The sequence below is a fragment of the Cataglyphis hispanica genome, chromosome 11 (genome assembly GCF_021464435.1).
Source record: "Cataglyphis hispanica isolate Lineage 1 chromosome 11, ULB_Chis1_1.0, whole genome shotgun sequence".
NCBI classification, from domain to species: Eukaryota; Metazoa; Arthropoda; class Insecta; order Hymenoptera; family Formicidae; genus Cataglyphis; species Cataglyphis hispanica.
This window is the reverse complement of record NC_065964.1, coordinates 6,212,185-7,170,556: the sequence shown is the minus strand read 5'-3', so window position 1 is coordinate 7,170,556 and position 958,372 is coordinate 6,212,185. Positions and strand designations below refer to the sequence as shown.

Genomic DNA, 958,372 nt, shown 5'->3' with positions numbered 1-958,372 from the left:
AGATAAGGTGGAACGATCTATCGCAGATTACATATAGATGAATTGTATATTCAAATAATATAATGCACACGGGGCAAATTATGTAGAATATATATAAACATATATATATATACATATATATAAGCCATTAGTGTCTTTAAAATATCTGATTGAGATGTGTACGCGATCTCTGTAAATGCGAAAAAATCTGCTCTGGTTAAAGCAATACGATGCGGTTGCTTCTTCGGAATTCCGAAGCGTTACACATTAAATACACTTGTTAGAGTTGCTTTCGATCGCAGATCCCCGATATTGTCAGAGATGCGTCTTTGAGCCTCTGCGGAAAATAGGCGAATTATAAGAAAAAAAAATTTATACGTGAAAAATGTAGTTTTAATTTTCAATGTTAGAAATTAATTTTTTCAATTCATGATTCTCTCTTCTTTTATATTATTTTGACTTCTATTCAATTTTAATGCTCGCGAAAAGTAATCGGAAAATGAGATAAACTACTTAATGCCTTAATCTTTGAAGCTAGAAGAATTTCTTTTATAATTATTCAAATTTTTGCCAATCTTACGTATTTCTTTTAATTCTTATCAATATATATTAATCTTTACATTTGTACGCAATATATAGAGAGAATCGGCAATTAGAAAATAATTTCATTCTTTAATCAAAATAAAACATTTAAACAATAGCAATTAGATAAAAATAATTAAACCCAACAGATTTCAAGCTATAATTTTATTTTCATAATTATATCATTTACAATTTTATGATTTCGCAACATATATTTAAAATTCTATGTGATTATGAAATAGAAAAATAATTATGTACAACTTTTCAAAATTATTGCAGTGAAGTATAAATTAATAATATTAAAGAGAGTGACAAAAAATAATTTCTAAAGATTATAATTCGCAGATATCTCAATCTAGCAAATTTATAAAGAAGATATCAATTTGTTTTAAATTCGCGTATCTTTTTGAAAAAAAAAACTTTGTGAGAAGCATAAAAAAAAAAGTGAAATCCGCACGAGACGAATATTGGACTTATACCGAGCTTAAAATATTTTATGGTTTAGCTAATATAAAAAAAATCGACGACGATTTTGTATTAAAATAATGAATCTCATTGCAATTTGTAAAAAGATGCGGAATAATCTGCATTAGTCCATTGCTCTCAATCGCAAAAGAAAAAAGAGTCAAATTAGAGGAAAGTCAACAGTGAGATTGATCTTCTACAAATCGGAGAGTTATAATTGAATCTCTCAAAAATGCCGAATCTCTCTCTCTCTCTCTTTCTCTCTAATGATTTCCTCTGATTTGTTCGCCTCTTTTTTGCAGAATAAATAGTTAAGAAATTTCATAGATACCATAAAATGTTTTACAAAGAATTTAGCGGTATAAAAAAAAACGCCTCTCTCGGGGACTCTCTCCGCGATTTAAGAGCGCGCGCAATTTGTATATATTTTTCTCTTATTTTTATATAATTTCTTCTTTCATCATTCTATTATATACTTTTCCTGACGTCGTATTTCTCATATTTCGCTTTTGTGAGATTGCGCATGTCTTTACTTCGCTTTACTCTCTTAATTATAAATATATAAGAATCCGTTGCAACAACGATCTCACAAATCATTAATTCCGACAAACAATTTTCTGTTTCTTTCCAGCTCATGACTAGTTATAGAGAATATGTGACTCGCTTTATTTTTTTTTATTAATAATAAAAAAGAATTTTTAAAATAAAATATATGGCGATCTCTCGTTTATAGATTATTTGTTTATATTCTTGAAGAGAGAGAGAGAGAGAAAGAATATAAAACTCATCATAATTCTTCAACTTTTAATATTATATATTTGATGCTCCTGAATATATGGGAAACATCTTTTTTAAGTATAAAAAACGTATAAATCTAATAAAAATTGATTAAAAACACTTTGAATATATTTGCAAAACATCCTACGAAAACGATAATTTTTAATTGATTATAAATACACAAAAGCGAGATCTATTGATGCAACGGATCCGAAGAGATTCGCATCATTTGATGCGATAATCTACTGAGACATCGTAACATATGATCTTTGATAATTTTAGATTAGTCTTGAATTCAAATGCGTATTGTATGATATTCCTCATTTTACTGTCCGCCTAAATCGAAGGCGCGCAAACTCATCATATACAACATTGTTAACAACATTGTAGCATATAATTATAAGTAATAAAACAAAACGAAATAATAATATTAGAAATGTTATAATGTTATTCAATTTGTTGTTTCACTAGACCGTTATTTTTTCCACTCATAATCTTCTCCTAAATATTAAAAATGTAATATTAATTTTCTCATCATCAATCGCTTTTATAAAATAGATTAATGTAAAATATACTGCACAAATTTTCTTATGCGTTTTATTATCCTGTATTAGTAATGTATATTTTAAAATTTTTAATTGTTTCGTATTAATTCAGCGAAATAAATTTATAAATCTTAAAGATCTATTAATACTTTTGATTAAGATTTAGAAATATTTATCATACAATTCTCAAACCAAAAAGACAGCATTAATTTGTGTCACCTCTAGTGATTATAATTTTTTGCTACTTTTCTGACAGAAATTAAAAATTAGCTTTAGATTTTTTTCTAAAAGACTTGTTTTAGCAAGATTTGATGTTCGTTTTGTCTCATTCTTATGTTTTTCAGATTTATAGTTTTAAAACAATAACTTTATTTTGTTCAAAAAATATTTTATTTATTAAATTTTCTATATATATCCTCACTACTTAAATGCTGTGTTAGCCCATTACTTCGTATAAATAAAGAATTAAATTATTTAAAAATTAGATATTTAAAATACATCTTAAATATATACATTTATTTGCATTATCATACATATTTATTGCAAGAATTTTTATCATGGATAACTACAATTAGTGACGCTCATCATTGCTATCGCATAAAGTTACAAATGATTAGCTTGATGAAGCCTATTATTTAGTCGAAACTCTAGTACGTTTATCCCAAGAGAAATTTGTTCCATAACTGCGAGATTTTGGTGCATTAAGATTTGGCTTCTGCACATAATAATCCCAACCCATTTTCTTGCAATGTGCGATTGCCTCCTCCTTGGTTGCAAAATTAACTTGAATGTTTGACATGGGATCTCCACTGAATTAAAAAATTTGTATAAGTATATAAAATGCTATTATTATGCAGCAAAATTATATACCTCCCAGGTACATTAATTCAAATATATCTTATATTCATATTTAATATTAATACTTGCCTGGAAGTCCATCCCATCAATGGATTTTCCCAGCGTTCACGTGTGTCAAAATCCATCTGCCAAAAGTGAATATTATTTGTTCCAGATTGTGTGGCACTCTTGGCAGGCTGATAAATCCGCACTCTGCGTGTTTTAATGTGTTCCTCAGGAACACCAGATACATATCCTACATCTTCGTCAGTTACAGTAATTGGACTCTTCAAAGCTTGCAAATATTTAGCCTCTTCTTGTGATAGTAAAGTCTCTTGAAGATTCTTACGCTGTGCCAAGTCTGGTTTCTTTTCTATTTCTGCACTTTTACTCGAAAATAACCTGTTCCATCTGCAAACAAAAAAAACCTTAAGAATGTTATAAATTGTAATCGTCTTTTTTAGATAATACTGTACATGAAAATCTAATTAATGTTAACATTACATATTTACTTGTCATATCTTAATTTGCAATAAAAATTTATATATTTTCATTAATGGAGAGCTCAGCACAAATAAACTGTTATTGGTTTTCCTCTCTAACACTATAAAAATATATAAAATTCCTGATTAGTATAATTTGTTATAAATAAATCATACACCTAAATGTAAATTACACGATTATTATATCTTTGAAAATTAGAATTTCAATACATTACATTTCATGATAATATCGATCAATTTAATATGCAATGGTTATGTAAAATTGTGAGGTTATGACTTGTTTATCTTTTTATCATATGGAAAAGACGTTTGAAAAATATTACAACAAATTTACCCAAGATTGTTCTTATTAATTCCAATCGCACATTGCCGCAGTAATGCGCGGGATGCCATTCTTTCGTTCGGGAAACGTAAATGACAAGTCGGATGAAAAGAGACGAGACAATTTACAACAAAACCACTAAACCAGTTTACCAGTTCACCTTGCAATCGATCAATCGATGTGCGGCGCGACAATATTTTGGTGCGATATTTGATTTTCACATAACGTAAAATATTTTCTTCCTCTTTCTTCTGAAAGAAACTAGAATATTAAAAGATACGCATAGAGAGAGACAGCATTTATTTCTTTATGTCATGTATTAATAAATTTTAATTAATTGTTATTAAAAGTTCCCAAATAAAAAGAATGTCTTTGTTTATATTTTTTTTATGAACTTGGCATAAAAATATTGTCTCTATATATATATGTATATAAAAATATTAATTATATATATATATTGACAAATATATAAATAACATATATGTTATTTAATCAACGAATTTATTATTATATAAAAATGTGCATTGCTCCTGAGCAACTCAATATACAATATATAACATATTTTTATATTTTAATAACATTCCTCTACATGATTCCGAATCATATATAACAATCATTTATAATAACTAATTACATGGCATTCGCGAGAAAAAATTATCCATTAATATGCCGAAAAATGTCATATGATTGAAGATTAACGTGCAGTAATATGCGATAATATATAGTAATATTTTAATAAATTTGTTTGTTATTAGAAAAACATATGTTCCGAAGAGGTAGAAAAAAGAGAAAGAAATATTAATGCAGTTTATACGAGTAGTAATGTATTTAATATGATTCATAAATCGCGACTGAGTTAATAGGAGAATATATTTTGCGAAGAGGTCGCACAGTAAAATGACGTACACGCACGGTAATATGTCTCGAACGCTCGAAAATTCGTTTCTGAATTACCAGGAGTTAACAGGAGAATATATTTTGCGAAGAGGTTCACGTAAGAGGTGGTGGGGACTGGATCCGTAGGAGCGCGCAATTAAATACTCCACGCTGATTGGTTGGGATCGGCCATTATAAAAGAGGTGTATTCTATTGATCCATGATCCAGCCAATCAGCGTGAAGTATTTTAGGTACATATTAGCCATCGATCACACCTTCCTATGACTCCAGTCCCCACCTCTTGGGCCGAATAGCGCATACCTCTTTGCAAAATATATTCTCCTGATAATTTAGGAACGAATTTTCCAGCGCTTTAAGACATATTACCACTAGTAAACTACATTACCGCGCTACCTCTTCGCAAAATATATTCTCCTGTTAACTCGGACGATTTTTCGAAGATATTTAAGGACATAAAATTATTACTATTAGCATACCTCTTTATTAATAGCGCATACCTCTTTGCGAAACATATTCTCCTGATAATTTAGGAACGAATTTTCGAGCGCTTTAAGACACATTTACCGTTTGTAAACGGCACGTTACTTCTTCGCAAAATATGTTATCCTAATAACTCAAAGGAATTTTCGGACATATTAAAAGATACATATTACTATTTGTGTGTATTTTAAACTGCATTACTTATTTCTTTACAAAATATATTCTTTCATTAACTCAAGTCAGAGATGAACTTTCGAGGGTATTAAAAAACACGTATTACTGATTGTCAACTGCATCATCGGCATTATTTACCAGTGATTTAATGGAGTTGTTTCTCAATGAACATTATCAAATGGATCCTGTTGAAACAGTAAATTCAAAACAGCAAAAAGATGAATAAAACGAATTGAATCGATATGAGAGAAAGAGAAAGAGAGAATAGAATAGTAATAACTTTTCATTATATTTTATAATTAATCTTATAAGCTTTTTTAATTATTTGCTAAGAATAAACATAAGATCTTTTTTCTATATCTCTACATGAATTTACTTAAAAAATCTTGGTCTTTTATTAAAATTCATAAATATTGTTATTTTTTTTGTATTATTAAATAACTAGACAGTTATCTTATTAAACTTAATTTCTTTTTTTTTTGAATTTTTATATAAATTTATACTTTTGTATGCCAATTTGTGATTTGCTTCTCATTATCGAAAGATCATTCAATTCGTACGTCATGAACGCTCGCAAACAACGATCGATCATCATATAAAACTGACCTAACTTTAATAATATCAGCATAGGATATGTACCGCAGAGAGATGTACGCATGCTCGACGTAATTCGCTCCTTCCCTTCAGGAACTGCATCGTGTAGGGACAATGCCTTACGAGCGACACAGCGGCGGACAAATGCAGCTAGCGTGGGCTCGCCATCCTCTCGGTGCTTTTTGCACGTAATCCGGAATCAAAGTGGAAGGCGTCTATACATTTTACACAGAAATGAGGGAAAATGTAAGTAAATATATATTGTATATAAAGGGTGCAAATATATATAAAATAATTGTCAAATTTTTTATATCATTGCAAGAGAGATGTTGTATAGTGAATAAGGAAACATTTGTATTGTTAAATTCGAAAGAAGATTTAATTCCGAGAGAAATAAAAAGATTTTATTTTTCTTTACAAATTTATAATTTGTATATTATAATTTTTGGATTGTATGTTAGGAATTAACAAGAATTGTTAATAAGAATATTCAGAGAAATTTGTGAAAATTAAATTTTTATTTCTAAAATAAAGTAATAATTAATTTTGTATAGAAAAAATTATAAATATAAAATTAATTTCGCAGGATAGGGTTGCACTATGTTTCTTATTGATACTTGCGCTATGTACGAGAGTATATTCGGCGAACGCCAAACATATAATTACCAAGAGAAATTATAGTGACCAAAGCGTAAGAGGCTATCTAGCAGAGGTAAGGCAATTATAAAAGTAAGAATTTTACAATTTAACGTACTATAATAAAATTGTTCAACTCTTGCGACTACATGCGAGCGAATAAGACTGAAATGCGAATAAGAAGACGCACAAATTCTTTGCGAGCACATACTCACACAACTTTATCATAATATATTAAACAAAATTTTATAATTTCTTTGAGTTTAATAAAAATTAAGTTAAAAAAAATATATATATAAAATTCTATTAACTTTATGTGATTTATTGCTCATATTTATAACAGAAATGTTTTTTTTCATTAAATCAACATTTTATATATATAATTTACAAATTATATTAATTAAAAAAAAGCAAAAATAAGCTAATTAAAAGTTATTACTTATTAGTTATTATGTTGATTTAAAAGAATTATATGATTTGATTATTAATATAGTTGAAATGTAGATTTACATTTTGAAGAATAGTAAAGCATCATAACGAGCTCTGATGTTTCAGAGGACTTGTTGGTGGAATGAAGTGTGCAAGGAAGAGTTTCACAGTAAGTTTCGGTGTCGTTGTCCGAGATGGTCATATTGCCGTGCACCAGGCAGATATTACGACGCTCACTGCAGCATGACACGCACAGGCTACATATGGACCCAACCAGAAACATCGTTGAGCCTCGAAATCGATAAGTAAACGGACATTACGGAAAGCCAATCCTCAAAGAAAACAGGTGAACTAAAAATCTCTATAAGAATTTATTTTTTAATGTAACCTATATAAAATTTTTTTTATAATCCAAATTAAGATTCTACAATTTATTTTTTAAGATTTTGAATTTATTTTCATAACTCCATCTATTTCTTATTCTCACTAGAAATAATGCACAAACAATTTAATTTATAATTACGTGTGTTATGTACGTCTTAAAATTAATTTAAAAAATAAAATAAACAAATTACAATTAATTTTTATCAGAATCTTATGTGTTAGAGAGTTTATTGCTAACAAAATTTTGTTAATATTTTATCGGCAATCTGTTGTTTTATATTTGTATTAGAAATCGATTTAATTATAGGAAGGAGAAAAAAAGGTTTTAAAAATTACACAAAATATCTTTAAATTGATTTCTGATTCTCAGTAATCAATTAATTTTACAAAAATAAATTGTCTTTAATTAACAGTAACTCATCTATTTTTACAGATGTGGCAATACAAAGGAAATCAAATTTCTCTCCTTTAAAATCAAAATCGGCGATTGTTAAAGTATCCGCAGATTGTTTATTCATCAGTTAAGATATAATATGATTGTCCGAAACGTAAGTTTCTATTAGCAACTTTTTTGAGAAGAAAATGGATTGCATAATGTTGAAGGGATGATGTTCGAAAGACTCGAAAACAATATAATTTATATTAGCATCAATGAACACAGGCTGCCAAGAATTTATAATTATTGCGTTATATATAAGCTCACGTGCTCAAGTTGTTATTAATAAAGTTCTCTATTAATAAAGTTTTGGTGAAATAATTTGTGGCTCTGGTTCTTTCTCAATGTGTCGCAAATATAATTTTCATAAATATAAAATACAGATTTATTTGATGTTTCTCTTTTAATTTTTTATATCGAATTATATATAGCACTGTGTCATTCAATCTAATCATATCTTTATCTAATACATAAAGATAAAATACATAAAATACATAATAATTTATAAAAATACATAATTTATAATTTTATAATTTATAAAAATATGATTCCAAAACTTTTAAAAAAAATATTAAAATTGATTAGTATCAATCATCTAATTTTCACTCAGCGAATAGCATTGGGCGCATGTACATGTCTGTATTAAATATTGTCATATATATTACCGAGAGTTATTGATTACTCTGCGAACAGAGATAAAAACTCTGACGTCAATGGTTTCCAGGATACGTTATCTAGTATTCCTTTCCACTTTCCTGGGGATAGTGACCAGGACAGCTGCGCACAAATATCGATTGGCGCCCACCTGTCTGATTGTACCGGCAAGCCCTTTCTCAAGATCCTGGAATAGACACAGTTTGTTTCGAACGATATTGAGTGTAAAGACGTGTGTGTTTTGTCAACTATCGTTTGGTATGCAAGATCTTTCTTTTCTCAATTGTGTTTCTCCTTTTAATACATTTTCACATATCTTCAAATAAAATCCCATTATGTGACGCATTGTTATTAGTTTCTAATATTTATAATTGCTTTTATTTTGACAATATTATATATTGAATTGCGTGATAAAATAATTATTCTGAGATTCAAAACCTTTGATGTAATTAATGATTTGTTATTGAATTCTCAAAGATTTTTGCATATTTTAAACATTGAAATCAAAGAATTTTATCATTTTTCGTTTCTTCATATACATCGAGAAATTGATCGATTATTGTATTTTGTTATCTCTTATTGTATTTGTTGCATCTCGAAACTATATTTTAAAGTCATGCTGATGTAAACTGCACGAGCGCCTGCGCATGCTATCGATTTAACTTCTCGGCCTGGACCTCATCAGCTGCGGAAGAGGAAAGTGTAACAAGATGACGGATAAACACAATCATTTGAACCGATTTCTCTCAGTGTTTGCAATAGTATTATTACTTAAAGGTGTTACATCCGATATCGGTGATGAAAGTTTCAACGGAAATAATTTCAATAGACTCGATACTGTTTCTGAGGCTCTTTATCATCTTTCCCAGGTATGTACTATATATATATATATATATATATATATATATATATATATATATATATATATAATATCTCAAAAATTGCTCCATTGCGAATATTTCAGACAATGTTTATGTGCGCATAAACTTAAAAGATTAATAAACAGTATACGACATATGGCATTTTTATTTTATAACTTAAATTTATTTTATAATTAAATTACAAATAAAAATATCTAAATAAATTTTTAAAAAGTATTACGGCTTCTTTTTGAATTGTAATTACGTCTTTTAAAAAAGAAAATAACATAGCATATTATATCATTTTAAAAAACATAGTTTTATTTATTAAATTTACTTTAAATTATGATTAAAACGTTTAATTTGATTTATTTTACTTAAAAGATTTATTGATATTGATGTAAATGTTTTTTTATTAAAAGATATTATATCTTTAAGATTAGCTTCTCTTATAAAAAGCCCGATAATATTTAAATTATATTATAATATTTAAATTACATCGTAATGAAAAAATAATTTTATCATATCATGAATTATTTTCATTATCAGGATCAATTTCCGGAATCTTACAATCATGCACCATTGCATCCCGTTGAAAATCGTTTGTGGCGAAGTCCTGAAAATCTTGGCGAGATTTCTGGAGTCGCTGTGGATCCATTTGGTAATCCCGTGATTTTTCATCGCGGAGATCGAACATGGAACTACGAGTAAGAAAAATTAACAAGTAACAATCAAAAGCGTATAGTAATATAAAATAATAAAAAGAAATTATGCTTTTAACATATTAAAAAAAAAGAACAATAATTATAATAAAGGGAGTTTTTAAAATTAATACGAAAATAATATTTTAATAATATTTATTATACTAATTATAATATTTAATGAGAAAACTTTTACTTTAAAAATTTATCTTATTTCTCATTGTAATGTATATCTGATGCGAATTTTCAGAACATTTAATGAAAACGCAGAATATCAAGAGAAATACAAAGGTCCTATTCATAGTGACACAGTGTTAACATTGGACTCTAAAACCGGCGATATTATTCGCGGTTGGGGAAATCAAACATTTTATTTACCGCATGGAATTCACATCGATAGTCTTGGAAACATATGGCTAACTGATATTGCTCTTCATCAAGTATTCAAGGTGCGTAAAAAGATCCATAACAAAATCTATTTTAAGATATGTGCTGTCTTAATAATTATAATAACAAAAATAACAGAATCAAATCACAAATGATGTTGTCAAATACAACAAAAATATTATATTATAATTATAAGATATATGAAAAAAAGGAAATGTTTTAATTTAATGTGTTGTAAACATAATTGTGCACAAGTGAATTACATCAATATATAAATATATTTCAAATTAATACAGGATTCGTATAGTCCAGCATTTGATCTATTAAAACATATTAGTCGATTCTCTTATTAGTTATTATTATAAAAAAAATTATATTATATTCATATGAATTATAGTATTCGCCTTCCGGAGTCCTTCGATTGATTCTCGGTCAACGATTCGAGCCCGGAAACGACATGGAACATTTCTGTCAACCAACCTCGGTCGCGGTTTTACCAAGTGGCGAAATCGTCGTCGCTGATGGATATTGTAATAATAGAATAGTACTGTTCGACAAAAGAGGCAATCCCAAGTATAGTATTGGCGAACGTACGTTTAATATTATTAATGTTAAAATTAATATTAGAGTCAATTCTAAATTGTTTATACTGATTCTTAAAAGTAGAATTATTACCACAATTAATAACTACAGATAATATTAATACTACAGAAAATAAATATATAACGGTGACCAAAAATAAAGCATAAGTATTCACAAGGAGAAATCAATATTTTTTAATATTTTATTTTTTTATTATTTAATTTTTTTACTTTTAATAATGTAGAGAGAGAAGAAAATAATTCTCTTTTATCTCTTGTAAAAATTCATCTGTATATTAATTAAAAAATTGTCTTTGCTAAATCATTCAATAATTTTGATAAAATTAATGTATTTACATTTTCAGGTTGGATTTCTTTAAGAATTCCGCACGCCCTGACGATTTTGCCAAATAAACAAGTGTGCATCGCTGATCGTGAAAATTTAAGGATCGTATGCTTGGATGTGATATTTTCCGATTTTAATCAAAATCCCCAATCTCCATATTCCATTCGTCATCGACAATTTGGCCGCATATTCGGTATCGCATCATACGGTAAGTAAAACTCATGATAAGTATATAACAGTCTGCTTTCGCGAGACGGATCGCTGGATAGCTCGGTCGTGATCAAGTATAATGTCAGTATGTATATATGTATAATATCGGTGCAAGTGTGTTTAATGATGTGCATATGTCATCTCGGGATGTGTACAATACGCAGCGTCGTTGGTCCAACGTAAGATTAATTAGCCGTGTTAGATTAGTTAGTTGGATTACGAGCGCGGTATATCGAACGTATTAATCGAACGCGCGGTCGTTGCGCGTAACGGGCGATTGGCAAAGGCCATCACCTGCTGGATCGAAATATTAGGCGACGAATTTTGACAGGTCAGTGGGCGGGCTTACCGCGTCAAGCTAATCGCGCTACTGTCCTGGCGTGGTAGGGCGGTCCTTCGGCCCTCGACGTGCGGTTTACTTTGCCGTAATAATGGCGATATCGTTGCCGAGCGTAATTGAGTTTATTAGCAAATTTGATTAATGGGCGCATTGCGCCTTTGCTTTTTTTTTTGTCCGACCGGTGTTCGTCGAACGGCGAATTCCGGCGGAATCGACGGCCAAATAACGATATGTGACATATCGTTACAATACAATGTATTGTATGAGTAATAATTATTATTGTAAATTAGTATTTCATCTTGACTCGGAATTGTTGCGTATTTCAAATCTAATATATTATCCACATATTTAGATCAGATTGATACCAGAAGAGCAGAATCAAAAAAATTAATATTATATATTAATGAGAAAAATAAGATCTTCAAACATATTAGCAATATTATAAATAAGATACTGTATTATATGTTTACATTTTGACATTCTTCAATTTTTTTTCCAGTATATTATTCATAACTAATTATATTTAAGATATTTATTAAACATTGAAACAACAGAAACAAAATAATAAAAGTGTATTATTATTTTTATTATTTAATAATTCAATAATTTTAGGTGGCTTTATTTATGCTGTGAATGGTATGACGTCTAGAAACATACAAATTAAGGGCTTCACTATTGATCCAATAAATCGAAACGTAACAGAAATTTGGGGACCGGAATCTTCAGTAAGTTGTTATGCTTTATATTGACGATACATGTAAAAATTGCGACAAACATATTTATTATAAACATATTGATGTATTTTTAAATAGATTACTCTATTCTTTTCTTATAAAAAAAGCATATATTATATTTATTTTAGCCTTTTAAGATGCCTCATGCCATCGCTGTATGCCCGTATAGTTCAGCACTTTATGTATCAGAGATTGGACCCAATAAAATATGGAAATTCGATCTACTACAAACTTGACTATAAATGTAAAAGTTAAACAAATAATATAACAAAATATAGCGCCAAAATCTGTCATCTATAATGTCGTATATTATTATTACCTGATCTTAAAGTAAACCTAAAATCAAATAATTCCCAAAAACAACAAAATTTAATTTATTTCTTTTATTATTATCTCATTACAATTCAATTCGATTTTCGATCTTTGCTTTGTTGTTTTTCACTCTTGTTAAACAAAATAGTCATAAATAGTCATAAATTGTCTTTTCTACTATTTATAATATTAAGGATTTTAACGATCTTAATATTGACGTGCATTTATACAAGAAAAATAATAAGAATATAATTAAAAAATGTTTTCTTAGAAAAATTAAAAATATTTTTTTTTATTTTCTTTGTTTAAACGAATTAAATATATGTATAAGAGAAAATAGAGCACATTATTTATTTATTGTTTAATTTACAATCTCATTATCAGGATTTGCTTGATATTCATTAGCAAAATTTGCGAAAAAATCGATTATTATTAATTTTCACAAATATTGCCTAATTCAATTCATATGTTGTATACGCGTCTTTTAATACGCTCGAAAATTCGTCTGAGTTATCAGGAAAATATATTTCTCGAAGAAGTAAACTTGACAACCCGTTCTGCCCTCTGGACGACGATGATGTATAACTTTTCTCTATAATCACCTCACAAACTTTTCACGTTTTCACCCCTAGGGGAGAGATAGGGAAAAGTGCGATTGCTGCTCTGATTGGCAGCTTACGTTTAAAAATTTCCTTTATCGATGCTCCATCTATATTATTTTTTAATCGGTGATTCTAGAGAAATTTGGTAACTTTGTACGTATAAATTTGGCTAGCTTCCCGGCCGCGATGCCCACAATCATCACAATTGCAAACACGACTATTCCAAAATGGCTGGCGACAAGATTGTTGACGGTTCGCAAAACTGTAACAGCGAAAGAATAAGCGAGAGCGGTGAATTGAATCTCAATTTAAATTTAGAGGATGAGCTTGTCGAATCAATCGAATACATACCTTGTCCCGAATTTCAATTTTCGGTAAATCGATTTCTACTCTCTCGATCTTATACTTTGACATTTTTTTCTGTGTCTTTGTAATATTTCGTGATAACTGATATACTTATTTTGCATCAGTAACGAAATATTATATAGAATTCTATCACAGAAAACATTACATTAAACATATGTCATGTATTTATATTTACGTTTTTCAAGAATTTTTCGATAATAGATCGCATAACTTTTTTTACTGTCAAAATAAGAATTATTTTCTGTCTATTATATTTGTAAACTATGTGCATAGCATATGTACTATGTGAATATACATATATATATATATATATATGTATGTATATATATACATATATATATATATATATATGTATGTATATATATTTGTTAATAATACATTGATCATATTTATAAATGTTATATTATTTTATAGCTTTTCTCATATATTTTTACAAATTTATGTGTGTATATACATATATGTAAAATGCGTAAACTTAATTTTTTTAGGCAACAGCGTGTTATATTTGTAATGGGTATTATGGACCTTGTTTTGAAGAACCAGTTTGCGCAACTTGTCATGCATTTTTATTCCCAAATGATATTGATCTATTACAAGTTCCAATTTTCAGTGAGGTATATAATTAATCTTTTAATAAAAATCTAATTTATATTCTAATACAATTGATTTTGCAATATTATTAATTTAAAGGAATTATACAAAAATACATTTGCATTCTGTTGATAATTTTTATTTTTAATTATAATGTTAATGTCAATTTTGTCACATATGTGTTTTTTGAATCTAAAATAGAAAACGGATGATGAAGATTCTGGAAATGACGAGCCAACTGATCTTTATTATAATCATGAGAGAAGAACTAGTCAACAACAACAAAATTCTCCACAGAGTGTCAATCCTAATATCCCAAACATACAACAGAATGCATCTAATCATAACATAAATGTTTCTCGCAGATCTTATCAATATCAAAATGCAGTGCCTCAATGCAATTATCATGTATTGCAAAATAATTCAAATAGCAATTTTGTTGACAAATATATGGTAGCATCTCCACGAAACGCGTCAGTTTCGCGCGATGTGAATCTCGATCTACAGAGTATGATCTGTCGAACCAGAAGTGGCTGTCATCAGAATTGTATCAATGGAACTGATCGACACGTTCAAGATAGGATGGAGGAGGATCTACAGTGTACATCAAACACATTTGCAACAAACAATGATGATCAAAACAATGAACATAGAGACAATATTGCACCACAATATCATTGGAACTATAGAGTATATGAGGATGTGGGCGAGCCATCGCGGCCATATAATTTATCGGCGAGACTGGAGATATTATCAAATCACAAGCATATCGAACACGAGCCTATTAACGAACCGGGTTTAGTAGAAAGATTGCCACCTGAAGTGTTGCTCGCCATCTTCTCACATCTCGATGACATCAGTTTGTGGTCAGCAGCAAATGTCTGTCGGCGATGGTGTGGTCTGCTGTCGACGCATGTAACACAATTACAATGGAAGCAACACGTGAAACTACGTTGGCCCCTTTACAAACCTATAGGCTGTGTAAAGAATTGGTACAGAGTATACGATTATCTAGCCGCTTCGGCGCCATGTCGAACTTGCTTAGCGCAGACCTCTCTGCGATCCAGACCTTCCAGAATGGAGGAAAACTCTTGGCGAAGGAACAGACTACGCAGTGAACTCAAGAGTTTAAGAATTGATCCACCTGAAGGAATTGAAGCAATGCCACTCGATCATATGTGTTGCCATTGGCAGGCCACAATCACAGGACCAGTGGGAAGCCCATATGAGGGAGGATTATTTTATTTATATCTACAAGTACCCTTCAGGTATGTATATAAGAACAGGTAGCTACAACAATTCTGTTTCCTTTCATAACTACAAAACTTTGATTCTTGACAATAAATTGAATATCTTAATAAAAAAATAAAGTAAAATGAAATGAGTAAAGAAATGAAAAGAAATGAGTAAAAAAAATGCCACAATTCTTGCTTTGCATTTAGCTTATTGTGTTATTAATTTTTGTGTTCTTAATCTTAGTTACATTTAATATTATTAAATTTTATGTATTTAATATACTTTCCAGTTATCCCATGTGTCCACCTGTAGTCAGGTTTCTGACAAAAATACTTCACCCAAACGTCTCTAGACATGGAGATGTTGGCATAGACTCAATACATCATAATTGGTCATTGGCTCTTACAATATCTAAAGTTCTTATCAGTGTACAAAGTTTGCTTACGGATCCATATTGTCAAGTAAGTAAATTTTTGATATATTATATATATATATATTGATTTAAAAAATATATCGGTCGTTTTGTTTATTTCGATTAAGAATTTCTAAAATAAATTCAGAACATGATAAAGTAAATTAATTTTTTGTTTCAATTTTATAATATATTCTATACATTAAGATGCATAATACAATTTGTTCTTTTGTATTAGTATTAATCTATGATAATCTATGACATGTGTAATCAGGTGTGTATGGAACCAGAATTAGGAGAGATGTATATGAATGACCGTGAGAAATTCGAGGAAGTCGCTAGGGCATGGACATGGAGGTATGCGATGCACGACGTTGTGATGCCACTTTAGTGCACCAAAATGTATAAATCTCAATTAATTCGTGTAATTAATACATAAATTACTTAAACGTTAATTATCATACATAGATACTTATCTACAAACTATTTAATAAATTGATAATAGTATGTGATACATATTGTGCTAAGGTCTATGAAAAATGTGAATGTATATTTATAGGAATTATTTGCTAATCACTATTGTATATTAGTGAATCGATCATTTTGTATCCCAAAGTTCATTATCAAATATATATATCAACATTTTTATATTGTTATTTCAATATTTGCATTTTCATAAAATATTTGTCAAAGTAATGTAATATATATAGGTTTATGAAAAAATCAAGATTTTCAAAAAATTAATAGCTTAAGAAAAAATAAGTACTAACCATAGAAATCTCAATTTTCATTATGTTATATAAAAGAAAATAGTAATAAAATATATAATAGTTCATGCCACCACAGAAAACATTTTTTGAAATCTCTTAAAGCTTTAAGTCTTCTTAAGCACAAATAAGAAATTTTAATAATAAAAATATAATATTAATAAACATATATAATGTATAATATATAAAATAAGATAATAATAACAATGGAAAAACAATTAAGTTTCTTCATAAATTCCGAATTTGTTATTAAGATTTTGCTTATTAAAGTTAAGAATTATATTATGAAGATATGTATTTTATATATATCATGTATTTTTATATATATATATATATATATATATATATATATATATATATATATATATATGACCCACATAATAGTTAACTTTTATTTTTTAATCACACTTATTAAGTCTTGAATAAAAATTTCAAAAAAAATTCATATGAATTAAAATAATTTAGTAATAAAATTCTATTATTTATTTTGCATATTTTCCGTTAATTACAACTCGAAGATTGATACATCCACAGTTTAATTTAATAAAAAAAAGAAACTGTTTTAAATTTAATCAAAATATTTACACGCATATATACACCATCAAAATTCAAGAGTGCGATATTGATGAAACGCCTTGTATATAGCGGAAGAGCGTTTATTAGCTAACCTAGAAAATCGCGTATTCAAACACTCGTCGATCGCAATATAGTGCTTAAATTGCAATTTAATTTCAGCTAAACGAAACTAATCGAGTTCCGGAAGGAATCGAAGCGAAAAGAGCAGATATTTCAAACCAGGCGCGTACCTGGAGCTCGAAGTCTCTCGGCTCGCTCCGGGCTCCGGGTGGCCTGAAGTGACAGTTATGTTTCGAGCGACGTAAGATGATACTGAGGAGTTTCCCGTTCACACAATGGGTTCTGGCCTTGATCCTCTCCGTTGTGATAATCTATCTGCGGCTACGGATAAGCGAGCTCGAAGAGAGCTACAGATCGCTGCGTGCGTGTATTAAATTGCGAATAACTTCGTTTACGTGCAAGACTTCTTTAAATTAATTCACGATGAAAATAACGTCTTGTTCCTTTTCCAGACGATACTGTCGTGCAAGCGCGAATCGACACTAAAAACGAAGCACCAGGTAACGGGGGTGGTCTTGAGGACATTGTCGTAATATACAACAGAGTGCCGAAGACTGCCTCCACTAGTTTCATGGGATTAGTTTATGATTTGTGCAAGCAGAACAAGTATCACGTGCTGCACATCAACGTGACCAATAATATGCACACTCTCACTCTCACTAATCAGGTGTCTGTCAATATTTGTCATTTTAGAATTTGCATATTGCTCAGCTGTAGAATACAATTGTTTGTTACAGCATATTTTTTTTAAATATATATTTTCACTTTGGTACAAGATACATAATAATATTTTACATAGCACAGCACATATGAAATATAAAGAGTAAAGTTTTATTTATTTCTATATTGTTTTTTTTATCAATGCAATAACAATTACAATATTTTAAATTCATATTTTTTTAAACACATTTTCTTTACATACTATTTCGTATAATAAAGATATTTGATTATTAATGTTTGGCTATTATGTACATAGGTTCAATTTGCAAACAATATATCAAACTGGAATTCTATAAAACCAGCATTTTATCATGGGCACATGGCATTTTTAAATTTTGAAAAGTAGGTACAGCAAAGTTTACATCCTTTATAAGATGAGATAAATTTATTTATTGTCTTTAACAAATAATATTTTAATTTTCAGATTTGGTATTAATCGTACACCTTTGTATATAAATTTACTGAGGAAGCCTTTAGATAGATTTGTATCCTATTATTACTTTTTACGATATGGAGATAATTTTAGACCTCATCTTATAAGGAAGAAACATGGAGATACAAAGGTTTGTTTTTATCTGAAAAATTTAGAAAATATAAATAAATTGATTCAACTAATTAAATTATTCTATTTGTTTAGACATTTGATGAGTGTATAAATATTGGTCAACCTGACTGTGATCCTAATAACATGTGGCTACAGATTCCATTTTTGTGTGGGCATGACCCAGCTTGTTGGTAAATCTTCATGTTTTTATAGCTTTGCAAATCAAAAAACAATTTTACAAAAATATGTTACCTTTATTTTTTAAATATATTTTTAAACATTAAAATGTATAAATATGTAATTATGGAGAATTTGCTAATTATTGTAATACTTTCTCAATTGCGGCAGGGAGATTGGTAACAACTGGGCATTAGACGAAGCCAAACGAAATCTGCAAAGGCATTACTTTCTAATTGGTGTGACAGAGGAGTTAAATGACTTTGTGCAAGTATTGGAATATGTACTACCACGATTTTTCAAAGGAGCGTATAATCTTTTTTTACATAGTAAGTGTGTCTATGAAAGCATTTATTAAACTTTCTCAAGATCACAGCAACATATATTTTTCTTTTATTCAATTATCACAGTTAACATATAATAAATCATTAATAATTATAATACTTTTCTTTTAATTTCAGACAATAAGTCACATTTACGACAAACAACTCAAAAACTCAATCCATTACCTGAGACAGTAGAGAAGATTCAGCAGTCGATTGTGTGGAAAATGGAAAATGAATTATATAATTTTGCTCTGGAACATTTTCATGCTGTGAAAAGACGACTCATAAATGCTTCCCCTCAAGATGCAAATCAGCGCTTTATGTATGAAAAGATACGGCCAAAATAAATCTACTTTTTTACATAGAACTTTTACTTGAAGAATATAGTAATACAAATCTAGTTCCAATATTCCTGCGACGAATAACTGCTAAATATGTACTTAATATATATATATATATAATTAAATGCAAGTTTTTTTATAAAAAATTAATTTAATATTAATTCTATGTGGTTTTAATAATTTATTTTCTTCCTACATATATAAATTCGACATGACAAAAACTTTTCTTCAAAATTTTTTATCTCAGCTTTTCCAATTTTTAACAAACTGATATAATTATATAAATAATTTAGACAAATTTATGTAAGGATGCATTATGAAAAAAAAGAATAACAATATATTTGATTTGTATACTATGTATCGTTAACTAATTCATTATGATTTCTTGGTCTAAGAGCAAACATATAAACTGGATATAAACCACGTGGAAATTTAGTTTGTTGTTGTTCCTTAACACAAATAAGATCAGCTTTATCAAACAAAAATTGCAAGCATTTCATTGGTCTGGTTACAGAGGAGTCCTCTGTGTCAATTTCCAAATTATTGGAACTTGTAATATTTTCTTTCACCACAAGTACACCATTATTTTTTAAACCCAATCTGTAAATCCAAATCATAAGGTGAGAAATAATGCTTCATTTTTGTTCCATAGTAAAGCAGAATGGAACTCACGAGCATTTCCTGAAAAACTCTATTAAATCATCATCCCGTAAATGTCCTAATACCCATTGACACCATATAAGATCATATTTATTTGCTACAGGGCAGAAGTCTTGCAAGCCTTAAAAGACAAGTATATTAATATATCTGTCGCATACTAAAAATTTAAATATTATAAATATAAATAAATACCAATAGGATAATACTGATCGATTCTCGATGAATAGTTTTCCAAAGAGATTTTTGCTACCTCTAAAAACTTAGGATTTTGCTCGACTAGATCTATATGTTTAAAATGTTTTATTAATAAATTCTTAGTGATTCTACCAATACCAGCACCACAATCTAGGGCATACGCTTTGGAAGGTGGATTTTTTAACTAAAACAGATTAAAACAGCAGTTTTTTTGTAGATACATATCATTTTTTTACATTTAATCTCTCTTCTTATAATTTATTTTCTAATTTTTCTAAATTTTGATAAATTTCAAAAATTGTATTTTATTTTGTAAAATCATAACTATTTTAATTTTTTAAATCTGGGATTGATTTTACAATTCACTTTAATTTATCTACTTTTAAATTATATACGTGCAACTGATTTCAGGTCGTTTCATTAAATCCATAAAAAATAGGTTAAGTTAGGTTAGATTAATAATATGTACCTCGAAAAGAGATTTTAGAAAAACCGTGGAGCCTTTTATGTCAGTCTGCGAGATAAATCCAAATCCTCCTAACATCCCGTCGACTGTGGGAGGAATGCGGTCCCAATATTTCGCAGCTGCCATATAAAATTCGCCCTCACACGTGTTCGCTTCATGTTGCTGTTTCTGCATTTTCGGATACTATGCTGTACGATTTTCACAAATGCACCACGCATGCGATTCCTCACGAAACTCTTTGCATTTTCGTCAACATAAATATAAATTGAGACATTAAAAAAGTTGCAATGTTCTGAAACAAAATATCGAAACAGCAAACTCGTATTCCGATACAAGCGCCGTGCGTGCCAAAATCACACATGTGACAAGAGAGTTGCACATATATAGTATATCAATACTGCGTAAAGCACTTCTTGAATCCCAAAAAAATTTTTATATTACCTATATTAATGATAATGTATAAAACATATTGTACAAAATTACTCTATATAAAAAAAAAAGAAAAGAATTAATATTAAATCTCAAAGACAAACTATTACGATCAAAATATTATTATTTATTATTCTTTATAAGTTCGTTATTTACTTTGTTATTTATTATTATCATCGTTAAACTTATTATTTAGTCATGATAAAGTTTTTAAACCATTTCCTATTCTTATTTCTATGAGTTTATAATGTGATATTAGTAAAATTTATTTCGATAAGATATATACACTATTGTATTGCATTAATAAAAATGATTGTTGATATAATTAAGATAATCTATCTTTTCAAAAAGCGATTTCACAATTCTCAAAATATCAAAGCAATATACTATTTGGAGCATTTTTTATTTAAATAATTTATGCTACTTGTTTTTCAATAATATAAAAGAGAGAAAAGAGCTTGTGAATCACAAACGTATAAATTCTCAATAATTGGCAAAATATCAAGAGAAAGTATCAGATAAAAAGTAGCACAAATTACATAATTCCAAAACTATGCTTTTTTAAGCTAATAACTTATATACTAGCTTAAATATATCTTAATATGTAAATGTACTTTCATGCTCTTAAAGAAACAAATTGATGGAATACATCCAAAATGTGAGGATCCAAGTCTGGAGTAAACAACAAAGTTTCCAATGTTGAGGAATACTTTTGTACTTGTTCCTGATGCTGTAAAATAAACATGAATGAACATTTTGCAATTATAATAAATAAACAAAAGAGTATATTAATATTATATATTAATAATTTTCAAATCCTATTGTAAAAAAATAAATTTTATTAATATGCTACCACTTGATAATAAATAATTTAACTTACAGATAAAAAAACTTGTTGTAGTCTTCCTATAGTCCATTTATACCAATGCGTATTATAGTCAATTCCATCTGTGTCACAGCGCACTAAATGTTCTGAGAGAATCATTATAAAACGCTAAAAAAATATATATATATATATATATATATATATATATATATAATATATAATAAATGCAAAAAATTTATTTATTTTATTTCAAAAAATGTTATTTTTCTTTTACAATAATAAATAATGTACATTTTTATACCTGAAATATGATAAGAAATAAATTCTTCTGATCTGCTTGTGCAGCTTCCAATTTTTCCTCCATTCGTTCTACTACATCTTCTGATGGTCTCTCTCTATTTTTTTCTTTATTATTGTCCTCATCATCCGAGGAAGAGCCTGATCTACTTTCTGCTCTCCTCAATTTTTCCCTTGCCTCTACTAATTCTGTACTCAACTTTGTCACATGTTTGTTCATCTTGCGTATTGTCAAATGTAATATCTCCCAGATATATAATCTGAAAATAAAAATTTTTAACTTTTTATAAAGGGCATTAATCTTCAATATATATCTCTAAAACAATTTTTGCAGATATTTAGAAATATAAAAAGTGAATAAATGTTACAATAATACCACAATATAAACTTATTAAGTAATAAACAAACTTTGTAAATTCTGATGTCATCTCTTTGGAAAATATCCAATTGGCAATAGCACTACATTCAATAATACCAGTTTTTAAAAACTTGTCAGTTAACACTACCATCATTTGATAATGATTCTTCCACAATGCATACATATTTCTTAATATACATATTTGAGCTTCTTCCGTTTCAGCAAGTACCTGAATAAAATGTATTTACAAATGTGCATGTATAAAAATCTTGTGCATAAAAATCATGCACATACATATGCATAACAGTTTTATGGCAACGCTGTTATAACTTACCTTAAAAACGTAATGAAATTTAACTATAGCTGCAAAACTGTGACTAAAACTTTTGGAACCCAGATTTAATAACGTTTGTACAAAAACGTCAATTTTTAAAGGATTGTAATTGTTTGTCTCTTCATTTTCCCTAGGACCAGGCAATGTATTTAATACATTTAATACTTCTTCAGGTGTACATTTGCGTCTTATAGAAACCACCAATTCATGTGCTGCAGCTGTACCAGGGAGGGAACCTGTGAAGTAATTATAAAATATGCTAATATATTAATCAGTTTTTTTCTTATTTTTTTTTCAATATTTACTTTTTACCAACATCTTTATCGATTTTAATAGAATCGTACAATTATTAGTATAATGTTAAAAAAAAATTTATACTTAAAAGAGAATTTTATTAATTAATTTAGATAAATATCTAAAATTTTCATATAAATTAAATCACTATGTGTATATCTTTTTAAATTTCTAAAGAATATGATTTTTCTATTCCATTATGTACTTACTAGCACCTTCGGATGAATATTTGTACACAGGATCAGGAGCCACTGGAATCAGTTCTACATATGAATCTGGCATCATATCTCGAATTCTTTGATAATATGATAACCTAAAAATGGAAAAATTTCAAAATGATTTCATGTTTTAAAAATATGTAAAAGTGCTTTGATAATTTCATATTATTTAGTTTAGATGTAAAATTATATCCTATAGCAAATTTGTAAGAAAAAAATAATTTGTATAATATACCTCAAAGCTTTAAGAAGAACTTCTCGTATAAATTTTGGCCTTGGATGTTCTGGATCACGTTGTAGACAAGAATCCCAATCTTCCCACGACCAACGAAATTGAAAGTTGCTCAAGTGATATGCAAACCACCAAACAAAACGATCAAAAGCAGTAGCTGCCATACTGTCTATACGGCGAAATAGAATTTCTGTCGCTTGTGCTAGTACCTGTAAAATACAATTAAATACATTATTTTTTTCAATTACAATTTCAAATAATAAAATACTAAATGTGCAAAATTAATATCATTTATTTTATAACCTGTGGCATAGTTGAAGGCTGCAACTTGCAAAGTTCTATTAAAATTGATCCATAGCAAATTTCTAAATGTTTTGGAGTAGGTAGCCTAAATAATTCACCAAATATTACTTCAACAATACAATAGTCCAAAGGAATTTTGGCTTTGAATGGAAAATTCAGTAGTTGAGCAGCACTGTAAATTAAAAAAACGATTAATGTTACATATAATTTGGAATAAGAATGTGTACATATATATATATATATATATATATATATATATATATATATATATATTATATATATATACAATAATGATTATAAAAATCTTTTTATAGTTGATTTACAAAATGTTATATCTAATTTTTATTACCAATCTTTTCTCTCAAAATAATAATTGTTAATGATCTGTCGCAAGTGTTCTTCTATTAGAAATCTCTCAATAGCATGACTTCCTGGTAATAATGGACCTTCAGCAGGACAATCCGTATAATCAAACATACGAAAGACGACAGTAGGCAATGGATAAGAATAAGATTCATGATGCGGAGGTGGCATTAAAGGCGGTAAATTATGTTGCAACGCTTCGCACAAAATTGAATCAAATGCAAGATATGGTCGTGGAATATGTTTCTCGGCCCAATTGTCTTGTCTTAACTTGCGAACTTGTGCCCATAAACAATCTAAGTATTCTTCTTGTGGATGAGGTGTATCGCTCGACCAAACTCTCAATGCTGGCTGATGTTTCTTGCTTCGTTTATTTAAAAATATTTCTATTGTAACCATTAGATGATCCAATTCTTGCTCTTTTTTCTCATATAATTCTCTCCCAACCCATGGCAATGTTGATAGAACAGCATAAACATACCTACAAAATATTATTTATAATTATTAAAAAGAACAATACAAATACAAATGATTTATTTCATATAACTCGTCTAACAAAAATGTCTCTCTAAGGAAATAAAGATGTTTCTTACTTACCAATCACGTCTTACTTGTGGTACACCATCTTCATTTGCAGCATCAAGCATATTGTCAAATAATTGCATCAGTGATCCACATGATAAAACATGGCAATTTACTAAATCAGCCAAAAATCTAAGAGAATATCTGGCCACATCCCATTTACATGCTTTCAAGGAATCTTTGAAATTTTTCACCATATAATCAACAAATTCTCCACCAAAATTAAAATTTTTTGCATTTAATAGCCCAACAAGAGTAGTATAAATTGTGCACTTCTCTGGCATCTTAATAGCGCAATCTGTTAAAATTCGTAAAATTTTACTACGAAATAAACCTAGGTCAGCTTCTAATACAGAAGCTAAACCTTCCAGATTGCTTTCCAAAGATGATGTTGATTTCTCTCCAACACGAAGAATGAGAGATTCAAGGCGATCTTCAATCTCTTGATTCTCTGATACCCTTCTGCGTTTTTTATATACTCGTTCTAAAATATATACATATATATAATTTTACGGATAAGATATAATAAATGTAAATATTTATGCAATTGCATTGTAAAGGTAAACGAATCAAGTTAGATATGGGTTCCAAATTAAATTAAAATAGTTTATAAAACTGTAATTGTTTTATAAAAAGCAAACTTGTTAAAATTATCGTTTTAAAATGTCTATTATCTTGCTCCAATCATCATTAAATCTTTATTAAATCAAGCAATGACTAATTTATTAAAATCTTATAAATTCTTATAAATTCTTATAAATCTTTAAAACATTTTATTTAATTTTATTGACACGTCGACAAAAAGAATTATATCCTTGGATATAATTTTAATATTCATAGATAGCATGCGGCAAATCGTACTATTCAAGAAATAAGAAAACAGTAATAATTCGAACAATAATTACCATAGCCATCATCCTCTTCATGTACTCTTCTACGACTCATATTTCACTCTGTTTCTCTTAACAAAATTTCCAGTAGTTTATTCCAGTTTGCTTAGAAATGTTCCAACACTATACATAAACGAGCCATATATCACCATTGATCACCATATATATGAAATAGAAATCATGCAATGAAAAGGTAAAGTGATGATGGATAAAACGAAATCACATAATGGCGGATTCGAATCGCGGAGAATTCGCTTTCCAGAGATTTTAAGGTGCAAATCCATGTAGCATAATGTGAACGAGAGCAAAACCAATCGCTGGCGTTCTGCAATGTCCGTTACGCTCGCGATTGGTTCTATTGAAACAACAAGCTCTCTTATTGGATATTCAACGTTACGTCACATCAAACTGCAAATTCACCATAAGATCAATTCGGACAGAGATTTACACATCTATGTGCCGAGAGAAGGGAGAGAATCTACGAATCGCGTGCCCGATTTATAGGACTCAATATGGCGGCCCCTTATAACGGCGTCCCGAAAGACGAAGAAACAAAATTAGATCATAGTAATATAATTTTCTTGTTCGTCGCGCGAGATAAGGTGTTCCATAATCTTAAGAATTAATCGTAACACGCATGCGCATCGATTACAAGCATATCTCAAGATTTATTGCATATTCACCGCGCCCGCAGTAAATATATATTAGAATTTGTCAAGCCGTGTCAGAGACAACGACGGACGACAGTGTCTTCCCGTACACATGTGTGTGTATGCATGGTGTGCGCGCGCGCGTTTACGTGTATACTCCGCGACGAAAACAGAGCTCCGATCGCTGCGGAGAAACGCAGCTCTCTCTCTCTCTCTCTCTTCTTCCTGTAACATCATCGTTCCGTGCGTGACGCACAAAACAAACGCGACGATCAAACGAGAAGAGCGAAAGACGGTGAGTGTCGTAGCAGAGAGTCAGTTAGTAATCGATATGACACTCATGTAATCATGGGTCGTCGTCGTCATTATCATCATCATCATCATCATCATCATCATCGCCGTACATAAACACGACGGCAATTCGGTGAAGAATGAATTCTCGGCCGTTTGTGCTCCTTCGACGAATCTGTAGAGAAAGTTCACGACTGTAAGACTTGTTTAAAAAAAAAAAAAAAGATAAGGAAAATAAAGCGAGTGTAGAGTATAAAGGTGAAAGAGTGCGATGTGCGATAAGGACCGTCTTCCGATAAGGATCAGACAGTAGAGGAAGAGGAAGGATTTCATCGTCTCGTCCGCTGCCGATCGTGCGTGTAGCCAATTTGCTCCGATCGCCAGCGAAAATCGTTCGAATGCAGAGATCGTCACGATGGTGATACGGTAAATAATCAATGTTTATCTTTGTAGAGGGTCCCTCCTCTTCCAAAGAGTGACGAAGAGAGCGATCCCCCTCCTCTCCCCGCGCACGGTCGATAGAACTGCACGACAATCGTGTCACCGATCGACATGCTGCAGTATATCGTACGATTTCCCTATCTACAACCGATACTGCGTCATTATTGTGTATATATATGTGGATGTGTGTGTGTGTGTATCATGTATTTACAAAATATACAAGCAGTCGTGAGGTCTCCTTGACGCGTTGCGGTAACGTTATCGTTCTTACTACATGACGGATATATTAGGTCGTGCCCGTAATATTGACTGCTATGTGCGGAGGATCGTTCTTTTTTTCACTCTCGACATTAATGTTATCATATCCTGTCTGTTGGTTTCTCTGTTTATGTACTGACAGCGCGCACGTGAATGCGCAATAATATTGCTTCAAAATTTTGAGAACCTTCAATATCAGAACACATTCTTTTTGACTATGTTCATTTTTCATTTATAATTTTGTTTCCCTTTTTTCTTCTTCAAAGATAATTTACGTTTATTTTGCTCCATTCTCGATGCGAAGAATATGAGAAAGTCCGGCTAAAAAGTACAAAATTTATCGTGTCATTAATAATGCATGTGTAACGTAAACAAGAATTAATATACAATTTCGATAGATTCGATCTACGGTGCGAAACATTTTATGACAGTTAATTTAAAAGATAATCATTTTGCATAAATCTCAGTAAAATTATATCGATTAATTATCTAACACAGTAATACAAAAACCGTAAGAAGTTCTTATATTGAAAGTCTATCAACGATTAACAAGCAAGTAAAGTAAAATTTTAGAAAATTTTATCGGAAATATCACTTGATACGGTACTGTCCAAGTAATTTCACAAGACTTATTTACTGTGCAAGCGATAAGTATGTTTTGTTTGTAATTTGAATATCTGTTGACATTCTTACTGTATGCAATGACTTGTAAGTGTGCTAAAGGCTTGCTGATAATGAATCAAAATTTTGTATAACAGCATGGATTTAGTTTCTAGTTTTATCGAATGCAAATCTATTGTCAATCTCTTGTCAATAGAACAAAAAATAGTAACGCATGAAAAATGAAATTTTAATAGTATAAATTGTTATTTTTATAAATCAAATGTGAGATTATCTTGTATGGAAAAAGATCTTGATCAGGCTGTAAAAATATTAATGTTCCATATAATAATCTCACATTATTTATATATTATATGTACAATTCAAGTATGTAAAAAAATATCAAAAAAAAATTTCTATATTTAAACAGATTTTTCTGTATGAAAATTATTAGCAGCATGCTGATAATATATGTGTTATATGTTACGAGAAGTTAAATATATAATCCTAATTTTTCACTCAAATTATTTTATTTTAAATAAAATTATTTTAGTTTTTACATGATGCATCATATTACTATAATAGCAGTCGTAATAGCCCATTTGCATGTATCTATAGAGAAAATTTGAGGATGATTAGGTAGGGAGCACTTACTATAAACTGTATTATTATATATAGATTGGTTATATACGTAAAATTTACAAATAAACATATAGGAGAAATGGAAAACGAAGAAAACAGCATCACTGAGAATTGTAGGAGGATCAATTGAAAAATTGATATCTATTTTTATTTGTATAGAGTATAAAATTTTAATTTTAAAAAAACTAGATTTATCACTAAAGCAAATCTGGCATTAGAATGATCATAGAATCGGTAACTTATGATGCAAAAACTGAGAAAAAGATCGTTCCCGTTAACAACACAAGGCAACAGTAAAGACGGGCTAAAAACGAAAATTTTATCTCGCATTAGATAAATTTTATGACAAATAAAAAAGAAAGAGAACAAGTGAGAGAGAGAATTATCAGCTAATTATGATCTTTATGTTGAATGTTTTTCATTGCAGATCATAATTATCGATTCGCAGCTTGCCGCGTATGCAATTGCTCAGATTTGTCTGCATCCGCGTGAAGATCCTTAAGACTGCCCGTCCTTACCAAGTACCCTTGCAAGTACCATGGAAGTAGTAGAAATCTATAAATCCTACTGAAAGGAGGATGCCAGTAACTAAACGCATTCCATATCCTTCGCGGTAAGTAAGAAATTACGGTTTACGTATTACGTAATGTAAGCCGCGCAAGACTATGTCTTTGTAATCATATCGCTTGTGCTCTCAAATTTGAATTTCTTTATAGAAGGCGCCGTTTGTAAAAAACATAAAGTCGTACTGTGACGTTTTATGCGAAATTTAAATATAAGAACTTTTGAGTTTAAAGAATTACATTATAGAGTAAAAATAATTGTGTGACAGATTTGCTATATATTAATATATGTGACAAAGTGATGTATCGTTTATTGTAAAATCTTGGGCGAAACGTTTTATTGCTATCTTTAAATCTAATACGCGAATACAGAAGAGAGCTTTTGTATACAAAGGTGCAACGATTTATTTGTTTGACGAACTAGCTAGCCTTAATACGCGTACATTAACTATATAAAATCACTTCGTCCGATGTAAAAAATACAAAAACTTTAACTGTATTTTACTATAGTCTTTCATATCTTTGATATATTTTTTTCTGGGATCAGAAGAAGTACTTCCAGTTACAGACATCCTTCTGTTCAAAGTTTCCACGGTTCATGACACATTTTAATCCCATTTTAATTTCCAATGAAAAATTTCCTTCTCCTTGGTGGAAGGTTAATCACACAAAATTACTGGAATTCTCAGGAAATTTATATAATTGGTACAATTTAATACAATACATATTCTATACAATTATATTCATCCTCTATTTTACTCTTATGATCTCCTAATTAGAGCTGTTATGACTGCATTGTATTAATCTGAAAATTTATCTTTCTCTGCTGCAATATCGAAAATTTTAATAAAATAAAATTTGCTGCTTTTTGGTAGGCTTAATAAAATTTATAGAAGATTGCGAAAATTACTGCATAACTAATTCTTTTATGTTAAATCAATTTTACAAATTAACAAATAAGAATATGTATGAGTAATTTATCATATAGAGTAATATACATCACTATCATCTTTTTTCTCAATTATGAATATTAAGGATCAAACAGGAAAAGTATTAGTAATTGCTAGATTTTAGAAAGTGATGGTTCTGATAATGAAATAAAGTTATTTATGTAATATATTTTGATAGATTAAGTTTTGAAATTGTAAATAGATATAAACAACTTATCTTTCAATCACTTTTAATTCATTTGCAAAAAAATTAATTAAAAAATTACTTTGTACTTTGTAAAATTACTTTGTACTTGTACTTTATTAGTAAAGTACTTAATGAAAAACATTGAAAAACTGAAATTATAAAATTCTTGTCAAGGAACAGAGACTGATTCCAAATTCACAAGAGAATTTTTAAGATAAAAGATGATAGTGGGGGATCACTATATATATATATATATATATATATATATATATATATATATATATATATATATATATGTATACGTTTGTATGCATGTACATGAAAGATTTATCATACCATTGTTTTATATTAGATCCGACGGCGGTAGTAGCGAGAGCCCATTGCTCGTGGAAGAAGGTGAGACAGTCGGCACGCCTCACAGTCCACGCAACATACACAGTCACAGTCATTCACATGGCAATCCACATCGGTCTCACAGTTATCACCATGAGAAGCCAAAACAATTAGTGAAATACGGTGAATTAGTTATACTTGGGTAAGAATTTTCAACAGATGTAAAAAAAGAAAAAATTAGCGAAAAACATCAACGACAAACAAATTTTTGGCAGATACAATGGTTACCTTCCACCTGGCGATAGGGGTAGAAGGAGAAGTAAATTCGTATTATACAAAAGACCCGTGCCAAATGGTGTTAAACGTAGCAAGCATTATATTGTTAAAACGCCTCATTGTTCACAAGCCATTCTCAATACGAAGCAACACTCGATTTCGTACACGCTCTCCAGAACGCAAGCTGTTATCGTCGAATACACGGAAGACGAAAAAACGGACATGTTCCAGGTAAAAATCCAAAAATCTTTTTATTCTTCTAAAAAACGTGCACGTTTCTGTTTTATTTATTAATTTTTTTTTTAATTATATCACGATATGTGAATATCATATGGCAATATATATGTGAGTGTGTGTAAATCTAAATCAAAACTTGTTTGTATAGATCGGTCGTTCGTCTGAATCGCCTATCGATTTCGTAGTGATGGATACATGTGCGGGCGGTAGCGATGGTGGACCTGCTAACGAAGGACGCGTCGCCCAGAGTACTATCAGTAGGTTCGCCTGTCGGATTCTGGCGGATCGATCAGATCCCAGAATTGCGAGAATTTATGCCGCAGGATTCGACAGTTCGAGAAACATTTTCCTAGGGGTAAGATTCGGGTATTGATCGCGCAGCTTGATTTTATATGAATTTATAAGCTTAATATAAAAACGAACTTTCTCGATGGCATTCAGACATTTTATAAGCGATTTCTCACAGGAAAAGGCAACCAAATGGCAAGAGAATCGGGAGATCGACGGACTTACAACTAATGGAGTCTTGATAATGCATCCGCGGGGTCAATTCTGTGGTGGTGAGGCGCAGTGTGGTTTCTGGCGGGAGGTTAGCGTGGGCGGCGGTGTTTTCTCGCTCAGGGAAAGCCGGAGTGCTCAACAGAAGGGTAATGTCGTGGAGGAGGAGAACAATATTCTACAAGACGGTACTCTCATTGATCTTTGTGGCGCTACTCTGCTCTGGCGATCAGCCGAAGGTCTCGCAAAGTCTCCGGTAACTTAGACATATTCTTTAAAAAGATTCATAAAATGTATCATTTATATACATTGGAAGATATAAACACATATTCTTTTTGCAGACGAAACAAGATCTAGAAGAGTTAGTCGATGCTATAAATGCCGGCAGACCACAATGTCCTGTAGGCTTGAACACATTGGTCATACCACGCAAAGCAGCTTCAGACTCGACGCAGCAACAGCCATACGTTTACCTTAAATGCGGTCACGTACAGGGACATCACGACTGGGGTCAGGAGAAGGATAAGGTTACAAGAAGGTGTCCTATGTGCCTAGTGGCAGGGGCAGTAGTCAAACTGTCTATGGGAATAGAGCCTGCCTTCTACGTAGACTGCGGACCGCCCACTTACGCATTTAGTCCCTGTGGGCATATGGCTACAGAGAAAACCGTCAAGTTAGTAACGCGTCCCAGTCGCTAATTCATTATACCTTGGAATATCACATTTTAGTTACACTCCGAGTTATTCATCTTTTTCATATTTTTTTTCCATATATTTGTCATTCTGTTTCTTCGTTTTGCAGATATTGGGAAAAAGTAGCCATACCACACGGCACAAACGGCTATATCGCGATCTGTCCCTTCTGTGCGGTGCCGCTCGAGGGAACGCCAGGATATGTAAAACTAATTTTTCAAGATAATGTAGATTGAAAAGATATATAAAATAATGGAACACTGTAGAAATTAATAAACTTCTTAAGAAATATAAGGATTATTAAACTCGACTAATGCTTTGTCTGATTTGTCATTGTACTGAATACCCACAACACAAAGTTTCATTTTCTTTTTTTTTTTTAAATATAATAAAACAACCTAATGTTTTATAAATGTCTTATAAATTACTACACATAATTATTTGCAAAATTTTATGTAATTAACAAGTGAAATGATAAATTTTACAATCTCAAGAGTTTGGAATTATATATTATATAACTTATTAAAAAAATGTTCTTTTTATTTAAAAATTATATTTACCTATATAGGGCAGTTGCAGACATCGTTAAGAAGACGGGAAACAGGAGATATGTTTTTAATATTTTATTGCCAAAATACACGAAAAGTAATGCTTACTCGTTCTCTTCCGAACGCAAACGTGCACTGGCATTTGTCACGCGTATCGAAAGTTGTTGAGCACGCTCGACGATGGCTTTCCTTTTCTTGCTGCTAACAGCATGTGCAATCTCTGCACAGAACTTACGATTTTGCATCATTAAGACTTCAAGTTCCTGTAAATAGATAATTTTATTTATACCTTATTCAAAAATAAATATAAATATTATTGAAATGTACAAAATAACAAATAGAAAATAATGTTTATTTTCTATTTTTTAAATGATTTGTACAATGTTATACATATATTATGAATTACACTACATCACTTTGTTAATTTTTAAAAAAAGAAAATTTGATACATAAAAACGATATTTACCTTTACATTATGTACAAGAACCTTGCGAAATCCTGTCGGTAGCATGTGACGTGTTTTCTTATTGCTACCATAACCAATACTAGGCATCAAGTATTGGCCCTTGAAACGCCTACGTACTCTGTTATCAATACCTTTTGGTTTGCGCCAGTTGCGCTAAAAGTCATATGCAGAATAGTTGTAATTTCTATATGATTTTTACTGTTTAATAGTTAACTATTATCTCCAAGACTAATTGTCTATATCTTTTAGTAAAAAATAAATTGTTATTAAATATTATATGTAAAAATAAATAAATATTTAGTGAAATTAAGTGAAATATATAACATGCAAGAAAAATAATATTTGAAATTTTTCACATAATCAAAATATAATGCAATGTAACACATGTAGTGCAGACAATATAACCAAACTCTATAAACACGTTGATACGATTGACAAAAGACAAAATAAAAGATATATATCTACCTTGAGTTTGTCATATCTATCACTTTGATGCCTGATGAACTTCTTTGTCCTTTTCTTCACAATCTTGGGTCGATAGACCGGTCGGATGGACATTTTGAGTTCTGTTTAATAACTGAAACAACAGACGCAATCTAAATCACTTTGGTAATAAGTTACTCCACATATGTCTCGTTCCCATAAATATTGCACTTTTATATTTCAGAAAATCGTCCACGATCGATTAATTCCCACATAACGATCGTCTTGATGACGATCATCGTGAAAATTAAGGATTTTCCGCGTGATACGTACCGTTCGCTAAAATGTCGTAAATGGAAAAGGTTAGATTTCACGAATACCGCCTCGTTTTTTCCCAGCTTGAACATTAAGGGTGCGTTCGAAAATTCTACCCGCGAGATAGAAAGAAACATTTAATCGACCAATCAAAATCTTTGCTCTTTTTGACGAATGAGATTGAAGAAGAGAGATTAAAAATTGACCAATCAGAAGAAAAAACTCTTAGTTTCTTTTATTCTGATTGGTTAAATTTCAATTTTTAATCTTCAATCTTCAATACGTAGTCTGATACAGACTTTAAAATTCTGCACGATGAGGGCTCCCCACTTGTCACGATCGGCAACTCTATCGCTCGCATCCCGAAGCGCGAATCGTCTGATCGATCTGACGTGAATCGAATCCGCGAATACGCTCGTAGCTATTCGTGGCTATTCGCGATCGCGACGGGAGCGAGACCCCCAACCTCGTATATGATGACGCCATGATCTACGTCGTCGTGTCACAGCGCGGATCGTAGACAGCGGGATCAATTCGCCACCAGAGAGCGACCCCCTTTCTTCTTTTTTTATTATAATTATGAGTGTCATTGGCCCGGAATCTTAACCACCGGACGCGCAAATACAGCAGCGAACACCGTTCGTCTCTGGTAAATTGCTCGCATCGCGAATCGCGCATAGAGCACGTCGTGCGTGTATTATCGACAAATAGAGGAGACGGTGTGGAGATAAAAACGGCGCTTTATTAAGGTGTGTTCTCGCGCGAAGAAATGTCCGTCCCTCAGGCTCGCGCGTGAACATCTCGGAAGGATTTAGCGGGAGAATTGTCGTGTGTCACGAGACTCGTCGACGTGGGGGTGCACCGGTCCCCAGTTGACGGGACTACTTCATTATTTCTTCTGGATATTTTCTCATCTGTGCTTCAAAAACGGGCGATTCTTCTCTCCCCACCTGCCCGCGCGCGAATGACACATCTCGATGGAACGATCCAAAATCGTAAATCGTAAATATAATGTCCGTAGAATTGAAAAAAAAAAAAAAATAGATCCTGTAGAGAAATGTTTTGTCGTAGAGGAACATTTGACATTTTCCATTTGTGGGAGAAATTCATAATCTGTACGATGTCTCTCCATTGTTAGTGTGTCACATCTTGTCCACTTTGCAGGAAGATAATAAGAATGTCTGTGCCACCTCCACCACCGCCTCCACAGGCTGCTGCCTCTGGCCCACCAGTGGGAGACAACAGAAATTTACTGCTACAGTCCATAAGGGCAGGTAAAACTTTGAAGAAGACTGTTACTGTGGACAAAAGCGCACCTGCTATTGCTGGTAACTCTCTTATATAAAGAATAAAATAGTAAGACTCAAAAATAGATTGAGTCATATAAAATATATTAATTGTTAAATTTAATGAATTAAATTAATTTAAAAGTGCCTCATTTTATAGAAAGCCATATGTTTCACAGGGAAAGTTAAAGGAGAATCAATAAGCCCATCGTTGAGCAGTAATAGTAGAACTAATAGTTCTAATGCAGCAATAAGTAGCAGTAATGGTGGACCCATGTCCCTGGGTGGTTTATTCGCGGGTGGAATGCCGAAATTAAAACCTACAGGATTAAGAGGGAATATGACCGAGAAAGAGGGACAAAATGTACATAACTCTAGCTTTCTTCATTCATCGCCTGGATCTTCTCATAGTATGAAGCGTGGTCCCCCTCCGATCCCGCCACCAGCCGCGCAGAAACCACAGATATTTAGTCAGGTAGAAATAAAATTATAAATTGGCTAAATCATGCTGTTGATCTGTATATCTGTAAAGTCATCAATTTTAATGGCACAGGGACAAAGTACCACAGATTCCGCAACAAGCAATTCAGACACTATGCCCAGAGGATTCGCGAAATCAGCCACTGTGCCTAAACCAGTGCCGTCGCCTAGTCTGCAGAAACCGTCGCCGCCGCCTAAGAAGTTAAATCTGACAAGTAGCGTAACCAGCGTAGCTAGGGCGCAGAGCATGCGTCTACCGCGTTCGCCACCGGTTCTGATGTCGACAACGCCATCTTCCTTACATCAATCGCAGGATTGTCTAAACGAGACGATCGTACCACAACCCACAGCGAGACCAACGATGAATCGAGTTCTCAGGCCGCCGGTAACAAGACCCCCATCGCCACCAATCTCGCGGTCGGCGAGTATTGTGCCCACGACGAAACCACCGTCGCCGTCGACCCCGCGGTCATCGAGTACCATGCCTGTCATGAGAGCGGCACCGCCGCCGCCATCGAGAGTCACAGTTACTGCGCCGTGCATACCGCCTCCGCCTCCGCCGCTTCCTCATCGTCCTGCTCCTACACATCAAAGACTAGCACCGCCGCCGCCGCCACCTCCGACTCCACCTACGAGGAGTCTCTCAGTACGCAACGGCGGCGGTCAAGCCGCGGCGAGTTCCGTTGACCTAGAGGTGCGATTCGCCGAGATGTTTCACGCCGCATCTAATTTACCACCCCCAGAACCGTTTAAGGGTTTTGTCAAGATTTATAGTAGCAGGAATGGTAAGACTATTGACTAATTGACTAATCTCTGATTCTTATCTTAGAGTATAGTACACCTGATGTGTGTGTGTGTGTGTGTGTGTGTGTCTGTATATAATAATAAAAGAAGTTATATGCTTTTTCATTCTAGATTTAAACACACAATGCTTCGCACAATGCCGCATATTTAATCGCATCCTAACAAATATGTCGCACGTTATAAATACGATTTTCTAGCACAGTCCCTTATACGATGCATATATATATTTTATACACATTGGTAATTAGATACAATTATTATTTATAGATGATGTATTTCATGAAACACTATTTTCTTCTATAACGTTTCAAAATTTGTCAAGGTTTTTTTTTAAAGCTAACTTCTGCCGATGCTTCTCTATGCATTATGTTCCAACAAATATACTATAAGCATGTATGACACTAACATTTCACATTGATTATATAATATGGCAATATGTAAATGCATGTTATACTTTTCATACTTTATGAATATCTATAAAATGTACAAATTGTGTATTGTTCTATTGTGAAAAACGGAAAATAATAGTGATGCTTTAAAAATTACAGCAGCAAAGCAACAAGCTCCAGCTCCACCTCTTCAATCGTCTTCTACCCCTAGTACACTGCATTCGTTAAATACTTCATCTGGAAGTAAACAGTGGCAACATAATGCGACTTCTTTGGCATATTAAAAACATCATCTGTGTATACTTAAATCATTGCTTTAAGCATTGATTATTGTTTAAAAACTTCTCGATGCTGCCACACAATAAAATATTAAATTAAGTGTGCATGGAAAGAATGAATCAGCAAAGCATAAGAGTTTCCGAGAAAGTGAGGTCTTAAATTTGCGAGCCCAGTTATACAATAAAATGTTTTAGACAATATTTTCTGTACAGTTTATCTTAGGAAAATCTATTTAATATAGATTATACTTATATATATAATATATATTATATATATATATATATATATATATATATATATATATATATATATATATATAAATCGTTAGAAAGGCTAAGCCTGTTATTACCTAACAGAAATCTAAAAGAGATTAAAACAAAAGGTACATTTACTCTCATCTTAAAAACATATTCATTTAACCTTCCCAATCACATATTTTTCTTATACTTCTGTGTAAAAAAAATATAACAGATATATCACCAAAATCATTAATTTACGACATTGTATCAATATTGATGTATGATGAGTTATGTTTCTTCGTGTTACTTATTTAAACATTATATACAAAGGCCAAAATAAAAAGTTGTAACTTATTTTTCAATACTAATAAACAATTGCAACAGCAAAATCTGTTGACTTACCAATAATTATATTATGTTACTGATTAAACAAATGCAATCTTTACATGCAGAATAGTAAATGATTAATATATTTTCAAGTAAGATGTAAATGTAAAGCATTATTTATCTAACAATATTTTTTATTATTTTCTCTTTGTAATAGAATGTTTAGTGTGAAAATGTCCAAATTCACAGATTGCATGTCACAGTCGAATAATATGTTTGCTCAATGTATTAAGGAAAAATGAATATAATTCACTTATTAATAAATTTAAGAAAAAAGATACATACTGTAATTACCAAAAAAGGAAAACAGACATTTGTGTTGGATAGACGAATAAATCGTACATATAATATATTAATCGATGATGCTATGTTTAATCTGTTTCATGAGAGAAAAACATTTGAGAAATAAATAAGACACCAGCGATCAAATGTGTTTGGAAAAAAGTAAATATTACAAAATAGGTATTAGTCGCAAGATGATTTTAATTAAAAGGGCGATATTCTTCTAAAATTTTCACAATGATATATTACTCGGTATAAGAGATAACGCAAGATTACGAGACAGTATCACATTAGACTTGTTTTCTTACAATTCAAGTTCCCTCTCGATGATCCTGCGATATTCATCAAAACCTTCTTCAATGCATCTAACGGAACCTTCTCCACAAACCCACAATTCTGTACAAACCATCTGGATTAAGCGTTCATCATGCGACACTAATATTACACCAGCCTGTAACAATAAAATAAATATAGTGATAAAATATTGATCACATACATACACATACATAAGCATATGAAATAAAAAAATTTATAATTGAAATTATAGCCTATGTATGAAAGGCACTCACTTGGCAGTTGTTGAGAGCTTTACCCAATGCTTCAATCGATTCGATATCAAGATGATTCGTAGGCTCGTCGAGTACCAAAAAATTAGGCATCGCTGCACACATAAGTGCGAATGCCACTCTAGACTTTTGTCCTCCCGAAAGAGAATTTATGGTCTGCAAAGCCAAATTGCCACTTATCCCGAAACTTCCAAGCATTCGCCTGTACTCCTCAATAGGCTTGCCTGGTAGAGCATATAGTAATTACTAATGATTTTTAAAATAAAGAACTAAGCTCGTATTGGAAACACATACCAGGAAAATGCATTTGTAAAAGTTCGACGGGACAAACGCGCATGTCCAGTTGATCGACATGATGCTGACTAAAGTACCCAAACTTTAGATTACGATGCACGTGAACCGTGCCTCGTGTCGGACTCAACGCACCTGTGATGATCTTCAAAAGAGTAGTTTTGCCCGCACCGTTCTCCCCGACAATGCAGATGCGCGATTGCAGACTGGCAGTAAGATTCACATTGCTAAACACTAAGTCCCCTCCATTGTAACTAAAGGAGACTTCGTTAAGTTGTAGTATCGGTGGACTGAGTGGCTCGACATCTGGGAAGTTGAGAGTCACTTCGCTTTCCTTCTCCATTGGTTTCAACTCAGGTCTGTGTCGACGAATTTAAAGAAGACATAAAGTTAAGTAAATTTTGACCTACCCTTCTGTAAGAGACTAGATTGCTTTTTTTCAAATAATCATTACTTACAATTTTTCCAACATCTTTATTTTGCTTTGTACACTGGATGCACGATTCGCATTGTATCGGAACCTGTCGATAAATTCCTGTACATGCGCTCTTTTTGCTTGCTGAGCTTCGTATTCTCGTTGCTGATTTCTCTCGCGTTCACCTTTCGTTTTCACAAATTGCTCGTAATTACCACGATACGCTTCTATTTTCTGCCCACGTAAGTACAAAATATCAGTGGGGACCTGTATTGAAAGAACAGAAATATAAGAGATAAATAATGATATAAATATATCTATAATAAAAAAATATTTAATTATATATAATTTATATACAACGTATACGACTAGTATCATAATAAGACAATAAATGAGTTTTTTTTAAATATATATACATATATATATAATAAATGAGAGCGTAAATATATTTACCGTATCCAAGAACTTCCGATCGTGTGATACTACAAGTAATGTTTTCGGCCACGTTTGTAGATACTTCTCCAACCAGAGTATCGCTTTAATATCAAGCATGTTTGTTGGCTCATCGAGTAACAATAAGTCTGGTTTGGAAAAGAGAGCTCTCGCGAGAGCCAGCCTCATTCGCCAACCACCAGAAAACGCTTTGGTCGGCCAGGATTGTCTTTCCACAGAGAATCCAAGTCCTGACAAAATTGCGCTCGCTCTAGCGGGTGCCTTGTCGACCTCAGCTAACTGCATCGCTTCGTATACCCGAGCCAATTCTTCACCTAAAGCATCGCCCGTTTTGGAGCCATCCTTCTCTATCGCTGCTTGTAATTTTGCCTCTTGACTGAGTAACGCACTTCGCTCCTGATCGCATTCCAAGACGGATTCCAAAGCGGATGTATCGTCACCGGCTACCTCCTGCTCAACGTGCAACACACGCACGTGAGACGGTATCCTTAGCTGTTTACTAAATCAATCGAGATTTATCCACATTAATAATCCGATCAGAAATCAAATTATTTAAGCAATTGTGTAAGGATTTTGATTTCGTACCTCGATATCATTCGAAGCAGAGTAGTTTTACCGAGTCCGTTTCTACCTATCAGACCGTACCGTCTGCCGAATGCGAGCATTAAATCAGCACCATGTAATAATACTCTATCACCATATGCAACATCAAAATTCTCTATCCTTATGTCCTGAGCTTTATTCACTCCACCTTTGGTCTCCATTCGACTATCTTTTTTGCTCATCATTTGGCTTGCACTAGCCGCGCTTTCAGCCGCATGATTGACAGAATTAATGCGAGATGCCGATCCTTGCTCGTTTACGATTCGTTTTTCTTGTTTCTGTTGCAATTTAGCCTCGGCCTTCTCTAATTTTTTTGCATCTACTTTCTGTTATTTAATAATAAGTAATATTAAAATAAATATATAATTTGATTACTCGAGTGAATTTTGAGTAATCAAAAATGCAAAAATTGAATATATATACAATATATACATATCAACATAAATAATTTCATATATATATATTACCATTGCATCATCTCTAGTCGTGACCCATATACTCTTGATCTGTTCGACTTGTGCCTCTAAAGTAGCAGCCAGAGCACCCAAATGTACTGGAGCGTTTAATACCTTATTAACACCGTTTTTTCTTCTGTCTATTTCATCATTATTTGAACTACCTTTTAATATTTCCAATAGTTTCACGCATATTTGCCTATATGGAAAAAAAAATAATAAGCTTCAAATTATGCCAGTTGCACTAACAAAAAAGAAAAAATTAATGACTCTTGCGATCGTGAAAACTTGATGTATATACGGAAATGTTATTCGATTCCTGTTCAGATAAGCAGTCAATAGTCAGTTTCATTAACGAATTAAAAGATGACAAATGCGAACATATTTACAGACCTAACCTCGTTTTCTGATTTGTCCGCTACCTCGTGCAATACTTGTCCGATCGCCTCGTATACCTCGTCACCATCCTCGAAGTCGTCTTTGGAACTGTCCAGGATACCTACGTACACACGTCAAGGGTAGAATTAAAAAAATTATTATCTTGCGAGATTCCTTAGGTTATTTTATGGAAATGGATATACCTTCTACGTATTGATATAGGTCATCGTCTATCGTCGGGAACTGATTACGAATATATTCTCCGCAGGTCGCCATAATTAAGCTATTAAGTTAAAAAAAAAATTCGTAAGCCTAATCGAGAAGAAAAAACCAAGAGCGAATTTCGCTTCTTTTGACAAGTCAGTAGTCAAATTGCCACCGAGCAGTGTGGAGATGGAGGCATGGAGGCACAAATCTTGCGCATGCGTAGTAACGTAAGCACTAGCAGACGCTTTTACATATCAGTTATATGTATATATATTTCATAGTAATAAAGGATGCCAGTTAGATTTCTTGCGCGAAAAAGGAATAAAAAAAAATTAATTCATGTCAGTCACATGTACAATGACATATTTCACGCATGCGCATGAAAGTCCCGGACAGATTTGTTTCTCTGTCTATCACTGTCTATCACCTCCCAGCTGTGTGAACACATGTTCACGCCATTTTGGAACATCGATAGTCAGTGATTCAAAAATGTTGAAACGTCATTCTCGTCGAGGCATTAGAAAAGATCTTTCTAACGTCTATCGATCCTTCTTTCGTATAATCATAATTTTTCCGTCTTTTATTTTGATGGACTGATAACCGCATTTCGCCCATAACATCGGTTTTTCAGCGCGTCAAACGATCGCGGCGGTAACCGCCATCTTGTAGCTGTCAAAAGTGATTTTCGCTGATGATGCTCGACAACTCGAGAAGTCGCGTTTTCGTTTTGCGGATCAACGCGTATATTCCCGAATGTCGTCTTTTCGCGCAACGTCAGGCTCGGTCAGGCACGACCATCGGTTTTTGAGTTAATCACGACAAGAGTCGCGCGTCGTCGCTCGTTACGAATCTATCTCACGACGGTTTTTTTTCCGTTGAAAAATAATCGTCAATAACACTCTGGGGTTGGACGAGCCATTAAGACTGTGGAAGTTTTGACTGAAATGCCTTTGCTGACCCCGACGACAGACGTGTGCTCTTGCTAAGGAGATACTTTTATTGAAGACAGGAAAGAAATCGCGCTGGCGGAGACTCGCGGGAACGGAAATACCGTGACGACCGACGGCGTCGCGGAATCGAATGTCGTCGGGGAATTATGCGGCACAAATAATATGGACGAGGGCGAAATTCTTCTCCTACCGTCCTTTTCTTCTAACAACACAATGAATAAGGAACGCCCGCGGAAGAAACTCTGGCGGAACGCGGTGCAGGTAGTGGCGAGCGACGACGAAGATTCGGACGGCCATGAATGTACTTTCTTTCCGGCTAAGCGACATTGCAGCACGCAATTGTCCGAAGTCGATGAGACACGATCAGACACGGTAATTATATTCGCAAAGATATCACGACAATATTTTAATATTCTATTATTTCTTATTACAATTATTTTTTATTATTTAATTATATACATGAGTATAGTTTTCACTTGTTGACAAAGTGTGTAACTTCAGTTTCATTATCAGTACTTCTATATTGTATCATGTAAAATATAATTATATAGATAAACAAAAAAAATAATTATTCTGTAGGAGCAACATATGAATGCAAACACGGAAACAACAACTAATAATATAGGAAATATTGAGTATGATGAAATTATATACCAAATACAGATTGAAAAGAAGCTTAAATTATGGCAAGCTTTTCAAGAGGAAGAAGGATCCATGGACAATAGTATTAATGAGGTGTTGGCTTACTATAGGATGATGCATCCACCCGATCCTCTGGAGGAAGATTCCGTTGGTTCAAGATATCATTTGTCATATAGAAGAAATGATATGGAAGACACAGCAGTGACAATGGCAATTCGCAATCATGGCTTAGTCCAATCGGCCGAACTCGCTCTTCAACCACATTATTGTAAATGCATAGGTGTAGATTGTTCCTTTTCATCCAAATGTATGTATGAACTAGATGACTTTTATGGAACTGTCTACAGCAATGTAGAAACGGGAAGATGCAATGCGCTGGATGCGGATAAAATATATGAATGTGATCAGCCAGAAGATTTCTTGGAACGTGCCGTAGGGGAAGCAATTAAGAAGAAGGGTCTGAGTGCTTTAAGTGTGGATTACGGTTGAATATGTTAGTTGATATATCCTTCTCCCCATTCCTTTGATGTATTTATATAATAATATAGTATATCTCTAATTGTTGTGCTCCATAAATCTATCACGACTTGATTTTATATTTGATTTTTATCGTACGAGTTGTAAATGTTTTACAAACAATACTCTCGAAATATTTTATACTCATCGTATACATTCCGATGTAACGGATTGCTTATATTGAATGATTTAAGATTTTATTTAAGAATAATATTGATTTGCTATAATAATGATTTTCTGATTATTAATATTTTTAATAGCCAGCTATTAATAGTATTGATATCACATTAATTATATTTTTATATATGTAAATATATATGAGAATATAATTATTGTATATATATATTTATATTATAAATTATAGCTTTGTAAACAATACATATTTCAGAAGCAGCTATTTCGATTGAAGTAAAGTTTATTTTAATCAAAGAGATGTATGTTTATTGTTAAATTTGTGAACTAACTTTCTCTTTTAATGCATATATTAATTATATATAAAAACTACTCATGTTTTTGTTAAATACTATAATTATAAAATGAAACTATACAAATGGTTTTATAAAAAAATAATACGAGAGTACTTGTTTTAACTTTCGCGGTTTTGATTAATCGATAAATGTACAATACAGAACAGTATCTAGAAATATATTTCCTCACATTGGCAGCACAAATCATGAGTTAGTAATAAAACTGCAAGTTACTAGCTACAATAAAAATCTCCAAATTCATCAAACACTGATGAGTGATGTCAGTGATGTGATGTGTATATATTTCGTTTCGAATGCACCATTGATTAACTCTTGTTAATTTTTCATAGTTTTACATTATGGATAATTCGTCATATTCATCATCCATACAGTCTTTTAGCGAGCCATTAACGAAGGAACAGGAAATTGCGCTTTACAGTAGCATAAACATGGTAGAGCTACGCGAAACTTATGTTCACATAAATTATATCTTATCGAGATATACTTTGCTCAAATCTGTTGCAGAATCTGGAAGCCATTCGAAAAGCTACGCACGATATTAACATACAATTTAAAAGTGTACAAAAAGAGATGTATATTACGAATGTCTTGATAAATGCGATTGAATCCAAAGTTTCAACAGTGAATGCGGATTAAAATTTTCCGGAAAAATTCCATTCGCGAAAACTTGAAATTATAGTGTACATGCAATAAAGTGCGAAAGTACATTTCAGTAATGCGAAAGAAATTGTATTCTAAATTCACAACTTAAACTATATTAAGAATACAATATTAAATTAAGATATCTAATGAAAAAGATTTTTGGTAATAATTAATTGAAGAATTTTATGATTCTATGGATGCATTGTGAGAACTAGTCCAGAATAAAAATTTTTTTTTGTACTAAAGAAATTCTTATTTATTAACAAAAAATGGCATTTTTGTGACAATAAATCATATAAAATAAAAGATATTTGAAAATTTTTCATTTCCATAAAAGCATCTAATATTAAAAATGAGTCTAAAAATTATATAATTTTTTTTTATATATTGATGACAAATTATATAATAACAAATAAAAAACTGATTTTCTGATTTATCTGTTTATCGTAGTATATATAACAATAGAATGACAAGTAGAAAGTGATATTTAGACAAAAAAAAAAGAAACTGAGTAATTTTAAAATCAATCTCATTACTCTCAAATAAAAATAATTTGATTCGCAACATAAATATTTATCTTTTATATAACCTCTCTTTAATTTTTATTTACTTTTTTATCAATTTTCTTTTTCATTATATACACATCATATAGATTGGATAATTCTCTTGGAAATATTAAAAATATGACCTTGTATGTAGGCAATACATTCTAAGCATTGAGTGACGTAAGATTACCGTGCGATATTTTACATATTTGTAAGAACAAAGAATGATTTTTCACGCGTATAAGTGGTATGGATAATATTTAAGAAAAACATCTCGACCACAATACATAGCGTCGATAAAATGCGCACAGTCTGTTAAAAGTTCGCGTCATTCGCTTATGTATGATAAAATCCGCGAATAAAAATATTTCTTCATATGTATATGTATTATACATATATATGTAACATATCGTTTCATATTCGATGCTTTATACCGATAACGAGATTGCTAAGTTTGTTAATTAAAGATGTTTGTGCGTTATTTTTCCATATATCTACTTCCTTTTTGGTTTGGGTAAGAATCATCTTTTTATATCTTTTCTTCTCCATTTTTTAAAGTAACTTCAATAATAAATGAACAACCTTTTGCTTCGAATAATCCTCGAGATTTTTTGAAAATTGAAGATTAGTTTCATATATACAAATCAGTTTTTTTAAATCAGTTCTGAAAAATATGAATACTAAAAAAATAAACAATTTTTTATGTCTTCAAATAAAGTTAAAAAATAAATAATTATTTTGATTATGCATAATTAAAAAGGATCACGTCATATAATAGTAATACTTTTTCTAAATCATACTCTACTTATTATATAATGCATTTATGCAAGTAATGAATTTGCATTTTGAAGATAAAATGAAATACTTTTAAAATCTATATCATATGACGTTCTGCAAATTCTCTGAACGATACATAATCTGACATAACAGCATGTATTTTTGACGCTATCAATAAGCATGGATATTGTAATCTATCTTCGTAATGCGATAGTAGATAATTGACTCTATAAATCATTTAAGTATTCTCAGCGCGCGCAGTATTCGCATTTCAGCTCATGTTCGCGAAATATATCCAATTAGAAAATTGAATTCGCATTTTATATACAAATTGAAAAAGTCAATAAATGTACGTTGAGACTTCATTTCTTATAAAAGGAAATTCGCGAATGATTTCATATTCATTGTTTTATAAAAATTTGCTATATAAATTTGTCTTTACTCAGAACGATCATGGCCGCGAGTGCGCTAAGATCCATCACAATGATAAAATGGGGTTCTGTGAACGGTCAGGAGATTATGAAGTACACACTAACAAATAGCAATAATCAAGAAGTCGATGTTGTGACATATGGTGCGACAGTAACCGCCATCAGAACACCAGATAAAGAGGGTAACATAGCAGACGTCGTACTCGGTTTCGATAACGTCGAAGGTAATCTGATAATGAGAGCGACTCGTTTATAGGAGAAAATATTAATTGATAAAATTTCGAGAGATCAATTCAATTGATCTTATAATATATGGCCTCTTTGGAAAAAAAAAATGAACAATGAATTAAAATTATTCGGAAGATGCAAGTGACGAGTTTGATTAAGCATTATAACATTTTTCAGAATATCAGTCGTCAAATAATCCATATTTCGGTGCCACCATCGGACGTGTTGCCAATCGCATCAGCAAGGCAACTTTTGTCGTTGATGGTCAACGTTACCAGGTATCGAAAAATATAGGCGAAAACAGTCTTCATGGCGGAACTCACGGTTGGAGCTCGAAGGTTTGGAATGCCTCGATCGATCATGATCGCGTAATTATGACCTTGATCAGCCCGAATGAAGATGAGGGTTATCCAGGAAGGGTAATGGCATGTGTTACTTTTCAATTGACTGATGACGGAGAACTGCACATAGATATGACAGCTGAATCGCCTGAAAAGGCAACGCCGATTAACTTGACAAATCATAGCTACTTCAATCTTGCTGGACATGTGCGTAATACACTTATCTCTCTTTTGAGGAATAAAGTATTCATCTCCAGAAACAACTTCTCTATTGTATTTTCTCTCTATTCAATGAAAGACTAGAACAAGATAAAAATAGCATTGCAATGCTGCAAACTTGATATATTTTTATGTGTAGTATTAAGAACTTTAATTATGTTCTCTCTTGTGTCGCAGAAAAATGCTGAAAGATTAGATTATAATTATTTCTTGGATACGCGTAATTCTTTTCTATTTATATTATTAATCAATCAATTGGAAAAGATAACTATTATAATGCTCGTTGATGTTTTTTTTTAGACTACAAACGCAGAGGAATTATATAAACATGTATTCACCTTGAACACAGATCACTGGACTGTGACAGATTCTGAAAGCATTCCGACTGGCGAAATTCGACCGGTCGAGAACAGTGTGATGGACTTGAGGAATGCGACTGTGCTTGGTGATGTTATTGATAAAGTGCCGGGCGGCGGTTACGATTATAATTTCTGTTTATCAGAACCACACGATTACGAGAAGAGAAATCTCGTCGCTAAAGTACTGCATCCGGACTCGGGACGCAGCTTGGAAGTGTACTCGAATCAGCCGGGCGTTCAGCTTTATACATCTAATTTTTTGCCTGAAAGGAACAACACGGGTATCCTTGGCAAAGATGGAGTGCGGTATTTCAAACATGCAGCTTTCTGCTTGGAAACGCAAAATTATCCCGATGCCATAAATCATGTAAGTTTCTTTTAAAATTAAATTTGTAGGAGCTGATAATTTGTCGCACAAACGATTGCATCAATCTTATGGATTATTGTCATGATCTCATTGCCATATGATATTAACTACGAATAGAAATAAAGATCACAGTGATAAAAGTATAGATTGAGAGTCAAATATAAATTTCAATTTAAAACTATAATTTTAATTTACTAGGCTCAATCTGTTTAAGATTACATATTGATTTTATGACTTTTTACAGGAAAACTTCCCAAACAGCATATTACGACCAGGCGCAAAATATAATCACATTGTTATATATAAATTTGGAGTAAAAGTTTAAGACATTTGGATATCTGTAAACTGAAAAAAAAACAAAAAACAAATATTAAATAAAAAAATCTTATATTATTATCCTTTTAATTAAAAATAAATAAATAAAAAGCCTTGTTAATATAATTATATTGCTAAATTTAATAGTATCTTGTGTATAATTTAAACTAAAAACTTATTTAAATTTTCTGTATTTATTATATTTGATGTCATATAAATAATTAACAATTTATAATAAAATGTATACCTAATTAGACAATGATGGTGGAAGATTAACTTCTAAAGGATTGTGTTTCTTTACGGTAGTCGAGGAATCTACATTTTGTAGTAATCTCTCCTGCCGTTGTTGCTTAATGGATGGTGTTGATGGTGTATAACGGTCAGATATCCATCCCTCTACATTGTATCCGATGAATCCAACAATACCCACAAAAGGAAGCATAATATATTTACCAAAGTGGCCAAAAGATCTTATTATCAACGGCCACATTTTTTTAACTGCAATAAAAATAAACTTACTTTATTTATTATTCAAAGGCAAATTCAATGCAAGTCATAATTTATGTATAAAATTAAAAATATATACACTCCATGTGTATGTGATGTGTGAATGTACAATATAAACGTTATCTAATGTACAATATAAATGTTGATTTAAAAATATTTTAATATAAAAATATGTGAGAAAATACTATGATAGGAAAAATCGCAATATATATGTATATATATAATGTATAATATATATAAATGTGTATAAATGTAAAAATAAATATGTATATAAAAATAAGTATACTCACTTAAAAGTGCAGGTTATGTAAATATCTCAACAAGCCGACAACCACCATAAACACATGAAATGAACTACCGGCAATTTGTGATTTGTGATATTGGCTGCGGTCGGGAAGATGCTAGAAATGCACTTCGAAATTATTATCTTCCCGATCGCAGCCATTGTGACGAAACATATAACCAATCGCATTCCTGCGCGTGAAAATCTGGGAAAATTGCATTATGGAGGTTGGTTTCACTCAAAATCACTAAAGAAGTCACAAGTAATAAAATAAAACATCAAGGCGTTGATTATTCTGATAACGAATTTTCATCAATTCACGATGCCTGCAACGAAAGATAATGAGGATCCATACGCACATGTTGCAAAGGGAGCCCTGAAATTGAAGAATGACCAAACAGTGAGCAAAAAGTAAATATTTTCTTTACTTAAGTTTATTGATCCGATTAAAAGAGGTTAAGTTTATTATGGAATGTTTTTCTTTTTTTTTTTAAGCAAGCAATATTCAAAATAATAGTACACATTAGAAATTGTTCTCTTTCTGCAGGAAAAAGAACAAAGATGGTAAAAATAAGAAGTTGGTAGAGGTCTCAAAGATTATCGAGGAGGAGAAATCTGAAAAAAAGGAAGTGATACGAACAAAAGCAGAATTAGCTTTTCAGAAAATGCAAGAAAAGATGGTAAGGTGTACATATATATTTATTGTATTATATCAACAAGTATTTTGATTTTGACGATGCTTGATGATATTTAATATTGTAATAATTAAAATTTACAGCAAACTGAAAGGATCAAACAAAAAGCTTCTAAGACTCACAAACAACGAGTGGAAGAATTTAATCGACATCTGGATAGCTTAACCGAACACTTTGATATACCTAAAGTGAGCTGGACAAAATAAGTTTCAATTTATCTTTCAATTATTTACAATTATTTATATGTATATATATTAAGAATAATTAAATCATGCTAAAAATATAAACATAATTAACATTAATATAAACATATATAATTGACATTATATTTGAATTCTTAAATAAACATTAAACTAGCAATTTTTTTTATATTCTTTTTTTTCAATAAAATTATATTAAATTTTTAACTTTAAAAAAAAGCTTTATCAAGAAAAGAGTAATGTTAACATGTATATTTCAATATTATAGTATATGCATATATTTAAAGATTAAATAAATTTTATTATATTATCTATATATATCTAATCTATATATGTATGTGTGTATATATATAAAAACTATATTATAAAATATAAAAAATTACACTTATCTTATTAATTATTTTTAAATGTCTCAACGTATAATATACGTAATAAAATTGTTAAATGCTTTCTGTTTCATACATAATACATATAAAAAATAAGATTATTTAGTTTCATATCTAATTTTTTTCTTCTTATATGTTTTTGTCTTAAATGAGTACATGAATATAGCATAGATAAAAATATATAATTAAAACACATTAAATGTGAATATAAATTTTAAAATATGTATAATTTTGATTCTTTATTTATAAAATTTCAAATATTCTATTTCATTTCTTCTTTCATTAGACAGCAAAAATATTTAAAAGATCTTTTTATAATTTCAAGGATACTATTTCAAACCTCTTTCTACTGGATAATAAAAGTACCTAACCAAATCCTACTTGCAATCTTTTCTATATATCTTGTTCTATATGCATAAAATGAATAATATATAAATCAGAATGCATTTGTTTTACATCAGAGATTCTTTTTGGACGGACTTCTCTTGCATATTAAAATATCTATATTGTACAATGTCTACTTATATAAGATTCAGAATAAGGCAGTAAGTGTTAAAGGCACATGTACAATCATAATTACAATCATAAATTATAAAATGGACGGAATACATATAGTGCCCATGTGACAAACCATTATAAGAATTGTTTAAAAACAATAGGCGATATTTATCTTAAATATTATTGCGCTACGAGAGTTTTATGAGAATTAATGAATACGTTTGATCCTCAAAGAGAATTATTTTTACATGTTCCTATTATACGTTATAAGATGCTATTACTAATGGTACGATAAATAAGAATAAGAATCGACTTTTTATATTACCGCCATTTCCGAAATGGAAGACGTTAACAAAGTTTTCTGTTTGTACCCAAGGATTACTCCCGTCATCGAAATACATCGGACATTGATCACGTTCTCGTTCGTATTCCTATTAATTAACAATATGTCGGTAAGTTTAATTTTTTTATTTTGAATTTCATTGCGCTCATTTGTCATACTCAAGGAAATGTTTTTTCCTTTTTACCTGCAATTCCAGTGCAACTGCAGCACCTTCTGTATAATTTTGACTTGTCACATCTTGTTTAAGATCACAGAACGGACCAATAGCCTGAGACAAAAGCACTCTGTTCAAATCAGCTCTTTGGTATACCCAACAACGATATTTGCTGAAAGGATCCAGTTCGTCGTAAGTAACTAAGTAAGATTTTAAGTTCTCCTTCCAAAATCCGATGCATTTCATTATATAATCTGGGTCACCTATAAAAATAATATAATATTATAAATATAGATAGATTGCATTACTTCTACATTTTAAATTAAAAAAAAAAAAAAAAAAAATATATATATATATATATATATATATATATATATATATATGTGTGTGTGTGTGTGTGAATATAATTCATATTACATATAATAAATTATATGTGTATTGGCTATATATAAAATATTAACAAAACTTACTGTAAATGTCAACCGGTTTTCCCAAATGATCTACAGACAAGCAATATGTCTCGTCGATTGCGATTTCCTTTTGATCGGTAGTGCAAACCGAAAAATCAGAAATATTTTGCTTGCAATATATATTTGGACGTGGAGATTTAGTGACGCCGCCTAGAATTCTCGTTTCAAAGAGAACATCACCTTTTTGATGAAACATAAATTTTCCGGCTATCGGACAGCGCACCGGAACGGGATTTTTTGCTAACAAAGTTATATAATAATATAGTACAATCAATTATTGAAAAAACAAGGAAAAATTTATTAATTTATATTGTAATTACCTAAAAATAGGTCATATTTCCACTTTTCTTTATTGGGAAATTGGACCCAAGAACACACCGTATGAAAATCATCTTTTATCACAGCCAATCCACGTCGATATCTGATAATATTATGATGTCGTCGTACAAAATCGAAGCAAACATAGTCCTTTTGGCTAAAAATGCATTGAATGAATATATAAATATAAAGATTTGTATATCTTATAAAGCATGTATAAGAATAATTTTAAACTTGTTAAATTTTATTATAAACTTATTAAATTTTACATAATAATATAAAGATACTTCTTATGAAAGATTTGAAAAACATACCATCCATCAACAGTCAATCTCGCCATCATTACTCTCGAGTCCCTTTGTTCACGACAAACGTAAATCGTCCGTCGATAACGACCTTCGTCCGGATACCAAGTCTCAATAATATGCGTTTCGTTAATAAAGATATCCGCGTCAATATTAGCGGTGTTGATCCAATTACCAGACATATCCTCCGGCAAACGGCAACCTGGTTCGACTATCTCGGACTTAACCGGAGTAATTCGCAAACGTTCGGGACTTTTTTCGACAGTTTTAAGAGTATTACACTCCGCAGTAATCGATACACCAATATACAAATCGTCATCGCGATTCTTTAAAAAACATCTGTATTTCTCATCCTTTCGAGATTCTTTTGTATTTGCTACTGCAAAGAAGTGATTTTTATCCACAAACCAATCGCCCAAGCAACTGTATTCTACCACTGAAACGAGACAATATCAACATTTTTCTTGCTATAAAAAATCTCAAAATATATAGACATATTTTGTAAATTCTATTACATCCATCAAATGTTCCTTTCATTCCAGCACATTTTTTGTAAGTAATATTAAATTTCTGATTGGTTATAAGAAATTGGGTTCCTGCAGTCTGACAAGATTTTATTTGTGCATCTGGATGATTACACTCTCCAGTAAATCTAAATCGATTCTGAAGTAATAAAATAGAAAAATTACATATAATTAATGAAACTATTATTAATGATATTAATTAATAAAATAGTATAAAATATCATTATTTTTATGCATATCTTGTGTAATATTATTATCTTACTTGATAAGCAAATTGCCAAACTCCTTCCAGAGAAGACCTGCAGTTTACAGGTACATAATTCTCAGAGAACAATGTTATTAACTGTTGGTTTGCATTTAATCCTTTACAAACATTATCCACAGTAGGTTCGACACCATTGGGCAAGTTTACACAACTCACTGTAATAAGAATAAATGAACACATTTGTAAATTATGAATTTTATACATTTTTGCATATAATAATTTGCTACATTTGTATAGACTGATTCATCACTTGCCTTCAAGTTTTTCCAGGACATTTACTGTTCTGACAACAAGTTTTACACAATGATAACAGCTGTCATACGTGATCGGAGTATAAGCATCACGAAATACAAATGTATAATTAACATGATATTCTTCTATCATATTTACACATATACCCCGCTTAGTCATACTGTTGGCATTTATTTCTGTTAAGGTATTCCTGCCATTTTCCCATGAAAACCAAGATCCTCTGATGATCAGTGGAATTTGACAGCCTCCTGCATTCTGAGCTGTGACAGTAACTATCAAATAATATATTGTTTTATTAGTCTCAATACAATTATACTTCAAAATTTATATAAACTAATATAATAAATATATTTCCTATATAATATACAATTTCAGCTATAAAAATAGCATAAGCAAAGTTTTAAATAACTTTTAAGTAAGATATTTGTACAAATCCATATCCAATGTACTGTGTTAAAATTTTGCAACTTTCATTTACTCTAATTTTATATTTTTATTTAAAATATATGACTTAAATATAAGAAAAAAGAATATGAATATAGTATTATAAAATCCCAGGGATATTAAATTTTAGAGTCTAATAAACAAAAATATCAAAATATCTACATTAGTTCTCATGCTAACATATAATGTATATATATATACGTATATTTTGTTTTTTAAAGAAATTGGATAAACTTACCATGCCATATGAGGCATGTTACAAGCAGGATAATGCAAGACCAACGTTTCATTATATTAGATCATTTAAAGAAATAAAAATTACATAAAAAGTTCGATTATAATGTGAGATGATAATAAAATAACTGAGAAATTTGAGGCGAACCTAAAACACACGCCCAAACTCATTAGGAGTGATTTCGATGATACCACCTATATGACACATTCTTTAAGACGCTATCACATCATCGATATCCTAAAATTTCTATGTTTCGTAGGGAGAAACTAATTAAAGTCCCTAGAAAATGTTTAGTTGTTTTTACGAACACGCCACTTCCGAATGAGCCAACGTGTCTCATGTCATGGCCAAGTATTGTACTGTCATAAGTGGTGTACGATGAGGTTCATAAATAGGTTATTTTGCCTGCTTTTTGTATTTGCCAGCGCAAACGCTGGTGGTCCGACTCTTGTCTTGTTGGACAATCTCGCAATTAAGGAAACACATTCGATATTTTTCAAAACATTACAGGGTATCCATACATTATCATCTTTTTCTCTTTAATCGTCACAAATATTCGATCGCTAGCGGCTTTCCTCTACAGCCGGTTTTTGCAATTTTCTGAGCATTATACGTTATATTCAATATTATAATACTTTTGAAATATCAGCTGCGTCTCTGTAAACATTGAGATAGATAATTAAAAACAAATATTTTATATATTTCAGTTTCTTGTTCAAATTTAATAACCATGTTGGAACATACAGTATTGATGTTACTTATTAAGAGACATTATTTATTATTATAAAATGTCTATGATAATGTCTATTATATAATATTCTTAAATTTAGTTTTTTTAAAACCAAGAAGCAAATATTTATTGCAAGAATTTTATTGATCTTAATCATTTTTATGTTGCAATATTTTAAAAATATATTATCTAGTCACAATAATATATTATTTATCTATTTTATCAATTATAGACTCAATACATGCTGACAAATTTTATTTTTATTCTCACTCTTGTTAAGAATTAATTGTACAAATATAGTTGATGAAATATGTACTAAATAAAGTATTTTGGAATTGTTACAGACAGTGGCTATGTATTGACTTTCAAATCAGCTGACGATGCAAGTTTACAGCTCTCGAAGTATGGTGAATATTTATACGAACACTTAATAATATTTGCACCCACAGTCGAAGAGTTTGGTGGTGCTTTGAGTGTGGAAGCGATAACAGAATTCATTGATGGTGGTGGAAATGTTCTGATTGCTGGCTCCTCGCAATCTGGTGTTGCTTTGCATGAATTAGCTTCAGAATGTGGTTTGGAAATAGATGAGGAAGGTTCCAGTGTAATTGATCACATGAATTACGATGTTTCCGATAACGGCCAACATACCACTATAGTAGCAGATCCATCTAATCTGATAGATGCTCCAGTCATTGTCGGAAGCAAAGACATTCCTCCGTTACTCTACGAAGGAACTGGACTGATTGCAGATTCGGATAATCCATTAATTTTACGTCTCTTATCAGCATCCACCTCAGCATATACCTATAATCCAGACCAAGTAATCAAAGAGTACCCACATGGTGTTGGTAAAAACACTTTGTTGATAGCTGCTTTACAGGCAAGGAATAATGCTCGAGTTTTGTTTTCGGGTTCAATATTTTTCTTCAGCGATGAAGCATTCACCAGTTCTATTCAAAAGGGACAAGGTAAGAAAAATAATAATGAAATAGTTAAATTCTTTGCAGTCTCCTTTTTAATAAAAAATTATCAATGTAATTATGTATATAATATCAATATTTAATATTTAATATTTTGAAATTATTCAAAACGAAAGTTTTATCTATTTATCTATTAAAATTTCCAATCTTTTCAATATATACTTTTGATGTTTTTATAAATTAAACGTTCTTAAACTATTGCCAATCGTTCGCAGGTGGGCAGAGATATGAGAAATCCGGTAATCAGATAGTAGCAAAAGCCATGGCACAATGGGTATTTAAAGAAAATGGTGTTATACGCGTGTCGTCCGTTCACCATCATCGGGTTGGCGAATCGCAGCCGCCGGCCGCGTACACAATCATGGACGATGTAGTGTATTCAATTGATGTCGAGCGACTGTCGGGCGGCAAGTGGGTACCCTATGAGACGAACGATCTGCAGCTGGAATTCGTGCGGATCGATCCGTTTGTGCGTATGACCATGAAGCCGGTAGGAAACGGTCGTTACGAAGGCAGATTCAAGATCCCCGATGTATACGGGGTATATCAATTCAAAGTAGACTACAAGCGCGTCGGATTGACGCATCTCTACAGCACCACTCAAGTGTCTGTACGTCCGCTGCAACATACACAATATGAACGCTTTATACCGAGTGCGTTTCCGTATTATATAAGCGCGTTTTCCATGATGGGCGGCGTGTTTCTATTTTCTCTCGTATTTCTTCACTACAAAGATGAGACAAAATCCAAGTCTGAATAATTTGAATGTCTCAATGTTCGAGCATATTGTCATCGTTTGTCTTCTTTCGATATTTGTTTTGAAAAAACATAGTATCACTTATTTTTTTTTAACATGATACATTCAAAGATAAATTCATGACAATGAAAATTTTCGTAATTGTATTGAAAAAATTACATTTCAACATGTTAAGATTTTACTGTGCTTATAAAAAACTAGCTATTTTGAAAAAAAAATCCATGCATTTACGTTTATTCCAATTTTTCTTTAAAGAATAGAGCACTGTTTCCATGTACATAAGATGCATTGCAATTGCAAGATCTTTTGTATGTAATACTAAAAGTTCATAATAATAGGAACAAATAAACGTTATCTGATCACTTAATTGTATATGTGTATAATAGAATCAATTTATTATTTAGTTTAGTATACCAATTGAATTATTTAGTTATTTATATTTGAATTATTTATATTATTATTATTTATATTTTTAAATAGAATTATTTATATTTGATATTTTCAATTATTTTATTTTTTATGTATAATTTCTGATTTATTTTTTAATTTCGTCAGTCAGATTGATTGGTTATTAAATACAAAAAATATTTTCGATAAATCCATTGTAAATTTGTTACGTATTTTATGGAAGGGATATGTTTAGAGATTTTTAGAACTAAATGTTTCTCTCGCATGAGAATTTCATGTTCAGGAGCCAATCGAACAAGTTTACGTAAATGGCGGGCTTCTCGCGCATGCGTTATATAGCAACAAGTAATAGTAAATAAAATAAGTTTGTCTTAATGTATTGATTTATAATATTCTAAAATATATTCATGAATAAACATTTGAATAATGTTTAGAAACAGTTAAAGAGAGAGGCTAAATAACATCTCTTTGTTTTTATTTGAACTTTTATTCCACTAGAACTGTTTGACGCACATGCGTGAAAAAAATCGCACCCCTCCACTGTCACGGTTAGCAACACATTCAGCCAATCCGGAAAAACCACCGAAAGATTCAAACTTCAACGTATAATCGTGTAACGTATAACGTATAGAACAATTCTATCGTGGACTACTGATCATTCGCTGGCACATTTCGTTTCATTCTGCATGATTTCTTATCTCTATCAACCGAGAAATCGAATATACAATTTTAAGATATACTATATAAAAAATAATAAGAAGAGAAGAAATTAGGAGCAGCACGATATTCGTGCTTGACGAGTAGTTTCGGACGTGAAACATTAATATATAATTGAATGAATGTAAGTACATTGCGCATTTGGTCCTCTATTTTAATTCTGCAATAATAATATCGGATCTTGTATATATAATCTGTTTAAATGGTGATTTGTAATGACAGAAATGCATTTCTGTATTATCTATGCAAAGACACCAATAGATAATTGTTTTCTTACTATTGCAATATTAATAGTATTTTTCAGTTTTATTGTTTATAAGAGTAGAAGATAAAGAGTAGTAAGGTAAAAAATACATTGATTATTATATGAATTTTTCCAATTTGTCATCTTTGTTTTGAATATTTCGTTTATTATGAATCTTTTGAATCACATATTTAATGTTAATGATAAATTGAAACAATTTCTGTTGTGAAGGGATGGCATTAGTTACCATTTACCTTGAGAAATGTAAACATTGTTAATGTATCTTAAATTAATAAAGATCTAAAAATGATAATCTTTGTACTTTGATATATATTATTATATTAATATTTTATTCATATTTACTTATCAAGTTATCATTCTCTATTAATAGAATGATGGAAATACAAAAGTGGATAATAAGTTTGAAAAGAAAGAAAAAGATATAAAAAACTTTGTTTATTCTTTCTTTACTAGATCCTTTATTTTTGAAATATTTCAAATATAAAATTACAAAATGTATGAGAAATATTGAGATTTCAAATTTTTATATTTCAGATTGTCGTTAACAACGCTGTTCTTTAGATGAAATGTTTCATATGTTTTAATGTACTACAGTGATCCTTTTACTTTTATGACTTGATATCAATATACTTTTGGATAATATCCATATTTTACATATCTCATTGACATAATGGCAGACTATTTTAATATACGTGCACCACAATGGATAGACTTTACTCAAAACTGCAGCCCTGTACGGATACAAGATTTCTTCGAAAAGGAGCATACAGTACATGAACGTATAGAAGAACCTTGTAACTCTACTACTGAAAATATGGAAAATGCTCAACTTGCATCTCAGGTAGATGTCTTGTGCGTTAATGCAAAAGCGCAAGCAGATTTGGATATTATAAGAAGTACTCCTGTCAAGGTGATTTCTCCAAAATATCGTAATAATAAAGAGACAACAGAAATAACTTATGATCAGGTATTTAATGATGCAATGAGAAAACTGGAGCTCTGTAAAAAGATGCCTAAAACTCGAGATGTACTAAATAAATCTACCCAAGAGCCTAAAATTTTCAAGACTCCAAGCATGCCTAAAATTACTAAATCGTCCAGATCTGTTGGGTGTGTATTGAATAAAACCAATCAATCTAATCAAGATTTTGCACAAAAACCTACAAAAATTAATAAAACATCAAGTGCTTGTATGAAGAAGATATTGGTTAAACAATCTCTGTTTGAGCAATATAAAGATTCTATGGAGAATAACTTTAAGACATCCAACAATCCAGTAGATGATGATCCTACAAATAAGAAGGCTAAACAACTTCAAGAAGAAAAACTCGAAGAAGACAAACAACTTCAAGAAGAAGAATTCAAAGAAGATAATGAAGAATACAAGGAAGAAGATAATAATAAAGAACATAATAAAGAAGATAATAATAAAAAAAATGACGAAAAACATAATAAGGAACATAGCGAAAAAGATAATAAGGAATATAATGAAGAAGATAATAATAAGAAACATAACAAAGAAGATAATAAGAAGTTGCAAGATGGACAAGTATTCAACGACAATGAAGATAACAGGAAAGCAGGGAATAGTCAGCAGGATGATGTAGATGTGAAAGGTAATCGAACGCAGTGTATTAAACAAGTCACAGTTCTCACTTGGCAAAATCATAGACGAAGCATGCACAAACGTAAAACGTCGGTCAACAAGCAGTACATCGGATTAGCGGAAGCGGCGTCGCGCTTCCAAAATGAAACACCCAAGCGTTTTCGCACCAGAAGCAACAAGGACACAATTAGCCCATCCTTTTACGCGTCCAAATTGACGCAAAATCGTTTAAAACCGACAATACCAATCTCGCCAGCGCTTGTATCGAAAAATAGGACTCGTCCCGTCACTGTATTGAGTCAAGAGGAACGCGAAAAGCTGGAAATGGAGGAAATGAAGAAGCATCGAATTAAGGCCAATCCGATACCGCCTAATGTATTACGAGGTCCGCGCGCGACGAAAGTCAACAGTGTCATGAGGAAGTCGACGGTTGCAAATACCTCTTCCGCAATACAACCTGATGAAAAGACCAAAAACTCATCTCAGTCCAAGATTGATAAGGCGCCGTCCGGTCTGAAAAACACGATTACGAATGTGGTGGTAACCGATTCCGAGGGCATCATCGTACAACACGAAGAGATGGCGTTTTTTGGTGTACCCAAGAATACTACAAAGAATGTTACGCGTGTCGTGCCGTTTAGTTTCGAGGCGCGTAATAAGGATATGCAAATGAAGAAGGAACAGCGATTAAAGAATCTGCAGGAAGCCAACAAAACTAAGGCGGAGTTTCATGCTAGGCCGGCGCCGAATTTTTCGAAGTCGTCGACGTCCAGTTCCACGAAGCCGCCGACGCCGTCGGCCAAGCAGCAACAAAACGCGAAAAAGTTGGTCCTACCATCTTCGTTCAATTTCAGAGAACGAGATAGAAAATTGTCTGAGAAGAAGGAGCAGTTGGTGAAGCAAGTTCTCGAGGAAAACAAGCGGTCGCGCGTGTTTCGCGCGAATCCAGCACCGGTTTTCAAACCCGTGATGATACGTGGTAGATCCAAGGAACATTTTTCTGTAAAAAACAAAAGCGTGAAAACAGAAAGCGAACACAACACAGAATATAAGTGCGAGGATCAAGAGAATAAGGAACCAAATGAAATTGACTCTTACAAGACAGAGGGCGAGAATATGACGAAAAAGAGCTCCGCTTGCAACGATGATAAGCAAAAGATACCGTTGAAAGCCGTTCCACTGGAATTGAATACTGATAAACGAGCAAAAGAACGACGCGCATTTGAAGAGAAGTTGAAGCAGAAGGAAATGGAGGAAGAAATGAAGCGTCAAGAGCAAGAGAGGAAGCAAATGGAGCACGAAAAACAATTAAAAGCGGAGCTGCGTAAACTGGCGGAAGTGAAGGCCAGACCGATGCCGAAATATAAACTGCCAATTACCGCTAAAGCGACGAAACAGCTGACTAATCCGCAGAGTCCTGCGTTCGCGAGTAAACTACTCAGATCTAAACAGGTATAAAAATATGATATTAATATAATATTTTTTTCCCCTTTCAAATTCACATATGATATTTTACTCACTGTGTATATTTATACAAAGGATAAAAAATTACAACGCAAATGTAGTATTATAAAGAGTATAAATAAAATTGTACTTTAGGCTTTTATCATCATATATCATTTTTTCTATATTACTTTATATAATTTTCACCTGCAATAAATCATGGATTTTTATCTCTTAAATAAAAAAATAATACTATGCTCGCTTGCTGTGTTCACATTGGGTGTCATTTTATTCGATTTCAATTCCAACCGATCTGAGCTTTGTAAACTTGTATAATATAGCTTTTAAAAAAATGATCAACAGTTCTTTTAACAATTTCTCACCACTGTACATTATAATCGTAGATATCAGCTTGTACATATATACATATAATGTATATATGTATGAATGTGTGTACACACACACACACACACACACGTACACATATACAAAAAGTTTTATTAACAACTTGTTTAGTATCTGAATATATATTTTCACATTTGATATATCTATATTCCATTGCATTCATTCATATACTACTACAAAGCTTTATATATTTCAAATAAAATAAGAAAGAAAAATAATTTCATCTCTCAGAATCTTTAGTTAATATATGAACTTCTCAAATGCCAAATTGATCGATTCCACTTTTTGTAAAATTCCTCATTTTAATATACAAAACACGTGATTAGTATTCGGATATTAAAATTAAGAAGTTTCCAAAATTTGACGTTAATCAGTATGGTTTCTGAAAGGCTCATATTCTGCAATTGTTCTTTTCCATTATTGATTTTAGCATTTAAAAGATAAAATTTTAGTAATTTTCTCTATCAATAAAATACATAATTTCATCTTTATCAAGAAAGAATAAAGGCATGATTTATGTTCGCCAATTATGTGATGGACAAGATTTAAATATCTATTACATATGACTATAGAGCAATTTACAAATAAGATCCATTTGAATATAATGTGAGAGTTAATATTTATGAATATATAAATTTTTTTTATATTTTATCGTTTAACATTATATATAAACAGGAAAGGGACTATGCACGCGAAAATTTCATTTAACGTAAAATATGTAATGCTAATCAGTAAAAACGCAATCGAATAATTATTATCGCTAAACACTCGTTCTATTACGCATATGATAAATAATCATTATCTTATTATTATGGACTATTTTTAAATAATAAAAAATTAGCACAATCGCGCGGATCGTATTGAACGATGCGTGTTATTTCACGGTGCATTTACAAATATATCATTTTGAAAGCGATAAACTCTACAAAATGCGCATTACGCAAAATTAAAATTTACACACGTCGCGTTGCTAGTACACATGAATCTTGTACATATAAATAAACATTCCGATTTATAAGAAATACGTTGTGCTCAAAGTAGATTAGCTAGATCGGTGATCACTTAATGCGATCGTTAAGGAATTGCTACCGCATTCGATACTCATTTCAATGCGAATAGCATCAATGTACAAGAACAATATACATTATACGATTCCTTTGATTGTGGTAAATTTTTCGAATAATTTACATGCTCGTGCACTATACTAACTGTTCCGAACTGGTAGCACTAAGATCAAGCAAACGCCACGCGGCCTTGGGATTGAGTTCCGTCGGATCACGACACATTACCCAGATATAATTGACGCGCATCACTTTCTGTGGATCTCCTTCGACCACCTCGTTCTTCGAGTTTCTTATGCACATAATTTGTTGAGATTGAAAACTAATTATTAAAACTGGTCCCTGTTCCATCATCTTGCCCATCATTAGATCCACATTGTCAATGTCTGCAATTAATTGATATTCCTTTTTTACTGCTCTCATATGATATAACTTATAAATAATGAGTTATGAGTTTACAAATGCATACCTAAAATTTTACTATCCGAATAATGTCCTAGTTTCTTTATTTCTTTATGTGGCTGTGCAATAATATTATAAGGACCTTCATGACACCAGTCCTTCAGAATCTCGAGATCACCTCTGATCATTGCTTCGAGAATATTCGGAATAAAATCGGTTTCACAGTCCTTCAAGAATTGAATTTTACTAAAATTGGGATCCAATTTACAGATCTCTGTCAGGGTCTCTGATAATTCGGTCTTTTGAAACAAGCCGCCTATAACATCCGAAACTTTATCCGTAAGCAATTTGGAAGCACGTAATACAGCATTATCTGATTCGTCGTATTTCATCTTCCAGTCCATTACCTTATTCACGTATGGATTAGTATCCTTTAAAAGAACATTTGATGAAATTAAAAATATTTTTTAAATTAAAATTTATTACATTATCGGTTTGTACATTGCATAAAACTGCAATAAAACTTTTACAAGACATTGTACAATAAATACCTTAAATTTTTGCCAGGCATTGGAAAACATAAAGTCTTTATGTATCTCTACACCGGTCGATTTCTGATCAGGCATAATTTCTCTAGGTTCTATTGACACTTCGTTCCTCTTTCGTAGCTTTTTAGGTGGCATGTAAACTTTGCCTGTATCAAGGAATAATGAAATTTAATCCTGTTCTCTATTCTCTATTCAGCCAAATTTATATACCTAGAATTCCATGTTGATCAAGTTCATTTCGTACGGCCTCTGCAGTGTGCGATATCGTTTGAAATGCACCCGTCTTACCAAGTGCTTGACTTTTTTCAGAAATCGTCTCTGCTGCACCTTTGGCAGATTTCGTAATTTCTTCGCCTAACTGGCCAGCGCGTTTGCCCAATTCAGTTTTACTTGCCTCCTCGATAACTTCTTGTACCTTTTGAATGTAAGCTTGTAAAATTATATAACACTATCACTGTATACAAATTGATTGTGTATATATACCTTCTCTTTAAAAGTATCTAGCTTTTCCTTAATAGCTTCCGAACCTTTGTTAGCTTCAGATTCAACAGCATGGAATTTTTGTCGCGCTGTACGCAATGCTTCTGATTGTTCCAATTTCTGAGCTTCCTCTCTAAATTTCTTTAAAGATTCCTTCATTTCCTTGTTCTTTTGCATTTCCTGTTTGATATTTTCGATGAACTGAGAGAAGAAGCTTGGCCGTCGTGCCGGATTCGAATATAATCGAATCTGCAAAAGTATTTTTGCTAATTGTCAACATCATTCACTCTTAAAATTAGAAACTTACCCACTGCATTTGCATATTGAGCATTTCCTGTGATGTTGATTGAAGTGTACATAATGATAAACATTCTCTCGAGCCATTTCTCAAGTTTCTCGTTGATTGCACCGATCTCGTAGCTCCCTTTAAGCTCGCTCTACAAGATGCAATATTCTGAAACTATTGCAGCATCAATTACAATTTTTATTCTCAACAATGATCATTGTGCAGTTTTATTGATCATCAAATACTCTTGAGTTTTTTTACTTTATTATCGTTTAAATATTATAAAGAACTGTGCTATAAATTAAAATTTAAAAGTTACTAAATTAAGTAATGTGCGTCGTTCAAATGTCATTATTAATACAATTTATCAAATAGGCAAGTAAACGAAGTCGTTGATACTTTAACGATAATAGATATTTTAATTATCGCATAAAAAACACTCGCGATAGCACAAATAAACGAAAGCTTTTAAAGAAATATAACCTTTATGCGGAAAAAACACCGGTTTTTGTAAATAAGGTTATGAATTTATGCATGATTATCAAATAATGAAGGCGCAGCATTTAGACGACAAGACCACGTTTTTGAATGACACCGGTTTAGTTAGCAATTCAATTTATTTACCATTTTACGAAAGATTTATCAATATCGTCTGCGAAAAGTCCTCGTGAATGCGCCGAATGCTGACGAATTCGCTCAATCACGTTGCCATCTATGATTAAATATCATGAACTAATCGCACCTTGAAACTCAAAGATTAAAAAATAGGTTAGGCTGCTTGCGTGTGTATGTTATCTCTTTTAAAAGGAGCATTTGTACTTTTATGAAAGCTGATGAATTCCATGTACGATATGCACATACATTTGTGGTTGAAATTCTTGGAAAAGTAATCCGATTAAATTTTATTAATAAATGTTTTTATTCTGTTTTCCACTTCTCTCGATATCCAAATAGTGCAGTTGATAAAAAAATACAACTAGAGAGAAAACAACTAAATGCTTAGATTGTACCAGATTCTACTGCAATTATAAGGTTTCCGATTCGTGGATTTCTATGTTAAGATATTTCATTGGTTCTTCTTATTTCGGCAACTAATGCTCCGTTTGTTACATCTTATATTTGTGGACGAACTTTCTTAAAATGTATCGAAAGAATAACGTTACAAAACCTAACCAATATGCATTTAAAGATAGAGGAAAAAGTCAAACGATTCGATAACGCGAAATTATAGATTGAACTTGAAAGAACGTAGAAAAAACGAGCGAGAACGAAAAAGGAGACATTATTATGTTCATTTATTTCTTTTTATTACGAGACGCTCGCGTGCGAATTGCGAATCTGCGATGCGCAGAGAAGGTGCGGGAGAGGGTGAAAAAATAGGAAAAGTAGGGGAAAACGCGACATAGTGGGAGAAGAACGAAAAGAAACGACGAATCGGCGGCGACAGTAGTGGCGAAGGGGCTCTCGTGTATGGGTACGTATATATGTCGGCAAAGTTATATATCTAGTCACGGCACGCCGAAATCTTGTCTATACATAACGAAGTTGGTATTTCTATAGTGTATCGTCGTGAGAAAAAGTGAAGTGAAAGGAGAAGTGGTGTTACGAGAAGGAGTAGCGAGTCGCCGTAGTGATCATCGACGTCGTCGAGCGGATCGCGAACACCGCGCGTAGCGGCGAGTTTGACGATCGTCGTCGTCGTCGTCGTCGTCGTCGTCGTCGTCGTCGTCATCGTCGTCGTGGTGATTGTGGTGTAGCGTTCGTGCTTCGTCGTCGGTGCCGAGAAGCTCGCCGCGGAATGGCGTCGGACGAGGAGGTGGACGAAAACTACGCAGGTGAGTGTGTGTAAGAGAAAGAGAGAGAGAGAGATAGAGAATGTATGTATGTGTGGTATGAGAGAGGGAGGGAGAGAGAAAGAGAGAAAGACACACACACACACACATCACACACAACAAAGAGCATAAGAGCTAGAATGACATCGGGACAATTGTGCGAGCTGGATGGTGTGCGACGTATAGTATACAACGCGGGACGCGCGCTTTTCGGTACATAAATGGCTGCCGACGCATCTTAATCGGCCGACGCCGCCACGCTGCATTCCCGAGGGTTCTTAAGGAGAGCGAAATCCTCTCGAGGCCGCGAATGCGCGTGAACGTTCGCTCGCGTAAAAGAGTGATAGGGAAACACTCGCGTCGCTAACCTTCTTTCGCCAATTGTCAAACGTCACGGCGACGCGGTCTGAATCGGGCAAGTCTTTTCGCGAGAGAGATAGATTATCATTTATGAATATGATATAAAAGTGATATTACAAGCTCCGTTTTTCACGCTCGAAAGAAAATTAAATCTTTTACGAAAATCGCATATTTTTCCCTTTAACAACGTTTTATTTGATTTTACGTAATCATAAATATCCATTATTCCATTATAGAGTAATTAAGAATTGAGAAAATCGAACGCAGCCATGGTTGATTTGCAAATCTGACATGGTTGCACGTATGCCTATATTTGTGATGATAACCGACAGATAATTTAACGCTTCTGTGTGTTTCTCTCTAATTTAAACGCTATAAACGCTCATTAAATATCGATGAATATTCTCTAATGACACATTACGAGTATGATAGATTGTATTTTTTTTTCTCTGGTAATTATGCCCGAGTTCGAACCATTTTCAATCAACGAAGCGTAATTACACATTTACGCCATGTTACAACGTATGTAATGCGTTCGCGCAAAAAAAGTTATGGATCCGTTTCACATACACACGCATCATGTTGCGCGCGATTATAAACGATACAGCCGGCGTCTAACCTCCATCGCAGTTTCGGTAAAAATTTGCCGCAAATGAACGTGGATTTTACACGATCACAATTATTCCTTGCATTATCCTTGGTTAATTAAAACTTGGAAAGAAATTAAATATTTTAACGTGTGCGTGCAAATACGTGTAAACATACATATAAGCGCGCGCGAATAATGTACATGTATGTATGTTGCCTGTATGTCAAATGCAGAATGTAATATGTATGCCTATATTAAAGAAAATGGCGGACGCACACTCGTACAAAGCATTCGCGGAACGTTGATTAATTCAAAATCACTTTGGTGTTTGTGTGAGTCCTTCTTTCGGCTCCGCCGATCGTGAATTTTATGTTCAGCGCGTTTTTTTGTTTTTTTTTTGTTTTTTTTTTTCCGTTTTTTTCTTTCAGCTTTTCGATGCTTTTCCAGAAATTTCATCGTGCCGTGCATATTATTAAAGATACGCCGCGTATATATTGTACTATAGAGCACAATTGATTCGGCCATTATTAAATATCTTTGCAAGTCAAATTTTTCTCAGTGATAAATTAGAATATGCATGTTCAGTCGAATTTGTATCTTTAATATTTTTAATTATATTTAATTATTTTTTCAAATTATTACAAGTTAAATATAATTGAGAATTTTATAACTTCCTTGCAGAGTTCAAAATTATTATTAGCAAAGCATACAGAAGGATATGCATAGAAGTCGATATACATAAAATATATTTTTAAAGAGAATCGCATCATATTTCTAAAAAAAAATCTTTAATCGACGTTTTTGTAACAAAGATTAGATTAAGATTTTGTCACACACACACACACACACATATATATATATATATATATATATATATATATATATATATATATATATATATGATATATGAGTGTGTGTATGTATATTGCTGTTCTTTGAAAAAATACTGCTTTATATATTAACTTCTATCTTTATAAAATATTACAAATGCAGATACTATGGAAAGTAACAATAATTATTAAAATTAAAATATTTTCTAATAATAAATTTGAAACATTTTTTTTTTTTTTTTCTTTTTCTTTTCTTTTTTTAGGAGAGGATGACATGGAAGAGACTGGAGGGCAAATATCGAATGTTGGTCAGCAAGTAGATGGTTCATCTGATGCTGAAGAATCTCAAAGATTAGTAAGTTTTATATTTTGTAACAAGTTAAGTTTAATGTATAATAGTAATATTATTTACAACTTATAATCTTAAATAATATAATGAAAACTGATATTTACTTACTTTTGTGATAATTATGATTTCTTTATGATGATTTAAATATTTTGAACCTGATATTTAAAATTGTAAATGAAAATTATTCTGTATAGGAAGAAGATGACGATTATGAACCAGAAGAGCGAAAAAAGAAGAAGGGAAAAAAGCGGAAAGCACGTAGCGAAGATAAGAAGGGAAAGAAAAAGAAGAAAAAGAAAAAATCCGATTCTGGGGATGTAAGTATATTTTTCTCATACATTTGCATCTTATTGTATAAGATTGCATATCATTACTTGAAAAAGTCATCTAACAGAGATAATATGTTTACATTATTTAATATTTTTATAATTTTAGGAAAGCGATTTCGGAGGCGGTGAAGCAGGTGATGCGGCTGGCGAGGATAGCGACTATGCGGTTAACAGAAAAAGCAGAAAATCATCGTCTAGAAAATCCTCCAGTCATAGCGCACCGACCACTCAGAGCCAAGAACCGACAACAGGCATGCCCACAATCGAAGAAGTGTGCAACACATTTGGCTTAACAGATGTACAAATTGAATATTCTGATGCTGATTTCCAAAACTTGACAACATACAAGCTGTTCCAACAACATGTTAGACCACTTTTAGCAAAAGAAAATCCAAAAGTACGTACATGTTTTTATTCTTTATGCCATATCAACCATAATCACACATTTCGTATTTAATATGATAATCGATATTATAATAAATTTACTTTAGTAATACAATCTCTGTTTTGAATGATTAGGTTCCAATGTCGAAACTTATGATGTTGGTGGCTGCAAAGTGGCGCGATTTCTCTGAATTAAATCCACATACACAACCAGATGCGGATGTCTCATCAACAAATATTGACGATGATAGTAGAAATGCTAGAGCGAATCGAAGTGGTGCTATGCAAGAAGCCGAGGACGAAGAAGAAGACGACGAGGATAGCGATAGGAAGAAAAAGTCTCGCAGCTCGAGAGCAAAAAAAGGCAAAAAAGCATCGAAAGTTCCGACGCTTAAGATTAAGCTTGGAAAACGTAAAAGAGGAAGCTCAGTATGTGTGAGATGCGTTTGAATTAATTTTTGCACGACATTAATTTTATATATAAATATTCTATTATGATTGAATTTTACTTAGGACGAGGAAGCGGAAGGTAGTGCAGCAGGCTCTGCGGCAGATTCTGATATGGAATTTGAGCAAATGTTGGCCGATGCGGAAGAGCCTTCTGGTGCCGATGGCAACAAAGGCAACGTCGATGAGAGCGGTGTTGAACCGCCGGCCGAGCCACCGGTTCGCAGAAAGGCGAAAACTAAAATCGGCAATAAAACCAAGAAAAAGAAAAAAACGAAAACTACTTCCAAATTTCCGGATGGAGAGGAAGGTCTCCAGGTAGAGTTACACAGCATCTGCTTATGCGTTCATTGTTGTTTTAAACATGCTTGCAAATCATGGACTGTCACGTAATAATCATCATTCTCATACTAAAAGCTTCTTGGAGATTTATTTATAATTTGCCAGTGTCGACGCATGTCTAATTATTGCGCTTGTTAATATTATCACAATTGCGATTCTTTTCATTTAAATATATACATTTAAATATATCTTATAATGTTAACTCTTACTGATAATTAGAAACAACTTGAGATAAATTTATAAATTTTGTATAAAGAATACAACACTTGATACTTGATATATATACATGCATATGTATATATATATATATATATATATATATATATATATATATATATATGTACATATAAATTAATATATAAAAAAGTTGGCAATAAAAACATGTTATATATATGCACACACACACACACACACAAGTGAATATTTAGAAAACTTCAAGAACGCATATGCTACGTTGTCTGACTCTGCCTTAAAATAATTATAAATGTATTTCTTTTTTCTCTTTAGTAACATTTAAAGCAGCATAATTACTCATGCAACATGCTTTAAATATGCTTTATGTTTTACGCGATTTTATAGATATCTTTTATTCTGTTAAATTATTTTATCTGATAAAAAAATAGGTTAATTATTTTCTTTTTTCTTTTTGGTTTCTACAGACTGACCATCAGGATTACTGTGAAGTATGTCAACAAGGGGGAGAAATTATATTGTGCGACACATGTCCCAGAGCGTATCATTTAGTATGCCTAGAGCCTGAATTGGAAGAAACACCTGAAGGGAAATGGAGTTGTGCTCATTGCGAAGGAGAAGGTATTGCAGGTATCCATATCCTCGCACATACCAACCTGATTTTCCTTGCTCCTGTCTAAACGAGCCTCGCAAATACTTGTCATTGAGTGGTATATAATTACAGCTATATTTATATTATTAGGTGCAGCAGAAGATGATGATGAACATATGGAGTTCTGTAGAGTATGCAAAGATGGTGGAGAATTATTGTGTTGCGACAGTTGTACAAGTGCATATCACACACATTGCCTGAATCCTCCTTTATCAGAGATTCCTGATGGTGATTGGAAATGCCCTAGATGTTCTTGCCCACCACTAAGAGGGAGAGGTAGGTTTATTAATATAATATATCTCTTCAGTAATGTTTAAGAAGATTTATAATATAATTTATTTTAATAATTTAAAATGTTAAAAGTTTTTTTGATTTTTATTTCTTTTTGCTAGTGGCAAAAATATTAACTTGGAGATGGAAAGAATGCTCGGACACGCCATCGGAGGAACCTTCTACAAGCAAAGCTGCGCCTAAGCAAAGAAAAATGCGCGAATTCTTCGTCAAATGGGCGGATATGTCCTACTGGCACTGCGACTGGATAACAGAATTGCAGCTTGATGTTTTTCATCCACTTATGTATAGGTAAGATAAGAAATTTTTTCAGCAACAATATTACTTGTTAAATTTATACATAGATATGTATAATAACGATATATGAATTTTTATATAATCAGAAATTATTATCGTAAATACGACATGGACGAACCGCCAAAGTTGGAGGAACCATTGGATGAGAGCGATTCACGCGTGAAGCGTTTGAAAGAACAGGATGGGGCTACCAACAGGGACGATTACAATTTGGAGGAACGTTTTTATCGTTATGGTGTACGTCCAGAATGGCTGGTGGTTCACAGAGTGATTAATCATCGATTACAAAGAGATGGCAGGGCGACGTATCTCGTGAAGTGGAGAGAACTCGGTTATGATCAGGCGACGTGGGAAGATGAACACGAGGACATCCCTGGCTTGAAACAGGCGATAGAATATTATCTAGACTTGAGAGCTGCAAACTGTTGCGATGTTAATTCATCACGTAAAGGAAAAAAGGGTAAGGACAAAAATATCAGATTCAATTTTGTTATTTGCACATGAGCTCTTTGTGTTCTTGTAAAAGAAATGGAATGCAATCTCAGGTAAAGGAAAGAAATCGAAAACGCGCGAGCTAATTGATGACGAGGAAAGGACTCCAAAACGATACACACCACCACCAGATAAGCCTACAACTGATCTCAAGAAGAAATATGAGAGACAGCCAGAATATTTGGATCAAACTGGAATGCAATTGCATCCCTATCAATTAGAGGCAAGCAAGAGGCAATCACGAAAAGATACATTTTTTTTTTTTTTATTTATTTATTTATTTATTTATTTATTTATTTATTTATTTCTACATTTGCATTTTATATTTCTATGATCTCAATTTATAGGGCTTAAACTGGTTGAGATATTCATGGGGCCAGGGCATAGATACAATCTTGGCCGACGAAATGGGTCTGGGAAAAACTATTCAGACTATAACATTCTTGTATTCCTTATATAAGGAAGGCCACTGTAAAGGGCCCTTTCTGGTCTCTGTTCCCTTGTCGACTATCATTAATTGGGAACGTGAATTTGAGACTTGGGCACCTGACTTTTATTGTGTCACTTATGTTGGTTAGCATTGTCACTATTTTTTAAATAACAATTTTCAATGTCTGTGTATTTAGTAAACGGATGTGTGATAAAGTATGATTTTTCTTTTATAGGAGACAAAGATAGTCGTATCGTGATTCGGGAAAATGAATTGTCATTTGAAGAAGGCGCTGTGCGTAGCGGACGCGCTTCCAAAATCCGGTCATCATCAATCAAGTTTAATGTTTTACTTACTAGCTATGAACTTATTTCTATAGATTCGGCATGTTTAGGCTCAATTGATTGGGCAGTTTTAGTCGTGGACGAAGCTCACAGATTGAAATCTAATCAATCCAAGTTCTTCAGATTACTAGCTTCTTATAATATTGCATATAAACTTTTACTAACCGGTACACCACTGCAGAATAATTTGGAGGAATTGTTCCACTTGTTAAATTTCTTATGCCGCGACAAATTCAATGATCTAGCGGCGTTCCAAAACGAATTTGCTGATATATCGAAAGAAGAACAAGTCAAAAAGCTACATGAGATGCTTGGTCCACATATGTTAAGGAGATTAAAAGCTGATGTACTGAAGGTTGGTAGCCTTTCTGTATAGATTGTGTAATATGTTACAGTTTAAACTATTTCATCATTTTTTCATAGAATTATGAGATAATTCTAGAAATTTAAATGTTTTAAAAATGATATTTACATCTTCAGATAAATTATATACTTCTTAATTAATGTATTATGTTGTCGATATTACGATAGGTATGTGTTTCTTCTTTTACAGAATATGCCTAGCAAATCTGAGTTTATTGTACGTGTCGAATTATCACCAATGCAAAAGAAATACTACAAATACATATTAACAAGAAACTTTGAAGCTCTGAATCCAAAAGGAGGTGGTCAACAAGTATCATTACTAAATATAATGATGGATCTCAAGAAATGCTGTAATCATCCGTACTTGTTCCCCGCCGCATCGCAAGAAGCACCGACTGGACCGAATGGAAGTTATGAAACATCTGCATTGATTAAAGCGGCTGGCAAATTGGTTTTATTGAGCAAAATGCTCAAGAAATTGCGAGATGATGGACATCGAGTTCTTATATTTTCTCAAATGACCAAGATGTTAGATATTCTTGAGGATTATTTGGAAGGTGAAGGATACAAATACGAAAGAATAGATGGTAATATAACGGGTTCGCAACGTCAAGAGGCTATCGATAGATTTAACGCTCCTGGTAAGCATTTTTAAGATCAGTTTATATATAATTATCCAATTATTTTATGTAAGATTATATTGTTTGCTCTAAATTTAAAAATAAACTTTTTATTTGTAATCTATTAATATCATATATAAAATAAAATAAAATAATAAGACACCAAAAAAAAAAGGAAAAAAGATCTTTTATTTAGCTATTTAATCAAAATTTTCTTTGCAGGTGCGCAGCAATTTGTCTTCTTGCTATCCACGCGTGCTGGTGGTTTAGGTATCAATTTAGCGACAGCTGATACTGTGATTATTTATGATTCTGATTGGAATCCGCACAATGACATCCAAGCATTTAGTAGAGCTCACAGGATAGGCCAAGCCAACAAAGTTATGATCTATAGATTCGTCACACGTAACTCTGTGGAAGAAAGGGTAACACAAGTAGCCAAGCGCAAAATGATGCTCACTCATTTAGTCGTACGACCGGGCATGGGCGGCAAAGGCGCCAACTTTAGTAAACAGGAACTTGACGATATCTTACGTTTTGGTAAGCTTTATTAATCCATTAAGCCATTATTAATCCATTGCAGTTACACAATATTTGCTTAAAAATACTGTCAAATTCTGTCAATTGTTTATTATAAGTTATCCTGTTATATAATTATGATAAATTTTATGATTTGGATCATTTGTTTCATGCTAGGTACGGAAGAATTGTTCAAAGAAGAAGAAGGCAAGGAGGACGAAGCTATACATTACGATGACAAAGCTGTTGCTGAATTGTTAGATAGAAGCAAGGAAGGCATTGAACAGAAAGAGAATTGGGCCAATGAGTACTTAAGTTCTTTCAAAGTTGCCTCATATGTGACGAAGGAAGGTGAGACAGAGGAAGAAGCGGATACTGAGATAATAAAACAAGAAGCGGAGAATACAGATCCAGCATATTGGATTAAACTGCTTAGACATCATTACGAACAACAACAGGAGGATATCGCTAGAACACTTGGAAAAGGTAAATTCGCATTGATGTATATAAATACATTTTTAAATAATATTGATACATAAAAGACAGACGAATGTTTATGTATGTCGAATTAATCGTAGGCAAACGAGTACGAAAACAAGTTAATTATACCGACGGTGGTGTAACTGGTGATCAAGGCGCCAGAGATGACCAACCATGGCAAGAAAATCTATCAGATTATAATAGTGACTTTAGTGCGCCCAGCGACGACGATAAAGAGGATGACGATTTTGATGAGAAAGGAGACGGAGATTTATTGTCTCGTAGAAGTAGACGAAGATTGGAGAGACGCGACGAAAAGGACAGACCTTTACCACCTCTACTTGCCAGAGTAAATGGAAATATCGAAGTTAGTACTTGTTTAAAAAAAATATATATATATTTTACTCCTTAGAACATATATAAAAATTTTATCTTTTTAACGATGAGTTTAAAATACTATACCGAAATAATTTTCACTTTAATTGAAAACAAACATTACAATTATTTTGCGTTTTTACATATTTTGTATATTTTTCACAGGTATTAGGTTTTAACGCTAGACAACGGAAAGCATTCCTCAATGCAATTATGCGCTATGGAATGCCACCACAGGATGCTTTCAATTCTCAATGGTTAGTTGTTTTATTTTATATAATTATTATTACAACACATTTGTGTTTTGGAATCGCCTTGTACAATTTCTTATTATATTTAGTTTGAACATGCACTGTGAATGCTATGTATGTACTAGTATATTACAACATTGCATATCTATATAGAAGCTATAGTTGTTATTCTTTTGTATTACTTAACTTATAATATTTGTTCTTCCATAACTAATATAATTTTTTAAAATTCTTTATCATTCAGGTTGGTACGCGACTTGCGTGGTAAATCTGAGAAGAATTTCAAAGCCTATGTTTCGCTTTTTATGCGACATCTTTGCGAACCAGGTGCCGATAATGCGGAAACATTTGCTGACGGTGTTCCGAGAGAGGGTCTTAGTCGACAGCATGTACTAACAAGAATCGGCGTGATGTCCTTGATTAGAAAGAAGGTATCACGAAGAATTGCACGATGAAACATTCCTAACTTGCCTTCCTTTTTTCCCCTCCCCTGTAAAAGCACAGGATACATGATATATGTTGTTTAGGTTCAAGAATTTGAACACATCAACGGCTATTATTCGATGCCGGAAATGATACGCAAACCAGTGGAACCTGTAAAAGTGGAAGGAGTCGGAGATGCAACGACTGGTACTAGTAGTACCAGTGCTACACCGGCTACCTCAAATGCCCCTAGTCCTAGCCCTGCTGCTACGCCTACCCCTACTTCAATCTCTGGTACGAGCAACGAAATTAACAAAACAAATTCCGATTCTTCGGAAACTAAAGAATGTCGAGATGAATCCAAGGATAAAGAGGTTTGTATCAGATGGATCGAATTCTATTGCAAAATACTGTTTATTAATACTGTTTAGGAAAGTAAATTTTAAAATATTACTTTCCATAAATATATGGTAATGGATAATTATCTTTTATTGCAGGGTAGCGATATGAAAGATTCGAAGGAAGACCTGAAGAAAGAAGATGATGAAACGAACTCCGAGAAAGATAAGGAAAAGGAAGATGCTAAAAAGGATGAAAAGGATACTGAAACGGATATCACAGAAAAGGAGAAGGATAAGTCTGACACGAAAGAGGAAAAGACAAAGCACGATGATAAGATGGAGAACAGTGAAAATAAAATGAAATCGGAACCGGAAGAAGATGTCGTTATTGTCAAGGACGACGAGGAGGAAGTTGAGAAGAAAGAGGTATTTATTCGCGCGAGATACTAGATGAAGAAAGTGCATTTTATTAGCAGCTTAATTTACACTACTTTTTTTTTGTAGGAGAAAGATAAAGAAAAAGATGTAAAGGACTGTGATCCAGATATGGTAAAGCCTAAGCGTAAGTTTATGTTTAATATAGCTGACGGTGGATTTACGGAATTACATACACTTTGGTTAAATGAAGAGAAAGCCGCTGTGCCGGGCCGCGAATATGATATCTGGCATCGCCGACACGATTATTGGCTTCTAGCTGGTATCGTCACTCATGGTTACGGGCGCTGGCAAGATATACAAAACGATATTCGGTAATATAAAAACTTTCCAAGATACAAATAATCCTTGATAATATCATTGCTTTTGAATTATTCTTATTATATTTCCTATGACTGTTAAAAATATCGAGCAAGACATTTATTTCTATAACTTTAAATTGCATAGTAGTCTATAAACTCAAATTTTAAAATTATGATATAACTATTAGTATTATTTATAATTTGGTTTTTAATCATTTCAATCTTGATTACTGTATTTATTGCAGATTTGCAATTATCAATGAGCCATTTAAGATGGACATGGGAAAAGGCAACTTTTTGGAAATAAAAAATAAATTTTTAGCAAGGCGTTTTAAACTATTAGAACAAGCGTTAGTAATAGAAGAGCAGTTGAGGCGAGCCGCTTATCTGAATCTTACGCAAGATCCTAATCATCCTGCCATGAGTCTTAATGCGCGTTTTGCTGAAGTCGAATGTCTTGCCGAATCCCATCAACATCTTAGCAAAGAGAGCCTTGCTGGTAATAAACCGGCAAATGCTGTGCTGCATAAGGTTAGTTTGATCTATAAATTGTGTATTGAAAACAAATGTTCTCAAAATGCAAAGATCTCTTAATGTGGGAACTGTATTTTTATAGGTGTTAAATCAGTTAGAAGAATTGCTTTCCGACATGAAATCGGATGTTAGCCGTTTGCCGGCGACATTGGCTCGCATTCCACCAGTTGCTCAGAGACTCCAGATGTCTGAGAGATCTATATTGAGTCGATTAGCGGCAACGGCACCTGGCGGTAGCACTTCTCAGACGGGCCAAGCCGCATTGCTGGCGCAACAATTCCCGGCCGGTTTCTCCGGAGGACAGTTGCCGGCCACTTTTGCGGGTGCAGCTAATTTCGGAAACTTCCGACCACAATACTCAGTACCCGGGCAACCACCGCAAGGATTTACAGGTTCGTAATATATTTATAATAACTGATAAATCGAGTGTGATATTGTAACAGTAACTATTTACAAAGATATATAAACAAGATGATAATTACTCATTATTTGACTATGACTATTTTTGAATGCAATCTTTGATTTTCTCATATATAACGAATACATTTACATTACAGCCTGAATATTAAGTGCTGGAACACAATGGCTCAAACAAGGACTAAAAATAGCGCAAATCGAACTGTCCCGCGAGATAATCGTTTTGCGCTGTAATATTATTTTTCGTAAATTGCAGTTTTTAGCTGAATTTTTCTAGAAAAAGGATACGAGGCGATTTCCAAGTGCGTAAAAACATAATACTTTATAAATTACGAGTTGCATTACTTCTGTATTTATTATGTGTACATTCGGCATCTAGATTCAAGAGTTTACATTCTCTGTATTTATACATACGTTCTTTACATAGGAAATAACGTAGGTTATTTTCTTAAGATTCTCTTTTAAGGATATATGATTTATACATCCCGTTTAGCTTTTAATGTATCGCACATGTAAGAGTACCGGAGTACATTATTTACTTAAGTCTATTTAAGACCTTTTAATTCAATGCAAATCTCCATGTCGTTACCTTTAAGGTGCGCTAATTCAAATAATTTGTCACTTGTAATTTATTTATGTCAAATTTTTGCGACAATAGATTACGTGTAAGCGCGGTAACTTTTACAACATTTACACACGGTATTTTAAGGGTCGCGGTTTATTTTAATTTGTACGTTCACTGCAAGTGAACGACGGCAATCAGATTAGGTCAAGACTGACATTTGACAAGTAGTTGAGAGAACCTTACTCGCATAATATGCACTATCGTAATGCATGGGTATAATTTCGATACGATGCAGTTTCCCTATGTTTCAGTTATTTTAATTATTCATTAGAATAATTTGGAGAATTACCTCGCGCTTTTGATAAGAAAGAATGATGATTGCCTAAAGTTTTTCTTTATTTTTTTGTGAGTGCGTTTTTATTATGTTAGAAAAAGAGTGAGTCTTTTTATTTTCTTTGGGATGAACAGATTTGTTTTATACTAAAATTTAAGCCCCACGTCATATAGCTTTGTTGATGTTCGCATAGTTGAAAATAAGTGTAGAAGCTATCTTTAATTATACACATATGACACCGATAATATCTCTGTACATAATATTAGATCATCATATTTATAAAAAAAAATCATCCGATAATATACGATTTGCAACATACTAAACTTGTAAATTTAAGACACCAGCCGTGCCCCATGCATTACTGTAGAGTAAACTAATGTGATCATGCAACAAAATTTCGACGATTTTAAGTAAGCATATGCGTGTATTGTTCAATCTTTTTCTACCCTGTTTCAAAAATTATAAAGAACCACTTTACTTTTTCGTTAATAAACTTGCCAAATTACTGCTTTTGGCATAGCTAAGTTTCTAAGATTAGGTTTTAGAATTTAGCTATGGAATTTGGAAGACGATTTGAGATACGCGAAATGGAGTGAATGGAATATTATTAAAAAGATAAAAAAAAGAATCGGTTTGTGTATGTATTAGATCTACTGGAATAAATTAATAATAATTAAAAGTGTGTTTGTTTACTAACAAAAATTGTACCTTAAAAGTATGTGTAATGAGGATAAAATGTTATTTGTTTTAATATTCATTAAACAGATATACTGCGTATGTTGTGTGTGTGTGTGTGTATGTGTGGGGTGTATTATAAAATAGAAATAGAAAATGAAAAGAAAGATGTATTTTTAATAAGCATATAATCAATTCAAAGGAATATATCACATTTTTTTATAACGAATACACACAACTTTTTTTATGCAATAAAATTTTATGCAAAAATTGGATTATTTATAGAAAATTTATATAAAAATATATTGATTGTGCGCTCTATTTTACATTAAAACAGTTTGTTATCAATAGTCAATAAGTAAGATTGTAGAATGTTTTACCGTCGATAAATTCGATTTCGAGGTAGATTACACAGCTGACACTTTTATATTGGATTGCCGACTTTGCCGAGTATGTTACGGAACATTTATTTGGACGATACATTTTGACGTTCTCCCGACGACAAGGAGAATGGTGTTTTGACTAAGGAGTTGCGTATCTTGAACGTACTGTATTTCTCCTCATTGCTCAACTTTTAAGCGATCGTCGATCATATTCGTATCGTACAATTACAGTGTCGTTTTGATCAAATATATCAATTAATTAAAACAATGGCAACTCCAAAAGTATGGGCGAAAATACAACCCTTAGAAAATCCTGTCAATCTACTGGATATCACATCAGAACAGCTGGCCGCGAGTATGCAAGAAAGGTATATAAATATCACAGCTTTTCCTGTGACTGATCGGTTATCTGTGTCGAATAATTTTCATATATAAAAAATAATTGATATTTTTAATTTTTCACGATGCATACAGAATGCGTCTATCGTGAGAAATATATAACTGCACATTGTTACATATTCTGATAATTTATAAACATTATAAGATTAATGATCTTCAACGAAATACGCGCAATGACGTGACCTTCGTTTTCTGTAATGTTATCTCTGTAATATTATCTCAAGTTATTATGTTAACGTTTTTCAAAACTCGAATCAAAACATAGAATTGACACATTCGATTTATGTGATTTCGTTTCTAAAGTTATTTTTGTATTATTACACACAGAGAATTGAAACAATATTTCAATGACGATGGCGCAAACAAAAAAATTGACAAAAATATGGGAGAAACGTATGATGCGAGCGATACCGGTAATGATGAAGTTATAGCGAATTTATTGCAAGCACAGTTTAATTGGGAGTATGATACGATGTTAAAGCGCACAGAAGAAAAATTTAATCGTGATGCGAAAGGTGATAGAAAGAGAGAAAAAACAAAATAAATAGTATGCTTGCGCGTGCGACTATTTACAATTATTTCTTTTATTTCAGTGAGTATTTCATATAGCAATTACCGTAACTCTTCGCACGACACTAAGGATGAAGACAATGCAGACTCTAATATGGATGACAGCAACAGGGACTTTGATCGTTTTGTTGTAAGTGTGTAATGTTGTATGTAATGACATATATAAAAATTATAGAATATTATATAGATTAAGAACTTGTTTATATATTGTGAAATATGCTGTATATATTACTTTTTTCAGAGCATAGAGAAAGAATATGCTTCGATACCACGTTGTGGTTATAAGAAGATTGGCAAAGATTCTCAGATTGTTACAAAACATGATATGTTAATGTCTTCCAGAATAAATGCTTGTCGAGTGTTACAGTTTCCACCAGGTATCCACACAGGAGATACAGGTGGGTTTGATGTCAAACTGAACAATAAAGTATATAACACTCTGCGTGCATACAGTCGCGCGCAATACTCCAAGGAGAGAGCAAAGGTATCACCAAAATCTAAAAATTCGAAATAGAATGTCAAAAAGCTCCAACAAATAATTCTTTTCTGCATCCCAGCAATATTTCACTATGTTAACATGTGTTAGTATTTTATATTTGTTAAAAACTATGGTAACAGAATATTATGTTATAAAGTTGCAAATTATGATAGAATACTGCATATAAGAGTTTTATCATAAATCTGCTTTATCATGGTAATAAAAAATATTTTTCAACAATTGACAAAAATACTGATAAATATCATTAACAGGGTATGGAATATCTCTGCTCTCACAATTGTATTTACACCTACTTATTGTAAATACATGCAGCATAATATGATGAAACGATGAATTTGTATATATAATCCAGAGCATGTACATTATATAAAACTCCAAAAAAATATATATCTTGAAATTAGAAAAAAAAATTTTTTGATCAGAACAGAAATGTATTTTAAATCTTTTATATGTATATGTACATCTATATACATTATCACACATAAAAAAAAAGAAAAGAATTGCATACAAATTGGCAACAATTGTGTAAAATCATGAAACGAATATTTTTGTCATCTATAAATAAATATGATGATACCGGTTGATAACAGATAGTTTTTTTTTTTTTTTTTTCTTTTTTTTTCCATATCACGTTCTCGCGTATTCAAAGATAATAGCTATTCAAATACACGCTAGTACTATTGGATATAATATCAATCGATAATTATTTTTTATTGAAAATTTTTCTATTGCTATTAATATGTAACTTATAAATAAACTATATTTATTTTTTTCTCTATACTAATTACTTATATTATAATTACATATATACGAAACTAACAACGAATGCGCTGATTCATTGCGCTTATACGCGTAATATTACGCAAAATGCTTTTTTTTACGAATGAAGAAAAGTAATGAAAATGAAAACAAAGAAAACGAGAACAAAGAAGAACAAAGAAAAATTTAAATATGCGTCGAAATTTTTGTAATGTTGAAACATGTGTTTATATATTATATAAATATCACATGTATACTCTTTAATGTTGAGAACGTTTAATCAGCAGATATAAAAGAAATAGAGTTGTTATATAATTTTCGTTTATCGCTCATTTGTTATACAGAAAATTTTTAATATTTAATAGGCATTCTTATTTTTATAACTTTCTTACTATTCGAAATGTCTCTTGGTGAGTGCAGTAATGCACTATAAATGTGTCAATTATTAACACTGGTAATTTTAATGAGTTGCAATGTAACAAATACATGCTTCTTATTTCTTTTTTTTTTTTTTTGATTTTTATAATTTTTGTATATTTCATGACAATCGTACGTAATTGTAATCATATTTCTTTTACATACAGTAAGTTACATTTTACATAAAGTACTAGAATGTATCAAATATATATATATATATATGTATATATATATATATATATATATATACACACACACACACACACACACATCTGTATTTTGCGTGTTACATGCTCGCATGAGCCCATATTATCTCTTGATAAATGTCTCTTACAACAGTATCATTTTTCCCATGGAATGACACTAAAATTCGAAGAATATTGTATCGAAATAATGATCGTAATTAATCATCTAGATCGTTGATGTGCAGGACCTCTCTATGAGTTAAACCAGCATCCAATAGAGTTAAGATGTCTCTACAAGGATAGAGAATTCTTCTGGGATAACTCGTTGTTATTTCAAAACTTGCCGGAGAATCTGACTGACTGAATATCCAGTGATAAACATCCTGAAAGTGAGAGAAAATAGTTTTATATTTTTTATAATGATTAAAAGTCAACTTGGCAAATAATTATTAGAGCAACTTCCAAGCAAACATCAAATATAAATAATTTTTGCAAATGTTTCATCTTGCACGTCAACTATATAAGTAATGATATTTCTAATCCATGTATTTATACGATTTCATCATGTATGAATTACCTCAACTGTGTCAGTCATAAGGAATCTTCTTTTCATTGTTCTCTCCCCAAGCTTAATTTGAAGATGACACGCATTAGGATTAGACGGTTCCGGCTCCAGCGGTACTTTGTTAATAGTAAGTTCTTTCTCGAGTCGTATACGTTGTATCTCTAGCTCTTGCGCGTTCAACTGTTCCTTCTCTCGGGCTTCTTTCTCTTCCCGCGCTTTTCGCTCCTCCTCTCTTCTACGATCTTTTTCTTGATCCGCGCGTAACGACTCCTCATAAGCGCGATCCTGCTGTTGTCGGAGCGATTGCGCCGCACTACGCTCTGCTCTAAAATATCCATAAAAAAAAAACAATTTTAGTAAATAACGCTATTTTCTCAATTTTCATGTATAAATTTTTCTCGTATTCACCTGTCCCGACGTGCTTGGATCAAATTAATTTCATTACGTTCTATGATTGTTTGCAAACGCGACGTTAAATCAGCGGAAGATGGTGCACCTTCTAATCTGCATAAAAGAAAAAATATTCATATTAATTAGAATATTTAGCGAATATTTAGACAGATATTCACTTCAAAGCGCATATAAACGAATTAACTCTACGTACCGACCGACTATTGTCATTCTATTGTCTTTAAGCACGATAAGTGCCAAGAAGGGATATGAACCTGATTTCAGCGCTTCCGCGACTTTGTAACCTTCTCCAGATTTTACATTACATGCCCAGAACAAAGTATGTGTATTTATGTACCGTATCACTTCTGGATCACACAGTGTATTTCTGGAAGAAAGGCACATTTTTTTATTACATTACATTACTTACAATATGTATGTATGTGTATAAGTGTTATTTTCATTTAGGAAGTAATTTGCTGTCGCAAAATTACCTGCACCATTGGTCAACTTCTTGTGTCTCATCTTTATGCAGATATACCAATAAAAATCTTAATTCTTGTTTAGCATCGGAAAGGGCTTGGCTGTATGAACCTTGATAAAATACTGGGTGAATGTTACTGTAACGCTCCTCATAAGATCTAATAAAGTTGACTACATCTTCCACTGGATCAGAGGATACTTAAAAGATATTATATATTAGTTTCAATTGGAGTGTACAAATTATAAATTGATATACATACATGATGAAAAAAAAAGAATTACCATTTTATAAATTGTTGAAATCAATTTTTATAAATTTGCAATTTCATAAAATTGGAATAGAATTCAAATGGTATACATTGAAAAATTAGAATTGCAAATTTAAATTTAAACAAGGATATCTCACACAAATAAAGAAAAGAAAAAGAGAAAAAAAATATACTAAAGTAACAAAACAGACTTTCTTGTCAGCTATTATTTACCAGGTCTAATGTTCCTCCTAAATATTGCAAACAACAACTGTAGGATACTGCTCACTATGTTGTAACACATAGAAAAAATATAGGATAAGAGACCACCGCCTCCACCAGAACTTCCTGGATAACTAAAATAAATTCTCGAACTACTGTCGTCTACAACTTGTGGCGGGCGAGCACGTGAATCCTGTGCATACATGGATGGTCTACCTTCGTATAAATTTAATTGTTCCTACAATATAGTCATTTGAGTCATACAAATTGAAGTTCTACATATATATATATATATATATATATATATATATATATATATATATATATATATATATATGACATCTATTAACGATATATGAATGAAATGATGATAAATATGCTAATATGCTAATATGCTTATCATTAAAAGAGAAGAGAGATCTTTTGATTGTCAAATTGTAAAAGTAAATATTGGAAATTATGGTACATATAAAAGTGAATGGAGATTTAAAAAAAAAATAATGCAGCATACTTGAACAGCAACTTCTAGATTCCAGTTGTGTCTCTGCAAAACATCTCTGCATATTGATAGATCCTCAATACCAGTAAGATCCTGGGAACAATCGTTATGTCATCATGATAATGTACAGATCGTGATAATGTACGAAGATAAATGTCGATTCTCGTGACTTTGAAATTAAAAGCATGACGATAAAAGTACCTGGAATTGAAGTACTTTCTCAGTCTGATCACCACTGAGCTCCCCTAAAGCGAGATCTGCCATGACGAAATTTTCCTCCGGTGAGTTGTAGAAACGAAATGTTTGGACAATCCGGCGGAAAATTGTACGCGTAGTTACATTGAGCCCATCAGCTGATACAAAGTTCGCATATACGGCCTAGGTTATAATAATGCGAGATCGTAACCATTTGGATAAGCGGATATTTCTCGGTTAGAGTTTTAAACCTTGAGCGTTCTTCGATTAAGCACAAGAGGCCCCTCACGAAACGTCACGACACAATTCGTTTCATTTTTTAACTACACAAACGTTGTTTTCGACATCATGACTCTTCACAGTATAATTTACGATTTGAAGCTTGTCTCTCTCAATCATTCTTCATCATTCTCAGACCGTCATGTCATAAACAAACAAGTTACTTTTCGAACTCTGCCATTGGCGAGGATCATATATTTTCCTAGAATACTTTAAGTGTTTGGCACTATTCTATTGACCAATCAGGATGAAGAAATCTTTGTCCTCTTGATTGGCCAATCAAATGATTCGAAACATTTTTAACTTTAGTCGTTACTCTATGTTACGTACATGAAATATGATCAGTAAGTAAAACTAGGTCAGTTTAGGTTAGATTAGATCAGACTTATGTTGTGCAATGTTATGTTATCGTGCGAGTGAGAAGCGCTCTATTGAATTTTGCAAAATAAGATGATAAAGAATTGGAAAAATGCGCGATCAGTAATACGAGTTGGACGCACGAACGTCCTGACCGGTGTGTTGTATTTTCTTGTAAGACGTACGCTGCTCTAAGAACAGATACCGAACGTCGAAACAACGTAGCACGAGACTCTTGGAATGGATTATGCAACAATCGTCGACGACGCAGTCAAGCAATTCTACTCGGCGGGCAACAATGAGGCTCATTCATGGCTTCTGCAAGTGCAAGCCTCCCCCGAGGCCTGGCATTTTGTATGGCAACTTTTGGATCCCTCTAAGGTCTTCTTTTTTACAAAACTTTTAATTTACTCTTATTACATTTACTTCTTTTGTAACTTGTTTGTAAATATTTCTTTTCTCTTGTCCTGTAATTCTATATTTTAAGAATGTTACAAGCAGAATCAGATGATAACTTTTAACACTATTTTTGAACAAGAAAATAAGTATCAGAAAAGAAGTTGAAAATATTTTCAGTGTTTTAACAGTAATTCGAAATTAATTTTTCTTAACTTGTATTATCTTTACAGTCATTTGAAGTCCAATTTTTTGCGGCAACAACTTTACATGCAAAGATATCCAAACAGTGGGATGAAGTGCCTCAAATTGAGTATCCAATGTTAAGGGAACGTTTGCTCAATAGTATGAGAGGAACCAACACTCCTACATTTATTCTTGCAAAGCTTTGTCAAGCGGTAATATATATATATATATATATATATATATATATATATATATATATATGTACATATTTTGTTTTTCTTAATAATTTAATAAAAAGTGTAGTTTATGTGTTGCAAATAATTAGCTGACATTTGGATATAATCTATTATAGACATAAATTGTCTAACTTTGCTTTAATTTCAGTTAGCTGCATTTGTGGTCAACATTTACAGTGCAGAAAACAGAGAAAAAAATAAAAGTATAGTTGACGAACTACTTAGCATTGTACCTTATAATTCTCCATCTGCGTTAGAATTATTACTTCAAGTACTTTTAATACTTCCTGCAGAGGTATATAAATATATGTGAGATTATTTCTGTGCTATTTAATTTTTAATTTTTATCTTTGATTGCAATTATTTGTTTAGTATAAAAAGAAACATGAAGCAAAGAGTGCCAAATTGCGGGAAGCTGTTGTCAACTTAATCAATAGCTGGTGCCAAACTGCATGGCTTTTGCAACAGGTCTTTTCAATGTGTAATTCCAATTCTGAAGGTAATGATAGCACATTGTATACCTTGGGACTGGAATGCGTTCAATCGTGGCTCAAAATTGACCAGTTACCTTTAGAAACCACTGGTCAGATCTATCCCTATTTATTAATGGCTGCTGCTCGCTATGCACCTAATAGGTACAGTTATATATTAAAAGAACAAATCAGCTATTGTAAAACTTAATTATATAATGATAAATAAAATATTTAAAAAATATATAAGTTAAATCAAATAATTTAATAAAATAACATTTACTCTTCCCATTACAGAGAAGGTGGTGATGACGAGAACATCAGGAACTGGGAAATCGTACAAGATTGCTTAACTATGATTGTGACACGTTGGGAGCTTCAAAAGCGACCTCAAATTTTCTGGGAATGGGCTACTGCTTTGGTATCGATGGCAAAGCAACACAACGAAAAATATTTTTGCGAGATACTAACTGCCATTGGGGAGACTCATAGCCGAGCGTTTCTCATCGCTCTTGCTGAGAATTCTAACGAGACACATGCATGGACGGCCATGCACTTGATCGAATTATTGTTGGATTGTTCGGAGCAGAAAGGTCGTTATCCTACGGAAGAGACACGTAGCGCTATACCATTTGGATTTTGGTACGCATTACAAGATGATCTCTCCACGTTGGATCAACCGTTGGAGAGTCGAGCTCTAGAAGCATTGAAACCCATTTATTTTCGATTGGCCCAGGCATTGTTGCGAAAATCGACATTACCTGCATCTTCGAGTGAAGGAGGGAATGCGGACGAACGCGAGCTTTTTAGATGTTATAGGCAGGACGTAGTGGACACATTAGATTATTGTTACAAAGTTCTTGGTACTGACCTATTGGCCCTTCTCGGACAAAAAATGAGCCTTGAAGATTTAGCATGGACTGATATAGAATCCACGTTGCACGCTTTCAAAGCTTTAGCCGAAAGCGTTGGAACTGAAGAGTATTATTACATTCCCGCACTAATAAACTTGATTCTTGCTCGCATACCTTATCATCTTTATCCTGAGGAGGTATGTATAGTTTTTGTGTGAAAAAACAATTAGAATTGTGAATGTGATTTTTAGAATTCACAATCAATATTAATAGAGCACTTTTTTTCTAAATATCTTCGAAATAAATAATATTATGTAAAAAAGTAACTTCTTTTGTGATATTTCTTCTATATGATATATCTCTTTCTTTCTTTTATTAAATAAAATAATTTAAAAAATTTTAAAGTTTTAATTTCTTTATAAGGAATGTTCAAAATATGACATATATTTTTTTGTTTTTACTGTACTATCGTATATTCAATAATAAACGATTCATTTTCAGGTACTAACATGCGCATGTTCGACGCTAGGGGCGTACGCTGAATGGATAGGGGAACATCCCGAGCCTTGGCTGAAACAAGTATTGCAACTCGTTACTCAAGGACTGACCAGAGGTTCTATGACATCACCTTTTGCAAGTATGGCGTTAAAGGATCTGATCAGGGAATGCGAGTCGCATCTTATCCCTTACGCGCCGTCCATTCTTCACACTATCAGTCAGACATTACCAAGCATCGAGCCTGGCGGTAGGGAAGGCCTGCGACTCATGTATGCCGCTGGAAAATTACTCAACATATTGCCCTCTATGGAGGAGCAACTAGTGCATCTCGAAGCGACATTAGGACTATGCGTGATGAGGATAAAAGAGCTGTTGGAGCAACCGTTATTCACGGCACGAGTCGGCGTGACAAATTATTTGAAAATGGTTACTACATTCTTTACAACTATTGAAGGCGCGATTGGTAAAGCTGTGTTGGACGGTGTGCTACCGGTGTTCAATCAGATTGTCGCGCATCCCGAGTGGAGTCAGGATAACGCTACATTGGAAGCAATGCATATATGCGCGCAACGATCTCTGTCGGCGTTGCAACAGCCGGAGACACAGGCACGACCCCTGCTTCCGATTTTGTCAACTTCGTATAAAATCTGGCCGCATCCGGCCGCGTTGAATCTATTGAAGCAGCTCGTACTGTTATTTAGGAGAGATCCAGACAACGTCGTAGGTCCGGTGCTCGCAGAAATAAGCTCGATAACGTTGAACGGCGTGAAGGCGTGCAGATCGGTGCAGGGCGATTTGTCCGAATGGTCGGACTTGATGGAAGCTTATCTAGATGTGCTCACGCAAATTTGTAAGAAGAACACCAGGATATTGCTGCAAATTCCAGATCAAATACCGGATATGTTGCAGTGTGGTAAGCTACAATAGTGTGTCTCGATATATTCTTAAAAATATTTAAATCATCTTACAATGTAATTATTTTTTTTTTATAGGAATCGCATGCCTAACTCTACCAGAGACAGCCACAGCCAAAGCAGCCGGCCATTTTCTTAGTCACGCGATTATGCAAAGTCCGCATTTGCAAACGTTTATTCAACCGATCGGGCAAGAACTTGTATCCGCAATTTTGCATTGTGTCGGTAAGCAACAGAAATGCATGAATATTTCGCGCGTTTGCAAAACCTACGCTGGACTTTTTATTTAAACTCACCCATTTATTTATTTTTTTTTTATATAGGTGGAGCAGTGTCTCATAGTAATTTAGATCCTCATGCCGAAGTTTTATTAGCATTAAATAAAACTTGTTCGGAATGGACCGCGCAGTGGTTACGGATCGGACTGGAGAATCAAAAGAATCTTGCTGCTGTAATGTTACAGAGGGAAAACATGACACGTATTTTAATGGAGAGAACAAGAGCGACACGACTTTGCGAAGTATTAAAAGAAATTAGTATTCAATGTCGTCAAAAGAAGGGACTATGACAATAGAACTTTCAAAATCGACAGATTTGACGACACGAAAAACAAATCTAAGACAATTGTTATGATCTAAGGTAAGAAAAATACTATAATACAGAAGTTAACATAATTTATCTCTTCGTAATAAATATTACATTATACATATATTGTTTCATACAGATTTTGCATTTGCTTGAATTGTAAAATATTCTTTGATTATACAAGTATTAAATAGATATATCAAATATAGAAAAGTCTTAGTAATATCACACGAAAGATAAATCGCGATAAAAAATATATATATTTAATATATATACATATATATAATAAAGTGTCCTTGCTTTGTATAATCGCGTCATCAAATCGTAGCTTTTTGGGGGAATAAAATTAAAAAAAGGAATCGAAAGCAATCGAGACAAAATATCTCAATATGAATTATAAAAATATCGAGAGAGGAGAATACAATTACAAGTCTGAACAAAGAGTTTACTACTTAGATCCGCTGTCCGCCGCTACAATTTTGAAAAAAAAAAAAAAAAATAAAATAAAATAAAGCCAAATGTTCCTATTTATGAGAAAAGATATGCAGTCATAAATGCATTTTTTTCTTTCAGCAAAGTATATCGTCTATCTATTGACGATTCTCTACGATACAAATGGCATAATTTGCATAAATGCTCGATATAATTCTTTTTTTTTTTTAATTCGACTCGATGATAGATTTGGAAAGTTTTTTTGCTAACTCGCGGAGAAAGAGAATGTAGGGGGAAATTTTTTAAATAGTAAAAAGGTAAAATAAGAATTGTTATATTTTTCCGTTTATATCATTTTGATTTCAAGTTGAATATCTTTTGAAGTTGTTGTAGTCGGGTTTAAGAGAATTATTCAAAGGTAATTTAATGGACATTTATATCATATCGAATATCTTTTTCATTATCATGACAAAAATACTCAATATTCGTATAATTTGCGATAGAAAGGGTTTTATATTTATGTTTGTACATATCTATAGGATTTTCAACACCAAAAAAGATAATTGATAAACTATTACATATATATATTCAAGATAGATAAAAAGTGGGAAAAGCAGAGGAGAAATGAAAGAACACATAAAAATAATTTAAAATAATGTTCGAGATCATTGTAAAAAAATATATTCAGTAATCAGTTATGATTTGCTTTATTTTACAGTAAAATTGAAACATCTTGTTGAAGTTTACTCTATTAATTATTTAATTTTGATTTATTTCTTGCTGTAATATAGAAAAAAGAAACAAAAAAAAGTTGTGTACATATGTTGCTATTTGTATATTGTTTAATATCACTTTCTGATTATCTTATGTATGTAACATACATATATTACTTGCATAATGTTACCTATCGAAATACAAATCATACTGCAATAAAAATAACCATCTTGCTGCCTTTTTTAAATTGTTCATAATGCGTTATTAAATAATAAATTAAATTCATTTATACACAAATCAATATTATTTAATGAATTTAAATTTGAATTTTTTCAACAAAGTTAAAAATAGTATAAACTGATCATGTGTGTGCGCATGATATGTATGTATTTCAATAAAACAAAACTTTAAAAAAAAGAGAAAAAATATTACTAATATCTTCACGATATACTTTGCTTCAGGCTTTTGTGCATACCATAGTTAATTACGTAAAAATATATCTGAATAAATAATTTTCAAATACTTTCATAAAAAAATAAAATAACTAATCAACACACATATAATCATAAAGTATTTTGATGCATCGCGCTAATATCAAAACGTAAGAATTTATGAATATAAAGTATAAATGATACATTGCTAATGCATAGCAAAATGTAAAAGATGCAAATTAAACAATCAATTAACTTTCTCACTTACATTCTTTACATATGTTACGTATATAAGTTTGGTGTATATACATTTGATTCAAGAAAAAGGATCTACAAATCATTACTTGGTGCGATTATATCTAATTATGAAAAATGTTCAATGCACCAATGTGTAAAGTCTGCGCAACAAGCGATAAACTGGCCCATTAGAAATCTTCAAAGAAAATTGCTCGTTTTTATTATAAAATGTAGAAAACGAACGCGTGGTGGGATTTCGGTATTATTATCTTGTATGTACATTTAATTTGCAAAGAGTTATCCCATCTTAAAAGACAGAATAGAGTTTTCACTGGGGAGGTTCACCACCATTTGATAAAGGTGGCGAACCGAATTTCGCGGCGACGCGCGATTTCCTAGGTTTGGACGATTTTCCCGCGTTATATTGCGGTAGTTGTTGCGATGATTGTTGTTGCCGTTCGTTTAATGTCTTCTCTCTGACTTTATTTACAACCTCATGTTTTTCTTTCTGCGTAAGAAATTGATGTTTTAATAATCCAAGTTGGGGATTGCAATGAGAGACGATTTAACATAACTTTTATTTACAAACCTTGGGTGATGTTTCTTCTTTTTTCTGTTGTTGCTGCACTTTAGGGCTCGAATTCTTCCTGACATTTGAATTGGTCTCTTTTGCAGTTTGTTTTACACTGGCGTTTCTGCTTTTTTTCTGTGCTTGTAATGGCACAAACGTAGTACTATTTTTAATCTCCATCTTCGATCCGTTTTGAGGACCTTTTTGTTGTTCTTGTTTAGTTTGCTGTTGCCTGCCTTGGTTATACGATGCGGTTTGTCCGAATGCTGGATTTGGCGGCATTTTCTGATTCCATTTCGGGTAGAATATATTAGGCTTCATAAGCAGATTTTGCGGAAATGGTGGCATTTTCGGAGGTCCCATGGGCATTATAGGAGATCGGATATTTTGAACCCAATTACTTTGTTGACTATTATACCATTGTGGTCGAGGCGTCATTACGATTCTCGCGCCATGTGTCGCTGCACTACTTAAATTTAACGCCTAATAACAATAATAGTTATATTAATACAAAATACAAGATTGACATTAATTTTTTATACGCTTATCGTTACCTTGTACGCTCGTTTTGCAGCACTTTCTGTGGCTAGTTCATGAGTGATGCAAGGATCGCCCTTAAAAATTCTTGCATGATCTATCATAATGTGGGCACTAATCAAACCCGTTTTTTCATCGATTATATAATTATACTTTGGTATGCCAGCTCCGATATATGAGAAATGTTGCAATAATTGTGTGCTATACCAAACTGAATGTACTTTCTCTTTTTTCTCTTCCGTTCGTCGGGCATGCTAAAAAAAATAGCAACATTTTATGGAAAAATTATTAAATAGCCATATATATATATATATATATATATATATATATGTTGTTCCTTTTTTTTCTGTATTACAAACAGCACATAAATCATATACACATATATAGCACAATAGGACATGGATAGACATACATCAAACATTTGCTGAACCAAAGGTGGGGGATTTAATGTTTGATCTTTTTGCGAAACTGTCGCTTTCTGAAGCGTCATCGCGGATGTAGAGTGTTTGCTCTGTTGCTTATTTGTTTGCGCATTTACATCAGGAATCTTTAACATAGCTTTCAAGAATGCGCTAGGATCTTGTGGCTGTTTTTTGGGAAAATACAGTGATAGATCAAACATATATAATTTTAGAACACACTAGAACATATTCAATAATATTTACCGATTGCATATTATGATTATTGCTGAATGGCTTAACCTTTGTCATCATTGGATTCGATGGTATTTTCTCAGGCGGTCCGTTCGGTTTCTGTATTGTATAATAAATATTTATAAGATTCATGAAACAATTTCGCAAATCTACATCGTTATATTATGTCTGTATCTTATGTACCTGTATCTTATGCAATTCGTCCCATAGTGCTTGAAATTCAGACGCTTGATTAGGTGGTGCGTTCTGGCGGGAATTCTGAGGCAATGCCGCGTAAGGAGCTGTCTTTGAGTCTGATTCTATCATGTTTTGTTGTACCATTATGCCCAAACTAATGTCTCGACTTAATTTTTCGAGTCCTTTCTTAGCGAGTTGCATTTGCGGATACAACTTCGATTGATCGTTCTTTTTATTAGGAGAAGCTGGATTCGCGATTTGTTTGCGGCAATCTGTTGATTCGTTTGCTGGATTCCCCTGCTCGTTTCTTTCGCCAAAGCTGATATTTATGAAGTCCATAGCTGTCAAACGATAGCCGCGAGATGCAGAGCAACCGCTTAATGTAAGTCCGCCTGTAGTATATAAATATTAAATAGAATAATCGTGAATGTTCTTTTTCGTATTTCAGAAAATTATGTACTTCTCTCACCGATGAAAGGCTGGTCAAACAAAACGTCGTACATAATGTCCGCTGGATTGTTCGCTTTTCGTATTCCTATTATAGTACCCTTAGCTCCGAGCGGTACACTGAAACCGCTTCGAATGCAGCATATTCTGTCAAACAGACGATTCTGGGAATTCGGATCAGGCGGCACACTACGCAGATGTAATCCCGGCTTGAAGAGCAAATGTGGTTTCACTTGTATAAAGACTACTTTGGTATTTTGAGTCTTTAGGTGTTCCTCTATTTCTTGCTCGATCTGTTTCACTAATTCTACTTCGACGATATCCATGCCACAGGCGCGACTTTCTATACCATCCAATTGTGTTTTCAGCCATGCGACTGTATCTTTCAGCTCGTTTGATCTACAATCAAACAGTCATGTATTATGTACAGGTTTTGATAATAAAATACAGATAATAAAATACACAATGTACCCCTTGTCAAATAGCTCTTCTTCTTGAAAAATGTCATTTGCTACGTTTTGAGCCAAACGTTCGAAAAAGTTGGGACATTTTGTCATATAATTGCGAATCAGTTCAATGGCTTTTGTACTGTACAACCATTGACTATTTTCCTTTCTAGTATAACCAGGCATCTTTAAAAATTTTTATGTATTAAATAGGGGGGAAAAATAAATTTACCCACAAAATTGTATGCATAATGATAAATTTTTTAAATCTACATTTAAAATTATATTTAATTATGCAAATATCTTTTTTCTCACCTCTTCATTCTTTTTGTTGAACTTTAAATTCAATCCAACATTATGTTTAGCAATTTCCTCTTTCGATGCTTGTATAACATAAATTGTTCCAGTAATTCTACTTAAAAGATGACTACTTATTCCGAGACGTTGTGCAGCAATACTGCCATGCATATATCGAGTCCTCTGTTGTGCATAGGCTTGTTTAATGACTTCAAATGTTGGCTCCTTTGTAATCTTTATAGAAATTTTGATTCTGCGTGGCTTTGGATGATCCTTATATTGCATAACCTGTAAGTTTATAATGCTCTTGAATTAAAAAATTTGCTTTTTTTTTAAAATAAATTACACAAATTCAATTAATTTATCAGATTATCATTTCGATAAATTTAATTATAAATTCTTCCAATAATTATTTTAATATATATAAATATGTACCTCTCCCATTGCACCATAATAAGGATGTCCCAACATGAAACAAAAAGTGCCTGGTACAAAAATATCATGCATAGTTTTGTAGACCGGTAGTTTTTTGCTGTAAACAGAAATGTCTTTAACCACAGTCTGATAAGCGTAAACTGTGGGAAAATCGCTCCATTGTTTCTCGATCGTCACTTTTCCCTGAACACCGAAAATATACTTGTTTCCCAAGTATGTACGAGCATAAAGCAATACATTGGTATCGCCTATGTCTATTCCAAGACGCGACATATGTCTAAAAACAAATATTATGTGGTTATAATCTTAATATCATTCTATTATTAATGTTATGTTCAGAAATTTTTATCTTACGTGTCTCTGATTTGTTTCTTTTGTGTACGCCATTCCACAGCTAACAAATCTTTCACGATTTCCTTTTTCAAATTATTATCACTGTAACCCTCTAATGGATTAATCAAACTGAATTTTACATCGTTGTCAGCCACACCAATCACGAGAGCTTCCTTCAAATGAGGCCAACCAACATACACACTCTTCCCTAATAGTTCTGATGTCAAGGTCGTTAAATTAGGTGTTTCTTTTGATATTATACTTAAGATCATATTTTCTCCCATTGATGCCTGTTGGAATACTTTGACCTGAAAAGTCACTTGTGTAACAAGTTGTTAAAAATCGAAGCAATATTGAAATTCGACAATGACATATGTACTTTTGCTTTTTCTAAATGTGCTGTATGTTGTAAGTGCCGCAATATAGGAAATCCCGGATAATAAACATCGAGATTAAAACCCGGGGACAATCCTTCAACTAATTGTTCTCGCGGCACAAAAATTTCATCGCGGTTTATTAAAGTTAACTGAGCACAATTATTAAATTCGGGAAAGTATATTGTTGCCTTCTGAATACTTCGGATTGCATCACTATACGTGTATAGACACATTGGTCCATGTTTGTTTCTTGCTTGTTCCTCCGCTGTTAATTTTGATAAGTATGGCTCCATTGCTTCAAACAGATGAATATAGAATAGAGAGATTTGTATGCTTAGTTTGTATTCATATTTTAAATATAAAGAAATTTCTATATTAAAATGTATATAATTTAAATATTAGTGTTTCAGATAAATGTCACATATCTTCAACTTTATTAGATAAAGAGAAAAATATTGCTTACCAGCCAACAACAGCTTTTCGTCAATGAATGGAATAAGCACGACTGCTTCCCATTCCTGTTTTTTTCCATTTAAATCAGTTTTAAAATCATGTGGGTAATAATTTATAATAGGAGAAGACTCTTCTGTCAATAGTGATTGGAATGTTTTTGGTAATAGATCTTTACTATGTGCGGGTAATACAGCTAATAATTGTTGGAAAGGTAAGAACGGCTCTCCCAATTCAAATTCTAATTTCAAATCCTTAAAGTCTTTTATGTCTGAAATATATGGAGCATAATGATGTGGATAATACCATGACCAGCTACAACAGCCGTGATAATAATAACGCAAATTCCATTGTATTGCTCTGACATAGCCTTCAGCTTGCGAACGCAAAACCTCTCTGAAATCAAAGAAAAAAAATGAAATTACAATTTTATAGATATCTCATGTAAAATTATATATAAAACTAAAACTTACGCATCGACATTTTTGTATTCCAATTTGTTCATATAATAATCTCTTTTATGTTGTACAAATTCCATATTGTATATGTCACTATCAGATTCATCATCAATCATATCTATATCGTTTATACAGTCACTATCATCTTCATCATCATCATCATCAGAATGATCTAAGGACTATATTACAAAGTGTTTATCTATTAGTCTAGTTATTTATCTATCTCTAAAATTAACAATCATTCGAAAAACATTTAAATAAATACCATTTCTGTAGTACTTTTAATTAGAGCATCTAAATCTTTATTTTGTATTTTTTGCGGAAATGCAGACTCGTCATCTTCCGATTTCTTATATACATGACGTTCAGTCTCATTGGGTCGTCTGCCTGTTTTACTTTCAAAATATTTTAAATCGGCATAATGTTCATTAAATTGTTCTAAATCTAAACGACTAAGTTTCTCCATAAACTTTTCAAAACGATCCAGTTTTAATGTTCCTGCTTCATTTATGTAACCTAGAGTGAATAATATTACTTTTATTCACATACAATAATATAAAATACATATATTTCACTAAAGTATTGACAAATTAATTGAACCTTCGAGTGTTGGTAATACTTCCATATATGCACGGTACAGAATTGGCAGTGCACCATTTGTAATATGTAAATTTGGCAAATGGGGAATAAAATCGTTTCCCACGAGAAAACCCATTAAAACCCAGTCATCAATTATTTTCTCAATATCAAATGCAAAAGATAATTTATCTTTGACTGGTGAAAACTCATGCTCTATATATTCTCGTAAAAGTGATAAATGAAGAAGGCAGAACTTTGTCTCTTCAGGAGTCATCCTTACTTGTTGTTTACCAAATTTGACTTCCTCTCTTAAAAGAGAGAAATTTGGCTCATGAGAACAGAGACCTAACATTATTAAATCAGCATCTAGACCATATAAACAATGTCTAGAATTACAGTTGTAATCTTTGCTTGCTTTCATATATCTAATATAATCCATAATTTTATGCTCTCCTTCTCCAGGAACCTCAGACCCGCTGAATAATATTTTACATTTCTTCCAAGCATCATCCATAGAAATTTTATGTTCAATAAAACATTTGAGCTGCTCTCCAAGTTTAGCCATAAAGAGTGTTCCTGGAGTTATGCAATTTGAGTCAAATCTCTTTTCCTTAGGTATCTCAATACCCTTTGCCTTAGCTTTAGCCTCTTGTATTTCTGCATCCTTGGCAGCTCTAAATCGCCGACCCCTCTGCTGATTGATTTTAGCTCTAGGTGCTACACCATCTATTGCCATGAAGAACAACTTTTGTGGGTGTATCATGTTGAATAACACTTCTATATAGTGAAATATGTTTTTAAAAATATCCTCCTCGGAAATACGAAAACAAACATCATCATTTGGATGCGAACATGTGTGTATGATACCATTCATATCTAAATATAAATAATCAAACTCTGGTATCTAGAAAAAAAACAGAGAGTTATTGACAGGTTTTTGTGCACAGAACTATAAAAATTATTAAGGATCTCGCATTTTTTATTAAATTTACAGTGGAACTATTTAAGAGAAGATAAGCTCTTTGCTCCGCATCATGAAGAAACGATGCAAACAAACAAAAAGACAAAAAGAAAGATGTTCGTTACTGGATAACATTGTACTTTTCTTTTTTTTTCCAAATACCTGATGTTCCTTTATGACCTCGCTGAGGCAGGGATATCTCTCGCTTATGTATCTAAAGAATTTCGGCACACCCATCTTGAGATTTTGTTTAAACACCGAGAATAAAAGAAATACTCAATTCTGCACCGTTTATTAAACAAAACTGCGCGTTTCCTTGTAAAATCCCGTTTTTACCAAAATTAAAAGTTTACTCGCGGATGCGCTATATCAACTTTGCTTCAACGATAGCTCATGGTTTGTACGTTACACATAGATGGAAAAACGAGCTCGAAGTTTTTGGACCCGCTTTCGCACTAAAATATAGCTTTCATTCAATGATACGCAATTGGCTGTCAAATGAAGAATTTCTATAGTCCTGAAAGTTTCTCTATTTTATAGCCAATCGCGTGACATCGTGTATTTCTTCCTGAAAAGCAGTTTTTTAGTTAATCAACGCAGGATTTCGTGCATCTCGACCCCCACTTTTCAACATTCTAACTAGATCTAGATATACTTATGTTTAAAGTTTCTAACTATTTATTTACGCAACCATAATCAGAAATTTTTGCGGTTGGTCATTCTAGGCTGTGTTCCGATTCTCCGGGTACATCCAATATTATACAATAGTTTATGTCACATATACTACATCATATCGGGTACACCCAGGAATCGGAACGCAGCCCTGAAGATTTACTCGAGATCGTATTTCATTAAAAAGGCGGTAAACATATTTTTGTAATGGAGAGAAAAATCATCGCATTTAATAAAGAATATAACTCATAATATAGCATCTCCTTGTCGAACATTTGATCAGTGATAAGCCTTTTTGCCTCTGCTTCTTCGTAATTCTCTGTAAGTTGAAATATTTTATCTTTGAAAGTTTATATACAAACTTCTTTAGCATATATATGTGTATATACATGTGTATACATGCGTATAAGTAACTGAAAACTATTGCTAATATCTTTCATTTGGATTACGGATTTTAATCTGAAATGACTTAAATTTTTTTTTTTTTAATGAATTTGCGAGAGAGAAAACGAGAAAGAAATAGAGAAAGTGCATTGATTAATTATTTGTAATGGCTTAGCGTTTACGCAAAATTGGAATCGGTTATAATGATAGCTTAAAACATTTTGTGTTTATACACTAATTCTCTCTATTCTCACTACTCTATTCTCTCGAGAAATATAACGGTTGAAATTCGAAACGGTATTCAATGGCAACAAACATGGGTGATAGCGACAAAAAAATGTGTTTGCAATGAAATTTGCAGAGAATTATATATACAAATATTTCATAATGTGTGTATTTTTATAAATTATAAATTTATTATAAATTTATTATAAATTTGTCATCACGGATATCAAATAATATACAAAATGTTCGGAAGATAACTAACACATTGCCTATTTCAAATATTAAAAAGAAATATTTATCAAACAATGAGAGATATAATTTACGAATTTTATGTGATCTTATGAAATGTATCTTATGAAAAACTTTGCATTAACTTGAATGTTTTATATCACATATAATTACACGTATAAGATACTGATTAATTAATTAATTGTTTATTTTATTGTTAAATTATTAATTTACAAATTTATAATTAAGAAATATTTCTAGTTTTCTATACATCTCTAAATAACAGCGCATTATTATTTAACTGCTGACAGTATTCTGTGTACATAAGATAAAGAAAAAAATATAATTTTTATATTATAACGCGATGTAGATAAATAATTAATCTTTTATTTAAATGTTAAAGGTAATCAATTTGACGGAGGCAGTTTTACATATATTTGATGGAGTATCACTCTTGAAGCTTGAATTGTGTGGCTTTTTTATACATATATATATATGTTCTTAAAGACATCTCTCAAAGATTATTAAAGGAAAGTTATTCGAATCAAACCGACAAGGCGGTAAGCACGTTCCAAGTAATACATTGAAAGATGATCTCGCTCCATGTTCTTCGGCGCGAGAAATGACAATTAAGCACTTTCGAGCTTTACGCATTGTTCAAATATTTTGATTATTGCCACGCAGTATATGACACGCGTTAGCTGTCTTGCAGTTGTCGATTCCGCCTGATACGGGTTCTGCGAGCGAACGAACGAACGAAAACGATCTCATTACCGTCGTCTCACCGAATAATATTACGCTGCGGCGGCGCAAAGCATGAGCGTTAGAATTTTTTCGGCCACGGGAGAGAGAAAGAAAAAGAAAGAGACAGGCATCTTGATAAAAGGGAAAACGCGCCATTTCGTGAATTTACGAGGCGATTTTATCGTTACCGTCGATCTCGCGCCGGGAGTTTCTTGCCTTGGTATATACGTTTGAATAATTAATCCGTTCCACGTATATTCACATCAGGGATGCAGCGTGTTACCACCTCGAGATTACGAGAGACCGTATACTTATCTGGTATGCTTAACATAGTCGGTGACGGTGAGTGGGCCGACAGATTTTTAAATTGCAAAAGCGGATCGCATCGACCGAATATTCTAAACCTTCTCGCTAAGGAATAATCTATCTATCTTTTGATTGTGGATTACTTGCGGGCAGGGGTCATTCGCTTTTCCTGTTTTTTATTTATGTCTTTTGAAATTTTATTCATTTTAAAGGATAATGAAAACTAATTTTTTATTGAAGATATACATCTTATATATAACTTACTTGATAGTGTAAAAAAAGATTTATGATGTTTATCTTTCGATACATTAAAATATAAATTTTTGAACGGATTCTTAAGTGTCAAAATTGATTCTTTCTGTTCTATTCTTTCTTGTTCTTTAGGAAGATATATATTTCATATGAATAATCATTTACTTTTACTATTTTTACTTTATATGATTATATTCGTTTATAAATGTCATATATATACAGGGTGTCTTGCGAAGATTGTGCCAACGCTCGTGAGTGGGTAGAGCACAGTAAACTGAACAGAAAAGTCCTTTACCATTTTTTGATCTAAACTTTCTTTTCGTTGTTATACGATGTTAAAGTTAGCTAATCAGCGCTTGTCTACAACGGAAAACAAAGGAGGGACATTGGGGGTCGGAGAAACGAGACTTTCTGGTATATAGACAGGAGCTAATTAACTAACTTTAACATCGTGTAACAACGAAAAGAAAGCTCAGATCAAAAAATGGTAAAGAACTTTTCTGTTCAGTTTACTGTGCTCTACCCGCTCACGAGCGTTGGTACAATCTTTACAGGACACCCTGTATATATATTTCTTGTCATCTTTTCTGAAAAAGCGAAAAATTCTTTTGCTTCTTTCTACTTTTCCGCTGAATACATCAACTTTTTTTTATATCTTTATTCATATTTCGCTTCGATAAATAATATTTTCCATATGATCATTTTATTCATACGATACATGTCGGTTAATGTTCGAAAACGATATCAACGTTTACTATTTCGCAAGCTAAGGATTTCGACCAAAGAAGATGAAGGGGGAACCAGAAGGAGGAAAGGATAGATGTGCGAGCTGTCAGTCATCGTCACTGGTGACGCCAGTAGCGCGTTCATGAGAAAATCGGGGAGAGGAAAATATATATCTTCCGCAAAAAAAAAAAATAAGAAGAGGAAACATTCGTCCGTGTTAGCGAAACCAGAAACGTTGGAATATAAATGCAAGCCCCCGTGATTCTGTCCACTAGAATCGATATGCTAAGCGTACGGACGGACGTATACATCAGCTTGAAGCATTGATCGATATACAACCTCGATAAAAAGAGACACGCCGGTCGGCTGAAGAGGACGATGAAGAAGCGGTTGAGGTGAAAGAGGAGGACAAGAAGAAGACGAAGGGGATTCGCCGCGGTTTTAGATCCGATGATATAGGTGGCATCGATATATAAGACGCTCGTTGACTCGTCGCATCCTTCGCCCGTGGCCGGGCATACATAATCGGATAACCGTTTACGTGACACACGACGCCGCCGAGCTCCAGCCCCGAGTTAATCGTGGCGGTCCGAGAAAGAAACACACAATTCGGGAGACACGACGGAACGATCGGCGTATATAAAACCCTCGGATGAACTTTCCAGGCGTTTCAATTGCCCGAAAATCTTTATAAAAGTGAGTCCGTCGATATTCTTCCTTTTCCATGTCAACGCACTTCTTTTTCTCTCTTGGACTTTTTTCCATTTTTGTGTATATTTGTATATGCGCATTCTATATATTCTCTTTCCCATTTTCTTTCTCCGGTGCGTCTTCCTCTTTACGTATCCTCTGAATTCACCGCGTTCTCCAGGTCTTCTACGTTGTCGACTCTCCCTCTGACTGTGGGTCTCTTATACGCATCGCTTATACTGATGCACACGCATGTGTGCGCTTACATATTAACTAACTAACTATATCACAAGTTATCTTTCTTTCTCTTCTTTTCATTTTCTTATCCTCTCGTCCTGTCCTTCCTCGGATAGGAGTCCTCCTTTTTTGTCCAGCTCCCGACAAACACGCGCGTCCTCTTTGCCGGTAGCTTCTTTCTTTTCCTCCCCCTCCACATCCTTTTAACCCGTCTAACTCTTTCTCTTTTTCTTTCTAACCCCCATCTCCTCATCGTTTCTTGTCATCGTTTTTGCTTTGCACGCTCCCGTTTATCTTCGGTGCACACGCGAGCGGAGCCAAGAATTGCAAGGTGTACCTGTCGGGATAAAGGAGTCGAAAGAAGGACATTGTGCGATCGTGACACCGGGAGAAGAGACGATGCTGGAATGGTACATCGGGATTGCGACCACCCTGCTGGTTTTCCTCATCTACTTTGCGTATTTCTTCAAATTCAATTGGGTCAGAGTGAGTAGTAAACTTTTCGAATGACTGCAAGCATTTTTCCTTGACTATTAAAGGAAATAATTCTTAAATTACATCAACAGTATTATTAGACAAATTGATTAAAAAGTCAATTAATATTTGCAATAAACATTTTTGAAATAATAATCTTATTTACATCAGTTTTAGAGAAATTTTTATCTTAATAATTAGAATATTAAATAAAGACGGAGAGAGAGAAATCATATGTTTTAAAGCCAATTAAATTTTTTTTTATTAAATAAATTATTTTTTTTTAATTTATGAGCTCTCAAAAATCAACAGATATTTATTAAAGGATTTAAGGAATGAAAGTAGAACGCGGACCAATTGTGGTATTAATGCAAGATCCAGAAATCGAAAAGTGGGTAAACTACCACCGGTATATCCGAATGGATGGTTCGCTTTGCTCGAGAGTTCGCAAATAAAAAAGGGCCAGGTGAAGCACATATCTGCCCTCGGCGAAAATTTCGCGGTATTCAGGTATGTCAGAGGGTGTAAAATTTCTTTTGACAGACATATCAAGTTTTAACGATTGTTGTTCTTTAATCGTTCTTTATTTTTTAATATTTTTAATATAGCATATAAATACTATATTAATTTATCAATTACATCAATTTCGATAATTTTGACATTTATCACATTCTTTCTATTGCTTATAAATTCAAAATTAAAATGCATTAAATGTACACACAAGTTGTGATGTACATTTTATATATTATTTTACATATAAAGATTTTACAAATTTTTTACATATTTAATTTATTTATTAGGTAATTACAATAATTTATAACATTACTGTTAATTCAATGATTTTTAAAATTGATACCGGCAATCAGAACATTTGTATTGTTTGAATTAGCTTTTTTGTCCTGATATTTCTCCGTGTCGAAGTTTTTGAGGAGAATTATGCGATCTTTATACTTAAGAAGTTAAAATAATTTATACTATTTATATATTACATAAGGTTTTCAATTTCTTAAAGAACCGAAAGAGGCATCGTAAACATCTTGGATGCATATTGCCCACATTTAGGGGCAAATATGGGCGAGGGTGGCCGTGTTAAAGGAGACTGTTTAGAGTGTCCCTTTCATAGTTGGACATTTCGCGGGGAGGACGGTCGCTGCGAAAATATACCTTATACCGAAAAAGGTAATTAATTTACTATTTATTTACTTCTTTCTATTCCCGAGATATGCTATATTGATCAAGACTGGATGTTTTTGTACCCTGAAGCCGCATTCCTGCATCGAGATATCTGTTTCTGTATTGTAAAAGTCTATTCCGGATTATATACAATGCGAATATTCAGAGGCGATGCGATATTTCACGTATCGACGTTATTCAATATTTTGTTATTGTACTATTAATATTTAGCGAAATATATTTTCTATCTTAATTGAAAATTTTAATAATTAAATAATGTAATTACAATACGTATACATCACATATATTATCGAGAGAATATATTTATCTTACTTGATCATTGAAATCAGATGTACAGATCGCTTATCGCTGTGTATCTCTTTTAAATATTTTAAATATTTAATTGTTTGCCGCAAATTTTTTCTTTCCTACATCGCGCAGTGCCGGTAATTGCGCGTGCGAAAGCCTGGAAGTGTCGCGAAGTGAATCATATCATTTTCGTCTGGTATCACGCTGAATCCGCTGAACCAGATTGGCAGCCACAGCCACAAACGCACATCTCCAATGGGACTTGGCGTTATCAAGGTCGCAATGAGTTCTTCATCAACTGTCACATACAGGTTTGTTGTATTTTCGATTTTCCAATTGATATAAAACTGCTTCGTCATTACTTTATATGAAGGAGGAAGATACTGGAAGAAAAGTAAAAATCCGCATGACGTGAATATAGATGAATTATAGATTGATTATTATCTATTTAATTATTGATTTTATTATATTTAAAAGAGTCTTAGCTTCGAGAGTATTTACGGATAGATTTAACATTGAAGAGTTATATTTAATTGATTCTTCTTCCCTTACCTTCTTATCTCGAAGAATGTATTTCTATTAATTGACAATAAACTTTATATATGTAGGAGATAGCTGAGAACGGAGCCGATATTGCGCATCTCAGTGCAGTGCACGGTCCAGCTATGTTCCTCTCCAGCAACGTCTCTTGGTTAGCTCGGCATTCCTGGACTACCAATGTGCCATGGCGGCCGCACTGTTCGTACAATGAGACGGATGTAGACAAGGAGATGGATACAGTAGCGAAGAAAGCGGAGGTGCGCGTCAAACTCAACAGCGAATTGACCGATTATCCGATTGCTGGCAACGGCGATGAAAAGAATCATTATCATTTCCCAGTCGCCGAGAACGAAGAAATCGGCCGAAAGCAGAAGCACAAGGCCGGATTGCAAATGTGCCACAGTTTGACTTTGCTGGAACGCTTCACCGTACTTGTCCTAGACGTGCGCGTTGAGCAGATTGGCCCTGGATACGTTGAGCTACTGATCGATACATCATTCGGACCCGTGTGCATCTTGCAAACGGTCACGCCGATCGAACCGATGCTACAACGAGTAACCCATCAAATCTTTTCACCGCCATTGTTGGCGCCCTACGCCAATCTGATCTTCCTAGGCGAGTGCGTGATGTTTGAGCGTGATATCATGATCTGGAATCATAAGAGATATGAGCGGCAGCCGATACTGGTGAGTGAGGATCGTGCCATCCGGGAATATCGGCGTTGGTACTCACAGTTCTATTCCACCCATAGTCCTACCTATCAGACAGCCATTCAGAACTTACAGTGGTGACGACATAAGGCACAGCTTCTTGTTTTCGGTATCTTACACTAGTGGAATTTCAAATCTTGATATAATATCAACAGGTTTGGACCTATTTCATATAATTATTCACTCGAAATCGCAATGATTGATGTAGAGCCCATCAGACGATTAATACATAGAATTCGAGAAAAAATTGTACTTATAATGTTATGCGTCGTATAATGCGGAAAACACTGGAGAAAAATCAGAATACACACATATATTTATAAGAATAAAATTATAAACAGAATTTTACGAACTATGTATACTATAAATGATTTAAAATGGTATTTATAAGAATATGAATTGAGAATTTTTTTGTATTCTTTCCACCTCTCTCTTCTTTATTATATTCAAATATTATTTAAATATTATTAACCGAATTAATTTTCAGCGTTCAAATTAATCATTTTTTTATATCAATACTATGTTTCAATATAGACATATATACTTGTGATGTCGTTTACTTACTGATGACATGTTCGATGTACTGAAGTACATACTTATTTGACAAATCTTTAAAAAAGAGTGAGAACTTTATTTAAGAAAAAGAATTTTACAATTGTGCTTCATCGTTATTTGCTATAACATAATTTTATATCATGTAAGTATATAGGGTTAAATACTTTATGTAGATATATATTTTTTATCAAATTAAAACATATCGAAATCATTATGTTAGTAATGTGCTAAAAATAAAAGCATAGAATTTCTTATATTTATCACATAAAAATTATAAATAAATTAGCAAATATCAGAAGATGTTAGTATAAATAAATTATAAAATCTAAAAAAATAATAATTTCTTCAAACTGTTAACATAATTTTATGATTGCTTTATATTTTATATAAATGCGGATAAAATATTTTATACGTGTATTTTTAACATACATGCAAACTTATAATACTCGCGTGGCGACACTCGAGCAAGTAGGCCAAGTATTCCGCTGTCATATTATTTATTGAAATAGAATCACGATACATATTAAAAGAATAAAAATGTGATTATTTCTTTGGAATCTTTAAAATCCGTGCAGTAACACGATTGACGATTTCTTAAAAATATCAACGAATATATATCGAAAATGCAGTTTTAAAGAAGAAGAAATTTATATTTATACAAGAAGATCTGCTATATATTTTTTGGACATATATATTGTATATAAGAATTCTTGTTATTCTTCAGTTAAAAAGAAGATTTTTGCATTTAAAGCTGTCGAAAAAAAACCCATATACCACCTTTCGGTATTGGTAAGATTGAGTTGAGTTCCATTTTCAAAGGTACTTGCGTCCTCGGAGAAAGTTCCAGGCTGTATTTTCTCAAGATTGTAGCGAAACCCGCCTTCATTAGCAGCAGAGCCATTCTCATCCCAACACAGATTCGCGGACCTTCACCGAAAGGAAGAAAAGTGAATTTTTTAATGCTGTGTTTTCTGTCTGGATTGAATCTTTCAGGATCGAACACTTGAGGATCTTTCCAATATCGAGGATCTTTATGCAATCCCTGGACAGGTATCAAGATTTCCGTTCCAGGTTGCACGCGACAGACAAGCCCATCGGATCCTCTTAGCTCAAATTCTTCTGTACATTGCTTTTGCATGAGTGCTTCGGGTAAAAGTCTTTGCGACTCATTAAAAACCTGGTCCATGTACGTCATCTCCTTCAAGCCTTCGTAAGTTATTACATCATCGTACTTGTCGAGTACAGTCATCACTTCTTTACGTAATTTCTCTTGCACTTTTGGATGACTGGCTAATTGAAAACCAATAAAACTCATAACAGTACTGGTGCTGCCGTAGCCATCGATAAAGAATGATAATACATGAGATGTGAGCATCTCGAGATCAATCTTATCGCCTTCAATCCGCTCCAACTCTGTCATTAAATGAAGGAAATCATTTCTAGGTATGCTGTCTTTTCGTCGTTGCTCCATAAGATCCGCGACCATCGTTCTGAAGAAACGATCGATGTGCTTCGGAATGAAACTAATTTTAAAGATTTTATTCAATGGCGGTGCGAGAACTACGAGAATAAACATGATTGTGGTCCGTATAGAAGGTTCTAAAATCTGCTTGCCAATTTTTCGAAAGGACGCATCTGCTTTCTCGTCATCGAAGCAAAATCCGTCTACGCCAAAACCAGCAGCGGCCACAACCTGCGTCGTATACTTGGAGCACAAATCCATCAACTCCAATTCCACTTTTTCAACTTTGCTCAACTTGTTATTGAGATAATTTTCGAGCATTACACACACCGATTTGACGCTCTCAAGCAGGATTTTCAGTCTCATGCTGGAAAATGCATAAGTCAGACGTTTCCTACCAGTTATCCATTTGTTACCAGTAGTGACGAAAGGATGATTTGCCATCAGAGGATCCAAATCAGGATTGGCCTTTTGATAATTCTGGTTGAAGCTTGTGAAATTGGTTTGCAACACCGTCTTCACTAGCTCCGGCTCGAGGATCATCAACGTTGGCGACATAAAGTTGTAGACTCCCACCATACTGCGATCGCGATTATTATTGTAGATTTTGTTACAGCATTCAGGGAAACTTGTTCTCATGCAGAGCACCGATAACATATGACCGACTCCCGGCAAAGCTCCATCTGCGCAAAAAACTCCACGATTTTGCCAATATTTGTTATTTTGCGCCAGGTAGAAATAGAGCGCTACAAACGCTACGAATATCAAAGACACTAATATAACAACCATTTCGCTTCGCGGATGATGGCTGATTAAAATAGATGGATCGATGTAGCCTTGAGTACGAATCAACTACGATTAACTTTTAGAGAGAAGAGAATCATTGACGTGCACGTGCACATGGATAACGTCGATTAGATAATAATGTGAGTGAATCTGCACAGATAGAGTAATAAAAATTTGCCTTGATAATTTCCTGTATTTATTGAATTAAATTTTGCAACATATTGTGTAAATATATTTTTTTACAGTTATACTATATGTATACTTATATTATTTGTTATATCAAATAAATAAATAAATAAATTATAACTGATTGGTGATACAAAAGAAATTTATAGAATCATTTTTGTATTGACTACTTTGTGTTAATAATAAACTAAAAAAATATTCTAATGATTAAAATAAAATAAAAAAAATATGTATTTTCTATGTACGTATATCATGAGATAATACATTAATGTGTATACTCTTTTCATTAAATTTAATATAAATTTAATATAAATTCTATAAGTAAAAATTAATTATAAATTTTTTATATTGTTTTAGTATTGCATAACGAGAGGTACGAGCTTCCCGAACTTACTCACCGAGATCTTTTCGAAAGTGCTTACCGAGATCAGAATCTGAGGAGAGTAATGAAAAATAGGTTTGTGACATTAACATTATTATAAAATAAAAAAATAATTATTACATTATATTAAAATAAAGAGATATTTATTACAACAATAAAATGATAAGAGTGATACTGCAGAACGGAAATAAACGTGAATTATTACACGTAGTGATTTTGCATATGTAACGTGCAAATAATTGTGTGACACGACATAGTACAACAGAAAGTTCTTCTATATATTTATAATATATATATAGCTAACAAGATATATAAAGATATATAAAGTGTGACAAATAAATATAAAATATTATTATAAATTTCATTTGACATCATTATCAATCGCATTTAAATTTTAAAAACTATAATTACAAAATTAAATAAAAATTTTCAGTTTAAAGAAGTTTGCCCATTAAATCATTTTGATACATTTTTAAAAGAATATTTTGAAATATATATATCTCATTCTCATATTTATATTGAATCATATAAATCATATAAAAAAAGAACATATTATAGAATTATTAAATTTTTAATAAAATAAATATAAATTTATGACATAAATTTTATTTTTACAACTACACATTTTATTATTAAAATCTAAATACAAAAATCTCAGTTACGATTCTAATATAGCTCAAAAGATTAGTGCATTTAAAGCTGTTGAAGAAAGACCCATAGACCACCTTTTGGCGTTGTTAGGACGGTTCCGGGAATATTTTTCAAAGGTAATTGCGTCCTTGGAGAAAGCTCCAAGCTGTATTTTCTTAGGATTGCAGCGAGACCAGCTTTCATTTGTAATAAAGCCATTCTCATTCCGACACAGATTCGCGGACCTTCACCAAAAGGAAGGAAAGTGAATTTCTCGATGCTATGTTTCCTGTCTGGACTAAATCTTTCAGGATCGAATACTTCGGGATTTTCCCAATATCGAGGATCTTTCTGCAGGCCTTGGGTAGGTATCAAGATTTCCGTTCCAGGTTGTACGTGACAAACAAGTCCATCAGATCCTTTTAACTCAAATTTCTCCGTACATCGTTTAGTCATTAATCCCGCTACAGATATGACTCTCTGTGATTCATTCAAAACTTGGTCCATGTATGTCATCTCTTTCAAACCTTCGTAAGTTATCACACCATCATACTTGTCGAGTACAGTCATTACTTCCTTGCGTAATTTTTCTTGCACTTTTGGATGACTAGCTAATTGAAAACCAACGAAACTCATAGCAGAGCTAGAGGTCTCATAACCATCGAGGAAGAATGATAATGCATGAGATGTGAGCATCTCGAGATCAATCTTATCGCCTTCAGTCCGCTCTAATTCTGTCATTAAATGAAGGAAATCATTTCTAGGTATGCCGTCCTTTCGTCGTTGCTCCATAAGATCCGCGACTAACGTCCTGAAGAAACGATCGATATGTTTCGGAGTTAAACTTTTTTTGAAGATTTTATTCAATGAGGGGATGAGGAATCGAACAATAAACAAAAACGTATCCATGTTTAAAATGGCTTGGCCGTTTTTTTGGAAAGATAAATCTTCTTTCTCATCATCGAAGCAGAATCCGTCCACACCGAAGCCAGCGGCGGCCACCACTTGTGCGGTATATCTGGAGAATAAGTCCTTCAGCTCCAGTTCTATCTTTCTTACTTTGCTCAATTTGTTATCGAGATAGTTTTCGAGTATTACGCATACCGACTTGACGCTTTCAAGCAGGATTTTCAGACGCATACTAGAGAACGCGTAAGTAAAACGCTTTCTCGCGGTGATCCACTTGTCACCAGAATTGAAGAAGGGATTGTGTGCTACCAAAGGATCTAAGATTGGATCAATATCAACGTTGTTTTCGGAAAAATTTGCAAAATTTGTCTGCAACACCGTCTTTACCAGTTCTGGTTCAATAATTATTAACGACGGTGATGTGAAGTTATAAAATCCGATCATACTATGATTCTTATTATCTTCGTAGATTTTGTAACAACATTCCGGCAGGGACGTTCTCATGCAAATTACCCACAACATATGACCAACTCCTGGCAGAGCTCCATCCGCACATGGTATTCCACGTTTTTGCCAATATTTGTTTTTTTGTGCCAGATAAAAATAAAACGCTACAAGCACTCCAACAATCAAAGATATTAAAATGACTGCCATCTCATCTCTTTTGAATGATAAATGGATCGCACAGAGTGATGTATCCTTGACCACGTATCAGTTGCGACTGAATATTAGAGAGTAGAATTACTGTGAAGCGCGTATATATTGACCGCTTAACGAGAGAGATTGTAAAAATAAATAATGATAAAGTTCGCATTGATAATTATGCAGTTTTATTCAAGTAAACTTTATTACAATAAAATAATCAATCATGTTTTTTGCATTATTTATAATCAATTTTTAATCTTTTATTAGTTAAAGAGAAAATAATTTATTGCAGTAATAGATAGAAAATTAATGATTAGTATGAAATTAATATATATGATAAATGAAAAACATGTTATATATATAAAGTTGTTATTTAAGTACCTCTATCTTATCTAATGTGAAACTGCAGATTTGTTATCGAAATAATAATAATCACGATGTGAAAAAGATCATCACTTGACTTTCTTGAACAGATTGATCTTATTTTATCTAATAAAAAACAGATTGATATATTTTATTATCACTGGGTTGCAACAACAACGTTAATGCGCAAATTAATAGTATGTATGATGAAAGAGAAAACTCATCAAATTCATCAAATACAACTAACATGGTCTATGCCTTTAACTTGATATGTATAATGTAATGTATTATAGAATGTAGGTCACCTTTTTATTAAATAATAGCCAGCATTTGTACCACTCAGATACTCGTTGTGGCTTCTCATATAAGGTGATGCAAAAAAAATTTTAATGTCAATATCAACGAAAGCTAATAATAGTTTTAATTGTAGGAACATCTTTCTTTCTGACTTTTTCTCTCTATTTCTAAATAAATTCCCTCTAAACTCTATTTTTAATCGGCAATTATTGAGTAATGTAACGTATTTTATTAATGTAAAGTAATATGTGCGCATTTTGTTAATATTATTTTATTATAAATAGAAATTTTATTTTATTATAAATAGAATTATGATTATTTTATTATTTTATATTTGAAAACAAGGATCAGATTCGAAGAACAAAAAATTATATAATTAAAAATTTTGCTGTAGATAATTTTGCTAATTAAATTAATCATTAAATTAAGCAGAATTTAGTCAAACTAAAACTTAATATTAATATCAACAGATTTTTACTGATCAGAAAAGATATTTTTTTTTCTAGAGAATTTTTAAAAGAAGAATTTTAATAAAATTTTAATAATGGTAAATAATATTTTACATGTGCATAATATATAATGTTAAATAATTTATATTATATAAATTACGTTACATAACACTAAGATTAAACTACGTTGTTATCCGCTCATTGATAAGCAGCTTGTTCATTTATATGCTGATGTTACACGAGCTTCGTGCGTGTGATAAACTTTAGAAGGGAGAAACAGTTATAGTTGTCACAGTCGAGTTTGATCATTCTGTATCACTAGATCTTTTGCGAGAAGCAAAAATGGCTATCGCGCTCGTAGCTTTGATTCTCATAGCATTACTAACTTTCTACTTTTATTTAACAAAGAATTATAACTATTGGCAGAAACGTAAAATACCTTGCCCTGATGGCGCTTTACCTGGAGTTGGTCATTTCTGGGATCTCATCACCATGAAGATGTCCATATCAGAGTGTTGTCGCAACATTTATAACAATTATCGAAATCACAGTATGGTGGGAATCTACAACTTTAGATCACCGGCCTTGTTGGTCTTTGAACCAGAACTAGTAAAGAAGGTGTTACAAACCAACTTTGCAAACTTCCATGAAAACGGCCTTAAGATCAATCCTGATTTGGATCCTCTTCTGGCAAACAATCCATTCTTTACATACGGCGAGAAATGGGTAACTGGCAGGAAGCGTCTGACTTATGCATTTTCTGGCATGCGATTAAAGATTCTACTTGAGAATATTAAGCAAGTATGCGTGCAGTTCGAGAATTTTTTGGATGGAAAATTGAACAAAGTCGGGAAGATCGAATTGGAACTGAAGGAACTATTTGCCAGATTTACTGCGCAGGTTGTGTCCAGCGCTGGTTTTGGCGTAGACGGATTAAGCTTTGATGAGGAGAAAGAGCACGAATCCTTCTATGCGATGGGCAAATCATTCCTTGAACCATCTGGTGTAAATAATTTTATCTTTATGCTAGTTTTCTTTTTGCCTTCGCTGGGTAAAGTTTTTAGGATGCCTTTCTTACCAAAGAGAATTGATCGTTTTTTTAGATCAATAATCGCTGATATTATAGAACAAAGAAGAAGAGAAGAAAAACCTAGAAACGACTTTCTTCAGTTGATGGTTGATTTGGAACGATCAGAGGGTACTAAGATTGACATTAATGTTCTTACATCTCACGTAGTATCATTTTTCTTTGACGGTTATGAAACCTCTAGTACAGTTTTGAGTTTCGTAGGTTTCCAATTAGCTAGTCATCAAGATGTACAAGCAAAACTACGTGAAGAAGTGATATCCGTGCTCAATAAATACGATGGCGTGATTACTTATGACGCTTTGAAGGATATGACGTACATGGATCAAGTCATAAGCGAATCACAGAGAATCGTTGCTACAGTGGGATTTCTGACTAAGATTTGTACAGAAGAGACAGAACTCAAAGGATCCGATGGACTCACTTGTCACATTGAACGCGGTATGCAAATTATGATACCCGTTCAAGGATTGCAAGAAGATTCTCGCTATTGGGAGCGTCCCGAAGTATTCGACCCCGATAGATTTAGCCCGGACAGGAAACACAACATCGAAAGATTTGCTTTCCTTCCTTTCGGCGAAGGTCCGCGAATCTGCGTGGGGATGAGAATGGCGCAGTTACAAATGAAAGCATGTCTGGCTACACTTCTAAAGAAATATAGTCTTGAACTTTCTCCGAAGACTCGTGTACCCTTGAAAATGGTGGCTTCGAACTTTATATCTGCGGCAGAAGGTGGTCTTTGGGCCATTATTCGGCCGGTTTAATAATTAATTTTTTTAATTTATCATGTGAATCGCTTCAATAAATATATAATATTTCATTTTGTTTTTATATAATAATTGATTTGAGCTTTTATAAATATTTTGTATATCTATTTTTGCAATATTTGGTGGCAAAAATTTTTATAAAATATGTTTATTGTTTCTTTTATTTTGCTCTTATTTATTATAATGTTAAAAGAGAGAGAAAGAGAAAAATTTAATATTTTTAAGTAATATTATGGATATGACATTTTATTACTAATGATTCTGCGATTTACCATTAATCACATATTGTACAACAATATTACAACTTTACAAGACTCTAGTTTGCTTCTTTAGTCTATATATAAAGAATAACATATGTTTTCTAATTTTCTAAATGAATTTTATTTGAATGGAAGTCAATAAATGTGCTACATATGTACAATATATTTTATATACTTGTAAATAGAAATGATGAATAAATAGAATTAATACAGGAAAAATATGCTGCAAAAATATAAATTTGTTATTCAAGTATCACATGTATCTTATTACGTAGTACAACTTGCAAATTTGTTATCGAGATAATAATAATCACCACGTGAAAAAATTATCACTTGACTTTGTTGAACAGATTGACCTTTTAACTTTATCTAATAAAAATAAATTGATACATTCTGTTTACATTCTATTCGATGCAATAACATAATGTTAATGCATAAATTAATAATATGTATGATGAAAGAGAAAATTCATCCAATACAACTGACTTGTGTCTTTAACTTGATACACAATGTAATTTATAATTTTTATTATAAAATAGTAGGTCACTTTTTATTGAATAATAGCCAGCATTTATAATACTCATATATTCGTTCTGGTTTGTCATGTACAAAACAAATCTCAATTTTAATATCAATAAAAGCTAATAATAGTTGCAATTGTAAGAATATCTATCTTTCTATCTTTTCTCTCTCTTTCTCTCTCTGAAATAAACTCTAATTTTAATTTAATCGGCGACTATTAAGTAATGTAATGTATTTTATTCCTGCAATATAATATGTATGTGTGCATTTTATTAATATTATTTTGTCATTGAATTATTTTTATTATTTTATATATGAAGACCAAGAATCACATTTTAGGAACAAAAAATTATATAATTAGAAACTTTATTGTAGGCACTATTGCTAATTAAATTAATCATGGATCAAATTAACCAGAATTTAGTCAAATTAAAATTTGGTATTAATATCAACACATTTTTATTGATAAGAGAAAAAATAATAGATATTTTTTTTCTATTAAGAAAAATTTTATTAAAATTTTAATAATGTAATATTTTACATATACATAATATATGATGTTAAATAATTTACATTATTTATAACATAATTTTAATTATGTTATATAATAATTAACTAATATTAGGCTTGTTATCTGCCATCAATGATATGCAGCTTGCGTTTATTTGCTTATACATGCGCTTCATGCGTGTGATGGACTTTAGGAGGGAGAAACAGTCGTAGTTATTATAGTCGAGTGTTTGATCATTCAGTATCACTAGATCTTTTGCGAGAAGCAGAAATGGCTATCGCGCTCATATCTTTGATTCTCATAGCATTACTAACTCTCTACTTTTATTTAACAAGGAATTATAATTATTGGCAAAACGTAAAATACCTTGCCCTGATGGCGCTTTACCTGGAATTGGTCATTTCTGGGATCTCATTACCATGAAGATGACCTTCTCAGAGTGTTGTCGCAACATTTACAACAATTATCGAAGTCGCAGTATGGTGGGAGTTTACAACTTCAGATCACCGGCGTTGTTGGTTCTTGAACCGGAGCTAGTGAAGACGGTGCTGCAAACTAATTTTACGAACTTCCATGAAAATGCTTTTAAAATCAATCCTGATTTGGATCCTCTTTTGGCAAACCATCCATTTTTACATACGGCGAGAAATGGATAACTGGCAGAAAGCGTTTGACTTACGCATTTTCCGGCCTACGACTGAAGATCCTACTTGAAAGCATCAAGCAAGTATGTGTGCAATTCGAGAATTTTTGGATAAAAATTGAGCAAAGTCGGAAAGATCGAAATAAAGCTGAAGGAATTATTTGCCAGATATACTGCACAAGTTATAACCGGCGCCGGTTATGGTATAGATGGATTGAGTTTCGATGAGGAGAAAGAGAACGAATCTTTCTATGCAATTGGCAAGTCATTCCTCCAACCGTCCGTTGTGAACAATCTTATCTTTATGCTTGTTTTTTGCCTTCGCTGGGTAAAGTTTTTAGGACGTCTTTATTACCAAAGAAAGCCGATCATTTCTTCAGAACGATAATTGCGGATGTTATGGAACAAAGAAGAAGAGAAGAAAAACCTAGAAACGACTTTCTTCAGTTGATGGTTGATTTGGAACGATCAGAGGGTACTAAGATTGACATTAATGTTCTTACATCTCACGCAGTATCATTTTTCTTTGACGGTTATGAAACCTCTAGTACAGTTTTGAGTTTCGTAGGTTTTCAATTAGCTAGCCATCAAGATGTACAAGCAAAATTACGTGAAGAAGTGATATCCGTGCTCAATAAGTACGATGGCGTGATTACTTACGACGCTTTGAAAGAAATGACGTATATGGATCAAGTCATAAGCGAAACACAGAGAATCATTCCTATAGTGGGATATCTGAGTAAGAATTGTACAGAAGACACCGAACTCAAAGGATTCGATGGACTCACTTGTCACATTGAACGCGGTATGCAAATTATAATACCTGTTCAAGGATTGCAAGAAGATCCTCGGTATTGGGAGCGCCCCGAAGTATTCGACCCCGAAAGATTTGGTCCGGACAGGAAACACAGTATCGTGAAATTCACTTATCTTCCTTTCGGCGAAGGTCCGCGAATGTGCGTGGGAATGAGAATGGCTCAGTTACAAATGAAAGCATGTCTGGCTACACTTCTAAAGAAATATAGTCTTGAACTTTCTCCGAAGACTCGTGTACCCTTGAAAATGGTGGCTTCGAACTTTATATCTGCGGCAGAAGGTGGTCTTTGGGCCATTATTCGGCCGGTTTAATAATTAATTTTTTTTTCTAATTTGTCTTGACTTTTCAATAAATATATAATTTTTCCTTTTTATTTTTTATATAATTATATATAATGATTAAATTCCTATAAATATTTTCATATAGCTTTTACGTTATTTGATGGCAAAAATTGTTATAAAATTTTTTGTTTCATGTTGTTCTTATTTAGATAACATGTTATCATAATGATAAAAAAAAAGAAGGAAATTTAATATTTTTAGAATCACATTATCATTAATGATATGATATTTATTATTCGTAATTCTGCGATATTATTAATCATATATTGTACAATAATATTATAACTTTATCAAATGCCTAATTTTCTTCTTTAGAATACAGATAAAGAATATGTTTTTTAATAAACAATTTATAACATAAAATTCATCTTTTTATAAGAAACAAGTCATACTTAGGCTGCTTATAATTAATTGCAATCGTTGATAAATCATCGATAATAACTAATTATTAATTGTAGATTTTTATTTAAAAGTATTTGTTATAAGGGAAAGTGACATGACATGACATTTATCTGGATAAAAAAATGCACTTTGCATATTATATAGTGTTTATTTGTTGAATATACTTATATATTTTATATACATACATCATAAATGCCTTACTCTTTTATACGAAAATACATATATACGTTCCTAGTTATTAAAACTAAATTCTTATTATATTATTTTATATAATAATTGAGAGTATGTATTATAAAACATATGCGTAAATTAAAATCTATCAAATAAGGCACTACATGGTGAAACCAAAGTGTTTTCAATTTCGCAAAAATGAAGCAGTAACAATCATTAAGCAGTATGCGAATTAGAATTAAATTAGTAATTTGCAATGTGATCTTTATTGAAATAACATTTACTGGAATAATATCTACAGTTATGATTTGATTAGTGCATTATGCTATTTAGCGATAGATGTAACTTTAAATCATTATCAAATTGATGATCGATTTGTATTTCGCCGATTAAAATCTTAGTCCTTTAATTTTAAGAAAACGCGAATTATGCTTGCTTTTGATGCTAGTTTAATTAACGGTAATAAAACAGTTTCTATACAAATTCCTCAAAAACAAAAACGAAAACACGGACAGGCAACTTCTCGGTGTGGGTTTTCAGAGGTATCAATGGTAACTTAACAACAAAACACAATTTCGTGTAACAATATTCAAGGATATAAAAGATAAGACAAAGATAAAACAAGATTAATTAACAATAACGATTATAAGCGTGTTATGATGTATTTTTGACAATTAAATATTTGTCGCGGAATTTGTAAGCGTTAAGAGAATTATCGTTGATCGATAATCTAATTATAAAGTTTATAAATTAAATACAATTTTTTATTATATATAGTTACATCATGAAAATTATTGACTCTTTTCCATTATAAATATTTATGAATTTTTACTTCAAAAAAAGATAAAAATTTAACGAGTTTGCAATTTATAAATTCTTATTTGAAAAATTTTCAAGCGTATACACCTATTTCCAGAAAATATCTTTTTACTTTACTTGTTTAGGAACCGCATTTACAACATCGAGCAAGTCGCACAAATAAAATTTGTATGCCAGGAAAAAAATATAAGCGTAATCATTATTAATTGCCCAAATGGAATTGATTTGATTAATCGCCGTCAACAATAATAAAAAATAATCTGGGAATGTAATAAAATCTAAATAATAAATAATAATAAAGATAATAATAAAAGATAATAATAATAATAATAATAATAATAATAATAATTATAATAATAATAAGTATCGAACAAATGGATAGGGTAAACAAAAATGGTATTGAATAACGAAAATTGTAAGTAACGATTATAATAATACGTTTAAGGTGGACAAAAACTAATAACTTTAACTGACCATAATTTAATGCAAGATATAGAACACATTTCAAACTTGTAGATATTTTTAACAACAACGATAATGTGAATTTTGGATTTGGAATTTAAATTGTTTTTAAATTCAGATTTGTAAATTATATATGCATTAGGATATAGGATATCTGTCGATCTTTAGATAATTTCATATAGTGGTAAAATTTTTTTTCTATGTTGAAACATTTTATGATGGTAATAAAAACTTAAAAAGTTTTAATTCTATAGTTTGTTGCTATTTTATGATTTTATGTTATTTATTATGAATATCAATGTTTCTTGCTAACATTAAACGTAAAATATCATTAGAAAATATATTCAAATTTAACGAAAATATCGTGCTTGGACGTGAGAGAATTAATGAATTTCTGAATACAAGATATTCGACAACATGTAGGTATTTGATGCATGAGATGATGCAATGATCTCTACAATACAAAATAAGTATTAATAATACACAATCAACAAAAGATCAACAGCGTTAAATATAATGTGAGTATGTCCAAAATTTCGATATAACGAAAAACATACGATAAAGTAATAGATTTAAACAGGCCTATTAAAGGAAAATAAAAAATGTAACATTGGTCTTTACGTATAACATTCGACGGCTTATTATAACAGTAACAATGCGCCAAATAGAAATTCAACGTGAACAATTGGAGAATCTTGGGACGTGTACCGTGTATGTCAGGGCTGACCAAAAAGCGTAGAATTTGAACATAAACGTAAAAACAACAGAAACAGTAACATTCAGGTAAGCAACATTCGAGAAGCATTCAAAAGCAGCGTAATACGTTTATGTATGCTCTATTCGGACAATTCTGTTGCGTATTATATAAAGCGCGTCTTTTTTTTAAATGTATCTTAAGTACCTTCAATTGAATTGTATTTTTCAGACAGCTAAGAATTTAATTTTAATCGTTACTACGGGCAAAGTACAAATCATCTTTGTCGTGAATTTTCAATTCGATATCGAGTTCAGTTCAATAATTATTTATCTTGGTAATTAATGATTACCGCAAAAATATATAGGCGTTTATTCTAAATCTTAAGACTATGTCGTGAAAAATTCCTGACTATGTAAAAAGCAGTTAATGTTCTTTACATAATTCGTATTAATATAGTTTTTTCTTTAATTGACAGAGAGGTTTCTCCGGTCTTATTACATGTAGTATCAAATACTTACGGATTACTACATGAATTCATCTATCCTAATTTTATTTATATTCCTTATAAAGATCAATAAAGATAAATAATAGAAATTTACGAGATGAAGCTATCAACTGTAAATTAAAAATATCCGATTTTTTAGTTCTTTAAATGATTAATGTAACGTTTTGCAGTGAATGTATTAACAAAACAATTTTTCTCACAAACGAGACAATGATTGTCTAATATTTTAATGACAAAAAGAATGAAAGAAATACTCTATGAATTAGAAAATTTGCAATTGACAGGACATCTCACAAAGCTTTTCCAGAGCGTTCTGTAATGACTTATCCTAATCACGGAGATATCATCCATTTGTCTCCGGTATGATTCTGAGTATACCGGAAATTAGAAACTACATCTAAATATATATGGCAATTGTGTGACGCATATAAGTATCTATATAAGTGTTTTACGTAATCTACGTTCTGCATTGAATATTTGCACACGAGATAAACAAAAATTTTTTTTTTATTTCTGCATGTGCTATTTTTTTGTGATTATTGGAATACTGATCAGCTGAAACTACGCATAATAGATTTAAGAGGATATTCAATTGCGCGGAGATTGACTGCACGAAGATCTTGAAAGGAACAGTTGGTCTCGCAAAACAGCAATTACATTTTACAGTACATTTTTATCTGTAATTTTCACTAGACAATTTTGCGAAACAAATTCTTTCTCATCCTTCCAGCATCTCCGTACCGTTATAAATCATTGAATTTTTGTTTGCGTTTTTCTTTTTAGTAACAATTTCAAATATTTTTGTTTCAATCTCAGTACATGTTATAAAGTCGCACAAAATTATTTTCAAGACAATCAGCTTTGTCTATTAAACACATAGACATAGTAAATATAGACTGCTTACGAGATAGTCTGACCATAAGTTGAAATGTCCTTCACAGAGAAAAAGACAGCATGAATAGAATGGGTAGCTATCTTTTTCTAAGCTTGACCTGCGTATGTGTGTGTGTGTGTTCTGTATATCTATAACCGGTCATGATATACACATTCTCACGCGTGAGGCAACGTGACGCCGCTGTTTTTCTCGCTATTTTGCGCCACAAATAAACACCTATATTATTCGCAATCTGTCTTTTTATTGCGAAGACATTTCCCATTACCTCATGAGTCTGTATTTGTTACGCCTATGATTAAACATATTGTTTCGTAGAACGTATCATACTTTTCATATTTATACTTTTTTTATTTTTTTTTAGGGTTTTCTCTCTTCTTTGTTATGAGTAAAAAATAAATCAAAACATTCAAAATAAAAAATAAGAAAAAAAAGATGGAGAAAATTAAAATTAAAAAATAGATAGCAAATCAGACGTGAAATCATCGATAAAATGTATTGAATATTCAATAAGATACATGACATATATATATAATAATAAAATATGTACGATGAAGTTCACACAAAGCGCAGGCAAGTAAAAGAATTTAAAATTAAAATAAATTCTGTTCTTTTAGAAAATTTAAATGTATGGATAAATATATGAAACTCTATCGTTTTTACGGTAATCAGAGAGTTTGCTGCCAGTAACATTATATCAAGCTATTATGTATTATATATCAATAATATAATTTGCTGTTCGAAATAAAATTTCATTGATATAATACAATTTTTACGATTTCGTAAAAATATATGGCTTCGTATATTTTTTTTTTTTTTTACTGAGTTTGACGTTACCTGCAGAAAATGATTTTCAAATGTAAAAATGACAAAGTTTTCAAAACTCCAATTTTATATTCTGTTAACTGTATTCTCAATGTTATAATTGAATTTACATATTTATTTCGTACTATGCGAAATTTTATATTAGCGCAAGATGATAGAGATGTGTGAATGGAATATATATAATTTGCATATATGAATATTTTAGTAATACACATATTTATGGCAAAGAAAGAGATTCTCGATGATGATTTCACGTAGATTAGCGAAACAAAAACGAACAAAATAAAAGAAAATAAAAATAAATAAATAAATAAAACCTATAACATATAAGTTAATAAATAATTGAACGCGAATTTAATGCCTAAAGGCAAGATTGTGATTTCATTTTTTCATGATATCAAATTTAATTTTCGCTTGTAGTCAAAAAAATTAATTGATATTATTATCTAAAAAATTATATTATAATCTATAATGAAATTAAATAAAATTAAAACAAAATATATTACTTTTTGTCAATGGTCCCACGACGTCCATGTTGTCCGTGATTTAAACGATTGAGTCCCACGTTGTAATGATAATTTGATACTTGATTTCCATCTGTCTCGTCCAATGTAGTTTTCCGAGAGTAATCTTTCCGATGGATTTTGAAGAAGCAATTTATCGTATTGCTTGTTCTTGATTTCTTGATTAATTGTAGAGCTTCTCTTGCCTAATGAAAAAAAATCAATAACAGTTGTCGATTAGATAAGATTTTACTGATCAACTTATCGAGGATTCTTGCACAGTCGGAAAGTTCGCGATAGCGATTTTTGTCCTGAGATTTGCGTCGAGTCATCAAGTGCAAATTCCTTTTGATAAAAAAATCTGTTTTTTATAATCTTCATATAGATTTGAATCTTCGTGCATCGATCAATATCGATTATATGCAGAGTCGTGTAGAGTTATTAGTTTGAGAGTTTGTGCCGAGTATATGATTTCTTTCTTGTTTCTTCGTGTATTTTACTACGTCTTTTGTGTTCGGTTTTTGCTCGTTGAACGCAATTTCAGATAAGAAATTAATTTATAAGTTAATTATGCCGCTACAGAGCCGTGTGCAAAAAATTATTATTGCTTGCTTTTGATGTAATGATAAAAGTTTTTTCGCCAAGTTTGTTGGCAATTTCTGGTCGTTTTCAAAGTATCCTTATATTGGACCAAAAAGGACTCCGCGTGTGCTGTTTTGCATAACGTAATTCGGAAGAAAATGATAATGAGTATCGTAAATTAGCTCAATTGTGAATTATTTAAATAATTTCTTAAACAACATTCGTTTTGCGAATGTTTATTTTTTCTGCGTACTTCCCTGGATTTTGTTTATAAATTTGCATATCTTTGCTTTTGAGCGCTGCTATTTTGTTCTTCGGTAATTATTAATCAAACTCAAAAATGTCAAATCTCAAAAATTGACGGTGCGTTGACTCGTCGATCCGAAATAACTTACGAATTTCGATCGAGAAATATCAATTATCACTCCAGCTAAATTGAATTCTGGAGAATCGTTTTTCGGTGTAGTTTTGTTCCGTGCAAAGCTGTTTTGGCTGCACAATATAATTTACGGCGTGATTTCCGATTTTGCATTTTGATCTGCTCTGAAGCCTTAATCGTATGTCGTAGATGTGTGCGTCTTCTCTTTGAATCGTGAAATGATCAAAATAGTCTTGTAAAAGTGTTGCATGTAAGATCGCTATATTTTCTCAAATAATTATCGTCCTGTAAACACATTTGAAATCATGTTAATATTTCTTTGACCGTCAAGTATGAAAGATTGCAGCGCATAAAAAGATTGTTGCGGGAAGTGTAATAGAAACGTTTTCTCGCGATATGAATCTCTGCTGTAAATCGATATATGTAAAAAACAGTTTAAAGGCGTGGCCTGTGCTGCAGCCGTAGTTTAATAACGTTCTGCGAAATTATTCCTGATGTGAGACTTGCACTTGCATGTGACAATGTAGAATGACCGGGTTGAAGGCGGAAGAATTGATTCCGTCCATGCCGTGATCCTTTCGAGGAAAGATATAGAGAGACGTTTTGTCCTTTTTGGATCCAATTTCGAGCGAAGCAGAATTCAGAATTTCGCGCGATGCGAAACAGTACAGAGCATACTATAATATCTCAATGCTTTTTTCTCATTTGAAGTAACTGCAAAATAATCCTGAAGTAAGTCGTGTGGTGCTCATGCTCATATTTTTCGATGATTTTTCAATAATCTCAGAAAATAAAAGAAGCAGATCTAATCTCCTTTTATCTGTAAACTTTCTGTGTCTATCCTTTCCGTAAATTTCAGAACAGTTTACAAAGAAATAATACTTTTTGTTGCACGTATTGTTGCTTTTCGAAGCAACACAGAGTAGTAGATAATATGAAATGACGTTTCCAAGTCTTGCTATTTTTGACGAATCATTCATATTGAGTTATTTTGATTTCATTGCTTGGAAAGTGCTTTTGTTCTTCAGTCCGGCGAGAATAACAGGTGCAGCCTTTGTTAGCCAGGTAATTCCGACCAGAATTTGTTTGAATTTTGCCAATCGTCGTATTAATGATCGACGATTGACGTCCGATAATTGGATCCGTCTGACGATTGGAAAAACTTTCTTGAGACGGAGAATGATTGGGCCCGGTGAAAAAACATTGCTGCTTTAGTTTTTCGAGGTCGATATCGGAAGATTCGTTCTCGATGAATTCGCGGAACTCTGTACACTTCGATGAAGATGCTTTGTTTCGAAGGTGTATAAAGAAATGTATGCTAGGTAAATCAATTGATTCTCTCAGGCTGGCCGGGTAGACACGTGAAAGCCTGTTTTCGCCTCTTGTGCAACATATAAATGCGAAAAGCGTTTTAATAAACGCGATAAAAATTGAACAAATTCCCCATATAATATAAATTTAATAAATATAATTCTGCGAATAATAGCTTGAGATGTGAGTGAATCGAAGAATTGCGCGATCGTCGCTCTTGATCTCCGATGATTTCCCTCGATCGTCGAGGAACGCGAGATCGCTCAGAAGATACTTGATATCCGTCCATGTTTTGGTTCCTCGTTGAACAGCTGGCTTCCACTTGATGCTTATTTCCGGCTGCACCCGTCGATCTTGATCCTCCCCTGCCGTCCCGTCGATGAATGCCCCGATTATCCGTGATTGATGCTGCCTCGTTGCTCCAGGCCGTGGCGATGAGACCTGGAAGGGTGTGAGCGTTAGCTACGAAAAAATAAAAAAAACAACACACAAGGGCCGGTTGTTCATGTTCCAGTTCACCTTGAAATTCTAATCTACCGCGATTTTTACCAAATGCTCTTTAACTGATGCTAACAAATAATCTCTTATGTTTCAGAGTTATAAAATGCAAGATGTGTTTGTGTGTACATAAACATTCGCGCAAACGTCGTCTTGAATTGCAAATATCGGAAGGCTGAAAAAACATTGTTCTGTTCCTTTCCGCTGTAGGATAGAATTCATCTTGTACATCATTTTGAAAATCTCTTGTCTGCCGACGAGTTTCCTTGGATCAAAAATTTCAAATTAATTTTGATTGGTATAAACATATTCCTGGTAAGGTGGCGATGAGGTTGCCGATTGATGTTTCGATAATATTTTAGATCAGCATTCACAAGTTCCTTTTTGATGCGGACAAGCAGTTTTCGATCAGAAGACGTTTCGCGACGCTTAATTTCAATGGAGTTTATATCGGCTGGATAATCCAAAAATCACTAATTATAGCATTGAAATATAAATCAATGTAGTAAATTTCTGTCAAATGTTAAATTTACAATCTTGCGGCTGTGTGTGTATGTGTGTGGTCACTGGCTATTTAAAATTTTGAAGCGAGAACTGACACTTGGCACATAATCTGTTTATTATAATTTATTTATGTACGTATTTTGAGACATGCAACCCCGATTTTTATTTTCATTGTCGATCAACTATCACTAACACAACAAATATTAATTAGCTATTCAAGCTTTTAATAATATACATTTATTTTATTTCGTAAACCTTTGATTATTCTTCTCTCAAATCATGTTTTTATCAATACTTCTTTAATGTAAAATTTCAACTTTATTCTCGACTATTTTTTTGGATTTTGTTTAAGTGACTCTGTTGGGCAGAATACGATTGTGTAATAAAATGGTTATTTAAACCATTTTATGAATTTCTTGAGAGAAAACGCGAAATATGCTTTGGAAATCTGTCAATCATAATCTGTCAAACTCATGTATATTCCTGATTTCGCAGAACAATTCACGGATCACCTGTACAATAGACACAATTATTTAAAAAAAAAAATAATATTTTGTACAAGCACTTTTGTAAATTTTACACGTATAAGAAATAGTGACACGCGCGTGTTACATGTTTAACGATATGTCAATGCGGCGTAGTGAGGATGAATCGCATTACGAGATTACATCGATGGATGAAAGTTTATTATTATTCGATCAGCATTTATACGCTGAACAAATCGTATGTGATATTTTGTTCATTAATAAAGATCCGTATCTATACAATCTTCAAATGTGAGATTTCAATCTTCATATCAAACTAAAAATTGATTACACACGCGTAGTTTAGCATATATTCTGTCTTTCAATTTTTGAAATGTAAATATATTCTTGAGCTTTCAGTTTAATGTTATTATTTATCTTAGCCACGGAGGCGATCTTTCTCGGTTGTCATTCTTCTCTGTTGAATAACTTCTGACCTTTTTCTCGTATCGCGTAAGCAAAGAGATATGCGCGTTTAAGGGTCACGATGCATTTATCCGTGGTGTTATCGAGAAGTTGAGAGATATCAGAACAACATATCACTAACTCGCCAACAGAGAATGTGTGTCTGTTCTTTTCAGCTATACATTTTTTGCACTTTTTTATTTTTATCAGTGACGGCCAATTATCGTGAGATGACCTTGATTTGATACTTTTTCTACGAATATCTGAAAGTTTTGACGCGGAGAATATCACTTGCACATGTACGTTGCACCATCTCAAATAATAGCCGGTAAAACAAAATTGATGTGCCATCTTAAAAAAATTTATATATGCCAGGTTGACGTTTGCTTTTTCTTTTCAAGAACAGTACACTAAGACATTTAAAGCACAAGCTCTATTCTATTTGTAATTTTAATACGTATGTTTTGCAAATCTTTCAGACGATCCTGCTGGATGCAATTCTCAACAAGAAGAAAGTTTTCATTCAATCACAGATATTTCGTGACACACGCTATTGCGAGAGCAGCTGGTAGTAGCCTACCTAGTAAAAGTCTTGAATAAAACGCACAATTTCACGTGATCGCGTCGACAATATATCAATTATGCTCGCGCTTTAGAGGGAGGAGAGTATAGAAAGAAGAATGCACGAGCGCAGAAAGTGTGTAGCTGAACAGAGAAACAGAGCAAGCAAATAGAGAATCAAAGCATCGGTGGTTGCCTATGTACAACCGGAACAACCGGCCCCGGAAAGACCGGAGAGCACAAAAAGAGGGCGAAGCGTGAATCGTGGAGGTGAGCGTGGCCGCAAGAGAGAAGACAAAGAAGTCGTGCTGTTGTGCTGCTAGTGCGGGATGCCGGACCGTGGGACTTACGCGGGTATTATACACGACGTAAGAGTAAGTCCCTTTAGATTTTTCTCTCTCTTCTCTGGGAACGCGCATCGGGTCGAGGAATGTTAGAAGGGAACGGGAATGAACGACATGTGTGTATGATGACATACACCTTTCGTATGAAGGGTAGCATTGTGAGGGTTAAAGCGGAATTTTTTTGTGGCTCGTTAAGTCATTGAGGAGTCGCGACCGGATGTTAAAACCGTGGCTCTTTGTTACACGAGTCCGGCCTGCTTCGCATTTTGATATCTAGAATCTTTTTCTTTTGCTAACGATCGCGTGGTCGAGGTTTCGCGTTCCATTTAGCGTTCTTCGGATCGTTAGAGCGATCTTGACAGATTTCGATGACTGATTAATCTTATTACGCCGATCGCATAAAATCATTTTGAGAGCATCGTCTTGAATCATAATTCGATACATAATTCGATATGCAACTGCGACGATCGATCGATTTCACGGATTAATTGAACTTGCGTGAAACTGATGATGGTGATTATGATGATAATTTGTGCAGAGTACATTGTCATCCCGGACATTTAATCTGAGAAATGATGTCTTCCTGATGAATCACAATTTCTATATATTTTTGATATATCTTTCTCATCATTTGCGGTCAAAATTTTGACAAGTAAAATTTTTTGATTGAAGAGAAAAATTTTTTTTTAGAATTGATTACAATTTTATTGATATTTTATAACAATTTTTGTATTTATATTTTCTTTCAAAAATAATATGATGATATCGGCCGCTTTATGCATTGTGAGAAGGTTCGTAAATATATTTTGTACTCGTCTGAAGCAATCAGAATTAATTTTAAGTCAATATATACCACAATATAAAATTCAGATATCAGGAATTTGTAGTGCAAAATAACAAAATTTTTGCAACACAAAAGTAACTAACTCCTATTTGCTTTCTATTGTTGTTATTATTATAATAGAATTTTTGAATATTTAAAAAAAGCTCTTTTAAAAACGCGTGCTTTTAAGTCGGAACTTTACTTTAATACAATATAATTGTCTTTCAATGATCTACATCTTCTTTTTCATCTGATGTTTGATGTTTTTGCATTTTTTTCAAATACAGCAAGACGATCCCAAGATATTAACGTATGAAAATATAAAATTAAAAAATTTGGAAGAAATTTTTTTCTCACTATTTTTTCAAAATACACTGTAGAATATGGAAGATAGGAGAGCGAATAAGATTCCTTTGTTTTCTCATTGAGATAATGGAAATATTCTCTTGTTGAAATATCAGTGCATATATAATAGTAATCATAACATAAATTGCCATTATATTTATTATTGAATATCGCACTATTTTACTGCAAGCCCACTTTTTAAATATAACATGTCATTATCATGCAAGATTTCAATTTTATTCAGTAAAGTATCACTAACTCGAATTAATGTGACGTGATAACTTGATAAGATGAAGAATAAAGTATGCACAGTATGTATCATGCTGTTTTGAAGATGTAAAATAAATTCGAATGATACATTCAATAATGAGCTCTGCGAGGAATATTAAAGTTAAAAAAAAAAATGTTCTCTATTTATTTACGCGCATTTCCTTATAATGTAACCAATTTCAGAAAAATATCATAACACGAATTTAAAAAAATATACAGATTACTCTCATGTGACACAGTCGAGAGTTTTACGGTATTAAAGTACGATAAGAATTTATGCAAGATCTAAACGGAGTAAATTTTTCGATCGTAATTCGATAGATATCAGTTAAATATTTTCGTCATTCATTCTCAATAATTTAAGCAAATTTATCTTGGGTTGATAGCGGAATTTTGAAGATTAAAATAGACCTTATGTGGTAATTGATATCGCGTTGTGATTATTACTGATATTTCCAGTATTTAAAACAATAGAGTATTCACACATATATATGCACACACACACACGCGCATACGCACTCACACACTCATTCATAAACTTCTTTGGAATCTTATTTAAGAAATTTATTTTTCGCATATGAATGTGTTCAACGACCGAATCAATGCAGTATTTACACTAATACGTCGACTATTCTTATTTTTCCGCGATAAAGAAAAAACAAATCTATCCTCATATTTATTGGTTGAATACGGGAACAGATGCTTGAATCGTAATGGCGTAATTTTTTATCGTGACATTTCGACGATATTGAACATTTGCTTATTACAATTTTGAATAAGATAATTTTTAGATATTATCAATATTTTATCGATATTTTACTATATAATTAACATTTGTTTATTTTGTATAGGATAATAAGATTTGATAAAATGCAATGCCTTATTCGCCAGATAATATTTTAATGAAACGTTGAAAAAATCTGTGTTAAATATTAAATAATATAAAAATCCAATCTTTATCATCAAAATTTTTCGGACTTATTGTTTGTAGTCTTATTGTTTGTAAGACAAAACTATAAATTTCATCATTGATATCATTTTTCTTTTGTCATTCAAAATGTTTATATTATCATTTCTGTTTAAAATCTAAAGAATTAGATTCAAATATATGTGTCAAATAAAATTGCAAATCATAAAGTTTCTCTGTCATATTAGAAACGAAATTTTAGAGTAGAGCAGTAATTTTTCTTTACATCATATTTTGACATTATATGTAACATGTGTGTCTGATAAATGCTTATAAATATAAAAATATTTATATTTATATGCCTATTTTTTACATATTTGAATTGGATGCATTCACACAGTTTTATAATCGTGATTTGAATAAAATTTAGATCTTTCTTCAACGGCATACAAATAAAATATCAGTAAAAAATCATAAACTTTCTTTGTATCACAAGGAAAAATTTTCTGCAATTTTTATTTGTTTATTATTATTAAAAAAAAGAGACTTATTAAATATTTGTGTCCTGTTTCCTATTTCCTTTCTATCAAATTTCAACTGTTTCACAAAGTTCAATTGTAATTATCTAGCTTTTTTATATTTCGAGATATATTATTAATTTATGGGAATTAATATTTATTGCAATTTAATATTTATTTCGATGGCTAACTTCTATTAATTCTTTATTTTATTATTTGTCCAGATAATGTAATTTTGCAGTACATGATAAAATTATGTTATGTATATCAGCCAATTGTGTATATCTGACGAAATTGGAATTGACATTGAAATTGAAACTAATAATATAAATTTATTTCATTAATCATTTTATATGAATGTACATAACGCAGTAATTAAATCCAATTTTAGTTTACGAAACTTATTCTGAATTTATTCTGAAATTGCCTAGATTGAAATTATAAAGAATGCTAATCAGCAAATCATATTCATTAAGAAATGTAATATCTCGTACTATTGTCTGCGTAGGTCTAAATAAATATGTATGTATCGATAGCAGTAAAAAAAAGGCCAAAGATAACGATTATCCGAAAAATATACCGTGTCATTATTTTTATCTGCTTTAAGATAAATTTTTGTTATATTATTGTTAATCAAAAGAACATAATTAATTCTCGAAAGGTGTAATCGGTTATGATGACGTAATATCGTTATAATGACGTAAGAAATATAACAAATTTCACCCGATTGTTAGTATAATTTTTATTTCGTGGATGCATTCTATTTTTTCCAATTGATATAAATCTTTCGCGGCAATTTGTCATTTTTACCTTTTGTCATATATTATATATCTTTGTATTGTGTTTTGAAGTTGCTTATTACTGCATTGATTACTAGTCTTTTCGATAGCGAGAAATTGGGATCGACTTTGAAAAATTTTAACCATTAATTTCATATTAAATTGTTGCCAATGTAATATTTTTCAATCGTGATAGTAAGCAATTATTTTTGAACAGCACACACTTAATTATTTTTAACTTGAGGTTGAATAGTAATTTGAGTTGGTATAATGATCAATTAATAATTAGTCACAACAAAATTGATTGCTTCAGAATATTTGTCAATATCTGTCGATGTCATCTTCGATTATGTCAGGTTTGGAACTAATAAGGAGATATTTCACCTGCTTGAATTTGTACATATTTTAGAATTGAAATTTAATCCCACTATTGCAGTACAAAAATTTTAAGAAACGATACTTTGCCGAATGAAGAATTTCACGTAGCATTACATTGTTGCATTTTTTTTTTACGCATAAATACAGTGGTGTATCAACAATTTATGATATGCGGGATGATATGTGATGCAGAGGTATTTACGCATGCATTTTTTTTCTCTCATTGCATTATTAAGCAGTTGGTGAAATGGAAAGACAGATCAGATCGAGAGTCGGTACAGAAACAGCAGTTTAAATTTATCGACAATTATTGATATGCAAACATGATGCGTTAATTAAATGCATGCATTTATTATTTTACACAGACTAACTATACTACTGGTGAATCTGTAAATCCAACTGTTGATCTATGATAAAGTTGAGGGGAGTATACGCGTTTACTTAGAACATGATTAATGGTAATCGGAAACATTCTAAAGATCTACAGGTGCAGCAAGAAACTGAGAGGATAATCGTAATATCATTACTCTTGCAATCTCGAAATAAAGATTATTCAAGTAATTTTTTTTCATGTTACTCAATACAATTTTGGATCAATCTATCGTGTTATTAACGTGATGACTTCGTGAAATATTTTCTCGTAAAGAATTATTCCTCACATTGTTGGAGATGATTAGTAACGAATGCGCGAGTAGTGATAGTGCCGTTACAAGATAAGCAGATTGAAGAGAGCGTCTACTTTTAGACGAGTACAAAAGAATTTTGGAAGAACACTATTGCACACAGAACAATTTGGTGAGAGATATAAAAAAAAGAAGCGACAAAATTTTCAAACGCGCAATGACGAAAAAGAGAGGAGGAGAGCAAATTTTAAATCACATTTTGGAAGGATATTAGTGCCTGGATAGAGTAGGTCCGAATAATCACAATTCGCGCAAAACTCGGAATTTCGATCGTAGATTCACGCTATTCTGTCTCGCGAATTATTTCAAGACACCTTCGTCGCGATTAATTTTTCTTCCGTTTTAGTAAAATTTGAGCGTTTTCTACCTGACCGAAAATTTTCACGTACATAGTACTATTTAATAAAATTAGAACATCGTGAAAAAACTATACATATATATATATATATATATATATATATTTCCATGATATTACACGTGAATTTAGTATATGTAATAATTAATCGCGCCTTGGTTAAGTAAATACGTGGCATGCTTTTCGGAATTTAATATAAATTTAATTCAATTTGAATTTTTTGATAAAAATTTCCGAAGCATCAGCTAGTGAATTAAATCGTTCTCGGTGTTCACATTTCAATAAATCGTACTGTATAATCGACCATTACCCCCGCAAGTTAAGTGAGCCGAAAGAAACTTCATTTTTTCAGAATTTCTTAAAGCTTTTAATACATTCGTTAGCTTAAAAAAAAATGTGAAAATATATAATTTTTTCTGCAACAATCGTTCGTGTCAAAACATAGTTTTTTTTACGTATGATGCAGAGCGATATTAATGTAATGGATACATTCGTATGCGAACGTACTTGATTTTGCTTTTTTTTTTTTTTGCAACGAAAGCACGACTCGTCCGATTTTTCGCATCGCGTAACAGCCGATTACTGTATTTACAGAGAAGTGCAAATTTCCGGCTTCGCGAGGCAGAACGTCGAAGATCCGCGTGGGCCGAACGCTTTAAACTTTAGACGACTTTTAGCGTAGTCTATCGAAGCACCAAGATCACGTGCTAGCCAGGACAAAAACCCGAAACTATACTCACCATCGTGATAGTGATGTAGACGCTCCGATCGGATCTGCGACAGAAAAACGTTGGCAATCGCTGATTAGATATGGGTCCACTTTCTCCTCTTCTCCTCTCTTCTCTTCAGCCTCTGCCGATCCTCCTCGACCGTTTGACCACGTCGGTCGATCGGTCGAAGAAGCCGAGAGACTTCCTCTCCTCGCCGTTGACGATGATGTTCTGTGATCGCTGCAGCTCGAGCGGGACCTTATATACTAGGCCCTTCCTTCTTCGACATGCATGGGGATTGACGGGGGGAGTGTACCCTACCCTTCAGCAAGGCCCTGGGAAAACGATTCGGCACAATGTTCCTTTTCAAGCACGGCCCCTTCTTGCCGTCTCTCGCACCCCTCGTTGAAGAAGGAAGAGATCGCGCCAGACGAAGATATCCTTGATCCTAGAACGAGATTCTCTGGTCCTTACCTGTTTCTATATTGCGTAACGTACGACGCGTCGGTTTCCTCCCTCAGGATTTTTGCCCCGACGCGAGGGATGCTAGTCACCCCTCAAAATTGTGAAGGGGCGAAGATGCCCAGGTGCCCGACAAGAAGATAAGTCGGGCATTTTTGAAAATTTGCTGCCATGGCATAGAATTTTTGTCAGATGGCTTTTGCGAAGGAAAAGATTCAAGATGCGCGTGAAAAATATCTTCAGATATCGCATTATTATTTTAGCTTCGTCGGTTTGCAGAATGAAGATTTATAAACAGATTTTCTTGGTCGAATGACATAAGAATTTTCATGCCTTATATATATATATAAATAATCATATCGAGGAAAGAAATATTTTTTTGCAATTAAATAACAAAGATGATTTATTATTTATTTATTACGTATTAGAATATTATTGCTACATAATCTTGCTAGAGCTATTTAAAAGTCCTTAGTATTTTTAAATGCAAAATATCACATATATCCAGATGCCTTCATACCTTTACTTCGGTAACTAAACTTGTTGCCCGCAACTAAAGTTAAAATTTGATGTAGATTTTAAATTAGTCATGATTAATATAAAAAATATAATTATATGAACTGAACAACAATATTGCAGATTTAAAGTGAAGTATAAATAACATATTTATTTAACATCATATGCGATTTCGACGGAACCGTTATTCCTCGCGCATCCCCTTTGTTCGACATGAGAGTTATACCGGTTTAACGTTTATGGCAGCTAAATCGATTTCCCCTTTTACATATCTTAACGATTTTTTTAACCCTTTGATAGCCACGAATCCAGTTATGTGAATCTCATCCGTTGACCGTTGCTTCTTGCAGAGGAAACGTTCGCCGTTTCTCCTTTCTCTCACCCTTCTCGAATTTTTCACCATATACGTGCACAAGACTCGAAATATATGTAAAAAAAGATGACATATTTCGAGGCAATTTTCCCATAAAGATGTTACTAAAATTTTTCGTTTCTTCGACAGATCCAGAAAGTAGAAAATGGCTCGTTAAGAATTATCACTAGATAATTAAATTTTTTGTTAAGTAAAAATTTCATCTTTTTGTCACATGTATACTTTTCTTTTTTAATTTGATTTATTCTTTATTTTTTTACTCATATATTGTTTCATCTTTTTATCTGCTGTTTTCCCTTGATTATTTTTTTTTTCAATCAATTTTCTTATTTCTTCTTATATGTATGTCTCAATCACAATAAGGGTAGTGTGTAAACGATTTTTAAAAGCACCGACACGCGTCACCCGCAGCACACGATATGCTCCTAATTGGAATTGATTTCTCGACAATTCAGGCAAGATCGACATGAATCATTCGGCAAGAGCATTTAAATGAATTCTCGCCGACATACGTAATATTAAATGCGGGTACCGACTAGCCATCAGGGGGAGATTACCAGGGTAGCTAATTGGTTAATGACTCTTATTTACTCTCATCTTTTTCTCAGTGTTTTCAGTATAATAGTTCAAGTATACGCAATGATCAATTTATTTTCGCTGTAAATTAGAATTATTCGCAACGGAATTCCATGATACGATATCGGAATCGTTTTTTATTAGAAAATGTTTAATATTTAGTAGAGAGATGAAATTTCTTTCTTTTTTTTATAAAATAAACAAATAGAAAGAAAAAAATGCTGCATTTTATATAAATATTCATTTCGTCGCAAATCGATTTGTATATGTGTTGTGATCCGTAAATTATCATAAAGTCACGATTACTTGTTATTTCCGATAAAGCAGATGGCCGGAACTGCAGTCCAGTTTTTCGACATGACCCAGGCAGTTATTTATGCAACACTTAGCGCGTGATTCGAGGGGTGGCTACCGAAACCGGGGTGTGCTACGGCATTTCTGCATCCCCTGCATTCTCACGCGAACGTCGATACGTATGAAAAGAACTACCTGTGCAAAAGTGTCATTTTTCAGACAGGTACACACATGTATATGTGACCCGCTCATTTTCATTGTGTGATTTTTATCGTGACGTCATCAATGGACAGAACACGTCACGATATAACGGTTTTGATAATTTGCCTTTTGAATCCTTGCTTTTCTATCCAAATAATTTATAAATTTCCGATAAAGACAAATGTATTTATTGCATTTATTTTTTATCAATTTCTGATAAATTAAAAAAGAATATCAAATAGAAAATGGATAACATAAAATGGATGATAACAAATCATTGCTTATAAAGGAATATATCACTGCACACTTAATTAATTTAATATAATTTTGTCTATTTTTATATTCATATTAAAGAAAAAAAAAGAGAAAAAAAGAATTTCTATTACACAAAATATATAATAGACTTGATGCAACAATATCTTTTTCTTAATAGTTAAAAAAATGCCGAAGATAACTTTGCAGAAAAAATTCCTCTTTAGAATTTAATGTAATTATTATTCAAATAATGCACTTAAGCATATTTCCCTTCATCGTAAACTTTTTTTTTCGTTTTCATAATATTAAAAATTTAATTATTTAATGTACGTTAAATAATTAACATACACATAGAATTACAGATATCCATTATTATCTTTATTAATTTAATTAAAAGAGGATGTTTTTTCTTCGCATAACAATGCAAAGAAATTAAAAGATTCGCGAATATTCATAGTTTGTTCCATGACTCATTATATGGTGAATATGACGAGTAAACGAAGGAAGAAAGAGAAACATAAGCTATTTCTTGAGCCCTTCGACCCTTCGACCCTTTGGGCCTTCCTGCCCCTGATCCAAAACTACTGGTGTTATTGCACAGTCGCCTGGTTTCGTACATTTCTATACTCACATCTGTCCTATGTTCTCACGCTATTTTCCTTCTATAGAACCTTCGAGTAACGATGAGTTTTGTTATTGAGATTTAGGAAAATTTAAAATCAATGTAATAAAAATATAGAAAAAAATCAATTTCTTTTATAGCAAAGATTGATTAAAAAAATTATATTATAGATTTTTTTTTTATTATTGTATACACTTATTTATTATTGTATACACTTTTGTTTTTTAATTACACATTTTCTATTTAAAGAAATTTATATTTTTTTCGTATATCGTTACTCGTGTTCCACAATATAAAGTAATAATACATACTTAAGACTTTCTGTATATTTTATGTATTAATAACTATAATAGCTATAAATCTTAGGCAATTGGCAGAAATTTCAATTTTGTTTGAAATATACATATTAATATCGTGATAAAATATATTTATTTACATAAAAAAAAAGAAAAAAATTACTTTAAAAGACATTTTAATAATCTCAGTATTTAATAAAAATAGTTAATAATATCAATAAAAGTATGAATGATACATGCAAAAAAAATTTTTTTTTTTTTGATTAATTTAGTTTAAAAAATTTGTAGTGCAAGGAAAATAATTTCTATGATATCTCATTTTGGAATTTATAAATCAATATGTTTGCAGCAAAAATATTGAAAAAAATCTTAAACTTTCTATCTATTAATGTTATAAACTGAGATTTTTCATCAAATTTTTGATAGACAGCAATTATTTTAAAAGATGAAGGAAAAAGTAGCATGTGTGGGAATAATACAGTAGGATAAATGTAAAAATATATAAGAAATAAAATACTTGAATATTTTTATATTTAAGAAATCATACATACGATTCGGGAAACTCGAATGTTACATCCCGCCCAGTCAATTGTTTATACACGGAAGCAAAAGTATCAACCTGTCAAAATAAATTGAAACATAGTTATATACATAAGAAAAATTCGAATAAATAATATTCTATAGAAAAAATAAATATACCTTATGCTCGATATTTGTTTGCTCGTTTTTGTCCAAATGGACTTTAATAATTTGAGATCCATCAAGTTTCACTCTAATACGTTTGCCAACAATCTCTACAGGATATACAATATCTTCTAATAAGGCATCATAAACAGAAGTCAATGTCCGGCTAAACAAAAATAAATTACAAAAAATTAATAAATTTAACTAAATTCAAAATGGAGAAATTATACATTAAATATCTTTTGTAGAATATTTACAGTAATAAAAAACAAAGACAAAATATATACATATATAATAGATAGTAAATAACTAAATTACATTTACATTTAATTATACAAATATAATTAATATATATTGTATTTTTTCTTACCTTCTAGGCCGCTTTTGTTTATTTTTGGTACGAGTTTTTCTTGTTGGTTTTGGTAAAATTTTACGTTCTCCAACAAACATCACATGTTTGCCAGAAAATTTCTTTTCTAATTCACGTACTAATCGTGTCTGTATCTTTTGAAATGCTTTTAATTTGGGTATGGGAACGTATATAATTATAGACTGTAAAGAACAAAATCATCTCAGTACATAATTCTTTGAAGAAATATAATAATAATAAAATATGTTAGAGATAAAGTCTTACCTTCTTATTATTTGTTTCTAATTCTTTTGCCTTGGTAATATAAAGTTCTCTTAAGTGCGATTTTAAATCGCTATTCATTTCCAATTCCAGAAGAGCATTAGAGATGCTTGTCTCGAACTGGTCAGGGTCGGCTCCGCCGCTTTTAATTATTTTTGCATTGGCCGTAAACATCTGAAAAAATTTCGAGGTTAGAATATTGTTTACAAAAGCTATTTACAAATCCGTGCAATATATTCGTCGAAATATTTTATAACAATGGTAACTTAAATGCGGATTCCATATAAATGTCGGAATCGATTGTTTAATACATAAATAAATATTAAATGTGGCATCATATGTGATGTAATGTATCATGAAAGCTGACAGAATCCAGCGTAATCAATATCGTGGATCTATCATCTGAGAAAGATATTGAAAGCTATACATTTTACGAGACTTAAAATATTATATGATGCAAGATTTCATATTTTATTATATATTTTAGAGTCGTAAAAATAAATATTCAAAAACACGCACCTTGCATACTTGACAACCATAAAAAAAAGGAATCAGTAGAAATACAACTGATATGTGGACTTGGACACGTGCACGTTTTTTCTGAGTTTTGACCTCGCCAGAGGCCACTAGTGTAGCTAGTAATTTTTATTATTCAGTTAGTAACATCTTTTTTGTAGTTTAGTAACAATTGTTCGTCGAAAGTGCTAAAATTATACAATAATAAACATTAAAATAATAAAAAAGTTTATTGTAATTGGTAAAGAAACTCCGCATCTTTATTATTTGACAAATTTGTATATTGATGCAAGATTATATATATTTCTTTAAATTCAATCTGTGTTCAGTAACAAGTATTTCCTCAGTAGACGGATTGTTTTAACACAAATAATATTTATATCCAGTTATTTGCAATCAATTGTATATTATTTATTCAATCAAAATTTATATATATATATATATATATATATAAATATATTTAATAAATTTATATATATATATTATTTAATTATATACACAACTGTTTATATAATTAATAATAGTGTAATGGATGCAGCAGACTTGCATGATTCTTCAAATAGAGGTATAGCTCTTGTAATGATAGTTTTGAATGATATAACAATCTATTTAATAATAACAATTATATTTTTTTTCGTTACAGTAGCAGCTTTAGTAGAAAGAAATATTTTACCACAAGGTATATCATTAATCGATCCAGCTGCTGTAGCAAAATCAAGCCGGCAGGATTTAATAGCATTGGTAACAGAAATTGAAAAGGTAATAGTAGAATAATGAAAATTAATATAATAGAATATAATTTTAGATATTTAAATATAACTAATTGTTTAGCTGTATGTATATACATATTGTATATGTTTTTTATCAATAGATTTTCTAATTTTTATATTAACTTATATATAGGCAGATAGATGTATAAAAGCTAATGCATGTAATAAATTACAAGTGATCGCAGAACAGATAAGATTTTTACAAAAGCAAGCTGAGAGTATCTTGTTGGAAGCAGAACGAAATGCAAAGTTACATCATGTAGCTTGTAATTTTATAAAGCAGCCTGGTCATATATATCATTTATATCAACGAGATTCTGGACAATTTTATTTCTCCATGCTTAGTCCAGAGGTAAATAATGCTTTTATGTATCACTAATTAATCTAATAAATATCAAATATTAAATTTTTATTAATTTACACTTTTCTTGAAAGGAATGGGGTAATTCTGCACCATCACAGAGTTACAAAGGTTCTTTTAGATTAGAACATGATCGCTCATGGACTCCAGTATCTGAATTGCAAGCAAAAGACAATGAATTAAATTTGTTTAAAAACTTATCACCTTCTAATAAGATTACAAATACTCTTTTGCAAACAGTTATGTTAAATACTAGTACCTAACAAATTTATTGTTATAATTATCTAAATGTAATTAATATTAACAAATTTTTAAAAAAATTTAAATATTGAAGCCAATATGAAGCATTAATGTTCATACAATGCAATATTTAAAGCACATGTAACAAATATAAAATAAAACATCCATTGCTGAAAACAAATTTCATTAAGATTATCAAATATTTTGAATACCATCGCATAAACACCAGTGCTTGATAGCTCCTTGAACTGATTTAGATATTCTTACTTAGATAATTATTGTAATATTTAAGCAAGAATTAAATTAAAATTGAAGATATAAGAGAATTTGTAACACTACTCAATCAGTTTTTAATCTCTTCATTTGCTATATTCCTAAAAATATAAGGATATATACAGTGAACAATATGGAGAATAGATTCTATTTTTGGTATAATTATAATAAATTATATACATGATTTTGAAGTTCTGTGATACACTTGTTGAAACAATATTTTGTACAAGAGTACATTGTATTATGATAATATTTTAATCCTATTGAGAAATCGATTGTGCAATTAATTAATAATATTTTTGCAATTATATGCAATATGTGTATCAGATCAGAAATATGCAGCTATAATCTAATTATTATCTTTATTCATAATGATCTTTGTATGACTGCAAAAAGATCAATATGATTCTTAGAATCATAATATATTATCTATTTTATATAATTATATATTTCTAAAGGCAGTAGGTAGATTTGTATTTAACTTTGCTTTACTTTTACCATACGGTATCCGGAATACAATTTTCATGAGCAAAATGAATTATTATAGCGCATTCACATACTATCAAAATTTTTAGTTTATATATATATATATATATATATATATATATATATATATATATAATATAAATAATATATAGACCAAAAATTTGAATGTGTATATGTATATATATATATATATATATATATATATATATATATATATATATATATATATATATATTTACACATGCATGTGTGAATGTCTTTTAGCATAATTAAACGTCTATATATGATACAATTATCTTTCTACAGGACGCTTAATTTTTGCAAAATATTTAACATACTCCAAATATTATGGCTATTTTCACATAATAAACTATTTTACCACAAAAACAGTATCAATATAGCATAAGGATCAATGAACACTTTTAATATTTTTTGCCCTTTATATAAAATTAAAGAATGAACAAAACTACGCTCTACACTCTGAAGTAATGCCGATCATTGACGAGGGCGATGACTGCGTCTTGATTTTGATGTTGAACGCATTTGTCAAGTGGTATTCACTTTATGTGCTGAAACATAAATGGAATTTACACACATTATCAAATTAAAATAAATTACATATAAATTTATTTTTAACAAATAACTAAAATCTTACATGAAATTGGTATCCTGAGAGGTGCATCATCGCGTATAATACATTCATGTGTTTGAGTATGGAAGAGATATTGTACCAAAAGTTGCTTATCTTCTCCTACACATGGATCGTAAAATCCAGGTAGTTGGCTCTGCAACATTTCATACAACACAGAGTTATGAATATATTATTAATATTTCAATATATATATATATATATATATATATATATATATATATATATATATATAATTATAGGACACAAAAATTCAACATCAAAGGAGTACAAAAAAATTGTTTTTAAGAGAATACCTTAGATGCTTTGTGAAGAATCAATTTAGAATCCTTGACCAAACATTGTAAAGGAATTGTTACATCTATCATTTCATCCCTATGTCCGCTCTCCTCCGAGGCAGCTCGATCTTGTTGAGGATAAACAAATCGACCATATAAGGCTTTGGTAATAATTAATCCTTTCTTTGACTCCTCTTCAGCTCTTATCCTGCTGACAGTTTCTTTCATTAGTTCGGTGGCAGCTTTGGCCTCCCTTTGTTTCTCCATCATTCTAGACTTATTTAACTCCCTCTGTTTCTCCTTTTCACGTTCCTTGCGCTCCTTTACGACTGGATCAATTATGAGCTTTTTAATGACAGTCCAAGTAATTATGGGTGCTACAGTGGCGTAAAAGATGGGAGCTGGTAGAACCTCGTCGCATAGATGAATAGGAAATGTGTACGATTGCGAGGCGCGACTTAGTCTAATTTTTAATGTGACACCGGTCGGCACACCGACGCGTACAGCTGCTGAGACCGAGCTGTGCTTAGAGACCTTCTTCTCTGCGCCGTATTCGAGGAATGCGCCAAATGTACCGGCTCTGTAAATTATACGGAACATATTATATGCAAAATTTTCTGTCGAAGAAGAATAAAACTCAATAATATTCGGCGACACTAACTTGACACTACCACGAAGCTTGAGTTGTTTCTCTTCCATTTTATAAGTATAGTTAAGGCTAACAAAAGAATGTATAAGCCCGAAATGTATAGAAAACGACGTATACGAACGAGACGTGTCTCTTACAATCATGGTGCTCATGGCACCTTGAATGCCAGCTCGGTATGTAAGATATCCAACTGTATGTTTATCCAACTGCATTGCAAGAGCTATATAAATAAAATATTTCTCTAATAATTTAGATCTCTTAGAACAAAAAAAAATTTTAATTATAATATGCAAGTAATAAAAATAAAAATAATAATTGTCATTATAATATCATTACAATTATATTCAGAAAACGTATATATAAGTGAGCATACTTCCAACATAACCAGCTTTTACACCGTGTGATGTAAATTGCAACATTGTCGCCCCGTCGCAAAACAATCGTTTTGTTAATGTGCGAAATCCTTTGAGAGAGAATGTTGGACCATTGCCAGCTCCCACTTCGACTTCAACCCAACCCTTTGAAGATATCAATCTTTTTGCAGAGATGTTAAAGGAGCCGGAACCCGTACCGTTTTGGGTTCCTAGTTGGCCAGACATAGTCACAGTGTCCCTCAGAGTGAGAGGTGTTTCGATAGACTGTGCAAATGACATCCCACTGACTTCGACGCAAGAAAATAAGCTACTGCTGAAACAAGATTCATGCAAGTCATTTTTGTAATCAAATGTTATAAATTTTAATTATTAAGTAACTAATTAAAAAAATATTACTAAATAATCCAATTTATTTATTAAGTAATTCTTTTTATTACGTTTTATTGTAATAATTTAGATTAATCAATCTTACCCATTGTTATAATCTTCATCGTATTTACTAAAAATATCAGTGGCATTGATGTTTACTGTTACAGTGCCTTTGGGATTTGTATGCTGCTGTAAACGTCTCTCTTCTCTCTCTCTTGCCAATCTCTCGTATTCCTCGCGAATCTCTTGAGGAGTTTTTGTACGCTGTACAATTTCCCATCCTTCTGTTTCTAATCCACGGATTCCCAGTGAATCATATATCGCTCTTTGATGCGGATCGCTCAAAACTATAACAGCCAAGTATTACTTAAGTCTGCACAATTGCACAATTGCACAATAATTAAAAAATATAAATACACATAAAATATCTTGGAATGAAAACTTAATATTGCAAGTAAGTAAAAAAATTTTACTTTATACTTAGTTGTCATATACAATAATAATTCAAGATTCAAAATATTAATTATAAAATAACAAAATAATAATTCTAAAATAATGATAACTTCCTCAAATAAATAAATAATATATATATATATATATATATATATATATATATATATACATATATATAAATATCAGTATTAAGCTATAATACAAACCTTCATATGCTTTCTTTGTACGATTAAAAAGAATCTCTGCTTCCTTTTTAAGTACTGGATCTGTATGTTTATCAGGATGGTAGAGCTTACTTTGTCTACGATACGCATTGCTAATATCTTCAGGACTAGCCTGAAATGTCAAAATAAATTGTTACAAAAGAAGATATATAATAGTTCCCATTATTGAATGATGCAATGATAAAAAGCAATTGAAAAAAAATCAATTTTATCAAAGAGAAGACTGAGAGAAATAAATTTGAAGCAATATTCATTTGTATAATGCAAAAACTAAAGTTTTGCTTTTAGAAAAGAAAAATTGACAGAATAAATAATTTTGAGAGGAAAAATCAAGGAGTAAAGTACAATTGACGATATCGATTTGCGTCGCTAATTTTCTATTTTTAATATTTATGGAAATATCATATTTTGATTATGGAAAAATAGTTTTCTGTAGTAAAGAAACTATTACGTCATTAAAAAGGATGAAGGTGTCACGTGGAGGGCCAGAAACCGTTCTCTACCTCCTGTGAACCGGGTAAAGTTATAAAGCAATTACAACAGGGGGATTGCTCACGTTTCTCGGTATGTTCAGGAAGGTGTAATAGTCATCCTCGATCGTGCTTTCCTGATCACTCTCGTCATCCATTTTAAAACTTGCGAATTTTGTCTACGTTCAATGAGTCTCAATAGGAATCGCGCGATCACCCGTATTTTCTCTCTTAGCTTTTTATAGGTTACGGTACAGAATTGAGATACATATGTATTAGAGCAAGCCGGTAAATATGCGCGCGCGCAGATATATATCGTTTACCGCCTGCAATTTGATGCAATCGATTTTCCTAGACTTCTCGTTAGATGACGCCTGATGTTCGAAATAGAGGGAGGCGAATCTGAAGATCAGATATATATATAGTTTTGAATTATCGTCTCGTCAACTTCCATGTAATTCCATAGTGTCATTATAATGTGAGATATATATGTAATTTAATTTAATAAATTAATTGATTGGAACTAGATTCTTGTAAAAGAAACGACTTTAATTTTTATATAATATATAATTACAGAAAAGTATTTCTCTTCATGCAAGTCACGGTAAAGGATCACGTCATTTGCTGATTAAAATTACTCAAACTCACGGCTAAAATCTCAAGATGGACGTTAATCTACAGATATTCGTGTAAGATGATATTTACAAAATAAATTTTATTAAGTTTATTATATACATATATTCTATATTATTTATTGTATATTGATTGAAGCTTTAGAATCATAGATTTATTTAGATACAAATCGTGAGATAAAAATCGTGAATGAATTTCATTTAGATCGACGAACGTGCTTCTGTTCCGGCGCGGTCCTCCCCGCCCCGATTGACTTATTCGTGAAGGAAGTCTTATATTATTTGTTTGACCAATCTATCGTTCGGAAGCGAGTGGAGAGAGAGGAAGAGAAAGGAGAGAGATTTTTACGAGCGGAGTATAGCGTGACGGGCTGCGAGGGTATCGAAGGGCTCGCGCGCGTGTAAGCAACGTTAGTCGCGGGTAAAACGTAATATTATGCGACGGCGGGTCGCCTTTACGTAAACATTTACGCCTCGTGGCAACACTAAAATATGAAGCCGTCGGAGACGGGATTTCGTGTGGCAGGACCCTCCGTCTAAGCCCGAATAATTTACGAGATTGGCTCTTCTCGCAGCACCGACCTACCTACGTTTCACCGTTGATGATACGCATTCGATATATTATAATACAGAGTGTTTTTCAAATATATATGTATGCGCAACGTAATAAAAAAATGTCATAATGAAGAGGTAAATATAGTGAAAGAAAATTAGATTAAATCAGGTATTTAATTTGAAATTGATTTAATGATCCATCTTAATGATCCATTGGTTTTAATTATTTTATTGCCGGCGACATCGTTAGATAGAGATAAAGAATTTCGAAGATGATAGTATCACTATATTGTATATAATACTATTTAAAATATTAATTTTTTGGAATTAGATCTTGTAAAAGAAATGCTTTAATATTCAAGAACCTACTTTAATCTTGTGTGTGTAATATTATAATTACAGAAAGATATTTCTTCATGCAAGTCACGGTTTAAAGGATTCTTTCCATGATATCTGCTGAAGCTGATTAAAATTTTGAACAAACTTGAGCCAAAATTCCAAGATTGATGGTTCATCTACAGATATTCGCAAAAGATAAGGAAGGTATATGTAAAATAAATTATTTATTACATCATTATTTAATTAGTTTATTACAAAATCTGTGTCGAAAAGTGCAGTTTGCAAAAAAGTGTAACATTGAAAAATAATTATTGATTCTATGTAACAGAATGTTCCGAAGGCGAGGCGAGAGAGAGACGCGAGAAGGTGCTTCTATAGTCACGACTATACTCCCGTGACTATAACGTCTTGAACGGAACGTGACCGCGTGGTAATCGCTCCTGTCTCGCTTTGCCGCGACAAACGAACGACTATAAAACGGCAATAAAACCGAACGGGGGTGAGACTCGAGCACGAGAAAAAGGGGAAAAAGGGAGAGAAAGGTCCAGCCCAGGTCGAGAGAGGCAGTTTGCTTTGACATTGCCTAATCAAAACAGGGACTCCTTTTCCCGTTTCTTTGTTCGTGCCCCGACTAAATCGAAGAATAAAAAGACTCTTTGGTTTCACGATTTACCACTTTTTGATAACCAATTCGTTTGCGTTGAGAGATCGAGATGCAAATACATTTCATCCACTATTGCCTGCTGTTATATATATAAACAAAAATGACTTAAATAGAAAATATGATTCGCTTATTATATGAAAATATAATATCGAATATCACATATATATTAAAAATGTATATAAAAATCGAGACAATATAATATCAGATATCTGTGAAACCTTACGCGTTACTATAATATTTATATTACCCGTGTTACAGAGATAAAAAAGATATAAAAATGTACACTGGATTTATAAAAAGGGTTAATCGTTGCTTCTTGGCGGACCAACTTGTCGATGATAACACACGATAGCGACCGCAGAGACGAGAGACGGGAGGGAAATAGTAGGAACAATCGAACATGATCGGCCAGCCGATGTTGCTAAACACGGTCATTGTGCCGGGTTAACAATACTCCGCTATATCAGCAACATAGGCGTTCGTAAGTCCCAGCATTCGGTCAACAATTCGCGCACCCGGCCATTGCAGCTGTTGAAAAATATCCGGCCGCGCTTTGACCACCGTTGTTCTCATTTGTTTCCGTTCCTGTCGCCAAACTTGCATGATCCGCGATTTTTGTAAATCCTCGGTCAAAGATTATTCCGAAATACGATCTAAATCGCAAATATAATTAAGACAAGACATATGTATTTAGATCATGTATAGTTATTCCTTTTTTGTTTAAAAAAAAAAACAAGAATTTTTTTAAGATAAAAATATAATAATGTTTCGAGCGCATTAAACTTCAACCAATTTTAAACTTCTGTCTTCCAAACAAGGTATGCATTTTAATATAATAATGATAAATTTAAAGCACACAAAATTTCAGATATATCTAAGTTACGATATTTATCTAATGTATATATCGCTTAAAGATCTGTTTCATATAGTCAATTATCATATAGTCAACAAAATATTAGAATAAAATAATTTTCTTAATGGGAGCGTAAAGATAACAAAAAATGCAATATTAACGCGAAATTCTTAAAAACTCTGGATCAGAAAAGCAAAAATATCATACATTATCAATTTTCAACCTTCGAAACACCAATTTCTCTAATCAATCCTGCATTTCTAGTGATCTACTGATCCAGAATTAAAAATCGAGTCATTCGGTTAAATTGAGATCTTGCGAGCAGAAAAATAGCACGATCGCATCCGCGGAATCGACAGCTCCTTATTAAACGGTCAGATCGCATTGGTTCTTTCCCTGATTTGCTCGTCTCCTGTGCGAATCGAATGCGAAACTTTGTCGGAATCGAGTGCGAGTGCGCGCTGAGTCGATGATCCAGAAGGAGGCTTCGACCAATACCGCTCCATCGAGCGGCTCGTGGATGCCCGCCCCAACATGGCGCCGCAGCTTCCGTTTTTATCTTCCCCTCCTTCCGCTCACACTCTCACACCCAAGCGTTTACGCATTTCGCGAGCTATCGGCAGCCGCTTCCTTTTTATCAACACGCATCATTTCTTCACAATTCCTCTTATCCTTTCTGCTTTATAGAGCCCGACAGATGTATCGGAGAATTCGTATAAGGAAAATTATATGGTATAATAAAAAATTTTATATATTTACATAGGATATTCAGATGTTTTGGTGAATACGTTGGATAAAAAATTATTCTATTATTGATTAATGATATTTATTTATGATGCATTTTCTTCAATTGCAATTAGCCAGAACTCTTCCATAGTTTTAATTTTATAATTAGTTGCAATTAACATATATGTATATGTATGACCGTTATAAAACAGAGAGAAAGTTCATAATTTGTAAGATTAATTTAATTTAAAGCTCTACAATCCAAATTTTTCTGTATATGAAATATATAAATAGTTAATTCTAATATTATCGAATAATCATATCTTTACGATGTATTACTATACATATATGCTTAACTTAATATGTTTGACAGTAGTCAGCGGATTTTGACGAATGATTTCATTCTCTTGACCTTAATTCTTGACCTCGATTCTAAATGATTAAGCGATGAAGCAAAACAATAGTTGCTTAACGCGGTTCGTAAAATGCGACATAAGCGTAATTACATAATCTTTACCTGTCGCGACCGACATTTAATCTGTCACGTTCGTTTCCCTAGATCGAACAGCCTCTCTGTCGAAACTGTTTAATTTCCATTTCTTATAAATTTTATATTTCGCAGATTTAGAAAACACATTCTAGAAAAGAATTTAAGAAAAATAAATGCAAATGCCATGATATATTTAATATTATATACTTACGTGACAATAAAACATTACATAGATATATGCATTTATATATCGCTTATTAAATAAATTTGCTATAAAAGTTAATAAATAACATTGATAATACGTCGTCCGATGTACAAAAATTGTTTTATTTTAGTCATTGAATTATTTATAGATACTTCAGCATGTAAAGGTATTTTAATTTCTATAAGTGTTTTAATTTGTACAGATTTTGACAATAAACGAAAAAATCTCGGTTTACATACAAATTACAAATTATAATTTAGAGTATCACATTAAATATGAAGTGTCCCGTATTATTAAAAAATATTTATAAAAAAAAGTTATCTTTTATTTAAATATTCTCTATTTATGAAAAATTTATTGGAGAAAAAAACAGATAGAAAGGCAGACATGACTTTCATAAAGACATTGCTAGAAAACACAATAAGTTTCATTCTTAAATATTTTCGTGAATTATTTTAAATAGCTTATTATTAACAATTTTTCATAAACTTTTTTATATTTTTCTTTCTTAAATTATATACACCTACAAAAAATCATCACACATATATAACGGGTATACAAATATTATTAACAGGGAGAAAGTTAATTCATACAAAAGAGAAATTTCTTTCCCTAAAAATATAAAACTTCGTAAAGATAAAATTTTCATGGGCTATATGTGGTATTTGTGTTGAATTTAAATTTTGTTTTAGTATCGTAAAAGTGACATGAAATTACCGCGCACAGAGCTGGTCGGCCGGTGTGCGGCGCTCTTCAATCGAGAGGAGGGCCTGAAGTTGTCGCGAACGCATGCGACTCCGCCTACATCGCGTCGCACAGGCGCGCGGCGCGGGTTGCCAATCCGGCCGTGTTCTTTCGACGTCCAGTCTTCATCTCGCCTCTCGTCTCGTTCTCTCATCTCGGCGTTTTCGCGCGTGCTCCGATTCAGTCCGGTTCACTCTCGCGTCGGGTGGATGCGCGAAATCGTTCGTTCTCGCCAACGCAATAAAACAAAGTGAATCTCGAGCAAGGAATTTGAGGAGCTGCGGAGGATTTCCGAGGACCAGCAAGCAGGTAGTGACGTTTATTACGTATGCCGTTTAAATGACCGTTTCTCTTGTTATCAGTGAGTTTTCATACGCCTCTTTTTCGGAGCTCTTTTGCTCCGAAAGAAAAACTTTTCTCGCTAACGTTTATTATCGAATAATGTCAAATTTGGTTAAATGCATCGATGCATGTATTAATAGAAGGCCAGTGTACATAAATCTCAACGGTTCCATCATAAAAAGTATTATTATTTATTTCGAATATGTTTTAATGTGATAAAAAAAATTACTTTTACACTATGTTTATGTGTCAAATTTGGCTTTTTATATAAAAAAAATTTTATATATAAATATTCAATATAATTCGTTGAAAAAATTTTATTTGTAACCGTAAGACCGTAAGCAAATCAACCAACACACAGTTAAACATTCTTATTATTGTTAGAATGCTTGATTGTGATCGATTAGCTTATGGTCTTACGATTACGATTACGAAAATTTTTTCACGTGCCTTTACTTAAATTATATTTCTAGAATAGCTAGCCGTATAAATTTTGCGCTTTGCACACAGCTTTTTCCTTCTTTTTATTTCCTTCAAATGTGAAAATATATTCGTCTTGTTTGTACAAAGTATATAAAAAGATTTTAAGTGCAGTTGAAGAGATTGATTTTATACGTTGCATAGCATGCGACGGCAGTTGTCATTCTGTTTTAAATACGTTTAATAATAGGTGTTTATCAAAAAACACAACTTTGAAATAAAGGCTAGTCAAATATTCATAGTTTTCTTGACTTTTGTGATGCATGTAAATGCATAAAAATTACCATTTGTATTTTTATATTAATTTATATGCAAATTTATGACTGATGCAATTCCACAACCTAATGAAATCGCATTAATGAAATCTGTTTTGCTAATAGAGCGATTCTAATGTCTACTATTAATCATAGTTGATTGTAATTATCTGTCACACTTAATAATATACAATCTATATTATAGAGAATATATTACGATTAGAATGAAATAAAAAATAATAATATCTTATTTCCACGCAAAATTAATTATATTGGTTGTATTATCTACACAGTTGATATAAAATTATATGTATAATTATACCAAACAAAATTGATTAAACTACGAGTTAATCGGCATTTTATCGGCATTAATCAAATTATTCGGAAAACACATTCGTCAATTTCAGATGCGAAATGACAACGTCAAGAACTGAAGAAGAAAGAGAGATCGAAAGGAAAAGACAATGCGCGAAGAGATGAATGAAATTATTATCGCGCTCGCGTGTGAAAGAAGTAAATCGTCTGGCGCGCGTGCCGCTGCTTTTGTATAACATTTTTTGACTATCTTAAAGACTCTTTCGATTGCGCGCGAGATCATCGTAAAGTTTATAAACTTCGGTACGCGATCGGCCGACGCGATTTGTAGGGGCCCGACACGGTGTTTACTAAACACCGCGAGATAAATATTTCTTCTTCTCGCGCGCCGCGCGGAGATAACCGCGATTTTTCTCCATCACGCGGAAAAAAAGAATCGGCGTATCACGGCGTGGTCGGCGCCGCGTATTCTCTCTTTCCCTCTTTTGTTCTCTTTATTATACACGTTTAGCTATAAACGTTTTTTGAAACACCGGAGCAGTAGCATTCTAGGTGATGGGGAAATTGATACAGACAAACCCTCCTACATCGCACTACCGTTTGTCGAAGGCTTGAGTGACGATGTTGGTCGGTTGCTTAAAAATATGGGACTGACAGTGGTTTACAATATACCTAAAAAATTAAATTCATTGATTAAACGCGGCAAGGATAGTTTGCCTATTAGCAATAGAACGGAGGTTGTTTACAAAATAAATTGTAAGAATTGTAGCGCTTCGTATATTGGCCAGACAAAAAGACACTTAAGCACCCGAATCAAGGAACATTGTAATAATATAAAAATGCACGAAAGTAATTTATCCGTAATTAGCAAACACAAATTAAAATTTGATCATGACTTCGATTGGTCAGCGCCTGATATTCTACATAACGAAAAACATGTAAGAAAGAGAGAAATAGCTGAAATGTTTTTTATTAAAAAATTTGACAACACTATTAATTCCCAAAAAGATACAGAGAATTTAAACAACATATACGATAAATTAATAAAGGTCGTTTAGTTGATCTCAGTATTCCAAACATAGTGGTTGACACAATGTCAGTTTGACATTTCGATTTTTCTCTTTCTACTTTTTAATTATAACGTAAGTTGCTTAATCCTATTTTTTTCTTTGTAACATGACTATCATTATTTATTGTATTGTAATTTTAGTTTCACTTGATAAGGACCAAAACCATATGGTCGAAACGTCGTGATATAATAATCAAACAATAAATTGCCAGTTTGGTCGTATAAACACTTGTTTATTTAGCTATAAAGTTAGATCATTTTCATCGGTCGGATATATTCTCTTTTTCTTATTTCGTACGAAACTTCACGTTCGACTTGAAAATCCGCCGAGAACACTTGCACTTGATTAAAATCTTGGGTCCACGATGTTAAAATTACGATCCGAATTCTCAGATCGAGAAATGTATAGCCAATCAATTTGCAGCTATTACTGAAAAAAAAAAAGCGGCAATTTTATTGGTTCTATATGTTTCTCGGACCGAGATTCCGTATCTACAGATACACGATTAAATTTTTTGGTTTTGGAACTATTTAGAAATTGAAAGCTGTATATTAATAAACTCAAAAAAATGCTAAATCGAGAGCCCGTTGATTAGTATATAGTGTTTACACATATCCCTTATCATCCGCGACCTCTCATATATATAAAACATCCAGATCTTTCACCGCAAGCAGAATTACGACGGATTACGAATTAGTGAATATACAAAAATATAATGTCGCCTAATAAACACATAATCTAATCGACGAAAGAGATTGTTGAGTAAAAAAAGAGAGGCGAGGAGAGAGAGAGAGAGAGCGAGGGGAGAAAAACGATCGTCCGTCAACAGATATAAATATATCTCCAGCCCGATTAACTGTGCGAATGAATGATAAACGCGCTTCATTAGCTCGCATAATCGCGGCTCGTGTCTAAAAATTTCCAAGATATTTGTAGGCATCTTAGAGAACCGGCTATTAAAAAAGGGGGGAAACGACCGTAAAAATCGTAAACATCGAGGTTTGGGCCGATCGAGCGCAGGATTTACGGGCAGACGGAGAAGAGTTTTCCTCGTCTCTCGTCCGTCGTTCGCCGGCGGAAGTCGTCCCGATGAGTCCCCGGGGAGCCCCTTTCCTTGCCACATCGTCTGTAAGGGCGTTAAGTGCTCAGCTGTTGCGCGCTCATCATCCTCGTCGAAATCAAGCAGAGTCGACGGTGTTATAGAGACGTTTCTTCTAAATGAGAATACATAATGCGCCGACGGACGCGACCGAGCATCCTGTGTCACTAGAACACATTAGAACTCGGATATCGATATCGAGCATAGTTTAAAGTTGTCTCGTCTTCGTTTTGTCTCCCGGTGTCGGGAAACATCGGCTTCTTCTTGTCTACGTTGTACCGGTAACACATTTCTACGTGATAAAACAGGATGTCTACTGATACTAAGAAGCTGACGAGAGTATTTTTATGTAGATATCTTTTTTTTTTCTTTTTTAAACTGGCGATATTGAAAGCGCGACGAAATAGTAGTTGATTTCTCATTAATTGGAAGAGAAACCGTGTACATTGGAATTCTATTTTTTTCATATTGCATGAAATTAATAATGTATGGAATTTTTGAAATCAGCTGGTTTCATTTAGCACGACATTATATTAATGATTACATCAGCTCTTTTTTCATCAGTGTTCAGATTGTAAATGCTCATTGGACCGATTACTTCAAAGAGCTGACAAGTGATAAAGACCGAATTGTCAGGCAATGTAACTCATTCATATATATATTATTCAGATATATGTTTGTAAATATATTACAAAGTTTTTGATAAATGAGTTATACATAATTGTATAATCATAAATAATAATAGGAATCATAAATAATAATCTTTGACAATTACAAATAAAAATATATATAAATTGATTATAACTAATCTAAAAGTGATTCTTAATATTCTATAATATATACATCATATAATAAATTTTGATTTACTATATATTATTTAAATGTATATTTAATACATAAATAATACATAAATAATATAATATTATTATTATTATTTTATTATACATGTATTTTATGAAACAAATGATATAATATCCTAGGAAATTGTAAAAATGTTTTCTATTAATCTCATTTATCGAATGTGTAAACTCGAATTTTAGTTAAATAGTAATTTTCGCAATTTTATGTTATTTTTTATCGAATACAAAAGTTTTGTTTCTAGTTAACTGGGACATTGCATTTTCTAAATAATCAATTCAATTATTTTTATTTTTAATTCTTTTTCTTTCTCTCTATCTCTTATATTAAGAAAATTCATGAAATGTATTCTTACTTTGTTACAGATTTCGATTCAAGACATCTCGAAATTTTCATGTCCAACGATTGTCAAGAACGATTCTTCCCGAAGATGCAAGATCACAATATCATTCTTGCGATATATTTTATCATTACATTGTAGACTCCTTTTGACTTGTACGATATTGTGTGAAATTATGCCGGTGTGAAGCGAGTGTTTTTGTCTATTTTAAATAGTTTCAAGAGAGCATGAAACACGGAAACGATCGCTCGAAATGTCAGTGAAATAAAATTTCGAACAGTAAGAATCTGGCGATATCTCGGAAGGATTATTGAATCTGATTCGTGTCGAAGCCGTCGGCAATTGTGGCAATTGTGGAGACTTTACCTGGTGATTGGGTAGAGTTGCAGCAGCAGCATCGTGTAAATGCAGCGGCGACGGCCAACATCTTTATGAATTACACGTCCGTGGACAGGTCCAGGATGGTTTCGCACATCATTCCTGTTTCTGGGGTGAGTTGATATTATATGAATCGATAAAAGAATTTTGTTTAATTTAAACGAAAATAGTTAGTCAAAATCGAATAATAAAATAGAGCGGAATATTAACTAATATTTTCATAGTTTCAAGTTTGAAGTGATAATGAACTATTGTTTGGCTCATATTATACTGTTTACGGACTTATTATTCTATCTACATTTGTAAGATTTGTAATCTTTCTTCTAGTTATTTTTTTTTATGTGGTTTTTCCTCAATCTGCAGAACATATACGACGCGAAAGAACGATCGACTTTAATCATCACACAGCTTATCTTTCAATAGGGGAACGAAAAGAAAAAGAATCAAGAAGGTCGTGATCTCGAAAATTTCACAACAATTCGCAAGCCACGTCTTCGTTAAGATTTATTCTGCGACAATCTTGCAATTTGCATCGAAAATTTATTTATCGATTGATAGATATTGTCATGATTTATCTTACATCTTTTACCTCTAAATTAATAAAAATCTTAATCTTTGTAGATTGGAATAACATGTGTAGAAAATATATTTAAATAGAATCTCTCTCTGAAAAAAATTCCTAGTAATTAAACGAATGTAAGCGGAATATATATTTCGTTGTCATTGATTTCAGCATCTATGAGATATCGCGTTGTTATTCGTCCTCATGGTGTGATTACTGAATGGATTAAAAGTGGGTTATCAATCATTATAGCGATCATTCCATCGATTAGTTTGTTAACTCGACGATCGACTTTGCGAACATGAGCTAAAAATCGATGACAACTCTGATTACTGTCCGCTTGTTGGCTCGCTTATTTAATTATTCGAATCTTTAAAGATTTCAATGAAGAATAAACACGAAAATGAAAGAGATTTTGTTGTTCCTTTAATGCTAGCGCATAAATTATGCGTATATTATAAAATAAATTTTATATTTGAATAATTTTTTTATTTGAAATATATCTTACTAAATAGATATTAAGGAAATATTTTTTGAGTGATTATATTTGAACACATTAGTATTGCAGATTCTAAAATATAGATTTTTTCTAAATTTATGGTGGATTTTTTAAACAAAAAACATCGAAAGAATCATTGATAACGATCGTTTTTTTTAATAATTAAAAATAAATATTTCGTATATGTCCTGAGTTATTTTTGGCGAAAGTAGTGTATAAAAAATAACGAATGATAGCGATACTTTTTATCGTCATTCCGATAATTTAAATGCGCTATTTATCGTCGTGTCGTTGATTCATGTCGATCTCTCGTGATTCTCCAAGACATTTTTTTGAGTGTTCGTAATTTATATACATATAACAAATATAAGAAGATTGTGACATTGCAAATCCTGACCAGAAAGAGATAAAGTTTTAGAATTATTTTCCATAGAAACTCGCAACAAAATAAATTGCACAAAACTTTTTGATAAAATGTATTTTCAAGAAAATTGAATTTAAATATTAGAAATATTGTACTACATCTTATTCCAAATAATTTATCACATCATGCAACAGAAGTGATAATGAATAATCAAATAACTGTAGTAATTAAAAAAAAAATAGTATTTATGTCTGAAACAGTAAGTCGAAGTGATTCCACATAAAATGTTATAAAATAATTTATAACAAAGATTTAAAAGCAATATGATAGAGATAATATGTGTGTCTATTTATTTTTATAAAAGTCATCAAATAAATTACTGAAATTCTCTTCATGTCATATGTCACAAAATGAAGGAAAGAATTGGACAAGTTGCATAAATGGCTAAATATCTCTAATTAGCCCCTTTTTGACGGTTTGAAGATCAATATCGTGTTTTGCAACTTGACGATTCGCGAATCTAATACTTAGGAGCCTCGTAAAACCGGATCGCAAATTAACGATCTAACGAGACCGTAAGTTTTGCCCCGGCATAATACGATGTCACAACACCAAGTCGGTGTTTATAAGCTTCCGGTGACGGCACTTCAAACATCGCAAGCACCAAGCCAAAAGTCTTTTGGCCTACCCGCTTCTCTCTTCCTTTCTTTCTCTCTCTTTCTCTCTCTTCTCGCCGTCAAGGGAACTTCTTTACTCTCGTCGTTTGTCGGTGATTTCCCGGTTCATTTACCTCTCCATCGCTCGGATTCTATTACGACTATGTTGTAGGAAAATATTTTAGGGTGACGTTAATTTACCTCGATGCGCCATCTTTTACCGAAAACTTATGCCGCGTTTTCTCCGTTTCGAATCTTAATCATTCCGTGGAATAATTTTGGTTTATTAAATAACACGAATCATTTCGATAATATGTAAGTTTCAACAATATATACTTCGATCTTTTTCAATATTTTTTAATTCGAAATAATTTAATAATAGGTTTTATTTTATTGCGTCGTATACATATATAATAATTTTTTTGCGAATTCTAAAATTTGAACAATCGATATAATTATTTGAATAGGAGAATTATTTGAAATATATTTTGTTTGTCTATTTAGGTGAAGCTTTACTTTATCCGCAGAAAAGGGAATAGACGAGAAATTTAATTAATTTGACTTTTTCAGGAGCTGCAGCAGGGGGGGAATGGCAATCTGGGCACCACAGGACTTAGTGGCATGCAGGATTCTCCTCATTCTTTAAAGATCAAGCAGGAGCCGTTTCAACTATCGCCACCGTCACCCTTACCACATCTTCATCAAGGTATATGTCCTCTTTATCATTATTTCTGTCTCGCATTGTCGACTTAAATATCAAACATTACAATAAACCGAAGAATAAAAACGTTCGATTTTATTTACTGGGGATTCCTCTCAATTGAAAGCAACAACAAAAAATGTATTCATCGATTGTACTATCGAATTAATTTAAATATTTTTAAATAAAATCTATTTAATTTTAATTAAATGAGAAAAGGTAGGATCGAATTCAATTCGATTAGAATTGAATTTTTCTAAACGAATCCTCAAACGTACGACGGTCTCGAAAGAAGAAAAAGCGGGTTGTTGCTAAAGGCTGCGTTCTAATAATACAAAACTGTAGTCTCGGGAACGCCGAGAGAGTGTCGTCGCGAGGGAGGGCCACAGGCTTCTCCGCGAGAAAACGGCGATGCAACGACGGCTTTCCCGAGAGAGAAAAGGAGAAAGAATGATATACTGCGAGAGGCTTGCTGCGGCGTACAAGAAGAAAAGTGAGAGAGAGAGAAAGAGAGAAAATCCCAATGTCTCCGCGCGGCATTTAGTCACACATTTTATCTCTCTCATCCCTGCGATTATATAGTCTTCTCTACATTGGCCGAGACGAAATTGTCGTCGCGCTCCTATAACTCCGCGAGGCGCAGAAATATCTCGTCATTTATCTCGCGGTGATGAAAGGCAATTGGATGATTTAATGTTCGACGACGCGTCGACGATTTATTGACCGATATATTCCGTGTACAGCAATGTTTGTCATGAAATTTAATAAGTCGGTTTAATCCTGATATGAAAGAGCAAAAGTGAACTCCACATTACTGTATTAGGTAATAGAGTTCAATTTTTTTTCATTCGAATCTTTTCATGAAAGATAAAGTCATCTCATTGGCGATAAAAATTTTCAAAAAAAGTTATATCTTCTATACTTATATATATATATATATATTTCTTTTTAAAAATTTTTCCGAGAATTTCCAGATAGGTATCGAGATTTCTTGCGAATCAAAGGATTCGTTATCGCTGCCAAATGATCCGAGCACGTGGTGTGTGGGTGTGCATTTCTTTCTCACTCTTCATTTTCGATGGGATACCGAGACGGTTTCTCCCTCGACGGTGGTCGACTGTATATCGCCGGTATACGCGATTGCCCGAGGCTCGTCTTTCCGTAGGCAATCGTCAGGAACAGTCGGCAAGAAACATTTACGAAGAGGATTAATGGAGAGAGAGAGAGAGAGAGAGAGAGAGAGAAAACGCGATAAGCACTCAGCTCCTTCATCGTCGGGATCGTGTTACCGGACTTTATTATTCGCTAATCGCTGAATGTCCGGATGGATAGATAGGCCGAGATACGACCTCGCCGACACGGCTCTCGCTTGGCCCGATTAATCGCAGTCGGCCTCTTACAGAGTTGAAATCTTAGACGGATATCGATGTCTCCGGTATGTTACGCTGATATGCGCGCGCATCGTGAAGAGATATAATCGCTAATAGTTTCTTAGCCTTCGCTCAAAGATAAGTCTATCAGACAGAGAGTTGCAAGACACTTATTCGATGAGTCAAAGGATAAAGGAACTTTCGCGTTTATAAATTAATAATATTCATAATATTCAATGTTAATGTCAACTGTCATATTTATTATTGTTGGTATTAATTTAATATATTTCTCATATAGAAAATAGAGAGAGAGAAAGAGATAACATATTATATTTAGTGTTTCGTATCGAATTTAGGGTTGCAAATTTAATATTAAATAATATTAAATAATAATATTAAATAATAAATTACATTTGATATGTTAAATAATAAATATTGAATAGAATGACCGATAGTATTAAGTAATGAAGAAACTAATATTGATATATAATTTTCATGATTGGAAAATAATTAAATTTACTAAAATTGTTCGCCGACTCTCTTATAATACTTGCACTGAGTTTATAGAATAACGGAGTTTTTGTTTTTAAAGCTAAAAGTAAAAAAAATATCGTTAATCTGCAATGTCGTGAATTATCTTCCTTTCTCAGTCCAGAATTATCTTTCTCTTATTTCTTTTTGTTTACATGTTTTTGTTTACATTTCTGTCAATCCAATATCTCGATTATGTCATTCAACAACCTGATCGTTACGCGCCGATGATACATTTAAAAACATCGCGAGTTACCCCGAAGATTGTTACACGAGAACAGTGATTATGAGACAAGCGCGTAAATACAATGTAGCGGAGAGGAAAAGGTCTCCAAAGGCTGTCTAGAGCGAATGCTGCGACAAGAGACAAGAAATAACGAGCGTCTCTCGTGTTCGGATGGATCGGGGTGTTTAAAGCTTTCGTCCGTAAGAGTTATGATGGCTAATCCGGGAAGGCTGCGCGTGCTTCGGAGCGAAAAACCAATGTATCTACGACGACAGCTTCTTCGTGGATTCCACCATGGAGGTCGCGACTTTAAAGCGCTCGTATTTAGACCAAGAAATATATCGATAATCATTCTTTTGCTCCAGTTAGTAAAAATCGCGAAAAAAATCGGCAATGAGTATATTTTAAACTTGTCATCATTCTCTCTCTCTCTCTCTCTCTCTCTCTTTCTCTCTCAATTAACTTTGTATTAGAAGCAAATTTTTATCAAAAGGAAAGAAAAAATTTTGATTTTGCAAGAAAACAGATAATTTTTTTTCGAGTACTTCTTTAACGGGTCGGGTACGAAAAATATGAGAAAACTCTCGATCGGACATTTATGGCGATTAATACAAAGTTACGATGCGTGACCCTACCGGGTCATGGCTCGTGCACTATATCATTTTAGTTTGCTCTCGCGCGAATTCTATACGCCGTTTAACAACGATTACACTCGGCGCAAGTTTATCGAGGCAATAAAGGCCGTACGATAACGTCGTACGAAATAGCTGACACATCTAATTATAGGGTAGCCGATTATCGCTTAAACGCTGATCTAATTACTAGTGCGCTGCGCTGCGGCCTGATTATATTACGTCTATTGTATGATTATGGAAATTTAAATGCTAAGCGAAAAATTTTAGATAATTCTCGAATGGCACAACATTTATTTATATTTCCTCATATTATTATTTATAACAATATTTGTATTATTCTCTGATTTATCTAATACGTTCATCTAACGTTTATCTATATATAAATATGGAGTATATAATTCTTAGGACATGGTTTTTTCATATTTGGATTTATACATGTAAGACAAATTCTACAAGATTCTATTCAATATTTATTCAATATTATATGATATTGAATATTTATTGATCATAAATATATTTTTTGAATATATCTTATGAAAGAGAGAGAGAGAACATATTGCTGTTTTATAGAGGGAGAATTTTTATATGTTTTATAGAAATCACAAATTTAAATCTATCATTTTTGCTTTCGATATTAATCTAAAATGGCTAATAATAACACCTTTTTCGGACTTCAAAACAAATCGTGAAATTACAAGTCATGATAGATCTTTTTTATGGAAAATACGAATCGATGACCCTGTTTATTTATTTGAAAATCAGGTCAGGGGTGTAATCATCGCGTATTTGCATCGAAATATATGCGTAGTAAATAAGGGCAATCGGTTTGGCAGGCGATCACTAATTTCGTGCGCCAAAGTTTCGCGATAAGCTATGGAATGTCGGCTGGAGAATAACAGACGTGCTATTGGAGATAATTAGATATCCTTGTAAGCGAATTGAAGAATGTTGATTTTAAAAATTATGCAATTAGGTAGATAGTTGAATAAAAGTACGAGAGATTTTAGTAAAGAAATTTGATAATAAAAATCCATTACACAGATATATAATATGTCGATGAACCGAGGGATCACGGGGATGCCTCCCCGCTTCTCTCTCCGTCGAAAGAGAATATATCGTGTCTACCCTCGTTAAATAATCGAATCGCTCGACTCCTGCATTCATTTGTGTCTTTGCGTTCTCGTTCGTGATTGTGTCGAGGGAGGGAGAGAAAAAGCTTCTCTTCCGATTAATCAATGCCTGCCAATGGATGGTGGATATATAACGCCTGTTCAAAACAGCATTTTGCGCATATTTACTATAGCAAAACACGATAGCGCGTCGGGGAGATAAACCTTGTCGTCGCGGAGGAAAGAGTCGTCGAAGGAGGGCACATGGTATCGTCGTGTCGCGCGACCGTTCTTGTTCTTTCGAGTCGAAATTCTCTCGTCTTATCTCGCGGGAATTAATTAACGGGCGTTACATTGCGTGAACGTTACGTTGCGGATCGGCTCGGTTCGCCTCGGCTCGGATCGATAAACCGCGGGGATTTACGTAAGCAAAATAGTAGCGAACTCCGGACATCGGGATCTCGTCGTTGTTTCGGTAAATATAACGCAAACGGAGACATCGAAAAATTGATCGCGTGCCTTTTCGATGAACATTTACGGCAATGATATGTCAAGTCACTTCTACGGCGAATGATATAATGATAAGACCAAAAATAGTCTCTCATAAGAAATTATTATCAAATATTATTACAAGAAAATTAATTAAACAAAATGATAAAAATATAAGAATTCTTTTATTGATAAAAAATATGATATAGAAAGTGAGAGAGAAATAAAATTACATTCAAGCTTAATAGATGCGAAATTATATTTTCGTTTTTTTGCACTAAAAATTGTATAATAATAAAAATTGAATTACATCAGGAAGTAAAAGTTATCGAGGTGTTTTTAATTACAAATATCGTATACATGACAGGTTGAATCATAGAAAAAAAATGTGACCTTGCATTAACATATGCTTTTCTTTTTACGTCACGACGACGACGACGACGACGACAACGAGGACGATGATGCTAAAGTCGAGATACCGAACGACGATTGGCTCACGCGGAAGATATCGCTAGATAAGCAGTAGTCGTTGAGATGACCCCCTGGCTCCCGGACTTCGAGTCTATCTTTTATCCTCGTCGAGACCCCCACACGATTCTCTTCACACGCGTTTAATATACGATTCCGCGGACTTTTTACAATAAAATTGATTCATTTATAATTAAAACATCTAAAATAATAGGCGCTGAAGGAAAGAGAGAAAGATAGCAGAGAGAAAACGGCGCCGCGAATGAATGATCATTATTCTTTTCGAGCATGGTGTTTTAAAAGGCGCGTATAGAAAGACAGAGAAGAACGAGAGACAGAGAGATAGAGAGATGAAAAGAGACGACGAGGTTGTTGCCGACTATGGAGTATCGAATTTCTATCGCGAGCCGAGAATCGCCGCGAGGCTTTCGAGCCCGTTTAAATCTCACCCTCGTCACGCGTCTCGTGTATCCTTCTTTTCCTCATCCCTGCGCCTCTCTTTTCCTCTCATTGATCATTCGTACGAATTATTGCGAGGGGATTTAAAAAATTAAACTAACTGTATTTTGGGGGATGACAAAACTCTATATAAATGTGCTTCTATTAATTCTGCCAAAATTGTTAATATGCAAAGATGATTTTGTGTTTTTTTTTTATATATAATTTTTTTTCATAAAGCGGAAAGTAAAGAGCGGGCACGCACGCCTCCATTTGTAGCGGTTCTCATGTTAATGAGCGTATTACATTTTCAGTATAATTGTACATCGATACGGTCACGTGTACTTTCCTCTTTCGAGCCCTCGCCACTTGATCCCGTCGAATTAGCCGTACGCAAAATACTATTATGTATGATATCTCGGATGCACGCGTGCATCGCCTAATTGAGGTCGGTTAGCAAGATTAATTGCGCGCGAGTAAATTATATGGAGCAACGATTGATGAAAGATATTTTATAAGTAAAATATTTTATAAATAAAAAAATATATTATGATATATATAAAATTGATAATATTGTAAAAATTAATTTATCTAATTTTATAGTCTGCAACAAACAAAAAATTCAGATTTTAAAATAGAAGAATCTGTTGAAAAAATGTTCAACAATTTCCAAATTATTTATAAAATCAAATCAGAAAAAAGAAATTCAGATATATTATTCTCGATAAAGGTGGTCGTGAAAGAGTCCGGAATTAATTAATCGACAGGCAATTTACAAAATATTTATACTTTAGCGGCGATAGCGTTTCGAAAGAATGATCCGTTATCAGTAGCGAGAAATGTGCTCTCGCGTATGTTACGTACACACACGCGGAACTGTAACGCGTGCTCTATGTAGTACACGCCAGAAGCTATGTACGTATGTACACGCCAGATAGAGAAAAAGGGGTGGGGAAGGGGGAAGAAGGGGAGACCTAAGGTGCATGAGCAAGCAGGCACCAAGATCGCGATAACGTCACAAAACGTTCGCCAACACACCTGACTGCAACTGGAGATTTGCTACGCGACACCCGTCGGTACACATCTGCTACTGTCTCTCGCGAATAATCCTGATCCTGAAGGCGAAATCGTACGCGCTGTATACATGAGATATATTCGGAAGAGAAGGACAGAGAAAAATTTTTATGTAAATTCTGATCTTTCTATCTCTCTCTTTATTAAACAAATATGTAGTAAGATGATTCCGAAAATCCGTCAAAAAGAAGAAATAAAGGTGAAACAGAAAAAAAAGAATTTTTTGATGTGCATAATATAATTATATATATATAATTTATAAATTTTTTTGATATATGTAATATAAAATCTTTCAAAATTTAGAAACAATTTGAATTGATGATATTTATTATATGTTGCACGAATAAAACACAAAAATTCAAAAATATTTTAAATATAAATATTTAAGAAAGATTTATTTTTTATATGACATATAATGTAGAACAATCTTGATGTGTATTGATTATGTTAGGTAGATGTGAGATTAGATTTTTTTATTATTAAAGACATCGCTCAAAAAAAAGTGAATCAAAAGCAGAAATAATGTTTCGCAATTTGAAATGGAATGCAGTGGTCAGCGTCTCGAAGAGGCCAGGTGATGTAATAAACATTACGCAAGTTTAGCCTTTGGAATCATATTTATTTAGGGTACGAAAATGCAATTGCTGCTTTTCCCGATATCCTTCACCGATATTCCGCCGACTTTGCAATTTTACGCAACGGGGAATGAGAAAGAGAGAGAGAGAGAGAAAAGTCATTCTTGGAATGCATATCTACGATTGCTACAAGATCGACGAAAAACCTGGATCTAAATCATTTCTCGAAGATCATGATTCGATAAAGATCTTTCACTTTAATTAAGTTTTATCGAGGAAAATGGATTACGATATTCCAAATTTGTCGTAGAATTTGCGAGTAAAAAATCAAACAATTAATCATTTTAATTTTTAAATATCACTGAATTATCAATAATTCGGAATTTGTAATATTTTGCGTTGAAATTTTCGGCGTCTTTGATCAAATAGTCGATGATGACAGCGGGTTTTCTCAAAAGCTGCGGGAGAGTTATCCGTTTCCGAAGACGAGATGCTTGTATCTTGTTGTTGTTCTGTCACGGTTCTATCGCAATTCACCGAGCAACGCGCGTGATGTCACGACGTATTGTATTTCGCTTATCGGCGCCGGATGCCGATTCCTCGTTCAACCCAGCAGCAGCATTTCAGGAATGCGAATGCCACGGTTTTCTGCGACGACGAAGACGATGACCTTCGCCCCGGAGATTAGCTTTGCCCTGGAGGCTAATCGATATACCTTCTACGCATTACGTTTCGTTCGTCATTTTCATTTTTTTTTTTTTCACGTCGGGCTATCACGTGAGGTAATAGTCTTCACTCGTTCAACTTCCGGTTGAAACATATATCATTTGTACTCTGCTCGTTTTTAATTTCATAATGCTATTAGGAGTATATTTTTAATCGTGTCTCTTTTGGCATCATTACGCCTTTTTAATTTTCTTTATAATTTCGAAGGTCAAATATTCATTGGCGAAGTTTTGCTTAAAGGTATTGAATTTGGTTTATTCATTTCAACATCTCTATCTTTACAGGACGATTTGTAACGATATTAAAGTGCGATGATTTAAAAGTACGTATAAAGATTATAATACTGACCATCAGCATTCTATCTTACTTCATATTATCAATAATATCAGATTTTCCATGCTAAAGTCGTGCGCACTTTTTCGAACTCAATCGAACGACTGAGTTATTATCCAGAGATTGTGTATTTCTCTTTTGTGATTGGGGCTCTCGTATATATGTAATACAGTTTGTTGTCGCGGTCATCAGAACATTGCGGATCGATGTTATGACAATAACCGAGCGCGGTAGCATATTCTTGTTTTCAAAACACTGCCTCTCTTCGTGTATACGAGGATGATTCTGGCTTTCGCTGCTGCAGGAAATCGTACACCCGGTAACAGCTACGACTATATGAAAAGAGAGATTTGCGTCGCTACATTAAAATCCATTTTTTTTCTTTTTCTCTTTTTATTCTCGAGTCGGTCCTCCGCGAGCAATTTTACGGCGCGATAGAGAATAGCGTGCATATTTCGCGATGGAAAAATCATATTTCCGGAAATACGAAAAAATCTGAATTGACATAGCCCGGAGATAAATTCGGAAAATATTATTTCATGTTCTAATATTATTGGACATGTTAAGAGATCTGACACTATATTAATTAGACCGATATTAATTAGAAATTTTATGGGGAAAATTTAATGGTGAAAAAATTAAAATGTTAAGGATAAAAAATAAAAATCTCAGGAGAAACTATTAATTTTGAAACAATACGGACAGATATTTTTGCGATACTTAAAAATAAAAGGAATTACATTATTTTATTTTAAAAATAATTTTAGTAATGTGACGCATTCTCTCTTTCTCTTTTTCTTTTATTATATCTGTAATATATCAAATTTTTATTAAATTTTCAAGGAATTTAATATACGAGTGAAATATTATTTGGATGAATATCTTGTCGAATCTTTAATTTTGCAAACTTTGATATTAATCTTATCACTCATACCTTTAATACAAAAACAATCAAGTCCATAATTTGCAAAAAAATTCTGTTATATACATATATTTAGATATCTATACATATACATACATAGATATACATATAGACACTAGAATACCATAATGCATATATTCAATTTATCTTATTCTTATACTTTGATTTTGTTGATAAAATAATTTTCTGCTCAACTCGTGATTGGTAAAAAACAAATAAATATAAAAAAGAATCTGTGCGTCATTCGAGAAGTGTGAAGCTCGTGCATGACGTTCGTGAGATCACCGTGCGATCGATGCGTGAGCACGGCACGTCACGGTGTATCCCTTGTTTCCACAACACGTCTCTTTGCCAGGACAAGGCCTGCTGGCGCGATACCGGGAAATTTTACGCTCAGTGTCTGTGTGACGCGGACGTCTTGTTTGACGAAGCCATCTCTAGCCCGGAGCACGTGTTCGCGTTTTCGCGGATCCGTTACCGGCAACAGTATCATCGAACCTACCGGTCCGATGTTGTAGACACGTAATATCCCGTGTAACGGATCGAAATACATGACGTTCGACTTTCGCACACACTACGACATCGATCGTTATATCATAATATATTACTGAGAAGTTATTGAGCATTTTAAGTTCTTATTAGCGCAGATTTGCTTTCAAATTCATTTTCCATCCATCTTATATTCGCGTATAATTAATTCGACGAATCGCGTATACTTGCAAAATAAAATCTTAAGGAAAAAGCGAATATTTAAAAAAATATTTTACACATTTTTTAATTAGAATTCGATAAAGAAAAAAACTATATTATATTATTTTACAATATGTATGTATATATAGAATACTTATATAAATATATAATATAATTTTTTTGTTATATTTATTATAAAATGAAAGTGAACATGTGTGTTTATATATTCTATAATTCATTTTGTTGCATAAATGCTCTCGTAAGAAATAATTTGAAGAGTAGTTCTTATGTCACAGATTTTTTCAGCGTTACTGCGAAATGTTCTAAGATATATGATCCAAGCTTCCCTTAGTCATTTTACGCTTTGAGAATTTCTTCCACGCACTTTAAGTGCGCGTGCGAAGCAATTTGTGCGGTCGTTAACATTCGCGGTTAACGACTACAGTAGTACGATGTTAATTACATGATGATATAAAACTGCAGATTTGCTCAATTGCTTGACTCCATATAAATATTCTTTTATATATTTTTAATAAAAAAAAAAAAACTTGATGAGAATGAAATAAATTAGTGCATTTTGTATAAACAAAAGAGATTAATAAAAACCTATGTTATATTTAAAAATTATATATTATCTAATATATACATAATATAAAAAAATTATAATTTAAACTGATAAGTTTTCTTACTTTTTTAAAATAGCTTAAAAAATATTTGAATCTTCTTTTAATAATGATTTTAATTCTAATTTTTCATATATTATTATTTAATAATTTCGCAATATTTTATAACGAATAATAAAATATATTGCGACTATTTTGTTTGCGGCGGTGGATAAATTTCTCTCAGTCGACCAATCGGAGCTGACTTTTGTCATTTCGCTTCTTCCACATTTTGCTTCGTTCTGGGTTCGTTCGCTTTTATATTACGTCCCGCGGGCGCTTCTTTTTTTCTTTCTCTTTCCCTATTTCGCCCGCGGCGCACGTAAGTTATTGGTGTCCAGTTACATCCAGTTCCAGTTACACGTGCCGCGGGGCACCGATGCACTCGATGTCGGTCTCTCATTCTGCCTTCCCCCCTTCACCCCCGCGTCGTATGCAGCACCCGCGTACTTCCGAGTACGTGCAACGTACTCGCTCTTTCTCTCTCGTTCTCTCCGGCGTTTTGCGATTTTATCGCATCGCAAAAAAACAGATTATCGTACTGTTTTAATGGAAGTTGCGTTTGCAAGCTTCGCGCACCGTGAAAGAAAATTCAATATTGCTGCGACGTTTATTATCGGATTTTTACATAACATGGATAAATTACTAGTTTTAAATTGTATTTTATATTTATAGAATATTTTTAAAACTTTTCTTTTATTCTTCGCGCGAGTGCATCTTAATACAGATAATATATTAATAAAATATATATTTATATTGTTGAGCAAATAAATTTTAAAATTGTAGATTTGCAAAGAAATGTTATTATTATTATTGTCTCGATCGATTTTCATATTACTTTTTTGTACTTTCTCTTGTGTCTCTTCAAGCTATGCGCGCTTGTAAAAGTCCACAAAAATTCTTTCTAAATTAGTCAAACATCTAAATTTGTGCCTGCAAAAAATCAATTTGAGAATATCGCCCGAGTGTTCTTTCTTCATCTCTCTCTCTCTCTCTCTCTCTCTCTGGTTTATCGCTTCATATATCGACTTCCCGACTCTAAACATAAAACCTGTGTGGGCCTCGGGTGTCCCGAGGTACAAGTTCTTCTTAAATGGGTCAATTGTTTTGCCCGGGCGAGATTTCTAAGAATTGCGTTACGCATTCACATGCGCGCGGATCAGCCGATCGATGGTAGAAAGAAGAAGACAACGAGCGCGCTGCCCATTGTCCAAGTTCTCGGAGTAATCGTCACGTCCGATCGTCGTCTCGGAATTCGCGACTACGCGTCTCGGTTTTCTGTAATTTCGTTACCGCATCTATCGCACAAATATTTTTTCCATCAGTATAAAATATATAATAATTATATTATAAGCCCGAATATTAAAAAAAAAAATTATACAAATTTTGCGAAGGAGAAGAGTTTCAAAAAATTTGTTTGTATTTAATGTCAACGCTTTATCTAGAAAAATAGAAGGATAAATTATTGTATCAGGCATGTACAAAAAATGTTGATTCCTCTTTGTTTCAGTGAGCGGTTTCGAGCTGCAGAGCAACTGCATCGGCATCACCCCAAAGGATTTGGACACCACCACAATGACCGGCAGCCTCGGTCGTGGTCTAACGTCGCATCACGTCTCCCCTCTAAGCCATCACCATCATCATCATCATCATTCCCATCCTAGCTTGCACAGCCCCAACTCCGTGGTTTCTATCCACTCCGCGACGACCGGCACCGCCGGTTCATCGCACCATCATTTAGATGACAAGGGCTCGTCGCCCATAGGCGCCCTTCACAGCACCACCAATAGCAATCCTTCCACGCCATCCGCACCCTCCACGCCCACTACGGCTACCACGGATAGTGGCGCGACCGTCACCGCATCCAGCGCGAGCAACCCCAACGATGGCTCCTCCAGCGCCGCCGTCAACAGCAAACCACCCTTTAGTTACGTCGCCTTGATTGCCATGGCGATTCAACACAGTCCACAAAAGAGAGCGACTCTTAGCGAAATCTACGCTTACATCACCGCAAAATTTCCGTATTTTGAGAAGAACAAAAAGGGATGGCAGAATTCCATCAGACACAATCTGTCATTGAATGAATGCTTTGTCAAGGTACCCCGAGAGGGGGGCGGCGAAAGAAAAGGCAACTTTTGGACCCTCGGTAAATTGATATTATCCGCTAAATATTTATTATATATAGATTTGATTAATTTTACAAGAAATAGGATTATTAAGAATTTATTTAATGCATTTTTAATATTTACGGATTCAGACTTTTCAATTTTTTTATATTTATATTTATTTTTATCTTATAAAAAGATGGAAATTAAAAGGACAAGTCGATTCATAATAAATCAATAATATTTCATAGAAATGTAATGCAGTCACTTTATTTTATGAAATGATTACCGCATACGTAAATGATTACATGTATTTGTGACGTCAAACGTTTGTATGTTTCTAAATATTTGTAACATTTGTACTGTTTGTAAATATTTGTTATCTAAATGCGCTTTTTCACATTATCGTGTAGATCCGCAGTACGAAGATATGTTCGAGAACGGCAATTACCGAAGACGGAGACGAATGAAGCGTCCCTATCGAAATGCTCCTCCTCCGTATCATAAACAATTCTTCGGCGATCCATTCTCAACAACTCATGTACATTTGGGACCTAGAAATATTTTTGGTCATTCACCCCCTTCATACGCTCCTCCTCCTTACACGCGATATGATACGAGGTATTTTCAATTATTGCGTGCAAATATAATGTCTTGAAAGCTTTTTTAAATTTTTTTCTTTTTGAATTATTAATATCACATCTTCATATCTTAAATACAGAACTCTTTTCTTTTGTTAAAGTCCATGGAGTCTTCAACAATCGCAGCTTTCATACAACCATTGTCAATCGGTGAGTTTTCACACTGTATAGAGATAATCTAATATCGCATAAGATGTATATATCTAATTCTTTTGGAAAGAATATTTAATTATTACATTATAAGTTCGGATAGAATCATTAATTTTCTCAATTACAGTTGCAATCGCAATTGCAGCCAATGCAGTCGATGCAGATCCCGGCTATGAATGGCTACAGTCAACTGGGTACTTCGTTAAGTGAGTCATTATTCTCGCATTTTGTGCCTTCTTTTGTCGAGCGGGGTAACGCCGATCGACCAGACAAAGCGTTTCAAGGCAATTACCTGGATGTTCCAGGTGGAACGACCGGATCTCCCGGTTCCATGGGCAGCAGCTCTTTCGGAAACAGTTTCGCCGCGTGCAGCAGGAGGCACGAGTCCGCGATGACCACGGATACAATGGCCGGAAGATGCTATTGGCCCGATAGTAAGTAATTTTAATAAAAATTGTTTTATTCTATATATGTATATATATATATCCATCTATCATTAAGTATAATATATGAGTTTAAAGAGCTATGAATTTATATTAAAGACTATTATATATAATTATATAATATATATAATATATAATTAAAGACTATTTTAAACGGATTGCGAATATATAACTGCAATTATATATGCATTTTATTAAATACAGTTCTTTTAACAAATTTCTTTGGAAATTTTTCTGTTCAAATTGACTAAAGAATTTTTAATGAAAGAAACATCTGGAGGATAGTCCCAGAGTATCTCGTCGTATATCGTTTGCTAATTATTATAGTGGTAAACGTAAAGGAGGAACCCGGAACTAACGTCGTGTCGACTAGCAGTGTCGGCAGTGTTGGCGTCCCGTCCAGCATGATGAGCTCCGCCGTGTCGTCAGGCGTTTCCACGACAGGATTCGCACCTATGGAGTTTCAAACGCGTTCCAAGTGCTTTATGTGAACTCGCGAACTCGAAGAACCGTCGATTAAATCGATCAAATTGCAGTGATGATTCGAGGATCGAAGGACGATGATTTTGCGCAATTTGCAATGAGACGGTGGATTTGCCGAACGGTGAGCGATATACTTGAATAAATCTGGTTAATGCAAATAATATGTATATCCGCAGATTAAATTTAACAAATATTATCGAATAATATCCGATAATTATTTAATAATATTATCGAATAATATTATTTAATAATATTATTTGCGAAGAATCTAACCGCACGAACAAATAGGCAATAAACATTGTAAAACTCGTGTAAAATCGTTGTTGTGTTAATTCGATGTTAAACGAACTCGTCATGTCGCGTCTCTTACTGCGTAAGCGTGTTCGCTGTTGATACGTAAGCAATACGCAATGTACGCGAATATAATCGCGCTTATCTTATGAAATGATACGATGCGGTATCCTGTAACGACTGAATCCTTTCACGAGAATGATATAACCATCGTGGAGAATGATACAACCATTGCATCTGTTATCTGGTTCTGAGTGTCGGAGATACATCGTGCGACGCAAACAAAACGATTGCGAAACGATTCCTTAACTTTGTCTCGTTTTTTGACGGTAATACACTTGAAAATACCTCAATCCTAGTACATCGTTTTAGGATTGCTTCCACAGTATTTAATATCTTGATGAAAAATTTTGGATGAGGGGCTAACGAGAAAATTTGCGAGAATGAGATATCATTTCGATCGGGATAGAATGGAAGAACGCGTAGTACTATGAATTTATCGGAAGGCCTTCTTTTCCGAATCAATGTAAAATTATTAATATTTAAATTTTAATTATATTATTTTTAATTTTATTGCATCTTACTTTATTTTATAAGTTATTCTATTTTATATTACTTTATCTTAGTTTTTTTAGTTTATTTTTTTTTCTCTTATTGTTGTCTCTTAATGAATTGTTTCTTAATGAATTCTCCCTAAATTCTACTAAACGAAAAGATAAATAAAGAAGTGGTTAATAAAATTATTAATAATGTAAATATATTCGTAGAATAATGTGCATGAAATTTTCATTTATTTTCATGCGATTTTTTGCGTTCTGTATATATGATCAAATGATATCTCTTCTATAAAAGCGATAGCTTTTAATTAATTAAAACCTATTATAAAAAAGAGCGACACAAAGTGCAGAGAAAACCATCTTGTTGTCGAGAGTTTCCTCTTACATACATAGAATTTAATAAAGCTATACATGTTTAATCGTACAAATATGTTTTATGTCAACTATAGAAATTAGAATGAAATTGTTTTTTGACAATCGCAATGTAAATATATGATTAGTGTAGATGTGTTAATAACTTTAAAAAATCATCTTGCGGATTAATCTTATATGTATAGATCAACTAAAGTTATAATTTTTATTAAATGTAATATCTCTCGTTCGAATTTATTATATATTGAAATGTATATGTGCATATTATGGCAACTGTATGCAGTTCGACAAAAATTAACATATAAAAAAGTGTAACAGTGATTATATAAGAGATAATAAGAGAATAAATCTTAATTATTTATCATCAACAAAAAAAAGCACAATTTGTTTTAGAAAATCAGTTTATTTACGAGTTAATTTTATTATTATTTCAGAAATTATACTTTTAAATTAGATATTTTATAAATAAAAAATGATTTTATTTTTAAGATATATGACAATATATCAAATATTCCGTTTATAAGAGATTGTAAAGACTTATAAAATTTAATATGTATATTTTATGAAACATCTGTCTAATAACGCGCGATATAAATTTATAAAATTTTGTGTTCCTTAAAAAAAAAAGAAAAATTAATTTTTATTTAATGTTGCCTATTATATGAAATATTATCGAACTGATCATCGAAAAAGAAGCTCGTTCGCGGTAAATGGTCGGTTGAGAATAGTTTCTACGCGGCATCTTAGTCGCTGTATCTTAGAATTTCTCTCTGCACAGGATGTCGAAGAGAAAAGTATATATCGATGAGAGAAAGAGAGAAAGAAAATGCTGAACCCCAATGGCCGGCGAATGTTTGCGATGTTTTGCAAACAAGCCGTGCACCATGGGCTTTAATATTCTCCGTAAAATCTGGAACAGTACGAGCGACCGTTGCCGGACTGCCGGCCGCGCGTCAACACCGTGCGTGCATCGAAGCGGGAATAGCACGTGCATCTTATTTTCTGACCTGGGAAATACACCGTACGAAAAGGAGCACGTCGATGACATCGTCAGAGCTTTTCTCTCTCTTAGAGGCTACAAATAAATTTTGCCAGTTGCCGGATATATAATTGCGAGAAACGTGCGAAACGGTGCGGTGTGCAGCCAGACTGCGCGCTTCTTTAATATAAACATAAGTAACTAAAAGGTAAATCACGAAAGTTGCACAATGCAAACTTTGACGTATGCAAATATAAAACATTTCTGCGCATATAATGTATTTTCCAATTGAATAAGTATTAAAAATATGTATAGATTTGATTTATTTGGAAAAGAACAAAGAAAGTCCGTTTTTATTTTTATCTTTATACATGTTCATTTTCTCATTAACTTATGTCGTCCATTTTAATCATAGTTTTGCTCACCATGTGAAAGAAATAAAATAATAAAATTATAGTTCTTAAAAACACAATTTTTCAAATTTTTAACTTTTTGCGTCATTTCTTATTTAATTATATTCTTCTAATACTTTACCAATTCTTTCGAGATTTTAGTTTTCCAGAAATAGTCGGATATGCTACACACGCCTTGAATACGTAAAATTAGTATAATTGTATGTCTTATAAGACATTGAAATAATATGTACCCTGTGATTGTATTTTATTTGCTTTTATTTATAACTATTTTATTTGCTTAATTAAATAAATACACATAAAATGTCTCCATAATAGAGACATTCTCTCGAGAGAATTGAAATCTGAGAGATATCACTTGCTTCTTCGAACTCTCATTTAGATTCCTCGAATTTCTTTCGCTCTTCGAAACGTACGCTTTACATGACGCAGTTTGACACATTCAACATAAACATCAGATCTGTTTTATCAAACAGACACGATAGCGGACTCAACTCAATCATCGGTATAGAATGAGCTATATGTATATGTGTTACAAAGACTGATTAATGCGGGCAATAAAAAATTAATAATTAATTATCATAAGTAAACTGTTACATGCATATGCATTTTTAAGTTTTTAAAAAATTAACTTAACTAAATTTAATATAATAAATTTAATATAAAATAATAAAATAATGTAATTTATATCGCTTTCATAAATCGGAGAATTAAGAAAAATATATTTTCAGTAAACTTTTGTATCAAGTTTTGCAAGAAATACACTATTTCTCTTCTCGGTGGCCGCATAAGATAACGGATTTAGGACGAAATTGGAGACACGCTGAAAATCTCCGAACGGGCACCATATAGAAAGCACGTATCATGTTGAATGACGCGTAACAGCTGTACGCAACTTTGAGTCGCGATCGTTCTCTACGCTCGTAAGATGAATATATATATTGTATATATAAGCGATGAGAATAATCTCTAAAACATATTAATTAAATATATTTTTGGGCCTTTAGTTTTAATTAAATATTTTTAATTTTTAGTTTTTATTAGTTTTAATTAAATATTTTAATTAAGTATTAGCCTTTATTTTTAATTAAATATTTAACGGATAAAATATTTCGCATTTATCTCGAAATTTTGCATCTATAAAAGTTTTATTGTTTCATCAAGAATTATTAATCAATATAAAAATATACTATTTAGATATCGATATCTCTTTTAATTACTACGCTTAACAAAGTAATTTGCACGAGCGTGAAATTATCTTACTGATTTTATCTTATCATCGATAAAAGCACGTAATAAATTCTTGTAATTCCGGGCTGTGATTTATTGCTTAAATTCGTGCGATTTGTCGGGACGAATGTGAGAAAAAAAGTTTAAATGCTACGGGCAGATTGCAAGTCTTCGCGTGCCAGAAACGCGGGATTCACACGCACGTGTACATCGTGCGTGGCGATGCGTGTAAGTGGAGAGTAGCGGTGACATATAGCGGCCGTACCGACCGTTTAGACGACTATTAGCAGCTTCACGGGATGTTTCACGCACGTGCGTCTTTTGTGACGATGGCTGCGAGCTCTCTTTCTCTTTCTCTTTCTCTCTCCTTCTAGCTTTCTCTTGAAGCAGAACAACGAAGAAAGAAGGAGATTTCTCCTCCCACTTCAGTCGAGTCGATCTTATACTTAATTATACTAGCTTGAAATGACATATCACACTTTTTATGCTTATAATTCATATAAAAATGTACATAAATTGTATTGTAAAAGAAGAAAAGAGAAAAAAGTACATTTTCTTTTGATTAAATAAATAAATAAAATGTATTGATAATTCACGATTTTGTATAGTAAATTAGTATTTTTTAAAATTAATTTAATTTTTATTTCTTAAATAACTTTAAATTGCTTTTTAAATATATTTGAGTTATTTTGCCTATTTCTTTGTTTATATATTATCTTTACAAGTTTATATCAGGTGCACTTTTTATATTGGACAAATAAAACGAATCACGTTTAACAGGCGTTAATTATTAACTTCCTCTGATTTCAACAGACTGAGGTATTAAAAATGAATGCGTTTAGTATCAAGAAATTCTGTGCATCAGTCGAGTTTTATTCTGGGTGGTAAATGTTCCCCAAGATAATTTCACATCGAAATTAATTTGCTATTTTCCGAGAGATCGTGTTCCAGAAAAAAGCGCGCATAAGACAATCCATCTATTTTTGGCACGCGTGTACAGAGTGTACGCGTGTACACATATACAGAGATATTTTGTTTCGCCCCCATTCGATTATAGCACAGAAATTAGATACTACGCCATAATATATGGATTTGATTGAGCATCGTAAAAAAATCAAGTGGACAAACTAAGAGTATGTTAAGCATCGCCCGCCCGATTTATGATGTAGTTCTCGCGCATAGAAACTAAGGGTCATAAATTTTAAATGTCCGACGGAATGAGCATTGAAATACGTTGCTTCCTCGCTCGTCGATTTGTCTCAATTATTAATATTGTCATCTAAATTCAAGTTAATTGTATATCACTCTCGTCATTTATTCTGCGAATATTCAAAATTTATTACATGCTATTATGTATCTGAGTTAATAGAATATATTTTGCAAAGAGGTAGATAATGCAATTGAGCAGTAAAGTGTCTTAATACACATGAAAATTCATTTCTGATTTACTAGGAGAATATATTTTGCAAAGAGATGCTGCTAGCAACACAGTTCACGAATATTGTTTTTTAATCCGCGTAAAATCGTGTTTGAATTATCAGGAGAATATATTTCGCGAAGAGGTTGTCCGATAATGTCGTTCACGAGCGGTAATATGTCTTAAAACGCTCGAAAATTCGTTTCTGAATTACCAGGAGTTAACAGGAAAATATATTTCGCGAAGAGGTATGTTAATAATAATAATTTTGCGTCCTCAAATATCTTCGAAAATTCGTTTGAATTAACAGGAGAACATATTTCGCGAAGAGGTCGCCCGGTAATGGCATTCATGAGCGGTAATATATCTTAAAACGCTCGAAAATTTATTTCTAAATTATCAGGAGTTAACAGGAGAATATATTTCGCGAAGAGGTCGCCCGGTAATGGCATTCATGAGCGGTAATATATCTTAAAACGCTCGAAAATTTATTTCTAAATTATCAGGAGTTAACAGGAGAATATATTTCGCGAAGAGGTCGCCCGGTAATGGCATTCATGAACGGTAATATATCTTAAAATGCTCGAAAACTTATTTCTGAATTACCAGGAGTTAACAGGAGAATATATTTCGCGAAGAGGTCGCCCGGTAATGGCATTCATGAACGGTAATATATCTTAAAACGCTCGAAAACTTATTTCTAAATTACCAGGAGTTAACAGGAGAATATATTTTGCGAAGAGGTCGCCCGGTAATGGCATTCATGAACGGTAATATATCTTAAAATGCTCGAAAACTTATTTCTGAATTATCAGGAGTTAACAGGAGAATATATTTCGCGAAGAGGTCGCCCGGTAATGGCATTCATGAGCGGTAATATATCTTAAAACGCTCGAAAATTTATTTCTAAATTATCAGGAGTTAACAGGAGAATATATTTCGCGAAGAGGTCGCCCGGTAATGGCATTCATGAACGGTAATATATCTTAAAATGCTCGAAAACTTATTTCTGAATTATCAGGAGTTAACAGGAGAATATATTTCGCGAAGAGGTCGCCCGGTAATGGCATTCATGAACGGTAATATATCTTAAAACGCTCGAAAACTTATTTCTAAATTACCAGGAGTTAACAGGAGAATATATTTTGCGAAGAGGTATGCGCTACTCGGGGCAAGAGGTAGTGGCGACTGGATCCGAGGGAGGGCGTGACCGATAGCTAATATATATACGTAAGATATATATTTAATGGCCGCGTTGGACCGCGCGGCCATTAAAAAAGAGGTGTATCCTATGGTCCACGATCTAATCAGCCAATCAGCGTGAAGTACTTTAGGTATATGTTAGCTACCGGTCACGTCCCATAGTAACAGTCCCCATCTCCTCTTGCGTTGAGTAGCGCATACCTCTTCGCGAAATATAGTCTCCTGTTAACTCCTGATAATTCAGAAACGAATTTTCGAGCCTTTTACAAGACACATTACCGTGCTACCTCTTCGCAAAATATGTTCTCCTAATAACTCAAAGGATTTTTCGGGCGTATTAAGACATATACTCGTTCATGAACTGCTTTATTATTAGCATACCTCTTTGCAAAATATATTTTCCTAATAATTCAGAAATGAATTTTCTTCGAACTGCATTACTTTCCTCTTTGCGAGATTAAGCTTGTATTATCTTATTGTTAGATGAATCTTGCAGCGTTTTAAAACATATTATGGCTAGTGTGAACTGTATTACACTTACCTCTTTGCAAAATATATTCTATTAATTCATACGTACGAATTTTCAAGAGCATTAAATATACGACACATATTATTAATCTGAATAAACTGCATTACTTCGGACGAATAATACGGATGATTTTTCGAAAATTTTAAAAGTTTAAAACATGGTTATAAGCGCATGTATTACCGTACGCGAACTGAATTATTGGCAATATTTGTCAGCAAAATAATGGAGATCTTTTTTGCGGATTTCATTAATGAATATCAGGTAATCTGTCATTAAAATTATAAATTCAAAGCTGTAAATAAATAAATGAAATGTATTGAATCGGAATGAATAGAATTTTAATATATAATTATTCTTTATTATTATTAAGAAAAGCAGAGGCGATATATCAGCTGCATTAAGATCAGGGAAATATATATATATGATTAACTATGTGTAAAAGATTGCAGAAATAAAACCTTTAAGAAATGAAATTTTTAAACTTTCAATTTTATTTATTACTTTTTGATGTTTATATTAATATTCTTAACATATTTTTTATACGTAAAAAAAGATTACGCATAAAAATAAGAATTACACGAAATCCTAAAACTAAAATAAGGTCGGAATAAAAAACAAAACTATATTGTTAGTACAACTCATGTGTCAATTTTTACAAATTTCTTATATGTAATATAATTTAAAAATTATCATAACGCAGTTATGAGAATAAATTATTCTTAAAAAGGAATAAAAATGAGGAAGCAAGAGAGAGAAGGAGATAAATTGATACATTTTCAGAACAGATGGGCGGATGCCAAAGCATATAAAAAAAAAGACATTTATCGATCGCCCAATATCATTGGTGACTTTTTTTTTCGTGCGAGAATGCAAGAGCGTGGCTTTTAAAGCGAGAGAAGTGGCATCATGACACGGACAATTTGTAGCAGAGTGTCAACGCGGCTGTTTCTATTTTCGAGTACGCGGCGAGCACATATATCTTTTTCTTTTTCTGCTTCTTCATTTCCAAGTTCTCTTCGTGGTCTTCTTTTCTTTCTTTTTCTTTATCTCTCTACTTGTTTCTTTTTTTTTCGCTTGCCCACCGACGATGTAAATCCATGCGGATAGGCAGAGAAGGCGATCGCAGATCTCTTGCCTGCTCTATATCTGTCTCCTTATATCGGAAGCTTATATTTTCTCTGTTTTCTAATGTGAATACAAACGGCTGTATATTTTCGTTCCGCGATTTATTAGGTGGAATGAAAAAAACCGCCCGGGAATTATTCTTATTTAATAACTTGGCGATTCTATTCAAAATTATGAAGATGTTATACCCACGAATAAACTAAGTCGTAAACAACACAGCGCGAGATATTTTAAATGACATAACAACGTTATAACGAGTAGTGTATAGATTGTGTTCATTGGATTAAATAAACTTGTATGCGAGTAAACAATAACAAATAACATATTATGATACGATAAATATGTATACAAATTGTAACTCTCTTTCTTTAATTTATGTATATATACATATATACTTCAAATATTGAGATATTTGTTAGATTTTTGTATCATCTTTTTATTGTAGATGTCTAATAATTGTAATATACGATGCTTCTTTCAAAAGCAAGTAATGTGTCATAAAAATCTCTTAATCTAAATTCTATATACATATAATATACATGCACAATATATTTAAAAAGGCAAATGTGGGATCTTGTACCATATGATCAATATAATATATATTGGAATTATATAGGCGATCGATATACCCGTTCGATGAAAGAACATGCATATATCATTGCGAAATACTGAACGGGCGCATTCGTAATGATTTGCGCGTATCGATGTGACGTCAAACGAGCCGCGATGATTCATCACACACGCAGTTTCTTTTTTTTTCATCGTCCTTTCACATCAGTCGGAAACCCGAGTTGCATCGGGCGCGCAATGCGACAAATGCACGGCTTAGTTTATTCGTGCGTGCGTTTCGCGAGAACGAGCGTCGAATTCGAGAACGCCGACCTCAGCGTCGTTCTCGCGGATCTGCATGCGAATGCAAAGTTTCAGCGTAGACGCATTCGATGCTAATGTACTCTGATACACTCATTGAAAAAGGAGAATCATTATTTGTTTTTCGCACATAATCGATATATACCATCGTTATTAAAATAACACAAATCATATTTTAAAATTATATAACACATTTAGAAACTATATCAGAAGAATCATAAACATTGCGTTAACTTTATGTTTTACACACAGCATATTTAATTTAAATTTCTAATAAAAATTTAAAAGTTCTTAACATTTTGTACACAAGTAAAAATACATGTATTTAAGTATTACCGCAGGCTGATATTGCATTTAATTACAGGATTGAATAAAAAAAATGCGATATTTATCAGAAGAAAGAGAAAAAAATATTATGCTATATAGCACATTTCTTTTTTCTCGTAAAAAAATAAAGCGACTCGCGCTGTTTGTCCTGGTTATTCAGATGAGTTTGAGTCTTCGAACCTTCTTTTCCTATTGATGTTAATAACGAGTATATTTTGCCTCAACACGTGCGCACGTTTCCTCTTGCGCGAGTGTGGACTGGGCACGTACAACTCGTGCTAACTACACCTCTTTATTTTTTTCTCTCTCGGCACATTGAGACACGTACGAGAGTATCGATTTGATTCCGGCTTTTACGCACGCACTCTCAGTTGTCCAAAAATTCAGAAGGAATGGGAACGCATAACGTGAAACAGCTGATTATCGAATATCCCAGAGTTGATGAAATGTGGATATATAAAGTTCGTTCTTTTTCAAATTTAAGATCGATCATTTCTGTAAAAATAAAAAAGATTATCATCTATTATAATTTATATTTTTTTCAATGTTTGATGTGTCTTGTTAACTAAACTCTCGACTTCAAATTTTGAATGTTTCATCATTCATTTCAAAAACTTAATTTACGAAAAGATTTTATTCGATCTCATTTGTATTTCGAAAATTATATTAATACCATGAAATTAAAAACAAAAATCGATTTCAAATAAAAAAAAATGCCTTAATATGCTGTAATAAAGTCATCTTGAGATATAAACTCCGAGTTTTGATAAATAAGAGATGAAGGGAATGTGTTTATTGTTTGTATCAAGGAATGAGAAAAGTAGGTGTAATGAAACGGACATGAGAGAGAATACAACGTAAGAGCACATCTTATACTTCCTGTTATATTAACAATATATTTAATCTTTAAACGTGCCGTTGGTAGCTGGCAATTATACGTAGTACCACTCTCATTAATTTATGTAATAATATAAACGCACTTGCGCACAAGAACATATTTTATAATTTTAATACTTGATTCTTAATTACTCTTATTTTTTTTCTTCTTGTGGGGAATGATTGACGGGAAGAGAATGAAAGATACTTGTGTGACATGCACACGCTATTCACCTCCTATCTCGACAGTTAATCTTCTTCATCGTCAAAAGGATCATCATCGAGATTAATACCCTAGAACAGAAAATAATTCAACAATTTTAAAATCTTAAAAATGAGAAATGTCGAAGCGTAAGTATTCTTAAATGTACCATCGCGAGTGAATGGAAACAGAGCAAGAGGCAAAGCGTGACAAAACGTAGTAATGGTCGGAACCTTATGGTAGAAGAGCTCCGGTTCGACTCCGGAGTCGAGTGTTATGGCAACAAGGCTGTAAACAAAATACGGCGTGACTGCCTGGGAGCAAACAAGCCCCCGAGACCTCTCGTAAAGAAAGAGAAAAATAGAGAGAGAGATGGAGAGAGGAAGAGAAAGAGAAAGGGAGAGAGTAGCTCCGTTCGCCCGCGTTCGTATCAGTTACATCGAGACAAGCCTTAATGATCTCTCGCTGATTTTGATATTATGCACACGCACGCAAATAAAAATTTTTTAACACAGTTAACTTGCATACGAACTCATATAAATTATATAAACATATAAATAAATAAATATAAATTTATCTTTATAATATATAAATTTGTTTTTTAAACTAAAATAATTTGAAAGAATATTTTCATTATAATTCCTAGGTTTCATTAATAATACAATTCAATCAATCAATATGATTAAAATAATTTTATATAAAAGCTATGATATCTCCTCATTTCACGCATTATGGATTCTTTTTTTTATAATAAAAATTGTATTTTTATGTGATGCGTAAATTATATGAGCACGCGATTTCCTTCGATAGAAGATATATAAAAAAATTCAAATATAGAGTGTGTAAATGTATACTTTGGTGTATGTTTTGCACATATATGCAATTTATATGTATATGTATGATATGTATACTTTATCGCAGCCCCTTTCTTGCTATGTTTGGTAATACTATACTCTTCTAAAGTTACGTCCATATTTAGGAGCATTAAACCATTGCCTAATTGTACCCTCCAACCCTTATTTGTTCGCACCTTCTTCGTTTCCGACTTATCTTTATCGATTTTATGATTTATATGTTTGATACTATTATAAAACACTTATTGTTAGATTATTATTATATAGTTAATTGTTTAATATTATACTTTTTGCAATCGTTAACTTGGTGAATATTCCATAAAATGCAATCAACGAAAAATACAATAAAAGTTTAATAAGTTAATAACTTTTTTTAAATTTAATTGTAATTGTGTATAATTAATAATATATAATCTTCTTCAACGTTGTAAAAATAATAAAAATAAAGTGATATATCGTAAAGAAAGTGGAGTTTAAGCTATCACTTGAATAATATATTTATTTATATAAAAATATTAAAACAAATAATACTTACCGTGGTATCAATATTATCATCGATCCCTAAGTCATCGTCCAGTTCATCATCGTCTAATGTGAGAGGCCTGTAATTACTCGTTGGCTTCGTCGTCGCTTTTTCGGTTATCACTGACTGCACGCTGGATGTAGTCATTTTACTTAAAAAGTCCTTTGGCGATATTGAAAGATCTTGCAATCTGTCGATCGTTGCTTCAGTTTGTGTTTCAGAAATGCTACTCATGCCGTCCCTATACTGGAACACACCCGATTGCTCGGCGGCTATCATTTCCTCTAACGGCTTTCGTTCGATATTAGGCTATAAAATGAATATCAATTGATATTTATACAATTTATCATCCAATTCAGTAAATTAATTATTTTTATATTATTACGTTAAAAGATATTTATATTTATAATTATACATAAAAATATATTGTGTAAAATATTTTAAATATATTAATATATCTTTAATATGTAATAATAATAATTATTTCATTGTATATAATATAGATATAGAATATGATGTAGTAGATTACTATATCGACGAAACGCAAGTTTTATCGCAAGCAAAAAATTGATTTTATATAATACAGTATTCTGTCGAGTAATAACAGTGCGATGACAAATACGCGGGGGCATAAAACTTTATTATCGGTAACAAGCGTGAGGCGATTTTACAATGTGATTATGAGTACATATAAAAATATTATTTAATTTTTTCACGGCATATTGTTGTCATAATTATACTTATCGCACGAGATTGCGAATTGATTGAGATGAATAACAGATTCGTCTCAACGAAACAATTTTCTACTAATATGCTTAGTTTATTTTCTTTAATCGCCTACATGTTATTTTAATTATGTTCACCGATATTTCCGCGATCAATTTTCCGATATCTCTACATATTCGATCCACCCTTTAATATATCAATATTTCATAAAATAATTGTATGATCTTACCGTAACAGTGGGAAATGCAGAAGCTGGTATTTTCTTTTTGCTCTCTTCGCGCAAGAACTTTTCCACCTTCAACGCTTCTTTGTACCCTGGGAAAAGATTTTCGTACTGTTCGGGATCCGCCAAGCTCTGTCCAGCTTTCTCGCTCACTGTCGATAGCTTCTCTTTCCACAATTTGATGATGGAAGAGATTTTACTGGGCGCATATGTCCTAGCGAAGAATGCTGCTTCCGGAATTCTATCCGTTTTGATAAGGATGTCGAGACATTTGTCCACGTCGCCTAGTATAAAGTTCGATAAGAAAGAGATATTGTTTTTTCCTGTGTCGTCCGCGACCGTGCCGAGTTTCTTTATCATGTTGGCATTTCCCGTACTAGTTGCTAGTAGCAACAAGCCGCCAAAATCTTGTGCTTGGTGCAAACATTCTTGCGCCAGACACAATTTTCCCTTTTGCGTAGCGAGAGAAGCTAGTTGCCGCCACTTTTGCTGGCTATTCGCTTCTTTGGCAAGTGCGTGCGCGGTCACGAGATTTCCAAGCGCGAGTGCTAATTCAAATCTATGCTCGGGATCTGTCGATACCGCTAAGGCTTGTTCTTTAAAACCCTGTAACAATTAATTCTCGATACAAATACGTTCATGATAAAAAAGAATGTCGTATTAAATCACATACTTGCTTCTCTAAGAAGTGAGCTACTCGTGTACGATGTTCCTTTGGGACAGTCGGCAACACTCTGTTGGCGGTCTCAAAATCTTTCCGCATGACCGCAGTCTGATACTCAAGTACTGATAATAATAAAGAATACGATACGACAGATAGTTCCTTATCGCATAGGTACAATCTATTGTCTCTTGGTACATATCCCAATAAATACATTGGTCTGTCCAGATGGGAAACTGTGACAACTTCACCACCGACGAAGTAATTAACGCGATTGACACTGTTAGTATAAATAAAGCAGTCGCCAACCCATAAACCAGTCTTTACCACTTCGCTCATCTCTGCTACCATCTAAAAACATTATCTTATTTATATATATCAGAAATAAAAAATAAGTTTGTCAAAATAATTAAACATAAACGTACCTCGAATGCATTTTCAATGTCCTCAGCATTTTCTCCAGCATTAGCGATAGCATCTGCGTGATATTTTAATATAAAATATTGATCTGATGTAGCTAGTGCCACCAACGAGGCGTTTTCCGCCCAATATACATGTGTCGGTTGTATATCTATGCGACGAATCAACTTTAACATATCCCAGTCAAAGAAGGAGAGACCGGATCCAGAAGATACACCAAGTAAAAATCCGCCAAAAATGCCTGTAATTGCGACAGTAATAAATTAAAACAAAAAAACAATATTAAACTATTTGTAGAAGTAAAAAAAGAAAGATATACCATCTGCTCCAAAATCTGGCTTAAAGCTCTTTTTCTCCTTGAAATTTTTAAAGACTTTCACTGTCGTATTGCTTTCTCGTACTGCGTACTGACTCGAATCCGCCGCCCATACAAATTCTGATGCTTGTCCGAACGCTTTGTTCCTTAACGCCATAGATGTATATATAATGTATTCGCCATCACCGCAGACCACCAGAAAACGGCCGTTTGGATTATGCTGTATAGTTTGCGGATAAATTTCACAGGCACCCATATCTTTGACGGCTAATGGTAGTCGCTCTCCGTCTTGAGCCTCCTCGCCCAACGCCTTCAAGTTCACCTGCTGGATTTCGCTGTGACGTGCCCATACAATTTTTCCACCCAGTGAATCCATCGAAACGGCCGGTTCTTCTCTACCAACCTTCACCATGACGCTACCCTCGTCGTAACCGATGGCAACATTATTCGAACCGCGCATGCACGCGATGGTCCATACTCTCTCAAAACCATAATTGAGAGACGACTCTAATCTGTACGTCCCGGCATGCCATATTCTGACGGTACCGTCTTCCGAGGCAGTAAGAACAATTGGTAATTCTGGATGAAAACACACAGCAGAAATATTTTGCGTATGACCTTCCAAAGTCTGCACACAGGTTTTATTTTGATAATCCCATATCTTGACATATCTATCGTCAGCTCCTGATATCAGGTATGGCTTATCCCCGCCGTGGTAATAATCCACGCAGTTTACGCCTTTTTCATGACCCTCTAATGTGAAATTAGCCGTAGACGAACCAAGCTGCCAAACTTTGACAGTTCTATCAAGAGATGCACTGGCAAAAGTATTGTTATCTTTCGGATTAAACACAACTTGCATAACATAATGTGTATGACCCTCGAATACTTGTTGACAGGTCCAGGATTTCTCCCAGTTCCATAATTTGATCCACATGTCATCTGCAAAATTAAATTTAAAAATATAAACTTTTTAAACTTTGATGAAAGAATGAGAAATATTATCCTTTAACGTACCACTGCTAGTAAGAATAAATGGTTGTGTTGGGTGAACTGCTATACATCTGACATAATCACTGTGTGCTTCAAATGCATGAACGCGCTCCAAGGTATTGTAATTAAACACTCTGATTTGCATATCATCAGAACCAGTGATAACCCAGTTCTTGCGTGGTACAAACTTGGCTGTCCGCACTGGCAGATCGCATACTTCGAACGTTTTTACCAAGGTTTGTGTCTCATGATTCCAGATATTTACATTGCCTTGATATAAGGAGCATAGCATCCATGGTTCGGTTGGATGAAGATCCACACTCTTCACTCTGTCTGATCTGGCTGTCAGCTTCCGTTTAATATCTAATCTAAGAGGCTAAAAGAAAAAATATTGTAAATTAATATACAATATTGTGTATACGGGATTCTATGTGGGCTGTTATTTCTTTTTGATTCATCACTTTGCCAAAATAATAATAGTATTTTTATTCTACACACAATAAATATATACACATTATTAAACCTACAAGATTGGCGATAATTGACAGATTCGTTGTAATTATTCTAGAATTTTTACGCGATGCTTTTCGATCGAAAAAATTCATTATGCGAGTAAGTTTTTCATCATCTCGGAAAGGGGCGATATATTTTGATGATGTTAAAGTGGAACATACATACATGAGCGAATGTCAAACGCGCAGGTGTTTCATTGTTGCGAGTCGATTCGCATAAGAATCGATCGATTCGCTTTCTCTACGTACCATTTTGTTTCGCGATTATCCACTGATTATCCACTGATGCTGCAATTACTGCAAGATCGTTGCAGCTGCATTAACAGATCCAAATGAAAGATACTCCTACAATGAGAAGTTAGGACGTGGCCGATGCGAGTGAAAATGGCGTCTGGCATCCCGTAAATGATGTTACACGATAGAGCTCGAGGAATAATTTCTCGAGCGACCTCTGCAGTAAATATTGAATTTATTTAGAAAACATTTGCTATTCAGTTAAAATTTTAATTATATTAGCACATATATATCACGCATTGAAAAAAAGAGATAATTTTGGTTAGACTGCGCTAATGCGCAATCGATAACACTGCCATCTATTGATAATATAGATTTAATAATTGTTTCTCCGTCAGAAATATGGAGATCATTTTTATCGATGTAATTTTTAATATGAAAAGAACATATTTTTAAACAATAGAAATAAAAATGTTTTCACACGTTTCTTATTAGAGCACATTATATATTTATTATCTTTTATTATTCTACACATGTTTATTTATATTTTAAAATACTCTTTTCTTTCTTTTTGTTTCCGTCTATAAAATAAAAAAAAATGTGAAAAAGTAAATTGTTTATAAAGTTGTTATAATGTTTCATTTGCTCACCATTACGTATTAGTAAATTATTACAAATAATTCTTACAACTAACTTTTCTTGCCATTACATGTCATTTTTATTAGTACAATGCTGACTAATTGGTCGATACGAGAATGGACTATAAAACGTTTATTTGTAATGTGTCTGTCGCGCGTGCGCGAAATATGCAATTTCCATGACGGATCACGTTTAAATTCTTCCGACAATACAAATTATTGACAAGAGATCAATAATGACGCATATAGTGACAATTCGCTAATGTTGCTTGGTGACACGTATATTCGATACGGAATTTCTCTGACTATCGCGACAAGAGGAATGCATAACAATAATTAATCTAAGAAGAAAAAAAGCGGCGAAATTGAGCGATCAGGCGCAGTCGAACACGAGATCTTTTACAGCTGAAACTGAATTCTGAAATGCAACAATGATGTCTTCTGATGTGCATTACGCCGCCTTTCTTCTTCTAGGTCAGAGCTCACAAGTTATATTAATATTCTCGACTTTAATTCGCGAATTTTATTTAGCACAAAAAGATATATAGATAATAATTAAATATCTCAGTAACAGAGAAAGGCATGAAACTTATAATCTCTACAGGGATATGCATCAAAGCAGGACTTGGGCTTAGCTTGAAAGATAAGGTGGTTCTATATCAAAATTGTACAATTTTCGATAATCCGGATATATATGGTGGCCCAATATGCGGTGACAATGGCATCACATACGCCAATGGTTTATATCTAGACTGTAAAAATCATCACAGCCATGAGACTGGTAAGTTAATCTTCTATTCTACACTAAAATTGGCGGCGACACCATAATATATAAAAAATACTTATATATTATGATTCTAAATTATTTATATATATAATTATTATGATACTAAATTTTGAAGAATACTAAAGATACTAAAATAAAAAGAATACTTTAACATAATTTCATCTAAAATTTTTCGCAGTTGCTACGTTGCATTCCGGTCCGTGTTTGGAAAACGAGAAATATTGCAGCGTCGATTTACATTACGAGCCAGTTTGCGGCTCGGATCACAAAATTTACACAAACATGCAATCGCTTCTGTGCGTTCGCCATAAACAATCGAAAGGTAATGTTCTCAACTTTTCGTACATGTTTCTGTATCTTGATCTACATATATTTTTATATAAAAAGTTTTATAATATTATATTTATTGAAGCTTTTGTATATGTATTTAATAAGTGCAGAGTTCTTAATTACTTTTCAAAGATTATCCAATTGACTATAGAATTTGAGAATATCTGGATTTTTAGATCCGATAGAATTAATGCGAGCGCAATATTGATTTGATTGCTTTATCGCAAGCGAGAAGTACTCACTGCGAATTCGACTATTGAAACTTTGTCCTCGTGATTGTTTCAGATTTGACAACTGTGTCAATGGTAGATTGCCGACAGAACGATCATTGTAACAGAGATGGCACCGAACATTACGAGGTGAACCCGGTTTGCGCTAATAATGGGCTCACATATCAGAACGCGGCGCAACTCAAATGTCTGCAAAGATATAATCCTGGTAAGGATCAAAGAAAGAATGTAATAATCAAAATTTTTTAATTGGAAAATTGGAAAATTGAGATTAATATTAAAAATTTTTAATCGTAAGAAATTACAACTATTTATTTAATAGATTATCATTAAGAAGTTATATTGTAATTTGCGCATATACATGCTTAGATTTTAAATCAGTACATGTCAAGACGTATTTTATTTTTCTAGAATTGCAAATTATTCACGACGGCGGTTGTCGCGTGGAATTCGTTCACCAGCTTTACGGTGCGAAGGTTTGTAACATCGCAAAAGTGAGATATGAATGGAATCCGGTTTGCGCATCGGATGGAGTTACTTATTCAAATCCTTTCCTATTTCTCTGCCATCACCCACGTACGTAATGTAATTCATATATTAACAAAATAATTTATATACATTTTATCGACAGATACTTTTACCAATTTTTCAAATCAAGTTTGTCAAAGAGTAAAAATATTAAAAATAGCAAAAAATTTTAATTTGTAAACGTAATAAAAATTTATAATAAATTAATCTAATTGTTTTTAATTATATAACTTGAAAATTTATCTGGAATTAATTTTAAATGAATTTTAGAATTTTTATTTTTATAATTTAATTGTGATCATCAAAAATTTATTAAGGAAACTTTCTCTTGGCAATAATTAAGATGATGCGTGAATGCGCATTTCTTATTTTTTATAATTCAGATCTAAAAGTAATTTCCAACGGAGAGTGCGACACGCATAGCCACGATTCCTGCGTAGAAGCGCATACAAACACGACGATTTTGTCAAATGGCGAATATATGAACGAAGCTTTTACCGCAGATGATGAGGTTTGTGGAAACGACGGTCGCACGTACCAGAGCGTACATCATTTGCAATGTCACACACGTCACGATAAATGTAAGTCTCGCAAGATATGACGCCGGAGTTTGACACCGAACAGCTGTTTCATAAAATGTATTAATTGTAATAGTTAATTGTTAGTTGATAAATACATTGACAAATAAGCATTTTATATGAAATCCATTTATTTTCACGTATGCAATTACGAATTAAATAAAATTTAATTTAATTTAAAAATTTATATGGAAAAAATCTAGAGATAAACACTTTATATGTATATGTAATCTTAATAAAATCTTTGATAAAGCAATAAAAATTTCTATGATTCTCATGCATTAAACTTTAGAAATAATTATCGCTCAATGTGAAAATCGTTATATATTTAAAAATTGTGTTGTGTATATATTTAAAAAATGTTTTTCATTTTTTTATATAAATTTTTCAATAATATTCAGGCAATAGCATATATATATATATATATATATATATATATATATATATCTTTCTATTATAGATCTGTTCTTGAAGCATCACGGTCCGTGTTCCGGGCCGGATGATCATCCCTGCGGATCGATACCGGAAGAGGATCATAGACAACCAGTATGCGGTACCAACGGCAGATCCTACGTGAGTCCGGAGGCTCTCTGGTGCGCCAAATTACGCTCCCCGGCAGAAGGTGAGATCTGTAAATCGTATAGCATATCTATAAATTCCATAGACAAATTTTTGCTCGCATTCAAGCAACGACATTTTCATTTGGAATTCTTTCTTCATTAACTCGTGCAAATCGCGTATTATGTGCATCGGTGGAAGCTTCAATTTTGTTTCGACGAAGGTATATGGATTTTCATCATAACAGGAAAAACGTAATCTTGTAAAGTAATCTCTAATTTTGCATCACGTCTTATTATGATAGCAAAAGATACTATCTCGCGGCTCTTTTTTTCCGCGCGCATATTAAGATAGCGGAAGAAGTCATTTTACAGATTCTATCAAGCGATTTGAAATTACAAAACAAGAGAAGTCATGATATACATGACCCGATCCAGACGCAATCAAGATTATATATATATATATTTGCGTGTTGAAACGCAACGATAATATAAAGAATACAAGAGAAATCTGTTCGTTATATCAAGACAAAAGCGTTATTAGATTGACAGACAATTGAACTTTCAGTTGGATAAAAGGTATTCTGTTTTTGCAGATATTGCTTACAAGCACGACGGTCCCTGCTAACGAAGACATCATATAGAAGACTACTCAGCCATTATTTCGTTTACACTTGTACAATATCTCAAAATATACTCAAAATATATGTAGAAGTTAGAAACAAAAACTACTTCAAGGCGTCAAAAAATAAAGTCAGAAAATAGATAAATAAGACAAAAACTTGTCTATAAAATATAAGTTATATAAGAGAATATATAATTAAAAACAGATTGATTAATAATTAATATAAGAATTATATTAATATAAAAATATAATATTAGATTGTAATAATGTAATAATTGTAATTATATAAATTCAAAGCTAATATATATTAAGGAAAATAAAGAAAAACAAAAAATATCGTTATTATTTTGCTATAAAAGATTTCTGAAACTATTAAGATTACGTTTCCCTATTTGCGCAACATATTTACGATATCGCATGAGAATGACAATTGCTTTGTTCCGGAAAGTTCTCGACCTTCTTTTTTAAGCATTTGATATTTCACATAGCGTGATCTGATATTATGTAATCTGACATGACGTGCCAGACATGATTGTAAATAAAATTTATCATAGGGACAATACATGCAAACTGATAATATACTTTCAAAAGATAGTAATAAATCTTTTTTTTACAACAACGCCAAATTAATGTTCTTAAACAAATTATTTTAAAGATATTTCAATTATTGTTCAAAATTTGGCTTTTCCAATAATAACTAAATTATGAAAATATATCAATAAAATCCTCGAGAAGCGTATATGCATTACGGCCAAATGTCACAAAATTGGTATATTACTAAATGTGTGCAACATATTATAAATAAAAAACTTATATAATTATAGCTGAACAAATCTCGTGATGAGTTATTATGAAATGCGATCATTGTTTTTTAATAAAATTTGGGAAAAATATTTTTATTTATCTTCTAAGTATTTAATGTATGACGTTTTACGCGGTTATTTTCTAAATAATATTACAGAATAGATGATTTCGAAAGTGGATTGTATCCAGCAAGACGAATCAATGTCATGTCGACAATATAGATAATTAAGCCACAAAAAACCATGAGAGAGTCAAAGGCGAAAGTCAAGGAAAAGATCGCATCTTTTCGAACCTCTTTTGTTACGAAGAAAGCAATGAAGCGAGGATATACGCAGTAAACAAGAGTCTCTTCAAGGTTTCGAGAAAGGTCTCCTGGAAGGACTCAATGATCGGACTATGATAACAGTCTCTCGTTTGAATAACAGATATCTTGTACATTCGGCTCATAAAAATTTATAGTATATTTACAGTATTTGTTCTGTCAATCGTTATTAGGTCTCACAAACATATTCTGACACATTTCAATAATATAATTTGTGCTTAAATAAATTTCTTATTCTCTTCCGCGTTATAGTAAACACAATTACAGTAAATGCAAAAGCGATCATATGGGATCTTTTTCGGCATGATATTTTGTGTCTCTCGATTACATTTTTGTTTGACTGTGTAGTCGAAGTGCCCTCCGTCTTGCATTTCTTTACTCTCATTTCCCGCAGAGAGATCTGGGTCGTCGAGTATTCACGAGCAATAGCCGAGTGCGTTTTGCTATCTCTAAACGAAAGAATTCCAATTATTCCCATTCCACTGCCACATCTATTTGGCTTGAACAACTTTTTCTATTGCAAAATGGAACAAAAAGTATAATGAGAAGCCGATAATCAAACTGTATCCATTCATCTCCACTAAAAAGGTGAATTGAGAACAAAATTAGAAAAGAAGTCTTAATAACATAATCTCAATTATATCAAACGATTATGTACATTTGGTTTTTTCAGACTTTAGTCAGAAAAAAAATAACAAGTACATTTTTTAATAAAAATATCTTTTTTGAAAGCAAACAATAATTTTTTGCAAAGAAAATGTGTTTCGACAAAAGGATATAGAAAAAAAAAATACACACGTTTTGACAAAACATTTGTCAAAAATATAGAATATTGTTTTTAATCAAAATTGTATATGATACCAACTAGTGATTTACATTATTGCGATAAATTTGCTGAATTTAAAGCTTATTTTGATAACATAAAATGTTTTTCTTCCATGTAGTGATTCTCGCTATTAATATTACATCATTAATCTTCTTTTCATGTTAAACGAAATGACACATTTTACTTTGAATGACTAAAAAACTTAAAAAAAAACATCTTCGTCATCAAAATAGTCGGCTGTGGATGATCAAGCTAAAAATCTTGGATTTAAATCGATGAATAAATCAACGTGTATCTATATATAACAACAATTAAACGTGAACGTTTATGTTATGAGCAAATTTCTGAATGCTGCAATTTCGTGTGGTGAGTCAGATGTAATTTTTCTTCTCTACAATTATCGATTTCCTACGGTTTTAACATTCGTGTGCGCAATATAGTCTGTGGTAGAATCTCGTTACAACTAAATTTTCTCTGGATTCTATTCACGATTTGCGAACGTGATGTATGTGGTGCTGCAAATTGAATTTTTCTTCTTTCTAGGAAGAAAATTAAACATCGTGGCAGAATAAATTAATTAATGTTGCACAGTATTTGGTTAAAAGAGGGAAAGAGTCAATACAACTATAAAAAGAATCAAAATGTTATATATCATATATATATATATATATATATATATATATATATATATATATATAATATTGTGCAAAGTCACTCGATATGAATTTCTCATTGAGAGAAGCTCTTTAATCACCAAAAAAATCTTTGAAAATTCGTTATTTTATTAAAGTTAAAACGCATATATCTTGATTTATTAAGATGTGATTAATGATTTTGTTCGATTTCATTTGTATCACTACATACACACATTTATTTATCGCTTTTATATCATTATCATCTGTTATCATATTTTACATTCATCATGTTAATGTAATTATTTCATCACAAAATAAATTTTTAAAGAATATTACAGAAATTTTATATATATATATATATAAATATATGCGTGTATTAAAATATTACAATAATATACTTATATCCTTATAAAAATAACAATGCATTTTTTGAGCATTATAACATACACTTCCTAGTAATCTTTTCAATTGTTTCCTACTAGTTGTTAAATGTATTTTTCTTTTCAGGTTTTACCCACAATCCCACGTGTCGGACAATTAATTCCTACATTGGACGAAATCGCTTAGCGTGCCGAGCAATTAAACGCGCGGGCCTCACGTAATTATCACATCAAGCTTGGTTTATTAAGGCCCCGGAGAGAAGACAGATTATCTCTTCTACTACTCTACTAAAGATCCTTTTCTTTTTCTTCATTTCTGGCCTATTTTCGTAACCTTCGTTTCTTGCTATGAATTTGCTATTGTGCTATCACGCGATATGTCCATGATGCATCAAATAGACACATCCTTTTGGCAGCTAAACGCAATCATTAGCAGAGACTTAACTTCCTGTTCGCATTGCGCATTTAGTATTAAATGTAGATATAATATGTAGTAAGGCAATTTCATCGCATTATCAATTTTGTATTATTAATCGCAATAATGCATTATCAATCACATAAGTCTAACGATATTTTTTATTGCAAGTTTAGATTGTAGATTATAATATTAATTTTTTTTATTAAAATAAATTGCGAGATAAGCCTCGGATAATATCTTGCGCATCTACTCGCGGGTAGCGGGACGCGAGTACTCCAAAGATAATCCTTGGATCAATATCAAAGATAACATTCAGTCAGCTAGCATTTAATGTTAAAAGTCGCGAATGAGAGAGGGAATTTTGCGAACAGCCACTTTTAGCATACGAGTTTTAGTGAGGAATGCGTCGAGTATCTCGGAAAAACATTGATCCAGGCGCGCTTCATTCGCAAATTATCTCCCGTACAATCGTCGAAATGTCATAAGCCACGTTCTAATCGCCCACGGGTAATTGCACAGCACGATTGCGGCGCAGGGTGTGCAACAATCGGAAGTTTTTGTCGATCCGTCTTCGATCCGATAGCCACGACGGAGGAAATTGCGAGATGATTGTCTAACCGCAAGAAAGCAGAATGGAATGTGCGCGAGTAGAAAGGAGAGAGAGAGAGAGAGAGAGAGAGAGAGAAAAAGAAGAAAGGGAAAACGCCGCGCATTGTCTCTCTTCGCATGATCGGCGGAAAGATGCGCAACTTGCCTCTAGATCCGGTGCTGCGATTAACAATGAGGACGGATTTTCTCATGAGGCCCTGACATATTCCTACCCGACGCGATGCGACGGGTAGCCTTGTTCTCTCGCGTATTCTATACGAGATGGCCCGAGGAAGATTGCGCGTGTCACACTTAAGTCGTAGATAATGTACCGAGACATACCCCGGATACGGTTGCATTAAATATAAATCTTCACATTGTGATCAATCTTTATAAAAGTCTGAACACGATTTATACGCATTCTTTAACAATTAAAAATTTACGAAAGAAGAACGACATCCCATCAAGTTCTTGACAGCACAAAATTAAAAATTAAAAATTTACCATAAAGCGCGGAAAAGAACGCCATGAGACACTCTTTTTATGATGTTAATTTTAATTACATGTAATTATTATTCTATGGATAAAATATATCATAATTTATAATACTTTTAATATCGCGCAAACATTAGAAATTGTAAATTGAGCATATTTAGCATTATAATAATTCCTTTATCGATACAAAGGTTGTCGTGGAATTTTCCGTATTAGAAAATAATCATATGCGAAATGTATACGAGGGAAGAATGGACGACAATAAAGCATGCTTGATGAATTACACGCCGAGTAAACGAGCAACCCTCGCATTTAAACGTTTATAACGCGATTTATCGAGATACCGCAACACGATCGTGCTTTACGAGAGGAGGAAGTAAATACTCTCCTTGCTAGAATGATTAAGCCTCTTTAAAGATGTAACACATTCTCCTTTTACACACACACACACACATATATACATCGAGAACACAAATCTTCAATTTACACTACCGTGTTTGCCATAAATATTTATACGCAAATACCTTTGTAACTTTTTTCAACGTCAATGTCATCACATATACTAGATTAGCAATTTCATTATAATTCTAACTTTCTGTTACTTTTAAAATTTTATCAGGCTTTATCTTCGTATATTTAAATGTTTAATATTTAATAAAAATTTCTGCTGAAAAATACATATATCAAAGAATGAATCATATGCTAAAAAATACAAATTAATTGACGTGATGTGACATATGCGACAGATTAGTTAAACGCTAATCGAGAATGTGTTTTATCATGTTGAGTAAATTTTTGAATTCCTGCGCGTTACATGCATGGAAATTTTATGCTCTGTATTTTTCCTACGGTATTTTTTTATTCTATATTTTTTCAACAGATATAAAAAGACTTAATATTTTTATATTAATAAAGAGATTTATCAAGTAGAGATCAAATAATAAAGTATAAAATAATTTTAGTTAGAAAAATTGCTGCGATTAGATTAGACCCTACCTAATCTAATCGCATCAATTTTTCTAACTAAAATTTCTTATGTGTATTTAATTAGTAAATACTTTCTTTTTATTCTAAAACACACAATATTAAGTAATATGTTATTAATATCTCAAATATCATCAGAAAAATCGATAGATATTCTCACACTCGAAATTTACATCAATATTTAATAAATAATTATTCAGTTTATTTGACTTAATAATATTAATCGATTATTCTTTGTTTTCACAAACATATAATTATTTTAATTACTTATTATAATTGTTTGTTATAATTTGTATCGATATATTCGTATTGTTAAAGAATTGACCTCTCGCACCGCGTGTATGCGATTATCGCAATTGGAGGAGGTCAGGGCAGCCGTTTGTCTCCAATCTCGAGAAAGAAAAAGAATCGGGTTTCTTTACATTTTCTGTTACACTGGGTGACCTACTGTTCCTTTCTCGGAGACGAGAAGAAACACGCCGTGATTACGGCGTACGGATGCGTTATTTATCCATCTCCTCTCTTATCCACCACCGCGAGACTGTTTGCCCGAGCGAGATATATCTTTCTTATTTGCCCATCCTCAGATATCATTTCGAAGGATTATACTTCTAGCTGCCATCGATCACGCGATTTTTCGCTTTTGCTTCGGCACGAGGAGCGGACTGACGAGCGCGTCTATCGATCATTGCAGAGTGATTGATCGGCGCGCGCTGGATATATTGTAGGATCGTATAAAAATTTGTCGAAAGCAAAATCGAGAGAATTAAAGGTAATATTATCGTTCCTCTAGATGTTATGGATAATAGAGAAAGGGACAAGTCTTATTAGAAATATTATTTTTTCTTTTCATTCAAAGAGGAAGAGAGAGCAGCTAGTGCACGGTTCTCATTTTTAGATCCCATACATTTATCATTTTATATTTCAAGTTTTCTTAAATATTACATTTATTCTTTCATTCTTTTCTTTCTTAAAATCTCTTATTATTTACGTTTTAAAATTTGATATATAAAAAATGCCGCGAGCTTATCAAGTTTATACATTTTCTCTTGTATATCTATGTTTCTCTACCGTGTTCTTGGTAATCGTAAGTCCGGTACTTTCAGACAGATATTTCTTCTTTCCTTCGATAATATAGTCGCGTGACAGTAAACCAGTTTGCTCTTGGGTTTCTAACGCGTCAAATGAACCATGACATTAAAGACTCCGTCAGTCCTTTTTATCGTAATCACTCGATATTATCGGTGATTTGTCAGTAATTTGTCATTTACTCCAATTAGCATTATCAAGAATACATTATCAGATAAGGAACAATTTTTCACGAGCATATATAGAGCGTATATAGATATTACAAATCTATTAAGATATAAAATTATACAAATAATTAAAAGAATTAAAATTCTAAATTACAAACAAATAATTTCGTAATTATAATTAACGTAAAGTATAGTTAATTACATTTAATAGTAAGTAATTATATGTAATTTCTCCAAGTTTTTCCGCTTCGCAGAGGAAAGAGACGGTATATCTTCGTGTCCAAATAAATACCGTCGGAGTCATCGACCCGCGTCGGCCACGACAAATGTTATGCAAAATGCGGTTCGACGTAATGCGAAAGCAGCCCCTAATACTTGTTGGTTCAATTACTTAATATTATTGTATAGTTACGAGACATCTCACCGGTTCTTTTTTGCTATGAAACCTTCAATTTATACAGCGCGACGTAATTTTCTCGACAGGTAAGTAGCGATGATAATTGCGAAGATACGTGATTGATTGCAAAAAAGGAGAAATTGCGATAATATATATATAGATAAGCACATGGCGTAATTAAATATGTAATAAAATAATAGAAAAATAATAAAAGATTTTTGCTCCTGATATTTTGGCAAACTAAATCATATGTTTATTTTTAATTCGCATTAATTAATGTGAGACATATCTAACAAATGAGTTATTAATTTTTTGAAACTCTTTTTTTTTTTTTTGCAAAAATTAATTCCAAACTCAAATCGCGGCAAATATTTATCTAAGTTTATCGGAAGCAATTTATACATATGCTTGTATTTTCAGATCTCTATTTGTTCATATGGTTAATTTGATCACCAATCTCTGTTTCAAAATATGAAAAATTAGTTATATCATAGATAGCAAAGAAAAAGATAAAGAGTAACAATAAAAACGGGCAATAAACATGGACAATGTTAGAAATGTGACATCGTAATTATTATCTTAAGTAGATCGTTTAATTGATCGAATTATACGAATCGATTATATGATAAATTTCCTGAATTTTTACATTAATATACAATTAAATCACAGATTTATTTATCGTTCTAATATCTAGTAGATATATTTTGCGATAAGATGACTCTTAACGGCAAAACACATTATACTTGATATACTTGACTTAATTTATTATTCAACATTATTCGCTGTTAACGATAAAGTCGCTAATGATAAGTTATTTGATTCTTTCACGATTATGATGTAAAGCACTTTAATAGAATAATAAAATGTATATTTTTATCATCAACAATTTGTCAATTTACTTATGCGATAGTTAAAAATAGAGATGAATAGACTAGAGTAACCAAGATCCTATATTTTTTGGCATTCAAGGAACCGTGATATATTTTTAAAGCTATTTTAGAATGAATGTCAAATAAGTTAGGAAAATCTGTGGCACAAAATCTTTGGTCGAAATATGATTGAAAAAAGTTTTTTAATAGTATTTTTAATATTTCATAATATACAGAATATCCCAGAGTTTATCCGACAAATTGCGGAAGAATGTTCTACAAGGAAAAATAAGAAAAAAATATTATATATTTAGCTCTATTACAACAAATTTTCCATTGTGCAGAATCAGTGTATTCCACATTTGAAAACATTCTTGACTTTTTGATGATAGTTGCTACTTGACGCAATGATTGAAATCTAACAGTGATGTAAAAGTACCAATCTAAACTTTTTAATGATAGTAAATATGATATGAATAAATAGACAGTAAACATGATATAAATAAATAGATAAGATAAACAAGTTCAATCTTTCATATTTTGCACAATAGAAAATCCGTGATTCCCTATTTCCTTTATATATTACCTTGTAATAAAGCATTTCCAGCCAAACTTCATATAATATTTTTTCCATTTATAGAATATGCTCTTGTAGTTTATCAAGTAAACTCTCGAACATCCTGTATATTAATAAAAATGAACAATTTTTATAAAAAAGAAATTTGTATATAAGAAAAAAATATTAATTAAATATTCAAAAAATATTAAGATTATAATACAATTAAATTTTTTTGGCAAAAATAATTTAATTAAAAAAAAATTTTTTTCATTTCAAATTAAAATTTATTTATCGATGACTAAGCTTCGCTCAGATGATTTCTTGACAGCGCTTTACATAATACATAATATTAACTTATATTGCTATTGTACATATACAATATTTCTCAGAAACTACAAAAAATATTCTTCCATAAAAATTCAATTAAAATTCATGCCACGCCTTTTTTCTTCGCAGATTTTAAAGTTTTGTAATTAATTATATCAAACAAAAAAAAATAATATATTGCATGTTTTATAATAACTAAACTTTACACGTATTAAAATTTTGTTCTCATGCCCATTTAAAATTAATTAAAGAACGAAATACTCTCTCCTTCTTTTTTTTTCACCCAATTACGTTTTTGTATTTTAATTTATCGAGAGATATCTTCCTTTGTTTCTAACAAAGAGAGAAAGAGAGAGAGAGAGAGAGAGAAAGCGTGTTAAATTTAGGTCGATGAGCAAACAGTAGATTTTGCGCATACGACATCGTGAGATAATCGTCAACAATGTATACGGTGGTAAATATTTTCCGACGCGGAAGCTAAATCGCGAGCGCGCGCGTGTGCGCGGTGTCTTTGATAATAATTTGGCAGGTACGTACATTTCGTGAATTCGCATGGTCGTGTGTGGAAATACACGGAATCGTCGTGTAACGGGAGAGTGTGACGGCCGACCGGCCGTTGGCACAGTGGAGGGTTGTCTACATATAGAGGTGAGCGCGAGTCGCGAAACGATTCAGTCTTCTTGAAACCACGCAGCAATAAAAGACAAGACGTGGATAAATAACAATAACCGCGGGCACATTCGTTCTCCGCCAATGTGCCGATCGTTCGTGCGAATTTTTTGACGACTCTTTTTTAACGGCCTTCCATCGAGTTCGTGTAAAGTTTGTGCAACGTTGCAGCCATCAACTCATCCTCTTCCGGGTAAGAAATCCTTCTTCGTGTCATGAAAAATCAGTAATTTCCTTTTCTACGGTCGTATTTTATGAGACCGAATTTTTCAAACAAAAATTTTACCCATTTCTACACGATTCATAAAAATAACATGCTACACTAACAAGTATGAAAAATTTTATTTTAAAATGCTATTTACTTACTTGACTTTTTTTATCGGCTAGCGTTAGTTATGTTGAAATCATCCAAGTTAAATAAATTGAAAATAGAATTTTCTAGTATGCTCCTATATTGCAAAATACATCAATTATCTATATTAATAGTTTATGATAACCAATTTGTTATCGAGAGATCTTTGAAAGTGGATTAAGCAAAATTAGTTAATAGTTAATAGTTACAAATTTTGTAGCTACTATTTTATTCTACATATTTCCTTAAAATTTTCCATATTTGTAATTTAAAATTAACATTTATACCGTGCGCATAATTACAGATGCATCGCTGCGAAAATGAATCTGACAAATTCCGTAAATTGTATAAATTAGAATATCGAAAGTTTGTACAATAGAAAAAAGAAAGAAAAAGCTGTTCAAGCAATAAAGATATATTAAGCAGGGAATTAAGTGAGATTAGATAAAAGCAACTTTAAAATTTTTTTCACGTTATTAGAAAATCAATATTTATTTTATTTTACAAGCAACGCACCTTAATTTTAATAATAAGATTAATATAATATAATATATAAAAGTTGCGCGAATTAAAGTGTCGAGAGCGCAGCGATTTATTCGATATAGAGTCGCGACAAGCCACGATCGATCGATAACGCGCGTACTAAATCATGGATTTAATTAACGGAGTGCAATTGCCTGGCAGTGAAACGTACGATTCAATCGCTTACGCGCGAAACGTCAAAGTTCATTTGACAGCTCGGACAACTCAGTTTCCCATTTGTTTATTATTTGCACGCTGATATAAATATTGTTTGATCTGATAAATTTCGACTAATCAAATTTAATAAGATATTAATATTTACATTATCACCGATCATCTCTATTTGCCATAGATATTCTAATGTCGCAAAGTTAGACGATAAAAAAATATGTCAAGAACCGATTTTTTTTATTTTGCGTATAGTCAGCAGAAACTTTTAATAAGCAGATTTCATCAAAAATGTTATTAACATTTAAGACAAAATTTTACCATTAATTAACAGAAACTAAAATTTGCTGAAATTTTATCGGAATTTACTACAATTTTACGTTAATTTATTGCAGTAAAAATATCATCATGTCATTTCAAGTACAGTAGCGATTGATAAGATAACAAGAAAAAATATACGCATTGCCAACTTATATGCATCTGTGTAAACTCATTCTCCCGTTGCAATTTTTTCAAATAAAGTTATAGTGAAGAGAAAAAATAGTAGTAATCACTGTAATCTATATTTTCAGTGATCGTTTAATTGTATCGATATGGAGCAAAATGGTGTATCCATAATATCTCCACCGGGTGTCACGGAAAATTCTGTTGGAAAATCCAAGAGCATTGGTATCACGCTAAGATCTGGCAGTTTACAATCGGCTAAGGAAAAGTTGAAGGCACCCTGTGAGTATAAATTAATGATGCAATTATATTTGAATCGAAAACGGCTTCGAAAATGTACATAATTTAATAGAAACTCGTATCAAAAAGCAAAATTCAATATTTTTTTTCTTAAAAAAAAAAGGATCGACGAATTTTTCGAATTTTTTAAGATAAATTCCACATTAGATCGTAGCTCACTTTTGAATAAAGTTTAATCAAAATTTGATAATCAAATTAATTGATGGAAAAATGAGCACACAGAAAAGTCGTTTCGCGGTAAAGTTTCATAGGAGGAATCGATCGTGTAACAAAATGAAAAGGCCTCGCGAGCGATCGTCCGTTCCTGCTTTCAAGATTGACCTTAAACTCACGGAATCGTCCGCTATTGCGAGTCGACCGACCTCCTATTTGCATCGCGCCGGTTTTCTCGGTGAAAGAAAGAAGAAAGCGGAGGTTGCATTACCGAGCGCATGCTAAGCGACGCTCTACGAGTATTCCCGACCTGAAAATTGGGTCGGAAATCGAATTTACAAGACTCCGTGGGAAAATTCTCTCTTTTGCGCGTTGCATTCGCGTAGCGCATCTTGCCGTATCACCGGCATCCGCTACGAGAAAATTAAGAAAATTAGGTAAGTTTTCGTGCTTAAGGATAACGTCATCGCAAGTCGCATCGGCCATTTATTATGCAGGTGACGTATCGAAGAGAAAAAATGTTTACTTCCGGCAACGATACGCGTTTCAACCTCGTGACTTGACAAATTAATTATATTCTCCATATGATCTTTCCTGTAAAATTAGTAGCGATCTAATCTATTCGCAGATTTATAGATTATATTTTTTTTCTAAATTATCAAATAATCTTTTTTTTTTTCATTAAAATGAAAAAAAGAGTTTCAGTAGTTTCAGCTATCGTGTAACGCGACGAGAGTTTTCAATCGGCGGCGCGTCTCGCTGTGTTTGATCTAGAAAGCGGATTGTGTTTCTTTTGACGAGCGTATATTTCGGTCGTTTCTCTAGGAAAAAGAAAGTGCATAATGCGACTGCATCAGGAAACACGGTTGCTCGGACGTTTTTACGAGGCACGTACGCGAGGAGTCTCTCTCTAATGAAATTAGATGATAATTATAAAGCGGGACGCGTGTATGCTTAGCACCAAGCTTCTTCTTTCTCGCTCTTTTCTCTTTCGTTTTACAAGCGTGGAAAAATGATGTGTTTGGAGATCTTAATTTCAAGCGAGTCGATCTCCCATTTTTAGCTCCTCTAGTACATTACACGCTTCGCAACGTATCTACATCGCGAAGTGTTAATTAACTTCAAGCATCATTTCCCTCGGACGTCCTCACAATGCGTTCCGCGAAAGTCTTAGACCCGATAAACGAAAAAAAAAAAAAAAACAAAAAGAGGATGCGGGTGAGAGAAATTGATTATTTCCGAATAGCTTTTTGTGGATTGTATCTTGCTGAGAAAATCTAGGAAAATGAATATCGCACGCGGAATACTAAATTATTCGCGTGCACTTTCACCCGCAATCGCGATGTAAGTCCGATTTACAATCACGAATATACACGCGATAGTCTTCGGAATTAATTAGAATTTAATATAACGCGTGGAGAGCGAAGAACAAATATTAGGATGCGGGTCACGTATCATCTCATAATCCCTATCTCTTCCTAGAACATTGCGGTAAATGATTAGAAACTTGTTCATGCCATGTTTATATAAATAGTTTGAATACTGTTGTTTCAAAATTCGTTAAAAGCCCACAAATATCCATTTTCATTCACAAACTAATTATTAAAACAAAAAGCCTTAAAAAATGATTAAGATAACTTTATAAATAATTTCCTCTTTTAATTCAAGATGAAATTTTGAGAGAAAGAGAGAGAAATATACTTTAAATAATATTTTACAAGAATATTCGTGTATTATAATTTTTATAACAATTTAAAGACACATAATGGCGAATTAAGAGAAAAAATAGAATAGCAAAGTGTTCCTTGCCTTTTGCTTGACAGAAAGTAGTTTGAGAACGCTGGATTATACAATGTCGGGAGTGTATACTTATACTCGATTTAATGAAAGGAAATTTTGAAACTCTCCCGTGTTTTAGAATCGCTTGCATTATAATGCCGACGAAATCGCCAATAATGAAAAACCTCTATCGTCATTTTTTCTATGTCATCATGTTATTTATTATAGTCTTCGTAATAATATCATTAATCCGGAAACGCGCGGTCGCCTCGTAAAAATTTCTGCGTACATCGCAAATATTATATAATTTTTACTGTTAAAGATAGATCTGCAACGCAGATTTCTGATTTAAGTTTCTACACGAGATATTTATAATGCATATACATCAATGTCAGCGGTAAATATTTCTCGTCGTTTCGTCAAGCGCTTAAAGAAGTTCAGTCTATTGACAGCGATCGGTGACAGCTTAATTATGCAAGATATTTTCGACGGATTAAAATAGTTTATTTTTTTTTAATTTCGTAACAAGAGAGCAGCGTAAATAACGAGATATAAAATATATGTAGGCACAAATTGTAATAAAAGAATGTAAAAAGAATTGTAAAAAATGAATAATAATTTTCTTTTTTTTCGCTATATGTTTTTATTGTATTCATATGATGTTTTACGCCTCTTAACTCACGTTTATCGAAATCTAAGGAATTTGCAAAATTGATGTTATCGCAGCAGAGCTGCTCCGGATTCCCGAGAAGACATAATTATTGCCAGATTGGGGAGCCTGCTGTAAATCGAACAAGCAGCACTTTGAGAAAATTTAGTACATCGCGATATTCTCGAGTTTTAGAAAATCTGGAGTTTCACTCTTTCTCGTAACGATTTACCGCGACAATCGTTGTAATTTACCGATACTTCCTCCGTATCCGTTCTCACGATGGTGTTCCATTTCCACCACGATATAGCGGGTAGACACTAAAATGCCATGGGAAAGTAATCAAAGAGGAGACAGTGGTCTTTTGTGTCGCAATATAATGCGCTCTTATTATTATTTATCATCGTATTTCTCTACGGCAAATATTTTTGGAATCAATTTTCAAGATAGATACGCATTAATCCAAGAGAATAATAAACTAATATTAATATAATAAAAATATATAAAATAATTGATATTATATATGTCATTAATAATTAGTAAATGTTAAAATAAAAATATAAACTAAAAAGATTTATAAGCCAAAGTTTATAAATATCATAATTAAAGTCTGATGTATAATTATTATAATCAATACATTATAACTTTGTAATATTAATTGAAATATTTCTGTAGCATTTAACAGCGCTTGAAACTTTAGAGATATTATCTCATAATTCATAAACATATTCATGATATAATACAAAGCGTTTTATACATTTCGATCGTGTCTGAAACGTCAGAGGAAGTATATTTCGTATTTCGAAGCACGGGTGCTTCTGCCGTTCTCGTGATAAAATTTCGAGAATGAAAATTTGGCAAGAGAGAGAAAGAATTCGGTGGCGAGTGCCTATGTAAAAATGCCGTTAATCTCTCGGTTGCCGCTATAAATTGAGACGGCGCGAATGACGGAAGAAAGATGCTACATCTTACCAGAGTAGGTATATCGAGTCTGGCTTGACAGTCACCGTGCTCCGGCCATTCACATCGCGAACTTGACCCACTGTCACACTTGCAGCAACGGTACGCGATGTCATACTCTCTGCCGTGTATTCCGCGCATACAGAAAAAGACTACCGTGTATCTTTTTCCGCTATAACCCTCGCAGAATTTATCGTTAGATATTTTCGCAGACGTACAGCGGTGATGTAATAACTATAGAGATAATATTCTCACGCCGATCAATAAGACCGTACGTATTCATTATGCTACATATGTTATAATCAATTTTTTACACAGCTCGAAAAAGAAGAATATCGTCGACTTGATACTTGCTAATAATTATTTCTTCATATTTCGTACGTATATATGAATGTCATATATATGCGTATATATAATGCAATCTTCAGGAAATTTGTAAGAAAAAACATATAGAAAGTTTTTATTGTGTTTTTATAATATATTAACTGGATGGACTATAATATTAATTTACGGACTATAATATTAACTTATGGCGTGAACTCTATCATTCTGTACTACTTCTAATTATATAGATAAATAGATGAAGATAAGTTTGCATTACGAATTTTATTTCTCTGCAAGCTTACAACATTCCTGATTCGTATCTTTCATGTACTTCATTATAACATACGGCCGACATAACGCATTCCACATATGATGATATAACTTGCATAAGTATTACTCCATCATTCTAAGCAATACTTATCGCAATTGCAAGATGCAAATGTTCAATCGTAATCGTGATATTATTTACATTTATGTAGAATAAACGACAATAAAACTTCCTAAAAATATTTGAAGACAATTTAATTATTTAGCGAATAAAAAATCGATTATAGATATTCATGTACGTAAAAATATTGAGGTACAATATAAATATATATTAGACAGTTGCTAAATATTTTTTAATTTAGAGTACAAAATTATAAATTTTTAATTTTCGTAATTAAATAAATACATATAAAAATTCGTAAAATTAATCTTTTAAAAGAAAAGTCCCAATTTATTTGCAATGTAACAATTTTGATTAAATAATTTTAATTTACATTCTGTGAGTATTTCAGAACGTTTCAGAAATCCATCAAGCATACATCACGCGTGTTTCGATAGTATTTTACATTTCCGGCGCTTATTGAGAAATTGTTTTTATGCAACGTGTCGAATGGATAAAATTACTTTCGACATCCTACTATCGTAAATCTAATTGACTATGCAAATCGTTACGATGCAGTGTAATCAGTAATACATTATATCAGAGCGCGTGTAATTATGCATGTAATAATTGATCATTGCCAATCGTTCTCTCGCAAAAAGCGCAAAAACGAATAATTGACAGCGTACAAAAATTTACCACGAATAATCGAATAATCCTTTTTATGGTTGCGATTTTTACGCTTTTTTTTAAGACAGAAATTACAATGTAATAAAGTGTTTTCTTGCAAGCGAAAAATATTAAGAATATTTTTTCTCATAAAAAAAATTATTTTTGCATTAAATGCACCTACAAGATTAGACAATTAGAAGCGCGCTGTTCGTTTAATTTTTTTGCAACGGAGTAACAAGCGAAAAAAAAAAAGAGAAAAGGGCGATAAAAAAAAATGCATCTGTTTTTGCGCATCGCTGCACTTTCATGCATCTCAATATTCACGACAGTTAATCGAAGATCAGCGTTGCATCCTCTCAGCGCAAAAACCAAGAATTTCTCTCCACGATACTAAGCCATTTTCTATAATTCACGAGGATTCGTTGCATATCGCTTGTGAGATGTGAAAATATGGATTATGCGTTCGAATGACTTGTATAATATTTATTTTTCGTGCGAGTTTTCTAATCTTATTTGTCGAAAAAAAGAAAATATTTATATATATTCGTCATCTTTAAGAAGCTTGTTCAAAAACTTGTGCAGAATTTTACGGAAACAATTATCTGGAAAATATATAAAATCAATATAATCTTTTTTTTTTTTCATTTTGCAAGAGAGATATATAATTTAGGTTGTCTCGAGAAATAATACTCACAATTTAAAAGATGCTCACGCTTGCGTGCTCGCGGAAATTACATTCTCTCGACTATGAATTCATACATAGAAGATATCAGAGTGTAACGACAGATCGTTGCAAATCACACGTGACCGCTCGTATATTTCACGCAACCCGCTAAGATATCGTTCTCATCGTATTTCACAGTTGAATGGCATCGCGCGTTTCTGCGCAAACGACATTGTTTACGGAATAACATAAACCGCGTTACACAAATCAAAGACGCATATTCCGTATGCATTATGTAATGGATGCGTTCGGACGTTGTTCTCGCGACTGGCCAGCAGGTGATTAGCAAATGTCAGAAAAGGTTCTGCGTACTTTCATACGCGATAATAATGAATATTCGTGAGAGCAACGTGTCGTGTCACGTCATGGAATAAACACGTTATTTTCACGTTGGTCAATTTTATATCTGATTGCTGATCAATCCCGACAAGAGTTCAACAGGTTCAATATTTGCGGATAAATTGGAAAACCAATTATAGTAATTGGTGAGATGCTTTATTAATATTGATCGGTAGAATATGAGCGCATTACGAATTGTAATTACGAAGGCGGATACAGTCGCGCATAATTTGGCTAAAGTTCAGGAGGTTTATTAACATTGGTTAATTAATACAGCGAATGGCATGTAATGGAATTAACAAATGAGATTAATCGATATACATATATTCTTATATCTTTAGGTTTATATCGCATCACGATTATCGTGAGATGAAAAATATAAAATTTTCTCACAAGTATAAAATTTATATTACGATCATATGTGTTGCTGTATTAAAACATCTGACGTGCGAATTATAAAAGGAATTTATTAATTATTAAACGAACGTTTGTGCGTTTATCTCAAACATATAGCTGTTTAATTTAACATAATTTTAAACGTCTATATAAGTGCGTGAGACGAAAAGTAATTAATGATCCGTTCGCGTTATCTTATCGTCTTGTTAATATCGATCACTAGTTGATTAAACGAGTTGATCAAATATTGTTCCTCCGACTGTTGTGACATGCGTACACATTGTGACATATATATTACTAGAAATATAAAGTCACGAGCAGTCACGAGCTTGTCGTAGATGTTTTTTTCCCGAATTTCTCGTAACACGCGGCGAGAAGAAATAGACGTTGGAAATTAACGAGAAGCATACTTTACTCGTCATCGCACGTTGCAACGTGCGTTGCGACAAAAACTGGCTTTCTACCCTTTCGGAGCAGTTGATTTATGGAAATTTCACCGTGCCGTCGTCGCTATTAGAGATCGTTGAAATTCGCGACATACTGAGAATATTTTTCTCGTACTAAATTGTCGAGGTAAATTGCCTTCTTCGCGTACGCTATCTAGTACGTCATCAAGTGCGAAGAATGAACGACGAATTAGAAAAAGTTGAGCGATTCACTAATTATAGAAATTTTCGCACTTAAACTCACGTGCAACATGCACGTGAAATGCATTCCTTTATAAATCTGCGATTATAATTTCATAAAAAAAATTCCATCATAATAATTTGTTTATCTGTGTAACGGTAATAGCTTGTTATTAAATTACAATATTATCACTATCAAATTAATTAAATGTATCATTTTACTTTTGATATGTAATCCGAACCTTCGTTAATATGTTACAAATCATTAATATAAAAAAAAAATAACACGAATATTCCAATATGCACACGCAAAATGCATTTGGCTACTTTATCAATTCAGTCACGAATCGCGATATCATAGATTTCTACTGTCTTTTCATACGCTATCGATAGCTGGTAAAACTACGTATACTGTGGCCGGTATATATCGATGGAAATTTTCCGGAGAGGAGAGAAAGACATTAAAAGTAATGGGCATTAATTTATATTTGTTTGCGAGGTACTGTGTGAGATGGTGCATCGATGAAAGTTCATCAAAAAAATGCATCACTTTCTCGATCCAAACTTCTTCCTTTCCTTTATCTTCATTAGTACAAAATGAGAAGAAAAGTTTAAAAAAAAAAAATATATATATATATATATACTGAGGGTAAAGTATTACATACAAAAATACAAGACATTTCACTCGGCAAACTATAATCCTGGATTACTTTCTCGGTCCGTAATTACGCTCCGGCACTTTCTTGCTAATTACCTCCGTTCTTTGCAGTTTGATTTTTTAATTAACGAATAGAGATATCGCGTTCAAGTTACTCGCAGCTTGGAAAGTGCACGTCTCGACGATGAAGATACAAGATATATTTCCTTGAACCCTGCATTACATACATATATAGATATATACCGGCGTGGTCTCGCATGCGTTTTTTCCCACTCGGTCCTAATATACAACACGCGCGCGATGGCTTTCTACACTTTATTCCGCCAGTCCACTTGTCGTGTTTACGACCATCGGATCATTAACTAGGGCGATAAATTAGCGAAATGATAAGAGAGCCTCCTCCTAAAGCTATACGCGCGTTCTAATTTCTTTATGTCGATTAAGTGCTGTAGCCGAGTTTTGTCAAACGGCCGGATTATTTTTTTCAAAATCTTTCATAAATAATTAAACGAAAGAAATGAATAAAAGAAAAATTTTTTTTTTTATACAATCAGCATAAAAAAATTAAACACACATATACAGTATCTCTTTACATGAAATTATAAAAATTTCTTTCTATAAGCTTTCACGTTTTTATAATTATATTTTATGGTGCGAAATAATTTTAGTTTTTCTCTAATTGTTAGAATTAAATAATTGAATTTCGCAATAATTACTTTCATAAGTGTTTTTATTTTTAAAATGAAGAGAATTATATGGCAACTTATATCTGGTTTGCTCTCGATTTTTATGTACTTTATATCGTGAAATACGTCAAGTGTTTATTGCGCATGCAATCGATGTATCTGAAAATGGAGAATGTCCAGTTTTGAGAGGATAAACACTGACTTTGAACGGCTTCGAGGACGTCGGTTCCCGTTCGTCCATCGTATCGAAACCCGGCTAATCCGCGAATGTCGATGACTGATTACTATCAGTCTCGCTCCATGTCACACTAAGCCTGTACGCTAATGGAAACCGTACGTGACACGTGGTAGCTTCTAATTATATCCGTGCGACACACGTTTAATCACGACGACGCGGTCGTAATTCTAGAGTAAACGTGCTTTGGCATCTCTATGCATAGCTCAGAAGCGCGAACGGATATGTATATGTATATATATGTAATATATGTAAGCGCGATTAGCGCCAAAGGATATTGACATCCATATGTGAAGTTATGAATATCATATGAATGGGAATCGGGAACGCGCGTCTTTGAATGATCTATTTGGGAAATGCGAAATTGTGCAAATGTAAACGTAATAAGATGTAATAACTAAATCATTTATTATTACAAATTAAAGAAATTATTAATCGCGATCAGTAAAATTTCTCCAATAATAAAATTTAAAATTTAATATTTTCACTGCTTCTCATATATGATGCTAATAATATTCCTAATAATATCGATAAATAATTATAAAATTTTATCAACGTTGCATAGAACGAGAAGAAATGTCACAGTGCCATGATCTTTGGCTGCACTGATTATTCAGCCGTCTTTCTCGACGCCTGAAATACTAAATATTGACCAAGATATTACTCAATATGCGATAACTAGTGATATATTTCGTATATTACAATATCTCTCTCGCGAGCAGAAAAATAGATAGATAGATAGAGAATTGCATTCATATTCTACTATGGATATAATTTAATTCTTGCGTTTCAAAGTTGAGTTAAATTACCCGAAATAAAATAAATGAAAGTTGCGTAGTAAAATAATGCAAAAATAATGGGCGTTACAATGGTTAAAGGTTCAAAGGGCATAGTTTAATTTAGTTATCGTGAACTGTAATTCGATTCAACTTTTGACCTCGGGCAAAAATTTCAACACTCTCGTGAAAATTTTGTAGTACGGGCTCTCGCGAGAATTACATCGAGAAAATTTCATGCGGACGTATATATACATTGAAGAAAACTATACCATCCTGTCAAAAGAGAAAGAACGCAAAGTGCTTCGATATACAAGAGTGGAGGATACTTATCGAAGTCCAGCGCCTCTCTTTAACAACGTTAGAGTCGCTCGACTTCCGATATGCATAACTTCACCGATGCTTTCATGTAAATTCGTTGCTCCTTTCTACTTTAGGTTTACACCACCAATGGTAATCGTATTCGACGTGAAGCGAACAAAGTTTTCACTCGAAAGTTTACAGTAAAGTATAAAATTTATCTTGCCTGTCGATTCGAAAACACTTTTGCATCAAGTACATTATTATACTTTTGAAGTTCATCGAAGAACAATCATCTCAACATATATCTCAATAAATGAAATCGTGATATGAAAACATTGTAAATTGCAAATATAAAAATGTCAAGAAAAATGATTTTTTTTTCTGAATAACATTAATACTCCGGAAAATGTTAAGAATCTTGCTCTTTTCAAATTTTCAAATGCGAAATTAACTAAAAATAGCACCGATCTTGCCACTTTGTGACTTTAATATTCTTTATCTGTAAAAAAAAGCTTAAAGAGATGTAGAATTCTATTGAATCATCTCTTATTATCTTTTTCCTCATTCCTACGCTAACGATTCAGGAGATCCCTGTGCATAAGTCATGGCGACAATTTCAATGACACGTGTGTGTATATATCGTGTTTATTTACGCTTTATCCATCTTTAAAAACAAAGCGTCCGTCGTTATATGGTGTATTCAGCGCGAGCGCCTCTTGATTTTTCTCGATTATACATTCAATCTGGCTGGCTTCGGCTCGTTTAATGCGCAGAACTAAAAACATGCATACTTTGGTCGGCACTGTTCGCTCGTGCAATGGTCGCCTCTTAATTAAATATGCCACTGTCCTGGCGTACGATGCGACCGAATCGATAATGAGAGCGCAAATTTTCATACTTTTTCGTAAAAGCATGAAAGTGACGCACTCGGCTTTTTCTACAAAATGGTAACATAAAGCTGCACTTTATCTTTTTCATTTGTCGCGGCAATTCGTGAATTATTTGTGATTATTTATAATCACGCTTTAATTTTTCTATTATAGTTTTCAAATTTTACCTTTCATAAAATTATATATTATAAATTATAAATTGTTGTTATTCATAAAAATTTTCCAATTACATTTATACGAATCCTTATGTTTAATTTTAATTTCTTTTAATTTTTATTTTTTAATTTTTTTTTAATTTTTTAAAATTTTATTTAATATTTTTTATTAAATTAATTAAAATTTTATTTAATTTTAATTTAATTTTTAATTTAATTTTTAATTTATATGAATGATATAAATATTAAATAGATAAAGATTCGACATAAAGATATTTTTTTCGAAATGCTTGTATAGATTTGTTCTTCCCTCTCCTCCTCTTCGTTATAAACAAAATTCAAAATTGATAACATCTAAATATCTAAAGCTATTTATCACGTCAATGAATAAAAATATAGCATTGTATTGACATCGCGCATAAATTGAAGATATGCTGAAAACAGAAATGTCTATATCTCAGGGTTGAAGAAGATGGAGGAAGATAGCACATTGTGGGACAAGTTGCTGACCGTTCTGGCAGAATTGATTGGAACGGCAATGCTGGTCTTTCTAGGATGTTCAGCGTGCGTGGGCAGTTTGGGAACTCCGCCACCAAACATTCAAACCAGCCTCGCTTTCGGTATCGCTATCATGATCATAGTACAGGTATAAATCATTTATGCGTAGATTTGACTATTAACGTGTTATTCTTGAAAATAATATTTTTTACGCTAATACGTTTGTTCCGCAGCATTTATATTATTTTTTCTTCATATCTTTTTTATTAATATTTTATATTTACATTATCTTAGAGAGAGAGAGAAAGAGAGAGAAAATTTTTTTTTAATAATATATCTTGGAAAGAAAATAAATATAAAAAAATATATAAAACCCAGAAAAACATAAATACCCAGTAAATAATAGTCGCGATCTTATCGAATCTTATCGTCGTTGCTTGTTTATTCGATTTTTTCAGAGTATTGGCCATATCAGCGGCGCTCACATTAATCCGGCTATTACAGTAGCCACGGTGATTCTCGGCAATAAGTCCCTCCTGATGGCCGGATTCTACATCGTTGCACAATGCTTGGGTAGCCTGGTAGGCTACGGTTTGTTAAAGGTCAATGAACATGTATATATTCATTTCCTCTTTAAGATTGCAGTAGACACTCGAATTATGTTTTGGCGACTATACTTAAAAAAGAATTAGTATTAATATATATATATATATATATATATATATATATATATATATATATATATATATCGTATTTTTATAATACGTTATTTATAAAAAATTATCAATTTAAGAAATAATTAAGGCTCTCAAATAAAAATCACAAGTACGTGTGAAAAAGAATTTATATTATCTCGAAGTTACAATCTGAAAATTATTTGGACTCACTCAAGTTTGTTTTTAAAGATTATCTATATAAGCTCGTTAATTACAACGTTTAATCTTTCGAAAACTTAATGATATTTGTAGATCACAATGATATAATCGTAATTGCTTTAAATTATTATACCTTTTCAATAGCAAGCTTTTAAAAAATATTGATTGATTTAATATTCTGCCATAATATTAATCATATGATTAACTTCTTTTTTTAAATATTGATTGCAGATCATAACGCCGCATGGCTTGTTGCACGATGGTAACAATAGTACGATCGATTCCTTCTGCACGACGAATATTAATGATCAGTTAACGGCCGTTCATGGACTCGTAATCGAGGCTTTAGCCACAGGAATATTTGTCTTTTTTGCCTGCGGAATTTGGGACTCGCGAAATGCAAAAAACACCGACTCAGTAGCGATAAAATTCGGCCTGTGCATCTCCATGCTTGCTTTCGCTTTCGTTCCTTACACCGGCTGCAGTATGAATCCCGCTAGAACATTCGGACCAGCGGTCTGGAATAATTCCTGGGATAATCACTGGATATATTGGCTAGGGCCGATCGGAGGTGCCATAATTGCGGCCCTGATTTATCGATGTTTATTCTCGCCTAAGACGAAAAATCAGGAAGGTGGTGTCACGCATGATACGGAAACTTTCAATGGCGTCGAGACGTAGATGAAATCGCACGTACGTTCCTCTTGTTAAATCTTGCATTATTTTTATACGATGTCTATCATTAAAAAGTTAACGAGAGCGCTTACAATGGTATAAAATCATAATTAAAAATTATTATTTTTTTTTTTCGTAAAAAAATGTGCACTTTGCATATTTAATACGTTGAATAATTCAGTTATAAATAACTTATTATTTTAAATTTAGATAATAATTTAGAAATGTTAAATAATATTTTCTCTCATATAAGAAACTCATTTTTAATTGAAAGAAATTATTGACGAAAATGGAAAACTATCTCGCTCGCGTGTGAATGTTTCTGTAAAACATCATTTCGCGAATTTGGGATATTCCCAAAGCATTTTTTATTTTTTGCTCTATTTTCGTTCATTCAGTCTCAACTTAAATAGTCACTGGATATTTTCGGGCTATGTATTTTCGGGCATCAATTTTGTCGAATAATCTGTATTTAGTTTACATCGTGCGCTTTTTCTTTCAGAGATCGAAAATGTATTCCAGCTCTCTGGGTGATTCGCAAATTGAACAGGAAATCCTGAATCGCGCTGGTATTTTCTTCCTCGGCTGAAAAAGAGGACATTGTAAAAGTTCCGGCGAAAACTCTTGCGGGGCGCGATGAAAGAGGATCGGACAGGCTTCGAACTTTACGGATTTCTACTTTTAGGATACTCGTCGGAAATGTCTCACTTGAAAATCTTGTAACTCTAAGGAAGGATCCTAAGGACGCGTTGTAGATTAATCTGACAAATTATTTTTGTACATAAATTCGATTAATAAGGTTTCGACGTACCGCATTCGCATTCGCTTTTATGCGATAGATGTAGAAATTCAGGTGCGTTTTTGTTATCACATTATTTGTTATTTGACGGCGTCACGACCGAGCGAAACATGACATAGAAATGTATTTTAAGTACAAAATGCGAAATATAGATTATAAATTATATATTCTAAAAATGTTACTTTAAAATGAAAAAATACCGACCAAATACACGCATATATCTATTATAAATAAGCACATTCTTGAAAATTTTCTTCAAAAAATTAAAATATATATAAAAAATAGATAATGTTATGTATTCAAATATTACGCCCGTAACATTCATTTGACGCTTGGCCGTGACGCATACATGAATATTTATATTCTTTTGCTACGTAGTTTTCCAGCACTTTCCAAGATAATCGTTCTATGTCGCTGTGACATATAATGAAACACTAAAATGGCGTGCAATTTTGTCTTGCCTAGTAATATATAATTTAGAATACTAATTGTCTCGCACTCTCGTTTTTCTCTCTTTCTCTCTCTCTTTTCTTTTTTTTTTTTTCTTTTGCTATTGTTCACGGCGCGAAGCGCACGTGAAGAAGAAAATCTCTCTCGCATGCATTACGCTGCAGCGGCCGTATCGCCACGTTTTTTATTAATTATTAGCAAATTTATGGGTTGTATGCAGACCCAGTTCGCTCGCTTCGCAATTCTACCAAATTCGCCACCATCATAACGTACGCGATGTAGCTCGTTAAGGCCGACATCTCTTATCCCTGTTACGACGAAATTCGAAATAACGGAATTAGTCTCGGCGAAGTCAGGAAATTGCCTCCATCGCCGTCGGTCGCGCCAAAGTTTTAATTGTATATTCGATTTACATGTTTGTGCGTGCGTACGTGTATATGTGTGTATGTATGTGTGTAAATGCGATTGCAATTACGCTTCGCGACTTAATGTATATGTAAATACAAGATACACATTCGGACCTCCTCGCTCGTTTCATATATATCTCTCTCCTCTCCCTCTTCTGTAGATAACAATAACTTGTGTGCGAAATCGCGTGGTACATTTCCTGGAGTTTCGCAAGGCCTTATTTTGCGCGCGAACGATGGGATAAGATCGAATTTTGGATTACATGACTGCACCGTGTATTTACGTAAGTAATCTTCAATTGTAATAAAATGTGACTTCAAATAAATTTCACGTGATATTTTGACAAATTGTGATTTTTCTTCTTATATGTTTTTTTCTTCTCTCTCGCAAGTGTTTATATTCTATCAAAAGAAACACCAATTTTTCTAACTTATTAATTTTTAAAAAATTAGTATTGAAATTCGTGTGATTTGCAGATACTTGCAAGCAACTTGAAAATGACAGCATTTATAAATATGCAATTAATTTTATTTAAAAGCAGTAGTGTAAATTTACTATCAATATTTACAAATTTATGAGGTATAAATATCTTATATTTAGATTGCAGTGATTCAAAATGAAAAAACTCACTAAAAATTCATTATTCGTGTTTTATCGATAACTTTTTGCCTCAAAAAAATAGGAAATGTATCGAATATTTGCCGACGACTCGAAAAATATTAGTCTGTTGTAAAAAAAAAAAAAAAAAAGTCATCAATCTCATACATAATTGAATCCTGAAAATACAGACACATTTGGAGGCGTATTAGATAGAAAGATATAAAAATAGCGGTGATCATATATGAAAGCGCGTATTGCGAAATATATGACGCCATAAATGTTCGATTCCAAAATTAGTATTCTTTAAGTTTCTGCAATCAAGCTTCTGGAATATTAAACATGTAATTTCAATTTTAAAAAATTTACAGATTTGACAAAAAAAACTAAAATAAAAGAAGATGAAAAAATAATGAAACAAATTGAGTAAACGACAGTATGTTACGAATGATATTACTAAGACAACTTGGTCAATTGTTTCTCAGTTTCTTAGATGGTCCCACGGATTCTCGAGTTTTTTTGTTATTGTTACATAAGCAACGATAAAGACTGAAAACTTAATTACACAGAAAATTACTTCCTAGCATTGTTCGCGACAAGATTTCTTAATCTTAATCTAATGTATATAGAGAATCTACTTAAAAGTATACGTCGGTGAACAAACTGATAATGAAAGCTTCGACAAATCACTGTCAGCCACTGCTGACACTTACGCGATATGCAGTAGCGTCGATACTCTCTGCGAAAGCCCCCTAGTCTGAAATTAACATCCCCGCCTGATTTTAATATACGAGCGAATAGCGAGCGACGAAGTAGGGCGAAGTAGTCGCGTTGTTACATCATGTGAGCAGAAACCACGTGTCTTCTTCGCGCGATAGAACAGAGTTACGATCATATTCGCGGCTCACAAAGAAACCGACTGACGGAGTGTGCGGCTGTCCCTCTCTATTTCTTTCTCTGCCCCGTGTTGGCACCTGTCCGTTCGGAACATTGTGTTTGTGGTGTTGTGACACTCTCTGTTCGAGAGACGCTCCGTCATGCCGGCAGATTTTCGCGCAGGTAAGAAACTTTCATTAAAATTCTCTCCTTTTTCGTTCAAAAAGTATTGTTTTGCGACGATAGTTGGAATAAGTATAATTAATGATTAATGTAATAAATTTCGATAATTATGGAGCCGATGATACTTTCACAATTTGAGCATTTTATGCACACGTAATATAGAAAAAATTATGAAAATCTCAAAAATAAGATAATTAGAAAATATCATATTAATATCTACTTTTATTTAAATCTTGTTCATATCAATATTTCTATCAAGCAATATTACTAATAAAAGCACTAAAAATTTATTTATTTTTTTTTTTTTTTTCATTAGATAAGAATGAGTCTTAAATTTTCAAAATATTAATATTGTACTTTCGAGAATGTTTATTATTTAATGAAAAGAAAATATGACGCAGCATATACCGAAGACTGTCAAGGTCTGAATAACTTATAAAAGGTCTCGAAACATAAACTGTCTAGAAAGAAAAAAAGATCTCAAAATAGTATTCGCTTCTAAATTAATCTAAATATTACTGATAATACTCACTTTTCATATTTAGCATTATAAATATCTCTAATTATCAGTCTCTTAATATTACACATTTTTGATATGAGATAAGAAAAACAGACAATCATATTTATATGTTAAAAAAATTTTAATTTCAACAATAAACCAATAAATATAACGTATAAATAATTCATATGAATGTATAATAAGTGAGTGATAAGAGAATGATGAAACAAAAACTATAAATAAAGCTATTTATGTACATTATTGTTATTTATCCGACTAACTGTTTCGAAATGAATTCAAAATTAGATTGTGTGCAAATAAAACTTGCTTCTTTATGACAAAACAATTTGCTTTATATTTCGTGATTGTCAATAAAAGTGGTAATATGTCATTGCTCTTGTAAAAGTAAGCGATTCCATAACATGGGGCCGTTGACATTAGTCTATATACTAAAATATTCTTTATCTTCGATTTAATAGATTTAAAAGATAATTTATTTTAACTAACGACGATATGTCATAGAAGGCACGAAATTAATTTAAAAATTATATTTTATTTTATTTGTATTTTTTTTTATAAAACAACAGAAACTAAATTAAAAGCAAGCAAAAATAATATGTATTATATTATTAAAAAAATAATACCTAATACAAGTTACTATGGAACTCTTTGCAATTCATCCCACGTAATATGATGAAATTGCTATTGCTAATTTCAATGCGAAAGAAAAGAATCATACGATGATCAAAGTGCATTTTTTAACATAGTCAGCAACAAGAAACTTTTTCTCTCATTACTTCATTATATAAGAGTATATACATCTTTTTTAATTATCATTCAAGATAATATATCTGTGCAGTTGTTTATTCTCTTTCTTTTTGCATTATAAATTTTATGTTTATAAATTTAAAAATATTTTACTGTATTTTTAAATAGTCTCTCTATTTTGTATTTTTCACCTTTAATATTTTAACGTTAAACGTTTAAATTTAACGAAATAATTACACACAAATTAAATATTATTATAAACATACAATTTTGTAAGATTAACAATAGTTTATGTCCGTATAACATCCCACACGCAAGCAATGTTAGATACAATTTGTTGTAACACGATTCATGATAATATAATATGATAATCGTATATTACAGCAGACAAGAGGACCAATTGCACGATAATTCTCTTCTTCACGCAATTATACTGACTGGTTACGTGAACAAATGTTGATTAGTCTTTAAGGTCTTGTGTGCATACATAAAAGTAAATTTTAATTCGCAAATGTTAAATAGCACACTTATTTAAATTGCTATCATATTTCAATCATTAATTAATGAATCAATTATCATTGTGTTTAAACTGTGTCATTTTCCGCAAAATCTGCTCAACGGTTATTCCGCGTCACGAGTTTCTTCTATTCTTTTATATAACGTTAAACTCTAATTTATCATCTACTAGTGTTAAAAAAATTTATAAAAATCCTTCACGAAAAATGCGGCAGCAATTTCTGAACTTTTGATACGAATATATATATATTTATTCGATTCTATTCGAATATTTCGCCGCGAGTAAGATCACGATGTAGTTTCAAGGATTTCTTCTTCATTCGTTCCGACTAAAAGTATTTTTATCGACGAGAGTAGCGAGAGATTGTTTTGTCGATGTGAGTAACGTATTACTTACGCCCCGGATTTTCCTGGCTATTGCATCTCAAGATACAATTTTTCACACTCGCCCACTTGTGCGCCTTATTAGATTGGCGCATTCATGATGAAATGAAATAGCAGATGTTTATCTGCCTATCCAAGATAAGAACATTTTAGTCCCGATGATAACATTCTCTTAAAATTTGAATTCACTGACAACCACTTGTTAATATTGAACGAGAGGTGATCTCTATTTTGCAATCGGTTTTAATGATAAAATTTTATTTGCGCTATCATTTCGTGAATATTAAATTAATGATACGTAAAAAAATTGCAACGACACATTATTGATTATCTTAAATAAACAAAAAATGTAGTTAATTAACACAAATCTTATATTGAAATAAAAAGTTAATATATCTATGTATTAATACAAACACGACATCTAATATATATATATTTATTAAGAATATAGATATTTTTATTACTATCATAAAAACTTGTTTTATCATTATACATATAATAATCTTCTTACGCTTGTTTAATATATCTATAAAAGATTACGTTAAAAGATATTGCCAATTTATGACGCTGGTAATAAAAATTTGGTAAGATAAAATCAAAATATCGTATCATCGCCATCTTATTAAGCCATATCGCGCAACAGATAAATCTCTGACGTATACAAAATTTTTTTTCTACTCCTCTTTTCTTTGATCCGAATCAATATACAGATGAAAATTTCATCGATATCGCGCATCGCTATATTTACAGAGACTTCATTTTCGCTCCGTATTTATCCAATATATTTCAACGGCGAAAGATCATTTAACGAGAGTACGTTTGTTCAACGGTTGTTATGGCATATGCGATTAGACTTTCGACTCATCGCTATCGGTTAACACGTGGTACTTGTCTTTATCGTCCTAGCGTGCGAAAACAAACCCAGTCTCGATATTGCGATACATCCAAGTTTATAGAATTGCTCCGCGGTTATCTCAATTGTGCTAAGTAAACGCTGATCGGTAATTAACGAGGGCGCATTAATTGTACGCGCGACATGAGGAAACTTTTTTCACGACATATATCTTCCGAAATGCGACGCGTCGCGCAATTATTGATATCGATGCAAAATGAGAATTGTGCGGATATAATAAATTTTGCAAGTTGATAAGAGAAACTTGGAAAATTACACGTCTCGGTTAGGTTATAAATTTATCTATTATTACAGTCAACTGAAAGTTAAGCCATCAAAAAAAAAAACTGTGTCAAGTAAATTGAGCAATATATCGTAAATATTTGCAGATTAAGATATAAATGTGTCTTTTTTTATAATATAATTCCATAAACTTTTGTCTCAACCTGTACGTTAACAGCAATTTGATGTGATAATTCCATAATATTAGTGTATGCTAATTAAACTAGTTTCTTTTCCTTCATAATATAGATTTTTATTTCCTCTAACGGAAATGAAAAAAACGAACTTCGAATCGTTAAAGATTAGGTGACTTTTGCATTCTCGCTATCCATTAATATAAATCTCATGAATATACACATCATGATAAGATGCAATTTCATAGCTAATTGCAAACTCTATAACTTGATCGTTGTTATTGTATAAAGCAATGACGTCAATTCTCAAAGTACGTGTATAAGTTGCGCGCAAATATTTTATTATCGTCCGCGATAAAAAGATCGATAATAATACATTGCGATTAATTACGATAGAATTTACATGCAAAATAAAAAGAGAATTATAAATCTTCAAGATGTCAGTATCGTAACATTCGCATATAGATCGAATTCATTATATGTGTTTACTCTTGATGTAAAAAATACCACATATATCTATATATATCTAGTCTTTTCTTCAAATGTACGAATCAAATTATATAAATTTTCACACATCAAAGGAATAAATCTCAATAATTATTCTTGTATCTCTCAAAATAATGTAATATTTTAAATTATCGTACTTTTAGAGAAAAGGCGAGATAAAAAGCGCAATTTTCCTGCGTACAAAATCAAGAAGAATTGTTATAAAGCGATTTTTATTCAACGAATGAATAAAAATCAATCTTCGGTCTCAAGGGAAGAGGAAGAAGCTGCGCTGACTTATTGTCAGTATGTATGCACGGATCATTAGTCAATTTGCGTCGGCTAACGTTTAATCTACGTTCGCACGCGTTTATCGGTCTAATTGGCAGATTATGTCGGCTAATTGCTGCGTAATCTCCTAGCGGTGCTTCCGCCAAAATTAGCCGATTGTATGCAGATCGTAGATTAAAGCTTCGTTAGTGCTGGCGAACGATCGAGCGACGACGATTAGTGGCGCGCGCAACAAATGTGTCGTAGAAGAAATTGCGACTTCTTCTTGCGCGTCCCATCCATCTTCCTTAGACGAGTTTCACACTGTCAATGTTAACGATCGACTCGTGACAGGTGGGATTTGATTCATTCACGTATATATGCGGCGGGTTAAAATTATCGCACAATTTTAATGATTCACTGGAGCCGCGATTACGTGTTCTGCCTCACATGTATCTAATTGCAGATTGCGATATTTTTTAAAGCCATAAATATGATTCTACCACGGTCGGTCGGTCGTTTACGCAAATTAATGATTACTCATCTCTTAATTGTCGAAATCATGAATAAAATCTTGGTTTGATGTAACGAATTATCAGGTATAAGCTTTTTTGTGAGATTTACTTCTTAATTGCAATAATTATGTAATTCCTATAATGTTCTCTTTGCGTTAGGATTCGCGAATCTAATGGCGATAAATCAAATAAAATAGGATAAAAAAAATATAATGGCATTTCCGTTTATTGTTAGAGCATACAAAATCGAATAATGCCAAGAATTTCGTAGAAATATATAATAGTCGAAGATTATTAAGCGTGCATGAGGAAATTGTATGCATTTAATTCAACGAAATTATAAGATAATTGGATTCGCCACATATTTATCTTATTACGAGAAGCGATAATATTTTTACTGCAATACAAAGATATATCGATCAATATGAAATATTATATAAGCTTTCCGCTGCTTTTTCTCTAAAAATATATATTTGTCTGCTCTTATCACGCGCGATATTCATTCGCTATCACTGGATAAGTATTATCGACAGGTTCTGAAAGTGGAGTTGTCGACTGCTAAATTCTTTCCTGTTTTTCACAATATACGCGATAAACTCAAATATTTTATCGTTGACCTGTGACCGATGTTGGGCAAAATGTAATCGCGACAAATGTAAACAACTAACGATTAACAAATAAGAAATAACGATTTTTGATATAAAATTAACGTATATAAAATGTACCGTTTGATATTATCTTATCTAAAGATTTAATCATATATAATGCAATAATTACAAGCAATAAATAAAAATGAAAATTTCTTTAATACATACGATACTGTCGATTGAATAATAAGATGATTGATCAAGCTTATCGATCAAAAAATATTATAAAGACTTTTGACAAAATATTTGCTTTTTCATTGTTTAGCCGGAGAATCGGAAAAATTGCAAGAACAAACAAGTCGTTTTATTTTCCTTTTTACAATAAAAATCAGAATATTTTTTAATGTTTTCCACAAAAAATAGTTCATTATTGATATAATTTATTCCTACAATATTTACAGAACGCTCTTTACAAGGATGCAGCATAAAAGATTCAGCTTTAGTCGAGATAAATACTCTTTTTTTTATGTTGCAATTTTGAAATATCCCGTTCCTGATGTAATATGTTTTCAGTCCAAGCTTTTAATAAAGTTGAGATAGAAATGTGCGTTTGCACGAAAGTCATATCTATTTTGCAATTGGAATTTTTCGCGATATTATTTTTATACTATAATCATCTGATGTCATATCAATGTAGTCAAGAAAATTCTGCGATAAGTCCAATAATCCAATTGATATAAACATGACTCTTTATGATTTGTTCATCACTCTCACTGAGAATTTAATGTATCAATCCATTAATAAATTGCCATTTATGAAATAATTTCGATTAATCGCGAAACATAGATATCTCTTTACATTACACATCGGTTACTGTATTACTTTCACTCTGTATAAGAGACAGTCTTGTGAAAAAGTTTATTTTCTAATAAAAATATAGATCACAGGACATATAATTCTGAAATATTCATTATTTGTTTCGTTCCACATTTTAATTTAGCGTTTTTTAAATTGTGCCTGTCAATATTTGCTTAATGTAGTTCGATAATCATAGAAATTACGACAATTAACATTTTTTTCTTTTTTCATCGAATTGATTAAGAAAGGGCCAATATTAAAGCAGCTATGTTACATATATGACAGCCAGTATATCTAAATTTTAATCACAACATATCATCTTGACAAGGTTAATCATAGGTAAATTATAACGATACTATAAATGCATCCACGAATTTTTATCGCGTCGCGTGTATATCGTGCGATAAAGTCAGTAGCTGTAAAGAAAAGATAAAAAAAAAAAACGTCTTCCACATCTTTATTAATGGTTTTTATGAGCTATCATCTGGCGAAGATTCTTCTTTATTAGAAAAGCGATTGTCCATGCGCTTGTTTCGAAAAATTAGAATAATGGAATAGAATATCGATTAAAAAGTTTTAATGGAGAAAGAATAGTGACATAAATTTACAAAATTTATTTTAAATTGTATTTTTATATTTAAAATAAATCTCATTATATAATTATGTTGTAAGTTTTCTAAAATAACAAAAAATACAACATATATCATATAAAGTATAATTCTGATATTTTGCGTATTCAAAAGAAACACAGTTCTTAAAATCCTCAACTGCTTTAAAACCACAATAAGTTTCTCGAGAAGCACACAGTAATATTTAAAACTAATTTATGTGAAAGACTACGTAACCCGCTGCGTAATCAGCAGATTTAATGATCTATTACTTCCGTTCGGCGCAAAGCGAATATTTGCGTGAGTGTAAGTTATTTAGCTCGGTTTTTTCGATTAATAGAATTAATATTAACAGTGATACATACATCGTACATCGAAGTCGCGTGTATTACGGCGTCGTGCATCGACCTTGTCGAAATGCCAATGCTGTATCTGCCTTTCGTGAAAGTTATTCTGTCGATGGCAGCCGCGGACTGTGCACGTTTATTCAACGTAGTGTAACAAAATGTGGCGGAATCGTCGTAAAACGAGAGGCAAGTAACGTAATGACGTGGAAAATCGCGTATCCTTTGACATTATCGCGCGACCGTGACATAAAGACGCTAGTAAAGACAGCTGACTAGCAGAAAAAATCGAAAATTTCGTCCTGAAATGTGATCCATAAATAATGGCACATTTCGAGAAGCAATCCTCCGATATTTGTATTTCTCAAAGTGAAATCTTGCGAGTAGTGTTAGACAATGAGAAGTGAGAATTGACATTATGTGTGCAACAATTAATAAATACTTATTTCCTCGCGTAAAATTTAAATAACTCAATTTTATTGGTTGAAGAAGTTATATATTTGTTTCTTTATCGAAGAAATGCTTTCCAGGATTAAAAAGATGGATGGAAGAGGAGGGTACTATGAAGAAGACTCTCGTCACCGCAGTGGCGGAAGTGATTGGTACATTCATCTTGGTGTTTGTGGGATGTATAGGCTGTGTAAGCGGTCTAGATATCGTGCCTACTTATTTAACGATAACGCTAAACTTCGGCTTAGCGGTTATGGTTGTGATCCAGGTCAGTAGGTGATCGGAAATCTTCGGTTAACACACGACCGATCGCTCAATATATTATTATCTAATCTTCACGTGCATTTAAAAATATGAGTTCACAACATTATGTAATATCGAGCATACCTTGCACATGCGCGCGTCTCTCTTTTAATATTTCTTCCTTAAGAATTACCTTAACAGAATTATATAGTATCGCAGTTATAAATTTGTAGTATAATCCCGCGATTACATTCCATTTATCCACGTTATTATAGTTATCTATTATATCCCATTTCTACATGTATAGTATAAAATTGCACGTTTAATATATCATCGAATTTCATGTTGTAATGAAAGAAAATGGCACGTCTTTCATCATATTGTATCATTGAAACCCATTGAATCCCCAAATTTGTTGAAAGTAAAAAGCTTAAAGTTTAAAGATATTCGAAATAAACAACACTAATTATGTACGACAAAACCCGTCCATCTACCACGATATTTCTGTGCGTGTAATTTCCGGTGATTAAACACTAAAGCTCGAACCGATTCAAATTATTATAATTTCGACGCGATCGTATGCAGAGACGGAAAGAGAGAGAAATATATAAACAGATAGATTTATTTTTATAACTAATTCATAATAATGAAAAAGCGATAATTGACGCACAGTATATTTTCCCATAGCATGAAAAATTAAACTCATCAATATTAATCTTGTTATTCTGATTAAGACCCTCTCTCTCTCTCTCTCTCTCTCTCTCTCTCTCTCTCTCTCTCTCTATCGCGGATTTATTTATTATATATATCCAAGTATTTTGCAATATTGCATATTACAAGCGCGTTTTATCTCTTTTATACTCTTTTATATGCCGCCTTTCGCTCGTATTCGCAAACAGGGTTATGGCAAAACGTGGCGATATCCGTTTCGCGATTCGTTAGCGAGTACTCGAATTTTTCTAATGCATAAAGCACATATATTTCATTAGCTTTTATTCACCTCGCTTTATAATTTGTATACGGTAATTTGGAATTTATTGCATGTAATGTGTTTTTTAATAAAGCAATATTGAAGTTAGCATGTTATCGATGATTAAATATTTTCTCTTTGATTTTCCGTTTTCACAGTGTATCGGTCACATCAGTCAGGCTCATATTAATCCAGCAATCACAGCGGGATCTGTCGTTTTGGGGAAAAAAACTATTCCCGAGGCCATAGTATACATTATATCTCAGTCGATAGGTGGTGTTCTGGGGTTCGGTATGATAAAGGTAGGTATAAAAAAATTATATATTCTTTTTTATATTTTTTTTCACTAAATAATATTGCAATTAATTACATAAAAATAAAAAAAATAAAAAAAAAATAAAAATATCAATCCATCTAATAATCATCATAAAAATTATGCAAGATTGAATAAAATTATTATTTCGTAAAAATGTACATATATATATATATATATATATATATATATATATATATATATATAATTATTTCGTTATTCTTACAATTATTTTTTGTTTCAAACAATAGAAAAATTATATGTATTAAAAAATTGGCAATAAAAAAATATTAATCTTTATAAAATTTATAATACTTGTATAAAGCAAATATCATTTTTCCTAAATAGATAAATTAATATTTAAAAACTATATATAGAATTTTCTGTATTTTTTAAGTGGTTTGGTTTTTCATTTACGAATAAAATTAATAGAATGGCGTAATGATTAAAACGCGTGAAATAAAACTGGACGATCGAAAACATCGTGTTTAAATATAGAAATGATACAAAGATACTTTCTAAGTTTGTTGAGACACACACGTGATGACCTTCATATCTGTCGTCGTACTTTAAGCTATACACCGCTGGAACGATACGCACAAAATGTGGATTTTATTAAAGAATTAATTAACGCGTTTCTCACTTCGATGATATCTTAATGAACGAAAAAAATTAATAAGCAAAACAGATACATTGACGATATTTATGGAGTAATAGAGTAAGGGAGAGAAAGAGACAGAAATAACTCGAGAAATCTTTTCACCTGGCTTATATCAACGCGCAGCAAAATGCGGGGATCACAACCTTTGTTTAATCAGCAATTCAGTACACCTGTTACTCGATTAATATTTCATGTTTTCGTAATAAGAAAAAAGTCTTATTGTTGCGGTATTTCTGCGTCTTTCGCAGTGACACGTTGACGTGGCAATCCCGATAAGAAGCAAACGAAATAAATAGTAACAATTGCTCCTTTTTCCTATAAATGAAAAAAATGCATTCTTCAGAGTTCATCGATCGCGGAAAATGTAGAACGAATATATTCATTATGGAAATACTACTCGCATAAAAAAAAAACTAATAATCTTGGCGTAAGACCCAAGAGCAAAATTGTTTTAATATAACAGTATCAGGCAAAAGAATATTGCATAAATAATACTTCGTACATATTTCATATTTTTAAACCGTGCTTTTGTGGACGTTTTCTTTTTTTTTTTTTTTGCTGTGATGGTTATTCAATCAGCGATTTACAAGTCTCTATTACAAACAAATATTCTCAAATAAATAATATTCAGTTTTATTTCAATTATACGCACGTTTTTAGTACGATAATGTATGAATATAAGAATCGACATGTGTTATTAATGTAGCTTTTGCTTTTGATCCGGAATAAAATTCTGCTTTACTTTATCCACAATAAAATCCTTTATTTTACTTTATAATAAAGTAAAAAAAAATTTCGGAACACGATAATTTTAATGACATTCCAGAAAAAAATCGTTTGCAAATGTTGTCTCAACTAATTTTGACTCAATGTTCCTTGCAGGCGTTGACACCGTATAATCGCTTGACAGCCGATATTGCCGACCAGAATAAGCTTTGCGTGACTGATTTGCACGCTGAATTGACCATAATCCAGGGTCTGATACTCGAGGCAATCGCTACCTCCCTGCTGATGCTGGTATTCTGTGCCATAATGGATCCGAGAAACGAGAAGAACTCGGACTCGATACCGATAAGATTCGGCCTCACGGTCGCCGTAGTGGCGACCGTATTCGGACCCTACACCGGTGGTAGCATGAACCCGGCGAGATCATTGGGGCCCGCAGTGTGGAACAATGCATGGTCGCATCATTGGGTCTATTGGTTCGGCCCGATCGGCGGAGCCCTAATTTCCTCATTCATGTATAAAACAATCTTCGGCGTTCCCGCAAAGATTCCCGAAGATGAAGAGCCAACCGCCGAAGCAGTTGCACTTAACAGCGTAGATGCCCATAAAAGCGAGGTAAGATGATTGAATGATTAATAAGAAGGAAAATCTAAGACAACATGTTATTTCGATTTCGTCTTTCACGTTCTTTCGTCTTTAAGATAATTAAATCATGTGAGAAACTGTAAAAACAACATGCAATAATTGTACAATTATTTAAAATGTTATATGCAATTAATTTTTTTTAAGATCAAAAAGTGCTCTCTTTGTAAATTAATTTAAATAAAATTCAAAGAGAACATTTCATTAAATATTGTTAAAATATATTTCACGACAAAGTGGAATATATTTTTATTAATGCCATAAATATTATAAAGAAGTAATTAATTCGTTAAATTGCATTCTTTATTAATTTACGATTGTCGTGATTTTTTACGCGAGAGATTGTTTGTGCATATTTATTAACAGTGATCAACTGTTGCAATTAAAAAAATGTATTTTTAATATAAAATATCAGAATTGTCTCTCCGATATTTATATCGAAAAAATTAGCTAGCAAAAATCAATTGGCAAATCTTGTTTTTTAATATATATAATTTAACATTATAAGGATGAAAATTACAAAATGCGTGCGAATCTCTCGCATAAGAGGAATTACTCCCGTTTCAGCATTCTCGTTAACGATGTTTCGGCGAAATTAACGGCCATCTTCGTGCGATTTTTAACGACCCTTTAAAATATGGGAGGGACGAGGCTCACGTGACTTTATCATATAAACGCCATACTCGCCATGCATCAGAGTTCTTCGCATGACGCGGATTATCTTGTAAGGGCCAGCCGTAAAGGTCGACGATAAATCGCTAGATGAGCAAGGAAGTTCAGTAAAACTGGTTTTACGGAACGTTACTGGATTTAACGTTGTCGGTTTGCCCCGATTGTTGCAAGCTTTAAAATGGATAAGAAATAAAGTCGTCCCGACGATATTGTATTTTATTCTATATCGTATCTCTCCTTATTTCACTATCATCGCGGAATAATGATTTTACTCGCATCCGGTTACAATCATCTGAAAGCTCTCTCAATAAAAGCAACTTAATTTGGAGCGCAGTAAAAATTCATTCTAAGTATTATCTACGATGAGAGCACGGTGCAAGAATATTAAGACAATTCTTAAAAGTCTGCGTAAAGCTTCGCGTTTTTTATCTCTTCGCAGTATTTCAAGAATGTTGTCATGTTTCTAAACAAAGCACGTTGAAATATTTTTTTAATTTTTATGCAAAAATTGTCTGAAAAATTTTGCGAGATCTGAGAGAAAATTAATTTTATCTACGTTGCAATTGAAAGCATAATTCTAATTTAAAACTCTTTCGAGCAGCGAGAAATAATCTCCATTCGTTTCAATTAAAGTATAACGGTACATTATACTCGGCCAATATTAATTGTGAGACCGCTATTTATTAACCGCAGCGCATAGTGGAATAGTGGAGACAGGTTATTCAGACAATTCTGCGATTATTAGCGATCCTCAAACATCCTCATTTTCCCGCGGCATTTTCGGACGCGAAACATATTTCCGCGATTCATTGATTTTCGATCCAGTTGCGACCGCGCATTCAAAATGCGCGCTGAAATTAATTGATATTATCGCATTCCTCTTTCAGCAGGCCTAATTTCGATGGAGACAAACCCCGACCAATGTGACAGGTGGTAAAAAGAAGCTAAAATTCGGTCGATATTTTTTCAACACGAAGAAAACTTTCAAACATCTCTTGAGAAGACAGATACTTTAAAACACACAGACGATTCGATGACGAGTCGCTTCAAACAGTCAGAATTATGAAAAGGGCTTCGGAGCTCAGAAGTCAATCAGAAGATGTACGCAATCTTCGAGATTATCATCATAGAATGACGTAGCTCCCATCATGTGCGTACATTCTCGTACCGCAAGTCACACCATTTCTCAGTGTTAGTTTTATAAAATCGTTTAATTGTATTAAATCGCGTTTGTTATCATTATTGTTATCTTTTTTTCAATAATCCAGTTTAAATCGAAATCGAATAAATAAGGCTTCCGCGTTCTTTTATCGAGTCTTAATATCTAATTAAGTATGCTTGCCTGTGTTTAATCAGGTATTTTAGATTTATCCTGGCAAAACACTCGCGCGCGATGTGTGAAAGCATCTCGACGATAGGATCGTCGAGAGTGGACTCAATCTTACGATCAAACCTCAATTAATACGAAAGAAATTAATTTCGAATAAACCTGTTGTGTGCCACTTTCTCTCTGTAATATAGTCTATATTCGCTATAAAATACCTCCATCATCTCTACAAGTTTATTGTATGTATATACATATATTATTTCTTTTCTTCATCTGCTATAAGAGACAAGTACAAATTTACGATTCGATGAGAATATGAATGTGGCAAATAAATATTCAAAAATGTATACCTAATTAAAAAAAAAAAAAAAAACTTTACACTTCATATTTACATTTACACTTTATATGAACTCTTTTGTTTTCAGTTTGAAAGTAAATCAAATTTCACGAAATTTTATAGTGCCATATTTTCATTCTCTTTGATTCGCGCGTCTTTTGCATGGCAAATATATTATAGTTATCGCAATCCGATTATACGTTACAATACTCTTATGCAATATTGCTTGATGAATTTTACTTTTACGTTCGTTTAGGCAGAGCTGTTTCGTACTGTTTGCGTTTGTTAGTCGTCCGATTCCGCCGGGAGCGGAAATGTCGATTCCAAAGCGGCGAAAAAGCCGCGACCGATGACTCTTTACGTACCAATTTTTGTTACATGAATGTATACACTATCGTTATTTCTATAGTCACGCATATATACTTGCTCCAAGCTATCGCTATGGCGGGAGAAACGTTTCGTTCGCTGGAAAAAAAGCTTTCAAACGAAAGGGGCAGCTTTCGAGCATTTACAAACAAGTAACAAGTTTCATTATTTATAAATTTTATCAATAGACGCACAAATATACATGTAAAAAAGTATATATAAAATGGCACAATCTCTCTCATTAATTATATATGACCATTCGTACACGTATCCTGTTTTATTATACTTCCTGCAGAATTATCTGTTTGAATTATATAAAGAAAAACGATCCGAAAAAATATCATCGAAGAATTAATATGTTGCACTTTATTTTTTTAAGTTTCTAGTTCTTAAATATAAAACCCGATCGTTATTCAATTAAAAGATTTTATATTTTTAGATAATTTCTAATCTTTAATTTGTTTAATTATTTAATTTGTTTAATAAATAATATTGTATATATATATATACATACATACATACATACATACATATATATATATATATATATATATATATATATATATATATATATATATTTTGCATATACATATGTGTATGTGAAAAAAAAAAAACATTTCCATAATGAACATTATAATAAAATGTTGCATTTACGGAGAGTGCTTTTAATGTTTATAATATCTTTTCTCTACTTTATTATTTTAATTATCTTTTTAGTTTTATTTTAAACAAAATAAAATATACCATTAATTTAAGCTGCTCTATATCCTGCTGTTACAATGGAGTTAAAAAAAAAAAACTAATAATCCTCGCATGTGCATTTTAATTGAGTTTTATGCTCGTAGAGCGATAAATGAAAACGCGTAAATAAAAATAACTTTGATTGAGAAGAATTGAGCGAGTGTCATCGAAAAAAATATGACGTACGTAAAATGTGTAACTTTTTGATTTTCCCCTTTGCCGCAGGCTGTCTGATGCGCCGTCAAAATTTTGTAACTCGTTCACGAATATCTACGCTGCCAGTCCCGATCGCGTCAGGATACAAACACTTCATCAATTTGTCCAAAACGATAAAAAAAAATATGACAGAGACTAAAACAGCGTCATCTCTCTTTTCGTACGTTTTAATCGCTACATCGTTAATCGGCCATCGATTGCAGGATTGTTTGTACGTGCACAATATTTGTAATATTACGTTTAAATTATAGTCGCCTAACAAATTATATGTAATTGTCTCTGATTATGCGTGTCATTAATACCGGCCTTTGACTGTGACATATTGCGGCGTGTATTGTGGAAATTTCAACAAGAATATAAAATATTCATAATATTTTTCTGTTCCTCTCGCAATAATATATATTCTCTCTATCTTTATAAGCTGCAATAAACCGTTATCATAGCTGTATACAAATTCACGCATTTTAATAGACAAGTGAAAATAAGATTTCGTAAATATTATATGCACGTAAATGCTCGCATTAGGAATAATTATTTTTTTTCTTCGCTGCTTATTTTTGTACACATTTATCATTTCTCAAGCAACAATGTAAAGAAGATAACGTAAAACTGTACAGAATACACAAGTTATACTTTTCGCGTCTATTATTTCTTTTTAAAGAAACTACTATACTGGGTCAACTGAATGAATCATCGCTACGAGTTAAAAAAAAAAAAAGAAATATCGACGGATCTCGTGGAAGAAATTGATTTGGGCGCAAAAAGGGGCGTGTTACCACAGTGGTAATGGTGACGCGTCCCGAATAACTTTTCAACTCTCTCCCATTCACCACGTTCTGCGTTTGCAACGTGTCGCCTGGCGCGCCAGCCGTTCGTGACTACCTCGTACTCGGGGTTTGCTGCAGTACAGGCGCATCTGTCAGGTGCCTTTCCCTCCCTCACCCGCCCCCCTTCATCCGCGGATATTGGAAACCGGGATATGCCGCTGCATTTTCGCAACGTGTTCTAACAATGCTCGAGAAATTTTTCGTAAGAATTATCCAAGGGCGCAGAAAAAAAGTTAATGCAATGACGTTTCATAAAAATATCATGCCACGTTGACGGACGGATATTTCGTATTCAATTAAACGCGGTATATTAACTATCCAGATAAATGAATAAAACAACAAGCTGGCACTCCTACCCGAATATACTCGTATATAGGGTGTCCATTTCGCGAGATTATTCGTAATGATATTTTTATGGTTAGTAATATTTTCTGAATGATTTTCTGAATAAAATTAAGAAAAAAAATATTCGAAAAGTAAGTTTGAAAAATGCACAACAAAAGAAATCTTATTCATTATTAAATTTAATTATATAATTTTATTTTATACTAAAAATTTTAATCTCTTTAAGCAAATTAAAATTGATAATATTGTTAAGTAATAAAAATTTAATTTTTCGTAATTTTATTTTTAGTCGAAGAGAAATACGAGCAAATGCAATTCCAAATGTGGCAAACACCCTGTATATATAATATCACATTTTGTGCAAGTGGGTCTCGCGAGAACGATAACTCTTAACGTAATGCAAAATTAGACAAGAATAGGGGCTGGTTTAAGCAAAAATATAAGAGCGGTCTGGGAAAAAATATATAAAACGCGATAAAAGAATTCAAGACCAAATAAAAAAAAAAAAAAGAAAACAAGGAGAGATTGCTCGCGCGAGAAAAACTACATCCGAATGTCACTACTAGGACGTCTCGCACGCGTTCGGGACATATTTTTCCTTTACGGAAAAGAAAAGTTATATTTCCGTATGATTTACATGCCGGGCGGTAGGTCGCTCGTTAATAATTCAATTTTCAATCTGGTCTTAATGCTCGCCGGGCTTTCCCCAACTTCCATCCCCTTTCCTCTATTCTCGTCTCTGTCTCTCTCTCTCTCCCCCCCTAGCTCTCTTTATTTTACGTTTTCGTGCCATCGTCGTCGTTTTCGCCCAGCGCGTCTTTTTCTTTCTCCTTTTGTCTTTTTTATTCTTTTCTTTTTATTCGTCGGCACTTATTCCGCCATGTCGACGTCCAGATAAGGACGAAATAAGTACGGCGAGCGTGAATAAATTTTTATATCGCTGTCCAAATCTGCCTTGTACTATTCGCATTTGCGCGTCTTGTAATCAAAAGCAACGGAATTTGATAAAGAGAAAGAAAAGAGAACGAATAGATATCTCTTATTAAAAAATTAATGAAAATTTCATCCAGACGCGAGGACGAAAATATCTGCCACAACAGCAAGAAGCAAAGAGACGTTCAAGGTCGAACTGCGAGAATTAAGCGGTCGAGGTTGGGTGCTAATTAAAGCATGGTTCGGCGTTTCCGCATGGGATTGGTTGATTGGATTAACTATAAGCAAAGTTTCGCATCTCCTACATGTTATTACAGCCTAATATCCAAATAAATCGCCACCGATGCATTACGATCTATAAACGCTCGAATGAGTTCTCGCAGCCCTGCATACTGTCGCAATATCTCGTATAATTATTTAATTTAAAATTTTGATATTAAATAACTCGTATAGAAATAAGAAATTGTATTAATTGTTGCAGAACAAAGATATACGTAAAAGAAAAAATTATTTTTTAAAAGTAAAAGGAAAAAGAAAGAAAAAAAAGTTTTATGTAAAAAAATCTCTTTCTATATATTACATTTCCTTTTTTTTTTAAAGTTATTACAAACATAATTTTGATTATTATATTTCTTTAAATTTGGCAAAAGTTTCTTTCTAGAGAAGAAAAGTAATTAAAAAAATTAATAATAAAAACAAAAATAGTAATTAATGTATGTATAATAAAGAAATCATAATTTTCTGGAAGCGTACACTTATAAAAAATACATGTTTTTTTACTTATATTTCGTAAACATATTCTTTCTGCAATTATTCAAGTCTTCAATCATGATTCCGTTTAATTTAATCCTAAGAATCTTTGAGACTCATTAAAGTCTTGTTTCGTCCACGATATTCTTTAGTTAAAATTTATTATCTTTCTAATTAATCTTCTCTCTCGAAGGAATCTGAAATAACTTTGCTACAGTATATAAATTAAATTTTTCAAAATTATTTTTATATTTCATTAGCTTGGCAAACTTTATTAAAAGACTATAGATCAGAAAATAATTTATGCGTAACCGGAAACTTGTTCGCTTTATTTCATTTAGTTCAATGTTACGATTTGGTAATATTGCAGATATAATGAAAATATTGGTAACATCGCAATAATTGTGAAGAGAAAAACATAAAGATGTCTTAATTACTTATCTTTGTAATTATCAAAATAAAAACTTTACGAGTAAATGATCGAATAAACTCGTCAATGTTCTCGTAAACTTTGCTATGAAACTAAAGGGCAGCAGCCTCGGGCGGCGCGTACATTACATTCCTTTAATCCGTTTACTTGTCCCACTTTTCCTAAGTAATGCAGTTTCATAATTATGCGAGTGTACGAACTTGGAGAGCACATGCAAAAGAATATTGCACGCGCCTGTGATCACCATCACTTCGTAATTAAATTTATATGATTAGGATCTTTTTTTCGACGAAATTGCGTTTCATATTTATTGTATTTTTATGTGTGTATGTGATTTCAAGAAAATGTTATATCTACATATGATGCCATTTAGTATTTTTTCATTTAGAATTTTAACGAAACGTACGAAAAATATATGATAAAAAAATAAAATGTACATATTTTGTAATAAACCTCGATTAATGTACGAGAAAGAAACATACTTATTAAAATCTTTAATAGAGCAAAAATTGTAATGTCAAAAAGTTAATTATATTATATAATGTAATTGTATATTTTTTTGTATCGAAAGCATAAATTTTTTTTAAATATTTCAACTGGTCACGTGTTTAATCGTCACTTGAAATTTGGCAAGTATATTTTTAATCACAGCATATGAAACAACTTTTTGAAACCTAATTCGCGTGTAAATCGTTATAAATCGTTTTTTAAAAGTAGAATTAAAAAAATTACCATATGCGCGATATTTAATTTTTTAATGTTTTCAAGACAGCATTTTACTCTTTGAAACAGAGAAGTAAATCAGGAAACTTCTTCCTAAAATAAAGATTCCAAGTATTTTCTTCTTCAACCCTGATCCTTTAAAGATCAATCAACGAATAATCAAGGAAACTTTGACATTTCTTGAGCAAGATTTATTACGCAAACTTATTTCTCAAAAGCCTTTAATAGAAATAAAATCTAGAGAGTTGAGTGGAGGATCAATACGGACAGAGATCACGAGGGTTAACCGACAGGAAACGATCGCGTGCAGAGTGGCTCGCCGCGAAAGGAAAAACATATTGTTCCTCGAATGCAATGCGGTATCGATTTCATTTTCCGTCTCAAGGACAAATCGCGGTGATTTTAAAGGCCGACCTACCGCAGTCGCGGATGTACATGCTGGTCCGTGAAACACGGATAAAAAATTTGTATATTCCGGTTATATACTTTGTCCAGTGCGCAAACTCGACCAGTCGTTCGACTCGGTGGTCTGTCCCCTCCCCCGCCCTCGCTCCGCGATATTCCACAGTCCTACCCTTCCCCGCTATCACGAACTAACCTAACCGAGAACAGGTCCGACCTAACAGCGGGTGTCCTTAGAAAAGCCGAGTAAGAACTGCATCAAGATATACCGTGAAACATAAAGTTAATTAGGCCAGGGATTATATACATATAACGGAAATTTTTACGTGCAAAGAATTAAATATAAGAAAAAAAAATATATATATATATATAATGAAATATATATTTATATAAAAAATAAATATGTCTATTAAATATATAAATTGAAAGTTTTTGTATTTTTAAATGAATTCTTCTTAACATTTGCAAAAGAAGAAAATATTGAAAATATTATATTTTACAATGTTTGTCTAGAGAGAATCGTGTCTAATAAATGCTTTATAATATTATTAGAATGAAGAAATACCGTTAAATATATGTGTATCGCACAAAATACATGCCTAGTATATTTCGCATGTATTTGACATTTGAAAATCTTGACGAGAGCGGATTAACTTCGAGGGAAAAGGACATTCGAGTACTCCAGTCAGTGATAAGAGAGAAATCGTACTTACCGATGAAGCATGGTACCTCGGAATCCGCGGTGGCTGCTTACGGTCCTGGGAAGCATCCCTCTCGCAGGCCATGGCGCCGTTTCGGCATCTCTCTCTCTCTCCATCGTGCATCGTAAGATCTTCGTGGCTTTCCTTTCTCTCTCTCTCACTCGGTCGCTGTCGACCCTCGCTCGAATCCCTTCTCCGTCAGTCAAACTCCTCTCCCTCTTTCTCCATCTCGCTCTCGTTGTTCCACCTTGCGTCGTCGGATGGTGGGGTATGGATGAACGCGGTCGGACGACAGTCCTTCCGCGGATTGCGGAGGTCGTGGCATCGTTCGATGTCTCGTGCGCACCGACACGTCACTCGTCGTATCCTCTCGATATGCCACGATATCCTATCGTAGAGTATCGCGATGTATGAGTCGAGAGAGACGCGGTGTGAACGTGAGCCTCGCGTGGCTCGTCCGTAACGTATACTTACTAGAAAGAGACGGAGCGATTGGGAGAGGGACGCAGAAGCAGGGCAGGAACGGAGAGCTCGCTTCCCATCCTTCGGCGACGTCACCTGTCGTATCGTATCGCGTGGCGAGAGTACTCTCGTGTCACGCAAAACTATATATGATACGTATGAATGTAACGTAAGCGTACTTTGCTTCGTCGTCCTTCTCAACTCCTACGTCTCAACAGCTCGTCACCGCTCGTCTCATCGCGCATTGTTGTCGTTCTCCCTCCCTCGCGCCCTCGCAATTCCATCGCGGTGTGGACGGCGACGCGAGAGATGTAAACACGAACGCGAAATCCCGTGAATGAATGCACTCGATTAACGATCGAAGTGAACGAGACACTTTCGCCGAGGCGCGCGATGTACGTATTTTCGAATCTTAACGACTAATGTACAAATTTTAGACGCTCGCGGTTGGCATACATGCATCACGTGACGCGTGACGTACTTGAACTTCGACGAATTTCAAGAAGGACGCGTGCCTTTCGTGCAGCCTCGAATCTCTTCGAATGTTACGAGGGAAATCCGGCGGAAATCCTGTGTGTGTGTGTGTGTTCAATGATCCAATTTATAATCGAAGAATCGCGAAGAGCCTTGTCTCTCGAAAGACTATCGCGTAGAAATGAGACAATTTTAACGAATATTACTCGCATATTACTCTGTTAAATATTTCGATCGCCAGAACTTTTCTTCCGCGAACGCGTCGCGAGAGAACAATATTCGCCTATCTGTCACGTCGTACAGTAGCATAGCGAAGGAACTGTCAGTGCAAGAAAACGAATTTACGATACATACGCGATTTTTCGATACAGACGAGAGAGAGAGAGAGAGAGAGAGAGAATAAATTTCCACTTTGATTTTGAATTATCTGCGGTGTGAGATGAGGCGCGATGCGAAGTGAGTAGCGCGCGCGGGGGGAGAAAAAGGCGGCGACCAATCAGCGGAGTTGGGGAGGGGGCGTCGCGTGACGCGCGCAAAAATTTCGACTACGCTCCCTTCTCTCGTCTCGACTCTCTCAACTCTCAACGACCTTCATACCGCGACGAGTCGTTGGACCGCGAGTGTCGGTGTCTCCTCGGAAAGGTAAATCGCGCGCGTCTCGGAAAGGATTGTCGCGTCGAATATCGAAACTGGTGACGCGAAAGAGTGCGGCCGTGAGTGATCTTGTACCATGGGACATACGACTGTATCGTGCCGGGATTCAGCGATCGTCGTACGTGATCCTTGAGAATTTCGCGGACACCTGTGGACACTTGCTGCGGAGTTACCATGGCGACCGGTGAGTACGAAAATAACAACGGCGATGGCAAAAAGGGGGCTGTAGTCGCGAGAAACAAGAGCTAATTCTTGCTCGAAGATCGTATGATATTTCCTAAAATATTTATGATGTAAAATTTACGCTATTTGCAGATGCGATCGCCAATCTCATAACATAAAAATATATATCTCATAACACGCAAAGATCGTTGCGTATGTAGTATGTCCTGAAGTTGTAAATTCAAAACGATGCCTTTATGTGTTAATGTGACCGAATTTGGCAGCGTATTTAAATTATTATTAATTTTGTAATTATGTATATATTAGTCATTTCTATATACTAATAATATATGCAGTTAATTGGCATATTAAATATTGATGCTAATAATATTCGCGATAATTTTAAATGATTTGCGTAATATATTCTGTTGCAATAAATTTTTAATCGGACAATTTTAAAGTGAAAAAATTTAGCAAGTAAACTGTTTTCTTTTCAAGTATATCGGCGAATATTATATAAACGCAAAAAAATCGAAAAATATACAAATAAAGCGTAAACATTATATGAAATAATATTTATTTAATTTGCAAAAGAATTTTTTTTTTTTTTACTTCTTTTCTTCATCTTAACAATTACTCCTAATAGCTACAGTTTTTTTTTCTCAAGATAAAGATTTCAAAGAATTTTTAAAAAATTAACGATTACAGCCTTTTAATGCCAAGTCCTCACTTTTAATAATTTGATACACGATATTGGACGACAGTCGTTTTGCACGTAGCCTTGTATATATATTTTTGTAAATGTCATATACATTCTAACTACGACCTTGACCTTCACAAAGAATCGAATCGGGCAGTCATATTTATTTTAATTCTATTATCTTGTAAAACGGGAAAAAATCTACGAACAAAGTTTTATTTTTCTCTATTTAACATTTTTATAATCTCGAATATGTTGTATTTTTCAATAATAACATCTATTTTTCGCCAAATGACAATTTGTGAGAAAAAGACGTGCAAAACGAGTCTCGTATAGCGAAAAGAATTTGTGGCACGAATATATGATTTATGCATAAATCTCATCATTTTATCTCGAATCAATGATGCTAAGAAGAAGTTTGTCTCGCACTTCCTTCCGGTCGGTGGCTCCTTTCTCTTCCTTCTTATGTTAGAGTTGCTACTGAAGTTGCTGATTGCAACACGCGAACTTTACGTTGTCTACTCCCCTCATCAAAAATGTATAAACTGCACGAGTAAAGTTTCGTTAAGCAGAATAGCAAACTATTGCCACTTTTATGCAAACGAAATCTCAGAAATAGCCGGAAATTGCAAGGGACAAACCGTTGAAAAAATTTTTCATTTTACTTTTATATATACTTTATGTATATTAAATGTCATATAGCGAAAAGAATTCCTGTCACAAATATATTTATTCATAAATCTCGCCATTTTATCTCGAATCAATCGTAATAATTTTGGCTGGTAAATACGTCATTAAATTATTAATAACACTTGGCGCGAAGCGCGCAGGTGGCAAGTAGATTTTTTCGAATAAATTTCTGTTAATGACATTAATGATGCATAATATTGCCTATATATTAATTTACGATATTAGATTAATTTAAAAAAGACATAGTTAATTAAGCAGGCAAATAACGTTTTTTTTTTTAAATTATGAGATTTAAAAGCTTTAAATTTAGCTAGGCAAGTCTAATTAAAATTAAAAGTATTAATAATATTCACGTTTCTTGGGATTAATCTCGGACGTGAAATTCCGATCTTGCATACACGCCAAGCTTTCTCAGCTTTCTTGTTCGCTCTCGCTTAATGTTTACGCGAAAAGTTACGAGACTTCATCGATTTATTCGCGCGCTTTTAGTGGATTCTTTTTACCGTTTCATTCGTATGCTGCAGCTAGAAAGTTTCGCCGCTACAGGCCAAACCTTTCGTTTCAGTTAATGGTCGCGTGTCTTCGATGAAAAGTGGAGCGAACTAGCATTTTATCACCTGTCCCGTTTCAAGGTCGTAATCGTTTTTTCTCCTTCGTAGACGTAAGACATTGATTATTGGCTCGGTTGAAAATTAATACGCTAAATACAAGAGAAATATCTAGAAATTGTGCGTTTGTTTAAAGATTATATTAATTACGAATTGTACATTAATTTTTCAAAGAACGCTATTTATTTTTTTTTTTTTACATATCGTTAGACGTAAAAATACATATAAAAATACGCGAACAGTTTCAAGGGCCTTCGATCTTATTTTTTGTCGGCATTGTCGCTTTGTTCGCGCTTACAGTTCGCACTCTGCGCCAATGTCTTTATAAATTATCGTGTAAAGAATTGTTTTCCAGGAAGAATTATTACGCATTCCGCACTATCCGCAAACTCATCTGTTTTCGCATTGAATTCTATGATGTAACGCTTATATTCCGCTTATATTAAATGCAACAAAGATATACTCAACACATCCATTATACGAAATATTATGCTTTATATTGCCGGAGATAATTGCATTCTGAAAATAAACGCGCACTAAAATATTTTTTATCAATAAACTTGATAAAAAAATCGATAAAATCGATATCTATTTATGTAATATTATAAAATAATTAAAACACACAATGGCAACTGTACATGTGTGTATTATAATTATTGGTAAATTGTTCAACATCTACCTCGATGTTACAATCAATTCATTTCTGATCGTATGTTTTTTATCGGTTTTTATTTATTCCACATCGTATGTTAACAAAAAAAAAGATGACAGTTACAATCGAAGAAAAGATTTGAATGAGACGAATCACGAATGGAATCTAGAAAAATTAAAATTGTGAATTAATAAAATATATCGAGTTTATATTATTTTTACAGATATTGATATTATAATAATTTATATAATGACATTGTATAGAATATAAAACAGTTTCTCTTATATGATGATAAGTGTGTAAATTTTACAATTTTTTTTTTTTTTTTAAATTGATTCGAGACACTTTTCCTCTCAAGATGTTACGATAAACTTTGTGAAATATTGCAGCAAACCGATATATTCTAGGCACTTTGCGATCTTTCGCAACTCGTTTTTCTTTTATCTCTCGTCAACATTCTACTCGTTCGTAATCGAAAACCTTTCGACTCGTTTTCGGCGAATCGAATAGTTTATCTCGGCCAAAGTCTGCACGGAACCTCGTTTCGATATTTCGGAGGATTAGCTGCAGTCGGCGGAATTTTACTCGCTCGGCTAAAATAGCAGGGACCAAGCTCCTTGTCTCCTTATGCAACACGCTCTATCCGATTCTCTTGCGCCGAACTCAGCAGTTTTAACTCTCGTCGCGCGAAATATCTCGCCGTGAATTCCTCCGTTTTATTGGAAGCGCGAGGAATTTTATTCGCGACGACTCGCATATCGGGAGTTGGACGTTGGTTGCATCGCTGAAAATAGAGGAAATATCATTTATATATCGTACTTTTATAATGATACATTTTCTTTTGAAGAATTTTAAGAAATTAAACTTTAAAGAACGATGATATTTTTGTCTCGATTCATTTTAAACGGCTTTGAGAATTTGATTGGATCTTTAATGAAGAATTAATTGTTAGAATACTTAACGAAAATATCTAATTATAAATGAAATATGACAATAAAATTCTGACGATGAATCCATTTGAAATTTAATACGAAAGATGCGCCACTTTTGATGTCTCCTCTATATTCGATGAATTCTTCGAGTCTCTCTCCAGTCTCCTTACAAAAGTTTCTACGCTGTCGCATATTTTACTGCATATTTGGACGATGCGCCTGCATTTCTGTCGATACCCGTTTCCGTCGTATATATCTCGCACATTGTTAGACGTAGACGTGTTGGAATCCGGTGTGACATTCGAGTATTCTACTATCCGTTTCTTCGCACCAGCTAGGATATCTTCCCTCGACAGGTGGCATGGTCCTCTAAAAGTACTTGCATCATGAATCTGTAAAATGACGCGGTTTTACCGAGTTTTTAATGATATCATGCACGTGACAGCAGCTGTGCCTAATTACAAAAGATTTATGCGATGCAATTAAATTAATTATCTTGGAATGCTGATATTTTCTTGATGATAAATATTATGGCTGATTTAACTATGGTTTAATTAAGGTTTATTTATGATTATTTATTGATTTTAAATATTTCCAATATATGGTAAAAATTTATAATTATTTATATTTTAATTGTTATAATATATATTAATACAATATGAATATAATATACAAATTAAATTTCCTATAAATTAAATAAAAAATTTCAAATTTAGAAGACATTCATTTAAAATTTTTATATTTGTCTAAATAATCAAAATTTTATTTGTTTTCTTTAAAAATACTAGTATTTTGTGTATTATTTGTTCTAAATAAGCGATCCGATTCTTCTAAAAGAGAAAGGGGAAACGGGATCTCTTTAATACCATTCCGCGATATTTGTTTTATGAATCCGTTTACACATAGGATATGTATATACGCGTTCGTTTAAAAACTGGCTTCCTAAACATATCCACAGTGAGCGAAAGAGAGAAGGAAAGATGATAAGAACTAGTCATTGACGGGCGTATGGGTGTAAAAATTGAAGAAGTAGGATGAGAACAGAAAAGTGGAAGAAAAGGAAAAAGACTTGAAAGATACACGAGAGGAGACGGGGAACGAAGCGTAGTAAGAGTTAAGGGTATATTCGTTTAATAACCATTCATCCAATTAGTGAGGATCACACGCGGTTTTGCGTCGTTGAAAACTGAAACTCACGCGACGTATACGTAGAGGACGGATTGGATGAGAACAGAAAGAGAAAGGAGAGAGAAAAAGAAAGGGGCTTCACGTTCAAAATTCCGACCTCGAAACTATCTCGTTGGAAGGAATTTGATGAGGCGAACCGATAATCGTTCCATGATTCCGTTCGTCGAATCGAAAGTTCGTTTCACCCGTTTATCCGTAGCGTGTGGAATATTCCTCGATACTTTGAACATGTAGAGTGAATAATAAAGTCGGTTGCCGATGTTTCCGGTGCTAAATTATGACACACACACACACACACACACATTATTATTAACTGGCTTGAGAAATGACATCAGCATTTACAGTTTTTATTTTATCGGAGATTAACAATACTATATATATATATATATATATATATATATATATATATATATATATGTGCGCACACACCTTTGTTTAGAAAAAAAGTAGAATTTGCAATTATAATTCTTGCTGAAGCGAGCGTCGAGACGAGGATTTTGCAATTTTCTCTATACGCGAATAGGCCTCGTTTGTTTCCTCCAATTCTAAAGAGGACACGTCACTGCAAGCGACATTCAAATGGATATGCACGATCAGATAATTACATCGTTATCAAATTGGATTCATACGCGGCTTTAAGACTACGTACCATCTAGTATTAAATCACTTTATTTCCTCATCTTTTTTTTCTATTTATGAGCGAAGAGAGAATGAGAGAGAAAAACTTAAACAAGGAATACGAATGAAAGAGTGCGTTTAACAAGCTGTTCGCGTTTATAATTGCCGAGTTACATGGTAATTAGTTTTACACAGCGAATCCGAAAAGCATGAGTTTTTCTACATTGTTGTAAATATTAGGAGCCTAGCTAAAGAAAGCATAGCAATTGTGCTTCAATTTAAATGCAACGATAAGAAGAAAGATTTTAGAATAATTAAAAATATTATTCTAAAATTTTATTTCACACATACACAAGATGTAATTGTGTCGTGCGATATCGAATGCTGCAAATGTAATTTCGAACATGGCTTCTAATTAAATTTAAAAGAAAATCCGTTTCATATAATTTTTTTTTTCTACAATAGAATAAAATTTGCTAATAAATTTATTATTTTTTAATCTTTGTATTTTTCACCAAATTAATTTTTTTGTGTTAGACAATTTTTCATAATTGACAATTGATGCATTTAAATGGCCGTTTGGATGCATTAACGCGATAACATAGATGATTGAAAAGAATTTCAATTGACGATTACGATGCGTATTTACTTGCAACACGATCGATAGTCCATGTTGGTTTATTTGCGAATTGTAGAACGTGGTACAGACTAAATCGAATCGTTTTGCGAATGTTTATCGAAGTTTTTATGTGCGCGATAACGTGTTATACGTATAAACATAGCTTCGAGTATTTTGCTGTTCTGTTAAAATCATCGATACAATCCTTCTTACGGGATATGATAATCCAGTTTGTGATTGAAATCTGATCGTTAAAATACTATGATCCTTTTCTCATATACCGCGTGTCGAAATATCATCGTACGCTGGTATAATGTGACTATAACGAATGCTTTAACTCCGCAATTTTAAAGATTCAAATGATCCCGTGTATACATTGCGTTGCACAGATTTTTTTCGGATATATTATTTTATAGAGGCATATTTATATAATTTTTAAGAATTAGAAGATTTATTTTACACACATACACCTTTTTATTTCCGTGTTTCTCTCTCTCTTTCTCTTTTCCTCTTCACCAGAGTATGATAATTTTTAAAGCGTAAATCAAATTTTTTCATTAATCAGAAAATCAATTATTTTATATATGATACATACACATATACTTATCGTAAGTATTGTTTATCATATCGTATATATTATTTACTTTTGTAAGATTTCTAATCGCAGATATACAAGACATTCTGTTGTCGAAATATGGCACGGATCACGCCCGTTGTACAACTTTATCGATTTCATTCGAAAATACCTGACCAACGCGTATATCACTACGAACCTGGCAGATTAATGTTTCCGCGCTCGTTACAGCAAACGTTTATATCTTTGTGTATGATTTACGGCATAAGGTTAGACATGGCATTAAATCGACTTACGATCCTAGCCGTGATAGTGAAACTTGTATGTAGTCTTGTCACATCGGAAAATGACAAGAAGAAATCAGACGCGAATAAAATGCACTTTTCGATCTTTTCAATCATTTTTTTTTCGAAAGGAAGAATAAATCTGCTACAATTTTAATTTTTTAATATATAAATCATTGAATAAAATGCCTAAATAGAACTTTAGAATGTGTCTCATTAGTTTCTCAATGCTTTGTCAAAAATATTATTTACGAAATTTTATGTATTATTCAAAACATCTTATTAGTATTAACGTTTGGAGATCACGTGGTTCTTATTTTTTATTCTGTAATGTTAATTTTTTTTATTACTTTAATCGACTCGCGATAAAAATTGCTCGAAACCGCTAGATACATTTCGGCGTCTTTGAGAAGAACGGAGAAAAAGGTATATTATAAAACTGAAGAGAAAGATCCTCTTTCTCTTTCTGCCTCTGTCGGTCTCTTTCACGCAGATATCATCGAGATATCGCCTAGCAACGAAAGCTGATAGCTTCCACTGAATCGATAGACGCCCTGTAATGCAATATATCGGATGGCACTCCTCGGCCTTCGGCCTATGCCCTGTCTCTCGCTTTCCCTTTCCCCCCTACCCTCCCCCTCCCCCTTTCCGCCCCCTGTCTGTCTCGTTTCTCTCTATCGTGCGCTTTATGTACTCGCGAGAGTCCATGTACCCGTTGCCCTTGAGTAAATACATTTATTCCTCCTTTCCCTCTCTTCCCCCTTTCCCTGCCTTCCCGCTGCCATACACCCTCGCCGCGTCGTGTGTGTACGCATGCAAATTCGTACGCGACATGCGTTTGCCCGTGAGGCGTGAATCGAACGCAGGAAGTCAATCGTTGCAGCCAGCGGGGGCGGGCCCGTTCGCTTTGATCGTGGCCACGGTGAAATTTTCTGTCTCAAATCTTGAATCGTCATTTATTTCCGCATCAAGATGATATTACAATGATATTTTTCGAAAACTTTAAAATAGGAAGGAAACGCGGCAAGAAGGGAAAAAGGAGTGAAATGAAAAATTCATATCACGTCTGAAAAATGACACATGCATTTAAAAATTATCGATGCGATACTTATATTAGCACGGTTTTCATCCGTATTAATAGTCTTTATAGGATGGAAATATTTGCGACGTTAAATTTGAATTCGCAATTGCGATCATTTTTTTTTTTACATAGCTTTGCGTTTCAAATCTATTTTTTAATTTGAATATAAAAACATTTTATATTTGAATATAAAAACAATGTATTTTTGAATGCACGTCCATTCTATGCTATATTTAATATATTATGTAAAAAGTAAAATATATAGATATATATGAAATCAGATTTTGATGCAATTAATTAAATTAAAAATGTAGACTCAACTTTTTGTCATTATAACTTTTCGATCGAGACCAGGTGTCGTGAAATTTTTCTATAAAGAAGTTTTCAAAGTAACGAGATATTGCGTTATTAGCAAGAACAAATATTGCACCAGAGGCCGTGGTACTGCGCGTGCAGGCGTACGGAATTTATTTTGATACAAAAAAAAAAGTGTCGATCGATTTTCCGGCGTACGAAGTAGCCCGATGCAACGTGTACCGACCGACATTTCCGCGTTCGTGTGAGAAATTACGTTTTTTATCACCCTGTTTCCCTGCGTGCGTTTAAGGAATGGAATTTCTCACTTCGTTGAATATTCATCGTACACCGAAGAAATTTCATTAAGAATAGAGAGAAGTTCTCGAGTATAGCATACAATACTAGTTTCTTGCAATGATTAATCTCGATTAGAGAATGGTATCGCGTTTCAATATTTCCTAAGACAGACAAATCGGCTTCAGGTTCTCTCATCAAAGGAAAGAAAATAAAAAAAAAAAAAAATTATTACAAATAAAAATTTATAAAGACATACGTTGAACAGACATCGTTTGATTTCGGTTCGTGCGATATTCGATGCGATTTACACGAGTTATGAAGCATAATATAATTCCATGGATTTATTCTATGTCACGTTCGTGTATCCCATGATTTTATGCATGGCAATGACACGTTCCGTCGCGTGTATCGGACGAGACATATTGTGCGAGAGTAGTTTTGTGTTTAACCGCGGATCTTCGTAAAGGTCTGGCAAGTTTTATAAGGGATCCAGAAACTTGTATTTGTTCGTGCTACGGGTTTACCGATTGGATTATGATGGTCCGAACTTCGAGAGCAGTATCTTAAGCCGTGAAAAGGGGAAATGAAGATTGCCAAAAGTATATTAAATTTTGCGTCGTTATGAATGTTGATTTCTTCTCGTTAGATGGGATGTACCTTGCCATCTTTTCTTATTCACCTGAAAAATCGTATCGATTACGTGAGTAATCTGTATGAAGCATCAGGACTAACAACGGAATAAGAATATTGAGTAAGGCATAAATAATTGAGAATTTTCATCAATAAATTTGGAAAAATATTAGAAGTTTAATTTTTTTGCTGGATAAAATTACATTTATAATGTAATTATAATGGAAAAACTATAAATATTTATAAATTTTAATCAAAAATTTTATTTCTTTAATTAATATTATAATAAAATTTGTAAATTCTTGGCCAGATATTTCATTTTTTTTGCTGCGTAGCAGCATCACGTAACATCTCAAGATGGTTTTATGATGACAATGACCCGGCTTTAGAGGCGCCATTTATGGATCTCTGACCGGTGAGTTTTGCTTCGTCCTCCTCTTTTTCTTTCTCTCTTTCTCTCGATGAAGCTCGAATGAGTTTGCTTGCGTTTCTTCCTCGCGTACGACTTATTAGGACATGCTTTTCCACGAACGGCTGATGCGGAATAGAAAGAAAAGAATACGGAAAAAGGCGCGCGGAATTTTCAGCAAGAAATCTTTTTGCGCGGCGAGAGAGAAAACTTCTCACGATACCGCTGAAAAAGGCGAGAAAATCAGTTTACCGGCCGCGCCTCGCCAGTAACGACTTATTTCATCAAGGCGGAAATTCGATAGCGCGAACAATATCGCAATACGGAAAGCGATACAATATCGCTCTTTCTAATGATTAATTATCATTAGGAAGAGAGAAGAAATAATCTTATCCTCTTTTGCTTTGGGCGATCTTGCGATCTATGAAATATTATACTTTAAAAGAACGTAATTAGTGAGCAACGAGCGAGTCTCTCGTAACACGCGCTCCATTGTGAAATTAAATTTTACACATATTATTCTTTTCTTGGATAAACGTAAAAGTTTCTTGCTTTGTAATGCAAAATTATTTCATCACAGAAATGAAATAATTCTATCGACGGTATTGTTGCTGCAATTATGCTCATTATCGCAATATCTAAAGTTACATCCCTCTAAAAAACTTGGCTGAATTTCAAATTTAACATATGAGGCTGAAGTTGCGCGGTGGCGAATTAATGCGGATTGAACTTCGGTCCAATTTCATCTAGCAATAATTTTGCAAAAACGTTTTCGCCGTGCGATTTCCGATGTCATTGTGTATGCATATACGAGATGCGTACATATACGAGAAAGGAATTAGCAAATGAAGCGAAATTTAATCTCGATGACGCCGTAATTTTTTTCGGGTTTGCTCGTAATTGTGGATGTATATAGTGGTGGTAGGAATATGGAGGAAAAAATGAAATAAAGGCTGTCAAAAATACAAAGAAAACTGCGACATATTCCGCGCTCCCTTCTCTTTATACATCGAATCTTTCGATGATATATTATTATTGTCGGACATTTTTAATATGTAATTTGTATATGCATCGCAAGATAAATCTCTTGAAGAGAGAATAGAATATAAAAGAGATTTTTACGCGTTTCACATTATTATCTATCTCTTACAAAATAATATATGACGATAAAGTAGTGTAGTCTAAATTTCTAAGATTTATACGATGTTATATTTCTCTTGCATCTTGCTTATATGAACGCGATATTCTTATATAAATGCATTGCATTAGTTTCCAAACAATTATTGTTGTTCCTTTAAGAAAGAGCTCAAGCTTTATCATTTTTTTCTATAAAAGAAAATTAAGTTCGTTTTTTTTTTTTTTCTTTTTTATTTGCCACATACGAATTTGGTGTAGTTTTAGCAAATCTTTAATATATGAGAGGTAATGTGAAATTTTGAATAGATTTTTTTTATTTCGTTGACCGACCATCTTTGCGCACATGCTGATTTGATAGCGCGTTTTATTTTTTCAATCATTTATTTATATAGAGCAAAGTTTGCGTCGCGCAAATTTTTATCACAATGACTACATTTACTCTCGAACGTACAGTCGAAACCATTCCATTTTCGTGGATTTATATCTCTGTTAGGAGGCTAGACGAATAGTGGCAATCTGGGAAAGAAGGAGTTGTGATGGGCGGATTGGTGGCAACGACTTCTTGCTTTGCGGCAATCGTAGTTTGGTTTCGCACTTCTATTTCGCGATTTATTATATAGCTCGCATATAAGGGATACTATTTTCGAAATCGAGAAAAATGAGATCGGAGAATAAGCACAGAATCTAGTGAGAGTCTCTCGTAATTTTTATCAATTATATATAAAAGTTTAAAAAAATGTATAATTTATATAATTTATTATTTATAATTTTATATTTTCTATTACTTTTCATAATACATATAAAATTGTATGTTTAATCTAGAAAATATTTTTGAGGATTATGAGAAGCAATTTAAAAAAATTACAGAAAATTATGAATATAATTTAGAAATGAAAACGCGAGAATGAAACTTTTTGCGATTATTTTTAAAATTGCTGCGAAAACAAATCTAGAGGATTATGGTCACAATTTTGGTCAGACGACGAGCGACGAGGATCTCGTCGACCTAGCTATTTCGTAATAGTAACCGAGATCATCAGGAAAGCCAAGTGGACCTTTTAATTTCATGACCCCGACGGAATTAAATTCTCCTCTAATTTTGTGCAGCCTGCGAAAATAATACGACACATACGTGCGAGAGAAAGATAAGTCCCGTGCTTCTGTTCTTCGTTTCCTCTATTCGTTTCATACGTTCTCTATCTTCTCTCTTTCTCTCACGACGCGATTTGGTATCAGATGAGTCTGCAGGGTTAACAGGTGACCTCAGTTGGCGCACGTTTCGAGTATAATTAATATGACGAACGGCTCGTTTCACCGTTAAAACACAACGCAGTAGGAGAATAATAGGTAGGTTGTTCCACCAAGGTAATGGGAGCATGCATGGAAATTTCCAGAGGTTTCTCCATTTTTAATTATGCCATTTTTTTTCTTCAATGACTAGGATATAACTTTTATTCGTTTAAAATACGAGTTTGAAAAAATATAATGTGTAAAAATAATTTTATTTTTACGTTATAGAAATTATTCTACACACAGTTACTTTACTCAAATCATTTTATTCACTTTTATCCATAGCTGTTAGGATATATTTGAAAATGGAAATTATATGATATATTATATTATTGGAATATATTATATAATAATTTTAAAAATATATATAAAATACAAAGTCACTTTTTTACGCGTAATATTAATTATATATTTCATTTTAAAGCAAAGCCTCTTTCTTACCGCTCTGATTCGTGTTTGATAAAAAATTGATATTCACAAACGAGGAACACAGAATTGCCGTAGAATTTTATTAAATATGAACATTAAGGAACTATACAAAGCAGCACCTGATAAATGATTGAGTAGCTCTGTCGAAGTTTCTGCGCGGTATTTCCTTTCTTGAAAGTCGAACATTGGTAAACACTGTCAAAGTTCTACTCGGAATGATTATAAATTTACGACAAAGTAGCCGCGCATTATGTTTCTCATAAATTATAGATGCTGCTATTGTTGTATCGATCGATGAACATATCTATGCGAATATGTAAATGAACGCACTTGTTGGCGAAACAAGACAAGCTATCGACTTCTCAGGAAAGCCAAACATGTCAAACTGACTGTTATGATAACTCCATTAATTGGCTACAAGGAACGCTCATAATCATACCGTATACCGTGATATCGATTTTGTAAATACTTGCTTTTTTCTTTATCCACTTTCAGTAATATGAAAACACAAAGGATGTACATTTAACATGTTACATTTAATCGGATATCTTTTTGTAAAAAGCAAAATAGATATATTGTTGGAGGAAAATTCTAGCAGATATGTTGTAATAAAAAATAAAAATTATGGAAAATATATGATAATTTCTTAGTTAAATTATTTAAAAGAATTTCATATAATATTTCACTTCATTGTGATGGATAATAAATTTGAATTATAACTATAAATATCTCAGTAAATACATACGGCTCAGTTTTTTTATTGCATTGACCGGTTATATTTTGGCCAGTGCAGAGACGAGCGATATAGATCTATCACTACTGCAACTATGACTGATAGTGTTCTCGGTGTAGTCGATTAAAAATGTAAATACAGAAAGCCACGGTGTAGGTAGGCTTGATAAAGCTGCCGATGTGCATCATTATTCATTCACGAGAGGAACGATCTCTATTCGTACGCGATGTATCATCTCTTGTTGTGTAACGATAACAGACAATGTCATTCTCATCCGATCGCAGCTCTAGGTTATTACGTATCGCTGATTCGTTACGAATCGATATAATAATCGTGAATTTAGATTGCAAACGTAATTGCGCGTCGCATAATACCGGCACGCTCGTCGTATTATTCGCGTGAGCGAGTAGGCATTTTTTTCTCTCTTTCAAGGATGTTTACTCGGTAATTTTGTTATTATTCTCTCACAATTTTATTAAAACAGGCATCTTTTGAACGTCTAGATAGGAAATACAATCGGAAATGTGCATTATTACTTACAATATACGTTTGACAGGTGTAAAGATTTGGCTTTACGCTGAAAAGTGAAAAGTGTTTATTGAGCCCGTTTGTACGGTGCTGTTATGATATTAACGAGAATTACGTCACAGCCGTCATTAATCGCTGATGGATTATTTAAGGCCGTTCGAGAAACGGAGCTTTCGTTGCCGGTGTTATACGGATATCTCCGTTTTCGAACAACTTGCTTGCCTCTCCCTCTCCCACGTCATATTAAAATGCGGCGGCATGATTCTAATAGAAGGCATTACCGGCCCGGGGCTGGATGCAAACACGTTGTAATGTATTCATATTGGCTCACTGCGCTCTACGGACCTCAAAGTGAAGGCTCTTCCCCGGCTGTGATATTTGAATTTTAATGCGAACTCTCCATCCCCGCCGCCGTTATCGTCTCCCCTCGCTTTCTCGCTCTCTCTTTCACTCTTTCTCTCTGCTCATCTCTTTCATTTCTTTCCCCTATTTTCCCCCATTTTCCCCCGATTCGCGTCCCACTCGTTGGCCACTCGAGAAACCATCGAGCCTTTTTCGGATGGGAACCTACCTTGGCAACAATCGCCGGATTTCACATCCCTCGTAGCTATTCTTAAAAAGAACTTCCTTGGCAGTTGCTCGAAAGATATTTCTCTGGGAGACCTTTAGAGAGGAATCTCTTCCGCTAAAAGTTCTTCTCGGCCCTCCAATTTCTAGTTTCTGGAAAAAATTTATTTAAAAATTTCATTTCTCTCTTCCTGTCTCTTATTTAATTTTTTTTTTTATCATTTCAAATCAATTTCACAGATTTTTAAATAAAAAGGAAAACACTGTTACTTTAAAAAAAAAAAAATGAAATTAACATTTTTCAATATTTGTTTGTATATTTTTTCCAATGGAAATTAGCAAACAAATAAAATTATTTATATAAGAAATTAATATGTTTTTAGAAAATTTTTTATATAAGCGATTCAATTATTCTTTATAAGAATAGATATTTTTAATAAAAATAAATTTTTTTTTTTAAATTGATGTGACAAAATTAAAAAATAAAATAGAAATTTTTATTTTTTTTTTTTATTACGTAATGCTTATACAAGGCGGCTGAATATTTCGAGAGTTACGTGATGGATGAATGTTGAGTTCCGTTGACTCGGCTAAAGGAGATTTTCTCGCTCAGATTGCTGTCTATATCTGTCTTGTCTTCCGAATAATCGTTTCTGCTCAAAGAAGTCCTTGGGGAAGAGTCAAGCGAGTCGCCCGAGTGACTCTCTTCCACTCTCGAAGGAACCTCGATTCTTGTTATCTTCATTCTCGTCGAGTTCTCCTTCGATTCCCAAAGAGGGATCGATGCCGCGTTCGCGTTTATGGACCGACCCGACTCCGAGAAGGATGACAGAGTCGCCGTTTGCTCTATCCTTCTGGATTATCTCGACGCTTGGCTTTCTTTCTATGGTGACGTGCACGAAGGGTCGAAGAAGAACGAAACGCGGGGATTAGATGAAGCATCTTTCCTTTTAGGCGGATATTAACTTTGTCATTTTAGGACATTAACTCTTATGGATAGTAATCTCGCGTCTTTTTCGCTGTATTTAAATCTGTTTAGTAAATCTGAAATATTTCTTTAACATTCACGTTTTACAAAAAAGAGATGTAGTTTATATTTTAAGAGAGATAGAGAAAAAGAGCGAAAACATACGTAAAACTCTTCCACACAATCTAATTCTGACCGCTGTCGGAATAGTTGCGCCGAATTATCTTTTCTGAAAATAATTGACGTCTACTCTCGTGAACGATGCGTGCCGAGTTTCTCATCGATGCACAATGACGGGTAGATTCGAGCGAATCGAGCCTGGCTGAGCGCGATAACAAGCTTAATGCGTTCCGGAACCGGAAACGCGGCCATTGTGCTCCCCTTTCAATCGGTTATCGATGTCGCCCGTCGATTCGAGATTCGCGCATTTAATTATCACACTTCTTATCCCGTCCCCCCTAGCATTTTCCTTTCGATTAATCGCAGCTGCGTCGCGACTCTCGATATCAAATTTAATACTTTTGCTGGGTCGATGAGAAATGATAATGAACGACGTAAACTTTGCGGCGGTTCTGAAACTTAAATCTTCTTCATCCCCGATTTACGCTTCGTGTAAATTAAATTCGTAGAATATAATTATACATTTAAGTAGATTACCTTTCACGAGAAATTTCACGTTATGAAATATCTGAAGTTTATCGCAAATTTGTATATCTATGATGATTTGATTATGATTCGTATGGTTGATAATTTTTTTATAGTTTATTTTCAAAAATTATGAGAGACATATTTCATTTGATTATATTTTATTATATATGTATATAAATTTTTATTAATGTGTTTTTCTAAGAATTGAACGAACTTGTACGGAAAATAATGTTACAATGTGAAAGTATAACGTTACATTTTTGCTTTACAAAGAATCTTTTTATCTCGTTTCACTGTTTTAAATTAGAAGATCAGACGTTTATACAAAGGCAAAGGCAGTAAACATAAGAAACCTTCTTATACAAATGAGAGAAAATACAAGAAAATATTTTTATTTTTATTTCTTTTTCAAATAGAATAGCGCGATTGTTCTGGTCTGCACATTTCTGCTATATTTCTATATCGACGTATGCGATACACTGTGTCTTTACGTAAATTCATCTGAAAAAAGTGAAAAGGAGAAGCACACGGTGTAAGAACGGTATGTCGAAAGAGGAAATAACGACAGAATAACGAGCACCGGCTTCCGACGTGCTTCTACACGTTCGTTGTACGATCTGCTCATTATTTTCGAAGTAAATACGTCGTAAAAAAAGGTATAGTGTTAGAACAAAAAAAAAAAAAAAATGACCAGAGAATAGCGTTATGGGGTGCTGACTTTAAAGCGAGATAGTCGAAACTTTAAAGAGACTTGCTAACAGCTCTCGTTAATTAGGTAGTAAAGATGAAAAAGCTCGGACTTTCGAAAGAAAAAATAGAGAAAATACTCAAAGAAAAATATTCATCTTTTTATATTTCGTCGCTAATGTTGTTAAATTCTCTTAAATTTAGATTAAAAGAGAGAGAGGGAATGTCTGTCGATAAAGTATATTTAACGTTGATTTTGCATGAAAATTTTTTACTTTATAGATATTTCATATGTACTATTGTTTACCAATTTTCGCGTTTTGAAACTTTTTATTTAAAATAAAAATTGACAGTTTTAATATCACGAGTAAATTGCAGCTTGTGTGTCGTATTTTTCTTCTTTCTTCGAAGTCGAAGACTTGTTCCTTTCCTTTCGCTTCAGTTTCTTAAATCTTTTATTTTAATCTCTTACCTTTTTTAACTAGCAGTATCTATTTACGTTCTCTAGTTTCACTCTCGCATTTTCTTCGCCCGCCATGTTACGAGATTTTTCTCCAAGAGAGAAAACGCGTCCGAGAAATGCATTAGTATTTTGCAGAACGACTAATGGACTCTGCCAATTGTTGCCACATGCACGTTTGTTTCTAAAATCTCTTGGATTCTATTAGGCACATATTTCTATATTCCAACCAAAAGTGCGCACCACTATCGCGAGATTAAAGATTATAAAATTTAATATGACGCAGGTATTTTTAGAGATGTGAGAGAGTGTGTTTGTGAAGAAAAAGGATACAAATATTTGTCGACACTGGACATCAGTTTAGTTTGTATTTAATTGATCTTTGCCGCTATCGTGAAGTGACGGCGCGATTCTTAATTAGCGCACTAATTACATCTGTTTTTCGTCCGCGTCTTGCTTTGATGGCGAGTCGGACTCGTTTACCGGTTCGACGAGTTGTTTCGGCGTCTCTCATTAATTAAAAAAGCAACTCGTTTTGTCTATATACTGTTTCGCGGCGATAATAGTGGCGCGAGGTGTGAAAGAGTAACTTGTAATTGGAACAAAGAACAAAGCAGAGGAGAACAAAGCAGTTATTGTACTCTTGCTACTTCGTTTCCGGCTGTTTTGATGTTTACGGTCGAGAGAGAGAGTGTTTGTTTCAGATGGCGGACTTTTTAATTACACTTTTGCATGTATAGTTAAGACGCATAAGCAAACGCGATTGTTTTCCTTAAAAAAGGCGTGTAGGACGCGCATTCAAATATTGCAGCACGATATCACGATACGCATGATACGCACAGTGAATTGTTTCGTTTTAAGTACCTTTTTTTTTTTTTTAAATCAGCGATTAAGAAATCATTTTAGACGCCAGTTTTTTTTTTTAGTACACTCATTCTGCACGCAACGAACTATATTCATAAAACAAATCGCCGTTATTTTAACGCTGTGTGATTTAAACGAGATTTCACAGAAATAATTTGAAAAGATACAATCTATGCGGAATCTGCAAATTATTATACGATCCGCGTGATAGTCCTATTTATGACCGAGTTGGTTATTTCGTCTCGCGTCGGCCCAAATTTAGCCGAGCTACAATTTCTACGGTACCATGACCCGTTTCGTCTCTCCCTGTTAATGTCGTCATCGTACATACGCAACATGGGGTCGCAAACACGTACAAGAAAAGGAGAGAGATAGAGAATGCAGGGGCGATTAATTTGCTTGAAAACTTTTGTAATCAGACCGCGCGAGTCACAAGTCGCGATAGGGCGTGACGCCTTTTAATAAAATTTATGCGCGCTCGTGCTGGCATAGTGATGAAGCAACGAGAAAGTAATGGGAAAAAAAAAATAGAATGGAAAATAGATATTCGTTTGTATTTGTAGAATACATATTTTTCTCGAAGAATATCAAGATTTTGTGCAGAGAAAATCTCAGAGATGTATATATATATATATATGAATGAACGAAAGGAGAGACAATAAAAACATGAATATTTGGAATTAATGTGTAATAAATATAGGCTTTATTTAATTTTTATATAATTGAAAAAGGCGATTGTATAAAGAGTTTAACGTTAGACGGACATATAAACATTTTGAAGAAAATATATTCTTACGATGGATATTTCCAATTTTATTCTATATTTGATGATGTATTATAGAAATGTTTAGAGAGAGAAATATTTCTATAATATAATGTAGAGAAAATTGCAAGTTTTAAGTGGAGTTTAATAAATAATTGATAAATTCCTAACATCTTAAGGATGTACGTTTCGTGCCGTTTATTTTATCAGAAATGGAAACAGGAAAGCCGACGTAACCCACTTGATGCAAAATTCGAAGTATCCTCGGAACGTTGTAACACAGTTTGCAGTATCTCTCGTGAATTGTACCTTGAAGCGGTTTGCACGACTTCGTATTCCGACTTTGCTTCGACGCGGCGAACTTGGCGCCGCGCCAAAACGAATATAAGGCAATTTACCGGTAATTTCTGTAATGCCATATTGAATATATCGCGGCATACAATATAGTTCACGATGCCTTTCGTAATGATTGCGCTTTAGTAAGACTATCGGTCGATTCGTTTGTGCCGCTCTCTATTTCTCTCTCGTTTGCTTGCGCAACCGTGTTTTCTCGTAAAGGCTCTCTCATCTTGAGAGATACGGGATCGTGAGAAAAGGGCCCGCGGTCGTGTCGGCATCGAGTCGTTCTCGAGAGTAAGAGGTGGAAACGCCCAGAATTGTATTTACCGACTGCATGTACACGGTATTGTACATGGTATACCTGCGCAAGATCGTAAGAACGGCCATGTGCTGGGTTAAGATCTTGCGGACTTGCGTCTAATGTTGCCGATATTCCGTGCGGCATCGCACTTCTTTTTTGCTTAAGCAATGAGAAAGATCATCGTTATTAAAAATTATATATTTACGATGATAATGTTTAACGCGTGTAATTATGATATGATATTTAATAAATTACAAATGTGACAATTTCTTTTCTTTTTTTTTTTTCTTCAATATTATTTTAGATTTCATGATATCGAAAGTTCGCTTTGACATTATAAAATTTCAATGCATTTATTATGTGATTACAATCATTTATGTTTTTGAAGAGAAATCGAAATTAAACAGAGGCAAATAATACAATTCATATATCACCAATTATCACGTCGTATACTTGAAATAACATTTAGCACTTGCTTTGAGATGTCTTCTATACAATGTTTCTCAATTTAATATCGTCGAATTTATTATTTCCTTTTCTCCTTCCTAGTATTATTCGCTTAAATCCTTGTCCGCGTTGACGAGAGGGTGATTGTCGTCGAACGGTCGACCTAAAAGCGCAGTCGGTCGATGTCGCGCATCGTAGAATATAATGCATTCAGTGCGTTACGCGAACAAAGAACCGTACCAGAGGATAGCTACTGTAACGTTACTCGAACGACACGCGAAGTAACTCACATTTTCCGCAAGGCGCGGTACGACGACCTTTTTCCCGCGCTCGCCGAGCATCGTGTTGCACGCATAGAGTTCATGTCCGGTTGAAACATGATTTAGGATACTAAAGCCTACATTCATAAACATGTGTTAACTCGTAGAATCTAATTTCTCATTTACGTTTGTTTGCAAGCAAAAATATTGGCGCGCCTCTCAAAATTCAAATAATGTATCAAAAAAAAACCTTAAACTTTTATCACATAACTGGATTTACGTTTGACTTTCTGATTGTAAATCTATTTTTTATATGTATCACATTATTACTTATTTATTGATTTATTTATTAACGCTTTAATTTTTAATTAAAAAACAGACATTTGCAGCGTTTGAAGTTGTGTTGTAAAGCGCTCGAGGAATTAATAAAAAAAAAAAAAGTCATACTAACAAAGATTTAAGCTTCTACATTTTTGCGAGTATAATCTGACGTTTATGCATAACGCTCGTTTTAATGATCCATGAATCTAAGCTCGACGTAAGCGCGCATCTTTTCCCGCCGAACATATCGGCCGTTATCCAAGGGGGAGCGACTTTTTACGGTGTTAATCACCTCTATACTTTCCTCTACACTCTATAATTTCCAAGCGTTATCTCCGGTGTCTCCCCCTTCCGTCTTTTCCCTCACAACCTCGACCTCGACCTCGAGTTATTTATTATGTTGTTAACCCAGTCGACCGGTCCTCGATTTGTCCCCGGCGCGTTCGATGATATATAATTTTTGCTCGAATCCACTTGCACGAGGTTCGCGAGAAGCAGCACGTGGCTCTCGGCATCTCGGGTAAAGGTGCGAAGCACCGTTAAAAGCGAACCAGGGGCTAAATACTCGTGGCTGTTTTGTAACCGGGTTGTCCTGCTGCGAAGGACAACAAATGGCGGTTGCACAGCACCCGGGTCATTAAGGTGCATTTTACCTACGGTCTTAGAACTATTCTGTTCACCGGTTATAATCTACGACGGTAACGGAGATAGAATTCGCGTCTGATGAGCAGAGTTCAGGGAAATTAATTCGCAAATTACGGCGCGCGCGAAAGGAAGAGGGGAAAGAGAGAGAGAGAGAGAGAGAGAGAGAGAGAGACGGCGAAGTGCTTCGACCGCTTCCGAATGTAACGCATCCCAGACAGATACATAGGGGGAGCCGTAATGAAGATGAGAGGGGGAGGCAAATGCACGGCCATTGTAGACATACCGTGCCTAACGTTTACTAACGACCGTGACCAATTGCTCGTTTCCGATTTTCATTGTGCTGTCGCCGCTTGTCGGTAATCGACAGTGAACAAGAAGAATGTCGCAGTCGTTTCTTCCTCGATACTCTCCCGGGGTGGTGCTCCCGGCCGATTAGACCGAGTTCGTAAGATCCACTTTTAAACGTGACGTCTCCGAAGCGAAGCTTATAAATTGCCAAGTTGATTAACGAACTAGCAACTCGGTGAACGCCTCATTTAGTTTCTTGACATCTCGATCCATTTTTTATAATCGTATACACACAGGAAGTCTCCCGGCTTTTTTTATTCGCTTTATTTTCTCCTTTCCATTAGTCTCTTCCTCGTGCCATTCTTTATTACGCTCTATACACGGAAATTACAAAAATTTATCGACATGTGTCTATTATAGAAAAGCTGTTCTGATTTTACTAAATACCGGTATCCTATTAGCGTGAATAATCACGTGACTCATTATATCAAATTAATAAGCGGATTACAATTTTTAAAACGATGTTTAATTTTTGTGGCATATTTCTTAACTTTGAAATTACTAAATACGCGCACGACGGGCAAATGGGATTTGCGATTAATTGCATTTAATTCGATAGATTGTCAGTCGACATTGAGCGGCGTGAAAATGCTGCTCTCGCAAATGAAAATTATTGGCGGCTGTCGCTCTGTTGATGTGTATGTTGTGTATACGCAATAATTGGATCGTCCTGTCGTTATGTCCATTTGTTTTGCCGCCTTGGCGCGCGGTGATGCGTCGTGTAGGTTTTCCCTGGAATCACGTCAATCCCTCGTTCACCCGAGGACGGATTGATTTTCGATTTTTCCGACTTAATGCGTGCGACAATAATAACATATCTTGCAATCTACGCGACACGCGTCGAAACGCCTTCATTTTTTTTTGCTTTTCTCCTCGTATAACTTTCCGTGGACTTTTGCCGACTCTCGAGGAAATTGCCTGTTAAAATTTCAGAGAATCTGCGTTGATTACTTTTTAATACGTAAACGCGCGCAAATGCGGTAGCGTATACAGTCACTTTACGATGCATAACGTGAATTCCTATTCTTATTTTCTCGAAATTGTTAAAGCATAGTCGAGTATCGCATTTACAAAATTACACGCGATTATAATTTCTAGTCAAATATCAATGTTTAATAAAATAGCATCGATAAAACACTGACACTCGAGTATTAATTAATTGCTACTTTGCTTACACAATTTATGTTGCAACTCAAAAAATTCAGCAATTGTGTAGTTCTTACGTAATGGCAGAAAGAGAGAGAGAGAGAGAGAGAGAGAGAGAGAGAGAGAGAAAGAAGTATGAAAAAAATACACGAATATGTTTGGTTTAAACTTACAATTAGATCCATGCTGCAAACATTTTTTGTGTTTGTGCGAATTTTATGAATTTTATTATCAGGTTCAGGTCGACGACCGCGAGAATATGCTTTTAGACGTCGATCGTATAATCATTCTCAGTGGTTTACACTCTGTAATTAAAAAGCTTTTAGCGCGGCTGCTATCGTTCTTGGCGTCTTATACAGTTGCGCGTTTCACTTTACGTTTTTTTCCTCATTCCCCTTGCTTGACGCTTTAATAAGGTTCAAACCACACCTTTTAATCTAACGACTGCATATCGAAAGAAAACATTTTTAATGTTCAAACTGGAGATAGCTTTTGCGAAATAAACCGAGAATAGATACCCCCTTTTTTTTTAAAGCAGATCTTTATAAAAAGATTGAGTGAGTCATTTTCTTTTATTGCAATAATACTTTGATATATAAAATTTTATTGTATATATCATGTTTTTTTTTATGTTTAAGTAAATTTGGATTTCCAATATTTCCAAAGATTTTTACTTTTATAAACTTAACATTCCATTTTCAAAATTTATAACATACGGCATAAAACTACGACATATAATTAATAAAATATTAGCTTTCTCTGTTTGTCTTCTTAAAAAAATTATTAGTATTGCTAAAATATTTTTAAACAGAAATATAATAAGTTCTATGGTCGTGCTTCTGAATTTGGCAAGCAAGACGATGAAGAAGCTACTACGAAAGGCGATTATCTCGAAAGGTGATAAGCTTAGCGTGGATTACGCTAATTAACGTATCCGAACTTTCCACGCAGCGAAGCTCACCGATGAATCTTCCGGTTTCCCAGCCGCTTTCTCTCTCTCTCTCTCTCTCTCATTCTCTCTCCTGAAATCCTTAATTCGATTTCAATTCAGATATTGCGGTGCGCGGTCGTGGGTCTCGATATCCGTTCGATAATACATTCGGTCCCGGAACTGCCGTAAATAATCGATTCCGAGCGCTCTCATTGGCCGGAATGACTTTGCGAGCCCTTAATCTCGATCCTCCATGCTACTCTAAAGTTTTAACTCGATAAAAAAGTTGAGGAACACGGAAAGGATCATTTCGCGGAATTCACGCGATTCCGTTTCCGGTTGCGCGCACTTGCTCTTCCTTTGTGATTACTATTGCGGATAAAATTTTTCTTTTTTTTTTTTTTTTGATGTCGATTTATTCGATTATACTATTGCTATCCGATTTGCTAGTAAACAGTATTGATTTGTAATTTACCTACTTTGGTATGGCATTTAGAATATAGAATATTTTTCGTATCTACTATTTTATTTACAAGGAATAGTTGAAGAGACATATAAACAGTCAGTAGATATAAATTTGTAATATATATGTAGCATACACGATATTATGCTCTGTTACGGCTATAGGTCGAGTTATCTTTGGCGGATAGATACGATTATGATGATAATGGATGTTGCTTGTCTAAAAGCCTTTGGTTGGTTATAGACAAGCCTTAATGGCCAAATGATATATCGCATTTGCACATATCTATGTGTATAATCGAGAGATACGATGATTAATAAAAAGTCTCTAATAATTTGTAACAATAAATAATAACACACAACAAATTTTAAAGAAAAAGAAGGACCTGCAACGCTATAATTAAGTATTGGGGAAAAAATCTTGTCACATGTTAATAATCATAATCTGTATATACGCACACATATATAAATTCACTTTTTTTTTTTTTCAATTTCAAAGAAGAGAAAAATATGAAATTATTTTTATGGATATATCTTCTCAATTATTTTTCCGCTCATAAATAAATCTTATTGCCGAATTATATGACATTTGCTCGTATTTGAAAATCATTTGTGTGTAATCTAAATCCATGCTTGATGATTGTGTATTTTCCATTATTTGGGAAAAGATTGCTGACCAGCAATGGACGCCAGCGCGATACAAACTCCGTTTCGGTTTCACGAAGGAGTTACGAGCGGATCTCGCACAAGCGCGCGCGTAACTCGTTACACTTTATGAAATGAAATGGACGCTAAATGAAAAGTTACATTCTTCCGCTCGTAAAGCCCGAGTCTCATCTCGTATCGCCCAGTAGCGAGGGTCCATTCGCGCGGTCGTTTTAAGGTTACATTACAATTGTAATGTCGCAGCACGATCTGTTATATTTCTCTTGTGCGCGTTTCCGCGATCTTCACTTGCATACATACTTTTATCGATAATTTCTTATATATTGTTTTATTGTTCGAACTTATCTTTTTGCGATGTCTGGAAAAATAAAATTAAAAATAGAAAATATAACGAGAAATAATGGATAAAAGAATACAAAGTGTGTGGAAAAATTTAATTTTTACAAGAAAGAGGTATTCTTTTTTCTTATATTTTCAATTTGTAACTCTTGCCACATTAAAATTAAAATTACCATTATGTACAAAAATTTTATTTACTTCTAGCAGATATGAAAAAATTGTAATGAAATATTTTTAATATTATTTTCTGTGGAAGATTCAAGCTTGGACTTGTTGTCCTCATTTCGCTCTGGCAGAGCATATTCCCTTCGTAACTACTTTTAGCTCTTCCTTCCCACTTGTTCTACTCACTCAGTGTAATTAGCGTGGACCGAAATCCGCGGAAATTAATCAAGACTGTTTCTTCTTCTCCTAACATCGGTATATAAAATTGGCTATAAATAAACGAGTTACAGTTAAATATATCTTTTTAATAGAAGTGTTTGTTAGCGAATTGGGGGCGAATGTTTGTCGAAACGAAGGGATACATATGTAGACGAGAAAAATTTGATTAAATATCTTGCAAGATTATTTGATAAAATAATTTATACGAATGTGAATATTGATTATCAAAATATTAATTCTTAAAGTTTTGATTTTATTTTTTAACGGAGAAAATCATTTTATTTCTCAAATGCAGAAATATCATGAATATACAGCAATAAAAAGCAATTTATTTCTGAGATAACACACATTATATTTTCATATAATCTTTTACATTGTGGAGAATGCAATTTTATCGGCACCAAGAGCAACTGTATGTGTTTACCTTAGAAATAGACCATAATGTACGATTCTTGATATTCGAACAGCGTCGCGCGATTTTTTCCCGCTCTGAACTGAAAATGGATAAAAATGGACGGGACGCGGAAGCATCCGACAGCTTTGTGTGGCGACCGCGATTTATATTCGTGCGATGCATTTTTATCGCCGCATCGATAATGCATCCGTCAGATTGTCAGCGTAGCCAAAAATCAAGTCTGCTTGTACTACTCTGAATCCGTGAACCTGCGAATGCGACGAGACAGAATTAAATTCTGATTCTTCCGAATCGATTACCGTTTCTTAACGCCAATGGAAATCGCGGCATGGAATCGTTCTGTGTGTTTCGCTATTTCATTCTTGTAAATCGCGAAAAGCGATTGAACACCCCCCCCACAGAAATAGCGAGCGTTTCTCTATTCAAGCCGGTGCGTTACTTATTCATCACGTTTGAGCACTCTACGTCTCTGCGTAAACAGATACGTAAAACGGAATTTCTTTGATCGTTAAACGATGCAGTGAAGTTAAAGAGATAATATTATATTCCCAACTATTTAATTCTTTGTATTAATACAGTGTAAATGTGTGTTGATAAATTCCGTCTACATTTTTTTACATAGCAAAAACAAGTCGAAACAAAAAATAATTATAATTTTCACATAATATCTTCGAAATGTTGTAAAATATCTCGAATAATAAAAGTTTATTGTGTTGAAATAGGAACAAGATATTGTACATTTTTTATATCGGCTCACATTCGTCGATTACGTCGGGATACAAATTTTTTTTTTAAGGTTCATTTACGGATTAATGTAGTGGGGACTAGAAAGAAAATGCTGACAGCTTGGAATATGCAAAGAATAATCGATGTGATTTATTCTCGCGCATAGCAGAGACGCGTATCGAGGAACGTTCGAAGGCGCTGCCATTGTCAATGTTGAAACGGCAGGCATGATGCTTTGCATGTGACGACGATGTGACGATTTTTCATCCTTTTTTTTTTTCCTCTTCCCGCCCACGCGGTGACAATGTCGGTGTGTGTCGATCATGATTTCGTCCATCTCATTCACCATAGAGACACAAATCCGCTCTTCCTATTCGAATGACGCGAACAATCTTTGTGTTATGAAACATGATATCGACCGATATATTGACACACCATTTGATACTCGATAGTACGACGATGGATGGTGAAAAAGCTGCGTTACTATCGTATGGCGCCTCTATAAGCTGTATTTATTACCGCTCTGCTAATTTTTATATTTTAATTAATAAATAAGTATATATCTAGGGGACATAATGCGCAACGGATATTTTTATAAATTAAATGTTTTATATAATAGGCTATTCTTTTACATATATGTATCAAGTATATAAAATTTTTCATCGATGACAAAATTAATTATCACGATCATCATCATCATGACTAGGAATTATTGACAAGTTTTGTATGTTTATATGAAATAAGAAAAAGATATTTTTAATATAACGCCAAGCGGGATTAGATGAATAAGTACAATCCTTATTGAAATGCATCTAGGGCTTGCAGATAATATAGTATCCTTGCACACATCACTCTTGTTTCGCGCTCGTCAAAATGAAATTTCTATAGAGGATGGAAATTTAAGCAAGGTTATATTACGAGAGTTTCGTTGAGCTATTTGCAAAGAGAGGATAGGAAGGAATCATAATTTTAAAGGAGCTTTAATACTTAACGCGAGCTTTACCCTCTGACAACGGTTTAATCGCCGGATGAAGTTATACCTTAGTTTAGGTCAAAGTTTGAGTGTTTCTCTTTTTTCCTCTTTGCTAACGCGGAAGAAAACGCGGGTATCTGAGAGGCGACGACGATGAGATTACGCATCTAAAAGCGAGCACATAGAATATTGCGGTAGTAGCGAGTCACAGATTAACCGAAAAGCTGTCATTTTTTCAAGCCGAGACGGCGGTTTGAAATGTGATTTATTTAGTAATTTGGTACAGAGAGAATCTCGATTTATCAGACCATCTTTTTAATTGAATTTAATTCAAATACATATTCAAATATAGAAAGCTTATGAGAATGTTTTAGTATAAAAGTCCCGTCTTTTATTTAATTGTTCAATCAAAGTGTAAATATATCTTGGCGCAATAACTAATGAATTAGGTTTTTAATTATTTTTTTTTCCATGTCGTGTACTTTGTCGAATACTAATGATTCGCGTGCAAAAGTTACATTCAATTTTAGATTCTTTGCACGATACAATCGTTAAATACAGAAAGCTATGTGTTGGTCGGAGAAGGAGGAGGCGGTAGAATGAAAAATGTAGCGGGATGTAAATAAGTATTTATTAGGCGGAGAAAAAGTAACATCTTTATTGCCGTTGAACTGGCAGATTCTCCCTTTCTTTCTCTTGTTCTGCGTGCACTGAGGTCGGACTACAGTCTGCGGCCGCGCGAGTCCGGATCATAAATAAAGCGATGCATACAGAAATTACAGCCGTCCGTGGCCGTGGGATGGAATGGAGAAAAATGTAATTGACGATGGGGCCGCGCACGAATTCGCTTTCCGAGCAAGACGTCATATTCGAGACTGCATTAAACGCTCTGAACGCTTTCGTGACGCAACGTTGGTGCGAAACTCGCTCGTGAAACCGCGCTCTATCGCGTGTCACGGACTCGCGAAGCTCGACATAATTCAGCGTGACGACGAAGCGATGAGAAAAATTGAAAGTACACATACATAACTGCTATCACGATATAATTTCATTTTTTATGCGAAATATTTTTTTATCTTTGCTCGGAACATTTATCGTGAAGTCACGTATATTGAGATTTTTTGAATCTTTCTAGAATCTTTTTTATTTTTTTTTTCATTTTTTTTTTTTTTTTTTTTTTTTTCGAGTCGAGAATTAAAATAAAGACAGGAAAAAGATCTCTTTTCTACGTGTTCGTATTTTATTTTATTGGCATAGTTCTATGTTTTGATTTTGCAATTTTCGAGTCTGTGTAATCATTTTCTTTTAATCTCGACAAAATATAATTGTGAGAGATTCCAACAGAGTTTTATCAAGAAACTGGATCATAGAGCAATGTAATGAAAATGGCGTTTGGGCCTCACATGGGAAATTCGCTCTTTGATCGTTGAACTCGGGATCAAAGATCCTGCTTGCCGTTGATGCCGCCGTCGGTTGACGTCACGTTTATTGCGCGCCGCGCAATGCATATGAAGTACGACGGCATTTATAACGTTCCGGGACGAAGGGGGATTATGATGGCGGTTACGCCGTAGGGAGGGTGCGGATACTGATTTACAGCCGCGAGTCACGCCACGAAAGCTAGACATTTCGAGGCGAACGCAACACCGACGATGATGTTCGCGATAAACGCGCTGACTTTTGAGTAATGCAAAACGTATATACTTTTTTCTTTTTATCACGGAAGCGGTACGACACGTTGTAAATAAGATTCATTTTTAGCGAGAAAAGTTTTCGGTAGAAAACGTACGTGTAATACTGCAAAAAATTATGGATATTACATTTGCAAGATTCTTTATAAGGTATATAAAATTAATGCAAGCAAGCAGAAACACATATATATAATATTTATATATGATATTCGTACAAAATATGATTTAAAAAATTTTGTTCCAAGATATTTTCATTTTTGTTATTTGTTTCTTAGATCGAATTGTGTAACGAGAGTAATCGCAGCTTAAACTTAATAATACATGCCATAATTAGGACTTGAAGTTACATCGACTAGAAGTGTTAATTAAGAGCGCGTATAAAACGACTAATGTTCAAACATAAGATTCAATTTAGTTCTCCTACTGAAAATCGTGCCAGATTTAATTGAGAGTAACTTTGTTGTAACCCATTTCTCTCTAACGGAGTCCTAGCTCGAACTTGGCGGAATTTCTAACAGAGACCTAATCGAGAAAGAGAGAGAGAGAGAGAGATAGTAGTAATTGCACCGCGGGATAATTGGGCTGTTCCGAGTCATTTGGCCATCGTGTAATTTTGTCGGGAGATAATTTTAATATCGAATCTCTCCCTGTTCTCCCTTCTTTCCCTCTCTTTTTTATGGGCCCGTTAATGCGACAAGTATAATCACAGGGTCATATCTCGTATAATAATTTATCGTAATAATTTATGTTGGCTAATACACGATTAATAAAATGGTTATTAAATTTACACGCTTAAAATATCGTGATTAAATGAAAAAGAGAAGAATTTATCGTGTTTATCATTTTTATCAGCGGGAATGGAACGGATGATCGGTGAGAAGGTCCTTATCAACTGCGCATAAAATGACTTCCTTATCTAAAAATTGGACGTACTCTCGCGCAAAGAGAAATAGTCATTGTCACAATTAGAAACGTTCAGGTATTGTGTAGTATTTGGTTATCTGGAAATGCCGTTGCGAATGCCGGCTTCTGTATACGCGATCTATAGTATCCACCATAGCTAACAACCTACTTTCTGACACGTATTTCTAGTTAACGATTGTTGTTGCATTGTTAACGGACTCGACGACCGCTTCTAACGACCACAATTTCCCGTCGCCGCACGACCGCCTCTTCTCCAATCTTATACCAATCTTATAGAAACTAACACTTTATCTAACGTGTAATCTAACGTAAATTTTTCATGTTGATGATTAAAACGTGCTAATTGATTGGAATAATGATTTGGGATAAAATTAAAATTAGCCAAATATAATTAGAAATTAATGCAAAATTTAAATCAAATATACATATATGAAATAGTTTGTCAATATTAAAAAAAAATATATATTTTTTTCTCTTATATATATATATATATATGTTAGTCTCTTCTCTCTCTCCTTTATATCTTGAATATAGAAGATGAAACTTTTCTTATGAACGGCAAATTTTTTGTTGGCAAAACTTTGTATTCTTTGGGTTCGTAATTAAAAAGAAGAAAAAATTTAAAAAAATTAAAAAAAAACGAGATAGTGATGCGTAGGATGCAATTTTTTTGAAGGTATCATCAGGTTGCTCTCAACTTGAGCTTCCGTTGTACGCTCGTCGTCTTTGTTTCGTAACATTAGAAGCATGTTTACGAGCTTAATGACGGGACTTAAACAGTCCCTTTGGAACCTCGTCCTAAAATCGGAGAGCATAAAGCTATGTATGTATTGTCCGCTCGAGCCAAGCTTGAAACTGCATCACGATGAAATTCACGGCGCAGCCGCCGGCACGAAACCTCAGAGAAATAGTTTCGCCAGATCTTCCTAATGAACGGCATGTGATTTCGTTAATCACAGTTAGAGAGAGAGAGAGAGAGAGAGAGAGAGAGACAACGAACAATATAGGACTGCCCCTTGGGTAAAATCCGGGAAATTGATAGCTCAATTGTCGCCATGGATTTTCCCTCTTGTCGAAATTCTCTTGTATTTTACGCATACATATATATTTTAAAAAAAAAAAAATGTTTTGTTAACGGGCGTTATTGTAATATCAATATGGAAATTGAAACAGTTTTGTCGAAAAAAAAAAAAAAAAATTTTTATGTGTCGCTTAATGAATTATTTGTTTCCCATTTTGCGAAATATTTTTACGCGATAAAAAACGGCCGCTTTAAAATCAGTACTAATATTTATACATTGATTTTTCTACTTTACGATCGAGCAATTATGACTTTTTGCCAATAATAATATTTAATTTATTAATATCGTTCACACATTTATTTGTGTAGAGAAAATTGTTTACTAGCGCTTGTATCATATTTTTATTACAATTTAAATCTGTTTGCTAATTGAAAGTAAGGCGATTAAGTAACATCATCGAATCGTTTCGCGTCTACGTGCTCACGCGTTTTATCAAACAAAAAAAAAATCAGAGAAAACTTATTGGCATTCGCTTGTTACCGATCTTAAAGGATTTCGTTATCCGAGCGAAATATGAAGCTATTCAGAGCGTGTATGACCAGAATTTTCTGGGTACGTATGTCGATTTGTACATTGAGTTGAATTCAGAATATAGCACGTTATATAGGGTGATGCGAGAGAAGAGGGAGAGAGTGAACAAAAGGGGGCCGCGAAGAAAAAAAATTGGAGAGCGATAGATCGTGTGGATGCGTGGTCGTGTAGAGAAAGAGAGAACGGCGGGAGTTTCCATGTCCGCTTATCGATTCAGCCGATTACTTTTGCTTTTTCGAGCAGACCTTCGTATCATCGCACCCGTATAATTACATCGCGATCTTTTTTTGCCCGTTCGGTCTTTCCGGCACAGCTCATCTTCTCTTTTTCATCTTTTTTTTTTTCCTCTCTTTCTCTGCCAGTTATCCTTGCTTATACCGCCTTCGTCATAAAATACGGTCTTAAAGCGTATTCTCTTTTCATCGCCTTCGATCTCCCGCGATTATCGCCGAAACAGCCGCTTTTTTTCTCCTTTCTCTTTGCCTCGTTAATTTATAGCAATTGATCTCTACAAAGCGTAGAAATTCGCGTGAACGATTCATATGATTCAAAGCTGTAAAAAATTGTACCGCATTGTTAGGTCATGTATATTTTCGCGTAATTTATACGCATGTTCAACAACATGATATATACCTCTCTCTCTCCACCTCCATCGATACTGATTTCAGTTCCCGTTGCTAACGCGCAACTTTCTAATAAAGTATTTAACTGATAAGAGGTTGTTATCTTATTATTGCCGTAATAATGTGAAATTACTGTTCTCCACTGCGCGGACATGCGCATAATTTTGGCCGCAAGCTTGGCGGAAAATTTACATATTAAAAATCGCCTCGTGATACGCCTGGAGAACGTGAGGCGTGCGTATTGTGCATGCAAAGTTACGAAAATGGAAGGCCTACGCAAGGCGTGCATCGGATTATGATGGCGAGGCGCGAGTATAAGACATCCATCGCGCGGCCTATAACACACGCGTATAATGTCGTACGTGCGTGGATAAGGCAACGAGAAGGTGTCTCTACGAAGAAAAGTAGTTTTCCGGGAGAGAAGGGATCTAGTTTCGGTGGATATTGCTTATCGATCCAGTCGCGTTGCTTTGTCGTTTGTCTTACGCGAGAACGCGACTGTATTGTGTATAAGAAAGAAAAATCCTTATATGACCATTAATATTATTACCATTAAACGCAGAAAATGCAATCACTTTGTCCATAACAATAAACAGGCTCCTCCCATTCTCTGTAGATAGTAAAATCTTTATTTCTGAAGTAACAATTAGATTTACAATTTTTTTAAATTGATGATTATGTTACAATGATCTGTTACTTATGAATTAAATTCTAAAATTTGATTTATTAGAGGTTTTTTAATTCTTGCTACATATTTTAGAAAAAATATGATTTTTCTATATATCTGATCTAGACCATAAATTCGGAAGAAATCGTTACAACTTTAATAACGATTCCATATTGTCAGATTATTATTTTTCGCGCGCGATCGCTCTTTTCATGATCGGCGTTTTCCGACATCGTTCGTCTCAGCGAATTTTTTTACCCGACGATTTATGACCGGCGAACCGACTGAAGACGACCCGATCGACGAAGCCTCCGTTCTGTTCATTTCGTCGGCCCGATCTCTCGATCATCGATAATACTTGGCATCGTTCCAAGTATCTCGGAATACTCTTTGATCTACCGTTTCTTCTTTCTTTAAGTCTGTTTCTTCGACCGCAAATTGCTAACCAAGCGTTTCTTGCGAATTTTGCACGAAAATTTGGTCGACATATCGCTCGTCCATGGAATTAGATTCATTTTTGGAAATCTGTTTGCCGTCCGCAAATTTTTTCTCACTTTTATCGCTTTCATATCTTTTCAGAGAATTCCTCGTTTGCTCTACGAAAAAAAAAAAATCTTCACTTTATTCGCATAATTCTAGGACTCCTTCGAATGTAAAAAATGATTTCGTCTGGCCGACGAAAAATTGTAATCACTAATACCGCCAAGTTTTTCAACATTAATTAAATATATCTGTGACGAGGTTGCTCCGAGAGTTGCGCTCTTTAAAGTTAGCGATTATGACAAATATGAAAGATCCACGCGAGATTAAAGATCGCCGTAAAATATATTTGCACGAAAGGGAGTCTTCCCATTCGAAAACCGACGCGATTGTACGATCGTTTCTCTCTCTCTCTTGTCTAGGCCGACCCAATTCCAATCGTGATATATAACAAGATTTGCGAGTGGTTTACTCGTCTGCCCGAGTTTTCCGACCCGCAGGAAAACCTTGTGACATTTAATAACCTTTTGTCACGAGAGAGAGAGGGAGAGAGAAAGGCTCGCATCGGCTGGATGCGCATCGCGACGTCGCGTCGTATTCCGCTATCGTGAGAAGCAATAAGACAGGAAAAGATAAAACGCGTCTGTCGTGTACGATCTTTAACCCCTTTAGTTTCAAGAATTCTCCGTAAGAACTTTTTCTCGATAGTCTTGTTTTACTTATATTCTTTGTACTTGCGCTTCTAGGGATATAACGTTTAGAGATGTCATGGATTAAACTTGTCAGTAGTGGTTCGCCGATTCCTTTTCCTGTGCTCGGACGAAAATGTCACGATCGAGTCCGGCCGCTCGTTCTTTCGCTTGAGAGGTGATCCGAAAGAATTCGCTAACTTTTGCCGCGAAGAAGCCTTTCTCGGGGACTCGCGCCAAATTGCCAAATAAATCTCGGGTCTTAACTACTATCCCCCCCTTCCCTCCTCTCACGGCTGCAATTGCGGCGGTCTTTGGCTTTATCCTGTCCCCCGCTGTGATTTCTCGTATGGCGCCCGCCGTTATTCGAAAGGAGAGGGGGACCAGACAGTGCAGTCTTCCGACTGCGCGTTAAGCCATCCGGTGGCCCTTTGTGGGAACTCGGGACATGTACTGGTTAAGGCGATCTTGTCCGGATGCACGTGTTGCCAAATGGCCGCGGTGATTGGTAGCCAGATGCTCGGCCTGTAAACTACTCATCTTGGGTCTCCGACCCGAGTTTCGATGATGGAAGGCTTTGTTCTCAGCGATTCTGCCAAATTTTCCTCTCTCTCTCTCTTTCTCTTTTTCTATATTATTTGAATTTATTCGAAACATGTGATTATATTCAGTAAAGGGAGAAGAAATGATAAATTCCTCTTTAAATAACATAAATAAATTGAGAAATATTGCGAAATAAATAATGAAAATATATATTCACATTTCTGGTGATTTTATAATTTTGGATCGAATAATGTGAAATTAATTTTGAGAGCAAGTCAAACAATGTGATGCATGCTGCATTCACAAAAACGACCTAGAGACGGATTATTGACGTGAAATCAACAGCACGATCAAACGCGTAATGATACGAGAATAAATCAGATTATTTATAATTCCCTATGCCTTCGAATAATTAATTTTAGCTGTTTGTTGTTCGCAAACGATACAGGAGCGTTTATTACGCTCGACAACAACGTCGCTATAAATAAAAAAAGAAAAAAAAGAAAAAAGAAATAGCAAACGCGATCGAGAGAGAGAGACAGCTTCGGTATTTGGTTTAAAGGGAATTTGTAACAGCGTATTTTCAATTACGCACGCCTCACACTCGCATTCGTACACACATACTGCGTACAACTCCTTTCTCGAAAATGAATGTCATAAATATTTTGTTGGGGAAACACGAGTGTACATGCGCGCAGCGATACATTAACTTTGTCGTCCGAGCGATAGAACTGTTGGTTCTATCCTTTTTCGCGCCGCGATATTTCAGCGTCAAGGATCAAAATGCATCAAAGAGTCCGGGCATCGAGCTAGTTTGAAAATTAACTTGTGCGACCTCGCTTGTTCGTGCGGAGGTGCGCTGTATAAAAAACGCTGTGTAAAAGGGAAAACGACGATATATCTCCTACTAAAAAGTTCAGGTGAGCGGGAAGGATACGGGCTTTGTACGCTACTAATTTTTCCCGCCTTTTTGAGCGTTTTTTATTTTATTTTTTTTTGGCCACTTCAAAGTCAAAACTCCCGTCGGAATTGCGTAAGCGCGTAAGACGATTATACCGCGGCCTCGAGTTCTCTGCGCAGCGTAAAAGTACTCGACAGGTAAAAATTTGATATAGCGTTTATGACGCTATTTATAATGGAATCGCTAATTGCAAAAACAATTGTGATGAAAGAATAATTATCCGGTGGAAAATTTGGATTGTTTATTTGATTGTTTAGTTTAAAATAATAAATTTTTTTTTTTTTATATAATGCTTTTGCGAAATGTTTAATAGAAAAATTATATTTTAAGTCGTGTACTGTTAATATTGGCGCGAGATTTGCAGAAGAATAAGTCGGAAAAGTAAAAAGATCTCGATTGCGATAAATTCCACGTGTAAAACTCTGCTCGAAGAAGATGATGGACCCTCCCACACGCGTCGATCTTGCACATTTGTCAATCCCACGTTTTTCGTACTTTTGCCGTAATGCTTCTCGGATTTAGTAGAACATTGTCAAAGTTTTGAAGTTCTTTGGCAAGTACTTCAAGGACGTTGGTCCTTGAAGGAATCAAGTGTGTGCGCGTGGAAACTATTAATTCACGAGGGCGCAGCATCATTGATTCTGTCTTTTCACGCGACGACTCCTCCACCGGATGCAATATTAACTTTACCCCCTAATTCAACTTGTTAGCATTATTAATTCGCGAGCGAGTTGGCGCACTCGACCAAGTTTGGTCGAGTCAACCCAATTCCTTGGCGAATTTCGCGGCTTCTCGAGCCCTGAAATTTGGGGTAGCGTGGCGTAAACAGTCGTCGGTGACATTACACTATTCGCCGGCGGTAACGACCGAAATAACGTGGAAACACGACCGCGCGTCGACGCCATTTGCGTCTCCGGTTCCACTGGATTAACGTCGCCTGCGCGCGCGCGCGCGCGTTTCTCGGGCGACGTGAATGACTGCCTGTGTAAATGATACACATACACAATGTATATGGAACGTCGTGCTCCCTGCATATCCGAGTCGCCGAGTCAACTCGCGCGAAGCTCCGCTCTACATACTGATTGCGGTAGTTAAACGCGCGAGTTATCATTCGGCGAAGAAACCGCGCGACCGCACGTTGTGGTTGTTGCTCCTGCGTTTTCGCCACCGCGCGTCGTCGTCAGTTTTAATTCCAAGTTTTAATTGAAGAATTTTTAAAGTGAGGCTTTAATTTGAAGTTTCGGATTCAAAGTTTTTAACTCGAAGTTTCACTCGGCAAGCGGGGGATAAATATATAATTATATTCTTGTAGTTTCGCTGTGATAAACTTTGACTATCCGCGGGCAGGCAATTTTTTTCTCTCTCTCTCTCTAACGTTTTCCTGTGCACCCTGTGTATCGCGAAAATTCATTGGAAAATATCGCGAACTTTTCTCATCCCGACGCGATGTTTTTGCGCGAATATCGTCTACTTCTCCCGATTTCCATTGAGATTTTAGCGAACTCTCCTGTGACAGTCGATTCTCTACGTCGAAACTACAACCGAGTTTCGCGATTTTCCTAGACGCCACGCGAACTCAGATTTCCGCTTTCGCTGCTCCAAGTTTATTCGCGAAGCGAGTCTTACTTGAATATACAGCAGTTTGAATACTTAACAGACCTTCAACTGAGTCACGAATTGCGTATGAATATGAATACAGATCTTATATATGTCTGACATGTCTAATGCGATCATAATTTTATACGTGAATTATTTTATTTTATCAAAGAAGCAAGAAAAGTAATTTTGAAATTTTTATTTTAAATACATTCTAGGCATTTTATTTATTTTAAATATCTTAATTTCTTTATAATATAGTTCCTTAACTTTTTTATCGATTTAAATTTTATCGCGTTATCACTTAACTAACATGACGTTAAAATCTAAAAATTTTTGATGAAGAAATTATTTCGATTAACAAAAAAAGACATGAACGTTTGATTGTGTGAGATTTTATTAATTCCCGTCAAATGTATCTTGTATTCGCGAAAGCATGAATGACCGACCAGTTGACTAGTTTGTTGTACGTTTAGACCGAGATTGCGATTATGTAACCAGCACACTCGGTAACTGGTTCCTATGCACTTGGCACTCGTAGTACGCACGTGATGGAATTTTAACTCTTTCGCTGCTGAATATTGTGGCGCCATGTGCGTTTTGTTGTAAACATTTGAGTACTGTATATGTCACATCTGTCACAAACATATATTCCCGAAAAAGATAAACTAAACATAATTCGCGCATTCCGTCTTTTTCTACTATTGCAACATTTTATTAAAATTTTCAATTGAAATGAGTCGCGAAAGAATTGACAATAACTCAAATGGAAAAGGCATGCACGCACCTTGAGGAGAGCATAAAATATTTGTATAGACATCTCGCATCGTTCTAATGAAAGGGACGGAAAATATTTAGCGCCAATCTCGGAGCACTTTGTGTATTCAGTTTGTTTACGTTTCGTCTTTACTCGACCTGCGTCACACGAAACGCCAGCGGGCTTTATTTGAAACGTTCGTTCACTCTCGCAAACGTTCGCGTTAGCATCTTCTTTCGACAAGCTGATACTCCCTTCTGATACTGAAATACCCGTTCGTTGCAACACACACTGGCGGCGGCGGTCGTGTGTCGTGTGTATCTCCCCGATACGAGATCGCCCCCCTCGTGCGTCATTCGCTTACGTACGAGAGAAATAAAGATAGGACGAGAATGCGTATGTGCACGGTATGCGAGCCAATCGCCGTCTGGGTCCATGGGTGGGCCACTTAGTGTTAGTTGGCCAGATTCATAGGTAGGTTGTCTGGCCGATGGCCTTTTGACCCGAGTTACTCCGGGCCGAGTGCAGTTTTCTCGCGAACCTCTTGCAGGCTACGCGCGCTATCGTTATCGATACGATACGATACGATAGACAGTGAAAGTGCGGAGGAGAAAGAGAGAGAGAGAGAGAGAGGAGGAACGCGGCTTATTATAATATAATCTTGTCGATAAACCATTATCGCCGGCGGGTACATTGTATTATCTTTGATTTGCCAGTAGAAGCTGAATTTTACTGCAAGTGTTACATCATTACATTACCGTGTGTGTATCGCTTTGTTATTTGAATCATAAAATAACTTGACTTTAAGAGAACTTTTGAAATTTAGATTGCTTACAAATCTTTTCTCTTTCTCTACTTTGATTTCTTTAATTTTTAATTTCTCTTCCAATTTTTTCTTATGTTGCGTTAAAAATTACGAAAATAAGCAATTAAATATTACCGTTTATTATATTTGCATACAATCTTCGAAATAAATATAACGCAATATAATTTTTTACTAAATACTTATTATTTTTAAACTTTGTTATTTTTTTGAATTTTTATCTTTCAGTTTTTTTTTTAAAATAGATTATTATTATAAAATAATTCTGTAATTATTCTAATTAACTACATATTTGCAAAGTTGTCATCACTTATATTTAATAAGTTTTTAATTTTTACCCTACCAACTCTTTTGTTTGCTATATTCTTTAGTTTCTCGAATTGATATTATAAAAATTTATTATAAAAATTCAAACTCTTGGTATAATCTAACAATAAGTTAAACAAGGGTATTATACTTAAAAGACATAATTCGCAATACATACAATACGCTCAACAGTTTTGTTTTATAACGTGAGCTAGGATTATACAAATATGTACAAAATCTTTCTGAAAAGAAAGAAATCATTATTTGCACAGTATATCAAAACTGTCTATCTTACCTGTCTCGTGCTTTTCTTGATTTTCACGATTTTCGATTGTCGCGACGTTTTCGAATGGACGAGGATGAAAGGCGGGGCGAGATACTTGGTGAAAACGAGCGCGACAAAAGTTATCGACACTCGGACGTATTTTGAAGCGGGAAAAGCGATTACGAGTACGCATAAAGAATGCGGTTAGAGTGCTTTTCCGCTAGCGGTGGCAATGCACTTTGCTCTGCACTTTATGTCGTTCGACTCGTCACTGTGTGACGATCCGCGTTAGGTGTTTCTCTTTACGATTGTCATAATAGTTTCAGCTTTTTACGCATCTCGCTCTGTCTTCTTCCACCCTCCATTGTGCCTCTTTTTTTTTCTTCATGTCAACTTCCTTTATGACGACGCGATACATGCAACTGGTCGTTGAATTTTTTTCTCATCGCTTGCGCACTCGCGAGCTTTATCGTCTCTCGATAAAACTGTGCCTGTATTATTTTATTATATAATATTATTTTATTATATCTTTTGCGTATACACTTCATTGTCGTCACCATTATCGTTATCTTTCAATGTTCAATCATAAATTCTTGGCAGTTACAATATAACGATAATATATTTCAATTATTTAATATATACCGTATACGCGATTATATTCGATATATAATTAAAAATTATTTATAACATTGCCGCGCAAGTTAAATTAACGCGATTATACTATTTGATATAATTTTGTCTGAAATATGATAATTAGCTTAATATGCCGTTCTTATTACATCTGTATTTAACCTGGAAATATTTCAATCTCATTCATTGTAATCGTTATACATTAATTTTTTTATCCAACATATACGTTTTTTTTCGCCGCATGAATTTTCCAGACGTACAGCAGCAATTAATAGCACGGCGGGGAAATAATTTTCAGGACGACCGCTTTTCCGGCGAAACTCTGCGTTTTCGATGCACGCGGAGTGCACGCGCATCTGTAACGGAGACAAAACGCGCAGTTTTAGCGCCAATGGACGATCAGGGATGCCATTTGTCGCCGTGCTCGCGCAAGAATGGTTCGGGCAGCTGCTGAAAAACGACAGTAATCTCGCGAAAAAATATACATTCATTCCGCGCACATTATCCCGACCGTCCGATTCCCACTCGAGTCGTCGTCTCTCGTCGTCCCTTCGCGCGCCCTTTCTCTTTTTTTTCCTCTCTCTCTCTCTCTCTCTCTCTCTCTCTTTTCTTCTTCTTTTTGCTTCCGATGCATTAAATCCGCCGGATAAAGAACGCGAATTTTAGTATCGGACCTATACGCAGCCAACCTTTGCCCGTATTTTTTAAAGAGCCTTTTTATCCTTAGATTTAATTATCGTAATCTCTCTCATGACAGATGAATTACTGTTGGAGCATAAGAAATGTGACCGATATGGATTAACATTGTAATATTTTAATTCCGTATAAAGCGTTTTATGGAAATATTATATCCGAGATAAATTTAAAAATAAATTATTTTTTTATTATAACGTGGAGATAGTTGACGTTATGCGCCGATTATCCAACGGTAATAATGCATGGATTGTTGTGCGCGGAAAAAAACTTTATGTAAACCGATGAATCGGATAAACAACGTCGCTGAAATTATTTTGCATGAAAGGAACTAACGAAGAGAGCCGAGATAAAATATCGAGTCAATGAGCCCGTAGTGAATTATCGGAATCGACGATTTATCGTTCCCGATCGTCGCGTACCTCGCCGAGCGGCGAGCGAATCGATGCAATGCGAAAAATTTACACGTGCATTATAGCTTTTATTTCGACTCTTTATTTATGCCCGATCTTTTATTCGAACCATGGCGGGAAAATACTCCAATGACAAAGCGTGGAGATTGGGAGAGAAAGAGGTAGAAAGAAATAAACTCGCGTCCTGAGCTTTATGTATATACGCTACCTGAAAAGACAACAAAAACTGCAGCGTTGCAAGTGCCGGCGCGACGTAGATAATCGAAACGTTAATGGACGCCTGGAAAAACTTTAGAGAGACTGAAAAAACGCCTATATATATCTCATAAGTGAGAATATTATTGTGCAAGAAACGAAACGCGATGTAACGCACGATTGTCTACATTTCAATTGACAAATCTCGTTGTTTCGTCCGTGGCGGTGTCTCGATTCTCTTCAGTTCGCGTCATGCCCAGTTTTCGGGCGTGTCAATATACCTAATACAGCACAAAAAGCATTGAATATTCTTTCAATGGAGAGACGGTAAAAACAAAAAAAAAGAGAAAAACGCTTACTTTAATGGAGACATAGATATACTAACATTAAGGAACCTTGTCGAGTCAAGCATTCAAAGTGTTAGTTGATAAGAGTTTGATAGCCCAGTTAATTTTCAACAAAACTTTATCTTAAGAGAAGTTTAGTTTAAGGCTTAAACTGTCAAGGTATTTAATGGTGAAAATTAAGAACTTGCGATGACCTCATACAAAGTTTTCGCGAGGAAAGAATAGCTGTCTCTAATTTGATGCAAAATGCGTGACTAGAAAGAGACGACTCCTTCTTGAATCTGGAACATTTTGTACATCAGCTGGCAACTTTTATCGTTTTGCCGCGAGACACAAGAAAGATCATTACGATTTTAACCCGGGCTTGACGTTCTCCAATTTCTTTCGCAAACACAATAACAATTTGAGACAATCGGGTCGGATCGATCTTCTGCTGAACGTGAGAAAATAATCGAGTTTTGCTTTTCCTCGAGCGTTTCGCCCGAGGAATCATATCATGAAGAACGAGAACGTAGCGTATTTTATATTTAAAATCAACAACGAAATGAAACAAAAATAATAATGTCATATGAAAGGCTTTGAATATTGCGATCTCATATATAGAGTGTCCCAGAAAATCTGTAGAACGATAGCGAGAAACTATTGGAGTTAAAAACAATCTTTTCGCTTTTAGTATCGTAACGCTTATTGAAAAATTAAGATTAAACGTGGCGAATTAAATTCCCGATTAATATCAATTTATATCTCGCGTAATTTCAAGTGCATTTTATTTTAACAAAGAATTTATTCAGCAGAATATTTCAATATTGAAGTATAGAATTTTTGCAATAGAAAAAAATTTGCACAAATTCTTCGGAAATTATCGAGTTAATATCACATTACACAGGTTTTTCAGGATATCGTGTATACAAACATTCACGCGCACAAATCCTCTCGTGATATAAATCAACTCTTATCATTCACTGTGTGCGATGTAATGCAATGTGTGGAGAGAAACATTAAGAACTCTCAGGGATAGTAGATGGACAGAATGTCGTAATCGTGGTGTAACGAAGATAACAAGGACTTCCTGCATACTTACGAATTGTATCGCCATCCATAAATTTTTCCTCTCTCTCTCTCTCTCTTCCTCCCTTTCTTTCTACATTGCGGGTCGTCTAGAAAGCTCGACTGATAATGTCGGCTGATTACAGTAACGATGACATCTGTCATTCTATCAAAGCGAAGAGACACTTCGTTTGCGTTTTATTCTTCATCGCTGCTGGATGTCGTAGTTAAAGATTCTCTTGTAGCAGCTTGTTGCATAAAGCAAATGATCTATTCGATACTTCTTTTGCCGAGAAGGATAGATAAGTAAGAAAAATTGCATCTAATAAATATCGAGAAAATATTTCTCAAATGCATATTAGTAATTTAACGTTTTATTTACGATATATTCTTATTAGCATGATCTCGATGCAATGAGAGACGTACGTAAATTATATTATATTATAATAAAATAGGAAATTGCGCGCGAGAGCTTGCATGAAAACGTAGCGCACGCACGGTACTAGCTGCTTTTTATTTCAGCACGGAGGGCAAATTTTTGTTCGACGTAACGTCGACTTTAAGCTAAAGTAACAGCGCCAGCTCGCTGCGCATCTGCTAATCCGATTATATCGGCCGTTTTAAAGTTATTCTGTCGGAGGTTCTCGAGAGAGAGAGAGAGAGAGAGAGAGAGAGAAGGAGAAAATAGCTGCTTTCCACGGTTACTCTCGTGTTTTTCTCATGAACATAGTTCTGCTTCTGCCGTACACCGGAATTATGCAGTAGCCTCCGCATCTCTGCAGAATCCTTGCAGAAGCTTTTTCTCTCTCCGGGTTTTTTTCTTTTCTTCATTATATATATATATATATATATATATATATATATATATATTGTATGTATTATACAAATTTGTGTGTATATGTACACAATATATTTCACACATATTAGATCGCTCTCGAGTGCGCAAATATTTCGTAAAGATTCTTCTCGTACGTTGGCTTTTTGTCTCTGCACGCCATCAAAAATCCTCACGACTTTTCCATCCATTCTGGGAAGAGCAACAATTTTCCGGGCTCATCTCCGTTCATTAACATAATACTGCTTAACATTGTCGTTATGTTTTTCGCAGCGCAAACTTCATTTTGTGGCTTTCCCCCTGATTTGCTTCGCGCTCAGAATTTGTAAACGAAATCTTGTCATAAATCGTGAAGCAGCTCGCTACTTTTCGAGACTGTCTATATCCAAACTTTACTCGCTTACGAGCAGTCGTGTCGCAGTCGCACGAGAGAGTAACTACTACGCGAGCACAAGTTTGATAGGTGGTGGTTCCCCTATACACGGTATCGGGATTATCCGAAGGGTAATCGCCGCGTGCGCAGGTTCGTGCTTACAGCGATCGCGGAAATCGAGCGTTAATTTTGTTCACAAACTGCCTCGCCTGGCGAATGGTAGCGAAACCCCTCCCATTGCAAGGCTATTATTAGCAGGTCCACTATCGCAGTTGCGTTATAGTTTACGCTAAATATTCTCCAAGATATCTTTAACGATAAATATTTCATAATTGTACATATGTAACAGTCGAATTAGAATATTTTATAAAGTATGAATTTCGCTTAAAAAGACCAGAGTGACCTACATCAGAAAGCAAAAAATAGAGATAGAGGAAAAATAAATGTTTGTGAATTCAATTTATAATTAGATAAAGATAATATTATTTTTCATTTTCGTATATTTGAACGTTGAAATATCCTTGGCGAAAATCACGTTTATTCGCGCGTTGGTTTGCCGTCAAAGTTGGCCTGGCAAAGCCGATTTCTCGTTTCACTCGGAATGAAAGACAGATGAGGAACGAGGGATTTTTGCGTCAGACACCGGATATTAGTCCTGTCGTAAGCGACGCGACGCCCCGAAAGGCCGCGGATGATGGGCATAAAAAAATTCTTCGACGCAAATAGCGCTGAAACTTCAAACGAATTATATATCCGGCCGCTCCCTCGCTCTCTATCGAAAACCGAATTAGACCCCCTTTCGATAGAGCAAGTACTATAAAGGGCAGAAGTCTGGAAGCGTTCGTTTCCGAGCAATCTCACGTCATCAAGAATGATAAATTTATTGAATTTTACTGCTTAAGCACAATGCATTTAATATAGAATTTAATATAGAATTTGAAATTCTTGCTCTTTAGTTATTATTAGGATTATGAAATTGTAATTTATAATTAATATATGAATTAATTTATTTAATATATAAATTAATTACATAAAGATTACATAATAGAGCGCCGATTATTTCCTTTTACGATTTATAATAAAATTAAATTTTTTATATGAGAAACGTTTTGAAAAGTTTTTTTTTTAATTTTATACGGTAGATTATAGGAGAATTTTTGATAATGGAGATTTCTATTAAAAAAAGTACTTTTACTTCGATATTACGTGAAATCGATGAGCCTGGATGATCGTTCTTGTGAACGCGAGGCTCATCGTCTCTCTTTGCGAGATAACAGCTGATCCGGAACACTGAATTTACCATCAATTAAAGCTACGACATATCTTCAATTCGTTACTCTCGAACGTGCTCTTGGATATTATCGTGAGAACTTGACCTTTCTCGCGCAAAGTACATAACTTAGATCCGAAATTATGCTACTGTGTCGCATCAATTCTACGGACATAATATTGAACTAAATATAAAAAAAAAATACTTTGCATAATTTTGATTGATTAGATTAACGTGATGAGATATTTATTATACCGTTATTAATACATATCGTTTAAATGAAAAAAAAAAATATATATATTTCAATATGATCAAAAAAATTAAATTTCCAAACTAATTTTAATTAAATCTTTACTCAAATTTCCATTATAATTTAATGAAAATTACTAAATAAAAACAGAATTTTATTATTTACGCCTTATGATTAAATCAAAGCTTTTAAAAATTTTAATTTTGAATTTGTAATTATCATTTTTGAATTCACTCTACTTTTTCTGGATTGTTTTTTAATCTTAAAGAACTTTTTATTATTATTCCAGAACATTTTACGCAGATTTGTCTCTTGCAATATTTTAAGACAAGGATTTATTCTTGCAAGATTACGCAGTCATTTGCGGCGTTATCGCGATCGGAAAGTATCGAAAACAATATCGATGCGAATTAAGTAATAACACCTTGAAACGACAGATTCCGTGGCGATGTAATTCCGCGCATAAACATCCGCCATCCAATTATCCGGAAATGCAATTTCCGGAGTAGCGAAAGCGCAGCAGCTATCCCCTTCTTATTCCGCCGTATTTCTTCCCACGAATTTCAATCGTTCGAACCATGGAGAGAGAGCTAAACTTATCGGCGAATATTAATATGATCAGATAAACGATTCCACATTTCGTTTTGATATAATCAATTCGATATGATAATCTAATAACATTTTTCGATGTCCGCAGTTTGTACCAAATCAAAATTAATTATTCTCATAATTTAAATTAGTTTTGTGGCAGATGCGAGAATTAAAAATTTATTTTTTTTTTTTTTTTAGAAAGATTTATTTATTCATGTAAAGTTCTTTAATGATTGTTTATTTATTATAAAAAAAAAATATTATGTTGATAATTGAGAAAATTTCTTATTCTTTTTTAAATTCAATATTAATCTTTTAAAAAGAGGAATCTCCAAAATACACAATATTTTTTGGTTGTATTCTAATGCTCTTGATCGAGGAAATAACAAGATTTCGAGACGTTGGCGGACGTTTTGAGAAATGTGTTTTCGCCTGCGTTTCTCCTCGTTCAGCCGACAGGGGAACGAGGATGTGTTTGTGAACAACTGGTGATCGGGGGGGTCCTCGGTTCTCCGGGTACGCAAGCGACACTCGTGTTGGCCTTTCAATCAACGTAATTGCCGTTCGATCAAGTTGGAACCTGTGCCAATCCCGTGCCAACGACAGTGTGTGCCCTCCATGCTCCCCTGTTCCACGAGATTGAAAAGTTCCTGAGCTTTCGCGCTGAAACAGCGAGCTCGATCATGGAGTCTTTACACAGAAGGGATGGGCGCATTGGATATTTAAAATTAATAGATGTATTATTTTATCGTGAAAAGTTTTCCTTTGACGAATTACTTTTTTTATTATTAATGTACAAAATTAATATACTAAAATATTAATTTGCACTTACAATTTTATTGTATTAAAAGATAAATTCGGATTAATAAATAAAACAGTTTTTTTTTTTTATTTGTACATAATTTTCGAAGAGTAAATATTTTACAACGCATTCTTTGTTTTTAATGTTTTTAATGTTTTATGTGATTCTGTTGCGCAAAAGGGCAACTCGGCATTTAATTAATAAATATTTTAAATATATATTTCCTTATTAAAATATTGACGCTTCACATTTCTTGCTTCTGAGAAAGACGGGATCTTGTATAAATTGTTCAAGCTAAAGGATTAGCCCTGGTATCTGCTTAAGCGTAGAATTATCCATGGTCTATTATGTTACTAATTTATGATTGCGATACATACAGTGTATTACACTTGAGCGCATGCAGCTTTCATGGCTGCGTTGTACATTCAATCGTTGTTGCTCGTAAATATTAATAGAGGCACGCTAATCGCAGTACTCTGAGCGATTCCTACTAGTTCTCCACAGCGTATTTAACGCACGGCTGTTCTTGCCAGATGATAATCAGCTGGTTTACTGTCAGAACCATCAACCTTTTAATTTTAAGAAAATCATTCATTCAATGAAGAAATCTTCATTACGCAATTTTCAATATTTTCTGGTGAACCAAGATTCTCGTCTGCGAATCGGTGATGAAATTTTTATTCTGACATGAAAAAATTAGCTAGTTGAATAAAAATATAGAATGTGTGAAATATTTTTTTTTAAACAAATTAAAAAAATTGCACGACTTGTTTATTATAAAAAATTTATTATATCTATTATTTAAAACGAGATTAAAAAGAGAAATGCTGCTCTTCTAGCATAACAAAAGCGAATCCTGACCATACATCACAGCCTTCGCGGTGACTTGCCCTCTCTTCCTTTGCATTTCCTCTTTTACGAGTCAAAACATCCCACGGACGTGGAGAGTCCTCTCGGAATGCGTGTTCTCCATCTCGTCGCGCACTCCGCCTATCTCTCGCGCTCGAGGTCGCATATGCAGTAGACACGTGTGTATGTGTGTAGATGTGTGCGTGTATAGGTGGATGGCAGAAACGTGGATTATATCGGCACATGCGCCCCGCGCGACTGTCGCGTCTCGGCGGAAAAGCGGATATAGCCGGCGGCGTGTCAAAACCATTCCGCCGCCCGTGCCGCGAGTTTAGTACGGCGTGGTTCTTGGTTGCGGTTGGACGAACCCGCGTGCGGTAGCGCGAACGCGATGGTTACGAATCGTTGCGGTCGTGCCGTGAAAATCGCCCCTTGGGACGACGCTTTTTGACAGAGATTCCTCCCGTCGTGTTTGCGCGCGCCGGTGCGCCAAGTCTCTCGGTGTTTCGTGTTTTCGCTGCATGAGAGATAGGGCGAGCTTGGGAGTAGCGAAGTATTACAGATAATAATTCGAATCTCTTTTTGGTACATCGTGATTTTTTTTTTTTTTTTTGAAAGCTTACTGCAAGTACTTAGTCGTTTATCTTGTCGGAGTAACGTTGACAGTTTGTATTCAAACTTACAATTGATTTCATTCTCGAGGAAAGCAGAAATGTGAGAGTACTGAGTGATTCTCGGTCTCTTTGTTCTTGTGTTAAACAACGTGCAGGACAATTTTGAAATTAGAAAGAATTTTTTTCTACTTCTTAATCACGATATCTCTCCGAATCAGCGCACGTTTCACGGATATTCTCGCGCGGAAAGCAGCGTTAAATGATACGGTTCGCAGAAATGTATTTGAAGAAAGTGACTCGATTTTCTACTAAACACGATGTTGCGTCTGAGGCAGTGAAAAAGTTCCCTCGTATATTACTCGGCTTATACACGGAACGAATAGAGCCGGCAACCTGTCAAAACTATTTCGTTCAAGCGGTGAATTCAACATCTCGTGATTTCTTTTTCGCGGTCGCGCCACTAAAACAGAGGATTCGAACGCAGCTCGACTTTGCGTAATTGAGGTACATTAAGGTACGATGCCACTTACAACTGTGATAAAGAATTTAATTAATGAATAAAATACAAAATTACATTTTAGAAAACATTTATTAATACATATATCATATATAAAATTACGAAATAAATTAATTTTATCATTGCTAAAGCTATTGCTTATCAAACTTTGCTTATCGTTTACTTCTCAGGAAGGAAAAAGAATTTTTTATTAGCCTGTCTTACTTACTATGTGTATATGAATTAATAAAGAGAGTTTATATTTTTATAAAATTAATTTATTATTATTACATATATTTGCAATATATATTTGGTTAAGAAGAGAGAGAGAGAGAGAGAGAGAGAGAGAGAAAAAATAATATATTCTACAATGTGTAATCTTATCATAGAATAATATAACTAATCAAATTGATATACAGTTAAAAAAAAAAATAACTCCATTTTTGCACATACAGACTCGAATTAAAATGGTGTTTATATAAATCAACATCGAAGAAAAGCTACGTATAACAATGAGTCCGTCTACAGTTTTGCATGATTTTTATTTTGATGCCGACTCAGTTTTTGTAATTTTTTCTCTTTCTCTCTTTTTTTTTAACATTTTTTATTTGTACACAAATTAAAAAATTTTTTTTTATCCGCGCGTCGCGCACAAAGTACGGATACTAAGGAAAACGTACAACCGAATCGTATTACGAAACGTAAATATAACAGCTTAAATTTCTACCACAGCGATGTGTTTTGCAACTGTTCGGATTACCATTAATTTGCAACGAATGTTCGTCGCTGATTGCCAAGCCGGTGGAGGCAGCAGCCCCACGGCGCTCTCGTACAAAATACGATAATTTTGTTTAAATCGCACCGCACATTCAATGCTAATCATTTGATTTTAATTACATATTTATATCGAGTGTGTACACAAAAAATACGCGTGCATTTAGTAAGTAAAATTTAAAATCGAAAGCGTGACTATTTGGAAATCTCATGGTGAAATCGCTGAATTGAAATGAGCAGCAACAGCAATGAATTAATAACTGCTTTTTGAAAAAAAAAAGAAATTTTTTTTTTACTATTTTAACAAGTAGATATAAAGAGTAAAAATTAAGAATTAATTGTGAAAAGCGTATATTTTTTTTTTTTACTAAATACACGAAGGAGCAACGAATTTTAGTGGCAGATAATAATTTAATAACGAGCGAGAAATTATGGATAAAATATCAAAATTACATTGAACTTGTCTGATTAAACGTACGGAGAATCGAATAACGAAAGTTACTCCTAAAGTAACGAGTTAATACCTTATGGATAATCATAACGTACTGTCGACGGCGCGACATTTTTCTCGGCGCGCGCTCGTAACTCGAGTCACGTAACACGTGAGAAAGAGAATGAAAGAAAGAGAGAGAGAGAGAGAGGCAAAATAACAAACGGCAGAGGCGTAACGCGGAGCGGCGGAGCGTTGAATAATTCTCACGTTTTAAAAGGCTCCCAATTTAAAGCGCGTCCGAACACGCGAAATGCGGCACGCGACGAGAAGCGAACCACGGAAAAGATCGAGAGAAAGAGCGACAGAGAGAGAGAGAAAGAAAGAGAGAATTAGGCGAAAGAAATAGTTGCTCTCATCGAGCATGAGTTTGTTGCCTATTCGAAAAATTGGTTTTACGTCGCTTGCAATTTGCAGTTTTCTTGTGAAAGAGAGAAGGAAAAAGAGAGAGATAGAAAGAGATGCGCTATGTTTAAGAAGCACCCTTTCGTCGCTTCCTAATGTCATTCTAAAAAAAAAAAAATAATAGCATCGATTTAGTACGATCGGATAGATACTCTGTCAGTGGTGCGAATTTTCGGGCTTTTAGTAATTAAATTTGCAACAAGGCAAATTTTATCGGACAGCTTCGTTCAAGAGACCTCTTTCTTCTAAAAACACTTGAATTAGACTTTGGCCTATTCTCGATCAATACAACGCTAATTTAATTAATCCAACAGGATTCGCATCGAGAAAATTTTATGGCTGAAAATTTTTACAATAGAAAATTGACAATAGAAAAAAATACAGCTGTTAATAGAATTGAGAAGAAAAATAAATGCTTATAATATACAAAATGTTACAAATATATTTTTCGCGATATAAAATCTATGACGATAGGAAAGAAAGAGAGGGAATTAATTATGCGCCACATTGACTAAATTTTAATTCGAGCGTCTTTATTTTTTCCTCGATGCGTCGTTTGATCGCCGGCATATCGAACAAAACTCGATAACGCATCCTCGACACGTTTCATCGTCCTGGTTGTGAACGGACAAAGGGATTATGTTTGGGGCGTCGGTCGAATGGCTGGAGGACCGGCACCTGACGAGCATCCGGCCGTTCTCGTGTCCCTCTCGTTTGTCTCCTCAATCTCCTCTTGCGTTTTTTATTAGAGTCCTCGTGAAGAAAATTGAAGCACCCGACGTGGAACTTTGGGATCTTTTTCATCACGAAGAGAAGTGATGATGTAAGAAGGGGAAGGAGGCGGATATATTTGGAAATTGGCGCGTATTGTTTGAATTTTTCAGCTCGCGCATTTGACAGTTTCACTTGCGATATTTGTCACATTAATTATTATATCATTTCGATGAAAATAATCGCGTGACAGTGTGCGATATCGAGAATTTATAGTATTTATATCAACTTAATTGGATTTTTACAATAATATGGATTGTTTCCAACCGCGCAAATGTAAATCATTCCAATCGATTTTCATCGTTTTGTGACACTGCATTACATTTAGAGCATGTGTCACATGGATTTAGCACTCGTTTCAAAATTTCATTATCCACGAGAATAATGTAATTAATTTTATTTTTATTGATTTATTAGTCACTCAACTCCATTTGCTAATATAATGGTAACACATACATCATTTTGATGTAAACGCTGAGTGATAGCATAAATCATATTTTTCTTATCATGGGAATTAAACGTGAAAGTACTAAATGTAAAAGCTATTCGTTTCATTGTATTATATGATAAAGAGAAATATATAAAATATGTTGTGCGTCATGGTGACATAAATTAAACGTAAAATATTATTTTTTTTTCAAACAATAATAATTATAAATAAAAAATAAATATTTTTGCAACTTCTTTTACTAATTTATTTGGCCAGTCAGCTTATATTTAATCGTAGATTCATCCTCGAATTATCATTATTTTCTATAACTGTTCATTTTCTCCTATAAATTATTTCATTACTCGCTCATATGCGCTTCGATAATGTTGACGTTGGCTGGCCGGGTTTAATCTCTCCATGAATTTTCGGACGAGCAGTTTCTATCGCGTTTTGCGCTTCAAATCAAATCGTTGCATTTCCTCTCTCTTTCTGTCTCTTATTTTCTCGTGCATACGCATCGTCTGTTTCGTACGCGTTCAGCTAATACCGAATTAAACTCTAATTCCTCTAACTCTCGTTTCCTTTTAGCTAACCATTCATCCTCTTCGCCTTTCTCTTCTCTCTCTCTCTCTCTCTCTCCCTCCCTTGTCTCGCTCCGGTTTCTCTCCGCATGTTAGCGGAATTATACAAGAGTCGCGATCGATTATCGCGTGAAAAGTGACCTTATACATTGTTGGAGGTTTTAGCGCACGATAAAAGATTCCAAGGGAAATGCACTGTGATTCACAAGCTTTTGAGCTTAAAGTTGGCTGGCTGAATCAGTTTCATCTCTATCTATTTATCTTTTATTACATTTTTGACTCGATTTCAGAAAACATTTGTTGATGCGATTTGTGAGAATATTTTTGATTTGCAATTGATAAAGAAATGTTTACGAATTTCTTACGTTTGGCGGTTCATTGTTTCTAATATAATTGGAAAAGTAACGAGATGTGTTCTAAAATAAAAAAAAAAAACTTTATATTTTATTTTTTATTTATTTTTTTTTTTAAGTAGAATCATTTATTTCCTGCTTTTTCATAATAAAATGAATTGCGTATAATTAAGGTGACTTAATAATTGTCAAGGTTATTTATTATATTTAAATATTCTCTCATAGACGTTTAAACATCGCGTGTCCTCTTTATTCAAGCCTATAAAAATGTTATACTCTGCATTACGAAGACAGATGAGTTATTTGCCCGGCAAATGATGGAACTGTAGAAAAGTGAGAGAGAAAATTGTTAGCGGAGAGTTGATCGATCGCATTTCGACCAACCTTAGCTATTCGCGAGTAAAGATACGTATATTATATTTCGCGTGGAAAAAGTCCAGGTGCGCGAATTATTACGATCTTCGCATAAAGTGAGCGTGTATCGAGTCGCAAGTTTGTATCTCATCATTCTAAATATTCGATAAACGTAAGAGGCGCAATTGTTATTTGTTGGCATTTACGATGATGCGGCCGACGATATCAGCAACAAGATGATGATTTTTTAATTCGATTTTCATCTAAGACTAATGTACATATAAAATCACCGTTTTCTCTAATTCCCTTCTATAATAATCTGTATGATTGCTAAAGTTATTATAACGTTCATGTTTTTTCGATAGAATAATCGAATTTAATGAAATTAATTAATTCAATGTAAATCTCCCTTATGTTCTCATCTCGGTGAGATTAAAACATCCGTATTTCGATCGGTGAACGATAAAGAGCGCGTTGTACGCGATATCGCAATTAATTATCATTAATGATCATAGCTACTATTCAAAATTTGATTTCGATTCATTGCATTCCCGTGTTTCGGCATGAAGCTTGCTCTATTTGTAATTATCATTACAAGCTCATGAATTTACATATTCGCCAGAACATGTGCATTCATCCACAAAATTATTTTAACGCAAAATACATTAATATCAAAATTTTATTCAAAATTAAAAGACAATCATTAATTATTCAATTTTAAATTACGTATGACGTTGGGAAGAAAATGTTATTAAAAAAAAAATCTTTTCTCTGTTTCAAGGCCACTCTTCTGCCGCCATGTTCCATGGAGTCGAAGGACAAAATCAAGGATCGTTTGTCGATCATTGTTGCTGATGCCACATCCCTAGATGAATCATCGTGATCTACGAGCGCGGAGCTTACAAAGTACGCAAAGTCGCATCGAGTTTATTGAATCATGTACAAGATATTACGTCGCGGTTCGGGCCGCGTGTTCGTCCTCGGCGTGGTGGTGCTGTCGCTTCTGCTGTGCCTTTACTACGTCAGCCAGGTTCAGGCACCGCCGTCGTCGTCGTCGTCGTCATCGTCGTCGGGTCATCCCGCCGCAGCCGCCATTCTAAACGAGGAGCTCAGGTACGACCGCAGCAGCCTGACCTCCGTCACCCCGGATTACAGCGAGTTACCGGACGCTCGAGTGTCACTCGCCACCTGTCCTATAATCGTCCCGCGAAACGTCGACATTGATGCTCAGCAAGAATTCAGCAAGTTTGACTTTCAGGTAAGTCCACTCGTCTATGTCTTGGAAAACGTTTCTCAGCCACATTTTTTTTTTACATATTTACTCTTTCTTCGTCATTTCCCTTCTTCATGCGCACTATTTTCCGAAATATATTTTTTTATACACGACGCATAAAATTCTATTGTAATGATCTTGAGAAAAAACGATGGAAGTATGGCTGAGACTGAATATATTTTCATTTAGATGATTCGTAAACTTACGGAGAGGGAAAGTGGTGGCTCGAGACTAAAGCTTCTTCGATAGCTTCTTGAGGTTATCTTTAGCATATACCTTAGCGCGCGGTGTATTCATGCTCGCGAAAGTTTTCGCGGAATATACGAGCGGCTAAATTTTATACCAATACTTTTCCATAGACGGCCCGTGCTAAGTCCGATCGTTTTAAAAGTACCGCGTCATTAACCGCGGAACTTTCGTCGTCCCCCGCGAGAGTCTGTGAACTTTACTGATTTAATGGTTGGCCATTGTAATAAGAGAACTCTTCCATTTACGTGCGGTATAATAATAAAAAAGTCGTTTGCCGTCGTATACTTTATCTTGAAAAATTTTGCGCTGAAACGATAAAGATTGATTAATTGAAAAGATCAGAATTTTTCGGAAGGTACAAAAAGATCTTACACAGAAATCATCAATTTATTTCTACCAACTAACTCCGTAAATAGGGATCGTTCGATTAAAAAGTGCTGTTGAATTAAATTGACACATTTTCGTAGAAATTATTTTTTGACAATCTATTAGTCGGCGCTTTTCTGATTAGTCGCGATTTACGTTTGCTTGTGCCGCCCCTGGCGCATTTGATAAGCGGAAGCGCAGTCTACAATTCAAATCTCTTCTCGTGTTCGCCTAATTACAGAGCAACCAGCCGCCATTCTCCGCTGTTTAGCTGTTCATGGCAGTAATTTCTGACATTGTATCCTTGCGATGGTTTATAATCGAGATGCAAAGGAGCATTGATTTCGCTACTTAGCGAGATTTGCTTCGTTACAAGAATATCGTTAGAGATGTATTTATCGTAATAACATGATAATAACGTGATAATAATTATGCTTTAATTTACCGTTCATTAAATTCATGTTCGTAAAACTTTACGCATTTACATAATAATTAAAAAGTGAAAAAATATATGTATTTACAAAAATTTCTCTAATATTTTATATAAAAATATATATATTGCAAAGTTATAATATTCCTATATTTCTATGTTTAAATGCAATCATTTTTTAACATTTACTCAATTAACTTAAATTTCGAACTACGTGATAATTAATTAGTTTGCTTTACCGTTGAAATGCGAAATTCAATTTATACCACTTTGTAGGATGTTCTCGCTTTGAGCTTCATTTCCATTAAACCGTAGTGTATAAAAAAAAATTTTTGAAACAAACGCAATGAATTCGAATGATATGTTTATGCTTGTTACGCGGATGAATATATGAACAACGGTATACAGCATCGGCCTCTCTCACTGTGCTAATTTAATTAACCGGCCATCCTCGCGTATCGAAAAATTGACGTTATTCTGTAGCCGGAATAGAATCGAGCGAGGGAGGCAAAAGTGCTGAATCGAAGCACATTTTGTTCATGATCTCGTTCATCGATTATTTATGGCTTCGCGTGACGAACGAGTTTCTCCGTGTCGAAATTTTTATCGTACACGCGTCGCTGTAATTTGGCGAACGCGCCGGTGAAAAAAAAAAAAAAAAATCTAGCTTGTCTCGTTTATACGAGACGGCTCTTCGTGACGCGCGCAACTTGTCACGAGCAAACGTTTCTGATAATGCGACTGAACTTTCGCGTAGCGGTAATAAAGAACAATGTGTGTCTTTTTTCTGTTTAGTCTTTGCCGTATTATGGCGATTTTTCCCGACTCGACCAACCGTGTTGTTTTTCATTTTTTACATACAAACCGCATTAAATTTTTGTCGAGCTTATTCCCTTATTTGTTATTCGTTTGAAAAAGATCGGAATCGCAGAGTTTGCTATCGCAAATATCTACCTCAACCTTGTATTACTTCCACAATACACACTCCTTCTCTCTCTAAATTTTTTCCATATTTGCAATAACAAAGCTATCGCGGTTTTAAAAAATTTCCAATTTAAATTTGAATACCTTGTTAGGAGGTAATTATTATAGCGATATTAATTTGGCTCTTATCAATATCTTGCTAAAAATCAAAACATTTGACATAACACCGATGTTGGCGTAACAGGATGTGACGACGGGGATTCGAAAAATCGTACGTTGAATCAATTCAGAAAGACTAATCGAGTGAAAATGAATACGCCATGCGATAATTTGCTCGAATCTACGATCTCGATACGTCAGTTACACACGATGAAAGACAAATCGAGTTACGTTGTTAAATGAGCAGCAGCCACGACGACAGCGGCTAACGACGTTTCGAATTCGAGTCGCAAATTCAATTTGACGTTATACTATAACGCTCGCGCCGGAAAATTGTACACGCACAATTCCATACAATCCTCCGTACGTATATATGTATGTTCGTCTAATCTGGCATCTCGGACGGATTAGTCGCGTACGATGGCGCGGAGGCCAATTGCACTTAATTGCCAGTGAAGGATGTTCGTTAAATTCGCTTTAATTCCCTACCATGGTCGGCGTCGTTAAGCATGGAATTTCGATAATGCCTTGTTATTGTTGCCGGTGCTTCCGGAGCGGAGTTACTTAGAGCGGCGAAAACTTGCTTTGAGACGTTTCGCCGTGAATCCTGGTGTAAAGATAGGCTCATCCATCCGTGCATTTATTAACGTAAGCAATAAAGTGAAGTTTTCCTCTTCTGCAGGGCGCGTGTTAATTTCAACGGGTACGCAAATAATTCAACTATTTCTTTTAAATTCCAAATAATACTTGACATACATATATGCTGATATAAATTCTGACATAATCGTATCCTTCTTTACTTTTTTTCAAATACTTAAAACTTTTTTAATTCGTAAAAACTTTTCACAATTTGATTATAACTGATATTTTTGCCTCTGACAATTTGATTTATGTGAAAGTATAATGGGATTATCGTAGATATATTTGATGAATCAATTGGTTTCCATTTCGAGAATGGCTTGTCGGCGCCATAATCAAAAGTATAACGTAATGTCGCGCGAGCGCGGCAGTTTACAGTGAGCGAGTTGCATATCGATGATCGCATTGACAGCTGAGCGCTCAAAGAGCAAAAGGTCGTATTTATGATAGCCGCTATATATCCCGCTATAGTTGCGCGTGGACAGATTTACACCGATTATCGTGTATTTATTTGGACGTTGGTTACCGCGAGCGTATCTCGTTTATAATTCATCGCGAATCGCGGAAAACATCAAACGCCGGAGTATCATTTTAGCGAGTTAGTAGAGAGTACATTTTAGAAAATTATGCCCCGGTGAAAGCGTGTTTTGCTTCGTAATCCGTTGACTGCGACAATCGTTTCGCGTAACTGACTATTCGTTTACGGGAATAACATTATTGGCAAGGGATTTCGTATTCAGTCGCAATTTATTAGCGTTTGTTTGATTTTCCGAGAGAGGGAAAGAGAAATTGCATGTATGAGTACAGCTCTCGTTATGATTTATCGAATACTTTATTGAGAAGTAAATGCATTTATACGTCAAATTTATGATAAAAGTTTTGTGAATAAATAACTAGGGAATATCAAACGAGATAATAAACAAAATCTCGATTGAATATTGTTCGAACAAATAAGCAGCCTTTATAAAAAATACTTTCTTTTCGTTTAATTTATTAGCACATGTTTTAAAAATATATTCTAAACTCGTATTAAATTTTCGAACTAATATTTCTAAATCATCAAGAAAAGCTAATCACGATTCCGGACAAACATTCCATTCAGTCCAAGCGGCAATATTTCATTCGCGGCCAAAATTCGTTTTTCTCTTGTTAGAGAAGATTTTCCAGCCGCGAGAACATCAGCAGGGGATGGTGGTCCGAATATCCGCGAAACGAAGGCGTACAATATTCCGGATCTTGTCCCATCCTCTCTCTCTCTCTCTTCCCATCCGTTAGCAGACTACATTTCGCAATTTGCTTAAGCAAACCTTTCCAGAAATTCATATCCGTCCCCCGAGTTATCTTGGCGCGAGACGCGTCTACAGCTTCTCCTCGAGTAAGCACCGTGCATCTGACGTTTTTAAGACGTAATCCTGACGTGATATTTTCTCGTTGTGCGTGTTCCGAGGAGTTGTTGAGTCGAGAAAACGTGGGCGGGATGTAGCTTGCAATTGGGGCATGTTGATCCCTCATCCATTGGAAAAACGAGTCTCTGAAGCATTCTGTGTGATATACTTTTGTGTATTTTGAAAGCGATTTATTAAACATGTTTATTTATTAGATTTAAAAAATGTGATGTTAAGCGAGGTCTCGTGCATGAATATTGAAATAAGTTACATTAAAAAAGCTTGTGAAATTGAAGCTGCGTACAAAGGGATAATAAAGTACACAATAAAGTATTTGCGAAGTAAATGTAATGTTAAATATATTATGAGTCCCATATAAATCCGCATGAGATTTTCGATTGCTTCTTACGATTAAAGTTTTATGAGTTCTTTTATATATAAGCGTATCCACAGAAAGCTTTCAGTATACAGAGTTACCTTTTGTATTCTGTGTCGGTAGAGAACTTACGATACATTTTTTACAAGTCTCAAAAATCCTAGCTTGTCCCAATGCGAGCTTTCCAGACAGATTGCGTCTCGTACTCTTGACATTTTTAAGACATAATTCAGACTTTCTTCTTTGCCAGCTACGAGGGCAGACTTCAAGAGTTGAAAATCGCGTCGAGCAAAGCATCACGAAAAGTCGAGACACGGCTTATTTCGAAATTGGGTCATGATTTTCTAGCTTCCTCACTCAAACTAATAGCTTTGTCTTTCGAATAGAGTATTATCGCCTTTTGGACATTGATTATTTTATATATATATTGATGATATATTTATAAAAATATTTGACATTTTAAATACAAGTTCATTTATACTTTAATTAGATTCTTCCTTTAACTTTATCAACCTCAGTCAATCTCGTAATATGAATTTTTAGCGCTCTCTCAGAATGTTGCGCGACATTATTTTTCAACAATTTTTATATAATTACATCGTGGTTTTTGTGCGCAACCATGCGAGTGTCACGACGTGTACGTGCTCGAAAGGATCGTACGTGCCTTCGCTAACAGCGCGAAAACGCCTTTTTGCCACTGCGCTACATAAAGCGTAGCATAAGATAGACCCCTGAAACACGCGTGCGGATCTTTCGGGGCGTGTGTATCGTTACAATTTTCGCAGAATTTACAGGACGAGAGAGAGAGTCTCAGGCTTTACACAGAGTAAACGCCTTATCCTCATTATCAATTTAATGGCGCGTCGCCGTTTATAATCTCGCTTCAAACAATGTCTATTCGCTTTGTCTGCGCGCGGCAGGACAAATTACGACCCTTCATTTAATTTAATACCCTCGTCGTTCGTCCGCATGTCGTCGCGTTACGCGGTGCTCGACGTGACGGAATAATCCTCAAAGAAACGTTATTTTCAAGCGACAGATACACACGCACACACACACACACACACACCCGATCAAGGGGAATCGCGCGACGCTTTTTCGTCGGTTCTCAATCGATAAACGGCCACTTGAAAACATAATTCGTGGACCGAGAAGAAGGACAGAGAGAGAGTGAGAGGGGGAGGGGGAGGGAAAGAGAGATTCATCGACTGTGAGAAATAAGTAAATCCATGCGACCCGGTAGACCCTTTTACTCGTCGTTCCGTCTTCTCCCTTTCCTTCCTTTTCTTTCATTTCCTTTCGCTACACAAAAGGCACTGAAGCGTATCCGCTTCGTAATCCGTGAAGAAACGACTTCGTTACTGGATTTTCTGTACCGTAACCAACCGCCGCGACGAATGGCGTCGTCGGCGAATGGATGGCCGTCTGTCCGCCGCGGTGGTCGCGAACGATAAGGCGCTTTAATGCGTTTTATTGATTGCAGCGGTAAACAAAATAGATATCCGCGTTTTAACATGGTTAGTTGTTGTATATATTCTCTACATGTTTTTTTTACCAGTCTTTCTAACACGAACATGTCGAATTGAGTGCAATTTTGCTTCAAATAGAGCAAGATAATCTAAATGTGTGTTTGTTTTTCGCCTAGAAATTTTTCATCGAATTGGCAATCCAATAACATAGTGTTTCAATTTATATATTATTTTAATTTCAATTTGTAATCAATCGATGATTTATAATTAAGATGATGTATCACATATGTATTTATCGCAAATATGAGGTATACTTGCGAGATTCGTAATTAAATTGAATTTGTAAATCTCTTTCTCTCTCTCTCTCTCTCTCTTCACCTTTGTCTTCAGTGCGCATTGCATTTTCTTTCGTTTTAATGAGCCCATTTGAATCTTCCTCTCTTGAAATTACGCGTCCTCCTTTCTTCTTTTTTTACATATATATTTTATACACGCTCTACTTTGCAAGTAGTATCGCGTCGTATAAGGACCGAAGACGTTCCTCAAAGGATTTTGCCGCGTTACCGCGTTCCCCTGCCTCCTCTCCCTTTGCCTCCAAGAAAACGCGAGTCAGCAGCGACGATGGGATTGCACGGCCTAGGAGAAAGAGGAGGATGGAAGCGCGAAAACCGGAGGACTAAACAAATGCGAAAGAGGGAGATGAGAAAAGAAAAAAAGGGATGGAGGGAGGAGGTGGGAAAAGACGGACGGTTCTTTTGAACTGACGTGCGCATCAGCGGGCGGGCATCGTTCTGATTTGCAAAGGCATTTCCGGGATTGTCGTTCTCTGTGTAGCTCGCGTCGCGCATTTATCCTCCGTCTCTCTCTCTCTCTTTCGTCCTCGTTTCCGGTGACGAGGCCACTTTTCCTACGATCGTCTGTTTCTCCCTGCGCATTCCCCGGGATATTTTTCCTAATCCTCGCCGATGCGACGCAGGGCGATCGATATCCCGTCGACGATGACACACCGGATCTATTAAATATATATTTGAATCGGATATTTGGCAGGGAAGAATGAAATTAAAAAAAAAAAAAATTCGTGGACAGGTAAACTTATCTTTATTTAAAGACAGATATTTATTAGGATATTAATCATACATTATCAATAAAGACATGAAACGCTATTATGCTAATCAATTTAATCAAGGTGAAAATCTTGAACTATTTCAAATTATAAGCATGGGGTTTTTTGGAATGACAAATGTACAGACAGAAATTTATTTTTATTTGAAAGAAAAATTTAGACATTTTTGAGATAATTAATCTACTTGCAATTCATTTATCTCAAAGAAATATAATTATTATTAGAATTTTGCCAAAAAGAGAAAAACGGAAAGTATCCGAGTACTTTGACAGTGTTTGCTTCATACGTTAGGGAATTCGCGGCAACATTAAGTTTCTTCGTCGCGTCGCGGCGCCGCGAGTCTCAAAACTCGCAGCATCTATGGCTCACGCGAGTGGCAATTTTCCGCGACGTGACAAACGCCAATTAAACGACGTCCGCGGACTCGCGCGCGGTGTAAACAATACGGAATTCAATAAACCTCGCTGTTCCTGGCGCACGCGAAAGTCCAATATTTGACTCGGCCGTAGATTAAGCTCGAAAGCCCGGCGCGCGTCGAAACTTTCCAGATTGCTCTCCCGTCGCCCATGTCGCCTATGCCGCCATTAATCGAATATGACAACTTTGACTATTGGATCAATGATTGGCCGAAGCGTCAGTAACTATGCGATATCATTTTTATTCGGCTTATTCAAATGATAAAGCAATGACTAACAAAATCGTTTCTTTTTTCATTATGCAAAGTTTGTGAAAAAATTGTTAAGGATTTATGAAAATCGAGAAAGTCTACCGGAAAAAATAGTAATGAAAAAAAACATCTGGAGACTCGCGAAAAACATTTCTATAATTTGTGGCAAGAAATTAAATCACACATTTTAATCGATATTAATCAATGTCAGTATCAGTATTCGGCGCAAATAACAAAATGTTATTTAAAAAAAAAAAAAAAGATAATAAAATGTGCCGAAGTAATTTTTTCATATGCTCCTCCGAAATCGTTGTTATTATAGTTCAAACTTTGCGAAGACTGGAGAAAGAAAGAAGTTTACGAGAAAGAAGCGGGAAAAGTTTGGAGAAAAAAAAAAAAACTTTCGCGTTTTATTCCCAACTCTGAAAATCATAACGAGAAGTGATTTTATTTTCGAGGCTCCCTCGAGTCGCCGTCTCATTTTCGCGATATATTTCTCGGTCTCGTGGCGAACAGTCGGCGAGAGATGTCGTGTAATTATAACGGATTTATAACGGATAACATAGTAATTCACGACCGGGGACCGGGGCGACGCCTTGGATTTGATTTTCGCCTCTACTGCGTCCAACGAGCTGAACCCTCTAATTGAACCCCCGCAGGAATGCTTCTGCAGGAAGCCCTCCTCTCTCCATCGGAGAGGATTACAATACGCGGGTAACCGTGGACAAGCGGCGCTGGCGACAGGTAAACGCATACCGCATGCCTCTGGTCAGCACGCCAGCCAAATATCAATTAGCCCCGTTAATGAGAAATCTCACCGTGCGTCAATGTTAGTTACTGAAATACGCGCTCTACCGCTTTTCCTACATCGTGATACTTTGATTTACGATAATATTTATATCAACGAGTAGAAATATAGTTTGCAAAAATTTTATTATTTAATCAAATTTTTTTCCGAAATTCCAAGAAATGTCTTTAAAAATTGTTGATAATTGAAATATGTGTTTCTTCATTATAATTATTCCTATCGTATATTATAAAGAAATTAAAAGAAAAATCGTAAATACTCGAAAAAAATACTTAAAAAGTCTTAATCTTATCCGAAATTTATTAAAAACGGAATCTATTTGAAAAAAGGAAATTTGAAAGATATCTGATATGTTTATTTAAACTTTGGTAATTTTCTAGTAAAATAAAGTTATAAACGTGTATCTAAAATTGATCACTCATTGATTAATGTTTCGTATAACTGCAAAAATGCGCTCTCCATGACGAGACATGGGCGAAGGAGAAAGGGGAGAAAGGGGAGAAAGGGGAAGGGAGAGGGAGCTTTGAACAACGAATTACTTCGATGTTGAGGCGTACGAATCTCTGCTTACGAATCGGATAGAAATTCATTTCAGTAGTGAAGCTAAGATGTACGCGGAAACGCCCGCAAAATCTATTGCGGGCAAGAAACTCCATCAGAGAGACGCGACTACAACTTGGGCCATTCAAGAATAATCGCGTGACACCGCGACAATGAGGCCAAAACGCAGCGCCGTTCTTTTGAGACCGCTCGCCTGCACCCGGCATTGTTCTCCAACCTCGCATTGTGTGTCGCGAACTTTTGAATATAATAACAACAAGAAACGCGCATTAAAATACACTACATTGTGCATAAAAAAAGGCGTGTTAAAACGCGAGAGTATATTGTCTCAATAATTGTAAACAAATTTTTATTTATTAGTCTTAGTTTATTAAGTTATTTATATAACTTTATTAATTTTGATTAAAAAATCTGATATCTATTCTTATCAATTTTTTTAATACATATTAATAACATCTTAAATAATATTATTTTTTTTTGTACGGCGATAATTAATATCTTAGCGAGATATTAATTTAACAAAAAAAATATCATTTTTCACTTGTCTTGTTAAAAAATTATAAAATAAATGCAATACATTTTCGGTAACGTCTACTTTCGAGGTTTTAATTTGCTTTGCCGATAGCTCTGATGTTCGAGAATACGAAAAGATCCCGACCTCGTTTAATCGGTCGTTCGTCTTCTGTTGTAAATAGAGTCGCTCGGTCCTTGCATCGAACACTCCCGGCCAAGTGTCATCGCGGATGACGCTCGAGGCGAACCGTTCGATCAGCCGTCGAGCATTACTACTTAACTCGTTTCTCTCGAACGGAGCGCCCGATTCGAAGACTCGTTTCCGAGTTTACTCCTCACTTCTCGAACTAGGTGCAAGCGGTTCTCTCTCTCTCTCTCTCTCTCTCTCTCTCTCTCGATTTTAACACGAGAGGTACCAAATTGTCGGACAATTCTGACACGATAGAGAAACTTTCGAGATGTTCGTAGCGTCCGATCGGTCGTCAACTTTCGTCACTGGCTATTCTCGATACAATCGAACCTCAATTACCTTCAAGAGCGAGACCACAACCGTGAACTTTACACATGTCGGTCTCGGCAAGCTTCCTGACCAATGGCTTTTAATATTTTAGTTGGTGGAAAGGCGTGTATTCTTTTTTGTCTGGCCGAAGTGCGGTTTATAATTTCGATCACTTAAACAGAGTCGCGAAAAGGTATAAGAAATTTGAATCTGTATACATTTTAAAAAATTAAAAAGCTACAAAAAAAAATGTACTAACGATGTGCTTAGTTTTTAAATTATATATTTTTTTTTTTTTTTGAGTAACGTTATCATAATTTTTTTTTAGAAATGTAGCAATCACTGCTGTCAACTTTTTGTTATATTTAACGAATCTGTGACATTATTCTCTTTTCTAGACATTCAATTTTTTAGACTTAGCCTTTTGATTGACTCTTGATGTGATAGATAGAGCAGGATTTTAGAATGAAAATTGCAATGCCAATCCAATCTGTCTCTCCTTCTCTCTCTCTCTCTCTCTCTTTCTTTCTCTCTCTCTCTCTCTGTTTTTCTGTAAACTTTCAACGACGCTTTCGTCCGCGCAGATTCGCCCTCTTTCGCTTTCCGCTTTTACTATACTTTTTCTCAGAGTCGGAAAGTTTAAAGAAGTTTGCTTATGCCGCAATCAAGAGAAAGAATAAGAAGGATCTGTCTTATTTATCTTTCCTTTCGGCGGAAAACTTGATAGCTCGGCTTGGCTTGGCTTCGATATAATCTCCCTTTGGCAAGTCAGGAAAGCGGAAAATGATAGGTAAATTTTAGACCTTGGCAAAAGAGAAAAACATATACTTTGCCTCAACAGTATCTGATTGACATGCACGAATTTTATTTGAAAAAGAACTCGCCAGTAAATTAACCCTAAAATTAAATACATTTTAATATAACGAAGACTATATATATATATATATATATATATATATATATATATATATATATATATATATTTTTAATAAAGAAAGGAATTAATTCATATGTTTTAAAAGCGGCGGAAATTAAATTTGAAAAAAAAAATGTGCAAAAAGCTTGTATAAGAATTGAATGAAATTTTCATACGAATGGTTCTATTATGCCACAATCGCGGTCAAAAATTTTTATCTTTACATTTTCAAGATAAACGATTGATAGGTGCATGTAGATAGAACAGAGTCTATGCAATCTTAGCTTGAGTATATTTGGCATGTCTGAGTTTGTAGGCATGATGTCATCATCGGCTATCTTGCCTTGAATATGAATGCAGAGCGACAGAAACGTGCGGCGAAATTGATACTTCGCAAGGGGGGGGGGGACATTCGATTAAGATATCGTTTACTTCGCTCTTTGCGGCTTGTTTATTTAATGGAATAAAAATTTCTCTTAAACATTATCAAGATAGAGGGAGAGAGAGAGAGAGAGAGAGAGAGAGAGAGAGAGAGAGAGAGAGAGAGAGAGAGAGAAATGTGGATACGTCCAACATTTTTGAATATATACGTCACAATCCCATGACGAGAGTATATACCGGATCGGGAAAGCACGAGGGGGAGGGAGGGGGGGGGGATCTTTGATTCGTCGAGAACCACTTCTGCGAACCCTCCTCTTTTTCTTTTCTTTTTTTTCTTTTTTTCTTTTTTGTTCACCGCCTCATCTGCACGTCGACATCTCGTTGCCGACGTTCGTGAGTTTCTACAACCTTTCTTCGCTTGGCTTCGGCTTCCCCTTTCATGACCGCAGTCAAAAGTTTGCTACAGCGCATTGTGACGGAAATTGACGGTGCGAGGAGTGAGAGACAGCCTCTTTTGATCGACATTCAAGTGAAACCGTACCGAGTGTTGATCGAACTCGAGGAGATGGAGGGTCGGGCACGAAAAAAAAAAAAAAATAAGCGAAACAGTAAATTAATTTCACTCATTGTTGGCGTATAAAATGCTCGGAAAGAATATTCAACTTGAAATACTCGATGAAAACTGCCGTATAATTTTCTTCTTAATAATGTAGATATATTTTTATATTTTGCAATTTATTCTGTATAATTATACAAAGTACAGGAGAGACAGAGGAGAAACAACTATAAACATGAATAGCAGATAAAAAAATATGAATGAAATAGAAATATAGTTTTACAGAAAAAAATGCATTAATTTGTACGACTCGATATATCGTTATTAAAAATGCTTAAGGATATTTATGTGGAATTATTTCATCATTCTTGAGTTAATTTGCGAGGCGTCCTCATTGCTCGATGCTTAGCCATCTAGATATCTGCCTTTGATCGACAGCCTCATAATGCATGCAATGCGTAATGAGTGCTTCGCGCTCGTTGAATTATTATGTGCATGGAAGGGAACGACGAGGCTTCATCGAGCGTGCCCGAGGAGCAAGAGGAAGGAATAAAGCGCAGCGATGACAAATAACAATTTGAATAACTCAACGCGCGTTTTGTGCACGCGATTCAGTCCGGTACTTAAAAAAAATATGTCGCGTTACGCAACGATATAGATACTGTAACATTTCTTCATCATTTTAATATTAATATTTTTAATAAAACATTAAATAGTGAAGAATACATTAGTGAATACACTCATTATTTATTTTCTCTCTACATTATTATAATTAAAAGAGAGAGAAAAGAATAATTTTATTAAACATTATATATTATTTTTGCGATTAATAAATGCGATTAAAAAATGCAGCGTGATTTTCTAAAGTGGGAAAAGATGCTGTAATCTTTTGATTAACGGCGTTATTCGCGACAATCCGATTATGTTATTTCGCGAACTGTATCAATCGCGCGTCGGAATTGAAATCTAAGGGGGCGGAATGCGTGGGTGCACGCACCACGCACCGTTGCATCGCTGCGTACGCCACGTTAATCCTCCTATGGAATTATCCACGTACGGCTGCACGCTCGCCGATTATTCCCCGTAGACTATGCCGGTTTGATTCGCACGATGCCGTTAAATAATTTGCAGAAGCTAATCTATTCGCCTGTCAAAATATTTAGTTTTAATCCGGCCGCTCGGATTCATAGCCTTTTACTCTTCTCTCTCTTCCAACTAGACGATTTTCTCATACTAAACTTATATCGACGATATGATCATTGCGTATAATCGAATTGACCAATAGGATGAGATAACTTGAGTTAAGTGATAGATAATTAAGTAGAATTACTTGCGACCAGTGTAAGATTAAATTAAAATTTTATACATATCGAAATTTATGTAATTTATTGTTCGGACAATTAGCGATGATGCTCGTATATATAAACAGCTGATTGACGTGCACGCGCTATATTTTGGATGTTGTTGTCCGCATATGCGCGTACCGATGGTGTCTCGAAAGAGATAACGCGGCCTTTTACGTATCGTCGATGTATAATTTTTCCGTTCCGTTACGCGCGCACTCGAAAGAAGATCTTTCTCCGCAGATTAAACACGCGCGCGTGTGTTATAGATTTTTAGACGCGATTGCGTGTGCTCTCGTTGCGCTTCGCTCGCATGAATTTTGCAATAAAAGCCGCGCTGGAGGCGCCCACTTATTTTCTCTTCCAGCATCGCTCTCAACATATTCTCTTCTGCCCCCTGTCGACCCTTTCAACCTCGTCCCCTCTCTCCATCCCTTACCCCTTGTCTACGCCGATGGAATTTCCCTTCCGCATAGTTCCTCGGCACTTCTCACGTCAGCTGCGATCGCTCGTTCGTAAAATTCCACGGCGCTCGATATCGGTCTTTTTTTTTTTTCCCTTTCTCCCTCCTCTCGCCCTTTATTCTGTCCGCCTGTCTCGGACTATTCCGCTCTCTCTTTTCTACCCCCCGTTCAACCCAGAAATAATGCCCGTGCATGGGTTATAAAACCGTCACGATTTTCCGTGCTCCAAAATTCGCGCGAAGCGAATATCTCTACCGTTCTCGCTTCTATCTCGTGAAATCTGCCAATTTCACTTTTTAATCTTCTTCGCTCTCGAAATTTATTTCGAATTTTGTGCATCCGAAAGACAATATATTTTCCTCATACGTGTTTTTTTTTATCTTTTTTTCCGTTACATGTCACATTTATTAATATGATTTAGCCGAGGTAAAAAAAAAATCCATTTAAACGAAACACGATATGCAGTTTTAATTATAAATGTTGCATTAATCTTTTAATTACATTTTTATTGTGATTTTCTCAGCTCTTTCTCACGTTTTCGCAAAAACTCTTTGCTCTTTGAATACTTCACTAATTTGCTCGCTAAAAATAATATTTCACACCGTTACTGCACTTAAACTTCACAATTATCTCGCGTGCACACGGCGCGCGCGTGCCGCAGGAGCGAGTTAAATCGCGATTATGCGATTGCGATCTGATTGCAGCGTTAATACGCCGGCTTAGATTACTTCAAGGAGAACTTGCGCTTTAAAATCGTTCGCCGAGGAATGTTTTACGAGAAACCGTGCGGTTTAGGAGAAGATAAGCGGATAAAAATGCGATTATTCGGCCAAGTGGTGATTCTTCACTCGATCGTCCATCGCGCTTGTCATTAATCGCTTAATTGGTTATTTATGATGACGAAGGCTATAAAAGCGAAGGCTATAAATAATTGATCGGCCGAAAATTGGGTACGCTATACGACTCGCAAAAACATTGATTACGAGATATTCAATGCTATCCGGATTCATTCTTGATTAGACATGCGCTCGTACGTTTGCGGATTGCAGGCGAATTGAAAACAACCGATGCATTTTGAATGAAATAAAATGCGATTTTCGATACTCATTAATACAGGAAAAAAATACTCATTTCGGAAAGGTATATTTCCGAGAAGCAAGAAAATATACTCTCTCGCGCGACTGAAATTTCAAACTCATTTAATTACTTTCTCTGACTGACATCAGACTCGCATGATTTTCGAGCAAAAGAGAATATCGATTAAAAGAAACGTTTGTTGCTGTTTCGTAGCCTTGTGGCTATTATTTTAACAAATTATAAATATATTTAGAATTTATATTTGTTTCTTATATATATATATATATTATATTTATCTATTTTAGGATTTAACTATTATACATTTTTTATTTCTTTCATAATAAAAAATGTTTTTATTTTTTCAATCAGCCCTAAATGTCTTTGCAAAAAATTCGTATTCTTCAGAAATATATTTATAAATGAACAACTATTAAATTGAATATTTGTTCTCATACGAAAAGACTTAATTGGTTCGCGCGCGCTTTTTATTATGATTTCTGACCGAATAACCAAAGAAGGGTCTCACGAGATCTGCCAGCTCTTGATGAGAATTGCCATTGTACTGCCGGCTCATCTCCCGCAGCTTTCCTTATTATAGTACATGTAAACGACGGTTTAAAAGGGAACGTCCGAAAAGGTTTTGACCCGCGTGTTCGTGCGACGATCCTCGATGCCATCATGTCGCTGGCGTCGCATTCTTGTAGGTGAAACGAGGTGGTGGACCGCGCTAATGGATTTTGTTCGGCGGCTCTTTGTGTCCGCGATTAATCTATCAGCCTTCCGCGCAATGGCCGGTTCTTCCATTCGGTGGCTCTCAAGCTCTGGTCTTGATCGCGGCGAGCTTTCGCAGACGGCGACAGCAGGATAATTATATCTCTTTTCCTCTCTCTCTCTCTCTCTCTCTCTTTATCTCGCGTGACACGCGATCGAGATATCTGTGCTTTTCTATTAGTACCCTCATCGTTTGTTTCTCGGTGTCTCGTGGGATAACTTCATATTACGTAGATTAAAGGGTTAGATTAAAATAGACGATGGAAAAAAATGATTGCTTTTTCGATTTTTAACACATATTTAAATTATGTGTGTTTTATGAAACTTATTATATTTTTTTTATTATTGATTGACATTTATTATTATAAATAAACAAATAAATCTTTGAAAATAATATATGATAAATGTATAGACATATTCGCGTATATATACAACATTTATTTCTCTTTACACAAGTGTGTGCATATGTGCGCGAATGCGGCGAACATAGTTATTCTAGATCGACGAATCGGAGGTAAAAAGAAAAAAAAAATGAAATATATATATTCTTTTATTTTAACATTCTCTCTGACCGATCGTAGCTTTTTTAAACCGCTGGCAAACTGCGCAAACAACAAAAATTGAAAAATTAAATTTTTTTTTTTTTTTTTTTTTTAAGAAAAGTTGTCATTTATTTATTTAAATGATAGAATTATATATCAATTTTATCGATCTCTTTCGATAGACAATTAAAAAGAAAAGCGTTGTGTTGAACGACATTACAAACACATTTTAAATTAACGGGAATAAATAATTCTCGTGCGAATTATTACAGTTATTGGAAAAAAAATTATCTCCGGAAAAACATTTAGTTTAAAATTGCTTAAAACTCTTTTATAACGTAAGAATATATTTTATTTTGTCGTTATCTTTATTTCGGTAAGAAACTGCATTCTTAACCAATTCGAAAGTTCGAGATATTCATGTAATCACATAATCCACATTTGTCGATTATAATTGCAAGAGTAGCAAAAAATTAATTATTAAGATACCTGGACCGAATAATAGTTGGATAGAAAGATATCGGGGGAAGAACTTTTGTGGCAAATGACGCCGTTAATGATAACGCTCGTCACTCGGCGTGGTATATACGAATGCGAACGACGAATCGATTTTACATGGCAGATGACGTTATGTGATTCTAGAAATTTACGAGGCTAATATTTTTTTTGCCAGCCAGGCAGAGCAAAACCTATCGCGTTATTAAGGAATGGAAGTCAAAAAGCGATTAGCAATAAATATCAAAAAGGCAGTTCTAAATTACGTGAAAGAGAATCTATTTCAAGTTTTACATTTCGAGAAATTGTTCTTCAATATAGTATTATAATTTTTTTCTAAATAATTTTAATCTTTTTATAATATAACATTTATATAGAATAATATTTAGATAGATGACACATTTCGAGAAAGAGATAATTTCTAACGCTTGGCAGATATCTTCGATTCTTCAATTCACATAATTTCATTCGAAAACTTACCTAATTAGCAATCTTCTTCGACATCCGGGATAATGAAACACGTTGCTCTTCCAGCGGGGCTTGGGCGAAAATAAATATAGCCCTTGGCACTTAAATAGCTGTAAGATTCCTAAACCAGGATCATACTCGTCGAAACTTTGCAGCGTCGCGCTTCTCTCTCTCTCTCTCTCACACACACACACACACACACACACACACACACACACACACACACACACACACACACACACACACACTCTTCTCGCAAAATTAGTTCCTCCACGGAAGCGCACCATTCTCATTAATTATGTAATCGCGTTTCGTTACGCTCGTATTTCCTTCGCCTTCGTCTCGCTCGTGCCTTCCTCGTGCAATATCTTGTACGTTTAACTCGCGCTCTCATTCTTCGAATGTCGGCGACATTTCTTACAAGATGTCAAATAGGCGACGAAAGTTTTCGTGGTTTAGTGTCTTCGCGCGAGATGAAAGTTTTGGCGCGTCGGATTTTTCTAGCTGCGTCTGCATTTAATACGTTGAATTTTTTATAGCGGAAAAAACATGCGCGCGGTTGAAATTTTTTTTTGCAGGCATTTTGGTTGTTTAAATTTTGCCCCGGCGAATTTCCGGAAATCTGGACAATGTGCTATGGAAGATTGGTATTATATTTTGTGAAAATATATTCTCATGGAAAAAATGGGATATCATTATCGGATATTATTTTTATTTAGTTTATTAGCAGCATACATACACAACGGACACAGACGAGATTAATAATAAAATTAATTGATTTACATAATTAAATCGAATTGCTTATTTTTGTATAATAACGTTTTCTATGTCATAGAAAGGCAAAGCGCGGGTATTATGGCTATTCAGGGGCAAACGAATTTTCGTAATATCGCTTTTACGCTCGCGAGTATTACGGCTCATAACAATGCCGGCATTATGAGATCCCATTCTCTACTAAAGTGGATCACCAATAGAACGCGCTGACAGCACCTTTCTTTTTATCGCAATCGTTCGAGAAGATTCAGCTTCTTTGATCAAGTCGGATTATGTGCAACCAAAATTGTTCTTTTTTTTTTTTTTTAGAAATAATATGATTTCTACAAACGATAATGTAATGCGAATATTGTAATTTTCTCCACATAAAATTGTTTTTAGGTCTCCTTCATATTTCTTATAAATCGAATAATAATCATGTACTTTACATATGAAAATTTTACAGCTTTAATCTCATCTATTTCAGAATCTATATTTTTCTGTCTAATCAAATGATACAAAGGGTAGAGTAATAATAATTTTGAGAAATTTAATCTAGATGGGGAAAAACTTTAATTTTAAATTTTCGAAAAAAATTGTGTTTTCAAAAATTCTTCTGGTACGTTCTAATTTATATTTCAGTTATGCTTCCGACACATTTAACGCTACACATAAAAAAAGCAGTCTTTATTCTCGAGACAAATAAATGACACGGCAGGTATAAGTCAATCGATATTTAATTAGATGTCTCGCATGGCAGCTTGCCTGCTCCTCGCTCGTAACGCTTATTACCGTGTACGGCTACTCGCAGTTAAGGACGATCAATTAATTAAGCTTGCCGTTTAGACGAGCATGCATACATGCACATGCACGTCTCCGCGCACTCACACTCGCGCAATAACATACGTACGTACGCGCATTTCAATCCGCGTTGTTGTTGCAACTACGTCGTTTTATACCATCGACCGCCAGTCGGAAACAACAATTCGCTATTGATTTAGCCGATAAATGGAATTAAATACTCACGCGTATACGTCCGAACCCGGGGTGCCGCTTTTGTGCTTAATCGCGCTGCTGCCGCTGCATTTCCGTTTCCTGTGGCAACAAACGCTGGTCGTTTTAGTATCGCTCGCAATTCGCGCTTTTCGCCAATATTACGGCTTAATACGAGTGCCTTCGATCACGATGCCGTTTCGGAATCGCAACGCCGTAATCATAAACCTATCTCGCCTAACAACCGTAAATGGGATCGTAGTTAAACGAACGTCCTTTTAACGAATAAGTATCTATTTTATTTGCCATACATTTTATCTTATTAATATTTTTTCAGTGTAAGTGTTTGTCGATATACATGTAATTAAAAAGATTATTAAAAACTCCTTTTCTCGTTTTTTTTTTTTAATTTTAAATCAAAATTATTTACGATGCACACACACACGACGTAGATAAATAACAAATATTTTTATTGGTGCGATATTTTTCATTTATTAAAAAAAAAAGTGACAAGTCGTGATCGGGTCATTTCTGTCTGGATACCTGCTGTCAATATATATCAAAATCATATGTATATATCAAATTCCGTCTCAATATTAAAAGTTGATAAGCGTGTCATTGTTGCGTCGCGTGAAAGATTATCGAGTTGATTTGCATCGCCCCCGCGTCAGCCGCTGTTTAGCCGTCCCGGTTTCGTGCGAGTTTGAAAAATGAGGAGCTTAATTTCAATTTGCCATTGAACGGGGATTAGTAAACCTCGCGTGTTCCTCGCATGATCGCGCACGCCGATTAGTCCTTTCTCTGGTCTTTATCGCGTCGACCACGACGATTATCGATTAAGGGCGACTTATTTAACAAACTCTCATTGCCGGTTTTTCGATATATCAGCCTAACTTATTCGGGATCAGAATTATTTTAACGAGTATGTATTTTCTTCTTCTCTCCGAGGGAAAAATCTATTTTATTCGAAAAAAAAATATATATATATATATATATATATATATATATATATATATATATATATATATTGTTCGTATCGTATATAAATATATTATCGGCGCAATTTTTTTGATGAACGAGAGGAACCGACCGCGATAATCGCGTATAATCGTAGCGAAATTTTTCACTTGCTGCACGACACGTGTACGTACATAGCGATTAACACGTACTTTATGCACGAGCGAGCTTCGGTTGGAACAATATACATACACGGTCGAACGAATTAAACGACGGTGAATCGTGGTTAATCGCACGAAAACACGAGTAGAACGGCGGCCCTAGGGCGATAAAAAATACGCTGATATCGGCAAACATACAGTTGAAAAGAGCGCGTTTGTTGCGATACAAATGTACAAACATTCCGACAGAGGTAAAAAATTTTTTTCATTTTTTTTTCTGCAACGTTCAATCTTAATACAAATGTCAATCGAGTTACAATTGATATTAAATAATAATCGTTATAAATGTTAAATTTTTTTTTTTTTTTGCAAATCTATTAAAATATGAAAAATATATAGACTTGCCATTATTACGGTGCATTTAATTATTAAATCGATTAAAAATCATAAAAAATTTTACAATGGTTTAAAAATGCGATTTTATATTACATTTAATTTTATTGAACTTTCTCGCAAATATTTTTACAAGATTTTTTTATTTAAGCGAATAAAATACATGAAAGGAAATATATATATTTTACAGAGAGCATTTTCGGTGCGACTTTTTTTCTCTAGAAAAAGCCGGAGCGATGGGCAGAGCAGGTTAGCCGAACGAGTTTCGCTCTTGTCGGAAAAGAAACGAAGCGTTCGCCCGTGAACGCAAATCGGGAAATCGAATTCCGTGTGCCGCTTCAGGTTAGGCATTATCGGCTTTTAATCAAGTTCGCTCCTTTTTCGTTCATTCCTTCCCTCCTCACTTTCTGACGTGCCTCTTTGCGCCTTTGTGAAAACCGCTCTTCATTCGCATGCTTTCGCGAGCTACGCTGCAGTTAGTTAATCGTCCTCCCCCGTGAGTTTACTCTATTACGGGCAGCGTTCGAAAAAAAGTTTCACGATATCATTATTTAACATTATAAATTGATTTTTAACAAACAATACAAGTGAAATAATTTCTTCTGCCATTTTTATATAACTCAATTTGTATTTTAAAAAATCATTATTGTTTATCTTATATTTAATCATCGCCTCTTCCCGATCCTATATCATCATCAAGCTAACTTTCTCCCTTCGATTTAAATTTCTCTCGGTGCTGCAACGTGTGAGAGTCGCAGCGTTATACTTGTTCCATTCGTCGAATTCACCTCAGTCGCGTCAACAAGCATCGGGTAGGAGAAAAAAGCGCATCGTTCGTTCAGACGAGACTGCTATTATTCGATGTCGCCGTATTTGCCGGCGGAAATTTGGAAACGCGCGCGAGTCCACCGAATAAATATCGCGTGGCGATTCGCGGGCGACGTACCGACTAATGGAAATCCCAGAGTCGGAAAGTTTTTGGACTCTGCCCAACCATCAATTTTCCGACCCTCTGTTGCTGCGGAATCCGCGCGCATATCCTTGCCGTTTCATCTCTGTCGCTTTTCCACGCGGAACGCCAATGTCGCGTCACCCTTTTTCCGTCTATCTCTCGCGATCGATCGACACATTTTTGTGCGCTTTTCGCCGAGCGCGATTCCCCCAATTCCCGGAAACGGAAGACCGCGTCCAGCAGAAGTTTTTGCCTCGGAAAGTCGCGTTGCTTTCTTAATTTTTACGTACGTAGCCTTTCGGGGATGGGCAAGGGGGGACGGATACCTACCCATGCTTTCGTGTATTCTATCGATAAGAGATCGATAATAATACAGTATCGACGATGTAAAACATCATTGCGTAGACTGCGACGTTTTCCTCTAGTCTGAACGAGAAAACTTTTTCTGTTACCTTCGCGGAAAGGGAACTTTTCGAAGGAAGCCATCGACGCGAGCTTTATATGTACTGATGTTTTTTTTACGATCTAATGCTTTGCGAAATTATTCCGAGGGAAAAAGTGGCATGCGAAAATGTAACGTTACACATCGTTACATCTCCACGATGAGTTAAAATGTCATTGCTATAAATTCGAGCGATTTATTGGGCGAAGCGCGCATGTACATGTATCCACTTTATTTATTATATAACTTAAAATTTTCTTAAATTTTGTTTTTTATTCAATCTGATTTATTAAAAGTCTAATGTATAAAGAAATAAGAATTAATTTGTTACTTAATTTTTATAATTTTCATAAAATAATTTCAAAGAAGAAGGAAGCTAGAATTTAATTAACTTCATAATTGATTCATAAAAATGCAACATTTATGTTGAGCGATTGAGGACACACAATTGCGTCTATGAAACTTTTAATTAAGAGAGCAACATTTAAATGCTTGTTAAACACTGGAATAAAAAGTCGATAATAAAAGACACGTGTCGTCTTTTTAATGAAACATCATTTACTATTAAATTATCATTAAGAAAACAAGAGGGCGATGTCCTCTTCTTACTTAATAAAGAGACATGTAGGAGTCTCCGCATATATAGGACGCCGCCACGTGTAAAACAACACGCTACAATCCACTTACAGTTCCATCAAGTGGTGTTTTTTCTTAGGGAAGTCACCCTACTTATTCTTTATTTTCTTATCGGGAACATTTATGAAATATTTTACAAAAGCACTCGTTAATTTTTTTGTTAATAAAAGCAACGAAAGAAAAAATTACAAGGATAATAATTTTCTTCATTGTCGGAATCTTTTTATGAACCGAAATTTTTTTTTTTTTTTTTTTTATTTTATTTTAGAAATGTTTTGCTTTATGAATTGTGTAGAAATTTACGATTGAATCGATAGTTGGTTAAATAGTTTCTGTTTTAAGTTAGTCTTACGAAGGGCGACACATCGAAACATGCGTCTTTACCTTTCGTATCGCGCGATCGTAATTCGCGATCGAACCTTCCCTTGTTGTTCGCTGCTCCGAGAATGAATAATGCGTTGCGCGCACGTACACACAGCAGGGACGCAAACAGATCGACCCTTAACCCGGTCTCTCGTAACCTGCCTTTAAGTACGCGTGCGTCCACTTTGCCGATACGTGGATATCGTTACACGATCCCGTCCACGTTTTCTCGGAAATACATTTCCTTCACCTGACCCGATTCATCCTCTTTCACTTTACCGCGTCGAGTCTGTCACCCATGAATTTCTTCGGCGGCTTTCGACGCCAAAATAATATGATCTTTTTTTCATTCTCAAATATTGAAACAATAAAATTTTTTATTTTTTAAATATTATTATTTTATTTTGAACCTTATTAAATCTTTCTTAATTAAAGTAAAGTATTTATTTTTAAATTTCTGTTTGTGATGGCAACGAGATGAAAAAAAGAAATGAAAAGAGAAAACGGGCTCTTTTTCTCTTGTCAAATTCTAAGATTCTAAGATTGAGTGGAATTAATCGCTTAAAAGGAGATTTAAAAAAATGTTTGCGGATAGTTTTTTTATTTAGATTTTTTATTTTGAAATTTCTAGGAATAAGAAAGTAATTTTGAAATCTTTTGATATGTGTTAAAAAAAATAATAATCTTACTTTGCAAATAATACTATATTCGTAATGATAAAAAATTTCCAAGAAACGTCCATTTTCATTTACCATACTGCATACTTTTAGTTTTTAGTTTTAAAACATCTCTTGATTTTTTTCTCGTCTCTTTATATTCATATGCTCGTGCGCTACTATATTTTTATATACACAGTGATTAATAAGTATTGTCTGTTATATTTAAATTTCTTTCAAATAGATAAAAATCTTTCTGTAAATAGATTATTTTTTCAATCTTTGCTGAAAAGCTCTTCTATCTAGAAATACGATTGCCAATTGCTTATACACATTGTCATATATCTTGGTTCAATCATGAAGCGTACCAATAAACCTCGCAAGGTGAATATGTCTCTGAACCATCCTGTATACGTAGGTACGCGAATGTAGAATCGACGTATACGTGACCCAATTGAAAAGTCGATACCTTAGAATTCAAGAAGGGAAAAAGTCCGCGCGCTGTTCCCGCCTCTTTCGTTTTCTTTCACATCGTCGCCGTCTTCTTCGTCGAGCACGTTTCGGATTCTGTGAAAAGAGGATGGTAAGTCCTGATCAGCGGATCCCATTTCGAGTCGAGTTATTTCGCCGTGTGTCGTCGCAGCGCGCGCGCGCGCGGCGTAAAAAAGAAAGAAAAAAGAAAAAAAATATTTACGCGAGACATAACGTACGTGCGAAGCTTGTAAAGCAGCGCATTTCGAATAAATAAACGTCGGGAAACGGTGACATCGGCGGAACTGTGGTTTGTGTTCTCCAAGACAATCTCGCGCCCTTGGTTTCCTTGAAATTTGAAATTACTTTCACGCAAATGTGGTGCCAGGACATCCTTCTATTATTACAGATAAGTTGGATCGATCATTACAAGAGTAAATCAATTTTTCTTTTTACGCGAAGGAGTTTGAAAAATTCTCGCTTTCTTTTGAGAAAAATGAAATTTAAAAATATATAACTACTAAAAATATCCGAATAGTAAAAGATCCAACATAATGAATAATAAAAAAAAAATTATTCTTTCCATTCATTTAAATTTTTTGAAAGAAATAATAAAGACAGTGACTTTTTTTAGATATAGAAAGAAGTAGACGTAAATTCTCTCGTATTACCAGTTCATTCGGATTGTTATATCTGGTATTTGTATCGATCAATCTTTCGTATATAATGATGTTAAATGTAAACCGATATCTGAAAGAATAGTAGCGCTTTTACGAAATTGCGCTGCAAGATGAAAGTCGATCAGATTTCAATCGATTATTCCTACATTGATGGATTGCTCTTGTGCTGTTTGTATATTACTCAATAAAATCTGATTACATTGCGTACTTACATAGCTTTGCGCGCGCGGCCCTTTGTTCGTCAATTTTTCTTTCTTTCTCCGCAAGTGTCGATAAAATGTCGAGGATTATGCGGCCTCTGTGAATTATGAAGCGATATCTCACGGAATAAAAGCGGCGGTTTTATTAAATTTGCAAATGGAGGACCGCGTATTTTAAATATTACATATCCGACGACTTGCTTTAGAATTGCAAATGCAAACTCGATATCGGACAATCGGTAATGATAAATGATTAATAACTAAAATTGTGTATTATACTCGTAACATTGTAATAATAGTATAGAGATATAAATTTTATAATTTATTATTAGATCGTATCTCTCTTGTTCAGAAAATAACAATAGTTCTCCTTTAATCATTTACTCTATGCAGGGAAGGGGAGGGAAGACAATATTTCAAAAATTGTGATTTTGCATGAAATATTTAATTATTATTATTTTTAATTTAAATGCGCAAATCTTTGTTTTACAATATATTTAAAAAAATATATTTATCAGAAGTTTGTGAAAGTGAAAATGCTCATGAAGGTGTCCAACATTTAGACCGATCGATTTTGCCTGCTAGGCTGCTTTAGCTAGTTGACCTTCGATTAGAATTTCATGTCAGAATAGAAATAGCTGTGAGGTACTTAAACGGATACCCTTGACCATAGCTTAAGTAAAAGAACTCGTACAATATCTAGATAAAGCCACGTCATTTGCGTACAATTCTATGTGCTTTGGTAGAAAATTGACATTATGAAGAATTGCACATTCATCTTCTCTTTCTTTCTTTTTTCCTAATATTATTCTTTTAATTTTATTGAAACAAATTATTTAATATTTCTTCGAAGGAAAGAAATTTTTGTAAAATATATAAACTTTTTCTCTAGTAAATAGCACATTCATCTTCTCTTTCTTTCTTTTTTCCTAATATTATTCTTTTAATTTTATTGAAACAAATTATTTAATATTTCTTCGAAGGAAAGAAATTTTTGTGAAATATATAAACTTTTTCTCTAGTAAATAGCACATTCATCTTCTCTTTCTTTCTTTTTTCCTAATATTATTCTTTTAATTTTATTGAAACAAATTATTTAATATTTCTTTGAAGGAAAGAAATTTTTGTGAAATATATAAACTTTTCCTCTAGTAAATAGATTTGTAATTATCTAAAATAATACGTATTCCTGGCAGACAAAGTAATCTAGATATAGAGATTAGTATAAATATAGAAGATATGTAGGCTGCAGAAACTATGAAATATAGCCATGGTTCTATGTTCAGATATTATACACTAAATTTCCTCGACCGAAATTCCGCTTTCGGTTATCGGCTATCAGGCGTTTCCTCTCCATTGATCGATTTCGGTAATGTCCTGACACAATAATGACCACGAAAATACCAAAAATCAAAAACGCGAATAAACTAAATCTGTGATATCGCCCGAGCCTTGTACAATCGTAGTTAAATAAAACTACAAAATTATAAATAATGTCAATTTCTCAATTCTAAACATCCAATTAAAGAAGAAATATGCAAACGGAACAATATTTTGATTTTTCGTAAATTTTGAACCATTAATGTATATTAATCGCGGGAATTATATTTGTTAGGTAATAAGTATGCGAACTTTTATATATTGAATACAAACTTTTTTCTTTTTACGTTTTGCCCTGAGAATCACTAATCGACATATTTAATGGAGCGAGCAATACGTCAATACAACGCGATTTACCTGCGAGTCTGTCGCTCTCGCTGTTACGATACTCTAAACGTATTATATTGCTGCATCACCACGTGCAATCTATGTGTCATACTGTTAAACAGCCTACAGCATTGTCGAAACGACGAACACGCCGAATTGAACTAACTTCGTCCGACGCATTATCGTTCTCACACAATATGACGTGATAATCGATCGTTGCTTCTCCGATGTATATCGGAGAAATAGATTTAATCCTATAATACATTTTAATATATTTAAAATAAAATTATATATATATATATATATATATATATATATATATATATATATATATATATATCAATCACACATATCAAGCGGATCGATCGATATGTCAAGGTACATCAACGATATAAATTGTCGTGTATTGTAGTCATCTTTAATGAAATTTTTAGTGTTACACCGTGTATTGACCGGTATTTATAATACAGGATTTAAATTTTACATTATAATGCGATTTTCGTTGGTGGCGCAATAATACGATATATGAATTATTAATAGAATTCGTAATAATTACAATCCATTTCTTCGTAATTCCTGCATAATTCGCAACAATTGTTTTTTTAATTTATTATAGAACAAATCGATTTGTTTCGAGCAAAATTTTATTTTGTCAAAAGCGATAAACCTGATACGTTCTTTTACGCTTTTATGCTTTTTTCAATTTTTTATCATCGTCCAGCAGAACTGTTGAATTTACAACCAAAATCAACAATTGTCTCTCTAAACAATTGAGTACGTTTGTTTAATACTTTACGTGACTGAAAATTGATTTAGCAACTCTATCCACTAAAAGATTAAAGCCGATGCTTTTCAAAGAAATTCCAGAGGATTTATATTTTAGTTTTAAACAAAAATTATATATCACATCAATAATTAATTGCTGCAAACTTGTACAATCGGGACACTTTTTATTTTGCAGATAATCTTTACATATTTATATTGTATTTTTGAACGCGACTGCGCACTAAAATCCATAAAAGTTACTTATTAAAGAAGGAAATTTCGCGATTAATGTCGTAAGACAAATTATGTCTGAAAATTCCACGCGATTGAACTCGTCTGATGACTCTCGTTTCTTTTCCGATATGCTCCGTGAAGCGTTTCATTATCTGCGGCATTGGATCGTAAACACGGTGCGCGCCGGTGATTTCTTTCGTCGGATGATCTTCCGGTAAATTTCCGGATATCGCGTGATACGAGCAATTTCGGCGGCGCGACACCATCGGCATCGTGATCGGACAAACGTAATTTGTCCTGCGCATAGTCGAACAGAAATTCCGCGGCGACAACATGTTGCACCGTAAATTTTGTTTCATCTCGCGACCAGCAACGAGAAAGAGAGAGAATAATTTTATTCGTGTCTCGTGTAAAATAATTTGTTCGCGTACGTGGACACATTTCCGCATGGAATATCGCTCAGTTTGGAGTCAATTTTTCCTTCATTAAAATATTCCGGCGTAACATTTTTTCCCCCTGTTGTTATGAGCAATACTTTTCTACGCTTAATTAGATAGAGAGAATTAATTATATCAACATATAATTTTAAGATGCATTTGGTTGAGAAAATATTTTTTTTATTCATCTATTTTTTGTAGCAGCAACAGAATTTATTCATCGAATAAATGCTTAAGCCTAGCCTAACTTAATTAAGGATTATCGGCATATCGGAAGATGGAGATATATTCGCGACGTAAACTGTCTTTCTGCCTTTTCCCCGGTGCAGTTGCCGGGTTTAAATTGGCGACGATAAACGCGCCGATGAGGTCAGGGGTGGCCGTATCCTACCGCGTCGCGCCGAGTGCATCGTCCCTCCCGATGCGTTCGACAGTAATCTCTCCCCTGCGTCGCGCCGGGGGTAGGAAACCGTGAACCACTCACCGTCAATCACGTGTCGGGAACAAAGGAGCGCTTTAGTGCACTGGATGCACCCATTTGCCTTCGCTTCGCTAGGCGCCGTCATTGCCGTCGTTTACGTGTCTCCTTTGACGCGCTATTAAACGACGACGACGACGACGACGACGACGGGGAGGGAAAATAAACCTGGGGGCGGCATCCTCTCCCCCTTATCAGCCCGCAGCACTGTCCCCTTTCTCCCCTTCATATTCTCCATCCATTCTTGCCTTCGATATCGAATTTCTCTCATGGAATTGTCGTTCCTCCGGGGAATTGTAAACTGCCGTCGAGCAGATTCTTGTTCGAGAAAGAGAGAGAGAGAGAGATGTCTCGTTCGTCGCGAATTTATTTCTCGCGGCGAAAAGTGCTCCAAGATGTATAATTACTTCTTTTTAACATTCTTCTTGTTTGGCAAAATGTTTCATTATCAATCGCGAATTGAATTTATTCGATATCCAAGAGCATTCATTTTCTTTGCAACAGATTTTTTCAAATTTTTTATAATGATACAAATTGTTTTTTTTTTTTTTTATTTACGTGTCATATGAGTATATTAAATCAATTCGATTAAGCATTATTCTGTTTTTTAAACACACAAAAAAAAAAATAGATTCTTAATGAGATTTTAAATTGCAAGAGAGCAGAGATCGAATTTGTACGGCATATGAAAATAAAGGAATATAAATATTTGAGTTAAATTTTAAATCCGGTATCTCTCTGTGCGAATTAACATTTCACAAGTATTCTCTTCACTCGAATATCAAATGTCCCTTGTGGAACGCGCGAATCTCGTAATAAAGATTATTATTATCATCATACGTTTCGCGGCACGTGTACGGAGATTGAATTAATTAATAAGAAACGAAAGAATATTGAATTAGTAAAAAGTATTCTCGGTTTATATCACGAGCAGAGCGTTTTTAACGACTCCTCCCGTTCTGCGTTTTAATTGACGTCCGATAATTAAAATTTTCGCGCGTAATTCAAGCGCAGTCTGAAACAATTAATCTGACATATATCACGCGCTGTGTGTGTTACATCACTCTGTTACATTTCCGAGTTCAACAAGTTCGGCTTCTCTCTCCGCGTCATTTACGGCAAATGGCATGAACATTCCTCCGCCTTTTCCGCTTGCTCTCTCTTTTTTTCTCCCTTTTGCCAAAACGAGATTAAATCGCTGCTGGCTTTATACGGCAGGTCAATGGCGCTTAATGCAAAATGTATCGATGGAAAAAAAGTGGCGCGCGTGTTTATGCGTTTCCCAGCCGTAGAATTTTACAATCTCCACCTGGAAATCGCCTTTCGATAATAAATATCTGGCTGGAATTAAAGCACGAAGTTTTCTCATTTATTTACGTCACATTTATTCTGACCTGTAATTCAAAACTGTCTAGTAATTAAGTCAATTCTATGTAAAATTTTTACAAAGCGAGAGAGAGAAAGAAATTAATTATTCAGAAATCAATTATAAATGTTTGCATAATTTTCTTCTTGTTATAACAATGCAGAAAGGTCATATATTATACCAAATTATGAATATATTAAAAATCTCTCATATTTCCACATGCAATGAGCTTTTCTATATTTAAAAATATTTCTAAGAATAAAAAAGCGCTAATGCGCAGAGAGCCAAACCTACTTGCAAAGCGTAAACTTTTGAGACTTGCTACTTTTTTATCTGTATTATAAAAGTGTCTTTATATTCAGTAATATAATTGCATAACGCGCATCTCGTCGCTTAAAATCTCGCGAGCCGCAAAATAAAATTACCGACGTCGCGTTCGGCAAGCGTGACGATGATGCGCTGCGGTCAAAATGCAAAAGGAAGGCGAGTTTAATGGAAGAACAGAGGCCACAGCCGCAGGCTGCATGGCTATACAATTAGTGCCGGTTTTTTAAGGATGAAAATGCTTTTTTACCGCGCCGAGCATCCTTTAGATCGGCGAGGCACTTGCGGTAATCTACTTGCAAAAATGCGAGTCCGGTTTGGCTGCTAGGAGCGAAAAGTAGCATTTCGATGGAATGGCGGCGAGGTATTTTCGCAAATTGTGCGAAGAAATTCTTACATACGCGCCAGAGCGACACGGAACATTCCCTCAGTGGATCCATCGAAGTTGTTGCGAAAAACGGTGCAGTAAAAATAGAAGCTTGTTATCATGTGCAGATGGTGTATTAATATTTTTAATATCGATCTTGAATTAATCTTTAACAGCAATTAATTTTTTAACTTTTTAATTATATTATTATATTATATTATTTAATTATATTAATTATATTATCAGAAATGTGTAAAATCTTTTTATTATCATTTCTAAATACTTAAAGTAAATAATTTTTTCACAGAGAGAGAGAGAGAGAATATTAAATACATATTATTTTGATGATTACATAAAATACTTTTACCAGTTAAAGTTCGAATCTTTCTCTATTTTGCAAACTTTGTGTGAGTTTTGCAAGCTCGGTTGAAAGCTTTATATACGCTTGTTATAATTCATCGCTGCACACGTTGCCCGAATCTCTCGTTCGTCGCTTCGACTTCGAATATAGATTGTCGGCGAAGCGCCGCGAATCGATCGCCGAGTATCTGTGAACGTCAATCTCGTAAACTTATTCCGGGCCTTCCCATTCGTGGCCTGTGAAGCGCTATGGTAGATTTCGCGTGAAACTCGCGAATCGTACATCGTCCGTGCAAGCCGTTAACTTCGGCGCCAAGCTATACACGTCCACGCACACATTAGCATGCCCTAACACGGATGGAAACTAATGAAGCTTCAGCTTTCGGCCATCCAACTATCAACCAAGTGCGGAATAATGTTCTTCGCAAGCCAATCTTTTAAACGAGCAATCGAATATAAAGTTTATCTTGATAACTTATTTCAAAATATGTCTAACAAATATTGTGCGAAAATAGAAAAAAGTTTTTAGAAAAAAAAAAAAAATATGACAGGAAGACAACGAGAGAGACAACATGTATGTCACATGATTATCAGTCTGTTAATATCCCTGGACGAAATTCGGGAGACATTCTTATCAAGATTCAAATGAGTGACGTGGTAATGAAATAGTAATCGGCATCCTAGACGAATAACTAGCTTAAAGTGGCTCTTGTAAACCGTACGCAGTTGCCCAAGAGGAGTCTCCTGTGGGATTTGTGTCGATAAGATAGCGTTACTTCGATATCCCTTTAAAACCCGTCCGTTCCTTTTCATCCTTCCTTCCTTTTACGGCCATCTTTCTAAGATCGCTCTCTATCCTCCGAGGAAATATCCTCCTCTTCCGGAATACTCTGCAAAACGCTTCATCTTCATTCGCTACCGTGTACCAGAAGAGAAAGTCGCGGATGGGCGGGATAGTTAGTACACAGAATAAGAGAACATTTTCTCTCGCGACCAACGGACGTCGTCGCAATTTCGTTAAAATTCGCGTTAAAAGACTAAAAAATTGTCCCATCAAACGCGAGAATTTTAAAGCAAAATTCTAATAATTTCTTTAGAAACGTATTCGTGCACGATATCGGTCATGAAAATTCGAAAGTTCGAAAATACATATAAAAAAACTGGCGTGTTAATAATATATTTAATTGGTAACTCAATTATCTAGAACGTATATTATTTTTTTATTAAAAAATTTCGTTATCTAAATGTTTACAAATTTCGATGGGTAAAAGAGAAAGAAAAGCGTTTTGATCCGATCGAAGAAAAGAAGAGCAGACAGATGATAGAAATCGAAACCAGAGGATTCGGGCAATATTCTCTCTCTCTCTCTCTCTCTCCCTAAATAATCTCAGGTGAAAGAAAGTATCCCGGTTTGGATTAGGGAGCGAAGCTTTTCGATGTTTAATTAACGTCGACGGGATAAGCTCCGTTACAAGAAAGCTCGACCGATCGTCGGATAATCGGAGAGAGAGAGCTCCGTGGAAGGAAGACCTTTAGAAGGAGGATATATCTCGATGGGTAGTCCGTTGGGCTCGATGGACGAGCTCTCTTCGCTTGGGATTTAATTTTGACTCGGCTTTATCTCCTCCGTCGATCCTGGATTTATGGTGATTAATTCGCTCGCTGCTTGCTGTTGATAGAAATTAGAACGTTTTTCCGGCTGCTCGCTCTTAACTTTTTTTTAATATGTAGTAATCGTCATTGCTATTATGGATTTTTTGCATAATTTAAGTACGAGACACATGGATTAATTATTTTTTCTCTATTTATCGCAATTCTCTTTTCTCTCAGCAATTATAATTTATACGATATTCGATTTAAAACAATTTCGATTTATTAATCTCGTATTTTATGGATTATAATCGCTATTAAAAGGGAAAAAAAATATGCATAATAATTATTTCGTTATAAAATCCAATTTTACGCTATTGCGTAATCGTTCGAGTATTTGCGGCCACCTTGACATAAGGTTTCGGCTATTAGAACATTATCTTGATTGGTAGGTATGCATTATAGAAGCGGCAGCATCGAAATTTGATGGGTCGATTGAAATTATATCGCTCTCTCTCTCTTCAGGATTTTCTGCGGTCACGCGGCACGCCAGAAACCGGAAGTCTTCGAATTTCGTGGTGTCTCTACCAATGCGCGGCGCGTTTGGATTTGCGTAATCGATGTTTAGAATCGGCGGGATCAGATTCCTCGCGAATTCCAATTTCGCTCTACTTCATTACTTCCTATCTACGAGCGCGAATTCGTGTGCGCTGACGCTCGACGATATTCAGGCGAGGTTGTATCGTTGCCTATACAAGGTGTTCCAAAAACTATGACATTTGGAATTTTTATCAGTTTTACGAGAAAGTGTTAAGTTATTCTGAACGACACTTTTATTTGTCGCCCGAAAGTTCTTAACGTTCAATATGTCGATACTTAAAGCAACAAATCACATTTTTCATGTTTAAAGTATAAATCGAATTTAGATAAGTTGTGTTGAAATTATAATATTTATGTTATGTGTATTTGGATTTTGAAAGATCTTGCAATTTGTAAAAATGTTGGATTGAAAAATCACGGAGATGTTGCCTTTCGTTTATTTATTTTTGCTTAAAAATGTTTCGCTTGTATTTTCGCGGGATCTCGATGGCGAAAGCGAGAGCTTTCGTGTAAAGTCAACATCGACGTGATTTTGCTAGGTGCGTTTACCTTATCGACGAGGTATCGCGTCAAAACTATTACCGCGATAAAGCTGTTATTAACACGAGGCGATAAAAAGGAATGCACGCGAGGTTTGCGGGAGTAAGACGCGAAAGGCGCGAATAGAGATTCGCGTTTATACAATACGTACTTCATCGTTTCTTGAATTCTCAAAGAACCTTATCGATGATTATCGACAAATTGCGGACAATTGGATAAAATTCTCAAGAAATTAAACGTTCATCTTGTAGCATCTATTCATAAACGCGCGAAATCTAGTTGTATTAAAAACGAAAGACTAATTAATCTGTTCGCACGAAATTACCAAAACATCCATCAACTTCTAACTTTGCCGAACGAAAATGCAACAGCATATGTGTACATATGTTATGTATGTACAACGTATACGTTATTTTATCTCGTTCTCTCTGTACTTTTGTTATGTACGCGGCGAGCAGAAATTTACGTCCTCGCGACTTTCGTTTTATTAGCCGTGTAGCAATATCCGCTTGTGTAACACGAAATTTCTCACGCTTCTTTATCCTTCTGTTGCAGCCCTCATGGATGCGGAGTCGGGAATATTGGGACGACAGCTTCGAGGCACGTTTCGCGGAGCTGCGAAAAGATCCGACCAGGCCGCCCTTGAAGGTGAGTTAATTAATCGTGAAATATTTCACGCTCGCGTGTGTAAAATGGCAATTCTAAAATTTCATTTTCCGATAAAGACTTCTTAAGCTAATAATCTAAAAAAGTGCAGGCATAATTGTATAGTAACAGTCTTTTAACACATTCACCACGTCGCTTTATATATAACGAGGCTGTTTTAAATATATTACCGTATAATGGATCCGATGCAATAATGCAGCTGTGAATAAACGGCTGTTGCAGATGTGCAAGCGAAGGGAGAGTGTAAGAGGGAATTATTGTATAAAATTATTGGGCATGAGAGAAAAGCGTAAGACGATATAAACAGAGCGGAAACGTTGTTGGGGGCGAATACGAGGTATCCGCGTGCAAAAGCTCTTCTCAACGTGCTTTCACATTGCCCGTTAATGCGCGAGCGAGGATTTACGATGCCGTGGGAGTGTAAAAAGCTCGTCTCACGCCGGAGAATCGCGAAGGAGGCTTTGTTTATGCCGGTATAAAGCATTTCGATCTTTCGGGCTTTTATCCTTCACAATTTGCACACGGCGAGCGTGTCCGCTCGCTCAAATCTGTGCGACCATATTGTTTTCTCTGAATTTTTTTTCCTTTTCACACTTTGATGACAGGATATCAGTATTTTTCATTTATTTTTATTCCTATACGCGCGACGTTTTATTTACCCGAGATTATGGGATTATCGCGCGGTGTATTTATTACAATTCTCTCATTATATAAAGCAATAATGTTGTGTTGATGGAATAAAATAACTAGGTCAATCTTTAGTGAAATAATGTAATAATATATTTTTTTTATAATCGGTTTTTTACATTATAATAAAACGCAAAATTCATTGCACGATTACTCGAAGAGTTAAAAGGCGAGATAAAAGAAATATTTAAGGATATCTTTTACGATACTTACTTGGAATTGAGAACACTCGCGCGCATAAATATCGTAAGTAGTAAAGGTACTTCTATGCTCAGCCGTGCGCGACTCCAATCGCTAGTAGCGTAACGAGTTCTTTGTCAGGCCTCGCGTTATCTACACTTGTTTTCTCTTACATTTACATTCTCCGAAACTGTACTCGAACGAACAATTTTATTTTTCACAGAACGAGGGACTAATAAAACTTATTAATTAAATATATCGCGCACAAGTATCAGTATTTTTACGCTCAAATGAGATAGTCGCAAACATTATAAATAGGCAAACTACACGATCATTTTTTAATGATAAATTTAACAAAATCGTTAAAAATCAATATATAATATATTTAATTTTATCATATATGTTAAATTTTATTAAAAAAAAAAAAAACAAGTTATTTTCGCGTTTAACTGAAAATGATCGATTATTCCGTCTGGCTCCATTAAATCGATATCGCTAATCCCTTTGTGGCATAATAAATTTTAAATTGCGAACGCAAGTCCCCCTCTCTCCATCGTTGCATGTCTGCAAAATCATGCTTATTTATTTACCTGACGGAAAACGCGTATGCACTCGGAAAAATCCCTTTTTCCTCTCCTATATACGGAACTCGCGAGTATTGTAAATCCTCCATGTCGCGGTTTTCGGGTAAACCTTTGTGCCATTAACCATCGTTCCTGAATTCATGACGGTTTGCTCTCAACAAGACAAAATCGTTTGATCAAAGCTCCAGCTAACAATTCTCCATTATGAATCCGGGCAATTTTCCGTTTCCATACGCTTTCGCGTATTTTGTGGCTGCGCTAATGTTTAAGGTCCTTACGGCATTCGTAACGACTATACGTTTCAACTTTCAGTACAATTCAGTCGTACAATAATTGCTGATAAAAGATTAGTGAAAAATTGAATTTTCAAACGAATAAATTCGTTGAAAATATCGTATCTTTCCGTATCTTTGAAAAATGACAAAAAATATGAGATTCTCGCGCACACACACACACACACACACATGCGCGTGTAATACGTGTATGTAATCTAAAAGTGCAGCGTGTATGCAAACGACGTTATCACACCAAGCGTTAATGTTACATAACGCAGTTTTATAATTTGTTTTCCGGAACATTTTTATTTTATTTTTTTTATTTTTTTTTTTTTTTAGTTTCGTGTCATTTTTGAAGTGATGTGATAAATTAGCAGCGCTTCTATTATACGCGATTTTAATATTTTTCCACTGTAAAATTGCGACCGCATCAAGCGGTGACATCGCGCGAGGCAACGGCGGGTAATTACGCGTAGAAAGAAGGAATTCTTCGGGTAATCGCGCGGAAAATCTCGAATATGTAAAATTCATCCGCGAGGAAGAGAGAAAAAGAGAGGGAGGAGCATTTCACCCCGCGTCGACCCTTCGATCCGTCTCGAAGGAAATAAGGCGTGTTCGAAAATGAATTTCTAGCGATCCTGCGTACCTCGGAAGCATCATTTAAACGAAAGTTTGACATTCGATATCGATCGTGCACGGATGTGCGAAACGGAAAGGAATGAAAAATCTACAAGCATTTTCTTTACACGTGTTAAATAATTTTTCAAATAAAACGGACGCGCTGAGACAGCGCTTGAAATCCTCTGTTTCCGTTTCAAGCTCTCCGGAAAAAGCAGCGAACTTGCAGTAATTACAGGTTCTTCTGCAGATGTTGTCACGAGAGCCGCTACAATAGCTGTCTCCTGCGTCCTATAGTAAAAGTCGTCGGGCGTTTCAGTATAATTGCTTTCTCGCGCGACGTATATACTCTCCTCGCTTTATTTGCCATTTTATTGGCAGACTCGAGTCTTTTCGCTTTTTCCGAAGGAAATTGCGAAAGACGCAATATCTCGCGATATCTTCGCGTGTCGTACACGAGACTTAGAATCGCGAAACCGAGAATCTCAACGTCGTCAGTAAGATACTCGTCTGTTCCGCTTCTCCTCAGTTAATCCTGCGGGATTACGGATGTGGGTAGCGCCGGATATCGCGAAGCGAATGAAGCTTTGAACTACTCGAGCCAATCCATCATTAAAAATCCAAACGCGACGCTGCGATCTCTCTCTTTCTTTCTTTTTTTTTTTTTCTCGCCACGTCAGTCTTTCGAACGCGATACAAACAGAGTTGGACGAGTACGACAATACCAGCTCATCAGTCCATTGTCGTGAAGGTACAATAGCGCGGGTGGCGGTCGCCCTTCGGAAAACGTGACAATAGCGAGCAATGGGCGCGATTTCGGAATGCATCGAATGCGTTTGTAAGTCTGCCCTTTTGGATCTGAATTCGCCCGTATTGCTAAGGGGATTTAGCAATGTCGAGACTCAGGAAGGAAGGAAGGAAGCGTTCCGTCAAGTCGTATAGCGATCGCTATTGGTTTATAGAAAGTCGATCGTGCTAATAACAGCGCGAAAATAGTAGCGGGTTTTTTTTTATATAGGGAATGTTTCGTATATAGATATTGGATAGTATCCTTTTTTCGAAGACATCATACGATGATCCAATATGATAATGAAAAAATATAAAATACACATAAGATATTATATGTGTTAATAATTTATAAAAAAAGATATTACTTTCTATAAAGATGTTGAATTTACGCGTAATGTCGATTTACTGTCAGATGGGAACTGTCGATATATCCGCAACACCGCGTCTACATTCGCGAAATCTTGAAGATGAATCCGGTAGCTCAACAAGCGTCAACAAGCTAATTACGCCTAATACCATCTGACGCATTTGAAGGATTCGTTAACGAAGTTCTGTGTCTCTCGCAGCTTCTCAAAGAGCACATTCCCATTTACATGTGTACTATGTCTCTTTTAAAAGGATACAACGCGAGCATGTTGCGATGGTTGTAACATGATTACAAATATGCGGTTTTCTAATCTAACAGTGAATCAAACAGTGAATTAAATGTAGTAAGAGAATCATGTTTAATTTGGATATTGAATTTCTATTTTAGTTACAAAAAGATTTTTTAATATTAAAGAAGAGCTTGACAAAAGATCGATGCTGTCAGTTATATCACGGCGTTATTGCGGTTCAGTGATGCTTATTTTTTTCGTCCATAAAAAGATGAAATGCATTGTATGCATATTATCGACAAATATTTTCATCCTGTTTTCTTTGCTTTATTATTTATTTTAAAATGTGAAAACTTGAACGCACCTTCCACTTTCGCATTTGCTTCTTTGCGACGCGTTGTTTACTCCTTCGACGGCGCTATTTCATTCTCGGTCCATGTATAAATAGCGCAATCCGACGATTTACATTCAAAGCCCTCGAACAAAGTGGCAAGCCTCACTCGCGAAAATACTCGGGATTATTTGCATTCTCCGGACAACTGGGAGAAACGGGCCAACTTTTGCATCACGTTCCGCCTTCTGATGTGATCAATCAGGACCGTGACGTTGCGAATATTTATAACATCGTATAATGACGATAAATTGGGTTACAATTTGAAAGAAGAAAGCAATAATAAATAATAATAGTAGCTACAAGCTAATCTTTTATGCGACAAAATAATTCTTCTCTTTAAATAAAAATTTTATAATAAATTTATTTTTTTTATTTTATTTTTTTTATTATATATTTTTTATTTAATTATATTATTTATTTTTTATTTTATTATATATATATATATATTATTTAATTATATAAATAATTAAAAAAAAAATAAAAAAAATAAAAATTAATTAAAGTTATTTAATAAAATTTATGATTAGACATCTTTTATTAAAAAAAATTGATGGAAAGTTTTGATCAAAAAATTAGATATTTTCGAGGTGAAATAAAATAAAATAAAATGAATGGCTGCTATCCATTATTTGTAGAAAATAAAGCTTACATAAGACGTGCCGCGTACGATAATAATTTTTCTATGGCGTATGTTGTATAGCAAGTACTTCTTAAGAGAGTTATTTACATTGCCGCGAAACTACGTGAAAGTTGCAGCCAGTAACTACATATTCCCAAAGTTGGGAGCTTTACTGCTGCGAGATTCGAAAAGTTCGGTGCTCCGTTACGGTGTTAACGGTCGCTTGACTAAATTTTTAGCGCTAACTTACAAGAAGACATATGTGATCCTACAGCACATTTTTTTACGTTGTCACATTTTCTTTCTTTTTTTTTTTTTTAAATAAAATAAAATAAAATATAATTTTATCACGAGATCTGTTTGATAACTAGAACAAAGGGCAGGAAAAGATTGCATAAATTAAAGATGAAAATAATTCATGTATATAATTTCTGCGTATTTTAATTACAAAGAAATCATTCTTTAGTTTCATTTCATAATTGTAATATCTTTGTCAGTATATGCTGTTTTTAATGCTAGTTTATTTTGTGGATTATTTCTATACAAACGTGGCCGTTTAAAATTCAGTGCTCCTTATTAAGAGAGGAGAGCTACTTATTAAGTCTTCCTGTGTATTGTTACGTGAAAAAAACGTTGGAGTTTACAAATTTAATTTTGTCTAAAAAGCCGCGATATAGTTCTACTTTAACAAGATTTCTAAATTTGTATTCTGAAGCGAAGGCAGCGTGCGTTCGGGCAGAACGATAGGGCTTCGATTAACCCCGATCGAGGCTTCGATCTCGAGACGTTCTTGGAAACGACCCGTAAAAAAGTGGAACGCGTAAATAACATACCCGCAATTTCGCCCCAAGATCATCCGTCCGACGAGACCCACCTGCGAGAGATGCGTCTTTGTCTCTATTTCTCTCTCTCTCTCTCTCTTTCTACGATTATATGATCAATATTTGTAAAAAAAACTAAGAAGAGAAGTTTCTTACTGTCGGTCGCCTGTTCGGCCGACTCGATAAAGTGCCAGATACAATATAATGAAACGAGTCTGGATCTTGGTCGTCGTCGGGTCATCGTACGTCAAAACCAACCGCCAATTTTTTCTTTCGATTATCTCAATTTTTTATCCACGACGCATTTTTACGGGTGTGTCTCGATCGATGCGGGGAACGAAGCAACGTTTCGTTAGGTCCACTTTAAAGATAAAGGTCAATGCTTTCAGCATTGATTCGGCAAATTTTTTCATGTTTTCCTGATATTACTTTATCGCCACCTCATGTTTGCTTCTTCATATTATTTTATCAACAAAGTAGGAAGAAAGAAAAGTTTTAAGCGACAATATCAATCTTTCGCGATTGAAAAGTACGTGTTCCCCGGTCTATCTTGAAATCATTCTCATATCATACGTCCGGTAAGTGTCGTCGCGGCATTTCTACGACGGCAGTAATTAATATTCGATGCGGTTAACGGCCGCGGCGACAATCGCCGCCGTCTCCTCCCATCGAAACGCTCTCTCACGCTTCAATCTGCATTCCAATTCGGTCCCGAAGGGTTCGGATTGGCAATCTCGTGCGAGGACGGAGACGTGATTCCGCGCTGCAACGCTCCATCTTCCACCCGATGTCGCGGTTAAGGGCGATAATAGCGATCCCGGCAAGTAGCCGGGGCGAAGTTACCGGCGAGGTGACAAAGTACACGGGGGTCGTGCGAGAGACGGCGAGAGTAAAAGGGGCGGGGAGGGGGGGGAGGGGGGTGAAAGGGCGAACCGGACGATCGTCCGCTATGTCTCTCTGTTCGCCTCCGGTCGTGCCGGGCGGAGAACAGGCGAGGGCAAAAGGGCCAGGGGTGTATTAAAGGGGCGCTATGACCCGACGTGCTTGTCTCATGCATACCAATAAGCTCTCTCGGCTGTGCCGCGTCTCGTGTGCACAGCCGAGGTACGTATCCGCCTGCAGCTTGCCAGTAACTTCGCTTATTTGCCCTGTGAAATGGATCCCGCGTCGCCGTTAGCTCTTGACTATTCGTAGTCGTGATCAAGATTAGCAGTACAGTGATAGTGTGTTCCGCGAATACATGAATTTAATTGTTATTATTGAAATTATTTGTTAAGCACCTTGAGAGAGAGAGATGTGTGTGTCACATACATAATAAAAATTAAATTTATATTGTTAATATTATTACTTATAATATTATATTAAAATTTATTAGGCTTTAATATAAAGCGAATCATTTTGCCGTGTATATCATTTTTCTCTAAAAATATTGAACGATGACGTATAGAATTATAACTCCTCTAAAAATATATACATATCTGTGTTCTTTTGAGAGAACAAACAGCGGAGAAATAATTCGCGATAAACAATATGTGGGAAAATAACGTTGTCTGACGAAATGAATTTTGATTAACGAGAGAGAGAGAGCGAGAGAGTTTTCGCAAATTCGCAAGTGCGTTCCGCGCGAAAGAACGCTCCAATTTGTCCACGTAGTGAGGGCGAAATGAAATTAAGGCTGACGTGAATTTGATGAGCGGTGGTCGAAATCTCGATGAAAATGCAGAGCTCGGACGGGAAACAGTCAGCGGGACGACGACTAATGACAGTTACCGCTGTGAGTTGATTCTCGTTTAAAAGATTTACGCCACCTCGTATAGCTCGCAAATCGAATATTCGATCGGTTTTCCCAAAGTAATTTCCTCTCCGTTCGCAGAGAAGGAAAAACCAAAAGTTCCTCTACTCTCTAGAGACTCGTAACTTTTAAGTGAAACCAACGGAAAAATTTTAAGTCTTTGATATGCAATTTAAAAACCAAAAAAAAAAAAAGAGAACACTTATGTCATAATTATATTATCCAAACAGATACATATATTTTATTATATTTCTTATTCAAGAACTAGAGAAGCGTCATCTAATAACTGTTGAAAAATTCAATGCATTATAGAGGAAAGATTGGACAGCCGCTGAAAGTGTCGGATTCGTGCATTAAAGGAGATGTAAACCTAGGTGAAGGATTCATTATCGTTCACTGACGCGTTCCAAATTACATAAATTCACCGGCGACAACGCGTAATAAATTTCGCGCGTTGTGTCGAGCGCGATGTTGCGTCTCACGTCGTTTGAATTATTAACTCGCTATGACCGGTGTATGTATATCAATTACGCAATATTGACATTGTCGTTTCATGTGATTATGGGAACAGCTATTACGATCGAGTTATCTAGGACGTGCAACCAATTAAATTTCAAAGTATTCTCTGTTTAAATACATAACAAGAGGGAATCAAATCGAATCTGGATTCTATAAAGTAAAACATTAAAAAATTATGAAATATAATATATCGTTCTCTCGATAAAACATTCATATATCACTTGTGATAACGCAAAAAGATTTATTTATAGTAATTCATATATATATATATAAAAAAAAAAAAAAACATTTCCAGCAAATTAGAAATAATATTATGAAATTATTGTTGCTATAATTATTATAGTTTGCGAAAGAAATTTGTGGACGCGAAAGCATCGGAATTTGGTTTGCGCGATTTAAAAATCTAGTGGCACTTTAATCGCATTCCCGCACGAAATATTAGCAACAAAGCGAGCAGCAATAAAATCGTGCAATGGCATACGCCCGCATGGTCGAATCTGCAAAAAAAAAAAAAAAAAAAAAGTCTCGTTTGCACTCCACTTCACAAATATCGACACTCGAGACAGATTGAAACACTTTTTGAACGCGGTTGAGGGAAAAAGAGACAGCCAGATCCATCATAGATAAACTAATAAATTTTGTGCGAATCGACCGTACAAGTTCACTCGTCGAATTAGAGTAACGTATGAGACGCGGCGCTGTATCAATTACATCGTCGTTATAATGTCGTCAAGCCGACGTCGATGTAGTACGTGCTAATTAACGAATCTTCATGAATCTATCGGTTTGTTAGCGTCGAAAATTGAGAGCGGACTCGATGAACGAGCGCGAGAATTAGATCGCTGATGTAGAACGTTGGCGCCGTCTGTCTCGCATCGATTCGATTAATAATTTCACCTTAATGCGATTGTGACGAACAGTATATAATAGCGAATTAATTTGTACAAACTGTCAAATTCATTCGGTTCAAACAAATTTCTTACCTCTAAAACATTTTTTTATCGCCTTCAATTAATTTTTTTTCAACAAAATGAATCATTTAAAATTCAGCTCTATTGTTAGTACGTTATTAGAAAATAAATTTTAAAAAGCGCATTATATTCCTTGTACGTGTAAAAAATTATGTCGGCACAACGTGAAATTAAAAAGTAATACGATAACTGTAATATAAAAAAAAAAAAAATAATGATAATAAAAAATTCGTTATATTCTTTATTATTTGACAAATTAAAGTAGCAGGGCGTGTGATTTCTATCAATAGCTGAATTAATTATTCCTTTACAAGTTCAGTGAAACTATTCTGTTAGATTTCGCTTCACGCGAAAGGCGAGGCATTAACTTCCACGTGCTAGCATATTTGCTATTTGCGGCACGTTTCTGATAAAACGATGATCGCGTTTCTCCGTTGCAGGTTATCCTTGTGCCTCATAGCCACACTGATCCGGGATGGCTGAAGACATTCGAGCAGTACTTCCACAGCTCCACGAGGAGCATCCTAAACAATATGGTCTCGAAGCTGCAGCAGTGGCCAAACATGACCTTTATCTGGAGCGAAGTCTCGTTCTTATCATTATGGTGGGACAGGTGAGTGCCTGCTATATGTCAAATATTTTGCGTGTAAAATGGAAAAGAAACGTCAATCATCAAGGAATACATGGAAATATACTTATTTTTGAAGTAACATTAATAAAATAATCAGCTCAGAGTTTGCATTTTTTTATAATTGAGATAAAAATGTTACGATAATTATAAAAGCAGCTAATATTATAAATAGATTATGAAATGAATAATATTAGTGATAAACAAATGGAAATTGATTAAAATTGCTATTTCAAAATAATGCTCTGCAAATTTCTTATAAAGGAGCGGTCGTTATTTTCGAAATTCAAACTTGCCAGTAATAGTCAATATCGTCTTTCTAATAATCTAGGTCTTGTAGAAGGTGAACCTTTAATGTACGGTCGTTGGTTTCTGCATTTATAATGAAAGATAAACTCTAGCCAGTATATTTGTGTGTGTATTAAGTAAACCATGATTCTCCTGCGAACATCTCTCTCTCTCTCTCTCTCTCTCTCTCTTTTCTCTTTTTCTCAAAGTGAATTATAATATACGACGATTGAAGTTAACATTCTCATGTGCTTACATGTCTGATAACGTCCTGTACATCGTCCTAGATTTTAATCTGCTCATCGATGATGTTTTGCTTTCGCAAAGACAGGAACAGAGTTAGTCTCCGCATTTGTAATTAAAGACAAACGCTGGCTTGTGTATTAAGTAAATCGCAAACTCGTCACGCAAACATATATATGTATATCTCGAAATGGATTGTCGTAAATTAGGCCATTGAGAGGGAAAGAGCGGATAGTATCGAGAGTAGTGATCTCTTAGCACTTGGCGAGAAAGAAACGGGAAACGGAAACCTAAGAACAATGAGGAACGGGAAACGTCTCTTTTTAACGAGTCGCGGAAAGCCATGGATGAAGAAGATAGAAAAGTGTCGCGATAAAAGTGGATTCCGAGAAACAAGAGAGAGAGAGAGAGAGAGAGAGAGAGAGAGAGAGAGAGAGAGAGAAGAGAAAGAGGGGCGGATGAAACGATAAGTTTCCCAGATGAGTTTCGCAGAGGAGCCCGCTTTTATTGTTTCCTCCTAGGAACAGAATGAGATCCGAAGGTTTGCTGAAAAGTAATTTTTACTCGAGGATTTAGTCACTCTGCAAATCTATACGGTTTTACTGGATCAGTGAGAAAAGAAACTGGAGGAGGGAAAAGTACTTGCAAATCGTTGAATGCGATCCGAACTTAAAAAGAACGGAAAAAAATTGCACTAGCTACATAACTGATCAAAGATTTTTGCTTGTCAGAATAATTATGTTCTTTCTTATAAAAATATTGTATAATCAAATTTTATCGATTTTTAGAAAATTTCGATTAATTATAGTTTGCATTTAACCATACATGTAGCCTATTTTTTTAATAAAATCTACTTTATATATTTTATTTTAGATTTTTTTATTTTAGATTTCATATTTCATTGTTTAATAATATTTCATTTTCACATTCCGCATTTTATTTTGATGTACTCGTGGATTTCGTATGTAACCAATCACCATTTATACTGACGTGCCCCTAAACCCTGAAGAAAACGTAAAACGCCAAGAAACCGTAACGGTATGCGTCGCGAGTTTCGGAGAGTATAAAAAATTTATTATATCGGTGGCGGTGCAGTTTAAACAGACCCGCGTCGAGGAAAGCTCATCTCCAAAACGCCCCAGTTTGGCCTGGGCGTAACCACCTTAGCCTTAGCGACCTTAAACCAACCTACTAGTCACTGGGGAAAACAGAGAGAGAGAGAGAGAGAGAGAGGGAGAGACGTATAGCAGGTGGAATCCGTGGCGGCTTTATGGTCGACATAAACGACGTAATGTGGAAACCACCTTCGAATAGGGTAGGTTATATAGGTCGTACATAACACTCTCTCGGACGCACAAATCACGTAAATCCTAGTCGAAGCTGAAATGGGACAAGGGCGACGGCGATAAATATGATTTGCGACCCGAATTGCGTGATGGGTGATATAAAACAAACGCGACAGGACAAGTCACGCGAGAATGATGAAATTCGACTGGTTGATCCAGAGATCGAACGAAATCGATTATTCACAAACAAGCACGCGGGATATAAAGAGATCAGATTCATTCGTCATAAATGTCAATTGTATTTATTTGTCACCAAATTGCATTTATTGCATTTATCATTAAATCCACTCGATAATGAAATTAAATTTTATTTTCTTCTCCTTGTCTCATAACGATTAAATAATTATACTTGTTTTTCTAGTGCTCATCCGACGAAGAAGATGGTCGTGAAAAGATTAGTGAAAGACGGTCGGCTGGAGATGACCACCGGTGGCTGGGTCATGACCGATGAAGCGACATCCCACATTTACGCCATGCTGGATCAACTCATCGAGGGTAAGTACACGTGGAGAATACAAAGTAAACATACACACACACACACACACACACACACTGCTTTTAAATACGAAAGATAAAAATTTAAATTATTTTTAGTAATTTAAAAAGTTGCTAGAGAGCAGATAAATAATAAGAATTAAACAAATCTGTATTTTGAAAGCACAAAAACTTGAACTAATATGAAAAAAAAATGTGAAAAGAAAATGAAACGATAACGAAACCGATATGTGACTTGAAAATTGAATGGTAGAGGGTTCCAAGAAAACGCGTATAAAACGTCGAATTGTATTACTAACGTTATGCGAAGCTTGCTAAAGAATACGAGAATCCCGCCGAACCATCGATCGAATCGCGCGAAAGAATCGCGTGAAAAGACGAGTGGAAGGATCGAGGATATGACGAGAGAAGAAAGAATACCCTTTTCCCTCCAACGACGTAAAGATCAAGCCGGCGCTCGAAAACATTCTATCGACAGCCAAAAGAACGTCGGAGAATTCCGGTTATCGTAGGGTTAGATAGGTAGCTAGGTGAGATATCCCTCACGTTTGCTAGCCAAGCGTCGGTAGGAAGCAATAAGGATCCGCCGATACGCTGCGGAAGGAAGGAAGAAGATTCGAGTGGATGGAAAGGATTTCTCTCGTCTTACGTGGAGAGGAGGAGAAAGCAGTAGAGTAATAAGACGACGGGTGCAAGCGGGTCTCTCAACGTAAAATTGCTCTCTGCTCCACGTCGTCTTCGTCGTCGTCGTCGTCGTCTCCTTCGTCCTTTTGGAGCCGCCTGATTACGATCTCCTCTTCTTTCCTCCTCTCTCCCTTCTTGTCGTTGCAATAAGGAGAAAAAGGATCCTTCTCGCTCTCGCTCAGTTACTTCGAGAGATTTTAAAGAGTCCTCTCGTGGAAATTTCAGTCGATGTTGATTACCTTTGCTCTCCGCGAAGGTTCTCTCTCGCGTGCTCGGTGGAATATCACAACTTACGTTCTTCCTTCTCTCTTTCTCTCTCGCACGCACCTTTCCCTTCTGCCTGTTACGAGGCTGAAGAGGTTGAAGGAGTAATAATTATTATCGTACATATGTCGCGTATTATAGCGCGAGACCACGGCCAGCAGGCAGGATTATTCCTAATGCCTGTCGGCGTTCCTCGAATATAGTCAGTTCAGGTATATCGCAATATGGAAAACGTTCTTGCACGGGAAATTCAATATCAGAAAAGGCTGCTACAGAGCGCGAACCGAGAAAAGATGAGCTCGGATAGAATTGTTTTTTTAATATATATAAATATATAATTATGTCAAAGAGCAAATCGGAGAGAGAGAGAGAATCAAACAATCTTTTAGATTGATTTATTAAACTCGATATTGTCAATTTTCTCAAGTTGCTTTAATTATTAATTACTATTATTATTTGGGGAAAATTATTAGGAATTATAAGTGACGTTTCTTTTTTTCATAGGATTTTTCTTAAGGAAATATTTCGAGTGTGCGACGATTTGAAAAATAAAATTTTATATGTCAAATATTTAAATGTCAATACGATATAAGTTTAAGAAAATTAGGCATTTAATTTTACCGAGAACATAATGTTTAATATTTCTCGATCTACGACTTTCATCGCAATCATCTTTTTGTCTCGATAAAATTCTTGCCTTTTTAAAAGCAAATAATTTCTCTTCGAAATAATGTCACAGTGAGTATGACGATAAATGTAAATGTACGATCGAACAACAACTTTTGTGCCTGAAAATACGTGCAATCGTTGCTCCCTCCGCTCCGTCATAGATCTCCTCGTTTTTCAGTAAACAAATATTTTCTCGCCCTCCGGCGAAACGATCCGCATCGCGGCGCGTATGTGACATGAAATTTCCACGAGCGCTCTACGAGATCATTAACGGTGGGGATGCGGGGAGAGGATGAGAAGAGGGATGCAACGACAAAACGTACAGCGTGCTGTGACCCCGTCGTCGCGCGGTTTCCACGTACAAACGTGTGACGTACAAGTGATACGAGAGTCCTCGAGAACGAGCGACCTGCACTCGCTCTTTTGTGTTCGCATTTCGCCAATAGAAATAATTGTCGTGAATCCAGCAGCTTGTTTCTTTTATTTTTTTTTGTTTTTCCACCGGCTATGTTATTCATTATAAAACCGGCACGAAAACCGAATCTCCATTGTACGCGCGACGGGGCGCGATGGGTAGTTCTTTTTCGCACATGAAAATATCTACGTTTCGTGCGATGCGGTGGTTCGTCGTAAATAGTAATTCCTGTATGTAATGCGAATGTTTTTTATTTTTTTTTTTTTTTTATCTCTGTATTAGAGATTTGTAGCCCGCAAGATATATATTTTTCGTAGAAAATATTTTCCGCCGCGCTTTAGCTTTTAGAGGATTGAAAAGCATTATCTTTCTAGAAAAGTATTATTTCTCATTTCTTTATTCATATTTTCGTAAAATATATTTTTCAAGGTAATAAATTAAATCGTTGCAAAAGAATTCATAAATTAAGAAATATTAATTTTTGCAAAAGTCAATAATCACGTGCAGTAAATCTTATTATGTCAAGTTCATTACGAATCCCGACATCCACAAATTTACAATTCACGATTAGATATTGCAAATCATACTAATGACTCTGTATTAGATTTCCCTATCGCGATAGCATCACTGTTTATAAATGGAATTATGGAATTAAGAGCAAAGGTGGTAAATGCATAGAGCGCAAATTATGCAATATCCAATGTGGCAGGAGGGAAACGCACAGAACCTCTCTCTCTCTCTCTCTCTCTCTCTCTCTCTCTCCCTCTCTCTCTCTCCTTTTACAGTGATTTCGTGGGTGCGATTTTGTAACGGCTGCATTAAATTGAAATAATGCCGCTCAGGTGTATTAACTCCTAATTATTAAGCTACTGAATATGTATGGCGCGACGCGCAACGCGCTTGGAACGTTAAATTGCGGAGTTTTGGCAAAACGCGGTGGCCGCCACGCATTCGCCGCGTGTTGGACATAATACGATATGTATGCATTTTCGAGTGCATTATAGAACGAGCGCGATTACAGGCGCCTCTCCGCGTTATAAACACGCCTAAATATCGAAGTACGGCGTGTCGATTGACCGCGAATAAGCATAAACCGCCGCACATGGGGGGGTGCGCGTTAATTGTTAAAAACGTCAACATAGCTCGTGCCTGTGATTACGATTAATGTATTATCGTGCTAATGTAATCGCTGTTATAAATCATTGATAAACTTTACGAATGTGTCTTTGAAAGATTTGACATGTATATGTAATATAATATATATATATTATATTATCTTATTAGATTTTTACGTTGCCATTATTATAATTAGAATGTTCATTTTTTATTTTATAGAAAAATTTTTCAGGCATTGTCAGAAGAATAAGAAATTTATTTGTGCAACCATATAGTAATATTGAATAATTCACGTTGGAAAGATTGTCAAAATATATGAATTTGAAAATCATAAGGATTAAAATTTTATAAAATTAAACGTTAAAAATATTTTTGTAATTATAACATATGTATAAAATATTCTATAATACGTAAAAAAAATTGATAACATTAAATAATACTCATATAACACGTAATCCTCTTAAAATTGTGTATCATAAACGAGTGCATTGCAGTTGTAAGACGTTGATTTTGTAAGGAAACGAATGTCTCATCTCGTCAAAGTGTCTTTGAGCGTCCGATTCTCGTTTAGGCTGGTGTCACATTAAATCCCATTTCTCGCCTTCCTCTTCTCGTCAAGAAAATTAATTTGCGCGCGCGAAGCGGGCTTTCATCCACAGACGGTGTATCTCGAAGAGAGACAGGCTCTCGTTTTCTTCACTCGAGTTTCACGGCGCGCCAACAAAGGAGCAATCTTTTAATAAACGACGACCGAGTATTAAAACGTAATCCCGCGTGCTGTGAACGGCGATAATATCGGGACGTGGCTGGCCGACTGGCCGGCCTTTTAAACCGTGCGCTTCTTTCACGCTGTGATCATCCCTTTTTCTTCTTCTTCTTCTTCAAGAGATACTGTGAAGCTCTTGTGAAGAAGAATTCACTGCAAATATCGCGTGAGATAAAAGCGTTTACGAGGCCACGTTGTATCTCGAAAGCTTCATATTTCTCCCGAGCTCCTCGCGCATTTCCGCGTTCTATTCCGCTCTATTACATATCGCGGAAATTGTAACGGCAAAGCGTCGCCTGTCGAGTTTCAACAAATAATTTAAACACATACACTCTGAGATACACTATCACAGTGATCTGACTGGAATTGATTTTTATCGTCAACGAAACATTCGTCTAATGGCTGGCTGAACTCGTCGTCGCGACCGATGCGTTCGTCATTTGCATCGAAATAATGGAATCCTCCATGCTCGCATTCATCGATATTTCCGGAAACTCTGCGTTCTATCATTTCACGATGCATACAATGATACTTAAAGCATGTTTTTTTTTTTTCTTTTTTACTGATAAATGCGCTCGTGTAAAATCTGGAAAAATTGGCAAATAGAGAGGAGCTAGCGAAAATATATTTACAAACGGAGAAATGTTCTTGTGTGCTTCGCTTTTAATATAACTTGAGATAAAATGTTCGCCTTTTTATATCGCTATTTTCTGTGCTTCTCGTCGACAAAGATTTTCAAATATTGAGACTTTTTATCCGTCTCTTGTATCTCACCACGAACGTGGAAGTTAGTGCAGCCACACTGTTGTTATTATTGCGGTACGGCTATTGTTCTACGGAATAGTTACGGTTATGGCTCTCGACGAGGCAGCACACTTTGACTGAGAGAGCGGCTTGTTATACAGGCGTTTCCGTTGCCCGGCCGCACCTCCATGCGCACGCGAAATTCCCGCCGTTAAAAAGATAGTCTTATTTCTCGCTGCTCTCGAGAGACAACGAATATATGATAATAAAGGCATTCGCGTAAACGAGACGTTTATCGCGGGAGCGATGTAAGTCGTAGTGCCTTTAAGCAAAGTCGATTTCAAGGAAAATTGTGTGCCACGTATCGATTTTAATAACTTAAAGTTTAATTTAATTTTATCAAAACTAGTATAGACGTATATCATTTTTAAAATTAACGCGACTAAAATATTAATAATATTAATATTGCGAAAGATAACGGAATAATCATGAAAAATCATGTTAACAAGAGGAATTCATGTGGAACGTTTCGTTTTACATAAAACAGATATGGCAGATGTTTCCTGTAAGCGGCGTCATTTTATATCGTCGCAATGTATAACATGTTAGAGCAAATGCAATATAGATTTTTCGTCATATTATATAATGTGTGCATTTATTATATAATGCATGTTTCAATGCGTGTGTAACATATACGTGAAAGTATCGCTCGCGTACACTTTGTATTTTTACGATTTTATATCGATATACGTTTATACAATGAAGAATAATAGAAAAAAGAAGATAACGCGAAGAAGAAATTTATGTAAAAGTTACGTAAAGAAAAAATCGAGATGCTGAGTATCACAAAGCAGATTGCAGTCGCTATACACATCAGATATATAAGCTTGAGGATAATAACGTGGGCAGATTTGCGAAAATGTCGGAATAATGCGGAGAGGGCTTAAGAGAGAGAGAGAGGAGAGGGGGGAGGAAAGGATCTAAGAACAAAGTGTCGTGTGCGCGCGAGTTAAAAGAGAAGAGCGATGATAATGTGCGGAAAATGAAGGGTGGCGTTGCTCGAGAGAAAGGGTGATTACCTGAGTGGAAAAAAAGCGGGGAAACGTGCGTTACACGCGGAAAGGAAAAACGACGCACGCCTGGAGGATCACAGGACAGAGAAGGGAAAGGAGGGAGAGGGCGGAAAGTAGGCTAACGAGATCCTGCGGTAGTGCGAAGACAATGGGGCAACCTCCTCCCCTCTTTTCCCCCCCCTCCCATCTTTTTCTTTCCGCTTGTTCAACCTTTCTCCCAATGTCTTTTTTACTCCGTCCCTTAAACGAAAGGAGAGGAAGGGAGAGAGAGAGAGAGAGAGAGAGAAGAAAAACGTTAAGAAAAGGGGTCGACGAACATTAAGCCGTAATTAGATCCTCGAGTGTCGATCGCAGTTGCAATTGCAGTTGTTCTCCGCCGAGACGAGAATGCAAAATGTGCTGCATAGAAATGCGAAACAAGCGGATGCTGCACATAAAGTATTGCTGCATCTACAGTTCCATTTCGTATTTAGCGCTAATGCGATAGTTAAAAATTTATATGTGGAATCGCGTGTCGAACGTTTAATACGCGCGACAAATTTTTATTTCAATTAATGAAAGGAAGATTTAATAGAACAATGCATATGGCAGAATTTTGTTTTACTATGTATAAAACATTTTCCGTACTTTCTGTTTTTAATCGGATTATATATTTTTTGTCTCTCAAATATATTAATTTTAAAAAAACATTTTTATCGACGCGATTATATTTTTATAAGGATGCACGATGTTTATTTAAAAAAAAAAAAAGATACGATTCTTGAAATATATATATATATATACGACGACGTAGGAAGTACGCTTTTTCTCTTCGTTTCTGTCCGGCGAATTCCGGATTGCACTTCTTCTTCCGCTTGATTAAATCCGATCGGGCCATCCGATCGAGCGAGATCGGCGGACAAGCTGGAATCGCGTGTTGCACACACGGAAAACTTTCCGCGCCATAAGTATTCGCTCGAAAATTGCTACTGAGAAGGCCAGCGAGAGGTCTTATTTCGGAATCGAGACATCCCCAAGAGAGAGAGAGAGAGAGAGAGAGAGAGAGAGAGAGAGAGAGAGAGAGAGAGAAGCAACGGAACAGTTGCATTCAGCCGGAGGCTGGAAAAGGAAGTGCAACGAGACAATCCCGCGAGAGATCGGACGACGCATTAGATTGCTCTGAACTCTATCCGAAACACGCCTCCGGAAATTTGAGAGAACTTCGAATATACAGGGTATTTCGGAATAAACCAAAGAATGTCGAGTTCCGATAAAAGTTTTCTCTTATAGATAAATTCAAAGTATAAATAATTGAAATATTTAAATAAATTTTTTTTTTTAAATATGTTACACATAGGTAGGATTAATTTCTCACTAAATAATCTTTGAGAATAATAAAGCAACGTGCTTACACGAATTATATTCTGTAAAATTCCTGAAAAATTGCTTTGCGATTTATGTTTATTCTAATAAAGTTGTCGTACTATGTAACTGATTAATATTTTTTGCAATTTAATGCACGAGCGGATATGGTTTTGATTAAATTCTGCATAGTATTAAATGATGACGCTGATTTTAGATTCGTTTTGATCAGACCGAGGCGTAACCACGCGGCATTATGAAACGGGGGGGAGGGGGGAGGGGGGAGCTGCCGCGCTGTAGAATTATGCATTCGGCCGCAACTGCATCCCGCAACAAATCGCGGACGTCACGCATGGCGAGCAGATCGGCATAATTTACGAGACCGAATGCGAACGCATCTCATTCCAATCGCACCTGTTCGATCAGAATGGCTCGACTGATATACGGCTCTGTGGTTGGCCTGATTCGACGTAAGGACAATAGAGCGATCGTATCATAATGGCAGGGTGTTTGCCGATGGAAATCCGTCTCCCATGAATCATAAACAACAAATTAATTATCCGCCTGTTTGTCTCATTTTGGATCCAAATAACCTCATCGCGTCTCTCTCTCTCTCTCTCTCTCTCTCTCTCTCTCTCGCTCCTCCCCTTTGATCCTTTTTTTTTAAATTTTGCATAATTTAAATAAATATATTAATCCATTTTAAATTACATACACATGTGCAAAAACGTTTTCAAAAAATGATAATGACGATTTTTGTAATGAAGAATGCAGAATGCGTAATGCAGTAAACTAATTTTCTTAATTCAAAAATTTACGATGCAAGTGACGAAAAATCTTGTAAAGAATGTTAATAAATGTATAAAATAATAAAGTAATGTAATTTATTTTACCACACTAATTATACTTTAATATCGTATTTTTACATATCTATCTCATTCGTAACATTGCTTCATTTATTTTTTTTTTTTTGGAAAAAAAAGTTCTAATGTCCTTGCTTTATTTAATTTTTATGAGTATTTACCTCTATTCTCTTGATTTGCATCTGCTTCATTCCTTTTACAAACTCCGGAACTGAAAATCGATCGCGAGACTTGTGGTGTTGGAACGTGCAGCAAAGCGGAAAATGTTTTCCCGTTGTCGAGGAACACGATATTGTATATATTCGACAACAGGTATCCGAGTACAGCCCGGAGAGCCAATGTCGCGACGTCGGTCGTGAGATCGAGATAAACGTCATTCCCTCTTGGCTCGCCTATAACACGCTGCAGGGACGATAATAACCGGAAGCGCATCGAAATGAGTCCATTATCACCAGGGCTGTCGCGAAATCCCTCGTTCTCGTTCGGCGATACCGGTGCCTGGAAATTGGCTGCTATTAACCGCCGCTTGATGCCATAAATACCGCTTGAGAGGAAAATCCGTCAGTTTTCTCTCTTTGCGACGAAACTAAATAGTCATGGTTTGTTTTACGATAGAAAAATACTTTGATTATTGTACGATATATCTTGATTTTTTCTATAGTATTGTTTCATATAATTTTAAAACGCAAAAAAGTTAAACTTGAACGAGATTCAAAAGTAAAACAAAAATAAAGGTTTAACGTAACACAATAACAGCTTCATTACTAAATCATATATATATATATATATGTAATATTTGAAATAATATTTGAAATTGACATGATGGAAATAAATTATATATATGTCGATTGGGCTTTTTCAATGTATTTCGGTTTTTGATCCGTAGTAATTAATAGCTATTAACATATTTAGTCGAATTCCACTTTAGAGAAAATGTGTAACGTATGGATGTAAGTACGAAAATTGACGTTGATAGCTTTCGCTGATTAGGGCTTGAAATGAAAGCAACAAGTGGCGCACGATATTTCTCATTATCGGCTGGTTATAGAGAGAAACTAATTTCTTCTTTATTTTACAAAGTATTGAAGATTATACAGACTTATAATAATGCTCGAGCAGACTATTAATAATTAACAACAGAGCATGATAATCTTGTATTATTCTCGTTCTACAATCTGACTTTTTCTTCGATAAAAGCGACAACTATGCATTCATATTGCAATCGAATCCAGATATTTCAAAAACCAATCTATATTTCCAGTAAAATGATTAAAAGTAAGGAAGAATGATAAAATACCCTGAAAATTTCGACGATAAGAAAAGAAATATATTGTGAAATTATTTATTATTTTTTTAGGGAATAAAAAAATATAACAATCTTTTTATTTTTTATTTCGTACTTGATCGTTATCATTCTGATCGATTGTGCAGACTAAAAAATTTGGAAAAAAAAATTTTTTAAAGACGAACACTGTGATAAATTGAAATTGGAAATCCAAAAAGATAGAGAATTGACACGACTGTTGACTTATTTCGTGCAGCAAATCCTCTCTACATATCACGCAGCATCTCTCGACATGCACTCGCACATCCTATTTCAGAGTATCAGAACGTGACCGTAGCTTTTTCATGCATTTCTTCCTTATCTCCAATCGTTCGTTTGCAGGGATTCAAGACATACTGTCGAGAAGAGAATTTCCATATTCGAGCATTTCCTAAAACTTTATATCTTATACACACATTACAATTATTTTCCTCCTCGATTCAAATAGCTCGCTTTTCAGAAAAACGAGTTTATCGTTAAGATTTTTTTTTTTTTTTTTTTCGATAATAAACTTAACATGTTCTCACGTTTCTTTTTTCTAAAATAACAAATATCAATGTCAATCCTTTTGGAAAAAATTAGCTTCGCCATTATCTCGCTCAGATCTCGCAGAAATGCAGCGAATTCGCATGTGAGACGCAATCTTTCAGGGTGGGGCGATAATTCTGTTAATGCACACATGTCGTGCAGCTCTAACGAGTTATAATCAGTCGAGCACCAGGCTGAGTACAGTTTAATGGTTTATTCCCCGCATTAGGCACCCTTCTAGTTTCTCTTTCTCACCTTGGTTTCTATTCGCATTCTCTCTCTCTCTCTCTCTCTCTCTTTCCCTCCATCTCTATCTCCGGACTTCCACAATAATGCGAGCTCCATCGGCGGGATAGGACGACGAACGCGCAATTTGCGGCCGAGCTCTGGCTTTCTCGAATAATTGATGCAATTTCCGGGTTGCAAGCGAGCTGCGAATGACCCCGAGAATTTGGATTTTGGGTGGATTCACCATCATTTGGTTGGAGATGCTCACGTCACAAAGTGAACATTAATTTCCGCGTGCTCTCCAAACGGCATTAAATCGCGAATTTTCTGAATAGCTTTAACATTCATATTTTCATTAAGTTTAATCATTACTAATTTCGATCTCTAAAGCTCGTGTTCATAACTCTCAATTTATTTAAAAAAAAAACCAAGCTTTAAATAATGTTACGAGAAAGTTATGAAAAATAGCTCAATATATATTTATTCATATTTTTATATAAAAATATTTCTATAATATTTGTCGATGCATTTTTATTACAATTTATTGCAAATAAATATAATTTAAACGACATAATCCATATGATTTATATCTTTCGCGTGCTTGGCAAACATTATTTATTGTATATCCATAAACATTTGTGAAATTATGCTAAAAACACGGCTTAAACGATAAGCGATGGGAACGCACGAGCGCGCTTCATTGTCGCGGCTATATGAAAGACAGAGAGAAAGAGAGATTGCGGGATATCGTCTAACTACCGTTGACTTTGGGCTAATTCTATTAACCATCCCCGGTGAGTATACCCGCGTTCTCTGCTCACGTTCCTGCGGGATTAATTTCGCGGCTTCGTTTGCCAGCCAACGCCGTAAGTTTCCGCGTCGTCTGGTCCTATCCGGCCATGATCGACGACTCTCTCTCTTCCCTAACCGCGGCGATGACTTTTTCGATAAGCCCGATGTTTCCGCTAATGGTATATCTCTTTAATTGTATTTATCTTTTTTCTCTGTACTTTCCAATTTCGATTTACGGGCTACTCCGTAATTTCAACTTTAATTTTTATTTATTTTTATTTTTACAATTAATTAATAAAATACATCCTATATTATTGATTAAAAATATTTGTCGAACACAAAAAAAAATATGAAAAATTTAGATGCATATTCTGTAAAAAATCGAGGACCAGTCTTCCCCTCCCCCAGATTGACTATTTTACATATTTCACATCATTCTGATAATATTTTGACTTTTCAAAGAGTAATTTGGTAATATATTTTCTTTATCGGATCATTATTATATGTTATTTATTTGTTTAATAATTAATATTGCATAGACAATTAGTTTAAATCTATATTTTCCACGCATTAATCTATATTTTCCATAACGCATTAATCATCGCTAGAAAAATTGGGCTAGAAATATTCGGGATACGGAAACATCGGATTAATTCGTATTATGAATATTTGATCGCACCGTGTAAAACGCGGTTGAATGAACTTCAAAAATCTTCTCGGGATGCAAATTAATGCATACTATAAAAAAACCAATGGCCAGCAGATGCGGCTTTTGCGATATACATACATATACGATTCATAATTAAATTGTAGATTAGTTTTAACTTAAGGTTAAACGAAAATAAACCGTAAACTAAATCCATAAGCGAATTATATCGAATCTCTGTTAGCTAATTAATTAACAATAAAATTCACGACGATTCAAACGACAAACGAAGTTTCATGGCTAATTTTAAAAGACGTCTAAAGAGTTTTGACACCTGCTAGACATTTATATTGTTTGAAAATGATCGATGAAATGAATGAGCAAGTACATTAATTATTATATCAATAATGAATTCAAAACGATATTCTTTATTTTAGTTTTAGATTACGTATTATCAAATTTTTGTGAAATTGTGTTAAATTTTAAATACATTTCGAAAAATTAATGTAAGATTGTGCATTTTATATAAATTTTTTTTATATGTAAAAATGCAAAAGAATTATTTTTTTTTTTTTTAACAGACTCCTAAATGATGACGGAAAATTTGTTGTACATGATACTTTCTTATCTTTCTCAAAATGTTTATACTTGAATTACTATAATTTTTTATTCTAATTGACTCCCCTTTCTCGCTATTGTTATATTTTTCCAACGTTCCAAATGTGTCCAGCATTTTAAGAATTATATAAAAAAAGAACTTTTATTTAAAAATTTTAGGTCATCAATGGCTCAAGACGAATCTCGACGTGGTTCCCGAATCGGGCTGGTCCGTCGATCCGTTCGGCCACGGTGGCACCATACCTTATTTTCTGAAGGCTTCGGGCGCGACCGGTACGGTGATCCAGAGGATACATTACGCGTGGAAGCAGTGGTTCGCCAAGAAGCAGTACGGCGACTTTATCTGGCGGCAGCCGTGGGATCGCATCGGCTCCGCTGATATGCTCACGCACAATCAGCCGTTCGACATCTACAACATTAAGCACTCGTGCGGTCCGCATCCTCACGTCTGTCTCAACTTCGACTTCCGCAAGATACGCGGCGAATATACCGAGTACTCGGTACGCGCCGTCGAGATCACGCCCAACAATGTCAAGCAGATGGCCGAGCTCCTGTTGGAACAATACGCGAGAACCGGCTCGCTCTTTACTCATAACGTCGTTCTAATGCCGCTCGGCGATGATTTCAGGTTTGTATAGCTTTATTTCGAAAGATAAAGATAAGAAGATTTTCTCTTCAATTTAGAATTATTTGACTTCTATCTGATATCTCTTAATTCTTGGAATATACATATATATCGAACAAAAAATAATAATATACTTATTATTTATCATATTAATTATATATTAATCATATTAATTATATAATTTTTTTGTTTCATTCTATATAAATTAAAAAGAAGATGATTTTATTTTTATATCAAACAGACATGCATCAAAGATTAAATTAATGAAACAAAATTATATTTCCCATGTTTCAGATACGACCACGCGATCGAATGGGATCAACAGTACACGAACTACAAGATCTTGATGGATTACATAAATAGCCGCAAAGACGAATACAATGCCGAGGTAGTGTTTGGCACGCCGAAGGATTATTTCCATGAGATACAGAAGCGTGTAGACAAGTTTCCGTCATTGACGGGCGACTTCTTCGTCTACTCGGACATCTTCAGTGAGGGTAGACCGGCCTATTGGAGCGGCTACTTTACCACTAGGCCGTACATGAAGATCCTCGATCGCGAACTCGAAGCGAATCTCAGATCAGCCGAGATTCTATATACAATTACGCTTAATCTTGCCAAGCAATCCGGCAAGGATATAAAACTTTACGAGACATATTTCGAGAAGCTGGTAAAGGCCAGGCGCAATCTGGGCCTGTTTCAGCATCACGATGCAATCACCGGCACCTCCAAGTCTTTCGTGATGAAGGATTACGCATTGAAGCTCTTCGAGTCAATCTCGGATACTACGAGTTTGCAGAGTTTCGCCATTCAATCGCTGGCGGCTGTTACTAGCGGCAAGTCAAATTCCGTTTACGTGTTGGCTGAATCAGACAGGGATAGCTACGAGAAGCTGCCGAAGAAGATACCGATTGGCTTGAACGGTCACGAAACTAAAAAGATCGTCCTCTTCAATCCGTTGGCGCAACCCAGGCAGGAAGTGATCAGTCTCAAAGTTACTTCGTACAAGATCAAGGTGATGGATCCACAGAGAAATCCCATACCTTACCAGATTGCGCCAGTGATGAATGCAACGAATATCATGCATGACGTGTATGTACTGCTTTTCGTAGCCGAGCTGAAACCTCTATCGATCGCCACGTACCATTTGCAACAGGTCGATAAAGTACCGGTGGAAGCTATCTCAACAGTGTATTGCAGCCGTTGCGGCAAGGACAATGTTTTTCCTATCAAACCAATGCAGGTGGGCGATGTACAGCTGGAGAATCAACGAATGAAGTTGCTATTTGATGGACAGACAGGCTTTCTAAAGAGAGTTACTAAAAAATCCACTGGTAAGATTATGCAGTGCGCTGTGCAATTCGCCGCGTATCCGTCAGCGCAATTCCATAGTGGCGCTTATCTCTTCATGCCGGATCCGAATCTCCGGGACACTGACAAGGATGTTCTCGAAGCCTACACGCCTCATCAAAAGATCTACATCGTTAGTGGCAGCCTTAGTTCTCGGCTCACTGTCGAGTACGGCAAATTGCTAACGCACCATGTGGCTATCTATCATCGCGACGGTGGCCTCGGAGAAGCCATCTACGTACGTAACATCGTAGACTTCGAGACGCCGCCTAAGAATCGTGAAACAGAAATGTTCATGCGGCTACAAACTGACATCTCCAACGGTGATCCACCAGAGTTTTACACCGATCTGAACGGTCACCAGATGATTAAGCGCACCAAGATTGAACGCATCGGTATCGAAGGCAATTACTTTCCCATTACAACCATGGCCTACATCGAAGATTCGAGTCACCGATTGACGCTGTTAGTAAATCACTGTCAGGGCGCGGCCAGCTACCAACCCGGCTGGTTGGAAGTGATGCTGGATCGAAGAACTCTGTATGACGACTCGCGAGGCATGGGCGAGGGTTTGCTGGACAATCGGCGGACCGTCATTAAGCATTGGTTGCTACTCGAGGACATAACCGGCGAAAAAGACAAATATTCGAGGCCATCACTATTCGCCAATCATTTGAGCAACGCTCTCAACTATCCGGTCAATATCTTCGTCGTGGACGGTAGCGAGCAGGAGGTCACTATGGCGCCAGAGGTGCGATTGCTGAGTCAGAGCTTTCCATGCGATCTTCATCTGCTCAATCTGCGCACCAATCACGATCAAAAACTACCGCACTTCCCAGTAAATAGCGCTCTTATGGTGCTGCACCGGCAGGGCTACAGCTGCTCCGTAGGCATCGACATAGCGCTAAAACACTGTCCGCTCATCGAGAGACTCGCGCAGGGAACCGCGTTCTACAAGCTTGACAATATCAATGTCACCAAGACATCGCTGACTGGCACGCGGCCGGGTGTCCGTCTTAAGGACGGTCTCCAGGAAATTGGTTTGCAACCGATGCAACTTGAAACATTTAATGTGAATTTTATACAATGATGCTAAGATGGTTGATTGGCGATCAATTGTCAATCTTGCGTTGATTGATTGATGAAATTCCGATAATACGCAATATCTGCCCTTTTCGAACAACACTGCCGTATTAATCGTATTAAATACTACCTCTTCAACTCTTTGTGTAATGTGCGATGTTGTTGGCGATAAAAGACGAGAATCCATGGAATACGAAAATGCAGGTAATTACAAAATTTTCTTGTGTGGAACAACATGAAGGGAAAAAAAATTTGAAAAAGTGATAAATCGTTTTGAGACAATATATTGAAATAAATGATTACCACTTTATGGATTAATTAGAACGGATTCTTTCAGTGTTATACGTTTAAAAAATTTTTTATTTTATTAGAAGGAATTTTTATCAATTTCTTTTGACAACGTACTCTACCGGTTTAGAAATCGATCATTTGTGCCATTATTTTTTTTTTTTTTTACACATTTAGTTTTATCCTTTAATCGCTTCTATTTAGAAACAAAAAAAGAAAGTAAAAGTTTTAAAACAGATTAATGATAAAAATTATAAATAAAAAATTAAAGAGATTTATAAATTTCACAGTGTAAATCTTGCGAAATATTGAATCAAGCATCACGCTAGAATTTTTTACATTAATTCTTCTTGAGGACAAATTTAGCCAACTTCTACGATTTTTCGTGTCGGTCGCATTACGTTTATATCGGAAAATTTTCAGAAATGACAGAAAGAGCGCGTGTGTAAATAGAGAATTTAATCGATGCAACATAATTAACTGCTAATTATGACAAACGTGCAACACGTGCACGTGCTGTGTACATATTGTTCCTGTATGATGCGTTCCTTGCATTTTATTATTGAATGACAGGAACGCCGAGGTATCGAGAGAAAGAGGGAAGGGGATAAGCGAGAAATAAAAAGATGTACACGTAAATATATATAAATATGTTAGTAATTTACTACTGCGTAGTATGAGATCTGATTAATAGTATATTCATTAGAACACAAGATCTTTCCAGGTTTATCCTGATGTACTTTGTTTATTGAATTTTAAGCGATTCTTCCATAAACAAATACGCTTTTCGCTGGCACAGCTTTAATTATGAATTATAATTTATAATTTGTGTTTAACTTGGCCTCATCATAGCGTTAAAAAAAAATAATGGAAATTGTGACGATTCACTTTTTAAGTAACAGTAACGAATTACTTTTCAAAATTAATAATTTAGTAATGTCGACGAATTATTTTTTAAAAGAAAAATTGCTAACAAGTTATTTTTCAGAGAAAAAAATACGAGAAAGGTAGAAACGAGTTACTTTAAAAAGCAACTTTTTCAACCCTGTATTTCTTTCTTCATAAATGAAGATTTTTTTTTTTTAAAAAAAAGGAGAGGCATTACATGTCGAGACATAAAAGGGGCCAAAAGACTAGGCCTATACAAAAGAACAAATTTGATTAAAATTTCAAACTGCCACTTTTATTTGTTCGCACGATGAATACCCGTAGGCAGACTGACTAACACAACTACGGACAGTTCTTTTATTAAGAGAGCGTCTAGATACATATGTATATATATACATGTATTGTACATATCAAAAATCGTAACTCGATCTAGAGTAATTAACGATACCGTAGATGACATTTGTGATAGTGAACGATGTAAAGAAAATCTCATACATCTATTTTCGTATGTTAGATATTTTGCTATTGGTCTTCCCTCTTTCCCTCTCTGCGAATACTGATACTAGTGTCTTCTTATAGATGAGGGGGACACGATTCGGAGATTCTCTCCGCGAGATCCGAAAATATAAATTGCGTATGTTACAAATGCGTGTGTTAGATGATGGAGTTATCTTTCAAAAATAATGCAAGAATCTCCACTGAACAAAGGTACCAAGATAATTTAAAAAAAAGTTTATAAATTATTAAAAAAAAATTGTAAATAATTAAATATCTCTCATGATTCTCGAACACACTGATAATTGTCACGATTGTGAAATTTATTTCGCTTTTTTTCATCTTCTAAATTGTTAGTACTATACGCACTGAAAATCTGTCAAATTGATAATAATATAATATACTTTCTTTCGTATCATACGCGAAAAGTCTTTTAAAACTTTTTATGATTATGAGAGTAAGTGACAAATATTGAGATTCGTCAACAATATATAAATATATCGCAGAATTTCTTTGCGATCGTGGTGCGATCGTTCCCAGTGATCTTCCATTTTCATAGAGAATCTCGAAGTGTCCCTTTTTGCAGCTGTGCGACAGTTCTATATATAAATAATTTGTACATATTAGATTAATTAATGGAAAGTTGCGTGCAGCTTTCGAGTAGACTGTCCCATCCTCTGACACGAGAGACAAGAGAGGAAATTAATTTTTCCGAAAATAAAAAACCGTAGAACCCACTTTATATGATTTAGAATTCATGACAGAATTCAAAATAGATTTATGATTTTATATACTGTACATTCTATGTAATATACATGTATGTGCGTGTGTATATGTATATTCTTAATCTTGTATAGATGTATATTTTAATTCTTCGAAAGTTCTGTACTACAAGTGGTACATAAAATTATAAATAGAATTCTATCCTGAATTTTGTCACGAATTATATAGATCCTCTCTAAAGCGGTTTATAAAATATTACTTTTGTGTATAAAAACAATATTCTTCCCGGTATGCGAATATAATTATTATGATCGAGAAAGTGTTTTTTTTTTTTTTAATTATTAAGCCTTGTAAGTTAGTTATCGCAATATTTTAAAGTTATAAATTTAAGTAATCAATTTATATAGCTCTAATAAATTTCACGGTTTGCGAACGATCGTTTATACGAGTTTTAACGACGTTGTCCATAAATAGAGGATTGTCGATGAGATGATTAAACCGATAGATGAAGAGTAATAGAAAATAAAAGACGAGCGGATGATGCGCCGGTAAAGTATAGAAATAATAAGTTTCTTTTTCCTGAAAAAAATATGCTCTTGTGTGTCATTTTTGATCATTACTGTTGCGCATCATTGCGTTGGATCTTTGACGAAAACAGGCGAAAAAATGTTTGTAAAAAATAAATTATTTATATTATTTATATATTTATTCATTTATTAGCTTAATAATGCGGCTGTTTTTATTCTGCGATCGATTAAATAATTGTAAAAATTTATCTCAAATTGATTAATTAATTATATGATAAAATATTGTTTTATTATCGTTTCTGTTTTAGTATTTTGTAGTTTTGTTATTTTAATTTACATTTACACTAATGATGCAATGCACTGCTCTCTACATATATACAGTTATTCGCTTAGTTTGAGTTTTTAAACGTAACGAATCAAAAAAGAGCGCCTTGACAAGTGAAATTTTGTTGTGGGTGTTTTAAGAAGACGGAGTTAAACATTTTCGTGAAATAATACTTTATTCGAGCACTGAATCGATATCAGGAAGTATCGATGAAGTGCCCGAAACCGCGTGTTAACTACTGTCTCTATAACGATATTGTAACATATTGTATGTTTTGTGCCGTCATTAGAGAAAGAGAGAGAAATGGAGTTCTATATCAAAGACTAAAAGTTATATTACGTGTTCACACAACTCTGTCGCTCGAGTGATTCGCAAATAATTTATTACTTGGAATCACGCGAGTGCTACCCGATTCGAGTGACGGATAATGATGATTACGATATCGATATTCCTTTTATGTTATACGATGTAATATTATATTTATTAAATAAAATTAGTAACTGACGTATTTTGATCAGCCGCGTTGTTCTTTGTATCCAAATACAGTCTTCGAATAGAGATAGGAGAAAAATAATCAAGGAGTATGTAAAAAAATTTAATAAAATCCAATTTCGTGCGCTCTCACGTTCTTGTAGCTGTCTGATAATGTATAGATGTATAGATAATGCGCTTAAATAGGTCGATTATTGCTTTTTCTTATGAGATATTTTTTGTAGCATCTTTTTCAACAAAAGATTTTTTATTTTATTTTTTCGCAAGTATGAAACTACATGAGAACCGATTGATATTTTTTCTCTTAAAAGATGCGGACAAATATGCAAAAAAAAAAATACACACACACGCTCGTAGTACAACGGAAGGAATATCTGGGCTAAACGTTAATCGATACTGCTCCTTGGTGCATAACTCTCATTAATGGCGAATATGCGATATTCCTCGCGGTGATAAGTGCTCACTCTCGTATCGATATCGCCCACTGACCGCATAATTGAATCCATAATAAGACGGCGGGGGTCTGCAAACGCAGAATCAAGAAAATTGCAAGGTGGTCCCCTTCGCGCGAAGCGGACTAATTTGCATATTCCATCTTCGACGATGCTTAAGGGACCCCTTCTTCAAGTCCGACATCATTTGTATATTGCCGAGTCAGATAAAACCGCGAGTAGAGGCCTGGGCACTTATCCGGATTATATCGTCATGAAATCGTGAAAGAGCTTCACAATTTACAGGAAAGCGAAAGTACGGAAAGTCACGAATCTATCTCACGACGATTTTATCTTATTGTTCTAATTTTAAATTTTTCAGACATATTTAATGCCACAGATTTAATAATACTGAGAATTGTTTCGATTTATATTTTTCATCTATCTATTAATCCATCTATTTTATGTAACTGTCTAATCAACAGAGAATGGATATTCGCTTCTCGTACTCAGCTTGCGTTTGATTTAGATTTTAAAAAGTTGACGATTGAAAAAAAGGAAGGATACGAATGATTCGCGGGAAGAAATAGTTGTGTCGAAATTTCGAGCACTTTTAGAGACGCTACATTAATTTATAAAACGAATATTCGCGTCTTTCGCGCGATGATTCAGCTCGATGTAGGCGGAAAAATGGGATTTCCGCCGTTCCGTCCCGACAGCTGAAATGAACTCCGCGCGCGCACATGTCTTCGTTATACAAGTTTTAATTACAATCGATTCAATTTCCTTTTTCGCCGAGGACAACGAAGTTTCCATTCGCCCGCCCGCCAGGATACTTCGTCAGCTCGTTCATGAACCTGACACTCGTAATGGCCCTCTGTAAGATCGTGGCTTTTTTCCAACATTCCTCCCATAATCATCAGAAAATCGCGATTAAAAGTTTGTGTCCCTTTTCTTTATGTAGGTAGTCGCGCGAGGATTTCCCATCGTTTAATCACGAGAATTTTATTACTGCAATTATACAAATAATAGCAGAAATGCGCCAAATATTATATCACACATTATATATATATATATATATATATATATATATATATATTTTTTTTAATCTAAAGAATCAGAAAGGCTATAACATTTTTAATATTCTTTTTTTTTTTTAATTAAAAACATTTATATCGGAAAATTTCTAGTTACACTATTAATGGATATACATTTTGGATAATGAAATAAAATCTCGTTTTACTTTAAGACACTAAAGACTTTTTCTTAAAACGAGATGTTCTTTATTCGATAAAATGCTGGCGACTCTGAAAGTTAATGAATAATTTGCATTTTCTGCTGGAAGATTATACGCGCACTATAGGACGATATCGCGCGAGAATCAGGAGAAATCGCAGAATTTATTCAAAGATATTCAAAGGAAAACGTCAGTGATTTTCCTTGCCGAGATTGACTGTGGCAAAAAAAGGTCGATGGAACGAGCGGCGCTTAGCCGCTTCGGTTATGAATATTTATAAATCTTAACTCGCTGTTACATAAGTCAAGTGAATCGCGATATCGAAACTTTTTTAGAATATTGCTCCTCCAATGAAACGCGAAGCATATCGCATAAATAATTATAAGGTAATAAAATTATAACTCCTTTTCGAATTATATAACAAGCGTTATCATTAGTTATAATAATTAATTTAATTAAAATAAAATATCTTACCAAATTAAAAATTTATTCAAAACTACACAAATGATTTAAAAGATAGATTACACGCGCGGAAAAATATAACAAATGACAAAAATATACTATTAAAAAATATCCAAAAAGATCTCTATGAAAATTTAATTTTGAACCTCGATTAAAGTCATTTATTTTTCACTATTACAATTCACGAATGCATATAAATAAGCTGTTTCGATATTTATTTTCATCAAAAGAGAGATTAACTTAAAATCGTTGAAAGAAACCGTAGAAATAAAATTCTCACGAATTACATAATTACAATTTGATACGCATATATATAGCACGCGGTTTTCATCATCTCTTCTTAACACCACGTCGATGCTTTTACACCAGACAATTAGCGCGAGGACAATCCCGAGACGCATAGTGGATAACTGAGAATCTCGTTAGGACGAAGGTGTTTCCCTCGAACCACGAAGAAACGAAGATGTTCCTCTCCCCTCTTGCCTCCCTCCCCCCCCTCCTCCTCCCATCATCACTACTAGCAGCAGCATCCATAAACGTCGCGTCTGGTGAACGAAGGATAGAGGTAGAGAAAAGCGGTGCTTTCTGTATCGTGACGCTGAGATAAGACGAGTCTTATGAAGCCGCGCGACGTAAAGGACCGTAAGGGGCGCCCCCACAGGATTTCGTTAGTCGCCGTAAGTCGCGTTCCGTTAATTTATATGGAAATATAAGCAGTCCCGCGTGGATTATGTAAGCTACGGCTGTGCTTCTTACCGCGCAGCGTCTTGCAGCAAATTATTCCGACCGTCGTCGTCTGGGAGACAACGCGGCGAGCCGAGATTATTCGCCACCCCGCCGGCGCCTCTTCGACGTAATATCATTAATAATTAGCAGTATCACGAGTCATTTAAACGATCAATGCAAACACAATCACTTTGCGCTAACGACTTATTAAAGTGTAGAATAAAAATTCTAATTTTTGACGCGTTAAAAATTAAATTAAAAAGTTGACATAAAGAAAGGGGTATACAAGTATCACTATACATATAATTCTAAACAAATACAAATGTCCTTTTTTTAGAAAAAGTAGTACAATTTCTCTTAGAATAAAATAATAAACGATTTTATTTTGATATTCTTCATTTATATCAATATTTTAATTTGTCCGTTGTTTTCTTCTTACAATTGTTTCGTCATCGGAAGGATCCCTGGTAAATGTGTGCAGGTATTGGGATACGAAAGTCAATTTCGCATTTTGTTAAAATATTCGAGATTTTTGCAAGAATCTTTTGCTCGATGTGAAAAACGAGATAGTACTAGTCTCGATTGCTGTGTAGACAGCAATGCGAAGGGGGGGGAGATAGTTTTAATAAACGCACGTCTGGAGAGAAACTTTTCTCGTTGGCGTGTACCGTCTACCGCAGAGGGATATCGCTTTTCTTCTTCCCGACTCGGCGCTAGATGAAAATCCGTCTCTCCTCTTCAGCGCGATGACGACGACGAGTCGGGTTTCATCAATTACACGGGCAACGAGGAACAAGAGGGTGGGAGGGTGGGGGAGGGAAGGGAAGTGTGCCCTTAAAGATTCGTAGACGTCCCCGGGATAACGTTTTATCAGAATGTTTACAAGAAAGTGCTTTCAAAATTAGAAATTTTCAGAAAAATAAAAAAAAACTTAATATAATCTTGAATAAATAATATAATTTATTTGCGCGATAAAAAAGATGGTTTTTATGTTATAGGTGCGAATTTATAAAATAAACTTAAAACGATAAGTCGACCGTTTCACTAACTGCGAAGCAACAGTCTCCTAAGCGCAAAGGAGAAAGTTATATTGAAAAAGTTCGTCGTTGGCAATCGTTCAAGTATTCTATCGAGGAAACGAACATTATTTTGTGCTTGAAGCTACGTTGATGAAATTGATAAACTAAAATTAATTCATCTACGTATAATGTAAAATTTAAATTTAAAAATATCATGGTTTACGTACATATTCGAAGAGCGGAATAATTTGCAGATAATTGCATTGTATCTTCAAGCAAACAAGTTTCTCGTTCATTTATATAAAGTATTTTAAAATTTAATTCTAGTTAGAGAGAGAGAGAGAGAGAGAGAGAGAGAGAGAAATTTGCGCAGATGCACGCTTAATCTCTCGTGCACATTGGAATTATACGCTAATTTACATTAATCCACAATTTACGGGCCGGCGAACCAGTTTTGAAATTAATTAATAATTAATTATAAGTCGTTTATATATTGCCAGTGATAAATAACATGGTGCATTTATTAAATAGCGTAGAAAACTTGCGGGATATACGAGATGTATATATCGTAATATTTAATATATCTATTGTGTCTGATCTCTCTCTCTCTCTCTCTCTCTCTCTCTCTCTCTCTCCTCTTCCGATCTCATCCCCCAATGTGAATCGCGTACTTCAAGTTTAATCCCAAAGTTCCCAAACATACACAGACATCTAACCGTGGAAAGGACGACAGAGAAATCGTGAAAAACCAGCTCGGCCTGCTGGAGACGGAAATGGAAGAGGGAAAAGAGCAGCAAGCTTGTTTACCAATAATAAAGTTCAAGCCGGCGCAAAGGAAGACGAAGTGTCTTTTCTCGCGGTACGGATGGGAACTCCAGAAACGCGAACTCTTCTATATACACAGGCATACATGATCGCAACCGGGGAGGACGGAGTGAATGAAGTGGAGATAGAAATGCGGATCATTTTCGAAGCCCGTGACGTTTCTCAAGGTGATAAGGAACGATAGGCGCCTGATTTCCCTCTCACATCGTATTTTTCTTTCTTATGTCAATATCGAAGATATTTGCGATTCGTTTCAGTATTTGCTCTGAACAAATATTTTTACCTCAAATAAATAGCTTTTAATTATAAGAAGAGTAATGATCCTGTTCTTTTGATTGAAAATCTTTTGCCATAATTTTTATAGAAGAGATAATGATTATATTTTCCTATTTATTTCCGCGATGTTTAACTTAATTTTCTCCGTGATTAGATTGAAAATTTGTTTCAACAATTTAACTTTGTATTGAGTTAGTGTTCGCACAATTTTCACAACTCCTCTTGCAATCGAATTAAGTAAAAGTTACCGGACCTGGACGCGTAAATCGCGAGACCCCTGCATGTAATTTTCCCCGCCTCAAAGATCCAAGACGCCGGTCCTCAAGATATCTTAGAAAATAGAGAATGTACTTGAGCGTTATAAGCTAAAAGAAGCTCGCGGACTCTTAATATGTGTACGCGAAATTGAAAATGTACTCCAACGTGATATCGTTTACACGGGAACGGCAGATTTTCCAGCCTCATCTCCGTCGCGAAATGCCGAAGAAGATCTTCGCGAAAAGCAACGTCATTTATATCCGAGGGACTCGGTACCTTCGGTCCGTCTTGCCAGTAAGATAAATTGCCATTCTGGTCGCACGATAAACGAACCATCCACTCACCGACACTCTCGTTCGCCTATCCTCGTCTCCCGAGAAGCGAATAGAGACATACGCGCTATTTCGTTGAGCGGAATCGTTGCAAAACGCCGAAGACATATAAGTCCACTCCATCAAGCGTCAAGCTCTTCGAAGCTTATCAAACTTCTGAAGGCGGTTTCGTAATATCGCGGTCCCTCACCGCATAGCATCGATCTTCCGCGAGCCGATTCAACGGGCCGGAAATTAAGCTCGCTACGAGGTATTTTTTAGGCCAAGTTCGCCCAACGTTTATCAGCAAAGTATATTTCCGATATCGGCGAATCTTTCCGTAAATATTAACCGCGGTCAAGTTTGAGGTTTGATTTGTTTTCCTCTTCCTGAAGAATCTGTTAGACGGCAACTAGAAAATGTTGTTAATGAATACCAGAAGTATTATAATTTGCGTAAGCTTTTATCCCCTTTTAGAACTTTAGAAAATATATGAAAGATTAAAAGCTCTCGCTCTTTCTATGGGAAAGTCCGTCTAAAACTCCGAAACTCCTGCTTTTCTTCAAGCTAGAAAAATAATTTGCAAGGACTGCTTCTCGAATCGCTGCTTACCAGTCGGCAGGCCATCCATCATCTCTCTCGGAGACGCCGTTGCATCAATTTCTATTAGGAAGACGTGCGAGAGCGAAGGGACGAACGCGAGTCGAATATACGCAAGCGGAGAGAAAAGTTTTTTCGACAAAAGTCAGAAGAAATCACAGAGAAGACAGATCCGTCACTGGAGAAGGTGAGTTTCCACAGGGAGAGATTGTTCTCTCATCTTAGAATTAATATAAGATTAATAGAGAGAGAGAGAGAAGGAGAGAGAATGTGTGTGTGTTTTGAAACATATCTTGAATTTAATATAAAGAATTTTTTTATTTATAGTAGAGAATTTTTTCTATGAGAAATATCCAATGCGCGTCAGCATCTGTTACAATCTTTCAACGTTCAATATTCGCGTTAGATGATATTATTTTTATTCACAAACTTTGAGATATATATATATATATATTTTTTTTTAAACATTACAAAAAAGAAAAATGTTCTTGGTAGGATGCCAGAAATAATAATACAAGTATGGAATTGACTGAAATAGAATGTAACAAACATAGATAAGCAAATATGAATAGACAAACTATCATTATTAAAATTATCATTTTACTATAATTGATAATCAAATAATTTGTGAATCCAACTGTCATGAATTTAAAAATAAATATCTTTTTATTTCAGATCAGAAATTTATCTTTTCAAAATACGATATTGCTTGGCATATTTTTTATTAAAAATGCACAGAACTTATTTAAATCGAGAATAATCTTTGAAGTCAAAGATCAAATTCGAGTTGCGAGCTAAGGAGGATATCGATTTCATTGACGGAGCGGATGAGAAAAGTCATCGTGAGCTCTAACTAACAACAGCCGGCGCATGACGTTACCGATATCATTAATATTTATCGGAGCAATTTTATTATAAACTCCATTTCGCCTAAACGTCTGTGCTCCGAGAGGCGGATATCGCCTCTGTTATCCGAGCACGAGACTGTTGAGAAAACGATATAAAATTTTACTGGTTTACCGTTATAATGAAAGCCAGAGATGAGATACCTCGAGGACTTGAGCGATAAATGTAAAATTACAGCATCGCGTTTTCGCGTTTTAACATAATGTACAACATGGTTTTAATGTATGAAGGTACGAATGTGATTAATTATCAGAGAACTTTGACATAATTTGAATATTATAATATAGAATGAATTTAATGCTTTCAGAAAAATTCTATTAAAAAAGAAATCGAAAGTAGAAATTCTTTTCTCGAATTATCACTTTATGTTTAAATATAATAAGATATATTTTTTCTACATTTTGAAATTTTTACATGTTAAATATCGTAGCAATTACCTCTAGTTGAAAATCAGTTAATGTAAAGCACATGTAGAATTGAATTAATAATAACGCTTTACCATTATTGCTTGCCCGTTCATAAAGAGTAATTAAAGTCCGTTAACTTTCATTATAAAAGGAATGTCTAATTATAGATCACGATTTAAAGTCATTTTAAAATTTGATAAAAAAATGTAACTCTTTGCTATATATATTGTTACACAGAAAGCGCCTGAATAATGGCAACACATGCAATTATATAATCATAGAAAACTAATACATTTATGATTTTGATGCTATTATTATCGATGATCATTATTATTTTAAGGAAGACAAATTCTCGATAATAAATTCACATTCAGACTATATTTGTATAAAATTTTATAAAAAATATTTATATAAAAATTATTAATCTCTCTCGTTTCTCAAATATTATCAATTTTTATTATCTATTTGTTGGAGGAAATCAATTTATCATTCATTTCCGTTGTACAGTTTAACTGTAATTATAATAAAGAAATGTTAATATCATCGATGATGAGCCATAAAATATTTTTTTACCTTTTGCATATATTTTTTCATTCAGTCGTCATATGAGAATTCAATGGTCAAGGTTTAATGTATTTTTTAGATCCGGTTGACGATATTTCTTAATAATACATAATATTAAAGAAGGTGCAAACACGTGTGATTAACCGCGTAGTTACTTGAAGTATGCATCTCCGCAGAAAATTTTATGCAAATTACGCAAATATAGACAGAATGTACTCTTCACATTTTTACATAATAAAATTTTTACCCGATTTGCTAAAGGGCAGATAATATTATAATTGAGAATCGAGTACAGACATATCTGTGTTTTGTATAAAAGTGGAAAAAAAAAAACCTAAAATTTGCGGCGATTTTCTACCGGTTATATTACTAGCTATTGATTGTTGAAAGTAAAAATTTTTCTTTTACACAATCATCCGTAATTCTATAAAAATAAAGTATACGTTCATTTTACTTTAATTTTTAAACATATTTAATTTTAATTTCTCTTTACATTTACCACAAATGTTGATATATAATTATTTTATAAAACTCTCAATTTAACATTTTTTATTATATAACAAACGATATTCTTTAGAAAAAAGTTTGTAAATAAGAGTATATGTAAATATAGATGCCTTTTATCTATGTATCATATTTAACTATGCAACATTTTTTTGAAAGTGATTAAGATAAAAGAATTAGAAAAATCAGAAGAATTAGAAGAAAGGAGAAAGAAAACGGAAAAAAGAGAGAGAGAGAAAATGCGTATATTAATATTTCGAAATTTTTTTAAATTTCTGAGAATACGATTTGAACATTAATAGCGAATAAAATAAATTGAATAAAGAAGAACGAAAAAAGAAAGTCAGAGAGAGAGAGAAAGAGAGAGACAATTGAAAAATTGATATCATCCTGAATATTGAGAAAAACAAAATGAAAAGACATTACATTAATATATTTGATCTCATTTAATATAAGAATATTATTATTCTTACTTAATCTGAAATAATCATTATTCCTCTATTTAATATAAGATTATCATCTGTCAAGAATCAAGAATATAATTACTGCCGCGTTAACATTGATTTAATAATCAATCAATTATCTTTTTTCACTTTGATATGCGTGTCTCACGTGTCCATTGATATGAGCTGCAAAATTGCACACTCACAGACGATTGACCTCCGAGCGATACTTGGCCATTTGGAGCAGCCTAATTTCCATTTATTACGCAATTGATGCAATTAGACACGTCAATCGCGGGATAATAGACGAGACGCGCTCAACCGCGACTGCATGAAATAAAGCTCGCTTCCCGCGTGTAAAGTCAAGAAGATGAAAGTGTTTGCACGAAACAGACTGCAGATAGATTATTAACGTTAACCGAGAGATTCTAACTATATATTTTACATATAACCTTGCGCTTAAATGCCATATAAATGCGTCGCAGCAAAACAAATGCAGAGGAATTCATTAACATACCTTAAGCGTTGACTTATCTTAATTCTAAACAAAAGACGGGCTCTCCGTTTTTATAATTTGTTTTATAATTCATGAAATTAATTATAGGAAGATGTAAGATATAAAGAAACGCGAAAATTTTTTAAAAAAATTATGTAATAAATGAAATATTATGCAAACGCCGTATAAAAATAATAATTAGTAAGGTGACATCTTGTAAATGTGATACTTGGAATGTTTTCTTTTCGCCATAATTTAAATATAATTTTTGATATTTGACTTACCAGAGATTTTTGGAACTCATTTGAAACTCAATTTTTCTATTCTATCAATTTCAATTCGAGACGCTCTTGAAGTTTGCTTATCACCTCTGTCATATATATATCTGAAAAAAATGCAATTTTATTTTTAGTGTTTAAACTTTGAATTATGCATATTACGATAAAATAAGTGATAGGAAAGAACAGAATTTTACAATTTAAAAGAAGGTTAACATAATAAGTGGAAGTGTTATTTTTTTCTTATCAAGTAACATTTTTATTTTACATTTAAATTTCTTTGTCATTTCACTCTTCTGACTTTCATATCAGTTAAAAAGAAAATTCGCTTCCCGATTTTAGTCGAGGTTAAAAATTCATATAAATTTATTACATAAATTAAGTTTTACAAATCATCGTAAATTTCGCCCTTGATTCACTTACCTTCGCAAGGACCTTCAGATTTCGAATTCGAAGAAATACAATCTGCGATCTGCAGACACGTAACGCAGTTACGTGAATATCGTATTTTTTCCCTCATGCGTTTGAATTTTCAATTACGCATGCGATCGAATCGTAAATCAGTTTTTGCATGTGCATGAAATAAATAAATATACACGTGACCGATACGTACTGTCACGTAACGCGCTCGTTCCCGGCGCTACTTTCTCGCGCGCGCGTTCCACAGTTTTTTTATATACTTTCATGTACCTTTTTCTTTTTGATTTTGGCCACGTGCGCGCCGCTCTCGCTCACCTGCCATTGGCTGATGACGTGGGGCTCGACGCGCGAGGGGACTCCCGCGCCCGTTTAAAAATAAATTAACGCCCGTGCGAGAGCGCGAATCGCGAATTGCAAATCGGCGCCAGTACACTCCGGGGATCGAAGCGAGCGACGTGACGAGACTTTTATCGCGTCGACGACCCTATCTGCACGAATATATGTACAGAATAAATGCGCGCGCGCGCGCGCACGCCGGGTATGCGTATATATAACGGATAACGCCGTCGTCGTCCCCCGTCCTTGTCGCGCACGTTGCGATCATGATATTCTCGCCCATTTTTCTCGCTAGCATTTTCATCGCACGCTCGAATTACGTGAGAGAGATGACGCGTGCCCGATACGAGTGCGAGTGCGGCGAATCGCGTAATCGATCTTCCAGTTTAGCGATACTGGCCGCGCGTAACCTCTAAATACGCCGCAGAAAAAGAGCGCTCAACATAACCTACAATAATCTGCGTACTTCACGTACGTAACGTAGTTTTTTCCTTTCTTTTTATTTTTCTATCGGGTTCGTCGGGTTTCGTTTTTTGCGTCCCCGCATCCGTTTTCATCCTTATTCTTATTCGTTCCCTTCGATTGTTCCTCGTGGCTCATAAAGCAGATAAAAAAAAATTAAAAAAATAAATAAATAAAGAGACCAAAGTGCGCGCCGTCGACAATTCGCGAGTGGAAGCCACGATCGACATTATCTGACTTTATCACAGATCTTCATCGATCTTCTTCCTGGATAACACGAAACGTCGACGATGAAGCGAGATAGTTAGGAGATGTTGTAAGTCGACGCCTGTAACGTAATACCCGTACGGAGAATGTGCGTGTATCTCTTTACCACGTTATCGCAATCGTTATTTAAACCTGCGTCCGGTCGACATTAAGTCCGATTTATGTCCGTTGCGTAATGACAGCGATAATCGAAGAAAAACACGCGCATCTTCGTTTCTTTTTTGCTTTGTTTTCCCGAAAACGTTATCCTCATTAACGTGCCGCAATAATATCGTGTGTGTCACGCTTGTGTCTCTAAATATGAAACGCTATTATTGTATATTGCCAGGTCAGTTACAAACGGTACGGTCGCCTATAATCGGTGGATTATGTTATATAGGAGGTAGACTTAGGTAAAATGTCTCGCAGCTTGCCAGACAGGGTGGCCGGGCTCTACTATGCCCACGGCCTATTCTGCTCCTCTCATCCAATTATTATACTCTCGCTCGCAATCTCGGTTTTGCTATTTTGCTGGTGAGTCATTCACAATTTCGATGTCGACTTATTTATTCCTCGAATCTGAAACAAAATTTTAACTTTTTGTATTTTGCGTTGTTGCAGCTATCCGCTTGTCAATCTGCCTATCCCGGGAAATGCTCCAAAAACTTTAATAAACAACACCGTCGTACCAGCGAACGATACAGAAACTACAGTATTGTACGTTCAACAAGTAGTGCTAAGAATCGGAGTAATGCCATGGACTGAAGATTTAACGCTGATGGATGCCTTTCGAGGACCTCTCTACGAAGTATTCAATCTCTTGGAGATCATACAGAACTATCAACATCCAGAAACGTGAGTAAAGTACTTTTGTTATTTACTCAAGAAGTTGAGAATCTATACAAAATATTAATGTGCAAATAACAATACTATAAAAAATATAAGAATAAAATATCTTTTCTTTTTTAGATTCAAGACACTTGGCCAAGTATGTTTGCATATCGAAGCGGTAAAAAGACGAAATGGCAAGAAAGCAGAAGTATTACCAGAATACAACTGTCTTGTCCTGTCACCTGCAAATCTGTGGCAACAAAGTATGGAATTGTTTGCTCAAGATACAAACCTCATTAATACAATATTTTCTTATCAGGTAAATATGGCATTACAATGTATAAAAAAATTATTTTGTGTAAAGTAACCATATTCTCTCAATTTATATATCACACAACAAATAAAGATCTTTTTCCATCCTGGTATTTTTATAATAAAAATAAGGCTAAGTTTGTTAATTTAGCCTTATCTTTATTATAAGAATTATCAACTTTATCTTTACAATAAGAATACCAGGATAAAAAAAGATTTTTTAATTAGTCAACAAATACAGTTTTATCTTTATTATATAATAAAATTTCTTAATTTGTTCTCATCTTTTTATATTTACATCGTAGAATCTTCAGAGAGGTAAAATAAGTCTCGCAGAAGTAATGTTTGGAATGAGTTTGAAAGAAACGGGCGTAAAGAGATATCCTGCTCGCATTCGTCAGAGAATTCTCCAATATGCTGTAACTATTTATTTAAATAAATATGATCAAGAGTAAGTATTTATAATTTAACGATTTTGATATATTAAAAATGTATACATTAATATATATTAATGTACATTTTATTTAATTGTTTCTAGATTTATAAAAGGGTTGCAGCATCGATTGAAAACTTATTATCATCTTCATCAAAATGTTGGCAATAACACGGACGATGATGCGCACGATGAAGTATTGAATATTTTCTACCCTGGTGAATTCAATTATAATGAATTCTTTCCATTGATGATGACCTTCCTGGCCTTATTTTTCTATGAATATTTTCAAGTACGGAAAATAGAACTTGTCAAGTCTAAACTGGGCATTGCGTTTAGTGCTACTGTGACAGTGATGGGTTCGCTATCTATGACAGTGGGTGTGTGTTTTTTCTTCGGTTTGACTTTGAGTATGAGTGCCAAAGAAGTGTTTCCGTACTTGGTGATTATTTTTGGCCTTGAAAATGTTCAGGTCTTGACAAAGAGTGTCGTCAGCACGCCCGCGCATCTGGACATGAAAATACGCGTCGCTCAAGCTCTATCAAAGGAGGGATGGTCCATTACAAAGAATCTACTCACGGAAGTAACAATTCTAACTATCGGACTATTCACTTTTGTTCCTGCTATTCAGGAATTTTGCATATTTGCCATCGTTGGACTACTGAGTGACTTTTTCTTGCAAATGGTATTCTTCTCGACCATTCTTGCGCTCGATATCCGACGTACAGAGCTATCCAGCGAGAATTCCAAGTTTCACTTGTCACACATCCCGCCATCACGCAGGCAACAGTTCACCACTACTATTACTAATAGAAAACCTCACATCTTCCGCTCCAAGTCTCATCCGAGATTGAATGGTCTATCTACTGGTCCGACGAATATTATCGCCCCAAATACACAAAATACTCATACACTGGGCAAAATCCCCAAGCGTTTGAGATTGGTGCACATTTGGGCGCGAACGCGAATCTTCCAGCGTGCATTCATGGTATGGATGGTCGTGTGGATCAGCATGACTATCAATAATTCTGGAATAATTGAGCATGTGATACACTTGAGTGAGACGTTAAAACCAGAAGCTGATATTGATGGATATACAATAGATAAACCTCAACCGTTGAACAATTATGTTGAGTTAAATACAGTAACACCAATATCCGTGTCACCGGCGACTATAGCACCAGATAAATTGAATGGACAGGTGAATTTTTTATCCTTTACGACATTATTCCTTGTTTCCATTATTGTCTAAATAATGAAGAAAAAATTTTTTTTTCCTTTTTTTTTTCAGGATATAACGAATAACGCGACCGAAGAATTGAACAAGTTAAGGCCAATGGATTTTCCACCTTGGAATAGTTTATCATTGTACCATTGGTCCTCGATTCTTTCGATGTATAATGTATCAATTGCCGGTGGACGAGTGACTATACTTCCGACAATAAAGCTATCACATGCAGTGAATCCACAATTAGTGAAACAAATAAGCAATCCGAATGATGTTCAGCACTTTCAATGGCAGAGTCTTGCTACCGCCGCGCTCGATCCTTTGGATTTTTCCGGTTTGTAAATAAATTTGAAGTTAATCAGATATCAGACATAACAAAATCATCAATCACATATTAGACACAACAAAACTTTAACACTTATCTTTATTTTTTTTAGATATGGAAGTACGCTCGAGATCGGAGGGACGCGTATTCAATACGGATGCGCCTTTTGTACCGTCGAGTCCAATGGAGATATTTTTGGCCGCAGTACTGTGTCTTATTAGCGTAATCGTGGTCGCTTACACGATGGTCGTACTCTATCGTTGTATCTGCTCCAGAAATTACGCAGAGTGGCGAGCTAGTTGGAATAAGCAAGAAAAGACGCATGATTCTGTTACTCAGCTAGTGCTGGAGGCAGTACCCTTAGTTTTGGAAGGCCATATTCAAGAAGTGGAATGTATCGCGACGGACGGTAATACCGTTGCTAGTACTTGTCTAGCGGGTCACATCAGGGTATGGGACTCGACATCCGGTGAGGAGCTGGCGCATATCGATAGACGGCAATTCTTCATCGGTCCGCAGAAAACTTTGAGCCACACATCACCGGATGCTGACGAATTAATGTCAGACTACGAGAGCGGTTCGCCGCCTTCCAGAGGAGAGATGGAAACTGCGCAATCGATGGGACTTTATTCACCGGTTTCGGCGATGTATCAAAGAAAGTTATTTCCTGCTTACAACGCGCAGAGAGTTGTTAATAATAACAATCACAAAAGGCGATCTATAGGAAATACGCTGGATTACGATTATCAGATCACTGAATTTGGTAGCGACTCTAAGCAGAGGCTGTTACGTCGAAGCTTAGATAGCGCCTATGATCTTCCCGATTTGAAACCTGCGATCAATACTAAATTCTCATCCATAAAATATATGCCCTTGCAAAAAAACTACGATCAAGGCTTCGACTTCGGCGAGCGATATAAGATTTTACTGGAGAAACATAATAAATCGGTCGAGGAAATGCAAAATTCTGAAACTAGGGAACAGTTGAACGTTTTCCCCGCGAGATTAAATAACTCAGTTGGCAGCACGACCTCCATAATTACAGATCGCACGATACAATCGTCGCATATCGCATCGGCGATTTGGTGTATGGATTATCAAGAAAATCTCATAGTGGTTGGATGCGCTAACGGCAGTCTAGAATTCTGGGAGGGTACGACTGGTAGATTTAAGGTGAGACACGAATAATTCGAGAAGCAATCATACCTCATAGATAAAAATTAGTCGATTACATTTTCCTCCTTAATTCACAGTGTCTCTTCGATGACGGATCGGGACTTGGAATTTCTGCAGTTAAACTTGTCGGTAGCAGAGTAGTAGCAGCTAAATTGAACGGTACGGTCGATTTTCTGCAACTCGAAAGTTACAGCGAAGGCCAGCAGATTGATTGGGGCTTCACATCCTATAGAAGAAGTAAGATTTTAAAATATACCAGATTCCACACTTCTACATTATACATTACATGATATTTCTCGTATTACAAATGAAATGCTCATTTCTTTATTGAAATAAATTCTTTTATATTCTAATTAATTTTCTTATTTTAGCACATGTGCGAACAGGTAGTGCTGGTTCACCCATGGATCTAAATAATACTATGCATACAGAGGAAGATCTGCGCTGCATGAAAATTGGCTCTCATAGAGCGCATCAACAAGCGATCACCGTCCTAGACAGCGAAGGTGGACGTGTATTAACTGGTAGTCAGGATCATACCTTGAAAGTATACAGGTATACAAATTCGAAATATGATCCAGTTTTTTGTTTTTTTCCAATCGTCTGCATGTAATTATATTTTTCTCATCTAGATTAGAGGATCAACTGCCTCTGTATACGCTTCATGGACATTGCGGTCCGATATCATGTCTATTTATCGACAGACTCAGTCCCATGACATCCGGTAGTGGATCTCAGGATGGATTACTGTGTGTGTGGGATCTTTTGACAGGTAATGTTATTAGCATCAACAAATATAAAATTCACATTTTATTAAAATTTATGATTTATCATAATTTTTGTATTTTTCTTTCACGATGCATTTTTTTGTTTTGTTCTTTTTGCAGGAACATGCATGTATAGTATTCAAGCTCACGATGGCGCTATAGCTGATATTACATGTTCGGTATCGTATGTGATAAGTATTGGAACAGATGAAAGATTATGTGTCTGGGAGCGTTTTCAAGGGCACTTACTACATACTTTACCAGCCCATAAAGCGGCTTACAATTTACAATTAGTGATGCTGACACATCATCTTCTCATAACTAGTAATCAGGTAATATTCTTTTGAATGCTCATTATGCTTTTGTGTTCGCAAAATTATAAATCTTAATCTAAATCTGAATTATTGATGTTCCAGGGATCATTAGTAGTTTGGGATGTAAGGACGGGTGAGCCTGTGCGAGAAGTAAGATTGGGTCATAAAGACAGTTGCATTTTCGTAAAACAGATGTTGGCTTTGAGGGACAGCGTGGTTTGCGACTACGGCCGACAATTAAGAGTAGTCAGATTTCCATTGGTGTCTGATAAGCTCGATTAAATTCTCCGTATACGCGCGTGTACATAGCCATTTTTCTTTACCAAGCGTTATTCAAAGAAAAAGCGTCTTATGTTATTTAGTTTTTAGCTTTTAGAAACTTGGAAATTTTTATACAACATATATCGTGGTATTCTAAAGACACCGACGTATATTTTCGATATAAGTTTATGTTTTCTGACTACACATTGTGGCCATTTTAGATTGCACGACTTTCATATAATCGCGATACATGTTTACAGGAATATATTTCTTAACTGAGTAAAACATATAACTCACTAAAATATAATCACTTTTTTTTTATTTTTATGCCAAATCGTTGGTGCTGATAACAATAATGATATCTATAAACACCAATTGAGAAGATTAAAGAAATGAATGTAGTTACACATATAATGTTGTGTATATTTTATATTTAGAATTCTTTTTATTTAATTAAATTTAAAAAATGATTTAAAACTTTTCAATTGAAAAATTGTGCTCGATTACAAGCTCTTGAGACAAACATCTTTTCATTCTAGTATTTTATAACATGCATAGTGGCTGTGCTTCATTTTGGAATGCCTATTAACTTTTGTTCTGTAATATAAAGGTGCTTCATATTCTCTATTTAAACACTTTTAATGTTTTTACGATAAGTAACATCGTAATAACATACATGCATTTGTAAAACCAGTGTTATTCTTTAATGCGTAGGTATAAGACATTCTAGCTCGATAACGATTATGACATAATTAAATATGTAGCGACAAATAGTTGTAAGTTTCTGTGACATTTTAAATATTTCTACTCACTTTAATGAATATAGATTTTGAAATTACACGGGAATTAGTCGAATGATTTTTTTGAATTGTTGAATAATATAATAACATTGCATTCAATAACTATAAATAAACCAAAACTTAAATCTGAGTCGTCATAAATGAATATAAATATTGTATAGATGAAAATGAAATAACCATTGTTATACATCAAAGTTTTAAAAGTGCCTTTATTGTATTCGTCATTTTCATCTTTACGAGGAAAAATTGAATAATTTACTAAAATAAGAATAAATAACTAATATGATAACAAAAAGATAAATCTCTATATATTTATTATTAGAAGAAAAAGAAGATTTATTATTACATAATATATATTAATTATATAAAAATTAAACTTAGTTAATTTAATTTGATATATAATTAAATTTATTTAATTAAAGAGATTTTGATTCTAATACCAAGATTACTTTAAAAATTTAGAGAGATTCTAACCATGATGTTATTTAAATGTTGGTTGGTGTTATCGTTTATGATTAATTTATTTCAAGGGATTGGAATTACATGAATATATTAATTACACTTGTGGGTTATTTGTGCATATACTTTCAATTGATTCCATTAATTGGATATTTATTTATTGTCATTGCACTTCATTTTTGCGTTTTACACAATTGTAAACACAATTTTTTAAAGGGGAACAGTTTAAGCAAAAATGACTGGTTTCTAATTTATTCAACTATGTTTATGTGTGTTATTGTAGTAATGTGTTACTGTAGTAATGTATTATTATGTCGATAAGTACACGAAAAAAAAAGATCTGCTTCTTTACTTGCTTTACTTAATATGGCAGCTGATTTGTAAGAGGAGCGTATATAATGTTATAGAAAAGACCATAGTTTGAGGGAGTACATGCCGTTTCGATTTGCTATATATTATTTTATTTTCTTGCGAATAAGCGGACTTGGAAGAATATAATAGTGCTTGTCTTTAATCTGTATGTATAGAGGGATAATCAACTTTATTAAGGTAAATGCGAGTACATCGATCTCCTTTCTCGACAGAATGTTCTCATAGTCGAATATAAGCAAATGGAAATTAACTCGAGAATATTGGCGTATCGGATAATAATGCGAGTATCGCATTGTAGAAACGCACATATTTTTTTCTTGATTTTGTTTATGTTAAATAATATATCTATTACAGATTTGTTCTCTCCCTTTTTAGCTGAACTGAAACGAAACAAAATTGAAGAAGATGTATATATATTTAGAAGCTGAAGAGAGAAAAAACTAAAAGTGCAAGCAATTCGGCTAAAAAAAAACAATTATACACTAAAAAGATATTATAATTAGTAAAACAATTCTTTTACAATCAAAATCTATCCGTCAAAATCTATCTATACGCCACTTTTCGCAAGTTAATAAAACTTTAGACTGATTGTACTCAATATGGCAATTTTTATTAATAAATATTTAATTTTTTAATGTTCTCTATGCGCGAGAGCGAATCTACAATCGCCGAAAGAAGGAAAAAGAACAACATAGATATATATTTTTCCTAAGCAACTTTACATCGCAAGCATCACTACAAGATTCAACTTTATACTGGTGAAAAATAAACGAACAAAAAGAAGACACAGGATGTCCGATAAATCGTGGTGAGAGAGCTATCTCCCGGGGGAATAAAAAACAAACAAATAAATAACGGAAATATAAAATAAATATTTTGATATAGTCTTCGAGAGAGAGAGAAAAATAGTCTTGAATAAATGTATATATATATATATATATATATAAATACGTGTTTCTATATTTTTGATTATAATATTGTGCGCATTGACTACAATACAGTTCATAATAAAAATTAGCGATTGAGACATTAATTGTCACGAGTCGCCAACGATTTATTGATCATCCCGTATTATAATAAAATGCTCTCCTAGTAACAATTGTTGGCTCGCTAATGATTAAAAATCTGTGCGTGCGACTTTTATATTTATTTAATTAATTTAATACAAATTTTCATGCCAATCGTATGCAGAATATATTATTCTTAATAAATTGTCATATTTAATGTATGCTAGATATTCGTCTTATTTGTCTCATATTGTTACAGACCTTTGCCAAAATGATTTGTCATCGCCTATAATCTTGAGATCCTTTTGGACAATTGCTGGTATCGCGTATTGTTAACAGCATGCTAAAAGAAAAATACGAAAAATAATAATGCTCTCTTAAGATTTTTTTAAAATAAACTTTCCTCTCTAATTAATATGCATCCATTATCCGGATGATTATAATATATAATAACTAATATGTTAATATTTTTAAGTATATTATTACGACTGGAGTTGATTCAATACGAATATTATAAGTATCTTTAATTTATCGATAAATGCATTCTCCTTTGCATAAGTGCAACAGTGATTAAAGTCTCGCCAACCGTGTGTTCAAAAAAAGAAAGAGAGAGATATGTCAGTCATTTATATATTTTAATAAGAGAACTATTGTACTGATAGTGTAACATACGACAAAATCATTAAGCAGGATAAAAAATTATCGTATTTTTTGTTCTCTTTAAAAAATGATTTTATATAGAAACTTTATGATATTTTGTTATATATACTATATGATTAATTATGCAAACTTTATGCGCGATTTTATAATTTAGTCAATGACGCTGTTGCTGCTTGACATTATATCAATCAGTGAGCTTAATCGCTTCTTAAAATGAAAAAATTGATGCTATTAACAATATGAGTTAATAAAAGTTCGATGACATCTGAAATAACAGCGATTAATCCGCGACTAGACAATATGTATGATGATAATAATTAACAATTAACATAATCTTTAATACCCGGTCTCTTTTCTTATTATACGTTTGTAAAAAAAATAATGCGTTAATAATTAAAATTCTCGTTAAATAAATCATTTATGATTAATATGTGTTCTTTAAGAAATAATATTTTTTTCTTGCAAAACTATATATAATTTGTATAAAGTAATATGTAAGCAGATAAACGATAAAAAAGCATTTTAGGCGATTTTGTATTTCGATTACCATATCATTGAAAAATGATCTTCATATTTATTCGCGATGATAAAAACAGATATTTGGAGCATATTGCATTGAAAATTGATCTCACCGAAACGAATGTCGATTACACAAATACCTCACGAATATAAAAAATAAGAAATTATTTTAAAAAAATGAAAAGAACAGCAACAAGTCAGCAACATTCACAAGTTATTTTATTAATCACGTGTAAAATATATAAAAAAAAAAAAAAAACAGAAGTAGTGATCGAATAAAGCTAATAAAGAACAGAAGTAACTATTAAAAACTATTTAATTTTTTATTAACGCTAAAATAAGACAAAAATATTTCCTAGAAGAATTTTCAAACATAGCGTCAGAAAACAATACACAAATTGCGGAGGATAATACAATGTGGGACACGTAGCGGCATATTATTATCGTTTCGCAACGCTATCAACGTGCCAATGTTATCCATCACTTTTCAATGGTACAGTAATGATAAACACCTATACACATTCCTTGTAACTTCTCTTTAGAAAAGCATATTCGAGAAAAGGAGAAAATGTTGCATTAAGAGAGTCTACTTAAAAAGAACTATTTTTTTACCTCTACTGCTCAAAGCTTAAGATTCGAAATAATTCTTTTTTATCTATGTTATATATGCTATACATTCATATTTTTTATTTCTTGCACGCATATCTAATAGCTTTTAATATTCAATCTTTAATTTATAAACATAAATATGAAATAAGTAATTAGTGCTATTAATAAAAGAAGTTAATTCCGCAGAAAATTTTTTCATACAAAATAAAATTATGAAGCTGTGTCACAAATAAAATTTATCGACATGACGTCGCAGGATGTAATAATGTCAAAAGTGGTCCCGGAAGATTTTTGATTATGTTTAAGTATCATTGCTAACTCTTATTTAAGATAAAGTTTCAGTATCAACTAGACAATGCTCGCGTGACATTCATGCGTGTATAAAATAGTTGTTACATGACAAATCGTATAAGGAAAAAAATTTTGCAATTTTTAGGCAATTAACGCAAATTAAAGTATGTGCGTGCATAGTCATATCGATTTTTTATAAACATTAATTTAGACGAATTTTATAAAATTAATATACTCTTTAAACAGAAAATTTACCGATCGTTCAATCTTTTTTCGCGTGTCCTGATAGAGCCACTTGTCGCGTGTACATACGGCGGATATAATTACGACAAAATGATCGGTGGCGAGAGAAGGGAAAAGAAGAGATCACGTATGAGCACGTACATATACCGATTCGCCTTCAATTTCCATTGGGAGGACAAAGAAGGTAGATGTCGAAGGAGGGAGCTCAAAATCGAAAGTACAGCTTGCTCGTGGCTTTCGCGTCGCGCGGTGTTTAGTCCATCGCGACGTTCCGATCTAATGTAAACGGACAATCTCTTCCTCACTATTTTCTACCGCTTTTCACTTCGAGCGTGATTTCTCCTCGGAATCTTTTGGATATTTCTCTGTGAACGACACAATTTCTCCATGACAAGATACTACAGTTCCCTTAGTGAATAATTTTCCTCTCTTCTTTCACGAACTTCTTTCCTGGAACAGTTAGAGCAAGAAAGATTTGTTTTTAAAAAGATAAAGTCCAGGAAGAGACTTTTAAAGTCACGCTGTTATACGAGGAAAAAGATTATTTATTAAAGATTAAAATAAAAATAGAAAAGGAAAAATGTGCTGAATAATTTTTTTAATTTTTTCACGAAAAAATTCGTGAATCGATATTGTTCTATTCAGTGAAAGCAAACGTCCACAAATTTTTTCCAGCTACATATATTTAAGGTATTTTATTGTCGAGTTAAAAAAAAGAAACGACAATTTTCATTATAAGAGAATTTTCATTCTGACAAATAGATAACGAACTAGGATGAATTACAACCAAAACAAAAACACTGAACTACTAACGTCTTAAGCGCCAGCGAGCTTCGCAATCGTCTACATACAATGACATTTAGTTTGTTGTGTTTAACCGCATAAAACAAAATAGTAGGAAAAACGCTCAACATTGTCATTTTGTCTGATAAATAATTTGTGTTGTTACGGCACGTAATCATATTTGTGGCATTTCCAGTGCAATAATTGAACACAAATTTAATGAGTATTATAGTTAAAATTATAATTATAGTTAAAGGTATATAATTATAGCTAAAAGTTATGGAAAGAAGAGTTCTGTGTTAAGAAATTATATCATGAAATTATAAGAAAGCTGATTGATTATCCGTGAAGTAGAAGAAGCATCGAGAGAATTGTTAATATCTTCTGTCAGGACGCTTACAAACAGGTGAGCACAAAAATCGCATAATTCTCCCGACCGAAAAAAAATTTTGTGTATCAAGTAAATGTATCAAGGTACGTAAAAAAAAAGTTCCTTTCCCGTATAAGATCGAATATCTTAATATAATATATTTATTAATTCTCTTTACACAGGATGTTTTGTAATGACGTGAATTACCTATGAATTTTTTTGAGAGATATATTTATATATTAAATATATTAAAACTCGTATATTATACAAATTACTCATCACACAATAATGAATAATTAAATAAAATAAAATAAAAATAAAATCATTAATAAATCATTTGCTTTGCACTGCAAATTTAATTTTGATTACTATACAAATCTGCATAATCAATTTCTACTAATGTTTCTTATATAATTTAGCTACTCTTTGGTCTTTAGCGTATTATCATTTATGCAAATTATTTATTAATATTTCCCTACACTTTTCAAAATCGCACGCTTATCAAATGTAAACATAGATATTGAAGCTGTAATGCATCGAGCATGTAATCGGCTCGCTGAACTCTCACAATCTTTGCGAATGCAAATCCGTCGTTTGTACAACAGAGATTATTGCGATTCTCTTCCACTCCTTGGCTGCTTTTGATTCTTTCCTCTCGCGCCACATAAATAAGTGAGCTTGTATGCCGATGAATCGAAATCGGTAACTTTATACAAGAATTTAATTTTACATTGTTCTGCTTCGAAAGGAGGTCATCCTTGTACCAACACTGTCGTCCTTCCCTCGATATGCAACGGAGAATCTGATACGCGTAAAACCGCAAGCGACTAACGTGCCTAAGACCCGAAGATTGAATCGCAAGCGGATCGAATCACGAAGATGGCAGCGACCGAATGCGTAGAAAATGGAAAGAGGTTCGTCATACTTGAAATTCATATTTTACATCTTAATGACTTAATGACTTAATGACTCCTCATGGGAGATTCCGAACAATCATTCTTTTAGACGCTCGCTACAAAATTTTTTCTCGAATGAAAACAGTAAAGAAAATTTATTTTTCTGCTCGTGGATATTTATGTTTACGAGATAATTCATTTTTTTACGAGATTCAAGCTTCCTCGTAAAAAAAAAGTTGTAAATGTCACAAATAAAAATTTGCTGAAAAACACCCTATTTTTTTCTAACTGATAAACTTAATCCGTAAGAAAGAAGAAAAAAATAAAATTTTATTATTTTTCACGTAGATTTCCAAAGTTTCTAGAAATAGCATTTATAAATCACTGATTTTGGCTATAGAATCTTGTTTATCGGTTCATCAAAGGTTTAATTAATGCAAATATTTAACATACATATAAGAAATTCGCGACCTTAATAACATGCAAACGGAAACGAACTACTTGTCCGAGTTATTATCAAAATAAATTAATTAAAATATCCGTTTATCAACTTTCACAACGGTTTCGTTCGCGGATATATGTGAGATTAATCGACCTCAAAATCACGGATGTAAAATATTAAATATTCGAAATCCACAAAACATCGATAGTATCTATAATAATAGATTTCGAGGCAAACTCCACTGACAAAAAAACGCGTTAATGACATAATTTTTCGCGGAATCAATTTTCTGGCGTTGCATAGAGTGAATTATCGTTCCGAAGATATTGCTAAAAAAAAAATATTACTACAAAAAAAAATGACAAAAAATTATTCTTTCTATTTCTATTTTTGCCCGCGATATTTTTGCGTACGAGTTATACGAAATCTTGCATGTTGATTTACATCCATAAATTGCAACAGAATCTGTTATTATGTAATATTAACCACAAATATAGTTAACCGCAAATCATCATTATCTTTGTTATTAGTTTCATTTAGTTTCACTTGAAACTTTTTACTGATAATTCTACTCATCGAATTAATTTAAAAAATATAAGAAGTTAAAATATTAGAAAGAAAAGTTATTAATTATTAAAGAAAAATATAAACAGTAAATATTAAAATAAATTAAAAAAAAGCGATGCAAACAACTGTTGCATCTTTCGTGAATTTATTGAGTTATATATGTCAGTTTATATCCGCGATTCAGTAAAATTTATAATATTTTATAGCCGCGTTTATGCTACATATTCGTAATAATTAAACATATATATTTTAATTTTTGTCTTCTGACTATATCAGAAAGAGGTATCTCCTCGAATAAGTTTAGCTGTCGGCAAAACTGTGAAGGCATTGGAGAAATTACAGGAAGTAAGATATTATTGAATTCCCGACCACATAATTCCTAACAATTTTTTTTTGTTCACATAAACTATTCCGACGTACATTACATATACTTACGTAACATATATTTTAGATTTTGTTGAAAGGACAAAAACACGTATCACAATCACATACACTTTATCACATATCATTCTTAAACTAACGCAATTACAGTACAAAATTAAAAACGAACAATATTGTCGTTCAATATTTTATTGCATATTTTATTAAAAAACACTCCTTTTTCAAGGATTATTATTAATATTTCATCTGTTTCATTCTAATCGTAAATTCGACAAATTTTTAGAGATTTCTACTAATTATTTAGAACTAAAAATATTTTTCTTTTTATCATTATTTTAAAACTTTCTTAATCACAATAATGATTGATAAAATAATGATTGATAAATATGATTGATAAAATGCAGTTTTTTCTTATTACTTATTACAAAACATGGATTAAATAAGAAAAATATAAATTTTGTAATCTAATAAAAACTATCTTGATATTAACATAATTCAATCGTTATCAATTAAAACAGCACTGCAACAGATAATAATCGTTACCTGTTATTTGCAAGTAGGTCACTGGCCGACAATCTCATGGCATTAAAGCCGCTTTAGTGCGTCGAGACTCGTTAATATTCTTTGCGTCAATCAGAGATGTGTCTGCGAGATGAAGCATCTTTGCATTCGGCATTCAATCAGATGCGGCGATAAGAAATCTCATTAATACAATAATCGTTTTATCGACACTGTTAATCACCTGCAATGCAATAATTTAGTGCAGCGCGTTTGAAAAGTCCGAAAAAGAGCTCTTCTGCGAGTTTGGCTCAATTACTATGTGACATGTAATGACGTAAATGCGTAATGACACTACTTATTACACTTCTTATGATAAAGATCGCGCTCGACTATGACACGTATCTTTTTTTTTTTTATTTTTGATGAATAACTGCCCGAAATAAAAATACCATGGAGTAACGTTTTTATCCACAAAAAAACACCCGCGACAAGATATTCTTTGCACGTGTTTCACAATACTTCTTACGCTATAAATGTTCTCTATGAATTTTCTGAATTATATAAACTTTGCACAGGTAGAATTTTTTTAATAGAAAAAAAATTGTCACGAAATTGTTAAAATTATTGCAATGGAGTCTTCATTGTTTATTTAAATTATAATGAGATATAAACGTTCGGCTCTAAGCAAGATTTCCGTTAACTATCTCATATCACTGATGCTTTAAAGTGAGTATTTTCTTTTAAAAGTAAATTTTGTGTACAAAACAGTAGAATATTTAAATAATAGAAATTCGAACAGGTTTCATCATATTTTAACGATTTTGCCATTATTATGATAAAGTAAATCGTAAAACAATGGCAAAATCTTAGCATTGCTGAGAATCAATAACTCGCGAAACGATCATTTCATCTAAATGTAGTCTTCAGATAAAATCTATTTCCTTCTCAGCCATAATGCCATAGAATAATTAATTTTCTTTTAATAGAATGGCGTTAAAGTCGACGCGATGTTATGTGCGTACGAAGGACACTCGATTGGCGTATTTCAAGCGCAATTAAAATCACATCCGAGTTTGATTGGACGCTACATACCATCAAGGTTTAATAAATCCTTCATATAAAGGATATTCGATTAAAAATGTTATAAATGACAAATTTTTTAAAATCGTACTCAACTCTCGTCTGTCTTTTTCAAACAAAATTTTAATTTAAATTAGAAATATTTAATGCTTAAAATTTAAAAAAAAAAATGATTAAAAAACTAGTCATTAATCTGACATTCGTTAAATAAACTGTTGAAGAAAATGCGTTTGCAAGTTTTGTCCGTCATATCTGAGACATAATTTGTAAATTTACGAATCTCCTTACTTTCTATGTACAAATAAGGTCTCTTTTAGTAGAAACATAAAAAATGCGATACATGAGAAAGGGAAAACAAACACGTTTACATGCCAGAACAGGTGGCTGAAAATGAGATTGCATTACATGATTGTTACATCATCACCGGGCACGTTTCATTCAGAATGAGAGAATGGCACGCACCCGCGAACGCACTACTCTACAGGCCTAAAGCCAGTCGTTGTACATCGATATCACAAATCCATGATTTATTGTAGGGTAGAGAAAAAGAAAGAAAATAATGCTAAATATATACGCGCGAGAAAACGATTAGGAAGAGAATGTTTATATTCACGTTTTACCACGACCTTGCGAAAATAATCCATTCGCACTAATCGTCGCATTGTTCGTCGGTACATCGTGTGATGCTAGCAGTTTTAAACTGACATGATTCGACACAAAAGGTGCCGCAATCGTCATTACGCTTACGTAATCATCACGCGTGTTCTTGACGTTTGCACAATACAACATGTGGATCATCCTCAACCAGTTTGCCATTTTTCATCAACTGTCCTGTCGACACTACCGAATTATTTTAATTTCTTATCGTTTAATAACATAGATGTTGTCATTTATATAATGGACGATTATATTCTTCCTTTACTGATAAATAATTTCATAAACTTTTAATACTATTGCCGTATTTTTTTCACAGATATCTTCTGAATTATAATTTATAGCATTAAGTATTAAAACAGTAACTTTTTAATGCAATAATTAACAAAGTAAAGGGTATTATATGATAAAAGAATTAGTATAGATTAATTTGTTGCCAAAATTTTTTACCTGATTGTAATGTAAAAATAATTCATTTTTAATAAATAAATATGATATGCAAAAAAATATAATTTAAACAATATATAAAACTACTCTTGCCAATTAGTTTGTTAATGATTAAAAATAATTCTATTAAAAAATTGCTAAATTGTTCATTGAAAGAAACAGTTGAGAAATTTAGATTTTTTTTTTGTTTGTTTTGAGTCGTGAGTCCTTAGAATTATGTAGATGTAGGCCATTTTACGAAATAATCTCAGAATCGCTGCAGAGACCAATGCGATTACATCAGGTGAAAGGCTTTACGGATCGATTAAAAAGATGGAGAGGCTGTGTTTCACTGAATTCGCATACTTTTCTCAATATACAAAGTGTCATATTGTTATTTCAGGTTTCTTATTAAATATTTAGTTATGTTTTTTCGTTACTTCGATTTACATATGTATATTATATATATGTACATAAATAATTTAATATATTTCCTGTTGGATTTGTATTAATCAAATAACTTTAAAACCGGTACTGCATTAATTCAATGGCACAATATATTTTTTTATAAAATAATTTTATGCTTTTTTTCTTTCTCCAATTAATTACGACGCGTGTTCAATCTTCAAGCAAATAGATTCGTTCGACATTGCGGATTCGTAAGACTTCTAGCCCGACTACTAACAATGAGTTGTTGAATAAAGCCTATTTAAGACGTTTATTTGACTGATTGAGAGCTCAATGTGGTGCACGTAGACTTTTAAAGACTTTAAAGTATGCTAAGTTCTAATTGTAAGACTTATCGTACCGCCAAATAGTTACTAAAGAATAATAATTTTAAAGGAAAAATTTGTATAATATGGAACGATGAAATTAATATCTGAAAATCTAGATAAAGTTTTATAAAACATAAGAAGAATGTATATATATATATATATATATATATATATATATATATATATATATATATAATTAATAATATATTTATTAAATAATTTCTAATATTTATTAATATTTAATAATTATGATTAATCCGTGTCTTAAAAATATATCAGAAACATCGATTCCAAATAGTTCGTTCATTATTAGAAATATGTACATTACAAATATACGCACCTTTTCTTATCTACACTTTAGGAATGATGACAAAACGTCGGTCGAAGTGGCATATATTTCTAAACTTCGACAAGCAGTACCACAATGCTGTGCAGTCGGTGCGAAAAATATACTCCTGCTTGCCTTTGGTTCAACGTTAGGATTCTCGACTATCCTTATTCCAGCATTACAAAGGGAAGATACAGACATCAAGGTTACTACGGAAGAATTAACATGGATTAGTAAGAATCTATTCGCAAATATAGTATGGAGAATAATTTACAATTTTTCATAGAGTTCCTCCTCCGAAATATAAATATAGAATTTTTTTGCCAAAAATCTTATTTTGTCTTTTTGTAAAATCAATTAGTTGTAATCTAAATTCATATCAGAAAAATTAAAATTTGTGAAAATGATTGAAATACTAAAGTTATTATATATCATTATGTATATATTATAACTCATATTAATGCATGTTTAAATAAATTTAATTTACATTTAATTATTATACATCAATTATTATACATACATTTTCTATTATATAATCATATTTAATTATTTTTAAAAAATTATTATTAATTTATTATGTTAAAATTTCCCCTCTCTTTTATATGCAATAAATTTATTCATTAAGTTACTTAATAAATTATTTTATATTTTTATTATTATGTTTTTTTTTTTACAGGTAGTCTAAACTTATTTCTCGTGCCGATCGGTTGTCTCGCGAGCGGACCGTTGTCGCAGTATCTGGGCAGGAAGCGAACAATGATGTTGACAAATATCCCTTTCGTGATTGCCTGGCTGATATTTTATTATTCTAGCAATCCTACGATGTTGTTTACCGCGCTCGCAATAACAGGTCTGACGGGAGGCCTTTTGGAAGCGCCAGTCTTGACTTATGTCGCCGAAGTGACTCAGCCTAACTTGCGCGGAATGCTGTCCGCGACTTCATCGATGTCAGTCATTCTGGGCATTTTCACGCAAATGTTGAGCGGTAGTCTGGCCCATTGGAGAACGGTGGCAATGATCAACTTGGTTTATCCGGTTATCTGTTTCTTCGCTTTGTCCTTAGTACCCGAGAGTCCACACTGGCTCGCAGGTGATCGCACAGTCAAATTATTTACAAGGATTATTAAATCGTTAAAAAAAATTATTTTAATATTATTTAAATCAAATTATTTATTTACTTGAAAACTTTAATGAATAATTTAACAAATCAGTTGAGCTCGAATCTAAGACTCGAATCAATTACTTTGCCCAAAAAAAAGTTTTCTTCGTCGTTTCTTTCATGATGATTGATCTAATTCTTTTTTCATTAAAAAAATTTATTATTAAATTTAAATTAATTTCACGTACATATTGATTTTTTTTCTCAGCCAAGGGTCGTTTCGCGGAATCGGAACGCGCTCTCTGCTGGTTACGAGGTTGGACAAGCCCGTCGAATCCGCAGGTGCAGAACGAATTTCAAACGATCTGCGAGACGGTCCAGAAGCCCGCCGACAGCACCGATTCCGATAAGAAGGAAATCTGGCGATCCTACACCAAACGCACGTTCTACATGCCCTTTATCTTGGTGAGCGCGGCCTTCTTCATCAGCTCGTTCGGCGGCAGCGCGACCCTGCAGACCTTCGCTGTCTTGATATTCGCGAAACTCAAGGCACCGATCGACAAATACACGGCCACGGTGTTCCTGGGCGTCGCTCAATTGGTCGGCACCATAATCTGCGTTATGGTGATACATTTCTTGGGAAAACGCAAGTTATCCTTCATATCAGTCAGCGGCAGCGGTTTGTGCTTCTTTTTTACTGCCGTCTATGGTTATCTGAGTGACAGCGATTATTTGGATGGAGTCAGATACACCTGGTTGCCGACTACCCTCATGATTGGCGCCGCTTTCATATCGAACTTCGGAATCAGATTGCTGCCTTGGGTCCTGATAGGCGAAGTGTATCCGGTCAAGGTGCGTTCTGCGATGTTTCTTTTTCAGTAGTTTTCATCTTAATTCTTAGTAACCTTATTTAAATCTGTTTTTACTTTAATTTATTTAGTTAAGTTGAAAATATTAATTAAAAGTATTAATTATTAAATATAATATTTTAATTAAATTTGAGCATATTTAGATTGCATTTATTTTTTTCAAGAGCATTAAAAATTCTTCCTTGCGTTTCGCAAATGATTTGAAAATTCATTAATTTATAGGTACGTAGCAGTGCAACCGGCGCTTCAGGTATGGTCGGCTACATTTTATCATCGATCGCGAATAAAACTTTTCTCTACATGATGAACGGCATATCGCTATCCGGAACGTTCATTTTCAACGCTCTCATCAATTTGGCCGGTCTGTGCTTTTTATACATGATGTTACCTGAGACCGAGGGTAGGACCTTAAGGGAGATCGAAGAGCATTACGCCGGTGTACAGGATTTAAAGGACCGGCCTAAACACAAGCAGCACGTCATTAAGGAGAAGTGGGCGGCCGAGAATCCGGCGATCGTACACGACGAAAGTATAGAGAGTAGATTGTAAGATCTAATAATTCGCAGATCTAATTAGTTATTGAATATTGCAGTTCGAATATATCTTGCTCTTCGCGGAAATTGTAATTATTTCAAGTATTCTATTAATCTATCGCATGGATGAGTTACGCAAAGCGTAATTGCACATCTTTTTTTTACATTATTATCTCAAATAATATTTGAATTTTTTTTTTAATCGAATAACGTGTAATTAAATGTGCATTTGCGGTTTATTTTTTGCTATGTTTAATGCGAACGAGAATTGTCGCGTAAAAAAAGTCTATTACCGTTCCTCGTAACGAGTCTATTACCGTTCCTCGTAACGAGTAATACAATGTAAAAATAAAGGAATTAATAGATATAAGATTGATTGATTGATTGAAGAATAATCTAGCGAAGACAAGAAAATAGTACGATTAGACACGTAAATTATACAATTTTTTAAAACAATTCCAGAAATAGTTAAAATAATAATGATATCTTAAGATTAGCAGTCTTATTTATTCCGTACAAAAAATTGTAGCTGCCATAAAGCGTTTTTATGGATTAATAGCGAAATGCTGGAGAAAAAAACTTAAGATGTGTTACTGCTTGTAGAAGATTTTTTTATTTTGCAAAGACTTTCGTATTTTATAGAAATTAGATATATTACATTAGATATATAGTCCATTATTTAATAGACAAGTGTGAAAGTCGTGTAATGTCTAATGTCAGTAGAAGTTAAGCTTTTATCGTACTAACGCGAATACAATTATTATACATATCATATTCTTCTGTGATGATCTTTAATACTAAACATAAAAGATGTATATTTCGATAAAATCATGTTTTTTTCTATTATATTTTCTTATCAACTCGAACATCTCTCACTCACTAAATATTTTATATTTGCTCTCCATAGAATTATGAATTTCGAACAAAGTAGAATTTTTTTACAAAAATATTGTAAATATTAAATTTTATGCTTTTTTTAATTTAGATAATAAAAAGCTTGTTATATAATCTACGAGTGTTTTATGATTTTTAAAAAATAATCCATTCCTAATAAAGTTTTTGAATATTTCATGTACTGTTAATTTCTTTTTTATTACTTTATCTATTATTTTAATTTGTATAAATCGATTAAAAATAATAAAATAATATTCTAAAAAAATCTCCTTCCTTCCCATAGATAGAATCAGTAAAAAATAATCTGAAAATATTATGTCATTAACTCCAAAAAAAAAGTATGATATCAATCAAATTAAATATATATATATAATCTTATCTTTATAGAAATTAGAAATATTGTTAAGAGGAAAACAAAGTATCTAACGATTGAGATGTGATACTAATCCCGATTAATATTGAAAAATGATTGTTGAAACTACTTGCCAACTAACAGAAAGAACTCGTGGTTCTCCGGTATTGCTGTAGATGGAACACGTGGCCGTCTTTATCTAAGAGACATAAATTCAGAGTGGCATTCTGCCCATACGCATTAAAATAGATTTTAATAAAATAGATTTTAAAGACAGATTTTTTTCCCTAATGGGAAATCGATTTTCTTTTAACAAAAATTTTTTTTATATATCTTATAATTTTTGATATTACATAGCATTGAGTTAAACAAATATGATTTATTTCTTTTCAGAAAGAAAGAAACAAAAAACTTAACTATCCGTATATTTTTTCAGGTCATAAAATTTAAAAAATCTTTTCCTTTAAATCAAAATGTGTGCCCTAAACTAGGAATGAAGAGATTTTTCCAATTTTTTAATTTGAGAAAGTATTTTTTGCACCTTTATGTTTGGATACAATAAAAAAGTAAAATTTTATTGGGAAAAAAAAAAAAATACCTATAAAAATACTGGCGATCTCGCGGAGGATCAAGATTCAGGTCGATCGAAAGTCGCGAAAGTGGTACGGAGACGAGAGTTATCCGCGGCCCACATCCCCGCGGATCAACAAGTGTCCTCTCTCTCTCCCCCGGCGAGCCCGGTGTGCTTCTATTCACGATTATATTGATGTGAGTCGGGGGTTGTCGGCGATGCGCAGACGCGGATTCTACAACCCCCGCCGGATCATCGTCGACGACGACCCCCGCCCGTCATCCTCGAAATGGTCGATATCTTTAGCTATATAGAGATAACCAACTCGGACGGTCTACGGTGGCCGTGCGCGAGACGCTTCGCTGAGTTCGAGCAGTCCACCACCAGTCTCGTCGCGTAATCGCTGTTGAACGAAATAACGCACACCCCCTGCGTGCATCGCGTGTGCTGACCGTGGTCCGTGATCGCGAGAGCGCGGTTACATCCGAGAGGGAAAACATCCCCGTCTGGCGCTCTCCCTTCGTTCGCATCACTCGACCCGCTCTCCTCCCCCCTCTGCGCGTTAAATATTAATCGATCGGTGGCACCGAGCGCAGCGCAGCGCGTGCTGCATCCGTCGACGTCGCATCTCACGTCGCATCGACAGCCGAAGACGACGGAATCGGCGCGGGATTTCCCACATCGACCGTCATCAGAGAGAGCGATCCGTCGTCCGCGAGGGGAGACAACCTCCTTCCCCGTTCCTAGGGAGTGACTCTTCCAGGTGACACTTTGACAGTCCACGTGAATTTTACTTGACGATCGACAGAAAGTGAGAATTCGCGAAAGAGAAAGAGAGAGATTTTTCCTCGAGAAAGTAAACTCGTCGCGATAGCTTGCTTATTGATTTCTCTTCAACTATCTCTCTCTCTCTCTCTCTCTCTCTCTCTCTCTCCCCCTCTCTCTTCTTTCTTTCCGTCTCTCTTGGTTCCTGCCCGCTTCTCTATCTACTTCTACTTTTAAATATTTAATTTATTTTATTCTCTTTCTCTCCTTCTTAACTCTACGTGAAACGTAAAAAAAAAATTGACCAATATATACAGAGTAGCCGTAATTATATTTTTGTCAGTGTCTCCTTTTTTCTTTTCCTCTCTTCTGCTTATTGTTAAATATATATTTTAAGCACATTTTGTACGAGTTTTTCTAATCTTTGATATATAAAATATGTCAACTCTCGAGAGTAAAAGCTTGTCCCTCGCTTTCTCACTTCCTGTCAGCCGTGGAAACTGCGGGCATGATCGCCAGACTTTTCATTCATTCGGGCTGACTTTCTGCGTTTTATGCGACGCCGTAGAAATCGTCGTGACGTAGGTGACCACGCTCCCTTCCCTCAATAAATTCCGCAAGCCTAACCATTTATTTATTTCGCATCGATACTTCTTCCCGCGATGTTCACAATCTTAAGATATTTCGCGGAGAAATCATGTCATGTAAATAAATTTGCTCTCACGTACCTTTTTCCTGAAAATTAAGATGAGAAAAGCCGAGATAAGACGGCGTGCTGATAAGTTAGTTATCTATCGTACAACATCCAGCTGAGTATCAGCCTTTATAATCAAACATGATAATTACTAATGATTCTTCGACGTGTATTCAGAAAGAAAATCGATATCATTAATTCTTTCGAGACATCTGTTAAATAAGAACTATCATAAATATTCTTGAAAAAAAGTTTTTTTCATAAAATAACATAAATTGAGAAAAAGTAATATTATTAATTATTCATAACACGAAAAATATCTCTTATATTTTTATAAATCATAATTTAATTACTTTATTTCAATTTCATCATTATCATCTATTTCTCCCTCTTATTTTTTTAATTTTACAATTGTTTATATATATATATATATATTTTTTTTTTTCTGCGTTTTATTGGTTTATTAAAGAACAATAAAATTGACAATTATTCGTGATTATTTTACAGAATAAAAAAATTCGTAATCGGTTGAGCATCTCGAAGGGATTAATTATTCGTTTTCGATTAAAGTAACGGGGAGTCGTTTAAAGACTTGACATCTTTGCGCTGACGCGCGTGCCTCTGACGTAAACGGAGGCTCCATCTTTTACCGCCGTTCATTCTACTGATGCACTGAAATCGAAACTACGTATCGGGTGGCGCGAGAGCGCCGAGCGTGGGTGGGCACCGGGTGTAACAATCGATTTGCCTCTCCGAAAATATTTGTTCTCTCAATGTCGCTTCCCGTCGTCGTCGACGGGATCGCGGGCGTGATTGCGAATACAAATCGGATGATTACGTGTCCGTCGATTCGATGAAAGGGCAACTCACGTCGAAGTGTCAAAGTCGAAGGAAACCAAAAGGTTTCTCCTCTTTTGCAATTTTTCCATTTTAATTCCAATTTCAATTATATTTAATCTGATTAATTAATTAGTATATTTTAATCTCAAATTTTATCATTAATTTTACATGTAAATTATTTCGCAAGTTGAGTTTCTTATTTCAAGAAATTATGTATGGATTATTTAATATCCTCGGGATCTTTATGGAGATATAAACACACACATTTCAATAAGTTTTTTCGTAAAGAAAATTTGCAATAAAAGAGATTTAAATAATTAATATTAAAAAAAATAACAACATCGTATGACATACAACAATGTTTCCGCATTAATAGTAAAGGTAATTTGAAAATTTCGAAGAAGCCACGTCGCCGAGAAGAAATGGACTTGTCCCGTCGCCGTGCCATCGATTTTCCGTATCTACTTGACCTCCGTAAAACGCCCGTCGTCTAAATCATCATCTGTCCACCGACAGACACGCGCAATTACCCACAGCTGTCTATCACGGAAATCGTCGTAACACTGTACAACAATGCGCGCAGGTGATAGCATACGTTATGGCGTTAACATACTTGCACCTTTTTTTTTACGACAACCGATCGTAGTTAACGTTGACGTGACATACGGCGACCGATATCGTTATCGTACACGGAAAACCTTGTCCTACTTTTATTTTTTATTAACTAGTACACCGTATCATACATGTGTTTGAGTGCGTGTAAGTGCGTGACGCAATCTTCCGGTTGAGATTTTATGCTTTTATTGCGCGCTTCTCATAAAATAATTACATATATGCAGTATAACCCGCGCGATCGTCTCGATTGGATCCGTTTTAATATTCGTGACGTTTTCCAGCAGCGATGCACAACGCGAGAAGATCTACAGATTCGAAATAAGCTGAGAAAAACTGCAAGTGTGACTAATCCGGATTTCAGTTCTTTCAATCAAGAATGTCGAGACACCAATAATGTTTCAATCATATGTAAGCGAAAGTAAAAAGAGAAACTAAATTTCACATGCAAATATTAAATTTTATATATTATTTCATCCGGAAGAAATATTAAAATATAATTATAATAATTATAATATTATTATAATTATATTATAATAAAATTTTATATATTATAATAATTATATATAAATATTATATATAATATATAATATTATATATAATATATATATATATATATATATATATATATATAAATTATATATTATAATAAAAATTTTAAAGATTTAGAAAAATGTCTCGTTCCTATAAAAAGCAATTTATTCTAGCCGAGAAAAATTTCGCTCGGAAAAGAGTTGAGTAAATCGATCGGAGAGTTTTTCTTTGAGAATATTGTTTTTTTTTTTTTTTATATATATATATGAAACTTCGAGTTAAAGAGTGAGTTTGTCGGCGAAACGGATCGCACACTTTTTTACTTCTGAAATAACTCGCACTCGACGAATCGAGTGTGAAATCGATAGGGACTTGCTACTGGATCTAAAACTTTCTCGGTTCACCCGCGGTTTTACATTAGGATATTTATAACTCTTGATTCACCGATTTATTTTATTTCCTAGTGCGAGTATAGTCGTATAACTTTTCACGAGTTGGTAATCGATGAGTTTCGAAACTTTTTCCCTTACATTTTATATATCTTCGCTATGTCTGCTATGCCTGGCATTATTTTCGCATCGAGAAAGAGAGAGACAACAAATTAAAGAAAAACTATACTTTCATTAATTATTGTAACGTTAGATAGATTACATTGAAACCAAGTTTTCATCTCTTCTTATGAAAGTATCGATTTCTCCTTAACAAGAAATATATATACGCACACGAGTTTTGAAAAATAAATATCTTCTGGAGTGCAAAAAAAGATCAATAAAATTTTACTTTATTAATTCAACTTCAGAGAGAGAGAGAGAGAGAGAGAGAGAGAGAGAGAGAGAGAGATCTAATCCTAATATAAAATTTGTATTTAAGCCAGGGAATATTTATATAGCAAATTTAGAATGTGTAAAGAAAGATAACTGGCGCGAGCAGGTATTTACCGACAAAATGTCAGGTAAGGTTCGTAAGATATCAATTATTCATTAAGCAAACATCCAAAAGAGACGAATGAAAGGAATGAATTGAGGCGACGTGAACGCGACTGTACGCACCTGCGCGAACCGCAGACTAATCGCAGGTCCGATTATCGCCGTCGACGCGTACGTGTGAAAGAAATATATATGCGCTACCGTAGAAAGAAAGAAAAATAGAACCGCAAACGTGGCCACGTCGTTCGCTAATCGAGTCGACCTGAATAATTTCCGCGATGCGTTTTATCGTGGATGCGAACAGCGTGCACATCCCGCAGTAACTTCCTTTATTATTCCGAATCGTTCGCGAATTATTCTCGGTTTAATTAAATTAAGCGCAGTTGAGTGATTAAAAAAAAAACGATACGTTGCATTTCGCGTCGCTGTCGAAGAGGAATAAATAGTGAACGTGTCAAGAAGATGATCGATAGTAATTATAACGGCCGATAATCGTCGAACGCGTTGGTTTTCCAAAGGAAAGTTACAGCTAATCAAAGTCTTGCACATTATTAATTAATAATTCTGCCGAAATAAGCTGTTGAAACGCGCTTGATAAAACAAGGTTAATAAAACAAGACTAGAAGCAATTAACGAAGCAGTTGATGAGTTTTAGTTGACGAAACGTGTGTAAGAGGCGCTTAATTAAACGGTAAATAAATTAGAGTGTCAATAAGGCGAGATCGCAAAAGACGGATTAAGATACAATGCATAATAAATTGCAATTAATAAAACGAGCAAACTAGAGAACAAGAAAATTGAAAGAATTCGTTCGCGTTAATGTGATCGAAGGCCGCAAATAAAGGAAGAGTGAAGGACGTGAAAGGGACCAATCGGGTGTCGCATCGTGATACATGTTATGTGTAAAAATGTCGAGGAAGTGCGAGAACGCATCCTCCACGCCGGTTAAGGACTCCGTTTTCGAGCTACGTACGCGGATGGCCCGGATGCTGTCCATCGTCGATATTACCTCGCAGAAGAATAATACGGTATCGGAATATCGACTCGATATGTTTCTATTGCGTTTCGAGTAAAGGAAAAACTAAAAAAAAAAAAAAACGCGCGAGAAAAAATTCAATAGACTTTAATTAAGACCTTGCATACGCGATAATATTGACGATTTATAAATTCCGAGTAACGATCGAGTAATTTCATTGAGCTTTCAGAGCCTGCAGTTTAACTGAGGGATTTATAAGACTAATGAGAGTTTACAGCGAAGTTGACAGGCACAGAACTGAAATGACTACAATAGCCAATAAAATATAACTTTCTTTTGATGCTTTAAATTTAATTATTTATTTATTTGACGTGCCATGTCTCCAGGAAAAAAAAAGAAGAGAATTTTAGATACCCTATTAAATTTCTTATTTATTTTTGGTATATATAACTTTTTTTACGTCAAACGGTTAATTTATCATTAAGTGACATTTATTAATATCACTGAAATTGATGAACCAAAATTATATCTTTAAATAAGATTTTAAATAAAACTGTATTAACCTTCTCTCGTATGAGGCTTTTATATATTGTGGCCTCTAACTTTCGATATTTTTATCCAATATTTTCTCGAACGTGATCATGCGGTCCGATAAACTGTGACGAATCATGCATCTTACTCATCTGTTGCATCAAACAGCTTCTCCTCTTGACTATCACGAGTGTAATTTTACAACACGGGCATGTGCAAAGCTAATCGAAATGCACGAGCCTCGTTGCATTATCCTCTTCCTCAAATCGCCAATCCATAAACGAGAATGTCGCAAAATCTGAAAAAATAATATATATATATAAATTATTTCGATGTAAAAATTTCGCTATAATCATTAATCAGACTATATATATATAATCATAAATTCTCTCCAAACTCTCATTAAAAATCCTAGAATTCTGCTGCAGAGAAATTAATAAATCTTTTATGTACAATTCCTTTTAATTTATATAAATTTTTTTAATAATAATTTGTACTGTATACAATCTGGGATACAATCTAATCTTCTTTGTAAATTCAAAAAAAATTTTTCAATTCTGTAAAACCGATTCTTTTGCAGATGGCGCGTCAGGATGGCAGAGATGCCGCGGATCAGAACTTTGATTACATGTTCAAACTGCTGATAATCGGCAACTCATCCGTTGGAAAAACCTCCTTCCTTTTTCGTTACGCGGATGATTCCTTCACCTCAGCTTTCGTGTCAACCGTAGGGATCGACTTCAAGGTGAAGACCGTCTTCAGACACGACAAAAGGGTCAAGTTACAGATCTGGGTCAGTATATCTTTACTCGTCCGTTCATTATCGCGCGTAATTAGAAAGACTTAAATAATATTCTTCACGATAACATATGCGTGCATAAAAAATAATGATTCGCATATATTATGAAGTGGATTATAAATAGCTCGCTTCTAGTTGCTTTAACTAATATTTTTTAATAAATCTTTTCTTCGCATTATTTTATGAATATCACGTTTAAATACAAGCGAAAAATAATGCTGATTATCACTCACTTATCTTGCATAAAATTGCATTATTAATTGATATTGCGCCTATTGATTCCTTGTTTTATTGATTATCTTTATACAGGACACGGCAGGTCAAGAGAGATACAGGACAATCACGACGGCCTATTATAGAGGCGCGATGGGTTTCATCTTAATGTACGATATCACAAACGAAGAATCCTTTAACTCAGTCCAGGACTGGATCACACAAATAAAGAATTATTCGTGGGACAACGCCCAGGTAATCCTCGTGGGCAACAAATGCGACATGGAAGAAGAGAGGGTGATTAGCTCTGAGAGAGGTAAACAGTTGGCGGAACAATTAGGTGTACGATTCTTCGAGACCTCGGCCAAGGAGAATATCAATGTTAAGGTATGTATGTCTCGCGTGTCGCAAAAATTCGGTAAATCACCGAATTGATTTGACAAGTGCGATGAAATTCTTTAAATACAAATTTCGCAGTTTTAAATACTGATAATTAACTGCCTTTAGTTGTAAAAGAAAACTAAAAAAACCTTCTTCCCGGTTTCTGTTTGGTAATTTACATAAGATAACGTAAGAATTATAATTGCGAATTTACTTGAATATTCATAGTAAGTTTTTGATAAAATATTTCCTTTAAAGAAGCAGCTTGTTACGTTCTTAAATGCGATGGCAAATTTCTATTTATTGGAAAAAATATTTTATTTTTTAAATTGTATTTTCACTGACTAATTTTTTTGATTGTTTCTGACACGAGTGAGAATAATTCAAAGACCTTGCGAAAATTTTTGAAATGCCGTCTCACAAATCTCTGATAGCCAATCTTCTACTTTATTGTGCCGCGAAAACATGCGGATATCGATCCCGCCTGTCGCGAGGTCACACGTATGATCGATTCTCTCTCTCTCTCTCTTTCTCCTTTCAACAGGCGGTATTCGAGACGCTGGTGGATATAATATGCGACAAGATGAGCGAATCTTTGGACAATGATCCGACCCTGATGGCGGGTGGTATGGGCCAGACCAAGGGTCAACGACTTACCGATCAGCCGACCAATCCATCGAACGCTAATTGCAATTGCTAAAAAAATACGGCGACACGCGGAAGAGAGGGAAAAAAAGCCAGAGAGATCGTATGTGTGTGTTGCACATGTGTGTTGCGTGTGTTAGAAAGAGAGGAAAAGAAAAAAAGGAGGAAAAAAGAGGAGAGGAAGTGTCGTGCGCGACGCTGGCGAGTTAACTAGTCCACTTACTTCGTCGTTCCTTCGTTATGTTATTTATTTCGGAGGCCGCCTTTCGTTCTCATCTATTTCCTTTCATCCTTTCTCGGCGCGAGGCGATATGTAAAATGAATTTAATGTATGCTATAATTATATATATATATATATACATACATATATACAATATATATACACGTAACGATTGTGATCATTGAGATGTGACCGAATAGACTAACGACCGCGATCGACCGTGGTCCTCCTTTCGGTTCATTCGCTTGATAGGATCAGGAATGGACTTTGATAAGTTCAGATTTCTATGCCACAGATATGATCATTACGTTTTTCTTATTAGGAATAAACATGATATTTGTTGCGATAGTTATTAATGATATCAGTTCGCGGATTGCTCCTTAAATTATTAAAATTTACTTAAACCTAATTCAGGTTTGACCATCTCTATTATTTTTTTTTTTTTAAGAATCAAAAAAGGCAAAAGATTCAATTGACTCGCGATTAATCATCCGGATAAAAATGAAAATCTTTAAAGCAACAAAAATGAGAAAATATCTGTGCTTTTATCGTATATATGGTCCTTTTTACAATTTTATTAAAAAGTTGATTTTTATAAAACTTAAATTTTTTATATATTAACTGTATTTCGCTTATCGAGATTATTCTCGTGTATCTGGCATCGAGATCTGAGCTAAAATAATGCCGAGTGATGATTTCTATTACTGAGAAGAAAAAAAAAATAGAAAATTGCGCGAGAAAAGATACTAGAAGTATGAAAAAAACATTGTATTGTTTCGCGGTTGATAATAATTAATGACGATGATCATTATAGCGGGAACGATGTTGCTTACTCGATGTTTGGCATTATAGATTCATGCAAAAAAATCGGACACGAGTCGAAGGGAGTGACTCCGTGCATTAAATAAAATGCGCTCAAAAAAGTCTGACAATAAGTGTCAATCATTCGACAAAATTCACAACACAAGTTCTGAATATCGAGTAAACGGAGATGTAATAGATGAAAGGTTAAAATACAAGAGCGATAAGATACGCGAGCAGTTGCTTTAACGATTATTATATTAATTAATATTCGTAATTTATGTGAAAGCGATTGAATAAGATTCACGTAATCTATAATCAGATATTCTAAATCTAAAAAAAAAAAATTATTTAAAATGAATATAAAATGAAATAAAAAAATCCTTCAACAAGATACGCTTGAAAAAACTTAAATAATATGTTTAAGAAGAATTTTTTTTATCTTTTAAAGACCTAAAACATTTCATTATCAAACTTTTTCAGCATTTGAAACATTTTTTTAACCAATAATATTCGATTATTCATGCGCAATTGATGATTGTGTATCGACTAATGTACTTGCAGCGAGTATAACTCTCGTAATTTAGATATAAAGTGTCACGATGATAATGACAATGCCGATCAAATATGCACAATTTATTTTCACTCACGGAAAAGTCTAAATATTTTAAAATCAAGCGTTTTTGGATATTAAATACATTTTTCGTTGCGACTGAAGTATAGCGGTTTGTTAAGGTATCTTTTTTGCAAATTGATTATAATGCCAAATTTTGAAAAAGTTCCTGAAAAGTATTTGATTGTATTTATTGTTATTTTATTTTTCATTAATTTTCAATTAATGTAATGTAATGTAATTTCGTTGACGTCTCGTTGCTCTTTTTTTTTTTTTAGATGAAATGATATTTATCAATAAAAAAGCGACAAGAAAGTTGTGTATCGCAAGAGGAAATTTCATTTCTGTGCAATTCTCTTTATAACTACGTTTAATCAATTATCTATTTAATTACCCATCGAATAAAATGACAAGATTATGATCGTGAAAAAAAAATATCGCCTTCGATAAAATGTTAAATCTCCGAATTTTCGAGATAAGTGTCGCGGTATAAGTAATAATGTAATCAATAATAATCACTCAGCAATTTCATATATTGTATCAATCTCGAAATGGCATTCTTCGCAAAATTATTTAAGGAGGAAGCATTAGCGAATGCTAATGTCGGTATCGACGAAGGCCGAGATAATGTTAAGGCCGTGTTCGACGAGATCGCAAAGCATCTAGAGAGGAACCAGGAGCATCGATCTGGTGTCAATTATCGAGGAGTACCGACGTCCCGCTACTATTATTACTATTACTTCAGTCATCATCCGGCGTTAAACCTATCTACCTATCTACTATAGGCAAGCTGCCCTCTGTACATAAATGAGATAATAAATGCAAAAAGGTATCTATTATGTATCACTGAATCTGTAATAAGGTGTAATGTGTAATGCGTTAATTTAGCGAGAAGAGCATGCCAGAAATCACGCGGCCCGCGACACCGGACGCGGGTAATTAATTGACAATGATTAATCGATCGCGAATTGTCAAACGGCAATCGCGTCCTCGATCGAGCGATTGAAAGCGATGAGAAAAAGAGAAAAGCAACTTTTAGCGCGATTTAAAAAAAAAAAACGCAGTTATTAGTGGATACTAGCACTATTGTAACTTCGACAAGTACGTATCTTCGTTACAGATATATGTGCAAAAATCTTACGCCAATTATCGCATGCCCGAATTATTTGCAGATCGTTCCCGTTATAGATTTTTATCTACAGCGTTAAAATCCAAACTAATTGAAATTATACAGAATTTTGATCTCTGTTTTTTTCTTATAAACAGAAATGTTCTTCCGGTTGTCGCGGGTATTTGTATGTATGTATCGTACGGTGTGTAAACTGTACTATATATATACGCCTAATATTAACTATAATTACGTTATGATAAAATAATAATCTATCACTACAGACACATACACCACGCGCGCACACATACATATACAATATCACATCGAGGAAAAGAATAACATGAAAAGACACACATGGAGAAAAAAAAAAAAAGAAAAGAAAAGAAAAAAAAAACAAATTCACATCACAGGCGTTACGTTGACCATTTGTAACAAAACAGTTGTATTCTAAATAAGCTGTATAATTGTAGCAGAAGTCAATCATGGATGTTTTCAACGATCGCTACGTCGTATATGTTAATTATACGTGTATATGTGCACAATCTGTTAATGACGCTGACCCCGAGAGAGAAAGAGAGATAGTGCGTATGTATGTAAGCATGTGAGAAAAAGTGAGAAACAGAGTGAAAGGACGAGCAAAAGAAAATGAGAGAATGTAACACAGAAACTACTTTGCAATGAAAAAATTTGACGTAGCGGCAAATGTAAACAATATATATACATATACATATATATTTAAAAAAAAATGACAAAGCTAATTGTGTATCGCTCGCGTTGCATGTCTAATATGTACGCGTGTACATACGTGAGAAAATAGCGAGCGAGCAAGCGAGAGAGAGAGAGAGAGAGAGAGAGAGAGGGAGGGAGAGAGAGAGAAAAATACGAAAAAAAAAGAAAAACAAACAGTGGAGTAAATCTATAATTTGCAACACGTGTACAAATCATTGACAATTCGGAGGACCAATTGGTAGATTGCAGTTGGCAGTCGCTTATCGCGATCTCGTTCAATTGTGACACGACTCTCGATTAGTCTTTACCCCAATTCCACCATTACTCGCTCTGCGAAAAAAATTGACAAAAGAAAGGACGAATCGAAAAATGAATTTTGTCCCTCTGTCAAACAAAAATGTGCAATCTGAAGAATCAATTTAGAAGATCTTCTTTGAAATCATTTCGGTTTTCTTTCTATTGACAGAGAGAAAATATAAAAATTTTTAAAGCCAATCGCACATAATTCAAGATTCCGAATGCATAAAGTAAAATCTTACGGATTCTTTCGTCCTTTTTCTGCAGAGGCTTTTCATATCATCGTATCAACCACTGAATCCTCCGGAATCAACTCGCGGAATATTTTTCGCGAAAGAATTATCGAGTGTTTCGCGAAAATACCCGGCGAGATCGATGTTGTTATAAACGTCGACGATACGATAAGGCGCACTGTCTTGAATTCGTTTCGCGAAAAAAGAGAGAAAGAGATGTGCGAGTTTACGATTACCTGTCATTTCTGCCTTGCATAGCGCATATCGTTAAAAGATTCTCGGTCATTGACAATCCTCGTCAATCGAATTTGCGCGATTTATCGCGACGGAGAGTGACTTTTCCCTCTGCCCGAATATTTAGAATGATGAAGCTTCATTGTACGCCAGTGTATCAAGCATCGATCATATATATATATATAGACAGAGCTTAATTGTATAGAAACAAATACAGTCAGCGATATCGATTTTCTCCACGGGAGTAACACTGTGCCGCTTCTTGCCTTTTTTTTTTCTCCAACGAACCTGCTCAAACGAATGTTCCTCAAGAGGCGAAAGGTAAGAAGAATGTGAGAAAATATTTAGAAACTCTCTCTCTATACACTAGGCGCGAATATTTAAGTAAGGAAACTTATTAAATAATATTAATACAGTAAAATAAATTCTTTTTTTGCTTTCCTTTATCGGTGAGAATGCTTGCAAAGATGATGAATGAAGAAATTTAAACTTCATTCAAACAAATTTAATTTAAACACTAGTCGTAATTATTTGTAGCTATTTTACATGTTGAAAGAACGCCCAAATTCAGGAAATTTAATTCTTTCCCTGCTCAGCATAGAAATAGAAGCGCGTCATTGAAAAGACGTACTTACATTACGTCTCTCTCTAAAATTACGTGCGACTATAAAATTAGCACTCGAAATCCGAGTATCTGTCGTAATTGCATCCAATCTCACTGACACTATATATCCCGGTGCTCAAAGGACACCCATTTTACAAGATTAGCAATAAATAAAAAGATAATCATGTCGCAGAAAAAGTGAATTATCAGTTATCCGTTCAGCTACACTATTTTCCTATTAATTTTGTTTTAATGATTTTAATTATTAAAAAAAAAACTATATAATAAAAAAGCTATGTTAGCTATCAAATTTTATACATTAAATTCCATTTGATGCTGCCGTCAGCGCAAACAAAAATATTTGGAAATAATTGAGTCAATATAGTTATTATTAACAAGATACAGATTATTAACAAGATATTATTATAATGAATTCATTCGACATATGTTAGATCGTCACAAAATTTTCAATTTTATTTCTTAAGTCATGTCCTACTTTTTTTATTAAATATGTTGTTTCATTATCGATTTATCCGCGTTTAAGATCTATATATCTTCTCTACAATGGAGTATTTCGTAATAAATGTAGCATCGATAAGATAGGGCGCTTTAAAATTCACATCTACACAAAGTAATCGTCGAAACATTTTCGTAAAATTTATGGACGACGCAGATGTCATGATGAATAAATTATATAGTGAGAATATCGTTCTGGAACTTGGCAACTTGTCCACAGATGAAATTTCGACACTGTTAACGGCCCCAAAGTGATAACTGCCGTTATATAAATAAATCTTAGACTTTCATGAATGGCAATTCAAAGTACAACAAAATTACAAAAATTAATCTGCAAACATCTTTAGAAATGTAACGATACTTCACATAGAAAATTTTTCACCTGTCGTAATAATTTTTCTCAATCCAAGATAAATATTTATTTCCATTACTGTTGTATTATATATATGTAAAAAATTTAATAATTTATCAAATTATTTAACATCGCGTGTATATCTTTCAAAGATAAAGCTTTCACACAGCACGATTATCGTGTATTATCGTTTACATTTACACGAATATTGAATTTAAAAGACGCCTCAGATGAAAAAAGCGGAATTCGTGCTTTAAGGGCAAATAAAGGCAAATAAGAGAGTTGTTAGTCGCCTGTCCTTGGACGTCTAAAAACGTAGTGACGTCGCCGTAAATAGATTTCTTGGCAACAGACTGACGACGCGGGAAGCTCGATCCTCACTCCCGTGTCCAGGAAAAATCTGGCGCCCGCAGTAACGACATACACTCGCGTTGTTGGCCCTGCGAGATGTCCCCGTCGCATGCCCAGTCGCACCGCGAAAACATTCGAGACATTCGCCTCATTGCCTCTTACCCTGTATCTCTCTCTCTCTCTCTCTCTCTCTCTCTCTCTCTTTTACTACGCCGATGACAAATCTCATCGCGGAATCGCGACGCGATGCACTTTGGAGGATCCTTGGCAACCCGCTGCAATCTGACTCTGTCTGGCCCGAAAACAAGAGCTAGCATTGTAGCTATTTTGTCGACGATCAAAAGTCGGGACAACCGACTCGTAAATCGTTCACGATTTCAGCATCCGAGTTATTTTTCTATAATATGTCTTAGATTTTTCTAGCATTTAAAAAACTTGAAATGATACATTTGTAGAATGTTAGATGCACAGAAAATGTATTATACTTGGAAAAGTAGAGAAATATATCTAAAGAAATATTTTATCACATCGGACGATTACTCAAAAAAAAAAAAAAATTCATATAAATTATAAAAATTGTTTGCGTATTTAATACCATTATCGTTATGGCATGATTAAGTTAGAGATATTTCTATGATTGATTAATTTAAAAATAAAATAATATTTTGAAAGGCTGCTTTTACGAAACAATTAACAATTTTTCGAATATCAGATTGAAGGCATGTTGGAAGAGATTTTTGCACCTTTTCTTGTACATTTTAAGGGGGCTATAAATGAATACCCCTTTGAAGAGAGCCTTCCTGTCTTCCAATACGGTAAAAATAGTCGATAGGCATTGACCCACAGAGAGGAGGGGCTGTCAATGCCTACCTGGCCTACGTTGTAAAACGTCGGAAGATCCATTTAGAACTGATGGATCGGCAGTTTCGCTCGCGTCTGCATCTCATGGGTTTGACCAAAAAAATATATAAAAATCACGCAATCTAAAAAATTTAACTTTTTTTTATAAGAATCTAAAGTACATGTATCTTTCAGATAAAAATTCAAAATATTTAGCCACTTTTCCTCTTGACTCTGATACATATCGTATAATAATTCTATTAAATTTACGATTTTCGATTTTGTCACACACATACATAAAACATCAAAGTTGCCAATATATAAATATGATATACTAAAAATACTAGATCGTTCTTTCGATTTTGTAAATATAAATTTATGTCAACACTCAATCTTCTTGATCTTTTCTTTAAAAAAAAAAAAGTTTGACGACACAACTTATTAGCGTCTTCAGGAACCGTTTTATACGTCGATGATTTTCGTTAATGAAAAATCGATATCGAATCGATCAAAGAATCCGTAGATGAAATTCACGACGTGATGGAGGTCACTGTGTATAGCGTATAGTAATCTCGTTAGTTAAGACCGTTATACAGAGACGCGCCAAGACGCGTGGTGAATTTAAAAAACCACGAATCGCCGCCCGGGCATCCCATTAATCCCGGGGGCTTTACAGCACATGATTAGTTTTTCCGTCGCCGTCGTGGTCGACTAACGAGATTGTCTCCGGAGTACAGCACGCGAAGAACCGATCAAAAGCGAAGTCGTTATATAGCGTGGGAAATTGGGTCGGTCCTTGTAACGCCTCAACGTCGCGATCTTATATATTGAGTTACAAGAAATTCGAAAGCGGAGAAGAGAGGAGAGACAAGGAGACCAAAGAGGAAGACAGTTCTCTTCTCGAGAATTCTCCAGAGGACTAAACCGCGCGTGTCCGCGTCGATATTTATTAGATTATCGTAGTGACGGACATGGTTTTCCTTCATTCGAATGTACCCGGAATGTGAAATTGACTTGAGAATAGAATATCGTTCAATACACGCATGTAACGCGCGCGCGCGATATCGTGTGTGATGAGTATCTCAATCCTCTGGGGAATTCGGCAATCGACTCAGCTAAGTCACGATGATCTCTTTCTTTTTATTGTTAGAGACAGATAACTTATAATATAATTAATGAACATTAAACATGCAAGAAACGACGCGGTAGAAAGATAGACACGAAAAAAACCTACGTAAAAAATATATGTTGGCCTTTTTTTAATTTATAAAAAGGCCAAATTTCAAGCAAAAATAACCGGAAATACATATGTGTGAACCGACCAAATCTGTAAAATATTTTTCTCATCCTAAAATATAACTAAATTAATTAGTAAGATTGTATCGATTATTCTTTTCCACAAAAATATTATAATAAAGTTATTGTATATCTCGCGGAATAAATTATTTCACTGTAGCGTAATGGAAGTATAGTAAAGAGAATGACTCACATAAAATTAAAAAAAAAAAGCAAAAATAATCCTGAACTCACATTTGTAAGCACGCTACAGGGATCTAAATGTCGCAAGAATTAATATCAGCTTGACAGTCACACTTCAATTATCGTGTCACGAATGTACTTCGTTGAATTCTGCAACATCGCATTATTGCATGAGAATGGGATATGTTTCCCGATCCAGTCGACCTAATCCACTAATCCCAAAGGGATTGCAACCTTGACAATTCGTTCTCTCGACCCAAACACACACGACGCCCTTCGTGTGTGATCAAGAGATCTCTCATATATATCAACCTTAATATTACAGAGGGTATAAATTTCACAAACCAAGCCGAACACGTGGGATCGATACTTGCCAGCGTGCTTCTTCACATTTTGTCACGTCAACCGTGTTTTGCATTTTATTTAGATTAAAACAACGCAACTCTCGATTATCGTAATGTTCGCGAAAACAAGCGGACAAAGTCATATCCCCTTTTATCTAGGAATTTATGCATGCACACAGTGATGATTTGCAATTTCTTCTCTCTTTCTCATAAATGAAATAATATTTTATATACATATTACAGACGAAAGAGAGAGGGTATTTTTTTTATTTAAATCGTTAAAACTACAATTCTTTCGAAAAAAATATTTCTAAACGTCGATATTTCTCAGAGTGATGAATTATTGCAAGATCTCTTTTAAAGGACTCTTTGGGCAAATTAATTTAAAAACGCAAAAAGTATACTATTATATAAAGCTCATGCAATTATTTCAATTTAAATTTATAAACAATTTTTATTTTTATCCAATTTTTTTTTTTTTTTCAACCTTCACTTTTCTCTCTATGTAGATAGTGATGTTGAATTGTAAACCGAGGTAGAATAAAGTTTCACGAGTACCTCTCGACCTGTATATAGTATATTTTGTTTCCAGAGATGCTACGTGTTGTGTAACGTAGCGGTATTATTAGTTACACGCGTCGCGTTAACAGTGCGTGTGTCGAGTACACTCGCGGCTACTGTGTAATTATCAAAAGTCAAAGCGATCAAATTTTTTTGTCGTGCATGAGCACAACGCGGTTTTCAATGCGATTATGTTTAAGCGTTAGAATATCATACTCGACGATGTGTCCTGGGAGAGGGCGGGACAAAAACAGTCGCGTATTAAAATCATTTTAAAGTCAGGTTAATCTCTCTCGTTCCACACAAATTAAGCCCTTAGCACTCGACGAAACTATCTCCAAGCGGACGCGCGCGAATTAACGAATTGCATAGCAACACGTGTTTGACGTATACCCGTGCGTTAAAGGCAAGTACATTCAGCTGTGTGAGTGTTATTATAAAATATAAACCGAGAGAAGGAAAATTTAGTATACCGCTTAAAAGATCTTTAAAGATTTTCGTTGAATTATTATTAATTTCGTAATTGTTAATTTGTAATTTCATTATATTAAAAGAAATTAAATACATATCGTATATTTCTCTCTAGTAATTTGCCAATGTAATAATTATGATTTGATACATCTATAGTATTATAATTACATAGTGCAATGCATTTATATTATTATGTATTATAATAAATTAACTGTATTACTGCACGTTTATAAATGCGCTTCGTTAATTTCATAGACATTTTATTAAATAGCCAATAATGGTAATCATCTAATTACTACATTATGTATATAGTTATTACATTTTATATTTATATATATAATTAATGATACAGTAATGATAGGAATCACAAATAATAGTCGATGGTAATAAATGATAATAATAATGATGATGATTTTAGTTTTATGATTTATATGTCGTACAAGTGTAATTTCGTCACAAAAGTCGATTACGTGCCACACCTCCTTTAGTTCCAGATCCGCAGCCTTTGCGGAAGCTTTGGCGAGCAAGAGAGCGAGTAAAGTGTTCCTGCGTCAGGTACATGAAGAGGGTGGCCTTATACGAGCTTTAACAGCTCGTCTGACCTTTCGAAATTCTGCTCGAGTGTAACTTATTTGATTACGGATAATCGATCAATTGATCTTGGCGCGTTGTCCTCGAAGGTGGCTGCCAATAAAAGCGATCGGTAATTACGAGAAGACAAGCGATCGCTCGTCAATCACTGGCCCTTACTTTTCGATTATGACTGATTGTGAAAGTTTCATGAAAAGACGACACGAAATTTTCGACACAATTTGCGGCGTTTGTAAAATCAGCCAAATTGCAAATGGCACTGATTTGCCGAGAGAAATGAGTAAATGTTCATGATATTAATTATTTCACACATCACATGAATAATTGCATAAATATTCTTTAATAGCCGCACAAAGGCAGTCACATTCCATTATTATGAATTTTCCGAAACTCTCCGCTTTGTGTTATTATTGTGTTAAAATAAATTCCACATTATATAGGGCGTCACATACATTCGCGATCACGACGAACAGATTTTTCAATCAGTTCGAACGAATCCGATCTTTTGTCAGCGAAAATCTGTATTCAGCGAATTGTAGCTCGAAATTACCCCGTTCCAAATACGATATCACCCCAGTAGTATTATTCCAGTTCATTGACTATTTATTAATCCGCTAACGCCAGTCCCAGTTTTCAGTTCGTTCCGCCGTTACGCTATGTCGTCCTCCTCTCTCGCGTATACCGAGGAGACTCCGAGACTCGAGACTCGAGACGCGCGGGCCGCAGTAGAAAGAGTCAGTGCTGCGCGGGCCACCGTAGCGCGAGGACGTGCTTCCCTCGTGCTGCGCCGTGACAGACATTAGTGCGTGCGTACGTTCGTGCGTACCTTTCGCATATCCGGATATCCGCCCTTCCATTTCTCTCTCTCTCTCTTTTTTTTTTCGTTTTCACTCTTCCTCCTTTCTTTTTTCTTTCTCATTTTATTGTTATCGATTGTTTTTACTCCACATATGCGTGCGTGCATGCGTGCATCCATTTTTCAGAAAACTTTACTTACGAACTTTCGTAGAAACTCGTACTCTCACGCGCCGCGCGCCAAACACTACGTGTGTACATGTGTATGTGTATGTATATTGTATTTGGTTTCTCGTCCCGTTTATGTACTTCCTTTCTTCCGTTTCTCGTTCGCTCTCTAAACGCGCTCTGGACAGATAATCAGCCGGATAACAATGCAACCCGTTATTATGCACACGGTAAGTCGTAATTATATGTGTAGATTAAAGAGAGATTACGAATGTAGTATACTGGGGAAATGTATCATTATGAAAATAACACATTCTCTTTAGCCACGTATGTAAAAATTTATTCTAGGAAAAGTACTTTATACGCGCATATTTTTTACGATAAAATAAAGTTTAAAGCGTTTTTTTTTTATGTGCAGAGATATCTTTTGCGATAATATCATTATTTTCATATTTAATTTGATTTAGAAATAGTAACGGAAAAATATGCAGTTTGCTTTTTCTCATATTTACATTTTGATAAAAATTGTTCGGGGAGAAATGTGTAATAACGTTTATCTGATTTTTCTCGCTTCCTTTCTTCAATGCGGATTCATGCGGTTTGCAGGAAAATTAATCCCCGAAGTGGGAATCCTGTCGATATCGTCGATATAAATCACAAGTTCCACTTTTCAGACTTTGTTTGTCCCGCGCGCAACGCGGGGATATCATATATAAATTAATATTTCAAAGTAGAACGAGAAGAGGAAGACTTACCGATGCCGTGCACGTAACGTGAGCGTGCATTACATATAGCGCGGCACATCGCGGTTTTCCCATCGCCACAAAACAAGATAAATAATATGCGCCAAAGAGAGAGGTATCGCGGAGCGAATATTAAAAATTTTTATTAACTCATATTTTTTCATCGAGTGTAACACGGATCAAGTTGCAAGGAAAGAGCTTTATTTTAATCATTCTCGATTTATCTAATTAAATAATTGTGGATAAATATATGTCCAATGAACTTGAATTAATATTTAATTAAATGTATGAATTAATTATCTAATTAAATATTTTCTGTTATTAAATAGAGCGAGAATAATTTTTTCTCGCGGAGTTCGATCACATTTTTTTTTTTAAGTTACTGGCGAATAAATCAGTGAAAAATAATGTGACATTTGCGTGCAGTTTCTATTCACTTTTTTACTTGATGTATATAATTGAATTTCATTTAATATTTCATTTAATTATAAATAATGTATTATTCAGAATTCTCTCTTTATGGCTTATTGTTGCACAACTATGATAATACTATTGAAACACAAATTTAGTAAACAACAAAGATTCATGGTTTATGTACTGAAATATATCTTGGTGAATCATCAAAACGAATAAAATGGTGTTCATTCGAGACAAACAAATAATGTACGTCATGTTACATGACATAATAAATATCAAATTGTACGCTTCTGTCGAGATGTTGTTGTACATCTGCATAGTCATAAAATAAATTTTTCTCGTTTTAATAAACATATCATTCTGTAACGAAATGTCAATTCTAATTTTTCAGACGAATATCGCATGATATTTGTTAGTTATTAATTTGTTTTCAACTTTTTTCGCATTTTAGTGTGCGTGTTGAATAAATAAATCTCATGGGGAATTATAAATTCATTGGATGTGAATTCTCTCGACAATAAAATAAAACCTCATTCCGGTTTATATGTACATCTCATACTCTCTATTATATTGCACAAATTTTTTTCATTCTTTCACAAAAAAGCTTGTTATTGATGGTAGAACTAGAGAAATGATAATCTTGCATGAAAAATAAATCGAATATGATGACAAAATTTTCTTCATCAACATCTTCATTTTCGAAAATCAAATTTGGGGAAAAATCGAAAAATTAATATTTAATTTGACATTTTTATACTTGAATAACTTTTAACCACAATGCGACAAAATCGTTTAAAATATATCATCATCATTACACGCAAAAATACACTGAAAAAAATTCAACATAATTCGATTAAAAAAAAAATATAGGATATAAAATGTAATAAAAGCAGAAATAAAAAATTTTACAAATAAATTACTTATATAAAAATATAAAAATTGTTTTCAATTTCTAAAATGGAATACATCTTTATTCATAGATTCTGACGGACACTGTTGAATCAAATTCACCAAGGCACAGCATCTTCAAAAGTAATAAATGCGAATTTATAAGATTGACGTTCCATATTTGATGTTCTCAAAGAGAAAGAAGTTTACAGAAAAACTTTGGCTCGATATTTTCGACTCGATTTTTACTTTTTCGCATAATATCGCGTGACCTCTGTCTTATCGATAATGGACTAATATATTCGTAATCTGCTCTTGCATAGGACCGCGATGTGGACTATCGGCTTTATCTCCCGATGTGCTCGCACCCGACGATTCGTGCCACATGTCCGAATATTTTTATGTCCGTCAAGTGTCTGATCCGGTGCACATTATTGACAAGCCGCTCTCATAAGTGGCGTCTATATACCTTTTAAAGATAAAATGTAATTCAATAATCCGTCTACATAAAACTCAAAGTAGAATATCAAATTGTCAGACAAATTATCTTGCACGAAGAATACTCTGTTCAAAGTATATTATTTCTTGTATAATAAAAAGAATTTAAATATATAAAAATACATTTTATACTTGTTGTTAAATATACTTTATAAAAATAACTCGCTATATATTTCGTGTGACGGTAGTTGTCGAAAGTTTTTATTGCTTTTAAAAAGTGAACCATTTGTGACAATTAAAACTGTGGTATAAATCATTAGAAATAAAATTAGAGAGTAGCATGTGTCAGTTTGACATAAAATTTTCGATTCTTTTCTCTCATTAATTTTAAAGAAGAACATACGGTAAGGGATCTGTACTACATTAAACGCATCATAAATCACTTTACCTTTCAAAAAAAAAAATGATCTAGTGTCACTATTTCATTGAGAATCGCGAATTTAGACGAAGACGAATGTCTCGTGAGAGAAATCATCCCTCTAAGGAACTAAAGGCAATTCAAACTCCAGATACACATTCTTTACCTTAGAAACGGAGCATATTTCTCGAGAAAGCAATTCCGTTCTTTATAAGAGCCCTCCCTTTTACCTACCCTGATGTATGAAAGGCAAAGCCTTGCCTGCCTATCCACTCCTCGATGAGTAGCACGAGTCGGTAAAGTGGTTCTCATGGCCGACGGCCCGCTATCGGATTTCGTTCCATTTCCGAACCCCATTCGGGGCCAACATCGGACATTACACCCGTTAAAATAGCCTTCTCGTGTTTTGTGCGCCGCGTGTTGTTTCTCTCAATTCCCGTGCGGTAATCGCGAAACTCTCGCGCGTTATCGCCCGTAAATCCTCGTAACACGCGTAATTTTACGGGAGAAGTAGCGTCGCGATCATTCTTCCGTAAACCCATTCAAGAACATTACATTCTTACGAGAAAATGCTGTCTTATTTGTAACATATATGGCCGGGTATTTTGAAGCTTTATGAGTAAATTCTAGCGATATAAATGTAAATTAAATATATAGTCTTATTCGCGCTCAAAATTTTTAGATAAAAACATCAAAATTTTTCCTCTTAAATTTCTATCTCATCACATATTCCCTTGTCTTTTTTTATATAAATTAAATTGACTGATAGTGCAAAACGGCTATAAGGAAAGCAAAACAGAATTGAAACGAAATTATCGTATATATTTATCCATATATTTGACATTATTTTTAATGAAATTGAAAGCAACTTAAATGAGGCTAAGAAAATTGACAGTGCGGAACTTAAATCGCTGCTTCACTTATTGTTTTATAAGCGAAATATAATTTCACAGATTAGAAAAAAATAATGATAAAAAAATTGTTATCAAGACGATTTTAAATCACAAGAATCATACCAAACGTAATTGAACTATATCCGACTGTAGATGGCTTCGAACAAACTGATGCGAGTGAGAATGGAAAAATATATTTCATCATTATTTTTCCGCATCCGTGGTTTTATCACAAAATGCCGAGAGAGAGAGAGAGAGCATCGTCTAATGAAGTATACCTGAAAGTATACTTCATTAGTGAACTACTTTCAATTAATTCGTATTGCGTGGGTTTACACGTATATCGGCCGACAGTCGGTGTCGGAGATCGAATGAAGAGGCAATCGATAGAATCGGTTTTCACTCGCGCATTTTCTTTCTCTCGCTGCTAGAAATAGAAATCGGAATAGATCTCCGATTATCTATGATTAACTAACGCTTAATTAGAACAGTGCCGAAAGGACCATTTTAATAGCCAAGTGCTTTTTAATCAACTATAAAGTCTGTATTTTTGTAAAATTTTAATTAAAATTAATGATGCAAATTACTCGTCATTATAATAATTCCTAATTAGAGAATTGATGAAAATTCAATTATTTGCTCTTATATGAATATCGAATCGAAATAATCGGTATATTCTAAATTTATCATAAAATGTGCATTATTTTTTTAATTTTAATTTGTCACCTAAATCCCATGAAATAAAATTTGATTGATAAAACTGATTAAAATTTGACAAGTTAATTTATACCTGTCTCTCTAATCAAAACGTTCGTATATCATTTACAAGCTGATAACAATGTGTAACACATATGTTTTACTGGAGAATACGATGATCAAATAAAAAAGTTTATATTTAATTCGTGTAATGAATTCATTTTACGAAAGAGAAAAGTCTGGGGTCCCGTGGATACAGTTTCGGGTAACTGAATGGTTGATGATCGGAATGCGAGGAATGAGAACTTGTTGTTAGATGCAAACGCGATACAAATTGGAGCGATAAGTAACAACGCGTGTGTCTCGGCGAGACAGACCGAGGGAGGGCTGACCTTTTCATATTTCTCTGACTCGATTCCAAACGCACCTCTTTCTGGCATTGGCCGCGCTTTTTCAAGTTTATTCCTGCCAATGACTGGTCGCGAGCTAGCTCTATCGCGATCAGCTGCGTCAGATCCATCAAGATTGCCTCGGATCACGCGCACGCGCGCCAATCATGTGCGTCACACGCAGCGAGTATCGTTTTATTCTCACGCGAAAATCGTTTTATTTTCACGCCGGGGATCGCGCCATCACGGCTTACAACCCCCGAAACTCAGGATCGCCCCACCGCCGAGAGTTCGATCGCTAAGCTGGGAGCTTTACCTGCGAGCTATGAATTTGCATGCCAACTTTCTGGATGAAAATAAATTCTGAGCGGAAAAAAAATGAGTTTCGTTCGCGCCTATAAGCAAAAGATTTACATTTTCGATCAAACGTGGAGAGAGATTTTCTGCTTTCGATATCACGGAAAAGAATATTTTATGAAATATCTTTTGTGTTTACATTAATTATGTCAGTTATTTAATTATTGGGGCTTTTCTATTATAATATAATTTAATTTTATAGCTATTTTATAGATATTAATTATTGAATAATCTTCTTAGCTGCGTGTCTGAATATTTATGTGAAAATTTTAATCGAATTATGTTTGTGCGGCGAAAAGTATAAAAACTTTACCATAGAGATTTTGTTTAAACATTTTTTACGTGACCAACAGCGATCCTGTTTACAATGCATGCACGTTCCGGGTTCGTGCTTGATACCTTGAAACCGTCTCGGTAAACAGAATCGAGGGAATTAACATCGATATGCATGATATGTGACTGAGATACATGATGTGGGAGCACCCTATAGAGCCTTACCAGTTGACATTCTTGGCGTTCCCATCAATTGTAATTGCAAATTCTGGCATTGATTACCATTTTGAAGGGTCGCCCTCTTTGCCTTTCCTTTCTCTTCGGGAACACCCGGGACGCGCCCACAATACCATATACATAAATATGAATATTTTTATACCTTCGAAAAACGCGCGCGTATCATATTCATAAAGTCTAACTATTAAAAAATGAAAATAGCGAGAGTGAATAGTTTGTATTAAAACTAAATATCCGGATAATTTTTCATTTCAATCATTTTATTGCTCAAATCCGATTTGGATTATCTAGACCCGAAGAGTCCGAATTTACGAGTTCATTAAATCACGCAGATCGAAATTAATCGTGATAGAAAATTTAGAAAAAAAAAAAATTATTTCGGGAAAGTTTATTAACATATTATACGTATAATAAAATTAAGATATTAAGAAAGAGAGCTTTGTAGAATTATATAATGAAACTTTAAATTCTTTTAATTTCTTGCGGATGTGAGCAATTATATTTATTTTAGACAATTTAAATAGAAATATGAGATTATTAATAACTCCATTTTTATAAATTTATGTGTTTATAGAGATAGAATTGATGTGATTGAAATCCCTAGAGTGTATTCGGCATCAAAATGATTGAGATACTTTCTACATTCAGTAGGTAATTTCTATGAAATTTATTCGCCCCAAATAAATCGAAGATGTAATAAAACGTAAAATTCCTCCTCTATATAAATATCTATTTTATAGGTCAAAACATACGTTATTTCCATAAGATACATCGCGTTCGGGATCAACAAAAGAGAAGGTAGTCGAGACATTTTTAAGATATATTTCCCTCTTTTTCCGCCACCTATGGTGAGAACGGTTACGCGTTACAGTTGGCTCATTTCCATTTACAATGTCCTACACGAAACATTTTGGGCCAAAGCATCGCGAGGGGAAATCTTTGGAGCGCGTCGTAGATCTGGAAAAGTTCACGTAGTAATTCAGTCTGACACACTTTCGACGACTACGGTAACGACGTTTCGTTCCGCTCCTTTCGTCTAAAAAAGGCAGCCTGCGTTGGTCGGTAATTTCGTGCATATCGGAAGCAATTTTCTCTCCTTTTTCATGACAACGAGAATAATCCTAAGAGAATATTTCTAATTGTGCGAGGCGTGACGAAAGGCTCTCGCAAAATTTCCCTGCAATCATGAATGAAAGTGGTGTTTCGGAGAAGGTGACGCGGGTTTTAGCGGGTGCGAAGTGTAGCGAGATAAAAGCAAGAACCGTGTGCAGTTTGTGCGATTGCTACTCTCATAACAGTATACAATTGAGCATGAAGCTTTCGAGTTTTATCTAGCTTGGATACGTGAATGTATAACGCACTATTTTCCAGTGAAATCAAAACTGAAACAACTTAATTTAATATTTCATGTCCGAGAGATTTATTAAGCTTCTTTCGAGAAATATACGAAGCCATTTATCACGTTTAATTTCAACGAGCTCAAAAATAGGATTCATTATTGTAGATTATATATTAAAACTGCGGAAAAGAAACTTTTAATAAAATGTTTTAACGACGATATCTCGATAATAGCTTAAACCTAATAATAATATTAAACGAGTGAGTCGCAAAGTTAAATCATTCTTACTACAAAAGATTTCACTGAAAAACAATGTAATTTATCTTCTACAAATACGTAGAGACGCAGCCTGTGTGTTTGGTGTATATTAAAAGCCCCATAAAATCTACGACTTATCAGTACTCGCTTTTATAACGTTTATGTTTCTCTCAATGGCTCCACTCCAAATCGATTGTTTTTCTGCTGCAACGATACTATCTGGCTGTATGTTTATCAACGGTATACCCGAGCCAGCATAAATCCCGCTAGATTGCGGCGTGTTGCGCTTTATGCGTTCCTTCGTCCGCAGCTGACAGTGCCGTGTTACGTCCGCGGAAATATCGCGCCACCCGATACATCGCGCCGCCCGACAAGCCAGAGGCTTTTCTTAGCCGTCGGTCACACAGACAAGAACGACCGGCGACCGTAAAAGCGTGTGTTTCTATTCACACGCGGAAAACGAACGGCGTCTGGCGCGGTATCGGTTCCGGAGCGATTATTCGAATTTTTCAATATCACATTTTCGAGACCGAACGAGTACTTGCGAAATCGTCGGGCATGCACGAGGATATCGTCAATGGAGATAAATCGTCGTCGTCGCACAAAACGCCGTTCCGTATTATTGCGTCGTCTCGGCGACTCGTCGAGTGTAATAAGAAATTCGCATTCCACTAATAACGTATGCACGCATTGCGTCTCTCTGATATCTGTAAATTCTTTCCCTCTCTCTCTCTATCTTTTTTGTACGTTTTATTTATTTCAGTCACTCTAAGATATTTTTGTTTTGATCGCATTCTCTCTCTCTCTCTCTCTCTCTCTCTCTATCTGTTTCACGAAAACCTTTCGAAATCGTGTGTCTGTAACTTCAAGAAAAGATTATAATGGCCAGTTGAAAATTTTATAGAATTTTGAAAAAAAATTCTCTAGTAAAAGCGATCGACTTGTGAAATTTTATTTATAAATTATTTACAAATCCCAATGTAGATAGAATACTTTTATTAACAGAACATTTTCCTCGAAATAATGGTTTTTTTATTATTAAAATTTTCTTAGTGAATTTAACGAATTCAAATCTTATAAATCCATTTTTAATCATATCTCATCGAAAGCAATCTTTCTACCAGTTTTTCATTTAATATTACATCATTCGATCACATCAATATAGCACAAAAATAAATCGCTCCTATACATCGGATCTAAAGAAGAAACACCTAGAGACTCTAATCAGATTCTCTCTCGAGATATCAGAATTATTGGACAATCCCGAGCGGAGTCAGAAGCGAAACGAAGTGCCAGCTAAAGATGATGTTCAATTAATTAAGTTCACGGCCGTAGTTATCGGCTACGCTTTTCTCTGTGCGCGGCAAAATTTGCCAAAGTGAGAAAACTCGATCTGCATTCTACAACGCGATTCTATTCAAACTCTACGTCTCTTATTTAAATCATGGCAGGTGCTGGTAATTAAGGACGCTCTGGTAACGTCATTTATTTATAATTAAATGGAAAATACAACGTGGCGAGAATGACGCTTAAATGTCATGATATCGTTGTAAAACACTGCAGTATGCAGTACGGAATGTAATTTAAAATATATTAAGTGTCTCGTAAAAAATGTATGCGAACATACTATTCCAGGCGTGAAAAAAAAAGAGAACAAGAGGGAAGAAATTATCTTTGCATTTTATAATTATCCCATTTTTTAATCATCGTATTTGATAATGTCATAATTATTGCATTACAGCTAACCATTATATGAATATAATTATCTTATTATGCTATCGTATGTACAATCGTTAATAATATCGTCCAATATTTATTTTTTTATTTTTCGTATCTCAATTATCTTTTAGTCATGAATCTTTCTTCGACTATATCTTTAGTCTTTTATAAATATTATTTCGAAGACTTTAATTGATATTTTTTTTGACGAATTTTATAATTTCAACAATTATCCTTTGACCATTTTATAGATTATTTTATACAATATAAAAACTTTATATTAAAGTCCTGTGATACAAGTAATTTTATTCGAGATTAAATAGAGAACGCGGTTTTATCCTACTTACATTCCTTGAAAATTAAATTTCCAAAGCTAAAGTTTTTCAATTTTAATCGCTATTAACACGGAGACTGTCGAGAGTCTGTCATTTTTAAAAGAATTCGCAAAAAAAAAGAAAAGAAAAAAAAAAGACTGGTAGGGCAGATCTAGGACACTTTGTATACGCGAGAAGAATGATATTTAGTAATTAATGACCTGTGTTCGCACGACGGAACACATCTATTTTGAAAGGCGTATACAAAGATGGTAACAGCAAAAGATGGTTATTGAAACGACGGTACTCTGGCAGCACTCCAATTTCACAGGAAGCATCGGTGCGCTTCCTGTACGTATATATACATCGTTTCACACTCCACTCGACCTAGTAATTACGAGCTGGTGGACTCGACATCCCAAACTGTACCCTCTCCGCTCTGTCACGCAGTGGAAAACTCGCGGAATAGCTGTTGCTTCGATCGAGCTCTGCCGAGGACGTTTCGTTTCGAGCGATCGATGACGTTGACATTTGTGCTCACTTGTAGTATCGCGCGCGTGTAAACCCTCTTTGTTTTCTCCGCGAACTCGAAGTTACATTTAAGCCCCCGGGAGGAGCAATGGTACAAGAGTGAATATTTCTCTCGTTTCGAGAAACAAAAGGATTGGCGAAAGTACTCGATGTAAGTCCAGTCCACTTTATCGTACCACTTTTTATCATTTCGTAAACCGGGCAATCTAAGACTGCACGTCACGCAAAAAACAATAACGCGTGTACGAAGCTACAATAAATCATGTATGTGTGTGTTCCACAAATATAATATATTTCAGATTTTATTTTTGCCGATTCACGCTTGCATTGTGTTTGCAAAAACTCATTTATTATATTATATTATTTTATCATAATATGAGTAATATAAATGACAAAGAAAATTAAGAAAATGATAAAACAGCAATAATTAATAAAATATTTAGACAATTAGGTATCATTTGAAAAAAAAAAAAAAATTTAGAAAAAGATTGAAATATTAAAGAAAAAATATACTAATTGATGAGAGATTTTATATTTATAGTATTGACTATAAATATATTTGTTCCGAGGCATTCAATTTAGATGTTTTAGATGTCTTCCAACTTGCTTTTGAACTTTAACTGCCTTTTCATGTTATTTGAACAGTGATGCGAGACGACAGGCGTGCATCAACAAAGTTTTACTTGTCCCGCTAATGAGACAGTCCGTAAACACTCAAAGAGCCCTCCTCGTAAAATCAACGTCATAAATGTTACATTTCGAAGGAGGCACTCGAGCGTAAATAATCACGCGAAATTTGTGTTACGAAGAATCGCGGAACGAGTCCCGGAGGACTTATTTGCATTGCTCCTGACGAACGTCGTTTAAAGTACAGAGAGCTTCGGGTCCTCGCTTCGGTATTCTTGCCGGGGACATATCTTCGATCGCTCGACATAATTATATTTCAGGATTATCTTATATCGCGCCGCGCCGTCAACATGAAAAGAACTGAGCGTGCGGCGCGAATTTTAATATCGGCATAAATGCCACGCGATTCATCAGCTAAATGCAATTTTCCGCACGTATGTGCTAAAATAAAACATCCCGTAAACGAGAGATCAGCACACGCTCCCGCATTCTAACACGAGAATATGGGAGGTCTGAACAATCCTATCTCTTTTCCCGCAAAAGTTTCTTCTAATATCGCATTTATATATAAAAATGTTGAATGGAAAATTATCAGTTCTGCAGTGCTATATTTTTTTTTTCGCCGTGTCGTGTCTTTCCTCTTGTCGTAACAAACAACAGAATATAAAGAACGAAATTCTTTTATGATATGATTTTATGGTTTTGTTATATTAAAAATATAAAATAATCTTTCCTAAATACTTTCCTAAACTTTTTTTTTTAAATTTCCTAACTTTTTCTAATTATCTTCATTTCTTCTTTTTCTTCAATAAAATTTTTTTTTCAGATAAAGAAACGTCATAACTGTGCACGAGAACTATTTTATATTAAAATTTTCTTTTTACTTGAATCAATAATCTACTGGCTTATTTCTTTAGGCGTTAATAAAGATTAATTTCTTTCGAGACGAGGTACACTTTAACGTTTCGACAATTTGAAGAGAATGTACAGCGGAAAAGATATAATTCCATTGCGTAACGGGATTTCTACGCTTTTAACGGTCGAAAAAAGGCGATTTAGTCTGCGAGAGCGCTTCAACGCGAGTAGCGGTGCATTATGACACAAAAATATGATTACCGTTACCGCTGTGCTCTGCGCACTGAACCTTTAAAAGAACGTTGATATATTAATTTACACAGCGCCAAGAGTGATTTTAAAGTGTCATTAGCGAGGTCGTCCATTATAACGAAATTGTAATTATCTAGCCTTTCACACACGCGTATGTATTATAAATATATATATATATATATATATATATATATATATATATATATTCCCTTCCATTCGTTTCCCAGGGAAAAGCACGAGCTTGATTGCTACCTCCCAGTCCGCATTGATGATCGATACTGACTCAAAATACACACAAGATATATTTGCTAGAAAAAAAAAGAGAGGGCGTGTCGTCAAGCTAAATTTTTTATATGAATTGCTTGAATAATAATACGGTATTCCTTTGTCCCTCGCTCACGCACATATTTTTTTCTCCAATGAAAATTGAATTCAACATTTTACTCTAACAATAAGTCGTTTGATTTTCGATTTAGAATAAACCAATTTGAAAAACAAAGAAAATAGATTTAAATCATATTAAGTAACTTGAATATATTGTGAGGAAAAAATATTACGTTTTAATTTAATTAAAAATAGAAATTAATAACGATTTATCATGTCCAAAATAATAAATATCTCGCCACAAAACGTGATCGGAGAATAGGTCTTGAAATAATGCGATAATGTGCAGTTTCACGCAATTTATCCGTAACATATTAAGCACATTGCGTATATATTTCCACAAGCCTAACCAAGTTATTCCGGTACGTGACTATCGTGCTGGCGTGAATTTCCGAGTGTTATCACGATTGATTGATATGTTACTTTTACGGAACACGTGCAACGGTTCCCACGTTGAAAAGTGTATGTAAACTTCCGTGCGATTTATACAGCGTGCGAATAATCCGTGAATCGCACGCGAATACTTTAGACACACACGCCCACACAGAAACACCTGTGTGTGTGTGTGTGTGTATCGCGAGGATTCACGCAACACGGCTGGAAAACGTAGCGGAAAAGGATTTATAAAAGTATCTTCATAGCTCGTAACAGCGGCACGAGATAAACGATTCTACTTATATATGCGTGTCACGTTACCTTACACAGTTGTACTCTGTTACTACTGCTTTTAGCACATCTCACAAGCTCTAACATACGTTGATACGATTCATAGATCTCTCCGAGGAATGTTTCATCGACGATTTATACGCCACGTGTAACATAGCCCTCGGGTTGAAGCGGAAATATTGGAATGGATATTAAATATTTTCAAGGCCTATTTTCTGCTCAAAATAATGAGGAATATTTATACTCTTCGAATTAAACGCGTTGGAAACTTTCGGAAAAGCAGATCTATCATTTCGATAAATGATCCAGTCATTTATTACATCGACGATTCATTTATCGTGTCTAAAGTTTGATTCAAATTTACGAAAATTTTACTGAAAAAGCAAAAATATATGTTTCAAAATTTTTCAATATAAAATTTAAAAAGGCATCATAATATAATTACTCTCTAATATTATACGAAATTATAAGAAGAGAATTTTCTTAATTCCGAAAACTTACACGAGTCATTCTGTTCTAAACAAGAATCACAATTAAGATCAACACAGCTGTATAAAAAAGAATATGTATGTTAAATTAATTTCTCATTACAAATAATTCTGTTCCAGCCCAACAGGCGTCGGGAATCACCGACATAAGTCCAGCATCATAAATTTTATTCAAATCTGTCCAGACCGACCGTCAAAAATATATCGTAAGAATAATCAATCTATCATGAGTAATCAATTTAGTCGATATATTTAAAAAAAAAAATTAGAAATTTATAAATCACTTCTTTGTCATTATTAAACAAATATTTCTAATCGATACACATTTAATGATACATTTTTTAAACGCTGCAAAATAACTTAACATAATTTTTTTTTATTTTATTTGTCTCATTACGTTTATATTTATTTTTGAAATAATAAATAATTTACATATAAAAAAAGTATAAAGAAAAAAAGCTTAGCGGCAACTTTCTAAAGTTTGTGTCTTGTTCAACGCGTAAAAATAATTAATTTTTATTCGATCGATCAGAGATAATAATCAACTGATAAATAAACTAATAACTAAAATCGATTATTGCTGGTCGTTTGTAGTGCACCGAGGCGTCAATGTGGCAAAAGGACAGCGATAAAGAGATAAGCGTCGCGTCGCGCTCGCGATACGTCGCAGGGTAGCGAGCGACGCTCGATCGCGCTCTCGGATAGAAGAGGAAAATCATGCGTCTCCTGACGGCGACCGGCGCCGATACCGAACCCGCACGTAGAACCCAGGATGTATCGTTGGTCAGCGATGTTGGCTCGCGCGGATCCGAGAAGTGCGGCGGCAGCAGCAGTGGGTGTAGCAGCAGGGACCACGGAATCCGCGACGGCGTCGTTTACGATCGCGGCCACGGCAACCGCAGCGGCGGCAACGATAATCGCGCTAGCGGCGACGATTTCTGGGCATGTACGTCTTCTATCCGGCGGACGAGCTCCTGCGTATCTATGAGAATCCGATTCGGGAATCCGTGTCACTGACTGTCAACCACGCAGCAGTGAATAACGGTTATCAGGAGGAGGCAAACCAGCAACAATATTATCAGCAACAACGAATAGTCGTCGCGTCGAACGACGTTCGTAAACGGAAAAAGGAGAGAAAACGGGAGACTGGTCAGACAGCCAGTAGGAGGCAAACTGTGCGTAACGGCGGCGGCAACGTCGACAAGAAAGAAGGACGACGGAGTGAGGAGCAGCACGCCGGGACTATGCAAAATAATCGTGCCTCCGGCTCCGAAGAGGCCGCCAATCATCCCCTCAAGGACCTCACGCAGCCGAGCCTCAACGAGCCGCTCAAGCAACACAATGGCGTCACGCTTAAGCTCGTGCAGACGGGTAAGTGCGTTTCTTCCCACATAATGTTAATGTTTATTCAATTTTTGTCAACGATAATTATGTTAATTCATCTAATCCGTGTGTTATTTTCTTCCCCTTTATCATTTTATTGCAGCGTTTCATCTCGTTAATATTCTTGGACTTAAATGTTAAAGAGGATTTTAATCGAGACTTGCTTCAAGTCATAACACGTGTGTAATCTCAGTTCTTTTTTTCTATATATATATATATTTCAAGATCCTCGCGATTTCTGCGCGAAAAATTTTATTTATTTTTGTGAAAGTGGCCGATGATGTAAATTATCCATGTATTTAACGTATAGGCTCGTATAATCGTGTAAGTCATATAACTCTGTCGTTGCCAACTCCAAACTTCCACGCGAGTTAGCATATAACGGATCTTGACTTGGCGAAAGTTTAATAGCCGTCGAGCGAAGATGGTTTAGGTTTATATTGTTAAATCATGTAATGGAGAGATAATAGCGAATCCCTTTAATAGAAAATTCAGATTCGGTGTCAAATTTTTATTTTTGAAAGATATCTAAGAAATAACAATTTTGTGCTGAGAACTATATTGAAAAATCAATAAAAATATTTTTATTATTATATTTTTATTTTTTTTTTATTCTTAAATATATAAAAAATAAGATGCAATTTTTAAATTATAAATAAATTTAAAAATAAAGTAATAAGTGTAATCTTTTTTTCATTTCTGAAAGGAATCAGCTGTTAAATGTCGCACGGTACTTAATAAATTTGAAATCAATTTTTTTTCTTAAGAAAATTGTCTCGAGGCAGCTTATTATTTATCAACAACTTTTAATATTTGTTATTAACTTTGAAACTAATAAATTAAAATACTGTTAATCTAAAGTTTACTCGAAAACGAGGAATAAAGTTTCCTTATCAAAATTTGTCTTCTCCCCTTCCATTTTTTCTTCCTGAGACTTAGTTTGTGAAAAGCACTTTACTACTTTCAATAACTCGCAAAAGCCATTAGATACTCGACATTTTGTTATGAGAATTCTTGTCTCCAGTTTACTCAAGGAATCCGTCATTAGCAGTAGAAGCGGCACAGGTCTTTATAAAATACGAAGGGAATCAAGTTAGGATCCTCTTACTTAATATATCACGTTGTATTGCGTCTGACGTAAGATTAATTAAAACCACGTGTCCGCATCGCTTTTACATCTTTCCGCGGACTTGTCTCCGAAATAATTCGCCACGGTTGATCTTTTTTTCGTTCGCCGCCCTCTTTGACAATCGAGATGTTCGTCGAAGATATAGGAATAAAGATTAATTAACAGCCAAAAGTAGCGGAACGAGAGGAGGACTACGGAGGGTTCGCGAGCCTATTATGCCACTGAACTCGAAGCTATCGATCTTTGTCACTCGCTATCCCTATCTGACCTAACAACCTCAATTTTCGATCTGTCATTTATGAATCTCCCCTTTCTCATTCGGGCATAAAATTCTGATAAAATCAGATTAAAGCATGTGGGGCTTTTCGTACTAAACAGTATGTTCAAATGCATTTCAAATTACCGACTTTATCAGATCACGTAATATGTTCACTTATCATATCTGATATATCCTCTCATCTGAACCCGAAGCTGTGAATCAATCACGAATAAAGATAGCGAACTTCATATTTTATCGATTCTGAGCGATAAAAAAATTTATTTTAAACTAAAAATTCAAAGGATGAAGATATGCGAAGAACTTTTCCATAAAAAAATATATTGTATTTGGAAAAAAAGAAGTTCGTGTCTCTTTTTAAAAACGTTTTCATAAAAAATGTCTGTAATTTTGTAAAACGTTATGGCGTAAAATGCATTATTCTGATTATATACAAATGTATCTCTCTCGTTCTAAACAGATGACAGTAGAGAGTTATTTGGCGTTATTCCGTCACGTATGCTATTCGACTGTATAAATGCGAACATCTGCCTTCCCCGATGTGAACAATGTGAGTTCTCGTGGAAACAAAATTCCGCGAGCGCCGTTCCGCAGGATCGCAACCCCGCATACAAGAGCTCGTTACCGCGATATAAATAGATGTATGCCTAGCGCATTTAGAGTATGTATAACCGCGGCCTCGTCAAGACCAAACAATCTCTCGAGGCTGTCACGTGTGTTGACCTGGATGTTTATTCGGTTCATCGGCGCGGCCAGATATGCGGCCCGGCCTGGCGATCCCCGACGAAAACGCAATGAAGTTCGATGAAGCGGTATTTAATCGTCGCGTAAACAAAGCCCGTGGTAATATAGCGACGACTGTTGAGCTCTGTTTTTAGCCGATCGTTTAAAAGTTAAAGGTTGTCTGCATCGAAAGCAATAAAACTGATGACGTTTCTCGTTCATCTCGTCGGAAAAAAATGCAAATGAAGTAATGTCAATGAGGACATGTGACATTCGTGTAACTAAATGACTGCAAAATTTTCTATTGATCAAAGTGATAATAAAAAAAAATAAAACCATAAATTATTTACTTAAAATACAATGTATAAAATTTCGATGAAGACCTTATGATATTTATTAAATATTTAATTATCTTCTTTAAAGATTCCATACAATTACAATAAAATTGATTAATAAAACAATTCATTAACATTTTATTAACTGTCACATCTGCATTGAATTTACTTTCTGTTATTTACGGTGGCTTTTATCGTTTGTCTCTTCAAACAATTGCATAATTAAAAATCTTACTTAATATCCTTTAAAAAAAAAAAAAAAACGAGAGAATCGGATATTCATCATTAAAAATATTTCAATGTCACAATCGTCCCTTGATTGAGAGCCTGCATGAATACATGCATGAATATAAAAAACCGATTGTGAAAATACGACTAAAATAATACGAACGTAACACTCTCTTTCATCGATCGGCAAATTCATATTCATAAACATAATTTTTGACAAAGACGGCTTCAGTGAGAGCGTTACTCTAGAACAACGTCTAAGGCTCGCGTGACTCCAGCCAATCGGGTTCGTCGAACCTCGCGGGACCCCGTATCAAGGTCGTATCCTTGCAGTCACGAAGGTCATTACACCTTGGCTCGCACCATCGGTCAGGTCGATCGGGCCAAGCCAGTTCGCAAGAATAACTCCGGCCGACCGGAATTCCACGTTCCCCAAATACGGCGATAATCTTGTCCCCCATCCCTGACAGGGGGAGGGGAGGGGAGAAGGGAGAAGATCGTAACTGTGTATGCGCGCGACACGATGGCACGGAGAAAACGACGTGAGTCATATTTTAATAAAGGAAGGAGTCTACGGTTGCTACGGTAACTGCGAAGCGAACAGAGCACACGGCCAACCAGCTAGGCAGGCAGGCAGGATATTGATTCACCCCACCTGAATTCAGGTCAACCCCTGAACTAAACTGCCGTTTCCACATAACCGTTTCGACTCTCCGTTTCTATTGCGTTAGTGATGCCGTCTCCCCTTTTTTTCTTTCACGACCAGCCACCCCCCCGATCGCCCCCTGCCCTATGCCTGCCGCGTACGGAAATGACCGCGGGGCATTTTGCCGTTATGGATACGATTCGTCTAGATTATTTGTTAAGATCCCTTTGCCCCCTCCCGAAGCCACGTATTATATCGCGCTCTCGAACAAGAAAGTTTATGCTGAATCATTAAACATCTCATCGATCTGTCGCGTTTTCGTTCCCGTTACTAACAGAATATTATTATATGACGATGGATGACTTATTATCGCGTATTTTGACTCCGATGTCATTGATTATTTCTTTCTTTAAGGCTTTTGTTTATTTGAAGGACGCACAACTTTTGTTTTTAGCCGCGCGTTACGATACGGATAGTTTCAACGATATTTTTTAAGATTTCTTTTTATAAATAGAGAGAGACATAAGTTTCATGCAAAGAATTAATAATATAAATATAATGACAGTAGAAAACGGGGTACTCAGAGGGGGAACGTACATCTAGTATTTGATTGATTACACATTTTATTAAAGTAATTTGTTAACAAATTTAGAGAAAATACTTTTTTCTCTTTTGGATCTTATTCGCAATCTTTCAATTTCCATCAAGATTAATCTTTCCTCCCAGATCAAATCAAGTACATGAGAATCCATTGATAAGAGAGAGAGAGAGAGAGAGAGAGAGAGAGAGAGAGAGAGAGAAAAAGTATATCGATTAAATGTGAAATTTCTGCGAGATAAATCTTATTGGATAAAATTCGAGTACGCGCGGCATTCTGAAATTGCTTCCATTTTTTTTTTTTTTTAATCGATCGTATTATTTTAGAGCTTTGAAATGCATAATAATTTGTGCTGAAAATATGAGCAAATTACATATTTTTATACAATCTGTCAATATGTATCATATCAATTACGTGAAAGTGAGAATCTCTTGGAGGAAAATTCCATGGCATATAAAATAAAATTTGCATGGCATTTCAAAGTTTCTCCTTTTCTCTTGCGCGATGGTCCCATATTTCGTTTCTTCTTTTATTTCACTTTCGAAAATTCATCGCGTGATTGTAATCGATAATCGTTTTTCGTGCTACCTCACCCTATCATTGCGTGCTACCGACTGGAATTTATATATATGCGGAACGAGCGATTTTTGAATTTTTCACGCGCTGCTGTCGAAGTACATGGTAAACGGAGCCGCGGGTGCAATTCTCTCGTTGGCCTTAGTGTTTTATCGGAGATAAAAATTCTCGAGTAAAACGGTGTGAGGTCGACGAAACGCTCGTTAGTAAGCAAAATGCAAATGCAGCGATGTTTATCGTAACGATACTTGTAATACGAGATAAGTTGCGGTAACGCCTAAAAAATATTCTTCAATATATCGATGCAAAATCGATATGCTAAAATGTATAGAACACCGAGAAAATAAATTATTTCAATTCTTTCTTAAGCGCTACATATATGTCTCTCTTTCTCTCTCTCTCTTACGTCTATATCCATGTCTACCAATGCTTAATCGTTGATTAATAATTTTCATTATATTATATACGCGACAATTATAAAGTTTCATGTTGTTATCCATCAAACCACGTAGTAGAGACATACATTATACGTCGTGCTCCTTCGTTAAACCTGTTCTTTCAGTAACATCGATTCACGACGATGAGTTATGAAGCGACGATGACAGTAAAATTGTGCGTATTGTCGAGAAAGCGTAGAAAGATATTTTGCTTCGTATCAATACTCTATATAGCAAAGCACCTGCGCTATATTTGCGCCCACATATAAATGGGAACGGGAATGAGAGCAGTGTTTATTTTACCTTCAATTTTTAAGGAGCGCCGAGTCCTTTAACTCTCCCGTGCTCTCTCTAGTCGATAATCGTGGCTCGCAGCCGGCGATTTCCAAAAATCCAATCGTTTCAATCGATTGCGTATTATAAATACATTATAGGAGAAAAATAATAAAAGCTCGGTATGGACAATGCAACTGTCATATTTTCAGAAAACTGTATTTCATTGCGAAACATTTCATCTGTCAAGACCAATAAAGCTCTGCAAAGATTGCAGAAACATCAGTTATGAAAAAAATTATTAATCTATATTCCGCATATATTGTTTCTCTCTTTTTTCCAGATAAATAGAATATTGATTGATTAGAATATATTTCGGGATATTTCCGATATATATCTTTTTTAAAGATATTTATACTTTTTTTTCCTTCTCCTAGTATATTCTATTTAAATATTTTTAATTCTTTTTTCTTCTACAAACTATTCTTAATTATTTCGCATTTTCAAATTGTATATAATATTATAATATTTTACGATAACATAATATAGAACGAACTCCTTATTCTTGGCATCAAATGTAAAGAAAAAAATCTTTAATGAACCAAGTAATCGACTCGAACCATGGCGATGATTAAAACTGTACGAATTCAGTGCGTGGCTTATTCGCACGAGATATGTTTCACCAAACTCGCAAATAGACTTGGTGAACGATAATGGGGCAGCCCACTATTACGGCGAATTCAATTAACCGAGATTTTTCGGGCGAGAGAGCGCCGCGGGTGCTTTGCATTCGTACGTGTAATTTTTTTTTTTCGAGCGCGATTTCTGGCGCAAGACGAAAGTGGAACGCGCCGTGGATAATTCGTGGCGCCAACTCGGGCCATTTTCCGAGACGAGCTTCGTGAAGTTTTTCGCGAAGAGAAAATATATCTCATTTCCGCGAATATGGAAGTCTCGATGTGTGTTTTCTTCCCTCGGTTAAATTATTTCGCTACACGCGATGCGGGGTTATAATAACGGAAGCTCCTGGAGAGAGCGAGTGTGGGCGAATAAAGGATCAAAGTGGAAATAGCTTTGCGAGTTTAAATGACTTTCGTCATTGTAAAGCGAGCAGTAACGCGACGAATGCGAAACCGTATTAGAAGAAATAAAAACGTCGATATTCACACGTGGCTCGATTTTTTTTCGCACGCCCGATTACATTTCTTTCAACATAAATGTGAGATAATTAGTCGAGTTTAATAATTTGATTGAAAGTGAGAAGGAATTAACACGCGAGACTTTAATTTAGTCCATGTAATTTAGATCAGAGAACGAGTATTACAATGAAATATGTATTCATACGCGTTTCGTGATATTATATTATCTCGATATAATGTCGCGAGATTGATATAATAATTCAGTTATTCAACGAAAGCGGTTTTGGTAAAAACCAATATCACTGATGTATTGTATAGCATTATCAATTATAGGCTATTTGTATTGTTCGACTAAATGTAATGTATCGATGAATTCAGATAGAAATTATTACATTTGTCGCAATATCACATAAGCGATATATATATAATATTAATTAATATTTACGATGCTTTTTATTTATTTATTATTAATTATTCGAAATAAGTATTTTTCTGTATAGAGTAATATTACATTTTCTCATAGATTTCTACGACTTAAATATTTTATTTATTTTAAATCAATATATATATATATATATATATATATTGATTTAAAATAAATAAAATACTTATTTCAAATAATTAAAAATAAATAAATAAAAAGCATCGTAAATATTAATTAAAAGTTTCGAATAATTTTACTAATCGAATTATAGTAAACTTATTATATATTCTAATTTGTTGCAATATCGCAACACATTATACGTCAATTTTGAAGTAAATTCATCGATAAGGATCCTTTATCATAGAGCGCAGTCAGGGCTGAAAACGTTGAAATACCCGCATTATGTATGCGTCTCACAAAGTTTCTTCGCAAAGCAGGCTTTCCGTAAATGATGATTAAACGATTAAATAGTCTCTCGAGGAAACTAACGTGAGAAATCAGTAAACAAATTGCGCATTAAATGTTAATTTCCGAAACTGGGGCAGCTCGAGTTAATGCAAATGTCTTAATGAGGACGATATTGCGCGCGTTCATATAAAGCTCTTCGCTCGCTTAAATCACTATCGACGGGACGGGTGGCTGTCAACGAGATCGATAGCCCGTTTCATCATAATTCCGACGGATTTGTGCTTTCGATACGATATATCTATGTATATACACACTATCCAGGTACGCGTAAGGCAACGCGAATATATGTAACATTTACATAAATGTATCATTTACATAAATATATATATATATATATATATATGCAAGCAGAATTCGTTTGTCGACGTACTTAAAATTTTGCGCACGACGCTATTCGAAAACTGCGCGATGCCATCTTTACACAAGAAAGATGCCTCTCTACGATAATTTACTTATATATATATATATATATATCATCTGTTCTCGGTTCGTAGCTTCTAGTTTCATCATGAAAGCAACTCGATAGCTAGTCGAAATTCTGTTAAGTGAAATTGAAGTTGACATTAACTATGAAAGCTCTCAAAAGAAATTAAAATCTTCTTTGACGGAATATATTTCACTATCTTCCAATATTAAAATCAACAGTTGCTTTTGTTTACTGATTCAATACTTCAATTACTTTTTAAATAGTATATTGACTTTCTATTTGTATACAAATATGTATAGTTACCATTTGATTTTGATATTTAATGATTATATTTAATTTATATTATATATTATATATTAATTATATATTAATTTATATTATATATTATATATTTAAATTATATTTAAAGATTTATTATTATATTTATAATTTCTCGCCTATTAATATATTATTATACGAAAATCATTCTGTCAATTCATAGAACTAACACGATAATGTCAATCTTACAAATTTATCCCGATAAACATTCATATATATTGCTCATATCGATTTTTCCTTTGTCAGAGGAAAGACATTTTAATGACGATGTCTATGACGAAAGCACTCGGCTAAACGAGAAATGCTCACAAAAACGGGTCGGATTACCTGACGGTAGGTAGGTAGGCAGTTCTGGCAAAGCCGGAGTTCGGAGGCTCTAGAGAGAGCTCGGCTTACCTTATTGGATTCCCGGGTTATCTTGGCCCGCTTCGAGGAATAATGTCACCCCGTCGCGAGAGCCTTCGTTTGTTTGAATTGTTTGACGAGGAAAAACGATATTCGCCATTGCCGCCTGGCTGACTGGCATGAATTTCTATCTTTCGCGTTCATTTCGAATTTATCGCAAACTTTTGTCACGCGAAATTACAGCAGCAACGGATATCAAATTAATGTTCGAGCGCCGGAAATATAGAGATAAGCCGATTACTTGAATGACTATTGCATTTATGCCGTATCTCTCTCGCTCCATTTCTGTTTTAGGCCGAATGTGTTTGCACACGTGTAGACGCGCTTTTCCTATTTGCATATTTTCATTGATCAAGCTTTGACGTAGAAGCTCCTACGTATTTTTGACTCATTAGTTACATCAAAAATGTAACGGCGAAACTTAATAGAGTTCGTATATTCATGATACTTTTAATATCATAATCTGCTGAAAAAAACTTAATTATCAGATATCGAATAAAAATAAAAACGTATTTAATAAATTATTAATGTCTTATATATCTTATAAATTCTTAAGATTTTTTGTAATTTTCGTTAAAAACAATCATTTCTTGGGTATCGCTATAAAGAGAAAACATTTATCATATGAATACACGCACGTATAAATGTGAAATACTTAATGCGTTCCCCTCTCCCTGAATAAACAAATGAAATAAAAAGAAATATATTTCTCAACATGTTCGCATTTTCTTGCCAAGATAATCGTGACACGTGCACGAAATATAGCATAAATGACGGCAATGCGCTTTCGTCGCCAAGGTATTCCTTGACGTAATCGTGCAATATTCTTTATGCATTTGCCCACGACAGTTATCTCAAATAAATTCGATCCAATATCCAGATGAAAAGCTTTAAAAAGAATAGAGATAAAATTTGAATGGCTCAATAATATATTTTACTCAATAATATAATTACCTTTAAAGAAATATCTTAGAAATTCCCGATATTTGAACAATACTTTCTAAAAATATAATCAAACAAAATCAATTATTTATAGTTTATAGTATATTGCTTTTTTACAATAAAATAATTTTGCTTAAAAAGAAGCTATTAATGCCTGTAATTTATACTGTCAATAAAAAAGTTACAAACTAAAAAAAAAAAAAAAAATTCTTATTACATACTTAACATAATCAGATAAAAAGTTCGCACCAAAGTTCATCCTCTTATCGGTTTCTTAGCTTCCTTATTACTCCTCCATCTCTCTTCGATCGCGGTTCTACAAGAAATTACCTTTTGCTCCCCCTTTCAAAACGCGAGATTTCGATAAAATTACGGTTCGCAGAAGCGAAGCAAATAAGCCGCGCCAAGAAGTAGAGATAACGCAAAAGGCTAAACTATCACCGCGATAGCGATAACGAGCTACGAGAAAACCTTCGCGCATGCTTTGATCCGTGATCCTGAATCGGGAGGATGCCATTTGGGCGTGATTCATAAAAGGATATTTCAAAGTTCCCCGAGGGTTCCTCGCGGGCGAGATATAGGGTAAGACGACGAGAATATTGAATTTCCCTCCCTCCCTCCCTCCCCTCTCCCCCTGCCGCCCCATGCCTGATCTCTAATGCCACTCTAGATACGCCGAAAATAACGTACATTAGAGCCGATTTCTACCGAGAGCAATTCACTTTTAGCCGTCTCGCAAGCCTTTCTCTCCAGCACGTCAATTTCGATATATCGAAAGTGCAACGATGCCTTTGACGAGCAAATCGAATCGACGTAGACTATAAAGGGTCGCAACCGCGCCATTTCGCTCGCACATTGCACTCGCCGTCGCCAGCTGCTAAGTCCCGTTGGCAAATTGCCAAGATAGGCTTTTCTGTTACCAAAACAAGGCTTCTGCACCCGGATTTGACTTCTAATTCCCATTTAAATAGCATCTCGCTTATTTATTCAGTGCCGCTGGTTTGTTCGTGATATATCAAATTTGATGACTAAGTAATTTGAAAAATATTATAAATTACGTCAAATTGTCAATATAATTTAATATATTGTTATAAAATTTCAAAAATTTATATAATATTAAGTATAAAAAAATTAATTTTTTATAAATATAAAATTCTTTTAGTAAACTTTCTTGATTATTTCAAAAAAATATGATGGGCATTTTTTCCTATTTTTTTAAAAATTCTCTGACCGCGCACTTAATATAACCAACGATTAAGTTCCTCATATTATGCGTCACACAACAGATTATTTATATATTGAAAACAAATTAATTTAAAAATATGTTCTATACTTTTACAATATTTTCTCATATACTCTATGTATCAGCTATTAATTCCTTATAAAATGTAAAATCTATATTTCAAGTCCCACTCGAGTGGTTACATTTGTCGAAACTTCGCCACGTAAATCGCGCTCGTAACTATCTGATTAATGCTTCCTCTTATTTGTTCCGTGAGAGCAGTCTCCGAGTTTGCCCAGGAGTTGGGCACCGCGATGGAGAGCCACTCTGCAAATGTGCGACGTCTGGTCGATGAATTTCGTAGCCGATCGGGCGATTCGAGAATCGACGTCGGCGGCATGCGACGCGTTTGGGAGAATTTGCTGCGGCAAGTCGAGGCGGATGCTGCATCTCATCTCGATTTGGCCGCGGTGCTACAGCAACAATTGTCGAGACCCACCTTGGAGGCGAGCTTTCATCGAAAATTGCAATCGAGGAAGGTAAGTTTTCGCGCGCGGTTTGGGCGCCGCGAGATAAACGACGCGGCTCTGTGTTACGTCAGTAAATTTACGAGAAATTGGAATTCTGCGACGTAACTATTTATATCTCTACTTTGAAGTAGAGATATTTATATTACCGTCGATGGTTTTTTTTTTTTTTACTTTCAATTAGCTACTCTGATGCATATCAAGCGGCGATATCAATTTACCCGAGTATTGGCATTCTGTACGATTCTGCAATCGCTGTTTCAAAGACGCCGTTTAATCGCTGCTCAGTAATCGAGTCACAAGAGACAAGTTTGCCGCATTTAACGTAAGGAGCGAGCGGTAGTAAAGTTTCCCAAGCGACCTCCGCTCAATTATTCGGTCTTTCAAACTGGTTACGCGAACGGCATTTCGATTCGAGGCACACACCGCGCCTCCATACAATTTATCCCGTATTGCAGCGCGAGATATTCTCTCCTCGCAGGTATTCGCCCATCGTGACGCTTACGAGCAGGTGGTTAGCAAGACGGAGGAGAAGCTGCAGCGGGCGAGATTAGATTACAAGCGCGCCTATGGCGCGCTGCTAACCAACGATGGCGGCGGTGGCGTCGAGCAGGAATTGAAGCGCGCTTACTTGGAATCGCACAACGCCTACATTCTGCAACTACGAGCAACGAACGCCATCACCGAGCGTTATCAGTCCCATTGTCTGCCGGGGCTGTTAGGCGAGATTGCCGAGGTCTACGAGGAACTCTGCGGATTGGCCTGCAAATGTGTCGCCGGCATTTCGGAGGCGGCCGGGGAGCGAGCCGGCGAGCAGGCCAAGCGTTATCAGGTCGTGTCCAAGGAAGCGCAAGCGGTTGTTCCATCCAACGATTTGCAGGTGATCATAAAAAGCGATGTCTTTTTTCGACGAGATTTTTTTTAACCCCGCGCGAGAAATCGCGCTTATCTCTTTTTTTCTTTTTTTTTTATCCCATTCCAATATCCATTACAATAAATTAGAAAAAATATTGTATTCATTACGCATGATAAATGAAGCAGAATATTGTATCTCTAGTTTTCATTCTCGTTAAAAAAAAAAAATAATGCGAGGGATTTGTTGCTACTTTATTAAAGTATTATTTATATGGCACTTCCCCAACTGATTGTGAGTGTTTGAAAAAAAAAAAAAAATATGCGATTATCCCTATCCTTTTTTCTCTCTTTCTCTCTAACTTTACAACACGTCTCTTTCACGAAGTTAAACCCCTCAACAGTTGGTGATATAATATCGGTTTCGATATGTCAATCGGAACCAATCGATCGCGTGCAGATAGCCACGGCTATTCGGACATATTGATCACGCATAGCAAATAGACGTATCGGGCATATATCCAATTTCGAGACGACGAGATGGATTCAATGTGGTGGATTACATTCACCGGTATTCGGAAGAGGGATGCAAGGGTGAAAACAGGACTGGCTGATTAAAGTCAGTCATATCCCCTGCCACATCCGGCATATTGAACGCTCGGGATTGCGTCGCTTATGTGTGACAGGGATTAACTTTGTTGGAAACGCGACGGTATTCCCTGATTTGTGATCTTCAATTAGATCGAATCAACGCGCAAATTCTCGTCACGATTGATCGCTTAAACGCAACTTAATCCTTATCTATATCGTAGATATACCCGTGTTTCTCGATCGTCGACAATCAATTATTAATGAAGGAACAATAATAAAGTGATACGGCTTTATATTTTTTTCAATTAATATTTTGTTACATGATATATCGAAATCGTTTCGTCGACGCTTTTAATTCCTTATAGCTGATATACGACGACAAAAATACATTCGTGTATTAAAGATACGTAATATATCTCTTATCTTTTGTAGAAAATCAATACTTCATTAAAGAAACAACGTAATGTTATTTAAGGCCTTGGCACGAAATTTGTCCGCAAACGCGACGCCACGAAAACCGCCGCGACGCTTGTACGTCGCGCCGGCACCACCCGAACAGATACCGATGGAGAGAATCAGTCAAATACCCACGCTCAGGGACGAATTGGTACCAACGGGCACCAGTACGCTCCCTCTCATGGAAGATCTCAAACACGAATACGACAGCCTCACCCAGGAAATAGGTCGTCTGCAAGACGCTCTGGACACTCTGGTGCGGATGCAACGCAAGTGCGTACGGTTATTTTTAACGCAACCGCATATTTCGTTATTACGGAAATTGCATAATTCTAGTATATTATTTACATTAATCTCTATCCGGAATATTTTTTTTTTTTTTTTGTAATTTTATTTACGAAGAACAAATTTTTTCATACATATCTTTCCACAATTTTTTCTGTAAATAAATTATTTTTCTATTTTCTTTAATCTTACGCGATCTCTCATAAATTTTTGTTAAAATCGTTTTATTAAATACACAGTGACATAAGGTGGAATTTATTAAGAATATTGAAAAATTGAAAAATAATAATCTATAAATGAATAAATAAAACTTATTTTTTTGCTGTTTTAAATGCACATCTTTTAGATAAATATATTTTTATCCCCAAAGAGATTAAGATTAACATTACTTTTCCCTGCGCGCCCATTTCTTACCTTGCCTGTTATATATATTTTACCTGTCCCAATAGATGCGGTAACTTTTACACGAAAATATATCAGCTTTTTAATCTTTTAAAAAGGAACACACGCGGGTAAGAGTTATTTTATCACTACCCATTGCAGGAGCGCCGAGAGTAATCTTTACACAAAAGTGGCCGAGCTGCAAGAAGATATTTCTCTCAAGCGTTTCGACCTCGGTGTGGCGCAATTACGTCTAGCCGCGGTGCAAGCACAGGTATGCACGTGTTCTTTGTTTTCCTTTACTGTCAACGCCCCGCTGCGTCCGCGCATATTTTTTATTTTCTTCGTCTGTACATAATGCACATTCTGTTCTGAATATAAAATTTACTTTACTCGGCGCAAAAAGTCTATTCATATTTTACAACCAGTTCGTTTTTAAAACACATTTTTTTCATATATTTCGTGTATTTATCATTTATTAGAACGGAAAATGTAAGATTAGACGTATATGAATTACGTGAATTTTATTTATAGAATATAATAAACCGAAATAGAATGTGTGCAAAATATATGTATATTAAAATAAAAATTGAAAAACGAATGTAACTTCGATCACATTCGATGACATTCTACTACAGGCGTTTATTTAACGCTTCCACGATCATGATCTAAAATTGATCAGGTATCTATCCCCGCGTATTCCCTCCATTTCATCCAATTTGCTCAACAGCGCGTAACTCCGAGCCACATTTCATCTATGCGCAGTATACGGGATGCATCAGTGAATGGTTGTTTAATTGTTCGAATGTCATTAGTCGAAAGCAAAAAGTAATATCATTTAAAATTGACAATAGAAGAAGAATGTTAAAAGTGGTGTAAAGTTATCGGTTAAGTTATACTAATGATCATAAGCATCTATATTTCTAGAATTATTATTTAATTATTTTGTTGAAATAATAATTGTTTGATAACAACGGGATCTTTCGTTTTTGCAAGATAATTTTTGCTCTATGTGATATATGATGGCCAAATTCCAATTTATGGGCATATTACGTTTGTTAAAATATACTTAACGTATTTTTATAAATTGAGTTCCTTTCGAAAAGAAATATGTTAAATTTCATTAACATATCTCTGAAACAAACTAATTTTATCCAAAAATAGTACAATTATATACACATTCAAAGAAGAATTAATTTATTTTATAAAAATATCGAAATGTAGAACAATTTTCGAGAAATCTCTAAAGAGAGTTAAATTCAATACAAAATGTATTAAAAAATGTTTTTTCATATATGTGTGTATAAAAAAAAGATATTACTGCATAGAATCATGTGATTCAATATTTACAAACGCGGCCATATCGATCAGATAGAACATTATTTTTCGATATGTAATTTACGTAAATGGACCAACGGGCTCCATTTGCAAAAAGCAAAATTTTTCAATGATGGCTAGTAAATATGATCATTCATTGGCGATTGGTCATTCACTGATAGCGCTTTAGCCTAAACACCGGATAAATACTGGTAACGCGCAATCGCGCGACATGCGCCCTCGCAACTGGGTCATCGGCGAGAGCACGAGCGTCTGAAAATCCATTTCTGGCCTCGCCGAGAGAGAGAGTCCGTCTATCCAGGTCAGGCGAGCAGGATCGTCGTCGGCTGTGTCTGGCCGCGCGCCGCCGTTCACTGCTGCTCTTCGTCTGTTATCAAATCGTTGCGTCCAACCTGAACGATGGGTTGGACCACGTTGCGTACGCGTATCGTTAGTATTTTTTCCCCCTTCTTTTCAAGAATTATTTTACATTTTCCGCGCGCGCGTTAAATCGCGAAAGCGAGGGTGCTGATCCAGTGGACTCGCTCGACAAGCACATCGCGAACAAAATCACCCTGATTCAAAAGTGCTTCACAGTGATGCTCTGTGATATCTATGCTTAATAAGAATATGTTCTGTAATGATGATTGGAGCATTTTTTATTATGTTTTAGATGAACAATCATTCTTGCAAGAATCTTGAGAGTGGATAAATATATGTACACACACACATTTTTCTTTTCATATCATGCTAAAGAGAAAATATTAAATAAAGAAGATATTAAGAAATATATATTTAATATATTTAATATACTACATATTTTTTATATTGTAATATAATGAATATATATGTGTGTGTGTATGCAAAATAATATTTAAAAAATTTACTATAACATATTTAATATTTTTAATTTAATTTATATACAAGAAAGAACATGTAAATTTGAATGTGAGAATTATGAATCGGATAAGAAGTTATTCATTGTGAAATCGAGCACAAAGAGAGTAATGTGTGACCGCGAACAATGGCCGAGTACATTCTCAATGACCATAGAGATCAATGAAAATTGACATGCATGCAATGTCAATAAATATATTTACATAGTTGAGAATGAACCAACGATAGTTATATCTACGTGAAACCTTTTTCCATCACAGCGATGTATCGACGAATCCGTTTTCAGGGTAACGCGTTGCCAAGCGCATACAAGTAAAACTTTCGTAGTCGACTCTTAATCGCAGAATGAGATATCGTTATGCAAAAAATCAAGAAAGTGCAATAATACAGCTTAGTGTTATTGCTGTTTATAAGTTCTGGAGCTAGTGAAAAATCGTATATTCGCGTGATTTATAGATTATTCTTTAGATATGATAAGAATTATTGTCCGAGTTAAGATTCATATTTAGTAATTATCAGTAATCGTTTTCATTCATCTAGATTTATGAAAATATCGAAATTTAAACTGAACTTCACGTTTATTAAATTAATATGATCTCACTAATTAGATCTCAATAAGTTAAGCGCGACGATTATTATCCATAAGATGACATGTGTCACTTTTATAATAACAGAAGATTTGCTGATATGTAATATCATGTGGATGTAGATTAAACTTATACTGAGAGAGTCACGTGTCTGTTGGATTCTCAATTATTCAATAGTAATATGTAAATATACGAATTGATACATAAAAAAGTATATAATTACAGTTACCGTTTCAATTTTACAATACAACGACAACTCTTTTTTCCTTCATGAGAAAGAGCACATAAACTTATGCAAGATCGTTTTTATTATCATATAGATTCGTTGATCAATATCGAGAATCTATTTTTTCTCGCTAAAAATTTCGCGCGCAGTGAATCTTATTCATATATAATAATCTTATAATTTTTTCAACATTAACTACTTTGATAATTAAGTCTTAAAGATAAGTTTAATTAAACTAAATTATAAATAAAAATTGATTTATGTATTGCACTTCTAAGGCCCCTTAATCTATAAATCTTTTTTTTTTCCAAACTTTAATTATTCAGGATCGCGCAATCAATTTTACGATAATGTGTTTAAAAAACAAGATCTTTCGATACTGAAACTTTAAAATATTCTTCATTTCACGAACAAAATAAAGTTTGTTTTTTATATTATTTGTAATATTGTTATAATATATAATTTATAAATTAAATCTTATATAAAGAATTTTATATATAAATTTCCTATGAATTTTACAGAAGGAACTTTTCGGAGGTGGGGAGGCCAGTCAACCAGATGGGCTGGCCAGTCGGAAAATGTCAAATGGCTCGACCGGAAGTCCCAAGCTCAAATGGCTGAAGGCTTTCAAAAGTCTAAAAACCAGCTCGCCTACGACGCCACCTCTGTCAGACAAGTGAGCTATTTAATTTCCTTTCGCCTAGTACAACCAATTTCCATCACGTGCATGCCGCGAAAAAGATGTCGACAATGTTTCCGACGCGACGGAGATGATTTTTCGCACCGAACGACACCGGGAACTACAATACGTTTGCTATCTCTACTCGTATATTTTCTCGATACGATTCTCAGAAACGAAAGAGAAATATTTTGCTTTTCGTAGTAATCTGATGTAGTAATCTGATTGTCCTCTCCTCGTGTTTTATCTCTTTAAATTTTATTTCGTGTTATTCAGTAGAAAATAGCGCAGCGCGTACATTCGTGGGATGCGCAAATTCAAATTTGCGAGATAATGTCGGTAAGCAATAAAGACAATGTCGTATAATTTGAAAATATTTTCATCAAATGTTATAATTAAAAATCACATACTTTAATCATTCTTTATTTTTCGCACAATGTATATATATATATATATATATATATATATATATATATATAAAAAATTACCTTGCGAATCCTACGTTACACATCTGCATAACGAATGTTCATTTAAAATTGCTTTATCATACCACACAATGTAGATAGAAATCTAATATTTATCTTTGATGTTATATTCTCTCTCTCTCATTATTTTAATAGAGAATTAGAATATCTCACAAATTTTTAGAATATTAAAATAGAAGAGTGTGTGTGTGTGTGTGTAGTCATAGTAGTAATTTTATTCAATATCGATGTATTAATTAAATTTAAATGCGAAAGTTTTGCAAGAAAAAGTTATATTTGCATCTCGCAAACAATCTGACGAAGGAAATTTGTTGTCAGTGTCATCTTGTAAAACAAACAGACATAAAGCAAACAAAGTTTTTTTCTCGCTGCATCTTCGCATACCTATAGAACAATGTTGTCAAAGTTAATTCTCTCTAAACGAGAAATGCTCAAGTTAAATATATGCTCTTACTTTCGTGTGCTTTGTAAGTTTCCCAATTATGGGAACTATAGGCGTTAGACGAAAGGAATTTTAAATAACCGTAGATACTGTTTTGCGAATGCTCGACTAATAAAGAGGAAAGCAGGCGACCATGTACCACGCAGTTTCTACCGTCGTCGCCATGTCCAGGTAAGTTTTCAGTTATTGTCGTGCAAACGTCAATTGACATTTGCATTTCTTCTTCTTCTTAATGTGCTTCTACTCGGGATTTTTTTTTCACGCGAAAAAGAGAGATAAATATTATGTAAAATATTTTCGCGTTTATGCCATTTTTTTAATTTACTTTGTAATTCAAACAATTACTAACGTTGATTGATTTTGTCATATTGATAGAAGGTGTAATTTTTTGTGCATGAAAAAAATCTAAAATACAGAGAATGAAGTCTTTTCATGTTAAAAATTGATTTTATTAATATTTCAATTTTCAAGATCACTTTTCTAGAATACAAAGTTTCGTATGAAAAAACTTCATTTAACATTTAGTTCTTCAGAAATTTCTCACTTGTATTACTAGCCCCCCGCCCCTCCTCCAATCTATCTAATTAAAAAAAATATATCATATATAATTTTAATCTTTGATTAATATTATTTTAACGTCACTTTCGAACGATTCTTTAACTATATGCGCTAAATAAATGTCGCGTTTAATTTATGCTATTCCCACATTATTCTAACAGCACGTAATTAAAGGTAACAATAAATACTAATAACGCGATCGCGCGCTCACGCACACGAGTTTTGCAAGACCAAAGTGAACATGAGAGATTACGGCTTCGCAGGAAAAGCCTCGAGTCCGAGGGCGGACACACGTGGCGCGAATACACGTACCGGAAGATCACGCCGTGCGACGCGTGCGGCCAGGTGTTGCGCGGTCACAGCCGTCAGGGCGTTCGCTGTCGAGGCTGCAAGGCCAACGCGCACACGGACTGCATCAACATGGTACAACCAGCGTTGTGCCCGAGCCTGGCGCCTAAAAAGGGTGGCGGGATACCGCTTCTGCGTCGGCAAAAGACGCAAGTACCCGCCGACGAGATGCCGGCATCGTCCGAGCACAGTGAGTACAAATTTTAAATTAAATATTGGAGACAATAGATAAATAGAGAGAGAAAGAGGGAAGCAGAGAGAGAGCGAAAGAGGGAGGGGGAGAGAGAGAGAGAGAGAGAGAGAGAGAGAAAGGTGCATTTTCATCCTATTTTTTTTCTCTCTTCGTCCTCCAGCGACGCGATAGTTCTCTCATTGTCAAGAACGTTTTATCGAATATTTCAAATGAAAAAAATCAGCCAATTCTCCGATAATTTTATTATCTCGTTGAATGGAGTTGAATCTTTTCCTTTTTTCCCGTTACGTGGAAAAACAAGTTCTTTTCGTGCGTTGTTAAAAATTCGTTAAAAAATATACGTCGCAAAACGCGACAGGACTTTGTTCGAGTTTCTCTTTGTCGTGTTTCGCATGTAACAACGGCGAGTGTGAATGGATTCAGACAAGTAGAGGATAGAAATTGAAAAATTATTAATGAACTAACTGCTTTTTTTATATCTGGGAGAATTATTCATTGAATAATTCAAAGTGAAAAAGAAAGAGTATGTATATATATATATATATATATCTATTAACGTTTAATCCTTTTAATTTAAAAGAAAAGGACTTTAATTCTTTTGAGTCACTCTACAATTCCATTCATTTGCCGATATTGTGTAATTGTCGCGAATTGGAAAAGTAGTGAGAAAATAAAAGCTCATTTATCACGTATATTGAATTTGATACACACATACATAACATTATATATTTCTTTTTACAAACAAAAATTTTTCATTTTTTCTTTTAAAATTTAAATGGATTAAATTCAATATTATGGTAACTAACGCTTAAAATTCAGATTTCGTTAAAATTTTTTAAATTATTTCAAAGATACGAGATTCACATATTATATCTCTCTCACCACTACGATTTAATCCGCGAGAATTACCCGATACCATTGTCGCTATATCGTTCTTCGTGCGCCACATCTTATCATTTATATCAAACGCATAAAAAACAAAAAAAAAGGGAAGAAGAAGACAGATCAATGTAAGCAAATTGGGCACTGATTAAGCGCGCGAATCGTAAAACCACAAACAGCCGTGTCGGTGTGCTTTTTTGCATTGCTGTGTCTCTTTATTCCGTGTGGGCAGACGTGGACGCCATATACCAGGTGCTGAAGCAGGCAGGCGAGATCCGTGGAAACTCGACAAACTCACCACCTACGCCTCCCACAGCAGAACATCTCCCCTCCGGTGCAGCACCTTTGTCAGCGAGGGCTTCCTCCCATCCCTGTTCCTCGTCCACCTCTGGTAAGGCGCACCACCAAACAATTCCCGCAGACCTTGGAACGCACGTCGGAGTTTACCCCAAAGATTTTCCATGCACAGTGGCGGATTATGTGTGCATAAGACACTCTTATCCCGGACATCAAAACAAAGATCGAATTTTACTTCTCAAAGTTTATCATTCATCTCTAATAAATTTAAATAATATTAAATTATTAAAACTATTGTTCTTCATTTATTTTACTGCTACTGTTATTATTATATTAATAAAAAGTTATTTTCTCTGAAAATTTTTAATGAGAATCCTAGATACAGCGTCTCTTTGCACTCTAAATATTTTAATCCCGCCACTAGGAAAAAATTCATAAAACACGATTTAAAGCCACATCTCCATTTTAACAATGGATATTGTTGTAAAACGAAATATGTACGTCGAAATTATTGGAGCATGCCGACATAGTACTGGAGTGAACATGTTTCTGAATGTGTACCTTTTTCAGTTTAAGTTTGATGTACCAATATTTAATCGAATATTTTCATATTTATTTTTTACTGTCCTATAATTTTGTAAATTCAATTCCTGTTATCGAAGCGTAAAGACAATTCTTTCCTTTTTTTGCTTTTATTTTTATTAATATACATAATTACTATTATATGTATTACTGTATTTAGAAAGACAAGAAGATAGGAATATTAATTTAATGACTATCATATTTATACAATCATTATTTTTCTTTTTTAGTTAAATACTGTTTAAATACTGTTTAATAATAAAAACGGGAATTGCATAAATCATCAAATATACATTTAAAAATTTTATATTTAAAGAATTGTACCTTTCGATGTTTCAAAAAATTATTTTTATAATAATTTTACTTCATATTTCTATCTTCTCAGCTAGTTAAATTGTTGCTATGTAATTGTATTTATGTGTTATTTTTTTAAGCACGTATATATATTGTGCGTGATTGTTATGTCGCTCGTACTCCAGTACTGTCAAGTTCCAAGGTCCAAGATCACTCTATGTGTTTATGTAAAATCGCTCGTCTTCTTCAGGGACATGACTCGTAAATTCGTAATCTATCGATTCTTTAATGTGTATTCTTTTCTTCTTCTTCTTCTCCTTCTTCCACGCTTATATCTTTTTTTTTTCTATTGCTTTTTTTTTTCTTCTACCACATATATTTATATATTTTGCTTGTTATTACGATTAATTCAATCGATTTTTAGAGGTAAGTCGTTGACATCGTTATTGATGGTATTATTTAACATTCTGTTACACATATACTACGTATTATATTACGTTAAAATTATCTGTAGCGTTACAAATGTCACGATTGTCACACCTACGACGATAAATTCCATCTATTTGATCGTATATATTCGACTTTATATTTCCATCTCTTTTTTTGTCATTTCAATAATATTTACAAAATGATAAATTATATGTAAAAATATTTTGTACTTTATATATTCATATATATATATATATATATATATATATATATATATATATATATATATATATATAGTTAATCTTCAAATGAGAGATCACTAATGTCATCGCATATAAAATTACACTGTAAATACAAAAGTTTATTGACCGGATGAAAACGGCTTCAGTTTATCTCCATCGTATTATATGTATAAGCAACAAGATAAACTATGTACTTTGCTATCTTGTTACAAGTGTACTAGATTTTCTGAAGGAGCTCTCGTCGCGAGCTTCTCTCAATCGAGAATCAGGTCTCTCGTCGATAAGCCGAACAAATCGATCTTTTTAGGCTGGCACATTTGTCGTCGTGGGTGTCATTCCTCGACGACGAAAGAAACTCTTTATCGCCTTCTCACCCTCTTGACTTTTATCTCGCGTATATCACGAATGCTTATCAAGTTTTACACTCCAAATCATTTCCTTAGCTTCTCTCATATATTTGAGTATCTACTATAAGTATCTATCATAATTATAATAATAATCATAAAATCATAATAAAATAATTATCATCATTTCGATACTGGTAATAATATTGATATTTTAATAATTATTATATAATAATTAAAAAATATTAACTATAATAATAAATAAACATTAATAACAATATCAATAATCATTATAATAAAAACAGATTATAATAAAATAACTATCATTATTCTTAATTATTTTTAAGACTTTTTTCGTTATTTGGTCATTTTATTGTAATTATTATTTTATTGTAATTAATTTTGATTTATATCTATAGTTTTTATATAACGATAGATACTTTTGTGTACTTGATGCTATATCTCGCAAAGCGAAATTACGGTATCGTAATAAGAATAATCCTACATAATGCACAATGAGAAAGAACAAGGAGCGAATAACGAAAAAAAAAAAAAATATCACCGACTAACCCTCAAAGGATGATAACATCAGGATTTTCAGCCTGTGGTTCTAACAAGAACAATTAATGACAATTTGTTCGTGCTTTCTCCTTCTAAACAATCTCGAGAGATTGAGACCAACCGCGAGATCGAATGAAGAATGTGAAACGACTGAACCCGCCGGAAGAGATCGATATAATCGCGTTATCGTTGTGAAATCTGATTCGTCAGGACGTGGCAGCGGTGGATCCACATCCGGCACACGACCCTTCGGACAGCCCCTGGTATTGATGTCACAGGAATCGTCATCGTCGCCGCCATCGACATCGACATCGTTAAGAACACCCGAGGTGGACGTGCAAGCTCAACGCGGCGCAAATAAAAGACGATGACAACGCGTCGCGTCTCGACATACGAATGATGTATTCGCGCGAGTGCACCAAGTACATGCATACATCCGCGGATATCGCGATAGATCTTTTCTCGAGCGCGATACGATCTCGAGAACACCCCGATATCGCCGATATCTCATCATTTCTTTCTCCGCTCGAATATTTTATTTATTTGTTTGCGCGATCCGTTCTCGACTTTCCTTCCTTTATACACGTATTCTATGCAATACGAATATATTTAATAAATATTCTTGGACATCTATTGAACATTTGAACGTATTCTGACAATGCTCGAATTTTTCGATGTTCGCTTTCATTGCCGTTATTTATTATTTTATGAAAAAACGAATATTAACACCTTCAGAGTGAAAATATAATATTTTATTTTATATTATCTTTCTCGATTATATTCATAATCTCCTCATTTATATTCATAATAATTATATCTTTATATAAAATGGCTAATAATAGCAATATTAATAAAAATCTGGAGAACAAATATTTTGGATGGTAGAGAAGCATCTAAAAATATAAATTTATTAAATATTCGTATTTTGTATAGAACGATAACTTCCAATCTATTATAATTTGATCATTACTTGTTTCGTGATATTCTTGAAAAGAGAGAGACATATTTCGCGCTCGTCAATTAATGGACAGCCAAGAAAATAATGGACAGATAAATGTGAGCATCGACTTTTCGTCAAGTATGCCAGATTAAATATATGTATATAAATAAATCTAAATGAAGATGGATATTGTGTATGTCGAGAAAAAAAAACGTTTTCCGCGTGAATTGATCAAACACGGACGCACCACGATCATTGAAAATTATTTCCGCGGAAGTAGTTAATCGCATGAAGAAGAAGAGTAGAAGAAGTATATAAAAGAAATGTATTCGGATTACACAAGTAAAAAAAAAACAAGAACAAAGGACAAAGACGCCTTACGCAAGTATACGCTTTCGATTCTCGAATCGATTCGCATGTAATGTCACAGAACGTGTTCATCTATTTACTTATCATTATCCTTCGCATTTTCCACGTTGCCGACCTTTGCAACGATCTATTGTAGTTAGGATTGTTTACTCATCGAGAAACTAATATCGTTTCAAGAAGTTCCGTCGTTTCCGATATTTCATACGATATCGTAAAATATAATTCGAATAAAAATTTTAATATGGCGCGTATCGAAGACAAAATATGTTTATCTAACGAGACATCTAGAAGGTTTATCAAATTTTTGTTTATTTCAATATTAACATTTTATTATCAATTATTTTATTTTATTAATTATTAATTATTATTTCAGAAGAACACATCAATATAATTGAGAAATTTTATTTTCTTTTTTTTTCTCCGACGTAAATAATCTATAAATTTTAAGTGTATATATAACTTGAAAAATGAATTAAAAAAAAAACAGAATTTCATTTTTAATTAAATATTTTTGACGCGTCCAGAGACGCGCCCCCTTAATATGACTTTAATATCAAATCGTGGAAGCAGGTTTATCGCTCAAGCGAGGAAAAAACGATCGCACCTTGTGGTTCGTTGCACGTAGTATGTAAATACAACCAGCGAAACACAATTTACGCTTTGTCATCGATTTAAATCGATATAACACGGTCACTATCGATTGTACGCCGTTGTGATAGCAAACGATGCTATTTTATCGGTTCTCCTCTTTATTGTCGCAACGAGAACAGGATTTGTTCCATTCATTTTAGCTTCCAGTACGCGACTGTTGGTCGTTCACCGTGTTTTCCTTTTTTTTTTTTTTTTTCTGTTTGCGAAGCGTGCAATGCAATTCGAAAATAATCTTAGAATGAACAGACTATAGTTTCTTCATATAAAACATGCTGTAAAATTCGAGCGACACACTTTTACGAGCAGTAGAGCGATAAAGATAATCATTTCTATTTAACAATAAAAGTTGAAAAAGCACCTTTGCATCGACAGTAGCCTTTAGGCTAGAAGGCCTCGTGAAAAATGTTCATTTTTATCGATGCAGAGAGGCTATCAAATTAGAATTTTTTTCGCATCCCCGTATCAAAATTTTATTTATTATAGTTTGTTATCGTACAATATAATTTGCACTGTCGAAACACCTGATTAGAAGAAGAAGATTGAAAATATCTGATATACAGAAGATTAAAAATATCTGATATGGTTTAAAGTAATGCGGATCAAGTGGCTTATATTATCCCTCAGTTATCGTCTTCTTACACACATACATTGAAAATGTTATGTCTATGAGCTTTTTCCGACGAAAACATGTAAATATTGTAAATAAAAAAGTTTCTTTCCGCAATATTACAGAACTTTTCATATTTTTACGCGAGTCGTGTCCCGTTGTAATTATGCAGTTTGTGCGCTTTTTATCTCATTGTCAGTGCATAATAAATTACTTTGAATAATTCGTGTATTTGTTAAATAATCGATTGTTCCGCTTATTTGTGTAGCCGATACTTCAATATACTCGACGCTGACGCCGATTACATATCTCTTTTTACATGACTGATATGTCACAATTTGTGAAATTTTATTTAAGCAAGTGGAATTATCTATCGCTTGACTAATTGCAAAAGCTTAATTAACCATAATCATCGCTTTATTTTGTTTTTATTCTTCCAACTCTTGATACAAATTAAGTGTATCTCATCTGGAAATTTATATTTAAAAAGAGTGTCTATAAAAAAAAGGAATCAAGATTAAATGAAGATTTACATCATTATTAATTCATGAGACTCATTAATTTTTATTTGCTCTCATTTGAAACTGTGTCATTGACATCTCGATATTTTGTTAAAATAAATTTTCATTTAATTTCATTAATTTTGTAAAAAAAACTTACAATCCTTTATTATTGCAAAAAGCATGCCAAAATATTTTATACTTTTACATTTTTTTCAAAGCGTTTTTATATCATCGTATTTTTATCATATTTTATGAAATAATAAATTTTGCAATTATTCGATGTCAGCGTCGAAATGCAATTCTTTCATTAAGGCTAACAAATTTCTAACCGATTATTACGAAAAAAACAAGCACCGCATAGTCCGCAACGTAGACGCGAGAGGCTGAATTTGAGGATGAAGAGCCTGAGTTTGGACTCACCGGAAGGGACTGCGCACGTTCGGCATCGCCCACGAGATTACTATCACACTACTAGTGCGAGAGAGACCACCCCACCCCGACATTCTGACAGCGGCAGTATCAACAGGCTGTGTGAGTAAATCGCACATCTCACGCGTAATAAATTAACGTAGCATTAGGTCAGTGCATATAGAATGACAATTTGCATAGCTCTCTAATTGTAAGACTGTACGAGTGTACGAGAACATTTAGTTATACACTCGTTAACTTTAGCTAAAGTTTTCTTTCAGGGCCTATTTGTAAAATAAAAAATAAGTGTGATTTGATATTCGATTATTCCGAGACGTATGTACGTTCTTGCAAAATTATATTTATATTTTAATTTTTGAAATTTGATTTTCAAGACGGCAAATGCAAAATTATTATAAAATTAAGACAATGTTTTATAATTTATAAATAAACAAATGCAATTCGCATAATATAAATCTGACATATAAAAACAATCAGATCGATATTAATTAAATGAATATCGATCTAAATCTTTTAAGAAAATGAGCAGATAAATGTCTTTTCATATTTTTCAGGGGAAAATAAAGTTGCGTTTCGAATAGCATCTCGGATTTCACATACTTCACATTTATCATTTCGATATTAAAATCTGATTGTTTTTATATGTCAGATTTATATTATGCGAATTGCATTTGCTTATTTATAAATTATAAAACATTGTCTTAATTTTATAATAATTTTGCATTTGCCGTCTTGAAAATCAAATTTCAAAAATTAAAATATAAATATAATTTGAAAACTATCCCCCTGAAATCGTCCAAAGATAATGACTATTTCACATGTAGCAATCTATGAATGAAATCTTTCGACTATACGCATGAATTTCGTGTATTATTATTAGATATACATACATATATATATATATATATATATATATATATATATAAAATATTATATATTTTTGACAGCGCCCTGCAGCCCGGGCCAGACACACGGTGTGCACAAGCACGTGCGCAGCACCATCCGGATGTCGAGTATGGAGTTGCCGGATGAGAACGAAAAATCATACTCTTCGGCGAGTACGTCACCGTGCCCGTCCCCACACACCAACAATCAAAACCACCTGAATCCACCCAGTGGTAAGCGTGTACTACCACCGAACAATCTCTACGTCGTGCTATACAACTTTGAGGCACGACATCCGGATGAGCTGGATCTTAAGTAAGTAATCACCTTGTGCAGCACAGAAACTTCGAACTTTCCCAATTTTCGCTTGTATAAATTAATCATCATGATAATAAATTATAAACGTTTTTTTAAAAAAAAAGAAAAAAAAAATTAAAAATGTCCATCTTTTTTCAAATTATTCATTATTTTATTTGTTACAATTTTATTTGAATTAATTTTAACGAGAATTGAAAAAAAAAGAATAGTTTAATTTAAATATTTAAAAAAATTTAAGATATTAAATAAATATATAATTTTAATAATAATTCTATTGAATTTTAATTTAATAATTGTAATTTTTATCGCCCATAAATATTTTAAGTTATTGTAAAAAAAATTACAACTCTTTATAAAAAAAACAATGACGAGATAACAAATATCGTGAATAAATGGACTTACATATTAGTTGATGTTACTCCGCAATATGATACATCTTACTTGTGTGTTTTCTGCTTCATTGCTTCTTTCCGCTTTTTTTGCTCCTTGCTCCTTTCTTGCTTCAAGTGTTCATACAGATAAATATGATAATCACCACACCATTATTTATTATTTTTAACGATCGCCCGTTACATTCTTCATGCGGCACTCCCGATCACGATACATTCACTCACTTTTTCATTCAAGGCAATTTAGTTCGCCAGACCGACAAATATTACAAAATACACGACGTTAAATCATCGGTGCTCTCGAAAAATATACCGTTCGAAGTAGCAAGCAACGTGGAATATGCGAATTAGTGAATAAATTTAGGCTAAGATCTCGTCGACGCGACGCATAGATCGCGATATCGAGAAAATGTGCTCGATCACGCATTTTCAGATTAATTACCACTCCGAGACAATCGCCGGTCATTTAATTCGACACTTGCGTCGTACGCAAAATATTCTTTTCCGCGATTAAACGACACGAGAATCGTGAAACGATCGCGATCCACATCCGAATAGACACAAATACGCGACGAAACTGCCGAATGTCCTCTCCCCTCTCCCCACTCTTTATGCGAGCGCGTCCTTCTCTCGCTCGAGCCCGTGAGGCTCAAGGTTTTTTTCGCGGAAGTAATAAAAATAGTTGTAATACGCGTTTCACGTATTTGTATTTGTAAATATTTGTAATACGCCTTTCGCCGCAACACAACAGATTTTTGAGATTTCGTTATTATCGCGAATACTTTCGAATATTTTTGACAGAGTAAGAATGTTTGAAATGTAACGGAATCACGTCATTAGAATAGTGATGCGCGACCAACTTCAAAATATCGCTATTTTCGTAGCGGATCAAAATATGCGGATTTTTGAATTTAAATATTAAGAACAATCGCCATACTTCTTAGAGTATTTCTAATTAGCATCTCGAAACAATCGCCCGTTATTTAATTCGACACTCCCGACACGCGAAATATTTTTCTCGCCGAGTTAAGGACGCGAGAGAATCGCGAAACGATCGCGATCCACATCCCAGTAAGGCACAAGTACGCGGCGCAATTCCCGAATGTCCTCTCCCCACCCTCCGCACCTTCTCGCTCGAGCCCGACTTTTTTCCAGGAAAGCGATAAGAATATTCTTCGTAATACACGTGTTGCCGAAAATTCTCGCTTTCGGATATTTTTGGCAGAGTAAGAATGTTTGAAATGTAACGAAGCCGAACCACATCACATCACGAAATTAAGAGATGCGCGGCCAACTTCAAAAAAAAAAATATCGCTATTTTCATCGCGTACGAAATACACGGATTAAAGCCGCTCATACACACTTTCCGTAACCGTAACGTAAGAATTCGACCAATCGCGTTCCTATGAACAGCCGAATCAAGCAACGCGATTGGCCGAATCCTTACGTTACGATTACATTTACGGAAAGTGTACGTGACCTTACGAACGAACAAAGTTTCGAAGAAATTCATCGGCCTGACGAGAGATAAAATGCATCGGTCGCGAAATCGGAAGAACGCGTCCAATCGCACCTTTTGCGAGAATAAGGTAGGAAATCTCAAAATAATCGTTGTAGAATTGTGACGATACGCGTATTACGAAGAATATTCTTATCGCTTTCCTGGAAAAAAACTCGAGCCTCGAGCGAGGACGCGTGGAGGGTGGGGAGAGAATATTCGGCATTGCATCGCGTACTTGTGTCTATGTGGATCGCGATCGTTTCACGATTCTCGTATCATTTATTGACGGAAAGAATATTTTATGTGCGAACAAGTATTGAGAGTGTCAGATTATTGTAAATGACGGGCAATTGTTTCGAGATGCTATTGTATAAATTCTCTATGAATATATATAAGTATGATTGAGAACACTTGGTAATATATTTGTTGCGTGTATATATATATATATACATATAAATTGATTTAAGAACAGTTATTCTCGTAATCATAGGGCCGGTGACAAGATTACCGTGATTGATAAATCAGAAAAAGACTGGTGGAAAGGAAAATGTCTTGGTGGCCGTACCGGTTATTTCCCAAGTGCGTATGTTATGCGTGTTGAATCCGGTCAAAAAACTCTTCAAGTCACACGTAACCTGCAACTGGCTGACCAAACTACTCTTCTACGAGATCAGGTATATTTGTAATTTTAATTAAATTCCGCATACGTTAAAATTTATTTTTATTTATTTTTAATTTTTAAACCTTCTATTCTAATTTTTATTATAAGAGCATTTATATTCATATCTTTCTAGTAAGTTTTTTTTACTTCTAAATCTCTAAAAAATATATTTCACGAAAGTTTAATTCTCTTCTATTCTATCACATCGTATAGATTGTGATCCAAGTGGGAGAAGAGGTGGACGGAGTGGCAATGGTGAGATGCGCAGCGGACGTGCGTTCCGCCGATCACACGGGCAAAGAGGGTGATGTGCTTTACAAGGAGATCCTCTGTCCCCTCAAGTACTTGCAAGAGGTGTGACAGCAGCCTTACCATCTTCATCATGGCACGCGTAATGGTGGTAGCGCAATTGCGATGAGCAAGGAACGTCGTCGATGCGCTGATCTGCGAGATCGTTTCTCGGCGTCGCGCCGTCACGTCGCCGAAAAATATTACGATTGTCTGCAGTGCACAGAACAGTGTCGTCACGTGATCGACAAAAATAATCCTCCCAATAACAGCGGCATCAGCTACAATAATAATAATGACAATGGCACTGTCGCCATCGCCCGGATTCGCAGCAATCATCGTCTGCCCGTTTCGAATCTGGCGTTGTATCCCGATGTACCAACGTCTCCGCCCGATGAAATAAGAAAGATACGAAACACAAGAGATAATCTCGCCAGAGCCAAGTCTCTAACGAAACATCAATCCACTCATTTAACGCCGGTCAAGAAGAGATCGTCGTTGGCACGACCAGTTCGCGTCCATGATTCCTTTGTGCAACTCAGACGACCGATGGCTGAGGAAGATCCTTGTCACGACTCACAGCGAGACCAGCAAACGAGATCGTGTAAGAATCCTTGGTGGTGGCAGGAACGTTGTGAGCGTCAGGAGCCTAACGCATCGACAAGTTATGCCTACCATCGGAGCGGAAATGTCGAGGATGGAAGCGCCGGTTGGCCTATTCGCCTGCGACTCGAGCAGATGTTGGAGCTGACGTTGCCGCAGACTAAACGGAAAAAGAAAAAGAAGAAAAAGAAAAAGACGACGACGGCGACCGCGACGATGCTGCTAATGAAACAGCAGCAGCGTGGCAGACACGGCTTCAAAGATACCGAAAGGCTCCTCAAGGTACTCAGCATTAACAATGTGGACCAAGATAATAGGTACAACGTCAAACGATGTTCCGTCATGTAGAGATTAGAGTAAAAAGGAGACAAAGCGTGTAACAGACTTCTTAGGAAACACCGTAGGACTCTGATACGCTTGTATCTGCAACCCCGCTTTCTGCGAAAATCGAGGCTTTGAGTCTACTTGCGTATTGTACTTCTGCCGTGTAATAATAATTTTTGGTAAGTTTTTTCTTTTACTTTCTTTTTTTATAAAATGTGAAAATGGGAAATGTGGTAGAAGGCATTCCTCGTGCATTTTAATCTTTTATCTTTAAAATCGTCTTTTATATTCAAATTATTTAAGTTTGTACACATTAAATTATTTTTATAATAGCATCGATGCATATATGAGAGAGATAAAAGCAGATAAAGCATTTTTTTCTTGATAATGGTTTATAAAGTTTAGGAATTCCTCTATTTCTTCATTTTCAATAATTATATACATATATTTTAATATCGTATCACATCGTTAATATCATTATAAATGATTATTACTGACGAGAAAAATCATAATTATTACGTAAACATTTATTTCACGGAATTCGAAACGCCATTTTTGATGACCATCGACCTCGATAACGCACAGAGCACTTTTTAGAAACAGAAATCATTTCGTTTCCGTTTAGTTCTTCCTAGTCTTATTCTCAATTTAGAGATAGAGATCATCTTCTCCTAGTTATGTATCTACTATTCTAATATTTCGAAACACAATATCCCTCTTATTGCTTTGATCGGATATTTTTACTTTTATAAGAAATGGTCATTATCACGATTCATTAAAAAAAAAAAGAAAATGATTTTAGCAATGTTTAATGACTGTTGTTCATTATATAACTGTGTTGCATTTCGGTGTGAAGAATACTGCAACGTCGTTTCGTTTAAGTCGAGTGCACTTTATGCAAATATATTATACGTATATATTCGCGCGGAGCTAATTAATCATTCGCATCCGCGCAAAAAGCGAACCAAAAAAATATATGTTAGAGAAAGGAGAAAGTATAAAGAGCCAATTTCATTCCACTAAACTGCCTGGGATCATCGCGGACACTAAATCGCGAGGTCCTTCCAAGTTTTGCGACAGCACCTTTCTCCGAATTATTTTTTATATCGAGAAATTAAACCGACACTCCTCTATATTATTCTTGTCGGACGTGAAAGTTATTTACAACGGCTTTTGCGAATTGTCCATTCGCGATCGGAGGGACAGATGGATGAAGGATGTATATCACATTTGTGATATCCGGAAGCGGTAGTTTGAAGAAAATTTCAAATATAGAATTTATCTCTTATTGACCTAATTATATGAAGAATTTATTTTCTATAAGTTTTCTAAAAATTTCTTTCGCTAACTTATCGTTCATCTTAAAGTCAGTTAGTTTTTAGTTTAATCAATTATAACATCCTTTGTAATCTAATTGCGCGCACGTAATTAAATCATCCATTTATGAACTAACTTTAGCTGATATCATCGTATAATTAAATTGATAGCGTGTATACGATAGTATGTACTGATGCAGATATATAATACTTTACGTTTATAAGAATTAGTAAAAAATTTTGTGAGAATGTAATATATCTCCTTCGTTCGCTTAGCTCTTCGAGTTGTCTCTTTAACAACATTTATCCAGAGAAGAGCAGCGAGTACCTACCTATAACGGATGTACACGCGTAATCCAAGTGCCATATATAGTGTCGCGACAGCCGATTAATTAATGCCTATAAAAAACCTAAGCATTTGAATGAACGTTCCAGTATTAAATATATGACGAATAAAGATGTGGGATTCGACATTTAACGATTCGGGCATCTCCCCCTCGTCGTATCGTAGATAAACCCGCATATAAGTATATAAAACGATCCTCTATCGGCGAATAAACGTCACGAGAAAGAAGAAGAGATGATTCGTATGAGTTCGCTGTGCGTTAAAACTGTACAATTAATAGCGTTAGATCGCAAGAAAAATTAGTACGATGTGTTGCTAATATTGATTGACTTTATTCATATAAATTTGCAAAACAACGCACTAACTTTCCGCCAACTAATCTACGAGTTTGCGATTATTTTCATTGTGTGACTTTGTCGGTCTTAACACGCGTGAACTTGCGAACCAAGATAATCGTAGATCTAGATTTAGATTAATCCAACAGAACTAGACGAGAGAGAGAAAGAGAAGTGATTAATTTTATTATGTATGTTACATTATAATCTTATATTCTCACGAGTAGTCTTATAGTCTTATATTCTCCTTCTTTCGTTAATGTATCTCTATCGGATTATTAACTTTGGTGTAGGGACATAAAACTGTTCCAGCTATTACTCCCAGTATTTTGTAAGAGCATCGACTATTTGCGAGTTTTGAAAGAAACAGGCATACGGAATGATCGAGTGAATGTTGATAGAATGGGTGTTGAATAACATGCGACTAGTCAATCAGAATATTAATTTATCACATGTTAATGAATTACACTATGTATTTTTTTTTTTTTTTCCATTTTGACTTCACCATGCCAATATGAGAGAAAGTTTGATTCGCGACCGGCGTGAGAATGGCTGCGAATTATTAACTGTATCCGGTGTGATGTAATCCTCAATGTTGGATATGTTAACGAGTCTAGTCCATTTACAAAAAAACCTTTGCTATACACCCGTGCAAATGTATCGTTTGGCCGGAAAAATAGACTGCACGAAAAATATATTATCTATATAAATATATATACATATATGTATCGTATATATACGAATACCTTGGTACATGTGGTTTGCCTTTTCTTTTATTTATTCTTTTCAGAATAATATGCTTTTATGAATTTTCTTGAAATCGTAAATTAATTAAAATAAATCAGCAAACATTTCGCGTTTTACGAAAGCTCATCTTCAAAATCAGAGAGTAATAATTAAGAGAAAACTTTTATAATTTCATAAATAACGACTTTATAAGTGACAGCTCTTCACAAATGATAACTACGTAGATTGAAGTCTTATTTGCATGGTTACTTTATATTTCAAAAATACGTGCTTATCTCTCGAAAATAATTAGGGATAAGATAAACTTGAATAAACTTCTTGAATAGGAAAGCATCGCTATTTTTATTATCATCGCAGATAATGTATATGGAACAGCAATTCTCGTTAAAAAGTTTCTTTCTCGATCATTAAAAATCTCGATAGTTCACTCGTCGGACAATGCATACAAATATAACTGCTGTTATCAAACAGCGGTTATCATTCAAAACATTTTTAAGACAAACGCAATTCTTTCAGTCGAATATAATAATTAAATACTTCAAAATATTTTTTAATTTTGACATCTATTTCGGCTGTCATCCGATCGATTCTCGTTCGATTCTACAATTTGTATTTAGCTCCTCTGACAATAGGATACTTGTCGCCGGTGCAAACACCTCGGAAATCGTCCAGGGACAGATCTACGATTGCTACACCGCCGAGCCCTTTGGATTTCACAAAAGCAGCCTTGTTGCCGGCAGTGTCCGGATCCTCATAACCAGCCCAGATTCCCTCTTCTCCGGTATCGGCGTTATAAGACTTATAAGCATAACTGCCGTACTTCTTGGACGGATCGCCGACACGTCGCAATCGTCCTGCCGCGTGTTCGGTCAGCTTGGCGCACATCTCGGCATAGGAGAGCAGTCCCGGTTGATTGGTGTGAGGTCCAGGAGCGCCCGGGCCATCAGCTACGATAGGCGGCACGCCGGAAATCTGGCTATCGCCTGTCAATTTCCACGTGCGAGCGTAAGTGGGGATACCGATGACAATCTTACTACCAGGGGTGCCGTTCTCTAACCAGTACCTGTAGAGTTACAAATTATTTTTGTTAGAAAAAAATTGATCAATATTAAAAAAAATTAAATGAAATTAAGAAATAAGGGTTGTATATTTGCTTAGCACATATTACGCTTTATATGTTAAATTGTATTATATGAGATACAAAAAGATAATGTGGGAAAAAGATAGATAGGTTTACCTTGCCGCAGCATCAATATTGTCATCTCCCACGTATCCGTAACTGTATTAAATTATTTGTATTATACATGTTAAAATATATATTGTGAAGATATTTTAGGGATGCGTGTTATGAAGAAAAGAAATAGATTTACCTTGCTGCATTATCGATATTATCATCCACCACGCGTCCGTAACTGCCATAGATTGGTGCTGGGAAATCAGCCTCTTTGGGGCTTTGTTCCGGTGTCTTTTGATCGAAAGTGAAGAGATGCACGGCTTCGATGTTGGGCGATAATAATCTGGCATCGTAGTAGACTGTCAAAAAGGAACATATAATCATGTAATAAATGCTCCGCAATAGTAACAATAATTTTTTATCCACCAACTCTATTATTAATTTTGATGTTATTTTATTCAGATTTGTATTGCAAGATATACTAACCGCTAGCATTAACATGCGGCAATACCGTAACAGTCAGAGCCTTGAATCTTGATCTAAGTTGTGTCTTCAGATCACGGACCAGAATGGTGAAGCCGTCGCGATGCTCCTGCTCCTTCTCATCCTTGAATTTTCCGTAGCCCAATTTCTTTTTCAAACCGTGCCAAAGAGAACCTAAAGTGCTGCGTTGCTTCTTGGGCCTGACTGGTGGAAACTGCCACGCCAGATCGATTCCATCAAAGTCATAATCATTCAGCAGGCGATTGACAGAATTGATGAATTTGGATCTGCCTTCCGAAGTCTCGGTCTATCAATCCCAGGCAAATTTTTTAATTATTATATTTGTTTTTCTCATATATATATATATATATATATATATATATATATATATATATATATATATACATATATATATATAATTTTATTTGATTATACCAATTTATTATTTTTAATTATTTTATTTTATCTCACTTTTTAATTGCTTTAATTAAATATGAGATTAATATTGAATGAATATGTTCTACGTATAAATGAAAATTGATATGTAGAATGACAAAATTGTATTTACCAATACGAGGTATTTGTGTTCCTCATCATAAGGATCGGAGTTTCCTCCAATACTCAGATAGACTTTTAGATCAGGAAACGCTCGTTTCAGCTGCGTGGTGAGTTTGTAATAAGAATAGCCCGAACCAGTATCAAGATTCGGTGAACCGGGAACAACTTCAAAATCGGAATTAATGTGTGCGTATCCGTAGATCAAGTGAGTGCAGAGAGACAAGGCTAATCTGACATCATCAAGTTGAAACTTTGCTGGACCTGTGAAAATAACAGCAATTTTGCGTATATTTCAAATCTCCGATAATAATTAATTCACATGAAAATACTAAACAGAAGCGTGTAGATATTATCTTTCAATGAGTTGGACATGGAATCTGTATGTTGGATTAACATTGTCATTTGCTTGACCTTAACACATTCGTCATAACACAAGTGTGATAAAAACTAATAAATACAAACCGAAGCTTCTACGTATAATCGACGTGTTACGGTTTTAGATATCTTAAGAACATAGAAGAAAAATTATATAACAAAAAGAAAGATTTTTCAAAATATGATTATTTGAAAAAGATTTTTTTAAATTAAAATAACTCTTCGCATTTTATATAATGTAATTGTCCTTTAGGATAATTACTATATATTTTTAATCAAATTTAAATTTGTAAAAATTATCCATAATATTTTTCTCGCGTTATAATATTTAAAAAGAAATCAACAAGCAGAAAATTTTATCTCGCCTTAAGCATGTGTTTTGGAATCGATATAAAAAATTATAATTTATGTTATCTATTTCTAAAATGGTATAATATGGAAATTTTAATTTGATAACTTTCACACACTATTCTTATATAACGTATTATTAACACAGATTTTTTTTACGAGGAAATTTCTCTCATGTTTATTTGTGACAGGCTTGATAGCAAAATTTTCAATTTTCCAAAAAGCGATTTAAAACCAACGGGATCATAAACGTTCTTCCAATATATTTTACGTATAACATACATATACATATACATGAATAAATATGAATGATACAAAAAACTAATAAAAAATGACCTACCTTCTCTTTCATAGGCAGTGCTATTCCAATAGCAGACCACCTTGGAGTGCTCGTGAGGATCTACACCGAACACCGCCTGGATATACAGCACCGCGAAAACAGTTGAGAGTAGCGTCTTCATCATCATTGTCTAGAATTATAACGCGCAGTTAATTAACCGTCTTAACTACGATCAATATTAAATTGATTTTACTGTGCGACACGCAAATTAATAGGCTAATGTGTTCACTTCACTTTTTATAATTTTGTTTAAAGACGGTTAATATATTACAAAATTCTTTACTGTGTTTTATTATAACTCTTTTTATTTTAGGCTTTTAACTAAAATTTTATTATTTTTACTATTTTAAATTGTTAGTCCAGTAATAAGTTATTTATAATATTTTGATTCTATTTAAAATTACATTGTATATTTCCAAAATTGAAGATCTATTTAATACTTAATGATTTCAAACATTTTTCTTTTGTGTCTTACCTTCAGTAACGAAAGGCACGTACTGGTACGTCGTTGCTTCTCGTCAGGGACTTTGAAACCTCGATCCGATCTTCGGTTTAAGTAGTGGGGCTGATATTACATCAGTCCCGTGATCGTTCGTCACATCACCACCGTACGTTGATACATACATGTATATATACGGTACAGTATATTATAGCAGCCGAGGTGCGTCGCGCGAGAATTCAGATGACTGTCAAAACTCATGCACACTAAGCGACCCAAGGTCGAAGGTTGCGAGAAAGTATGAGAGATGAATCGATATTATCATATTACAAACGCGATTGCGCTATCAATATTATTCATATTATTAACAATTACGTGTTTTTAAATTAAACGATAATCGGAAAATTGAATTTATTGACGTTTCTTTTTTAGAGAACAAGATACCTGATACATATGATCTATTTTTCGAGATTGTGAATTTCTTCATAAAATTCATAACGTAAGATATATTGCGACATCTTGTTAATCTTTGTCCCCGAAAAGATACTGATTTTTTAGAGCGAGGCTTTATCCCTGACTTTATCCTAGACTTTGAAGGATCGCTGACGCATACATAAACGATGCACGATAGTTTCCCGGTTTCTGAGACGCATCGTGCATAAAACTCCCACGCAATTATATATGCTTTCTGATTTGCAAATAATATTAACGCGGATCTATGTGATAAAGTTGAAGCGAGTCTAGCTAAGTCCAGTTCAGCGATCAATTATGAACACAGGCCGAAATATATATTCTACAATCTACAAGAAAGTTAGGAAATTATAAGATATCGAAATTTCTTTCATAAATATACATTTTTAAGCTTCGTATTCAAAAATTGTGACATTTATCATTATATTTTTTGTTACGATTTTTGCATTCTTTTTATTTGCTCATGCTTTCGATCTAGTGATTTTAACTCACGTTATTTACGTTGAATTTTCCAATATTCCGAATATTAAGCATTCGCGTATAATTTAAAACAAATAAAATCTCTGTCAATTAATCTAATTATTCTGTTAATATATCTATTCATAAACTTGCAGATAAATAATCAGCACGCATCTTTGCGTGAAAATTGCTGATGCGTGTATTCTTCCAATCTTTCTGAAGAGGCTCGTAAGAGGATAATTGGACACGACAATTTAGATTATTCGTAAGCAGGCATACGATGATATGAACATCCTTTCCGAGCATGTTAAATGTAACTATTTGTCAGCGATTTCACTCAAAAAATAAAGCAGCACTAATATTGCAGCAGTCTTATCAAAAATATTCTACAAAAGGTAATTTATTTTATTTTTAACATTTAACATCATAATCCTTTTACGAATTACGATATATATAACTTACAAATAATTTTTTTAGTATTTGATATTAAATATTTCTTTTTTTTATTAGAATTATCTAAATAAAAAATGTTTCTTAATATCTTCAATTGAAGATTTTAAACATTACAAAGTTTATAAAAGTAATTACATCTGATCATTTATTTTTGTATATTTCCGTAATTTTTTTTTTTTTTCTATAGAGATATGATATATAAATGTATTAAAATCTAATATAAAATGCATTAATTCTCGTTAATATCGGAACTTTTGTGAAACATACATGATAAAATATATAACTTTTTAATAGAATTGTGAAAAAATTAAAATTTAATTTGTGCAAGTTCTTTCCTTGTCGAATATTCGTTAAATATCACACACTCTAGGCGAGCGAATTATTGCAGAACATTTGATAGTCAAGGAGAATTATCGAATTGAAAAAGATTAAAATGATCACGAGCGAATCTAGAGTGTGTTTGCGTTCTTGATTTCATTATAAAAGCTCGTTCAACCATGGTTCGAGAATAAGGTCCGCGATAACACGGGCAAAAGGTCAAAATAAATAAATGATCTCTCTTACATCTTGGTCGCAAGAAATGTGAAAGCGTACACAAATAAATTTTCGATATATTGCTAGTAAACAAGATATGAGATACGTTGATGAAAAGTGCAACGAAAAAGTATTTCCTCTAGTTAATATAATAATAAACAGAGCAAATAAAACGTTTGCAAAAAAATAAATTGAAAAATCTTTGCAACTGTTACGTAAATTGTTACTTTTCTATAATTTATCATTAAATATGTTAAGAATTATTTTATAAATAAATATATTTTAACAAAAAAACTTCGAAAAATTTTAGCAGAAAATAGATAAGAAACTGCAAAGACAATTATTTTCTGCGCAAATGAGAGAGAAACGAAACACTTATTGTTAATATATTTGACATGTATATCGGTTCTCGGAACCGATAGAGAGATGGAAAACGTTAGTATTGCTTATGTAATAATCGTATGAATCAGAATAGCCAACAACGTCTAATATGGTACATTTTTCCTGTACTTCGATAGATATGACCTTATTCTCTAAATAAAAAAAGCTCATTGACTAAAGTTTTATTTTTATAAAATAAATAGAATGTTCTGCTTTTTAATAATTTTTTGATCAATCTAGAGTCAATATTTTTTTAATGAAAATATCAAAAGTTATTATTTATCACATTTATTGTTCTCCAATTTTTAGTATCAATAATTTTGTAACTAATAACAAAATTAAAATTATATAAATTCTATCTAAAATTTAACGGAAAAATTTTGTTATCTAATTATCTCATTGTCAATAAAAGTTTAGTTTTCTTTCGAAGATTTCTTTCTCGATCATTCAGATTATACTTAATAATTATTAATGGGTCTCGGTACATTTCCGTTAAATGTACCAAGACCCATTCGATCACGTCGGAAATGTGCGGGATTATATCAAAATAACTCAGTCCCGCATTATTGACTTTGATAATAGATATATCATATAATATCTTTGATTGTTAAGCCATAATAAATTTCAAAGACAAAGTCTATTTTTTTAAATCATTTTTATTATGAAAAGAACGTTTATGTACAATTACAACGCCTCTCTGTATACATCTACATATAACTGATTTCTAAACTATACCAAAATATTACGCTATGCTCATCGTACAATAAATTGCTTAAAGTAAATCTTTTTGACAATTAAGTCATCATTTTTAAGATTTACGGTAATAATAAAATAAATAAAACATCGTGAATATTCCATTGCTCTTACACGATTTGCTAGATTTAATCTATTTCATTAGCGGATGTTAATTTGATGATACGTTTATTTTTAACCATATTGTTAAAAATCGACAACCTACGATTATTTGCGACAACGAATGATATCAATAAAATAAAAAACAAGATTAAAAGTTTATTGACGATAAGTTAATAACCTCAATGTAAATTCTCTTAATAAAATTGAAAAATTCGATTGTCGCCATAATAGGTATTATAAAAGGATTGGATTGCAGTAGCAGGGATGGCTTTACATTATGCAATATTATATATAACTCTGCTGTGTGATAATCTACGATGTATCACGAAATCTTTTTTCTTAAATTTTTTAAATGTAAAAAGAAGATTGGGCGGGAAATATCCCAAACTTTTATTTACATTTATACAAAATATCTACATTTATACATTTGCATTTTGCATTTGTACAAGTAGTAAAAAGATCAACATTGCCATCTATATTCTCAGTTACATAAACATAGAATTAATATAGAAAGAAATAATTTACGATTAGCTTCGAAATTCATTAGATAAAACATTTTTATAATCAATTTTCTGGATATTGATTAATTCCGAAAGCATTCGCTAAGTAATATTATCTCTGCTAATGCAATACATGTCCAACTTAATGCACTTATACTAACAAAGTCATGAGTGTCTTAAGTAATAAGTGCGATTAAATCACTATTGACGTAATCCACTCCATATATCTTGGCTATGGATCTTAATCTGGAAAAATACAGTTTATCTTATTCTTTTCTTCCTTGAGAGCCTGTGCTCGTATTAAATTCTTGAGAAAAGATTTATTAGAACCGCGTAAATCTTCATCAAATGTACCGTTGATGATATATACACACGCATTTAGGTATATATATATTATCATACATATACCTAAAATTTCACACGAGAGTTTTCGAAACATAATAAAATCATGTTCTCTAACTTCTCATGAGATGATCATTGAACGATTCATGCAGATTATAATACATAATAAATATTCTTCGCTGATGAAATTGGGACGATCGTGAACATTGGTCAAGTTTACTATTTTTCAGGCGATTTCCATTTATAGAACTCGATCGTCGATCACATAAAAAACTTTCGAATGGTGATGTTGACTTTATTCTCGCTTATCTTGCTTCAAATTATTATGCGGATATTCAAGCATGTCGCCTTCATCTGAAATTTAAATACGGGAATAATTTCACAAATCGTGCGCAATCAGTCTTATTCGATTGGTCTCATTAAATTACCTTCACCCTCATCCTCGCCCTCCGCCAAATGAATATCATTCTTTTGCTGAGGTTCCTTATCGTAATCGCCACCATCATACTGATCATCACCACCGTTAGCTTGTCCATCGTCTAATCTAAAGTCGAAAAAAATTATTTATACAATGCTAGATTCATTGAAATTAAATAAGTGTGTATATCTTGAAATATATAAATTATAATTAAATAGAATTTGATTATATAAGTATTAATTATAAAGAAAGAGCTGGGACTCACCCAGGAACACGACCTAACTGATTGAGTTCTTCACCAATTTCTTGTACTCCGGGTCTCACTCTGAACCATTGAATATCGTTCGCCCTTCTCTCGACAATCTGATCGCCGATATGTCGCGCGGCGGGAGGATTCGCGGCGAATGGTGGATCAAGATTACCAGTTTCAACGATCGGTTCCTTTTCCTCTTTACTGTCGGCCGGAGCGAGTTTTGGCGGTGGCGGTTGCAAATTATTGTGAGCCGCCGCGTCATCTCGCTTTCGAATTTCTTCTTGACGTTTTTCTTCATTGTCGATCTTCTGTTCGATAAGCTCTGGAATCGGCAATACGCCAACCGGTAATTTGACCTTCGACAATTGTCTAGCTGGTAGCGGAACGACCTTGTCGACAAGAGACGGTGACACCAAATTAGCGTTGTTCGCTAGAGTAGAGTTTTCCATTTTTCGCGAACTCGCGGAATCGCGCGCCGCGTTCTGTAAAAAGTTGTTTACAAAATTATATACATGGAACAAAATACACGTTTACAGATAGGAGCTGCGCTTTGACAATTATACTCATATTATCGTGAAACCGGTTATAATGATAGTTGTCATTTTTCAATAAATGTACAATGCAACACTGAATAAACGAAAGAGTTGTGTCTTTAGAAATCATTGTTGATATGCTATGCAGTAAATTTTTTCTCTTTATGTAACATATTTTATTTTGACATCAGTAAAGCTTTACCGGATCTCTAACTCGAATGAAAAGTACAAAAATACTTGCGTAAAGAGAAAAACTATTTCTTCTCATATCCAGTTAATTAATTTATCAAATAATTGCGATCTACAAAGCTATAAGTGCAGTGTATAATGTAGAAAATTTATACATTAAGATACAAAATTAAAAGGTACATTATTAAGCAATGCAATAGAAGAAGAACTATACTATATATTTTTATGTAAATAAATCCAGGCTTGTCTTACATATTTCAACAAATTCTCGAGCATTCTCCTTGACAAAAAAAAATTGATTCTCTTATGCAATATAAAACTAGCGATAGTAATACAATAAAGATGTAACGCAAAGTTAATAATAGCTAGGTTGTTACAAGGTTGCCAATAAAAATACAAGCAGATAAACATAATAACAATTTATTAATGCATTATAGAACACAGATTTACAGGCACATTCAAAACGACTCGCGAGTCATTATATATAAAAATATGTCATATTCCTAATAAGCAAGCCTTGCAAAAAGGCCGCAAAAAATTGTTAAGAAAATTATATATGTACACAAAAAAATAAAATCTTTTACGTGCTTAAAAAATCCGATAATATTCGCCCGTGAATTATATACCAACAAAAATATCTACAAAACTAAGCCAACAATAGCAAAAGAGGAAAAAAACCCTTAAAGACGTCTACAAGAATAGAGCAACTTTTAAGAATATTTGTCTTTTTTGTTTGAATATTTAATAAAAAAATTAAAATCATTGATAAAAAAAGGAAAAAAAATATTGTTAATAAAGTTTACAAAACCTTCTTTATATGATTTCCGCAGTATTGCAGTGTTAAAAGCATCTATTTTCAAAGTTGCGTTAATATCATTAGTACGCGTTATAAGCGCAGATGTACGTGTATGTGTATTTTGAACATAAAAAATTAAACATTCTTTTAAGAACGATTTGTTGCTACAATAATTAATGCACAAATGACTATTAATAATAAATAGTATAGTACATCATTTTTATCAGAGTGCGATGTGAAGCCAATTTGAGTTAACAATATGTATTCTTCGAAACGCAAGCATTTACAATAAATTCTACGTATATGCAATAAATGCGACAGTACAAAAACTCACAACCAGCACCACTAACTTTAAGCAGTGAACAAAAACAATTAAAAAAGATAAAAGTGGATAAAAAATAAAATTCAAATAACATAGAATCTCGTTTTATTAAATATAAGTTCATGCGCATCGACTACACTTTATTTATTTATCAAAAACAAATTCTATTATGTGTCTAGTTTAAGATAGTAGTAAAGAGAGGTTACGGTTTCAAAAAAGAAACAATTATTCCGAGAAATTTTAAGAAAATAGAAGAATTCTACTTCTTTTTTTTTAATTCCATAATGGACAATATTTATCTACCTAAAAAGCAGATACTACTATATATATTAAAAATAATTAGTCCCAAAATATTCACCATCGTCTTGTTTTATAAAAAATCCTTAATTGATTTAGAGAATGAAATAATAACCACTTTTGATTTAACCAACTAATTAGATGTTCCTAACCCATGTGATTAACCCGTTATAATATAAAAAATTCAAAACAAAAGTAATTATATAAATTATTTAGTCACAGTTTATATTAATTGTTGGATAAAATTATTGTATATCATGTCAATTAAATCATAATTACTATTAATATATATAATGTAACTATAATATATTTAACATCTTATTGTGGTCATAATTACTATAATAGTAATTATAATTATGTGTAATTATATATATATATATATATATATATATATATATATAATTTGATATAATTATATTACATTATATTATAATTATTATAATATAATTGATATTAATATAACTTTTTAAAAACAACAATAAAAAATTTTTATAAAATTATATTACATAACAAGAATCAATCTTTCATACATTCACGAAATATATGTTAAAGAACCTGATTTTGCAATCTCTATTATGAATTTTAAAAAATCCAATCGTAACCAAATAATAACGAATTAATAAATGTATTTAATAAATTCTGTTATTGGGTAGATTATGATTGAGAATCCCGTTTACTCTTTCCTCCAAAGCTTGCAGTTCGTCATCTCCCGCGCGAGTTTTGCCATTGATCATTCCATTAGACGCAGCTATGGACGCTTTCTTGATGTCAAGTTGAGTTAACGGTTGTTCGGCTTGCGAACCCGACATTGCTTGATTGCCATCATGCTTCGGGTTAGTATCGTCCCGTCGATTCAGCAATGACGACATTACCTGTTCCCCTTGCTCCTTATCGAAAAGAATCTCGTCGACTTTTATATTCGGACGTTCGACAACATTTTTTTGCTGTTTTTGCTGAAAGTCATTGTTCGTGGGCTCGTCAATCTTTCGTGCAATAGTTGAAATGATGTTGCCCTTCTTTTGACTGAGTCTAGAGTTGATTTCCTCCTTGGCATCCTTGTTCAACGTCTTGTCTTCCGAGGAAGCTACTTTTCCGTCCGCGCGATAGATGTTGCGAGATGCGTATAGGGGTCGCAGCGAACTTACCTGTTGTTGCGGTTGTGGCGCCGGGATTGGTCTGGAATCCACCTTCTGCGATGCTGATTGTGGCGCAGACGCCCGAAAAGTTATCGGCGGCGGATCAGGAGATGTGCTTTTTCTATAGGATTTCTGTAAAACAATATAATAATTACATAGTACTTACGCATTTTTATATAATAGTTCTTTTTTTAAATTAATCTTGAATATTGAATATTAATCATTTTCTATATGTAACTATTGATTGATTATATTCTATAAAATGCAATTAGAACCATCTTAAAATGTTATTTATTTTATACAAATTGTAATTAATAAACTGATATTACATATATTTATAACATGAAAAGATACGTACCTTGGCGCTTTCTAATTCACGCTGAAGCTGAAAGACCTCCTTCCTAAGGTGATCGATGGTACTATCGGCACCGCCATTAATTGCCATCAGTTCGTTGTATTTGTTCTCCAGCTGAGTCTTCTCATCTTGTAATTCCAGGTACTTAGTCTTCAAATGCTCCATGGATTTCTCCTTCTCTTCTTTCGCCTGCTCGATGCGATCATGTAGGTCTTGCAGCGTCGTTTTCAACTTATTGGTCTCGTCCAATGCTTGTTTTTTATGTTTCTTACATTCTTCCTGTAGATCCTGATGCTCCGTCTGCAGAAGCTGATAGGTCTGCTGAAGCGAGTCGAATCTTCGCATCGCCTCTATGCTATCCTTATCGCGCAAAGACTTCTCCCGTGACGCGCGCTGCTGCAGCTCTTGCTTCACCGCAGCATTCGAGCTCTTCTCCTCCGCCAAAGATTTCTCCAATCGAACTTTGTACTCGAATATAACTAAAAAGAACGTATATTGATTATCTCGTTGTCGACGAGCTTATATAAATGAAATGAAGAAAATTCGATAGTGACAATCAAAGAACTCAGGAGAAAAGCAATCTATAATTTATGAGGTTTGCTATAACGTTTTAACGTAAACTTTACAAGTCACACTTTCGACAATAAATCTTTCAATCTATAAGATAAATAGTGGCTTTAAAGCTCTGGAAGTACACATTTGCTAAATCCATATTTTTTTGCGCCTACCTTGCAGTTGGGCGGCGAGAGCCTCCTGCTGATGAGCGCATTGTTCGTGAAGGTCCCGTAGCCTGGTCATCTCCGAAATAGCGGCACGATAAAGAAATATCAGCAAAAGAGCCACCACTCCACAGCTCCCGTACAGAGCCAGGCGACCGCCTCGGCCTCTGCCAAGCCGCGAACCGCTCATCCCTATTGACAGTAAGATATATTCTCTTGTATTATCTCTTATGAAAACAACCCGGATTTATACGCGAATTCATATCGCGATATGTTGCATCATAAAATGACAAACATTTGATTTTTAATGTGACGTATAATGTAATGTAATAGATATATCTTCGCTTACGTTATCTCACTGCTCATCTATTAAAATATATATATATTAATAGTATTTCTAAAGTATAATCAAATTCTATTCTTATCGTATTAATGAGAAAGTTATACGAACCGTACTTATTCATTTGCAAATTAGTAAAAAATATAACGATGAGACATATAAATCCTTCAGTCAACTTTTGATTTTCTATATTCTTATCGAGGCAGTTGTTAAAAGTATTGTCAACAGAATCAAGGACTACGAATAATATTAAAATACGTTAAAACACAACAATACTGTTGAACATAAACACGGTAGCCAGAGAAACTAAATATCACATGAGCGTTAAAGGTCTCATATATCTTATTGCGTTATTCGCTATTTAATTATATAATTATTTTATCTACAGTCTCATTCCAGAAATTTCAAAGAAAAGTCAACATGCTTGACATAATCTATCACGTAAAAAAAGTTCGATTTTTTAAAATAAAAAGATATTAAATGTGGTTATAAAATGGATGACAAAATAATCGAAAAATAGATAAAAAAGATGTTGACCAAGATATTCAAATATGTTTTATTAGTGTAATTTATGTAATACAGTCTCTTATTTCTAAAAATCATAAGATTCACTTTTCTTTTCTATCTTCCGGCTTCCTTTTCAGATTCCGAAATAACGAAAATGTTTTGGCATCTCTTATTTTTGCTAATCAAGCACTTAAGAAATCCATAAATATACATACATAATATTGTAATTCTCATATTTTTATAGAACTGTATTACCAAAATTACCAAAACTGAAAAAAAAATAAATAGAAGAAAAAAAAATAAACAATAAAAATTTTTCTCTGACAGCTATAAAGTGGGAAATTGATTTTAGAATCATTATTTAAATTCTTTGTATTCCGCTTTTAATCATCAATTTCAATTTTTAAAAGAAATAAACGTTAATTTAAAGAATAAAAAAAATTTAAGCGTTTAGAATTGAAGCATATTTCTAAATTTCATACACATTTGACAGTTAGTTATAAAAGCGTATTTTTCAAAATCTATTCCTGATTTCTCGAAGATTAGATACTAATTTATGAAAAGGAATTCTTTCCAATTTTTTTTATAAAATGCCTCTGCGATTTGTAATATCAATATTTAAGATAAAAATTATTTATAATAAATATTACATAAACTAAAGCAACAAATAACTAAATGACTTTGATTAATAAATAGATTTACAAGCAAAATAATTTATTATGTCAATCTAAAACTTGAAAACTTTGGCGCTTTGTATAAATCTTCAGTTGCCAATTACGAGAATTGAATATCCCATTTCATAGTGACGGATTTCTTTCAATTCATTTTAAGTTCAACTTTTATCGGATCACCTTGCGCGCGTTTCTTTCCCGACTCGTGTGAATTAATGAGAATTTTCACCGTAGAGCACGGAGGAAAGGAAAAGCGGGGAGGAGATGCAGCGGGGTAGTTGGCTACTTAGCAGCTGGATTCGAGTTCACTGACATTTCGGAGCACGCGCGATACGAGTCTTGTTTCGTTTACGGCGACGACGACGGAGACGATAAACGGCGACGCACGTGTACCGTACGCGCGGAAACGTGATGCCCGTTCGCAAGCGGATTCTACCCGGCTCTCTGCATGCCTCTGATTCTGGCATCCCGCCACACGTCAAGTATTCAAAGAATAATGAATCCTTGATTACGTACACAAGATAATCTGCTGGAAAATACAAGTATTCTGCTCCGTGGACTCCAGAAGTAATTCTTAACAAAGGAAGAAAATATCGCATCACAATTTTATTCTAATTCTGCATGTTTATCGAAAACGAATATCTCAACAATATAATCGGTTAAATAATAATGAGCGACAATTCAAGTCAACTAATCATTAAATAAAATGCATATAAATTACACTATAAAATGTAAATGTGCCGCTAATATTCTTTGTGCGATAGCTACGGAAATATTGCAAACACTCCAAACACCGCAAGCAAATACCGCGCATGTTTATCCATCCATACTATAAACTGTTGACATTATTGTCACTATTGACACTGTAATGCTGAATCAACAGCTGAATATCTATCGAGGAATTATCAAATACAATCGCATCATATTGCGAATGTTGTTGATTACAATGCGAATAAGATTTGTAGTTAAGACACCCATCGTTGACTTTTGAAGATCAAATGGAGATACATATTTAATTCAAAACCTATAATTCATTGACTAAGCAATTATATTTTCTCCCAAATCTCTCTGTATAAGTAGCAATAAATAATACAACTTAGAAGCATGTATGATTCTTTGCGGCAACAAAATTCTTCAAAATAGTTTTTAATTTTATGATGCAGTTTCATAACGAGAATATTAGTACACAAAACTTAAAAGTAAATTTATTTCGAAAATGAGAAACTCTAAAACTCATAATTCCGTACTTGAGAAGCAGATGATTTAGTCTAAAATTTATCTAAAAAAAGAAATTGAATACGTTTTTAAAACATGAAAGGTTCAATATTATGACAGCGCTTAAAAAATACTTTTTTTAATTAAAAGACTAAAGAATCCTTCAGTTTATAAAATTATTTGTATAGCAATTATAAATATCGACAGTTCTTCAATAATTATTCCAATAATACCGTTCGTAGCGATAATATTGATATCTCATTAATAATGAATATTAATTTTTTATTATTGTCTCAGTGTTCTTTCATCTAGAAAGAACTATGTATTTATATCATATTTGCAATTCTTGTAATTGATTGCACTTGAACGCGAGCATCGCAATATATATTTACCTAACATTTAAATCTTACTTAACGTTTTATCAAATTGTAGGAATAAGATCGACTCGTGATGCAGATAAAAAAAATGTGTCTTAAAATAAGTGATAAGAAGGATCGCTTTTCTATCGTGTTGGATTTATTAGTACACGACCATTAACGGGAGGCGACACGACACGTAGACAAACCGCGTGCCTTCCAGTTGATTACTCCAAGAGCGGCAGAATGGCAATCCAGACAAAAATTCCCTAAACGAACATCGGGGGAAATTTGCAACGTACACGTGGAATCGCGCGGATGACGTTCCATTCACAAATTCCCGTCGTTGATCTTCCCGAAACTATCAACATCGTCGTAATCTACATAGAATTATGAATAGCAATTAATAGCACATTAATCGCGAACCCATTACGCGAACTTTGTACACATTAATTAGCGTAAACATGATGATTTAGCGTAACATAGTCTTGCGTTGGAAAAAGAAAATAGCCCTCCATACACATATATATTCATTCGTATTTATATGTGGAATGAAGATTCTTCAATCACTGCAAAATTAATTTTAATTCTCATTAATATAAACAGCTGTTTGAGCGATTATTAAAAAGAACTGTTATGAAAACACATCATTATAAATAATATAAGAGACATGAATAATGTATCCTGTTAGAGAAGTGTGCATTTAACATTATTCTATATATAACAAGAATCGTAAATTCTTCGCTTGTAAGAATATTTAAACACTTCTGAGAAATAATGACAGCAATGATATAATAAGAAAAATATTCTTTCATCCGAGAGAAACATGTAATTTTTTTCATCATAAGTACTAAGATTACAATAATCACAAATGTTCATAAAAATTAGCTTTAAAAAATTCTCATTAAGTTTTTATCAACAACAGTTTAAAAATTAATTTATTTATAAAAGCTAAAAAATAACCTCAATTTTCATTAACATAACCGAGATAGGAGAGAAACATAAAAAATGATATCGTAAAGAGAAAAAGAATTTCTCTCACAAGAGGACCACATATATGTGCGTTGACATAACTCTAGAGCGTCGTTCGCGCTATGTTTACGGCATGCATGACCTATATGTATATGTATGTACCTCGTATACCCGGTCGACGGCGAGCCGCACACTCAGCTCTTCTTCATCGCGCGTCCCGGTCTGCCTAGCCAGCGTCGAACGTCGATCGCGGTGGTCGCGTCGGTGGCGAAATGGCGATGACGCGTCGCGCGAGGGAACGACGGCGACTCCTCGACGGCTTCTCCTCGTAGCGGAGCTCGTAGCGGCGGTGGCGTCGTCGTCGTCGTTGCGCGACACCGCACTCGCATATGGATGATCGCGTGCACACCACTAATGTCACGTCGAGGGAAACGCGGGGCGAGAGTATCGCGCGAACGTGGCCGGCGACTCCTCACGTCCTCGAGAGTAACGCGCAGCGCACCATGGAACGAAAATGCACGCGGTGTAGACATTCGGCGATCGACTAGCTGGCGCTGACGACGCGACGCGATCCACCAATAGCGATCGAGCGTATGACAGCTGAGCGACCTATCGGCGACGAGATATCGACTGCAACTTCACGGTTTTCCATCGGACGCACCGCAAGATGCACCATCTTGCAGAAATCGCGATGGAGGTACTGTTTCTTCTCTTTTCTTGCAAAATATAATAGAATATTTACGAGTAGACATGGAATAATAGAATAGCTGTTTGTGAATTATCTCTTAAGGATGTAGATTTTTTTATTGACTTACGAGTTTGAATATATTTCGGCGTTATGATAATTGCATTCTCTCTCTCTCTCTCTCTCTCTCTCTCGAGCATTTTCGATTACAGTTGTAATATTATTTTGTTCGCACTATGTCTTTAATATAAGTATCGTAACTTGATACATAATGTCGTATTTATTTTATATATTGTTTCTGCTAAAATTAACAAAACAAAAAAATTCTTCCAACAATAAAAGAAATCGCAATCATATTGTCCAAATAAATGCTTAACTATTTTTTCGTTAGACATTTTTACAGAAAAACGAAATAATAAAAAATATATTAATCTTTTCCTATTTTTATTTATCAAGATACAATTTATGTGTATCTGTCTGCTATCTTTTATAATGAAAATATAATAGATATATTGAGATAATGAAGAGTAGGGTCCTATTATAATATGGGACTCTAAATGAAGAGATGAGAAAAAGAGAGAGATGCTAATATTATTAGATCGCGTGAAGGAAGAGTGAAGTTGCCGCGGCGCGCAGGAATTTTTCGTCGTTGGCGCGATCGACGGTTGGTGGCGCTGCGGTCTTTCGGGGCAAGGCTCCACGGGCGACGATTGCTCAGTCAGGGATCTCGTTTGCATCGTATCGGTTCACGAGGACTTACGTGCGATCGCGAGCGGTACGCGAGAGAGAGAGAGCCCAACGCTTACCCGTGTCGCTCTCTCTCCCCCCCTCACACTTCCTCGTCCTCCCCCTCGTCACTCTTCCATTCCCATTCTCCGCCGCCCATCGGCTCGATCTCGGTGTGTCGTGTCTGCTGCTGCGCGCGCGAGTGTCGTGATTTTGGTGAGCGAGCGACTCCGACGAAAAGGGACGTCCACCTCGCATCGACCACATATATATCTATATATATATATATATATATATATATATATATATATATAGCGATCGTCGCGCGAAAAGAAGAGAGATAGAACGGCCGGAAGTAGGAAACCCGTCGACGGCGGACGTGCGCTTTTATTCCTTCCTCCTACTCCTATCATCGTTCTCTCCCTGTCTCTCCCTCTCTCTCTCTCTCTCCCCGCGCCGACTGGCTCGCGCTCTCTCTCTCTCTCTCTCTCTCTCTCTCTCTCTCTCTCTTTGATCCTCTCGCGCGCGCCTTCTCTCCTCTTGCGTCGGTTTTCTCGTCGACGGCCGTCGGGCCGCGCCAAACCAGACGACCGCGCCGAGAGCCGCGCCTCCTGGACTCGCGCGCCGCCAGAAACGGCCATCGCCAACATAGAGTGACAGTGTTATGTTGTGTCGTTGCTCCAGTGCTGTGCCCGGCTCCTGTCCTCGTCGTGCTGAAGAAGATCCGTCGTGCCGTCGACAACGCCTGTGACTGTGACCGTGACTATCGTACCGTTACCTCTGCCTTTGCCGCTGCCGCCGTCGCAATGTGCCTCGTCGACGTGACTGCCTCCGCCCGCGAGATGCTGTGAGTAATCTTTTTTCGTAATATTATTTATAAGAGAATCATCATGCGATCAAGGATTAATATCGCCGAACGATACCGAAAGTATCACCGACATCGAGCCGTTTCAAAACCGACGGACTGTGAATGAATGCACTACATGTTTCTCGATAGTTTGTTATTATTCTCGCATTTTTCTTGATATCCAAGACACCCTAAATCGGACTTAATTCTTCCTCTCAGCGCGCGTTTTTTTTTCTCTGAATTATATTCATGTTTCTGAGAGAAAGAGAGAGAGAGAGAGAGAGAGAGAGAGAGGTCCACCGAATTGCTCGATACAATCTGCTCCTGCAATAACAATCTCTGCCCGGTCCTCCCCTTTCCTTCCCCCTCCTTCCTCTGCTTGCACCCCCTTCCCGCATATATTATTACCATCTCGCTCCCTGGTCGAGAATCGTTATGGAGCGGAAAAACAAGGCGAAACAACAGATCGCTCCTCCCGAGATTGCGAAATCGCGCTGTTTTCTATCTATCGATTCCTCTCCTCGAACGATACGTGGCTGCCGACCAACAAACGATAGTAGCCCTTCGCGGCCCGACGGTCGGGCCGGCGCTTCGCTTCCGTCGTAAGCGCGTGAAAGAGCGCAAACACACAATCCAGCCATCAAAGTCCAATTTATTCCCCGTTGTCGAATAAATTTTCTTTTTACAGAAAATGTCCGTAATCAATCTCCGGCGAGTGTACGCGACGAGGTACAGCATTTCAAAATCCAAATAATATAATAGCTTTGGAAATATCGATCTTTTGTAAAAAAAAATTTCATTCTGTTGATTAAATTTATTGAAGAGATTGTTATAAAAATTAAATCTCTCCCGCGTGAAAAATGGCACGTTTTAATGAGGAAACATTTGTGACATCGTGACTAAACTTTCCTTTCTGAGCCATTTTCTGATTTTTCCAGGAAACTTTCGAAAATACTTAATCATCAATGACGTGCCTGAGATACATAATCGCTTGACGTAAGAACAAAGAGGAATTTTCGTGACATCGTTGATCGCGAGTGAGGAACGTAAGTGTGTCGCGTAACAGTTGCTGCGGAAGAAACGCAGCATTCTGGGAAACGATTGATCGTATCGTAAAAGTGCACCGTGAAGATGGATGAGCCGTTGGATGGAACGGCGCTATGAGTCATGTTTTCTTCATTTTAAGGGAGAAAACCGAAAGCAATAAAGTAATAACACTTCATAAAACAGGTTTCCGCGCTAAAAGAGTTACAAGAGTTATCTCGATATGTCAAAATAATTACAACACAGCTAGACGCTATAACGAAATCTCTCTCTTTCTCTCTCTCTCCCTTGTTCATTCTGTCTTCACTCTATTTCCTTTGATTTAAATTCTACCCTAGTGACCCTTTAGCTATTATTTCGTCCAACAAACTTGCACCTTCCCCCCCGTGATGTCCGATTAATTCGATTTTTTCTATTCGGTTGGGGTTCCTCGTTTCTGAATAAATGTTTGAAGGTAAAACATAGATTAACGGTAACTTTTTTGAACAGTTGTCATTAGTAAAAGCGAAAAATGCTTAGTGTCACTGCGCAGTAGGACGAGCCTGGCCCCCTGCAAGTCGATGCTAAACATGGTGGTTCATTCCCTCGGTATGCCGATCTTTTCGGAGGCTTTTCCGTTATACGCTTTGAATCTATCATGATTTTCTCTCTATCATTGCCTTTTTCGATACAAATGTAACGCTATAACTTTTAGAAGTTTTCCAAAATTTTAATTATTTCATATTTAATGTTTTTATGTTTTATTTATATTTTTATAAAATTACTCGTTTTATAATTTTAAATCTTAAAGGCGATTAGTTTTTAATTAGTTTTTAATGATTGAAATGGTAACGCGCACTTTTATCTTCATCTTCTTGCAAGAAATTTTCCGCGTTAACTTTCAGAAACGAATCGATATACTTTGTTTTTACTCCGAGATATATTGCGTGTGAAATACAATAATTTACTATTTTTATGTATCATTTCTTATAAGAGAAAAGAAGAGAGAGAAAGAGACATTCGAAAACTAAAATTTATAAATTATAATTGTATGCATCATTATTTTGTAAACTATTTTGCAAAAACCTGTTGTCATATATCATGTTATATTATAGAGTTTTTTCTACATCGATGCAAAATCGTAAAGGATTAAAAAGTGAATCAGGACGCACGCAATGCGCGCTCGCTTCGTGAGTTCCCGTACTCGTCAGCACGTTTTACACGTTATACACGGCGTTACAAGAGACTGTAAGCAATCTTGCCGGCCGAGCAGGGCTTCTCAAAGTCTTTGCTCATCGGAAAAAGAGAAAAGTAGGTTCCGCATCGGCATCAAATTCACAGAACCCGAGATCTCTTTTCTTCCACATTTTTTTGACGCGGCAAATTATTGCGTCGTACATTTGAGTCTTTAACGAAATCGAACGTGTGAATAATATTTATGTACGTGTAATATCTTTCATTTTAAGAAGAATAAGACATTAAAAAGAGTTTGTGAAGGATTTTTATATGAAATTTAGATAATTTTTAAAAAATACAATATTTTTTTTATGATTTATTGCAAGGGAGAAAAATTTAAAGTAATATTTTAAATATAAAATTAATTTTTTTAAATATCGTGCACTAGAATAATTATGAAAAATAATACATGTCTTTAATGCACTAACATGTCTGTTGAAATTAATCTTATACTACATTAAGTACATTGAATATGATTCTCGTGTCGCAAAAGCAAGACTCTAGATAGATAGCTACGTTATATATGACAAAAATAGAAAGGAAGACAGCATCAATTATCATAACAATGAATACCCATTAAAAAATAAAACTCAAAATTATCTATGGAAGTTCTGATGGAATATGAAATATATTAAAATTGTGAATTAATTAACAAAATTCGAGAAATTACATACGTTAAAATTAACAAAAAAAAAGCTGATGAATAAGTTTTGTCTACAGAATTATATAATTTTTAAATATCAAAAGGTACGAGTCGAGGTACGAGTCGCATTTCGAAACGGCACAGGCTTTTCGAAAGTGCATCCACACATTCAACGAGCTGCGATACGTACATATTATGAAAGTCTTCGGCGTGACATGTGACACGGTCCGATGTGACGTCATACGTCGGGATGACGTTCGAAATTGAAGTACGAGAGCGAACTCGCGTGCGTCCGCGGAAGATCGGATCTCTCTCTCTCTCTCTATGCAAGAGAGGCGTCGGTGAGCACGGATGCCGGCGACGTCGACGTCGACGTCGCCGCTGCAAGTAGGTCAGCTGGACTCGCGCGTTTGTGCGGAGGCACAAGGCGATGTTTGCGACCGCGAGATCGTTTCACTGTTATTAGCTAGCACGGCTAACGGAGGCGATCTCGCCTTAGTACGACACCATGTTTCACCGATCTCTCGATCTGATTTGATAGAGATCGAGTTGTACGCGAGCGGGATCAAATACGCACTGATTACGTAATATTTTAGCCTCCGAAATACAAAGGAAATAAAAGCAGACGAGAATATAGACTGTCATAGATAAAGTTACGTTCGAAAACGTACGTTGTTTATTTCGTTAAAAGCGATATTGGATTTATACGAATTAAATTTTTTTTATTCTCTTATTAAGATATCATAATTTCTAGTACAGTCTTTAATTTTGTATTAAATTTTGTTTTATTATTTTTCGAATATTCCTACTGACGTCACTCGGTATATTTGTAATCGTAAATAGTACTTTTTCAATAACAATTGCGGTAGTTAAATGCAATTGTCGCGGTGCTACTTAGCCTTCTTGCTATATCGCTGCGGTTAACTTATCTATGTAGATGCTACATGTATGTTTCTTTAATTCATTATCTTGGACGCAAAAAAAAATATTTTTTTTTTTTACTTTCTTGCGGAGAGAAAATGTATCCATCGTTTAAAATAATAAATTGAATTATTATTATTGTTTGATATAAACATACGGATTATTCACAAAATTCCCATTTTAGTCTGTGTGTTTATATCAGATAAATTGACAGATTCGTGATAGAGAGTTGAAGAATGGGATATAGGTAAATAAACATATCAACAAGTATGAGCTCTACAACGTAGAGTAAGCAGCATTAATTATGCACGCTTGGATTACATTTACATTACTATGGAAATAGATCGATCGGTCGCTGGACTCGGGCAAGCATACTGAGAGTATAGTTGAAAAGAATCGAAAAAACTCATAAGGAACGTTATGCGCGAGAAAAAGTTATAGTCCTTCCAAACTTTTCTAAATAGGATCTCGCACAGTTTGCCGAGATTTATTACGTTCTTCGAAACGCGCATCTACAAGTTTCGGTAAGCAAAAGAAAAATATGGGTTTTCGCAAGCATTTTTGCAAACAAGGTTGAAGTATGAATAAAAATGAGCGTACATTTGTTAAATTGAATAATTATAATTTATTCATATATTAACTTACACGCATACACACTAATTATACTGTACTCATCAAAATTTTGGTCATTAATTTGCACGTTAAATTTTCTCAAAGTCCCGATTTAATGAAAAAAAGAGAAAGATGAAAAAAATAATTCAAGATAGAAAATTTTTTTGCATATATATATAAACAACAAAATCCGATAATGAGTTTGATTCATCTACGCGAAATTATCACGTAATCTTAATATAATAAATTAATATTGTATTTGTATTTATTAATTATTATATATTAATTATAATTAATTATTATATATTATTATAGAAGAAAATATTATTTAATAGAGATATTTAATAGAAATTTAATTTTATAGATATTTAATAGCGAGACAATGTCTCTCTGTGTATATTATGATTCATATACATATTGAATTTCTGACGAAAATTTTTTTTTATCTCACGTTTGCATGTATATGTCTTTGTTTATTTCAAAAGAGCAACTTTATATATTACAACGAAGGAATTAATTGCACTTTATGTAATTGAGAATAAATAAATACAGATTTCGGCAACATTGTTATCATCGTAGATAAGGATGACTTTGCAAGTTCAAAATAATCTGCGATTAAATACAAGACTATCGATATTCAACAAAATTGAATTAATAAGATAATTTTATTTTTAGAATCGTCAATATTTTTTCAACAGTTACTCTTTCCTCGTATAATATCGATAAGTCACATTGACGATCATTTCATCGTTTGATATAAACTTGAAAAAATTACTTCATGGAAAAGAGATATTGATCAGAAACAAAAAATCGCGATGACTTCAATCTTCCATGCTATAAATATGCGTAAAGAATACATTGTATATGAATATTTTACGCTAATTGTTATTATGTGATGATAATTATAATTTATTTATTTATCTTTATTTTTTGCATAAACAGAATCTTTATCTCTCACATTGTTCATTAACTTAATAATTAATAATTAAAAGTATTGCTTGCAATAATGACAATTGATAGCAAATTAAAGTGACTCTTTAAATTTACAAATGCATAAAATTATATTAATTTAGCGTTACTATCAGATAACATTTAATTATTGATATTTCTCAATAACGGCAGATATTATCGAATATTGATAATATAAAACGGAAAAATATCATAAAATCTTATTATTCTTTTTATCAACAATAGAAACTACCGTACAGCGAAAACTATGAACTATATTAAACTATATTATTGTAAAGCTATATTATTGACTACTAGTATTGGATTTTCCTGAAACGAAAGAATAGTCGGAAAAGAAAGGCTGTAAAACAAATTTTTATGAACTTTTCCATTCTGGAATACGGTATTTCAACATTCCTTGCGACTGGAAAGTAAGAACGATAAATTGAATTTATAAATATTCAGTTATTAATTAAAACAGTGGCGAGGCATTAAGATGAAAAAATATTTTATCAGTGGACTTATTTTAGAGAGACTTATAAGTACATTGGCTTTAATATTCTGTACGAATTCAAAATTTAATACAGGTGATAAAAAGGAAAGATGAAATTTTGTGCTCTCTCTTTTTCATTAATATAAAATATAACAGATTTTATTATCGTTGTCATAAATGGCTGTAATTAAGAGTTAGTTATAATAATATTACTCGCTTGTAGAGAATTATAATAATTCTTTTTTTCTAATTAAAACTATATAAAATTATGGAATGCGTTAACTATCTGAGATCTAATTTTGATACTCGCTTATAAAAATATTACGAAATTAATATTGATAAATTTAAAAAATATCAATAATAGAAAATTGATTTATCTCTCTGTATCCTTACTTGAAGCATTATTAATTCTTGTTATTTTTTGCTGCGGACGTCATCGTTTGGCGTCAATAACAAATATATTTACATTTTTGTCATATATTATATAAACAAAATATTGATATTGATTAGACAGACTCCAAGAAGGGTCCAAGCTGAAATCGATATTTGTCATCCTTGTATACGATATCCTTCATTAACCTCGCATCAACAAGGACACTCGTATGGTCGTCCTTGTCGCATAGTGATTGTCGATTCCCAATGCACTCGAAATTGATAAAGCGATCTCCGATGCCGCTGGATAGATTGTTTCTCGCGGATTTTCCGTGCGACTATGAGCAACTATCGACATGAGATCGACAAGATCGACGTGTACCGGAATTTCCACTTTTTCACCTGTTGAAAACTCCAGCCGATTCCCGCAGGGATTTCGAACAGAGGCAATACCGGTGCTCTCTCTTCGTGGCGTCCAAGTTCTATTTCCAGGTTTCTCGACGTCGCGACGCCGCGTTTCCCGTGTTTCCGGCGCCAGCGTCGATGTGCGTGACGCTCGATATTTTAAGTTCCACCCAGAACACGGGGCGGCTCTCCCCATGGCCGATTCTCTTTCCCCTCTCTTTTCGCTCTTCCTCTCACCTTCTACTTAATGTCACCATTTAATCCTAGAAATTTACGCACGAGTGATCTTATCGCTCCAACAGATTTTTAGTTTTCTATTTTGTTGGAGAATTAGCGGAGGACGCATTGCAAGATATATAAACATATGATTTCATCAATCGATCTATTTGCTTATTCTATATTTAATGTTATTAAATATATTTTTATCTATTTTTGATTCCGAATCTTGTATGAATTTATGCGTTCTCTTGTTCTCCATTTTTTTTTTTTTTTTGTATTTTTTAATTCCTATTTTGTAATCATTTATTTTTTTCTACCATCTGTATTATTTTCTTTTTTATTATACAATATTCTCAGAAAACTATTTGTTTTAGAACATGCAGCGAGAGATTCTCTTTTGTTTTATTCGATAAAGATGTTCTTTTGACACTGGCCAAGGCGAAGTGCGTTGTCTCGAAAATCGGCTCTCGATCCTCGGTGAAGGCAAACACCTTTCTCTCTGCCATCTTCTCTTTTTTCTTCTCTCTTTCTCTCTTTTTTTTCATCTTCTTTCTTCTCGTCCTTCATAGAATCTCTGTTCTCACATTTATATGAGTATCAAACTTCCGTATGACTAGCTAAACGAAAGTTCCGAGGTCACAATTTTTTAAATGCAAACTAATTTTGCAGACTGCACTTGATTCACAAACGATACGGGGTCACTCGAACTATACTCATATCACTTTTGCCTCTTATTTTATTTATGTAACTGGTTTATCAGCAAATAAATATTAAAGTAAACAGATTATTTTATTATATAATTGCCGGAAGTGAGAAAATATAAATTAAATGATAAAAATATAAATATTTCCCTATGATATGTAGACCTCAGCTAATTGTTATATGTCTTTTTTGTGCAACGAGAAATTTAATTTTAATACATAATAATATCAAGAAATAACAATAATATTTCTCTTGATTTATTCGAATTTTATTCTCTGATTTGTTTCAGAATTAAATGATGGTGCTAAGGGATCCCACGGGTAAGGATGAGGGAAAGGACACCCTCTGCCGACGATACCCCGAAAAGGGCTCCACCGGCACCAAGCAGAGGTGAGTCCATGTTTTGTACTTTAAAAATTCTCACATATTGTATAATTTTTTCCGATTTGTTTTTAATTGTAAGAAAAAAGTCTGCTGTCCGACAAGAAAACAGGTATAAAAAAATATCTCTCGTCATCAGTTGAGAGATTTGCAATTAGTGCCACATCAGCATCATAATTCTTCCATATTCTGAGTCTCATGTATCTTCCTTATATCATATTTTGTCGATGTACTTTTTCATGCTACTTTTTAAGCAGATCTTTTCTTGTCGAATAATTTTATGGTACAGCTCCAAATCAGAAAAATGTTTAACACTACTTGAATAAAATTAGCCTAAATAGATAACAGAATCTGTTGCACATTTATCTTTATGTTAATAAAATGCTAGATAAAAGAAAAATTTAATCAGATTTTTTATCAAATATGTAACATTGAAAATTAACAAAGCCACAATATATATTAATAATTTTTACGAAATATATTCATATAAGATTGTGTAAAATACACAATTTTTTATACAATTAATTTCTACAAATTTATTACCAACAATAAGAAGAAATATCGATTACATATGTATTTATTACAAAAAATTGTATATTACGTATTATGTATGATACGAAGAAAACATGTAATAATACTTTGGGTCATTTTTCTTTTAGAAAACTGAGAATATACTGAGTAAAAGTTCAGAAAAGTTTCTTCTTCGATAAAAAAGAAACCAGAAAACTTGATAAAACAAGAAGGGTATAAATTCTGTGAACTTTATCCCGCATAAAATTCACAATTCAATCATCGGTTCCTGTACACACGACTATAAACATGAATACGACCGCTGGATTACGATGGCGTAACGATTGTTTTCAAGAACCCGATGCAATTGCGACGTTTACGTTTGCGTCTGCGAAGAATGTATATTCAAGAGGTAATTTTTCCTCTGCAAAGCACGGCTCAGAAACATGGACGTATCATAAATCTTAGATCTTCATGTCTTTTTTAAATAGTCCTTAAAAAAATACAAATTAATATCGTATCTATAAAATTATGATTTTCAACAATCTTTTATTGTAATACGTAATGACTGTGACATATACCGTTATCCCTCGAATAATTTTACTCGGAAACTTCAGAGTTTGCGACTTTTTTAATTCTGACAGAACTTGTCCTCATTAAAATGATGTTGTGTGTTAAAAACCTTTAATTTTGGACTTATTATCGTTATTAGGACTTATATCACACCTTCTTAACTTTATAATGTATACATAATAACGACGTTCGTATACCTCAATGTGATGGCCGTGATCGGTGCCCCTCGATGCGTGCGTGTACGATACACAGGCGCGTATTCTCGCACTTGCACAGTGTGTCGCGAAGCGGTACTACAGCTCCATTGCATTGCGCAACGCATATCTGTCATTCGCGGACCGAGACCCACGGCAGTTATGTATACAAACATACACGGGATTTTGAAAGTAGTCACGCTGGTCGAGATCATAATCGCGGCAATGGCGACGGCGACGGCTAAGTAATTATCGAACTTGCTCTTGGATGCAACGACGTCGGTAAATCCCGCTGATAAACGCCGCGAGCGATAGCTACACCGACCGCGACCCCTCTAGATTAGAGACGAAAGAGGGATCTCTGTGGTGGAATGACGAAGTAAGTTTCTCGTGCGATTTGTAAGGCTTATTTTTTTAGACATGATTCCATATTTAAAAAGACTTTAAAAATCGCGGACTCTTACGAGTTCTTATATTGAATCTCTTAAATTCGTTTTAAAATCATCGATATTTGCCTAATATTGCGTCTTTATTTATTTATTAGATTAGAAATGTAATAGAGAAAATGTCCCCAGCATTCCTGAAAGGAAAAATATTTTCCACGAAATTTTTCCGGAAGAGTATTTCTCGAGAGGAAGAAATTTCTCATAAAATTCTCGTGAGATTATTTCTGAAAATTACTCTTGGGATTATTTTCAAAAGAAGAAAATTTCTTCGAGAGAGAGAGAGAGAGAGAGAGAATGATGTCTAGATATAATTTCATCTTTCGCAAAATTTTCCATAACATAATTTTCCACTGAAAGTATTCTACGAGAAGATCGAGAAATTTTTATTCCGAGAAAAATGTGAGCAAATAGAAATGCCGAAATATATTGCCGCTTGATAATTAATTGTTTTTCTAATATTAATTATATAAATATAATAAGTATGACTTTATTAATATTAACTTTTATGAAGATGAATGATAAAATTATTTAATAAAGTCTCTGCTGTACATTTACTTAATATTAAGTAAATGTGACTTTTATTAATGCTTAATTACTTAATTACATAATGTATACATACTTTATGAGACAGTAAAAATTTCCACTTGAAATTAAGATACGATAGTAAAACAAATTAGGTATACTATGATAATTTTGGATAATATTATTATACTTTCTTTTAATAATAGAAGTTATATATTGTTTATTTAAAAAAAAAATATGACTTTTTTTTATTGATAGTGACTTGAAGGCATTACATTCTACGATTTCTTCCAAAAATTCTGAGTTCTATGGAATGACTCTTTCTTAGTTAAATTAATTCTTTTGCAATTTTAACGATGATAAGGTCCCAACGGATCTACGTACTGAGTAAAACGAAGAGAAAAATTTAAAAGAGACGGATGAGAGAAAAGTTAATCGATATTGCGTAGGTGGGGGTAGCTCCTATATATTGGATATCATTATATCAATAATAGTCCGCGATAAACAAATCATTAATTATCATTGTTGTCAATATCTTTCGTAAAACGAATTGGATGGTCAAAAGGATTGTCGCCGGTATCACTAAGCCGGCCGGTTTTTACCACCTCGGGGCTGTTGTCAGGGGTATGGTGCATGTATGTGTTTGTGTATATGTGTATATACACGCATGTATATCTATCTCTGTTTTTCTCCCCTTTGGAGCAGTCGCTATTCGTACAGCCGTAACCCCTTTCAACATGGCAGAGGGACGGTTATCGATTCTCGCAGCCTCCCTTCTCCCCGACTTCCGGATAAAAAAGTGTCGGCAGAGATATAGTCAAAGAGCGTTCGCTTTTTCTTTCTCTCTTTTTCTTATTCTCTCGGTGAAATAGTATTTGTATTTTTCCGTTCTGTCGAAGAACTAAAGGATTCAGTGCACAGAATAAGGGAATATTAATAAGATTGAGAGAGAGAGAGAGAGAGAGAGAGAGAGAGTGCGGTAGAATATTCAACAATATATTATTTCTAAAGATTATAAAGCAAAGATTTAAAATCTACCTCGATTATAGTTTAATTTATATTTTTCTTGATTTCTTAAAATTCTAATTGTAGAAAAGAAATAATTAAAGGAATGAACTACTGCATCGATAAATTCGCTGCAGATTAATTTTTATCTCATTGTAGAATAAATTGAGAAGAACGAATCGCGTTAATAAAAAATTGATCAATTTAAATTTATTAGTGCAAGAGAGAAGGGAGAGAATTAATTGAACTAATATTAAAATTAAACAACATTAATGAAACAGATTTCGCATTGAAATTATGTGAAATTTCATCACACATGGTAGCCCTGAATAAACAAACATCTTACTTTGATTATTTCTTAATGGCAACAAGAATTATCGTCTCTCCTCGTCTCTTTCGTTCTTAAACAATTACCTTCGTAATCAAAAAAAAAATTACGCTATATTTTCTCGAAGAGCTTCTCAGAGCTTTACCAAATCAGAAATTCTTTGATTCTCCAAAATTTTCTACGATTGTAAACGCATATGTTTTGCTATACTTTTTGACTTCAAAAAAAATCAAAGTTTTGCATGAACAGCGACGATTACAATGAAGATTCCTTTTAGAGGCGGCCGTAGCTGGTAGCGAGACACCGAACGACGACACGATTGAAACTTATCGTACGGCCAAGTTACCCAACATCTCTTTGGCATCCAGCGCGACGTCGTCTTCCGATAGAATGGTAGCGTCGATGCAGAGCCTGGAGGATCTAGCCGTCAATCACCCTGCTAACGCTACAGGTAGCAACGGCGATCGTCAGCAGCAACAGCAGGAGCGATATGGTGGTCACGCTTACAGATCGTCGGCGCAGACCGCCCAGGACAAGCGATCGCGGCTGAGCAATGTCATCAACAACCTGCGCAAGAAGGTACCCGACGGAATCGTTAAAGAAAACGTAGAATCGCCCAGGAAAGAAGAGGACGATCGCAATAGCGTTGAAAGAAATCTGGAGACGCTTGAAAAATACGTGATGACAGTGCTGAATGGTGTGATCAAGGAGGATGAGGAGAAGAACAAGGGAAAGAGCGCGGAAAAGACAAAAGAGCCGGAAAGACGAAGAAAAGACGCTGAAGAAGAGGAGAATCCAACTGGTACGACGGTCAAGTTCGAACCTTCGAACGAAAGTGATATCGAAGCTGCCGTGGTACCATGTTTGGAGGATTCCTCTACGGTCGAAAAAGCCGAATTTTCCAAGATTATAGACTGTTCGAATGCAAAGGGAGCAATAGAAGAGAGTATAGAAATTTCGGAGATCAAAATCAGTCAAGATTCAAAGGAACTGTCTTCGAGAATGGAGGAAGACCATTTAGATGTCGAAAAGGAAAAGTCATCCGAAAGTGACCGAGACATTTCGAGAAAAAAGAAGGAAAATCGAACGCTGGGCACAATCATAATGGACAGGTTAAGTGAGCACCAAGTTGAGGAGAGAGCAAATGTCGATGACGGCAGAGGGAGAGACCGACGTGATGAACGCGTGGTCTCGGAAAACATGGAGATGCGAGCGATCTGCATAGAATTATTGGATGAGTTGTTAAATGATGTCTATCTAACGATTGACAACCAAAAGAATCAACAGAGAGTCGAAGAATGTGAGAAGACGAAAGAACTTATTGACACAACTGAGTCGAGGATAAAGGAAATCAAAGATTCGAACGCCAACGCTCAGGAATTGAAGAGCTTGCACTGTAGTCTACCCTTGGACAAGGTCGCGTTCGTGCTTCAAAATTGTCAGACCAGCGAATCGGTGATCTCGCGGTTCTCTTCAGGATCACCTTCGAATTCTCCATCGACACAAAAATCAAAGTCATCGTCTTGCTCTTCTTCACCGGTTAGACTTCTCTGTCTTTACTGCGATAGGAAGTTTTTGTCTATGTCCTTGCGACAGCGACACACGGAAAGAGTGCACCAACTTGGTGGCAGAAGATCGGAGAGAAATTCCCGGAAGCCTTCTCAGAATTGCCAGTATTGTTCGGAGAAGTGCGCCGGTACCTTAGAGACGCTATTCCACCACATGATCAACAACCATGGAGACAAATATCACGCGTGCGTCCAATGTTTGACAAGGTATCCCACTCGGGAAGCTCTGATGGGACACATAAGCGAGGCCCATGGCGGAAATTCGGAGAGGATTATCAGTCAAGCTCAGGTAAATATTGTAGAAAATCAATGAGCAACGGTTTCTGTTTCACATGTTCTAGAATAGAATATAGAACCTTCGTTCAAGTTTTGCTCAGTGTTTATTTTGCTGAAGATCACTTAAATCTGTCTCAAAGTTTGTTAGTCTTTTATTCCCCTTCTGTTGATCTACTCTTGGCTTAGGTACTAAACACATTATTGATATTATTCTACACTGTTAAGTTTGTACTTATATTCAAGAATTTTTTTTATGCTTTTTTTAAATCTTGATTATTTGTTTTCTTTTTTATTTTATATAATATTTCTATTTTATATTATATTTCTATTTTATATTATATTTCTATTAAATAATTGCGTTTTATCATTGCCGTTGCAATTTTTTATAGTTTTATAATAAATTATACAATATATATAACTGTATAATAGATTGTATAATTAGTTTGTTTGTAAGAGATTTAATAATTTTTCAATATATCTGTATTACTTTTATATTGTTTTTTTTAATCGAATACCATCAAATTTACATTCAATTTTAAGCTTCTAAATTAAGGCATCAAAGATTTTCATCATCTTTAAACCACCACTTTTTTTAGCCGGAGAAAATCAAAGATAGCTCGTCCTGCAAAGAATTCTGCAACCGCGAGATGATGAAAGTATCGTCAATCAGAGAGAGAAGATCTGAAGAAAAGGAATTGGAAACAAGTCAAGGTGACAATCGACAGTCAGACAGCACTCGGACAAAACTCATCGTAACACGGGATTCTATTGATAACCCAGCCAGCCCGGAGTTTGACAGTTCTTTTTACAGCAATGTGAGTTGCAATATCCGCGAGAACTTGCTACACCATTTGGATGGCAAGCTGCAGACGATTGGCTCATCATCTTGCGCACCAACGATTACTGTCTCTGGCTCAACGACGACGTCGACAGAATTAAAATCTCAGCAACAATCATATTACGAGCATAGCGTCAATCAGATTCAATTTCCCATTGACATTTCACTAACCGCGGCGACACCGGTTTACAGCAAAGACTATTCGGTCGGTGAAGAGTACGAAAACTCGAGCGAATATGCGCGTAAGGCCGGTAAAACTAGTAGCGGTTCGCGGCCGCGCCGAGTTTCTTTCGAGAAGTATAACTTTCCACGCAAATACGACGGCAGGGAACAGTGGACGTGCTCGATCAAGGATTTGAGCAAGTTTGACATTTCTACGCAGTTATCACTTCGGAAGAAGCAGCAGCTGATCAAGGAACGCCTTACCATCAGCAGGCTTCATCAAATCCCGTTGTCTTGCGAGATTACTGAAGTATCTCTTCGCGATGAAGAACAGGTTGAATCTGTCGTCGAAACGGCAGCGAATAATCAAGATAATATCGATCGGGATTGCAGTATCGATGCAGCTTCCGCAACTCTCGACGTCGTCCATTGCGATCCTGGCGAACTGCCTCCAAACGAAATCAAGAAGGAGACGACGATGGAAGAATCGTCCGCGTCTTCATGTCTATCAAAATCATTTACCACTTCGGAATTTACCATTGAATTTGCAGATTTTATGAGATTGAAGAGACGGGAACAAAGCGATAATAAAGCCGCTAATATCGAAAAGATCATCTACGCAGAACTGAGTGGCGAATGGTCGCGAACACGAATCTATATATGCGGAGCTTGTGGTTCCAGACACGTGAGTATATTATATTATATTTTATATATATATATATATATATATATATATATATGTATATATATTATATATATTTATTATATATTTATTATATATTTATATATATATATATATATATATATATATATATATATATATATATATAGTATGTATATAGTGCTCTTTTATATTTTTTTTATACTATTTGAGGCGCTGAGAATCTAGATAGAAAAACTAGATAAGGAACATTTTTTAAAAAGATTTCACAATCGTATCGTTATATGCATAATTCAAATTTCATTTTGTTTTTATTTCCAGTAAATATGATTTTTATTACCTGCCTTTTGTTCTCAGTGTCTCATCTTTTGTAATAATCAAAACATCAGCTGGAGCAATAGTATCGGGTCTATTTTCTATGTAGGTACTATTATTTTTTTTTTTTATTATCCCGTCTTTATATTTATAGTTTTTTAAAAATACTGTATTAAAGATGTAAGAGAGAAAAGAAAAATCTTTTTTTCTATATTTTTTTCAAACAAAAAATTTTTATTGAATAAATAAATAAAAAATGTTAATTAATATTTAATTTAATTGATGTATTACGATAACACAAAAATATATGGCGAACAAAGTTTGCGAGTCGAACTTAATGCAAGATTTTTCAACAATGTTTAAGATAATATGTATAATGTTAAATTAAAGAGATAGACAATTGCAAACGTAGCGATTAGACAAGATATAATACATCTATAAATTATATACAATAACTATAAATGATATACAAATTTGTGTATATATAAGCCTTTAAGATGATTTCAGATATTGCTGTCGCGTGGCGGACGATGAATTTCAATTGGTGCAAATGTGGTTTAGATAATTTATCAAGTAGTGTACTTGATCTTTGACATTCATGCGATACATTCGAACTAAATGGTAAACGCTCGCGGCGATTCATCCAAATCGCCAACTCATTCGTGCAACTCTATTTCTCTGCTAGCTTATTACAAGTCACGGAAATGGATAGATGCTTTAATGTAATCTGTAATGCTAAACTAAAATATAACTTTATTTTTATGTATAATCTTTGTAACATAAAAATAACGTACAGATTTTATAGTATTATTGTAAGCAATTCCGATCGGTCATATCTAGTAGAAAATTTCGAGAAAACACCAAGCAAGAAACCGTATACAGTTCTATGTCGCGCTAATCCCATTTACACCAATTGAAACACCGCACATTCGTATCGATCGAGACGTAATATAACGAGATCCAGTTGAATGAATCATCGATATTGTTGTAACGATGTAGATGACGCTAAAGGAGATGGAGGATCACAAGGCTTCTACACATCCGCGCGTTTTGTGCTCGCACTTTGAGCTAACCGGCGATCAGCGCGAGCACTATAAGCATTTGTATCTACCGGGACAAAGTGCGCCCACCGACGAGGCGCGTGATGCCACGCTCGTGGAAACGGTATGCACCAAGTGCACCAAGAGCTGCCTGAACGTGGCTGAGCTGCATCGTCATATGCTGGAATGCGGCGGTGATTACGCCTGGCTGCTTGGCCTCACCGGCAGCGGCAAGAGGAAGTGTAAGTGGCGACCGTTCGGCAGCCGCAGCCGTCGGCGACGTCAGCGCGGCATGAAGAGAAACATACAGAACTCGCAGACACAGCCGCGGATCGTAAATATGGAACGACCCAAGGAGAAGCAGGCACCGGCCGGACCTAGAGTCCGTCCGAGCGACCGTAAGAATTTTATTGTTTCTCATTCGCGCATTGATAATAAAAGATTTATGAACATATATATATATACAATATGATACCAGTTTCCCACATTAATTCTTATATCTTATATTCTATGTAATAGTGCCGATGAGGTTCTTATAAATGAATAAAGAAGAACGCAAGAAATAGATTGCCTTTTACAAAGTGGAACATATCATTTATATAAAGACTTTGAATTGAGAATTTATATATATAAGAATAACATTTAAATATTGTCTTAGAAAATTTTTATTACCGTGTATAGCACCGCAATCAATAACATCTCGAACTTGTTCTTAGGCGAGAGTATTCAGAAAATGCTAGCCAATCTGCCGCCTAAGAGGGCCACGAGGAAAGTTTTGCAGGACAATGCGATGCGATCGCAAAACAAACTACGTAATGTAAGTAACTTAATTGTGCGGAACAATGATTTTACCTCGTCTCAATAATATACTTGATCAAAATTGAATCGATATTAGAATCGTAAAGGGTATTAGCGGCGTCGATTATAATCGTCAACTGATTCAATTAGGATATTGATGGCATAATATCTATCCTTAATAGGCTTCTCCTACATAAAGCCTTTGCAATAATATAGTTAGATATTAGTCTTCTCAACCATTTCAATGAAAATCACATGTACATATATCAGAATCGCGTAATGAAATGTTATTTAAAACGTTTTATTCAATATGTCGTAAATAATTGCATTTTTTATTTATGCAAATTATCAAAAAGATAATAATTTATTATTTTTTTACACCTCGATTAGAGAAATCAGCGTCAAGAAATAATAAACGGGATTAATTAAAGTTATACAAATTGTTTGACATAAATTTATGTATTCAAGACAAATGATGTAAGCAGCAAAATGTCATATCGCGATGTTAACCTGGACGACACAAATATCTCGAATAATCGAGGAACTCACGAAAAAAACGAGATTCATCGAAATGATGATAAAGCGTTATTGCCTTGCGCGCTTCATCGCACATGAGCGGAGGCATCGATTAGTTGACATACATGCTCGTTACAAATACATGTTCTCATGATCGTGCACACGTGCAGATAGATTTTTATATTGTATTTATATCCTGTAACGTTCAGTTTTTTGGGAAAACTCTTTTTTTTTTTTTTGCTTTAATCAACATATTTCCGTTATTCATATTTCTTGTATTTTTATTAAAGTGTCGTATATACAAAAGTAAATTGTATAAATAAGAACTTAGAATTGTGTTTATATAAAATATAAACATAAAATTATTGAATTTTTTTTTTTTTAATCTTGAAATTTTGTCTCGACAAAATTGAAACTCGACATTAACTCGAAAGATATGCGCCTATTCAATATCGCCGTTATAGCGGTACCTTTGTACTTTGTTGAAACAGGTGCAGACCAGAACGAGGCCACGCATCGGCGACAATTCGTCCGTGTCACAAATCTCGCGTAACAAAGCTGCCCTGAGAAATAAGTTGCTGAAGAACGCCAAATCGATTCAACGCAAACGCTGTCGAAGCGACAACATAACCGCGGTGATCGAGAGCGTTGTGAAGAAATGTCACGAGACCGAGAACAGACCGGACGGCGATGGCAACAAGAATGTCGAAACCGAGGACGAGGGTAAGAAGGATGCCAAAGAGATCAACGAGATTCACGAGGATGATAAGATTGTTCGTCCGAAGGTAGTCGGACGACCTAAAATTTTTGGCAAAAAGGGGAATATGAAGAAGAAAACGGACAACTCGAGTAACAAGTTTCAATTTCAAGGCAAAGCTGGCGATAAGCTAGCGAATTTAAAAGTAAAGGACAAATTTGTAAAGTTTAAGAATAGTGCTATTTCAAAATGCGATGCAAAAGGCGAGGAAACATCCTCTCCAAAGAATATACCAAAGAACTCGAAAACGATTGATAAAGATTTCAATTCCGACAGCAAAAGAATAGCGACGGTTTCTGGAATAAAGAGTAAGAGTAAATCGACGCAAGGCACACTGAGGAGGAAACGTCCTGTGGATCCGGTAGCATCTTTGAACGCTTCCCTCAAAGCGAAGTTGCAGTTACGAACGCAAGACGGCAAGTTTGCTCGCAATCCGAATAAAGATTCATCAGCGAAATTGTCGGAAGTGAAAGTGGACAATGGGAAACATAAGATTGCCAATTCGGTCGAAAATAAGTTGCTGAAATCGAAAACGATTCAAAAGTTGAGAAAAGCCGAAGTACAGCTGCCACGAAGAATCACCCGGCTATCGTCGGACAGCGATAAGATGCCGACTTTAGAACCAGTAGTGCAAATCGTATCTTCCAACGAGGAATATGCCGATAAATCAACAAATGACCTGCCTATTTTGTCGCCAGTGACATCATCAGGATCTCTTCAAGATCAAAAGATACTTCGAACTTCCACAAAAAACATTTTAAAGGAGAAAGAGGGTAATACCGGGTCAAATACTGATTACGAGGTTACATCGGAAAAAAGCATGAAGGAACAGAAATCGACGCGGGGAAGAAAGCCGAAACAGGAACCGAAAGACACGATGAAACGGAAGGAAATCGAAATAATTGGAGAAAACGAGCTTTCTAAAAATAATTCGACGATGTTAAAGGAGAGAAGAATGAAAAACAAAAAAAATTTGAACATCAAAAATATTAATAACGGCGAAAATAGCAAAGAAGAAACATTAAAGAGTGAGATAATCACTAAAAAGGATTTAAAATCAAGGAAGGAAGAAATGACGAAAGAATCTCGAAGCAATTCGAAAACCAGAGTAGACAAAAATTCTATGAAACTGCCAGACATCCCGTTTGAAGTAAAGAAACTCTTAGGTTCGGCTAGCAAAGAAGACCTTTTGAATACATTAGAGCTTGCGTCTAACGATACCGGCTCGAAACGTAATCTGAGACAATCGACGCCAAGATCGAAAATACTCCAAGTGAGTGACAAGAATCCGCGAGAACTTGATGATGAATTGGACAGCTCGAAGGGATCCAAGAAGGAAAAAATAGACGCAATTAGGAAATCGTCCAGGAAAAACATTGAGAAGATGAGCGACGACAAAATGGTAAAAACGATTAATCTAGAGAAGGAGTTGGTTACCAAAGACGCGATTAACAATGTTGCACAAAACGATAGAAGTCAACAAAACAAAAAAGACAACCGAGCAGATGTGAAAACGAAGGAAATTGATAGTACCGATATTGAGGATAAGATCGATAGCAGACAGACAAGAAGATCATTGATCGATGCGAGAAGTGAGTCATCTTTGGAAGCTGCAAGCGGTAGCTCTCAAAAGGACAGCGGTTTGTTTGGGAAGCGCCGCAATCGTAACAAATCAGTTGAGGAGACTGAAGAGACCAATACACGTGCAATGCAAAAACAAAATAACAATGAAAATGTCACATTGAATGAGAAAGAAACTGAGAAAAAGGAAAAATTCGAACAGGCTGTTGATAAGGACGAAAGCGAAGGCGATAGTAATAGCAATTTTGATGATCGCGATTCAACGATGGTGAATCTCAATCTGAGTCATTTGCAATCCGAAACGAGCAATTTATCTGTCGATAGTGGCAAGGAGAATACTTTGGAGACTTCCGTAAACATTCACAATAAATTGAAGGTAACAAGGCCCAGAAAAACATGGGGCGCACGTCGAGAAAGATCATCGAGGAAAAGATCTTTGAACAATGTCATCGGCATTCTGACGGAAGGCATAAACATTCCTGTGGAACAAAGCGTGCAAGTATTGACGGTTCAAACCAGTCTAGATAATCCAGACAGAGTAGCGCGTAACGGAAGCACGCAACAACCCATTGGTGGCGAGGATAATATCGCAGTGGATTCAACATTCAGTGAACTATCAGTTCTCGCTAAGAGCGAGCAGGAATCCGTGGAAAATGAAGTCATAGTGACAAATGCAAACGACAATCATTGTGCGGATGATGGAAAGAACGCTCATTCTTGTATTGATAAAGCACAGGATGCAAATACTTTTACGGATCAGAACGATATGTCATCGAAAGTCTCGACTGTCAAGATGCATTCACCAGCCAACGATATCATCCTCGATCTGTCCAGGAGAAAACCCAAGGGTAAGGGTTCTTTCCTAGAGAAGATTGTATCGAAAATAGCCAAGCAAAAAGACGCTCTGTTAGAAGGTGAGGTAGGTTCCCTTCTGGACAATGCCGCTGATGAGTTGACCAGCATCCTTGATGAAGTCGAGCCTATTTTAGCCGATAACGCAGAAAGCGCAAATTTTGGCGAGGTAAGTTATGCCTCAAAGGATGAAAACAATGAAAATATAACAAATACATCTACCGATAAAAAATCGCCAGTAATTGCCACGCCTGAAATTCGGTCATTGGCAGATAATATAATTAATATCAAGAGTGCAGCTTCCGAACATTCAAAGGATTTATTGGTTAGTCAAGATAATCATAAAGAGAATTTTGAAATGCAAGTTCAGAGCAAGAATCAAACTAAGATAAATGATATTTTAGATGTTGAGATGAAAGACAACTATGTCATAGATAGACAAGTGAGTGGTTCAATGCGTTCCGTTGAGGAATCACAGGTTGAATCTTGCGAGAATAAATCGGCAACGAACGAAGAAGCAATTATTCCAATGGAGATTCCAGATGAAACTCCATCATCATTGACAGATACTTTAACGGAAATTTCCATTTCGTCAATTACGGCACAAAAACTAAGTGTAGAGAAATTCGAAATGAAGGAAAAATCCAGGAGAAAATCTAACAAGAGATTGCTGGAGGATGCAAACTGGCCGGAAAAAAACAAAAGAAAGTCATTAGAAGTCGTTGAAGAGCTTGCTGACAAAAATATACAAAAAGAGCTCCGACTTGACGACATTATCGCGTCTAATCCTAAGCAAAAAGAGATGTTTAATGTTGAACACGAGCTTGTCGAAAAAAAAGGCGAAATTATAGAAATTTCGAAAGTAGATGCTGAAATTGAGAAGTTTCAATGTAACGAAACCAAAACTATCAAAGATTTGGAGCTATCGAGTTTAGAAAAAATTCTCATGGACGATGAATCAAGTTTGGAGAAATTCGCCAATCTTACAGAAGCGGCTTATGAAGAAGCGAATGAGTTAACTGCGAACCTTGAAGAAACCGTTGATAAAATAATTTCCGATGGAAGAGTTGTTGAAGCCAATATTCGATCATTTAACGATGAAAAAAAGCTGTTAACTTTATCACCCAAAAGAGATTCTGAAACAACAAAAAAACATGTTACGAAAAAAAAGTTGCTAGCAGATGAACATTTGGATCTATCAAAAGACGAATCTGTCAAAGTTGCTTCAAAATTTAATGAGAAACTTAATGTCACAGATTCTAGCGAGCATTTATCTGCCAACTTGGAACATTTTAAGGTACCAGAAGTGAAGGATTTATTGCAGAACATGAAGAAACGGGTATCAAAAAAGAAGTTGTTACCCGAAGATGATCGCTGCAATAACGAAAGTGTTTCCGAAGAGCCTCGAATAAACAAAGAAATTGCAGAAGTTAACGAGATATCTAACTTGATCGAGAAAGTCGAAGAGCAAATAGAATGTAAAAAACATATTGTGCGAAAACAATCAAACACAAAGAAGCTCGAAAGATCAAGTTCTTCAGGTTCGATTCGATTATCTCTAGTCAAGACAAGATCCATGTTCAAAAAGAGAACACAGTTAGAATCGAGTGAGGATCTCGCTATTTCCAGCATTTGCAGCCAAGACACTGAGAGCACAGATGACTTATCCGAGAATTCGTGTGCCAGTGAGTCCAGCTATTTCAGGAAGAAGCGATTTGCTAAGAGGAAGAGGAAGGAAGAGAATACAGCTGATGATAACGAACAAGAAGATTCAATAATTTTAAAGAACAATAAAGAAAATTCGAAGAAAAAAACGCAAAATGCTAAATCATTACTTGATGAGCATCTTGATCTCTCTGATATGGACGATATCGATATTCCAATGGACATCCAAGCTTCGTTGGAGAACACAAAAGTTTTGGAGAACATCGAACGAGAGTTTGAACTCTCTGAGAAATCTTTAATTTTACAAAATGAGAATGTAGATGATAATCTAATGGCAGATGAATCACCAAACAAAAATGCTGCAGCAGAGCAATCATTATCGAATAACTATGATTCTCCGGATGATCCGATCACCCCGAAGAAACGCACGGCCGGTAACTTTGTTGTAGTGCATACAAAAACCGGCGAAATTTTAATAGTAGAAAAGAGGAAAAAGCTAACAAAGGAGGCAGCTAGATTTTTTTGCGACGTGTGTGCTACTAGTTTTACTCGCAAGAGTTCCCTGAAGAAGCATACATTGTCGCAATCTCATCTATCGCAAATGGCAAAATCTACCAAGGATAAAATTGAATCTGTTAATAATGGCACATCTGAAAATACTGAAGAAATCGACGAGAAAGATAGAAGTAATCAAATAAGTGATCGAGATGCGAAGAGTACTTTAGATGATGCTCAATCTCAGGAAGTCACTCAAAAGTCCGTGGAATCGAACGAGAGTTATGCTCCTTACGGAACTAACACGGAATCTTTAGTGGATCTAGGAGTAACGAGGCAAGAAACGCTGGAAGATAAATTGCTGGACGAGGAGATTTGCAAGATCACCGAAAACATGAGTCATGACGAATATGTTCTCACGGATCAACTGACACCGGAGGAACCAATGTCATCATCTACTCCTATGAAACAAATTCAGAAGAAGAAAGAGGAATCAGGGCAAGACAGAAATGATAAGAAGCGCGATAAGTCGAAGAAAAAGAATCTAGCGGAAGAACATTTGATCTTGGATTCTCCCGAGTTAAAAGGATCAAAAGTTGATTTGAACGAGTCTTTGAATCCGGTTAATGAATGGAATTCTTCCTTATCATCTTGTGAGCATAATTCGACAAAAGAAATAATACAAACAGTAAAAGAAGCCAAAGACGTACCTGAAGAAATTCAATGTGCGGATTCAGCCGAAATGGAGAATCAGATAGAAACAAATGTTAAACCTTTGAATAACAAAATAGATTGTTCAAAATTATCATCATTTGACGTCGATATGAAAGATGAACAGCATATGGAATCCACAAGGACTACGAGGAGCAGCAGGATGAGGAAATTCTGCAAGATAGATAATGATAAAAAAGAAGAGATTCAAACTTCAACTGAAATTAATCGTTTCAATTCAAGACCGAGAAGATGTAAAAATATTCAGAATTACAAAGAAATATCTACTATGGATGTTATGTGGACTTTTATAGGAGCTTCTATGAAGATTAACAACGACGAAATAGATAATAGCTGTGATTCGCAAAAGAGACAGAACGAAACAGAAGAAGAAATGATTAAGGCGTTCCAGGAAATGGGATATGATGATACTATGACGTATACGGAAATCACAAAATCAAAGCCAGACTCGACTAACGATATTAAAAAGAAAAAACGTGGCAGACCGAGACTTAAGGATCGTATTCCAAATTCGATTATTACCTCAGTTCACACAGAGTTTGAAGTTAATGAAAATGATATTGTCGCTACGAGTAGTTTCGAAGAATCAAAAAACGAGGATCAAAAATTAAGTTCTCATACCAAAGAGCGTTTTGACGAGGCCGGCAAGACGCCATATATTGATGCAAACATGCCTTCTAAACGAAGTAGAGGTAGACCTAGAAAGAATCCTATACAAATCACAAATAATTTTGTAACACAAACAGAAGTGGTGCAAACAGAAGATTTTAATGTCTCCGAATCGACGAAATCAAAATGCAACGAAGTAACTGAAAAAACAGAACAGATTGAATCCGAAATGTTGCTCATCGAAAAAGCTGCTTCGATCACTTTGGTAGATTCTTTGACCTCGAATGTTGAGTCTTTGCCTGCTATTGAAAGCATTCGGGAATCGAATTTATCAGAAACAAAGAGAGATGGATTAAAGGTTGAAGAAAACGAGATTCGATTATTCAAGATGAATACTTCTGAAAACCAATCGATGCAAAAAGTAGAATCAACAGATATCGAGATAGTTGATACTGTGTCCGCAAAGAATTGCGATGTTTTATCAGAAGAAAATAAAGCTGTCGATACATCGATGCTGTCGGAGATGAACATACATGCTGACGATACAAAATATCAGTCAGAGAATAAATCTGATTATAATAATACAAGCGCAAATATTTTAATTAACTCAACAATCGAATCTTTAGGCGAATTTTCTTCACAAATTATTGAAAAAGTATCAACTACAATTGATGATTTGAAATCGGTTGAATCCATTAAAGCAATTGAACTTGATGAGAGTCTCGAAATTCAGAAGTCACCTAATATTTCAGAAGAGAAACGAACAAAGTCAGGAGAGGAACTTCCAGAGATAGAAATATTTCATGAAGAAACAAAACTTATATCGGAATCAGGAGATAGCGAGGATGAAGCCACTGACGATAAATCTCTTCCCATCACAAATCCTCGCGAGCTGCTAGCGCAGAAAACCATAGACTTAGAGAATGATAGCATTCACGATAAAAAAACAACTCGATTGGAATCATCGAACAAAAGATTATCCGAAAGTTTTCAGTCAGCCGGCAAAGAGCGAGAAACTGATCGTAAAAAATCAAAAGCCTCTCGAGATAGAAGGAAAAAGGTGGTCACTGTAGCCAAGATCGCCGAACTATCGAGCGACAGCGAGAATGAAGTTGATAGAATCGAATCTGCCTCTTCGAGCAAAAGCAAGATTGTGAAGAGCGTATTTGGCAGAGTTTTCGGCGGCGAGAAAACGGATAAAGTGAAGGAGGTACTGAATGACTGGGTATCGCGGTCGGAAGATGACTCGGACATATCCAGAAGCGCTTCCGAGGCAAAATTCTATTTACGCGGACCAACCAAAATTTCCGAAAACGGACACAAGAAGGATAAGAAACGTCATTCAGGAATTCTTACGGGCTCCGAAACGAAAAAGGATGCTGAACTATCTCCCAGAAAAAATGGGAACGACAAAAGCAATAGTATCGAGATTCACGGAAAATTAAAGAACCGAAAGAAACGAGAAAAGGATTTCAATTTGATGCCCGAGAATCGTGTCGAGTCACTGTCACCTATTAATTCAGTCAAACGAAGACATCGAGAGAGCAAGATCAGAGCGGATGAGAGAATAAGAGAAATCAGAACTTTCGATGACGAGTCGCCAATTCTTTTGGATGGCGATGAAAATGTGAATAACGAAATTAAAGAAACAGGCAATCAGTTTGACGATGATTATTTGAGCAACAAAGATAACGAATTGCGAAGATATTACGAGGAAGAAGAACGAACGAAAGATAAGAATTCGATTTCTGCGGACTGGGAAAATCTTCAAGATTGCCATGATGTCTGTGGAAAATCGAAAAATAATTCTAGCTATTGTAAGAAGCATGATAGCGCAAGGGATGAACGTTCTTCTTCGCCTTCGCAATTCAATATGTTCAAATGTAGACGGAGACAGAGTAAGACTAAGGCCGGCGAGAGGATCTGGAAAGCTCTTGACAACGATACTTCATCATGCTTTTCTGACGATCAGGACTTTAACGAGACGCATAAAAATTTCAAGGAGCGAGAAAGTGGATTTCATGAATCTAGAAACGCAGATTATTCAAAAAATTCAAAGAATGTCAAACATAATGATGACACTTGGAAAAATACTAGTTTAATAAATCAATCACAGGTTGAAGCACAGGATGCATGCGGGAGATCAAGAAAGAATTCAAATAATCGTAAGAAACAGAATTTCAATATAATCGGAATCGACAAGATGAAAATGGATAATATTATTTCAAAAAATTTTGATAATGACTCATTGTTTGTTTTAAATAAAAAAACGAAGGAAAACGAAACGCAAAACGATCAAGCTACTCGATTTACAAGTGAAACGAGGAACCGGTCGAAGAATCTGACTATCAAAGATACTTATGAATCTTTCGCAGATAAAAATCATCAGCCAGCAAATTCCAGAAAGAGCAAAAAAGAAACCGCCAGTGAAGACTGGAAATTTTCAATGAAAAGTTTGGAATTCGATAAGGAAGATCTCACAAAGGACAATCAGTTTATGGAGAAGGAAATTAGAGAGAAGCATGAAGTATCCACGATGTTGTCGCATAGCTGTAATAATTTGACAGGACCAACTATGAAAGATCAATTCGCTGATCTCGATGGAAATCCTCAAATAAATCGCGAATCTGATAATGATGACAACAATGACGAAGATGAAGAGCAAGAAGACGACGACGGCGATGATGACAATGATCTCGGACGTCGAAGAATGTCACCGTTTTACGCTTGCGAGACTCCCGACAGCTCAATAGAGAGTAGCTCTAACAACGAGGAGGATGAGGAGGAAGATGGCGAAGAGATCGAAGAAGAAAAGATGACGTACGAAGATACTTCTAAAAAGACGAACCCCAGCGAGTTTTCCGGGGAAAAAATCGTCATCAGGTCGCCGTCATCGGGTCACAAATCGGACGTGGTGACGATCGCGCCGACGGACGCAATCGAGGACAACGCTTTGGATGTGCCGAGAGAGATAGAGTCGACAACGGAACCACGACAGGGCAAAATTCTAAACTTCGACGAAGAGCTTTTTGTAGAGTGTTGCTCGAGATTGAAGGCTACTAGCGAGAATGAGCTGAGAGGCGCAAAGAAAATCAAGCTCGATCACACGGAATCTTATCACAAACGAGACGATCAACCGCAAGGATTTAGGGCCAACAAAGATCGATGGAAGGACGTGGAAAGTCAAAACAGCCTTGGCAGTCTTCTGGAATCAGTAAATCAAGTGAGTATCGAATTTTAATTATTATATATTACCGGTACGTATTATATATTACCAGCGTGTATATATAATTTAATATTTATTGGCAATAATTTCTATATATACATATATATTTGTTTTATCTTTCACTCAATTTAATCTGTTTAATAATGCGATAATTGTAATTTTAAATTTTTTTACATATACATATATTTAAGATTATTTTTGTGGGAATAATTTCTGTAAATGTCTTGAGATTTTGAGAGGTTCTGTTTTTTTTCTTTATTTATTCTCTCTTTTCTGTAATTATACTGATTAAAAAAAATCCGTTATATGATATAAAGTATGTATATCTTACTTGAAAATTTTAGTTGCTTGGCGAGGAGATGTACAACAGTCACGACAAAAGCTATCGAACGCGCGGCAGCGAGCAATCGAGCAGATCTGCTAGTCCGGATGCATCGCGAGTCGACAACCTCGGCTACGAGGACAGTCTGGACGTAGCCTTTGAGCATAATAACAAGCTCCGAGATAAGATTCAGCAGCGTATGAGAGAGAGCGAGAATCTGATAGCCAGCACATTCGGTCAGAAGACCAACGATAATAATCATTCTGGCAACGACAAAGGAGACAGTGTTACCTCATATTCTTCGAGTATGCACGAACAACAATCTACCTCAATTGCGTCGAATAGAGAGCGAATACCGTCGCCGGGACACAAGAATAAAGTGAATTCGACTCTAGGTGGTCTGCTAGACAAAGCATTGTCCAACTTATTGCACAGCAACGGCAAACATGACCATAAGTGAGTATCTCGAGTCTCAAATCTATGCATCGCATTAATTTGTGCTTTTTTAATAGTAATCACGCATGTAATGAATATATTTTAACTTTATCAAATATATAAATATTTTTAGTTTTGAAAAAAATGTAAATTATTAATATTACATCAATGTGATGATGTATTTTGATGTGAATAATACTTTGACGTGATAAACTTTTGAACATGAGAAAAGCGAAATTTCCTTAAAACTTTGTAAATACTTCATGAATAAATTTGCAGAATTTTCTTAGCTACGGAGATTTTTAACGACTTATTAATACCATAAAATTTTACGCCAAAAAGCAGACTTTAATTTATTTTTTTATAAACAGGGATGATTTTGCGTCTATAAAATTTAGATACAGAAGCATAAAACATTTTCGAGATAGAATGCATGCACAACAAAACTGAGTGATTAAATATATATTTGACTGTGTTATATATAGGATAGATATTAAATGTCAAAGCGCATTTTTCTGTTTTGCTTTTGGTTCAACACCTGTTGATCGTTCGTTTATTCATCGAGCTTTAGTACGGCTATATATTTTGTTTTTATTCTATTCTTCGATTACGCTAAACTAAATGTAGCGCATTATGTGTAAAGGATAAAAAATGATCGGAAAAAAATAATCCACGTGTTCCGAGTGTGACTATTCTCGACAAAAATTAGCTTCCCAGAAATTGAAACCAAATTTTGTCGAGTGATGCAATGTCGGAATAGTTGTTGGTTGTGGTCTCTTTTTTCAATAGAATTATCTGAACGTATCGGTGTTTTCAGTTTTCATAAAGGATGGCCGTAAGGACCTCTCGCCGAATGCCTATTCGTTCGTTGGTATTGATCCGCTCTCATCACTCCACTCTATACGCGATATGAACGATCTTTCCCACAATAACATCAATGTATAATGTTTTTTTACATTATAGGACTCTATATATAACATTGTCATTGTCATTGTCATTATATATACGCACTACATTCATTATTCAACCAGATTATTTACGGACTAACGTATTTCTTGAGGATATAGAAGGAGGGATATTGTTTGAAAGAAAGGAATATATGTGTGAAAAACATGTGAAAAATATGTGTGAAATTAACATTCTCAACAATACATAATATTATATAAAATGTTACAAATTTATTGAGTTTATGATTTTACAATTTTATTTAAAATTTCATTAAAAAATTTTATAAGAAATTTTTATAAGAAAACAAACTATTAAAAATACAGAGATTTTTAATGGATTATTATAATCATTTATAACGGCAATATTTTTTATCTCAAATAACTATATGATCACATACAAGTTTAATAATATTAGTTTAATAAAAAATCTTGTTATTTTCGATATACGAATCGCGTGCGTCGATATACATCATTTATAAACTAATTTCATTTCACAGCGGATCCGCTCCAATGAAGCTGTTGGCGGAGCTGGCCTGTGCACGAGCTCCTACTTCTACGTCACTGGAAGATACTACGAACAGCGGCAAGAATTCTCAATCGGTGAAGATGGTCGCCGTGGCGGTGGCAACTGGAGCGACCAAAGATACTCCGGATTTATCGAAGAAGCCGACGAAAGGATTGGCAGTAACATCGAAAACATCTCTAACAAAGAAAATAAGAAACCCTATTAAAGAGCTATTTGAACGCAAAAAAGAGATAAACGACAGAAAAGAACGTTCAAAGACTACGATAGTGGAGTTAAATATACAGAAACCACGCAAACCAAAGAAGGGCAAGAAGCAGCAGCAAGAATTTCCACTTATTCGTAGAAACGAGCTGTATGGGGGTTTGATGGAGAAGAAGAAGCGTCGCGAATCCTTCGATCGAAAAGGAGAATCAGAAAGGATAAAGGACGTGTATGAATTTGACGAGGAAGAAAGCCAAATAGCGCCAACTTTGGGTAGTGTGATGTCCTACAGGAGCCAAGTTGACAAGAGTTACGAGACTAACTGGAAGAAGGATAACGATGGGGACCTTGGCACTTTAGAGAACGGCAAGACTAATTATATCGTGGACACAAAATTAGGCGTTATAATCGACCGTAAATTTCAAGAGCTGGAGAAGTTTGCGCCCAAAACGAAAGGCGCTTTGAAGTCGTTCCAGAGTGAAGAACAGCAGCAGCGAGTTGCCGATTCAATTACCGGACCGATGGACGATTTTGTGGAAAGGAAGCAGCAACGCTTGAAACGTCTCGAGCAGAGCATCAAGCAATCCAGCAAACTTAGGAAACGAGGTAAAAGTTCGAAAAAACGGGTGAGAAATGCGTGGTATGAGAATGACAGCTCGGACGAGTTTAGGACGGCTGCGAAAGCGGAAGACGTTGGCGTTGGCATTTCGAAGAGTCAACGCACATGCTCGAAAGGCAAACAGAATCTCTTTGCAGAATTGTCGACATCGTCCGAGAGCGAATACGAACGGCAGGACGATGTTGAATCCGTAATTGGGAATGAACAACAATCTCTATCGAGGTCGAGAAAGAGCTTAAAGAAACAGCTCGACATCGACGTCGAGGAGATGAATTGTGATGAACACACTATCAATGAATCCAAATTCGATAACGAGAATCAAATTACGAATTGCGATTGGCAAAATCAAGTAGCGCAGAATGATGCTATAAAGAAAGATTACGACGCCGCAAAATCAGAATCGGAAATGTCGGATCGTTCGTTGGTGATAGATGAGAGAAAAACGACTGATGAAGCGAGGAACAGTGATGACGATGCGGACAATCAATATGAAAGGACATTCGAGCTGGAAGATTTGTACAGAGAAGATAGTTCGGAGACGGAGACGGAGGTCGAAGGCAATGAAGAATTGACACCGACAATCGAGGAAGCAAAGGACAGAGTTGGGATGCGAGTATTGGACGAAGAAAACGCAACTTTGCAAACGAAAGATATTCCTACGAATGTGAGAGACGACTATGCACCGGAAAACGAATTGATTCCTTTGGAAGAAGCTTTGGATTTCTTGGACCGGCACGAGGATCTGGAGTCAAAATCTGAGAATATATGCCCGAAAATTCAAACTGAGAATGATAATATCAATGACACTGTACGTACAGTGAATGAAATTTCTAATGATGGTATCATTAACATGGAAAAGGAAAACAAATATCTGGACAATACAGAAGCACAAGATGAGAAGGAAGAACCGGATGATGATGTTCCAGCTTTGCCCGAGAAATTGTCTAGCAACGAGAAACCACAGAAAGAATCCGATAACAATCTTCCTCTTCATGTGTTCCTTAGCAGAAAAGTACAAGAATCAAAGAAGAGAAAACAACAGCAGTTAGATAAATTACGAGAAGAGCAGGAGAGGATACTCATGGACTTTCAGCCGACTAGAAGACAAAGAAAATGCGCGATAGGCAAGCAAGGATTGCTAGCGGAAATTAGCAGTTCAGATGAGGAATCATATACTAGAGATAATAGCAAGAGGGGAAACGATCATGATAAATCGCGTAAGAAACGGGAATCGAAAGAGAAAAAAAAGGAAAGGTATCTCGAGAAAAAGCACGAGCAAATGATTGCCAAAGAACAGAAAGCGATTGAAGAAGAGATTTTGCGAGAGGTCGGCAAGAGAAAAGAGATTCTTGCACAAAGCATAGATACCGTAGATACCGCGTTGAATATCGACGTAGTACAAACAAATATTGTTTTTGGGCAGGCCCATAAAAAGAAACATCAATCGAAGGAGAAGCAAAAGAAAAACGGCGACGAGAATACTGAGAAGAGTATGCAACATATTACTAATCAGTCTTCTCTTGGCAGTTCAGAAGACATTCGTAACAATTTAGAACACGCTTTTTCTTCTACAGAAAGTATCATCGGAGAGAACAACGACCACTTATCAATTTCATCTAAGCGAAAAAAACTCTCGAAATCACCGACGAGACTGAAAAAAATTCCCAAACCGGGTGAGAATGGAAAGATCTCGGCAAACAAGAAAAGTAAAGAGTCAATTGCGGAGAAATCCAAGAAAACATCTGCGAGCAATAATAAGGATTCAAAGGAACGCAGATCATCTAGCGGCAAACATGACTCTGATGACGAAGAACTAAAAACCACCAAATCATGGAACAAAGTCGAAGAAGGCGTCGGGGTGGCGATCGGTAGACGAAAACGCTCTGCCGCTCTTCAGCTATACTATTGGTCTAGTTCGAGTGACGAAGAAGAGGCGCCGGAGCCGATTTCGATACCCGAAGAAGAAGAGGATGATCGACAAGAGCAACATGGATGGATAGTGGGCGACTCCCATAAGCGGATGATAACGATGTTGGCAATGGAGAAGCAGCAAAAAGAAAAGCGACGCAGAAGCGAAGATGAATTCGAATCCGGCAAATCAAAGAACAAGAAACATCGGAACAGTACTTCTTGATACGTGTTTCACGATTAAATCTACATCACGTGACGGACGCGATATTGACGATTACGTCATTGTGATTTTTATTTTTAGAAATTATGGAGGTAAAAGTGCAACCAGAAGAAATTGTCTCTTCAATTACATTTTATTTCACGGCGGTTATCCGCAATTCTATTTAGGTAGACAATTGTGTACAAGTGAATGGTGCGAAGTTATTTGTTGTGTTCGATCTTTTTCTTTTTTTGTTGCATATTAAATAATAAATATTGAATGTATGAAAGTGATGGCGAATAGAAGAAGTGTATCATGGACATATAAAGAACTTGTATGTCTATATGTATCTTATATGTCTATGAAGCATATAAAAAAATGAAGAAAGAGATATAAAGTGTACATAGAGCTGCTTGACATTAGAGTAAAAAGATTAGAGATTAGAAAAATATCCTCCCGTTGCACTAAAAATGTGTATGTGTGTGTGTGTGTGTGTGCGAAACATACATATATACATAACTTGAGATCTTATATAAATAATGCAAATATGCAACATTATATAGACTGAACGTGAGAAGTAGTAGAGAGTGAAGAGGGCACCCTTAGACAATACTAGAACATTGTAACATTTAGTTACGTAGGGAAACTTCCTACATACAATACGAGAAGATAAAGAAGAAGGAGAGATGAGGGAAGTCAGTCACAGCCGCTTATTTAGAAAAGGACGACGTATAAAACCGGGTCCAATCAAGTTTAGTGCTTCTACACAGCTTTTTGTGATTCGTAAAATGTATTTCTCCATGTATACTTGCATATTCTTATATATTCGTACGTATTCTTACATATCGCAGAATGAAGTAAAAAAAATATGAAAAGTTTTAGGATGATTTTGAAAATACTACGTTTGAAGAGCTTAAATGCTTATGAATGCGAAAGAATGCAAGAGGTGAAATTGTTTTGATTTTTATTTTTACGAATTTTTGTAGATCTCAAGCTTGCACGACATAAAATAAAGTCACGCGTATATTCGAAGAAAAACACAAGCTTGTTTATACATGAAACGCGGACATTTTTTTTCTTTCACACTCACATCTCGTGCACATAAGACATAAGTATATAGATTTTCATATATTACGAAAAAAATGTTATATATGTTATACGCAAATGACAGAAAAAAAAGTAAAAAACGATTATAGACTTTAATGTAAATGTACTGCCATAATCATATATATTATACGAAAAAAAAGCCTATGCGAGAGAAAAATATAGTAATTAATATTATTCCTCTGTAAAGATTCAAAAACATCTCTAGCACAAAACTATAGGCGACGATCTAATGTAAATAGAGCATATTTTCAATGTGTCTGGAAAAAGTATGTTTTGTAATATAAGGATTACAAAGAAAAAAAATAAAATTCTTCAACAATATATTTTTTTTTCTCCTTTAATATGATATATAAATAAACTGCTCTTATAAATATAAAAAGTTCAAAATATATTTTTATTCGTATAATTTACATTGCATTTAGTAATATAATAATTCTTGAGAAAGAGAAAGAGTGATTATTATTCTTACTAAATATAAATCAAATTTAGCGCGTTATGTCACGCTCGATGTCACCATACGTAGAAATGTCCCTTTAGTTTCAGAACAACATTGCTAGGAAATAACAGAGTAATCGATTGGTATGATTAGACATTATACCCTAGAAAAGAATTTTCGAACGCATCCTTAAAGAAAGATGAAAATACTATCCTTATCATCCTTCTTTGTTTAATATATTTGAAGAAGGAAAGAAAGAAAAAGCAGTCTCCCTCTCTCTCTCTCTCTCTCTCTCTCTCTCTGAATATAGAAGAGTGCAAGCAAAACGGGAACACCCACATTTTAAATGGCGATGCCTACAGTTATTTATCAGCAGCGGGTAAAAAATCATCCTTGAAAAATGGAGCAAATCCTATGTGGCAAATTCGGGTAAGATTAATATATTATGTAAAGTAAAATGGAGCAAGATAATAATTCTATTTATTCTGAACGTGAACATTAAAATACTTAGTAAAACAATTTATTAAAATAAATACAATTTATATTTCACATATACATGTGATCGATATGAGAGAATTTGGGGTTATAATGCATATATGTTTTTATCAATTAAATTGATAATACTTTATTCCGTTAAAAACGCCCTTTTTTTATTTGTTACTTTTTTAAAATATACTTTAATTTTATTGTCTTTTTTTTCTGTTTAAAATGTTTTCTATTATTTAAATTTTAATAAATTATATTGTTTGTATTGGTTATAATTATTTATGATTTTTTTCTAGATAAATTAATATATTTTTCTTTTCTTTTTTAGTCATGGCATTTTATTAGTCTCCAAAGTCTCCAGGTATCCAGTAACAGTCATTAACACACGGAAGCTAATGTCAGAAAAATTTAGTAAGCACTGTAGACCATTATTAGCATCACCACAATTGAGATACTTTGCAAATCCGCATCGTGGATATGCTATGGTGGTAGCGAGAATTTTAAGGGGAGCATTAAAAATTCGATATCTTCTCTTGGGAGGTGCAGTCGGTGGTGGTGTTACTTTACAAAAGGTATAAACAGATTTTGTATTTTTCTTTATGCTAATAATGCTTCTTTTTTTAATCGTATAATATATCTTGTCAATTACTAAAAATTAATATAAAATATATAACAACATCAGTTATTGCATGATACAATATCAATTATTAATAATCATATTTATAAAATTATATAACATTAATACAATCACATTCTTATATAAATAGAAATATGAACAATGGAAAGAAGGATTACCAGATTTGGAATGGATACAAAATTTGATACCTAATGAAAAGCAATGGCAAGATTTTCGAGAATCACTTATGACAGCTAAGAATAGTGTAGGCGATAAAATTGAGATTGGTAAGCATGACAAATGTGTAATTATTTATATCTGTGAAAACGTGAGGCAAAGCAAAATGCGCGCTACAATACGTGATAAAACACTGTGAAACATAAATAGATCCACGTATAAAGGAGTTTGGACTAGCTAAATATCGAGAATACAGGATGTGGTTTGATCAAAGACTGGATGACGCTATTAAGGCAGCAGAAAGTCGTCAAAAAGACTACCAAGAGAATAACTCGATGCAGAGTGAGTGATTGGCGCGCTTTTTTTTTTATTTGTACATTATGTACATTACTTCTAATTTCGTCAGATAATTTTATTCTCATTATATGTCCCATGTAATCCATTCCTCAATTACCACATACTCCATACTCCTTCATTTGCCTGACGTTTTCCTATCTGAACAACAATCATTATTACAAAATATGAGTTAATGATGAATGATTGTTATTATAATTCCTTTAATTGCTCCAATTTCTTTATGGGCAATCTCTATTTTATTTATTGTCTATATACAAAAATTTGCATGACAAAGCCTTTTTGATTATATTTGTTTATTACTTTTGAATATTGATTAAAAGTAATTTATATATTTTTAAAAAAACATTTATATTTTTTTAACACATGTGTGCATATATTAGATAAATTTAATAATATAATTTATTATACGCCAAGCATTGTTTCACACACATTTGTATTATAGATTTATTGTGGTCTGTTCTGTTCAGGTGCATTTGATACCATCTCATTGGTAGCTAAACAAACTTATTCAGGTGTGTAAAGAAAATTTGAAATAACTATTTCATACATATATTCTGTCCATTCAGCATTTTGTAATCAAATGATTTACAGAGGAAGATTTGAATGTATATTTTTCAATAATGCAAAAGCCACAAATAAAAGCTACGCATATATATAAATATAATTGCAACATATATATGTAATACCAATGAATAATTATTTTAATTTTTAAATACTGAATGGGACAGCCATTATTTATCGCTTTTGTTATTTTATGCTTATATATAATTTTATATACATATATAATTTATTATATATGTATATATGTACTTATGTGTTACATAATATTTTTATTATTTTTTTTAATGTAATTTTATCATATGCAAAATTGCTTATGCGCATAATAACTTCATTAATTCTTTTTTTGATTAATACTAGCTTTCTTGCACATTTAAACACGCGGAGTAATTATGTTATAATTTATAAATATACTCTTTTTTATTTATCTTTAAGCAGAAACAAAAGATCAATTGTCCAAAAATGTGATTGCCTTTGCACGTCCATTGGCTAATAATAGTAACGAGGAAGAACGTAAGAAAGCTCGTATGTACACATGTCATAAATAAAAAATTTTTTTATTCTTGAAAACTAGTTTAGCATTCTCATGATCTTTTTTTTTCCTTGAAGAATCGTCGCAACAAAGAATGAGTGCTATGCAAGACGAGTTAATGCAAATGCAATTGAAATATCAACGTGAAATAGAGAGATTAGAAAAGGAGAACAAAGAATTACGCAAACAGATACTTTTACGAGGAAATCAGAAATTTACCAATAAAAAGATAAAAGTAAGTAAATCATATATATTTGATATGTACAGTTGTATTTATTTCATTTTGATTGTATTTCTAAAATTATTCTTATCTTTGTAGAAATCATTAATTGATATGTATAGCGATGTCTTGGATGAACTTAGCGACTATGATAATACTTATTCCACTGCTGATCATTTACCTAGAGTAGTAGTCGTTGGTGACCAAAGCTCCGGTAAAACATCCGTGCTCGAAATGATAGCTCAAGCAAGGATATTCCCGAGGTATGCTTTTTTGTGCGGTATATCATACAATTGCACAGTATTGATAATCGTTACTGGTTTGGCTATATAGAGGTGGAGGTGAAATGATGACAAGAGCACCAGTTAAAGTCACATTGAGCGAAGGTCCTTATCATATAGCGCAATTTAAGGACAGTTCCAGAGAATTCGATCTCACGAAAGAATCGGAATTAGCCGAACTTAGACGAGAAGTGGAACTACGAATGAAAAATAGTGTTAAGAATGGAAAGACAGTCAGTTCAGATGTCATATCTATGACTGTTAAGGGACCAGGCCTTCAACGTATGGTTTTAGTCGATTTACCTGGTATTATTAGTGTATGTATTTATAATAAATTCTAAATTTTTCTGAAGAAAATTCCTGACATTGTTTATAAAATCTCGGATTTTGCTTTGAGACAGACGGTAACCGTCGATATGGCGGAAGATACTCGCGAGGCAATTAAACAGATGACCCAACAGTATATGAGTAATCCTAACGCGATTATTCTCTGCATACAAGACGGATCCGTTGACGCAGAAAGAAGTAATGTGACCGATCTTGTTGCCCAAATGGATCCATCGGGTAAAAGAACAATTTTCGTCTTGACAAAAGTATGGGAAATATTTTTCTTCTTACATTGATTAAACTGAATAAATAAATGTAGACATGTATAATTACTGTCATTTTATGATAGGTTGACATGGCGGAAGAGAATTTGGCTAATCCCGATAGATTGCGTAAAATATTATCCGGCAAACTATTTCCGATGAAAGCGTTAGGCTATTTTGCTGTAGTTACTGGTCGAGGTAGACAAGACGATAATATACATATAATCAAAGATTATGAAGAACAGTTCTTTAGAAACTCTAAGCTCTTCAAGTAAGTCTAAAAACGAACATATTTAAAGAATTGATGTAATATTAAATGCAATTGTTAATGAGTTTTGAATTTTCAGAGATGGTTTAGCAATGTCGAGTCAAGTAACTACGAAAAATTTGAGTTTGGCGGTAGCCGAATGTTTCTGGAAAATGGTTCGTGAGACGGTGGAACAACAGGCAGATGCGTTTAAAGCTACGAGATTTAACTTGGAAACAGAATGGAAAAACAATTTTCCGAGGTAAATATATAGAATGTTATATATGAAAGAGAAAATTTTGTGTTTAATTTTATCAATTTATTCCACAACATGTTATCTATCTAGATTAAGGGAATTAGATAGAGATGAGCTTTTCGAAAAAGCACGAGGTGAAATCTTGGATGAAATTGTCAATTTGTCGCAAGTATCACCGAGACATTGGGAGGAAGTACTAATGGCTCGAATATGGGATAAAGTCAGCATGCATGTTTTTGAAAATATCTACTTGCCTGCCGCTCAAAGTGGAAATCCAAGTATAATATATATTGAAAGACTACTCTCTCTTCTGAAGAGGCAGAAAGATTCATAAAGATAACATTTTTGTGTTACAGATACATTCAATACGACTGTCGACATCAAATTGAGACATTGGGCTGAACAACAATTACCTGCACGTAGCGTCGAAAGCGGATGGGAATGTCTACAGCAGGAATTCCAGAATTTTATGACGCAAGCTCGACTTAGTCAGGATCACGATGATATCTTTGACAATCTCAAGAATGCCGTCGTAAATGAGGCAATGAGACGTCATTCGTGGGAAGAGAAGGTAAATTCAATTTTACAATACAAGATAAATACAACTTTCTATCTTTATCTTGTTTTATTTTTAAAAAAATATGATATATAAATTAATAAATTAAACATTAGGAAAGTGTATTTTTTGTTGTAGGCGTCAGAAATGTTACGTGTTATCCAACTTAACACCTTAGAAGATAGAAGCGTGAACGATAAACGTGACTGGGATCAAGCAGTAAGATTCTTAGAAACTTCGGTTAAGGAAAAGCTGCAAAGTACGGAACAGATCCTGCGTGATATGCTGGGTCCTAGTCGCAAGGAACGTTGGCTTTATTGGCAGTGTCAGACAGAAGATCAACAGAAACGTATGGCGGTTAAGAATGAGCTAGATAAAATACTTTATGCTGACAAGGTACGCATCAAATTGTTGCAGCTAAATAAAACTTCTTTGTATAACTTTTTCTTACAATATCTAACAAGTTATATATTTTTGATTGCGCAGAAACATGCACCTACTCTAACACATGATGAGCTTACAGCTGTTAGAAAGAATTTACAACGAAATGGATTGGAGGTCGATAACGAATTCATTCGAGAAACATGGCATCCTGTATATAGAAGATTTTTCCTACAACAGAGTTTAGCCAGAGCATACGATTGTAGGAAAGGCTATTATCTATATCATACTGGGCACGAAAACGAAGTATGTTAGTTTTAAAAACAAGAAGTATGAGTATAGCAGAAACGCACATGCTTTATATAGCCGCTGGTCGGCCTAATTCGGACATTTTGCAAATAGAATGCTTTCAGATGGAATGCAATGACGTAGTACTTTTCTGGCGAATTCAGCAAATGCTGAAAGTTACTGCAAATGCTCTTCGACAACAAATCATGAACAGAGAAGCTCGAAGATTGGATAAAGAGATTAAGGAAGTTCTGGAGGATTATAGTCAAGACAATGAAATTAAGAAAGAACTACTTACAGGCAGACGAGTCACATTAGCTGAGGAACTTAGTATGTATTACAATATATATTTTTTTTAATCATTAATTTTTCTTTTAATTTATAAAGGTTTAAATAATAAATCAATGTTAAATAAATATTTACATACACACTTATTGTTGCTAAATTATTGTATTTTATTTTTATTTTCAGAACGGGTTAGGCAGATTCAAGAGAAATTAGAAGAATTTATTCAAGCGCTAAATAAAGAGAAATGAACATACTAAATCGATTATTATCGAAATTAAACATCACATTATATTCGCAGGGTGAATCTCTGATGTCACTTGCGATTGAATGGACGAAAGACAAGTCTGAGATTAATCTCGTGGAATGTCAGTATACATTCTTGCAGATTTCTACAACGATCAGGGAGGTAATTTGTCTCTCGGCAGAATATCGAATCCATGAGTCGCCAAGAGCACAATATTGTCGCAAGGGTGTAAAAAGTCCATACGCTTAATCAAGTTTGTGTGATATAAATAATAAACAAAATCTCTATGCCCTTTGATATGATTTAGATTTGTAAATATGAGACTAATATGTTTCTAAAACATGAAAGATATTTATATGAAATTATCTTCAGTGTATACAGGTCATTTCATATAAGAATATTTCGATCAGTGTAATATGATTAAATGAATTACATCAACTCAATTATTTGATAAACAAGTAAATATATTGATATAAACATGCAATAGTATAATACAATCATGCTACGATTATAAATCCATTTTAGGCGATAAACATAATGAATAATTGAAATTGTTATTGCAACGTGCTGCAGAATGTATGTAGAAATTAAAGAAAATATAGGCTGCTCCTTGAATAAATTAGTAATCAGTCCAACATCTTATAATATAACAATTGTGCTCCTATTTTTCGTTTTCTATGTATTTTTTAGCACCATGTATATCGCTTTTTTAAGAAAGCATGCACCTTATTATTTTCTTTCTTGGTGAAATTTTTTTATTGCATCTTGATTTTGTCTTGACTTACTTTTAATAAAACTCGAATTTCTATTTGCGCATACTTACAGATTTACTTAAGTGAATATAATCTATCCCTTGAAGATCGCGATAAATTTAAGTGAAAAAGATTTATTGAATAAAATAATAATTTTTAAAACATTCAGTGTAAAAATAAATTTTTTTATCAGCAGTTTTATGCAATGGCATATATATGATTTTTTATAAAATGAAACTCTAAGCTATCATAGTTTTTAGTTACTTATCAGTTTATCACGCGACTCTTTACACTTCACATCGTTCACACGCATTTCCTGTTATATTTATCGATGTAGCTGTCACTCGTACTGCAGATCATATTATATCATGAGGAATAAAATTCTTGATGCATGTTACAATGATTGACGTCTAGCAAAATATCTATAATTTTTCAAGCTATCATTTTTATTTTGCGTGACTGAAAAATAGAAAATGAGAATATGAAGACGCGGGACATCTAGCATTCTCTTGACAACCCGCAATTATCATGATGTGATACCGCAACGCGTTATTAGCGATATGTATTTCTACATGGGTATAGAACAGGGGATTTTTTTTAATGTTATATCGTTTGTGTCCTGAGGAAGAACTGAAAGGAAGAAACGACAGAGCGGATCAGAAAAAATGCAGTCGGCTATAAAACGTTACTATAATATTAATAAGATCCTCATAAAGAAAATTGGTGGCTGGCCGAACCAGAATATTTACCTAAAGATACTTTTGCCGACATTAATATCAACTGTTATTTTTAGTCAAGCTTTTTTTGAGGTAATGTTATTTGAAATTTGCAAGAAAAATATTTTCCCATGGTAATATATGTATATACACAGCTTACTTTAAGCGTGCACAGGCATATCTTTCAAACGTTTTGAAAAGTTAAAAACATTATTAATATTATACATTTTATTACAAAAGTTACTATATATTATACAGTTAGTCTTACTATATTTTAGAATTGAATCTTTATTATTTTTTTTATATTGTATATTTAAATATTTAACCAAAGAATATATAAAAGTGCTATTTTAAATAAAACTTTTTTAAATTTTAAATGAAGCTTAAGACTTAAAAAAAGCATCTTAAAAAATAACTTCCTAACAACTTTTTAAACCTGACCATAAATATTTTTGTGAAACATCTTTATGACATTATTTTGCCTGAGCAAATAAATAATTAATTTTACGACAATATTATACAGAGTGCTAAATCCATTGTATTTTCATTGATCAGCTATAGAATTTACTTTAAAAAAAAAAAGCTCTTTGATTTTTTAATTGCTTATAATTTAAAATTTATTAGTGTTTTGATATTTTTGCAAAGAAAAAAAATTGACTTAAAACTAAATTATAATTATTCGCAAATTAAAAAAGATGAAGTCCAAGCAATTTATTAAAGTACGATTGACAACACATATATTTCTCTTATTTACGAAAGTTTGTCGAATATAAAAAATTGTTTCATTTAGAAACAATTTTTTATTTTTATTGTCATACACACCTATTTATACATTATTATAGCTAATTTACATATATCTATTTACATTATTATTTAGCTATTTACATTATTTTCACTTCAGGTAAGTATAAGATTAAAAAGATATTAAAAAGATGCATTGAGAAGTGTTCGAGAATTATTATTGTCGATTTTTACAGTTTATAGAATTAACCAAAACTTGGAGGACTATCACTCAAAATTGTGAGTGTCTTCTCATAATGCTAATTATGTTCGTTGGTGGTATAAAACTGTTTACTATAGTTCTCAATAATAAAAACGTACGATTTATAAACTGTGATTTTTTCTTATTTTTTAAATCTTAATCACATCGATTGTACATTTCGCTGTTTTTTGTATTATTTCTCAGATAGCACGATTGTTATTTCTCATCGATTATCATTGGCGCGTTTTTACGCATTCTTTGGAAATAAAGATTATGCGTGATTACGCTATTCTAGGAAGGAAAATAACGATGTCTTATATCTGTAATAATAAAATAAATTATTATTATTTATATTATTTAGATTTTAATAAACTGTTATGTATCGTATACTTGTTTTACACTTGAGTTATCGTGAACTGCAATTTAGTTTAAGTAATGGTCAAAATAATAATAATATGATTTACAGTTATTATGTATTCATTGATGTGCTCTTACTTGCTAATACCAGTAAAGCCGCAATTATTGGATATTATCAAACCTCTTAATCAATCACGCCCATATAAATATTTGTAGGATGTCGACTATGGTATTGATAAAGAAGCATATTACTATTACATATTAATATACTCGTATTTGACAACTTTAGTTAATATAAGTATTATAGTAATAGTCGATACAACCTACATGATGTTCGTGCAACACGCGTGCAGTCTATTCGCCGCTATCGGGTATCATAACTATACTACATTATTTTTTAATAAAATATGAGAGAAGTTATACTTAATTATTGACATATCATAAGTAAAATTTCGATCGCATCTTAAAGGCATCGACTGGAAAATATAACTATGGAATTAAATTCAAAAGAAGATGATCAATTAAATAAGAGTAATTTGACAGATTATATGCAATATGATGATGAGATCTATCGTGAACTTGTACTTGTCTTATGGAAACATCAGCTGAGTGCGTTTTTGTAAATTTTTCGCATATTGCAAAAAAAAAAATATAATCAATAACTTCTGTTCAATGTATATCTATATTTCAGATATGTTTGTTTCTTGGATTCTTCGTTCACATCGTATTCGTTTAATTTAACATTTATTACAACCACCATGACAAGTTTTCTCGGAATTCAAGTGAGTGCGTGATAAACGATATCAAATGTTACTAATTGAAAGTCGTTTTTGCTTTTTTATTTAATCTAGAATTTAATGATTTTGCAGATACTTTTTTTATTAAATCATAGTAAAGAAGATATGATCAGATATGTAGCAATGTTTATAGGTACTTTCTTACATCTTTTTGTTTTAAACTATCCTGGTCAAAGAATAATCGATCATAGTTCAGTACTATTTCACAAAGCGTAAGTATAGCGTAGTATAATTTATTTAATATAATGTTAGCTAAATAAAGAAAAAAAAGATAGAACTGTATAATAAAATATAAAAAAATTTTTTATAACAAAATTGAAAGTTCTTCATTTTAATGTCTTGAGTAAAATAAAATACTTTTATTATATTTCTTAAAATATTGTGCATTTTTATAGCTCTTTGTTTACATATAGAAGTATTTTATTTTTTATGTCTCACGAGTGTGTCATTTTCTTTGCTTGACATTAACATATTTTTTACTTTTTTTTTAATTATAAAATTTTCTGCTCGTTCTAAAATGTAAAAATTGTATACATGGGATTGCTAATTTTAGATATAACGTGCTATGGTATAATATGTCACGGAGATCGACGCGGCTATTGAGTATATTACTTTATAGATGTTACGTACCTTGTACATTAACAGCCGGCAAAATTTTTGTGCTATCATTGACTAATTATGCTTCGGTAAGAATAGCTTTTTTTAATAAAGTTTTATGTTATATCATAAAAGAGATAATACATAATTAATTTACATTTTAAGATGGTGCAAGCTTGTATGTCTTATTTCACCGCTTTTTCGTCGTTCAACTAATTCGCGGCGAAATATTGGATTATTGGATAGTAAAATTAGCGATTCAACGTAATTTTCCTTTATTGATGTATAATAAAGTAGCAAATGGAATTAAATAAAAATTTACAAGCTATACATTAATGAAAATTCTTATGATTAATTTAAAAATGTCGCCAGTAGATAAATTAATAGACAAGTGTTCATACAACCAAACTGCCAATTTATTGTTTGATTGTTCTATCAACGTCGACCATATGGTTTTGGTCCTTATCAAGTGAACTAAAATAACAATATTATAAATAATGAGAGTCACGTTACAAATGAAATAAACGGAATTATGTACCTACGTTATAGTTAAAAAGTAGAAAGAGAAAAATCGAAATGTCAAACTGACATTGTGTCAACCACTATGTTTGGGATACTGAGAACGACTAAACGACCTTTATTAATTTATCCTATATGTTGTTTAAATTCTCTGTGTCTTTTTGAGAGTTAATAGTGTTCTCAAATTTTTTAATACAAAACATTTCAGCTATTTCTCTCTTTCTTACATGTTTTTCAGTATGCAGAATATCAGGCGCTGACCAATCAAAGTCATGATCAAATTCTAATTTGTGTTTGCTGATTATGGAAAGATTACTTACGTGCATTTTTATATTATTAAAATGTTCCTTGACCCGAGTGCTTAAGTGTCTTTTTGTTTGGCCAATATACGAAGCGCTACAGTTCTTGCAATTTATTCTACAAATCTTCCGTTCTATTACTAATAGGCAATCCATCTTTGCCACGTTTAATCAATGAATTTAATTTTTTAGGTATATTGTAGACAACTGTAAAATCCATATTTTTAAACAACCGACCAATATCGTCACTCAGGCCTTCAACAAACGGTAATGCAATGTAGGAGGGTTTGTCTGTATTATTTTCCCCAGTACCCGGAATACTATTATCCCGGTGTTTGAAAAAATTAAGTTACTCTTATAAATATAAGGGTTTATAACGTGTGTCGGAAAACAATTATTGAGTAAGATCTGCTTCACGACATCAATGTTTTTACCATGAAACTGATAGTAAAATAGCATGGTCAAAGAGATAAAAATGGTATTCATCTTATATTTAAAAGGATTCGAATAAAAATTAATATATCTATTGGAACAAGTAGATTTTCTATACCAATTAGTTAAAATTTTCCCGTTGAAACACTGGTGTCCAAAAAGTTGATACATGATTAATGGAAATGTTGTAAATGTTATAAATTGATTTTTACTTGAGCATTTAAATATCCTTGAAAACTCGCGTTTGAATTTGTAGGAAAGTGTATCTTGCGAAGAGAATCGCGGTAATGGCGTTTAGCGATGTAGTGATGCAATTAAAAATACACTCAAGCAGTAATGTGTCTTTTAATACGCCTGAAAATTCCTTTAAGTTATTAGGAGATCATATTTTGCGAAGAGGTAATTGCGATAATGGCGTTTAGCGATGTAGTGATGCAATTAAAAATACACTCAAGCAGTAATGTGTCTTTTAATACGCCTGAAAATTCTTTTAAGTTATTAGGAGAACATATTTTGCGAAGAGGTAATTGCGGTAATGGCGTTCACAAATGAGTGAGTAATGTGTCTTAAAACGTTCGAAAATTCCTTTCTGAATTACCAGGAGAATATATTTCTCGAAGAGGTATACGAAGAAGTTCGCGCAAGAGGTGGTGGAGACTAGATCAGTGAGGGGGCGTAACCGATGGCTAGTGTATGTATACGTAAGTACTTCGTGCTGATTGGTTGGATCGAGCAGTCATTGCAAAAGAGGTGTATTCTATTGACCCACGATCCAGCCAATTAGCGCAGAGTATTTTAAGTACATATTAGCTATCAGTCATGCCCTCTCATGGATTGTGCCCACCTCTTGCGCGAATCTCTTCGCAAACCTCTTCGCGAAACATATTCTCCTGGTAATTCAGAAATGAATTTTCGTGAGCTTTAAAATCCATTACTCGTTCGTGAACGGCATAACCGCATTACCTCTTCGCAAAATATGTTCTCCTAATAACTTAAAAGAATTTTCAGGCGTATTAAAAGACACATTACTGCTTGTGTGTGGTTGCATTACTTATCTCTTTACAGAATATTCTTTCATTAACTCAAGTCAGAGACAAACTTTCGAGAGTATTAAAAAATACGATATTACTGATTATCAACTGAATTATCGGTATTATTTATCAGCGAATTAATGGAGTTGTATCTCGCCGAATCAGTGAACATCAGGTGGGTCTCGTTGTTAAAATTATAAATTCCAAGTAGCAAATAGATGAATAAAATAAGCTGAATCGACGAGAGAGAGAAAATAGGATTGTAATCTTTTATTGTTTATCTTTTTCTTTCCTAATGTTAAAAAAGAAGAATAAACTGCTTCTTTCATAAAGAAACTATTATTTGTGAAAAATGACATTTTTTATTCTAGTCTGGCGCAGTAGCGCGACAGAAGTCCTGTATCTGTTAATAAATAATTTTAGCGCGAAATGTCTCAACACATCGGCGTGCGGGCTGTAAGGTGGGGACGCACGTGTCGTCCCTTTTGTCATTGTGATATAACATCGGAGAGAATTCGATTTTATAATGCGCGTGCGTGATTATAATATGCCCTCGACACAACGAATTAAGTAATATGGCGACTGCTCGGCGTGGTTAGTCGATTCGCGATCATCGACGCGTGTACATCAATGACAGGAAGACGACGACATTGAGTGACAGTTCTTTTTACATTATATATTCTTTGTAGGTATATCAATACGATATTTTCTCGTTAGCTTTTTTTTGCCTTTAACTATATATCCTGAATACTCGTTTAAGATAAATTTATATATCTTTTAAAACATATATACACGCTTTTTAATTTTGTCATCGAAAATTATATGCTTTTGTAAATCGTTTTTGTATGTATTTGAAAGAATTAAGGAATCATAGAGTAGATCTAGTTTTGTGATACATCGAGTGCTCGCATTATTACTATCAACGGTCCTTTTGCAAGTGTCAGATTTATGAAAAGAACGCAATATAAGAAAAATTTAAAAAATATTTGAATATTTTATATATAAGAGATGATTCTCCTCTACAATAACTTTGTGATAAGTTTTCAGAATTTGTCACAGGTTTTAAAATAAAAAAGTGATATTTTTTTTATTGGAAAGTTGTGCTTTTTTCTTTCTATTGTACATACTAAAGTGTCAAATTCAACATATGATGCAAGATTGAAAGTCACATGCAAGGTCAGAAATAAAATAATATATAAATAGATTTTATAAAATATATTTTATAATACATATATATATACAATGTACATATAGCGCATTCAAGATTATTATATTATATGTTAACGAGACGCTTTTATAAATATTAATAAGAAAATTTAAAAAAATGTAGAATCATGTATATATACATGTATATATACATAATATGAAAATTATCCATCTTTTTTTACAGAATACATCATATGTGTGTGTGTGCATGCATCTTACATTATACTTAAAAAAAACATATTTAATTCTTAAGCCAAAATATAAAATTATACAAATTATTTTATTAGAAATATATAAATTTCTATGAAAAAAGAGTTTGCTGTGCAATTTTTTTAAATTAATAATAAAAATTAATAATAAATTGATAATAAAAACTCTTATACTATTTAATTATAGCGATACTAATTATACTATTAGTAATGCGAAACTAATTATACTATTTAATTTGCAATTCAATAAAAAAAATAAATAATAAATAAATAATATAAAATTTACAAGAGAGATAACAAAAAAGTTTACTTTAAAAATCTCTTTTTTTGATAGATTTCATAAAAATGACATAACATTCAAAAATATAATCTTATGTAGATACAAGTATTAGAAAGATAAATATGTACACACTCTCTCTCTCTTTTATTTTTGTTCATACATTCTATTATACAGATTGCTGCTTGTGTCAATAATCGTTATTTTTATGTGTTGTCTTTTATTCCAAATACAGTATTATTCTTTACGCACTATGTCAATGTTCGTAAATTTGTGTGTATGGTAAAATATGGGATTTTATCTGTTAATAAAAGAGAATAGATCTTAGAAAGAATAAATTGCATAAGAGAGTAAAAAGAATCTGGCACGTTTATCCATCCTTCTTTAATAAGCTGACTAAGAGAATACGTGTAGACATATAAGCTGAAGTCGTTGAACTTTGCAGTCGCCACGTGTACGATGAATGTCTCTTTTGTGCAAAACAACGGGATTAAAAATTTCTGAAAAAGGAAAAGAAGAATTCATTGTTATTATATTTCTAATTGTTTATCTTTTAACTTGAAAATTTAAATATATATATATATATATATATATATATATATATATATATATGTATGTATATATAGATCTTAATTTTCTTTAGAAACTCTTAAAATGCAAATCGAATTAAAATCCAAATTTTCTCAGAGATTGCGAAACGCTACTATTCGATAAATTCGTAATAATTATTGTTTGATTCACTGCAATCTTAATCAATTCGAGAATTCAAGTGATTTTAATTATTACGAGCTTTTATTTTGCATTTAGATAAACTTTTAAAACTTAATAATTAATCTATTTGTAAAATTTGGCCGATCCTTTTTGCTTTCGATATATTATACTGACAATGGGAGAATAAAAATATTTATATTAAATTTCTTTTTAATGTGTAATATATAATACAAATTTTTTATTTATATTTACTATCAAAGTAAAATTGTGAAAATAATATGCTATATCTGCTATAATATTAGCACATAAATATATATTAAAAAATTATTTTGATCTTTAGGCACTTGTGCTTGACATTACTTTTTTAGTTAGCAATATCTGATTTGGAGTCAATATTCGCAATCTTTTGAATTCATTATTTTATTCATTATTTTATTTTTTATCTTGCAAAGATATATTGAAAGATATATTTATATCGTAATTATAATGACGTAAAATATCTTTCAAATTGTGAGTATATCTTAAGGAAAGGGAAGAAAAGGAGCGAAAGACTGAGATAAAATATGAAACTAAAAATATTGTTAATATGTTTCATTTACAAACAGTAAGTTTAACAAGAAAGTAAATTTAATTTAAAAAGTATTAAAAAGATATCCGCTTTTACGGATTAAAAGAGATATAATCATGATAAAAAAAAAGCTAATAAAAGGCTAATATAGTACTTTACGGATCACTGTTGTAGATATGTAGATAATATTAAGTGTACAAATTATTATCACTTTGAATCATATATGTAAACGTGCGATAAAGCATTTTCCCCTTCCACCTCAAGTCGTATTTTTAATCTTTTTCGCATGCCTATCTGAAATTATATATACAAAGATTAACTGCGTCACGTTTTATCAGATGCATCTCGGGTTTTGCAACTTGAGAGTTCTAGTTTTCTACTCCCGTAAAAAAAAAATTAATCAGAAATTTCTACATAGCTTAGACGCGTATTCTCATTAATATGTCCTGCGGCATTAAAATGATGTCAATGTGCACACGTGTTCCTATATCTATACAGGTCGGCGCGTGTACGCGGAGGCATTCGCGTCTCTAATAGAGCGGGGCAGAATGACGTAAGGCGGCCTTCCACGTGCCGGCCCTCTTCGCGCGTGTATCGCTCTATAACCTTAACACTTTATAATCGAGTTTTTCCTGCAAACGCCAGAATTATCGCATGCGTTCCGTAAACGTCACTCAGTTGCGATTTTAGCACAGCTCAGCAAAAAGCGCAAAATAGATGATTTTAATGTTTGACTGACACACATTAATCATCAACAAGTGCCAAAGCGTGACAAACCATATTTATGCTAACGACTCGGTCTTTTTCTTATAAAAGAGTCGTTAATGGATTAGTTTTGTGCAAACTAGTAACAAATGCTGATAAAGATTTTAAAACATATAAAAAAATTATTAAAATTTTCGTCTACGATGTGAATGTATACCAGAATGTATAACTTTAATCATGGGATATATTCGAATTAGTTTTTCAATACTTTACATTAAGAGAAAAAAAAAGTGAAAAAAAAGAAGCCAATACTATTTATAGAATATACTAAAATATTTTTAATATATATAATATAAAAACTATAATGTATATTATATAAATATAATATACATAAGTAAAATATATAACTTTTTATTTTCTTTTATATCTTTTAAAATATATCAAGGGTTTTCTCTATAAATATTTTTTTTTCATATATATATAGATAAAAATAATATGCATAATGATATATATATATATATATATATATATATATATATATATATATATTATAGAAAATATATTATAAAAAATATATTGGTATATACAAAAGTGTACAATGCGAAGACTATAAAGATTAGTGACAAAAAATAGCAGACTGAATAATTAAGACTTAAATATGCACATTGAGATGCAGATGCTTATTACCTGCTCAGGTTTTCTCGCATTAACATGTCAAGGACATAATCGTATTTATTTATCACATATATCATATGGTTGCGCGTCACGCCTTGCACGTGGTATAAGAGACTCGAGACTCGAGGTCAAAACAATCTCAAACATACGTGCGGCGCCGCGGGTGGGAGACTGGAAGCTTTGGCATTATTTCGGTGCAGGCACGTGTATAGTGACGTTAACGGTAATGAGGTCATCGCCTGCATCGATCGTGTCGCCACGCGCGGAGGGCGGAAGGATATCCACGTGTAGGACACATAGGTCATCATCAAAACGCCGGATGTTACTCCAAAGTCAATAGTGGGATATTAAAAGAGATACTCCAACTCGCTGACGATAAGATGACACGACTTGATACGCATTTTGCGGAAGTTTGTTATAACGACAATAAAGATTTTTATTGTCTTCTGAGTATGAGTTTTAAAAAGGAGAAACCCTTGAGAAAGTTCCTTTTCAATTATCTACAGTAACTTAATAAGTATTCCCTGATCCTGTATGGTAATTAACAGATTTAAGAGAGGTATATAATTTTTGACAAATTATTTTTATCACGCACATAAATAATATTTAGATAAATTCTTAAACAATTTTAAAGAAAATAGATTACATATGAATAAACTTGATCATATGCAATTAATTTTTGACGTAGCCGTAATCTATCCTTCTTAAAATTGTACGTCATTAAAAGGTTCTAATATATTAATAAAAAGTTAAATATCTGAATATACAGGATAGACCCAAACTTTGAGCTTTTATGAAAAATTTAATTTTGAACAAAAAATTTCCGATAAACATAGGTCGAGAAATGCTTCCTTAAAAACTTGACGCCCAAAAACCCATGTTTATGGGAAACTTTTTGTTCAGAATTAAATTTCCTATAAAATCTTTCCTGTAAAATCTCTTCTATTACGGATAAATTATTATTTTTATTCTTTTATTAAACAATTCTAACTCTTCCTGATAAATATTTCAAAATTTATGTTTTAGAGATTTTATCAAATGGCGCCGACTATTTGCGTAGCGGAATTTCCGATGGTCGGAACCACCGTTAACACATACGTTCACCGGCGACGAAGATCTCAAAATGGAATAAGCACAGCTAAACGGCAAACATTTTCGCTGGAACAAATGATATTGCATATTGGGACTATCATCGAAACATCCCTAACATCTGGCGAAAAATGTTCACAGAAATTAGAATATACGAATATGATTCCAAACTGTTCTATTCCAGATAAAAGTACGAAACATTCAACAAATACGAACGAGTGTTGCAGAAAACTCGTTACGTCAAAAAAAGGTATAAAATTATTTACGTGAAATTTTAAATCTAAAGTATTGAAACAAAAAGATACAATACAATAAATACTAGGACACGTATTTTTGATTTGAGACAAGTGTAAAATTTTTATTATAATGAAATTTTTTGCTTCGTAATGCAAAGATTCGCTCGATAGTAAAAAGACGAAAACAAATAGTACAAAGCTAAACAAATCAATTTTTAAGTTAAAATTAAGCTAATTGGAACCTTTTTACAACGTAATTTTATTTATTTTGTCGAAAAGTTATTTCATTTTATGTTCTCGTAATTGAGATGCATTTCTGATATTTTAAATTATTCTCGCAGATCTCTTGAATATTATCATACGCACGATAATTCTCGTGCAGCGCAATCGTATCCTTCAGAGACGTCTAAATGTATTACGAGCAGAGACACGAAGATTTCTCCGTTCTGTATTAAATAATCCGGAAAATCAGTGTCAAGAACAAAGATTGCAAATGTCGACACGTTTTGAGGATGAGATTGTTTCATCAACTACGGAAAAAGTCTCGACATTATCACCTTCACTCCACTTCCAATTCGAGCAAGAACTTGTTTCACGAAACTGTCTCCGCTTGCAATAATCTTGATCATACCAATGATAAATCCAATGATCAATTTGATTAATCTTCAGATTCAAGCAGAAGCGAAAATTTTTAGTATCTGAAGCTAATAATTTCTCAGATGACGCATAAATAAAGCAAAAAGGTTGTTTAAAAGAGAATGTCCTCCTTGCATGAAAAAAAATATATATATACATATATCTTTAGATATACATATTTCATTTCAGAATATATTTTTCTCTAAATAAAATATTTTTCTATTCTTTATAACATACAATGTTAAAGAATTGAATTGAACACAAATATTTCTGAAAAACAATAAAATTTAAAAAACCTAATTTTTATCTCCTTTGAGGGAGTGTAACTTCTCAGGAAGGGATATAAGAGTATATGTTTATATAAAAGATCAGCCTTAATTTTCGACAAAGAATCATCTCCTAAAATTTTTTACACTTATTTAGAAACACTCTGCATATCAAGTTGTAAATTTCAGTGAAAGATAAAAACAACCTTATTGCACATTATGAAATACTATTCCGATTTGCGATAAACGCAAAAAATTACATATTTCTAATTATATAAAATAAGAGAGATCCACCAATGTAAAATCATATTATACATACAATTGTTTTTTCTCTTCTGAAATATGTTGAAAAATTATTTTATGGATGTATGATTAGAATTAATAACAATTTTTACACATTTTCTTCCAGGGCGGAGATTAACAATTATTTAACACTGCTTGTGAGAATTACTATTCAAACAAATGATTTCGTAAAATTAATCATAAGATTTTAAGAAAAATAGTACAAGTATTATGTCTGCATGAATGTCAGTTTGTGGGCATTAAAAATAAATTTTTAAAACTAAATTTTAGATTACTAAACATTTAGGAGTGTGCTATGAATATTTAAAAATGTGTTCCCTAATCGCTTTGAATAGTATGAATAGTTATGAGAAAAAAAACGCCATCTCTATAATTAATCCAGTTAATTAGAATTCTAACAATTAAGCTATTCGTACATAATCTTTTATTATGAATAATCACATAATCATTAGAAGATATAATGTATATTATAAAATAGTTCGCTAACTGTTCGATAATAAGCTAACAGTAAAACAAAAGGATGAATAATTTTATAATATGACATATATATTTGGAAGCATTAGTGCAAATTAGATATCAAAAAGCTTTCACAATTCAAAAAATTGTTGATGCTAATGCTAGTTTATCAATTGATTTCTGACGGTTGATGACAATAGAAAACAATTTTTAATTGGATAATGAAATAATTTTAATTGGATAAGATAAAATTATTGGTGAAATTATATTATAATCATTGAAGTTTATTTTATGGCAAGTTTATTAAATGTGTCTTCAATAGAAATTTTCTCATATGTTATAAATTTTTAAATAATCTAAGTAGCTAAGCAACACTTCGTAATCGATATCAGTGATGAATCTATAATTCTCGTAATCGTAAATTTTTCGTAACATTATTCGTGCGTATAGTATAATTTTTATATGTATAATCACAGTAATATTAGAGTTAAAAGTCAACTGATTTATGAAAAAAGATTTTCTTGGATTTAGAAACATCTACATAACATTTAATTTAAATTATACTAAACTATATCCTTTTACTATCATGGCTGTGAAGTCTGTATTTGCACTCGTAACGTATTATTCCTTTTACAATTTTGTCGGACGAACATTCTAGTTATTTATATATTAGAATACACAATTTTGCACCAATTAATGTATAATAGTTTCATATCACAGTACATTAGCTACATATTTGTCACAAATAATTATATAACCATTAAATTATTGAATAATATAAATCCTTTTTATGAAAAATAACAAATAAAAATTGATATTTGTAATAGAAACTAATATCAAATATTGACGTAACATAATCTATCATAATCAAGAAAATTATACTTGAAAGAAGAAAGAAAAATTTATTATTTTGTTATATTCTTGCATTAATTTTTGGTATATCACCTTTTGATGTATAAAGTATGTAAAATTATTGCAAATTATTGCAAATTTTAATAAGATTTTATTTAAACTTAATTAGAATTTTATATTTTTTTATAATTAATAAGAATCGAAAGCAATGTTAACACTGCATTTAATCCATCTTAGAACTGTGTGATAATCATAGTATATTTCAGGGATATAACTAATAAATTTCATACTGAAAATCATGTGATAGCATTATTCAATCAAACTGTATGCTAATAAAGAGGATTTGTGCCTAAGGTGCATGTACGCGCTATACTTTTCGATCACTACGAGCAATACAAATGTAAATATTTATAATAGGCGATGTTTAAATAATATTTAGATTCGATGTACGTATTGATTATAAATCTATCTTCCATCCTAATATTTCCTACAGACATAGGAATACTTTATTGTCAACATGAAATGTTTTGTGAACTTGATCTTACATACACGAGATGACGGACATATGTATGTGCGAATAAATATAATACAAAAACATTTACAAATAATATTTTTTGTTATATCTCACTATGCTTAATTTTCTTTTTTAATAAAAAATTCTTTATTAAATTCCATGGTGATTTCATATACATATACATATATATATATATATATATATATATATATATATATATATATATATATATATATATGTATGTATGTATATAATTCTTAAATGACAGTATCTTTAATATAAAATTTCTATTAATTTATGGATAATATATCATTTATTTGTGAATTAAAATCAATCAAAAATATATATACATTATGTGATATTACTGTTTAAAATATCAATCTTTTAAATAAATTTTTACAAATCATTTTTACAATTTTAAAAAATCTCAATTTTGTTACAATTAATAATTATATTTAAAAAAGAATGTAATATTATAATAACTTTTACTACTTTAATCTTTTTAATAACTTATTTTTATTTTAATGTTGTTCTCTTAACATGCAGTAAAAAAATAAAGACGATTTAACAATACATAAATAGAGCTCTTAATAATGTATTATAATATAAACATACATGTGCCAAAAGCTAAATCGCACGATAAAAAGCAAAGAGTAAAAATTAAGAAAGATAATTTAATCATAAAAATTTATAGTTATCACTGATTTATCACTCTTTTATTTGTTTTTATTCCATTTTAACGATTAATAAAATAATTTTATAAAGATATACTATATACTAAACTCTGTATACAAGAGATTTGATTTGTGTCATGCAAAACTTGCCTTTCAATATCCATAAATTAAATTTTTTATACTTTTTCTTTAAAAAATAATACTAGTTTTCAATTACTGTTAATGCGCTTCTGGTGATTGAGATAAAAGTACGACCAAAACCCACAATTGCAGCAATCCCTGCAAAAATATATATCTTATAAATTATAATAATATTTATTATATATAACTATTAATGACAACAAATATCGATGTACTTTACCATATAAATCAATACTAAAATTCGAGCTAGTGGATATCTCCTTAAAAAAACTCCTGTTCGAATGCTTATGGCATCCAATGAAGAATAAGCTCTCTTTACTCTTCTGGTAACACTGGTATCAAATGGTGTTTCCATAAAAAGTGTGGGAACTTGAGCTTTTGCATCATCTGTATCGTTTATATTATTATACAATATGTTTCTTCGTAAATTGCCTGCAGCGTTCCTATATTCATGCTATTACAAAACTTACTATTAGTATAAAGATATTTCAACAATAGATGCCATACTTTAGAAGCGTATTATTATAATTACTTCAATTTTTTCAAGTTGAAGACGTAATGCATTTCTTTCTGTAGTTAAACATTCCAGCGCTTGCTGCTTTCTGACCAAAGTTTGTGTAAGAGATGCTATTCTCGTATCCATTTCACTATTTGGCATTGCTGATGTAGACAGCTGTAATTTAAGCCTAGAAATCTCTGAATTCTGTTTTTGTAATTGTAAACTAAATTCGTTATGTTGATTAATTAATTCATCTTTTAAGGATCTTATTTCCTAAAACATAATTAATTATGTATTAATATTTTTCAATAATTAACTCAAAAAATGTTAAGATACACTACATGTTTGTAAAATTCTAAGTAAAATTGTATATATATACTTCAGTATGCATTCTTGCATCTTCTTCTGCTTCTAATCTTCGATGTCTTTCACTAGCTAGAATTTCTTGATTTTCTAAGTTTTTTTCCATTGATTTTTGTTTTATTTTTTCTAAGTTCAGATCTGCATTTATCAGTTCTTCATGTAATGTTTTTAATTGTTGGCATAACTGCTGATTTTCTTCTCTAATGCTGTCACGTTCCTGCCTATGATTTATTATATTAATAGATTACATTCTGTACTACAGATTATTAAATGATAATAATATAAACTTGCAAAATATTATTATTACTTTAATTGATTTAATTCCATGAGGGTGACTTCATCCATAGCTGTCGGTGCATTGCTCTTTAATTCGGCTATCAGTTTTTCCTTTTCTTGTAAAGTTTTCAAAGCTCTAGCCTTATGCTGTTCCAGTTCAGATCTAACTAAATTTAATTCTTGTCTATTTCTATCAATAACAAATTGCAAATTCATTATTTGCTTTGACTGTTGTGATTTTTCTACTTCCAAAGCTTTTAACTTTTCATTTAAAATTACAATTTCTTTTTGATGATCTGTTTCTTGTTTTCCCAGTAACTCACTTTGTTTCTCCAAATTTCTTTCCATTTCCCTTATATATTTATGCACAGATTTATTTTCTATTGAATCAGTGGAATTATCTAACATATCTGCTTTTGGAGTATTTGATTCTATTTTATATTTGAATTGAGGATAAGAAATATTCAAATGTTCTTCTGTTTTGTGTTCTGTAATATAAAAATATATATAAAACTACATAATAAAAATTACTGACATATACAAATAAAAATATACCGTTTTGTATGGCATCTGTTGTTGGTTTAGTTAAATATTCACTATTTAAAATCTGTGTTTCATTAGATAGATATAAATTTGCATTCTCTGTATCTATTTCAACATCTTTATTATCTAAAGCATTTGGAATCATTTCTAATGAAGTATGAGTTGGAATTTGATCGCTATGAGTTGATAATTCTGAATCTATTTCATTAGTAGGATGTTCTACTAATAATGAAGTGGTTGCTGGCAAATTAATGGATTCTGCTATCCTTTTTGGACTTGGTTCTGGAGTATTCAAATATGTAAATAACGCATCCTCCTTAGATGCCGTTACATTTAATACATTCACTGATGTTAACTTTGAAGTAGGAGTAATATAAGGAATATGATCTGACGAGTCCAATAAAGGTTTTTTGGATGTGCCTCCATTTTGTCTAAAATAAAACCTATATTTTTATTTGTTTATCGTATTTTCTTGCATTAGCAGTTGTATCATTATGTTAAACTCATATGTTGAGAATTGCATAAGAACAAAGCTTTTATAGAATAAATTTATATTCCATCACGCACAAAAAATAATATAAAATGTATAAAATTTTATCAGAATTCTCGTGAAGTGGTCACTAGTCCAAAAATATTTATCAATAATAATCTAAAATGACATCAATCTAGACATGAACACAATTACCCAAGTTCCGGAGAAAGCCATGTTACTTCTGTTGACAAGTGGTTATGTGGCATCTCGTATTTATCTTTATTTAAGACAGCCGCAGTGTTCTTGTCGATTTTATTTAGTAAATTCTCTGCCTTATCAGCAAGACCAGACAACCAAGCCATATCAACGAAGATAAAAAAAAACTACTTGAAAATAAAATTATATTACACGTAGCGATTGTTCGATAAATCACAATCTTGTTCGCAATATAACACAACGCAATGATCATGCAATAACCATGACTGAAAAAACTACCGATCACTGCTTGACACTGTATAGATTGTGCATAGAGGCTAGAGGTATAGAGCATCAGCTGTCAATTGTGGCAAGAAAAGAGAAAGGTTTCTTTGACATTTTAAAAATCTACAAAAAATACAAATATTAATAAATAAAATTTAAAGTACATGCATTTATATATAATAGTCATTTAAATATGTTATATGAGCATTTCCATAGGAACTGAGAGCGAAAGAGCGCAAATAGAGAAAGGATCTAAAACAGATTTGTGTATTGTGATTGGTTACATACCAAACTCGCGTATGCACAGTTACCATATACTATAGATACTGTGGCTATGTTCCAAAATTCACTGCTAGTATTAAAAATCTATAGTTCACGTGACGTATATTATAGATTTTCAGTATTGACAGTGAATTTTGGAACACAGCCTATATAATCTTACCATACTATATAACTATATATGCCGTGTTTGTCTGCACAGGTTGGGGATGGTTCATATTTTTCTCTGCTTATTGATATACTGACTGATAATTGATACGTTCTCAATTACTGTTTCGAGAAGTATTATTTATTTTTCTTATTCTTCGGCATAAGTGTTGGCCATATATAATAAAATGAATATAATACGAAGACAATTATATTATTTCTTATAACGACAATTATATTATTTCTTAAAACAAAATATTTGTCTTATAAACTTTGTGTTTAAAACCACTAATATCTTTCTATTACATATTTAGCATTTGACAAAATGCTTATGTATAAAAAATGAGATCCCATTGTTAGAGGATTGCTGTTACATTGAAATTGTAACTTATTCGTGAAATACAGTATGTCTAATACAGGTGGTAAAAATTTATTAAGACCGAATAGCCTACAATGCAAGAACCTACAAGAGTATTTAAAATCACGTTCTCCTGATACTCTGAATAAATTATATCATAAACCGCCTATATGTCTGGCCGTGTTCCGCGAATTACCCATAATTGCCAAGCATTATGTTATGAGATTGTTGTTTGTTGAGCAACCAGTGCCACAGGCAGTTATAGCATCATGGTGTTCAAAACTTTATTTCGAAGAACATCAGAAAGTAGTGCAAGTCTTAAATGAATTATATGTATGGAAAGAGGCATCTATACCTGGTGGGCTACCAGGTTGGATTCTGAATAATATCTTCAAGAAAAACTTGAAGATTGTACTGTTGGGAGGTGGCAAACCTTGGACTATGTCTAATCAGCTGGAAACAGACAGTAAACCACGCGACGTAGCTTTTTTAGATTCTTATGCATTAGAAAGATGGGAATGTGTTTTACATTATATGGTTGGTTCCCAACAGCAAGAGGGTAAGATTTTTTTCATAAATCTTTTTAAAAAAATAGTAAATTTATAATTCTGTATTTTTAATATGCTCTTCATACAAGCATATAATATTAATACAAAAAAATTACAACTATTAAAAATATCTAACATATTTAAATCTTTTACAATAGGTATATCTGCTGATGCTGTACGAATTCTTTTACATGCTGGTTTAATGAAAAGAGATGAAGCTGATGGAAGCCCAGTTATAACACAAGCAGGTTTCCAATTTCTTCTTCTAGATACAGCTTCACAGGTAACTATTAATTCTTATACCATTTATATGTATATATTATTTAGAAAAATATAGAATGTATGCATTTTTCTATAATTATTTCTATGATTATTTCTAATTGCAATTATATTGGAAATATTTTGTTTAAGGTATGGTATTTTATTCTGCAATATCTTGATACTATTGAGGCACGTGGTCTTGATTTAGTAGAGTGCCTCACCTTTTTGTTTCAATTAAATTTTTCCACTCTTGGCAAAGACTACAGTACTGAAGGAATGTCTGAAGGACTCTTGACTTTTTTACAACATTTGAGAGAATTTGGACTTGTATACCAACGAAAACGTAAAGCAGGAAGGTAAATATATGTTCGCAATAATGGAAATATTGATGAAATTATTAGATAGCTTTTTAAAATTGAACTAAAAAATGTAAAAAATATATAAAATAATTTAAATAATAATATGGTAAATTATAATAATTGTAATATATTTTTTTATTTGCTATTTAACATTGAAAGTTTGTTTTATATGTTATTTGATTTAACGAGTAATAAAAATTTTTGAAAAATTGTGAGAAATTGATGTATTATGCTAAAATTTTTCTGCTATATCAAAAATGAAATTTAATGAAACTTTTCACTAAATTGACTATATAAGTAAATTTTGATTGAAATTTACTGAATAAAATCAATGTTTAATAAACTTCACTGAATTTTTATTAAAATCTTAGTGGAATCATAATGAAAAAGGATCAATTAAGATTTAAATAATATATAATTTAGTACTATTTCCTTATGATTTCATTATAATTTCCATAAAATATTTCTATCAGAATATATAGATATAAATAATATGTTACATAAAGTAATTCAAACTAATTTTTTCATTAATTGTATATTTGTTGCCAGATTTTATCCTACTCGATTAGCATTAAACATTGCTACTGGTGAAAATAAACCTTTAGCCAAAGATACAGATAAAGAAGGATACATAATTGTAGAAACAAATTATCGAGTGTACGCTTACACAAATTCTAACTTACAAGTCGCGTTACTTGGACTTTTCTGCGAAATATTATATAGGTATGTATATTATATATACGACACATATAATGTACACACCTTATATAAAATTCTAAAAATCTATATATATTTTTATTTATAGATTTCCAAATGTGATTGTGTCAGTATTAACAAGGGATTCTGTAAGACAAGCATTGAAAAGTGGAATAACTGCTTCTCAAATAATAGGGTATGATATCTCATATCAATATTGAATATATACGAATTTAATATATCAAATCATCAAATAATATTTTGTATATTGCTTTATATATATTAATAGTTATTTGCAACAACATGTGAGCAGTCAAATGATAGAAAGAGGACCACCTATATTACCACCTACCATTGTAGATCAAATTAAACTGTGGGAAAATGAAAGAAATAGATTTTCATTCAGTGAAGGTGTTTTATATAGTCAATTTCTTTCACAAACTGATTTTGAAGTTCTTAGAGATCATGCACTTTCTACAGGAGTATTAATTTGGCAAAGTGAAAGGTAATTATTATATTAAAATCCCGAATATTTTATAAAATATAAATACGGTTTATTATGCCATACAAATATCACAATTGATACTGTATCTTTATCTTGTAGGAAAAGAACTATGGTAGTCACCAAAGCTGGTCATGATGATGTAAAGAAGTTTTGGAAGCGGTACTCAAAGGGTTCAAGTTAATATTGTATTAATAAAATCTAGTTATAAACATTCTACATACATTATTGTTATGTTTCTTATATAACAATACTACAAAAAAAAATATTTTCTCAAATAAGTGCCTAGAAAAACTAAAAAATTCTTATTTTTTCATTCTAATAGAGGAAATAACTTCTTGATTAATGCCAAAGCTTTTCTCAGGTTGGACTAGGTTTGATAATGTAATTATGATATAACGAATTAATGAAATAAATTTTTATATATATTTATATAATAATATTGTCTCTATATTTTGTATATTTCTATCAATTGCAAAATTTGTAAGACAAAGAATTATTTAAAATTCGATAATTCGATTTATTATAATAAAACTTGTTGCAATTTTGTACATTATAATAAATGAATTTCATATTGGAAAGATTTTAACAGTCATATTCCGACATTCTTTTAATTTTAATTTAAATTTTTATAATAAATTTAATACTCTTAAATCATCCTTGATATTATATGCTTTGAATTAATATTTGTAATGAAAAAATAAATCAACATATTCACATACACAGTCAATATATATAGGTACTAAAATTAGACATGCATTTGAACAAATTTTTACAATTTGATAATTCATTATACATATATTAGATATTCAAGAAAATTTAATTAAATTCTATTATCAGATGTAATTCATAACTCTTGATTATTTGCTATATCGAACATTGAGGATAAAATATAAAAATACTAAGTGAAACATTATTATTTGCCACATAGTTTAAAATATGCTTGTTCAAAATAGCTTTATGTAGAGATAAAAAAGTCTGCAGAAATAAATTCAGAACAATATTCGTTATCAACTCTATACATCTCTAATAGCAATGTATATAGAAAAGACATTTTAAATTGAAGTATTCACTGTGTATTAGCATGAATTCCAAACATTTGGGGAACAGAAAACTTGATGTCAACGTTGTGGTGCTGCTTTTGGTTTTGGCATTTTAGCCAATAAACCTTGAATCTCGTTCTTTTCATCATATCTTTTCCACAATTCATACAGATTAATTATATATCGTGCTATTTCTTGGATTTTTTCCATATCTGCATTTAATTCTGCAAACCATGATTTGAGATCTTTCTGCAATATCACACAGGCTATTTGCAGACAACCTATAAAAAATATAAAATGTTAAACTTAAATGAAATTTTTTTTGTAATGCACTAGATTATAAAAATAATTATTGCTTACCAATAGCTATTTGATAAGGTGGATATAATAAACATACATCTGTTCTTAAACTATCATTAATAATACGCCATGCAAGAGTAAGTAATTGATCATCTGGTCCCACATCTTGAATTAATGTTAACAAGGGACGGTATGGTTGATATACTATTAAACAACAATCCAAATGTTCCAAAAGATAAAATTCACACTCTAAAATATGGTTTGTTCGATACGGAAATTCTTGCGTATATGCATAATTAAACTTGTTTTTAACTAAAAAAAAGAAACAATAAAACATATAATTCATTAGCATATTAATAATCAGTAAACTGTATAATAGTAAATATAATATATCCACAGAACTTACCTACAGTTCCCATTGTCGTTATTAATCTAGTATTAGAAATTACTCCAAACTCTTCTACTTTTGATGCCAAAAAGACTGCTGTAGGAGCTAGTAATAAAGGATCTATACATTTTAAGCTATTGCGGGCATAAAATCTTTTAAAATAAACTGTTGCAGTAGCTATTACTTGTTGCCTCAATTTCAATTGTTCACCTAACATTTGTATCACTAATAACAAATGAATATACATAATTATGTATACATATAAATTGTACTACATTTATAATTATAGAATATGATTATGTAATCTTTAAGAGAAATACAAAAAAAAAAATAATTCTCTCTCTCTGTGCTAAGTAAAATTATTATGAGTCTCTCAAAATTATTAATATCAAATTTATATTTTGACTAACATCAAATTATAAAATATTATCTAAAAACTTAACAATCTATCAAAATTACAAAAAAATACAAATACAAGTTACTTTTTCATTTAATCTAATAAATATCTCACTACATTTTACAATTTATCATTTCAACTTACTATTAGAAAAGAAAATGAATATTTTTTGATATTCTTCCTCTGTTAATATTGATAAATCATGTTGACGTTCTCTAACCAAATCTTGTTTATCCAATAACCATTGTTGGCTATTAAAAATAAAAAATATAGTGAAAACTGCGTTCTGCAAAGATTTATTAAAAATTTATTATGATATAATATGCAAAAATTAACTTACTGATGTGAACTTTGCCAGAAATTACCAGCCATTTTATAAATTATTCAATCCTAAATTATGATGCGTCAAATGATGCTAATTGTTAGAAGTTCTAAATCTTGTTTTGGGTATAATAATTATTTTCATATTTTTTTCTATCGAATCTTCTATCTAAATTTTCTTGAAACAGATATATGTATAAAAGCGAATAAATTTGTTTTTTATGTTATGAATTATATAAAGAAAAAGGACAAAATTTACAATTATTTTTAAGAAATAAAAAAAAATGCATAAAACAATTATTCGAATTATAAATATAAAGCAACAATATCAAGAAAGAACAAGCAAGAACAGAATTCGTACTCCATACCATGAAGACTAGAAATTAGGAGCATCAACTCTCATTCCACGTGGATAAGTCAAGAAACGTCATTATCAGCTGGCGCTACTACTAACAAGTGTGCGGCAACACGAGTTTCATTCGTTGTTGAATTTGACTAATCAGAACAAAGAAACCAAAATTTCCTTCTTCTCATTGGTCAAATTTCAATCTTCAATGTACAGTTTCATACGAGCTTATACGGGCTTTTTAGAACTACGTTCTTTCGTAGAAAGAGATCTCCATCTATATTTATATTATGTTCATGTATCTCTCCGCACTCCGCACGGATAATTCAACAGTTCAGCAACTGCATGCTTCATGTATTTATTTATATTATGTTTCTTTCCTTGTCAAGCGATTAGGAAGGATCACGGATCAATTGTAAAGTGAAAATGTGGTATGTTCTTAGGAGCACGACATGAAATATTGCACATTGCTCGTATAAAATATATAGATTGAACATTTAACTGTTGCATAAAATATATTAAATCCTCTATTATATTTATAATTGTCACTTTTAGAGAGCTTAAAATATAAACATTGCATATACACATTTATAACACAATAACAATAATAATAACAATAAGCAAGAAATTACATTGCCATAATGTTATTACAATATTTTAAACATGTAATGTTTTCAAATACGTGATGTTTTTTATATAATATAAAATTTCATATATCATATCGATATATAGTTTCATATTATTGTACACAGGAAATTGTTTTCTGCGCCTGCCGTCATCCGTCACGTAATCTGCCTATATCATGACTTATACGGGTCGGAATATTAATGTTCGTGAAAGTACGTGTGATGGGCTATTAAAATTAAGGAAGACATCTAAAGAAATTCTACTGCATCAATAATGGTAAGATATATCTCAATTAAATAGTATAATATACAGTTTGTGTTATTTTCTGTGCATAATTTTTGACATATGAACATGTTTCTTGATTATTTTTTATAATTCTTAAACGGCAATAATTAATAAAAACTTCTCACTAAAGCCGATCTTTTTTAATTGAAATGCCGATAGGTATATAAATAAAAATATTTTTGCTTTCAGCGGATTAAATGTAATTAAATTTAGTTAAAAGCTAGATTAATTTTTCGAATTCTTGAAAAAATGGATTTTACAAATAGATCACTATATAATATTTAATTCTTTTCTATATTTTAATAATATGTGTTTTATGAGCAGTATTGATATATACGTCGTAATAACCGCTCTTTTTTTGCTTGGAAGTTCTCTTTTTTTTTTTTAAGTATTATTTGGGACGAGAGTATGCATTTTTATGTCACGTGCAATTTTTTTCATAATTCTATATTTCTAAATATTTGACAAATTTTCATTCTTTTACTTTCCGTAATGTTATTGAGTCATTATTACACACATTCCATGCTAGCTTTTATATCGCTTCTCTATCTCTGGCATTTCTCAGCACTTCCTATGTTCCGCCAACACGTTCACCTGTCTACCGCCACCTGCCTTCTTAACCAACTACACACGGCGTACATGCGTCACAGCCGTGTATGCTCTGCTGTTAAGCATAATATTCTAAGGGACTTTAGTTCGCCTACATAGCACACGTATAGTGAGGCCATGATCTTTCACCACATACTTGTGTCCATCCGGTAAATACGACCACGACCGCCCGCGGTCGTGCAGTCAACGTTACGCTGTCGTTGACTACGGTCGTGAATCGAGTTGACTTCGCAGTTTTGATAAGCGTTTGAATATCGTAGAAGACGCCGAAGAAAGAGATCCATCCGCCCATACGCGATACAGACTAAGTTCGACGAACTCTAAACGGGAGGAGCATCGGCGATATCATTGCCCCGCAAATGCCTCGGGATACTCTCGGAAATGTTTGCAATGTTCGCGAGCATTTCGTAAAAATATTCTCAATGTAACAGTCACGTGGTATTGAATCTTCCGCTTCTACTATCTGAAAGGGCGAAATATATTTTACGATTACACCAATTTTACAAATATCTCTTATAATTATTAGTGCAAAAAGTTTCAAAGATACACACAAGTTGGAGAGATAAAATTAGAATAAAGACTTTAAAAAAGATTTTTAACGTAAATTTAGAAAACGATTTAAAAATTTAAAGATAAACGTTATTTTTAATCAAACGTGATTGAAATGAGAACAAATTCGTGATATTTATATCAACAACTAAAATTTCGCGAAAGATCTATGATAGCGCTTGTCGATTTGCAACATATAATAAATGCGATTTGTCAACATTGGACATTATTAAAGAGGATCGTTCCTCGTCCAGCATGCCTGCTTTTGGTTTCTTGATGCAGTCAACCGAATGTATCAACGCCGATTTATGATGTCAACCGGATATCTCAAACGGTAAGCTCTCGCTGCAATTATTTGACAATTTTGTGTGTAGGGGAAACATATAAAATTACATCAATTAACAAATGGTATCTGGAAAATAATTATTTATTCTCTCTCTCTTTATCTCTCTCTTTCCCTTTAAAAATTGATTTTATCTTTTACATTCCCTTATCTGTATCAACTATACGTAGCGTGCATAGAAATAATTTCCCATACATTAATATTTATATATAATATTATATTGGGTTACAGCTAATAATAATTTATTTAAAAAATTAATTTGGCTATGTTGAATTAAAAAAATCAATTATTGATTAATTGAAAAAAAAAAAAAATTAATCAATTGAAAATGTCAATCAATCAAAAAAGCTATGGGTTATTTCGAAAAACATTGTCCCTGCCCAAAACACACAGGTATCGTTTATGCGTTCGATAGTACATATATGCACGTGGTGTGTATTATAATGAAAGCGAATGATCATTTCGTACCGATCAAATTGGGCGGCAATATGCTGTGGTTCAACGCAGCTGCTGCTGTCTGGCCTGGTGCTTTTTAGAACAGCTGACAGCTGCGTTTTCGGCATAGCAGTTTTAATTTTTTTGGGGCTTCACAAGTGGTTGGTTAATAATTAACAATCTTAAATGTAATCGGAAAATAAGAAAAAAAAATAATAAAGTTAATAGTTTATACAATACGCTTCGTGTGCAAAATTATCATTTATCTTAAAATTACTGATATAACATTGATATTTTCTTATACTTAGTATTATTTTCTCTCATCTTATATAGTCATTCTCTCATACATATAGTCACTATTAATTACAACATAGAATACGTGAACTGAAAAAAAATATTCAATTCAAAATCTAAAATAAATGGATAATATATCGAATCTTTTTCTTTCTCTCTCTCTTTTTTTGACATTACCGTGAGGAATCCAACACTTGTATTCACTATCTAGTATTCAAAGTGCTGCGAAACTCTCCTTTCACTTAGTCACTTTGCGACACCAGTCTTTCATTGCGCTTCCACACTAACTATACTTACGTCGATTACACAAGCATAAGTAATCGCAAAGTGACCGCAGAAGTCCAAATACAAAGCGAAACATTAGTTTATCAATTCTTTGCTTTACTCGAAAGAAGATAAAATTATTTTCTATCTAAAATCTATTGCACGTTATATATTTCTTAGAGATGATAAAAACAAGAGACAACTATCTTCTCTTTCTTAAATAAATTGATTATATGTGTTATTGTTTTGTATTTGTATTTAAGTAATTATCAATTGACCCAAAAAATTAGTTTGATTAATATACATTGAAATAAGAACAAGATCTGCCATTACGTTAATAAAATATTATGAATTTGCGAGTAATATATGAAGAATATATATAATATTGCGAGTAATATATGAAGAAAATAATATAGAAAAAAAAATGATAAAAATAATATCGCTTTGTGTTTTTCTGGGCTATTATATTTAAGTACATATATCGAATGACCAAATGTGTTAAAAGAGCAGATGTAGAGCAGGGCAGGAAATTCAAGGTTTTATATGTATAACAAATACATGTAAGAGGCAGCTGATACGAACACAAATGCAGACTTTGCCTTGGAAAAAAACAAGGATGCTTTTTTTTACAATGATGGCAATAGTAATTGATTTCTTAAAGAGATATTACATAATTAAAATTTAGAAATTATTATATCTAAGTTATATATTAAAATATATTAGTTATATATTATCAAAGTTATAAATTATCAAATACATAAAAATTTTGTAGATTATTTTGTTTTCTTTTAAATGTCTGCTCAAAACCTGAGAATATTTTTCTGATGAATTTAAAAATTATTTATTTTTTTTATATTTACATTAATTCTTACAGAAAATCGCACAGTGCAATAATTATTAACAAATTTGAAAAAGAAATATAAAAAGATAAATCAAATTTTTCACATATATATTAACGAAATTCTAATTTATATTATGCAAAATTTACTATGATTAAGTACTAAAAATTTGTAAAGGAATCAATATGCCAGACAGAAATTAGATAGTGCACAATTGTGAAGCAGAAGACACAAAAGAAAGGTTGCCGATTAACGAGAGAAAAAGACGGAGAGATAGATAAATGAAGAGAGAAATGGTGAGGAAGAGAGAGAGAGGAAAGGGAAAAAGAAAGGCAAAGGAGGATGGGAACGGAAGAGAGAGAGAGAGAGAAAGAGAGAAAAGTTTGCAGCTGCTGTATGTGACAGCTGCACACTTCCCAATATTATTCTCCGAACAGTGTTCCGTCCTATCCTTCCTCCGCATATACGCTCGATCCCTCCCATCATCTTGCCAGGTGCTCCTTGTATCGTCGCCAGCACGCTTCGAAAAACCCTCCTTTGTCCCTTCAACAGCGCTCCGTCTGTGCTGTAAATGTAGAACGTGTGTGGACTCGACGAAAATCCCTACTTCTTGAAAAGAAAATTTATCCGATCGCGTGGAAAATCTCGGAGACGGAGATTGCTCGCGCATATGGCAACTTCATATGCCACCTTTAGCTTCGCGATTGAGGGCAGATGCATGCGACGCAAAGTACAGACGCATCGATGAATGATCGATTGACTAATATTGTTAAATAAATCTTAAAAGGAATTTCACTATACATATTTAAAGTTGAAGCGTGCACAACAAGATGGAATACTTCTACGTTATTAATTATTAATTTAAATAATTTATTTCTGCATTTACATTTTTTTATAAATTTATATACATTTTTATATTTCTCTCATTTTTATCAACTATCATAATTTTGAATATAAAAAGCACCTCCATTTTTTTACGTTTCTTCTCCTAATCTTTAATATATAAAAATACATATTCATTTTTTTTTTGTATTAAGAAATTTAAAACTATTAAATCCTCAATAAAAAACTTGAGATCAATGGAAGGGTAAACAATCAAAAATATTAAAGATATATACAGAAGAAATTGCAAAAACATCTATTACAGTTTAAAGCTGAAGTGATTTAATGAGCGGCGATAGTGAGCATTCAATAAGTGATTAATATATCTAGATATTTATTCGCTTATTCAACGATTCGGCTTCGAGGCATGACACGATACGCGATAAATCGTTTTTGCGACTATTGGAATATATCAAGATTTGAAATAGTGTGGCCGGTCACCGGCCAAGAGAGCCAATTCGAGAGACATCCTGTAGCCAATAATCGGTGGGGGGAAGGTCGAAGAAGGCCGTGGTTAGATCTCTGGTCTGCGCACAGTTGAATGCACGGGTATATATCGCGGCATATATGTAGTTCCAGCAATGTCGTTATTCTCCCTTCTCCCGTATACTACTCTACAAACTTGCACTTGGCAACACGTGTCCCTCTTTTCTTGATCGGATCGTCGATAAATTTTTTTCTTTTCTCCAAAAAAGACGTACCGAGACGAGAGACGAAATCGAATTTTATCACACCCTTCCCATTTCTTCGTATATATATATGCTTTTACGAACTGATTAGTTTCTTCATCAATCATAGAAAATCATTGCAAATCGTGAAAATCATGCAAATTTTATATATAGATATTTCAACATTCCTTAGTTTCGCAACAAAGTTTACAGCAGCGTCTAATTAAATCGTGAGACGGAATTAATAAGCACGCTTTGCAGAGTCCAAATTGTTCGTCTAAATTGTTTTTTTTTTTTTTTTTAAGAAAAAAAATTATTTTACATGCATATATTTTTTCATTAATAATCTGTCTTTCTTTTATCGATACTATCTTCTCAGTTATCTAGTTATCTTATTCTAAAACGAAAGTCTATTCTTGCGAGAGAAGATTATAGTCTAAAGATTAGATTTAACAATATTTTAATCTTAACTATTTCTTTATCTTTTTACATCTTTAATCCTAAAGAAATAAATTAAAATACAAAAAAATAAAATAAGTTAAATTAAATTGGATTAAATTAAAATTGACATTTCAATATTAACACTGTGCGAATATGTATCTGTGAATTGCATTAAATTTTAATTTATAAAATAAATCGCTTGAACGTAATCGGTTTCATTTCATGATATCCTGTTTTTTTTTTTTTTCTGGATCGTCAAAAATTTTATTGAGTTATGCAGTATAACATCTGATTGCGAGATATAATAAGTATAATGAAAAACTTGGAAAATTACATTCGTGTCACGTTGCGGACCATTCTTTACCTCACGGAGTTTCTCCCGGTCGTTCCAATGGCTCTCATGGCTCGCGACCGATTCTTTCCCCTTTTTCTCCTTCTTCGCCATCTCTTCCTCTTCCTCCTCCACCATCGGTATAACCACCACCACTACTATCATCGTCATCGTTCCCATCGACACCATGATGCTCGGTCCAGAGGAACTGCAGAACTAGTCGCAGCCTGTCGCAGCTTGCGTATCAATCTCTCGGGAGGTGCTTCTGATTTAAAGTACGATTTGTCAGATTCTTCGATGATCGGATGTCATATAATTCGGCCGTTTCAATTATCACGGATGCGAAAAATTGGCTCGGATTATAAGATAGTGCTCGAAGCGGCTTCTAAAAAAAATTACAAAACTTTTATGGGATTGCGAAAAAAGATATTCGAATTTGTAAACAAAACGTGATAAGAAGAAGGAACGAATCTGCCTCTCCTAGCCCACAAATTCATATATATATATATATATATATATATATATATATATATATATATATATATATATATGTGAATCGAGACATCTCGGTTTTTACTTTTACGTGAGTGACATTTAGTGCATTTAACTTTGAAGATGGTGCGCGGTCTTTCGCAGTGGACCAAAACTCTGAGTTTCCCAGCGAGGGTGTCACCCCAAAGACCCGTGAAAGAATCCAAGGGTTTTCACGTAAGTCCCAGTGCTAGCCCCACAACACCGCCCAGCCCAATCAACGATACGATGGACAAAACGCCTATAATTACTGACGAGGTTAGATACATTTGTTTTTCTCTCTTTCTTGCCATTTTTCTTCATCTTTAATTTAATTAATCTTTCAATGCAAAGCTGTGGTATTTTTAACCGAATAATATCTAATTCATATTTTCGTTTTCTTATATAATTCGAAATAGCTGATTTATCTCTATACGTAACACACTGCATAATCAGGATGTCATAATAATAATAATCATACGTAACATTCGTCCGTTATTCCGTTATATAAAATTCCGTTTCCCCGATCGTCATCCTAATGTCAATAGCAAGTCGCGAACGAAAAAAAAAAACGAAATGTTTAAAGCATCGAAAACAGTGATCTCGATATCGACATGATTTTCAACGGGAATAAGCTTATCACGATCCCTTTGAGAAAAACTGTTGATTCTGAGATGCATGCGCAAGCATTCCGCATGCAAACGGTTCGTCTTGACAGTCGACGCATTTCAATATGTCGCTAGATACTGCGAACGCGACAAGACACTTGGCACTTGGCCCTTCCTCGCGTCCATATGATTCGTGGAATTTCGTGCGCGAGCATGTCCGGTGCCGTCTCACTGGAATAAAATGTTAGCTGTAAGGCTAGTCGACGGCAGCGGAAGCGTGGGAACCGAGCGTAACAGATGGCCTCGACCGCTTCCGAAGTCATTCGACTTCTCTCTTATTGCGCAGCTCTTCCCCGATTCGCACGTGCTTCTATTATCATTTCGCCGATACGAATCGACAATTGATATGTTTGATCGTATGATGCGAATGTACTTCGGTTAACAATTTTCTAATTCCGAATTGTGTGAAAGAAACAATAATGAAGTAATTAAATTATCGAAGTTAAGTGATATTAACAAATACTGCATTAATAAAATATATATAGTTTTTTGAAGTTTGAATTTTGCATTCTAAGTTTTTTTCGTATAAAAAAAAAATGAATAAATAATTGATTTTAATGCAATAATATTTTTTTCTATTTTTTTTTTCTTCTCAAATATTTAGATGACATTTTTGACATTTTGATTTTCTCCATATCAGCAGCATGATGTCTACATCAAAGCCAAAGTCATAATTCTTAAAATAGCTACTTTCTCTGAAAGAAAACGACATTAATTAAAAAATGTATAAATTTTCATTGAGAACAGCTCTCTCAAAATTTTTTCAAGCTTAATCGAAGCACTCTTTTTATTGACACATAAAAATGAATAATGTAAATAAACAAATTTATAATAAAATTATTAAGAAGTTTAGCGAAAATAAAGAGAAAAAAAGTCTCATTTATTTCATCCCAACTATTTTTGGAGGATTTCCAAATCAATGTATCATACCTGCTATATCGGCTCGGAATTATATATGTATATTTTATTCAACTGCACATGCGAATTTCGAGTCCAAGTAAGAGCGAGTCACGCGTGACCTTCTATGGTTCCTCTGTTATTTGCGCTATCCGAGAATGCGAGAGAATAAACTCAAAATGGTTACGAGTGTGCAAGTAATTATTATGTGTAATATAAAAACTCGGCTTCTTTGCTCCTCTCTCTTTCTCTTTCTCTCTTTTCCCACGATAACATTCTCCGGCTGGGCTACGCGCCGGAAGCGGCGCGGCTCTATGTACGTGCGTTTTTTTTTTTCTTCATCATGCATTGTTCCATCGTCGCGCATTCCATGACATAAAGTTTTCCATGCTCGGTGCCGTTCGTGAACGAGAACGTTACGCTCTGCGGCAATCCGCTACGAAGGGAGATAATGCGGCAACTTGATTCGTTCGTTCCGCGTTCAATACTAAATAAACATATGCATTTTATCTCAGAATTTTTGTCGTTGAAACGACATGGACACAGTTGTTATCTTTCGTATGGACGTATCTTTTCTATGTACTCAATTTACACATTTACATATTTTTCGGAAAAATAAGAATAAGAATATTCTCGTAAACTAATATCAGAATAAGAATCATCTCGTAAATTTTTCCACGAACGTGTGGTGGATATATAAAGAACTTTTCCTTAGAGAGAAAGAGAGAATTTATTTATTTTTTTTTTAATGGGAAACCAAGACATTTTCATAATTATTTATTATTATATAATTTATTTCAATTATTCAATTATTCATTTAAAAATTCTTCAATGTCGCTATATTTTCCTGAAATTAAATATTAAAAGAATTAAATATTAAAAGAAAATTAAATATTGAAAGTTATTTAGATATATAATTTAAAAAAAAAACGAAACTCATAAATGTGGAAAAAAAAAATAATTTTGATAGAATTATAATCAGGAAAAAAGTTTTTAAATAATATTTGTTTCTTAAATATTTTCTCTGAAAAGAAAATATATGCTATAGCATATATATATGTATATATATATATTTTTTTTTTTTCATAATCTTTTTTAACACACTTTGAATGGTTATAATAATTCGTCTTTGTTGCTATGATATTATTCGAATAGATTCATGTTTTCGAGAAGGAGGAGGCGGTGGGATCAACGCACACTCTCGTCGCGTCGTATGTTAATTTTCAACTATTTGTCAAGGTCAAACGTTAAAATTCGAAAAGAGAATGTCCGGATAGAGCGCGAATTCGCAATAGCAGAATTCGTTGGAATATCCTGTCTTCAAGTCTTAACGAGGAAAAGAGAAGATTATACCTATTATAATTTATAGACGTTTGCACCAAATCGAGCCGTATTATGATATTTCGATAAATAATCAAAGAGTATTGATAAATAATCAATACACATGGCTATCAATACTCGAATTTCTCTGATGTAAAACTTAAAACTGCATAATATGAAATAATGTCGTATATTACGCAAACTGAAAAAGCAATATGAACTTAATCGTTAATATTATAACAATATTTATCTGTCTTAGTATAGAGTTAGCTACAGAATTATATTTGATTCGTCAAAGTTAAAAAAAAAAAAAAAAATCACGTCGACCGTTGACAACATTATTGAGCGTTAAAGATTGAACATTCAACATGCTGCAAGGTGCAAAGAATAAGTGGAACGTATGAAGATCGATTGTTATCGTCTGTTATTTTACCGTAATATGCCTGTTTGTCATATTGGCTAGCTCTTCTAACACCAGGAATCTATCGTAACTTGAAAAGTTTCTTTTTATTCAAAAAAAAAAAGGATTATGTAATTTAGAAGAAATTTCTGAATCTACTAATTATTATTATTAATGACTCTATCATGATCTTTTGTATGTGTGTGTATGTGTATATGTGTATATAGATTTCCTTATCTTTATATATTTCGACTCTTTTTTCGAAAGCAATCTGGAGGAAGAAGACAGGTTCGTCTCTTTCTCATTTCTTTTCTGTTATTTATATCTCGCCGCTAACGACTAGCTGGTTGCGTTAAGTTCCTCGACCTTGCCGGTCGTGCAAGTTTCTGCTTGCGAGCATCTCCGAACGTGCTCGCACATGTATTATAAGCCGGATGCATTTGTGTACGACGGTATATAAATGTTAGTCTCATGATTTCCTCTCCTGACCAATTTCAAGGAAACAAGTTAGTCGAATAGGTCGAATACGGGAGAAATATGAAAATGCATAAATTCGTAACATATATTAATAATTAAATATTAATATTAATATATTATTGTGCCATTAGAATAATTATGAAATAGTAGCAACCGATTAAGTCAATAGATGATGTCGCGACAATAGATACAAAGTATTCTTAGATTGCGCACCACCCACGTGGTTCTCAGCATGCGGCTGCATCTCCCACAGTGCTTTGTTATTTTGAAGAATAGATGAACTATGTAATGACGTGTCCGGAAATAGTTATTGACAATTAAATCAGACATAGATTCGAACGAATTGAATGTCGATTTGAACGGTTTAAAGTAAAAAAATATTCGAGTCTCAAATTCAAACAATTTAATTTGATATCATTTTTAAATCATTAAATATGGACAATATATAGTTTATGATAATTTATAATAAGGTATGATTTACAGCAGTTTATACGAATACGCAAGACAATAAAGTTATGCACTTAATTTTACAAATTTCAATCAGTTGATAATCTAGTGTTTGTAATTCCGATTATGATAGTTTTAAGATTTTGACAAAGGATAAAGAAGCAAAAGCAAATAATATCTTTCATCGTTCTGGTCTTTTTTAGACCTTCCAAGACACGGAGGCCGAAAAGGCAATAATGGGTTCAGTCGTATACTGCATACATCACAAGGATGGCTGCAAATGGTCGGATGAATTAAGGAAGCTGAAGGTAAGATTATTCAAAACAGAATTTGATATTAGAAAAAAAATCTTGACAGAGAGACGTATATCAAATCTCGCTTTTATCAGGCGCACTTGAATACATGTAAACATGATGCGGTTCCATGTGGCAATAAATGTGGAGCGATGATTCCTCGTGTACTTATGGAAGACCATCTGAAATATACCTGCGCCCAGCGTAGGGCTCGTTGCGACTTTTGTGCCAAAGAGTTTACTGGACATACTTTAGAGGTACAATAATTTTATCGACTATTATTAATTTTCTACTAATTTATTTTAATCATTTTTATGTGAAATATGAATGTTCCATTCAGTAACTTTTTTAAAAACTGTTACTCTTGCCTTAAAAAATCATTAGTTTCAGTCTTTAAAAAATAAAATATTTGCAGAAACACACGGGAACATGTGGCTATGAGCCTCTGTATTGTGAAAACAAGTGCGGAATGAAGGTGCAAAGGCGACACCTCGGACAGCACAAGTTAGGAGAATGTGCCAAAAGATTGGTCGCCTGTCGTTACTGTAACAAAGAATTCGTTTTCGATACGCTCGGCGCTCATCACACGAAATGCGGTCGATTCCCTGTTGCATGCCCTCATCGTTGTGAAACCGCAGTGCTTCCTCGAGAGGATCTCGAAGTTCACTTAAAGGATCATTGCACCACACATCTACTTTCCTGTACATTCAAGGACGCTGGTTGTCGCTTCAAGGTACTATTTTTTCTCATGTTATAGCTTATATCCGCTCTATAAAAGATAAGTAAATCAAAATAAATTGAAACGGGTTTATTTCTGCAAAATAAAATATTACGTATTTAGAATAAAAGATTAATTTATCTTTTTACATAATCATATGTATCAGAGATGGACTAAAGTTTCATAAATTTATTGATTAATAATTATGATTAAAAATTAATTAATAATTATAACATATAATTAAAATTTTTAATCATTGAATTAATCTGCGGCATTAATCAATTGTTTTTAAATTTTTAATTATAACAAAAAGAATCGAATAAAAGAAGCGCTGTATACATATAATTGCGATTTATACAATCAATTAATAAATGTTAATCAGATATTATGAATTAAAAAATAATTATCAATTATTAATTGTTAGTTTGTAGTTAAAATATGATTAAATATATATTAATATTAAAAATTTTGTTTTATAGGGAAATAGATTTTCGCTTGATAAACATCTAGAAGAATCCGCAAAAATGCATCTAAGTCTCATGTGTAGTCTCGTAACGAAGCAGCAACATCAAATAACCAGTCTAAAGTCAGCGATCAGCAAACTATCATTGAATTATACGGGCACACTTATATGGAAGATTACCGACTATGCCACAAAGATGTCAGAAGCGAAAGCGAAGGAAGGAATGGAGCTTGTTAGTCCACCTTTTTATACTAGTCAATACGGATATAAATTGCAAGTATGTCGAATATTATATAAACAATCATTATATATTCGATTTTCCATTATTTGAAATCTTTAAAATTCTTTAAATAACATAGAGATTTTAATTTATCTATTGTGAATTTTTTTTAGTCTTAATAAATGTTTTTTGCGCGTTTATATTAGAATTAATAATCGCGCGTTTGTTTTATAGCTGACAATGAAAATAGAAAATTACAAAATATATCGAGTATCAGTTTACTAAAAGAACTTTTCTATTACACAGGCTTCGATTTTTTTAAATGGAAATGGAACCGGAGAAGGCAGCCACATCTCGATATATATAAAAATCCTGCCTGGCGAATATGACGCACTTCTACGATGGCCGTTCTCGCACAGCGTATCGTTTACGATGTTTGATCAGACAGTCATTGCGGAGAAGGCTTGCAACATCGTAGAAAGTTTCATACCTGATCCGACGTGGAAGAACTTTCAACGGCCAAGTCGCGAACCAGATTCTCTCGGTTTCGGCTTCCCAAGGTTCGTGTCCCATGAGATGGTGAAGAAGCGACACTTCGTCAAAGATGACACCATGTTTATTCGAGTTAAAGTGGATCCTAGTAAAATCGTAGCGGTTTAAAAAATGCGTCAACACGATGATTCGACTAAAGCATTACGTTTATGGTTACGAACTTTAATGTGATATTTCCGAGTACTCGCTTGAACAAGGCATACAGTACTTATACTATTTTAAATTATGTGGCAATAATGCAAACTGTGAAACCCCGAGTGAAAACGCAAATATAGGCGAGAATTGTGTCGTCTATCTACGTCATGACAATTTTGTTTCGTTTGTTTAGACATTATTACAAGTATTGCTGATATAATTGTAGAATTAATAACTTATTGACACTGCCAAACACGATGCATCAAAACGTATTTACTTTTTCAGTTTCATGACTTTTTCTTTTATTTTTAAATTTATTACCGTATAATTATTTTCTGTGGTGTATAATTTAAGCATACTGAATATTAACCCTCGGATAGAGTGAATACGAGCGGGAAAGCCGAGTGCACGGTGGAGGCTGGGTCTATTTTGATTTATAACGAAATTTCATTTGCACACATCCCAGATTAAAATTTTATATATATACATATACATTTATATACATACACACTATACTTGTACATGACAAAACAAAAAGAATCATTTAAAAAATAAGAATTGATATTTTTGAACAATGCACACAAAATATTTATTTCCATAAATATATTTAACTTTTTTGTACAAATTTCTTAAAACATTTTAAAAATATAGATCACATAAGTAACCTGGCATCCGTAGACGAAAGGTTAATATACATTATTAGCTTTATCATTATTCTACGATAGCTTGTGATTATTTGCTATCTTCCTAATGATCTGTCATTCATATTTATAAGATTATATCTTTTTTGAAAATATCTAATGAGTGAGCGAAAATCTTCGATTTTTTTAGTGGCCTTATAATCGCGACTGAAAGTTTATTCTTAGGGAATAAAAATCAAAGATTATTAAGAAATTTTGTATGTATTATAAGCTTAAAAAGTGTAAATATAAGTGTGGAATGCCATACAGTAATGGACAATGAATTAATTGAGACAAATTGACCAATGTAAATATGCACTTTTTATACATAGTGATAATGAGAAATGTGATCGAGATATGCTATAGTAAACATATGTAACAATTTAAAAGTTAAAATCGATTAATAAATTTGTTATATATTAATTATATGTAAAATATTTTCTTATTTTTTGTGCTGTGTGTAAATCCAATGTATGTATATACATTGTATATGAAAGATCCAAGAGAAGAATGTATGACTGATTTTAAATATCAAATAGTATATATTTTAAGAGAATTTTTCATGCCATGATAAAATGTAGAAAATAAATAAGATTTTTTTTTAAGTAATGATATTTTAATTGTAAAATTAATAAAGTGTAAAAATTCTAAAAATATTCATTTCTACTGATAATATAATAATAGCATTACTATATAAATAATTTCATATTTATTTTCTCCTGTTACATACTTCCACTGTATTGAGAATTAGTTTCTCCTGTATTTGCCTACAAAAAATAAAAACTAAATTATTATTTGAAGTGACAATATTATAATACAATTATCATCATAAAAAATCTATATTTACAGATTGTATCCGTAACATTTGATCTAATGCATGTGGCAGTAATGGACGTATACTATTAATTTCCATCGCAGTAAGATGATCCAGTCTTGCATGCACCCCTTCGCTCTTCACAAAAGCATCAACAGATGTCCGTAATTTAGACATTCTTGTATCCCATATATCCTATAACAATGCAAATTCTGATGTTTTATCTAAATTTTTATTCTCTGTGCAGATGCATATTGTATTTAGTCAACTTTTTCTACCTTTACAGATATCCTTATACGATCTGCATCAGGTATATCGTCGTTTGCCACATTTAATAAGATTTGACTCTCGTCTATATAATGATTGCTTGGCATCTCCGTAAACAACCTAAAGAACAAAATTTGTTATAGATAAATGAGTCGAAATACTGTTTTGATCACCAGGAGACTTTGACATCAATGAGCAACGAATTTTAAAGAATTATTCACATACTTGGACATCTTTTCCATCTCCTTTCTCTCATTTAGACTTTCGATATCCATCCATTCTTGGCTAATTATACGACACTTTTGTTTCTGCTTGAGACATACGGCGAGCCAAATTGGCACTTTGACAGGCAAACCGGCGCGAAACGGTCCAACTGAACCAGAGATCAGATAAATCATATCCAAATTAAAATTCGGCACTATGTTTACCAGCTGCTTCTCGCCAAGGAACTCTGTGTTACTTGAATCCATATTTCATTAAAACTTTAATTCACTTTAAGTGTCATCTTTCTGTTGTTTAGAACATTTCGTTTGACGTTTTCCAATATTTCCGCTCGATTCTAACCTACTGAATTGTTTTGAACTCCTTTCTTCATGGATTTCCCTCCATAAAAGTGCTTTTACATGGCATCGAGCGTCTGCGCAGAAAATCTTTACCTAAAATTTTATTTATTTTATTTATTTCCTTATTTCTTATGTATTTTTCTTATTAATTTTATTTCCTTATTTATTTATTTTTTATTTATTTATTCCTTTTTTTTCTTTTTATTTATCTCTATCGAGGTGAACGTACGATATATGTTACGTTCACAATATGAATATAAATGAGATATTAGGAGAATATATATATTTTTAAAGAGATAATGCAATATGCAGTTCACTATCAGTAATACCTTCTAATACGCTCGAAAATTCATCTGACAATGAGTTAATAGGAGAATATATTTTGCGAAGAGGTCACATAACAATGCAGTTCAAGAGAGTGTAATGTGTCTTAAAACGCTCGAAAATTCATTTCTGAATTACCAGGAGATTATATTTCGCAAAGAGGTATGCTAATAGTAATAATTTTATATCCTCAAATATCTTCGAAAATTCGTCTGAGTTAACAGGAAAACATATTTTGCGAAGAGGTCGCGCGGTAATGTAGTTTACACAAGTGGTAACGTGTCTTAAAGTGCTCGAAAATTCATTTCTGAATTACCAGGAGTTAACAGGAGAATATATTTCGCAAAGAGGTATGCGCTATTCGGCGCAAGAGGTGGGGACAGGATTCGTAGGAAGGTGTGATCGATGGCTAATATGTACCTAAAATACTTCACGCTGATTGGTCGGATCATGGATCAATAGAATACACCTTTTTTATAATGGCCGATCTCAACCAATCAGCGTGGAGTACTTTATGTATGTATTAGCTATCGACCATGCCCTTTCTCACCACCTCCTGCGCCGAATAGCGCATACCTCTTCGCAAAATATATTCTCCTGGTAATTCAGAAAGGAATTTTCGAGCGCTTTAAGACACATTACCGCTCGTGAATGCCATTACCGCGCGATCTCTTCGCAAAATACATTCTCCTGCAAACTCAAACACGAATTTTCGAGGATATTTAAAGACATTAAAATTAATATCGTCATTTGGTATGACTTCTAACACGTCTCTTTGCGAAATATATTTTCCTAATATATTTTATCAATAATCATATGGTGAACGTAACATAGATATTCTCATTCTTACGTTCACCTCGCTAAGAAAATGGAACGAATCATTATTGGGAGCAATGAATAATATATATTATTATTATATCTCGCATTTTCACCGCGAAAAATAATTATATGAATAAATTATGGGAATTCGGGATGTAACAATAAATATCACCATATTACACATATAAAGATTTTATAACATCGATTTTATTTACAACTTTGCAATACACAATGTGCCTATATATGTATTAGGATCTCGCATACATACATTATTGATATAGATGATGATTAAAATTTAATGGATACGACTTATCATATTAGAATCGTTCTCACAGAGATCCTGCTGAGCATACACACCAATAGATGGATCTGGTGAACATATTTGATACAAAAATTAATAATAAAAATATAAAGTAAAAGAAGAGCAAATAAACATACAATTAATTGTCCTATATTTATTTAACATTAATCACTTAACTCTATCTAACTAAATCGCAATTTTCATTAACAATAAACTGCTTAAAAAAATGTATTTAAAGCTCTTGAGAACACAAACGTATTTAATGGACAAGGAAAAACTCACTGAGAACTGAAACTAACTTTTTTCTGTATCAAAAAAATTTAATTAAATTGCTTATTCTTATAAAATTTTAATTATATCTCTCTCTCTCTCAAATAAAATTTGATGTCAAATATTGTTATTTATTCTAATTTCAAAATATATTTTGCCAATTTATTATTTTTTAATAACAAAAACAAGAATAATATTTTATCTCAATATTTATATTATTTTTCATAAAAATATAATTTCAAGTCTTAAAAAAATGTTAATATCATCACATTTACCAAATGTGCCTATAAATTAAATACTTTTATAGAGAATGTAAAAGTGCAAAAGAAACCAAGAGAAATTGCATGATAATCTAGTTATAGCAAACAATATAATACGCAAATATTGTACAAACATCGTGCAAGTTCTACTTTGAGAATATGTAGACATGAATAAATATCATAATCACACGTATATTGTTTTATTTTGTACAATATTAAGTATATTGTTTTTCTCATTGTCAGTATATTTATTATTCTGCATTCCTTCGTGAATTCCGCACACGATATATTATCATCCTTGCTTAAGATGCTCAAAACATTCTAGAATACATCCTAAGATATTATTTCCACAAATTTTTAAATATCTATTCTAATTTATTTTAATTTTTTATTTACAATCTATGATTTAAAAAAAGTTATAGATGTATCACATTTATCACTTTGTTTAGATGCAGACCGAGTATCACTATTATTTTATTTAAACATAATTTATTTTAATGTAAACTTACATATGTAACATATGGCACTTCTAGTGAAACAATGATTAAAATAGAAAATGACAATAATTTGATAAAAAGACTAATGAATAAAAAATAAAAAAAAAATGTTCTATTTTTTGTTGTCTTTTTAAAGCTTTCAAGTATCTCATAGTTTCACGTTTACTTATATTATTCTATATACGGTTATCCCGCCTGTTATATCAATTCTATCTCGAGATCTCTCTAGAACAAGAAGATAATCGGGGTGCGGCGTGATTTAGCACATCGACCTCGATCATGAAAATCGATGCGGGTGGCGTTTCCTCTATTCTGTCTTCCTGCGCGGGCAAGAGGGGCAATAGCGATTTATACGTTTGTAGTTCCATCGAGGATGAGATCTCGCGGACGCTCGCGTCACCCTCGCTGGCCACCTCTTCCTCGCTCAATCGCTCATTCGCCGGTGCAGAATTGTTAATTATGACCGTAGCTTCGTTCATGATGTTGCTATCAACATTTTGACGTGTCTCTTTTTCTTGCATTGATAACACGTGTCTTTCGGAACGTGTGCTGCCTGTCCTCTTATTGTCGATTACCTGCAAATGTCAAATAAAAATAGACTATAGATTGAAATGTAAGTTGAATCGAATAAGGTAAATATTATGTGGAATGTAATTTAATTATCCTGGTTCTATTCCTTATTAATGTAAAGTATCTTTAATTTATTTTTTGCTATTAATCTCAATTTTATATGAATACTTTATTTGTATAAGTATATTAATATTTGGAGTGTATATGATATATCTTAAAGAATTAAAATAAAAGATTCTCTCTCTTTTAAAAATTTATTACAACTATAAAATATAATCTTTAAGGCAGTATAAATTATATGCAGTACATTAAATTTGATGGAAAAACATAACTTTATATTAATAATAAGTTGTACGTTTTATGCTAAGTTGTGGTTGTTTATTCTTTAGCTATATTATAAGTTATGACAATGTTTCAACCGCGAAATACTAGCGTATCTGCGGCATACATGTTATTTCAAATGTATAGAACATTAACTTATACAAAAAATAATTTAACTTTTAATCAAAGTAAATAATTTCACGCACATATATACTCACAATGCCAGAGAAATACTCTGCAATGCTGCTTTATTATCTAATATATATCTAAAATCTAAAATATCCTTAAGCTTAAAATAAAAAAAATAAATTCTCTCTCTTTCATTTTCTTTTTTAAAAAATATAAGGGACGCTAAAGCAAGAATTTTTCTTCCTATTTCACACTTGACATATAACTAAATATATGATCGAATAGACAGATTTACGCACCTGACGTAACAAACTCGATCTTTGACTCCTTGATTGAGGGAAATCGTTAAGCCGGTGAGCCTGAAGCTGCCTCTGCGAACCGACGAGGGATCCGCGATCGTAAATTACGCTGATTACGCTCGATTTGACGTCGCTGTGCGGGAAGAGCAATCGCCAGACGAAATTCTTGAGGGCGATGCGAAAATCCTTGAGATGATAGGCGTAGAGAAGCGGATTGCCGACCGAATTGATGTGCGAGAGGATGATGCAGAAATTCATTAGGAGATCGTTCACCTCGCATTTGGGGCAGAAGGCCTTCACGCAGTTTATCGTGTACAGCGGGAACCAGCAGACGATGAAGAAGAGAACGATACGCGAGAGATTCTGCGTAGCCTTGACCTCCCTTTTGCGCGCCGCGCCGAGCACACGCAGCATCGTCCCCGTAGTTTGATGACTCCCGCCGAGACGTAGACCACCGAGACGGCGAAAGGCACCACCCCCGCTGGAGTCCACCGTGACTATTTGCTGTAGCTACAACCGTCGTACCCGTTACACTTCTTAGCTATTTCCCTGCATCGCTGTTTGCCGCGTCGGCATTCAGTCTCTTTTGTGTGACTGACCTGCTTTACGATCACCCGATATATATGAGCGTAGAACGCAGCGATTAGCAAGGCGGGAAAGATTATTGTGGCGAAGTATAGGAACACGAGGTAGTCGTAATCCATAACTTTCGTGAAAATACATCTGTGATCGCTCGTCTCGCCGGCGTTCCATCCGAACAACGGCAGGAACCCCACTAAAGTGCCCGCTATCCAACATACGCATATTATACCTGAAAGCGAGCGTTTTTTTTTCTGTTAATCGTTTGCTAATTGGTTTTCTTTTCGATTGCTCGTCATCAATGAACCGAGACATGTCATTTCGTCATAGTCGTCGCGTGAGTGGATGTACGCGCGGCTCATGTTTGACAAGTAGATTCGTCAGACTGTCACGTCACGCAATTTAGAGCGGAAATGGAACAAATCACAAATTACGCACAATTTCGTGTAATTATTAGCTTGTCATATTTGTATCTTTACATCCAAATATGTACTTTAGAAAGTGATAATAGAGTACTATATTACATGGCTATCAAGCCTTCTTGTCTCTTTCATTAACATCGCTGTATTAGTTAATAACGCATCTAAAGATCTAATTTAAAGCTTCCTTTGTAACTGATCCTTAACTAAACAAGTCTGTAATTGAACGGTTAAGCTATTACATAGATGTCTAACCCATAATTCTCATTATTAGAACGATCCAGAATTATATTTATCACATGCGCGCTTTCATTGTAAATGTATCAAAGAAATTGTATTCGAGTATATTTATAGTAGTTTGGACTAATTTTATTTGACGTTTCTTAAAATAAAGACCAAAAATAATTTTTCTCTGATTGATATATTAATAGATACAACTCTAATCTATAAATAAATAAATATAATCTTTTTTGTCAGCCATAATTTATCATTCGAAATATCGACAATCTTGATTACTCGAAAATAAATTTTTTTTTTTTTACAGAAAAAAAGAAAAAAAATCAATTCACGTAATTACATAATCGTTATGCCGTGATCGCGTTTCTGTCCCTCGTGGGAGTGGAAGAACGATACCTCGGATCAACGTGCGGATCGTCTGCCATTAATCTCGTGACACGAGCGCCCGATATCAGGTATCAAATTAATAACGTTAGAGAATAAAGCTGGTCCCTCACCTATGGCAGTTTTGGTGCGTACAGTGCGCGAATATCCCATTGGATGCAGTATCGCCCAGTAACGATCGACGGACACCGCCACCAAGCAAAAGATGCTGATGGTGCAGAGTACGATGAGGACCGATACGGTGAACAGGCAGGCGTGTAGATTCGTCGGTAGACCGATGCTGGCGAGGATGGCGAACGGGATCGCGAACAGACCGACGAGAAGATCGGCCGCCGCTAGCGAGATGATATAATAATTCGTACGTCTGCGTAGCTTTCGTTCTTTGCCGAATACGATGATGACCAGGCCGTTGCCGAGGACGGCGCAGATCGCCACTAGAATCTCGCAGACGGTGTACGGCAGGTTCAGTTTCGCCTCCACCGACGACGCATTCCTTGGGTTCGAATAATGATCCAGATAATCGAGGTCAAATATCGAGTCGGTCGCATTCGACGCGAATCCCATCGCAATTATTACTTTTGAACGAAATGATGATTTTACGATCGCCGAGAATACAGGCGGACGATTCCCGATATCTTTCGATCTTGCATGATACCTGTAGTACCACGTGGTATATAAAGTCAACCGGTGCAATCGTGATGTTGACTCATAAATATGACAGCGTGATATTTTTGAGAAAGACAAGCAATAGTCATTGCTTCTTCAAGAGAGTTTTTAATATCTCTTAGATGTTTAATAATTATTACTTTCTCTCTTTTCTTTTAACTCTCGAACAGTTGCAGTCTCAAGCTAGCTCGCTGTATGTATCTACGTCAAAAGAGTAACTTTGTGTGTATTTATAATTTTCTTTACATACACACACACACACACACACACACACACACACACACACACACACACACACACACACACATATATATATATATAAATTTTTATTCGTGTTTACAAACATATACACACACTATTTTTGTGTTTAGATTTGTACATTCTATTTTTTGTTGAATATGAAATTAGTTCACTCGATGGAGATCGTTCGAAATCATAAATTTCATCATCAATGCCAGAAAAAAAAATGCTGTTAATTTATCACTCACGCGCTCGTTCCAGAATTAACTATTCTTCAACGATTACTAAACATTTCATTTTTCTCTATCTCACTGTCTCTATAAATATCGAAAGAATCGAAATGTTGCGCTATCAATTCGTGTATGAAATTTACACGTGACATCACTATACATACATGTATATGAGGTTCATCTTTCCTTGCATATAAAGTGTTCGTCAATTTTCGCAGCTCTTTTTTCAATATTTTTAATAATTAATATCCTCAAATTTTTTCGGCCTTATAGTTTCTTGTGAACTACACTCGCATCAGAAAAGATGAATATGCGATCGATCGGTCGCTTATTCGTCTCGCGTGATATGCTAACGGACGTCGTGCTTCCTGTCCATTTACTTATAGGAGGAGCAGCGAAATCGAGTTACGTGAGCGCGTAAGATGGATTTCCGCGCGATAACATCTAATGGAGCTGTATTTTGTGTCACGCGAATTCGTAGATACACCATCATCGTCGTTACGAAGCAAAGCGAGGAAACCGTCTTCATACTTTGCATCACATATCTTCTCACGATCGATCACGTGTTATTTATTATACATTATTTGCCGCGGTAGCTTGATTTTCGGAGCGATAAAAACTATGTATGACACCAAACAGACGAATAAAGAGACACGAATTAAAAAATATTATCACCGATCAGATCCCGAAATCGTGTATGCCAAAATTCCGTTATCAGCAATCGATCGCCAATTCGAGCTTCGTTACAATATTAATTTGCGTTCTTCTCGTGTCATTTATATACATCATCGAAAGAGCGGGAAAAGTTGCTGCGTAAAATCTGACAGTTCTCGATAAGAGAGTCGATCGATTGGCTAAATATTTATTTAAATTCTATTATATTATAGTCAATATGTATATTTCTTTTCTTTATACGGTATTAATTAACTCGATATACACAAGGTTTTTTCCTCCACATTACGCGAATGGTAAAGCTAAAGCGAACGCGTCCGCCTTCGCAACCCCGTGGCGTGTGACTGAGGTGTTCCTTGTGACAGTAGAAAACACGAGGAGGTGGAGGTGGAATCTCTAGCCCGTGTTCTCTTGCTCGTGTTTTTCCTTCCATCTTCGTTATCAAAACGTCAAGCTAGGGAAGACTTATTTGACGCGTTCCATATGTTACATTTGACCACGTGGTCGTGTAATATCGATATACTGCGGGCCGATGTAATAAGTTTATCAAATTTAACATGGATTCTCTTATAACTTATTAATATCGGTTTCTCGCTTGTAGCAGATGTATTAGTGTCAATTAATTTTCCAATTTTTTTTCTATATTTATTTCTTATTCTTCTAGAAGCTATATTCTTTAATGCTATCCTTGTCTTCTAAATGTCGAAAGTGCAAAGGATGTTTGACAAATCTATTCCATGTATATAACTTGATTATAATCGAAATAAAAATTATATTTGATAGAAATGTACGTGTAAAACTATTAGTATAAAGTTGCATTTGATCCTGCTTCTTATGTCTCACTTTACATGTAAATTACATTCGCACGCGCGTTATCAAAATAAGATGAGATTAAGACATCTGTATACTAAATGAATGGTCGCAATCATTCCTTTGTTAATTAAGTAGTAAGATTAATAACATGTTCAGCGGTTAGATAGAGAAAAACGTAAACTATTGTATGTTGATAGTTCTTTGTAATAATCAGTACAATAAGACCTGCACTGGTTAGAAAAAAAAAATCTATATCTGACGTGAGTCATTACTCTTGCTTATGACTATGCAATTGTATTTGCATAAAAGTATGAGCGAAAGATAACAACAAGGAAAATCAACAGGGTTGTTTATAAAAAAATAAAACATTACTAATTAGATAAAAAAAATTGATTTTTTGTCCGGTTCTTTCCATCCTGCCTTACAACAAATATCATTTCATATAAAAGATTGAACTATAGCTATATATCTTATAAAAAATATATTTTTTTATATTATGTATAAAATTATTTTCAAATATTAAAAAGATATAGAGATTTATATTAATTCCTTTTTGTAGATATCGTGAACGATATTTCTTGATAATCAACAATAGAGGTGAGAGAAGCGCGCTTAATGTAAAATATAGTCTAATCTCTCAAGCATCGTCGAGTAAAAGTAATTGTAAAAGTAGTTTATCGTTCGATTTCATAGGACTCTTGTGGGCTAAGATTATATCTGTGTAAAAAGTTAAAGGCGACGGTCATCGACCGCAATTAGTATTAGCAAATCATGCGTAATGATGGGTCGGGAGCGCGAGATATCACTTGATGAGACGCGAACCGAACATTTGATATCGCCCAACATTATTAGACATCGATATGATGAAGGAGAGGGGAAATGGGGATAGAATTACTGTCAAGGCTAACCGGATAAATTAGTCGACACATTTGTCACTCTTTCTTTTGTGAACGAAACGTTTTTTGTACGTACCAATACGAGCGCACGATTACACGTATGTACACATAGATATGTATTTAAAGTAATATCATGTCTTCTCCCTCTCTCTTTCCCTCACCCCTCGTGCTTGCGACGAGCGTCGCTCTTCTTAACCGCGAATATCAATGTGTGAATATTTCACGAGCTCTTATTTTGTCACATTACCAACACGTTTTTTATCAAAATGTGAAGCATAATGTCTCAGATATTTGTTACCCTTTTATTTTTAACATTTTTATTTTATGTGTAATATTGTCTTATATAAGATGAGCCCAAACGTTCCAGCCAGATTTTGAGATTTTATAAGAAATTTAATTCTGAACAAAAAGTTTCCTCATTTGAAGTCTTTCTTAAAAATGCTTAAAAAAAAGATAATGCAGATTAAAAAAATAAGCTTAACTTCTGTTATTCACAATCTGTTCATGCAAACACAGAATACAATCGCACTTGTTCACCATCGAGATTAATCATCGACAATCAGTAGTATGATATAAAATTTGCAAAATCATCTAGACATACGGTGTCTAAAAAAAAAGCGGAGAACTGTTCAACTTGGACACTCCCATTCCTTGCTGGTGGCTTTAACGAACGGTGAACGAGTCCATTCGTGATAATTCTTATATGTTCATTGTCCGTAACTGGCGTATAACAGAGCGCTTGACATTGCATAAAGGATCTCTAATTGCGCTGCGAAACTAAATGACATCTCTCTTTTTCTCGCGCGCGCCACGAGCAGCAGCCTCTCGGTGAACGCGATCTAAATCGAAAATGGGTCGTGTCGTGTTACATCGACCATGTAAACACACCCTTGAATATACTGCCAAGTATCTAATAGGTTTAATACGACTAATGCGTCCCGCTGGAAGATAAGAACTTAAATTCAGTGCCGTACTTCCGATCGCGTATAAGCTTCTCGCAATAGTTGCCAAAATCATATCATATTTATTTTTCTTAGAGTTCCTAAAGTATGCAGATATTCAATTATGCGATTACATTTAATTTTAATTTAATTATTTTTAATTTTGATTTTCCATATCGATGTGGAATCGAGAATAGAAATACTGAAATGACATTTAAACGTATATCACGCGTAAATAAGAATATCCGAATTTACATATATGAGTACAGTCCGTAAATATGTTTAAATGAGTAGAAGTTTAACGAAGCAAGAACAAAAAGCGTGTGAAAAGTAACGCGAGCTTTACTTATTGCAGAAGTGATAAAGATGTTTTACTAGGAAAGATGCGTGCAAAAGAGAGAGAGAGAGAGAGAGAGAGAGAGAGAGAGTCAGAAAGCGGTTGCGATATCTAAAAAAATCTAATTAAAAACCATCCTCTACAGATGCGCAAAGTTTACGCGGTGTCATGCTTCCTAGCCGCATGCTTTACTTTTATTACAGGCCGCGCAAACATAAAATTGTACAAATTAACACATAACACGCCATTTTCTTATCTTTTCTGTTAAAGAGATAATTATACGTTCCTTTCGTGTAAACAAGATATAAATATAACCCAAGAAAAAAGGTCCATATATAATCAAATATAAATATATAATTTAAAAAATAAATATATATATATATATATATATATATATATATATATATATTATAAATATACATAATAAACATATAAACTTTTTAAATTCCATAAAAGAATGCTACAAAAATTATTCTTCTTATTATTTTCTTATTATCTTTTCTATACAGAAATTGTACAAAGAAAACATGTACATATATCGATATATTTTATACATAATTATTTTATATATATTTATATTTAATTATATATGGACTTTTTTTCATGCACACGATTAATCTTTGGAAAGTGAGTTGTTTCACAATGATTAGAGATAAGAATTGATCGCGGCTGCATTTGGTGGCATCGTATCGGTGTTGTGTAGATTTTTAATTTTTTTTACGTGCACTTAAAGCTTTATCGATCGATGACTAGCGTCAATTTTCGAATTCAATTTGTCTAATGAGACAAATGCAACCTCATTTTCTCAGTATGCATTATGTTGATTAAGCTCGCTTAGATCGCGACGATGATCAAGCAGATCACGACAATAATTGTTTTCGCGCTTTCTCTATTTTTGATACGCACAAGACAATTAATGAGTTACTACTTGCTAATATTGTTATATTAGTTAATACACATACACACACATATATCTAGACACATATCTACAGCTATACATATATATGTATAATCGTGCTAACAAATATTAAAAAGTATATCGCTTATTGCAAGAATACCATGGTAGACCAAAGTAATTAATTAATTTACACTATAGTTTAAAATAATTTTTATAAAAAAAAGAATATGTATTATTTAATTTTAACTATATTATCAGTAATAAGCGTAATATCAATAACAGAGAGAAATAAATTATTATATATTTTAAAAGTATAATCCTAAAAATTAAATAAAAATATAAATAAAAAGTAAATAAATAAAATAAATGTATTATTAATTTCAAGACAAAAGTTTTGAATTATTTTTCAAATAAACGATTAAAAAAAAATAGTTCAGAAACTTATTTCTCTAATATCATTTCGTGTAAATCTATACATTATTAATCCTTTTTAACAAGCAGTACCATATTTAAGAAACGCGCTTGTAATCGTTTTGTATTAAGATAAATATAAACCAGAGAAAAAAAGGGAACAATTAAATTGTTTTCAAAATGTATATATATTATTTCTTATATATATATTATCTTTTAATATTTTTTTATCGTTCATGGCAAACACAAACATTTCGTTGGTATATTTTTTATAAATAATTATAATGTAAGTACACACAAGAGTGGCTTACAAACATTATTGAAAATATATTATATTGGGCATTTCATGATTCATGGGATAAATTTGGTGGTTCATAGATTTCAGCAAGAAAATCAATTTTTGTCAAGAAACTCGTCTTCCGATGTATTCTTAAGGAATTATCTTTCTTTGGATCACTTGTAAGGTAAGCAACCATACTGTCGCGCGACAGCATTGCGCATAATGTTTGACAATATTAATTCACATCCTTTAAATAAAATTAAAAAAAAACAACAAAAGAAGCAAAACAGAATCACAGGCGATCTGAACAGAGATGCGTAGTTCTTTAAAGATGCGTCGAAAAATATTGGTTTCTTAATAAAAATTGATTCTCGTGAAACCTATCACTCCCTTAAATTTGTCCCATGGAATAAATCCTGAAATACTCTGTATATATATATATAAGTATATTTACAAATAAATAAATAAATATATATATATATATTTATTTATTTATTTATATATATCAAAAATTATTATATTCGTAAATATATTGTCTAAAACAACTTACACAGAATTGTATCTTATTGGTCATTTGAAAAACTGGAAATATTATCGGCTGTTAGAAAACATAGTTGCATTTGGTCTGAAAGAACTTGTATCAGATGGAAAACAATGATGCAATGTGCCTCTTATGATTACATACATAATCCACACCCAAAATGCAAATCCCAAGATCTTGAAAGGACTATAACTGTAAAAGAAAACATTGTAAACACATAGAATAATACCAAAATTATCATAACATTAATTTTAAGTCGTGACAAATTATATAGAAATCATCAGAATTACATACTCGAGAAGCCATGCGAGAAATATACTGCATGACACACTAACGAGAAATCTATAATTGGCTAAGGGTCGCAAACTTAGTCGAGGTGGTAATCGTTCCTCGCAGCCACTGATAAATCCGTTAGGCGTACGTTTTGGTAATTTCACGATCGTTACAGGTGGTGCGACCAATTGGCGAAAAATACTACCAAAGAAGCTCCGTCTATTGTACAATGCAATGATCTCGCGTCGATACTGCAAATCGTGGGTAATTAGATCGACGAACAACAATTGGTTGTAAAATAAAGATACATATGTATAATACCTTAAGATTGATGTAACAACATAATTTGTAGAAATTTCTAACTAAAAAAGCACATTCGTTCGATCGAATCGGTTGTTGCTCTGGATCACCCATATACTCGATATATCGGCATGTTTGTCTATCTTCTTGCAACGGAACAAAAGTACCCGGTCTACTCGAGTCAAGGCTAGACTCTGTCTAAAAATTAATCATATTTTTTTCTAATCAAGTAAAAAGTTTATAAAACTCATTTTTTACTAAAAAGATCATAGTCAATATTTCACCTGTGATTGATGACAAAAAGAAGTTGATAGAATACTATCATGATATTCTTGATCTGCCACTATAGCAACTTGTGGAATGTCTTCGAGCTTGATCTACAATAATCGCGATTGCACGCATGATATTAATGCTAAAATAGATGTACGATTCGTATTATAAATATAAGAAAATCTAATCTAATTACTTGAAATATATCTATCAGCTGCTGTTGAGCGGTAGCCAAGAGTAGAGGTACGCGTCGTCGTTCTTCTATGTTAATGTCATCTGAAGAATAATCCTCACCATTCATAAATTCCCATAAAGACAGCAAAAAACGTTTTCCTCTTCTTCTGTTTTCTAAAGCTTCAACTAAACTAGTTGCCGTTAAATGCGCTTGTTTAATAGTACTTAAAAACCACACAACCTATAAAAAAATCGTAATTTGACAAAATTAAAAAGAAATTAGTAATTAATAATAATAATCACTGATTTAGAATCAAATTAGATACTAATCCTCAATTTCAGACTAATAATCAATAGATATCCAAAGATATACGAAAAATGGAATACCTGTACAGTGATAGCTGATGAAAACATAGGCACATATTGATATGTCGGACCTTCCAATTCGAGAATCTGTTGCCTAACAATTGATGTCCATTGATTGGTAGTTAATCGGCTTTTACTTAAACCTACATCATCCATGCAACTTTCTACTTCACATATCATTTTTGCTAAATGTGATTGCGAAAATACCTATAGAAAATGATAAAATATATTTTCATAAAACATATATCAAGCATAAAATAGTATATTCTGTCAAAAAAAAAATGTCATGCCTTTGTAACTCTAAATAACATTAGTGCATTCTTAGGTGCTACTAGATCAGTTCTCATAAATCTTGGAAGCAACTGTTGAAATACAGCCGTATATGCTAATAAATTATTGGCAACAAAAGAAATCCATCTTCCAGTGTCATGAATTTTACCTCTTTCTTCTTCCTCTGCTTTACTGAAAATATTAAAGCGCAAATATTAATAATAGTAATAACTTTGACGATACTGACATTACATATATCTACCCTTCTTTAGTATATGATATTTCTGGAACATATCTCCATGGTTGAATAAAACTTAACCAAGCTTCTAGTATTAATCTAAATGAACTGTCTAATGGCCAATGATGTATTGCTTTTCGCAGAAATGTATATATTTTTCCTTGAACTGAAGGAAGAATTATTCTGGCAAATAAAGATAAAATAATAATATTAATTATGAGAAAATTATATATATTGTACAATGTAAAATATTATTGTAAAATGTGTATGTATATGTATATGTATACTATGTGAATATATTATAAAATATTTTAATACCTCTTCAATTCATCCATAGCACTTTTGTCACCTGTTGCACTGTTCGTAAATTCATGTAGAGTTTTTATAAACGCTCTTACAAGGCGCACATGTTCACCAGAATGTATGCTATGCTGAAATTAGAAGCTATGATCAAATATATTTAAGATAAAAAAAATTATTCATGTTCTTATTCTGAGAAAATATTTATTTTTTTATATATTATAGCACTGTTTATTGTGTACAGAAAACTTACTCGCCGCGGTATTGAAGTTAAATAAGATGTACCCAATTGAGTTGTATTCACACGAGAAGCCAATTGCTCGTCCTCTGTATACTCGAACCAAAAATCAAGAAAAACCTGCACTACAGTCTCGCTTCTCCATACTAGTGGTAGATACTGTTGTTGCGGTACACCTGTCCCAGGGCTTGTCGTTCCTGGTGATAATATGGATGTTCTCAGAAGTCTTGGAGTTTGCAATTTGTGACAATCTCTGATTGGGATTTAAGACATATAAATAAGATGTATTTACTACTTAAATTTTCACAACTTATTTCTGGATATAAAATAAATTAAATTTTCATACCTTCTGAATTCTGGTGACTGGGTTAATTTTCTTGGTGGAGTTTTTTTGATATATGGTCCAATCATTGGTAAAACGATAGAATTATCTTTTGGAAGGAAATGATACAAATAATTATGTGCTAATTGAACATAAACTGTTTCCCAATTCATCCATACATTTTCTGGTTGTTGCAGTTGTAACCAGGGATTGGTTAGATGATATGCAAAATGAAAAATGTAATATTCAAAGGGATATATATATCTGCATTAAGGAAGAATCAATGTTAATAATGCATAAAATATATTAAGCAAAAGATAAACTAAAAACACTGTAGAGAATCAAAATATTCCTTTTTAGCAGGCATTACATATTTTATTATTATGTATAATTTTAGTTAGCAATTAAACTTCAATACGTATAAATAATAAGTACATAGTATTTGATAAAGGATACTCATAAATAAAGCTGAAGGAACACGTGTTCCTTGATCATCTCTAATTTTATCAAGATAAAATGGCGATATTACCGCTTCTTCCAACATGGAGCGTATTTTTGACTAAAAACATGAAACAATAAAGTTTATAATTGCAATAAATATAAAGCAACATATATATATGCAGCCTAAATTTAATTTTTAGACATACTGGAAGATATGATACTGGGAAGTTGTACTTTAAATAACAGTCTGGAAGCAATTTGTAACATAAAGAAAACATTGGTCCTTGTGGGCTAAGAAAGTTGCACAGTGCTTCATATTCATATGGATTTTTCTTAAGTGTAATACAGTGCAGATTCCATCCAATATTATCTACTATTCCAAATAAGGAGTCTATTAATAGAGGAAAGACAAGCTGTAGTTCAGTGGTACTCGACTCATCTATCAATATAGCTAGATTTCTGCATCGTTCTATCAGTGGCTCATTTAAATATTTTTGAGCTCTGATCTAAAAAATAATATAAAATCTATTATATATTACTTTCATCATAATTATAGATACTATTAAGTGTTATTTAAGCATTACTTCAAAGCGTTAATTATACAATTTCTTTTCGATATGCACATAATACTATGTTTGAAGAATATAATTGGTGAATATATTTTATAATTAATGTAATTTGTTCATTTTAAAGACTTTTAAACTATTCTAATTTTTAAAGATTATATCTTACTTTGTGCATAAATCAACTGACTGATATAGTATACATACTGTAGCAACATCAGTAGAAGTGGCCATTGTTCAGATTTTTTGTTCTTAAAAAAATTATAAAAATCAGTTTTTAAACAATAATAGACAATAATCTATAACACTGTTATCTTATACATCACTATAAATACATTGTTTTTATTTAATGATTTTGTCGGTACACACTACACCATAGGTCATAGACATATAAAATACAGAAGGGCTTTTGCACACAGAATCAACCTCTTTCGCTCTTATGGAAAAACTGTAAATTGATTGGCTATCACATCAACGCGTCATCGCGTCGCTTCTCGTAGCACGTGACAATGGCGCGTTCCATGCTCCCACGTGCGAGAGTCCAGAGCAAGTCTTTCCTGAGACGAGAGAAGAATTTGCGGATATTTAGCTTTATTATTTCATGCAATTTTTTGATATAATTATTTTTGTAGGAAAATCAGATTTGAACAATAAAATATATATTAAAAAGTAATTAATATTTTTTCACACAATATATTTTAAACAGACACATAAACTTGACGATTTTTTTTCTTGAAATTTGAATATACATACATGTATCATAGAAAATTTCTTATGCACTATAATATTACATATTTGACTTTTTTTATATTACAATATTTTTGATTACATAAATCATGGCAAAATGACACATATTCCAATAAAATAATATCTTTAAAAAGGCAGTTGAAAAACGATTTAATGTGCTATCTGGGATTTATTATCTTTTGTATGTGGGTAAAAATGGCACATAAGGTGTCCATTTCCACCTGAAAAATATTAACTATTGTTACTATCTGCGCGCAAAGATACGCATATAAAAATATAAAGTTTATATGATATGTAATACCTTCTTAACAAGTTCATTCCAAATGGAAAATCGTAAGTGTTCTGGACGTATTTGATATTAGACATTTCGTCAGATTTCTTATCAATTGTGTGATCTGTCAATTCTATTTCCTTCGCCCAATCCTCTAATCCACGTTCTTTTGCGTTACCTTGATGTTAAATAAATAAATAAATTATATATTTGTTATAAAATTATTATTTCCATTTCATTATAAATAACATACCTGGGATGATATTATCCAAAAAACAGCCTAAAGCACCACCCACCAGAATAGTGGTGCTGAGCAGTACAGTCAGTACACTATCTAATATAGCGCTTCCTGTTTGTATTATATCTGGATATTTGATCAACCATTTCGATAGAACCTGAAAATGATCGGATCAAGAGATATCATTTATCCATATTCATTATTTAATACACTCATAAAATTACACGTACAAAAACATTTATGCATAATTAATGAAAAAATATATATATGCAAATATATACAAATTAATGAGATAACGTACTCACCAGAGGAAAAAACATGGACAAGCCCAAGATGAATAGATTTCTCGAAGAATTGAGATTTATATATTGCAATGCCGATAAACCTAACGAGAAATAATAAAATATGAGAAAGAGAAACAATAGATTTAAAAAACAGCAAGCTTTATTTATGTAAAATATTTTAACTTTATGTATATGTATAAATATTGGCTTTTTTTAAATGGATTAAATACACGCACAAATATAGAAACTCACCAAAAGCACAAATCATCCCAAACATTACGCAGAATATTCCGCCTATTATCGGTTCGGGAATTATGATAAACACCGCACCGAACTTGCTGATTACACCTTGTAGAATCATCAGGATACACGCCCATTGTATTACTCTGCGACTACCAACTTTGGTAACTCCTAATTATTTCCCCAAACGTTATATTGATAATTTTATATAATTTATAATCAGAAATAAATAAAAATAAATCCTCATGCTAATGATTATAAGATATACGTAGTAAGCAAACAACAAATGTCGATTTGCTTACAGCTTATATTTTTCTACGTGCTTATAGATCGATGGAAAATTCGATTAAAATAAAACTGCCTTTTACCTATCGTGCCGACATTCTCGCCAAATGTATTCGTACCGTTACCGCTACCCCAAAGTCCAGCCAATATTGTACCGAGGCCCTCCATGCCGATACCACGATTGATCGCGTGGATTGGTGGCGGCGGTGCTCCTAGAAATTTCGCAATAAAGTTCATTAGAAATCAAATTTTAACATACGCATTTTCACTGAAATGTATTTCTTTTGTTAATAAGTTATACATTATCCATACTGTTATCATTGGAAATTGAGAATCATGCATTAATAGAAAATGTTAAGTTGTAAATGATCTTTCTTTCTTTCATTTTTTTCTAATTCATGTCCAAATAAAAAGTCGTGACTCTAAAACGAATATACTTACCGCACATTTTCGCGGTAGTTGGATAGTAACTGATAGATTCGACTGTACATGCTAATACTCCCGCTAGCATACCGAGTACACCTGATAACGTTACAGTGGGTATGCCCCACTGTCCAGGATAAGGTATTCGAAACCATGGCGAGTCGCTTATTATTTTCAATTTACTGTCGGACCTGGCAGGATGACCGTATGGTAGCACATCAGTTACTGTTAGTATAGTGCAAATTATCCACATGGTAATTATTGTCAATAAAATCTATGAATGCAAAAAATTATTACTTATAATTCATCAGTATTTAGATTGTACGTGCGTGAATTTTTCATTCTATAATTTGAATTTTTATTCAAATATACAGAATTTTTCTTAAGTTTATATACTATACAGGATGGGCAACTTTTCTTATGATACTTTTTGTTATAAAACGCATACTTTTACTGATAATTGTAAAAATGTATAAAATAACCGTAATTTCAAAGGTGTTTGGGCGCTAACTTTTTAAGAAAGTATCTTTCGATCTATGTTTATGGAAAACATTTTGTTCAAAATTAAATTTCTTTTAAAATCTCAATGTCTGGCCGAAACGTTTGAGCCCATCCTGTATACAACGTATGCACGTATATGTATATATACGTATATAATTTACAGCAAAAAAAATAAAGTCATTAATATCGACTTCTATATCATGATGATTCATATTATCATTGTAGAATTTAAAGGATCTTTTTTGCTTTATATTTACCGGAAAAAGTTTAAATAGTTCAAACCAGATAATATGGAATCCCTGGCCTTTGCGATACATTGGAAACGGAAATGGCACGTTAATCATTATTTGAGAGCACGTCGTCAGCAGTATTATTGTTCTAAAAATATATGCAAAGATTTTCAACATTGAATGTTATCACAGTCCATATAAAGTGCTGTCAAACTTTTTCGGAAATTATGAGAAATAATACCCAGCTGCGATACCCCAGTGCTGAGACGCGGCATCTGCTGCATTTTCGAACAAAGACAGCCCAACCAACGAAACTGTCGGCACTATTGTCAACGGAGTTATAAATTTCAGCAAATATCCGACGATACCTAAACACGCAATTTTAATGTGTCGCGTTAAAAAGAAAGAAAAAAAAATTAAGTACATGATAAATTTGGCGATTCAAGTCCACCTCCAAATCCGATTATCACTTGGAATAGAGCGGAAACAGCAATGGCACCCGACAGTTCTCTCATTCGAATTTGCCACAGCTCAGTCCGATTCTCGTGGGACATCTGATTTAAGACTTCCGGCGCAGGACACTGCCACTGCGGCAGGTTCAATATCGCTAAAGTCGGCACTAAAAACGATATTGTGCCACCCTGCACCAATGGCAACCTAAAAAATTTGTTTTTTTACATAAATTTTATGATCGGTATTTCTCAAACGAGATCAATCAATATAAAATTTTATTGTTATGCAAGCTAAAATAACTAGTGCATATAATATCACTTTGTTAATTTTATCAATATTTTCTCTTGTATGATAATGATTGTACATACCTACATCCTATAGTAGTCTGGAGAAATGTCACCAAACCGGTGACAAAGATCATCGTAGAAATAATATGGCTCCTCGCAGGATCATCTTCGGCCATGCAAAGGGCTGGCGTTAGAATGAAAGGGATAGACACAATAGCGCCGATCATAGTTAAATAATGCTGTAGAATATATTATTAAACAATATATCTCTAAAAAATAATATATATAGAAAATATATATAATATTAGATTTTATTTATTACATTGTTACTTTTTGTTTGTTTTAAATATGAGTTTTTTCAATGCTGTTTAAAATATACCTGAAATATATCATTAAAAATATGTTTCAAAGAAAACAATATATTTTGTGTCCTTTTTAAACATTTTTGCCAATCCTAATTTTTACTATTATTTTTAATATACATACTATATGTATAATATATGCTTACCTGTAGTGACATAAATAAACATAGATACCATGGTGGTATATCATCGATGCCGTAAGTAATGCCAAGATTTCTGTTTTCATCTGTCGTCGTTTCCTTCGGTATTGTTATGGCCGTCGAATTTTGTGTCTCCTGAAAAATCAAAGAATACTTGATAATTGAACAAATACTACAAAACTAGTAGGTTTTAAATAATGCCTTAATGAGAATATCGGCAAGAAATCGACACGAATATCAAAAAAATAGAATTTGTTATCAGAGTGTACTCACACACAATTGGCTTATAATCAGTTTATAAGATGTAATATCAGTAACAACAGTAATAAAAGTATTATATTTATCTTTTTAATAAATTAATTGCTATGCTTAAGTTGGTAATAAATGATAACACATAGACTGAGAGAGAGATAGAATGAGAGGCGACCGCGCAACCTTCTAAATGCTGAAGATATTGAAATTTCAAAATTATTCGCGAATCGTATGTGCGTCACTAATACTAGCGTACACACAAATAAAAAAATAAGTAATTTTAGGGGAGGTATTTATTTAAAAATATAAGGTAATTTAAGAAAGAGAGATTATTATTTTATTTGAATTTTAAAAAGATTGGGGAAAAAGTTTTATATAGAAATTAATATGATAAATAAAAATAAAATTTAACGAATTGTTAAAATAAATTTTTTTTTAAATAAGTTATTATTTAATTTAAAATATAAATAAATTTTAGATTATCTTAAACATAGTCTGTAATAGACTAACTTTAAATCTTTATATATGTTTTTTTTTTAATTTTCAGCTTTTATTACCTCAAAAGATCAAAATTAATGAAACTCTACTGTATTTTACATATTCACATACCTGTGTAGCACCTGAAGTTTGTTTAATTCTCATCTTATATTGATGTTAATAATAATAATATTTACACCGAAGAAACAAGGCTCAAAAAAGAAATTATCACATTTGATTCTAGATACGCTAAACACTTGGCGATAATAAAAGTATACGAAACTATCTTAGATAGTTATTAACGAGCATATTAGGAAGATTCCATTGCTTACACGAAACATTAGGACTTATACCACTATTCGCGTAGGAAATAATATTAATATAAAATAGAAATATAAAGTATAAAGTTTAAAATTAAAATATTATCGTGCACCGACTTAATCAGATTCATTACAGTTATTTTCAATTATCTGTTATTAGCTAAAATTTATTTGTATTATATATATAACTATAATATAAAGTGTTTAATGTGTTCTTGTTTATATAAGTATAAAATGAAAAATTCTCTCTTAAAGTTTACTTAAAACTAATTTAAAATTATGTGAATTAGTTGCAACCTCTCTTAAAGCTTTATTCGCGAAGAAACAAGCAATTTTACGATAGCTCATAAAAAAGCAAATAAAAAGAGATGATTTTTCTGATATCTCAATTTATACAGCACAAAACATTTCAATTAAAATAACAATATTATAATATTGCAACATAATATTGTAAAAGCATATAATTCTCTCTTTCTGTCTCTGTTTCTCTCGTTTCTTCCTATAATATTTCAAAAATGTTACAGCAACATTCTAGAAACATTACAACAAAACAATATTCAGTAATCGTTAATTTGTTTGCTTATCACATTGCGTTATACACGTTATCCATCTCTAAATCTATTTATGTTTTAAAGTAAATGAGAATTATATAAAACTTGCAAAGAACGGCTAATAAGTAATAATTAAAGTAATAAGTATTTCTATCAATTCAATTTTTCTAATATAATTTTAATATAAAGATTTCATATATTAAAACTGATTGTCGAAAAACCTCCGCAGATAAATGAATGACATTTATTATCTACTTAAAGTGTAGAGTTTACTTTCCATATAAAAATAAAAATTTGATTTTAATAAATAAAATAACTATTTAAATTTAATTATTTTATTATGCATTCCAAATAACTCACCATTTGGAATATTTGTACTTCGTTTTCCAATTGCATTTTAACAAGAAACACAGCACGATATTCCGATGAACTCGATAGACCGTCCTATACTAGAAAGTCTCACAAAGATTGAGCGCAAGAGGAAATGGCTCATGTTAAAATGCGTCCAGTATGTGTCAAAATAATGTGCGCGCGATCTCGTCTTATATACACGCATGTGCTCTCATACTATCCGCCGTCTATATCTGTCTACATTTATTAAGTGATTATTAAAAAGAACTCATTCCATGACGCAATTCATCCGAGTAAATGTCGATGAAGAATGCAAACGATGATAATACGATTCGTATATGAATGATAAAGTATTACCTTTACAAATAAAAGAAAAATTGTAAAAAATAAGAAACGCAGATAACGAAGCGGAAAGAATTATATTTAAAATTACCGATTGCAAATTGTAAAATGTAAGAATTAGGACACGAATGATTTCTTTTATCTTTCTTTCAAAATGAAAATATTTGCTTCTTTAAAATTAATCACACAGTATAAATCAGACTAATACAGTTATTAATTTTTAAGAATGATTTAACATAATATTTCTTTTTCATGTTTTTTGCAGATTCATTGTTTGAAATAAAAAATATATATTTAAAAAAAATATATATTTAAAAAAAAAGAGAGAGAGAAAGAGAATTTAATTACATATATTAATATAAATATTAATGTAAATAAATTTTTAAACAGTCATGATCGATCAGTAATGTATCAGTAACATGTCTTTTAATACGCTCGAAAATTCGAATTAATAGAGAAATATATTTTGCAAAAAGATAGGTATTAATATAGTTATTAATGCAGTTCACGAACTGTAATGTGTCTTACAGCGCTCGAAAATTCATTTCTGAATTACCAGGAGAATATATTTTGCGAAGAGGTATGCGCTACTTGGCGCAAGAGGTGGTGAGAGAGGGCATGGTCGATAGCTAATACATACGTAAAGTACTCCACGCTGATTGGTTGAGATCGGCCATTATAAAAGAGGTGTATTCTATTGATCCATGATCCGACCAATCAGCGTGAAGTATTTTAGGTACATATTAGCCATCGATCACACCTTCCTACGAATCCTGTCCCCACCTCTTGCGCCGAATAGCGCATACCTCTTTGCGAAATATATTCTCCTGTTAACTCCTGGTAATTCAGAAACGAATTTTTGAGCACTTTAAGACACGTTACCACTTGTGTAAACTACATTACCGCGCGACCTCTTTGCAAAATATGTTTTCCTGTTAACTCAGACGAATTTTCGAAGATATTTGAGGATATAAAATTATTACTATTAGCATACCTCTTTGCGAAATATATTCTCCTGGTAATTCAGAATTTTCGAGCGCTTTAAGACACATTAATGTTCGTGAACGACATTATCGTGCGACCTCTTTGCGAAATATATTCTCCTAATATCTCGTAAATGAATTTTCAAGCGTATTAAAACGTTTCGAACTGCTTCGAGAAATATATTTTTATTGTTATATATTTTATTATTATATATTATATTTTTATTGTTATGTCAAAGTGCAGGAAGTTCAGCGTTCAACTACAAAGAACAAACCTTAAGATTCTTGCACACAGGACACATCAACGCGTTGATACGCGGTGTGCAAGAACCTTAATGATCACTAAAAACATGGAGGTTTGGTGGACCTGACAGTAAACGTCTACCACTGTAGTTGTCTTATTTGTAAATTGTAACCTATTAATTTTGTCTAATATATAGTAAGCCATTAACTATTGCGAAGTTCACGATACTCGTTCGCTTTTCTTAAAAATATTTAAACGCCTAGCGCATTTGTCACAATTGTACAATGGATGAGTACGACGAACCTTCGGACGTTGAGATGGTGCCTATCGAGGAAATAGATAGAGTCAGAACAATTTCAGCAACAGACTTGCAAGTAAGATAAGTTATATTAATCTTAATCGATACTATTGTTAATCAATATTCTTGTAAAAAACGCAAACTATTCTATATAGAATCAAATGCAAACATTAGACAGCCAATATGAAAAATCTGTGAACACATTTACAACGGGTATAGATATATTCAGTGAAGAGGAGAAATTGAAGATGGAAGAACGAGCGAAACGTTTTGGTTTATTGGAGAAAGTCGAAAAATCGCCAAATCGAGAAGAGAATTTATATAGCAGGTAAAAAATAATTATTTGATATGAAATGAAAACAACTAATACGAATATATATTATATTTTACAGTATGGGCATCACGGATGATGGCGAGAATGCAAAGAATGCCAGATTGAATGTAATCCATATGAGAGGAACAGAGGATATGAGTAGCAAAGATGTATTTAAATATTTCCAAGATTATGCTCCGATGTCTATCGAATGGATCAATGATGTTTCATGTAAAGTTTAATCTTATTCAAGAAACATCTATGATGATATACCATTTGTGACTGATTAATGTAATATATAATTCATTATATTACAGGTAACGTAGTTTGGTTTGACAATTTATCAGCAGCTAGAGCTATGCTGGGATTATCCAAAAAAATTGTAGGTAGTGTTGTTAAATGTTCAGATCGAGAAAACAATTCTGAAAATAGGAAAGACAGTGAAGTGACGGTTCATGCAGAAAATGAGTCTGTTGATGTAGATAAGGATGGAAAGAAAGAAAATTGTGTAAACATTAAAGACATCGATTATCCATTACCTCCAGGTATATGGAGAAAGGGAGTGGATTATCCAAAGTCTAAAGGAATCTTTCTAAGATTTGCTACCAGGATGGATAAAAAGCCTGCCAATGCAGAAAAGAGGAGTGAATACTACAAAAAGTATGGAAATCCCAACTTTGGAGGTAAATTTGTATGCATAACATAAAACAAAAATAAAACTAAATTAAAATCAACGAGGGCAAAGATGACAGAATGATTTTGTTTTTATGTGCATGTTCTCAGGTCTTAAAGGAATTCTAACAGAGTCCCGTAAGCGTATGTACAAGCAGATCCAACAAAATAAGCATATGTCAGGCGAAGATGATGATCGAAACAAAACGAAAAATCCATGGGGCGCTTTGTCCGAAACATGGGGTTTGAATGATGTTGTGGAAGATGACTTTCTTCCAAAGAATGGCGTTAAAGAACAAGTACGTGGTATAAAGGAGAGATTGGGTATCAAATGTAAGGACAAAGATGTGGTACGAACGGAAGACTTGGGAGAGACTAGTTCAGGTAGCGATAGTGACGAGAATTGGTGTAAGCGGAGTAAAATTCCCCGTATGCGAATGCACGCCGACGACGAGGAGGAGAAATTACAAAAGCGACGGGCCAAACTCCGATATCAAGTTAGTTATTTTCTTATTAGAAGAATGTTTCTTTTACTTTTTTCTGTAAACGATTATCTTTTCCTTCAGATGGTTCTCAACAATCTAAATAACAGTGGTGACTTACGATCGAAATTGGGAAGATCAAAAACGAAAGCGCAGTTCCATGATCCCATTCAAGTAGTGGTCACAAACACGAATCTAACGAAATCGAAACATGATAATTCTGGAGTAATTCGACAAGATTATCAAAAAGAAACACAATTGTCGGAAAAAGAAGAAGGAGAATGGCAAGAATCGGAAGAAGAAGACAATCAGGCAGAAGAAGGCAAGAAAGAGCAAAAGTATGGACAATGCACACTAATAGAAGAGGAAGAGAGAGAAGGAGAAGAAGAGGAAGAAGAAGAAGAGGGCGAGCACAAGGAGGATGAAGAGGATAGTGGTGAAGACAGCAATGTACCTGCAAAAGAAGTTCAAGGTCCTAAAGGAAGCGTGATAAAAGTAGTCCCACCCAAGCCACGCATTGCTTCCACTGTATGGGCAAGATTAAATCATGCAAAAAGCGAAACAAATGATAGCTATTTGAAAAATAGGTAACAAATTAATTTTTTTTATCTACTAATCATAACTTGTGTATTTTTCTCCTTTTCTCTCTCTCTCCGTCTTCTTCCTCTTTCTCTTTTTCTTTGCTACATATTCCCTTGAAATCAATTTTGCACACATTGTAATTTATTATTATATCATTATTATATTATTTATTTACGTATATTATTATTATATAAATGTTCATTGTCTTTGTCTTATGAGAGTTTTATTTTTTAAAGACAATCGACGAGCCGCGACTTGAGAAATACCTTAAAAGGTGGAGATTTGCGATCACGTATCGGGAATCATACCAGAGGACGTTCTCCCTTGAGAATAGAAGTGAAAAATGATAAATATGCAGAAGATAATAGTGATGGAGAGTGATTCTTATATGAACTGATTGTTTAAAAGCTTGTAAAGAGTGCTCATTATCTTAATGTATTTTAAGACTTCATTTTTTTATTGGCTAAAGTGGAATACAGATTATATATATGTTTATTCGATTATAATGGAATTTTTTTCATTATTAGAAAACTTTTCTTTTTATGCAGATGCATAATGCAGGGAGCAAGACAAAAGATATCAATATCTTTAAAAATTTTATTTTTTATACTGTACAATCAATCTTCCAATAATAATCATTATTATTTCTATATTTTTATGAGATAATGAATGCTTTTAATGATAGTCATGTAAATTTGACAAATCATGTATCTATAAATTGATGTATATTTCTGCAAAGAAAAAAACCAGATAACTAAGTACTTTGATTAAGTCATTTGCGTAATTATAGCAAAAAAAAAAGGACGAGATTTTTCGAAGATATCACTTTCAATATGTTATTCTGAAGCGTAAAAAATATACTTTTTACATGAAGTAAATCGAAGAAAAATGGATAACAATAATTTTATAGCTTTCCGAAATAATCTTGAGATATCTTGTAAAAGTAATCCCAATAATCCGAGAGTACGTTGGTAAATAATATACTTGATATTATTGTGAAGAAAAAATGACACTTGTGCGTTGAATTATTTGCTGTTTTTCTAATATATTCTTGAAATCATACCGGCATGACTAGAACTATGACTTACGTGAAAGTGTCGTGTGATATATGTGTAATTTATTAAGTAAGATCTTACTTTTATTAGTTTAGCACAAGTGTAACACACTAAAAAACAAAAAAGGTAAAACCACAACGCAGAAAAAAGTATTTATAATTTTAGAAAGTTTACAGGGATATACGAATGGCACAATAAAGACATCGAGTAATTGGCCAATAAAGCCATTTTTATATATTAGCACAATAATAGTTTGGAATAGCTATTTAAAATACAATAGTCGATAATGATAATTTAATTAACATGAATTATGATAATCCATCTCGGATAACAATTATTTGGAGCAGCAAATCGAGGTAATAAAGAAATCGGGTAAAGAGAACATAGTAAGTACATTTATTTTTCAAATAGCTCCTTAGCTACATTCATAGTTTATTCATATGTTTCCATTTATGATTTCTTTCCTACATCCCATATTATACTTCCAAAAATATATCTGTGTGCAAATTAAAAGAATTAAATTCAATAGTGTGGATTTCAAAATAATTTGTTTACTGTTTTTACGACTGTTCATCTTCATCATGTTTTTTAACAACAATCTGTGAGTAATTATACATGTTATAATTATCAAATTAATAATGTATTGAAAATTGTAACTTAATTTTATTCAATTATCTTTTTGCGCACACATTTTAAAATCTATCTGCTTTCTCTCAATTTGCTTTCTGACTCTATCATATTTGTATTATTTATAAACTTTATTTACGCTAAAATCTCCGAAAAAATTGCAAATTTTATTTAAAAAAAGAGCAAGCAATAAAATAGTTTTATGGCAATTATAAAATTAGAAGTTACGATTTCAACTACAATTATATTAAATGCATTTATTCGCTTTAAACTAACTATGAATGTAACTTCGGCGTGTATCGATGATACACGGCGACACAATTAAACGGACAAGATGATATCTTTCACGATTGCCGTTAGCGAAGGACCAAAACTGAAACAAGAGAAACGAAGATAAAAATACTTTATAGGAAAATTCTGGTTTTTCTTGATGCATAAATAAATTAAATCATTTGTACATGTATATATATGTATATATATCTTGGTGGAAATAATTTTACACCTTTTCATGTGAAAATTGGGAAACAATTTTATATGATGTAATTACAACTTTTTAGATTTCTGTAATTTTTAAAACTACGTGATCTGGGTGGTTTGTAGTTTTTCATAAATTTATATAAAAAGTTATGATTTTCTACAGCGTTATGTAATTCAATCATTCAATTTTTTTTTTACGATAATTTACAATTTCTACAATTTACTATATCGCTCATAAAAATGTTTGTTCATAAAAAGTTATAGGAACTTGTAAAAATTTATTAATATTTTTTACAATTCCCCACAACTTGTCAAGAATTTTTACATTTTTAGAAAATTGTGATTTATTGTTGAAAATTTTAAATTTTTCGTAGAAATACGTTGAGAAATTGTAAAATTATTTTCACCAAGATATAGTTTTATACTTTTATATCCCAAATGTTCTCTTAAAGCGACGCTGGTATAGTTGTGTGACAGTATAAATAGATCCTCCCGCGATGGTTTGCCGCATACATCTGCATACGTTTGATTGACGCACGTGTGAAAAATGCCGATCTTGCCCGTCGTTATAAGAGGCGGTCGTGTGGCTTTTTTTTTTAAAGTTCTTTCAGTCTATTCTATGTAAAAACGCTAATGATTTTTCACCCATCATTCGTTTACGAAGACTAACAACAGTCGTTCTATTTCTTGAGGAAACGGTACGTAGATCTTTACTTTTCCCTGTCCCTTTTTTCTCCCTTACATTTCGATGATATAATCGTCGATCATAACATCGAAGATCGACGGACGAAATGTTCGGATATATGTATAAGAATCGGCAACAACAACAAGTACACGTATATAACTTTAAGTATATTAGGCCTGATGATATTGATAATGTTTTTATTTACATATACATAGGATGTTTCAGAACTAGGATATAGCCAAACTTTCAGAATATATTGTATTTTTCGTAATGATAAAAGAAATCAAAGGAATGTGGATCTGGAAACGCTTCCCTTTCTCGTACTTAAAACTCGAAAAAGAAGCGTTTCCACATCTGTTCATATGATCTTTTTTTATCATCTAAAACACCCTCTGTCTATATGTGCGTGTGTTGGATAATGCACAACATTCTGCATTTGCAATGTTGGTGCTTTTCTAATTTTTGTCATTTGTATCACAATTTATATATATATATATATATATATATATATATATATATATATATATATAACATATCCAATCATCATTGACAGGAATATCTTTGATTTCTCGTCGGCTTACATTTTTATTGAACGCACGATTTTATCATAGCTTTCCCGCGATTTGCAGTATGAAAGCATTGTTTTTGGAAAAGGCCTCGGAATGACCATCTTTTAAAAAAAAATCTCGTCTATGTACAATATCTCATAGCCTGCTAAATAATATCAAGATTCCTTTTTTGTGCTTTAGGATTAAAAATTTTTAACAAGCACAACAAAAAATAGTGTTTAATATATATACTAATATAATATACATATATATATACTAAAAATATGTACATATCATCAAATTATCAAATGATTATCTCTATCGAGATAAATTAAGAGATCGTAAAAAGTTGTATACGCAATATTGTGAATTTTTAGAAATTATTATTACAACAGAAGTTAATTATATTAAAACTTCATTTCGTCGAAGAATCGTATGAGAAACAAGAATATGTATCGAAAATTATTTGTACTCGAATTTTTTTTTTCATCGTATGTCAAATATTCATCTGGCAAAGGCGATCCGTCTAGAGCGCAGGAAGAAAAAGATATATATTTATTTCATTTTAAATTACATACACAATAAAGAGTGTTTACAAGGAATCCATCATTCCCAAGAAAATCTCTAGTATGTTGTAACTAATTTAGAATTTATCGCTACAAAGGATTGTCGTCATTATATGAACTAATGATTTTTTTCCCAGAAAAAATTCTGTACTTGTGAATAGAACTACTTGCAACCATCTACTTAATTTGTGCGCGTTGTAATCAAGGCTTGCAGTGCGCAGAAAAGTGTAAACCGCGAGAGATTCTTTAATTCTTTTTATACACGATAATATTTCGCCAGTCGAATGCGCGTAATTGATAAACGTCGAAGGAAGATATATTAAATCGACAGAGATTGATAAATCATGACATTGTGATAATATTATAGAATAGTGTTAGCTATTATCTGACATTTTTTCGCACGTTAACAGACGAAGAACGTCAAAATGATGTGCGAATCATCCTTCACAAGAATCCGTAATTACTAAAAATGCGTCTTAAATCTAGATAAGAATCTCTTACGAATCTTTCTTTAATTATCAATTTATTGGATGCATCAAGAATGTAAATTCGAAGAATGTGAACATTGGTAACAGTTAATGGAGGAAGTAAATATCTCTTCCCTGATTTTCTTTTGTTTTTTCGATCACCTCTTTTTTTTTAATTCTCGCTCAATTTAGTGAGAACACAACCGGGGGAAATTCTTTCTGTGGATTCGATAAAACTGAATGAAAATATCAAAATCAGAACTCGATTTCTAGTAATTCAGATTGACTTTATCGCGGATAAATTTTTAAATTGTAATATCAACTTTAGAAGGTTTTGAACTTAAGTGAGGTTCATATTCCATAAGATTTTCAGGACCTCTGAATGACAGAAATATTAATTTGAGGATTTCTTTTCAAAGTTATTTTAATTATCGCTTTATTCATATCTTATTATTTGGGCACCATCGTTACTGTCAATGTACTGTGAGTCACACGAAAAAGAGAGAGAGAGAGAGAGAGAGAGAGAGAGAGAACGAGAGAAAAAGAGATCACGATTCTTTTCAACACATCAATTATATTCTATTAACCTCTCGTACGCTCAATTATAGTGGCGCCTATACGTCGCGTACTGGCTATAATGGTTGACTATCACGGACAGATTAAATACCAAAAGGAATTCTGCCACACACACGTGTACACACAGTCATACGTACACACATGAGACAAAGAACATCATACGAGATGAATTTTACACGAATATACGCTATAAGCGTCCGAATCTCGATCTGGAATAAACGTTTATAGAGTTGAATCCAATATCTAAATCAGGACCTTCGCATCGAGGCACGAAAGGTCGAATGTGTATTGCCCTGATTATGCCGTACAATTACGCGATATAATCGCAACTATTTCCGGCTTCCGGAAAGGGATAAGATAATTCCATAAAGAGAACGATAATATAAAGACAAAATATGTCGCGTGTTACATTTCGTCACGCTCGCAATTCACAATTAAATCACAGATAGACGGTACGGTACGGTGCAGTACGATACGGCGATGATATAAATAAAAATACATATTGTACCAATTGTGAAATATTATGCTATGTTCGGTATAACGTAAGAAACACTATATTCTCTTTCTTCTGGTAAGAACATGCGAATGTACAAGCGTATGTACGATTGCTTCACTCACCCGATTAATCGGTTCAATTAATCGTTCGTTGATCGCTGAACTATATCTTTCGTCAATCATAGCACTTATGTCTCGTCATTAATTAGAGCAGCGATAAAGCGGCGAATTAAAAGTACGCTTTCTTTATATCAATTCCGCTGTTCTGCTTATTCTTTTTCCGTTAGTTATCATGCTTATCCGTTATTGAAATTCCGTCAATGTGCCTGAGAGAAAAAAGGAGAAGAGGACTCGATTATCAACAGATCGATGAAATCGACAATTCAAAAGAAGCACTAAACTCACCAATCGACTACATAGCATTTTCTTGATGATTCTTTTGAAATAATAAGGTTTCTTCAAAAATATACTGTTTTAATACTTCTTTTGGGAGATCATCCAGCTCCATGTCAAATTTAAATGGTTCCTCTGCTACAGGCTAAAGGAAATTTATATTCATTTTGAATATAAATTGTTACAATAATAACATCCCGTAATCGCAATCTTACGGCGAATAGAGCTTACCTCATCGGCAGGATCATAATATTGCTCCAAATAGGGATGCGCTAACGCGTCTTCCACCACGATGCGTTTATTGGGATTGAACGTTAGCATTTTGTCCAAAAGATCCAAAGCTCTTGGATCAGCATTGGGGAAAAGACTTGTCCACGCTACTTTTGGCTTATACGGCAAAGACTGCAGGTAATTGCGTGCCTGAAATCAAAGCGGTTTAATTTGAATTTTGAACAAAATGCAAAGCAATGAGTATATATGAGCGAATCATATTGCATAATGCATTTGCAAGATTAGATTTTGATGAAATACAAAGAGATATAAACGTAGGCGTAATCTAGTACTTTCTCATTTATGATGCATTCGAGATCCTCCGGCGAAGGCGATCCGAGGACACCAAGGATGTGATTTAATTGATCCAGATAATGTTTGCCAGGGAATATCGCTCGTCTCGAGAGCATTTCCGCCAAGATACAACCAACCGACCAAATGTCTATGGACTTTGTATAGCCCTGAATGAAGAGAATTATATTATAGTAATAAAATTATATTTTTTTCTTTTTTTATGTATAAATTTTTATCTTTTAAGTAATGATTTCGTTTAGAAAAATTGCCTACCTTAGAATTAAGCATGATTTCCGGAGCTCTATACCATCTTGTGGCCACATACTCCGTAAGGAAACCCGCGTGATTGTGCTCCGGATCCGCAACCCTCGCTAAACCAAAATCGCATATCTTAAGGTCACAAGTGGTATTCAACAGCAGATTGCTCGGTTTTAAATCTCTGTGTAACACGTTTGCCGAGTGTATATACTTCAGTCCTCGCAATATTTGGTACAGAAAATAACATATGTGATCATTACTAATAGCCTGAAAACAGAAATTTTATTCGGGCATTTATTTCTCACGAACTTACATCGCTTTTCTTCCTCTCTAGCAGATTCAAGCCAGTATTGCGGATATATGCGGATTACTTACTTGTGTTTTCAGTAATTTATAGAGATCAGTTTCCATTAGACATTGAACGATATATACGTCTTTCATTTGCTCTAAATTAGGTGCTCTTAATATATCTCTTATATCTATTATCTATTGCAAAAATAATAGTTAATAATAATAATGTCATTAAAAAATATCACGTTATTAAATCATTATTAAATTATTCACGTTAACTTACATTTTCATGCTTAAACCTCGTAAGAATTTTTATTTCTCTCAAAGTCCTCTGACTATATGTTTGATGCTCGAACGGAGAAATTTTTTTAATAGCTACTTTCGTTTTGGTTACATTGTCGTAGGCAGATCTATAAGATAATGTTATAAAGATTATTCGCATTTATTATTTATCAGAGTTCTTTTAACGCGCTTGATTCTTTACAATTATATTCATATTATTCCATGATATATTCACCGCAATTATTTACTTCGGATTATTTGAATAAAAGAAATCCACTTTTCTTAATGGAAGCAGAGCGTTTAATAAAAGCAGAAATAATATTTGTTTTCAGATAAAAACATGAAACAAAGTATATACATTTTGCATGATAATCTTTCATTACAGAATATAGTACAACTTCATATAATAAAATACTATTCTTTCTTTTTCCGCATCCTTTATTCGAGTATGTCTACGTTTACGCGCCATCCTTAATTGGGTTTAATAACATCCGTAGTTTTACAATTGATCAATCACGACTATTCTTCTGAAGAATGGAATGACTGTGATTCGCAGATACATTCCGAGAGATAGGAGTCTAATTGCAATAGATTTTCATTTGTGAACTCCTAAAATTTATTTATTCGCTAATAAGAAATTAATAAAAATAATAATATTATAATATTAATAAATTATTATAATATTAATAATATTAATAAAAATAATAAAATATTTAATAAAAAAACTTTCTATTTGCATTTTCATATTAAACAAACCTACGAATAAATTTATCTTTTCCATTATCATTGAGAAACTTGGCATTCCTAAGCAAGCTCTACCTATAGAGAAATATGTATCTTTGAAGGTGTTGCAATGTGACATGTAATTTTGACATAGAACACGTGGAATTTATTCAATTTTATATAACTATCCAGATAGAATTACAATCAAAAATTTTTCGGCTGACTTAAGTAATAGCGCTCTCATTAAAAAATAACGCTTTCACTTTACATTTTCTCCATTTTTTCCAATTTAATTTAAAATTCCGATCACTAATGTATGCGTATCCAATGCAATATAATGGGGCAATACAAAACGTTAAAAAATAATTAAATAAAAAGATGCGATAAGAAATTTTTCTTTTATATTATTAATTCATAAATTTAAAATGTCGCGGGCAACTATTATTTTAAAAATTATCAATACTTTGATACTGATTCAACAACAATATTAATTCAACATTGTAAATATCAAAAAACTAATTCCAAATTTATCAAAAAATATATCGTTAAAGTAAAAGAAAGTATTGTTAATTTTTTTATTTCTAAAGTTTTTGCCGCGCAAGACTACCGTCAGTTTCTTGGCTTGCGTTGCGTATGCGTGCGAGTGTGTGCGTGTTACAATAATAACTGTAATAAAAATATAAAAGAGATACAAGGATAATATCTACGCCAGCAGAAAAAGTGTTAAGCCCGTATCAGACTATGCATTAAAGATTGATATTGATGGAGATTTGACCAATCAAAGTAAAGAAATTTTTTAGCTTTTTTTATTCTAATTCTTTTTATTTATAATTAAATTATTATTCTAATCATTTTCCAATCTTTTTAATCTTCAATCTTGAATCTTCAATGTAGTATAAGATACAGGTTTTATGCGTAAACATTTGTTTTCCACGTAATCGCGATTTGCTATGTGATTGCGTACGTGTTAGATAGCACATCGATAAAAATGATAAGATTAGTAAATTGCAATTTCATCTTATCAGCACTTATTAATACGGGGGAGGGGAAAAACGCAAGGAAATATAAAGACGATAAGGAAAAAGAACGATGGAAAAGAAGCTAAAAGAGAGAGAGAGAAAGAGAGAGAGAGAGAGAGAGAGAGAAAGAAAGAGAGAGAGGGCGGATACAAAAGTAACAGAAACAATAGATGAGTGAGAAAAACACAGTGAAAGGGGCGTGACATGTGTTCCAAAGTGGCGGTACAAAATGAAGGTATACATATATACGTGCTGCGTGTGTATGTGTGTATATATGTGCGATGCGAGCGGCGCACAGATGTGTGGTGCATGTACTCGCGATCAGCGGATTTTTGTCGCGGCCACGTTTGTCAAATCTGTCGACAACCTATGCGAAAATGTCACCGCAAAACTGTCGCTAATCGCGATGCAATTATCGCCGAAATGCGCGTCGCATTATCGCATTCAATGTTTATCTCGGGCTATCGTCTGTCAGATGACGGCCCCGGAAAAATCGGCCGCTGAACGCGGAACAGGGTAAATCGGCACACTCGGATAATGAAATACTTACACGACCATGCCGTAGGCACCCTCGCCCATGTATGACAGATTCGTGTAGCGCGGTCCGACCTCGAATGTTTGACCGCGAACCACCTCGCAATTCGGATTCACGCCTTCCAACGCCGCCATTTTGACAACTACTTTGCGGCACCGTTCCGACAAAGTGCTCAGCCGAGTGCTTCGCCGGAGAGCGACGCGTAACGTAACAACGCGTCACTGGTGATGCCAAAAGCGAGAGCGAGACGCGAGAAATCTTATATCTCATCTATGCGCAACATGCAACCCTGATGGAGGGGATAACGCGACACACACTCACTCTGTATATGTGAGCTTGGAACTTTGGATGGTAGAAGAGGACTGATATATGCTTTCTGTCTCTTTCTGTCTCTAGAGTTGTCCAATCACGATCTTCTTCTTCTTCTAGGAATTTGAATGATCCTGCGAATCACGGTCGTTTCAGTCTTTAGAAAAATTGTGACTGGCCCATTTTAGAACTACGGATGTTATAAACCCAATTGAAAAAAAGTGATGTATAAATGTAGTCTATGGTGCTTTTAATAATTTACAATAATTTGATGTATAAGTATAAGAAGAATTTATTATAATTAACAAGATTGTGGATACTGTCACTTATCTGTCACTATCTGAAAAAAATCTGTAAAAAGGAAGAATTTACAAGGCGAGATGAATGCACCTCCGACTTTCGAGTCATTTTTGCTATATGAAGGAGAAAAAAAGTATATTCTAATATTTGTTTTTGGCTCTAACCTCGTTTTGAGAATATAAATAATTGAGTCTAATTCTATATATTTAATTCTGCATGTTTGTTACAGGATAATAAAGGAACAAGATACCAAAGTGCCAAATGCTGCAATTTTTACAATCAACAAAGAGGATCATACTTTGGGGAATATGATTCGGAAGTAAGCATATAAGTGTTACATATTTTATTCTATTTTTATATGTATAGTTAATTAATAATTGTTTTTGAATTTATAGTCAATTACTAAAAGATCCTCAAGTATTATTTGCTGGATACAAAGTTCCTCATCCACTGGAACACAAGTTTGTTATTAGAATACAAACAACATCAGATTATACTCCACACGAAGCATTTATGCATGCCATCACCGACTTGATTTCGGAACTTTCACTGTTTGAGGAACGTTTTAAAGTAAGCATTTATAATATAAAATATAAAAACAATTTATATATTACTGATTATAATTTGTTTTTTAGGAGGCAATCAAGGAGAAGAAAGAAGGTTTGGATTAAATACGACCTGAAGATACATATTTTATTAATTTTTCTTTTGCTTAATAGTTCATTAAAACATATGATATATATATTAAATCTAATAAAAACATTTGTAAATAAGTTGAACGTGTTTAATCATACTAAGTCTTTATATATGTATAAACTCCATATTTATAAATATTTTAAAAACTAATATTTATATAAATTAGAAAATTATTTTTTATATCTTACATTTCATATCTTTTATTAATCATATATTTTCTCAGAATTATCTATATGTAATAAACATGAATTAATCTTTGGCTAATAATAAAATAAAGTATATTATATTTTTTTCAAAGATTTCTTTATATTCTATTTTATTTAATAAATGTTATCTAACATATTTAATATGTAAATTATATAATTATAAATTCTATATTGATTTACTTTTATCTATAAATCTATAATGGCAGACATAACGTTAAATTCTACAAAATTCAACTAAATCTTTTAATTCTGTAAGTAAAAAAAATTCCCAAAACTTTTAAAAAATTAATTAGAAACACGAAATATAAAACTGTGTGGCTGTTATCATTATATCGCGCATGCGCGAAAATCGAAGCCTGTTAGTCTACTGCCCTCAGTTGCCCATGTGCAATCCAAAAAGGAAGAATTAATAGGTTGGAAACAAGAAGAAGAAAAAAACTTGAAAACATTTTAAGAGAAAAACTCGTAGCCAAAAATCGATAGTGTTGTAGCGAGTGTCTATTTTTATTATATTTCTACACTGCAATGGATGAATGGAAAGCACTAGTAAATATTGAACCACATTTATTAATCGTATATAACCCCTAATGAAATTTTACATATTGTTATCAAGAATATATCTTTATATATATATTGTTATGAAGAAGATATCTTTACACATTTGAAAGAAATTATTATTAATCGGAAATTAGAATATGGAAGAAATTAAGCCTGTATCAAACTATGCATTCAAGATTAAAGATTGGAATTTGACTAATTAAAATAAGCTAAAATTTCTTTATCTTGATTGATCACATTTCAATTTTTAATTTTTTTTTTTAATCTTAATGAATAGTCTGATATGCATTTCAGTCTTTACAATTTCTTATGTACATTTAATTTCATATGTCTTGTTTATTAGATATATAAATATATCTGTATAAGGGCCAATTTCACCACCTTTGGTTAAGTTAACCGACGGTTAAAATCAGCAGGGTGGCAACAAAAAATAGAGGTGAATAAAAACCAAGCATTCTTATCATTTCAGTTGCTACCCTGCCGTTGGTTAATCTAAAGAAGATGGTGAAATTGGCCCTAAGTAACATATCTTTATGTAATAAAAAATAAGTGATGGTTATCAAATAGGGGCTTGTGGACACACTGTGTTGTACATGCATTCAATTAAAATGGAAAGAACCTACCAAGGTTCAACAAGAAGCTATTCCTTTGATACTTCAAGGTGATTTTAAGAATTACAATTAATACAATTACAATTACAATTAAATTCTAAAAAAGCAATATAATATTGATGCATTTGTTTGGAAATTGATAGGCAAGGATGTAATAGGATTAGCAGAAACTGGATCGGGAAAGACTGCTGCTTTTGCATTACCTATATTACAAGCATTATTGGAGAATCCTCAAAGATATTTTGCACTTGTACTGACACCTACAAGGGAATTGGCTTTCCAGATTTCAGAACAATTTGAAGCACTGGGTAAGAATAACTCTTATTTTATCTAAACTTAAAAAATTTATTTTGTTAAAAGATCTAACTTATACTATATTTTTTTCAGGTTCCAGCATAGGTGTAAAATGTGTAGTGATAGTAGGTGGAATGGACATGCATGCACAGGGATTACTATTGGAGAAAAAACCTCATATCATCATTGCTACACCTGGTAGATTAGTTGATCACTTGGAAAATACAAAGGGCTTTAATTTACGACAATTAAAATTTCTGGTAATCACATATACAACACATGATTTATTTCAAGGATTATTAAATTAAAGATTAATTCTAATCTTTCCTCTTTCTTTTTCACAAGGTTATGGATGAAGCAGATCGTATTTTGAACATGGATTTTGAGGTAGAGGTTGATAAGATTCTCAGAGTGATACCGCGGGAAAGGAGGACATTATTATTCTCCGCAACCATGACAAAGAAGGTACAAAAGCTGCAACGTGCGTCTTTGCGAAATCCCGTTAAAGTTGAGGTGTCCACCAAATATCAAACTGTGGAAAAGCTGCAACAATATTATGTATTTATTCCAGTGAAATTCAAGGTGATAATCAACAACAAATATAACAGCACGATTATTAATCATAAAATAACTGTTGGCATGCAAAATATATCTATAAAAATTATATATATAATCTTACAAATATTAAACGATTTTGTATTGACAGGATGTATACCTGGTGCATATCTTGAATGAATTAGCAGGTAATAGTTTCATGATATTTTGCGGAACATGCAATAATACCGTGAGAACCGCTCTATTATTGCGTAACTTAGGATTTACGGCAGTTCCCCTGCATGGGCAAATGTCACAAAACAAAAGAATCGCTGCACTAACGAAATTTAAAGCAAAAAATAGATCTATATTAATTTCAACAGATGTTGCCAGCAGGTTAGTCGCGATACAAAATATACTATTGAATATTGAATATCAAAAGCGGATTTTATATTATATTTTCCTTCTATAGAGGACTTGATATTCCACATGTAGATATCGTTATCAATTTCGATATACCTACACACAGTAAGGATTATATACATAGAGTGGGTCGAACTGCGCGTGCCGGTCGATCCGGTCGTTCAATCACGTTTGTCACGCAATACGATGTCGAACTATATCAACGAATAGAGCAGTTGATATCAAAACAATTGCCATTATATCCAACAGAAGAAGAAGAAGTAATGTTGCTGCAAGAAAGAGTAAGCGAAGCACAGCGAATAGTGAAAATGGTAAGAGCTGGTTTAAAATTAATGATAATAAACAAATGCCAACAATGCATCTATATTATATATAAATATTATCTATAATTCTCTAGGATATGAAAAATATCGAAGAGAATAAGAAATCAGGCAAGCGAAAACACGGCGGTAACAACGAAGACGATGACACAGAACAGTCTCTTGGAGTGAGAAAAAGGATGAAGACAAAAAGTAAAAGAAAATAAGATTAATGTTATGTATAAGGTATGTCATTAATATTATAATAAATTTTATTATAATAAAGTTCTTTTCTTTTTACGATTTTTGTGATTTAAATAAAAATATAATAATCCTTTTTATTTTGTTAACTTTATATCTCATTCGAAAATTAATAAAAAATTTCATTTATTGTTTTTTTCATATTTATCAAATATTATGTATCTTTTGGTTAGATTTTTCATTACATTAGCTGTTAATCCATTATAAAGTATATTGTGTGCTATTTTAACTGAATTAAGGCTTCTGTAAGGCTTGAAATGCAATAACAAAGGCTAAGCAATAAAGCAAACATTGTTATATTGAAGAAATTAGTACTGTATTTTAACGACTTGTAGTCTTTGCACAGAGAGCAGTATGGTATTTAAATATCACTCAAAGAATCACAATAAAAATATATTAAGTAAAATCACAATTTTTTTTATCATTTGCGGCGAACGCGTTGGGGGAAATTAACGAAGCATCGAAGACAAAATTCGTTATTATTCAACAAAGAGAGGTCTTCTTTCACGCTTCTTGCATGCTTCTATATGAATGTTATCACAAAGCAGAATATCATCCCATTTACGAGAAGAAATGCAGACAAAGGAAAACACGTTCGTCTCTATAGCAGAAAAATGTTTAACGATCGTTATATATGTACAGTTTTTAGACTATTATTGTAAAATCGATAGTCGACTGTTTTTGTCAAACCTCTATAGAAAGTCGGTAAAATTCATTGTACAAGGTTTTGTAGTACAAAATACGGTACACCACAATAAGTGTTCCTTCCAATTTACAACTACACTGCATTCTCTAATCATTAGGAAATTATTAATCGCGTGTATAAAGTGGCAACAGATTCTTATTATTTTTCTTAAAAATGCATATTATCTAATCGCGTATTGCAGAAATTAAAAAATATAAATGTGCATTTCTCTCTCGAGAATATTTCAGTGTTCTGCCGTTGTTATCTTGTCATTGCAAGAAACACAATTAAAATGCTGCAATTTCTCGAATTGGGTGCCCATCACGCATTTAACTCGATTATCAATGCGATACAAGCTGTTCAGAATTAAAATTTTAATATTCTGTAAAATCAACATCTTATGTTTCAACATGTCTGAATATATACATAATTACATATACTGTCGATGTTAAGAAACTTCTACATACATAAATCTCGTAAACATTCGCTATGATGTATTTACTGTGTTGACAGATATATATAATAATATATCTCTTGGATCACTTAGTAAACTTGAAAAATGCGTGATTGTGCAGTTCCGTCATGCAAATAATATTATTCGTCGCAATCTCTGCAATAGGAATATCCGCTTAGAATATATGTATACGCTACGCTTTACACGATGTAATTAAATCATACCTCTCTCTATCCCGCTAAATAATCATATGAGAATTTCAACTTAGTTTTTATTACTAGGGGGAAGGAGGGAGATGTACATTTAATCTCGTTATCGAAGGCTGTTGCGATAGTGAACGACCCATAAAGGTGTCACTTCGATTTGCAATGTGACGATCTTACATGCGAAATTATTTATCTCAAATGCCGATATATTATTCTTGTAATACTTAACACACTCGTAGTTAATAATCTCTTTAATATTTATTTAAAATCTGATAGAGGCCATGTAAATAAAAAATGTATAAAAAAGTACCTTAATATCTTTTACTCTTAATACTTGAACAATAACAATGCCATTTTGTAACTTAAGGTATATTAGTACATCGAAAATATTAATAAATATAATTTTTTCTCTTCTTTTTTTGCTTTCTGGAACAATGTTAATCGATTTATTTTGAAATAGTGCTTTGAAATATCAGCAATTTATATTCATTCAATATATCAATGCATATCATTTAACATTATTGCAATAATATATCGACGATTTACAATAAATAAATTCGCGCGCGGCGCAATTCTTGATAAAACAGATACGCACATGCATATCGATAGTGATAAAAGTCATTCGATTGTAGTAAACTTGTGTTTGTAAAGTATATTGCGAATCTAAGAGCTGCAAAGTGTAGCATGAAAAATAGCTTAGCCTACCATGCTACTTATTAATAATAACGCGGTACATAATCTTAAACCTCGACAAGCCCCGACCTCAGATCAATCGTTAGAGCGTATATAAGTAACCTATTTCGCGACAGCGGAGGAATCACGATCAATCTAATCACGATGGATGGAATGTTTTTCCAAATATAGGCTGTGAGATGATGTGCTAGTATGTGATAAAAATCGAAACACAACTAGGTTTCATTCAAATGAGAAATAAAATATATTCCATAATATTATTATTCACTATTTCTACACATTCTGTACATTAATTCAATTTAAGGGTTTTATACCTCGATACACTTTATACAAAAAGGCTACTTATAATCTAACATTAAGACATACCATAGCATGAGTGCCCTCCACTTACCGCCAAACGGCGGAGGGCCGCACGCATGTTTGTACTGGTATTATAGAGTCAGTCGCCAGCAAGTATATCATCCTTTCCCCTTTCCCTCTTTCTCATTTTCATTCTCTCCTATTATCACACAGCACAGTGAATTGTTTCATATGTTTATGTAAATGTTTCTTTTTCTATCTTTTTCCCTTCTCTTTGTTTTCTCATATCATTATCATTTACAAATAGTTTCGATTTCTTTCCCAAACAATCTCTTATTTTTCATTCTTTTTTTCGTTTCATCTATCTCGTTAATGGTTTTTTCTTTGAAAGAACAATTAAGAGAGATTTTATCGTCGCAGCTTCAAAATGTAATGAAATGCTTTCATTGGCTTCTATGCATAAATTTGTTCTATTTTGTTTTTTCCGTTATATTCTTTATCGAATTTTTTTTTTTACATCAATCATTTGCCAAATTTCAGAAACACAATACCGGTACGGAAATGGCGTATCTCGAAGATTCAACGAGTGACAGAAATATTAATTCAAGTCTCTGTCCTCTAAGTACTTATACTCGAAAGTAAATCCTTCTTTTTTCCTTTGTCCCCATTTTTCATAGTCAAAATAAATGTATGTTCCCTAAAACACAAAATTATTCCTATAGGATAATGCAAAATATTAATAATTGATGCACAAAGTAAATAATCTGTTTACTTCTATTTAAATTATCATTGTTATACTTTCAGAAGCACAAAGATCGGCATTCTTTCCAATACTTCAAGGGAAAAAAAAATACATACTAACCTGTTCATATTCTTCGTTAATAATTTTTGGTTCCTCGTGCCTTTGAAACCACATCATATACTTAGTGTGAAACCTCCAACTTTGTTTCTTTAGAGCTTTCGCCGCCAAGTACTGTCCTTTAGATCCCTCCATATAATAAAATATGAAGAATAATGTTTCTGTAGAAAGACGTTGGAAAAATTCCACAGTATCCGAATGAGGAAGTTGAACCTAATTGAAGCACATGTGTGTCAGCAGCGTCAGCTCGCACTCGTGAGTAATGAGTGATTGATCAGACAAGATATTGCATAAAACAGGTAAAATGTACCTGCTGATAATAAGGTGGTGTGGTACATGTGTTTCTCGGCAAATACGAACGTAGTCTTTCCGAGTCAGACGGATGTGGCATATGACAGTACGCAGCCTCCATCATTTGGAACTGCAGTTGATGTTCCCTCTGCAATGGTACAGGCCCCAGAGGCGCGACTCCAAGCAACGGAGGAATGTGTGCTTCCGACGTGGCATTGCTGGCGTTGTTGTTGTTCGTCTTAGTACTGTCAAAGATGTTTCTATTCGGCTCGGAAGGCGGTATCTCGAGACCTGCTCGGACAATTACTTGTTGGGCAATGGATTTTAAAGAGGACATGTTCCCATCAGGAAGCTTAGGGATGAGACCATTGGCAGTGGACGGTGCTGGCGAGCAGGAGTTTGCAGGTATTGGCGAGGATCTACTGCTGACCGATGATTGTGGCGATGACGACGGTGGTATCGGCGTGGTAATTTCCGTTTCACTATTGTGATTCTGACTCTGCTGACTGTGTAGCACATGTGTCGTTGGTACCGGCACCGAATTACTATTATGCTGCTGTGTAACTGTTTGCGGCACATTCGTAACGCTGGACGTAGACGATGACGACAAGAGGCTATTCTCGTTGTTGTGGGCTACAAAAAAAAATTGAAGAGATTTATAGAGTTGTTTAATATAAGTTTAGTATAAAACAATTGTTACAAAAGCGCGAATTGATTTTCCGCAATAGGGAATTGCTACAAATAATCTCGTGTACAATTTTCATGTATATAAAAGAAAGAAAAAAATATATCTTACTGGATGTTTTATTGGAGGTAGAATGGATGGTTTGTGAACTGCTGTGCGAAGCAGCTACAGTGGCGAAATTGCCGGCGTTAGTGGTGGCAATGTGATTACTCGTAGAACTAGGCGAGCTATGGCTAGGCGTCATGGGAATGGTTTTGCTGGGAGTGCTACTTGATAATATGTTCGATTTTATGGTGGCAGTGCTTCCCGTGGTTGGAATGCTCGCTTGTGTATTCAGTAGCGGCCTGACTGCTGTCGGTTTCACAGGCTGAAATCAAAACGCGACATCGGAATTGATGCTGTGTCCTGATGTCTCGATAGAGGTTCATCGATCTTTACTTCTAATCGACTTTTACGACTAATGATAAATATTTATTTCTTTTTCAAAATAAGAATCAAGAATAAAAAATATGTACCTTTGTTTTCTTATCATTATCTGTAGAGCTGTCGCTCGAGTGATTATGCATAGTTGAGCTCAAAGATGGTGATGGTATAGGCGAAGTACAGGAATTAGTTGAAGTCGGCGTTCCTCCGGTTTCGTTGCTGTTGTTACTATCCGTCGTTGCTGACGAGGGTATACCAACCCCGGACAACTCGACTTCATCGAGGCCGATAATATCATCATAAATATACTCATTTTCTTCAAAATCGGGATCTTGTGAAGACTCGATATAATACTCGACATCATCCTTTATCCTCTTAATCTGTTGGCAATTTTATAGAGAAGATAAAAATGAAAAAAATTGTTTTATGATAGGATATGGTTAGGCCATATATACATTATGTCTTTACATACTACTTTCACATATTACTTACTGTATTGACTTCGACGGACATATTGTCAAGCATACGTAATAACGTTTCCAATTTACGGATATGATAGCGATGCTTGTCGAGCTTCGTCTTCAATTCGTCTACCCTATCTTGCTTATCTTTATCTATTCTTTTCTTCTTTCCCGCCTGTAATGATTCTATTTCCGATTCAAATGTATCCATCTACATAAAAAATAATGATAATGTGTTATAGTAACATGCTATTACTTGAATATTATCTATTGAAGACGCCATCCAAAATGCCATCAATGTAATAACTGGTACCTGCAGATTGAGAGCGTCTATAGAATTGGCGAGCCAACTAGTAACCTCATCTTTCTCTTTCTGAGCTGGGTCTAATTTTTGAGCTGCGCCCAAACCTTCTTTAGAGTAAGCCTTTGTTTTTGTCTCTCTCTCCACAACTTTAAATCTTTCCATTTGCTGTAATGCATATAAAATATTCACTAGTATTTATAACAATTATATGTATATATATATGCACACATGATATTACTTGGCAAGCATACTAACAGTTTCAATCAACTTCCGATAGTCAAGCAATGTACTCTTATCTTTTATTTCACCCGACGCGATCCAGCTCTTAATTTGATCGCGTAACCTTTGAAGTTTCTTAATTTCCTTTTTGAGATCAGCCTCGTACTTTTCCTTCTGATTGCTGTTGGTGGCATTATGAACTTTTTGCCAAATATCTTCAAAGGTTTCTACACCTTCCGTTACTTTTTTAAGGCACCGATCTATTTCACCTGAAATGATAATTTTCATTATCTTGTCTGCTTCTCTCATAAATTGGTTAATTCTGCTAGAAAAATTATTTAAAAGTCATTGTATCATTAAATACTGTTAAAATTATTAAAACAATTAAAAGAAACTTGTATACTGCTCTTCTTCCTAATTTAATGTAACAAAGCAACTAATTGCATAAATATTTCTGAAAATTGTACCAATTTTCTTACTACGTAATAGGTTTAAATTAAAGTTCAGATTAATAATTATTTCTTTAACTTTCTGAATAAAATAAATTAATAAATCATAATTCACATACACATACATATATGTTGAGATATCATTAGAGAGATGTAGAGAACACAAAGAAATCTATAGAAAAACTACTACTTTTGCAAGATCACAATCTGAAAAGATAAAGAGGAAAAAATATATAAAGCATAAAATACAGCCAATATTGCAATAAAGATTTCATTTGGCTACAATATTCTCTCGTAGATCAGAAGAGCAGATGTCCCGCAGCTATCATAACAATTTATTTATAGTGTAATAATTGAAAAAAATACACACAAATGGATTTCAAGACCACAGCGTATATTATTTTAATTCATCTTACGTTGCATTATGTTACAATTAATTTGAAAAAGCTGATCTATAAGGTATAAAACTTTTAAAGGTTATGCCGATACGTGTCAAAGAACCGATGAGTCCGCGAGAGAAGATTAAAAGCGGCAATGATTGCAATTGCGGGGGACAAATAATACGGAAAATTAGGCAGAGTAAGATCTATCAAGATGCCGAGCAAAACGACAGAGGATTGCCGAATGTAAACATACTGGAAAGACATTTTTTCCCTCTCACCTTGCAACTTTCTTGTCGCAGCCATGGCTATGTGAACGTGTGGCAAAATGGTTCATGCATAGTCTAGATGTATTGGAAAATATACGTAGCAATTTATCGGAACAAATAGCCGCGACTATTATTCCTCGTATAATATGGGAGACTCGGCCACACACAAGATGGCTTCCGTTTTCAAATGACAACGTCCGTGAATGTGTCGTAGCGCGTGAAGATCCTCCTCTCCTACAGTTCGGGTGTCCGATTTCTCTAGAGATTTTCCTGCTGCGAGCCGAGTGCTATGCACGAATGTAAACTACGCACGATGCGAGCTTGTTTTCCTCACAGTCCGTAATACGGTCGGCTCACGAGAAGCAAGTAGCATCAACAAATGTGATATATATGAGATTGAGATCGAGGAATGAGACGGTATATACAATACATATAATACGTGTTAGTATTCGCACACACACTCTACTCGCAATTTGCATACGCTTGTTCAATGTGTTCGAAAATGCAATATCTCTACGATTTAAAGATATCTTTTCATGTATCGCTCGTCATTCGTTTTAAACGATTAAAAAGTCACATGACTCTGGTTGTCACTAACATCCATAGAGCTTGTATGATATAGAGTAGCGTTCGATCGACCAATCAGAAGAAGGAAAAATTTCTTTGTCCCGATACGAGTAAATTTTAGAACACAATCCAGTGTTCATAAACAGGCTGTTTACGCGGAATCGCATCATTTCCCACGACGCTTCGTGAAAGATATCAAGAGTTTCTCCGATCGGAGGATTACATGCGATTTCGAATCGCCGTCGTCGCCGGTTTACTCGCCGGTTGTCGTTATCGGAATTCTTTATTGAAGTGAGGAGATCGAGATATTACGATAATAGTACGTACACGAGTTGTGTACGAAATGTATCGCCGTTCGAGATTTCGCGCGGCGATCCTAAGCAACGAACAAGCGGCAAAACATTCGCGCTCGCACTCGCTTGTCACTGGTTGTGTATCCAAATTAAATCCACGGCGGCAGCAGCATCAGTAACAGTAGCAGCAGCAGCAGCAGCATCCTCCTGGCCGTCAGTGACCGTCGATACAGCGATTGGGTACTACGTCCGCTCGTAGCCCGCGAACTTGGATTAACCTCCTTCTCAGGACGGTTGCCAGGGCGAGCCGTAGCACAGTCGCTATGACAAAAGGTGGCATCACTGGGAACGTGTTGGAAGCACGGACGGTACAGCGCTCATTCATATGACGCCATTTTACTAACCTTTTTCGTCGTGTCCACTGCGACCAGCTACTCAAAGCAGTGCCGAGGCATTAATTACGGGTTACGTACTCGTGTTTCCACGCGGTCGATCGCGTCATCGTGCGAACAATTGGTCTCACGCCCTGTGTAAAGTAAGTACCGAACGTGAATCGCGTCCCTCGCTCTCTTTCTCTCTCTCTCTCTCTCTTTCTCTCTCTCTCTCTCTCTCTCACTCACTCTTTCTCCCTCTCTGTACGAATGCCCGCGCTCGATCGCGGGAATTCACTCGGGAGTCATCCTCGTGCGCGTCGAACATTTTCGTCCTTCGTGTTGCTGGCGTCGTTTCTTAGCCCCCGCCAAGGATCGTTGTAATATTTTGCGAGAAAGACAGGCAGAGAGAAAGAGAGTACCGGCGATTCGCCTAGTCACGTCGTTGCCAGGACGGGATCTCCTTAAACCGTCGCATTTTCTCCGCGTTTCGTCTCGAGGCTGGCAATTTCGAACATTCGTGAAATTAGACCCGCGACAAAAATTTCGAGTTTATCCAAGTGTAACAGGTGACTGCATTGAAGCTGTAATTTTTTTTTTTTTATACAAGACTGAAATTTCTCGAGTGTAGAATTAAGACGGGGATTATCTTTGGCGAAACCGCCTACGCGTTATTGCGACGCAATACACATTAATGATGACAATTTCGATGTCAGAATGAAATTTCTAACGTAAATGTAATGTTTCTGTTGCATTGAAACGCCGTTTTTATGTTTGTATTCAGGTGATCTTTGGTCTCAGATAACTTCAAGTTTTTACTTTTGTCACCTGGCACCTTCTTACAATATTTTTTTAAATAGTGAGTAGATATATTTGTTGCTATCTTGTTGTCAATTGCAATTATAATTGTTTTTTAATTCTTTGAATTCAAAAAATCAACATAATATTCTAATATATTATATGCGCAAATCTTATAATGTATACGAAAATATATATTATATATACCTATATATTATATTTAATTTAATTTAATTTTAAATTTAATTATTATATATTAAATATAAATATATTTCAGGTAAATCGCTGTAACAGTTTGCGTTATTATGGAAGATGAGGATGGAGAGGGTAAAATTATAGATATGTGGAACATCTTGGAGGAACAACAGCTCAAAGATTCTACATTGGGTAATGCATTAAGACATTCCATCGATGATGTATACACAGATGTAATTGAAGAGGAGAAACAGCTGATTCGCTACAATTCGATCATAGCGAAAGATTCGCCTGGCAGAAATACAGTAGCAAACCCAAAACTTACATTCAAGGGTTTCAAGAAGCGCATTCTAGCCCAGGCTCGGGAAATCCATACCGCCGGCCCGAAGAATAGTATACCGGAAACGCAACAATCCGCGTATCCCAATGCAAGGGGCGGCAAGGATAAGAGGACAGAAGGGAAACGGGAGCGTAAGATAACGGAATACGCTCAGTATTTGGGTCTTCAACCATCAGCGAGATACAAATGCTCCAAGTGTCACACGTGGTCCATTTGTGGCCCCAATACGAAACAGAATTCTTGCACCTGTAATTCTAGTATGACGCCGATGCCAAGTACCTCCGAGTCGAGTACTTCGATGTCTCACAGCGCCAGCAACTTCAAGATCACGAGGAAAGTTTACTTGTGCGCAGCGTGCGGTACATATTTCGAAAACTGGAATTTATTTTTACACATGAGGGACATACACAAACGTCACATATGTCTTTTTTGCCTCGGCATGTTCGGCCAGGCAGAAAGGCTATCATACCATCTAATGAAGAAACACAGCGTTCCGGAGATGGCGTTTACTTCAATGGAGGATTTCTATAACGCCTTCAAAGGTTCGTGTTATCTGGTCTGTTGCAGCTGCGAAAAGGTTTTTTCGGAGACCGACGATTTCTTTAACCATTATTGTTCATTGACGTTGAAACAGGATGTGACTGATACCGGCACGCCGGTATGTACCATATGCAGGCAGAGTGGGGGTACACACGCGAGTACCTGCAGTTTTGCGCTATCATCGGATACGGATAAAGATTTGTATGCCTCCGCGACGCCATTATCGGTCGCTGATACGACGCACGCGGATAATGCATCGCCAATGGCTATCCTACCATCAGAGAAAACTACAAATCTCGGAGGTAAGGGACCACCGAGAAAAGCTATTAAGCATAAGAGCAAGCACAGTGAAGGAGATGGTGCACAAAATTCTCGCCAACCAAAATCGATTGCATCGACGAGGAAATTAGGCGCGAAAATCCGGTGTAACGAAAACCAATTCGATTGCAATCTCGATATCCAAAGAGAAATAATAAATAATTTACCTAGAGACACAGTTACCGAGACAATAATGGAAGTGTCTAGGTATACGGGTCGTGATTCATCGGACGAGAACGACGAGAACGATGAACAAGTAATGAATAAAGACATGTATGACAATCGTGACAAGGAATCGGGAGAAACGGCATCGACTCAAAATTGTCAACTCGATCGCAATGAACCTTACGACAGTGTAACCGAGACCATTATGGAAGTGTCGCGCTATACAGGTGAGGAAGAAAAAAACGAAAGAGAAGAAGATTCTACGTGTATTGCAAATGAATCCCACACAGTTGAAAAGATGGATATCGAAAACAGCGAGATATGTGATAAAAACGACATTGACTTGGTACGCTCGATCAATTCAAGACCACCTAGTCCAGTACAATGGGAAACCGAAAAGATCGCGATGGCGGACGCAAAAGCGAATGCTATATGCGAGCCTGAAAATGACATTGAATTTTGCGGGTATGATAGCCCGCAAAATGTACAAAGTCCTGTCAATCGATCGCTGTTTAGTCCGCAACATGAATCGCATGCGTTGGATCCGCAATCCGAAGAAAAAGAAAATGTCGACGATGTCGAAAAGAATGAGGATAAGTCAGATGCGATGTGTGCCACTGAATCTCAAGCTTCAGTTTCATTTAACGCTGTTCCTACTTCCGACAGGAGTTTGATTATCAAAATTTGCAATAGAAACTCGCAGTTTAGCGTCGCAACGACCACCGCCACGAGCAAAAAATCCGAGGAAAATAATAATGCTCAAGGATCGACTTCAAACGATAAAACATTAAACGGTTCGAAAACAGAAAGAGATAACGATGACGAAGCGAATAACGAGCTGGATGATAGCGATTCTGATAGTGACAAACTGGCAGTAGTGGATAGCAATCAGGAGGAAGATGAAGAAGCGGAAGACGATGAAGAAGCTGAAGAAGCCGACGAGATCGAAGAAATTGAAGGAGATAGATGTAATGATGCGAGAGACGATGATAACCGAGAGAATCAGGAAGGAAATGGAACTGAAACAACTGATCGAGAAACATTCGCCGTTACAACGATGCCGAGTCACGATGTCAGTGAGAAATTCGTTAATAACGAATCCGAAGGCACGGCGAGAAGTGTTGCCAGCGACCAAACGACGAAAGACGATACAATTGGTATTGATGGTAGTATTGCACTAGCCGGCGAGGATGCCCCATGTATCGATCTAAACGTTGAGGGTACTTTGGATAGCATGGATTTGGAGGAGCTGCTAAAACGTTGTATTGAGGCGGCAAGTCCTATCTGCGTTTATTGCAATCACGCACGACACATAGCTATCAATGGCAAGCAACTGGGTCTGCACATGCTGGCGGAGCATAAGTTTCAGCCACAGCATCCCGCGATAATCATACAGATGGAGCAGTTTACCACACGGGTGAGGAGATCCCTGGAGGAGCTTGAATTTCGTTACTTCAATCTAAACACGTATACTAGCGCAAACGGTACATACAATGTGCCAGAAGTGTTGATATACGAGTGCTTTCACTGCAGATTCCACTCCGCGATACACAAGGAATTGTATTTGCATAACCGGAAGATGCATCAGAAAACTATACTGATTTGTATAATGTGCAAATCGACATTTTATAGTTACAGCGAGCTGTTGTGCCATCTGTGTCCTGGTATTTATTCGCCAAACGTGAACCTGCGATACCGTTGCTGTCTCTGCTCGGTGGCTAGTCTTCCATCGGCATTCCGGCTTATGGTGCACCTGCGCAAGCGTCACCACGTCTGTGACGTTTGTCTAGAATCTACTGGCAATCAACAGCGTCTCTCGAACCATGTATGGAAGCACAAGTTACATCATTTGTGTTACAGATGCGGTATCGCGTACCGCAACAAACCGGACATCACGAAACATCTGTTTTGGAAACATGGCACGGAGAGTGTCCTGTGTCGAAAGTGCCTGCAGAAGAAGTGGCCGCACATATATCACTTCTGCATACCACCCACGGCATTTGTCTGCGAGGAATGCGGCTTAAGTTTTGGTCGTGCGGTGGCGCTCAAGGTGCACAAAAGATTGCACTCGGGCGATTCACCATATGGTTGTGATGAGTGCACAGAACGCTTTATATCGCGGAAACTTTTAGCCAAGCATCAAGCATCTCACAAGGAACCAAAGCCAGAAGATATCGATGTGAATATGATGGATGTAGTTCATGCTTCACCTATGGAAAGAGACGAGAAATCAGACATAGCGGCAGCCACGACCACGGACGGTACCGCGGTGACAGGAGTTGTGGGGATCGAAACTATGAAGAATGTCAAAGAGGCTGTGAAAAGAGTCGATGTTTACGATTTGCCTCCGCTTAATTTGTCGTCCGAAAGCGACACGGATAGCGAGGAAGAAAAAGTTGCTTCCGCGGAGAAATTGCTGGAAAAAGAAAAAGTCACAGAGGATGCATCGGAAAAGAAAAATGAGACCACCGAAGAACTTTCTCCTACCGCTATCGATGATGTTGTTGCATTAAACAACGACATAGTCGAAGTGGAACGGAACGAGGAGGAGAAGAAGCAAGAGGCACGCATTATGGATGGTATATGGGATAATTTCAAGACATATGCCGCCAGTCTGGACGTAGAGGAGTCTGCTAAGACCATTGCGTTGAAGGAGAGCGTACCTGAGACCGATGCCGCATACCTGAGAAGTATTATCCTTGCCGACCATGATTATTGCATAGTGTATTCTTCCGAGAAAAAGAGCGAGGATCAAGCGATTTCCAAAGATGACGATGCAAAGGACGAGCACGACGGAGTCAAATCTAAAAGGAGTCCATCACCCGATACGCCAAATCTCAATACCGGATGCGACAGTGATGCAAACAAACGAAAAGCAAAGACTCCTAAGAAAAAGAAAAGAAGCGGCAGCACATCGTCCACGAGTGATTCCTCGAGCGATACCGATTCGAGCAGCTGTTCATGTGGCACCAACTGTAGCTGCAGCAGTTCCTCTTCCGGCAGTTCCTCCAGTTCTAGCAGCAGTTCCGACTCCGATAGCTCCACGTCTGAGAGTTCACCCAGGAAGCAATCAAGCAATCGTAAAGAAAAACATAGTAAGAAGGAGAGAGAAGTCGAGCCGGAGGACAAATTAGAATCCGTTGAGCCGGAGAACAAGCCAGAGATCACAGTAGAGAACGGTCTAGTGATTCCCGAGTTAACGAGCGAGCCTCCGACAATCACGGTGAAGCCACTGTTGCGGGAATCCGATTTGGAAACCGAGGAGACCGAAACAGACGAAGACTTTTACGACGAGCATCCGCAGTTGCTTGCCAACAAATTATTGTCGGAGAAGCGCAATCAGTTGCTGCTATTGGCCGCAGTCGCGCCGGCATCAACACCAATTTCGCCGTTGACGCCAGCGATGGATCAACCATCGACACCGCTCAACAATGGCATTTTGGATGCCGAAAAAGCGTTGCCGGAATCGATCATGATGACCGAGGATCAGCAGCAACCACAGCAGCAACAGAAGAGAAAAGCAAAGACGAAAAAACGACGAAAAGGTGAAAGAGGCGCTAAGCGTAACGCGACTACAGTGGAATCGATCAAGTTAAACATTCCCAAGGCGTTTTACCGGAAAAATCCGGGCTTCGTCGCATCATCGCCAGCGATGCTGCATCCCAATAGCAGAGCCTGCACACCGAATCAACTATCGACTGCTACAAGTAACGATCACCACGGAGGTGTTGGCGGTGCGATGGAGATGATGCAGCAGCAGCAACAAACATCATCGATCACTGTCATTGGCGTGTCAAATCAGCATATCGGTGCAGGTGGCACGGAGACGGAGAATAAGAGAGTTTCGAAAAGAAAACGCGTGCCGAAGCGTTTTTATGGCGATTCGAGCGATGACGAGCCGCAAGACAAGCAACCGGCGTTCAATAGATGGCGAAAGAGTGAGATTCCTGCTAGCCCCTCAGCCTTCGCATCGCCACTGCCGCCGACAGCAATAACATCGCCGAATCCGAAATCAATCGTATCTCCAAGATATTCTTTAAGCGGCAAGGGCGTTATACAGACATACACCAACAGGTCTCAGGTAATCCAGATGGAACAGGCAGCTAGCCAGCAGCAAGCGGCCCTATCCGAAGGGCTGCCGCGCATCACCACGCCAGTGTCCGCCACCGAATCCGATGATCCTGCAGAGAGTAGCAGCGATAGCAGCGAGTCCGAGACGGAAGATGTCACAAACCAGACGAGGATAAATCGTAATAACCTGACGATGCCATCAACCATAAATACGTCAGCTGCTGAGCGGCCTGGCAAGATTTATTGTTATTGCCGTTGCCCGTACGACGAGGTGTCGGAGATGATAGCCTGCGATGGCGAGGACTGTCGCATTGAGTGGTTCCATTTTGAGTGCGTCGGTATAATGGTGCCGCCCAAGGGCAAGTGGTATTGTCCGGATTGTCGAAAGAAACACGGTATCGTACAGAACGACGACTATTGCGATTGATAGTGAGACGACAAAACGGGACAATGATGATAGCGACAGCGTACTAATTATCAAATTTGATCGATCGGAATCGTTGCTTTTAGGCATAATGCTAAAATTTTCCTTCTTTCTTTTTCACGAAAAGGAAAAAAAAAGATACTACACTGTTCCATGTTGATATTTTTCTTAAGCCGATATGTAGACAATGTTTGTAAATAATTGTGTAAATACGTCCTAGAGTTTGTAAGAATGAAAAAATGAGGTTTTTGTGTACATTTTTTTGTATTTCTTTTAACGACGGCGCCATGTATAAATATATGAAGTAGATATGTAGATAGACACAGATAGATAGAATAGGTAGGCAGATAAACAGGCTGATAGCGAATAACAGTGCAAAACCGTAGGAACCCTTCTCGTAAGGGCAGGACAGCGTTTTACGAATTCGGGATTTTCATCTGATTATGATTGTCGGCATTTCTCTTAATCCTAGTTCTCATCGCGATCGAATTTACATGACTCTCGCATATCTCTTTGTTAGTTCGGCAAAAGCACTAAATCTGTAATGCTAAATATGTAATTGTCGTGCGGACGGGTAATTGTAATCTAATTTTTTTTTTAAACTACAGATACGGAAATATGATAATTTCCTTTTTTTCTTGTTGGTACCAGACGGTTTTATAAATTTTTAAATTGTTAAATTTATTAAATTTACATCGCATTAATTGTTAACTGTTTTTTTCTCTTTAACAACATGTCTATCTATGTTCGAATTTTCAGGTAGCGCTTTTTTAAAATGGTTGTACATACATCTTGAGAGATAAATCTTTCCTTCCTTCTAGTCTACTATAAAAAAAAAATGCTTGAAGTGAAACATTATTCTTTCAGCAGCCGAAATAGCCCTTTCGTCGACAATCTTGTGCCACATCGAAAAGCCGATTAAATCGTATAAACGCTTATATTGCATCAGTGAGATCTATAAACGTGTTAAATTAAATTAGAAAACAGGCGCCATTCTTCGACTATGAGAATCGATTAATATTGACGCGCGGAAAGTACTGTTAATATTAAAAATGAAGAGATCGTGAAATGTTTATCGAAAATTTCGCTTTAAACAGTATTATAGGATATATACAAGGAACAATATATATATCCATTATATTCATTTATGTATATTTCCGAATTTCATTTCTTTATATACATATATACATCCTGTATATATACATACATATAAAACACACGAAATTTGGAAATGTATATAAGAAAAAGAGAAAGAACATGATGGATATATAATATATACATATATATATACACAATATACATCCCCTACATAACTGGTAATATAATCGGAAAAGTAATGATTCTGTGAAAAAATAAATTGAAAATGTAAAATAATTATTTTTTGCAAGGTTTTATTTCCGAGAAAATTGATTTTAAAAATTCTAATAATAATAATAATCTGCTTTTTTAAATGAGTGATTTCTCGTGTTATACATTATCGAAGTTTTCTTGTGGTTGTTACAATATATATAAAGAGATGCAACATTTTCATTATTGAAAAAATAAAATTTACATATTTTTCTCATATACTTCTTTAGTGCAAATTATTTTAACTTGTTTTATTAAATAAAAATAAGTTTTTACTCATGTATTTATAATCACTCTTGAAATGAAAAATTCAAATATGACAAAAAGTGAATTTTCTTGAAAACAAAATCTTATAAGAAAAGATATTATTATGTATTTTTAATTTATTTTTTCATATAAAATCCTTGTCAGTCGAGTCTGTTTGAACAGATTTTGACAAATGTCTGCTATAAATTTTTATCAGCAGAAAGGCTATGAGTTTAATAGAGTCTGTTAATTTCGATTATGTCGATACATTGTGACAGAGCCTGCTGACATAGAGCTTGAGCAAAAAGATTATCATAATCGTTGGTCACAGAGTCATAAAGTCGGAAATGTAACGCAATGCACAATGATTGATGTGAATGCCGATGATCGTTCTGTTAGCATTTCTTCTCTTTATTCTTAATAGTTTCTCTTTCAATTTGAATCTGACGTTTACAAAAAATAAACAGTTCCGATTTTTGTTTTAAGTTTACCTCCATCACTTCCATTTACTCTTCACAGCAGTATATATCTATAAAAAAAATCTCTTTAGAGTACCGCGATGCTACGGATAATCGTCATGTTGATTTCCTTGATTGTCAACTTTAGTTTCCTCCAGTGTTTCGATACCCATAATGTCCATGGCAAAATCTTTGTAAGATATTCTCTGTATCATAACATAATAATACATTACTCTCGGGAAGCCTAATGACGAGTTTATGTTATTTATTCTACATTTACTGCCTATTTGCATATTATTTTTCAACAAATTGGGGAGGAGAAAATTACCGGCGGAAGAAAAAGGAAATTGAAGGACACGTCTCTTTGCGGACTTAACGGCCGAATCTCTATCATTTCCTTCTCAGAAGGCACGAGCAACTTGAGATATGTATATGCCTCTTCCATAGTCAACGGTTCACCTGTCACGCACAAAAACATAAATTGACGAAACAGTCATTATTGAAGTGTCATTGAATATTATAGATCAAAATTGAATTTTAAAAAAAAAAAAAAAAAAGAAAGAAAACAATTTTAACTTTATTCGCTCTATTCAAAATGAATATAGAAATAGTTAAGAAATTTGAGACTGTTCTAACGTCAAAAAGCAGTTTGTTGCATTAATTAGAATACAATTTGTTTGTAAGGAACAATTATGTTCTCTCTAATAAATAGAAGCGCGAGAAAAAAATTCAAATTAAGCAGATAGATCATATCAGAATAACAAAATTTGACAGATCATTAATTTATATCAGAATTCATTCAATATATAAGAATAAAACTATATAAACTGTATACAGATATTTTTGCGACAAAGTCGCAAATTAGAGTATGCATAAAGAAGTCAACTAATTGTCAACTTGAAATGACTTGCCGACACACTCGATGTCTTCTATCGAAGTCTTCAATATTGCTCTACCCAATAAAACGTCCATAAATTGTTCTCTTGTTAAGGTAGGATTTTCCATATTAATAGAATTCTCATCGATGAAAGTACGAAAAGCTTCCTTTATTTGACGCATGCAAATTCCGAACGCCGGTCGATGATTCACATAGAGTCGTATGAATTCTTCAAAAGTGATCTTTTCGACAAGTTTATCGGTTTCGATATAATGTCTGTAGGACACTTCCGTCATGATATTCTCTATCTTGAAAGTAAATTTATATCTTAACGCAAAAGAATCTTGCGACGTAACATACACAAAAAAAAGAAAAAATAGAAAATCTTATGATTCCATTAGTACAGCTTCAAAATTTCAAAAAAATTCATCCACGTGTTCAAAAGTTATTCAAGTTTAAAATGTCTTATTTTATAACTATTCTGTATATAATATTATTTGCGTGAATATATATAAACATACAACATAACATAACGTAACACATAAGAAATACTTCTTTGATAGTCGGAAAATATCCTATAGCTCGCATAAGATTTGGAATCTGCTCGATGGCCACACTATCGGAGATGATTCTGGCAGCGGTCGTATATTCATTTTGATGTAATAATTGCACATAATAGAACAAATACTGCATGTCGTTTATCAGCCATAATTTATCATCACCTTCGATGAGACAATGAAACGGCGACAGCCCTTCCCCGCCTAACTGAGCTATTAAGTCAACGGATCTGGGAAAAATTTTTATTTTGGTATTAAATTTTGCAATCACAATCATTTTGCAATCGTATTTGATAGTGATGTCTATATCTCAAAGATAAAATTTTTTATATAGGATGCCATATTTTTGAAATGTTTTATCTAAAATTTGTTTTTATTTTAATGATTATATATTAAAAGCGAAAATATATAGCACTTTCAATTTTCTCTTAACATCAAAATTTAATGTAGCTGCAATAAAGAGTCAGAAGCTCGCTCATCAACATATACCAACTTGAGTTTGATTTTCCACATCAACACACACGGATCGTTGTAGCCTGTGGTAAAGAGTATTTCTCTGTTGCTACTGACAGCGATATTTGTTATCTACAAATAAAGACAGATGCGTACATATCTATCATTTCATAAACGTAAATATGTAGAATTTATTGGCATCTAACTTTTCGTGGATGTCCCGTCATACCGACAATCTTATAAGGATTGCCGTCAAAAGGCAATAGCTGAAGACCGATTTCCTTCTCGGTGGCGAATATCATATAACTCTTATGGTTGGCAAATTCCTTCGTTAAGACCTGTTCTTGCAGAGATTTAAATACAAACTATAAAGATTAATCTGATAATTACAGACATTCCGTCTAAACTAATCAGCATATTATTCTAATAAAAATCATTCTATAAATGCATACTTGGAATTGTTGTACTGGTTCTCCAAAAGTCGGTCCCAAATAAGTACCGCGAATAGTTTTGGTAACATCACTGAAAATCTTATATTTGTACTGCAATGAATATATAGATTAAAGATTAGAATATTACATCTTGTTCACATAATTTGCAAATCAAGAAAGAAAGAAAGAAAAACTGATTATCGAAACTTTACTTCAGAATTTGAGATCATAAGGAATCTCTCAACACCGAACTCGGGATACCACGCTAAACAAAGAGGAATAGCGCTCTGTTCGATTTTATCGATGCGCAATATTTGAAGTCCTGGCATTGGATATGGCCCGCTGTGTTCGAGATCATATTCGATGAGTTCTTGATCCTCTCCCAGTGAAAAAAATCGGGACGCAGCGGAATCTGATATAGCCGGGCCGAAAAGTATATCTCTAATGGGTAGATAATGCGAGTGATATTTTCCGATTAGATTCCATACGTTGGACTCGTTCGAAGTGGTGATATCGTTTCTCTTGAATACTACTACTGTCAGCGCGTTATCCTAAAAATAAAATCCTTATATTGATATCTTTTAAAAATAAATTTTATATTCGCAGGATCGACGATTTTTCTTTACTGCGTAAGCCATGTAATCGGCGCACTGTGCGAAAGCGATTTTATTGACGGCTGCTGAAGAGTGTTTGTACGGAATATCTTCTAAGGGATTTAAAGTAATGTGATGTAGAATCCAAATTGCCCCATTTTCCAAACCGCATACTAGCATGTCGCCTATAGAAAAAGAAAAAAAATAAGCGCTTTTCTAGATTCTCTTTACTTGGAAAATTATGACATTTGTCAATACCAACATCTTGGCGAAAACTTTAAAGCTGTGACGGCTTTTAAAGACTCGTGGTTTTGCGGACAAGTGATGTAAATAATGTTTTTATCGATTGTCTGTTTTTCGAGAATTGGCCAGAAATCCGGAAAGGATGGCATGCTCCTGGATATCACCAAGGTATGCTTCTCGTGATTGTACAGATGTACGGTACCTTGCACATCGCCCACGACTATATAATTGCTGTAATTAAAGTTAACATATGTAACAAATATATAATTATCTTAATTATTTTTAAAATATAATTAATATAAAAAATATAGATTAAAGTAACAATATATTTATATTTTTAAATATCATATTAATAAAGTTAATTACTACATATCTACTTCAAATTATTCTACCTTTCAGGATGAGCATCCATGCTTGTCGTGGCTGCCACTGGATGAGGTAATATAAAGTGCCATTTTTGCTTAGGAATTTCTATTAATGCTATTACTCCCGTAGAGGAGCCTACAACAAAAGAACAAAGCCAAAAAAAATAGATTTAAATTTGAATCGGAATAATTTGCACATCTCTTGTGAAATGAATGACTTACATGCAAGAAAATTTCGGACATTAAACAGGCAGCCCTGTAAAGTAGCATCTAACGGAGGATAGCTTGATTTCGCTTCGTGAAATGCCTTGTAGATTTGTGGAATATATTTTGCGCTTGTGAATTTTAAAGAAACCATCTCTGCTTTGCCATTTCGTTCTAATTCATAGAGAATATTTCAGCCTATCGTGTGATTCATCGTACAAGCGTATATTTTTTTTTCTTTATTATACATATATCGTAAGATTTTATTTTTCTCGTACGTTAAAATATCAAATAAAAAATGTATGTAATAAATAAATTAATATAATATATGTTTTACATTACTATAATATAGATTTGATATCAGTTGTAAAAAAAATTTTACCAATAAAAAAATATACAAAATTGTGAACATTAAAAATAAATTACATATACAAAAACACATAAAAATGAAAATACAAAACAATGAAAGATAAATGAACTTATCACTCAGAGCTTAGAGGAACTATTTTGAAAGTTAAAAACGGAATGCTCAAAGAAAAAGATTTTTTTAAAATAAGACTTACTCTCAGATATTTTGGTGGTAAATACTGGAGATCGCAAGTTTGATTGAAGATCGAAGCTTATCCATTGAATGGAGTCAATTTTATGATTCTGACACCAATACAAAAGTTTCAATTGATAATTATAAAAAGTGATACAACCATTTGAATTTCCCGTGACAAGCATACTGCAAAATTAACGATTAAATTTGCATCAAGTATACTATTATTAGGCTATTAATAAATTACAGTTTTCAAACGTATATACTTTTCATTATGGGCGATAACAGTAATACTATAGTTCTGTACATTAATCGTGTTTACGTGTTTTTTCTTCTTATAATTAGCATTAATCGCATCCTTTTCTTTACGAGGAACATCATTCCACACCAAAATACATCCTAAAAGAATTATAACATCAGTACATGTTAAATAACTGCTTATTAATTAGCAACTAAAATTATATCGATAAATAGAGGATACCATTCGTAGTCGCTGTAAACGCTTGCTGTATTTTTGAAACATAGCAAGTTCCATTGAAGATTTCAACACGTCGAAGTTTTGTCATGACTTTGGGACAATCGTAGCTCAAAGATTCACCGTCCTTGTTTATGAAATTTGATAGAAATATGAAAATCAGAATGCAATCAGACATTAGTTAAATTAAAATTCGAAATGTATATAAATTTTTTTTCTTGTTTTGACAAAATATTTATATAATTTCATTTATATTTCGCTTAATGATTTTAAATAAACTAAAAATACAAATATGATATATATATTTTTGACTAACCCAAAAAAAGAACAAAACATGATAATTGGTAGTTAATGCAAACTGTTCCGGATATTCATCATTGAAAGTTATTTCCTTAACATATTCGGATGTAGCGTCGATCAATGAAATTGATGCTGGAAATGTCGTTAAGTAAATCGATAATTTGTAATCAATCCTTTTTTTGACTTAAATATTTTATAAAATCTAAATCATAATAATCATAATTGTCTATTTCAATAATTATTAAATCTAATTAAATCTGTGTATATATCAATACTTTTTACATAAATAAATAATAAGTAATTATAAGATAAGTATAATTTTTGTAATGATAATAATATATGATAATTAATATTAAATATTAATTTAAGTGTTTCTAAGGCAAAGAAGAGTGATTAAACGAACGAACAAATTAAGGGAGCAAACCGTCTGGTTTGTCCCTTCCATGGGTCCACAACCAGACATATACATTCTGACACTTCCCGTTGCTGACAGTGATTATCTGCTTAGCATCGGGACTGATACGAGCGAGTGTCACGTCTTCGCTTGCATTCGGATTGAATAAAGTGCATACAGGTACCCTAGAAACACATTGAAAAAAATAATATTACGAAAATAGTTTCTTCAAAAAAAAAACTTGCCCCTTTTCCGTATCCCAGACCATCATTATGGAATCTTTTCCAAAATTCGCTGTCAGCAACCATTTGCCGTCTCGTGAAGTGGATAATGTTCCCACGGCATTACGCTAAGAGGACAAGAAATATCTTTTTGCAAATGCGGAAAAATGAGCGTTATTTTGCTGTACACACGTAAAAAAATATACCGACATGGCCCATAAGCGGCAACATTTCTCTTGAAACATAGTTGTAAATTATAACTATATGTGAACAAGCATATGCTACTATCGTACGATTTCTTGTCGTTAGATTTATCACCGGTACTTGCGGATTTATGCCGAAGGACCATTTCAACTTCTGAAAAAGAGAATGACAATTTTCTGACAATTAATACTCGTGTCAGTTAGTGCATCATCCAATGTAATTTCATAGTTTTCACTCACGATCGGGCAACGATCATACTCCGTGTATGTTCGCTTGTGGTATTTTTCTCTCGCGGTTTTTTCAATAGTTTTATTTTCGGTATCTATTCGAAATTGATCGGAAATTGACGAAGAAGCAACAGCATGCATCGCCATTTTAAAACAAATGCGACAGAAACATTCAATTTACAATATAATTATAATTGATATAAAATAGAATTCGAATTTATATTTAATTTGTTTCCGAGAGATGATGTCATAAGGATATTTTTTTTAACTTATAGCAAACGCCAATTACGATACCAATATATTTGCTAATATATTTATTTTCTTTTAGCTCTTAAAATAATCGTTATTTTTTATATCATTGATGCATATGCTCTAAAGGCGCTTTGTTTCTTAAAAAAAAATAATATATATAAAAGATCACTGTTAATGTGATATTACAATGTATCATTTCTAAATTCTATTCTATTCGCTGCTTATTTTACGCGATATCGCGATATTTCACAGTATTTTGTATGTGACAGATTGAAACACTATTTCAGTTGAAAAAGTCGCCTGATATTTGTTAGAAAATTAAACGTTATCTTCTGATAATGATAATCTGTATGTTAAATGATGTCGCTATGTATTATGTACATCAATCTAACTGCAGCAGCTTTGTGGTGATGGATCTAGTCCTGAACGTTTGGTAATGAATATGCGCGTAAACTCCTCCGCTACTGTTGGATGAATTCCCACAGTGCTCTTCAATTTCGGAATTGTTAAGCCACATCTATAAAAATACGACAAACGTATACGTTATAGCTTCGTAATGTAATTTTTTTAACTTGTATGTATATATGTATGTATGTATAGACTTAAACATTTACTTAATAGCAACAGCAAATCCTTGAATCACTTCGCCCGCGTTGGGTCCGACAAAGTGCATACCAAGCACCCTTTCATCACCATTTCTGAGTGCGATGACCTTTACATAACAATGATCGACTTGTTTCTGAGGAATGAAAAATTCCGTCGGTTTGTAATACGCGTGATAAATTTCTATCTCTTCCTCTCCGTGAAGCATGATCGCCTCTTCTTCGCTCAGTCCAACACATCCATATTCTAAAGGAGTGAACACTGTCGTGGCGACATTTGTATAATCCATTTGTTCAGTAGAATTACCGAATAGCCTTCTCGCTAATAATTTGCCTGCATTTATAGCGACAGGTGTTAATTCAGGTCTTTTCTATAATAAACATTCAAAAATTAGATCATTTATATTAAAATAGTTTATATTTGTATTTGTGTTATATTTAATTTATGTGTGTGTTTATTTATTTATTAAAATATTAAAAATATTTATCATTTTTTTTTTTAATGTTTTCTGCTAACATAATTTGATATTGAATGTCATGCAAAACTTACATGAAGTACATCGCCAACAGCGTAAATATTTGGAACATTCGTTTGTTCATTAATTGCGTCAATCTTGTTTGTTTCTGGTACAATCTTCAACCCGGCATTCTCCGGTTTTAAGTCTTCTATAAGTGCCCGTCGGCCAATCGCAAATAAAACGGTATCATACACATCTTGATGAATTTGACCATCCTAAAAAAAATCAAAATTATATTATATGTTAATGCAGAAAAACTTGTTTATTTTGATTTTTAAATTATAAATTTCTGTAAATTTGTACACACCTTGTCGACCCAGTCGACAAGGAGACGGCCATCCTCTTGCTTCGCAATTTTCTTAGGTTTTGCTTGATAGATGAAATGCACGCCACGATGTTCCATCTCTTTAACAATGAGGTTTACCATTTGTTGATCAAATCCACGCAACACGATTGATCGAACCATTATTGTCGCATCGTAGCCTAAGCCATTAAGAAAACCAGCACACTCTAAGCCAATATCTATTTCTTTTTAGAGAAAATATAATATGCATTTATGCAAGATGTTATTATAAATATCAAATGGAAGATCTGGTAACAATTATATAAAATTTTGTTGAGAAAAAGGATACATCCAGCTCCGATAAGAAGGGTCTTGCCTGGAGCACGATTTAAACTGAAGATATCATCACTACTTATGCCATACTCTAGAGCACCTGGAATATCGGGATATTTAGGTCTACCACCCACTGCAATTAATATGTTTTTAGCTGTAAGAATCTTCTCTTCCCCTTTCTTTGTGACTCCAACTATTGTGTGCGCATCCTTGAAATGTCCAAGAGCATTGATATATTCGATTTTCCTATATTAATGCAAATAATATTTAAATATAATTGTAAAAAAAATAATTAAATATAAAGATAGAGTAATTAATAAAATAATGAGATTATAGACAGAAAAATTAAAAAACGACTAACTTTGTTCTAAGTTCCACACGAGTGACCCAATTAACAGACTTGATATGATTTTGTACAGCAGTTGTCAAGGCTTCCCAATCGATTTTCACAGTTTTAGGATCAGGTAGTTGCCAACCAAACTTTGTTGCCTCCTAATAATCAGGTAATTCAAATAGATCAGATAGAGATTATTTACACTGCCTTTAAATTACACTATTGCAATAATTTGAAACATTTATGTACATGAACAGCTTCACCGAGCAATGCAGCTTGATGCATTAACTTTTTTGGTATACATCCTACATTGATACAGGTACCACCTAAGCCCCAAGTGGTTCCAATAGGAGACGGAGTCACATAATCCAAAACTGCCACCTTTGCATTCAGTCCTACTGCTTCCTTAGCTGCTGCCAGACCACCGGATCCTCCACCGATGACCAAGAGATCATACATGTAACTCTGATCCGCTGAAAGGAGACGGTAATTATATACCACCACTATGTATGTACGCAGGAAAGATATTTTAATAGAACGCGTTCTTGAAAAAACATTCAGCGTCATCGTGAAAAATGAAAGAAACATTTCCCGAATATTACTGACAATCGTAAAGACGCTTCTGTCAAAGCTTTCGTGCAATTCTCTGAAACATCACTTAAAAATCCTTTCGAAAGTCGCGCGCGAACTGGTAGCGCAACTTATTACATATGTAATGACATTGCAATTATTCTTTGTCAGTAGCTTATACGCTCGTTTCACTCACTGCACATGTAAGCCATCACACTTCTACCGTAGACAAAACCGTCGCACTTGACAAGCAACGGATGCGGTAACCCGAGCAACTTGGCGTACGTGCCTCGAATTGACACGAGCCGCGTGAATACCGTCAGAGTCGCCATGATAATCGGTGACATGCGATTTACGATTGCGACACGTGACGTGACGTGACGTCAGTCGTGTCGCGTCTCGCGCCGCGCCGACGACGAGAATAAAGGCGCTATAGCCGCGCGACACGCTTTTCCCTCTGATCGTTTTCCGCGGGTGGTGGAGATGAGATCGATCCTAATCACCGGCTGCAACCGTGGTCTCGGTCTGGGCCTGGTGAAACATCTGGCCGAAAGATCATCGCCACCGGACAATATCTTCGCGACCTGTCGTGACGCGAGCAAGGCGACGGTAAGATTTTGGTGGGCGGCGTTCTCCTTTACGTCCGTTGTGCGAATACAATGCAATCGTCGGCGTATTTTATTTCATATACAATTCTGAGAATCTCTCGTACGTTACTTACCAATTGGCGCCATCGCGACTCTCTTCGCTTCTCGTTTGAAAGAATGTATTTCGCTCGCGTATACAATCGACGAAACGTCAAAATGCGTTCGCGCTGTGTGAACAATTGAAAATATCGTTTAAAAAAAATCACTCGATTCAAACGACGACTAAAGTTGGACTGACACCGATGTATGTCTACTCGCCATAAATCTTCGTCACCTCCACCGCCATCTGTTATACGTGACCTTCTTTGAATCTTCCCCCTCCCTGATACTTCCTTCTCTTGTATCCTTTATCGCATATTGTCGCAATTTTCTAATGAGTCAGCGAATGACGATGGCGATAATTAAGGAGCGATTACGGTTCGATACGGATATCGATAATCATTACGTAAGACCGGATCGGAAGGCCCGAGATTGATTCTTTGTCTCGTCTATCGCCCGCGGTTTCTAAATCATTATCGAAATAATGCGAGATATTTTTCACAATGACGCAATTTTGTTACGTTGAAATAAAAAAGAAAAAAATAAGAAAAATGTTTACAGGAATTATGCGCACTCGCCGACAAATCGTCGAACATACATATTATCGAGATAGGTAAGTCGTTAACATCGTTACCTATTATTTATTCATTTCGTTTGATTATATTAATTTGAATCGCAACGGGAGAGTATTAGTTATACTGTTAGTATCTTTATTAGTGCGATAACATTATATAAGAATGATTGTAACTAAATCTGAGCGAATACTGGAAACACCTCGAAACTTCGATACTTCCTTTTTAATTGTTAGTTGTAATTAGAAATATAGATTTTTTTAATAATATTATAATACATTATAAATATAAAGTATTTTTCAATAATATAATTTTTAAATAATATTGTACAAATTTGAATATAAAAGCACTGTAATATGCCGTACTCGTGCAGAAAATATTTTGAGATATTTGAGAATCTCAATTAGAGAATGCTGATATATCTTACTTAATGTAGGAATAATATTCCTCTGTCGATTTTCCACATTACTCTCTACACCATCCTTCACTTTATCCCGCACTTTATTCTCTGCTCTGTTATCCACTTTGTTTTCCTCGACTTCCCGATCGCTCGAATCGGAATCTATAGTTTGTGGTTTTTCGCGACATATCGAAAACCACGTTTTCGGCTTATTGTTTGATCTACGGGTCTTCATATCCTCGCATTTGTCCGAGAATGCTACGTCGAACGTTGTACATATTCCTGTTGTAGAAAAAAAAAGAACGATTTTATCGGAGGTTTATATCGACACGTATTAACTGATATCATCTAGCGTTAATTTTCTGCTCGAGTAAAATCTATTTTTTTCCTCACGCGATAAGAAAATCAATATTTATTGATTATCAGTGCATAACGCGACTATTTACGAATTACCGATTTCTTTTATAATACTTTACAATGATGATAATCGTATAACTTGTAAAAATTGAATTCATGGGGGAAATATCTCATAATATCTCTATACATCACTATCACACCTTCCGTATATAATATTTTGTGGATCTATGTAAAATATTCAATGGAATAATAATAATACTTAACATGTATATAAATCACATTCCACTCTTTTTTTCAGATTTGGTGTACACGGATAATTACAAGAGAATCGTAGATATAGTCAGCGAAAAAGTAAATGGCGCCGGTCTCAACGTTCTTTTTAACAATGCTGGTATTTCCAGTAAATTTACGCGCCTCGGTCTTGTGAAGAAGCAGCAAATGATAGATGCTTTTCTAGTCAATACCATTGCACCTATTATGCTCGCGAAAGTATGCTAACGATACATTTTATATTCTACTAATATTAAATACAATTGAAATGCTTGGTTTATACATATACATATATCACAGCATTTGTATTATAATTGATTTAAGGCTTTTGTACCGCTACTGAAAGTAGCTGCGAAAAATGCCAAGGACAAAACCGAGTTAAGCATAAGAAGAGCAGCTATCATCAATATGACTTCTATTTTAGGCAGCATCGTTGAAAATAATGACGGCGGTTTTTATCCCTACAGATGCAGTAAAGTAATTATTATTTTTGTAATTCATTAAGTTTCTCGTAAATTGTTTATAATTTTTTATTTAATGTATTGCATATACATCCTTTATTTGCTTCCTGCCTATTATTTTGTCTAGAATATCATCTCATGTTATCTTGATAAAATTCATAATATGCATTCAATAAAATTCGCGCGAGTACTTATTATAATCCATTTAATTATTATTTTTATAATCCATAAATTCTGTAATCTTTCGAAATTGACAAAGTTATATTACTATCAAATTAATATTGGCATATGTTTCATATCGCGCGTCAAACACTTGAAACAAATCTTGCGAAGCAAATATGTCTTATCTAATCTCGTTCACACAGGCAGCGCTTAATGCGGCAACCAAATCGATGAGCATCGATCTGAAAACAGATGGGATTTTGGTGACATGTTTGCACCCTGGATGGGTACGCACCGACCTAGGTGGTAGTAATGCTCCCATGGATGTCGACACCAGCATCAATTGTATTCTAAATACCTTGAACTCGTTGACAGAAAGGCATACTGGTTGTTTTGTCCAATACGATGGTAAAATACTACCCTGGTAATAATGATCAAATAAAATATTTACTCAAATAAGATATTTTTATACATAATGTGCCTTTATATGTTATATAAAAAGATTTAAATAATTTTAATAATTAAATATACATTCTATTTTTTTGTAAAAGTTTGTCAAATGAATTAAAATTTATCTCAAGATGGTAAAGTTTTAGCTTAATATTTTTCGCTAAATAATTGTAGAAAAAGTATTTTCAGAAATGTTCGATATTTTCTTTTCTCAAATATTAGATCTTTTTTATACTCTAACAGCAATATTTGCTGTAAGAGCTAGAGTGAACATCTTTGTACAAAGCTTAAAAAACAAATAATAACAAATGTATGACAACTTTTTCATAAGCGATTTATAATGTGCACTGATCATTCAAAAGTCATTCAACTATTTTATTTGTATGAGTCAAGCTTATTTTGTACATGTCACGGTGCTATAACGCAAAGGAATGCAAATTCTTCTATAATATTAATAGATAAAGAAAAAATCATATTTGGTATATGTATAATAACTTTTCACAATTTTTCAAAGGCATAAAATGTGTTTAAATATAAAATATACATGTACTTATGTGTTTTTACATCAGCAGTTAATTTATAGTAAAAATAATTTTAATAATGTATGAATATTTTTTTGTTAAATACTCTCTGGTACAGCAATATATCATTATAGCCAGAAAAATAGAAATTAAAAAAAAAGAAAATATATAATACTTTAACATTGCTACAAATATTGCATTTACTGCAAATATACATACAATCTGTTACTAATTTTTTTTTCTGATTTTGAAGATTATTCATGTAATCTTCTTGCAATCTTTTGGAAAAATTATATAAAAATCCGAATTTTTTATAAATAGATTGAGCATTTCCCAATTTTTATCTATTCAATTAGAGAATTATTTATAATTCCTAAGTTCAATGGGAAAATTTGTAATAAATCCATATGTAAAAAATAAACTTCATTATACATAATTCAGAACATTCTATAAGATTAATATTATTCATATAATTATATACGTATATATATATATATATATTATCTAGAAGATTTTTCATACTAAATTTGGATGAAACAAAAACTTGTCTTGTAATTCATCCATGTCAAAAGGTATAATTTAACTCAAAGTTGAGTGCAAATTTACAAAAGAGATAGTGATTCCTAAATATGTCAAATTGTATATGACAGTGGCGATGATTATGATTATAGATCAAACATTAGTCAGTCTTTAACCTCTTAGGTGCAGATTCACTATTTTGCGAATTGGAGTCCTCTGAGAAACCCAAATGTGCAGAAAAATCTGTCAATCCTTGGGAATCACTAACAGTGGAAAAACCTAGTATATCAAAAGAGATCATTGTTTTATTAATCAACAATAATATGCCTTTTAAATTATCATTAAAATTAAACTCACATGTATTAGAATCTTCTGTGAGACCAAAATTAGAATTTGATGAATCTATTCCTCCTTTTCTTGGTAAACCATTCTCTTTGTCAGAAACAGTTTTACTTTTTTTCTTCTGTAAAATAAAAGATTTACTCTTAAGCAATTATTTGCTTTTATTATAATTTTACTGTTAGCTTAAATTATATTCTTTTATACCTGATCAAGAGTCGAAATTGGAACCCATTTATATATTTTCATAGTTGTCTCTCCTATAGTAACCCATTTTTTTTCCCTGCGATATATATTCAAGATTCTAATTAACTGTTTATTTTTATATAATAATATTAACAAAAGATGAAAGAAAAAAGCATTGGTTATTTTTCATAATGAAACAATATTTATTATTATACATTTATTTTTATATAAATAATTTAACCATCCAATTAAATAATTAACAAATATTATTATACATACATAGAGAGATTATGTCAAAAGTTACAATATATAAAACAATGTAAAATAAACTATCATTATACACAAAGCATAGTAATCAATATCTGATGTTTTCAGGAAATGAGACACACTTATCAAGATACAAATGACAGACGCAAGAATTGGCAATTCTTTCTCTCCGAAACTACAGTTTCGAGAAACACTTACCAGTGACGAACTTTATCAACTACTTGCATCACGCGTTTAATGTCATCCTTGGCACGACTACGGGTCTCTGCGCGCACTGACCGCGACATCATATTATTGTTTCTCGTGCGACTAAATCACCGGTAATCGATTATTGCACCAATCACTACACCAAAAACACCGGGACATCCGTGAAACGAGTGATGTGGACAGGTTAGAAAAGTGACAGGAAGCTATACGAACGAATACCGATTGCTTCTTGCTGCTGGAATCGTATAGATACATCTATAACTTGAGAGAGAAGGAGATAAAAGATAATGTTTATTCTTTTCTGTCAAAGCTGGCCGAGCGCATGCGCACACGGCATGGGCGCAAACCCTCCACCTCAGCAACTCCACGCGCTGCATACAACGATGATTGGATGCATTCAACAGAACAAACTGCTAAGTAGTATTCCAATGTGATTGGCTCTTACTTTCAGAGCGAACAAAACCTTCTGCTGAACGCGACCATTGTTTAATATCTACTGTTGCTGTACCTTAATCTATATCTAATCTATATCTTATGTTCTATTATTCTATTCTACCCAACATTCGAATCCGACGAATGCTCCCTTGCATGTTTGGCACGTGTTCAGCAAATAATAAGTGATTTTATTTTTATGTAGTCTCTAATAAAAAGCGTGCACGACAGAGAAATTTTAATAAATATGAGTAAAGCGGAGGAGGGAAAAGTAAATCACGAAAATGACTGGATGGTACTTTATTATTCTTTTTTTCTGCGTATCATCTTTTTATTAAATATCTGATCAATTTTATATTCTTCTGTTAGGTTAGGCCATGTATGATTTATAAAGCCGAGTACGACGATTGTACCAGTATAAAAGCTCGTTTCAATCAATATTTTATATTCGGCGAAATGCTCGATTGCAATCAATGGAAAACCGATTATCGCAACTGTTATGAATGGGAAAAAAATAAATCGGAGAAAGCATACGTATGTGCGGATTTACTCTATAATTTTAACGATAATTTTTTAATATATTATAAAATAATATTTAGGCCCAATTGCACCAATGTTATTTTTGCTTTAAGCGAGACTTAAAACTTTTAGCAATAAATAATGTTATTTTGCTTTAGATTATTATTTAATCGCTGATTAACTTATAGTTGAAATCCAACTAACATTGATTATTGCTAAAAGTTTTAAGTCTCGCTTAAAGCCAAAATAACATTAAACCGGACCTTAATACATAATATATAATTATATATATATCATTATAATATTTAATATATCACAAAATATTCTGCAAAATTACAGAACGAATTGATCGCGAGCGAAATGCAGCGCAGGAAAGAGCGTTTACGTGCGCATTATCAGAACGATGTTTGGGAGAGAAGAGAGAAACCACCGGAGAACTGGAATGCTCCTTTACCTGAGTGGATGCAGAAGGAGTTTGAAAACTCGTACCTGCATTTAAGAAATCAAGAGATGAAGGGCAAGGAAATTCCCCAGCTCAATCCAAGATGCACTATATTGTAACGATAAGATATGATCTTTAAGATTAAGTAGCGTGTACATATATGTACATATGTATTTATTACATAAACTCAATTACATGTATGCAATGATATATATATATATATGATATATATATATATATATATATATATATATATATATATGTATTGAGTTTTGCAGCATTCTCATAAGAACAATTGCTGATATTACATTGGAGTTTACTTTATGAAGAGATGTACAACTGAAAGAAAAATGAGAACAATGCTGAAAAGAAATGATTGCAAAACATCGCGTTCATCAAAATGTTGAATTGTTTTATCGTTTCAAAGGATGAAGGAAAATTGAGATAAATTCTCATATAATTTTCATTCAATTTTTATCATTTCTCAACGTAATATTTCGTCCAATGAACAGAAATACAAAAAGGAAATTTATAATAATATTCATTTCCCGCGAAATAATTCTTATCGCGATGAAACATGAACGCAGCTGCGGATCGAGACGCATCAGCAAATTCTGCGCATGCGCAGTGAAATTTGTTTCCTTCACACGAAACGACAAACCACCGACTGCGAATGAATGCAACATTTCGTAAGGTCACCAATGTCGGGCATGCGCAATCACGTCTGCACGCCAACTGATAATCTCTTGGTGTATCTTATTTTTCTGTTACGATCTCACAAAAAAAATCTACGATGATGTGGACAATCTAATAAAAAGAGGAGATCGACCGTCGACGCGCGAAGAGAAGTGAAGGGACGGTTGACGTTTCGAACGCGTCGCGGCGCGCGCGTCCATCCCTGCTCTACTTCACACCCTTTCTCCAGTTCCATCCGAACACTGCTCGTTGCTTCCTACGTACGTGCGTATACACATATTCAGCGCGCGTGTCCGTAGTATTGTTCGCGTATACGAGACGCCGCAGTGAATGAATGACGTAATATCTGTATACGGATATCGGACGGACTTTATCGTTGAAGTAAGACAGTAGTAAGCGGGTACGAGCCTGGATCGGATCTTCCTTTGCATCGACACTCTTATTACGCGTCACGGAAAATAGTGATTGTGCGCGCGCCGCGCGTTTTTCGCGGCACGTGCAGCGCGTAGCAGTGCGACACACAATGGCCACAAACTGCGTGGTTGACGGTGATTACCTGGGTGCGTACTTGCATTTCTTCGCAGAGTTCGTCGCCCGGGTGAATCCGAACGATCAGCTACCCGTGAAGGTGAGCGCTTACGACATCGATGAGAGCGAGCTGGTCGGTGAGGTCATCAGCGTGTCCCTACAGTACCTCAATAAAATGTAAGCATATAAATTCTTTACTTTTTGTTCAAATTGTTGCGTGGGCGAGATATGATGCTCGTAGTACGTATACGTGCGTATGTATGTGTTTGACATTTTACCGAAATGCTCTCGGCTTCGAGTTTATCGTGTAAGCGCGAGACTCAACGCTTTCAAAATCGTATCGCGAGCTATTCGTTAGGAGATCTTATCTTTGAAGAGTACTCTGGGAATGTCTACGATCAATATTAAAAAAATATAGTACAAAAATGTGCTTCAATTAACTCCGACTAGCTTCTATGAATCATAATTGGAGAATCGATTATGATTTCATTGTTTAGTTTTTCCTAGAAATAGACATGGAAAGAAAAGCGAAGAAGCTTCAATCGTAGCTGATTATAATAATATATTTAGAATATATACAGTGTTAGAGAAAAAGAGAGAGATCCGTGATTTTTTTTATATACATTCACTCGCGAATAAAGGAAATACCTATTATTTCAAATACAAAACATTCAATCACTTTGTGACAATCGCAAAAATAATGACAAGAATATTTTTCGAAATAATTTAACGACACCGTTTTTCTCTCTCAAAACGTTTGTTAATCAAATTATTTTTCTTCTCTATTTTTCTTTGTCGTCAATTCATCATTGATTCATCTAATTATAAAAGACAATGCCTTTTTTGTTATATAATATCTTCCTAACTCAATTTTTTTATACAGTTTATTGAAGCAAATGCGGAAATTAATTAAAAATAACATTAAATATTTAAATTAACTAAAATAAAATTAATAACATTTAATATTTAAATTAACTAAAATAAAATTAATAACATTTAATATTAAAATAGTAACCTATTTTTATAAAGAAAAAAAAACATTCGCAAAAAGTTACAAATATTTTTTTTTCTCAGTTCGAGTAAATACAAATTTGTATTGCAGTTCTAATACAGAAATATCTCGTGTGCGTGTATGAAAAAGTTAACACGCAAAAAAGTTACGCATAACTGCTCGGCGTATCACGCAAAAGGGAAATATGCATGAAAGATAGAATTTTACTTGGCGAATATTTACTCTCTTTATGAGTACATATTCGTATATGTATTTGCTCTTTTGAAAATTTCGCAAAAAGACGTAGAAGAAATAGCAGGATCGTCACGTAATGAAAACTACTTCCGTGCCGTCAACGCGTTTATTCGCTGCAAGTGAAACCATCGAGGCTATCATCGTTCATCATCGTCGTTGTCACGCTTCAAACGAAAAGGATAAACTATGAAAGATAAACGATAACCGAGAGATAGCGGGACGAACACGGATTTTTTTTATACGCTTTGAATACTCAAATTTGCTTTCCTCGTACTCTTTCCATGAATTTCTATGAATTTTTTTCTTTTTTCTCTTCCAAAAACTGAGAACTTACTTATTTTCTAATTATTTTTAAGCATAAAAAGAGAGAAAAATATATTCATTATTTGCTTTTATCTTTCTCTCTCTCATGGAAGTTTAAATTTTGCGAAAAATTGTTCTAATTTTTAATTACTTATAATTGTTATAAAATTATTGCTACAAGCTTTGTGTTCAAGAAAAACCAATACCGAGTAAATGATTAAAGAGTAAGTTCATAAAGTTTATTTAAGCATTATGTACACCCGATAAACATTTCGAAAGTAAAAAAAATAACGATACACTGGATTGATTTCAGATATTGTCCGCCGAGTTTACAATCATATATCGTCCATCTCGTGATAGAAGCGATTAAATCAACATGCAAAAAACAACCCGAAATCTGCGGATTGAGACCACAAGAGAAGAGTAAGTTTATTTTTATTCATTTATTTATACTTTAAGAAATTAAAATATATTTTTATTCGTTCACGCATACATACATTAACATATTAATGGGAAAGAAGTTCTTTGGCAAATAAACGAAACAATTACAAGAGAATTAGTCGAGAAATATTCGCTGAAGGCGCGAAACATGAGTCGCTCATCTCAAAAATGATATGCAAGTCCGTTTTCTTAATACTAGCATAAAATCTTATTGAGATTGGTAATAAACATAGAATCCAGAGATACATGTATCGAATTTAAAAAGATTTTCGAAAATGGACTCATGTTCAATTAAATGGCTTGTAAGATAATCGAAATAAAATAACTTATATTCAATATTTTTAACCACCAATTTTTTTTGTAGCATACGCGCCTTTAAAGCTCATGCAGGCTGTTACGAACGAGATAAATGAAATCTGCATGCGATATTTAGATAACAGCAGGCTGGCACTTCTGCCGCCGCCTTCGTCAACGTTTCATGTGACGGTAGGTGCCACTAGGAATGCTAGGAGAAAAATGGAGGACCGCCACATGATCCTACACGATTTGCACACTATTTTTAATATTCGGGTAAGGAGATTTGGCAAAAAATTTCTCGACTATTAAAATTGACGTCTGAAATTATTATACTAAATGAATAAGAGTGATAGATAGAAGTCGTAATAAAACGGAACATACTCTTTGATCCATTCTAAAATATATACTAATTGATACCCATTGCAGGATAACACGATCGTGAATTACTATGCAGTATTCGATGGTCATGGCGGGCAGGATGCTGCGGCGTATTGCGCGACACATCTGCACCAGTATTTGGTCGAGAGTGTTTACTATCCTACGGATCCGGAAAGCGCGTTGCGTGACGCCTTCCTGACTACTGACGCGAGATTCATAGCAAAATCGAGTACGCAGGTAAATATTTCTCGCGCATACACAGTGTCAATATTTTATTTATTTTTTGTATCTTGATATTCAATAATCTTTGTCGATTATTATCGTTTGTTGTAGAAATTAAACGGCGGAACTACTGCGGTGTGCGCATTGCTATTAAATAAAAAGTTGTACATTGCTTGGGTCGGCGACAGTATGGCTTCCCTAGTCACGAGCAGCACCGTGAAACCATTGGTGAACCCTCATCGACCCGCACGAGAAGTAAGTAATCTAGATTTCTATTTTAACAAAATAGAATAAGATAAAAAAAGCAATTTTATTTTAAACACAAATTTGAAGTTATAAATTTAACTTTTTTTTTTATTTATTAAAATACTCTTTCAATCGTCGCTTTCTTTACATTTTTTTGGGAAAAGGAACGAGTCAAGATTAATTTTGTAATTACGAAATATCTAATCAGAATGATAAAACCGAATGTTATTGATATTTCTAATTTTCAAGGCTGATTTTGCTTCTGGTCACATGATCATATAATATCACGTGCTCATAAAACGGGCAATGTATCCGTACTCTTGTTGTGTCTATACCGGGTGATGCGGCAGTCGGATCGACAGTAATCATCTGTCTATCGTGAATATTTTTAAACAGTAAACCACGTTTGGGATCTACAATCGGTGCGTAATTGCAAGTTTCGTTCAAGAATGTCCTTCCTGTTCTCCAGTGATAATACGCAAGATCTCGCTTGAGCGGCGATAATCTTCTCTCGCCGCGATAATACGGCAACCAATTTTCCGATTTGAGTCGGTCGCTGAAATCGATATAGGCCGATTCCTCGAATTGTCGTAGTTTTGTGGCGAACTGACGGACGAATACGATAGTCGACAAATAACCCAATCTGTTGGATCGCTCGCGTAGACCAAGTTCCTGCATTAACCTACCGACGGGCGTTATGTATTCGTAGGTGAGTACGTAAGGACGGTAAACGGGAAACAGCAGATTTTTCACGATTTGTAAGCGACGATAAAAGTTCCTTTCGCTTAGAATCTCGCCGGTACAGCGGTAACCGAGCTCGGCCAAATGTCGCGAGGTTTTACTACTTCGGAGATAGTAGATATCCACCGGACTCACTAGCGAGTCTAAGTATTCCTCGTAATTTTCAAAATCCAACAGTCTTCTATCACTGTCGATCTGCGTCCCGATGACTGTCATGTTGAAGAAGAGATAGACTATTAAATCAGTAATTTTACATTGTGTGTCATCGCGCAACTTATTTGAAATACCTTGTTGTCCTATATAAACAATCGAGACGCGCAAAATGCACATCCCAGCGAGAATATCGAAGTATCGACACTTTGACGCCTATATGTTATCGCGAGAATGTTACTCACGCAATAACAATTTTTATCGACAATGTCATGCCTGAGATTTATTAACCAAGACAGCAATGACGTGTCCTATTTTTCACGATCTATTTTTTTCCTTAGGATGAAAGGGAACGAATCCGCAATATGGGAGGAGTCGTCGTTTATTGTATGGGAGTCCTGCGAGTAAACGGATTTCTCAGCATATCTCGAGCTATAGGTAAGTCTTTGCGATGTGCATATATATATATATATATATATATATATATATATATATGTATGTATGTATGTATGTATGTATGTATGTATATATATTCTTTTATTACGTTATTATAAGTTTTTAATTTTATTTGTCTTTCACTGAAAATATTGCACCATGTAATGAAAATGTTTACGGAAAAACGTATTTTTCTCAGATTGTTTCGATAAGATTTTTACCACCAATTTACCGGCTGATCTTTGCTGCGTTGCGAAAGACGCGATACGAAATTAATGCACAAATGTACAGATGGAGACAGCGATATAACGGACGTTCGTGACGTAGTATAATCGAAAAATCGACACTGCATAGAAAACGCGAATAGCCGCGAATAAGAAACCGCGATATCTATTTCTTGACTAATAATTTAGATTTATCGAAGAGATATTGATAAAATCGCACGTGAGAATATAAAATTAGATCTAAAGTTAGATCAGTGATTGAATTCGCTTTTTTTTTAAGAATTTGAGTGAGGGGTGAGTAATCTGAAGTTAACTTTTTTAAATTCTCAAGATCAATCATCTCTAGTTTCCAAGAAAGTGTATTAGACAAGTATTGATGATGAAGATTTTATGTATAAGTGAGAATCACAACAAAAAATCTCTAATTGAACGATCGAACGCGTACGATATCCAATGTCAGGCTACCCGGTAGATATTATGTACAAAAACGCTTTTAATCTTTATTATTTCTGTTTTTTTTAATTTATGATTTTTTTTTTAATTTTTCCTATATTTGAAGTAAGATCTGAATTCGACAGTCAAAACGAGAGTGGCAATTCGAAATTTCCGTTGAACGGAAATTAGCACGATGGGAACGCGATTACATTGATACGAGACGCATTCTTTTTTCGTATTCATGGAAAATTCGAGTCGTCGATTGAAATATTTGCTGCAGGTCGCGTCCAAACGCGAGCCAAGTAAGGACGGGCAACGGGTGCCCAATTACGGCTTGAGACGCGACGCTTGTATGTAAGTGCAAAGAGGAGCTGGAAAAAATTCTGGCCGCGTGCGTCGGGTATCCTGTTGGTTCCGTTTGCCTGCTGACACAATAGTACGTGCAGTTACGCTCCGGGAGCGCTCCACCGAGTGGCTCGCATATCCGGAATACAATTAAAAAGACTATTTCTGCTTTCATCCTTAGCATATAGACACGTGCAAAGAGGCGAGGCCGATAGTCAAACGTTCATAAATTTCAATTTATAGTCGACGCGTAGATGACAAAGTGACCTTTGTCACGCAAATGATTCTTTTATCATATATATATATATATATATATATATATATATATATATATATATCGAATTTTATATAACGCCTCATATTTGATCAAAAATAAAAAAATTCTCGATAACTGAAGTTATATATATATATATATATATATATATATATATATATATATATACTTTTATATCATATTTGATCAATAATAAAAAATTCTCGATAACTGAAGTTATATATATATATATATATATATATATATATATATATATATATATATATATATAACTTCAGTTATCGAAAATTTTTTTTTTATTTTTGATCAAATATGAGGCGTTATATAAAATTCGATTCAACGGCGTGAATTATGTAAGCTCGACAGTAATGGCATGCTTTTTCCTCGAGAATTTTATTAAGCAGTTAACTCTCAGCTCTTGTTGCAACGGATATCCCAAGTGAAATAAAAATTTCGGAAAGTTAATTACGAAAGAAGTAATTTAATTAAAGCAAATGGGGTAATACTTTCTGTTACGTGATAACAAACTATTTCCATGGGTATGTACGTAGTTTTGTGTAGGCGAAGGAAGAGAAAAGAAGCGGCTAGTTCAGATTCATAATAACCGGAAGCGCGTTGCCGCTGGCGTCGTTATTTAAATTAGCCGCGCTATTCATTAAACAGTTAATTATAACTAATTGCGCGCTGCGTGGCATGTTTTTTACGTTTAAAATATCTGAATTACGGTTTTAGCGATGAATAAAAACCGAGGTAAACAGTTACCTCGACTACGATCTTAAGAAAGAACTGGACGGATCAACTACGTCAAAAGTTAATAAATCCAATATATTTTAAGATTTATGAATATGATATACACACAAATACAAAGCACTTTTTTTAACCTTTTAAAATATAAAATTAATAATTAATTTTTGAGTTAAAGTAAAAATTTTTCCTGTAGAATTAAAAAATCTTTATTTTCATTAATTTTTTGTGTACAGTAAAAATGTTAGTTTGATAAAACATAATATTTATAATTTTGAGATTAAATTTTATAAAGCAAATCTTTAACTCACAAATTAATTATTAATTTTCTATTTTAAAATGCTAAGAGTGTGCTTTTTATAGTCAAATTCATAAATCTCGAAATGTATTATATTTATTAATTTCTGACGTAGCTGATCCGTTCAGCTGATTCTTCCTTTAATACACACATACTTTCGAAGTCGAGCATTCCTTTCCGCTTTTTGCGCTTGCGCTTGTAATATCCACTTGAAATAGCGGAGAGAACGTTCTTTCTTAGTTTTTCTTTTTTTCCAGGCGATGTCCCGTATAAACCGTACGTTAGCGGCGAGCCTGAGGTCCGATGCGTGTCTCTGGATGGTACCGAGGATTTTCTCATAATCGCTTGCGACGGTTTGTGGGACTACGTTGATCAGAGGACCGCGGCGCTCCGCGTTTACCGGCAGGTGCTGCAGAATCCACGTAAGTTTTTTTTTCATTATCAGTAACATAAATCATAAATCGTACATAAGTCTCGCTGCACGCAAGCATTCGATAATTTCAAAATTTGAATTACATTCGATTCTTAAGCTATACGATCCTTATCTTTTAGTCCCGTGACTAATAGTATAACAGCTATACATATTTTAATAGCTACTGTTGAGATAATTTTGATAACTTTTTCATGTAGAATAATCGACAAGATTATTCTACATGAAATCATCGATCATACAGTTGTTAAATTTTTTTACATGCTAATGTAACATGATAATGCGCAAATTGCGGTAATTTTTAATTTGTAAAACCTTGGAAGAAAAAAATCACAAGGTATAATATTTCTTGTGAAAGAAACTTTTGATGATCATAAATAGCGAGGAGAAAACTGATTCAATATTGCCGTTCAATAAGTGCAGGAAATCCAAATCGAGTTATTTCCATTATCGTATCGCCCGTAAAGATAGGACGATATTCGAGAAGTTAAGAGAAACGATGTGGTTTTGTCGGGAAATATGCGCTAGAAAAGACGAATCTCTTTCTAATCTAGTCAATCTCCTCGTGGCCTTTACTTGTCATGCTCTGCTTCCCTGATTTCCGGAACGGATGCGACATAAAATTTGCGTAGTGTTTTATGACGCGTTTTTCCGTCGATCGACAACGACACTTTTGGTAAGGCATGCAGAAAATGACTTTGGTAATCCCATTGTTTAAACGAACTATTCGTTGACCGATCCGTTTCTCGTAGATTGAGCTACTTTTTTACCAGGAGAGATGAGAAAGCGAGAAGGAACAGCAGAAATAGCAGGTGAGCGAGAAATTACCACGATTTCGTGCAGATGCACACAGCTGTGACATAGAGATATTTTTATCATCCTCACCGAGAGAGTAAAAAAATGTTGACAAATTTTCTCGCGTTTAATAGTTTTAATAATATATTAAACTTTTTTTATTGTTAAGTCATGACTCTTTGCAAAATCACGTTGATTAGCTATAACTTTTTCAGTATGTAAACTTTTTTGAACCAATAACTTCCAGCACAAAATCCTTTTTCGAATCTTGCGAATTTTGCTCAGACAATGATATCGTAATTGAATCGTCTTTCTCATCTCAACTGTAAGGCGCTAGATCTCGCACATATTGTGTGTTAAATTTTCTCTTCTCGCCATCGATCGCTACGCCTCACGTGGTTTTGTTTCTTTTTTTTATGGTATTGAAGAAAGGTTTAGCAAACGTATAACGCGCACCCGAATACTTCTCTTGCCCTCTTCCTTCGTCCTCGGGCGAGCTAAGTCGATGCCTGGCGGCTCCTTCGATCATTCGCTCGCTTGTCATCCGTTTGCACGGTCGGCCGTCTTCTCTCCCATCGCCAGAACGTTTTTCCTTCGATTGATTTTTCGCATCTTAGTTGGTGACTCAGTGATTCACAGTGATTCATAGTGTTCTCGAGGAGGTGGACTTCGGCGTGCATATTAGGAGTCCGACCAATAAGCTTTCGCGTGAGTCTTGGCTGGTAAGTCGCAGACCACCCGCAATTGATTGAACCGTGAATAATGATGGAAAGATATATCTAGTAATCTTTAAAAGAAAACGCTATTTATTAAGAATTCTGAAAACGCTACTAAATAATGTTGGATGCTTTTAGGATTGAATTGAGATCTCTGAATAATTTAGATCTCTGAATAAATAACGGAATAAGTTTTTAATGACAATATTAACAACTAACATTTGTTGTTATTTTGTAATGATTATTAAAATAATTTATCATTTAATTTATCATACTATTTTAATTACGTGACAATATTTATCGATTTATTATTATTACCAATTTATTACATTGTCCTATTTTTCTGACATTTTCAATTATCTCGCTCGATTTTATTTTTCAAGATTTTTAGAGCTTTTTGTAATTAATATCGAGTGTCCAACATTATCTCGAAATTAATGCTCGTCGATCATGGATGGACATTATCGTGCTCGTATATCTTATATAGAAATCGCGACAGAATATTGCACATAAGACGACGAAATTCAACATTTTTTTCTTGTGAACAAAAAAGAAAGAAAGAAGAAGAAAACTAATCGAGCAATGGGCGCATGGCCGACTATTGTTGTCGGGCGAGAGACGTTTTCCCAGCGGCGTTGCGTCCATCATTCATCGCGAAAGGAGTCCGGAAATCTCTCCCTCTCGCGAAACTACCGTATTGTCGTCCGCGCAAAAATATGTCTACCCGTTAGGAAGTGTGCGATTATCGTCGCCATCCGCCGCGCCGACGTAATCTTTCTTCCGCGCTTTTACGCAAAGGAATTTGAAAATTACGTAAATCCTGTGCCGATTCGCGCCGTTGAATTCCGTGTAGAAGCTGCGCTGCACCGGATTTCGATGTAGAATGACATAAATTTTAACACGACAATTTTTAGAAAAATTTAAATTCTTAACGATATTGTTTTGACATCAATAATTTTTTTTTTCAATCACAAGTAAAATAATTGATTTTAAATCACTTTATTGACTTCAAGATAACTTAAAAATCACCTTAGTCTCAAAATCTCAAATTATTTATTATTATTTATTATTAATTATTTATTAAACAATAGACATATCTACGCTTAAAAATCTTAACTTTGAATTGCTATATACAAATCGTAGCAAATGATAGAACGTATTAATCTTTCCTTGCTTCAGGCGGATTGATGAAAAGCGTAAAGGTCAATATATCTATGTATACGGCACGGTGAAACTTCGGAGGAGAATGCAACATCCGCTGCATCAAAGATCCTCTCTATCCCATCTCGCGTTTCTGCAATCGTCGATTCGGGAATAACGCACGGAAATAACGCGTTATTCGCATATAGAATCACGCGATGTACATCTAAAATTGACGACATTTGTGCCGGCACTTGGGAAAGATATTTCGCGGCTAGTAGTAAAGAACGCGGTTGGTCGCGCAGCATCCCAGAAATACGTCGGTGATTCTGTTACGCTCTGACGCATCGTTGACACGATGCATAGTCTGGCATAACTTTGCTCTTCGTATCTTAAACAACATTCTGTATAAATCTTTTATGACTGTTTAAATCTGTAATGATAGCACAGCTGTACGTTCATTGCGCTTTGCTATTGGGACTAATAATAATTTATCGGGTACTAAAACGTATATTTCTTTTTTTTTTTTTGCCGGGCACAGATGTGTGTTTATTATATTACATTAATTACGTACAAAAATTGCCCTGAAAGAAACCATTAAAATTAAAAAATCGATTTTTTTAGTTATTTTAAAGATGCTATGTTTTCTTCAACGAAATTGCTTTAGTTTAATAAGCAAATAAATTTGTAAATTTTAATGGAAACTCCGATATCGATTATTTGTAACGACATATACAAATTATCTATAAATGTATTGTTTAAAAAAAATTATATATTTAACTTTATGATTCTACATAACACTTATTACCACATGTTCATTTTAAAACACATTGGATTGATAGCAACCGAAATAATACTTTGACAAATTATTTATTTGAATATAAATTATCAAAATTATTCGCGTTTAATTCTGATATTATAATTAATTGATGATATAAGTAAGAACTTGTATTAAAAACTCAAATTTCTTTATTTTTATTGGTTGATTATCGCTTGGTTCACAACTTTCTAGTAATAAACCATTAACGAAACCAGTTTCGTTTAATCTCGGTTAATTGAAATCTTTGGAAGAGACGCGATTCGGCTTGGCTCGACTCGGCTCGGCTCGGCGCATGGCAACAGTGCAATGGCGTTAAAATATCGCAATAAGGCATTAAACAAAGGAATCCGGGAGGAGCTGAACCAAGACCGCGGTTACTGAAGCGAAACGCCTGGAGCGTTTCTTCGTCTCGAAAGGACTCGTCGGGGGAACGAGTACTTTGGAGAGAAGGGGAGGATAAGGATGAGGATGAGATGGGAGGGATCTGAAGGAAGGGGGTATCCATTCACGAGGGATCGCGCGAAAGGCGAAATTTGGGTTACACCAGTTTCTTATTACCGAGCTACATTCTATCCGTTAATGGTTCCTTATGATCTTGTCTTTTATCTCCCCCATATCCTTTCTAAAGGGCCTCTAAATGATGATTAGTGTACCTTCATGTTGAATAAATACAATATCAATTACTATAATTTTATTTAATTGTAATATTAATTGTTTTTTATAACATAATTAATATTTTTAATTGTTTTAATTTTTTTACTGTGAATGCAGAATGTAGCTTACAGTTATGAGAATGTTATAATTATTTTAGTTGTTTTTATACTTGTAGGTAAACATATCTTTTGTCAATCATTGCGTTTTTGTGCCAGGTATTTAAATACACATACAGCAGGTTTAAATTTTGAGCGACAGTTGTAATAAACTCGAGATAAATATTTTGAAAGATTATTTTCAGATATCTATTTTAAAATTTGAACTAACTTTTCTTATTAAATTTAATACTTGGTTAAAATTATTTTAGATTCGTAAATTCATATACAATAAGTAAATTCATGTATAATATGCCTACTATTTTAACCTTGAAAATAAATATTGTTTCTTTCTAGTGATATTATTTAGAAAAAGGAGAGAAAAGAGAGAGAGAGAGAGATAAACAATTAAATAATTTATTTTATTTGTAAACAAAGAAAATCCATTTAGTTACATAGAAAAACAATCAAATAGATATCGAGAAACGAAAAGAAAATAATTAAAGTAATTATGTTGGAAGTAAATCTTCGCAGGAGAAATCGACACCAAACGCAAAATCATTATTGGACATCTGGGACGTAATATTCGCTGGTATTTATTTTCGCCACGCACACCGAGTGCATACGACCGGTCTGACAGTGGTGGACCTCGTCCTCAAAAAAATCGGTCGAAGGCCATGATCGAAGAAATATACTCGACTCTCCCTCTCTGGATAATCCGCGAACGGCGAGACCGATCGTTCCGTATCTTCCTTTTCGCGGCTGCGAAAAAGCTCGGATATGCCTCGTTATTCCGTACGATGATCGGCATTGTCTCGCATGAGAACCGCTGAACTGCAATAGCGTTCACGACGATCGCCCGTACAGTCATCGGAGCAGCTTAACCGCACGCCGGATGATTCATCTCAAGGATCCCGTCCGTCTTAATCCCTCCATATCGCGCTCATCCTTGCAGCTTTCGTCGCGCGATGTCTGCCTCAAGAACAGATTTCTTTCTTTAGATTTGTGTATTATAATAATGTTTTATATTACTAAAGAGATAAGATTATTATATAAGCGATAAATTTATTGACGAATCTATATATTTATATATAATTAATTTTTTTTAATTGAAGTTTTAAATTTGATATATATTTAAGTTAAACGTTTCTGATTCTTATCGAAATCGAACATGACTTCAATTACATTCTTTTAACAATAAGACATTGATGAGCAAGATATCGTTAATTTTCTCATCATCGAGACGTTAATGAAGCCGGATACAATCGCATCCTATGTTATGGTCGAAAACAAAACTCAACCAAGGAAAGGCGAGGCGAGACATCTTCATGCTTTTTACACTTATGACGCCAGCGAGTAGTTCCAATTTTAGTATAGCGAGCACCGAGACATTCGTATCTGACTCACGACGACATTCCCGACATTGCTCGCCGGATGAAATTGATTTTTTAATACCCATCGAGCTTGCGTGTCAAGCGCGTTGGTTCCAAAAGAGGAAAAGTCTTGGCCGGGAGAACCGAACGAGACCCCGCCCGTATGAAAAGGTAGAAACGAAACGGCGGCGGAGACGACGCTCTTGAAAATTGCTTCCTCGCGATGTCACTTCACGACGAAGGCTAAAAATACGAACGGCCGCTTCTCGACGTGTTAGGGCTATCTACACGCAGTCAGCGTTTGAAGGATTTTAACAGCTGAAAGGCATTTCTCGTCCTAGGACGCGCGACACGCCTAAGGTCGACGACCTCATCTTTTTCGAGAGCGATACATGTCGGGAACGACGAAATGCTAGAGTATCGTAAACTTGGTTCCTCTCGAGAGGCACTGACCTGCACAACCTGACTTGGGCGCGATTTCCACGAATTAAGCAGATATCGCGAATGACGGCGATTTTCTCGCTTCTTATCCAAGATATCGCTTCGTATCTCAAAAGCCAGATAGTAATCTAAATTGTATTTGATTATTCTTATCCACAATCAGGATATTAATCTCTTGACGCACAGAGAAAAGAGATAAATTAAAATCCACTCTAGTATGTATCTTATCAATTGTAAAATCCGATCTCTTTGTTGCTTTCAAAGGGAATAAATATAGGATGCTGTTCGAGAAAAATAATTGAATAAATACGCGTCAGTTGCCAAGAAACTTCATCAAATTTTTATATTGCCTATCAGACGGATTCTTGATTGATTTAAGAACATTAAGTTGCAATGGCTCGATTATTTTAGTTGTATTTTTACGTCATGCTTATCTGGTTACATCATTCTGACTATCTTTATCAAGAATACCCCATTAACGACTTCCGTTTAGAATCTGAATGCGGATGTTTATTCAGAATGCATGATCGACACTTCGAATGTAATAATAGTTCATATGAGAAAAACGGGGGAAAAAAACTTTCTTTTCTGCCATCGTTTTCACCGAGGCAATGAATGACGCGAGCTTTCGTGCTTTTGACGATGATAAAAGCGATGATGTCACCGACGGGAGTGGTTAATCGTTACGAAGCGCGTGAAAATATATATATATTATGCGTGTGATATGTGCCATTTGGTACACTTCCTTGTTCGCGTCGGCAAGTATCAGCCTCTCTGCCACACCCACAACTCTTCGGTCCGAGTAATTGCGAGTTTTAGACTGCACGCGTTTTATGACTATTAATTTATGCGATTTTATTTTCTTTAATTATTTCTAATATGCGAAAGAAGAAAGTAGGCCGGTTAGCATGCTTCGTTCATTGCGATGCGTATAATGATCTAGATATAAGTTACATATTTCTCGCGGAATATCTTGTGCGCGAGTTCAAGGAATTTTATTTATAACATTTATTAATCACAAATGAGATATTCTTTTTGTTTGTTTTTTTAACTTATAATGTATAATTACGGTTTAAAATTAGATAAGATATTAAAATATTTCATAATAAAGAAGAAACGAGAAAAGGATATTTATAAATATTATGCATTTTGTATTTTTCAATGTTTATACAGGGTGAGTCCAAATGTTGCAGCCAGACTTTGAAATTTGGGCCCATCCTGTAAAATGTTTTTAAAAACTTAAATTTATTTTTCTCTTACTAATTGTTATAAAAACAATTTTCAAAACATCGTGTTTTCTTCATTGGTCCATTTACTCCATATCATGCGGTCCCATATTTTGCGGTTGCTGTATATTATGTGGTTACCGCATATTAAAAGAGAGATGGGCTCACCATGTTTCTTTCTTCTCGTCGCATATTCATAAAAAAAACTTATTTCAGTACGTAAATAAAAAGTGCGTCAGCATCTGATGGATCGATATTGAGATATTTTACTATTTCAACACGCTTGTTGTTATTTCTTATGACTTAAAAAAAAAGGCAGTCCATTTAGAGAGAGTGTCGAATTACATCATACATTCTTAACAGTTACTAACAATTACGTGTTATTATATAAAATGGACCGCTTTATTTGTGAGCGATTAATTGATTTTTGATTCATGTCGTGAACGAACGCGTTTCTCGTAGAAAAAAATTCCGTCGCGTCTCGACGACTTCTCATAAATGGAGAAACCAGCGAATTAAAGCGATGAGTTTCCAGTTTCTCGTTACGAAAAACACTTTCCAGGTACATAAATGCACATCTCGAGCAATTTACGCCCGCCAAGCAATATATCAGTTTGATAAACTCAAAGTTGAGAATGTGTATTATCTCATGAATGTAGACACCGACTTGTAACTGCGTAAGTAAGCGCAATTTTAACACCTTGAGCTCGATAATTATATGGTAGATTATCGTCGAGAAAGTCACTCAAAGCCAAGCGCGTCGGATTCGCGAGCGTCCGTTACGCTTGTACGATCGCGTTCGCGATCGTTCCACGCTGCGGAGATCGAGCAAAAATGATCCATATTCATTGTGGTTTAAGTCCGGTCATTTTTTTCTTTTACTAGAGATAATGCAGAATGTGGCGTATGTAGAACCGCGATAGATCAAGGTTACCACGTAGAAAATCAGTATCTTTTCGTGGAAATATTTCCAGAAAATCGAAAAAAATCCGAAAAAATAAATTTGTAGCTAAATTTAAATTTTATATATGTAAATGTATTCAGTCTCTAATATTTTTTCCAACAAATTAAACTTTTTCTATATTTTATTTATCGAATATTTATTTTGTTATCTACACGCGTAAATTTCATGAAACGTATGACCGCTTCATAAAGATAGGAATGGAGAGATTATGTCATCTCTCGAACACGTGACATTATATCGACGATTTATGGAAATTTATTTTTCAATTACCGAATTCTAGTATTTGTTATCATATTTAACTTGAAGATGGAATATTCGAAAAAAGCTTAGGTGCGAAATCTCTCGAAATAAAAATTGTCAGTTATAAGAGAGAAAGGCGGCTAGACTAGGATAAACTTATTCACTCGGCCATGAATGTGCGCTGTTCTCGAATTCCTTGCTAATGTCAAAAGAAAATGAATTAGAGTCAATTTTATAGACTTTTTCTCCCTCCCTTCCTTCTTTTCTTCCTTGACGTGGAGTCATTAATAACGTTAATTAAATAAAAACCTCGAACTTGTCAAAATTCTATTGCGTATAAAGGTCGTTCATCCTTGAATTCCGCCGACCAATTAATTTTATTTATTTTTACGCTCTTAACAAATTAATTATTTTTTACAAGGTTTCTTAGAGTTTAAGCTTGCACGAAGATGCAATTTGTTTTATTTATAAAGATAGAGATATAGACGGGGAGAAAGAAGAAAAGGGAAAAATGAGTCAGGAAAATTACATGCCTCGGAAAATACTTATAATAGCTTCACGGTCAGATTTATATTTAAAAAGGAAAATATGAGAAAAATTATTTATATAATTACAGTTATTTAAAATTCCACAGATTCGAGCATGTCTTATCTTAAAAAAATGTTTTTCATATATTTATTATATTATTTAATATCAATGAAAGAATGTATAATTCATTTCTTCCAAATTCGAATCTCGAAATTTTCGAGTCTCCATTGAGGCTTCAATATCAGACTGCAATTTGTGTACGCAATTTGTCGCCTAATTTTGGATTCGATTCGGCTTGTGTGATCGACGTTGTATTTTCGAGCTGCAATTTTTGCGAGCGAAAGGTTCTGTCATGCACGACAGGAAAAAGTTCGCAGCTGTCACACTATAGGTGAGTATTGACGTGCATCCATAATTCGCCAATTATACCCGACTATATATGAGTCATTTGCACCGATCGATCGCTGAGCATTTATAAAATATATTTTACGAATGCCGTTAAAAAAATAGAACTTGATGATTTCACATATCTATTATCTATATCATCTATAATTTAAAAAATTCATACTACGAACATTTGTTCTCTTGGATGAAGATTGATCTCGCTTTTATCATTAACCGATTAACGATGAACTTATTGAAAGAGTATAAATGTTTATTATACATTATCTAAGTACTAATAACAATTTTTTTATCGATTATTAATAATATCCAAATATTATTAAAATATCGGGACTATAAACCGGATCACAGCGCGATCGGACGGTTATCGTCGCGTGGCAACGCGATACCGTAATGCGTCGTATCGCTCATTTTCATGTACATACGGACCACGCTAGGTACTCGAATGAATCATGCCGGCCGGAATGCGATGTAGCAACGCTCACTACACAGTGCTTTTCTCTCCATGCTTCGCCTTGTGGATCGGTAAAGGGTGAAGGCGCCGCGGCACGTCCGCAACACACGCTTCGCCGGTTTTCTTTCTCTCTCTCTGTCTCTCTTTCTTCTTCCTTCCATCCGTTCGTCGTTTCCACCTCCTCGGAAGTCGCCCGGATGCGTGCCGCGCGATGTTGTTGCGTCACGTTCGACCCGGTGCGATTCGCGCGGAGCCGAGTAGAAAACAGGTTTTTGTGCACTGACAGCTCGCCTTTTTATAAATATATGTATTTTATTTTATATAAAATATATTTTATATATATTATTATTCGGTTATATTTTCTTTTTAAATTTTTTGTATAATTCATATTCATATATATATAAGTGACAAATGGAATATTTTGCGTGCGTGTGCGTAGCTTTCTCTGCAAATTGATATTTTTAAGCATCTCGGGGAAGGATACTTTTGACGTTCCGATACTTTACACACAATGTGATTTATTCTGAAGCCTTCGAGAAAAAATACTCTGAAAATCTAAAAAAAAATTATACTTTTTTCATAGATATATTCACATAAAAAGGACATAAATTCAAAGATGCTCTTGGCTGTTCTATGAAAAAAATTAAAAAAAAAAAAAATACCAAATAAAAATAGAAATAATAAAATACAATTCGTGTGACAACTTTGAAATACTCGGTCTCCTTTAAACTTATGTAAAACCAGTAAAACTTGTCGTTTTCCGACTTCAATTCGCCCGTGAAAAATTCTGCTGTCATCGTCGCGACGTTATATAATTCAAAAACATAATTTAAGAGCCAGGTTTCCAGGTGGTGAGAATATTAGCTATGATTCATCGTGTCGCATAGAAAATATTAAAATCCGTGTAAATACTCTTAAACGTGACCTTGGTCAACCTAGCTATTTGCTGGAGAGGCCCATGATCCTCTTGTCCATTAGACTCGAACGACCCCGTTTGTTTCCTCGTTTCGCGCCCAAGAGCGCAGCTAATTCTCAAAAATAGCACGTGTTTATTACGCTAATTAACGCCGTCGTTATTTCGGGTGCGATGTGGCCCAACCCAGAAAGAAAATGGTAAAAGTAGCTATCATTTAAGACATCTATTAGAGAGTGACAAAATCAGCTGATTATTTTCTGTTTTCATATAACGCAATAAATGAGCAATATTGATATTTTTAAATAATCTACGATATTGATGATCAATAATTATATTTAAAAACGAAAATTATAAAGAGGAAATATAGTATCATGTAAATATATATAGGGTAAGAAAATTAGAGGTGAATCAGATATGTAATAATTTCGTATTATATTTATTGTATATTGCAATTTTTTCTTCAATCAATAATATGTATTATTAAATTCTTGATCTTTTTATATCGTATGTTTGTGTGTGTGTGTGTGTGTGTGTGTGGTCTGCAAAATAAATTTGACCTACATACATTTTATTTATATACTAAATATTTGCATGTAAAATGTAAATTTAAATAATGTTCTTTTCATATATAAAAAAATTCGCTAAAGTACAAATATTATAAGTTTCAAGTTTTTTTTATAGCAGAAATTATATAGTCTGAATAAATATAAAATTGATGAGAAAAAATAGTTTTATGTCAAGTTATATATTTGCGGTTGTTTGTTCTCTCTAGCTATGTTATGACAACATTTTAACCGCGAAACAGAAACGCGTTATTGTGGTGCGCATGTCATTTAAAATTTATGAAAAATTAAATTAACCAATATTTTTTTAACTTTTAGTATTAAAGTAGATTTGAGTGGCACAGAAATAATTTTTTTTTTATTTAATGTAATATATCGCATTTAATATATTTTATACATATAATATATATTCTTTGTCTAAAGTTCCTTTCTTGAATTAATAATAACACTGTTTCAGTCATTTTTCTGAAATTCCTTAAATATGACAACACGACGACATATCGTTTCGATTGATCCTGGTTAAAAAGGAAGAAAGGCTTTTTATTGCATATCATAAACGAAGCTTATTGAATATTTCATACTCTTTGCGTTTCTCCATATTTATATTTACGAAATAACATTCTCTCATCGACATAAACAATCGCGCGAGAAGATCAATCGTGCTGATTAAAAAAGAAACTTTCTACCACTGGTGAAAGCAGCGATTGAAAGCAATGGTATAATTTCGATGAGTTCAATCTTCAGTACCGCAGGTACAGAAAAATTATATCGCGAATTAGGAATCGCGAATATCACGAGGGTGACGTTCCGTGATGAATCATCGGGTGTCATCGGTTATTTTCGAAAATGATCGTACGCATTACATTGTATTTATTACCAGAGTTTAAAACGATTGCCATCTGTAAAAGATGGAGAAAAAAAAGTAATTTTTCTCTTTTATAAAAATTGATCGGTTCATAAAATAAAAATTCCGAAATTCTGCGTCGCAGAAACCGAATGGACACCCCATATAAAATGTACGATGGAGCAGCCGGCTGGCTGGCGTACGAGGGGTGACATGAGTCATCCTCGCTCGCGCCGGGGCTCGGTGGTGGCGACATCCGGTGGCGGGGGATGGTAACGAACCGGCGAGCGAGAAGACGCCGGCGACGAGAGGATCAGTCGTAATACGCCACGCCCGGTATAAGGTCGTGTAGCATCGAACGATTTGAACATTAACTTGGTCCGCGCGCGACGTCCGCCGCCGCGGTCAGTTATTACTCCTTTTGTCACCTGGAACACCTGTGTGTGTATACTGCGTCGCGTCCCCGCGGTAGGAGAGCGTAACGTTCGTCTCGCCGATCGGAATCTGCGTGAAATTCCGCCGCCAGTCTTCCTCGCGACAGTTTTAATTCTCAACGGCACGAACTTACGAGTGGACTTGCGAACCTTTTTTGTGGAATCCTGCTACCTGAGTCCGTCCGGCCGGTACATCGTCGCTTCTAACAGAGCGTGAGTCATCGCTACAAATTTTTTTTTTTTTGTATGTTTATTTTTTATCCTCGTCCTCATATCGAACGCGTTCGAAAATTTCAAATTATTATCCATGATGAACCTTTTTTTTTTGTCTCTTCGACGAGATCGAAGAGAGTGACTTTGCAAAAAGGGAAAATATTTAGATTAAGAGAAAGAGAGAGATAAATATTTTAGAAATTTTCTCAAAAACGGAAAGATTATAAATTTTCTCTATATTCTGAACGATTGAGTCTATACATTGTTTTGATACTTGGATAACATAACGACCTTTGATAAGCGTGTAACGAACAAACCGTTTGAAATATTTCAAATTTAATGACTCTTTTCAGAGCCCATCTGTTTCTCATATTTAGCAATGTCAACGGAAATATTTGATCTTGAAATATCGAACATAAACCGTTTTCATTTTTCTGTTTAAAGAATCTTTTCAACGAAAAAAAAAAATAATAAGCTTTTTACAATACTTAAAATTTCGTCACAACGGCAGTATAGACCTCGACATATCGCGATATGAGTAAAACGAATAGTCGGCAATCTCATAAATGAGATAATCGAATATTTTCCGATGATTATGAAAATAATATATGTTACAAATATATATTGTAAAGTATTTGGAAGATACTCGATGTCGCAGACACACACGTCGAAATCTGGAATTTTTTTCCCCTTGGTAACAGCGCAAGACACGGAAAATCAGATATCGCCTTCTTCTTGATGATTGATTTGTGCGCGGTATAAGAGAACCTCCGAAAATACATTGAATAATACTAACAAAAAAAAAGTAGAAGATAAAATATTTTTATATTTACCAACGATAAATTCTCTTATTTATCGTATGATATATCCTCTGAAAATAAATTATATTATAAATTATACGTTTATTGAAATCGGAATAATATGAAATAATATAAAAATTAAAAATCTTATATTTATTTAAGAGCTATATTATTTAATTTTTTTATTATTTTTTTTAATGCGAATAAAAAAAATTTTGTGTAAATGCTATGTACTAAAATAATCGAGGACTATTGAGCTTTTCTCATAACATTTTAACATCCCCTAATATACTTTATTTTCCGGATCAAATAGCGTTACGAGAAAATAATTCGTACAGACTCATCCACGAATCAATCACGAATAAAACCGGACATTAAGATATGTCGCGCGAAATATATATTGCGGCGTCGCCACGCAGAGTTTAAAGTTTTTTAGAATTTTTTTTTTTAATCAGCTGATATACGTCATAGCCTAGAGTCTCTTGTAAAACGTTGATTTTACTTTGCACGGCGCAGCCTTAGACGAACAGGCAGTCGGCTCTGATGAACATTGGTTCAACGATCGTTCCGCGAGCGAGAACCTGGATACAATACTTACGCTCGTGCCACCTACATAATTCATATCGGTATGTAAGAGCCGAGCGTTTTGACGAGGAGAAAAAAAAGAGAAACCGCGAACGATGTTCTGCCGTGGAGAGAATTCGTGACCGAGACGATTGGCCGCGCGAAATTCCGATCGGTCAGAATCCCGAGATCAAGAGAGCGGATGTAGAGGAGTAAGCACCGTTTTCTTTTTCTTTTCCTCTCTCATAGCCTAACGCGGCATCCCGACACGCGTAATCCAATATTTCCGTGTAATTTATATCGCCGTGCGTTGGCTGCAAAGAGAGCCCGTACATCCGCGCTTGGCACAGGCTTCTCGTCCGCGATAAAAAATTTACTTTATCTTCAATGCTTAAAGAGGAACTGAACGGATCACACAGCTAACGTCAAAAGTTAAATAAATCTAAAGTTAATAAATCTAATACGTTTCGAGATAAATTCATGAATTTGACATTGCGCAAAGCGCAACACACTTTTAGTCTTTTAAAATATAAAATTAATAATTAATGTATGAATTTTAATTTTTGAATTAAAGATTTGCTCTGTGGAATATAATTGAATCTCAAAATCTCTTTGTTCAAGTATAATTTGTTTTGTATTTCTAAGATTTAATTCGCAAATAAATAATTTTATTATTTTACTTAAAAATTAGGGATTAGGAAGAAACATTATTTTATTTGTCTAAACATCCGCTATTTGATTATTTAACACCATCTAATTATCATGTTACATATCGTTAACTAATATTAGGATTATGGCTGTTCATATAGCTGTCATATAACAATAGGTTTATTATCGAGTTCAGCCTATTGTAGGGTCGTGAACTGTGGCGTGCGATATCGCGATACGAACTTTTCATTCATGGTCTTTATCATAGTTTCACTATCAATGCATATAGCCAGTTTGTACTATAAGTGACCTTAGGTCGTCACATTGAAACGCGGTTAGAATCTATTAATCTTCTTTAAGGGAGGGCCCATTCATAGTAAAATTTTCTCTAAGATTCTTTCAGAATCTAATTTAAATTCCGGTATGTGTATTTGAATTTTATTTTATTCCTCTCTAAACTTTTTCTTTCTTAAAATATTAAATATGCTAAAGAAAAAATAATGTAAAAATAAATTAACAATAAGAATTAGATATATCGAAAGATGGGGCATGAAATAGAAAAAAATATATATATATTCCTTAGATCTGAATAAATGATATTTATGTAGAATCAATAATATTTCTTTACAATTTATACAAATTTATTAATATTTAACGTGCTAAAAACTTAGTTGAGAGTTAAACGGGAATAAGAGTCGTTCTGTGACATCATTTGCGCATGTTCGTTTTTTTACCCTCTTTGCGACTAACAATGCGACAAGCGTTAATTGAATCCTCGAGTACGGACAATAGCGCGACCTGCCGATTTTATTCTTTTCGCTTTTTTTCCCCGATATAATCCTGTCCTGCGTAAAAAATGAACGAAATTTTAATTTTTGTGGAAATATTACGCATATATATATATATATATATATATATATATATATATATATATAATATATACCGGGCGTATATTTATCATTGGTACACCCGATTATCGATCGATGGAATATCAGTCCTGATGGTTTTCGATGCTCTCATCAGTATACCATATCCGGATATACTTTATACGACCGTTGACATTGATTATTTCGGTGAATCTCATGGGATGCAATTGTTTAATTTCTATTTTTTTCTCAAGGGATCTCGTTCGCGAGACAGAAAAAGATAAAGCGACAGAAACATAAAGGAAAATAATGGAGACCGATGGAAAATTAGCATCTCTCTCTCGCCCAGATGGCAAGCGAATGCTCTCGCAACTTAATAAAGTCACTAGAGCGCGAATGCAAGAGAATGAAAGAGAAGACGACGAGAGGTGAGCGGCAACGGACACAGGGAGAAAGGGCCGGGAGGGTGAGGGGGTAGAGGGAGAAACGAAACGGGCGAGGCGGTGGATGAAGGGGCGAGGAATGAGAGGGAGAGGACTACGCAGGCGTCGATAGTCGGTGTAGGTCAACGTCCTTTCCGCCAGGGCCGACATGATATTCGCAGATGCCGAGACTATATGTATAGTGTATCGTGAAATTTCTGACAAACTATAGATATGTGTCATTTGTAGAAAATTTCCCTCTCTCTCTTTCTCTAAAAAAATACAAACAATTAAAGAATACCATAAGATACGAAAATGCTTACGATTTTGTACCAAAGTCAAAATTTTGATTATATTTTTACACGTCTGTGAATTCTGGAGGATTTTAATAGATTTAATTTAGATAGGAATGTATCTTCCGTAAAAAAAATTATTTAATTTGTGTGTCATTGATCTATATCAAAAATGTAAATGACAAAAATTTTTATTTTGTAATAGCAATATTAGTGGATAATGTACATATTTATATTTTACAGGAAACGATATATCTGTAATATTTGCAGGATGGTTTCTTGAACGCGATCGCGTGATGATCTTCGAGCGTGTGTTATTCACGAACCATTGACTTTGCCAACTATAAACCGTAGCCGCACTTTTATTATTCGATGACTCACGCCGATAAGCTAAATAATAACATATCTATTGAAAAATACATTTGCCTTTGCTTCCGTTTCTTGCGTGCGTCTCCTTTTTTATAATATTTTTATGATATTGATGCATCTTGATCTGGATTATTATAATATCTCTCTTGTTACGTCAAGAAATAGATAAAACATCAAACAATTCTTCTATCGCAATTTAATTGCCGACGTAATACAATTTTGATTCGAGAAAATATATGTAAAAAGTATACGAAACTAAAATGTAGGCACACCCATAAAAAATCTTTGAAAAAAAATATGTTGTAAAATTACTTGCAGAATGTAAATTCCGTCACAGATTTTTTGGTAGCGGAAAACCCAACAACGGGATCGTAAGATTTACGTACCGTTTTATAATTACGCTCCTGACAATAATATTGTAGCAATTAAAAAGTAATCATAGTCAAGACGAGGGACGAAAATTTTTTAACGAATATCTTTCTATCTTTGCAGACGATCTCAAGCACGTGCATCAGGCGCTACTGCAGAGCGCTAAACGCGCGGGCTCCTTGGACAATATCACTGTAATCGTTGTGTTTTTGACATCACCAGTCGAGATCGCCTCGCGGCATTCACTCCTGAACTATCAACTACTGAATGGTGCTACGCCGAATCTACTATTGAACAACATGGACCCGAATAATCCGATGTCATCGAATTCCGGCCAGTTCGACGTAAACGCTGCCTTTATTAAGCAGCAGCAGCAGCAATCGACCGACGAAATCGAAAATCTGCTGCTGCATTGTGATTTAAATCGCGGGATGACCAGGAACGGCAAACATCAGGACGGTGATGGCAACGATGACGATGACGATTACGGTGATTTGGGTCCGGAGACCGACGTCGACGCCGGCGAGGACGCGATCGACGGTAATCCCTCCGTAGAGCCTCTTATTATATCATCCTCGTCGTACGAATTTGTCTCCGATAAGTCGTCGATGGAAACCGAGGTCGACAACGAGGGCAATAACAAGGAGAAGGAGGAGGATCTACTTAATCGCGACAATGCAAACATCTGTCCGAGTCCGGTGGACTCGGTGAAAAACAACGTGTCCGACGATCGTGACATATTGAGTGACAAGGACGTTCTTTGCGATGAAAGGCCGCGTAGCAACAATGACGGCGACAACGATGACAACGAAGCGCGCGTGGAATCTACTACTGGCACGCATACCCTCGTGGACGATGACAAGTCGCCACCCTCGCCACGAGATGCTAGTAAGTGCACCTTGTCCGTTGTAAAGACTCGCCTGTGCGCCGCGATGGTATACGGTTACGCTTATCGCGCGGTAAGCAATCTGTTTATGTCGTTGACGAATTACATTTCGGCCTCATTCGCTGCTCACGTTTTCGGTCTACGCAGGAAATGAATGATCTTTGCCAAAGATCATAAAGGATAATATATATGTATATATATATATTTTATATATACATATATAATCTTATGTGTATCTATATCTTATATATATATATTATGACAAACGATTAAATCGACACAATGTAAATTATAGATTTTCGTCGTCGCATGCGACATCTGTGATGAGATTTCACTAGTCATTATGCATCACGCAGCACAAAGCATTTCATTAAAGAACGATGCGAAATACATGAATATCTTGAATGCCGAAAGAAATATTATAATAAATTCTTTGTACAGGATAGAGCAAAGAAGATGTTTGTATCGCTTGCTGATAATATCGCTTACTTCGATACTACGAGAAAAATGCATCTGTTGTGTAAGATAAACTACCATTATTTGACGTTTCTCGCAATATATACAATTTTTCGCATCGTATATATAGAAAAGTAAAATTGAAATATATTTTTAATAAATTAAAATATATTTCTATACGATTTATACAATATTACTAAAAATAGAATGCGTTTTGTAATAATTTTCATGTTCGTAATCCGTAAACGTTTGTGTTCTCCTTTTATTTTATTCTTAGTATATCAAAAATATGGCAACTATTTTATTTTTTGATTGATAGAATCTTAAAACAGTAATCTTATCAGAGTAATCTTATCAGAATATAAGTTCAGTTAGAACTATTATTTTTTTTTTCCTAGAAGAAGTTACATCTTTCCTTTTTTATACTTTATACATGTATGTTACTAGCATTTTTTACTTTATACATGTATATTACTAGCATTAACAGGCTTATATATCACAACAGCATAATCACAATTGATCGACAAGTTTTTTTCATTGATGGCAGAAAGAATTAGTTTTTTTTTTCTATAAACTGATAAAACCAATTTGATTGTAAAAACAATTTAATTGTTACGATTCATGTGCTAATCTGATAAACAACAAAACTTCAAAGTTCGCGAATTAACGGAAGTAACGAATATGTCAGCAAAGATACTGTACGAGAAAACCTGTTTCTCTAATTGATTTTATTTAATCCGCATCGGCAGCAAATTGAAATGCAATGTAGGTAATAAAAAGCAACTTTTAATTGTTATTATTTTCTTGATTAGCGGAAATATCGAATATCGACTAGACGACACTAGCGTAAACTAAACGATGTAAATTTTTATATTATCAGATATGCAATTTTCTAAAAGCTTATTCTATTTGAAAAGAAAAAGAAACCGTTCTGAGTAATGGTTATTATAGGACAGAAGAATAGATAATACCCTCATAGAGAAATAATAAATAATAAACGTATATTTCAATTTTTAATTATTAGGTTGAGAAAAAAAGTCAAAATTATTACATATTAATTAGTATATTAAAAATGATTTCTTGATATCGAAAAATTTCAAATCTTTACGATCTATATGTATCTCTAACAACATATTTACATGTAAAAAAAACGATGTTTTTACGACATTTATTTTTGCTATATTTCTTTTTGACTATATTTCTCTATATTTGCTATATTTCTACAAAAATTGTTACTGTATTTTCTATCAATTATGTTCGATATTTCTTATCGTCGATGAAATGACGCTTCCGGTAATATCCAATTTGTATAATTTATTCTTTTCGAATAATCAATAGACACGCCGATAATACAATGATTCTCCATTAGCGTTATCGCCCAGCAGTCTTAGATAATTAAACAAGTACCATCATGTATAATGTCACACATAAGAAATCCCGTTATGTTACTTTCGAATTGACCGCGTCGGCGTTCGAAGGCACGCTCGCATCCTCGCGATTGGCGGCTGCGCCGCGTTCGCGTCGCGGATAGGTGAAGGCACGGCCAATCGGACGGCGTGTCGCCAATTGTCGCCGGTCGCGTAGAAGGGGTCCACCGACAGTTCTTCTTCGAGCCTCCGTACGGTTTGTGAATGTTCATCCTTCGTGTCGCTTTCGTGTGCATTTTCGCAGTGCTCGCGTATTAAAGTCGATTCCTTCCATCGGTTATATCACCCAGGCGTGCCACCGTCATCGTCGCGTTTTCCGCGAGGAATACAGACACGCACGGACTCACGAACATCTCCGAGGTACGTTGTAGCCTTGCATACGCGCGACCCCATCGTTGCCGGGAATCCAAATTGCGTATTATTTAAATTAAGGACATTGCCGGCCGGCACTGGCGCAATCTCGACGGTGACGTAATTAAAATTTATCGAAGTGGTAGGGAACATAGAGGGGGATTAAAAAGAAATTATTGCGCGATAGATGATTATGCGTAGAAATTTTTGCCCACAATAGAGGGAGGGGGCAGCGATCGACGACATACCGATTTTGAACTTCAGACTGTTTTTCCTTCTCTCTCTCTCTCTCTCTCTCACACACACACACACACACACACACTTTCTCCTTTTTTTTTCTGGAAAGAAATTAATTTCTATATGTTGGATCGAGGCCTGCTCCCTCTAGTCTCTAACTCTTTGGTTTCCGCCTTTCATGCGAACGAGAAAAAGAAAACGAAGAGAGTCTGCGGAGAAGGAGAGGGAGAGGAGAAAATAGTATATTCTCCGTCGCGCCGCATCATACAAGGCGTGTACAAAAATATCGTGTTGTGAAATCGTGTTGTGTATTATTCTGTCGTCATCGGCGTTGAGAACGAGGTCATAATTAGGTTCGCGATGTCTTTTACACATTGTCGAATGCGGCAACACTTTGTCTTTCATCGAGACAGTTGGAGATTACTTTGATGAGTTCGATGCGTAAAAAAAAAACGCGAAAATGAAAATCCCTCATCCGATGAACAGAAACCCAGCGCTTTTCCGACATCAAATGATATCGAGACTGAAAATTATCTCGGGCTTGAGCCACTAAAATTCTTTCTTGGCCGATGCGGATTAAAATTCCTTAACTTTGCCAAAGAAAATTAATTTTTTTTTTTTAAATTAAGATACCTAAATGCATTTTTGTAAAGATTAAGAATATCTCTGACGCAGAAAATTCCCGAAATCTTCCGAAGGAAGAAAGTAAAGAAATAATTTAAATTGCGCTTAAGAAATTAAGAATGATTTTACGAATAATATATTTAACATTTTGAAATTTTGCTGAAGCTTTTCAGACCTCTTATTGTATATTTGACAGAGAGATTGCACCTTATCTTCGATATTAGTTCAAATCGTAGAACTATTGTGCGTATACCGAGCATAACACACAACGAAACGAATATCAGACGCGAGAGGAAGAAAGAGAAAGAGAGAGTCGGAGCTTCATAATTTATAAATTACAACAACGATCCATACGAGATTTGCGGAAAAAATGATTAATGTGACTTTCCTCTATCAGTTTTGCGATACAATTAATTCGCCAATCGCGTGTCTTTCCTGCGTCACGCGTCTTTGCTGTCTCTATTTTTAGATATGAACGCAGTTCAGTTTTAACGTTCCCAATATCGTCTTCCAAATTTTAAGGTGATGTGGTACAAAGTAATTGAATATCCTTCTGCTGTCAGTCTTATCTGAATTGCTGAATTTAAGCGAATCATCGTGACGCAGAATACGATGCGTTATTTCAGCGTAGTTTGCAGGTTTAAATTTTTTTTTATTTTTAAATCGCTTTCGAATTTCATGAGTTTGCCAATTTTTCCTATTTTTCAACAGATATTCGCACGATAAAGTTTCGCGATAAGATTTGCGAGATCAGGTTAAATCGAGATTAAAATGAGAGGAGTCGTATTACGGAAAAAGAAAGATGACAGGAAACGCGAACGTGACTAAAAGAACACATTTATCTGCTCTTTGCCTCTCTGTCACAAATTGCATTCGGTGCATTTTTTTTTCCCCAAAGCAAAGCAGGAATTTATCGCTATAACATTAACCGACTGTTGTGATAATATTGTACTTTGACATTTTTTCTTTGATTTTAAATTGTACGAATAAATTTATATAAACATGCAACAGTATTCGCAGATTACTGCACGTGAAATTCTGATGAAATAAGCATCTTTTTTTTTTCTTTTTTGTGTTTATGTAAGGCAAAAGTCTAAATTATTTTTCTCCATCTTTTTCTTCATCGATGAAAAACAGATTAGTAAATTTTATAGATTTTAAATAGAGATAGCTTTTTTGATGTGTCTTTTAAAGATTGTTGATTTTATAGAGGCAGGAATTGCTGCCTGGCAAGGAGACGCTATGCAAAAACGACGTTTAAATCAACGAATGTGACGTTAAGCAATCATAACAATAACATTAAAACAGATAACAGACTTTTTTTTAGATTTTAATAACGATAATTTAGCACTATCTATTTATCTCTCTCTCTCTCTCTCTCTCTCTCTCTCTTTCTCTTACAGTCATATGCTGCCGCTCAATTTGTGCTGGGATTTGCTTTCTGGTGTATCTACGCTTTCTGCGCTTCCTTTCTCTCTTTCATCAAATGCACAAGCGTAACTAAATTCTGCCCATATTTTACTTGAAAAAAAAAAAAAAAAAAGATTGCAGTTAAAAAAGTCGCGCGTTTCGAATGAGCGCGAATAAGCGCGACTTTCGATTTAATAAGAGAAAAATTATTACTGGCCAGTTGGCTCGATGAATTTGCATGACCCCTATATTTTTTCTTAAATAAACGCTTAGTAATTTTACTTAGATAACTATTTGTGGAATATATAATGACAATGTGTTTGCGATAACTCTCCGTTGCCGAAGCGAACGAACGAGAATACGACGCCAATATGAACGCTACTAATGTCGACTATTTAAACTTGCCATTTATAGAGAATAATTATGAGGTCTATTACCTTTTTTTTTTTTTACCAGGCTTTAAACTTTTCACCAGTCATATCGGCGAGTTGGCCTGTATGCGCGAGTGCCATTTTGTTTCTCTATTCTTATCTTCTTGAAATGAAACATTATTTAAGATGTAAAAAGAAATAGTAAAAAGTTACAGTTTGTATGCTATTTTTCCACTATCTTGCCTATTGAAATAGTTTCCAATATAACGAACTTTATTGCAATCCTTGTATATATTTTTTGGAATTTATTAGAACTGTATGATGTAGTATCGTTGGAATTTATATGAGATATCGACGAAGTTGAAGGAAAAACCGAATATTCAGGATGTCTAATCTCTGAAAAACTTGAAATTTTCAAGGATATCTATTGTATCTGGAAATACCAAAAAGTCATTATGGAATTTTATTGGAACTCAGGGAATTTTGTAAAAAATTCTTTTTTTAATAATTTTGCTCTCATATTGTAAGTAGTTGGCAAGTGAACATTGTGTGTTTAAAATATATTATAAATATATAAATATATAATAGTTATCTCTCTTATTTATACATATTCAATTTTAACAAAATATTGAATATGCAGTACGTTCTTTATTATTATATAATTTTTAGTGATAAAAAAAAATGAAATTGTTATGTAAGTGAACAATGTTTATCATGCGAAAGCTATTCAGTTCTTTTTAATACAAATCTAGCATTTGAAGCTTAAGTGGCTTTTCATATAATTGAAAGGCATTAGAAAACATACAATAAAAAAACTTATTTTAAAAAGTTGTGCCAAAAAATCTTTAAAATATTTTCTTTTTGTGGAATTTTGAACAAAAAATATCTGAAAAATTATGGAATTTTTTTTTTCAAGATTTGAGTGGACACCTTGATATATTTTGTGCGAATTTACATTTCCAGTCAACGTTTTGAAAACTTTGACACATATGGTGGCGGCGAAACGCGTTGCGGGATATTATTATCCGAATTCGTGTGGACCAGCGCACTTTAAACGGATTCAAAATGCGTTAGAAACGGTAGAATGCGTGGGAGAGAGAACCTTCGTGAGTTGGCGCGAGTTTGCATTGGTGGCAAAGAGACTTGGAACGGAATTAAGAGGAGATTAAGCGAGCGTAGGCTGCGTTTTTTTTAAGCGTCCTTTAACCAGTTTTCACGTAGCGCTTTTTTCCTGGCTTCGGCCAGGTGGGCCCGACATTCTTATCTCTCTCGGCTGCATTTTTTTACACACTCGTACCGAGTGCTTTGTTCGCCTTCCTCTTCGCGTTCCACAAGCTCGTGCCCTCACTTGATTTTTTAATCCTACGAAGATACGCAGTACGAAAATTTCACGCAAATATCTCTATTTCGAGAATTTGCTCTTTCGCTCTTTCTGAAATTTGTAAGAAATGTCAGAATATTTTTGATAGATGGATCAAAATATATTAATAATTATAATGAGAATTTTACAATAATAATAAACATAGGATTGTAAGTCTAATGAAGATTTAATAGTCAATATATTATTGATATAAAATTTATTATCGATTCATGAAATCATTGTATCTTGACAGTATTAAATTTACAAACTGACGGATTTACTTTATTATACGCTGTTCATAATCACATTCATAATCATATTAATGTTGATTACTATTTTAAAATTAATTTTCTATGTTTTATTGGACATATTAATTATCTTGAAAAAATATCGCATTCTATATTCTCAGAAATATGACATTATTTTGGAAATCTTTCTTTGTGAAAATTGAAATCCTGAGAACAGAGTTGTGTTGAGGCCAGGATACTGTTCGAGAGTCAAGTGCAAAGTGTAAAAAAAATATAAGAATTTTTATTGCGTAAATGTTCAAAAATAAATTTATCGAGCACGATTGTCGAATCTGTTAATTGATTCCTTGATCCTATCTATTTTATCGCTTCACGCAGAAATATTCGACCGCTAGAACGGAAATGTTAGGACATCTTTCAGTCATCTCGCACCGCGCTACTCCGAGAAATATTTTAAAAAAGTGCAATCGAGAGAAGAGCCGACTCCATTCCGCGAATGGATGTTGATCGATTCGACGATTTCCAAGACCTGGTCCAACCGGAGCGGGGTCACTCTCCTCTAATCGTCACGACGCGGTGCACAGGTGGGTGGCGACGATAGCGGCGGCAACGGTGTATAGGAGGGGTGTGAGGGAAGAGGGGAAAGGGTGGGGGCGGGAGAGTGCTCCGGGGGCTCTGTGGACTAGATCGATAATGCATCTCTTGACGGGCGTAGTTCCTCTTAGTCACCGAAGGGCAATCGCTCTCGCGAGGAAGATATCCGTCGTTTTACAGCCGTCGTCTCCCGGCTGCGTGTCGAAGAGGAGGTTAGTAGTGTCGGCTCATCTATCGAGCATTAACGTGTAATGAACATGTTAGATTAAACCAGAGTAGCGGAATGCAGAATCAGTAGTTGATAATTTCTAGTATTTTATTGAATAATTTTCCTTTTTATTTCCAATGATAAATATCGTCAAAAATTTCAATAATTATTCTTAAGGATTATATGATTGTGAAATAAAATTATAATTATCTTCATGACGAAACATTTAATGCGAGAATGAAAGAAATTTATGATTTGTACATTTGTGATAAATGAGAATGATACGATGTAGCATAACGAATTGATTATTTGACTTTTTAATTTTTTTTGATGTTTATTTCAGAAACTCTTCACCATGCATTGATTTCTGAACCGAAGAATATAGAGGAGAGCGAAGAAGAATCTGAGGAAGAGTGGGATTCTAACGATTCGAATAAGGAAAAATATTTGTCGATATTTCGGATTCACAAACCTGGCCATTCCGATAAATGTGAAGGATTAAAAGGCAATAATTGTTCTTCATCTAACGACGATGTAAATATAATCTGCATTATTGTTTTCTCATGGAAGAATTTTTGTCATTCGATATAAGAATATGCATTTTGAATAATTTTGCTTTACTTTTAGATAAGTTTGGACGAATACTGCGACGGAAACATGGCTTTTCAACTAAATCCGGAGGCGGTTGAGTTCGTGCCGTTGTCACCACCACTGATTAATAAATTGCAGGATTATGCCCTTAGCGGTTCTCCTTTAAGAAAGACGTCGATGGATAATATCTATGTACCGACCCAAGCCGAATTCGAGGCAGAAATAAACCAGCGACCGAAGGAGATCGGTCAGAATTTTGTGTGCGATGACCTGCACGGATCATGTGAGAGCAATTTGCCGGACACAAACATGTCTGAGATCTCGACCAAGGCTGAGGTGGATGATGAATCGATGGCGCGTATCGTGTCTACAACGCAATGGCAGATGGGTAACTCTTCTCAGTGGAGTGCAACGACACATAATGATGCAGAGTCCGACTCGGAGGAGTACGAAATCGTCAACATGGATAATCCTATGACGATTTCGTTCACTCCGGGTGACTTCGAGGTGGCGTTTGAGAAAGGCGTCGATCTGAATGCCGTGCACGATCTGAATGACAGTTCAGACGATGCCGAACATATTAATACGCCGCCGCGTTCACCCGGTGGGTTGTGCGTGAATGAGAGTGCACGTGCGGATACACCCTTGGATGATAAGGCACCAATTGATGTTTTGTGCATATCATCGACACCACATCCCGCGGATAATCAATCAACACGTACTGCCACTTCCGAATGGGACGAAGCAAAAGTGCTCTCAGTCGAAGCGGACGGATTCACTCCTCTCCCGTATGATCTTTGTCGGAAATCAAGTATACCCTCCTCTATTAATAATCTAACAGATAAGTCCCAATGCATGTCCATTGAATCTAAATTTACGAATTCTGATAAATTCAAGTCTGCGAGCTCCGTGGAAGAAGATATTTCGAAGGAAATGTCATTAAAAACAAATGAAAATTTAGTTGATAACCAGCAACCAATAGATTCATCTAAAGAAAATTATAACGAAACATTTGAATTACTAACTACCGAACCTGAAATCGTAAAATTGACAGATAAGTTTGATAAAATACAAAATGAAGGAGAACAAACAAGTTTGTATGAAAAAGATGATAAAACACAATCTAAGCCATTAGATGAAACTATGAAAGTAAAATCAATCGAATGTGTTCCATCTGAGATAGTAGAAACGATAAACGAAGAGCAACTGACAACAGAGAAAATGAACAAGAAGGATATTACTGATAATAGCGAAACAAAATGTAATGAACCTTCTTCAGAGAGTGTGCTAGAGTCGGAACGTTCTGACACAGAAATAAAACATCTGGAATTATCCGACAAAGAAATGGAGTATCAGCGTGCTGAACAGAGAAGACTAGCGCAGCCGAATATTGATACTGATATAGAATTTTGTTTGGAAAGTTCTCATGAATTTAAGCCATCTAATTGGACAGATTTTTACAAAACAGGTAGTAAATCAATGCTGCTTGAAGAGGATGAACCATATCAATGTAATAAATCGTACGAGTTAGCTACGGGACATCAACAGTCATCAGAAACTCCCGAAAAAGACAATAAAAATGATAAAAATGATAAAAATGATAAAAGCGACGATGATGCCAAACCTGCCAATGCAGATCCATCCGATTTAGAGAAAGATTCCACGGAGAAGCCAATGCAACCTGAAAGTCAAACACATGAGCAAAACGCGGAGTTGCCTTGTACAAGCAATGCGCAAACCGAGCAAGAGCTAATAGAAATAGAAGCTGCATCTGCGAATGTCGATGAGATATCTGAAAAACAGATTGCATCGGAAGATATTTCTATGAATAAGCAAGAAGAGATCAAATCGTATCTTGATCTTTGCGAAGAAACCACAGAAACATTGCCAGACGACACAATGACAATGAAGACGGAAACAGAAATTACATCGACATCATCGTCTAACGCAGTCAGTACGACGACCGCACAAGAAACCACAATATCGTCGTCAGTGCAGCCGGACCTCGCGCAAGAATTTGTTGCGACTCATCCTAAGCAGCTTGTGGACGAAGAAAAACTACAGGGGCAGCCAAATATTGATACTGATATAGAATTTTGTTTGGAAAGTTCTCATGAATTCAAGCCATCTAATTGGACAGATTTCTACAAAACAGGTAGTAAATCGATGCTGCTTGAAGAGGATGAACCATATCAATGTAATAAATCGTACGAGTTAGCTACGGGACATCAACAGTCATCAGAAACTCCCGAAAAAGACAATAAAAACGTTAAAAATGATAAAAACGATAAAAGCGACGATGATGTCAAACCTGCCAGTGCAGATCCATCCGATTTAGAGAAAGATTCCACGGAGAAGCCAATGCAACCTGAAAGTCAAACACATGAACAAAATGTGCAATTGCCTTCCACATTAAACAGTGCACAAACCGAGCAAGAACTGATAGAAATAGAAACTGCATCTGCGAACATCGATGAGATATCTGAGAAACAGATTGCATCTGAAGATAGTTTTACGAAGGAAGAGACTAAGCGACAAGAAACCGCGAAAGCATTGCTAGACCTAACAAAGGTGATCGATTTTAATACATATACTAATGCTGCTACAGAGGCTGCGGCCGCTACAACGACCACCGTAAGTACAAAGGCAAAAGCAACAACGACCTCGACAAAACGTTCAACTAAAACGACGACGACGACGTCAACAACGAAGACGGCAACGAAAATTACGCCAGCATCGCCATCCAAAGCAGTCAGCACAACAACCGCGCGAATAACCGCAACATCACCGCCAGGCCAACCGGCTCTCGCGAAGAAATCCGTTGCGGCTCGTCCTAAACAGCTGGTGGACGGATCGACCAAAGCTGCGGCAATTTCAAGTGTTGGTAGTAAAGTCACTGGAACTAAGACAACGACATCGTCTAAAAATGTGACAACAACGACGAAGACTAGTCTCTCGCCGCGCGTTAGTACAACAAAATCGAGAACAAGCACTGCCTCCACTGCCTCATCGAAATCGAGCACATTGTCAGCCGAGAAGAAATCAGCGACAAATCTCGGTGAGACAAAGCCCGTTGGTAAAGTCACCGCCACCACTTCCAAACCAACAAGTACGAAAACGACGACCACAAAGATCACACCTGTCAAATCAATGTCGTCAACAACCACGACAACGTCTAACGTAACGTTGAAACCGAGATCTACGTCGGTCGGTACGACTGTTAAAACATCTGTGACGATGTCAAAACAGTCAGTGACTATTTCGTCATCAAGACCCAAAACCGCATCACCGACTTCCAGCAGCGTGAACAAGTTGCGTGAAAATTCTGCGAAAACGACCACAACCAAGTCACCGTTGATTGATAAGCAGAGCAAGGAATCAGCTAACAAGGAAATCTCTCATTCTAGCGCCACGGGAACATTATCGTCATCTAAAACCGGTAATAAACCCTCCGCACCGCTCGGCACCACCACGGCTGCAAAACGCTCATCAGTTGGGAAATCACCCGGCAAATCGTCTGGGAATACGATCTCACCAATAAAGAAATCCACTCTGACACTGAAAGGCGCATCAAGAACTACTTCTTCCAGCACCGGGACAAGGAGCACGCTCTTGAGCGAATCACAGAAAGTATTGCAGAATGGAATTTCTGAAAAGCGGATGGAGGACGTAACCCAAGTTGCTATCACAACAGCAACGAGCGATAAGCCTGAGGATGACGTGCTACGGAAGGATGCGTCACCGGTGAACGTGCTGACCGATAATCAGCTGATAATCACCGATTGAAATGGTTGGATCGAGAAGCCAAAAGTTGTCCGCTGTTGTACGCGACAACGCAACGCCGGCCTAGGGTTATAGACAGAGTTGCAGACGAACTGTTATAGGTTTCTCCTTTTTTTACACTTCTTATTTAATGGACAAAAACAACAGAGCTCCCGCGCGTCGTTCTCGGGACAGAATAATATTTAGGAGACATATATATGTTAAATATAAAAAAAAAAAATTACTGTTCTTATGCGCAACACGTATGTGTGACGTGAGATTTGATTTAACATAAAGCGAGAGAAAGGCAGGTATTCTAAACATTACTTTTGATAACTGCTGCCTTATCAAAATAGGAATCGAAAATCTCTTGTTATGTAAATATAATTCGGATGCGTTTCCATGCGTCGTTTTTTTTTTTTTTTTTTTATCAATTCGCGCTTGAGATTGCCCTAGAGGATGATACTCCAGTAATGGTTTGCAAATAGATTTTCAAATTCTGATACGGCAGTATGTTAATCTTTGAACATTTAACACGGAAACTTAATAAAACGTATATGTGGATTTTTTACCATTTTTTAATTTTATATGCGCAATTGCAATTAATAAATATTATTACTCGCTACACTTTTACTCGTATGACAGAAGAAAAGAAAAAAAAAACAGGTGGTAAAGAAAACTATATTTATTCTTGTTTGTTCCTATTTTTTGAAGTTGAATTCGTTGCGAGATTATATATAGACTCGTAACTATAATAACATAACGTATCTAATCTATGTACAGCACTTTTATGATTTAAATGTGATACCTTACAATACCATTAAATAAATTTGTATAATGCAGAAGTTTATATATGTGTATGGACAGAGAGAAAAAGGATAGGAACGAAATTCAAAAATTTAGTGAGAAAAGAAATTAAAGAAGAAAAAAATATATGGAAGAAATACATATATCCTATATCTTTCTATATATGTATTTATATATCTGTTGGTTTTTTTTCTTTTAATTTTTTTCTCACCAAATCGTTGAAACTCGATCCTTTTCTCAAAGGCGACCGGCGTCGAAGATCGCCGCACGCGCGCTTAAAAAGATTTATTTCGCATAAACAAATTTTTTTTTTCAACAATTTTAAAGCATCATGGAACTCGAGGTTTCAGATGGTTCTATTATGTTAAAAAAAAAAAAGAAATAACATTCGGACGGATGACATATTCAAGAGAGCATTAAAATTTTTCTTTTTTTTATATCATTTGACATGTGATCGTGAAACATTATTTATTTTGTTCAATGAATCGTGTTGGTGGCTTTCAAATATGCAGCGAACGAATGTTCCGACGTGAAATCGGGAGATGCAATTTCGTGGAGATAAATATGTTTGGATGCGCGCGCGCGATGGTCCTTTGCGATATCGATGAGACTTGTATACACACGCACAATATTCAATCCGATATGCATTATAATGTGGCCTCGTGTGTTATCAGAGATCATAACTTAGCGTTTCACACGCGAATGCGTGATATTCCGATTTTTTGTGTATTTGTCACCACTTATTTCTTAGAATTCATACTTAAATAAATGACATATTACGTTTGAATTTGATAAATGTTCAGTGATGTTCTCTGTCGTTCGATCTGATTCACACCATTAAGGAAATTGATGGAAAATAATATAGGAAACATTTTCTTTACACTTCGATCCTTTTAATAGAATAATCTGATACATCACATATTGCATACTATATATTTAAATAAGAAAATGGCTTTACAGTCTTTTGTATATGCGCTTGGCTTTAACATCGCTTCTATTGGTAGATACGTGCTGAAACGAAAGGAAGAAAAGAAACATATATAAAAATCTTTGTAACGTCATTGCATTCGTTTGTACTCAAAACTGTACTTACCGCGATCATTCCAGTGTCTGTTAATTCGTAGACTCTGGTCACTTTAAGATCCGGGGTTAAAGAAGTCTCCGTCTTAAAGCCGTTATCTTGTTTCGTGGTCACGCTCTGCAGCAAGGTCGAAAAACATAACAATTATCGGTTTTCTCCTCGTCAAAAGAAAGATTACTTCCGAATTGACCAAATCAATATACGTATTATTTTATCCAATTTTAATTTTATATAAATATAATTTTTTGAAAAGAAATATTAAGTAAATTTTTTCATAAATATTAGACGTTGTGGGATATATATAAGAACGCATAAGAACAAAAATACAAGCAAATGATGTGTTTATTTAAGTTACATTTGGATGAAATAGATGTAATAGGTAGATGTTATATTAATCATCGAAATATGCATATTAAATCCCTCAGAATTCTCATAGAAGAATAAAGTATTCCAAATACTAATCTTAAATGAACTAAAAACCCTTTCAGACTCTTAAACTTCTTGTCATCTCCCGGATTATGATGCGATTCTTTCGCTCATTCAAGCGACATTTCGTATCAACTCACAGTAAAACTGACGCTCTGAGATGGAAACCGCTCATCGTAGACCTCCCCGAGCTTGAAGGTATTGGTGACGGTATTGTCCTGACTGGTGACCGTGACTACCCACTGGTCGCCGTTCTGCTGGATCTCCACGACTGGCGTAGACTGCAAGAACGTGTCCGTGAGCTCGGACTTGCCGATGGTCTTGACAAATTCATCCGTATTCTCGCTCGACACGTACTGGTATTTGCCGACGATCTGTGCCATGATGGATATAAAGTAAGGATTAATCGTCACGTATAAAAGTTAGGATCAAGGCAAGCCGTTGAAGAAATACTCCCGGCGTATCGAAGTGCGCCGGCTTTTATAACGACATCCGTGGACTCGGGGCTACGAGGGAGGGGAAAGAGATTTTGTTAAGGGATATCTCTCCGCAGGAGAGAGGAAGAGAACCGCCGGCCAATCTGCTGATGATTCCGGACAAAGTATTCGACAGATTATATTATCCGTCGACGGATGGATAGAGACCCATCGTACTGTCGTCGTTGCTTCTGATGTGCCCTTCGCGCTCGTCGAGGGGCCGAAGGGAGACGCCGCATTTATTCGCGTCCATTTGCTGGCACTTGTGCGTTAGTTAGTTGCAACTTACATCCTGCCCCGGCTCTCGGAACGGGTGAATTTAATGTCTTTCTTGATACGCAGAGGAGAAAGATTTCTATCATCGGCAATTTCATCTTACTATATATATTTTTATAAACGAATTATAGTAATGCACAATTGTTTAACTAACAGAATATTATATAAAATATCTAACTAACTTGCTGTTAAATTTATCATGTTTGAATTGCATTGATAAAATAATCGATATATGCTGTAAACGATAATTACTACAAAATTTTAGAAAAAATTTAGATATATTTGTACATTGAATTAATCGATGGAAAATGACATTATGTAATGAACAAGATCATCGTTTTCATTACTAACGACAAATAAACAACCGTACCTTAGCAAAGGGAATCACAAAGTCTATAACGAGATAACTGCAATTTAATAATTAATCTTATATATCGGTTTGATATCGTCGATTTCCCTTCTTATCGCGTATTTATCTTGAGAGTGCATACCTTTTTAGTTAAAAAGTTACATTGCGCTTATCGCGATGGAGCAAAGTTAAACAGGACAGATGGGTGTTACGGGCTTAAATTTCGCGATAATTTGAATAACACTTGAGACGGAGCATCGATCACAAATATGTATGCCTGTCTGTGCGAGAGATATGAAAGTACATAGGTCGCATATACGTAAGCGCAAGCTGCATCGGATTATGCCACCTGGTCGTCAAGGCCTTTTTCTCAAACGATTATACAGACACACACGAATAAGATATTCTTAGTAATGTGATATCAAGCACAAAAAAATAACTGTCAATTTAAAAAGATTCACATTGGTGACATCATTGATAGGAGTGTCACAAAATCATTGGATGTCCTTTAGCAGATTTATTGGCCAATTCAAAGTCGATTTTTCGAAAATATCATCGTTTATTTTAATAAATTTCAAATATTTTCATCGTATCTTTGTAACTAAGCATCAAATGAAAAAAATTTTATTAATTTTTATATATATAAAATAATAAGTTTTTGATTAAAGAATGTAGTTTTGTTTTTTCTGACTCTCTAAAGTTTAGTTTGCGAAAAGTCTCTTTTCCAATTTCTTATCATTTGAACGTTACATTTTACTAATAATGAGAGGAAAAATCGACTCCGACTTAATCAGGGAATCTGCCATTAAAAGTACATCCGGTGATTTTCGGACACCTTGTGTATATGCATATATCTCGTATCTCGACCAAGAGTCAAGAATCAGCTCCAGAGAGCGATCGCTCCGCGTTTCACGGTCACCAGACGAGAAGGTCAATGATCATTATCCATTAGTCATCATGTCATCGTTCCTATTAATCAAAACGGAAAATACATCATCTTTATGTAATATTAATAAAACGAATGAATCATATACGCGAGTTGATACATTTACACGGAAAAATAGACATATAAGAAAGTTCTACGAAATATTCAGAGGAAACAGTCTATATAAAATTCTGATAACATTTTTATAATATTTTATATATATATCTCGTATATATTTTTAATTTCTGTTTTCATGGGAAACTATCCAGCAAATGAATTCCTATATTTTTACACGTATACGTTTGATTTTCATCAATCGATATGATAAGAAATATTATATGTGTGGTTCTTCTTTGAAGGCAATAGGGGACAATCGCCACTCCTCGCAGATTGCTTGTCCCCGCCTTCCAAAACCATAAGTATAGCCATGAATTGACATCTAATTGCCAGCGACGAGCATCAAAGACTTAGATGATGCGTTCCGCCGCGCCGAGTCACGTGATGTCTCCGCCGTCTCGTATACATGGGATGAATGAGCTTATTCCTATTAAGAACGTACATGTATGTACGATTCTTTACGTTGCATGACGCTCAATTGAATTTATTGTACCTACAGTGTATATCCTCCCGGTTCCTGGTTATGCCACAATTGTATGTATCGATAATCGACGAAGTATTCAACGATTTCCTTCGATGCTGCAAAATAATAAAAGCCATAATTCTCATTGATGTATACAAGACATTAATCTAAAAATCTTTCAGTTAAAGAAACTAATATTTATACATTATATTAAAAAAAAAGTATTACTTTTCATATAAGCGGTTCGAATGCCACGCGAAATGTCCAAAGAGCAGCAGAAGAAAGATAGCAGTGAGATGTTAATTTATTTTTTTGGGAAATATATGAAGATTAATATTTTGATATAACTTTATAAAACTCAATGGGAAAGAAAAAAAAAAAAAAAAATAGGAAGAGATTAATCATTTCTCGCTATTTTGACGCCGAATATGATTCCGGTTCACATATTTTACTTCATCATATTACACAATTGTGAAAAATTTGCAGTTAAAATTGCAAAAAGAGATTTGAACATATCTTATCATATAATCATTTATATATGACGTTTGCAACAGATTTCTCAAAATTGTGATACGAGAACAAATCAAAATCGCATTTAATATAAAAAAGTGCGAAAAATTGTTAAAAAAAAAAAAAAACACTTTTTATCGAACTGTGTTATCTATTAGATAATATCTAATCTATAACATAGATTTAATATGTATATATGTGTGCGATATAAGATTACAGTTTTGAGCTGATAAACATGAATTGAGGCTTCTTTTTCGTTTATAGAAAAATACGAAGAAATATATAAATAATCTCTCATTTATTGTTTCTCTTTCTCTCTCTTTTAAACATGTAAAAAATTGATATATTACGAACGCACGTATTTTGGTATTTAATAGACTATAAGATTTTCAATTGCAATAACCACATTTCGACATAACAATTCTAAACTAGAGAGAGGTTTGTTTTAACTATATTATTCATGTCACACGCGCGTTTTAACATATCCACCTAAACTCTTTATATTATAAAATGAAAGAAAAATACGAGTAAACAAAACATATACACAAAATGTTTCATGATATATAATAAATCTTACAAAACACGCGTTATTAGAATATAAAATAAAGAAACAAGAAAATTTCATAACAAAATTCATCATTCTGGAAATTCCATATGTGTCTCAAAATAATACTCTTATTAAGTCAACTATATTCACCTGATACATGTGAAATACATATACGCAAATAATTTCAAAATTCTCAACTTTAATTTTTAATGACTTTTAATTAATCTAGATTTAATAAATCTGAAGTTGACGTTCGATTACTAAGAAATTAAAAGTTGAAAAGCTACAATTAATGATGATCTCATTTAAAATTAAACTTTTCCTTAAATTAACAATTTTATAAATTTGTTGAAAATCTAATATTAAAATTAAGGTGCAGTATTTTGAAACACTTTTTATATCAGATATCTCAAATATATTCACTGAACTTTTATTTATCTTTAAAATAATCATTAATGTCAGATGTTAAAGTATCAAAAATTTTTATTTTGTTTTTTCTAAATTTAAGCAATTAAAAATTTTTTAAAGCGCTTTGTGATGCTATCAACAGATAACACAATTTAGTTTTAAATAAAATTTATTTTAATTTTAAGAATTAAAGTCAAAGCTAGTAATTTTAAAAGTCGAAGATTTATATATATTATATATATATACTTATATAATTATCTAATTAAATAAAACTAGACATTTAAATGTTACAAAGTTTTGTATAAAAAAAAAGACATTGTCTTAATTTTCATCCGAAAAATGTGTGAAATGCTGTAAATAATTCATATGAAAGCATTAGAGGACGGGTAAAGAGAAGGCCCATCTCACATATTATATCTAGATTTATAAATTAATAAATACTTTTTTCACACACTTTCTCTTTAAATCTGGCAATGCCAAGAAGCATTAATTACTAATTATCTATTTACATATTTAAATGTTCTCCCATAGTTCGAGTGAGCCTAAACATTCGGGAACATTATTACCCTTAAGTACAAGGCATTTCTATGCACGTGTGCGTTTGTTATTTGTTTATAATTTACATAGACAGAATAATAAGGGAATAAAAGCACCAATGGCTACGAAAACAGGTAACATTACAGACGAATCATCTATCGAGTATGGGTCGGGTGTCCTAGGCCCACTTGTGTGTCGACTACGCACAGTAGTTTCTTCTTCCTCTTCCTGCATGGTTTGATATTCCTCTGGATCTTGCGGTATCGGTCCCAACTGTGGTATATCTGTGTAGAAACATATAATTTAGAATAAGAAAATCATAATTTTTGCTACAAAAAGATAATATTCATTAATGAAGAAATGCAAACCTTCTAAGGTGCCTTTCACAACAGCTATAGCATTTATTTTTGGATTGTCTCGGTAACCCTGTAAAATTACAATATTGATAGAATTACATGCTGTATCATATATATGTATAAAGTAAAATATATATATATATTAATCTCCTACCTTTATAAATTCTACTCTAATCTTTCCTGCCAAAATGTCTGATTCTTCGTCATTGTATATTAATTTTCCACCCTGTACCCTGAACGGGACATATTCATCATGTGCAACGCCTCGGCCGACTCTTTCAAAGATATCCAAATCAGCTACCACAGTATGATCACCATTTAGTACAACATCAAAGACCTGCTCAAAAGATTAATAACAAATTTGAGATACGTTACAAATTTAATCGAGACAACAATTTTCAAGAATGTAGTTACCATTTCGTGGAGGAAATTTACCTTCATATTCGGCGAATTGAAATAAACTTCGCAGAATTTGAGTATCATAACGTAATCGCCCTCCTGGCTAATTGGCACGTCGTATCCGAACGTACTGTGATGGTAACGCTCTGTCTGATAAATGATCTGATCCACGTTGTTGACGCGTCCTATGATTAACTGTTTACCGTAATCGGATGCCGTGCCGACCTTATTCATCAGAGGATCCTTAGCATAACGTATACCGTAACTGTCCGTGTGCGACTCGCCACCTGCGTTTACCGCATATATTACTTCCAGACAATGCGATTCGGGAATTCGCAACACGCCAAGCAGCAGCGGCAGCAACAATATTGCCGAGAGATTATTGTTGTTCCCCGTTGGCGATCGCATCCTTAGAACAGAAGTGTCATTCGCGGCTTGAGAAAATTCGACGGCTCGTGGAACACGAGGTACTCATAACTCGTTCTTCAGGATCCGTCGTTGTCGTTGCTTCTAGGCACGTTCCTTGCCAGGAATCGCATCGAATCGCAGTCGCATTGACTTTTATATCGCGTGCTGCAACCAAACGGCAGATTGAATCGAATCCGCTGAGTTTGTGAGAAAATATTGATACACAGCTGATACGTGGCCATATGTGTAATGCGATCTGTTATCTAACTAGATCTCCAACTTATCGACCGCACTACGTCAGTTCTTATCATGTCGAAAACGCCCATCATATGTCGCCACTTTCCTGTTTTACATCCGTCAGATATCTTATTATATTTTCAATTATCTGTAAAGTTTGGCAGTCGCACAATTGACAGATTGAATATATATTATACAAAAATTAATTATTATTATCTAATATATTAGATTATATTACAAATAAAAATAAAATATATATATATATATTTGCTTGTATCAATACTTGCATTTTATTTTTATTCTACATTTCAATGTAAGCTTTTTATCGATCTGATAATTAAAGGATAATGTTAGTTAAAATGTCACTTTTGTGACGTTAAAATGTGAGAAATTCGAGCAACAAGGAGACACCTTGGCTTTATTATTTTTTTTTATATATATAAATTACATCATGCTTATCTTATTGCAATCTATGCATATCTATTCTGTTCATCGAAACTATTACTAATTTACAAGCGACACAACGAATTTGTGCCCGTTCAAAATAAATCTCTACAGTCTTATATTATATCGCTGCTATATTTATTTGCGAGGTCTTCGCGCTTATTTTCAGTGACAGCAAAGTCTCAATGAAAATCAAAAATACTTCGCGTGACGTATTTGTAAAAATATATATTTTCCGCGTCATGATGTACGTTTGATGCACTTTTGTATATATGATGTTCCACGACAAATTTTGATTTAATAGAATCTCGATTTGTTATATTTAATAATTAAGTTTAAAAATTATAAGGTATGTAAAAAAAGAGAGCATTAAATTGAATTTGTATTAAAAAAATTAACTTTAAAGTTAATTAAGGAAAACACTAATAACTGTTGAGAATTTGTCTCTCATTCTTGTCCGCAAACTATCAAAAAATACGCTTCCGTTCGAAACAAAGAGATTAAAGATTCGGAAACACCTTGGATATTATTGAAAGAAACACGTGGCCATCTGAATGTGATTAACGAGTGAAAAAGAGAGAGATAGAAAGAACAAGGACGAGCCGACTTATTATTGTCTCTTTTTTATTAGAATATAAACAAGAGATTTCGGATAGAACAAAATATAATATCAATGTAACAAAAAATTTTATTGCATCATAAAGTAAATAATTTAATTGTAAGACGTGGATATTCTTTATTTCACACATGTTTTTATTCGTATAGCAACGAATTATGAAAAACTTTCAATGACGAAATAACCGAAAATATCAACAGCAGTTTTTAAAAGTGTCCATGAAAACTGAATAGAATGTTAGGTTGGCAGAAGGAATAAGAAAGAAAAAGAGAATACTATATATGTGTATATACCTATCCTCTAAAAAAGGACAAATATATATGAAAAGAGAAGAAAAAGAAATGGGAGAGAATTTTTTTATAAATATAATTATATACGACAAATGTTATTCTGAAAATAAACTATTTTGTCGACTAATTCTCGGATCATTTCGAAAAATTCCATTTTTATATTCATATAAACCATTGTATTTATATAAATCAAATTTCTCCTTACGAAAGGAGATTTTCCTCGCATGAAAACTATGAAAAAGCGCCTGTGTAACTGATTCTTCGTATTTATAAAGCAACGAAAAATGGCTATAGTTAAAATAACTAATTGTGAGACAACTGAGCCATCTCTCTCTCTCTCTCTCTTTTTCTTCCTTCTTCTCCCTTCCTCTCTTTCTCTCTCTATGAATTATCTCCTGCTTGAATTTGTGTGTGTCAGCTCTAAAGAGAAACCGTTTGCAGCACATTGTTGTATTGCAGCTTCCTCAAGCAGCCGACGTTAAAGACCGTTACTGCTAAGCGCACCTGGCCCGATCTGGCCTAGCAACACCTTGACCTACGACGGTACATCTAACATGAACGTATCTTTAAATATTACATTCTTTTTATTTTTCCACAATAGCGTATTTTATATACATTAAAAAATATTGCACTAAAAAAATATGAATAAATTAACACTGGATTGACGAATCTCTTCTCTCTCTTTTTAAATTATATTTCCAACCATAATACACACACACGCACACATCTCGATAGAGAAAAAATTAAAAAAAAATTTCTCCTCTATCTTTTTTTCATGCTTTGTTTCTCTAACTTTTTCATATTAATCGACGTCGCGTTATCTCTTATCTTCCTCTGTGAAAACGTACATTATCGATATAAAACATCCATTTCAAGTGGTAGATTATAAGCGGATTATCGAGATAAACGTAATTCGCTAATTCTATTGCGAATAAATGCGTCATCAATGACTTGTGAATTTTTTTTGACTTTGTGAATTTAATATAAAAATAATTTAAATTGAATAGATTAATTAATTAGGACATAAATCCACGCGATTAATAGCTCTTATTTGCTCTTTATATTTGTTTGTATTTTGTTGAATTAGAGAAAGAAAGAAAAAGAGAAAGAGAGAGAGAGAGAGAGAGAGCTATTTCCACGCGATTAATTTCGTTGGAATTTAATTAACTGAATTATTAATTAAATTATTTTTATGTAAAAATTTTACTTTCCTAAAGATAATCATGAAGTTTCTTCGCATCTTCGCGTGTGTTTTATTTCTTTTATACGTTGTATTTTTCCAATATACGGTAAAAAAACTTTCTATTGTTTCGCTAACGTTCGAGAATTTCAAACGGTTGTGTTTATCCTTATATCGACCGCATGAATTGCACTTTCTTGCAAGTTTTTTCCATGCCAACGCAATAAACTTGACGCGCGTGTCCGTGATATCATGTGTATGAACATAAAGTCGCTCGTATATGCCTTACACAAGGAAGGTATGACTCATACCTGTATAATTTTTTCAGACCGCCGATTATATTCCATGCAGCAAATGTTCTGTCTGTCTAAAATGGCTAGAATCTAGATATCGATTTAATCAATATAGGATTGTGCGATTTTATCTTAATCTGTTAAAAAGAAAAATAGTAATTTTTTTTTACAATAAATGCACAGCAAGTCTCTGAAAATAGTGGTCAATTAAAATTAATGCAACTTCTACGCATATAGAAAGAGAAACGATTTCTATATTTGATTTGTAATTATAAATACAAATATATAAATTGCTACCGTGACTTGGAAAATCGAACAGAAATTCTACCAATTATACATATCACCAGTGTTGGATTCTCTTTCTCGAAGTTTCCAGACCAACACGTGTATCCAAGTCATATATATTCGTCGCTATAGCTTGGAAAATCGAACTTACCAACATTATATAATCGCGTAGTGAAATCTTTTTCTCTTTTATTTCTCGTGGTTACTCAGCACCAGGCATCTAATATGTCATGCGTACTACATGTGCAATGTAATTTTCCGTCCACAGCAAGATAACCTACATTCTAATCAATCATAGTCGTTATGAATTGTACAAGATACAATCGTGCAATAGATGAAGTCCACGAAGAGCTCGTTTCTTTTCTTTCTTTCTCGCATTATATACTATATTCGATCGATGCTTTGTCAAAATAAAGATACTCCGTAACCTCCCACGTGAATTCTCTGCCGTAAAATGCGCGCGGGAAAAGAATCGATCTCCTCGCGCGATTATTTCACCGTGACGTCACAAACACGCGAGCGTGCCATAGAACCTTGAGACGTTTCGCGCACGCGCGAGAATATACTGCATGTTTCTAGAATCAGAGCGCGAACATTCTCCATCCTTCCATATTTGATTTCCGCTTTCCGTTTGCTTTAGCTGGATTTGCCCGATGACGGACCTCCCACGTGTCCGTCACGGTCGCACACATGACGTCCGATCGTCCAAGAATTATTCTGAATTCCGGCGAATCGTTTCGGATTCGTTTCGTCGCGAGGTCAGGAATTTATTCCTGATCGATGAACGGTACTTATGTACGGACGCTCGGTTGATTCCCGCAGTGGAGGGGAAGGAGAAGAGGACGCCTGGTGGGTCGATGACGCACCGGCCTATTGCGCGTCAGGCTCGAACGGAATGGCGCTGCGATTGGTCGATGCCTAGTTCCTGCGCTGTGAGAATGTTCTAGAATACATCGACCTTATATATACGGGTCGTAGGGCGCGGACTTGGTTACTCACGTTGCGAATCGTCAAACGAAGAACTTCTTCGCTGTCCTACTTTGCTACACGGAAGTGAACCTTTATCGAAGCAGAAAACTCTAAAAGTATTGTGTTCTCTCTTTCGCGACGGTGTCTGATTTCTTTTTACCTTTCCTTTTTTTTTTCTCCCTTTTCTTTTCTTTCACCGCGCGTTATTCGTCTTCTGGCTTCCTCTCACGGAAATTTTGTCCTCGTGTCTTGCAGAATCGAAGAGAAAAAAATGGCGAAAGCACCCGCAGTTGGTATTGATCTTGGCACGACCTATTCCTGCGTCGGAGTCTTCCAGCACGGCAAGGTCGAGATCATCGCTAATGATCAGGGAAACCGCACGACGCCCAGCTATGTCGCGTTCACGGAAACTGAACGTCTCATCGGCGACGCCGCCAAGAATCAAGTTGCCATGAATCCCAACAACACCATTTTCGGTAAGTTGCCGCCTCTTTCTCCTCCTTGTTCATTCGCTCGGATAGGCGGGAATATTAATTACGTTAGCGAATTAAATCGTGACTCAGCAAATTCTCGGGAATCGGAACAATTAACTCGAAAGTATTTCACTTTATATATGTTGTGTGTATAAAGCTTAATTTATTAATGGCACTTTTTATTGATTAACTCTTGTAGGTCATTTTTTTCTTTTTTTGCTCCGTTGGTCATGTATAGGTCATAATGTCTTGTTGCAGATTTAGCCGTTTCAATGTATTTGAAAAATACCTAAAAAAATTATACATATTCTTTGATATCTGTAGAAAATAATCATATAATAAAAATTAAATAATAAATTAAAAAAATTTTTTTTATCGATTAAGTCTTTCGAGATATTCTATTATTAAAACATCGATAGACTTTTGTATATTTCTTTGATGACCAATAATGATTTAATCTTTTGATAAATATAAATAAATAAATGAGTTAAGATTTATTTTGAATAAATGAACATAAAGATATTTAATCACATTTTATAAAATATTAATTACAAAATCTTCAAGATTACTAACTTTATTTTCTTATTTTAAACATTGTAGATGCCAAGAGACTGATTGGACGTCGCTTTGAGGATCCGACCATTCAGGCTGACATGAAACATTGGCCCTTCACTGTAGTAAATGATGGTGGCAAACCAAAAATCCAAGTACAGTATAAAGGAGAGACGAAGACTTTCTTCCCCGAAGAAGTGAGTTCGATGGTTTTGGTAAAGATGAAGGAGACTGCAGAGGCGTACCTGGGCAAGACTGTTACCAATGCCGTGATCACCGTCCCCGCTTACTTCAACGACTCGCAGCGTCAGGCAACCAAGGACGCTGGTACCATCTCGGGCTTGAACGTGCTGCGTATCATCAACGAGCCCACCGCCGCCGCTATCGCGTACGGTCTCGATAAGAAGGCCACCGGCGAAAGAAACGTCCTGATCTTCGATCTCGGTGGTGGCACCTTTGACGTGTCGATCCTGACCATTGAAGATGGAATCTTTGAGGTCAAATCAACAGCCGGCGACACTCATTTGGGTGGTGAGGACTTCGACAACCGTATGGTCAATCACTTCGTGCAAGAGTTTAAGCGCAAGTACAAAAAGGATCTAACGTCGAATAAACGCGCTCTACGTCGCTTGCGCACAGCCTGTGAGCGGGCAAAGCGTACTTTGTCGTCGTCCACGCAAGCCAGCATCGAGATCGATTCATTATACGAGGGAATCGACTTCTACACTTCCATCACCCGGGCACGCTTCGAGGAGCTCTGCGCCGATCTCTTCCGCGGCACTCTCGAACCCGTTGAAAAGTCATTACGCGATGCAAAAATGGACAAGGCTCAGATTCACGACATTGTCCTTGTCGGCGGTTCCACACGTATCCCCAAGATTCAAAAGCTCCTGCAAGACTTCTTCAATGGCAAGGAGCTCAACAAGTCCATCAATCCCGACGAGGCTGTGGCGTACGGTGCTGCCGTACAGGCGGCCATCTTGCACGGCGACAAGTCCGAGGAGGTTCAGGACCTGCTCCTGCTCGATGTCACTCCGCTCTCTCTGGGTATCGAGACTGCTGGCGGTGTCATGACTGCGCTCATTAAGAGGAACACTACCATCCCGACGAAGCAGACTCAGACCTTCACGACCTATGCTGACAATCAGCCGGGCGTGTTGATTCAGGTATACGAGGGTGAGCGCGCCATGACCAAGGATAACAATCTGCTGGGCAAGTTTGAACTTAGTGGTATTCCACCGGCACCTCGCGGAGTTCCTCAGATCGAAGTCACGTTCGACATCGACGCTAACGGTATCCTTAATGTCTCTGCCGTGGACAAGTCCACCGGCAAGGAGAACAAGATCACCATCACCAACGACAAGGGCCGACTCAGCAAGGAGGACATCGAGAGGATGGTTAACGAGGCAGAGAAATACCGCAGCGAGGACGAAAAGCAGAAGGAGACGATTGCGGCTAAGAATGGTCTCGAGTCTTACTGCTTCAACATGAAGAGCACAGTCGAGGATGAGAAACTTAAGGACAAGATCAGCGCGTCAGACAAGCAGACGATCTTAGATAAATGTAACGAAATCATCAAGTGGCTTGACGCGAATCAGCTCGCCGACAAGGAGGAGTACGAGCACAAGCAGAAGGAGCTCGAGGGCATCTGCAATCCGATCGTCACGAAACTGTATCAGGGCGCCGGCGGTATGCCCGGTGGTATGCCAGGCGGCTTCCCCGGAGCCGGCGGTGCTGCACCTGGTGGAGCACCAAGCGGCGGCGGCGCGTCTGGACCTACCATCGAGGAAGTCGATTAAGAGTCATCTCTTATCTTCTCGACTTGCTACTGCCCATCGTCATCATTACCGCATTATCTAATATGCGCGATTAAACGAATAAACGAACATAGAACAATTACATACAGCTGCGGTCTTCGCTCTAATCATTCCGTTTTTATGTATATGTTCCTTTAGCGCGCGTCGTCTTTTATTAGAGTTCGTTTTTTTGTACTCTTTCTTCGAAGTAAATGCATATATGCTTTATTTACTTATTTATTTCATTTTGCGTACTGTGTACTTATAATTTAATCTGATATAAAGATCTGCATTGTTAATCTTCTATGTTCCAGATTCGTAAATATATCGAGCGATTCCCCAAAAATTGAATAACGCATTATTTTTTTATCTCCATAAGAAAGCTCCACTTAAGAAAGCACGATAATTTGATATGTAATTTAAAACACAGTAATTACAATTTACAATAATATAAATAATTACACTTTAATATTTATGAACCATCTCTTTGTAATTTATAATATTCTTAACGATATTAAATAAAAAATAGAACGAATATTTGAATAAAAAAATTGATTCTTAGACAAAATTTTATGTCTAAATATTATATGCTGTAAAAAGAAGAATAATGAAAGATAGAATTATAGAATATAAAATTTTATTAAAAAGGAAAATATAAATAGAAAAAAAAGAAAATAGAAATTTATTCAAATGATTAGCAATATATATATATGTAAATTATTTTATCAAAGAACGACGAGACCACACAAAAAAATATCATTAGTTGAATAGATTAAAAAAATTGTTTGGCAAGCGAAAGATTTGATGCAATTCAAATTTTTTCTTATCGCTTATACAGCGTTTAGCCTCAATTTAATAAGCTAATGTAAATAATTATTGCAAATTGTTTTATTCGCGTGTATTTTTTTATATCTAAAATGAGTATATATTTGGATCTTGAAGAAAGAGAGACAGAGATTTCGGAGAGATTCTTTATAATTCGTTCAAATATCAACAGTATAAATGAAGTAAAATTTTATTCGTAAGCACAATATGCGAGAACCCTACAGCAAATAATTATTCTTTATACAGTAAAGAATTACAATAATTTTCAGTACAGAAATAAAGACATTCAATATGTATGCTCTACAATATCAAATAATGATAATACACAAGAGCAGTAACGAAGTTAAAAATTTTCTACAATTGATCCAATGAAGTTACCAATTACCATATAGCAAAAAATTATCGTATGCGATCGTACAGATAATTATAAAGAATAGCCGGATGTCATGCCAGTCGTTAATAGTACAGTTCCTTTATTCTTCTTTTTCTTCTTCTTCTTGCCGGCTGCGATACTCTCATCCTTCGCTTCTGAAATAAACAAAGTTAAGCGATTGAAAAAAATGTTTACATGTGACAAGAAAAATACTTCTTGATTCTGATAATTCATTTATTGATTTTTCGATAGTTGCAGTCAAAATAGCGCGACTTACGTTCAGAAATGTAGGGTCTCTTTTCATCTTCATTGGAAGAAGAAGTACTTGTTGTACCAGAATATGTTTTCGATTTTACAGGCCAAGCATTGGCAGACTTATCATGTGTCTTTGCTGCTACTTCCGGCGATACTTCTTCTTCGTCCTTGTTAGATGACGTTGTACTGGTGTTACATTTTTTCGATTTTACAGATGGCCAAGCATTGGTAGATTTTTTGTTGTACGTCTTTATTGGTACTGTTGACGATAACTTTTTAGTTATATCGGCAAATGTTCGAATTTGTCCATGCGATGAATGATCCGTTTCTTGTTTCGGAATTTCATCAAATGCACTCAAAGGTGGACTGCTAGCGATACTTGAAGTTGCTGATTCTGAGAGCGACAGTACATGCTCGCTATATCACAAAGCAAAATAAATGAAATATTTTTACATTATAATTTTCATAGTTGCAAATCTATGTATGAAGAAAATTTTATTAATAACGGTGGTAATTATAAAAATGAGATTGTTGTGCTCACTTGGAAAATTGTAATTCTGCTTGCAATTCAGGAAAATGTTGATGCGATTCAATGTCGATGTTGGGCGTTGGATATATGCCAATCAGTCTATTCTCGACTTCTATTATTTTTTTCTCCCTTTTATTTTCTTCGCGTTTCTTCTGTTCTCTGTTTTTCTGCCTCAAATTCAATTGCTCTGGTGATATAAAATCAATATAATAATAATAAGACGTATTTGGAGAAGTAAATTTTATAATAGATGATATGAATTACCATGGAAATCACTAAGAACTTCTTCCGATACGAGTGGTGGTTTTAATTCAATCTCAACTGATTCGAATAGACAAGTAAGTGGTAAGTGAGAAAGACATGGTAATTTCTTTCTCAAGTTAGCCGTGCTGATGCTTGCTTGCTTCTCGAGAAGCTTACCTGTTATAACAGGTGGACAATACTCCAGACTACCATATTGCTTTTTCAACATGCTCACATTCAACCTATCAAGATACAAATGCTGTCCATCTTCAGCTAAAAATTAATTAATAAGTGTAATATTATTCTTATCTCTGAAATAGTAGGTATCATGTAATCTGAAATGTCTTAAATTTCTAACTATAATACATATCTAAGAATCTGCAATGATTTACCTTGATAAAAATATAAAAATTTGGGAGGATTTGAAACAGATTGGCTATCACTGGAAACACTATCCGTTGAAGATTGTTTTACTAAAGGCATACCATCCTCTTTGCAACTCTTATTGACATTTATTTCATTTCCTTGTGGTGTTTCTTCAGTAATGTCTTTTTTTATTGTACTTTCCATAGATAGAGTATCTTTAGACTCTGTATCCTTATATTACATAAATATTTTTCATTATTCCATGAAATACGTATAGTATAATTATATGTAAAGTTATGTTACCTTGCACAACTTTTCCTTCCTTTTCAATAATTCATTGAGTGCTTGCTCGATGTCAAAAGCCATATCTGGATTATCCCTAAGTTCAAGTTCTAATTCCAAACGCTCACGCTCTATGATGTCCATAATCTGAAAACAATTATCATTTGCATTTCATTCTTCCTTTAATTAAAAACACTGGAAATTCCTATCAACTTACATCTTTTATGTTTGCAATAAGAAGTTTTGAATATATCTGATTAGCAGCAGTTTTCGAAACGGATAAAAATGTTGTCGGTGGATGAATCATAGGTTCCACAGGTGTCGCAAATAGTGAGGTCTTTTCGCGTCGCATCAAACGTAGTTTAATTGTATCACCCAAGTTGTATGTGTTTCGCGTAATCTCAACCACACTGAAATATATGTATATACATGTGTGTACATCTGACATATATACTTTGAATATTTTTATAAACATTTCAATATCATGTATTATAATACACGATAATAATAATTCTATACAATTACCTTTTTAAGTCATCTTTATGAAGATATTCATCACAAATGGGGCATTTATAATTGCCTGTTTCTTGACAATAACGTAAATAACGAAGAATACAGGGCCAGCAATAGACATGACCACAGCGAGTCATTTTGCCTGCGACTGGTGCATGTAAACAAATAGGACAAGAGAGATTTTCTGAATTGTGTAATTTCTGAAAATAGATCAATCATTTTAAATTAGACTCAATTAATATACGTCAATAATAACATATGTGAAGAAATGTTGCAACAAACTTTTACTGTAACAAGATTAATGAGTTACAATAGGAACAACTTACAACTTGCTCAATCAATTTCCAATCCACAAGAATATCAGCGTTGGTCAAATATAAGGAATAATCTCCGCTCGCAGTCACAACAAACTGGCAGCTGCCAATATATATAAAAATAGAGATTATATATATATATATATATATATATATATGTACAGATTTTCAGAATTATTTTCACATAATTTGTAGACATGTATTATGTGATATAATATGCATCTAAACAATATGCTATTTAACAATATATAAATAGTATTAATATTCGATTTCAAGTTCTCAAGTTCTTCAGCATACAATTTACTTTAAAAAAAATTTACTTTTGAAGAAAATCAAATAACCAAATTTTTGAAAATTTTGTATCTACAAAATTTTATGACCCTAATATGCAATATTATAATATAAGATACTTTTTTTGTTTTACAATAAATAAGCTAAATATATCTGAATAATTGAAATAATCAGTTAATATATCTGTGATTTTGGATAATAAAAGGATATCCGAATAAAGAAACTACCTTGCTTGTATTGAGGATTATTACCTTCCCATGGGGGATGATTGCTGTGTACAGTCACTGGGGATTAACAATCCTCCAGACTCTCCACTTCAATACATTGAACACAATACACTCACCAGAACAGTACACAACACACATACAGTTTTCACTCTAGGTCATTCATTTGCTCATTTCTTCATAAAAAACAATATATTCATCTAACTATAATTATGTACTACTTCCCTATTAGACTCGCATAATGCATAACTTCTACTCAATAACATTGAAACCAATCGATTTCTAGCAATATGAACAGAAATTGTTCTGTACCATTAACTAGAAGTAGAAGTAGGATTATTACCTAGCTTGTATAAATTGTTCTTTGTTGTACTTATGCCGTTGCACTGGTGGAAGTAATCTATCATTGTTGCAACTATGTCTTCCTACATCCCTGCTTTGTGCATCTCGCGTTTTATTTCGTGCGTAGTGAAAATTCAGCAAATAATTGCCATTTACTTTTCTTCCTTGGACCAATACTGAGTCATACTCAGGTAAGTTGTTTTTCACTACCTGTAAATATATATTAAAACTTGGGTTCCTAGCATGAAAATAATCTTGTACTAAAAATAAGCCTTACATATTTCTTCTAAATAAATAAATAAATATATACATATATAAAATCTGACAACTAAATTTAAAAAAAAGATAGAAGCATATTCCATATATGCAAATCAACCTTGGAATTCTTCTCTGCACCGCCATGATGTTGTCCTTTAGGTCTCTGTCTCTTAACAAAATCTTTTGCTTTCTGTACATTGTACTTTGCTGGTTGTTCATTTCTAGCAAATTTATTGGCGCTAGTAGGTTCTCTTTTGCGCAATGTTCCCAGATAGAGTTCGTTGTTAACATCTGAAAGAATCATAACTTAAAGGGAAATACTTTGCAAGGTAAATAACAATGGCGACGATCCGTTATGACTTTTTATAATAAAGATCATCGCGCGATGACCTTGAGGTAGAAATACCTCGGTTCTCTCTCGCATCAGTAGCAGTCCCCTCGGCGGGGGACGGCGTGAGTTTCGTCTTTACATCCATTTGTGAATCGATTATAATCAATCTGATGATTCGCCTCGTCGCAGTTGCGGTCTCCTCCGTCTCCTCTCCTCGGAGAAATGATATCTTTTCGCATGCCCGTCATCTTCTTCAATAAGCCATGTTTCGTCAGTGCCAAAGTGATAAAAAATGTCTCGATATGCCGACGTGCCGACAAGTCGATACGGAGCTGCACGGGGATGAAAACGCGAACGTTGATGAGCGTGAAGCTCGTCTTCAGGGAGCAGTTGGCCTCCCCTTTCGTCGTGAACGACGACGATCTTTTGGCCCTTAACCTTAACAATGGTCACAATCCAAATGGCGAAACCCAACCATCTGCGGAAACGGAAGTGAACTACGTATGCTTATATCGACACTCGACACCTTGGCACGATACTCGCGTGATTCACGTAGTATTTATATTATATATATTTCGTGCATATCATACGTCGTTTGAATCTAGTAGAGAATTATCCTGACAAAATTTTCTCAGTAACAATAATTTATTATCTTACATAATTAATCAATTAATATGTTAATGAGAGACTTAATAACCAAACTTTTACTTTTGAATTAATTATTATTAAATTTTTAATTTTTGAGAACATTAATTTACCGAAAAAATTTATTAATAAATTTTACAGAGATTCACTGATTAATTGAAATTAATTAATTAATTTAGTTAATTAATTCTCTCAGTCGATATCTTATTACATAAATTTCAGAATTAGATATGTTATTTATATGGAAAAAGTAACTTTAATATCTTTTTTCGATAATAAATTCAATAGTTTTATTTCCATATCATTATCATTGATTTTTTATAATCTAGATAATCTAGATAAATAAGAAGAAAAACTGCGACTAATTGAAGTTCCGCTTGCATAAATAGCGATAAGTAATCTATAGATTTACATATGTAGAGATGGGAAATTAATTTCTCGACGTTGATAGGCCTGACATGGAAGCTTCACATTTTCGCCGCACGGGATCTCCAAGATCGAATTCGTAGTTCATTTGTCACCGTACTGTTCGCGACACGACGTTGCACAAATACACAGCAGCAAGTATTCTGTAGTTTCGTGATCTTGCGTGTGTGCTTACGCTTGCGCGCATTATAATAATCGCGCGCCTGTGCGTTTTCGGGAGAGTGACGTAGTGCGTGAGTGTATCGTGCATCGTGCATGCGTATCCGACGAACGACAAACCACGGTGACAGTTGCGACTACTTCCGAGCACGCCCGACGCTAACGTCACTCCGGTGCGCCCCGGCGGTTTCAACAGTATCGCGAGACGACGCGCGCAAGAAAGACGCGAGTTTTTCTCGCGTCTGTTTACGCATCGGCAAGATCGCGTTTTTCAGAATCGTGCGAATCGTACCTGGATATGCGTTCTCTCGACGCAGCGGACGCAGAAGCGGCGGCGGTGATGCCGCGCGAGATTCTTCGCGCGTATTGGTGAGGAGCGATGCGTACAGTAACCGGTGTGTACTTCACGGTAGTAGTGGAATTTTCAAGGAGAGACCTTCGAGAGGAAACTGCGTCTCACTCCCTGGACCCGACAGATAAATATGCGTAGTGTATCGAAGATACACGCGTAATGGATTCTCGCGCGTACTCGCTTTGTCCGCGACGATGACGTGACGTGATGCGTATCGGACGGACCTGTTGATATCGCGCCTTCTTATCGGCGACACCGTGCGACGTGCGACACTGCCGATGCCTTCTCGAATTGCGATCGCAACAGCGATATCGCCAACTGTTACCTGCCTTTTCTAATTTATCTCAGGTTCGCATTACATTGATTAATATTACGCATCATATTTATTTATTTGGAAACTTTAATTGGGTTTTCTAAAAATGATACGAAAACATTCCTACGTATCATCTTTAAGATAATTAAGCAGTTTAAATTTGATCTTGTTTTATTCCAAACACAAATTTATAGTTTATACATTTAATATATGATTTATTAAATATGTTTTATATATATATATATATATATATATATATATATAACAATTATCGAAATAATTTATATTATAACTCAAAAATATTCTTGAGATATAAAGCTTATCAGAGGATATATGTATATATATATATATAAGTTTCAATCCATTTTCAAATAATTTTGTAATATATTAATCATATATACATTTCTAGTATATCTGCAATAAAAATAACCAGAGAAGAGAAACCGTGAGAAAAAAACCGGAGTGATCGATCAAACATCATACGCGAAAATATAATATCGCTGCCGAATATATATGAAGAATATATTGAAGAAATAAGGATCGCTTGACCCGCGACACAATTTTATTATTTTATAGGAGAGGAAGTAAAAGTAATGCAATTGCTGCATTTTTGATAGTTCCTCGCACCACGCATATGCAGTAGACTAATATGTGCGAATTTTTTAAACGCCCCTTATAACGCTCCCGATTATTGACGCCTTTCACTCGCAGTGTTTCTTATTTGATTGGTGATTTGTATCACTATTGGTACAGGATTTCCGAATTTTATAGTGATGAATTTTCATCTATAAATTTATTTGTGTAATAACGCAGGGAACATATGGACGTTTTATTAACAAAAGTTAAAATGCGCGCCGAAGATTTGCATGGAACTTATCTACTTTGTTTAGACAGCTTTCTGATTAACATTTAAATAGAACATGTATAGTCTTCAAAAATATACTATATATTGAAATTTATATATGTATCACACTTTAGAGATAATTGAGGACATTGGAAAATTTCAAGTATTTAAATATGTAAAAAATGTCAAAAGCAGAATATTATAATTATTATTATTATATTTACATATAATATACTAATATATTTTTATTAATGCTTCTTATCTACTAAGATTAGTGAATTTTATCATTTAATTGCGGATTCATTGATTAATCTAATTTTATTTTTTAAAGACACATTTTTTTTTAACCAAAACGAAAATCGAATCTTATCTTATCTTATTTCATCAATTTAACGTTCGATGACCACATGCTTTTTGTAGTATTTTCATCTAATATGAATGGCTTCGTCAAGAAGATTGTTTTACTCGGTCGTTTGGATTTGTTGCTCGCAATGACATATGTTTTTGTGGAGATTTAGGCACTTGGAGGTATTCGAAGTAATGATGATGCAACGACATACTCGCGACCTTCGTGCTCTCGTGGCTTCCTTCGCAGTACCGTAGGAAAGATTTATGAAACCAGAATCGCACAGCGCTCTTGCATTTTTTTTTTGGTAGGAAATGTATGCAAATCAGAATATGTTATCGATATAGAAGGCATTTCTACTAGGATGGCGATTATGTATAGAAAGTATGAATGAGAGTAGAAAGTACCCATGGCGTTATACCGTTAAATCTGATCCGCGAACGCGAAAGCGCGACGATAAATTAAGAAAAATTCGTGTTGTAGCTTCTTTTTGAGAGCAAGCTGCTGATAAAATCAATTTTACACACAGTGTCTTATTGTTTAATCGAGTTTTATTGCCAAAGATTTAATAGAAAATCATGATCTCTACAAATTTGTCATTTTTTTTTAAATATTGTGCTATTTCAATAAGAAAGTTATGTATAAACTTTAAATTCCACTCAAAATTATCCGCAAAAAAAAAAATTTTATTATTTGTACTTTTAAATTTTATATATATATATATATATATATATATATATATATATATATATATATAATCTGGGTAATACATTTTCGATGTTAAATAAATTCCATAACAAGTAAAAGAATAGATAATAGAAGAGCGGCTGATTATAATTTTGAAATGCGAATATTTGTTATACAGAATGCGCTAGGCATTTTGTATTGTAGGAAATGAAAGAATCTGCCAACTGAGAGAAAGTGCGCGATGAACAAATTGCACCCGCTGTATAATTTGCCGTTTTAATTCACAACAACGCGTGTTTCGTGACATGGACATTCGGACGGACATTAATGAAGAAGGGAGAGAGAGGGAAGAGAGTGCTCTTTTGCTACATGAATGTGCATTACAGAATGTACACGAGGGGCAATACCTAGATACAAGGCAGGAAACGGCCGCTTAAGTGCAATAAACAAGCCGTTAGTACATACATCGTCTGTGATGTATATATTAACGATAGTGCAACAGTGGTAGCACAATTAAATGCGCGATAATAGCCGCTGCCAGAAGTCCCAGAGTTTTCGTCGTATTGCTTGGGAAACGGAATTATTCATGAGTATGAATAGCTGGAAATGAATTCTTTCCCTTTTGTAGTACAGAAAAAAAGAGAATTTTATACATATGTATTTATAACAAGAAAATTGATGTTTTTGATAAATTTTTTTTTTCTGTGTGACAAGTGCTAAAATTTGTAATCTAATTTTCGTTGTGAATTTAATATCCGAGTGTTAGAATGAGTGTGAAAACATAAATCTTTCAAAGATATTCTGATAATATAACGGGTATATCACGCGATAAAACAATAATGCATGATTTCGCAACGCAATTAGAAAGATCCGGAAGCACTTTTGAGATTATTCTATGTCACAACAATACCGAACTGATAGACTTGGCTAACATTTTTTAATTCTTTGTCAGACTATAAAGATTACGTTGAAAAAGAATGAACTTCACACATTTAAGTAAATCGCAAAAATTATTTCTTAATTTCATGTCATTTTCGCAGAAAACTTGCGTTTATAAAAGATCAAATTGTTATTTTATTTATTATTTATTTTATGATTTATGTTTTACTATTAATTTTGCTATTCATTTAAAATTATTTTCTTTGTGTTAATAATAATTTAAAAAATGCCTTTTGTTATAGAAACATCTAATAATATTTTTGAAACAATCTCGAAGAAAGTTAACACTCGGGCAATTTTAATTAGTTACAAATATATATCCAAATATATACATTCGAACAAATCAAGGAAATGGTTAATTCGATTCATCCTGCACAGTCACTCGATTCGTTCGCCGTTACTTAAACTTTCTGATTGTAAATCGAGACGAGCGCGATGACATTCGCGGCGATTCGCGTTATTATATCATTATACGAACGAGCATGTGCTCACCCTTTCGAATACTCCTGTGAGGCAGGTATTATATTCCCATTGACTGTTCCTCGCGCGTCTCCTACCGGTTTTTCGAAGGATAAAATCAGGTATTACTCGTCCGAGACGGACCGTTCATCGATCGAATGAATGCATTGCTCGGTGTAACTCGAAAACTTTATACAAAAGAACGACTTTGATATAAAATAATTTTATAGTAGAAGAAATAATTTTTTTTAAATATCTCTCACAGTATATTTGAGGAAACCATCGTTTATTAATAATTTAATGGTATTTGCGGCAATTTATACTCAAATATATTACAGACATTTTTTCTAAAAGATTTATATTTTAATATTAATTTTGATTTAAGTATATATAATATCCTGTAATATTATTCTTGAATATATTTAAGCACTGGGGATATTACGAATGGGATATAATGTAGGATAGATCGTGGGGTCAGCGATTTATGCGATTTTTTTTTCAGATTGAAATCTAAATCTTTCATGCGAATAGTTTCTCAATATTACGTCGCGAGCTTTCCGGTGCACCGGGACTGGCTAAGGACGATGAGCAACATAACGAGCACGACACGCACAATAATTACACGCACCACCGAATTCGATGGTGCTCGTATAGAGTATTTGATATCTAACAGTGGTCTCCGAATCTTTCTTTAATATTACGATTTATATTAGGAGACCTTGAAAACAATACTGCGCGTCTAAAGTTCGTCGATATCCTTTAATTGAGAAGATTTTAGAAAATTCTTAATATATGACACTTCAATATTTATATCAGTTTCTCGGAAGTCAAAATTGATCAATTCTATCTTGTAAATTTTAATTTAATATCAAGGCACATAATGCTAATATTGGAGCATAATTAATGTTAATTTTATGTGCTCTGATATTACAATTAAGAAGTTTATAAAAAGTGGAGTTGATCAATTTGTCTGCTCAGAGGCTCGTATGTTATTTCGTAAAGTAATTTATAATTAAAATTTGACATGAAAAATTATAACGTGTAATTATAAGAAAAAATTTTTGAATAACAATTTTCAATGATATATATATGTATATTGAATTATCAATATTTTGTATACACACATATATACGTAGGTATGTACACTCCGGGCGCCGGCAACTTAAGAGAAGTAGAAGTTGAGCACATTTGAAGCAAATTAAGTACGTCCCCAAATGTGCTCAATTTTATACGTTAACGTTAAAGCATTTCTTGTTCCAAGTATGAACATTACACGGAAAGATTTGGGAACCACTGAAACAGTGTGTACCTCACGTGCGAGCGTAATAATAGTAGTAGGGATCGGAGAGAGGAGGGTGAGAGTGAGAAAGAGAGGGAAGGCGAGAGCAGGTAGAAGCGTACTATTGCCGTGTGCGTATCCAGAGAAATTCATCGAAATACATATATAGTTGAAATTTGCGACGTAGAAGCGGAAATGAGGTAAAACGGGACTGCGAGTAGCAAGATCGGATGCGTTCGATTGGCGAGAGAATTTCACACACGCTATAAACGAAATGAGAAATAATATCGATACAAATTGTGTCATCTTAATAATCTCAGTCACACACACCTGGCGGGACAAAACATCGAACCACGAATCTCTCAGGTGTCTCGCTCTACGCTCTCATTTCGATTTCCTCGAACTTCGCGACGTGTAGCAGGATACGCGAGATTCACGAAAAACGGCCCTAACGGCCGGTACTCCAGGCGGGTAGGATATCGTGCGTAGCAAGGGAAGTCCCCTCCTCCCTTTCTCCCCTCTTCCTCATTCTCGGGGCCTGACGGAGTTACCTCGTCGGTTTGTCAGTCGCTTTGCCGTACGCACGAATGCGCGGTGCTCGTCACCACGCGCGTGGAATTCAACAAGCAGCGTCGTTGGGTGTGGCGGCGAGTGTTTGATTGTTGTCGCGAGTGTGTACGCGACGCGGTGTGTCGAATATTATCTGAAAAGTGCGCTGGAGGAAGTCTGTTTTTTTCTTTTTCTTTTTTTTCTTTATTTTTCTCTGACGAGAGAAAAGCGTCGCGAAATAAATTCCGGCGCACCTTCATTAGTGTCTTTTACGTGCACAAAAGTGGAAAACTAATGGAGGGAGAAAATATTTCGATGTAAGAGAGGGATCCGCGTTGTGTATGCTCTCTCTCAGGTTCTCGCAGAGTGAGTCTCTCGACGGAGTCTGGAATTCGCTGGAGTGTGCCATTGTTCCGAGAAATTTTGGACTTGAATTCTCGAGAGATTTATGAGAGAAAATTGTGCATGTATGCTTTTCCTGTGTTTGTTGAAAAATTTTTATTTATCGCAACTTTTCACTACAGATAGGAAAGATTAATAGATACACATAGTTTAATCAATACGAATCAAGTTTCGATTATTCTCGATTAGTATTGTTCTCGGGAGCGTATAATTCTTTACTGTACATACACAGATTCAAAAACGGTGAGAACGATTCTCTTTCTTCGTCAAATTTTATTATCAAAAACATAAAAATTTTGTAAGAATAATTTAAATATAAATTCTCATTTTTTTCTCCTGGAGGAGAGAGTTTATCATTTAAGAGACTTACTTTTAAAATAATTTATTTATTATTTTTTATTATTTTTTATCTAATCCAGTATATATGATATACATTTTACATTAGAATTTAACGGGAAAAATGTTGATTTTTTTGTAATTTTAATGAGGCGAAAGTTACATCCTATATTTGTGAATCGTCCGTTTCGTTCCCAGAAAACACAGTGGCAGAATTGACTTTGCGGTTCGACGACGTGTTCTTTGATGTGACGTGACGTGAAAAGAGTATCTCTTCAAGGCTGAAAGAATGACGGTATCCGAAGAGTGAGTACAATATTAAAATGGAGCACAAATTCGGAGCGACATGACTAAATGAAAATACGGTATATTCGTGGGATGACCATGTTTTTTTCTTACATTTCTTACGATCAGGCTGACAAGAAAAAGTATTGGAATATTTACAATTTTAAATAAAAGAAATTATAGAATAATGTTTATATCAGCATTGATCATTCAGCGCATACACTTGTTATATTTCCTATAGAAATGTCGTTAAAACGAATTACATTTATATTACATTTATATTATAATATATGAAAAGTTTTAACAAGAATCGTAGTGAAACATCTCGGAATTTTCAACCGTACATTGTAAATTCTAGAATCCATTGAGAGACAATGAAAGATATAATTTTAGATATGCGAGAACACGACCCTTCGAAAAAAGGACGCATCCTTGAGATACGAAACGGTTTGATCACCCTGGACTGGCGCCGGCACGTAGAGTGAAAAATTTTCAAAGAAAAAAAGAAAGATTGTTCCGTCTAAATAGGCCTTAAGATACCAAGGCGTTTGCCTCCGTTTCAGTGTCCAGTGTTTACCGACGTTTCTCCGAGAGACGCCGGAGAGATGCGGGAGACCTGATGAATGCTTGTCGGTTCTTCTCTCGTCTTGCGACGTATAATAGTAAGGAACGGAGTAGCGTAGGGCACAGCGGGGGAGGGGAAAGAGAGGAGCTACGCTTGTAGTAAGCCGTGTTGTATAGACAGGTGCAGAAATAATGTTCCGTGCTCACGCTTAGACTTTTTGCGACAAAGTTTCATTGTGTTACTTAAAAGCGTACGCTTTTCGCTTGAATAAGACAGTCCAACAAAAAGTAACGTTTTTTTTTCAAACACGACTAGAACGAGTCACTTCCTGTAATTTTTTTTTTTTATGAATACGATTCCGGTTTCCGGTTAATCGCTTGCTTCATCACACATCACGATTTTGAGAAATTTACAGTTAAAATTGCACAAAAGAGTTTTTAGTCAAATAAATCTAATGTCACAATTGACAAATTCAAAATGTATGCATAGGTTTTTGCAACTTAAATATATATATATTTTTTTTTATTTTGATATCTATATGTATTAATTTTGATTTCTTAAAATTGTCTTTAACAACTTAATTGTTTATTTAACTTTTCAAAATTGTAACATGGTGAAGCAATTAAGAAATGAGAACATAATCGTATTCAGCATAAAAAAAAACTATGGAAGCAATTTTTTTTTTAACTGTGCAATTAAATACAACGCTTTGTCTACTTTATATTTCCGATGAAACAAAGAGAATCGGTGAGTCGCGTGTCTATCCTTGTGAATGCAGGAGTTATTAATGTACCTGATTGTACTACGTCGGCCGAGGCGAGACGCGTTATGTGCTTTGAATGCATTATGAGGTTGACACTCCTCGGGAGATTGGCACTCGGCGATCGAGAAAGTTCGTATCACGATTCCATTCAGGATGCGAGGAGGAAGATTGCGTAGTGCGAAAACTCTGCGGTTTAAATCGCAGTTGCGTATGTGCTGTTGTAAATTTTGTCGCAAAGACTCCTCGATTGCACCGTCACACTTGCGATGCTCGCAAGTTTGCAAGGCAAACGAGTGACGCGCGCTTCATATTTTAGCGTATGAGTCATCGCGATTTTACTTATCTGCGCGAGGTTACCTGCAATGATATCGCAGCGCAATCGTGCGATTAGACCTTAATAGAGAGAGGTGGCCTAGAATCACGATTCCATAATTTTCTCGTTCGAAGAGCTCGTTAAAGACCCTCTGCTCTCTCAGATATATCTTCCAATTTAAGAATGATCTCGTAAGCTTCGTACTTTTTTTACGCATATATTTCTTAGAATATCAGTCTGTCAATTTTACTCCTAAACACGATTGTTCGATAGCATTTTTTATAATTTTTAATATAATTTAAATTATATTATGCGAATGAGTGAAATAAAATTATATCTCAATTTTTTTAAAGTTATATATATAAATAAAATAAAAAATAACTTGTGCGTCAGAGGGTTAAAATGCAGGCGGTGCAGCGAACCCTTAAAAGAAATGCGTGAATGCGCTTTTAAGGTTTTAAGATCGAGGACATGAGACATGCTGAGAAGAGCGGAGGGGCAGGGAAAGATACGACAGGAATGCTTGGCACGTGACTGCCTCTCGAGGATCGTCCGGAAACTCTGGAGGCTCGGTCGAGGCAGATTTTGTTTAACTACGATATAATTAACACACACATTGTTGGTTAAATTTATTTGATAAGCATCTTAACTTAGCTGATTAATATAAGATACTTATTATACTAAATAAAGCTATACTCAATCTCTTTAGCTGATTAAAAGTTGTTAATTAATTTAAGTTAAATGAAAATTTGTTTTCTTCAATTAGCAATTTAACTAAGAGATAAATACGAGTTAAATTTGATTAATTTTAATCTCGATTAGTTGACGTACGAACACTAGTCAAATTCGGAAATTGCGTGAAAGTGTCAATGATATTATACATCTTTTCCCAAACACCCTATAATTCGTAGTATTCAAGGAGGCGTCGTTTCTAGATGCATCGCATGCATCAGACACTCATGCTGCATAGCGAGAATCATAACAGACAACGTGATACTCTAGGGTAGCCTGGCGTACAGAACAGACGCCTCGTACTTTATTTCTGCCGTGATAATTTATCTCGATGAGGTATCACAACACGAACGATGCCGGACAGTTAGGGACGGCTTTAGAAAATTCCAAAAGAGGCGACAAACAAAATCAGCACGGATGTTTTCAGAAACTAGATTTGATTAAATTCTTTTCAGGCATATTTTAAAGATTTGGTTTTATTTTCTAGGCAAATCTTTATGGTCATTCGATTGATTATACGAATTATACAAATAGACGAATATATGATTATACGAATTATTATATATGAATATTAGAATCTTGGTTTGTTTATCTTTTATTTGATTCTTAAAAAAATTTCTACGAAATTTCTACGGCTTATGTCTTTAGAAAATCATCATACACACATACATATCGATCATAAACTATAGTTTCTAGAATTGTGATGGTTACCTGCAATTGTGTATAGCTTGCGCATCATGTTTTTCAGGATGGCAACGGAACTGGCGAACAAGAAAGCAGAGCGAGAGGCTCTCAGGGGGGTCATACAACAGTGGAATGCCAATCGTTTGGACCTGTTCGAACTTTCGGAACCTAATGAGGTGAGTATTGCAACGGCTCTGTAAATACCTAAATTTTTAATTTAACAATATTATTGTTTGCTCGGCTTATTTCATTTATATTCTATTCTGTTTTTCTTTTTGATAGGATTTGGAGTTTCATGGTGTAATGAGATTCTACTTCCAAGACAGCGGCCAGAAGGTCGCTACTAAGTGCATCAGAGTTGCCTCGGATGCGACCAGCCAGGCAGTGATAGAAACGCTTATAGAAAAATTTCGTCCCGATATGAGAATGTTATCCGTCCCTGAATACGCTCTTTACGAGATTCACGAGAATGGAGGTGAATGAAATCAAATTGTAATTTATATTACATTGCAAAAGGACAGTTTAATTATAACTAATATAATTAATTTTCAAAAATTAATTTTTTTTTATATTTATTAATATCATACACAAAATATTTCTGTCAACTGTTTTATTAATTATGTTTAAGTGTGTTTTGAATTATGGCTAAATATATAAATTTTATGTTTATTTATACATATGAATTAACACCTCTATCTTTTTTTTAAGCTTAAGAGGATCATTAAATACTTAAATTTCAATTTTTATTTAATAATTTTATTTTGCGATATATGTTATGCGTATAATGAAACTTTCTTCATTTACAGAAGAACGTAAGCTTGGGTTGGAAGAAAAGCCGTTGTTAGTTCAACTAAATTGGCACATAGATGATCGTGAGGGACGCTTTTTGCTGAAAAGAATTGACGACAAGACTAATGCGCAGGGCGTCGGTTTTACTTCAGCCGAGGGTTCTAGTTTTCGAAGGAAACTGAGCAAACGGGAGAAAAAGCAGATCAAGAAGCAAGAGAAGCTCAGTCGGCTGAAGAGCTTGGAGCAAGACGAAAACACTGTGCCTGGCGATCAGAACGGCGTCGCCGAAAAACTTTATACGGGTTAGCAAACGTTATTTTTAGACTTTGTGTAAAATCATTAAAGGATTAAAGAAACGAATTAAAATTCTTCAGAAAATGTGATTGAAAAATTACTCTGAATCTGTTTGCATTTAATTTTAACATTTTTAGATCCTGTTCTCTATTGTAATATTTTTTATTATGTCATATATATTTATCTCTCTTCAGATAAATGTAAAGTCTGAAAGTAATTTGATATGTCAGAAATTTTCAACAATTATTTTTTTTCAATTATTGATGATTATTTAGTAATGAGAACGATAAATCAAGATAGATTTTTTTACTGTTATTTACTAATTAATACAAATACGTTTTTTTTTCTTGATTCTAACGATGATATTATCACTTGCAGAACTGCCCGAGACTAGTTTCACAAGGAGCATTTCGAATCCGGAAGCGGTGATGAGACGCCGTCGCCAACAAAAGCTTGAGAGAAAACTTCAGCAATTTCGCAGCAAGGACGGCGGACCCGACACTGGCGGTACATTGAAAATTTATGGCGAGGCGTTGTGCAAGGACGTGCCATACAAAACATTGCTGTTGAGCGTTCGGGACTCCGCCGCTCAAGTCGTGCGAGAAATGTTGGCAAAATACGGCTTAGAAAAAGTGGACCCACAGTTATATTGCCTTGTTCAGGTTAGCATATACATGAAATTGTCGTTTATTTTTTTAAATTATATTTAGACTGCATTCTGATATTAACTGTCATTACTGAAAACGTATAATTATGTAGACTGTAGACTATAGATTTTCAGTACTGGCAGTGAATATCCGAATACAGTCTTAGAATGCTAGTATATATATTTATAAAATGATTAATTTGATAATTATACTTTAATATAAGAGATATAATTTTAATATAATTTTAATAAAAACAAAAACAAGAGTAGAAAGATTTTAATAATAAAATAATAAATATATTAATAATTTGCAACAGAGAAATACAGTTAAAAGTAAGAACTTGTTAAATAATATTGATGTATCTTATTTAATTAGAATTAAACAAAACAATAATAGATAACAAAAATAATAGATAAATATTTTTATAATGTGATAAAGAAATTGGAGAAGGATTAAAACATTTGTTAATATGTTATATATAAATACTGTTATTGGTGATTAAGATTTAATATTGTAAAATATACATTTCTATATCAGAATATGGTTAATCTACTAGTCCTTGAAAATTGTATCAACTTTAATAAATATTAGATATTTCTTATTAAAAGCATAATCATATTATAAAAATCATATTTTATTCATATTGCAGGTTAATAGTGAAAATGTGAGTGGCAATGCGCATCAGGAGTACATATTGGACGACGATGAGTGTCCTCTGGCGATATTAATGAATCATCCTTCCACACGAGGTAAGAATTTACATCTTTTATGTGAATGCTTTAGACTTATAATTATATATCCATGATTCTGAGCGATTTTGATTGTATATTATCGTTTCAATATATAATATACAATATATAATAGAAGAAAAGCAAATACAATCAGACTTGTGACTTTAAAGTGTTTAATCTAAATTTGCCTTTATTACATTTAACTCTTTGAGGCTATATTAAAATTTATCTATATATTTAGAAAAAAAAAACATTAAATTTCTGAAAATTTAATATAACCGGAGTTAACGCAACGGTAATTCTATATAGAGTCTGCCAACAATAATAATCTATAATTTCTTCTTATCTTTATATTATAAGATTTTTTTTGAGAAATTACGGCACATATTTAAATCTTCAGCATAATATATATAATACATTATATAAAGTGATACAAAAGGAAAAGAAAAACTTGTCATGAACTTTAATTCTGTTAGTACATAATAAATCATTATCTTATGTGTATATTAAAACTTTAAGTAATGTTTATTATTTAAATAGAATTTTAATTTAAAAAGTAATTATTAAAAAAACATTAATTGCACAAATTAAGTAAGAAACTTTATTATATAAAACATAAATATAAATTTTGAAACATTTCTATTTTATATATAAGAACAATAAATTAGATATAATTCTATAGAGAAAAATTCAAAATTGTATTAAATATAAATCTCATTGAAAAATTTTACGTGGGAGGATTAAATATAATTGTGATGAAAGAAAACGAAGTAGAAAAGTGATATAAGCAGACGCGGAGGAAGAAAGAATCTATAAAAAAGTTGATACGATAAAGTACAAGGAATAATTCATAAGAAAGATTGACGTCAGGATTTACGAGAATTGAAAAAATTGAACGTGAGAGAAGGCTAGAAAGAAAGAGGCTGCGTCAAAGAAAGAATTATATTTATAAAATCGTGCGTTCTACGCGCATAACAAAAGATTTATATCAACTGTGCGAATTTCGACGAAAGAAGCAGTGAAAAGGAAGAGAGAGAGAGACAGAGAGAGAGAGAGAGGAATCGAAGGATTGAGAGTGGACGAAAGAGGATGTAAGGGTGGTATAAGGAGAACAGCCGATGCCAACATCGCCTCAGTTGGCTCATTGTCGTTGATACCGGTGCCAGTGCGCGGGCGCCGTCATCGCCGCCGCCTCGTCGTTCTCTTTGCCCTCATTTCAACGTCATCGTTCGTAGTGCAATAATTGCTCGCGATCTCGAATTGCCAGTGATTTTGGACCAAAATTTGCTCGAACGATCTTACGTTAAGAAATTATAATTGTTCCAATCCACATCTTACGCAAAAATATGTGAAAGTTCAATGTCGAAGACATATGTGTTACCTCTGTATTAATTTATATATACACATTAATTGCGTGACACATTTTATTTATTTAAAAAATGTTTCTATATCGAATTCGAAATCGTTTAATCGTCGGGTGCATCTCGCGGGTTCGCTCGAGGAAACTTGACGAAAGTGTATTCATCTACCTACGCATTTGGTAATCCATTGTGGTCTCGACGAAGCATATATATGTACGTGCTTATTCTTCGCAACAACTTGCATAAATACGACAACGCAGAGTATTAATAGCGACGAACTCGGTTGACTTGTTGTCGAGAAGCGCGAATTTACAGCGATGATAAAACTGGATCCACCCACTCGCGCGATGTAATAACCCGTAATCATAAGAAAAAATAAATAGCCGTCACAATTACACGCATATAATGTGAAGCGTCCGAGGCGTGGCGTCATTGAATCCAATTAGTTCGTCGACTTATCAAAGACGGCTTACAACAGTGAAAGCGAATCCACCCACGCATGCGATTGTCGTAATACTCGGCACGAAGGCGTAAATAACTGTTACAATTGTTGCACGCGAAGCATCGGCATCAACGAATCTGGTAAATCCATCGTTATATTGGCATATCAATGGGAGTTAATGGTAATGTGATCTCGTAACTCTCTGCAAATGCAAGGAACCAATAAATGCGACCTATTAATCTTATCTAATTGAACCATCAATACTCTTAATTCAATGTAATCGAACTTATTCGACCTATTACGAGGACCTAAGAAGAAGAAGAAAAAGATTACAACAACGGGAGTAAGATATTTCCTTTCGTAATTCTCTCGTAAAGAGGAAAAGTATATCAATTACATACATAAGTTACAATATAATAAACAATACAAAAGATTGCTGTGTCACCTACTATTATTAAGATATCATAAAAATAGAAAAAATTGTACGCGAAATGAGAGATAAATGTACAGCTAATCTTTTTTGATCAATCAATTGCAAGCGACAAAGTCGATCTAATCAGAAATGACCGATGTAGCGTTATTGATGATTAATTGTACATCTCTATGAGATTTTGAAGCAACAATTTTATGGTGATCATTAATCATCGCTGATGAATCGCTATAGATTATTCCTATGATTTACTGTGGACCACATTTGTGTAACCTTTATTCCAAATATATCTTTAAATGTCTATATATATATCTACAAAAATAACGAAGAGGCTGATTCAAGGACCTCGTTGATCGTGATCGATGACATACTATTGATTTATCATTGCACACCAGTGCAATTTCTTTATCCGAGATTGTCAATACGACTTTGATAAATCGCATAACTTGTAAATATATTGCAATTTATTTGCAGTATTTGCGAGAAAAAGCGGGAGTTGTTTTATAGAGTTGTGTCGTTATATCTAAAGCAAGACTTTAACCATCAGCGTGGATCGTGTATCTTTGTATATTACTGCGACATGTTTATGTGACTATCAACGAGATCATATCTACGAACGTGTCTTCTTGAAGTGTTTTGTCATCATGTCTAAAAAGTTTTGACATTGATATTTGTTTAACTATTAGCTAAATAAATTCATTATTCTGCCAGTTGTGTAATTATTAAAAATAGGAAGCGAAGAGAGCGAGAACAAGTGTGTTCTTATTTTTACATTTAAGTCTGGGTAATGTCACCGGAATGTAAAGCAAACATCATCGAGCTTCTCGATGAAGATAGGACGACAGTAAACTTGGATCTAATCACGATTTCAAGCTCGTCAGTGCTGTTAGCAGCAATTGATGCTGAAGAGATTTGATTATACCTCAATGCTCATCGACTTCGCAACTAGTTGATAAGATTCGCTTAACCAGCTTGCGAGGGACCAGGAAGTTTCCAAGTTTTACGGTACAACGAAGGAAAGGAACAACGAAGGGGACCAATATTTCAGCAGCGGAAGCAATAATCGACGAAAGGGACCACGAAGTTTAATAAATAAAGCGGTCGACATGATGGATTGGGGAATACGACGTAAGCTCTTATTAAAGCTGACAGAATCATGCATGACGCATAAGCTGAACTTTCTTTTTTAAGTGTGATTCCGTATGTTTTATCGACCCAATTTTAAAAAAATTTATCGATGCGTATTATTTATATAAATAACGTTCGTACTGTAAATATCGAAGACATTTTCGAAAAATCATTTAGCGGCAATGTATTTTTTTTCTATTTACTCTTTATTTGACTTCTGTAAGATATGTTGTCTTGTAATATACTTGTTTTTATTGCTTCTTATATTGAGAAGAGATTGCTGGAAGCAAAAAAAAAAAAAAAAAAATCTTATGTTTCATCGCAAACTTTTACGCATAGAATTTTTCGATAATTGTCAAGGCTTGCCTCTTGTCTTGTTTGCATGCATCTCTTATTTTGTATTAAAAAGAAATTAATGCTTTTAAAGACGATATTAAATATTTCATATAAAAAAAGTTTATTACAGCCGAAGAGATAATTGCATTAAATCATACGGAAATTCATTTGAGAAGAATGTCAAATGTATCGCTTGATATCGCCGCGATGTAAAATATCTCCTCGATATAAAAGGAGCGCATTCTCGTGTAAATATACAAGTAAAAAAATACGATGATTTCAAAAGGGAAAGAAAAAAATACAAAATTTTATTTGTAATCGATAGATTAAATATTTCGCCTTCCTCCTGTCGGGATCGAGCGACTCTTGTATCGCATTTGAAAGCCGATAGGGTTGAAGGAGGAAGCGTCAAGGGATGAAAACAATATCGGCGATCTCTTATGACCTCTCGCGTGCATCGCACACGCATCGCGAGACGATGGCGGACGTACATATATACATACGTACATACGTATAGATTCGCGACTGGAATTGGGTGCGCGGAAAAATCAATAAAACACCGGAACGACCTGCGTTATATGCCGACCTACATTCGAGAACCTAGCGTGCCACCTTTGTCTCTCTCTAAAGATACCTTCAGTAGTAGTTTCTCCTTTCCGGCAATAATCGCGTGCGCCGATCCCCCGATCGTTTTCTTTCCTTCTCCTTTCCCCCCTTTCACCCCCTTCTGTCGAAGCGAAATTTCGTAGCTTTTTGATCGCGAGATTGTGACGATGAGTAACTATTTCCGAATACAAAGACTAAGATTGCAAGTGTAATAGAAAGAATTTTAATTAAATTACGATTACTACTTTCATTTCTCTAGAAAGTATCTTATATTAATATAAATAAAAATATATATAAAAATTCAATTTTTATATATATTTTATATATACATATATATATATTATATATATATATATATAATTTATATATATATTTTTTATATATACATTTAACACAATATAATAGGATAATGTTACAAAAATGGAATAAATCGCATTTGGATCAATATGATTGAAAAAGAAAAAAAAAACGTTCTTAAGAATCTCGTCTCTCGGCCAGGTTTTCCGATAAAGTCAACTAATTAATTACTTCTGTACAAGATGGAACTGTTTTATAGTTCTTTGACCTTTTCTATGATGATTAAGGGAACATATTGATCTAGATTGTTATCTAATAACATCTGTGGGATGATTAATTTAGGAGTACATATTTATATACATATTTATCGACGAATTGATCTCAAGAATTATTAATGAGAATTTTCATTTGTCTCATCATTTATACTGATAATATAATATCGCAAATTCTGTAGGTTCATGAAAATAAAATCACGAAATCGGGACGTTTCATCATTCAAGATGAAACATTTCTAATGTCATAGATATCAAAGGAATGGCAAAGTCATTTGATAAATGTAGATTGATATGAATATAGTGTAGCAAAAAAAAAAAAAAAAAAAGAAAAGAAAAGTCACTGCTTGTTAATTTCGAAAGTTATTTCCGCTATACTTCTAGTGTTTATAATTTCTACGAGATCGAATGTAATAATCGTAAAAAAATATCCTATATCTCCCTTTGTATAACGCGCCTCTTCCTGTCCCCATTTTCGATTAAAAATTAACTGTCCCATCTCGCGAAAAGCTAATAAATAATTTCACGACGAATGTAAATGGAGAAGTGCTATAGTTCCATGTATATATAACGTAAGGGAGACTCGTGAACACGCTTGCGCCGATCTCACGTGCGTTCTAGCGTATTCTAGTTTCTATATACATACATCCTGTATACATACGTTGTACGGGACGAAAGTAACAAGAATACAACACACGGCCCAGTGTTGTTTTAACGGGCAAGCCGCGTACACACAGTATCGCCTCCCGCGTCACGAACTTTGAAAGATTCATTAGGTTCGTCTTGTTATACCCGCGAATATAATTGCAATCGTATTTGTCGCATTCGATCGTATTTGCGATAAAATCAGAAGTGCTTCTCTTTTCTAATTAAATGCGCGATTTATTGATTCATCCTCATTGAAATATTTCATAATATTCACAAGTTGTACGGATAAAAGAAAATTTATTAATTGACGTATATATTAATTATTTAATTCGCAGTAGCTTTAATACTTAAAAACTTATTAATTAAAAACTTAATTAATTTGTTCAAGTTTTTATTCAGCTTTCTCATCCGCACTTCGCGCGTCTTACTTTCTATTTGATTAAAATTCACATTTATAGTTCACATTTGTTCGTCCAGCGCTTTTTTTATTAAAAAAGTAAATAAATTTTTCTCTCAATGATTCGGTAAAAATGTTACATATAAAGTTTGAAGTATAAATTGTATATACACACGCGATTTAACATTCAAAGAAATTATTTTAATTATTCAAAGAAATTTTTAAAAAATAATAAACGTCAATCTTTATTTATTGTATTTTTAAACTCATCAGAATTTTCGCGTGCGATTTCTCACATATTGAGAATAAAGATCTATATATGATCTTTATTTTACGCTCGTGGCACGTATATCAAGTTGACCGCGTGCACGGTATCTAAAAATCTTTCGTATTGCAATATCATAGCATTTGTTATCGAATGAACCGAAAAGGTTAAAATTACGTAGAAATTGCAACAGGTGCAATTTAATAACAAAACATCGTTCTCAGAACTTTCGAGACGTTTTTATAGCATCGATAAAAATACACACTGGTCGATGTGTATATACATAATATACAGCTGTACATACATAATAGGAAAAAATTAGCCTGAAAGATATGATTTATCGTCGATGTTCTCGGGGAAAATACGGTTGGCCTATTAAACCGATCATTTTCGCTTATCGCTCTTTAATCTGATTTTAACTCTGATCGTGACCAACTTTTTTTTACATTTATATAATTTTTATAGATGTTTTATGTGGATATATCTATATGTTTCCCAGTATTTTTTTATATTTTATTAATAAGTATTTTATTTTTAATTTTCGAAAATTAATTTCTAAAACCACGAAAATATTATTCCTGTTCTATCCATGTGTACAAACAGGCGCAGTTTGTTGCAAGACATTGACATGTTAAATCGTACGTGTTTTGTGAGACTTTTCTTAGATATATTCGCGTTATTATCCGCCTGCGAATCATTGATCTAAAAGTGTTATCGGATATGAAGATATGATCGGGCTTTGGCCATTCAAGCCACGCCGAAGCGGCAAAGTGGAGGTGATGTTGGGTGAGTGTCTTCGGGAAAAAAATTTGAATATTATAATCTAGATTGCTGGCGAATCCAAAATTATCCAAAATTTACGAAATTCACCTGCACAGAGTCTATTACAAGCGTCGCCTTCTACCAGTATTGTCAAACGTAGCAGGAATTTTTTGCAACTCAAAAGTTCTTAGACTCCGAGATCATCTAAAGTCTCTTAACTCGCGAATGTATCACCCTAGCCGAAAATAAAGAAACGTAAACGACATCGTTTGCGAAAGCAAGGACGAGGGAAACGCTGATGAAAACGACGACTGGGTGCAATGACTGTGCGGCTCGCTGACCCGAGAAGCCGAGAGTCGTTCTCCCTTTCCGTCCTCTTCCGTGAGAAGTTACCGTGCTTTGAAAGCACACGTGCGTCTACGTACGTTGTGCGTAAGGGGAACGGTAATAATTATTTAACGAAGAAAAAAAAATGCACGATCGCTATCTCCCGTCCATCATACTAATTCGACGATTTACCGCGAAACTTCTCATGCGCGATTTTTATTATATATGCCACGCATTTCTAAATTTTATGATGCGCATTCGTATGATGACTCTTTGATGAAGCTTTCCCCCTTTTTTTTTTCTTCCCACATATCGCATTTTCACACCTTATAAAAACCAAGGTGTCGCATTTATTTATTATTCTTATTTATTTTTCGCAAAAGCGTTGTACTTATTTATTTGATTTTTAAAACACGTGTCCCTTTCGCGTGAATTTTGTGTGCGTGAAATAGTTTCTGCAAAAAATAATCGCTACTTCCATGAACAAGCTGTTGTAAATGTATCTACGCTCTATAGTGTTTATGATCTTTTACGTTTATGTATTTTATATATTGAAAATTATATAACTCATGATTGTGTGTCCTTATAATTTATTATTTATGTAGATAAAATGTATATAGCATTGTTTTATTATGCGATAACTTGCTTGATTAAAATGCATGTATTTTTATTGCAGGGTCCATTATGTTTCATGTGAGGAGGAGGCCTGCGGATTACATGCCACGGAAACGTAAAAAGAAACCCGCCGGGAAATGGAACGAGTTGGATCACAGGCAAGAAATTTTTCTGTAATTTTTCTGGCTCTGCGTTTTTTCGTGAATAACATTAGAAAACGCATACAATAAAAAAAATTTATTTTAGAAAGTTGAGCAAAAAATCTTTAAAATATTTCTTTTATCTGAAATTTCAAACAAATATATCTGAAAGAATCTCGAAAAATTGTCAAGAAATTTTTTTACAATATTTAAGTAGGACTTTATGCAGCAATCTTCAATTTTCTCGAGAGAGACTATAAATATCTTGACAATTATATAACTTGAATCTCTTAATCTCTGCAGGTACGAGGACGAGAGGTTGCCGTTCCTGCTGGAGCTTAATCCCGATGGTAGCGATATCCCGAACGGCGCCGGAGTGCGACATCGGTTGCAGCCAAATGTCACAGAAGTAGGATCGGAGAGACCAATTGGGCCACAAGCGGTGCAGGCGCAGACGTTGACGTTGCCAGGACCGACGGTGATGCCTAGGCATTGCGTGATAGCCTTCACCGAAAACATCGTCACCCTTACGCCGTGCTCCAGAGACGCGCATACATACGTCAATAATCAGAGGATACATCAGACTACCATACTGCAGGTATGTTACCCGTTTCTTGGGATGAGAACTTGTTCATATTCATTTTTTGTATTATATATTTATTTACGTGATTATTAATTGTTTAATTAAATGTAAATGGTCCTATAATTAAGTGTAAATAAAAAATGTAGAAAATAACTTAAATGAAATAACTTCAATGAAAATAACTTTATGTTTTGAGTTGTACCAATCGACGAGAAATAATTTGATCGTAAGCTTTAATAATTGTGTACAGAATGGAGCTATTATCAAATTTGGCAGAATGCATACTTTTCGATTCATCGATCCAGCGCCAGAGGATCGCATTAGGCAGAGACATGATTCCAACAAGCAGATTGACTATGCCTATGATCGGTACGTTTGGAATTCATATTCTTGTATTCCGTCGTTGCTGTAATTAGATGAGGATAGACGTGGATACACTAATGTTTTGCTGCATTCGTCTACAATTTAGTTATTACGAATTTTTAATGTATTTTAGATGCACACGTTTATAATCTCATTATAATCATCAATTATTATAATTGTCAATATATCATAATTGATATATTGACGTAGATTTTATGTAGATTATAATTTTAATATTTTTTTTAATATTAAAGTTTTTAGAGAACTATGACAAACATTTCCCGATAGATTTTCACCATACTTTCTTTTGCCACTTTGTTGGTTGATATTTATTTTGCTCGATTTTTGCTTCGATGTTTGCTTTTTCCATCGCAAATTTTTGCTTCGCGTGCACGTCACGATAGACGCTCGCCAGACGCAACCAGTCAGGATGTCAGCTCGGAAAAGTTTCACCCGGGATCCGGGACACTGAACGGCGGCGGCGGTCAAACTCCGGGCCAGATCCAAGAGAGTGCGACCCCATCAAAGTCCGCTGTCGCAGCACGTAGTCCTCGTAGTCCCACGCACCCGCCAGAGCCTACGCACAATTACGAGACCACGTTCGATCTAGATGGAAATGTGGAGACCGCCAGTCTTAGCAGCAGCAGAGATGGCAACAGGTAGCGAAATGCGAAACAATCTACAACGGTTTTTGACGCTTTCTGACTTTGACTAAGAAAAGATACTTGGAAATTGTTGGATCATACCAATACGAAGAATCTTATCAAACGATTTTAATTGTAAAGTCTGTTAGAAATAAATCATATGTATACAAAAATTAATTCTTTAAAATTGTTAATTTTTTGAAAATTTAAATCTAAGAAAAAAAATTAACTTATGTCAATTGTTGACAGACTTTCACAGTACGATCGGCAGCCACGAGGCACGGATCCGATCTTGCCGGCTGTTTTGGAATTCCTTGAAGAGACAGAGGAGACGTTCCTTCACGCTGTCATTACCGACGTGGAGCCCTCGGCGCCGCAATTTAAATTGGCACCCACTTACACCCTTTACTTAAGCGCGAGGTATCGCGCCAGCACACACTATAGACCGGAACTGCAACCTACGGAGAGAGCCCATCGACTCACCGTCATGCTGGCAAACGTCGCTACGATGATTCAACGTGTTATTCAGGTATATTCCAATGAATAATTTTCCTAGCAACAAATTTGAAAATAATCCACTTACAAATATATTAACATGATTTAGATACTTACTCCGAATACGCCATGATTTCATGGCACGAGTACATATGTAATATATGTTTTTCAATGAAGGTTGCATTTTTCTAGGAACGTTACATGGACGCCTCATCTTTGGCCTTTTGGCTGGCAAACGGCTCGGAGCTGTTACATATGTTGAAAAGCGATCGACATGTGGGCGCATTTTCTACGCGGGCGCAGGACATCTTGGCGGACGCAGTGCACACGGCTTTCGGTTCATTGGTGCGTTGCGTTACGCTAGAGCTAACGCCGGCGATGACGCAGTTCATGGCGGACGCGGACGAACCGGCGAAAGAGGCCGGGGTGTTACAGATCTTCTCGAATACGATGGCATTACTGCGACGATGTCGCGTGAACGCCGCGTTGACGATACAATTGTTCAGCCATTTGTTTCATGCGATCAACGCTACGGCTTTTAACACTCTCGTCTCTAATGGGAATCTATGTGTTAGATGGTTCGGACGCAGGCTCAAAGCCAGGCTGAACGCTTTAGAGACTTGGGCCGAGAGACAGGGGCTGGAACTTGCCAGTCAGTGCCACTTGGCGACGATTATGCAGGCGACTCATCTCTTACAGGCTCCCAAATACAATGCCGAGGAATTGGCCACACTGAGCTCAACTTGTTTCAAATTAAATTCTCTGCAGGTCAGAGCGTTACTGCAAAAATATCAACCGGCTGCGGACGAGCCTAGGTTACCTGCCGAATTGATCGAGAACGTTGTGAGAGTGAGTATATTTAAGAATACTATAATTTTGGTCTTTCTTATTGATTATAAAATTGTAAAGATGTCATTACATATAATCAATCTTTGTCATAGGTGGCAGAGAGTGTTGCAGATACACTTGCGCGTGCAGACGGCCGTGAAATAAGATTGGAAGAGGAACCTGTCCTAGGATTAGCCTTATTACTTCCCGAGGATGGTTACAGCTGCGAAGTAATAAGAGGCGTCCCACCAGGACTAGCAGAGTTTCTAGCACCTCTACAACGGGACGGTTTATGTCGCATGGCGGCTCAACCCACCAGCAGTGGCTATTGGACCATTTATATGATAGACCATCATAATAATGTAAGTTTTTATTATTATAATTTCAAATAAAATAATATCTATATGCGCGGCATTTTTTTAGAACAAAACTTAATTAATAAATAAATCGTAGTCTTTATATTCCGATAGAAAAAATGGTCTTATCTTTAGATATATATATATATATATACATATATTAAATTTTTCTAATTTAAATAAAAAAAGAGTATATAAAATTGTATATAAAAATATTTTCATGTATCAACACAATTTTTTTTTTATATATTTTATAGTTGCGTAGTCCTAGCGCGATGAGCAATAGATCCGGCGGCTATACCAGCCATGTCAACCAAAATCATGGTCAACCAGAAATACAGGTCATTAAACTGCACAAGAGTACTAACGGCATGGGTTTGAGCATCGTTGCGGCAAAAGTATGTAATCTCTCCCGCGTGTGCTATTTATATATATATTTATTATAATTATATATAATTTTTTAAAATTTTGTTATGCAGGGCGCTGGACAGGACCGATTAGGTATCTACATAAAAAGCGTTGTTGCAGGTGGTGCTGCTGATGCTGTAAGTAATTATTTATTAAAAAAAAAAACTTTACTCAATATATATACAATATTCAACACGCGCGCACGTTTTGTATTTGAACTTTTGACAGACAGCTAGGCATTATGATGTGAAAAATATCTATGTTACATTAAGAGATTTATAATTTATTTTTGTATATCTATTTTTTTCAGGACGGTAGATTGACGGCAGGCGATCAGTTGCTCAAGGTGGATGGACAAAGTCTGGTCGGGATTACGCAAGAAAAGTACGGCAGAGACTGTGATTTAGTCTTAAAAAAATGTAATAAATCTTTTAAATATTTCAATCTGGTATTATAAAATTTCACAGGGCTGCCGAGTATCTTGTGCGTACCGGTCCGATCGTGACATTAGAAGTCGCGAAACAAGGCGCTATATATCACGGACTCGCAACGTTGTTATCTCAACCTTCTCCTGTGATGACAAGAGGTAAATGTAAAAGATTAATAATTAACGCTACAATCTGATCCTAATTTAGCTTTTGGAGAAAGAGAGAAATGATCGAAATTTTATTTTCTGCTTTTGTCTGATTAGTGCGTTTCAATCTATAAAGTTTACTATAAAGAAAAGAACTATATTTATATATCCGCATACATATATATAATATCTATAGTATAATATGTTACAAATATTCAAATTTCCTACTTTTTTTTTTAATAAAGAATTTGAGTATTAATAATAAAAAATTTTAAGAAAGTTATTGCGTGAGAAACTTGTTTTAAAGCAATTCAAAATCATAATGCATTTACAAGAATCTATTATAAGTGGAAATAAAAATTTAAAATTAAAATAAATTATCTAACGAGATCGAGCTTGTCACCCTTTCGCTTCGAGCACACGTGTCGAAAAGATTCTATTTTCTACAAAATCGCTATAGCGAACGTTTCCTAATCCGAATATCTGTTCCGTCAAAGTAACGCCTTCCGCTTCGCTTCGCTCGAAAAGAGCCCGCTTTACTAACGCTTGACTAACCACTTGTTTCGTGCAGCGCATAAGAACCGGCCGAGGTCCGAGCTCTTAGAGCCGGCGATAGGAGCAATGGAGACGGCAGTTGGTGGTCAGCAAGCCACATCACATTCGATGGGCGACTTATTGTCCTTCCCGCAACAGGCGGCATGTTGTCAGGATTTTATTCAACCAGGTGCGATTCCGTCTCGACGCATTGTCGAGGCATCCATTTACCGTAATCAGATCGATCAAGGTTTTCCACGAGTCGATGATTTCGACGAGTGTCGCTCCGTGCGGCAGGATCCGTTCTCCGTTCTCCGTCAGAGAGGCGCGTATCCCGTCGACGAGAGAGAACATGTCCCACGTCCTTCTACCCCCACCGTTTCTCCCGCGCGTTTCCCGAGAAATCGTATGCCCTGTCCTCTAATCTCCGTTACGAATGACAATGATATATCATCCGTCATATATCAGGACGAAAGTGACGCGAGCGACGATAAAATCGTAGAGGAGGAAGAGAATAATACGGAATTAGGCAAAGTCGCGACGAATTATTCAACGGACACTTTAAATCCGTTCATAAAGATCACCGCTCCGCCGCGGGAGTACGCTGAAGTTGCGGATGACTATAAGAATGACTATCCGCTGACTTTAGATAGAAATGTCTTTGACGCTATACCTTACATTGATCAAACCGATGACAGTAATCTCGCAGAATATAGAGCACAGATAGAGTCGAGTGACAAATGCGAACGCTGTAATAAAACTGATCGCATCTCTAATCTTGGAGATTCTCAGAAGCATATAAAAGTAGATTGCAATAGTCAACATACTTTAAATATTCCACGATCTAATTTTGAGTTAAGTACATGTAGCAATCTCGACGTTTCGTCGATCGATACTCGCTCGTTGCCTGCGAATAAATCAGTGTTGCCCATTGCTATCGAATCAACTTCGAAATTTAAATTAGAAGACTCCTCGCATCTTCAAAGCGCGAATAATAACGCAAGATGTATATTAAACGATGACGAACGATGCGAGGACAAAATGTTGGACGATGTTTCCAACTCCGAAGATTGCGCGGACGAGTCCAGTTCCACGATTAATGATGAGTGCACATCGAGCAGAGTCGATGGAGATGCCGAAGAAGGAATTTCCACCCCCAAGATGTACACTGTAATGCCAGAGTTGCATCTCGATCTGAGCGGGCTGAACAGCGACGTGTCCAGCGATGAGTCCAAGATAGAAAAGTGCTGGAAGTCTCCGGAAGAGGTGCGTCTAGGATGTGGCAGAGTCGCAGCATTAGCAAAACATTTCTCGAAGCTTGGTGATGCCGGTTTGATCAAGTTCAAGTCCACCAAATTGACCGATTCCCGTCAATTTGTGTCGGAACCGAACATCATATTGTCGGAAAAGGATAGCGAACGATATTTGCACCAATCTCTGCCGATTGTACAGAAGGAATACAAATCGGATTCGAATTTGACAAGAAATTCAAATAAGTGCTCTCGAATCGGGAAACACGTCATTTTGGTTGACGTTGAAGCCGACAATGATCTTGCGATCGAAGACTGTCATCATCATGGTGCTAAGCGACTCACCATTGCCAGGATTCCTTTAATGGATAATAAGGATCACATTGCGATTGATACTAAAGAAGGATCAGATTTGGTAGCCTCGATAGAAAACACGTCGAGTAATAATAGCAAAGATCAAGTATACACCAAGAAGGATGCGATTCTTGCGGAGATTGAAGATAATAATATGATGATTGATAAATCTCAGATTCTCACTGATGTTGAAAATACGCCGATCGAAAAGATTAATATCAAAGATAGCGGTTCTAAGCTCTCCTTGGAACAACAGCGAGTGATCGCGAAACAACTCGAGCAGTTTTCAAATCTGGATAACACCGATGCCCCTTTGTTTATACCGGAGCGATGTGTGAAGCTTGCTTCTTCGAAAAGTGAGAATAACATAACGTTTAATGGCTCGAGTTTGACACGTCAATCAGCGGTGTCTCGGGAGAAATTATCGTCGTTGATCGATTCAGATGATAGTTCCCGAAGAACGAAGCAAGTTTCTGACTCTTCATCGTCTTCTTCTCTGCTTTCCGCTTCATCTTCCGTTATACTACCGTTCTCAAATGTTATCGAAGATCCTCCGTTGTCGGAAAACGTCAGAACGCAAACTCGTAAATATTGCAAGGAACGGCATAAATCTTGCCTGCTTATCGATATTTGTCATTCTTCCGCTAAGATTTACTCCAACTCTTTGAAAAACCTATCGACGCTTCCGTCATGCCACGCGAGCGCGCGTTCTGGGGATAAACTGAACATTCTGCGGGTGCGAATCACCCGACCGCTCTGTAACAGCGAGAATAATTTGATCGGCGCTGCAATTTGCGAGAAAAAAGAGAATTTTCGCGGCGAATCCACCAAATTGACGCGCAGCTGTGAGAGTATCCTAAACAGCAATTTCTCAGCTGATTCTGCCGATCAACTCTCTAAAAATCTTAGTAAAGATATTGATTCACTTCGTACATCCTGCAACAAATCGTGTCCTAAGAAGAAAATTCGATGGTACCGTCCACGCTCTCTTGAAGAGCTGAAATCGAAGAAGGAATCGAAGCAAGACAACTCGACGAATTCTATTTCAGCTCAAAGTTCCTCTAAAATTCAAACTAGATTTAGCAAATTCTTCGGTGATAAATCAGATTCCGAGAGCAGAGAGGAGATGCGACGGAATCGTCATCTGTCGCTTGAAGAATTAAGATCGAAAAAAGAATTGCGCGAACGAAACAGTCGCAGGAATTCGAGTGAAATCGCTGAAATACAGAGGTCCGATTGGACGCTAAAGAAGAGATTTCGCGCAAAGTTGCGCACGAGTTGCAATCGGTTGAGAGGAAGCGCGCTTGAATTGTCGCGTGGAAACGAAACGAGCGACGAGAAACAACAAAGATGGGGAGTTGGAGAACGGAAATGTCGGAGCGAATTGGACGTTTCGCGACGAGAGTCCGATTCAGAGAGGGATGGTTGGAGCTTTCGCGAGATCAGCTCAATGCGTAAGCTACCACCACGTGTGTTTTTATGCATTCGGTGTGCATTTATAATCGAATTTTTCTTTCTTCGAGCACTCTCTTGCCTGAATAAAATAAATGGAAAATCGTCATTCCCAGGCGGATTAATGTCGCACAATTTTATAGATCTCCGTGTTTAGATCCTTTTTATATATTATGTTTCTTTATAACGCGATCCTGATGTCCCAACGAAAATATAATCATTCTTGCAATTCGTTATTTTGCAGCACATAATAGTTGATGAAAAAGCGATCGAGTAAAAAAACTGATCAATTTTTTTTTTTTTTTATAAGAGGGATTGTGCATTTAATATGCTCTAAAATAATAATAAATATAATATAAAATTTAAAATCAAACAATGCAATTCTCGCTTTATCATAAAATGATATATCTTCCTTTTTTTCTTTTTAAATAAAATTATGATTTTCAAGAACCAAGAAACACATTAATTTGATCAGTTTTTGATATAAATGCATTAATTAATGTATATAATTTATGTTATATTGATTTTATATAATAGCTTTGCTTCATGCAAAAGTGGAATCAAGTGTCTCATATTGCAAAGTATATGTGTATGTTTTTATTTCAACATGATATATTAATGTAATTTATATTTATTTTTGCTGGATTCATTGTTCTTATAACACAGCAATATGTGGTTTTATGCACATAATTTTAATGTGTAAAAAGAATGCTAATCATAGATTGCGATAATTGCAATAGAATAAGTGTTTTTTTTAAGTATTATACATTTGTTTTCACTTTTAATTCACTTGATTACACTAGAAAAACTAGTCATATAATTGCAAACACATGCATGCAATATGTGTTTGTAATATATGTTTATAAATATTTATACTTAATTTATGTCTATATAAATTATTATGTTTATATAAGGTGTGACTTCTCTCCTACAAATTCTAATATAATATCCTCTATTATAAAACTAAATTAATAACTAACTATATAAGTATCACTTTTGGATGTTGACTAATTATATCGACATTTAATAACATACAATCGGAATTATTTTATCTGAATATACATACATACATACATACATACATACATACATACATACATACATATATATATGATTTTATGAGAAAGCAGCTTGTAATATTTGGAGATCATCTTATATATAATAATAATGTAATGCAAATGCAAACTCAATGTAGCTTAGCATGGCCATAAATATAGTCTTACACTTATTGTTAGCCATATACATTAACAGGATTGGGAAGTAATATTACTTATAAGATTTTTATGTCACTTTTATTATATTTAAGTATAAAAAAATATTTAAATGCAATTGTTTTTTTAAACTTTGTAATAATGTTAAAATAGATAACGAAAATTGTATTGTAATGTCTCGTTGCTTTTTGAATAATGATGATGTGATAATGGATTTGCTTTTTAAAATCGATAATATGTCACTTTTATAAAATAACTTTCCCAACCCTGACATTTTCGCTGCTTTCAAAGTATTGATGTAGGCGTATCTCGCAACCGCCGCACCTCGAACACTTTGGAAGTCCAGAAAAGAGCGTTCTATTCTCGATAAATGTTGCTTCGTGTATGTGCACGAGTTGTCATTTAATATCGCGCCACGGCGCTTTTGTGCGTTCACCGATGCATTAACTCAAAGCTGTCTCTTTGTGTGTACCCGCTTTGGGCTACTCGCAGGTCCACGTCGCATGAGCGAGCGGGATCTACCATCGCGGCTTGGACACGACGCTACTCCTCAGCAAATCCATAGCAGCAAGTCTGTGCCGGCATTGCATAGTAAGTAAGAGCGTGCCTTGTGTGTGCATATATCATAACTCGAACCATTCAGCTTTTTATTCGCAAATTTTACTATGCCAGACACTCGATTAAATATGAATTAGAAGAGGAAGAGACTTGTATAACAATAATTTAAATAGAATAAAAATAGATGATGACAAAAGAGAATAGTATTTATTCATGAATTGGATCTTTTAGATATGGGAAACGAGGCCAAGCAACAACACGAAGTATTCAATCCAGGATACAGCAGAGCCTCCTCTAGCAATAGCGTTACGCCACCCGTCCAACCACCTTCTATGGCAACGATTAACAGCGCAACTTCTTTACGCTCTAGGTATTACATTTTCGATATTCGACAATTAATTGAGATTGACTCTTGATAATCTTAGCTTTCCTAATATATTTTTAATTTTAAGTTTTTTTTTTCATATACAATTTATTCTAAGAAAACTGTAAAATAATTCTTAATAATAACAAAGATCAATTTTTTGAGCGTATATCAATTATAAAATCTAAAGTCATATGTTGGAAGCTTAATATATATAATTTATTTTGCTTCTATCCTGCTAAAATCTGACTAATTTGAATAGATTGTGTAACTTGAAAATAACGTAAATTAAAAATAATAAGTTTAAATAGTTCAATTAATAATTAAATAAATTTTTAATGCAATTAAAAATAGATAATAATAATGTACTTGTAAAGATAATGTATATTCTGTTATTCGCGTAGGTCAAGTCATAACTTGCACGATCCTATGAGAATCGGAACTTTACCGCCCAGTGGATTGGTCAGCAGGCAGCAATCGTCGCCCAATTTAATTCCGAATACGAATACACCATCAAATATGCAAAATGCAGAAGCGGAGAGATTTTACCAGAATCTGAGTATTTATCGAAATCAAGATTCGATGAAGCAACAAATTAGCCCGCAACAGTTGGAAGACAGGTACAGAATATAGTCGAACTCTCGATTCTTAATTATACGTAGATTTTTTTTTAATTCTTTATCATTTCTCTTGTATTACCTTCCTTTTTTCATTTATATTGATAAATTATATTGACAAATATGTGTAGAATGAAAATATAACACTGCGCGTATAGAAGAATTTTATAACTTTTCTTAAACGTTATTTTAAATAATCTTCACATTTATCGTAATTTTTTTTAGAAATCCTCAACACATTCAAAAGAGTTCCTTAAGAGGTTCGCAAAACTCGCTGAACCGCCCGTCCGGGACACTGGAAGCGAGTAGCGCTCACATCCGAGACCGTCCAACGTCCGCATATGTCACCCAGCCGCAAGGCCAGCAACAACAGCAGAGTTACTCGATGTCCGGCAATCAGCAAATGCAGCAGCAGATGGGACCGCCACCGCCGCGTTCTCAGTCTTCGCGCGACATAATTCGTCAGGAAGCGAAGATGCAGGAGATGCAGGAGGAGGTTCGTCGGCGCGAACTGCGAGGTGGTGGTGCGCCAATGCTCAATCAACATAGACCGCCTGCGGCGATGTACAATGTCGGCTCACGAGTGGCCGCGCCTCCTGCTCAACAGTCTACGAATACTCTGATGAACGTTCGCTCGCCGAGAACACCACTCGGCTCCACGTCAAGTCTGGGCACGAATTCTGGCTACGCTGCGAGACAAAACGCGCCCGGTTACAATTATCCAGATACACAGTACAACAGCACCCAATATGGCACACAGTACAATCAACAATATTCCAATCGGTATCCGGTATCCGCTGGTGGTCAATACGGTCCGATAATGCCCAAGCCGAAGAATGAGGCGGCGATCGTTCGCGGTCATCATCCGATGCCCAATGAAAATCTACTTGGCACTCGAGATTCGAACAATCAAGATACGAGATCGTACGCTGAACAAAACCGACATTTTGTCGGTTCGCAGAACAGTTCGGTCTATCCGAACGGCAATTTGGAGCAGCGCGTCGATCAATATGCAAATGATGGTGTCGTCAATAGAGCGCAGAACGGGGGAGAGGGCCATTCTATGACGACGTCGGAAACTCTGCCGACGAGACCGGTTCTGCCACCTGAGAACGCGTTTAACGAAAGTCCGCCACCACCACCGCCAAGCACTTCGACACATCCTCTGTACAAGCAAGCCGACACGAGGTATGTATCTCGCGTAGTATAATCATAATGTTAATTTCAATTCTTAGACAATAAAAGAAAATCTTTTTTTTTCAGGTACACCGCGAGCATGCAAGATCCACCACGGGGTAGTTATTATCCTGCGGGAGGAATCAACGCTATGCAGCAACAGCGTCAATATCTGTACAGCGCGAACAACCCTTGGCAACGAGAAGAAAGAGAAAAGGTAATAGAGATTAATAGCGACGAAAATAAATTGATGGCAATAGTAAAGAAAATAGTAATAATAATAAATACATATAAACAAAGTTTGAATTACCGCTAAATATCTAATAATTTTAATATTATTTTATTTTAGTGTTTATATTAATTTAAAAACAGTTTAATGAAACGAACTACTTGATATTATTATCCTTTAGGAACAAGCCCGCAGAAGAGAAGCCGCCCGACAATGGCGAGATCAGCAAATCGCCGAATTAAGTGCGTTGACGCATCGAACGCAGCAACAGGAAGAGCAACTACGAGCGCTCCAACTGGAAAGAGACTTTCAGAAACGAGCAGAGGAGGCTGCTAATCAAGATGACGATGAAGAAAGTAATGATCTGGATAATGAGAGCGCGCAACGCGTTCAAGGCTTACTAAGGATGGCGGCCAATCAGGAAAGAACTGTCCAAGGGACTCAGCAGCTACCAATTTTATCAAGAACGAACACAGGAAATCAATCTATAAGAGGTGGTCTACCTGTTCAGTCTATTGGTAACCAATCTGTCGCCAGTAGCCATTCACATATTCTGCCTAATCAAGTGGTGCCTCAAAATGTCGCGATGAGTAGCCTCGGTCAAGAGAACAGCGGTTTGCACATGCAACCGAGTCAACAACAAACAACGAGTCAGAGCGAGGAACACGTGTCGCCCAATTATGGTACATCCCTTTCCAGCCATTTCGGTTCCAGTCAGAAGTCGTATCCCATATCACATTCCACGGAAGAGAGGGAATTACAACGGAGAATAGACGAGATGAAACGGAAACAGGCTGAATTCGAAGAGAATCAGAAAAAACAGGAGGAGCAGCAGCAACAAACATATCAGCAGAACCAACACTCAAGGAGCCAGCTGCACCCAGGCATGCTACGCTTGGATAACTTGATTATCAATGGACCCAGCGTGTCTATGCGTTAGTAAATTAAATATGTCTTTAAAACTTCCATAGATTACGAAGGCACTTTGTCTTTACATTCCTAATAAAAAAAAAAATTGTTTTAGAATATTATATCCTCTATCACAATGATAAAAAATTGGCAAATAAATTTGAAAATGTTTTTCTAAAATTTTTCTATTTTAGCCTCGCAAAATAGCGTAAATGATGCGCCCCCGCCACCTGAACGAGGCTCTAGTTACGCTGTTATGTCTCAGCAAAGCGCTCTCAGGTCAAACGGTTCAACCGCTTCTAATCTACCTCCCACTTCTCAACAGCCAGCATCAATGAAAAGAGTCTCTTTTCATGATTCGAATGCAAATAGCGAGTCTATGCTGCGCAATATGTCGTCCGGATCATCAAATCCATCATCGATGTCAATGGACATTATTAGAGAGGATCCCAACGTGAGTCATTTTTTCTTTATGTAATATCTTCTAATTATTTTAACATCTCATCTATTTACTTGTTAATTTATGTCTTCTTTATTTCAGTTTGTTTTGTGTTAACGTAATTGTCAATGAGTTAAGAATCTCAATTTCATATTTTTTTTACAGTATTTTAGTAAATATATATTATTGCAAATCATAAAATTATGTATATTTTTTTATTCATTTATGATATTTGAAACCAAATACATGTTATACACTTTCATCTTCTGCTGTACCATCTGTATTTTAGATAATCAACTTAATTTTCTCAGAGTTAACTTCTCCATCGTTAATACACATTTATTATAAATATGAATATTCTCTCGAAATGCATACAATGGCAGATATATATATAAACAAGTAAGATATAATTACAAAACAGATACTATTGTTATATTATAAATGTCTAATGTCTGATGCATGGATTGTCAATCATTATTGAGATGTATATATATCTCATTCGAATGTATTGTGCGTTGTATATTCATTACATTATATTCATCAGATGTTTTATTCATATTTTATTCATCGATTTAACATTCATTCATCTTGTTATATATGATTGATATTAGTTTCTATAATCATTGCTTTATGCATACATTATTCAGGTTTCTCCAAAAAGTAACCTGTCGCAAAGCATTCAAAAAAATCGATTTTTTTCTTGGCAAGAATTAACGTAATATAATATATTAATTTAAAATGCAATAATAGTGATTTTTTTAACGTCTTACTATTTATAATATTATTAATTACATACAATTATAAACTTACTAAATTAATTATAAAACATAACTTTCCATTGTTAACTAAATATTATCGATCTTAAATATCTCAAATTATATTCTTGACAAGAAATACAATTTTGCGTATGCAAATTATATGTGAGGTATAATATATGTTGCTAATCCGTTCAATTATATTTTCAGAATTTTATCAACGATGCGGAGAATCTATTGGCATCTCCCAAGACGCCGGAAGGATCCGGAACTTCATTTACTGGTGCTACCCCTGGAGTGATTGGGGCTCAAGAAGTGTATAAGTAAGTTTACTCTATGCAGTAGAATTTAAAAAGGACTACAGTCCCGAACAAATAAACAATTCTTCTGATACGCAAGAGTCTATGGAACATCTTTGTTTGTCTAGGGATCCGCGACAAAAACGTCTGGCAGAGAAGCAGAAACAGCAACAACAAAATTCGCAAATTGGCGCGGTGCCGGAAAAGCTAAGCTTCAAGGAGAAGATGAAGATGTTCGCGATGGAGACCGGCGAAGACGGCACGCCGCGTGACAAAGTAAAGATTTCGCGAGCTCAGCGCGAGATTGACAACATCAGCAGTCCACTTAATTCCAGCAGTAACAATAACAATAACAACAATAGCAACAACAACAATACCACCAGCGGCAATAACACCAACAACAATAGGACCTAATAAAGTAAAATTGCATTTTTTATTTTCGAACTATAGCAAGCAGATGTAGAATGATTTAAATATTTAAAGTATCTAAGATACTTGGAGGAAAAGGTGACGAATGTTATAAAATATAAAACAGAAAATAACTTTTCTAAAATTTACATAATCCAATGTAAAATATTGACACTAAAGCAGTACCACTGCGATATGCTAGGACATGAAAATGATAATTCCTCCACAAAATATATCTCAATTATCACGGAAATGACTAATAATGAATTATTTGACTGAAAAAAATATTAGCAGAAAACTAAAAAAAAAATCTATATTCACATTTTATCTATCGATATGTGCATTAAAATTATCCAATATCTGCCTTATATTCGTTTCCTCCGAATATCCTAGATTTCATCGTGCGTTTTCTGCCGGAAAAAAAAGAAAGAAAGACATACCAAGAAATAGGTGTATTATGCATAGTTATATTTCCACACGCGATAAGTTAATTAGTTTTATTAATAATGATAACTACTTATGAATGAAGAGAATATAAATGTTCAGTATGTGTCTGACTAGCCGGCGATTCTCCATATAGCGTCAAAGTACAAATGAAATTTTGTATAGCTCTTTGACCAAAAAAATGTCGTGTGTTCTGTTAAGAAGGACCATTAATAACATAACGATAACATTACGGGCGTATTTATTACAGCCGCGACGAGAAAAAGAGCTCCGATTCGTTCTCGTACGCGACGCGTCCAATATTCCTGATATTACTTCCGGACCAATAATCTTATTATAAAGTAATTGATAATCTCTATCGAAATTAGTACGGCGTAAGATAAAACTCGCGAGTACTGAATAAACTTACCGAGAGGCAAGGATCATTTTGCGAGGAAAATTCGCGAGTGTACATAAGAAGGAGACAGACAGTAGGCCGGGCAACATGATATATATATTATTATATGTGTTAATTTTATATTTATCTTTCTCGGCAGCAGAAGGAGGAAGGGGAGTTTAAGATATATATTTAAATTATATAATCACATTTACGATTTATTCACTCTTACGCCATTATGCACTTAAAAAAGTATGACGAAGTAGTGAAGGTAGTTAGGAAATAGAAAAAGAAAAGAAGAAGAAGATACATATGAGCACGTGCGTGTGTGTGTGTGTGTGTGTGTGTGTGTGTGTGTGTGTGTGTGTGCGTGTGCGTGTGCGTGTGCGTGTGCGTGCGCGTGCGCGTGCGCGTGTGTGTGTGTGTGTGTAAGGAAAGAATGCGGATAGTTAAAAAGATTTATATTTATATAATGCGCATTTCACAAGTACAGGCACTAGCTTAGCTTTCGGATCAAGACTATTTTATATAGAGCTTGAACGAAAATTCTATTCTCCATAGAATTTAAAAGCTATGTAGAAGCTCTACAGAATCCTGACGTATAGTCTCTATTTTTTAGAATTCGAATAAAGACTCCATTTTTATAGAATGAATAAGATGTTTCTTAGAAAAGAGATACGAAATGGATGATTTAACTTACGATAGGAGATTTTTATTTAAAATGCGAAAGATGCTAAAAATCTTGACACATTATATATCGACGTTTTAGTGAATTTAGAGGTAGAAATTTTTCTTGTGTGTTATTCTTCAAAAGTCATCTCTTTTCAATAATAGAGTACTTAGAAGAAGAAATTATTTTTGTTTGTTGAAACTCATTGTTTTGCAGGAGGAGGATTTCATCAATGTGTGTAGAGTGAATTACTTGAGATATTCACGTTTTATAAATTATTTTTACAAATATTTCTAAATGGATTTTTTTTTTATTTAAATATATATATTCATGAATCTCATATAAATAAATGTAAAACAAACATAGAAGAACAAATATAGAAAATTGCAAGATTTATGTTGTAATGATGATCAAAATTGTAATCAGAATTGATATATATATTTATTGCATCTGTAAGAATGCTATTGCAACATAAATTCTGAGCGCATAAATTTTGGAAAAATTTAAAAAACTCGTCTTTTATTAAATTTAAATAACGAATATAGTTCTTTAATTCGACGAGTTTATGTTTTCGATAAAATGTTTCCAACACATTACTTTTATTATTGAGAATGTAAATCATGCAAGAAAGGACATTTTTGCTTGCATGTGCTGTCGTACAATATATTTTATAGGTATAATTTTTACATTTTTCACTTATACTTTAAGAAATTAAAGGATACACAATTTCGGAATTAGCATATGATTAATCAATCGAAATTTGAGATCTTAAATGACTCACTCTATGCAATTTTTCTATTAATCTTCTCGACACTAAGTGATAATCAAAATGTTATCATTGAACGCGAAATCTGCGCGAAATCTTTCCTCACCTTTAATTCTAAGACTTTGAATTTTTTGATCTTAGACTCTTTAGAATTTGGAGAATATTTGCGAATAATGATATAGTACTCCAAAAAGGGCTTAGTGATTTAATATGTGAAGAACAAAGTGTAGCAATATTAGAATTTAAGGAACAACTTATGTAGAGTAACTGTACAAATGAAATGAGTGAGGAGTGTTAGCCGATTTTGCGCAATAGAAATTGTCATGCATATTTTATCACGAAATATTTACGTTCCATTCAATGTTTCGATGAATTTGTTGAAATTATGCAACATTTATTGCATTTCTCGCTGTCAAATCTACGTTATGACAGAGTAAAAAAATATCATGAAAAGGCTCTTTTTTATATTTTTTTGTAGTATTCTGAGAAATTTGGAGTATTATTTGTGTATGATTTATCTTTTATATCTCTACATTTTTTTAAACTTATTATTAGACTTATCTTCCAGAAGAGAAAAAGAAAGTTGCCCAGAATGCAATACTAACATTTCATAACTAGAATGCAATATATACAGATCAATACAAATATCGCTTCCAAAAGAAATCATTCGTATTTTTATTCTTGTACATTATTCACGAATTTATATGTTGAATTCTCTTTGAAAAAGACAAGGAATTGCGACATATAAAATATTGAAATCACAGACAATTGATAATCTTTTTTTTTTCCAAAAACAATGGCTAATGCCATATAAATTTTCCGCGTAAATAAAGTGTCTAATTTTATTTCTCAGAAGAACTTTGAGTGTTGCTAGTGACCTCAATAATCTCGTATCCGTAAAAAATACACTTTTGTCTTATTTACATTTTGTTACACAATTTTCATCGTTTATGTGCCTCTGTCAAGATCTATTCGGGATCGTTTTGGCCTTATATATCCATTCCTTCACTTGCGAACGATAGTGATAATACTAAGCAGCTTGTTGTATGCTATCATGCGACGAATGATTTTGCTCGTGGCCACAACGAATTTCTGTTTATAAGCAGTACGCTAATTAAAACGCGCGAGCAAGTCCGTAGTCTTAAATCTTTTCAATTTTAATTAGCCATATCGAGCCGACCGAGGTGACTCGACATATTAATAGGGATTAATTATTATTGACAGAAGAGTATTGAAATGTATTCACGTCGAACTCGTTAATCAAATAAAACAGACGAGAGAAAAAGAAAAAAGAGACAAAGAAACGATTATAGAAGAGGATTCTCCCTTCTTGTTGTGTATAGCGCGAGCGTATATATATATATTTGCACTATATTTTGTAAAACTGTTTTCATCGTCTCTTGTAAGAAAAAAAAAAGAAAGAGAGAAGAGATAAAAAGAGCGATGATATATCTATCGATCGCTGAAAGATAACTTTACCGTCGCGCGAATGTTATTAAATATTAATATTATATTTTACTTATAGTATCGACTGTCTAATTTCGCAAAGTACAGTATATTTTTTAATTATTGTATCGTGTAATGTTATTAGCGAAATATGATATACGACGGAAAATATATGTCAACTGTATTCAATATTCTCGAGAGAGAGATGTCTTCTTCTTTACATCTTAAAATATTCTTTTTACCTGGAATTTTGAATCTATCTGAAAGATCAGGGAATTTTCAGAGATTTTTTCAATAAGATTTTAGTAAACACTCTAATTTTCTTATCTCGTAATATATCGTAAAATTATTGATTTTTAAATGATAAAAAATATTTTACTCTATATTCTACATAATATATTCTCATTCGCTGTAAAAATATCGCAACATATTGAAATATAGGATAAAATTGACACAGTATTTCTGCAAAGAGATAATTTTATTAACATTCATCATTATAAAACGCGTTGGCTTGCAATATATTTAATTCATTTATTAAGGCTATGCCCTGCATTTCAACAATAACGAATACATTAACGTCGTTCCACCTTTAATTTTTGATGCTTTATTTATAATGGATTAAGGGATAAATGATTAAAGTTTAATTAAAAATTCAACATTACTTTAGAGTTAATAATAAAATACGTGCATCTCTGACATATCTAATATGATATCGCGTCAAATAAATTCATATTAAAAATATTATAAATTAAATATTATAAAATCGCGATTTATAAAAAAAAAAATAATGTATAAGATTTTTAATACATCCCTTCTTTTTCCCTATAACTCTTATACATTCGGATAATCTCACAAACAGTTAAGTGTGATTAGTTTTATATCCAATGTAAAGAATTAATGTATATATAACTATACGAAGTGTCTTCTTTATCATGTCAAATTTTGACGACTGGAGATTCAAATGATTTAAATGGACTTTTCGTTAAAGGAAATTTTGTGTACAGATACAATTTTTTATCAAAGATATTTAATCTTGAAAATCAAAGAGTTGTAATAAATGATCTCTTAAGACTGCGTTTTTTGTCAAAAAGAATAAAATTTCATTAAAGAATATGTGTAAAATCAATAATGTATAAAATAAAAATCAATCTGTAATTTTCGAACACATTCTATAATAATGTGTATAAATATAAATCTTCAAAATTTTGTTTTATATTAGTGTCTTTAATATATATGTATATATATATAAATGAAACGACGTTTCAGTATCGATTGTCAACAAGTGAGCTTTTGCACATGCATTTAAATATCTCGTCTTCAATGTCATATCTCTATTCGCATGCATCGAATAAAAAAATCAAAAACGGCGAACATTTTTCGACCCCGTCGATCCTTCCGATGTAATCATAATTTGATTTGAACCTTCTTAGATTAACGAAAGCCTCTTTTAGTTATTATAGATATTTATCACATCGAGCATTTATTATTCAACCCTGTGCGCTATATTAAATATTATTATCGATATTGTGGAACGTCGTTTCGTATCGTGAGCTCAGGCGACAAATTCACATTAAATTTCATAAAGCGTGATTGAATTAAACTAATTGAGTGATTCGATCAAATAAGTCGTTTCTTACTGGATAGGCGGTTGATTAATCAACGATTTGATCGTTTCATATAATGTCGCATAAAATCCTATATAAGCGAAGATCTAACAGTATAAAGATGATGAATATATCTTCCTTTTTTATATAATTAACACTTTACATTATGTTCTACGTTTCGTATTTAAAAAAGCGCGTTGCTAATCGACTATGCGTGGAAAAAATAATTTTCCTTTTCTACAACAATCTCTCTATCTATAGAAAATAATTCTATATCTCTCATATATAACAATCTATTCTCTAGCAAATCGGGAGCCAACAGGATCGAATTACAAAACCTGCTTTAAATTTGCTTTTACTATATCTCGCAATAAGTCGCGTATTTTTCGTCTAATACAGTCGATGTTATCTTGTAAATAATCTCTCGCTGTACGCAGAGAGTACATTTATATAATTTATACAAGTATTGTATATCTTATTTAAAGCGCTAAAATCGCTGCAACAACATTCGAAGCGACTACAATGTCAGTCAATCGACTTGATCTAAAAATTTCTCATTCTTTGTTCATCCTTTATCATTTCGGAAAGAATTGAGAGATGAAAAAGAAAATTAATCTCTCGTATCGTACTTTAGGAAATTATCATTGATGAAATAGCGAAATGTAATTGTATTCAGCTAGTCGTCTCTATAATATGTTAATGATTATCAATCTGGCAGACTTTAGACGTAGTTGCGTACCTTTTACTTTAAAAGCGAGAATTGTTCATTGATGTAATTGTCGCTTTCAAACGAATATCGTTTTCGAGCATTAATTAAATTTACATAGTCGATAATTAAAGATTTCATTATATATATAATTTTTGATCCAGAACAATTTTTTCCATTCAATTCTATTTTCAAACTATTTCTTTGAGGTTCTATTAAAATAAAATGAGAACAAAATACATTAACTCACTAAAATCTGCATCTGACATTTAGTGCTTAAAATAGAATGTGAACATAGAATTTAGACCTAAAGCAGTTTTTGCTTTTTTGCTTTTAATTTTCATTTAAATTCATAATGCAGGAAAAATTGAATCGTATAAATTTTATTTCTCCTTCTGTCAACACTGTTCTTTTTCTTTTAATTTTATTCAAATTTCATCCAGATTCTATTCAGCTGTTCCAGGATTAATATTTGAAATTCATCCGAACAGCTTAGAAAGTGGATAGTAATGATACATCTCGATTGTAATCTCGCGAGATCTTTTGCTTCTTTTTGACTTTTAGTTCGACTATCTTCCCAGACAAGTTCCTGGAGAGCATATACTATTCCTTCGTCGCTCGATAGGAACGTTTTGTTAATACTAAAAACGATGCTAAGAAATACAACATTTGTCTCGTGCAAAACATTGATTTCCAGTATAAGAGGACGGAAAAATATGTGCAAAGTGTTTCCTTGCTAGGCGCATATCGTCTCACTTAGATTTCTCAGTTCTGTATCTCATACGATTATATCTTACAATACGAGTCCCTTAAATGAGTGTGCCAGGCTTAAAACCGATATACTTATACAAAATAGGCATGTAAAGTTTTTGGTGTTCTTTTCAACAATTTTTTAACTTTCGGCCTGCACGTGTGATCCATGCAACGAATAATCAGCACGCGCGCGAATAAACTTAGAATCTCAAAACAAGAGTTATACGTTATATAGCCGTTTTCATTTCTGTTTTCTCCAAATCGGAAATAGGTACATACTGATTCTAAATTTGAGCTTCTGTTATCTGTTACGGACAGTGACGCAACTATTTAAAAAAATGATCCCGCCAAAAAAACACACGAAAAAAGAGAAATTTAAGTTAAATTAAAGTTTCTAATTAGGAAACTTTAATTAGAGAGAAGTAGTACGAATTTTAATCTGCAATAAATATTGCTTACATAATAACAGATCGGGGTTCACTAGAGAGTGATCTATTCAAGTCTAGCTTTATTATTTTAATTTAAACCGAATTTTTTGATTGTATATTCGCTTTCCTTGAGATATCTCTTTACTCTTGTGCGGGGGACCGGTAAAAAATAGCAGTTACGCCACTATCAATAATCACAGATCAATGCAGATTATATCACTGCTTGATCTAATCGTGTTATATATATGTACTACCAGCTAACAAAACGAAGCTCGGTGTACTCTTTGATTATCACTGCTTTTGCAAGCGGTAGTTGAGGGTTGAGGGCACTAAAACCTGATGACCGATATTTCTGTGGAAAACTGCTCTACAAGATTGATTGGGCTTTCATTGCAATTATGAGATAAAGATAGAATCGTGTTTTTAATAATTTCGTTAAAATTATTAATTCCATTATACAAATTAATGCTGCGATGTTATATTTTATATTCGGTTTATTTTCATCGCAATTACCCCAATTAAACAATCAGAAAGACAATTGCCAACTATATTGTACAACTGGGCGACTAGACGTCTGTGTTTGTATTATTTATTTCTTATTAATATTTATTCAAATATTATTCCTTAAATTTTCATACGTTTATTGCTAAAGAAATTACAATAATCGAGATAAATCTTTGAAAAAGAAATATCTCGAAACGAGAGAGTCCCCGCTTTCGCTCTGTCCTTCAGGTCCCGTGCGACCTTGAACTCATTCGCAGAGATATCGGTCATCGTGTTTCGCGTGTCCAAAAGTCTTTGACTCGCGGCATGCGATAAGTCGCGCGCCTCAGCGCCTTCAGCGTCCGGCCCATCGCGTGCAGATACAGAGAAGGCATTTAGCACGGCCGTAGTATTATTGGCCGGAGCTGACGGACATAGTATCGCTGCCGGTGGACGCGATGTCCGACAACGGCGGCGGCGCCGTCGATCTTAACAGCTCGTAATGGCCGCGCGGTATTCGCGGCACGGCATGCGGCGACATCACAACGGCGTTCACGTTCTCCGGCAAGGGCGGAAACACGTTGTTCTGAAACTGACCGGACACGTTGCCGACTGGCTCGTAATTAGCCACCACGATTACCTTGCCGCTCCTGCTGTGCGCCTTGCCGACCCCGAAGTAACGGCTACTCGCCCATATCAGTTGAGTGAAGTGGCCTAGAAAGTGGTGACACTTTTTTTTATTTCTTTTTTCTTGTGTTAATTAGTTTCCGTAAAAAAGACAATTAGAAAGCGCGTATTTTCGATTAATTCCTGGAGTTAGAATTCAGAAATGCACGCGATTTCACTATCTTTTTACCTGCATTCACGTTGGCATGGAGAACGTCCGGTTCCTTGAGAAAGTCGTACTGCCTCACGGCCGAGTACCAGTAGGACGCGACTTCCTGTCCCGTGACATCGCCGGGTACGCCGCTACCGGGACGACAATAAAGATTATGACCCACGTTGCGATCATTTCTGTAGTAGAACGTGTTCGTGTGCGCCAGATGATTTGCCCACGATTGAGCGTATTCGCACAACTGCAATGATACATATATGTGATGAGAAATTCGATAAAAAATAACTTTTTCGGACAAAAACAAGAAAACTCCTATAACATCTTAATACATCTTAAAATAGTCATAGTAATACATCTTAAAATCTCTCTTTTTCCCTTGTGATTTTAATTGCAAATTTATCAAAATTGTGACATGATAGAACAATTTAAATACAGCGTCAAAAAAATTATGTGAAATGACTAATCTTGTTTATATATACAGGATGGATCCAAAGGTTCCGATCAGACTTTGAGAATTTATATTTAATTCTGAACAAAAAGTTTCCTATTAACATGGATCGAAAAATGTTTCTGGTTCCTTTTATTGTTTTTTACCTGCGGCGACATAGTTAAGGGAGGTGCGTTGTGCCGTTGTCGATAAACGTTATGCCAGCAAAGGCACTCGGTGATAAATTCGCTATCACGCCAATCGGTCTCCAGGTCGCTCCTATCGAGCGTGATACTCATCGGCCGGTTGCTGAGTATCTACAAGAAAAAATTCGTAAGATGTGAGATCTCTGCGGAAGCCCGCACGATAACTTTATTCCGATTTACGCGATAACGCTGCACGCAATATCGCGTACTTATTCATCCTTCTGTTTTACATATTTAAGAGATTGTATTAGGAATCGAAAAATAGAATCAATTGTTAACATGGTGTGAAATTTTCGTTTAAACAAATAAAAATAACTATAAATGTTTTCCTTAAAAAAATATAGTTTTCTTTTCTCAAAGAATTTTAAATGTTACAGAGAGATAGAAAGAGAAGAAAGAAGATCAATTCCCAACAGCATTCGTATCTTTTCGCTCTACTTCGTGGAAAATAATTTCATACGAATAGCTAAGGTGCTTGAAAGTTTGCCAAATTAAAAATTTGAGTAAACAGATCAATGATGCGGTTTTCCAAGAGTCTATTTGGCGACAGGATAACATATAGGAACCGAGATATCAGTGTGCCGCTCCTGAATCTAAAGTATCGACCCAAGTACTTTGCGCGCGTGCTCCTTTACACTTTTGATTTCGTATTCCATTTCGAAAACAGTCGTACCACAACGAGCAAGCCAAGGACATAACGGAAATTATATTCCGCGAACTTGAGACGTATCCGATAGCGCGTTCGTGTAGTTGTTCAATGTTTCTCAAGTTTGTAAGGAGATGCGATCTCACAGTTGTTTTTAGCAATTTTATTTCGCAATTTTTATATTCTTTAATAATAATATAGAGTTAAATTATTTTTAACAAAATATCACAATTTCTATAATATATTTAGATTGAAAATATGTTTTCGAAAATATGTACACCAAAAAAGATTTAATCCACTTTGAATTTAATATAAAAAAAATTACTTTTAAAATATACAAATAATATAAAAATTATTTTTAAATAATTTTTATTCAATAAATTAAAAATCTAATGGTGTATTAAATATGATTTTATCTCAAGAAGGAAAATATTATACATATTAAAAGAAAAAAAAAATAAATTTTGATTTACGACTTTAAATAAATTTGTCTGGCAAAGTTATATTTTAGATTAAGGTTTCTTTTGCAAAATAATACTATTTTAAATTATCACGATTTTTGGATCGCCTACCTTTTTCAAAAGTTTCGGCCGATTATCAAGCTGTTGTTGAGTTTGTTCGTAATTTAGCGAGGACGAGGTAGATACAACCGGATCGACGATTCTCTCCGCCTTGTACAATTTGCTTTGTTCGACTCTCTTCCTGAGATTCTCCAAGGCCTTCGCCTCCTCGCGCTTCCTGGATGGCGGCCAGTTTTCGCTCGAGGTGTGGATTATGCTGATTCCGGCACATGGTGAATCCTGATGAGCGCAATTAACATATTCATGGATTAATTCAGAGTTTTTTTTTATAGATTCATTGTAATTTTATTTTTTTTTGTGTTATTTGTAATATTTTAATTCTTTTTTATCGTAATGGATTCGATAGCCTCGGAAGAATTTTGATCTTAAATTCTCCAAAATCTCTTTTGCTTCAAAATGTGAGAAAAAGAGATTATAATTTAAAAGATTTATTCTTTACAATATCAAATTTTATTATATATTTTTGAAGAGTATAATTGGATTTTCTATCAAATTTCCAAACTATAATAAAATAAATTTGTATAAAATAACGTAAAATCACATTGTTGCAATAAATGTAATATTAATAAAATAGATAAAGTCATTAAACTAGCATTTATGTAATCTGATGTAATACGCAATGCTTCCCGTAATAATTTTAAATAATAATTGTTTAAAACAAATATGATATACAAATCGACGGGTAAATATTAAATATGATTTTTAGATAATGAATTCTTAAATTATAACAAAAAGAAAGATTGATATCTTTGAATTTCCATTTTATCCAAGAGCGGTTTTCTGATCTCAAGATTCACGAATAGTTCTCTAATTAGCGTCAAGTGTTGACCGTGCGAATTTTGCATCTTGAAATCCTATGTTTAAAGTTCCGCAATTATGTATATAACTGCCTCTTGGACAATCAGAATCCCGATTGAGATAAGGTCGCGTCTCCTCGGATCCTCACGGGGACTGCCAAGGACCGACCTTGAGATGATTACTGTTGGAAAAATTGTAGTCCAAATTCGCGGCCTGGCTGAGCAATCTTCGGCTCACGGGGCATCGGTTGCGATTGATCATCTCCTTCTGCATCGCGTATTCGATGAAATAACTCTCGTATTCGTTGTCACGCTGCGGCAGGAGCTCCGTCGTCTCCTCCGCAGTACCGTACGCGCGGTTCACCTCGCGCAACTCCATCGTAGATAAGAGGAGCCTCGCAGCTCCAGCCGCGATCCGCGCTCAGGCCAGACCGAGCGCATACTGACTGCATATCCAGATCCAGCCAGTCTACGATATCGTACAATGCGGATATCGTACGTTTGCGCGCCAAGCTCTCGGCCATCTCCTCGCAAACGATGGAAACTGAATGAAGCATATATCGCAATAAAAAAGTAAAAAATTAATGAAACGATATATATGAGCGTATTATGCTATTTAATGATGTTCGCTAAATCTGTTCGATTTATATTTTTCCACAAAGCGACATGCTGGACAAGTTCTATTGTAATAAAAATTAAATATGTTGTTTTAGAATTTTCGGACTTTAAAAAGAAATTTATGTCGACTGTGATTAATATATATTTATGATTAAATATAATTTATTGGGGAAAAATTGCAAATTAGATATTGAAAATTTATATAAAATAGTTTTCAATTATGTTTATATTCAAATGTAAGAAATTTTAGATTCGCCGAATACAAGTATATCAAAATTGACAAATTTGAAATGGCGAAATAATATAAATGTCAAAATTTATAAATATTTAAATTTTTGTAAAATTTATATATACATTTTAAATAATCATGATTATTTTAATTTAAATAGGGCATCGATGAGCTTAATAAATATTTATCAATTGCAAGTACATGGCAAAATTCTCTTGCTTTCAGAAATGGATCGAACATTTGTATTATATATATGCAATGTCATGATTCTCAATGATTTATATAATCCGCAATTTTTCGGCAATAGATCCCATATTTAATGAATATTTTATATTAATCTATAATCACGATATAACAAATGTCTTTTGAGAGGGCCAAAAGTCTACAATAAATTTAATTTTGTATGATTACAATAAAACTTTTCCATACATTATATATCATAGCTATAATATAACAAAATACATTAAAATGACAATAATTAGTCACGTTATTGTGTTCCAAAAAGTTTTTTGTTGAACTGTGTAATTTTTAAGTCTACATAAATTGAAATTAAATGTAGTTAAAACAAAAGAAGTTAGAAAAGTGGAACTATCTCAAAAAAGACAAGTATCAATTCAAAAAATCACAGGTCTTTTTCATCCATGTGTGACTGGAAAGTTATCCACAGTCACTGAAAAGTTTTTTAATTATGTAGATGTGACAATCCAGAAAAAAATATCAGTGTAGTAATTTTCTAGAAAGTCTTGCAAGCATTAAAAATAGAGTATGATAAAAAGCCGCGTTTTATTATTTAAAATATATATTCATGAAATAAAGTATAAATTAAATGGCAAGATAAAACCTCACGTATTTGTAAGTTTGTTATTTTTTATTTTACAGAAGTACATTAATCTTGGCTAGCATCCACATTTTCAGTTTGAAGACCCTTAAACGTTGCAACAGGTATATATGTGACGAGGGTATAAAGCTTGTTTGCAGAATCCTCATCATCATTTCTTCTCCTGCTTAATCTTACACGAACTCTGAAGGGAACATTCCTAAAAAATAAATAAATGATATAAAAGATATTGCAGAATTATTTTATTTTCATATTCTTCTGTCAACAAAGAATCAATATTTATCATAATAAAATTTATACATAAATAAAAAGTAATCTTTGATTTAAAAATTTTATTGTATACATCTCAAATAATATTTGATAATAAAATACTAACTAAAGCAAGAAATTACAATTGAGAGCAAGGTTTTCTTTCAATACCATTTTCTACTTTTACTATAAATTAATGTTCCAAAAAAACTATAATAAATTATAGTAGTTTATTATTAAATAATTATTGATTATTATTATTAACAAATTATAATCAAATATTTTAAACATGTAAAACTCTTCAATTCAGATTTTATCGACAGCTTACCTGATGCCTTTAGACCACAACTGCTTGTTGAGACGTGTGTCTATCCTAACATCAGGCGTTCCCATTTGCTTCTCCGCAAACTTTCTGATTTCCTTGATGGCTCGTGGAGCACGTTTCTTGAATCCAACGCCATGAAGACGCTTGTGAAGATTCACTGTATATTCACGAGTCACCACCTCGTTGATAGCACTTTTTCCCTTCTTTTCAGAAGATTTAGCCATCTTTTTTACCTAGTTAGTAAAAAAAAATTGTAAATTGTACAAATAAAAAAACATGTGTAAGATGAGACATACATATTCAAAAAATGAATATTCTATGAAGGAAAAAAAATTTATGATAAAAAAAAATCTTAACAAAGTAAAAGATATAACAACTATTTAAGGATATAAAGAATTATTAATTTATTGCAATTACTATGTAGAACACAGTACATAATATATTATAGTAACAAGTAAAATCTGTCATAACGACCAACAACAAACATATCACATGTTCAACGCTAATTAACGATGGAAAAGGGTAAGTACGACAATTACTTCAATATTAATTAGTGAAAAGAAGATCTATTGGATAGAATTTTGTAGAATCTAAATATTTGTAAAGAATCTATCGTAGGATGTTTACGGATTATAAATTAAGGAAAATCATCACTACCTCTTCCACTTACAGCTAGGTGAGAAAGAGCAGGAGATGCAAAAAGTGAAATAAAAGAAGGGAAACTTCTGAGAAAAGAAAGACAGCTTCAGCGACATCTGTATTAGATCCAACATGAATAATACACGAGGTTGCGTTCCAAAACTTACTTCCTGATTGACCAATCAGGACAAGAGAAACAAAAATTATTCTATCCTGATTGGTCAATCATATACGCTACTCTGACAAGTAAATTTTCGAACACAATCCTCGATCGAGTTCTCGAGATTGCGATGGTTGATAGCTTCGAGGACGCGCTCGAAGAGAGAGAGAGAGAGAGAGAGAGAGGGAGAGAGAGAGTCAGAGAGATACATAGTTCTCAGTTCTCATCACACATTAACCTGCGATGTCGAGTTGATCGTTTAATTCCCATTTGATTGATGCTCGCGGAGGCCCTTTTTAAATAAAACGGATCAGAGCACTAAATATGGCCAGCAAAGTATGGCATACAGAATTGTGGAAGTCATGGGATAAACACGGAAGAAACGATTTGTAAGTGGTGTTGTTGGCGCGTCGCCTGGTCGACGCGATCGACACGGTGCATTGCTGGTTCACGAAAACACTTATCTACTCCTGTTAACTCGCTCTCTACTGAAGACTTAATTTGTCAATTCACGCATGTTTGCAGCCTCAAGCTAATCAAGCACAAATTTAAGGAAGGCAACGCACCAGGTAATATATTTCGCCGCCGAGTATATCTTTTATTATAAAACGCTTAAACTAGCACGCCGTCGATCTGAACCATTGTTGTTTCTTCGCGGCAAACATGTAGTACGTTTCCTACTCCAGTTCCTAAACATATATTGTTCCAAAATTTTATATATTTTTGAAATTTTCTGGTTTATATGTGACCATTAACTCTTTTTCTTCTTTTATTTTACTTGTTTTGAATATTTCATATATTTTAAATAGGAACGAGAAAGGATAGTTCTCTGAAAATATCTGCAATCTTGCAAATTTTTTTTTTATTATTATTTTTTTGTTTATTTTTAATGCCCTTTTCACATATGTACGCATTGTTCTATATTTAGATATATTGTCTGATTATATTGCCTTTTATATGTAATTGCAGCTTTGATGAATAGAATTTTATCTTTTGATTTATAGAATGGAAGCGCGGATTATACGAATTAATATCAAATGGAATCCATGGGAATGTAAAAAAGGACAGTGTAGTACAGACATTAGGTGAACTTATGGTATGGCAAAATTTTTTTTTTAATTACTATTTTTGAAATTTTTTAATTTTGATAATTTTTTTATAAAGAATTATCAAAATTACAATTGTTAAACTGGAATTATAATGATATTAACTTATAAAATTTATTTGTAGAATTTTGATGGTGCAATACCATCTGCAATAGTAGATATATTTACTTTAATCGATGCAGAAGCACATAATGAAGAAAGGAACAATTTTTACTATATTGTGAAAGAATCTGAAAAGGTATGTTTACATTTTTTATATATATTTATATTATATATCCTAATTTTAAAAAACCATCGAAAAATTATTGAAAAGAAGAAATATTAAAAGAAATAGATACCAAAAATAGATTTACTATTTTATCGAAGCAAGAGTTCTTATACTCTAAACTTCTTCTATTTTTTTTATTTTTCACAGTTTTTGACCGACAGAATATTGAAAGAACGTTTAGAGATTGAAACTTTGCAAGATGTAGGAACATTAAAAAACAAAAATTTTCAAACAAAGTTTATAAAAGTGAAAACAAAATTATAGTAAGTATTTTTACATTAACGTACAAAAATTAAATCTATTTTTGTGGTATAGACAAGATTTAAAGAGATCTCAACCATTTTTTTGCAGTTATAAGCAGAGAAAATTTAATTTATTTCGTGAAGAGAGCGAGGGTTATTCCAAGCTCATTGTAGAATTAAATCAAGAACGTCCAGGCAATGAAGTAGCCTCGACACTGGAAATCGTTAAATCTCTTATCGGTAGGAATTTCTTAATTTTTGCTACTGGTCACATACAAATATTGATGTTTTGAAAAATTGTTGTGTTGCAGAAATTGCAAAGAGAATAATCGAAAGTACAAAATGTTGTCTCCTTACAGGTTATTTTAATCTTGATCCTAATAGAGTACTCGACATCTTGCTAGAAACTTTTGAAAACCGACCGCAAGATGATGCTTTATTTATTCCCTTAATACGCTCGTACATGAGTGATCAACAGGTACTTTGCGAGGTGTTAGGGTTTAAATACTGCTCCACTGTCGACGCTACGCCATTCTCGCTGCAAAAGGTCACCGCGCTTATGCTGCAGCACAATGTGATTAAACTGGACGACATATTACCTTGGCTAGTGCCAGATGATAAAACTATCATATTAGATCACGAACAGGCGATGAAGCAGGCTAAGGAGTATGTGCGAAAATTGAGTGTGATTTCAACAAAGGACAAAGAAGACGTTGTGGAAGAGAAGGACAATGCACAAGTAGCAAGCAAAAAAAATTTTATTAATTATTCATTGTGTCGCAAATTTGAGCTTAGCTGATTATTATTTAATGAATCCAAGAGTTTTGTCTTATAAGTTTTTGCTCAAAATTTATTAATTGTGTATTAATTCTCTATAGTTAAACTTTTTTTAAAATTGAAAATGAAAAACATAACAATTTGAAGAATATTGGGTTTTTTTTTTAATATAAATGTAATATATATATATATATATATATATATATAATTTTAAACAGATATATATATATATATATATATATATATATATATATAATTTTTAAACAGATATATATATATATATATATATATATTATTTAAAAATTAATGAAAATTAAGTTTTGCGCAAATATTTTTATACAAATATTCAAATAACAATTTTCAACTTTTTAATTAATAATTTAATAATTTGCTAAGCTGAGTTTATTAATCAATGATTTGCCTGTTAATTATTAACTAATCTTTTGCAAAAATACAATATATCATTCTTTTCGTATCATTTTAAAGGACAAATATGCGAACAATCAAAAATTTGTATTATGCGAAGCCCTTCTGGAAATCGGAGCTTGGGAAGTGGCACAAAGCTTATTCAATCGTTTGCCAGATTGTTGTTTCACTGATCAACGTCCCATAGCTTTAGCATTGTGCAAAATGATTCAGGCTCTTATTGAACCCGTGTATAGGAAGTAAGCCATTAATGTTTTTTTTACGTTTATCATTTATTTTCAGAAGATAATTTGTAGAAAAAATTATAGTTGAACAAAAACTGTATGTTATACTAAAAAATTGTTATGTTTTTAACGATAGCTGTTCTACTAGCGCTCTAATAAGCTTCCCTGAGTCACAATTTTCAAATTCTTCTAGACATTGCATCGTTTCTCCCAAATTGCCGGGTCGTAAAGTGCCTCCTTTAAAAAGCGCTCTCGCACCGCCACTGATACACGATTTGGAGGATATTCACGAGCACTTATTGCCGATGTTGATCGTGCTTGGGCCGAATCTACACCACGATCCTATTCTAATGTACAAGGTGATGAGGCTGTGTCATACTGCTATCAAGCACTGTCCTCTCGATGTGGGCAAACAGCCGTTGAACAAGAACTGCAGTCTATATTACGACGTATTGACAATTCTCGACGTTGCACTGCTACCCTCGCTCTCTTTCATGGACTGCAATTGTTGCGTCGCTGAGGAATTGTGGAACATTTTGAAATATTATCCTTATCAAAATCGCTACTGTTTATACGCGCGCTGGAAGAACGACACTCCGTTACAGCATGCAGCTCTGTTACGGAAACGAGCGGATGCCCAAAAGAAAATCAAGTCTATCATGAAACGCGTGAGCAAAGAGACGATCAAGCCGGTCGGCCGATCGATAGGGAAACTTACGCATTCTTCACCAGGTGTATTGTTCGATTACGTTCTCATACAGATTCAATTATACGACAACCTTATAGGTACATATAGTGCGCGCAACTAATAGAGCGACAAACTTAATTTTGAAAAAAAAAAAAGAAATGACTGACATATTGCATTATATGTTTCAGGGCCTGTAGTAGACTCCTTAAAATACTTGACAAATATTTCGTACGACGTGTTAGGATACTGTCTTGTGGAGGCATTAGCAGGTGCTGACAGGGATAGATTTAAACACGACGGCACCAGTATATCTTTATGGTTGCAATCTCTGGCTTCCTTTTGCGGAGCGATATTTAAGAAATATAACATCGAATTAACAGGATTATTACAATATGTAGCGAATCAACTTAAAGCTCAAAAGAGGTATGTTCCATACATAATTAAATTTTATGCATACAAAATATTGCAGTAAGTTTTTTAAATAAATTTATTATATTGTATATAATATTTTAAAATCTGTCTTCAGTCTAGATTTATTGATATTGAAGGAGATAGTACAAAAAATGGCTGGTATCGAAGCAGCCGAAGAAATGACATCTGATCAATTAGATGCAATGGCGGGTGGTGATTTGTTGAAAAATGAGGTAAATCTTAACATTATTCGAATACAGTATTGAACGTAAAACATTGCCCGAAAATAATATTGTACGCAAAATTTTGATACCAATTACTTGCCTTATGTAAAAATATTATTCTTCAAGGCCGGTTACTTCAGTCAAGTCCGCAACACGAAGAAATCTTCACAGCGTTTGAAGGAAGCTCTTGCTGAGCACGATCTCGCAGTCGCCTTATGCTTGCTGATGGCACAGCAGAAACACTGCGTCGTTTACAGAGAGACGGATAAATCTCATCTGAAACTCGTTGGTAAGTGGAATTGTACATGGAAAGTAGCGTTAAAAAAAAAACTATTATATCATTTTTCTCTTAATTATTTTATTTTATTTTTATTTTTCACATCTATAACAGGCAAGTTGTACGATCAGTGTCAAGACACACTGGTACAATTCGGAACGTTTCTGGGGTCAACTATGACAGTGGACGAGTATGTGGAGCGACTGCCTTCAATTCATTCTATGCTCCAGGATAATCACATACACTCGGATGTTGCATTTTTTCTGGCAAGGCCAATGTTCGCACATGCCATAAATGTAAGCGAGCCACCTTCAAATTTTCCAAAACATTCTAATATTTCTTTGACCTAATAATTTTAACTATTAGAGAATCACAAATAACTGATTAAATAGATCATTTTTTCAAATTTTATTTCAAAAATATTTAAATATTTTATTTGTCAATTTAACATGTATTTTTATGCTATAATTTTGATTTTATATTTGAAGATAAAATATGATGCCCTTCGTAAAGCCGATCCGAATTACAAGAAAATGTCCACGGCTATGAAACAATTGAAATATGCGGAAGCCGCGCAAGCTGTTATGGCACCCGTCGCTCAGTCAGTCAGACCGTTGCACCCTCTAAAAGTATGGGAGGACATATCACCACAATTCTTAGTCACATTTTGGTCCCTGTCGATGTACGATTTGTATGTGCCAGTGGAAAGCTATCAAAGGGAAATCAGCAAGTTGAAGCAACTCGCGGTACAGACGGCCGATTCCAAAGATATGGTAACGCGATATTAGCAAACTTAGCATTTTATTACGTTGCTTACAGTATTAAAGGTGACAATAAGATGATTTGTTTTAAACTTAAGAAAATACTTTTTCCTTCTCTTCTTAATTTAAACTGAGAGTGATGCTGGTTTTTAGAATATAAGTAAAGGAAAAAAGGAACAGGAAAGATATACTACTCTGATTGAGAAGCTGCAGGATGAAAAGAAGAAGCAAGAGGAACATGTTGAGAAAGTATTTGCGTACCTGAGGTAAAATTGCTGCACATAATTTTTATAACACATAATATGATTCTCATATAATTTTATATAAGATTATATTTCATTAATTCTGATAATTGTACGATTGTTATTAACTTGTAGACAAGAAAAGGATACATGGTTCTTGTCACGAAGCGCCAAGTCTGCGAAGAACGAGACGATAACGCAATTTCTGCAGTTGTGCCTATTTCCGCGGTGTACATTCACAACTGTGGACGCCATGTATTGTGCGAAATTTGTACATACCATTCATTCCTTGAAGACTGCAAATTTTTCGACCCTGCTTTGCTACGATCGTGTAAGTCACTCCTATCTGATATAAATGATTAGGATCTTATTGGTGTATGAAATATTCTGAAAAGTTATATTTCAAAATTTTTGTTAGAGTATAATTTTTGAAGATATCATTAGATGCACAACATAAATTTATAGTTTGTTATTTTTTACAATAAGTTATTTGATTTTTCAGCTTTTCTGTGATATTACATATTCAGTCACTTCATGCACAGAGAATGAAGCAAATCGATATGGCAGATTTTTGTGCGCCATGTTAGAGACTGTGATGAGATGGCATTCCGAGAAAGCCATATTTGATAAGGTAATAGAAATACAAATTAACAAATTACTTTGTTTCTTAAAATTTCAAAAGTTATTTTTGAAAGAGCGTCACGATTTTTTATGTAAATATTAATTCTAAGATATGTATTTGTCTTCTATTAATTGGAATATGTTTTTTTGCATAGGAATGCAGTAATTATCCCGGATTCGTGACTAAGTTTCGCGTGAGCAATCAATTTTCCGAAGCGAATGATATGGTCGGATTTGAAAATTACAGACATGTGTGTCACAAGTGGCATTACAAAATCACAAAGGTGCAATCTTAGAAATATGCTTGCAATCTTAGAAATATTATTATTTTTAATAAGGAGAAGCTATTTCAATGCTGGCAATAATTCTGCTTCTATATAATTTAATCTTTCTTTTTTTTTCTTTTTTTGACAGGCTATTGTAGTATGTCTAGATTCTAAGGATTATGTGCAAATAAGGAATTCTTTAATAATATTGATCAAGATATTGCCACATTTTCCTGTCTTGGCAAAACTCTCTCAGATCCTTGAGCGAAAAGTAGAAAAAGTGAGAGAGGAAGAACGTGGTCAACGTCAGGACTTGCATGTTCTGGCTACATCGTACAGTGGACAACTGAAGGCTAAAACTCCCAATATGATACGCGAATCTGATTTCCATCATGTGGGCGACAAGGTTAAATTCTCGATAATTAGTTTATTTTGCACATAAATATCAAGTATTAGAAATTCACAATTTTTTTTTATTAGTTTGTTGTTTTATTTTTAATGTTAAATTATTTTCTAAGAAATTACATGATAAAAGCGTTTGAAATTACTGTTGCTTATATTCATTTGTAGACTGGAAAGATACCAGATACTGCGAATAATGATACAAACGAAAAGGTTAGCAATGGAGTAGCGACGAAAGAAAATAATGGAGACACTCGGCCCGAAAAAGAAAATAAGGAGCAACGAGAAAAACGAAGTTCATCCAATCAAACGCATCAGTAAGAACAATATATTTAAGAATATCCATACTCTCTATACTATCTCTATCATTACATCAAAAAGTTTAATACACACCTATCGTACTTATACATTTATAACATCATATTAGAGAACTTATTTATTTTAGAAATATTTAATTATTAAATATATTCTCTTAACTTTTGCACAGTCTTTGTCTTCAATGATTATATTTATCTTAGTTTTGGAGGAGACATAAATTATTAAGAAATAGCTGTGCATAAAAATATATAAACATTCAAACTGAATATTTTCTAAAATTTAATCATTCACTGTACAGCAGTATGAATTCTTTGAATAGTGAAAACTCTGAGAAGTTCAGGAAGAAAGAAGATAGTAAGGATGTCTCAGAAGCAAAAGAGAAATATATCAAGAAGGAAGAAATGAAAGACGATGAAGGATTAGACAAAAAGGATCGTAAATATTATAAGGTAGGTTCATACGTTAATGTAAGGCTGTGTTATGTTTTTCATGGAATAAGTCACCGAGAAATTACAAAATAGACAATTCGACTTTTAAATTAAATATGATAAACATAGAATTCTAATGTTTTTCAATACTTGAATAAACAGATTCAAATTTTATATTTATCTTTTGTCTTCCAATATTTATCTTTTGTAATCCAATATTTAACTTTTTTCTAATTAATTAACGTACAATTAATTTTAATATAAATTTGACATTTTTAGGAGGAGCATTATTATAGCAGTGGTATAGATAATTTAGACCGAGATCTTTCCAGTGTATCAAATAGTAGCGCTAGTTCGGGACCGACGCAAGAAGGTCCTGAGAGAGGTTTGTATTATAATTAAAATAACAATCAAATACGTTGAATATATTTCTAAATTATGGAAGTATATATGTATATGTGTATTTCATTATTTATTTATTTATCTGATATCATTTTATAAATATTCTTTAAAAATATTATTAATTACTTTCATACACATATATATTATGTATTGATACAAATTCTAATATTAAGTTATATTCAGTTTCAGATGCAAAAAGAAGAAAAGTAGAAAGTGCCCCAAAGGTGATTACATAGTCTATACTGTACGTTACAATCTCTTTTTTCATCTTTCTTTACATAAATATTTTTGTATCTAATAGGAAGGGAGACGTGCGGAGGCTGTCCTTGATAAAAAAGAACGCAGCAAAGGAAAAACGCGTGAAGAACAGAAGGAGCAGCGTAGAGAAAAGAAACAAGGACGGAAAAGGGTAATTATCATTTTTATAATTATACCGTACAGTGTATAATAATATCACACACACATACAATTTGAACCTCAGTGCTATATACATATTATTGTTAAATAATATTATAATAACGCAGGATCGGACGGAAGAATCTATGGTAATTACCGAACAAAAGCGGAGGAAAGATGATGAGAGAGGTTTGTAACTATTTTTAATTCTTATTATATAAAATGCGAAATATATAAAAAGCAAATATATAATAAAATATATAAAATAATAAATGTATGAACCGATATATCAAAGAAAACATTTGGGACAAATATATTGAAATATGGATATATTTTTGTCAGCCAAAAGTACGCATCAGAACGGTGACATTCCTGAACATAGAGAAAAGCATCATTACAGTAAGGTTAGTAGCATTAATCGGCATTTTTTATAACAATGCTATAGTAACAGTTACATTTCTGTTAGTAATCGACATTTATTTTCTGTTTTGTAATAAGCCTTAATTTTTTCATATGGTTAATTCTATATTTTCTATGAACAATTATTTCTAATATCACATTTCTACTCTTCCTCTACACTTTTTAAAATTTTGTTCTCAAAATATGTCATCCATAATATCGGGACTAATAAAAATAAATTTATATATTATTTTATAATTTCTATTATATATTCTGGTATCCATAGATGCACTGTGAATGTTAAGTTTGTAAATTTGCATGTAGCGCTTTATAATCAATTATTAGTCTATTTTATAAAAGAATGAGAAACCAAGTCATTATTTTCTTAACATCTTTCTATATTACTTGACTTCTCATAGTTGATAAAGATGTCTACTACAAGTATGTTAAAAGGACGAAATGGACGGCTATAAGAAAAGAAAAAAAAGAAAAAAAAAACTATCAAGTGTCCCCAATGTCGCAAGAAATCACGGCATTCGGGAAATTTATTGAAGAATGTATTTTCAGGAAAAATCTCCATACGCAAAGGATCGTCCACACGAACGCGAAGGACGCGAAAGCCGTGACAAACAATATCCTTTTCTATACATTTTAATATTAATACAGAACAGCCTAGCAATATTACAAATAATGTTCCCATTTTTTTTTGCAATTAGATAATTTTGATAATATACTCACACGTGCAATTTGATATATTAAACATTGTAACTAATTAAGTGTTAAAATAGCTTATGCACCATATACATAGAGTGAATCGTACAATTATTGAGTTGAAGATCATTTTCTTTATGTCTCAATTTTATATCAAAAGATTCAATATCAGACAATATTTCTATCAATATAATTTACTTATAAATATATAAGTTATGTTCATTCACTGGACTTTTTTATTGGTTATAGATGATAATAACATTTGGCAATAATTTAACACTTAATTAATTTATATCAATGTTCGTTTTTTCCTTTTTCTTTTTTTTTGTATACTAAAAATTTGTAATTTACGTATTTTAAACTTTTTAACGAAATTTTTTTTTGGTATCTTTTTATCTTTTTTTTTTTGGAAGAAAAAAAAAGTCCTTAACTGCTCAATAACTGTATGATTTATCCTGTGCACGAAAAAGCACAATAGCTTGGTATGATCCTTAATTCAAGTGCACTAGAAGGAGTTCAGATCCAAAAAGAAGATGATGTACAACAATCGAAGGGAGCTCGACTTAACATTTTTTATGCTATGTTTGATGTTGCATGTAATGAACGTAGAATTCGAAATAAAGCAAAAAAAGATAGTGGATAATTTGTATATTAATGTTTTAAAATCCAATTTTATATAAAATAAATTATCTAAATGTCCGATAATTTTTGGTACATGTTTTTCAATTCAGTCTTTTTCTTTCTTCAAGAATGGACGGAGATCGCGTAAGTGTAATGTACGCAAAGTGCATTCGCAACAATCGTCAATTGTGCGCACATATAATAACGATAAATAAATAAATTAATTAATTTTATAAATATTGTAGAATGTTCTATTCCTGCTACGAAGATGTGTTGATGAAATTGGAAAAATATTTATCAGCTCTCAAGCTCTCCTCTTCTAGGCGTTTCAATCGCATTTTCGCATCTTTCAGAATATCCTCTGTGGAACTGCTCTCGCTGACGATCGTTGCGTTCGCATTGACAGCTTGAGTAACAGACGCCGGTATTTCGATTCCAATTAAACGGGCTTCCTCCAGTTGGCGTGACAATTGCACGCTGCGCAGCGTGATCTCCTCTATCCTCAATCGTTGTTCCTGCACGAGATTCGTCAATTCCAGTTTCTCCTGTTGCAGAATTCTGCACTCGTCTATAATCGCGTGACTCTCCAGATCAGTTTGTACATGAATGTCCCTGACATTGTTTTGAGTGCACTGATTTGACGCGCTTTGCGGCATCTCTTTTTGCATTTTAACAAGTTCTCGTTGTAACTTCTTCAAACCGCCCTCGAATTTCTTATAACTATCCCGTTCTCTCTGTAATCTGTAAAAAGAAAAAATCATTCAAGATATAAATTTCAAACAGCTAACTTAATCAGAATAAAATATTATTAATTTTCTATTAATAATTTAATAATTTTCTTTTTTTTTATTTTTATAATGCAGAATACCTATTAGCTTCTTGCGTTAAGAAATTCTGTTTCATAGATAGCTCCATCTCCTTCCGCAAGATAAATTGTGCATTGCTGTCTTTCTTTTCATTCAGCTGCTTTTCTTTCAGTATCAAAGATTGCATTAAATTCTAAGTATATGGACAGAAAAAAAATAATACAAGAGATATTTATATATTACTAGAGGGCATTATTTTCTATTTAAATCTTTCACCTTTTCTCAATAAAAATTATCACATTCAATAATTTTTAATAAAATTTGAAAAAAAATCGATTTTTTGTTAACAAAATACTTGACAAATATTTGATAATATTTAATAATCTTATTAACAAACTATTTGAATCTGTCGTTAAACAATAATGATATATGTAGGACATCTTGCATTAAATATATATAATAGAAGAGAGATATTTTACCTGAGCCTCTGCTACTTTTGTATTTAATAAACTAAGTTGATGTTTGATGACAGAGGCTTGCTGCTTTAATTTGCTCTCTTTCGTTTTCAGTTCATCATCGTACAGTTGTTTCTGTTGCATAATTTTCTTCCTTGCTGCACGCATTTTCGTCATGTCTGCAAGGTTTGCTTCCAGAACCAAATTAGCTTGCGTTTGCTTGTCATACAAGAGATTTTTAACCGAGGACTGAGTGTTGATCACAAGTGAAGCTATAGAGCTTAAAATGGATAGCAACAATGGTGCTTCAGTATTCATGTAATTTGATATAATATATTGGCCCTCGGGCCTGTTTGGATCAATGCCCAATGTTTCCAGAGTATGTACTATGTAATCACTTTGCAACTTATTGCTACAACTACCTCTGTCATTGTCATTAGAGGAGCCCTGTGGTATGCTGTTGCAAAAGTTTACCAAGAGTGGTACTTCACTAGCAAATATCGACAGAGTAAAGGAATAATTGTGACTAAACAGATATTCGGCTATTAACATATCATAAACATATTGTTTTGCTGATTTCGCTTCTCTATTCTTACACAGAGTCAGATCCTTATGCTTCAAAGCATTCACCAAGTTTTGGCGCAGGTGTGTTCTGATGTTAGATATAATCCCACACTTCTCAAACCTGTATAGAAAGTAAAACAGATGATTAATTAATTATGAATGATTAAAAATATAGAGTTATGTCTGTACACATCACACGTTATATATTAAAAACATAAGTTGGTTTATAAATTATAATTACAAATTGTAATGTATCATGTGGAATATGATCGATTTTAAATGGCATTAAAAATAAAAAGCATTGCTTGAAGAATTGGAAAAACATAAAGATAACCTTGATAAATTTTCCATTTTATCGCACAAAATCGAATGTGATATATTATCCGTACACATTTTATGTATTTACCATGTATACACGGTGGAGTAATAATCACCATCCATTTCGGTTAAAAGAAATACACGTAACGCGATAATATAACAATTATGTGACAAAAGAAACGTATATAAATACACAGGACGCTCAAACTTATTGATACTTTGATGCAGTACCCGCCATTTTCAATCGATAAATAAGAATATTATTTTATCGATTATTTTTGTGATTGAATTTACCGACTATTGGCACAAATTATCGAACAAAACGATTACCTATTGATGACACCGGAAATAAGTAGCGCTGAAAGTTCAAATAATTTTTTAATGAACAACAGCTCGAATGATTAACTTACTTCCGATATTGATGGCCGACTTATTTTGACCCCCTTTTTATTAAGATTGGACCAAATCAATGAAATACGAAGAAAAAGAAGATCGAAATGCAAACATCGTAATTAAAAGGTATAAATATATACTTATTTCAATCGATTAACGAGAATTTTCCAATTAAAATGATGTCAAATATAACATTATTCGAATACTTTTCGGTTAGATGCATAATACAATTTTGTTTCTAATGTTTCTAATTAAAAATTATTCGAATAATGTCATGTTTGATATCATTTTTACCTTAGAAATCTCATTAAACTTATTAAAATGATCATCAAAAGAGATAAAATATAAAAAATTGCAAATCTTAGTTTTTATCAAAATTAATGCAGCTACTGCGACTTCTTTTTGATAATAACAAACTATATAGAAATCTTTAAATATAACATTATTAGCCGAAGATATTTTATTAGTCTCGGAAATATCGTTTATTTAGCATTTACGGTTGTTTTTCAGACTCGGGAGTTGATGAAAAATAAATGTAAAAGTTTTAACGAAGAGAAACAGAGAACGAAAAGAAACAGAGAGAGAGAGAGAGAGAGAGAGAGAGAGAGAATAGAAGATGAGAGAAAGGGAGGATGGGCTGATACAGAGAGAATGGGAAAACTAGATTCATTAGCACGACATCAGTGCAGCTGCGGCCAAGCCAAAATCTCCTCGGCTCTGTATTCTTGACTTAGTGGTTTCCGGCGAGTAATTATTGCCCGAAATCTCTCTCTCTCTCTCTCTCTCTCGAAAGGGCGAGGAAAATCAGCCGTTGAAAGGCCACCGGGGAATAAAGCGGTAACAAAGAACGTCGATTTTCTTCGTTTTCGATGAGCCGATTAACCCTTCGTTGCGTGTTCTGGATGTTGCGAATGTAGGCCGGTCTCTGTTAAATTATATATATATATATATATATATATATATATATATATATATATATATATATATATAATCGAGAATTTTCTCTCTTTCTCGCTTTCTCTATTTCTCTCTCTCTCTCTCTCTCATCTAAAGATGTTATTACTGATTAAAAATATCGGCTCGCTTTTGCTGAAATATTCCGGATCTGTAAACGAGAGGAATGATATATAGATTTACGTTGCTCATTGTAGGGTCGCTTTTATGCGATATTTAGAACGTTTGACTTCAGAATCTCTTTTAAAATAAAATAGAATTCTTTTTGAGAGAATTCTTTTTGATTCTTTACTCAAAAGAGAGATCTTTTACTATTTGTAATTTTTCTATCATCATTAATTATTATATATTTACATATGCAATTCTCTTTACGCGCACATATACATATAATCCATCCGAATTTAATTTAATTTATAATAAAAGAATAAAATGAGTTAAACGAGAATCTCGTTGAATCTCGTTTTACACACACATACACATAGATCGGTATCATTAGTACCGTGACTAATTATGCTACGCGACTAACTAAGGGTTAACAACGTCGGCTGGAAGAGAGCCTTCCCCCTCCTCCCCCAACCCCTCGCCTACGGTCGGGCTTTGGTCGACGGTCAACCTATAGGCGTGCCGCAGCGTGTGCCGGGAACGATTCGCGCGCGGTGCGGCTAGCTGATTAATTAGAACCCTCTACCACTCTGCGCTCTCCCCGGGACCACCATCATCAAGGGAACTCGATGTAATTACGGGCATCGGGAGCGCGCGGGCGCCGCGCGTAGCGCGGGGGATGGGGTGGTCGGCGAGCGGGGGGACGAGATAGGTGGAGAGATGCGAAATGACTGCGCGGGTTGGCCGCTGTCGCGGGGGTGGCACCGAAAAGCACAGTGGTTCGCACGTGTAGTAGCGCGTAGTAGTTACCGATGCGGACGGAATGGTCGGGATGGGATATCCGGACGGATCCGGTTAGGACGGTCGGGAAAATCCTCACCCCCTCTCGGCAAAGAGAGAGAAGGCGGTGGAGTTCGACAAACTGGATTCATTACGCCGCGGAAGGAGATGCAGCGGGATGGAGGAGGCAGGGGAGAGGATGTAGAAGCGCGCGGAGAGAGTTGGCGAAGAGAGGGATGATGACGGGGGAGTGCACCGTTGAAGGGGTAAAGGGGTGAAATCAACCTCGTCTCGCGATATTCGATCCGCGATCTTTTGGTCGCTCTATTGAATTTTCGCCATTTTTTTTTTCGAAGAGAAAGTTTCATTTCTTTGCAACTGGAATACAATTTTAGGTTTATGTGCATTTTCGCAAAAATACATACTTAGAGAATGTCCGAAATATTTACTTTGTTTTGTGGGGTCATTTTTTTTTCTCGTGATATATTTCTGATAATTTTGATTTTTAAACAATTAAAGCATTCTGCTGTGAGAAGAAGGTGAAGATTGATGTGGAAAAATTTGATTCAATATTTGGTAATATATATTTATATTTTACGACTACACATACGTGGAAAAAGATTAAAGTAACGTAAAACATATATAGGATGTTCCTTTATATACATATATAATTTAATTGGAATAAACGGTAGATTAATTTGACGAATTTGCACAGTATATTCAAATATTTTGCGTGAGAAATTCTGCGAGGAAATTTCTTCAACCGCAACCGCATACTAAGTATTACCAGGAAGATTTCCGGTTAATTTGCTTTCTATTGGGCTGGCCGGTTTCTCGTTGCCCATCTCTTTAATATGTCGATGTTCCTCCTCATCATCCCCTCGATCGATCTTCTCCTTCTGTCTCTCTATATTTCTTCTCCGTTTCCTTTTCTCCAATTCAACCCTTCGATTCTTATTTATTCGCGTCTCTTCCCACTAGCAGTGTCTATTACGATTTCCGATGCTTCTATTTTTGAGTTATTTTACCTGTCAAAATATCACATGTTACACTTTTCTGTTATTGTAACATATTTAGGTTTCAAAAAAGTATGATTGTCGAGAACAAAAAATTTCCCTCAAATTATATAAAAAAATAAATTATAATATAGCATCGTTTTTTAGAAATTATTGAATTACATCGAATTAACTTTTATAACGATTAAACGCTTGATAGCATTTAAATTCCAAGAGATTCAATCTCTCACGTTTATATAGTTAGACAATTAAATAATTTCGTTAAAGAATCTCCCCCTCCTCTCTCTCTCTCTCTCTCTTCCTTTTTCATTCGCGAAAAAAATCGAATTACGCAATAATCAATCAAGAACCGCGTGAGATCGCAGCTTTTCACGCTACGGCAAGTTTTCCGCGTTACATTCATCGACGATAGTCTCGTCTCAGATCCGCTTTAAGTGATTACTGCACATTTCCATACGCGGAACGGAACGCCGAAGAACGGAAACAATGTATCCCCGTAACAAGCGGCTCGGATATCGCGCATTGTGCTCCCCGATATCGCGGCGATTCGCTAAACAAAACGGCCACTGGTTCGCCACTCCTCCTCCCAAACATTTTCCCGCCAGCGGTTTTACGGGAGACGTTCCTGCCCGAGCAACCCTCCTCTCCGGGATCCGTTTCTTTCGTCCGCCAACCGCGGGGAACGAATGGTATTCGTTAATGCGCGGAAATAACAACGGGCGATACGAGATGCGCTTTCACGTCGGTGAACCATAAAGCCCATCCGCATTAGAAATTACGGAAGTGTACGGCATCACTTTATTGAGATTGAGATTTTGTTTACGATTGATAATCTTGTTCAATCACATCATAATTTTGCGATTCACTAAATGTTGTTGACATACATAGATGCATCAAATATTTTAACACATATATAATGAAAAAATAATTAATCTCTTTCCGTGTGTTCCGCCTAGATAATTTTGTTAAATATTTTATTTTATTTTATTTTATTTTGTATGCTCTATTTTAGTAAAATTTTAATATATATATAATATGTGTATGTGTTTGTCTTTTATTATATATAACTTGAATTTGTAATAATATTATTAAGAAAAATAACAGAAATGCTGAAAACTATATAATTAAAATATGTTTCTCTAAAGTAGCGCGTGTATTTCTATATAAGTACGTGACCAGAAAATTTTGTTATATCTGAGAATGAGATTAATTTAAAAATGCAGGAAATGCGCGAGGCAAATACGAGATCTGGTTTATCGAACGAATATCGCATGAGTGTTCTACGAAGTTTTCGTTACGACCGTACGGAGCGTTGTCGTCGATAAATACATATCAAAACATATGATTTGTCGAGTGTCACGCTCAGCTGATTGCGACGATGATTAACGGTGTGGTAAAAAATATTGCATAGAGTTGATTCCTGCTAGTTGCACATACGTCAGCGCGACTGACAGTCGAACATGAATCGCGAAATCATGGGAAAGTGGACGATAAATTGCGCCTGCATTTTTATCGTCTTGATATCCCTATGCGCGAATACCGGTCATTGTTTACGTGAAGAAGGAGATGGGAAAAGTGATTCACCGGTGCCAATAGTACTTTGGCACGGAATGGGTAAGTTTTATTATTGTGCATTATGAGTATTTTTATTATAGATAATTATAACTGATATAATTATTAGTTTGTTCACACGAGTTGCAACATTTTTCACATCTGTGATATTTTTATGCGAATGTAAAATTTTATATTCAATTGTCAAATGTGTTAATTTAATTTTATTTTATTTTAAAGAACATCTCTCCTCCTCTCGTACTTACTTAAAGAAATTATAATCTTATCGTAAAGAACGATATATATCTATCCAGCATTTGTTACACATGTAAATATATTATGGTACCCTCCTTATCGCCGAAAAATAAAGTGAGTTGTATAAGAAAATTTTTTCCTATAATTGATAAACATTAGTAAATTTAAAATGAATATTTAAAGCTAGAATAAAACAAGGTTTATATTTGTAGAGATGCCTTGTAATTAATTATAATTGTTTAGATTTTTTAGCTCAAGGTATAAACTCTTATCTCAGATGATATCTTTTTAAAATATTAATAAATGCAATAATATATTTGCAAGTGAATAAAATTTTTGAAATGCTTTTTTTTCATAAAACTTGGAGTATTATTTTATAATTAATCAATCATTGCTTTTCAGAATTTTCAGTTTTATTTAGCTATGATGATTGAAGCATATCTTTTGCAGGTGATAGTTGCTGCTTCTCTTTCAGTCTTGGAAAGATACAAGAAATTCTTCAGAATGAAATACCTGGAGTCTATATCAATTCTATACGCATCGGAAATAATGTTATAGAGGTTGGACATAAAGTTGTCAATAGTCGAAAGCATATTTTATTAGAAAAATATTATAGTAAAATTTATCTTACTTCTTTATTCTATTCTATTTGTATCCTCGCCTTATGTATTCTTTTTTTCATTTAATATACTTATTCCAATCTTACTCCAATAATAAATATTTTTATATGAGATTTATATTGCTATTATCTGATAATCAGATATTATTCACATCTTTATTCCATTACTTTATTCTACATATGTTTATTTTAACGCAGAATTAGAACATGACATCTTTTCTAATCTAGGACGTTGAGAACAGCTATTTTGGAAATATTAATGAACAAATTAAACATGTATGCGAGCAGCTGTCACAAGACACAAGACTTCAAAATGGATATAATGCCATTGGTTTCTCTCAAGGGGCTCAATTCCTGTAAATTGCTTTATTTATTTATTTACAACATTTAATTTTAATTAATATTTTTTTATAAACAAAATCGTTCTCTGTATTGATAGACGGGCGGTGGCCCAAAGATGCCCCAATCCACCAATGCTGAATTTGATATCTTTAGGCGGTCAGCATCAAGGTGTTTTCGGGATACCAAAATGTTCAGACACATCTCGATTGTGTAATTATATGCGGCGCATGTTGCGTTACGGTGCATATTTATGGTACTTATTCTTGTGTTTTGAAAAAAATTATTAAATTTTGCTTAGCATTAGAAAAAAAAGAAATGTATTTTATATCCAATTTTTTCCTTAGGTACATTCAAGAATCGTTAGTGCAAGCTGCCTATTGGCACGATCCGATAAAGGAAGATGAATATCGAGAGAAAAATGTTTTTCTTGCTGACATCAATAATGAAAAGACTATAAATATGGTATATCATGATTATACATTGGAACTTGATTCTATTAGAGTATAATAGTTAATATAAGTGCAAAAAAATGTATCTTATTATCAAAGTACCATGATACGGAATTTTAATGACGTATATTAAAATTGACGTATATTAAAATGATAGAGAAAATCATCAAGTAAAATATCAAGTATAATAACTTTCTTTTAGTTACATTTTTTATTGTCATTAGGTATATAGGGATAATCTTCAAAAACTTCGAACTTTAGTTCTCGTTAAATTCGAAAATGATACGATGGTCGAACCAACGGAATCGGAATGGTTTGGATTCTATAAACCTGGTCAAGCAAAAGAAATACAGAAATTGCAGGAAAGCGAGTTGTATCTGCAGGTATGTAATCGCATTCGATTGATTTAGTAATGATATAGCTTAATGTATAATGCATAATTATTTTTTGTTTTATAGGATTGGCTCGGATTACGTAAAATGGAAGAGGCCGGCAAAATTCACTATCTTTCCTTACCTGGCGATCATTTACAATTCACAGTCACTTGGTTCATCGAAAATATTATTAAAAAATATTTAGTGTAAGTTTGGAGAGAGATATCTACACGTTTCACCTACGAAAATACTCCAGACTTAGATAAAAATGACATAAAATAATTTTTTTTTTTAAATAAAACTTAGTTACGATTTTCTATATTGATTATGTACTATATTTGAAATAATTCTCTCTCTTTTTACTTTTCCTCTGTCCTGATCGAATATTGATAATTTAGTTTGTATATCAAATATCTTGCCTTCTAATCTACTATTTTTTCCTAATAATATATTGAAAAGAAGTATAAAATGTATAAAGTAAACGCAAAAGACTTTCAGTTAACTTCTTTTTCGATATTTTCTGTTGGTTTATACTGATACTTTCTTTGCAATACGAACAATGAACCGTCGCTGAAGAATCTGTAACGAGAAAAGGGATGATTTCACAGAGGAAATCTATAAAATATACATGAGATATATCTGTGACATAATTTATTCTGCATCAGTCCTTCTTCTAATTTATGTCGGAATCTCCTGATCGTTATTTCACGCTGTTCGTATTCTCTTATTCCTCTCTCTCTCTCTCTCTTTTTCTCTCTCTCCCCCCCCCTCCCTCTCGCGATGCCGAATAATAATTTGGCGCGAAACCGTGGAGGGCCGATCGAAGAGAGAGAGACAGAGACAGAGCCCGCAAAAGAGAATGCAACGTAATTCGTACTGTTCATTGTCGTATGACGCGATTGTATATAGACCGGGGTGGTGCTGGGAGAAAGAGGGGGTGAGCGACAACAGGAGAACGCGAGGCAGGCAGGAGGGTGCGCCGCCACCGTCCGTCCTCTCCTCCTCTCTCCGTCCCTGCCTCTCCCCCCTCGGGTTGCACAACAAAGCCGCGGGATGAGAAAACATTAATCTAGGCATGTTTTGCAATCTCGCCCGCTCGCGGTGTAGCTACATATAATGGAACGCTGTTATTGCTACGCTGTTATGGCGTGCGCGTACAATGTTCGTTTCGTGCCTCTTCCTCTCTTCGTCCTCTCGTCGTCGACGACGTCGTCGTCGTCGTCGTCGACGTACAGATTGGAGGCGCGCACGTGTGTTTGCCAGAGAGCGACCAAGATTAATATTTCGAAGGTAACGAAATGACGACGCGAAGATTCGCGACCGATACCTAGCGGGGGCGGACACAGGTGTTCCGCGCCGTGTGAGAGGAGAGGATATACCGTCGAAATATTGATACTTTACTGAATATTTTCCTGGTATATTAATTCTTTAGCCGGATATAAAGCAGTAAGATTTGTGAATAATCAGCTGAGATATCTGAAAGTTGATTTGCAACATAATTGCAATTCTTATATCATCTAGGAAAAATATGTATAAGGAAAAAAATATATAAAATACGAAGGCATATTTGGAATATCCACAAATGAGGGAAACGGGCTAATTGAGAATTAAGCGTGGTAACTAAAGCGTGAATGTTCTTTCTTCCATTGTGATTTAATAATTATTCAAAATTGTGTGAATAATTAATAAATTGCATTGGATGAAAATGAATCAACTTGCGCTTTAATTCTTTCATTTGTGGATATAAATATATATAATTATATATAGAATATTTTCATATATGTCCTCTATTATATCTATATTCTACATACACACATACAATAATTTAAATAATTGTTACTATTCCAAAATTGTGCTCTGAACCATCCCCGCGCATTCTCCCCTCTTGCGCTCGTTCTATTCCTCATTAAATGCGAACGATGAAACGGCCAAGAACACCGCAAGGATTATTACCGAGAGGCCGGCACATCCCTTCGACGCCCAATCGTGGATGTCCTTAGAAGGGCCGCCTCTCGTTGCGATTTCACCCCTGGGGAGGTTTCCGCGCGGTGCCGGAGGGAACGATGATGGGGAGGGAAGGGTGTAATAAATAGAGGACGGACCGTGAGATGTACCGGTCGCGCGTTCTGCGAATGATAAATAGAGATAATTCGCTAAAGGGCAACCTTAGAATAAAGAAAGAGAGAGAGAGAGAGAGAGAGAGAATTAAATAAATAAAAATATATATTATAATGTTATATTATTTATAAATTTATATTACTTAAAATTCTATATTTCGTCTCTTTTAAAAATTTTGATAAAAAAATGTAAAAATAATTAATAGCAATCAATAATTTCTCAACGGTAATTATATTTTGTTATGCAAAAACGTAAAGTAGTTTCAGTAATTTTATAAATTTATAATAATAATAATAATCGCGAACATATAGAAAAAATTTCACGCTATTCGTCAGAATTGCCTCTCTACTTTGAGCTTCTTTTCTTTTCTAACATCGCACAAGTTAAAGCGGCGTCTTTGTGAACTCTTGCGGTCCGCTAGATATCGACGACATGTCGCCCTTTTTTCCCTCTACGGAAGTTTTATCGAGAAGAACTTGATAAGTTATTAATAGAAGCCTCTTTTCTCTCTGATATCTTTTTCCCGCTTCTATGAATTAACATCCCTAAGGCTCTTCTAAAAGATCTCGATAAGCACTGATGGGAAATAACAGTAATAAATTCAGATAGAGATAGTATAATAATTCCGTAAAATAAATTTTTTTTTACATTTGTGAAGAATATAAGTATTTTATAAACAAAAAAAATCATTATACTCTTTCTCTCTTTTATACAATGTAATTTTTTTATTATTATTAAATAAATCTTCTATTCTACATTCTTTTGTTCGCTACATCTGAATTTCAAATAATATAAGAGAAAAAATAGAATAACTTAAAAGATATCTCTCTCACTCTTTCCAATTTTCATAAATATTTTTATCATTGAATATCGCTAAAAAGAGCTAAATCGCAAATTAAAATTTAATCTTGTTAAAATAAAACTCCTTTTACAATTAATCCACATTTGAATGTTTTGTTATCTATTTGCAAACTTTAAAAAATTCAATTAAAACTGACTTTTATAAATATTTTTTTAATTTTCTGTCGTTCAAGATCAATCGTGATGCCGCAGCATCTTTATCAATGACAAATCAGCTTTGAATCGGTCAGAGAATACACGGGGACAAACTAAAGGGGGCTAAGTTTAATTACGAATCCAGATTGTGCGCGAGTGGTGGTGCAGCGATGCTCTCGCGTCAATGATTTGGAGTGAATCCATCAACGAGTCAACGCAAACGCTCCCCTGAAAGGGAACAAATTTTTGTCCGATGAATTAGAACGAGGCGCCCATCGCTCCTTTGACTCTTGTGGACGTGACAATATGAATATTAAACTATTGTTAGGCGTACATGCGGGGTGTACAACCTCCCCGTCTACCCCTGAACCCGTGACGTTCGAGCGGCTCTTGGCCGCAAGAAGATTAGTCTGTTTCGCTCTGTCGCCTACGTTTTCCTCTTTCTGTCGAATTTTAGAGAGTAAAATATGAAGATTTTTGGCAAAATTTGTCGCAAATTTATTTTCTTTTTTTTTTTTATTTAATTGAGAATTTAAGATTATTCAGATAATAAGAGAGCTTCTCTTGCGCTTCTTTCTATAAATCTCTTAAGAGTTACAATTATTTTGTTTATATTTTGATATGTGTAATAAGATTTATTATATCAAATTATTTCCTGAATTTTCAGTTAATAGAACATTATTTTATTAAACTATTTACAAGTGATGTCTAAGGATATTGGAATTATATAAACAAAGGATAGTTCTCTGAAAGGATAAAGAGAGAGAAAGAATTAAATATTAATAAAAAAATGATATTAGGTGAGTTAGTATTCTGAGCTTATGTTCGCTATTATTAATAAAAAACAGAGAACTTTTAAAGTCAAATTTTTTAATGCACAAATCTTAGAAGTCTCAAAGTTCTCGAATTTTCTAAATTTCATTCGATTAAAATATAATACAAGTTCTTTGAATCTTTCAAATTTCAAAAGTCATCAATTTTCTATAGAGGAAATTAATTATGAATTAAACTTAGAATGAAATTAAGAAAGAAATGACGTTTTAGAGACGCTTTGTATATACGTATGTACTTTTATTATTTCTCATTATTAGATTTAATAATATCGTGTTATTTCTATGTATATACAATCTGCACTTACATCTCCATATGTTTCTTCCTTTCTTTCTTTGATAAAAATTATTTTGTAAAATTTTACTCTTTTTCGTGATCCTAGATCTCTGTTTGTAACTCTTTCCTTTCACGCGGCGCGTTCGCATCGCTTTACCCTCGCCGTCATCGGTAAATTTTCTCTTTGTAGATTTTTGTCGGCGTACCTTTAGCCGGGCGTATGTTGCGCGAAAGATACGCGGTATACGTATACTATATATTCGTCGGAATTACATTAACGAGATACATCTAAGCGAGCTCAGTCTGCGATTTTGCTAACATCTCTCTCGTGCCTCGCTAAATTAAGTAACACGCATTTAAAGAGCGAAGCATCTGAATATTTGTTATTTTGATATAATGAATAGGAGTATAAAAAATTACTCTATTTTTACAAACATTTGTGACTTTTAAGATTTCTACAAATTGAATTATTTAAAAATTATTCGATCGTTGATTGTAATTTTTCTAATAATAATCGGGAAAAAAATTCAATAAATCATGCATCATAGAATAAAGCCAATGCGTAATTGCATCTTATTATTAAATAGGCCGGCGCAATTTGCGGTAAACTATATCGTGGTATTTAGGGTAACAAATAGAAAGGTAAAGCCTACCACTCATTATTTTTAGGGTGGATTGGCTGAGATATTATGTACCGTGTATACCCCGTCTACCGACGTAATCAATGAATGGACCAGGCGGACAATCCCTCTGTGACAAAAGCCCGACATTTTCCGGCTTTTCAGTCTCATTACCGTAATAATGCAAATGAAAAGGAATTTTGCGAGTTTGTTCGGTGCCTGCTTTTCTTGCTTTTCGCGACTAGCATCTCCATTTTTCGTCCGCCGCTCTATGGGAGGACTTGACGCTGAAGAGATATAATGTTGTTTAGCTATCGTCCATATGTTTATTAATTAATTAATGTACTTATTCGTTATGTTATGAATAAAAGCACGCGTACATGGATATTTAGATAAAATAAGAAACTGTATTTTACATCAATAATTTCGAATTTAGAAAGAAAGGAAATCAATATTTTACGCGCGATGGCTTTTTAGATTTTATCTTTACGACGAAAATATAGATAATTCTTTCCATTCGATGCGAGGCATATCTGAAAGCGACGAATGAATTAATCGTGATTGCGAGTAATCGCGATCGTAATCGGGAAATGCAACGCGATGTATTGTTTTGCAGTAGAAAGTTTTTATTTCGATGCGATAACGAAGAAACTTCACTATCGAGTATTCTTAATTCGTTGCTAGACTTCATTTTAATCCTCGTACTGTTCAAATATTAATATGAAACGAATGGAAACTAGGTCAGGATTGACTAAAGATTTTCTTTTCACGCGTGTGTAATTAATGTCGTGTAATTAATGTTTTAATAATAATTAATTTGGTTTATTCGTCGATGATAATTATTTATTATTAAAATCAATATGAAAAAAATAAAAAAGGAACGGAAGAAATATGTTTATAACATAATATCCTTGTCGAAACATATGCGATGAAAATAAACTATACGAGATTATATATATATAAGGTGTAAGAAAAATGAAAGAAAAAAAGAAATAATTATCGGGCAAATGTGCGACTTTAGATATTGTGATCGCTAAAAAAAATACTTTTCCACCTCAAAAATCACAAAAAAATGAAGAAACCGAGAGAAGAGAAAAGAGGAAAAAAGAGAAAATAATCTGACAAATGTTCGGTTTTAGACAGAAATACATGCAATCATGTATGTCAGTTTAAAATATTATATATTACCCGCACGTGCGATAATATTAAGAATATTTAGAGTGAGAGGATTGACAAAAATAACTTTTTTTTTTTTTTTTGCAGAAGAAAAGAAAATGATGAAGGATAAAATAATCATGACAGATACTTGATGATGACCTGACGGAGAGACGTATCTCCACATACTACAATGCTCGCGACCTAACATGCGCGCGCGGTGACCATTGACAAGAATAATTCTCCATCGAAAAGCTGCACGGGCGAAAATAAGGAAAAGAAAGGGGAGAAGTGAAGGAGGAGAGAGGAAAATAAAAAAAACTGCGCGCACACGCGGAGAGAGAGAATCCGGAGAGGGCGAACGTTGGTGTTCCTCAGACAGAGACACATAGCCCCGAGCTATGTAATTCATTACTAAAGCAATCTCACCCTGGCACCCTCTCTAGCCTGCACCCTGCCGGCATCCCTGCCTCCGCCCCTGACCCATCAGAGCCGCCCGAGAGAGCCCGCACGTTATAATATAAAAAAAGAAGATGAGCGGCGGCGAGAGACGACGGTGACGGCGGTGGTGGTAGCGAGAGAGGGTGGGTGTACAGGACGAAGCGGCGCAGAAGGGGAGGTGGGTAGGAGAGCGCCCGATTAGAATAGCGCCCCCTGACAACAAAACAAAATGAAACACAAAGCAGTGTTTTCATAATTAAAAAGATTGCGCGCGCTTCTTTCTTCCTACCATTTCTATTCATGCCTCTTTTCATTTTTCCTCTCTCTCTCTTTCTCTCTCTCTCTCTCTCTCTCTCTCTCTCTGTGCCCTGTTCTCCTCTTCTGTTCTCCAATCTCTCACTCGCGTGCGCTCTCGCTCTCTCTTCTCTTCGGACAGAGACGAGACGCGAGACAGAGAGACGGAATTCAATAACCCGTATTAATACCGCGTCGTCTTTAGAAACGGGCAGACGTATTAAAATGTTTTAATCAACTCTGACGCGAGTAATCGAATCAGTTAATGCAATAATTTTACGGAATCAACCTTGCCTGATCACAAATTTGCGACATTCTTCGAATCTCCAGCTGGACTCCAAGGAGTTGCGTTTTATACGAGCGATAACATACAATATCGGAATATCGTCGACGCGACGATTGGGACAGATATTTTTATCAAATTTTGCCTATCTTGTTTGTTTGTGCTAACTCTAATTGAAAAGAAAAAGGAAGGAGGAAAAAAAATAAAAACACAGAAACCCGCAATGTCTCCACGTTTGCAGTCAATGCGTCGAGTATCAAAGGAATGCGAGCTCCGGGGAAACGTAAATGGGCGCACCCCAGGGAGAAGCGGGCGCCGCACAATGTATCAAATATACGAGGATGCATCAATCAAATGATTGCATATTTATCCGCCCCGATCCGCGTGGATATGATTGAGAGGCAAAATACGCCGTCGCTAATTTACGGCGAATTTAACGGAACGGATACTCTTCACCGCCGCGGTTGTCGATTCGCCTCGATCATTTAGCGCATACGACGCAACAAAAGCGAGGGAAATGTACGACTTTATTTAGCCCTCTCCGAGTGGAATATTTGATTTTCTCTTTCGAAGAAAAAATGGTGGAATAAAAAAGAAACGTTAGTAATTCTTCCTGTTTTGAACAAACGCATCTAGTATTCACAACGCATATAGTATTCATACATTCTTTTGCGACGAAAAAAACTTACTTTATTTTATCGTTAATTGCATTTATTTTAGGCAGAATTTGGGAGAAAGCAATTATATCTGGTTTATAAATTGTAATCGTTATTTTTTGACGATATATATAACACGAGTTACTTTTATAAAGCAACTTCATCAACTCAGATTTTTTAGATACACAAAAATATCTAGGTAATATTCAATACAAAATATATTCAATACAAAAAAGTTGCATGCTTTTTTATAAAGAATCAAGTTAGAGTCTGGGGCACTGCTCTCATTTTGTCCAAAAGAGATTGTGTAAAAATGAAAATATGCTTTATATGTAGTATTTATAAATTAATTACAATGTTGAAATTTTCAATGTTTCCATACATTTGTAGACGTCATTCCCGTTGAGGACTTGAAGACAATATTATTAAGAGAAGAACAATGGAGAGTTAGATGCTTTCCTTGTTCGATTGGTAGACGGGAGAAAAGAGGAAAAATGGTCGCTTCATATTCATTTTTCCTTACATCATCCTGGGAAGGATCCCAGAACATATGACAAGGAGAGAGCACGTGTGTTTTTATCTTTCAATTTTGTCATCAGTTATCATATAAAGGTTTGCAATATACTTATATAAATCTACGAATATTTCTCTATTTTAAATAATCAGTAAAAAAGTGAATAGCGTCCAGACTTTAACTTAAAAGTCTCTATTTATTTGCAATATATATTAGAAACCAAAAACATAAAATTATTTTGTCTTCAAATTATTTCTCAAGCAATTGAGAGAGTTAAAAGATAAAATTTATAATTAATAGTTATCTTATAAAGAAGAAATTTATAAGAGTTTGTTTTTCAGTCTCTCGATTTCAAGCAAATTTTCAAAATATATATAGATAATATAAAGTAAAAATATATATTTAAAATCTATATGTTTAAATTTATTCTCATTCGCAATAGAAAAAATGTTGACTCCGAATTAAAATTAGCCATAAATTTTACTACGTTCGATGTATATATGTATACACTTACGTTATGTTTAAGGCTTATCGGTGCCACCACCTGCGTCCCGATACGTTGTCGAGGTTTTGTCCCTGGAGGAAGTCGAAGAAAATCGTCTTGCCGAGCGATCGAGCTTATTTCCGCCTGGAAAGGGAAGAAAAGGAATAAGAAAAGCAAAACAAAAAAAGAAGTAATAAAGAAAACACATACATAGGCAAAAAGAAAGGGGTACGAAACGGGGAGAAACGAGTAAAGCGCGAACGGAACGCGGGCGAAGAATGACGAAGAAAGAGCAGAAGCGAGGAAAAGGAGAAGAAGGGAGAGAGAGGGCGGAGGACAGCGGAGGTGAAAAGGATAAAATATACGTGGAGGGAAAATAGGGAGAAGGACGAGGAGGAGGAGGAAGAGGGAGGAGAGCGCAGACCGCGATTTAGCGGATTTTCAACGTAGCCGCTCTGCACAAATCTCTCACCCCTCGCGAGGAGGGGTGTGCGCGATTCTTAACGCGGCAGAACCGCCCCCGGAGCCGCGCGGCCAATGGCGGCGCCATCGCGCGAGCTCGGGGGGTTGCGAGAACGAAGGGTGGCTATCCCTCTCGCTACAAACTGCTCGCTCACCCTCCCGAAACGCGGACGAGCGCGACGACTCTCCTCCGCAGTGCTCTCGCCATGTTCGCGCCGAATGAGCGGACCGTCGTTCTTTTGCTGCGATAGTGAGGATCCCCAAGTTCAGGAGAAGAGTCCCCGTCTTCGTCCACGCGAGCAATCAAGAGCGATCAAGAGGAAGCGCAGAGCGAGGACCGATAAATATAGGGTGGGGACCGCGGTCGCCCGCCATGGCGGGTCCGTACCTGTCGCCCCTCGGGCCCCAAGCGGATTTATTAACCGAATATATGTTCGGCCGTCGTCGTCAGGTCAGTGTACGTTTCTCTTAATTTCATATTTAATTGTTGTCAACTTGTCAAGCGACGTTCGGTTGTCGTTGATCGAGTGCACTAAATTGGAAGTTTGGTATTCGGTTAAATTTCTCGATTCTTTTTTTTTGGAAATATTAGACAATACTCGGATAACTTTTTTTTTTTTTTTATACGATATGAGATCTAGATAAAATATTTATAGGGATATTAAAATGTGAAAATAGAAGACAAATCTCGCAAAAATAATTCAAACAATTCTAGTAATTGTGTGTGTGAAATTAAATGTCTGGCGATAAATAATAATATTCGTAGAAAAACATAGCCAGTATATCATAAACGAAATGAATGTTTAATATTCATATACAATTTGAATAAAATGAGAAAAAATTACTCCTAATTATATTAAAAAAAAAAAACCAAAATAAAAAAACATTTATATGTTATAAATTCTAATATTTTGCATCAAATTTTGCATCAATGTCTCAAACGCTATAATGCTATTAAACACATCAATGTGATTAGCGTGCTGTCACACGCTGCCGCGATTAAACACCGTCAGATATTTGTAAAAAATATGTAAGATAAAAATTTCGGCGACATATATAACACTCAAATTCTTGTAACTTTTTCAAGCAGAGACGCAATCGGACAACGTTTACGCCGCAACAGCTTCAGGAATTGGAATCTCTTTTCCAAAAAACGCATTATCCCGACGTTTTTCTTAGGGAGGAAGTCGCACTTCGGATATCGCTCTCGGAAGCACGTGTTCAGGTGAATTAAACTTGCGATCATACTTCGTTATTTCATTTATATTAGCACTTTTTTACTTCTCTTCGAGTTTCTATCAACAATGTAACTATACAAGCTTTCCCACTGCAATTAAAAACGTATTAACTAAAAAAATTATGACAATTATAATTAATTATTGAATTAATGAAAACAATTAATTAATGAAAACACGTTATTAAAAACATAAAGTGAAGAATTAGAAATTTGCAAGCACAAAAAGAAATTTTTACTTATAGTAAAGAATTTTTTAATTTTAAGCAAGAAATGTTGATTCAAAGATGATTTTTAATTTGATAAAATAAAAAGGTTTAAAAAACAATTTTTTGTAGAAGAGAAACTTATAAATCAATTGAAAACTTTAATTCATATCATTTACGATAAATTTAGACAGTCTTAATTTTAGTAGCTTGATAGAAAGACGCACACAACCCTTTTATCTGGCAAACTATCCGAGATAAAAGCTAATGCTCGCTTTTGCCTTCCCGGCACACACAGACATCCAAAGGGTTAAGAAAACTTACAACCTCAAAATCTACGAAATACGGGCTTCCAACAGATTACTTCATTCCCTAAAACCGTTCACTAATTAAAGCCCAAATAAACTGTATCGCGGAAAATACGCGCGGTTTATTTGCTTTCCGAATGCGGAAATAAACTTTGATTAGCGGTGGCAATTTATTTCGGTGCATCTAATTTTCTCCATTAACCGCTGACATTTCGTATATTATATATAAATATCAGGAAAATGCAATGTATGTTTATAGCAAAATCAAACACAAATGTGTGTAGCGCGACATATCGAATCAATATTCATATATTTTGATTTAATTACGAAACAGATTAGAAAAAAACTTTTACCTATAATTTTCTGCGCGTCTAATTATTTATTTATCTTCAATTGTTGACATATCCCGCAATAAGTTACATCACGCGTGACACGCATCTCGAAACTTTTTGTCTCTCAATCTCTCTCTCTCTTTTTCATTCTTGTCATTTTCAAAAAATGTGGTTCTTTTTCACCCGATTGTTTTCCAATTAAAAAAAAATAATAATAATAATTCTGTTGTAATTTGATTATATACCAATTAATTTAAATCTTACATGACTGCAAGAACCTCGTTTATATTATAGCAATTATTTAATTAATCAATGATCAATATACAATACTAATTCTTCCAATTAATTTTTTCCCCGTACAATAACAGAAATCAACGGAGCAACGACTTTCAATCGGATTCAAGTCAGCCGCGCAGATGTTTCGATTCATTAATTGATATCAGGATACGAACAAAACTCATCGATCCGCGATCGTATCACAAAGGCCGCGCGTACATCTGGCTGTAGGATAGCGGCTATTACGGGTGGACTATTGTGCGAAAACGATTAGGCGAACGTTGATGAAATGACCAGGCAAATCTGTACAAGGAATACACGAAAGGGTGCGAAAGAGAAAACAAGAGAGAGAGAGATTCAGAAATTCGTCAAGTAAATTCGATTAATGCTTTCGAATCTGGTCAGCCGCGAATCTCGTCAGAGTGCGTAAAGGGTCAACTATACGGGATCTTTAGTAAATTGGCGGTGGTTGCAACACAGAATCCCTGCGATGGATTAAATCGATATACAAGGGCAATTATGTCACGCGAGAGCGTAACGTAATCATTTTCTAAGAGATATTTTAAACCGATTCTATTTTTTTAAATAAATTATACAACGTAAAGTGTACGTGTGTGTCAAAAGTGTGGTCTTTTAATTAAAGTTATTTAAAAAGTGTACTTTCCTTGCGACATGAAAATGTATTCTTATTTTAATTAATAATTATTATTTTAATTAATATTCAATAATAATAATTATTTTAATTAATATTTTTAATTCTTATTTTTGAAATTTTCGGAAATAATATTATTTGGGAATTTTAAGATTAAATTAGGAAATCGAATAAACATACAGAATTGTCTCGAGTGTAGAATATTATATCGCTTTAATGTTCGCCTCGAAAGGAGTGAGGGGGAGGACGAAAGGGGTAAGAGATTACGGCAACGATCGGTCAAATGAGCGGTTTCTCCGCAGGTATGGTTTCAAAACAGACGGGCAAAGTGGAGGAAGCAAGCTCGGTTACAATTGCTGCAGGACGCGTGGAGAATGCGATGCTTGGGTTTAGGGAGCGCCACGCCGTTGCTGCTCGGCCGACCGCCTCCCGTGAGTTCCAGCAGCCTCACCGAGAGGACCAACACCGACGCGTCCTCGTCTACTTCGCCGTCCTCATCGGCCCTCGCAAATTCGCCGACCGCGAGCGATAAGTTGCCCGAGTCCGGCAGTCCAGGGTCGGTCTGCAGAGACTTTAGAATTCTGCCTCCGCCGCCACCGGGGTAAATGTCTCAAATTACATACGAAAAAAACGCCCTATTTTTTAGATATGAAAATAAATTTAGTCTATATCGAACGCTTGTAATTTAAGATTGCAAAATGAACTGTACAGTCTCTATGAAAAGAATGACTAAATTGAAAATATCAATACTTATCATTTCCTTTAATTTTAAAAGTTGTTATTATCTAAACGAAACGCTTATTTATAATCTCATCTTTCACCCAGATATGAATTTAAAACGAAACCATCTTTATATCTTACCTTAGACATATTTTATCGCATCTTATTTTCATCTAGACGATTTCGAGATTATCTAAGCAGAACACTAGCCGTTTCGCAGATACTCGGTACCTTGCGACAAATCGCCCGACAGGCTCAAGTGTCGATGTGGAACGCCACCGAGAATCTGCGCAAGTCCGGTGGATCGTGTTGACATTCTGGCGACGAGGGAGCGACCGCAGGAGGCCGAAATGGATCTTACTCTCAAGAGCCATCATCATGCGTCTGGCAGGCAGGTCACTACCCTGTTCCATCATCATGTAGCGAGCAGTCCTCAGCAAAACATGGACGAGCCTTTAGACGTCACTCTAAACAGCGCCAAGAACAACTGAGAGCGGGGAGATGAATGTCGAAGACTTTTAATCCTTTAAAATCCTTTGATCCTCCTCCGCCAAGTGTGTATGGCGTGTCAGATTTGGCGCTCATCGAAAGCGCTGAATTTCATCAGTTTCCAAGACGTTAAGATTTCTTCTTTTTCATTCTTCATCTTTTTGCCCGAATCTTTCATGTTCTTCGAAAATGAATTGTTGCACAGTGTAATCGTATTTTAATTTTATACATAATAATATAATAACATAAAGTATAATAAATTCACGTAATTAAGAATTAATTAATAAATCCGGGTCACGCTCGCTATATCAATACTTGGAGCTAAAGAAAAAAAAATATCGAATATTTTAATCGGAAAGAAAATCGATCATATCGCAACGTATTATGATACTCTTTATCGTTGTATATATATATTTTAACGTTAGACTTATTTGTATATTATATTGCGCGAGTGTAATTTATAGCGACGTGCCGAAAATATATATTTAAAAGACAGATATGTCGTATCTTCGCGCACGGTTGTAACATTGGGATATGCAGTGATTATAGATCGCAATGTGATCGAGAATGAAGTATTTTTAAAGCAATATTTTATAACAATAATTAGACGCTAAATATATCTTTCAAGATATTAAATCTGACAGTACTCATAATCGAAGATTTTCATGTAAAAATAAAAAAAACATTAACATTTTCATTATTAAATCAAAATAATATACATATAGATCTATTGTTTGGCAGTTATCACATCATGATACATTTTCTTACAAATTTTCGAACATCTTGTTAATAGATTTATTAATTATCTGTATATAACTCTCTCATATCTTTATTATTAAACAATAAAAGTTTCATCCTTTCGAGAAAAAAAAACAATTTTAAAAGGATCGTAAATAGAAAAAAAAAAGGTTGATTTTATTCGAGTACTTTATCTTTGTAGAAAAAAATTGCTACTTATTAGTATGTATTACTGTGTAGAAAAAAATTAGTAATTTGTACAAAATTAAACATGTATTTCTTATACGAAAGGAACTGAAAGAATTAAGCGATAAAAGTGCAAATGACCATTATGCAGATACAGTTTACTAATCGAGATTGAAACTGTACTCAGATATATAAATTGTAATATTCGCAAAAATTAAAATTGACTTTAGAGAACATAGTCATCTATTCTGTGCGTGCACAATTTTTATCTGTAAAAATTTTCAAAAATAAGACACAAAATACTAAAACGCGTTTCTGTATAGTAATTTCGATTAATGCACTCTGACGTCGATTAATCGACGGATAGTTTTCTATTAATTGTATCAGAAAACGTACGGATTTCTTTTTTCGATTTATATAATGTAAAATATCGCATAAACAATTTGTACAATCGGGTGCGTTAATAGTATTCCGATTGCACTTATATATATATATATATATATATATATATATATATATATATATATATATATATATACATAAGATGCGTATCTTTTCATTTTGTAATTTTTTTTTTCAATTATATGCTTCAATTACTTCATGCTCGCGAAAGAGAGATGTATTCTTGTGAATATGATCGGTTATTATATAACGTACCCAATTGCACATATGATTATAAAATCGATTTAAAATGCACTCGCACATCTTCCAATTCGCGCCTATGTGTGCGATATAATGACTGAGAGTAGAAAAGGTTTTTTTTTCCTAAGATATTCTTTTTTTTGGTTGTTATGCTAGTTTTTCAAGAAAACGTGAAATGTTAACGCTGTATATAGATTTGACATATATATAAAATTATAATTTATATATAAATAAATAAATAAATTAAAATATAATGCAATACCTAAATATTTAGAATATTTGTTTTAGAAATAAATATTAATCGCTAAAAATATGTTTTCTATTTATTCTATATGTTTCCTAAAAGTAAAACATAATAATCTCTATTCAAATTTTTAATACCGCAAATTTCCGAGTTTATCAAAATTATAATTGCGTTTCTGCTAAAGTAAAAGGATATATATATTTAGTAACATTCATATTTTAATTTTTACTAATTAATTACATAATTAACTATTGAATATTTAAAATAATAAGGGACAAATAAAATAATTTTTTTTTTTAAATAATGATCTCTGAACTCTTAAAATCTTTAATTTCTGATATTAAGCCTAAATAATAAATTTCAATAGAATTATAATTACTCTCTATTGCTATTTCTCATTCAAAATCAAATTGTTTTATAATTCTTTTAATGCTTAAATTCAAGTTTTAATGAAATAAACAGGTTTTCAACCAATAATTTTTCATTGTGTGTGAAAAGAATATCATAAATAATAAGACCTTTGTAAAATAATTTTGTATTTATTTCAAAGAATTATTTTTTCGCAGCTTTTTTCGTACTCTTCTTTGCTGCATCGCCAGTTTTAACCTTCTTGGTTTTCTTTTTTAATCTGTAAAACGCGTCTGTCCGCAACTTATTCCTTATCTGCCTTGCTTTACGCAACTTGAAACGATCAAAATCACAAAGTGCCGCACGCTGAAACAAAGAAGATTCTTTCTAATAAATCATAATACGTCGAAGTATATTTTACTGTCGAAATTGTAACTGTATCATCAGAATTAAGCTAGCATCAGTCAAATCAGCCGGCAGTTCCTATCAATAATATTGGTTCATCATATACACATTTAAGCTATTTTATAAAAATCTAATGATAAGAAACTTATTTAGCATATCTCCTCTTTCTTTTATGAAGCAAAACGTTATGTTAAAAGTACCGTTTTTTAAATAAAATATAAACAATAATTATTTAACATAAATAGCATTTATTAATTAGTGATAAAATTGACGAATTTTTTAAATTACCTTCTTTTTAGCTTCAACCTTTCTAGACCACATTGTTTGTTTCCATAATTCGTTGATATTAGCTGCTTCCCATACTTTACGTACAACACGAGTGGATCCAGAGAATGGAAAACGTAAGCGGAATTTCGTCAAGTGAAGCTCGTTAAGTCTCATTTCACAACGAGGTACACCTGTCGATGGGCCATCGACCAGAACCTTAGAAAGAGTAAAAAATTAAGTACTGAAATCTAATAAAACTATTATAGAAATCGCAATAACTGTATTCTCAGAAATAAATTGGCATCATTAAAGTCAGCCGGCATTTCCTATCATAATATTGGTTCATCATTTAATTAAAGTATAATTTAAAAAATATACAGAAACAAATATATGAAAATATAGTATCAAACTTCTCTGAAAACATTTTTAGCCTTTATTTATATCTTTATTATATCAAAGAACAATATCTGTTTGTATGTAAATCTCTTGCATAATATTATCTGCAGTCGAAACATGATTGTAATCAATATTCTAATATCTTGCCGCTAATGTTTCTTATTCATAATGAACATTACCTGCTTCATATTACAGTCATTCACTAAAAAGTTATTCATTAAATATAATTTAATAAAAAAAAATATTCTTACTCGATTCTGATCGATAATATCAACAATGGTGACCAATTTGCCTTGGTAAGGTCCATCGCTCACATAGGCCACACGGCCTGACTGCACGAATCTCTGAAACGGCTGTTAATAAAAAAGCACAGTATTAATGATAACTCATAATCTATATCAATCTGCAATTTTAATAAATAATAAGTTCTAATATACAAAAATTAAAATTTTACGATGCGTTGCATGTGTTCTTGTAACACAGAATTAAAATATAACAAAATATAATCAAATACAGTAAAAAATCAATTGTAAAAAAAGCTCTATTTACATAATAAGTTAAAGTAAAAAGAAAAGACTCTCATTGAAGATATATATATACATATGTAGAGAATTTTGAATCTGATTTAAGAAATTAAATAAGAACTTGCTGTAGAACGCACACTTCCTAAACTGTAAATTATGAATACAGTTTATATCATCGTGTAATCGTGAAAATTATATCGTGTAATAAACGACGAATATAGTGAATTAAATCGAGCACACATGCATCTAGAATTTCGGAGAACACGCCGTACAACATGTGATTAATAAGCTCGTGTAACGATGAGGTTAAGTCTCGCGATAATTTTGCGCGAGATTCTCGCGTCGTTCGAAAATAATGATCATCGTGCGAGAAAAGCAAAAACTGTGAAAAAACCGACTCATTCGTCGTTTATTACAATAATATCAATAATAATATTGCCGAGAAACAATCTCTACTCTCTCACCATGATTTTCCGGAAGCAAAAGAACCATCCGAGAGAAAAGTGGATAAACCGCGCCCACTGCCACCAACCGTCAACTGTCACACTCACCAGTGAGCAATAATCTATAGGGACTTTTTTCGGCACAATTTAAAGCCCGTATCAGACGATTTCAGTACATACCGTGACATATCAAACCATTTTTATTACGTCACATCGGGCTTGGGCATGCGCTTCGTACATCGAGCGCGTAATGTCGATTCAATCAAGGTATATTTTCATTCGAAGCTCGACATCAGCTGTTCTATTTTCTATTTCATGCTCCGTTTTGAGAGAGAGAGAGAGAGAGAGAGAGAGCAATACGATGAACGAAAATATATATGTATACGAATGATTTTCTATACTCCCAGAGAATATACACTCATCATACACTGACAGCTGACAGAAAGTTTATTGAACCGCATACACAATCTGTGAATTATATCTTTAACGTGAATTTTGCAATAATGACAGTACTTTATGATTAGACATACAAGATTTCGTTTGCAGAATTAAATACGATTAAAAATATGAATTTGATGGCTATAAAAATGTTGAGAAATTCGAGAATTGCAAGATATACGCTCGACAATCGGGCGCACGTGTCTCTGTTTGGTAATGCGAATATGCAAGTAAGATGTAAAAGTCAAAAAATAATGCGCTCAAATAAAGCTATCGAAATAAATAGATATCAACGACCGGAAGAATCTATTGGGGTGTATGGATATTGCTTGTTGGCAAGTAATACTACAAACATACTTATTATGCTTATAATTTATTGTAAGATTTTGTATGTATCATAGTGATATAGAAAGATTTCATGTTTGTGAAATGTAAATAAAAATTTGCGAAATGAATTTATTAATTAATATATTATAATATACTATAAATTTATACAGAAAAAAAATATTAAAATTTAGAAATTTTGATGTAAAATTTTTTGGATGATATTTTTGTATATACTATATTATAAAATTACTTAATATTAATAAAAATAATAATAAATATATATTTAAGATTGCAATATATTAATTTTATAAATATAATAAAGATAAACATATAAACATAAAAAGTAAAATTTATATTTTTAAATTAAAAAAAAACTAATTTAAAAACTATTTTATTGGTAATTTTTAATTTTCATATTTTTATCTGTTGCAATTTCTATACAGAGTATACCTATTGCTACTTTCGCACTTGGCACATGGCAAATTAAGAGATGGCGATGGAAGTTGGATTTAATAAAAAATCTGAAGTATCGTACTTCTACAGAACCAATTGATTTGCCATCTGAGTAAGATTATATATGATGATTTATATTGTAAGTACTCTGTTAAATATAGGCATTTCATAGAAATATGTTTTTTCCAGTTTAGATGAACTGAAGCATAAGGAATATTATCCTGTGAAGGTAAAGGGAAAATTTTTGTATGAAAAGGAATTTTTGATGGGGCCTAGAAGTCTCATTCTAGGTGGAGAAGCTGTGAGTGAAAAAAGTGGTGGAATATTTTCACGCAAGCCGGGTACAGGATATTATGTAATCACACCTTTTAAATTGGAAGATCGAGAGTAATTGCACTTTGCTTTTATTAATTGAATTATATTATGAAAAAGATCTTTTTATTCTACACTATGGAATTAATTAATGATTATTTCAGTTTGACTATTATGGTGAATCGTGGATGGATACCTAAAAGTGATCGTACATTATTTAAAATGGAAAAGAAGATTACAGATTCTATAGAAATCGTCGGCATTATTAGAGCAACTGAAAAACGACCTACATTTGTACCTGACAATGCTCCTGCAAAAGGGGTATGGCATTACAGGTATAAAGATGTAATATAGCATTTATCTAATTTGTATCTAATGTGTAAAGTTGTATTGAAGAAATTTTTAATAATTGTAGAAAATAATATTTTCTCCTGAAACCTCAAGCATTTATGTTTATTCCAGAGATTTAAATGCAATGGCAAAGATAGCAGAAGCAGAACCTGTATATATAGAATTATTACCTGGATATAGCACCCCACAAGGTCCAATTGGTGGCCAAACAAGAGTAACTTTAAGAAACGAACATTTAAGTTATATAATCACTTGGTATGGATTGTCTGCAAGCACAGGCTACATGTGGTTTCGATATTTTGTGCAGAAATTACCTCTCCTTTAGTCATTAGCATTTCTTAGAAAGAGAAATAGAAATTTATCTGAAACATATGTAAAAATGTATGAGAAAAGTTTAGCTACTTTTTATTTAATTACGATTATATACCCTACATTATCCATGTAAAATCTTTTTATATTTTTATGAAAAAGATCCGAAAAAAGAAGATAAAGCAATGTTATCTTCTGTAATTATAAATTTATTTATAGAATTCGTTATTCCGTAAACATAATAACTGTAAGTGTATTCTCCATTTCTCTCAGAAATATCTTCTATTGTTCTGCTAAAGAAATATGGATTTTTTTATCTTTTATTAATCATTATAATAACAATGACAGTGATTATTATTATTTATAAAATTGTCAAGGATAGTCATCATGTACAATATTTCCTGATAAAATCAGCATAAAAGACATTTTTATATAAAATATGAAAATATACAATAACAAGTTACATCTTGATCATATATTCGTATATACTAATGACAATAATAAAAAAAAATTATTTAGAAAAGCAAGTATCAAGGAGGATTATCAGATTGTAATAAAAATAATAAAATATTTCTCTCATTAACAGATGATAATTATTCTCTCTTATGTTGTGTTAATAAATTTCATTATCATGTACTTATTTTTTTTTAATATCTTATTTATAATAGACAATTTACATATTTTGTTTATAATATTTAAATATTAAAAATAAATTATTTTCATATCTAAAACTATTTAGTGTAAAAATCTATATAATCATATTTCACCAACTTTTTTAAATGGAATTTTTAAACAATCTTTCGTTTCACTGATATTTCATTGAATCATGAAAAGCTTGGTAGAAAAGATAATAAATAAAAAAAAGATTATGGAGCAAAATCTCGATTATGAAGCAAAATATTCGTATTATTTTTAAATTTAAACTTTATTAAATTTAAACAATAAAAGTATCATCGTTTCTGTCTATAAGGCTTGATGAAAAAAAGATATTTTTATATGTTTTCGTTTATCGATAAATCAATAATCAAGAAAAATATTTAATTGTAAAAAGAATTAAAGAAAAGAGAGATTCGTAATCTTTAATATTTTTTTTGAAAATTTATCTTACAAATGCTAATTGAAAATTATAAAGAAATAAAATATATAACATATCAGTAACAAAGAAATAGAAATGTTATAATAGCTCGATAATTGAGGAGCTTTTTGTTACATTTAATAACTTTCTAAAATAAAATGTGAAAAGATAAAATTTTTTTATTTAACAATTATTCTATTAATATATACGCCTATGTAATTCTCTAAAATTTAATTGTCAATTGTGTCTCCGACAAAATTCTCGCTTTGGCAACAAAATCAGCACACCTTTCTTCGGAGACACCGCCTATTTTATTCTTCTTCTCGCCTTAAACAATTACGAAATATGAAATAATAAATTCTCTTAAACGCCTATCTCTCATTTGCACTAATTATCTAGATATTTGCTATAGGTAGTATACTGCTCGTACGACGTATTCCTCCTATTTCCGGCGAATACGTCGAAGAAGGCAAGCTGTGAATTGGTCAAACGTCACTTTTATCGATCTCTCGCACACATTCTTATATATATATATATATATATATATATATATATATATATATATATATATGTATATATATTCTATAGTTTCGCAATTATACTATATTATCAATAGTAATTTTTCCCATTTTACATTTAATGAGAACTTAAAATTCTCGGACTACACCTTCAATATCGCTTACAATCAAAGACGCTCATAAGCTTCCCTTTTCATTCGATAACGAGGCACAAACTCTTTATTTAAAGATATCAATGTTCTCGTCGAAATGTATACTGAACGTGCTACATGATTATGATTACCGGCTATGTATGTATAAAAACGCGCGTGTCTTAACATATTTTGGATCCAGTTTGAGGTCTAATGCTACTATCTTTCGGCTTTTGCTGTGGCCTAGAGTCTAGCTAGATGCATTCGTATACATCTAACGAGTGATTTTTAAATCATAAAACTTATATCAGACAGCCGACTGATTGGATACTTGAAACGCGAGACAAGTTGGAAAACGGGTCTGCTTTTTCCTCAATAAAGATCAACGTGATCTTTACACATTATATAAGTAAAGCACATAGAATCGGCGGTTTTATTCAACATCGTCCAATTTGCCGCTTGGACGCGATTCTCGTGTATCAAACACGAATGAAACTTGAAATCAGTGAATCTAATGATTCCGCTTTTGGACTGTATTTATAATCAAGACTTAAGCCGAGCTTAGGCGCATATAGAAGTTTCTCTCTCGAGAGTCTTCTCGTTTTGGTTTCTTAAAACAATTTTGTTTTCATAAAACATAAAACAGCAAGATTTTTTTCGTAGATTAAAATTTTGTTTGTCCTCTCTTACAGCATACCTCCATTCATTTAGAAAAGGCAACTTGTATGCTTTTTAACCTTTTTTTTTTGAACACTTTTGCGACTTTTAAAATGTTTAATAATTACAGCTGTTATTTATATATTTCAAATTACGTGCAAAAGCATAACAAACACTTTGACTGAGAAGATATCCATCATATATTATTATATATTTAATAGGGTAATATATATATATATATATATATATATATGATTGTTTTGAGCACCTCTCGCTATAGTTCAATTATATTTATATAAACAATTGTATGTATATATGCTATGTGTGTATATGGTTTTTATACATATATATATTTGTGGATTTATGTGCAACACTCTTTAGACTGTACTAGTGCACACACAAGTACAATCAAAACTCCTATCTAAAAACAGAAGCTATAATAATAACAACACCACCGTTTTATGTTTACATTATAAAAAGGTTAAACCTTATATAAAATATGTTATAAAAAATAAAATAATTATATCAAAACGTTGCGATTTTTCTTCTTATTTATACAATTTATTGCACGGTCTAATAATTTCACGCGCGCAAACGCAAATGATGAGAAGGTGAACTTAGCAAATAGTTTGTTTCATGAGCTCCTTTCGTATAAATTCATTGACTTACTTTTATTATTTTTGAATAATGTGTAAGAGAGAGAAAGAAAGATTGTTGATTTTATAAATTCATTCTCTATTTTTAGACAAATATAAATGTATTTCATTTTATCTTGTGTGTCGTCTAAAACGACAATTATGAAAAAGCCTGTTAAAGATAATTCTATGAGGAAAGAATTTAGCGATAAGAACAACTTGTGTGCTTCGTATTTACAATTACAAGCTCGTCTTACGACTATCTAACATTCATATCCCTGCTGAATACAATCGACACATCGACGATTTGAATAAATTGACTATGATTTAATGCAATTCTCTAGATAATAATATTCTATCTATAATCTATAACATAAACAGCAAAAGAGAACCAAAAATTAATTCCATAATATTAATCAACGTTTGATACAATCTTGACTGATCATCGATGACAAAGACCTCGTTTCCGCGGAACCTAAAGTTGATAAATATTTCGAGCGACACTTAGATGCTGGATCTGAAGAGCTCGAGCTTCATCACTTTTTGTCCGGCAGATAACATTTAACATTGTTCCAAACAAGATAACGATAGGATAGGATCCTAAGTTCTACGAATAATAATTGTACGCTCCAGGTGTGTGTATGCGGATGTGTGCGTGTCAGTCCGATGTGGTCTCTCACACGCTCGTAAGCTCTATTATTCATTGAGCACGCAGGTGCGAACCAGAGCGTTGCATACAGAATAGGGATCGCAGTTGCTGCTGGGCCTCCTGTCCTCCAAGTAGCCCTTCTTATCCTCGGCGACGCCGCGGGGAATGCGAATGCTGACATTCCGATTGGCTACACCGGCGCTGAAGTCGTGAATGTTACTGGTCTCGCATTTTCCGGTTAATCTGCGCTCGTTGTCTTTTCCTCCGCGCGGATCATATGCCTGGATATGTCTGAGGTGTTGCTTGCTGAGCTTGTCGATCGCTTTCTCGATCTCAGCGATACCATTTTCCCCGCGCATTGCTTTCGTCGAGAAGTTGGTGTGGGCGCCGGCGCCGTTCCACGAACCGTCTACCGGTTTCGGATCCAGCGTAACAATCACGCCGTACTCCTCGGCAATTTGGTGCAGAATGAATCGGGCAACCCACAGATCGTCCCCGGCGCTGATGCCCGAGCACGGTCCCACCTTGATCCATAATAAAAAAATACTCACTTTAAAATAGAAAAATTCTAGAGATATAGAGACATTTTCATTCCAAAGGTGATAAAAGTTAAATTTCCACAGAGCTTTAAATCATAAATCTCGAAATAAATTTGCATGATATATTGATAGAATTCTTAAATTAATTTCTTTCTGTTATGTAAATTTAATTCTCATACATACAACATAATCTAGAAGCGTTATATCTGATTATACTATCTCATTTCCAATTTATATTATATCAAAGCTCGATCTGTAAGAGTTCTTTAATTATCTTTCATCTAATCATTTAGCCGGAATGCTATCCGTTTTGCTTTCTATTACATCAATTGATAATTCGAATATTTACCTGAAATTCCCATTGCGAGGGCATTACCTCGGCGTTGGTCCCTGCAATCTTCACGCCGGCATAGAGGCAGGCTTTATAATGAGCGTCGACAAGCTCGCGACCGAATACCTTATCGGCGCCGACGCCGCAGTAATAAGGGCCCTGCGGACCCGGGAAGCCGTTCTTGGGCCAACCAAACGGCCTGCCGTCAAAGTCCAGCAAAGTGTACTCCTGCTCGATGCCAAACCAAGGATCCTGGTCCTTGATGGCTTCCATCGCCTGATTCGCAATGCATCGCTTGTTCGATTTCGTTGGCGTCTTGTCACTGTTGTAGGTGTCACAGAGCACGAGTATGTTTTTACCGCCACGGAAAGGATCTTTATAAATGGCCACTGGATAAAGATATATGTCACTATTGGCACCTTCAGCTTGATACGTTGAGCTACCATCGTAGGTCCATGTTGGCAGTTCTGAAATTGATAATCGAAAGATTAAAAGAATCTCGTATTTAATCAAAAATTATTGATGGTAAAAAGGCCTATAAAATATACTATATATATGTTTTTTTTTTCTTTTGTATCTGTCTGCATTTTTTCATTTTTTCAAACTTAAATTTTTTGCTTAAAAAAACGCGAGAATAATTTTTTAATTATTTTTTTTTCTTACATACACATTGTATATGAATCTTTTTCTTATAATTTATTAATATATTTAATTTTTCATTATATTCCGGAAGAAATCCATTAATAAACGAAATTAATATTTATCTAATATTTATCACTTAGCATACGATCTCTACAAGGCTCGATTCTATTCTCGAAATAAACATATGTTCAATGAACATAACAATAGTATCATATATAATACAATGGCAATGATATTAAGTTATACATATTAATGCGATAATAGTTGGTCCTACAAAAATCTGCGATGATTACTTAAGTTGTTGACAACAAACAGAGTTCATTGCTTTCATATTTTCTATCTTTCTATATGTGCGTACTATATGAGATTAGATAACATTGCTTCATCATGAATAAATTGTGATAAACAATTTTTCGCAATTATAATGCAAACGCCTAAATTTTCATTTATCAATACTCATAAAATATGGGGATCTTATATTTGATTTGAAAATCACATATATTTATGATCGATTAACAAATGTATCTGACTTTATGATATGTCATAGATTCGTGCATTATAAATTTTTTTAAATTTATTACTGTCATGTTTCATTTGCGGAATGCATATTATTATTAGAAGAATAAACTTTTTCCATGTCATTTTTGCAAAGTCGTTCTTCAACATATATCATAAAATCGCTCGTATATCAAGATACACGCACGTTTAGTGACGGCGGCAGACTAGCGAGGACGATCGACTGAAAGATTGAGCCATACCATTATGCTTGTTGCAAGGTCTTATAGAAATATGTAAATGAACAATTGAGATACCTTAATCGTGCAATCCGTGTATCGCGATCCTTATAAAACTCACCAGAAAAAGGTGCGTTTTCGTTTTTTGAAATACGATCTTACTCTTCTAAAGCAATTTTCTTCTTATCCCTATCAGTGTCGTTATTAAACTATTGAAAATACCGGAATAGTAGCTAAATATTATTTTAAAAATAACTAATTATGCATAAAGTGAATTGAAACAAAAATTATGCGTCACAAAAATCCACAAAACTTTTCTTTAGATTAAAAATAGACATTAAAATTGAAATATAATATGAAAGAAAATGCAGACTATTTTTTTTTTTTTAATGGAATTTTATCTTGGGAGCTCTAAGCTCGCCTTTCCGAATAAAATTAGTTCGATACAAGGTAGACAAACATTTTACATTTAGCAAATATTATATTGATACGAATCTCTGTGAGTCCTCACTCACCGGAAGGATGTTTCGGCGCAAAATCCAAGGTCCTGGTTTTACAACGTAATGCTTCGCCAGTACCGTCGATCCAAATGTACTTCGCCAGAATCGCATTTTCCGGCTGAGGCAAATCGAGGTACTTTTTCAATAGAGTTTTATCTAATCCCGCATTCGGCGATTCTTTCAGCACGGTGCGCGACATGGTGATGCTGTAAAAAAAGAGAGAGGTATATATAATGAATAATGAGGATAAATAAAAATGAAAGGAAAAATTGTTCGCGAATTATAATCTCTTTTTCGTGAATTATTAAGAAATATATTAATTGTACGAAAAAATAATTATAGAGAATAAAATTACAATTTATTTATCTATCTCGCATCCGTGATCTAATACATTCCGTGGTACTTTACATCTTTACAATATTAATTATGTGTATTTAGCATATAATTCGATTAATTACATTACGTGTGTGCATCCGCTTATTGTGTTTATGTCACGCTTCATATATGAATGAAAAATGCATCATAAAAGTTATACACATTATTGTGTATTTATTTAATTGCTATGTAATTATTTTTTCTTTCTTCATTTCGATTTATCGGAGGTTTTAATTTTAACAAATTTAGAAAGAGATTTTGGGCACTCGTCTCAGCTAAAAATTATTAATACTATCGCATTTTAAAGCGACGCCGCGAGAGAAGCAGGCCTCGATCGAGACGCATCCGTGATGCAACACGCACGCAGAAAGAGAAGAACTTTCACTGTGGTAGTATACCGTGAAAAGATAGGTGCGCCCACACGGGGCTTCACGCGCGTAACACGCAAGCCGTGCGTGCATCACGCACTTGCTCGGCACGTCGCGAGCGTTGGCGTGGCCATTGGCGCCGACGGAATTTTCCTCTGGTTCCTAACGAAAATCTCCCGGGCGGAGAAGCAAACCCGTTCACCGACACACATACACACATAACACAGACACTTGATAAAGTGTCTGGATAAATTTTGAAGATAGAAATCAAAACAGATTGTTACAAATTCGGCTCGATTTCTCTCTCGCTCTCTTCTTCGATTTATAGATATCAGTTTCAAGAGAATTATATCTCTCTTTCAGTTTTAAAGAAATATTTAATTACGATATAAAAAAACTTAGAAGAAAAGTTAAAAATTTAATGCCTAAAAATTGAAGATTATCTCTTCCATGTAAAATAGTTATTATTATTTTAGATTTAAAGAAATCTAAAAACGTTTCAATATATAATTTTAATAATAATTTTTTTCTTTAATTTGGAGTGATTTGTGACTAAATTAAATTAGTTATGAAATCTTCCATTAATAAAAATTGAAATATATTTCTCTCGAAGTTGTAGATGGACTGAAAAGAAATGATTTTCAGCAATAAAATATAAATAACAATTATGTTTTGATTACATATTACAAAGTATTTCATTTGCTTATTCATTTAATTTTAAACAAATTTTATAAGAGATTAGTAATTTAAAAATTATTATGATAATTAGAAATACATTTAAAATTTCTTGCTATTATAGAGTGGCTGATATTAATATAAAGAGTATAGCTTTTTATATGTTTTGGTCGCACGTCGGATCCCGGTTACGGACAAACTTTGACCTTAATTTGGAGAGAGAACTGATATATCGTGACACACGTTTATATCGCTTTGAGAATTTATAAAATGCAAATCAAAATAATTTGCTCACGTCACTATGCAATTACATGATTAATGCCATATGTTCATGTTTGGGTTTTGCAAAAGCGATTGCGATAACTTTTCATTGTTATTCTAGATGTCGTGATAGAATAAAATGAATTCTGGAAATCAAGATTTTGTACAGGAAAGAGAAAGATTACAGACTTCCTACACTTTCGATTTCAAGAATAAAATATTATAAAAGATATTATTAAGAATTAAATATATAAAAAATATTAATATTAATTAATTTATAAATATATATCGGAATTTCTTATACTATTTTATTCTCTCTCTCTCTCTCTCTCTCTCTCTCTCTTTTTGTTGAGTTTATATAAAATATCTTGCATACGTCAAGCAAACCTTTCAGAGAAAAAGCGTATCGAAATGAATGTTATCTTTGGTCACGTGCGAGCATAAAGCTATTTTTTGCACGATGCATGCATATCAAAGAGATGTGAGAACAAGTATATGCTTGATCCGCTCTTATCGCAATTATGAGATGATTGTGACCAATCGACAATTCGATAAGATTTGAAATTAAAAGTCTGGCAAAAATACAATTTTTTTTTCAAATTAATCTCGATGATTAATTCTTGATTTATCATCTATCCTGCGTTGATGATTTTTCATCGCACTACGTGTAACTTTTTCCGTGTTAATTACTATATTAATTTTCAAAAGAAAATGAAAATTGAGAGATCTCTTTCAGAAGTCAAATCAAAGATGTGATTTATATAAAATAACGATTATACAGATTTTTATGTGAAATGTAATGCGATATGTAATGATCTAATTATAATTATAATTATATATATGAGAGACTTTGATTTATTCAAATCAAATGTCAAATGTGAAAATACAGCTTTGCAAATAATTGTAAATCTCACAAAACCTAGTCAATTTTCATCTCTCTGCTTTAAAAAGCGTTTTCTTTTCTTTCCAAAGTGATTCTTTTCGCATCCTCTCATTCGGATTTTTGCTCGTATTTTGCGGTGCTCAGAGAGAATAAAGACTCTGAAGGATGAAAATAAATGCGGAGGTTAATGCACTTCCCGTTAAACTCGCATGGACGCAGTAGAAAATGCGACCTTTGTCCAATCCATTGTTTTACCATAAGCAGCCAATAATATGCACGTGCGCGTGCAATATCAGTGCTTATGTCATTTATATGTCTGGACGCACGAATGGCAAGTGATAAAAATGAAATGATACTGTTGGCATTTTAGTATTTTAGTACTGGTGGTATTTTTGCACGATCTTTCCCGTGCACATATTTTCTGTCTTATAATTTATAATATATAAAATTAAAATAAAAAATCTTTCTAGCATTCTAAAATTGTATTTTGCACGTACATCATTAAGAGCAGATGTAATACATACATGATGAAAAAAAATTCTTGGATGTTCACCCAGGTCGTATGTTTAAATATACATTTTTGGGTATTTTCTTTTCCTCCAACTCCAACACAATGACTATGCAGGCACATTTGTGACGCACTTGGATTTTTGCGTGATTCTAACGTAAATTTTTGGTGAAACTTGAATACAATATAAATTCGCCGGCTAAACGATAAAACGATACGTAAGCCAGTGTCGTCGAATATTAAATTTCGATTTCTGCGTTTCTCGACGGAGTGTTGCTCTTTTAAATTTTAATGACAATCTTCGATTTTATTATTCCACCGTTTGTTTGTTTTTTTGATAATGTTTCAAATAGAACCTAGCCTCACATAAATATATTTACTTCAAAAAATATTTCAATAAGAAAATTATTAAAAGTTTTTGCCATTTATTGTAATTCACATACAAAATGGATTCGACGGTTGAAGGCGATCGTCTTTGCAACTATATTTCTTAAGTAGCTTGCGTTACAAGCATAGGAATAATGATGATGATGATAATAAGGTCAAGGATTAAACGTATAATTTACCGGTTTTCACGACAAGTTAATCGTCGTTTGACGTAGAAAGTATCTGGGACGAACAGGTGTAGATTTCGAAAAATGAAAAATCTGGGCAAAAGATATGTAACGAAGAGAAACAAAAGAGACGAGCAAGAGCTTACTTTATGAACAAAAATATTATTGATACCCTATATTTAACATGCTTTCGGATAAAACTTAATCATGCTTTATCCAGATAATAAAAAAAAATAAAAATAAAAATAAAAATAAATTTTTCCTCAACATACAAACAATTTGTCAACGGAAAAAATCGCGACAAAGAACCAACTGGCGTATTTCGTCGAAGAGAGTTTGAATGATGTTCGAAGCCCTTCTTCTACGACCGTTGCGTAAAAAGCAAATTACTTCCTAAACGAATGTGGCTGTCACAGCATAAATGCTCGTACTGAGACTGCACATGATTTATTCGACATTTAACGGCGCTTGTTGCCGTGTGTGCGAAACATATTCGTCCCGACTTTGACATTTAAATATCAACGAGAGACTAGTTCGAGAGATTCCGTAACTCCGAGACATGAGATATTATTATTCAAATCAGACAATTCCTTTTTTTTAACAAATGTATATACATAATTCGATAACACTGACTAGTCCAAATTTTTAATCGAATGTTAAATCGCTCTAAAAATAGTGATGCCTTAAGCAATAAGCAATGCGATAAGCAATGCGATAAGCAATGCAAAATTATAAATAATTCAGATATGCGTTGTGTATAAACAACCTCGACGAAACCTTCCTTGAAAGCTATATATATTTCAAATCAATATATTTAGGCCTTCGTAAAAAAGCCTTTCACCAGAAATATATCGCGTGTACATATTTTTCTTTTTTTTTTGAAGCTAAAAACATTAAAACATTCTTTTGATAATAAAATTCTTTTCCCAAAAAGATATATATCATTTTATCAATTTCGGTATTATTATAAATTATTCGTTTTAAAAATATTTATTACTATTATCAAAAATAATAATTTATATATTTATTATTTTTTTACTTATTATTTTTACCACCATCATTTTTTTTATAACCCCTGTCGCTCCTTGAATTATTGAATTTTATATCTATTTATATGCAAAATAACGATGCTTATAAGATAACTTGAAAATGATATTTAAAATGATACTTAAAAATGATACTTAAAACAAATCAGCAATTTTATATCAGCATAGAAATTAAGTGCACTATTAATATTTCAGCATATTTATTCAACTATCTCTGTTATTTGAATCCAGTAGTTATCAATATCCACTCTCTGATAGCATATATGCTAATAAAATCTGCATAAATATAACTCGGACAATTTAGTAATTCTTGCGAGTACAACTGGTCTTCCTCCAAATGTGAAGTGTCCTTCACATTTTATCCACAAATTTTTCTACATTACAAATTTTTAAACTACAGGAATCCAATCATACGTTCTTATCAAACTTATGTCTCTACCAACCTAAAACACCTGCTGGCGGTGACCCATGACCTTTCATCGATCATTTTCGCGGTACGCAGGAGCTTCGGCCCGCAAATCCTGACGAAGATGTTGGTGCTCATCGTGATGGAATTTCGTCGTCAAGATGAGGATACGCGAGAGAAATCTGGATCGCGCGCGTTTTAAGACGAGTGCGTACGAATATTAGGGAGAACAAGAAACTAGAAAAAAAGGAGAAAGAAAACCAGGACAACACCGAAGAGAGAACACGAGGAAGCAACGCACCCTGAAGACTGGTTAAGGAGCGAGAGTGGTAGCATTTATATGGGCGCCCCTCTCCAAACGCCTCGGGCACATCAGGATGCCCGACGAGTTCAACTTGTATCTCGTTTCTCTTTCAAGCTTTTTCACACGCAGCATAAAATATTGCGATATAAATGAACTACTCTCTTTAATCTGACCTGGCAAGGATTATCTATCTAATCGAACAACAGGTCAATTTCATCGCGTGTTATATGACACTCGTCGCATTGAAATTCAGCACGAGATTCAATTTTTCATTAACGTTTCTCTTCATTATCAATAATGTCTTTGCAATTATTGTCGAGATTATATGCGAAAATGTAAGAAGTATTTCGCATATCAAAGTCAAAGCTAAAGCTTCGCAGTAAAATAAATAAATAAAACGAGTTAAATATTGTCGAGACGTTTTGTGGCTGGAACATCAATTGATCCAACCACTATTGGTATGCAGGCATAAATAAAAGAAGAGAAGCAAAATGTGTCGCGATCGATGCTCGTTCATTGAATAAAAAATGCTAAAGCGGGTAGTGGGACATTCAAAAGAGTGATTGTAGATCCAAGTAGTTAATTATCGTGAGAATTTCGTGCCAAGAGGACGAAAATCTGGTCAATGATCTCTGAAAGACTAGTCGATGTTATACTTGGACCATCCACAAATTGAATGTTTTCACATTATATATTTAACAATATATACATAAAGAGAACTTTCGAAGAATTTCCATGAATTTAACTTCTCTTAAATGTAAAGAGCTCTTATTTGGTATGAATGTAAAAGATCAATGATAAATATAATTTGATGATTAATATATATTATATATTAATCATAATTTATATTATAATATTCTTATAGCATGGGAAAGAAGATAGAAAAGATTGAAAATAATCAAATAAGAGCTATAAAAATTATAGTAATTAAAATAATTAACAAAAATAGAATTTAATAAATTAACAAAAGTAGAAAAATTATATTATTATATAATAGAATATTAGAGCAATAATAATAGAGTCGTATTGCAGGGTCATGATGTACTTAATTAAAGGATTAGAATTACAATGATTACATTTTAACACGCTCATAACAAGCGCAAATTAATAGATCCATATTTGAGCACACTCAAGTGTAAGTATGCATTTTGCGTGATCGCAATTCGTTTATTCATTTCACGGACGATATTTATGCACAATTAACGCATACTTGAAAATGCAATGTCAAAATATCTGTATGCACGAGAAAGCAGTCGCGCGTTAATTGATTATGTCGCGTCGATATCGTGCGGGAAAAATCAGAGAGTCAACAAAAGAAAAAATCAATGGTAAATCCCAATGTGAAGTGTATGAATGATTCAACAAACGTTACACGCGATCAATTTTCATTCACGTGAATCTTAACCAGATATACAAATATATTTAAAAAAAAAATAATGCTTTTAATTAGTCAACAGCAATACAATAAGTTCTTTAACGGAATGTTTTAACACATATTTGTTCCTTTATTTAAACATTAAATTCATATCTCATTGATTATTATAAGACACGAAACCCCGCGCGTGGCTAACAAACGTCACTGAAGAGATACATTGCAGCAATCAGTAGATTGTCCAAGCAACCATTACGTCAATACGATTAATTAATCTGTGATCTCATGTTGGTGACATTATACGATATGTCTTGTAATAAAAATTGCTTGTTTCTACAACGTGTTATGTTAAGTAATTGTTATATTAAGCGACATAATTAATCTAATAACATTTTTGCATATTTAGCACATATAAATATTTCTTAATTGTATCAATTTATAGACTTAAACTAAGTATAGTAGTTGGTTTTAATCGTTCGATGCGATTATAAAGTCATGTATCATTGACCTCGTTATCGCTCTCTTCCATAGATAAAGTTCGCGACCTCGTCTTACGAGACGAAACGTGACGTCTAAATGATATTTAGGAAATTTGATTTCACGAAGAATCCGCAAATGAATCATATTCACGAAGTTTAGAAAAGTAAAATGAGAAAAATCATTATAAATTTATTAATTTCTAATTATTTGACCGGAATATTTACAGCTTTCTTCTTAACAAAAATTTAAAATCCTTTATAAAGACTTTACACATTTTTTTTTACATAAAATAAAGACTCAATAAATGCACTAAACAGTAGAAATTTTTTTTTTTTTTAAATTGCAACTACGCTTTATATATAGCGCGTAATAATAATAGTATAACAAAAGATAGATATTTATAACATATTAAATATTTTATCTTACGCAAAAAAAAATTTTTCATATCTGTTAACGTTCCTAAGATATAATCTGTCCCAGTTTTTTTGTAGAGTACCTTATATATAGCAATACCAATTAGCGCATTAAAAGAATCTCGCTTCTAAATGTACATTTTTGATCGGGATAAATAAATTACTTAATTTCTGTCAAAATAGCGATCTATGTATAGTTGCGATAAATTTATCATGTGTCAAATCGTTAAAGTTAAAAATCAGCACAAATCGATCGAAAAGAAACAAAATGTCCACTACAAAGAAAGTAACTATCCGCTCTCATCGAATCTAGCCTTTTAGCCGATAAAAATACTTGTCCACTACCTTAGACAGCGATCGATCTTCTTATCCCCATGTTACGTATGTTTGCTATCATTATGCCTATCGAATGTTAATCTAGATTGTTTTTTCTGCACTCTTTGTTTAAATTTTCCTTTCATTGTTGCATTTATATGAAAAAAAAAATTATTAATAAAACACAATATTTGTCAAGAAGATGAAGATCTTTAAGAAAATATTGGATTTAAATTTAGATATAAATGTCTCGAAAATTCTTCTTCCGTATGTATATATAGAGATCTCCCGCTTTTTAATGTTTTCACGGATTAAAATAAAAGAAATATATCCGTAGATAAATCTTATTAAATTTAAAATCTAGAAAAAAAAAGATCTCTTGAGATCAGTGTATTTATGTAAATATAGAATATATAATAATATTGATAAAATACTCAACTAATTATTTAAGCTCATGAGTATTCGTATCTCGTATAATTTTATAAGTGGAATATTATGTGTCGACGAAAATAATCATTTAATTGCAGATAAGCATTGCTTATCAATGATAGACAATCGCATTTCTCAATCGTGATAAAAAAAAACAGAGAATCAACAGCTGCATAAGAATTGTTTATGATGTCGCATGGACAATTCTTATGTTAGATAAAATTTTAGGAGAGATTGCATCGATTGAATTTTATATTTGCGATTATATTTCGTATACATAGTGTCTTTCAAATTAGAAATTAATAAATCTTATAATTGTATTTTGATAAAACTTAAGATTGAAAATATTATTGAAGTTTAAAAATATACTTCAGTTTTAAACTATAATGCAAACTAACAAGTAAAATCAGATGTTTTATAGTTGCTTATCGAAAATAAATACGTTGTACTGATAAGATACTAGGCAAATATTTGCTTGGAAAATTGTTGTACTTTGTATCTAATTCGCGTCTTTAAAAATATATGAATTACGCAAATATGCACTATTTTCTTAAAAAAAAAGCAAATTACTTAGAATAATTTAAAACAATTAATATTTTAAGATCGAGATATATGTGCGAGTATATAGATACAAATGGAACAAGACGTAATAAATTTTTAATGATCAGATTTACAGCAATCATCAGGGATTATTATGATGACACAGTGTCATCGTATAAATCATTAAAAAATAATATTTGCTACCTTATTCATTAAGAAAATTAATAGCACTGTTCCATTTACTCAAAAGTCTTAATTATCTCACTTGGATGTATTCTTACGTTCTTGCGCGAGATTGCGCTCCTAAATACGAGAGCAGCAATAGAATGTGCGTTGATTTTTTTTTTAAATTACAACATATCATTTTCCGCGCATTTTGCGCATTTTTACTTCCATCGCGTTACATTACAAATTACGAGGTCATACGATAAAGTAACGAAGGCGACTTAAGCGTTCCACTGACCTACACACCACATCAGTCAATGGCCCTTATATAGATCCTTCATTTAAGGGTTTAACCTCATTTGAATATATCTGTTCTCGGAAATCAAATATATCGCGCTTTTACGAACTTTGCGCTTCACCGTGTTGACATGACAGTAAGAGAGATCAATGTTTCATACAGTACAGGGTGTCGTGAAACATTTTTTGCTACGTAAAGTTTTACACTTTGTGTTTATTCAGGCATCTAGCATTTTTGCAAAAATTTGTATATGTGCAAATCTGTCATATTTATCGCAATAATAAATCTAATTGTAATCTGATATTTCGATCGTTCGACACGGAATAATTGAAATAAAGAAATTTTCTTTTATAATAAAAGATATAATCACTTATATATTTAAAGAAAATTTTTTTGACGTATGGTTTTATATTATATATTCAAAAATTAAAAAATTTTTTTCGTGATTAGAGAGATCAAGACAAGTCTTGAAATAACTTCCAGGCATTAAAGGGAAACAATAGATTGTTAGAATCTCTGACTCTAATTGTCCAACAGGTTTCATAAGTACGTTTTTAAATCAAGAATCTCACGCTGAGCCTCATAGCTGGTGAACCAAATTGAAAAGAAGCCATGAAATCAATTAAGAGTATATCAATCACCGACGACTTGAAAAGAGAACAGGATGTCGTGTGCATTTAAGGAATTTTAGATACTTTTTGGTCGTGATACAAGATCTACAACATTCTATATTCTTTCGCCCGACAAATATCTTACAAATTGTTTACGAAAGCGTATTTGTGGGGAGGGTACGCGCTTTAATTATTTTATTTTATTTGAGATATTTGTTTTATGGAGATTAATATGTAGCTTATCCATAATTCTTTTATTGACAAATCACTATTGGTATGAATCATAGGAAATTTATCTCATTGAAAATTATGTAAAATATTTTTTCTCTCCTATAAATTAATGATAAAATTAATTGCGTTAATTAAAGGTCGTTTGATCTATTTTTCGTCAAAAATTTGAGCCCGTATAAAACATTACTTCGAGGATGCTTGTTTTGTCAATTTATGTTAAGTAAAAATTTTCCGCGAGTGCAACGGTCCGCCACCGTGCCAAGTTTCCGGAATGCACTATATGTCTTCTCAGGGTCAAATGAACAATTGCAATATCGTGCCAATTATTTCCGGCGACCGTCATCAAGGACATTCTGTCTAAAAATCTAATCCTGTCTTCTCTTGCCAAAAAAAAATCATTCTCTATTTTTCATCGGCGTACAGTTAATAGTTGAAGGAAAATTAATTGTCGGGTAATTAAACCAAATTTGATATAATCATTTTTTTCAACTAAACGCGGAAACAATATTCAGTAATCCTTATCAATTTTCATTAATTAATTTTATATTAGATTAAATTTTGATACGGATCTATTATTGAAAACAGCATAGATCAAAGACATCGATGATAAAAATGATAAAATGATAAAATTCACTTTACATCTCAAGACGTCTGCTATCAATTATTTCGAAAAAAAGATATGCTCATATATCTCTTTTACTGCTGATCAATTTTCACAAATTAATATTATATTAGACTACATTTTAATATCCGTTATTGAAAGCAGCACAAATCAAAGACATCGATAAATGATAAAATTTACTTTACATCTCTCGAAACATCTGCTATCAATTATTGGTAGAAAAAAAATATTCGCGTGTATCTTTTACTGCTGATGAAACTACACACGCGCATCCTTGCCAAGTACACGTGATCTACGAGAATAGCATGTTAATAGGCCTAGAAAAAAATTATTCTATCGCAATAAATAAAGGAAAATATCAATTCTATTAACATTTTCATCATTCAAGAACACTTAATCATTTAATTTTTCAGTATAATTTATGCAGTATATATCGCTGTGAATATTTTCCTTGTTCGTTTTTGCCTTTCTTATATATTTTCATTCTAATATTATCACATATTTTTTTATTTTACGCACAATTTTATAATTTAAAAAATTGTAATTTATAAATTAATAAAAAATTCTATTGGTTAAAATTTTTCAATATTTTTGTATATTTATATATAAGTAAAATAAGAAATAGAATGTCACGCATATTTAAAGACGCAGACTTTATGAGTTTATAATGACATATTATTACGAAATGCATTCATAACGTAATACTATTTTTCGTAGGCTCGTCTGATGATAATAGATATGTTTGAATAGCACAATGCCAAGCATGATTTTTTTATTGATAGACACACTCTTGTGATAAATGTAAGACTACTGCATTTGAATAATTATTTAATTATATACATGCTCTTTAATCTTACATGCGTTTTTATATCCTTTTACGATAATATACATTTCTTGAAATTTCAATAAAATAAATTTATAGAATTTTTATAATAAATTTTTTAGATTTTATTCGTTTGAATCCTGAGTTTATATATTCGATTCTTTGCATTTCGACTTTATTGTAATAATATTGTATTTGGATTTCTGTAACTTTGTCGATTTAAAATCTTCTATATTTTAACATTCTTGAGTTCTTTCAGATATTTTTAAATTAATTCTCTGAATAATTCTCTGATTCTAGATTTTTCCCACGTCAGATTTTTTTTTTTTTTTAATTTTTTGACTTTAGAATTTTAATATCTGAATTAAAGGATATTCAAACGTTTAAATCTCATGTTATAATTTCACACATAAAATCTTTTCACGATACTACATTCATTAGCACAATTAAACTTCAAGATTTGTAACCTAGTTGGAGTCCTAAGATCAAGTGGCTCACTATCAAATGATTGTTCAAACAAAGACTCTCGGACAAAGAGTAATCGTCGACACAATACAATTTCAATAGAAAACAATAATTTTATATTTTATATTTATTCTTGATATTTTATCAAGATCTCACTTTATCTTTCTTTATGGAAAAAAATAACTTTAGTCAATATCTATGCATTTAAGATTATCACCACTTTGTACAGGAATGATACAAAAGGTCACAAACTATTTCAATTAACTCCCTACTATACATTGTATTATGGAATATACAATGTGGTTCGTTATTGAAGATACAATCGGCAAGAAAAGATAATTCTATACGAAAAAAGATAATAGTAAAAGATATGCAATATTCTTTTTCCAACACATTATTCTTCAGTAGAACAAGATTGAAAGATTCGATAAAAGACAGAAAAGAGAAGAGAATACCTTGCTGATCTTTCTCCTTACTGTTGGCGAACGCGATTCATCCGCGAGGGTGGACACTTAGCATCAACCAGAGATGCGAGGATACTGCCAGATGCAGTTGGCAGTGCAGATCGGTACAACGATATAGAATGTCGTCGACGACGACGACGACCACGACGTATAGATACGTGGTCCACGAAAATAGTGTCGCGTGTGAGTGACAGCTGCGAGGATCTACGCGAGCACGACGGCGAAGAGATGCGTCATTCACTAGACTATGGAGGAAGAACGAGGCTGGTTTACCCTTCTTTTTATATGTCCCCACCCCGCGGATTCCGAGCACGCGTTCGCGGTGTGCACCACGTAAGTACCTCAAGCTGTATCTCTCTTGGTTACTTTTATTTTGAGCGATATCTGTACTCCGTCGCACGGAAAGATTCATAGTTAAGCGATAAGAACAAGGAAGAAAGATAAATTTAAATTTGTTTTCATTTGCTTTAAATATATATATATATATATATATATATATATATATATATATATATATATATAAATAAAAGAAAAAATATATAATATCTGACAGATAATAATTAAGTTCTAATTGTTTATAAGTGTATTTTTATTAATCATTCCTCTTCTCTCCTTTTCTTTTCTTTTGTATAAATTAATAGAAAAAAAAGGATCATAATGTATATCTCTTTTAGAGATTAAATATATTCACATGCAAGTTACAGTGTATACGGCGCCAGTTAGCCACAAATTAACGGTCGTAAAGCACTAATTGTTTCCATTGTATTCGTTAACACAACAAGTTAACACACACTAATCCTTCACTAAACCGTGACTTGTTTGTTCTTTGACAATCGCGTCTAGTCATTGGACAAACACGTGCAATAGAAGATTTGTCATCCGAAACAGGAAACGCTCTTTCAAAAATAATCGCTCATTATTATCGTGAAGCTTCTGTTTTAACAATTCTCGATGTGAGAAATAAAAAGATGAAAACATAATACTTGTATATCGCGAATTTTTTTTTTTGACAATAAATAAAAAATTCTATTCTTTTTTTATACAGAAATCTTATCAAATTTTTGGATCAGATGCACGTTGTGTTTAACAAACACAACGGATTTAATCTTCGTACGAAATAAACGATATCGTAGGTTTAAAATTTTTCGAAATTTAATCTACGATTAAATTACTGCAATAAAATCAAAAATTTGTGGAGTTCGTGCAAGTACAAATCCGTAAATCCATAAGAAATAATACTTGTTTTCCGTAGTTGTCAAAAATTTGTAAATCCACTGATCAGCTGATCGGCGGAACAAAAAATGTACAAGAGTAGCTTTAATCGAATTCCCATTAATTTAATCGGATTAACATATTACAGGTAATACTTCTGAGGTTAATTATTTTGATCTCTGCACAGGCTATATCTTATTTCTTAATCCGCAAATGTTGCCTAAATCATTAATTTTTCATAAGATTTTAATAAAGATAATAAAACTGTGCAATCTTGTTCCCCCGTTCGTTCGCATTTCGGAAGTATCAATTGAAATTTTTACGCGATTATTACGTGCACGACACGCGGCCTGCATCGCAAGCGTGACACCTAATGCAGATTGAGAGTAATCGTCGGTCACAATCGATTGTGACTGACGTTACATGTTACATCGCTATGGTGACACGTGAAAACAAACATAATACATGCGGTCGCGTAGACGCGCTGACCCACAGTGAGCCTCACGAGTTCAGTGTGTCACGTGTACGTCAAAAAAGGAGCGAGAGTTCTTCTCATTTGTTGAGCTCCGCGATAAAAGTGTGTATTTTACTACGACGAATTCAAAGATATCGAAAAACTCGAGGTTAATCGTAGAAGGTGGTTTTTTGGCCATGTGCCCGAATTAAATTAACGTCTCTCACTCCGCACGTTCGTTCATGCGAATCTCGCTTGAATCGAATTGAACTGCTCGCGTTACGTCAAACATCTTTTTTTTTAATACAAAAAATACAAAAATTATTGGATCAAAAAATTTCTAAATCTTTCGATAAATTTTAGATTTAAATTTGTGCTTGTTAAATTCTTTTTTAAATTTTAATTTCCCTGCGATTCTCCTGTTAACCCTCGAAACCTATTCCAATAAGTTCCAATATTTCTCGTTTCATCGGAATGTTATTTTTTAAGTATTTTTGTATCTTTAAATTGTACTCCGTCAAACTTCTAAAATTACTTGCTGATACGATTCAAAATCTGATATACTAAAAATCTTTCGTGCTTAATATCTTGGACTCTTTTTGGAATTTAATTGCCTTCAAGGCCACCGGAAAATGTTTCTTTTTTTCTTTTTTTAAGAATGTAAAAAAATTCTGCGGTTTATCCGAGAATAGTCTTTTATCGATAAATTTATGCCGATGTTTCGTGTAACGTTACTCGCATCGAAACGACCCTCGTGCGTGTTACCTTGACCCAGACTGTACGATTCAGTGTGTCACGTGCACGAAATGGATCGAATCCGAGTTCAGCATTCTCCTCTTACAATGAGTTTTCTTCAACCCTCCAGCGGGTTTACAATCCCCTTCACCCCCTCTCTCTTTCTCACAATTGAAAATGTTATGAGTACAACCTGTTCTTTTATTTCCATCCTATAAAATCTCTGTATAATTTTCTCTTTTCGTAATTAATAAATATTTTGGCTATTGTAATTAATATTTATGTGAATAATTCTTTATAATTTCCTCAATAAAAAAATATATATATATATATATATATATATATATATATATATATATATATATATAAGAATGATAATAAGATTTTTACGTAAGATAAATATTATATGAGTCAGATAAAGGGTTAAATCACATCGCATCATAACTGCGTAATGAGATAAATTTGTCGATTCTACTTTGTAATTAAATTTAGTACAAAAATTATACATATATGTTTATTACACTATAATATATTTGTTAAGATTAATAAATTACTATTAGATGCACGATACTTATTCAATAGCTTTAATTGCGATCGGTATCGATTTTAATAATTATACAGAGATAACAGTCAGATGTGTCATTGCAAGCTTCAATTATTCAAATCGCATAAAACAACATTCGTCACAATTGTTACATGATATGCAATTGCATTCGACAAAATAGGATGTTTACGACTTGCAGCATAAAAAAAAAAACTAAACCGGCTCATATTTATGGAAGTGTATAACTATTATTCACTTCGTAATGCGTTATTTTCCATAATGAACAAACAGTATTTTCCATATCACTCGGGAAACCAATAACTAAACATATTTTAACTAAGGCCAAATAGATTAAAACTAATCGATTAGAATGTAACAAATACAGGCTGAACCTGTCACGAGAAAACGGAGTAAACACGCATGAAAGGAAGAAAAATATCGGGTATAATATAAAACAAGGAGATCAGATATTATATTGTGTGTGTGTGTGTGTGTGTGTGTGTGCGCGCGCGCGCGCGCGTATGCGCGTATGTATTCATAATATGATTAATTTAAGTTCCGTAATACATGTCATGTGCGATAGATTATTTTCTTTTACACCGTATAAATTTAAATTGCTCGTACAAATTGCAATTCGATATTGCTATTGTTCTATTCTTACACAAAAAAAGATATATAGCTGCTTATATAATAATAATAAGAGACTTATGTAAGAGAAAAAAAAATTTGGGATGTTCTTCCGGCAATTTCGTACAACTTTATATCTGCTGCAAAAGAGTTACGAATTGCTGTATAAAGTGATATTATTACACGACGATATTTCGCAGAATTAACGGAAAGAGGAGAATAATTATTCATCATCTCTGGACGTGACACGCTGACGTAAAGCACGAACATCCGTGGATTAATTTCAGTGTATTTTGTGCATAAAGCTTTCACGAGATTCGACATTTTTCTATTCTCGCGATCTAGGTCAGTGTCGGCGCGCCGTGTGGTTCATTTACTTACGCCATATATTAGAAAAGTTCGTCCTTGTGTTTGAATTGCGCACGAATAATAGGACAGCTTATCGAGATAATTGATATCTAATAAATTATAATTTCGCGAAAAATATAAATTTAAAAATATGATTGGCCAGTAAAACACCGCGAATCTTAATTTAGTTTCACTCTATTCTATTTTTGTGGAAATTTTAGTTTGTGAGTTCAGAGGGAATATCAATACATGTTATGTAAATATTTATTTCGTTAAGAATTAAGGAAAGAAAGAGAGAGAGAATAAAAATAAATAGCGATAAGCTCTAACAGCGATAGGCTCAGAGTACTAACAATTAAGTGGGAAAATCGGCAAAAGAGCCAAGCCGCGGGCATTAGCGCGCAAAATTTATTTAGAAAGTGTATTCCGTAAATGTGAAGATTAATTAATTTCAAATTTAATAAAGAAATTTTATTATTGCATTTGAATTGTTTAAAAACGATTAAAATGTTACTTTAAGAAACAGCGGTGTGAAATAAAACCAGCTGTAAGGTACTATTATGAACAACGCGTTATGACATGATGCGCGTACTGGGATCTTCAATAAAGATTTGTAATACTCGACAAAAAAGACGTCAATATTTTTTCACATCCCGATATTATATTTGGATTTACATCCCGGCATAAGATATACGAAAAATTTTGCAGAAAGTATATACGAATATTTTTTTTCTAATAAATATAACAAATATAATAATCTGAAAAAAAAAAAAACCTATAGAGAAATTTATTACGAGTCGAAATTATTTGCAAGAATATTTTAACACCAAACGAAGAGAATTCCTTCTGGAATCACGAGTAATTTCAAATTTTAAGGGCACTAACAGAGAGAGAGGAAGACCCGTTATTTATATACTCATTATAATTTCTCATTATAATTATATACTCATTATAATTTCATAGCTTCAGTTCATTTCACAATAGTGCTGCAGTCTGAAAGTAATGTAATTGCGGGAATAACTCATTAGTGTCGATAAGAGATATACAAACGTATCGAGGATAATTAAATGCAGCCGTGCCTCAAACACCTTGACTTTGACCACGTGAATCGCGGGAGCTCTTATCCGTTACAATAATGTATCTTGCAAATTTACGCGGTAACTATGATAACGAATATGCGTTTTTATTGCACAAGCACCTGAGTTCTTGTTAAGCTAATCTTTTGCTAACTTTTTTATCGGTAAGTTTATTTTTTTTTTAAACAATTAAATTTAATTATATCGCGTAATAAATCGTGAAAAAGAAATATTTTGAGAATTACCTATATATTCTATACATATATATAAGTATTATTTTTATATTTTATATATTATATAAATTATCCCATGCATATATATTATATTCTTATATATATTTAATTATCCTTATATTACATTTATATTATTTTTCAAGACAAAATTTCTTTAGACGATAAGATTAATTAAAATATTTGTCATTGAGTCGCCTATGAATCATTTTATGCAACCAAAAATTCGTATATAATAGTAAGGAAAAAATCTGCAATTTAGAACATACATTCTCATAAAGCGCTTACCGCGCGCTGAGATGAATGGCTTATTTTAGTATTCGTGCTAGACACTTTTGCGACTGTTACTTATTGGGAAATATATCCTAATAATACCAGTTATGCCGCATTACGACGGAATATTGCGCAACAAATACCATATATCGCCATTTTTAATAAGTTTATAATAACCATTAATTTTATCTTTGCGAAACATTTCAATGTCAGATTTAACCTACTAACATAATTGATTCTAACTCCTTCTTAAAGAACTTGAGTAAATCATAATATATATTTTATTATATAGTAAAACATAAATTAAAAAATCTTTTCTAAAATAAAATATAAATGTATTATATAAATACAATAAATGTGCGCATAATATATATAAAATTTTTTTATTTATAAAAATGATAAAAATTTTGCATTTGTGTCGATCTCACATTTCATTAAAATTTTATCTTTTAACAAATTATGTTTGCTAAATCGATCATTGTACGCTAAAGATTCTATCATACATACAATATAAAAACTTAATGGTAAAAAAAAATCAAATCAAGTAAACAGTGTTAAAAATTTAAAGTAGTAATTGTGTAAAAATAGAACATAAAAGATTTGAAAAAAGGAGAGAATAGAAAAAACATATTTAACTAACAATTTTTTAATAAAATAACAAACAATTTTGCTTAAAATATGTTCAATACAATCCTATAAAAAATTATATAGTCTCTCCATAACCATAAATAATCATCTTTTTAAAACTTTTTATAATAAACTCTTTTGGCTTCAACAATTTTTGCAATTAAATGTTTCAATCAAAACACTGTATATTTATCAAATTTTTTTAAAAATTAAAACAAGGTATTGTTAAATTACTCTCATTCACGTTTAATCGTTTAATTGTCAATCTGTCAATTTTTACAAAACAATTTTTACGAAACAGAAGAAATGTTTCAGAAGCCAACCATGTCAAATGTATCCCGTCAAAACACTCACCTTTAGTTGGTCCACTTGATGAGAGTTACTCGTCCAAATGTCTTGTTAAAATATTCTATGACTATGCTGTTCAGCTACAGTTAGCTATTGCTTGATAACGCGTTCTGCAATACTACCGTGGCAGTTAGCTCGCGATACTTATGTAGGGGAGCATTTCAGCGCAAGCGTCGCTCACCTCCCCGGACTTCCACCTCTCCGTGATGGGCATGATTATCCGACATGATCATACGTCCATCGTAAATCGTTAAATGTCGGAAATTCTTCTCGCGATGCTCGCGAATCATGCAAATTGAAGACGCGGGAGGACCGTGAATCAGAGCCACGCGAAACAAGATACATTCGTGAAATTACAGATCTGCTATGCAAAGACTACTCGGGTATTGATATCGATGATTTCAAGAAGTTTCTCTTCGTAAAGATGGATTTTTTTTTTTTTTTTTTTTTTGGTTGCACCAAATTTGTAAAATTAAACTTTTCTATAATAAAAAGTCCATGTAGTGATAAAAATTTTTAGTATCAAGATTTTGTGAATTTGAATTCTAGTGTATTCAAAGATTTATGAGGATTTGGTGTAAAAATTTAAAAATCTAATAGTTTAATATATTAATATAATTACTCAACTAATAATCTATTTCTTATCTAGAATTATATGTATATTACATGTAAAATGTCTTCAATTTTTCACAATAATCCCTCACATATACTTTTATTTTTTTAAGTCATATATATACAATTCGTAATGAAATTCACATCTATTTTTAATACAAAACTAATCTTATTATTATTTTCCAATATATATCGTGTAATGAAAGACATTATTAATTAAACATATATTGCATTATAAATTAACGCCTGTCACCTTATCTCTGAAAAATGAGAATATTGCAAAAGAAATCTAACAAGAAATTTTAATATGTGTATTATTAATTTCTCATAGAATTGCGATAAAATGACAAACGATTTTCTGATCAATAAACGTTTATATAAAAAAATGCAATATATGCTCAATTAGTTATATTATCGTTACACGACACATATTAGAAAGGTGATAATGATATATATTGTTTTGTATTTAAAAAAATATAAAATTAATTATAAATTATATAGCTCTTAAGAAAATGGAGTGGAGAATTATTGCTGAAACAAGAGTTTAAATAAAATAAAAAATAAATTAAAAGAAAAGATTAAATAAGAGATTAAAAATCAATGCAAAATGAAATAAATTTTGAGATAAATAAAATAAATTTTTTCAAATAGTAATGCATTATTATTCAAGATATCCTATAATAGACCGATCGCAACTTTTTTTTCAGGTATACTGATATTTAAATCGTTAAAGAGAACGAGAGATAGGTAAACGCAACTTTCCATCGTAATAAAGATCTTGCGCGCACTAAAAATGCATCGTCAATAATGACTGAAAATAATATCTTCTGAACAGAATTTTTTACTCTCTTATAGGAAAGATTCTTACGTATTAATTCTATCACGGTTAGTGATTGGCATCATCATATTATGCATTTACAATGATTCATGTATGTATTATTCATTGGCGCGCGAAATCTTATCTTCTCTCATATAAATATATAAAGTATCTTATTATTAGTAAAAATCACAGTTAACATGTATCTCGGTGACCTCTGATTTTGCTACGTTTGCAAAAAAATTATGATAAGCTGTTCTGATTTATAATGCAAGCAACTATTCTAGCCATTCAATTTACTATAAAATTAAATTTTAATTCCATAAACTTTTTTATAATTTTATTGATTGATTTATAACTCATATCATTACTGAAAGTCACCAAAAGTCTTTCGATAATCTTTTACCATTAGATATATTTTTAAGACTAAAAAAAACTACTTATATAATCAGAGAAGAAATTTATATTCGTAATTTTATTAATAATAATAATAAATTTCAAAAAAGCATATTAATCTCTCTCTCACCAAGTCGTGAAATACTTTATATGCATCGTGAGATATTAAATCGTATAAAACCTCAATCGCATAACCGCAAATGTAATTCTGTATTCTCCAAGGAGAACTGGCTTCGCATATCAATATTACAGCCCGTTTAAAATTCCGTATTGAAAAAAATACTTAAACAAGAGAAAAGCGGGTTTTTTTATATTGTTCGCAACAAATGCACTTGGTCATGTAATTGTGTCTTTTCAAAAGAAAAACTATAACAAAAAACGAGTGAGATCATTCGTAAAGAAACACATCCAATCAAATTTATGCTGAAGAAAAACTAACTCTAGTTTCATTTAAAATATCTTTAACTGAAAAAATGATTTTCAAAACAGTCCATATAAAAAAAGGTGATATGGATCGTGAAATATAATAGAAGAACAGAAACAGAGATAGGAGAGGAAAAAGGAAAGAGAGAGAGAGAGAGAGAGAGAGAGAGAGAGAGAGAGAAAGATCGATTCATTGGAGTTCTCTACGAGATCATTTTCATCATTGCGTGCTACAAATTTCTACAAGTTCAGATGTCGTGACTAATTTATGATAACTCGTAGTAGTTCGAACGAAAAATTATGGAGTTTGCGCAACCGCTCTTGATCACTAATGATCTCTCGTCAGGGTCGCACGGAGACACGCATCCTAATGCGGAGATGCACGCACGCGAGTGATATGAGCGCAACGAAATTGCGCTCTTACTGTTCGGTCGCCGATCGAATGTTTGTATTACATTGTTGAATTCTACTCAAATGACAGTTATTTTCAACACGAATATATTTTATTTATTCGTGCATTGTCAAAATGTTATGTAACTAAAGGAATCATCAAATAGTCGCGCATTCTTTCTATTTCAAAGTATCGTCAATATTCCGTCATTTCGTCCCAGATGCAATCGAAAAAAATTTGAGAAGAATTTCTCCTCGAATAATATTCTATATATGTCATACATTTGTACTCGCGCAAAAATGAAAAAAAAAAAAAAGAAAAAAAAGAAAAAAAAATTTAATAAATAAATATTTCACAATCGGAATATTTCTATCGATATATTATAAACTAAGGGATATAAATTAGAATCGCATGAAAGTGTGGGAGGAAAGGGGGGGAGGGGGAGGGTTAAGCAAGAGATAATTGTTTAAGCTATAATTGCTAAAAAGAAGTCATCGCTATTTAGTTGATTATGCGATCATTCATCGTCTCACGTGACTCGATTTGTCTCTCTTTAGATATACGAACCTCTTTAAGGTCACGCATATATCGAATTAACTGTTAATGGGCGCGCTGTACGCATCGCGCATTAACCAGGTCGCCCCATAGTCGGAGGAAATCCGCCATTCAGGGGCCCCTCAGCTGGGAACACTGCGCGAAACCTGCTCCAAATTATTATGTAATCGCTCATATCAATACACACTCTTGAGCGATCTGGGGACGCGATTGGCATAATGCGCGGTAATACGTCACGTTGGCAATTCCCCGTAATGATGGTGTATCAATCATCGACCCTTTCAAAAAGGCATATTATTTTGAAAGTTTGAAAGTAAAATTGACTATTTTTGTATGACATTGCAACAAAAAGTAGTAAACTAGAGTATATATTATTTTTTAAAATCTCTCTACATATTTTTTGAAAATAAAAAAATATTAAAAAAATAATATAAAGCGACTTTAATCTTTTATAAAAATAATAATTTATATTAATAAATTTTAATTTGATAAAATATGCACTGCACTAAAATATGAACTTCATTCATACAACATTATTCTATCATGCCTGCGTTAGACTCACTCGAGTAATCAACGTATTGCGTATTATTCTCGATCGGGTTAACGTGGTCATCTTAACCCTTTCGCGTCTAATGACTATTTTATAGATTAATCAACAGACTACGTGTATAAAAGACTGTTGGAAAATATTTCAAGCTTATTAAGAGCAGCTATAAAATATCGAAAAATCGAAGAAGAACGTTATATATATACGTGCAAAAAAGATATCTCAAAGTTTTATAAACCTAATAAATATATTTAAAAATATAAAGAAAGGCAAACAATTTATGGAATGAACGCGATCATTATACTTAAACGTATAAAGCTAGATTAATAATTCAAAGATCATTCATGTCTTTCAATATTTTTATCAAAAAACGGATTTACTCATCCAAGCAGTAGTTCTATTACCGCCAATTTTATTATTATTATTTTAATTGCCGTTAATCAAGATCTTTGCTCAAATCTTGTAAAAAATTTCCTGATTTTCTAAATCTTTTTGTACAAAATTTTGAATAAAATTATACACTTTGTACAAAAATAGATACACTTTAAAATAAATTTCTTTATTGCTTTTCAAAAAGTTTTCTATTCATATTATCAAAAAGAAAAAAAAGCTATTTAAATTTCAAATTTTTAATTCAAAAATGTACTTAAGAGAATGACTCACAAGATAAGCATTTTTCATTTTTTATCACCAAGAATTACAACTATTACGAGATTGTGTGATTACATACTCAATATTTTGCTGAGACATTAATAAATATAAACAGAGATATAATTTACAATTTTAAACACAATATTCACTATCTTCATAAATATATTTTAAAAGCTATTTAGATTATCTGTTTTAATAATTAAAATATAGAGCATATGATTAAAGTACATTTTTGTTTTTATTGATTTAATATCGTTTTAGGATGAATTTAGAATTTAGATGCGATATATGACATTGCAATGTCACTATCAAAATGCATACGCGGATGTGATCGTATCACTGTACTGATTATTAATTTGACTAATCGCTTGCAATATAAAAAAGCAAAATTGTTAAAAAGTTGAGTCAATTTTCAAAAAAATTCTTAGAATCTCAATAAAGAGATTTCATGAAATTTATTAATTGTTCAAGGTAAAAAGGAAATACCTGAGAATTCCAGACTTTCCAGGTTTTTCCAGGAAGCGGACACATCCTGTTAATGCAAATGTGCTGGTCTGGACGGAATGTGCAGTTAAATGCGAAAAAACGCGGCTTGTTATACAAGCACGCGCGACAATTTAATACTCCACGTGACATTTCGCTCGACACTCTTGATACGCGTTTATTTTTCACGGGATAAAAAAAGGTAAACAATGCGGAAGAAGACGCGAGACGAAACTACGCGTGGGCAAATACATAACGGACATAATTGCGCTGCGCTTTAGTCGATATTGCCAACATTTATTTTTCACGAAAGAAGCGCATACAACTTCGTTCCGATTAGAATTGCGCGCGGAATTTTCAATATTTTAATTCAACTTTTAAATTGAAAACTAATCTTGCATACGACATTTCAATATAGTAAAAAATGAAAAATCGCTTGATAACCAACATCTCATGATAATCAAACAATACTTTTGATCGTTTTTTTCTGATAAAAAATAAAATATATACGAGAAGCAATAAAATTACAGCGCTAAATATAGTGATTAAGAAATATCAAATTAAAGTTCTACATATATGACAAAAGTAAATAGGTAAAATACTTTTTTCCTCTTTTATCAAACTATTTAAAATTGTTTAAAGTCATAAAAAACGGTTTGAAAAAACCGCAAAAAAAATTTCATTAGTTTAACATACTTATTTATATAATCGAAAATATTTGAAAATTGTATAAAATTTTAATCTTATTTTTTCCTAAAACAGATTCTCTTTTAAAAAATATAAATTCTTTTATAATAATTTACTATAAATTTATTATATTAAAATAATTATATGTAAAATATATATATATATATATATATATATATATATATATATATATAAATTTCATATAATTATTTATATAATTATTATATGAATGAATTTACATAATGAGAATACAATTGTGACATCTTTTTATAATTTTGAAAAGTAAAAAAAAATTGTCTTGAAAAAAGTAAATATACGACATACATATATATTTTTCAATGTTATTTAATGTATTTCGTGTTCTCATCGATAGAAGCAAACTGACAAATACATAGTGATTAATGAAATATACAATGTATCTTTAAATAGTATTTTAAATAGTATTTTTGAAGAGATCTTTTTCTCATCACTTAAATTACAATTCATACAATAAAATCATATAATTAGTTATTAATTAATCATTAATAATAGTAATTAATGTATATGATTATACACATATCCGAAGATTACAAATTGTTAAATTCAGCATCATATGTGCTTTAAATGATAGTTTAATTAACATCAACGGTAACATTTATTTCCTACAAGTAAATGATTTGACCGAAGATAACTAGTCATGAGTCATTAAAGTAGCTGCACACGTTTATGTGATAATATTGCATATGGTTTTACAAGTCTTTTTAATCTTTTCGCATTTTGTATATATTTCTATGATATTCTGCATTAACACTCGAGAAATCAAAGCAACATTAAATTTTCGCTAACTAATTTCAAAAGAATGATGTTTTGTCACATTCAAGTAATTTATAAAATACTAAATATATATCAATCTTTTAAGATTCCATAATACCACATGTACTTAGAAATATTCAATTTTATCTAGACAAATATCTTACTATAAATCAAAAGAAAAGTAAAAGAGAGAGAGAGACAAAACAAACCATTCAAATGAATCTAGCTATCATGTATTGATATCTATCATGTAAAGTTATTAGCAAATATCTCAAAGTTACACTTAAAATTTTGTAAAGCTTAAAATATATACGTTATCCCTTTGCTACATATACATTTAAGCATAAATCATCTTGTGTATGGAATCCTAATAGTAAATTCACGTATAATACATTAATTTATGTAACATAGCTAAAAATGATACTCTGAAATTGCCCCAATTGTACTTGTCTCATATATCATAAAACTTGTTTCATAACATAACGTTGTAAAAAGTTGTACATATATATATTTATTTCCAAAACTAATCATCTTCAAAAATTTCTGTCTTTCAGGATGTGGACAGATAAAACATCTCTATATATTTTCTTTTCTTTTTAATTTATTCTTTATGCACACAATTTGTTGATTTATTGAAAGAAATAGATTTTTTATTACTTGTCTATTTGTCATCCTCGAATTGAAAATGGTATTTTTTGGAAATAAAGATTTATATATCTTTTTTTCAGTCGTCCGTGATTTTTTTTCTCAACATTGTGTTATTGTATTAATATCGAATTAAAAATAAATCAAGATTTATGATTCTATTAACATGGGGCAATAGAAATGCTTGTTGAAATGTTGAAGTACATATCATACTGCATCAAATGCATCGAATATTACATAAGAATAGAAGATTATAATAAAAAAAAAATTAAAAAAGCATATTTATTATATTTCAAAATTGAAACATGCAAAACATTTTATTAAAATATTTAAGGTATTGTGTACACTTTGGATTACTATCAATGTATTTAAAAATTTACATAAAGATAAACTTTACTATTAATATTTGATTAATAAAGTGTATTTTCTCTGAATAAATGCAATGTAATTTTAGTTAAACTTAATTATAATTGATTCAATTGTCATTAATTTAAATTGCAAATAAATAAAATACAATAAAAGAGTGAAACTTTACCATAAATATGATTAAAAGTTGGCCAATCAATAATATATAATCAATATTACAATACAATAGTTTTGTTGCTAAAAGTAAACTGCCATGACAATCTTTAATATTTCATTGTTATTAATTTTCATTGTTATACTAATAACGATTATATAAAGTTATTAGACAATAATTAATTGTGCAGTCCAAGTTTTAACTTTCATCAAGCTGGAAGATACATTTAACATTAAACAATCCCTACATCCTGAGATAAGATAATAATAATGGATTTCTCCAAAGCATATTCAAATATTATATTTCTCCTAATGTTAATAGTTGTCAATATTAATATCCCAGCGCCTATCAATGATATTGTGATGCATGTACTCTCATACTTAAAATATTAATGACGCCTCAAAGTTTCTTTGATTACACCGTTAATTAACTATTATCCTATTGCAAAACAGAAAATTATCAACAAAAGAGAAAAATATAAGAATAATTTTACATTTAAATCTAGTTTAAAAAATCAAGTCTAAAAAAATGCTTGGTTTGAAATGTCAAATTCTGATTTAAATAAGATATATACCGCAACGATCAATGTATGATGTTGGGAGAACACCTATTGGTATGAATTTACAATTGTTAACATTAGACAAAGAGAAAGAGAGAAAGAGAAAGATAAGAGAGAGAAATTTCTCACAAGTTTTCGGCAATTTATTTTGAGCTCTGCTGGCTTATGCAGTCCGCTGGATGATGTGAATTCCGCTATCTGTGTGCACAGGCGAAGACAACTCGCCTACCTTCAGCGTGAATGCCGCTTGCTCAAAAGGCTTCTGCATTGTGCCCCGACTGAAGGGCCCAAGGTCACCGCCACGCTTCGCCGAACTGCAATCGCTGTACTTGGAAGCGAGTTCGGCAAACGTTGCTTTACCGGATACGATTTGTTCTCTATAAGCTGTCAACAACATATTGTCTATGTAACATCACATAGTAAAAGAAATATTCTATTTACAAACAAAATGTAATAAAGAATAATTATAAAAGATTACATTTAACAAGTTCAAGAGCTTCTTCTTTTGACCTAGTAATATTCTCTTCTCGCCAGGAGGAAGGCCGTCGAGAGCCTGAATGTTTTACAAGTAGATGAGAGCATTGCACTTCTTCCGGACCATCTGCTTTGCCATTACCAGATGGATCCGCAGGTTTATCTGGCCTATCCCATTGACTCTCCTTAGTATAAATATTTAAATAATAATGTTGACCTGCAATTATAATACAGATTCCTGTAAAAAAATTGACTGAAAGATTATGATAACAATATGTTATATTTATTTAAGACATCTAAATCTATGTTTTCTCTTCATTGCTTCATTGCACTTTATATTTGTATGAATAAAAACTTGAATATTTTAAACTGAGTAAACATTAGATTATCAATAATATACAACCATTGAAAATAAAATTATATATGACAATTTGACAAAATATATTTTTAGATCTAATTAAGTTCATTTTATAACAATTGTATCATTCCCATTGAGAATACTTGTCTCTACATAGTATGTTCATATTTAAATAACAGTTTGCATAGATTTGATAAAAGTTTATGTGAGAAACAAGCCTCAAGAAGATCCCTGTTAAATATTCCATAAGCCAAAATTTCCGACAGATCAATAAATAACTTTCGTAAAGCAAATTCTTCGTTTTTTTAATAGATATTTGTGTGACGCGAAGTCTCGATGAAAAAGAAGCTCGAGGAAACGGGTCTTCGGCATAGCATCCGATCGTTTCTCGTCCTCAAAAGTTCATCTATACGAAGTATAAAAGTGACGAGAAAATTCGGCGGAATCTCGAAGAGAGTCTTGCCTTCGGATTGATCGTATCAGCGAAAAAATGCCGGCGAATGAACGGGACGCGTGATCTTGCCGGTGACGAAATTCAGCAACGACGAGTTGCAAAAATCGTGATCCTGATTTCGAGATAACGTACCGGTCGATCTGCTGAGACGTTTCTCCCAACCTGCTGGTAGCTCCTCGTCCGCCATTGCAGTGTCCGGGGGGGTATTTTCGAGATAATTTCGACGTTCTCGTTCACGTCAAACGCCGCGGATCGTCTCCATTGCGCCGAGATTCGTGTCAGTCGAGTCACCAGTCTCGCCAACCTCCCCGAGAATAATCGCTTTTTCGACGTGACGTGAAATCTCGAATGGGTTAACGTCACGTCTGATCGCTCGCGATCGTTCCGTCTCTAGCACGAGAGATTATCCGGCGTGTCTCGTGCAGCTAAATTTCTCTCACTTTACGCATGTACAGGCGTATGGAATCTTCGCGAATTCTACAGACGTGCGATAAATTTCGGTAGCATGACAACTAGGACACTTTTACACTTGGGCGACACGGCGAACAGATGGTGCGAAAGATTTCCACACCTCTCTCTTTCTCTTTAGTATATGACATCATACTACTTTTGCCTTCTTTGCACTTTTCTTTGTAAACATTCTATTTCATAAATTTCTCTTTTTTCTTAAATATAATAATTTATAATTTTCTGTATTCCTTGCTGTAAAATTATGTTAGAAACTTTTCATTATTTTTTAATATTAATCATTTCATAGCATTATATTCTTATATCTATTAATATACAGGATGTCTTATAGGTAGAATACAGATTATTATTACTGTATTATTTGACAAGAAATATTTTTTTTTTTTTTTTGGCAAGATTTCGAGAAATCTCATTTTTTATGTTAATATAATACTATTTGCTGTTTTTTCATTCTTTGTATAAAAATTTATAAATTTGTATAAATTAATAAAAATCTATATATAAAACACATTGTATAAGATGATTTTTAATTGTATATCTAAAAAAATATTTCAATACTGATTTAGAATAACATAAATTATTCAATTTTCTTATAATTGTAATAAATTATAAAAATACTAAAAATGCTTATCTTCCACTGTAATATGCATAACAGCATGATCTATAAACATCTAAAATATGTGCATAAAATCCAAACATATTAATGTATTTATAATTGCAGTTTCTTTGCGACGGTACAATACTGTAAGCCCAAATTGCAAACATCACAATATAGGCAAATAAGAAATCTGAGGAGATCACAGATTTCTCTTAAGCAGCCAGAGTCCCCTTTTCTAAATGTTCACATCGAAACTGGAACTATACAACCTGCGAGATTGTGGAAACATCTCGGTTTCACCATCATGGTAAATAAATAATTTACAAAGCTATTCATAAAGACTTTCTTTATGATCAAAGAATATATTTTATAGTTCAAACAACACATCTATTCCATTTATATGTTAAAAGAAAAAAAAGAGTTAAAAAGTATAGTAGTGAAGAAATACTATTCTTTTATCATATTCTTCAAATGTTGTCAATAATGTTAGAAATAGAATTTGGTTGTTGCTAATGTCTGTGATAAGATCTCTTATTTTTTCTCTAATTTTTTTAAAGACTTTGAAATCAATTATTTTTTAATATTTGGCAATATTTGTATTTCATCAGTTTAGCAGTGCCTCTATGGTTGGTGCTGCAATTTGGGAATATGAACGTATCAGAAGCCAGACATATAAAATAATCCAACGTTACAGACAGTTTCGAACTAATGTACGTATTAGTTAAAGAAATATTTAGTAGATGATGTTTTGCATGTTTTATTGTACATACAATAATATATTGGTTAGCGAACAGGATGGAGGGGCGAAATGGAGATATGGTGGAGAAACTTGACAGAAGGACAGAAAATGTTTGTGCCTATATGTTTTATAAATACAGTCATATTCTTAGCTTGGCGAGTGCCAGCATTGCAGAAGTCGATGGTGCGTTATTTTTGTGCCAATCCTGCCTCCAGTAAGTGATATTATCATCTCAAGTACTTGATACAAAAGCTTACAATATTGGTTTTTTTCTTTTTCGAATTAGTATAAATATTAATTGTAATAATTCTTATACATAAGGTGCAGCATGCTGGCCTATGGTACTTTCCACCTTTTCACATTATTCCATATTTCATCTGGCTGCAAATATGTATGTATTACATAGCTTCAGCACGATAGCTGTGTCAGCATTGGGAAAAGAGCAATTTTTAGCTGTCTATTTATCGAGTGGAGTGATAGCCAGTTTTGCTAGTCATGTGTACAAAACAATATTTGGTGTGCCAGGCCTTTCTTTGGGAGCGGTAAGCAGCTTTACTTAAAAAAAAAAGATAAGCTTTATATTTTCTTTTAAATAAGTTTTATCTTTCTTTATCTTTCAACAATTTGTTTTCTATTTCAGTCAGGAGCAATTATGGGCATTCTTGGATTTATCTGTACACAATATCCTGACATTCAACTTAGTATCATTTTTCTTCCTATGTTCACATTTACAGCTGGTATGGTATGTATCTCCATTTTTTATATTGAAATTTGGATATAACTTTGATTACATAAATGTAAAAATAGTATTATTTTTATATATCTTGGTATTATATATTTTTTGTAATTGTTTTATATTTTTGCAACATTTTTCATGTAGGCAATCAAAGGAATAATGGCTATGGATGTTGTTGGTTGCATCTTAGGATGGAAATATTTTGATCACGCTGCACATTTAGGTGGTGCATTATTCGGAATGTAAGTTCAATCATATAACAAGACTTAAGTTATAATATATGTGTATCATTATTATATATTTTGATATATTTCTCTTCCAAAAAAGAAAAAAAATAAAAGGTATTGTGCAAATGCTCATTATAAATTTATATAATGCTACATAATTTTTCTAATAAAAATTTTCATTTTTATCAAATAGTATAAATCGCACTATAATTTCTTTTTTTTTTTTTTATTATAGATTCTGGCAAGCTTGGGGCAATGCTAATATCTGGCAAAAGCGGGAACCACTTCTCACCCTTTGGCATGGGTTGCGAGAATCTCGTAAATGATATTTTCCCTATTCTAGATTTTTATTTATATTATATTCTATTCACAAATTGCAAAGTTTCTATTATGTTGCAAGAACAAATTTGCGAAAAATGTAGATATGCATTATATATTTTTATTATTTATATATCGTTTTTACATGATGAAATATAACTTTATTATTTTTCAAAAAAGCAATAAGCTATAGAAATTATATCAAAATAATCATTCATGCAATTTTTATATAAAAATGCAAGTTCTTTTCTTGGAGAAAATTTAGTATTATTTTAATTTACAATAATTTTAAATCTCTTGTAAAAAATATAATATAGATAATATAATATAGATAATTATTTTAAAAATCCAATAGAATAATAATATAGAATATTTAATATAGAACACTTAACTTTTAAGATATTTTATATGATGCTTGAAATGATCTTCGATAAATGTAGCTATAAAATAATAGCTATGATCATAACCATCCTGAAATCTGAGAACTAATGCTATCCCATTATCTTTGGCAGCATTTAATAAATTCTCTGGCAACAGTTGACCTTGTTTCAGAAACTGATCCTCGTTGCCCTATAAACATTCAAACTTTTATTATAAAATACAAAATACAAACTTTTCTTATGAAGCATGAGTAATTATCAATTAAAAGTTTGAAGAAAAATCCTAGAAATATCAATTAAATACTACGAACGTAAAAGACTACGAACATAAGATATAAATTAAAATGAAATATAAATATATAATTTTAAAATTAAACCTGATCGATTAAAATGTCCAAAGGTGGACCATCATATATTTTTGCTAGTTCTGTAGCATCCCATTCTTTCCATGCAATATTGTCTTCTGGCTCTCCCAGATATCCTGAGAAAGCTTTCTTTCCCCATGGACATAAAATTGGATTACTTATAGGTGCGAAAGCTGAGACTGTTTTATACTGTCCAGGGTTTTTAAAAGCGCATATTAAAGCACCATGTCCACCCATACTAAAACAAAAAAAAAAAGAATATTTTTAAAATATTCTTGCAAAAAATTACTATTTTTCATACCTATGGCCCATTATAGACTGTCTATCTGGTAAAATTGGAAATTCTTTATTGATCAAAGCTGGTAGTTCTTTGGTAACATAACTGTACATCCTATAATTTTTGTTCCATGGTTCACGTGTTGCATCCACATAAAATCCTGCACCAGTGCCAAAGTCATAACTAGCATCCTCTCCAGGAATATTCAATCCTCTTGGACTTGTATCAGGTATAACAAGAAGCACACCATAACTCGCAGCATATTTCTGAGCTCCAGCTTTTTCACTAAAATTAGCCTCGGTACAAGTAAGACCAGATAACCAATAGATAACTGGTACAGGACTTTCTTCAGCCTGGGGTGGTAGATAGACAGCGAATTTCATCTTGCATCCTAATTGCACACTGTTGAATAATTATAATCGTCTATTTTATTGAGTACAAAGTATTTTGCAGAAATAAATTTAATTGTTACAATTAATATTAATAAATTATATCTTTTGCATAAGTCATATATTTTACCTGTTGTGCGAATACACTTTCTGCCATCCTCCAAAAATTTTATTACTTTGCACTTGCGTTAACTCAGACATCTGAAAATTATTATTAAAATCTCAATAAACAATGCTCTTGAATGTTGTGAAATGACACAAATATTTTATTTTTTAAATTAAAATTTCGATGAATTGTAAAAATGTTTACATTTAAATTTAAGGACATTGAGAGTAAAAGATAAGATTAAGGTTAGATTAGGTTAGATTAACCAATAAGTAAAGGTTATACGTGAAGGTTAACCGATAAGTTGTCAAATGTGAATATTTTGTTATAAATACAAATAAATGTATAATCGTGTGTATCTCTCTTTACATAATATTTAATCTTTACAAAAATTAAAGAACAATTTTTTTAAAATTTTGTGCGCATATATATTTGAAACAACTTTTGTTTAAAACTATTTCCATAAATAAAAGGAATAAGATGATAAAAATGTAAAATTTTTATCTTTTTCTTACAAGTATTTTCGAATTTTGTTTAAAACTTTACGTACTTTATATCCGAAATATGCGGATGATGCTTGTAGCTTCGACTGAATTTCGGCTCGCAATTTCGCGCGCGCGATAGAACAAGAAATATAAAATATTTTTAACATAAAAAACATGATACTTTAAACTTTGATCTTTCAGATTTTTATGTGCAGTACATATGCATTTATATGTATGTACTATACATATTTAGTATAGATAATACAATTTACTTGAGTAAATAAACTTACTGATATGATAATTATATAATGTTTTTTTTTTAAATAATCATAAAGTGATATCAAAATAAAAATTCTTAAAAGCTTTTTTTTAATATATGAAAAATAGCATGGATTAATTCTTCCATTATACAATCTTATTTATTATATTAACAGAATCATTATCACAATTTTTTTCCTAATTGTTGCTTCTCTTGTATGCTAGAGGATCGTTTTGACATAATTTTTGCAGGATACAATTCACACTTTGTATTCTTTCTTGAGATGTTATTTGCTGCTGAAATAAAATACAAATTATAAAAATTAGTAATTACCAAGATATCAAAAAACGAGATATTTGAAAAAATTAATTATTTAAAATATTTAATATTTGCTTTATCTCGATCAAAGTATCTGATAATATAAAAATTTAAACATAAATCTGTGATGCAAAGATATTTAAATAATATTCTAATATAAATATAATGATATTTTTAATACGCGTACATTTCTCAAATTGTGGTTCTATCTTAACTACACTGCCGATGCTCTCTCTCGATACACTCGTACGGCTCGTACTCTTTGAAAGCTGATCTAACGAGCCTACAGAACTTCCATATGGACTCATGGACGATCTGATTGACGAAGGAAAGCTTGGCAGCTCGATATTTTTAGCCATCAGTAATTTTTTAACATACGCTTCAGCTTCTACATGACGAATCGTGAATTCTGCAATGTCTTGCAGAACTAGCGCGTTCTGTTCTTGAAGTTCGCGCAAATCCACCTCTCTCTGAAAAGCGTTTCGAGACGTCAAAGAATGCAATTCATCATCAGCACATTTTCTGCAGCCTTTACCTGCTGTAAAAGTATGATGTCGTCTTTGTTAAGAATATATAAGTTTTGTATATCCTTTTGCGCTTTACGAAGACTCTTATCGGCCCTGGATATCTTCTCTCCCTGTTCTACTGTTTGTTTCTCAATATTTGATAAATAATGTTGCTTATTTTCCTTCTCTTCTTTCAGTCTCTCAATGTCATCGAGTAATTGACTATAATCATTCTGTGCTGTCTATCCAATACAATTGGTATTAATCCTATATTGTTTCTTAATAATTAGGGAAAAAAGTTTCTATTTATATATAAGTACACAATAGTACAAAATACCTGTAATTTATCGGACAATTGTTGCAGTTGTGTTTGCTTTTGGTGTAATTTTTGCCGTGCATCACGCATTTGCTCGTCGAGTGTCTTCTGTTCTATCCATTCCGGTGCGTCCTGGTCGACCGCCGAGATATTGTCTTTATACTTATCATTACACACGTTTACGACACGTAATGTGTTCTCCATACTACGTATCTCCTGCTCAGTTCGTCCGATGGCTTCGTCCAGTTTGTCACCTCGCTCTCGCAACAAATATCGCTCTTGGGCGCTTTGTATTTTCAGATATGCCGTGGTCATTGGCAACCCTTCCGGAGTGGCACCGAACATAGCAACACTACTATCATATCGCACTTGTAACTGCCGTATTCTGCTTTTTCTTTCAGTGATAGCAGCCCGCAGTTCCGAGCATTCGTTGTTAGCAACTCTCTTTTGCACGATGAGCGCCTCTTTCTGCGCTGCGATTTCCGCCGCGCGCTCCTTAAGTGCCTGTAAGCAAAAATGGAAGTGTCATTTATAACTTAATTTCGCTATTGGAACGAGTACAACTGATTCAAATTAAATGAAATTTCTGTTTTTAGACTAATATTCTCTTCTAATCATATAAATTAATTTTAATAGAACGATAAATTTAGGAAATGAAACTTACCGCTTCGAGATGAAGACGATACTTTTCTAAATCGTAAACTTTATCGGTCACATTCAACGTCATTCGCTCGAGCTGTGATACTCGAAGACGCATTATATTTTCCTCCACCTGTCTTTCCTCGTTCCGAGATTGCGCAGTCTTTATTCGCTTCTCACCTCCGTCCAAGAGCAACAGCAGATCCTGCTTCTTGCTCCGCAAGCGTTCGACTTCGTCGTTCTCGTTTGATAAACAAATGGATAGTTTTTTCATGTCATGCTGAAGAGAAAAACAAACATTCTCTTTGATTAAATTTTATTCAAATAAATTTTCTTTAAGTTTTGATATAATTTGACTGTACTTTTTTTTATAAATTAATTTTAAATTTATTTTTATCGTATGCCAAAAACTTAAAAAAAGAAATAGATTTTACCTCTAAACTAGCGAGTTGGTTTTGCAGCAATTTAGACGTGGCTGTTCTCTCGTCCAGTACAACTTGCAGCTCCTCAATTTTCCTCTGCTTCCTTTCGGCTTCGCTCTTGTCGCGTTCATACCCTCTGATTCGCTCGAGTTTTATCTCGCCCTTTTGCAGATTAAATTCCACTCGATAGAGATCTTCCTTTTTCTCATTTAGTAGTTTCTTCTCTTTCGCTAGCAATCCGGCAAACAGATCGATTTTCTTGTTTTCGCCCTGAATTTGTGCCTGAATCGTCTTTCTTTCATTTTCCAATTCTCCAATTTTCTTTGTTGTACGTAAAATTGCGACTTGCAGCCGATTCAATTCCTTGACAATCACGGATTTCCGTTTCTCATCATGCTAAAAATAAATTATATCAAGTTATTATTTTTTCCAAGACTGCTTGCATCACCATATTAAAATCGATTCTCCTTCTTTTGATTTGACATCAATCTCTTTACATATTATGTAAAGCTTTACATATGTACATACTTCTATCATCTTTTCCAAGCGTTTTGTTCTCTCTTCAACGTTTAACTTTTGACTCTCTATTTCCTCTAAAGTCGATATTAGATCATCGATCCGTTTTTTGCAATTGTCTACTTTTATAGATTTGTTCTCGATTTCAATCTTTTTACGTTTCACATTAGCTCGGACTTGTTGTATACGACGTCCCAAATCCCCCAATAATTTTTTTTGAATATAAACCTGTCTCGATAATTAGCGACAGTCATTGTCAAGTTATAAGGATAAATCAAAATAATGAAAAATAATGAACAATTTAAATTAACATACAATAATTTAATAAAACTAAATTTATAATTTTATGAAAAATATGATATATATAAATCTTCTGTGTGACTTTCACACCTCAATGGCATAAATATCAATCGCCTCTGTGATTTTACGCTGTTTCTCTCGGTTCGCGAAAAGTTCCTTCTCCGATTGTTTAATCAGCTCCTCCAACTGTTTATTATTTATAATTTGATCTTTTAAAAACTTCTCTATTTCTTCGAGATTATTCTTTTTCTCTCTATCGATTTCTCGTAATGTTTCAATTTCCTACAATTTGTATATATTTGATTTTATATATATATATGTATATTCTATGCAGAAAAAATTTTATTTGGAAAAAATCGATCGTGTATACTTTTAGACTATTTTGTATATCATTATCCCTTTGTCGCAGAACGTTAACGCTTTGCGTCCATTGATTTATCATCTGCCTGCGCTCTTTTAACGCTTCCATATACAATTTTGTTGTCCGATCCAGAACAATCTCCATCTCTTGTACTTCGTCAAAGGCTTTAACAATAGCTTGGCGATAAGTTTCAAGCTCTTCGCTAAGTTTCTGCCGGTTTTGCTCCAATTCCTAAGAATAAAATTATCTCTTATATATATATTTGACACCTTTAGAGATAAATATATATTTTATTTATAAACATATATTTTAAGTGTCTTTGTATTACCTTGTACTTTTGTGCATCGTGCTTCATATAACTCTCTATCAGTTGATTATCCTCTTCCTTCTGTGTGAGCATCTCCTCACACTTGCGTAAATTATCTTCGTCGAAATGAACTGTTTGTTTTGCCTTAACTAGCTTGTTTGTAATTTTTAACAATTCTTTTTCTATGCTTGATACTCTGCGATTCACATCCGCCCATTCTTTTTCAAATTGGCGCACTTCTTGACGTAGTAACGATTCCTTGTTGCCACTGAGTCGATATAGATGATCCTCTGTCTCCATCTGAGCCAAATGTTCTGCAAGCAACTTCTGATTGAAATCGCGCCGCATGGCTACATCACAGGCATATTTTTTCATCATCTTTAGCCGTTCCTCAAGACTCTCCAGCTTCTCATTTAAAGAAATCTTGTATTTAGTCTTTCTAGCAACCTGTAGCAAACGATACAAATGTCTAAGATATAGTTTCACACTGCAGTTTATATAACTTTTTTTCAATTAAGCTTATAATTAAATTAAATTTAATTTATTACTGTGCATAATGTAATTATTTTCTGTATTGTTTTATATTTATATAATTAAATGTCATAATAAATAACATTCTCTGGAACATTAATAGACAATTATTCTTCAGTCTATAAACATTTCTATAATAAATTCAAGATTACTTAATTATAATAAATATCTTTTATTTATAAATATCTCTTCCGCTTTAAATATCTAAAAAATTTTTTATTTATATTTAATAATTTTATAAATTACAATTATTTTTAAATAAAATCTTTGTTAACAGAAACTGATTTATTATTATTTCATAATCGTCTTTAACTTTTTCCGAACAACTGAGATTTTCTATTCAAAGAAATAAAAAAAAGAACAATTAAATTTATTTATATTTGTTTATTTTATTATTAATATGGTTTAAATAAATCAAAGGAAATTATAAGATTTCTTGAGATTTTTTTGTTATTATCTTTACCTCTTCCTCAAGATGTTTATTCTCTTCATTAGCTACAGGAATTCGGAAGCCATCCTGCCATCCCAGTTGGCTCAGGATTACATCTATATTTCCCGTCGCCATGTGTCAAAATATTATATTGTCTTATTTCGCTAATTATTCGTATTAATTTATAACAATATCATATAACAATATGCCACATTTGATGCAATCCACGACGCAGCGACGCGGCGATGTTTGTATTTTGTCACTATGGTAACCGACAAGCTAGCCAATATGGAATGCCAAATTTACTAGAGTATTAATCTCTTCTAGAGATCTTCAAGAAAAAATGCGTTCAAAAATCGTGCTCATGGGGTAGAATAGAATTAAATCGACCAATCAGAACAATCTTTGCTTTTTTTACAATTCCAATTCCAAAATATGTTTCTTGTTTCTTGGAGCTTGGAGTAGAGTCAGCAAACGTGAAAATGGCTTGTCGTATGATACATATTTGTAAAGTTGTGAATAATTCGATAAAAAATGCTCAATCTGTAAGCAATGGTAAGGCAAAAACGAAATAAAATATATCACTGTTTATAAATCATTTTATAATTTACATATGTACTTAAAGTTAATTTATCTCAATTTAATTTATACATTAACTTTAACAAAATTATGAAACTTTTTCAGGTATATGTAATTTATTGTCTGTCAGTCACTCACATTTGTTAAAAACACACGTTCCTTTATTAAATAATGCGAGAAATTCTACGTTTTTTGTAAATAGTAAGTAAAACTTTTATGAATTTAACATTTTGACAGTAGTTTACTCTCATAGTAAAAAATAGTTTGTATCTCATCATGCTTCCTTTTGCAGAATCTGGAGATGAATTGTGGAAGGGTGTGACAACTGTTAGTAATGCGGGAAGACGCAGAGGTAGAGCAAAAGGATTAGTAAGAAAAAGAGATCTAAACAGAGGACAGATTATTGGTGTAGGAAAAATTCCAATACAATTTCCTGGCCTAAATGCTCCTGTGTTTAGAGGAAAAGAATTAATTCAACAGCAGAAGTTACCCATAGATCCTGAAAGAGAAGAGAAACTTACAAAATTTCGGCAGAGTCAGACTGGATCAAAGCGAGTAAAATTATCCCCATTGGAACGAGGATGGACGAGTGCCGGAATGGGTGGCAGAAAGATTGGACCACCCGATCCTATTGGAGAAGGTTAATATTTATGCTATAATTGAATTATTCATGGTTAAATCACAAAATCATGTAACATAATATATTTAAATTCTTTTTTTTTTTAGTTTTAATAATATTAGAGAGTCTTAAATAACTAATATCTTCGTCCTGCAGATAATTTTGAAGGTTTCGAAACCTGGATTTTGGAATGCAAAATGATAACTTGTATGACTGGCAATTTAGGGCGTAAAAGCAGAGCCAGTGCATTTGTAGTAACAGGAAATGGAAATGGACTAGCTGGATTTGCAATATCAAAAACATCTACAGCCAAAGCAGCCTTAAAAACAGCTAAGAATAGAGCAGGTCAAAGACTAATGTATATTCCTAGATATAAAGAACACACTGGTAAGGAAATAACTTGAATACTATATAACATAAAACTCTTATTCCTTTTTTTAATATCACTTTGTATTTTTCAGTGTTACATGATTTTTTTACACAGTTTGGGAGTACAAAGATATTTGTAAATAAAAAGCATGAAGGATATGGACTTATTTGTCATCGTGCATTAAAAGCATGTTGTGAGGCAATTGGCATAAAGAATATATATGCTAAAGTAGAAGGAGCTAAGAATGTAAAACATTTGATAAAAGCATTCTTTATTGGTTTATTGCAACAGGTATGTATATAAAATATCTTACAAAATACTAAATTATATATTTTTTTTAAATCCTAATCTTATAACCGATTATGATATAAATTATATTTTAAAATATTGCAATATCCCATAAAATCAATCAATTTCGAAATAATATGGAAATATTTGCAGAAATCATATCAACAACTAGCGGATGAAAAACGGTTGCATTTGGTCGAGTTTAATCCAGAAAATGGTAATTATCCAGTAATACTCGCTTCACCATCTAAAATTAGAAAACCAGAAGAAATCCCGTCCCATGAGACTCTCGATTTTACTCAATATGTAATGGGCAACAGAGTGGTATTGAAAAAGAAGAAACTTCCGCCATTCTTTACTAAACTTCCTTTTTATAAAACATCATTGGTAAAACAAGAACGAGTTAGACACGCTGATAAAACGAGAATACAATTATTAGCAAAATATGGAGCACAGCATAGTTTTTTGACAGAAAAATATCCAGAGGCGCGACCACGTCGTAAGCAGAAACCAAGCGAAAATGATGAAACAGTAGAATAAAGAAATAATTGTTATGATTTTATGAATGTTTTGAAATAAAAACTTTGTGTTTAAAATATTACATTGGAAATTATAGAATTAAATATATATGAGAGATCCTAAAATTTTTATCCTTTTTTTTTTCCTAAAGATTCTTTAGATAAGATCCGAATCCCTTTTTTTATAATTATATTGAGACATTTGTAGTTTGAATATTTGATATTGTATATTTCTCTTAACTTTCATTTTTCATATGTGGATTACGACCTCTTTTTAAACATTATATCAATCTATAAAAAATATTTAAATGCAATGATAATAAATAAAAATATTTCAATGATAAAATAATATGTTTTGAAAAAAGTGACAATATATTACTATTGAATTTTAATTATTATACGTAATAGATGTTTATATATTTAATGATTAAAGCATACAAAGCTCGGAAAAAATATTATAATATTAAAAGCTTGAATTTCATAAAGATTTTTTCTGTGCTAGAAAAAAAAATACCGTTGCCTCAACTAATTCTTGAAATAATGCATCCTTTCTATCGGCTATGGCCGGATTTTGAAATCGATAAAATCGATTGTGTATCTATGAAACGAAGTGAAAAGTACAAAAGTGAACAGATTTACTAGATTTTAACAAATAAAATCGCAGATATTCTAGTGAATTTCCTCACTTCTGTAATTTTCATATCGTTGATACACAATCAACCCCCCCCTGGCCTGCAACTAATGCAACTGCAAACTGCAAGACCAAGTTTGGTATGTGAAGGCGGTAAAATAGGCGATCTGACTGCACCGGACGAAAAACGTAATCCGTAACTTTGTTTTTTCTATATAAACGCAGTTTTCTTTTCTGGATAGTTCAGTCAGTTTTCGATGCTCGTTGATCAATGAACGATTGGCCACGTGTTATGAAATATTAACTCGCGAGATCTGATTTCAGAAATTATTTCTTCTCCTTCCATCACGTTTTTGTTAGCAGCGTTTGGAGAATCTTCTGACTTCAAGAACATCTGCACAACAAAACTCAGTGGCTAGAATTGGATTCAACAATCGCCGATTATAATCAATTTATCTTTCAACTACCACCTATTTCTTCAGGTTCATGTATATACACGTACATTTCTATCAATATGACAAATTTGTTCATATTAAAATGAAGATATGCTGCGCATTTTATATAAAAAATGAATATTATATTCTTTTTTCTAATGTGATATATAATATATTCGTAATTAAATATTCATATAGTTCACGAGATATTCAAAGTTAGGAATCATAATTTTTATTAGTCAACACAGATACATATATATATATATATATTATTGAAATTTTTCAATAAATATAGCAAATCTCTCGCGCAGTTTGGGACTCTGAATAATATAAACGCGAGATTAATTTCCAAATTATCCACGTACAGTGATGCCAGAAAATAATAGAATAAAGACACGAGCAACATGCAAGTGTACAGAACGTTTTGCGCGTCCTCGCCACTGCGATTGCATGCTGCTCGCGTCTTTATTCTATCACTTTCTGACGTCACTACATTTATTGTACTCGCACGTATTGAGATTTCAAGATTCGCCATTACAGAGTTTCAATATATATATATTTTGTAAATAATTCTAGCATTTGAATAAAAATTGTAATCTATCATTGCAAATTTTACAGATCAAGAAATGCTTCGTGCATTTCAAAAATATGCATAACAGCATTCACTACGCCATTTTTGTGTAATAGAAAACTATTGTTCACCGCATAGAAACGTTGGCGTGAGTGAAACGCAACGATATCCTTTTCCTTGGTTTTCTTTCGCCCTTTGAATTGTGCAATGAGAAACTAGGGAGCAATGGTGAACAAATTTAAACCATAGACATATACGGATATAGATGTAGGACGCGTTCCGTTTCATGTGGAAATAGTTCACGTGACATATATTATAGATCCAGGCGATCTACGCGCTCAATGCATGAAACGGAACGCAGCCATAAATATAAATATAGATTTATATGTCTATAGTTTAAACTTTATTATTGAATAGTTTGCAGGATAACAACATTAAAATTAAAAAATTTCTATTAGATTATATACAATGATTATGTTATTAAAAATTTGGTGTCATCCTGCAAATTAATCAACGATTAAGTTTAAATCATGTTGATAGAAATGGGCATTAGTTAGATTAATAATATGTAAAACAAATCTGCTTGTAATGAGTATGTAATGAGAATGATAAAAAATAGCGTGGTAACATTATAGATCAAAAATTCATTCAAAGAAATTTTAAATTCACTTTTTTTAAACTTTACATTTTATATTAGTTATATATGTTATATACAATAATAGCATATTTATTTTTTAAATATATATAAAGAAATTGCTGCACATGTATAATTAAACATCATTTTCATATAGGAGTTAAAATTATGAACGCCGATTCCGCTTACATTGGTAATTATTTATTCCTTTGGCATTTATTCCTTACAATAGGAAGAACATTCTATTTATATAAAATTCTATATATTATATATATTATATATATTTTTTTATACACATACACATATATATCAAGAGAATATAAGATATGTATTAAATTTTATATCTTATATGAATATATATATATATATATATATATATATATATATATATATATATATATATTTTTATATAAAATTATGGAAATCAGAAAATACTTAAAATGTCTTTATTCTATAAGAAAATATGAAAGAAAACAAATAATTGGAAAATATTTTGCATGTGCTTATAGAAAATTATTTAATATTTGTTCCATTTAATCATATGAATGTTGTTTTATTTTCAGAGCCTTTTCTCTATGACTGGGTGAACCATCTTCAGGAAATTATGGAAGAGCGTAAGCAAGAGATAATTAATAGAGAACAATTCATGCCATGTGAAGGTAAAAAGAAAAATAAAAAGTATTATATAAAAAAATGTTAGAAAAATGTTATATGATGATCATGGGATATTCAAGTAACAATGTTATTATGCTACAATATTAATTATTTTAAATTATAGCAATTACAGAAATCGTTGTCAAAGCTGCTACTCACATAGCGGAATGTCTAGAAGTGGATCATCACGTAAAATATATGGCCCTTGAGTTGTTTGACAAATTTATAAACGAACTTTATTGCGATTGTTATAATAGGAGAAAGAATGATTCTGACGAATGGTTCCAAGATTATAGAAAGAGAAGTTCTACTCATTCACCGTTCTATCTTCTGTCGTGTTTTCAAGTGGCAAGTAAAGTAAACTCTCATCCCAACATTTTAAAAATATCACAGGTAAGGCAATACTTTTTTTCCATCTAAAATATAATATATAGTAAATTTTATTACATTAAATCACATTCTACTTTTGCATTTTATTAGGTTCTTGAGCTTGTACAAGTATTTGTCAAAAATTATGAATACACACGAGATATGGTAACCTCTATGGAAATTGAAGTCCTCAAGAAAGCAGGATTTAGAATGCCCCTCTATACACCAGTATATTGCATTGAAATTCTTCTCGCTGCATTAAAAATTCATTTTGAAAGCGAAAAAACGACAGAAAATAGAGAAAAATTATATGATACTTCGATGCTGTTATTAGATTTAGCTTATATGCAGGTTTGTAAGATTTTTTTATCTAATTCTTCTATTTCTTTCATTTTGCAATTTTTAAATATATTTTGTTTAAAATTCTATTTTTAGCACGAAAAATTGTATCAGCTTTTTCAATCATATTTCGTATGCAGAAGTACTCAAATGAGTATAGAAAAAAAGGACCAGGAACTAAGAATATTGAAATCAAATGCATTTTTACTAAGCGCAGCAATAGTGTTGTGCACAGGTTACATTTTATATCCACATTCAACGTTGAACAATACTAGATTGAGAATTGTATCAAACTTAGCAAAATTAGTAAATGCAACGGAAACTGAAATTATAATTATGGCAAATGCATTGTATCAATTGGTGCAATATCATATAAGTAATTCAAATACAGATATATAAAAATATGTATGTGTACATAATACATATGTAAATACAAGTGTATTATATCAATATTTTGTAAGTATATAAGTTAATAATACATATATGAAATTGAGCAATTTAGAAAATATATTTTAACTTTTTCATTAACTCAAAAACTCTATACACGCACAACTCCAAGATATGTATATAAGCCAACTGCCTACAAGGGAAATCTGCAATTATTGACTGTAGAAACGTCGATGAGAGATTCGCGCATTTACAAAAGATATTGAAACGCTCGCTCATCCCCTCACGCACAGAAGATACCTATCTCACCTTTCTATCGATTCGAGTTCGGTTGATAATCTGTGACGGAGAAGGGAAGTATCATTGACCCCGATGGTTAGGTTCCTTTCTTTTCTTGGTCGCTCCCATTTCGCTCCTTTCACGTACACTACTATACATCACACGCTCGCCTTTCATAGGACGCACGCTTCTCGTTCATTCATCGTACGAATATACGCTACTACACGAGCAAAACTACTATCTGTCCTGCCGAAACGGACGCTCTTTTTATATCAGGCTATTATTCACGTCTGATTTACTACGCTACTATAAGAAAATTGCTATTGTGATAAGCGGCGGCCAGGGCTGGATGTTGAATACAAAATCACTCACTTCCTGAATAGCATTAGAATGATCAATATCATAATTATATTAATAATTAATATAATATTAAAGATAATTCATCATAAAAAAGACAATTAATTCTTATATTTTCGATACATACTGAATTCTAATGTTTCCTCTTATTTAGATTTTTTCTTCTACACATATGAGTATGACTTTGATTTTAAAATATAAAGTATAAATGATATAAAATTATTTTAACACTTACTCTTTCTTTTTCTCTATACTTATATGTAATTTTTCAAAAAGGTGGGAAAAGGCAATTATAAGAACTAGCGCGGTATTTTGTATAGATTTAATAATAATAAATAAAAAATAAAAAGCATTTATATATATAAATTTTTAATGTATTACATTTTAAATTCATATATATGTCCATCCTGGCAAATCCATTCGATTAATCTCTTCTTTTCATTTCTGCGCAGAGAAACGAACTTTCTCAATTGCTAACGCATTCAAGTTCGGGAGAAAATTGTAAAACCATCATTCTCTGAGAACAGTGGACAGGAAAGGGGGGGCCTTTTTTCCCCTTCTGTGAAAGCCAAGCTTGGGATAGTTGGGATACGCGTCTGTATGTGTAGTACGTAGTACACATCGGTATTCGGGCATTCACTGTTCACTCTCGCGTTTCAAGATGGAGAGGAAACAACGCGCCCGCTCTCGCGTAAGGTGGTTGTAAATACAAGCGATATTGTCGATGATCTTGCGCGAGATCACCGAGAACGTGCTGATGGCGAAGTCCGTCCTGAGTTCGGACGGCCTGCCAAAGGCGGGTCGTGTAAACGAAGGTGAGAAAGAGACTGGTTTTTTCGTCCCTTCTAAAGGGGTGACGCACCTCTCCTGTCACAAGATTCTCCATTCGACTAGCGCTTTGTTTCTTTTTTGTCTTTCCTTTCTTTGCAAAAAAAGGAAAAAAAAAATCTTAGAATAGGACTAATATTCTTGTCTTTTAATTAACTGAAAGAGCGCGAGAAAGTCAATTAAGCGAGAAACTAATCTCGTTCTTGCGCGCGTCACGATTAGTCATTGCATTGGCATCCATACATTGTATTTGTGCGAATTTTCAGTGTGTCGTGAGTGGCTGGTGCACGAGGATGGGGCGTTGGCCTACCGGCTCCAGGATGAAGAAAGTACGTAAAAATCTTACGCATATGTTTGTCTTTTTCACGTGCGTAAAAAGTGCCAGATTTGTGCAGAGCTGTTTTAAGAATATCGTCTGTCCTAAACGCTGATAAATTTTGCTATCTGAGGGTGAGCTAAGATGATAAAAAATTTGTCTAAGTATCGAAACTATAATTAATATAAAAAAGAAAAGTGGCATTATGGGAAACAAGCTCGTTAAACTGAGACTGTGTATAGGGAGACTGCGGAGAATTATTTTGTGTTTATATGATTAGAAACAATTTTGGAAATATTATTAAGCGGAAAGAAAAAGAGCGCACAATATAACAGCTTTGCGCCTTTCATTGACTGTTTGTAAGAGGCTTATGTTAATGTGTGATTTTTTTGTTATACAACTTACAGTTAAGGAGCATTATACTAGTAACAAGACACGAAATGCACAGGTGAGGGAAGATGTGCCACGAGCCAGAGTCGAACAGGAACTGGAAGCATTGAGATATCAAAACTACATTCAACAACAGTTAGTAACATAATTGGTATAAAATATACGATTGCTTAAAATATTATATTAATTAAATTATTAAATATTACTTAAATATCTTCTTTTTTAACAGAAAAATTAAAAATTTTTTTATTACGTCTCTACAAAAAACAAAAATAAAACGTGAGTGTCCTGTTCTATTTTGATTGTTTTTTTTTTTTTATTTCTCTATTCATATTGTTGAAGGGAAGAGAGAGATGCACTTGTCGCGCGGCAAATTGCGCTTTCCTTGGAGCGAGAAGAGAGACAGAGAGAGCGCGAGCTTCAGGACCTGATGAGATTACAATTAAGATTAGGAGATGAAGCTATACAGCAGGACATTGAAAAGCGTATACAGGAAGAAAAAGATGAGGTAGTTACAAAATTTTGCTATTATATAAGCAATATTCTCGTTTTTATCATAGAAAACGACTCTATTACGATTAGCGAAACATTTGTACAAGCATTAAAGTTTTTTTACATGACAGGAATTGGCGAGGAAATTGCAGCAAGAAGAGAAAGGAGATCATCCGGACGGTCCGGGAGATGAGCAATTAATGTTGGATCAAAAATTGGCAATGGAAGCGCAGGACGCTGAATTGGCACGGATGCTTCAAGACAAAGAACGAGCAAAGGCACGTAAAGCGCGAGAAAGAGCGAGACAAAAAAAGCTGGAGCGCGAACGTTTGCAACAACAGCAACAGTTCGAAGAGCAGAATCTCGCAGCACGACCACCAAGACCAGACAAGTTAGACTTGAAGACTCCACCAGTCAAGAACCGAGTTCGTCATCCGGTCAATTATTCTCAGTATCCAGATCCCGAAGAGATCCAAACGTTGGAAGATCCTGTTGACGGTTCACAAGAAGTGGCGAATGTTGCGGCCATCATCGATCCCACTTATAACGCGCACCGTGGCACTTCCAGCAGCTCGAGCAGCACGATAAGTCCCGTTTATGCTTTGCCGACACCATCGCAAGAACAGATGATCGACGAAGCACCGTGTTACATGCCGATCCAAGGTCAGCGACGGAATCAAGCCCAATCGCCGTCCAACGCACATGAGGAGAAGCACAAGCGACGCGTTAAGGATGGATGTAAGCATCAGTGAAAGAGAGAGAAAGAGGGAAGCTGTGAGAGAGAAGAGAGAGTTAAAAAATTAGTATTTTTTAAATAAAATAAATTCTATCCTTTTTCTTTTTTTATTGCTATCTAACGATGACATAAGTTGATAAATAGCTCATTCATTTCTAAAAGGTTATCTAAAGAGATGCAATTTTATTATACATTGATGAATATATTTATTTGATACATATATTTACTTCTAGAAAATGAATCTCTCTCAGGATTTTTTGATTATTTTACACTAACAGAATTTACTGCCATATGTTATGCGATGATGTAATTCGCATTACACAAAGTGCCTTTTAAAGGGCATAAAAATTTGAAACGGCCTTGACACAAGTTGATAAATTATCTAGCAATATAAATTACAGTTACAATTATGATCTATTCAAATAGACATATTAAACCGTCCTCGATTTTATATTTATATTTCGTGTCCATAATTCTTACGAAATATATGACATTAGTATAAAAATTGCTTTATCAATGACAATGCTTTTCAATATTAAAGTTTTGACACCTTCAGCAAGAGAGTTGAAGCAAAAATAGATATTATACACAATCATAAAATGATTTGCAAGAGATATATATTGTGATGCATACTTAGATGTGGCAAAAAAAAAGAAAAAATAGTAACAATGTATAAATGTTGATTGACTGTAAAAGTTTACCACCGAGTTTCATAATTCGTAGATGACTAATGTACAACTAATGTAATTGAAACGCATGAGCAAATCGTGATAAAAAATTAAATATTTTTTCCCGAGTTGCACTTTAATGTTTAAGCAATCGAGTTTAAAAAGAATCTCTTGTATTATCGATACGTTCGATTTGTTCCTGCAGATATGTTTCCGCTACACACCATACACAGGAATTCTTTAGATGATATGCGATATTAAATTAGTTATATAATAAAACTACTTATAATTCTCTTTTATAATTAATAAGGTAGAATGTAAAGAATAACAACACTGCCAAAGATAACACTTTAATGTGCTGGCCTTTAAACGAATAAAAGAAAGTGTTTATTAAAGAAGCCGCGCGCCTTATGCGTGTATAAAGATCTATAAATCTATATCAAGCGAATGTTACGTATTGCAATCTTTTCCCCTGAATTTCAAAACATGATATGAGCAAGCTTCTCAAGGGAAATGTTACAATGTAAGAAAATGCCATGAAAGAGTTATCATTGTTATTTTCTTCTTTCCCTGTCTCGAAAAAAATATGTTTAACTATTTATAATTTTAAAACGACACACATTTATAAAATGTTGTCAGAATTTATTTGTTATTAATTTTCGATTATTATAATATACTCGACCTTGTTCATACACGCACGCATGCACACGTATAATACACACGTACACAATATATTATTCACTAATTTATATAAGGACTATTCGCGAAAGAATCGGAATCTGTATTGATAGCTTCAAGTAATATTCTTCATATGTATATTTTATATATATATATACGAAAACTAATTTATAATGTATATTTTTGTGGTGATTGGAGTTTTTTTCTTTTTTTTTTATATATATATATATATCATGTATTACTTTCTTTTACATTTATTGTATTATACATGAGTACATTAATAAATTATTTACAAAGATATGATACATTTTGCTTTTTTTGCCGGAAAGATATTATAGAAATTATATGCAAGATGTAGCAGAGAGAGAATTCTGCGCTAGAAAATCAAATTCTAGAGGTATTAACATAAAAAAAATCTATTCACAGCGGGTCCTCCAAAAAAGAGCGTACATAAAACGGAATGAATACTACTGTGAGCGTTAGAGAAAAAAACGATATTGATACAATTTCAATGATAGTTTATCATTTAAGTTTATATTTTCGAGAAGCGACAGATTCAATCGTAGCTTGTTAGAATAATATATTCGAAATTTAAATGAAATAGCATCTGTCCATACAACTGACACGCAGCATGTGGCACAATTTAAATGACTTTTACAGGCATATGGATTGCTAAAACAAACTTCGCATGAGAATTACATGCATATATTTTTTTTTTGTTTCTTAAATATATTTCTAATCAATATCGCGCGTACTAGCATATATTTCAAGTACTGCCGCTACAGTCGATAACACACAACCACAACTTAAAATATATCCCAATTTAAACAAAGAAAAGAAAATTGCTTTGTCTCTCTAATTAACCAGATATACTATCGAGACAAGTTCAGTTGTTCGCGGGAAAAAAAGAAGAAAACAAAATTGAATAAAACATCGATAACGTAAATTTGATATCTCTACAAAATAACATCGAAAGATAACAAAACTTCTTCTCGTTTCCATATGTGGTCCCAGCGAAATGCACGAAATCTTTCACTTTATAAGACAATTGATCAATTAAAAACATTTAATATTAATTTATCGCTTAAACATCTAATCCAATGATTCAATCTATCTTCATTCGTCAAATATTTGTGATTGTTTATATATCAGCGAAAAATTACTTTGTACTATATCCCAGCAGAGAACATAGAAACTGAAACTAATCGACAATTTTACGCTCGTAAAATGTGTTTCATAATATTTCTTTTATTTCTGTATCAGGATAGAAAAAATTTTAAATATTCACTATACGCCTACAATTGTTAAAAATTAAAGTTTGCTAAGATTAATCCTACAGACAATTTTGACGCATAAACGCATATCACGAGAATACAAGAAAATATTGGAATTTAAAGAAAAACGTAAAATAAATTTGAATTTAATGAAAGCTGTAGGTCGAAAATACGCGATAAATCATGAGAACTTTTTCGCGGAAAATTTTCTGTTTAATCTGTTGTACTTTTGAATTTTTTATGTATGAGGAATTTTGTTCGATATCGGGATCTGAAATTTTTTACAATCAAACGAGAGTAACGGCCAGGCTGGACAATGTCGTGAGGTTTCTGGATAGCTGACTGTGATTCTCCCTTTTCCTGGTCAGAACTCGGTATGAACGAGCTTAGCTTTCTATAAAAGATAAACACACAGTAAAAAATAAAATGATTTATACCCTCTCGAGTATAATTTTCAAAATTTTAAATATAAACGATTGAAAAGCGTAAAAGAGGAAGAAAAAGAGAGAGAAAGAGAGAATACAGTTACGGCATAAGAAAATGTTCGTATTGATCAATTAATGAATAGTGACCTACGATGTTGATTCGGAGAAATACTTTTGGATTTGGTTTGGGGCGGTGAAAATACATAATTCGGAACCTTCCCAATCTCTGCAAATTAAAAATTACAATCTTATATCAAACGGATATCTATTGCTTCACAAAAGTGAATAGCATTATGTCACAGTAAACTCTAACAGAATAAATAATTTAACTATATATCTAAACTAAACTAACTATAAATTATCAGAATTAAATTATAGATTGTTTACTTATTGTTAATGTTATTATAGAAAATATCTTTTGTAGTACAAAATCTACAAATATTCTGTATACAGAATGCAGTGTGTGTTCTCTGTGACGCAAGACCATTCATCTGATAATTCATCAAAATTACCTTTCTCATCCAATGGCATATCCGTCTTCTCCGGCTGTGAGAAGGTAAACAGATTGCTAGACTCTTGACTCGTGTCGATTTTGCGCGGTCTACCTCGTTTCCGCTTTATCGTATCCTGCTTTGTACCTTCCTTGACCGTTGTGGTCGACGCCGTTCTTCTTTTCGACACGATATTATTTTGTGCAACTCCGCTTTCCACCTGTTCGCCCTCCTGAGATCTTACTCTGTCCTCGCTCTCGGCCGGTTCTTCCACTATCGGCTCCACTGCGATGTTTCTCGCGCGAATGTTTCTGATCCTCTTCTTCACGTCTTTGTGCGTCACGTCTGCGCTGGATGCTCTTCTCTCTCTGGTGTTACCTTGCGCAGCCTCCTTCTGGGCAGATCTCGTCTCCCTCACCGGGCTAAGAATCTTCTCCAATTCCTCTGGGATTGACTGTATCGACGCGCTTCGACTGCGCGTGTTTCTCGTCAATGGCATGTTAACAATGTCTGACGTATTTTTCGCGACGGAACTCCTAAGTGTCCTCGATTTCTCCTCCGATGGCTCGGCAACTTCCGGAATAATTTCTTTTATTATGCTACTGGATCTTCTCCTCCTGCCAGTCTGCATTGTGATCTCCTTAGGCACTGAATTGCCGCGTCTTCGGCTTGTCTTAGTCTCCTTAAAATCCTCCTCCTTCTCTGGTGTTATCTTCTTGTCCAAACCCCTTGCGGACAATCTTGAGGAAGATCTGCTCGTCGTTGTTTTGTTCGTATCGGACGACACCGAGGACTTTCTTGTGCGCAAGGATCTCTTTCTCGTACTCTTGTCCTCTTTATCGTCGCTCGTCAGCTTCGCGGGACTCCTCGGTGCATCTTCCTGTAATTCTTTTCTCGTACTAGAAGAGCTAAGTCTCGTACTTCTCTTCACTGATAGCTCGTCCTTGATGCTCTCGGAGTCGCTATCTTTCTCGATCCGAAGAGTCTTCTTCGCCGATGTAGATCTGAGATTTCTTTTAACTGACGGCGACACGTCAGAACTTCCCAATTCCGTCGTAGATCTTTCGAGGTTTTCGTCCGTCACAAGTGAGTTCATTAGCACGTCCTTAACGAGAGAACTTGCTCTTCGGCTGCGTAACGATCTTCCCGACGGAGAACTTGTCTCTAATGTTGTTATCGAACAAGCTCTTCTTAATCGCGGTGATAAAGGATAATTTTGCATCGATAAGTCTGATGTAATTGAAGTCATCCTTTGTAATAGAGGAGCTTCTTCAGAGTTTGTACTCCGTGAAGGTGAATCCTTCGTCATTGAACTCGCTCTCAGTGATCGCGGAGGCCTTTTGGTTTTATTGCGCGATGAAGAATTCGTCATCACATCTTTCATCATCGGACTTCCTCTTCGCAGACGAGTGATTCTTTCTGGTTCCACTTGTTGCAACGAGATATCTATCGTTTTATCTTTTATCATTGAATCCGCTAAAGGTGATCTAGTAATTTGTATATATGGGATATTCTCCGATTCCATATGCTTCCATTTGTTCTTCAAGGAACTTTCAGCCTTCGATAGTTTCTCTTGACATTCGGTCGATTCAGTTTTGTTGTTGTTTACTTTCGAAGAATCATTTATATTAGTTATCATACCGTTATCATCGGCATCAAATTGCGATGTAACTTTAACGACGTCTTTCTTCGAGACACTCCCTTTCCCATCTGATTTCTTTTCATCATTTTGATTTTTCTCCGCTTCGATATTCTGTGCCTTCGATTCTTCGATTTCTCTAATATTGGAATCGGATTCATCGTCCGTAATATTCGACATATCGTAAAATATATTTTCCGAATGAACGGTCTGCATTGAATGTTCCTTCTTTCCATCGTTATCTGTCTTATCGGATATCATCGGCGTCGCGCTTCTGCCACTCTTAACGGACTCGTCGTCGGTGAAGTCGATATCAGCCATTACTTGCGTTACTGATTCCCGCAGGCCATTAGATTTCGCGACGCCGTATCCTTCCGTTTCGTATCTCGGAGTTTCGGATAAATGGGGAACGGAAATTCTGTCTTCCGATTGCGTTTCCTCTACATTCGTGGATAGACTCTCGAACGTTTCCTCGTGTTCGTCCTCGTCCTCTTCGTCATCCCGCAACCGAATTAATTCGTTATCGGATTCATCCAAGACGATCAAATTCGATTCGGAGACCTTCTCAGATAATACGGGCTGTTCTTCGCAAGGATTTCGTAAGCTTTCCTCCCTCGCGATGTTTCCATTATTGTATTTGCTTTCGCTCTTGCTTTCAGTTTTGTTCTGCAATACGTCTTTTTCTAAACTATCTCGTCGTTCTACAAAATCACTTCTATCGTAATTAGATTGTTCATCACTTAGATTCTTCATGGACTCACTTGGCACGCTAAGATCCTCTCTTATTACATGTACGTTGCTTATAAATGATCCCGATTCCACGTCCTTAACGTTGTCATCTTGATCGACTTTTATTGCTCGCTTAACAAATGTCTGAGAAACTATACTTTTCGCCAGTGGCGTAGATGAAATGGTAAATTTGTTGTAACTATCTCTTTCTAATCTCCATTCCAACGGACTAGCGCGTCCTGGTGTCCTTGGGTAACTAATGTCGACGTTACTGTCGGAGGACAGTATGGTGGTTGAATAAACAGAGGCTGATTGTGATGAGCTGCAGCTCTTTGATGTATTCTCTTCAGCAATTAACGAGATCGTGGCGGATAAATTTGCGGATGTTCCGCTCGCTTTCTTCGCGCAAGATTCTTGTAATGACTCTACGGATAAGGCACTTCTTCGGAGGCTAGGTCGCGGACGGGCATAGCAATAGATTTTGCTGGAGGTAATACTGCTAGTGTCGCTCAGGATCGCGCTTTCATAGTATGCCGACTTGTTTGGACTGAGGGACATGTCATTGTTTGCGTTTGTCTTTAAGGAAACGTTGACGCTATCGCCGCCTGCTTCCTCTTCTACCTTCTTCTCTTCGATTTCCTCTTCTTCTTCCTCCTTCTCCTCTTCTTCTTCATAAGTCAAGACTTTTTTAGATTGATTAATATTGAATCGTATTTGTCTATTGATTTTCTTTTCGTTCTGAGACAATCCATCGGCAATGTCTTCCCTCTGGAGTGTCGCAACACTGGATGATGTCGAGTTCCTTGCAAGTTGTCTGATTTTTAGAATTGATTGCGGTGTCTCTGGAACATTATCTTTGTTCGTGCATGCGTTAAATTTGCGTTCTACCAGAGGTGTCTCAAAGGCCGCTGTCAATTTCGATTCTTTCAAATCTAATTTATTTAACGAGACGTTCTCATCTGATAATTTTCGGCGTTTTGCGCTGTCCGGCATGTCACCCACATCTGCGTTCTTCTCGTCGTAGATCTGATCAATTCTACGTTTGTTATTGCGACTCTTATGCACTAATGTCGGGAATGATACACAATTCATATTCGCCCCGTTATTGTTAAACTTGAGGGACATGCATGGTACGCTGACAAACGGAACTTGATATTTCTCATTACGAAGATAGGTCTCCCTAGCCTTCGCAATCACCGTCTCATATATATTTCGTAGCCTATCATGACTCTTTCGATGCGACATTGGTCTAGAATAACGTGCTTTTAGATCTATGTCTGAGCTGGTCGCGGTTAATCCGTTTGTAGAGAATTGCTTCGTGACATCGGGCAAAGTCATGTTGTATGCGTCGAGCATATTGAATGACATGGATTGTATATCTTTTGTAAAATTCGATTGGTATTGCCGAATCGAATGATTGCCGATTGCTTCCGTATAACGGCACCGTTGCAAATAATACAAAAATCGCAAATCTTCAGTTTTATTCTCCTCGAGAAATTTGACAAACACCTCCTCTTCCTCGGTGTCCAGCGCCAGATGCAGAATCTCATTGAGTTTGCCGTACTTCTTGCACGCCCGGAAGAAACAAACTAGCAGCTGTTCGTAATGACAGGGTGGCCGGCGATGAAAGGCCGATTGCACAAGACCGTGTTCCACTGAGAGACTTACAGCCACACCTTGTTCGTCTAAGGAGGACAAAGGAGGCTTCCTCACGCGGAGGTATACGAGCGCGAGTTTGTGCTGATTATTGCGCACCAAGGTGCGCAGTATGAGTCTGTGGTGCCAATCCTTAACATCGGAATCGGAAATTAACTGACCGGTCATTGTGTCAAGGAATTCCTGATAGTTCTCGTGATCGAGCAGCCAAAACGCCTGAGTAAGTTTGATAAGACTAGGTGTCATCTTGAACGCAGACGGATACTTGATCAGCTGCTTCACCGCGGGATACAACCGCTGTAACAGCATCGCCTGCAAATCCATCAAGAGATAAATTGTGATCTGATGCTTGCAGCTGATCTCATTCGCTTCGGTCTGATGATAATCAGTTAAATAACTGCGTAGCAAAGACTGCAGCGACGGCGGTGGATAACAGCCGCCCGTGGCAGTGCCGCCCTCTCTTTCCCATTGTGCTTTCAACATAGAACATTCGCGCGTTATCAATTCATCGATGAATAGATCCTGTTCATTTTCATTGCCGCTATTGTCTTTCTGAAACTGTGCTCGTTTCTCTTTGTAAAGCGCCGAGAGCCTCTCATAAGGATAAGGTATTCTTAGTGCTAAAGAGATAGGCAAAGTGCTTTCATCTTCCTCCTCCAAGTCTTGTGTTTCGGGCAACAACCCCACATCATAGAACCAAAGAAGTACTTGAAAATACGTAGATACGCGTTTCAATGTCCTTCGTTGTTTCTTTAAGTCTGTCACCGCAGACGATAATTTACTCACCACACTAGACAGGCACTCCAACTGCTGCGAGCAAAACCGCAGGTTTTTTACGTCGGCCTCGCCGATGCTGCTACCCGATTGATCGAACAGAGGAACGCAGAGCCGATCAGCGATCATTTTTATCGTAGAAGCTCTCTGAATGCCCCATTTGAGGAAAGTAGGATACAAGTAAGAGGCACTACCATCTGACCACTCTACGGCGCATTTTACCAGAAAGGTGGACCACCGTTGCTCCAAGCAAAGCGATAACAACATTTCCCGTTGCGCGTTCTGATCGCTGGCAAATGTGAATTCCGAGTTAAATGGCACCAACCCAACAGAGAGACATCTATGGAACGTTTCAGACGGCTGTATTAGTATACTCGGACCAGCCATAGCCATTTCGCGCAGTAGATCTGCTTGAATGCCGCGAGTCATCCAGAATGTTAGTCTCTTCGAACTCAACTCCACCCATTCGAGCGACAAGGAATTGGGATAGAATAATTCTTCAGGTGAATTCGGGCCCAAGCTGGGAAACTCTTGCAAACTGAGTGGAACATACGCGAAACTTATCACCTGATTGTCCGTGTTTTGCGCGTCTAATCGCGTGCGATATGTCGCTAATATGCTATTTGGATTCTGACACTCATTAATAGTGCGCGGCATCTGTTCTTTGTACCATTGATTTAGATCAAACAACAACATTCTTTCATCGGTGGTGATGAGCAACAGATTATCCTCGCCTCTTCTGACGCTTGACTCCGTCTGTTCAGAATTGGACTCTCTCTCGACAGTGCACAAGCCAACGATCCTATCTCCCTCGCTTAATTCCGACTCAAACTTGAGACTGGGATCGTCTTCCAGGTTGAAATACAAGTTGACATCTCTGTCATAATATTTTCTCTCAAATAACATGGCGTACATTCGCAATACCGGTGGTGTTCTCGATAACTCATCTTGAAATACTACCCACAAATAATAAAACGGTCTAGGATCATCTGTAGGTTCTAGCAAGGCCAGATGCGTGACTGCCATATTATCATCGATAGGTGCGCTAATCCATCTTATAGAACCGTCATTTTGCCAAATTATCACTCTGCCTAAGCAGCCAGAGATTAAACAACCGATCTTCACAGAACTAATAATTGCAGTGGTCAAACTCTCATTGAGTAAAGGAGATGATTCGAAATCTTCTCTATTAAAACCAATGTGCTTTTCTATACCTAGAAACAACAAAGAAATTATTGATTTTATATAATTATATAAAACTTTAACTTTTCCTACAAATAGCAAAATTAAAAAAAAGTTATTCTTATTAATTTCATTATTTATAATAATTATAATAAAAAAGCCTATCAACAGTTTTTGTTATAATTCATTTATAAATAAATATATTATTATGTGAATAATGATACACTATGTGAATAAATCAGCTGTCATATAAACTATGACAACAGATAATAGGCTTTAAAGTTTCTAAGCTCATTCGAGAGATAACGAGATAACAAGATCTCTTTTCATTATTGGCATGATAAGGGTTTATCATTTAAGTGATAATCATTATGATAATGAATTCTTAGTACTTGACAATTATTTTACATTTATACTTACGTCTATTCAACAAATTGTAAGCAGCATGTTTTTCCCGATTGGACTGATGCCTGCCGACAATTTGTTTCGATGATAGAAAATCCAATTCCGCTGGTGACATTTCATCCATAACAGAGGATAAATCGTATATGTCCCATGTATGTCTTCGAAGATCAATCATGATATGCTGAAGATTACGCAAGACTACACAAGCTATTCCATCCATCTCATTTAGTACATTATCCAATCTTTTATCATTGAACTCTTCCCATTCTGCACCACCTGACACAACACATACTTGTTCCACACCGCATGGCATCTGTAAAGTATAATGTAAGTACAAAAAAAAATAATTTTTATATTTTTCTTTTTAAATAAAATTTTTTCTTAAACAATGCTGAATTGATATTACATGAATTGCTCTCAAGACACGAGATGTTGTACAGTCAAATATACACAATAACCCAAAGGAATCTTTTAATTTGTTCGCACAGTTATCTATTCCAACCAGCAGCAGCGGAAATTCTCCAGATTGTGCAGGAAAATAAGAAACTGATGTTACAATCCCACGAAATGTCCAACTGCTAATACTTTCCCCTATTTTTACATTGAAGACTACTAGGCGGCAGCCATAACTCAGCCATGCATATGTTACATTATGTAGAAATCCTCCACGGCACTCGCTATCACTATTATGCTCTTGGGAGATTACAGACTGGCCATGCTCCTCAATCTCTGAATTTCTCAATCGATTTGACACAGGAAATTGTAGGTTCACGATCCTGCGAATCTGCACGAGAAAACAGAGATTTATTGAAAGATTTATCGGGAAAAAATTATCGAATAGAATCCATTTTTTTCATAAAATGCTTAAAGTAGAGAAACGTTAATCGAGAATTTATAATTTATATTATCGATAATCGAATTTTGTAAAATAATGCATTATACCTCGCAATTGACTTCCTCCAGCTCCTTCATTTTTCACGTGAGCTACCGAGATATTATCGGTGAAAATTGCATTTAAAAAAAAATCTCGCGGTACGAAAGAGAGGTTATACTGGCGCCAAACTTTACTGTTCCCTCGTAAGATCGTTCATGAGATACATAACAGATGAAATTGCGTATTGCAAGCACAATTTAAGCAGGAGCGATTTATCCAGAAGAATAATTTGGAATCGGTACTACGAAAATAATATTATTTCTTATTCGTTTGGCTACTCGCGCGTGCGAGCACACATTTTGAAACCGCGAATTCTACTACACAACTGCGAAATACGTTAAGCACTGTTCCCAACTGCATCTTTTTTGCGGGATAACAGCGAGAGATACCGCACGTGGATCACCTTATTGATTATTTCGGCAAATAAGTAAAATGTTATGCAGAATATATTAATTGCGCATTCAAGAAATGCTCTTTAGAGGGAGGTTCATAATAATTTAACACATATAAAGACGTGAAGTAAAAGCATTCTGTATTTCGTATCGTCAATAATTTTTGATTATATGCTAGAGAGAGAAAAAGAGATATCCCTGACTCTCTCACTCTAACATGAAGTCAGACGCATTTTGAGGGCAAACTTGGAGCATGCGCATCGTATCTAGATATTCCTACATCAAAGGTTTACTAATTTGAGATCTAATAAATTATTATAAATGCACCTCACACTGCACAGATTTTATCTCGAATTATAAAAATAAAATTTACTTGAGTAAAATGATTTGAAGCTTAGTTATAAAAATATTTGATGGGAAAACATGGAAATTTCTGAAAAAATAATTAACTTTTTCTTGACATTTTCATTAAGGAAAATGTTAAAGCGAGTTTACAATATATGTAGATTGGTCCAGAAACTTACAAAAAGAACATCTAATGGTTTTTTTGAGGCACCCCATATTATTTATATATATGTATATAAATGTATGCGTACAGCATATGATAGCGTGACATATGACAGCATATGTGGCCCATTTGATGTTTGCCTCTATGTGCATTTTCGCACATACGTTAGATATTTCTTTGAATTTTTGGTGGCTGTGTAAGTTCTTTATACAATGAATGATTACGATTCACTTGACACGAGTTAAATCATAGACATATATTTATTGTTATAGCGACGCGAACATTTTATTTCTGTAAACGTGTCAAGTATTTTGCGAGGTTAGAAGTATGTAACGTGTACGACTTGTACTATTTCAAATTATTACATATAACGGTAACGGAGGATTCGATAGGATTCTTAGGAAATTTGGGGGTGTTTTTTATTTAGGAAAATATAAAGATATTTTAAATTATTTTTGCTTTTAAATCATTAATCGTGCAATTGTTTCTTCATAGTTTATTATTGCATGTAATCTATCTTATGATAAAATTTGAGAATATTTTCTCCAGATCGAACAGATATATTATAACAGAATGTATGGATTTTCAGGAGAAAAAATGGCATCCAATTCCGGATTTAAAACTGATCGGCATGCCGGTGGCGACCAACAGGAGAAGGATATTTTATTATCGTCTGAAGAAGATGAACACTATGACTTAATTAACGAGAAGGGCGATTACGGCGCATCGACTAAATCAATCGCTCATGAGATTACAAAAGAATTAATTGCCAGAGAATCCGAACACAATGTTGTACAGAGTTCTGAACCAACAACGCAGTCTTCGTACACATTGTCAACAATAATGAACACAGGAGACAGTTATGACAATGATGGCAAGATAAGAAGCGCGGAATCTTCTGATAGTGAAGTTTTTCTAATCGATGAAGGTCAGAGTCATTGTTTTGTATTTATTATTGTATCTATTTATAGCTTATATTACAGTAAAAAACACAAATATGTTTTTTTTATGAATATGTTATAGTTAAAAACACAAATTTCTCTATATGTTTATTATTTTGATACTTTTTTTTGACTCTTAAGAAAAGCACTTTTGATGAGAATATTGTTAGTTGTGAATAACCTTTGAAGCAAGTAATATTCTAAGGCTTCATGATCTATACAAGATCTTTTTAATCTAATAATTAAATCAGCCATTATTGCTGCTATAAGATAAACTATCTAAGAAACAATATATTAGTGCTTTCAAGAACATGTCAAAAATAAAAGTACAATATGGAAATAAAATAAAAACTTTAAGGTCTCGAGGTAGTTGTTTTTAAGTTTAATTTAGCTTATAGAATTTAGATATATATTGGCCATGTATTTATAATGCAGAAAATTCTGGGTCTAATGTAGATTCCGATATCCAGAATAAAAAGAGTAGTGTTGGCAATGTGAACGAATTATTGAAAGGACAATATGATTCTACTATTGATGAAAGGTTGCCAGAAACTGTAACATTATTGACAACACCGGATGGGGGAAAATTATACCTAGTAGGCACAGCACATTTTAGTGTTGAAAGTCAAAATGATGTGTCAAAGGTAACTACCTTGAATATTCTTTGTCTTGTTAAAATTTTTATCTCTTGATTTCAAGAAGATAATTTTATTATAAAAATTTATTATACATCACTTCACTGAAAATATTTTCTTCTTTACTATAGATTATACAAGCTGTACAGCCTCATATAGTTGTGGTCGAATTATGTAGATCCAGAGTAGGTATACTACAACTTGATGAAGAAACTATGTTTCGTTATGCCAAGAACATTGATTTTAGTGAGTTTCTATATTTTTAGAATTCTATGTTTATTATGTTAGCCAATATGTTATTATTTAATCTATTTACAGAGACTATCATGGACACCATTAAAAGAGAAGGGTTTTATAATGGTTTATTACATATCTTAATGCTGAGAATGGCGGCACATGTTGCTAAACAGTTAGGTATGCCACCCGGTGGCGAATTTCGTAGAGCATTTGAGGAGGTTAGCATGTGCACATAATAAAAATGGTATTATACAATGATGATCAATTTAATTTATTATGATTATTTCAGGCGAAGAAGGTGCCCAATTGTATTGTTCATTTGGCCGATCGACCAATTAAGATAACAATGCAACGTGCGATAAGATTGTTATCTTGGTGGCAGACTATAAAACTAGGATGGCATCTGGCAACAATGAAGGATCCTATTACTCAGGAGGACGTAGAGCTCTGTAAAGAACGATCGATGTTGGATCAAATGATTGCCAGCATGGAGGAGGAATTTCCGGTATTAGAAAAAGTGTTTGTCAAAGAGAGGGATATTTACTTGACGAATTCTCTTCAATTATCCTGCATGCCCCATCACACTGCTAACCATACTGTCGAGCCAGCACGAGTTGTAGGAATTGTCGGCTTAGGACATACACGCGGTATTATCGAAAATTGGGGTAAAGTTAAGCCCGCCGATATACCACCTATTATGAGGTAAATATGAGAAATGGAGAATAACTTTTGAATAATTTTTATTATTTACAGAATATTTTGGGAAACTTCTTATATTAAACTGATGTAAAATCGTCAATTTATTACTTCATTTCTTGCAGAGTACCGCCACCGTCGTTGTCGAGTAAAATCATAAAACTGACCGTCAAGGTGTCTGTCCTTGGTGCTGTAATATACATAGGCTACAAGATCGTAGCAATACCTGCTGCTTCTACTTTTCAAACTATCAAGTCATCGGCCGAGGGACTTCTAAAGGTTGGTTCTACACGATAGGGTTACACATTTGAGTTTTTTCGTTTACTTTATATTCTAAGAAAAAAAGCTTCTCCTTTTTTATCATAAGACAATTAATTTTTCTTTATCTCCTGTGCTGCCTTTATCTCTTAAAGAGTCTCTCGGACTTGTTTTTGGGCTTTTTTTATTGACACACGAGTATGGTAAGCATGGAGGCAACTGCTTCCATCGACAAGTACGAACATACTGCATCGGACGTTATGTATGTAGTAAATAATATACCGGGGCCCGGCGTAGACGTAGCGGACTTTGAAGCGGAATATGTCGTGGGTTGTTCCTGCATGGTTAAATGTGATAATTGTTCGTGCACTCGCGGTTCCGCTAATTACTTTAATGCTCGAATCGTCGACGAGAAATTGGCCGGTCCGGTATTCGAGTGCAACTCTCATTGCAAATGTGGACCAAATTGCGGAAATAGATTAGTGCAGAATGGTCCGCTAAATTGTTTGATTGTCAAAGAAGTTGCTGGCAAGGGTCTCGGTCTCTTCACGACTAGATTAATCAAAAAGGGTCAATTCATCTGCGAGTACGCTGGTGAAGTAATCGGTTCGCAAGAGGCGCAACGTAGAATTGAAGCTAATAAAAGGCATAATATGATGAATTATGTTCTCGTGGTAAGGGAACACATTGGTGATCATGTTATCGTCACTTGCATAGATCCAAAATACTTTGGTAACATTGGACGTTATGCCAATCATAGTTGTGACCCCAAATCTAATCTTGTCCCGGTCAGAGTAGAAGGAATCGTGCCTCGATTAGGTTTGTTTGCGTCTAGAGATATAAAGAGTGGAGAAGAAGTGACTTTTGATTATGCTGATGGTGCAATGGCCAATTCCGTCCATTATCTCAGTGATACTCCTTGTCTTTGTGGTTCTAACAATTGTTTCAATTATTTACCACACAATCGGATTTGACAGTATGAAGTATTCTCGTACAATAATAGTGACAAAGAAATTAGGCTAAAAATGTTCAAAATTTAAATATCACAGATTTCTAAACTTATTGTAAATTAGAAAAAGTTATACCTTTAAGTTTAATATTGTGAAAATCAAAACATTTGCAGATCATTATAATTTTCATTGAATTTTTAGAAATTATGTGTCTAAAAATATAACTTTATACATCTATGAAAGAAAAAAAGAGTGTATAAAATAGATAGTAAATTATATATATATATATACACCTGTGTGTGTATTTACGGCATGATTCTTTGAATGAATCAATATTATTACTTGTTAAAATATAGTATGTTCCAAGAGAAATAAGACACCCTGTGTATCATCATGTTGCAGCTATGTGATTTACAATATTTGAACAGAAATTAATTATTATACTTAAAAATATATACTTATATATATTTAAATAGAATTTTGTTATTTGATATTTTAAGTAGTATTTAATTGCTGCGTTTTTCTTTCTATTACATATAGTTTATTGATATAATATTATTGTGCAAAAAAGATGAAGAAGGTGATCTCTTCATTGTTCTGTCAAATCATTTATGTATGTGCCAACGGAATTATTCTTATTAGTTAAAAATGGTATGTCTCCTATTTGATATTGAATCTTTAACATTTTCTTTACATTTAACTCAAAATAAATAATCGATACAAAATGTTCATGTAGTCGAAAAAAAAAAAAAAAATGGCAATGTTTCAAAATTGCGAATGTTGATATAATTGTGTATGTATTTGACGGATATAGGATATATATATATATATATATATATATATATATATATATATATATTTATAAAATCATAACATTATATATCTGCTTTTTATTAAAATAACGAATATCGATAATCGAATTTTTCGATATTACAGAAGTATCACTTAATTTAAAAAAATTAATATGATGTATTCATATCAATCGTTTATATTTTATCTTAGAAAACTTAAAGATATCTATATATACACATATTTATAGACATAGGATGCTTCTAGATTCTATAACATCGAGAAAGTCGTAACTTATTAAATTTTTAGATTATCGAAAAATCAACGATATAGTATATTTTAGTATCAAAATATATGCATGCATATATACACACAACTGTGCTGATTAAAATAATAGCAACCTTAAGTTATACATATAATGTCGATTAAATTTTTATAAGAAACGTAGAACGTATTTTTCTGTAATGTTTTAAAAGAAATTGATGCTTATTAATTAATTTATACTACATCGAATGAAAAATGTAGTTCACAATAACTGCCTTTGATATATATCGACGACGATTTGTGAAAGTACAATTATTTTTAATAAAAGTTCAAAGTCACTAACATTTAATGTTCTATATACTCATTCAGAAATTTTGCGATAATCTATGTGTATTGTAAATTAAATATATTTAAGGAATGACTTTCTTCTCACTTATGTGCATAATATTTTAATATTTAAATACATTAAGTGTATTTGTATTAAAATGTAAATAATCAAGGAAAATGTTATAGACAAATTACTTGACAAGTCTGGGAATTTTAAATTGTTGAAATCTGTAAATGTCGTGAAAGGTAAATAGAGCTACATGTTGACAATAAAATGATGTACACTGTATGATAAAAAATATTTATCTATAATTGTCTTTCATAATTTTGTTCAGAATATGCAATTATGCAAAATAATTTGATATAATAAAGAGATAGGATATTGTTTAATATATTTTTTAATAGATGTATTGTACACATTTTTAATAGATTAATCTAGTTCAAAAAAGGTAGTTGACAAAGGTAATTCATTAAAAAAAAAAAGATATTTTTCTCTTTGATAAAGAAAAGTAATTAATAATTTTTAATAAAATAGTGATGGATGTAGAACTAAATGAATGCACTTATAGAGAGAAGTTTTAATTGTAATCTATGAAATAAAATTGTAATTAATTATATATATATATATATATATATATATATATATACACACACACTATATAGAACTCTTCAAAAACCTAGCATCATATCTTAAGCAGATTACTCGATGTTCTCTTGGCAGTAAATTTTTAAATTTTATTATAATATTAACAAGAGATTCTTAAAATCATAAAATTAAGTACTTACATGATTTATATATAAGTTAAATTAATATTCTGTTTAGATATTAAATATTAATTTAATCTATACATAACACATAATTACGTTTTTAGCTTTATAACATTATTTTTGGGAATTATTTTTGACTCGACATGTAATGCAAATCAATTTTAATTTGATTTATATATAATGGATGAGAAAAAGGTATTTATACATTTGTAAAATATATACAAAATTTATTTATTTTGTAGTATACGAATACTTTCCTGATCCACTTTATATTTGATGATAATAATGCTGCAAAACTTTTTTTGCAATATATCATAAATTTATATTTATATTTTTCAAACTATTGTACACATTTAATGATCTCTCAATGCAATATTGTTATGTTACATAATCATTAAGGCATTAATTATCATTTCAATAAAAGTTTCTCAGACTAGTATCTTATATTAGCGCTAATTTATAAATTAATGCGTGGTAGATGCTGACTCATCATTGGATTGATACCTCCAACGCCACCATGCCACTTTCATTCGATCCCAGATATTTTCCCATGAATCCATCGCAGGTCTCACATCAAGTAACGCAAAGGTGTACTTTTCATTAACTTTACCGCCGTCATAATAATCGATAATATATCTTACGTTTTTACCACAACGATCTATAATCCAGTCATGTCGATCGAATGGCAATTCATATCTGAAAAAAAAAACAATATTTCATATACAAAGATGATATATAGTGAGTCAGTTTATATAGGACAGCAACGCACCCCATCCAATAGCGAATGCGCGCACGTGGAGAGTATTTTGATGCTTTTCCACCAAAACTACGCAATTTCGGGTTACAACATTCTCGCGCATGAAGCGCTTCCCATTTAAGAACCTCTTGCCATGCCTGCTCATTATTAGCATTGTGAATTTTTATTATATCATCCATATCTTTTGAAGATATATCATCTTTTTTCCATCGCCATCCTTTTCTTAACATAGCATTCCAAAACATTTGTTGAGAAGGATATACCCAAAATTCTCCCTCCCCAGTCGCTTTGGGTATTGTTGAAACTTGTCTATCAGTTGGTAATGGAAATGGCTGGTCTGGTGCGGGTTGCTGATTCGCTGGTGGCATCTATAATTATGTTTGTTCATTAATGATTTAAGAACAATGGTATATCATCAGACGCATGTATTGTTAACAAAGTAAATATTCCATCATACATACCATGTTTAATGGATTTATTTCGCTTTCGTCCATTTTGTCTATTGGACATTCACTAACATAATTGGTAGTGTTTAATTGACCTGATTTATGCATGGGACATTCCGGTGGTGGTTCATCTCGATACTGCTTTGTCTTATGGGATTCTAGCTTAATAATTTGTTGAGATACTGGTACTATCACATCAGCAGCGGACACAGATGCAGTGGTAAGAGCGTTGCCCATGATTGTTCTTATAATGGAAAAAAAAAAAGACAAAAATCCTTATAAAAGCGCATAATGTATGGACAGTCATAAAGAGAGGAATCGAATGATTAGCAATAATTAAAATAAAATCAAGTCTAATCGAGAGAATTTCAAAGATTTAATTTTGGGCGAAATAACCTTTAAATATTATGAAGATATTATGCAATAGTCTACATTCTCCGATATAAAATGAAATATTGAGATACTTGTGCAAATATTATATCTACGTAATGTGGCGAGATATTGCCCGTGGTTTCTGTCAGAATTGTTAAAAATTTTCACTCAATTTTCTCGAACTTACCTGTTATGATAGATATAATTTCTCTATTTCAAATAAATTTAATCTTTTTCTATTTCGCACTTTTACCGAGAAACGTGGATTATTATATAATTCAAAGTTGAACAGCTAAGAGAGATTTTCACATAAATTATGTATATAATTATACACAATACATGTGGAAGAAAATTGGAACATCTGAATTCCGAATTCTCTTCCAAATACCAAGCATGGACATGGACACGATTTGAAGGAATTGACTGTATCGGTAAGAATATCAGACGGGTAAGAGATGGTTGATGCATTATGTGTTGCATTATGTATAACAATAATTACTTAGAATTTTATTATCGAATGCTTATTTTTAACTCATAAAAATATTAATCTTAAATATTATATCTGGTCTCGATTTTGTACAATTATCTTTTTTTAAGAATTTAATTCCTATCTTTAAACAGAAGAAATTTCATTTATCTTCAATCGATTCCATGATTTGGCAAAATAATCGGATGCCTAGAATCTCATGACATCACCCTAACCGGCTTTCTAATAGGTGGACAAAAATTCGACTGGCCAATCAGCGCGCATTTCAGATGACGGTGCACGCGCGATGCTGCAAGTACAGCACGATAATTGGCCGGCCTGATTTTTCTTTAGCATGAAGTCGGGCGCAAAATTCAAGTAATGCAGGACGGGAGTTTGAATCGCTCGTTGCAATTATTGCTGCGTAAAAACGGATCTCGTGTGCGTGATATATTATCCGGAGCGTCTTGTAAAGTATCGAACGTTTGTCGTAACGCGTTAAATATCGCGTGTAAATGTTATCCATTGATATCGCGCGCGATTGACTTCGATATCCGCTTTCGTGTTTTCGGATTCGATCGATGTCGGTTTCGCATATATTTCAACGGCCGTTTTCTCACCGAAAAAGTGTATCGAGATGTAACGCACGTAGGATCATCAGGTATACATAATTGATTATATATATATATATATATATATATATAATATATTGATTGCATGTATGCACAAAATATATATTTATAATATGTGTGTGAATTAGTAGATGTGTAGAGATGTATGAAATGCGCCATTTTTGTAACGTACCGATGAGAGTCTTTATATTGTAATTATAATTTTTTTTCTATCGAAAAATCGCATGATTAAATCTCACGCACAACTAATAACCGTTTTATTATTACATTTGATTGATAAATTGCGTATGTCGCCTCGCGATAATGTAAAGCAGTATTGTCATCGCCAAAGTTATTTATTCAAAAATGCTCGACCCGCGCGCAACCGACGGCATGACGTCACAGAGTACGTTAACAAATTTGAAATGTGGAGAATGATCAATCTCATTACTTTTTCTTCGAAAGACCACAAGTATTTTGCAAGTATATTGTGTGAAATTAAATTCGAGAGAGATTTGAGTTTACGATATATTTATGAATTTGCAGATGTGGATGGCGGATCCACCGATGGTTTAAAGCGGATAATGGATCCTTCGATGGATTAATGCGGACGATGGATTCACCGATGGATTAATACGGACGGATCCATCCGATAGATTCATCGATGGATTAATGCAGATAACGGATCCATCCGATAGATTCATCGATGGATTAATGCAGATAACGGATTTACCGATCAACGATGAAGGAAGACGGACGATTTAGAGTTTCAACGAACTGGATATGGTAAGTAATAATTGTATAAATTAGTGCACAATTTCGCATAATCGTTGTGTCTATATAAAAAAAAGTATTGTTTTATTTGCAAAACGTGTTTATCATTCAAACATTCTACGCATGTACAGATAATTATTTTTTTTTTTCAATTCTTTTTGTATCTAATATATTAGATATATTTATTCACAAAATGTAAAATTGAGACGAAAATTTATGCGAAAATGCTGCACGACATTCTTGAAAATGTGCATGCGTATTTGTTGTATGCATTATACAGGATGTTTTATATAATAAGTAGGATAGCATCATATAGACCAGTACTACCGTATTCCTTATGAAAAAAATTAATATCATTTTTTAGGCAAACTTTCCGGAAATTGATTTTGAAATATCTGAATTTTTAATAATATGCTATAATAGAGTACAAATACAATATAATTATTTGTTGATTTTTTGTATAAATCATTTTTACAGTGATTTTATTTGCAAAATATGATTTGCAATCAAAATTTTAAAATTTTGTCTAACAATAAAAGAAAAGATGCTTATTTCTTGACAAAGAAATGTTTATAATATGTCAGACTGTAACTTTATAAGATATCCTGTATAATAAAAGAAAAGTGCATATGAGAATGAGAAACAATAAAGCATACTATTTAATGCTTTTTTTTAATTAAAATACTTGCAATATATACACTCAGTACATACACTTTAGGACGCAGATAATAAAACAATCTTAAATCTGAACACATTTCGTGCAAGATTTTATCGATACACGCGTACAAAATTATACAAAAAAGATTTAACAATTCGACAAAAATAATAAAACTTTACACTACTATACCAATATACAATAAGTATAATTATTAATAACTGGCCATCTCTCGAAGCTTTTTTTTTCGCGTTATGAAATTGAAGGAAAGAGATTAAACGAAACAGTTTAAGTTTTGCACTGACAATTTTCAAAATTTCGTAATTATCTATCATAATATCGGTACACATCGACACTTTAATGCCGTGTGGATTAAGCGTCTCATATATAAAGTATGTATAAAAAATTATCCTAAAATACTGAACTACATAGTATTACGTACGTTAATAACGCCGGAAGAACCATAACGCGAACATTGTATGAATTTAAATAAATCAATATCATCGATGCTATTTTTTCTCTCGAAACTGGTATTCAATATCTGTACTCTTTCTCCTTTGCACTTTTGCGCGATTAATTTTCTTAATCGAATTTGTTAATAACTGGCCGCTATAATAAATGATGAATATCGAAATTTTTTTGTTGCGCGACCAGTAATGCGAAAGATATTTTATCTTCTCAGTATCTGGGAACAGATACTTAAGATGTATTCGACTAAAGTCAATTAACTTGCTTTTACCTCCGTGCAATTTTGACGACATTGTACGATATCGTTAAGTACAAAATTAATTTGACATGCAAACATAAGTATTTCAAAAAATGTACCTTAAAAATATTTAGAAATAATCCATCTGGCTAGAAATACATAAGTATTTTGCCGCGGGAAAAATGCAGACACAGGTATACTGAAAAAGTATACCCAGCCATAAAAAAAAAGATACATTTTTTGTAATCTCAATATATCACTAGTCTCTTTACATCATTAATATCGTCTTTAAAAAATTTGACGCGTTATATATATGATACGAGGTTGCTTTAATTCCTCGCGATCTTTGTCGATTCCTTGTTACTGGTGACGTGCTCAAGATCGACTCCATCGTACTCTAGGCCACCCGCATTGTCATAATAAGCATAATCGTAATCGTTCTTCTTGCCCGATTTCGGTCGCGCTGTCGTGCTACTGCTACTACTAGGTAATCTGGTCGTCGACGTAAATGGTCTCGCAGATCCGCTGACGTAAGTAATGCCACGTGGCGTCGTCGTCGACTGGCTGGCTCTCTGAGCGCTGGAGCTAAAGCTGTTCGGATTGTAAGTGGTAACGCTGGAAGGCCGCCTATAACAAAAGAAAAGGAACATTGCAATCGATTTTTTTCTATCAAAAGCAGTTTTCTAAACAGAATAAAGAATAAAGAATAAAGAATTTCAATCGATGAAATATCATGACAAGGAGTAAATTTTCCATAAGCTTATTTCAAAAATCTTGCACTTTTGATAAAATCATATAATATTTTAATTCTTATAAATTTTTTTTCGCGAGATTACACATTCTACAGCGAATTTATACTACACTACCCTTTTGTAAGCGAAAGTCTACCTTGGTACCGGTGTGGTAGTTCTTGGCGACTCGGCAAGATGGTTGATACTCGCGGGGCTGAAACCGATCCCGACAGAGGATCTCGCGAGGTCGAAGCTACCCGTGCTGGTCTCGATGTAATACGACTTGCCACCACTCGCTCCATCGTAATTATTATACTGAGTCGCCTTCTTTGGCGTCTTCGTACTGTCATAATACTGCGTGGAGGATTTTATCGCCTGGTTAATGGCTTTGTCGTGATATTGGCCGTTATCATTGTTCCGCAAGGCGGTCGTCTGCGCAACCGTGTTATCCCCGTTCACGTATTTCTTCGTCGCCGGGCTGTAAGTGGTGGGCGCGTAACTATTGCTCGCGAAATTATTGGCAAAGTATTTCGCGGTAGTCTGAGGAATGTCCTGTCTAGTAGATGATCTATACTGGCCGTTGTTGTTGTAATGATTATCGTAGACGGTAGACGCGGATGTAGTGGACGATGAGTACGCAACATTTCCTCGTTGGATATTGTTGTAGTTTCGTTGCTGATAATTATTGAAATCGTTAGTCTGTTGGTAGTTGGTGCTCGGCTGGACAGTGGTGGTAGACTGCGGGAATTGATAGTTGGTTTGATAATTCGTCTTCGGGCTGTAGCTGCTCGGTCTCAGGGTTGTGACTTGGAAGGAACCGCTGACGGCGTTCTGTTGATTGTAATTAGGATTGTAAACGTTGTAGACATTCGTGCTGAAGACATTATGCGGCGGCGTCGTTCTGCTAGTCGTGCTGGGTGATGACTGATGATTACTATACGCGTCCTGATACGTCGTGCTAGGTCGATATGTCGTGGAAGACGGTACGTTGTATCTCTGGGTGTTCTGATTTCGGTTGTAGTTTTCTTGCAAAGGTCGGACGGTCGTCGACGAGGCAACGTACGTCGTGGATCGTTGATTATACGCGTTGTTGTTGTAATAATTGTTGTTGTAGTTTTGCTGACTGGGAGCGGCAGGCGCTAACGTGGTAGTCGTCGACGAATAGCCGTTACCATTGTACGGCTGCTTCCTGCTGACCTTCCTGACGCCGCCGATCTTTTTCTTGGTGTCTTGATTCACATCCTCCTTGTACGACTTCTCGGACTCGTATTCATCCTCTTTATTGTTTCTATTATAGAAATTACCGCTACTGCTACCTCGCAGTACCTCGCGATTGCTGTTGTAGTTGGATGAGGACACTCGATTCAGTGCATTAGCGGAGGATCGAACTGCGTCACTAGTCTCGCTGCGCTGAAGATGATCCTGGGGCTCGGCGTCGCTGCGAAGATTATCGTAATGCATGGATTCGAGACCGGAACCGATTCTATATAAGTCGAAGTTGTCGCTGGCGTAATAAAGGGTCGCGGCCTCGCAATCTACGTCATACCAGTCCGCACAAGTCTGGCTCTCTTGATCAAAGGCGGTGTCATTGGGACACAGGAATCTAAATGAAAAATAATAAAATAATTATTTATCTCTAAACTCGATAATATTAAATCTTAATTTTTAAATTTTTCATGCACATATATACATATAATTAATACATGTAATTATATAATAATTAATATATATACATATAATATATAATTTTATATATATATATATGTATTTTTTTAAACGGATATTTATTCGTAATTAATTATAAAAGTTGAGGAGAATTTATTTATACCACTCGCGGAAAAAATTTTGCGACGTAACACACTCACTTATAATCTTGAATAGAGCCAGCCACAGAGACACAGACGTGGAAGACTTGGCAGTCAGTCTCAGGGTCCGCGTAATAGCTACCGACGATTTTATTGCGACAGGAGAAGGAAGTTTCCGGCATATACTGTTGGGAGTATCTCGGCGGTGGTCGTTGAAGACCTAGTACGCAACTCCATAATATTCCCACTGAAACATAAAGTCGAAAGTATGTCACGAAAATTTTTTTTATACACTGAAATTAAATGAAATATTTTCAATATTGCATACGACGCTTTATCATTTAAAATAATATCTATTGCTTATCATTTCCTGTAAAAAATTTGTCGTTTAAAATTTTATATTGATATAATATTGAATTATAACTCATTGAAAAAAACAGCAAAATTTTAATTCACTGCATTAAACTATTTTCTTATATTTAAAGATAAATACAAAAAAGTTGAATAATATATAATGAACCCGTAAAAAAATGAGAAAAAAAGATTAATAATTGAATACTTATCAATATGATGGGATATTAGAAATTGTAAGCAATGAATGGTCGTGTCGATATGATTTTCCGAGTATGTGATTTTTTCGCGTTTTGTTCTAAAAATTATTTCCATGAGATCTACATAAAGGAATTTTTCATACGTTTCATCGATCGAATCATTGTAAACGCGCGATCATTTAAAAACTCGAACATTTTTTCGTCGATCAATAAAATTTCAGTAAGGATAATCAATAAATTCGATAAATATCGATGCACCTTTTTACAGGATATTTGTACAAAAAAAAATGAGTACTCTGACAGACATGACTGCACGCAGAGATTATCTCGATCGAATATATTACTGGTTTTCTATTAGAACATATTATAAATAAAAAACCGTTTAAATTATCGTAGTACGCGCATAAAATCTCCCGACGCTTGCCAAATATCTAAACAATTTTTAATCTCATTAAATTCTCTTTAAATTAAATTATTAAAAAGAAAATAACTTATTGTTACACATGTAATATCCTTATCATTTCATCTTTTAAAACTAAATGGTTGGGGGAAAGATTTCGTGAATTAAGAGATATGTAAGAAGAAAAAGAGAGAAGAAAGTTAAGATAAATTAGATAAGATAAAAATTCTTCTTAGACATTATTATTTGATGAGAAAAATGAAATTTTCCGAAGATACCACGATACATCACGCCAATGAATAATATCCATTAATTATCGCGAATATTGCCAGCACAAATGACGAAGTCTCGCTACATCCGATCTATCGCGTGGTAATTAAAGTCGATTTCACCCCGTAGTTGAGTACACCTACCCGAGATTAGGACGAGTTGTCGCCTCGTGAACTCCATGTTCGTATGCTCTCTTCACTCGAATTCTATTCACACTCCCGCGTTACCTGCGCGATTGAACTCGTGGACGCGACTGCAAGCGGTGTCGAGAGCCTTTGGGGCCCGAGAAGAGGAGACGCGCGCGAAGATGCTTTCTGGGAGGACGGGATCCGTCGCCAGGTAGGGGCCCCTCGCCGTTTTCGCGTAAGAGAGAGAGAGAGAGAGAGAGAGAGAACGTGCACATGGGACTCTGCGTTCTATGGAACGTAACGTCTCTCTTGTTACGTCATCTTTCTAGTAACCGGGCTCCTTCGCAAAGTAGCCCCCGCGGCGACGATGGCACGTATTATATGTATGTACGTGGGTATGCGGCGCATACCTCGCGCAGGATGACTCCAGCGTATAACTTACATCGTTTTACTGCTACGGTGGTACAGGGATAGGAGATCGGAGAAACCGCGACGGAGAGATTATCATCTGTTAAAGAGAGTCCTGTCTCGCGCGATGCAAATGATAATACGTAGGCGATCGCTATTGTGTCGCATAAAAGACCATGTTTGACGATAACTTTACACACGACGCTTCTGGTGGGCTGATGATTGCATATATTTGGCTTAGAGACTGCGATAAAAGTACGTTTCAGTATCAATTCTTGTTTATGATGAATTCTGATGATCGAGAAGGAAAAAAAAAAAAAATTGTAAAGAGAGAAAACGAACGGTAATATGCATCATATATAAACGATCGTTTAGTCGATGACACATCAAATTTTTTTATCCGATTATTTTCGTGACAATGAAAAATTTTGTGCGACACGCGATCGAGAAAAATTGCGTTTTGCATTGAATCATCCGTGAAAGAAATGATGATAGATATCGTCGCTGCTTTGAATGAAGATAGAGATAAGAAGCCGAATGCCCTTTAGCGACAATTATTATAATAATGGAATCTTGAAACGGTTACATTTTGTGTGAAAGGAATCCATGGTTGTCATGACGAGTGACATACATTTTCTATACACGAAACGACGTTCTTTCAACCATTTATACATATATATGTAAATGAATGTGCATAATTTACTTTTTTAAGATTTTTATACTTTTTAAGAATTTAAGAAAAAAATTTTTAAAATTTGGCAATTGTTTCAAGTCTCGAAAAAAAGAATTAAAAAAACTATTTTATTTTCTTCTCTCATTCTTTCAATTTTTTCAATATTAATTTGACATTAGAGAGAGTTTTAAGCCTTTCTTAAACAATTTTTTAAATTTACAATATAATCAAAAAGAAATACTCATAATATAATTATATACTCATTTAATGTGTTCTGATGTCTATATATTCTTTTATACATTTTACTTTTTCGATGGTTTACTTTTCCGCATTATATGATACTTAAAAATTATAAATAGATTTCTATCGTAAATTGAAAGGCTAATTACATAAATCATCTAAAGTGAACTTTATTCTTTTTATTTTACTGCGCGTAATTTTTAAGCAGAAATTCATAGCAGAATTTACTTCCAAATTTAATTTAAAAATTTAAAATAAATTGTCTTCAAATCCTATTTTTTAAAGAAATTTTATCACAAATCCTGATAAAAAAAAATTAAGAAAATGTATAGTGTATTTCTCGCCTCTGCTTCTTCTCTTTATCCTTCTAAATCTATGTAAAAGCTTCTCGTCGCCAATGTAAGTTCGGCGTGACCGGTCGTCTAGTGGCCTTTGCCAGCCAGAGATCGCCGCGACTCGCTGCACTCGTGGAGGGTGCATCCAAGGAGTGCTCGGCTGCATTCCAGAGGCAGCTTGAGGAGCGCGACGGACGGGGAGCACCGGGTTAGAAGGTTCGGATCACCACGTCCGCGAGATCATCAGCCGAGACTATACGTTCTAACGATGTTAGATACTTGAAATATCTGGAAATCGTGAAATTCATCGCGGATAATTACGTACCGCGGAATCGCACGGGCGGGAGCGAATTGTTCGCGACGACATTTTATTTACCTTTGTCCGAAACGATTATCGATTTTTTCTCGGAACGCGCAAAACTTTCACGCGAGTTTCTCCGATATTAGCTACACGATGTCGAATAATGGGTGAGGGACGGACGAACGATCTCACACCCGTTGTGGAAAACGTCCGCTGATCGGACGGAGAGGAGGTTTCGTTACAAGCGGAATATTGCGACGGTCGATCCTTGATTGAGATAAGATCGTTTCCGCGGATCGAAATCGAAACGGCGCGAAACACGCGAAGGTGTTTTCGTCTCCTCGCGAGCAGAGGAGAGTCACGTGGCCCGATTCACTTGCCGCCTTGCTCGCACGAAGATCGAGGTCGTACCTCGACAATCGAAATTTCGCAATTCAGCCTGCCTTGCATCCTGCAATGCCTTAAAAAAGAGAGAAAAGGAGAAGAGCGAAAGAGCTCGACACGGCTTTTTAGAATCGTTGCATTTACGTTTCGTGTAATCAAACATAAGTCCTTCTTAGTATTTATATTTTGCGATAGATATTTAATTTGTTTTTTAAATTTACTTTAATATGCAATCTCTATTTCTCTTCAATAAATAACAAAAGAATTACGTAAACATATATGTTTCAATTTTCTTAATCGGTGATATTTCCTCGCACTTTATATACATATCCGTGCAAAGTAATGATCTCATTATTTTCAATAGTACCGATAAATTGATTTTAAAATTCATATTTTCTTATATCGAGAACAATAAAATATAAAGAATATGCGTAGAATAAAATCCTACAATATTTTGCGAAAATTCATCCTCTAACTCGAGCTCGTTTAATCCCATCTCTCGTAATGGATATACGCGATATCCATTAGCGATTAGAGACTTGTTTCGACACCAACGTACGTGCCCCGGTAAAGGGGTAATTAACGAGTCGGGCATTATATTTTTCCAATGGCCGCTCGTCTCTCCATTACACGCGCCGCGATGAGCTTTGCGCCGCGAGGAATCTTCTCAGCCTTGGAGGGCGAAAGTTGTCTTCGATTCGCTCGTAGATGGAACGATATTTGCACCTACGGAGAGGCGATCGTCGTTGTTTGTCTTCGTCGCGCGATTGCGAGCGTAAAGGTGATCTCAGTCGTTTTCCGCGGTTAAAATCGCAGGCGGTATGTTTTGCGCACGATAAAATGATTTGAATGATGGAGAGGGGAGGTAGAGAAATTCCTTGGAATCACAAGGTGATGATACGATAGTATAATGACAGTGACACGAACGGATACTTATTTCCGATTACAGTCTATCCTCGTGCGAATTATCTCTTAATTAATTTCACATCACATGTCATACATATTTCAAGCGGCGACTCTGTGAGAACTCTCTAAAGCGACTTTCAACGATTTAGAATTTTTTGGCAAAAGTTTGATAATACGAGATTTTTTAATGTATTTACAAATTTAATAAATTTAAAATATGAAGATAATATTGAGTTTTGCTTTATTTTTTATTGTTTTAATTTCTGACTTATTTTCAAAAATTTATTTTGATGTGAAATATTGAATTATCCCGACGTGTACAAATCACAGAACACATCAGTTTACGAAACAGCCTAATCTAATTTTGCTGAGTACACTGTATCAGAAGCAATATAATGAAAAAGATTTAGAAATCTACAAGCATATATAGAATATGCTGTAATAATATGCTGTAATAATATTCAGAAAGACAGTTACCGCTGTTTAGATTATATAATACTTACGGAAGAAAGTTTCGGGGAAAAGAAAACTTTCGAATTTTGAGAATCAGATACAAGTTAATTTAGCATATAAATGAGGATGACTTGATGAATGTTCAATGAGTATCTAATTAAGCAGATCCAATTTGTGTAAATTTGTTAAAATGCAACTTGGTGAGAAATGTCAGGTTTTTATCATCTTTCCGATATGTATTTACTTTCGCCGTAAAGCTATATTCGAACTGATATCCATACATTTCTCATTGCTTGTAAATATATACGACATTCGAAGATCCTAGAAATGAGAAACCTCGCTTGAAGTTATTGCGTTCATTTTAGAAATAATCTTGCACGTAGCAGCCATTAGTCTTTAGATCCTCGCAAGATTATTATTAATTATTGATTTCTGATTGGAAATTTTGCATCAATTTGCCCGGACGCTTTCTCGGTCTCAGCGAGCAACGTAAGTGTGTGCATAGCCTTAAGGTTACACGTGATATGATATTTGCTCTTTCCGGAGTAATTTTACACGTTGGAGTCATTAGTCATGTCGTTAAGAGGAGCATAAATTTCCGCCTCATTAAATGTATGTGGAATAATTTTCCGAATCTGAGTGATAATTAAGAAAATGAACTGAATGGACCTTATCACCCTTATCGCCTTCGCTCGCGCAACTTTTGTGTGCATTTACATCGGTAATTATTAAACTTCGCGTCTCTCCTCTTTGGCTCGTACCATTTAAAGGTCAGGCTCGTCAATATTGAATCATCGGTAAATTTCAAAGAGCATGACAATTTCTACGGCAGATTCGTCGGCGTGCTCGCGGAGAAAGCGCGGAAGGTCAAAGGTCCTGGTGAACCATTTTTTCTGTCACGACGTCTCGTTTAGCTTCAATAGAAACCATTTTAATTATTAATCGATCTTCTTGAACTTTACAAAAAATCAAAAATGAGCAACGCAATTTTTATTTTACATTTTGTTCTATATTATTTTTATCTCATTTTATTCCATTATATTTTATCTCGTCCTAAACTTGTAAAACTGTTTATAACTACTTTTTCATGTCGTATTTATTAAATGAAATTGTGCTTTTCTATCCAATTAAAAAAAAAAAAAAAAAAATTTTCTTCAAGAAAATATTATTTCTCTTTAAATTAATTTCGATCACGATTAAAATCCGGACAGTCTCGCATCTTTCTTTCTTTATTTCGTTTAAAGTTGCCATTTTTTGAACCGCGAATTGTTGTGATATTCTCGATATTCCCTTTCTCCTCTAAAAATACGCATGTTACGCAAACAGATACGCGCTTCCGCCCGCCTCTATAACTCCTCGTGTCTCAAGAGTATCGACCGACTCCACCGAACAAGATATCCGCCGCCGAGGTTTCTTAACTTAAGCGGATGCAAAAAGGTGCTAAGCGTATGCGAGTACATCTGACTTCCGTCAGACGCGCACACATCCGTGCGTGCGATCCGGTGCGCATCTTCCGCGCGGATTAGCCTTGAGATATGACCAATAAACGAACCAAGTTCCCCGTTTTTCTCAACAGTCGACCGCTCTTCTCTTCCCCTCTCGCCTCCTCTTGTCACGCACTTCGACTCGAGATAGTGAAAGTGTAGAGATTTTTGTCAGAAACGTCCTCCATTGGAACAACACGTGCGCATTCGGCGAATGCATTTTCTCGGCGTTTGCCGGGAGGAGAAATATACACCTCGTAAAGTTTGTACTTGTTTGAAAATGCAAAACGGCATTTGCGTTCGATGAGAAAATGAGCGGAGAATGTACACGTGACGTAAGACGAAAACAGGCGATAAATTAGCTATATTCTGCAAGGATCAAAGTTAATAATATGCAATGTGGCATTTTTTAATATTCTTTTAAATCTTCTTAATTTTTAAAAATCTTTCCTTATATAAATATATATATTTACATAGAAGTGACCTCATTCCCTATTAAAAAGCAAATAATTTTTTCGATACAATTTTCTTTACATGTCATAATCACGTAATCTGATAACACTGATATTTCTTCAACAATCATAATATAAAATATAGAGAATCGTTCGCTTCAAAAAGAAACACATCATGCAATTTCGACAAGTGTTTTTATTCGCGGTGTGATTAGGATTGATGGATGGATGCTAAAAAAACAATGCAAAAAAGTTAATGCATTTAAAATGCCTTTACATATCTCATCTATTAAAACAACGAGGAATAAAAAAAATAGAAAGTGCATCTTTGTACGAGTGCCATCAATTTTCGCGTCGTAAACTTCGTTAGAGCAAGACCGTAATTCGGGGTAATCATTGTACGATAAATTTTTTTTTTTTTTTAAGTCCTCGAGGAGGAAAATGTGAAAATTACATATCGCAATAACGATCCGAATAACTGTGCGAGTTGCAAATCGAAGAGTCGAACAAATCGATTCTTTACGATCCTGATTTGTGACACCTCTTATGCAACATTTATACGCATGTTTATATACGCAACATCTTGATGTGGGAGAAAGTAAACGAATTTTATTTTAATCAACTTTTCCCCCAACAAACGTATATCATAAATAATCACTTATCTCATAAAAAGGTATCTATAATAATATTTATATTGTATACATTATATATATTAAGTATAAAATGATTATAAATTTTCTAGCTTATATCTGACTTATTTATTTTATCAATGTTTTATAATTTCTCCGAAGCCATTCCATTTTAGCTTCTTGTTCCGATTTACTTGTGACCTATTGCGTAACTTTATTTTCACGAGGTGTCTCTAAACTTTCATATACGGTGCCGTTTTTTCTCTCGTTTCAAAATTTATTAAAATCCATTTGACATTCTTCAACTTTTTGACACTTCTGATGCTCGCAATGATTATCAATGGATTATCAACTGGTTAGCAAATAATTTATCTTCGCGGCGATGGTAGTAGGAAGACAGAGAGAAAAAGAGCGAGAAAGAGAGGGTGTCTGTTCATCTCTACCACGTGAGAAAGTGAAAGCAAAGGCCGTATGCTTTGAAGACGAGATGAGGCACCGTGTACCGATCATCCTGGCATTCGATCGCCTCGAAAATCATTCTTCTCCTAACAGCGGCCTCGTTATAGCGATATCGTTCTTCTTCAAAGCCATTCATGTGCGTTTTCCATTGCAAATCCGATGAGTTTTTATATCATCTATTTTCACAATACGATTCTTTAAGTTTCTTATTTTATAAACTTTAGATTTTTCGTTTAAATTGAATAAAGTTACTAAAATAATATCTTATAGCTTCGTGCAAAAATCAGATAAAATGTTTCCCTTGCGACAGCGCAGGACGGAAATTTACTATCTGCTTAATTATCATCATTGATAAATAGTAAAACGCACACTCTTTTATTTCCCCTCGATTATGTACTTCAATAACAATCGCTCGACGAGATAAAGCGGTGATGGGTAATTGAAGCGATTACCTTGCAATTGATTGAAGTTGAATCGATTGTATGTGTACCAGTTTTCTCGATCTTAAATCACGATCTCAATTCTGATCTAGATTCAGATAGATTAAAGATACAATTCAATTGTATATTATTGTTTTAATAGGAATTAAAAATATATTTCAGACGGTTTTGCGCAATAAATATTGTTTCATATCTGAACAAGAGGATTTTGCGCGAAATTTCTTTAAAAGAAATCGAGTTTTTAAATTATTTTCAAATAATATATTTATAGAGATATTTGTACATACATATGAAATTGATCTAAATAAAAAAAATCTATTTTCGAAAAAGAGAGAGAGAGAGAGAGCGCCGGCGAATATTTAATTAACGTATTTGCGGTGAATTAAGCAGCCACCCGAGGTCTTAATTACGTGGCGAAGGGGCTGCCTTTGCCGTTATTGTGACATACTGTGCATATTCCGCGGCGCGCAACTCCGTGTGAAAAAGAAAATTATCCACTCATCACCGCGATATGCGCCTCTCACTTATATAACTTGGACTCTCGTTTGATGGTCTTCAAGTGACGACCATATACGTTTATATATACATATTTATATACCTAATTTCGCCTACTCCTTTTGCAGCATAAATATTTGTATATTCACGCATTTTCCATAACGTAATTTTCAATTCCATACGGTGTGCATTTGCATTAACAATCATAAATATTTTATACTGAAAAGGCTATCTGCGCGATTCTTTATGTGCATATATAGCGTTCCTTTTCTTGTCAATGTACCCTCTTTATTAAAACTTTTAGTAAAATTAAGCTTTTTCGCGATGTGAGAGAGGAAATTTTATTGTTTCGTGTAAACATTCAGTCATTCATCCAGCAATTTAATGCACAAATATTGTAGAATACCTCTCTTGTCAAATAAAAAAATCTAAGAGCTCGCGGTGATTCGTATGCAAATCAATTTTAAACGAAAACTTCCGATCGATAATGAGAGAGAGAGAGAGAGAGAGAGAGAGAGAGAGAGAGAGAGAGAGAGAGAGAGAGTTGCAGGAATAAATTATTTTATTAAACTCGTAAAATTATACTCTTCAAATACGAAATAAATAAAAATAAATAATTTATCGAAAGAGAAGGCCTTTTTTCAAATATTTAGAATGACACATTTCGTCAACAAAATCGTTGTAAAACTTTGTTGGGGCCGTTTGCGAACGAGATATCTAAATTATTGTTAGGTCGGGCTCTCTTAATCAGCAGAATTCAGTACTTCCTGCTTAACACAGGAAACAATTAGCGGTTTTTGTTCACCGAGGCTACCGCAGAACTCGAAGATGATTTATAATCGTAGGTCATGCCGATGCTGCATGTAAAAGGGGAGAGGGGCGGCAAGGGGGGGGGGAGGGGAAGGGGCCCTAGAGAATAACTTTCACTCACGACAGTGTCGCGGGGGCCTGATGCGCCCCGGGCGCATCGGGCACACATCGACACGACGATCTCGTTGATATACGACATACACTGCGATCTCGCGTAATGTTGCATAAACGCACGCGCGTGAAACCGCGGGGCTCTTACGTGCGTATGTGATACGCGAACCCGCGCTCGCGTGAAACGTGGAAGTAACCCGGCCACGATTATACAAGCGGTGGTTCCCACATGTGCGCGCGGGATAGAGCTATCTTTCCGAAAATTTCGAAGGAGATCGCGCGCGAGGGGGGATCCCTTTATCCGAAAAGCGCGATTTCAGCGAAGTATTTATTCACGAAGGGCTCGCGACTACTTTCAATTTGCTTTCGAACCGCATGTTTTAACTGGATATAAGAAACTGAGATCGCGATAAGAGTGGTTTAGATTACTGACAATGCGTGGATAAGACATATAAAAAAATATTTTATTTTACGATAATTTGATTATATATTTTATTATCTACGATTTTTGTATATCGCGTGATTTATATTCAATTTCTCCGAAAATGATCAGAAAAGAGAACAGGGATAGAGAAAGAAAGAGAGAGAGAGAAATAATGTATATGCAACTATCGTGAGAAATTCTCCCTGAGGTTCATAGATAGGTAGAAGCGAAGATGAGAAAAAAGTACAGACTAATTAGTCTTCGGGAAAAACAATAACACGAAAGTAAATCCTTACACGATCGCAAAGCGTTCAAATGAAGTAGTCTTTAAGAAAAGAACGAATATCTACAACGTTAAAGATAAAAGATATAGGATCGAATAAAGATTTCCCAGATGAAGCTTGCCTTTGAAAGAGGGATGGATATCTATGTAAATAACAAAAAAAAATATACACGGAGAAATTCTTGATAAAATATTCGAATGAGAGAAATTTTAAGTAGCAAGGCTTAAAAAATTCTATCCTAGGGGAATAGCGAGAATAAAAAGATATAAGGAACAAATGTCATAATGTTAAATGTGCGCGAAATAAATGCAAAAAACAAGAAAAAAAAATTACACACCCGTAGGTTCGTAATAAATGCGATATTTTCCGTTTATTTATATAATTACAAGTTTAGTTAGATAAGTCGGGGAAGGAAGAAGATTCTCTCTCTTAGTAATTGCAAGGAAACACAGATGCGCGCATATACTCGTTAACGGAAAGATGGCGTAAACTTGCCCTTTTTAATTATTCACGTCTTATGCGCGGATTTGCGTGCGCGCACACACACACATACACAGTCGTACGGAGTGATGCATCTTAGGTGAATCGTATCGCTCTTCTCTAGCAGAAACGTTCGCATGAATGCGGACGAGAGTCTTGCGAAAATTCTCCTCTTGCGCAATTGCTCTCGATCGGACTGTTACGTCTGTCTAACAGAATCACCGGCACTCGTCTTCGATTTCCTTTCGCAAAGAGTAACGCAATGTCGTTCTGCCGATTCCACCGTGAGGATCGATTCTATCTCCCTCCAATCGATTAAGCTTAAGGCTATTTAAGTCGTACAGCTGTTTATCTTAGGATGAATTAGATCTTATGTACAAATATCGTAGTGTAAAAATTTTGAAATTTTCGTGCTAAATGTTGCTTCAATAGGGAATATATTAAGAACGTATTTTATAAAGATAAATGTTTACTTTTTTTATAGCAGAACATCTACTTCCGCAAAATTATCGCGTAGAAGTACGGATTTTTTTTTCACTTTCGCAAAAGCCATTATAACGTCATTCGTGGGAATCAGTTCAGTTCTGTGAATGTTACTAAATCCAATGGTCGATTTCTTCATTTCGCGATAATTTTGTTCGTTTAGACTGGGAAAAGGTGGCTTATCTCGTTCCATTATTGAACAAATACCGATCATTTTGCAATATAAATTGTCCTTTGTAAAAACTCGTCTTTAACTTTAGACTCATTTTAAAGACCGTTATATGTGAATTACAAAAATCATAAATTATGTAAAAAAATACGCAAAAGAAGAATACATATTTATTGAAATCACTGAATCGATCAGATAAACATTAAATATATTGTCCTTTTTATTTTATTCTGCATTTTGTAACAAGACAATGATGCGTGTAAGGGCTTCTTTTATTAAGATGCCGCAATTGATAGATTCGTGTCGTTGATATCCTTGAATCTCTGTTTACGGCATAAGAATGTTCAGTGAAGTGAATCCTGTCGTTTTACTTTCAAAGAATCTTCTTATTAAGCGAAATAATTCAATCGTATATATTTTGTCTTTTTTGTTTGTGATGTAAAAATCTCATAACAACATGTGCGTTGTGTTTAAAATTTCGCAATAGTAATTAATAAACATTCGCAATAATCACTTGCATAATGCTATGATTAATTAATCACGTTACTTCTTCTCGGCGTTAATCGTAATTGATCTAGCGATTTTAATTCTCGGCGATAAGCAATCTCGCTCTTCTCACTCACGCACTTTCGCCTCGTATTACAATTAGAGAAGTTAGCGTTATATATGCGTTAGATTTTTCTTGCTAGATTGATGCGCGTGAAACTGTTGGCGTTTTTCCTGCTCATTAGCATCGGTAAGCGAACGAGAACACATGCCTTATCTCTCATTATTAGATATTATGTTACCTAACCGAGCGTTTCTCGCTTTGTATAATGAATGTATAAAGCGTTCGTGCTCCAATTCGGTTTTCCCATTAATCCTCCTTTCTTATCCACCGTTGCTTTCAATTAAAGTTGCCTCTAATCGCATAGAAGAGAATCACGAGCGTAACCGATGTCTTCTTATTATACAGTTCAAGAAAAAAAAAAAAAAAAACACGTGGAATGGATAATCATTTCCCGTAATTTATTTGATGCTGGATACGACTTTGTCTTCCAAATTGTTCCATCACGTCATACATTGTAGTTAGATTCTGTTTCTTACATTTAACTGATAGATATCCTATTAATTATAATGGTCATTACAAATTTCTTTCAAGAGCTGAAAGTCTTAACAATGTATTTTTAATTGGGAAACAAAATTTCTTCAACACATCATACATTGTAACTATAACAGATGATAAAAATTAAAATAGTTCTCGTTTGCAATTTTAATCGCAAATTTCTTAAAATTATAATAAAGTAATTTGAAAACCGGAATCATATTCAATATAAAGAGAACTATGGGAAATGATTATTCTCTTAAAAAAAAATATATATATATTTTTCATGAAACTGTTACTTTTTGTCGATGCCTTCAAAGGAGCGGACGCGGCACACGAAATTTACATAGGATCTGTACGCGATGACTTTCTCTAACAGGTTATCGTCAAGAATCATCTTTTCGAGTATGTTACATTGTGCGTACGTCTCTTATGAACGTCTCGGCGTAAGGATGTCTCAATGGGCCATCTTCCTAATTGTACTTTGTTCCTTTCTTTCACTACGCTACCCTGACCCACATCTTGACATGTTTACATTTGACGGGTTTTTAATCTTAATCAAATGAAATGTCTGTTTGATTGGATGGAACGTTAACGGGCCGCGAATACAGAGGATTATTAATATTTCATATCGATTGTACATTTTCATCATTTCTAGGCAAATATTATTTTTAGGCTAATAGGCAATTAAAAGTCGCTTTGATTATATAAATTTATTTCGATGGCATCTCTCTCTCTCTCTCTCTCTCTCTTTCTTTCTTTCATTTCGATATCTAATTAATTTTAATCTGCAGTTTCTCGATCAGTGCTTCGCGTCGATATTCTTGATCTTGAAGATACCGATGCGGGAAGCATCGAAAAGGAAGTTGAGATACTTTAATTAGCACAAGGGATAATTGGTACTAGTAGAAGAGCATGCGATTTTACCGTAGCTGTCTCGTGGGAGGTTGCTGGAAGTCTCACAGTAGGCAACAATCATTTTATTATGTCGTTACCTACACGTACCTTTTCTCGAATCTCGTAATTATTAGTAACAGCTTAGTTCAACATTTCTCAATCTTTTCCCTTTCGTATCATTTCCGGGTTTATTCGCCATTTCTTTTTCTTTTTATCGCGTTGATTGATCGAAAGAAAGAGCGATTTGAGTGATTCGTTCTAAAATTTAATGTCTATTTGTGTTGTGCTCTTGTTTACGATCTCTAAAAAAAATATCACGATTCTTTTGTTGAGAACCATCAGTCATCTAATCAACTTGGCATAAACCGCGTAACCGTTATTATGTAAAGTACATATTTTTTTTTTATATTAAATTTTATATTCACACATGTTAATATATTTTGAAAATCATTAGAAATTATGTAGTTACGTTGTTATAATAATTTTTAATATAATGATTAATTATCAATTATTTAATCAATCGAAGGTTATCGTTCAAGACTTGTTCGGCAAAGACAACTCTTTTCAAAAGCATCATTTTTTTTACTCGAGATAATTATTGTCACGATCATTTTTCTCGTGAAAATCTATGTAAAAAATTTGTACTTTAAAAAATTTTAATTTTCTCCTATAATCAACTAGACTATGAATTATTTTCACAATTATTACTTCTGTATAATTAACAATATGCACCGTTATTGAAGCTTCAATGAACTTATGAGACGTGTAATTACGGACGCGACAATACATGTAATTTATTATAAATGCCATTTTCATTATGTTCGAACGACGATTTTATTCTCGGACTTACGCGCACTTCTTGTGCGTGATAATGACTATATAATAACTTCGCGATATCATGTTTAGATTGTCACGATTAAATTATTAATAAGCCATAACAGATCCGGCATTCAAGTATAATGATTTACTTAACTAAGCGTGCCTCAAGTCACGAAGGTCTTTCGCATACGATCAGAGAAAGGGTAAAAAAAACTCACCTGCCTTCGCGATTTTGTTTCATTCACGTCGGTGCGGATGGTCCTTGAGTGTATAACCTTTAGATGAAGTCACTGAGCATCCCGTTTTTCATCTTGGAGACGATTTAAATGCCATGCGACTTACATCGCCTTGTTGCGATATACTCATCGATGCTATCTCATTTCGAAGCGAGTATATCGTGTTATAAAATGTATGTATAATATATATAATTAAACTGCGTATAATTCTTGCTTGAAAGGCTTGAAAGAAATCTCACCCAGAAAATCTTTAAAAATATATATACAAATTTATTTACACAAAGCTAAGCATTGTTATTTATATATTATTTTTAAAAATGCCTGCTTTATTTAGTTATTAACGAATGCGTTTTCCGATATCGAGGAACTTTTAAGGTCCTTCATAAATTCAGATATCGCCTTTCGCATATCCCATTGAGCTTCCAACAAATACGATTCGCACCATTCATCGTTCATTTTGGTGACCTGCTTCATTCTGGTGATTAGCACCGACTTTTCGCTTGAACTGAAGCAAACCGGCACGATTTCGTCGTATGCATATTTCACTACTATTTTATCGGGTGTCATATTCTTTGGCGGTGCATATATATGGTACTGGTCGTTTAAAATATGATACTCGTTGTCCAGGGAAGCCAACAGGACGAACGTTCTAGAAAACGACAGCACGTTCGTGCCGGAGCTTAGCTTTTTGAATAATCCCGAGACGCAGAACACGATGCACTTGTCATCGTCATACATGACGTCATATGTGAAAGAACTCCTATCGTGATAGGACCTGGGCAATTTGCACAAAGCTGCCAGAATGTCCTCCTGAGTATAATAGAGAAACGTATTTTTCTTCGGACCTTTCTTTAGCAGATTTCTGTTGCCCGTGTACAGATTAAGTCCAGTCTTCTGCGCGACGGCATTGGGAATGGCGAAGCTCATGGAATAAAATGCGTCCTTGTGATAAAGTCCTCGTAAAATCGTTCTATCGAGTTGATCGTGCAAATTAAAGAAATGATAGGCGAATTTATGTACGAGACGTTGCGTTCTTTCGTCCTGAAAGTAGTCTCTGTACATCAACGGCATATTTGGTACAATGGATACACCATCTAGCTCTTGCAAATGTGGACAATATTTTTTCGCAGATTCGACGTACTGGTTCGCGGTTGAATAATTCTCGCAAAGCGGATTTCCGTCTAACCAAAGTTTGACAATCTCCAGATTCTTGAGAGGAGTTAGCACGTCCATATTCAACAAGTTGTTATGCCTCAAGTCTAAGTATTTTATGGACGTTAAACTCGAATTCTCTATCGCCGATATGTTGAATAGCTCATTTCGTTGTAAATTCAGATGTTCAATAGTAGCTATAGCAGTTTTGGCCATCTTCAAAACGTGATTGGATGTTCTGAGCTGCGACAATGGGCAATAGACAGTCTTGTCTATATCCGGATCTAAGTGAAAATTTTCCAAGTTTAAGGTCTTCAGATTTGGATCGTATCTCTTGGTCAGTGCGGTCAATAATATTGGCTGTATGTGAATTCTTAGATCATTGATCGAGGCGTATCCCAAAGTCACCACGAGAATAATAGCATCGCCCTTGACATTTTTAATGATCAGGTTCGTTTTGCAAAGCATTTCGAGAGCAGGGCCGCAATTTCTCGCTATAAAATATGCATCCTCTCCACAAACTTGATATTTCACTGGTATTAAATCAGTTGGTTCTACTGCTTTTAAAATAGCTTTCAAAACTGTCTCCTTATCATACTGCGAGCCTCTGATAACTCTGATTTTGTGCCATATATCTGGACGAGCCATCAGTGCCCTTTCGTGGATCATTTTTGCTCCCATAGCTATTCTTATAGCGATTGAGGAATCCATTTGAGAGGGGATGATTGGTACATTCTGTACCTGATTTGGAACCTGAATATTTTCTTGCTGCATCATCTTATTATACTGGTTTGTTGTATCTTAAATGTGGAAAATACTTTGCTTTAGAAAAATCTCAAATTCGTTTCTCTATTTATTATTTTTCTTTTCATCTGTTTTTCAATCATATATCCTTTCTTTGATTTGACAGTTTCTTCTGTTTACATGCCTTTAAGGTTAACTAGTATGTTTCTCTAAAAAAATTATTAAGAATAAATGTATTCTCATGTATTCATACATTTCCAACTTTAAAGATTATTTGAATTTATAAAACAATAATTATATATAATTAATGTAGATGTAATAGATGTTAAAAAGCTTACTTGTTTCGGATTTGCTAACCTACTGGCATTTCTTCTTTTTCACTGGAGTGTAATATGTTCTAACGAACTCTGATCAATTGTGATAGATGCCATGTCACGTGATGATATCGATGGTAGGATATTCTACAGTTGGTTGACATTGGTCGGTATTCAATAATCCCTTGTATTACCGTCTAAGTAATATAAAATAAAATTTACGCTTCTTCTAGAAGATGTCGTGACAATCCTATTTTCGATATACGGAAGACATGCTGCTTAAAAAAAAAAAACATGATATTAAAATTACATTTTTTTCTTTTCCTATCTTTTGATCTTTATTTTTTTTTTATTTCTATTTTTTACTATTCTATAAAAATTATAATTAGTTTTCTTTTTGAAAATTGCAATACAATTCTCACATAAATATTTTATAATAAATTTAACAATAATTCTTCTTTAACACATGTGTGTTTGGTATTATGATACATTTCCAAATCTTTTTCACTCGCATTAAATTTATTTTCGGTGATTCAATCTTTCAGAGAATAATCCAAATTTGCAAAATATCGATATAAAAATATACGATATATTTTGAAAGATTCTCTTATTTTTACATATATTTTTATTCATTACATCATGTTGATGTCATTTCGTAAGATAAATAAATGAGTTTATAGATAAATGAATAAATTTTTAAGAGATAAATAAATAAATTTTTAAAGTTACATAAAATTGTGTAATATAAACACTTATAAAAAATATATGTTTTAAGAATTACCGAGGTTTCGCAAACTCTAACGATAGTAAGCTGGCGGCGACCGATCTTTGATCTCACGACACATCACGCAAAGATTCATAAACTCGGCGCGTTCTTTGGCGCACTTCCTCATTCTCTCGTTAATTACAACCAGCTTACTCGTCTCTTGCAGAATCAACTGTATACTGTTCTTTTCAACGAATAGCATTAGCTATCTGCTATTTCGAGATGAAAAGCTGTTGCAAATACAAATTGATATGAAATCCAGATTTGAAATTTTTCTTCCCTATTTTTCGATCTTAATTTTTAATTTAATATCTATTTTGATATACTTTAAGCAGTCAAATTCTCTCTTGAAACTATTATCTAAGCTATAATTTTATCGAAAGTCCCTCTTATAAATCTCTAAGTGGAAATTAATAATTAATAATTAGTCTAAAATTGAAAATAGAAGAAACATTTTTATTTTCGGAAAGTTGATAGTATCAAGAATTTCCAATTAACTCATCTAAAAATTGCCCGCCTAATATCGAGATCTTAATTTTCAATTTAATATCTATTTTGACATACTTTAAGCAGTCAAATTCTCTCTTGAAACTATTATCTAAGCTATAATTTTATCGAAAGTCCCTCTTTTAAATCTCTAAGTGGAAATTAATAATTAATAATTAGTCTAAAATTGAAAATAGAGGAAAAATTTTTATTTTCGGAAAGTTGATAATATCAAGAATTTCCAATTAACTCATCTAAAAATTGCCCGCCTAATATCGAGACATGTAACATCTGATATAATTTCATTTGCTCTCTAGTCAATAAATCCTCGAACAATTTAGCCGCACGCGTTGCAAAAGATTGAGTTTTATCCTCGATTCGCCAAAAAAAGCTTCGTAGCGCGGGTGGTTTGTATCTTCTTCAGCAGTCGCGCGGCGCCTCATAATTCACTTGGACTCAGCCTCGCTTGTCTGCATGTTGGTCGAGACAGCGGCAATTACGCCTTACATCAGCAAAAAGCGAGCGTTTTTCTCGTGCGCGTTTTAACAAATGCCAAACCTAACGTAACGTCGTTTTCTCGTTAACCTCGTGTTCTTCATCGCGATTCCACAGGAACTCGGATCTCGTGACCAGAAATACTTTTCAGAGGCAAGAAAACACAGGACAAAGGGAAAGAATATAACAAAATTAGAAAAGGTTATTTGCAAAAATGTCTAAAATAAACCGTGATTTTCGAGGTTTCTGGGCGCTAACTTTTTAACCATTTTTCCATCCATGTTTATAAGAAACTTTTTGTTCAGAATTAAATTTTCTATAAGTCTCTTCTCAAAGACTGGCCGAAAAATTTTAGCCCACCCTGTATAAGAATCGAGTTTTTATTTACCTCAATTTTTCCCTTGAATTCACGTTAAAAAGCTTCTGACAAAACTATAGATTAAATAATCTCAAAAAAATGTGATCTGAATGCTCACGAAAAATAAGTTAGATTTGAAAAAAAGTTAGAAGAAAAGTTTCGACTCGGAGCTCGAACATGAGAAATTAATCGATCGCTCGTTCTTCCTCCTTCCTCCTTCCTATCTCTTTCTCTCAGCTCCCGTAATTCATTTAGACGGTAGTCAGACAAGACAGGCTCAATTACACTTGCGGCAAAAAGCCGCGCGCCACCGCTTCTTCGTACAACGTGCGTGGTCCGCTCAGCTGAGAGCGAACACGGGTGTCATCCGTATATCCTCAAAAGCGAGCATGGACCCGTCGATTTATGTCCTCGCGTTATAGGATCGTTATAGGATTCCTTTGCAAAAGCGACGCAACGCGATGCTGGGATCGCGAATGTCGCGAAGTATCGACGACGAACCTCGAGGCGGACTAAGCATATTGTGAGGAGACAGATATGTATCGCAAACTTTTTAAACAACCGAATCTCGATGATTTCAAAATCTTTTCGGACATTCTTTGCATCTGCATATTTGTATATTATTCGTCGAGAGTATATGTAGTATAATATATCGACACTTCGGAAAGAGAGAGCGCGTATTAGCGCACACATGTGTGTGATAAGTCATATGGTAGAAATTTCCGGAGCCTGCGATCGCACATTCTTCAAGATTACTATCGACGCGCGATACCCGCTCGGCGAAGCGAGTTCGCAGGAATCCGCGCTTCTTGCGCGGTTTACACACAAAGAGGACGCAGTTGGCTGTTCCCGGAGGAGAGTCGAGGTGGTTAATCGGCCGGTTAGCGTGGCGGAGAGGGCAAAGAGGTTCGCTCCAAAACAATGGCCCTCGTGTTGATGGCAATATTTTAATGAAGTTAGCAAGTTCCCGGTATACTAACGGCTCCCTCGTCGTAGACGCGCTTCCAGGAGCGTAAATGCACCGGGGGTGGCGGATCCTCCGGAGAGAGAAAGAAGGGGAGAGATAAAGAGAGAGAGAGAGAGAGAGAGAGAGAAATGGGGGATCGGCAGGCGCCACTCGACCACTGATTTCCACTTACCGATATCGTTCTACAAAGCTGCCTTCATCTGCCAGCCTACGCGGCTGTTCTCTCGTTAATTCAATGTGAGTCCTGATCTCACGTACTTTAAACTCGTAGAAAATGAGTGCAGACATCACGGTTGCAGAACGGAGATCATATTCAGTTTAATGTTGCATAAAATCTGAATAATGTATTACTTGCAAGTATTGCGATTTCACCGTGATAAATATACAAATTATCCCCTCCGATCCAGTTGTCTATAAAAGCTGTATTTTGTTATTTATTAAGAGATGCTATGTGCATAGTAAAATTTTTTTGCATTAATATAATAGAAATGAACAATTTTGCATTTATCTGATCTGATACGTTTGATCGATTTTTTTCCTAAATTTGCCTATGAAATAGGGTTTGTTTTAATCTATTTGAATGGCAAACACAGAGATGCGAAGGGAGAGAGATCATCGCGTCAAGCAATGACTCACAATGAGAGAGGCGGATGACGATTACCGTTAGTCGTGTATCAATCGAAGAAGCGCGTCGGGATAAAATCACATGTGCAAACACAAATCGTTTTGCATGCGTCGAGCGCGTTAGGATTGGTGGGGATCAACGTGATCGATGCTTTGCGTACAAAGTGAAAAGGCGCGATTCACAAGAGAATGCGATTATCGGTTAAAAAGATAGTATTAACGAATACTCTTAGAGGAATATCGATTCGATGTATGAAAGATGCAGGAAGCGGACTGTAAATCCATAATTTGTGAGAATTATTTTAGATAAAAATTTATATTATTTATATTATTAATTTATATTATTTTAGATAAAAATTTATATTTAAAATAGATCTCACATAAATTAGCGGATTTATTTTATATCATTGATATAAATAGTATCTATATCTTTGTTAGACGAAAGAAAAACAAACTTTGTTGACACTGTGGAAAGATATATAGTTTATACTCTATCTCCTTAAGAGCGTGAGAGAGAGAGAGAGGATCGAGAGATTTGACGCGGATAAAATTTTTCGAGATAACGAAATGCAGTGCGTTAACGATCGAGCGAGCATTATTGAGATTTTCCATTTTGTATTCGAGCCGAACTAATTAATTTGCCTCCAATTAATTACCAACAATTGCTCTCGCTCTAATTACGGACGCTCGATTAGAATCTGCGAAAGTTACGACCGAACGGAACAATCTTAAGGTCCCGGCTACTCACACATGCGAGATCTCGTGAATAGAATTACCTGTGATAAGACTTGACCGCAAACCGCTCTCTCCCTCTCTCTCTCTCTCTCTCTCTCTCTCTGTCTTTCTGTGTACGCCCACGAGCACTTGCGAGCTTTAATATTTTGTAGCTTCATCTCTTTTTACATCTGCGACGACGCAATCCATCTCCGCCGCTTATAATCCGAGTCCTTATTTTCGATGTCGTTATCAAACAAGGAATCCGAATAAATTATGCAAAGGGGCTTAAGTTCGCCATTTCGCGGACATCGAACTTCGGTCGGAGATCACGTTCGCCTGCCTGTTTCTTTCGTTCGTCACGCGCGATCGTTTAACGACTCTATCGGAACTTTATGCGAGCCGTAAAGTGCGGACTTATACAGCAATTTCCACACGGCAGCATTCTAAAGGCCTCGACACGTCAAACCTTGCCGAAATTCTCCTCTCTGTATTTTGCGCGAGGTTTGTTGATCGAGTCCGATAGAGCTTACGTGTGCGACACGTAAATAACGCGACGTTACATACACGCGCTGACTCTACAAACGTGTATATACGTTTTAGTTAGGTGGACCGAACACAGATAGGACTATATAACGGTGGGAGAGGGAAAGGGTGGGGGGGGGGAGGGGACGGAGTAAAAGGGGAACGAAGGATGCTCAGGATCTCGTCTCCGAGGTCTCGGGGAGGGATATTAAGGCTAAAGCTCTATCTGATGGTTTCTCCTCTTCTCTCCGACTATCTCCTTTACCTACCCCCCCTCTCTCTCTCTCTCTTTTTCTCTCTCGACGATTCCCGGCTTCGAGAGGGCGGTTTCGTGAGGGCAAGAGGGAAAGGGGGAAGGGGAGGAGAAGAAGCCACGACTCGAAATTACTGCATCGATCCCCGAGCAGACTCTCGTGCTCCACCGACAGTAGAACCAATCTTGGGCCTTAAGCCCGTCTTACGCGTCGCGATTTCGTCCATTGTCGACGAAACAATCTTGAAGATTTCGTAGATTATATAACGCGATCTCGATTATCTTACTAACCCTCGCGAGCAACGAATTAGCGTGAATGCGAATTTTATTTACGTGCTGTTTCGCGCTGTTCTTCCTCACTTATCGAGCTTGATTTTTTTTTTTTCTCACGAAATAAGTTATCGTCGGAAGAGTTTTCGGATAAGGTACAACTTTACGAGGGATTACGCAGTTTATGACTTTCTTCGACGCTTCCGCCGCGCGCACTCATTCTCGTTCGTCTTTTGCCTCGCATTGTCCTCTGACCTCGCCTTCGTCTTCGCGTTTTATGATCGAACCGTTCTTCTCGCGTATATTTTTCTTTATTTTTCGACTTTATCTTTGTCGATTTAAAAGTGACCATCCTCTCCGAGATTTTCTTTCTTCTTATAGTCATTTTGAACATGATTATATTGTAGCTCTGCGATAAGATCTGCCTATAGCTTTGAAGATAAAGTCAAGTACATCAGAGTTTCATTGAAACATTGATATATGATCTATATACTAATGTTTAGATAAATACGTGTGACATTTGGCTCATTTATTTTTAGCCTTATTGAAAAAAATACTGTGAAAATAATCAAATAAAAAATGCAATCTTAGAAATGAGATGGATATTTTGTGCATCAATTTTTAAAATCTTTATTCTAAAAAGAAATTAAAAATTAAATTCAAAATTTAATAATAATATTATAAAATTTAATAATAAAATATTTAAATAAGAAATTAAAAATTAAATTATACATGAAAAAAATTATAATGTTGGAAATTAAATAAATTTCTCTCAAACTTTATGCAACTTTAATTTTTTCTGTGTTATTTTAACTTACTTCATTATATAGTTCTTCTAAATATAGTTTATTATAATAACAATAAGGCACACAAAAAGAATGACAAATTCTAAATTCGCATTTGTCTCATCGCGCGATAACGATAAAGAAATTTTGCGTCGAGAAAGGCGTCATCACAAATTGAATTATATCCTCTGACTCTTCTCTTCAAGTTGGTTAGCAGTCCGACTTTTGAATTAAAACGCCCATCGGGCGAATATCTACGACGTACGACCCCCCCCCCCTTCTTCTATCGCTCACAAACTCTCAGCAAAAGATATAAAAATTTAATTCCTCGCGAAGGAGAGAATGACGTGCCGCCGGCGCCGCGAGCCTTCCTTCGGAGAGTTTTCTCCCCTTTCTTCCGTCCTCGCTATACTTTTTCCCCCGATCTTCTCTTTTCTCTCGCGCAGAATCTCGTCATCGTGTCCACCTATTTTTTAAACTCCCCCGCGTCGGGAAAGTTTTTCCATTCTTGCAGTCGTTCACGGGACCGTTTACGAAAATTTAACGTCTTACTCAAGGAACTTATCATGTCGGAAGATTTAAAAATTTCAAAACATGAAAATTTTGAAGTGAACAAATAAATGACTGCGGAATTATTTACGGATTACGACAATGTCTCTGCGATAAATCTCGCGTAAAAGCTTTACAAACGATTACATAATTGATAAAGACTATCCAATTAATTATTCATACATGTTAGAAGGTAATAACAGCTAGTTGTTATGATGAAACGCGTAATACAGCGCGCGCAACTTTTTGTCTCGCATAACTTCCGCGGCTTTAATTGATTCATCTATCGCGATGCTCTTGCCGCTTCCGTTCGCTTCGTTTTTGCGCGTGATAATTCAACTCCCAGTCTTCATTTCTGCAACGTATTGCCGCTGACTTTTGCATGAATCGATAGTTTTGCGTTCTACATACAGATAAGCCATAAGGCAAAGAAGCCTTATACGTCGGCGAAGACTTCAGTGGAGCCGTTTATCTCGTCTGGTAACGCCTCGTAAATGCAATTAATAGCGTTATCGATGAAGAATCAGCGATGAGTTCGACGTTATACGCAACGAGAGATGCCTGTTTCCTTTGAGAAGTTTTGTATACGCGAGTAGTTGACTAAATAAGCCCGATCCTATACTTGAGATAAAATTTCTCCTATCGAGAAATATATGTAATTACGAAAAAAAGAAAATTCGCTTCAGACTGAGATCCTCATCTTCGTTATTTCGAGAAGAGAGAAAGTGAAACGCGGATCTCTTTTTTTTTTTTCCGAGAAGCAACGATTTAATTCGACCGGGATTCGATTTTTACCCGAAATCAGCCGAATCTCTGCTTCGAGGAACGATATCCCGAATATGTTACCCTCCGTTAAGGTTTTGTAAGGAACAGGCAATCTCTGTCTACGCTAGATAAGGCTGCTGGGGCTGCCCGAGAACGTAGCTTTTCATCTTACTAAATCACATTCGCCACCATTCTATATATGGCATCCGGTCGGTGTATTATCACAGACTTAGACCTAAACAAGAACTCCATTCCCCCCGCACTTTGTTTTTCGCGCAAACATACGTATTACGTTGGGTCGCTGTTAAATGAGAAAGATGGGGTGATATTGCGCTCTCTAAATAGTCAATTAATTAGTCATGCAGGCTTTTTATGATAATTGGATGCGGCAAGAATTTTGTATTATTGTATTCATTATTAGTATTGAAATGAATATTTCTATGTCTTTTTTTTTCATTTTCAAAGTCTCTTTTTCTCTTTATTTCTCTTTCTTCACTTTCCGCTTATTTAATTTTAATCAAAAATAAAAATAGAAAACACTTTGTTAGGAAGCAAAATATTCTTTATATAAATACCAACGGCTTAAAAAATAGAGAAAATTAATTTTTTAGATAAATGATGAATTTTCGAAAAGAAGATGCATTTGTCTAGAGGATAATGTTTACGATAAATTTATATTAATGTACGTGCAAATTGTATATAGAACAGGGTGGAATACCGAACTGCAGAATCTTCTTTCGGGGAAAAAATTTCATGCTTTCGACTTTCCTTTGTCGATAATCCTATCGACCCATGTAATCTGTTCCTCGTTGCGCGAGGGAAAAGGGGAGTTTGCCCGCCGACTAGTGACATCACTGGGCCATACATCAAATCGTTATCAGCACCGGCCTCTCCCTCCTTCGTTCGGAAGGGTGAGCTGGAGAGAGACAGTTCGGAAAGAGATGGAAAAAGGGAGAAGAAGATTGTGAAAAGATGAAAAGAGGCGAGAGGAAGAGAGAGAAAAAGAGAAGCAGAGAGAGAGAGAGAGAGAGAGAGAGAGAGAGAGGGAGAATGATGGACGAGGGTAAAGATGAGGCATGAGAGGAGGGGAGTGGCGGTGAGGAAAGAAAAGAAGCGGAATAAGTCGAGAAATGTTTTTTGTTTTTTTTTCTTTCTTTCATTCTCGCATAAAACGTGCTGCGGATATAAATGATGAATGTTTTCGACCACTTGATTTTTCAAAACGTGCGCGCGTAGAGAAGACAATCGCGCGATCTTTCGTAAAATATTTGCCGGCAATTGCGGGAGGCGCTTCTCTCGTAACCTCTCGCTAGAGATTTCCAGGACACAGGCGTCACGGTCGACGGTATAATTTTATTGCGGCAGATCGAATCGGACGGCGTCGTTGCATCCGCCCCTACGGGTGTCAATCCACTCCCGGGGCGAAAGTCGAGGTAGGACGAGCAGAACGTAACGACATGGGTGAAGAGGAGTAACGCGCAGGAAGAGAGAAACGGATGGGAGAGAGAACGGATGGAAGTGAGGGCGGGGGGGATAGTCGGTATCTGACGAGATAAGGGCGCAATCTCTGCCCCCTTCCCTTTCCCATGTTTCTCTCTCTCTCTCTCTCTCTCTCTCTCTTCCTTGATCTTCACTCTCTACATCTCTTTGGAGCGAAGGGTGGAAGAACTTCCCGTAGAAGGGGTTGAGAGCGAGATAGCGCAAAGCGAGGGAGGCAGGAATGAGGAGCGAGCAAGAGAGAGAAACAGAGAATGAGAGAGAGAGAGAGAGAGAGAGAGTGACAAAGAGGGAGAGAATGGTTGCCAGGCAACGATGAGCAGGGCGACCAGCAGTATAGATCGCTATCCGGCCACCTCCTCAGGGGCGGGTTGTGTGGGTGGAGGAGGCAAAACCCCCTCAGCAAGATGGCTTTATTACCCTCCGTCGAGGACTCGCCGATGTCGCTGCAGTAACTTGGTCCTCGCTTTAGGAAATGACGCCGGCGTTAGTCCTCCTTGTATACATACACACACACACACACACACATGTACGTTCACCATCGCATCGATACGGTATTATATGTTGTATCCGTTAACTTGAAATCTTTCGTTAAATCCACACGAAAACGCAATTTTTTTAATCTGATGGTTGTATCGGGTAATGTCTAATTAATTGGAAATAATCGCGTTTTGATGTGTATTAAATATTTTATCTTCAGATCAAAAATATTGATGGTATGTATTTTAAATTAGTTTTTTAAATACATATATATATATATACTTGACGCAGAATATATAACATTCTAATACGAATCTTGAATTTAATTTTGGAATAAAGGGATTGCAATAATACATAGATATCGCAATCATTGAAGTAACATTACATAATCATGTAATACATTGATTAACTAATATAACTTCAAATTCAAAGAGACAGAATATTTTCCGTATTTATTTTATAATGTATTACATATTTCGTCGCGGCAACAAAGTATAATGAAGCGATCACATGCGTTGTTGACATTCCTCATGTTTTTGTTTACACGGTGATGTAAATCTCAACTAGGAATCGAGACGCGGTAGGGGATAGAAATTATGTGGCTTTGTTTTATCGTTGTCTTTACGGATTAGTTTTTAAATATATATATATATATATATATATATATATATATATATATATATGTATTTTGCATTGCGCGTTGAATTTTTCATCGATTTAAAATAGTTCGTTCTCTTGAATCGAGAGCATGGAATAATACACAAATCATGTATCGGAGTAGAATTATTATATAAAAAATTCAATTTGCAAAATAATGATAGAGATATACAGTAGTAATACAACAGTATTTTGTATTATATATCTTCTTATAAATTTCTATATAATTAATATAAAAATTAATCAAAAAAATTATATTAAAATTGAAAGAAATTAATATAAATATTTAACCTTAGGATACCATAATCGTATGCAAATCTATTTATTGTTTTTTGAAATTTGAAATTTTTACTTTGACAAGATGGTTTATCGCAGACTTTTTATATCCGACTCGCAAATATCTTATCGACTACGGATTCTCATTTCTAGTAATAAATTACAATGGTGCGCGTCTATTGTATTTTCTCTCACTCCAGCAAATCATGAATTTCATAGTAAACATTCGTGAAATTTTGCTCGTCGCGGAATCTGCTTGTCTTGTCGTCGTTATTATAACAAGTGGAAACGGTTTCGGTGCCGGGAGGCGGTTACAACTTTAATAAGTCCGCTCGACTTTGTAGCGGCGATGCATCCAGCCGAGTCGAGTCGCATCGCATCTCGGCGCCCGGGCACCGCGACGCTTCCTCACGACGACGAATTCCGCCAAGGCGCGGCACCAACTCTGTCGGCGGCGCAACACCGGAGATGGAACCCCAGACGTAATTTCCGGTTTCGACGCGGCACCCGCGCGTTAGCCGAACCAAAAGACGATCGCTCAGCGAACGAGATAGCCCGCGATAACTCGCTCCCTCGCGGTTTTCTCCCTCTCTCTCTCTCTCTCTCTCTCTCTCTCTCTCTCTTTCTCTTTCGTTGACTTTTCCTCTTTTCTCTTCCCATATCCAAGAGTTGTCTCTTTGTTTCTTCTTGCATTCCCGTAAGCAGAAAAACATTTCGTCTCTCTTCGTCGTCATAGATTGACGAAATTATGCGAAATAAATTTTACTCTCTCAAGTATCTCTCAAGATACTGCCTGATGCTCGAATTTAAGGGATATCTGGGAAAAATCGAGATGCGATAAAAGTACTTTAAAATTGAAAAAACAGCGGTGCGTGCCAAATATAGTGGATATTTCTCTGGATTTCGCGATAACACTTGGCAGAAGATAAGTTTGCGTTGACAAAAGATTTACATTCTATAGAGAGATCACGATAGTTGTCAGAATGATCCTAAGAAATAGCGCGCAGGAGCCAATTTCATTTGAGATATTTCTCTCGGGAAAGCCTAAATGGCTTCGTCGTAAATACGATTTTTACTGCTCGACATTCTTCGAACGGTATGTATGTTTGCCGCCAACATCGCATCATGAATAATAAGCGAAAGCATCGCATATGATATACGACAACGAATATTCTTCTCGCTTATTTATCACTATCATTTATTATGTGTACACGTGGCTTCGGTGAAGATTTAAATTATTATTTAACGAAAATATATTTAATTTTAACGAAATATATTTTTTTTTTTAACATAAAAGAGTAATTGTTTCTCGTAGTTTTTTGAATGTCCTAAAAATAACATATTTCACTTTGTTACAAAACTTCTCCAACATATCACGTAATTATAACGTGATAAAATTTTTGTACATAATCTGTTTTAAAAAAATTTTGAATTATTCTTCAGAGATTCGTAATCAGCGACCCAAAAAATGTATAAATATTGCACAAATACTGCTATCATACTTTCGCGTATTACGAGATTCTATCAATTAATTTCCTCGATATATCATCTTGCGTAAAATTTTCATTTCAGCGCGTTTTTCTTTTGACGTTTCGCGTAATGACAAAAGATTTCGCCAGATAGAGAGCTCGTAAAAACGGGCAGCGCCTTCGGAGAGGTGTAAGTGCATATAGGCGAATTCGTTCGTAAAACGCTGTTCAAATTTTAAAGGCCAGTTAAATTTAAAGCGAGTTAAGTCCGAGCATTATAACGGCGCGTGCCAAGTAGAAGGGAAGAACATTCGGGGGGTGGTTGAAGCGGGGGATGATGGATGTTTAAATTTCGCATGTAACCCCTTCGTCGTCGAATGATTGGAGATTGGAGAGGGAGGGAGAGAGATGCAAGCCCGAAAACGATCGTCAAATCGGTAGGCGGAGTGGGAAAGTACGATTTTGTCGAGCTTTTTTTTTTCTCGACAAATTTTCGACACCGCTCGTGAGAAAGCGTGACTCTATTGACGATAAAAACACTGTCAATTCGCTCGTGGCGATCACGTTCTTTCTCTCTTTCATTCTACATCATATCTTATTACGCAGGCGTTATTGTGAATCTTATTTTCGAAAATCGAGCATCTCTTTAAGATGTTGAGTCGAGTTACTAAATTTTTACTCTCTCATACATTCCTTAAATTTCCTCATATGAGAATATTATAATTCCCGTAGTACAAGTAATCCGCAATGAAGTAGGTGACCGCTCTTTTTTTTTTTTTTAATATCGCGCTACAGAGAAAATGTCCATGTCGTTCGCCAAAAGTACTCGCCTGTCATCGCGGTTCATTGTCTCGCGTACGTGAGCGAATTCAGCCGGCGACAGAATTTCTCATGGGTATCGAGTACATATACGATATTACGGTTGTCGCTGTCATAGCCGATTGGACCATTGAAATGGTAAAGAGGGGGCTTCGCAGACAAGCATCCCGCAGCTTCGGACAGGCACGCCCGCCGCTACAACGGAAGTAAGCTCCCGCGACACGTCCTGCATGTGTGTCGCGCATCTATTTTTTTGTCATCCTCCCGTGACAATGCGACGTTTCTCCTTCGAATATTCCGCAGAATACGCACTTCTATAAGAAGCATTGTGTCCTTTTTGCTTTAGCAAATGAAGGATTCGTCGCGATATGATTAAGCTTAAAGCTGGGGGGAATTAAATTTTCGTTTAATAATTTTCTCAAAAGTGCGAAAACATTTCTGCTTTTCACAATATAATCGTTCATCGGACGGTCGTTCTCGTCTAGATTTTGACCACGACGTGTGAATATGCAATTGATATTAAAGATTGTATGCTAAATCGGTTTTTCGAAATGGGGGTAAAAGATCGTTATCGACGCTGAAAATCGCCTTGCAATTTTTGAGCGATTATCGTGGCACCGCCCTTTTCTCTATCCCTCTTTTCGCGACATATTGTCGTTATAAAATGACTCGTATACTTGGAATATTTCACACGCGCTACAATCCCCCGTCCGGTCGCTCCCCTGTCAAATTTTTAAACTCCAAAAGGGTTGTCGCGCCCGGTTTCAGTTACTTATTTATTAACCCATCAATTTGTTAGAGTTATTGTGCGGCCGTCACGTTTTTCTTCGTACTTTCCTCTACCTATGCGTGCGTGTTCGATATTCGAAATTTACTGCGAAATTTTTTTTCCGTATTAGATAATTTAATTTAGCAACCTATGCTAGAATAAAGCTGCCAAAATATAAAATTTGCTTTAAAGTTACGTTTTTTATCTATGTATATGTACACATAAAATTAAATTTCTCCGGTCTTGAAATATTTTATTTAATTAATTTTAAAGCGACAATGAATCTCTCTCCATCATATCGGGTTATCATTATTTTCAGCGTCGATTTCGAGGAGGGGATTAGTAGTCGATTTTGTCTCCATCGATCGTATAGCATACGCGCACGTATGCCAGAACGATCGACGGGTCTTTAGTTCATTATCTACTTAATGGAGCGAAAATGAAGTCGATGCTCACTTCCCATGTCGGTGAACAAAAAGGAACACTTTCGTCACCGCATAGAGGGTATCGTATCGCGCTCGTGTACTGAATACCATAAACTGCTGTTATGTGCGAATAGAGAACGCGTGCGAGTCCGCGATGACGACTGATGAATGACGATCGTCGATTAATCGCCATGGTCGTGCCAACCGAACTGTGAGTAAAGTGCCGGCAAACAGCAGTCACGGCACTCGCAGCTCTTATTGTGCGAGAGCAGAGGACGCTTTCACGGAGATTTTCCGGCCCCGATTGTGAGCGTGAATAAATTCCTCGCGGCACGTGTGAGCGCGCATTTAATTAAGACCGAAAAAAGATAGACATGTATGTCTCTCATCCTCCTTCTCCCTCTTCTTCGAAATATATGCGTATATGAAATATACAGTGTCAAAATGTTCCACTTTCGTAAGCGAATTCAAAGCAAAGGAAAGACTACACGTATAAAAAGTTTAAGAAAATTTATTTGGAAATAAAATATAATAGTTTTAGGCGCGATAACAAATTAAAATTATCTGCAATGGAATTTATGACTCGAGTGCAGCAAACGGCGAGATGATATGTACAAGGTAGGCCCAAGCGTATGTTTATTAGAAATTTTTTGTTTAGGATTAAATCTTCTATAAAATCTCAAAGTTTAATTGAAACGTTTCGGCTCACTCTGTATAGACTTATTTACAAGAAGTTTTGTAGTTTCAAAATACATAATAAGACTAGATCGAAATATAATAACAAAATAAAACAAACATCATTTGATGTATAATACGAGATGGTAAATAGAAGGAAAGAAGGGAATCTTGAAAAAGTAAACAAATATGGGTTTATATGTATATATTGTTGTTATCGTATATATTGTTGTTACCTTCCATCAGTTATATTTGTTGTTGTATATGAAAAACTGTAGATAAGAACGCGTTACATTGCGCAGGAGTAAACTCTAAGGGGGAGAATAGACTACACGTCGAATTATATTATTAATTATATTATACAAATTCCGCACGCGCGGAGGGATAACTTTCCCCGCTGGGTGCGGTGAGTGTGTTTGTTTTATGTCGCTGGATCAAATGGGATTTACGGAATTCAGGTACTGTTCCCGGTGCTATTAGCGGGTCGACTCGATACTCTGTTCCCAGGGTATATTTTTTTTCTATGCCCGTTAATGCGCCTAATAATGTTCTCTTAAGCGCGCGCACGTGTTAGAAATATGATTATCGATGATTCGAGGTCGCGGTGCGAGCAAATCTTTCTCCATCCGTCGACGCATCTGTCTCCTGCCGGAAATTAATAATTTCATCGACGATTTCAGAGATCGCACGCATCTGTAATGCAATTTGCGAGCGCGCTCTTGTGAAATCAAGACTGTCGGTTAATTATTTCTTACTCCCCTCTTTTGACGGAAGCGCCTTTATTCATTACAATAATAAATGCATGACTACAACCTGCCATTAAGGACGCGACGACCGGTAACTGGTTCAATCAGCTGGCCGTTGTCGGCTTTTCGGCAATCGACTCGACGGACGGATCGCGAATTTAATCGCCAACAACAAGTTATAGGTCCGGTCAATATCGAGCGAGACCTGCAAGCAGGTGAGATGCGTGCCGTCTCTTGAATATCGAATAAACTTGCGCACGTATATATGTGTGAGACTACAGGTGCATTTACGAGAATCAATCTAAATTTTTGTTGCAAGAAATTCCCGACATTCATTTCTCTTTCGTTCCAAAAGTTTGTAAAAGAAAATTATTTGTGTTTACTCTTAAACAAATAAATTAATAGGTGATTTAAAATTTCAAATAAAAAAAAAAAAAAAAAATAAAAAATGCCTCAGAAAAAAAATGATTTATTTACAAAAATTTCGCGTAAATATCTTAGATATTATTTTCTCTGCATTGGTCATGCGTCTTGTCCGATTTTTTTTTTTTTTTTCCTTCTCTCTTTATGCCGGAAACAGATGGGTGCGCGAGTCCGAGATCATTAGGAAGAGATTAGAGAGGTCTCTCTGCAGACAGAGAGAGAGAGAGAGAGAGAGAGCCAATTAAAATTTTCGTGCCGACCGACCGACTCTCGATTCGATACCGGTGTACACATACGTATCGTATGCGTGTGTAAGTACGTTAGCGTAATTACAGGATTGCCGCGAGGACGACACCGTCGATCACGGTACGATAGTATCGATATGTCGTTAGTCGGAGGAGTTACGATTTCTCGTTCTACCCTCGATACTTCGAAGCGGAAACGCTCGACTTTTATCCCCTTCGGAGACACTTTGCGTCCTTTGACGCGTATCTATCGCTGCGACGGAATGAAAATTAATACGAAATGCACGATTGCAAGGAAGATAATGGTCACCTGTTTTTTTTTTTTTTCTCTCCCCTGTTATTACCTCGTGTACCTTATTAATAAAAGAGCTATTCAAAACATTAATTTCAGTCTTAAAGAGAAACTTTGTGTAAGAGCCTCTGTCTCGATCGACTTAATTAGAGCATTATATTGGCGATATAAAAAGGAACAAGCGATTTTTGCTATTTGAGGGCACGTCCGTGGGGAGAGGGGGAGAACCCACTTGTGAACTACGACGAACGCTTAAAGGGACGCTTAAGTCGAGGGTCGCGCAGTGCGGGATGCTGGTTATTTAATCTTTAATCCCAACACACTCGAGGGTGACTTCGTCATCGATACCCCAGATTTGCGTGGCGTCAGTGCCCACCCTATGAAATCATTTTGGGGGTTGTTCCGACGCGCGCGGTGTCGTCCCTGATCGATTCGTCAAGCGCGAAGCCCTCGTTTCATCTTGCTCCCAGTACAGTTATCTCGATATCATTTTGTCTAAAATTTATTTATTATAAAGAAGAAATATATTCCGCCCGCGAAACTTTACGTCAATCAAATTTAATGCGATAAATATATTTTCTACAATATTTAGATCTTTGCATATTTATCTATTTTAATTTCCACGCGCAGTCATCGAGAGTCATTAGTCTTACTGATTTTCACGCGATTTAAATAATTCAATTAAGTCTAGAGTTCATACTTCGTGACAGATTTAAAGAAATCTAACATTTCCGTCGATCAATTAAAATAATGATCGTTCCATTGATTGATCCGATCCAGTTTCTCACTGATTCGAACGGCGAGTTTCACGTCTCGATAATTCTCGATGTCCACCGCATGACTTAATCTCTCATGGCCAGCGCGGCTAGTCGCTATAATTACGATAGAAACGAATCTGCATATTCCGACGACCGGCCTTCGTGGGCGGGGAGGAGGGGAAGAGAGCGATATCAATGTTGCGAGATGAAGAAGCCAAATAACAGCTTGCACCGTGCGGTTCCGCCAAGATTGTTATTAAAGCTTGAGTTGCGACTCGCGCGAATGACGCCGAGATTTACGAGAGTACACTCTCTTCCTGTGCGTTCGGAAATTTACATTCGCGCTTGAGATCGTACACTTAATGTGTGTGTGTGTGTGTGTGTGTGTGTGTGTGTGTAAGCCGTCGCCGAATCCCCCGCCGCGATCGGCGCGCGCGTTTCGCGGTCGGTCGTCTCGAGTGTAAGACCGAATATACGCGGCTCGTTAGGTATTCCGATAAGAGAAATCGCGCGATTATGCGAATCCGTTAATTAGAGGCCGCGCGCCTAACGACTGGCGTGGGTTTATTTGAGGAACGAGATTGCAATCGCGCGCGAGATGCACGAGCTATGAAAACATCGGTGGAAATGCAGAATCCTGTTTTTACGATCATTATAATTTTGAAAGCGCGATATTCTCACGTGCAAGGAACTTTTCACCGATGAGCGCGCTAATCCTTTCGTTACGTTAATTGGAATGACGTAACGCCGCGTGATGCGGCGTACGTGAGAAAACGAAAGTGTGCAGTGGGTTCTTTCTCCTCGTGTTTCGTTCGTTGTATGCGAACTATTTATTTTCAATTTTTCGTGAATTATGTATGCGCCTCTATTCTTAAAAGAATTAGTTTAACAGAGTGTATTTTATTTTGCATCTCGTCTAAATTATAATCACGCTACGACTTTTGCTTAACAATAAATGTAGATATTTTATTTTTATTCGCCACAAGAGTCAAACCAATTTTTGCATAATTATATCGAGTTTCCTCGAATCATCGGGATTATTCTATAGCGTCGGCGTGAGAATCTCGTGATTTTAAGGGCACGACGCCACGCCGCCGCGATCAATACGCTTACAGGATAATAAGTATAATCGGATGTCTGATGGCTCGCGTAACGAAAGACGGGTAACATATTGTTTTGTTAGGGATCCCGTGTCAAGAGAGAGAGAGAGAGAGAGAGAGAGGAGTCTCTATACACTAGGGTGGGTTCGGTCCCGTTTCTCCACCGGCTTTTCGCGGGACCCCCCATGGGAACATTTCACACCGGTAACCACCGCAAACCCCCTCGCCCCCGCCCAACCCCTCCCCCGTACGACGGTAGTCACCCTTCGTAGTTTTGGTTACGCAAAGTCGATTTAGTCGGGGATGGTTTGCTCGCTGATTTATAACGTATGGAGAGCCGTGCTGTGCAAAGTCACCTCTATATCCTTTTTGCTCGCTATCGTTTTCGCGAGAAGGAGATCGCGCGTCAATAGAGGAGGCTGCATTTGTCGATATAACAACCACTCGGCATGGAAATGACATCACTAGCTTGAGGGAATGTGATTGTTTTTTTTTTATTTTTTTTTTTTTTTGGAACACACGCACAAGACAGCGTCTAAAGTCGCGAGATGGACTAATCGCGTAGGCCGGTTCGACGACCTCGTCATCACGTATCAAGATATTACGACGAGTATAAAACTACGCCCGACGACACGGTTTACGCAACGCACTCTCGACGCATTAATAAACGTCCCCGGTTAGAATAATACACGCGGCCAGGCAGATTTATCTCGGACTTGTGCGATTTTAACATTCGCCAATCGGACGCGAAACTTTTAATGGAAACCTCGCGCACGCAATTCTCCGAGAGAGCTCTCGTTGCCGCGAGGAGCTGTCGCATAAATCCTCCTCCGCGCGGAAACTAATCCTTTCTACCGATAGGGTAACACCTATTTACCTACCTACCTACCTACCTACCTACCTACCTACCACCACTGCTAGCTACATATGTTTGCCGCGGTTGAGAGTGTTGTCGGTGCGTTTATTAATTAGAGGTTTGCGCGGCGAAGAAGATGGGAGAGGAGTCTCGACCGTCTCTCTCTCTCTCTCTCTCTCTCTCTCTCTCCCTCTCTCTCTCTCTCTTTCTCTCTCCTTTGCCCTTCACTTGCACGAGGCACGGCATGTCGTTCTTCGAGATGAAGATACTAGAGGTAGGCGGACTCGATCGTACATAAATCGTTGGTCTAGCGAGCGGGACGCTAGGTGAACGCACTGTGTGCACGCACGCATGTATGCGCCGCGGTCGCATTGTTAAACATTGCGCCTACGATGAGATGTATCTGCCCGCCGGCGCTTTCCACCCTCGCCCGACGCGACGTTATGCGCTCGCACGACTACCTTCGCGATTGCCGGCCGCCTGATTTTCTTCCGAATCGAGAAAGAGGGAAAGAGGATGAGGGGATATGCCTCGAGATCGCGCCAATATTATAATCCTAAATACATATGGCGAGTTTATATAGGGATTCCTCCGGGATCTTACGCGTTTCAACGCAATTTATTTATGGCAAAGACAATTTCGTTTACAAGTGAAATTAGTTTGAAAAATATTTATTAATTCTCACAAGATGCATTTTGACATTTGGTACATGTTAAATATAGACTGTATCTATGTATTCGATTTCTCTGCAAGATTCCTAGAGAACACGTCACGAATTAATAAATGCATACATACATATATTTAGAAAATTATATACATATACAACACATATTTATAAAAATATTTTCAAAGTGGATGAAACATCCTGTGTATATATATGTGTATAATATACTTAATCGGAATCCCTTACGTGGTGTCTCACAAAGTGGATCGCCGTAGACGCGTCAAGTTCCACAGCGTCACCGGTTTATGGTAGGTTTTAGATTTTGGCGTCCTTTTCTCCCCAAATTATCCCACAGAGATCGGCACGTGCCGATCGCACCCCACTGTCAGCGGCGTGCATAAAAGTCCGGGGGTTGTCACGAGATCCCCGCCTACCTCCCCTTCGGCTTCGGATTCACGGGATGAATTGACGCCAAGTCATCGGCGTCAACGGGGAATCGACCTTCTCGAGTATTTGCTTAGGGCGCAACGTTTGTTTCTTTAGGATCAATGGCGATTTGTTCTCTTTCTCTATCGATAGTCGCTTCGCAGCTACCGAGGATCGCGTCTGTTTGGAAATCTTTCGTCGCCGCTAATAAAGTCAAATATAGGTCCATATAGAGCATTTGTGTACACTCGAAACAAATATAATGAATTAATATAAATTAATTTTACGCAATAAATTATACGAGAAATCCTTGATCGTGATTTTGTAGACTCTTGAGTCTTCGAATGCTAGATTTGATATGACGATATCGTTATCATTTATTAGTTACAATCAGTTTTTATAATTAAAACAAATATTTCATGTGTACATTATACATAAATATCAATTTTATTTTAAAAATATTTGTTTTCCCTTAATTATGATGTACAAGTAGTATTTTTTTACAAGACAAAAATATGAAAAAAATCAAATATACATATAAAATTAAATCCATTATAAAATTTTTTTTCTACGGCATGTATGTATAAGAGAAATTTTGTTGTGCGATTGTAAGTCAACATTGGCTCAAGATTAGTGGCTTAGGATATACACTTGGAATATCGGTAAACCGTACAGTTTTAAACTGTACGGCCTGTGCATAATGGGTGTCTCGGCGCGAAACGATCAAGTTTCTCACGAAGCCGCTGCGCTTTCTAGCGTAATTCCGCAATTTAAAGCGGCCAAGTTTGTCCCCGCATTTCGGACGCGACGGCAGTGCGCGAAGTGTTCCCATATCAGGCATGCAAAGCTTGATGTATCGACGCTTTATGACGATGCCGAAGGGCGAGCCGAACACAGACCGCCCAGCCCTCGAAGGGCGAGCGTCGTCTCTCGGCGCCTGCGAAGTCACCCTAATGGCCGGATTAGTTTCTGATAGCGGCGGGTAGGCCGACTGAGAAGCCACGTTACGCGGGGGAGGTTACTGCATTCATGACAGATTTACCCTTCCCGCTTTTCTCTCACACTTGCTGGCACGTTATTACTATTCATTTCTGTCCTTTATTGTTCCTGAGATACGACAAGTTAATTATTAATTGTTATTAAAATATATAAAAAGAAATATATTTTTTATCTGGCTATTTTTTATAAACAATTTTTTTCAGTAACTTAAATTATTTTATTAAATAAAATATTTTTATATTTTATATGTTAATAATCACTGTCGAAATATAAATTTAAAGATAATACAAAGTCACTGAAGCTTAAAAAAGTGCAAATATGTTAATAATTTTTCAGATTTTAAAATCAATTTACTCGAACAAAAAAGAAAATTATTTTTACGTACAAGTATTATCTGTTCAATTATATCATGAGTTATAGAAAACTTTATACGACTCTGTGCTATTAATTCTGTAGCAATTAGAGGTTCCATACGAATTAAAAGCACGGGATTATTCGCTTCTCGATTCTCCGAATTCTATTCCATGGGTTCGCCTTTAGTTCCTCGAGCCTTCCGTTCGGTTCTTGGACTAATAGTTCCAGACGTTGACCGCGTCGAGTCGATATCTCAATATCTCCGGATGGAGTTCGAGAAAGGCGCGCGGAGCGATAGAACACTGGAGTCCGGGGCTCTTCGACACGTATCTCAAGCCAAGATCTTGTGCTGCTCTCCGTTTAAGAGAGCCCGGGGTCTCCGCGTTCGTCAAGTTACCGGACGGCCCGGAATGGAATCATCGATCGAGCCGGGCGAACCTTTCAATCATGCGACACCTATCAACCGCGGGTCTCGCGGTGCTCCAAATGAGACTCTGCGCCCCGGGCACGGGCCACGAACGAAAAAGTGCTCGCGATACTATCAGTGATTCATGAGAAACATTCGGATATTTAATATATTCGGATCGTCCCGCGACTCGGAGTCGGTCTCCATCGCGGTGAAACGATGCCGGTGATCTACATCTCGTCCGGCTAGATAAACCATAGGATTTAAAATCCCACGTGCCGAGGCTTATAATTACGGTGACATGCAAGTGGTCATGAAAATTATTTTAATTACATGTCTAAGGTTTCATTTCCTTTTTCGCGAGCGTTAGATTTTATCCCGAGCATGTGTCTCTTTCATTGATGAGCACTTAAAACAAATATTTTATATGAAGAAATCAATGATTATTTTTTTTTTTTTTATGTGTGTATTGAATTTTAATAAAAACGTCAAAATTTCACAAAATAATTTTCAAAATATGGGCAATTGCAGCGAAAATACTGTGCAAACATTTTCGTAGACCATAATTTCTTGTCTCTAATTAAAATCTGCGGAGTAATATACGGTGTGATGTTAAAAGGTGTCGTAGGACGGGATGCAGTGCGGGAATGACAAGATGACGGTGACAGTAATGATAATTTCGAGTCTCGAGGCGAGAGACTCTCCGGCTTGCCTCCACCGGGTGGAGCGTGTTTCGTGAGCGTGAAAAAGATCGCGTCGTGTCACGCGACGTGTTCGCCATTCTCATTGGCTCGACATTCCTACCGAAGATCGTGAACGCCCTCGCGCACGCACGCGAAAACGTTCTTACGTGACCGGTGACAATATTCCCAGCCACCATTTTCATTCTTCATGCCCCCCCCCCCTCCTTTTTTCTACTCGTTTTACATCGCCATTTTGCCGACTCGCGTTGTCGGGGACCAGACGTCCAATAAACTACCTTATAAATGTCCCGCTTATCTCGCGAGCGAAGAGTTTCGTATAAAATTTCAGTTTTATTTACATAAAAATATTTTTATATTAAATAAAAAGATCGAGAAGATGCCTTAATGTGTTTATCTTGGATAAATAGAGATTATTTTTCATACACACATATTTATCATCGGAATATAGATATTCGCGAAAATTGTGCCGAGCCAGAGCGAAAGAATTTCGTCGACCGATATTATATTCCTTTCCTTTACAGAAAGCCGCCTTTTTCGATCCGCAATTATCCGCCTTGGAAAGGGGCATTTATAAATTTCGCGGGCACAATCGCCTCGCGCGATCTTAGCGCGTGAGCGCGGGGTAGGAGGAGGAGGGGAGGGGAGGGGGAGGGGGATGGATAGTATGCAAAACGCGAGCGGCAGATATCGGCTTAAGCATAAATTCCTCAAGCGTTGTGACACACGTTCGCCGCAGCATAATCTCTAACTAACGGCGCACGGAACGGCGGGGATGGAAGAGGGTAAGCGGGGGAGGAGGGAATGGAGAATGGGCGAGAGACGGGTTGAATCTGCGCAAACCGCGCGCAATATCGTCTCAGATTTATGGCCCGGTGAAGATAGGCCGACGCGATACTCGTCACACGATGAATCCGGCAACGACGTTCATCGGCTGTGTGCGCGCGTGCATCTCGATCCTAATTGCCGAAATTGGGCTCGCGTCCGCGGTTATCGGCCGTCCGTATCGGGCGAAGCTATGAACTGTTTATCGTTTAACGTTGTTATGTTATATTCAAGCATACTCGAGCATAACGGACGCCTTGAGCGCGAGTCTCAATAGCGTTTCGTAAAACAAAATCTTGACAATATTACGGAAATTATCTCATTTTTATTCTTTAGATAAACTCTCTTAAAAGAAATCAAAATCTTGAAAGAATTAGATAATAATGGATGTTTCAATATACTATTTTAAAATGCCTTAAATTTTACATTATAATATTATATATGAGATCAATAAGTAGAAAAAGATTTTAAAATCACATTCTGTAAATGTATCTATATATAATTATTACTGATTTTTTAATTCAATCTTGTTGCTATAATTAAAGATCTAAGAGGAGGAGCAAAATATGAACATTTTTATTGAAAACCTATAGTCTATTAACATAAAAAAAAAAATTTGCTAATTTTTAATGAAATTTTGTGATACTTCCACGTATTCAGTTTAAGAGAAAATGAAACTAATTTTTGTGCACTGTCAAGCTTTTTGTTCAGCATCCGAGTACTTCTGCGTCTTTAGACAACATTAAGAAACATTAAGAAATCTTTGGTAAGGATGAAAATAAGAATTTTGAACGTTATAATGCACCGCAACAGACGTTAACGTACGCAGTAACGTAAAGCGTATGTAAATTTCCTCGCGGAGTATAACGAAATGGGAGCACCCGTGCAGCCGCTGTCTTCCGGGGTGGCTTATTACGTCAGTTACTCGTTAACGCGCGGCTTACGTGCCGCCGTGCATTGTGCCGGCCGTGTGTGGGGTCGATAATACAAAGCCGAAGAACGCCCGGAGAGGACTCTCGACGCGAGAGCGCGCATTGTCAGGCACGCGCTGCCACTACAGACGCCGCATGGCACTTCCCTCGAGTGCGCCGCATATGCTGCGAATCAGTTGCGAAACCTATCCGGCCGATTGTCCGAACGATGTAATTCGCGGACGAGGCGGAATTTCTTCCGTTGCGAGAGCTGTCTGCGAGTCGCATCTCCGGCGAGAGAGAGAGAGAGAGAGAGAGAGAGAGAGTGATCGGACGTGAAAAAACCGCGAATCGCTGATAATACATGCTTGCGAAACACTTGAGAATTTTTTTGGGAGATATTTTCAAAGCACAAGATTCCGCGAAATATCTCTCTTAAATGGAATCTTCATATATTATTATATCTTACATTTAATCCATTAATTAGCGATACACATTTGCGACGCGTTTATGAATATTATATATTTATTACTATTATTTATCTTGTCGTTCTCGAGGATTTTGAAAAACTTTGGAGCTTATGCGTCAGCTACAGTGTAAAATTTAACATGTTCAAACTCTGATTCTATTCTATTGTCCAGCTTGCAAATCTGTTTCTTCTAGTTGCGCGACGCGAAAACAATAGAGACGTCCGGTTCAGCGTTTATTGGCCGAAGCGGGTGGGTGAAGGACTTTTAAGGGGTTTAAAATGGAGAGAGAAAGAGAGAGACAGAAAGCACTCTCTGCGGTGGTCCTCTTCCTTCCGTTTCCCCGGCAATCCTCTTCGACGAGGAGGATGGGGAGTTTTACTCGTGTGAGTTGAAACAATAAGGTTCATCTACCAACGCGCAACTCTCCGGCACTCGAGTCATCCCTCAAGTGCGCTTTGTGGGGGCACGCGCCCCTGTCACACACGACGATGATTGCGGTAGGTAGGTACGGAAAAGAGAGGACCGTCAAGTACGGGCTTGCACTTCCACTTTCAACGTGGAAATATGCAATGCCGGGTCGAGTTGAAGTTTCGGTTCAAGTGCTACCTATGTAACGACGGGGATACGCTCGTTAATCCGTCTGGACCTCCGTCCTCGCCCCGTGAATTTCGCGCGCGGCGAGTTGCCTCCCGCGTAAGCATGAAGCATTTCAATTTCTCACGGATAATTTGTAAAAATCTCGACGACATAAGATCTCTCGAAGATTTCTAGAATTAGATTCGACATTTCTCGTTGACATTCTCTGGAGTTTTCCTTCGAGACGCGCACGTCTGTTTCAATTTTTAAAATAATCTTTAATTGTCGTTGATTGAAATTTTATCGCGTAAAATAATATTTTTTTCATATATAATATTAATTTTAATTTGCCCCGTAAAAATATTATAACGTTTCTAAATTAAGGATACACATATATACATATACATATTTGCATGTAATTTCTTTGTCAATTACGGGAATACGGTGAAACGTTGGATTTACAGATTAACGAGATACAAATCCCGTTCTCTACTTTTCCGTAATCTCACGCCTGAACTCTACTCCGCCGAAAATCGGGGCCGGGTGTTCACCGCAATTTTCGTTGGTCCGTTGTCTCTCGCGTCGTAACGACATCCACGTTGACAAAGGAAGCGGCGATTTGGCGAAAGGGAGGAGGGCGCGCGGGGCGGAGAGTGTCAAAGTGGATAGGGTCGAAAACCCCTGAGTAATCTCGTTAATTTGCGTGCCGGCGAATTCGCTCGTCGCCAGAGGAACGCTAGGCAGGCTAGGAGCGGTATTCTTGCCGGGGATCCTGCCAGAGGGTCGGAAAAGCTGGGGCGGGGATGCGGCTGTATAGAGGGACGATAACGGAGGACCCCGGTTGTCTGATGGCAAGATGGCGCCCCACGATAGTGACGTCACGGCTCGGTCGTGGCGGGGGCGGCGATCAGGAGGGTGACTAGAGAAAGACAGAGAGAGAGAGAGAGAGAGAGAGAGAGAGAGAGAGAGAGAGAGAGACTAAAAGGGAGGTGAGGAAGACGAGAAGGAACGTTAAGAGACGGAAGGAAAGAGATAGATAGAGCGCGCAGGCGGCAAGAGGGGAAAAGTCAGATGGAAACGCGAAAGATGGAAGGGAGAGCGACAAAGCATCGATGAAGAGAGAAGCAGAAAGAGATGAACGGAGGGAGCGGAAAGACGGAGGCTGAAGAGCCTGCGACAGAGGAGAGAGTAGCAAGGGATGTTCAGTTTGAGGGAGAAGGAAGAGAACGGAGAGAATTCGCGAAGGGAGGAACGGATGAAGGCGCGAGAAGGACGGGGGCTAACTAGGGCGGAAAGGGCGATGAGAGAAAGAGAGAGAGAGAGATGAAGGGGGTTGGAAATGAGAGGAAAAGAGAGAGAGAGAGGCAGAGAGGGAGAAGAGTATAATATTGATCGCATCTTCGTGTGGCTGCAGACAGCATCTACCCTCTGTGTTGATGGGGTTGTTACTTTCGAGGATTTAAGTTTGATTCGCCGTGGTGCCTCTCCGCGAAGATCATAGGCGTGACTGCTCACATACCAATATGGCTTCGCATTGCTTACAATTAAATGAATATCTTGGATATCATTTCCAATTATACATGTATATGCATATATAATGTTTATTAATAATAATAATATAATAATATAATAATTTGTTATTTATATAATAGTATTTTAGTATATACTTTTATATATACCAGAAAGTTTAAATAACTAAACAATATACAAAGTATATTTCCTTTTTGATCGCTTTCTCGAATTGGCACTTCTATTGGGAATCTACGTGATTTAGATATATATGCGCAACGTGTGTCCGATAATTGGTAGTCGACGTTAATGTGCTAACCGCGCTAATGGCTCGATAAGGTGTTTCCCCGTACGTGGAAGGAAAAAAAATATATATATACGCGCATCTGAAATTAAGTTATCCGATCGCGGGATAGTCGTTATCGCGCGGCAGCTGTTTCTCAGACACGCCCGTTTATAATTCTCGATATCGTATTTTCGATCCCGCCGTCTGTGTCAGGCCGTCGGACTTGCGGTAAAAGTGTCGTCGCTAAAATGGTGATCGTGGGGATATAGCGTAATCGGATGTATCATTTAGCGAGTCTTTCCTTACCCGCTCGCGTGACACTGCATTTGCATGTTTCGTAAAAGGAGAGAGAGAGAGAGAGAGAGAGAGAGAAAAGAATATACAACAGAATGATACGTCAGAATAATGAGACAATTTAATGACACGTTTGTATGAAAATATAAACGCGCGTTTTATGAAAATCAGCTTCGACAAGTGTATCAATATTCGTGAGAAAATCTAGCATCACACGTATCGTCTAATATGGAGGAACCTCGGATGACGTACCGTCGCGTGCTTCGTGGATGTCGAACAAGTTGAAACGAAGCAGATAAAAGCGACAGAGTAGCGCAGCAGGCGAAACCGGCCTGGCTGGTTACAAGTTTGTCGCTTGTTTTTTTTCTTTCTCTCCCTTCGTCCGCCGATTGGTAGTCTCATTAGCGATTCAGCGGATTCAATGCCACCTGAGAGCGATATGTCTAACCGGACGTATGCAAAGCTCTATCCTGTCCGTCCATCGGGCCCCGTTTCTTCGCCACCTTGACGCGAACTGACATTCCTCGGCGTGTCATCGTCTGCTACCGGCTGTGCGAGAGACACTTGTGTCGAAGCGAAAAGAGACGCTTCGCATCAGGCTCGAACAAAGAATACCTTAGTCGTGTGTGTGTGTGTGTGTGTGTGTGCTCAATTCTCTCTATCTTTCATTTCGCAAATAAACAGAGATAAGAATTTCGATCCACCAATACAGTCTAATGATTGATGATGGAGGATTTGCGTTGGAAATTTTACCAAGACCGTGTCCAAAGTTTTTATTTTCATATTACGTTATAAATGTAAATAAAAAGAGACGTGTGTTTACGTCAGAATAAAATTTTTTTTTTCACCTGTACAAAGAGTCTCTGAGATGTTGTGGAAATAAAGATAAGAATAATACACACATTTTCGCAAAGAGTTATTGTGCAATGAACTCGCACCGCGTTAAGAACAGAGGCTGCTCACGATGTCTGTCATCGTTGTACGAATCTACGTGATAGAGGCATATTATTTACATCGAATGGAGAGAGCATAGACGGGAGCGAGACGGTTTTGCGCGTACATCATCGGTTTTGGCATCGAGAGGTTGGTTCGATAGGTGCAATCTTCGCACGCATCGACATGTGTATTTAAATTAGTCGCTCCTACGGTTGGCAGAACCCGGAGGAGAATCGGGCTACATACGCTTGTACACGTATAAAGATACGAGCGCGCATACCCCCACACACACACACACACACACGCACACATATCTACGCACATACGTATGCGCGTATCGTAACATGTAGTCGGGACGCGGGGTGAGGAGGAGCAGCGTATACACAGGAGCGACGTGTAAGCTGCCCGGCCAGCTTGTATTCAAATTAACTCTCCGAGAAGCTGTTAATTAGCGGTCCTATTGCTACAGGGCCTTTCATTAGCGGGTCTCGCGCTTCGTTATCCGGGGGCGACTTTTAAATATATCTCGCGCTCACGTGGCGAACCTTTCTGAGGAGTTGAGAGGGAAGTGGTGGTCGGAAAATTTTGGCCGTCAATGATGTGTGTTTCTGAAATATTTTTTTTTTATTTCAAGCTTTATATGCACTGAGGAAAAAAAGTTGTTGATTTGACTAAATGTGTTCAACTGATTATTATTTCATTAATTGAAATATTTAAGTGAAATGATACGTCATGTTAAGTTTAATATGTCGTATTTAACTCAAATACTTAAATATTTCAATTAATGAAATAATAATCAGTTGAACACATTTAGTCAAATCAACAACTTTTTTTTCTCAGTGTGTCAAACATTGATTTAAATCAAGATGATAATCTCAAATATTTTATCCCGTATAATCAAAAGAATTTATATTTATTTATTGAGTGAAATATAAATAGAGAGAGAGAGAAAAACAGAGAGTATTATGGTACACAAAACAAGTAAACATACGTATATCTATTACATAAACAATCATCATGATTATCAGGCTATAACTCTCTCTCTCTTTTTACTTTACGAAGTTCGTGTTATAGATTTGCATATTCCTCTTACTTGCTTACATTCTGTTTTATTCTATAAAATTCTATTAAAATTTTAAACATTTACACATTTGTCTCGATAATAATGATTTTTTCGTGCGCAATCTTCACGGATATTACAATATTATACAGTGTTATAAATAAAATTCTCGCACGTGTGTGTGTGACGTGAACGGAAAGTCATCGAAAATCAGAGAAATTGTGTGCGAGCGTGGCGCGCGATGCATTCGTTAAATCCACGTTGAATCGATCCTGAAATCCATATCCCTCGATAAACTCTCTCGCCCGACGAGAGCGAAGTTCTGAGAGGCGCATTCATACAAAAGCCGCGGCGCTGTCAGTCACACGTCAGCCGGCAACAATATCCATTGTGCCAAAGTGAATCGTAATACCTTGCGGGTTATGGACGTACGTATCTGATACGATAACGCGATATCGAGATGACACCGGCCGCCGACTACCAGGCCCGGCTGGCTGCTGCCAGCGACGAGAGAGCGATAATCGCGTGCGCGCGCGCGCTCGGCACTTCTCAATGTTATCTGTCTATTCGAGGAGCGAAGTTTAGCACGTAAAAGACCGAGGACTTGTTGCTCATGTCAGCTGCCCTCGTAATAGGCATGCGATATCGATAGCGGGGATTGAGGCAGAAGGGAAAAGGAGAGGAAGGCTGTCCGCCGTGATTTTACTCTCAATCGGCTTTGATTGGGGGACGCGTTCGATCAAAACTGACAGGTAGCCTTTATTACGCGAGTCGTTCAGACAATCGTTATGATTTTAGAAATGCCGTTCGATCGGCTTTCTCGTCCAAACAACGCCAAAATCGATCGACAAATGGTGGAATAATAATTTTCTTCTCGGCAATAGTTGATGACGACTGGCTTACCGCTCTGAAATTCGATCGACTTATTGCAAGTTCCCCCACGTGTTTCGCGACGTCGAAATTACTATTAGGCACGAAGCCACACATGACTGCAACTCGTTGGTTCGCGTGCATCTCATCCAACATTTTTCACAAACACAGGGGGGGAAGGGGGAGCGGGATAAATTTTAAATTACAAGACTCTTGAACTCAAACACGAACTCTCGCGTACGTCCCGCTTGGAAAACAACGACGATGTAAAATATGAATCTCATTCTCGTTATTTCTAATCCGCGATATCATGCAGTATTGAAATGTATATATATATATATATATATATATATATATATATATATATATATCAAAAATTATTTTTGAAACGTAGCCGCGAATTTCGTTTTTCGAGAGATTTTGCGATCTTGTCGAGCAAGAAACAAAAAATTTTTTCCTCGCGAGGCAATGTCGACAGAACGTCCCATCGATCTCGGGCAGCGGAGAAGCGAGTTGCATTCTCGACGCCGCAAAAGTTGCAGCATCGAGTTACGACGGCCGCATCGAGCTTGCGTTGCACGCAATAAAAAAGGAAATGAAAAAAAAAAATATATATATATATATACGTTTATTTCGCTTTCGTAGCGCGGATACGCTGTCGCTAAACGAGGCCTCGACCTGTCATTACCGGCCGCGTTTACTGTCACGTTTCGCGGGACGAAACTGCCATTAGACACGAAGCTCGTTGTTGGACGAGCCCGTGCGCGCACGCATGCAGGTACCTAAAAACCGATTCCTCTCCGCGATTTGAATTTTTGCGCTACCGCACACAGGGGTTTTATATTTTCTTTCATGGCAATTAATTAGCGGATAGTATCGCGGACCTGGCGCACGTACGAACGCCGGTCGGCCGATAAAAGTAATGCTCCGGAAAAATGTTCCTCCTACGACACGATGGCGGAAAAGAGAAAGAGAGAGAGAGAGAGAGAAACGAAAGCGATCGCGAGGTCGGAGGGAGAAAGAGAAAAATGGAGAAAAAGCATAGAATAGAGAACGAGTGTTGTCCGAGTCCGGGAGAGGCGAGGCCAGAGAACCGGAGCGAGTACGCCAACGGCATAATATCTGCGCTCTCTCAGAGAAACGAGCGGCGCGTTCTGCATGCAATCGCGTCGAGGAGGAAACGCGAAGAGAAAGAGAGAGGGAAGGAGAGAGGAAGACGGGGGAGGGTGTCTACGCTATAAAATATAAAGTATAACGTATATAAGGCCATAAAGCCCGATAAGGGAGAGTACCCTAGATATACGGCCGCGCCGCGAAAAAGAGCCGGCGAAATTAGAATTTTTGCGGTGACCTCGCTCCTTGCGACGACGACGTGGAAGCGAAATATAATTAATGCCCGAAACACAAGAGACATACCTTACGTATCGGTTTACTAAAATAAATTGCTGGATCTTCGAGGAATCGCGTTGCCGAAAAAAAATCAATATACCATTTAACAAAACCACGAAGAGGAGCAAGAAGATTCTAAAAAAATTATCCAAAGACGCGAGAGATCAGAGTTGATCCTTGATGAATAATTCTGAATGAAAAAAATCATCCTGACGTTTTACATTTTATTCCATGATGTTTTTAATTCAATTCTAAAGTACATTTGCATTTCATCGATGATAGAGTCGATTTTATCGATAACTCGGATGGAAAGAAGAGATAAAACGCGGATATAAAAACGCGTCGTTGTACAATTCGGAGAGAGATTGATAAATTATGGAAATCCTTTGCTTAAAACTGTGTAACCCGTAGATCCCGTCTCGTAAACCCCGACGAGGCAGGCAGTCGTCCAGATATACGAGCTCGCCGTCTTATCGGCGATGCACGCGAAATTAGAATTTTTACGGTCACGCGGTATAGGCGGGAGGATGAGATCGAGGAGCACGTGGAGGAGGAGGAGGAGGAGGAGGCAAAGTGCCACGAGAGCTCGTAAACATCATCGCTCGCTGTGTACGCGGTGGGGAGGGGAGAGGGTATGTGTACACTGTGTGTATAAAGGGAACGTCTCGCGCCGGATTAAAAACGCGCGCGCGATAATTAAAGACGTATCGCGAGGAACGGACGGAGTAAATAAATATTTGAGGGTGGAAATGGAAATTCGCGGTGTGAATGCGGTCAAACTGAGAACGAATCTTTCTCGTGTAAATTAACGAGATCGTTGCGCATTTTTCTTCCGCAGACCGCAGACGTCCGTTGGCCGCGACGTGTCGTGGGCGACGAGAGGGCGCGACAAAATGTGCCGAGATTTCGCAAAACGGGGGAGGTTCGCGGCCGAGAATATATCTGAGCTAGAGGGAGATACGAGAGGAGATCCATTATTTTCGCAACGAGCGTTGCCAACGAGCGCGGTTAACGAGAGGAACGAGATTCGCGATCGCGGAAGAAAAAGGCGAGATGTAAAATACATACGATATATAGAGGCAGATAAATGACCGTCGAATATACGGATGCGGATATACGGAAACTGTTGGCGAAATTAGAATTTTTATGGTGACCGCGCTTTCCCTCTCTTCTCACGCTTCTCTTATCATGAAGAAGAATAATAAAGTCATCGTTAATTTCGCAATATCTATTGGCTTAATAATTCTTGGATTTTATAGGAAGCTGCGAAAAAATGAAAGGCCGTCCGTCTCGAATTGCTCGCTCTGTTGCGCTGCGATCTCTGAAATATTTGTAATAGTAGATTTTTTTATTTACGCATTTTTTCAATTTAAAGTCTAAGATGTACAAGATTCTTGCAATGAAAATAGGAAAGTAAAAGATTGTAAGATTCCGATCTGAAAAAATGTGCAAACTTATAAAAACGAGCGAGAACTTTCCGTGGAAAGCTCTAGGTAAAGATGGTGATCCTGTAAGAAGGTCTTCGATATACATTATCCTTTCGTCTTGAAGAATATGTTTGAAAAATTTTGATCATCTCAAAGCCGATAATCTCAGTAGCGTCTGTTAACGGGGCGCATATTAGAAATGTTATAAAGTGTTTTTAAGTTTTCCAGCTGGAAAAACAAAGAGAGAGAGAGAGAGAGAGAGAGAGAGAAAAGAAACATAGAAAAAAATCGGAGCTTCTCGAAGCTCGCCGTATAACTAGGCAGCTTAGACAGTAAAGCGAAACGACCGCGTATAAAAGCCGTCGGAATTGAGGGGGAAGGACTTTCTCGTCCAGCCGAAGAGAGAAGGTTGTGACAGAGGGCGAGTGACGTTGGAACTGCGCGGTGTGTCCTCCGCCGGTCTTCCCGTCTCTTTCCTCGTCTTTCCTTTCTTCAGCGGGAATGAACAGATCTTATCCGTTAAATGCAAGAGTGTGACGGCGCCTGGCTTCTTTTCTCATACGCCACCGGAAAATCCGCGACGTTGACGCCGAACTGTATCTATCACACACGTGACATTGCGCGCGGTATCACGGCGTAGATTGAATTCCGCACCTACGAGCGAGGATCGCACGGCTAATAGGAGGCGAAGATCCCTCCGCTGCGGACAAGATTCTGCATTTTTTCCGTATTTGATTTTACGTGCGCCTATTTTGTTGCTCGAGCGATAGGGTATTTTCATTGCCGAGATTTTATTTTACACGAGATATTGTTTTCTTAAATATTTCGTTCCTTTCATTGACAGCATCATTGTTTTCCGAGTCAAAATAATTGAATTGAAATATTTTTAATTTCAATTTTTTATGATTGTGATTTTTAAAAGATTTTGTTAGGTTTAATTTATGTAAGAAGATTTATATAATCGAGCTTTAATTTTATATCTTATATATGCAAAGTGATTTATATATCGTTATAACGCTCGTCAGTTTACTCCGTGTAATGCGCATTTCTTTTGTTGAGATTAGCTTGTAATGGGAGATAATAATGATAAGTGTGCGTGCGTGTGACATGCCTATCCTGTACCGGCAAGAATAACTACGTTTGGTGAAATTAAATGACTTGACGCTTGTATAGTGAGAAGTATTATCAGTTCCATAGATATAATTGCATTAATTGCGAACGTAATAATTCTTTATAAAACATTCAAAGAGACATTTTTTTTTTCAACGTGCATTATCGAAGAAAAAGTTTCGAAATGTCGAGTTTCGCGTGATTCAACGGCGCAGTCCGTGCTGCGATCGAGCTCGAAGGTTTCTCGATAAATGCAACGAGACGCTTACGGAGGGAGGACGTTGCACTCTCTGTCTCCCTTGCGCGCATAAATCCATTCGAATGTCGAAGCCGATCCCCCCCTCCCCCCCGGCCGCACCTCCCGCGTCCTCTCTGTTTCTCTTCGCTGCACGAGATGACATCTCTCGCTTACCGAATAATAAATGAAAGAGAACATTTCAATTAGGTAGTTCTCGTCTCTCGCAGCGTGATGTCTCCTCCCTTTCCGAGGTCCGGGGACCACCCCAACGCGCCTCCGAGGGGACCCGTCGATGCGAGTTTTCGGGTCCGGCGTATTCCGGGCGTGTACGCACGAACGCACGGATACACACGTGCACGAACGAGGAGCGTGTGTACCTTGCGTTATAAAGAGGCGTGCTCATGACGAATGAGGACATTATACGCGCTCGTTAGGTATCTGCTTAGAGAGAAACTTAGACCCCTACGGTTCCTCCCGTCCCTTCCTTTTTCCGTGGTAATGCTGGGATTTTTTTACGCGCTTCAAAAATTGGATTGGCACGAATTCGTTCTTTGAAAGCCAGAATACAGATGCAATTATATTGACAGAATGCCAAGGATCTTCTTCTTGCACCGAATAAATCTTTAATAACGAAATTCTCTATAAATATCAACTTATAGACTTTTAATTAAAATTAGATATCGCGCGCCAAGCGATGGAGCGGGGAAAAATCTCGATCATTTCAACCCGCGGATTTATCGCTGCGATCAAAAACTCGTCGTTACGATGTACACGATGCACTCGCAGGTCGATCGATCATGCCGTGGAGCGAGTGAAAGGAGAGATGCAACGCGCATCCGTCCGCGGGTCCCAAAAAACAGGTAGCCAGCCAGAGATCGTCCTCTCGCGGGCGATCTCGCCGTCGGTTTCGCGCGACTATTTTTCACTCGTCCAGTTTTTAATGGGCGGGATTAATATCACCGGGTAACAGGACACTCTTCTTTTCCAAAGGGGAGAGCCGTGCGTGTGGGTGTGCGGGCGAGAAAAAAAAGGATTACAGATGCGGCGCGTCCGTTCGCGGCGGCAAAATAAGTCCGATTGTGCTCGGGCGAGCGGACAAATTATCCGCTATTATGCCGGCGTCTCAGTCTATCAATTACGGTGGAGGAGGAGGTGGAGGAGAAGGCTGGATGTGTGAGGCACCGAGCACTCGCGCGCACACATCGCCGCGCGAGTCTCAGCTTCTGAAAGAGAGCTCGGCCACACCGACACGCCCGCGGTCTATTTCATTGATCATCCGGTGATCGTGCGCTCTTCCAAGTATCGCGCCACCAGGTCTCCGCCTCTTCTCGGAAGCCTCGAGAGAGTCTTCTCTTCTCATTTCATCGTAAGTAGATGCCACGGAGCGAGGATTCGATCCGCGACGGAGATTTTGCTTGAAATTTAGCGCTCTCGAAAAAAGGCTTTTCCCATTCGGGACGATTTTTCGTTTTGTTTTTATCGTTTTATTCGAGTCAAAATTTTTTTCCTGTTTTCCATCTCGAATGGAATCAGTATTTTATCGCTGATAACAGGTGGTTTTTAATATTACAAATAGTAGAAGCTTATTGAAAAGAATCAATACTCTTTTTAAAATTATTTTTAATCTAATCTTACCAAAAACTTTTTTTTCAAATCTCCAAGTGAAAAATGTCTATATTTGAAAAATATAATAAAAATAAAAAAAAAATTAATTTTTCTACATACATCAAACATTTATCGGAATCCTCCAAGAATCCATAAATGAGGGATTTGAGATTGGAAACAGGTGCAAAACTTCGAGATATTTCGGAGAGTTATGTAAAGTTGGATCCACGATCCGGAAGCGAAAATGTAACGATTATTGAAGTGTGTAACGTTTAGGCCGTTATCGCGCGCCAAATTGTAAAATACTAAATTATCAATTGCAATGTGCCGCGACCGAGCGATGCATTAACATGCTTCGATTTCGACTATTGTGCACTTTCTCGTACGCCGGCCACGGTAATGAATTATCATCGTGCTCGATATTTATCGTACGAGCGAGATATAATGATTTTCCCGCGCCCCTTTTCTCCCGCCTGCATCCCGATTTTATTTCGCTCTCTTAAATGGAATCGATGAATTATTACTGAAAAGCAGCGAATGATCATTGATGTTGTCGTTATAAATATAACAGTGAAATTTCACTGAAAAAAATCAGTAGTAGTAAATCTTTTAATCAGAGATATTTAAAAAATGTCTTACATTACAATAATATACATATATGAGATGAAATTGATAACATTACGTTTTGATAAAAAAATATCTAAGTTTTTGATCAAGACTTTTTTTGCTTATTTTTTGGAGGATTCATCATATTTTAAAAATAAAAAAGTAATATATTATATAATTCTGAACATTTAAAAATTATTATACATGTTTCGTGGCGAAAGACTATTTTTTTCGTTTCAAAATCCTGTTGGAAAATTGACTTTTTTCGCACGATGGCGCTAACGATTAATAATTTAATTTTCCAAAATTGACGACTACTAAAAATCTTGGATCTAATCTTGGATCGGCGCTTCGCTCTCTGAGTAGTATTTTTATGAAAAGTTTCTCGCAACGCCCTATAAACTATTTATCAACAATTTAATGCACTCCCGCGATATAATGGACTCGGAGAGTATAATACGTCACGTCAAACCTTTTTTTCCCATGGTTTTCTATGGACCCCCTTAAGAATAAGAATAAGACGTTGACACATGGAGGGGCCCCCGTGCACACACGCCACAATCGTAATATAATATACGACGATGTAACTATATTTCATATAAGAGGAATCTGTTACGGATTATGGCGCTTGTGGAGCCAAATCTATATCGCTCGGGATCGCTTACGTTTTTATCGTACCTTTATGCAACTATCCATTTATCATGTGAATCTCCCGAGCTGTAAATAAAGTTCTGTAAAATATATAGAAAACTTGTGTGAATACGACAAAAGGAAATAAATAAAATATCTTCAAAATTTATTTTTATAATTAAAAATTGTTATTAGACACTGACACGCATACATATTTATAAATATTTACGAGTAGAACTCACAAGTTTCTCTTAAATTTTCGTTATAAACTTTATAGAAATAAATTTAAAATTCAGAGAGTTAAGAGAACTTCTCTTACGCTTCTATATATATTTATCAGTTTCATTACGCATTTACATTTTTAAAACGTATTACATTTTTGGAAATCTTATTGCTGAAACTGCGTGGATGCGTAAGTCATAAGGGCGGCTAATTCATATTTTTTCCTCTACGACGCGCGCGTCGAGGTCCCGTCGTTTACTTTCCATCCTTCTAGTAGTCATCGAGGGGTGAGAGGAAAGGACAAGGATTGTAGTGAAAGTAGTGCAGCTTTGCGATAAGGAACGCAATCCGATGCGCGTGTCAGATAAGTGGCTGATGCCTTTAGTATGGGGAACGGCGGTGTTTCAGCCGTAGGTTAAAACTCTTTCTCTCTCTCTCTCTCTCTCTCGAGGGGTCGCAGTAACACCCTCACTTAGGCCATTCGACCGAGTAAAATCCCCGAGGGTCGACGACGCAGATCGAATTATGCCAAGCGAGGGAGGGGTGAAAAGTCATTCGCGAACCAAATGGCCGGATTAAGGGAGTCCGGGTCATTAATTGGTCAGTTTGATCTCCGACGCGTTGGTCGTCCCTTACTGTGCGTGAAAATCTTATGGGGGTCAATTTTATTATCGGTATATCTACAACGATGAGTCTTACACGCAAGACGAGATTTAAGCGGTTGGCTGAAGTAACAGTGACTTTATATTCGTTTGGTGCAATTACGTTTAATAGAAGAATTATTTCAATACAGTAGAAATTAGTTTCTTAAATGGAATCAGTACATTATCATTAAAAAACAATATAATCATGACAGTCTCAATTATAAATATATCATACTATACTATATACTAATAGTATATAGTAGAATATTTTTTAAATATTTTATTCCTGTCTGTAAAAGTTTGTTTAATTACATTGTGTAAATGAAAAATTTCTTTTATGGTGATTATAAAATTAATTTAAATTGCTCTAATAATAAATGAAATCTACGTATCGCAGGCAAACTTTACGCTACAAAATTATTACCGCAAGATTTAGATTCTCTCGTAATGAACCTCCAAGTATACCTGTCGCCGTGATATAATGTCATCGTAACGATTTTTCTCTCGGCCGAGGGGATTTCCACAAAACCATGAAATCAATCAAAAAAACCCGTAAGGTCCCGCCGTGTCGCGAAAAATGGGAGGACGCCGGGTAAGAAGAATACGAGAAAGAGAAAAGGATCGCTCGCGGAGGACGACGAGGAGGGAAGCAGAATGATGAAGCAGTGGTGGAGGACGATTCGTAAGACGGGCGCGTAGCCACGGGGGTGTTTGGTGAGGAACCCGAGTCTCCATGGGTTCCCATGGGCAGCAGGTTGGCCCACCCATGGCTCCCTTTCACGACGCGGTACACACGGGACTGCATTCAGGAGGAACACACACCGATGATCCCTCCGATCGGACTCTCGCGCGCGGGCGAGCGAGCGAGAGAGTGAAGGGGGAGGAGGGGAGAAGAAGAAACGTCTCTCGTAGGGAAGAAACGGATAGAGTCCTTCGTTCCTCCTGACAGCGGGGGCCCCACGGACCGACCTGGCAGATATAAACGTGTAATTCTTTCGCGCTTCGTACTCATTGTTCCCCTAAACTATGGATTGCGCCATTGTCGCGCATTGTGCCGCTCCCGTCGTCCCCGTCGCCCCCGCCCCCTAACATTGGAAGGGTCATTATTTCCGAGACGCATCCCCCGTGAATGTATCCGCGCGTTTTACCTCGTTATGCCTTTTGCCTTTGTGAAAATGCTGCACTTGACTTTTCGAGCTTCGCACACAATGATATTAAAGAGCCCGTCGCGAGACTTGAAATCTCGACTAAAATATATTTCGAATAGGATGAGGAGCAGAGTGCATCGAACTCTTTTGGCATTCACAGCTGCGTGGAAATAGAAAGCGTACCTTTACGTAATGCGAGAAAAAAAATGATTTATTATGTTTTTATAATTTAAAGAGATTTGTTGTAAAAGTTGACAGAATGTTATCTAATAAATAAATTATAATAAATGTCCATTAAATTTTCATAAAATAAAAATGTATAAATCTTTAATTTAAACTTTGAATTTAGAGATTAGAAAAAACAAAATGTATGATATGGACTAATATTGATTATTCAGATTCTTCATTATAATAGGAAGTCCGGTTATATTAGCTACATATAATAATATTTTTACTGCAACAACTTGCAAAGTGCAATTGCTTGTTCATTAAATGTTAAGCGCAAGAGAGAACAAAATCTGCGGAGAGATGCATCATCTCTATTCTCTTTCGAGACAGAGTGTGGCAAAGTCGTCAATGCGACATATTCTTTAAGCGAAGCGTGAGAAGCCATTATGCGACAGACATGTAATAATTAACAAATTAATTAAGCTTGATTATTTTCACGAAATGTTAATCATATCTCGCCGCCGTCGACTTCCTCGATTCTCATCGTAATTAATTTGAAATTGCGCAGATGCCGATCGCGATAATCCTTTTTCTTTTTTGCACAAGTTATGTATTCCCGGCGTTTATATTTAATTATTCCTGAAGCGGTAATTATCCTCACGAAATCTCGTACATCGATTGACTGTCGGAAGGAAAGTTTGCGGTGTCGCGCGTTTCGACGTCTGTCACGCGAGTCTTCATTTGTGACAGAAAAAGAGAGAAAGAGGAAGAGAGAGAGAGAGAGAGACACGATAGTCTTTATTTCGCTTTACGGATTAACGGGTCCCGCACGAGCATGCGAAATGCGTTCGCATGGGTCTGCCACCTGCTCTTGTAGGACAATCTAGATCGTCGTAAAGTCACGTTTTTATGGTGAGAAGATACAGTGCGATTGATACGAGGCGACGTTTACGCGTCGGTTCACACGCCTCCTCGATTCAATGATCGCATCCCCTTACACGTTGTATTACATGCTTCTCATTCGTCCTCGTTGTCGTTCTCGTCGTCGTCGATGCCGCGTCTCGAACTGCCGATACCACCGACGTATAATTGAAATAATCCGTGATACGCCGCCGCGACAATCGTCCTGGATATCGGACGCGTCCGTAATGTCGTACCTTGGATAATTTTATTGTCGACGATAGGAAGAACGAGCTGGAGCGTGCCGTCAAATAGCCATTATATTGGCCATGGCGAATCTGTGTATAAAACAAGCGTGACCCGAATGTTGTCACGCCGACTTGCTCCCGCGCCCAACTTTTCATTCTCCCCACTTTTGCTCTCATTTCGTACCCTTAATATCGTACGGTTAATGGTTATTCAATAAGGATATGCAAATCCGCCAAGTGTACACGCGAGTAAATCACAGTTTATTTCTAAACAAATTGAAAAAAAAAAAAAAAAATATAATGAATGAACCAGTAACTTTCATATTCCCATAATAAATGTCCAGGAAATTTCTTTTTTTTCTTAAAAAGACGAAAAAAATTTTCAGTTTCATTTCAACGTATTTTAATCATTTTTAATCCGTTGATTTACATCTCTTTAGACTTTTTATTGAAGGATCTGTACGAGATGGATTCCCGACTTGCCGAATGACTTACCAAACTCATCGTGTCGATCGCCGCGCGGCGAGCGAAACTCCGGGGCAGCCACTTAGTCACGAGATTAGCTCGTCCTGAAATTCCCCGTGTCACCGCTCCCCCCTCCTCCCCTTTCCCTTCTGCCCCGGGGCCCGTTCGATCGGGCGACGGTTCGAAAAGAGAAAATGACAGAAACACAAGCGAATAAGTAAAACGAGAGAAACGAGAAGAGAGAAGCCGGTCAGCTCCAAGGCAGGAGCACAATGTTCGTCAAGCGGACAATGGGATCGGTCCCTTCTCCCCCCCGGGCCGATGGACCGGTGGAGACCCCGGGCCGTGCATATATCGATACTAATCGATATGCGCGCACAGCGGATCGCTCGCTCGCGTGCATGTATATTCGACGCGGGACTCGATTAGTCTCCGCATTGTGGCCGCCATCAATGTCTACGAGCGAGAATGGTGGGCTTGTGAATGTGCGTATATACGTGTATATATATATATATATATATATATATATATATATATATGTATGCATATATGGGCATGTCGTGTAAACTGCGCACACACGATGCGAGAGATCCGAGGAAACCTGCGGAGGAACGAACGTGTGTCATTGTTAGCCACCTGAGACCCTAAGTGATTCCTGACACGTTGTCCGTGAAAATGCTTCCAAAAGAGAATGGTGAGAAAGAGGGAAAGAGAAAGAGAGAGAGAGAGAGAGAGAGAGAGAGAGAGAGAGAGAGAGAGACTCTTCTCGCATCCATTTGAGCCGTGCGATCGATCGCTATTAACGGCTCGGCTCGGCTTTTTGTTTCGAGCTGCGAGAGGAATCACTGTCGGGACGATAAGCGAGATCGCGATGATCGTCGAACGGATCATCCACTCTTCTCTCATCGTTGATCTCCCGCATCTTTGAATCACGCATCCGTTCGCGTCGGTCGCGCTTTCGATATGCGAGCAAGCGTAGGTTAATAAATAGATATTAATTAAAATGACAAAATATCTTATCTTATTATTATTAATTAAAATGGCAAAATATCTTATTAAATATCTTGCGGTGATAATGACTTTCTACAAAATTGTGAAAAATGAGAAAAATTTTTATCAGAAATATTTGATTCTTAAATTGTTAACAATCGAATCGAAATAGCGTGACGGCGTCTGTCACTGGAACTGTCACGTGTCGGTGTTTACTGCGATTTTAGCGATCGACGTTGGTCGATAGATACCTGTCGTCTTTAGCGAATGCGGCGCGAGACGAAAAGAGAACGAAGAAAAAAAGGGACTCCACGCACGGGCGGATTCCGTTGGGAATTGGAAATCCTCGGAGAAGAATGATGCGTCAAAATATGTCGAAAAAATGTCAAAACGCTCGTCGAGCTGGAGAGGAGGGTGGGACCGTGGATCGAATCGCGGACGATCCCTCTCGAAAATGCGGGCCAGTCGTCTTTGTTGGCGACTGAGATTTCTCGGAAAACGTCGTAAGTGCGTTCATCGGGGGACGAGGATTTTTATTCTCCCATTTACTTGCGCGTGCTTCTCAAAATATGGAAAAAGTCACATTTTCGCGGATTAATATCGACAGGTTGAATCGATAAAAAACATTGTTTTTGTTTCGAATACATGTTATGTATACATATATAATATATGGAAAGAGAGAGTCTCTCGTCGATTCAATGTTTTTGATAAACAATTGTTTTTTTCGTTGTAATAAACATCAAGGTTGTTGATCAGAGACGAGTCAGGAATGCGACAGTCGCGCGCGGACTGCCAGTAATAGAAGATTCCGTGACTCAGAGCACGACATACAACCACACGATCGTTACTGACGCAGCAGCGTCGTATTACAGGTACATCAGATATTAAATCCATAGATTTGTGCTCTTGACGGCATCAATTTCTCCTCTGACACGTACTTTGTGGCATATTGGAAAATGTGTCTTCTCTCTCGCGCGTGAGATCGGAGGGATCTACGGAGAGGTCTCGATTCTCGACTCGACGACGACTGCGAAAATTTCTATTCGCGGAGGCAATCGAAATGTCCGCGGGAGAATGAAAATAAAAGTCGATCCAATCGACACCTACGGCGCGTCGCGTCGCGTCGCGTCCTGACGACACGTCCGCTCTCTCGTCCTCCTCGGTACGCTTTTATCCCCGAACATCGACGTCGAGATCCTTTCGCCGACGTAGATGAACTTGTGTAGACGCCAAGTACCCGAAAATGAAACTGTCACTCCGCTCTCGCGGCTATCTTCTTCCTTGACTTGAAACCGCGAGGGAAGGCTCCGCTGATCTCTCCCCTTTCGCTAGCTTCTCGGATTTATTTTTCTATATTTTCGCAAGCCGTTGTCAAATAATGTTTTATGATAAATCGTCGACAGATCCGTCTGCAGATTATTCGATTCCCGTGAATTAATTTTATTAGATACAACGCAACTTGTGTTTTTTATTTATATATGTCTGTTTTTTTCTCTCGACACACTTTATGCTAATCATCGTTTTTTTTTTTTTGATCATATATTAATTTGAATGCTTTTTTATTCACATATTTTATCTATTTAGCTATAAAGATTGCATCAGCGTCGAGCACAGTTTGGTAGGAAAATTTTCGACGTGGACACCCTGTAGATAGCAAAATAGCCGTTCCACATTATATAGGGTGGTTCCGTATGCAAATAAGGCTTCTCTTTCCGTTCGTTGGTCGAGCTCCACCCCCGTCCTCGGGCGTCCATTGTACTGCGGCTCGGTTGCGCGCACACAAACACCCGTGTTCGGATATCGAAGCACCACACGATATGTGTAGCGGATCCGCTACAAGTATATTAATAATAATATACGCGGTGGCTCTATCTTTCTCTCTTTCTCTCTCCCTCTCAATGATTCGATATAATTATAGTCCGGACGCGAGCAGATAGCATCGACGAAGATTACGCTACTCGGCTACTCTCGGTGCGGGACAAACTGTTGTAGTGCACCTTTATACTTATCGAGCCGTGAGCATTAGAGAACATTCACTTTACGGTTCAAGAATACGGGAATGCGCGTCTCAAACGCGCCAACAAGTAAAGTTTTACGGTGCTAATAACAATTTTTTATCTGTTCATATTTAAAAATATATATATATATATTTAAATATGTTATAATAAAAGAAATTACAAGACTAATATTTGATTTGAAAGAAAAATAATTTTAATGCAAAATGGTGGTTCTCATATATACGATAAACAAACAAAAAAAAAAACCGAGATTTTTAATATCGTACCTGCTTACGTTCTTTAATGACTTGACCGTTAACGCGATTAGATGTCATTAGATGTCGTCAGGGAAAAAAAAATCGCGATCAACACGAGCATTAAGATTATTTTCCGCGAACGATGTCATTCTTCTTCGTGTTCGACACCCTCCCTTTATGGGAGGAGGGTGCGAAATCTCGGTAAGATCTGCAACGAGGAGGAAAGTTTATCGTCCGACCGCCGAGCTACTTTTCGTCCCGATACAATATTTACGAGGCGATGCATCATGACCAACAATGGCTCATAACACCCTCGTCGAAGAAAAATCACCCCGATACCTTCCAGCGTATATGTGTGTGTGTGTGTACGCGCCATTCCTGAAAAGAGGGTAAATGTGTCCCTCACACACATACACACACATATATATACGCGTGTGCATACGTGTGCGCGTACTACCCGAGGGCTATATCGTATCGGAGTCCAACAGATAACTCTTATCTCGGCGAAGCAGTATTCTTACCGACTTCTAGCGGGGGAGGAATGCGACGTTCAGGGCCGTGCTTACTGCGTATTCCTCTAGGGATTTCGCTCGTTTGTCCTTCATATATATATATATATATATATATATATAATATACTCGTTTAGTGCAAGAATGCGGATCTATAATACGCGATAAAATTCGAGACAAAATTTTGTTTATAATTTTATGTATGATTATAAATAAAATTCTCTTTTGAATTTTTGTCGCGCATTATAAATCAAATCTCAAAGTGAGTTTCATTCAAAATGATCTTGCGTGCAAAATTTTATTTTATTTTATTGTATACAGTTTTATATATATCATTATATAAAACTTTATATATAATAAAATATATGTATTTATATAAAATAAGATTAAAATAAAACAGAAAAGATTGATTAATATCCTCAAATACCACATGATAGGGACCGAAAAAAATCGCGCAGTTATTTAAGTACACGTTCGCTTTAAGAATAATTCTAACAATACGGTACTGCGTGATGACGATCCGAGGCAGTACGGAGAGGTTGAACGACGCTCGTATAAATAACCGGTGGCGTTTAGTGTGACTAAAAGTAGGGGTTGCTCGGCCGACAACGCGGACGGGGGAAGGGATGATGCTCGCTCGCGACGAGGGATTATACGCGTGTCTCTTTTCTCTCCCCCAAGGGGTGAGGGCTAAATCGACTAAACATATACCGCTTCCGCTTCGTTTAACCGCCGAATATGTTTTAGATTTACTTGGACCTTTTAGGCACCGCGTAACTCGATAAGTCCGCCAATTAGGTACGCCGCTCAGACTTGGATTGCCGGGTGCTTTTTTTCTCGCGGCTCGCTTTAATCGAAAATTATTTTATCTGATATGTGAAATGATATCTTAAATCTGAAATCTTACGGACGGATTCGAAACGCCGGTGAAAAAAAATGCAGTGAAAAGTATTACATGCATCATTCAAAAATTATTTCACTATCGTTATAATTATTATTGCAATATATATTTTTTTATTATATTTTTAATTTTATATATATATTTATTTATTTCTCTCCCGCTTCTCGACGCTTCCCTTTTCTCTTTATTTACTTCATTTAAGACGTCATTCGTACTAATAATTAAAACGTAAAATAGACGTAAAATATATCAGAGAAAATTTTGCAATTGCAATGACGTTTTCTTTAATATTTACGTCTTAAATGAAGTAAATAAAGAGAAAAGGGAAGCGTCGAGAAGCGGGAGAGAAATTTCGAGGAACCGCCAAAGGTGGACGCCCAGCACTTTATTCGATAAACGCCCATTCACGGAATCTGAATGCATTAACCGTGCGACCTTCGTAAGCGCGATAGCCGCGGAGAAAGAAGAAGCAGATGATGATGATGATGATGATGATGATGACGCGGCATAGTTACTCGATCGTTCCCTGTTATTAAACTGGCAGTATTGTTTCGACGTCGCTCCGCGATCGACCGGGGTTACCGTTACATCATATTAGTCCATTGCCGAGGACTCCCGGATTTGTAAAGGCTACTGGAAACTACTTCTCCATAAAGAGACCTGGGTGGAGGTAATTAATTCCTCGCGTTCCTCACAGCTGATCACGAACAAAATTTCTATCTTTGTAACGAAATAATTTCAACTCCTAATTATCGTCTGATTTTTCGATTGATTAAAAAAGATTTAAATTAAATTCAAAAGAGATAGGACATCCACATTTATGAAAAAAAAAAAAAAAAAAAAGATTTAGATAAAAGCGCAAGTCGCAAAAATAGGTACGCTTTTACGCGGATTTAAATTAGATAATATTTATTTACAGACGCGCGCTCTACGCGAAAATAGTTGATTTCTATCTACAATATAATTTACCTGGGAATGCAGTTGCCGGTAAACTGCCCGCAATCAAGCGCTCGTAAAAAGCAACGGAGACTGCCGCCCCTTTTTTAGGTTGACGATCTTAACCGGGAGTAATCGCGGTGTACGTTCTCTCGCACCATCGAGATTAGACAAGCCGGATTAGCTTGCGGTAGCAGGTTGCCCTACTCGGTTAGTTAATAGTCCCCGGTAAACTATCGTCGAACAATACGGGAGGGAGGAAGGGGGGGGGATGGTCCGTCCCCCCTCTCTCTTCCTCCATTAGGAAGCCCCTTAACGAGGGTTACGTGGCCAGAACGTAATGCGGATACCCCGCGGCGATCCTGTCGTTACAATCCACCGTGTAATTCGCGCTGCGCATCTGTCAGTCTCTTGCACGTCCCGATAGATTCGTTTTCGTTGCTGTTTTCTAAATATATATTGCTGCGGGACTATTTGCGGACACTAAAGTGGAGAGAGAAAGAAAGATCGCTTAGACTGATGTTCCGGCATATGGTCACTTCTGCTTGAAACAATGCTTCCTCGCGTCTCGCGACATTTAATAAACGAATGAAAATTTTTTATATATCGAAATTTATTTTAATTAGAAATATTTAAATTCAAAGAAATCTCGCAACACAATTCTTATATTCGGATATTGTCGAAATGTGATTTTTCGCTTGATAATATTTCGAAGGAATGGAAAAGCACACATGTATAAGATACTCTTTCATGAGGAGCGAACGCAATGTATAAAAATATTAATTGAAAATTGCGTGTGATGTTTGCGGAAGTCGTTATACGTAGCGTTATAAGAAGACGCTTGTTTCGTTTACAGAGATTCTAAGGACGGCGGCGAGCGTCCGCGACATTACGTTGAGAGCCTGAAGCCTCGGCTTCCCTACGTTCCCTCCGATGAATGAATGGAATTAGTGAGGAGGCTAGCTGAATAATATCAGCTCTATCTGCGGGGGCTAGAGACCGGGAGCTGAAGCGTATCAGTGCGGCGTATCTGCATAGACGCAGGGGACGGGCACGTCGTACAAGACCAACCCTCCTCTCTCTCTCTCTCTCTCTCTCTCTCTCTCTCTCTCTCTCTCTCTCTCTCTCTCTCTCTCTCTCGCCACTTCTCCATCTAAACTCTTCCTTCCTCCTCTCTGCTGCCCCTTCCGGCATCATTTGATCTTCCAAATAAGGACGAGTTGGCGCGAAGCACGTAAGTACTTCCGTCAAAATTTCAGATCTAAAATATATTTTTATTTTCAATAACGTGATTATCGGTTCTTTGAAAAATCCGGATTATCGTAGAAATTTTCGAATTTTCTCTTCCATCGTGAAAATGAGGAAGAAAATTCGGCAAGATTCTCTCGAGTATGATAAATTAAAAGATAGCGCGAAAAAGATCATCAGGAAAGAGAAGTAAGACAGTTGGTTCCTATACACTCTATAGAATTCTTGACGAGAAAAAAAAAAAAGGTGAGACAACCAGCTAATAAATTTCAGCTTTCCTCTCTCTTTCTCTCTTTTTTTTTTATCACGTCCTCGTAACCTCGTTAACGTTCTCATTCGCCGAGATTGTCGCTCGCTGACATCTGAGAAATATAATTTCTCGGAACTACTCGATATATGCTCACATCCCGAGATTATACGCATCAGATTATTTCCTCTCTCGTAATCGTAACAATATTTAAATCTCGACCGGTGCTACCGTGCTCTCTCCGGTGATATTAGAAATGCAGATACGCGCGACGAAATCCGAAATATCACCGGCTCGCCGGCAGTAATCTCGCGGACAAGGGAGCAATCAGAGAAGACATCCTGTTATCCCCCGGGGAACACCCATACTTAACTCCGGGACCTTTCTCGAACCGGATCCGTCGTCAATTCTACGATCCCCGAAACGCTCGTTTTATTTGACTACCGTGTAAGCCACACCCTTTTCTCTTGCGTCAAGAAAAATTCTCGAAGGGATTGTGTTGATAATTTATAATATTTTTCAAATCCATACTCGAAATATTAGATGTTATAATACGTTTTTATAGAAAAACTAACGCGACGAATAATCAGATTTCTATTTAGAGAGATTTACTTATTGCTTTTCTGTAAAAGTATCTAACTACATCCGATATTCTCAAGACTCTGATTTTTGTATTTAAAAAAATTACATTTCTCTCTCTCTCTCTCTCTCTCTCTCTCTCTCTCTCTTTTTCTCTTGAGAAACTGAGAAAACGAGAAGACGTATTGTTAAAGCTAAAAGAATCGAGGAGCGATACAAGAATTTACGATACAAGTGAGTACATTGCTCATCTCGATAACATCAACGATCTTCGATTCTAATTATCTCGGATACCAATACGATTTCCGCCGTGTCTCATCGTGTCTTTATGAATGGGCTTCGTCGGAGCTGTGCGATTGCGATCCCTATTAAAAAATTCCGTTCCCAAAAATCGGACAGGTCATGCGTGTTCGCATCCACGAGGTTCGGACCTCGGTGTGACGAGGGTTCGGTCGCGACGGTACCGCTCGTTTGTCACTGACACCGACGTTCTACGGCGACATCGGTGAACATCCCTATGATTCTAACGAATGACTTAACTAACTCAACGCGACTTAGCGATAGGTCAATCGTTTAAAAAATCCATAATTGGGTTTATAGTAAAAAAACATGTATTATTTGAAAATATTTGTCCAATTATGTGTGAGAATATCAAAGGCATCAATTATATTTGACATATTACGAGATTTTATAGAGATTTTATAGAATTATGGAATCGCTTCTAGTATTATATAAAATTGACAAATGTCATTTACAGAAAATTTTCTCTGAAATTATAATATATTTCTCTCTCTCTCTCTCTCTTTCTCTACAAGCAGATATAGATGTTAGAATAAAGTATAAGAGAGTGACTTGTGCGTGACTCCAAATAAAACTGTGTCTCAGCCAGGTGGCGAGATTGATATCCCGTTGCTCGTTGGTCCTAGACTCCCCAGGACGTCATAGGACCTCCTACAGTCATCTATCGCGCTACCAATAAGAGTGCCCCAGGATATGGGTCCATATCTCGGAACGATAATGTATTAGTTACATCCTGGAATCGTAAGGCGAAACGTCACGAAGATTATTCGTTTTCGTTTGTAAAGACGTTTAAGCCATTTCCTTTTCGGTTTAATCATATCTTGGAATTTGCTGGAACATTGTCAGTCCGAGCATCTTGAAATCTTTCCATAATCGATGGTCTGAAACACACGCTGAGTCTTTCATAATTATTCGATTGATTTGAAAGACACAGATTTTTAATAAATATTCCTAATATGAGAGTGATAAATAATTCTGTTGCAAATCATCGTTTTATAAACTTATATTACAGATACTTGTATAAATCGAAACAAACCTTTTTTTTTTTAATAATATTGGAATATATACATGCGAGAATTCGGTCATGGGGATCGCGATGGGACACAAGCTGCGCTCCTACGTAATTTATCACGCGCGAACGTCTCGAATGTGACTACGATCGAACGACCACAATAGCCACCCTTCGGAGACGCACGAACGATTGTGACATTCGACGGTACCAACAAGCGCAAACAAATTTCTCGAGGCCCCCGTGGGGGGAAGGGCAGCATTATGCGAAGACGTACGAAACATTTCTCGTGAAAACCGCACGTCGTCGCGAGTCCTTCTCTTCTCGACGAGATGCTCGAAGCACAATGCTCGCCAAATTACGGCTGTTCCAGTCAAAATACGTTTTCTACGAGCTCTTCTTCTTTCTTCCCCCTCCCCCCCTCTTTCTCTCTCTCTCTCTCTCTCTCTCTCTTATATACACACACTCTCTTATACGCGCACTGTCACCCTCTCGGCTTCCATCTCGTTTTTGCTCGAGGCTCGGTCTACGTTTTGGTAATCGCGATCGGCCATCTACGACCACCGTGTGCATCGGGTGACCGCAAACTGCAGCTGTATTTTCGGTTATCGCCGATCGCCGATCTGCGGATTTTCGCTTTTTACGGGAGGCATAGGAGATGGAGCGGTAAAAAGAGAGAGAGAGAGAGAGAGAGAAAGCATTGGGACGTCTCGCTTTCCTCGTAGCCGCTATCATTTCGCTTTTTACCACTAACTACAACGTTATTCGGCGCCCTTTTGTGCCTCTCCGCGGGGTTCGCGTTTTCGTCTGTCAAACGCGTGTCACGTTTCCAGAACGCGTGCTTTACGCCTGCATCCTGAGACAGAGCTCTCGCCTCTTTCGCAAACAAATTACTTGCAATTTTGTTTCATATAACTTAATCAAATAATACCGAGATGTCATTTGTTTTGTGTTCTTTGTTTCTATTCTCTCTTCTCTCTGCTTTCATAAAACAAATATATGCATCGCATTTTTTATACAGAGAATAAAAATTTGATCGCAATTAAAACAGACGGGTCCAAAACCTCTTTCAGTTTGTCTAAGAGAAAAAAGAGGCAGACGCTGGCTCCTCGCATTATTTCTTTCTCGCGTAACGGACGCGTAAACTCCGTTCTCCGGATCCTGCATCCTTTTTTTCTCCGCTACGCGGGAAAAATGTGCCGTTAAAAATTCCCCGCAAACGATAGAGAGAGGAGAATCATATGAGGGCGCGAGGGCGAGCGTTAAGCAGCTGTCGCCCATTCGGCGCCATTGTCACGCGATGTTTGAGTGTTCCCGAACAGTGGAGAACGGGCCCCCGGTATTGTCCGGACTTCTGAGATCCTCGCGATTACTGCGCTAGCGCGCGATACCATCTCATCTGCATTAGGGCGTCCGCCTCTCTCGTTCTTTCTGCGCCTATACATAAATACGCGTACCCCTACGTGTGCCCGTGGAGAAAATGTATTCCCCATCCCCCCCCCCTTCCCACGCCTGTCCCTCTCTTGTCAACCCCCGTGAGAGAGGGAGAGCGCGCGAGGAAGGAATCTTCCGGTCAAACATCGTCCGCAGCGAATTTGCATGTCGAGATTGCGCCAACGGCCCACACGGTCGTCTATATAAACCGTCACGCCTCGAGATATCCTTATTAAGCTACGCCGTACCATGTGGAAAATTTGCCGACGAGACTCGTCGCCGCAAAATAGGATGCATGTCGTCGCCGTAGTGCCCGGATCGCTACGGGACCGATGTCGTTTGATGCGATCTCGTTGCTTGTCGGCGAGATTGCGCTCCCTCTCTCTCCCTCTCTCTCTCTCTCTCTCTCTCTCGTGTCGTGTTTGCGATCTTTGTCGAATGTGTCATAAGAACGGCTTTAGAGAAAGAGAGATGGATTTGAGAAAAAAAGGTCTTCTCCATCTCTCTCCACGCACTCTGGAAAATAGATTATGACATTATTAAAGTAACACGGAAGGTGCTCCAGAAAGTCATGTTTATAAAGTAGTAGTATGTCTTTAAAAAGAGACAAAAAATCCTGTATATGTGTGTGCTCTTAAATGTATACAGGATGTCTCAGGAATTTTCATATACATTCCTGAGTATTTTGAAATTGAAATTTTGGACTTTTGATCTCAATTTTCAATCTAACTTCGATTTTGATATTTTAATTACATTCAGATCATTCTTTTTTGGGGAACTATTTATTCCATATCGCGAATATATGTATTTCATAGTGTTATCTCGCGCATTAAAGAGGATAGATTATAAAAGAATGTTATTAAAAAATTAAAAACGGTCCTTGTGTGGAGAAACACTCGCGGGAACCGGATGTATCTCTCGCCGCGTAACTGGCGCGAATCAGATAAACTCTTCGCTAAACTATCGTCGAACGTTTCCCCCCCAAAAAATATATATATTTTTTTTGGGCGAGGGAAAATAAATATATATATATATATATATACATACATATATTTTTTTATACCACGATCTCACAATCACCGCGCGATCTCGAATTAACACGGGCCGTATAAATCAGCATTATTTCTCGCAGAGAAAACATTTCGATACACCGACCGGAAAAAAAGGGAGCCGATCGCGAGATTAATCCAGTGTTTGCCCGCTCAACGACAATCGAGTTTTTATAAGCGACTGCATAATGCCGATAGCTTATCGTACTCGCATCTCTCTACCTACGTGTATTATATTTATAAACTGCCACGCGGTAGTAAAAAGGAGACATTATTTTCATAAAATGTATCGCGTTCTCATTGTGTCAATTTTTCCCTCTCCATCTCTCTCTTTTGCATTCTCTCACTCATATATTTATCTGTAAAACGAAATCAAGCCATTAAACGATGTAATGTTTTTTTTTAAATTCAAATCAAAACTTTACTCCTATTTTCAATCTCAATTTTCTCATATTTACAGATTTTAATAGAAATTTATATTGAAATTGTGCTTTATATTTCAAATAAACAGTTTCTCATTTAGAAGTTCAAAAGAAGAGCTTTCGGCAAATATAAACTAGTTTAAATAGTTTAAAAAAAAAAAATGATGTAACCGCTTAAAACATCAAAATAGATTGAAGATGGAGATTGAAAAAAGGCTTTCAACTTAGAATAGATTAAAATCGTTTAATTCTCGTCGATCGCTGAACAGCGTCTCAATAATCTATTTACAATTTTGGGAACATTTGATTCCTCCGTGTAACTTGTGGGACCCACAACGACGACGATCGCGAAAAGGGAGAGTTAAGCGCGACGATTAATTACGACATAGCAAGACGCGATAATTCATCGACGTCCTGTCAGTGATCTTTTCCGCCTCGGTCAACGTCAATTGCGCGTCAAGGAGCCGGGCCGACGCATCTGCTCTCCTCTCCCCGCGGCAGCGCTTTTTCGGATTTCTTAGGACACGGCCTCGTTATACACGCATCGTCGAGCACGCGCGTGCAGAAGGATCGCTCTCTCCTTCATACCGCAAGAAACTAACGTTCTCGGAACACCCGATGCAACGCTTTTATTATCATCGAGGCGTTCGGCATGTATGCGAGTGCCACCATGAAGCCAATAAAAAGAAATTTTGAACAAAGCTCTCCTTTATAAATATATTTAGCGCGTTAATTAAATATGAGTTTCTTTTTATGACACATATTGTAATTTATTTGCGATGTAACAATTGAAAGAGAGATTATTTAGAAAAATATTTATATAAAAGTAAGGATAATATAAATGAGATTTTAATTTTAAAGAAAATTTCTACTTCGATAAATACACACATATTAATTTTCCAGCGAGTAAGACTTGTGTGAAAGAGAAACAAAATTAAAAATAAAATTATAAAAAAATGATGCTCTTTTCGTAAACCGATAATAATCGTGATAATTATACATATATAAAAGAAGAATTTTGAAAAACGCGAAATTTCTACAAAAATTAATTAGCAAGTAAATTTATCATTAAATAATTTTTTATATCGTTAAGCACATTTTATTAACGCGTTCGTTAATAAAATAATAAATCCAGACCGAGGCCAGTGTTGACGAATGAAAATTACTAGACGCGATTTTCCACAGTTTTTCACGGCCGAGAAAGGTCAACGCGACGAATGAAATTTCATAGGAATTTAGCTCGCGCCGACTCTTTCGATACGTTTCGCCGCATTATCGCTTTTTGCATGCATACGTGCATGCAGGTGCATTGATTCACTCTTCGATGGTGTAGCGGCGATTCGCACACGCGTGTCGAATACGGAGGAGGAGGAGAGGTGATTTCGAAATCGATTAGCGATTCGTCATCGCGAGCTCGCGCTACCGATTTAATCGGTCACACCGTCGATCCAATCCGACTGCCGGTAGATTCGCGGACAGTGCGGTTGTCGTTCGACGTCTTCGATGAATCTCTATCGCCAATCGCAAAACATACGAGAAAAACACACAAATCGCTTCATCGAGGGATACGTATCCCTCATATTTATTATTACACGGTAAGACTCTTTAATAGCGTATACGATAACGTATATATTTTGTATATATTCATTTACAGAGCGTATGAATTCGATTAATTAATTTGGCAATATTAAAAATAAAATGTTTCTACAATGTATATTTTTTATATTTATATGACGTGCATGTACTTACATAGATTTTATTTTAATTATTATTTCTCTTTACATCCTTGTGTTTATATGTAATTTAATCCAATTATTACTTATATATACTTTTAAATAGCAAATATTTTGGAAAGTGACTGATATAAGATTCATATATTTTTGCGAGATTGCGGCTCGTGGCAACAATTGGCGGATCTTAGACTAAATCCAATGTATGACATATAAATAATGTGCCTTGAACTCGGTGTGAATATTAATTTCTTATCGTGTATTTTTATTTCGTGTGTTAGCATGGCAAACACCAATGTTCGCATCGTGATAAAAGGCAGGCGTAAAGATTTAAGACAATACCATCGTAACTGCAAATGTATTTCTAGATTTGTATTAGTATACAATCAATGATAAGGGATTATAAATAGCATAACATTTTTCCTTGAAACATATAGAGAAAAATGCTTTTTTTCTTTTGACTAAATGAATAATAAAAATTTCAGACAGCTTTAGAGAGAGAGATCGCAACTGGACTGTAACTTGATATTTTTTTTATAGATGGCAAATGTGAGGAATGCATTTTTGGATTATATGGATTGTATTCTGGAAAGGGAAAAGGTCACGTCGCTCAAACGTCGATGTAATATTCCAAATCTCCGAATCTCGTTTCGAATAAACTGGATCGTGATACTGACCGTAACGGCATCGATATTATTCTGTCAATTCGCGGAATCTGTCGCTAAACAACAAGCATCGGTAAGTGTAAATAAGATATTTGCAATAACTTTCTTCAAAGTTTTCTTCCCCTCGAACATTACATTTTTGTGTTTTTTTTTTTTTATATAGTCAATACAAATATTAGCAGGAAAGCCAGTAAAATTAATTTTATAATCAACACATTAATTTAGTTGAAACATTCTTCTAGTGAATTGGACTGTTAATAATAATTCATAATAATTTTACAAATATTCGATTTATTTTCTTTATATAAAGTCTCAATATTAAATAAAGTCTTAGTAATAAATTTATTTCTTTTTGTATTTATTCTATTGCTTGATTATAGAGTTCACATGAAGAAAAGGATTACAATCAACGTTGCTTAAACCAACATAGTAGCCTGCGAAGATCGATGACATCAGCCAATCTTACCTTACAAAGCATTGTTGATGATCCAGCTATCGCATCGCAGGACATTTTATCTCGTTTGGAGGCTGCTGCAATTTTACGAGATAATCTGGTAACGGCGTTGGGTCGTATGCTTCTGCTCTGTCTCGACGACGATGCGAGAGTACCTTTCGAGCTTATCCACGACGCCATACGAAGTCGTCGAGTCGCCGTCTACGAGCTGTTGCCTGTTCTTCCGGCGCTGAGGAATAAGCTGCCGAAGCAGCAGCTGTACAATCTCCTGCAAATGCTGGAGAGAGTCGACAATCGCTTTGTCTCCGAATATACGTCGCTCTGTATAAACATTTTTAACGACATCAGTGCAGTCATAGAACAAGCACCGCTCACCGACATGTTGTGGAACATAAACCCGGAGATGTTAAGGTCGATCTCGCTCGATAAGCATAGCCCTCTATCTCTGACAAAGGATGTTGACTCTCTGTTGCGAGTGGCTCGCAACGATGTTAGAACATTGAATCTGCGTGTCGTGGCCGCGATATTAATGAATTATCCGGCGTTTGATCTAACGGATCCGGAGATCCATGATGCGATCAATTTCGTCGCAGAACGAATGAGGGAGCGTTCGCGCGCCGAGGATCCTCTATTGTGGAACATAGAACTGAGTCTGGAGAATGCGATGGATTTTCTGAGGACCGTCCTCGAACGCCTGGAGGTGGACGAGTTGTCATCCAAGGCAACCCAAGAAGCGATCTCGCTGCTGCTTCAGAATCTCGACGTGGAGCCTTATCCTGTCGCTCCTACGTGGGAGGACAAATCGAAGATACTTTCGACGATAACGAACAATTATTACCCGATTAACGTTACTGCCGTAGCGAAATATCTCGCAAATCACCTTGATGACTCGCATTTTCGAGATCTCGATATTGGCTTCTACGAAACGGGCGATCAAGCTCTTCTGCAAACGTTGTCGCGTCTTCGTAGAAAGTCGAATCTGCAACATTTTAGTAAACCTCTGTCTTTGTTGACGTCCTTCGTTTCGCAAAAACTGGCATACGACAGCAATTATGCTTATACGGCTCCAATTAGTCAATATGAGGTAAACAATTATCTAGACACTTTCGACACGCTGTGTTTGCAGCAGAACGTGAGCGACGCTATGAAAACATTACGTTCTCATCTGTCCGACAATCTGCCGTGGACTTATGCCTTTGGAGATAAACGGGCCAGTGATGATCCCAGAGAATTAACGTTGCTTGCGCTGACTCATTTGAGGAGCATCCCGATCAGCAAGCCGCAAGCGATCGCCATCGATAACTTTGTCTACAAAAGTCGCGCTGGGAGTCTGACTGGTAAACGGAGTCCGCTCTACGATTCTGGTGTCATCTTCCAAAGGGATGATTCTACGGATGTGGAGATCGATTTGTTTTCTCTGCTGATGCGCATACCAAACGCCTTCAAGAGCGAGAAATTCACTCCCATGCTGAATTTTCTGTCCAAGCCGAATATCCTCGACATTCTCGGTTATGAATTCAACAAGTTTGAATACGAAACTCCCAGAAGTCTGCTGTTAGGACTGCTGAAGAGAGCTTTGTCGCTCGCTTCCGTGAAATCCGACGAGCCTTTATTTAAGGCCCTCCAAAACGCTCGCAACTACCTCGAAGAGCCGCTACTGATCAATCTATATACCTCGGATGAGTTACAACTTCTTCTAGAGCAACTACCGGGTATTGAAAATGAACCGCGATATCTTCCGCTCAAATTAATCTTTAATAAGAAGAGAATATTTGCGTTTCTATCGCCAAGCTTCAGTCTAGCTGGTGTGCACACGCCAAAGGACAGGCTTTTGTTAATATTACGAACATTAGGCTTGAAGATGGAGGAAGCGAGCGCAAATTTCTTAGAAGCGCTGAGCTTTGCCCTTAACAACATCGACGGACCGCCGCTGAAGATCAAAACTTTCGATCGAACTGACTTTATCTACTTGATTCAACAACAACTGTTCAATGAGTCGCTGCAGAACGAAATCTTGAAATCATCCGTGTATATGAACGTCAATGATTGGAACATCTCCATCAGCGGTACGCCTGAGAACATTCTTGCTAGAGTTCTAAGCTATCCTGTTAAATATATCGCATCGGATGGGCATCTGGCCAGTGTTGTAAAACAGGCGGTGAGCATTCTAGAAGAGAAAGATCAGATTGATATCGAGATTCTGAATAAGCGAACATTAGAAGCTATGTTGGAATATCTACCGAACAACACGTACGTGAAGCCCGTGATTCTAGTGCTGAAGAAAGCGAATCTGATGACAATTGTACCGAAATTAAATCTCTCGATACTGGAAAACGCCAGTCCACGTGACGCATTAATTATGCTGCTCAGATATTTTATCGAGTCTAACGTAATACGCACGGAGAAGCTGTTACTGAGACGCGTCCGAGCGGCGTTGAGTACTTTGGACGGCAACAACCATCCTCCTCAGACGTCGATTTACGCTTATTTGATACAATCGTTGCAGGATCCGAGCAATGTTGTTTACAAGCCGCTTTTACGAGAAGTAAACGAGTTACGAAACGTGACAGTTTTGTCCGACGAACGACAAGTTTGGCTGCAAAGTTATCTCGAAGAGATTATCGCTAAAAATAAAACGAGAAAACTGACGGAAGCTGCGTTGATGACGTTGAAAGAAATCGGATACGATGAATATATGGATGAGGAGGCGCGTGCTAGTAAAGCGCGGATCAGTGAAGCTTTGTCGTTTCTGCCCATCGATTCTTTCGCTAAACCACTACGAAAACTACTTACGTCAGAATGGGCGTATAGTGTCCTGCCGGAGAAAGTTAAACACTCAAGTTCGCTAGAGAAGGAGGAATTGCTGATAGCGATTTTATATCATGCAAAACGTCGGACTGATATTGCCAATAACCCTGCTTTGATGAAAATCATCTCTAACGTCGAGTCAAAATTGAACGGATGGAAAACAAAAGTCGAGATGTTGAAGAGCGCCGTCGCCGCTGCGAAAGCGGCTACTTATGATTCCGTGAGAGATCTTCTGACTGCTTCGGGACTCAACAGGCTCAGGGTCATCGTGCCTTTCAAAAAATCGACCAAGTTATCGCTGCTGACATTATTGCATCATCTGCTAAAGCATTCAGTGATCCAAAACAACAATAAGATTTTCGAATTGTTGAGCGCCATTAGACAGGATGTACTCGATTTTGGAGTAGATGAAGACTTGTTGACCGTACTCGATGAGGTGGGAATCGCTTACACCAGCGAACTAGCTCCTGTTAGACTATTCCTGCATAATCAGGGACGATTCAATGATAAATTCGCTCGCATCGTCTTTCCGATTGCGGATCCTATAGAGCGATATCGCACTTTACTGAGCATCCTTTGGAAACAAAACCAGATAAATAACGATACGCGATTGCACGATGCGCTCTTGATACTGAGAAATATCAAACCCGTCGCCAGAAAATCTGCAGGTACGTTGATCTCGGATCTCGAGGACGTAATAAACTCCATGCCGCATCAGGTCAAACCACAATTCAAGTTAATCGAACAACTTTTCAACATCGATCTTTTGTCCCGTTTCACTCATGACAATGAAATTGTTGAATCGAAGAAGCCGCTGACTCTTTTATTATCCAAGATGGCCAGCTTGCCAGAGGTCCGCCATAATCATACCGCAGCTCGTGAATTGACGAAATTGCAATCTAAAGTCGAGAAGTTGCTCAATCGCTCAATCTTCACTGGTTATCAGCTCAGACCATTACTAGTGGAATTGAAACATGTTCAACAAATCAACATAGACTATCTCAATTCCATCATAGATCCTGAAGTATTGAATTATTTAAATCCAGAGGAATTTTCCGATATATCCGATGATAATACTGAAATACTTAGCACTATCCTCGATTATCTGTTATATGAGAAAACGATGTACGCCGATTACAACATGCGGAAGCATCTGCAGTCTTTGAAACGTGCCCTGGCATTGACGACTGGTCCCAGCAAGACGTCCTCAAAGAGACATCTAAACAAGAAGGACTGGGAGAAGATGCTGATTTTGATACCACGCAATAGAGATTTTGCGCCCATCAAAATCCTCCTGCAGTCCGAAGAAATCTACAAATATATTCCCAAGGACACAAATTGGAAAATTTTTTCCACTCCAGTTAAGAAATTGCTTCATCTGTTGTCGCTGATCGAGAGCAGCGATATCGAGAACAAGAATGTCTACAAATCGCTGAACAAGTTGCGCGAAAATCTCGAAAAACGTTTCAACTTTGTTACCGAACGAGACGTTAAAATCATGCATCATGCCTTGACAAGTCTCAAACTTAAATACGATCTGGTTCCGCTAAAGATATTCTTAAATCATGATAATCTGATCAAGTATCTGCCACCGGATTTTAAATACACCAAATATGGCGCATCAATCAATGGTCTCGCTGCCGTCTTGGATATTTTTTTGCAATCGTCTAGTTTAAAACAAAGAAAGATTCTCTACCAGACCATGATTTTTGTGAGAGAATCGATACGCGAGAGAGTTGACTCAGCAAGACGATCGTCTCGCAAAATTTTTCACAAGCAGCCGTCCGCCGAAGATCTCGAATTCATCAGTTCTATCGCTCCGCCAAAGCTAAGCGAATTTCTCAAGCCTGAAAAACTATTAAATTTGTTGCCACAGTCATTTAGCTTGGACAACCGGCCGACGTTCAAGATGAAAGCGTTGCATTTATTGCAACAACTATTGCAACTGAATATTACGGACGTTCATTCAGAATTGGAAAAACTTGTTCGCGAGGTGGAGACATATCCTGACGTTCCGAATATCCTGCAAGATGATCTAGCGCCTCTTCTGAACATACTTCCCATTGAAGGAATACCTCACATTGAGCTTATCAAGAAATATTTGAGACCTCTAACGTTGATCGAGTTGTTACCTGGAAATTTCATTATAAAGCAAACGAATGACGCTAAATCGGCGTTGCACAATGTTCTGTTGCTGCTGAGCAAGACTCTTGGATCCGCGAAGGACGACAAGCTAAAAATAGCCCTTGATGCGCTCACAAGGGAATCGGCAAAGATTAACTCCAACGTGATACCGGAAATGGCATTAGTGAACAATGATGACATAAAATCTATCATAGAAGAAATTCCGTTTGAGCAGTATAAGCAGATCGAGCCGCTTAAGACTAAGATGACAGTCATGAACGTTGTCTCATCCTTGCCCATGAATTTTCAGTTAACCAATTATAATACGAAGAAATTGCGTGTATTGGCAGTTTTGAACGAATTATCTAAAAACAAGGAATTTAAACCCATTCTACATTCTGTCAATTTCGCCAAAAGAATCGTAAGCAAGATGCCAAACATGCCTGTAGTGAATGACACGGAAATCGAAAGGCTGATACTACCATTGCCATTGAACGTCTTTTACGTGAAGGATATCATAACAAATTGCAAGCTGGCTATATTGATGCCATATCTGCCCATTCATTTCAATCTTGCCAGCTTAGAATCACGAAAGATGAAAATCGCCAAGATCCTGCACTACTGCAAAGTGGCCAATCCCACGAATATGAGTATGAAGCAAGCTTTGACTAACGCGGAGACATCGTTGAAGTCATTGCCCGATTTCGACGTCACGTCGGAGCATATAGAAGTTCTGTTACGGGCGATACCGTGCACTCGTTTTACTATGATAAAACCGCTTCTACGATTCCTGTCGATGACAAACATCGAGTCGCTTCTCCCATGGGATCTCGACGTCTATCGTACATCGCGTACCTTCAAGCTGCGCATTCTCGATCTATTGGCTGCTCTACGAAACGTCAAGAAGCTGCAGAACGGCGAAATGTTTACCGCGCTTGATTATTTGGAGATCAATACAAAATCATTGCCGGAGAATGTAAACATTCCTCAGGATCGTATAACGGTTCTCAACGACGTGGAGATTATGAGAATCGAGCCATGTGTACCCTTTCGAGATTTTGTATCGAAGACCGATAATCTGATCCAAATATTGCCGCCGAATTATCGCTTTCAGACCAATCCGGAGACCGTTCACAACGAATGGGCGTTAATTATTTATATGTCGTCATTGTTTCTGCGCGACGTGAAGATGGACGGTGCTATGAAGAATGTCTTCAAAGCCTGTGTGGATAATAGGCGTAGGTACGACAGGGAACTGCTTCACTATCACATAATTATAAAATTAATGACTATGCCGTACGTGCAGTTTGCACCGCTAAGACTGCACACGCTAATTCACGCGAATACTCTGACCGCGCCTATCGAAAATGTGTATCGGGGCGGTTTCCTCCAGGGAACAATATACACCATGATCCGCGTGATGTTGAGGGAATATATCCGTAGACCGGAGCTGATCGGGAGCAAATCGGTAATTGACGACATGGAAGTGTTTCTGCATGATTACGTGATGTTGCAGATTCAAGAAAATAAAACATATCACGAGGAGCCGACACCGTACGATATCGATCTGGCCATTAACGAGATTCCGAGCGATCGCAAATACGACGATCTCAAAGTGTTCTTACGATGTCAGAAGATAGAGACACCAGTCATGCGGAAGAACTTGTCGCCGGACGACACGCCGAAACAGTTGCTCATCGAATTGCTAAAAGAAGCCGAGAGCGGCGACATAGATGATAAGATACGAAAGAGTATCGAGATTCTCAAGCCGGACGTCGCGCATGGCATTCGTGAGGAGGAGGTGGAATATGTATTGAAACAGCTGCGCGATTACAGATATCACGTGAAGAAATTGCAAACTATAAGAAAGTACCTCTTGCAAGTTGGATTGCAGTCCGTCTTAATGAACGATACAAGCGATTTTTGCACGGCATATCCCACCTATAAACAGAGACTGTACATGTTGAACGAGCGTTTGCTGCAAGGTGTACCCGGTCAACCAAAAGATGACGAGTTTCAAACCGAGTTGAAGTACCTGAATCGTACTCTGTACAATGAGATTAAGATCGATCGCATAATGCCACGAACGATAGACGATATCAATATGAACTCGCTGTTCCTCGCGTTGCCGAAAACGAAAGATGAGAGACTCATCCGCGGCATCATCAAGTTCTTTTCTATTCCCGATCTGCTGCGTCGACTGAACCTGCCTAAGGATCCGTTTGAATACGTGACCAAGGGTCAACTCTTGGAGGTCATCATGGATCTGGGCCAGGAGCTGGAGAGCGTGCAACAGGATCCCGTACAGCAAGAGGCTCTCGAGTACTTCAGGGACAAGATAAGAACCACAGGAACCGGCACGCAGCCAATCGAGCTGAAGAAAGACGTGTTCGATTCCAATATGGACGTGGATACGTATGGACTGATGCGCGCCATCGATTACACGAAGGTGACAGAGAAAAACGCGATGAACGTGGCAACATTCCTCGAATATAAATACGACAGGCTTGTGTACGGATTGGGTTTCAATCACCTGGCGTACGCGACGAGGGGCGTGTACTTGAAGGCGCTGTTTGAACATCTCGTCAACGTTTCCCAAGTGCCCGAGGATATAAAGACGGAGATAAAAATGATGATGCCAGCGGTGAATCTGGACGGTTTGGGAGAGGAAGGCGTCGATCTCAACGTCGACGTCGTTCACGAGGAATCAACACTGCACTCGAAGGCTGAAACGCCGGTCGCTCGTTTCGGTGCTGAAATCATCCCGCGCACTTTCCAGGAGGACAAGGATTCACTAAAGGCCGCCATCTATAACATGCTCGAGTCCATACCATCGTCCGAGGAGGAGAATCCTACCGGTCAGAAAAATATCTACAATGATGAGATTCGCGGCGTCATCGACATTCCGCAGCATTCGTTCGATGTCGCCCGACGAAGGTGGAATTCGATGGAGGATGCGAGGAATCTCAATTCGTCTCTTGAAGAGATGAAAAGGCCATCGAGTGAACGCAGCACGAAAGTACCAATCGCAAATGATGCAAAAACAAAGAGAAAGAAGAACGATCGTTCATCTGTGTCGTTGCTCGACGATATTTTCGAGATTCCCGTCAAACATAATAAAACGGTAAAAAAAGGCAGGACTAAATCGAAGAAAGACTCGAGTCGAAGATCAAATAATCTCGGTTATCTTAGCGGTGAAAACGCCAATAGCTCGATTAAATCGCAAAAAGGGAGAGTTAATTCTTTTTCATCGCGGAATTCGCTTTCCGAGGAATTGCCAGAAAAGTCACGAAATCGAAAACATCACGAGTTGTCTCAAAGAATTTCACAACCGGACATCAGTACCGAGTACGATGAAGTCGATAGAAAGGCGTCGATTATCAGGATGCTCCGCAACATGTTGGTGAGAGACGAAGAAAATCTATCTCTTATAAAGGAACTGTTAGAGGACGAAATGAGTACTGGTGAAAAGAGGAGAACCGTGAAGAAAGATCTTAGTAGGCGTGCGGGAAGAGAGAGGAGAGATGAAAAGGAGAAAGAGAAGTACGAGAGACGTAAGGTAAATTAAATCTTATGAGGTATCGATTATTCGCTAAATTATCGATCATGGAGTAACGACAGACAGCGTGATAATTACTCGTTAAAAGTAGAAGGTAAGCTTTATTGATAATATTTGAAAACATGAAATATACAACGAAAGAGAATGTTCCGGTCGATTAATTAGCAGGTAATAAACATTCTCAAGACAGTTTGAAATATGTGAAAGCTCTTTCTTTAATTCAAACAAATAATTTTGGATTCATTTTTTGGATTCATGTTTTAATCTTACATTATTTTATCTTTTACTCAAATGTATAATTATTCGCGTAATTTATCATGTAAAAATATTGTGCGATTTAAGCCTCAATAGAATCCAATGATCAATTTTCAACTGTATATAACTTATCAATTATCGATAATGGTTCTGGATATTTTGCGAAAAATCGATTATTTAATCATTTAATGTATTATATACGTGTCCAACAATAAGTAATCAAATGTCATCTTTAATATGATGAGGGGCAGATTATATATCCGTAAATAGATTACGCTTCAAAATAATTATTGATATTCGTAACAAAGTTATTCTAATATTTTCAGAGAGATGACGAAACTAATCTTCTCGAGTGATGTTTGTATTCCGGTAACTCTTGATTTTAAAACGCAATGTGAAAAGAGAGGGGTAGAAACGTAGCTATGGTCGATGACGCGTGCATATAGGGGCGCGTACTTTCGACAAGAGTGACAAGCGGGAGAAACAGTGAGAAAGAGGAGGAGAGAGAGAGAGAGAGAGAGAGCGAGAAAGACATGGACCGTTTATGTGCACGACATGGAGCAGCGGTGGAAGGAGGTACGTGACACAGACGTCACATTAGATTTGGAGACTAGACGTGTACACCGGCACACAAACGTATCTCGCGGTGATCTCGCGCACCTCCATCTCCCCCCGCGTGCCCTTCTTCCTTTCGCCCCGAGCCGAGCACTTCGCTTTTCGGCGGCGCGCGGCTGTGGCTTCAGATACCGCGGAAGATAATCTCTTCAGAGCGAGAGGGAGAGAGAGAGAGAGAGAGAGAGAGAGAGGGAGATCTACACCAAACAGCGTGAGCGGCTAAAACCCTTGCCCGGATAATATAGATAACATTCAGCTCGCGCTCTCCTCTCCTCTTCCCCTGGCTTCTCCGGTGACTCTCTCTCTTTCTCTTATATGTGTTCCCTCTCTCTCTCTCTCTCTCTCTATCTGTCTAAAGGCGACTGAATTCAATAATGCGCCCGTGTGTACGAGGTCTGAATGAGGGCATTGTTGGCCCCTTGAACCAGTATATACTCTCTCCCGATCTCTCTTTCTCTCCCGCACGCTACGATTCCCCCTTACCCCCGCGCGTTCAATCTATTTATCTCTTCATCTGAATGCGTTCCTGTCCTCCTTTATCTCGGTAAGGTGAACCGTCACACGAACCGCATGCGGGAATCTGCATGTTCCGCGAATGATTCTTTCTCGCGGCAATATATCGGGGTGGAGGGAGGGGCGGAGGGAATAAGAGCTAACAGCTTCTTTTAATTTTTATTATCCTCGTTTGATCTCTTGTACGAATTTTAATAATTTTCCTACAAAGAATTTTAAATCAAATTGTGAAAATTTTACCTCGTCCGCCATTGTTTAATTATGACACCATCATTATCTCTGCGGGGATTCGTACAATTAACCGGCTTCTCTCGGCGTCTTTAACACTTGACTCATTAATAATACATTATTAACGTCGTATAATAATATGTTTCCTCTACATCCTTACTAAAAACTGCTTAGTCTAACGCCTTTAAGAAACCTTCGCACATCTTCAATCTCGGTATTTTCCTTCGCGTGTATCCGCGGTAACGTTAAACAATTATGTACCTCGAACAAAATCTGATGGAACGGCAAAACGCTTTGAGCGATCATGGACCTCCCCTCTCTTCCCGTTCCTCACGTTGATCACGAAGTTGCCTAAAGCGTTGTAATAAGCTATAAAGATACCGCGGCGGATACCGGCGCGCGGTGTATACGGCGAGCCCTTCCTTATAAAGATATGTGTATCCTGCATCGAGAATAATTATATAGACGCGTGCACGGTCCGTAAAACAGCAGATTCGTACCGCAGATGCACCCTCTCGATGCACCACGACGTCCTTCTCTCCCGTTCTCCTCCAATCTTATCGCAGCTCGCGCGTTTATCGACGTTTTAACGATGCGCGCCTTTCACCCTTCTTCAAGGAAACGCGGAAACGACGAAGAGGCAGGGATTTATTTATTTATTTATTTTTTTTTTGTTTTTAATTAATACTGAGAGAATATATTTTTTCATTAATCGTTTTCTATAATAATCGTACTTAACTGTAATGTGGAGAGGAAATCTCGGACGCTTATTTTCCCCTCGTGATGTAATAAATCGATCAAAATAATTTTTTTTTTTCTACAAATTTATATATTAAATATTTAAATTAAAAAAAGACGAATGTTTGAAATGTCAAAGTAAATGTTGGAAAATTAAGTTCAAAAGTATAGGAAAGCCCGAAACGATAGAACAGGCTAATAAAATGTGCCGATGAAACTTGACACATATCTGCGGTGCGTATAAACATTTTCGCGTAAATGTTTGAAAAATTTATCAAGATCAGACATGGTCCTTGCGTTAATAATGCCGATCAATGTTGGTTCGCGCAGATGGCGATATTAAACGTAGACGGCCGCAGTGATACCTGTCGCGCAGGTGCATCAGATGCGAGACACCTGAGGCCGACATTTAACCGTCTCATCGGTGTCCCGCTCGACTTATTGATGTCGCTGTCCGATCGATTTTAGACTCGATAACGAGTTGTTTTCCCACTGATATCTGGCAAAAAATCGAGACGAAGGCTACCGTCGTCTTAACTAGAGATCGCGAATAAGTAACATGACTTGCCTGCGTCTTTGCTTTGCTCCGGAAGCTTGTATATAATTAAAGACAATTAATGTATTACGAGATATCAATTTTTCGAGTTCAACATAATTGCGGGATTACGCTAATTAAGCGACGACCTGCCTATTTCCATGACGCACGCTCGTAAATTCTGCGCACGTCGTAAATTACCGGTACCCTCGTATATCCTTCTCCTCCCTCTCTCCCCCACATTATTCCCGATACATATATTAAATAATAATTACATTAATGCACCGCGTACGTACACGCGATGTAGCGAACATGCATGTGTGTTAAATATAACCGTCGTTGTTGGTTCTTAAAAATCGCGAAGGAAAAATTGCGGAGAAGAGAAATATATCTGTCGCACGCCACAGATCCACTCGAATCCAACGGATTAGGCTTATTTTAGGCGCGTGCTTAATAATGCGCCCGGGGTGTAATTTACGTTTATCATGGCGGGAGGAAACCCGGAGGTGAATCGAATCGGTCGTCGAAGGCATCACTGTTTACAGGGCTTAACGCAGTACGGGCCAATTGTTCGCGGAGGCCTGCAACAATGGTCTCGCATTACGAGCTTCTCATTATGTCGGTGCCAACTCTTTTTGTTAGCGCGGTGGATTAAGGCCCCTCCGTCGCAGTGGGGATCGTCCCTTTCGAGAGCCCGAAAGGCGTGCGGTCGAACGGTAGGTAGGACACGAGGTCTTAGGGAACCTTTCGAGAGATCGGACGGAAAATGGGGACCGTCCACACGCCCCGACAATACCTGAGACAATGCGGCGTTTTCCAGTTTAGGTGAACGACACATTTCCCGGGCCCGAATCCGCCCGGGATTTCGCAGCGACGACGCGACGGAGCGATCGCGTGGAGAATCCTCCCCGAGGATTTGAGTGATCCTATATTGGGATAAGGTCATCGTGTGGCGCCAGAAAAGTGCACCTTGCGATATATTTCTCGTATCTTTTTTTATATCGCGTACAAGTATATTCTACGATGGAAGGAAAAAATCTTCTTCCTGATTCTTTTTATACGTGTTTTTATTGTGCGATGACATTTTTCGGCAATAAGTGTTTCTTTTAGCGAGAGAATAATAGCAAAATTTTTTTTGGCGAAAAATTGCGAAAGACTTTTAAGTATATACCCACTCGATTCGAAATTTACTATTCGTTTACTGCTTATTTAAAGTACAAAACAGAAGCTTAATTCCTATAAAAAGTAAACAATTATATAGAATCTATAAGCATAAGAAAATTAAGGTTGAAAATAGGAGTAAAATTTCGATTCAATTAATTACTCAAAATTGCAAAATGAATACTGTCAAATATTTATAAATATTAGATCGTCGCGCGTATAATATAATAATGGCACGATCCCTCGCTACTCACTGGACCGATATACCTGAGATAATATATCTAACCTTATGTTGAACACGAGGCCTAAAAGTGTCCGGATTTGTCGCCGAGGATCGTAAAATCCCAACAAGATTCCGATCTTACGATCGGATAAAATCGCTGCTGTGGAATAATGCGCGTTAAGCTCTCAGAGTCGACGAAACCAAAGATCTTTGTCTCCGCGACAAAGAGAAACTTGGAATTGGCATATATCGGACATGTAGGATGCGTTTACACAAAACATACAATTTCCGATACAAGTCTTTAGTCTCTCGATGCATCGAGGAGAGGGAGAAGAAATGTGTCATCGCGAGTGTGGGAGACGACCTATCTTCGAAGCGCTACATCACTTGTACAAGGCTTATCCGAGAGAATTCCATAGCTATACCGTCGATCGAGCGTCTCTCACACCCTCCAAGATGGATCCCTTCATTTTCTTCGAGAGTCGAAGCGCAGAAGAGAGCGGAGAGTAGTCGAGCGTGCGGGTTGCATTCGGCGCGCGCTTAATGGAGACATTGGTTATCCGTGTCTATTCTCTTTGTGCTTCCAATTATCTCTTCCCGTGAGCGTATGCAACATTCTGGACTCTCGGCGTCGTCGCTACGTGAGCGAAATATGCGAGGAAAGAGGAGCGAGAGAAAGAGAGAGAGAGAGAGAGAGGAATGGGAGTGAAAAAAAGAGAACGAAAGAAAGTATTATCCTATCGCGCGCAGAGACTCCCTTGTTATACGTGCGCGAGCTCTGCCGAAAAACACGGGGAGAGACAAAAATGTGCAGGGATGGTCTCGTTTAATATTTTTTGCGGTTTAATTATTTTTTAAATTAAAACTGGACCGCGTACACGCACACATACACCGACGTATGCGTACGCCGTATGCATCGAGTTCCACGCACGATCCACACGTTTTGTATTCCTTCCAGAGATACGCCAGGACGTTCGAGGCTCGACCGAGGTGATGAGGAGAACGCGACGCGAAAGGGAAGAGAGGAGGGTGTTTTGAATGTGAAATACCGTCTCCAGTACGAATCCTACCGCGGTGGCAGGGGTGGCTGATTGCGCGCTCGTTCGTTCACCGGATAGGGTGGAAGGGGGGGAGAGAGAGAGAGAGGGAGGGAAAAAAAGGAGAGCGCGGAATAAAAATGTAAAACTCGCCCCGGGCTTTCTCGGACGTACGTGAGGACGCGGTTCGTATGTGTGATTGTGTGAAATGCGAGTAGTCTTTCGTATATGTGTGTGTGTGTGTGTGTGTGTATGTTGCATCGCTTCGCCATCGCCGCTTACACGTGTAGGTAAACGTCGGGACTTTTCCCGAGGTTTTCATATTCCTGGACCTGTCCCGCTTCGCGGCGTTTTTTCTATTGGCGGTCCCGCAGTTATTAAACCGTTTCATTGGAGACGGGATTTATCTGTCAGGCGAGAAAAGACGTAACGGAATAAGGATATCGCGCCGGCAGATCTTTTCATGCCTAAAGAGTAGTCCCCCTTCGTTTTCTGTCTTTCTTTTTTTTTTAGATTATAATTTTTTTTAATATATATTTCCAATATAATTATATTATAATGTAATATACATAATTTGTTAAATATATTTTTAAAAATACCTTCATGAGATAGTCGACGGCTCAACGCAAGGACGCGAACGATTGCAACAACGGTTCGGCGAACGAAAAGATAATTTCGCGCTATTGGAAACGTCAATGAAATATTTTTCGCGCGAGAAGAATCGCCCACTCGCGCACGATTCGGAACAATATCGTCTAGATCGTGCGCGGGCTCCTCGTAAAAACGTCCGTTTTTTCCTATGCGCGTAGCCGTGTGTATATGCCAAAGTGTACGCGAGCGCACGCGAGAGTTACTGTACAATATATCTTTTAGAGATAACACGCCGATATATCTCTGATATATATTGTTGCCTTCAAACCATACGCGCGTTTTGTACGGTACATTCTTTCGCGACGTATACTTTTTTTTCTCTTTGTCGTCATATATTTATCAGAATTTAAAAAATGCACCTTCGTTACTAATTTCACTTGGAAAATGTAAAATTTAGGTAGTGTTTAAAAAGCTACGCATATCTGTATTAAAATAGGGCGCGGTTGTTGAACAAAGCAATTATTGTCCAAAATTTCTATGAATTTAGAATGCAAATTTCGACTTTTATTTAGAGTTAAAAATTAAAAGAAAAATTATGCAATTGAGACAATAATTGCTTATTAATTAGCAAAGAATTTTTGCATTTTACTTTATAAAGATTTATTATATATTTTAATACTGGAAAGCGCTAGACGGGCGGCGCAGAAACGCCTCGTGAAATTAGAACACGGATCAAGACCAGATCTTGGAAGGCGAAACCATCGCTATCCTCGTATTCTCCAGTATTTTTACATTAACGCGATAAGTCAGGTGGTTCGGATGGCAGGCCATAGGGAGGAGGGGATGAAAGCGGGTGGCCCGTGGGCCGAGAAGATGTATTTTTTCACCCCTTTCTTGCAATAAATCTGCTCGCGGGGAATTAGTTTCGAGATAAAGTATAATATCGGGCCCCCGGTGGGTGACGTCAGAGGCTGCTCCCCAGTATTTATGGCCGCGATAGTGTCAGTCGTGTGCGCTCGCCCGCTCTCTAGCAGCAGTAGGCATCCGACCGCTATTTCCCTCCTCCTGCATCCTCCTCCATCTCCACCTCCTCCACCACCTCCAACACCGGAAAACCACTACCCGGCGAATCCCCTCGTCCTCCCATCATCCCCCGGCCACCCCGACGTCCCGAGGTAAATTATTGGAAAATAGTCGGCCGCTCTGAGATCCTCTTTCCAGCGTCGCGACGCTAGCGCGATCCTTCTTCTGTTTTGTATTCCGCGGTACCTTCGGGTGCCCGTCTGATTTATGCCCTCTTCTGCCACTGTTCGCTTGCTTGCCCTCCTCCACCCTCCCCCTTTTTCTCCTTCCACCCTTTCCCTCCCGATGCCCTTCTGCAAACCTCGCCCTCTGTTCCGGCGCGCAAGGGGGATGAATTTTGTCTCGCGCGCACCGCGCTTTATCTCGCAAACTTTCCATCCCTATCTCATTTCCTCTTTCCTCCGCCCCCACTGTTTTCCGCTCCCTCTCTAGCCGGTATATCGACTTTTTCGTATCCGCGTCTTCGTGATACGCTCCGGGAACAGTCTATAATATAACTGCGAGTGTCTTCATTTTATTTTTTTCCGCATAGAGCTCTTTAAAATTCGAGAATCTTCCGAGAAAGAAATTGCGACATTATTATGTAGTAACAGCTGATCGGCCCGCCCTCGGACCACACTCTGACCGCTCCCTCTCCGCGGCGTGCATACCTTTGATCGTAATTTTGTCGCGTATACATTACACGGCATGACATTGCTCGTCTAACAGATGCGCAACGCTTCTCCCCTGGGAGGTCTAACGAAATAATTGCGACGTCAACACCACGATAGGGCGCCGATCTTGCGGCGCGACAACTATATAATTGTGTATACATATACGTATATACATATATATATATTGTGTACGCGTAGCGGACAGTAGTTCGGATCCCGTCTCCGCACTTGCCACAACAGATGGCCGACGACATTCGATTCGGCCAATTGGTTGCCCCCCGGCGGGTGGTCCTCCCCCTTATCTTCATCCGCCGACGGGGGGTGAAATCGACCCTTTGCGGGCGCCGCGGGAAGGCCCGGTTCTTAACAACCGCGCGATATCGCGGTGATTTCGCGCAACCGGACCGGCTGCGCGCTTCTCGGCCCATTGCGTCGTCATTCGATCCCCGGAATTTATGACCGTCGATACAGGTGGACGTGACGTGGTCCGGTGACGTAAAACGCATCCGCGAACGATGGCGCGATCGTTGGATACGCGAAGGTGGATGAGAAATAAAGGAAAATATGCGCAGAAAGGCGCAACTGAAGTCTGTCTGAAGACAAATTAAAGAAATTGTTGCGATTTTTATATTTTTTCTGCAACCGCAAATAGGAGTTTGTCATTCCACGCGATATGAATTTAATCATCCACGTCGATCGAATGGAGTTACTCGCTTTTGATCGATATATCCCGAGTAACAAGAATCGCGTCGTAAATCGTCTCGTTAATTAGCACGGCCGGGGTCAATTAACGCCGAGTTGGAGTGCGCGGTGCAAATTATCGGGCGATTACACGTGCCATTAGAGGTAACACCGCTGCGAGTACGAGATCGGCCGAAGAGGAGAGGAGGAAGGAAGGATAGGTAGTAAGAGAACGGAGGGGGATAGTGGGGTGAGAAGGCTGGCCGGTGTGCAATCGTCTAATTTACGCAAATTGCAAATCCGACCAGGCCACGTAATGTCCGCCGTCTCGATTCTGTGCTCGCCGACGCGAACGCAAACTAAGATCTAATAAAGCGACAAATCAGCCTAACGAGCGGCGCGCGGACGCTGCAAGTGCCGTTTAACGCGGCGTCCCATACGTTGCATTAAACGGTGGCACTAATGGCTTTCCCATATCTGCGCGTGCTCCGCGAGCATTTCCCGACGTGCGTATGTGCCTTTCTCTTCGGAGATACCTGAAGATATTTACCTCTCGCGGAAATGCAATCGACGAAACATTCCCACGTTTCTTTCGCTTTCATCTCTGAAAAAAAAGACAAAGACAAATAATGTGACATCGAGTTCTAAATAAGTAACATGCAATTCAATCCGATGTTAAAATTCTGATTAAAAATATAAATCATTGAAAGATTCGCGACAAACTCGCAAGCATGCCATCAGCTGATTTTTGACAACTAACCGAAAGGGAACGCGCGCATTCTTGAGGATGACATTTCACTGTCACATTACTCTGTCACGGTTCTGTATCGAGAATTACGTTTCCGAACGTGACCACACAAGCGAGTGAGCATTAAATTCAATATGGGCGAGGGGATAACATCGAGAGAAAGAGACATGAGCGTCCGACGAGCGGACGATACGGTTTCGTCGTAATGACGTAGAGAGAGGCGCCGCTATCTGCGGTCGGTCGGTCGCGCAAAGCGATGTGGCCGAAATTAATTTCAGGCTTGACGTACGGGCGCCTCATAATATTGTCTCATAACTCTCCGTCGCAATGGGGCTTATCTCGAATGCGGTGGCGTTTCAATTAGCCGACGCGACGCGCGGCGGGCTCTCCTCCTCCCTTCCTCTCCTTCCGCAGTCCGAAAGTCTTATCCCCCCCCCTCCCCCCGGTGTTGCATAATACACGCATAAATACGCCAATTAATTTTCGCCAACGGAATTTCGAAATTCAAATCCTCTCCCGAATAGATTCTTATCGGCGCGTCATCATAATGAACGTCTCGTTTCAACAACTTCTTCAGCCGCATTTTACGTACAAGATCGTCGACGTTAGTTTGTCGATTTCCTCTCATCTGGCAACGCAAGCCGAGCTTTCTAGTCGAGTTACGCGAAATTTGCAATACGAATCGAACACCTGTTGCGAAAAGAAGGATATTACAATCCTGGTAAAATTCTCTCCCTGGACTAAAACATCAATGTGCTCGAAAAGAGATATTGTGAAAGAATTTTATAGATCAATTAACTCTATCCAATTGAAATCTTTGCTCTAATTTAAACAATAAGAAAAATAATGAAGCTAAATATATTTAAGTATTCAGTTTCTTATGACTCATCTTGCTATATTACATATAAAAAAATACTGAATTTAATTAAAAAATTATCTGATCATAGAGAGATTCACAGATTAATCAAATGTCCGAAATTTATTGATCTTCCTTTTTGATTGATATAGAATTACTTTTTTGAGAAATCTTTAATTCATTGAAGAAACTTTTGATATAAAATTTGTTCCAGTTGAATAGAGAAAAAAAAAACGTGCTTGGGGTCATAAAACGGTCGGAATATCCGTCTTAATGATTCTTACCGGTTCGCGTAATCTCTTCTGATAATAGCGAACTCCTAGTCATCGCGTTTCGTGACCTGACAATGAGAAAAGTTGGAAAGGCGAGTTTGTGTTCGCAGGCCCGCGAACTGAAAAGACGACGTAGTAGTACTCGACACGACGTACCGAGAAACTCGAGTTACCTTTTTCACCCTCGTTGCCCTCGAGTGGCCGACTACCTTAAGAAGGGCTACAATCTGCCCTATCGACATCTATATATGGCCGAGGGCGCTAAAGCATTTAATGCGGGCCACTTCTTAAACAATCATATCAGCAAGTGCGCCGTCGTTCTGCATTGCAAAAGGGCACACGCACGCGAATACGGAACGCCAATTAACTTTCTTTTGTACCCGTTATTTTGCATAAAAAATTAGCCTAGTAATTTAAGATTGAAGTTGATTAATGGAGGTACGATTGAAAAAATGATAATTATTCTTTGCTTCATTTCTCTAATCTTGATTACAAAAAATTAGAATTATTGGGATCACGTGCATGAATTAAAAAATTAAAATATTTTTCCCTTTTCAGCGATAATTCGGCGTCAAAAAGCGCCGCTTGTGAAAGAACAGCCGGTCGAAACGAAGCGTATAGGCAGGATGCCGAAGACGGCGATTTATTCTCACCAGAACGCTTCTGGGCATCGTGATTCCGCAAAATCGCAGGTCGTGGAAGGTGGAAAAGTAGTAGGACGAGGAAAGAAACCCGGCGCCGTTTCGAGACTGGCGATTTCCAGGGACCTAGACTTTTCGGCTTCGCGCAAACAAGAAACGGGTCACGCCTACCTTGTTATCGAGCACGAGCTCCTTGTCCAAGATTTTATTTTACGATCGTCTAATGTGCGGTTGTCATTGTTGAGCGCGGTAGTATCTAGGCTAGAAAACTCTCTGTTCTCGCCCGCCTTTAGTTAGAATAAATTAAAATCTATTAGATAACAAGACATGTTTTACACGACATACGTGTATGTGAGAATCATGTATGAAAGTATATTCAATTAATTGATTTATAGAAAAAAGAAAGAAATATGTTGTCCCCAAAAAATATTAATAAATTATTCATTAATCAATTATTTCAAACTAAAAAAAAATATCTAAAAAACTTAAATACTATTTCAATAATGTATTTTATTTCTAATTGAAATATAAAATTGAAATTACTTTGACAGAGTGATATTGCGCTTGATTTGACATTATTAATACAATCGCTTAATAGTTAAAGCGCGGTTAGCTTTTGTCAGAGTCGATGAGAGGAGAATCTGAGGCAAGCGTGTAATTAGGTACGTGAACCGGTTCGATCTTTCGATTCGGAGAGTGGAGAGAAATATTGATCCGTAATGATAGAAATTAGGGTAGACTTCCGGGGTGTTTTCGAGTATCCAAGCTGTTAGGATGGAATGCGCTACTGTATAACAATATCGTCGAAAGTTTGGACGATTCTCGGCGGAATGAGAGAGAGAGAGAGAGAGAGCGAAAGTGGAAAAAAAATGATTCAAAGAGTCTGCCAAACACTGTCATTAGAAACGAATTCTGGGATGCATTTACATCACGCGCGCGCCTCTAATTACGCGCTGCAATTATCATGTCCCATAGAAGGCTACTAATTTCGCGTTACATTGAATCAAAATCGCGCTTGATCGGAAAAGACAAATGAGCCTTTACTTCGTTCATTTTTATTCGCCACTCGATTTTTATTTGATTAAATCTCGCTTTATATTATCATGACGCTTCTTTACACTCTATATTAATTTTTAAAAAGCATGATTTGTTGCGAATCGATATATTTATAATTTATGGTACATCAGATAAAAACTCTGGTCGTTACAATTATGGCAATTTCAATGAATTCGTACAATTTGGATTGTTTATAAATCATAATTAAAATTATAAATATATTAAAAGACAAAAACTTATTCTACCTTTATATTTCTATAAAAAGAAAAAAGGGGAGAAAGAACAGATAAATATGTAATATCAAAGATTTGATTTTTAGATCAAAAAAAGCGAAGCGCTGTCCTTATTTTCCATTCAATCATTTAACCCTTTAATTAATAATTTCATTAACTATAAATGCAAAAATTATAAATTGATATTCAAAATGTCTCCATTAAAAAATGAAAATTTACAAAAATACGGAAGGCATGACTACAAAACGACATGACTAAAAAAAATATGTCTGGAACACGCGTGGATCCTCCTCGCTTCGCCGATCCCTCGGGAATGCAGGAGAGAAGTTTCGTGATGAGGGGTTCGCAAGGGGGGACTTACGTGCACGAGACGCTTTTTACATTTTACAGGGTTGGCATCGTCCCATAAATCAGGCACGGGCGACCATAAAACCGTGGTGTTCGCGCCGAGGGAGTATATCTCGCCGCCGTCTTCTAGGAGTGTCTCTCCTGGAGTTTCAAACGTGCGCGCAGGCAAGCAGGCAGAATGCCCGGCGCCCCCTTTTCCTTTTGCCACCCCTCCTCTTCCTTCTCTTCTTTTACCTCAGCTTCTCCATTTGAGACGGACAATGGAACACGTAAGACATTGCGACATTTCGGATCGGTAGGCCTCCAAAAACACTGATTGGGTGTCTTACGGAGGATGTAGTTCGCCTCAGGGTACCTGGTGCTTAAGCTGGGTGCACCTCACCCTTCTGGGGAAAATTCTCCAGGCGGGAATTAGGTCTCGGGGCCTAAATTGGCCGTTGCGGTAGTGTACGCGAAATCGGGGAAATCAGAGTATGACAGGTAGGTCGCTTTCTGCGCCTGGGCATTAGGCTAAGAAGCTCAGTGTTAACTGGAGCAACTGGAAGAGAGAATCGCTTTTGTACCCGAGATTTCTCCGGGTTCGAAATAAGATTGGATTCTTTTCTTTTTTGACAACCTCTTTTCGGATGCATATCATACGTCATTCTATTTAAATGCATATCCTTTAATTTTAATTTCACACTTTTCTTTTTTTTTTTTTGTTCGACAGGTCACAGCGAGTTCATCGTTCACTGTATCGTCTTCAGGTCTGTCAAACTTTATATAGATGACTGTGACACGTATTAGGCATCCATTAAGTTATCATTATCCATTCGGTATATTCTAAGTCGGTCAGATCCCCGAGGGCTACTGTAAATAGCTATAATCCGTGAACTTAAGGCCATTCCTATTCAGGTCGTTTTCTGCACAGATTTACATTCATTTTCAGGTTACCCCAACCGAATGTCGAAGCTTCTGCCACTTGACATTATTTTAAGAAACAACAGTATTATTCGGCTGAGATTGAGAGCTGACTATTACTTATAACGTCACAAACGAATAAACAAACATGATCAAACGGCAGAAGAAAAATGCAGGCTGAGATAATTTTATCGTAAGTTTCTCCTTTTCAGATAGTTTTTATTTATTTTTTTTTTTTTTTGATTTTTTAAATTCTAATATAATGTATATTATATTAATTTGCTAAGAGAAAAAATCGAAAATATATATAAATATAAATAATATAAATTTTTTATAAGCAAAAAAAATTATGCACAGTGCAATATAAGATCTATTGAATAATTTACTAGAAATTTTAGATAATTATGCTAAATGGAGAATTGACAAATTACTATATAATACGAAAATAAAGATAGATAATAGTATATCATATATATTGTATTTCATAAGATTCAAATTCCTTGTGAAAACTATAGAAGCTCGACAATTCTTGACGAGAAAAAAGAAGATAGTAAATGGAAGAGAAAGGGAAAGGAGAGTGTGACGAAAAAGGGTATTCAGGATATTCAAAGATTACGAAGACTGACGTCTTTAGTTCAGAACGTTTCACACCCTCGCGTTCCTGAAATATTCTTAGATCTTTAAATACATAAAGCTTCACATGGAGACACATCGAGGATTCGGTATAAATTTAAATGTAATCAATTCAAATGTAGTATTTATGATTAATATGCATTTCTAGTTAA

At 34.4% G+C, this 958,372-nt stretch overlaps 96 protein-coding genes, 5 long non-coding RNA genes and 2 pseudogenes across 222 annotated transcripts; 55 read left to right on the top strand and 48 right to left on the bottom strand.

The window, feature by feature from the left end:
* Positions 1-2,843: 2,843 nt before the first annotated feature.
* On the bottom strand, positions 2,844-4,190 carry LOC126853194 (NADH dehydrogenase [ubiquinone] iron-sulfur protein 4, mitochondrial). Its single transcript, XM_050598743.1, has 3 exons — positions 4,023-4,190; positions 3,276-3,596; positions 2,844-3,157 (listed from the first exon to the last, which is right to left on the bottom strand). The coding sequence occupies exons 1-3, from the start codon at positions 4,079-4,081 to the stop codon at positions 2,980-2,982; spliced, it is 558 nt and encodes a 185-aa protein (XP_050454700.1). The 5' UTR covers positions 4,082-4,190; the 3' UTR covers positions 2,844-2,979.
* Positions 4,191-6,188: 1,998 nt separating this feature from the next.
* LOC126853038 (uncharacterized) lies at positions 6,189-8,362 on the top strand. Its single transcript, XM_050598421.1, has 4 exons — positions 6,189-6,402; positions 6,743-6,868; positions 7,348-7,567; positions 8,039-8,362. Exons 1-3 carry the CDS (start codon positions 6,391-6,393, stop codon positions 7,528-7,530), a joined length of 321 nt encoding a protein of 106 aa, XP_050454378.1. The 5' UTR covers positions 6,189-6,390; the 3' UTR covers positions 7,531-7,567; positions 8,039-8,362.
* Positions 8,363-8,793: 431 nt separating this feature from the next.
* On the top strand, positions 8,794-13,154 carry LOC126853031 (peptidyl-alpha-hydroxyglycine alpha-amidating lyase 2-like). The gene is made up of 8 exons (XM_050598407.1): positions 8,794-8,953; positions 9,310-9,564; positions 10,105-10,262; positions 10,507-10,705; positions 11,041-11,233; positions 11,590-11,778; positions 12,733-12,845; positions 12,983-13,154. The coding sequence occupies exons 2-8, from the start codon at positions 9,406-9,408 to the stop codon at positions 13,088-13,090; spliced, it is 1,119 nt and encodes a 372-aa protein (XP_050454364.1). The 5' UTR covers positions 8,794-8,953; positions 9,310-9,405; the 3' UTR covers positions 13,091-13,154.
* Positions 13,155-13,953: 799 nt separating this feature from the next.
* Positions 13,954-17,035, top strand: LOC126853024 (uncharacterized). Its single transcript, XM_050598399.1, has 5 exons — positions 13,954-14,142; positions 14,623-14,748; positions 14,927-15,993; positions 16,251-16,422; positions 16,648-17,035. The coding sequence occupies exons 1-5, from the start codon at positions 13,996-13,998 to the stop codon at positions 16,762-16,764; spliced, it is 1,629 nt and encodes a 542-aa protein (XP_050454356.1). The 5' UTR covers positions 13,954-13,995; the 3' UTR covers positions 16,765-17,035.
* Positions 17,036-17,729: 694 nt separating this feature from the next.
* Positions 17,730-19,910, top strand: LOC126853059 (heparin sulfate O-sulfotransferase-like). Its single transcript, XM_050598452.1, has 7 exons — positions 17,730-18,137; positions 18,229-18,443; positions 18,753-18,838; positions 18,921-19,059; positions 19,134-19,231; positions 19,389-19,546; positions 19,679-19,910. Exons 1-7 carry the CDS (start codon positions 18,023-18,025, stop codon positions 19,888-19,890), a joined length of 1,023 nt encoding a protein of 340 aa, XP_050454409.1. The 5' UTR covers positions 17,730-18,022; the 3' UTR covers positions 19,891-19,910.
* A 304-nt stretch (positions 19,911-20,214) lies between these two features.
* LOC126853060 (N-terminal Xaa-Pro-Lys N-methyltransferase 1) lies at positions 20,215-21,645 on the bottom strand. The gene is made up of 4 exons (XM_050598453.1): positions 21,209-21,645; positions 20,737-20,923; positions 20,557-20,665; positions 20,215-20,484 (listed from the first exon to the last, which is right to left on the bottom strand). Exons 1-4 carry the CDS (start codon positions 21,377-21,379, stop codon positions 20,238-20,240), a joined length of 714 nt encoding a protein of 237 aa, XP_050454410.1. The 5' UTR covers positions 21,380-21,645; the 3' UTR covers positions 20,215-20,237.
* A 137-nt stretch (positions 21,646-21,782) lies between these two features.
* LOC126853058 (nuclear cap-binding protein subunit 1) lies at positions 21,783-26,509 on the bottom strand. The gene is made up of 11 exons (XM_050598451.1): positions 26,347-26,509; positions 25,457-25,925; positions 24,846-25,340; positions 24,497-24,668; positions 24,197-24,402; positions 23,953-24,056; positions 23,450-23,685; positions 23,166-23,344; positions 22,762-23,017; positions 22,515-22,628; positions 21,783-22,364 (listed from the first exon to the last, which is right to left on the bottom strand). The coding sequence occupies exons 1-11, from the start codon at positions 26,384-26,386 to the stop codon at positions 22,251-22,253; spliced, it is 2,385 nt and encodes a 794-aa protein (XP_050454408.1). The 5' UTR covers positions 26,387-26,509; the 3' UTR covers positions 21,783-22,250.
* A 337-nt stretch (positions 26,510-26,846) lies between these two features.
* Positions 26,847-33,259, top strand: LOC126852915 (protein pellino). 3 transcript variants are annotated; one of them, XM_050598202.1, is made up of 8 exons: positions 26,847-27,276; positions 29,641-29,826; positions 31,266-31,448; positions 31,522-31,753; positions 31,908-32,114; positions 32,226-32,513; positions 32,599-32,930; positions 33,059-33,259. In XM_050598202.1, exons 2-8 carry the CDS (start codon positions 29,792-29,794, stop codon positions 33,183-33,185), a joined length of 1,404 nt encoding a protein of 467 aa, XP_050454159.1. In that variant the 5' UTR covers positions 26,847-27,276; positions 29,641-29,791; the 3' UTR covers positions 33,186-33,259. The 3 variants fall into 3 exon arrangements, with proteins under 3 accessions (XP_050454159.1, XP_050454158.1, XP_050454160.1); XM_050598201.1 differs by having other exon boundaries at positions 26,847-27,698; XM_050598203.1 differs by lacking the exon at positions 29,641-29,826 and having other exon boundaries at positions 26,847-27,698.
* Positions 33,260-33,557: 298 nt separating this feature from the next.
* On the bottom strand, positions 33,558-34,828 carry LOC126852920 (60S ribosomal protein L32). The gene is made up of 4 exons (XM_050598215.1): positions 34,720-34,828; positions 34,429-34,540; positions 33,964-34,116; positions 33,558-33,760 (listed from the first exon to the last, which is right to left on the bottom strand). Exons 2-4 carry the CDS (start codon positions 34,519-34,521, stop codon positions 33,602-33,604), a joined length of 405 nt encoding a protein of 134 aa, XP_050454172.1. The 5' UTR covers positions 34,522-34,540; positions 34,720-34,828; the 3' UTR covers positions 33,558-33,601.
* A 220-nt stretch (positions 34,829-35,048) lies between these two features.
* Positions 35,049-38,223, top strand: LOC126852917 (WAS/WASL-interacting protein family member 3-like). Of its 6 annotated transcripts, XM_050598207.1 has the most exons (6): positions 35,049-35,703; positions 35,866-36,029; positions 36,167-36,462; positions 36,541-37,252; positions 37,383-37,511; positions 37,820-37,958. In XM_050598207.1, the coding sequence occupies exons 1-5, from the start codon at positions 35,666-35,668 to the stop codon at positions 37,466-37,468; spliced, it is 1,296 nt and encodes a 431-aa protein (XP_050454164.1). In that variant the 5' UTR covers positions 35,049-35,665; the 3' UTR covers positions 37,469-37,511; positions 37,820-37,958. The 6 variants fall into 6 exon arrangements, with proteins under 6 accessions (XP_050454164.1, XP_050454161.1, XP_050454166.1 ...); XM_050598204.1 differs by lacking the exon at positions 37,383-37,511 and having other exon boundaries at positions 35,051-35,703; positions 37,820-38,223; XM_050598209.1 differs by lacking the exon at positions 37,383-37,511 and having other exon boundaries at positions 35,052-35,450; positions 37,820-38,223.
* Positions 37,761-42,489, bottom strand: LOC126852913 (ATP-binding cassette sub-family F member 3). 2 transcript variants are annotated; one of them, XM_050598198.1, is made up of 10 exons: positions 42,212-42,489; positions 42,024-42,129; positions 41,643-41,829; positions 41,158-41,501; positions 40,573-41,071; positions 40,163-40,386; positions 39,708-40,063; positions 39,417-39,637; positions 39,156-39,298; positions 37,761-37,897 (listed from the first exon to the last, which is right to left on the bottom strand). In XM_050598198.1, the coding sequence occupies exons 1-10, from the start codon at positions 42,282-42,284 to the stop codon at positions 37,894-37,896; spliced, it is 2,157 nt and encodes a 718-aa protein (XP_050454155.1). In that variant the 5' UTR covers positions 42,285-42,489; the 3' UTR covers positions 37,761-37,893. The 2 variants fall into 2 exon arrangements, with proteins under 2 accessions (XP_050454155.1, XP_050454156.1); XM_050598199.1 differs by lacking the exons at positions 37,761-37,897; positions 42,212-42,489 and having other exon boundaries at positions 38,222-39,298; positions 42,029-42,129.
* A 179-nt stretch (positions 42,490-42,668) lies between these two features.
* Positions 42,669-45,759, top strand: LOC126852919 (uncharacterized). 2 transcript variants are annotated; one of them, XM_050598214.1, is made up of 4 exons: positions 42,669-43,537; positions 43,745-43,800; positions 43,918-45,242; positions 45,316-45,759. In XM_050598214.1, exons 1-3 carry the CDS (start codon positions 43,328-43,330, stop codon positions 44,294-44,296), a joined length of 645 nt encoding a protein of 214 aa, XP_050454171.1. In that variant the 5' UTR covers positions 42,669-43,327; the 3' UTR covers positions 44,297-45,242; positions 45,316-45,759. The 2 variants fall into 2 exon arrangements, with proteins under 2 accessions (XP_050454171.1, XP_050454170.1); XM_050598213.1 differs by having other exon boundaries at positions 43,745-45,242.
* Positions 45,760-45,900: 141 nt separating this feature from the next.
* Positions 45,901-49,270, top strand: LOC126852918 (galactose mutarotase-like). 2 transcript variants are annotated; one of them, XM_050598211.1, is made up of 5 exons: positions 45,901-46,512; positions 47,222-47,430; positions 47,612-47,982; positions 48,295-48,720; positions 48,965-49,270. In XM_050598211.1, exons 1-5 carry the CDS (start codon positions 46,466-46,468, stop codon positions 49,043-49,045), a joined length of 1,134 nt encoding a protein of 377 aa, XP_050454168.1. In that variant the 5' UTR covers positions 45,901-46,465; the 3' UTR covers positions 49,046-49,270. The 2 variants fall into 2 exon arrangements, with proteins under 2 accessions (XP_050454168.1, XP_050454169.1); XM_050598212.1 differs by lacking the exon at positions 45,901-46,512 and adding an exon at positions 46,696-47,124.
* A 789-nt stretch (positions 49,271-50,059) lies between these two features.
* LOC126852922 (protein FAM32A-like) lies at positions 50,060-50,841 on the top strand. Its single transcript, XM_050598216.1, has 3 exons — positions 50,060-50,236; positions 50,373-50,505; positions 50,604-50,841. Exons 1-3 carry the CDS (start codon positions 50,148-50,150, stop codon positions 50,724-50,726), a joined length of 345 nt encoding a protein of 114 aa, XP_050454173.1. The 5' UTR covers positions 50,060-50,147; the 3' UTR covers positions 50,727-50,841.
* A 397-nt stretch (positions 50,842-51,238) lies between these two features.
* LOC126852914 (uncharacterized) lies at positions 51,239-55,090 on the bottom strand. The gene is made up of 9 exons (XM_050598200.1): positions 54,918-55,090; positions 54,234-54,507; positions 53,981-54,134; positions 53,710-53,857; positions 53,204-53,630; positions 52,892-53,046; positions 52,572-52,811; positions 52,132-52,364; positions 51,239-52,035 (listed from the first exon to the last, which is right to left on the bottom strand). The coding sequence occupies exons 1-9, from the start codon at positions 54,967-54,969 to the stop codon at positions 51,862-51,864; spliced, it is 1,857 nt and encodes a 618-aa protein (XP_050454157.1). The 5' UTR covers positions 54,970-55,090; the 3' UTR covers positions 51,239-51,861.
* Positions 55,091-55,254: 164 nt separating this feature from the next.
* Positions 55,255-57,751, top strand: LOC126853055 (dolichyl-diphosphooligosaccharide--protein glycosyltransferase 48 kDa subunit). Its single transcript, XM_050598446.1, has 3 exons — positions 55,255-55,425; positions 55,989-56,615; positions 56,843-57,751. The coding sequence occupies exons 1-3, from the start codon at positions 55,293-55,295 to the stop codon at positions 57,385-57,387; spliced, it is 1,305 nt and encodes a 434-aa protein (XP_050454403.1). The 5' UTR covers positions 55,255-55,292; the 3' UTR covers positions 57,388-57,751.
* A 149-nt stretch (positions 57,752-57,900) lies between these two features.
* Positions 57,901-62,179, top strand: LOC126853053 (targeting protein for Xklp2). Its single transcript, XM_050598444.1, has 2 exons — positions 57,901-58,633; positions 59,309-62,179. Exon 2 carries the CDS (start codon positions 59,445-59,447, stop codon positions 61,836-61,838), a length of 2,394 nt encoding a protein of 797 aa, XP_050454401.1. The 5' UTR covers positions 57,901-58,633; positions 59,309-59,444; the 3' UTR covers positions 61,839-62,179.
* On the bottom strand, positions 62,086-65,973 carry LOC126853054 (mitochondrial import inner membrane translocase subunit TIM44). Its single transcript, XM_050598445.1, has 8 exons — positions 65,825-65,973; positions 65,630-65,754; positions 65,027-65,179; positions 64,723-64,968; positions 64,450-64,654; positions 64,243-64,385; positions 63,759-64,122; positions 62,086-63,675 (listed from the first exon to the last, which is right to left on the bottom strand). Exons 2-8 carry the CDS (start codon positions 65,630-65,632, stop codon positions 63,428-63,430), a joined length of 1,362 nt encoding a protein of 453 aa, XP_050454402.1. The 5' UTR covers positions 65,633-65,754; positions 65,825-65,973; the 3' UTR covers positions 62,086-63,427.
* Positions 65,974-66,356: 383 nt separating this feature from the next.
* On the top strand, positions 66,357-79,806 carry LOC126852809 (chromodomain-helicase-DNA-binding protein Mi-2 homolog). Of its 10 annotated transcripts, none has more exons than XM_050598004.1 (25): positions 66,357-66,479; positions 66,566-66,840; positions 68,880-68,971; positions 69,160-69,282; positions 69,401-69,691; positions 69,814-70,113; positions 70,192-70,443; positions 71,127-71,289; positions 71,402-71,587; positions 71,704-71,893; positions 71,986-72,359; positions 72,445-72,614; positions 72,739-72,964; positions 73,057-73,520; positions 73,719-74,172; positions 74,374-74,691; positions 74,848-75,156; positions 75,249-75,517; positions 75,691-75,782; positions 76,021-76,207; positions 76,304-76,573; positions 76,697-76,966; positions 77,045-77,289; positions 77,523-77,808; positions 77,894-78,211. In XM_050598004.1, exons 2-25 carry the CDS (start codon positions 66,804-66,806, stop codon positions 78,209-78,211), a joined length of 5,886 nt encoding a protein of 1,961 aa, XP_050453961.1. In that variant the 5' UTR covers positions 66,357-66,479; positions 66,566-66,803. The 10 variants fall into 10 exon arrangements, with proteins under 10 accessions (XP_050453961.1, XP_050453962.1, XP_050453963.1 ...); XM_050598000.1 differs by lacking the exons at positions 66,357-66,479; positions 66,566-66,840 and adding exons at positions 66,881-67,050; positions 78,369-79,806 and having other exon boundaries at positions 77,894-78,203; XM_050598005.1 differs by having other exon boundaries at positions 66,456-66,840; positions 69,814-70,107.
* A 385-nt stretch (positions 79,807-80,191) lies between these two features.
* LOC126852817 (serine/threonine-protein kinase RIO3-like) lies at positions 80,192-81,980 on the top strand. Of its 2 annotated transcripts, XR_007687877.1 has the most exons (5): positions 80,192-80,553; positions 80,912-81,099; positions 81,178-81,284; positions 81,396-81,735; positions 81,905-81,980. XR_007687877.1 is itself a non-coding variant. In XM_050598019.1 (4 exons), exons 1-4 carry the CDS (start codon positions 80,453-80,455, stop codon positions 81,666-81,668), a joined length of 669 nt encoding a protein of 222 aa, XP_050453976.1. In that variant the 5' UTR covers positions 80,193-80,452; the 3' UTR covers positions 81,669-81,980. The 2 variants fall into 2 exon arrangements, 1 of the variants encoding a protein (XP_050453976.1); XM_050598019.1 differs by having other exon boundaries at positions 80,193-80,553; positions 81,396-81,980.
* A 1,072-nt stretch (positions 81,981-83,052) lies between these two features.
* Positions 83,053-86,023, bottom strand: LOC126852816 (FAS-associated factor 2). The gene is made up of 8 exons (XM_050598018.1): positions 85,623-86,023; positions 85,434-85,514; positions 84,935-85,160; positions 84,464-84,650; positions 84,184-84,357; positions 83,988-84,083; positions 83,592-83,904; positions 83,053-83,397 (listed from the first exon to the last, which is right to left on the bottom strand). Exons 1-8 carry the CDS (start codon positions 85,683-85,685, stop codon positions 83,233-83,235), a joined length of 1,305 nt encoding a protein of 434 aa, XP_050453975.1. The 5' UTR covers positions 85,686-86,023; the 3' UTR covers positions 83,053-83,232.
* Positions 86,024-86,269: 246 nt separating this feature from the next.
* LOC126852812 (importin-13) lies at positions 86,270-104,324 on the top strand. Of its 2 annotated transcripts, XM_050598011.1 has the most exons (10): positions 86,270-86,633; positions 86,882-87,046; positions 87,219-87,365; positions 87,443-87,705; positions 87,838-88,591; positions 88,896-89,805; positions 89,885-90,031; positions 90,130-90,445; positions 100,839-103,876; positions 104,177-104,324. In XM_050598011.1, the coding sequence occupies exons 1-8, from the start codon at positions 86,493-86,495 to the stop codon at positions 90,372-90,374; spliced, it is 2,772 nt and encodes a 923-aa protein (XP_050453968.1). In that variant the 5' UTR covers positions 86,270-86,492; the 3' UTR covers positions 90,375-90,445; positions 100,839-103,876; positions 104,177-104,324. The 2 variants fall into 2 exon arrangements, with proteins under 2 accessions (XP_050453968.1, XP_050453969.1); XM_050598012.1 differs by lacking the exons at positions 90,130-90,445; positions 100,839-103,876; positions 104,177-104,324 and having other exon boundaries at positions 88,896-89,498; positions 89,594-89,805.
* Positions 91,038-99,331, bottom strand: LOC126852810 (5'-3' exoribonuclease 1). 2 transcript variants are annotated; one of them, XM_050598009.1, is made up of 17 exons: positions 99,089-99,331; positions 97,987-98,869; positions 97,652-97,902; positions 97,402-97,565; positions 96,942-97,324; positions 96,481-96,773; positions 96,123-96,409; positions 95,769-96,045; positions 95,352-95,621; positions 95,062-95,222; positions 94,613-94,989; positions 94,150-94,535; positions 93,979-94,065; positions 93,726-93,899; positions 93,331-93,567; positions 92,795-93,259; positions 91,038-92,713 (listed from the first exon to the last, which is right to left on the bottom strand). In XM_050598009.1, exons 1-17 carry the CDS (start codon positions 99,161-99,163, stop codon positions 92,534-92,536), a joined length of 4,950 nt encoding a protein of 1,649 aa, XP_050453966.1. In that variant the 5' UTR covers positions 99,164-99,331; the 3' UTR covers positions 91,038-92,533. The 2 variants fall into 2 exon arrangements, with proteins under 2 accessions (XP_050453966.1, XP_050453967.1); XM_050598010.1 differs by lacking the exon at positions 93,726-93,899.
* A 1,792-nt stretch (positions 104,325-106,116) lies between the features above and the next one.
* Positions 106,117-106,677, top strand: LOC126852959 (cholesterol 7-desaturase nvd). Its single transcript, XM_050598257.1, has one exon. The coding sequence runs from the start codon at positions 106,117-106,119 to the stop codon at positions 106,675-106,677; it is 561 nt and encodes a 186-aa protein (XP_050454214.1).
* Positions 106,397-109,523, bottom strand: LOC126852814 (probable cytochrome P450 6a13). The gene is made up of 3 exons (XM_050598016.1): positions 107,161-109,523; positions 106,644-106,883; positions 106,397-106,535 (listed from the first exon to the last, which is right to left on the bottom strand). Exon 1 carries the CDS (start codon positions 109,400-109,402, stop codon positions 107,897-107,899), a length of 1,506 nt encoding a protein of 501 aa, XP_050453973.1. The 5' UTR covers positions 109,403-109,523; the 3' UTR covers positions 106,397-106,535; positions 106,644-106,883; positions 107,161-107,896.
* Positions 109,524-110,088: 565 nt separating this feature from the next.
* Positions 110,089-112,246, bottom strand: LOC126852815 (cytochrome P450 6a2-like). Its single transcript, XM_050598017.1, has one exon. It carries the CDS (start codon positions 112,158-112,160, stop codon positions 110,661-110,663), a length of 1,500 nt encoding a protein of 499 aa, XP_050453974.1. The 5' UTR covers positions 112,161-112,246; the 3' UTR covers positions 110,089-110,660.
* A 1,278-nt stretch (positions 112,247-113,524) lies between these two features.
* Positions 113,525-119,553, top strand: LOC126852958 (uncharacterized; annotated as a pseudogene).
* A 214-nt stretch (positions 119,554-119,767) lies between these two features.
* Positions 119,768-134,870, bottom strand: LOC126852821 (uncharacterized). The gene is made up of 3 exons (XR_007687878.1): positions 134,391-134,870; positions 120,295-126,197; positions 119,768-120,260 (listed from the first exon to the last, which is right to left on the bottom strand). It is a non-coding gene; the product is annotated as an uncharacterized LOC126852821 (long non-coding RNA).
* Positions 134,871-138,469: 3,599 nt separating this feature from the next.
* On the bottom strand, positions 138,470-139,869 carry LOC126852818 (40S ribosomal protein S7-like). The gene is made up of 5 exons (XM_050598020.1): positions 139,790-139,869; positions 139,274-139,444; positions 139,010-139,191; positions 138,655-138,805; positions 138,470-138,574 (listed from the first exon to the last, which is right to left on the bottom strand). Exons 2-5 carry the CDS (start codon positions 139,442-139,444, stop codon positions 138,497-138,499), a joined length of 582 nt encoding a protein of 193 aa, XP_050453977.1. The 5' UTR covers positions 139,790-139,869; the 3' UTR covers positions 138,470-138,496.
* Positions 139,870-139,949: 80 nt separating this feature from the next.
* LOC126852819 (uncharacterized protein C1orf50 homolog) lies at positions 139,950-142,065 on the top strand. Of its 3 annotated transcripts, XM_050598022.1 has the most exons (5): positions 139,950-140,027; positions 140,311-140,351; positions 140,430-140,545; positions 140,690-140,908; positions 140,992-142,065. In XM_050598022.1, the coding sequence occupies exons 2-5, from the start codon at positions 140,315-140,317 to the stop codon at positions 141,178-141,180; spliced, it is 561 nt and encodes a 186-aa protein (XP_050453979.1). In that variant the 5' UTR covers positions 139,950-140,027; positions 140,311-140,314; the 3' UTR covers positions 141,181-142,065. The 3 variants fall into 3 exon arrangements, with proteins under 3 accessions (XP_050453979.1, XP_050453978.1, XP_050453980.1); XM_050598021.1 differs by having other exon boundaries at positions 139,951-140,351; XM_050598023.1 differs by having other exon boundaries at positions 139,952-140,351; positions 140,433-140,545.
* Positions 142,066-142,145: 80 nt separating this feature from the next.
* LOC126852813 (dnaJ homolog subfamily C member 11) lies at positions 142,146-145,655 on the bottom strand. Of its 2 annotated transcripts, none has more exons than XM_050598013.1 (8): positions 145,469-145,655; positions 144,895-145,024; positions 144,339-144,582; positions 143,866-144,179; positions 143,505-143,712; positions 142,862-143,423; positions 142,572-142,701; positions 142,146-142,485 (listed from the first exon to the last, which is right to left on the bottom strand). In XM_050598013.1, exons 1-8 carry the CDS (start codon positions 145,538-145,540, stop codon positions 142,463-142,465), a joined length of 1,683 nt encoding a protein of 560 aa, XP_050453970.1. In that variant the 5' UTR covers positions 145,541-145,655; the 3' UTR covers positions 142,146-142,462. The 2 variants fall into 2 exon arrangements, with proteins under 2 accessions (XP_050453970.1, XP_050453972.1); XM_050598015.1 differs by having other exon boundaries at positions 143,866-144,176.
* Positions 145,656-145,725: 70 nt separating this feature from the next.
* On the top strand, positions 145,726-147,753 carry LOC126852822 (uncharacterized). The gene is made up of 5 exons (XR_007687879.1): positions 145,726-145,860; positions 145,959-146,071; positions 146,220-146,704; positions 146,972-147,112; positions 147,237-147,753. It is a non-coding gene; the product is annotated as an uncharacterized LOC126852822 (long non-coding RNA).
* Positions 147,754-150,676: 2,923 nt separating this feature from the next.
* LOC126852652 (forkhead box protein L2-like) lies at positions 150,677-174,209 on the top strand. Of its 8 annotated transcripts, none has more exons than XM_050597658.1 (9): positions 150,678-150,899; positions 155,374-155,839; positions 158,378-158,513; positions 170,266-170,901; positions 171,274-171,481; positions 171,603-171,651; positions 171,797-171,857; positions 171,957-172,085; positions 172,422-174,209. In XM_050597658.1, exons 2-9 carry the CDS (start codon positions 155,780-155,782, stop codon positions 172,583-172,585), a joined length of 1,443 nt encoding a protein of 480 aa, XP_050453615.1. In that variant the 5' UTR covers positions 150,678-150,899; positions 155,374-155,779; the 3' UTR covers positions 172,586-174,209. The 8 variants fall into 8 exon arrangements, with proteins under 8 accessions (XP_050453611.1, XP_050453615.1, XP_050453613.1 ...); XM_050597656.1 differs by having other exon boundaries at positions 171,936-172,085; XM_050597657.1 differs by having other exon boundaries at positions 150,679-150,899; positions 171,779-171,857; positions 172,422-174,207.
* Positions 174,210-180,793: 6,584 nt separating this feature from the next.
* Positions 180,794-188,764, bottom strand: LOC126852651 (coatomer subunit beta'). Of its 2 annotated transcripts, XR_007687859.1 has the most exons (9): positions 188,446-188,764; positions 187,709-188,060; positions 186,695-187,633; positions 186,381-186,616; positions 185,968-186,306; positions 185,301-185,900; positions 184,358-184,654; positions 182,920-183,060; positions 180,794-182,385 (listed from the first exon to the last, which is right to left on the bottom strand). XR_007687859.1 is itself a non-coding variant. In XM_050597650.1 (8 exons), the coding sequence occupies exons 1-8, from the start codon at positions 188,446-188,448 to the stop codon at positions 183,016-183,018; spliced, it is 2,811 nt and encodes a 936-aa protein (XP_050453607.1). In that variant the 5' UTR covers positions 188,449-188,764; the 3' UTR covers positions 182,761-183,015. The 2 variants fall into 2 exon arrangements, 1 of the variants encoding a protein (XP_050453607.1); XM_050597650.1 differs by lacking the exon at positions 180,794-182,385 and having other exon boundaries at positions 182,761-183,060.
* Positions 188,765-189,061: 297 nt separating this feature from the next.
* LOC126852657 (serine protease inhibitor dipetalogastin-like) lies at positions 189,062-193,033 on the top strand. Its single transcript, XM_050597667.1, has 8 exons — positions 189,062-189,542; positions 189,673-189,849; positions 190,034-190,177; positions 190,471-190,623; positions 190,827-190,991; positions 191,327-191,524; positions 191,982-192,143; positions 192,675-193,033. The coding sequence occupies exons 1-8, from the start codon at positions 189,500-189,502 to the stop codon at positions 192,704-192,706; spliced, it is 1,074 nt and encodes a 357-aa protein (XP_050453624.1). The 5' UTR covers positions 189,062-189,499; the 3' UTR covers positions 192,707-193,033.
* On the bottom strand, positions 192,028-241,421 carry LOC126852664 (uncharacterized). Its single transcript, XR_007687861.1, has 3 exons — positions 240,464-241,421; positions 240,002-240,377; positions 192,028-192,150 (listed from the first exon to the last, which is right to left on the bottom strand). It is a non-coding gene; the product is annotated as an uncharacterized LOC126852664 (long non-coding RNA).
* Positions 202,227-218,762, top strand: LOC126852659 (aquaporin AQPAe.a-like). Its single transcript, XM_050597668.1, has 6 exons — positions 202,227-202,425; positions 203,847-204,000; positions 215,172-215,356; positions 215,667-215,810; positions 216,315-216,776; positions 217,261-218,762. The coding sequence occupies exons 2-5, from the start codon at positions 203,868-203,870 to the stop codon at positions 216,762-216,764; spliced, it is 912 nt and encodes a 303-aa protein (XP_050453625.1). The 5' UTR covers positions 202,227-202,425; positions 203,847-203,867; the 3' UTR covers positions 216,765-216,776; positions 217,261-218,762.
* Positions 219,894-235,515, top strand: LOC126852660 (aquaporin-like). 4 transcript variants are annotated; one of them, XM_050597671.1, is made up of 5 exons: positions 219,894-220,071; positions 227,745-227,932; positions 229,036-229,179; positions 230,734-231,192; positions 231,787-232,098. In XM_050597671.1, exons 1-5 carry the CDS (start codon positions 220,050-220,052, stop codon positions 231,796-231,798), a joined length of 825 nt encoding a protein of 274 aa, XP_050453628.1. In that variant the 5' UTR covers positions 219,894-220,049; the 3' UTR covers positions 231,799-232,098. The 4 variants fall into 4 exon arrangements, with proteins under 4 accessions (XP_050453628.1, XP_050453631.1, XP_050453626.1 ...); XM_050597674.1 differs by lacking the exons at positions 219,894-220,071; positions 231,787-232,098 and adding exons at positions 227,257-227,403; positions 232,782-235,515; XM_050597669.1 differs by lacking the exon at positions 219,894-220,071 and adding an exon at positions 227,257-227,403.
* Positions 241,422-241,430: 9 nt separating the features above from the next.
* LOC126852649 (alpha-mannosidase 2) lies at positions 241,431-360,870 on the top strand. The gene is made up of 7 exons (XM_050597644.1): positions 241,431-241,763; positions 295,379-295,855; positions 330,032-330,124; positions 339,428-339,600; positions 341,854-341,987; positions 354,218-354,686; positions 354,978-360,870. The coding sequence occupies exons 2-7, from the start codon at positions 295,535-295,537 to the stop codon at positions 357,121-357,123; spliced, it is 3,336 nt and encodes a 1,111-aa protein (XP_050453601.1). The 5' UTR covers positions 241,431-241,763; positions 295,379-295,534; the 3' UTR covers positions 357,124-360,870.
* LOC126852665 (uncharacterized) lies at positions 255,622-371,283 on the bottom strand. Of its 2 annotated transcripts, none has more exons than XR_007687863.1 (3): positions 371,021-371,283; positions 370,604-370,704; positions 255,622-256,157 (listed from the first exon to the last, which is right to left on the bottom strand). It is a non-coding gene; the product is annotated as an uncharacterized LOC126852665 (long non-coding RNA). The 2 variants fall into 2 exon arrangements; XR_007687862.1 differs by lacking the exon at positions 255,622-256,157 and adding an exon at positions 350,051-350,420.
* Positions 371,284-371,460: 177 nt separating this feature from the next.
* On the top strand, positions 371,461-380,567 carry LOC126852648 (sterol regulatory element-binding protein cleavage-activating protein). Of its 3 annotated transcripts, none has more exons than XM_050597643.1 (13): positions 371,461-371,824; positions 372,462-372,595; positions 372,683-372,916; positions 373,031-373,211; positions 373,510-373,655; positions 373,743-374,838; positions 374,929-375,199; positions 375,303-376,363; positions 376,444-376,603; positions 376,738-376,921; positions 376,999-377,138; positions 377,254-377,465; positions 377,550-380,567. In XM_050597643.1, exons 2-13 carry the CDS (start codon positions 372,480-372,482, stop codon positions 377,727-377,729), a joined length of 3,981 nt encoding a protein of 1,326 aa, XP_050453600.1. In that variant the 5' UTR covers positions 371,461-371,824; positions 372,462-372,479; the 3' UTR covers positions 377,730-380,567. The 3 variants fall into 3 exon arrangements, with proteins under 3 accessions (XP_050453600.1, XP_050453599.1, XP_050453598.1); XM_050597642.1 differs by having other exon boundaries at positions 371,461-372,131; XM_050597641.1 differs by having other exon boundaries at positions 371,461-372,131; positions 372,411-372,595.
* On the bottom strand, positions 379,663-382,942 carry LOC126852663 (uncharacterized). The gene is made up of 2 exons (XR_007687860.1): positions 382,810-382,942; positions 379,663-380,689 (listed from the first exon to the last, which is right to left on the bottom strand). It is a non-coding gene; the product is annotated as an uncharacterized LOC126852663 (long non-coding RNA).
* On the top strand, positions 382,937-393,370 carry LOC126852654 (facilitated trehalose transporter Tret1-like). Of its 3 annotated transcripts, none has more exons than XM_050597662.1 (7): positions 382,937-383,080; positions 383,431-383,857; positions 384,570-384,735; positions 389,906-390,105; positions 390,549-390,962; positions 391,240-391,823; positions 392,063-393,370. In XM_050597662.1, the coding sequence occupies exons 3-7, from the start codon at positions 384,701-384,703 to the stop codon at positions 392,387-392,389; spliced, it is 1,560 nt and encodes a 519-aa protein (XP_050453619.1). In that variant the 5' UTR covers positions 382,937-383,080; positions 383,431-383,857; positions 384,570-384,700; the 3' UTR covers positions 392,390-393,370. The 3 variants fall into 3 exon arrangements, with proteins under 3 accessions (XP_050453619.1, XP_050453617.1, XP_050453618.1); XM_050597660.1 differs by having other exon boundaries at positions 382,971-383,358; XM_050597661.1 differs by lacking the exons at positions 382,937-383,080; positions 383,431-383,857 and adding an exon at positions 384,265-384,493.
* Positions 393,371-394,545: 1,175 nt separating this feature from the next.
* LOC126852662 (ras-related protein Rab-3) lies at positions 394,546-406,592 on the top strand. Of its 4 annotated transcripts, none has more exons than XM_050597678.1 (4): positions 394,546-394,953; positions 400,649-400,861; positions 401,177-401,467; positions 402,006-406,592. In XM_050597678.1, exons 2-4 carry the CDS (start codon positions 400,649-400,651, stop codon positions 402,159-402,161), a joined length of 660 nt encoding a protein of 219 aa, XP_050453635.1. In that variant the 5' UTR covers positions 394,546-394,953; the 3' UTR covers positions 402,162-406,592. The 4 variants fall into 4 exon arrangements, with proteins under 4 accessions (XP_050453635.1, XP_050453634.1, XP_050453636.1 ...); XM_050597677.1 differs by lacking the exon at positions 394,546-394,953 and adding an exon at positions 397,179-397,512; XM_050597679.1 differs by lacking the exon at positions 394,546-394,953 and adding an exon at positions 398,770-399,252.
* Positions 406,593-413,136: 6,544 nt separating this feature from the next.
* LOC126852650 (uncharacterized) lies at positions 413,137-458,616 on the top strand. Of its 4 annotated transcripts, XM_050597646.1 has the most exons (16): positions 413,170-413,271; positions 413,437-413,646; positions 426,719-426,804; positions 427,193-427,969; positions 438,831-439,087; positions 439,557-439,955; positions 440,994-441,247; positions 441,803-441,914; positions 445,189-445,343; positions 446,391-446,444; positions 447,095-447,369; positions 448,487-448,645; positions 454,425-454,604; positions 455,450-455,702; positions 458,086-458,269; positions 458,470-458,616. In XM_050597646.1, the coding sequence occupies exons 4-16, from the start codon at positions 427,543-427,545 to the stop codon at positions 458,614-458,616; spliced, it is 2,856 nt and encodes a 951-aa protein (XP_050453603.1). In that variant the 5' UTR covers positions 413,170-413,271; positions 413,437-413,646; positions 426,719-426,804; positions 427,193-427,542. The 4 variants fall into 4 exon arrangements, with proteins under 4 accessions (XP_050453604.1, XP_050453606.1, XP_050453605.1 ...); XM_050597647.1 differs by having other exon boundaries at positions 413,137-413,646; positions 426,727-426,804; XM_050597649.1 differs by lacking the exon at positions 448,487-448,645 and having other exon boundaries at positions 413,139-413,646.
* A 54-nt stretch (positions 458,617-458,670) lies between these two features.
* Positions 458,671-462,201, top strand: LOC126852661 (uncharacterized). Its single transcript, XM_050597675.1, has one exon. The coding sequence runs from the start codon at positions 458,671-458,673 to the stop codon at positions 459,493-459,495; it is 825 nt and encodes a 274-aa protein (XP_050453632.1). The 3' UTR covers positions 459,496-462,201.
* A 337-nt stretch (positions 462,202-462,538) lies between these two features.
* LOC126852656 (chitinase-like protein Idgf4) lies at positions 462,539-466,115 on the bottom strand. 2 transcript variants are annotated; one of them, XM_050597665.1, is made up of 7 exons: positions 465,969-466,115; positions 465,494-465,623; positions 464,441-464,691; positions 463,876-464,179; positions 463,586-463,748; positions 463,453-463,494; positions 462,539-463,278 (listed from the first exon to the last, which is right to left on the bottom strand). In XM_050597665.1, the coding sequence occupies exons 2-7, from the start codon at positions 465,618-465,620 to the stop codon at positions 462,816-462,818; spliced, it is 1,350 nt and encodes a 449-aa protein (XP_050453622.1). In that variant the 5' UTR covers positions 465,621-465,623; positions 465,969-466,115; the 3' UTR covers positions 462,539-462,815. The 2 variants fall into 2 exon arrangements, with proteins under 2 accessions (XP_050453622.1, XP_050453623.1); XM_050597666.1 differs by lacking the exon at positions 463,453-463,494 and having other exon boundaries at positions 465,969-466,114.
* Positions 466,116-468,868: 2,753 nt separating this feature from the next.
* LOC126852655 (Golgi integral membrane protein 4-like) lies at positions 468,869-479,524 on the bottom strand. Of its 2 annotated transcripts, none has more exons than XM_050597664.1 (7): positions 479,169-479,524; positions 474,955-475,137; positions 474,230-474,705; positions 473,881-474,003; positions 470,611-471,080; positions 470,356-470,471; positions 468,869-470,281 (listed from the first exon to the last, which is right to left on the bottom strand). In XM_050597664.1, the coding sequence occupies exons 2-7, from the start codon at positions 475,133-475,135 to the stop codon at positions 470,223-470,225; spliced, it is 1,425 nt and encodes a 474-aa protein (XP_050453621.1). In that variant the 5' UTR covers positions 475,136-475,137; positions 479,169-479,524; the 3' UTR covers positions 468,869-470,222. The 2 variants fall into 2 exon arrangements, with proteins under 2 accessions (XP_050453621.1, XP_050453620.1); XM_050597663.1 differs by lacking the exon at positions 479,169-479,524 and adding an exon at positions 475,397-475,514.
* Positions 479,525-481,100: 1,576 nt separating this feature from the next.
* Positions 481,101-515,476, top strand: LOC126852647 (uncharacterized). The gene is made up of 9 exons (XM_050597640.1): positions 481,101-481,264; positions 489,128-489,228; positions 493,075-494,654; positions 495,238-496,326; positions 497,617-498,055; positions 498,374-498,474; positions 499,463-508,885; positions 509,233-509,666; positions 511,090-515,476. The coding sequence occupies exons 2-9, from the start codon at positions 489,165-489,167 to the stop codon at positions 514,070-514,072; spliced, it is 16,113 nt and encodes a 5,370-aa protein (XP_050453597.1). The 5' UTR covers positions 481,101-481,264; positions 489,128-489,164; the 3' UTR covers positions 514,073-515,476.
* Positions 515,477-515,898: 422 nt separating this feature from the next.
* On the top strand, positions 515,899-522,287 carry LOC126853140 (dynamin-like 120 kDa protein, mitochondrial). Of its 5 annotated transcripts, none has more exons than XM_050598623.1 (18): positions 515,899-516,020; positions 516,406-516,649; positions 516,845-516,980; positions 517,081-517,212; positions 517,695-517,739; positions 518,224-518,310; positions 518,395-518,552; positions 518,637-518,800; positions 518,871-519,135; positions 519,220-519,411; positions 519,495-519,679; positions 519,756-519,917; positions 520,002-520,189; positions 520,268-520,482; positions 520,606-520,863; positions 520,954-521,154; positions 521,262-521,466; positions 521,608-522,287. In XM_050598623.1, the coding sequence occupies exons 1-18, from the start codon at positions 515,992-515,994 to the stop codon at positions 521,670-521,672; spliced, it is 2,931 nt and encodes a 976-aa protein (XP_050454580.1). In that variant the 5' UTR covers positions 515,899-515,991; the 3' UTR covers positions 521,673-522,287. The 5 variants fall into 5 exon arrangements, with proteins under 5 accessions (XP_050454580.1, XP_050454579.1, XP_050454582.1 ...); XM_050598622.1 differs by having other exon boundaries at positions 518,221-518,310; XM_050598625.1 differs by lacking the exon at positions 517,695-517,739.
* A 763-nt stretch (positions 522,288-523,050) lies between these two features.
* LOC126853045 (uncharacterized) lies at positions 523,051-525,098 on the top strand (annotated as a pseudogene).
* LOC126853043 (uncharacterized) lies at positions 524,954-526,163 on the top strand. The gene is made up of 4 exons (XM_050598431.1): positions 524,954-525,257; positions 525,345-525,484; positions 525,826-525,958; positions 526,035-526,163. The coding sequence occupies exons 1-4, from the start codon at positions 525,234-525,236 to the stop codon at positions 526,083-526,085; spliced, it is 348 nt and encodes a 115-aa protein (XP_050454388.1). The 5' UTR covers positions 524,954-525,233; the 3' UTR covers positions 526,086-526,163.
* A 6,271-nt stretch (positions 526,164-532,434) lies between these two features.
* Positions 532,435-536,936, top strand: LOC126853234 (uncharacterized). Its single transcript, XM_050598830.1, is given in 4 exon segments — positions 532,435-533,060; positions 533,528-533,840; positions 534,168-534,397; positions 534,399-536,936. Coding segments are annotated over 3 exon segments (621 nt in total). The 5' UTR covers positions 532,435-533,060; positions 533,528-533,539; the 3' UTR covers positions 534,489-536,936.
* A 424-nt stretch (positions 536,937-537,360) lies between these two features.
* Positions 537,361-540,533, bottom strand: LOC126853066 (golgin-84). 2 transcript variants are annotated; one of them, XM_050598461.1, is made up of 7 exons: positions 540,035-540,533; positions 539,362-539,792; positions 538,838-539,294; positions 538,547-538,751; positions 538,201-538,440; positions 537,889-538,122; positions 537,361-537,806 (listed from the first exon to the last, which is right to left on the bottom strand). In XM_050598461.1, the coding sequence occupies exons 1-7, from the start codon at positions 540,181-540,183 to the stop codon at positions 537,747-537,749; spliced, it is 1,776 nt and encodes a 591-aa protein (XP_050454418.1). In that variant the 5' UTR covers positions 540,184-540,533; the 3' UTR covers positions 537,361-537,746. The 2 variants fall into 2 exon arrangements, with proteins under 2 accessions (XP_050454418.1, XP_050454420.1); XM_050598463.1 differs by having other exon boundaries at positions 537,362-537,806; positions 539,362-539,780.
* A 167-nt stretch (positions 540,534-540,700) lies between these two features.
* LOC126853067 (general transcription factor IIH subunit 4) lies at positions 540,701-544,046 on the top strand. The gene is made up of 7 exons (XM_050598464.1): positions 540,701-541,644; positions 541,792-541,916; positions 542,045-542,250; positions 542,803-542,976; positions 543,059-543,145; positions 543,239-543,454; positions 543,554-544,046. The coding sequence occupies exons 1-7, from the start codon at positions 541,134-541,136 to the stop codon at positions 543,633-543,635; spliced, it is 1,401 nt and encodes a 466-aa protein (XP_050454421.1). The 5' UTR covers positions 540,701-541,133; the 3' UTR covers positions 543,636-544,046.
* Positions 544,047-544,185: 139 nt separating this feature from the next.
* Positions 544,186-546,306, bottom strand: LOC126853068 (cyclin-C). 4 transcript variants are annotated; one of them, XM_050598467.1, is made up of 6 exons: positions 546,269-546,306; positions 545,920-546,078; positions 545,724-545,830; positions 545,201-545,407; positions 544,855-545,106; positions 544,186-544,775 (listed from the first exon to the last, which is right to left on the bottom strand). In XM_050598467.1, the coding sequence occupies exons 2-6, from the start codon at positions 545,949-545,951 to the stop codon at positions 544,573-544,575; spliced, it is 801 nt and encodes a 266-aa protein (XP_050454424.1). In that variant the 5' UTR covers positions 545,952-546,078; positions 546,269-546,306; the 3' UTR covers positions 544,186-544,572. The 4 variants fall into 4 exon arrangements, with proteins under 4 accessions (XP_050454424.1, XP_050454422.1, XP_050454423.1 ...); XM_050598465.1 differs by lacking the exon at positions 545,920-546,078 and having other exon boundaries at positions 545,724-545,865; positions 546,269-546,286; XM_050598466.1 differs by lacking the exon at positions 546,269-546,306 and having other exon boundaries at positions 545,920-546,259.
* A 241-nt stretch (positions 546,307-546,547) lies between these two features.
* On the top strand, positions 546,548-561,016 carry LOC126853074 (TNF receptor-associated factor 4). 6 transcript variants are annotated; one of them, XM_050598482.1, is made up of 9 exons: positions 546,548-546,677; positions 546,999-547,149; positions 547,724-548,650; positions 553,429-553,602; positions 557,736-557,840; positions 557,921-558,082; positions 558,241-558,558; positions 559,023-559,283; positions 559,533-561,016. In XM_050598482.1, exons 4-9 carry the CDS (start codon positions 553,429-553,431, stop codon positions 559,884-559,886), a joined length of 1,374 nt encoding a protein of 457 aa, XP_050454439.1. In that variant the 5' UTR covers positions 546,548-546,677; positions 546,999-547,149; positions 547,724-548,650; the 3' UTR covers positions 559,887-561,016. The 6 variants fall into 6 exon arrangements, with proteins under 6 accessions (XP_050454439.1, XP_050454438.1, XP_050454443.1 ...); XM_050598481.1 differs by lacking the exon at positions 547,724-548,650; XM_050598486.1 differs by lacking the exon at positions 553,429-553,602.
* A 166-nt stretch (positions 561,017-561,182) lies between these two features.
* Positions 561,183-562,340, bottom strand: LOC126853075 (DNA replication complex GINS protein PSF2). Its single transcript, XM_050598487.1, has 4 exons — positions 561,900-562,340; positions 561,686-561,794; positions 561,441-561,602; positions 561,183-561,360 (listed from the first exon to the last, which is right to left on the bottom strand). The coding sequence occupies exons 1-4, from the start codon at positions 562,142-562,144 to the stop codon at positions 561,316-561,318; spliced, it is 561 nt and encodes a 186-aa protein (XP_050454444.1). The 5' UTR covers positions 562,145-562,340; the 3' UTR covers positions 561,183-561,315.
* A 1,475-nt stretch (positions 562,341-563,815) lies between these two features.
* LOC126853240 (adenosine receptor A2b-like) lies at positions 563,816-568,554 on the bottom strand. Its single transcript, XM_050598839.1, is given in 5 exon segments — positions 563,816-564,955; positions 564,957-565,283; positions 566,028-566,537; positions 566,627-566,838; positions 567,760-568,554. Coding segments are annotated over 5 exon segments (1,581 nt in total). The 5' UTR covers positions 568,211-568,554; the 3' UTR covers positions 563,816-564,874.
* A 5,365-nt stretch (positions 568,555-573,919) lies between these two features.
* On the bottom strand, positions 573,920-578,673 carry LOC126853085 (sphingomyelin phosphodiesterase 4). Its single transcript, XM_050598509.1, has 14 exons — positions 578,534-578,673; positions 577,970-578,269; positions 577,779-577,881; positions 577,347-577,578; positions 577,016-577,253; positions 576,781-576,893; positions 576,487-576,645; positions 576,245-576,416; positions 575,976-576,161; positions 575,611-575,829; positions 575,429-575,521; positions 575,166-575,342; positions 574,866-575,095; positions 573,920-574,763 (listed from the first exon to the last, which is right to left on the bottom strand). Exons 1-14 carry the CDS (start codon positions 578,558-578,560, stop codon positions 574,622-574,624), a joined length of 2,391 nt encoding a protein of 796 aa, XP_050454466.1. The 5' UTR covers positions 578,561-578,673; the 3' UTR covers positions 573,920-574,621.
* Positions 578,674-578,747: 74 nt separating this feature from the next.
* On the bottom strand, positions 578,748-584,920 carry LOC126853084 (solute carrier family 23 member 1). 2 transcript variants are annotated; one of them, XM_050598506.1, is made up of 13 exons: positions 584,748-584,920; positions 582,794-582,922; positions 582,367-582,524; positions 581,997-582,202; positions 581,787-581,913; positions 581,573-581,693; positions 580,833-581,088; positions 580,475-580,603; positions 580,119-580,277; positions 579,888-579,967; positions 579,598-579,739; positions 579,375-579,522; positions 578,748-578,883 (listed from the first exon to the last, which is right to left on the bottom strand). In XM_050598506.1, exons 1-13 carry the CDS (start codon positions 584,781-584,783, stop codon positions 578,793-578,795), a joined length of 1,782 nt encoding a protein of 593 aa, XP_050454463.1. In that variant the 5' UTR covers positions 584,784-584,920; the 3' UTR covers positions 578,748-578,792. The 2 variants fall into 2 exon arrangements, with proteins under 2 accessions (XP_050454463.1, XP_050454464.1); XM_050598507.1 differs by lacking the exon at positions 578,748-578,883 and adding an exon at positions 578,985-579,294.
* Positions 584,921-586,400: 1,480 nt separating this feature from the next.
* Positions 586,401-589,412, top strand: LOC126853026 (nuclear cap-binding protein subunit 3-like). The gene is made up of 7 exons (XM_050598403.1): positions 586,401-586,681; positions 586,761-586,933; positions 586,998-587,149; positions 587,236-587,601; positions 587,702-588,087; positions 588,157-588,659; positions 588,891-589,412. Exons 1-7 carry the CDS (start codon positions 586,592-586,594, stop codon positions 589,033-589,035), a joined length of 1,815 nt encoding a protein of 604 aa, XP_050454360.1. The 5' UTR covers positions 586,401-586,591; the 3' UTR covers positions 589,036-589,412.
* A 2,739-nt stretch (positions 589,413-592,151) lies between these two features.
* On the bottom strand, positions 592,152-598,496 carry LOC126853028 (mitogen-activated protein kinase 1). Its single transcript, XM_050598405.1, has 8 exons — positions 598,231-598,496; positions 595,940-596,066; positions 595,741-595,851; positions 595,381-595,632; positions 595,107-595,274; positions 594,775-594,963; positions 594,556-594,688; positions 592,152-594,476 (listed from the first exon to the last, which is right to left on the bottom strand). The coding sequence occupies exons 1-7, from the start codon at positions 598,347-598,349 to the stop codon at positions 594,563-594,565; spliced, it is 1,092 nt and encodes a 363-aa protein (XP_050454362.1). The 5' UTR covers positions 598,350-598,496; the 3' UTR covers positions 592,152-594,476; positions 594,556-594,562.
* A 252-nt stretch (positions 598,497-598,748) lies between these two features.
* LOC126853029 (DNA-directed RNA polymerase II subunit RPB11) lies at positions 598,749-599,597 on the top strand. Its single transcript, XM_050598406.1, has 4 exons — positions 598,749-598,957; positions 599,054-599,143; positions 599,220-599,394; positions 599,460-599,597. Exons 1-4 carry the CDS (start codon positions 598,905-598,907, stop codon positions 599,493-599,495), a joined length of 354 nt encoding a protein of 117 aa, XP_050454363.1. The 5' UTR covers positions 598,749-598,904; the 3' UTR covers positions 599,496-599,597.
* Positions 599,598-600,078: 481 nt separating this feature from the next.
* Positions 600,079-602,745, top strand: LOC126853027 (probable ATP-dependent RNA helicase DDX47). The gene is made up of 8 exons (XM_050598404.1): positions 600,079-600,272; positions 600,852-600,945; positions 601,039-601,203; positions 601,283-601,449; positions 601,535-601,771; positions 601,896-602,119; positions 602,196-602,457; positions 602,544-602,745. The coding sequence occupies exons 1-8, from the start codon at positions 600,252-600,254 to the stop codon at positions 602,670-602,672; spliced, it is 1,299 nt and encodes a 432-aa protein (XP_050454361.1). The 5' UTR covers positions 600,079-600,251; the 3' UTR covers positions 602,673-602,745.
* A 252-nt stretch (positions 602,746-602,997) lies between these two features.
* On the bottom strand, positions 602,998-609,849 carry LOC126853025 (CCR4-NOT transcription complex subunit 3). Of its 3 annotated transcripts, none has more exons than XM_050598401.1 (10): positions 609,397-609,849; positions 608,855-608,942; positions 608,323-608,555; positions 608,077-608,232; positions 607,795-607,974; positions 607,395-607,682; positions 606,991-607,246; positions 606,214-606,827; positions 605,907-606,116; positions 602,998-605,741 (listed from the first exon to the last, which is right to left on the bottom strand). In XM_050598401.1, the coding sequence occupies exons 2-10, from the start codon at positions 608,877-608,879 to the stop codon at positions 605,643-605,645; spliced, it is 2,061 nt and encodes a 686-aa protein (XP_050454358.1). In that variant the 5' UTR covers positions 608,880-608,942; positions 609,397-609,849; the 3' UTR covers positions 602,998-605,642. The 3 variants fall into 3 exon arrangements, with proteins under 3 accessions (XP_050454358.1, XP_050454359.1, XP_050454357.1); XM_050598402.1 differs by having other exon boundaries at positions 608,861-608,942; XM_050598400.1 differs by lacking the exon at positions 608,855-608,942 and having other exon boundaries at positions 609,397-609,848.
* Positions 609,850-610,107: 258 nt separating this feature from the next.
* LOC126853148 (uncharacterized) lies at positions 610,108-619,765 on the top strand. Of its 6 annotated transcripts, none has more exons than XM_050598650.1 (3): positions 610,108-610,612; positions 611,400-611,474; positions 611,691-619,765. In XM_050598650.1, exon 3 carries the CDS (start codon positions 611,719-611,721, stop codon positions 617,467-617,469), a length of 5,751 nt encoding a protein of 1,916 aa, XP_050454607.1. In that variant the 5' UTR covers positions 610,108-610,612; positions 611,400-611,474; positions 611,691-611,718; the 3' UTR covers positions 617,470-619,765. The 6 variants fall into 6 exon arrangements, with proteins under 6 accessions (XP_050454607.1, XP_050454606.1, XP_050454611.1 ...); XM_050598649.1 differs by having other exon boundaries at positions 610,108-610,779; XM_050598651.1 differs by lacking the exon at positions 610,108-610,612 and adding an exon at positions 610,802-611,184.
* On the bottom strand, positions 619,583-625,337 carry LOC126853151 (cilia- and flagella-associated protein 251-like). Of its 4 annotated transcripts, XM_050598665.1 has the most exons (15): positions 624,263-625,337; positions 624,048-624,180; positions 623,804-623,967; positions 623,259-623,414; positions 623,064-623,172; positions 622,691-622,902; positions 622,462-622,613; positions 622,048-622,386; positions 621,857-621,946; positions 621,611-621,742; positions 621,445-621,536; positions 620,947-621,181; positions 620,429-620,702; positions 619,846-619,976; positions 619,583-619,723 (listed from the first exon to the last, which is right to left on the bottom strand). In XM_050598665.1, exons 1-15 carry the CDS (start codon positions 624,432-624,434, stop codon positions 619,622-619,624), a joined length of 2,493 nt encoding a protein of 830 aa, XP_050454622.1. In that variant the 5' UTR covers positions 624,435-625,337; the 3' UTR covers positions 619,583-619,621. The 4 variants fall into 4 exon arrangements, with proteins under 4 accessions (XP_050454622.1, XP_050454623.1, XP_050454624.1 ...); XM_050598666.1 differs by lacking the exons at positions 619,583-619,723; positions 619,846-619,976 and having other exon boundaries at positions 620,545-620,702; positions 620,916-621,181; XM_050598667.1 differs by lacking the exons at positions 619,583-619,723; positions 619,846-619,976 and having other exon boundaries at positions 620,545-620,698; positions 620,916-621,181.
* On the bottom strand, positions 624,967-625,749 carry LOC126852957 (cilia- and flagella-associated protein 251-like). Its single transcript, XM_050598256.1, has 4 exons — positions 625,615-625,749; positions 625,382-625,528; positions 625,196-625,299; positions 624,967-625,135 (listed from the first exon to the last, which is right to left on the bottom strand). The coding sequence occupies exons 1-4, from the start codon at positions 625,747-625,749 to the stop codon at positions 624,967-624,969; spliced, it is 555 nt and encodes a 184-aa protein (XP_050454213.1).
* Positions 625,750-625,901: 152 nt separating this feature from the next.
* LOC126853157 (thioredoxin reductase 1, mitochondrial) lies at positions 625,902-630,428 on the bottom strand. Of its 4 annotated transcripts, none has more exons than XM_050598675.1 (8): positions 630,180-630,428; positions 628,174-628,397; positions 627,952-628,082; positions 627,607-627,836; positions 627,282-627,496; positions 627,007-627,189; positions 626,469-626,827; positions 625,902-626,371 (listed from the first exon to the last, which is right to left on the bottom strand). In XM_050598675.1, exons 1-8 carry the CDS (start codon positions 630,385-630,387, stop codon positions 626,242-626,244), a joined length of 1,680 nt encoding a protein of 559 aa, XP_050454632.1. In that variant the 5' UTR covers positions 630,388-630,428; the 3' UTR covers positions 625,902-626,241. The 4 variants fall into 4 exon arrangements, with proteins under 4 accessions (XP_050454632.1, XP_050454635.1, XP_050454634.1 ...); XM_050598678.1 differs by lacking the exon at positions 630,180-630,428 and adding an exon at positions 629,216-629,455; XM_050598677.1 differs by lacking the exon at positions 630,180-630,428 and adding an exon at positions 628,691-628,858.
* LOC126853178 (C-factor) lies at positions 628,961-633,934 on the top strand. The gene is made up of 6 exons (XM_050598722.1): positions 628,961-629,103; positions 629,742-629,793; positions 630,808-630,998; positions 631,104-631,256; positions 631,606-631,826; positions 633,793-633,934. Exons 1-6 carry the CDS (start codon positions 628,978-628,980, stop codon positions 633,797-633,799), a joined length of 750 nt encoding a protein of 249 aa, XP_050454679.1. The 5' UTR covers positions 628,961-628,977; the 3' UTR covers positions 633,800-633,934.
* Positions 631,829-634,030, bottom strand: LOC126853184 (B-cell CLL/lymphoma 7 protein family member B). The gene is made up of 4 exons (XM_050598732.1): positions 633,883-634,030; positions 633,439-633,514; positions 633,250-633,355; positions 631,829-633,171 (listed from the first exon to the last, which is right to left on the bottom strand). Exons 1-4 carry the CDS (start codon positions 633,972-633,974, stop codon positions 633,053-633,055), a joined length of 393 nt encoding a protein of 130 aa, XP_050454689.1. The 5' UTR covers positions 633,975-634,030; the 3' UTR covers positions 631,829-633,052.
* On the top strand, positions 633,939-636,219 carry LOC126853180 (UPF0545 protein C22orf39 homolog). Of its 4 annotated transcripts, none has more exons than XM_050598725.1 (5): positions 633,939-634,074; positions 634,202-634,618; positions 634,693-634,857; positions 635,182-635,399; positions 636,103-636,219. In XM_050598725.1, the coding sequence occupies exons 2-5, from the start codon at positions 634,571-634,573 to the stop codon at positions 636,134-636,136; spliced, it is 465 nt and encodes a 154-aa protein (XP_050454682.1). In that variant the 5' UTR covers positions 633,939-634,074; positions 634,202-634,570; the 3' UTR covers positions 636,137-636,219. The 4 variants fall into 4 exon arrangements, with proteins under 4 accessions (XP_050454682.1, XP_050454681.1, XP_050454683.1 ...); XM_050598724.1 differs by lacking the exon at positions 636,103-636,219 and adding an exon at positions 635,563-636,087; XM_050598726.1 differs by lacking the exon at positions 636,103-636,219 and adding an exon at positions 635,555-635,588.
* A 259-nt stretch (positions 636,220-636,478) lies between these two features.
* Positions 636,479-674,985, top strand: LOC126853146 (serine-rich adhesin for platelets-like). Its single transcript, XM_050598647.1, has 10 exons — positions 636,479-636,685; positions 638,371-638,480; positions 638,863-639,068; positions 639,222-639,410; positions 639,507-639,650; positions 640,874-640,970; positions 643,545-643,709; positions 660,990-661,754; positions 669,382-669,572; positions 669,666-674,985. Exons 1-10 carry the CDS (start codon positions 636,504-636,506, stop codon positions 673,413-673,415), a joined length of 5,799 nt encoding a protein of 1,932 aa, XP_050454604.1. The 5' UTR covers positions 636,479-636,503; the 3' UTR covers positions 673,416-674,985.
* On the bottom strand, positions 639,879-640,830 carry LOC126853172 (cilia- and flagella-associated protein 299-like). Its single transcript, XM_050598715.1, has one exon. It carries the CDS (start codon positions 640,710-640,712, stop codon positions 639,879-639,881), a length of 834 nt encoding a protein of 277 aa, XP_050454672.1. The 5' UTR covers positions 640,713-640,830.
* Positions 674,986-675,069: 84 nt separating the features above from the next.
* On the bottom strand, positions 675,070-676,178 carry LOC126853182 (fatty acid binding protein 1-B.1-like). The gene is made up of 3 exons (XM_050598729.1): positions 675,846-676,178; positions 675,292-675,396; positions 675,070-675,209 (listed from the first exon to the last, which is right to left on the bottom strand). The coding sequence occupies exons 1-3, from the start codon at positions 676,086-676,088 to the stop codon at positions 675,153-675,155; spliced, it is 405 nt and encodes a 134-aa protein (XP_050454686.1). The 5' UTR covers positions 676,089-676,178; the 3' UTR covers positions 675,070-675,152.
* A 2,924-nt stretch (positions 676,179-679,102) lies between these two features.
* LOC126853173 (malectin-A) lies at positions 679,103-681,840 on the bottom strand. The gene is made up of 4 exons (XM_050598716.1): positions 681,105-681,840; positions 680,824-681,006; positions 680,682-680,739; positions 679,103-680,597 (listed from the first exon to the last, which is right to left on the bottom strand). Exons 1-4 carry the CDS (start codon positions 681,474-681,476, stop codon positions 680,389-680,391), a joined length of 822 nt encoding a protein of 273 aa, XP_050454673.1. The 5' UTR covers positions 681,477-681,840; the 3' UTR covers positions 679,103-680,388.
* Positions 681,841-685,739: 3,899 nt separating this feature from the next.
* On the top strand, positions 685,740-688,957 carry LOC126853156 (heat shock 70 kDa protein cognate 4). Of its 2 annotated transcripts, XM_050598673.1 has the most exons (3): positions 685,740-685,906; positions 686,046-686,266; positions 686,864-688,957. In XM_050598673.1, the coding sequence occupies exons 2-3, from the start codon at positions 686,062-686,064 to the stop codon at positions 688,612-688,614; spliced, it is 1,956 nt and encodes a 651-aa protein (XP_050454630.1). In that variant the 5' UTR covers positions 685,740-685,906; positions 686,046-686,061; the 3' UTR covers positions 688,615-688,957. The 2 variants fall into 2 exon arrangements, with proteins under 2 accessions (XP_050454630.1, XP_050454631.1); XM_050598674.1 differs by lacking the exon at positions 685,740-685,906 and having other exon boundaries at positions 685,913-686,266.
* Positions 688,958-689,610: 653 nt separating this feature from the next.
* LOC126853152 (RING finger protein 10) lies at positions 689,611-695,416 on the bottom strand. Of its 2 annotated transcripts, none has more exons than XM_050598669.1 (13): positions 695,280-695,416; positions 693,833-694,235; positions 693,545-693,717; positions 693,170-693,378; positions 692,324-692,414; positions 692,010-692,197; positions 691,702-691,894; positions 691,506-691,631; positions 691,229-691,433; positions 690,858-691,109; positions 690,606-690,780; positions 690,087-690,481; positions 689,611-689,964 (listed from the first exon to the last, which is right to left on the bottom strand). In XM_050598669.1, exons 2-13 carry the CDS (start codon positions 693,900-693,902, stop codon positions 689,861-689,863), a joined length of 2,181 nt encoding a protein of 726 aa, XP_050454626.1. In that variant the 5' UTR covers positions 693,903-694,235; positions 695,280-695,416; the 3' UTR covers positions 689,611-689,860. The 2 variants fall into 2 exon arrangements, with proteins under 2 accessions (XP_050454626.1, XP_050454627.1); XM_050598670.1 differs by having other exon boundaries at positions 689,611-689,961.
* Positions 695,417-695,539: 123 nt separating this feature from the next.
* On the top strand, positions 695,540-731,622 carry LOC126853145 (afadin). Of its 8 annotated transcripts, none has more exons than XM_050598639.1 (28): positions 695,540-695,687; positions 701,692-701,799; positions 704,900-705,011; positions 705,118-705,310; positions 705,642-705,926; positions 706,297-706,580; positions 707,215-707,314; positions 715,244-715,340; positions 715,626-715,920; positions 716,156-716,274; positions 716,673-716,927; positions 717,162-717,441; positions 717,600-718,256; positions 718,349-718,597; positions 718,849-718,989; positions 719,071-719,136; positions 719,310-719,383; positions 719,467-719,585; positions 720,145-720,297; positions 724,867-724,965; positions 725,164-725,302; positions 725,701-725,916; positions 726,139-727,101; positions 727,177-727,306; positions 727,500-728,253; positions 728,422-728,681; positions 729,632-729,744; positions 729,849-731,622. In XM_050598639.1, exons 2-28 carry the CDS (start codon positions 701,783-701,785, stop codon positions 730,132-730,134), a joined length of 6,456 nt encoding a protein of 2,151 aa, XP_050454596.1. In that variant the 5' UTR covers positions 695,540-695,687; positions 701,692-701,782; the 3' UTR covers positions 730,135-731,622. The 8 variants fall into 8 exon arrangements, with proteins under 8 accessions (XP_050454596.1, XP_050454601.1, XP_050454599.1 ...); XM_050598640.1 differs by lacking the exon at positions 695,540-695,687 and adding an exon at positions 700,818-701,222; XM_050598644.1 differs by lacking the exon at positions 716,673-716,927.
* LOC126853163 (uncharacterized) lies at positions 731,174-741,761 on the bottom strand. The gene is made up of 5 exons (XM_050598693.1): positions 741,466-741,761; positions 740,491-740,718; positions 739,234-739,383; positions 738,661-738,880; positions 731,174-738,518 (listed from the first exon to the last, which is right to left on the bottom strand). The coding sequence occupies exons 1-5, from the start codon at positions 741,673-741,675 to the stop codon at positions 738,217-738,219; spliced, it is 1,110 nt and encodes a 369-aa protein (XP_050454650.1). The 5' UTR covers positions 741,676-741,761; the 3' UTR covers positions 731,174-738,216.
* A 1,231-nt stretch (positions 741,762-742,992) lies between these two features.
* LOC126853185 (60S ribosomal protein L31) lies at positions 742,993-744,308 on the bottom strand. 2 transcript variants are annotated; one of them, XM_050598733.1, is made up of 3 exons: positions 744,213-744,308; positions 743,559-743,788; positions 742,993-743,180 (listed from the first exon to the last, which is right to left on the bottom strand). In XM_050598733.1, exons 2-3 carry the CDS (start codon positions 743,777-743,779, stop codon positions 743,030-743,032), a joined length of 372 nt encoding a protein of 123 aa, XP_050454690.1. In that variant the 5' UTR covers positions 743,780-743,788; positions 744,213-744,308; the 3' UTR covers positions 742,993-743,029. The 2 variants fall into 2 exon arrangements, with proteins under 2 accessions (XP_050454690.1, XP_050454691.1); XM_050598734.1 differs by lacking the exon at positions 744,213-744,308 and adding an exon at positions 744,095-744,118.
* A 242-nt stretch (positions 744,309-744,550) lies between these two features.
* On the top strand, positions 744,551-754,586 carry LOC126853149 (THO complex subunit 2). Of its 4 annotated transcripts, none has more exons than XM_050598657.1 (28): positions 744,551-744,743; positions 744,880-744,923; positions 745,359-745,450; positions 745,585-745,698; positions 745,876-745,991; positions 746,080-746,210; positions 746,330-746,709; positions 747,234-747,412; positions 747,591-748,183; positions 748,274-748,508; positions 748,612-748,729; positions 748,847-749,009; positions 749,112-749,293; positions 749,486-749,770; positions 749,912-750,024; positions 750,136-750,331; positions 750,503-750,631; positions 750,777-750,905; positions 751,036-751,293; positions 751,458-751,606; positions 751,927-752,056; positions 752,315-752,420; positions 752,621-752,661; positions 752,739-752,846; positions 752,962-753,022; positions 753,176-753,237; positions 753,800-753,864; positions 754,450-754,586. In XM_050598657.1, the coding sequence occupies exons 1-28, from the start codon at positions 744,679-744,681 to the stop codon at positions 754,478-754,480; spliced, it is 4,275 nt and encodes a 1,424-aa protein (XP_050454614.1). In that variant the 5' UTR covers positions 744,551-744,678; the 3' UTR covers positions 754,481-754,586. The 4 variants fall into 4 exon arrangements, with proteins under 4 accessions (XP_050454614.1, XP_050454612.1, XP_050454613.1 ...); XM_050598655.1 differs by having other exon boundaries at positions 751,906-752,056; XM_050598656.1 differs by having other exon boundaries at positions 751,906-752,056; positions 754,407-754,586.
* A 216-nt stretch (positions 754,587-754,802) lies between these two features.
* On the bottom strand, positions 754,803-756,934 carry LOC126853161 (uncharacterized). Of its 3 annotated transcripts, none has more exons than XM_050598687.1 (4): positions 756,796-756,934; positions 755,850-756,510; positions 755,433-755,563; positions 754,803-755,305 (listed from the first exon to the last, which is right to left on the bottom strand). In XM_050598687.1, exons 1-4 carry the CDS (start codon positions 756,828-756,830, stop codon positions 754,825-754,827), a joined length of 1,308 nt encoding a protein of 435 aa, XP_050454644.1. In that variant the 5' UTR covers positions 756,831-756,934; the 3' UTR covers positions 754,803-754,824. The 3 variants fall into 3 exon arrangements, with proteins under 3 accessions (XP_050454644.1, XP_050454643.1, XP_050454645.1); XM_050598686.1 differs by having other exon boundaries at positions 756,724-756,840; XM_050598688.1 differs by lacking the exon at positions 756,796-756,934 and adding an exon at positions 756,631-756,774.
* Positions 756,935-761,283: 4,349 nt separating this feature from the next.
* Positions 761,284-763,861, top strand: LOC126853169 (palmitoyl-protein thioesterase 1). Its single transcript, XM_050598712.1, has 7 exons — positions 761,284-761,566; positions 762,209-762,318; positions 762,606-762,733; positions 762,817-762,972; positions 763,064-763,181; positions 763,393-763,551; positions 763,627-763,861. Exons 1-7 carry the CDS (start codon positions 761,413-761,415, stop codon positions 763,750-763,752), a joined length of 951 nt encoding a protein of 316 aa, XP_050454669.1. The 5' UTR covers positions 761,284-761,412; the 3' UTR covers positions 763,753-763,861.
* An 8,999-nt stretch (positions 763,862-772,860) lies between these two features.
* On the top strand, positions 772,861-778,199 carry LOC126853176 (retinal homeobox protein Rx-like). Of its 2 annotated transcripts, none has more exons than XM_050598719.1 (4): positions 772,861-773,123; positions 773,763-773,897; positions 775,983-776,281; positions 776,621-778,199. In XM_050598719.1, the coding sequence occupies exons 1-4, from the start codon at positions 773,046-773,048 to the stop codon at positions 776,889-776,891; spliced, it is 783 nt and encodes a 260-aa protein (XP_050454676.1). In that variant the 5' UTR covers positions 772,861-773,045; the 3' UTR covers positions 776,892-778,199. The 2 variants fall into 2 exon arrangements, with proteins under 2 accessions (XP_050454676.1, XP_050454675.1); XM_050598718.1 differs by having other exon boundaries at positions 772,861-773,129.
* Positions 778,200-779,218: 1,019 nt separating this feature from the next.
* On the bottom strand, positions 779,219-781,186 carry LOC126853181 (60S ribosomal protein L14). The gene is made up of 4 exons (XM_050598728.1): positions 781,104-781,186; positions 780,367-780,468; positions 779,741-779,935; positions 779,219-779,413 (listed from the first exon to the last, which is right to left on the bottom strand). The coding sequence occupies exons 1-4, from the start codon at positions 781,104-781,106 to the stop codon at positions 779,252-779,254; spliced, it is 462 nt and encodes a 153-aa protein (XP_050454685.1). The 5' UTR covers positions 781,107-781,186; the 3' UTR covers positions 779,219-779,251.
* Positions 781,187-781,435: 249 nt separating this feature from the next.
* On the top strand, positions 781,436-784,196 carry LOC126853171 (surfeit locus protein 1). Its single transcript, XM_050598714.1, has 5 exons — positions 781,436-781,855; positions 782,291-782,412; positions 782,490-782,687; positions 782,777-782,947; positions 783,075-784,196. Exons 1-5 carry the CDS (start codon positions 781,649-781,651, stop codon positions 783,286-783,288), a joined length of 912 nt encoding a protein of 303 aa, XP_050454671.1. The 5' UTR covers positions 781,436-781,648; the 3' UTR covers positions 783,289-784,196.
* A 134-nt stretch (positions 784,197-784,330) lies between these two features.
* LOC126853162 (glutamine synthetase 2 cytoplasmic) lies at positions 784,331-813,667 on the bottom strand. Of its 4 annotated transcripts, none has more exons than XM_050598692.1 (4): positions 813,644-813,667; positions 789,699-789,889; positions 787,826-788,274; positions 784,331-787,461 (listed from the first exon to the last, which is right to left on the bottom strand). In XM_050598692.1, the coding sequence occupies exons 2-4, from the start codon at positions 789,880-789,882 to the stop codon at positions 786,985-786,987; spliced, it is 1,110 nt and encodes a 369-aa protein (XP_050454649.1). In that variant the 5' UTR covers positions 789,883-789,889; positions 813,644-813,667; the 3' UTR covers positions 784,331-786,984. The 4 variants fall into 4 exon arrangements, with proteins under 4 accessions (XP_050454649.1, XP_050454647.1, XP_050454648.1 ...); XM_050598690.1 differs by lacking the exon at positions 813,644-813,667 and adding an exon at positions 808,772-808,914; XM_050598691.1 differs by lacking the exon at positions 813,644-813,667 and adding an exon at positions 802,283-802,539.
* A 1,185-nt stretch (positions 813,668-814,852) lies between these two features.
* Positions 814,853-818,407, bottom strand: LOC126853179 (putative peptidyl-prolyl cis-trans isomerase dodo). The gene is made up of 3 exons (XM_050598723.1): positions 818,262-818,407; positions 817,322-817,534; positions 814,853-817,227 (listed from the first exon to the last, which is right to left on the bottom strand). Exons 1-3 carry the CDS (start codon positions 818,314-818,316, stop codon positions 817,007-817,009), a joined length of 489 nt encoding a protein of 162 aa, XP_050454680.1. The 5' UTR covers positions 818,317-818,407; the 3' UTR covers positions 814,853-817,006.
* Positions 818,408-818,540: 133 nt separating this feature from the next.
* Positions 818,541-821,424, top strand: LOC126853167 (presenilins-associated rhomboid-like protein, mitochondrial). Of its 2 annotated transcripts, none has more exons than XM_050598707.1 (8): positions 818,541-818,681; positions 819,319-819,502; positions 819,804-819,905; positions 819,983-820,148; positions 820,256-820,476; positions 820,575-820,676; positions 820,815-820,912; positions 821,133-821,420. In XM_050598707.1, the coding sequence occupies exons 1-8, from the start codon at positions 818,635-818,637 to the stop codon at positions 821,221-821,223; spliced, it is 1,011 nt and encodes a 336-aa protein (XP_050454664.1). In that variant the 5' UTR covers positions 818,541-818,634; the 3' UTR covers positions 821,224-821,420. The 2 variants fall into 2 exon arrangements, with proteins under 2 accessions (XP_050454664.1, XP_050454665.1); XM_050598708.1 differs by lacking the exon at positions 818,541-818,681 and adding an exon at positions 818,719-818,928 and having other exon boundaries at positions 821,133-821,424.
* Positions 821,425-821,563: 139 nt separating this feature from the next.
* On the bottom strand, positions 821,564-823,408 carry LOC126853168 (S-formylglutathione hydrolase). 2 transcript variants are annotated; one of them, XM_050598709.1, is made up of 5 exons: positions 823,283-823,408; positions 822,757-822,827; positions 822,262-822,639; positions 821,973-822,198; positions 821,564-821,785 (listed from the first exon to the last, which is right to left on the bottom strand). In XM_050598709.1, the coding sequence occupies exons 1-5, from the start codon at positions 823,391-823,393 to the stop codon at positions 821,603-821,605; spliced, it is 969 nt and encodes a 322-aa protein (XP_050454666.1). In that variant the 5' UTR covers positions 823,394-823,408; the 3' UTR covers positions 821,564-821,602. The 2 variants fall into 2 exon arrangements, with proteins under 2 accessions (XP_050454666.1, XP_050454668.1); XM_050598711.1 differs by lacking the exon at positions 823,283-823,408 and adding an exon at positions 822,937-822,992 and having other exon boundaries at positions 821,568-821,785.
* Positions 823,409-823,570: 162 nt separating this feature from the next.
* Positions 823,571-835,083, bottom strand: LOC126853150 (coiled-coil domain-containing protein 39). Of its 5 annotated transcripts, XM_050598661.1 has the most exons (12): positions 834,825-835,083; positions 828,156-828,238; positions 827,183-827,608; positions 826,864-827,085; positions 826,584-826,775; positions 826,206-826,421; positions 825,690-826,073; positions 825,281-825,535; positions 824,638-825,120; positions 824,330-824,542; positions 823,982-824,264; positions 823,572-823,772 (listed from the first exon to the last, which is right to left on the bottom strand). In XM_050598661.1, exons 3-12 carry the CDS (start codon positions 827,537-827,539, stop codon positions 823,660-823,662), a joined length of 2,718 nt encoding a protein of 905 aa, XP_050454618.1. In that variant the 5' UTR covers positions 827,540-827,608; positions 828,156-828,238; positions 834,825-835,083; the 3' UTR covers positions 823,572-823,659. The 5 variants fall into 5 exon arrangements, with proteins under 5 accessions (XP_050454617.1, XP_050454618.1, XP_050454619.1 ...); XM_050598660.1 differs by lacking the exon at positions 834,825-835,083 and having other exon boundaries at positions 823,571-823,769; positions 828,156-828,437; XM_050598662.1 differs by lacking the exon at positions 828,156-828,238.
* LOC126853160 (28S ribosomal protein S5, mitochondrial) lies at positions 828,527-830,579 on the top strand. Its single transcript, XM_050598684.1, has 6 exons — positions 828,527-828,677; positions 828,807-828,902; positions 828,994-829,341; positions 829,477-829,707; positions 829,782-829,981; positions 830,132-830,579. Exons 1-6 carry the CDS (start codon positions 828,605-828,607, stop codon positions 830,516-830,518), a joined length of 1,335 nt encoding a protein of 444 aa, XP_050454641.1. The 5' UTR covers positions 828,527-828,604; the 3' UTR covers positions 830,519-830,579.
* On the top strand, positions 830,850-834,636 carry LOC126853165 (cyclin N-terminal domain-containing protein 1-like). Of its 9 annotated transcripts, none has more exons than XM_050598701.1 (8): positions 830,853-831,316; positions 831,491-831,609; positions 832,180-832,724; positions 832,924-832,959; positions 833,330-833,425; positions 833,545-833,813; positions 833,901-834,140; positions 834,225-834,636. In XM_050598701.1, exons 3-8 carry the CDS (start codon positions 832,721-832,723, stop codon positions 834,525-834,527), a joined length of 948 nt encoding a protein of 315 aa, XP_050454658.1. In that variant the 5' UTR covers positions 830,853-831,316; positions 831,491-831,609; positions 832,180-832,720; the 3' UTR covers positions 834,528-834,636. The 9 variants fall into 9 exon arrangements, with proteins under 9 accessions (XP_050454654.1, XP_050454655.1, XP_050454658.1 ...); XM_050598699.1 differs by having other exon boundaries at positions 831,228-831,316; positions 831,452-831,609; XM_050598704.1 differs by having other exon boundaries at positions 830,854-831,609; positions 832,180-832,360.
* Positions 835,084-835,685: 602 nt separating the features above from the next.
* LOC126853164 (coiled-coil domain-containing protein 50) lies at positions 835,686-838,104 on the top strand. Of its 2 annotated transcripts, none has more exons than XM_050598695.1 (5): positions 835,686-835,966; positions 836,246-836,308; positions 836,703-836,820; positions 837,025-837,193; positions 837,309-838,104. In XM_050598695.1, exons 1-5 carry the CDS (start codon positions 835,876-835,878, stop codon positions 837,927-837,929), a joined length of 1,062 nt encoding a protein of 353 aa, XP_050454652.1. In that variant the 5' UTR covers positions 835,686-835,875; the 3' UTR covers positions 837,930-838,104. The 2 variants fall into 2 exon arrangements, with proteins under 2 accessions (XP_050454652.1, XP_050454653.1); XM_050598696.1 differs by having other exon boundaries at positions 835,692-835,966; positions 837,028-837,193.
* A 1,393-nt stretch (positions 838,105-839,497) lies between these two features.
* Positions 839,498-849,231, bottom strand: LOC126853144 (protein ELYS). Of its 2 annotated transcripts, none has more exons than XM_050598636.1 (6): positions 848,777-849,231; positions 848,241-848,618; positions 847,850-848,147; positions 841,471-847,461; positions 841,106-841,184; positions 839,498-840,927 (listed from the first exon to the last, which is right to left on the bottom strand). In XM_050598636.1, exons 1-6 carry the CDS (start codon positions 848,804-848,806, stop codon positions 840,747-840,749), a joined length of 6,957 nt encoding a protein of 2,318 aa, XP_050454593.1. In that variant the 5' UTR covers positions 848,807-849,231; the 3' UTR covers positions 839,498-840,746. The 2 variants fall into 2 exon arrangements, with proteins under 2 accessions (XP_050454593.1, XP_050454594.1); XM_050598637.1 differs by having other exon boundaries at positions 840,780-840,927; positions 841,110-841,184.
* Positions 849,232-849,729: 498 nt separating this feature from the next.
* LOC126853159 (traB domain-containing protein) lies at positions 849,730-852,482 on the top strand. Of its 2 annotated transcripts, none has more exons than XM_050598682.1 (7): positions 849,730-849,864; positions 850,258-850,596; positions 851,066-851,253; positions 851,376-851,490; positions 851,563-851,699; positions 851,771-852,183; positions 852,303-852,482. In XM_050598682.1, the coding sequence occupies exons 2-7, from the start codon at positions 850,266-850,268 to the stop codon at positions 852,472-852,474; spliced, it is 1,356 nt and encodes a 451-aa protein (XP_050454639.1). In that variant the 5' UTR covers positions 849,730-849,864; positions 850,258-850,265; the 3' UTR covers positions 852,475-852,482. The 2 variants fall into 2 exon arrangements, with proteins under 2 accessions (XP_050454639.1, XP_050454640.1); XM_050598683.1 differs by lacking the exon at positions 849,730-849,864 and adding an exon at positions 850,158-850,176.
* Positions 852,483-852,602: 120 nt separating this feature from the next.
* On the top strand, positions 852,603-854,780 carry LOC126853177 (histone-lysine N-methyltransferase SETMAR). Its single transcript, XM_050598720.1, has one exon. The coding sequence runs from the start codon at positions 852,636-852,638 to the stop codon at positions 853,407-853,409; it is 774 nt and encodes a 257-aa protein (XP_050454677.1). The 5' UTR covers positions 852,603-852,635; the 3' UTR covers positions 853,410-854,780.
* A 139-nt stretch (positions 854,781-854,919) lies between these two features.
* Positions 854,920-857,512, bottom strand: LOC126853174 (holocytochrome c-type synthase). Its single transcript, XM_050598717.1, has 4 exons — positions 857,296-857,512; positions 856,752-856,980; positions 856,303-856,658; positions 854,920-856,229 (listed from the first exon to the last, which is right to left on the bottom strand). Exons 2-4 carry the CDS (start codon positions 856,971-856,973, stop codon positions 855,998-856,000), a joined length of 810 nt encoding a protein of 269 aa, XP_050454674.1. The 5' UTR covers positions 856,974-856,980; positions 857,296-857,512; the 3' UTR covers positions 854,920-855,997.
* A 2,293-nt stretch (positions 857,513-859,805) lies between these two features.
* On the bottom strand, positions 859,806-864,381 carry LOC126853155 (putative uncharacterized protein DDB_G0285119). The gene is made up of 4 exons (XM_050598672.1): positions 864,221-864,381; positions 862,917-863,103; positions 861,209-862,654; positions 859,806-860,947 (listed from the first exon to the last, which is right to left on the bottom strand). Exons 1-4 carry the CDS (start codon positions 864,255-864,257, stop codon positions 860,650-860,652), a joined length of 1,968 nt encoding a protein of 655 aa, XP_050454629.1. The 5' UTR covers positions 864,258-864,381; the 3' UTR covers positions 859,806-860,649.
* A 13,529-nt stretch (positions 864,382-877,910) lies between these two features.
* On the bottom strand, positions 877,911-884,830 carry LOC126853158 (nuclear RNA export factor 1-like). Of its 2 annotated transcripts, XM_050598680.1 has the most exons (3): positions 884,344-884,830; positions 879,896-880,146; positions 877,911-879,766 (listed from the first exon to the last, which is right to left on the bottom strand). In XM_050598680.1, the coding sequence occupies exon 3, from the start codon at positions 879,588-879,590 to the stop codon at positions 877,992-877,994; it is 1,599 nt and encodes a 532-aa protein (XP_050454637.1). In that variant the 5' UTR covers positions 879,591-879,766; positions 879,896-880,146; positions 884,344-884,830; the 3' UTR covers positions 877,911-877,991. The 2 variants fall into 2 exon arrangements, with proteins under 2 accessions (XP_050454637.1, XP_050454638.1); XM_050598681.1 differs by lacking the exon at positions 884,344-884,830 and having other exon boundaries at positions 877,911-879,613; positions 879,896-879,922.
* Positions 884,831-894,824: 9,994 nt separating this feature from the next.
* Positions 894,825-956,279, top strand: LOC126853143 (uncharacterized). Of its 6 annotated transcripts, none has more exons than XM_050598630.1 (6): positions 894,825-894,953; positions 927,449-927,826; positions 935,151-935,348; positions 935,656-944,220; positions 944,802-945,051; positions 954,968-956,279. In XM_050598630.1, the coding sequence occupies exons 3-5, from the start codon at positions 935,151-935,153 to the stop codon at positions 944,829-944,831; spliced, it is 8,793 nt and encodes a 2,930-aa protein (XP_050454587.1). In that variant the 5' UTR covers positions 894,825-894,953; positions 927,449-927,826; the 3' UTR covers positions 944,832-945,051; positions 954,968-956,279. The 6 variants fall into 6 exon arrangements, with proteins under 6 accessions (XP_050454587.1, XP_050454591.1, XP_050454592.1 ...); XM_050598634.1 differs by having other exon boundaries at positions 935,656-944,314; XM_050598631.1 differs by lacking the exon at positions 894,825-894,953 and adding an exon at positions 922,774-922,864.
* Positions 956,280-958,372: the final 2,093 nt, after the last annotated feature.

Excerpts from the sequence above, each read along its gene's own strand:
- LOC126853194 (XM_050598743.1), bottom strand. The coding sequence starts at position 4,081 with ATGGCATCCCGCGCATTACTGCGGCAATGTGCGATTGGAATTAATAAG. Across the intron at positions 3,597-4,022 it reads ATTAATAAGAACAATCTTGG|ATGGAACAGGTTATTTTCGA; the intron begins GTAAATTTGTTG and ends TTTTGTTTGCAG. Across the intron at positions 3,158-3,275 it reads TTGATGGGATGGACTTCCAG|TGGAGATCCCATGTCAAACA; the intron begins GCAAGTATTAAT and ends TTTTTAATTCAG.
- LOC126853038 (XM_050598421.1), top strand. Across the intron at positions 6,869-7,347 it reads TAAGAGGCTATCTAGCAGAG|AGGACTTGTTGGTGGAATGA; the intron begins GTAAGGCAATTA and ends CTGATGTTTCAG.
- LOC126853031 (XM_050598407.1), top strand. The coding sequence starts at position 9,406 with ATGACGGATAAACACAATCATTTGAACCGATTTCTCTCAGTGTTTGCA. Across the intron at positions 10,706-11,040 it reads CTCTTCATCAAGTATTCAAG|TATTCGCCTTCCGGAGTCCT; the intron begins GTGCGTAAAAAG and ends TATGAATTATAG. Across the intron at positions 11,779-12,732 it reads ATTCGGTATCGCATCATACG|GTGGCTTTATTTATGCTGTG; the intron begins GTAAGTAAAACT and ends CAATAATTTTAG.
- LOC126853024 (XM_050598399.1), top strand. The coding sequence starts at position 13,996 with ATGGCTGGCGACAAGATTGTTGACGGTTCGCAAAACTGTAACAGCGAA. Across the intron at positions 14,749-14,926 it reads AAGTTCCAATTTTCAGTGAG|AAAACGGATGATGAAGATTC; the intron begins GTATATAATTAA and ends AATCTAAAATAG. Across the intron at positions 16,423-16,647 it reads TTACGGATCCATATTGTCAA|GTGTGTATGGAACCAGAATT; the intron begins GTAAGTAAATTT and ends ATGTGTAATCAG.
- LOC126853059 (XM_050598452.1), top strand. The coding sequence starts at position 18,023 with ATGATACTGAGGAGTTTCCCGTTCACACAATGGGTTCTGGCCTTGATC. Across the intron at positions 18,444-18,752 it reads CTCTCACTCTCACTAATCAG|GTTCAATTTGCAAACAATAT; the intron begins GTGTCTGTCAAT and ends TTATGTACATAG. Across the intron at positions 18,839-18,920 it reads GCATTTTTAAATTTTGAAAA|ATTTGGTATTAATCGTACAC; the intron begins GTAGGTACAGCA and ends TTTAATTTTCAG.
- LOC126853060 (XM_050598453.1), bottom strand. The coding sequence starts at position 21,379 with ATGCAGAAACAGCAACATGAAGCGAACACGTGTGAGGGCGAATTTTAT. Across the intron at positions 20,924-21,208 it reads TTCTAAAATCTCTTTTCGAG|TTAAAAAATCCACCTTCCAA; the intron begins GTACATATTATT and ends AATCTGTTTTAG. Across the intron at positions 20,485-20,556 it reads GAGTTTTTCAGGAAATGCTC|ATTGGGTTTAAAAAATAATG; the intron begins GTGAGTTCCATT and ends TTGGATTTACAG.
- LOC126853058 (XM_050598451.1), bottom strand. The coding sequence starts at position 26,386 with ATGAGTCGTAGAAGAGTACATGAAGAGGATGATGGCTATG. Across the intron at positions 24,403-24,496 it reads AGCCTTCAACTATGCCACAG|GTACTAGCACAAGCGACAGA; the intron begins GTTATAAAATAA and ends TGTATTTTACAG. Across the intron at positions 23,345-23,449 it reads AATTTCATTACGTTTTTAAG|GTACTTGCTGAAACGGAAGA; the intron begins GTAAGTTATAAC and ends CATTTTATTCAG.
- LOC126852915 (XM_050598202.1), top strand. The coding sequence starts at position 29,792 with ATGCCAGTAACTAAACGCATTCCATATCCTTCGCG. Across the intron at positions 29,827-31,265 it reads CGCATTCCATATCCTTCGCG|ATCCGACGGCGGTAGTAGCG; the intron begins GTAAGTAAGAAA and ends GTTTTATATTAG. Across the intron at positions 32,931-33,058 it reads GCTACAGAGAAAACCGTCAA|ATATTGGGAAAAAGTAGCCA; the intron begins GTTAGTAACGCG and ends TTCGTTTTGCAG.
- LOC126852920 (XM_050598215.1), bottom strand. The coding sequence starts at position 34,521 with ATGTCCATCCGACCGGTCTATCGACCCAAGATTGTGAAGAAAAGGACA. Across the intron at positions 34,117-34,428 it reads ATAGATATGACAAACTCAAG|CGCAACTGGCGCAAACCAAA; the intron begins GTAGATATATAT and ends TATGACTTTTAG. Across the intron at positions 33,761-33,963 it reads TTCTTGTACATAATGTAAAG|GAACTTGAAGTCTTAATGAT; the intron begins GTAAATATCGTT and ends ATCTATTTACAG.
- LOC126852917 (XM_050598204.1), top strand. The coding sequence starts at position 35,666 with ATGACACATCTCGATGGAACGATCCAAAATCGTAAATC. Across the intron at positions 35,704-35,865 it reads ACGATCCAAAATCGTAAATC|GAAGATAATAAGAATGTCTG; the intron begins GTAAATATAATG and ends TCCACTTTGCAG. Across the intron at positions 36,463-36,540 it reads AACCACAGATATTTAGTCAG|GGACAAAGTACCACAGATTC; the intron begins GTAGAAATAAAA and ends TTAATGGCACAG.
- LOC126852913 (XM_050598198.1), bottom strand. The coding sequence starts at position 42,284 with ATGGCGACCTGCGGAGAATATATTCGTAATCAGTTCCCGACGATAGAC. Across the intron at positions 41,072-41,157 it reads CTGCTTCGAATGATATCGAG|TAAACAGCTAAGGATACCGT; the intron begins GTACGAAATCAA and ends CGATTGATTTAG. Across the intron at positions 39,299-39,416 it reads AAGCTCTCAACAACTGCCAA|GCTGGTGTAATATTAGTGTC; the intron begins GTGAGTGCCTTT and ends TTATTGTTACAG.
- LOC126852919 (XM_050598213.1), top strand. The coding sequence starts at position 43,328 with ATGGACGAGGGCGAAATTCTTCTCCTACCGTCCTTTTCTTCTAACAAC. Across the intron at positions 43,538-43,744 it reads ATGAGACACGATCAGACACG|GAGCAACATATGAATGCAAA; the intron begins GTAATTATATTC and ends ATTATTCTGTAG.
- LOC126852918 (XM_050598211.1), top strand. The coding sequence starts at position 46,466 with ATGTTTGTGCGTTATTTTTCCATATATCTACTTCCTTTTTGGTTTGG. Across the intron at positions 47,431-47,611 it reads CGGTTTCGATAACGTCGAAG|AATATCAGTCGTCAAATAAT; the intron begins GTAATCTGATAA and ends AACATTTTTCAG. Across the intron at positions 48,721-48,964 it reads ATCCCGATGCCATAAATCAT|GAAAACTTCCCAAACAGCAT; the intron begins GTAAGTTTCTTT and ends GACTTTTTACAG.
- LOC126852922 (XM_050598216.1), top strand. The coding sequence starts at position 50,148 with ATGCCTGCAACGAAAGATAATGAGGATCCATACGCACATGTTGCAAAG. Across the intron at positions 50,237-50,372 it reads GACCAAACAGTGAGCAAAAA|GAAAAAGAACAAAGATGGTA; the intron begins GTAAATATTTTC and ends CTCTTTCTGCAG. Across the intron at positions 50,506-50,603 it reads AGAAAATGCAAGAAAAGATG|CAAACTGAAAGGATCAAACA; the intron begins GTAAGGTGTACA and ends TAAAATTTACAG.
- LOC126852914 (XM_050598200.1), bottom strand. The coding sequence starts at position 54,969 with ATGAAACGTTGGTCTTGCATTATCCTGCTTGTAACATGCCTCATATGG. Across the intron at positions 53,631-53,709 it reads GAAAGGAACATTTGATGGAT|TGGTAGAATACAGTTGCTTG; the intron begins GTAATAGAATTT and ends GTCTCGTTTCAG. Across the intron at positions 53,047-53,203 it reads AGATTGACTGTTGATGGATG|CCAAAAGGACTATGTTTGCT; the intron begins GTATGTTTTTCA and ends ATGCATTTTTAG.
- LOC126853055 (XM_050598446.1), top strand. The coding sequence starts at position 55,293 with ATGAGGTTCATAAATAGGTTATTTTGCCTGCTTTTTGTATTTGCCAGC. Across the intron at positions 55,426-55,988 it reads ATTTTTCAAAACATTACAGG|ACAGTGGCTATGTATTGACT; the intron begins GTATCCATACAT and ends GAATTGTTACAG. Across the intron at positions 56,616-56,842 it reads TTCTATTCAAAAGGGACAAG|GTGGGCAGAGATATGAGAAA; the intron begins GTAAGAAAAATA and ends AATCGTTCGCAG.
- LOC126853053 (XM_050598444.1), top strand. The coding sequence starts at position 59,445 with ATGGCAGACTATTTTAATATACGTGCACCACAATGGATAGACTTTACT.
- LOC126853054 (XM_050598445.1), bottom strand. Across the intron at positions 64,969-65,026 it reads TCAATATGCAAATGCAGTGG|ATTCGATTATATTCGAATCC; the intron begins GTAAGTTTCTAA and ends ATACTTTTGCAG. Across the intron at positions 63,676-63,758 it reads TTCGGATAGTAAAATTTTAG|ACATTGACAATGTGGATCTA; the intron begins GTATGCATTTGT and ends AATTAATTGCAG.
- LOC126852809 (XM_050597998.1), top strand. The coding sequence starts at position 66,885 with ATGTATGTGTGGTATGAGAGAGGGAGGGAGAGAGAAAGAGAGAAAGAC. Across the intron at positions 67,051-68,879 it reads CGCGGGACGCGCGCTTTTCG|GAGAGGATGACATGGAAGAG; the intron begins GTACATAAATGG and ends TTCTTTTTTTAG. Across the intron at positions 75,157-75,248 it reads CGCTAGAACACTTGGAAAAG|GCAAACGAGTACGAAAACAA; the intron begins GTAAATTCGCAT and ends AATTAATCGTAG.
- LOC126852817 (XM_050598019.1), top strand. The coding sequence starts at position 80,453 with ATGGCAACTCCAAAAGTATGGGCGAAAATACAACCCTTAGAAAATCCT. Across the intron at positions 81,100-81,177 it reads ATTTAATCGTGATGCGAAAG|TGAGTATTTCATATAGCAAT; the intron begins GTGATAGAAAGA and ends CTTTTATTTCAG. Across the intron at positions 81,285-81,395 it reads GGGACTTTGATCGTTTTGTT|AGCATAGAGAAAGAATATGC; the intron begins GTAAGTGTGTAA and ends TACTTTTTTCAG.
- LOC126852816 (XM_050598018.1), bottom strand. The coding sequence starts at position 85,685 with ATGGCAGATCTCGCTTTAGGGGAGCTCAGTGGTGATCAGACTGAGAAA. Across the intron at positions 85,161-85,433 it reads ATCTAGAAGTTGCTGTTCAA|GAACAATTAAATTTATACGA; the intron begins GTATGCTGCATT and ends ACTATATTGTAG. Across the intron at positions 83,398-83,591 it reads TTATGACTGACACAGTTGAG|GATGTTTATCACTGGATATT; the intron begins GTAATTCATACA and ends TCTCACTTTCAG.
- LOC126852812 (XM_050598011.1), top strand. The coding sequence starts at position 86,493 with ATGGATTATGCAACAATCGTCGACGACGCAGTCAAGCAATTCTACTCG. Across the intron at positions 89,806-89,884 it reads ACCGGATATGTTGCAGTGTG|GAATCGCATGCCTAACTCTA; the intron begins GTAAGCTACAAT and ends TTTTTTTTATAG. Across the intron at positions 90,032-90,129 it reads CGCAATTTTGCATTGTGTCG|GTGGAGCAGTGTCTCATAGT; the intron begins GTAAGCAACAGA and ends TTTTTTATATAG.
- LOC126852810 (XM_050598009.1), bottom strand. The coding sequence starts at position 99,163 with ATGGGTGTGCCGAAATTCTTTAGATACATAAGCGAGAGATATCCCTGC. Across the intron at positions 96,410-96,480 it reads CACATTTAGAAAAAGCAAAA|GTCAAAGTATTCCAACAGGC; the intron begins GTACATATGTCA and ends GTGACTTTTCAG. Across the intron at positions 93,568-93,725 it reads TGGTTCAGCAAATGTTTGAT|CATGCCCGACGAACGGAAGA; the intron begins GTATGTCTATCC and ends TATTTTTTTTAG.
- LOC126852959 (XM_050598257.1), top strand. The coding sequence starts at position 106,117 with ATGGATACAGTAGCGAAGAAAGCGGAGGTGCGCGTCAAACTCAACAGC.
- LOC126852814 (XM_050598016.1), bottom strand. The coding sequence starts at position 109,402 with ATGGTTGTTATATTAGTGTCTTTGATATTCGTAGCGTTTGTAGCGCTC.
- LOC126852815 (XM_050598017.1), bottom strand. The coding sequence starts at position 112,160 with ATGGCAGTCATTTTAATATCTTTGATTGTTGGAGTGCTTGTAGCGTTT.
- LOC126852818 (XM_050598020.1), bottom strand. The coding sequence starts at position 139,444 with ATGTTTACGGCCAATGCAAAAATAATTAAAAGCGGCGGAGCCGACCCT. Across the intron at positions 139,192-139,273 it reads TAGAAACAAATAATAAGAAG|TCTATAATTATATACGTTCC; the intron begins GTAAGACTTTAT and ends TGTTCTTTACAG. Across the intron at positions 138,806-139,009 it reads AAACAAAAGCGGCCTAGAAG|CCGGACATTGACTTCTGTTT; the intron begins GTAAGAAAAAAT and ends ATTTTTGTTTAG.
- LOC126852819 (XM_050598022.1), top strand. The coding sequence starts at position 140,315 with ATGGATGCAGCAGACTTGCATGATTCTTCAAATAGAG. Across the intron at positions 140,546-140,689 it reads TGGTAACAGAAATTGAAAAG|GCAGATAGATGTATAAAAGC; the intron begins GTAATAGTAGAA and ends ACTTATATATAG. Across the intron at positions 140,909-140,991 it reads TCTCCATGCTTAGTCCAGAG|GAATGGGGTAATTCTGCACC; the intron begins GTAAATAATGCT and ends TTTTCTTGAAAG.
- LOC126852813 (XM_050598013.1), bottom strand. The coding sequence starts at position 145,540 with ATGGATGACGAGAGTGATCAGGAAAGCACGATCGAGGATGACTATTAC. Across the intron at positions 144,583-144,894 it reads TACAAAGAAAGCATATGAAG|TTTTGAGCGATCCGCATCAA; the intron begins GTTTGTATTATA and ends TGGCTGTTATAG. Across the intron at positions 143,424-143,504 it reads AAGCTTCGTGGTAGTGTCAA|AGCCGGTACATTTGGCGCAT; the intron begins GTTAGTGTCGCC and ends TATAATTTACAG.
- LOC126852652 (XM_050597651.1), top strand. The coding sequence starts at position 155,780 with ATGAATTACACGTCCGTGGACAGGTCCAGGATGGTTTCGCACATCATT. Across the intron at positions 158,514-170,265 it reads CTTACCACATCTTCATCAAG|TGAGCGGTTTCGAGCTGCAG; the intron begins GTATATGTCCTC and ends TCTTTGTTTCAG. Across the intron at positions 171,482-171,602 it reads TACACGCGATATGATACGAG|TCCATGGAGTCTTCAACAAT; the intron begins GTATTTTCAATT and ends CTTTTGTTAAAG.
- LOC126852651 (XM_050597650.1), bottom strand. Across the intron at positions 186,307-186,380 it reads ACATTGAAAATGCATTCGAG|ATGGTAGCAGAGATGAGCGA; the intron begins GTACGTTTATGT and ends TAATGTTTTTAG. Across the intron at positions 184,655-185,300 it reads CTGCATTTCCCACTGTTACG|CCTAATATCGAACGAAAGCC; the intron begins GTAAGATCATAC and ends TTCATTTTATAG.
- LOC126852657 (XM_050597667.1), top strand. The coding sequence starts at position 189,500 with ATGATGTCTTCTGATGTGCATTACGCCGCCTTTCTTCTTCTAG. Across the intron at positions 189,543-189,672 it reads CGCCGCCTTTCTTCTTCTAG|GGATATGCATCAAAGCAGGA; the intron begins GTCAGAGCTCAC and ends TAATCTCTACAG. Across the intron at positions 192,144-192,674 it reads ATTACGCTCCCCGGCAGAAG|ATATTGCTTACAAGCACGAC; the intron begins GTGAGATCTGTA and ends CTGTTTTTGCAG.
- LOC126852659 (XM_050597668.1), top strand. The coding sequence starts at position 203,868 with ATGGAGCAAAATGGTGTATCCATAATATCTCCACCGGGTGTCACGGAA. Across the intron at positions 204,001-215,171 it reads GGAAAAGTTGAAGGCACCCT|GGTTGAAGAAGATGGAGGAA; the intron begins GTGAGTATAAAT and ends TCTATATCTCAG. Across the intron at positions 215,811-216,314 it reads TAGGCTACGGTTTGTTAAAG|ATCATAACGCCGCATGGCTT; the intron begins GTCAATGAACAT and ends TATTGATTGCAG.
- LOC126852660 (XM_050597669.1), top strand. The coding sequence starts at position 227,376 with ATGTGGCGGAATCGTCGTAAAACGAGAG. Across the intron at positions 227,404-227,744 it reads GAATCGTCGTAAAACGAGAG|GATTAAAAAGATGGATGGAA; the intron begins GCAAGTAACGTA and ends AATGCTTTCCAG. Across the intron at positions 229,180-230,733 it reads TGGGGTTCGGTATGATAAAG|GCGTTGACACCGTATAATCG; the intron begins GTAGGTATAAAA and ends TGTTCCTTGCAG.
- LOC126852649 (XM_050597644.1), top strand. The coding sequence starts at position 295,535 with ATGTACAAGATATTACGTCGCGGTTCGGGCCGCGTGTTCGTCCTCGGC. Across the intron at positions 295,856-330,031 it reads TCAGCAAGTTTGACTTTCAG|CCCTCATGGATGCGGAGTCG; the intron begins GTAAGTCCACTC and ends CTTCTGTTGCAG. Across the intron at positions 354,687-354,977 it reads CCGCTCGGCGATGATTTCAG|ATACGACCACGCGATCGAAT; the intron begins GTTTGTATAGCT and ends CCCATGTTTCAG.
- LOC126852648 (XM_050597643.1), top strand. The coding sequence starts at position 372,480 with ATGTCTCGCAGCTTGCCAGACAGGGTGGCCGGGCTCTACTATGCCCAC. Across the intron at positions 373,656-373,742 it reads TTAAATAAATATGATCAAGA|ATTTATAAAAGGGTTGCAGC; the intron begins GTAAGTATTTAT and ends AATTGTTTCTAG. Across the intron at positions 376,922-376,998 it reads CATACCTTGAAAGTATACAG|ATTAGAGGATCAACTGCCTC; the intron begins GTATACAAATTC and ends TTTCTCATCTAG.
- LOC126852654 (XM_050597662.1), top strand. The coding sequence starts at position 384,701 with ATGGCAGCGACCGAATGCGTAGAAAATGGAAAGAG. Across the intron at positions 390,106-390,548 it reads GGAAGAATTAACATGGATTA|GTAGTCTAAACTTATTTCTC; the intron begins GTAAGAATCTAT and ends TTTTTTTTACAG. Across the intron at positions 391,824-392,062 it reads GCGAAGTGTATCCGGTCAAG|GTACGTAGCAGTGCAACCGG; the intron begins GTGCGTTCTGCG and ends ATTAATTTATAG.
- LOC126852662 (XM_050597676.1), top strand. The coding sequence starts at position 399,455 with ATGTTATGTGTAAAAATGTCGAGGAAGTGCGAGAACGCATCCTCCACG. Across the intron at positions 399,590-400,648 it reads CCTCGCAGAAGAATAATACG|ATGGCGCGTCAGGATGGCAG; the intron begins GTATCGGAATAT and ends ATTCTTTTGCAG. Across the intron at positions 401,468-402,005 it reads AGGAGAATATCAATGTTAAG|GCGGTATTCGAGACGCTGGT; the intron begins GTATGTATGTCT and ends TCCTTTCAACAG.
- LOC126852650 (XM_050597647.1), top strand. The coding sequence starts at position 427,543 with ATGTACGTCTTCTATCCGGCGGACGAGCTCCTGCGTATCTATGAGAAT. Across the intron at positions 454,605-455,449 it reads CGGCAGTATCAACAGGCTGT|CGCCCTGCAGCCCGGGCCAG; the intron begins GTGAGTAAATCG and ends TATTTTTGACAG. Across the intron at positions 458,270-458,469 it reads CTACTCTTCTACGAGATCAG|ATTGTGATCCAAGTGGGAGA; the intron begins GTATATTTGTAA and ends CACATCGTATAG.
- LOC126852661 (XM_050597675.1), top strand. The coding sequence starts at position 458,671 with ATGAGCAAGGAACGTCGTCGATGCGCTGATCTGCGAGATCGTTTCTCG.
- LOC126852656 (XM_050597665.1), bottom strand. The coding sequence starts at position 465,620 with ATGATGATGAAGACGCTACTCTCAACTGTTTTCGCGGTGCTGTATATC. Across the intron at positions 464,180-464,440 it reads AACACAAATACCTCGTATTG|ACCGAGACTTCGGAAGGCAG; the intron begins GTAAATACAATT and ends TGGGATTGATAG. Across the intron at positions 463,495-463,585 it reads AATATCGATAATGCAGCAAG|TTACGGATACGTGGGAGATG; the intron begins GTAAATCTATTT and ends AATTTAATACAG.
- LOC126852655 (XM_050597663.1), bottom strand. Across the intron at positions 471,081-473,880 it reads CGCCACAACCGCAACAACAG|AACGCGGCGCGCGATTCCGC; the intron begins GTAAGTTCGCTG and ends AACTTTTTACAG. Across the intron at positions 470,282-470,355 it reads GGGCGAGGATGAGGGTGAAG|ATGAAGGCGACATGCTTGAA; the intron begins GTAATTTAATGA and ends TTTAAATTTCAG.
- LOC126852647 (XM_050597640.1), top strand. The coding sequence starts at position 489,165 with ATGAGGGAAAGGACACCCTCTGCCGACGATACCCCGAAAAGGGCTCCA. Across the intron at positions 498,475-499,462 it reads CGCAAAACAAACTACGTAAT|GTGCAGACCAGAACGAGGCC; the intron begins GTAAGTAACTTA and ends TTGTTGAAACAG. Across the intron at positions 508,886-509,232 it reads TTCTGGAATCAGTAAATCAA|TTGCTTGGCGAGGAGATGTA; the intron begins GTGAGTATCGAA and ends TGAAAATTTTAG.
- LOC126853140 (XM_050598622.1), top strand. The coding sequence starts at position 515,992 with ATGGAGCAAATCCTATGTGGCAAATTCGG. Across the intron at positions 518,553-518,636 it reads TTACCAATAAAAAGATAAAA|AAATCATTAATTGATATGTA; the intron begins GTAAGTAAATCA and ends TTATCTTTGTAG. Across the intron at positions 521,467-521,607 it reads CACATTAGCTGAGGAACTTA|AACGGGTTAGGCAGATTCAA; the intron begins GTATGTATTACA and ends TTTTATTTTCAG.
- LOC126853043 (XM_050598431.1), top strand. The coding sequence starts at position 525,234 with ATGACAAGTTTTCTCGGAATTCAA. Across the intron at positions 525,258-525,344 it reads CAAGTTTTCTCGGAATTCAA|ATACTTTTTTTATTAAATCA; the intron begins GTGAGTGCGTGA and ends ATGATTTTGCAG. Across the intron at positions 525,485-525,825 it reads TCAGTACTATTTCACAAAGC|ATATAACGTGCTATGGTATA; the intron begins GTAAGTATAGCG and ends TGCTAATTTTAG.
- LOC126853066 (XM_050598461.1), bottom strand. The coding sequence starts at position 540,183 with ATGGCTTGGTTGTCTGGTCTTGCTGATAAGGCAGAGAATTTACTAAAT. Across the intron at positions 539,295-539,361 it reads AACAGATGCCATACAAAACG|AACACAAAACAGAAGAACAT; the intron begins GTATATTTTTAT and ends TTTATATTACAG. Across the intron at positions 538,441-538,546 it reads ATGCAAGAATGCATACTGAA|GAAATAAGATCCTTAAAAGA; the intron begins GTATATATATAC and ends ATTATGTTTTAG.
- LOC126853067 (XM_050598464.1), top strand. The coding sequence starts at position 541,134 with ATGTCTAATACAGGTGGTAAAAATTTATTAAGACCGAATAGCCTACAA. Across the intron at positions 541,645-541,791 it reads TGGTTCCCAACAGCAAGAGG|GTATATCTGCTGATGCTGTA; the intron begins GTAAGATTTTTT and ends CTTTTACAATAG. Across the intron at positions 543,455-543,553 it reads TTAATTTGGCAAAGTGAAAG|GAAAAGAACTATGGTAGTCA; the intron begins GTAATTATTATA and ends TTTATCTTGTAG.
- LOC126853068 (XM_050598465.1), bottom strand. Across the intron at positions 545,408-545,723 it reads ATTCATTTTCTTTTCTAATA|TGATACAAATGTTAGGTGAA; the intron begins GTAAGTTGAAAT and ends ATTTGTTATTAG. Across the intron at positions 544,776-544,854 it reads ACCTTATCAAATAGCTATTG|GTTGTCTGCAAATAGCCTGT; the intron begins GTAAGCAATAAT and ends TATTTTTTATAG.
- LOC126853074 (XM_050598481.1), top strand. Across the intron at positions 553,603-557,735 it reads CGCCTATAATTACTGACGAG|ACCTTCCAAGACACGGAGGC; the intron begins GTTAGATACATT and ends GGTCTTTTTTAG. Across the intron at positions 558,083-558,240 it reads TTACTGGACATACTTTAGAG|AAACACACGGGAACATGTGG; the intron begins GTACAATAATTT and ends AAATATTTGCAG.
- LOC126853075 (XM_050598487.1), bottom strand. The coding sequence starts at position 562,144 with ATGGATTCAAGTAACACAGAGTTCCTTGGCGAGAAGCAGCTGGTAAAC. Across the intron at positions 561,795-561,899 it reads GAGATGGAAAAGATGTCCAA|GTTGTTTACGGAGATGCCAA; the intron begins GTATGTGAATAA and ends TTTGTTCTTTAG. Across the intron at positions 561,361-561,440 it reads AAATGTTACGGATACAATCT|GCAAATACAGGAGAAACTAA; the intron begins GTAAATATAGAT and ends TATTTTTTGTAG.
- LOC126853085 (XM_050598509.1), bottom strand. The coding sequence starts at position 578,560 with ATGGCCACTTCTACTGATGTTGCTACA. Across the intron at positions 578,270-578,533 it reads CTTCTACTGATGTTGCTACA|ATCAGAGCTCAAAAATATTT; the intron begins GTATGTATACTA and ends ATTATTTTTTAG. Across the intron at positions 577,882-577,969 it reads TCCCAGTATCATATCTTCCA|TCAAAAATACGCTCCATGTT; the intron begins GTATGTCTAAAA and ends TCATGTTTTTAG.
- LOC126853084 (XM_050598506.1), bottom strand. The coding sequence starts at position 584,783 with ATGCAATTGGAAAACGAAGTACAAATATTCCAAATG. Across the intron at positions 579,968-580,118 it reads TGGGATGATTTGTGCTTTTG|GTTTATCGGCATTGCAATAT; the intron begins GTGAGTTTCTAT and ends ATTTCTCGTTAG. Across the intron at positions 579,523-579,597 it reads TTTGGATAATATCATCCCAG|GTAACGCAAAAGAACGTGGA; the intron begins GTATGTTATTTA and ends TTTAACATCAAG.
- LOC126853026 (XM_050598403.1), top strand. The coding sequence starts at position 586,592 with ATGGATGAGTACGACGAACCTTCGGACGTTGAGATGGTGCCTATCGAG. Across the intron at positions 586,682-586,760 it reads TTTCAGCAACAGACTTGCAA|AATCAAATGCAAACATTAGA; the intron begins GTAAGATAAGTT and ends TATTCTATATAG. Across the intron at positions 587,602-587,701 it reads TGGAAATCCCAACTTTGGAG|GTCTTAAAGGAATTCTAACA; the intron begins GTAAATTTGTAT and ends GCATGTTCTCAG.
- LOC126853028 (XM_050598405.1), bottom strand. The coding sequence starts at position 598,349 with ATGGCGGCGTTGGAAGGCGTGAATCCGAATTGCGAGGTGGTTCGCGGT. Across the intron at positions 596,067-598,230 it reads GGTGCCTACGGCATGGTCGT|ATCTGCCTACGACAATGTAA; the intron begins GTAAGTATTTCA and ends ATTATCTTATAG. Across the intron at positions 595,633-595,740 it reads ATAAATTACTGAAAACACAA|GCTATTAGTAATGATCACAT; the intron begins GTAAGTAATCCG and ends TTCTGTTTTCAG.
- LOC126853029 (XM_050598406.1), top strand. The coding sequence starts at position 598,905 with ATGAATGCACCTCCGACTTTCGAGTCATTTTTGCTATATGAAGGAGAA. Across the intron at positions 599,144-599,219 it reads TTGGGGAATATGATTCGGAA|TCAATTACTAAAAGATCCTC; the intron begins GTAAGCATATAA and ends TTGAATTTATAG. Across the intron at positions 599,395-599,459 it reads TGTTTGAGGAACGTTTTAAA|GAGGCAATCAAGGAGAAGAA; the intron begins GTAAGCATTTAT and ends TTTGTTTTTTAG.
- LOC126853027 (XM_050598404.1), top strand. The coding sequence starts at position 600,252 with ATGGATGAATGGAAAGCACTA. Across the intron at positions 600,273-600,851 it reads TGGATGAATGGAAAGCACTA|GGGCTTGTGGACACACTGTG; the intron begins GTAAATATTGAA and ends GTTATCAAATAG. Across the intron at positions 601,204-601,282 it reads AGAACAATTTGAAGCACTGG|GTTCCAGCATAGGTGTAAAA; the intron begins GTAAGAATAACT and ends TATTTTTTTCAG.
- LOC126853025 (XM_050598401.1), bottom strand. The coding sequence starts at position 608,879 with ATGATATCTCAACATATATGTATGT. Across the intron at positions 608,233-608,322 it reads ATCGGAAGTTGATTGAAACT|CAAATGGAAAGATTTAAAGT; the intron begins GTTAGTATGCTT and ends TATGCATTACAG. Across the intron at positions 607,975-608,076 it reads TAGACGCTCTCAATCTGCAG|ATGGATACATTTGAATCGGA; the intron begins GTACCAGTTATT and ends TTTTTTATGTAG.
- LOC126853148 (XM_050598654.1), top strand. The coding sequence starts at position 611,719 with ATGGAAGATGAGGATGGAGAGGGTAAAATTATAGATATGTGGAACATC.
- LOC126853151 (XM_050598665.1), bottom strand. The coding sequence starts at position 624,434 with ATGTCTGATTGCATTCTGATTTTCATATTTCTATCAAATTTCATAAAC. Across the intron at positions 623,415-623,803 it reads TACCACCAAAATATCTGAGA|AACGAAATGGCAAAGCAGAG; the intron begins GTAAGTCTTATT and ends TCTATGAATTAG. Across the intron at positions 623,173-623,258 it reads TGTCCGAAATTTTCTTGCAT|GCTCCTCTACGGGAGTAATA; the intron begins GTAAGTCATTCA and ends CTTTTGTTGTAG.
- LOC126852957 (XM_050598256.1), bottom strand. The coding sequence starts at position 625,749 with ATGGCGATGCATGCTGTTGCTTCTTCGTCAATTTCCGATCAATTTCGA. Across the intron at positions 625,529-625,614 it reads AGTATGATCGTTGCCCGATC|AAGTTGAAATGGTCCTTCGG; the intron begins GTGAGTGAAAAC and ends TCTCTTTTTCAG. Across the intron at positions 625,300-625,381 it reads TGTTGCCGCTTATGGGCCAT|CGTAATGCCGTGGGAACATT; the intron begins GTCGGTATATTT and ends TTGTCCTCTTAG.
- LOC126853178 (XM_050598722.1), top strand. The coding sequence starts at position 628,978 with ATGAGATCGATCCTAATCACCGGCTGCAACCGTGGTCTCGGTCTGGGC. Across the intron at positions 629,794-630,807 it reads CATACATATTATCGAGATAG|ATTTGGTGTACACGGATAAT; the intron begins GTAAGTCGTTAA and ends TCTTTTTTTCAG. Across the intron at positions 631,257-631,605 it reads ATCCCTACAGATGCAGTAAA|GCAGCGCTTAATGCGGCAAC; the intron begins GTAATTATTATT and ends TCGTTCACACAG.
- LOC126853157 (XM_050598675.1), bottom strand. The coding sequence starts at position 630,387 with ATGAAGACCCGTAGATCAAACAATAAGCCGAAAACGTGGTTTTCGATA. Across the intron at positions 626,828-627,006 it reads CTGTTGGCGATGTACTTCAT|AAAAGACCTGAATTAACACC; the intron begins GTAAGTTTTGCA and ends TGTTTATTATAG. Across the intron at positions 626,372-626,468 it reads GGATTTGCTGTTGCTATTAA|ATGTGGCTTAACAATTCCGA; the intron begins GTAAATGTTTAA and ends GTATTTTTATAG.
- LOC126853184 (XM_050598732.1), bottom strand. The coding sequence starts at position 633,974 with ATGATGTCGCGGTCAGTGCGCGCAGAGACCCGTAGTCGTGCCAAGGAT. Across the intron at positions 633,356-633,438 it reads CAATTTCGACTCTTGATCAG|AAGAAAAAAAGTAAAACTGT; the intron begins GTATAAAAGAAT and ends TTTATTTTACAG. Across the intron at positions 633,172-633,249 it reads CACAGAAGATTCTAATACAT|GTTTTTCCACTGTTAGTGAT; the intron begins GTGAGTTTAATT and ends TTGATATACTAG.
- LOC126853180 (XM_050598724.1), top strand. The coding sequence starts at position 634,571 with ATGAGTAAAGCGGAGGAGGGAAAAGTAAATCACGAAAATGACTGGATG. Across the intron at positions 634,858-635,181 it reads ATAAATCGGAGAAAGCATAC|AACGAATTGATCGCGAGCGA; the intron begins GTATGTGCGGAT and ends GCAAAATTACAG. Across the intron at positions 635,400-635,562 it reads AATCCAAGATGCACTATATT|CATTCTCATAAGAACAATTG; the intron begins GTAACGATAAGA and ends TGAGTTTTGCAG.
- LOC126853146 (XM_050598647.1), top strand. The coding sequence starts at position 636,504 with ATGGCCACAAACTGCGTGGTTGACGGTGATTACCTGGGTGCGTACTTG. Across the intron at positions 636,686-638,370 it reads CTACAGTACCTCAATAAAAT|ATATTGTCCGCCGAGTTTAC; the intron begins GTAAGCATATAA and ends GATTGATTTCAG. Across the intron at positions 661,755-669,381 it reads ACCCTCGCCACGAGATGCTA|AAACTCTTCACCATGCATTG; the intron begins GTAAGTGCACCT and ends TGTTTATTTCAG.
- LOC126853172 (XM_050598715.1), bottom strand. The coding sequence starts at position 640,712 with ATGTGCATTTTGCGCGTCTCGATTGTTTATATAGGACAACAAGGTATT.
- LOC126853182 (XM_050598729.1), bottom strand. The coding sequence starts at position 676,088 with ATGGCACAGATCGTCGGCAAATACCAGTACGTGTCGAGCGAGAATACG. Across the intron at positions 675,397-675,845 it reads CTCAGAGCGTCAGTTTTACT|AGCGTGACCACGAAACAAGA; the intron begins GTGAGTTGATAC and ends ACCTTGCTGCAG. Across the intron at positions 675,210-675,291 it reads CAGACACTGGAATGATCGCG|CACGTATCTACCAATAGAAG; the intron begins GTAAGTACAGTT and ends CTTTCGTTTCAG.
- LOC126853173 (XM_050598716.1), bottom strand. The coding sequence starts at position 681,476 with ATGCGATCGCCAACGGGGAACAACAATAATCTCTCGGCAATATTGTTG. Across the intron at positions 681,007-681,104 it reads TCAATTCGCCGAATATGAAG|GTCTTTGATGTTGTACTAAA; the intron begins GTAAATTTCCTC and ends TCTTTTGAGCAG. Across the intron at positions 680,740-680,823 it reads TTAGAGTAGAATTTATAAAG|GGTTACCGAGACAATCCAAA; the intron begins GTAGGAGATTAA and ends GTAATTTTACAG.
- LOC126853156 (XM_050598673.1), top strand. The coding sequence starts at position 686,062 with ATGGCGAAAGCACCCGCAGTTGGTATTGATCTTGGCACGACCTATTCC. Across the intron at positions 686,267-686,863 it reads TCCCAACAACACCATTTTCG|ATGCCAAGAGACTGATTGGA; the intron begins GTAAGTTGCCGC and ends TAAACATTGTAG.
- LOC126853152 (XM_050598669.1), bottom strand. The coding sequence starts at position 693,902 with ATGGATGTAAAGACGAAACTCACGCCGTCCCCCGCCGAGGGGACTGCT. Across the intron at positions 693,718-693,832 it reads TGATGCGAGAGAGAACCGAG|ATGTTAACAACGAACTCTAT; the intron begins GTATTTCTACCT and ends TGATTCTTTCAG. Across the intron at positions 689,965-690,086 it reads GAGACCCTACATTTCTGAAC|AAGCGAAGGATGAGAGTATC; the intron begins GTAAGTCGCGCT and ends TGTTTATTTCAG.
- LOC126853145 (XM_050598639.1), top strand. Across the intron at positions 718,598-718,848 it reads TGATAGACCATCATAATAAT|TTGCGTAGTCCTAGCGCGAT; the intron begins GTAAGTTTTTAT and ends TATATTTTATAG. Across the intron at positions 718,990-719,070 it reads TGAGCATCGTTGCGGCAAAA|GGCGCTGGACAGGACCGATT; the intron begins GTATGTAATCTC and ends TTTGTTATGCAG.
- LOC126853163 (XM_050598693.1), bottom strand. The coding sequence starts at position 741,675 with ATGGAGTTGCGCGAGGTGAACCGCGCGTACGGTACTGCGGAGGAGACG. Across the intron at positions 740,719-741,465 it reads CCAACAGTAATCATCTCAAG|GATTCACCATGTGCCGGAAT; the intron begins GTCGGTCCTTGG and ends TGCGCTCATCAG. Across the intron at positions 738,881-739,233 it reads CCTTAACTATGTCGCCGCAG|TTGTGCGAATACGCTCAATC; the intron begins GTAAAAAACAAT and ends GTATCATTGCAG.
- LOC126853185 (XM_050598733.1), bottom strand. The coding sequence starts at position 743,779 with ATGGCTAAATCTTCTGAAAAGAAGGGAAAAAGTGCTATCAACGAGGTG. Across the intron at positions 743,181-743,558 it reads TTGTGGTCTAAAGGCATCAG|GAATGTTCCCTTCAGAGTTC; the intron begins GTAAGCTGTCGA and ends TTTATTTTTTAG.
- LOC126853149 (XM_050598655.1), top strand. The coding sequence starts at position 744,679 with ATGGCCAGCAAAGTATGGCATACAGAATTGTGGAAGTCATGGGATAAA. Across the intron at positions 749,294-749,485 it reads TGTTCGCACATGCCATAAAT|ATAAAATATGATGCCCTTCG; the intron begins GTAAGCGAGCCA and ends TTATATTTGAAG. Across the intron at positions 751,294-751,457 it reads TCCATCATGTGGGCGACAAG|ACTGGAAAGATACCAGATAC; the intron begins GTTAAATTCTCG and ends ATTCATTTGTAG.
- LOC126853161 (XM_050598686.1), bottom strand. The coding sequence starts at position 756,782 with ATGTGTACGGATAATATATCACATTCGATTTTGTGCGATAAAATGGAA. Across the intron at positions 755,564-755,849 it reads CAAAAGTAGCAGAGGCTCAG|AATTTAATGCAATCTTTGAT; the intron begins GTAAAATATCTC and ends CCATATACTTAG. Across the intron at positions 755,306-755,432 it reads TTAACGCAAGAAGCTAATAG|ATTACAGAGAGAACGGGATA; the intron begins GTATTCTGCATT and ends TTCTTTTTACAG.
- LOC126853169 (XM_050598712.1), top strand. The coding sequence starts at position 761,413 with ATGAATCGCGAAATCATGGGAAAGTGGACGATAAATTGCGCCTGCATT. Across the intron at positions 761,567-762,208 it reads AGTACTTTGGCACGGAATGG|GTGATAGTTGCTGCTTCTCT; the intron begins GTAAGTTTTATT and ends TATCTTTTGCAG. Across the intron at positions 762,319-762,605 it reads TCGGAAATAATGTTATAGAG|GACGTTGAGAACAGCTATTT; the intron begins GTTGGACATAAA and ends TTTCTAATCTAG.
- LOC126853176 (XM_050598718.1), top strand. The coding sequence starts at position 773,046 with ATGGCGGGTCCGTACCTGTCGCCCCTCGGGCCCCAAGCGGATTTATTA. Across the intron at positions 773,898-775,982 it reads TCTCGGAAGCACGTGTTCAG|GTATGGTTTCAAAACAGACG; the intron begins GTGAATTAAACT and ends GTTTCTCCGCAG. Across the intron at positions 776,282-776,620 it reads CTGCCTCCGCCGCCACCGGG|ATACTCGGTACCTTGCGACA; the intron begins GTAAATGTCTCA and ends GCCGTTTCGCAG.
- LOC126853181 (XM_050598728.1), bottom strand. Across the intron at positions 779,936-780,366 it reads ATATTATCGATCAGAATCGA|GTTCTGGTCGATGGCCCATC; the intron begins GTAAGAATATTT and ends ACTCTTTCTAAG. Across the intron at positions 779,414-779,740 it reads AGGTTGAAGCTAAAAAGAAG|CGTGCGGCACTTTGTGATTT; the intron begins GTAATTTAAAAA and ends TCTTTGTTTCAG.
- LOC126853171 (XM_050598714.1), top strand. The coding sequence starts at position 781,649 with ATGAATTTGATGGCTATAAAAATGTTGAGAAATTCGAGAATTGCAAGA. Across the intron at positions 781,856-782,290 it reads TGTATGGATATTGCTTGTTG|AGTATACCTATTGCTACTTT; the intron begins GCAAGTAATACT and ends ATTTCTATACAG. Across the intron at positions 782,688-782,776 it reads TTTAAATTGGAAGATCGAGA|TTTGACTATTATGGTGAATC; the intron begins GTAATTGCACTT and ends TGATTATTTCAG.
- LOC126853162 (XM_050598689.1), bottom strand. The coding sequence starts at position 794,897 with ATGAGCACCAACATCTTCGTCAGGATTTGCGGGCCGAAGCTCCTGCGT. Across the intron at positions 789,890-794,796 it reads ACCGCCAGCAGGTGTTTTAG|CATCACCATGTCGCGCACCG; the intron begins GTTGGTAGAGAC and ends CTTTTTTTACAG. Across the intron at positions 787,462-787,825 it reads CCTCGCAATGGGAATTTCAG|GTGGGACCGTGCTCGGGCAT; the intron begins GTAAATATTCGA and ends TTATGGATCAAG.
- LOC126853179 (XM_050598723.1), bottom strand. The coding sequence starts at position 818,316 with ATGGCGGACGAGGAGCTACCAGCAGGTTGGGAGAAACGTCTCAGCAGA. Across the intron at positions 817,535-818,261 it reads ACGTCTCAGCAGATCGACCG|GTCAACATTATTATTTAAAT; the intron begins GTACGTTATCTC and ends TTATAATTGCAG. Across the intron at positions 817,228-817,321 it reads AGCTCTTGAACTTGTTAAAT|CTTATAGAGAACAAATCGTA; the intron begins GTAATCTTTTAT and ends TGTTGTTGACAG.
- LOC126853167 (XM_050598707.1), top strand. The coding sequence starts at position 818,635 with ATGACAACTAGGACACTTTTACACTTGGGCGACACGGCGAACAGATG. Across the intron at positions 819,906-819,982 it reads ACAGACAGTTTCGAACTAAT|CGAACAGGATGGAGGGGCGA; the intron begins GTACGTATTAGT and ends TATATTGGTTAG. Across the intron at positions 820,149-820,255 it reads TTGTGCCAATCCTGCCTCCA|GTGCAGCATGCTGGCCTATG; the intron begins GTAAGTGATATT and ends CTTATACATAAG.
- LOC126853168 (XM_050598709.1), bottom strand. The coding sequence starts at position 823,393 with ATGTTTTTTATGTTAAAAATATTTTATATTTCTTGTTCTATCGCGCGC. Across the intron at positions 822,640-822,756 it reads AAAGTGTATTCGCACAACAG|TGTGCAATTAGGATGCAAGA; the intron begins GTAAAATATATG and ends ATTATTCAACAG. Across the intron at positions 822,199-822,261 it reads CAGTCTATAATGGGCCATAG|TATGGGTGGACATGGTGCTT; the intron begins GTATGAAAAATA and ends TTTTTGTTTTAG.
- LOC126853150 (XM_050598659.1), bottom strand. The coding sequence starts at position 828,257 with ATGGCGACGGGAAATATAGATGTAATCCTGAGCCAACTGGGATGGCAG. Across the intron at positions 827,609-828,155 it reads ATAAACATCTTGAGGAAGAG|GTTGCTAGAAAGACTAAATA; the intron begins GTAAAGATAATA and ends CGTTTGCTACAG. Across the intron at positions 824,265-824,329 it reads ACATCATACTTTTACAGCAG|AGAGAGGTGGATTTGCGCGA; the intron begins GTAAAGGCTGCA and ends AACGCTTTTCAG.
- LOC126853160 (XM_050598684.1), top strand. The coding sequence starts at position 828,605 with ATGGCTTGTCGTATGATACATATTTGTAAAGTTGTGAATAATTCGATA. Across the intron at positions 828,678-828,806 it reads TGCTCAATCTGTAAGCAATG|GTATATGTAATTTATTGTCT; the intron begins GTAAGGCAAAAA and ends AAACTTTTTCAG. Across the intron at positions 829,982-830,131 it reads TTATTGGTTTATTGCAACAG|AAATCATATCAACAACTAGC; the intron begins GTATGTATATAA and ends AAATATTTGCAG.
- LOC126853165 (XM_050598697.1), top strand. The coding sequence starts at position 831,238 with ATGCAACTGCAAACTGCAAGACCAAGTTTGGTATGTGAAGGCGGTAAA. Across the intron at positions 831,317-832,923 it reads GACTGCACCGGACGAAAAAC|GAGTTAAAATTATGAACGCC; the intron begins GTAATCCGTAAC and ends ATTTTCATATAG. Across the intron at positions 834,141-834,224 it reads TAGATTTAGCTTATATGCAG|CACGAAAAATTGTATCAGCT; the intron begins GTTTGTAAGATT and ends TTCTATTTTTAG.
- LOC126853164 (XM_050598695.1), top strand. The coding sequence starts at position 835,876 with ATGATCTTGCGCGAGATCACCGAGAACGTGCTGATGGCGAAGTCCGTC. Across the intron at positions 836,309-836,702 it reads CCGGCTCCAGGATGAAGAAA|TTAAGGAGCATTATACTAGT; the intron begins GTACGTAAAAAT and ends TACAACTTACAG. Across the intron at positions 836,821-837,024 it reads CAAAACTACATTCAACAACA|AAGGGAAGAGAGAGATGCAC; the intron begins GTTAGTAACATA and ends TTCATATTGTTG.
- LOC126853144 (XM_050598636.1), bottom strand. The coding sequence starts at position 848,806 with ATGAAGGAGCTGGAGGAAGTCAATTGCGAG. Across the intron at positions 848,619-848,776 it reads TGGAGGAAGTCAATTGCGAG|ATTCGCAGGATCGTGAACCT; the intron begins GTATAATGCATT and ends TTTCTCGTGCAG. Across the intron at positions 840,928-841,105 it reads TCTCCGAATCAACATCGTAG|AAAGCTAAGCTCGTTCATAC; the intron begins GTCACTATTCAT and ends TATCTTTTATAG.
- LOC126853159 (XM_050598682.1), top strand. The coding sequence starts at position 850,266 with ATGGCATCCAATTCCGGATTTAAAACTGATCGGCATGCCGGTGGCGAC. Across the intron at positions 851,491-851,562 it reads TGCCAAGAACATTGATTTTA|AGACTATCATGGACACCATT; the intron begins GTGAGTTTCTAT and ends ATCTATTTACAG. Across the intron at positions 851,700-851,770 it reads TTCGTAGAGCATTTGAGGAG|GCGAAGAAGGTGCCCAATTG; the intron begins GTTAGCATGTGC and ends TGATTATTTCAG.
- LOC126853177 (XM_050598720.1), top strand. The coding sequence starts at position 852,636 with ATGGTAAGCATGGAGGCAACTGCTTCCATCGACAAGTACGAACATACT.
- LOC126853174 (XM_050598717.1), bottom strand. The coding sequence starts at position 856,973 with ATGGGCAACGCTCTTACCACTGCATCTGTGTCCGCTGCTGATGTGATA. Across the intron at positions 856,659-856,751 it reads AAATAAATCCATTAAACATG|ATGCCACCAGCGAATCAGCA; the intron begins GTATGTATGATG and ends ACATAATTATAG. Across the intron at positions 856,230-856,302 it reads CGCATTCGCTATTGGATGGG|ATATGAATTGCCATTCGATC; the intron begins GTGCGTTGCTGT and ends TTTTTTTTTCAG.
- LOC126853155 (XM_050598672.1), bottom strand. The coding sequence starts at position 864,257 with ATGGAGTTCACGAGGCGACAACTCGTCCTAATCTCGG. Across the intron at positions 862,655-862,916 it reads GGCTCTATTCAAGATTATAA|ATTCCTGTGTCCCAATGACA; the intron begins GTGAGTGTGTTA and ends TTTTTCATTTAG. Across the intron at positions 860,948-861,208 it reads ACTACCACACCGGTACCAAG|GCGGCCTTCCAGCGTTACCA; the intron begins GTAGACTTTCGC and ends CTTTTGTTATAG.
- LOC126853158 (XM_050598680.1), bottom strand. The coding sequence starts at position 879,590 with ATGATGCAGCAAGAAAATATTCAGGTTCCAAATCAGGTACAGAATGTA.
- LOC126853143 (XM_050598630.1), top strand. The coding sequence starts at position 935,151 with ATGGCAAATGTGAGGAATGCATTTTTGGATTATATGGATTGTATTCTG. Across the intron at positions 935,349-935,655 it reads TCGCTAAACAACAAGCATCG|AGTTCACATGAAGAAAAGGA; the intron begins GTAAGTGTAAAT and ends GCTTGATTATAG. Across the intron at positions 944,221-944,801 it reads AGAAGTACGAGAGACGTAAG|AGAGATGACGAAACTAATCT; the intron begins GTAAATTAAATC and ends TAATATTTTCAG.